General features: G+C 39.9%; 1 protein-coding gene and 1 non-coding gene across 3 annotated transcripts; one reads left to right on the top strand and one right to left on the bottom strand.

Annotated features, from left to right (window-relative positions):
- Positions 1 to 145,178: 145,178 nt before the first annotated feature.
- Positions 145,179 to 145,283, bottom strand: LOC122560353 (U6 spliceosomal RNA). The gene has a single exon (XR_006314722.1). It is a non-coding gene; the product is annotated as a U6 spliceosomal RNA (small nuclear RNA).
- A 205,243-nt stretch (positions 145,284 to 350,526) lies between these two features.
- On the top strand, positions 350,527 to 1,023,734 carry LOC122560076 (cadherin-4-like). Of its 2 annotated transcripts, XM_043710292.2 has the most exons (16): positions 350,527 to 350,799; positions 351,077 to 351,191; positions 753,412 to 753,641; positions 773,445 to 773,618; positions 864,169 to 864,324; positions 892,119 to 892,263; positions 900,698 to 900,870; positions 933,675 to 933,812; positions 947,791 to 947,976; positions 956,785 to 957,038; positions 962,820 to 962,962; positions 965,111 to 965,344; positions 986,377 to 986,610; positions 986,696 to 986,835; positions 1,021,295 to 1,021,459; positions 1,022,370 to 1,023,734. In XM_043710292.2, exons 1-16 carry the CDS (start codon positions 350,746 to 350,748, stop codon positions 1,022,574 to 1,022,576), a joined length of 2,748 nt encoding a protein of 915 aa, XP_043566227.1. In that variant the 5' UTR covers positions 350,527 to 350,745; the 3' UTR covers positions 1,022,577 to 1,023,734. The 2 variants fall into 2 exon arrangements, with proteins under 2 accessions (XP_043566227.1, XP_043566228.2); XM_043710293.2 differs by lacking the exons at positions 350,527 to 350,799; positions 351,077 to 351,191; positions 753,412 to 753,641 and adding an exon at positions 757,317 to 757,388.
- The last annotated feature ends 129,699 nt before the right edge of the window (positions 1,023,735 to 1,153,433 follow it).

The following is a 1,153,433-nucleotide window of genomic DNA, read 5'->3' as shown; positions in this document are numbered from 1 at the left end:
TTAAAATTGAATAAAAGACAGTCATTATTTATGGGAAGTTTTAAATAATTATGAATACAAAGATCGTTCAATCTACAGGGATAGGACAATCATATCTTATGCATTTGACACTTTATTTTTAATGCCAGCATTATTGAGCAGTAAATCAGAACACAAAAGCCAAACTCTGATGAGGATGTTCTTATCTGCATAGACATTGTTATTATTGTTACATTCCCATCTGAAGATTCAATGAAGTGAAGTCGAACTGAGATAGAAAGGGCTGGTAACTTCTAGATCCTCAAAGAAACAATTTACACAGTAATAGCTGAGCATGAAACAAGACTAATTTCCAAATAAGTATTACAGTTACAAAAATAGCATTCAAAGAAACAATATTTCAATTGTTAATCCCAGGGAGAGATGCTATGGAAAAAGTAATCATATTAGAAGTTCTGTATTTTCCCATAATAAACCAGGGCATTGATCATGTTGTGGTAAATTCCTTATTGTGCTTAATTGAGAGAACAGATTAGCAATTCCAACCACTGAGACTTCACCCATCATTGTATCAATCAGACCAAAATGCTTATATTGATTAGTTCATTTGGGACTATTGCTTGTCATATTCAAGGACATATAGACTACATATCACTACTAGCAAAGCATTGATCAGTTGTGTGAAACCTAGCCTTGGAATAATTAATCACATTTTTAATACCAGATTGCCTCAGCAGTAATCTTTTCACCTCAGAATCAGAAGTTTAAACATTGAAGCTGTATTGCTGGATAAGAGAGCATACCTTAAGCTGATTACTTGATACTGGGAGAGAGAGAGTGAGAGAGAGAGAGTGGTACTGTCAGTGCTGTCATCTTCCCAATGAGATATTAAACTGAGACCATATCTATGTATTGAGGAGGGCATAAAGATATTTAAAAATATCAGCAGGGCAGTTCTTGTTACGTCCTAAATAGTATCAACTTAATCAATGTAAACAAAACAAATTAATTGGCAAATGCATCCAAATGCTCTATGTGGGACTGAACAATCTGTAACACGTATCTACATCGGAGCATTGACTACACTACAAAAATATTTAATTGGCTCCAACACATATTGTTTTCAAAAGGGCTTATACTGTAATACAATTTCTTTCTTTAAGAACAATGGTCCACAATTTGCAAGTGTTAAGTTTAGACTATTTGCAACAGAATAGGTTTTCATTCACACACTGTCAAATATAAATTACTCATAGTTAAATTTTAGCATAAAGTGTAAAAAGAAGTCAAGGGACTGTGGAAATGACTATATCTTCCAGTTTTTCATTGTATTCAATTCAAAAATGGACTATCGTGGCTCAGCCAAAGAAACAGGAGCCAATCTCAAAAATACTAGAGAAAGCACTTAACTTAATGGTAAGACTCCTGCCTTAGAATCAAGAGATGTTGTATTCAAGTATTGCACCAGAGTGGCCTGGCAAGTAGATCTGAATTCTGGGACAATGTTTAGAAGTTACTTCTGTTTGCTGAGTGCCCTCATAACATGAGGTTGTCATTTACTTGTCCTACAAGTAGCTATTTCACAGCCATCAGACACTCTATCATGAACAGATCAGCAAGTGAATGCAATTGTCCACCACTTCAATGCGGCAAAGGTGGTACTCCAAGCTCTGCACACAACCCTGCAAGAGGTTCAAGCAGGACTCCTCCATGTTCCTAGTTGTTGACAAAAGTTTTTTATGGCAGGCAAGAAGATACACTGAGCAATTCTGTTAATGTGCCCATCAGCCTTTTCTTCGCAACACCATTCCATCAGGTTCAAGACTATATAGCAACTTGGAAAGCACTGAGTGGGACTAGTTTCACTCTAAATACTATGCCAGAAACATTGAAAATGCACGGAAAGTACTGACCACATGCAATTAAGTGTAGCAGGGAATATTGGCTGCAACTATCAAACCAAGCTGCTTTCTTTAGTTCCTTCTTCCTCCATGTTTTCATTGTTTCATGCCACTGCCTCATCTGTATTAGTTTTTGGGGTTCTGGGAATATAAAATAATAAAGGTAGAGTTGCAGTGAGTGAATGGGAATGCAGCAAGAAGTGTACCATTTCACTATTTACAGACTATAAATAATTTGCTAGCTGAATGGTGATGTGGAATATAACAAGATGGATTATTCAGAAATGTGCCTCATCCTCAGTGGTCCCTGGCGTGTCAGTGGTTATGGCCTTAGAAATGGCCACTCTACATTGTTGCAGCAGTATTCCTCCATAGGGATAGGCACAAGCTGCCATGTCTGCCTCCAGTAGTTGGTTGTTGCTGTTAGATTGTGAGTCACCTTTTCCTACAGGAGATAGGGAATTTTATCACAGAGTCTGATGGAATGTGTTTGAGTAATGTTGAACCAGTTGAGTAGCTGCATTGTGTGCAAAGTTTTAGACAGAGTTGCAGCTTATAACAATGCTAAGTATATGAGACTCTCAGTGTTGGATATGACCTGAATTAGTCAGCAATTAAATGGAGCAGTTTGTAATATAACAAGTAGAGTATAGCACAAAAGCCATTTAATATTTGTGGCACTGCATCCAGGTCCACCAGGCTACATGACAAGCACTGGATACAAGCTTTCACTCTGGAAATAATATAAGTAAAGTGCAGTTACACTTTTGCTGTGAACCGATTTAATGAATCATATCATCATAGCCATTATGGAAGTTCTCAAATATCCTGACATGACTGGTGCAATCTCCAGATAAGTCTTTTGACAAGAAAACAATAAAACATTTAAGGAATAAGATTGAAGTTTAAGTGGAAATCAGTTTGTACCACCTGAGAAAAGGTCTGAGAATTTCTCCATAGAAACTGTGAAAACTGGCTTCTGATGTTCCTTTTTAAGCCAATCTTAATTGGGATATTTTGAGATTCTTTTTGTGAGTTGTGTCATATTTCATAAGTGCGTTGGAAACCCTGGAATTGAGCCACGCTTAATAATCCTTTTAATTGACGTGGGGACAGAAGTAAGTCAATGTTTACACCATCCTACAGCTACCAGGTAGCAGTGTAAAGATTGGCACCCAATACAAAAATCTGTTTCATCAGCAGGCGTGCAATTTGCAGTTTGGCAAACAGTTAGTTGTGGTATCGTCATGGTTGTGCATAGCTCCCAGAGATTTTAATTCACTAACAGATGCTGTGTGAGGAGTTTAAAGAGGATTCCAAGTATCACCCAAGCTACAAGCTATGCTCTGCTATGTCAAGTGAAAACAATCAGTTTGCATAATGGTCATTTGTCACAAGTGGCTTAAAGTTGAGCCCCTGGGAAGGTGGCAGCTCCATGCAGCCACTTACATTGCAATACTTACACAGACATCGAGAGGATGATTTTATCAGCACTGTAGGACTCATTTGGGGAAATAAATAAAGGAAAATTGTCATCAGCTTGAAAATAAATGGGATAAGAAAATAAACAACTCAACAATGCAGAGGAGAAAAGGATCAACTTATTCAGCAGTCAGCAATTCAGTGTTGAAGATTACACAAATTATTGTTTATTCTGCTTCCTTGACTCTCAGATTAGGACATAGTAGGTTTGCCAAAGAATGTTCAAGTTTCTTAGGATTAACTATCATTTAACTTTTGTTTATCAGATTCTTTCTCTTTGATGGTGTATCTTGCCACTGTGGGCACTTTGCTGTCTTTATTCATTTTGCTGCTCACTTTGCATTGATGTCAATGTTAAATAAATGGGCTGTAAGAGATTATAATTGAATGGTCTATTAGTTTGACAGGATAGCCAACCAGAAGATCTTGCAATGGAGTAGATAGTTTACTGACCCTGAACAAGGAGCTCCATGTTCAAGTCCCAGCCATTTGATGGAATCTTAGCATGTCCTGAGCAATGTGGGTTATGGCAGTGATTTGGGAAAATTGGGTGAGATGTTGAGTAAGTCCCTTCTCAATTTTCAAGACCAAAAAGTAGCATTTTCCAACCAAGTCACAGAGCTCAAAATGCGATTCTTGCTAGTTAGTAGTGAGAAGTTTGCAATCAAGGATTATTGCTCATTGTCACCTTTATTATTAATCATTCTCACCTCACAAATATGTGTTCTCTCATTTTTGCACCTGACAGATTGACTCTTGCTGCACAGAAGTCCTGATGTGAAATTCAGAATGGTTACCTAATGATTCAAAATTGCTGCTGACTCTTTTAGACTGCCATTGTTTATGTCTGGCACCAACATCTCAGGTCACAATCCATGATCAGCAAGCACATACCACATGCCCATAGACATTGGCAGCTAACACTTACCCCAGAGTCCCTGCATTATCGTTATACATACAGTATACATTTGCACTTTAATGCTGTACCTTGCATCATATCAACATTTATCATTTGAATGCTACTGCAAGGACACTGTGCATGCAGGATCAGACACCCACTTCATGGATTCTATCAGACTGCATGTTGCTTGTTTGCTCCCATAGCACTTTTAAGCCTGTTTCAGTGCTTACAGTATCTCAGTATTGCCTTGCCTTTTAGTGCAGATACAAAGCCAACCAGCTTGTCATTTTTGCCAGCAATGAATAGTTAAAGGTGTGGGCATGTTGCTGCATATCACTGTGGTAGGTCAATCTCACACTTCCATTACATGCCACATGTGAGGCAAATACATAGCATTTGCTTCACCAAATGGCTACATCTCAAAGTCAGGGGGGAGTCATCTTCAGTCAAGTCAAGGGAGACAGCTTTCACTGAAGGAATTCTGACACAGTAAGTCAAGGTCAGGCTCTGATATCAGCCAAGGGCTTGACCATGGACAGTCAGCACAAGTGATAAGAAGCTGAATGTTGGACACCCAACCACCTGACTTGGCTGCTTTCTGCCTCTATGTGGGATATTTATCCTGGAATAAGAGAAAGTAAGGGAGTGGGTGACTTAAAAGTGGGTGGCATGGCAGTTTTGCTGTTGCAGATGGGAGAAGGTTGGTGTGGTGTTCTGAGTGAAAGAGTAGGTAGCATAGCAGACAGGCAGGGATTCAAGGTTGGACTGGGTGAGAGTGAACTCGGGAAGATCTTACATACAAAGGTAATGGTAGTAGAACATGCATCTTGGTGGGAGGAGCGTGTAGTACCAGTTGAGTATGTAATTAGGTAAAGTATGGTTTGTTTGGTTAGCACGCAAAATAATACTTTTCATTATATTTCGGTACATGTGACAATAATAAATTAAATCAAATCAGATCAAAAATCAAATGTCTCACACTTCATTATGTCTGCAACCACAAAACATGGCAAGCTGCTGGAAGAATGTTGCTGTTCTTGCTAGCGTAATATTTGCCCATTCACGTGCCTGAGAACATAGTTATATAGTTAGCTGTAATAAACAACTGTTTGGAAACTTCAATACACAATTTCCATGCCAAGTTTCTTACATCATGGGAGATAGCATAAGCATTGCTATATCAGGCAAAATACTCTAATTGAGGCAAAATCTCACTGTAGTTAACAACAAGATTTCAACAATCTTGGTGAAAGATATTTAGAAAACTAATTGAATACCAATTGGACAACACATCCAAATGTCAAAGGATTTGATAATCACCACCACCTTTGATTGCAGATAGCTGTACATATCTGTTTTTAGAGCATTGACAACAAAGAAGACTGAGCTAATATTTTTGATTAAATTGTTAACTTCTTCAATACACAAGACATTTTTTAAAAGTGTGCTGTGCTTAATTACAAATACTAATCAAAACTAAAGGACACTAAGGCACTAAAGGAAACAACTACAACAAGCTACTGATTGTTTTTATATAAAGTTAATTATGCAATACTGAAAGCACAGTCACAAAACACATGTGGAAGAAACTGCAAGAATCATTTCTTTAAAAATCATTTTTCAATATTAAGAAAGCTTACCTGTGTCCAGACATCAGTCAATTTTCCATTTTCTTTCCTGAGATCATCATGAAAGTAACATAAAAGCTCATGTAAGTTTGACAAGACCAACATCTATGAACAGATATCAACTATTATAAGCCTGCAGTCCTCAAACTACAAGCTTACAACATCTTTGTTAAGAAAGCAACAGTTTAAAAGAGACAAAGGCTAAAGGAGCTGCCATCATAAATGGGATCCAGGCCAGAAAAACAATAATTTAAACCTACATTCACACAAAGTTGGGGACACACAGCTAAGTTAGACAGTGCAATGTCTAACTTGGAATCATGGATAGCAGAAATCACATTTCTTACTCGGCATCCAGTAGCACCCTTTTGAATTAGAATTTTTCAGACAATGTATGCAATTCTATTTTAAGGTCAAGTGATAGATGTTCCCAAAAAGAGGAACTTTGAATATCTTGCATGTCACCAGCGAGGTGCAGTTTCACAGGATTAACACATCTGGTCTTTCCATGGAAAATCAAAATGCTCCAAAAAAGTATGGAAAGATCTCAAAGATAAGCTCAAGGTCAGAAATAAATAATTAATACATCCTAACTCATGTCAGATAGACAGCAACACTAAACGTCTACTGAACAATTTGTCAGCAGATAGCATAGCAAAAGGCACGAATGTAACTTTTCCAAACAGGAACCATAAAAGACACTTACTGAGTTAGTAACAATCCACCTATACAAAGTTAAGCCTTTACGATGGATTTTTGGGCAACAAAATGGCATTATATTGACATGTTATTTGAAGATGGTGCAAATCCAAAACCATCATGGCAGAATAACAATTACATGCTTTCTGTGCAGCCAGCACTATTGTTAAGGGAGTGAAGCACACCAAACCAACTAAACCTTTAACAGATGTGGTTTATTACACCTGTCCAAGCTGGCCAGCCTTTTGTGATATCTGTAATGCATGTGCACAAATAGACATTGCACATACATGCACGGAATCAGGTTCCAGAGGTCACAGGACACATCAGAACAAAATACAGACCATCAATCTTGTTGGTATAACACTACAACAAAGGAAAGGTTATGAAGGTGCTCAGATAAAAACAGATCAATGAGATTCTGAGTCAGCATGCAAAGGACAACCTTATGTTGTTAACTTGCAAATAATGTTAATGGCATCAGGTAATTAGAAACGTTTACAGCCATCAATATCATATGTTCTGTAAAGTTAGGACAACAAACCCTAAAAACTAAATTCAATACAAGAGCTAGTGCCAACGTATTGTGCTTTGCATCCTGAAAAACATGTATCTCAGCAGTGACACTCCATTGTGTGACATACCAGCTCACAGTGCATAACAGATTGCCAGCTCCATGCATTATCAGAGTCACACTGTAGTGCCAATATGTAAGCTTGAATTGGCTTTGTGAAGTTTTCTAACTGATAGATACCGATGTCTCAGCAGAAATCAGAGATCTTGAGGATGTAACCATAATTCATGATATTCATAAGAAGCTACACCCAAAGTGGTGGAACAGACTAAGAGTACAATGAAATCAATTGATGATCTCAAACACCTATACCTAGACCAATCTGAGGTGATTGTCAGTTTTAGGGGTGATGCAGGTTTGCATCTTAAGAATGATGCAATCTCATTTATCAAACCTCCAAAGATGTGAAGTGTATCCACATAAAGTGCAGATGCTGGGGAAGATAATCTTCCACAACAAAGTTATTTTCTAAACTGGATGTGAAACATTGCTATTGTTCTATCCATCTTGCAGAAGAATTCCAGGAACTCACAACATTTAGATACGATTTGCTCTATACTATTTTTTCAGTTAAGGTTTGAGGTATAAATTAGCCAAAACATATTTCCAGAGCACATGGATAGAATTATGGAAAATGTACTGTGACAATATCACAGTCCTGGATAAGACAAAGGCAGAGCATGACAAGAATCTTCACCCAATAATGGCAGCAACGCAATGACAGATTGACATTTAAAAGCACAAACTGCCACATCAATGAAAGGTACATACACTTTTTTGGGTCAATTTCATCTACTATGAGTTCATCCCAATCCAGTCAAGATTGAATGTATTACAGAAATGCGAACCCCACAGGATAAAGAAAATCGACGATGCTTCCTTGGATGCTTCAACGTTTGCTCAACATATATTGCCAATTTGGTGGAAATGGTATCTTTGCTGAAAGCTTTACTCAAGAAGGTCAGTCCCTACATGTGACAAGATGATCAGCAATACTGTATATCTTTATCTTTAACTCATCTCTCAAGCAGGATTTGACAGAAAAGAATTGCTTATTATAATACTGTGAACCAAGAAAGACATGATTCTGGAAGGGAATGCACTGTGAAAAGGTGCAGCTGTGCATCTTCTGAAAGGCTAAAACTTTATTGTTTATGGCTCAAAAGCCCTTTCATCTGCACAAGCACACTATTCCAATTTTAAAAATGAGACATTTGCTCTGGATTTGGCTTTGAGTCATTTCACACTTTCTCATTTGGCAAGAAATTCTCCATTGAGATAGATCAAAAGCCACTGGAAATAGTCTTCCACAAACTGCTAATGAATAAACTACCATGTTTGTGGTGTCTACTTGTCAAGGTGCGATTATGTTACTTTGTCATGAAATACAAGCCAAGAATCAGAAAGACTGCATCTTAAACACTGAGCAGATTATCTAACTCAATCAAAGACCAAAATAATTGTCTTGAGCTGCACGTTAATGGTCTTGGCTACAAAGTTGAAAACTTTCTCAAATTTGAGCTTCTACACTTTGGCCAGAGCCAGTATGAGCAGTTACGATTGTTAACTGCTGAAGGTGAGCAACGACAGAAGTTGCAAAAGACAGTTATCCAGGTATAGCCTGACAATATTTTTTAAAATGCAGACGAAACTTTGTACATTATGACATGTCAATTTCAAGGGAAAACCAAATCCTCATACCAAAACCATTCCGCCAAAATATCATGTCCATGTCACACCAGGAACATATGTGTATTGAACATACGTGACAGTAAACATATGATTCCTCATAGTGACCATGGATGAATCAGAATATTTAACAATTTTTGAATGTATGTGAGGTTTATCAAACCTTATATCAATCCTAGCAGTGAAGTAGTCTCTAATTCACACGGTGTGTAATCCAATCCTTGAACAAAAGTAACAATAAGGGAGATTCCATTCTTGTAACAGATTAATTTCATAGATTTCCTATTGTTTGACAATGAGCACAATCATCACTGACACAGTGAGCATAATCCCAGATTAGATAGCTTCTGACAACAAACTTCCTTACAATGCGAACGTGTTCCAAGAGATAAGTACTAAGTGGGCAATGGTCCTTATCACCTAGTCAGCCCACTATATTTGTTCAACTGCTTTAACAGAGCATATAGTACATAACATTAAATCAATAATCATTTTGTGATGAGAAAGAAAGCATGATTTTCACATTGTATTGTCACATTTTCATGTAACACCATTGTGAAAGGGATTACTATCCACAAAAGAGCTTATACTCATAAGGTACGAGTGAACATTTGAGCCCAGCAGGAACTGGTTTAGTGGTGCTGGAAAAGCACAGCAATTCAGGCAGCATCTGAGGAACAGTAAAATCAACGTTTCGGGCAAAAGCCCTTCATCAGGAATACAGGCAGAGAGCCTGAAGGGTGGAGAGATAAATGAGAGGAGGGTGGGGGTGGGGAGAAAGTAGCATAGAGTACAATAGGTGGGTGTGGATGGAGATGAAGGTGATAGGTCAGGGAGGAGGATGGGGGAAGATAGCAAAGAGTAAAATGGATGGATGGGGGTGGGGATGAAGGTGATAGGTCAGAGAGGAGGGTGGAGTGGAGAGGTGGATAAGAAGATGGACAGGTAGGACAGGTCATGAGGGTGGTGCTGAGCTGGAGATTTGGAACTGGGGTGAGGTGAGGGAAGGGGAAATGAGGAAACCGTTGAAGTCCACATTGATGCCCTGGGGTTGAAGTGTTCTGAGGCGGAAATGAGACGTTCTTCCTCCAGGCATCGGGTGGTGAGGGAGCGTTGGTGAAAGAAGCCCAGGACCTCCATGTCCTCGGCAGAGTGGGAGGGGGAGTTGAAATGTTGGGCCACAGGGCGGTGTGGTTGATTGGTGCGGGTGTCCCGGAGATGTTCCCTAAAGCGCTCTGCTGGGAGGCGTCCAGTTTCCCCAATGTAGAGAAGACCGCATCGGGAGCAACAGATACAATAAATGATATTGGTGGATGTGCAGGTAAAGCTTCGATGGATGTGGAAGGGTCCTTTAGGGCCTTGGATGGAGATGAGGGAGGAGGTGTGGGCGCAGGTTTTGCAATTCCTGCAGTGGCAGGGGAAGGTGCCAGGATGGGAGGGTGGGTTGTAGGGGGGTGTGGACCTGACCAGGTAGTCATGGAGGGAACGGTCTTTGCGGAAGGTGGAAAGGGGTGGGGAGGGAAATATATCCCTGGTGGTGGGGTCCGTTTGGAGGTGGCGGAAATGTCGGCGGATGATTTGGTTTATGCAAAGGTTGGTAGGGTGGAAGGTGAGCACCAGGGGCGTTCTGTCCTTGTTACGGTTGGAGGGGTGGGATCTGAGGGCGGAGGTGTGGGATGTGGATGAGATGCATTGGAAAGCATCTTTAATCACGTGGGAAGGGAAATTGTGGTCTAACTTTCACAAGATGCAGATCATTTTTCTTCAAAGACAGAGAAGAATGAAAGAGATACATGATGTGCAAGCAATTGGAGAATTATCAGAGTTATATGGGGTTAGGAATACAAATATTTGCATATCAGCAAAGGTTTCTCAAATATACAATCAACATAGATCATACAAAGTAATTACTAACCATGGTGCTGCATTGTGCAGAAACAGAAACCAGTTCAGATCAATGTATGCCAGAACAATCTTAGATAAAGAGAATTGAGATTGACACTCTCTTAAGGATGATTGTGTGGGGATGTTGAGTGACAGCAACAAGAGATAACAAAAGCATTGCCGCATCAGGCAAAATATCCTGCTGGAAGCAAATTTACGTCACACGATGTAATGGCAAAGGAAGGTATGTATGCAATGTGACCACACCGGGAAATTGAAATCTCACCAACACATACATATGGCAAGTGGTAACAGCACCGGTCAGTCATGCGGTGGAAAGCAACTTGGAGCCTCTATCATCACCATCCATTTCTCCAGACTACAACATGCCACTGCAAAGCAGACTTCTTGAGCCTTCTGTAGGACACAACCACTACTGATGGCCAAATACCTGGCTGGAGTCAATACAGATGGCTTTAATTCTTCATGCAATTTAGGCTACAAGCCATCTCTAATGTCAGTAAAACAAACACACTGTGTGGATTCAACTGTTGCTCCTGTGCCAAACAAACTGACAGTGAGAGCAGATTGTAAACCAAGCCAAATGTCAATTTAACTAACCTGGAGATTAGACTGAACCTCTGCCAAATAGGATTCTAATAAAACTAGCAAGTCAATTAAGGAGCTTTGCAAGTCAATTAAGGAGCTTTGCAAGTCGTTGCATGCTTTTGTGCAGCAACCTGTTGCATATTGAGTATCACAATGTGAAAGGTGGACTGCAGCTCCTGCAATTAATGGAGAATGGAGTCATCTTCAAAAATATAACAGTCTAAGGCAGTGGATTCAGGTTCCACTTTCTTCAGAGGCATCACTGCCAATTGCACTATTTGTTTATAATTGTGACACATTGGTATCTTCTTTGAGGACACAGTGGGAGTGTCTCTGATCTGTTTGCATTAATCCTGTTGCTGTAATCCCTATTGATTTTGAACATTGACATTTTGAAATGTATATGAATATCTGCACAATCCTCAGCAAATCCACCACCATGTTTTAAACTAACTTTGAATAGGATAAAGTCAGGAAATACAGAACTTCTACAAACTTCAACTTTCAGATTCTGGGCTAGATTTCCACTGCTGAGGCATATTGCTTAAGTTGGGAAATTTGCCAACTCAACAAACCACCTTAGTTTAAAAGACACTGAGGATAAGAAGGACAGAGTCAGGCCTGACAAAATGTGGGAGCCAGACTGGGAACCCGGTTAATTAGCTTATATTATTGTCTGTGTGTCTTCAGCTTGCCATTCGGATCCCAGCTCTGGATAACATGACCAATTACAGATGGCAGTCTAATAATGTTTCCATTCTGCTAAAGAATAGATTTCTCAATAACGAGTTGCCAGGGGCTCCCCAGCATAAGTTTTGAGGCTGCGGCAATGACCGAAACTGAGAGACTCCTGGGAAGGACACTTGCCCAGTCTCTCACTCATAAGTAGGCATTCAACTGTGGAATCTGAGAGACTACAGTGAGTTGTGTTTTATTAAGGATGGGAGGATGAAGACAATCTCTCCAACCATCAAACATGGATGAACATGTCTGGAGGAACAGACTTGGGTTCTTACAAACTGAAAACAATGTGCTGAGGATCCAGGACCTCAGCAGGCATGACAGGAGAATGACAGAACATATTCAGGACCAAGCTTCACAAACTAACTCAGCCTGCTGCACTTCTTCAGTGCAGCATTCCTCATAACAACACACCTTGCAGCTTCACTCATTCTTCCCTCTCTGTGGGCAACACAACCTCCGTCTAAACTACCAACAGTCAGCCTACTGCCCTCTCACCAATCTGCCTCATCATCACCCTGCCGAAAAATATTGTCTTTCCCTCATCATTACAACTTACATAACTCCTTCTAGCTTGATTTCAGTGCAACCCCCTCTCATCTATATGAACATATAACTGAGAAGAAGGCAGTTGGAGCTTAAGGTGATATTGTTACTTCTGCCCTTGCCCTTAATGGAGATATACGATGTGGCTGCATAAGCTGCTCCCATGCCATATTGAAGTCTGGCAGCAGGGCAGTAGAGCTGAAGGTGAAGCTCAATCATTTGTCAACCACTCATAACGATGACTCAGACAAGATGTACTTAAAACCATTCTGCTTGTAAGTTTCACTGAAAAAAGCCTAACCCTAAACCTCACCCAATCTCACCGTGCACTAAGATCTGGCAAGTCATTGACATGTCAGGAAACTGACATTTGCTCCGAGATCCCTTCTATCATATACTTTCTATTTATATCAGCAATAATTTATCCTCATAATTCCTAATTAATGAGTCCTATGTAAGTAGAGATAAATCAAATAGGACCAGCCCTTAAATGGTAAACAAAATATGAAAAAAAAAACTGGATAGGCAAACTCAGAATGACTTCCCTTAATATCAAAGCAGCATTAAATCACATGTGGTACCAAGGAGGTCTAGCTAGTTTGAAGTCAATGAGAATTAGGGCAAAATTGAGTTTACCCAAGATCCCATCAACTGTACATTTTGGCTGCTATTCAGGGTCTAGATCCATCTCTTCTTTCTCTATTTTACATTGTACCCATGATGTTCTTCTTTTCTCTTTGCTCCTCTGAGACTCCTCTCTCTACCATTATCCCTGTTTTCATTTCCTCCCTCTTGGCTACTTTTCCAGACAAATCCTTACAGAATTCCTTGATCTTCCTGCTTTAATTTCTGATTTGATTTGTGATATCTTGAACAGATTTGCCAACACCAATCAATCTGACTAATATTTATTTCAGCTACTGATGCCACGTAGAAAGAATAGTCACATTATCCCATGTAAGAGATAGGCTCAATCTACTTGAACAGTAAATAGCTTTATTCCATATTACTTAATAGCTAATTGGATTATATCTAAACTACATGATTTTTGCTTAGAGAGACAATAGGTTCAACTAAGTGTGAATACATATTATTACTTTAGCTACATGCTGATAACACTAAGTGCAACTACATAGGAATTAATTACCTCTTCTCAAGGACAGTCCTTTACATCCTGATGAGTGGAACTAATCTTGTCATTATGTTAACCCTTTCATATCCTGACTGCATAGTACAAACTTCCTACTTGTTTGCTGTCATTTCAGGTCTGCTTCCACCTTAGCTAAGTTTACACCATCCCTTGGTGCCTGTCTTTAAACCAGCCACAGGTAGGAATTGAGACACTTGCAGCTGTAACTCAGAAACCCAATTTCTCTAATCTTTTGTCTCACCTTTTGGACCAGAAATTCCAATGGAGATAAACTTGCTAATTTCCACTGTTCATTCACCTCTTCCACTGCTGATGCTCTGAATTGTCAGTCGATCAGATATCACTGCTCATTGCTTTGCATTTCCCTCCAGAATATTTATTCTCTTGTGAATTAGGATCTGGCCACCCGTTGGTTTTTTTTTGTGGATGGTTACAACAACATCATAGCCCTGAATGAAATCTGACTGATGATATCTTTTCATTGGATAATGCCTCACTGCCTGGGTTTACCTTTTGCTACTTGCTTTTCCAAAAAAATTGCAGTGCAATTTAGCCTCTAAGCAACAAATCACACTGTTTTCTTGTTCCACTGACACTTCCTGCTTCAGTGGCCATCTTACCTTGTCCAACTTTCTCATCTCTCATTTCAAATCATCATTTTCTTCACACTCCCAATTAAGAATAATTTCTCACTGAGGTATCTTCACTAGTTTCCCCTTCAGCTTCTGAACACAGTAAGTTCACAGATTTCAACTTCCATATTAATTCCTCATGCGCTTTCTTCTAAACTTACTGTATTCCTATTCTTATCTTTCCCTCCATTTAAACTGCTCATCTCATAATCTTGCCCCGCCCCCCAACACAATCAAATGGTCTTAAATGGCCTCACTACTCTTTTTTGTGTTAATTACACATAAGGCCATCCCTGATCACTTCCTTGCATCACTATCCACCCAATCCCTCCATATAACCTTTTATGTCTGCCCCTAGAAACTTACAACTGCATTTTCCAAATTCCACTGTTGAACCTTTGGTCCTCCATCCTTCACAACATTTCCACAGTTATCAATCTGTTATATCACTTCCTCTGTTCTGCTTTGATACCTTTATTACCATCAAGCTTATGGCTCTCTCATGACCTGGCCATTTCCCCGGTAGAGCCCTCAGCTTTATTAATTCAAGGGCACAGACTTGAATGGATGCGATAGACAACACATTGACTTATTCATCATTAGATTTGGCTCAGCCAGACATGACAAAAAAGGGACCTGACCCTTTTTCATTAAAACCATTCGCTACTAAAGAATCATTCTGGAATGGAAAAATAATCGTGGGCTTCTTTTCTTTACGCCAAGCTGAAATTTTACTCCGTGTCCCCCACGCTCACCTCTAACAACAAATGTTGGAAAATTATGAATACCTTGATTACCAAGATTAAGACTATTCAATCAGCTTTTTCTGTTGCTGTCTCTATTTACATAGCTCACTGAGTTTATCTTTCTCTAAAGGACTCCCTGCCTTCACCTTGAATTTGCACATTTTTTCATTTTTCTCTTATCTCCTGTCAGTTTGTCTACATGATCAACATGTACATGAAAATTAATTCCTGCTGCCTCAACCCTATTTCATTAATTCACTGGCAAATTTTATTTCCTGGCTCTCACGATCACTGATGCTGTTAAATTGCTTCCTTTTTTTCAAGTATTAGTCTCTTCTCCTACTGATACAAGGTTGTTACTTCCATTTCAAATAAAACCTCAACCTTTCCATTGCAAAATCTCACCCCATCTCTGACCCCCTTAACATCATTAAAGTCCTTGAATGTGAAGCTGCCTCACAGTCCTTGTCTATCTTTCCAAGAGCTTCATGTTTGAGCCCCTCCAATCAGGTTTCCACTTCTGCCCCTATGTTAAAAAGCCACATAGAGATATAGAATAGAGTTAGTAAAGGTATTTTACAAAAGCCCAGCAAAGGAGTTTCAATCTATTTCCCTTTACAATGATCAAAAATCAGATAAAATACATCTTCCATCAGATTTTCAAGATAAACACAATTGATTTTCCCCCGGTTCTGTCCTGTGAACTGTGGAATCTTCTTACGTGAATGCTTAAAAAAAACTGAGAGCTTGGGCTATCTCAATTTGTAGTAACCTATAAATTTCCAACCAAACACATCTGGTCTGAAAGGTGTACAAACTAGATTTTTCTGTTGAGGTAACTTAGTCGGTTAGCTGCTCTTAAAAATCTCATCTCGAGGAGACTAAATATGCTACTGAACTCAGTTAAATTTCCTTTGAGCTACCCTAAGAAATTCCAGGTTTTCAAGACCAAAAATTAATTTTTGATTATTTTTATCTGAAATAAATTAATAGCCTTTAATGTTTGCTTCAGCCATCATAAACCACCATGATAAAGAAAAACATTTCTTTTTCATTCACGCTGCAGAAGATCACTAGTCTTGGACATATACTTAATTATGTCACTATTCTGGAAAGGCTGTAATTTTTCCTTTAGAAAGTAACCAATATTCATGTGTCACTATTTTAAAATCCAAACACTAAAAATGATATGTGATTTATAAATCACATATCATTCACACCTCTTCTTAAACAGCATTTCCAATTCCCATCAAAAATATTTATGGCACCATTTATAGGTTACATTAATATGCTATAATTCCTTAACATTAAACTTTAAATGAGCTTCATGGCACCATATTTTACATAGGAATGTTTATATCACAGCATTCAGTTTCCTTCATATTGCTTTTGATAAAACATCAGTTACAGTATTGCCTTTTCCATGCATAAAAAATGACTTTATTTTATATTTAATGGCTCAAGCATTAAACTCCACTGAAACAACCATATGTTCTTATCCTGAAATATCTCCAAATATATCAAAGAATCATTGTCAGCAGAAGTAATCATTTCTTTCGCATTCGTAGTGATGTAGATTTCAAACTGATAAAGACAATATAAAAGTCAATGCTTCTTTCTTCACCATTCACTAAATTCTGTTAATTAATATTCAGTTTCTTTGAAAAATAACTAACAGGCTGTTCAATCCCAATTTCATCCTCTTGTAGTAAAATGGAACATGCATCAATGTCACTGCCATCAATAACCAGTTTGAATGGTTTCTCGCAATTCAATGCTGCTAAAACCACTGTAGTTGTCAGCGCAGCTTTCATATTGTCAAAAGCACTCTGATATTCAAATGTCTATTCAAATTTTCTACCTGTCTTTAACAAATTCATCAAAGAAACCACTGCAATCCTTAACTTTGGAATGAACCTGCTAAAATCCACACTTGGTAATAAAGTATTTGTGTTTTGTCCTAGGCATGGGAACATCTAAAATGGCCCTTTAGTTCACTTCTGCAGATGCTATTTAACCTTGCAACCCAAATAAGTACCTTTAGCCAAGGTAAATTAATTTTTTTTACAATCAAATTAGCTCTTAGTATCTGATCAATCAGTTCAGTCAAGTGGTGTAAATAATTTTTGCAAGTTTACAATTAAACTGGTGATCTAAACCAGGCAGTTATATATTCCTCAAGTTCTTTTACTGTTCATTCATTGCAAATTTACTGGCATACATTGTATGTTGGGCTTAAAAATGATATCTTCATGCAAGTTAATTGGACATGACAATGAGTAATTGAAATAAAGTGGAAAAATACAGGTGAACAAGCCTGGTATGAAAACAGTCTGCTTTAGTTACGAGATAACTGCATAACATTGATTGTATGTGGGAACCACATTTCATGTAGTTAACACTGAGCCATGGAGACGGTTTCAACTTGTTTTCTACATAATGGAGTATTTGGAAAGGTACTGAAAATACTATAAAATGCTAAATTAGCACGATGGCAGGATAGTATTCATATCAGGGACTTTGCCTTACTTATTGGACTTTTCACCGTCAAGTTGGGTCTGCGATTCTGCTTCTATGGAATCTGAGGCAGAGCTCAGAGTGCAACTATCACCAAAGTCCCAGACAGATGTAAGACAGTATGAGACTCACTTGTTTGTAAATTTATGTATATAATGTAATTTAAACTAATAGATTCACTCATTATTTGCATACACCTCTAATATATATTAAGTAGAAAACATCTTTTTGCATTCATTTTGATTAGCCCTCAAAGATCCCATTAAGTACTTTCAGCCTAACAATGCATACATTTCATTCCAAACAACATGATTTTATATCAATAAAATCCATCTGGTGTTCCAGCAGCTGAAAATTCTCTGGCTTTATCAGTCACTAGAAATTGCAAGTCAATGTTCATGATAAACTATCCTTGTCCAATTCTTTCAATGTAGTCCTCCAGGCTTGGAATAGGATATGAGATCGTTTTTGCTACTGCAGTGATTTTTAAAACAATGAAATCAGAATCCTTGAGACCCATTTATTTTCAGAACCATCATGATAGCTGAGCTCCAGCTATTATGATGTGATTCAATTATGTTGTTGGTCAGCATTAACTTATTTTTTCCCTCACTTGATCTAAGATGTCTGCATTGAGTCATTAAAGACATTTTTTTAAGGTAACACGTTTCCTATATTAATATCATGAACCGTAAATTATTTTTGTTTCCCTGGATTTTTCACATAAATTAGTTTATGTTTCCATAATAGCCTTTGTAAGCTCCTGTGATAGTTCATGAAAGATAAAATATCATGCTATCTAACCTCATTTTTTCCAATTTTATTGTTGGAGGATCAACCTTTGAATTTTCAAATCATGATTCATTCTGTGGTTGTACTTATATGTTCATTTCACCCCCTCTTTCTTTCACTACCATAAATACTTCTTCTCTTGACTATTAGTTATATCAGATTCTGGATCAATGGTGCTGGAAGAGCACAGCAATGCAGGCAGCATCCGAGGACAGGCAAAATCGACGTTTCGGGCAAAAGCCCTTCATCAGGAATATTAGTTATATCATAATATTTCTTTAATATATTAATGAAATACTTGCTGATTTTCAACCAGTCTGGAGTACTGAAAAAATAATTTTCCAAATTGAGTTTTCTATTGATTTGATAAGGTTTAGTGAAACTTGTTTTCAATAGTTCCTCAGAGACAGATTACAATACAATATTTTTCACTGTTGGCTGCAGAAATGTCTGTCCATGCCTCTGACTAGAGAGTCCTTTATCACAATTGATCACTTGGAACCCGACATACCCCTCAATATATTAGAGCCAGTTTCAATAACAGAAACTTAGCTGTTCATGCTACATTCCCCTGAGAGTCCATCAGTCCCTACATTTTCCAAAACACCATGCTTGTTTGAAATTAGGATATGCACAGACGACTCCTGCAGTACCTGCCTACCCCTTGTAACCTTCCTGGAGTTAACTCATCTACCTGACTGTATCTGTAGCTTTTCTCCCTTTCTATAGTGCCACCCATCACAAGTCCTAGCTCTTCTCAATTCTTCATTACCTCTAACTGCCACTCCAACCGATCCAAGCAATCTGGTAGGATTCGCAACCAAAGACACTTCTTGCAGACGTAATCATCAGTAACATGGAAACTCTCTCTAAATTCCCACATCTGACAGGAAGAGCATATTACTCTACTAAAGACCATCTTTGCTCCTTCACAATCTACAGACCCAGAAAACAGCACTGTCTTTTTGACCAAAAAGACAGTGCTCCAAGTTAACTTAGTACTTGTGGTTTATGTTTTTAAAATTTAATCAAGAGACAGATCTCAATAAAACATATGATCAAGAAAGAACCCACTCTACTCACTACTGTAGGCTTACAGCAAGGTTACATGTTAAAAACTATGCACTATCTGTTCCTGTGCTATGAGCTTGCCCATACTGATTCCTCCAAGGTCAGCTGTGAATTTTACTATTTGTTAATTGTTCCTAGACACACTCTGATGTCCAGAGATACATGAATTCAAACAACAAAGGTAGTAACTGTGTAGATTCACCTGTTGTGTCAGTTAGCAGCATAGGTTTCTTTCTCTCTCTCCCTCACTGACCATGTGGGCGCTGCCTTTTGTCCATCTTCTTCCTTTAAGAGCTGTTGTTTTGCTCTTTTTCCCCAAAGTTCAAAAACAATGCAACAGCTTATAAAACAGTAATTGCTGCTCCTGGAATTTCAAAAACATCACCTGCAACACCTAAAATACCTCAAAAAAAGGAGCAGCTTCTACAGCCATGATGTTTTTTCCTATCCTTCACCTTGGATTACCCATAATCTTTATGAGGTGCCAGAAGACTGGAAGTTGGCTAATTGGAAGTGCCAATGTTTAAGAAAGGTGGTAAGAAAAAGCCAGGGAACTATAGACTGGTGAGCTTGACATCTGTGGTAGGCAAGTTGTTGGAGGGAATCCTGAGGGACAGGATTTATATGTACTTAGAAAGGCAAGGACTGATTAGGAATAGTCAGCATGGCTTTGTGTGTAGGAAATCATGTCTCACAAACTTGATTGAGTTTCTTGAAGAAGTAACAAAGAGGAATGTTGAGGGCAAAGCATAATCTATATGGACATCAGTAAGGCCTTCAACAAGAATCCTCATGGGAGACTGGTTAACAAGGTTAGATGTCATGGAATACAGGGAGAACTAGCCATTTGGGTAGAGAAATGGCTTAAAGGTAGACGACAGAGGGTAGTGGTAGAAGGTTACTTTTCGGACCGGAGGCCTGTCACTAGTGATGTGCTGCAAGGATTAATGCTAGGTCCTAGGAAATGATTTCAATGTGAACTTAGGAGGTATAGTTAGTAAATTTGCAGATGACACCAAAATTGGAGATCTTGATCAGATGGGCCAGTGGTCTGAGGAGTGGCAGATGGAATAAATGTGAGGTGCTAAATTTTAGAAAAGCAAATCACAGCAAAACATATACACTTAATGGTAAGGTTCTCGAGAGTGTTGCTGAACAAAGAGACCTTGAAGTGCAGATTCATAATTCCTTGAAAGCAAGCAGATAGGATAGTGAAGAAGGCATTTGGAATGCTTTCCTTTATTGATCAGAACATTAAGTATAGGAATTGGGAGGTATTGTTGCAGCTGTTGAGGAGATTGGTTAGGCCTCTTTTGGAATGCAATTCTATTCTTCTTCCTATCGGAAAGATGTTGTGAAACCTGAAAGGGTTCTAAATGGTTTACAAGGATGTTGCCAGGGTTGGAGGATTTGAGCTATAGGGAGAGGCTAAATAAGCTGGTGTTGTTTTCCCTGGAGCATCGGAGGTTGAGGGGTGACTTTATAGAGGTTTATGGAATTATGAGGGGCATGGATAGGATAAATAGACAAGGTCTTTTCCCTGGGGTAGGGGAGTCCAGAGGTAGAGGGCATAGGTTTAAGGTGAGAGGGGGAAGATATAAAAGGGAACTGAGGGGCAACGTTTTACACACAGAGGGTGGTGCATCTATAGAATGAGCTGCCAGAGGAAGTGGTGGAGGCTGGTACAATTACAGCATTTAAAAGGCATCTGGATGAGTATATGAATTGGAAGGGTTTCGAGGGATAAGGCCCAAGTACTGACAAATGGGATTACATTAGGTTAGGATATCTGGTTGACATGGACAAGTTGGACCAAAGGGTGTACATCTCTATGACTCTAACTATAGTAATACTTTGTCTCTCGAAACATAATTTCATACTTCGGTCTTTTCATTTGCTCTAGTTTTCATTGTTTATTGAACGCAATTCAAATTGTTTTTAGTTAATAGACATCCCTTGATTAGTTTCTCTCTCAAATGTGAAATATTAAATATTTAGTCTTGAAATATTGAAGAGTAATATCTGAAATTTGTTTTACCAATTTGTCCTTTATCAGTTTGAGTGGTCCTCTTATGTCATATCCAGTTTTCAGTTTAAAAGAACTGAATCCTGTGGACTCAGGACAATTCCCAATTATTAACAATAACTAGGTCTATTTTATCCTAATCACTATGATATTCTGAACAATGAGGCCTAATCATGGTCTTTAAAGTTTGATATCATCTTTCAAATGCACTTTGAAATGATTTGGAATAAATGGAAAATACACTATTTTATTCACAAACTTGCCATCACTCCTTTAAATATCTTAAACATAAACTTTGAACCTTGATCTGCTCGTATTTCTTTGGTTAATCCATACCTTGTAACAAACTAAACTAACTTTTCCATGACTAATGTTACAACACATTTTCCTAAAGGCACCACTTCAGTAATCTTGTTGAAGTATCCATCGTTGTTAAAAAGATACTAATTTCCACTTCTGGCTTTAGGTAAGGATCCCACACAATCTATTAAATCCTGCTGAACCATTCTTCAAAAGCTGGAACTGGAATTAAAGGCGCAATCTTAATTTGAGTTTGAAATTTCCGATAATCAGACTAAAATGGCACATGTGGCAAAATCTTACCACATCTGCATGCAATCCAGCAAATAAGCCTATGCTATCTTAATACTTAAAAGACTCGCTATTAGAATTTTGTGAGCATGAAATTTTGTTTTGGTATTCAGGCAGCTGCTGCCCATTGTTCATCAGCTGGTATCTGAGGTAATCTCCATTTCCTCATTTGTTCATTGTCTTTTAAGTAATAAAACTCAGGTATGAGTCCTGCTTCTATTTGTGAATAGACTGTCTGATATAATGCTCATAAGTCAGTATTCATTTATTTCATTTTTATTTAAAATAATGGGCTATATGTGTCAGTCTCATTTACTTTCATCCTCTTTTTTTTTTTGGAAATTGTCTCCAATAACTAGATTTTGAAATCATGTCTCTGTTTCATAGATTATTTTTCTTCCTGTTAAATCCTACAGACCTGAGATCTTGTTACAACACAGAGAGTAAAAAATCCAGGATGATTTCCCTGTAGCATCTTAGTATCATTCACCTCTGCTGGTAGTTCCACCACCCTCACTTCGGCCAATCTTTGCAAATCAGTCAGACCATTTCCCAAAATAAAATCACTTTGTTCTGTATAGACTTATTTCACTGCTGCAAATATGACTTCTTCATTTACTTGTCACTCTTCAATTCTACTCTGTAAATCAACTGGTTTGTAAACTCCATGAATACCTCCAATTAATATTTGTTCCCTTTGAAAGACAAATGGTGTCATCAACCTGCATTAGTGACTGATTTGCTCCACTGTCTCAAATATTTTTCTTGGTTTACCACTTTGATTTAAAGCATATGGGAAAATAAAACTCCTTTTGAGATAAAAATATTTAGAACCTCTGGTGGTCTGATTCCTATCAATATTCAAAGAAGAAATTTTCCGACTATGCTGAGTCACTTCTCCCACCTAGTGTAATGTAAAGAAGTATGTTCTCTTTGTACAACTGCTACAATTTTAATAAATATTACATTTCCAAATGCCCCCTTTTTTGAGGACACCTAGGCATTCCTAACAATGCAATTTATTTTCCATTCAAGGAATAGCATGGTAGCTCAATGGTTAGCACTGCTGCTTCACAGCACCAGGGACCTGGGCTCAATCCCAGACTTGGGTGACTGTCAGTGTGGAGTATGCATATTCTCCCTGTGTCTGTGTAGGTTATCACTAAGTGGTCAGGTTTCTTCCCACAGTCCAAAGATGTGCAGATTAGATGGATTGACCATGCCAAATTGTCTCATAGTATCCAGGGATGCGCAAACGAAGTGGATTAGCACTGCAGGTTATAGGGATTGGGTGGGATGCTTTTTGGAAGGTTGGTGCAGACTTGATAGGCTTTCTATGATTGAACATTCAGCAATTGACTTTGATATGTCACATATTATTATAATGGAAACATATAGTTTTCTTGCATCATTCCTTGGTTCCAGTGATTCCCTTTATTATTACATTAGTGTCCTTCTTTCTTTCATTAAAACCAGTAACTCCTCTCTCTACAGATTTCTGCTTCCATCAATTTCCTTATGGATTCATATATGACCATCTCTGCATCTGTAACTGTCTGTGTCAGATATCATGGGTATTTGCCAGAACTGCTGCTCCCTGATCTTTGATGCTTATCTGAAAAGATTTAGTCAAAAATATTTAGATTTGCAGAAATGTTATTCTCAATTCTTGCATAATCGTATTTCCCAGATGTTTTCATTTGTTTTCTCTAACTTCAATAATTGAAACCGGTGATCTCACACTACTTATTTTTCTCCTTTAAATTCAACAAATGCTTGATTACGTTTCTTTTTTGAAGTTATAAATTTTAATTGCCAAGTTTCAGAGACAAGTTCATAAGCATCTGTACTGCTCTTTTAAGTTCCATAATGTGCAAATTGTTCCTCAATTCTAGCTGTATATGGCAAATCACTCTGTGGCATTAAGATTCAAACATCTGTTGGCTACTTCATCTGCCCATCTATCTTTTGAAATTTGGTAAAATATCTTTTGATTCCATCACCAAAGTTAGACCCTAAATTCAGATTCTTTAGTAAAATCACATCATTCACTGGAAACAGACTCATCCTCTGAGCTACTATCTCTACTTTGTTTCTTTACTCGAAGCTTTTCCTTTGCCAACTCATGTTGTCTGATTTCCCTCTCTTTTTGGAGTTCAGACCTTCTTAATTCTGTCTCACCTTCCATTACTCTGTTTGGTTCATTCTCCAACCATTCCACTTCCCTTTTTCTTTACTTCTCTTCCTTATTCATTTCTTATTCTTTGCCTTTTCTACCAAGGTAAGTTTTTGTTTAACTTTATTTTTCAGCCTCTAGATATTACATTTCTTTTACTGTGTCTTAGCTAACTCTTGCTATGATGTCTCAATTTGAGGATTCCCTTCTTCTAATTCTGAATGTTCGATAATGACATTCAGTATTTGCTCCTTATAAGATCAAGCTTTTACGTCTATCTTCAATTCATCTGCTGACTGCCTCTGAATGACCTCAGTCAAACACTTCCAATAATTCACTATTATATCTGCTATTCTCAGAAAACTCTCAGCAATATTTAAAGCTATTTTGAAGCTTCAATTTGTGCAATAAACTTCACCTCAGCACTCCTATGTTAAGTCCAGCACTTCCACATACACATTTGTTTCAAAGAGACCCAGATCCCTCAAATTTAATAACTTTGAATCTTGGTCAAAAGCCATTTGCACCCCCACTCCCTCCTTGTTATGAGGCCAACTGATGGAACTTGGATGACCATTGTTATGATCTGAGCTGATGGCAATACTGGAAAATCAGATCCCAGAATGAAATCTAACCTGATAGATCTTTCTTTTTCTTTTTTTAGTGCACATGTTGGTGCTTCACTGCAACATTATTACATGAAGCTGTAGAGTTTCCTTAACAACAGAACATATATTTATGAAAAATAGTCAGAACCATAAACAACAAGCTATCTAAATATAGAACACAGTTGAAATAATCTTGAAACAGTCCAAAATTATATCTATTGAACAACACGATCACTTCAAAATGATTCAAATCCAGAGAAATTGAAGCACTACACTAAATCTTTAAGTCTACCTTCCCAGAACTACCTTTGCAGATTTTCTCTTCACCTATATCAACAATATTTGTGTCTGTTTGTATCTTTCTGCAGGTGTGTCGACAAGAAGATTTCTATATACAGGGCATGTGATTTTATTCAACTTTATATGACAAAAGATTTTGTTTGGCATTTCATTTCAATGTTGGAACTCTGCCACTTATTTTCTTATACTTGGTACTTTCATACATTCTATTTTTCAAATGATTATGGACTACCAAGCCAGACCACCTCAAAGATCTGACTTGTCTAGCGCTCTTGTAATGGGATCAAAACTGTCCCTATATCTGAAATTTTCTTCAGTCCACCATCTGTGGAACTCACTGCCCCAGAGTGTAGCAGAGGCAGAATCAGTCAACAGATTCAAGAAAAAAATAGATAGGGTAGGATAGAGGACTATGAAGATAAGGAAAGTTGAGCTAAGACTGGGATAAGATCAACCATGATCTTGTTAAATGGGAGAGAGGACTTAGAGTCATAGAGTCAGAGAGATGTACAGCATGGAAACAGACCCTTGGGTCCAACCCGTCCATGCCGACCAGATATCCCAACCCAATATAGTCCCACCTGCCAGCACCCGACCCATATCCCTCCAAACTGTTCCTATTCATATACCCATCCAAATTTGTGTAAAATGTTGCAATTGTACCAGCCTCCACCACTTCCTCTGGCAGCTCATTCCATACACGTACCACCCTCTGCGTGAAAAAGTTACCCCGTAGGTCTCTTTTATATCTTTCCCCTCTCACCCTAAACCTATGCCCTCTAGTTCTGGACTCCACAACCCCAGGAAAAAGACTTTGTCTATTTACCTTATCCATGCCCCTCATAATTTTGTAAACCTCTATAACATCACCCCTCAGCCTCTGACGCTCCAGGGAAAACAGCCCCAGCCTGTTCAGCCTCTTCCATAGCTCAAATCCTCCAACCTTGGCAACATCCTTGTAAATCTTTTCTGAACCCTTTCAAGTTTCACAACATCTTTGCAATAGGAAGGAGACCAGAATTGCATGCAATATTCCAACAGTGGCCTAACGCAACATCACCTTTCAACTCCTGTACTCAATACTCTGACCAATAAAGAAAAGCATACCAAATGCCTTCTTCGCTATCCTATCTACCTGCAAATCCACTTTCAAGGAGCTATGAACCTGCACTCCAAGGTCTCTTTGTTCAGCAACACTCCCTAGGACCTTACCATTAAGTGTATAAATCCTGCTAAGATTTGCTTTCCTAAAATGCAGCACCTCACAGTTATCTGAATTAAACTCCATCTGCCACTTCTCAGCCCATTGGCTCATCTGATCAAGATCCTGTTGTAATCTGAGGTAACTCTCTTCACTGTCCACTACACTTTCAATTTTGGTATCATCTGCAAACCTACTAACTGTATCTCTTATGCTTGCATCCAAATCATATATGTAAATGACAAAAAATAGAGGACTCAGCACCGATCCTTGTGGTCATAGGCCTCCAGTCTGAAAAACAACCCTCCACCGCCACCCTCTGTCTTCTACCTTTGAGCCAGTTCTGTATCCAAATGGCTAGTTCTCCCTGTATTCCATGAGATTTAACCTTGCTAATCAGTCTTCCATGGGGAACCTTGTCGAATGCCTTACTGATGTCCATATAGATCACATCTACTGCTCTGCCCTCATCCATCCTCTTTGTTACCTCTTCAAAAAACTCAATCAAGTTTGTGAGACATGATTTCCCATGCACAAAGCCATGTTGACTATCCCTAATCAGTCCTTGCTTTCCAAATACATGTACATCCTTCCCTCAGGATTCCCTCGAACAACTTGCCCACCACCGAGGTCAGGCTCACCCATCTATAGTTCCCTGCCTTGTCTTTATCACCCTTCTTATACAGTGGCACCACGTTTCCCAACCTCCTGTCTTCCAGCACCTCACCTGTGACTATCGATGATACAAATATTGCAGCAAGAGGCTCAGCAATCACTTCTCTAGCTTCCCACAGAGTTCTCAGGTACACCTGATCAGGTCCTGGGGATTTATCCACCTTTACCCATTTCAAGACATCCAGCACTTCCTCCTCTTGAATGGTTGAATTGCCTACTCCTGCTTCCAATTCCTGCATTCCTCTGTCCCTATGATCTTTTGAGATGTCTGTCGTTACCCAATATTGATAAAAGTACCATGAATGCTGGACACCTGAAAATTTTTTTAAAACTGGACAAACTCAGCAGGTCTGGCAGCATCTGCTGGTGAGAGAAACAGAATTATTGTTTTATTTTTCCTATATGACTCTTCTTTGATACAGAACTAATCCAATTCTAGCCTCTCGAATATCCTCAATTTTAATTCCTCCACGATTGCTGGACCTGCATCTCTTCCTTTGTCCTCCTTTAAGACTACGCTTAAAATCTGCCTTGTTGACTCAGCTTTTGGCCATCTTCCCTAATATCTCCTTTCACAGCTCTGAATCAAATATTATTTTCTCACCACCTGTACACTGTGATTGGTTGAAGGTACTTGGTAAATACAGGGGATATTCTTGCTGTTAATATTGTTATTGTAAGAATGAGTTTTTTTCTTTTATTAATGATTGCTATTTTATCTCTGGTATTCCATGATAGTGGAGCATATTTTGCAAAATATATTATCGTTCATCCAAAGAGCATGGAAGTCGCAAAGAGAAGTCAGAAGGTTGAATCCCAAAGATCTAGCAGAATTACTGTATTTGAAAAAAAGTGAATAGGGATACCTAAGGGCATTCATATGCTTCCAGAAGTACATTGTTAAGGTGCCTCACTATGGCTTTTCAAGAAGATGAAAGTGTATGCAATTGCTATACTTAGCCAGCTGGATAGAAAATTGCCTAAGCAATAAAATGCAAAATGCAATGATAAATGAGCTTGGGTCTTTCTTGGGAACAATGAGTAGTCGAGTTCTGCAGAGGTCTTATCTGGGTCATTTTTTTTCTTTATAACCATCTTTCTAAATTATGTGCAGATTGGTAATACTATTAACTTTGGAAAAATTGCACAATATACCAAGTGACTTGGTAAGCTGTCAAATGTAGGAAATGCATAAAAGTATTCCAATGGTCCCCAACAAATTTAGGGTCAGGGAATAATAAATTGAATTAAGCATGGAGAAAGATTGAATATAAGTTAAATTGGTGCAAGACATAAGAATTATGTATATGTCAGTTGAGGCTGCAGTGAGTTCATAGAAATACAAAAAAGAAGCCTGTAATTATTGATCATATGCGTAAAAATTTTAGGCAATGTGAGTTGTTAGTAAAATAAATCAGGTATTATATGCATGCTGAAGGCATTTTATTACACAGAACCAAGTAGAATTTACACTAATACTTCAGAAGGGGGAAGTGATGACCTAGTGTATTACCGCTAGACTTTTAATTCAGAGACCCAGGTAATGTTCTGGCAACCTGGGTTCAAATCCAGCAATGGCAAATTGTGGAGTTTGAATTTAATTAAAAAAACAAATCCGGAATTAAGAGTTTAATGAAGACCATGAATCCATTGTCAATTGTCAGGAAAACCCCATCTGGTTCAATAATGTCCTTTTGGAAAGGAAATCTGTCATCCATACCTGGCCCAGCCTACATGTGACTCCAGACCGATAGCAATGTGGTGGACTCTCAATGACCCCCTGGGCAATTAGGGGTGGGCAATAATGCTGGCCTAGCCAATGATGCCCTCTTCCTGCAAATTAACTTGAAAAAACTTTGGCCCAATTGTTCAAGACAGACTTAGGCTCCATTGAACCATCTCCCTCTCCTCTTATTAACCCTATCAGCATGTTCTTTGACTCTCTTCTCCCTGAGAGAAAATTATCAAATTTTCCCTTTACATGCATCCAAATGACTTGACTCAGTTAATTGTTGTGATACTGAGTTCCAAACTGCGAGCATGCATTGGGAACAAAGTTTCTCCTGAACTTCCCACAAGATGTATTAATGATGATTTTATATTTACAAATATCTTATATTTAATTGATTAAAATCATAAATGAAAAATAAGTATTATTTAATTCATCCCACATATGTTTAATATATTACACCGTTATAGTCAATTCAGCTTTGAAAGTTGATGCATTGGCAAAGGATTAGTGATGAATGATTGGAAACATTGCAGGATTCAAGACTGTAAGTTATCCAAACAAAAATAACTTTTTATTGAAGAATTGGAAATTGAGCAAGTGAAAGAATGATAAAAGGAGTGCACAATATTGCCATGCTGTTTTTGTTTTAATTTTAACTATGACACTGAAATTTGAAAGCATAAGCACAAAGATGAGCATTAGAAAGTCAAAGGAATCTTCTCTCTACAGTTGCTTGATATATTGCATTGATTTCCAGCAGGGAGTATGAAATCAATGAACTCATTTAAAGGGAATTGCATAATTATCTTTCTGGTAATGGGATTTAAGTTAATTATGATAAATGTAGGCATAGGTAATTAAATACTTTCGGAAGTACCAAAAAGATATTGAATATAGGCCATGATAATATTATATGGAAGAAGCCTGCAGTTTTAGCTTCTTATGAGCTTTACCTGTGCTTACCAAACTCAAGAAATTTAGTTTAGAATCCCTGACACTGGAAATGGTGCACAGTCCAATAGAGGAAATGAACTTGAATGGCATTTTCCTGTTGCAAGCTTCCTTGGGTACATTTCAGTACATTTCCAAAAGCTTTGTTGTAAAATCGGAAGAGAATACTGTAATCTATAGTTACAGGTTAGGATTAGGACTTTAGAAACAGATTGCTGAACCAACTATTCCTCGTTAATAATTGGTCTGCCATGAGAGTCACACCATAGAAAAGAAAATAAATGGAGAAAATGAATGCACGGAAATTTTTGCAATTTCTTTAGTCAAATTGAACTTTCTTCCCCATTTTTCCAAGTGAATGGATTTTTTTTCCTGTATGTGTATTTTATTTTCTAGCTATACGAAAAGTATTCAAGATGGTGCCGATGCTTGGTGACTCTTTGCGAGCTCTCTCCAACAGATCTTATTCTAACATATCTTACAATCATTCTGCTCTTTTAAACCACAATTCTGAGTCTTTTAAATTACTATGAACATTCTCTTAAATCTGCTTGCAGATCTGAAGATTCTACTATTGTCCAGGCCTAATTACTGCCAGTGGATCTGTATGCCTAGAGCAAACCTACTGACTTGCCACAGGTCCAACTTTCCTGACTTCGAGGAAATCTTGTATTGAGGCCTGACCAGCCCAGGAACAAAACCTGACCTCACGGTGACCTGACCCCAAAGAAGCCTATCCCTACCCCGAGAAACGACAACCGACCTTAAGGGAACCAGACAATGTGCAGGCTTGGAGGAACCAACTTCAAGACCCCCCAGAATCCCCCTGACCATGACCTGTAACCAGGACCCCATCAGGAGCACACACTTCCCTTCCGAAATAGCAGACATATCACCGATGCCTGGGATCAACCAGAAGCAGACACCTTTCTAGGAAATGTTAGAGATGCACTGGCTTTCAGGCGAGACTGAAACAACGTAGTTTCAAGCTATCCCCTCCCCAATAATCTCCTGGCAAACATTCATGCCATGGAGAACAAACTGGATGAACTTAAAGCTGGACTTACCATCCAGAGGAAACCGAGACACTGCTGTGTGCTCTGTTTTACAGAGACATGGCTCACTCCTGCTACAGCTGACTGTGCCTTACAATCTGAAGGTTTCTCTATACATCACATGAACTGTGAGGTGTCCTCAGGCAAGGCAAGGGCAGTGGGATCTGCCTCCTAGTTAACACCTCCTGGTGCTCAGACATGGAGACCCTGGCAAGTTGCTGCTTGTCGGACCTCAAATATCTAACAGTGAAACGCTGTCATTATTACCTGCTATGCAAGTTCACCTCCACTATCCTGACAGTGGTCTACATGCCATTCCATGCAGAAGTGAAGAATGCTCTTGATAAAATGCACACCACCACAAATGGACTCAAGACAGAATACTCTGTGGCCTTATTCATCATAGCCGCCTCAAGATTGTGCAACCAAAATACCATCAACACATCTCCTGTCCCACGAGAGGACCGAACAACCATCAAAGATGCCTACTACTCCATACCCTGTCCGCACTTTGCAACATCAGATCATAACACTGGGTTCCACTTTCCAGCTTACAAGCAGAAATTGAACTGTGATGACCCAGTATAGAAAGTAGTACAGTGCTGGTCTGAGGCAGGAGAAGAGTTTCTATTGGACTATCTAGAATTGACGGACTGATTAATATTCAAGAACTCTGTGGCCAACCTGAATGACTATGCTGATAATGTTACAGCCTTTGTTAGCAAGTGTGTAGAAGTTTGCAAGCCAAAGATGCCGGTGTGAATGTTCCCCAACCAGAAACCGTGGATGAACCAGGAAATCCGTTGCCGACTGAAGTCCGGTGTGTGACGTACATGTCCAATGACCAAGATATTTACAGGAAATCCAGATATGACCTCTGTAAGGACATTAGAGATGCCAAGAGGCAATACCAGACTAGGCTAAAGACCCAAACTAACCACATGGATACCTGCCTACATGACATAACTGGCTATGAAGTGAAGCAGAACAGAAGAGAGAAAAATGCATCCCTTCCTGATGCACTGAATGTATTTTGCATTCAGTTTGAGTAGTAGATCAGTGCAACATTGTCACCTGCCCTGACAGCTTTGGATTCATTTGTCCCTTCAGTCAGTGCTGCAGCCATCAGATTGACCTTTTTGAGAGTGAACCCACAGAAAGCTACTGCCCAGATGGAGTCCTTAGCTATGCACTCAGATCCTGCACATACCAGTTGGCAGAGTATTGACTCACATATTTAACCTCTCCTTAAAATGATCTGAAGTCCCTAGCTGCTTCAAGAAAACCACCATCATACTAAAGAAACCTCATGTGGCGTGATGGCCCTGACTTCCATAGTTATGAAGTGCTTCAAGAGATTGGTCATGGCTCATATCAACTCCAGCCTTCCAGCCTGCCTTGATCCCTTGCAATTCACCTACCACTACATCAGGTCCATGGCAGATACCATCTCCCCGGCTCTACAATCATCCCTGGAACATGTGGATAACAAGAATACCTATATCAAGCTCCTACTTATTGACTACAGCTCAGCCTTCCACACCACAATTCTTACCAAAGTAATCTCCAAATTCTGAAACCTAAGTCTCCCTCTACTATTTACAACTGGATCCTTGACTCCTTGACCCACAGACTGCAATCAGTGAGAATAGGTAACAACACCTCCTCCATGATAATCCTCAACGCTGGTGTTCCGCAAGGCTGCGGACTCAGCACCTTACTAAACTCCCTATACACTCAGGGCTGTATGGCCAAATTTCATCCTAACTCTCTCTACAAGTTCTCTGATGACACCACCATGTAGGCTAGATCACAAACATTGTTGAGACAGAATACAGGAAATTGATAGTGTTTGGTGGTGTGGTGCAAAGACAATAATCTCTCCCTCAACATCAGCAAACTGAAAGAGCTGGTCATTCTCCATCAGGGAGCAAGGTATAGGGTACACCCCTATCTACGTCAATGGAGCTGAGTTGAGATGATCAAGAGCACCAAGTTCCTAGGAGTGATGGTCACCAACAATCTGTCCTGGTCCACCCACTTTGATGCTACGGTCAAGAAAGCACAACAACACTTTAACATCCTCAGGAGGGTAAGGAAATCTGGCATGTCCATAAAGATGCTTACCAATTTTTATAGATGAACCACAGAAAACATCCTATGCAAATGCATCACGGCTTCATTTAGCAACTGATCCACCCAGCACCATAAGAAACTATAGAGAGTTGTCAACATAGCCCAGACCATCATATAAGCCAACCTTCCAGACCCCTCAAGGTTATTATCTCTTCCAACCTCTTCCATCAGGCAGAAGATACAAAAGCTTAATCACACATTCCAACAGATTCAAGAACAGCTTATTCCTCGCTGTTATTAGACTTCTGAATGAACCTCTCAAATTTCAAATTTAGTGCTGACGTCATTCTTTGTGCACATTTTCTGAAGCAGTAATGTTGTATTTCTCGCTCTGTTCTAATACCCCATGCACTTTGAATGCTATGATCTGCCTGTCCTACATGCAAAATAAAACTCTTCACTGTACCAAGGTACAGAGGAACTTCGATTATCCCAATTCCATTAACCGAACTTCGCATCATCTGAAATAAATCGCAAGGTCCCAATGCATGGCTAACTATGTTATCTGGCATCGATTATCCGGCATTCGATTAACCGAACGAAATAATCCCTGCCTGTGTCCTTTGGATAATCAAGATTCATCTGTATATGTAACAATAAATCTTTTTTTTTAAACTGCTCTGGCTTCCTCAGAGCCAATTTACAGAGTAAATAGGATGTCTAATCTCCTGTTTATATGTATCAGCCAAGGGTCCCTAATTATATCAGGCTAACAGCCCAATCTGGGAACTCATGATCCATGATGTCCACCTGGCTGACTTCATTTCAATAGCACTCAGAGCAGACCTATCCAACAGCTGGAAGGTTATTTTAATCCCAAAATGATGATTAAATCCAGTTGGAATAAGGGCTAATTGGACATAAGTGCCTCATTCACAAGTCCATTTGGCATCTGACCATTAGTGGGCGACTTTCCACATTGTCCCCTTCTTGCTGCTAACCTAATGGAGGACAGCTTCCAGCTCTCAGGAATCAGATGTGTGACCATCCATGTGACCCTCTAGGCCCGCCATTCATCTTGTCCACTCCAATTCTGCCTAAGGTTCCAAACCATAAATTGTCAATGATAAGCCACAGGTTTTGACATAGTTACCTTGCTCTGCTAAGTAATGCAAAATGATGAGATGCTGATATGCGTCTGCTAGCAATTACCTGCTGTTGGGTTCATTTGATTCAGTTTTAATACATGTAGTGCCAAAGCACTTAAGTCAGATCTGTTATTAACAGAAATAATGGAAGAAGGAGAAAGAAGTGAAGTGCTTCTTCAAGAATACAAATTAATCCAATGACATGGAAGTACATTTCCTATGAATTTTAAATGAAAATATGGATCTTAAAAGACTTCTGTATGTAAGTAATAAAATGAGTACAAACAGCCTTTACTTCCCTTCTGCTTGCCTTCTTAAAAGCATTGGGACATTGCTGAGATATACACTGGTGATATGTGGTCATTATTCATATATCAGTCTTGACAGTATGGCAGGAGAACATTTAACCACAAGGGATTAGAGACCCTTATTATTCATTTGAAATGTATAAGTGCCTTCTTCCATCATTTATCATTGGACAGTGAAAGCTAAAGACCATCTTGTTTTTTAATAAATTTCCTCTCCTCTCTTCTAGATAGGTATTTGTTGCCCAAGTATATTCAGAGGTATGGACCACAAAAAGTTTTAGACTTAGAGTCAAAAGGCATGGCACTGGAAAAGCACAGCAGGTCAGCCAGCATCCAAGGAGCAGGAGAGTCGATGCTTCAGGCATAAGCCCTTCTTCAGGAGTGCTGCCTGACCTGCTGTGCTTTTCCAGGGCCACACTTTTTGACTCTGATCTCCAGCATCTGCAGTCCTCATTTTCTGCTGGTAAAGTTAAACACCACACAACACCAGGTTATAGTCCAACAAGTTTATTTGGGCGTACTAGCTTTCAGAGTGCCGCTCCTTCTTCAGGTGGTTGTGGAGCAGGACCATACGACGCAGAAATTATAGCAAAAGGTTACAGTGTCATGCAAGTAAAACGATACATTTAACAAACCTTGATTGTTGTTAATTCTTTCACCTTTCAGAATGGTTACAAGCTTCGGTTCATTAATATGTAAATCCCAAAACTAATTTTAAGTCACATTCTCAAGATAAGTTAAGGTTTTATTTATTAAAAAAGTGACATCTCAGCTCAGACAATGCCTGAAAGGTGTGAGTCTGCCTGTATCCCAATCATGACTCAGACTTAAAAACCACACAACCCCAGGTTATAGTCCAACAGGTTTGTGTGGAAGCACTAGCTTTCAGAGTGCAGCTCCTTCATCATGTGGCCAACCCCGATGAAGGAGCAGCACAGCAAAAGCTAGTGCTTCCAAATAAACCTGTTGGACTATAGCCTGGTGTTGTGTGATTTTTAACTTTGTACACCCCAGTCCAACACCGGCAGCTCCAAATCTTGATTCAGACTGATTCTATTTCCAAAGTGAAATTTACAAAATACTATATGGATTGATTGTCTGCATTGACTGCCTACTGCTTGTAAATTTTTTGAGCAAACTGAAATGTATCTGTAAGTATAATTCTTCAAATAAAAATTCACCCCATATTCGTATATGTGTGTGCATGTGCAGGGGAGAGAGCGAGAGAGAGTCAGAGAGAGAGAGTGTGTGCATGAGAGTGTGTAAGCTTGGGAAGGTATGTGTGTGTGTGATGGGATATAATCCTGTGAGAGGGTGTATATGTGTGTGTATGAGAGAGGGTCTGCATGAGTATGTGAGAGCGTAGTGGGGTCACCTGTAGTGTAATATGAATCCAAGGTCCCAGGTGAGGCCATCCTCACAGGTAATGAACTTGGCTATCAGTCTCTGCTTGGCCATTTTGCATTGTTGCCTGTCCCAAAGTCCACCTTGGAGGATGGTGACCTGAGGATCCGAGGCCGAATGCTCCTGACCACTGGAGTGTTCCCTGACTGGGAGGGAAGACTCCTGCCTGGTGATTGTTGTGCGGTGTCCATTCATCCATTGTTGTAGCATCTGCTTGGTCTCACCAATGTACCATGCCTCAGGGCATCCTTGCCTGTAGTGTATGAGACAGACCATGTTGCCTGAGTCACATGAGTATCTGCCATGTACATGGTGGATGTGTCCCCACGTGTAAAGGTGGTATCCATGTCGACACTCTGACACATCTTGCAGTGGTTGCCATGACAGAGTTGAATGGTTTTGGGATCAATGTTGTCCTGAAGGCATGGGCAGTTTGCTGTGAACAATGATCTGTTTAAGGTTTGGTGGTTGTTTAAATGCGAGAAGTGGAGGTGTAGGGAAGGTCTTGGCAAGGTACTCATCCTCATCGATAATGTGTTGCAGGCTGCCAAGAACATATTATAGTTCATAAGGTTCTTATAGTTCATAAGGTCCTACTCCACAACCACCTGAAGAAGGAGCAGCACTCCAAAAGCTAGTGCTTTCAAATAAACTTGTTGGACTACAACCTGGTATTGTGTGATTTTTAACTTTGTCTAGCCAAGTCCAACACCGGCTCCTCCACATCATTTCTCCAGTATATAGATTTAGTTTGTAAACCATCATAGATCTAGTTGAATGGCAGAGCAAGGTCAGGGAGTTAAAAGGATTCATTTCTGTTCCAGAGCTCCTGTGGAACCCTAGAGAGCGTGGGATACTTGTACTATATCTATCACCCTGATGAGCTCGACTTAATTCAGAGATTTTGATCTCATAGCAAAGGATCCTCTGGGGAAAAGTGACCATAGCATGCTGGAATTTCAAATTCAGTTTGAGGACTAGAAACTGGACACACTAGTGTTCTATAGTTAAACAAAGGTAATTTACATAGGCATAAGGACAGATCTGGCCTTAGTAGACTTGATGGGAAGACTAAATGGCGGGACAATTGATGAACAGTAGCAGATGTTTTAGGAGATATTCAATTCCTTCCAACTCAAACACATGCAGGAAGAAAGATTGGAAGAAGAGAAAAAGATATCCACAGATATGTCAGGAATTTAAAGGTAACATAAAACAAAAATAAGACATACCATTTTGCAAAAGCCAGTGGTAGGCTGGAAGATTGGAAAACTTCTAAAGATCAACAAATTGTACTGAAAGGAATAGTAAAAAGAGCAAAGGTAAATTATGAAAGAAAACTAGAACTAAGTATTAAAACAGATAGCCAAATCTTCGATAAGTTTATAACAGGGAAGAGAGTAGCTGATGTCGGTCCCTTGGAGGATGAAACTAGAGAATTCATAGTGGGGACACAGAAACAGCAGAGATACAAAATCAATATTTGCCTCAGTTTTTACGTGGAGGACACTGGTACCATCTCAATTCTGCAAATAATGCAGAACATCTAGAAAGGGAGGAACTTAGAACTTGGGAAAGCTTACTGATCAAATTATTAGGATTAAAGAAAGACAAGTCCCCAGGACCTGATAGTCGACATGCTCAGGAATTAAAAGAAGTGGCAGTGGAGATAGTAGATTTCTTAATAATATTCCAAAATTCTCTGGATGTGGGAAAGGTTTCAGTGGATTGGAAAAGTGCAAATGTAACACCATTATTCTTAAAGAAATGGAGCCAAAAAGTAGAAATCATAGACCAGTTAGGTTAACATGTGTCAATGGGACATTTTTAGCATTCATTATTGAAGAAGTATTAACAAGATATTTGGAAAGTCAAAGTAGAATCCATCTGAGTCAGCATGGTATTATGAAAAAAAAGTCATGTTTGGTTAATTTGTTAGAGTTCTTTGAAGATATAACCAGCAAGGTGCATAATGGGGATTCTGTAAATGCAGTATATATGGACTTCCAGAATGCATCTGATAAAGTACTGTACAAAAGGTTAAGACACAAGTTAAGATTACATGATATGTTTGGTTAATTGGATAAAGGGTTCGCCAACTAACAAAAAGCAAACAGTCAGGGTAAATTGTTTTTTTCTGGTTGGCAAGATGCAACTGGTGGGGTGTCAGAGGCTTCAGTCCTCAGGCCTCAACCACTTGTAATCAACAGTAATGACTTGGATAAATTTGCAGATGACACTAAAATATATAGGCAAATGGACTCCATAGATTAGGTGAATGGGCCAAAATTTGGGAGATGGGGTTTAATGGGGTAAGCATAAATTTATCCATTTTGATCATAGAGTCATAGAGATATACAGCATGGAAACAGACCCTTCAGTCCAACCCGTCCATGCCGACCAGATATCCCAACTCAATGTAGTCCCATCTGCCAGCATCCAGCCTATATCCCGCTAATTCTTTCCTATTCATATACCCATCCAAATGCCTCTTAAATGTAGCAATTGTAACAGCCTCCATCACTTCCTCTGGCAGCTCATTCCATACATATACCACTCTCTGAGTGAAAAAGTTGCCTCTTAGGTCTCTTTTATATCTTTCCCCTCTCACCCTAAACCTATGCCCTCTAGTTCTGTATTTCCCCATACCAGGGAAAAGACTTTGCCTATTTACCTTATCAATGCCCCTCATAATTTTGTAAACCTCTATAAGGTCACCCCTCAGCCTCCGACGCTCCAGGGAAAACAGCCCTAGCCTATTCAACCTCTCCCTATAGCTCAAATCCTCCAACCCTGGCAATATCCTTGTAAATCTTTTCTGAACCCTTTCAAGTTTCACAACATCTTTCCAATAGGAAGGAGACCAGAATTGCACGCAATATTCCAACAGTGGCCTAACCAATGTCCTGTACAGCCGCAACATCACCTTTCAACTCCTGTACTCAATACTCTGACCAATAAAAGAAAGCATACCAAACACCTTCTTCACTATCCTATCTACCTGCGACTCTACTTTCAAGGAGCTATGAACCTGCACTCCAAGGTCTCTTTGTTCAGCAACACTCCCTAGGACCTTAACATTAAGTGTATAAGTCCTGCTAAGATTTCCTTTCCCAAAATGCAGCACCTTGCATTTATCTGAATTAAACTCCATCTGCCACTTTGCAGCCCTTTGGCCCATCTGATCAAGATCCTGTTGTAATCTGAGGTAACCCTCTTCGCTGTCCACTACACCTCCAATTTTGGTGTCATCTGAAAACTTACTAACTGTATCTCTTATGCTCGCATCCAAATCATTTATGTAAATGACAAAAAGTAGAGGACCCAGCACCGATCCTTGTGGCACTCCACTGGTCACAGGCCTCCAGTCTGAAAAACAACCCTCCACCACCACCTTCTGTCTTCTACCTTTGAGCCAGTTCTGTATCCAAATAGCTAGTTCTCCCTGTATTCCATGAGATCTAACCTTGCTAATCAGTCTTGTCAAACCCCTTACTGAAGTCCATATAGATCACATCTACCGCTCTGCCCTCATCAATCCTCTTTGTTACTTCTTCAAACGACTCAATTTGTGAGGCATGATTTCCCATGCACAAAGCCATGTTGCAGAAGAACAGTAAAACAACTTATTATCTAATGGAAAGAAACTTCAGAGTGCTTCTATGCAGAGAGATCTGGTCACCCTTGTGCTTGAATCACATAAAACTAGCATGCAGGTAACAGCAGGTAATGAAGAACCCAAAGAATGTTTGGCATTTATAGCTGAGGGAATAGAGTATAAGAGTATGGAAGTATTGCTATAACAGTATCATGCATTAGTGAGTCCACATCTGGAGTACAGTTTAGTTCAGAAGATGTTCACTAGATTGATTCCAGAGATGTGAGGCTTGTCTTATGAAGAGAGTTTGAGTAGTTTAGGTCTATACTCCCTGGAGAGAATGAGAACTGATCTATTTAGGGTGTTTAAAATGCCAGTGATATAGACTTGAGAGGATATATCCATCTGTGGGGCAATCTAGGATGAGAGGTCATTGTTTAAGGATAATGGTAGCAGATTAGAACAGAGATGAGAAGGAATTCTCTCAATTGGTTATGAATTTGTGGAACTCACCATCCCAGTGTCCTGACACTGGGACATTACGTAAATTGAAGGTGAAGATGGACAGATTTTTAATTAGTAGTATATTGAAGGGCTATGGAAAGTAGGCAGGAGAGTGGAGTTGAGACTGAGATGAGATCAGCCGTGATCATATTAGATGGCAGAGCAAGCTCAAATGGCTGAATTGCTTACTCCTGCTCCTAGTTCTCATGTTATTATGACAGCAGACAACTGTATCCCATAATACTGTGCTCCAGGGAAAAAGAAAATGTTGATTGTTGATGCATCTCAAAAAGGGCAAAATAGCAAGTCAATTGCATTTGGATCCAAGTGTCTTCCCCAAAAGCAATCCATTTATTTCAACATAAAGAATGAAACACCTGCTCTTGTTTTCCATATCATAAGATCCGGGGAAACATGTTTGGTGAGCAATTCCCTTCGGAAATTCATCACATACCATTGGAAATAATATAGTGGAAACCATTGAATAATGCACCACCTAAACTAAAAAGACTTCTGCTCATTGCTTTGGGGCAATGGCATCTGCTACAAATCTAGCAACAAAATAGTTACTTTTGACATAATTAGCAGATTGTCAAATCCAAATAAGAATGCTGAAATTCCATTAGACATAGAGTAGACATTGAAATGTATAAAGATCAATCTGATGAGTTTTAGTCTGCACAAAGATAACCAACTTCAGGAAGAAACAGCAAATGATTCATGACTGAAGGTACGACAGAAAGGGTTGCCTAGCTTGTTGCAGGAGGTGCCAGACACTCAGAGATGTTTTGGGCCATGAAAGATGAACTGAGTATCTCATGAGGAAACAAATGCCTATACCTGAAGCTCTTTGTCAGGATATATTGTTACAGCTATATCACGGATATATAGGCGTAGAGCAAACATGTTGCCTGGCAAGGGATATTGTGCATTTATCAGAAATTGACAATGAACAACCACAGCAATATAAAGATTTTCTACACATTCACAAGATTGCTCTCTTGATCAAATATTGCAACCAACTTATTCACCATGCATGGTAACAATGTTCTACTTGTCACTGAGTACCTTTCCAAATTTAAAATTGCCACTATTCATTGACAGGATGTGGGTGTCACTGGCTAAGCCAACATTTGTTGCCTTCTTGAACTCCTGTAGTCCATGTAGTATTGGCACATCTATATTACTGTTATGGAGGGAGTCCAGGATTTTGACCAAACAAGAGTAAACATACTGTGAAGAGTACTGTGCGTGACCATAGTAGGCACAATGAGTGCAATATTCAATCTATTTAGTACACCTGAAGAGATAATGTCAGATAATGATTCACAATACACTGGCACACCTATTTAGGACCTAATGTAGGAATCAATGGAACATTTGCACAGAATCAGGACTTTGAGCCCTTGAGCCAGATCCACCTTTCTAGATTATGTCTGATCATCTCTTCAATACCACTTTCCCAAACTATCTCCTTAAATCTTAATGTCATCAGTCTCTAGAAGCTTATTGATTTGTCCTAAAATTACTAAATGGTTGAGCTTCCATCACCCTCTGAAGTAGAGATTTCCAAAGATTCAACAAGATCTTGTATTCTTCAAAATTCTGGGAAATAAAACCCAGTTTCCTCAAGCCCACCTCATAAGACAATCCTGTTATTTCGGGCATGAATCAGAAGAATCTCTGCTGCACTCCCTCGATGGCAAGTATATCCTTTCATAGATAAGGAAACCAAAATCTGCACAATACTTCAGATGAGATTTCATCGAAGATCTGTACAACTGCAACAAGACACCTTTACTCTTGTTCTCTAATCCTCTTGAAATGAATACCAACAAGATGTTTATTTTTAATTCCTTGCTGTATTTGCATGCTAGCTTTCAGGTGACTCACAAGTAATGACATTTAGATTTCTTTGGACATTTACACTTCCAAAACTTCTCACTATTTAAGTAATATTCCACATTACTCTTTTCTAACAAGGTGAATAACTTCACATTGCTTTACATTGCATTCCCTCTCCCTGTCCTAGTCCTTTCACTCAGCCTGACCAAGTCCTCTTAAAGCCTTCTTATGATTTCACCCAATTTGGTGTCATCAGAAAATTTGAAAATATTACAATTGACTCCATATCCAAATAATTTACATAAATTGTGAACAGGGAGGAGAAAGTGAGGACTGCAGATGCTGGAGATCAGAGCTGAAAAACATGTTGCTGGAAAAGCACAGCAGGTCAGGCAGCATCCAAGGAGCAGGAGAATTGACGTTTCGGGCATAAGCCTTTCTTCAGCATAAATTGTGAACAGTTGTGGATCTAGCATTGAACCGTATGGTGCCTAATTAATGACAGCCTGTCTTCCTACTCTCTGTTTCCACACATTAACACATTCTCAATCTATATAAATATATTTCCCTCATTCTTTGCACTCTAATTTTACTCACTAACCTCTTGTTTGAGATTTTACCAAAAAGACTTTTGATAATCCAAATCTCGGCATCACATCCACTGATTCTCCTTTCTATGCTACAAGTAACATCAGCAAGTATTATCAACAAATTGGTCAAACATGATTTTCCCTTCATAAATCCATATTGACCAACTAATGTTGACACTGTTTTCAAAATGCTGAGTTATTACACCCTTTACAACATTGTCCTTCTAACATTTTCTTGAAAACTAGTGGTAAGTTAACGAGTAAGTATTCCTCCAATCTTTCTCTTTGTCCTCCTCCCTTCTTAAGAAATGTGATTAAATTTGTTATACTCTAATCAGTAGGAACAGTTCCAAAATTTACAAAATGATGAAATATAACCACCAATGCACAATCCACTATCTCTAATGTTATTTCCTTCAAAACTCTGGGATAAAGCTCATCTGATCATGGGGATTTGTGAACCCGCAATAGAGTTATTTTTTTCAATTAACCTCTCTATTCCCCCACCCCCCCCCAACCTTTACTAATTCCTTTTTGTTCTTCAGTTAACAAGTCCTTGATTTCCTTGTATTTCTGACAGATTTTCTGTATTTTCTCCCATGAAGACACCACTTAATTGTTCTCTAATATATATTATTCTGTCTTAATCTGTAAAGGGCCCACATTTATCCATACTAATTGTTGTTCTTTCAGATAACAATGAAAACATTTGTGGTCCACTTTATATTCCTTGCTAGCTTGCATTCATTTTCTTCCCATTTTCTTATCAGTTTGCTTGCCTTCATTTGCTGGGCTCTAAATTGCTCCCACTTCCCTGGTTTACTACCATTCAGATATTCCTTTAAGTCACTTCCTTTGAACTAAAGCAATATTTAACATGTTTTACTAAACCATGATGTGGAGGTGCCAGTGTTGGACTGGGGTGCACAAAGTTAAAATTTACACAACACCAATTTAAAGTCCATAAGGTGTAGTTGGAAGTATTAACCTGATGAAGGAGCAGTGCTCCGAAAGCTAGTATTTCCAAATAATCCTATTAGACTGTAACCTGGTGTTGTGTGATTTTTCCTTAACCATGGTCACCTTTCTCATTGTACCCTCAAGGCATGTATATCTGTTGTAGTCCAAGTAGCATTTTTTTAAAAATACTAGTCATTGCTTGACTACCATCAAACCTTTTCTTTTATTTTCCCACTCTAGCCAACATATACCTCCTATCCTCATAATTACCTTTGCTCAGATTTAAGACTGTAGTTCATGAATGAACAATGTGACATCCATGCTTCATCTAAAATTCTACCAAATAGTAGTCACTACTTCCCAAAGCATCCATGAAGCCTGGGTATTAACTCTCCCAATTTCAGTATTCAATGCCAAATCTAATGGCTTGTGTGCCAAATGGAGAATTAACCATATGACACTTCCACATTATTCATCGCATGGATTCAACGGTCTTGAAGAGACAATGACTCACACTGTTAAGCACTACTTGTGAAGGGTGGGGTGATGAAATAGGATCTTTGTAACACTGTGCTATATCGAAGAGCTATCTCCTCTGAATGTAGAATTACTGTCACTCTTAGAGATTGTTTGGAAATCTGGCTTTGGGCAAAATATTAGAGTCATGTACAGGACATCCTACCCAGGAGGCGAAAGTGAGGAATGCAGATACTGGAGATCAGAGTCAAGGTTATAGTGGTGTTGGAAAAATAAAGCAGATCAGGCAGCATCTGAGGAGCAGGAAACGTCAATTTTCCCATCCTAACCAGGCAACCTGCATGCTCATCAAAAATGTTCAGGATGACTTAGATCTTACAATGGAGAAACATGCAGAAAAACAAAAACAATTTCAGAGAATTATTCAGTACTGCAATTGTGCATTAATTACACACAAACATTTACAAAAAGTTCAGTTCAGAAAATTAAAGCATGCAAAACCATTATGACAACAATTAACAATTTAACAACAAGCAAGACATCAACATATGAACACTCAAGAACCAAAAATACCATCACACAATCCAAGAAATTATGTCTTGTTACATTAAAAAGGGAGAACGCTAATAATCAAGTAATCAGGATCTAGATTATGTGACTAACAGCTATTGGGGTTCAGCCCTGGTTGCAGCATGCAATTGTGAGGATGTGTCGCTGTGTTTCTCTGTACCTGTAAGTATTTAACTTCTGTCTGCTGTGCAAAACTGTATTAGATCTTTAAATAAATAGAAACTACATTTGTTCACCAATCCAGATGTGTGAAAGCACAGAATGATAGCATACTAACACTTCATGTCATCGTGTTTCATGCTGACCTTATGTGACTGAAATTGAAAAAGTTCAATTCCCCTGAGCTAACAGACTTCACCCAAAGGAAAAGTAGTAAAGAAGAAAAAAATGAATGCCTCTGATGAGAAACTTTTAATCTGAAACATGCACTGACTCTTTCTTTCTCTATGGAAGCTGCAAGATCTGTTGAGTATTTCCAGCATGTTCTTTTAATTTCAGCATTCCAGTATCTGCAGTATCTTCAAAGAATAAGTAACCGTACTTCAGCTGCCATCAGCCTAAAGATAATTTTAATGCATTATGGCAGTTTAAAGTTTAGGAAGCAAGACATAATTTTGGTGTATGAAGATAATTCACAATCTTCTGAAGGCTATTACTTTACAAAATGTATAGACAATTACCGGTTGAGTGAATCAGTTCACTTTTGAGCATTCCTTTGATTTAAGGACAATATTTTAAATCCTGTCCAGACAATTGGAAACAAAATAAAAGCTTCTGTCTCCAGCAGCTTTTAAGAGTCCAATGTTAAATAGTTTATTTAGTCTTAATTCACTTCCTGGCAGACAGGAATCCACAGGCAAAATGGCTACTGTCTTCTGTAAGCAATTTAGTACTTTATCAGCTATGCTTGATTACATCATAAGGTTCCTCATCAGTCTATGCTTTCTTCTGTACGTTCAGAAACAGAACACTGCTGTCAATACGGCAGCCATTGATTTTCAGGTAAGATGCAACACTTCTGCTTAATTTCTCTTTGAAGAAAGACAAAAGTAGATAATTTGCTGAATAACGCGCACTCATAAAATGAAATCCATTCTCAGAAAAGGCACACCCAAGGTTTATTAACAAATCTTTAATTGTGAAGAAAGTAACCAATGAACAAAGCTTTGAAAGTAATACTACTCTCCATCTTACAAGTACAAGATAGAGAATTAGAAGCATCACCCAGAAAATACAGGCCGAAATATTGAGTGAGAAAACACAAACCTAAGTAGACAGGTTTGTACATCAGGGAAGACCTCTTGAGTGCTGACAGGACAGGCCAAGATAGTTAATTTGTATTACCAATGAGCACAGTTCCACATTTAAAGGCGGAATCATCTGAATGTAATAAATGTTGAGTTTTTTTTGGGAAACAACAAATGACATTTTACCAGTGCGGTGTTATAGAAAGAACTTTCTATAATGTCTTTCATATCGTCAAAGCATTTCCAAGGGCTTTAGCATTAATTAATTACACTAAAGACATGCAGTGACTATTCTGGAAACAATATGTGCCAGCCAATTTACCCAGAACAGTGTTATAAATAGCTGTAAGAAAAACAAGTAGTTTCTGTATTTTGGGTTATGTTCGTTAAGAAATACATGTTGGCCAGGATACAAGGGAAACTCTCCTTGTCCTTGAATACAGGATATATTCCATCCATTCAAACAGGCAGAAGTTTTAGCTTAACATATCATTTGAAGGACGACCTTTGCCAAAGTATTATCACCTTAATTTTACAATCTAGACTGATACTGTGCAATATATGTTCAAGCTCATAGAATGGAATCGAACCCACAACCTAAACTGAGAGTGTTATCAGTAAATTAATTTACATCCCATGTTATACCAGTGACTTCATGACAAACTGCCTTTGGCGGGAAGACCTTTTTTTTAAAAATACCATTTCTGCAAAGTAACATACCTCTAATCATGGATATGTGAGATTTTTGTTAATCCATAATGAAATGAATTCTATAATAACAATTCAAATAAAAATATGAACGATAATTTTAAAGGGCACTTTACTTGCTAAAGCACATCACATCTTTCAGTTTGTTGAAGCAACATTACATGTTGTTTTAATTACCTGCTATTCCATAGAAGGTTCTTGAGCAGTTGAAAATTGAAGCTAATGCTTTTATTTTAACAGTCTACCATCATTTTGACACCAACAGTGACCATTGGAACATTAGTCTTATTCATTAGAATTGCTACACATAGGGATAAGGAAGCAATAAAATTAATGGCAAGAAGAGTGGAAGACAAAAGATGTTCCAACAAGTAGAATGCATTATTCCATTCCGTGTAATGCTTGATAAGACAGAGAGGAGCTGCCACTTAAGTATTTGCAGCATTTCCAAGTGCCGGGAACTATTCTTTGGTCCCAGGTGATGGTTACCACACACTTTACACTGTGCTTTTGTCCACCAACAAGGGTGAACGTCAATCTGCCAAATTAATTTAGGCACACATTTCAGCCCTGATCCAACTCATTCAAAATCAGGGCCGATATTGCTTCAGTTCACTGTAAAGAAATGTTCTTTGCCTTAATCCTCATTCAGAGATATTTCATGACAGGATATAATGGTCTTGGCATTTCCTCTGTATGAATGATGGTGATAATTATCTTGTTATTGTGACTAGAATACCGTATGTTATAATAATGCAGCTCTTCACTACTACATTCTTTGCGTTTTAAGTTGTGTGTACAAATGCTGAGGGAAAATATCTCACTGCACAAATTAACACCTTAATATTTTGCATGTGATGCTATCTCACTTCATTTGCTTTTGTCACACTGCTCATCTCACCTTATTTGCTTTAGTTGCAAGGTGATAGTGCTGAATGTCTCGAGTGAATGGAACAATCAAGTGTGCATTTCTCCAGCCTTCTGACATAACTGCAATGAACTGTCAGGCATAAAAAAAGGTGTCATTTTGGACTGTCATTAGCATACTGTCACTCTACATATACTATAAAGAAGTGATGGTTCATATTATTTTACAGATTGTAAAGCAATCATGAGCTTTAACAGACATTAGAAGTTATGAAGCCAAAAACACTTTAAAACCTCCAAATGCGTTTTATACCCTCACGCTTTTGTGCATCCAAAGGGTAAATCAGTCTTATTTCCTATTCATACATAAAGCAGTTTTTATTGCACAACCGAAAGTAATTGCAGAGTGTAATCATTTATAAAGCTAAAAATCATGGCTCAAGGTTTTTTTTGTGGAGTAAACATAAACATTAATTAAGATTGGTGAAGCAATTTTATACTCACCTGTCCATAGAAAAATAACTGAATCAGATTCAATACTGTTTTATTTCATGTCCAATTTAATTCTCCACTGAAGTCAACAAAGTATAATATTGGGTGGGGAACAAGAAAAATGCCCTACACAATCGTGAGGGATTCCCCAATTCCTAGTGAGTTGAATTTAGACTACTCTCCATATCCTGTTGAAGATCAGGTGTGTTCTTCTTAAAGTCTCTAGTATATTGAAATAGATTTTCATAGAATTGCCACAGTGTCGAAACAGGCCATTAGGCTCAACAAGTCCACACCAATTTTGAAAGGGCTTTCAGAAAGATTAACTAGCCTGCAATTTTTTTGTTGTTGTTCCTCACAACTGACATCACAACATAACTCTAAAATTCCAGTTGCTCTGTAGGGGCACTTTGCTGGTACTGGCTTCCATAACTCAGATGGCAAATCCTGTTATGCAAATGACTCTGTTGTCAGGATTCACAGGGCCAACATTTGAACAGAAGATGCATCTTGCCCATATGCAGTGGAACTCCAGACACTTTGAGGCATTTAGGTCAGTGGAAAAGACAGATGGTGGAATGAGTGGAGTTAGAACATAGAACATAGAACAATACATCGCAGAACAGGCCTTTCAGCTCTCAATGTTGTGCTGTGCTGTGAACTATTCTCAGCTCGTCCCCCTACACTATCCCAAAATCATCCATGTGCTTATCCAAGGATTGTTTAAATCTTCCCGATGTGGCTGAGTTAACTACATTGGTAGGTAGGGAATTCCACGCCCTTACCACTCTCTGAGTAAAGAACCTGCCTCTGACATCTGTCTTAAATCTATCACCCCTCAATTTGTAGTTATGCCCCCTCATACAAACTGACATCATCATCCTAGGAAAAAGACTTTATCTATCCATTTAATCCTCTGATCATCTTGTATATCTCTATAAAATCCCCTCTTAGCCTTCTTCTTTCCAATGAGAACAGACCTAAGTCTCTCAGCCTTTCCTCATAAGACTTTCTCTCCAGACCAGGTAACATCCTGGTAAATCTCCTCTACACCTTTTCCAATGCTTCCACGTCTTTCCCGAAATATGGCGACCAGAACTGTACACAATATTTGGTTTGGAGCAGCACTAGCATTTTGTATAGTTGCAGCATGATATTGCAGCTCCGGAACTCAGTCCCTCTATCAATGAAACCTAACACACCATATGCCTGCTTAACAGCACTATCAACCTGGGTGGCAACTTTCAAAGATCTATGTACATGGACTCCAAAATCCCTCTGCACATCCACACTACCAAGAATCTTTCCATTGACCCAGTACTCAGCCTTCCTGTTATTTTTCCCAAAGTGCATTACCTCACATTTAGCTGCATTGAACTCCATTTGTCACCTTGCAGCCCAATTCTGCAGTTTATCCAAGTCCCCCGCAACCTGTAACATTCTTCCAAACTGTCCTCTACTCTACCGACTTTAGTGTCATCTGCAAATTTACTAATCCATCCACCTATGCCTGCGTCTAAGTCATTTACAAAAATGACAAACAGCAATAGTCCCAAAACAGATCCTTGTGGCACACCACTAGTAACCAGATTCCAGGCTGAATATTTTCCATCAACCACCACTCGCTGCCTTCTTTCAGAAACCCAGTTTCTAATCCAAACTGCAAAATCCCCCTCAATCCCATGCTTCTGCATTTTCTCCAACAGCCGACCATGTGGAACCTTATCAAGGGTTTTACTGAAGTCCATGTTTACCACGTCAACTGCCCTACCCTCATCTACATGCTTGGTCACCTTCTCAAAAAACTCAATGAGGTTTGTGAGGCACGACCTGCCCTTAATAAAACCATGCTGAATATCTCAAATCAAATTGTTGCTTGCTAGATGATTATAAATCCTATCTCATATAATCCTTTCCAAACCTTTCCTACAACCAGAAGTAATCTGGGTTATCTCTACTGCCCCTCTTGTACAAGGGCACAATATTTGCAATCCTCCAGTCCTCTGGTACTAAACCTGTAGACAATGACAGCTCAAATATCAAAGCCAAAGCCTCTGCTTTCTACTCCCAGTGTCCCAGAGAATCCTCGGATAAATCCCATCCGGCCCAGGCGCCTTGTCTACTTTCACTCTTCGAGAATTGATAACACCTCCTCATAACTAACCTCAATCCTTTTGAGTCTAATAAGTTGATAAACCCTGCAACAGTGTGTGCCTAAGCTGTCTATGGAGGAGCTGAATGAGCAAGAATAATTCTTCATATAAATAAGCTTTTGGCCTCCTTTATGGCGCTGTTCCTTCTGGTCCTTGGTTTCACCAGTGAGGCTGTCCATTGAAGATGTGAGTGCACACATAAATGCATTGAAGCTATTATATCAAAAGAGAATAACATATGAACAACATCCTTTCACTTAATTGATTACTCTGGATCTGGCAGCTCAATATTATCGATAAATGTGTAATGATATCAGTCTATCCTAGTTGTCAGAGAATTCAAAGTTTTGATAGATTATTTTTCTTTGGCACGTTACTAGGCTTCATTCTTTAAAGAAAAAATCTTTAAGTATCTTGGGATATGTCATAAATTAGTTGGCAATCTTTAGTTGCATCTTTCTTATGCACTGTGAAGCGAACATACCAAATAGGTCCTTCAGTTTCTACCTGGATGTGGTATAAAGTGCAGCTATCCCCAGATTTTCTTTCCTTGGTTGGATATGCAGATGTTGGAGAAATCCTGGCTCCACAAACCTGTCCTTTAAAAATGATTACTCGCCCTTTCAATTTCTACTCTCAGATTGAGAGGATTAGGTAAAGCATGGAGGTAGGTCGAAGGGGATGGAGTGGAGTGGGAGGTTAGTGAGTTGGAAGATATGGGCTGGTGTGAACATTAGGCTGGATCTCTCCAAGAAAGCACAGAGGAGACTTCTGGATCCTGTGGTAGGCTGGGTTAAAAGCGTCCCTGGAGATTCTAACATTATGTTCAAAGTTTGAAAATAAAAATTAGACCATGAAATATGCCTCCTGCACTCATCATTCATTCTTCTCACTTCCCATGTCATATTTTTGGCAACATATGTCATCTAATGCTCTGCACCCAGCCCAATGGTTCCCCCCATTCTTCATACCAACGTATATCTGTAACCATCCCACAGCATCCATCATGCCTTCTGGCAAAGTATCCCCTTCAACACATTGCACATGGCCCTTCATAACCCCTATGGCACCCCATGCCAATTACCCCATTCCCACAGCCTCTTATACCTTCAAACCAGTGGTCCTACCCATTCATTGTCCCTAAATGAACACATGCCAACTCACACACAGCCTCCTTTGACCTTCCATCTCTTTAGCAGTTCACCTATTATCCAGCATAGGCATACATAGCAAAACCATTTGTAGAAACAAAAAATATAGTGATCTGTCTATTGTTGATGTTGCAATTAGAAAACAGAGCACATCCTCATTGATGTTAAAAATCATTTTGATACATTGAAATTCCTTTGCCTATTCCTTTATGAAAACAAATATTTCACTTTAAAGTTCAATCCCTTATGTAAACCAATATTTCAAGTAATTAAATGCTCAATTCCTTTGGAAACAAACCTTTCACGTGAATGACCAGTCCTTTATACAAACAAACATTTTGCTGCTCTAAGCAGTTGAAGCTGTGATCAAAATGCTCACTTAATAAGCTCCCCATTCTGAAAATGATAATCTGAGAAATCAGATATGCAGCACAAATCCCAAAACAGCTTATGTTGCCTGGAACACTGACATACCTAGCACCCTGTTTTTTTTTTTAAATTTCACACATTTCTTTGTCCTTCCTTTGCAGATTTAACAGTTTCGGCTGTTCCTTGGCAGTTTTAGTAGATACAATCATCTTTTTCGTCATCAGAAGTGTGTTGGAAAAGATCATTGACAGTGCTAACAAGCAGAACGTGCACAGCAATAACTTGCTCATGGATATTCAGTTTGGATTCTGCTCGGGCCAGTCAGCTCCGAACCACATTACAGTCTTAGTCCAAACCTAGACAAAAAGGCTAAATGCTAAGGTGAGATGAGAGTGACTTCCCTTGATACCTAGGTAGCATTTGCCTGAGTCTGAGAGTCTGAAGAGTCTGAAGAAGGGCTTGTGCCCGAAACGTCGATTCTCCTGTTCTCCTGTTCCCTGGATGCTGCCTGACCTGCTGCGCTTTTCCAGCAACACGTTTTCAGCTCTGATCTCCAGCATCTGCAGACCTCACTTTCTCCTCTGAGATCAAACAGCCCCATCAAATGAGAATCAAGACAAAACTCTGTTAGTTGGAGTCATACCTATCAACAAAGAAGATGATTGTAGTTGTTGGAGGTCAATCATTTCAGTCACAGAACATTCCTCAGGGATAATGTCCCAGGTTCAACCATCTTCAGCCACTTCATTTTCTTTCCATCTATCACAAGGTCAGAAACAGGGAGGTGTGCTGATGATTGTGCAATGGCAAGTACCACTCATGACTTTTCATGTACTGAAGCAGTCTATGTTCATGTGAGGCTAAAGCTGGACAACATCCAGGGTTAGACAGATAAGTGGCAAGTAAATTTCACACCAGGCAATGACCATCTCCAGCTGGAGAATTTCCCCAAATCCCCTTTACATTCAATGCCATCACCATTGCTGATTCCACCATGATCAACATCCTAGGAGATACCATTGCCCAAAAGCAGAACGGAACTAGCCATATAAATATGTCTGCTCACCATCACATTCTCCAATTTCCTGAATGCGTTTATTTGAATCGATCTTTTAAATGTCCAGATTCTCCAGGAACCATGCAAGAACCATGGACCTCTCCCAATCCTATTCCCATGAAAATGCGAAATCAGGGCAGATTTTGGATTCCCAATGTCTTCTAGTATTTTCTCCCATGATGAAGACACAGTGCTGTGAAAAAAATTTAGGCATAAGGAGCTTTCATTTCCTTACGGGAAGCCTCATGTCTGTAATGAAATTGTGCCTTGGTTGATGAATTAGTCAAAACCTATTCTGATTAATGAAATTATTACTTTGCAAAAAACGTACTGAAACCTTATTTTGTAGATAATCTTAATTGTTTTATTTTTTTCTCTCCGCACTTCATATTAACCTATACAGTGGGTCTGACACTTTGTAGTAATTTCCAATACAAGGGCCATTTACTGCTCCAGCCAGACAATTAATCCATAATAACAATCAATAAATTATGTAGCAAAATTATCAAGTCATATTTTTTGTACAAACTTACAATAAGCTGATCCATTTCTCAGCTGTTTTGCTATCAAATTCCATTGTCTCCATGAATTTTATTTTACTTATGCTGTTTTTGGGCTGGTAAAAACTTCTGTTTCAGCAATTGTTACCAATGTTTACCAATAATATTGCTTCTTCTACCCAATCCTGCAGCTCAAACCTTACACGGTTTACTTAATTGAGTCATTCTTTCCCATGTTCTTTTACTCACGAGCAAAGTTATCTTTTTTAATGTATCAATTATCTCTGGTTAATATTAATTAAATTAAGAGTGCTTGATATTGATGTGGATTAATTGTTTCATGTTCTTTGTTTTGGGGGATATGCTGTTGTTTTGCATTGTCAGGTGCTGAGAAATAGTGGTTGCAGAAAGTCTGTAGATGCGTTCTACAGCATAATAAAAGTATTAGATTACTGTAGAAAGCGATAATGTTCAGAAAATATCAGCAGAATTCAAAATGAAAAGGTCACTAATCTGATTACAAGCATCTTAGTCTATTTAAGGAACTCAGGTAATAGATAACAAAGGCTATGTCCTTTTTTTATCAATTAGATTTCAATTCATCTGAAGAAAAGAATTGGAGTAATCTATCGAAATTATTTGATTATTATTCTATCTATTGGCGCTCAGTCAAACATAGGAACTTCACTAACATTAACATTATCTGTTACGATTCTTGTCCCCTAACTTATTTTCCATGCAAACTGCAACATTTCTTCTTATATATTGGTATGTTTACCTTACAAAATGGGTTGTGCTTATTTGTACAGACAGTATTAAATAGATTTCATTAACCCATGCAATCAGTCACTTCTTGAAAAATTCAAACTTATTAAACTTTACTTTTAGTAAATATATATAATTTGCCCATGATTAATTTCAACATTTTTAAATGCTCACAAATTTAGTTTCGAATTATGGATTCTAAGAATTTGCCTGTAACTTTGACAGAGATTAATGTTTCATGTAAGAACCAGGGATATGAAGCAAAAGTAGAGAAATGAAGTTGAGCTACAAATTAGCTGTCATCTAATTGATTGACGGAACAGAATAATGTGTTGAATTGTCTACTCCTATGTTTTCATGCTACAACCAAAACCATTTTTAGGATTTGACAACCAATTACAATAAAGAGTTGGCTCCCTGCCAGCAATTCACCTCAGACTGAAATCTGAATGATCCTGCCTTGGAAGCATCACTGCCAGAAAAGGCAGAAGTAGCCAAGTAATGAAAATTGCAAAGGGATCTCAAAGAGCAAAAGGTTAATATCAAGGCATAATAATGTGAGACTTAAAATGCAGATAAAATAAGTGGAGCTTTCTATACTCACCACTCATCAACAGACTTCTAGGATTCCTCTGGACAAAGTGTCTTGGTATCACATGTTGCATAGAATTACACAGAAAACTACACAGAACTAGAAAGAAACAACAATAGGAAATACGATAGGCAAAGATGTCTCAGACAGCACAGATATGGGGTAAATGAGAAGGGGGCAGCTATGATCCTTTGGGGATAAATGGAGGAAAATTCAAGTCAGCAATGGCTGGAGCTCTCAAGTTCCATCTCATGCAATTTTCACCACAATTTCACAAGATTTGAGCAGAGATACAAGAACAGAATACTGGCTGGATTCTATAATTGTTACATTGTATTTGGTTTTGACTTAGCTTCTTTCAGATAAACTTTGTGTATTTATCCAGTCTTCTGCATTTTCTAACACAAATGATGAAGTTTAACCTAATGCCCGTCATGCATCTCAACTCTGTATTTGGTTCTTCTGTCAAATAGAGAAAGGCAAATCACAATTTTGATTTATCTCCTCAATTCTAGGCTAGTATCTCCGACTCATCTTTCTTTCCTTAAATTCTATGTTGAGCTGCCAACAGGAATTTTTATTCTGATACACAGACTCTATGAGTAATGCTTCCTGCCATCACATCTTCAACATAATTTCAGTCACCCATCTACTTTTTAGTTTCGAACTCTGTCCATTTTCTGTTTGATTCATTTTGACTGAACTTTTATGTGTCCTTCTAAATTATCTTCTCTGCTGCATGAGTTATCTTCCCATTTTTTTTAATGATGTGTGACTCCTGACTCTTTATATCTTGTACTTGCTTTCTTCTGTTGTTTTCCTTCCTGTTTACTTGCCAGTACTTTTCCTGATTGCTCACGTATGATGCCGTTTTTGGGCTTATTTTTGGATGTAGAGTCATAGAGATGTACAGCATGGAAACAGACCCTTCGGTCCAACCCATCCATGCCGACCAGATATCCCAACCCAATCTAGTCCCACCTGCCAGCATTTGGCCCATATCCTTCCTATTCATATACCCATCCAAATGCCTCTTAAATGTTGCAATTGTACCAGCCTACCCCACATCCTCTGGCAACTCATTCCATAATGTTTTACGTCGTTTCTCTTTCTCTCTGATATCATCCCAATTTATTGGTTAGCAAACAAATTGGTTCCATACTCATTCTTCTCACCTGATTAACTAATCGCTTCATATGTTATTAAAAGTGTACACTGGAGGATTGTATGAAATATTATGTAAACTGATCAAGGTGACTTTTTAAAAGCTTCAATAATGTAAGGTGATTTCAGCCATGGCCTGCTTGGTAGCAATCTCACCTCTGAGCATCTAACTTCGAGATTGAAGTTGAATTCCTGTGCTTGATGGCAAAAACCAAAGCTTCCACTCCAATATATATCACTGGAGGAGTGCTGCACTGCCAGTGGTCTATTTTTCAGATGAAACACTAAACTGAGGCACCATCTCCATATCTGGGTTGACATCAAAAATCTCATTGGTATATTTCAAAGAAGAGCATGGGAATTATCCCAAGTCTCATTATTATTATTCATTCTTCAATTAACATCACAAAAATGAAATTTCTGGTAATTATTCCATTCTTTTATGGGAGTTTGATGTGCATAACTCAGTTGCTGCATAAAAGTTTTAAACATACTCAGTTGGCTATAGAATGCTTTGGAATGTCAATTGATCATAAAAGGCACCATGTCAATGCAAAGATTTCTTTCTTCTTGTCAAAACAGCAAATGAATCTGTCATCCAAATGCAAAGCTCTTGGAAAAGTTCTGCATTATTAAGCTGACCATTAAAGCATCACCTTTTGGCTCCTTCATCTATTCCATTATGAAGATGTGGGTATACCTTTAAGAGAGTGAAAAGCGACAGAACTACAGGACACAGCACCAAATGTTCACAGTAAGGCAACAATGTATGTAACACTGAGTTGAGCAACTCAAGTAGTTTGCTGCCTGGAGACAAAAACAAATTCGAATTCGGCCAATCAGTTTAAATTATATCCCGATCAAATATACCAATTTGCAATCAAGTTTATTGACAATCTTAAAAGCCAATGACACAATCTGATGCTGTGGGGTATAAGACCGGGTGAAAATTGAACAGCTGAGAGGAGAACTAACAAGCCCAGAATGTAAACAGATTGCCTGAAAAATAGTGCTCTTAAAAAGGTACCTTTTCGATCAGTAACCTGTGACGCAGAAATTCCTAACAAGGAGAAAAGAAGACACAGGAAGATCTGAACACAAGAACCAACAGCTGCCTGGTTTTGAGGTAAGAAGTGTTGTTTTTCTAAATCTTATTTGGGAGTTTTGTCGGACTAGTATTATAGAAGGGAAGGTAAAAGATAGGTTAGAGAAAGAGATTCTAAATAGTGGTTAGTTAACTCTGTTAGTATAACTTTCTGTTATACTTTAAGAAATAAAGTTGTTAATTTTTACTTTACTTGACCAGTGACCATAGTTCTATTAGTTTTATAATAGTGATGGAAAAAGATAGACCAGATCTAAAAGTTGAAGTTCTAAACTGGAGGAAGGCCAATTCTGACGTTATTAGGCAAGAAATTTCAAAAGCTGATTGGGCGCTGTTGTTTGCAGGTAAAGGGATGGCTGGAAAATGGGAAGCCTTCAGAAATGAGATAACAAGAGTCCAGAGAAAGTATATTACTGTTAGGGTGAAAGGAAAGGCTGGTAGGTATAGGGAATGCTGGATGACTAAAGAAATTGAGGGTTTGGGTAAGAAAAAGAAAGAAGCATATGTCAAATTTAGATTGAGTGAATCCTTAAAAGAGTATAAAGTCTGTAGGAGTATACTTAAGAGAGTAGTCAGGGAAGCAAAAAGGGTATATAAGATAGCTTTGGCAAATAGCGTTAAGGAGAATCCAAAAGGTTTTTACAAATACATTAAGGACAAAAGGGTAACTAGGGAGAAAATAGGGCCCCTCAAAGATCAGCAAGGCAACCTTTGTATGGAGACGCAGGAGATGGAGCAGATACTAAACGAGTATTTTGCATCAGTATTTACTGTGGAAAAAGACATCGAAGATATAGATTGTAAGGAAATAGATGATGACATCTTGAAAAATGTCCATATTACAGAGGAGGAAGTGTTGGATGTCTTGAAACACATAAAATGGATAAATCCCCAGGACCTGATCAGGTGTACCCTAGAACTCTGTGGGAAGCTAGAGAAGTGATTGTTGGGCCTCTTTGCTGAGAGACTTGTATCATCAATTGTCACAGGTGAGGTGCTGTAAGACTGGAGGTTGGCTAACGTGGTGCCACTGTTTGAGAAAGGTGGTAAGGACAAGCCAGGGAACTATAGACTGCTGAGCTTGAGGTCGGTGTTGGGCAAGTTTTTAGATGATTAGATTAAATTCCCTACAGTGTGGAAACAGGCCCTTCAGCACCACAAGTCCACACCGACCCTCCGAAGAGTAACCCACCCAGACCCATTTCCCTCTGGCTAATGCACCTAGCACTATGGGCAATTTAACATGGCCAATTTACCTGACCTGCACAACTTTGGACTGTGGGAGGAAATCGGAGCACCCGAAGGAAACCCACGCAGATGAAGGGAAAATGTGCAAACTCCACACAGTCACCCAAAGCTGGAATCGAACCTGGGTCACTGGCGCTGTGAGAGTACAGTGCTAACCACTGAGCCACTGTTCTGCCCATAAGTTATTGGAGGGAATCCTGAGGGACAGGATGTACATGTATTTGGAAAGGCAAGGACTGATTAGGGATAGTCAACATGGCTTTATGCGTGGGAAATCATGTCTCACGAACTTGATTGGGTTTTTGGAAGAAGTAACAAACAAGATTGATGAGGGCAGAGCAGTCAATGTGATCTATATGGTCTTCAGTAAGGCGTTCAACAAGGTTTCCCCATGGGAGACTGGTGAGCAAGTTTAGATCTCATGAAATACAGGGAGAACTCACCATTTGGATACAGAACTGGCTCAAAGGTAGAAGACAGAGGGTCATGATGGAGGATTGTTTTTCAGACTGGAGGCCTGTGACCAGTGGAGTGTCACAAGGATTGGTGCTGGGTCCACTACTTTTCATCATTGATATAAATGATTTGGATTTGAGCATAAGAGGTATAGTTAGTAAGTTTGCTGATGACACCAAGATTGGAGGTGTAGTGGACAGCGAAGAAGGTTACCTCAGATTACAACAGGATCTTGATCAGATGGGCCAATGGGCTGAGAAGTGGTAGATAAATGTGAGGTGCTGCATTTTGGAAAAGCAAATCTTAGCAGGATTTATACACTTAATGGTAAGATCCTAGGGAGTGTTGCTGAACAAAGATACCTTGGAGTGCAGTTTCATAGCTCCTTCAAAGTGGAACCGCAGGTAGATAGGATAGTGAAGAAGGCATTTGGTATGCTTTCCTTTACAGGTCAGAATATTGAGTACAGGAGTTGGGAGATTGCGACTGGAGAGGACATTGGTTAGGCCACTGTTGGAATATTGCGTGCAGTTTTGGTCTCCTTCCTATCGGAAAGATGTTGTGAAACTTGAAAGGTTTCTGAAAAGATTTACAAGGATGTTGCCAGGGTTGGAGGATTTGAGCTATAGGGAGAGGTTGAATAGGCTAGGACTGTTTTCCCTGGAGCATCGGAGACTGAGGGATGACCTTATAGAATTTTATAAAATCATGAGGGGCATGGATAGGAGAAATAGACAATTTTCCCTTGGGTGGGGGAGTCCAGAACTAGATGGCATAAGTTTAGGGTGAGAGGGGAAAGATACACAAGAGACTACGAGGCAACTTTTTAACTCAGAGGGTGGTACATGTATGGAATGAGCTGCCAGAGGAAGTGGTGGAGGCTGGTACAATTGCAACACTTAAAAGGCATTTGGATGAGTATATGAATAGGAAGGGTTTGGAGGGATATGGGCCAGGTGCTGGCAGGTGGGACTAGATTGGGTTGAGATATCTGGTCAGCATGGACGGGTTGGACCAAAGCATCTGTTTCTGCGCTGTACATCTCTATGACTCTATGACTTGAATTTTACAGATTACTGCACGGGATAAGTCTTTTCAGTATTGTAGGTTTTAGATTAAGCAGGAGAGTTTACCCCGTGTCGTAACACATGTTATAATATCTTGATTTTCTAAGTCTTTCATATATGGTATTTAATTTATCCTCTGAGTTACATCATTCAGTGTAACACTGAGCTTAGTTTAGTTTCCCTACAATGTACTTAAATATCCATTGCAGGGTGTGAATACATTCAGCGTACTATATATGCAGCACCAGGGAACACTTTGCTCCACTAGAATATACTAATATCGGAATTAAGTCCCCAGCATGGAATTATAAAATGAGCATGACTTTCATCAGAGTGGCAATAAAATTGATTTACCTGGTAAAGAAAAGCAGTGGACATTTCAACCTGGATAAAGAAACAGCACCACAATTATTTCCTTTGGGAGGAAAAAGCAAACATGGTTATTTGGAATTGGTGGTCTGTCAGGGTCAGGTTATAAAAGTGCAGGATATTAAAAAAAGGCACCAAATTAAAAACGTTGGTGACACTTGGATCCAGAATTTAAGGTGTAGTGGCCACAATAATGGAAAGATTTATAAACTGCAAGAAGATTAGCTCAGGAATATAGCTTTTGTGAATTCCTCATCATTTAACAAATAATATAAAGAAATGTGTGAGGTAGTATTATGAGTAGTCTACACAGGAATATTGTCTGTGACTGACGTAGTACAAAACCCAGCTTGATGAAACCCGACACTCGGAGCAAATTACTTCAAAAGAATATCATCACATCCATGTTATGTGACATGCAATAATATGGAACCTATAAATATTTTCCCTGAATTTCACAGTTCATTCCACTGGAGCTTGGGTATGGGGCTCAGTTCCAAAAAATATTTAAAATGCATCAACATAAGACGTAAACAATTTTGTTTTCTCACAAGCGAACAGGAATTGGTAGATGTTTTACAGTCTTATCGAAAACCCCTGCTACAATCAGTTGCTGCTTGAAAATGTGTTTGATATCACCTTTCTACTCAGACATGGGGTTCGATTCTCCACAAAAAAAAATGACTAAAAAGAATTCTTGCTCTCTTTTTTATTTGCTTTCCTGAGCTGGTTATGTGATATGGCGGTGGATCTTTGGTGGGTGACATTTCACCCCAGTCTGGATGGTGAGCTTAGAGATCTACTAGATGTTTCTTGTTCTTGTTTTCACATATATGTATGTATTGACAATTGATTTCAGCAGACCGACACTGGCAAACACAGAAGTCCACAAAAATCTACCCCGCTATCAAATTAGTGCATTCTCCATGGCAACATTTCTGCCAGTGCCCCCTTGCCAACCAATCAGCAGACTCCTCTCATATAGTAACAATGTTGTTTTCCCTTTACATTGGTATGCTTATGAATTCACTTGTCTATTGCTTTGTGACTATCTTCCTTCATAGAGAGGTTAATAGAATGTCATTGTGATTGAGTTAGTTTCAAGGTGACATGATTGATGATGGAAAATTTGAATCAATTCATCCTCTGAGAGGAACTTTATAATTCAATGCCAAACATATCTGCAGTGGTCTCCCACAGTATACTTGTTAATCAAGTAGTCTGGATCATTAACAAGATCTTGATTTTTAAAAGGTATTCTTTCATGGAATATGTATGCCATCAGCAAAGCTAGCAGTTGTTTCCCCTATAAACTGAATGAAATTTAGACGATTTCAGAGGACAGTCAATCACATTGCTGTGGGTCCAGATTCACATGTAGGCCAGACAAGATAGGGACAACAAATTTCCTTCCCTAAAGGACATGAGTAAATCAGATGTTTTAGAGCAATAAAAGATAATTTCATGGTCACCATTACTGAGCTTGGAGTTCAATTATAGAATTATTAATTGAATTTAAATTTTGCAGCCAGAGCATTAACCGAGGTTTCTGGGTTTCGAATACAGTGCCATTACCACTATGCCAATGTCACCCTAAAAATGTAATAATTGTCAATAAGATTCTTCCCACCTGATTCCAGACAATGGAAAGCATCAATGCCTGAATCAGTGGTACGGCTACAGTCAACCAAGCAGAACAAATCCATCAGTTATTAATGCTGTAATCTGCATTGCATTTAACTTGAGTTTTTGTTGCTTAATTCCCACAGGACTATTGGATAAAGCGGAGCAATGTTTTAACTCCTGATAGCCTGAGTAACATTATTTGAGCTTGCAGATGTGAAGTATGTTGCTACAGGAAGAGTGTTTTGTCCGTATCAGGTGATTGTGAGTTATGTTCATTTCTCAACAGTTAGGTTTCCAAGACTGATTAAATATGGTGATCAGCTCTCATGTATGCCCAACATCTGCCTGATTAAAACAAAGTGCAAAAAGGTTCCATAAAACATGATTAACTGAGAATTCAGTGTCACTTCTCAGAAAAAACAATTTTATTTAGTACTCAAATTATAAACTCAGGTAATAAATAACAGAATCTTGTCCACTTAGCTAAAATGACAACACTGAGTACTGTAGCATGTCAGCCTATTTATAGGTTCACCAGAGCAAAAAATTATATAATGTGACCTGCATTTTGTGCGATGTTTGTACTTGTTTTTCACCTTTCCATGAAGTTTAAAAATGTTTGAGTTTCTGAGCCATTGAGAATGAAAACGAAATGTTTTTACCAAGTTCAAGTCCAGATATGACCAGGGAGATTTATTGCAAATGTAAAGCAAATTATTTTTACAAGTATGCAAATACTGTACATATGCTTCATGATCCAGATGCTTAAAAATGTTAGTATGCTTCTTGTTCTAAACCTCCAACTGCCTTCTCGTATTCACTTGAAATTATAAATACAAGCATGCAAATGCACTAGCGATTTTTGAGAAGTTTTGTAGCTCAGGTTGAGGTTCTGGATGTAAGTTTGCTCACTGAGCTGGAAGGTTTGTTTTCAGACGTTTTATCATCATACTAGGTAACATCTTCAGTGAGCCTCTGGCGAAGTGCTGGTGGTATGTACTGCTTTCTATTTATGTGTTTAGATTTCTTTGGGTGGGTGATGTCATTTCCGGTTCTTTTCCTCACAGGATGGTAGATGGGGTCCAAATTGATAATACAGTTCCAGTTGGAATACTATGCTTCAAGGAATTCTCATGCATGCCTCTGTTTGGCTTGTCCTAGGATGGATGTGTGGTCCCAGTCAAAGTGATGTCCTTCTTCGTCTGTATGTAAGGATACAGTAAGTGATTGTGGGTCATGTCGTTTTGTGGCTAGTTGATGTTCATGCATCCTGGTGGCTAGTTTTCTGCCTGTGTGCCCAATGTAGTGTTTGTTACAGTTCTTGCAAGGTATTTTATAAATGATGTTTGTTTTGCTTATTGTCTATATAGGGTCTTTTAAGTTCATTCTCTGCTGTTTTAGTGTGATGCTAGGTTTGTGATGCCAAGAGGTCTGAGTATTCTGTAAGTCATTTTAGAGATGTCTTTGATGTAGGATAAAGTAGCTAAGGTTTCTGGGTGCATTGTGTCTGCTTGTATTGGTTTATTGCTGAGGAATCGGCGGGTTGTGTTTTTTGGATACCCATTCTTCTTGAATTTGCTGTATAGGCATTTCTCTTCTGCTCTTTGTAGTTCCTTGGTGCTGCAGTGTGTGGTGGCACATTGAAATAATGTCCTAATGTAGCTTCGTTTGTGGGTGTTGGGATGATTGCTTCTGTAGTTAATTATTTGGTTGGTGTGTGTTGCATTCCTGTAGATGCAAGTTTGAAGTTCCCCATGTTCACTCTGCTGTGACATCTAAGAATGGAAATTTGTTGTTGTTCTCCTCCTCTTTTGTGAATTTTATGCCAGTGAGGATATTATTGATGGTGTGGTAGGTTTCCTCTAATTTGTTTCATTTAGTGATGACAAAGGTGTCATCCAAGTAGCAGAACCAAAGTTTGGGTTGGATGGTTGGGAGAGCTCTCCAAACCATCCAACCCAAACTTTGTGAAGGTGCAACACTCTGAATTGGGAATGAAGGTTTAAATGACATAAGAAACAGCAGAAGATATAACTATGGAAGTGTCAATGATTGACAAAATGCATTTGGGGAGGACAGATATTATTAAACTCTACCAATTGGGGATAAAATAGCAATTGGCATGATCACTCAATGCATGAAAAATACCCATAAAACTAGAAAATAATTCTTTATTGTTCTCTTTCATCTGACCTTTTTTGTAAGGAAGTGGAATATAAACATAAGAACATCTTCCTACATGTGGTATATTGATGAAATTACATTTAGAATATTTTGTGCAATTTTGGTCTCCTTATTTAAGGAATGATACACTTGCATTGTATGTAGTTTAGAGGAGATTCACTATCCTGATTCTTGGAATGAAGGGGTTGTTTTATGAGGAAAGGTTGAGATGAGTGGCTAGTTATTTATAGAAGTTTGAAAAAGGACAGCTTAATTTATTGGAACATTTAAGATTCTGATGTGATTTGACAGGGTAAATGCTGAGAGGATGTTTTGCTTCCTGGATGCATCTAGATCTAGGCAATATAAGCTACCACTTTAAATTTAATTCAATAGTGTTAAACCAGTTTAATACTTACGTTGTGGTTTCCATGCTGATAGGCAGAGCTCTGGACGTTTCATTCTGGATTTTACAGCACAGGTCACAGATCAGGTCAATAAGAGAATTTTACAGGAGTAAGTGATGTGGGCAATGGCAAGATTTGTGGCAAAATCAGATGTGTATGCTTTTCAAAAACTGTGAGTTTCATGCCAGGCAACAAGATAGTTGCCAATTAAATGGATGATTTCTTGCTAAACACCTTCATTCCTGAAGAAGGGCCTGTGCCCGAAACGTCGAATCTCCTGTTCCCTGGATGCTGCCTGACCTGCTGTGCTGTTCCAGCAATAAAGTTTCAACTTTGATCTCCAGCATCTGCAGACCTCACTTTCTCCACCTTGTTGATGACCCAACTGCCTCATTTAGATTGACAAACTCATCAAAAAAGGTTGATTTTGGGAAAACCTGAGATGGAGACCAGTGTGGGTACCCACAGCTCACTCAGCTCACCACTTGCTCTGAAGGATGGCCATGTTACCTTTGAATGAAGTACAGGTCAGGGCCTGATAATAAGCATCAGTTTCATGTACCCATTGACCACAGATAATGGCATGTAACATTTGCCAACTTCTCATGACCAAAATGGTACATCCCCAATGCATTGGAAGTGCATTCTGAAATAGACTTGCATTGCAGGACACGTCAGTAACTAGCATTGAAAGGCTGCATAAGGAAGGTTTTGTACATATGGATAGGCATCTGCTCACGGCATGGACCTGGCTATAACTCAGGGCTGCTCACTTGCTGGCTTAATGTTTGTTCACTTACCACCTACATCCCTGCCTTGCCTTGTCAAGTCAGTTAGCATCATTACACAACCAGACAGTTTGCCTTTCTGCTCAGCAGTCCACAGTCAAAGAGGTGAACATCTTGCAGTATGGCCGTGTGCTTTGTCAATCTCACTACTGCACCATGTGCCAGCAGCTTACACAGCAAACACGATTCATGTGCAGCAAACAGGTGGCCATCTCCCAGAGACTTAGGAGGCAGTCACTACTGAAATTGAATGAGGCACACAGCAATTACAGAGTCCTGGCACAGGGCAACCTCCTGTAGCAGCATGGGGGTGTGGCCACGGTCACGTGTCTGTGTGTGTGTGTCTGTGTGTGTGTGTGTGTCTGTGTGTGTGTAAGTGTGAGTGAGTGAGAGAAAGGGGCGGTGCAGGGAAGGGGATGCTTGGTATCTGCTCTGCAGTCTACTGCCTGGGTTACCATCAGTCCTATCGCTCCATAGTGGCCATTCTGAAGATTAGAGCTAACATAGTTAATTTACAGCCATCAGACAAGGGTCTGGACATTTCCCATCCAGGACTGTCTGATTGGGTCACTCAAGGGGGTGACCCATGATCATTTGTCAGTTCTGTCAACAGAACATCAATGTAAAGGAGGCAGGAGTGGGGGGGACGAGGTCAGCTGTTGTCACAGAAATGCAACTGAGCAAGTTAGTCTTCAAGACTGGGGGACATGGATGGATGATCATTATATCTAGAACAATATTTGCAAGGGGATGGATACAGTCCAGAATGGAAAATGAAGAAAATGAGAGGGGTGGGTACTGCAGGAACCACCAGTATTAGGACTTCTAAAGGCAAAATAAAAAATCCCACAGTGCCATTTACTATACAGGACATGGAGCTACAGGATCCCCATTCACTGGACATACCAATACTTTGCCCCACTTTGTAGGTTACGATTACTTGCCACAGAAATCACTAACTCATAACCATTGCACATTTGAACACAGAAGCCACAAAAGAGTAGGGATATTGTACAATGAGGTCTAAAGGTGTCAGCATGACCAAATTCCATGCATATGCCTTGTTCCTTTTATGTCAAACTGATGCAGCAGGTTCTCAGCCAGAACGTAATCCGTGGCAGATGAAGCATAATATGGATAAATATGAGATATCCACCTTGGTAGCAAAAAAAACAAGCACAGATGATTTTTGAATGGCAATAAATTGGGAAAAGGGGAGGCGAAATGAGACTTGGGTGCCCTTGTAACCAGGTGCTGAAGGTAGGAATGCAGGTGCAGCAGGGTGTGAAGAAAGCACATGGTAGATTGGCCTTTGTACTGAAAGGATTTGTGTGCAGGAACAGAGATGTCTTGCTGCAATTGTACAGATTCTTGGTGAGACCACACATGGGGTATTGTGTGCAGTTTTTATGTACTTATCTGAGGAAGGATGTTCTGGCTATGGAGCGAGTGATTCCTGAGATAACAGGGCAGATGTACAAAGACAGGCTGGATCGATTAGGATTATATCCAATGGAGTTTTGAAGAATAAGGGGGATCTCATTGAAACCTATAAAATTCTAAGAGGGTAAATGCAGGAAGGATGTTCAGACTCTATGACTGGGGAGTACAAAACCAGGAGTAACAGTCTAAGATACGGGGTCAGCTATTTAGGTCTGATATGAGAAGAAATTTCTTCAACCAGAGAATGGTGAATCTGTGGAGTTCTCTGCAACAGAAACTGGTTGAAGCCAATCCTTTGATTGTTTTGAAGAAAGAGTTAGATATAGTTCTTCAGGTGAAAGGGATCAAAGGGAATGGGAGAAAGTAGGAACATGTACTAGGCTGGATGATCAGCCATGTTTATGTTGAATGGTGGAGCAAACTCAAAGGGCCGAATGGCCTACTTCTGCTCTTATTTTTGAGGTTTCTACGTTTCTATAGGAATATCATCTGAGGACATGAGTTGATATCTGATACTGGAACAATGCCATTCAGGGCCAATAGAGAGATAAACAACCAGTTGTAAGATGAAATCAGTCACACTTATTGAAAAAAAGTGCAAAATCATTTACAGTGCATGATTTTCTGTGCCACCAATCTGTCCACAATAGATCTTCTTCTTCCTCTTCTTCCCACTATGTTTTCGTGCACTTCCTAGTCCCAAACTGGGGTGGACTGTGTTGGCTTGGCAATGGAGACTCTTGGCCATGGAGGTATCTATGAGCCATTGCAGGGATGCTAATGTCTAGATGCACCAGACATGACAAGAGTCTTTTTGTCAGAGGCATGTTGACTCTTCTTGGCAAGAAATTCCAAAGAATGGAGGAGATAGGCAGGATGGAGGCAGAGGATTAGACACTTCTGGAATGACTCTTTTGAAGGGTCGCTTGTGGTTCCTCCTCTGCCTGGGTGCTTTTTGGCATCACACTGTCACTTTATAAAGAAAGGACATCTAGAGTCCACAGTAGCTTTTAAAGATTGCGCAGGCACCATGGTCTAATGGAAAATATCCAGTGAGTAGCAAGTTGTTCTGGGAATGTCAAGGGGTAAGGTGTGACCAGAATCAAATGTGATGGCTGGTGTAGGGGCAGATTAGAAAGTTAAGGTGGCAAGTTTGGTAAGATCTGGCAAGAAAACCATTCAGCCTTGTGCAGAAATCACTTGAAAAAGCAAAATGCAACTTAGACATAGCCAAAAAATATTAGAGTCAGCTCTTCATTGTATTTCTCCCAATACAACCTTCATGGTCCAAGCTTTGATATCATTAATGGTCATATACCACAACCCACCAAATGTTCAGAAACTCTCTCTTGCCATTGATTTCATAGCTTGACTTCCATCTTCACAGATCAACTTGGCTCTGCCTTCTTCTCTAGAGCTCATTACTTCTCTCTGTAAGCGAATGGAACTGAATGATTTGGTTCTGGATATCAGGCTGGATACGCATAACTTCCAGAACATTTTTGTTTCTCCCTTTACCTGTTAAAAACAAAACCAACTAATTTTCACCTCGAGCATAGTTCCATCCTCTTTGATTATCTAATAGTAATCTCAGAGATCTCTTCCTTTCAAGGAGTCTCAGCTAGGTCAAAAGTTCAAGTTCTATTTTGTAAGCCTACATAGGTCTCCTAATTGGGTCAAAATCCAAGCTTTATTTGAAAAGGCACATAGGCATAATATACAAATTGAAAGTAAAAAAAACCTTAAATCCACTTTAAAAATAAATCAAAATACTAAATTTTAAACCTTAATGCCTCCAAATAGAGTCATTTATAACACTTTCATTTTATAGCCTATCACTGTATATTCTTCTCAAAATAACATACATCTACCCCTCCTGATTTATCCCATTAACTATAACCTGCTTGATTGTCTTGTCAATTGACTAAAAGGGAACAGATTCACTCTTGCCAGTTCTCCACATTTGTTAAAAGTGTTAATTAATCCTTCATGTTTACAGTTGAAGTTGAATATCAGAATGTCAATAACGTTTATTTTCAGTCATGGGACATAGGTATCACTGGATGGCCAGCATTTAATACCCATCCCTCGTTGCCTTTGAACTGAGTGTATTGCTAGGCCATTTCAACGGGCAGTTGAGAGTCAATCACATCACAGTGGGTCTTGGGGCACATGTAGATCAGACTGAATAAGAACAGCAGATTGCCTTCCCTGAAGGGATGAGAGAACCAGATGGTTTTTTTTTTCCTAATAATCAACAATGCTTTCACGGTCATCAGTAGATTCTTAATTCCAGATTGTTGTGGTTCTGTTCGCCGAGCTGGAAGTTTTTGTTGCAAACGTTTCGTCCCCTGGCTAGGCGACATCATCAGTGCTTGGGAGCCTCCTGCGAAGCGCTTCTTTGATGTTTCCTCCGGTGTTTATAGTGGTCTGTCCCTGCCGCTTCCGGTTGTCAGTTTCAGCTGTCCGCTGTAGTGGTTGGTATATTGGGTCCAGGTCGATGTGTTTGTTGATGGAGTTTGTGGATGAATGCCATGCCTCTAGGAATTCCCTGGCTGTTCTCTGTCTGGCTTGCCCTATGATAGTAGTGTTGCCCCAGTCGAATTCATGTTGCTTGTTGTCTGCGTGTGTGGCTACTAAGGATAGCTGGTCGTGTCGTTTCGTGGCTAGTTGATGTTCATGTATGCGGATTGTTAGCTGTCTTCCTGTTTGTCCTATATAGTGTTTAGTGCAGTCCTTGCATGGTATTTTGTACACTACATTCGTCTTGCTCATGTTGGGTATCGGGTCCTGCGTTCTGGTGAGTTGTTGTCTGAGCTGTTGGTTTGCGTGCCGTTATGAGTCCTAGGGGTCACAGTAGTCTGGCAGTCAGTTCCGAGATGCTCCTGATGTATGGTAGTGTGGCTAGTCCTTTTGGTTGTGGTATGTCCTCGTTCCGTGGTCTTTCTCTTAGGCATCTGCTGATGAAGTTGCGCGGGTATCCGTTTTTGGTGAATACCTTGTATCGGTGTTCCTCTTCTTCTTTTTGCAGTCCTGGGATCACGGACTGCAAGAGAAAGACCACGCTCAGACAACAACTCACCAGAACGAAGGACCCGGTACCCAACATGAGCAAGACGAATGTAGTGTACAAAATACCATGCAAGGACTGCACTAAACACTAATTAGGACAAACAGGAAGACAGCTAACAATCCGCATACATGAACATCAACTAGCCACAAAACGACACGACCAGCTATCCTTAGTAGCCACACACGCAGACAACAAGCAACATGAATTCGACTGGGGCAACACTACTATCATAGGGCAAGCCAGACAGAGAACAGCCAGGGAATTCCTAGAGGCATGGCATTCATCCACAAACTCCATCAACAAACACATCGACCTGGACCCAATATACCAACCACTACAGCGGACAGCTGAAACTGACAACCGGAAGCGGCAGGGACAAACCACTATAAACACCGGAGGAAACATCAAAGAAGCACTTCGCAGGAGGCTCCCAAGCACTGATGATGTCGCCTAGCCAGGGGACGAAACGTTTGCAACAAAAACTTCCAGCTCGGCGAACAGAACCACAACAACGAGCACCCGAGCTACAAATCTTCGCACAAACTTTAATTCCAGATCTTTATTGAAGTCAATTCCACTATATGAAACCAGGTCCCCAGAACATTAGCTGAGTTTTTGGATTAATAGCCCTAGCGATAACACCACCAGGCCAATGATTTCCCAATTAATATTATTAATTCTGAATCACATGCTTAATGTGCATTGCAACATACATAACAAAAAAAGGTCTGAAGTTGTATTAAAAAATACTCAAAGATAATCATATCTTCATGGATACTTCATGTAGTGCAAAATGACAAATCAAAAATCCAATCATGTTTGGATATCCATGGTTTACAGTTAATGGACATTTGCAGTATCTTCATTTTGGAAATTTTTTTCTAGATTTCAAATGTTTTTAACGTATCAGACAGTAACAACAAATACATTGTGGGAACTTTTTTTTTGTTTGATTAGCAGTCTGCAGATGCTGAATAAAATGTACAAGAACACCTTTCATTTCTATGATTACAAAAAAGATTTGATGTGGTGTCAGAATTGGAAGTACAAATTGTACTTGCCTCAATACCGCTCATCCATGTTCAAGATAATGAAAGGTTTTGATACGATAAATGGTAGGAATTAGTTTTACTTGTTGGTGATTCAGAAGGTAGGGGACTTAAATTTCAGATTATCAGCAATAGAACAAAAGCAGACAATATAAGATTTTTTTTAAAAATAATGCTTGTTAGATCATGAACTCACATTTGATAGGAAAATGTGCTGTTTCGAAGGAGAAGAACATTATACCACGTTACAGAGGCGATAGTATTCTAATACTGAAAAGTTGCAATATGCAATTTAATGTAAGCACAAAATGTAATAGTTGTTCCTATCTGGAGTGAACCATGAATCAGTAGACAGTGTTCTCACCTCTGAGTCAGACAGCTAAAATTCCTCTCCAGAAAGATGAGCATAAAGGGATGGATGACCCTTCAACTTGGTTGTAAGGAAGTCCAGCAATGTTGGAGGTGCCAATCCTCTCTGCTTTCTCAGGTGGGATATAAAATATCCTTGGGTCTGTTAGGAATGATATGAAAAGAGTACCAAAAAGACTAATGGAACAAGTCTCAGGAATGACTTCAGTCATATAGGTTAGTGAGAAAAGTTGTGATTGTTTTGTAGAGGATATTCTCTAAGGAATTCTGGTGTAGTAATCTTGGAGCAGAAACCACTGATCCCCAACATCCACAATTTTTATCCTTTGTGCCAGGTATGACTCCAAACAGTTTCTGACTGTTTTCTGACTGATTTACATTGACTCTAGTTTTGCTAGGGCTCTTTGATGTCCAACTCAGTTAAATGTAGCCTTGATGTCAACTCACTGTCATTTCATCTCTGAAATTTACCTCTTTGTCCATATACAAACTATGGCTGTAATGAGGTCAGAAGCTGGGTGGCTCTGGCAGATGCCAAACAGAGTGTCAGCAATCAGGTAATTGGTAAACGGGTGGTGTTTGAAAGCACCGTTGATGACTCCTGCTGTCATTTTACTTATGATTGAGAGTAGACTGACGTGGCAGTAATTGGCTGGATTGGATTTGTCCTGCTTTTTGTACTGAACATCCCTGGTCAATTTTCCACATGGCTGGGTAGATGCCAGTTGTAGCTATACTGGGATAGCTGGGGTAGCTGCATGGCAGGTCCTGGTGCATAATCTTTAGTACTTTGCTGGAATGTTGTCAGGGCCAATAGCCTTTGTAGCATCCAGTGTCTCCAGCCATTTTGCGACATCATGTATAGTGAATCAAGACTCCCACTACTTTTTGTCATTTACATAAATGATTTGCATGTGAGCATAAGTGGTACAGTTAGTAAGTTTGCAGATGTCACCAAAATTGGAGGTGAAGTGGACACCGAAGAATGTTACGTCAGATTACAACAGGATCTTGACCAGATGGGCCAATGGGCTGAGAATTGGCAGATGGAGTTTAATTCAGATAAATGCGAGATTCTGCCTTTTGGGAAAGCAAATCTTAGCAGGACTTATAACTTAATGGTAAAGTCCTCAGGAGTGTTGCTGAACAAAAAGACCTTGGAGTGCAGGTTCCTAGCTCCTTGAAAGTGGAATCGTAGGTAGATAGGATAGTGAAGAAGGCGTTTGATATGCTTTCCTTTATTGGTCAGAGTATTGAGTACAGGAGTTCGGAGGTCATGTTGCGGCTGTACAGGACATTGGTTAGGCCACTGTTGGAATATTGCGTGCAGTTCTGGTCTCCTTCCTATCGGAAAGATGTTGTGAAACTTGAAATGGTTCCGAAAAGATTTACAAGGATATTGCCAGGGTTGGTGAATTTGAGCTATAGGGAGAGGCTGAACAGGCTGGGGCTGTTTTATCTGGAGCATCGGAGGCTGAGGGGTGACCTTATAGAGGTTTATAAAATCATGAGGGACATGGATAGGATAAATAGACAAAGTCTTTTCCCTGGGGTGGGGGAGTCCAGAACTAGAGGGCATAGGTTTAGGGTGAGAGGGGAAAGATACAAAAGAGACCAAAGGGACAACTTTTTCACACAGAGAGTGGTATGTGTATGGAATGAGAAGCTGGTACAATTGCATCATTTAAGAGACATTTGGATGGGTATATGAATAGGAAGGGTTTGGAGGGATATGGGCCGGGGGCTGGCAAGTGGGACTAGATTGGGTTGGGATATCTAGTCGGCATGGACGGGTTAGACCGAAGGGTCTGTTTCCATGCTGTACATCTCTATGACTCTATGACGCTGAGGACTTCAAGAGGAGGTTGAGGTGAATCATCCACTTGGCACTTCTGGCTGAAGTTTGTTGCAAATACATCAGTCTTACTTTTTGCACTGCTGTGCTGGGCTCCCCCATCATTAATGGGGATGGAAATACATGGCGTGCAGCAGAAGGCTTCCTTGACCATGTTTGATCTAATGCCATGGGACTTCATGGGCTGTGGAGTCAATGCTGAGGACCCCAATGGCAATTCCTTTCATACTTTATACCAATATGCTTGTACCACTGTTGGGTCTGTCCTGCAGGTGAGACAAGATATATTCAGGAAGGTAATGGTGTTTTCTTGGACATTGGCTGAGGCATGACTCCATGGACAATACAGCATTTGATATATCCCTGAGAACTTAAAGTAAGAGAGCAAAACGCAGACAAACTTTTAACTCATAACACTAAATTATACAGATCTATATTTTGCTTGCTACATTGCTCTTAATTGTATCAATTATATTATGCTACATTATATTCATTAGTATTGGAGAGATTGTTAAATAAATCAATAGATCAAAACATTATGAATTCTGAAGATATACAACTATTTAAATACAGGATTCATCAACCAAATGGTTTAACAGGTAAGCTGCTAATTCACCAGAAAGTATGTCACCTCTATAAGTGGAGCAGATGACATATATCTTTCGTGTCACCCACAAGATTTGAGGTCATCCCTAACTATAACATTAAATGCAGTGCACCACTGAAATATGTTATTGTAAAAATGAAAAATTAAAATACCATGGAGGACAAATTGGATCAAATTTATCTCATAGGACATGACAATGTTATTAAACATGACCAATTTTCATTCCAAATACAATTGCTATAACTTCCAGGTTCCCAAAGGCAAACTGTCATTTAATTGCTTGTCGAAGTTAAAATCATCAAAATGAGAAGCACACCTACTTTACCATATAAATGAATGGGGTAGATCTTTGTTGCGTTTATTGTAAAATCAATTATTACAACCCATTTTACATCACTCCCAATTTTTATTTCTACTTGTGTCACCCATTTTGCACTAGTTCTCAAAGTTGAAACCAGCCACCAATATAACATGGAGCTTTGTCAGCTTTATCTTTGCCGTTTGCTGCTGTTCATCTGAGGTGCAGCAAAAATACTAATGTGGAAAATATAAGCTTTTTAGGGCAGATCTTTAAAGTCTTCTGCATTGACCTCATTATGCTGTGCATTTGATTTCTCAGTGGTGCCAAATTAAGACATTCATTTCCATTATAGTGTGCAAATGAAACTTCAGTAAAATTGAACTAGTCAAATGGACCTTCATGATCTTTTCAGTTTTAAATAAATTTATGTTTGAAACTGTCAAAGAAATTGAAAACCTTTCCAATTGATGCTGTTAAATTGCAGCTCTCAAAAGCTGATATGCCATTAAATATTTATGATTATAAAGTTAGTTGTTTAATTAATGTGTTTACTATTTATACTAGTTACTTGGTAGTACTGACCTTGAACTATGAAAAGAGAAATGCTATTGGGGTTTTCCATCTTACACTCATCAGAACAGACACAAGAAAACCAAATTTCGACAGGAGTAATAATTTATACTGACTGAGAAAAGGCTGCATATTGGTTGGCAATTTAGACAAGGCATTGTAATGGAAAATAAATGAGGCAACTATTAAAACCACACAAATAGCATTGACAGCAGATCTCTCTATTCAGCAGTAATTCATATTCTTATGATTACATTATTACAGTCTTTGGGTAAAATCTGTTGTCAAGCAACACTTGCTCAGCAATAACCTGTTCATGTCACCCAGTTTAGGTTCTGTCATGGCCAGACCTCATTACAGCTTTGGTTCAAAAGAGCTTACTTCCAGAGGTGAGGTGGGAGTGACAGCCCTTGAGCAAGTGTGACATCAAGGAGCTGGCAAAACTGGACTTAATGAGCAAAATCTCCACTAGTTGAAGTAATATGTGACACACAGGAAGAGGGTTGTGATTGTTCAAGAGTAGTTATCTCAGCTCTGGGGCATCTTTGCAGGAGTTCGTTAGGGTAGTGTCCTTGGCCCAACCATCTTCAGCCACTTCGTCCATGATCTTCCTTCCATCGTAAGGTCAGTAGTGGGCATGTTCACCAATGGTTGCAAAATGTTCAGCATCATTCTCGACCCCTCAGATACCAAAGCAGTCTATATTCAAATACAACAAGATCTGGACAATATCTAGGCTTGGCCTGGCAAATGACATATTCATGCCATACAAATGCCAACTGTGATGATGCTATTACTTTAAAAGGTTATTATTTTAGTTTTATTTAGAGAGAGTTTGTAAGGCAGAGGTACCAAACTGGTTACTGAATATGTCTTGTGTGAACAACTCCTGAGGCCTTGTTTTTTTTTGAACAGCCTGAATGGGTGTGGCCAGCTCTCACAGATCCAGATTTCTGGGTTGTGGTCTTTTCAGTTGCATCAGAAGCCTTTGCGGTCTCAAAAGAATTGGAAGCATCAGTGAATGTCTCCTGGCTACTACACTCTCTGAATCTTCTCTTGATATTTTCTCCTCCAGGATTGGAGACCTGCATACAGGGATCTGTGTCTGAATTTGCCTTTTTGCCAAGGGGTGTTTTCATGGGATGTAACTGTGTTGGAACAGTTAATTGTAATCCTTACTGTATCTACTATTTGGTTAAGTTTTTCAATTGTTAAGCGATTCTGAATTCCTCTTTTTTTTTTATTTTAACCATAGTGATCAGTTGCATTGTATCTGGAACACACACTTCATATCTTCCTTTAAAATAAGAAAAATATTAGATTCTGGGCTACCTTCCTAAAATATTTTGATGGGGTCTGGTCTGGTCCATGACACAAGCAATGATCACCTTCAATAAGAGACAATCTAACCACTACTCTTTGACATTCAATGGTATTATCATTGCTAAATCCCTGACTGTCAGCATCCAAGGGGTTACCATTTACCAGAAATTCAACTGGACTCTCCACATAAGCACAGTCATTGCAATAACAGGTCAGAGGCTAAGAATACTGCAATGAGTAACTTAACTCCTGACTCTCCAAAGCTTGCCCGCCATCCTGAATGCATGAGTCAGGCGTGTGATGGCATACTCCCTACTTGCCTGGATGGGTGCAGCTCCAACAACACATGAGAAGCTTCACACAATCCAGGCCAACATCCAAAAGCATTCATTCCCTCCAGCTCTGAACTCAGTAGCAGCAGTGTGTGCTGACTACAAGATGTACTGCAGAAGTTCACCAAAGATCCTGAGACAGCACCTTCCAAACCCATGACCACTTCCAAATAGAAGGACAAAGGCTGCAGATACATGGAAATGTCACCACCGTCAAGCTACCCTCAAGCCACTCACCATCCTGACTTTAAATATATCACCATTCACTGTTGCTGGGTCAAAATCCTGAAATTCCCTCCTTAGGGCATTGTGGGTCAACCTACAGCAGGTGGACTGCAGCAGTTCAAGAAAGCTGCTCACCACCATCTTCTCAAGAGTAACTAGGGACGAGCAATAAATGCTGACCTGCCAGCAATGCCCACAAATGAGTTTTAAAAACTAAATTCTTCAGTCTACTGAAACTTGCATATCTGCTGCCCAGATGACAGTCTGTTTTTAGACTCTTGTCAAACCCTTCCTGGTACAACTTCAAACTCATTCTGTAAGAACTCGAAGTGGTTTAATTGCGTTTCTCCTTTTGAGACATATGTTCAGACAGATCAAAGTGGCTTAATGTAGATGATTATGTGTTTGTCCACCCACTCACAATAATGAATATTGGCATTCTACCACTCAATACCTCTGCTGCACCCTTGATTTTCTTTTTGTTTGCATATATTTTTGAATAGAAACATACCTAAACAAATCTCTATTACCCAGTCTCTTCAGATAACATAACCATCAACAATAAAAATAAGAGTGAAATAATCAATAGGATTTCTTTAAAGAAATTGCCATTGTATATGCTTCTATTTTCATCTGAGCATCATTGCCATTTTCACTTATTTTGATTGTGTTATTTATCACTGTGGGAGATCATGCAGAAGTGAATTATTTAATATTACAAAGTAACAAGATAAAAGTCTGTCATTTGCAATACACAATACATGATTAAAACGATAAAATCACAGTTATCTGTTCAGAGCTTTATTGCACAGCAGGTAACTCGAATTCAAAAGTTTGAAATTAATTTTTTCAGAATGATATTTATAATTTATAACAATAGTAGAATAATCCATCTCCTGTTAGTATTTTTAATTATTTTACAGGTAAACAGATTTTAATATGTATTCTTATTCTTAAGAAATCCACCAGGGAAATATGTTGTGATGTAGATTCATGGTATTGTTATTATTTGGAAACTTGAGTTCAAAAGTAAACACATCATGCGTAGATTTATTAGATTGGCGTTTTCATGCTGTGTAGTTTAGGCAGAGAAGGACTTTTCTTTAGCTCTATAGTGGCATTGGGGTGTGAGGAGATTTGTTTTGATGCATTTAAAAGAAGCTTTTTAAAACCCTTGTGTGGACTAGTTCAATACATAGAAAACTAGGAGCTAATGATAGAAAAAAAGATTGGGTTGTGGCCTAACAACAAAGTGTCTCATACCATTTGGGAGACAGAGACAAACACTTTTCCTTCAAAAAGAAAGAACCATTCAGAAGGTTAGGAAGTGAGCAGATTTCTCTTCCGGGAGAACAGGTTAGTGGCAGTAATTATGCTATTTGCTTAGCAGTCTTCAAAGGTATTGGGTTGATATGTCATGAACAGTTTAATATCAATAAAAGTGAGCTCTGAAACAAAAGACTGCCGAAAGGAAGTTTAAGAAATCCATGTTAAAGGATAGGTGAGAAGTTTTAACATTTTGTTTAAGGGTCTGAGTGAGAAATATTAACTAAAGAGAATGGCATTGACTGAATGCAAATATTTGCTGCAAAGAAACCAGGTTAATCTGTGCCAAGTGAACCAAGAATGTTAAAGTAGAAACAGAGTAATCATTTACTAAGTTTTGAGTATCTGTACAATTGTTGTTGAGAGTAAAAGGATTGATTTTTAGCTCTGATGTTTATCATAAAGTTATCTCAAATAGTTCTTTTTGTATGCAATAAAGTTGATGTTTTTTGTTAGAAGTACATTGGTAACCTCCAATGGATATGTTCAGAGATGTGACAGTCAAGGTAACCACATTGTGAAAATACAACACATGATTCATCAAGCCAGGTTGCACTGTGGGGTGAGACTTAACTAGTATTACCATGACTGGAATCATAACAATATACAAATACACAGAATGGTTGTGCAACTGGCAACTAATCTGAATTTATACAAATATCTGAGGTGATACATTTTGGTGGAAAGAATAAGAAGGCCCTCCAACTTATTTTTACACAGCTCAGTTCACATTAAATGGTCAGAAAAACATTCACCTCTCCCCTTCCCCAACAGCACCAGTTAAAGGGATCATTCAAATTAGTTGTCAGGTTATTTCTTCTGGTTACTAGTTTAGTTCTACACCTTTCTGGAACTTTTCTTTATTTGCTAAAGTTTGAATTACTTAAAAACCTTTGTCTGGTTGATGCTGAAGTATTATTTTGTAGATTTAAAAGCTTGTTTCCAGTTGTGGATAGCATTCTAGGACTTCATCTATGAATTTAATATGAATAAGAGAATTAAAAGGGGTCACACAGAGGTGAAGAATCTGATAGAAGAGGGAGGAGGTGCTGGAAGTGGAAAGGAAGAGTGAAATGGCTCAGGAAATGCAGGAATATGAAGTTGAAGGTCTGATATAATGTGGATTGTTTCTTTATCTCTAAGTTCAAATGAAGTGATATAATTAACCTCAATTACATCTCCCCAAACACCAGTTGTTCCATATTCCACTCTTTTCCTCTGCCATTGAACCTTCTTTCTGAAAATGCAACCAAAAAATACACATTATGATCAGATTTTTAAAATGTAATCATAAAATAAGGCAATCAAAACTCAACCACACTCACTGTTCCTTAGTGCCTGTCTTCTGTGTGTATTTGGTTCTCCTGGTGCTCCTATCTGCTCTTCCCCCAGTGATGATATCTGTTGACTTTGGATTCAAGAGTCTGCACCAGACCTTGGAGGGTGACCTCAGGCACTACTGTGCCTAGAATGTAGACTTGCAATTATTTCTCAGATTGCAACAGTGTATGCTGATTGGCTGTCATAAAACAGTAAGTGTACAAGCAGAGAAGTATGGGTGGAAGGAGGAACACTGTCTTTTCCTTTTCCATGAAAATAGTGGAATTCTTCCGCAGTCCGATTGAACTTTTGATGAAAACAGATCGATAGCTGCTGTGACACCCTGGAAATGTATTTGAACAGTGATATCCAGAGTGATGAAGGCAGCTAACAAGGAATCATCGGATCAAGATCAAAGACATGAAGCATTGATTGATTTTCTTTCTCTATTCAAGGAACACAAAGGTTATTTTTTAACCTCAGAATCAAGATAGACTATAATGTATAATTACTTTACTTAAGAACCTGATGACATTGATTTTACCAGTCCTCTGGAGATGTGAGGGAGTTGGGCAATGATAGAGTTGAGATAATGGTGTTCAAAATTACTAGGGTAAGGGAAAGCCCAATATTTTCTAGCTATTATGGAGTATTTGAGAAGATGAGAATGATGTGATTTGATTGCCTGCTGACTGGAAGTGAGCAGCAATAATCTAATTAACTGACCTCGTAATAGATAATTCACACCTCCACTGGCACCCAATAGTGAGACTTCCAGGTACATTAAGGTGGTACACCACTGGACCCCTGGAGAAAGGGTCTTCCTTTCCAGAGATCCATGTCCAACTAAGGGAACTTCCCCCAGTGACAGTGGCTGTCACTGTGTTGATGCTGGTGCTGGAAGGTTCACTCCGATGTCTGCACTCCTGACACCCACACATTTAATGTAAATTCTTACCCACTGTTTCAAAGTTGCTTTAAAGTGAATCCCTTTCCTCCTGCCAGCAAGCTCAGCAGAGGTCAGCCTGAGCTGCCAACTTTGTGATTGGGTCAGCAACTTAGGAAGGCAAGCTGTCATCTTTAATTGGAAGCTGATCCTTTCGGTGACCCGATATTGGCAGCCACCAATAAAATCCCATCTGTTTACCCCCTATGGGCTTGGGACCCACATTTGGCACTGGTTTTAGGAGCCACTGAGTGCCAATTAAATTTACACCAGTGGGGCTAAACATTAGGGTAGCACAGAATATTTCAAATTAGCAAAGATGAAATCTTCCAACCAATATTTGATTTTCCAATGAATTTTGCTGTCCTAGACCCTCCCTGTTACCAGCCTGCCAAGTTGCCGCTGGCTGTATTTTCACATGACAAACCTAAAGCTAGTACTGAAACACTTCCAGGTTTCCTGTTTTCAGAGACTGGTGTACTTGAGATATGTCATACAAAGTTTAATAAACAGCAGCAGATGCAAGCATCAACTGCTCAAGGCAGAACTGAAGGATCCCTGGCAAAGAAAAGGATCTTTGAAAATACAGCTTTCTGTTGGTATTACTTGTTTTATTTTTTCTGAGCTATTCAGCCTTCTAAAGTCTACACTCGCTTCTTAATGTTTCTTATATGGTCAGGCATGAAAGCTTCTACATTAAAGCCTCAGCTGGTTCACTGCTGGAAAGGAAGCTGACACCCTAGACTGTGGGATGACATGGAACTCAGATCTGCACCAACCTGTTAAGAAAAATATTCCTGATTTATCTCAAAATTTAAACTACTTGAGACAACTGATAGAAACTTGGATAATCTGCAGAATAGAGGGTTTCCCTTATAAGCAAAGGATAAACATGGAGTTTAGAAGAGTGAAAAGTGCTCTCATTTAGACATGCAGAACTCTTAATGGGCTTGATAGGCTAAATGCTGAGAAGATGTTTCCCTTTGTGGGAGAGTCTAGGACTAGAGGACATTGCCTCAGAATTAAGGAACTCCAATTTAAGACTGAGATGAGGAGGAATTCTCAGAGGATTGTGAGTCTTTGGAAACCCTTGCTGCAGAGAGCTGTGGGGGTGGTGGTAAAGTCCTTGTGTATATTTAAGGTTGTGATAGAATCATGAACAGTAAGGGAATCAAGAATGATGAGGAAAGGGCAGGAAAGTAGATGTGAGGAGAGTCAGATCAGCCATCATCCTATTGAATGGCAGTGCAGGCTCGAGTAGGTGAAAGGCCTATTCCTGTTCTTATTTCCTATGGTTTCAATGAAAACACTTACTTCAAGAAGAATATTGCTATGAATACTTGCAGTAGTATTTGTATAGTGCCTGAATTTTTCCAGATATAAGTTAAGTATTAATTTTGGAAAGTTTCATGGTACTTTTCCTTCAGTGACTTCTCGCAAGTTTTCTCTCAATTTTAAATTGCCCCCTGCATGGTGTACACTTCACACTCCTTCAGCACTCTGTTACATGATCATGTGCTCATCAGCAGTGGAAGTACCAGCCACTAGAAAGGTGGATCCTTCCAGGATATCCAGTGCCAACACTATGTTTAAAATCTATCTGAGTACATGCTAAACACTCCTATCCATGAAGGTCTGTAAAATTCAGCTCATGGGAACTGATTTAATGTTTCAAGGGTCACTTACCATTTATTCTCATGTAAAAGTCAATCCCACTTTGAACTGTAACATACACTTACATGAAATTCTCTCTCTCTTGGGTAATGTTCCAAGGTGGGCGGGCAGTGGTAGTAAGGTTAGAGTGACAGCACATTTAATCTCATGTAAAAGTCAATCTCATTTATAAGTTGACTGAGGACTGAACATATTGTGATAAATGGTGCATTAGTTGGTAAGATGTAGCAAGATCAGAAAAATGACATTTTTGATGTTAAGGGAAAAAAAATCTTATTTTAGGCTCTAAGTTTGAATGGCAAGTTGGGTATCCCCAAGAGAGTAGCAAAGGCCTATTTATGCATGTTTACATCTCACTAGTATTTAATCTCACATTATTTACACACAGTCTCCTATTCTCCCGTGTGCAGGAAAGAAATCTTAGAGTAACAATTCCTGACATGAAATTCAGAGCGGGTGCCTGATGGCTCCAGTTTACCACTTTTTCCACTGGATCTCCATCTTGGACAGCATCTTAGGGCATTGTCCACGGGCAGCGACAACCTTTGTCCTCTGACCATGGAGGCTGGCATCAGACATGCACCAGTCTCATCAAATCATGATTGTGCACCTCTGACTCACTTACAATATAGTTCTCCATTTCAATACTGCCCTTTGGCGTGTACCAATACCTTTTATATAGCAAAGCTGTTGCCAGGTCATTTTACACACAGGGTCAGACACCCATTTCGTGCATCGGAATAGTATGTAACTAAGGAAATTTTGTTTAATTTCTTAGTGCTCACTCACTCTGTGCCTATTTGGATGCTCACAACATCTCTGTCTTGCCTTGTCTTGTATTTAGCACTTTGCTGCCTCATTTAGAACATAACCCCTAATATTACTTCTGTGTAGCCTTGGCATTTAGTGCAGAGACTAAGCCTGGCAGCTTGTCTGAGGCTAGACATGTTACTGTTTGGCACCATGTCATTTCAATGTCATATCTACATCATGTGTCAGCAGCTGATGTGATAAACACACTACATATGCTTCAGCCAAATGCCATTTTTCAAAATATAAAGGGAGTTTTCTTCAGTCAAGTCAAGGGGGAGTGTCATCAGTCATGTAACTCACCACAGTCAGTTAAAGTCAGCATCTAATCCCAGTCCAGGGGTTTGCACATGGTCAGCTGGTCATTTGAAGGTTCTGTATCACTACAGTCCAGGATGATCAGTCCTGAAGGTCGAGTACATCCAGACTGGAGTTTTATAGTTAGTCAGTCGGGAGATGGGAGTCAGGTCTGGTCACTTTTCAGTCAGGGCTGGCCAAGTCTGTCAGGAGGCTGAGTCACCATCAGACCTTGTGGTCTGCTCCGTGAAAATCAAGGCAGGTTATCAGACCCCACTGCTGTGATAGGGAAGCTGGGGGAGTTAATTGTGAAAATTGGAGACATCATGTTGGGATGCAGAGGGATATTAATAACGAAGAGAGAAACATCTAAAGTTAGGAGATGACAGAACATTGGAAGGCATGGGTGACAGAGGAAGGGGTGGGTCATCAATAGTCAAAACCACTCTGGTTTCAACAGTTAATGATACACTATGATGGTTGGCATAAATAAGCTGCAGGTCTGGACCTTGGGTTAGTTTTGGGAGATGAAGGGTGAAATGAATGTGTTGGGTTTGACTGTGTGGAAGCTCAGGACTGCAGAGCTAGACAGGAGTGCAAGGAAGAAAAGAACATTAAGGTTTTGGAGTAGGCGGTGAGGAGATGGGGAGGGGGTCATCATGGGAGTAGGGTGTCATTATTACCAGGTTGAAATTACAACTCACTCTGCCAAATGAAACAATTTGTCCTCATCCAATTTGTAGCTATGTAATGGAAATGGAAAATGCCTGTGTTCAAACTGGAATGGGCAGAGCAACTGTTTTTTTTTCTGATCTGAGCATTTAGGCTCAACGTGGAGCGATATGATGCCTTTCAAGGGTTAATTGCATTAATCACTGTATTCGTTATACAAGGCACATTCTAATCATAGCATTATTTGAATCATATGCAGTATCCATCAATGTGGGAGCAAATCTTCATCATAATTAATCCTGACCATATCACTGGTCATTGCAAATTGATTATAGGAATCTGTGAAGAAGAAGTAATCACAGACAACCGATGGGCAACAATTCACTAGGAGAGGCCAAGTCTTCACAGGCTATATGAAGACATGGAGTTGATTTCCTCTCACTTTGAACCATAACATATACTTATATGAAATTCTCTCTCTCTTGAGTAATGTGTCAAGGTGGGGGGGTAGTGTTAGTAGGGTTAGAATGACAGGTTGCATTAACCCTACTGTGCTTACAATTTCCAACTGTATTTGTACAACATGGCTTCTGCTGTATGCATCAGAATAAGGCTCCCTATGTTTGAGGTCTATGTAGAGACATTCAATGTTTCAGTAGATAGTGGATTCAGCTGAATGGACATTTGTGTGTGCTGTGGATGCTGACTACTCACAATACTAAGGTACATTTTTCTGTTTTTGATATTCCTCATGCAGCTAATTGGAAGCAGGACCAATAGATGCAGCCATGCCAGGGTTTATCATCATTGTTGCTGTGAAAAAAAGCAATGGTCAAGAGAATGCATAGGCAAAGAACCGAACAGATGCAGCAGCAAGCCCAGGACTAGCCGTATCTTCCAGCAGCTGCTGAATAACCTCCACATGAGGAAGCTGCAGCTATAGTCCCCTTAGGATGTGGACAGGGAATGGGAGGCCCAATGTCAATCATGTTTGATGCTATTTCCTCCAGATGAGTGAGGGACATTGCTGCTGCAAACTACTGGTGTTCTGGGACACAATCACAGGATTAGATTAGGTTAGGATTTCTGGTCAGCATGGATGAGTTGGACCAAAGAGTCTGTGTCTGTACTGTACATTTCTATGACTCTATGACTCTATGACTCTATAACTAAACCATCTGTCAGGAGGAGATCTTGACCTGAAGGAGTGCTTATCACCCTATCCAAATGGCCGTCGAGATGACGGCTGTGTTAAATCTTCAGGGATCCACTGGAGACTCATAATTCTCAACCCAAAAAAATAGCATCAAGACTGTAGCTGATGCAGTTTGCGCCAAATCACCTGATTTTATCTTGTTTCTTTGTGACAAAGTCAGTGATGCTGCCCAGGTGGTAAGCTTTGCCAACATAGTTGATATTTCCCCCCCAACCCACCACCACACCACCACTACCAAATACAGGGCACTTTGGACTGTATACGTTGCATTAAGTGCTTTATCATAACGCACTAGACATCACCAACAGGAAATCATAGAATCCCTACAGTGTGGAAGCAAGCCATTCAGTCCAACGAGTCCAAATCGACCCTCCCACCCAGGCCCACTCCCTTATCCCTGTAACTCCACATTTCCCACGGCCAGTCCACCTAACCTGCACACCTTTGGACTATGGGAAGAAAACAGGGTACCCAGAGAGAAAACCATGCAGACACAGAGAGAACGTGCAAACTCCACACAGACAATCGCTCAAGAGTGGGATCAAACACGGTCCCTCGTGCTGTGAGGTAGCAGTGCTAACCACTGAACCACTGTGCCACCTTACAAAGATGTACAATGCATCTATATGAAAGTAATCTTTGATCATTGCTACCACATCTTAGAAGTCTGTGCCAGGTAACCTAGAAGCTGCTGTGATGCTATATCCTGGAGAATGTGTATGTTCCTGCTGTGATTCAGGGGCTGAATGCCTTGTACAGATGGTTACTGGGAGATAACTGATTAGCACCACAATGACTCAGTTATTCAAAACCCTACGAAAAAAAATGACTGCAGATACTGGAAACCAGATTCTGGATTAGTGGTGCTGGAAGAGCACAGCAGTTCAGGCAGCATCCGATGAGCTTCAGCAAAATAGACGTTTCAGGCAAAAGCCCTTCATCAGGAATAAAGGCAGAGAGCCTGAAGCATGGAGAGATAAGCTAGGGGAGGGTGGGGGTGGGGAGAGAGTAGCATAGAGTACAACGGGTGAGTGGGGGAGGAGATGAAGGCGATAGGTCAGGGAGGAGAGGGTGGAGTGGATAGGTGGAAAAGGAGCTAGGCAGGTCGGACAAGTCCGGACAAGTCAAGGGGACTGGAAGTTTGAAACTAGGATGAGGTGGGGGAAGAGGAAATGAGGAAGCTGTTGAAGTCCACATTGATGCCCTGGGGTTGAAGTGTTCCGAGGCGGAAGATGAGGCGTTCTTCCTCCAGGCGTCTGGCAGTGAGGGAGCGGCGGTGAAGGAGGCCCAGGACCTCCATGTCCTCGGCAGAGTGTGAGGGGGAGTTGAAATGTTGGGCCACGGGGCGGTTTGGTTGATTGTGCGGGTGTCTCGGAGATGTTCCCGAAAGCGCTCTGCTAGGAGGCGCCCAGTCTCCCCAATGTAGAGAAGACCACATCGGGAGCAACGGATACAATAAATGATATTAGTGGATGTGCAGGCAAAATTTTGATGGATATGGAAGGCTCCTTTAGAGCCTTGGATAGAGGTGAGGGAGGAGGTGTGGGCGCAGGTTTTACAGTTCCTGCGGTGGCAGGGGAAAGTGCCAGGATGTGAGGGTGGGTCGTAGGGGGGTGTGGACCTGACCAGGTAGTCACGGAGGGAATGGTCTTTGCGGAAGGCGGAAAGGGGTGGGGAGGGAAATATATCCCCGGTGGTGGGGTCTTTTTGGAGGTGGCGGAAATGTCGGCGGATGATTTGGTTTGAGACCGAGCATATACAAAGTGCAACCTTTCTTTGACCAGTGCCATCATGGAGCAAATAACAGACATCCAAGAAGATGAGGTTCTGAAGCTTGGATTGGTCTAGAAGGACTTGCAGTTCACTCAAAACAGAATTTCCTATAAAATTCCTGCATGCTGTGTGCTTTGCACAATTGGAGCAGGCAAGAGGGGATGTAATGGACATTATAGAGCTGGGAGAACAGTAGCAATAGTCAGAGGAGGAAGATGAAGATGTTGAGCAGGAGCAGCAGCATCAGGTGCTTTTGCCATATGGGACCTATTTGACTCCCAGTTCCAATAGATGTGAGCTGGTTCCAATGTTCATTTATTGACTGTAAATTTGCTGTTCTCAAGCGTCAAGTGGAGCCTGCCTATTCCCAGAATCAAGCACGACTTTTTTCTCTTTGCTTTTTCTGTTGTTCAATAATAGTTATGTTTTCAGTTGTTTGAAGACTTTCTAGCATGTTATGCTCCAGCATTGAACAATAACAATATGTTATGCAACATTGGGCATTAAGGAAAGAGTAACACTGCCTGAAACTGGGTGCTAACATGGTATGATGTTAAGCCAGTATAGCTTGATTCTTGTAATTGTATTTCCAATGGGTGTCAGTCAGAAACGTGATGATGTAAAGTAATAATACACTTACGAATGTGAGCTTGTATTTGTAACAAATTGTTAGCTGTATCACCTATGTACCCTCAAAAGCTTTCCTTTTTCATTTCCCTCCCACAACATGAGCTGTGGAAGGCAGTGACCAGCTGGCTTGACCTGCAACACAGCTGGGCTTTAGATATAGTGCTGACACCAGAAATTCCGGAAAGTTCCCACCAGTACATCCACCCCTGATGAGTGCACAGTGGCTCGATTGTAGTGCAATAGAGGAGTGGTGTCTGTATAATGAAAAAAACAGCATAAACTTTCTGAACTCACAAAGACAAACTTCAGTGAATTGCCCCCAAAATAAACATTTTTTCTGATTTTTGTTAAATTCACTTCTTTGTGCTTTTTGGCCTGTAAGTAAATTTCAAGTAAAAGCTGACCCTAGATTTTCAGGGATCAAAGCCCAAAAATTTCAGAAACAAAATGCAGTTCTGGAGATTAGATTCCCTACAGTGTGGAAACAGGCCCTTCGGCCCAACCAGCATACACCAACCCTCCAAAGAGTAACCCACCCAGACCCATTTCCCTCCAATGCACCTAACACTATGGTGCAATTCAGCATGGCTAATTCACTTGACCTGCACATCTTTGGACTGTGGGAGGAAACCGTAGCACCCGGAGGAAACCCATGCAAACACAGGGAGAATGTGCAAACTCCACACACACAGATGCCCGTGGTTGGAATTGAACCCAGGACCCTATTGCTGTGAGGCAGCAATGTTACTCATATGATTACATTTTAAATGTTTCAATACTAATGCAAATGAATAGCAGTTAATAACTGCATAAAATTGTTGTGTTCTTACATTTTGTTTCCTTAATTTAATTTATTAAAGTAATCAGATTATGTATGGTGATTAATATGAACTCTTTAGTGTTGTTTGTTTTTACTTTATTCCATTGCAACAGGTTTTTTTAGGGCTCAAATTAAATGTGCACAATAACAATACATAAAGTTGGCCACTTGAATTTTGACTTTAAAAACATCTCAGTAATTTAACTTGTATGCAGGTAATTATAGTTTTTTTTATTTACTCATGGGATATGGCTAGGTCACCATGTATTGCCCATCCCTAATTGCCCAGAGGGCAGTTAACAGCTAACTACTTTGCTGTGGTTCTGGAGTCAAATATCAGCCAGACCAGGGTAGGGATGACAGATTTTCTTCCTGCAAGGATGGGTTTTTCCAAAAATTTTCAATGGCTTTGTGGTTGATATTAGATCCTCAACTCTAGGTTCTTTCATTGAATTCAGATTCTATCATCTCCCATGGTGGGATTTGAACCCAAGTCCCTAAAACATTAGCTGAGTTTGTAGGTTATAGGCTTGTGATAATACCAGTAAGCCATTGCCTTGCCTCTGTTTTATTTCTTTCAAGAATTCTCTCTGGGTCCATAAAAATACATAAATTAACCTCACAAATAGTAAAGATAAAGAAACTATCGTCCCACTGTCTCCTGAGAAAGCAACAACTAGTGGTAGTTTAACCTGAGAACCACCACACCTCAGGAAACGAGTAAAGTCGAAAAGGTAAAACCATTGTGGTGAGCTCAACTGCTCCAGGAATTGAAACTATGCTTACAAACCAACTGAGCTAACTGACCCCACCTGCAAATTATACCAAGTAATCAAAAGTGATCTCTGAACAGCAATCTTTTATGAATAAAATTTAATTTACTTAAATTTTAATTCCATAATCAGAAATCTAAGTTGATACTCAACCTGATAGGCATTAGTTCTTCTAAGCGATATAAAGCATGTCAGTCACTACAATAGAATCTCACTGGTACATCCCTATCCTTGTCTCCACAAATGGGAAAAACAGAAAAGAAAAATCATGAGGTCGTGGAGATGGTGTATTTGCAGAGAACCAAATGTTGACATAATATTAACATCTGAATATAACAGTTGTCAGTTAAATCATAGTAATAAAAGATCTCTATCTTTGGTGAAAATAAATAGCCCTATTTAAAGATAAGCAGGAGATACTTCAAATTTCTAGAATAAAATACTGAAATAATACTTAATCATTCTTTACCTGGAAATCATTTTTCTTCTTTTTCTATATGAATGCAACTCCATATTGTAATTCAGTTTTGGATAAAGCCAATAATAAAAAAGTGCAGATACAGCTAAAATTCTGATAATTTTACAGTCGTGTTTTTTCTAAGACCTAATCCAAAACTGAATCAAATCCTTGACATATCTTAATATCTATATTCTCTGAATATGAAAAGCAATATCTGGAAAGGATTTGATCTCCATTGTGATATAGGGCTGTGTCATTGCTTCATATTAAAAGCCCTGGGCATACAGACTGGAATATAATTGCAGATGGATATTTATAGAGCTGACACTGATGGATGCCATTTTGGTAAAGCACATGGAACTTATGTGCTGGATGAATTCAAAATAATCAGATTATCAGGTCAGTCAGCATGTAAGGTTAACTTGAAACGAGCACTGCCACTTTCAACCTGAACACTCAATTAACAGCCTCCTTTAGCCTCACACAGTTAGACCTGGGTTATTCAACCACTTTCCGGTTAGTTGCTGATTAATTTCTCTGGGCTGTTGCTGAGTTTGTGGAAATATCTGGTGCTTTGCACTGCTTTTTGAAGTTGTTGAAGGAAGTGATTGTAGCTTCAAAGTCTCTGATCGGATGTTATGTGCCCTGTCATAGATGCTGTTGTTTCGATTCTCCTGACAGATCTCATTCCTCAATCTGTTCCACGTTATTCAAATCTTCTTGGAATTTACTGTTTTGTTCCTTAAGAGCTTTCAATTCTTTTTCAAGCCTCTGTTTTTTATACACTGTACAGAGGAACTTTGATTATCTGAATGACTTGGGTGGGGAGTATTTTGTTTGGATAATTGAATGCTGGATAATCAAATGCCATTAGTTTAGCCAAATATCGGGACTTTGTGATCTTGTTTGAATACTCCAAAATTTGGATAATTGATGTTTGGATAATCGAGGTTCCTGTGTATTCTTCTAATACTATCCAGTCTATCCAGCATATTTTCTTTATCCTAGCCTGCTCTAATAATTGAACAGCCTATCAATACTTTGTTTTATTTGAAGCCTGGAGCTCTTTCATTTGTTGTTTCTGTGGTTGTTTGAAATCTTCAAAGGCCCACTTGAATTCTTTCACTAGAACATCATTGTTGGCTTTAATTTCTGAATAGATTGTGATTTGCAACTTTTTGCTGTCTCCAGTATTTTCAGCTATTTTTGCAGATCTCTAATGTATCTAGAATTGCTGTCAGCCCAAGCTGATGTAACTGTAGTTGCTGTTAACTCGATAAGGTGGTCAAGAAGACATAAGGCATGATTGCCTTCATCAGTTGGAGCACTGAGTAAAAAAAATTGACAAATCATGGTGTAGCTATATAGAACCTTAGTTAGGTCATTTTTGGAATAATGAGTAATTTCTGGTCACAACACTACCAGAAGGACGCGGAAGCTTTGGAGAAGGTAGAGAAAATGTTTACCAGGATGTCGCCTGGTTTGAAGGGTATTAGCTTTGTCTGCACTTGAGTATTGAAGGCTGAGGAGCGACCTTACAAAAGCTTGCAAAATCATGAAACGTATGGACAGAATAGATAGTTAGAATCTTTTGCCCAGGATAGAAATGCCAGTTACAATGGGACAGGTTTGAGGTAAAAGGGCATAAGTTTAAAAGAGATATGAGAGGCAAGATTTTTACACAGAGGGTGGTAAGTGGTTAGACTGTGCTGCCAGAGAAGATGGTAGAAGCAGATGCAATAGCAACATTTAAGAGAAATCTTGATAGATATATGAATAGGGAAGAAATAGAGGGATATGGACTGCGTAGAGTCAAAAGGTTTTTCATTTAGAAAGGCATCATGTGTTGGCACAGGCTTGATGGGCCAAGGGCCTGTACTTGTACTGTACTGTTTTTTTGTTCCAAGCCTGATTTGTTTTATGTGTAATTTGCTCCAGATCTTCCTGATCAGAAAATTGTTGAGATTCAGTTTGGACTTCATCCTGCTTCTTCTCTTTGTCTTTCAGCTCCTCATTCATCTTTGTGAGCTGAGGAGACATATCCCATACAGACCTACGGGAAGGCACTCTCAAGTTTGGATTTGATTTGAGTGAGTTGTAAAGTCTTTTCCTCTTGAACTTTCAATTTTATCTCAATGCAGATATCTGAGATTTTAGCTCCAGTAATTCAGAAGAAAGGGAAGTGTGTTATTTTTCTTTCATACTCAGTTCTATAAGCGTTTCATCAATAGTCCATTGCAGTTTCTGTTAAGTCTGACTTTTAACTGATTTCATGGACTGTAATTAGGGTGAGGTCATGGTATGCTGATATAACTACAATTGCAGGCTCAGCAGTGTCTGCTTTATAGAATATCTGCAATACCAAGGCAGTTTGACTGTCCTTATACTCCACCACTATTGATTCTGCACATAAAATTGGTGAAGCATTGTACGACAAGGTTTTTATTCATAGGTTTAGTCATGAATTCCCACATCTCTGGATATCTTTTTTCTTAGAATTTGCAGGGATGGTATATTGACATTTGCTCTCATGTCAGTCTTAGCCAATTTGCTCCAGAGCAATCATCACCACATTTCTGCAGACAGCTGATTTGTTGCACTCAATTTGGACAGTATGATGACAATGATTTTTTTTCACAAAATTGGCAGTGTGAAAATATGTGTTCACCACTGTTTGTCTCATGGTATACATCGCCAGCTTCTGGTTTGTTTATCACCTCATGCATAAGCCTCAAGTAGATTATTAAATAATAGAGTCAAAGAGATGTACAGCATGGAAACAGAGCCTTCAGTCTAACCCGTCCATGCCGACCAGATATCTTAACCTAATCTAGTCCCATTTGCCAGCACTTGGCCCATATCCCTCTAAGCCTTTCCTATTCATATACCCATCCAGATTCCTTTTAAATGTTGCCATTGTACCAGCCTCCTCCACTTCCTCTGGCAGCTCATTCCATACACGTACCATCCTCTGTGTGAAACACATTGCCCCTTAGGTCCCTTTTATATCTTTCCCCTCTCACCCTAAACCTATGCCCTCTAGTTCTGGATTTGCCTAACACAGAGAAAAGACTTTGTCTATTTATCCTATCCATACTCCTCATGATTTTATAAACTTTTATGAGGTCAACCCTCAGCCTCCTACGCTCCAAGGAAAACAGACCAAGCCTATTCAGCCTCTCCCTATAGCTCAAATCTTCCAACCCTGGCAACATCCTTGTCCATCTTTTCTGAACCCTTTGAAGTTTCACAACGTCCTTCCGAGAAGAAGGAGACTGGAATTGCACACAATATTTCAAAACTGGCCTAACCAATGTCCTGTTTAGCTGCAACCTGACCTCCCAACTCCTATACTCAATGCTCTGACCAAGTAAGGAAAGCATAGCAAACGCCTTCTTCACTTTAGTGTAACTTGAAAATACTCCATGAGCATGGTCAGTTTGGGTTGGTACATGGCTCTGTAACAGCATCAGCCTTTGATTTTGTGTACTACATCTACCATGGCCTTTTCTGCCAAATGCTTTGCAAAATTGACAGAAAACTGAGCATTTCCTTAGTGCATGCAGAAGGTCGCACCTTCCACATGTTTTGGTATGTCTGGTTGCTGTCCTGATTGGTGCAAATTGTCAAATTTGTACTGGGGACCTGAATGCTTCATTGACCTCTGAGGATCACGTCATACTTACATCCAACCTTCAGTAATGCTTTGATGCAATTTCTCTGAGGTTGTCCAGCAAAACCTTCTGGCAAGCTTCCATAAGGATGGCTGTGATTGCCAAACTCCCCAATTGTATTAACTAACTCCCCATCTGAAAGTCAAGTAATGATCCCCTTTCATTGTAACGATCACATAGTGGTCTATGGATTTGGGTAGTTTTCCGTATAAACAACATCAATTCTAGTCAATGAATATGGAAGCTTAATCTGATAATGAACTGCTCTTCTAGTGTAGCCCATACCTTTTGGGTGTCTTTTATCTCTTCGACAGACACATTAGGTCTGTGCAGACTTTTGCTTCCAATTATGAAGTGATGGCTTGTTTTTTCTGTATTGGACACAAATCTAGAAACAGTAGCTTTGAATGCTGTGAAAACATTACAAATTCTGTTATGTGGTCTACTATGTCCCAATTTTAACTGGGGAATTTTGTGGCAATTCTGACAATATGCCTTTGACTTTTCCTTGTTTGCTATCTCTCCTGCACAGACCATTAATTGTCTTTCTCAAGTGAGTTTAACTCGCCTTGGGATAGGAATTGATCTAATTACTATAAATAATGCTTTCAACACTCTAATATTGCAATAAACAAAAGCATTGATGGTTGTCTCATGACAATTGACACAATTTAAAACTGTTGACTGTGCATTTTATTTCCTGTATATTAACTGCTTGTTGATTATTCAATCATAATAGACCTCAAGATCATGATGCTTTCTAGCACTGTTCACCATGTTCCATTAGAATCTTGGAGTCAAAGAGTCATACAGCATGAAAACAGATCCTTCAGTTTAACCAGTCTATACTGATCTGAATCCCAAACGAAACTAGTCCCACAATACTCCAGAAGAGGCCTCACCAATGCCATGTACAACCTCAATAAAATGTCCCACCTCCTATAATCAAAGGTCTGAGAAATGAAGACATGTTAAATGCATTCTTAACTCCCCTATCTATACATGGTGCAAACTTCAAATAATTACATACCCAGATCTGTAGGTCTCTCTGTTCTACAACACTACCCAAGGCCTTACTTTTAATTCTATCAGACTTATCTTTGTTTGTTTTACCAAAATGCAATACCTGCATTTATCCAAATTAAATTCCATTTGGCACTCTTCTCCACATTAACCCAATTGATCAAGATCTCCTTGTAATCTTAGAGACCCTTCTTCACTGTCCACTATACCACCAATCTTGGTGTCATCTGCAAATTTACGAACCATGCTTCCTGTATTCTCATCTAAATAATTTATTATATGACAAACAAAAATGGACTCAGCACCAATCCCTGGGGAACACTGCTGGTCACAGTCCGTCAGTCCAAAAAACAACCCTCTACCATCACTTCCTGTTTGCTGCCATTAAGCCAATTGTGTATCCAATTGGCAAGCTCACCCTGAATGCCATGAGATCGAACTTTACTAATTACTAAACTAATGATTTAATAAACAATTCTTCCTCAAGTTTTGATTAGGGTTAGATTTGTAAAACAGTAAAACACTTTACAGTTTATGAAACATATATTACAGCAATCAAACTGATCTCTGTGTGTACATCTCACAGGTCCAGACAAAACTGCAAAGTTGTTGACAATTCTTAAAGGTGGCCTGTTCTCAATGGTATATAGAAGAATAAGAAGTGACCTTATTGAAATGTACAGGATTATTAGGGGACTTGAAAAGATAGATGTGGAAAGGTTGCTTTTCATTGTGAGAGAGTCTAGGACTAGAGGGTATAATCTCAGGATATGGGGTTACACTTTTAAAGCAGCGATGATGAGGAATTTCTTTTCTCAGGGGGTAGTGAATCTGTAGAATTATTTACAGCAGAAATTGTCAGGGTTAGTCATTAAGTATATTCCTGGCTGAGAAAGATGGATTTAAAATCAAAGGATTATAGGCAAAAGGCAAGATAGTGGAGTTGAGAATGATCAGATCAGGGCTGAGGAGGAGAAAGTGAGGACTGCAGATGCTAGAGATCAGAGTCAAAAAGTGTGGCACTGGAAAAGTACAGCAGGTCAGGCAGCATCCGAGGAGCAGGAGAGTCGACGTTTTGGGCATAAACTACATTCCTGATGAGGGGTTTATTCCTGAAACATTGACTCTCCTGCTCCTTAGACGCTGCCTGACCTGCTTTGCTTTTCCAGAGCCACACTTTTTGATTCAGATCTGGGATGATCCCATTGAATGGTGGAATAGCCTCAAAGAACTGAATTCCTACTTCTGCTCTTATGTCTCATGGACAATCAATAACAGCCATGTCTATCATCTACAACATGCACTGCAGAATTTTACCTAAACTTCTTGGACAGCACTTTCCAAATCCATGATCACTATCATATAGAAGGACAAGAGCAGCAGATACATGGAAACATCGCCATCTGCAAGTTTCTATCCCAGCAGTGCATCATCCTGACTTGGAAACATATCATTGTTTCTTTATTGTCACTGAGTCGAAATTCTGGAACTCCTTCCTTAATAGCATTTTAGGTGTACCTACACCAAATGGATTGGAGGAGTTCAAGAAGACAACACATCATCATGTTTATTGGAACTTAAGGATGAACAATAAGTGCTGACCTAGACAGCTGAACCACATCCCTGATTGAATTTTTTTAAAAAATGGTTTCTTTGCCACTTAAGCTACTGGTGTATGCAGTAGGTTTGCCATGGATGCAGTGCAGTGCCATAAAGCTATATGTCTACCTCTTAGACTGTTCACTGTTGGCAAGCATGATTTGGGGCCTGCTTGTATTTCTGCATTAACAAGCATGGCAAGACAGAGATGTGGTGACCCTGTAAGTTCTCTTTGAAGAAATATTATCAAGGCAAGTCAGAGACACTGTGAACTTCCAAGTAAATGCAAAGTGAATAAACTGTAAGAAAGTATTCTCAGAGATGCATAGGTTGGGTATGTGTCTCTATATGTATAGCAACCTGGCAGGAGCAATGCAATACAAAGTGGCTATGAACTCTAAAATGGTGAAGTAATGGCATGTATTGTGAGGTCACCTGAGATCAGCTGAGGCTGGTGCTCAGTTGATGCTGACTTCTGTGAATGAAATGCAAAAAGGTGGAAATGAGACATGAATGAATGGACCTGAAAATGGGTATCTCGATAACCAAACAGCAAGCTGCATGCACCAGGTTGCCACTCTGATCTTCAAATCAGGAATTGGTGTCATCCAGTTTTGTGGCAGTACATGGGAGAATCATGGAAGAACAGGGAATGGCATGGTGGTACAATAGTTAGCAGAGCCAGGGACCTGAATTCAATTCCAAGCTTGGGTAGTTGTCTGGAGGGAGTTTACATACTTGCATTGTGCCGATGTGGGTTTCCTCCCACTGCCCAAAGATGTGCAGGTTAGGTAGATTGGCAATGGTAAATGTGGGGCTATGGGAATGCAGATTGTGGGTCAATGCAGATATGATGGCCAAATGGCCTCTATGTGCCCTGCTGAAGTTATATGAGAACCACAAGGTGTGCATAAACGAGGTGTGATTAACTACTGAGATGCAAATACATAGAGATGAAGTAGTCACTGTTCAATGGTGAGATTCAGAACTCAACCTTGAAACCTTGACAGCCTTGACATTTTTTTTCTCAACATTGAGATTGAGATTTTTTTTTTCATTCTTGTTGGGTTTTCATAGATTTTTCACTGTCGTCATGCTGCTTGAAGGCTGGAAAAATTCACCTCTTAACCACAGAAGTTGCTTGTCCTGCTGAGAATTTCCAGAATTTTCTACATTTCAGATTTCCAGCTTCCAGAGCATTCTGCTTTTATGTTGAAACAATGCAGGCTTCTTTTGTTCCGACTCTATTCAATAAATGTACTGCACAGACAGGCAGAAACACAACTGACCAGAATGAATGACGACCTTTTATCTTGCCCACAGATATATTTGTTCCCATCTTAGGCGACCACAGATCGAGTTTTAGCCTTTAGCCGCATATAATTGTGACTAAGATTTCAACAAAGTGCCCTTTAAACTTAAAAGCACTGAAGTTTGTTTTGATATCCTTTTGAAGCCAAACAGTGACATTTTGAAAGTAATTTGTTTCTTTTGTGTGCCGCAAGCTGCAATACTATTTCTCTCTGAAGTCCTATTATATCTTAGGTCAACCCTTTTGGCTGAACAAGAAGTCTACATAAAGTCAAACATGCACAGCCTTCTCCTCTACTTACTGCGGTTGTACTTAAAAAGTTCAGGATTAATGTTGAACCTTGTCAAAAGCAAGAGACAATGTAAAGACTGAGTGTTTGCTGAGTTAAAAAATAATTTGTAGATTCAGAGCAGCCATTTTGGAGAATTTTCACATTATAGTCTGTGAGTACCAGGTTATTAAAACCCAAGCATGCACTTTGAACAATTATCTCTCTATAAAATGTATTATTAATGTTATTATACTGAAATTGTACAAATAAGGTCTGTCAGGTAATTTATGCTAATGTTTTGATCAGGATTGAGTTATTTGCTGGACTTCACTAGTCTAATAGGAAGTTAATTTTAACATGTTCTTTGATGTTTTAAGCACAGTGGTTAAATTTGTAGTGTTCTGCCAATGATAATATGATTTTCACTCATTTTCAGTTCAATGTGGCGTAATAGCAAATAGGAACGTGGTTCTGGTGCTGTAATTCTGGAAATCTATTTCTACCATGTTATTCATGCTTGTATTGGACACCCCAATGACAGCTGGTATCACTGTTGCATTGTGGTCATTGATATTCAGAGTAGACCGCCCAAGCTAGAGGCATTTGGAATGGAGATGTGCAACCGGATATAATTGAGGAAGACTGAAAGCAACAATGTACGTTTTTAAAATTGCCATTAATGACGATATCTTAGTTGAGTAGCATCTTTGATTTTGAACTCAGAGTCCTGGGAAGTGGCTAGAATTCCTTGAACAGACTGTGAGCATTCTCCATCAGTCATCTGTCAGCTGTGGTTCAATAGCAATCTTAACCCTGAGACTAAAAGTAGAGGTCATTCTCTTCAGACCTTGAGCATAAAAGTTAATGCTGACATTCTGGTGCAGTAATGAGGGAATACTATGCCAACAGAGGTGCCTGCCTTTCAGGTAAGAGGCCTGTCTGCCTTCTCAGGTAGATGCAAACGTTTTCATGGTGCCATCTTAATGAAGAAATTTTATTCCATAATCAATATCACAAGTCGATTAGTTAGCCTATTTCGATAGGATTGCTACATGTAGGAGATTGCTACATGCAAATTGGTCATCAAATTTTACAGTGACTACGTTAACTAAAGTGCTGTAAAGTACCTTGGAATATCCACTGGTTGTGAAAGAAACTATATAAAGGTAATTATTATTTTTCCAGAGAATCCCTCAAATTGCTGCCAGATCATATGATGTGCATGTTTGGAAAGGGTTAGGAGAGTAGAGAGGCAGGGTTGATTTCAGGAACCTGATTGTCTGATTAATGTGTTCTTGTGCTAAAGGAGCAAAACAGACATGCAGGCAAGCAACCACCCAAGATTGACAGCTAGAGTCATTTTTCACACGAAGAAAGTTGATCAATAAATAATAGTTATATTTATTGGAATAGGTGGCCTATTTTAAAATTCAAGATAAAGCATTACTCTATGGAATTGCATAGAATTTGCAGCCATTCAGCCAATATGGTCCTTGTTTATTAATGCTATACAATTGTTCCCTCCTATCCCTTGGTTTACTGATAGGCTTATCATACTGATGCTAAGTATTTTCTGATTTGATTTGATTTATTTATTGTCACATGTACTTTGCTACAAAATACAGTGAAAAGTGTTGTGTCATGTCGCCATTTTCTGGCGTCATCTTAAAACACAAAAAAGTAAACTAAAACATAGAATATCAAAGCAGAAAATTGAAGAAATAAAGAATAAGTGTTCAACTTTACAGTCCTTCTTGTTGCGTACTCCACAATAGACCATGGGCCTGCTGGCCAGGCATGAGGCCCCTTTACCACGACACCGTTGGAACAAATGTGACCACACATTGGCACCATTTCATTTCCACCAAAGCCCTCATCACTATGAATCCTTTCTGGACCTCACCAATATAGAGACCACCGATGCTGCCGGGTACCGCACTGGCCCAAACTCAGTTCTGCCACTGCCATGATTCCACTTCGGGTTGACCTTACCGATGCAGTTGCTGTTGATGCCACTGGGTCTCGTACTGGGCCCAAACATGCCCTCTGCTGCTGCCTCCGTGAATCTGCAATAGATGCAGACGCTACCGGGAACCCAAACCCACCTCCGCCACAGCAGCCATGAGTCACAGCTAGCACCATCTCATCAACGCAGAAGCTACCTGGAACCCAAATTCAGCTCCATTGCTGTTGCCACAAGTCCACAATAGGCCCAGGCTACATTTCACCGCGACCAAGCTCTTCAACAAAAGGTAGGAAAAATAAAAAAGAAAATAAGAAAACAGGGAAAAAAAGGAAGTAAAAGAAAAGTGGATGAACCAGACAAGCCCTGAGCTCAGAAGCATTACTCCAACACCATCTTACCAGAAAATTTAAAGTGCAGCTCAAATTCTCCAAGCGCCTGGCAGAGCTTTCCTCCCAGGACTCAAAAGAGTTCTACCCTATCTCAGGACCTGATGATCTGGGGCACTATGGAGCACATCACTGATTTTAATTCATTGTACATTTAAATAAAATATTTAGAATATTATTTTTGTAACAAAATTTTAATTTGATAAAAAGTAATTTTCATTGAAAAGTTGATCACAATATTAATCAGCTAATCAATTGTACCAAACATACAGGGCAAACCCTCACTATGAAGAGAAAGAAATTGCATTCATATTACAACAATGGGAGAAAAAAAATGCATTTGGTAAAACTGCTGACTCTGAATGGCTCACTAATTAGTTACCAAGCCGAACGTGTTGTCTGAGTTTGACTGAGTAAGAGAGGACTGTTGGAGAGAATAGAGACAAAATAGAGAATACTACAACAACACCCTATAAAAGATTACATATTGCATTTTTATGTGTTCAATTCATTATGACATAGAATTACTTAAAATTAATTTTTTAAATATTTAATATGGTTCAAGTTTTTATTCTAAAGCTATTATGAGCTGTAAAATATTAATATAATAATTGATGAAGATATGGAAAGAAATATATTGTGCTTTTTTTAAGTGGGAAGCTTTATCATTAAACTGACTTGATAAATATACATCATATTACATTCAAAATAATGATTTCAAAAATGATCAATATGTTGAATTTTTAAAAAATTAACTCACTTAAGACAAATTTATGAACTGAACTCAAGGATTGTTTTAAAATGATTAATTTAATTGATTTCATGAGGAACATAACTCTGTAAATATGTTAATAGTTTACTAATTAAATAAATGAGATTACATATGTTCTCCGTTTGTTATTATCTACAGAATAGAAAATGTATTTACAATATAGGATTATATTTATACCTATATACAAATATAGGGTGAGTCACTGCTATGTAATAGTCTATGTAATGCATTATAATCTATTATAATAGTCTCTCTGTAACAGTATTCACACAGTGTTTAATGTTAAGTCTTTACTTTTTGCAACAAATATTTTGTGAGTTACATGTACGTCTAGATGGTAAGCTTAATGGGCCAAATGGCCTCTTCATTCTTCAAATATTCTTATGTTGTTGGTTGGCAGGAAATTACTGTATGCTATTTGTCAAAACTCGGTTTTGAATCTGCTGTGTTAACTTAGAAAGTGAGTGGGGGAAGAACATTAGTGACTTTAATGGTGAACTGAAAATCCAACATCAAAACTAATTGTGTAAAAAACCATCAAGACTAAATGGTAACGCTGGTTACTCTCAATGGCTTCAGGAATAATTGTGTGGAAGGCCGTGTTGACTGAATTTGATTCACTAATCTGTTCTGAGTAATAAAGGGCTATTCTAGTTAGCAAAGATATAGTACAAATAATACATTGATACCTTGTAAAAGGTTGCATCATTAATTTTGACTTACAGAAGATTGAAGCATGTTATAAATAAGGAAAGTAATGCCTTTAGTCGATGTAGAATTCTAGATTTTTTTTTTAAAACTGTGGAATACACTAATTTCTTTAACGTCAGACCAGGTAGCACAAAATATAAATGATTAGAGTCTTCATATTGTTATGACTTCCACAAAGTCTGATAAGCTTTAAAGAAAAATTCAAACATTAGCTACAAGAAGAACACAACAAGATTTCACATTTTGAAATGTTAACTTTGGAAAATACAAAAAGAGCTGTAAACCATAGATTACTTTTTCTACATTGCTGAGTTATACTTCAAATTACTGAACAGAATTCTGCATTTACTGACAACTGAAAACCCCAATTTTGTCAGTTTAATCAGTCCGTTATGTAGACGTCTAATTATCCTGATTTACAGTCTCCAAATGTTTTAGTTATGTTGTTTTCCTTCCCCAATATCCTCTTTGTGGTAAGAATTTACCCGAAGATTTCTCCCTCCAACTCTGATTAGGTGAACTCTGCAGTCTTTTTGTAGCTCCTCATAAATTTGATCTTTAAGTTAAGCATCAATTCCACCTACATGTTACATGGTGTATAATAGTCAGGCATTGTTTTTACATCGGGTGAAGGCAAGGCTCGTTGTGTTTCTTTTCCTGTCCTCGTTTCAGTTGAGCCTACAATCCTGTCTCCAGTCTGTAATGAATTTGGGGTTTTAGGATTGGCTATAAACTGATCTCAAATTGGTTTCCTCTACTCTCTTCCCAATGAGAACAGTAAACACATTAGTACTATATCTAAGTAGAAATACAGATCATTAATCTCTGACCCCAACTCTCTTATTGTAGAAATAGTTTATAGTGCAACCAATTACAATTTAATATCAATATCACATGCTTGGAATGCTGGAAGACACAGGACCTACCCATTTTTGATTCAGGAAGAACAGCTATCATTGTCTGCAAGTTTAAATACATTGCACCACCTCAAAAAAGCAATTCAAGTCTTCCTGCAATCTTAATGACTAAGTCGCTTGGGCTTGCTGTCAGACAGACTTCAGTACATGTCACATTCCTTCCATTTACTCAATACTTAACAATACAGTTCTTAACTGCAACAGTCTTATAACCAAAAATATAGACATAAAACATCATAACCTTATAAACCTCACATTTGTACCTTTATCCTAATTAATGCTGCCTTCTCAATGCTACCTTTAGATCATTAAGATATTCTTAGGAACTATACAATATCAGATTATCAGTGATTATGAAACTACAGTGTCTGCTATTTCAACAAGGGACATTAACCTGGACACATCCCATAAGAAATTTACATTTTAAAAAAAATGAACTCTTCACTACCACTGGTTGAAATATCAAAACTTTCTTTGTCAAGGAAGTTGTCTAACCTGCTCCTTTACCTTCTCACTTATGGTGATCTGCTCAGTGCTAGCTTTTCAAGAAATCTCCAAAAAAACTTGTTCAATTAAATGAATTATGATGTTCAGCATCATGATCAGATGTACCAATGTCACTGTGTAACTCAGGGAGGTGATGAGAGGGTAAGAATGGAGTATATCACCAGAGAAGCAGGCAAAGATTGATATTCTCCTGCATCAGCACACACATCTTTCGATAATCAGATTATACAAAATTGTACCATTTAATGTTATTTTCTTGTTTTTCAATATTTATTTGCCCCACTTCAATTATTAAGTAAATAGAATTTTGTAGTCCATCTTCCAATTTCAATACTCTGCTATTTGTTTTTCTACAAATAACACTTTCCCCATATTAGAAATTGTCTTGTGAGATTTAGCACAACTTTAAACAGGAAAATGTTTCAACATGTGAATTTCATTAAACTAAACATTTTTTGTGCCCAAAGACCCAAGAGCTGGCGTAATGACAAGAGTCCAAGTGTTAGCTTCTCATCATCAAGGTAAACTTGACCAATTAAATCCTCACTCCCCCGATGGTGCATTTGCCTTCTCACAATCAGGTGATGCAAACCTAATATCTAATTTTTTTTACTAACTGTAGCCTACTTTTCTAATGATCCTGTTCATAAATGTTATTACTGAGATCTAGAGCAGGTGGGACTTGAATCAAGGCTTCCTGATTCAGGGGTATGGACATTGCCACTGAACCACAAGAAAGTCCAAACCTAGAATAGATTAATTTACATTTTATTAATGTCACAACTTGCTGGAATTAAACTCGTCTTCCTAGTTAATTTCTACTCAGTCAAGATATTTAATATACCAGAGTATATTGGTCAGAGTATTGAGTACAGGAGTTAGGAGGTCATGTTGCGGCTGTACAGGACATTGGTTAGGCCACTGTTAGCATATTGCGTGCAATTCTGGTCTCCTTTCCATCGGAAAGATGTTGTGAAATTTGAAAGGGTTCAGAAAAGATTTACAAGGATGTTGCCAGGGTTGAAGGATCTGAGCTACAGGGAGAGGCTGAACAGGCTGGGGCTGTTTTCCCTAGAGCGTCGGAGGCTGAGGGGTGACCTTATAGAGGTTTACAAAATTATGAGGGGCATGGATAGGATAAATAGGCAAAGTCTTTTCCCTGGGGTTGGGGAGTCCAGATCTACAGGGCATAGGTTTAGGGTGAGAGGGGAAAGATATAAAAGAGACCTAAGGGGCAACTTTTTCACGCAGAGGGTGGTATGTGTATGGAATGAGCTGCCAGAGGTTGTGGTGGAGGCTGGTACAATTGCAACATTTAAGAGGCATTTGGATTGGTATATGAATAGGAAGGGTTTGGAGGGATGTGGGCCAGGTGATGGCAGGTGGGACTAGATTGGGTATGGATATCTGGTCGGCATGGATGGGTTGGACCGAAGGGTCCGTTTCCATGCTGTACATCTCTATGACTCTATGACTCTATGACTGCATTCAGCAAACTCACAGCTAGATACCTGATTTACAACCTCTGGTCTGTTCACATTCTTTGCCTTTTCTTCCTCCACAAAACATTGCAAATGGCTGTTATCTTCACAACAAAAGTGCAGTAGGCACTTCTAAGGGGAGCAAAGCAGGATGCAGTCCTGCACCCTCACAGAACCCAAATGCAGAAAGACAATGCAGTACTTGTTTCTCAATGGCAGCTTAGCAGAGAAGGTAAGGTGGCATTTTTATGACTGTAGGACACAGTGAAGTGTCAGTGAGAAAGAATTGCTACATATGGCTAAAGGGCAATGTGCAGTGACAATATCAGATATGGTACATGTACTTGCAACATCATGATAAACATACTGCACATACATGAAAATCATGAAAATATATGGACAAAAAAGGGGAGGAATGTTTAATATTCCTGTCAGTCAGGGAGTTCTAACATTATTGGTCCATAGGGTTGGGCCATTTCTAATCCAGAATGTTGAATGGTCTTGAAAAGAGAAACTTTGAGGGTAAACTCTGATGTCAATCTGGAGAAAGTATAGGGCCAGCAAGGGCATGGAGATCTTAAATGTCAGGTGTTCCAGGGTAAAACAGAAACATTGGTTGTAACATAAGGGGGCTCAGCCAAAACAGAGGGGGTTGTGAAGGTCATTGTAAAAACAGGCATCTCAAAACAGTGAGTGAGATACAGAATGTTGGGGGGTATATGGTAGTCCATACAGGTGACTTGGAACTTACTGCAGTGAATACAAATTCTGCAGCTGACCATATTGATTGCAAAATCAAGTGCACAATATGTTTTTAATTTCAGTAAGACTGTACACAAAATGGGATGCATAAGCAACATACTTGTTTTCTGAAAGGGAGTGAAATTGATAGCTGGAACATGTGGCCAGTTAAAAGTCTGCTCCAGTAATCAGGAGTCCAGTGATTAATCACTGTTAAACATGTGCCTTCATTTCCCATTTAAGTAACATACTTGTACAGCTTATACCTTCCAAGCTGTATACAGCTTGAGGGCTAGTAGTTCTGCATAATGTTTTGCCCTTATTCCTCTATGTGAACATATGATTTCTTTAACACATTTAAGAGCAAGTTCACACCTCGATGTGCATCTTTTTTGCTTTCGATCCAGTTATTCCATAGATACTCAACCTGGTCAAGATGGCTGGAAAGAGGTCTTGGCAGTGGGCAGTCAATACAGTCATTCAGCCTGACGAGTCCCACTTTTGTTGTTACGTCTGTTCCCAGGTCTCCTTGGAAAGAGAGCATATTGTGCCTAGTGATATGCTTGAGACTTTCTATTACATGTGGGCACCACAGGGACTGGAGTGCATCGTCTCTACACAAATCAACACTTTTATTTGAATTTTCTTAACTTAGCTTTGAAAGTTAGTGATTTTTATTATGCTCCTTTAAGGGACTGGCAACCTTTAATTTGGCTTAATTCGATTTCATTGGCTTAATTTATCTTAAAGTTGCTTTCAGCGAGTGGCTCACACCTTCCAAGGACTATCAACTTGGTTTAATTTTGTCTAATTTAGCTTAATTTGGTTTATTTGTTCCTACTGTTTCAAAAGAGTAGTTCATACTGTTCAAGCTGTCACAAACTCAATTGTGTGCACCCTGAGTAGTGAGTTATCCCTGAACCTCTGGCTGAACATGCAGATTCATGAGCACATTTCAGAGTACAGACACACCCCTGTGTTCATTCTTCTTACCATCAGTTACCAAGGTTGCCATATACATGTTTAGGTTGAGGGGATTGTTTAGCATGACTGCCTGCCCTCCTTTACAGTTATATCTGTGCATAGGTATCTTGGAAAAGAAGCAATATGGTGCCCCATTGGTATAGTCAAGACTTTCCCTGGCAGGTGGGCACTGCGAGGGTTGAAGTGAATCATTAACTTCCAAAATCACATTTTAATTTGAATTTGTATGTTTCATTTGGGTTTTCTTTAGTTAAAAATGTCCTTTTAAGGGCTGTCAATTTGGTTTAATTTGATTTAATTGGTTGACTTGTTTTAAAGTTTCTTTACCATCCAATTATGAGCTGATGACTTGATGAACTTGAATGTATGTTAACTGTGGCCTATTTATAGCTCAGCTGTCTCCACTCTTGTGTGTCCTGGCTAAATGGTTGGCCATAAAACTATTGAGACTGTTTGTGACCCTGAGCCCAATGCGAGACCTGTTGAGTCAAGGCAACACCCCCACTACAACAGATAGCCCATGGGAGAATGTCAAACAAAAGGTTTCCAGCAACATCCCTCAGTAGAAGCAACACTACTTCTTGGAAGAGGAGGAAGTTAAAAGCAAAAGCTACCTATCCATGGAAGAGAATGCAACATGGACCCAACATTCTGCTCTCTAACTGTGGAGGACAAAGTTTAACTGCTGCTGTGTTCTACAACCATTCAAGTACCCTAGATCTTGAAATGAGTGGAAACCTTGAGGCTGCAACAACCTAATGCTAGCTTGACACCCCTGGGATTTTGTCCAGCCTGGTTGGGAAATTCAGTGATGTGATTCCAAACCCTGGCTGGCAGTGAAGCCAGAAGCAGCCTCTTCCCTGTCTTGCAACTTGGTTCCTCAGTGATTAGTTCAGACTTGTTTCCGTACACTGTGGGTGAGCTGCTGCAGGAGTAGGGTCCTGTCCCCTCTGTCACCAAGCAGTCCAGCTCCTCAGAAGGAACCCAAAGAGGACACCTCTGTTGTTGATCTTCAATCACACGTATCAACCTCTTCCGTGGACCCTCTGCATAAATAGTGATAACTTCTGGATTATAAGGATTACCCACCTTCCTAATGACAACTCTCAAAAATTCTCATACTGCCATCAAGGAGACATTTATAACTGGTAATGTTTCACAAGAGCCAATGAAGAGCAGGTCATAGGCTTCCTAAAATGAGACTCCAATGTCTGGACTGTCCAGGTGTTGTGATGCAGTATAACCCAGACAGAAAGTGCTGCATTTAATGCTGTGTTCAGTCACTAAAAGGGGGATGTATTAGTAGCAGAGGAGATGTAGGTCCTATCACAAGGTCAGAATTAGGGATGTTTGCTGATGATTGCACAGTGTTCATCACTATTTGTGACTCCTCAGAAGCCATACATGTTCAAATGCGACAAGACATGGTCAGTATCCAGGCTTGGGGTGGAAAGTGGCAAGTAACATTTGTGCAAACAAATGCCAGGCAATGATATCGCCAATAGGAGAAAAGTCAGCAGATCTACATCAGCTGAGAACTTTCTCTCCATTCTCTGTATTAAGCCACTATAAAACTGAAGAACACTAGTTTCTCATTCCTTCATCAGTTACTAGAAGATGTGTCACTTAATTTATATGTCAGATACCTTTTGTAAATGAACCTGCCATCCTGTACCTCTTGCAAATCAGTGGAAGCATTTGGAAAAGAAAGACAGAGAACAAACCTTCTCATCAGCAAGAAGGATGTTAACAGACCTTGTGAATAAAGATTACAAACTGCCTGCCTAACTTTCCTCCACCTGTATTTTCTGTGCCTCGGTGTCAACCAATCAATGTCGGAAATTCAGGTAAATTTGGTGACCTTTGCTTATTTGTGTTAAAATCTTTAATTTTTATGACAACTCTGGGAATAGTGGAGATTGGTTTCCAGTGCACTTCCCCAATGAGTGGCAGTTTCACATTCCTATCTACTTTGATTTCCCCTGACAAGAACATACCCACAGTTCAATGACCTCCACCATCTTCTAAGGCACATAATTCCAAAGTTGCACAGCCCTCCAGGAGAGAAAAAACCCATATCTGTCTTGAAAGGGTGACCTAATATTGAAACCTAGTACTAGACTGATCTATATCCACATTGACAAGACCATACAGGATTGGATACACCCTAATCAAACGAGCTCTCACTCATCTAATTTCCAGTGGAAACAAGTTCAGCTTGTCCAACTTATTCTCATAAAACAACACATTCATTCTAAGTATCAATCTAGTAAACCTCTTTTGAACTACCTGCAGTGCATTTACATCCTTCCTTAAATAAGGAAGCCAAAACTGTGCAAAGTGTTTGAGATGAGTTCTCACCAATGCCTTTATAACAATCTTACCGTTGTGTTCAATTCTTCTCATAAAATCATATGTACAGAAGAGGCCCTTTGGCACTTCAAGTCTGCACCAGTCAAAACTACTCTAAATCTACACTCATCCAACTTTCCAACACATGGGTCACAGCCTTTAATGTTCTGATATATCAAGTGCTTACCCAAGCATTCTTTCAAGTTTGTGAGGTTTCTTACCAAACTACCCTCCCAGGCAGTGTATTCCTGATTCCCACCACCCTCTGGTGAAAATATTGTTCCTCAAATGTCCTTTAAGTCTCCAGCCTTTCACCTTAAAATGGTGATTCTTGTTATTGACCCAAAGGAGAGCAACTGTTTCCATCCACCTCGTCCATTCACTTCATAATCTTACAGACCTTATTCAGGTACCATCTCAGCCTTCTCTTCTCCAAAGTAAACAACCCAAGTCTATCCAGCCTCTCTTCATAGCTAAAGAGTTCCATCCCAGGCAACATCCTGAGTAAATCTGCACTTCCTGTGTAATCACATCCTTCCCATAGTGTGATGACCAGAACTGCATATAGTACTCCAGCTATGGCCTAACCAAAGTTTTGGACCGCTCCAACATAACCTCCCTGCTCTTCTCATCTATGCCATAAGAAAGGATAGCATTCTATTCTCCCCCTTAATTACTTGTTGTCCCTGATTCTCACAATCGCAGAAGATAACTCACCCTGTGATATAGTAGATGTGATAACTTTTGTGACAACCATTCTCAACTTGAAACATTAACACTACTTTCTCTCCACAGATGTTGCCAGACCTGTTGAATTTCACCAGCATTTTCTGCTTTTGTTTCAGAACTCCAACATCCAAAGTTTGCTGAGTGACAACATTTAACCCATTCAACAATGTACTTTATCTTCAAAATCAAAACATTCTGGCCTTTTTATTGTCATTTTTGTTTGTATTGAAATTGAATTACTGCTGAAATTGCAAGGAATTCTTTCTTTATCATGCATTTTAAATGGACTTCTGATTAAAACTCATAACAGACTCAAAGCATTATTTTTGTTTCCATCTCCACAGCTTCAGCCAGACCTGCCGATCTTTTTCAGCATTTTAAACATTTGTTGTTTTTGGTCACTTTCTTCGTTCTGGTAAGCTTTCCAGTCCAAGACAAGGAAAAAGGCATTAACATTTTACCTGGCCAACTGAATGATAGTCCATAGTTTATCAACATCCTTCCCCCCCCCCCCCCCGCTCTTTCCTTACTACTCACATACCTGCCTCTCCGCAGTACTTTCACTGGTACTATTTCTGCGTTGAACTCCAATTCATTCCATCAAATTCAGATAAAATTGAATCAAAGTCACATCAGTTTTATCTGAAATTGATCACATAAAGGAATAATATGCAAAGCACATTCCATCAGCTAGCCTCATTCAGCCATCCACACATAATCATGATTGAAGCATCACTTTACTCCTGAGCTACTTATCTATCTAAATTCCACTATTGTATTATTCTACAGTGATTTGCTTCAAAATGTTACAAAGTGGAGAACTGAGTAGGAGCATGCAGTTTTGTCATGTACTTGTTAGTGCCCTTCAAGTGCTGGGCACAGATTACATTCCCAGCAATTCTTGGCAACTCAACCTCCAGCGGCATATATTATATGCTCATTGATGGTGTTACTGCTAAAATTAGCAGCATTCAGTGAAATAATTGAACCATATGAGAAAAATGACAGGTTCCCATGCTACTTAGAAACAAATGGACTGAATTTTAAAGGGGATGTCAGCACAAAAACATCAGGGTAAAAAATGGATCCCTGACCACTGTCAATGGGACCAGCACAGCAACTTTATAACAGGTCACCCACAAATTGTCCATCCATAAGTATGCCATCCCAGTAAGGACAATAAACAGATTCCTGATATTCCAGCTCTGATGACTCAGTAATACCAACAGGAGAGGTGGACACTGCTGAGAAACGCAGGAGACTTGAAGTTTCCAAAAGAACGTGTAACCTGAGATTTAAACAGATGGACAGCTCAAAGCTCACAAAACAGAGTCGCACTGGTGTCAAACCATTACAAGCATGAAGAAAAGTTATGTTTAAACATAAAAGGTACATTCCAAATGCCTGGCTGGTGTTTTGCCCCATCGTTGCTACCTGTTGCTGGAGGTTCCATTACACAGACTTGGAAAAAAATTGTAATAGGGCCAAGAGTCACAGCACGAACCCCTCCAGTGAAGTCATCACATTCCTGTTTGCTGTCAATCTGCCTGCAACCTCTGAGTCATAGATCCTTCTCCCCTTTTACTATAGTAGTAAGCCTGTCCTTATTTAGCTGGAGGCCTTCTCACACATCAGGGATCACCCTCATTTCAGGAAAATGTCAAAGACACTATAAAGTGGTCTCAACTTTGGCCTTTTGTAAATAAGCTGTCTGTCCTTTTGAGTAGCCCTCTGCAGGTTGGTAAAATTTACTGACAGCTACACTACATTTGGGAATCAAATTGACCGCAAGGCCTGGCCTGTGTGAAATTAAAATAAGAGTGTTTTCTCTTATATAGCAACCTCCAATAAAATTGTGGATCAGATCATAGAATCCCTACCATGTCTCAACAGGCCCTTCAGCCCAACAAGTTCACACCAACTCTCCAAAGAATATCCCACCCAGACCCATTACCCTACATTTAATCCCTGACTAATGCACCCAACCTACACATCCCTGAACACTCTGAACATTTTAGCATGGCCAAGTCACCTAATTTGCACATCTTTGGATTGGGAGAGAAAACCAGAGCACCCAGAGGAAACCCATGCAAAAGAACATGCAAACTCCACTCAGGTAGTTACCCAAGGCTGGGATTGAACCTGGCTCCTTAATATTGTGAGGTAGCAGTGCTAACCACTAAGCCACCATGCACCCTAATTTGCTCCCCCAGGAGAGATAAAAAGGTAGCATTTTCATTTGTGAACATACACATTACTTTCAGAACACTTGTATGAAGTTAAATCATGTGAGTCAGGTATGTGTTGATGTAGCCAATCACTGGACTTTGGCTTTTTAAATTTTCCTGATTTCCATCAGCTGTATAGGCTCTAACACTTGCACATCTGTATCTCCCTTTCCTCCTGTAAGAAAGCTTTAAAACCTGTGTTTGACAAAGCGTTTCAGTCATTTATCTTAATATTCCTTGACTGGTTCATTATTAAATTTGTTTGAAAATGTTCTTGTGAAATTGTCACAGGTGTTGGAGAGCATCGTATGATAAGTAAGACACAGAAACTGTTATTACAAGTTATTAGTAACAAAGACAATAGATAAAATCACTGTTATTGGACAACAGAAGCCATCAGATGATCAAGATTGTCGGAGAAGAATGACCAAGCCTTTGAGCAGCTGTGAGAATCCAAGTGATGCTGAACTGATGGACTGATATAGGTCATTTAAAATTAACACTGCTGTCAAACCCAGAAACTTACACACAGGATTTAATTGAAATGTCTATGGTTCATGATTCTGATGGCTCCTGAGTTAACCAAACTTTAGTGCATGCTGATATTAATAATAGTTGCATCTAGTTCAAAACAGCTAAATTTCATCTAAGGGTGAACAGCTTCATGGGGAAGACAAAAAGCAAACTGAAACAAAAGATCTCTCCACACCTCAGCCCATACCAACCAATACTTATAGCAACAAAGGCATTATAATTGGAGAAAATCTAATTGTCTGCTCAGTTGCACTCTCTTGTGAAAGAGGAGGATGTAGATTTCAGCTGTTATGCAACTGAAAGAAAATAACAGGACATTTCTAAACAAGCTGGAGAAAGAGAGTTACTGGTGAAATCTGAGCTATGAAATTGATTCATTTCGTTTTTATCTCTGTATGAATTTTCAGGAGGTCTGAGATTCCTCATTGACTGAATTTTTAAGAATGTGACGCTGCTTAGGTTTCCCTAATTTAATTTGGGTACACATAGGGGTGTATGTTTTTATTTCTGGGGTGAAGTATGGAGCCAAGCCTGGAAAGCAGGAGAGATATTTCCTCAGAAGCAGGGCAGGCCAGCTCACCTGATTACATTCTTTTAAGCTCGTTGCACATTCAAGTGTGAGTCAAACATCAAACTTCATGGGCAGGTGGAGATGAAGTCCTGCTACTCACCTTCCATGACCTCCAGGTCCAATTTCCTAACACTCTATTTGCATGCACCTGGATATCACTTCACTTTCTAAAACACAGGAGTATCACACAATCTACGATCATCAGCCCAATCTACTCATGGAGATTTTAAAGATAGGCTAGACATCAGCCCCGTGCTTTAACAACAACTCCAATAGAGTGACCAAGGCAGCCTGGACTGAGGTGACCTCATGGGTCAGCGGCCTGTGGAAATAAGAATGGAGACTGGATACTGTGCACAAGAGGATGAATGATCTGCTACACACTGCCAGAAGAAGTGCCACTTTCTACTTAATGCTTCATGCTCTGAGTGTGAATTAACTTGGTAAAGTTGCCCTTGTGCGGGACTGTCACGTACAAGATTAGGTGCCAGACATCTCTAAGACATGTCTTATGTTCAATCAATATCTCTCACTCCATTACCCGTACTAATATTGAAGTACAAGCATCACTATGCCAATGCATCACACATCTGCCAGAATTCACACTTCAGACAAAGAAGCTACAACATTCAGCGGCTGATTCACTATCATTGCATGATGTTTCATCCCAACTGGGAGAACCTACATATCTAATAGCTTCTCACCAAAGACTTATGTGGGAGAAGTACACAGTCACAGAAGATGGATTCAGGATCAATACCTCACAAGCACAGACATCATATGAGCTATATTGATTTCCATCACCTACCAGTTCTTTGCCTGCATTTAACTACTTTTCATTCAGAATACTTTAACTCATAACTTCTTCGCACCACATTCTTTTTACACATATTGCATATTCACCATCACAGCTCTGTGGATGGACATCTCTATCTGTATCTATTAATGCAAGCAAAATGCTAATGTACCCATGCTGATGTCTGTTAATGCTTCTCTTTTCTGCAGAAGAAGCATGTGAACAAACATTATGAGCATGTGCAAACTATGGGGGACCCTGACAAAAGAGACTTCAAGACTTTCGAGGAAGATGCCAAGGAAATTGCAAGTCAGCAAGGGGCATATGCCTGTGCCACACAGGACATTGAATGCATCCGGTCATCTAACATGAAAGCCTTGATCTGTTACTTTCAGCTGCACATCAAGTAGCAAGACCCGCATATAACGTGGTCAGTGTCGTGAGCTACCAGCTGGAGCAAATCTGTGTTTATCTCCATTGTCTCTGGATCCTACTCATGACAGCCCAATGCTCAGGTGTATCTCTTGAGGAGCAAAGAATGTGCCATCAAGGCCTGGGTGGGTAAAGTAGACCTGGGGTAGGCCTGGAGTCACATTCTGCTGAGTACAGCACTGCTGGAGGCTGACAGCTACAAGAGAAAGACTCCCTGACACCTAGAGGACTGCCAGAGGATGGGTCAGTGCCAGGCCTAGTGGAGATGATGAGCTTTTAGAATCGGCCTTTAATAAGCTAATGAAAGTACAGAGGCAAGCAAGGATCATCTTTTGAGGTGCCAGAGATAGTGTTGAGTCAGGAGTAAAGGATAAAAGAGAGTGACAGCATTCTGTCTGATGTCATAGCTCTGGCCTGTAGGTGCATGTCTGCCTCCAAGTAGAGGCGACCATGGAGACCAATATCCAACAGAACCATTAGTATCTGCCATCAATGTGCAGGGACATTCACTCCCTTACTCAGACTTGGATACTTTAATTCACTGTTTAGACAAGAGGAGACTGAGGCATTTCGACTGAATTACATGCCTCATCCCCTCAAGAAGTAAGGAAAGTGTCATCAATCATTGATAGGGACAGACAGGCACTCAAGAATTGTCAGCTCAGGACTCACCAGAGGTGACCTTGCTGCATCAATTCTCCCATGCTTGCAGCCCAAATGAGTGCATCAGATCAGACTGAGGAGGTTGCCCTGCCAACGGTGTAGGACACATCCCAGGCCAGAGTCCTCTTCTCCCGGGTCCAACTGAGGCAGACAACCTAAATAATCTGTGATGAGGAAGCAAGGTGGTCAGCAGATTTCTTCAAGCTTAGCTACAGTTGTCAAGGTGGCAGCAAGGTATAGCGGTAGGAAAAGAAAGGTTAAACAATATTGAAGTGTCTTTGGGTGCAGGGTATTAACCTTCTGTACAGCAATAAGCATGAAATAAATAGTGCTTTGTATTACATTCCCACTGTCACTTTCAATCAGTCAAGACATTTTCCTCTGAATGTTTTCCTTGTGGATTACCTCGAGGTCCAATGATTATTCCAGATGCTCTCATGTACACCGTGTGTTGGAGTGCAAAGAATACTGAAGTTCTCATCCACTCTGAGAGCAACCTATTCTCTGAAAACCAGGAGCTTCAGCTAGATAGTTGGGATTTGGCAGTCATTAAGCAAAGTGCACTTTCTCTATATCTCTGTGACAGATGAATGCCCCTTGCAAACTAAACTTTGTTTCATACAAACGTATTATCCCATGGAAGCCTGCAGAATCCCATGCTGATTCTCTGACCAGCAAACAAAACTAGAGATAATTTGTGCATAGGGGCAAAGTCATTTACAATCCATGATAAATGTTTCACTGTTATAAAACAGTTTTTCCCATGAAGGCAGGAATAGTTCTCACCATAAATGTCTATTACTTTTGAGTGTTCACATACAAAGTTAGTTAGCCTCAAGTCTAACTTCTATCATGTTCTCTCAGGCCTGTCTGCCTCAGTTCAATATTGTCCTGGTTTCTTTAGCATGATCATCATTTGAATTTCCATCAGAATCCCTGCGCTTGAAGAGATAGTTGGTTGGTCGATTGCCTCCTCTTCCTTGAGTTCAGTACTTCACTGTGCAGAAATCAATGATCATTCTGGAGGTCCAGTTGGGTGAGTAGCAGAGTGTTCCTCCTGAGTAGTCCAGGCAATCAAAGCACATCTTCTGAAGTCCAATTGCCTGTTCAATGATGATCCGAGTAGATGCATGTACCGCAATGTCTTGCATTAGTTGGATTTGGAAGTGCTGGTGTTGGACTGAGTGTACAAAGTTAAAAATCACACAATACCAGGTTATAGTGCAATAGGTTTATTTGGAAGCACTAGCTTTTGGACCACTGCTCTTTCATCAGGTGGTTGTCCTGAGTAGCGCTCCAAAAGCTAGTGCTTCCAAATAAACCTGTTGGACTATAACCTGGTGTTGTGTGATTTTTAGCATTAGTTTGAGGCTTTCACATTGGGGCCATTAGCCCTATCAGTGTCTCCCTTGTCCCCCACAATCTAACTCTAAAAATAATATGGTGAGACAGACATTTGATGAATCTCTGAGTTATGCAATATGTAAGTGTGGTAACAACTCTCTGGATAGTGAACACACAAATCTGAAGAAATTGTCTGTAGAATCCCTATGATGTGGAAGCAGGCCATTCAGCCCATTGAACCCACATCAACCCTCCAAAAAGCATCTCACCCAAGCTCACCCCCCCATCCCATTCCTGTAATCCCGAATGTCCCATGGCTAATCTACCTAGTCTGCACATCACTGGATACTGTGGGCAATTTAGAATGGCCAATCCACCTAATCTGGACAAATATGGACAGTGGGAAGAAACCAGAGCACCCAGAAGGGATCCACACAGACACTGGGAGAATGTGCAAACTCCATATGGACAGTCGCCCAGGCTGGAATCAAACCTGGGTCACTGGCGCTGTGAGGCACCAATGCTGTGAGGCACTGAGCTACTGTGCTGCCCGATCCTTTAATCACAAATAAACTAGTCATTGAGAGAATGAAATCCCTTCCTTTCAGGAATCTAGTCGAATGATGCCAGGGAGTTCTGGGCACCACATGTTCAATGCCCCTAAAACCTGAAGGAAGCAAACAATGGTTGGAAATCCTTTGAGCACTTTGGCTGGTGTGGAAGTTAAGGGCAGCATTGATCTTCAGTGCACTGGTGTCGTGCTGGCTCCTGAACCACATGGGTGCAGATCTGCCTACAAGACATACCAAAACATCCATGTCCATTCAACCAAGTAAGTACCACTGTTCATTCCTCTGGAAATCTTACAGTAACCCTGGTGCCAAGTTCCAACATTGCACACCACTTCTAATTACTGGCCACATCTCCTCCTCTTTCCTTTGAAGGAGAAATTGCTCCTTAGTTAGTAATCCACCCCCTGTGTGAAGGCATGGCAATATGGGGGCAGGGATATCAGCCAATGGCTTTCAGCATTAGTCTTTACATATCAGTGTGTCCCCAAACATCCTGCCATCTCACCCATCTTGCATACCCCATAGGCTTCTCACCTCCCAGGTCACTACCCAATCTGTCTGCCCTCCCCTGCCTTGTGGCTATAACAGAGGCTTTCCAAAAAAATAAATCAGTGTTAGAGCAGAATCACAAGTTGCCCAATGCATCGCTGGTAATTTCGTAGGCCATCTGCTCCCAGAATTTGAGTTCTCTCTTCTAGTCCTCTTGGTTTCAATTTTCTAGCTCAGCCTCATATTGTCTATTCTCAGTTGGAGCAGCAGATGGAGCGAAGTGGAGCAGAGTGAACCTGAGGGTAAACAGCAGCAACAGAGCTTCCAGATAAAAGTCTGAGGAGCGGGGCTTGGATTAAGCTCGGTTGATGCAGTAGAGCAAGGAGCAAAGCTGAATTCAGAGGCCTACCTCCGGAGGTGGTCATGATTCAAAAATTGATGTCGGGCTACTGTGGATTTGCTGCTTTAGATTCTGACTGAATAATGCCAGGAGAGTGAGTGTAAAATCCTTATTTGAGTTTGTAGGAATAGAGAGAGAGAAAGAAATCTGATTTTGTTGAATAATGGATAAGGTTGAATAACTAGGTCCTTGATGATAAGGTTCGAAATGGAAGGAGAACTCGACCCCATGGAATGCTCCTCCTGTTATATGTGGGGAATCAGGGACACATCCAGTATCCATGGTGACCACTTATACAGGAAGGGTGTTCATCTGCAGCTCATGAGTGGCTGCATGGAGCAGCTGGGCCTGGAGATGGACTCACTATGGAGCATCCATGAGGCTGTGGAATTTGTGGATAGCATGTTTCATAGTTTCATAGTAATAGAAGAAGGAGTAGGCCATTTGGCCCATTGCGCCTCCTCTGCCATTCATTAAGATCATGGCTGATCTATCCATCATCTCAGCACCATCAATCTGCATGATCCCCAGGATCCTTAATTCCCCTCCCATGCAAAATCCATCCCACTGTTTCTTGAATATACTTAATTAAGCTGTCTCTACTGCTTCCTTGGGCAGAGAATTCCATAGATTCTCTACTCTCTGGGAAAAGCAGTTCCTCCTCATCTCTGTCCTAAATCTACTCCCCCTAATCCTGAGGCTAGGTCCCCTAGTCTTAGACTTACCCACCAGTGGAAACAACCTACCTGCCTCTATCTTATCCATCCCTTTCATAATTTTATATGTTTCTATAAAATCCCCTCTCATTCTTCTAAATTCTAGCGAGTACAGTCCCAGGCAGCTCAACCTCTCCTCACAGGGTAACCCCCTCATCTCTGGATGAGGTTAGTGAGCTGGTCACACCACCAATAAGGACTAAACAGAGAGAGAAGAATGGGGTGTTCACCCAGAAGACTAGTAAACATGATAGGCAGTGCAGGAGTCGCTTGTGGCCATTCCCCTTTCAAATATATGCAACATGTTGGATACTGTTGTAGAGGGGTAGCCTCTCAGGGGTAAGCAGCAATGGCCCAATTTGGGTGGCACCATGGTTGGCTCTGCTGCACAGTAGGGGAGGAAAAAGATTAGAAGAGCTTTTGCGATGGGGACTTGATTTTAAGGGGAACTGACAGGCGGTTCTGTGGCAGTAAACAAGGCTCTTGAATGGTGTGCTGCCCCCCCTGGGGCCAGGGTTAGGGATCTAGCAGAGCAGCTGCATGGAATACTGAAGGAGAAGGATGAACAGCCAGTAGTCAGAGTACATGTTGGTACCAACGACATGAATAAAACATGGAATGTGGTCCTGCAGCAAGAATTTAGACTATTAGTTAGTAGATTAAAGGGGAAGTCTACAAAAATTTCAATCTCTGGATTACTCCCTAATAAGTATAGGGATAGGAAGATGGGTCAGATGAACACGTGGCTAAAAAGCTAGTGTAGGAGGGGTGGTGGGCTTTAGATTTTTGGATCATTGAGCCCTTGTTTGGGGTGAGAGGTGTCTGTATAAGCTAAACAGGTTACACTTGAACCAGAATGAGTCCAATATCCTTGCTGGGACGTTCGCTTATCCTGTTAGGGACTTCCCTAACATTAACTGGGATTGCCATAGTGTGAAAGGATCAGAGTGGTTGGATTTTTTAAAGTGAATCAGGAGAAGCTTTTGTAGATATTCCTAGTAGAGGTGGGGCAGTGAAACTCCTAATCCTAGGGATGAAGCCAGTCAACTGGTTGAAGATTCAATGGGCGAGCATTTTGGGGTAGCAGCCATAATTCTGTAGGTTCAGAGTCATTAACAAAAGGGATAAAGGTAATGCAGAAAATAAGTGTCGAAATTGAAGGCTAGTTTCAATACCATTAGACAGGATCTAGTAAATATAGACTGGGAGCAACAACTTGCAATTAAGTCTACATTTGGAAAGATGAAGTCTTTTAAAAGTTGTAAAATGAGAATTTTGGGCCAACATGTTATTCTAAGAGTGAAGGGCAAGGAAAGCAGGTCCAGAGATCCTTGTGTATCAAGGGATATTATGAGTTTGACATAGTAAAAGAAGGAAACGTATATCAAATGTGGTGTATTAAATACTTAAAAGTAGTTTGGGTAGTCTGGGTAGACATTTAAAGGGTATAGAGAGCGTAGACAATTGTATCAAAAGGAAATTGGATGGCAAAGAGAGGCCACATAATATTTTTGTCAGATAGGATCAAGAAAAACACCAAGGCTTTTGAAACCTATGATAAGAGTAAGAGGATTATAAGGGAAAGAGTGGGGCCTATTAGAGATCAAAGGGCAATCTGTGCATGTAGCTGGTGAACATGGGTGAGGTCCTAAATGATCATTTCTCATCTGTATTCACAGAAGAGAAATACATTATAGCTAGGAATTTCAGCCAGGGTGGTAAGGTTCTGGAACATGTTAAGATTAATAAGCAAGAGGCATTAAACATTTTAACGGGCATACAGGAGCATAAATCCCCACAACCTGATGAGATGTATCCAGGCTGCTATGGGATGCAAGGAAGGAGATTGCTGGGGCCTTGGAGGAGATACTTAACACTTCACTGGCCACTGTCGAAGTGCCAGATAACTAGAGGATAGCTAATGTGGTTCCTTTGTTCAAGAAGGGCAGCAGGGATAGGCCAGGTAATTACAGACCAGTTAGTTTGATGTCAGTGGTAGGAAAGTAAATGAAAAAAACGTTTGAAGGATAGGATTAATCAAAACTTGTAAAGGCCGGCATTTTTCAGGATAGTCAAAATGGATTTGTTCGAGGAAGATCCTGTTTGACTTAATTTATTGAGTTTTTCTTGAAAAGGCGGATGCAATATATTGATGAGGGCAGTGCAGTTGATGCGGTTTACCTGGACCTCAGTAAGGCCTTTGAGAAGGTCCTACATGGAAAGCTGATCCAAAAGTTAAAAGCCTATGGGATTCAAGGCAAGTTGGCAAACAGAATCCAAAAATAGCTTACGAACAAGGAGCAAAAGGTAGTGGTGGAGGGTTTTCTTTTGTAATTGGAAGCCTGTGACCAGTGGCGTACCACAGGGATTGGTTATGGGACCCTTGCTGTTTTTTTTTTAATGCACATTTAAGATTTGGATGTGAATGTAGAAGGCATAATTTGTAATCTTACAGGTGATACAAAAATCATTAGGGTTGTAGATTGTGAGGAGGATGGCTGCATTCTGATATTGATCAGCTGGTAAACTGGGTAAAGCAATGGCAGATGGAAATTAATCCTCATAAGTGTGAGCTAATCAATTTTGTGAAGTCTAATAAAGAAAGGACATACACTATGAATGGTAGATGCCTAGAGAGTACCGAGGAACAAAGGAACCTTGTTATACAAGTCCATAGATCCCTTAAGGTGTAATCATAGGTAGACGAGGTGTTGCAGGCAGCATATAGAATGATTGCATTCATTAGCTGGGGTGTAGAATATAGGAGCAGGGAAGACTTGTTACAACTTTATGAAACATTGATTAGGCCTCAGATAGAATATCATGTGCAATTCTGGTCATTGCGTTGTTGGAAGGATGCGATTTCTCTAGAGATTCACCAGGGTGTTGCCTGGAATGAAAAGTTTCAGTTATAAGAAGAAACTGAATAAGATGCGCTTGTTTTCCTTGAAGCAGAAGAGGTTAAGGGGGTGTACAAAATTGTGAGAGGTTTAGACAGGGTAGATCATGAGAATTTCTTCCCCTGGCAGACATTTCTAAGATGACAGGACAGATGTTTAAGGTGAGAAGCAAGTAGTTCAGAGGAGATCTGAGAAAGAATTTTTTTTCTACTCAGTGGACTACAGATGTATGAAATGTGCTACTTGAGAGGCTGATGGTGGCAAGCATTTAAGAAGCATCTGGATGAGCACTTAAAATGCTAGGGCCTAATAGGCTCTCACCAACTGCAGGTAAATGGGATTAGTGTAGCATGGTGTTTTTTGGTCAGCATAGACAAAAGGGCAATTCCAGCAATTCTCAGTCAAAGCTACAACTTACTTCTTTTAAATTCCTGCCCCTTTCAGCCTGAATTACTGCACTGTTTAAGACTTCCTCTTTTCTTCATGGGATTCTTAAAAACTTTACTGCATGTAATCCTCAACATCTTCCTGCTTACTGGCTCTACTCAGAATTGGGACTGCTTCCATAGACCATTACCTTGCAGGCACCAGTGTCTGTTTTGAAGCACCCTTTTTTTTCTGTCCTACACATCTTCTTTCAGGTCTGAAATGCTTAGTGTGCCATTCTCTGAAATATTTGTCTGTGTTGAGAGTTCCCACAAGATTTGTGGAGTTTGCTGTCATTATCAATCAGCAATTTCTGTTTCTTTTGAAGCCATTATGTCACCAGCATATTTATTTTTCTTTGAAGGCCTGAAATCTAATTTCTCCTAGCTGGTGCCATTTTGAAACAGTGTCAGCATGCCACTACTGACACTCCTAATTGTTCCATTTGCGGTTATGTGGGGTACAGCGTGGATGAGGGTAGTCACCTTTCTGGTACACCCAGAAAAGTCTTGTTGAATTTATTGTTTTACTGCAACTATTTACAGATTATATGACTATGATCAACAGTACTACAAAGACTTTTAGAAATACAATAATCCTGTTCTTTTCCCTACCAGTTCTTACTTTACTGTCCCAATTCATTGTGACATTATCACAGTGGTGGTGCTTACTGCACTCAATCAAGTACTAACCCTGTTAGACCTTTTCAGGCCTAGACACAACAGAAGGTTTGACATTTTAGTTCAAACCTTGAAAAGGAAAGGTCATATGATCATGATACCAGTGATAATCATGTAAACTGTATGCAATTAAAAAAAAGTAGATTTTTTTTAAAGTTCAAGACCCACTCCATGAACACTCCATAAATAGTAAGTTACTGTCTCAGTCAAAATGTCAGAATGACGGATTGCACAAAAACACTTCCACTCTATCTCTAATATTTCTTAAATAAAACAAATCCACATTGAACAGAGCAAAAATACAAGTTCTACTTCAAAACATGTTAGGAAAGGAACGAGAGTATTCAAAAATGCAATAACTAAAGAAGGTTGTGGAAGAATATTCCATAATTGTTTTCTGAGGAATAATAGCTTACAATAATTGACACAGTCAATTTCCTAAAAATCAATAATCTATTAAACCAGATCCTACATTACAAGCAGTAAATTTCAAAGCAATAAACTTAAAATTAGTGACAGATGATGACACAACATTCTTGCTGGTGATAAGATCAAAAATATCAAAAAGCAAAATGTGGTAAATCTTTATGTAAAATTTAAGTACAAAATTTTTATTCAGATGAACTTAAAATTATTTTGATAAATTACGTTCTCAATTTAGAAAAAAATTGGACATGACATTCCTCTTGTGAAACATTGATAAACACGTTCTGCTCCACGACTACTAATACACCATGTGCTTCTGTTAGCATGATGTGAATTGCCACATAGGCGCTATTAGCTGTACTGTTTTCTAGTTCATTAGTTCATTTAGTTGATCTGGCACAGATGTACTTTCCAAATGATAAGTTGACAGCAGAATTGAACAAAATGACCCTTGGAACAAATAATCCATGATCAACTGAATTTTCAGACTGCCGGGTGCACACAGAGGAGATTTCTGTGCCCACTGCCAGCACTGTTTGATTATCAGTTGCCTAATCTTTTTTATGTGATCCATGTTTCCCGACATTTTTGTATTCATTTTCTTGTGTGTTCTTACACATACACAACTGGAAACATGCCAAGAAAAGAAAGAGAAAGGATCAGTGTTGCAATAATCAGGTGCCTGGAGACCTCAACTTTGAAAGTCAATGAGTAGAATTCAAGTACAAGAATCTTGAAGCAAGTCTATGTGCAGGCTGAAAGCATTCCAAACAGAGAAAACAGTCAAGAATATTGGTGAATCTCTGTGACTATGCAGGAGGATAAAAATGACCACTACTGAAGTATTGCTGTTCGAAGTGGATGAAGAATATAACCTGTAACATTCTTTCTGGCTATTTTATATGGTTAAAGTATTTCACATCATCTATATATTTTGAGTTTATAGTTTGAAATAAGGAAATAAAATATATGCTCTTTTTTGTACATTCAGAATGTGTCAATATGAACGCGTGTTGCAAATCCAAAGAAGCAGAAACCACTTTCTTTTCAATCTGTAACAATCCAGGAAAATTTCTGATAGAGTGACTGACCCAATCACATGCTATTAACAATAAGCTCTGCAACACTTAACTAACCTTTTAATCACCTATGCACTCACTTCACAACCTGCCCAACTACAATTTGACATATAAAACACTTTTGCACAAAGCACTATATATTTTGTCCCTTGGCTGCTGGCCTTCTGCTCTGCCTATAAATACTGCCAGTCCTAACTGTGCCCAAGTGTTTCCAAAACTTCAGCACTGTTCATAATTTCACCACAGGGAAGTCAGAGAAAGGAATGTAGTATGAATGAGTCCACGAGTCAGATGTGTGTAGTTATGGATGAACAGTTGCCTGAAGTGTAGTCTACAGTGCAGCATGTAGTAATTCCAGAAACAGCAGTAGCACATCTTCTGAACACAGTTGGATACTTAGACTTCTGCTTGCAAGCCTTATAGTTAAGTATCTTCTCCATCTCTTCCACCTCAGTGATTAGGTCTCTGTAGCAAAATTATGGTGTAGACAGCAGATGAAAATATTCCAGATAGCCTTGAGGGCTGCCTAGTCCAACCATGCAGCTAAACAATGCTACATTAACATCTCAAGTATTTACACAGCAATGATTCAAATGATTATTGGTCTTGTTCTATCTTCTCTTTATCTTTGTGTGTGGCTGCCACAAAGATGTCTTTAAGCAGAATTAAGGGTGTCTTGAGTTCTGAGAAGCCATCATTCCAGTTAACCCCTACTTTCCAATAAATTTAGCACAGGTGAAAGCATCCTGGCAGTCAAGTGAACATAGTTCTGTATAATCAGGTGTTCCTCCTTAATTATGAATTAGGAACATATAGATTTTTTATATTGAAGTTGAGGTTTTGGATGGATACCAGGATGTCATGTACATACTCCTATATATTCAGAAAGAAGGCAAACAGGGAGAAGTTATCATTGGGTGGGAATGGAGACCAGGGTGTTGATCTACATAAATAATTTGTCAGTCAAGTGTTTGTTGAAACTCTATGAAGAAAGTTGGTATTTCCTGAACAGAGTAGAGACTTGAAAAATTGAGAAATATAATCACATAGCCATGGACAGATCTATCCCCAGGCTTGAGGCTCTTAAAATGAAACTTATAGCATAATTTTGAGGGTACCAATCTGCTAAACCTGAGTCTATTGAGGCAGCACTGCTGGAATCTCTACTGAAAAAAACATGCTGATAATCATAGAGATTCAGACAGCATCCATGGAGATACAGCTAGCGGATATTTCGGGTCAGAGCTGAAGTGAAGTGCGGAGGAGGTAGTGTTTATGCAGTAGTTGGGATTTATTTGTTGCATTCTCTGTCACCATGACTTCTGTTTCCTCCACTCCAAAGGGACTATCTGTTCTTTTCTGTTTGGCAGACACACCATTGTTCCTCCCATTCTCACATTCTGATCACTTAATCTGCCTCTTTCCCCCAGCACTCTAATCCCCACCCTCTCATTATTGAATAAATGCTGCCTCCTTCACACTTCATTTCATGGCTGATGAAGAATCATCTAGACTGGAAATGTTTTCTCTCCATGGATGCTGCCTGACCCGCTGTGATATCCAGGACTACTCTTGTTTTCAGTACAGATTATGTGTGTTGGCTGCTAATGTAAGTTACTATGTGAGCAACAATTTCTAGGTTATAAAAAAAGAGAAACGTAACAATAAGAAAGGAAGATATGAGAAACACATAAGAAAAAGAGAATGTAGCTGTCAATTATACATTCAATACAAGGTTATGGTCCAACAGGTTTATTTGGAAGCACTAGCTTTCAGAGTGCAGCTCCTTCATCAGGTAGCTATGGAAGAGGATCATAAGACAACACATTTATAGCAAAAGGTTACAGTGTCATGCAGCTGAAATGATATATTGAACAAACCTAGATTGCTGTTAAGTCTTTAATCTTTTAGAATCGGTTACAGGTCTCAGTTCATTAATATGCAAATCCCAGAACTTCTTTAAGTCACATTTTTGAGATAACCTAAGGCTTTATAAATAAAAGGTGACATCTCAGCTCAGACAGTGTATTAGAGGTGTGAAGTTAGGGTCTGTATCCTATGCACTCATACTCGCATGTACACACTCACGCTCTTTCTCATGTGCACACACGCACACATATAAGTCTATGGGGTGAATTTATATTTGCAGGATTATATTTGCAGATACATTCAAGTTTGCTCAAAAAGTGCACAATCTGGAGGCAGTCAATGCAGGCAGTCGTAGAACATAGAACATATAACAATACAGCACAGTGCAGGCCCTTTGGTCCTCGATGTTGCGCTGACCTGTGAAACTGATCTGAAACCCATCTAACGTATACTATTCCATTACCATCCATACATTAATTCAATGACCATTTAAATGCCCTTAAAGTTGGCGAGTCTACTAATGTTGCAGGCAGGGCATTCCACGCCCTTACTACTCTCAGAGTAAAGAAACTACCTCTAACATCCATCCTATATTTATCAACCCTCAGTATAAATATGCCCCTTATGCTAGCCATCACCATCTGAGGAAAAAAAGGTTTCACTGTCCACCCTATCTAATCCTCTGATCATCTTGTATGTCTCTATTAAGTCACCTCTTAACCTTCTTCTCTCAAATGAAAATAGCCTCAAGTCCCTCAGCCTTTCCTCATAAGACCTTCCCTCCACACCGCACAACATCCTGATAAATCTCTTCTGTACCCTTTCCAATGTTTCCACATTCTTCCTACAATGTGGCAACCAGAACCATACACAATACTCCATGTGCGGCCGCACCAGAGTTTTGTACAGCTGCAACATAACCTCATGGCTCAGAAACTCAATCCCTCTACCAATAAAAGCTAACACACTGTATGCCTTCTTAACAACCCTATCAACCTGGGTGGCAACTTTCAGGGATCTATGCACATGGACACCAAGATCTCTCTGCTCATCCACACTGCCAAGATTGTTACCATTAGCCCAGTAATCTGTATTCCTGTTACTCCTTCCAAAGTGAATCACCTCACACTTTTTCACAATAAAATCCATTTGCCACCTCTCAGCCCAGCTCTGTCCCTCTGGTAACCTGCAAAACCTTCCTCACTGTTCACAACTCCATCGACTTTAGTGTCATCCACAAATTTACTAACCCATCCCTCTATGCCCTCATCCATATGTCATTTATGAAAATGACAAATAGCAGTGTCCACAAAACAGATCCTTGCAGTACACCACGAGTAACTGAACTCCAGGACGAACATTTCCCATGTACCACCACCCTCTGTCTTCTTGCAGCTAGCCAATTTCTGATCCAAACTGCTAAATCACCCTCAATCCCATGCCACCATATTTGCTGCAATAGCCTACCGTGGGGAACCTTATCAAATGCTTGACTGAAATCCATATACACTACATCAACTGCTTTACCCTCATCCACCTGTTTGGTCACCTTCTTAAACAATTCAATAAGGTTTGTGAGGCACGATCGACTTTTCAGAAAATCATGTTGACTATCCCTAATCAAATTGTTCCTTTCTAGATGATTATAAATCCTATCTCTTATAATCCTTTCCAACACTTTCCCCACAACCGAAGTAAGGCTCACTGGTCTATAATTACTAGAGTTGTCTCTACCCCCCCCCCCTTCTTGAACAAGGGGACAACATTTGCTGTCCTCCAGTCTTCTGATTCTATTCCTGTAGACAATGATAATATAAAGATCAAAGCCAAAGGCTCTGCAATCTCCTTCCTAGCTTCCCAGAGAATCCTAGGATAAGTCCCATCTGGCCCAGGGGACTTATCCATTTTCACACTTTCCAGAATTACTAACACCCTCCCCCCACTTACGAACCTCAATCCCATCTAGTTTAATATCTCAGTATTCTCCCCGACAACATTGTCTTTTTCCTGTGAGAATACTGATAAAAAATATTAATTTAGAGCTTCTCCTATCTCTTCGGATACCATGCACAACTTCCCACTACTGTCCTTGATAGATCCTAATCTTGCCCTAGTCATGCTTTTACACCTGACATAGCTTATAGAAAGCTTTAGGGTTTTCCTTGATCCTACCTGCCAAAGACTTCTCATGTCCTCTCTTACCTCTTCTTTAGGTCCTTCCTGGTAACTTATACTACTCAAATGCCCTACCTGAGCCTTCACGTCTCATTTTTACATAAGCGTCCTTCTTCCTCTTGACAAGAGATTCAACTTCTTTAGTAAACCATGGTTCCCTTGCTCGACCACTTTGTCCTTGCCTGACAGGTACATACTTATCAAGGACACACATTAGCTGTTCCTTGAACAAGCTCCACATTTCAATTGTGCCCATCCCTTTTCCATCTTACATTTTGCCTAATTGCATCATAATTGCCTTTCCCCCAACTATAACTCTTGCTCAGCAGTATATGCCTATCCCTTTCCATCACTAAACTAACCTTAACTGAATTGTGATTATTATCATCAAAGTGCTCACCACCTTCAAACCTAACACATGACTGGTTCATTACCCAGCACCAAATCCAATGTGGCCTCACCTCTTGTTGGCTTATCTACATACTGTGTCAGGAAATCCTCTTGCACATATTTGACAAAAACTGACCCATCTAAAGTACTCAAGCTATCATGTTTCCAGTCAATATTAGGAAAGTTAAAGACCCCATAACACCTAAACTGTTACTTTCACTCCTACCCAGAATCATCTATGCAATCCTGTCCTCTACCCCAAGAAACTTTTCAGAGGTCTATAGAAAACTCCCACAGGGTGACCTCTCCTTCCCTGTTTCTAACCTCAGCCCATACCACCGCAATAGATGAGTTCTCATCAATATCCTTTCTGCAAGTGTAATACTGTCCTTGACTCATAAACCCATACCTCCCCCTCTTTTACTGCCTTCCCTGTTCTTACTAAAACATCTAAACCCCAGAATCTGGAGCAACCATTCCTGTCCCTGCTCTATCCGTGACTCCGAAATGGCCACAACATCGAAGTCCCAGAAATCCACCCATGCTGCAAGTTCAACCACTTTATTCCAGATGCTCCTGGCGTTGAAGTAGACACAATTCAAACCACTTTCCTGCCTACCAGTACACTCCTTTGACCTTGAAACCTTATTCATGACCTCACTACTCTCAACCTCCTGTATACTGGAGCTACAATTCAGGTTCCCATCGCCCTGCTGAATTAGTTTAAATTCTCCACATAGCATTAGCAAATATCCCTCACCCCAGGATATCGCTACCCCTCCGGTTCAAGTGTAGATTATCCCATTTGTAGAGGTCCCACCTATCCCAGAATGAACCCAAATTATCCAGGTATCTGAATCTGTCCCTCCTGCACCATCCCTGTAACCACGTGTTCAACTGCTCTCTCTCCCTATTCCTACTCCCTACGTGCTGGCACATGATACAGGTAACAAACTAGAGATAACAACTCGGTTTGTTCTAGTTCTAAGCTTCCACCTTGGCTCCTTGATTTTTTGTCTTACAGTCAATCCACAAAATACCTTATAAATTCCTACTTTGGAAACAGAACCGGTCTGACTCAAGATTGGAATACAGACAGACTCTAACCTCACACTTTTAATACATTGTCTGAGCTGAGATGTCACCTTTTTTTATAATAAAACCTTAAGTTATCTCGAGAATGTGACTTAAAAGAAGTTATTGTATTTACATATTAATGAACCGAGACCTGCAACCCCTTCTAAAAGTTGAAAGACTTAACAACAATCTAGGCTTGTTCAACATATCATTTCAGCTACACGACTCTGTAACCTTTTGCTATAAATTTAGTGTCTTATGATACTGCTTCACAACCAGCTGATGAAGGAGCTGTACTCCGAAAGCTAGTGCTTCCAAATAATCCTGTTGGGCTATAACCTAGTATTTTGTGATTTTTAACTTTGTCCACCCCAGTCAAACACCAGCACCTCCACATCACAATTATACATCCAACATTGTTTCTGAGACATTATGTTGTATTTCTAACTTCAAAACAAAAATGTTGCCCTTGCAGTAAATGAAACAGAAACTTCCAAATATTTAAATTAGGGATATTGCCTGCCCAATTTGAGGCTGCTAGTTTGAATGCACAACAGAAACAAAAAAGTCTGGGATTAAAAATATATCAATGTTTTATGAAGGCCTTAGTACTATGGAGGTCCTAAAGTTGAAATTTTTGACCCTTTTTTTTATCACCAATACAGTAATTTTAAAATTTGAAGCATTGTGTAAACCAAAGATGCAACATTAATCAGCCTTTGCCTTTTTATTTCAAATTAATAGTGGTGGCACTTAATTTAAAGCTCACTTCCATGAAAACAATGCTATAGAATTCTGCAGCTCAGAACTTCAGCCTTGCTTCTAACTTTGTTCCTTCATATAGGTTTCTGAGTATTTACATTGCCATCAGATATAGCAAGTAACTCCAATCAACTGCAATGGAATGCTTCTAGTACCTTCTCATGCAATGGATGGTTTCAAGTTTAACACTCTTAAAAGGAACACTAACATTTGGCAAGATTGTAGCATGGGAATAAATTATAATGAACAGAAATTGTATCCAATAGTCACTTGGTAGTACAAAACTTGAGATTGTTGAGAGATTGCAAATGCTTTGAGTATGTAAAAGAGATACTTTATGGTTTTCATCTTACATTTCTAGTATAAGGAGTTTGACTTTGTGACATTTTAATAAGACACAATATAATGCATAACAAGAAGTGATGCAATGTCACCTTTTCCCACTCTGTTTGCAGCTTTGTGGCAAAATAACGGCACAGTAAGATGTATCTCAAATAGAGCTAATATTTTCCATATGCTAGCTGTTTCTTTCAGTATTCTTTCTCAACAACAACACCAAGTCTATTTCTTGAACTCCCATCAGGAGAGGTACAAGAATGTCAAGTTTCACCCTGAACAGCAATTGATACTGCATGAAAAAAGGGCATTAGTTGGTTAGCACTCTTTTCGGATTGGTCGGGGCAGTACCATGCAAAATGTCTTAGTGAGCAGTAACTCCCCCAAGCAATTGTTTAATTTTTTAAAATGCAAACTGCCTCTGATTGCCATGAAAAATGCATCAAGGAATATTTGTCCCTCATGTTTTTAATTTAGTTAAAAATGAGCAATGTTGAAGAGCATATAGCCCAGTGTTTGAATATAGGCAGCTTCCAACAGGCTTGAGTGAGCCACTTTGCAAGCCTGACTGATCATCTTAAACTTGATTTTTGTGTAATTTTTTTTTTGTAATTTGGGGATTGTTTAAGTGGTGTAGCCCAATTGCAGAATCTAATCTAACATTGGACACTATCCTGAGTTTTATAGCCACAGGTTAGTTGAGTATGGTCAACACTCAGCCTATTGCGTACATCCCAAAAAGAGATACTGTTTGAATGATCCAGCAGTCATTGGAATACACTCTCTACATATAATGTAAACCTCTGTAATCCAGCACACTTTGGTCTTGCGATCTTTGTGTTTTGGCACCTAAAGAACTTCAGTTTTCCATGGAGCAGCATCTGAGTTGATTTTCATTCATGTTACTTTTTGTTTTAGTTTGTCCAGTTTGGATACCCCAAATTCTCTTACTAGTGGTCAGTTGAAAAATAATGTATCAGCATGTGATTGATACAAATCAAGGTGAAGTCTTTACTTTTAATGTGTTTGTGCATTGAATATACCTGATCTCCTGTTGTAGGAAAATGCCTTGGTTCACCTAAAGTTCAGTCCTGAAGCTACCATCATTTGGATGGTAGGCTGATCCTCTCTGGCTCGATGGGAGCTTCCTGCTAGTGATAATTAAGAGTTGGCCTGCATCCTGAGAGCACTGACTGCCTTTCTTTTGTCTCACCTCCAATAGAGCAGGCATGGGTAAATTGGAGATCATTGGGGATGAAGATTACATCTTTAAGTCTTTTAGAATTTCACTGAATCGCACCTTATTATTATTCAGCTGTATTGGGTCTGCAATGTTATTGGTCTGCTATGGGAACAGTAGCAGAATGATCCACCCAAGAGATATTAGTGTATCTTTTGGGGCTTTATGGAAATCCAGTAGCTCACTAGCCACTTTTTGGTGCTGGTCAAAATTAATAGGTCAGTTGATTTCAGTTTCATGGCATCCTTTGCTGGGATTTAGAACTAAAGATTATGTATTTGTAATCTGGTACATTAGGCATTAGGCTACTGTACCCAGTTGGCAATAAATGATGAATTGGATTCAGCCTCAGTTATTACAATGTTGCCAGCCTCCTAAATATACTGACTATTTTCAATAAACACAACCCATTGCCTCTTTACAATAATAACATAAAATGACTGCTCTCCTGTCTCGTTGATGATAAACAAACTTACAGTTATTTCCAGTGAAAGAGAACTTTACACTGCCATCTTTTCAATTCTGTCCCAAAATTCATAACATTTTTTCTATATAAATGAATGGATAGCTAACATGTTGTTCTAGTCATAGTTTTCTTTATGAATTTGACAATACTATGTCTTCAAGAGGTATATTTTGTCTTTGTTTTTATGAAGAGAGATTGAGACAGAGGTACCGACTTTGTCTGTTCAAAGCCAATAAAGTAAACGGCTTATGAAGCCTTGACTTTTTTTTTCCAAGTTGGAACAACAGAAGCAGCATGCAAGGGTGAGGTCAAGTTCGCACAGAACCAGGATTTTAGTTTAACTTTCAGTAGTTGCTGAGGTCTTGAAGCTGCATGTGGAAGCTATTATTCCTCACTCTGTTACAGTTAAAAGCTGGGGTTCTCTTCCTGCTGCTGGAATTGCACATGAGACAATATATTTTACTGAATTGGCCCTTGCCAAGAGTGTGTTTTTAGGATATTACTGTATTAAAACAGTTGCTGTTTAGTAGTTAAATAACCTATTATTCTGTTAATTTTTCCAGTAGAGATAAGTTATGCCAATTCTTCTTTCTTTTGTTTACATTTAAACTATAGTGTAAGAATAAAGTATGTTTTGCTTCAAGCCTGGTAGTTCAACCAATTGAACTGTATCTGGAAGCCAATAAAGTAAACAGCTTATGAAGCCTTGACCTTTTTTTTCCAAGTTGGAACGACAGAAGCAGCATGAAAGGGTGAGGTCTTACTCTTGCCTTTAAAGAAAGAAAAAACTTGGGGTCTAGGCTATGCTTATAGTATATCTTGAAAGGATTTGGACTGGTTCATAATATGAAAGTATTTTAGTTATATTTCAGTTCAATATGTAGAATATGATAAGAAAAAATAACCAAAGTGACGTTGATTGATAATCAACATGGTTAAGTATCTGACAAGTCTTTTTGGCAGCTGTACTTGGTTTGCACATAATGTCACTGAGATTAGCTATCATTAAAACTGAAATGTTTTAAAAGGATTTAAATGAGAAGCAAAATACAGCATGAGGGAAAAAATAGATATTGAAAGCTGTTTGACAAGAAAATATGTAGGCTATGGTGCATTTGCTCATTAATATATCAAGCATGGCTTTGCCCCTCCAATATGAAAATCTTGTACGCACTTGCATGTTTTAATGAGAACAGAATATCTTGCCCTTTTCAATGGTACTACATGTTGATAATGTTGGGCTATTTGCATATATATCTGCATACTGGAGTCTGCTCGAGGAAAGTAAATTGCTTTTTCTCTGCAACAGTGATAAACACCTTAGCAAAGAAGCATGTTTTGATCACTGTAAATTTTATTCCTTAAAGTTCAAAACAAGCAATTGTTGTAAATCTTTAGTGTTTCACTCCCTGATTGAGCAGCTTCATAAGACAAATAAATGACTTACTTAGCTTGTGTCTTTGGTTAACCAATGTTTTTCCAATAGACTGGTTTTGAAAGTATCAGTTCTTACTTTGATGTGTGTGTTTTCCTATGCATTAAATTACTAAACATGCAATTCGGCAGCCGAAATAATCTCAGGTTTTGTCATCACCTCAAAGTACCTTCAACTTAACTTTGTATATTTCCTCCCAATCTTTTATTTGTCTTGCACCTATATTCTGTTTTAGTTTGTCAAAAGACATGCTTTCTTGATATTTCTATGCAAATTTCTCCCATTTTTATATTTTTTCCTTTACTAGGAAATCATGAAACAACACCCACAGACAAATAACTGCATTTATAAAAAATGAACACAACAGTAGATATTCCAATTTGCTGTCTGTATAAGGGAGCCTATATTTCATGGTAAGATTGTCAACAAAGCTGTAAGTGTTCACCATCAGTATTTCTCTGAAAGTGACAGCCACTTCTGGAGACCACATGCAAAAATCTAGAAGTTGCTGTTTATAATTATATGCATCTTCATTGAATGAGCTGCTGAAGTCCGCCCAGTCTAAAACCAAATAGAAATCATTGAACTGATGAAAACTAATCTTTTGCTCTATTATTCTCACTGTAAAAGCCTATGAAAATGCTGCATGGTATTGAATGAGGTGTAACTGGGTATTTATCAGTGTACTATGTTCTGGTAAACTGTTACTGGTGAACAACTGACTCAGAAAAAACTCATTTTACATTTATGCAACATTAACACTCTCTATTGTGATCGAAAACAATTCCAAACATGTCTTATAATTTTCAAAGAATGAAATTAATGTTGTTTGACTTTCTAACTTAATGTTGTATATGTGTCCCAACAATTTATTTTGCTTGGTAAAATTTAGCTTGGAGTGAAGGATAAGTAATGTATTTAATATCTGATTTGCTGGCAATGGCGGCTTACATTACTTATTATATAACTCTTTTTGGATTGTTGGAGACTCTCTTGATTTGACACTCGCTTCCCACTAACATCAGGAAAGAGGAAGACTACTGCAATTGATACATTAGTGAGCTGCTTTCTCTGAGGTCAGCAGCAGCATCAGTGTTTCAGCATTTGTTGCAGAATTGGGCCTTGTATTTTAAATGTATTGGATTTACTCTTCATTCAGTCTTTGCAGGAATGCTCCCAGTCTCTTAATTAAATGATTAAAATTAACTGAACATTTATCTGGTACAGAATTGTTTCCATTTAGCCTGTTATGATGTTCAAATGTCATATTAATTTGAATTGATGGGATTATATTTTGAAAACATTTAAGTTGGGATGAAATCATGCGTGTCTCCTTTATCATTACTAATGCGGCATGTTGACATCATCTTATGGGTGACATCTTGCAGCTTCTAAATCTAATTATTTTGTAGGCCATATACATTCACACTGTGGTGAACTGGATAACCAAAGTGACATATGGAAATCCAACAAATTCCACTGATGGAGGCTGTGTGAAGCTTTTGTGTAAAGAATGTGTGTGGATCCATTGAGTGAACACTGCTGTTTTGAGGGAGGTAGAATTCTGGAAACTGTTGGCTACTCCAGCCCTCAGGTTATTCTGTTTGTTCTTCTTCCAGTGGAAGATTCCCCCAACCTTTCTTTGGTCCTCCTGTCTTTAACTAATGTTATCACTTTGACATTTCAGTTTGTATGGTGTCAGTTTAAGTATTATTGGCTTTGTGCACTTCATTGCCATATGTTCATGGAAGGAGAGCGTTCACCATACATCTTTGAAGCTATTAATACAGAGGAACCTGGATTATCCGAATACCAATTATCCAAAAATCAGATTATCGGAAGGAGATCTCGAGGTCACGATAGAAACATTACATCAAAGATGTGTTTCCAACAGTGATCACATCTTTTGTTTACAGTGATTAAAAAGGCACCGTCTCCAAATCACTGACCTCCCGCCCTCTCTCTCTCCCCACACTTTCCATGGAGTTCTACACAGGGGTGTACCCTAACCCCCGCCCCCAGATAATCTCTCCAACACTGTCCTGTACAGGGCAAAGGTGGAACCTGTCAAAAAGTTGCAGTAAAAAGTTATGTTTGTGTGTGTGTGTGCGCACGCACGCTATTTGGAGACTTACCCCACAAAGGTAGCTGCAACAGCAGTCTTGTTGTTGGTGTACAGTCCGGCTGCCCTGTAGAGGTGGGGGGGTGGGAAGCGGTGTTGGACTGGGTTGGGGGCGGGGTTGGACAGGGTTGGGGGCTTAGTTGGAGGGTCAGAGTTAGGGAGTGGGGAGGCAGGTTTGGATGGGGTTGTGGGGCGGGGGGGCGGGGTTGGACCGGTTTGGGGGGGCGGGGCAGGGGTGGGCGGTGGTGGTGCTGGGACGGGGGTTTGCACGCTTTGTGCTGGGGGGAAGCAGAGGTGAGCAAGGGGATGGTGTTGGACTGGGTTTAAGGACGGGCGGGGGGGTTGGGTGGGCAGTGTTGGGAGTGGGGTCTTGTGCGTTGTGTCCTGCTGCAGTCTCCTGAACAGGGAGCAGGCTTTAAAAACTCTGAGCCCCAGAGGAAAGGCATTTAATCGATTAACAGAATAATCGACTTTCCGAACGAAATAGTGCCCATCCATCTCGAGGTTCCCCTGTATTACACACATACGATTTTTTTCTGTAATATAGTAATTAAAATTTTAGAAATGATATAAACCAACCATGATTAACTAGGCAAATTCCTGATGAAGGGTTTTTGCCCGAAACGTCGATTCTCCTGCTCCTTAGATGTTGCCTGACCTGTTGTGTTTTTACAGCCCCACACTCTTGACTGTAATCTCCAGCATCTGCAGTCCTCACTTTCATCAAATTAAGAATTGTGTCAAATCAAGTGGGAAAATAAATGATGAGAGCAAACTAACAAGACATATAAAAACCAACAGTAAGATCTTCTTTCAATGTATAGAGAGAGGAGAAAGGCAACAATGAACTTAGGTTCCTTAGAAAATGACACTGGGGACAATTAATAGACAGCCAGGAAATGGGAAGGTAGGGGACACAAATAGAATTTCAAAAATACTAAGGGCTAAAGTGGAGGAGGAAATAAACACAATAAATATTACTGTGAGAAACATATGAGGGAAGCTGATGGGGCTAAAGACTGATAAGTTCCTGGATCTGATAGCTTGTATCCGAGCATTTTAAAGGAAGTAGATGCAGGGACTGTCAATGCTGTGGTAGTAACCTTCTAACGGTCCACAGTTTCTGATAAAGTTCCAGTGATTAAAAACTCTCGATTTAACACCTGCTTTCAAAAAGTAAGGGAGACAAAAACAAACCAGTTAGCTTAACATCTTTCACTGGGAAAATTTACAGTCAACTATAAGGGATGTAATAGCAACGTATCTAGAAACATATAATCTAGAAACGGAGTTAGCATGACTTCATTACAGGAAAATTATGCCTGAAAATCTATTACTGTTCTTGGACAAGTTAGCAAGAATGGTAGATAAAGGGGAACCAGCAAGTGTAACAGACTTGCATTTCCAAAAGGTATTCAATAAGGCAGCACAAATGAGGTTATTTAAGGAGACCCTCATAGTATTGGGTTAGTTTATTAGCATGGATAGAGCAATGGCTAACTAATAGAAGATAGAAAGTTGGGATAAAGGAGGGGCAATTTCAGGATGGTAACCTGAAACTATTGGAGTGCCAGAGGTATCACTGCTGGGTAACACGTATTTATGATATTTATTGCTTGGATTACAGAAGTGAATGCATTATAGCCAAGTTTACATTTGACACAAAATAGTGGTAAGGCAATTAGGCAGGTAGGAAGATGGCACAAAGATTGTATGGAGGGATATAAATAGATTACGTTAGTGGGAAAAAAAACCGAGATGATGGAATATAATGTAGGAAAGTATCAGGTTATGTATTTTGGCAGGATGAATAGAAGATGTGAATGTTTTTTAAATAGGGGAAGACTGCAGAAAGCTAGAAGACAAAAGGATTATGGTGTCCTAGTACATGAATCACAAAAAGCTAGCATTCATATTCAGTGAATAATAGAGAAAGCAAATGGAATATTGATCTTTATTTCAAAGAGAATGGAAAACAAAAGAAAGAAGGTATTTCTAAAACTATAAAAGTCATTAGTCAGTCCACATCTAGAATATTGTGAGCAGTTTTGATCTCCTTCACTAAGGAAAGGTAAACTAGCATTAGAAGCAGTTCAGAGAAGGTCAACAGGGCTGATCCTGGGTATGGAAGTGATTTCCTATGAGGAGAGGTCAAATTGATTGGGCTTTTACTCACTGGAGTTGAGAAGAATGAGGTGATCTTATTGAATCATATAGGATGCTTTGGGACTTGACAGGGTAGATGCTGAGATGTTGTTTCCATTTGTGGATAAGTTTAGGACCAGAGAGCATTATCTCTGAGTTTGGAGTCACCCTAAGGTAGACTGAGCAGGTTTTTTTCTCTGTCGTAGAATGGAGAGTTCAGCGCTTAGATAAACACATTTCTAATCATTCAGGGAGTCAATGATTATGAGGATAAGGCAGAAAAGTGGAGTTGAGGGTTATCAGATCAGCAACGATCTCATTGAATGGCAGAACAGACTCAATGGGCCAAATGGCCTTGTTTCGCTCCAATGTCTTATGACCTTATCTTAATATCAACCTTCTCTTGTTATGCATGGAATTATAGCCATCTATAGATTTATTAAACTTGGAATGATATCAAACAATAAAGTGTGAACTGATCATGCATTGAAAGAGCCATTTCTCTTATTTATTCCTGGGACAATGACATCTCTGCCTGAGCCAGAATTTATTACCCACCCCATTTGCCCTTGGGATAATGATAGTGAGTTGCCTTTTTGAGCCACTAAAGGCCACTTGCTGTGGGGAATCCCACTATTAGTGTTCCCTGAAAGCTGAGCAGCAGCTCTGAGGTACGCACCAATTCATGTGCCAAACATTGCATTTCGGGGGTTTTGGATGTTTTTGCCACAAAACCATGGAGATACATGTGCAAAACAATGGAGGGGCTATTGCCCACAATGCTGTTAGTGAGTGTGTTCTGCAGTTTTGACTTAGTGATAGTGAAGGAACAGCACAAATGTATCTCCAAGTAAGGTTGGTGAGTAGCTTGTTGGGGACTGTAGCTAATGATGTTTTGTATATCAGTTCTCTTTCAGGGTAACTTACGGAGTTCCACATCTGTCCCTTTCCTTGCAACCTAGATAATTATTCAGTTCCCTTTCAAAAGCCATGATTGTAGCCATCTCCTCTGCATTTTCAAGCAGTGCATTCCACATTCTAACATATGTTGCCTTTGGTTTAATGCTCATAACCTACAGCAAATTAACAATGAAATATACTGCAGATGCTGTAAAGCTGAAGTAAAGTCAGAAAATGCCAGAAATACATTGCCAATCTCGAAACATCTGAAACAAGGATAAGGATTCAGGTTGATGAGACCTCACCAGCTTCTTTACAAACTTTTAAAAATGTTCACAAGAAGAAACACAGTTAAGAAACAATCCTTATCCTAAGGAAACAAAGGACCCATGGGTGAATCAGACCCATAATTGACATATCATCAGCATCACACTCTAACCAACTGAGCTGGCAAACTGTGTTGAAAGCCATTGTCCTGCATTTGGGTTTACATTTTCAACATGTCCCTGGTCCTGGGAACTGTTCGACAATACAAGAGCATAACAATGTAAGAAATATGAGTAGGCCATACAATTCAAGACTGTTCCACCATTCAATAACATCGTGACTGACTTGATCTTGGCTTCATCTCCATTTTTCTGCCTCAACCCCTTGACTCCCACATACTTCAGTATTTGTTTGTCTCAGCCTTGACTATATGCAATGACTCAGCCTCCACAACTTGATAGAGAATTCCAAAAAAGCTCAAATGCTGAGAGAACAGCTTGCACCACATCTTCTCACAATAGTTAGATGTTGAACTGAGATTGAGCCAACACAATAGCCAGCTTCAGGATAATACAGGCAGAGTTTCCATTGTCTTGTCAAACAGTAGGCCTGCTCTCTCATTAGAGAGAGATGATTAGTGGTAGCTTAACCACACCTCAGATGGTGGGGGTGGCGGGTGCAGTTGGTGGTGAGGGGGTAGTGGGTAAGATTGAGAAGAAAAATCCTTTGTAGTAAGTTCAACTGGTCTAGAAAATGAACCCATGCTGTTGGCATTATGAACCAGCCATCCAGCTAACTGAGCTAGACTGACCCTCCCCCCAGATAATAATGAGACAATGCTCTGCAATAACAAAAATGTTCTTTTGTATTCGATTTAGGCACCAAATTCTAATTAAAATGCTTAGCCTGTCCCGACTTGAGGTGGTTAGGTGCACTTGTAATATTGTTTACACTGCATGCTTAGAAATACCATGATAACTGGATTCAATGCACCGAATCATTACCAGTCATAAATTTAAAAAATCCTCCAAGAGATAGATACCTACCTGATTATTTTTAGATTAGATCCCCTACAGTATGGATACAGGCTACTTGGCCCAACAAGTCCATACTGATTCTCCAAAGAATAACCCACCCAGACTCTACATTAACCCCTGACTAATGCACCTAACACTATGGGCAATTTAGCATGGCCAATTCACCTGACTTGCACATCTTTGGATTGTGGGAGGAAACCAGGGCACCCAGAAGAAACCCACATGGGAAGAATGTGCAAACTCCACACAAACAGTCCCCTGTGAGGCAGCAATGCTAACCACTGAGCCACCATGCCACCCCAAAAGCACATTATAAAACACATGGCCCAGACTCTCAGTGGAACACGCGGGTACAGTGGAACTAAGCAGGTCCAACTTAGAAATATAAGTGTCTTGTCCCGCATTTTCAACACAGTCTTCGAAATACAGAATCAGACATGGAACAGCATTGACTTTGCAATAGTCCACACATAACCGTTGGGTACCATCTGGTTTTGGCACCATTACTGTGGGGGAGCTGCAATCATGGTAACTCACTTTGATTATGTCATTTTGGAGCCTGCGTTCAATTTTCTTTTGAACCTGTGCCAACTTTAGAGGTGCATGCCTATAAGGATGTTGCTTAATCAGAACAGAATCTCCTATCTCACACATAATTAAGTTAGAAATTCCCAGCTTATTTGCACAAATCTCCCTATGCGATAGTAATAACTCTTTCAGGTCATTTCAATTTTCTTCAGGAAGGTAACTCAATAATTTATGCTGAAAATGTGTTGCTGGAAAAGGGCTTCTTCTTTCCTGAAGAAGGGCTTATGCCCGAAACGTCGATTCTCCTGTTCCTTGGATGCTGCCTGACCTGCTGCGCTTTTCCAACAACACATTTTCAGCTCTGATCTCCAGCATCTGCAGCCCTCACTTTCAACTCAACAATTTATCCCAATTTTTGACAAATATCTTATTCTCCAATTTAATTTGAGGGATGACCAATTCAGAAACCTCTGAACTTGGTTATTCATGCTGTGTTGTAACCAATAACACACAATCTCCTTTGGCTATCCTTCCCTGTCAAAATACCTTTTGAGCATATTCACAGGACACACTCTGTGAGATTTCTTTCTGTCTGGAGTCCAAATCAAATAGTTCACCTCATTCAATTTTGTTTCAACTTGATAATATCGATGAAACCTTGTTTTTAAAGGTTCACCTATCACTGGAAATAGCACTAACACCTTATCCCCAATAGCACAACTGTGAGTTTTTGATTTCTTGTCTGTTTCCTGTTTCATTATATGCTGTGATACTTTTAAATACTGTCCAGCCATCTCCCCCACTCTATTTAATCATTGCCAAAAAATTGACACATAGTCCAAATATATGGTCTCTGAACTATGACTTATCAATTTCTCCTTAATCAATTTTAGCAACCCTGTCACCACGTGCCCAAAAACTAATTCAAATGGACTGAATTTGGTCGATTCATTTGGTGCATTTCTGATTGCAAAAAGTACACAGGATTTCCCTTGTCCCAATCATGTGGATAGACTTGACTAGAAGCCCTCAACATGGTCTTTAATGTTTGTTTCTAGTGCTCCCTGCGATTCTGGATGGTATGCAGTACCATCCAGAATTGCTTTATTCCCAAGTTATCCATAAACTCCTTGAATAGCTTGGACATGAAGTATGATCCTTGATCTGGTTGTATCTCTGTGTGTAGTCTCGTGAAAAATTTGAGTAATTCCTCTACAGTCCTTTTTGCCGTGATATTGCATAATAGAAAGGCCTCTGGAAATCTAGTGGACAGATCCATAATTGTTAACAAATACTGATTCCCACTTTTTGTTTTAGGTAGGGGACCTATGCAATCAATTAAGACTCTTGTAAAAAGTCCACAAATGTAGGAATAGATATTATAAGTGCGGGTTTTATTAATGCCTGTGGTTTTCCAATTACCTTACATGTATGACATGTCTGGCAAAATTCAACTACGTCCTTGTACAGTCCAGGCCAATAAAAATGTTCTTGCATTTTAGCTCGAGTTTTTCTCACTCCTAAATGACCCCCTAGTGGTAGTTCATGCACCACTCGCGACAGCTTCTTTCTATAATGCACTGGCAATATGACTTGATGAATTTCTGCCCATTTCTCATCTGCCTGAAATGTGATGGTCTCCATTTCCTCATTAAGATATCATTTTAAAGACAGTACCATTCAGGGATACTTTCAGATGCTTCTTCTGTGTATGCTTTTGATACAGTTGCTTTACATTTTCACCTTTCATCTGTAACTCAGTTAATTTATCTGAGCTAAAGATGTCTGCTTTGTCACCTATCTGTGCCTGGTTTGTGCCAAATATCTAATCAAACAGGATCTCTGCTAATTCCACTTCAACTTTCTTTTTTATACTTTTTGATTTCTCCTGTTTCAACTGGTGACTTTGTGACCTCGTTACCAAACAATAGGGAACAATTCCAGGATATGTGTCCTGCAATAGTTCAGTTGCCTGTGTCTTCACTGGCTTTTCAACCATAGTAGACCACACACCTACCTGTGAATCAGCTATATCATTAGCAAGTACAAATTGTATTCCTGAAGCTGAGAGTTTGTCCAATACTACTATCTCAACTTCCCCACTCTACATCGGACATTCTAACCTCATTCTAAATAATTGAGTGCTTCTGGTCTCAGAGTGAATTCCTGTTACCAGCACCTTTTCTGGCAATAGTCCTTCAGGGGTACATACCTCCTCATCTTTCAACATCAAAGATTGATAGGACGCTGTATCTCTATATATTATAACCTCTTTACCTGATGCTCCTGGCCAATGTGAGTAAAATTTACCTTCACGGGTATATGGTTTAAGAAGATCTGACACTTCTTCTTTAATCAAGCTCCGATCAGGTTGTACATTCTGGTGCAGCTTTCTAGCCTCCACTGTGCTTTCCCTTACCATTCCAACAAAATTCACTGGATTAGTGGTGCTGGAAGAGCACAGCAGTTCAGGCAGCATCCAAGGAGAAGCGAAATCGACGTTTCGGGCAAAAGCCCTTCATCAGGAATTAAGGCAGTGAGCCTGAAGTGTGGAGAGATAAGCTAGAGGAGGGTGGGGAGAAAGTAGCATAGAGTACAATGGGTGAGTAGGGGAGGGGATGAAGGTGATAGGTCAGGGAGGAGAGGGTGGAGTGGATAGGTGGAAAAGGAGATAGGCAGGCAGGATAAGTCTGGACAAGTCATGGGGACAGTGCTGAGCTGGAAGTTTGGAACTAGGGTGAGGTGGGGGAAGGGGAAATGAGGAAACTGTTGAAGTCCACATTGATGCCCTGGGGTTGAAGTGTTCCGAGGCGGAAGATGAGGTGTTCTTCCTCCAGGCGTCTGGTGGTGAGGGAGTGGCGGTGAAGGAGGCCCAGGACCTCCATGTCCTCAGCAGAGTGGGAGGGGAGTTGAAATGTTGGGCCACGGGGCGGTGTGGTTGATTGGTGTGGGCGTCCCGGAGATGTTCCCGAAAGCGCTCTGCTAGGAGGCGCCCAGTCTCCCCAATGTAGAGGAGACCGCATCAGGAGCAACGGATACAATAAATGATATTAGTGGATGTGGCTTATCCTGTTTTCCTACATCTGGCTTCCCAGTGCTTTTCCTAACCCACCAACACTGTGATTTCATATAGCCTACTTTATTGCAGTGAAAACACTGGAACTTTTTAACTCCTCTGTCCCCTTCAAGGGTTTCCTTTTTACCTTGTGGTAAATTATCCTCATGATCTTCACCAAGATCTACCTTTCCCTTTCCACATGAAGATTTCTCTTTTCTCCAATTTCTATCCCTCAGTGATTGAAATTGATTTTGGAAGCCAAACTTTGATTTATTGACCAACTCATAATCATCCGTCATTTTAGCCACTAATCTTGTTGTTTTAATCCTCTGCTCTTCTACACGTGTTCTTATTATTTCAAGAAGTGAATTTTTGAATTCCTCCAAAATAATCGTCTCTCTAAGAGTGCCATAGGTTTGCTCTATTTTTAATGCCCTTATCCACCTATCAAGATTTCTTTGTTTGACCTTTTTAAACTCAATGTAAGTTTGACCAGGGTCCCTCCTTAGATCCCTGAAACATTGGCAGTAGGCTTCTGGCACAAGCTCATATGCACTTAAGATGGTTTTCTTCACCTCCTCACACGCCTCAGATACCTCCTCTGATAGTGATGCAAATACCTCACTAGCTCTATCTACACATTTTGTTTGGATCAACAAAACCCACATGCTCAATGTCCACTGCATTTTTTTAGCCACCTTTTCAAATGTGATGAAAAAGGCTTCCACATCCTTCTCATCAAATTTAGGGAATGCTTGAATATATTGAAACAGTTTCTCTCCAAGCTTTTGGATCCCATGGGTTTGCTCATCCGCACTCTTTTCATCACTGAGCTTACCTTCAGCCTTCATCGCCATCCTTTTAAGCTGACCTACCTGTCTGAGTGCCAGTTTCTGAAGTTCAACCTCCCTTTCTTTCTTCCTTTCCTCTCTCTCTCTTTCTCCCTCTCTTTTTCTTTTTGTTCTTCCAAAGCGATTCATTCTATTTTTCTTTTCTCTGCTTTAAATTGTAATTCAAACGTTTTCATTTCTGTTGCCCTTTCCTAGTTCTTTTGCCTCAAACTCAAGGTGCTTCATTTTCAATTGAATTTTAGCCATCTCTATAAATTCTGATGGTGTTTCTAGCAAACTTAAATGCTGAGCTATGGTTGTAATTATCTCTCCTTTCCTCATGGAAGGAGGTAGCTCCAACTCCAGCTTGTCTGCTAACTCCAGCAGCTTGGCCTTAATCACCTTTTGTAAAACCCCGAAGGTCACTTCTTCCACCCCCAGAAAACTCTTAGTGACTGAAAAAGCTTTTGCTATCCCAAGCACGATCAAATTCAACACCCAGAACAAAGGATACTAACACCTACCACTTGCAGCCTTCGAGTCCAACAACTCTAATCCCCAGTTTGGAACTACAGAACAAATCCCACAAAGAGCCCCCAATTTGGTACAGATCAGGCCAGACCCCCTCAAAAGATTTCAAAGTTAGCCCAGACTCTAACTTTGCTAGTTGTTTGAAGCAGATGTATAGTGGATATTCCAGGAGTGATGTAGCTGGCCTAACCACTTTCTTTAAAATAAAACCGAATTTATTTGCAAGATTACCGAATGAAACACAAACAAGTTAGAACAGAATACAGAATAACTTAACCCATCCAAAAACCCAACAAATTATCCCAATTTAAAGATGTTGTTCCAAATACTTGCAACAATCCCCGTAAACACCCCGGACAAAAAAAAAAGAAAAATCCAACACAGGTTCTTAGAGGAGAGATGTCAGAGAGAGGGAGGATCAGCCTGGACCTGCTTCTTTGGGTCCAGTAGCTTCACAACTGACTGCCTGCTAAACTCAAATGAAACCCGAGCTGGGAGAACTAGCCATTCCCTTTTCATCGTGTAAGTTTTTTTTAAACTTAAAAGCCTTTTGCCTGAGGCATTATCTGTTAGCTATAATCAAATTGACCCTAAACCCTTTCATACCTAGACCATTCAAAGTCTCTGTGTTCACGACCCCTCTGAAAAAAAACCCAAGCACAACCTAACCTTGTTAAAGTAGCAGCATCATCACACATAGCTGACACCAAGATGTTGTTGTTGCTGTTTACAGCATAGCTTGAAGTTGTCCTGGCCCCATGTCCAGCATTTGTCTTCCGCAGCAACATCGATCAAAATCAATGGTGTTTTTGCTCATCCAGTCAGTGTTTCTGGGCATTTGCTTCTACGGAATTTTTGTAATTTGTATCATCAGCAGAGTCACCGTAAAGTATTATTGAAATATATTGCACATATATTAATGTAAGATGCACCTCCAATACATAAAGCATTTGTTTGGTTAAAAAAGAAGCTGTCAGTTTTAAATGCTGTTTTCGATTGTCGTTATGTATCTGGGCAAGCATAATATTACTTGCAAGAGTGTGACTGACCCAGGAATCAGGGATTTGTTTGGTGGTCAACGTTCAGTCAAATTAATTGAGTGCCTCCTGCTGCAGTCTTTTAGCCTGTGGCACAATGAGAGCCGCAGCCTGAAGCAGCATTTGCTGGCTGCTTTTTAGGATTCCAGAAGCGAGGTTGCAACTTTGACATGGGCTTGCTCTGATACACAGTTTACTATTGTCTGTTAAATTACCAAACAGAAATTGAATAAATACACATCCACCAGAATGTATTTATAAAGTAAGTTCCCAGTGAGTCCAACAGTTCTTCTGCACATTCGGAGACCAAGGGATGCCAGGCCCAAAATCAAATTGGAGAGGGTGCAGAAGAGACTTATTAGGATGTTGCTGGGACTGGAGGCTTGAACTATAGGGGTAGGCTGAGACTTTTTTCACGGGAGGAAGGTGATTAACAGGTGATCTTTTAGAGGTTTATAAAATCATGAGGGGCATAGATAAGGTGAATAGCCAAGGCCTTATGGTCTTTTCCCTGGGGTGAATGGGTTCAAAACTGGAGGACATATTTTTAAGGTGAGGGGAGAAAGATTTAAAAGTGACCTGAGGGCAACCTTTTCACATAGAGGGCAATTCGTATGTGGAATGAACTACCAGAGGAAGTGGTAGTTGTAGGTACAATTACAACATTTAAAAGACATTTGGACATGTTCATGAATAGGAAAGGTTTAGAGGGATATGGGCCAAAGTGGGACTATGGATGAGTTGGCATGGATAAGTTGGTCTGAATGTCTGTTTCTATGCTGTTAGACACTATGACTCTTTGACAACACTCTTATCACGAATTTGCATGTTATCCTTGCACAGGGGCTCTACTGATCTTCTGTATATTGTTCCAATTTTAGGAAATGTGCTGCCAAGGTGAACAAGTTGTCCTTTAATTGACCACTTAAGAGACTCAATTGGGCACCAGACAGGCTGCCAATCTGCCACCTTTCCTATTACTGACAAAGTAGAAGGGCAGTTAAGAACAACTGAATGTCTTCCTGTGCCACTTCACAAACTTTTCTACCTCCAACCTCATTGCTGGTGGCCTCTGAAAATTACAAGTATTTAGGATGCAAGATATCTAATCAAATCTTGTTATAGATATTCCTATGCTGATATGAGCAGTGCAATTTCCATTTTCTAGAAGAGAAAACTTCTTAAAAACTATGGAATAATGAATGTATACTTCTCATGGGAACTCATAAAATGATTTTATTCTGATTTGGTTCAGTTTGTCAGATTTTCTTTCAGACTTTTGAGATTTTAACAAATATTCGACTGCACATGTATTACATTTTGTAGACATGAATACATGGCCACTTGATTTATTACTGATTCCTTATTTTTGGTACCAACATTAATTCTAGATCAAGTTATTTTATTGGTTAGTAATTCAAGGTTGATTTTTTAATTTGAGATGTCCTATGAATAGATTGAAAAGCAGAACCATCTCCATCTCTGTCTGAGTTTAGTACAATATGTTCAGGCTGAGTAGTCCATAAAATATTTTAGATATTTCCTAAGCAATCTGTTCAGATATTCTCTATCAAACCTCCAGAGCAAGTGTCACTGCAACCCAAATGTCGGGACACTATCACGGTGCCACAACAGCCCTTCAATATTTTTTAATCAACCCATTCAGAGATGTCATTACATGTATCTGGAGCAGGTGGATAATCCATCTTGGACTCCTCCAGTGATCCTAAGCATCACAGATGCCAGCTTCGGCTGATTTGACTCATTCCATGGGATAACAAGAAATGGTTAGCGGCACTGGATATTGCAAAGGCAATGGGCCCTGACAACATGCTGGCAATAATGCTGAAGACTTTCTTCAGAACTTGCCACTCCCCTAGTCAAGCTGTTCTAGCACAACACTGGCATCTACCCAACAATTTGGAAAGATGCCCAGGTAAGTCCTGTACAAAAAAAGCAGGACAAATTCAACCCAGTCAACTACTGCTTTATTGGTTTACTCTTGATCATCATGGTAGGTATCATCAACAGTACTATCAAGCAGCATCTGCTCAGAAAAAGTCTGCTCACTGACATCCAATTTGGATTCTGCCAGCTCCTGACTTCATGACAGATGTTCAAACATGAACAAAACAGCTAAATTCCAGTGGTGCGGTAAGAATCACACCATTGACATCAATACTGCATTTGTCTGAGTGTGGCATCAAGAAGTACATACAAAACTGAAGACAGTGGAAATTAGGGGAAATACTCTCTGATGGTTGGTGTCGTACCTGGCAAACAGAAAGGTGATTGTTGTTGTTGGAGATCAGTCATCTCAGCATCAGGGCATCTCTACAGTATTTCCTCAGGCCCAACCATCTTCAGCTGCTTCATCATAAGGTCAGAAATGGGGATGTTTACCAATGATCTCATAATGTGCAGCATCATCTGAGACTCCTCAGATACTGAAACAGTCAATATCCAAATAAAATAGGATGAGTAGCAAATAACATTCATACCACACAAATGCCAGGCAATGACCATCTCCAATAGGAGACAATCTAATCACCACCCCTTGACATTCACTATCATGACTGAATCCCCACAATCAACACCTTGTAGCTTACCATTAACCAGCACCTGAACTGGAGGCATAAATAAATTCAGTGGCCTCAAGAGTAGCTCAGAGGCTAGGAATACCGCAGCAACTAACTCACCTCCTGACTCCCCAAAGCATGTCCACTATTACAAGGCATAAATCAGGAGTGTGATTGAATACACCTCACTTGCTTGGATGAGCGCAGCTCCAACAACACTCAAGAAACTTGACACCATCCAGGACAAAGCAGCCCATTTGATCGACACCACATCCACAAACATTCAGTCATAATTACAAGATGCATTGCAGAAATTTACCAAAAATCTTTAGATCGCATCTCCAAAACCACAACTACTAGAAAGGCAAGAACAACAGACACAAAGGAACACCATAATCTGTAAGTTCCCCATCAAGCCATTCACAATTTTGACTTGGAAATATGTTTTCGGTCCATCACTATTACTGTTTCAATATCCAAGAATTTTCTCCCTAATGGCATTGTGGGTCTACCTACAGTATATAAACTGCTGCAGTTCAAGAAGACAGCTAGGCACCACCTTCACAATAAATGCTGGCCAAGTCAGTGATGCCCATATGCCATGAGTGAATTAAAAAAAGATGTGGGACTTGAATTCGGACTTGCTGGTTCAGAGGCAGGCACATTACTATTGCACCACAAGAGCCATCCCCTCTCTCCTCCCCCTCACCTCCCCCATCTCTGTTTGGAATTTCTAATCAACTTCTTGAGACCGTTTCTGTTTGCACAGCACTGCTTCATCCAAAGCAATGGTTGGAATTAATTCTGGTGAAAGGAGATCTATTCCCTTTGTGTCGATTCAAGTCATAAACTCCATTGGGGATCAAGAAAGCATATTTTTAATAAATAAAACAGGAAATGCTGACCGGGATTACTTTTTGTTTCGTTTGATCCAAGAAGGTATGAATTAAAACAAAAGAATTATAATGCTTAACATTGAAATGGCATATTCTTATCATTAATTTAATGTAATGATAGTGCAGGCCCAGTGGATGATATTAAAAAGGGTTTGCTCTGAACTGCATATGATGCTGTGGGATTTTCCATTCAATGGATAGATGGTTTGGGGGTGCGGGGGTTGGGAGCAGATATTGCGAGCTTTATTATTTCCCTATTTAGAAAAAAACTACGTGCATACAAGAATTTAAACTATGGACATAGCAAGTAGGAGTTCATGTTACATAATTATGGAAATTTAAAATCATTATGCAAAATCAGAGCTCCAGAGAATTATGTCTCTGTAAAATCAAAGTTGTAAATCATTGGCTATTAGTAGTTCTGGGAAGTAAGCATGTACATACTATTACTACCACTTGACTTAACCCTTTATTGGCAGAGTAAAGACATTAGTATCATAATGGTTCCAATATAATATCTAATCTGCTATAGTATATCAGCTTCAAATTTGTTGTCAATATGTAGAATAGTCATATCATCACCTAGTTATCTTTCAATTATTTTATGTACAATTCTTGCTTCTCTGCTAAGGGGGGGTCCACTTTCCTCTGCCTTGTTTGGATATTATACCACACCTCTGTGATCATTCTACAGTAGGACTTTAACAGATAGTCAAGGTTAAAGTTATGGATTTCACATTGCCCCACAAAACCCTGTAATGGTATACTTTCTAGAATGCAGTTCTGTGACAATTAGACGACTGGTCTAAGGGCCCCTGCGTAGTTCAGTTGGTAATGCATCAGACATTTGGGATTAGAATAGTTAGTAATTTGTTTTTGACTGGTTTGGATGCATTGGACCAAAGTGTTTTTTTCTGTGCTATAGATCTCTGTGATTTATGAAATCTCACCGATGGTAGTCATCATCTATCCTCGTAGTGAGCATTAACAGGCTATTTCACTGGTGGAGTTTAATAGAAAGCCCAATCCCACATTGACCACATCACATGTGCAGAATGTGCCATTTTTAAACATAGTTTCTGATCAAGCATGTGACACTGAGACCCTACAAACATTTATTGGTATTGTTGACTTCACTCATAAGCATTCATAAACATGGAATTAAGGTAATTACTTGTAAACCTGATTTCTCAGAAGAGCATGTTTGCTTCATTTTGTCTGTCAAGAACATCTGTTTACATATTGTGTTTTGTAATCTATTATTTATTCCAGTAATAGTCATAATTAAATAAACTTTGAACTTAATATGCACCGCACAAAGTCAATAACATATCACTAGAGTTTTCTTACAACACTAGTTCATCTACTACATATTTATCACACCTGAAATACTGTAGCCATAGCAACATCACACCTCTCTGGTACTGTAGGAGCTGCAAGGCTGACAATTAGCATCTATATGAAATGTCCTCAAGCAAAATATATGTGGTGATTTGTTTTCTCTGATATTTCCTATTATAACTGCATTTCTAAAAATGTAAATATGATGTAAGACCCAGCTTCATTAAATACCTAGCATTTATTCAGTAAAATAATCTTAACAGGATGTAAACCCACTGAGATGTTCTCAGTGCCCAGAGAGGACTTCAAAAATAGAAAGGTATAAGCCCACATACTTGACCTCAATCTTCTTTCAGAACTAATGCAGGTAACTGCACTGAAAGAAGGGTTATGTTGTTTACATGAGAGCTTTGCTAACAAGCTCAAAGTCAGAAACAGCTTGGCTCATAGAGGTGCCATTTTGTACCCTGGAGATCTACTCGCACAGTAACAGACACCTTAGCTTTGCAAAGCTATCATCTCTTCAGCAGTTCAAACAAAAGCAATTTCAGACATATTTTTAAATGTGTTCTTGAAATACACAATTGGTAATGAATGATGTCACCAATCACACCATGTTTCCAAATCTAACTAATTACTTTACAAAACAACAATCAAAGACTCTCCAGAGATTCACAACTGATGCCTGGACCACTTTTCCCTCAAACACATGCAATTCAAGTCCAGATGTCACTGATGCAACACTTGCTGACACTTCCTTTAGAAGACAAGAAGATATATGTGCATTGATACTGCAAATGATAATAATTAAGGCAGGGATTTTTGACAACTAATACAGAGAAAAACAGAAAGTATTGTTCTATTACTGTTTGCAAAGGTTGAAAAAAGGTTTTTTATATTTGGTTTATTTGAAATATCAGGTACCCATCCATTCTTACCAATTAAAGATAGCAGAAGTAAAATAATCACAGCATAAAAGTTTTGGACAGCCAAATAAATATTTCATGTAATTAAAGGTCAGATAATTAAAAAGCACTGAGTCATGTTATTTCTTATTCATTTTGGGAGAAATGGTAGGGAAGTGGTAATTTCATCGGGTTTGAAAATCAGAGGTCCAGACTGATACTCCAAGATTCATGTGTTTGTATCCCTCTGTTACACATGGTGAGATTTTAATTCAATTAATATGTCTCGAGTTAAAAGCATGTCTGCTGGTGATTAATAAAACAATGTTAATTTTTTTCCAAACACTTTAGGGAAAGAACTCTTACATTCTTAAGTAGTCTGGCCTGCATATGACTCCAGACCTACAATGTTAACTTTTATATGCTCTCTGAAATAACCTTGCAATCACTTAGCCAAGTCAAATCACAATGAAGACTCAGGAAAGAAGTTAAATCAGATGAACCACCAGCACAAGCTAAGGCACAAGGAAACAACAATGGCAATATATGAACAAAAGCAGGCAGTGCTGCACAGCACATCTGACAACACCTGCAGAGGTTTTCTCTCCAAAGTTGCTGCCACACCTGTGTGTTTCTCTAACATTTGCTATCTTTGTTTCATATTTCCAACATCCACAGTCCTTTGTTTTAATACAAACCAAGATTCCTGAAGAAGGGCTAATGCCCGAAACGTCGATTCTCCTGTTCCCTAGATGCTGCCTGACCTGCTGCGTTTTTCCAGCAACACATTTCCATCTCTTAATACAAACCAAGCCCTGTCAACCCTGTAAAGTCCTGCATGTGTACTAGCATCTGTGGTCTTGCAACAAAATTGAGAGTGCTGTATTACTAACTAGTCAAGTAACAGCCTGGCTTTGTCTTTCTCACCAAATCTTACATTACAGACAATGTCCAAAACAGTATTTTCACTATACCTGTCCCATCTATTGGACCACCAGAGGTGGCAGGATATTGGTTTACAGTATGGATAGTATTATCCTTGGAGTCCTCAATGTTGCCTTTGGACACATGAAGTCTCATGACAGTAGATCAATCATGGTGAAGGAAATCTCCTGCTACTCGACGTATTGTCACCAAACGCACCCCTTCCCCGTTGGTTAATGAATCAATACTTCTCCATGTTGAATATTGCTTGGAAGATGCATGCTTGGGGGGAACAGGGGGTAGGTGTAGGGTATAGTGGGTAAGAGCATAGAATTAACTGTGGGTGATAAACTTTATTATCCATGACTGAGATTGGCTGAGGACTGACAGGGCTGGCCTACTACTAAAGGACATAGTTGATAAAGTGGGTCTTGCACAGGTAGCAAGAGAACAAACAGAAAAGCTATTTGACCTTGTCATTAACCATCAGCTTTTTATTGATGCATTTATTTATGACAGTATTGGCAAAAGTGACCACTACACAGTCATTTTGAAGATGAAGTCTCAGTTTCACGATTTGGAACATCTCACTTCAGATTTGGAGGAACTCACACACAACATATGCTATCCTCACCAAATCTTGCTATGAATTAGCTCAAGAACTCAAATCAAGTGGGTGAAACAAAAGTTTATTTCAGCAAATATATGATGCTCATCACTGATAACCATCACAGAAACTATCCTTTAATCCATATCCCACCCATCTCTTGCTCAATATGAACATTTCCCAGTTCTGATGAAAGGTTACAGACCTGAAGTGTTCACTCTGCTTCCCTCTTCACAGATGCTGCCTGACCTGTGGAATATTGCCAGCATTTTCTGTTTTTATTTCAGATTTGCAAGATCCATGGTACCCTGCTTTTACAGATTAACCCACAACTTTATAAATCACAATTTTATCCCAGATTACTGATTCTAAGACATTTCCCCTCCTGTCGTTAGGTTGACTAGTTTAGATTTACCTGTTTTATCCTGACCTGTTCAGTTATTAATGTTGAATTCACAATGGACATTGATATCCATTTTTCTATAGTAGTGAACAAACATTTAAGCAAGAATGCTTAACAACAAATGTTTCAAAAGCATTGCTTTATGACGTTTGTAATTGTACATGTTTTTCCCACAATTCCAACACCACCTAGCCCATTCTTCAAAGTCAGGATTTTTCTTTGTATTGTTAAAGAGAACTTATTTCATGGACAGGTTCTGTTTCTGTGACAGTTTGAAGTTTACCATATTGCTTTTTTGATTACAGGTTGTGCACCTTTAGTTCCACTGGTCTTAATATAATTTCTTGACTGTGGACTGCCAAACAGATCCATTCATGTTCTACAATTTATAATCAATTGCCTGGTATCTCCATAAATGATAATTTTATTTTTCACAAGTGTCTTAAATATGTTTTCATCTACATTTCTTTGGGGTTGTCTTTAGGGTGTCAATGGGAGATGCTACAGTGCAATATTATCCATTTTAAAAAGACCTAATAATATACCTCTGGGGTTCAACATATTACTGCTGTATCACAGTCTTGTGCAATCTATCAGGATAACTGTCCATCATCCACATTGCAAGCAGCAAAAAATAATGAATGAAGCTCAAGCATTTTGCTCAAGCATTTTGAGTGAGCCAATTTCTAAATTATGAGAACCAGAGACAAAACATCATGACTGCAAAGAAACAAGATTTGGGCTAAGGGGAAAAGTCCAGTGAGTATTGCATTACGTTGACAGAATTTTAAAAAAGACCATTTGTAATTGACAAAACACAAAATATTTTCTAATTCCTAACTACAATTGTCCCTTTATTGTCTTGCCTGTATTTGATAACCTCTCCTTCTGTATCTGTATCAAATTTTCTGATGCCTTTGAATGTAGACATGTGCCTGTTTGGGAACAGACAGCTGAAAACATGAGAGAAAAACAATCCAATCCATATGGCACCCAATGGCTGCCTGTCTTGATATTTGAGAGGGCCTGCAAATGGGAGTGTACATTCTGGCCTGAAATATTTAAGTCAAGGTCCTATACTAATTGCAGATCCCATGGGAATTTTTAACTATCAGTTCTGTAGCATTCCAGGGATTCTCTCTTAGATAAGTGCTGATGAAGGCTTTTTTTGGGGTTATTTTTGTGCAGCTTTACCATATATTAAACATTAATATCTAGATCATTTTTATCAAAGGCCAATACATTTCTTAGATAACCTTGGGTTTTAATGTGCTTTTGATCTCTATTGTTCATTTTTGTGTTCATTCTATAAGTACTTTACTGGTCTTGAATTTACTTCATTCTGTTTGTTTAATTTACCTTTAAAATTGAAATCAAAATAACCTGTGGTGGTCATTCTCATCCCTCATGTCATAAATTCCAGGTTATCATTCTCGTGTATTTCAGACCTTATCTCTTTCATAGCTTGCTGAATCTTGGTCATACCATCCTCAGAGAAGGTTCATTATTACAGCACATTAAAGGTTCCTGTTTTTGTCACTACTTCTGTTTTGATTGAATAAAATACCTTTTCAGTTGTCAGTGTTTCTGGCCATGTGAAGTCAATATACTCTGCTTAATATTCCACTGAGAAATATCTCATTGTCTCTTATGTGATTTTGAAAATGTTGAATCATTCCCTGGAGCCAATTGAGTTTAATGATCGAACAGTTTCAAAATAGCTTCATGCAATTTGTGTACTTGTAATTTTTTTTTCAAACTCATAAAATTCAAATATCTTCCAGTCAAAAGAGCAGTTGAGGTTTTTTTTTCAAGTATGTTTTCAATTATAGATCTTAATGTATATGTTTTGTAGTTGATTTTGTTGCACAATTTCAAATGAATACATTCTTGGTGACATCAATGCAGCTTAGCACTGGTGCTAAGAGGAGATCATCTTGACCTCATGAAGCACTTTGATGGTAACAGTCCCAGGTAAAGCGACTTCTCTCACAAAGAGTAGCAATTAACTTTGAAACTTGGAGCAAATTGAAGTGGATAATTAGTCATTCCAAGAATTCTCTAGATACCTTCGTTGTTGATGGAAGGAAGTATTTTGAACCCTGCTTCAACCACAGCAGGATTTGGGTTTAGTGAGTCTATAGGGAATAGTTGACCCATATATTTCAGTTCTGGTTCCTTGAACTTCTTTTTATCCCTTATTATTCTGATATCTTTTTGTTGCCATTTCTTTCTCAAATCTTTTAGTTTCTGATCATGATTGTGATCATCTGTCTCACATACTAAAAAGTCACCTGACAAAATGATGTATCATTCCAGATTTTCCATTGCCTCATAAAACCTTTTCTGGACTTTCTCAGCAATTGGAACAAAGCCAAAAGAAATTCACAACCATCAGTCTGTTACAAATGGTGCTGAAAAGGTCACAGGAAACTCATCATCTTTCCATCAGATAAAATGTACCAAAATCCACTTTTTGCATTAAAACGGGGTTGGTAAATTTTCTTTCATTATTTCGGCCATTAATCATTATCTATAGTGTGAATTACCTAATGAATGTTTTGTACTTCACTGATCAAATAATCATAAGTCTGCTGTTGATTATTGTATTTATGTAAAGATCATGCAGCAATATCAAGTGAGGAGCCGATGCATGATAAACTGTCAAAACCCAAAGGTTTGATGTCAAGCTGTGCTGCTTCACAAATGTAATATGCCTAATCACTGAAGGCTATTCAATTCCATAAAGTTGAAAGGTGAGTAGGCATTAAAAAGTGGTAAGACAGCAAAATATTGCAAAGGCTGGAAATTTGAAGTAAAAACTGAAAATGGTGAAAACGTCTGACAGATCTGACTGCAAACCTGAAGAGCAGAGTGTACGTCCAGATCAATGACTTTTCATCAGAACTGGTACATGTTAAAAATGTGACATGGTTAAGTAAGTCTAAAGGCAATAACAGGGCAAAGCAGGTAACAGAATACAAAGGAAAGCTTGTGATCAGCTGGAGGAAGCGCTTATATGACAAAATGGATAACAACAGGAAATGCTGGAAATATTCAGCAGGTCTGGCATGACCTTTGGAGTGAGAAACCAAAGGTTTTTTGTTCAGAACTGTGACTTTTGATCAGAACTGAAAGAAGTTAGAAACACCATATGTTTTGAGCAAGTGGTTGGGGATGGAGTAGAGCGGGAGGTACAGGAAGGTAGGAAGAATGAAAGAAATAAAGGTTGTGGTTGGATAGCGAGCAAGACAGATTAAATGACAAAAGATTTAAATCATACAAAGCCAATGAGAGTAGTAATTGTAATAAGATCAGGTGAGTAAACAATAACAGGTAAATGGCTATTGCTTTTGTCAGTTTACTGTCACTAGTCTCTGTCTCATTCCATTAATGTTTGCCTTATCAAAATCTGGAATTTTAGGTCAGATTTTCATAATGACAGAAATCCTTTCCGCAAATTTCATAAAGTTCAGACCTGCTCCAATTATGTCAAATCTGCACATAACGTATTTGCGTAGCTAATGTACATGAGCATAGACAGCAACTTTTAATATGAACAGTTGTCTCCATGAAGCACATTTCTGTGACACTAAATCTTCCCCATTCCTTATACTTGCTATATTTCAAGACTTTATAATCAATTGTACTTATCAATGAAACTATAAAATGGCAGGGCACCCTACTTAAATAATTGTAAAATCATTCGTGCAGTAACAATGCAGTAATGGAAACCCTCAGGCTTACATCAACAGACAAAATGAATTAGAAAACATTGATCTTTCTAGCACACCAGAATTATTTTTATAATTTTTCATGCAAGAGTTTGAAATGCATTGACAGATTGACAATTCCCTTTGTTTAGACAGTTCCTCTCAACCAATTTGACACATCTTCTTGATGATTTTGACAAGTCATGTTTATAATTACTTTGACCTATGATGTTTTTAAGCCTGTAAACAATTCCAAAGAGCTTGACAGTTAATCCATTTATGCTGTTCCTGTGCCCATTTTAATAATTCCAAAGGACATCTCACATTGCCCAATTGTATAGGATCTGTCCCATATGGCATCTGATGCTCCTCCAAAGTAACACCTTTCTTACCTTTTCCCAAGATGTTCAGGAACTAAATCTAGAGGAATACTTTAACTTTCCAAATGAGTACACTGCCCAACTAAAGCAATGCAAAAACATTCAGACCAGTTCTCATGAGTTCTCCCCTGCACATTTCATGTCTTACTCTCCTGGGCAACCAATACTTTTACATCAGGAAAGTCAACCAATGATTTTAATAGCCAACTCTTTCACAAAGGATCATCTCCATTCCTGTCCCCTTAAGTGGGAACTGCTAGGCTTGGGGTGGGTCTTGCAAGTTCTGGATCCATCCAGTATTTTTGCTATGATAAAGATGTGTCTGACACAAGAGAAATCTGGGGCTAAAATTTGTGACCAGAACCTCCATCTCAACATTTTATTTTCAATTCTACAATAATAGATTATTGATTGAACACTCCCCATTCCCCTTCACTACCCCCATTTCCCCAAACAACCATTTAAAGTGCTTTTAGCCAGCACAATGTATCACTTACATTATAGGCTTGGGCCCTGCTCAGCTCAGGTGAAGCCCATTCCAGCTTCCTTCAGCTTCAGGTAGAATTAGGTGTCATAGTTTACAAATAGGAGGTCATCCATTTAAGACAGAGATTAGGAAATATTTATTTTTTCTCTCAGAGGATTGTGAGTCTTTAGAATCCCCTTCATCAAAAAGCAGTAGTTACAGAGTCTTAAAATACTTTAGGGCAGAGGTAAATAAATGCTTGAATACCAAGAGGATGAAAGATTATCAGGGATATGCAGAAATGAAGAGTTCAGGTTAAAACCAGAGCAGCCATAATTTTATTAAATGGTACAGCAGGCTCGAAGAGCTGAGTAGTCTACTCTTGTCCCTTGTTGACACGTTTGTATGCTCCTTTCTTAATGCTGATGTGACTAAATGATGACATGGAATCCTTCCTTCTCATATCAATTCTTTATCATATATTCATCTTTTATCTTTCTCCATTTGTCAGTTTGTATCTGGTTCAGCTAGTGATCCTAAAATGATTAGCTTTGATATCCTGCTTTTATTTTAGCTCCTAATTTCTGACACTGCCTTTGCAGAACTTCCAGATATCTCTTTTAATAGTATTTCTTCTGTGACAACCTGGCCCACATCTCTGTCACCTGCAACACTGTCTCCCATTCCCACTGCACCTTTCTATGTAAAATCAGGAGATGCAAGAGCTGTCCTTTTACCTTCTTTCTTCTCAGCCGTGAAGTGAATGGGAATGGTACATTTCAGTACAAATAATTATCAGGTCATCTATTTTGGATCTCAGATTGAAAGTTCAGAGATTTTTCTTTCAAATAGAATGCTAGGAATGAGGTAAGTATAGGCCTATTTACAGGGGAATCCCCAATTTATGGTTGTCCAGCTTAGAAATATTCGTACTTAAAAAGGGGATCCCTGATGGGGTTGTAATTTTTAAAGATGCGACATAGGAATACTTCCTGTACTTATGAATGTTAGGTTGTTCCTGCATTGTGTTCCAACTTGCATAAAAATTACAAATGGACTCAAGAACCCATTTACAACCTCAGGAGTGCCTATTTACAGATGAAAATTTCATAAACAAGTACAAAAGATACATTATTGAAAATCTGGGATATTAAGAGCAGCTGGTGGGAAGAGTTTAGATATAGATTAACAATAGCAACCTGAAGAAAAGTCCTTTAGCAAAATATAAAAGCTGTTTCTCTTTTGCCAGACGCTGTGCGATTGATTATTTCCTACGCTTCCTCTTTTTACTACAGATCAGCCATGATTTCATTGAATTTTGAAGAGGTTGAGGGGCTAAATGGCCTATGCCTTATAAATTTCACACACCTTTCCATTTCAAGCAGGTGCCCAAACAAGGGGTAATAATTGTTCATTTATAGATACTGGTCACTGTTACAGATAATTAACCATTACACATGTGGAGCCTTATTCCCTTCATGTGTTAATATTGTTTGAAAATGTTAAGACTGAGAAGTGCCTTAAGTGCAACCCACTATGATAATGTCATATGAACTTTTGGGTGCAATAATTAAGGATCTCAAAGAATTGAGACCCAGTATCTGGTTGTAATAATGTTCATCAAATCAACTTAACCTGTTTTTAGTTGCTAACATGCAAAAAGCTGTCATTGTTTGCAATACAAAAGATCTTCTAGTTAACCCATGAAATGGTTTTCCAATACACATGAGACTAAGCATGCCCCATAGTTTTTTACACTTGACAGTGGTAATACTCTTCATTTTGAGTAGCTTGTGCAGTCCAGTGATCTACTATGCCTATTCCACAAATTCTTTAGGAAATAATCAATGCTGGACATTTTTGAAATATCAAATTAACATTTGTCTTATGTACACCTTCTCATGTTTTCTTCTCTCTCTTGATTTGAGCAAGTTTTTCTTCTCTTCATCACTCTTTTAAGCATCAGTGTTGATTTTGAAATGTTGCACTGTATTGTTCACTGCCATCCTGGTCCTTGAACTATTCATTTTTCACCCCTTCATTCTCATGGCAATACTTTCCAGAAAAATGTTCAAAACACCAACTCATTAATATGATAATTCAGAAGCTTTTTTGCAGAACATAAAATGAATGGCCAACTGTTGAGGTGTGACATTGGATCCAATATGAAAATAGAAAGTGACTGCAAATATACGATTCCATGTGCAATATCTTAATTTTTAACTATTACAATTTGTTTTTGCAAGTTTTGCTGAATTATAAATTGTTACAAGGTTTTTGATTTGTGGTCACAGCTCACATGTATTTCAATACCCAGGAAAGGTTGTCATATATTTGTCATTGTTTTTAATTCAGCTCTTTCATTTATATACTGGTGTTTTTGCTGAAAAGAAAATGATAAAAGCAAGCTTTTAATCAGTAAGGGAATCAAGGTTTATAGGGAACAGGCAAGAAAAATTACCAGTTCAGCCAGGATCTCATTGAATGGTGGAGTGATGGGCTGAATGGTCTACTTCTGTTCCAACATCTATAAGCTTATAGAATCCAAGGTTTTTCTGCCAATTGCATAATCAACATCCTTTAATATTCAATATCAAGTAGAACACTAATTCTAATGCCACTTGCTATTTGAAATATGTATTGCTTATTATCCAGAAGTACCTCGGCATGCAGAAGTAATTGTTCTGTTTCAGTAGAAAATTGCCATTTGAGAACATGCAGCTTCACAATATGTAATCCCAATGGATATGGAATTGCTTTCCTTGTAATTTGTAAATGTATTATTTTTGTACAGATCCATCAACTTCAAGCAATAGGTATGTATCTAAATCACCAATGGTTTCATCTGCTGCATACGACTGTTGTTTTGGTTTGTTAAATTTATTCAGTTAGTTGCAAAATGATTCTGTTCTGTATGACCAAGGAGGACAGCTTTTCCTTTTTTCTTAAGATGTTTCCAAGGCATATGCAGTCGAGGAATTTCAAAGACTTCGGCCTGGATTTTTACTCACTGGCTGAGATCGCAGGGTTGGAATATTCCCTACTTCCAAAATTTGAATGGGGAGAATATGACTATAAATTAGGATATTCATTCTGGAGCAATGTGGTCTTTTCTGAATTGGGCATCGAGATTCAGATCAAGTATGTAGAGGTATCTTTAAAAAAGCAATAAAATAAAATATATCCCTCTACTCATTACCCCTTACAACATGCCTCGACACCCCCTCCCACTCATTTCCCAGGCCCAATCCATGATCCATCTATGTCACATCACTCCGAATCCAAGACTCACATCCTCCATTCAGCTATTCCCTTCTGCCTATTTCCTGATGCTCCTCAGGCCTTCCATGTGAATCTCTGCCCCTTTATAAACAAATTGCCTAATTTGCACCCCAATATGCCAACATTTTCATGCACAAGTTCAAGCAAGACTCCTTCACTGTGTAGGATCTCTGACCAATGTTATACACCAGATACATCGACAATATTTTCTTCCTGTGGACTCTTGTTGAGGTATGGTAGGCCTAACATACGCTGAATGGCTGAGGATCCTGGGATTGTATTCAATAGAGTTTAGAAGGTTGAGGGGAGATGTAATGGAAATTTATAAGATATTGCATGGCTTAGAAAGGATGGGCGCTGGGAAATTGTTTCCGTCAGGCAGGCATACTAGGACTCATGGCACAGCCTTAGAATTAGAGGGGGTCAATTTAGAACGGAAATGAGGAGGCATCAGCCAGAGAGTGGTGGGCCTGTGGAATTCACTGCCACGGAGCTCAGTGGAGACTGGAACGTTAAAGGTCTTCAAGGCAGGGAATTGATAAATTCTTAATCTCATAAGGAATTAAGGGATATGGGGAGAGTGAAGGTAAGTGGTGTTGATATGCCCATCAGCCATGATTGAATGGTGGAGTGGACTCGATGGCTTTACTTCGACTCCTATGTCTTATGGTGTTATGATCTTATGGAATCACTGAAACAACTATAGAGTGATTTCAACAGGCTTCACTCCACCATCAGAACTATCATAGATTACTCTTCAGAATCGGTCTCTTTCTTCGACCTACGCATCTCCATCAAGGATGGACACCTCAGTACTTCACTCTATCGCAAGCCCACAGATAACCTCACAATGCTGTGTTTTGCTAGTTTCCACCCTAACCATGTTAAATAAGCCATCTCCTACAGACAAGCCCTATACACAGGATCTGCTCAGATGAGGAGGAGCTTGACGAACATCTAAAGAAGCTGAAGGATGCCCTCATAAGAACGGAATATGATACTCGACTCATCAATTACCCCAGTTCCGATGTGTCACAGCGAAAAATCGCAATGACCTCCTTAGGAGACAGATACAGGATACAACTGATAGAGTACCCTTTGTTGGCCAGTACTTCTCTGAAATTAAGAAACTACACCATGTTCTTCGCAGCCTCCGACATTCATTGATGATGACGAGCATCTCACCAAGATCATCCCTACACATCCACTTCTCACTTTCAAACAATGGCCAAACCTTAAACAGACCATCGTTCGCAGCAAACTACCCAGTCTTCAGGACAACATCATTCACAACACCACACAATCCTGCCACGGTAACTTCTGCAAGACATGTCAGATCATCAACATGGACACTGCCATCACACGTGAGAACACCACCCACCACGTACATGGCAGATACTCATGTGACTCGGCCAATGTTATCTACTTCATACATTCAGGTAAGGATTCCTAGGGCATGGTATATTGGTGCGATCATGCAAACACTACAACAACAGATGACTGGACACCGCGCAACTATCGCCAGACAAAGATGTTTCCTCCCAGTCAGGGAACACTTCAGCGGTCAAGGACATTCAGCCTCTGCTCCTCAGATAAGTGTCCTCCAAGGCAGCCTTCAAGATACACAACAACACAGAGCCAACAAGCTGAAACTGATAGCCAAATTCCATTCCCATGAAGACGATCTCAACCATGGTCTTGAGTTCATGTCGCACCACACTTGACCCCACCACACTGTTCCATATCTGTAAAATCTTCCTTACTATCCTTCTTTGACACCATCACCTTGATCATTGTACCTTAATTAGGTTGTACATCTTTGGATTACTTATTATTTTGGTTAGACCCTTGGCATGTGATTCCTATACTTATCATGTTATTCCAGTCAAATAAAAACTGAATGAACTATGGATGCTGTAAATCAGGAGCAAGGACAAAGGTTGCTGGGAGCTCAGCAGGTCTGGTTGCATTTGTGAAGAAAAATCAGAGTTAACATTTTGGGTCCGGTGACCTTTCCTTTGGTTTCCATCACAGACTTTGTTCCTTGTTATTCCAGTCATTTGGTTTGTCTCCAGCACTACAGCATTTTTAATTTTTAAAAATTATCTCTCTGCCTCATTTAATCAGATTATAGATCATCCCTTCAGTTGTTTTCAGCTATTGACACTTTACTCACACTGTCTAACACCCTCGGTCACCTGCTGAGACTTATTATTCGACACTCCACTCACAGCATCTGTATGATCTTTTGATCTCTCTGCCCTTGCTCCCTACACTCATAAATTCTGTCTGTGTGCTCCCCTCTCACTGCACCTGATGACAGGGCTACACTCTGAAAGTTTGAGATTTCAAATATACCTGTTGGATTATAAACTGATGTCAAGTGATTTCTGCCTTTATAACCTCAGTAAAAATTAGTGTCAATACAAGTTCCCCACCTATGATGCTTTGTCCTTACAACTATTATGGTAATCATCTGAACAATGGACAGATCTCAGGATCCATGCTTTGGTGAAATAATACAAAGTTTAAAGTGTTTACTTCAAATGTAATTTTTTTTAAAGTCTTGCACTTGTTTGCTAGAGTTAATTTCCTTTAACTACATGATTCCTCACAACTGCAAAGTTTTCATTCAAATGCATAATCCATTAAAGCAAGCTCCTTTCACAGTCCTATTTTTAAGAGTCCATAACTACTTGGAGCTCAGTACTCATGTAAAGCAATAGGCACCATACTAGGTTGTGAAATCAGTCATGCAGAATTAATCCAGTAACGGTAACTCTCAGGTCTCTCTCAACAGATAATGTGAAATAACATGCAATTTTTTTTAACATTCCAGAAAATCATGTTTCACAGAGTTCAATCGCATTTTTAAATGCCTTGACAGTTTTGGCATTTCTTCTGCGTAGGCCCTTGTGTTATTTTGACAATTCCTCTTGACAGTTCCAATGAGTTTACACATTTTTATGCACATTCATTCCTACTTTTAACAATCCCAATGGCCACTCTCCAAAGATCACTTAACATCCTGCAGAGATCCAATGGTACTCTTCAAAAGATACCTTGCCTATCGAAGCAAATTCATGAATTTCAGACCAGATCCCATCAAGTCTATTCCATGCATATTGTGTTTCAGACACCCAGGTCACCAAAGCCATTCATGAGTGAAGGTAGTTGCTGTTTAATTTGGGAAGCTGCCTCCATGAAACACACATGCACAAAACATGATCTGCCCTCACACAAACAGGAAGTGTTGTGTTTGTGGATGGGATTTCCAGAATCCAACATTCTCCAGTATTGTTAGAACAATGGGGAAGTAGTCCATCATTGCCAAAATCAATTTTGCTTTTAAATATTTCTTAATCGACCTGTTCAGGTCTGTTACAACACACCTCTGGACCAGGTTGGCCTTGAACGCAGGTTTCCTAGTCTGGAGATAGGTACATTACCACTGCACCACAAGAACCCTTTTGCAATACTAACCAGATTTGAGTCTGCTTAGCTTCCGAGATTAGAAGAGATCAGTTGTTTTTAGACTAATACGATTGAGGGCCCAATTTCTCCTTTAGATATTTTCTTATTAACCTGCTCAGAAATGTTATCACACACCTCTAAAATAGGTGGAACTTGAATCTGGGTCTCCTTGTGCAGAGATAGGGACACTACCATTGCACCACAAGAGCCTTTATGTTTCCCTTTTATCCTTCCTAAATATTGCACTCCTGTCAAGATGTTTATTGCTTTCAGGTATTTTTTTTTCTGTCAATTGACTAGCTTCACTTACATTGATAGAAGCTTTCAATGTCAATTTAGATTCTTATTAATGTCTCTTTTTTTGCATCACTTAGCCTGTATTCCAACAACTATTCTGTTTCTGATTAAATATTGCTGTCTAGCTCCATAGATACGAGTTGTAGTTTGTGTGCAGATGCCCATTTCATGTACCATACATACCCCAGTAAAAGTTGATCTCATGTGAAAATGGACCCCTATTTTTGGCCAAAAAATCTAGATCTTCCATATAACTCATGTAAATGTTGACCCTAGTCCTTTACAGATAACAGATCAACAGTTGTGAGTCAAGGTATTACCCTGTACATAAAAGTTATGATGAGGAAACTAATTTCTTTTCATTCTATTATGTGCTTTGATGTACAATTCACACCAGTTTGGTGCAAAAGTTTGAGATGCATCAGGTCAGAGTCAGGTGACAACCTCTGTCTGTGTGCAGCTCAGTTGAGCTCAGTCCCCCTGTTGCACTCTTGAATACAGTCATATTACCGTAATTGTGTATTTTTCTTTTATCATTTAGAGATTGTTTGGGGTTCTCCTAATGACACAGTAGTTTGGACTGTAGCATGAATTTCAGCCCTTCAAAAATAGTCAACCCCATGAATTAAACCTTAAAAAAAGTCTAAAAAATTTGACTTTTACACGAGTATATTTGGTAATTCTATTATTTTATAAGATTATTGAAGCCTATGGTTAAAAATAAAACATTTGCAGGTTTAATTTGTTTAGCTATCAAAGCTTCTTTCACCTCACAAAGAGTAAAAATCAATCACAAATAACATTTTGTTGAAAATCACTCAGAGTTGCAGATAGTATTTTTTTTAACATGCTGGCATTAAGTGTTGCTTGCTTTCATCTGTATATACTTTTGTACCAGTTTGACAATTTCCATTCAGTTAATGTTTGTTCTTAAAGGTTAATCAGTGACAATTTCAAACTTGAAGTTGTTTGCTGTTCACAAATGTTAGCTGACTCTTGGATGCTGTTAAACATACACACAATCAATAAGCTCAGATGGAACAACAATAGCTTGCTTTTCAGTTATGCATTTAAGAGAATAAAACATCTGAAAGCACTTCACAGAAGCATGTTCAAACAAAATTTGAGTTCAAGCCACACAAGGAGGAATTAGTGCAGATGACCAAGAGTTTGGTCAAGGAGCTGGGTGACAGGATTGTTCGAAAGAAGGAGAAGTGGCAGCAAATTGGAGAGATTTAGGAAAAGAATTCCAGAGATTAGGTCCAAGGCAACTTAAGTCACCCTGACAGCAGGGAATTCATCGTGGAGTGAAGAAATTCCATGACTTTGTGAGATTGGAAGAAGTTTCAAATGCAAATAGAGTGGAGAGTTTTGAGAAAAAATATGATCACTTTAATATCAAGACAAAGTATTGCCAGAAGTTAGTAAAGGCTAATTATGAGAGGGTCAATGGATGAAAGTGGGACTTGGTAAGCAGCAGACACTTGGGTGAGCTCATTTAATGAGGGACCAAGGTGAAAACCTAATGAACAGCATATGGGATTGGTCAAGTCTAGAGATAGCAATGGCACAGATAACAGTTTGAGCAGTACATGAACTATTGCAAGTACACAATTTGGTGATATTTCATTTAAATGTGCTTGAATAGAAGCTGCCTTCGCAAGTTTAATATGTTGCCCCAAAATAGAGAAGAGAAGCATTTAAAGACAAATTAAGTTGAATCAATAATACACATGTGCCAGTTATGAACACATTTTTAAAATGCGAGTGTTAGATACCTTCGAGTAAATCAAACGCTCAAGATAGAAATTCACTTTTGCAGGTAACATAGAACAGGCAGCATTGGTTTGGCCGTCTGATCTAAAATCCAGCAGGTGTTGAGCTCCATTGAAGTAAACAGATGGTTGATGTGATACCAGTCATGCTGGGATAGTTCTCATAATGACTTTCTATTTTTTATTCTCTTAGTTGGTATTTTAAGAGAATTGTATTGGGAACAGAGAAGGAATGAAATTAAAGGAGGCTATGATAGTTGAACTAAATTCTAAAGGAAACAAGGCCTGAATTGTGCCAAATACCAGCCTTTCAGCACCCAACATGACAATTTTTCAAATAAAATGCTAGTGGTTAGCCGAAAGAAGATGAGTTGTTCATATGTATTGTGTAACACTGCTGCAATGGTTTTAACATTATACTTTTGCCGTTCTGTAAGCGATTGTGCTCAATGATTAGAATTATGGCAACAAAATCAAGTGCCTGTTTTTTTTTAGAAAAGGCCTGATTACTTTCATGTGTTTATTATTTATGTAGCAATTTAATGAGGTTAAAAAATGAAATTGCAGCCTTCCATTGGCTAAAAGTTGAGTTTTTTTAAAGTACAATTACTGCACACTGAGACAGATTTTGTAATTCCTTTTTTATTGTTTGAAAGCTCAGAGACTGAAGGTTCCAATTAATAATGTGAAACTCACATATATCCCACACACATAATTGGCTACGATATTGCTTAACTACTGCACCACTATTCAACATAAGAATTTGTAAACAAGGGGAAAAGGCTTTGAGCCCTCAAACCTGCACAGCTATTCAGTCTGGTGATGCTGATCTTTCACTTTCCCATTCATGAAGTTATCCCTTGATTTAATTTTGAATATACTTAATGAGTTAATTTTACTGTCTTGCTGCTGATGTCTAGTTTCCTGCTTATTCAACTTCTAACAGCACAATTGTATTGAAATCTGCAGGGTTTGGATTTACAGTTGAGCAATATTATCTTATTAAGAATTCTTGGTAAATGTTAAGAGCCACTGCTGGATTTATCGGAGCAAAGAGTATTTAGATAGTCATTAAGGTAGCTATTAATTTGTTTTGATTTACAGTTTTATGAGCAGTAGGAGTTAAGTGGCTTGAAGAGGTTTTCAAATGGCTAGATTTTTGGTTTGATAAATTTATGTGAACTTAAGGATAAATTTATTTTTCAAATAGTTTTGAACAAATATATATTTGAAAGCTTAAAATAGAAGCAATTTTATTCAAGTGGAGTTTCAATGGATAATGTATATATTTTATGAGCATGTGAAATATTTCCCAATGTTTTTAGAGAGCTCAACCATTCAGCTTGTGATTGGAAATAGAGGATGCAAGAAAGCTATGATGGCTATTAATGTAGAATGGGGAGGCACCATTCTCCAACTCCAGTTCCTCATAGAGAAAGTAATGTATGCATGTGACTCATTGAGGACCCAGGAAAGTGACTTTAGAAAATAGTCTGATACATAATTTCCAAGTCTGTCTTGAAAATCCATGATAGAACATCCTTTCTGGGGTGTTTTCAAAGGTTCACAAATTTTTGACTGACAAAATTTATTGTAATCTCAGTCCTAAATGGCGAAACAGTTTATTTTGCTATTGTGACCCTTAGTTTTTCAATTAGCATAATCCAATGCCCTTGTCATCAGATGCAATGGTAGTGGATTGATCCCTAACATGTTTAATACCTTTGCTCCAAGTGAGCCTGGATAGATTGCAAACAGTTGTCCCACCCTATTGCCAATTAGAGGGGTATACTTGCATTGAGAACAACTCAACAAAGGTCCACTTGAGTGATTCCTTGAATGAAAGGGTTGTCTTATAAGGAAAGGTTGAGCAATTTGGGTTCTACTCATTGGATTTCAATGAAAGAGAGGTGAAACATATTGAAAGATATGCTATTCTGAGGGGTTTTAACAGGTTACATTTAGACAGATGTTTCCTTTTGTGTGAGAATCTAGAACTTGGGCCAACTTTTAAGAATAAAGAATGTGCTATATAAGACAAAGATGAGGAAGAATTACTCCTTTAATCGGGTAATTAGTCTTTGGAATTCTTTCTCCCAGAGAGCAATGGAGACTGGATCATTGAATAATCACAAGACTGTATTTGACAGATTTATGATTGACAAGAGAGTCAAAGGTATTAGAGATTGGCAGGGAAGTAGACATAAAGCAGTAAACAGATCAACCATGTTCTAACTGAATGATGGAGGAGGCTGAATGAGCTAAAGGACTCATTAAAGCTTCTATTTCTTACGATATTACGATGACTTACTAGCTCTAATATAATATGATCACTTTTTCCAGAATATATTCTAACATACTTTTATTCATTACGCAAGTCTCTTTGCATAATGCTAGATCCATAGTCAACTTTTTTTTAATGGTTTCTTGGCACACTAATGTGGAAATCATGTCTACCCAAGTTGATTCTACCTTTCTCATCAACCTGGTGCTATTCTACATCTCTGGAGCAGGTGGGACATGAACCCGGGTCTCTAAAAGCACAGTTTTTTTTTAGATAAGATGTTTCCTCTCTCCTATCTTTTTTCTATTGATATTATTGTTTCAACCTGCTAGGCAGTGAGTTCTTGATTATTTATAATTGTGAACAAAAAAAATTCTTCCTCACACCTCTCTGCCTAAAACCTTAAATCTATGTTTGCGAGCTCCTGTACCATCATAGATTTTGTTCCAATGCATAGAGAGTAATTGGTGTAATTTCAAGAGTTTAATTTAAATGATCTATCTTATTGAAAGGATATGTATTACATCAATGGTAACCTATGAACTTAATATGCTCATAAATAGATCCTTTATGTCAAACTTTTAAAAAATCATTTGCACCAGAAGCCTCAGCTACAGAGTATCATTAGTTCTCATGTTTGAGGTTATTTACAACTACATGAAAGGATAAGGAAATACTCCGATATGTACCGATCTAATTTGGAATTTGCACAAACAGAAAACCTGATTTGAGGTTTATTTGTTTTGAAACACAGAAATAGGTTCAGAAGATTCACTCTGAAAATTCTGTTGTGGCAAAGAATGAGCTTGCAGATTTTATTTTTGATAGATTAAAGGAAATATTTCTAAATAGGCCATTGAAAATAAGAATGCAGCTGTAAAACTAGGCCGGTATTTATCAGTGCCAATAACTTTGCAGACTCAGTAATATCAAAGATTAGGTTGTGTGGGGAAAATAAATCCCCGAAGGATAATAAAAGTTAACCCACTATAGACTTAAAGACCTTTGCATTTTTAAAATTGTAGATTTTTATGTATATATAAAAGGGACATTTATCTGTTTGACAAATTAAAGAGATTTCTGAGAATGGTATGATGAGAAATTTTGATCATGTGGAAAGACTAGATAAACTGGAGATGTTCTTCTTCCAGCAGAGCAGGGAAGGAGAAGATTTAATGAAGGTGTTCAATGTCGTGAACGGCAAAGTGTCTGTAACCAGAGGATACAAAAAACTACCAGAAAATCAGAGGCAACATAAGGTTTACAAAAAGGTTTTCCCAGTAAATCATTATGATCTCGAATGCACTGTATGAAAGATAGTGTAACCAAATTCAAAATGCCTTTCAAATGGGAATTGGATAAATACTTGAAAGAGGATTATTGCCACAGCCAGTGGAAAAGAGCAGAGGAGTGTTAGACAGCTGTTTCAAACAACCAACAGAAGCCAAATGGGTCAAATGGCCTTCTTTTGTGATGTATCATTTAATTCTATGATTTCTAAGTTTGAGAGCTAAGTCCTCCTGTTTCTTTATCTTCAAAATGAATGAATGGAATATCATTAAACACCTCCTAACTCACAAAATTAATACCTATCCGGCCAGGTTCTGCATTAGGAGCACCTGCCAGAAAACTTTGCTTCCATCAGTATGAATATAATAATGTTACATGGGCTTGCCTCCATTAAAGAACTAAATGGAGACAGAATTACACTCTCATGCAGATGGACTATGAATGATTTAAAGACAGAGGCAACGTTGTATGAAATCTGCTGCTACTATTTTGGTATTGGTTATTTTGAAGAGACAATAGAGATCCCCAAGAATTGTTACAACTAAAATACACAGGTACGTCATGTGGCTGATGAACATGTTATTAGCCTGGGCAAGGAACTTCAATAATGCTCCATGGAAACCAATCAGTCACTGTCCACTTTTACAATTTGGCAAGGTCCTTGTTGATGAATATTTTGATTTTTTAGATCAGACCTCTGGTGCCTGATTAAGAATGTCTTCCATCCTTGGGGCCTTAATTTAATTACTTAATGTGGTAAATCTGCAACAGCAGACTGCTGTGGATTAGGGCTTATATTCTACACAGCCCAAGTTAGTTAATTCATTCAGCTGTAGAAACCATTGTGTGGTTATGCTTTCTGTGGTGGTGTGTAGCTTGTTCAGGTGGTTATGATGAACTACATGCAATTACATATATCCCAGGTTCTATATTCATGCTAGATAATCACAAATTTTACAGGTTGCTTATGAAACTTTTACATTACTGCATCAAATGGTGATATTAAATGTAAGCCTGGCCTGAATACATATCGTCAATAGTTTTAAAAGTTTACCATCTTACTCTATGGACTGCACATTAGAACTGCATACACGTCTTCACTCTTTCACAAGCATTCTTCCTATAACTTATTAATTTTATTAAACCATAGGTGTGAACAATGTAGGTGCTATAAAGATCATGATTCAAGGCAGAAAATGAGCTCTATCACCTATGTCTCTTTAGCATTTTTTAAAGAATTGAGAAAAGCCTCTACAAACGCGAAAGCTTTCTGTGTGTGCATGTGTGTGTGTGTGATAAAGCCTATTGAGTCTCACTGGAAATCATAAAAAATAAGCAAATGCAGTACCAACTGTGATTAAGGCAATGATTTGTGGGTTGCAGGAGACATTGGCATTATTTTCTCATACTCCCATCACTGGCTTGAAGCATGAATCTAAAATAATTGATTTTTCATAACATATTGAAGCTCTTCAATTATGTGGAATTTTCATTAAGTTTGTATTGAGAAGTATCTGGGAGATGCCATTCAATGTTCAACTATTTAGCCAGTTCCCACTTTGTTTTAAAAATAACTCAGTCCTAGGATATGAACATGGTTGGAAAAGCAAGTGTTTTTTTGCCGTTCACTAAATTATTCTGAAAACAGTTGTGAGCCACTCTATGTCAACTTTAAAGGATGGAGATGAAGGCTGATGGTGTGCTTAGTAAGGAAAAGAGTAAGAGTGAGCAAACTCATGATAGTCAAAGGTCTGGTGAGGATCTGTTTAAATATATTCAAGCATTGCCTAAATTTGATGAGAAGGATGTGGAAGACTTTTTTATCTCATTTGAAAAGGTGGCTAAACAAATGCGGCAGATAATGACCATGCCAGTTTTGTTGATCCAAACAAAACATCAAGGTAGAGTTAATGAGGTATTTGAATAACTATCAGAGAAAGTATCTAAGGCTTTTGCAGACGTGAAGAAAAACATCTTAAGTGCAGATGAGCTTGTGCCAGAAGCCTACTGTCAATGTTTCAGGAATCCAAGGAGGAACCCTGGTCAAACCTACATTGAGTTTAAAAAGATCAAATAAAGTAATTTTGATAGGTAGATAAGAGCATTAAAAATAGAGCAAAACCATTACTCTCTAAGAGAGACAATTATTTTGGAGGAAAATTCACTTCCTGAAGTCTTGAGAATTCATGTGGAAGAGCAGAGAGTTAAAACAGCAAGATTAGCAGCTAAAATGGCTGATGATTATGAGTTGGTCCATAAATCAAAGTTTGGCTTCCAAAATCAATTTCAATCGTGAGGGATAGAAATTGAGGAAAAGAGAAATCCTCATGTGGAAAGAGAAAGGTAGATCTTGGTGAAGATAATGAGGATTATATACCACAGAGTAAAAAGGAACCCGTTGAAGGGGAAAGAGAAGTTAAAAAGCTCCAGTATTTTCACTGCAATAAAGTAGGCCAATTGAAATCACAGTGTTGGTTTAGGAAAAGCACTGGGAAGCCAGATGTAGGAAAACAGGATAAGCTAGTGAATTTTGTTGGAGTGGTAATGGAAAGCACAGTGGAGGCTGGTAAGCTGCACCAGAATGTACAACCCGGTTGAAGGTTAGTTAAGGAGGAAGTGCCAGACCTTCTTAAATCATATACCTGTGAAGGTCAAGTTTACTCGCATAGGCCAGGAGAGCAGGCAAAGAGGTTACAATGTTAAGAGATACTCTCAGTGTTTGACATTGAATGATGAGGAGATATATACCCCTGAAGAACTATTGCCAGAAAAAGTACCAGTAATGGGAATTAATGGTGAGACAGGAAGTGCTCAATTATGTAAAGTGAGGATCAACTGTCCAGTGAAGAGTGGAGAAGTCGTGATAGGAGTGATCATTTTCAGGATTACAATTTGTCCTTGCTAATGATACAGCTGTTTCAAAGATAGGAGTGCAGCCTACAGTGATTGAAGAGTCAATGGAAACTCAGGCAACTGAACTATTGCAGGACACGTATCCTGGGATTTTTCCCAACTGTGTGGTAACGAGTTCATAAAGTCACCAGTTGAAACAGGAGAGATCACAGAGTACAGATAAGGACATCGAAGTGGAATTAGCGGAGACCCTGTCTGATCAAATGTTTAACACAAACCAGGAGCAGATAGATGACAAATCAGACATTTATAGCATAGCTAAATTACCTGAGTTACAGATGAAAGGTGAAAACTTAAAGCAATCGTATCAACATGCACACTCAGAAAAAGAATCTGAATGTATCTCTGGATGCTACTATCTTAAAAATGATGTCTTAATGAGGGAATGGAGATCATCACATATTCAGACAGATGAGAAATGGGCAGAAATTCATCAAGTCATATTGCCAGTGGGGTATAGAAAGGAGGTGTTGTGGAAGGTGCATGAACTACCACTAGGGAGTCATTTAGGGGTGAGAAAATCTTAATCTAAAATACAAAAACGTCTTTATTTGCCTGGACTACAGAAGGATGTAGTTGATTTTTACCAGACATGTCATATATATCAGGTAATTGGAAAACGACAGGCAGTAATAAAACCCACACCTTTAATATCTATCTCTGCATGTGAGGAACCTTTTACAAGAGTCTTAATTGATTGCATAGGATACCTATGTAAAACAAAAAGTGGGAATCAGTATTTGTTAACAATTATGGATTTGTCCACTGATTTCCAGAGGCCATTCCATTACGCAATATCACAGCTAAAAGTATTATGGAGGAGTTACTCAAATGTTTCACTAGATACAAACTACCCACAGAGATACAGTCAGAATAAGGGTCAAACCACGCATCAAAATTATTCTAGGAAGTTATGGACAGCTTAGGAACAAAACAATTCAAATCTTGTTACATACCATCCAAAATCACAAGGAGCGCTAGAAAGGTGGCATCAGACATTAAAGACTATGTTGAGGGCTTATAGTCAAGATTATCCAGATGTTTGGGATAAGGGAATTCTATTTGTGCTTTTTGCGATCAGAGGTGCACCAAAGGCATTGACCAAATTCAGTCCATTTGAATTCAATTTTTGGCATGAAGTTGAGGAAGTTTGACTCTCAACTCTGGACGACACAAATTTCCGTTCAAAAGTCGATGTTTTATTTCTGGATAGCATCCCTCGATGAATCTCTGAACTTTACATGTAAGCAGTGTATTTTATATCTTATTTGGGTGTGACTAATACAGAAGTATAAAGTCACATGGCTGATTGTTATTATGTTGTTTAAGACAGGTATTTCACAATCTTACAATGCCCAGTAGTTGCTGACTTCCTGTGACAGATACGAATGGTTTATAGGAGCTGGTTATTGTATTATTCACAATCGTATGTTAATGGGTAAGGGGTTTAGATAATAGGATTTTTGTTTTGTTCCCATTGTTGGTCTTCACATACCCTTGTTAGTAAGTAAGGAAGTACGTTAATATGGACAGGATGCAATTAATAGGATCTATAACCAAGGCTATCAGTCTTGTCCAGGGAGAACAAACACCTTTGCCTGGGGCTGAAAGTAAGATTCACATGTATGGCTCCAGACCATTTTGGCAGTTTGGAGATAGCAGCCAGACTCCCCACTGTGATTTCCAGTCTCACTCTATCAGAGAACAGGCATGCAATCAAACCTGCAGCGAGTCACTTTAATAGGGAACCTTTAACCTTTGAATTCCCAATAAACCGTCACAAGCAAGTGAAATTTTTTTTTCTTTTGTGGTTCTCAAACTTCATCAAAGTGAGGAGGCAACTAAAATTAATTAAGGAGAAATGGGTAAGTAATAATTCAGAGACCACATATTTGGACTGTGTAAAATATTCAGGAACGATTAAATAGAACGGGGGAGTTGGTCAGACAGCATTTGAAAGTATCACAACACATAATGAAACAGGAAACAGACAAGAAGTCAAAAACTCACAATTTTGCTATTGGGGATAAGGTGTTAGTGTTACTTCCAGTGATAGGTGAATCATTAAAAGTGGATCTTATCAAGTCAAAAGGAAATTGAATGAGGTGAACTATTTGATTTGGACTTCAGACAGAAAAAAATCTCACAGAGTGTATCATGTAAATATGCTCAAAAGGGATTTTGACAGGGAAGGATAGCCAAAGGAGATTCTGTTATTGCTTAAACACAGAGGGAATAACGTAGTGCAGAGGGTTCTGATTTGGACATTCCTCAAATTAAATTGGATAATAAGGAAATTTTCAAAAATTGGGATAAATTATTGAGTTACATTCCAGAGGAAAATTAAAATGACATGGAAGAGTTATTACTATCGCATAGGAGAAAGTGAGGACTGTAGATGCTGGAAATCAGAGTCAAAAAGTGTGGCAGTGGAAAAGCACAGCAGGTTAGGCAGCATCCGAGGAGCAGGAGAGTCAACTTTTTGAGCATAAGCTCATCATCAGGAATGTGAGTTATTACTATCACATGGGGAGCTGGGAAGTACTAACTTAATTTCGCATGATGTAGATAGATAGGAGATGCTGTTCCTTATAGGCATACCCTCTCAGTTGGCACATGGACATTGCAAAAGTACATTGAATGAAGGCTCCAAGACAACATAATTGAAGTGAGTTACAGTGACTGGAGCTCACCCATAGTGATGGTGCCAAAACCAGATAGTGCCCAATGGTTATGTGTGGACTATCAATGCGGTTACAAATTCTGCATTTGGAAGACTATGTTGAAAAGGTGGGACAAGAAACTTATATTTCTAAGTTGGACTTGCTCAGAGGATACTGGCAGTTACCTTAGTCTGAAAGAGTGAAGACAATTTTGGCATACATAATGCCAAATGGACTGCATCAGTTTAAAATCATGCTGTCTGGTATGAAAAATGCTGTTTGGTATGAAAACACTTCAGGGAGTGACCAATAAGGTCATTTCCAGATTACCCAAGTGTGTAGTTTATATTGATGACCTGGTGATTTTTAGACACACATAGAAGGAACTTTTGCACCATTTAGCAGACTTGTTTGATCGACTTCAGAAGGCAGACTTGGTGATAAATCTGGCTAAAAGTGAATTTGCCAAAGCCCAAATCACCTTCCTGGGACATGTTTTTGGATACAGACAAATAGCCCCATAGAATGCAAAATCAAAGGTAGTTGGGGAGTTTCTTACACCTTTGACAAAAAAAGCAGAACTACGATTCCTGGGATTGAGTGGATTTTAGCAAAAATTCATACCAAATTTTAGCAGTGTGGCTGCTCCACTTGCCAAATTGTTAAAAGCAGGCAAGAAGTTCCAATAGACAATGAACTGTCAGAAGGCATTTGACAAATTGAAAGCTGCCCCAGTATTAGCCACACCTAATTATGCAAAGCCATTCAAGGTGGCTATCGATGCAAGTGATGTGGGTGTTGATGTTGTGCTCTTCCAAGAAGATAAAGAGAAGATAAAAAAACTTATCAGATATCTCCCCAGGAAATTGAACATACTTCAACAGAAATATTTGACAGTTGAGAAGGAGACTTTGAGCTTGGTGTTGGCATTATAACATTGTTTATTTTTACCAATAATGTATCTGCGACAACCATATACACTGATCATAACCCATTGAAGTTTGTGGAGAAATTTAAAGACAATAATTCCAGACTGTTTAGATGGAGGTTGTGGTTACAACCATCCAATTTGAAAGTTATGCATGTGGCAGGACAGGAAAACATCATTGCCAACATATTGCCAAGACTTGAATGAGAAACAGAGGCACTCGGTTGCAGAAGTAAAACAGACTGAAACAAAATGTAGTAGTGCATGTTTGCATGTTTATAGTCAATGTACTGAATATGGGTGTTGCAGTGTACTAATGATTTAAGATTAAGGGGCTTTAAAATGAAGCCTTCTTTGGTTATCGATTGTTTTTTTTAAGATGGGAGGTGTGATGATGCTACAGCTTTAACAAAGTTGCGTTGTCCTTGGAAGTTTTTTCAAAAGTGCTTTATGACACAGGTTCTAAAATATCTGGCTTACTCAACTTGAAGAAGTTTTTAAGTTTAAAATAAAATGTACAATAAAAGGGAAATGGCCAGTTCTCCCAGCTCAGCTCACTCTGGTTTTGTTAGTTTGGTTTGGTTTGGTTTTAGCGGTCTGGCTCTTCAGAGCAAGCAATGAGTCAGCTTTGAGGCTGATCGTCAAAGAAGCAGCTACATGGAAGAAGGTGTTCCATCCTGAATCTCTCTGCCATCTCTCATCTCTCTGACGAACTAACTGGTTTGACCTTCTCAAAGCTATGGTCTCGGCTACTTTCTTGAAATGTTTTGAGTGGGTCTGGCCTGGTCCATAACATAGTTCCAAGTCAGAATGGTGATTCACTTGAAAAGGAGTTCCCATATGTCTGGGCCATCTGTCCTGCTTGGTAATAGAGGTCACCAGTTTGGATGTTGTTGTCGAAGGGGCCTTGGTAAGTTCCGGCATTGCAGCTTGTAAATGTTACACTTTGCAATGCAGATCGAGTAGGCTGCTTTGTCATGCATGGTGTTGTGCTTCTTGAGTGATGTTGAAGCCCCTTTCTTTGATGGAGAGAATTCCACTTCCAACATGCCTTGTAGATGGTGGAGAGGGTTTGGTTGCAGGATGTAAGTTATTTGCTGCAGTTATTTTCCCCCCAACTTCCCAACCTGATCTTCTCACTGCTGTTTTGATGTGGCTGATTCAGTTATGTTTGTGACAAATGGTAACCTCAGGTTTTCATCCTGGGGAATGAATGATGACAATGTAATTTAATGTCCACGGGAGATGATTTGATTTTCTCTGTAGGAGGTGATTATTGTCTTGCATTGATGTTTAATGAATTCCACTTGTTATCTATCAGATCAAGTTTGAATGTTGCCTTGGTTTTGCTACATGTAGGCATGGACTGCTTCAAAACCTGAGAAGTTATATGGTTTCCTAAAGTTGAAGGTACATTATGTTGGTATTTTCATGGTGCCATATTTAATAGGATGTAGTCTAAATGTATTTGCATGCAGTATTTGGTCATCAATTGCCAGAATTTGTAGATGTTCTCTTTGAAATGCTTCAGCAAATATCTTCCTCACTTACATGAAGGATAATGTGCATGTAAGCACTATCCCGGTCCTAGTCTTCACTCAAGAACATTCCTATACTTTTAAAAGAATACCATTTTGTTAGCACTTCTGACAGTAAAGCTTTCAAAGCTGCAATCTTGAACAGTGCCACACAACCTTGTGGGCTTGTTGCAGTTATTTCTACCACTCAATAACAATACAAATTTAAAGGAGACTAGCAACCTTTTAAGAGTTATTGACATTCAATAAATCGTCTCATTATCAATTGTGCTTCCAGGTCATTGTATGCATTTGTACTCCGAAAATTGTGAAATATTGTAAATAAGAGCTGGCCTGTTTTTATAGCACAAAGTTAATTAACAACTTTTCAGTTCCTCACCTCACCCAGAAACCAACAGCTATATTACTGCAGTGCCAGGATTACAATATCGGGCCTCCTAGCTCAAGAATATTTCTCAAATCATAAAACACAATCCAGATTTTCGTCTATAAAGGTGCAGAATGTGCTTTGCATACATATGAGCATTTCTTTTCATAGACACTTGGATTCATATCAGAACAACATCACACATGTTCACCTCACATGCCATTATGTGAAGAATATGAAGTTGTATTTTCAATCCAGGTATTGTACAGAGAACAGAGAGACATTGTTTGCTTTCTTCACTTCTGCAGGACCATTTGACTACATATCCAAATCTTGTATTGCACGTTATCCTGCAAGTATCACACAGTAAGATGACTGACAAGGAGAGAATATCAGGTGCAGTCCCTTCAGTACAACTATTGTTAAACATTAACATATCTCTCTCCCTCAAAATAAAGTTCAGATGGATAAATTTTCACATAAACAAGTGTTATTTGAACCCTTTAAATTGTAAGTTTGTTCAGGCAACTGATGCCTCCAATCTATTTACAGTCTGTTACCATAGAAGGATTTTTTTTTCAATTGTAGAAGCAAGATTAACTCCTCCATCAATACACAGGGTCTGAGATTTCTGTTTTACCTTACTGTTTGATTTAATTTCAGGATGGCATTGTGGCTCAGTGGCTAGCAGTGTTGCCTCACAGCGCCAGGGACCCAGGTTTGATTACAGTCTCGTGCAATTGTCTGTGTGGAGTTTACACATTCTCCCCATGTCTGCATGGGTTTCCTTTGGGAGCTCCGGTTTCCTCCCACAGTCCAAGAATGTGCAAGTTAGGTGAATTGGCCGTGCTAAATTGCCCATAGTGTTCAGGACTGTGCAGGTTAGGTGGATTAGTCAAGGGTAGATATAGGATAATAGGGTAGGGGAATGGGTCTGGATGGGTTACTGTTTGGAGGGTCAGTGTGAACTTGTTGGGCTGAAGGGCGTTTCCACACTAGGGATTTCTATGTTTGAAAAAATGAACAAAGACAAAAATGGGAAGACAAGGGAAGGGTGACCCATGGAGTATTTGACTTTAATCAGCATTGCTCAAATATTATTTATTCCTTCAAAGTGGATTGATACTGTGAATTACCAACATTTTGGAAAAAATAAAAATCAAAAGATTTGTTCTAAGGTGTCTGCCAGAGCGCAGTAGTCACACACTTAACTCCAGAATATAAGCAATACATTTCAACAGGCACTTCAGTGTAATGCAGCTTAGTAAAGGTACCATCCTGAAAGTGAGATGGTGTATTAAAATCCTGCCTGCCTTCTCAGAGCGACTTAAAAGATTCCATGATACTCTGGGCACAGGTCAGATGATGCTATTGTCCACAAAATACTTTGCCCCTGTAAAACGCGATGACCTTACTTTAAATCAAACTGTGCTAAAAAACAAACTTATATTGAGATTTAAAATAAATTTAAACTAGTTAAACTTGGAAGAGAAAAGTATGAGTGTGGCTCCAATCCCAAGGATACTTTTGGAGGATTAAACTCACAGTATGCACGAGCCCACTCTCCACTTACCCATTAAATGCTCCACAATATGTTCAAAGTCACTTGTTCTACTTAACCATGATACATAAGCCTATTGTCTCAAGGAGCTTATAAAATTTCACCCAAAGTGTTATCTTTAAAATAATTCAACCTAATTTTCATCAGCATTAATCAGAAATCTGCCATTACTGAGTTGAAGACGTGAAATTAAAGGGACAAGTGGACAAATGCTGTGCTATCAAGTGATTTTTTTTTTAGATTTTGCAAGTGACTGCAAAAAGGCTGTTTTTGTTTCTGTGCAAAACTAGAATCGGCAAGCAACTGCAGAAAGGCTGTTCCTGTTATGGTGCAAGGTATAATCATGGTGTGCTACCTAGTGAAAGCAACAATGGAAACATCTTGCAACAGCCAACGGAAACATCTTGCAATGGACAATGGCTCAGTATGCTCTGCGGCCCTTCCAGAAGAAGGCAAATGTGACACGACGTACAATAAAGGGTCATAAAGACTATTGTAATCTGTACTGAACAAGAAGCCAGTGGAACTGTGTTTAGGTGCCATGCTTCTCCCAAAAGCTTTTGTTAAATAAAGCTTAGTCTGATTCACTGCTAAATTTGTATTTTGGCATTATCTTTACCTACAACACAATGAAACTGGTCGATTGCAATTATTACATCAAGAATCCTAAAGATTCCAAGATACTTCAAGATAAGAGAACCTATTTAAGTGAATGTAATATTCCTGATTTACTTTTCAACTGCATTAGCAATCTTATCTCCTTCCGTAAATTCTCCTCAGGTAAACTGCTTCAGGATGAAAATGTCCACATCTCAGCAGCTTTACCTCATAATTCAGATCCCTGGAAGAAGGGATTTACTTTGTAACTGCTCTGTTGACTTCGTAAAGTGCTTCTATGCTTCCCATGTTTCTCCACAGCTAGAACTGAACATAGTACTCACAATCCAGAATGACAAAACAGTCTCATATTCTTGTCCCTCATAGTCCTTAGCTGTAAATGTGTTCCCAATATTTGCCAAATATAACTACAGACAGACTTGGAAATCTGTTGTTGTCAATGTCTTTTCAATAATGATTCCTAAAGCACCTCTGGTATGATAGAAGTTGGATGTTTAAAAAATAGGATTTCCTCAGCCATTGTCCAGCCTCTAAGTTTATCATCCATGTATGTGTACTTTCATATACACAATACTTTAGTCAAAATAATTTCCAGGCAATATGGTCCGCCGATCTCAGACACCCAATGGGAAAATGTTCTTGGCTCCAAGACAAACCTAATGTTTTCAAATCCCTGGCTACCCTGTATGGAGCTCAGACATACTCCACCTTCATCAAAGTGGGCAATCATCTGCACTTTCTCCTGATTCACTGACTGCTGCTTAAGATAAGCTCATAGAAACACAGAAAGTGGAATCAGAAATAGGCCACTCAACCCTTTGACCCCATTCTACCCATTCAACATGATCAAGGCTGATCATTTAACTCCATATCCTGTTTCCATTTTGTCCTCACACCCTTTGATCCTTGTAGCCTGATGAACTATATCCAACCCCTTCTTGAAAACATTGAATGTTTTGGCCTAAACTGCTGTCTGTGACAGAGAATTCTACAGAATAATTTCGGGCAATAATTGCATTTAATTATGCTCTCAACTCTATACCCTTGATGGCTGCATTTTCCCCATCTTCGAACTTCACACTAACTCTTAAATTCCCATCCGCTTTGCGGCTTTGTTGAGTTTACAGCCATTAATTATATGCACTCCCTTTTCTCCTCATCTGCAGTGAACTATGGTCACCATCTCTCATCTAAGGGGTCTGCAAGGAGCAAACCCAGTTGATAATTATAGATCAGAGATGATTATGGACTTGAACAGAAAAAGAAAAGGCGATCCAACAAACTATTTATAAGTGATGATGGGGAAACTGTGTGTTAATGTTCCTTTTGGTTGTTTGTCATGATATTTCCTATTGTGTTAATTGTCCTTTAATGTATGGTTTTATACTTTTGTGATTTAGATTTTCAATAAAATAACTTCCAAATTCATTAATACAAGACACAATTGATGTTGCCATACGCAACCCCGTTTAGGCACGCAAAAACCCTCCTATGCACATTCCTATATCAAGCTCCTTTCACTAGGAAAATGTGGACAATCTATCTGGGCAATATTTGCATATCATACCACAGCTAAAAAAACTGGAACCATAACGTACATTTACAGAGCTGTCTCCAAACAGGAGACAGAATCAATATCACCAGCCTGACAACCAATGATCTGTATTAATGGTGACAAGACCATGATCAAATTTACTGGTACCAAGCCCAGTTTTATTGGCACCACAGCCTGTATTACTAGAGTTGTGGAGATGTTCAGCATGGAAACAAACCCTTCAGTCCATGTCATCCATGCTGACCAGATATCATAAATTAATCAATTTGTCAACATTTGGCCCATATTGCCCTAAACCTTTCCTATTCATGTATCCATCCAGATGCCTTTTAAATGTTGTAATTGTATCAACCTCCACCACTTCCTCTGGCAGCTTATTTCATACACACACCACCCTCTGTGTGAAGAAGTTGCCCCTTAGGTCCCTTTTATATCTTTTCCTCTCACTCTAAACCTGTGCCCTCTAGTTTTGGATTCCCCTATCCCGGGGAAAAGATGTTGGCTATTCACCCTTTGCCCCTCATGAATTTATAAACCTCTGTAATGTCACCCCTCAGCCTTCAATGCTCCAAGGAAAATAATCACAGTCTGTTCAGCCTCTCCCTATAGCTCAAATTCTCCAACCCTGGCAACATCCTTGTAAATCCTTTCTGAACCCTTTCAAGTTTCACATCATATTTCCTCTAGCAGGGAGACCAGAATTGAACATAGTATTCCAAAATTGCCCTAACCAATGTCCTGTACAGCTGCAACATGACCTCCCAACCCCTATACTTAACACACTGACTAATAAAGGCAAGCAGACCAAATACCTTCTTCATATTCCTATCTACCTGCGACTCTGTTTTCAAAGAACTATGCTCCTATACTCCAAGGTCTCTTTGTTCAACAACAGCCTCAAGGACCTTGCCATTAAGTAGATAAGTCTTGCTCTGATTTGCTCTACCAAAATGCAGCACCCCACATGTATTTAAATTAAACTCCATCTGCCGCTCCTCAGCCCATTTTCCCATCTGATCAAAGTCCTGTTGTATTCTGAGGGAATCTTCTTTCCTGTCCACTACATCTCCAATTTTAGTGTCAGCTGCTAACTTACAAGCCATACCTCCTGTGTTCTCATCCAAATCAATTATATAAATGATAAAAAGCAGTGGAACCATCACCATTTATGGAATACTTGTCCCAATTCCATGGTATACTGATGCCAATACTGCTGCTTCTCCTTTGGGATATACATCAAGAACGTGTAAGAATTCAGAGTGTCTGCTTTTTGCAATTTTAAAATTGCCAACATACCACTGCAATCGTTGTAGTTACATGAGCTACAACAGATAACCTGCTCAAGATGCTTTCAAGTGGCTTGTATTCTACTTTGTGAAGTCATCCAATAAATAAATGTTTGTACCTCAAGTAGTCAAAGGATTTGATGTTTATTCATGTTTATACTGTGTTTGGTTCTATTTACAAAAGTAAACAGGGTCAGAACCTGAAATTCTTTGGGTGATTTTAGCCCTCAATTCCAAAATGCCCTATATCTTTAATGTAGAGATCTGCAGGGGTAGATTCAATGGCTAGCTTGCAATAATCCTGTCTGGAACTGATGGTATGTAACAAATGTGCTAAAGAAACTTTGACCAGACTGGTCTCTCACGACTACAATGAGAACAAGAGGCTGATGATGATTTGTCTATTGTGGATTAAGTCCCAAACTGCAGACACATTTTGCAGCTTTCCCTTTGACATATATCATAAGACCAGATGATCGTAAGATATAGAAGCGGAATTAAACCATTTGAAAGTGCTTTGCCAATTGAACATGGCAGGTATGTTTCTCAACCCCATTCTCCTGCCTTCTCCCTATAACCGTTGGTCCCATTACTAATCAAGAAACTATCAATCTTTGATTAGATTAGATTACATTACAGTGTGGAAACAGGCCCTTCGGCCCAACAAGTCCACACCGACCCGCCGAAGCGCAACCCACCCATACCCTGACATTTACACCTTACCTAACACTACGGGCAATTTAGCATGGCCAATTAACCTTACCTGCACATCTTTGGACTGTGGGAGGAAACCAGAGCATCTGGAGGAAACCCATGCAGACACGGAGAGAATGTGCAAACTCCACACAGTCAGTCGCCTGAGGCGGGAATTGAACCCGGGTCTCTGGCACTGTGAGGCAGCAGTGCTAACCACTATGCCACCGTGCCGCCCACATCACTGTGCCACCGTGCCGCCTACTTTGATTTAAATGCACACAATGACTTGGCTTTCGTACTCTTCAGTGGCAATGAGCACCACACATTCACCTATGACTGAAGAAATTCCTCTTCAGCTCAGTTGTAAAGGATTGCCCCTTCACCCTGAGGCTGTGTCCTCATGTTCTACTCTCTCCTACAATGGAAAATCTTTTCCACCTTCATTCTGTCCAGGCATCGTGGTATTCTGTAAGTTTCAATCAGATCTCTCCTCATTCTTCGAAACTCCATCGAGTTCAGATCCAGGATCCTCAAGTGCTGCTCAAATGTCAAGACCTTCATCCCTGGGATCTTTCTTGTAAACCTCCTCTGGACCGTCTCCAACACCAGCACACTCTATCTTAGAAATGGGGCTTAAAACTGCTCAAGGTAGTCCAGATGTGAACATAGAAAGTATGGTTAATAAGTTTGCAGATGACACCAAGATTGATGGTATACTGGGCAGTGAAAAAGGCTACCTAAGATTTTAGAGATCTTGATCAGTTGGGTCAGTGGGCTGAAGAATGGCAGATGGAGTTTAATTTGGATAAATGTGAGTATCGCACTTTGATAAAACAAACAAAGACAAGACTTTTAAAAGTCAGTCGCCTGAGAGGGGAATTGAACCCAGGTCTCTGGCGCTGAGACAGCAGTGCTAACCACTGTGCCACCGTGCCGTAAATCAAACCATAAACTGGAAGAACACCTTATCTTGTACATGATAACCGATTATGCACAGATATGAATAAAGAATGTCACAGTGCACAGAGTCATAGAGATGTACAGCACAGAAACAGACCCTTCGCTCCAACCCGTCCATGCCAACCAGATATCTCAACCCAATCTAATCCCATCTGTCAGTACCCGGCCTATATCCCTCCAAACCCGTCCTATTCATATACCCATCCAAATGCCTCTTAAATGTTGCAATTGTACCAGCATCCACCACTTGCTCTGGCAGCTCATTCCACACACGTACCACCCTCTGTGTGAAATAGTTGCCCTTTAGGTCTCTTTTATATCTTTCCCCTCTCACCCTAAACCTACTCCCTCTAGATCTGGACTCCCCCACACCAGGGAAAAACTTTGTCTATTTGTCCTATCCATGCCCTTCATAATTTTGTAAACTTCTATAAGGTCACCAATCAGCTTCTGCTCCAGAGAAAACAGCCCCAGAATGTTCAACCTCTCCCTATAGCTCAAATCCTCCAACCCTGGCAATATCCTTGTAAATCTTTTCTGAATCCTTTCAAGTTTCACAACACCTTTCCGATAGGAAGGAGACCAGAATTGCATGCAATATTCCAACAGTGGCCTAACCAATGACCTGTACAGCCATAACATGACCTCCCAACTCTTGTACTCACTAATCTGACCAATAAAGGAATGCATACCAAACGTCTTCTTCACTATCCTATCTACCTGCAACTCCACTTTCAAGGAGCTATGAACCTGCACTCCAAGGTCTCTTTGTTCAGCAACACTCCCTAGGACCTTACCATTAAGTGTATAAGTCCTACTAAGATTTCAAAACGGGTTGAAAGCCTTGTTTCAAGATAAGAAGCAACTAGCTTATGGATACTGTATGTGCAGATACCCACAGCTCAAGACCTTCCCAGCAACGAGAATTGTTGTTGTCCATTACACACAATGTCCAGCATTTACAACTCTCGGATACTGAAGTAGCTTGTGTCCACATGGAGCAAGAACTAGACAGCATACAGGCTTTGTCTGATAAGTGGAAACAATTTCACCAGACAAATGCCAGCCAATAACCATCAAGAGAAAATCTAAACTTTTTCCCTTGACAATCGTAAGTGTTACCAATTGTTGAATGCGCCACTCGTAACATCCTAAAGTTACCATTGTCCAAAAACTAGACTGGACCAGTTAAAGACAGATGCTGCAAAAATACATCAGAGATGAGGAATTCTGAAACAAATAATTTACCTCCCCATGTCTACTCGTCATTTACAAAGTTAGGAGTGTGAGGAAATGCTGCCCAGCTACCTGGATAAATGCCGCAGCAACATCTCCCAAGAAGAGTAACATTATCTCACTTGTTTGACACTCCATCCGCCACCTTCAACATTGACTATTCTCATCCCTGGCACACAGCACTGCAGCATGTACTATTGACAAGATGGCACTGAAGCAAGTCAGGAAGGCTTCTTCAACAGCGCCTTTCAAACCGATACCTTTACCCCTTAAAAAGATGAGCAGCAGACGCACAGATATACCACCTATAAACTCCCCTCCAAGTCATACACCATCCTGATGTGCAACTATCTCACCATCTCCTCATTGTTGTTTTTTCAAAATTTGATCACCCTTCATCACAGCACAAGCAGGCTATTTATGCCTCAAGATCTGCAGCAGTCCAAGAAAACAGCTCACCATCAACTTTGCAAGGGAGATTAGGGATGGAAAATAAATTTTGGCTTCGTCAATGACACCTATGAACAAATAAGAGTAAGGACAGAGTTTAGGTATTTTGCATCTCTTACCTTCCCACTGACTTTCCATCTTCTAAAAGGCAATAGTATGGCACTGGATATTCCTGAAAGAATGTTGCTTCAGCAACACTTAAGACATTTTACACCATCCAGCACAAACAAACCCCTAGATTGAAAACTCATTCACCACCTTGTTATTCCTTCATCTTCGAAAAGTCTTCAGAACAGTACTTCTCCATGCACTGTTGTGCGTTTCTAGAATATATACACCAGAAACTTAGAGCAATTAGGGATGGACAATAATACTGGCTTTACTAGTGATACATACATTCCATGAATAAATATATAAATATTTTTGTCAACAGCACCAAAAGACAAATCTGATCAGTGTCACACTCCTGTCTATAAGGTTTTTTTTGCAGTTTTGTGTGCAACATTTCCTACATTATAAAAGTATCCAATGGGTGTAGTTAATTTCGGAAGATACTGAGATAATGAAAGTCCTATATAAAGGCAAGCTTTTTCTTCTTTGCTTAGTGTTGATGGAAAACCCATACAGTATTCCACAACTCAACAGTCCAATTACAAAGTAAGCATGTTACTTAGGTTAGACTTGGCACTGAAAAGAACGCACACATGAGAAATGTTGCTGTTGTGTACGAGCCCAGTTCAACAGAGGTGCAAATTACTATGTAATGTGATTAGTGAGAGATGGTGATATAGCTGGCCATTTCTTCAGACTTCACTCATTAGGCAGAGCTGTGTGCTCCCCATGCTGCAATACTGTTTTTCATCACACTGCAACAGAAGGCAAATATCTTTTCATGCAATTCACTCAGCATAATCACAATGTATGAGAAATATATATCATTGTGAAATATATAATGTAATTTTCATAATCGAGGTAGTTTCACTGTTATTACTAAAGACCACACTTGTTACCACGATTTTTTAAAGTCTTTGTTGTATTTTGTATACGTCTCTTACAAGTACCACCATCCATCTTTTCACTGCTGTCACAATCCTGTATATCTGTGATTTACATCATGTACCTTATTTCATACTCTTTTCTAACAGAGCCTTCTAGGTATTGAGATTTCACTAATGATTTTTCACATCCACACACTTAACAGTTCAGCATTGCCTTCCTCATGTAATGGATCATTGCACTGTTAAATCAAGAGTCCACAGGGACTTTGAAGTGTTTGGTTGTTACAATGATAGTTCCACTACTATTGGTAAGATCAGCTCAAATAATAGCACCCATGTACAAATAAAACAAAATGCACTGCCAACTGGATGAGTAAAGTTTGACATTTACATCAAGTTAGATGTTTTGCTCATTGCTTGTAGGCTATTAAATGATCATTATTGCAGGTAAATCATTGTTACGTTTTGAGATTTTGATCATTACATAATGACTAGTTTGAAATGAGTTTTGCTCAAGGATTATATTTTAAAATAATTGAATTTGCAACCATTTAAAAGACACTGAAATAGAGATAATGTGATTTGATAATGAATCAACAATTCATGAAAACTGTGGTCATTCAAAAAGTTGTCACCTTTTCCCAGACAACAGAGCAACATAGCTATCCCTATTACACGGGACATCTATCTGTTAGTGTGAGCTCAGAAAGAGATAAGATAATTGACTCATTGGTGAAGAAGTAATGCCAAAATGAGCACATAAACCACAAAAGGGACAGGAGTACCAATTTCTTTTAAGGAAGATGTGATTAGGAAAAGGAAATAAATTTACTTGAATTGTTTTTTTTGCTTTCCTCAAAAACATCACAATTAACCTCTAGTCTTGTAACATGTGAGTATTTCTCACTCCATAAATGAAAGAGGGCAACTAAGAGAATGCACATGAGGGACATATTGGCCCTGAATTTGCAATAGCAACATTAGTAAAAACAGCAGTTGCCATCATTTCGTCCACCATGGCACCTGCCAAAACCAACAGCAGCGTCTGAACTTCAAACGTAAATGTTGCTACCAATGATTCCATTCTTTTTCAGTCAGCTGTGGTTCATGGAAACAATTAAACTAATTGAACAATGGAATTCACGTTATTAGTCTCACAATAAAAATCTTGAAAATTACTCATCCCCTTTTGACTGAGTTGTTATTAAGTTTTTAAAGATGTACCAAGTTCTTTATGATTGATGAACAAGGTCTTTGACTCTGAATGGCTAGCTTTGTATTTGTGCAATCTTATTTTTATAAACATCTCCACCATTGTTACAAAACACACATTTAGAAAAGCGCAGACTGAAGTTTCTTTCAGTTTTGATTTTAATTTGATGCGCAATTCCAAACCTTTATTTTGAATTTTAAAAACTCCAAGAGACATACCCATGCAAAAGTCTGATTTAAACCAACTTCCCAAAGGACACTCATTTCTCAGCTTTGAGTCACAAGCTCCCTGCTCCCAAGCACTAATGCTGATGCATGTTATAATTCAGCCAACTAAACTTGTTTCTCTTTCTAGAGATACTGCTGGACCTCTTATATTTAGAGAACTTTTTTTATATCTCAAGAATATAAATGGGTGTAGTTGTAATGTAAATGTGTCCCTGCAGAGACACATTCTGGCTAAAATACATCTGTCACACCAATAAATGGACATAGGGGTGAACTGGAGCAGAAAATAAGCAGATATCAGTTCTGCCAGATCTTCACCTATTTAGTGTGAGACACGCATCCTTCAGAATTCTACAGGGGCTACATAATAATATAATGTATTGGAAATGGTGTTATTAAGACCTCTAAACCATTTTTCAGCCTTTTTGCTGGAAATACAACATGGTCATAATTTTACCCATAAATTGGACTTCCAGGCTGCACTTTGCTAGGCTGCACTTTGTAGTGGAAAGCAATTTAAAATGACAACTAGCAATTTGCAGGTGTTACAGTGGAGTGTTTTATCGACTTTTGCTGTTTCATTTCCTTTGGTACTCTCTGAATGTCCTGGGCTTCTGAGCTACCCATTTCTGTAAAGCAAGCTATCTCTTGGAATAGTCTGAAAATCCATTTTTGTTTGTGCTTTTTGGAGACAGTAAAAATGGAGAATGCATGGATATAAGTCTAACAATATTTCATCATCTGAATGTATTTACCTCGCAATATTGTCCCAATCATATCTATAGCCATTAGCAAGTATGTAGGGTCAGATTTTGCAGGGACAAGCACATAGTGACAATACTGTCAGCATTCGTTATCTCTGTTGCTGCACTTATACCGACTGCAACTTTAAGATTTAGCCAGTACAAGTGTGGAGCTCCTGAAGGTGGTGCGTTGTCAGCTATGGCTCTGTTACAACTTGCTCTATGTAGCACACACCTCCTTCACACCTCCTCCTTCCAAAACCCACCTGTCAAAAGCCAGCAATGACTGAATTCTGTGAGATCAACTTTCCAGCTCGCACATTGCTGTTAGAAACCCTTTAACAAATTATACCTTGTTCAATCAGGTTTTGAACCAGGTTGACAACAAGCTGGATCTGAAATAAAAGTCAATTTTCAAATTGTTAGATGATGTTGAATGGCTATTTAGCAGGTTTTTTAAGCTTTCATCAAAAAGATAATTTTCTCTTCAGCTTTTCAGTACATTTCGCATGCTACTTCCAGTCTATGTGAATGCACCAATCTTTAACTTGCTCAATGGAAAATGTGAAAATCCAGTTTAGAATCAGTTGCCATTTCACTGCATAGTGATAGCGCATGATGTTTGCCCAAAGAGATTGCAAGATTAACTCGAGGTCAGTTAATCAAGTGCCATGCCCACATGTTGACTTCCAGAATATTTTCCTGCACAGACCCTTCAATATAAATGATTTGCAGTTGCACCTATTCCCCTCTCTGTATCTGAATAGTTAAGATTAAGTATTACCCTATGTCCTCTCCTTCTAAATCCTTGAAATCCTTTCCTCCTCTGTATTGAAGCCATTGCAAACAGGCACTTTAATAACCTTAATGAGAAGCAATGCATATCCACCTGGTCCACTGGGAAGGACGTCAATCCAGGAGCCTGAAGATGTCACTCAAGAGCTCCCCTGAGATTATGTAACCCTCCCGAGGCATTGGTCAGGAGAGCTAATCTTTGCACCTTAAACCCAGTGTTGGAGGGCTTACCACTTCACAACTGGACATTGGTGTCAATGTCTGTTGTCATAAAGAGAAAGATCCATGCAGGCAGTGTGTTTTATTGCCTTCACCAGAAAGGCAAGGTGGTCCCGTACAATTTGCTCCCATGCCATATTATCAGGCTGGTGCCAGAAAATGCAGCTGAAGGCAATTGACTGGACAGATAAAGTACCTTCCAAGATGTTGGTAAGTAACCGCCACCCTCTTAGTGAAGAAATGTTTTGAAAGCTGTCTCTCCATGGTAATGGCTGGAGCTCTTCAGTGTAATTGATCATTTTCTGACCATTCTGTCAGTTTCACTGAATGAAACTCTTCTCACTGTGCTCTTCTGGCTAAATGCAGACAGCTTGGAAGCTGTGCATTGTTGGGAAAGAGGAATGCATTGTTTAAAAGATCTTAATTGCATTTTTGATAGCCGCAATCTATTTGTCATCAAAACTGCAAGCTTCCTGCTGCATGTGTAACCTAATCAGTGGAAAGCCAGAAGTGAGCAGGATCATAAAAATAACTAGAGTCAATTTCAAGAATTTATCTATCCAAAACATTGTAGAACAGCCCTGTCTCCAGCCCAGAAAAATTCTGCCCCACATGTATACAAACATACAAACAAAGAAGAAAAGTAAGCCATTCAGCTCTTGGACTCTGCTCTGCCATTCAATAAGGGGCAGCATGGTGGCTCAGTGGTTAGCACTGTTGCCTCACAATGCCAGGAACCTGGGTCCAATTCCAGCTTTGCGCAACTGTCTGTGAGGAGTTTGCACATTCTCTCCGCATCTGTGTGGGTACTCGAGTTTCCTCCGTCAATCCAAAGATGTGCAGGTTTGATGAATTGTCCATGCTAAATTGCCCATAGTATTCAGGGATGTGTAGGTAAGGTGCATTAGTTAGGGGAATGGGTCTGGGTGGATTACTCTTCAGAGGGTCGATGTGGACGTGTTGGGCCAAATGACCTGTTTCCACACTGTAGGGATTCTAAGATTATGGCTGATCTGATTGTAACCTCAACCCTACGTTTCTTCATAATCCTGATTACCTTTCATCCCCTGGCAATCAAGAATTTATCTACCTCTGCCTTAAAAATATTTAAAGGTTCTGAATCCATTGCCTTTTGAGGAAGGAAATTCCAAAGTGTTTCAAAGAGAATTCCAAAGAGAAGTGTTTTTCCTCATTTCTGTCTTAAATGCATGACCCTTACAGGTCATGCTGCCATAATGCGCATTTCGTTAATACAAATTTGTTGTAACACAATTGACAAACTGGGACACTGTTCCTAAAGCGCAAACTTTTAAAACGTATGTTGGCTGTAATGCAATTACATCACCAACACTTTAAGCACTGTTTCTAAAGCATGATTTTCCTATAATGAGGGATTGCACAAAAATGCAAACATCGTGTTATTGAAGAACTACCTGTCTTTCTAAACTATAACCCGGCTTCAGTTCTAGATTTTCCCACCGGACAAAACATTCTTTCTCACAAGAATGATGTCAGGAATGAAAACATATGAGGAACGTTTGAGGACTCTGCGTCTATATTCAATGGAGTTTGGAAGGAAGAAGAGCGATCTAATTGAAACATACAGAATACTGAATGGCCTGGACAGAGCAGATATTGGGAAGATGTTTGCTTTGGTAGGGGAGACTAGGACCCGAGGGCACAGCCTCAGAGTAACATGGAGATAAGGAGAAACTTCTTCAGCCAGAGAGTGAATTTTATGGAATTCATTGCCTTAGAAGGCTGTGGAGTACAGGCCATTGAGTATATTTAAGATTGAGATAGATAGGTTCTTGAGTATCACGTTGATCAAGGGCTACAGGAAGAACGGGGTTGGGAAACTTATCAGGCCATGATTGAATGGTGGAGCAGACTCGATGGCTGAACGGCCTAATTTCTGCTCCTATGTCTTATGATCTTCTGGTCTTATGGAGTTACAGCATTCAGTCACGACCCCTCAGGATCTTATGTGATTCAATTAAGTAACATCTGACTCTTGTAAACTCCAGAGGATACAAACTTAACCGGTCCCGTCTTTCTTCATAAGGCAACCTAATTGTTCCAGGTTTCAGTGAGTAAGTGGTCAGACAATGAAGCAGACTCATACGGAGTCACACATTCAAATTAGATATATTTCCTTCAGTAAAGAATGTTTTGGGATGCAGCAGATGTATAACTTGGGATAAAGAAAAGTATGCTGGCAATATTACAAAGCATTAAAGAAAGAAACTGGATTGCAAGTTTTGAAAGATAATAAATAATTATCATGATTGTGAAAGAACTATTAACCAGAACAAAACTTAAAACTCAACTCCATCACTTTTATGAAAACATTGAAAGTTTGTGAGCCATTTTCACATTCCTTTGCTGACTTTTTCCTTTCCTCCAATTTTAAATGAACGAGAACATGATGAAGTCACTTCCTCTCAAATTCTAACTTGAAATGTGCTGTAAGGTATTTCAAGCTCATTAGTTGGTGCGAAAGTCTATGTAGAAAACATCAATATTTTCATTTCTACAGCGTAAACAGTGAACTATTGTATCTGAGCCATAATCCATGTAGAATTTTAAAAATGTTCAGCAGGTTGTGTACAGCGAAGAATGAACATTACCAGTCCAAAACTGAAAATGAACCGTAAGCTGGTCTTAAATTCATTGTCTTAATGATATCATTAGAAACTCTTATATTATGGCAGTTTACAATGGGATAAGTAATTTTCATATGTTACAGCTATATTATCAACTCAGCAAGATCCATTAATGACAGCACCACAGACCAAACTCAAAATATCGGATCAAGGATTAAGAACAATAAGGAATTTAAGGCAAAATATGTTTCATTGTTCTTAGTTTGTTGGGATTAATTGCACCTTATTTACCTAATTGAGAAGCTTCTATGAAATTACCATTTTCTCACCAGGTGTTCTCAAAATGTGTGTCATCATTTACGCCATTTAAGTATTCAATAGTTTCTATTTAAATTTCCATTGTTGAATGATGATGCATAAAGTAAAATATATCAAGGCCCAGAATTTCCAATGGCCACCTAATATTTTGACAGGATAGATTGGAGTTGCATGTCCAAACTTTGCAGAAATTCTAGCAAAGCTGACCCTGTGGGAATTACCCAGAAAATCTCTTAAAGTCACTGATATAGGAATTTCCTGAGTCAAGCTTAACAGTTGCCCAAAAAATGTTGGTAAAATTAAAACATACTCTACTTACTATTAATCTGAACTCTTGACTGATTACTGACTCCACCAGTTACACAGACCCTCAACTCCTGACACTCCTTCAGCAAACTACCCAACCATCCAACCTAAATCCCCCATCCTGATTTAACATCAATCACATCCCTCTGACCCTTGACCTTATGACCCAAGAGCACTCCAAACCCCATGACTCCTCTGGACCTAACAGCTCTCCATCCCTTCTCATATGTTACCCACTGGACCTGACATCACTTCAAACCCCTGAGCCCTGACCCAACTTGACTTGACCCGACTGTGACCCCTCTGGCCCTGCTGGACCTGACACCCCTTTGACAGCATCAACCACGTTTGATTCAAATCCACTCAAATACCAACTAATCTCACTACCCTGCTATTTCCGAACCCAGTCTGGCCCAGTACCCAACCTGCACCCGGCCAACCTGATCCTGATAAATCCAAAACTATCCAACAATACAGCTGGACCTTCTCCTGCCTAACTTGACCCAATGCATCTAGGCTTGTCCTTCCAACCCATTCTCTCTTTGAAATGACCCTTCCATACTGAAAAGGAGCCTCCAACTCTTCTCAATCTGACAAACATCTCGACCTGGCTCTTTGATCTCAGCAAAGCACTCATCCACTTATCTCACACTCTTTCCCCCCTCAAACCCTGCACACTCTCCCCCCATCACTCTCACACACTCTGCTCTCACCCTCTCACACTCTCCCCCTCACACTTTCCACCTCACTCACCTCACATTATCTGCCCACACATTTCTTCCCTCAGGTCCTTCACACTGCCTACCCTCTCCCCCTCAAACTCTCCCCTTACACTCTCCCCTACCCACTCCTAATTCAATCCCCCCACATTCCCCTCTCTCAGCCCCCTCACACTGACCCGTCAGCCCCTTCACACTACCCCGTCCTCCCCACACCGAATACTCTTTGACCCTCACTGTAATTGGCTGGTACTTGACCATTTTACCCACCTGGCATCCTAACCCCCCCCAAGCAATCCTCAGTCCTGACAAAGTGTTTCCACCCAAAACATTGACTCTCCTGATCCTCGGATGTTTTTGCTTTCGCTGCTTCACATCTATTGACTCCGACTTCCAGCATCTGCAGTCCTTCCTGTTTCTGATACACAAGCCCCTCACACATGCAGCACCCTAAACTTCCCCATCTATCGGATGCCCAAGCCTCCCACCCAGCTTGCACTCGAATCTGTTGTCCACCTGGCAACCAAGCTACCATTTCCCTATTGCTACCCTAACTCCCAACCTCTTGTCACTCTATCTGCACATTTACCTTAGACACTTACCTTCTATCATTAACTTTCAAAGTGGTTGCATGAACCTTAAAGCACAGAATATGGAAACTTCTGGTGAAAAATTGGGCATCATTTCCACGCTAGGCCACTCTGCTCCTGCTCTTGTGCTTTCCTGAATTCGCGTACACCATGTCAGGAGAGAAACCTTCTTGCCACAAAATTCCAGCAGAGGACTCATCTGACAGTGTTTATCTTTTGTCCCAAACCTGAGTCATTATGTGCTAAAATCATCCATGCTAATGTAAAGACATGGAATAAAACATCTTTTATAATCTCCTGGCATTCATTTATTGCTCGAATCTTGTTAAGTAAAGAATGCATTGTGTGTGATGAATCTGATTATTTTCTTTTTACCCATTTTTAGACACGGTGTTCTGAGAGTTTTAAAAAAACACATAATCTTGTGGAATTCTGATTTGTCATTGTGAGTTATTGTGTACATAATGTATATTGTTAAATCTTTATCCAGAATGCTTTGCATTACTACCACTGTTAGAACTATGTTAGATATTATTCACACACTCTAACACAAATCGCTGGTGAGAGGAGATATGTTTGCCAGATAATGGAACAGATCACCAATATTTGATACTGAGGAGCAAAGTGATTTTCTGTCACTGAAACAAAAAACATATAATCCACATTTCCTGATGGTTTGGGTTTCGGCTACTTTTGGCACAAATAAATTACATTTTTAAAACAACTGCTGAGACACTGGGAGAAAGGTGGTAATATGGTTTATACCACTAAAGCCTTAAGCTTACCAGAAAGCTTTCCACAATACTAAATTCAGCTGGTTATGAAATACTTAAACAATTATTGATTCTTAAAGGAAAGCTAAACCCCAGTGGTGAAATTGGTCTTTTTATTACATTATTCAATTTCATTTTCATTAAATGAGCAGTGGATGTTGCTCAGTTATGTTTCTCGTTAGTATCGTTCATGTTCATTAATTTAGGCCACCTGCATTGCCATGACAGTTCTTTCTTGCTAAGACTTCGAGGTGAGCAATGTAATTTAGAACTCATAGCTACTGTGTGGTGTCTACCCTTCCCAAATGGCAACAGTTTAATTACTAAAGCTAAGAATAATCGCAAAGGGACGATTTGTTAAACAGAAACTGAATCCAAAGCAATAATACTTTCCCAGAATTCTTAGCAGAAACATGATGAGTGTAACCCTGCTAATTTTAAACAGTGTTATAATCAAGTGAGAAGGGTAAGAGTGAGTCCTCTCTCTTCCCCTCTCCTCGTGAGTATCAAAGCAGTTGTTTTAAAGGAATATGCTTCCAGTTCAATAAGCGTTCAACTGTTAACATGCTGTAGCTGTAAAAGACACCCACATACTGTTTCATGAGATAATAATTTGCAGGGAACATTAAAGTTACATTGGCTGCACCCATTCTGTTGATATCACAGCCTTCATAGGTACCAGATGTAATTAGTAATTACACATGATTTGTGATATAGTTGTATGTATTGTTATCATGCAAAATTCCATCTTATTAGCTAGGAACGGTGAGTCTTCTGGAAAGACTGTATGGTGATGTATCCTCTATCACTGGTCATTTTACAAATGTGCTAGATAAAAGAAAATAGGTGTCAGCAATCTATCTTTTTCATTAATTCTTAGATATGCTTGTTGCTAACTGAGCCAACGTTTATAGCCCATCCGTAGTTGACCTTACGAAGGTAGTGGTGAGCTGCCTTCTTGAATCATTGCTGTCAATTTTCATTAGGTAGACCCAACATTCCTTTAGGGACTGAGTTCCAGGATTTTGACCCAGTGACACAAAATAAATGGCTACATATTTCCAAATCAGAATGTTAAGTGACTCGAAGGAGATCTTGAAGATGGCAGCGTTTCCATCAATCTGCTTCTCTAGGTATTAAATTTGGAAGGTGCTGTCTAAGGAGCTTTGGTGAATTTCTGCAGTGTATCTTGCACTGACAAACACTGATGCTACTGATTGTCAGTCGTGGAAGGAATGAATGTTTGTAAGTGTGATGCCAATCAAGTGGGCTGCTTTGTCCCAGATAGTATCAAGCTTCTTCAGTGTTTTTGGAAATGCACCCATCCAGGCAAGTGGGGAATATTGCATTACACTCCTGATTTGTGCCTTGTAGATAGTGGACAGGCTTTGGTGGGTCAAGAAGTGAGTTACTCCCAGCCTGTGACTTGCTATTATAGCCACAGATACTCCAGTTTAGTTTCTGGTCAATCGTAACATCAAATATTTTGATAGTGGAGCATTAAGTAATAATAATGCCATTGAAAGGGGTGTTGGTTAGACACTGTCATGGCAGATGTGGTCTTGGCTGGACTCGTGTGGTACAACTGTTACTTGCTCGTCAGCCCAAACTTCGAGTTTGTCCAGATTTTGCTGCATTTAGAAATGGACTGCTTCAATACCTATGGAGTAGCAAATGCTGCTGAATATTGTGCAAATATTTGCAAACATTGCCCCTTCAGACCTAATATTGGAAGAAGGTCCTTAATAAAGCAGCTGAGGATGGTTAGCCTAAAGACTCTACCCTGAGAAACAGACATATGTTTGAGCTGCAATTACTAACCTTCAACAACCCACCCATCTTCCCTGTGCCAGGTATGACTCTAATCGGAGGAAAATATTCCCCTGATTTCCATTGCTTTTAGTTTTGATAGAGCTCCTTGATGCCAAGAGTGAGGTCAAGGGCAGTCACTTTCACCTCACCTCTAGAATTTAGCTCTTTTGTCCAAAATGGAATCAAGGCTGTAATTAGGTCAGGAACTGAGCGATCCTGGTGAAATTCAAACTGAGCATCAGTGACCAGGTTATTGCTAAGCAAGTGTTGCTTGAAAGCACTGTTGGTGAAACTCTCCATCATTTTACTCTTAATAAGGCAGTAATTGGGCAATTCTAATTTCTCCTGTTATTTGCGTACAGGCCATACTGGGCAATTTTGTGCATTGCTGTATAGGTGCCAGTATTGTAGCTGTAGTGGAACTGTTTGGCCAAGAACAGGGTGAGTTCTCGAGCTCAAATTTTCAGTACTGTTGCCAGAATGTTGTCAAGGCCCATAAAATTTGCAATATTTAGATCCTGCAAACCACTTCTGAATATCTCACGCCCCTTTTCCTCCATGCCAACTTCCTTCAGAACCAGGCTTGCTTCCAGCTCTGGTCCTTATGTCATGGCCATAATTGCATCGGATGAAGACTGGCATCTGTGATGTGGGGGGCCTCTGGAGAAGACCAGATGGATCATCCACTCAGCATTTTTGGCTGAAAGTTGTTGTAAATCCTTCGGCCTTACTTTTTGCATGGATGTTTTGGACTGTCTGTGCTGGGATCTTTGTGGAGCCTGCTCCTCCAGTATATTGTTTAATTGTCAACCACCATTCATGACTGGATGTCATAGAACTGCACAGCTTATATCTAATCTGTTAGTTGTGAGCTGGTTCAGTTCTATCGATCATTATGCTGTTTATCAGACTTTTCGTCCTGTTGCAGGGTCACACTTGGTTCTGAGAAATACTTGGTGCTGCTCCTGTCATGCACTCCTGTACAATTTATTGAACTAGTGTTGATCCCCTGGCCTGATTATGATGGTGGAGTTAGGCATATTCTGAGCCAAGTGATTGCAGATTCTGTCACTCCTGATGATCCAAAGTGCCTCATAGATGCCCAGTCTTGAGTTGCGTGACCTGCTTGAAGTTCATCCATTTAACACAGTGATAGAGCCACATAGCATAAGTGCAGAGTGTTCTCAATATGAAGATAGGATTTTGTCTCCACAAGGACTATACAGTGGTCACTCTTGCTGATACTGTCAGTCATAAGTATCTGCAGCAGGCAGATTGATAAGGATGAAATCAAGTATGTTTTTTTTCCCTCACCACCTGCCACAGATCTAACCGAGCAGCTATGCCTTTTAGGACTCAGTGCCAGTTGTAGTGCTCCTGAGCCTCTCTTGCTGATTGACAATGAGTGTTCACCACCCAGAGTACATTTTGAGCCCTTGCCACCCTCAATGCTTCCTCTAAGTTATGTTAAATGTGGAGAAATAATGAATCATCAGTATGTGATAATGAACAAATGCTTTCCTTACTTAAATTTCTCCTCATGCCATGAGACTTCATGAGGCCAGGAGAATCTTTCAAGGGCTCCTATAGTAACTCCATTCTGATTGTGCAGCACCGTGATACCACCTCTGCTAGGTCTGTCCTGTTGGTGGAACATGGCATACTAGTTATGGCGATGGCAGCGTCTGAGAAGAATCCATGAATATGATTATGTCAGGCCATTACTTGGCTAGACTGTGAGACAGCTGTGTCAATTTTGGCAGTAGATGTTAGAAGGGAAGGTTGAGAGGGCTGTGTTTTCCATTGCTGTTGCTATTGCCTTAATCAATGTCAGTGATTGTCCAGTTTTCATTTCCTTTGTGACTTTCTGACAGTTGATACAATTGAGAATGTGCTAGGCTATTTCAGAGGGCAGTTATGAGTCAATTTCAAGTTGTGGGAAATTGTTTTCCTTCCCTAAAGTATATTTGTCCGGAGTCCATGTAGGATCAGTTGGTTCCATAGCCGGGCACTGAGGAAGGAGATGTGGCTGTGGTAGTGAGTCTGCCGTAGTGAGTCAGGACGTGGCTGAAGAGCTTCAGGGCAGAGGAGGTGACCCTGCAGTGAGAGAGAGACTCACTGAGATCCTTGTAGAGAGAGGAGGAGACCTTCTTCAAGGTAGGCATCCTTGGAAGAGGCTTCGCAGTAAGGTTAAAATCAACGAAGAGAAAGTCAGGATGGCAGATGCTGGCGTTCAGAGCCAAGAGTGTGGCAATGGAAAAGCACAGCAGGTCAGGCAGCATCCAATGAGCAGGAAAATTAACATTTCAGGCATAAGCCCTTCATTCCTGATGATGGAACCAGATTCTGACCTCTGATCTCCAGCATCTTCAGTCCTCACTCTCTGCCAAAGTATATCAGTAAACCAGATGGGATTTTATGACAATTGATAATGGTTTCATATTTATTGTTAAACTTTAAATTCCAGATTTCATTGAATTCAATTACCAACATCTGCCATAATAGGATTTGGACTTGGGTCTCCAGAAAATTATCTGGATTGCTAGTACAGTGACAACATCACCAGATCATCACGTCCCCCACATCTAATACCCTTTTACTCTGAATTATCTACAGGCAAAGATGGCAGGTACCTTGAGATTTCAGTGGTGGTAATTTCAATTGTGAAAAGAACAGTATTGTACTTATACTTACGCAAGTAAAATACTTAAGTAAACAAATAGAAATTTTTGAAATTGCATGCACTCAGGTTCATACACAACATGCACACAAATAAGTTACAAAGTGATAGAATGGATGAAACAGTATTTTTCAAGTCCAATAAGACTTAAAGGTATCCTAATCTTGAATTGTGATGACTTAAATAGTTTCAGGCCAAGCTTGATGGTCTCTCTGGATTCAACATTGTGGTAAGTCAAATCTGTTGACAGACAATTTATGTGTGTTCTTATTTACTCAGCAGCCATTGATTCTTGACACTAGCAGCAGAATATATTGGTTTGCTGAATAATAGGTGGGCTTAAACTTGCTGGCTAGATGGGGAAGAGAATGTTTTGCACAGGTCTTCTAGCTCTTCAACACAGCTTCTGTTTCTGATTTTGGGTCTGGTGAAAAGCAGTGTCTTATATACAAAAGAGGGTGCCAATATTTGAGCAGTGTGTCAGAGTGCCATTAGAGGGAATGATACTTCTAGAATATCAAAATGGATAATGTGGTTACTGGTAGCATCATGCTGTAGGTAGTATAATTGGTACAGGATGATACATTGAATGCGTAAGATGTTGGAGTGAAAAAGGACCACAAAGAGAACTTTCCCATGGTTACAAGATTATGGTAATAGATTTGGTATGATGCAAAAAGAGACCATTTGGCCCTTTGTGTCGGCCCCAACTCTGCGAATGAGCATTTCACTTAATAACATTCTCCTGCCTTGTTCTTTTCAAAAAACAACCTAACTCTCTATAATACACTGCTTGAATCTGGTTCTACCATATTCTCAGCAGTGCATACCAGGCCCTAACCACTTATGAAAAAAGCATTATTTTCATATCATTTTTGTTTCGTTTTGCCAATTACTTTAAGCTTGTACTCTCTTGTTCTCAAATTTTCCCTGAATAGGAATTTGTTTTACACACTCTGCTCTATCCATACCCCACATGGTTTTGAACATCTCTACCAGATACCATCTCAGCTTTCACTTCTCCAAAGAAAACAGTCCTAAATTCTCCAATCTAATTTCATAACTGACGTTACAGAAGAATAGGAAATGGGATGGACACTGTCAAAGACTGCCTCAGCCACTGCTGTGAGGTAGGGTTCCTCCATTGGGAAAAATAGCAGAAACACCTGTATGGAAGGCTGCATCATCAGGCTAGATGTGGCAACAGTAGAGAAACTAGGAATATTGAATAGAAACCTCACACAAAATGGATTGTAAAGAAATGCAGTTGAGGTGGTTGCTGGAATTGTTGTAATTCCAGTGAAAACCAAAAAGTGCAAGAGATATTGAACATGGTGGCATAGTAGACAGTGAAGAAAGTTTTCTAAGTTTACAAAGGGACCTTGATCAAATAGGACAATAGGTTGAAAAATGGCAGATGGTATTCAATCTGGATAAATGTGAGGTATTGCATTTTGCTACAACAAACATTGTAGAATTAATGATAAGGCCTTGGGAGGTGTTGTAGAACAGAGGGACCGAGGAGTTCAGGTAGTTAATTCTTTGAAGTTTGTGGTTGAAAAGGCATTTAGCATGCTTGTCTTCATTGTTCAATCCTTTGAGCATAGGAGTTAGGAAGTCATGTTGATGTTGTACAGGACATTGGTGAGGCCTCATAAGGAATATCGTATTCAGTTATAGGAAGGATATTATTAAGCTGGGAAGCATTGAGAAGATATTTACCAGGATGTTGCCCCATATGGAAGGTTTGAGTTAGATGGAAAGGTTGGATAGGCTGGGGCTTTTTTCTCTAGAATACAGAAGGTTCAAGGGCAATCTTACAGAAGCTTATAATAATAATAAGAGGTATAGATAGAGTTAATGGCATTTGGTTTTTCCCTAGGATGGGGAATTTCAAGACTGGGGACACATTTTTAAGGTGAAAGTAGAAGAGATTTTAAAAAGACGATGGTCAATGTTTTTTACGCAAAAGTGATCCTGAGGAAGTAGTGGATGTGAGTACAATTACAATATTTAAAAGACAGTTGGATAAGTACATGAATCAGAAAGATTTGGAAGGATATTAGCCAGGAGCAGGCAGGTGGGACTAGTTTAGTTTGGGATTATTTTTGGCATGGACTAATTGGATTTAAGGGTCTGTTTCCACATTGTATGAGTCTATGACTCTTTAAGAGGAAAAGGAAGAGTCAGAGATAGACCATGTCAAAATTAAAGAAGGATGGAATTTGGAAGCCAGGTTGATGAAATTTGTTTATTTTAACATCTTAAAGACCTGTGAAAGCAGTGTCTGATTACCATTATTGTAACCACAATGTGCTACAAACATAACAGATCATTTTGAATTGCCAGGTGAGAAATCAACAATTTTAGTTTTGCAGACTGTTTCATCCACTGCCTGATTTTACTCTCCATGAAATTTAATGTAAAGCAAAGTCTCTCTCTAACGAAACATTGTGCCTTAAAAAAAATCCCAGAATAATTTCTCAAGAGTGCTACAAATTTTACAGAAACAGCTTGAGTTTGAATTACCACTGATTACAATTAACACAGTGTTTACACATAGGTAAAATCCCTGTGTTTGCTATTTAAAATATGTTCCTTATTTTAGTAAAGTTGCAGTCACTAAATTTTAGTTAAATAATTGACCAATAAACTAGATAAAACACAATTGTATTTCAACTACCCTGAACATAATGAGACTCTCTTCATTAGCCTCAAGCTTAATATCATGCACTCAATTATTTTGCTGTATTGGATCTACAGGTTTGAAATATAGTATTATATCTAATTTCATATACTGTATATGATATATCAAAGTAATATTTAGAATGTATAAATGGACATTAAACAATTGCATTGCATGCATTAGATGTCAAAATTAGCATGAATGATGTTCTAGTGCAACACTGTATCATTTTAAAAAATCCAAGATCCCACTCCTGCCCTTTGCCAGAATGGTAATTGAGGTATTACAGTTAGCCTTAAAGTTCATTTTCTAGGGTGTGGGATTATAATTCAAGCAACTATCCTAACCTCATTGCTGTCAAGTGATGACTCTTGTCAAGTGGAATTTTTAGATGTTAAGAGAACATGTCATAAAGTTCAGCCAGCATAATTTAGTTGTTCACCATCACCCATAGCTTAGTTTTAATGATGAATACCTAGTGCATAGTTCATGTGTTTTGAATATAATTTGGTTTCAGGGAATAAGTTTTTAAGTAGAAAATGGGAGAATCTAGTTGAGAAACTGATGACAACCCTGGGGTGACACACAATTCAATAAACCTCGGAGCATCAAACTTTTAGTGGATTAGTTTCATTTGGCATCGTGTTCTGCAAAATATCGTGGGCCAAGGGGCCTGTTCTTGTGTTGTACTGTGCTATGTTCTATTTAAAAGGTTAAGGCCATGTTTTACATGAGAAATCAACTGTTAGTAAGGCAGTTAGGCTTGCACTTTATGAAGATAAAAACCTATCTTTCGGCTGATCCTGACATAAATAAATAACTTGATGATATCATAACGTATAAGAGAATTCTTGGGGGAAGTAAGAAGTACACCTGAAGGCAGAGCATGTTAGGGTAGGAGTCACAATCAAGATCAGAGTGGTGCTGGAAAAGCACAGCAGGTCAGGCAGCATCCAAGGAGCAGAAAAATCGACATTTCAGGCAAAAACCCTTCATCAGGAATGAGACTGGGAGCCTCGGGGGTGAAGAGATAAATGGAAGGGGGGATAAATAAGTGTCACAATGTTGAGCAGATAATATTTTTGTTTAATTTGTTCTATATATAATAAAGTTATTTTATTTTCTCATCTAAATTCTAAAAATAACACTGATATCTTTGATTGTTTATTAAAGGCTTTGATTAAAACCACGTAATTTAATGGTGTAGTTCTATTGGTTAAATCACTAAGTGTTTGGACTTCTCTTTAAAGATTAACCACTCCTAACTGGATTGTTGCAAAATACATTTCACAAAATGATGACCAAAATGAAGCTTTGGAAAGCATTCACACTTGCAGATAAAAGAATAATGTAAAAAGGGGAGAAATCTGCAAAGCAACCAGTATCCTTACATTCTTACATAACACAGCATCTTTCATTGCAAGCTATCAACAGAAAGTGAAATAGTAAGATGTATTGCTTGGAAAATGTATTGTGTTCTCTGGTGTTCTGAAAGAAGAAAAAAATACAAAGTCATTGAAGCAGCATTTGTTACTAATTGGAAGTAGAGATATATTTCTCAAAATTACCCTTACTTCAATATAACACTTTTGATCCATGACTCCAAAAATGATGATATGATATAATGGTCAAAGCCAATGGAAGGGAGTCTCATTGTACTGAGGTTAGTTTAAAAGTAGTTGAATGCTGAATTTAGCTTACTGGTTACATAGTTGAGAAAACATTAATGAGTTTATTTTTAATTAAATTGAGATTATGGACTGAATTTTACTGTCTTTTGTCTGAGTCCAAGTTATGATGAGGTTTTCTTGTAGACTTAGTGATCGTTCTTGCCCTATCTTACCAAACTTGCCTCATTAGCTACCTATCCCACACATTGTTTCTCAAGCCAACTCGCCATTCAACAGGTATCCTCGAAAAGACCAGCGTCCCTGCACCTGAAAGGCCACTGTGGTCATAGACAAGTGTTGGCAATCAGGAATCGGTCCTCATCGGCAGTATCATGGTACAGCAACAAAAAAGCCAGGCTGCACAAAGTACATAGTGGCACAGTTGACACTCCCTTGTACATTCAACACCATTCTGTCACTTTCATTGTTGCTTCGACACCAGGTCACAGAATTCACCTGTTCACAGAATTCACCTGTCCACAGATAGGTCCCTTCTGATCACCCTCTAAGTCAGCTTTCTCCTGTATTAATTGTCCCCTGTAGACCTGCAGCTTATCATTGTCCAGTCGAGGAATATCACATACAGACAAGCAATCAGACAATTCAAACACAAACCATGATATACAGATAACAAATATAAATGCAGACAAACAATACAAATAGATTTTGGCATCATGACATGGTTATTTTACAGTCCATGATGGTCTGCAGTACCATAACTCTCATCTATTGTAAGTAGATGTCAATGAGGTTCTGTCTGGTTTGCAGCACTTCATGCAGATGAGTTTGGTCAAGACTGCTCTCATTTCCAGAGTTTCTCAGCAACAAGTATATCACCTCAAATGGCTTATTCAAATGATGCAGAGGACAACGTGCCAGGATATCACAGCACAATCCGTCTGGACTATACTGGAGTGCCTTCCCCCACCCCAGACAAGTTCAAGCAATAGAACTGCATCATCAGCAGCCCTCATGTCTACTCCACCATAACCCCAGCCAAAGTAAGGGCTGCATTATCTCTCCTCTCCACATCAGTCAGGAAATAGTGCAATGGTGTCATGAGCCATGATTGCATTGGATAGCCTTTGTACTCTAGTAACCAACCTTGCAATACTCCTGGACCTTCAAGTGTACCAGGTAGGAGTTATGGCAGAGTAGTGGGCCCACACTTTCTGGAAATGTTAAGGTGATTTCAGATCACTTGAATATTAATGAAATGGCACCCCTTCCTATTGATGAATTCTGCAGCATTGTGATATGGCCAACTTGGTGCCATGGGTGTGCAGCTGATGGCACACTGCATGAGGGGACTAGGTCCCTAAATCCTATGGAGACAGTGAAGTTTGCAGATGTTGGAGATCAGAGTGTGTTGCTGGAAAAGCACAGCAGGTCAGGCAGCATCCGAGGAGCAGGAAAATCAACGTTTTGGGCCAGAGACCTTCATCAAGAATGAAGCTGGGAGCCTTGGGAATGGAGAGATAAATGGGAGGGGGGGTTCTGGGGAGAAGGTAGCTGAGAGTGCAATAGCTGGATGGAGATGGGGGTAAAGGTGATAGGTCGGAGAGGTGGGTGGAGCGGATAGTTGGGGAAGAAGATTGACAGCTGGGACAGGTCATGAGGGTGGTGCTGAGCTGGAAGGTTGGAACTGGGGTAAGATGGGGTGAGGGGAAATGAGGAAATTGGTGAAGTCCACATTGATGCTCTGGAGTTGAAGGGTCCTGAGGCAGAAGGCGTTCTTCCTCCAGGCGTTGGGTAGTGAGGGAATGGTGATGGAGGAGGCCCAGGACCTGCATGTCCTTGGCAGAGTGGGAGGGGGAGTTGAAATGCTTGGCCACAGAGTGGTGGGGTTGATTCATGTGAGTATCTCGGAGATGTTCTCTAAAGCACTCTGCGAGAAGGCGTCCAGTCTCCCCAATGTAGATGAGACCGCATTGGAAGCAACACATACAATAAGTGACATGTGGAAGTGGAGGTGAAATTTTGATGGATGTGGAAGGCTCTTTTGGTGCCATGGATGGAGGTAAGGGGGGAGATGTGGGTGCAAATTTTGCAATTCCTGGGCCTCCTCCATCACCACTCCCTCACCACCCGACACCTGGAGGAAGAATACCTTATCTTCCACCTCAAAACCCTTCAACCCCAGGGCATCAATGTGGACTTCACCAGTTTCCTCAGTTCCCCTCCCCCCATTTTACCCCAGTTCCATAATTCCAGCTCAGTACCGCTCTCATGACCTGTCCTACCTGTCAAACCTCCTTTGCACCTATCCGCTCCACCCTCCTCTCTGATCTATCATCATTACCCTCAACTCCATCCACCTATTGCACTCTCAGCTACCTCCTCCACACCCCCACCCCCTCCCATTTATCTCTCCACCCCCGAGGCTCTGAGCCTCATTCCTGATGAAGGGCTCTGGCCAGAAATGTCGATTCTCCTGCTCCTCGAATGTTGCCTGACCTGCGGTGCTTTTCCAGCAACACACTCTCAAACCTAAACCATATGACCTGGCTGCAGCACTGGTCTCATCATTAAGGAATAGAACAAACTGATATGATATTGAATTGATGGTATTAGTCACTGTCCCATGCATTGAGGATGCATGATTGAGAGCTCCCTTGCCCCCCCTGAAAGGATCCAGTCTCATAAAGGCTCAGTGCAGTTGTCACCTTCACAGTCACTGGGAGAAGATGGCTTCCCCCTCCTGTAACTCTCAGGTCCTGTTCCATCATAGTGTCCCATGACATACAGAGCCTGTGGTGACCCTGCATCTTGCTCAATCTCAGGAAATTATGTAAGGGCAACTATAGTTAAGAAATTCCTTCCAGTGTGGAAGCTCAGATCCCTATAGGGAAGTAGTGTCTTATTAATTCAATCACAAATGGAAGCATGAGAACCTTGAAATAATTCTGCAGCTACCAAAATTCCCACAACACCAGAGTTGTGCCAGATTATGGAGTTGGAAAGATTATGTCAATGATGCAATAAAGAGGTCTGACCGCTCCAACACGGAGCCATGAACATTGGTGTCTCATAAGGAACCCATAGCCTGCATTGGCAAACGCTAATTCTCCACAATGCATATTTACAAAATTCCACAGACAGCATTAACATGAACTTAACATATTTACAGAGAAAGAAAATTAAATCTCAGAATCAACTCTTCATCAAAATGTTCAACACTTAATAGCAGATAATAAGAAGCTATTGAGAGAAAAGGTTATTAACTCCAACTGGATCAAGCCTGCTTTGATCATTCAGAGTTTCAAGAGCTCAAAACTGCCTTGACACAGCTTAAGGTTGAACATCAAAAGCAGCTTGAAAGCGTTTTCTATAACCAAGAGTTGGAGAGGTCCAGCTAACTTATAAACAACACTGAACTGAAAATCCAGCTGTCGACAGTCACACAATGTAACTATCCTTTGGAGACTGAAAAATGAAAGGGTACAGAAGATTTCCAAAACTCCTACACAGGGGCAGCCATTGTTATTGTGCAATTAAAATTAAAACTTTTATAATCTGAAAGTCAGTGGACATTATTATCTGAGGAAAACATTCTGCGATAATCAATAAATGATGGCCTTACAGAAAAAGTGAGAAATTTGAAAGAGGGAACAAAATCTTTGGTTTATTTGATAGAAGACTATTACACAGCAGCAAATCCTTGTAAAAGGTGATGATTACCTGAAGGATAAGGATGACTGATGAGAAAAACATGAGATGGTAAAAATTTTGCTATTCAACATGCAAATCACAATGCTTCAGGAACATCCATTAAATCCTGACTCAGAAGTCTAATCTACTTTATTGTTTAAGGTGAAGCTGCCTTCTCTGTCTAACCATTTGTTCACTGTCCGAGACAACAAAATGGACTCCATTCTATATATCCTCTGAGGAAGGTGAGAATGCTGTTGGAGGTCTTGGCAATAAGCTACCCAAATGCAGTAGTGTGTTGGGAACAAAGTGGGACTGTAGAATTCAATGTTTGTAGCCAAAGTTAATAGTTAATGGCTAATTAAAAGAATTTGGGGAGCATTTACAGTAAAAGGTTAATTATACCTTCATTCTGAGGATAACGTTTGAGCATGTGCAAAAATGTTGTGCCATAGTGACATCAGATCATGTAGAAATCTAGCCTGAATCTGTAAGGTTTCAACAGCATACCCACCCTTATTATATCTTGCAAATAATTATACATAATAAATGGTCACTAAAGTGTGTAGAAATCGTATGTTTATAGGATTATTTTATCAGTTGGATTTTATAGGGTGCCATCCTAGAGAAAAGGTTGGTGGTTAGCCTGTCCAAAATATTAATACCTGTTATTCAGACCATCATTATTTTTCTTTGAATTTTTTCATTTCTGGTTTGGAACTGTAATTACAGTTGAGACCTAGTTTGGTTAGGAACTGAGTGATTTTGAGGGCCATTGAATGCTTTAATTTCATTGTGTTACAAATCCAGTGTGAGTGAGTCTGATTTGGTCTGGCTGCTTTCCCAATATTGCAACTCTGTCCTGAAACAATTCATGTTGAGGGCAGCATTAATTGTTTTAGAGGAAGGCTTTCACCCCTATCTCAAAAGGAAATAATAGATTAGCAAATTAGATGTCTGGCAACTCTGCCGTTCCAGTAACACCTGTCAGTAATGTTGGCTATGACTGAGATTATAAATCCCAACAAAGAGGAGCCCAGTCTCAAAATTAAGTCCAGAGTATTGGCTGGGCCTGGTTCACAGGCCTCAGTCAGTAAAGGAAGAGGCACTGGGTTTCATATGACAAAGGGAAAGGGTGAAAGTAGAATTCTGAATGTCAGGAAGGTGATTCCCATAGGCAAAGTATCCCCAACTGAGCTGCCTCCACCACTTATCTGACACCAGCTCCCTCAGTTAAAGAAACAGGGCTTCATGCATGATATGAGTATCCTGTTATAATGAGATTCGGGTGGGGACATTATGAGCTCTGTATTTGACTATTAATTGTATACTCAAAGGCATCAATAAATCCAAGAGCTATTTGAGACCTCCAGGGCCCTGTAAAACTTCGACGCCAACGGCCATTTTGAGTGCGAGCAGCAGCGGAAGCAAGACGAAGCCGGAAGACTGCAGCTAAGGTAAGGCAGGTTTTTTTTAAAATTACTTACTGGTAGCGGACAACTGTGTTTTCCCTTTCACAGAAGGAGCGGGAGCAGCGGGGGAAGTGACGAGGACCAGAGGGGCAGCCGGGAAGGAAAGCAGTGAATATAAAAGTGCGTAGGAGAGGGGGAAGGTCTTATGCCCGAAACATCGATTCTCCTTCTCCTTTGATGTTGCCTGACCTTTTGTGCTTTTCGAGCAACACATTTTTAAGCTCTGAACCCCAGCATCTGCAGTCCTCACTTTCTCCCTGGAAAACTTCAGTGTGGCTAAATTTTATGAACTTTCCTTCACCTTCAAAATCACACTTTAATATATTTCACTTAAAAATAACTTACAATAATGACTCCTACATTTCCTGTTTGTAAGTTTCCAAATGTTCTGGTTATATTTTGCCTAGACACAGAAGTAGATTCATTTGTTGTTTGCAACCACTTTGTTTTCCTTCTTCTTTTTAAGTTGTCTGCTGGCAAGTAGGTCTGATCCACAGCACTACAACCTCCACGACTGGCAGGAGAAAGAGGCAGGTCCCAAATCCAACAACCACCAGAGCAACAATCAAACCCTTTGCTTTTGTACCAATCTGATCTACATTGGCAATCTAGCCAACTGAGTCAACATCCCCTCCTCGCACTGGCCCCAAGGAGTCAGAGTTGCTGTGGCAGCAAGTAACTTTGCTTACATTTTTTTAAGTCTGGATCCATGAGTAATCTTAATTGAGGCTCCAATTTCTTTCTATCCCACAACTGACCAGGAATCTCTCCTGCTTTTGACACCTGCCACGAGTACATGTTGGAAGAGTTTATAAGTTGTTATTCAATCTGTTTAATTTGATTACACATTCAGCTTCCTTGGCCATCACTTAGTAGAGTGGGACTTGAACTTGGAGTATCTAGCTGAGAAGTAGGATTACAAGCCACAAGAGCTCGTATTAGTTCCGTTATAATGAAGCACAAATCTGCTTATGGGAACATCATGGAAATGTTATTTTAAAATGTTCCTATAAGGCTGTTAGAATATCTATAAGTCTTGAATTAAAGTTGAACAATGTTCTGATATAACAGTTACAGGAACATGTATTCATCTCCAAGTCCATTGTCAGTCCTAGCAGTCCAGTGGCACACTGCTGCTTCATAGCACCAGAGACCCGGATGCAATTCCCGCCTCAGGCGACTGACTGTGTGGAGTTTGCACATTCTCCCCGTGTCTGTGTAGGTCTCCTCCGGGTGTTCCGATTTCCTCCCACAGTCCAAAAATGTGCCGGTTAGGTGAATTGGCCATGCTAAATTGCCCGTAGTGTTAGGTGCAGGGGTAAATGTAGGGGAACGGGTCTGGGTGGGTTGAATTTCGGAGGGTCAGTGTGGACTTGTTGGGCCGAAGAGCCTGTTTCCACACTGTAAGTAATCTAATCTAATTCTATTATTGCGCAAACCATCTTTTTTCATGAGCACACAAACACAACAGGCAAGGAAGGACAAAATAATCATCCCTGTCTGTGCCATCATGGTCCAGCTTAATACAATGACCTCAAAGACCCTTTCAGACATAATCTTAACGGTAGACACAGTAAGTATTTATATCCATTTCCAAGACATTTTCTTTTTTCTCTGGAACAGTTTTCTAGGCTGTCACCAGAGTCTAGCATAAGTAACAGACTCTACATCTAATATGGCTGATCACGAGACTTCTCCCAGTCTTGCCACCTGGTGTTGGAAGGATTCTCAGGCTCATAATCACCTGTTTGGCCAAGTCTTGATAGCATTCTCAATAGCCATCAAGTCTTGGAGTGGGACATGATCCCAGAAGTTCTGACTTGGTGGCAGACATGCTAGAAATGACACAATAATACCTCTTTGTATCTTAGACAATTCCAAAAAAAAGGCTGGATCAAAAAAACTGTTTAAAGTGACAAAAGTTTCAGTAAAGTTATCTCTGACATTTCCTCCCCCCGTTCTCATTCATGCCAATTAAACAAGTTTTATGAGATGACAGTGTGAAGGGGGCACATTACTCAGCACCTTCCCTGCCTTTTGTTTGCAATGAGATCAGCCAAAGTTAGAAACTCAACCAATTCTATTTTCAAAGCTTGCAACAATTCCATTGATTTGCACTGACTCATCCAAAAGATTAACAACAAAAATATGTAAGGCCATTATATGCTTATATACCTTAAACAGTGCACTTCTCCATGGTCAGCTGTAATCAATGTAACTCAAAAAGTATATTGACATGAGTTAAAGACCTTGATTAATGCTTCTTGAATTCAATATTTTTCTAGACTAAGACATCCCTCAAATGTGAAATCAGTGCTGGGAAATAGCACAAAAGAAGCAATAACAGATCTCTAGTCATCATCCAAATCTTAGTAACTTTTTAAATGTAGTCCTCATTTCTTTCTTTTCGACATTGATTAGTTTGCTGTACTGCACATCCTCTCCTTTGCTTTGTTCACTCCTTCATGCAAAACAAAGTACATTGAGCAATTGAATACTTGTAGAGAAATACTGTATAGAAATTGATGCACGCAAACACAATTCCACTTTACTCACAGACGTTTAATAGTTGCTTTTGGACATGGTTCTTTTTTTGTCAAAGGCAACTGCTGTTTCTCTTTCAGCAAAATCTTGCAACAATCCCATGAACCATCCTCATTCATGAAAGATTATTGGGAAATGCGTTAATTCCTCTGTTATGTTACAGTTTGTTTGATTTTCAATTTCCAAGACATAATAGTTTGGTATCCCAATGTCCACATACTCATTGGAGCAATGCAGACTGTAGTTGCTATGTACCAATACCATGCTGAATTCCCAATTGCTGTATGATTTGCCCAGGAAATTGAGAATCCAGATGGCAACACCCCTGCATATTCAACCCTGCAATGGAATTCATTTAGTTGCAGAATTCAAAGGGTTACTGTTCAATAAAGCTAATATTTTCCCAGGAACTGTTAAAGAATTAGAAACCTAGTCTAATTCATAAGTTACTATTAAGCTGACCCCAAATTAGCACTCACCACACCCTCCACCACACCTCCACTGACCTCTTACAACTCCACTCCCCTCCCACTTGCTCAGAAATCTCACAACCAGTGCCCCATACTACCCATCCCCAATACAACTTGAATGTGGTCCTCCTCCAGCCCTAACATATCCTGCCACTGGAGCTGCTACCATCCACCTGGTCAGCTTGACACCTCTCTGGATGTCAAACTCCAACAATACTCGCCATCCAATCCAACACCATTAGATCCCAAACTACCCTAAACACTCTATTTATTGCCTGGAAGACTGACACACCATACGTGGCACCATGGCAGCCTATGTACCTAGAATCTTAAACACCTGGCAACCAACTGTCACCATTATCACATATGCAAATATACCTTTTCATTGGAGCTATCAGAATAATGCATGTTCTACTGGAGATTTAAAAGACAAAACACCGCACAGCAAAGGGCATTGTGATTTCAAGTCCACTGATAATGCTGCACCACAAGGGCACCAATTTCAGCAAGGAGTAAAGATGAGAATTGATGTCTGGAAATGCAGAGCTCAGTTCTAATTGAAAAATAGGGGTGGAGTAGCAATTTGAAACTGATTTCAATTCCTCAGAGTATCTGTGCTAATAGAGAAATTGTAGGAATTTTGAACAACATATGGGGAACACATATAACCATAGTTTAAGCATCAAGGTACAGGAAAAGGAGCTGTTATGGTCTTAACTTCACCAATACACGTCAAGGCTTTTTTTTATCGAGAGCAGTCCATAGTCAATATGTGAATCTTATACAGATAGTTATAAAGGAGTTGTTTATAATATGCATTATTCCCTTTCTCTGATTTTTTCTTATCCTCTCAAGAGTGGTAAGTTTATGGATACATCCTTTAAACCTCAGTGGGAATAATAGAGAATAACCTAATACTAATTAAGCAAAGTCACCAAATATCCTTAGACAGCTCCTTCTAAGCCCACGACCATTTCCATCTGGAAGGACAAAGGCAACCTATACATGGGAACACCACCTGCAAACTCCCTTCCAAGCCCTCACCATCCTGACTTGCAAATATATCGCTGTTCCTTCACATTCACTGGGTCAAAATCATGGAAATCCCTCCTAAATAGCATTGTGGGTCAACCCACAGCACATACGCTACAGCTGTTCAAGGAGGCAGCTTATCACCACCTTCTCATGGGCAGTTAGGGACAGGGATTAAAATGCGGGCCATCCAGCAATGCTCACATCCCAAGAATGAATTTTTTTTTAAAGTGAGACAAATTGGCATGAACTCTATTTTTTTCCATTAATTTGGTGCCTGGAACCTCGAGCGAGAACTCTGACACAAGTGAAAGGCTTTTGATAGAGGTTCTCCACTCCAAACATTAACCACTGGCTTTCTTTACCCTTCTTAAATGTGGATGGACTAGCTGTGCCCTTCTAGCATTTTCTAGTGAGCAGATGTTACTTAACTTCAGTTGGAATACTTTGCTGTAGTGGAGAGGAGCTGCATAATTATCCTCCATAACTTTTCAAGGAATTCAACCAAGCTAAGCAAAGCAAAACAAACCTTGTTGAATCAAATGCATTAATATACATTTGTAATATATGAAATATACCCCTTGATCAAAGAGCAGTGGTAATTAGCTCCTACATCCATATGTATATTTTTACATTAAAATAAATTGTATAGTGTTTGCTTCTAAGTTTTATATGAATCTGTAAATAAAAACAAATTCTATATGAGATTATAACATATCAATATTTCAGATTCGTGAACAAAAATGTTCAATTGTCTCAATAGATACTCATTATGTTTTGACATTAATACCGTTGGACAACTTACACATCTCATATTTATTTTCTTCTGTTTTATATTTTAAGTTTTACAACAATGAGAATGAAATATGAACATGACCAGAGAATTTATCTGAAAACGCATCTTCTTTTTGGATATTGAATGCATCTATTTGCTTCAATCCATTTATGTAGAGAGATTCAAGCTTGTATTGAAAAGAAGTGGCAAAATTCCAAACAAGAACAGGAATTTCTCGGGAGTTTGTAACTGCAATATATTGATCTCTTTTTCATAATGTGAACATTGTGGGATTGATTCTGCTGGGGGAGCGAGGAGCAGTGACACAAAAAGAATGAGATTAGCATGGTGGGGAAATATTCTCTTCAAGAAATCCATTGTAGAGTTTACATTTATTCATATTAAACTCAAAATGGCTTCTCTTTTCCAGAATCAGTTGTTTTGTTCATAAGCATATCTTCACCCAAAAACTGCTCAATACTTTTGCTGGCATATTAATCTGATAAAGGTTTGTGAGTGGGAACACCTGCCATTATTTCTTAAAGTCTATTCAATATTCCTCTTGTTAATGCTTTGACACACACAAATCCAGACTTATAACATACATCAGCAGATTGCTGCTTTTCTCTACATTGTCTGACATTGTTGTTAGTGATTACTTTTCACCATGGGGATTTGCTGGATATGTATAGTCTGTGTCCAGCCTTACAGTTTCTATATTAGAAGCTTTTTCAAAAAATAGTTGTTAAGGTTTGGTGTTCATGTACTGTTATGTCAGACGACATACATAGACTTCTAACACAGCACTAAATGGAAGGGCCATCCGCCCTCTCAGGTGAATGTAAAAGATCTCAGGGAACAAAACAAAGAGGAGAAAGGAAATTTTTGTGGTGTCCTGGCCATTATTTATGCCTCAAAAAGATCACTAAAGCAGATTCTTGGTGTTTAAGCAGTGTCTGCACTTTATAAACTATTTTGCTCACAATAAACATTTTAAATTCATCAGTTATTGATTATCAAATTACACAGCATTGACAGCAAAGAAACAGATCATGCAGTGTAACTGTTCATCTTGCTGTTTATACTGCATACAAGCCACATCTTCCTAACTTTATCTAACCCTTTCTGCAAAGTCTTCTGTTTCAATGTCCTTTGTATACTTAACTGCATTCCCCTTGAGCTAATTCATTCAATCCATTTTGAACACCTCCATGCAGAAGCATGTTCCATATTCTAACTTTTTTCTGGGTTTAGAATTTCTCCAGAACTCCTTATTAGGTTCATTAATAAAGACTATTTTATGCTAAGGGACTCCAGTTTAGACTTATTCACAAGTGGAAGTGTTAGCTAGAAATTACACTCAGCAACACCCTTCGTTTTGATTCTACAGGAGTCAGTTTGGCTCTAAAATGGCATCTGAATCTTGCACACATTTTTGATCAGCCTGAACTGATAGCCATTTTGAATAGCTGAAAAGCATGGCTGTCCAAAGCATCTAACATGAGTATACAGAATAGATAAATCAAGACGTGAGTCATTTTTTTAATGATAATTTTGCACCGGTGTAACAACTTTCTAGCTAACCTACTCTCTTCACCTTGCACAGATGCATCCAACAGCAGGAATAACCCCTCATTAAAACTCAGATAAGTTGCCTATTATATTCTGCCAATTCAGTTTCAGCCTATAGAAATGTTTGCTACTTTGTGGGGTTGAATAAAGTTGGTCGTAAAATTTATAGGGATTGGAGCCATACATAGAAAAAGGCTCAGTTGCGGCTTTAATCTTTCTGGTGAGACCTCCTGTTCCTAGCCATGAGTGCTCTAGCCCTTGTCTATAGTATGAGGGGAAGATAGACATAAGGCAGAACAGAACAACGCAATCTGCTCACACTGAAGGAGGAAGAGGAAGGAGGAGACGTTGTACATCAAGGAACTCAGAGAATTTTTTTTTAACATCAGACTAAACCGAGAACAGAATGTACTGATGGTCCACAGCACCTCATGGATGCCCAGTCATGATCTGTATGATGTCTATCCCATTTGTCACAGTGATAGTGTCATAAAACACAATATGCTACATTCTCAATGTAAACATGTGACTTCATCTCTACAATTACTGTGTACTGCGTATTCTTATTGATCTTCCAATGACAGATACTTCTGCGGGAGATGAATTGGTGAGGTTGAGGTCATGAACATGATGAAAGAATGTCTTTCACTCTTATTGGCTCCATTGCCACCTGCCACAGTTACAGTCCACCAACTGTGACGTTGAGAATCCGACTAGCTCATTCAGTTCTGGAGCTGCCACCTTGTTGATGGATATTACAGGCCCCCACCCAGAGTACATTCTGCACCTGCACACTCAGTGCTCCCTCTATTCTGTCAGTACAATCCACTTCTGTGACAAAGATGATTTTCTTTTATCTGGTATCGTGGAATAATTTTAAACTCTCTCTATCTGTTTAATTCTCTTTATTTTGTCTTTTTTATTAGTTTATCATGACGATTATTGACAACACCAACTTTTCATGATCATAAGAATTTATAGAACATAGAACATAGAACATAGAAGAATACAGCGCAGTACAGGCCCTTTGGCCCTCGATGTTGCGCCGATCCAAGCCCACCTAACCTATACTAACCCACTATCCTCCATAAACCTATCCAATGCCCGCTTAAATGCCCATAAAGAGGGAGAGTCCACCACTGCTACTGGCAGGGCATTCCATGAACTCACGACTCGCTGAGTGAAGAACCGACCCCTAACTTCAGTCCTATACCTACCACCCCTTAATTTAAAGCTATGCCCCCTTGTAATACCCGACTCCATACGCGGGAAAAGGTTCACACTGTCAACCCTATCTAACCCCCTAATCATCTTGTACACCTCAATCAAGTCACCCCTAAACCTTCTTTTCTCTAATGAAAACAGCCCCAAGTGTCTCAGTCTTTCCTCATACGATCTTCCTTCCATACCAGGCAACATCCTGGTAAACCTCCTCTGCACCCGTTCCAGTGCCTCCACATCCTTCCTATAGTATGGCGACCAAAACTGCACACAATATTCCAGATGCGGCCGCACCAGAGTCTTATACAACTGCATCATGACCTCAGGATTCCGGAACTCAATTCCTCTACCAATAAAAGCCAGTACGCCATATGCCTTCCTCACCGCACTATTTACCTGGGTGGCAACTTTCAGAGATCTGTGTACATGGACACCAAGATCCCTCTGCTCATCCACACTACCAAGTATCCGACCATTAGCCCAGTACCCCATCTTTTTGTTATTCTTCCCAAAGTGAATCACCTCACACTTAGCTACATTGAATTCCATTTGCCACTTTTCTGCCCAGCTCTGCAGCTTCTCTATATCCTGCAGTAACCTGCCACATCCTTCCTCACTGTCAACAACTCCTCCGACTTTCGTATCATCCGCAAACTTGCTCACCCAACCTTCTAACCCCTCTTCCAGGTCATTTATAAAAATGACAAACAGCAATGGTCCCAAAACAGATCCTTGCGGAACACCGCTAGTGACGGCACTCCATGAAGAAACTTTGCCATCAACTACTACCCTCTGTCTTCTTCCATCCAGCCAATTCCTAATCCAAACCTCCAACTCACCCTCAATGCCATATCTCCGTATTTTCTGCAGTAGCCTACCATGGGGAATCTTATCAAACGCCTTACTAAAATCCATATATACCACATCTACCGCTTTCCCCTCATCAACCTCCTTCGTCACCTTTTCAAAGAATTCAATAAGGTTTGTGAGGCACGACCTGCCCTTCACAAAACCATGCTGACTATCCTTGATCACATTATTCCTATCCAGATGTGCATAAATCCTATCCCTTACAATTCTCTCTAAGACTTTGCCCACAACAGAAGTGAGACTCACCGGCCTATAGTTACTAGGGTTATCCCTACTCCCCTTTTTGAACAAGGGAACCACATTTGCTATCCTCCAGTCTTCTGGCACTACTCCTGTAGACAAAGAGGACATAAAAATCAAGGCCAATGGCTCTGCAATCTCCTCCCTTGCTTCCCAGAGAATCCTAGGATAAATGCCATCAGGCCCAGGGGACTTATCTATTTTCACCTTTTCCAGGATTTCCAACACCTCTTCTCTACATACCTCATAGCCATCCATTCTACTTATTTGTGACTCAGTATTCACATCGACGACAATGCCCTGTTCCTGAGTAAATACTGAAGAAAAGTATTCATTCAGTGTCTCCCCAATCTCTTCCGCCTCCACACGCAACTTCCCACTACTATCCTTGACTGGACCTATTCCTACCCTAGTCATTCTTTTATTCCTAACATACCTATAGAAAGCCTTAGGGTTTTCCCTAATCCTACCGACTAAGGACCTTTCATGTCCCCTCCTTGCTGCTCTTAGCTCTCTCTTCAGGTCCTTCCTGGCTACCCTATAACTCTCAATCGCCCCAATTGAACCTTCACGTCTCATCTTGAGATAGGCCGCCCTCTTCCATTTAACAAGGGATTCCAATTCCTTATTAAACCACGGCTCCCTCGCACGACCCTTTCCTCCCTGCCTGACAGGTACATAATTATCAAGGACACTCAATAGTTGCTCCTTGAACAAGCTCCACATATCATTTACACTCTTGCCTTGGAGTCTACTTTTCCAAGCCACACATCCTAAGTCATGCCTCACCGCATCATAATTTCCCTGACCCCAGCTATAACTCTTGCCCTGTAGTACACACTTATCCCTCTCCATCACGAGAGTAAAACTCACCGAATTATGGTCACTATCCCCAAAGTGCTCACCTACCTCTAATTCTAACACCTGGCCTGGTTCGTTACCCAGAACCAAATCCAGTATGGCTTCACCTCTTGTTGGCCTGTCTACATATTGTGTCAGGAAACTCTCCTGCACACATTGAACAAACACTGTCCCATCTAACGAACTTGAGCTATAGCTTTCCCAATCAATATCAGGAAAGTTAAAGTCCCCCATAACAACCACCCTATTACTGTCACTCATCTCCTGAATCACCTTCCCTATCCTTTCTTCAATGATTCTAGGACTATTAGGAGGCCTGTAAAAGACTCCTAACAGGGTGACCTCACCTTTCCTATTCCTAACCTCAGCCCAAACTACCTCAGATGGCAAGTCCTCATCCATCGTCCTTTCCACCACTGTAATACTATCTTTGACAAGTAATGCCACACCTCCCCCTCTTTTACCCCCACCTCTGACCCTGCAACAGCCTGCAACAGCCAATCCTGTCCCTGTTCTAGCCATGTCTCCGTAATAGCCACAACATCGAAGTCCCAGGTACCAACCCACGCTGCAAGTTCACCTACCTTATTTCGTATACTTCTTGCATTGAAGTATACACACTTCAAGCCACTTTCCTGTTTACAGGCACCCTCCTTGGAAATTGATGCCATGTTCCTAACCTCCCTACACTCCAGGCCCTGCACCCTGAAGCTACAATCTGGGTTCCCATGCCCCTGCAGAGTTAGTTTAAACCCCCCCCAAGAGCACTAGCAAACCTCCCCCCAAGGATACTGGTGCCCCTCAGGTTCAGGTGTAGACCATCCTGTTTATAGAGGTCCCACCGTCCCCAGAAAGAATCCCAGTTATCCAAAAACCGGAATCCCTCCCTCCTGCACCATCCCTGTAGCCACGCATTTAAGTGTTCTCTTTCCCTATTCCTCGAATCTCTATCACGTGGCACGGGTAACAAACTTTATGTTTAAAGTTGCAATCTGAGACTCTGTTTTTGGCTACTTTTTCATTATATAGAGCCTCCACTTGCACCTTTACACCAGGACTGTTACTGTAAGATTTCCGGCTTGGACGATCAGAGGGTTATTCTCTTATGCATGAACATTTTTGACACTTTTTTTCACTTCATGAAACACTATCAGTACTTTTACTGTGTTTTTTTACACTCTGTGCATTCTCCAAAATCTGTCAGCTCAATGACCTTGCTTCTTGACCATCAGCTGGAGCATTCAATCAATTCTTGCACTTACTAGTAGTTTTTCTTGTATGTTCTACAGTTGTCACATTTCTCTATTCACTAGACGCCTCTAGAATATATGCCACCTCAGCACCATTCTGAGCAATTTGCCTTTGGGTGTGAGATCTCTATCCTGTGTGTACCATTGTCAAGTGTTTGAACTACTGCACTCTGTTTGCTGGAACCTTCATCACACTGCAAGCAAGAATTTGAGTTACAAGATATTTTGATTTCTTCTATTAGCTGTTCAGAAATTGAAATTGTGTAATTAGTTCAGATTAATCTTGAGGGATTTTCCTTAAAGTTTAATTGCCATCTTGACTAAACACAGTCTTAACATTACAGTCTATTATCTTACCTGAGTCTCTCAAATCTATATAACCCTCTCCGTTTTATTACATCAAGCTTCCTCAATTAAATTCTTCCTAGAATAGTCTTAGAGAATCTGACCATGCTGCCTATATTTTCAGCCTTGATGAAGACATGCTTCCCTATATGTAAAGCATAATACACAGAGGAGAATTTGAACTAACTGTAACACTTTCTATCATAGAAAACTATCACACAACACATAAGACTCCTTGCAATTTCATTCATTAATTGATTGATAAAGGTTATACCCTCAAACCATCTGGCGGCAAATCTTTGCTTGGATTGGTCTTGGCAGAGCATTTGTCATCTTGGCCACCTGGTTTAAAAATGGAAACTGCAGGAAAAACTCAGCAGGACTGACGGTGTATGTGGAGAGAGACACAGAGTTAATGTTTTGAATCAAATGTTTCTTCCTCAGAACTGAAGAGGGCTGAAAAATGATGGTTCTTATACATTGACAAAAGCAGAGACGGAGCAAGTGGAACAGATGGTGGAAGTGCCAAGGACAAAAGATGAGATTACTATGATAGTAAGAGATAACTCTAAACGCAGAATAGGTGTTGGTTGGTCAAATGATTGAAATAGGTTGCAAATATTTGGCTTTCCAATTGATCAGCTAAAATGTTTTGCAGCATCTCTTTAAGCACTATATAATGCCTTTCACAAAATTCATTGTTGAAAGGATGTTAAGTGTTATGTTACTCATTAATATTTTCACTCTTGTCTTTGAATTTACCATTGATAAATCTCTTTCCATTATCAATAAGAAACATGGTTCAAAATGCAAAATCTGGTCATTAACCATTTCTCCATGCTTTAGTTTAGAATATCCCTCTGCCTTTATTAAGTTTCATTGTAGAAAGGATAACTCCAGTCATTAGATTTATAAAACATAAAATAAAAACATTTCTTTGTCTTAAATGTTTCTGTCTAAAGAAACCGTCTCATTAATGTGACTATGAAAAGCACACAATAGGTTGTGGCAGCTTCCTCTGATATTTCCATCAGTTCTCATGAATTTCTCCAATTTGTCTGTAAGAATAAAGTCACTATAATTTCACTCTCTCTATTAAAGAAAGAAACTGGTAGCAGTTTAACTTGAAAGTCACCACACCTCAGGTGAAAGAGCCGGTTGAGAAAGAGAATACTTCAGGATAACGTTAGCCAATATGACAGTTGAACCTATGCTGTTGTCATAGAGTCATACAGCATGGAAACAGACCCCTCAATCTAACCAATCCACTCTGATCATGTTCCCCAACTAAACTAGTCCCACCTGCCTGCCCTTGCCTTGGTTTGTATGCCTGAAAACCTTTCCACTCATAAACTTATCCAAATGTTTTTTAAACGTCGTAACTATAAAAGGCTGCCCCTCATGTCATAGAACATAGAACAGTACAGCACAGGAATGGGCCCTTTGGCCCACAGTGTTGTGCCAAACATGACGCCAAATTAAACTAATCCCTTCTGCCTACCCTTCATCCATAACCCTCCATTCTTCGCATATTCATCTGCTTATCTAAAAGTCCCATAAACGCCCCTATCTTATCTGCCACCACCCCTGGTAACTCACTCCAGACTCCTATCACTTTCTGTGTAAAAAAATACTTGCCCCTCACATCTCTTTTGAATTTTCCCCCTCTCAACTTAAATGCATAATCCCTAGTATTAGACATTTCAATTCTGGGATAATAATTCTGAACGTCAACCCATTCCATTCATCTCATAAATTTATAGACTTCTATCAAGTCTACACTCAGCCTCTGCCACTTCAGAGAAAACAACCTTAGTTTTTCTAGCTTCTACTTTAGCTCATACCTTCTAATCCAAGTAGCATCCTGGTAAACATCTTCTACATCATCCCCAAAGCCTCCACATTCTTCCTGTAAGTGTGGTGACCAGAATTGAATGCAAAACTCTAAGTGTGGCCTAACCAAAGTCTTATAAAGCTGCAACATGACATCCTGACTCTTGTTCTCAATTTTCCAACTAATAAAGGCAAGCATATCAAATTCCTTCTTTGCCACCTCGTCTACTTGAGTGATCACTTTCCGAGAGCTATGGACTTGAACTCCAAGATCTCTCTGTCCATCATTGCTATTCAGGGTCCTGTCATTAACTGTATACTTTTCCTTAACATTTGATCTCTCAAAATGCAGCACCTCATGCTGACACAAATTAAACTCCATCTGCCATTTCTCCACCCATACCTGCAACTGATCTATATCCCACTGTATTATTTGACAACCTTCTACATTATCCACAACTCCACTGATCTTTGTATTATCTGCAAACTGATTAACCCATCTGTTTACATTTTCATCCGAGTCATTTATACATATCACAAACAGTAGATGTCCTAGTACAGATCCCTGTGAGACACCACTAGTCACAGACCTCCAGCAGAAAAATACCACTCCACCACTACCCTCTGCTTTCTATGGTCAAGTCAATTCTGAATCCATGTGGCCAAGTCACAGTGGATCGCATGCATCTTAATTTTCTGGATGAGCAACCGATGAGGCTCATTGTCGAAAGACTTATTAGAATCCATATAGACAATATCCACTTCTCTACCCTTATTGATCAACATTGTCACCTCCTCGAAAAATTCCTTTTTAAATCTTCCTCCTCTCACCTTAAAAATATGTCACCTAGATTTGAACACTCCCACCCTACAAAAAAGGCCCTTGCTATTCGCCTTTTCTATGCTCTTCAAGATTTTATAAATCTCCATAAGGAGTTTTATCAGCCTCAGTATGCTCCAGTGAATAAAGTTTCAATTTTTCTACTCTACAATATATTGCAAACCAGCTATTCAGCCAACTTAGCTAACCATTCCCATTAGTCTGTGTATTCTTCATCAACTGCAACTGCATCTTCGAGCAGGATTCTTAACCTTTGACAGATTGGGTGTGTAAATTGTCTATGTAACTTTAATATTACATTTTATGTCTAATTCTTGCCACTTGATGCCATCAATACTTGTACAATAAATCAGTGAGAAACATTAGATTTTATTAAAGACATATCATATTGTGTCTGGGTGAATTGTGGAATAAAACTGACTTTCCAAAAATAGTTGTCCCTCATACTGAATATTATGTTTTATTACTCCTTATTGTATGGAAAGCTTACTCAATAGTATAGGTCAGTAACTAAAGACTCCATCACTATTTAGAAAATAATGTACTCCAGCTATTTTATATCAACTCTTTTTAGCAAAATCAATATATTATCAGCACCAAATCTAATATAAGAAGTACTTTAATATGACTTAATCTGCAAACATTCTCACTTAGATATCACAATCAAACACCTTCAGTGTTCTATTGACCAGAAACTGTCTGGAGCAGTCTATATTAGTATTGTGGCTGCAATAGTTCGACAAAGGTTAGGAACTCTGTCAGTTGTCATTGGCCTCCTGTCTCCTAGTGTCTGTTCGCAATTGGCAAGGTACAAGGTAGGAGTATGATGGAATATTCCTACCTTATCAGGATTGGTGCAGCTTGAAAAGCACTCAAAGATCTTGACATCATTCAAACAAAGCAGCTTATTTGATTGGCGCCCCATCCATTGCCTTCAGCATTCACTCCAGCCACCATTGAGTGGCAGCAGTGCATACCATCAAACAGATGCACTGCTGTAATTCACCAAGGCTCATCTGATGTCACATTCTGAACCTGTAATCTCTATCACCTGAAAGGATAAATACAGAATTGCAGGGCATACAACAATCTGCAAGTTGCCTCCTAACACAGTCACCATCCTGATCTGGAAGTATATATTTTTTCTTCATTGTTGCTGGGCTAAAATCCTGGAATACACTTCCAAACATCACTGTGAATGTCCCTGTACCACAAACCAAGCAATGGTTTAAGAAGACAGTGTATTATCAAATTCTCCAGGGCAATTAGACATGGGCAATAATTGCTGTCATAGTTAACAATGCCCACAATGCATGAGTAAATTTTAAACGCTTAGAATTCTAATGACATGTTAATCAAACAATTCCACATACCATCAAAGTTAAAGAAGTCTTCAGCTGACACATTCAGATTGAAAACCCTTTGTATCCACTATAACTTGTTTAGATGCATCATTATTTTCGTACTCTTCCTCAGATTCTCTACATCGTGTGTCTTTTTAAGGACCCTCTCTCTCCAATTTGGCAGAACGCTGCACATTGCTGGAGTCATATGTGAAGTTCCAACACATAGTTCCTTTTCGTGAACCTGGGAACCATTTGCTATTAATACTGCAATCAGATCTGCTACAGGTGCTTTCTTCCTTATGATACCTCTCTTTAAACCTTCCATTGTATTGATAGTATGTCAAGTAATTGAACCAATTTGGAATCCAACAATCCTTCATTTTGGGTCACCACAGAGTGAGGGCTTGTGAAAAGTTCACTGATTACAACTTTGTTTTTGATGATAAAGATTGAAACTGACCACAGTCATTGATAATCTTGTTATCATGGTGGTGCTCACAAAGTTACTTCCCAGGACCCAGCCTGGGGTGGGGGTGGGGGTGAGGGGTCTGATTGATTTATACAAAATTATGAGGCATAGATAAAGTAGATCATGAGCATCTTTTCCACATAACAGATATGTCTAAGACTAGAGGACATAAGTTTAAGGTGGTGAGTAAGTGATTCAGAGATCTGAGAAAAAATATTTCACCAAGAGGGTTACTGAAATGTGGAATGCCCTATTTGAGAGGATAGTGGAGGTAGGTTCTCTTGCAGCATTTAAGAAGGTTCTGGATGAGCTAATAAAATGCCAGGGTATAGTAAGCTATGGATCAAATCCAGGTAATGGGATTAGTGTTTGTTTGTTGACATAGACATGGTGGGCTGAAGGGCCTGTTTCTGTGCTGTATAACTCACTGTTTACATTAACAGTAATAGCTATTTGCTTCCGCTTCATTTCCAGTGTCTGTCTGGAGAACCTCTTGGCCCTTTGTGACCCAAAGATTCTGTTTGAAGGTGATGCAAATGACACAGCTATGGAATATATATAGAGAGAAAAAAATCAGACAATGGCTGATGCAATATCAAGGAACCCCATCAACATCCTAAGCAAGGGAGTCAAAAAAAAATCAAGTAGTTAAACCTTTTATGACCTCAGTCATATTATTTGCCAACCACCATAACTAAACTGCAGGTATTTCATAGGCCCTATTATGTAAGTTCTATTTGAAGAATGGCTAGAGTAGGTTTCTAATAATGTGTTTTTGCAGCAATGTTTTGAATGCAGTCATATCAGAGTTATTGATGATGTTTTGGTGTATAATGATCAGTTGTGGGTCATCTGGACATTCTTAAGAAGGTCCAACAAGGGATCTGGATATTTCAAAGTTTTAGGTAAGGGCACAACATTTTGTATATTAGTCTGAATTTCTCATTCATTTGAGAAACTAGTCTCCAACTGCAAAATTTGTAGTACTCATAGATAGAAACAGAAATTCTTCTGATCTGTCATTCAACTATGCCTTGGAAATGCCTCGGGGCTGATTTCTCCAAGTTCAAAGGTGCAGTCTTCCTAATTATCAGCTATTATGTCTGATGGATTGAATTACAAATGTTCAACTGACCCATCTCAGACGCCATGTAACGTCTTTGTAAACCATACTTTCCAAGCATGAAATTCGAGACCTAAATGTCTCCAATAATGGACCACAATTTACACAGCCTTTTTGCAATCCTCTGTGGCCTCAAATTGATTTGACTATGTTACAAACTTACTAAGCCAACAGTGAAGAAATTTAAACAACAAAAAAACCTCTTCAGGTATTTTCCATCCAGAATGACAATTCTCATTTAAACCTACTCAACTACTATTCAACACCAACTTTGGCCCATTCCCACTATTGGTGGAAAGGAAATTACTAACCAACTTCCCTTCCTTTCCCAGGCAATAATACCGAATGCAAAGTTTGTGAGAAGATTTGTAGCTCGGGTGCTCGTTGCTGTGGTTCTGTTCGCCAAGCTGGAAGTTTTTGTTGCAAACGTTTCATCCCCTGTCTAGGTGACATCCTCAGTGCGTAGGAGCCTCCTGTGAAACGCTTCTGTGGTGTTTCCTCCAGCATTTATAGTGGCCTGTCCCTGCCGCTTCCGGTTGTCAGTTTCAGCTGTCCGCTGTAGTGGCCGGTATATTGGGTCCAGGTCTATGTGTTTGTTGATGGAGTTTGTGGATGAGTGCCATGCTTCTAGGAATTCCCTGGCTGTTCTTTGTTTCGCTTGCCCTGTAATGGTAGTGTTGTCCCAGTCAAATTCATGTTGCTTGTCATCTGCGTGTGTGGCTACTAGGGATAGCTGGTCATGTCGTTTCGTGGCTAGTTGATGTTCGTGGATGCGGATCATTAGCTGTTTTCCTGTTTGTCCTATATAGTGTTTTGTGCAGTCCTTGCATGGGATTTTGTACACTACATTAGTTTTGCTCATGCTGGGTATCGGGTCCTGCATTTTGGTGAGTTGTTGTCTGAGAGTGGCTGTTGGTTTGTGTGCCGTTATAAGTCCTAGTGGTCGCAGTAGTCTGGCTGTCATTTCAGAGATGTTCTTGATGTATGGTAGTGTGGCTAGTCCTTTGGGTTGCGGCATGTCCTCGTTCTGTTGTCTTTCCCTTAGGCATCTGTTGATGAAATTGCGCGGATATCCGTTTTTTGCAAATACCTTGTATAGGTGTTCCTCTTCCTCTTTTTGCAGTTCTGGTGTGCTGCAGTGTGTTGTGGCCCTTTTGAATAATACCAAATGTTATGTGAGGAGACTGTGAACAAAGTAGGACAGAAGCAGGAACATTTAATGATGGGAAGAGTTTGCACCTTTCTCCAGCAACACAAGACTCATAACTGGCCCATACTGGAAGAAGGCTCCCAAGTGATCAGTATTGCTGAAGTTCTAGCATTTGAGACCATGCCTTGTCCTCAAATCAAATAGCATTACTCAAAGGAGTAGGACTGCTTTGTTTGTGTTAATATTCAGCCCAATAGCAGGATATATAACAGGATAATTTCCATACTCAGATCCTCAGGATGATGCTCTGGTTACTCATTTGGAAATGATCAATACAAGAGCTGGAAATTCTCAGGGCCATAGTTTGATATGCATCAATTGACCAGTACTTGCAACAAAACACTATGCACCTTCCAAGAGATTAGTTGAACCACTGTGCAGATATTCCCATGGAATGATTACATCTCACAATATGTAGCAAGTGAACCACAAATGACTCATTCTTCCTCAAAACATGCTAAAAACAGAGTGTTAGACAGAGACTTTGATGAGGAGAGTGTGAGTGAGAAAAATGTTGATACCTCAAATGTTAGATGATATGTTAATGGTTAAATGAATTTTTGTAAAGAGATCAGGTTAATGGTTAAATCCTGTTATACTAATTAATTGTCTATGTCATCAGTGATTCCTGCTGGCATGACGCACACTCAGAACTACTAAGGCTGAGTTTGTAAGGTTCTGTGAATGCTGTCCCCTACCCAAATGTATACAATGAAAATAATTTTTGTAAGAAGTTATTATTGACCAGTATGTGGACAGAATCAACTGTCGATCCTTGATATGATCTCACAACAGATCCTTGATGCTCACTGTTTACATTAACAGTAATAGCTATCTGCTTCCAGTTCATTTCCAGTGTCTGTCTGGAGAACCTCTTGGCCCTCTGAGAGTGGAGGATCTTAATCTTATATTTTGTCTTGAGCACCAAGACTTCCAGTGCTGCATCATCAAAGATTGAAAGAGCCTCCCTATCTTGCCGCACAGATATATTTTCCTTCTTGCTCAGGTGTTGTTTTCTTGCTACTTCCAGCACCTGCCGCAACCAGAAATCACCTCCCTTTTAAAAGTTGCTGGCCTGAGCAATGCGACTTGAAGTGGTATTAGCCTTAGACAAACTTGGATCCCCATTGAATTGTGAGCCCACCCAACAGCGCACCTAGGTCTGAGCTATCATACAAAGTGGCAGACAATACAAGGTTTGCAACTCCTTGCATCGCAATGAACAGTTACTGATTAATCTCACATTGTAATTCTGCTAACCATTTTTGAGTCTTATTGAATTTTCCTCTGATTTTATGTATATCTATCGTGTCAAACCCCCTAATATATTTGTTTAAACTTATACTAGGTCATCCCTGGTCCTCTCCTTCCTTCAGTAAGGAGCTCTGGGCTGGCCAGTCTTTTGCTAATATTTATGCAGTCTTTCTGATCAACACATAAATGGGGACATAACATATTATACTGTGAAAGATATCTTTTTTTTATCCAACTTTGGCTATTTTGTACCTTTTAGTCCCCTTTGTACAACTTGAGATGCTACTTCTTCAACATCAAGATAGGAAATTAAGAAAGAATCTTTGTCTTCTGAATAAAGGATCCACTGATGTCATGGAGTTCAAAGTTCTGCTCTGCCCACCAGAGGAACTGGACTCACATGCATCATCTACCTCATCAATAATACATTTGTTACAGATTTCTGTCAAAGCAAATACATTAGTCTTACCCTGAGATTAATTGTTATTTGATTTCAATGATCAAATAACTTGTCTTTGCCAGCTATCTGCAAATCTCTTATATGTCAGTATTGCTGAACAAAGTTATATTTCTGCAATGTAGAACAATGGAACAAATGTAACTTAATAAATATTTATTGTGCATTTGCCATTATCAGAATAATTGTCTACTTTAATTCTTGATTATTTTAGGCACCTTACTGTTAGTCCTGGGCTCGATATGCCCATAATTGATTTCACTCTCCCATCCTTTCAGATTTTATAAACAGAGAAATTTCTATTCTACCAGCCCAATAACACAGCATTTTTCAAAACCATCTTCTCCAAGGAGACAAGCTATTGTTTGGTGACTCTTTCATATGGAACTTGCCAATTGCAAATCTCATAAATTCAAACTATGTATAGGACTGCACGATACCTGTAGATACCATTACATGAAGGTATTCAGTCTGATGAACAGTCATACAGGACTCAAAACAATAACTTTGTTTCTCTCTTCACAGATGCTGCCAGACCGGCTGAGTTTCTTCATTATTCTTTGTGTTTCATCCAGATTTCCAATAGTTGCAGTATTTTGCTTTTATTACTCAGTTTGTTATCCATAAGTACTCACAATTTGTACTTGTATTAAGGCATAATTTGATAATTCTGTACAATGTAGCATACACAGATGGATCATGGTAAACTAACCATTTTTGATTTGCATTTCCCTCCATCTGGAATTGTTCTGAATGACTATCAGTACCTGATCAACCTCAGTGATATTCTGGTCCTCGGTGTCTTTTCCACTTCTGAGAAAACAAATCACCTTCACCCCTGATTCAACATATTTTACATGTTATATAACAATTCAAAACCTTTTTTTTATCTTTGTTATCGCATAACAGGTGGTATAACATCCAAATACTTCTGCAAAACAAGGAAACCATTGTACACTGGGGTTTTTGCAGAAATATGTCTCTTTTGGATCATTAGGAGTGTATAAACACTAAGAAGTGACTAGACCTGTGCAGCTTTGTTGCTGAGCACATACTATTCCATGCTGCCCCAAAGCCTACCTTCTCATGTGTACATTCACTATCAAATGTGATTGCTTCATTTGGAATATGAATTCATGAAATGATCTAACAATGACTGATACATTATTAAAAATCATATTTGCTACTCTGTATAAAATACAGTGAATCTCATGAAAAACCTTTCACATGCATTATGCATTCAGTATTTTTGAAGTTTTGGAAAATTGTACTTGAAGTACAGCACCACATAATATAACAAGAAAAAAAAATCTCCGACTCCATTGAAACAATTCTTTGTCCAATGTAACCATGAACAACTTGTTGATGTCGTTGTATATATGTTTGTCACAGACACATTGAAAAACTCTCCTGGAACAATAAGAAATATAGGTAGGAATGTATTCTCCATGTCTATTATCACTGAGTCCTGAAATAAAGTTTGAACTTTATGAGTTAGTATGCTACAGAACAAAGGAACATTTGAGCAGGAGTAGACCATTCAACTTTTCACCCTGCCCCAGCATTATAGTTGATGGCTGATCATCTACTTCTATGCCATTTTCCTGCATTATCGCCATAACTCTTGATGTAATTAATACTTAGAAATCTGATGATCTCTGTGTCTTGGACACCATGACTGAGATTTCACACACTTCTGATGTATTGATTTCCAAAGATTCACTACCCTCTGAGCAGAGGGTAATTAGCAAATGTCCTATTCTGAAACTGTGTGCCTGGATTCTGGAATGTCTGCCTACCTCCATCCCCCCGCCAGCAAGGGGAAACATCCTTTCTGTATCTAACCCATATATTCTTTTACAGGTTCGAAAAAATTTCATACGATCAGCTCTCATTCTTCTAAACCTCATATGATACAAGCTCATTATCTTTAATCTTTACTTGTGGGAGAATACCACCATACCAGGAATTAATCTGGAGAACATCCACTGCACTCCCTTGCCCTAATATCAAACCTCCAAGATTCAAATTAAACAGAACCTGAAGTTGCATCTGCTTCCCTACTGGGAAGCAACAGACTTAAGCTGTTATTTGCCTTCGAAGTTTAGCTCAGAATGTTAGATGCTCAAATGGATATTGTGATACATGGAAATAAATGCCTCATTTTACATTTAAGGCATCACATGAAAGGACTATGTAATATAACTGATGTGCCTGTTAGACTTAAGAAGATTACGTATGGATTTTTAGGAACATTTCAGACAGTAGCAGAAACTGTTTTCTCAGCAGATTTAAGCATTTGCTTGGCTTCTATCCTGTATATCCTATTTATTTATGCACGTAAATTTGAACAGACATAAGGTTGTAAACTCTCCTGCTTTGTTTCTGCATTCTGTAATCCTGTACCGTAATAATTATCTGGTAGAATATTGTACTTGTTCAATAAGGCACAACAGCGAAGAGCTTGTTGGTATCATTAAAGGAAAAGTGGTCTCTAAAGTTGAATGTATACTTGGACTTGCTTGCTTCATTATTTGTACTTTTAAAAATGGTCAATAATTTCAAAACAACACCTGGGAAGAATGAAACAGATTAGGTTAACCTTCTAACTTACACTGTGCCTTTATTAGTGCTCAAGTGACCTCAGTGAATCAGCTGTTTCCATCCATTACGTTCTCACAAAGTGGTTTAGGTTAAAATGGGAATCAGTTCTGAGCCTGCCTGGCTTTCAGGATTCTGAAAATTGTTGACAGGCTGATTTCTGTCAACAAGTTCAAATCCATACTGAGTGGTGCTTGTACTGCTTTATGACTGTTTTGAATAACCATCTCCACTTTCTGCTCCTGTTCACCAAATTTTAAGTTTTATATTAATTTTTATTTTAAAAATCTTTGGTTATTTTCAGGTAAATCTGTATCACACTTTTGCATGCATTTCTCTCGAGGTAGCTTTGTTTTGACAATGAAGAATTTGGTTTCAGTTGCTATCATAATTAATTTTAAAATTAAGCTTGAGATGTATGCAATGTCACCAAGGCCTGCATTTATTGTTCTCTCAAGTTGTCCTCAGGAAGATGATTGTGAGTTGGCTTCTTGAAAAACTGGAGAAAGTGAGGTCTGCAGATGCTGGAGATCAAAGTTGAAACTTTATTGCTGGAACAGCACAGCAGGTCAGGCAGCATCCAGGGAACAGGAGATTCGACGTTTCGGGCACAGGCCGAAGAAGGGCCTGTGCCCGAAACGTCGAATCTCCTGTTCCCTGGATGCTGCCTGACCTGCTGTGCTGTTCCAGCAATAAAGTTTCATTCTTGAAAAACTGCAATAGTCTGTGTAGTGATTGGAACCAGTTTGACCTAATTGATCATGAGGTCTTTGATTCGGTTTGTTAACCTGGGCCAATCAGGAAAGCTCTTGCTGACCAATAAGACCAGCAGATATTGTTTCTTCCTTGTATCCCACACCTGCATGCACACGTCATGGTGAGGGAAAATAATCACTGCCTCTGTTTGGTGGTACTGTGATGGCTCATGTATATATAAAAACATAACCAGTAGATTTCCTTTGTAGAAATAATTTTATTCAATGTTCCACAAAAAAAATGGCCAGCAGATTAGAATCTCTTCAGTAGAGGTAACTGCGTCCAAGCTGGCTAGCTGGCCACAGTTCGTGTACTGTGCATAAGTAAAGAAAGGTGACTTGGTGATGGAATACCGGCCTCTATGCAGTGTGATGAGGATACTCCTGCATTTCACTTAAGTAGAAAATGTTGTATAAGCTCATGCATATTGTTACACCATGGCAGTGAGCTCCTCTGTTACTTAAACCAAGCACCCAGAAAAACTCACCTCACCTGATAGTCTGTTAAAATATGAGTACCACATAACTCCTCAAGTTCCACCATTTAAAGAAAATATCTAAAGAAAAGAAAAAAAAATTTTAATTCAAAAAGTGAACATTTAACAACAACTATTCACAACTCTAAGACCCCCTTCTCTTAATTGTTTATTATCTGCCTGCAACTCTAAAGCAATATGCTGTTCCAATAAGACACTTATTAAAATTACATCAACTGAATTTCAAAACAACACAGCCATTGTCATCTTTTGTGTCTTCACTCTTCCAGCTGCGGATCTCCCTGGGTCATCCTCTTTATTTTTACGTGAGTATGTTTCATGTGAAAAGATACCTTTGATAGACAGGGTTTCCTAATTTCTTAGATCTCTTTCAATGGCAGTTACTCTCTCTCTAATTTTCAATATGTCCGCATTTTTATATCTGAAAATGTGTTGCTAGAAAAGCGCAGCAGGTCAGGCAGCATCCAAGGAATAGGAGAATCGATGTTTCGGGCATGAGCCCTTCTTCAGGAATGAGGAGAGTGTGCCAAGCAGGCTAAGATAAAAGGTAGGGAGAAGGGACTTGGGGGAGGGGCGTTGGAAATGCGATAGGTGGAAGGAGGTTAAGGTGAGGGTGATAGGCTGGAGTGGGGGTGGGGGCGGAGAGGTCAGGAAGAAGATTGCATTTTTATATCCTCAAAATCGGATTGTCTCATTGATGCTGGTGAATGATAAATTCAAATTTGATTGGGTTTTAACATCCTGGAACATAATTTAAACTGATTGATTAAATTTGAGTTGTTGTCAAAACAGCAACCAAAATTCACATATCCACTCCACAGCCAAATGTTACATACTTTCAAATTTCAAGTACACTTTGGCATCTGCCATCTGGTCATATCAACAGGTCCTTATAAGGTCTCAGTTTAGAACAGCATTCACTCTCTATTAAAGGTACTGTACATGCCTTCAACGTCATAACTCTTCTCCTGTTAAGAAAAAGAACCATCCTAATAAAAAGATGGCTTCTTTTTTTCCCTGATTCTCAGCCACACTACAATGAAATACATAGGTCATTAATTTAAGTCATATTTTCATATTAATTTCTGCACACATATACATTATATAACATTGAAATCTGTCAATCTTATCTGTACTTCTTCCTTTAAATCTGCGATAATACATCTGCTATCACATTTTTCAGACCCACAACATGAACAATTTGTAAATTCAAAGCCTGTAACATAAGACTCCAATGAAATAGTCTCATATTTTTATTTTAAATCTTTCCAAGAATGTAAGATTATTGTGGTCAGTTTACACAATTGTCTCTGACACATTGTTCGTCACATAAACATTAAAATGTTATAAGGCTAGTATCAAACTCAATAATTATTTTTCGATGGTAATATATTTTCTCTGGTAGTCAATTGGCCATTTAATTCCATCATCATCTTGTAGCATTACAGCTCCAACTCCTATATTACTAGCATCAATTGCAACTTTGAAGGGTTTCAAAATATTTGTTGTAGTTAAAACTAATGTAGTGACTAATACTGTTTTTAAATTCTCAAATGCCTCCTGGCATCGTTCTGTCCACCAAATGTTTGTGTTCTTCTTTAGTAAATCTATTAGTGGGGCCACCATACCGCTGGAGTTTGGAACAAACTTCCAGTAGAATCTATTTAGTCCCAAAAATTAAAGCTCCTCTTTCTTTGAGGATGATCATGGAAATTCTTCAATGGCCTTCATCTTCGTGTTCCTTGGGGTCAACCCAAGAATGTCGCCTCTGCTTTTACAAATTCTGTTTTCTTTAAGTTTATTACCAGTTTTGCTTCTCGTAATCATTCAAAGGGCTCTGCAAACTGTACCATGACTCGCTAAAGATCATGTCATTCTCTAGATAAACAGCACAATTTGTTAATCTGGCCACAACTCTGTTCATGAGTCTTTGGGATGTGGTTGGGTGCATTCTTCATTCCAAAGGGCATTACGTTTGAATTGATATAGCCCATTTGGGGTTACAAATGCAGAAACTTCTTTCACCTTCACTTTTAAATATATCTGCCAATGATCACACAGCAAGTCCAACTTTCTCTATACAGTCCTCCAATCAGTCCGATTTTGTTACGGCTTTGACCATCCAATAATCCACACAAAATCATTGAGTCCCATCAAGTTTGGGGAATAACACAATCGGCAAACTCCATTCACTCTGATTCAGTTCGATGATATCTTCATTGAGCATTGCATGTACTACTTTCTGGACCTGTGTGGCTCTGAGAGGATTACGGCTGCAGGGGTATTATTTTATCAGAACAGCATTCCCTACTTCCACCTCATGCACAATAGCATTAGTCCTCCCCATCTTATTCCTGCGAATGTCATCATACTGCTGCAACAACCCTTTCAACAGGGTTCTTTTCTCCTGAAACGGATAGTACACTAACCTATACGACTCCTCAAGGCCTTCCTCATTGTTTAACTTATTCTGAGGCACATCAAACTCCACAACATCTGGATTTGGTTCCTCAGTCTGCGGGGCAGCAACTAACACCTGTTTCTCCAGTTCTCCGTCTCTATTATCGAAGGGGTTCAACATAATCACATGACGTACCTAATGGAATTTTTTTCTGAATGGCATCTTTACCAGACTTAACTTTCTCTCAATTTGATTGTGACCACTAAACCCGACTTTGAAGAGATCTCCTACCACTGGTAACAATATTAATACATCATCCCCACAGGAAAACATCTGAATTTTCGAGTTTTTATCTGCCACCTGTTTCATTCTTGCTGTGCCTTCTTCAGGTGCTGTTTAGCTAACTCACCTACACCATCTAATCACTCCCTCACGTCAGATGCATAATCCAAGTGTGAGATCTCCAACTTTGGCCCTGTCAATTTCTCTTTAATTAATTTCAAAGGTCCTCTCACTTCATGTCCGAATATTAACTCAAAGGGTGTAAACTGAGTAGATTTGTTGGGGGCATTTTCTAATGGCAAACAATATGAATGGGACACCTTTATCCCAATCACTCGGGTAATCCTGACAGTATGCGTTTAACATGGTCTTCAGGGTCTGATGCCATCTTTCCAAAGTGCCCTGGGATTTAGGATGATATGCACTGGATTTAAGGTGCAGTATGCCTAAGCTATCCATGACTTCCTTAAACAGCCTAACAGTAAAATTAGACCCTTGGTCTGACTGAATCTCTCTGGGTAGCCCATACCACGTGAAGAAAGCTACTAACTCTTCTCCCACCCTTTTTGCCTTAATACTCCGTAATGGAATTGCCTCCGGAAATCTGGTAGCAAGTACTGGTTCCCACTTTTAGTTTTAGGGAGGGGACCTACACAATTAATCATAACCCGTGTGAAACGTTCTTCAAATGCAGGAATTGACAACAAAGGTGCTGGTTTTATTACTGCCTGTGGCTTACCTGCCATTTGGCATGAATGACACAAACGGCAAAATTTAACCACATACTTGTGCAGTCCAGGCCAATAGATGTGCTTCTGTACCTTAACCTGAGTCTTCCTCACACCTAGGTGACCTCCTACTGATAACTCATATACCAACCATAACACTTTCTGTCTGTATGCTGTCGGCAAAATAATCTGGTGCACTTTTGCCCATTTCTCCTCTACACTGCCATGGTCTCCATTTTCATCTTAAGATTCTATCTATAAGATAATAACCTTCAGGAATACATTCTGATTTCTCTTCTGAGTATGCATCTAAATATATCTTTTGTTGTCTTGTCTTTCTGTTGCAAGTCCATTAGCCTTTCATGACTAAACATTTTTGTCTGACCCTCTGCTTGTTCAGGTTTTTCCTGCACCATGACAACAAACAGGGTGTCCACTAACTTAGCCTCAACTCCTTCATCTTTCTCTTTAGTTTTTGCTTCTTCCTGTGACTTATGGCAATGGGATCTTGTTACTACATAGTCTGGAAAAATTCCAGGGCATTTTTCTTTTAACTCCTCAGTTCTCCAGTTTTCCTTTGGCTTCTCCACAACAAGGGTTGTCATTCCCATCTTGGAACCTGCTGAATCATTCCCAAGAGTAATCTGTATTTCTGGAACTGACACTCTGTCAATCACTACCACTGTTACTTCCCTATTCTTGAGTTGGCACTCCAACCTGATCTTACATAAGGGAACACTTAATCATCGTCTATCTAATCAACAAATTACCACTCTCTTGGGTAACATGTCAGAAAGAGTGCAAATATGTTCATCTCTTACTATTAGAGACTGATTAGATCCTGTATCTCTCAAAATTGTAACTTATTTCCCTTCTCCCCCTGTTCTTTCTGAGTAAACGTTACCCACTGAGGTGAGGTCTTCATAGAGACCAAGCACTAACTTCAGCTCCTACATCCTCCTGCAGTTCTTCAACTTTTCTTGGGGTTTCCTTTACTACTTTCACTAACGCCACTGGCTTAGTCTCTTTTACCACAACTTTTCCCACAATGCCTTTGTTCAACAACCAGCACTGTGACGTTATGTGTCCCATCTTACCACAGTGGAAACACCTGAGGCCTTTCACCTCCTTTTCATCCCCCTTAGGCTTCATTTTCTCACCTGTAGTAAACTATTACAGTGTCCTGTATTCTTCTTTTGCAGTGTAGGATCTCCCCTTTTCCCAGTTTCTTTCCTACTCAGGATGAAATTTCTGCCAGAAGCTAAATTTTGCTTTATGCACCAATGTATATTCATCTGCCATCTCTGCATGAACTTTCTGTTCATCCACATGAATTCTTATCATCTCTGGAATTGAGTATTTAAACTCCTCCAGCAGAATAATCTCTTTTAGACAGGACCTTCAGCGAGGTTATTACACCAACCATACCAGAAGAGAGCAGAAGAGAGAAGATGATGAGGAAGGCAGAGAGGAGACAGGTGCAAGAGACCACGGGGGAAGTACCTGTCAGGAACAAGTTGAATCTTTTGGAAACAGTAGAGACAGATGACACTGCCAGTCTGCGAGGCGGTCAGGTCTGTCAATCAAAAGTTGGCGTGGAGGCAGAGCCGAGGAACCAGACATCGCACAGAGCTGTGGTGATAGGGGGCTCCATAGTGAGAGGAACTGAACGGGGTTTCTGTGGCAACATGTGGGATTTAAGGTTGGTGTGTTGCCTTCCTGGTGCCAGGATTAAGGACATCGCAGACAGGATGCAGGAAATCCTCAAGGGTAAAGGAGAAGAGCCAGAGGTGGTGGTACATGTCGGCACAAATGACGTTGGGAAGAAGAGGAGAAACATACTACAGCGGGACTTTGGAGAACTAGGAAGAAGGCTGATAAGCAGGACGTCCAGGGTGGTTATCTTCGGTTTGCTTCCAGTTCCTCGGGCTGGAGAGGCCAGGAACAGGGAAATAATGGATTTGAATGTTTGGCTGGGGAACTGGTGCAGGAAGCAAGGATTTAAATTCTTGGATCATTGGGGTATGTTTTGTGGTAAGCATAAATTATACAAAAGAGACGGTTTGCACCTTAATAGGTTGGGGACCAGCATTCTGGCAGGCAGGTTTGCTACTGCAACACAGCTGCATTTAAACTAAATAGCGGGGGGGGAGGGGACAAACTGGAAGTTTAAGAAGGAAATTGAAGGGAAAGTTAGAACAAGGGAAGTCAAGAAAGACAACGGTATCAATGAAGCAGAAAACTCAAAAAGGGATCATGCTGTAAGGTTGAGTGAAATAGGGGGTTGATAGGAAGGGTGAGGGCAGTAACAAATTAAAAATACTATATATGAATGCACGAAGTAGTAGAAATAAGATGGATGAGCTTGAGGCTCTTTTGGAAATTGGCAGCTACGATATTGTGGGGATAACTGAGACATGGCTTCAAGTGGACAGGGCCTGGGAAATGAATATTCAAAACTATACGTGCTATCGTAAGGACAGACTGATGGGCAGAAGGGGTGGGGTGGCCCTGTTGGTAAGGGATGATATTCAGTCCCTTGCGCGGGGGGACCTAGAATCAGGGGATGTAGAGTCAGTATGGATAGAGCTGAGAAATTCTAAGGGTAAAACGACCCTCTTGGGAGTTATCTACAGGGCCCCCAAACAGTAGTCTGGATGTCGGATGTTAAATCAGGAGCTGAAATTGGCCTGTCGTAAAGATGTCACTACAGTTGTTATGGGAGATTTCAACATGCAGGTAGACTGGGAGAATCAGGATGGTATTGGACCTCAAGAAAGAGACTTTGTGGAGTGCCTCCGAGATGGATTCTTAGAACAGCTGGTGCTGGAGCTTACCAGGGAGAAGGCAATTCTGGATCTGGTATTATGCAACGAACCAGAATTGATCAGGGACCTCGAAGTGAAGGAGCCATGAGGAGGTAGTGACCATAATACAATAAGCTTCAATCTGCAATTTGAAAGGGAGAGGGTACAATCAGAAGTGACAATATTTCAGTTGAATAAAGGGAACTATGGAGCTATGAGGGAGGAGCTGGCCAAAGTTCAATGGTGCAATACCTAAGCAGGGATGACAGTGGAGGAACAATGGCAGATATTTCTGGGTATAATGCAGAAGATGCAGGATCAGTTCATTCCAAAAAGGAAGAAAGATCCTAGGAGGACGCATGGGTGGCCGTGGCTGACGAGGGAAGTTAAGAAACATATAAAGTCAAAAGAGAAAAAGTATAACACAGCAAAGTTGAGTGGGAAAACGGAGGACTGGGAAGCTTTTAAAGAACAACAGTGGATTACGATGAAGGAAATACGCAGAGAAAAAATGAGGTACGAAGGTAAACTGGCCAAAAATATAAAGGAGGATAGTAAAAGCTTTTTTAGGTATGTGAAAGGGAAAAAAATGGTTAAGACTAAAATTGGGCCCTTGAAGACAGAAACAGGGGAATATATTACGGGGAACAAAGAAATGACAGAAGAGTTGAATTGGTACTTCAGATCTGTGTTCACTGGGGAAGACACAAGCGATATCCCTGAGGTAACAGTGGCTGAAGGACCTGAACTGAAGGGAATTTATATTTGCCAGGAATTGGTGTTGGAGAGACTGTTAGGTCTGAAGGCTGATAAGTCCCCGAGGCCTGATGGTCTACATCCCAGGGTACTGAAGGAGGTGGCTCTAGAAATCGTGGATGCGTTGGTGATTATTTTCCAGAGTTCGATAGATTCAGGATCAGTTCTTGTGGATTGGAGGGTGGCTAATGTTGTACCACTTTTTAAGAAAGGAGCGAGAGAGAAAGCAGGAAATTATAGACCAGTTAGTCTGACCTCAGTGGTGGGAAAGATGCTGGAGTTAATTATAAAGGATGAAATTACGACACATCTGGATAGCAGTAACAGGATAGGTCAGAGTCAGCATGGATTTATGAAGGGGAAATCATGCTTGACTCATCTTCTGGAATTTTTTGAGGATTTAACTCTGAAGATGGACAAAGGAGATCCAGTAGATATAGTGTACCTGGACTTTCAGAAAGCCTTTGATAAAGTCCCACATAGGAGGTTAGTGAGCAAAATTAGGGCACATGGTATTGGGGGCAAAGTACTGTCTTGGATTGAAAATTGGTTGGCTGACAGGAAACAAAGAGTAGTGATAAACAGCTCCCTTTCGGAATGGCAGACGGTGACCAGTGGGGTACTGCAGGGATCAGTGCTGGGACCGCAGTTTTTTTACAATATATATTAATGATATAGAAGATGGTATTAATAGTAACATTAGCAAATTTGCTGATGATACAAAGCTGGTGAAATGTGAGGAGGATGTTAGGAGATTACAAGGTGACCTGGACAGGTTAGGTGAGTGGACAGATGCATGGCTGATGCAGTTTAATGTGGATAAATGTATGGTTATCCAGTTTGGTGGCAAGAACAGGAAGGCAGATTACTACTTAGATGGAGTCAAGTAAGATAAAGGGGCAGTACAAAGAGATCTGGGTGTTCTTGTACACCAGTCAATGAAGGCAAGCATGCAGGTACAGCAGGTAGTGAAGAAAGCTAATAGCATGCTGGTCTTCATAACAAGAGGAGAAAGTGAGGTCTGCAGATGCTGGAGATCAGAGCTGAAAATGTGTTGCTGGAAAAGCGCAGCAGGTCAGGCAGCATCCAGGGAACAGGAGAATCGACGTTTCGGGCATAAGCCCTTCTTCAGGAATCATAACAAGATGGATTGAGTATAGAGGCAAAGAGGTTCTTCTGCAGCTGTGCAGGGCCCTGGTGAGACCGCACCTGTAATATTGTGTGCAGTTCTGGTCTCCAAATTTGGGGAAAGACATTGTGGCTATTGAGGGAGTGCAGCATAGGTGCACGAGGCCAATTCCTGGAATGGCAGGACTATCTTATGTTGAAAGATTGGAGCGACTGGGCTTGTATACCCTTGAGTTTAGAAGACTGAGAGGAGATCTGATTGAGACGTATAAGATTATTAAAGGATTGGACACTCTGGAGGCAGGAAACATGTTTCCACTGATGGGTGAGTCCCGAACCAGAGGACACAGCTTAAAAATAAGGGGTAGGCCATTTAGGGCAGAGATCAGGAGAAACTTCTTCACCCAGAGAATGGTGGGTGTTTGGAATGCTCTGCCCCAGAAGGCAGTGGAGGCCCAGTCTCTGGATTCGTTTAAGAAAGAGTTGGATAGAGCTCTCAAGGATAGTGGAATCAAGGGTTATGGAGATAAGGCAGGAACAGGATACTGATTAAGGATGATCCGCCATGATCATAATGAATGGTGGTGCAGGCTCGAAGGGCAGAATGGCCTACTCCTGCACCTATTGTCTATTGTCTATTGCCTAGAGCCTCAGAGGTCTTATCTATTTTTAAGGATGCACCCATCTATCAAAATTGCTATGTTTAATTCTTTCAAATTCAACTTAAGTCTGACCTGGTTCCTTCTTTGTGTTTCTGAACCACTGTCTATACGCTTCTGGTCCCAACTCATAAGCTCTCAAAATAGCCTGTTTTGACATCTGTATAATCTCTTGACCCCCCTCATCTGACAGTGCTGCAAGTACTTCACGAGCTCTGCCACCAGTTTAGACTGAGCGAGCATTACCCACAAGTTCTCTGGCCACTCCACCTGCCTAGCTAATTTTTCAAATGAAATAAAGAGGGCTTTGACATTTTTCTCATACAAATGTGGCAATGTTTTCACATATTTGTAAGTATCTCTCTTCTCTCTTCATCTACATCTTCTTAAATTGACTTACCTGACAAATTTGCAACATCTGAAGTTCAAATTCTCTCATCGTTCTCTTTTTATTTCTTCTTGTTGTCTTTGCTCAACTAAGAACATTTCTTTTTCCTCTCTCTTTTTCTTTCTTCTTTGTCTCTTTGTCTTTCTTCTTTCTGTCTTTATCTCTCTTTCTCTCTTTTTTATCTCTCCCTCTCTCTTTCTCTCTCTCTTTCTTCTTTCATGGGTCTCCTTTCACTTTCTTTATCTTCTACCTCCATTTGCCTCAATTGTAATTTAAGTTTTTCTAATTCTATTGCACTTGTCTGTTTCTCTGATATACCTAAATGCTTGACCAACTCCATTTCAATTTCAGCTTTCCGTTTGTCCCTGGTTTAACCCAATTCTAACCTATTTGCGAATTCTAAAAGTATGTCCTTCCTTTGTCTTTCTACACTTTCTTGGCAAATTTTGGAAGCATTATCAAACCCCAGAACGTCTTTAGCAATCTTAAGAGGCATTTCTCTCACTTTTAATATAACCAACCACAGGAAATTAAATTTTAAAACATTCACCTAGTTTTATTTAAAGATCTAGGACACTGATAGGCAAGTGTTTAAATCTATTGGGATCCTTCGTACATCAAATCTGTCCAAATCTCAGCCTGGATCTGTCTAAACCTGTCCAAATCCTGGATGAGCCCCCAAATTGTTACAACACAGCGGTAAACCCCTCTGTTACTTAAATCAAAAGCCCAGAAAAGCTCAGCTCACCTCATAATCCGTTTAACTATGAACGACAAAGAACTCTCAAATTCCACTATTTAAAGAAAATAATATCAATTTATTTTTTAACTCTAAAACTGAACATTAAATAACAACTATTCACAATTCCAATCCCCCTTCTCTTAATAGCTTATTACTTGACTCCAACTCTAAACAATGTGCTGTTCCAATAAGACACTTATTAAAATTACTTCAATTTAATTTCAAATCCACACAGCTGCTGTCGTCTTCTGTGTCTTCACTCTTCCGGCTGAAGATCTCCCTGGGTCGTCTTCTTTCCTTTTACTGTGAATATGTTTCATGTGAAAAGGTACCTTTGACAGTGAAGGTTTCCTAATTTCTTGCATCTCTCTCGATGGCAGTTACTCTGTCTCTAATTTTTAATATGTCCGCATTTTTATATCCCAACATCGGATTGTCTCATTGATGCTGGCAAATGATTAATTCAAACTCAATTGGGTTTTAGCATTCTGGGGCATAATGTAAACTGATTGATTAAATTTGAATTGTTGTCAAAACAGCAACCAAAGCTCAGGTATCCATTCCACAGCCAAATGTTACATATTTCAATTTTTGAGTATACTCTGGGAGTGCCATTTGGATATATCCACAGGTGCTTGTAATCTCTCAGTTCAGAACAGCATTTATACTCTCTTAGAGGTACAGCACACACCTTCAACTTCATAACCATGTGATGAAAGGGTTAATCTATAACTTAAGCTTGAACTCCACTCATTCTGATATATAACAGTCACTGGGTTGAGTATTTGCCATTTAGCTTTTGAAATTAGGAAGCTATAGGGGAACAAGTAGCTGTTAGGCATAACTGCCTGATGGAGGCATCACACGTCCTGTCCACCTCTTATCAGTAATAGTTAATTTTTCTAAGAGTTACCTTAACCTGGATATATCTATTGAGATGTAATAAACTATGTCCTTTATCTATGACAAGAGTTTCTTTGATGCAGATTTATTTGTGATCAATCCTCCAGCACAGAATGCTGATCAATTCTTTATACTCATACAGGAATGAGGATTGATAGTGGTACCCCAATCACATGGTTGGTATCCAGGCATCACATCCAATGATTACAACCTGACAATGCTTTAGTCGTTACTGTTATAAAATGGTTGCAGCACAGCAGATCTGAACCTTTCCCATGAGGGGACAAAACACAGAAGAATTTGAAGGGAAAGGGAAAAAAGAAATGTAGACAAGTTTGTAACAACCATGGAAACATTGCCATTTTAAGAAAGGCTCAGCTGGTCAATCAGTAGCTTAAAGTGTTTTAACAGATATCACTTGACATAGACTTGTGAAGGCATAAGGCAACCAGACCTGGCCAAAAGCACTGAAAAATCCAGTGTATGTTACAGACAGTCACACTTGGCCTGTCAGTGAGCAGATCTGTGATAAGATGTCAATGCTCCACCACTAAATTAGACCCCTAAGGATAAAGGATAGAATGCTTAGCTGAACGGCACAAAATCCAGGCTGAGATACTGGAAGAATGAAAAAGGAATGCTTGTTGTTGAAACTGACCTTGCTGAAATCATGAACAAGAGCCATGAGATACAATTGCAAAATTTAAAATGGGGTCATTAACTTTATATCAAAGTTCAGAACATTGGCAAAAATTTTCATATTGTAAGGGCCCTGTAGACAAGATTAAAAACCAGTCAAACATTTCAGGACAAACCTTAGTTAAAAGTTTGGAATATTTTCATTATGAAAATTGTTATGTTCTCAGCAGGAAGAATTTGGAGATACCATTTTGTGGGGGAGGGGCAAGAAATCAAAAGTCTTTCTAATAAGAAGGAAAAAGAGGTGAACCTTTATTCTGCTCAATATGGTGGAAAACCTCTCTATAACAAATATTAAAAAAGGTTGAAATGCTCCACTTTGTTTTCTAAAATTAGGAAGATTACATTAATACTGCAGGTAAAAACTATTCTGCACAATTTCCTGTCTTTGAACATTTTAAAAAATGTTAAAGCGGCATTGTAACAATATTGCTAAAGTACAGAATTTTAAACTCTAAACAGTTCCCAAAAATGCATTACAATACTTTAAAATGTTCTATAAAATAAATATTTCAGTGCTGAAGACAGCAAATCCTTATAGAATACCAATAAACACAATGTGAAGTATGATTAGAAGGATTTGAGGCAGTTCAAAGGAGATATGGGATTGATAAAGATGAGGTCAATAAAAAAAACTGCAAGCTTGACAGCAGTTTGAAATAAAACACAGATTCCGAATGAGAATTTTATTTCGTGGAATAAATAGGAAGTAAATGCAAATCTAATTATACAATTAGAATATTTCATAGCAGCTGGTTCAAAAACGTATTGAAGAGAAATTCAAAAGACATAATACTTTGTAGCAGATTCAACAGCAAAAATGGTCCTAACAGATCATAACATTGGAATTGATGGCGAACACAGTTCTTAAGAGATAGAACTGCTTCATAGCTGAATTTCAATTCAGAAGCAGAACAAGTTAAATTGTGACTATAATCAACGGATCCTATAGCTGATGATATTATACATTGTCAGAAAATGAAAGAAGACACAAACAATTTTGGTGACAATTAAACTCTCCAAGCAAACTTTCTGAAGGCTTTGGGGAGAAGATATCTTTCATAGTCAATACACACATTATAATTCTGAAAATCTGCATACAGTGCAATGACCTCACATGGGTAGTCAAGGCCAGTAAATCTATCTTCAGATGTCATATATTTACATCTAAGCTCACATACTGTTCCATTCATCACCTGTTCTTCATTCATCTACCAGCAATCTCCAACAATCCTCGCTCATATCTCACATTTACAGCTTTACTTCGCACACTTACCACAAACTGCAAGCCTAAGCTAGAGTAAGGATAAAATAAAAGCAAGGGTTTATATTCTACTTAGTTTAGATATGCCTGGGGACCTCAGGTCCATTATTCGGCACTATGTGGGAAATCGTAGACAACCTGACAGTCTGGATGACCAAAAGGCTTTGGAGTTTGAGCAGAAGCCAGGAACACTATGATGTAGTCACCTCTCACCTTAACAAAGTGCTGAGATAGAATGGGTGACAAAACAGACAGAAGGGGACCAGGCAGATACTGAGGGAATTCCCCTCCCAAGTGCATCCCACACAGACATCTTTCTCAACTTTGAGAAATGCTGAGAGTGATAGTTCCTCTGCAGAAGCAAGCCAAAGCAAAGGTTGTGGCACTGTGGGTAGTCATCAACTCAGGAGCAGTGGAAAAAGTGTGGAAGGGAAACACTGATCAAGGATTTATGAGTGAGGGGAGTACACAGACACTTCCACAGCTATAAATGTGACTCCAAGTTAAGGTGATACCTTTGTGTGCCCTTAGTACCTTCAAAGATGCCATGGAAGGAGCTGAAGATCATTCTGAAGGGAGAAAGTGAACAGCCAAGGATTGTGGTCCATGTTAGGATCGATGGCAGAGGAAGAAAGAGGTCCTGCAACTAGACTTTGCAGAGTTAGGTATGAAATTATAAAGTAGAACTTCACAGGTAGTAATCTAAGGATTATGTTTGGAGCTGCATAGTGGAGAGTTTAGCAATAGAAGGATAGAGCTAATAAATGCATGGCTAGAGGAATGATGAAGGATGGATGGTTTTAGATTTCTGAGGTATCATATTTGGAGCAGCGAAAGTTGAGAGGCGACTTGTTGGAAGTATACATGATTATGGATCGATAGGCATCAATAACCAGGGGTCATTGATTTAAGACAAGAGATTTTTGTTAAGAGGGGAGTTGAGAAAAATCTTTTCAAGTAGATAGTGGTAGGAGTCCAGAACTGAGTGCCTGAAGGAATGGTTGAGTTAGAAACTCTAGAAACATTGAAGACATATTTAGATATTCAGTTGCATTACCATAGCCTCCAGGACAATAGGCCAAGATTTTGAAGGTAGGATAGTGTAATCAGATCTTTGTTGACTGTGCTGTAAACATCTATGAGTCCATGAGAGCCTGGAACTTTCAAAAAGTATCCATGTAAATTGAAAAATTTGGAGAATTCCCTTGTAGTTAAGAGAATAGTTAACCAGAAAAATGAGACTGTTAAGTACCTAGTCTAACTCCTGAGTAACCTTTCAAGTGTCTTCTTAATGTATCACAACCCCTCTTCTTCTTGGACCCAATAGCCCCTCCCTCCTCCCTAATTCAGGACACAACAACCTTTCTCCACTCCTGGTGCTCACCCCCAGAATAAATACCCTATGGTCCAACCACCAAACCAACACTCCCATCTCTCCTCTGAGACTCAACACACATTGCCCCATCACCCTACTAGGACCACTCACCCACTGACATCTAGCCCTCAGAAACACATTACTGAAGGACACAACATGTGCCTGACACTGGAACAGACAGTCCACATGGCCTCCCCACACAAATGCCAGACCCAATATCCATAATCCCTCTATCACCATGGGAACCAACACATCCTCCCCAGTTCCTGGACCCAACAAAACCCCTCTGCTCCATGGAGCCAGACAAACTCCATCCCTGCTGGACCAAATGCAAAACCCCACCCTGACTGAACCTAATACTCGATCCATTACCTGGCCTAATTCTGACTTTACAATCTGGCAAACTATCCACCTGGTGCCCTAACCTCATCCAAGAGCATCCTTTGTACCTTGCATACTACTCATCTTGCACCCTATCTACCTGTCATCTAACAGTTATAGAATTATCCAATAACAGGAGTGTCCAAGTTGCTGTCTGTGTAACTGGCCATTTAAATCACAGAGTAGGACAAGTAATATCTTTTTTTTAAAAAAGGAATGATTTGCCTCCCCCTATTCTGCCCTATGAGGGACCTGTCAGATTTAAATAGCCCTGACTGGAACTTCTTGTCAGAAATATGGACCACTTTGCTAATGTATAAAAAATAGGAGTGGAGTGGCAAACTGAATGTAATTGTCAGTCTTCAGAAAATCCAATCCTACATTTTTATAAGTGGTCATTGCCTGGCACTTTAAGGCACAAATACGCATATCTGTTGAAACCTGGATGTTCCAAAATATTGCTGCTTGAGGACAAGGACTGTTTCACGGTCTGAGAGATTATAAAAGGAGCTGAGCAGAGTGTAATTACATTTTAAGCTGCTGAGGTGTCTCAAATATTTAAGCTTTTTTTTTATGAGAACCCTTCTTGGAAAAAAGGGCAAAAGTGAATACCCCAGATGCTGGAGATCAGAGTCTAGATTAGAGTGGTGCTGGAAAAGCACAGCAGGTCAGGCAGCTTCCGAGGAGCAGGAAAATCAATGTTTCAGGCAAAAGTCCTTCATCAGGAATGTTGATTTTCCTGCTCCTTGGATGCTGCCTGACCTGCTGTGCTTTTCCAGCACCACTCTAATCTGGACTCTTCTTGGAATCTCACTCTAGAAAGAAGAGAAGAATGACAAAAGGCAGGCAGAAGAGTTAAACAGAACTGACATTAGAGGAAGAAAAAATAGATAAAAATAGGTTTAGAGAATATTTCATTTTTTCCAATAAAACAACAGCACTGCTTCAGACTGATGATGGATGTAAGCACATTCTATAGTCCATGTTCACATTTACAAGTTGGCACATACCTTCCTTGAGAGAAAAACTGATTCATCATTTCCTCCATGGATAGCTGGAATGAGTAAAATTGAACCCTAGATTGTAGGATTCTCTCACATGCAAGATATTATTAACTGCACACATATCACTTTGGGGATGCTTTAACAAAAATCAAACATTATCATGAATTGCAAGGTGTTACATTGTTGTAATGCAGAACTACTATATGATAACCCAGAGGTTTTTTTAAATTCTTTTTTGGGATATAGTTGTCCTTGGTCAGGATTGCATTATTTGCACATTCCCAGTTGGCTTGAAAAGGTGACTATCACCTAAATTTGTAGTACACAAAATGTAAGTTTGTCCATTGTTGGGTTTGAGAGCAAGGTCTGGAATTTTAACACAGTGATATGAAGAAACGTTAATGTAATTACAAGACAGAATGCCATGTGACTTGGATTCAAACTTATGGTGGTGTTCCCATGCATCTACTGCTACTGTCCATCTGGGTAGTGGTGCTATTGAGACACTCTTGGAGGTAGACATTGAAGACTTCACCCGTAATGCATTGAGTATCTTTACCACCTTCAATGCTCTTCCAGTTGGCATTCAACATGGTGGAATACTGAGACATCAGCTTGAGGGTTGGGGTGAGGATTTAGTAATCAACAGGAAGTTTCCTTGCCCATATTTGACCTGATAACATGAGCCTTTATGGATTTTTGAGGTCAATGTTGAAGACTCTGATAGCTACTACATCCCAACTATGTTGCTACCCCTGGTGGGTTTGTCCTGCCAGTGGGTTAGGTGATGGATGTATCTGAAACATTATCCTTTTCATCCATAGGACGTGGGCATTGCATTTGTTGCTTATTCCTAATTGTGTTTGAGAGGGTGGCAGTAAGCTGTCTTCTTGAAATGTTGCACGTCGTGGATGTACACCTAGAGTGCTGTTAGGGAGGGAGCTCCAGGAATTTGACTCAGCAACCATGAAGTAATTGCAATAGAGTTGCATGTCAGAATGACATGTGGTTTGGAGGGGTACTTGCATGAGCTGGTCCAACCCATCCGTGCCAACCAGATATCCCAACCCAATCTAGTTCCACCTGCCAGCACCCGGCCCATATCCCTCCAAACCCTTCCTATCCATATACCCGTCCAAATGCCTTTTAAATGTTGCAATTGTACCAGCCTCCACCACATCCTCTGGCAGCTCATTCCATACACTTACCACCCTCTGCATAAAAAAGTTGCCCCATAGGTCTCTTTTATATCTTTCCCCTCTCACCCCAACCTATACCCTCTAGTTCTGGACTCCCTGACCCCAGGGAAAAGACTTTGTCTATTTATCCTATTCATGCCCCTCATAATTTTGTAAATCTCTATAAGGTCACCCCTCAGCCTCCAACAATCTAGTGAAAACAGCCCCAGCCTGTTCAGCCTCTCCTTGTAGCTCGATCTTCCAACCTTGGCAACATCCTTGTAAATCTTTTCTGAACCCTTTCAAGTTTCACAACATCTTTCCGATAGGAAGGAGACCAGAATTGCACGCAATATTCCAACAGTGGCCTAACCAATGTCCTGTACAGCTGCATCATGACCTCCCAACTCCTGTACTCAGTGTTCTCATGTATTAACTAACTTTGTCCTTCCAATTGATAGAGGTGATAATTTTGGAGGGTGCTGTCAGCAAAGGTTCAATTATTGCTGTGCATCTTCTACACATTGCTGCCACTGTACTTTGGTGAAGGAATAGAATATTGGTGGTGTTATATGAGAATGTCAACCAAGCACGTTGCTTTGTCCTGGATAGTGTAAAGCTTCTTGAGTATTGTTAGAACAGCACACATCCAGGCCAGTGGGCAGTATTCCATTACGCATCTGGCTAGTTTTTTGTAGATTGTCTGTAGATGGGTTTTGATGGTACATTAGGTGAGTTATCTGCCACAGAATTCCCAAATTCTGATCTGCTCTTGTAACCACACTATTCAAATGACTGGTTCAGTTCAGTTTCTTGTTATTGCTAATACCCCAGAAGCTGATAGTGGAGAAGTTTGATGTGGCAATGTCATTGAATGCCAAAAGGTGACAATTAGATACTTGTTTGTTAGAAATGCTCATTCCTTTGATTTTTATTGTATGAATGTCACTTGTCATCTATCAACCCAAGCCTGAATGTCCTCTTTCAGCATTTTCATGTGAACTGCCTCAGTATCAAACACTAGCAAACCAGAAGATATAATTCCATGAGTGTAACTATATCAGGCTGTTACTTGACTAATCTGTGGGACAGCTCTTTGAATTTCATCACAAGATCCAAGATATGAGTACGGAAGACATTGCAGCGTCAATGAGGCTGTTTTTTATATTGTTTTTTTCCTGGTAAATGTCAGGTGGTCCATCTATTGCTATTCCATGGCTTTGACATGTGCCAATTCCATGCAATTGGGTGGTTTGACAAGCCATTAAAAGTCAACCACGCAGCTGTGTTTCTGGAATCACATGTCGGCCAGATCGAGTAAAAATGACAGATTTCCTGCCCTCAGTTATTTTTATGGCAATTGACAATGGTCTTATGTTCACCATTAGATCACTTTTTAATTCCAGATTTTTAAATTGAATTTAAATTTTACCATCCATCATGCTCAGATTTTAAACCCTAATCCCACAACATTAACCTTGGACTCTGGATCATAGACAAGTGATATTACTGTCTTCCCTAAGTCCACATAATATCTCTGGATCTGTACCTCCATGGTTGCTATGATAATGCTTTTATATTATTCAGTAGTCTCTTTTCTCACTCTGTGCAAGTTGAAAGCATAGTTCTTTCAAATAAGGATCATCCTCTCCATCCAGGGAACTCCCCCTCAGCTGCAGAACTAATTTTGGTGATTTGTCACAAAATATTATTGCATCATATTGCTCAAGCTGAACATGTTGCTGTACTGCCCTCTTAGTTGGGAAGGAGTGTATATTTAATTTTATAACAGCAGCTAAAATAACTCCACAGAGGCCAGTATCCCATCACCGAGTCACCCCTTATTTACAAATGGCAAGTCCTTGACACTGATCAAGCTCCCTCAGAGACAGCTCTCAGAGTGAAGAGGATGTCTGACACTTTTTTTTTGGACACAGTGAAAAACAACAAGTGTGTAAATCTTTAGATTAGATTCCCTATAGTGTGGAAACAGGTCCTTTGGCCCAACCAGTCCACACCGACCCTCTGAAAAGTAAACCATCCAGTCCCATTTCCCTCTCAGTAATGCATCTAACACTATGGGCAATTTAGAATGGCCAATTCACCTGACCTGTACATCTTTAGTCTGTGGGAGGAAACCGGAGCACCCGGAGGAAACCCACGCAGACACGGGGAGAATGTGCAAACTCCACACAGTCACCTGAGACTGGAATCAAACCTGGGACCCTGAGGCAGCTGTGCCAACCACTGATCCACCGTGCCGCCACGAAGAAAGGACACACCTGAGTGGCCCGTGACAAGCAATGCCCTTCTCAGAGGGCAATGCTGCATGATCAAACAATGATGGGGAGGGCAGGGATTAAATCAAAATAGAGTTGGAGGCAAAAATAAAACGCTCCACTCCCTGCTGAGCCCACCTTTCCCTGAAAATCTCGAGGGTGTTGGGGATACCCAGGCGACACTCCTGTTCTTATCTTACAACCAGGGCTCCCTGATTGGACCATATTAACAGCCCCAATCAGGGAATTCATATTCTATGAGGTCTATCTGGCTGAACTTGTTACAATCGTCACAGCTGCTGGCTAGGAATCCACATGGTGTTTTGTCCTCAGTGCTGTACACAATAGAAAGTTGTCAGTAAAAGTGAATTAGAGTTTTCTTTCACATTTCATTTTAGGTATTGGGGACTGGAGACATTTTGAACCTTTTTAGAACTCCTAAATTTGATTTTGAGGAAATTCACAATGCATAAATATTGATTTATTGCAAAAAATAACATATTTGGGGACAAGGTTGACACACTCAACGTTGTTATGAGAGTAAAGCCAAGTTTTATTGCTTATTATTTTCCCATATAAATTACTTTGGAAATATTTATCATGTACATTTTAGTTGTGAATGCATCCACAACTATATAACACTGCCTGTTAAAGTTTCAAGTATTTGATGTTGGTTCCCTATATTATATTTTGGGAACTTATAAAAGCAGCTCACCATCACCTTCTCATGGGCAATTAGGTATGAGACATAAGTGCAGGCCTAGCGAGTGACACTTAAATCCCATGAACAACAACAAAGAAGTACTATTTTACATTTTAAGTTGTCCATTTAAGTGGTGAAGAAATACCGTGTATTGCAAGATTTGACATTTCATTATCCTGCTCTCTCTGTTGACGAGGTGTAAATAAAGTTAGTTCAATAATAGCTACTTGCTGTGAATGCAGATAGTGAGCTTGTCTCAAAGTAATTCATGATTATAACCCTTAATATCACCTTCTTCAAGCTTGAGGTACAATCAGATCATATTTCATTTTCTTCCAGACTTTATTATCCAAACATTTTTCTCCTGAGCAATTCCACTTTTTCTAATCAAATGCAATCACAGTGGGACAGATTTATCAAGATTGGTGCCTCCACTGAAGAATCCTTGCTCCTGCTGTGGGATAAAACTAAGATTTGGCAGATGAGTCAAGTTATTACTTTTCTTTTTATGAAGATAAATTCTAAAGTAGAAGAGTAAGAGGAGCTTAAATGTCTCTCTGCAATTTTGGAGCAAACACAAAAAGAAGTAAATGTAGATCGTACATTGCAAAACTTTCCTTTCGAGTAAATATTCCAGAAATTTAAAACCTGACGGCCAGTACCTGTGACTTTAGTTATGTGATTATTTGTTATTGTAGATAATTTGGTATGACTCTTATACCTGAACTAGAGTTCAGGTGATTCTAGGTATTTTCTAATAAATTTGTTTTGAAATATTATTATGCATGTCTGGAGCTGGTAGGACTTGAATAGAGGTTTCCTGGTCTAGAGGTAGGGTCACAGATTCTAATGTTGACTTCCAAATTTTAAGAACACGAATCATAATCAACTATTTGATCGAGATGAAGGTATATAGACTTGAGTCAATTGGCTATCATAATCAAATGCCTAATTAATAAGACAAATAAATGTTCCTGACAAAGAAAATGCTAGAGAAACTCGGGTCTGGCAGCATCTGTTTTTTCCTTGATATCTGTTTCAGATATCCAGCACCCACAGCATTTTGCTTCAGTTAACGTGTCTGTTTTATGCAACATTTGGACAACAATGGCAAAGGGGTATTAAATGTCAGTGCATAGTTGTCTTCAGAATGTGGTGATTATCCTAGTTTTTGAATCACTGAAGTTCTTGAACTGATTGTTTTCCCATAACTGCATTCAGTGCAGAATTTTGAGTTTCGTACTGCAAAGTATAAGTCAGGGTAGAATCGAACATGAACCTAAAAGTGTATTTTTATACTATTGCACTTGTCCTTTTTTGGTGGGAAAGCTTGTGTGACTGGGACATGTTATTATGTCAAACCTGTTGAGTAGCTCCAATCCATTTACTAATATTCACTGTTTTATTGTTTTATTTCTCTGTGTTCGAAAGCCAATCTTTTATCCTTGCTAATATGTCACTCTCTGTATGATGAACTTTTATTGTACACAATAATCCTTAATCAGGCACTACATCAAGTATTTTTTTAGAAATCTAAATACATCATATCCATTAGTTTCCTCTTTACCACAGCACATGTTATTTTAAAAGCCTCCAATAAATTGGTTAAATATAATTTCCTTTTCATAAAAGTATGTTGACTGATTAACTTGAACTTTTCTAAGGGCCCTGCTTCACTGTCTTTAGTAATAGCTTTTATTATTTTCTCTATATGTTAAGTTAATTGCTCAGTAATTTCCTTCCTTTTTTGAGTAAAGGCGTTATATTCATTATTTCCAATTTAATGGCACCTCCACTGAATCTAGGAAAGTTTGGAAAATTAAGCTCAATGCATCAACATGATATTGCTGAAAAAAGACACATTTCATCAATGATTAATGAGTTACACTCATCAGAACATTTATAAGAACACCAACATAAAGGGAAACAAAATATTATGCTATATGAAAGCAAATGCTGATTAATATGCAGAGAAACATTGCCATGGTGAGTGCAACAATTACTTGGTTACTGACCATTAACTGCCAAGTTTTGGTTAAATATTAACTAGACAGGTTGCCTCTGATTGGACAAGCCATTGCCACTTGAAATGAACCAGAGAATGGCCATTTCCTATTTGGTACATTAAAACAGTTCCTGTGTGTGTACATGTTCTTCCTGTCTTATTAACATATGCACTTCCAGTACATGCAAGATTACCACGCTATGAACCTGACTGCCAAGCTTAAACAGCTCATTAGCACAGTTATTAACAGATTTAGGACCAATCGTGAAATCACATTTACTGTTGCACACTGTAATTTGAGTTTTGCAAGAATGGGTTGATTGATGTAGTCACTACTTTTTCTCTGACAAACAGCTAAAGGTTGTCAGTTTGCTAGGAAGTGTAAACCTTATGGACATATTGCCTACATATCTTGCACCATTCCAGCAAGGAATTCATCCACTACCTTTGTCAATTATACGATAGACAGAATATCTTTTTGGCTCAATGATAATTTCCAGTTGATAGTGAACACCACTCATTTTGTTAATTCATAGTAACAATATCCAAATATTTGAGATATATTACACTTCCTCGGTAATCTGAGGTGAATAGCACTTTTGTGGAGAGAGAACATCAGGCTGATCTGTGAGTTCCTGCAAACGATAGTGAGAAATGATTTGATCAGGCTGGCCATTATGTTGCAGGATGGACAACATCAGGCTTGCATGGTGAGAAAATAGCTTGAGCCCTATTATTGAGTCATAGAATCAAGGAGATCTACAGCATAGAAAAGGGTTTCAGCCCAATGTGTCTGTGCCGGTGAATAACAGCCACCTACCTATTTTAATCCCTTTTTTCCAGCACTTTCTGAAGTTGCTGATAAAGCCAACCTGATTATGCATGGAATTATAGGAATTCTGAAGTGCATATTGAGAAGTGATGATGAGAATTATGAAATAACAGAGTTATGTTGACAACTAATTTAAGATTGACAGGTGGGTTCCCAGTATGACACACCTTTTGTACTGGAAATTATATTTATTAATATGCTGGGTTTTGTTCTTGAAGACAAACATATCACAGACAAACATTGCAACTATTTTTACACAACAAAACATTTGAAAGCCAATCTCTGGTTTATTTCTCAAGCTTTGACCAATCAGAGTCAACATGTCTCATTTAAGTATGTAAATTCGCTTGATGAGCTGGAAGATTTGTTTTCATACATTTCGTCACCATAGTAAGTAACATCATCAGTGAGAGTCTGATGTTGGTACATAGTATGGTGATGAAACGTCTGAAAACAAATTCTCCAGCTCGGCAAGCTAACTTACATACTTGTCATCAACCTGAGCTATAAATCTTCTCAAAAATGCCTCATTTAAATTTAAACAAAATTTGAAAGTTAATTATCTGTCATTACCTTACTGGTGCATTCTTCATGACAATATTTTTACCAGATTTGACTTGCCAAACAATCAACATTCTTTTTTTCATGCATATAAAATGTTAAATCCATTTATGTTGGCACTTTTGTGAATATCCTGATGACTGCACATTGAAAAACTATGACAAAATGTGAATATGATAAGTTCTATACCACAACCACAACCAAAATGTGAATATGATAAGTTCTATACCACATAAGCAAACTGTTTTTGATCAGGGCTCATGGAAGGTAAGCACCAACCATTGCACCTGCTGCATTTATGATCTACATTTTTGGGCTGGTGAGACGTAACAAGTAGTGAACCACAGGGATCAGTACTGGGATTCAACTCCTTACAATTTATATCAATGATTTGGATGAAGGGACAAAGGTATGGCAGCTAAATTTGTTGATTTCACGAAGATTGGTCGGAAAGTAATTCAGGAAGAGGACATAAGAGGCAATTAAAGTATATCAATAGGTGAAGTGAATGGGAAAATCTGGGAATTGGAGAATAATGTGGGTAAATTTGAAATTGTCCATTTTAATCGAGAAAATAGAAAAGAAGTATATTATCTTAATGATGATAGAGTGAAAATCTCTGAGATGTAGGGAGATCCTTTTTTTCTAGTACATGAACTGCAAATGTTAGTATTCAAGAATGGCATGTAATTAGGAAAGCTAATAAAATTTATTGTTAATTTGCGAGGGGAATTGCATACATAAGGCAAGCAATTATGCTTCTGTTATGCAGAGCATTTATGAGGCCACATCCAGAGTACATTGTACATTAGTAGTTTTCCTTATATCTATGCATTGGATGCAGTTCAGAGAAGGTTTAATGAAGACTGGAATAGGTGTGTTATGAAGAAAAAGTGGACAGACAAGGTCTGTATCCACTGGAGTTTGGAAGAGTAAGATATTGTAGATTATAAGATCCTAAGGTGTCTTGAGAGAGGAGATGTGGGAAGAATGTTTTCTATTCCAAGAGAACCTAGAATTAGGGATCACTGTTTAAAAATAAAGGGTGACCCATTTAGGATGCAAATGAGAGGAACTATTTCCTCAGAGGCTTGTGAGTCTATTGAACTCTTTTTCACAAAAGGCAATGCAAGTTGAATCTTTGAATATTTTAAAGAAGAAGCAGATCAATTCTTGCTGACCAGGAAGTGAATTGTTATCTGGGATAGCTGAGAATGTGCAGTGAGATTTCAGACAGATCAGCTATGATTTTATTGAATGGTGGAGCAGGCTTGAGGGACTTCTACCCCTAATTTGTATATTTGAAAATTTAGCTATCCAGTTCAACCATTGCATTTGCCTCACTAAGTTCTTTAAAACATATGTATAACAAAATCTATTGGAAGGAGGGACCTAGTGTGTATAAATAGACCAAACTTCAAAGAGAACACAACACAACTATATTTCTTTGATAAGATTCTGAGACAAAGCAGGGAAAAGGTTAAGGTGGATGAAATATAATCCAAATATCAATTGGTTATGAATTCATTTTTATTGAAGTTTGAATAATATCAATATATTCAAGTTACCCTTTTCTACTTATTTAGATGATGAGGCTTTTTTTTTTCAAAAGTTCTCTCCTCTTAACATTTTACATCTTTGTTGTGGTTCTGTTCGTCAAGCTGGGAATTTGTGTTGCAGATGTTTCGTCCCCTGTCTAGGTGACATCCTCAGTGCTTGGGAGCCTCCTGTGAAGCGCTTCTGTGATCTTTCCTCCGGCATTTGTAGTGGTTTGAATCTGCCGCTTCCGGTTGTCAGTTCCAGCTGTCTGTTGCAGTGGTCGTTATATTGGGTCCAGGTTGATGTGCTTATTGATTGAATCTGTGGATGAGTGCCAGGCCTCTAGGAATTCCCTGGCTGTTCTCTGTTTAGCTTGTCCTATAATAGTAGTGTTGTCCCAGTCGAACTCATTTACTCAGAATTTTCTAAGAGTATAATTAGCACAATTACAAAGGGCTTAGTTTCTTCCCTGCTACCTCAAGCAACAAAGCAAATTAAAGAAACTGAAATTCCCAGCCTGAATTTTGTATTGGCCAACCGTACCTTTTCTGCTTCATTTCAAGATGTGATCAAATATTGGTCGCATTATTATTATGTTATTCATTTGAGAATTTTCCCACAATTGTTTTCACTCTGCTGACATATCACCACTTGTAGTGGGAATATCATTTATGCACATAAAAAGTAATTTCTGTTACACACGTAGCAATGTTGCAGCAGCATGGTAATTTCGGGTTTGGACTCTCAAGTTTTCTGCGACCTATAACTGATGTTAACATCAGTAGGTTAATTTCTTATTCTCTTCCTAATTTGTAAGAACAGTTTTCTTTTTAATTTATTCATGCAGACAGTAATTTTATATATTTTTACCAAGTCCTTTGAATGCATCTAATATCTGAACACCACCTTTTTCAGCACATTAGCATTAGATTGCACTTGGACAACTTTTAATCAGTGGAAATCGTGCCATTGAGTATATTTACGAAATATGCTAATTGCACATATATTCACAGATAAAATTAATTTGTACCAATATTCGCAAAATAATCATTCTTCAATATTCAATTGAATTTAATTATATTTTAGCCTGTTTTGAAGGTAAAAATATACAGTTACTATTTTCATAATGTTGCAATGGCACCAAGACAGAAATAATTTGGAGCCTCGGAAACCTTCTAAAACGTAACTATACATGAAGAATTATGTATCACTGCATTTGTTTGCTAGATCACTGAACTTTACATTTGTTGACTGAATTTATATTTTTCAGCATTCTGTGAGTTGCCCTGAGGCTTCCACAAGCTGAGTTTTCTCGTCTTAATGAATCACTCTGGTCTTGGGAGCCATCCATGCACAGATTCTGATGCACGTATATTGACAGCAGTTGACATGAATTCAGACAGATATTAAATGAATTAATACATTTGGAGCAGTCATTACTAAATTGAAAATAAGGATTAGAACTTTAACTTCTGAATTTTTTATGCCTTTGGAAATCAATACCACCTGGTGGGATATCACAGGAAGCATCCTATTAAGAGTCTGTTACTGTGTTTGCCATACAATTAAGAATGATAAACTGAGGAGAACAGTGTGGAACTAGAAAAGGATACTGACAAATTAATAAATTAGTGGGCAGATAGTTAGCAGTTGCATGAAAGTGTGAGGAGATGCACTTCATTGGGAGGACATTGAGCTACAATATTTAATTTGGGTACAATTCTAAAGGGCCTGCAGGAGCAGAGGTACCAGGAAGTATATGTGCACAGATTATTGAAGGTGGCAGGACAGGGAAAGAGAGCAGTTAGTAAGCATAAGGGCAGGATATAGACAATTAAAAGTAGGGCCTTGGGTGCTGTTGTTGTACAGAGAGATGTTAAAGTTTGCATCGGAAATAGACACAGTTGTTAAGAAGGCATTTAGCATTTTTGCCTTCATTTCTCAGACATTTGAGTATCGGAGTTGGGAAGTCATGTTGAGGTTGTACAGGATGTTGGTGAGGCCTCTTCTGAAGTACTGGTCCAGTTCTGCTCCTGTTATAGGAAGGATATTATCAAGCTGGAGAGGGCTTGAAAACGTTTTACCAGGATGTTGCCAGGAATGGAAGATTTGAGTTATAGATATATATGGATAGACTGGGACATTTTTCACGGGTGTGTAGACAATTAAGTAGTCTCCTTATTGAGGTTTTAAATTCATGAGGGGTATAAGTAGGGTGAATAGCAGATGTCTTTTCCCCAGGGTGGGAGATTTCAAGACTAGGGGGCATATTTTTAAGTTGAGAGGAGAAAGATTTAAAAAGGACGTGAGGCACAACATTTTTACGCAGAGTTGTTCGTGTGTAGAATGACATTCCAAAGAAAGTGGTAGATGCAGGTACAGTGACAACGTTTAAAAGACATTTGGATAAATGCATGAATAAGAAAGATTTGGGGGGGGGAGTGGATATGGGCTAACTGCAGGCAGCAGGGACTAGTTTAGTTTGGGATTATGGTCGGCATGGACTGGTTAGACTAAAGAGTCTGTTTCCATGCTATATGACTCTATGACTCGATACAATATTATTAGCCTTATTAAGAGGGGCATGGCATGCAAGAGGTGATATTGAACTTGTACAAGACACTTATTAGACTTCAGCTGGAGTATTGTGCCTTTTTGTGAGTACCTACATTATAGGAAAGATGTGAATGCATTCGAGAAAGTGCAGAAGGGAATAAGCAGCAATGGTTTCAGGAATGATAAAATTCAGTTATGAGGATATATTTAAAATCAGGAGCGGGCTAGAGAGAGTTCATAGGAAGAAGCCATTCTTGCTTCTAAAAGGAAACAAGTGAGAGGGCATAGGTTTAAAGTGATGTGCAAAAGAAGCAAGGGTGATGTGAGAAAAAAAACTTTTTCACTCAGTGAGTTCTTTGGGTATAGAATGCACTGGGGATGTATGGCAGGGGGGAAGGTTCAATTGAGATCTCCAAGAGGGCATTGAATGATTACTTGGACTGAAATTGTATTCAGGGATATGGGGAAAAGACAGGATTGACACTGGGTGATAGAATCAGTGCAGATGTGATAGGCAGGATGGTCTCCTTCCACGCTTTGTCAATTCTGTAGCCTGACAAGTGGCTTTCAACTTCAGTGTGGAAACAGGCCCTTCAGCCCAACAATTCCACACCGACTCTCTGAAGAGTAACCACCTTGATCCATTCCCTTATTTCTCTACATTTCCACTGACTAATACACCTAACACTATGAGCAATTTAGTGTGGCCAATCGACTTAACCTGCACATCTTTGGACTATAGGAGGAAACTGGAGCACCCTGAGGAAACCCACGCAGACACAGGGAGAATGTGCAAACTCCATGCACACAGTCACCGGAGGCTGGAATCGAAGGCAGGTCCCTGGTACTTTGAGGCTGCAGTGATAAGCAATGAGCCACCGCACCGCCCCAAGGCAAAGGCCCAATCAGTAGGCCAGCAATTTTGGACACACAGCAATGTGAATATAGTCAATGGTAGTGTTGAATGTGGTGACAATTACAGGCTTTCCCATTGCAAAGGGTGCGACTGATTGCATGCATCATTTTTGCATGTTAATTTTTGGAATGAGCCAGAATTAATTACCCATTTCCTTGTAAAGCTGTGTGCTTTATCTGCCTGATTCTGTCTGACAAAAGAAAATGAAAAGCATTCAATAGGTATAAAGTGAGTTCTGTGGAGCTACTTTTACCCAGGAACAAGATGCTCTCCAAGTCGCGGTGAAAGAGCAGATGTTTTAATCACTAGCTGGGTTACATTTAGATAAAGAAGAAGTAATAGCAAAATTCCCTGAAAAGCTAAGACTGAATGGGATGCATCCAGAGATACTATGGGAAGTAAGCATGCGAATTTCAGAGTTACTTGCCTTAATTTTCCAGTCCTCCTTGGATAGATGACTGAAGAATTGCAAACATTATAATAATTTTAATCAACCTGCTTGAAAATGTTATGACACACCTCTGAGGCAAGTAAGACACAAAACATAGATCTTCTGACTCAATATTTGGGGCACTACTCCTACACTACACAATCCTCAAAATCCTCTTAAGGATGGAAGTTAGTACCCATGCAGTAAACAGTTTTAAAATACTCATCCATTAGATCAGGAAATGGCAAACATTTTACCCTTATTGAAAATGAATGTAGTGATAAAGTCAAAAAACTGCAGTCCTGTTAGTTTAATACAATTTCATTCATGAGGCAGTTTCTAGAAATGTTAATTCAGGACAATGAAAATCATTTGGAAAAACATAGATTAATTGAAGAAAGCTAGCATGCACATGTTAAGGACAAATCATTCTTAACTAATTTGGGTTTTCTTCGTGAGATAACAGAAAGTGTTAATGAGGGCTTTCTGGACAATGTTTCCTTTTCCTCAATTTTTTCCTTGTTCTATCTCAGAATTTCATCAGAGGAAACTGGCTTTGTTGCATTCCCTTTGTAGTTTGGTTTTGTAACAAATTTGTTAACATTTTCTATGAATGGATGTCTCCTGCCAACAAATTTGCTTTGTGCACATGATTTTCAACCAACCTGGAGAGGAAAATGCAATAGTTGAACTGGCTAGCTAGCAGTGATCCAGGTTAATTTATTCAAAAAGTTCAGAAACAGTCCCAAGTCTGCTTTACAGTTGGCCTCCCAGTATGGCACACTCTTTTGTACTGGAAATTAATGGATAGCCATTATGTTGCAGGATGGACTGTAATATTACTATCTCCATAGTTGCCATGATAATGCTTTTATATTATGTCAGTTGTGGGTTTTCTCACTAGGTGCCACTGAACTGTAGATTATATGTAGATGAGTTTTGATGATACATTAGCTGAGTTATCTGCTGCAGAATTCCCAAATTCTGATCTCCTCTTGTAGCAACACTATTTAAATGACTGGTTCAGTTCAGTTCAGTTTCTTATTATTGCTAACACCCCAGATGCTGATGGTGGAGAGGTTCGATGTAGTAATGCATCACTGAAGTGACACCATTTTAATATACAAAATGTCTTACTAACCAAAGGTAAACTCATTATCCAATTAATGGTGCTAAGTGTTTCTGGCGGCTATGATCAGTCTGGAGTATAGTGCTTAGAGGTAGACAGCAGCCATGACTGGGTTTGTCATTGCCTTTCAGATTGGAGTAAGCAGGCAAGAGATCAAAAAACTAAAGCCTCATGGTGAGAACAAGTGGATAAAATGTTAATTGGAAAGTACTTGATCCACGCTGCTCAAGAAATAACACTGTTGTGTCACCATTTGAGCATCTTATTTTGATTATTCCTTTCTTTTCAACCTGATAATTCAGCAACAATATCACTTTTTGACTCCTTGCAGTGATGAAGTGTCCTAGACTTAGTGTTTGCTTTTCTCATTCATGCCTTTGAAAATCTCCTTCTGGTCCTCAATAGTCCATTAACAAGCTCCTCAATGAGCGTAACAGTTTGTTAAGAAAAAGACACTTAAAAATTGGTAGTGCTGTTCTGAACTGGCCTCGTATAACTTAAAATGAAATGCCAGATCAGTCCAATGTCAATCATTTCTAAATGTTTGACAAAAACCAACCTCTTCCTAGCTACTATCAGTTCTGAAGAACGTTCACTGGACCCAAATATTAATATTGATTTCTCTCCAGAGGGGATGCTGCCAGACCTACTGAGATTTTCCTGCAATTTCTGTTTAGCAGTTCTTTTGCTATTTTATTTCCAAATGTTACTGTTTTGAACTTCTTTGATTTAATTTCATTTGATTTATTATTGTTACATGTACCAAGACATAGTGAACAGCTGTGTTTTGTGAGCTAACCAGACAAATTATACCTAACGTAAGTACATCAGGATAATAGAACAGAATGTAGAATATAGCGTTATAGCTATAGAAAAGGTGTGGAGAAAGGTAAATTCTAATACATGAGAGGATTGTTCATAAGCCTGAAAACAGCAGGGAAGAAGCGTTTTATGAATCTCTTGGTGTGTGTTTTTCAAACTTTTGGATTTACTGCCCAATGGAAGAGAGTTTAACTGGGGTGGGAGGGGTCCTTGATTATATTGGCTGCTTTCCCAAGGCAGTGGGAAGTATAGGCAGAGTCAAAGGAAGGAAGGCTGGTTTTCGTGATGGACTGGACAGCATTTGCAATTTCTCTCTGACTTCTTGCGGTCCTAGACAGAGCAGTTGCCATACCAAGCAGTGATGTATCTGGTTAAGGATGCTTTCTATGTTTCATCTATAAAAATTAATAAGCGTCATTGTGGACATGCTGAATCTCCTTAACTTTCTGAGGAAGTAGAGGCATCGTTGTGCGTGCTTGACTGTAGTGTCGACTTGGATGGATCAAGATAGATTGTTGGTGATATTTACATTTAGGAACGTGAAGCTCTCAAACATCTCCTCCTCTGCACCTTTGATACACACAGGGACATGCCAGCCACTCCACTTCCTGGAGTCAATGACAAGCCTCTTTGTTTTGAGGGAACAATTGTTGTCTTTGCACCATGACACTAAGCTGTCTATCTCTTTCCTTTGTCTCATCCTTGTCTGAGATCAGAACCATGATGGTGCTGTAATCAACAAATTTGTAAATGGAATTAGAGCAGAATTTGCCCACACATTCATGAGTGTATAAGGTGTATAGTAAGGGGCTGTTACACAGTCTTGTGGTGAAAGAGTTTTGAGGATTATTGTGAAGTACATGTTTTCACCTCTCCTTACTTATTTCTATCTGTGGTTGAGGATCTAGTTACAGAGAGGGGAGTAGAGTCCTAGGTCTCAGAGTTTGGAGATGCATTTTACTGGAATTATGGCATTGCAAATGCAGCTAAAGTCAATAAATAGAAGTCTAATGTTGGTTATTCAGGTGTTCCAGGGATGAGTGCAGAGCTAGGGAGAAGGCATCCTCCATGGACCTACACTGACAGCAGGTGAATTGTAATGGATCAAGGTAATCTGGGAAGCTGAAGTCGGTTTCTGTCATTACTATCCTCTTGAAGCACTGCATAATAATGAATGTCAGAGCCACTGGGTGGTAGTCATGAAGGCATGTTGCCTGATTTTTCTTTGGCAATGGAATGATAGCAGTCTTTGTGAAGCGGGTGGGAACCTCACCTCATTGTAAGGAGAGGTTAAAGATGTTTGCAAATACTCCTACCAACTGGTCAGTGCAGGGTCTGAGTGCACAGCTGGGCCAATCGTTTCCCATGGGTTTTTTCTCAAGAAGACTGATCTGATGCCTGCAGCAATGACTGTGGGTACAGGTCCACCCAAAGCTGTCAGGGCAGGTGACATTATTTGTGACAATACTATGGCTTTGAAAAGTGTATTTTGTCCTTTTTCTTAAAGAAGAGAGGTTGAGACAGAGGTACCAAGCAGACTGCTCCATGCCAATAGAGTAAATAGCTTGTGAGGCTTTGGCTTTTTTTAAAGTTGGAACAATAGAAGCAGCATGAATGGGTTGAGTCAGGCTCCCACAGAACCAGGGTTTCAGTTCAACTTTCAGTAGTCATTTGGGTTTGGAAGTTGGAAACTATCTCTCTAACTCTACTAGAATTTTTTTTTTTCTGTTACAGCTAAGACCTGGAGTTCTCTTCCTGCTGCCAGAATCACATGTGAGACAATCTATTTTACTGACTGTGCCTTTGCCAAGGGTGTGTTTATTGGATGTTACTACACTGGAGCAGTTGCTGTTTAGTGATTAAACAATCTATTATTCTGTTAAGTTTTCCAATAGAGTTAAAGTTACATCAATTCTTCTTCTTTTTGTTTGTATTTTAACTGGAGGTAAGAAGAAAGTGTATTTTGCTTAAAGTTGAATAGCGAGACCAATTGAATTACATTTGGAACACAGCAGCTCACACTTGCCTTTAAATAAGATAAATGTTATGGTCTAGGCTATCTCCTGGATATATTTGAAGGGGGGTTGGTCTGGTCCATAACACATTTCATTGACCTTCTCTTCAAAATGAGCTTAGAATGCTTTCAGCTCATTGGGGAGGAATTCATTGTCAGTGTTTCTACTTGACTTTGCATTGTAGCTCTCTATATTGAATAAGCTTTGCCACAGTTGATGTGTGTTCACATGGTTAGTCTGGACTCTAGCATAGTCTTGTTTCTTGGCAAACCTGATGGCTTTGCAAAGATTGCACCTGGATTCCCTGCATAGGTCAGGGTCACCTGATTTGAATATCTGAGTGAATTGCTAGTTCCCCCACCATTGTCTTTGCTCTGAACATTACACAAAGTGTTGGAGAAATTGAAATATTGATATGCCATCAGGGAGGGGCTGATAAAGGGCTTTTGCCCAAAATGTCAATTCTCCTGTTCCTTGGATGCTGCCCGACTGGCTGTATTTTTCCAGCACCACACTTTTCAATGATGCCATCAAAGACGTCTATTTTTAAAGCACACTCACTCACAACTGATCTTGTTCCCATGGGATTTTAAAAATTTGAACCACTTTTGTGGCGAAGCTGCACACAAACCACCAAAAAAATGGATATGTAGGAGACTTTCATAACCTTGATCATTCTGCATTCCTGTTGTTCAATTTTAATGTTCTGTCAAGATACTCATTAAATGTGAAATGTGTTTGTCAGTTAAACTCCAATGCTTTATTGTGAGTTTGATAAACAGTTTGGGTGGGCAGTTTCTTTCAGCACATTGTTGAAGGCCAGCAAAATTCAATAAAAGGTTCTTGGTAAGAGGTGGCATATTTGTGTAAAGAAGTATTGGGTTAAGGGCATTAGAATTCATAGAGAAGGAAGATTAGCTTCAAGTAAAAGATGGATGGATGATATTGAAGAAGGGATGAACAAAACCAAAACAACTGCAGATGCTGTAGATCAGAAACAAAAATAGAAATTGGAGGAAGGGTCACTCAAGCTGAAACGTAAACTCTGATTTCTCTCCACTGATGCTGCCAGATCTGCTGAGTTTTTCCAACAATTTCTGTTTTTGTTTCTGAAGGGATGAATGGTTGTTTCCTCTTTCTATGTTCTATCGCTGAATTAAAGGTTTGGAAGAACTCATACAGTAAGAAGTGGATTGAGCACCATTCCCATTGAGTTGATTTCTGTGTTACCTTGACAATATGCCTCTCTTTAACCAGGAGAATACAGCAGAATAAAAATAGCAAACAAAACATTTGGATTTCATTTCTGGAAATATAGATTTGAAAAGCATTGATTTATATTACATTTATGTAAAACCTTGGTCAGACAATACTTGGAATAGTGTACACAAATCTGATGCCTATATTCCAAAAATAATATTTTGGCAGTAGAGAAAGTCCAAAAAAAACCCCATAACAATGCTACTAATGCACAGAAGATATATTTCCTGATGGACACATTGGGGTTCTTTTCTTTGAAAAAAGAAATTAATGGGTGGCTTGCCACCACAATGAAAGAGTTTAATGGAACAGACATAGAGAAAATATATCTTCTTAAAATACATTAAAAGTGAGAGAGCATCGAGAGAGAAGGGCCCCTTAAAGATGAATGAGGTCATCTTTGTTTTGAACCTCAGGAGATAGAAGAGATATTAAATGAATATTTTGCATCAGTTTTTACTGAGGGAAAAGAAATGGAGGCTAGAGAATTCAGGGAAATAAATGTTGATGTATTGAAAACAGTTCACATTACAGAAGAAGTGCTGGTAATCTTAAAAAACACAAAGGTGAATGAACCTCCAGTGATCAAGTGAATCCCAGGACGTTGAGGGGAGTTAGAGAGAAAACTATGGGGCCCCTAGCAGAAATATTTACATCATCTATAAACACTGGGGAAATACCAGAGGACTGGAGGTGGCTAATGTGCCATTGGTTAGAAAAGTCTTGAACCAGACACCTGGAAACTATGGACCTGTGAGTCAACATTGGTCATGGGTACATTGTTGATGTGATTTTTAAAGATAGGATCTGCATGTATTTGGAGGGACAAGGATTGATTAGGGATAGTCAGCATGGTTTTGTGCAAGGAAAATTGTGTCTCACAAACTTGATTGAGTTTTTTTCTGAAGTGACCAAACAGATTGATGAGAACACTGTGGTCGGCGTTGTTTACTTGGATTTCAGTAAAGCCTTTGACAAGGTTCCACATTGTAGACTAATTAGTAAAGTTAGACAACTTGGGATTCAGGGTAAGATTGCCAATTGGCTATAAAATTGACTTTTTGGTAGGAGACAGAAAGTGATTGTGGAGGGCTGTTTTTTGCACTGGAGGCCTGTGAACAGAGGTGTTTCACAGAGGTCAATGCTGGGTCCACATTTGTTTGCAATTTATATAAATGATTTGGATGAGGGTATAGGAGGCATGGTTAGTATGTTTGCAGATGACACCAAAATTGGTGGTATAATGGACAGTGAAGTAGGCTATCTGAAATTACAAAGAGATCTTGATCAATTGGGTCAATGGGCTGAAGAGTGGTAGATGGATTTTAATTTGGATAAATACGAGGTGTTGCACTGAGGTAAAACAAACAAGTACATGGCTTACACAATTAAGATAGGGCTCTGGGTAGAGTTGCAGAATACAGAGACCTAGGCGTTCAGGTAAATAATTTGTTGAAATTGGAACCATGGGTAAAAAGAGTAGTTAGAGGACATTTCACATGCTTGCCTTTTTTGCTCAGACCTTTGAGTATAGGAATTGGGACATTGTGTTGAGGTGAGGCCTCTTCTGGATGCTGAGTGTAGTTCTGGTCTCCCTATTACAAAAAGGATATTATTAAACTGGAGAAGGTTCAGAAAAGATTTACCCAAATGTTGCTGTGAATAGGGGAATTGAGATGTAACAGTAGACCTGAAAGGCTGGGACTTTTCTCAATGGAGTGTAGAAGGTTGAGGGGTGACCTTATTGAGGTTTATATAATCATATAGATATATGTATAGATAAGATGAATGACAAAGGTCTTTTTCCTGGGGTTGGGGAGTTCAAAACAAGGGGACATATTTTTAAGCTGGGTGGGGAAAAAAATTAAAAAGCTCTGAGGGGCAACTTTCTAACACAAAGAGTGGTTTGTGTGTGGAATGAACTGTCAGAGAAAGTGTTGGATGCAGGTGCAGTTGCAATGTGTAAAAGATATTTGGATCAAATCATGAATAGGAAATGTTTGGAGTGATATGAGCAAAACTCAGGTAGGTGGAACTGGTTTAATTTGGGAACATAGTTGGCTTGGGCTGTTTAGAAGAAGGGTCTGTGTCCACACTGTATGACTCTATGACTTGTGCAGCAGTCAAAAAATGAAAGGTAGTCATTAAAAATCCCTTTGGAGTTATACTAGAAATGTTTTTACTGTAAGAATGGTGAGAATGCAATGTGTTAGCATAAAGAGTAGAAAGGGCAAAATGTGCAGATAACTTGGGCGAAGACAGGCAAGAACATGAGGTAGAAAGGAGTGAGGGACATTCTGTAAGATTCGGTAAAAAGGGATGGGAGAAGGCTTGTAAGATATGTAAGTAGCCAGATGGCTAAGATGGCTAGACAGTGTGTTTATGTGTAGTGGATTAAGGTGAGATTTTTAACACATTGCAAATGTATCCACTCACACAGAATTCAAAACAGGCCAGATATGCCATTCAATGTAATGAATATAACACAACAGCAAGGGACCAAAATAATAGACAAAAACAAAGAAGCACAGCAGCACAGGGTAAGAAGCAGAAAATAATATAAAACAATTGAAAAAACCTGTAGAAATAAAGAGATCTGTTTTTTGTCATCCTTTGTTAACCCATTTGCATTTGGTTTATACTGCTTCAAAACTAACTTAGTCTCAAGTGTTACTGGCATTACCGTATAATTAATCAAGGCTCAATGGTTCTTGGGATCATATGACTGGTAGAAGGCAGACATTGTGCAGACGTCAAAATAGTAGGGGTGGTATCCAATGAAAGTACAGTAAGGAGAGAAATAAACAGGAAACATATTAATATTCAGAAAGGAATGATGTTATAAGCTATTTACAGCCTTAACCAAAGCTGGGGGCTGGGAATTAAGCAGAGCTGAACTCAGATACAGGGGAAAGGGAGCATAAATGTCGATGTTAGCTTGCCGGCATGTGATCATCCCAACAGTCAGTTACCATTGATCACCACCAAGTCAATACTGTGCAGCATGAGGATCCTGCAGCATGAGAGATCCTCTGTAGTACTCCCCAGTGTACTGTATAAGAGAACATTGCAACTCAAATGCAGGAACACACAGCAAAGTTTCAGGCCACACCTCAATGATGGTGTCCTTGTAAAAATGTCAGTAGCATTACAGAGAACTGCAGGTGGCATAACAGCAAATGGCCCAGCTTCATTTCTGCCCATCTGTCCATCACATCCAGTAAGCCAGAAACTGTATGCTTTTCTATTTCCCAAGTGGGTTGGTTGGGACCTGCAGAGATGGCTATTGGCTTCTTGTTTGTTCTGTGCCAAAGACCATGCTGCCTCCTGAACGTGCTGGCATTGCCCTGTTCTATGTTTTATTAACTAAAACTACGCAAACTGTGACTGGGATATTGGGAAGATCTTTGTAGTTTAATTGTTAGTCAGGCATTTATATTTTGTGATGAAATGAAAGAGTGATTGTGTGGTATTACAGTCTCATCTGAGAAATCTCTACCATAATCACCTGTCTCTACAGATGTGATGAGGCATGTGATGAAAAGTATTAATTAATTGAGTTTTGTGTTGTGGAGGTGTGTGCCATTCTAGATAGGTATGATAAAATGGCCAAAATAGTCACCCCTACATTTTACAATTTGTGTGAAAGATTAGCTTGAGCAAAATTATTTGATCAAATTGTGACAAACATTAACCTGCTCAGTCTTGCACTATTAATACTATCATTGCACATAAAAAAGTTTTCTTTTTAAAATATTGACAATGCCATAACCCTTTATTGAGGCAAAGGATGCACACACTCTCCCCTGCCCCATCCATGAGGATTTCCAGGTCCTCATCAGAAAAACAGGATGTCACTTTCTCTCTGGGCATCATGTCTGGATGTAGTGACAAGGACTGGGCCAGCCAGCCTTTTTTGTTTCATTTTCTCGAATTGCAAAAATATATTTCATTCATAAAAATATCTTTATGTACATACATAGTCACTAAAACATTTCAGGCTTGTACAGTAACATATAGAGAAACAAAGAAACATTGGAGTTTGACTCCATCCAAAAGAATACACCCAAGGTATTTCTTACTTTAACAAGATCATATTTACATATATTTGAGGCACCGGGAGGATGTGATAACTGAATGGATCCTCATTTAACTTCGGCAGGAAGGCCTCAGACAGTGATCTTCCCTCACTGCGCTTTACCGGCAGCTGCCCAATGCGTTAGTGTGTCCCTCAGCACAAAGTCGTGGACCTTGGAATGTGCCCATCTGCAAAACCCGGTCAGGGACACCTCCTTACTCTGGAAGGCCAACAAATTTCAGACAGGCCAAATAGCGTCTTTCTCCACATGCCAGGGAACAGACCATTGAGCATGGTGTGCTGCGTCATGGAGCTGCTTGAGATGAACCCCGAAAAAAATCATTGCATTTTTCTCTAGACTTCGTATGCAAAAGCACATTTCAGCCGGAGATGCGAGCCAGTCTCTATCATCCCCACTCCCTCCACAGTCACTTCAAGGGAAGCGGGCTTTAGTGTAGACAGTCAGGAGGTACATGAAGGATCTCATAGGTAGTGCTCTTCTCACCACCAGCCAAGCGATGTCTTGGTGCGTGTTGAAAAGTTCAGGTGATGAGGCATTCTGCCAAATGACTTTGACAGTCAACTCAAGGAACCACATGACAGGATCCTCCCTCCCTTCCTACAGGGTCTCAAGGACACTATGTGTTGACCATTTCCTGATCGACTTATGGTCAAAGATGTTTGTCTTCACAAATTTTCTCCACACGGGACAAGTGATACAGAACGGTGTGCTTGCTTGAGCATTCTGTTGCAACCAGGCTAGTCCCATCCTTCGCAACACCGGGGACAGGCAGGACCACAGAATGTAGTGGCACTTAGTGTTTGTGTACTGAGGGTCAGTGCACAGCTTAATGCAGCAGTAGACAAAGTTGGCCATCAAGATGAGGACAGCATTGGGTAAGTTCTATCTCCTCTTATGCAGATTTTTGTACTTGGTGTCCCTGTGGACACAGTCCATTGTAGACTTCCAGAAGAAGTGGAAGGTAGCTCAGGTGACTACATGGTATAGGTATTGGAAATGGGCCAGACCTGCACCATGTACAACAACAGAGAGAATGTCTCACACCTGATGACCAGGTTTTTACCCACAATGCAGAGTGAGCAGTGCTCCCAAAAGACCAGTTTCTGCCTCAGCTTGGCAATACGCTCATCCCAAGTTTTTGTTCATACCCAGTCCCTCTAACCATATTCCCAGCACCTTCTGGTAATCTGTCCTGATGGTGAAGGAGATAAAGGCTCAGTCATCCCAATTCCCAAAGAACATGGCCTCGCTCTTCCCATCCACTAATAGAGAAGCACTAATGAAGTTGGTGTAGAACAATCAGATCCAATTGCAGATTCCTTCCCAAAGCCCAGCATTGCTACATCAGTGCTTGACTGGGTGCATGCTGAACCTTGAATATGGCATCAGTGCTGAGACATCCTGGTCACTGGCTGCAGTGAGTGGGAGAATAGAAACAGCAGCGTGCCATATGGACATGGTGCACAGGTAAGGAGGTGAGTCTGGGTGGATAGTGTAAGAAAACCTGTTAGTGCTCGCGGAGAGAAAATCTCTGTGAAACTTGCAAAAATTGACACTGAGTCAATTTCCCATAGAATGCAACCCTGAGTTCGCTCAGTAGAAGAAATGATAAATAATATGTTGGGTGGAATCTTTTCAGTCCTTCAGCAACATGCTGACTCAGTTGAGAAAGTATGACAACCTCAGCAGAAATTAGATTCGTGACAACAAGAAAATTAAATATGGATTCTGCAACTAAGTTTTGAAATGGTGAGATGAAAATTTCACAAGTGAGCAGCATTTGCATGCTACTGGAATATAAATCTCACATCATTGATATGCAATTCGCTGGTCATCGTGTTCCAGCAAGAGACTAGATAGCAACACATCCTGCCATGAAAGTCTGACCGAATACCGAACTGAATACTCCAGCTTGCCCCTTGCTGCTTCAGTGCCTCAATCTGGATGGCAGTTACTAAAATCTTAGGGTATCTTCATGGGCAGTGACTGCCTGCATTCCCTGTCCACAGAGGTAGGCATTGAATATGCACCAGCTTTGCACATCATCATGGCACACGCTCGATTCACTTAACAATATAGATCTCCATTTCAATTCTGCACATTGCTTGGTCTCTCAACACTCACTTACTTTGCATTACACTCATATATTCATCGAGTGTCTGCCTTGCCTTGCCTTTTTGCACTATCCTCTTTCATTCAAAATTTAATGGCTCACAGTACTACTTCTATCTTGCCTTGCTGTTTAGTGTGAATGCCCAGCCCAGTTATTATGATATGGTTGTCAGCAGTGATCAGTCAAGGTGGGACATACTGCTGCACAACACTGTGCTACATCAATGTTACACCTGCAACCTGTCCCAGTTGCCTACACAGCAAATGTGCTACATCTGCTTTAAACCAAATGGCCATGTCTCAAAGTTGAAAGAGTATAGTCCTCAGAAAGGTCAAGGGGGACAACCTTCAGTCAGAGGATCACAGCACAATAAATCAAGGACATCATCTGATATTGTTTCATACACTTCTGGATCCAGTCAGTCAGCTGCTTTGGACAGTCAAAAAGTTCTATATTAGCATTCAAATCTGATTCCAAACTTCACTGCAATGCACAGCCATCAGAGGTCCATGTAGCTGGTAAGAAAATTAAAGGGAGCATAGATGCACATCACTATGGTTTGGGAGATAGCCCAAGATCACTCCTGCAGGCCCAGAGCCCTCAGTCTGAAGATTTGCTTTAAGTCAGTCAGTGAGCTGCATAGATATCGGTCAGGCACATCCATTACTTGAGGCTGTCAATCCAAGTTAGTCAGTGAGGGTAGGCTATGGACAGTCCTAAGGGTCAGCTCAATGACAGACAAAAGGTGTTATCAGGAGCTACTGTTGTGGTTGGGATGCTGGAGAAGTTAATTGTAGGGATTGGAGGCAGCAAGCTGAGCTGCAGAGGGGGCAATAATTGAGAAGTGGGCGAAGTCAACATACAAGCAGGGGAGATGATCATGTATTGGAAAGCATGAGTTACAGTAGGTGGTGGATTCACCAACAGTCACATCCATATAACTGAGGAATGGTGAGGCGCAACAATTCAGATGACAGACCGGGTCAGGGAATATTGGGAAATGAAGTTGTACTTGAAAGAATTGTGTAGAAGTTTAGCATTGATGGAACCAACAGGGAAGTCAAGGCAGAAAGAAACATGGAAGTCCATTGATTACCAGGCTGAACCTGCATCTCACTCTGCTAGGTGTGATCTGTGTTGCCTTGCATACTCATAAAAATTGTAAATATGCCATGGAAAATGGAAAATGGTTGCGACTAGACCCTGAGTGGTTGGAGAAAGTGGATTTTATTTGTTCCGAAGACCCAGGATTTACTGTGAATGATGTGAGGCCCTTCAAAGGCAATTTCATTAATCAGGCATTTTCACATTACAGGCCTCTGTAAGCCTAACATCCTGCATGTGAAATGCCTGCAGTGTCCAGCTGTATGACATAGAAATCGTGGTCACACACAATCTTGACCATATCATCGGCGATTCCAAATTGATCACTGTCATCTCTGTGAAGCAGAAATACTCCCAGACAACTTATGTGTGGCATTTGTGGACCATAATTCATGAAGATGATCCAAGGTCTCATAGGCTGTGCAAGGGCACAGAACTAATTTCCTTTCACCTTGAACTGTACATATTTGCTTTATATGAAATTTTACCTGGCTTGGGGTGATGTGGGGTGCAGCATAACAAGGTATCAGCAATCATAAGGCTTCTGTAGTCTCCTGAATTTATACAACCTGGTTCGTGCTGCATTCACCAATATAAGGATCTGTATATCATAGGCCCACGTAGAAGCATTTCATGGATCTCCTGGTCAGAGTTCTCTGTGTCCCACTATTTGGAGCTGTATGCTAAACCATTATTTATGAGTGCTGCAAATGCTGACTGCTCACATTTCTGAAGAACTTGTTCTGTTTCTGATATTCCTCACACAGGTTCATTGGAACTGTGAACAAGGGCTCTAACCAGGGCATGGGCAATGTTACTGTGGCTGCAGTTCTACGAAGGCACAGAGAAATTGAGAAGGGACAGATTTCCTAGCAAGTCCAAAGCAACCAGTAAGCTCCAACTTCTGCCAAACTGCCTCCACACAGCCCCTCAGACTGCAGAGGAGCTAAAGGAGAGTCAGAGTCTATCATCCTCAATGCTACTTCCTCCACATGAGTGAGGTTCAGTGTTGCATGTACTAGCATTCTGTCACAGAACTATGTTGACTGCTGAAGAGGGATCTGCAACATGAAGAAGTGGGGTGAGTCATCTTTTACCAGTGGCCATCCCAGGTCACTTCTGCTTTAAACTTTTATGCAACTGGCTGCTTCCAAAAATCCAGTAGGGACCAGTATGAGATCTCACAAACCTTCATTCACAAATGTATCAAGGTTCTAACTGATGGAATTTGTACCAGATTACAGTACTTGCATCTGATTTCCCTGTGATAAGGTTGTGTTCTGCAGCCTGGACAGTAGAATTCAGAAACATAGGCTTCCCCAAGGAGCATGGACAGTACACACATCAAGTTGGGAGCATCATATAACACAGCTGATTTCATCAATAGAAAAGGCTTCCATTCCATCAATGTACAAACCATCTATGGTCATTGGTATGATATGTTAGAAGGCTGTGCCAGCTACCCCAAGTGAAGACATTATGCCTATATCATTGAAACTTCCCATACCTGGAGAACTCTCATATTCCTGCTCCACTTCAAGGGCGAGATGTATTATGAGGATGGCTGCTGTCAGAGAAAGGCTACCCAATGCAATCACGGTTGATGATTAATAGGCAAACTTCTAAATGAAGTTTAAAACCCAGTCTTCCACCTGGGGCATAGTAGAGCAAATAACAAAATGATAAGGTTCGGCCAGGCAGGCTGTGCCACATAATGTGTGTCCTGTACAACTGGATCAGTCAAAGAAAGAATGTGATGAACACTGAAAAATTGAGAGAGCTATCTTCCAAGGAGAAAGATGAGCATGTTAAGCAGAAAGAATTTCAACTTCATCACGATGGAACACTCCATAGTCAGGCTCAACAACCAGACTGGACTTAATTGACACCATTCCAATAGATATGAGCTTTGATTGTGATTGACTATAAATTCGTTGGTTCACAACACAACAGTGCCTGTCTGTTGCTAGAAGCAAATATGGCTTTTCTCTATTTTTTTTACTTTGCTTTTATCGTTAAATAAAAATGAATGATTTCAAAAGTGTGAAGATTTTCCAGTATATGATGCTCCCACAATGTATAATGGGAAGGTGTTAGGTTTCATGGGGCACTGAGAAAGCGTGACACTCCCTTAGATGAGCTTCTAAAGTGGGGTAATGCTGAAGCTGGGTGACCTGTGTAACTTAATTCTTATAGCTGCAGTTACACTGACTGTTGATCAGATTGAGTCGAGAGTGTGGTGCTGGAAAAGCATAACAGGTCAGGCAGCATCCGGGGAGCAGGCGAATCAACATTTTGGGCATAAGCCCTTCATCAGGAATGAGGCTTGTGGATGGGATGCTGAGAGATAAATGGGAGGGTGATGGGGCTGGGGTGGGGTGAGATAAGTAAGAATGCAATAGGTAGATGGAGTGGGAGAGAAGGTGATAAGTCAGAAAGGAGGGTGGAGCGGATAGGTGGGAAAGACGATGGACAGGTCAAGAGGGCGGTGCCAAGTTGGAGGCTTGGGACTGAGATCCGGTGGGGGGAGCGGAAATGAGGAAACTGGTGAAATCCACATTAATCCCATGTGGTTGCATCAGATAGGTGATGATGTGAATTAGTATAACATTTACGATGTGGCTTAAACTGGCAATTGTGCCACCTATATACCCCCAGCAGCATTTCTTTTTTATTTGCTTCCCATGAAGAATACTGTGAAAGGCAGCTCCTGATGGCCACATTTGGCCTGGTGCATGACTGGCCATGAGCACTGGGAATCCCAGGAACTGCAAGAAGTGTCAAGTATTTCCGTCATTGCTGAGTGGAAGTGGGGCACTGCAGAGATGTGGAGCATGCTTAATGAGGCAAGCTGTGGAGAATAACATAAGAAAACCCATGAGGACTCACAGAAAGAAACCATCCAAGAAACTCCCTGAAACAGACAGCGAGCCAACTGCTGGTAAAATTCAGTTCTTTACTTAGTCATTGCATAAGACTTCATAGGTTTTAGTTATGTGCATAATATTAAATAACTTCACAGTATACGTAGGATAAAACCATTGAAGTTTGCAACAAAGCATGAGGTTCTTTGTTGCTGTTCTGAGTCCTGTTACAGTACTCCAAAACTAATGCAATTGATCCACATTTTCCAATAGACCTTAATCTTCCTCTGCTTGAATTGCTTATTTAAATTTTATTAAAAAGTAATCCATGTCTCACTCATCCCTTGAAGCTACCTTGGCATACATCAACAATTCTCTTTTTGAAGAGACATTTCCTAACATCTCTCCCACTGTTTTAGTGAGAACTTGAAATTGTTAACTGAAAGACAAGCCAGGGAACTATAGACCGGTGAGCCTGACCTCAGTGGTGGGCAAGTTGTTGGAGGGAATCCTGAGGGACCAGATGTACATGTATTTGGAAAGGCAAGGACTGATCAGGGATAGTCAACATGGCTTTGTGCATGGGAAATCATGTCTCACAAACTTGATTGAGTTTTTTGAAGAAGTAACAAAGAAGGTTGATGAGGGCAGAGCGGTAGATGTGATCTATATGGACTTCAGTAAGGCGTTCAACAAGGTTGCCTATGGGAAACCGATTAGCAAGGTTAGATCTCATGGAATAAAGGGAGAACTAGCCATTTGGATACAGAACTGGATCAAAGGTAGAAGACAGAGGGTGGTGGTGGAGGGTTGTTTTTCAGACTGGAGGCCTGTAACCAGTGAAGTGCCAAAAGGATCGGTGCTGGGTCCTCTACTTTTTGTCATTTACATAAATGATTTGGATGCGAGCACAAGAGGTACAGTTAGTAAGTTTGCAGATGTCACCAAAATTGGAGGTGTAGTGGACAGCGAAGAGGGTTACCTCAGATTACAACAGGATCTGGACCAGATGGGTCAATGGGCTGAGAAGTGGCAGATGGAGTTTATTGCAGATAAATGCGAGGTGCTGCATTTTGGGAAAGCAAATCTTAGCAAGACTTATACACTTAATGGTAAGGGCTGAAAATGTGATGCTGGAAAAGCGCAGCAGGTCAGGCAGCATCCAGGGAACAGGAGAATCGACGTTTCGGGCATAAGCCCTTCTGAAGAAGGGCTTATGCCCGAAACGTCGATTCTCCAGTTCCCTGGATGCTGCCTGACCTGCTGCACTTTTCCAGCAACACATTTTCATCTCTGATCTCCAGCATCTGCAGACCTCACTTTCTCCTACTTAATGGTAAGGTCCTAGGGAGTGTTGCTGAACAAAGAGACCTTGGAGTAAGGTTCATAGCTCCTTGAAAGTGGAGTCACAGGTAGATAGGATAGTGAAGAAGGCGTTTGGTATGCTTTCCTTTGTTGGTCAGAGTATTGAGTACAGGAGTTAGGAGGTCATGTTGCAGCTGTACAGGACATTGGTCAGGCCACTGTTGGAATATTGCATGCAATTCTGGTCTCCTTCCTATCAGAAAGATGTTGTGAAACTGGAAAGGGTTCAGAAAAGATTTACAAGGATATTGCCAGGGTTGGAGGATTTGAGCTATAGGGGGAGGCTGAAGAGGCTGGGGCTGTTTTCCTTGGAGCGTCGGAGGCTGAGAGGTGACCTTATAGAGGTTTATAAAATTATGAGGGGCATGGATAGGATAAATAGACAAAGTCTTTTCCCTGGGATCGGAGAGTCCAGAACTAGAGGGCATAGGTTTAGGGTGAGAGGGGAAAGATATAAAAGGGGCAATTTTTTCACGCAGAGGGTGGTACATGTATGGAATGAGCTGCCAGAGGATGTGGTGGAGGCTGGTACAATTGCAACATCATTTAGGAAATACTTATTCCTCTTTTCACTCCATCAAATTTAAATACTTTTCTCCTTGCCTTTCTATTCCAGTGGAAATACTCTCACAAACTACTTCATTATATAATCCTTATCTCTGGCATTATTCCAATGACTCTCTGCAATATATTTTCCATAGTTTTTATGTTCTTTGTCAAATTCAAAAACTTTTTCACACCATTGATTAAAATTTTTATGACAAATTTTTAATTGCATCTTTATTCTTCTAGTTTAAGCCTCTTTATAAAATACAAATGCCACTCAGTCTTTCTAACATTTTTTCTTTCCAACTCACATTTACGATATGCTCTTGACTGTCACCCACTGAGTTTTGCCAGGTTTTCCTCCCCATACTATTTTACCTCACTCTAAACTGTATTAGCTTATGACTTCCACCTGCTTGCTTAGTTCATTAACCTTCTGTCTTCCTTAGATCCTTTGCCATCCTCCTTTTGATATTTGAAAAAAATCCTATTTTTATTGTTCTTCTGATACTTAAGCCATTATTATGTCAATGTATGTCTATGTGTGTCAAACACAAAAGTAGACCCCGCACTGATTTTTCATTACATACTCTTTAACCATACTCCAGCCTGATCAATACCCATTTAATCTAACATTCTGTCTATGTTGTGACACTCCCTTGCATACCACAGTAAGAATTTTATTTCCAAAAAAACTCATGTTTAAAAACACAGCTTGTATTTAACAAACTGATGCTGACTGTTCTTGGCAAAATGCTTATTTGAAGTGCTTAGGAATTTGTTTTCAATCATAGAATCTAGCAGTGTACGTCCACATGAAATTTTGAAATACTATCCTGATGAAGGGCTCTTGCCTGAAAAGTCGATTTTCCTGCTCCTCGGATGCTGCCTGGCTTGCTGTGCTTTTCCAGCAACACACTCCCAACTCTGATCTTTAGCATCTGCAGATGTCACTGTCGCCCTATTTTGAAAATGAGTCTTATTTTAGTTATAAGAAAAAAACTATACTTTGTTTAATATCAGTGCTTCCCTCATTAGCAGAAAATGTGAAATTTGTATGAAATGAGTTAAAGCTAGATCAACAATGAATTGCAAAGCTTAAGTCTAGTCATTTAAGGAAGTAAACCAAGACCTGGAAAATTTTCTTGTTGTATGTAAGAGTCAGTTATGCTTCCAAACAATTTAATTGCCTCTGAAGTAAATCTGAAGCACATGTCTTCTTGTTAAAATAATTCTAGTTATGTGTGGTTAGATGATCTATGATCTTCAGGATTGTTACGGAAACATTGATTTTGTTTTCATGAGCATGGATAAAAAACAAAACATGAAAGCCAAGTTCAAACCTAGCTGAACTCTGCAGTTTGCAAACTGCAGAGCTGGAAAGACAGTATCCATCTCGCCAGGTTGACAATCAACTTCCTGTTGAAACCAGACAGGCCTGGAACTGCCTGGCCAGCTGCAAATGGCTAAATTGTTTCAGATTGAACCATTGTTCACTCTTTCAGTGAATCTGAGAAGAATGCTGACCTGGTGGCATCCCTTCAGAAGGAGGCCAGAAGCATAGTGTGACGAGGACAAAACTTATAGCTGAAAATACAAAACTCATTCTTCAACCTGCAAATATGGAAATACTCATTTCATTGACTCTTCCTGGCCTATTTTAGTCTAGGCTCCCAAATCTTTGAGAAGGGCATGAACAGGGGATAAAACGGGCAACCTGAGGCCCCAGCTGCCTCTACTTTTGCAACTTTTTCAACAATGTCTCCAGAGAGCACCTTCGACTGGCACCCAAGCTGCACAGCATCTCTAGCTCCCTCAACCTCATGATGAGTATTATCAGACCAACCAGACCTAGAGAGACCTCCTCGGTGAGATGACCAAAGACCAGAGCAAGCCCTAGATGAGAGGAGAAGCCCAAATCGACATCTGCAGGTTCTGGAACATTAGTCAACCCTCAAGGACGAAGGAACAGCCTGTCCTAGCTTTACTGAATGGGTATTACCAGTCCTTTCAGTCAAACAGTTCAAATATAGTGGTAGGGAGTTGTGGACAGGGGGTAGCGAATCCTTGGAAGCATGTGTCAGATGTATATAGCTAGTGTAGATCCAGAGTGTTTATGTAAAGGTTGAAGAATCTTTCCTGAAGAGTCTTGTAAAGAGATAGATAGGAGTTTAATTAAAGTACAATAATAGAATCTGATTATGAATGAAAAATAATAAAATGTTCAATAAAGTTGTGTTGGACTATCCCTTGACTCCTGTCCCCTTTGTCTAACTCACCGTGTAAAGAGTTAAAAGGGTTACTTCAAATTGGTCAAGATTAATCAGGGTACATTTACTAACCTTTCACTTTACATATGATTAAAAGCAGTAAAAGATAATTTTAGGAAACACTTCTTCTGAATTCTACATATACTTTCTCATATCTGTTTATCTAACAAGACTATTACCATTTTTGCTTTTGATTGTGATCAGCAAAATTCCAACAAACAAGAGCTTGGAATGACAATCCATAATAATATATACTTTGGGTCTGGGTTGTAACTTCCTTTATCATTCTACTTCTTAACAGCAAAATGATTATCCAATTATACCCTGCTGAAGATCAAGTGACATTATTATTCTGCAGTGATGATAACATAGAAGTCTCCTGTCTTGTTTAGTATAATTTTAGTTCCATTTTTAGACGCTTTTAGCATTGTTTTCATTTTACTGAGACTATATCACAAAAAATTATGGATCCTGCTAAGTATGAGGATGTTGGTTAATCTTATCATTCAGACAGAATTTAGAATAAACTGCATTTTTATGAAATATAAAGCCCTCAATTAAATTTTTACCTTGTCATTCATTTCTATCTATCCACAATTCTATGCATGACTTGAATAATATGCGGAATCTACTTTTGATCAGTTGTGAATTATTTTCTCATCAAAGTGAATCAGATCATTATAGTAAAATATTTAACTCCATGGTGATTAGGTCTTTATATTAGGAAGCCAACCAATCTTTCCTATACACAACCAAGGGGAACATAACTTGTTATAAAATCCCTACAGTGTAGAAAGAGGCCATTTGACTTCCAACCCAGGCCTATAATCCTGAATGGTATTACCCACCAATAATGCATATCCCTTGATAGGGCAATTTATAACATGGCCAATCCACCATATTTGGACTGTAGAAGGAAACCCACACAGACACAGAGAGAACGTGCAAACCCACACAAACAGTCACCCAAGGCTAGAATCAAAATCAAGCTCCTAGCACTGTGAGACAGCAGTGCTAACCACTATGCCAATGTGTTTGACTTGAATGTAATTTCCCCAGGCAGGCTATGTTTCCAAAAATTGCATGGGCCATCTAACTGCTTCATTCAATCCCAACCCTATAGCATAATTTAGAAACATCTCATCAGAACCAACAGTAACCTCCTTACTGGGAAGCATAGAAGAATTGCCATACAATTTAGAAGTCAAAAGCATTATTTTGAGATTATTTTGCTCAGTGTATTAATAAAAAAAATTATTTACACAAAAGGTGGTTAAAATGTGGAATTCAGTCACAAACTATAGCTGAAGCAATTTCCACAAATTTCTTTAAAAAGGAATCAGATAGATTTTTGAAAAAGGAAAATTATAGGGTATGAGGAACAAGGAGAAGAATCAAAATAAACTGGATGGCTCATGTGGAGAAGAATACGGCAGAAAACAAATGGCCTGTATTTGTGCTGTAATGTTCTGTGGTTGAATTCTACATGATACAATTGTTATACAAAGTAATAAAATTAACTGGGATAAAAAAACAAATCTCCTAAATCAGTAATACTTACTCTTTAAAAATTCAGTGCAAACATTATAAATGATTTGAGCCCAAACAACTCTTTCTAACATATCTACTTAACATAGTTTATGATTAGCTTTTGAATAAGACTAAAATTATAAAGTAAGCTCCAGAGTTTAACATGAGCAATCAAAAGGCTCATTGGAGATTGTAGCCAATCACTGAAAATGGTAACAACTTATACATGTAACTCCTTTACACTTTGAGTCCAACCTCACCCCCTTACTGATGAGGTGGAATGTTTGAGATTAGAAAAGAAATTGAAGCAAATCCTGCACTCTATGTCACACTAACTTGAATTGTTTTCCAATCTATTATCACATTATATGGGTTGCTTTCAGTGTAGCTCACCCATTCTTTCTTACTCTTAGCCCTTATTATCGCTTATTCAGCTTTTCAAGTGCCTTGGCCTGCTATCCATAATCTCTTTATCTACCTATCCCTTTCATATCTCACTCTCTGGGCTCCATCTCCACCTATTACCACTTTCCCCAACTTCAGCTTCAGTATTAATACCACTTTTTCCCAACTGCCACCAGTTCTGATGAAGTGTCACTGGACTTGAAATGTTAACTTTGCTTTCTTCCCGCAGACACTTCCAGACCTGCTGAGCTGTGCCAATGATTTCTGGGATCTTTTTGAGGTTCTCCAATCTATCAGTTCAGATGAGGTAGACCAAACTAATAAACTCCTGGATGAGGAGAGACAAATTCTTGGTTCATCCATTCTCTCAGATGCTTGCAACAAAGTTAATTTAAAATGGATCTTTTCCCTTGTGGATACATTTCTCCCAGATGCAAGTAAACTTGTATTTTAAAAGGCATTGATTTAACCAGCTTTTCTGAGCTAAAAATGAGTGAGCTCATTAATTTCTAAACATGAGGAGAATTAACAATGCAAGAGACATCCACACAAATTAGAAATAAGAGCTAAGTACAAATAAATAAAACTTTTTAGAAAAGCAGATATGTTTAAAAATGGATTTAAAAATGAATCTGACTCTGAAATTTTCACTCAGAGTAGATAATTGAGTGTTGCAGCTGGTGTGGTGCTAGTTATCAGTTATTGACATTGACAGTTTAACAATCAGTTCCATGATCATTACCTTTGCAGATCACATTCCAACAATCAGGGTGAGAGAGCCCTTTTGCCCTATTTTCCTTTTGTCTGGCTGTTAGCTAGCTGACTTCCAGCATTGAGAGTGAGAGAGAGCAATCCTTTACCTGCAACGCAATGGTGATTAGGGAATAATTCTTTGACTGTGTCCAACAGCACACTTCAGTCGAGTTGGAACTGGCTTTTTCACCCCTGATATTGTGTATTTCTCAAATGAAAAGACTCAAAATGTGTCTGTAGTTTTGAACATAATTTGCAGAGGTTGAACAAGGTGTCGTTGATTATTCATTACCTTTGTAGTCGCAAGAGGTCACAACCTAATGCAGCTGAGATTTCTTTGACACCTTTAGGTACATCCTCTCCTTGTCCCATACAGAATTTAACTAGCCAGGCACTGAAATAAACCTGCACTTACTTTGGTTCGAAACTAGTTCCTTTTTTAAAAAAGACTCATTTTGGAATTCAGGATTAAAAATACTTATCACGTTTCAAGGCTCCATTCCATCATCATAACAAAAGATGCCATCCAAGAATCAAAGAACTGTCATCAATGATTAACCCTTAGGACATTTAAATCTATAGTTTCAGAATTGCCAATGGCAAGCTCAGAGAGGACTCATCTCTGGAGATTTAAATGTTTGCATGGAAAGATGCTGTTGCTTCTCTGAAATTCAGACATTTTGATCCATTGGTTAACCAATAAATTTCCCTCTTTCCCCCATCACTACCTTTGTGCAAAGTGCTAATTCCAGAGATGGTTAGATTTTAAAGTAAACCAATTGCTATCAGTTTCTGCAAAAATCTTTTCAATCAGCATCATCGTGCTTCTTACATGAATCCAGGATAAAACTTGGATATTTGTGAAGGGAAAAGGACTAGCAGGATATTTGGAGATAGATCTTCATCACGATGATGGACAGCAAAAGCAGCAAAGACCATTGAACAAGAGCAACATTATTAAAATTTGTGACTTTCCACATCAACTATGATCATGGTTTTATCTTTACTGGTAGGTTCTGCAAATGGCTGTCCCAATACCTATGGTTTGTTTATAATTTTTGCACCGAATATCCAGTTAATTACTAATCAGTTCATTGAATGATTGAAACAAAAAAAGCATTATTCTATACAGCAGTTACTCAAACAAAGGGAAATGGGTCTGGGTGGGTTACTCTTCGGAGGGTCGGTGTGGACTTGTTGGGCCGAATGGCCTGTTTCCACACTGTAGGGAATCTAATCTAATCATATCAGTCCTGATTTTATCAAGTAGCTGAAATTTGCACAGAGTGTTGAATCCAATATAATTTCACAGACAAATTTAACTTTCCGATATTTTGCATAAAACAAGTGAGCAATAATAGCTGGCTATGAGACATTAAGAGTATTTCAAGTGGCAGGAGATAACTGACCATCAGCAGATGTTGTTTTCATCAAGCATAATTGTATTAAATCAAGGGATGATTAAACAAAACAGCTAATCTTCTACAATAGTAGGGATATCAGTGATCATAATGTCTTTTGATGACTAAGCAGTTGATATCTCAAAAAACACTGTATGAATGCCTTAGAAACCCACAGTTTTCAGAAACTATTGCAACCAAGTGTCTGGTCTAAGTTGATGTTCTTTTTTAAAAATGTTGTGAAATGGCCTTTGCTGACAATACCTGACAATATTTTTTAATAATACAAAATAGAAAGTAAAATGAAATGGAAAAACACTGCCTTTTTGTCAAATACAGTACATTCCAAACAAACTTTTTAGGTCATTACTTTCTACCAGCAATTACTCCAGGGTCTATGGTCAAGAAAGAGGTCTCCGGCATGTATTTTCAAAATCAAGATCAATTAACTATGATACCATGAAGTTCTTGTAAAGTCAGGAGAAAGTATTTTGAATTATTTTTCATGAGAAATGTGCTGTCTGCGAGTGTCCATTCAGAATCTGGTTCCTTTGCCCTTTATAGCTCCACTATTCCCCACATTCCATTTGCAACACTCCATCATAAAATTCTCTTTAGCAATACCCCACAATCTAAGCCACCAATAAAACATTGTTATCGCACCTTTATCTAAACACATCCAATGTTAGTATCAAAACATGTTATTCCTTTTGTGTTCCATTAGTGCCTATCATGCTGATGTTTTTACCTGGTGCAGTTCTCCTATATGGAATTTCTATTTGATATATCTCCATGATATGGGCTTTTGCCTCCAGCAGGTTTTTTTTACTTGATGATGCATCCTTATTAGCTTCCATAACATAAGAATATACTGAAATATTCAATAGTTATTTATTACAGCTTCTGGTAAAAAAAAAAATTCAGATACAGGAACTTCAAAATCTGTGCTACTGCAAAAATTTTTGTTTCCAAAGAGTCGCACATGTGCATTAGCATATCATGCTTCAAGTGGCCCAGTTAAGATAGAGACAGAGATTGTTATGCTCCTAAATTGAATATTGTGATATGGTGTTGACATACTGAGCATCCTAAAGATAAACTGAATACTAGCTGTGAGACATAATACAAAATCCCACCTTTTCATAAAGAAAGAAAGATCCTAAACAGACATGCACTGTGAGACATAGGCACATGTTGTTAAGTCACTAATTACATAAATACATAAAACAGAATTTACAGGAGTAATAAATCTAATTTTTATGGATAATTTTGGAGGTTTGATTACCTTATCTGATGATTGTATATCCATCTGGAGAGTCAAATAAGTTCTTAATTGCTCTTAGTTAACAACTTAGTTGTCTTCTGCTCATTGCTACCACACAAAATTGTCACTCAGTAATCATCAGCTGAATTTGCTTCTTTCCTTTCTTTGAGCAAATTGATCAGGGGTGCTTGTACATTCCAAAAAAAAACACTTTGCTGGCTTCTAAATATTTGAAATAGGGCTTCTACCTCACGCTACCTGCCTTGTGTCCAGTCGCAGTAGTTATCTACTGGCTCATTCATTTCTCTCATTCTCCTCTGTCTTTTGTCTCAGAATGGTTAGACAATTGGTTGCTCAGCAAGATCATTCTCACTTGTCTACCAAGCCTAAGCCATGTTGTGTATTTTAGTTAATGTTATATGAAAATGAATAAATGAAATGCAAAAATCTTGTTTTATTACACAAAACTTGATTTTCCATTACATACCATATGCATTGTTAGACCATTCAAATGAAGATAGTGTAGTTGTTGATGTGATATGGATCAATCCCCACACAGTACCCATGCCTAAAATGGTTTGTCAGTGATCTGTGATTCATTGTCAGACACTATCTATTCTGGTATGCCAATTAAAGTAAAAACAGCCATCATCTGCCAGCAATGGCTATGCTTGTTGTGTTGCTAAGTCATCAAAAATGGGAAATTTGGAGAAGTAATCTGTCATAAGGATGTAATCTTGCTTCTACACTGTGAGTAAAACTGTTAACATTTTTGTCTAAAGAGTGATGGAACATCATGTGAATGTAAAGGCTCCCTGCATTGTTGGAGTAATTATATTTAACATGCCTCACACACATACATGCGTCATTGAAAACTCTGATTCACCCCTAGCCAATACATAGATTCACATCCAAACCATTTCATCTGTCAAATACCCATGTGCACCTGATTTAACATGGACATGATATCATGGCAAAATGCTTTTGGCATTTAGACTTGTTTGCCCTTGAAATGATATAACAAGTTTGTTTCTGTGTGCCCAAAATGAATGAATATTCTCACGAATTCTGTTTGGCCATCTCTCAACAGTAGTCTTTTGCAACACTTGTAGTTACTCATCTTCATCAGTTACTGACTGCAACTGTTCACACTAGCTCTGATCAAAAATGAACAAGTCTATGTTGAGAACAAGTTCAAATTTATAGTCAAGAGCATCAACATGCAGATTAAGAAGACATTAATTAATTTGCTTGGTGTGTCAGATGCAATTATCTTGGGATCTGGCATGTATGTGACTCCTAACATCCTTGCACCTTGATAAGTAAACGCTGCAAACATTATAGTTCACCTGTTAGTAGTTTAGTGCAGATCATTTCTAATGGTTTAAGATCTGCTTCAATATTGAATTTCTTGCTGAATAACCAGGTGTGGATATCTTATGCCGTATATTGAAAGAGGTGGCTTATGCAGATATCAGGGCTATTAAACCAAAAAGAATAGGTTCCTGTTTTGCAAAAGACTTGCACCTACGGCATTTTATGAGACATCCACTTTGAGAACTGTGACTTTCCCAATGTCCTAATATTTCAAAACGCACACTATTGTTGACAGAAAAATAACACTAAGAACTGTGGATGCTGGAAATCTGAAACAAAAACAGAAACTTCTGGAGAAACTCAGCAGGTCTGACAGCAGCTGTGGAAAGAAAGCAGAGTTAATGTTTCGAATCCAGTGACCCTTCTTCAGAACAGCATTGCAGTTCTTTGTTTTGTTTTGCCTCATAATTCAAGGACTGATACTTTTCTCTGCAGGAAAGAATTAGGAAGGCTGTATTGCCTGTCAGTCCCAGGGTTAAGGATATCTTCTTGCTGGAAACATTGCTGGCAGGTCAGGCAGCATCTGTGGAAAGAAAACAGGCTTAAATTTCAGGTCCTAGTTCTGCTGAAGGGTCAGTGGATTTGAAACATTCACTCTGCTTTCTCTGCACAGTTGCTGTCAGACCTGCTGATTTTCTCCAGCAATTTCTGTTTTTGTATAATGGCAAAGAGAAAATGGACAAACCCATGGCAGCAGCATGATATATCCTCCCTATTGTACATAGTTGGCATTTCGCTTAACATCCTTGGTTGTGTTTGGATCTGGATGGAGTCTATGGGTGGAGTAAATGGACAGGTAAAAGGAGTGATTTTGCATACTTTTTATAAAATCCTTAATGTTTGCGATGACTCGAGGAATAGGAGAGCTTGATTTTTAGCATGCTTCCTCAGTGAGACATATCACCTGAAGCAGAACTTCCTGTAATTTCAACGTTCAGTGAGCTGGTGCACAAGCTATCCTTCTCCCCAGGCTTGTAGCAGCTTACTCATATCCAACTTACATGCCCTGCCAGGTATGTTTTCATTAGGATGATATGGCGGGGGGGGGGGGGGGGGGGGGGGTTATAAAATAGGATGAGTGCCCAGACCTTACCTTTGTACCCATATCTGAGCTCCCCACATGATATTGAAAGTGGGTAGATGTTGAAGTTAGTCCACCACATATATATGAATAATTAATGTCAACTGGGTTTGCTGAATTCTCAGTTGACCCCCATATCATCCTGCAAGTACTAAAATATGGTTGACATGAATGGGCAGGTAGGGGTGGATAGCAATCAGTCAAAAGATGTTTAAAATGCAGAAAGGACATTATCCTAGCAGAGTATACTCTGCTCATCAGAGGTACCCTGCACTGAAGAAAATGTCCCCTTTCCATCCCTGTACTTATTTAACACTATACTTCCAACCTTCTTGCCCTCTCCCTAAGGTTACCCAACCCTTACTGCCTAATGTCTTTGATTGAACTGTGCGAATACATTGAGGCCTTCATCCAGGGATTGGTTGCCACCATGGCAGCATCCACTCCTTATCTCTGGCACTGTCAGGATTGCAGGAGCTGCTACCCAATCAACGTTTAGCAGTTGCTTCCTTAACCACCAATGCACATGTGCAGCTGTGTATACTATAAACAACTTCACTTCAGCATGTGATCAGCAAGTGTCCCTCGACTGGATTTTCTAAACTGACAACCTTCACTATCACAAAGGACATGGGCAGCAGATGCAAGGGGACTCCACCTGGATGTTCTCCTCAAAACTGTACACTATCCTGATTGGGAACTATTTCATTGCTCATTCAGTGTTACTGGATCAAGATCCTGAACTTAATTCCTAAAAGCACTGTAGGTGTACCTGTACAACATCAACTAGAGTGGCTTAAGAAAGTGTGCCATGACCATTTTCTCCATACTAATCTGGAGTAGGAGACAGAAGCTGTGAGAAATGGTCACATTCCATGAAAATATTCTTAAAAATCTATCACTAAAGATTTTCTGCACCATGCCTGTGAACCTTGAAGCCCTCTCTTTAGTGTTGTTCCATTTGCTGATCTTCTCTTTGTACTCAATGCAGTACTGACAGCTACAGATCCCAAGTAATGAGTGCAACACCCCATTTAAGAGAAATAAACAAAAACACTAATTGTTGGAGAATTTCAGCTACTGGGTGGAGAGAAAACAGAATTAACATTTCGGGTTCACTAACCCTGCTTCAGAACATATGGATTTCTCTAGAAATTTCATCTTTTGTTGGCTTCAGATCTCCAGCATCAACAGTTCTTTGTTTTGTCTTTGGTTTATTACCCCTTTAAGAGGGTCAGGCTGTTTCTAAGATGTACAGTTTAGCTAGAACACTTGCAAGACATGCAAGCTGTTTGGCCCCACCCCAAGAGTCTTCAGCCAGTCGGCAGTATATGCATGGCTGAACAGAGGATGCAGCACCAAGTGTGTTTGCTGCCTATCTCAATAGGGCTGGGTGTAGCACACTACAACATGACCTTCTGTCTGAAAATAGGAAAAACACACTTAGCTTAATATCAATATAAATTGAACATATCAATTGAACAAAATAAATGCTAGTTTCAAAAAAACAAGAAATCTAACCAAACAGGCAACGTTGATCATGTTTGGAAAAGCCTGTCACTCTATAAAGTACCATTGCTTGATTCAATCCAGTTCAGCTTGATTGTTGTAAATCAATCAAAACATGGCACTCCAATAACACAGTGCATGCCAATTCAGTTTCAGTGTAGGTTCATTCATTTCCAATGTCTATTCACTATAGTTAATAAAGTCATGAGCTTTGAATTAAAGATTGGTTTCTCTATTTTTTTTCAGAAACAAATGCATTAGCGACAGTATTCAATAGTGCTCTCTGCTGAAATTTTTTGCAGGTTTTGTTTGATTGCTTGATTATGATTTTGTAAATTAAAGAACAAGACAGAACCCAAGGTCATTAACATCAAGACTTCATGCACCAGTTTGCTTTATGTCATGTTGAATGGATGTCTGTCACAAGTGCAGTGTTTGAGGAGCTGCAATTTTGTCCATGGTTGATTGTCTTTTTTTAAAGAAACAATTTTACATTGAACAACCATTTGGCGAGTTTCAAATTATCTTGTGGTCAACACATGTGATTTGGCGCTTGGAGTGAATGGCTCTATTCCAGAATTCAAGCAGGTTTATGCTGGTTTATATTCAGAATGCATTGATCTGTTCTTAGTTTCATATAAATGCATCTAGAGACTGATTTTAAACACAGCTATTATAAGAAAATATCAGAAAAATAAAAGGTTTAGAGTACAGCACTACAGAATTGGATTAATTGTAATTAAAGACCTTACCTCTTATTTTTTCAAATTTCTAAGTTTTAAATGGCATTTTTTAAATCTTGCATTTTATTCAGTTTCATTTTCTTACCTGAGTGTACTAGTGCATTTTGATATATACTTCCATAAAACCCAACAGCCCTCAGAAAATAGCATCACATTTGAGTGAGAATTCTTTATGTGGCTGAACGATGTGATTCCAAAAATCCACAGCTCACAATCCCTGCACATTCAGAATTACTGCATTGATACAATACAGAGGGAGGCCATTTGGCCTTCCATGTTTGCACCAGCTCTATGCAGGAGACTTTGCTCCAGCCACTGCCAGCAGGCTACCTCAGGCTTCGGCTTCAGTGGTAACCCAGCTGCTGTTATGATTATTCTGGCAACATTCCCAATCTGGCCTTAATTATGCACTACTTTCATTTATTTATAGGTTGTGGGCATTGCCAGCTGAGCCAGCATTCATTGCCTATCCACAGTTGTCATTGAGGAGGTGATGTTGAATTGCCTTCTTGAGCTGCTGTAGTCCATTTACTACTGGAACACACAATACCGTTCAGAAGAGAATACACAATTTTGATTCAGTGACACTGAATGAATAATGATATATTTCCAAGTCAAAAGCATGTATTGTTTGGAAGGGAAAATGCTGATGGTGGTGTTACCACATATCTACTTGCCTGGTCCTCTAGATGGTAGTGGTCATGGGTTTTAAAGGAGCTGTCTCAGGATCTTTAATGAATTTCTGCAGTATATTTTGTAGATGGTATGCGCTGCTGGTGTTGAGCATCGGTGGTGAAGGAAGTGAATGATGGTCGATGTATTGCTAATTAAGGGCTATTTATGTCCAGTTCACCTTGTTCTGTTTTTGAAGCTGCACTCATCCAGGCAAAAGGGAATATTCCATCACACTCCTGACTTGTGCCTTGTGGATGGTGGACAGGCTTTGGGGAGTCAGACGGAAGGTTACTTGCTGAGGATTCCTATACTCTGACCTGCTCTTGAAGTTACAGTACTTATAGTCCTAGTCCAGTTCAGCCTCTTGTTAATGGTAATGCTCAGAATAACCGAGGATTCTATGATAATAATGCCATTGAATATCAAGGGGTAATACTCAAATTCTGTCTTGTTTGAGATACTCATTGCCTTGCATTTTTGTGATGTGAATGTTATTTGCTACTTGTCAGCGCAAACATGGACATTGCTCAAGTTTTGGATTTGAATTAGAATAGAATTAGGATTTTTTTGTTAAATGTACTCAAGCGCAGGGATACAGGAGTACAGTGAAAAGTGCATAATGTTGCCAATTCCCGGCGCCATCTTAGGTACAAAGATATAGAGGTACAAAATCTTAGGTGTAAAGTAGAAAAATAAAGTTAGAAGTTAAACTTTGCAGTCTTTCTTAAATGCTAAGCCATACTGGACTAACAGACCCCACACGGGTTTGATCTCCTCCATGCTGGGCTTAATCTGCTTTGCACTTGATCCTGCTGCAGATGTCTGGAGACTCTGGGCTGACTGCTCAAACTGTCGCCACAAATGCCAGGGGATTTCTAATGCAGCCACTCTGGGCTCAGTCTCCCTCATGCTGGGCTCACACTCCTTTCTCGCACCCCGCCCCCCCAGCCCCATGTAGTCTCACTGCCCGCTGTGCTGGCTCAATCTCCTCCACAACTCCTTCTGTATCTGAGGAGTTGCAAATGGTGCTGAACATTATGTAGTCACTCAGAAATGTCCCCAGCTTATAGTGCAGGCAAAGTCATTGATGTAACAGCTGAAGATGGTTGGGCTGAGGGCACTACCCTGAGCAACTTTTGCAAAGGTGTCATGGAGTTGAAATGACTGACCTCCAACGACCACAAACCACCATCTTGGTTTGCGCCAGGGATAACTGCAACAAGCAGAGTGATGTTCTCCTGATTTCCACTGTCTCTAGTTTTATTTAGCTAATTAATACCACATTCAGTCAAACAAGGCCTTGATGTTAAACACAGTGATTCTCAGTTCACCTTTGGAATTCAGCTCTTTTCTCCAAGTTTGAACTGAAACCATAATGTGGTCTCTGCCACTTCCACTTGGAACAGCCAAGCTGATAGCCAGTGTCACGTTCATCCCATTTCACGCAAGACCAAATGGAAGCAGGTACTCATCAGTTCACCAACTTAATCTAAAGCTATTTCCACCCAATCCAGCTACTGCTTTGGGGCCAGGAAGAATTTGTCCATTGCATTCTCCTTGTAACTTGTTGCCCAGTTATTTTTGTATCGTCAGCAAACTTGATTGCAATACAATATAAATTATGCAGAGTTGAGACATCAAAACTAATCCGAGTGGCACTCTGCTAGGTTTGCCGATCTAAAGGTACACCACTTACTCCAACTTTTAATTTTCTGGGAGTTAACCATGCAAATTTACATAACCTCTGACATCATGAGCTCTCGCCCTTGTGCAGTAATATTCTATGTGGTAATTTATTGAATGCATTTTATCTACCATACTTGTTACATGCTCCATGCTCAAAGAACCATTATGTTTTAAAAGTCAAATTTATTTTCATAATATCATGTCAGTTCAACTTGTTTGTATCATAATTCTCTAAAGTTTCTGTTTGGAAAACAACATTTTCCCAATAATAGAGATTAACCTAACTTGTCTAAACTTTCTCGCTTCCTGTCATCATCCTCCTTTTTTGAATGGAAGTGTTACATACTGCAGTTTACCAATCCACTAGGATTAAGATTATAATGAATGAATGCATCTGCTATTTCTGCAACTACTCCTTTTAAGAAGATCCTAAGTAACATGTCTTTAGATCCAGGGTATACTCAGCCACACCTTCAAATCCAAAATTGCCTTTTTTATGTGGCGAGTCTACATGAAGACTAAAATTAGTTATAATGTTTACAGTATCTTTGTTACAGTCCCTATTATTTAGAGTCGTAGAGTCATAGAGATGTACAGCATGGAAACAGACCCTTCGGTCCAACTCGTCCATGCTGGCCAGATATCCTAACCTAATCTAGCCCCATTTGCCAGCACTTGGCTGATATCCCTCAAAACCCTTCCCGTTCATATACCCATCCAGATGCCTTTTAAATGTTGCAATTGTACCTGCCTCCACCACTTCCTCTGGCAGCTCATTCCATACACATACCACCCTCTGTGTGAAAAGTTGCCCCTTAGGTCTCTTTTATATCTTTCCCTCTCACCCTAAACCTATGTCCTCTAGTTCTGGACTCGCCACCCCAGCAAAAAGATCTTGTTTATTTATCCTATCCATGCCCCACATGATTTTATAAACCTCTATAAGGTTATCCCTCAGCATCCAATGCTACAAGGAAAACAGCCCCAGATGATTCAAGCTCTCCCTATAGCTCAAATCCTCCAACCCTGGCAACACCCTTGTAAATCTTTTCTGAACCCTTTCACGTTTCACAACATGCTTCCAAGAAGCAGGAGACCAGAATTGCACACAATATTCCAAAAGTCTTCTACAACTGCAACATGACCTCCCAACTCCTATACTCAATGCTCTACCCAATAAAGAAAAGCATACAAAACAATTCTTCACTATCCTATCTACCTGCGACTCTACTCTCAAGGAATTATGAAACTACACTCCAATATCTCTTTGATCAACAACACTCCCCAAGAGCTTACCACTAAGTGTATACGTCCTGCTCTGATTTGCTTTTCCAAAATGCAAAACCTTGCATTTATCTAAATTAAACCCAATTGCCACTTCTCAGCCCATTTGCCCATCTGATCAAGATCCCATTGTACTCTGAGGTAACATTTTTTTGCTGTCCATAAAACCTCCAATTTTGGTGTCATCTGCAAACTTACTAACTATACCTCCTAAGTTCAAATCCAAATAATTTACATAAATGACAAAAAGTAGTAGACCCAGCACTGATCCTTGTGGCACTCCACTGGTCACAATCCTCTACTACCACCCTCTGTCTTCTATCTTTGAGCCAGTTCTGTATCCAAACGGCTAGTTCTCCCTGTATTCCATGAGATCCAATCTTGCTAACAGTCTCCCGTGGGGAACCTTGTTGAATGCCTTGCTGAAGTCCATATAGATCATATTTACTGCTCTGCCCTCATCAATCCTCTTTGTTACTTCTTCAAAAAACTCAATTAAGTTTGTGAGACATGATTTCCTACACACAAAGCCATGCTGACTATCCGTAATCAATTTTTGCCTTTCAAAATACATGTACATCCTGTCCCTCAGGATTTCCTCCAACAACTTGCCCACCACTGATGTCAAGGTCACCGGTCTACAGTTCCCTGGCTTTTCCTTATTACCTTTCTTAAGTAGTAGCACCACGTTAGCCAACTTTCAGTCTTCTGGCACCTCACCTATGACTATTGATGATACAAATATCTCAGCAAGGGGCCCAGTAATAACTTCTCTAGGTTCCCACAGAGTTCTTGGGTACACCTGGTCAGGTCCTGGAGATTTATCCACTTTTATGCATTTCAAGATATCCAGTCCCTTCTCCTCTGCAATATGGACACTTTTCAAGATGTCACCATCCATTTCCCTACATTCTATATCTTCCATGTCCATCTCCACAATAAACACTGATGCAAAATGCGCATTTGGTACCTCCCCCATCTACTGCAGCTCCACACATAGGTTGCATTGCTGATCTTTGAGGGATCCTATTCTCTCCTTAGTTACCATCTTATTCTTCATGTATTTGTAAAAGCCCTTTGAATTCTCCTTAAGCTTATTTGCCAAAGCTCTCTCATGTTCCCTTTTTTGCCCTCCTGATATCCTTCTTAAGTATACTCCTACTTATGCTCTTCTACATATTCACTTGATCTCTCGTGTCTATACGTGACATATACTTCCTTCTTTTTCTTAACCAGAACCTCAATTTCACTGGTCATCCAACATTCCCTACACCTACCAGCCTTTCCTTTCACCCTAACAGGAATATACTGTCTCTGGACTCTCATTATCTCATTTTTGAAGGCTTCCCATTTTCCAACCTTCCCTTTACCTGCAAACATCTGCCCCCAATCAGCTTTTGAAAGTTCTTTCCTAATACCATCAAAATTAGCCTTCCTCCAATTTAGAACTTCAACTTTTAGATCTGGTCTACCTTTCCATCACTATGTTAAAACTAATAGAATTATGGTCACTGGCCTCAAAGTGCTCCCCCACTGACACATCAGTCACCTGCCCTGCCTTATTTCCCAAGAGTAGGTCACGTTTTGCACCTTCACTAGTTGGTATATCCACATACTGAATCAGAAAATTGTCTTGTACACACTTAAGAAATTGCTCTCCATCTAAACCTTTAGCACTATGGCAGTCCCAGTCGATGTTTGGAAAGTTAAAATCCCCTACCATAACTACCCTATAATTCTTACAGATAGCTGAGATCTCCTTACAAGTTTCTCAATTTCCCACTGACGATTAGGGGGTCTATAATACAATCCCAATAAGGTGATTATCCCTTTCTGATTTCTCAGTTCAACCCAAATAACTTCCCTGGATGTATTCCCAGGAATATCCTCCCCAAGTACAACAGTAATGCTATCCCTTATCAAAAACACCACCACCCTCCTCTCATGACCCCTCTTTCTATCCTTCTGATAGCATTTGTATCCTGTAACATTAAGCTGCCAGTCTTGTCCTTCCTTGAGTCATGTTTCTGCCATTGCTATGATACCCCAGTGCCAAGTTCCTAACCATGCCCTGAGTGTATCTATCTTCCCTGTTAGGCCTCTTGCTTTGAAGTAAATGTAAGTTTAATTTCTCAGTCCTACCTTGTTCTCTGCTTTGTTCCTGTCTACCCTGACTGTTTGACTTGCTCCCTTTCCCAACTGTACCACCTCAGATTGATTGCTTTCCTCACTATTGTTGTGAAGGTATAGGTGTATACTGTACCTTTAACAGAGAGTGGAAGCTGGCATAGAGCTAGAAAATCACAGATTATGCTGAGAAATTTCAAAATGTAATATTTGGCTGTGAAACAAATAGCTGGATTTGAGTTGCCATGGTACACAACAAATTCAATTTTGGCCAATCAGTTTAAATTATGCCTCAAACATGAATGTTAATGTTTTGATGACATCACACCAATGAGAATGGTCTAATGTTTTGGGGTATATAAAGTTGGGCATTTTGAACAGTTAACCAGAGCAGCAAAGAGGACTAACACACTGCGCCCACAGAATCGCTCTCTGAAAGGTACCTGTTGATATGAAATCTGTTCAGCAGAAGACTGAAGAAAACATCCAGGAAAAATCTACAGAGGAAAATACAAGGGAAGACCGAAAGCTGACTGGTTTTGAAATTTAATTTTTTTGTTAAACTTAATAGGAGGGTAGGGTGTTTATCAAATCAGTATGCTGTTGTAGAGTGGGAGGTAGATAAATTGATCAGACAAAGGAGATTAACAGTGTAGGTAGTTGTTGTTTAATGTTCTTTTATTTTACTTGGAGTTAAAGGATAAATTGTTAATTTTTTCTTTAAATGTAATGGTTCTTTGTCACTCATAGTTTAACTGATTACAAGGCAAGGTAAGCTTTTCTGTGTGCTTGATTTAAACTAGCAGAAGGGTTTACCCTGTGTCACAACAGTTTGGGGGCTCACGTCCATGATTTGAACAGGTTTAGACAGATCCAGTCTGAGATTTGGACAGATTTGAACAGATTTGGGGTATAAGAGAAGCCCAGTAGATTTAAATATTTGCTATTTAGTGTCTTAGATCTTGAAATAAAATGTAGTTGAGACAATTTGTTTAATTTTTGTTGTTTGTGGTTGGTTAAAGTAAAAGTGAGAGAAATGGCTCTTAAAATTGCTAAACATGTTCTGGGTTTGAAGATGATTCACAAATTTGCCAAGAAAGTTTAGAAAGAAAAGAAAATACCATACTCTTAGAATTAGCAAAGAGGTTAGAATTGGGTTTAACCAAGGACAAAAGTAAAGCGGAAATTGTAAGGGAATTACTCAAACACTTAGGTGTGTCAGAGAAACAGACAAGTGCAGTAGTTAGAAAAACTTAAATTACAATTGAAGAAAATGAGGTTAGAAGATAAACAAAGGGAGAGAGCAAGAGAGAGAAAGGGAGAGAGAGAATAAGAGAGGGCGGGGAGACAGAGGAATAAGAGAGAGTGGAAAAAGAGAGAAAGTGGAAAAAGAGAGAGAAGGTACTTAGCTGCACAAAGAGAGAGAGAAAGAGAGACCGAGGGAGGGAAAAGAGAGAGAAGGTTCTTAGCTGAGCGAAGAGAGAGAAAGAGAAAGAAATGGAGAGAGAAATAAAGAGAGAATTTGAACTTGAGAAGTTGCGACTTAGTCAGCAAAGTCAAGTTAACAGGGTGAAGATTAAAAGAGAAGATAATGATATATACAAAATACTGTCAAAACTCTGCCATTTTTATTGAGGAAGATGTTGAAGCCTTCTTTATTTAATTTCAAAAATTGGCTAGGCAGATGGAGTGATGTGAGGACTTGTGGGTAATGCTAATTCAGACTAAACTGGTAGGCAGAGCAAGTGAGGTATTTGCCGAGCTCTCAGATGAGGGGTCAAGAGATTATGAAGAGGTCAAACAGGCTATCTTAAGTGCTTATGAATTGATACCACAAGTGTGTAGATAGCAGTTCAGAAACATAAAGAAGGACCCAGGTCAGACTTACATTGAGTTTGAAAGAATTAAACATAGTCATTTTGACAGATGTATGCAGGCCTTAAAAATGGATAAGACCTATGAGGCTCTAAGAGAGATTATTCAGCTGGAGGAGTTTAAAAACTCGCTTCCAGAAGTGGTAAGAATTCACATGGATGAACAAAAAAATTCATGAAGTGAGAAGAGCAGCAGAGGTGACAGATGAACACACATTGGTGCATAAGGCAAGTTTCTGGCAAGAACTTCATCCTGTGAGGGATAGATGTTGGGAGAAAGGGAGATCATACACTACAAAAAAAAGTGGAGAACACTGGTAAATGTTTACCACAGGTTAACAAAGAAGCCCAAGAGGGTGGAAAGGAGGTGAAAGATCTCAGATGTTTCCACTATAGTAAAGTGAGACACATAAAGCTGGACGTTAAAGGAAGGCACTGTGGGAAAAGTGGTAAAAGAAGCTAAATTAGTGGCATTAATGGAATTAGTAAAGGAAACCCCAAGAAAAATTGGGGAGCTGCAGGAGAGTGCACAGCCTAGGCAGGGGCTGAGTATGGAGTTAGTGCCTGATCTCTGAATTTGCTGCTGTGGGAAAAGTTTACTCAGAAAGAACAGGGAAAGAAGGTGAAGAAGTTATACTTTTGAGTGATACATGATCTAACCAGTCACTAACAGTAAGGGATGAATGTTTTTGCTCTTTCTGACTGGTTAACTGACAGAGTGGTAATTGGTGGGATAGATGGACAGAAATTTAGCTTTCCCCTATGAAAGATCAGGTTGGAGTGCCAACTCAACACTGGGGAAGTTACAGTGGGAGTGATTGATAGAGTGTCAGTTCCAGGAATACAGTTTGTTCTTGGGATTGAGTTAGCAGGGTACCAAGGTGGGAATGATACCTCTTGTTGTGGAGAAGCCCAAGGAAGACTAGGAAACTGAGGAGTTAAAAGAAACATACCCTGGTATTTTCCCAGACTGTGTAGTAGAAAGATCCCAACATCATAAGTCACAGCATGAAGCAAAAACTAAAGAGAAAGATGAAGGAGTTGAGGTTCAGTTAGCTGATACCCTGTTTTACATAATGGTGCAGGAAAAACCTGAACAGGCAGAGGGTCAGTCAGAAATGTTTAGTCCTGAAAGGCTAATGGACTTGCAACAGAAAGACGAGACAGTAAAATATATATATGTTAATGCGTACTCCAAAAAGGAGGGAGAGAATATTCCTGAGGGTTATTATCTGAAAGATAGAATCCTAAGATGAAACTGGAGACCACGGCAGGTTAGTGCAGAGGAGAAATGGGATGAAGTGCACCAGATTGTGCTGCCAGTAGCATCTCGACAGGAAGTGTTATGAGTAGGAAGTGTTATGGAACTACCTGTAGGAGGTCACCTGGGAGTACAAAAGACACAGGCTAAGGTATAAAAACATTTCAATTGGCCTGGAATGCACAAGGATGCGGTTAACTTTTGCCTTATGTGGCATGCATGCCAAATGGTAGGTAAGGCACAGGCAGTAATAAAACCAGCACCTTTGTTGTCAATTCCCACATTCGAAGAATCTTTCATGAGGGTTATAACTGATTGTGTATGTTCCTTCCTGAGAGTAAAAGTGGGAACCAGGACTTGATAACCATAATGGATGTGTCTCCCACGTTTCTGGAAGCAATTCCATTATGGAGTGTTAAGGCAAAAGCGGTTGGAGAGGAGTTAATAGCTTTCTTCGCGTGGTATGGGCTACCCAGAGAGATTGAGTCAGACCAAGGATCTATTCTTACTACTCGGCTATTTAAGGAAGTGATGGATAGCTTAGGTATACAGCACTTTAAATCAAGTACATATCATCCTGAATCCCACGGAGCTTTAGAAAGATGGCATCAGACCCCTGAAGACCATGTTGACAGCATACTGTCAGGATTACCCAAATGATTGGGATAAAGGTATCACATTCGTATTGTTTGCCATTACGGATGCCATTACAAATCTACTCAGTTTCCTCCCTTTGAGTTAATATTTGGTCATGAACTGAGAGGGCCTTTGAAATGAATTGAAGAGAAATTGACAGGATCAAAGTCGAAGATCTCACAGTTGGATTATGTGTCAGAGTTGAGGGAGAGATTAAATTGAGTAGGTGAGTTAGCTAAACTGCACCTAAAGAGGGCACAATGTAGAATGAAGCAGGTGGCAAATAAAAGCTCTGAGACTCAGACTTTTTCCCATGGGGATGATGTGTTCGTACTGTTATCAATGATAGGATGCCACCTTCAAAGTCAGGTTTAGTGGTCCCTATCAAATTGAGAAAAAAGTTGAGTCAGGTGAACTATCTGGTAAAGATGCCAGATAGGAAAAAAACTGTATCAGGTATGTTATGTGAATATATTGAAACGTTATTATCATAGAGAGAAAGCACTTGAGAAATAGGTGTTAGTTACTGTCCCACAGGGTGAAGAATCAAATCCAGATGTGTGGAATTTGATGGGCCTCACAATATGTTAAACAATGAGGAAGTCCTTGAAAAGTGGGATAGATCAGTAAACTATCTGTCTCAGGAACAAAAGGCGCAGTTGAAAGGTTTGTTATAGCAGTATGAGGACATATTTAGGAATAAGATGGGGAGGATTAATGCTATTGTGCCTGAGGTAGATGTACGGAATACTGTTCCAACAAAACAACACCCTTTAGCTTAACCCTTTCAAAGCCAGACAGGTCCAGAAGGAAGTGGAGGCCATTTTCAATTAAGATATCATCGAACTCAGTCAGAGCCAGTGGAGTTCACTAATCGTCTTAGTTCCCAAACCTGACAGGACTCAACGATTTTGCGTGGATTATTGGAAGGTCAACGCCGTAACAAAATCAGACTCCTACCCAATATCGAGATTGGAGGACCGTATTGAGAAAGTTGGACAAGCCAGTTACATCACAAAATGGGACTTACTGTGTGGTTATTAGCAGGTACTTTTATCAGAGAAGATGAAAGAAATTCCTCTGTGTGTAACCCCACATGGGCTATATTACTTCAAAGTGTTGCCATTTGGAGTGAAGAATGCACCTGCCACATTCCAAGACTCATGAACAGAGTTGTGGCTGGGTTAACAAACTGCACAGTCTATTTAGACAATGTAGTGATCTTTAATAAGAGCTGGAAATATCACAAGGTACAGTTGGCAGAGCTCTTTGACCAATTAAGAGAAGCAAAACAGGTAATAAACTTAAATAAAACTGAATTTGCGAAAGCAGAGGTGATATTCTTGGGACATAACATCAATCATGGAAGGTTGATCCCAAGGAATGCAAAGTCGAAGGCCATTGAGGAACTTCCATGACCAACCTCGAGAATAAGTGGTGCTTCAATTTTTGGGACTAAGAGGATTCAATTGGAAGTTTCCTCCAAACTTCAGTAGTATAGTGACACCGTTGACAGATTTGCTGAAGAAGAACTCAAAATTTCAGTAGACAGAACAGTGTTAGGAGGCATTTGACAATTTAAAAACAATATTAGCCACCATACCAGTTTTAGCTACACCAAACTTATTGAAACTTTTCATTGTTGCCATCGATGCTAGTGACATAGGTGTTGGAGCTGTACTGCTACAGGAAGATGATGATGGAATTGAACTGCCAGTTGGTTACTTTTCAAAGCAACTCAACACCCACCAGAAAAAAATACTCCATGATCAAAAAAGAACTATTGAGTTTGGTACTGGCCTTACAACATTTCAATGTTTATGTCATGAACAATGTGTCAGAGACAGTTGTGTACATGGAAAACAATCCTCTTATGTTTTTGGTAAGACCAGAATATGAGACTATTTTGTTGGACTCTTATGTTACGGACTTTTAATTTAAAAATCGTACATGTTCCGAGTTGTAAGAATGTAATAGCAGATTTGTTATCGCAGATTTAACTGATAATGTACAGATGAGATTAGTATCTATTCAATGTTATATACAAGTGGGAAGAAGTAAATATATATTTCGATTAAAGTCATACGTATGTCATGGTAATGTGGTTAATGAATAGAGACAAAAAATGAAGCCATCTTTTCATTATGACGGCTCATTTTTTTCTTAAGGGGGGGAGGTGTTATGAAGGTGTAGGTGTGTACTGTACCTTTAACAGAGAGTGGAAGCTGGCATGGACTTAGAAAAGCACAGAGTGTGCTGAGAAATTTAAAAATGTAACATTTGGCTGTGAAACAAATGGCTGGAGCTGAGTTACCATGGTACACAACAAATTCAAATTTAGCCAATCAGTTTCAATTATGCCTCAAGATACCAAAATTCAATTGAATTTGAATTTTAATGTTTTGATGACATCAAAGCAATGAGAGAGTCCGATGTTTTTGGGTATATAAAATGAGGCATTTTGAACAGTTAGTCAGAGCGGCAAAGAGCACCAACAGATTGCACCTGCAGAATCACTCTCTGAAAGATACCTGTTGATATGATATCTGTGCAGCAGTAGAGTGAACAAAAGACCCAGGAAAATCTACAGAGGAAAATACAAGGAAAGACCGAAAGCTGACTGGTTTTGAAATTTGAATTTTTTGTTAAACTTAATGGGGGACTGGGGGTGTTTATCTGATCAATATATTGTTGTAGAGCAGGAGGTGGATAAATTGATCAAAGGAGGTTTACAACGTAGATAGTTGTTGTTTAATGTTCTTTTTTTACTTCGATTTAAAGAATAAATTGTTAATGTTTTCTTTAAATTTGATAGTTTTTTGTCACTCATAGTTTAACAGATTACGAGGTGAGGTGAGCTTTTCTGTGTGCCTGGTTTAAATTAGCAGATCTTTTACAACCTTGTGTCATAACACTATTGCTCTGTGTCCCACCCCTCCACCACCACCTTCATAGTTTAAATCCTCCCAAGCAGCTCTAGCAAATCTCCCTGCCAGTATATTAGTCCCCTTCCAATTCAGGTTAAAAATCACACAACACTAGGTTATAGTCCAACAGGTTTAATTGGAAGCACTAGCTTTCGGAGCAGCGAGTGGTTCCAATTAAACCTGTTGGACTATAACCTGGTGCTGTGTGACTTTTAACTTTGTACATCCCAGTCCAACACCGGCATCTCCGAATCATGTCCAATTCAGGTGCAATCCGTCTTGTACGGGTCACTTCTATCCCAGAAGAGACTGCAATGATCCAAAAAAGTAATACCTTCTCCCCTGCACCACGTTCTCAGCTATGCTTTCAACTGCTCTAACCTCTTAGTCCTACCCTCACTAGCTCGTAGCAACAGGATCAAGGACTTTCTTTTAAAATTCCTGCCTAACTTTCCATATTCTCCCTTCAGAAACTCATCCTTTCCCCTTCCTATGTTGTTAGCTCCAATGCGTACAGTTCTTGATTAAACTCTGTCATTCTATTTTGTTACGATGTGGAGTCTAAAGACTACTCCCACCAGTAAGCTCTTTGCCTTACTATTTATTATCTGCATCTAAAGTTGTTCTACGTCTTTTTGCTTGCACAATATAGTCCCTGATCACTAATACATTCTTTCTTACTGTCCTCAGGGCTGGGCTGATGTTGGACAAGGGGAGGTACCTCTTTTAGGGGTCCTCTGTGCCTGTATGAGGCACCTGTCCCAAGGTTATACTGCCTTTAACACTCCTCTTGACGCCCATCCTCTCAAACTCTCTCTGCCCCCAAACCATTCATATCACGATGGCCTGCCAGTCAGGTCCTGCTGGTAACTCTGTTTTGTATTCAGTCTGACCTCAATTAGCTCCTCTTTTTCAGGTAATTCCTGCAGTCCCAACAGTGGCCAACAGCTGAATCCAGTATTGCTATGACAACTGACCATCCAATTACTTTTGAATTGTGGCACAGATTCCAGACTGTACTGATAAGATAGTTACATGACGTCATAATGTGCGATAGAGTCAGTGTAGTCAATTTATAATAACATCAGTAAGTATTGAATCCAGATTATGTGGGTAAGTTTGTGATATCGAGACTTTGTAAATAGTTAGCATTGTAAATAAACTTGAAGATATCCAGCTCAACAGAATCTGACTCTCTATGGTATATGCTACATGGCCTAACAGAAAACCAGAAATATTATTACTTAGCAGATTTTTAAGACACAACTCTCTCTCCAGTGGATACAGGAACCTCACTATGTGCTACTTAGTGCCCTGCTGAATGTGCAGTCACTGCAGAAGAGCTGCTATCAATGAACATGCATTCCTCATCACCTCTCCAGGTGGTGGAGTGGGAAGCTGTATCAACTGAGAAAAAAATGCCTGTTGTTTTACTTGATTAAAACTTTTAATTTCCCATCTTCAAAGTTAAATAAATTTTCAAGTTTAGAGAGGGAAAGAAAATCTCACCTATTTTCCCATCATATGTCATGCTTTGATTTTTTTTCTTATTTGCTTGGAATTTTGATTCAAAAATTATTTTAACTCAGTCCCAACTAACTCTTCTCAAGCATTGGGACATACTGAAATGTTTCACTCCTTCCCTTTTCAGTCTATCTGTTCCCATTGTTGCTCCCAAATGTTGCTAGCCATTTTGACTGTTACTGTTCCATACAACATTTTGGGTACATATGGACAGGTGTATCATTTTTTAAGGGACTAAGAGGCACCAGCTAATTGACAGGTATGGTTATAATATCACTGTGCCCTGTGTAATTGCTATATCACTCCAATCCATCCCCTTTTGCTCATGAGCCAGGGAGATGGAAAAGTAGCAAATCCCAATAGGAGTCTCCACAGTGAGTTGCAAATCATTCTTCAACCCAAATCCATCCCAGGATTTTGTGTAGAGCAGCTGGAGGATCTGTAACTTACTAACTCCATTCAAAAAATCCAAATAGTAAAAAAGTGGCTTAACTGCATTTGTGTCATTTTCAATTAGCTTCTGCCAGATGCCAGTTGAATTATGCTAACAATCTAAAAGGACCCCTGATTTAGTGAGGTCCTGAGAGCTGGTAAATTACTTGCAATGGGTTACTGTGCAACTCACAGAATAGTGGTTGGGGAGTTATACCCTGCATAGATACTCTTCTGCATAACCTAGGGTGAGCTGAGTTCAACCGGCTCAGATTAGGAATGAATCTTCTGAATGGTATAATTCAGTGTTACTGTGAGCAAATTAAATTAAAATGGTATTTGTTTTGTCTTTTTTCTTCTCCATCATTCATCAGGATGGAACAAATTTAAATCCGTTCCTGTTATATCTGCTATTGTAGCTACTCTCACAAGTATTATAAAATCTGAACAAATATCACCCGGCTCACACCCAGAGTTGCAAAGTGCTCATTAATGCTTTATAGTACTGAGGAAAACCCTTTAAACTTGCTGCTTTATTAATTATTCAACAATTTGTTCTGCCTAAGTAAAAGGTGTTGTCGTATTGTAAATTATTTCTGAAGCCTTTCTACTCTTTTAGCAGATTCAGGATTTCTATGTTTAGATCTTTTAGATCGTCGTGTGTAACAATTTGCATCATTTGCTCCTAATAACATGACTGAAGTTTAAAGTAAAGAACAAATGATTGCATGTTTTCTTATCTAGATAATGTGCACATTCAGACTTTAAAATTATTTTCATATGGTAACATTTCCATGAACATAAGCACTTTTCATAAATTGTGCCTAATTTGAATGATGACTCAAGTAATTGTTTGCAAAACATAAATATTTTGGTATTTAACCAGTAATAATAAAAATGAAACATTAAAATAGCTTACAATACATTAAGTTTTTATTATTGTGGAATGTCACGCCACTGGTATTGATTCAAGTCTCCTAACTGCTTAGAATGATATCCAGCTGGTAGACCTAAATTATATCGCTGGCTCCACATCATTATGTGGCCAGTCAAAACAGAAATCTAGCCATGTGTGTTCCCACATGTGCAAAGGTTTCCACTCAATAATATTGAGAAATATATTTTTAACATTATCACAAAGCTGGTGAGACAGTTGAAACTTTTCAAAATTAACAAATGGTTAAAAAAAAATTTTAAAGTTGAACTGTCTGGAAGCATTTTTGCTAGATGGCCTCCTTGAGATGGCCTTATATTATTTGCCTGATACAATGCTGATAGATTCCCTCACAAGTTAGACAGCATGTTGCACTTCAATGTGAAGCTGACCTTGTTTGCATGAAAGCAAAATTTGGAATGTAACTGAGCTATTAGTTCCTAAACCTCTGTTTGATTTTCCAACCTGTAATCTTCATACTTAGTCAAACTTTCTTAACATGTAGAAGCTAGATTTTACAAGAAAAAGGTTTGTTGATAAAAATTGTTACTTATATAAAATTTATTTTTAATGTTTTCAATTGCTGTCTGATTATGCCTTTGATTTTTTAATGAATCTAAATCATAAACTTGCCTGAAAGGGCAAGTCCACTCTAATTATAATTATGGATGTGTTGAAAGGCCATTAAAAGGAATTTATTTTGCTATCCAATTGAGCACAACCTTATGTAGCTTACACAGAGTTTTAAAAACAACATCTGAATGGCTCCTATGGTTCAGTAGTAGTATCCCTACCTCTGAACCAGGAGGCCCATATTCAGGTCCCACATGCTCCAGAAATGTGTATTAGCATCGCTGAACAGTTAGAAAATATAAGCATAACATGTGGGGGAGGGGGCCTCGTAATATAGTGGTAGTGTCCCTACTTCTGGAGCAGGAGGTCTGGGTTCAAATCCTACCTGAAAATGTGTTGCTGGAAAAGCGCAGCAGGTCAGGCAGCATCCAAGGAGCAGGAGAATCAACATTTTGGGCATGAGCCCTTCTTCAGGAATGATTCCTGAAGAAGGGCTCATGCCCGAAATGCGGTTCTCCTGCTCCTTGGATGCTGCCTGATCTGCTGCGCTTTTCCAACAACATATTTTCCGCTCTGATCTCCAGCATCTGCAGTCCTCACTTTCTCCTCAAATCCTACCTGTTCTGAATGGATGTCATAACATATGTTAACCAATTGATTAGGAATGTCTAAACATAACATACACAATAGGGGAGAAGGCTTCACCCTCTTCTTGAATTGGAGTGTATCATTTCCAATTCCATTTTAAATAAGTTCTCTCCCTCTTTCCCCACCATCCCCTTTATTTGTTATTGTTACACAGCCCCAGCTGGGCAGTTCTTGTTAAATTTTATTTCCAATAATAACACAGGCGACTTGGTTATTGTAAAAAAAAAGTCCAGAGGTGTATTATAGCATCTCTGAACAAAAGGGAAAAAAACACAACATGTAAGGGGGCTCTGGTGGTGTAATGGCTGTGTCACCACTTCTGGGCTAGGAGGCCTAGGTTTATGTCCTATCTATTCAAATTAAGTTGATTAGAAACACCTAAATGCAATATGTGATAAGGATTTTTTGGCAGAATGGTAGTTTCCCTACCTTGTAGCAAAAATGCCCTGGTTCAAGTACCACATACTTCAGAGGTGTGTTGTAATATTGCTGAACCAGTTGATTAAAAGTAACTGAATAGTAATGGCACAGAAGGAGAAAATACATGAAATATTTCATCTTGTTCTGTGTGCTGTCTTTCCTGGTGGTTATGTTTTGATATATTCATTCTTTCCAATACTATTTCATTATAAATTTCCAATGAACAAAGGATGGACGGCTTTGCATTTTTATTCAAAAATGCAAGTACTGCAAAGATATTTCCTCAACACAGTTCTGATGGTAAATGACAAACCAGTACTGTGGCACTGAGTAAGCCGCCTGCAGATTCTGACACGAACAGCTTCCCCCAGTTGGAGTGAAACATAACATCATTAATAATGACAAGTCATACTTCATCTGATCCACAAATATAATTAGGGTGAAGTTGTCTTATTGAATAAATTGAAACACAACAAGTATAAATTGGGCATTACTTTATATTCCAAAACCATTTGGAGACTAGACTGTAACATCTCTGAATAAGTTTTGACTGATGGCTGTCACAGCTCTAATGGGTTTATGCACTACACAGTGAGTAAAAGCTGACAACTCTTACTCAGCTGGATTTGGGGGATCGGTTTATCTCTTGCAGTTCGATACCTGTGTACAGTGAATTGGAAAAGTCATATTCCAGAGAAGAATAGGAACCAATATTTCAGAGCAGTTAAATTGGTTATAAAGAAGACCATATTAATTTATCTAGTATCACATGTGGTTGTATCAATTTTTGAAATTGTTTAAACCCTGCAGCCAAATACATGCAGGTTATTATGCAACATCCAGATGTGCATATGTTATGCTTAATATCAAAAAGATAGAGCATGTTGTAAGACTAGTTTGTTTGAATGATTCACTTCTTTTTCTGTATTGCTCCATATCCATTCACAAAACATAGTTTTTTAGTTTTGTAGAATATCATTAAGTTCTAAAGTCAAATTAAACGATATAAAATATTTATGCAGTTGCATTTATACTTATATCACTCAAACAAAATATAAACTGAGTATTGTATGCACAGATACAAGCATGTACATTTTGAAAGGATTCCATAAATATTTGATGCAAGTGTCATTTTGAATCAAAACTTATAAAGTTGCATAAATGGTGATTAATGTGAGAAGACTGCATTTATGTTACTTTCCTAAAACTGCACCTCAAGGAGTCAAAGATACAGGTGTGGTACATGTACATCAGCAAATTTGATTCAATCTGTGCTTGTCATCAGTATTGGTATTATTATAGAAACATAACACAATTTGAGATTGTTTAATTTGGATCTGTAAGCTTTTTTAAAACTCATATGGAAGTAATATAGGATATGTCAGATAAAAGCTTGTAAACAGACCAGAATGCATTTTTTATGGCTTCTTGGGAATGCTTTTGAAATGCACTGTGACATGTTTTCTTCTGGATCATTTGACATCTATTCCCACATGAGTCTGTTCCGAGTACATATTCAGTCTTTCAAAACTGCTGTCTTAGTCAAAGTGTAAGCAATAATTATGATGTTGTTTTTAGGTTTTTGTTTTTAATTAGCTTTAATTTTCTCCCTTCTGTTTTGTGTAATTGATGCAAATGTAATTGAAATGTGAAAATATCACGATGTTGCCTACATTCCAACATACTAAATATTTAATACTTGTAGAGCTAGAGGATTAAGCTGCACTGCTAATCCTTCTCAATAATCTGTTAGTTCTCCAAAGTTGGCTTATTCTTCTTGAACACATTTTATATTTAAAACATTGATGTGGAAGGTGAAGAAGAAAGAAGTGGCTCTGAATGATGGATTTGCTGATCTCCACAAATGGCTCCTACTATAATTGCAATATGTGAAGGTAATGGGGGTAGGCTTTCCAGAACTCATTTTGAATTTAACTGCATGACTTGGAATAAATAGTTTGCAGAGAATAGCTGGCAAAAGCCAATCAGGCTGAGAGTCTGACTGGTTGTTAAACATGAATTCCAATAGGGAACACACTGAGGTAATGGATATTGGGTTATATCAGGATTCAAGGAGCCTGAAATGATGTGTGGTTTTGCATCATAAAGTATGGAGGTGCAGGGTTGTGCGTGTCAGACTTGGTGGGAGATTAAGGAAGTAACTTAGATATCTGACGTTGGAGGTACATAAGTCAGATATCTGGGTTTAGTATATCTGGGTCTATAGTTTCACAGGTCTATAGTTCCCAGGCTTCTCCTTACAGCCTTCCTTATATAAAGGCACAACATTAGCCACCCTCTAGTCCTTCGGCATCTCACGTGTGGCTGCAGATGATTAAAATATCTCTGCTAGGGGCTCCACAATTTCTGCCCTAACTTCCCACAATGTCCTGGGATATACTTGATCAGGTCCCAGCAATCTATTCACCTTTATGTTTTATAAGACCTCCAGCACTTCCTCTTCTATAATGTAGACTGTTTTTAAGACATCAATTTTTATTTCCCTGAGTTCCTGAGCCTCCATTTCTTTCTCCGCTATAAAACTGACACAAAATATTCATTTAGTAACTCTTCCATCTCCTGTGGTTCCATATACAGATGGCCTCAGTGATCTTTAAGGGGCCCTATTCTCCACTAGTTGCTCTTTTGCTCTCAATGTACTTATAGAATCGCTTTGGATCATCCTTAACTTGATCTGCTAAGTTTATCTCATATCCCCCTTTTGCCCTCCTGATTTCCCTCTTAAGAATGCTTCTTCCAAGTTAAGATTGCAGCCAGATATATCAATGACTCGAGCTACATATAAACAAATGTGAACCATCAGCAGTTAAATTAAACTGGAATTCCCTCATAAACCACACCCCCTTTACAAACACTGATAGACATAGACAAAAAAGAAATAAAGGTGTCATGGGTAAAGGAGATGACTGGGAATGCATTTCATAGGCTGTGTCAAGATAGGTCTTCTACTGATCAAAATGCTATTTCTTTGTCTTCCTTTTCCAGATACTTTCACTGGTTTACATAGGGCATAGGGTGACATGTTCCCCTAATAAAGGTCTCTAACTGACTTGCTAATAAAAAGGCACAAGATGCAGCAATTGTTGAAAGAAAAATAAGCTGGCTTTCTTCAGGCTTAAAGTGACCTAATGACTTTTTTTCACAGCACCAAATTGGTCAGCTCCCTAAGAACCAATCATGTTTGTCAGCAGGCAGAGGGTCTGTGTTAATGTTAACTGGTCAATAATTCACACAGTAATCAGCTACTTGATGCTAGCTGATCCTTTATTCATGCCCTTGATTCGAGCTTATCCACAAACATTCCATTATTGCTTAAATCAGCAGCTATGTAAACAGCACTTATAATGAGTGTTAGGTTGCTGGATTTCTTTCCAAAAAGTGCAATGATCTTTTTACAATCCTTGTTTTTAAAACAGCTTCTTTTCCCCATTTCAATCAACAATCAAAAATACAGAAAAAAATAGAATAAACAGCCTTTAAACTGCCAGTAAACTTTGACTGTCAGATATTATTTCTCCAGATATCATCTAATGTAAACAATATCATTTTCAATGACAATTTCAAAAGTGCAATTTGTTTACTGAAAATTTTGTTTTTAACCTTCACTCTTTGCTTCAGGTTTTTTGACCAAGTCAGATTAATGCCCAAAACCAGTTCTACAATTATGAAAATTATTATACGCTCTTAAAGGCATAGTATATTCCATTCATATATAATCCATAAATAGCAAGTTCTGACTACAGTTCCAAAAGCACAAAAACAACTAAAATTTATTGAAAAGATAAAGTTGATGTTACTGTCTTCAATAAGTTGTGGAATCTAAAACCAAACCAAGTAAAAATACAATCACTTCAGGGCCTCCTTAAGACAGAAACACTATTAACATGAAGCTAAGACATTGTTCCATTGTTTATAATAATAGCAATTTCAGCCCACATAAAATTTGAAAATATTTGAAATGAGTTGACATTAGAAGAGTTTTTCAACGAAATGAGATTGATGTTAACAAGCTGTAATGAGCTAGATATAAATTTTGGTGCTAAATAAAAAAAAGTTATGATTGACAATGAAACATGCCCTCAAGGTATTTTAGCAATCCACCTAGTGGATCAATGCAACTTTCAGCAGAATTCTTCCAATAATAGAAAGGGTGGGCTGTAACATTATTAATCGTTATGAATCTATATCTTTAAAGCTAATTGAGTAATTATTATGAATATTATCTTTCAAAAACAATTAACCAGTCAGCTGCCATTCCACAAAAGTAATTATCTGTTATTGTATAGTTGAATAATTGCAACATAACCATTGATTCTGTTATTTTTCTCTGCATTTTCCATGACTTTCATCTTCCTCCATGTTCTTTAATGATTGTTTTTACACTTGACAGCATTTTAACTGTATGCATGAGCACTGGGACATCTGCAGTGGTGTCACTGACAATCATGTGTGCAAAGTTTGAATTCCCATGCCTGCTGTCAAGAAGATTGAAGAACAGCAATATGGAGACCACAGGAAGGCTGTGCAAATAGATGAAGATAAGTAATTTTAATTCAATTTAGAACATACATTTTTTGGAAGACATTGCAGTGTGGATTAGCAGATGTTACAATTACCATGGTGGAACGAAACTGTGGACTGTATTATAGTTAATGGTATTGGTATTGGGTTTCTTTCATCACAAAGATTCAGCATGATTCATGTAATTGCCTTTGCTTTTTCTGTAACTACTCTGACCCCATTAGGTGAAACTTTCACTCAAATTTCCTGATACCTTAGCCCTAAACTCATAGCTTTCATTAGTTTCCATCCTGACAAGCCTTCTCCAAGTTTATGTTGAGCACGTGACTCATGTCCTGTTACCTTGATCCTATTCTGACTAAACTGTTGATAACCAAATTTCTTTCCTGGGTTCCATGTTAGCTAATATTGTTAACAGTTCCTTCCTGTCAGACACTGTTGTCCATCCCCACCCTTGAAATCTGCCATTAACTCTCTGCTGGGAAAGGAAACATCTTTGACCATTTGGTGTTTGTAAACTACCACCTTATCTCCAAACATTGTTTTTTTTTAAAATTCATCCATAGAAGTGGGAGGTCACTGGCTTGGCCAACATTTATTGCCCATCCCTAATTGCCTAGAGTGCAGTTAAAAGTAAACTACATTGCTGTGGATCTGGAATCACATGTAGGCCAGACCAGGTTAGGATAGTAGTTTCCCTCCTTAAAGGACACTAATGAACCAGATGGGTTTTTCCAACAATCAACAATGGATTCACAGTTATCATTACCCCTTAATTTCACAATTTTATTGACTTCAAATTCCACTATCTACCATGGTGGGATTTGAACCTGAGTCCCCAGAACATTACTGGGGTCTCTGGATTTACAGTACAATAATAATACAACTAGGCCATCGCTTCCTCAACTTGCCTTTCTTTTTCAAAGTTCTTGAATATTTTGTCTTCTCCTAAAACTATGCCTATCTTTCCCTTATTTCCATGTTTCAAATGTTCCAATTAAGATTCTAGACTTGCACTCTCCCAATCAGTCCTTCTCAAATTCATAAGCAACATGTTTTGTGATTCTAACAGGATAAACTATCCCTCCTCATTCTTCTCAATCTATCTGCAGCATTTGACACAGCTGATCACACAGCTCCCTCTTCCAATGACTCTCCTCTGATTTCTAATTAAGTAGAACCATGGTAATGTCCTTGCTTGGTTCCATTTTTGTCTGTTTCATCATAGCCAGAAAATCTATTGCAATGGATTGTCTTCCCAATCTCACACTGCTATCTTTGGAAACTTGAAATATCTACCTTAGGTTTCTCATTTACATACTACCTCTCAATAATGTCATGGAAAGCACAACATCAAATTTCACATGTACACTGACAACACTAATCTTTTTTCTTATTATCTCGTCTCTAAAGTCCTACATTGCCTCTCATTTGTCAAACTTCTGTCTGACAAATGTTGGATGGCCTGAAATATCCTCCAACTAAATATTGGGAAGACTGAAGTCATTTTTACAAATTCTAGACTTTAGCCTTTATTTCTATCTCTGGAAATTATCTGAAGTTGAATAAGACTCTTCACAATCTCAGTGCTATGTGTGATTCCTATATCTGACATCTTAACCACTACATCATTTGGACTGCTTACTTCCACTTCCATAACATCACTTCAATCTAATCTTATAGTAATGCATCAACTGCTGAAACTTTCATTTGGGACTTTGTTAGCTCTTGACTTGCCTAGTCCAATGCAATCTTAGCCAGCCTGATGGCTTCCATATCACATAAGGTTTGTGTTTATCTAAAATATAGATATCCATCTTAACTCACTCCAACTTTTGTTCTTTAATTATCCACTTGCATTTAGCTCCACATTGAACAGTGCCACAGTTCTAAAATTTTCATCCCTATTTTCAAGTCTATCCATGGTTTCACTGTTCCCTATTGCAGTAAATATCTTAAATTCTTTAAGATTCCTCCACTAATTCTGGCTTTGTTTACATTTCTGATCTAATTGTTGTACCAACTGGGCTTCAGTTGCTTTGGCCCTTAGCTGTGAAATTTCTGCTGAAAAATACTCCAGCTCTCTACTTCTCCCTTATCTTCTAAGTTGATTCTTAAAACCTACCTTTTTAATTAAGATTTTAACTATCTGTCATTTTATGACTATATGTGTTTTCTGATTTCTATTAGTGTTGCTATTACTAAGCATTTTGGACCATTCACTTACATTAATGGCACGATGTAATTGCATGTTGTTGTGGAATAGAGGTTTAGTTGATGTGCTCAGCTCTACATTGTTTAAATTGTGAGAAAATATATGCTAACTCAGAGTAGACCAAAGGACTCCTCACTTGCTTCATGTTGCACTATCAATTCCAGTAAGTTTGTGTAGCAAAGATATTTCTAAGAATACCTGTCTGCCAAATCAATTCACAAGAATGTCAGACATATATTTACCCAGATATTGATAGACATATAGCCAACAGTTGTCAGAACTCCTGTCTTTCATCTTCTGAAAGGTATATGTGGATATCAATCTTAGAGGTTGTCGTACAAAGAATTCTTTTACTTGTAGTTTATAAATGAAGGTGAGGTGAAATTAGAAAAAGGAGGTATATAATAAGGTTTAAATTAAGCTGACATTGCATATATGCAAGGCAACATCCTTTTGGGATGCAAGCAAAATTTGTCATGTAGGAATACAATGTAACAGGCTGGGAGATCGAACTCATAGGATAGGACTCAATATTAAAAATACTTTGGATACAGGTGTTGATTGAGGATAGTATTTCTGTGCTGAAAAGATATGTCCAGAAGGAATTGAGGACAGAATCTATTTAGTTAGTGATAAGAAACAATAGAACTGCTGAGCAGAATCTTGTATGGTCTGAGTGACATAAGGAGCTTTGTGAAAGAATCAGGTAAGAAATCCAATGAGCTTTGTCTTGATGTCAGGAGTAATTCATTGCACCTTTGATGCTTTTGCCGAACACTGAGATGAGTTTCTCACTGGCCAGCAGCAAGGTGTCATTTAAGGGAGATTACAGCTTGTTAAATACTTTGTTAAGATCACAACTCACCTCACAGGTGTTCAGTTTCGTATCTCACCAAACAAGTTAGGGGCCAAGATTTCTCGACATGAAAGTCAAAGCGGGTACTTGAAAAATTCAGCCTACTACTGACTGTGACCATCCTCAATGTTCCTCAGTGCCAAACAACATGTCAGGGAACAATTCACCCCTCTTCCATGAACATTGGCACCTGCCACTTGCCAACTGTTCACAACGATCTCCAATCCACTTGCAGGTTTCCTAGGAAGCATAGACCTGCATTGAAGGGTGCACCAGCAACTGTCATGGAAAAACTGCAGTAGGGACAATTTGCCTACAAGCATAGACACCCAATTCATGGAATGGACTAGCATCTCAGGGCTGCTTGCAAAATTTCTTAATGTTCACTCATTAGTGCCCACCTGTATGCTAGTAGCCTCTGTTCCTTGCCTTGACTTGACATACCATGCCTGCTATCATATTGGCACTTATGTCAGAGCCGAAGTCCACCATCGCATTGATGTAGTCTTTTGTGTAGGCACACAGACAAGCTGCTTTTCAGTAGGGATCTGTCTGGAGTGGGGGAATGTGATACTCGATGGCACACAAACACATCAATGTAACAGCAATAGCTTGTGCCAGTTGTCTGCACAGCAAACACACTGCATATATAACCAACCAAACGGTCGCATTGGAAACTGGATGGGGCTGATCTGTAGTCCCATCAAAGAGGGGAGAGCCACTGTCATTTAGAGGGTCCCTGTGCCATCAATCTGGGGCACAACCTGCACATTGGTCCTATAGAGCCAGCGGAATCAGTCAGGGTGCTTCTGATACACTCCAAGGTGATGATGGCATGGTAGCTGGCCCATTTGAAGTTGGGTTAATCTCAGCAACAGCAGGTTAAGACACATAAACAATCATTAAACCAGTTGGAGGACGCTCAGGTGTGCGGTGGGATCCCGTCCGCGCTCACCCCAGCCCGGACGGAATTTCACATTGGCCCCAAGGTCCCGTACTTCCCGCGGGAGCCTGTGCCCCACAACCTGAGCTGCCTCCGAAATTTTAATTTTGTCTCATTTAGGGACGTAAAAAGGAAAGCCCTGTACGTACTGCTGTTGCACACCGTCCACCTCTTCTCCCTCATCCACCGTCCGGACACGCCTTGGCGTGCCCATTTGCCACCGGGCGGTGGGGATCCCCAGTGGAGGGCTCTCTACGTGGGAGTCCTCCCCCTTTCTCTCGGGGATCTGGGGTGGAGGGTGCTGCACGCAGCAGTCCCATGCAACCGCAGATTGCGGTGGTTCACAGACTCCCAGCCCAACTGCTTGTTCTGTGGCGCTGTGGAGTCCGTGGACCATGTATATATTGGGTGTGGGCGTTTGCACTCCCTTTTTGATTTTCTGAAAAACCTTCTCCTCTGTTTTTGGCTGCACTTCAGTCCCACGCTCCTGATCTTTGGGCACCCGGTACAGAGGAAGGAGGGCAGGTCTGAAGACCTCCTCGTGGGTCTGCTCCTGGGCCTGGCCAAACTGGCCATCAACAGGTCCACGCAGCGGGCCGTGGAGGGGGTCGTTAGGGCCAACTGCCTGCCCCTCTTCCGCGGTTACGTTAGAGCCCGAGTGTCCTTGGAGAAGGAGCACACGGTGTCGACCAACACCCTGGAGTTGTTCAGGGAGAGGTGGGCGCCGCAGGGAGTGGAGTGCATCATTTCTCCCTCCAACTCTATTTTGATTTAGTCCCTCCCCTCCCCTTCACTGTTTTGATCACACAGCACTGCCCTTTGATGTGAAGGGCAGTGTTTGTCACTGGCCACCTGGGTGTTTTCCTATCTTCCTGGTGGTGGAAATTGAATAAAGATTCGTGCACTTTGAAAAAGAAAGAAAAAAAAAATAAACAATCAATAATTGGACACTTAAGCACCTCAGCTAACAAGGTTGGAAATGAGCCCTTCCTGGGGACGGGTGCCTAAACAACGTCACTAAGAAGGAGAACCTACTTAGGGTCACTCTCCAGTCTTGCAGTTTTCCTCTTCTATGTGACCCCCTTCCCACAATCACAACTCAGGCTCTGAAAATCAGCAACAAACCTGAGTGAGGTACCGAAAGTGCCCATTGCCTCACAGTTGCATCGCCATTCATTAGAGCTTTTGACCTTTGATTGGTCCTATCAATGGCCATTTTATGGCCATTTCACCAGTACCACTGTGGTTCAGTCACTACCTCAGAGAGCTGTCATCTTCAAGGAGGTGGGACCCCTTCAGCAGTCTATGAGAACAATGAAGCCTGAGATCCCACAGCCCGCTGAGGGAGGCATATGCTCTGCAAGCCTCCCCCTGACCCCTCATCAATCCTAAATTTTAATTTGAAGTTGCGTCTGCAATAAATTATCTCTGCAGCAACTCCTCTGTTCTGAGCCACCCCCAAGCTCTTTGACCTGTCTCTGTAGAACCCATCCTTCTTGCTGGGACCATTGAGCCATCAAACCTGTCATCCCTCTGATTGGCCCAGCAGCATCAGGAAGCTGACCACCATCACATATTCTCAGGGAACCAATTGGTTGGCCATGTGGGGTGAAATAAGTGAGCCACTCCCTCTGCTGGCAAACGTTGCCTCAAAACATATTTTTCATCAAAAATCCATTGGGGTAAAAAGCCTGTAATAAACTCCAACTCAAAGAATCGACAAAAGGCAATTTTGTTGGATGAGTGGGAAAAATCTGACTGGCGGAGTATAATGAGGGAATTTGAGAGGTTTAGTATCCACTTTGATAAAAAGAATAAAAGTGCAGAGGATGCTGCTCTGTAGCATTATCTGGGATCCATTGTACATAAAACAAAAAATATATATATAGCATATGAGAGCATGTAATCAGGAAGACAAATGAAACTTTGGTCTTTATAGCAAGGACATTGGAGTATAGAAATGGGGAAGTATTCCGACAATAAAACATAGCATTGAATACCAGTAGTGGCCAGTCGCTGCAACATACCTCTGTTTCTTGTGTCTTCCATGTGCCCCCAACCTCCCAAAGATATCTGCAGTGACTAGACCATCTCTCTCAAAAATCACATCCTCAAACTCTTCAGGTATTGAGGCAGAGGAGCAAGCATCAGTAAGACTGTCCTCTGCACCCCTTCCCTCTGCAGCTCAGATGATGATACCTCAGTGAGGTTAATACTCATACAGAGTGTGGGATTGCAGACTGTTGCGAACCACTTAATGGCTCCATGGATAGCCAAGGGGGAAGCGCCTCAGATTGCTGCCAGTCAGAGAACAGTTGGAGACCAGGCATCTACTCAGGCCCCAGCAGGAAGCGACTCCATGGTCTTAGTGATAAGGACTTTGTCTAAGTGCACAGGGAGGAACAGGAGCAGCAGACGGGCACGTGGGATGCAATGGCCTTCATTACCAAGGAGCTGCAGCAGTGCAGCGAATTATACAACTGTCTGTCTGTCCCCATGCGCAGTTTGATGCTTTGCTATGGACAGACAGGTTCAGTTACCTCAGGAGAGCAATTCAGACCTGCAGTCTAGTCCGTGGTCCTCAGGACCAAAGAAGTGGTTATGATGGAGAACTTTGACCCAATTCCTCACCAAGAGTCAGGCCGCTGCCAGGCAGCACCCAACCCTAGGTGCAGCCAAACACAGGCCCTCTACATTTTCTACTCAGGAAACTGCAGAAGTAATAAGGCCCTCCAACTCCACCCTGCCTGCCCCATTCCAATCCTTGGAAGTCCAGCTCGAGGACTGATCTTGCATCAGTGGCCCAGGTGACACTGTAAATATTTCACAAATGCATTATAAATTTTTGTTTTCATGTATCGTGTGGCTGTTTGCGCCCGTGTAGGACACAGACACTTTGTCGTCCCAGCATCACTTCATGGATACCAACGAGTTACAAAGGGAGGGGGTGCGTGCTGTGTGCATAATACATTAGCCTAACATATCAGCATATATGTGTGTACATGAAATTAGGTCACCCTGTCATCTTAGATGCTCCCCATTCAACATTCTATACTGTTCGAGAAGCTATATGCATGGGGGTGTAGCTCTCAATAAGTTGCCTAGCAGTCATTGTACCAGGTGAAACACACAGAGTTACACTGAGAGCAACACACATATTGCAGGACTGCAAGAGAATAAGACATCCTGCATGCCTGTTGCACAAAGACAGTGCAGCCAGTGGTATTCAATGGCTGACTGCCTGTTTAATTTGAGAGTTACAATGGAATAACGTGGTACCTTATACAATTGGCAGGACATGGAGTACATTCAAGGCTGAGATAGACGGATTATTGAATGGTGGGGAGTTGTGATCTACAGGGGATAGGGAAGAAAGTGGAGTTGAGGCCAAGATTACATCAGGCATAATCTTACTGAATGGCAGAGTAGGTTCGAAGGGCCTCCAGCGTTTTGCTAACTTCTGGCCTTTATCTCTTATTTTCTAAAAATAAAGTAGATGCTGGAAATCTGAAATTAAAAAAGCTGCTGAGCATGGAAAGCATTTTCATTTAAACTTCCTTACGGAGCTTTTATTTCAAACTTGGACAGGCTTGTCGGATTTCTAGCAGCTTGGCATTGGGCCTTGCATTCAGGCAGGTTAAAACACTATAAGTGCCTATGGAACCACAGTTTGCATTTAATGATGAGGATCCCACCAGAGTCAAACAGATGAATAACCAGCTATATTGAAAAGCAGAATTGGTGGAAATGGAATTGATCTGAATTAGTCTATTTTAAGTTCTCCCTGACTCCTTTTCAAAGAGCTACAATTTACTGCTAGATTTTTTCCTCAATAGTTCAAGGAATTTCATGCATCCTTATAGTTGTGAGCCCTGTGTGCGTGACCTCCCAATTCTACCAATTTGTGTCTGAAGCTATCAAACTCTACTTCCTGCATAACTAGAGTTTGATCCAGAAATTTCTAATTTTCTCGAATGTACTACAGTGTGATCAATTATTCCTCAGCTGCAACGGTCTTCTACTCCAAAGACTCACATTGGATGTAAATCTGCTGTCCCCACACAGATCGGGAATCGATTCTAGCCATATTTCATGTATATTACCAGAATTCCATTTACTGAACCCCTCTCTATCAATCCAATTTTATGTGAAAGATTCAGGGTCTGTTCATGTACTTACAGCATGTCTTAGTTATGGGACAGAAAGTCTTACTAAGAGACCCTAGGACAAATATAATATTGCTTAAACATTTAAGCTTGACTTTCATCAAAAGTGGAGAGCAGGTGGCTTTCCTAAAATTGCTATGTGAGAGGGGTTGGTTGTGGAAGTAATTTAGTCAGCAATGGTAAAGTTCAACAGCAGTGAAACAGGTCACTTGCCGACTCTCACCTTCTGCTCACAGTGACTTTTTGAAGGAGTTAATTAAACAAATGACTGATCGTTGAAAAAGATCTGAATATTCATCTGTTTTTAGCACCCACTGAGCCCATGAATGTTTATAAATGATAGAAAATCAAGCACATCAGCCAGCAGAAGGATATTTATACTTGGTAAGTAAACTAGAATCAGTTCATGGCAACATCTTGGGAGAATCTTTTCTTAGATTAACAACGTAAGAAACATCTTGAACATACCAGTTGATTTCTGAGGTATATTGTTCAGATATGGGAACCAGAACAAGAAGTGTGTTGGACTTAGGAGCATTGTTAGGACAACCTCTGAGTTTGTATGTTAGTCACTTAAAATGCTAAAATTGGTACAGGATAAATGTTTATGAGTTCACTGCAATATTTTGGACCACTTGATCAAAATAATGTTTGATGTCTTTGAGATGATTAAGGGTTCCAGCTATCTTGTCCCAAATTGTAATGAAAGTTATCATAAATTTTCCACCAATGGCTCAGTGAAATTATTCAGTAAGTTCAGAATTGTATTTTAGGCAGGAAAGGGAAATGTACAAATGCACATATTTAAAGCAGGAGTGAGAAATAAGAAGCATAAGATTCAAACAATTGATCAAAATGACAGGTTGAGGAGTATGATCCAAAATAAGTATTTTTTTAAAAAACACATGGAGTACAAGAAACAGATTGAATTAATCATCAGACACAAGTTCAACTTGAAGGATATGACATTTCAATCATTAATGAGACTTGACAGGAAGATGGTCTGGAAATTGCCAGAGCAAAAGTTGGAAAATTGAATGAGGCTTACAGTCTCGTTGTCAAATTTAAAGTTCCAAATTGAAGATGTTGGTCACTTTCTTACCTTCCAGCCACAGATAAAGTGAGAAATTTATGGATTATAGGTGAGTTTTGGTCAGGAAACAGATTTTTCAGAATTTAGTCTAACCCCTTCCCCTCCCCTATACCCTGCCAGCCCAAGTAAACTCTCCTTTCCTTTTGGGTTAAAATTCAGCCAAGACTGTCCACAATAAACTGAGCAAATTTTTTCAAAGGTAAAATGTTAGAAAATCAATGGGGGTTGTTCAATAAAATATTTGACGTGATACTTGATTATATTATTTGTTTTTCCTACTCTTTCATGGGATGTGATCTCACTGGCAAGATCAGGCTTTGTTGCCCAACCCTAATTCCCCATGAAGCAAATGGTTTGCTTGGTCCCTTCAGAGGGAAATTAAGCCAACCACATCACTGTGGGCCTGGGGTCTCATGGAGAGTAATGGACATGAGTGAACCAGATGTTTTTGTTCACGACAATCGCTGATAGACACGTGGGCACTAGTGCTGAACCAACCTTCAATTTCAGGTTTTATTAATTGAATTTAAATTGTTCCTGTTATGTTGGGATTTTAATCCATGTCTCTTGTCTCAAGGACAACTAGAGATGGGCAATAAATGCTTGCCCAGTAATGCCCACACCGATAAATGATTTTTTAAAATTTAGTTGGGCCAACCAAGAGACCATAATGTAATAAAATTGACATAATATGACAGCCACTTGACTTTAAGATGGATGAGCAGGAATTGGACTTTGTTTAATTGTTTGCAATTCTGTACCTATTGTGGCTAGCAGTCCCTGCTTAGTACAAAGCAATTGAACACATTGTTATTTTTGCATACCTTGTTATTTTTACTGTCCTTGACCTTTTGTGTTGCTGAATAAGTGTCTTGTTATCCATGTGATTTTATGTACAATACTTCAGGTGATTCCAATTTAAAGTATCTGCACATGAGGTGGCCTACAAGAACATTAAGGGAAAAAAAAGCAGCAGTGAGATAATGCACGATCATCGCATGACACAAACATTAGGTGGCTTTTAAGGCATCCATCAGGATATAAAATCTGAGTAATATCTGTGTAGTGAGGTCTCGCATGAGAGTCACCGGATTGACAAGAATCCAGACAAAGCTCCTTTTGATCCTTCCATCATGAATAATCCTTCAATGATTCAGAACATGCAGATTACAGAGAAACCTCAATTATCTGAATATCAATTATCCGAATCTCGGTTTATTTGAAGAAGATCTCAAGGTCCTGATAAAAACATCCAAGAGGTATTTCCAACACTGATTGCATTTTTTGTTTACAATGATTAAAAATAACCTGCTTACTGAAATGCTGCCAATAACAGTCCTGGACATCGATGGGAGCCCAGGCACCATCTCTAAATGACTGACCTCCCGCCCCATCTCTCTCCACACTTTCCTTGGAGTTCTACACAGAGGTGTACCCTAAACCCCCTCTTCCCCAGATAATCTCTCCAACATTGTCCTGTACAGGGCAAAATGGGAACTTGTCAAAAGGTTGCGTGTGGCTGTGTGCATGTGTGTGTGTATGCTATTTTGAGACTCACGCCCCAAAGGCAGTAGCAGTCTTCCTGTTGGTGTTCAGTCCAGCTGCCGCCTCCATTCTATTACTTCATTTTGTTCTGGAGTCCCATTAGGGAGAAGAGATAAGAAGCATCTGGCTACTTCACTCTATCTGCTGGCTGGAAACTTGGAGAGTTGAAAGCACACAGTGGGGGGTGTGCTGTGTGCTGCTGCCTAGTCTCCTAGGGTAGGGATATAGAAAGTGATCACTCTGTCAATCCCATTGAAGAGAAGCAGCAGCGGGAGAGGCTTCAGCAATGCTGCAGCTCCCTTACACACAAGTGTGTGTCTCTGCTCGGAAACAAACTGAGACAGAGAAAGAGAGCAAGGCAGGCAGAGCGCAGAAAAAGGAAACTTCAGAAAACTCCAAGTCCCAGAGGAATCAGTTATCTGAATAATCAATTATCCGAACAAAATACTGCCCGCCCATCTCATTGGGATAATCGAGGTTCCTCTGTATTAAGTTGCCTTGAAATGCTTCAGCATCCTCCCAGACAATGCCTAACCTGTGAGTGGCAGCACTCTTCACAGACCTGTGAGCTATGAGGGAGAGTTGAGGTGTGACCTGCCCATTGTACACCACATTACCTTGAATGAACATGCACTCTCTTGGAAAGAAGAGTGAACCTTTCCCTCTTAAGATGTGAAAAATCATCATTGATTCATCACCAAGTGAGCATGAAAGTGTGAGACTGTGAGAGTGAAATGATGGACATTGCATTTGGCCTCAATGTTACCCACATTGAAGTACCTTGGAAGCAGTCCTGAACCTTACAGTTCAATGATTCCTGATACCTGAGGCTACCTGTAGAGAAGGAGTTGTCGGGTTGTGAGAAATGAGTAATGCTTGTCCATTACAACTTCTTTTGTCATTGGGATGTTTGAAAAGGCTGTTCAGCTCTCAGACAAGTGTAATTTAATCAGGTCTACCATCAAAACAAAAGACCAGCAAACAGTTTGACAGTGCAAGTGAAAACTTATTAATAGAAATGCCCACAGTACAGTTCCTTCTTCCTCTCCTTCCCAATGTATCTACATACAGGACCAATTTCTGCCTTGGAACATAGGAAGCCTGCTTTGTGGCTGGTCCTGTTGACATGGAAAACATGTACAAATGTCTCCTGGTACCTTTTGGACTGAGAAGGCACAGATCTTCTCAGCGACTCCTGCCCAGCTGCAGGCCTACTCTTTTCAGCAACAGGCTTTGGGATGAAAGTCGAGGAAGCAGAAGGGCGGGGTACCTCTCTAGTATGTAGAAAAATATCTAGGAAGTCAGCATGTCATTCTTCTCCATGGATGATGTTGGTGTCATCCTATTTCCCGAGTGGAAGGGGAACTTGGATGAAGTTGATGTCCCTCATTCCCCTCTGATGCTGCGCACCATTGGTTAGGATGATGAAGTGTGGGACTGTGTCCAAATCCTGCAGGTAGTGAAGATGCTGCACCTGGACATCCATAGCGGTCACCCACTTGTCCAAGGAGGTAACCAAGTGTAAGCATTCTGGGACTGGCAGACTATGTAAAACATTGGTGGATTGCTTTATCCTTTAATCCAGTTTACCAAGGGCCTCTGGAAAAACTGCTTGATGTTATTGTGCCAGCTTTTGAATTTTGACCAAGTCATTAATAGTTGAGAACACGGGAATGTCTACTGCATGAATTTGAGAGGGTACCTGGTCTCAGTATCAGAGACCAAGGCTTTTCTTCATTACCAGCTGCAGAAACATGTCAGTGACATGTTCACCAGATTGTGGACCTGAGTCTAAATCCAGAGAAGTGAAAGTAGCTGATCTGGTGGGGGACGGGAATGGGGTGGAGGTGCCTTTCTGGTGCATTCTCAAAGAGTTCACTGGCCTCCTCTTCAAAGGTGGTGGTGGAGCTGAGTACCTCTGAGTGGGAGTTCTTTGAAAGCTGCTAGAACTTGCATAAGAGAAGAGCTTTTTGTTGTACAAGATGGATAAAAGCATGGGCATGTTAAGGCTGAGTTACCACAAGTGGTGATAGGACAGCAGTACAGCACAATAAAGATGACAGGGTTTGTTGCTCTTTGTTGTCTCTGCATCCTCACTCGGGCATTTGTGCTCCTCTCCTCCAAATCTAATACTCACTCTATGTAGGGAGAGAGGAGCTTGATGTCTATCTTGCCCAGTCAGTCTTGGACCTCTCAGCCCAATTATGGGTCAATTATTCCTGAAATGAAAGAAAGGAAGGGATTGATTCTGAAGGAAGTGGAAGCAAGAGCAGTTAATGGTCATACATGAGCTGGAGAGGTGCTGTGGTATCCCCAGTGAGTGAGAAAGAAGTGCAGAGGGCAGAAAGAGTTTGCAGATTAGGGAGATGAGGTAGTTGAAAAGCCTCATACATGATGCATACAATACTGAAAGACTATAATCCTGGGTAAGATGCACATGTAATGCGAGAGTTAGACTGAGTACTCCACTTGTAATTCTGAGGTAACAGAGAGAAAATGTGGAACTTAGCCTATGGGATACAGAAGATCAAGAACTTTCTCACTACATTACCAGGCTCCATTGCTTTATGGGACAGAGCACTGGCCTGGTAAAGATAATTTGGTCCAGGCTGTCGAATCTGGTGATATGGCCTTCCTTGGCAGTCAGGTGTAAAAATAACTGACCCCCCCCTCTCCATTAGTCTAGATTAGGACAGGTCATGGGGATAGAGCTGAGCTGAAAGGTTGGAACTGAGGTGAGGTGGGGGGAGAGGAAATGTTTGGAGGTGGCGGAAATGTCGTCAGATGATTTGGGTTATGTGAACGTTGGTAGGGTAGAAGATGAGTACCGGGGGGTTCTGTCCTTGTTACGGTTGGAGGGTGGACATTTCCACCACCTCCAAATGGACCCCACCACAGGGATATATTTCCCTCCCCATCCTTTTCCGCTTTCCGCAAAGACCATTCCCTCGGTGACTACCTGGTCAGGTCCACACCCCCCCCAACAACCCACCTTCCCTTCCTGGCACCCTCCCCTGCCACCATAGGAATTGCAAAACCTGCGCCCACACCTCCTCCTTCACCTCCATCCAAGGGAGCCTTCCACATCCATCTAAGTTTTACCTGCACATTCACCAATATCATTATTGTATCCGTTGCTCCTGATGCAGTCTCCTCTACATTGGGCTCACTGGACGCCTCCGAGCAGAGCGCTTTAGGGAACATCTCTAGGACACCCGTGCCAATCAACCACATTGTCCTGTGAACGTTGGTAGGGTAGAAGATGAGTACCGGGGGGTTCTGTCCTTGTTACGGTTGGAGGGTGGACATTTCCACCACCTCCAAATGGACCCCACCACAGGGATATATTTCCCTCCCCATCCTTTTCCGCTTTCCGCAAAGACCATTCCCTCGGTGACTACCTGGTCAGGTCCACACCCCCCCCAACAACCCACCTTCCCTTCCTGGCACCCTCCCCTGCCACCATAGGAATTGCAAAACCTGCGCCCACACCTCCTCCTTCACCTCCATCCAAGGGAGCCTTCCACATCCATCTAAGTTTTACCTGCACATTCACCAATATCATTATTGTATCCGTTGCTCCTGATGCAGTCTCCTCTACATTGGGCTCACTGGACGCCTCCGAGCAGAGCGCTTTAGGGAACATCTCTAGGACACCCGTGCCAATCAACCACATTGTCCTGTGGCCCAACATTTCAACGTCCCCTCCCGCTCGCTGAGGACATGGAGGTCCTGGGCCTCCTCCACCACCGCTCCCTCACCATCCGACGCCTGGAGGAAGAACACCTCACCTTCCGCCTCGGAACACTTCAACCACAGGGCATCAATGTGGACTTCATCAGTTTCCTCATTTCCCCCTCCGCCACCTCACCCCAGTTCCAACCTTCCAGCTCAGCACTGTCCCCATGACCTGTCCTACCTGTCTATCATCCTTTTCACCTACCTACTCCACCCTCCTCTCTGACCTATCACCTTCATCCCCACCCCCATTCACCCATTGTACTCTATGCTACTTTCTTCCCACCCCCACCCCCCCTCTCATTTATCTCTCCACTCTGCAGGCACCCTACCTCTATTCCTAATGAAGGGCTTTTGCCCGAAACGTCGATTTTCCTGCTCCTCGGATGCTGCCTGACCTGCTGTGCTTTTCCACCACTACACTGATCTAGACTCTGGTTTCCAGCATCAGTAGTCCTTGTTTTCACCTCTCCATTACCTCATCCACCAACAGCTCTAGATCCCAATCGTGAAAGCACTTTGCTTGCTACTCTGATATCTCGTTAGTGACTAGACATGGGCACCGGTGTGGGAGGCTGATCCTAGCTCACGGCATCTGAAGTGGTGTGCAGCTGGGATTCAAATATCATGATAGAAACATTACGTGAGTTGGAAGGTCTTAGCAGTAGAGAGTGTTATCACTTTTCACACCACATAATTATAAAGTGAAAAATGGTAGATTGCATGAAAAAAGTCATGCGTGGCCATGGCAGATCTGATGTCATGAAACTCACACTTTTAACGGCAATTGGAAAATTGCTGTCCAAATGTGACTTTTAATGTCCTGCAGAAAATTGAGGTTGGCACCTCAATATTTTAGCGTATTTATTAACAAATTAGCTGGTGGGATAGAAAGTTATAATTCCAAGTCTAATAATGATACAAAGATGCTGCATTGTTGGGAGTGTGGATGGAGATATCAAATTCCAAATTATATTGATGTGATTAGAAAAACTGTGGTAAATAGAGTTACGTTGGCAAATGTGACTTAACTTGCCTTGAAATTTGTAGTTTGGACAGAGTACTTTCTGAATGGAGGGAAGCTAGAAACAATAGAGGTTTAATGTAGATTATTACAATGCCATATACAGCTAAAGAAAATAAGCAAAGAGGTTAATGGGTTGCTGGACATTTTATCTTGATTACTAGAGTAAAAATATTCTGAGTCATGTAGCTATATGCCGTCCTAATTAGACCACATCTGAGGTATTGTCGATGTACCACAGCGAAGGAAAGGTAGACTTTGCCTTGGGAGGAATGTAATGTGGATACAATAGAATGATACCTAGCCTCCCAAGGTAACATTCTGGAGAAAGATAATACAAGTTATGTTATACTTCTTATAATTCAGAAGATTAATAGATGATTTGATGAAAATGTTGAAGTACAATCCAATTTATCCAATTTCTCTTATTTATATAATCCTGCAAGAATGTTTCCCTCCAGACCTATCCAACATCCTTTTGAGATCAGCAATCTTCTCATCTTGCATCACCCTCATATTAATTAATAGTTGCAAAGATTTGGGAAAGGAAAATTGATTATGAAGAAAAAATTCAAAGCACAAGTCAGAAACCTAAATGCTTGAAAATAGACTTGAAATTATCGTTTGAGAGTCCATCTATTCTGCAGGCAAGAATACGTTTCACCGGAGTCCCAGCAACCGTGTTTAGGCAGTTCTATTTACAGTAAAAATAGTTTGAAAGATACGTTGACACATTCATCTAATTCTATCTGCTAAATTAAGTTGTAAAATAATTAATTTAAATTAGTGAAATTTTGCCTCCATAGCTGCTTTTAATCTGTAAAAATGATTCTCATATTGCGTTCACCTACATTTCAAGAGCCAGAGAAGTTCAATATACTGAACACAATTGTTTCAATCTCCATATATGATTCCTTCTTATATATTCTCCTCCACGGATGATTTCATTCCTGAAGCTATAATCCTTTCAGAAAAGGCCATGAAATTTTGCATGTGAATATTGAATCTCAAGCAAAAATAAAATACCTGCAGTTCCCCAAGCAAACCAACACTAACCTGATTGGTCAGATAATCCTTCAATTTATTTTGTCAGATCAGAAATACTGACAGAATCTCTTTCAGTCTGTCTTTGTTCTTCTGGAGTTTATTATTTCCTTTCTGATTATTGACTAGATTTGTAGGTTTAATGAAGACATTGAATTTATGCTTTTGTCTTAAAAACAATCATAGGTTCTGTGGATCTTGTAAGAAATTACAAATTTTCTTTCCTGTAATTCTTCCTGGTTAAAGTTCAAAGCTTCACATCAAATGTATCATCCTGATAAAATAATGATGTGTATGTTCTATGCTTTAATGTCCTTTAGATAACAAGAAGCTCAAAAATATGTTTTAATTGTAGCCTAATCATTGCCTTGCAGCGTTCCCTTTACCTTTAATTCTAGGGGTGAACAAATTTTTTCAGTGCATTGCGCCTTTACATTTTTTTGCATGGTCAATCATGCTTGGTAATTTAAAGATCTATTTTTGCCTAGCTTGCTTTGAATGAGCTTGTAGTTTTGTACTAAATGTTTGTAATCTTTTAGCCTCTAATTCTAATGTTGCTATTATATATTTTTTAAAATGTTCCTTTTTCAACAGCTTTTATAAGCCTTTCCAGAAATTCTACATTTGAACACCTCACTCATCAAATCACTTACACCTTTGGCAAGTATGTTTTGAATGTGTATACCCGGTGGCTAAAATTGTAATGGACCTAATCTGTCAGTTCAAGTGAGAGACAGCAGAACCTACAACTGCTCTAACTGAAAGATAAATATTAGTTCCAAATGGCAGATTCATTAACATACCAATGATAAGATTTTTTTGGAATGTCTTATCACTGAGAACTGAAACTGTTGGTAATACATTGATTTTCTTTTAGCAATTTTGTACAGTATATTACTTACCTTCACATGGTAGAATCTGATCACCTAAAAGACACATATTGTTATGTTGTTTTCAATTGTCTTTGGCAGAGAACCATGATCACTAGATTCATGGCTATTCTTTGATCTCAACTCCATTGCCTACCCAATCTTCATATTCTTCAATTCCATTAGAATTCAAAAATCTATCAATCTCAGTCTTGAATATACTCAATAGCTGAGCATGTAGAGCCCATTGAGATAGAGAATTCCAGGTTCATGATTCTCCAAATAAAGGAATTTCTCATCATTACATTACCATGAGATCCCAGCCAGTTTGATCCTGACTTCTAGATTCTTGATCAAAAAGAAACAATCTCTCCATGAGTATGCTTCTCAAGCCTCTTACAACTTATGCATCCTCTTCTGCTAAACTCTAGAGACCATTGGCCCATTCCACTTGATAGCTTGAGATACCATGAAACTCTCTAATGAACCCAATAATAAACCTGTTGAATCTTCCCTTCACCCTCAAAGGAGAGTAAAACTTCCTTAGGTTTAGAAAACAAAATTGTACACGATATACCAGCTGTGAGTTCAGTGAAGCCCTAGACAATTGCAGCAAGACTTCCTTTCTTTTATATTTCTTTTATTTGCCTTCCTGTTGGTTGCTTTACCTGTGTGTTAATATGTGCAAAGTTCAACCAAATCGTGCTGGGTACCAACATTTTATCCCTTCTCACCTTATAAAAAATTCTGATTTCTATTCTTCCTACCAAACAAAGACTTGGCATAGCTTCATGTTACACATCACCTGCTACCTTCTTGTTCATTCAGGTTATCTATTTATATCCGTCTGGAGCTTTCTTGAATCCTCTTTAGAGCTCATTTTCCCACCGAGCTTTGTAGCATTAATACTAGAGGAAGGTATACTTTGCCCCCTCTTCACAGCAGTCAAGAGCCATATTCTGAAATTTAAAGGTCTGAACATCCACTTTGTCATTGTCATTCTGAAGAAGACTCATACCTGATTTGAAATGTCAACTCTGTTTCTCTCAAACCTGCTGAGTTTCTCCAGCATTCTCTAATTTTTTCTCAGATTTTCAGCATCTGCATTATTTTGCTTTTATACCACTCTATCTATCTATTCTCAATCATCGTAAAGTAAATGACATCATCAGTAATATCAAGCAGTACTTTTATTGTAATAATCTGCTCACTGACACTCAGTGTGGGTTTTCACAGGTACTGACCTAAAACATGGTCAAAGAGCTGAGTTTCAACGGTGAAGTACAAATGACTATCCTTGAAACCCAGGCTGCTTTTGACTGAGTATGGCATCAAGGAACCCTGGCATAACTGAAGTCAATGCCAGGAAAACTCTCTGCTGATTGGTGGAGTACCTGGAACATAAGAAGATGGCTATGGTTGTTGGAGGCCAGTCATTTCAACTCCAGGACATCTCTGCAGGAGTTACACAGGGTAATGTCCTAGCCTCAATCATCTTCAGCTGCTTCATCAATGACTTTCCCTTCATCATAAGGTCAGAAGTGTTCACTGATGATTGCACAATGTTCAGAACCATTAGTGACTCCCCTGACACTGAAATAATCCATGTTCAAATGCAGCAAGTCCAGGATAATATCCAAGTTTGGACAGACAAGTGTCAAGTAACATTCTCACCACACAAGCTGATGACCAACATCAACAAAAGAATATCTAACTACTCCCCTCACCACCAATAAATCAATGGCATCACCATAGCTGAATTACACCCACCCCTCATGATCAAAATCTTGAAGGGTACCCAAGTGCTGACAGTGAGAACCAGCACTGATATATCTTTTTACATATATAAATGTATCCTTCAAATCGGCCACCACAAATTCAAGGTCTAACCCCAGTTAAGCTGCATTACCAGCACCACAGAAATGTCAACTGGAAGCATTGTGGACCAAATACTCCCCATCATATACAATTTTGCAAACCCCACTTCCATCAAACAAGTATAGCACTGACAACATCACTGCATTAGATTTACCATGTAGTCTTCACACTAACTTAAAAAGTTCAGCCTATATTCAAGTAAATATATTAAAGTGCAGGGGGAAATATTTAATTTTAGCTCCAAGTATATGACTTGGAAAATGGAATTTAAATGAAAAGTTACAGTGTTCTAATTAATCTCAAGCAATTTAATTGCTACATAGATCCAACCTGTGGTTTTGTCCTTTATTCACCTTGTGGGAATCATTTTATTAATTTCATCTGTAAGTGTAAGGCATGTACCAATTCATCTGCCATTGTATATATCTTGGCAAAATGAAGACTTTCTGCCCTAAAGTTATCAGTAACAAGTTATGAACGTAATCATGACAGATTAATTCAATTCACTCTGGTAAATTCATTCATAACTTTGAATGGTTAACCCATAATGTTATGCAGTCATTCTTGATTTGATGACAATGTACGGGTTCCAACAAGAAGGTCGTCAGCTCCTTACACTTACAATGAAGTGTTCCCATTACATAAATAAATGACAAGGTCATAGTTCAGGCATCAATAGTAATTACACTGCATGAAAATTAGTGCACTATAAAATTTGATTGATATTATATTTTCAATGTATACTTTTGAAGCCAGTAACATTGCAACATTTGTCCTCACTTTATTTGCAGCATGAGCACTCACTGAAGTACTTTCAAAATTACAGGCTTTCTGGTGCTGAGGGAGCATATTTGGACTGCCATGATAATTGCACACTCCACTGCATCTGCTGCACTTCATATTCAGAGGCAGTCAGGTTGCTGATGGCTTGGAATGCTAAGGTTGGTAGGTCGTATGGAGCAAAGTGGTGGGATCCGATTTAGTTGGCAATAGTATTTCCATCGTGCCTCCCCTTCCCCATCCAGTCATCCTTCCACAGTTTGCTGCTGAATGCAAATAGTTTTTCGGAGATACTTTCACTTTGAGCACATTTGACTCCTCAATGTGTGTTCCCTCACATTGTGCCCTGTGGAAATTATAATACATTTATGTGCCTTTAGCAAGGGGTGTTTACAAGCCTTCAAGAAGCACTTAGCTTTTTTTTTCCCTCCAAACTTTTACTTTCCATTAGTTGCCTTTAAGCCCTCTAACACTAATAGCAGTACACAGCATAACACCGTTAATGGCTTTTTGTGCTTATCCATGATTGCTTGTAGGGTTGCTAAGGGTTTCTAACCAGTTACTCACATATATTGTCCAATATACATCCCGTAGAAAATTTAGACCTATGGTTCTTGTCCTTCCATGCAGGAATGAAAAAAAAGTTTGCATTTATAAAATGAATTTTTTAAATTTATTCACTCACAAATGTAGGTGTTTTTTGGAAAGGTCAACATTTATTGTCTGTTTCTAATTGTCTTTAAGAAGTGGGTTGTGAGCTGTTTTCTTGACCTGCTGCAATCCATGGGATGCAGATACACCACTGTGCATTAATGTTTCAGATTTTAACCCAACAACAGTGAGAAATGACAATATCGCTCACACTTTGGTGTGTCACTTCAAGGGGATCTTGATTGTAGTGTTGTTCTCACATATCTGCCACTCTTGTTCTAATTAGTAAATGTGAGGGGTTTAGACAGGGTTATTGAAGTACTGCAGTACATCATGGAGATTTGTAAGATGGTAGATAGAGTAGCAATCTAGCTGCAACTTTGTCCCAGATAATGTTAAGCTTTTTAAGTATTGTTCATTCATCCGGGCAAGTGAAGAGTATTCCCTTATATCTGTGCCTTGTAAATGGTGGACAAGTTTTAGGAAGATAGGAAATTAGTCACTCACTGCAGAATTCCCAGCCTCTACCCTGCTTTGTAGCCATAGTATTTATATGGCTTTTCCAGTTCAGTTTCTATTCAGTGGTAACCCCCAGGATATTGAAAGATTAGATTAGATTAGATTACTTACAGTGTGGAAACAGGCCCTTCGACCCAACAAGTCCACACCGACCTGCCGAACCGTAACCCACCCAGACCCATTCCCCTACATTTACCCCTTCACCTAACACTACGGGCAATTTAGCATGGCCAATTCACCTAACCTGCACATTTTTGGATTGTGGGAGGAAACTGGATCACCTGGAGAAAACCCACACAGACACGGGGAGAATGTGCAAACTCCACACAAAGAGTCGCCTGAGGCAGGAATTGAACCCAGGTCTCTGGCGCTGTGAGGCAGCAGTGCTAACTACTGTGCCACCATGAAAGTCGGGGTTTCTGTGATAGTGATATAATTGAATGTCAAGGGGTGATGGTTAGATTCATTCTTGTTAAAGATGGTCATTGCTTGGCATTAAGTGACATCGTTTTTGCTGGCCACTTGTCAGTCCAAGTCTGAATGTTGTCTATTTCTTTTTGTGTATAGAATTCTTCATAAGGTGTCATGAACAATCGTGAACATTGTACAATCATCAGCAAATATCCATACATCTGACCTTATAGGGGTCAGAAAGGTTATTGATGAAATAGTTGAAGATGGTTGTGCTTTGGACACTACCCTGATGAACTGTGTGATATCATGGGAGTTAGATGATTGATCACCAACAATTACAACCATCTGGCTTTATACTAGGCATGACTCCAGCCAGTGAAGAGATTTCCCTCTGATTCCAATTGACTTCAGGTCTGCTGGACTCCTGTCAAATATGTCAAAATATTGCAAAACTGAGATGTTTTTATAAGGCTGCATGATAATCCATCTAGAATCCCTCACATCTCCTCATTATATAATTTTCTGTATCTGTAGTAATTCCAGGTTTTATCTCATCTACTCAGTATGGAAATTGATTCACATTGTCCACGCTTTTGAGTGAACTATTTCATGATATGTGTCTTAAAGCAAAAATTTACCCCTTTTGAAAATTTTAAGTGGTTGGAATAAAGACAGGTTCCAATCCCTATAAGTATCAGTTGGTCATACAGCATCACAATTATATGGGAGATGGCTAAACCCACACTTATCTTCCAGGGGAGATGTTACCTCATGTTATTGTCACTAGACTAGTAATCCAGAGAAGTGGATAATGTCCTGATGACCTGGATTTGAATCCCACTCCGGCACATGGTTGAATTTGCAATCAATAGAAATCTGGAATTAAAATTCTATGACCATCGCTAATTGTTCTAACAATCCATCTGGTACACTAATGTTCTTTCGGGAAGGAATCATAGATAGAATCCCTACAGTGCGAAAAAAGCCATTTAGTCCGTCAAGTCTACACCAACTCTCTGAAGAGCACTCCCACCCAGACTCCCATCTTATCCCTACATCTACCATGGCTAATCCACATAGCCTGCTCATCCCTGGGCACTATAAGCAATTTGCCATCGTCAATCCACCTAACTGTACATCTTTGGACTGTGGAGGGAACATATGACAGAAACCCACACTGATAGGTGGAGAATGTGCAAATTTCACACAGACGGTCACCCAAAACTGGAATTGAACCCAGGTCCTTGGTACTGTGAGGCAGTAGTGCTAACCACTGAGCCATCATGCCACCCGAAACTAATATCACTGACATGATCTCACCACCATTTGACTCCAAACCCACATCAATGTGTACAGGCCATGTCACTAAATATATTCAACAAAGAAATAGGTTTCTTTTTAACATTAAAGACATCTCAAAGGAAAAGGTGAGAAGGTGGTAATAGGGCATTGAAATAGAGGATCATTCATAATCATATTGAATAGTGGAGCAGGCTTGAAGGGCTACTGCTGCTCCTAGTTTCGATGTTTTAATGACTCTTATTTCCCCTCTGTACAATTAGGGATAGGCAATAAATTCTGCTCACATCCCCTGTATGTATAAAAAAACATTAAGGATGACAGATGGGTTTTCAAGGTGGAAATCCCAACCAGAGGGCTTGAAGGTCCAACAGCCTGCAGGCCCATCAGCTGAGGTGGGTATTGCTTAAGCAGGCAAGAGTCTTATCATGGAGGTGATTTTGGCAGCATTTCAAAAAGCCAGGGTCACTTTTGTCAAGCTTCTGCACAGCGTGGTTTGTTACTGCAGCTAGGGCCCTATCATCCCAGCATCTCGAAGCTGGTATACTTAAGCAAAGTCCAGGAGACACCCTTATCAGAAAATACATCTGCTGTGAGGTCAGTCATGAACTGATTGAGTGGTGGAGCAGATTTCAGGGGTCAAGTGGCCTACTCCTGCTCTTATTCCGTCATATATTCTTCAGTTCTGTTGGGCTGCAGCATAACCAAGCTCCCATAGATCCCTTAATGGACTTAATTCCTGTGTTGACCCTGCCTCTGACAAGATTGCTTTGAGGTGGGAATGGGTTGGTCTTATTCCCAATTTCCTCCTTTCCACCTCCTAAGTCACCTGCTCAGAGCATGGAAAATCCCAACCTCTACATTACATTTTGACCAGTTTAAATTCCATGATAACAGTTTAATCTAAGGTTGTGTTATGGCTTGATATTTTTCCACAAATTAACAACTTATGTATCTTTACAAATCACTCCTCCAGTGTCTACTTTCTTGGCTGAAAATTCCCAAGTATCATGAGCTTTTTCTCGTAATCTAGAGTATTGATACATGCTCTCCTTATGCATTTCCCTTTGCTTGGTGACCAGTGCTGAATGTAATATTGGTGTGTCGCCTTAATGATAACCAAAGAGAATGATCATTACCTGCTCAGACTTCTATTCAGCACTTTCAGGCCATACAGCTCTTCCTCATTGACCTCTTGCTCATCGGCTGCTCTGCATGTTTTTAGAAAAGTGCAACATTGAATCCACTAACACTCCTATATCTGTTCCATCTTCATTTTCAGTTCTTTCAACTCCTTTAGTTTCTGAGCTACCACTTCCCACTGACTAGTTTGGTATTGTTCTCCAAATTTTGAGTCACTGAATCCTTAGATTATGTTGGTTGTTCCTAGTACCTATGGTGATTCCATTTAGAAGCAGGTTGCACACAGTTGTAGTTTTCAATTGGGTTTTAATTGACATTACTTTCTGGGTTATATCCTACATGTAGATTAGAAACAACAGTTGTTTCTAACACAAGTTACATTAATCAGTCTTTTCAGCTAAAATTACATAACTCCTCCAAATTGACTGAAATGGAACATTTTTTATTTGTTAATGGGAGAAGTGGAGTAACTACTGATAAAAGAAAAGGGGTTCAGATCAGTCCAGTGAAAAATGTAATGTTATTGCCTTGCAGCAAATGATATAAATTTAAATGACATGCTCATCGTGTCATCACCGTTTCATGGTTCATGGCCTAATCATATAAAGCTCATCGTCTCCATCCGACTGAGCTCTGTTGACTCACTAAGGGAAATCTGCTGCAGTGCATCCAAATTACTTAGCTTCACCCCAGAGATGTAAATACCTGTGATTAAAATGAACATATGTAGATACCAGAAATTATAATAAAAATTCATTGAATTCTTCAGTACTGGGTGACCCATGTCTTATATTTATGTTATGGGAGTTAACATAAGTTTCACAGCATGGTAGGGTCAGATCATCGGTCCATCAGCTACCACATCACATCAAGCTTGAAGGAGTTACTTTTATTCATATGTTTCTTTCTCCTTCAACAATCTATTTTCTATATTAAACTGAACTTTCTCTAATCTTTCTGCATATTCACTTTCTTGAACTCTGGACTCAAGTCTTGCTGGCTTTTTTTTATGTCCGGGATCATTCTGATAGCAATAATCCATATCTTATATCCCCTCTAACATTAAAAAAAAATCCCAAGGCATGATCATGGACAATGAAATGGATAGGCATTAAACCAAAGGAGATATCAGGAAGAATGAGTCATCAAGGATATAAGACTGAATGAGGACATTAAGAGGGAAGTAGCAAAGCAGTGGGGTTTATGAAGAGGTTTTTTTCTTAAATCTTTTGTGGGATATGGGTATCACTGGTAAGGCCAGCACTTTGTTCTTTATCCCTAACTTGAACTGAATGGTTTAATAGGGCATTTCAAAGGGCAGTTAAAAGTCAATTACATTGTTGGGAGTCTGTGGTTATAAATAGGACAGACTAGAAAAGATAGATTTCATTCCCAAAAAGATATGAATGAACCAGATACATTTCTAAGCCTAGTGTCATAGTCCAGATTTATCAAATGAATTTAAATTCAACTAGCTGCCAGAGTTGGATTTGAACTCAAAAGAGCTTTAGCCTAGCTCTCTGACTAAATAGTCCAACAGCATGAACCATAGACTATGAATTGACTTTATAATTCCATAGCTTAGGGCCAGGACAGCAAACAGCGGAGGAATCAGGACATACGAAATGCACAAGTAGTTAGACTTAGAAGGATACAGTATTCTTAGGGAATTGTAAGGCAGAAAAAGGTAAGGAAGATTGGAGTTGTGAAGGGTTTGAATACAAGTATTAGAATTTCAAATTTGATACACCAGGGTCTGGATCTAATCCTTGGTGATGGATAAGCAAAACCTGTTTCTGGGCAGAATGTGGGTGCCAGATGTGTGGATGAGTTGAGTAGATAGTAGGCTGGCCGTGAAAGCATGGTATAATCAAGTCTGGGTGGGGAAGTGAAATGAAGATGGAAATTGGCAAAAGTGGCTGAGCAGAAAAGGAAATGGGTGATGTTACAGATGGATGATGTAAGCAGTCTTTAAGATAACCAAAATATATGGTGAGCTTCTAGTCCAGGATGAATAGGAAACCAAGGTTTGAAACAGGGAGAAAGTGATGACTGCAGATGCTGGAGATCAGAGTCAAGGGTGTGGTGCTGGAAAAGCACAGCAGGTCAGACAGCATCCCAGGAGCAGGAGAATCGATGTATCAGGTGGTTCTGTGCCTTTCCAGCACCACACTCTCAACAAGGTTGGAAATAGTTTGGATCAACCATAGGAGCTGGTGTTGGTGGCTGATGGAATCGCTGGATTAGGAATGGATTTGTGTGAGATCAGAAGGTGGGAGCTTTTCGACGTTGAATTCATGGAAATTGCAGCTCAACTAGGATGTGTTATTCAACATGCAGGCTGATAATAGAGAAGTAGCGAAGCAGTTAAAAGAGCGAGGTATCATCTGGGTATATAGAAAAACCAACCTATAGGCTTTGAATGTCTAATCTGATGGCTGCAAATAGATGAAGAGGCTGTCAAGGATTCGACAAATCAGTGTTAACAGAGGGAGAAGGGAAGGGATTCAATTTCTGGTGATGCCATAAGTAAGCTAGGTAAGAGAGAAAGCAACTTTGGGTAGTTCCACATAGCTGGAGTATTGAAGTAAGGTGCTCGAATAGATAGTGTGGTTGACAACCTCAAAAGTTGCAGAACAGCATATGGATGAGGATAGAAAGGGCACCATAGTCACAGTGCTGTTCTGCACAGTTTTGTTCTCAGTGATTATGTGCCAGATTGTCCAGAAAAATCCAAAGCAAAAGTAGGACCTTCACATTGCCATGAAGATAATGAATAGTGACCATTTTACAAATAACATTGGGTACGATTACATGAGCATGAATTATTCAGTTATATGTTAAGGGTGAAACCAAAGTGCAGCTTCGTAGGAATATAATGAGTCAGCATATTATTTTTATTAACTTGAGTATTTGACAAATGTCATATGACACAGCAATCATGTTTGATAAGGATTAACTTACTTGTAAAATTGTGAAAAGAGACTAAAAGACCCACATACTTTGATGTTTATGCACCAGAGAATCTTACTGCTCTTGATCAATTTAAGCAAAATGAAGGTAGTGAATTTCTTCAGGCATTTCTGCTACTGCATGTACAGTAGTATCTCCTCCAATGAATGTTGACCATCCCTTCTAAAAGGTCTGTGGCCTTGGTGCCCAAGATAGTTAACACAAGTAACCCTTCACACTATTTGTACATGCACAGTACAAAGTACCACAAATAACTTGAGAACTTATAACAATCCTAAATTTACTTACATGAAGAACCATTCTCAGAATGTTCTGCTTTTCTACTCAGCATGCTATGCAATCAAAGTGATGCTCCATATCTCAGACCCAAGATGTACAGATGAAGCTAACAGTACCTGGGTTCCAGGAATGAACTCCCATGTGTGGAGGACCACGTATATCCATTGAGCATTTTGCAAAGAGCAATCATGATCTTAGAGAGTTTTCAGAAGATTTGTAGCTCAGGTTGAGGTTCTGGATGTAGGTTTGCTCGCTGAGCTGGAAGGTTCATTTCCAGATGTTTCGTCACCCTATTAGGTAACATCTTCAGTGGGCCTCAGATGAAGCAGTGTACATGATTCCTCCTTTCTATTTATAAATATAATAAATATATTATACAATATATAATAAATAGAAATTATTTGTAAGTGTCATTTACAAAATACCATGCAAGAACTGTAACAAATATTACATTGGACAAAGAGGCAGAAAACTAGCCACCAGGATACATGAACACCAATTAGCCACAAAATGACATGACTCGCTCTCACTAGTATCCTTACATACAGATAAGGAAGGACAGCACTTCGACTGGGACAACACATCCATCTTAGGACAAGCCAACAGAGACACACACGAGAATTCCTAGAAGCATGGCATTCCAACCGGAACTCTATCAACAAACACATTGAGTTAGACCCCATCTACCATCCCCTGAGAAAAAGAACAGGAAATAACAAAGCCACAGGAAATGACATCACCAACCCAAAGAAACTCAAGCATATAAATAGAAAGCAGAAATCATGTACACTGCTTCGCCTGAGGCCCACTGAAGATGTTACGTAGTAGGGTGATGAAACATCTGGAAATGAACCACCCAGCTCAGCAAGCAAACCTACATCCAGAACAATCAAGATACCTATTCAGTTTGTACTTCAGAAAAGGACTAGATGGAGAGTAAAATGCAGGCTTGTACAGCCGGTGGAATTACAGACTGAGAAAAGTATGGAGTGGCTTATGCGTGCTTTTGAGTTCCTTGTATTGAGAACAAATCTTAACTTACATATAAATCCTGCATAAGCAGCAACATTTCTGAAACTGGTGATGTGACAAAGATCTCACAGTAATACAGTCAATGATATTTCGTGTTATTTATACTTTGTAAAATCAATTGGGATCTAAAAATTAAAAGGTGCAGAAATCAATGTATTCTGATCTCTGCTAAAAGCAATACCTAACTGACAAAGCAGGTAGCATTTATATGGTTACAACTATCAGAACCATCACTTAGAGGACTGCTTAGGAATAACTACAGTGTTCCTGAACTCAGTTTATCAGTAAACTGTGTTCATCTGTTTAACATTATAAGAGATCACCTTCAAATCATGAAGGGTTTTGGTAAGAGTTGACATGGAGGAGACGTTTTCACTTTGGGGATTCCATAACTAGAAATCATTGAAATAGGACTGCCACTAAAACACAGTAGAAACTTCAATTGAAACAATCTCCCCAGAATGATTAGAATGGAAATGTTAACATGAGAAATAATTGAAGCTAGTAGCATAGTTATCTTTACAAGGATGTCATGTAAAAAGTTCAGGAATTTGTAGATCAAATTTCATTAAGCAGATTTGGAGGGTGCAAACTGGGCATTTAAGCACCAGTATGAATGATTTGGGCTGAACAGCTCATTTTTGAGATGAAAATTCCATGCAACTACTGTGTATGTTATATATTTTGTGCTTTGCTATTCAGAATTTATTGTCACATAATAGATATTGTTCTTATTTTATCTAATGAATTAAAGCTGATGATTAAGACCTGCATGGTTGCTTAATGGCAAAGGATGTGATGTCATTTTCTGGGAAAGGTTCTGGATTGAAGGAATTGTTACTTGTTTATATTTCAGGGAGAACAATTAAAATAGTGGTGACAAGGTTATTGGTGTTAACCACATGGGAACAGTTAATTGATAGCTGAATTAAGAACACTGCAATTATTAATGAGAAATCATCTGAGTGAAATTACTTTTTATCCTCTATCCCATCTTGTTCTCTGTCCAAAGTAGAAAGGGTCACTGCCCCTAGAATCTCAGTGTCCAACCCTTTTAGAATAGCTCAATTATGTAGAGCACAACAAGCTATAAAATATTGCAGAGCTGTTCCTTATCCATAAAGGGAGTAAAAATGTCTCAAGATATAATTGGTCCTCTCAACACATTATCATTAGAGCGGCAAGTGTGAAAGTCACCTTATAGGTTGATTTGTCATTTGAGAGACGACTGGTGATTGGTTTAACCTAAAGGTCACCACACCTCAGGCACCGGCTGAGGTTCAAATGGCTGGGCCTTTGTGGTGACACAGGAATTGAACCTATTTCATTATAAACTAGCCAACCAGCTAACTGACCCACCAACCCCCAAACTGTTTGCAAGGGTTATGCTTTCCTACCCACAATTCATTTGCTCGCTGAACTGTACTCCTGAAAAGCTCTGGAAATGTATTGCATTGTGCTAAACTTTCAGCAACTCTGACATTCATCTTAAGGAATGTTTTACATCAAATAAAACACAATTGGAGTATTCAGTCTTTTGAGGCATTCGTTACAATAAAGAAAGTTGACAGGGTTAATAGCAGGACCTCCCAATCGTGTCATCTAAAGCACTTGGTACTTTGGAGAATCCCAAAAATGATAAAAATAGATGGCCCTTATCACGCTACTGCCTTGCTGTCATGTCAGACTGGATGAATTCTCTAGCTCTCTTAAATGTGTCACTTACCTGATAAATATATGCTTGGACAGCACCCTGGTTGGTATTGCACAGAACTGCTGTGCTGCTTGAAATGAGCCTGTGGCATAAAGGTTGAGTGCGGTCATCAATTTCATAGCCACAGGCACAGCTGCCAGGCAAATGATCTTTATGCAAGTTTTTACGTAGAAGCTACAGTGCATAGTGTTTTTTTTCTGTTCGGTAAAACAGACAGAGCTCATCACTAACGTCATCTACATATCTGCCTGGCCTGTAAAACATTTTTGGAGGATGTGGGTAATTTCTTGTAGGACATTTTCTTCTCCGATACTGCATTTTTTCCTCCATCCTGCAGCTCTCCACCTCACTCTCCTCCATCATTGCTTAAAAGGAAACACTTATTGTGCAAGACATACCTGGTAATTTTAACATCTTGCAGTGAGAGGAAGCACAAGGAAAACCCATGGTTTCAGACCACCAAAAACTAGTCCAGAATAATGCAGGGAAGACTAAAAAAAAGCTTCAAAAGCTCTTCAGTATTTCCAGCAATATCTCTTGAAAGCGTCTTCAGACACAATGTTCGAAATTAAAGCAATTCTGCCAGTATCAGCTGATACCAGGAACAGGTACTCTGTTTTTATTACCTTCTAAATTACTCTTGTTGTAATGGGAGTGCAAGTCATGGGATCTGGGGACCTGAGCACAGTTCCTCCTTATTACAGTTCATGGTAATGAGCTCTCAGCAGCATTGCCAAGCACACAAGCAAATGGAAGATCCCAGATCATGCATTTAGCACAGCACTGTGAATAAAGGATTGAAATCCAGAAGAAACAGGACACACCTCACAATCCACCTTGAAAAGTGACAGTATGACTATTTTAAGACAGAACCTTGATAAATCGGCAAGAACATTTCGGGACACTATCTCTAAAGAGTATGCAGAATTACATCAGAACAAGTAGACAAAAAAAGGCAACAGAGCAATTATCTCTAAAGAATTATGAACAGAGGTACCTGAGGGCTAGTTTTAAAAAGGCCAGATACTTATGGAGATGCAATGTACAAAATTAAGTGGAAATGGTGGGACCTGAGGTCCACCACCAATATTAGTGACTTGATCACCTTAAAGGGAATTAAGCACCGACTGGTAGTTTCAATCCTGCAGCCAGGTCTACCACCTCTATGAAAGACATTTGGGATTCAATTTTTATGAAAGAGAAGGGTATCTCCATCAGTATGTCCACACGTGTAATTGCTTGTTCCAGGGACACAGGAGTGACCTGGAGTCAGGCTCACTGTTTTTTGGAGGCTGGCCAAAGGCACTAATGGAGCTGGGGGAGAGTTTTGGATGTCAAGGCTGAATTGCTGGACTACTTGCCTCCATGTAGTGATTGTAATGATGATTGTCAACAGCTTAAATCCTTAACCCCTGCCCTGCACATGCGTGCTCCATGCTCATCTTATCTCCCATGACCTTTTGATGCTCCCTCATACCCCATGTCCTATCCTTGCTTCTTCAATACCTCCTACATATTGCATGCCCCCTTCATACCCCTTAAATTCCCTTCTTCATTTCATTTCAGAAACCAATATTATTTCCATATTCCCTTAAACACCCTTCCTTCAGCCGCCTGAAATTACCTTTGACTCATAAGCAATAAAATTAAAAACATTTCATGATTTCTTTGAAATATACGTGGGGAATCCATTATTGTTTTTTGAAATGTTTAAAAAGGACTCTCAAGCATTGGCATCAGTTGGAAAGAAATCAATTATAACTTTCTTGGACAATAAATAATACTGGTCCACGGTGATCTCAACAGGAAGGATGTTAACTCAAAAATCCACATGGCCAGACATAGAAAAGACAGTCTAAAAAGCTACTGTTGTAAAGAAGAAGAGAGAGCTGTTTCGCTTTTGCTGTTTTTCTGTATCTAACCAGACGGGTTTAACAGGATTTATTAGGGGGGAGTCAGATGAAGGTGTCTCTGGGGATTCTGTCATAAAGCTAGCTACGATGCAGGCTTGTGCCATTGAGATAACTATTGTCCCTTAGGACGGTGAGGATCTGTTCAGTTGACGAAGAATGTGACGGACACCTAAAGGTGCCGAAAGACACCCTCATAATAATGGGATATAATGCTCAACTCATCAATCACCAGTTCCAACATGCCACAGTGAAAAACTGCAATGATGTCCTCAGAAGACAGACACAGGACACAACCAATAGAGTACCCTTTATCACCTAGTACTTTCCCAAACTGGAGATACTACGCCATGTTCTTTGCAGCCTTCAACCTGTTATCAATGATGACGAGTATCTCGCCAAGATCATCCCCACGCCTCCATTTCTCACCTTCAAATAACTGCCAAGCCTTAAATAGACCATCATGCCATTGAGATAACAATTGTCTCTCAGGAACACGAGGATCTGCTCAGATGACCTTCAGGTCAACATCGACCACAACAACACATTCTGCCACACTTTCTCCAATCTGCCACAGCAAGCTATGCAAGACATGTCAGATTATCGACATAGATAGTACCATCACTCTTGGAAACACCACCCGCCGTGTACACAGCAGATACTCATCTGCTCGGCCAATGTTGTCTACCTCTTAGCTGCAGGCAAGGATTCCCTGGGGCATGAGATTGGTGAGACCATGCAGCTGCAATGACAACAGATGAATGGACACTGTGCAACAATCATCAGACAAGGATGTTCCCTCCCAGTAGGGGAAATACTTCAGTGCTCAAGGATGTTTAGCCTCCAACCTTCAGGTAAGCATCGTCCAAGGCGACCTTTGAGATACACAACAAAGCAGAAGCACCAAGCAGTCAAGTTCCGTACCCATGAAGGCAGCCTCAACCATGATGTTGGGTTGATGTCGTGCTATATGGAATGCCACCACACTGTTCTGTATTTGTAAAAACTTCCTTACTGTGCTATTTTGACACCATTACCTTGATAATCTGCTATGATCTCTCTATCTTAATTAGTTTGTAATGCTTTGGATTACTTGTTACTTTGGTTAGACTCTCAGCATGTGGCTGTTAAATTTATCATGTTATTCCAGCCATTTGGTTTGGCTCCAGCACCATCTTATTTTTAATTTTTTTGTAATTATCGCTCTACCTCAATTAATCAGATCATAATTCATTCCTTCACTTGCTATTCCACTGTTGACCCTTTACTCACACTGTCTGACACTTTTGATCACCTGCAGAGACTTGTTATTCAGACTGTTGACACTCCACTCACACCATTCGTATGATCTTTTGATTTCTCCGCCTATAAATTCTGTGCCTGTTTGTTTTGCCTCATTCCACCTGACCAAGGAGGAAGGCTCTGAAAGCTTGTCATTTCAAATAAACCTGTTGGACTATAACCTGGTGGCATCTGACTTCTGGCCAGGAATACAGCTGTCAGAGAATGAGACTCGAGGGCCGTAGAAATTGAGTGTATGATGAGAAACCTTACATAGTAGATGTCAATTTGGGGTGGCATGGTGGCTCAGTGCCAGGGACCTGGGTTCAATTCCATCCTTGGGCAACTATCTGTATGGAGTTTGCACATTCTCCCCATGTCTGTGTGGGTTTCCTCCAGGTGCTCCAGTTTCTTCCCACAATCCAAAGATGTGCAGGTCAGGTGAATTGGCCATGCTAAATTGTTCATAGTGATAGGTGCATTAGTGGGGAGTAGGGGAATGGGTCTGGGTGGGTTACTCTTCAGAGGGTCAGTGTGGACTTGTTGGGCCAAAGGGCCTGTTTCCGCACTGTAGGGAATCTAATCAATTTAGAGAATTTTGGAATGTGGTGTTCCATGTCTGTAGGGAGTGATGCTTTTGTGTGTGGTTGTATTAGACATATCTTTGTAGTACCAACTTTTAAAGTAAAGATTGCCTGTATGTTTAAATGATAAACAGCCATTTTACTCACAAGTATGTTGGTTTTGTTTTATATTAAAGTAATAGTTACAAGAAGCAAAATTCAATAGCTGATTTCTTTATTTTGGGGTCATTTGGTAAACTTGATCAGTTTGGTTTACAATACGCCTTGGCTCAGACATAGTTTGACAATGTCACTTGACCTTTGTCACTAGAACTTGACATTACCTTATACACTGGATTCCTGTGAGACATAGTCAAAAAAGGTGACTCATGGCTCTGGACAGATATTAGAACCTTTCAGCTGGTCAACTCGTGCTGTAGGGTGATGTGACAGCATTGTCTGTGAATGGAAGAGAATGAAGCTCTTTGATTGCTATATGCATCTTCAGACGTGGGAGCAACTAAATCTATATAAGTGAATAACTTAACCAACTATTTACTTGTGACATGGTTCTTTAATTACTACTTCTAACATAGCATTCCAAGATTTCATATTCTTTTTTTCAAGAAAAAAGCTTTGCCTGGTAATTTCGATATAATATTTTTATCCATACCCTCTTGTGTTAACCCTCTCTGTAGAATAATCCCTTCAACAAGTCAAAAATACCCTCCAGTTGGTGCAGAGCAGCTAGCCACAACTGAGTAATTAGAGTAGACCTTTATTTACACATAAGGCCTCAAAAAGCACAGGTTGAAATCTTAAGAGTGCAGCCAATGATTCTGTAGGAAATAGATTTAAAATATTTTAAAATATCAATAGTTGTGTTTGGTATTTAGCCACAAAGACTTTTATTTCTGTAACATCCTTAAATTGAAAAAAAAAATGTCCCAGCATGTTTCACAAAAGAATGGGTTGGAAACCAAACCAATTGTACAAGATAATATCCTCTCATTTAGTTTCAGTTGTGAGTCAACCCTTCAGGATTATTTTGTAATAATAAATTCCATACTGACTGTAAACCGAGTTCAAATATAATGGTGAATAACCTTGGCATTTTCATCAGACTTGTGCTGAATTTTCAAACCATAACTTGTCAATCACTGGAAGTGCCTTTATTCATCTCCAGAGTTGTCTATTTGTGATCTCCTTACCTCCTCTGCTATTGATACCGTTAGCAATATTTTCATCACCTTGGGCACAATTTTTCAAATACTATCCCCAGCAGCCTCCAAAATTCATGAAATTTAGTGATTTGGATTTTTTTCCAATCAAAGCCCCAAATGACCTAATACAATCTATGTCCAGTTCTATCAGCTGCCTGTACAAAGTTAATCAATTCTCAGGGTCCCATCCTTCTTTTGGAATCTCAAATACTTAAGAAATCTTTTGTTATCACATAACTATACCTCTAGTCCTTTAATACAAAAGCAGTGAATGCTGGAAATACTCTGCAGATCAGGCATTACCTGTGAAGACAGAAACAGAGTCAACCTTTCAGATCATTGATGTTTAGTTACAACTGTAGTTGTTAGAGATTTAACAGCTTTTAAACAGGTATGGAACCAGGACCATGACAACTGGTGGGGAATACAACATGAAAAGGAAATCAGTGATTAAAAGATGAAAGGGAAGATGGTGCACAGCAAAAGTAATGGGGCAAGGAAAAACAATTGTAAACACGGTCTCAATCTGACCAGACATTTTAGATTAGATAGATTTGGCCTTTTTGTTTGTCTAAGTTCCTATAGTCCTGGTTTGGTATTTGTTTACTGCTCCCTTCCACCACTTGGTTAGAGACAAAACAAAACTACAAATGCTGGAATCCAGAGTAGACAGGCAGGGAACTGAAAGAACACAGCAAGCCAGGCAGCTTCAGGAGGTGGAGAAGTCAATGACTTGGGTGTCACGTCCAGATGCTGCCTGGCTTGCTGTGTTCTTCCAGCCTCCTGTCTATTCCTTTTCACCACTATCAGAGGGTTAATTTCCACCCAGTACAGTACTGCCCTCTGGAATTTGCTTGCAAAATCACAGTGAATTTATACTTTCTGTTCATCAGCTACATTCCAGATAGCTTTTAAATTCTTCCTGGCATACATTTCCTCCCATCGTAAGACGCTCTCGTGTTTTATTTTTCATAAGTTTTACTGTGTAACTATTGATACAATATGATAATAACTTCTCAAGTCGAAGTTTTATTCTGGTATTGGGATGAAAATCTCATTTGCAAGTGGGCGGCACAGTGGCACAGTGGTTAGCAGTGCTGCCTCATAGCGCCAGAGACCCAGGTTCAATTCCCACCTCAGGTGACTAAATATGTGGAGTTTGCACACTCTCCCTGTGTCTGCACGGGTTTGCTCCGGTTTCCTCCCACACTCCAAATATGTGCAAGTCAGGTGAATTGACCATGCTAAATTGCCCCTAGTGTTAGGGGCAGGGGTAAATGTAGGGGAACGGGTGTGGGTCGGTGTGGACTTGTTGGGCCGAAGGGCCTGTTTCCACACTGTAAGGAATCTAATCTATGATGACCTGTGAGAAATACATATATCATGACATTGAGCAGTTTTATTCCAGTTCCAAATGTGTACAAGTCCAATGTACAAAACCCATTGTAGTTTGCCAGAAAAGGGCTTAACTGATTAAACTATTCCCAAAGAAGTAATGGGTGGCATGAGAACTGGGAAAACGTGCATAAGAAGCATTCTTTGATGGTTGCAATTAATTTGAAGGCAGTTTGTTCAGACAGAGCAACCTACTGTACATCTAGTCCATGTCATAACCTTGGAATAATTAATGCCTTGCTCCCAACACAAGCCAGAAGATTAAAATAAAATCGTAGTGGGTGGCACGGTGGCACGGTGGTTAGCACTGCTGCCTCACAGCGCCTGAGACCCGGGTTCAATTCCCGCCTCAGGCGACTGACTGTGTGGAGTTTGCACATTCTCCCCGTGTCTGCGTGGGTTTCCGCCGGGTGCTCTGGTTTCCTCCCACAGTCCAAAGATGTGCAGGTAAGGTGAATTGGCCATGCTAAATTGCCCGTAGTGTTAGGTAAGGGGTAAATGTAGGGGTATGGGTGGGTTGCACTTCGGCGGATCAGTGTGGACTTGTTGGGCCGAAGGGCCTGTTTCCACACTGTAATGTAATCTAATGTAATCTAATGTAATCTAATCTAAAATACCTGTACTCTTGTGGTGCAGTGGTAGTGAGCTAGGTAGGCTTGGGTTCAAGTCCCATCTCTGCCAGAGTGTGTACTAACATCTCTGAACATGTAATTAGGAAAAAAAAGTCTTTCAGAAAATGCATATGATGGAATGGTTTCAGATATCTAGTGATGCTATGTGCTTTATACTCAGCATCATTTCCATATATATTCAAATCAGTTGCAATATTCAGATATTGGTACTTGAATTTCAAAACAAAAATCGCTCTATAAGATTACAAAATATTAGAAAATCCTGTGAAAGAAATTCTGAATTCATGTTTTAACTGCATAAAACTTCATTAGTTTACATTAACGCATTTTTTAAAAGGAAAATTGGTGCTTGTGTTGCAACTGTATGAAATCGTGCCTTCTCTCCGGTTGACTTTTGCAAAGAACTCAATGGATGATGTGGAAGTCTTTGGAGCTCACGCATAGAGAGGCCTGGGGTTCAGAAATCAATTACCTTTGCCCCTCCTGGTCATTTTATGCACACATACCATGAGCACCATTGGAAAATCAAAATGCTTTTGTTGTTTCACTTTGAATGGGAGCCCATGCATTTGTTTTGGAATGCTTGTCTCTCACAAGGGATTCTCCAGCAGAGGGGAGAGAAGGGGCCCTGAGATGTTGTCAGTGCCTGGTACCTGTATTGTCATGTAAATCCTTCGGATGGGGAGGGGGGCGGAGCTCTGGCTTTGCGCTGCGGCTCCGCCTCTGGGTGGGCGGGGTTACAGTGACGTGTTGACGGTCTTTGGGGGGTGGGGAGGAGGAGGAGGTGGCGAAGCGCCGCGCACCTGCAGCGTGAAATTGACACACAGAGAGAGACAGAGGCAAGAGAAGAGCCCCAGTGCAGAGCCACACAGAGACAGCAGCAGGCAGCTGAGAACCGCTCCACTCTCCCACTGCATGAACAGCACCGAAACGCCGCTAGACAGGGGCTTCATTTTCACCTCAACTTTGCCCGACTTTCTTTTTTTTCTCTCTTCCCGGTGGGGGGGTGGTGGTGGTGGTGGAGGGGGAGGTTTGCAGTTAGCAGGATGCTAACCTCCGCTGCCATCCTTCCGATCGCACTGCTTATTTGCTCAGTTCGGGTGAGGGGAATAATTCTTGTTAATTGCTAGTGATAAATGCATTTTCTTACACGGTGCCTTTGCGAGCCGCAGTTATCGCGAAAGCACGGTTTGGTCGCTTGTCTTTATGTTTCATTTCTGATATGTGTATGGGTTTAGTGCTGTATTGTTTCCCAAATGCTTCAAATTGTGGTTCTACTGCCTTTTTATTTTTTTTAAATATACAAAACTGCCCTGCTTCCAGTAGTTTTAACCCGCAATAAGTTTGAATGGGGAATTTTCTGCTTGATCATCTCAGGCATCGGCAGCGGATGCTGAAGGGAGACTATCCTCGTGTCGGACTGGATTTTCTGAAGATGTGTATGCCGCGTTTGTTTCAAGGAGTGTTTTAGAAGGCCAGAGTTTTCTTAAAGGTAAGGGCGATGAGATGTTTAAATGCGATCCTCTTAAGACAGGCTTGTGCCCAGTACCGTTATTTCGCAAGGGAGGCTTGAGAGATCCGTAGTGCAAGTGGCAAATCGCCAGACAGTGGATATGTGTAAGGAAACCTCTCCTCACCCACCCCCGACGCGACTCGGCAGCTTTGATAAAACTTTCGTTGCCGAGTTCTATCGGAAGGCGAGATGCACAGGCTTTTAATTTTTTGTCGTTGAACCGATGTTTGCTTCCTCTGATGCTGGCCCGGTGGCTGCGGAACCTGTTTCTGCCTAATGCAACCACTAGCTATTTCTTCAAGCTGTGTTGATGTATAGCTCCACTATATTTCACTCGTTGTGTTAACAAAAAAAAATGTGCTTTAACTGTGTTTGAAAGCTGTCCAATTGAATAGAGACCTTCACTGTTTAGAGAAACGGTGTAAATTTCATTTCATTCTCCGCCTGTTTCTTGACATGAATGTAGTTTGAGTTTGAACCTTGCAAACTTTGTATCTGTCAAGTATTTGTGCATCGATGCGTGAGATATGTCTGTTTTTAAAAGCAATTTTCACGCGGGGATGGGGGAGGGAACACCAATTGTTGAGAGCTGGATTTGTACCATTGTTCTATGTGTAAACCAATCTGCGAGTTTCATTGATCCCAATTCCCTTGGCAGGGTTTCTCGGTTTTATTTTATTGGGATTTAAACACGGGCGAATGGGAGCAGGATAAATGAATCAGTGACTTTCCGAATAAGGGGAACACATTGTGGTGTTTTATGCCCGCGTTTTAAACATTATAGCAGTTGGATACATTCGCTCTAATAGAGTGGACTTTTTGAGTTTGCCAAGTGAAGTCATTGGTATCCAGAAATTAGGAGTGAAAAGGCTGTTATTCTTGCTCTCTCAGTTGCGTTTCCGATCAATCCATGGAGGGTATATTTTGTTCCTTTTTACTTAAGGTGGCTGCTTCTTATGGATTTTTACTCAACAAAATCATGGATCAAATTTGATTGTCTTGAACTGATGGGACTAACGATCTCCTAAATGTGACGGTGTTGACCTCAACAAACATGGGTATTCATTTGAATATCCATTTTGTTGAGTCTGGGCAGACTTTATTCTTTTCGATTGTTTGTTTGTGCTGAAGTGCGCATCATTGTGATAAGGTGACATTCAGTTTTATTTCCTGAAAAAGTGGAAAATGTATGAAAAAATTGAAAGGTAAACACTGAAGTGACATTATGGTTTTTTTAAAAAAAGTAATAATAAACCAAGATTTGGATGTACAAAGAGTTCCTATTAATTGAAAAGCTAACATCTTCATTTGCTGGAAACTGAGGTGATTTAGTGAAAGGTACAATTTTTCTGTATTGTGAATTATTGGTGATTCCTAATATTTCCAGTATCATGTCAAAATATTATTTTCATCAGTGATCAACTAATCAGTCATTTATGAAGTTAATTTCACTACTCAAAATATTTGGCCTTTCACACTCCTCCAGAAAATATAAGGGTTTTCCTTCCAACTGCAGATAAGCTTATATGCTAAAACTTGTACAATTTGAAGAAACCAAAGCTGTGAGATTTTGAATAATGACATCAGATGCTTCAAAAGCACCAGTAGTGCAAGAAATGAATGAATTGTTTTTTCTGAATGACTAAATTGTAAGTTTTATTTGATCTGATGATTTGAAAATTGTCTGCAAATGTTTACGTTGAGCCCAAGTTTGATATGGAACACCAAAATTACACATCATACCCAAGTGGCAGGGGAAATTTCTAAATAATAGTGAAATCTAGAATTTAGAATTGGAAGATTTTTAAATTCTGTCTCTGCACCTAGAGATGCATGACACAGACAAGCTACATGTTTACATCTGTTTCCATTGCTGTTTTTTTTTCTTGGAGCTAGTCATTTTCTGTTGCCAGAGGCAACAGAATTTGTGGGTGCCCCAGTCTGCAGCAAGCGTACCTGACCAGGAAACTACGATTCTTACCACCTCCCATAGGCACACAAGTTGAAATGTGGAGTTACCTTTAGCTGATTTGTGTTTGTTTGAGCATGGTCACAGCACCTAACCTGTCTGTCTGGTATCAAATTAGATATTTTCAACTTCATTGACATCCTCTTCAAAGATAAAGGGCCATTTTGAGTTATGACAATGGACATTACAGACTTCTGTTGTTACTTACTTCTGTTTTTGTATAGAAAATTCTTTACACCGAGGTAAATCAGGTTCAACCTTGAGCCAATTTTGCAATTATCAATTCGTAGACTAATGTTGACATAACATTATATTATACATTATAATGTTACGATACCAGAACCATTCTTGTTTTCTGAGTTACTGTTACTTAAACTGAAAGCTCTTTGTTATAATTTGTGTAAAAATGATTGAACAAACTTCTGCTTACCTTTTTTAGATATTTCTTTGCATTCCCTTATGCATTTTTAAAATGTTAGTTGGGCTAATTGAATATAACCTATTCATATTATCTACACTCTTTAATTTTCTAAGTCTACAGTATTTCTTCTTTCTTTTAAAAATTTCATTCTTTCTTCAGGCACTTGACTTTGCACTACCTAAGAAGTCGATACTAATTGGCTGCTTATGCCAATTATGCAGAAAGAATTATGTTTATTGGCTAGACACCAATTTTAACCCCAAGTTTGGTGATTTAACACTTGGTTCTGAAATAGGTGAGGTTTTTCAGCCCTCATTTATTGTGTTTGGTAGCGCTTACATATATTCCTAATGGCATACCATCCCTAACTATCCAGCGCTGACTTGTCTTGAGTTCTCAATTGAATATTGAAGGTTCAGAGAAAGATTGGTCCCTGCTTGGTACAGTGCAATGTGACATTAATAAGATCAGGGATGTTAAAATCAAAGTATTTGGAAGCCAGGAAGTTTAGAGTACTCCTGCTCTGGCATCAACAGAGTAAAAGTGTGCATGTTATTGATTTCTGGAGCCAGACAGGTGTTAGATGTAAATATTTGGGCAGTTTAATTTGAAAAGAATTTTTATACAACAGCATACTTGTCATTTTTAAGGTCAAAACTGTAACAACGTCAATCTTGTAAACCTTAGTTTCATGAATTTATATTTTATGCATTGCTTAATACTATAATGATTGAAGATGGTCTGTGTGTGAGCTTGCATGTTTATGTGACATTAGTTGTCCATCCAGACCAGGCAATTTAAACATCAATTTTTTTGAACATAAATTCATCACTTAAATCATTATAGGTATTTTAATTCAACGTGAATAAAGTCATCAATATACCCTTTTATTAATCCCGATGGAACTCAGGCCCATTGGTTTTGTCACTGACGTCTGTTTTGGGTAACAAAGGCCAACTGATCCTACATATGGCCAATTCTTTTTAAACTGATGAATACGTAAGTGTTTTTTAAATTTCAAAATACTTTCCAGACAAGAATGGTCATCCAAGGAGGCAGTTTCTTTTTGTTCCTTGTTAGCTTTTCACCCAGACTCCAGTACAATTGCTATAGCCTATGTAAAACATCAGGAACTTCATAAGTAAATTAAATCCCACAACAATAAATATTGAGAAATATAAGTATGGAACAACTTTTTTCTGGTTTAAAATATAGTTTGATTATCAGATCCTGCCCATATTTACCATGTCCAACACAAGAGAATCCAACTATGATCATTTAATGTTCAATGGCCTTACCATCACTGTTTCACTAGCAGACATCTATTGCCCAGAATCTGAATGAGAAGAGCGACATGAGTACTATGTCAAAAACTAGGAATCCAGAGGTGAGTGACTCAGCTCTATCTTCTCAATCCTTGCAAGCCATTGGCAAAAATCCAGAGTTTGATGGAATACTCTCCATTTGCCTCAATGAGGGCAGCTCCAGCAACACTCAAAGCGTGATACTATCCAGGACCAAGCAGTCCATTGAGTTGCCACCCCATCCACTACCTTCACTTTTCACTGTCTTCATTACCGCCATAAATGCTACACATGGTTACACTGCAGTAACTCACCAAGGTTACTTGAAACCTCCCTCCGAAACCATGATCTCTACTAACCAAAATGATAAGGGCAGCTGATGTATGGAAACACCACTGCCCGCAAGGTCCCCTCTGAGCCACTCATGATTCTGATTTGGAAAGGTATTGCTGATTCTTCACTGCCACTAGGTCAAAATCTTGGAACTCCCTTCCTAACAACAGTGTGGGGATTTCTATGGACCAAGGACTGCAGTGCGTCAAGACACTTAACACCACCTAGTTAAGGGCGGTGAGGAATGGGTAACATGCTGGTTTAGTCAACAATACCCACATCCAGTTATATTCTTTAAATTGGCCACAACTCCAGTCAAAATTGGAAAATTCATCTAATCCAGGAAGGCTCTTCAAATTATATCTTTTCTAAGATATGTAGGTACGAGTAGACACTGACAAGTTTTTTTTCATGTATTTACTTAATTTACTGAGACTGACTAGTGTACACCAACTTTAAAGTATTAAATGATTCATGTTACTTAAAGAAATGTTCAGTGTTAAATTTGGTTCCTCATAAAAAAGATCATTGCTCCACTTTATTATAAAAGTGTTGTGGTGATGAAAACTATTTTCAAGTAGTTAATAAAACACTAAGTCACAACTGTAACGAAAAATGAATTATTACATTATGCCTGATTAGCACTGGTTCATTGAAGATTTTACTTTTGTGATTTATGTAAATATTTTTTAACAAACTGTGGCCTAAATAGCTTCAAATTCCAGTGCGTTTAGACACAATTTCCTGAACTCACTTCAGGTACAGGCTTTACTTCTGGATGTAGATTAAAGAAAAAAGTGAAGATTATTTGATCAGTTGCTTTCACCTGTGTGGTTCAGTTTTCATCTGTTCACTCTTTTTAAAAAAAAATTTCTGCATCTTCTTCTGCTGTCCAAAGGATTATCTGTTTACTCTGCAACATATTGTCCCTTTAATCCACGTCATCTTTCCCACCAGCAGAGCTGTTCACAACGTTCCAGGAAGTTATCTGATTTTCCAAGGCTAATACAAGGATTAATACAGCAGGATCTTGATTCCTGTTTTTCATTATAATACCTACCTCTATAAATAGCACTGAAGGGACTGTGCTGACATGTATAATAGAACCACTTTAGTACGTGATTTTGTTCAAGTAAAGCCACTAATTTAGTTTGATTAAAATAAACTGATGCTTGAATGTTATCTGTTTATAATTTACGTTCAATTGAATTGGAAAATTAAAATCAATGAAATAGCATTTAAAATATTACTGATTTGCATAAATTGGTTCTGGTCAGTGACAGTGCATCTCCAGGTGGAAGTTCTCATTGCTGCATCTAGGCGGGTTTTTACATTTTAATGAAAAAGGAAGGTTGTACAAATGGGATTTAAATTTTCTCTCAGATTTCCAGAAAATTCCCTGTTCAGTCCCTAACAATCTGTACTTAATACTTTCATATGTGGAAGCCTTGCAACTCTTGAGAGCTGAAGTTAGTTTTTAAACATATGTATTCAAAATCACTTGCCTAATTCCAGTAGTGTACTCAAATGTATTGGCTACAGAAAGATGATATACTAAGATCCATGGAATAGAGATTTACTTAGAATCATGAAAACTTTTTTTGTGTGCAGATGTTGTTATTTATATTTCACAAACAATGGGATAGATCTTAAATTCTCTATGTGTGACTGAGTTAACAGCAGTGTTAAAATTTAAGGTGGGTGACATGTAATATTCCTATTACACTGCTATTTATTCTCCCACTTTGCTAGGCTACTGATATGCCTACCTGAATCAGACAGGGGACACCCTTTTGCTTTATTTTTTCAGGGAATGAGCATAGATAACTATGCCTTTATAATGTCCTGTTGGCCAGATGGTGCATCATAGAGGTTTTACTCAGTAAAACATAGGGCAGTAGAGAGAACAGACAGTTGGATATAGGAAAAGTAATATTGTGAGGCAAGAAGCAGCATAAGTTGCTGCCATGGTCTATGAGAATAATGAGGACAATTGATATCACTGGGGTCTCTGCTCCCCTCAGGCCTGTAGGGCTACAAGCCAAGAGGGTTTCTGACCCATCCCAGTGTAGTGAGCAGCAGTGGAATGCTAAACCAGCTGGTCACTTGCTGTGTGGAATCTATCCATATGTGTGTTAACTGGAATTCAATTGATTCATTTTAAACTATTAAATATAAAGTTCAGTAAATCCTACAATATTTCTGAAGTGATGTGGATTTATTTTTATCGGAAGCATTTAAATACATGCTTTAGAAATAAAATGGTAAATTCTTTCTTTTCCCCCAAATGAAAGGCCAAAATGTTTTTAAAATGAAACAATTGTTATGGCTGGGAAGGGGTCCATGATTTGACAAACGTTGTGTTGTACAGTTTGTGCTGGATCATCAATTTAAAATGTTGTAAATAGGAATTATGGTATCTTGCAAATGTTGCCTTTAGTGGGAAGACTGTATTGCATTTGACAGAAGTCTCGAACTGGCACAATTTGCACTTTGTTTCCTTTTGGATGTTGGACCTTGCATTTCTCCATATCAGGTCAAGATGAACATAAATTTCTGCTGATTGTGCACAGGGTCTGTTTAAATTCTTAAATCATTGGAAAAAAAAATGCCAAATACAATCATTTAGGAAGTTATTTTTCTTGACTCTGTTATTTTACTACTCAAAATGGTCAACATTATGCCATAAACTGCCTTTCCTTTGCAATTCTGTCTGTCCTGCATTTTCATTTTCCTATATGTTCCCACTTGCCTTTTCCAATGGTTTGTACTTCTGTGCCCATATGTATCCAAAAATGGTAAGCTCAATACATTCCTCCTCATCAACATGATGCTAAAACTGACAGCATTTTAAGAAGAAAACTGGAAATGCCCAATCTACCTGGCTGCAGCATCATTTGCGGGTGCTGTCAGTCTCCTTTTGTTTTGGTAGATAAGTCAGAAGTGACGATGATGACAACTTCAATTTCTACAGCACAATTAATATAATTAAATTCTCCAAGGTGATCCGCAGAAATACTTTTAATCAAGATTTGTTACTATTGTTGGGAGATGTTAAGGCAAATTGCTAAAAAGCTTGGCCAAATGGGTTTTAAGGGATATCAGAAAGCGAGAAAAAGAGGTTAAGATCTTGGTGTCTCAGCAGCTAAATGGTGGTACAACTTAAAACTAAAATTAACCAAGAGACAAGAATTAAATTGATTGCACAGGAGCAGAAAAGTCCTGTTAACTCCTGTTCTTTCAGAAAAAAAGGTTAAACTAAAATTCTTTATTTAATTCTATACACTTTTCTTTGCTTTCTCTGTTTGATCTTGATGGTGTGTAATATTGGTTTTTTTTTTGTTTGACCTTAAATTGATTTTAAATTAGATATCAGTTTCTTCCCAGTATTGTTCACTTCTGTAACATAATCTATCTTCATTGTCACTTCTAATGAAATTTTAATGTGCATTTGTCAAATCCAGGCTCAGGACTTTTCCTGTGCCTTTTCCTCACAAATCATCCAAACCATATAAATTCAACTCGACAGTGGCCCTGCCTGCATCCTGTCTTATACCAAATCCATTAATTTGATGTAAAGTATGCAATCTCATTTGGTTACCCCCACACTCCAACTTGCGTTGTGAAATAGTTTGGGATGTTTTTACGTATTGAAAGAATTATGAAGTTGAATCCAAATTCCAGGCACTTAGTTCTAAGATTTGTGTATCTAATTCTATCCTCTGTATGCTTTAAATTGTGCTTGCTTTTAGAAACACCATCAACCCAAAAATAATGAAAACAATTCTTACCATGTGGAATGGTCTAGCTTGATTTAACAATTAAAAGTTCTGTTATCCATTCAAGGGATATTTGAGCAACTGTTATGCCCCAGTATGTTCTGAACTTGAAACCGACTTCCATACATTGAAAACTGATTATGAAAAGCTGCAAAAAAATCTAATGATTATCTAAGTTGTTCTTTCATTGGAAAAGCTTCCCTGCACAAGTGGTGGGGAAAAAAGGAACATATATTGATGTTCACTTGGTTCAAGAAATGTTGCTGGTTCAGATACAAAGGCTCTGAATGTTGCAAACTCTCAATGTATGAACACTGTATCATAGGACCAAAAAGTGTGGTGCTGGAACAGCACAGCTGGTCAGGCAGCATCCGAGGAGCAGGGGAATCGACGTTTTGGGCATAAGCTCTTTATCAGGAATGAAGCTTGTGGGTTAAGGGGGCTGAGAAATAAAAGGATGGGGCCTGCAGGAAGGGCAGCTGGGAGTGCGATAGGGAGGTGAAGGTGATAGGTCGGAGAAGAAGGTGGAGCGGATAGGTGGGAAGGAAGATGGACGGGTGAAGAGGGCAGTGCCAAGTTGGAAGATTGAGACTGGGATAAGGTGTTGGAGGAGAAATGGTGAAACTGGTGAAATTCACATAGGATCCTGAAACCACATGGGATCGAAGATGGAAGGTGAGGCGTTCTTCCTCCAGGCATCGGGTGGTGAGGTTTTGGTGATGGGGGAGGCCCAGGACCAGCAGATCCTTGGTGGAATGGGAGGGGGAGTTAGTGTTCAACCACCTTCCACCCCACCAACGTCTGGATACATCATATCATACTCCACCATTTCCACCACCTACAAACCGACCTCACCATCCGAGATATATTTCCTTTCCCACCCCTATCTGCGTTTCGGAGAGACCATTCCCTCCGTGACTCCCTTGTCAGGTCCACACCCCCTGCTCCCCCCCCCCCCCCCGCACCAACCCACCTGGCACCTTCCCCTGCCACTGCAAAAAGTGCAAAGCCAGCACTCGCACCTCTCCCCTCGCCTCCATCCAAGGCCGAAAAGGATCCTTCCACATCTGACACAAATTTACCTGTACTTCCATACACGTCGTTTACTGCATCAGTGCACCCAATCTCCTCTACATTGGGAAGACAGGATGCCAACTTGCGGATCAATTCAGAGAAAATCTCTGGGACACCTGCACTAACCAACCCGTGACCTGTTGCTGACCACTTCAACTCCCCCTCCTACTCCACCAAGGAGATGCAGGTCCTGGGTCTCCTCCATCGCCAAACCCTAACCACCTAACAATAGGAGGAGGAAAGCCTCATCTTCCACCTTGGGACCCTCCAACCACATGGGATCAGTGTGGATTTCACCAGTTTCCCCATTTTCCCCTTCCTCCACCTTATCTCAGTCCCAAACTTCCAACTTGGCACCGCCCTCCTGAACTGTCCTACCTATCCATTTTCCTTCCCACCTATCTGCTCCACCCTCCTCCGACCTATCACTTTCACCCCCTCCCCTCATCTACATATCACATTCCCAGTTCCCCCCCCCCCATTTATCTCTGAGCCCCCTTGGCTTACAACCTCATTCCTGAAGAAGGGCTAATGCTCAATGTCGATTCTCCTGCTCCTCATGGTGCCTGACAGACTGTGTGCTTTTTCAGCACCATGAATTTTGACTCTGATCTCCAGCAACTGCAGTCCTCACTTTCTCCACTGTATCATAGGATGTATAACTTACCTAGTTATCCACCTAATTGGAAAAGTACTTTAGACTTGAAGAACACGTGATGAAATAACCATTTTTAGTTTTGCGTTTTAAAAATATCAGAAGTTAGAAAACCATCCAGCCCACTTTTGTCATCTCAGTAGCCAAGATAACAAAGAACTAAGTTAGAGCACATTGGAAGAACCCCTACTCGCACTAAGTTCAAGTTATCTGAGAACCAATCTCCTGGAAATCTGACTGCAAGAAGCATTACAGCTAACTGAGAATCCTCTGCTTCACAAAATCTTGACTTCAATTGAAACATCAACTTATCTAAGAAACCAGTGGCCTACAATGAAAGAGATTGAGACAATTGTAAACTATAATTTTTTTGCTTTACCTTGATCAGTATCTAACCTTTTTGTATGTGTGGGTAATAGGTAATACAGGTGAATGAGACATTGCATTTTAAACAGGCAGGATAAAGTATTTGTTAGACACACAACCTGCTGCTTGAAGTTTTAAACTGGGACAATCACACTGGTGAACAAATACCTACTCTTCTATACAAACATGTTGATCAAGGGCAATAAAAAGGAATGTGCAAATACTGTCCATGACACAGTTATGATTTAAAACTGTCTAATTTTGATTTAATGGTGTATTTTTAGCTTTAGAAATAGCCAAACGTCATATTCTAGGTTCAAATAAAATCAGTTGGTGTTTCAACCCTAGTTCCATTTGGATAAGTCATTGGCATCAGACTGTCATGTTTGATATTAATAAACTCACCAACTTTATCTGAGTTGAAAGAAGTTCATGCTGAAAATTGGAGGAGCTTTCCTTTTGCAATGCAGAAATATTGTCCAAGTGAGCAGAGTTTGTATGTGGAAATATGCTATGCCTGGCCTAAGAGTCTGTAGTGATTGTAACGTGGTCAACCAGGTAGACTTTTCATAATGAGTTCCTTTGATTGAGGCTGTTAACCTGGTCCAATCAGGGAGCCATGGCTGACACACCGGAGTGTCAGCCTACTCAATCTGAGAAGTGGCTGTAAGGAAGCTAGACCAGTGTCAAGTACAATGCACATGTAAATAAAGGGTGACTTGGTGACGGGATGCCAGCCTCTCTGTGGAGTTATTTCAGAGGTGATGAGAGAAAAGAAATATGCTTATTAAGAAATTTGCTTGCAACAGTAGTATTTGATTTGGGGTAAGCATTTCTGCCATCATGCCATTATTTGAGAAGCGTGACTTGTTCGATCCTGCTAATGAAGACTGGGCCCAGTATTTGGAAAGAATGTTTTTTTTTCCAGCAAATGAAATTGGGGTGGATGCAAGTGATAATTCTCCTGAGAGCTTGTGGATCCACAGCTTTGTCAGTTATTAGGAGCTTAACGTTTCTTGAGGCAACAGATACGAAAACCTTTCAAGAATGCCCTGATTTAGTTAAGCAATATTATGACCCAAGCTGCCTCTAATTCTAAAAATATCGGCTTTACTCAGCAGTTCAAGAACTAGGAGAGTCTATGTTGGGATCTTTGACGAGGTTAAGACAATTAGCAGAGACATGTGACTTTCATTTAACCTTTAATGAGATGCTGAGATCCCATCTGGTATGTGGGATTAATGATGTGACCACGCAAAAGCACTTGCTAACTGAATCCCAACTGGACCTGAAAACAGGCACAACAACTGGTTTTATTAGAAAATGTGGCAAGTGGAGCATATGAATAACAGGGTATTCCAATGGAAGTGGACACCCTCACCAGTCTGACTGAGCCTGGGGGAACACCATTTGATTGGAGAATTGCATATCCTCATTTGGGACATATCCTGAACAGAGAGACTCTCGGTCAGCCCACAGCAAACTCCAAAACAAAGCTAAGCTTCAGCCAAACGGTTAACATTTTCTTCAAGATCTGGGCTGGCAAGCCACTATATATTTGCTGCTAGTATGAAGACTTGGGGCAGCAAGAGTCCCACTAGACCTGAATTGAGCAAGAGAACTTGTAAGCCGGTATCCGTAGAGTGCACATCCTGGAAAGTCCACTTACAATAAAATTGGTTCTGATTTGGATATTGCTAAGCAATCACAATAAACATCTGGTTAAATAGGGATCTGGTTCTAATGGAGGTTGATACCAGCATGGCTGTATCAGTGATGGCAGAACCAGTCTTTTAATAAAAGTTGCTCTGGATTCCACCCTTTAAGTTTGTGCAAGACTTCAGCCAGACTGAGGAATCTATACTGGGGAACCTTTTACAGATTAATACTACAATCTCTTCGATTCCGGACTCGTGCAAAGGAACTGGTTCAGTTCCCACTGATAATAGTAAAAGGCTCGAACTCAAGCCTGATGGGGCAAAATTGAGAGATTGACCGAGAATGACTCAACATTTTGCAAATAGAAAATGACTGCCTTGAGTGAAGGTTCTTCAAGAAGATTGGGGGACTAACAAAGGAGCCAAGGTCATTTTGCATATTGACCTGGAGGTAATTCCATGATTCAGGGCCTGCCCAAGGCCATTTGCCTTGCATGCAAAAATAGAGATAGAAAGCGAAGGAATCATCAAATCAGTACATTTTGCGGAAAGGACAACTGGTCATACCAATTGTGAAGCCTGGCAAGTCTGTTTGCTTTTCTGGGGATTTTAAACAAATGGTAAACTGCTTTTTGCAGCTGGATAAATACCCAAACCCTCACATTGATGCAAAGCTGGCAGGGGTGGGGGACTGTCCTTCACAAAGGTGGACATGAGCCATATGTACATGCTTTTGCAGTTAGATGAGGATTCTCAGAAGTATGCTACAATTAATATCCATGAGGGTTTGTACCAATTTAGAGACCCCGTTTGGGTTATCATCAGCCTATGCCATTTTTCAGCAGATGATGAACATTTTATGTGGCCGACCCTGGATTGCTATGTATCTAGATGACATGTTAATGACTGGGAAGACTAATAAAGATCTCTTCGACTTGGACATTAGTCCTCGCACATTTCTCTCAGGCAGGCATACACCTTTATAGAAGGAGACAAATGTGCATTGCAGGCACCCCAAAGGACCTACTTGGGCTACAGAGTTGACAAGACTGGATTACACCCATTGGAAGATAAAGTGAGGGTGATTGAAGGTGCCCTAGCTCCCACATCTGTACCAGAGTTTAGGTCTTTGCTTAGAATGGTTAATTATTATGGAAAGTTCATATGTAACCTGGACTCTATCCTGGTACCTTTCCATCTGCTATTAAAGAATGGTCATCCTTACAAATGGACTCCTAAGCAAAACCTGGCCCTTGGAGAAGTGAAGAAGTAGCTATCGTCATTAAAGGTGAGGATATATCATGATCCCAAGTAAGAAGTGGCGCTGATATGCGACACCTCCCTACACAGTATTGGGGTACTGTCAACTCGCAGCCCAATGGAGAGAAACATCCAAGAGTGTATTTAATAGCTGCATTAGCCATATCTAGAAGGAAGGTGTGGTAGTTATCTTTGTTGTGAGAAAGTTCCGCCAATGCTTTTTGAAGGATGTAAGTTTGTAACAGTAACAGACCACAAACCCCGGCCAAGTCTAGTCAAAGAGGATATAACTATGCCAGCCATAACTTCAGGTTGAATTCAGCGGTAGACTCTCAATTACAAGTTGGAACACCATCTGGGGGGGAGGGTAGCAAATGTGGATGCCTTGAGCCATCTCCCACTGCCAGATACACCACTGGTGTTCTACCACTGGAAGAGTCTATTCTGCTTGGAAACTTGCTGGTCACCATTTCGGTCACCACTGACAACATCAGACAGCGGATACAAAAAGATCTGGTCCTGGCAGAACTAAAACAGCTGGTGACAATGGGGGAAACAAAAGGGTCATTGCAACCAGAACTGAAACCTTTCTGGACCTGGCAAGACCAGATCACTGCAGAGGTTGGCATTTCTTTATGAGAAGAAAGATTGTCCCAAGCAAAGGTCACTGCCAGATACTGGCTGAACTTGACCAGGGTCATCCTGGGTTTCAAATGAAGATGAATGAATGCTTTTTAGCTGCATTGGTGGGGCAATTCCCAGAATGCCAACAAGGTCAAACATTATTGGCAGCAGCTTCCCCATTATTTGGGGGAATGACTGAGTAAACCCTAAACTCCGATGTCAACCTATGCAGGTCCTTTCATGGGCTGAATAGTCTTGATCAAGAACAAAATGGTTGGACCTGCATAGTGTTCATTCATCAAGCACGGACGACAATAGAAAAGCTGTGAGCATCTTTTGCAATACATGGTCTCCCAGAAGTGCTGGTAATAGACAACAAGCCACCATTTAACAGGGTTTTTGAGTATTTCCTCAAAATAAATGGTATTCAGCATGTAATGACAGCTCTATACCATCAAATGGTCTGGCAGAAAGGGCAGTCCAAACTTTGAAGGCAGGCTTAAAGAAAGAGCCTACAGCTTCATTTAATACCGAACTATCCCAGTTCCTATTTTAATTCTTGGATATTCCCCACCAAACCCCCCCCCCCCCCCCCCCCCCCCCCCCCCACCACCACTCCATGCGTGGGTAAGAGGAATGGTCGATGTATGTTATGGGACCTGATCTCACAAAGTTCAGATAGGTGAGGCTGCCCTGAACAAGCACATGGATCACATGAAAGCTGCAAACTCAAAAGGGGAAGGAGCAAAACATACCCATCCCTCATAACAACTAGAAAGGCTGTCTGAGGCCATGGGTACTCCCTCTCCATCTCGCATTGAAGAAACTTCTGGGATCTGAGATAGGCAAGATGGATGTCTCTGTCTCAAGACCTTTACCAGCTGAAGGGAAGAAATTTAATTCTCCCAAGACATCCTGGGCACAAGGAGCGGGTTACAGTCTGGTACGTGCTGCTCTTATCGGAGGCTGAGTCAGAGGAACCGGACCTGGTTTGCAAACTCCCCAGGAGTGGCTAGAAGACAAATAACAACAGGCTTGCATCTCTGGAATTGAAGGAGGAGGAATGCAGTGATTGTAACGAGGTCAGCCAGGTGGACCTTAGGAGTTCCCTGATGGGGGCTGTCAATCTGGCCAAATTAGGGAGCCCTGGCTGACAGATATAAACAAGAGTGTCAAAGCTTCTGTGCACTAAGAACTGGCTCAGAGCAAGCTGGACCAGTCTCAAGTACTATGAGGATATGAGTAAAGTGATTTGGTGACAGTATGCCAGCCTCCTGTGGAGTTATCTCAGTGCCGTTTTAGGGATATATGCATATTGAAAAAAGAAGAAAACATGACTTTCATTCACAGCTTTTGTCTCATATTGCAGAATGTGTAAGTTTCTTTTATAAGCAAAAATTCATAATCAAGGTAAATGAATAAGACTGACAAAAAATACTTCAGGACATTGTAACCATCTGGGGCTAAATTGGAGATACCTAGGCAGTTCCCACTGACCCACTCCCCACACTGCTCACTGTATTGAATTTAATTACCAAATGAAAATTTTTATAAAATTAACATCTGTTTAAATAGAACAGTTGCATTTTATCACTTCATCACAGTCAATAATGTTAAATGAGCTTTCTGAAGTGTTGGCATTATTTTAGGCAAATGCAGCACCCTACACTGTAAGGTTTAAATTTGATTGTGTTGCTTGATGCAAGATTGTTCCACACAGTCTCCATCAAATAGTTCTGTGGATTGTTTGCATTCATCTGAACAGTTACATGAACCCGATATAATGTTCTATCAACAATGAGCTAAAGTGTGACCCTTGATGTCCACAGAAGTGGAGCAGGACTTGAACAAATAACTTCCGTATTAGAGGTTAGCAGGTAGGATAGAAAACATTTCTTGTCTGGCAATTATTTGACGTACATTACAAGCAAAAACAATTGAAGCAGGAATAAAAAGGGGTAAGTGAAGTAGATAACTGGTTAATTTATTATTAAATGTTCTGTTTATGGGGTCTGTAAAGTCTTCAATTCATGTTATGTCACCTTACCTGAAGATGCAGGGTAAGTATATGCCTATTGCGTATTATATCAGCACTGCTGATAATCTGCTGAAAGGAAAACTTGAAATTGACATTATGAAAAGAGCGTGTCAACACATCTGTGATGATTAATTAGGAAAATTTGATGAAGAATGCCAAGGGACTCTTTGATTTTACAATGTGGAATGGCCTATTTAAATCATTATTTTTTTCATAATTTGTTAGATTATGGCATAATTTGAGGGGTCAGACTGAAATGAACTGGTTCAGTGACAATTCAAATGTCTAACTTTTAAATTTTTTTTCTATCTAATGAGAAGTTTCAAATTTCATCGCTTGTGGCTAATGTGTGGTGGATTACGCTATATCAATTGGTTGATGAAATAAAAGGAGCCATCAGTAGGAGCTTAAACAGGAGTGAGACACAAGATTGAGCCTCTAACAGAAGTTAGAGCAAGTTAAATAAAGCAGACGGGTATGGCAGGGAATGAGGAAAGACAGATGAATTAAACTGAATTTATTTACTTCAATACAAGAGGCCGGACAGGTCAGGCAAATGAACTCTGGGCATGGGATTGGGATTTAAAGCTAATATAGAGACATGACTGAGGAAGGGACAGGAGTAGGGAACACTAGATGACAAGAGATATTGAAGCTCTTGCCAAGAAAATGGAAGAGGCATATGTCAGGTATAGACAGCTGGGATCAAATGAATCCCTTGAGTAGAGGGACTGTAGGTGTAACTTAAGAGGAAGATCAGGAGGGCAAAAAGATGATACAGCTTTTGGCAGATAGGGTTAAAGGGAATCTTTTGGATTCTCCTTAACCCTAAGTATTTTAAGGGCAAAAGAGTAACTAGGGAGAGAATAGAGCCCCTTTTAAACATGGCCATCTCATTTGCTGAACCACAGGAGATGGGTGTGAACTTAAATGAATATTTCTCATCAGCATATAACGTGGAGAAAGACATGGAAGCAATGGAACTCTGGGAAATAGTGATATCTTGAAAAGAGTCCACATTACAGAAACTGAAGTGCTGGAGGCCTTAAAATGCAAAAAGGTAGATAAATCCCCAGGACTTGATCAAGTGTATCTGAGGACATTGTAGGAAGCTAGGGAAGAAACTTCAGGATCCCTAACAGAGACCTATCTTTGAGAGCTATGTCTATCAGCGAACCAAAGACTGGAGGGTGGTTAATGTGCCATTATTTAAGAATGGCAGCAAGGAAAAGCTCGGCTGAGCCTTGTGTCTGTCAGTTGTGGATAAATTGTTGGAGGGATTCTGAGAAAGAGGATCAAAATGCATTTGAAAAGGCAGTGACTGATTTAATAGAGTCAGCATAGCTTTGTGCATGGGAAGTTGTGTTGCAAACTTGAGGTTTTTTTGAGGAGGTGGCAAAGAAGATAGATGGAGGCAGAATGGTAGCTATTGTCCACATGGACTTTAGCAGGGCCTTTTGATAAGGTTTCGCATGGTAGACTGGTTAGTAAAGTTACTATAGTTAGAAAGTGGGATCCAGGAAAACTAGTAAAATGGATGCAAAATTGGCTTGACTGTAGGTTACAGGGTGGTGATAGAGGGTTATTGTTCAGACTGGAAGCCTGTGACCCGTGGTATGCTGCAAGGATCAGTGCTCGGTCCATTGTTTATATAAATGACTTAAGAGTATAGGAGGGCATGGTTGGTAAGTTTGTGGATGACTACAAAATTGGTGGTATAGTGGACAGTGAGACAAAAGTTATCTAAGACTTGAAAGGAATCTTGAGCAATTGGGTCAAGGTGCCAAGGAATTGCAGGTGGAGTTTAATTCCAATAAATGTTGGGTATTTCATTTTGGTAAAACAAACCAGGGCAGGACTTGCACAGTTAATGGAAGCGCTGTCTAACAGGGAGACCTTCAGGATGCGATACATACTTCCTTTGAAGTCACTGGTAGACAGTGATGGAGTTTGACAAACTTGGTGTCATAGGTCAGAGTCATAGAGATGTACAGCACAGAAACAGCCCCTTTGGTCGAACTTGTCTATGCCAAGCCAGACAACCCAACCTAATCTAATCCCATTTGCCAGCACTTAGCCAATAAGCCTCTAAAACCATCCAGATGCCTTTTTTCAAATGCTGTAATTGTGCCAGCCTTCCCCACTTCCTCTGGCAGCTCATTCCATGCACTCACTACCTTCTGTGGGAAAACGTTGCCCATTAGGTCCCTTTTTATCTTTCCCTTCTCACCCTAAAACTATGCTGTCTAGTTCTCAGCTCCCCCACCCCAGGGAAAAGACCTTGTCTATTTATCCTATCCGTGCCCATCATGATTTTATAAACCTCTATAAGGTCACCCCTCAGCCTCCAACACTCCAGGTAAAACAGCCCCAGCCTATTCAGCCTCTCCCTATAGCTCAAATCCTCCAATCCTGGCAACATTCTTGTAAATCTTTTCTGAACCCGCTCCAGTTTCACAACATCCTTCCAATAGGAAGGCGACCAGAATTGCACGCAATATTCCACAAGTAGCCTAAACAAAGACCTGTACAGCCGCAACATGACCTTCCAACTCCTGTACTCAATACTCTGACTAATAAAGGCAAGCATACCAAATACCTCCTTCACTATCCTATCTATCTCTGACTCTACTTTCAAGGAGCTATGAACCTGCACTCCAAGGTCCCGTTGTTCAGCAACACTCCCTAGGACCTTACCATTAAGTGTGTAAGTCCTGCTCTGATTTTGCTTTTCCAAAATTCAGCACCTCAAATTGATCTAAATTAAATTCCGTCTACCACTCCTCAGCCCATTTAGCCCAGCTGAGCAAGATCCCATTGTAATCTGAGGTAACCTTCTTTGCTGTCCACCACACTGCTTCAGTATTCACTAAGGAAAGGGACCTTGTTGTGAATGAGAACTTGGAGGAACCAGGAAATGGCTTGAACAGATCGAAATTGAGGGAGTTGATGTGCTGGAAATTTTGGCAAACTCGCTCTTGCTCCCTCTCCCTCCCACCATGGGAGTCATACTAGGGATTGGAGGGAGGTGAATGTTCCTCTTTTTCAAGAAGGGGAATAGGGAAATCCCTGGCAATTTCAGACCAGTCAGTCTTGCATCTGTAGTCAGCAAGGTTTTGGAAAGAATTGAGGGATAGGAATTATGACTATTTGGAAAAAGCATAGCGTGATTTAAAAGCAGTTAGCATGGTTTTGTGAGGGTTAGGTCATGCCTCACAAATCTTATTGAGTTCTTTGAGGAGGTGAAAAGACAAGTTGATGAAGGTCAGGCATATCAAATGACTTCAGCAAGGCATTTGATAAGGTTCCCCATGGTAGGCTCATTCGTTAAAGTCAGGAGGTAGGGGATACAGGGAGATTTGGCTATCTGGATTCAGAATTGGTTGGCTGACAGAAGGCAGAGAGTGGTTGTAGATGGAAAATATTCTGCCTGGAGGTCAATGGTGAGTGGTGTCCCGCAGGGCTCTGTTCTCTGCTTTTTGTAGCTTTCATAAATGACTTGGATGAGGAGGTTGAAGGGTGGGTTAGTAAATCTGCCGATGACACAAAGGTTAGAGGTGCCATTAATAGTATCGAGGGCTGTTGCAGGCTGCAGCGTGACATTGACCGTATGCAGAGCTGGGCTGAGAAATAGCAGATGGAGTTCAAGCTGGATACATGCAAAGTGATGCATTTTGAAAAGACCAACTTGAATGCTGAATTTTGGGTTAAAGACCAGATTCTTGGTAGTGAGGAGGAACAGAAGCATCTTGGTGTTCAAGTACATAGATCCTTCAAAGTTGCCATCCAAGTAGATGGGGTTGTTAAAGCATATGGCGTTATGGCTTTCATGAATGAGGGATCGAGTTTAAGAGCCATAAGGTTTTGCTGCAGCTCGACAAAACCCTGATGAGACCACACTTGGAATATTGTGTCCGTTCTGGTCACCTTATTTAGGAAAGATGGAGAGGCTTTGGAGAGGGTGAAAAGAAGGTTTACCAAGATGCTGCCTGGACTGGAGGGCTTGTCTGAGGAAGAGAGGTTGACTAAGCTCGGACTTTTCTCTAGAGAGAAGGAGGAAGAGAGGTGACCTGATCCAAGGTGTAAAAAGTAATGAGAGGCATGGATAGGGTTGGTAGCCAGAGACTTTTCCCCAAGGCAGGATTGACTGCCACGAGGGGTTAAAACAATGACTGCAGATGCTGGAAACCAGATTCTGGAATAGTGGTGCTGGAAAAGCACAGCAGTTCAGGCAGCATCCGAGGAGCAGGAAAATTGATGTTTCGGGCAAAAGCCCTTCATCAGGAACACGAGGGGTCGTGGTTTTAAGGTGTTAAGAGGGAGGTATAGAGGAGACATCAGAGGTAGGTTCTTTACACAGTGTTGTGAGTACACTGAATGCATTGCCAGTTGTGGTGGTGGAAGCAGAGTCATTAGGGACATTTAAGTGACTGCTGAACATGCACATGGACAGCAGTGAAATGTGGGGAGCATAGGTTAGGTTATTTTATTTTAGAGTCATAGAGTCTGTTTCTGTGCTATACATCCCTTTGGTCCAATTTGTCCATGCCAACCAGATATTCCAAACCAATCTAGTCCCACCTGCCAGGATCTGGCCCCTCCATATCCCTTAATGCTTCCTATTCATATACCCATCCAGATGCCATTTAAATGTTGAAATTGTACTAGACTCCACCACTTCCCCTGGCAGTTCATTCCATACACATACCACCCTCTGTGTGAAAATGTTGCCTCTTAGTTCTCTTCTATATCTTTCCCCTCTCACCCCAAACCTGTGCCCTCCAGTTCTGGACTCCCTCACCCCAGGGAAAAGACTGTCTATTTATCCTATCCAGCCATTTATGATTCTACAAACCTCTACACCCCCCCCAGCCTCCGATGCTCCAGGAAACAGCCTCAGCCCATTCAATTTCTCCTTATAGCTCAAATCCTCTAACCCTGGCAACATCCTTGTAAATCTTGTCTGAAACCTTTCAAGTTTCACAACACCTTTTCCGATAGGAAGGAGACCAGAATTGCACGGAATATTCCACCAGTGGCCTAACCACTGCCCTGTACAGCTGCAACATGACCTCACAACACCTGTACTCAATACTCTGACCAATAAAGGAAAGCATACCAAACGCCTTCTTCACTATCCTATCTACCTGCGATTCCACTTTCAAGGAGCTATGAACCTGCACTCCAAGGTCTCTTTGTTCAGCAACAGTCCCTCGGACCTTAACATTAGAACATAGAACATAGAACAATACAGCACAGAACAGGCCCTTCGGCCCACGATGTTGTGCCGAACTTCTAACCTAGATGAAGTACCCATCCATGTACCTATCCAAATGTCGCTTAAAGGTCGCCAATGATTCCGACTCTACCACTCCACGGGCAGTGCATTCCATGCCCCCACCACTCTCTGGGTAAAGAACCCACCCCTGACATCTCCCCTATACCTTCCACCCTTCACCTTAAATTTATGTCCCCCTGTAACACTCTGTTGTACCCGGGGAAAAAGGTTCTGACTGTCTACTCTATCTATTCCTCTGATCATCTTATAAACCTCTATCAAGTCACCCCTCATCCTTCGCCGTTCCAACGAGAAAAGGCCGAGAACTCTCAACCTATCCTCGTACGACTTCCTCTCCTCTACATTAAGTGTATAAGTCCTGCTAAGATTTGCTTTCCCAAAATGCAGACCTTACATTTATCTGAATTAATCTCCGTCTGCCATTTGTCAGCCCATTGGCTCATCTGATCAAGATCCTGTTGTAATTTGAGGTAACCCTCTTCGCTGTCTACTAAATCTCCAATTTTGGTGTCATCAGCAAACTTACTAACTATAGCTCTCATGCTCACATTCCAAATCACTTATATGAATGATGAAAAGTAGTGGACCCAGCACCGATCGGCAAGCTGGCTCAGTGGTTAGCACTGCTGCCTCACAGCACCAGTCACCCAGGTTCGATACACACCTCAGGTGACTGTGTCTGTCTGTGTGGAGTTTGCACATTCTCCCTGTATCTGCATGGGTTTCCTCCCACAAACCAAAGATGTGCAGATCAGGTGAATTGGCTGTGCTAAATTGCCCATAGTGATAGATACATTAGTCAGAGGTAAATATAGGGGAATGGGTCTGGATGGGTTCCTTATGGCACTCCACTGGTCACAGGCCTCCAGTCTGAAAAACATCCCTTCACCACCACCCTCTGTCTTCTACCTTTTTTGAGCCAGTTCTGTATCCAAATGGCTAGTTCTTCCTATATTCCATGAGATGTAACCTTGCTAACCAGTCTCCAATGAGGAGCCTTGTTGAATGCCTTACTGAAGTCCATATAGATCATGTCTACTACTCATCTATCCTCTTTGTTACTTCTTCAAAAAACTCAATCAAGTTTGTAAGACCTGATATCCCACACAGAAAGAGCATTGAATACAGGAATTGTGATGTCATGTTCCTGCTGTCCAAGACATTGGGTTGGCCACATTTTAAGTACTACAGCACATATAATTATGATTGTCCTGCTATGGAAAAGAAGTTAATAAGCTGGAAAGGGTGCAAAAAAGACGTTCAAGAATGCTACCAAGATGAAAAGTTTATTATAAATAGGGAGTGGTTATGCTGGGAACTTCCCTCCCTCGAGTGTAGGAGGGTGATGGATGACTTAGGGATTTACAAAATCTTGAGGGACATAGAAAAGGTGAATAGCCAAGGTCTTTTCCCTAGGTAGGGGATTCCAAAACTGGAGGCATAGGTTTAAGGTGAAAGGGGAAAAATTTAAAAGGGACCTGAGGGTGGTGCATATATGGAATGAACTGTCAGAGGAAGTGGGAGAGGTGGGTACAATTACAACATTTAAAAGTCATTTGGACAGGTCCAAGGATAGAAAAGGTTTAAAGGGATTTGGGCCAAATGTAGATCAACTTCGGAGACCCAGTCAGCATGGACGAGTTGGGCCTAACTGCCTGTTTCTGTGCTATGTTTCTCTAACTGAATTGGGTCCAACTGTGGAGTTAAGTGAAATATAATGCATATGAATTGAAGGAAATTGTGAAATATTTTTGATTCATGGGAAAATTTTAATAATATCTTAAAACTATACAATAGGCTAAAAGACCTGCATGCCAAATAATACATGTTTTATTCTCATCACTCAACTGACCAGAACGTGGAATGTTCACAGTTCATTCACTTATGAAATGAACTGTGGTTGTAATTCATTAGATTGTTTTTATCTCAGCTATTTCAACAATTACGAAGTTCAAGGATAGCATGACTGAACATCCGCTTATCATTGGTTACAGTTCAATTTCTGTTGCATTTTCAGTGGAAATGTACTGATATGTTTTTTAAAAAAAAACCTGGTGGGAGGGAAATCAAATTTCATGTTATTGCACCATTCTTGGTAAAATCTAAATCTTCATTCTGTGCGCTGTTGGACCGCTTAATGCTAAGAGTTAACTATGCAGAACTAATGTTTAATTTGTCCCAGAAAAGTCAATTTTTGTACTACCTTAAAGATACATGAGTAGATATTACACTCTGCCGAAAGGAGCAACACCTCGAAGCAGGTTGATATTGTTCAGTGGTCCCATGTTTAATCACAGATTGCTCTCTTGCAGTGTTTCTGCAGTTAACTACTTTGCCAAATGAACCGATTTGAAAACTGATAGGGAACTTCAATTTGTTGATTCGCCGCCAGGAGAAAACTCTCTGTCGCGTGTAGACTCACACTGTAACTGAGGAGACGGCAATCGCTCCGTTTTCCTCCCGGGCTGGTTTCTGAAGCTGCCCGGGGCTCCCTCTGCAGGAAGGCGGGGACCGAATTCCAATGTCGCAGGCGCCATACAGTATTCATTCGTTACACCTCAATAGTGGTGACTTGTCCCACATGCAAACCTAACCGGCAGCCATTGTCAGAGATTTGACATGCGGAAGATTAATTTGAGCATGGTGTGACAGGAGAGGGCAGGGGATTGGCAACTCGGAGCTGTTTTCCCATGGCAGGGTGGGGACATTTCTTGCGTTTGATTTTCTTGGATTTTAAAGTCAAACGTTGACTGCCTCAAATTCTGTGATTTTCCCAATGACTTGCACAGTTTTGTTATATTCATTTGTGGGGTGTGGGTGTCGTTGGCTGGCCCACATTTATTGCCTGTCCCTAGTTGCCCTTGAGAAGCTGAATTGAATTTATTGAATTGTGAGTTGTCTTCTTGAACTGCTGTGGGTTGTCCCACAATGCCCTTATGGAATTTGAGAATTTTGACCCGGTGACAGTGACCATTTGACTATTGTACTTCTGAATCAGGATGGTCAGAGGCTTGGAGGTGAACTTGAAGGTAGCGGTGTTTCCATGTATCTGCTGCCCTTGTCCTTTTTAGAAGGAAGTGATTGTGTGTTTGGAAGGTGCTGTCTGAGGATCTTTGGGGGGTTTCTGCAGTGCATCTTGTAGATGCTACACGCTGCTTGAGTGGTGGAGTGAGGGAGTGTATATTTTGCTAGTCAGGCATGCTGCTTTGTCCTGTGTGGTCTCAACCTCCTTGAGTGTTGCTGGAGCTGCACACATCCAGACAAGTAGGGAGTATTCCATCACATGCTTGACTTGTGCCTTTGATGGTGGCTCTGTTAGCCACTATGGATGTGGCAAGTCCAGTGGAGTTTCTGGTCAGTGGCAAGCCCCCAGGTTGTTGATATTGGGGGATTCAGTGATGGCAACACCATTGTCATGGGGCAGTGGTTAGGTAAACTCTTATTAGAGATGATCATTGGATGTAACAAAATGTTCTAAGGTGCTTTTTGAACAAAATTTGATGAAGGCAGATGGTCAAAAATATCATCAAATAGATAGGTTGGATTCAGGGGTAAAAAACCTGTTTTTAAAGATCAATGGTGGAGAAGTTAGGGAGGGAATACCCAAGTGTCAGCCTGGGAAGTTGAGGGCAAAATTGCCTTTGGACAAAGACTTGAAATCTGGGATGCACAAAAGGTGTGAAGTGGCAAAGTGAAGTCATTCCTTTTGCAATGAGAACAGATTGAAATCTTGTTTATTTCATAGTTGCTTCCTGTATCATCACTTTCAGATCCAACATTCCTTTTTAAAAATATTTTCACAATTTGTGATTGGATGAATCTTCCTGTCTGCTACACTTCAATAGTCTCTTGAATGACTTAAGATCAGTCAAATATCTATCCGCTCAAGTTCATTTGGGTTGGAGTCAGCCCTTGGGGGATATAAGTAAAATTCCAACTTACTTTTACCATAAAAAGTAATACATTTTAAACAATACATTACATCTGCCATTAGTTTTGTACAGTTTTTGAGCAGTATCTTTGGGGTGTGATTGAAGTGTAGTTGAATGTCAGTGGTCAGCTCAGAAGAGTTATCTCGGTCTCATTCTGGTAGCTTTAACAAGCAGTTTCCTTGAGCATTTTTTTCTTTCCTTAGTGAAACAGCTGTTTTGTAAAGTTTTTTTTTTGTTTAAAGAAAATCTCTTTCCCTGAAATTGCACCCAGGATTGTCAGCATGGTTCTGATTGATTCAACTCTCCTCGATAATCTCCTTCCTTGGGTATTGAAAACTAGATTGAAACATCTAACCAGTCATATTGAAGATTATGATAAATTGACTTCTAAAGCTAGAGTTTTGAAGAAAAAGCTTTTTGAAATTCTTCCAAGTTTTAGAAATTACATGGTAAAAGTGATAGAACAACATAATTTAAAATTTTTAAATTATAACATAGCTAAGGATATTATTTTGGAGATTGGAATTTCCAACTTAGACAAATTATGCTGTTCATTTGCTCGCTCAATAATTATATTAGTTGATCTTATTTCAGTATCTGATTGGTAACTCAAAGCCAAAATAGTGTAAACAAATGAAATAAGTGTATTTTCTGGGTTTCCATTTATATATTTTGTTTTTGTGAGCAGATTGGATACTTGTGGTCATTCTGAACTATGGAGAGGAAATTATATAATGGGTTTCCTTGCATTGCAATATTGAGAATGAGCTCTTAGCAACTACTGAAGTTAAAAAAAAAAGTGATACCATTGCTACTTGAGGGAAATGTGTAATTGCATTAAAAGAATCTTTAACAGCATGTCTACTTTAATAAACTGGAAAGAAATGAGTAGTAAAAATTCTTATTTTGTGCAATCACATTAGCAGCAACTGTTTTGGATATATTTGAGGTTTGTTCTTCTCATCTATATCCTTTGGCAACACGTTTATAGGATATGTACTATTTCCATTTCTTGTTGAAGATGACCAGTTTCCGATATCAATTGCAGGAGCTAGCGTGCGTGCTATCAGTTTGCTCATCGCTATGGTCAATGCTCATAATAGTCTTTAATCTTTTTAAGCCTTTTTTAGGTGATGAAAAGCTTACTTACATAATTCAAGAGATCATGTATTACCTTAAGAGCCATGCTTCAAACCGGCAGATTGTTTTGACTTTTCATGATTTGATTGGGTGCTTTGAATAATCTCATGAATATTAACTTCATATTACCTTTACTGCACATCTTTCTCCAGAGCTGTCAAAGGGGGAGAAAAGATTTATGTCTACAATACCAGTAAACAGCTCAAAATATTCTCGAATGAGTAAAATATTGTTTATAACTGAATACTTTGACCTTTTACTTATAAATTGGGTGAATTTTAACCTATTCTGCTTAACAGAAAACTGAGTGCAATGCATATTTTTATATTCCATTCAATTTTACTCCTTGGTTAAAGTCAATGCAGAGCAAAATTTGAATGAGTATATCAAGGTCGAAGCCACTTTGATCTGATTTGTTTATTACCTCAATTCTAGGAAGCTCCTGGTCAACACACAAGGTTAAAGCTAAACCCCAAAATGACTTATCTCTAGATTTTTAACCCGAGTGCCATCACTCTCCGTGAAAAGATTAATATTCCTGTTTATTTTTGTGTCCCAGTAACTTGGAATAAAGCACTACAGAAAGAAGGTTTCTCACAAACTTCTGGCAAATAAGTGACCAACTCTTTTTTGCTTTGTGATTTTTCTTTAAATGATCTAATGTTTGCTCTGGGTGTCTATCAATTTTCTAAATTTGTCGCTTTTTTTTGTTTTAGCAGCTAACCTAAGTAGAGACTTGTTTTTCATGGTTATGTTAAAGTATATTCAAGCCATTTTGTTTCGTCCACTAGTGTTGGATATTGAAGGAATATGCTAACTTTTGTTAAAATTAACTTAGGAATAATTCTAGATGCAAAATATTTAATTTATTCTAGTCCTGAGTGCATAAAAACATAAATTAAAAATGTGTAAATATATCTTTCTCTGGTATTTTAAAGCCATGGCTGAAATTTTAACTGAAATTAAATTTTAAGAATGAATTGTACTTGTAGGAGGTTGAAGAAGCATTCACGTTCTTATTTATCCTGAACGTTTTAATTCTTGTAATTTTGAGGCAGTACACTTTTCTACAAATGTAATTTAATATACATTTTGCTTTTATATAGTGAAATGTGATCCAAAGACAACTTTGCTAGTTGTTTTAATGGTTTAGCTTACCATTCAATTATTGTGGTATAGATCTTAATGCTTTGAGTACATTTTTAAAGCATATGTTTAAATGACAACTAAAGTGTGTCAAACCCTTTTTAAATCTTGCGCTAAGTACATCAGTTCATCTTTGTTAGTGTTTTTTCTTTAAAAAAACATGACGTATAAAATTGAAGCTGTTTTATCACTTGGTATCATTGCTAGTTTCTGGGCGAATGATCTAGAACTGTTTCACCCTGACATTAGTACATTGTGAACATTGCTATGACAGACAACGGGAAGACTGATACTTGCTTGCAGTCTTATCAAGTGATGATGTGAATTACATGCTCAGTTATACAAAAATCAGTAGCTACATGAAACATTTTTTAGACTTAGCAGAATAGAAGTATTCAATATTCTTTCAGAGAAAACAGGCTTGCCATTTAAATGTCTCATTTATGATGCACTGTAGCTTGCTATCTATCTTGAAAATTGTTGTCCTGTCACCCCCACAGAAGCCTACATGGTATTGAGTTTGACAGCAGTATTGTCTGAAAGACATCTGCCTTTGTCCTGGACTACATTTCGTGTCATTTTTTGGAGGAAATCAATGAAACTTCATGTCTAACATTGTGAATGAAACTGAAGTATGAAAGCAATGCCAAATCAATCTAACCAGAGTCACTGTTCTAACACCTCAACCATGAGAGCAAGTTTCAGAATTCATGACAATCCTTCAATTGTATGAGAAGCTAAAGAACAGCATCAACACATTGAATATATGCAAATACTAAATGCCGCCTTTTCAGTTAGCCTATCTCCTTTGAATCGATGGGTAAACATGATGGAGCCTGAGTCCTTAAGCGCTGGGGTTTTTCTTGTATGTTTGGACAGGACAATAGACAGTCATGTTTAGAAATGCCAAGGATTGTACTTGTTTGTCTGTGTGCTTGGAGACAGCTTAGTATGTGAACATCAAATGTGGTTTGGAATGGATGATTTAGAACAATTTGTGTATGTAATTCCTTTGAAATTTATTGGAGGAGGAAGGAGAGAGGCATTGATATAAATACTTTGGCAAAATGATGATCATATGATTCTATTCTGAAACAGCTTTGTAAGCACTATACTAGTAATATTGTCTTTTGGGATTTGATTAGTTATTGTCAAGCCCTATCTATGTAGTGTTGCTACAGCTTTACAACAACTGCAGATTTACAGTCAGTCTCCACTTTCTGCAATTCAGTGCAGTAGGTTTTAATGTGTGCCCTTTCTCATTTGTGGATTTGCTTGTACCTGTATTGATTTTATCTTGTGTAATCTTCAGAGTTCGCTTCCGGCTAATTTCTTTTCCTAATCCTTTATTCCTTTCAGTTTGGTCAGTCTAATTTAAAAAAGCTAATGCTTTTTCTTGGCAATTGTGATGATGTATTCCAAGTTTAAAAAGAAATTCATCATTGCCTATGTGCTAAGTTGTCAAGTGTTCTGTATTGGTTAATTGGCAGCATTTGGTAACAAAAGTCTTGCCATGCCAGCATTCAAATAACCTGTTGTAGCTGCCTCTTGCTGAAGGTTGCTTCTGGTAATTTTATGTTACGCACGAACTTTATGAAGAATAGTGAGTTACAACCTATAGCATCCAGCCAAAACATATTTTCCTGCAGTGTTCCGATAGGAGTATACTAAAACAATTCTAAATATTAGTGAATACCACCAGAATAAAGCAGAGGTCAGAGTATTGCTTAAGAGCTGAAGAGGGAAAAAGGTAGGAGCAGTAGTTGCAAGGCCTATCTGCAAGATTTGAATTCTGGCTTGAACTGAGGAAAGGGAATGGATTGCCAGTCTTAAACTGCACAAAGAATGCTGCCACAAAATTAACAATGAAGTTTTAAAAGCATCACTTTCAATGAAGGGACTGAAATTTGGTTTTGGAGATCTTTGATCGGACTAATTAGGCTATTGCTAATCTGTTAGGTTCAGGGCACTTTTAGGTCCCCTTTTGTTCTTTCTTCTCTATTTTTAGAATTGTAACTTTGCGATCAATTCAAGAACACAAGGTTTAAAAAGAACAAACGTCAGGTGAAACAAATTGGTAGTACCTTATTGCTGGGTTTATATTTGTAATTAACTAACTAATTTTTCCAAATTAATTTCCTGGGTTTTTAATGTTTATGTTGTAGTGTACCTAGATATGATGTCAATCTAAAGCTCTTAAATGACAATGCTTATGTTTTCATGCTGAATAGTGATTATTGGCTTATGGCAGCAGAGAGCTAGCCACTGCTAATATTGTCTTGTCAGTTTGAGGTAGTTATATCAGGAGGCAGCACTCTAATACATTATTACTGTCGATGTAAGACCACTTTCACCAATGCACCTTAACACAACTAGACCAAATTGACTGTTTATGCGTTGTGGTGCTGTCTGTTTCATTCATTCATTCATTCTGTTTAGGAAGAGAGATTAAACAATTGGAACAGTGTATAATCTAAATGTCAATGAATCATTTATTATTGAATCACTTATTAACAGCTACCTACAGCTCCAACAGGGAAGGCCTAATAGTGATAATTCTCTGAATAAAAATAGTTTAGCAAAATGTTATTATTGAGGTTAGTGCAGATGAATCCACATTTGAAGTTCTTTCAATGATCCAGTGTTGATCATAAACCTAGGGATTACATGTTATTCCCATATTGATCGGACAAAAAATGTATTTTAATTTATGCGGATGTTCTCCTGGCCAGACATTGTTGGATCATGTGTGTAGATGTTGTTCATAATGAATAATTTCATGATATGGGGACACAACATTTGCTGGACATAATGGGTTTTCAACAAAATACTTTAACAGCCTTTTAATGAACAAAGTGAATATGATAAATGGGAAGAGGAAATTAGCTGCTGCAACTATGCAATTTGACCCATCACAACATTTTTGCCCCATCTGTTTGTGCATCTGCTTCAATTAGAAAAGAAATAAACAGTTGAGGCTTTTTTTTAAAAAAAAAACTAAATTTGTTCGATTATGTGGTATGTGCAGGTTGGCTTCTAGTGAAGTCTGACCCTAGGGCCGTGTTTCTAACTGGAAAAGCTCAATTAATAGTCCATTATTTTTCAGGGATTACTTCATTTATGAAGTCAATGTTTTGCTGTGAGGTACTGCAGCATTTGTTTTTAGTATTTGCTATGCATTTTAAGAAGAATCAATCTGATAAATCATTGCTTAAAAAAAGTGTAAAACTCTTTCACTTGTTATGGTCTGTTGAGCCTTCGCTGAAGTTGCTGAAAGCGAAACCAGCATCCCCATTCACTGCTGTTAGTTAAATATTGAACCATGCCCAAGTTCACCAGTCTACTGTTATTGAACTTGTTTTAAAGAATTTTATGACTGGTGATCTAGTGAAGAGAAAAGCTATTTATCTTAACATTAAAATGCATTTTAAACCTGAGATTTGCTTTTTTGGATTGGAATAATTCTGTTATTTGTGTAACAATTTTTCTCATCCCTCAGTCCTTGCTTTAGTTTTATTTATGTGTGCATCCATCATGAATAATGAATCAGCTTTTTGCAGTTGATTTTACTTCTGCTTTGTTGTGATGGGGTAATTCCTTTCAATTGATGGCCGATGTCAGGCACCTCAGGCAGCACTTTCAATGGATTTCTGCAGTAATTGGCCAGTTAATGTGACAGTATTGAAATATCATGAGCAAGATGAAGCTGCAGGGAAACTGGTCGAATGGCTTAAACTCTAATTAATGAGTCCTACTGTGATTAAGTTTGGCATTCTATTTTTTTTTTGTCCTATGCTGGTATAGTTTGTGATTTGGACTACTGCTGCCTTTGTTTTTCAGATGAAAAGAACACTATGCCCTCATATTTTATGGTTAGATAAGGCAAAATTAAATTGTCCAATATACAGCAAATGATAGTATCATAAGTCTAGTCTTTTGAAGTCCTTTATAGATCCAATGAGCAAAAATATGTATGTTCACCTCTGAGGCAAGCATTGTGACTGCTACCATCAAAACCATAGTTGAGCAAACAAATATTGCAGATTATTTTTCAAAAACTTTCTTTGCAATGTGTTCACTGTCATAAATTAATTACCCTATGATTTGGAGGTGCAGGTGTTGGACTTGGGTGTACAAAGTCTAAAAATCGCAATGCCAGGTTATAGTCCAATGCGTTTATTTGGAAGCACTAGCTTTCAGAGCACTTTTCCTTCATCAGGTGATGTGGAGTGCTCCACAACCACCTGATGAAGGAGCAGCACTCCGAAAACTAATGCTTCCAAATAAACCTGTTGGATTATAACCTAGTGGTGTGTGATTTTAACTTTGATTACCCTAGTTCAGTAAAATTCAAAGCCTGCATGGATGTTAAGTTTTTGTAATTGCTATAATGGTAGTAGTGCCTTTAAATTTGATGCTAAAAGGTTGGAAGCTGTCAAGTAGGAATAAGAACAGAAAATTGATGTAGTGGAATGTTTGCTTTTTGTGTTTTAAAATGAACATATTTTTAAACTTTTTTTTCCACTTTATCATCGTATCTTTTCACTTTTAATTAAATAAAATCCTGAGGGATTTTGCAGGTAGCAGATGGGTGCAAAATGATGCAGTGCCTAAGAAATGATAGAGGCAGTGAGTGGGTAGGAATCCACAAATAACCTTTGCTACACTTTATGTATGAAGGTTATATTAGAATCCAAGTTAAGATTGTTATGGAATCTCACTTCCACTGGCAGGTCAATATCATTGCAAATTGGTCTGGCACAGTTATACTCCCATCTTTTTGTATTTAATTACTTCATTTGTTATAAACCACACCAAAGTAAACAGCAAGATTATTTCATTCGGTTTACCCTTTCCATGTGGGGGAAAATTGAGGGAGAAGTACAGAGATCACAGACTGATTTTGTTTTGGTGTTTGTATTTCTAGCAAACCAGATGAATATATCATGGCTATGTGCAAGGAAAGAATAATACAGATATTGGTTTCATAGAGCTATAAAGGCAAGATTAAGACCTTTTCGGTCTATAAACCTCCTGTACTTGTCCCATCTTCTAAACACAATTTGCTCAGTCTCCACTCCACTCCATTCCTCTTCCTGAAACACATTTGTTATTTGTAAGTCACTGTATTTGGGTAGGGCGACAATAATCATAAGGCCATTCTTTTTGGTTATTGAGAAAATTGAATAAGGTTACAGCAAATTAGTGCTGCTAACCCTAAGTGCATCCTTGGAGGCCACAACATCTGATCTATCCCCGCAGCCATTCTGGTGCAGACAGCCGTTCGTGCACCAATCCACCTGCTTTAGGATATTTTACAAACAAAACTCTCTTCCAAAGAAAGGTGGGAGCAAATAGGCACTTAAGATAGCCCTTTCAACCCCTGTTTTCACACTTCTCTGTGTCTGGGTTATTGCTCTCTAATTCCTGGAACCTTCCTGGACACACCTGAAGGTGTGGCACTCCTTATGTATAAATTATTTTTGCGCAATTATTCCAATAGTATCCTTCTGCAAGTCCTACAGTAGACTTGTTATATAAATTGACCAACTCCCCACAAGTAAGAGGTCAGTTTGTCTCCACCACTGATTTTTGATTAAAAGACTTAGATCAGACTGCTATGTGGAAGGCTGAATCCTTTTCAAGTTTACTGACCTGGCTAACCTTGTCCATTCCACTTGTCATCCTTTATATGAATTAATTAGATAATAGGAATTAAGTGATCCACCCATGGGCGTAGTAGCCTCGTGACTAACATTGCTATCTACCCCATCTGCTCCTATTCTGCTGCCAATTAGACCTTAACATGCCAAACTCAGATTTCAATTATCAAAAAAACTTCAAGTCCTGTTGCGGAGCACAATGTTTTCTAAGATTTAAAAGCAATTACAATCTGATATTAAAACTAGAAATTGATGAGTGTTTAATGTTATGAGATGTCAATTTGTGTTCTAAAGTTAAAACCATATTTTATAATGGGCCAAATTTTAAAAATAAATACTTGGACGGAGATCTAGTTGGGTGTGCTGGCTGTATTATAAAATTGCCAAGAGGATATTTTAGGTTATTTGAATAAATGGAAAGAGGAGTCTTGCTGACACTTTAAAAAGGCTGAATGTAGGGCGATGATCTGAAAACTGGGCAGAAGGATGAAATTCTGAGGTCGCAGCTATCTTTTTCAGGATTATAGTGATGCACTTTTTAAAATCTGTGGAGGCAAGTATTGAACACAACAAAAATTCCTTGGAATATGCATATGCCAACAAGTTTAATCCAACTGTTTTTTCTATTCAGTTCAGCCTCGTCTCCTTTGCTTAGCCTTGTTCAGGCTCAAGGTTCAGAAGGCAAAGTTTAATTTCCTATGTAAGCTCCTGAAAATATGTTCGATCCATAGCATGTTGGTGTACTGAATTGAAAATGAGAGCGCTCACAGCTCAGTGAAAGACAAAAACGTGTTTAATAATAAGTGAGAAAAAGTCAACAGTGTAATATTTATCACTAGTGTTATAAAGGCAAAGCAGTAATTTAGTGCTGTTTATTGCATGTCAGCATTGATGTTATGATTACAAACAATCACTGTTACTATTATTTCTCAGTTGTAGGCTAGAATTATTATGTCTTTCTTTGGTGGATAGCTTTGGGTAGACAGTTTGGCACCCAGACAGTTTCAATGTGTAGATCAATTGAGGCGAGTGTGCATATGCTATAAAAATTAGATTAGAATACATGCGTTCTATTGATCAGTTGTCTGGTGCAATCATTATTTCATCCTGAGAATTTAAGGGATTGTATATTTTTTAAAAATTTGGGCCTCTATCTTTTTTTGCTCCATCTTGATGTAAGTTCATGTTTTAATTTGAATCCTATTCAATGTGTATTAGAATATTAGAGAACTGACAGGCGGGAGATGATGGAGCAGTATTTTGTAATTCCATCTTTAATTATTGTGATGGTTAATTATGCATATTAGAATTTCTCAAATGTCTGGGGCCAACCTAAGTTGTAATTAAAACTTCCATTGCAAAAGGACTATGTGATAACAACAGGGAATTACACTAACACTGACAGCGTCTCTGGAAACAGTCCAGTTTAAAAATTGGCATTGAACAAATGCGACTGATTCTGGACCAGGAAGTCATTGGCAAACCATTATTAGTTTCTGTGTAGGAAGCATGATGAACAGTAGTGTTCTTTGCAATGATGTGACCTGCCTGTCTACAATTTTTCATCTGTTATCTGGTTTTGGCGATAATGCTGTGCAACTCCATAATTTGCTGAAGACAAACACTTGCTAATAAGCAACTTCAGGGAAGATTGAACTTTTGTATCTATTCTCAACATTTTAATAGTGAAGGGAAGGATGTTGTATAACTGAGATGATTAGCATGTTTGGGGGGAAAACAATTTCTTCCTCTAGCTGATTTATATGGCACTATTTGGGGAACAATGTCTACAGAACATTCTTCCCCCAACAAACACTAAGGTTGTTGATTGGTGGAACCACAAGTCAAAGCTGCATCCAGTTTTGCTTCCCTTATTTAAGGAAGGATTTTTTTAAATACTCTGAGAGGTAGTTTAGAAGAGGTTTACTAGGCTGATACTAAAATGAATAGTTTGTCTTTTTTGAACAAATTGAACATACTGCTTTTGTTTTCAGTAGAGTTCAGCAGAACAAGGTGTGATTTTATTGAAGTTTATAAGATCTTGAATGGTCTGGACGAGGTGCAAAGAGTGTTTCCTCTTGTTGGTTGGTCCAAAATTAGGGATTGCCCTTTTAAGGGCAAATAGGAGGCAAATGTTTCATTTTGTTTTCCTCTGGTTGTGCAACTTTGAACATTTTAACCCTTTTTTAAAAAAAGTGATGGAGGCAAGGTCATTATGTTATGAAGGTGTAGAGGTACTGTATGTTTTTAAGAGTTGAAAAGCTAGCAAGGACAGAGCACAGATTCCAAAACAAGGTAACGATGTAACATTTGGTCGAAACAGATAGCAGCATTTGGGTTACCATGAAACAAAAAAGAATTCAAATTCGGCCAATCAAATTATGCCCCAAGATACCAGAATTCAATCAAATTTGAATTTAGTATTTGGATGATAAATCAAATGAAACAGTCTGATGTTTTGGGGTATAAAAGTGGGCATTTTGAACAGCTAGAGAGAATTGCCAAAAGACCAACAAACATAGGCTGCTAGCTCAAGAGCTCTCTGAAAGCTACCTGTCTGTGGAAGGAGTTTGCACAGCAGAACATTGAAACAGACCTGAGGAGAATTTACAGAGGAAAATCTACAAAGGAGAGTCAACAAAGTTGACTGGTTTTGAAACTTGTTTTTGTTTTTGGCAAATCTTAATTGGGATTTTTTTTATCGGACTAGTATTGTAGAGTGGGAAGTACAGTGTAGGTTTAAGAGAAAGGAGTTGTAAATAGTTGGTTTTAATATTCTCTGAACTTAAAGTTGTTAATTTTTACTTTGAATAGTGACCTCTGGGATGGTTCTTTGCCTCTCAAATTTTAATAGATTACTGCACTGGGTGAATCTTTTCTGTGTTGTTGGTTTCAATTAGCAGAGGGGTTTACCCTGTATCATAACCATTATCTACATACACTTGAAAGTATGTCAATTGTCATTAGGCAAGGTAACCAGGGAAGGTTTGGAATTTTGAATTCTAAACACCAGATCAGCCATGATTTTGGATGGTAGAGCAGGCTTGAAGGGCAGAATGGCCTACCTTAGCTCATAATTCACATGTTCACATTAACTGATCATGTGTCTGACTGGTGTACATAATCTCAGCAAACATGACAGACATGCTGTATAGCAAAAGTAACTCTACTTCAAAAGAAATTTATTGGGTGACTTTTCTCCCTCCATGAGCTATTTGTGGGACCTTACTGAGCAAATACTACTATATTTATTTACTCAAAAACATCTAGTTAGTTTCAAGGAGCATTAATGGTCTGTGAAATATTTTGGAATGTTATGATACACCAAAAAAAAGTCAAGTTACAAGATTTTCTTCTATAAAAGTGATGATCTATATTATAAACTGTTCAACTTGGCATTTTTTGATTATTTAAATCAGGTGCCCCAAAAATAACGGTTAGCATAAAAGTTGCATCAAGGCAAGAAAGCTTCCTTTTCAACAAAACATATTCTTTTTTTCCCCCAGGAAGTCAAACAGCAAATTGAACTGAAAATTGTCTTTAAGTTCTTCCAAGATAGTTTACTCCGTTCATAGCAGGTCGGTGTCACTGGCTGAGCCACCAATTATTGCATATCTCTAATTATTCTGGAGAGATTAATGATTCTAATCCATTAGAGCTGTGTTCTTGAACCGCTGCATCTTTGGGAGTAGGGGCATTTACGTTTTTTTGGGCAAATGTCTGGGAGCATGGATGTAAAACTCACTATGGTATATTAATGTTACATTTGGCTCTAACAATCGAAAACTGTGCTGCAAATTGATCCTGTAGGACCCATAAAGCTGCATTAGCAGTAATTCCTCCTGTACTTCATAAACCTTGTCTTAATAACATTCATTGGCTGAAATTATTATAGATTTTTATTGTAAATGATAGCTATAATCATTTGTTTTAATCTAGCATTTGTGTAATAACACTTCATTTCAACTTTTACCTCCTATACTGCAACCAGTGCTGTTACTTGATATCACAAATTGCTGCAACTTTTGCCATATTCCATGAAAATAAGGACAAAATGAGGGACTGAGTTCATAGAATTGTCGGTTCTGTTGGAATTATTTCTCTTTCTATCTGATCCTGTACCTCTTGAAATCTATGCATATTCTTCAGACTCCATCTGCAATACCTAAGGAGATTAACTTCCTACTTTTGTGCTCTCAAATTTGCCATCAGCATTCAACAATAAGGTTAGCCACAGCTCCTGCATTACAGTCATTAGATTTTGGGGGAAAGATGGTAGCCCTGCTCTGATGGATCTTCATTTTCAAAGGCAGGTTTAGATGTGCTTTCATTATCTGAAAGCTTCCAATCCTTCATGGATCTTGGCAGAAACTCGAGGAAAGTTCATCTTTAAATATTTATTGAAAGCTCTGTAATATTCACTTTTTCTATTTTTGACTTGCATATTTATTCATGTAAGAATGCAAGAAAGAATTGGGCATTTAGAGCAATCAATTAAAGATTAAAATTGCAGACCATCATTGACCTGAAACATTCACTACTCTCTCCACAGATGGTTCCTGACCTGTTGACAATTTCTAATATTTTTGATTTCTTTTTTAAATTAGGAAGATGGTTGATTTTTGTATTGTTCATGAAGGAGGAAATAGTCCCTTCCATTATTACGGATGGTGGGGTTTAAATGTAAAATAACAATGAGACTCAAATGATATTCAAAATATTTCACTCGTGCTTCTCCCGTAGATTATTTCCTGTACTGTAGATTTACACCTGCTCAGTAGCAAGGTTTTGAGGAAGTGCAAATCTTGTAAAGATCACTGCAATCTATTCAGAGTATTAAAGGTTATGTACACACTAACGGATACTTATTGCCTTCATGCAAAGCACAGGTGATTGTTCCATGCCAGGGACTAATTGCTGACCCATTTGCAATAAATGCATTCTATTATATAGTTCATGTCTGTGTAATGAAGATCTAAATCCTCACTGCATATGTAAACTGCATGTACAAGAGCAGTTCATTTAGCTTGTCATATAGGAATAAATGTGTGTGGTTTATGTATACAACATTCTAAAAGATCACTGGATCCAATCATGGATACTGTAATCTACTATATTCAAGTTTTTCTCTATTTTAACTATGGACAGAATTTTCCCACTTGGGCGGAGTGACCGTGTTTTAGGTGTTGACTACCAAAACACCTAAATCACTGAGTACATTCTTCAAATATCCTGCCAATCTTCTCTTCACAACAGGCAGGTGAGTGTGGATAAGTTATTTGGTCCCAGGTCATTCTGCTATAATGCAACAGTTGTGTACCTCTGCAAACTTGTGCTATGGAAAACCATGATAGAAAATTGTGCTTTAGAAGATTGCTAATAGAAAATCACTGTACCCATTCAGTAGAAAGTTCACATTATCCAAACAATGTTCGCAACTTGTCAATAGCATTACTGCCAATTTGCACTGACGAAACGACAGTTATAGCAGGACGACCTCTAAATTATGGACCTTTTAATACTAGTAGCTTAGGTTGCTAAAAACTGTTGTCCAGTTTCTAAAAACCACTAAGACCAAGCCCACTCCTTGGAGGATCCAGCATTGAGAAAATGAGCACTTATCAGATTCTTAATGTGGGGTGGGGATTGTGGGAAGTTGAGGGGAGAAAATGTGGTGGGGAGGAATGGAGTCAAAGGCAAGGACTGTCTTAGAGTCATAGAGATGAACACAGAAACAGACCCTTCAACTCATCCATGCCAACCAGATATCCAAACCCAACCTAGTCCTACCTGCCAGCATCCAGCTCATATCCCTCCATACTCTTCCTATTCATATACACATCCAGATCCCTTTTTAAATGTTGCAAGTGTACCAGCCTCTGCCACTTCATCTGGCAGCTCATTCCACACATGCACCATCCTCCGCATGAAAAAGTTGGTCTGCAGGTCCCTTTTACATCTTGCCCCTCTCACCCCAAACCTGTGCCCTCTAGGTCTGGACTCCCCCACCCCAGGGAAAAGACCTTGTCTACTTACCCTGTTCATGCCCATGATGATTTTATAAACCTCTGTAAGGTCACCCCTCATTACAGAGACTAATGCTTAACTTACATAAGTATATCAGGGTAATAGAATAGAATGTAGTATTAGAGTGTTATGCAGAAGAGTGTACTGTACCTTTTGAGAGTTAAAAGCTAGCAGAATTATCTGACAGCACCAAGTGTTCTGAACAAGATATGATTTAACCTTTTGGTCCAGCAGCTTGTGTAGCTGGTTGTCTGGAGACAAAAACAAAATTTGAATTAGACCAATCAGTTTAAATTATACTGCCCCCAAAAAAACAAAGTTTGAATTTAGTATATTGACAATGTTAAAAGCCAATGACACCATTTGATGCTTTGGGGGTATAAAACTGGGAAAAATTGAACATTTGAGGGAGAACTACCAAAAGAGTAACAGATGTAGGCTGCTAGCCAGAATCCTCAGAGGTACCTGTCTAGAGAAGGAGTTTGCACAGAGAAAAACATCAACACTAGCCTCGAGCAAATCTACAGATGAAGATCTAAAGAGAAGATTCAACAGCTAACTGGTTTTGAAATTTGAATTTTTCAGTAAATTTTAATCAGGGGTTTTATCAGACTAGTATTACAGAAGGGAAAGTAAAAGATAGGTTAGAGGAAGGAGTTGTGAATAGTTGTTAGTTAATTATTCTCTGTTATACTTTAAGAAATAAAGTTGTTAATTTTTACTTTAAATAGTTGCTCTCTTGAATGTTCACAGATTACTGCACAGGATAAATCTTTTGTATTGCTGGTTTGAATTTAGCAGGAGGATTTACACTGTGACGTAACAACAGCTATAAAGAAGGTGCAGAGAAAGCTCAACTCTAATATGGGAGGTCTGTTCATAAGTTTGATAACAGCAGGGAAGAAGCTGTCCTTTAATCTGTTAGTACATGCTTTTTTTCAGTTTTTGTATCTTCTGCCCAATAGAAGAGGGTGGAAGAGATTGTAACCAGGGTGGATGGGATCTTTGATTATGTTGGCTGCTTTCCCGAGGCAGCAAGAAGGGTAGATGGAGGTAATAGGAGGCTGTTTTTTGTGAAGGACTGGACTGTATCTACAACTCTAATTTCTTGTAGTCTTAGACAGAACAGTTGCCATACCAAGCTGTGATGCAATCGGATAGGATGCTTTCTATTGTGCATCTATAAAAATTGAGTCATTATGGGCATGCCAAATTTCTGTAATCTTCTGAGGAAATTGAGGCATTGGTGTGCTTTCTTGAGTGTACCATCAATGTGGATGGATTACGATAGATTGTTGGTGATATTTACTCCTAGGAACTTGAAGCTTTTGACCACCTCCACCTCAGCAACATTGTTACAGACAGGTTCGTGTCCTCTACTCCGCTTCCTAAAGTCAATGAAAACTTTTTTGTTTTCATGACATTGAGGGAGAGGTTGTTGTCTTTACATCATGCCACTAAGTTGTTAATCTCCTTCCTGTAGTATTGTTGTTTGAGATCTAATATATCAACAAATTTGTACATGGAGTTAGATCTGAATTTGGCCACACAGATGTGAGTGTATAAGGAGGTGCTGAGTAAACAGCCTTGCAGGGCACCAGTATTGAGGATTATTGTGGAGGCGGTGGTGTTGCCTATCCTTACTGATTGTGGTCTGTGGGTCAGGAAGTCAAGGATCCAGTTGTAAAAAGGGGAGTGGAGTCCAAGGTCTAAGAGTTTGGCAATGAGTTTGGTCAGAGTTATGGTGCTGATTGTGGAACTAAAGTCAGTAAGTAAGAGTGTGACCTGGGTGTTCTTGTTATCCAGATCTTGCAGGGATGAATGTTGGGCCAGGAAGATGGTGTCCTTGATTCCTTGGACCTAATGCGACAGTAGGTGAATTGTAACAGATCAAGGCAATCTGGGAGTTGATGCATTCCATTACAAATCTCTCAAAGCACATCAAAATGATGGATGTCACTGGGTGGTAGTCATTAAGGCATGCTGTCTGATTTTTCTTTGGTACTAGGATGGTGGTGGTCATCCTTTTTAAATAGATGGGAACCTTGCATTGTAACAAGGGAGAGGTTAAAGATGTTGCAAATTGTCCTGCCAGCTGGTCAGTGCAGGATCTGAGTGTATCGCTGGGGACTCCATCCGGGCCATTCAGTTTGTCCGTTCACTCTCCAGAAGGCTGATTCATGTCTGTGGTGGTGACTGAGAGTACAGGAACCCTCCAGGCTGTCGGGTCGGGTGACATCATTTCCCTGACCTTCGGCCCAAGAGATGTTACTATATACATCTCCATTTTTGAATGAACACAGATTTGGTGAAAATATTGGTTTTATACAGTTGCCGACCAGTTTCACTTAATTTATAGTTACACATCATTATTTTAGAGCAGGGATGTAAGTACAGATTAATTATTCAGGAAAAACTTTTGCTTTTCTGAACATTTAGAATGAGATCGAAAATAACATTTGACATATTGTTAGGATGTGGGTTTTCAGATTGGAGTTAGCAAACATTGGAGGTCCATCAAAAGATCTTGGCTGTTTTGAGTGTCCTCAGATTCTACATCCCTTGGACCTGGGCATGTGTGTGTAGAACTCTGTATTCAATTGTTTCAAGATAGAAAGTCAGTCATCATAGAAAACTAACATTTTATGTACATATTGCAGGTAACGTTGAACTTGTCTTAACTTTATTTGAGGTGGTATGTGAAATTTTGGTCACTCGAAAGGGAATAAAACAATAGGGAAAGTTTTTTGAACACATTAGTGAGTTATTACAATGTTTATGATCCTTTAGTTATGAAGGGAGATTTGGAAAGTTAGGAACTTTTTTTCTGGAGCTGGGGTGATAAGGGATACCTGGTCATTTGGATTATGAAGAATACGAGCAATATCTTTCTGAATAATTGTCATCATGACCATGAGCAATTATTTTCGTGAGTTTGAGGTGGTGACATGCACTAAAGTAGAACAATTATAGAAACATCAGAAAAAAATCATTATTAACTTGAAGATCAATTACTCCTTCAGCAAAATTTGGTCTTGACATATCATCAAAATTATTATTGTTTAGGCTCACTTGGATCCCTGCCCCTGAGGGTTTTTAGCCAGTATTTCAGTGACAGTCTCTGCTTGCAAAGTGATTTTGTTCTGATGATGTGGTGTGAGAGGAGTACTTGTTTAATAACGTCTAATATCTTCAAGATAATTACTGGTATTTCACCTTTAATGATGGTCATTGTCCCCCAAGACACTTCACAGGAACATTAATTTGGCTCAGTATCAATTTTGTTTGATAAAGAGATAATATCACAGATGACAGATTGCTTAGCCAACAAGGTCAGTTTAAAGAAATACCTGTCAATTGAAGAATAAAGGGAAGAAAGGCAACAGGGTTTAGAGAGTGACTTCCAGACTTTTGGGAGGCTTTTGGGAGCTTAAAGACATGGTGGAGAATTGCAGAGTTGTCGGCAGTTATGGAACTATGGAGGGGTGGCTGCAAGGAGAGATTTGAAAACCGGGATGAGGCCCTTAAAATTAAGATGTTGCTGAGATGAGAGCCTGTTTGCAAGAGCAGATTAAAATGGAAGACCGTAGAAAGGGAGGAATATCAGTGGATGACTTTCCCAGTTTGGTTTAATTGCCAAGCTGGCCAGTTTCTGGTGGTGGACAGTGTTAGGATTGACTTTTTAACAAACAGGTCAATGGATCAGCACTGAGAAATCTTCAAATGTGAGGTGGATAAGAATACAAGTATGCAGTGATGTGGTAGAATAGAGTTCCAGGGATAAACAGAAGCACAAACTAAACTGAAACTTAAAAGTAGACACTTAAGATAGAGATTAGCAATATCAATAGTTTATCTGAAATATAGCAAATATTGTCAGAGGAGAAACAGGGTGTTGCATGGTTTTGAAAAGATCTAAAAGGAAGTATTTAGTACTTCCATTAGCAAACAGAAAAGTAGTATTTCTTTGTGTGAATAGACTGCTTGGGTATGAAAAGTAGTGTCCAAATTTAGAAGATAAATTGAAAAGTTAAATATTATGCCATGAGCTTTCAAATTGATGGAAGTCAGGGGTTAAGGCTCTCTAATGTGCTAATGAGACAGTGTGTATCACCACAGGAAGGGCGAGATGATCATATGATGCTCTCTCTTATGGCCTTGAGACAGGATTAAATCACAGTAAAATGGTTCTTTAAAGTTAATGCTTTCCTTTCCCTTGGCAAACTCTGTAGGTATTCTTTAAAAGTGCAATGGGACAGAATATTATAGGAAACTGTTGGTTGAGGAAACAATTATTTTGAGCCACTTAACAGAACATTTCCAGGCTTGAGTTTTTTTGCCCTCCAATGCTATTGCAGCAGGTGTTTCCAGAAGCCTACGGCCTTTGGAATGATCTTGTGCATTGTTTCTGTGCAGTCCACATGGCATCCTGCTTTGTTAAAGGTGTTGATAAGGGCTAGCTGTGCATGCACTAGATACAACACAAATACCAGGTTGTGTTACGAAATACCTATTATGGCTGATTTGGTGAATAGGTTTGAAACTTGGACTGCACAAGTCCTTTGAATAGTTATGTTATCCATTTCTTTGAAAATAATCATGAATTCTAGTGTTTGTTATTTAAAGACTGGTCATCAAAGTTGCAGGTAAATTGGTTCAGACTAACCTATCATTGCGGTACCGAGGAGTGGTTTTGAGGTACTGTGGTTGCTGGATTTAATATGCAGGAGAAAGGATTTGGTAACCTGTCCACAGAGAGACCCTAAGAGATATGGGGGCTGCAGCTACAGTGCTCCTGGATTTACACCAGCACAAGAAAATGGAGCAGATGTTACAAAGATGGAAAGCTCTGCATAAAAGCAGAGATTCTGTAGAGGGGATGCTTCTATTATAGTCTTGATAAGCTCTTCATATGCTTCTCAAAGTTTGTGTTCCTAGGACAGAGTCTTTCACCACTGTGTTTATACTTTCCTATTCATCTGTTACAGTCGGAGGGAGAAGGAAATGTTATGATAACGGCAGAACTGGAAGGTGTGTTTTCTCGTTCTGTCATACTCACATGCTCACTCTTGCTCTCTGTCCCTGATTTCCCCCTGCCCCTCAAAACACACCAGTATGCACAAGTTATCAATAAGTAATCCCGGTCTCCAGTTAAAAACTAACACCTTTGAGTCTGTGTGGCCTAGATACACTCTCTCCTTTCAATTTGTGTTTTTGTCTTATGTCATGCCTCATCTTTCTTTTTTTGGTTTTTTAAGTACTAACATTCCTCCTGTTTTCACGGAAAGAAACACTCAAATTGGCTTCTTAATTTTGATGATTGCAATGTTTTAATTGAAATAAGATATAGCTGCATACTGAAAAAAAAGACTGGAACACGAGTAACAGTAAATGCTCGCACTGAGGAAGTTCTTTGCAAAGGTAGAACACAACCTCATAAAAACTGACATTGATCCTTTTTTAAAAAAAGCCTGTGCAAAATAGAATTTATTCCTTAATGTGGCACCAGTAGCCCACGAGAGACAATGAAAACCAGATGGTAAAGGTGTGCTTGAGAGATTACCACTTAATCATTGAGGAATGTTGGATGTAATGGAAGTCATTTTATTTGGTAATCTATAATGATCTGCAGCTAAATCTTCAGAATCAAAGCACCATATTTTCAACCTCTCTCTAATCCAAATATCTTTTTATTAACTTTTGTTTAGAATAGATCAGATATTGACACTGGCCAATCAGACACACAACTACTGCACAGTTTTAAGATTGCACAGCTATTTTGTTATGCTTTGCCTTTGGTTGGCTTCATCCCTCACTGGTTGCATTGCAATTTATTAAAATGGTTTTGTACTGCACAGTGTAATATCTGGATTAGTTCCATTTACATGTAGCTTTGTCTGGTTGTACCTTTGCAGGTTTTTGTGCATATTAATTGGCTCTCGAAAAGAGTCATATTCACATCAGGTGGTATAAATGATATTGTAATCAGGGAATATATCTTCTAAACATTTGCTATCCACATCATTATGACCAGGTGAGGAAGGATGACTCAGCTTCCCTCTTTTCAGTCTCCTTGGTTAGCTACAATGAAGATTTAGGTTTTATTTTCACGTGGCTATACCAGTCTTTCATAAAAATGTAGTTAGCAAGGCAGTATCTTCCAGGCCCACCCTGAGTTTTAGAATGGTGGATAAGAAAAAATAGTTTTGCAATGGCTGGCTAATGTTTTGCTAGTAATCTTGTGGAACTGTTCAGACAGGATGGCTTACCTGACCTCTAACCTTGTTTGCATTTATTAATATATTATGAATACTTGTTAACACCCTAGCCTCTTGGAATTACAATCACAGGCTCAAACGTGCTAGTCAAAAATTGCAAATGTGTGTTCATAACCAGACTATGTGAGGGAAACACTTGTAGGGTAAGATGACTGCCTCCAAATCTGGGGAGTGCAGTCTTTTTCACAGACTTGGTTCCTTCCTAAACAAACCCTTTTTTTTGCACAAGCCCTTAAAGTAGGCATGAAGCCTGATTGATTGGCTCAACTAGCTCATGAGACATGTTGGTCATACACAGTTTTGTTTGTGGCTCTGAAATATTTGCAATATGGAAATTGAAGTTTGCTTGGCTCAACAAGCTGAGGCTGGCAAGGCAAGCATGGTGACTTACATCCGTGAACCTGATTGAGGCCAGGCTTAACTCAAAAGCTTCAAGAAACAAAAAGGTGGGTTGAGAATAAAAGATAAACAAGGAATAAAGGACGGGTAGGATTTGGTTGTTGGGTAAATTGGATTGCTCTTGGGGAATGCAGAGAAGAACTGATTTGCAGAGGGGAGAATCCCAAGGCAGATTCTTATCAGGTTCTGAGCGATGTTGCCTCTCGTAAAATTTGTGGCACAATCTGACGAGGCTGATCTTCACACCAAGATCAGCTCCCTCCATCCTTCTTAAGCTTCAGATGACTGTGTGGTTTCTTGCTAGGCTGTAGTAAATTGTCAATTAAGGAAGATTGTTGAAGCTTCTTAAACATCTTGGTAACAGCCCAACTTGCCTTATTAAATACTCTTGCCAAACTTGTCAGACATCGACAAATCTTAACATGAAAATTGGAATGGGTATCTGGCCAATTGCTCTAGGACACTGGGCACCAATATCTCAAGATATTCTCCATGCAAACCAGCCACAGGCATTCCGTGTCCACAGAAATTGGTATCAGATGTGTGCCATCCTCTAAGAACCCACATTCACACATTGATCCAGTTAGTGGAAGCTTATGCACATCCATAATGTACCTGAGCCTACCCTGGCAACTATTATTCTCCTGCTGCAAAATGGACACTATGTGCTTAAGGACATGCACCCAGCACTGGACTGGAGCAGGCTGCATCTTTTGGAATTTTAGCTCATTGTCATTGTACTTGCTCAGTCATCTTTGACCATGCCTGGTGAGTTCGTTATCCCTGCCTTGCATTGATTTTATTTTTTTTTTGCACAGCCAGAGAGTGCGTCTGAGGTTTCACAGACAAGATCAGCCCTTACACTGGTGGAGTGGCAAATATCATTGACCATCTTCCTCCAGACAGCTGCGATTGTTCTAACCCACTTGGTAATCTCCGATCAAGCTAATAGAGGCCTCTAATGCTGATTCTGTGGGAAGAAGACAACCCAGCTCTGCAGCACTCCATCCTGCATGGAGTGCCCACAAAGCAAGGCATGATTTTGCCTTGTGCAGGGCAATGTCATGAGCTGTGCAAGACCGCTCCGATTTGCGTTTGTCTGCGTGGCTAGCAAGCTTTTAGAGATAGAATTCACCAACCTCTCTTGTACTCCTACTGAGATATCCACTGAATAGTGAATTGTTCTTAGAATGGTGTGTGATAGATTGGGGCTTGAGTAGTATGTGACAGGCCCTTTGGGAGCGGGGTAGGTTGTTAATGAGGTCAGTTTGGTGACAAGAATTTACTGGGCCTACTGGCAAATATCCCTCCCAAAAATGCTGACGCAACTTGGACTTGGCTTTTTTTTTTAAAAAAAAGCCCCATCCATTGGGGTAGCGGCAAAGCAGACTTATATAGGAGCTGCATATTTAAGGCAGGGAATACATTAAGGTACATTGAGGAGGGAGAAAGAGCATGTGAATTGAATAAGGGGCAGTGTAAGAATAAGGCTGGGGATTGCAACTTGGATGGGAGTGGGATCAATGGGAAGAGTAGGAATAACAGTGGAGAAAATGGAAGAGATTATGGTTACGGGGATAGATTGGAGAAGGAAACAGCATGTCAGAGGAAGGAGAAGGCTGCCTATTGTGATGAGGGTGAAACTTTTGTCTGGGGGATGGGTAGAGGACAAATGAATCAAATGGAAATATATATAACTATCTGTCTATAATTGATTTCGAGATGCCTGTTTTGGACTGGGGTGTGCGAAGTTAAAAATCACAACCACATGATGAAGGAGCAGCATTCCGAAAGCTCGTGTTTCCAATTAAACCTGTTGGACCATAACCTGGTGTTCTCATTTTTAACTCTCTATAATTGTCTTGCAAAAGAATGCTGCACAGAACATTCACGTTATGAATGGGAGAGGTCTAATATCTGTTTACATGTGGTACTACACATTGCAAACACACTTAACTGAGGAAATTGAAATGGAAACTGGAACATATTGTTGTGTGAACACTCTGTCAATATGTTAGCAATGAAGGCAAGTACTCACTTCAGAAGTAAAGTGAATAAGCTCTATCCGCTCCCAACACCAACATCCAGCCATGTAATGTGGCTTGTGTAATTCTGCCAGAAGGGACAAATGCCTCTCAACTGTAGTGCTGAGGCAGTGGGGAGGGGATTTGCTTTGGTTTTGGAGGGTGTTTATACATATGCAACCAGGTAACAGCAGTCACATGCCCATGTATATGGAGATGAAGAGTATGGGGAATAAACCACTAGGCAGGCTGCAGATTCCAAAGTCGAGCTGAATTGCAAGGGATACTCTTACAAATGAAGTTGGAAAATGCATTGTTGCGCTCATCCCATTAATCCACATCATAAAGTAATAATAAAACTCCCAGTTACTAAAATGACCAAGTAAATACCTTATCTATCTCAAGTTTTAAGTTTTAAAAAATCAACTATACTTTAAATGTGAAACTTATTTGATGGATGTTTTTAAACACAATTAGTGGGTTATCATCAATAAGAAAATCAAAAACTATTTAATGACACAATAACTGGTCTACATACACTGTAAATAATGTGGAGGCATAAATGTTTATTCCTCTAAATAAATGAAAGCTCACATGCAGTAACACATACACACTCGTCAGGAAAAGAGGAAAGAAAAGCAAGCATTAACTGCTTCCTTAGACTTCTGTAAAAAGTCCAAGGTGAATACTATCAGAACCTGGTGCTTCTACTCTGACTTCACTGATACTACAGTTCTAATGCTTTGCTTCTGTTAATGCCATCTAATTGCTGCATTTCCTCCTTTTTGGAATCTATGTCTTCAGACTTTTATACTTCTGTGAAAATTAAGCCAAGATTTTAATTTGGAATTTCTGCAATTCTTTCTGAACAAATTTCTTTTCCAAGTTAAATTGCTGTTGCCTTTTTAACTAGTTTTACAACTTGTATTTACAAAATTATTCACTATTTCCCCTCTGACTTAGCAGTCTTATGTTTTTCTATATATTTTTATGCTATTTTTTGCATAGTACAAGCTTTTTCATATGTCATCTTGCAGTGTTTTTAATTTTAATTATCTGTGCTCCTACTGGAATCTCTCATTTTTACTGCCATAATAATCATAGTTTCTTGGGGACTGTCTAGTTTGCACCCTAATTATCTCTTGTTTATGTGCTACTCCTATATCTCTGCTTTTTTTCTTTCCAACTTACTCTGATTTATTACCTTTGTATCTGACAAAGGGTCACTAGACTTTCAATATTTAACTATGTTTTCTCTCCACAGCTGATGCCAAACCTGCTGAGTTACATCAGTGCACTCAGTTTTTGTTTCAGATTTCCAACATCGGCAGTTAGAATATAGAACATAGAACAGTACAGCACAGAACAGGCCCTTCAGCCCATAATGTTGTGCTGACCACTGATCCTCATGTATGCACCCTCAAATTTCTGTGACCATATGCATGTCCAGGAGTCTCTTAAATGTCCCCAATGACCCTGCCTCAACAACTGCTGCTGGCAACGCATTCCATGCTCTCACAACTCTGTGTAAAGAACCCGCCTCTGACATCCCCTCCATACTTTCCTCCAACCAGCTTAAAACTATGACCCCTCATGTTAGTCATTTCTACCCTGGGAAATAGTCTCTGGCTATTGACTCTATCTATGCCACTCATTATCTTGTATACCTCAATTAGGTCCCCTCTTCTCCTCCTTTTCTCCAATGAAAAAGCCCAAGCTCAGTCAACCTCTCCTCATAAGATAAGCCCTCCAGTCCAGGCAGCATCCTGGTAAACCTCCTCTGAACCCACTCCAAAGCATCCACATCGTTCTTATAATAGGACGACCAGAACTGGACGCAGTATTCCAAGTGCAGTCTAACCAAAGTTTTATAGAGCTGCAACAAGATCTCACGACTCTTAAACTCAATACCCCTGTTCATGAAAGCCAAAACACCATACGCTTTCTTAACAACCCTGTCCACTTGGGTGGCCATTTTAAAGGATCTATGTACCTGCACACCAAGATCCCTCTGTTCCTCCACATTGCCAAGAATCCTATCCTTAATCCTGTACTCAGCTTTCAAATTCGACTTTCCAAAATGCATCACCTCGCATTTATCCAGGTTGAACTCCATCTGCCACCTCTCAGCCCATCTCTGCATCCTGTCAATGTCCCGCTGCAGCCTACAACATCCCTCTATACTGTCAACGACACCTCCAACCTTTGTGTCATCTGCAAACTTGCTGACCCATCCTTCAATCCCCTCATTCAAGTCATCAATAAAAATTACAAACAATAGAGGCCCAAGGACAGAGCCCTGTGGAACACCACTCACTACAGACTTCCAGGCAGAATATTTTCCTTCTACTACCACTCGCTGTCTTCTGTTGGCCAGCCAATTCTGTATCTAGACAGCTATGTTCTCCTGAAACCCATTCCTCCTGACCTTCTGAATGAGCCGACCATGGGGAACCTTATCAAATGCTTTGCTGAAGTCCATATACACCACATCCACAGCTCGACCCTCATCAACTTTTCTAGTCACATCCTCAAAGAACTCGATAAGGTTTGTGAGGCATGACCTGCCCCTCACAAAACCGCGTTGACTGCATTTAATCAAGCCATGCTCTTCCAGATGGTCATAAATCCTATCCCTCAGAATCCTTTCTAACACCTTGCAGACGACAGACGTGAGACGTACTGGTCTGTAATTGCCGGGGATTTCCCTATTTCCTTTCTTAAAGAGAGGAATTACATTTGCCTCTCTCCAGTCCTCAGGTACGACTCCAGTGGAGAGCGAGGATGAAAAGATCTTTGCAAGTGACGAAGCAATTGCATTTCTCGTTTCCCAAAGCAGCCGAGGACAAATCTGGTCTGGGCCTGGCAACTTGTCAATCTTAATGTTTGACAAAATTTTCAGCACATCAGCTTCCTCTATCTCTATCCACTTCAGCATGCATACCTGCTCATCAAAGGTTTCATTCACTACAAAGTTTGTTTCTTTCGTAAAGACAGAAGCAAAAAACTCATTTAGGGCTTCCCCTACCTCCTCAGACTCCAATTCCCTATGCTATCCCTGATTGGCCCTACTCTTTCTTTGACCATTCTCTTATTCCTCACAGAAGTGTAATTCCTCACATTAGAAGATAAAACAGCACAGCACAGTACTGGCCCATGATGTTGCACCAAGCATTTATCTTAATCTCAGATCAACCTAACCTAAACACCCCTCAATTTACTGCCAGCCACGTGCTTGTCGAGCAGTCGCTTAAATGTTCCTCATGTCTCAGACTCTATTACCACTGCTGGCAGTGCATTCCACTCTCTACGTAAAGAACCTACCTCTGACATCTCCTCTATACCTTCCTCTAATCACCTTAAAATTATGACCTCTTGTGACAGCCACTTCTGCGCTGTGAAAAAGTCCGTGGCTATCTCCTCCTATCTATGCCTCTCATTAACTTGTTCACCTCTATCAAGTCACCTCTCTTCCTTCTCTCCAGATTAAAAAGTCTGAGCTCATTCAACATTTCTTCGTAAAATAAGCCCTCCAATCCAGGCAGCTTCCTGGTAAATCTCCTCTGCACCCTCTCTAAATCCTCTCTTATCCCTCTCTTATCCTTCCTATAATGGAGCAACCAGAACCAGACACTATATTCCAAGTGTGGCCTAACTAGGGTTTTATAGAGCTGTAGCAAAACCTCACGGCTCAAACTCAATCCTCCTGTTAATGAAAGCCAAAACACTATATGCCTTACCACCCAAGTTGATCGGATTGTTAACTTTTGAGGGGTCTATGTCCATGAACCCCAAGATCCCGCTGTTCCTCCAAACTGCTAAGAATACTGTCTTTAACCCTGTATTCAGCATTCAAATTCGACCTTCCAAAATGAATCACTTTGCATTTATCCAGGTTGAACTCCTTCTGCCACTTCTCAGCCCAGGTCTGCATCCTGTCAATGTCATGTTGTAGCGTGCAACAGCCCTGCAACTATCTACAACACCACTTTGTGTTATCTTCATCCAAGACCTTCATCAACTTGACTCGTCACATCTTCAAAGAACTCAATAAGCCTTGTGAGGCATGACCTGCCCCTCCCAAAGCCATGCTGACTTTTTAAAAACCAAACTGTTTTTTCCAAATAGTCATAAATCCAATTTCTCAGAATCCTTTCCAGTACCTTCCAGATGTAAGACTGACTGGTCTGTAATTCCCAGGGATTTTCCTATTCACTTTCCTGACCAGAGAAACAACATTTGCCTTTCTCAATCAGCCAGTACTACTCTTGTGGAGAGTGAGAATGCAAACATCATCGCCAACAGTCTCATTTCTCACTTCCTGTAGTAACCTTGGATATATCTGGTCCGGCCCTGGGGACTTATCTATTTTGATGCTTCTCAGAATTTCCAGCACATCCACTTCCTTAATATCAATCTGTTCAAGCCTATTAACCTGGTCTACAGTGTTCTCACTATCAAAAGATCCCTGTTTCTAGTTAATACTGAAGCAAAAAACTCATTTAGGACTGCCTCTTTAGACTCCAGACACGAGTTCCCTCCACTATCCCTGATCGGCCCTACCCTCTCTGATTATTCTGTTATTCCTCACATACGTGTTCAATGCTTATGGATTTTCCCTAATCCTTCCCACAAAGGCTTTTTCGTGCTCCCTTCTTGCTCACCTCAGTCCATTTTTGAACTCTTTCCTAGCTACCCTATAATGCTCTACAGCCTTGCTAGATCTTTGCTTTCTCAACCTTTAAGTAAGCTTCCTCCTTCCTTTTGAAGAGAAGCTCCTCTGCTCAAGGGTCCTTCACCTTGCCATTCCTTGCCTGTCTCTGAGTGAGACAAATTTATCCACCACTCGCAACAAGTGGTCATTAAACAGCCTCCAAATTTGTTGTCCCTTTTCTCTAGAACAATTGTTCCCAATTTATACTCCACAGCTCCTGTCTAGTAGCAATATAATTTCCTCTCCCCCCCCCAATTAAATAACTTTCCATACTGTCTGCTGCTATCTCTCTCTATGGCTATGGTAAAGGTGAGGCATGTGTGGTCACTGTCACCAAAATGCTCTTCCACTGAGAGATTTGACAGCTGACCTGGTTCATTGGCTCGCACCAAATCCAATATGGCCTCCTCCCTAGTCAACCTATCTACCTCCTGGACACACCTAACAAAATCTGTTCCATCCAGACCGTCTGCACTAAGGAGGTTCCCATCAATATTGGGGAAGTTGAAGTCGCCCATTACAGCAACTCTATTACATCTGCACCTTTCCAAGATCTGCTGTCCAATCTGTTCTTCCATCTCTTTGCCATTATTTGGGTCTTTAGAAAACACCTAATAAAGTGACTACTCCTTTCCAGTTACTGACCTCCACCCACACTGACTGACTATGTAGACAAACCCTCCTCAACAACCTTTTATGCAGCTGTGATGCATCTCTGATTAACAGTGCTACTCTCCCCTCCTCTTTTATTTCCCCCCCCCAAATTCTGGTTCTTTATAAATAATCTAAACCCTGGAACACCCAGCAACCATTCCTGCCTCTGAAATCCATGTTTCTGTTATGGTCACAACATTGTAGTTCCAAGTACTGATCCATGCTCTAAGTTCATCACTCTTCTTCCTGACACACCTTTGAAACAGACACACTTTAACCCATCCCATTGCCCTATCAACTGTGTATCCTTCCTGACAGACTTTCTGCATTCTATTTCTGCCTGTTCAACAACTACTCTCTCCTCTGATTTGTAGCTCTGGTTCCCATCCTGCTGCCAAACTAGTTCAAACCCTCCTGAAGTGCTCTAACAAATCTCCCACCCAGGATGTTGGTGCCTTCCAGTTCAAGTGCAACCCGTACTTCACGTACAGGTCCCACCTTCCCCAGAAGGTACCCCAATGATCTACGTATCTCACCAGCACGTGGCACCAGCAGTAATCCTCAAGTTACTACTCTGCTCCGACTGCCTTTTAACTTCTAATTTAACTCCCTGAAATCACTTTTTAGATCCTCATCCCTTTTCCTGGCTATGTCATTGGTGTCAATGTGCACCACAACTTCTGGCTGCTCACCCTCCCCCTTCAGAATCTAGTTGATCAGAGACATCCCAGACCCTGGCACCTGGGAGGCAACATACCTACCCGGCCACTGTGGCTTTCCCCAGTAGGTCATTCACCCCCCCCCCACCCAAACAGTATGTAAACGGTATTATTGAGGGGAATGGCCACAGAGGATCCCTGCAATGTCTGCCCGTTCCCTGACTGTAACCCACCTACCTTTTTCCTGTACCTGGGGTTGACCACCTCCCTGTAACTCTTCTCAATTACTCCCTCAACCTCCTGAATGATCCGAAGTTCATCCAGCTCCAGTTCCCTAATGTGGTTTCCAAGGAGCTGGAGTTGGGTACACTGCCCACAGATGAAATCAGTGGGGACACTAATGGTGACCCTTACCTCTCACATATTACAGGAAGACCATGCAACTGCCCTAACTATATCCATTCCCACTGTTCCAAATTCCCAAAGAGACTATTGAAACAACTAATAACCTGACCGAACCTTTCCCTTTGGTTGGAGGAGGAGGATGGTGGAGAAACTATCTAAGCAGTGTTTCGGGTAAAGCAACCACTCGAACATATTACCTCACATACTCAGCAGACCTGTGTCAGCTCCTGCTCAGCGTGCACTCCACCTATTCTCGAGACAAGTTATTAAAGGATTGATTTACCTTCCCGGCAGTCCCCCAGTTCTTGCTCTAACCACTCTGCTGCTGCCGCAAAAATAGAGTTCTTTGTGTTTATTTGCCTTTTTTAAAATCTTATTGCACTTGATTTCCAGTCAGGTACATATAGTAACCATTCCTGTCCCTGTAAAATCATGTCTCCGTTGTGGTCACAACATCGTAGTTCCAAGTACTGATCCATGCTCTAAGTTCATCACTCTTATTCCTGACACACCTTGCATTGAAACAGACACACTATAACCCATCCCTTTGCCCTACCAACTTTGCATCCTTCACGACAGACATCTGGTTTGATCCCTGTTTTTCATATTTTATGTTATCATTGTTTTCTAGATTTTCCCATACCATTGCACATCATCTTTAGTTTCTAACAGTACCTTCTTTATTTGAATTAAAGAGCAGTATTGAAATTAGATTAAGCACCACCTCTGAATTTTACCCCTGTTTATCTTTGGATAATTGAATGATCCTATTATTTCTATAAACTTTTCTCACTAATGTGTCCACACTCCCCTTCTACCATGTCACTTCCTCTGCAATAATTTATAAAATATTTTTTGCTGATTAACCAGTCTCTTTATTTACCCTAAAATACTAGACTTTTGGTAGTATTCTTCAGGTTCCTGGTGTATGGGATCCTCAATTAACACTGCGATGCTCCTTTTATGTTCCCCCTTTTGCTCTATCCAAAGCTGATTTTTGAGGGATAGGGCAGTGCTATTTGAGAGTTGCAGTATGCATACCTAGATGGCACTGTTTTCAACATCTCAATTGAATTAAGTTGGAGAACAGAGAGGACAATGATATTTCTCTCTCTCTCTCTCTCTCTCTCTCTCTCTCTCTCTCTCTCTCTCTCTAGGACATGCATTATTCTTCCAACCTTTGATCCAAACAGAGATTAATTTGTTTTTTTTTATAATGTGAATCCATAGTTATCACCTTTTTATTAATAGTTAATGAGGCACAGTTTGTCCATCTTGTCGTCTTGGACACCTGGACTGAGTCAATGCAGACTAATGAATGAGTATCTTTCTCACTGTTATAAAAGGCTATGATGAAGATTGCAGAGGAGAAAATTCACACTAAGGTTAAGGAAGTTATTCTTCTGGGTTTGGAATTAAGGAATGTGATTGGGAAACGGTAGGTTAAATGTAAATTTTACTTTTATGTTGCTAATTTATTTTTGAAAGTGCCTAGAATAGAATAGATGCCTAAAGCACAACAATGTTCTGTTTTCAACCTGATGTTATTGTACCAAATAAATACAAAACCTTGAGGCTTTCAAATTATTATCAAAGTTAAATTAATTCACAAAACTGCTGGTTGTATGTTTAGGGGATGGATGTTGCAAATTCTCTTTTGAGTTTCTTATTATTTAACAAGATGTTACATTTTGAAGCAGCAGAATTTGTTTTTTGTACATTAATCAAACAAATTTCTTCAATATTTCTGTTTGCATCAAGATTTCCATTTGATGGATGCGAATGGAAATAATCTGTTGTAATTCTCTACTTGCAATCAAGTTTCTCATCTGAATCATGCGTGCATTTGTCTATTCTTGAGCTGTAGAATCAAATGTTCTACTGTCCTCCAGTCATATGTTTCCTAATGTACTTATATATTCAAATGGTGCTCTAACTCTTAAAATGATGGTCAGTACAGTAGAAATAATACAATAGGAGCACAATATTGTTGCAATTTAGTAAATCTTTTATTTTGATTTTACTCTGTCTGCTTCACCCTCCCCAAGCCTCCATTGTATTGGATCAGTATCAGAGAGTTCACATTGCAATGGGAGTTAAACCCACTGATGAAGTAAATCAGAGAAAGAAAACCAGCTGTTCTGTATTGTAGCACATCAAATGCTTGCACTAATGAACTGCCAAGTGTTCTTTTACATTGGTCCCAGGTTGATATTTTAACAGATATGATCTTTCTTTCAAAACATGAAAATTAACATCTTCAACTATACTGGTGGTTTTTAAAATATTAATTGTTTTGATGTGCACATATGTAGTGTCTTTTTCTGCTTTTGTTAGAAGATTGCATTGTTTATCCACTGTTTCATCTGTAGTTGTTTTTTTAAATTGTGGCATAATTGAAAATATTTTAGCAACTAACCAATTGGCTTTTTGATCAAATAGGTGAATGCAACTAGAAAAAACTAAATGACACAACTTTGCTAACTGGAACAAGTTACTGATACTTCCTTCCCATTCTGCTATCATCATGAGCTTAGATTTTTTTCGGTTGAAAAATCTGTCTTTAAAAAATACCATCTTTGATGCATTGAAGATTTAGATTTTGAATTGCTTGTGGCAAGCACAACTATTATTTCCATTTTTAGGACTCTGGAATAATGAATTAGTCAATGCTAGATCTATGTTTGACTTTGGTAGGAAGAATCGGAAGTCACCCTGTTATTTAAATGGAAATGCAGCACAGTGGCATCTGGGTTTCCGTGTACGTGAAAAACACAAAGGTAGTTTGCAAGTGCAGCAAGTAATGAATAAAGCAAATTGAATTTTAATAATTACTATTCGGAGATTGAAAATTTAAAAAGAGAAATGTCTCGTTACAATTGTACGGGGTATTGATGAGTCTGCACCTTGAGTAGTGTGTGCCATTTTTGTGCCCATATTTAAAAAGGATATATTGGCATTGGAGGAGGCAGTTCAGCTGATTCCTGGGATGAAGGGGCTGATTTATCAAGAATGGCTAACAAGTTAAACTTTTATTCATTAAGGTTTAAGGAGAAGGAGGGGGCAATCTTAGTTAAACCCAAAACCTTGAGGGTACTTAACAGGGTGGGTGTTAAGATGATGATTCCACTCAGGAGAGAATCTTGAAATAAGACATGCTTACCGAATAATGGGAAAGCTCATTTAAAGCTGAGCTGGGAAGCAACTGCTACTTCTCCCAGGGAGTGCAGCGTGGTTGGAATTCTCTGGTAGAATTTTTTGCTTTTACTTTGAAATATCGAGGAGTTGAGGGCTCTGAGGAACTCTTACAAAATAAGAATTGAAGCCACGGGTGGATCTATCGTGATCTTATTGAATGATAGAGCTGACTTGAGGGGCACAATGGTCCATATTTCTTATGTTGCCTTTGCAAGTGAATATGCTAACTTGTCCTGTCCTCGCCACACTCTGATGAACATAATTTAACTTTGAGTTTTTGCTCTTACTTTGCTGTTTCACTCAGTATTTCATACAACTTTCTGCCTTTTGATCTCTTCTTTCTGTGGGATTGCTTAAAATATCAATGGATTTGTTCCTGACGTAAAGTGTAATGGTCCAATCTAGCTCAACATACTGAATATCTGTTCACATCAACCAATTGATAATATTTGTCTGAAAATTGCCATATCTGCAAGGAAAAATCATTTGTAAAACTAATATGCCAGTTTATAATGGGACTGTGTATCTTAAGAGGTGCCTTATCGAAGAAATGCTGCCAATATTCACCTGAAAGGTAGAGGAACGCAATGTGGAGTTTGACAGTACCTTTGCCATCGACATTTAAGCATCATCAGGACATTGCAAAGCAATAAACTATATTAAAATTACATCAGTACATGCTTTTTTAGTCAAAAGTCATAGATTATCCAAAAAGGAGTCGGAAGTGAATGTAAAATGATTTATTGAGCAGTTTATGAAGAATAAAATCAGTTTAGATGGGAGGTATAACTAATTGGATGAGAAATAACACATATAGCCCATCAAAGGTGAAAGCAACTTCTCAATCCTGGAATTTGGAGGGATAGATGTATCCAGTTTCTCTGAAGGTGGCCATCTTGTGTTTGTCTGTTGGCAGCTGCCTTTTGTCTTTATGATCCTTGTCAGGATGAGTAGACAGAGGCATTAAAATCTATTTTACACTCCGTGTCTACCAGGTAAGGACTGCTTCCTCAACCTCCAGGCCTCCAATAACATTCTTTCTTTATTTCTGGGTATCAGTTATTTTCAATATAACAATCATTTTCTTGAATAGCTCTGAGCAATGACTAAAGGGAGGACCTGAGGTGTTAGCTCCCCTCTGTCTACCACTTAGACTGAGGTCATCTTATAACTTGTCTCTAGCTGTGCCGTTTGTCAACTGCTGCCTGACACTCCTCTATCGTTAGAGGATACCCAGGCACCATAACCATGAGAACCATGAATACTATAAATTAGAAACAAAAACAAATTGCTGGAAAAGCTCAGCAGGTCTGGCAGCATCTGTGAAGAGGAATCAGAGTTAGCATTTTGGGTCACTGGACCTGAAATGCTAACTCTGATTTCTCTTCACAGATGCTGCCAGAGCTGCTGAGCTTTTCCAGCAATTTGTTTTTGTGACCACAACAATAACAGTAGCATTTTCCTTGGCTATTATCTTTGTTTTACCTCCGCTTCAGACTGTACAGACTGCTAGTGTTTTTCAGATCTTTCTGTCAGATGGCTTCATTGTGCCTACTAATTCTATAAGAATTCTGTAATATTCTGGCAAGTAACATTTTTTGTACTATCAGCAAACTAATGACAAGGTAATCAATTTCTAGGCTCACTGCAGGTGGAATGGTGACCAGAATATCATGCAGTCTTTAGTCATTTTGAAAGTGTTTATGAGCAGGGAGACAGAGCCTTGATTTAGAGACCTAACTGAATATATCCCTTGGATAAAACAGTACTTGGAATATGCAAGCATACAAAACTGAAGCAGAAATATCCCAACTGGCCCCTTGAGCTTGTGATGCTATTCAATATTCCCATGGCTGATGTGTTTTTGCATTGCACATTCCAGTCTCTCCCTCATTTTAACTTTGAGAACCCTGCCTAACCCGAATCTATCCTCCTCTGTTTTAAAAGTATTCAAGGCAGAATGTTACAAATTCACACAACCCTTACAGATGAAGAAAAATTCTCCTCATCTGAGTCCTCAGACAGCAATCCCTAATTTTAAAACTCTGCTCTTGGTTATAGACTGATTCACAAGAGGAAATTTTCTTCTTACGACCACCTTGTCAAAACCTTTTAGAATCCTATAGCAATTCAAGCACGTCACTTGTCATTCTTCCAAATTTTGGTGGAAGCAAGCCCAGCTTGTCTTGTCTATCCTCGGAGACAATCTGCCTACTTCAGATATCAATTTAGTAAACTACCTCAGACCCACTTCCGAGACATTTACATGCTTCCTTAAAAAAGAGACCAAAACTGCACATAATATTTAAGATGTGGTATCATCAATGGCCTGTGTGCGAAAGCACAAGATCCTACTTTAATGTTCAATTCCTCTCTTAGTAACAGCATCTCATTAGCCACCTTGATTATGGCTGTACCTGCACATTCACTTCCTTGTGACTTATCCACCAGAAAATCTGTCTTACCCTTCATCAGAATTCTGCAATCATCCTCCATTTTAGTAACTTTTTTTGTTCTTTGTGCCAAAGGGAGCACTTCACATTTTTTGTCATTATACTACATCTTAGTTAGACACAAAACATGACTGCAGATGCTGGAATCCCAAAACACCTGAAGAAGGATCATACCTGAAATGTCAACTTCTCTACCTGCTGATGCTGCCTGGCCTGCTGCATTCTTCTAACCTTGAGCGTTCTTATTATACCATATCTGCCAGAATTTTGTCATCCACTTCATCTATCCATATCTGTTTGTAACTTCCATGTTTTTTTTAAACTGAAATATAACTATAAATTGTGAATTGAAGTCTTTGATTTGAACCTACAGCCTCTGGGTCAGATAACAATGCTACCAACTGAGTGAAGCTGAAACTCCATTTTAAAATGTTACTATTTACTTTAGACTGTAATACTTGTTCAACAAGAAAGTTTTGAGAATGTTTGTAGCTAGTTTTGAGGTTCTGGATGTAGGTTACCTCACTGAGCTGAAAGGTTTGTTTTCAGACATTTCGTCACCATACGAGGTAACCAAGAATTCCTGAAGACCATCAAAGACACCAAGATGGAAGAGGATGAAATAATGGTCTCTTTTGTTGTAACAGCCCTGTTCACATCCATCGACATCAACCTGGCCAAAGAAACACTGACTACATTATTAGAAAAACCAGTGACACATAGACCAAACACCACCAACTTAATCAGCAAGGACAATATCGTCAAGCTAGTGGACCTATGCCTTGCCTCCCACTTCACCTTCATCAACAAAATCTACATCCAAACTAATGGAACACCTTGGGATCTCTGATATCAGGGCTCTTAGCAGAGGCAGTAATGCAGAGACTTGAACAAACAGCTCTGTCAACCATCCATCCCAAACTTTTGGTCCATTATGTGGATGATACCTTTGTCATCACTAAATAAAACAAATTAGAGCAAACCTTCAAGACCATCAATAATAACCTTACTGGGATAAAATTCACTAAAGAGGAGGAAAACAACAACAAACTACCATTCCTAGATGTCGCAGTAGAGAGAACAGACAATCGGCAACTTCAAACCAGTGTCTACAGGAAAATAACACATATGGACTAAATATTGAACTACAGAAGCAATCATCCCAACATCCACAAGCGAAGCTGCATTAGAACATTATTTCGATGAGTCACCGCACACTGCAGCACAGAGGAACTACAAAGAGCAGAGGAAAATCATCTATACATTGTATTCAAAAAGCATGGGAACGCAATCCGCTGATTTCTGAGCAACAAAACCAGATGAGGACAAAACATGTCCAGAACCCTAGCTACTCTCCACTACATCAAAGACATCTTGGAAATGACTGCCAGACAACTCAGACCGCTTGGCATCATGGTAGCCCACAAACCCACCAACACACTAAAACAGCAGCTAATGAATTTGAAAGATCCTATACAGACAACAAATAAAACTAATGTAATTTACAAAATACCTTGCAAGAACTGTGACAAACAGGCAGAAAACTAGCCACCAGGATATATGAACATCCACTTGCCACAAAAAGACATGACCCACTCTCACTAATATCCTTAGTTACAGATGAGGAAGGACATCACTTCAATTGGGACAACACATCCATCCTAGGACAAGCCAAACAAAGACATGCATGAGAATTCCTAGAAGCATGGCACTCCATCCGGAACTCAATCAACAAACACGCTGACTTGGATCCAATTTACCACCCCCTGAGGAAAAAGAACAGGAAAAGACATCACCATAGGAAATGTCACCACAGGAAATGACATCACCAACCCTAGGAAACTCAAACATATAAATAGAAAGCGGGCTACACCACCGTTGCTTCATTCGAAGGCTCATTGAATAAAAATATTGAGACCTTATGCAAAGTTTGAGGATGGCAACTCATTGAATCTGAAATAGGAAGTAATGAACAGATAGGAGTCAATTACATTGTTTTGAATTGAATTTTGAGTCCATACCTGAAAACTTGCTGTGACTGACCAACATTCCAAAATGTCGAATTCTATTCCTTCAAATATCCAGAATAAAGATTGTGCATCACTGCAGCTTTTGCAACTTATACGGAAACTTTTGTAATTTTTTTTATTTACACTAATTAATTCAGGAAATGGTTCATATAAAACTGACCTCAAGCAAAGAGAGATTTAATTTATAATTGATTGGCATTTTGTAAAAACTTTCTGTGTAAGCTTTACAGTAAATAGTTTTCTGTTATAAGTTGGGTTAGTAGTTAAGGTGTACAAGCTTTTGAAATTATTTTGAGCTGTCTGAATTTTGAAAGTAGTTGTTACTACAACATGGCTGAATTCTAACTTCACAGGCCAAGTGGATTTCAAGTGCAGCAGGCAGGCTTTTTAAAAAAAAACTTCTGATATATTAGAAATCTGTCAAATTGTGTCTTTAATTCAAAAGCTTTCATTAGTGTGCAGGAGGTCCATGTGAAACAGGTGGGTCTGACATTTATGTATGTTGCAAGGTAATTGTATTCCATCTTCACATCTGAGTAAAATAGTTGTGAAGGATTTTGAAAGAGTCAATGTTCATGTTATATTGGCTCCACCCATTCTGATGTCATATACAGTGTGTGTGGAGATAAGGAGTTCTATTCTAGCTATTGGAGGGAGCTAATGTATCTGTATCAGCTCCCTCTGGTCCGAGTAATTATGCTTGACTAATTATTGTTTTACTTATTGCAGTCATGCAATGAAGTTCTGGTTATCTAAGAACAAAATATTTTCTGTAGATACTGTATTGTGGTATATTCCCTACCAGTAATCACTAGGCCCAAGACAGAACACAGGAAATTTAATGGTAGTGGACCACTTCAACCGACACTTACTTAGTGGTCATCTGAGAAAATATCACAGCAATTTCCTGGCTTCTTGAAACTGACCAGGTTGAAAAAGGTGAATAGACAATTAGAATTAACAAGACAGAGAAGTTGATAATAAAGCTGTTAAATACCTAGAAATGACAGCACTTCCTTACCCAAGTGAAAAGTTTTTTTGTTCTTAGGACTTGTTCTGAGCTTGAGCTTTCACTGGTTGGAAGGAGAATTCCAATGCTAAATGGTAGAGTGTGGGGAAGGAGGTAGTATTGAGGGGTTAACATTTACGCTCTTAATTTTGGTTTTTGTCCCTGCTTCTAGTCCTCACTAGAATACTGGAGTTGTTTGTGGAACTTTCGGCTTCTAATGAAATACAGGAGCAGCAGTTTCCTTCTCCTTAACCATCTGCTACTCTAGTGGGCAGAGAGGACAAGCAGCTATAGCTCACAGCAGGTGGTACCGCTGAGCACATGGTCTATATACAGAAGATTAAATATCAGACATGACTGAGCACTATTGCCTCAGGAGGCTCAAGACTTTCATGTCAGATTGCTGCTGACATGTTGTAGCCTTCTGGGGAAAAAAGACTTCCTGCCAACTGGGCCATGATGAACACATTGCCAGTGACCATCAAGTTCAGCACAGCCTCAGGTTTCTTCACTTCCAATCCTTTGGGGTCTGCAGGGGACATTTGTTGAATTTCACAATCTGGTGCTAATAAGTGTGTCTGGGGTGATAATTTGCAGTTACTTGTCTGTATTTTTACCACTCACAAGGCCAGTCAAACTGAGAGTCCTCAGATTGTCAGCATAAGTTGGATCCCCAAGTTTCTGGCTCAGTTTTTATGATTTGGTGACCGTCCTAGGATTCCTTTAGTGAGGCTGGAACAGACTGCAGGGGTGTGATCATTGTACCCACTTGTTCTAACTGTTTGGAAAGCCCCACATGTCATTAAAAAAAAAATCTGCTGTGGGTAAGTTTAAAAAGTCACATACATGAGATGCTGAAGCCAGCAGGTTTCCAATATGCTTCTGGCCTCCCCTATTAAGAGTGAGTGGGAAAGTTAAAACTCATCCCACAATCTTTTGCATTTAGCTTTAACTACTGGAGCAAGAATAGCACCCAAACGAGAGTCTTTGGTATCACATAACACCAGTGATATGTACAACCATGTTCTGTACAAAGTGCAATATTTTCCTGTTCTAATTGTATATTGTAAATATGCTTGATTATATTGCATCTCAATGTATTGTATTGTGTATAATCATTGAGCAATAATTGGTAATATTTAGATTTGCAAGTGTAGCAAATTAGCTTGGAGTTTAGTGCCTATAGTTTCATCAATACACATCCTATGAACAGGACTGGATGAAAAACCCATGTATTTCTTAAGTGGTATTAGTTGAAGTTGGATCTTAGCCAGATTCCATGCCTGTTTTCAGTGTGGAATCTTTTAATATCTAATGGATTCTCAGAACAGACAGAGTATCCATCTAACATCTCAACTGATGTAAGGAAATGTTACATCATGAGTACAAAAGGACTGAACATTAATATACTGGAATCCTTTTTATAAAGTTTAAACCCACAGTTCTCTGATTTTGAGGCAAGAATACTGTAACTGATTAATATTGATCATATTCATGCTAGTCAAAGCAATCCAATAGCAATAAGGGGCTGCGACCTTTGTTCCAAGTTTAGAGAAATTGTTGAAAATTAAAATCTGTGCCTTATATATACATAAAGCGTTCTGCAGAAAACCCTGTATTTTTGTCATGATTTGGAGATGCCGGTGTTGGACTGGGGTGTACAAAGTTAAAAATCACACAACACCAGGTTATAGTCCAACAGGTTAATTGGAAGCACACTAGCTTTCGGAGCGACGCTCCTTCATCAGGTGATTGTGACACCACACAATCACCTGATGAAGGAGCGTCGCTCCGAAAGCTAGTGTGCTTCCAATTAAACCTGTTGGACTATAACCTAGTGTTGTGTGATTTTTAACTTTGTATTTTTGTCTACATTATGACCTGTGAGACCCTAATTAATCCTTGCTTTATCCCGCAGAATTCAAAATTGTGGTTATCATGATCAGAACTTGTTATTCCCGAGAGTGGGAAGATGGTTGGTTTTAAGGTTGTGAGAAACTAACTTAAAGGTGTAACTGTTTGGTTTTCATGTTTTTAGAGCAGATGATCAGCAACTAATTTGTGGGATTTCATTTAAAAACAGAACATCTGAAGTAAACTGATGTGGTTTTAATCTGTGCACACATTCACCATGGTTGTCTGTGGGAAATGAATGAAAACAGTGACCATTTGGAAGACTGAAAAGAATTGGAAGAATCTGCTTTAATTTGAGTCATGAAAACCATAGATAACTTGATCAAGTGGTAGGTGGCTATGCTATGCTTTGCTCAATTTAGCATGGGTATTGTGAATGCTTCTGGTACACATATGGTTTATTTTTCCCCCTCGTTCTACACACACGTGAAAATCACTTGTTGAAAGTAGAAATTCTCTTGAGCTAATGGTTTTACCTCTGCACAGCTGCATGAAACATAGCTGCACTCTAAATGAGCTTCTTGTCACTTTGATGGCCATAGTGGATCAGTTCGACACACTTTGAGTGGACTTTAGCATGACTGAAGCCATCTATTTGTTGGGGGTTGGGAAGCCTGTGCCGTAGATTTACAAGTTAACTGCTACAGTTGCATTGACGTTTCTGTGAAAAGATTTCTTAGGGCTACAAAACTTTCAAGAAAATATTTTCTTGAAGTTTTATTTTACATCTGTTATAAGACAACATCAGCTCGTCGTGTGATAGTTCATTGAAATGTTAAAAATGTTGGAGAAACTCAGCAGGTCTTGCAGAATCTGTGGAGAGAGAATTAATGTTGTGCTTCCAATAACACACACTTTCCTTTTGGAACATGATTTCAAGTACATGATTTCAAAATTTACCACTTTTCTGACAGAGTTTTTATTTATGATGCACGGGGACAGGAAAAAAAAAATCAGATGAAATGTTTGTGTTTTTAACACCATTTAAATACCAGACCATGATAGTAACATTCAGATTACAGTTACTCAGTGGCAACTTATTTTCCATCAAAATTGAAATCAATATTAGTAACTGATTGCAATCAATAGAAGTTCAACCTAGCTGTTTCCATACATTCCACTATTTCCTCAATATGGCTGCTTACACACCTCTCTCCTACAATAAATTGATGTGCATGTGTTATATTATCTTTTTTTATCTGACATCAGGTAAAGGATAGAAATCAAGGAAGCAGTTATTTGCAAATGTGATAAACCAATGTATGTTGTTTTGAAAAGTAGAAACACTAATGAAGGAAAAACCTAGACTTGTTTCCTGCATTATCATTTTCACTTTGAAGGAAAGGTCAAGTCAAGTATATGCTACATGTCATTTACTACTTTATGCTGGTTTTGCGAATATATATTTATTCCAAGGAAGTGGTTCTTTCTAGGAACAAGGTTAGTTAGCGTTTGTTGCACTTATGGTGGTGCCAATAAATCTATTTCTTGGTTGAACCTTTGGTCCATATGGAGATGGTTCTCCCATAGTGCAGTTATGTAAGGAACCAGTAACAGAATCATCAATTTCCTAGCTAACATACACTGTGACTTGGAACTTGGCAGTGGTGTTCCAGTGGATCTGCAGCATATATCTTTGTATGTGATCAAGATTCTAAGTTGTAGACTGTATTTACTGCAGCATCATCACACCATTAATGAACAGACTAAATGCTTTCAATTGGTGAGGTGCTAGTCAGTGATCTGCCTTGTCCTAGATGGTTTCAAAAGTCTTCAATGTTGTTGGAATCATATCTAACAGGCACTTTCAAACACTTTTCACTGTACTCTTGCACTCAGGTACACATGACAATAAAATCTTATCTAATCTTTTATTTATGAAGTACCATTGATCTAATAAGATATCATAGTTGCTTTTTAGGAGCATCATAAAGCAATAATTGATACCACTCATGCATGCCAAAAGATTAGTCAAACGGTTAATGTTAAGATTATCTTCAAGATAAGCCTTTACCAATTATCAGATTTTCCATATACTTTATAGCCAATTAAGACTTTCTTTAAAAGTTTTGGTCAATGTTAGAACTTCAGCAGCCAATTTATGTACTGGAAATTCCTACAAGAAAATTCTAGCACTCATGTCTTCTCTGAAATAGTGCCCTCCGATTTTGAGCCCATCTGAGAGGATAAGTGGGGCTTCAGTTTAACATGTCATCAGAAAGATACTATGAAGAGCTCAGGGTTGGATGACTAATGATATCTTGGAGTGATGTAGGAGTTAGAGATCAGAAAATATTTGGATACAGGTCTTTACATGAAGTTCATAAGCAGCAGTGTGCCAAAATTGGAGGATGTAGTGTTAAACTCGCCCAAATGCACCATTTAAACTACGTAGAACATAGAACATTACAGCACAGTACAGGCCCTTCAATGTTGCGCTAACCTGTGGAACTAATCTGAAGCCCATCTAACCTACACTATTCCATTCTTGTCCATGTGCCTATCCAATGACCATTTAAATGCCCTTAAAGTCAGCAAGTCTACTACTTGAAGCTGCCTTTTTTTTATTTTGTGGGATACAGGCTTAGCTGACAAAAACAGAATCTTTTGCTCATCCCAAATTGTCCTTCAGAAGCCTGTGGTGAACCATCTTGAACGATGGGATCCCATCTGGTGCAGTCAGTGTTGTGTTAGGGAGAGAGTTTAGGGATTTTGATTTAGTGAAGTGAGAGAACAATAATATACTTTCCAGTCTGGATGGTGTGTGATTTGAAGGGGAGCTTGCAATTGTCATGTTCTCCATGCATCTGTTGCGCTTGTCCTAAGATAACAGTTGCAAGTTTGGAAGGTGCTGTCAAAGGATCATTGATAGGTGCTGGAATGCATTTTGTATATTGTATATGGTACAACCACTGTGTCAGGAGGTGGTGATAATGTTTAAATTGATAAACAAATTGCCAATCTCAGACTTTTGTCCGAGACTGTCTTACGCTGCTTGTTTTGTTGGAATTGTAGTCAGCCAGGCAAGTGAAGCGTGTCCTATTTAAACCCCTGCCTCCTTCTTATGCATTGTAGACAGGCTCTGGGGACATGGAAGGTGAGTTGGTCACTGAAGAATCATGATGTTGATATTAAGGGATATAGTTATGGTTATATCATTGAGTGTCAATGGAAGATGTTTGGATTCTCTCTTGCTGGAGATGATTGTCTGACAATTGTATTGTAAGTGTTACTTGTGAGGTCAGGTATTCTCAAGGTATTGTTAAGATGCTACGTAAACTCTTCTTAATTTAAAGCCAGCAACCCAAAGGATTTATCCCGTGCAGTAATCTGTGAAAATTTGATAAACCAAGAACTATTTAAAGTAAAAATTAACAACTTTATTTCTTAAAGTAAAGTAGAGAAAAATTAACTAACAACTATTTACAATTCCTTACTCTAACCTATCTGTTACCTTCCCTTCTACAATACTAGTCTGATAAAACTCCCAATTAAGGTTTACAAAATAAAACTTCTTATCTCAAAACCAGGCAGCTTTCATTTTCTCTGAATTCTGATCGTCTTTTCTTCTTAGGGATTTCTGCTTCACAGGTTACTGATTGATAAAGGTACCTTTTTAAGAGAGCTATTTATCAGACAGTCTTTTTACATGCTGGGGATTGGCAGTTCTCCTCTCAACTGTTTAATTTCCCCCCAGTTTTATACACTCAAAGCATTGGATTGTGTCATTGGCCTTTAAGATTGTCAGTATACTCAATTCAAACTGGATTGGAGTTTTGGTACTTTTCTGGGGGTGGGGGGGGGGGGTATAATTCAAATCTGTTTTGTCATTTCCAAGTAACCAGGTAATCGAGTTGTTTGACCAAATGTTAAATTACATTTCTTTTCAGAACACTTGGTTCTGTCAGGTAGTTCTGTTGCTTTTAACTCTCAAAGGTACAGTACACCCACATCTTCATAACAGTATTGCTGCATATTTTAGCTGACTTTGCTTTCATATCTGTGCAACACACAATGCCAATCATCAGTGAACACACTCACTTCTGACCTAATGATAGAAGGATGGTTATTGCTGAGGTGGCTGAAGATAGGAGTTCTTCAGGCGCTAGTAATGTCCTGGGACTGAGCTGGATTGAGGAGTAACAACACAACTATCATCTTCAGTGCCAGATATGACTCCAACCAGTAGAGCGATCCCCTCTCCCCAACCCCCACACCTAGCCTCATTCCTATTGCCAAAACCATGTCACCTTTGAGCATTATCCTTTTTGCTCAGTTTCCTCACATTTTTAGCTAATAGTTATCAGGAGAGAACTAATAGTAGAAGAAAGAAGACGGAGGAGAAAGGACACAGATGGCATTGAAAGACCAAGGTTAGACATGCACAAAATGTATTCCTTATGGAGCCGGGTCTTAGAGTTATCTTGAGAAATGCTCACTCATGCAATTGCTAAGTACTCTCTACTACATTCCTGACTTGTGGCCCTGTAAGTGATGGCAAGGCTTTGGGGAATTAGAAGCTTTGTCACTTGCCATAGAATACTCAGCCTCTGACCCACATTTTGAATCACACTATTTACATGACTGGTCCAGTTAAGATTCTGACACAAATCCCTAGATATCACAAAGAATTCAGTTAAAGTTCCATGGCTGACCTCTGTGTCCCTTTGTGCTTGTGCAGAGCGAAGTAATGAAGCATGTATTATCCTACAGCAAGGAAATGGGAGTAGCAAAGACTTTATGGCTATAGAAGCCAGGCCAATTCACAATCCTCTGTAAGTCCTCCAGAAGTTGGAACCTACTCAAATAGTGCTCCAATAACAGTAATGTCAGCACCATAATTAAAGCTATTCCCAGAGTGCCCTTTGTGAGACATACTGATTTATCTATTGTGTGAGTAATTTATTTAGTTCTCCAGCAGAGACCAGAATATTAAGATTCCACAAGACTCCACTCATTTATCAATGGTACGTTTAAACTGTATATGAAGCTTTATGCCCTTTGTTGCCTGAATGCAAAGCCATTCTTTGGCTTCTGTTTAAAAAGGCAACATCAGTTGTAGTTAGCCATCTGAAGTTCCATTAAAGCTGGACCATGTCCATGTTTTTGCAAGCAGTAACATTCATTTGAAATAACCACTTTCTGGAGACACAAACTTCAACATTTCAGAGCTAGATAAGACCTGAAAATAGAGTCCGATCCTAGTTTTATCTGGTTTCTGTCCAGTCAATCCTTTTCAACTCCAGAGGAGAATTTTCACCACTACTGATCCCGCAGTCAAGAGTGCATCAAAAAATTTCCTTGACTGTGACTATTTTCATTGATTTTGATGCCTGTTTGGTATTTTCCCTTTCTTTCAATCAAAAATTGATTTAAAAAACAATTGTGCTGGAGGTCTACTTAATTGCTCTTAAATTAATTTTCAGAAGACGTCTGGACCACTTTTAAGTTGGTGTGCAGATCCAATGTGATCATGGGTCCTAGATAAGCCATAATACAAAAACCATTTCAACGTTTACTCAGTTGAAATAAAGACCACTTTATGAAACCTTGACCTGTTGCTTTCCCCACAAACAAACATTTCAGAATAGAAATACACTGCGCAACCTAAAAGAATATTGTAGTTCTACAGCACGAACATTATTCTATGTACATTTATGTAAGTTAGAAACATTCCCGTAATGATCAGCTGGCTGACATTTTATCAAGTGGATCACAATTGGAAGCAGAGGGCATAGTGTGATCTGAGCATGAAGCAAGCATTGACATACTGGAAATGCATAGGACCTGATAAAGGATTTGACACACCAGATGTCAATAATCTGTCCTTTCCACTTTTGCGATGTTGCACCATCTGCTGCATTTTAGAACGATTTGAGTTTTTCTTTATTTCCAGCACCTGGAGTTTTAATTGTTGATTTCTGGTGATTAGGAACTTAGAATAAAAGCGAATTAATTTTTGGAACCAACATGATATGTTTAAGATTAGAGTCCTGCATCAAGCTTTGGGGAGTTGATGACCCAGTGGTATTGTTGCGAGATTTTTAATCTGAAGACCCAGGTAATGTTTTGGGGACCCATCTTCAAATCCTGCCATGGAAGATGGTGGAATTTAAATTAAGAGTCTAATAACCGTGAATCACAGTGTCGATTGTTGGAAAAGCCCATCTGGTTCCCCACAAACAAGCATTTCAGAATAGAAAACCCCATCTGGTTCGTGAATGTCCTCAGGAAGGAAAATGCCAACCTTACTTGTTCTGACTCCAGACCCATAGCAATGAGGTTGACGCTTAACTGCCCTAGGGGATGGGCCAAAATTCTAGCCTAGCCAGCGATGCCTTCTTCCCAAGACTGTATGAAAGAGCTTGCTGTTTTATTTTTTGATACATCAGCATGCGGTTCAATGTGCTGAACCACTTCAGGTTATTTGACAGCTTTTATTTTCCTACGTTCTATCTGAATGGTAATTGTTTCTAATTCTTTTAAACCCTTTTTTCCTTTACCTGGTAACTTGACCATTTTTAGATTGTACTGTATTGAAAAGGTTAACAAATCATACATAAAATATATATTACCAAGTCTTGAACTACAGTGATGGTTAAAAACATTCAGCAGCATCTTGTAAAGCTAGTCAGATAGGGGATCTGAATTGAGCAGGATCATGAGTTTGGTGTTAAGGTGGTATTTAGTGGGGAATTAAGGGCGGATTGTGTTTTCTGTTGCTTGCTGACAGGAACCTATTATTAATATATCGGCATGTAATAAATGCTCATCAAAAATCAACTTTGCTAAACTAAATTAATTTTTGCAATCGGGTATGCAGCAAAAGAGAACACCTGCCTTCAGATCCACAATTAGTTAAAGGTTAGGTGTAATAGGTTAAGGTTGTCTTTCTAGTGGATATGGACTGAGCGGGAGCTTCTTTTCTTGTCTGGGGAGCTTTGCTAAACCAACAGAGAGGAGATATTGCATGCAAAAGAAGAACAAAGAGTGAGGGAGGGAGGTGGGAAAGAGAAATAGGTCGTGGTTGTCTGACTGACCGAAGGAGGGAGGTATTAGCCTGCTGAAAGCTGATGGGAGACAGGGAAGACTGGATTACACAGGAAGCAGCACAATATTATGTTAAGATTGTCTAGTGCATTTGCCTACAGGTAGACAAACATGACTGTGGCAAGTACATTGGTCATAAAGGGCAAGGGAATGGTAAAATCCTGAGTGTCAAAGATAACAGGGAAGCTAATAGATATTCCAGGGGAGGGACAGGTGTAGATTTTGGATGACAATTGGAAGGTCAATCTAGTATGTGGAGTGCTGATTAGTAACAATGGGAGATTTAACAATGGGAGATTTAACAATGGTTAAGGGTGATGGGGGAAGTGGTCAAGGATTTAAGGAAAGCAGTGCAAGAGAGATTAAAGGAGGGATAGTCAGAGGTGACTGAAGAACGGCATAGCGTAAGTCCAGGGTAACTCTTAGTGTCCATGGACATAATTGCAACGGCATGAAGAGTACTCTGTAATGCCCAAGGATGGGTTGCCCACAGTGGAATAGATGGAAGCTAGGGTTTGGCTGATAATAAATTATTGGACTCCCCACTGGTATGAGTGTGTGGAATAGGAGGGACATGTTTCAAGATCACTGCCTTTTATAAACTGTTCACCTGAGATAGATGAAATGGGTCAAGTGCAGCCTGTGCCTCTACTTGCAACTGCAGAGAAAGCCGACAGAGAATGACTCTGACTCTGGGCCAGGCACAGCAACAGCCAAAACATCAAGGAGTGCCAGCAAAGGGTCAGGCAACTCAGGATGCTGGGAGCTAGGGGCGAGTGCATTGTTCAGTATTGGCAGATATTTGAACAGTGGACTCCAACTTGTTTAAGCACGATATTCTTGTGTTGAATTTGTGCTACCGAAGACTGACCCTGAAGAAAAGAAAATAGTATAAATGGTTTGCTTTTGTGCTGTATATATCTTAAACTGAGTTTATATAATTATTCATTTTGTCCTCTATTCACTAGCTCTCAATCTGACCTGTATTGTACATTATCTACCAGGCCTTGAGGCTTGAGACTGCTAGGAGTATAAAGTCCATCACATTTGTATCTGTAATGTGGATCTGATACTTGAACTTGATTACCTTCATTTGGGCATACGCTGTCTGAGTCAAAGTAAGATTGAACGTTTAAAGATAGAGGATGATGGGAGCACAAATAATAGTTCAACCCATCGAATCATCTGTTCGCCCATTCAGTATGATTGTGGCTGATCGTCCAACTCAGTACCTGTTCTTGTTTTCTCCCCATATTATTTGATCCTTTTAGCCTAAGAACTATATCCAAGTGCTTGTTGAAAACATTCAACATTTTGTCCTCCACTGTTTTCTGTGGTGTACAACTCCACAGGATCACCACTCTTTGGGTGAAAACCATTTCCTCACATCTCAGTCCTAAAGGCTTTATATCCTTTGATTGTGACCCTGGTCTAGACTCAATTGTTACTGAGTACATCACACCTGCATTTACCCTATCTTGACCTGTTTAGAATTTTATAGGTTTCCCCCTTACTCTAAACTCTCTAGTGAATCAAGTCCTAACTGGTCACAGGCTAGCCATCCCAAGAATTCATCCAGAACTTTGATCTGACTTTCTTCTCAACATCCTTGCTACTTATTATCTCCATAACAATCCAACTGCTTTAAAAACCAAAAACCTGATGGAATTTGGTAGCCAATCTACCAAAGATTAGAGTGGTGTTGGAAAAGCACAACAGGTCAGACAGCACCCGTGAAGCAGGGAAATCGATGTTTCGGGCAAAAACCCTTCATCAGGAATGAAGGGCTTTTGCCTGAATCATCATTTTTCCTGCTCCTCGGATGTTGCCCGACCTGCTGTGCTTTTCCAGCACCGTTCTAATCTTGACTCTAATCTCCAGCATCCGCAGTACCCACTTCCACCTAATCAACCTACCAAAGTCTACTTGGAGAATTAAAATTGAGACAGACATGATGATTTGCTCCAATACCTTTAATTCTTGAAACTGTTTGAATTCCTCTTAGCTATTTCAGCTATGCATAGAAATTTTCAAAGGTTGGAAGCATTTCTTTTTTTTTCGCATTTTCTCCAAACTTAGCACTTTATTTTGTTATTGAGGGGACCAGAGACCCAATTTCAATTAGAATGCATTCACAACAATGATCATACATGTTTAGTCTCTGTCCTTACCGTGCAGTCATAACTGAGCTTGTTCAGTTTCGACATTGTCTATAAGAAACCCAAAGTCAAACAAACACACAATCTGATAGCTAACTGTGCACTTCATTTCTTGACTTAAGAAAAGTGACAATTTTTCAAGCATCACATTCATAAATTCTTCCCTTCACTGCCTCACATCAGAACAGAAGATTAGTTCACCATGGGCAGCATCACGTTCATTGAATAAGAATTTAAACAAGCAGTGCTGAAGGGCTCTTCCTCAAATTGAGTTTAGAATCTTAACTTTCCTTACAGGAGAAATATCCATACCTTGTGGATATTCTGGTGGATTATACAGTGGTAGTTGACAAACGAGGGAAAATCCAGATGACTTCTGTAAAATGCCATACTGCTTGCATTTCCACTGGTATACCATACTGGTATGTGACAAAAGCCAGTTTCTTGATTGGGAATGTTTTTAAGTACATCTCTTGTCAATTTGTTGCAGTTATCCTTGCCCTTGTTCTCTCTCAGAAGCAAAAGTGTACGAAGATCTTCTGTAGTTCTGTAGTTGCTATGTCCTTAAAAGCCATGCATGCAAAAGCAATCAGCTGTTGGTCATGGTGATGAATTCATCCACTGCAATGAGCAGCTTTCAGTCCTTGAAGCCCTGCTGTAGTTACTGATGGTCTCTGGACAAAGGTTCCACTCATCTCACTGCTGTGGAAGCCCAAATTGGTATATTCTGGATTGTCACTATTATTTTTCCTTTGTTCTTCAAGTCTTTGAATAAAGAGTCAATGGCCACTGTCACTGCTTCTTTAATTACTTCACCATCTGCAAATGATTTATTGTGTTTTGCTAGAAGATGACAAATGTGAAATGATTCAGTGCAGGCATTACCTTTTTACTGGTTTAGAAGAATATGACTGAACTTTCAAAATGGCCTTCAACTCATCAATTGATTTTGTCCAGAGTATGATGTTCAAGGGAAAGCTATCCACGAGTTACTGTTGACTGTTGTGTGGTGGGGTACCAAATTCCCCTTTTTACTTGCCAATATGCCTAGGAGACACAAGGCAAAAGTTTTTATCTTTTACAGTTATGAATAGAATTGTGTAGATAAGTTGCTTTCTTTTTAGATGGTCCACATCCATCCCTCCTTATCACTGCTTCACCTTGTGGTTCATGATGTCACTATGTTGCTGCTGGTCACACTTCAGGGCTGTCGCTGGATCCACATCTCGGAAGCATCCAGAATGTCACTGGCTACTTTCAGCTTTGGAGACACAGGCGATCACTTGTGTGGTCACAATTTGTTTCTGGTCCCTGGTCTGCTTGTGCTGCTCAGATATTGGATGTAGAATGCAGCAGTGTTCTCAGAAAATTTTCTCTTCCTCCTCAACCTATTAAATAAGCAGCTTAAGAGAAAGAGTATATTTGTACAGAGAACAAGCACAGGAGTGGGACTCGCCAAGCTGCCCTTGCAAAGAATTACATGGATATTGTCTTTCTAGTACAGTAACATATTGGGCTTCCCAGTAGATTTTCGTTTTTATTGCCAATATAAAACTTCCAATGGCAGTCCACCTGAAACATGATGCCACAGTTGGCAAGGACTGTTTTTTGGCATGCACTTACTTTAGCCGTGTGGCTTCTGGAAGTGGAAGATCAATGTTTGTGTGGTTAGGGAACGTGGGCAAACAGTAATATTGACTGTCGGAGATTCTTCAATCCAAATGGTGTAGACTACGGTATTATAAAGTGCTGGATGCAGTATAACTAGCTGCAGATGTCCAAGAAGCAACGTTAGAGACAACTGTGAATGTCATTAGCTTCTATCTCTCACCTTTTTTATGTCCCCTCGGAATTGGGAGGAAATCAATGCCAATCATTTTAAAAGTCACCATGCTATTGAATTTCTATGTCAACTGGTCCTTCCAGGGCTTGACTGGATAGTGTGACCTCTCTGGGTTCACTGTTCACTAAAGCATCAGAGAAGTCACCAATCCCAATTTTAAAAAAAAACAGTGGCCTGGAGAGTCCTACAGCGAGAATTGTGGGTTTTCCTCCCATCATTGGATTGCCACAGTCAAAGGGAATAATTAGCTGTACACCTGCTGAGAACTCCTGGGAACAGCCATCAACATTTATAAGAAGGGCCTGTGTCCGAAACGTCGAATCTCCTGTTCTCTGGATGCTGCCTGACCTGCTGTGCTGTTCCAGCAATAAAGTTTCAACATTTATAAACCCAGACAACTTTCAGTCTGCACACAATGTGGTTGGTCTGTGATCACTCAATACAAACCCTTCAGGTGTATAACTGCTATCAAGGGATCAGTCATGATTCTTTCATCTTTCCTGAAGAAGGGCTTATGCCCGAAACGTCGATTCTCCTGTTCCCTGGATGCTGCCTGACCTGCGCTTTTCCAGCAACACATTTCCAGCTCTTTCATCCTTAGCCTCACTTTCATGCCACAACTGCCCCCCCCCCCCCCCCCCCCCCCCCCACCCCCTCCCCGCATCAGTAATAGTGACAAGGGCTGTCCACAGAAGATCTGGCTCCTGATACTTGAGTGCAATTTACCAAGCCCAATGGAGGAGAGCTATAATGGTGCCCATGCCAAAAGAGGAGCAGCAATAGAACAGGCCAACAGATTGCTGAAGCTGTGATTTCTGTTATCTGGTCCACATGGGTGCAGTACTGATGTAAACAACAGAGAGTATCTCGAGGGTGATTTTGGTCTGTTGCACTGTGCAAAATCTGTTAGCAAAGTAGCCAGTAATCAGAAGATAGAGAAACTGGATGCCAGCTCAGACAAAGGAGAAGCTGATGTTCCTGAGAAAGTGGATGGTGCAGATCCAATGACTGAGATATCAGATGGACCTGGGGCACCCTCATTACATTTCAATCCTGGCCAGAATGAGGCCCATGCAAGATCTCTTGATATGCTCATAAAACGTCACTTTAAGTGCATGCATATCTGGCACCCTCCTGTCTCTTCCTACACAATCTCTTTGATCTAGAAGGAAAATGTGCTGCAGGCTGTTGGCATGAGCAAGCTCAAATGCATGCACAGTTCCAAATTACAAAGAGAATTTCTTTTTTTTGTTTTTTGTAACTCTTCCACTGTCAGGGTTTTACAGTTGTGTCCAGAGGCCTGCCATTAACACAGAAACACCCCCACCCCCCACCACCCCAACCAAATAGGCCTGGTCTCCAACACACTCCAACTGACAGGAACCTCAGCTGCCTCAGTCCCTGTGAGGTGTGGGAATATATCTGTGATGTGCTCTTCAGACTGTGACTCTGAGCCTAATTGGGAATGCACTACTACTTGGGTAACTGTCTTGAGGTTGGTGGAAGGTGCAGGGGTCTGGTGTGGTGGTATATCCTATGAATGGTCAGTTTGCCATGCTCTGAGGTGGGGCTCAGACCTGCTGTTGAGTAACTCAGACAATTCTCCTTGTTCCAAGGACCTGCGGTGCAGAATGCAAAGTTATGTTATGCATAATTACTTTTCATATCCACTTATTACACACATGCCTTCCATTTCCTGTATGCGCAGCTGTTTTCAACTGGCTAGAGGCATCCTCATTCTGATGTGTCAAGACTCTGGCCTCTGTGTCCAGCTCCCCCCTCCCCATCACCTCCTCAGGAAGCATCAATATGCAGTTGTCAGGTACACCCCAGTCTGCTTCAGAGTAATCCCTCATGTTATGTGCACGCATTTGTTTTTTGCAGACAAATTGTGCAATCTTTCCAATCGGTGTTTTTTTCCCTTTTTAGTTTTAATAAGTATGCTGACCTGTGGCAGCCTCCTATATCCTCCTCAATCAGAAGTCCTGCACATGTTCTCTTGCAACAAATACTGTATTCACAGCATAAACTGGCTCCCACATTCTTTCCATATATTTCCTCTGGTGCTGAGATCTAGAAACCAAATCACCAGCCTGCACTGGCATAATTCTACTCTATTGCATTTACACTCCATGATACCCTTCAGTACCACTTTGCAGTGCTACATTGTGCACTTGTGTAAAGTGCAAAGTTCATTCACCCTTCTGTATCCTATGACTGCTAGCCTCAGTTGCCACCTATATTTATGCTGCCATGTAAATAGAATCTGAGGACTGCCATTTGCAAGCACTATGAAACAGACCCTCCTGACACTCCTGGCCAGCCTAGGAGTGGTAATGTAGATGAGCAAAACTGAACTGTTGGGCATGATCAGTTTTGAAGGATGATTTGGGTGGACAGTAATTGCAGTAGTTCCAGGGATTATAGCCCATCAAATAGCCAAACTGCTGCTGGATGACAAGGAATGGAAGCTTATCTAAGTGCTAGTTAAATGTAGTACCTGGATCCTTGACTGCATGAGGTAATGGCAGAGGCAGTGACTTCCTGACTGTCCCTGTCACACACAACTGGCTGGGGCTTTTGCCTCTATTTATCAGAAGGGCTGACTGCACATGCCCAGTCTCTCCTCTGAGTAGAACTGCAATATATCAATGATCCAGAGGTAAAGATACTTGACATAACATTATTTTGCCCCCGATGTGACTATATCAAGAAAAAAATCAAATCCACCGTTTTTCTTTTTTAAAACAAAATCCCCTCTATCGTTGTAATGTCAAGTTTGTGCTATATGCTCGTTTTGTGCACTCACAGCTGAACTCTCCTAATGTTGAAATCTTAAAATGCAAACTCCAGATCTAATTTACTCTAGTCTGGTGATTGTTTTACCCTTATCATACAAAATGATCACTCCAGAGCTGGGCATAAAAGAATAATCTATCATTTAGTTGCGCAGCTTAAGAATATATTTATGCGAAGCTTAAGTATAATTAAAAATATTAGCATTACATTTTCATAAAATTGTATTTAAATGGATGCTTTTAGTGTCAGGTATAAATAAAATAAAATTATAAACTTTTTTTTGAGTGCAGAATATAATCAATATTTGAGATTTTATCGTTTGAGTGCAGAAGGAAATCTAACTTTAAAAGCAGTTTATTGAAATCGGTTTACTCCGAAGGGAGCTGTCAATTTGGTTACATAGATGCAGTTTTTTTTCTAAATCTGTTTCCTCTGACCTTGGGCTCTCGTGGTGCAGTGATAGTGTCCCTCTCTCTGAACCAGAAGGCCTGGGTTCCAGTCCCACCTGTTCCAATCTTGTGTAATGACATCTCTGAACAGGTTAGCTGGAAAATATATTCCTCTGACCTTGGAAAACTGCAAATATTTTTCTGTAAGTAGTGTAACCGGCTGGATAATACAAATTGCTTTTCCAAGTATGTCAATAGATGGGATATTATCCATTGTTTAGCAGTTTGTCTCTTTAACTACTGTGATCACTTCAAGCTACAGACCAAAGGTTCTTATTGTTTTTGGATCAAGGGCAGAACCATCCACAGCTATTCACCCCATGTGATTGTTGAGGTAAAGAAAGTTTGAATCAAGTCAAAAATCTGAGCTTTCCAGAGGGTATGTGGAGTAGTAAATGGAATTTGAGATGCCCCAGGCAAGCAACCAGTGGACAGAGGAGATTCAAGGTCCCATTACCACCGAACTGATCTTGTACCACGGAAAATACCTGAAGTCTGTCATCTAGCCAGAGAGCAGCTGTTACACTTTGTTTAAAAAGTTACCACAGTTTTACAGTAAAATAGATAGACATGTAACTCTTGAAATATATTTATGATTAAGTTCTACATGGAATGTAAGTGAAAAACAGTTCCTCGAGCTTTGAGGTTCAGAATATAGAAATATTGCTGTTTTTAATCTCCTCATTGTTCAGTTATGATCTGCCCCAACAAATGAAATATGATATTAAAATGCTCATTAAAGTTTTAATGGCAATTAGATGGGATAATAATCAACAAGATTTGAATATGTGTTGAGTATTTTTTACTGAACCTTTTTTCTTTAAATTTTATCCAGTATTTCCAAACTGTCTTGTAACGTGATTTTGTAGGTTCTTTTATATTTGTACACTTTATGTTAGCATATCTGTTCATTATGTTGAAGTGTCTCGATGTTTCAGGCAATTTAATTAATTTTGTAGTGCACTGAGATTGTTATTGTGGCAAGGGCAGATTTTATGTCCGTACTATCCAACAAATCGTTTTGAGTCAAACGACCAGTTAGGTTACGTTTTGATGCTATTTTAGGAAAAAGTGTTCAAGATATTACAAAAAATACACTGCAACAGGATAATTAATATTTGCTTGAACCATTAGATAGAATAGGTGGAACCTCTTTTTATCATCTCCACTTTGCCCAATAAAGTATGCGTTCGCTAAGCAAACAGCGGGCTACCAAAATTCCTCACCAATATTATGGTGAGCAGCACAACTCATTATACAAATGGAGAGTGTGTATTCTTCATTCTTCTCCTGAAGACTACATTTACTGAATTTAGATCTCCATTGATAGGAGGAATGGAGCTCCAATTCTAGTTGACTGCTTCTCTCTGTGGCAAGGGCTGCAATTTGGTAAGCTAGCCAGCTGCTAACTCTTGTCAGTGCCTGTCTCTCTGATCATGTGCAATGTTGATGGGTAGAAAACAAAGTTCTGACATTTAACCAGTGACTGAGAGACATCAGTTGTACTGTGAACATATTCATGATGAAAGTCATGTCTTTCACCCTGCTCTAAGGAGAAGCATATTAAGGGGTGGATTTGTGGAGAAAATAAATAAGCATTGGAAAAATGAGATTCACAATAATTATTTTGCTGGCCGTTGCTCAAATGTTGATTGTGCCATTTTGAAGAAAGTTGGTGGATACCATTAAATTGGTTACAGATCGATGGTAAAGCATACTTGTAGAAAATATGCAAAGTGCAGACCAAACTTTGAAATAAATGTTTGACCCATTCTAAGTAAAAGAATTGGAGCATATGGAGGGAAGCCTGTTTGCTTGTACTTTAGTTTTAGGAAAGCACTTTAATTAATAGGAAACAGTCTGTTTATTCACCGCAGTTTTTAACTTCAAATTTAAGGTTATACAGGCAGATTTTCTTCACTACCTTCTGTCACTCTTGCTTTGACAAAATGCTAGTTGAAAAGCTGGCATGGTGTTAAGCAGTGGAGTAGAGTTTCCTGGAATAAATCCAGCTTTCTGTGTAGATAATTGTTAAAGCCATTTTAATGTGTGATTGATGTGAAGTGTTTTTGGAATATGAGGGACTTTTCATATTTACCACCATTGCAAAACAAATGAGATGGCTGTTAAAATGGAGTGGTAATTCATGCTTTATAATTTCATTGTGTCTGATTTTTCCAAAGTAGGAAAATGTCTGCATGAGCCCAGAACATTTGTTGCCACAGCAAAACCATAGTCCAATCACCAAAGTGGTCCTATAAGGTAAACCTCTGACTTTCCTTTTAAGACCAGCTGATTTCTCGACCTGATTTGGGTTGGGAACTCAAAAACAAAAGGCCTGGCTGCAATTATAGTGCTACTGGAAGTCCCACCTTCTTTTCTTCCCTCTGCTATCCTCTTGAGGGTGGGGGGAGGAAGTGGACTTTGGAACTCACCCGTTCTATTAATGAAGCAATTTATATTGTTGTAGGTTCACTTCAAGTCCCACCTTCAGTATGTTTTCCAATTTTCCACGTGGCTGAAGTTTACAGACCTGGCAATGGGCCAAATCCCACTTCCCACCTATGGTGGGGAAAATCAGGTCCTTAATTTATGACAGCTTTTTGATCTTCCTCCTTTTCAAGAACTCACTCACACCATCTGCTGGGATGGAACTTGTAGATAGGGAACATTTTAATTGGGTAGGAATGGAACATGACCCCCATTCTACCTCTATCTGATTAGGCCTGGAGCAGGAAAACTTGTGAATGGGTTTCTCACTGTGAAGCTGCATGTTAGAATTATTGTCCACTCAAGAGCTGCATCCTTCTACTACAGGTTTTTAACCAGTGGTCAGCAGGAAAATAGTCATGGAGGAGGCATTGGAAAGTAAATGCTGTTGTGAAGAATATGATATTGTGAAGGGGTGGGGGTCCTGCAGTGAACCATGACTCTGGGTCTTTTTATTTCCCACCTTCCAGCCAGCAATTTTCAACTCTGTCTCATTCTTTCAGTGCTTTAGGGATATCAGCAATCCTGAGCCCATAGCAAGTAGCTTTATCAGTGGCTATCACCTCTCCTTGCAATACAGAGTGACCTGGAGCGCTGTCATCCTCTTGCAGGTTGGGATTTTCACCCTCAAGCCCTAACTCCTGGGAAGGTTTACACTGGCGAGTTGAGTGTCTGGTGAGCACTTCTTCATTTCAGCTAACATTCATCAAATGGAAGAAATTAAATAGAGATCCCATTGATACTGTAGGCGGAAAGAAAATGAGGGAAGAACACTAGATTTTTGTCACTTTGTGAAAAAGGCATTTCTTGATTTTCTGCCAAAATTTTCTTCTTCTAATTTTAAGGATATTTTGCGCAGATGAAGGGTTTCTCAACTGACAGCTCAAGTTCCCCACATCACTTCTTTGCTGCAAGGCTCTATTTACCTGCTTTCACTCAGTCCCTTAACAGACCAGTGGTGAACATTCCTCTATCAGCACAGGCCCCAGGTGTGGAAGGCTCACCTGTTGAGAGCTGCATCCACTTTGAGAGTCACGACTTTGAATGGCAGCATCACTGAGGCACCCACCAGTAGCTTGGGATCAGTTCTGCATCCCAGGCCAGAGGTGAATAATGTCAGGATGGGGGTTGCAGAGGAGTACATTGGCACAAAGGATAATTGGCTGCCTTTCCCCAAGTCAATTCCCTTGATTAGGCACCAAGTGGTTTGAATTACAGAATGTCCTCCAGTTTAAGGTGTGAAGGTGACCAAGACCCACTTATCACTCCCCTGATTAAATGCTCCCAAGCTCGCTAGGGAAGAGAGCACAAGATTCTGTCCTTGTTCTTGGAGCCTGCACCAGGTGGTTCCTCAGTATTTAACCAATAAAATACCTTTTTCGCATGTTAAACAGTTTGATCAAATCACTCTTCAATATCTGAAGAAATCGAAGCTGGGTTTGTGAATAATTAAATCTTTTAAGGTCCTTTTACAATTTTGGTGAATCTGTACTGTGTCCAGCTAATAAAGTCAATATAACCTTCTGAACGTGCACAGCTCCAAACTGAATACAGTACATCAGGTGGGATTTGACCAAAGCAAGAGTCCTCCGTGGGAATCAGGTGATAGTAGAATGATTAGTGCTATTAACATGTTATGGTTTAGTTCTGTTTCAGTTAATCTATAAATTAGATGTACATTAAGTTATTTTTTTCTAATATAACATTGCCCATTAAATGCCTCCATCTGATACACTTTTAAAGTTCATGAACTTTTAAAAATGTAAGTAATTATTCTCTGACTGAATGCAAACCATTTATTCACACAAATAACCATATCTGTTTTCTGCAGAAGTAACGCAGTGCAAAGTAAATGCATTTGGTGTAGATAATTTGCTGAAGAGCTTGGTTGCCCAAGGCTTGCTGGTAAAATTAAGATGAACGTGGTATTGAAGGAAGTGGGCAATATAATTAGAGTTGACCAACGCATTTGAAATAGCATGCACCCCAAAACTCTGCAGTCATTTAACTGTGTGAGATTTCAGGAGATGTTGCAAGTTAGTGAATGCAGCAAATGGGTGCCAGATGAAATTCTTTGTAGAGAAAGAATAAGTGACCTAATTTGGGAAGAAGCATGAAATGATATATACCTTGAGTGAAAGAAATGTATGCAAAGCACAGAAACCTCAGAGTTCAAATGCATCTCTTTGGAAAAGGGAGGACAAGTTCATAAATCTGTGTGAATAAAGAAGGTTTTAAGATTTAAACTGAGTCTATTGACTGTCAAACAAAAGGTGTACTCTTAAACCCAGACAAATCATTAGTTTTTTGCAGTTTTAATACTATGGATTGTTTTGGGAGACTATAAGAGAGGGGCTTGACACTATGAAGAATTCAACACATGAGTAAAGAAGAGATTCACTCACATAACACACAGCCTTTGCCAGCAAAGGAACTGGGGCATTTTTCATCAGCAAAGAGGGTCCAGAGGAGACTGATAGCAGCATTGAAAATTTTGAACAATTTTAATGAGGTTAATTAGGGGAAAAAAGACTATTTCTCCTTGCTGGTGAGTCTGTTACTTGAAGATCATATATCAAAATGATGAAAGGAGAGGTTACCAATTATTTTATAAATAGGATTGCTAGGACAGAGAATGCCCTTCAAGTCAAAATGGAGGAGAAATGAATCCATCACTTTTTAAAAAATTAATATTTGAAATATCCTAAAAGGCCATAGGAAAAAGTGAACAGGATCAAATGGAGCTCTCCTTCTGACAGCTGGTGCACAATAAAGCAAATAGCTTCCTTTCATTAAGTAAAATTGTTTGCTATCATAAGTGTGAAGATTCCATCTTCCTCGATGCTCTCCAGTTGGTGAGGGTTAGGTTATAAAGACTATGCCTTATAAAGCAGATTGTAAAAGCCTGCTGCAGTTACTAAATCTTTTTCTGATCAGAATAAGAACTGATACCCATCCCACTTCTGAATGGTGTTCAGGTGCTTCAGCACAACTTAGAACTTTCAGTACTGGTCAGGAATTGAATTGGAACTGGTCCTGACCTTCTAGATCTTGTTCAAATGCTTTTATGTACAAAAAAGCCTCAGTTGAATACTAATATGATCAAAGTCAGTGCACTCGCTAGTTACATTGAGGAGTGAAAGCTGAATGTAGACTTTAACTTTGCTTAATGGTGTAAATCAAAAGAATAGTGAATTGACAGCCTATGTTACACCTCTTAAAATTTTTATTTCCATTGAAGTCACTGGAAGAGAAACTTTAGGGTTAACTGAGCAGCTGATTCTCACATACCTGTTTTACATAATGTGGAAGACCTGGTGTTGGACTGGGATGGATAAGTCACATGACTCCAGGTTATAGTCCAATAAGCTTTTGGAGCATTGTTCATTCACCTGATGAAAGGGCTCTGAAAGCTTGTGATTTCAAATAAACCTGTTGGACAAAAACCTGGTGTCATGTGACTTCTGACTCTGTGTGTACCCATGGGAAACACAGTCCAATCAATTCTGGCAGGTCTTTTCTGAATGGGAGGTATTTAAGATACTGTAGATCTTAGTGCAGTTACACTTTATTCAAAATAAATATGCAAAAGCATTTTCTATCGTTTTGATCATAATTTCGTTCCATAGAAATATTCTGTTTTAATGTTTCTGTTTCAGGCATCTTAATCCTTGCTTCTGATTGTATGAAGAGATTGGTTCAGTTAGGATTATCTTTACTCGAGTTTAGAAGAATGAGGCAGGATCTTATAGAAATCTATAAAATTCTAATGGGACTAGAATCATGCAGTGTAGAAGAACCTCTTCAGCCCATTGAGTGTGAACATACAAAACTACTCTAAATCTACATTAGTCTCACTTTCCTGCACTAGGTCCATAACCTCGAATGCAATGACATTTCAAATGCTCAGGAGAAAGTGAGGACGGCAGATGCTGGAGATCAGAGCTGAAAAATGTATTGCTGGAAAAGCGCAGCAGGTCAGGCAGCATCCAAGGAGCAGGAGAATCGAGGTTTTGGGCATAAACTCTTCTTCAGGAATGAGGAAGGTGTGCCAAACAGGCTAAGATAAAAGGGGGGGAAGGGGCGTTGGGAATGCGATAGGTGGAAGGACGTTAAGGTGAGGGTGATAGGCCGGAGAGGGTGTGGGGACGGAGAGGTCGCGTAGAAGATTGCAGGTCAAGAAGGCGGTGCTGAGTCCGAGGGTTGGGACTGAGATAAGATGGGGGGTGGGGAAATGAGAAAGCTGGAGAAATCTGCATTCATCCCTTGTGGTTGGAGGGTTCCTAGGTGGAAGATGAGGCGCTCTTCCTCCAGGCGTCGTGTTGCCATGGTCTGGCGATGGAGGAAGCCAAGGACCTGCATGTCCTTGGCGGAGTGGGAGGGGGAGTTAAAGTGTTCAGCCACGGGGCGGTTGGGTTGGTTGGTGCGGGTGTCCCAAAGGTGTTCTCTGAAACGTTCTGCAAGTAGGCAGCCTGTCTCCCCAATGTAGAGGAGGCCACATTGGGTGCAGCGGATGCAGTAAATGATGTGTGTGGAGGTGCAGGTGAATTTGTGACGGATATGGAAGGATCCCTTGGGATCTTGGAGGGAAGTGAGGGGGGGAGGTGTGGGCACAAGTTTTATATTTCTTGCGGTTGCAGGGAAAGGTGCTGGGAGTGGAGGTTGGTTTGGTGGGGGATGTGGACCTGACGAGGGAGTCACGGAGGGAGTGGTCTTTCCGGAACGCTGATAGGGGAGGGAAATATATCCTTGGTGGTGGGGTCTGTTTTGAGGTGGCGGAAATGACGAAGGATGATACGATGTATCTGGAGGTTGGTGGGGTGGTAGGTGAGAACCAGTGGGGTTCTGTCCTGATGGCGATTGGAGGGGCGGAGTTCAAGGGTGGAGGAGATGCGGTGGAGAGCATCGTCAACCACGTCTGAGGGGAAATTGTGGTCTTTGAAGAAGGAGGCCATCTGGGTTGTTCGGTATTGGAATTGGTCCTCCTGCACCTGCTCCCAGGAGGACCAATTCCAATTTGGATTGAGAGTGTTGATATTTCCCCTCAGCTGAGTGGTGAGCCAGTGAATTTCTCTGCCACAAATGGTTGAGGCCAAAACATTGAATGTTGTCAAGAAAAAAAATTGATATTGTTCTTGGAACTAAAGGATCAAACATTATGGGGAGAAAGCAGGAGCAGGGTATTGAGTTGGACGATCAGTCATGATCATATTGAATGGTTGAGCAGGCTGGAAGGGCTGAAATGGCATACTACATTCCATGTTTGCTGCTGATTGGTTGTAAAAATGGAAATTCACAAATCCATATCTTCCAGTTGAGGTGCTTTAGGTTTAGAATGAGTCACCCTGAGGTTAATAATAGAATTAAAATATGATTTAATCTTTTTGGTTAGCTGGGTGACCACCATATGTAGAAAAGCTGTTGAGATCACATGTCTGAGAGAGCTGGTGTTTGACAAGAATCAGATCTTGATGAGTTACAATTGTGCACATGATACTTCACCAGCTAAGACCATGAAACTAATTGGCACAGAATATCAGTAAATCTTCTGACTCTCATTTAATCAGGGCTACACTAACCTTTAGGATATTGGCTTGCAGGATTCTCTGGAGTAGATTTGAGAAGAATCTCAAACATCAGTGTCACCTCTAGCTGTTTGGAGCCTACGGTCAGCTGTGTTCACTGGTAAATAATGCTACCTGACCCTGGCAGGGTTATACCAAATTATTGAGCTTCAATATAATAATGAAAGGAGAACATAATGGGACAAGTAAAATATTTTTGGATCAACAGAGAATTCAGTACTGAAGCTTGTCATGTCCCCTACTTTGTTCCAATCTGAGTTGTCTCTTACTTTGGTGTCTTTTGTATTTCACACAATTAGTTTATGGCACAGTAAATCTGATGTGGGAAAGTTTGTAGTTAGCTATCCAAGCAAACTTAATTGCGTCGTTAGCATTCAAAACGTGTTTCCAGCAGCAAATAGAATTGAGGCTTGAACAAAGCTCTCTTAAGAAACTTTATTTTGTTGGAGCTTACTGGCAGCTTTACTGACAATTGTGTAGTCACGTTTATGATGCTGATGAACACCATTTATACATGATCACAATATAGCTGATGACACTGCTGTGAGAAACAAATATTGCAGGTCTGTCACTGATCATTATTGGTATACTGTACCTTCATGTTGCTGAAAATAACTAAATTGATAAAATAATGAAATCCTTTTTTCCTCTTATTTACTTACTTCCTATCTCTGCATTTCTTTTATTTGAAGCAATATGAATGGAAATGCAATCTGATCCCTTCACCATTAAAATTGATCAAACCGTACAGCTTGGTAAAGAAACAATTTAGCTGGAACATGTGGAACTAACCTTGACAGTACAAAAATGTAAAACTAAACTGATTGAAAATTTGATTTAAATAGCTATCGCTGCATGGCTTTTGTATAACATGTTAAATCCAGAGGTCATCTCTTTATTGATTTGACTGCACTACAAATAATAGGAAAGTTGTTATGTGGCAGTAGATTTTATATAACACACCAGATATGCTGCAGAGACATTCAAGATGACAGTGGCTACTGGTGAAATTGCTAAATTATGTTTTCATTTGAAAAGTTAAATGGAAAATGGTGTAAAATAATTGAACAGGTCAGAATGAGTGCGGTATGTTTTTTATTAGCATTCATGTTGTAGTAGAGTTGATCTCAAACCTTTTCTTGACAAAATCTTTGAGGTAACAATCTATTCAAATAATAAGAATCAGTATAGCTTTATCCCTTAGTAGGATGATACTTTATATCTCTTTACATGCTGGCTAACTTGAAACTCTTTTTTGATGATCATTGTCTCTGGCATGTTTGGCTTGATGTACAGAAATGTTAATTTACTTTTGTCAATCAATTAATGGTGGTGTTAGTATTACCTTCCCCTTTTGGATTTACAATAATAAAGCATTTTGTGGAAAGTGAAATGTTCTGGATTTGCTAAGTAAATGAGGATTGGAAGATTTATTACCTCCTCTGTTCCCAGCCTTAAAGCTTGCATTGCTATGAATATTTGTATTTGACATCCTAAGAAAGTTTAAATCACTCATATTACAAATACATCATACACTGCAGCTGTCAACCCATTTGCTTGCAGATATATAAATATGTACTTCCAACGAGAAAGCATTGCGTTTCCATGGCAATTCATTTGTGTGTTCAATGTCATTTAAATTATTATTTTCAAGTAAGATGATTAATGAAGGTGCTTGCATCCCTGCAACAAATTGATCATGTAGCATACATGATTCCAAACATTAGAAAAGCACTAGAATTATTTAAGATACTAACCTTTTTTATTTACCCTTTTTCAGTAGCCTATGGTTATTTAGTAAACAAACCAATATTTCTTTGAAGCATCCTTAAAACACAAATATAAGACAAAATGCAATGATGGAGGCAATACAATGGATTTTGTGTTTACAGCATTTTCAAAGAATGTTTATGAAGGTAGCATTTTTTAAAAATGCAATAAGATTGTGGTAATCTGAGAGGTATTATAGAATCATTGCAGTGTGGAAGCAGATTATTTGGCCCATCAAGTCAACACCAACCCTCTGAAGGTCATTCCATCCAGATCCACTGTGCTACCCTATCCCTGGGTAACCTTGCATTTTCCATGACCAATCCACCTAGTGCTATGGATGCTATGGGCAATTCAGCACGACCACGAAGTTGTTAAAAGATGTGATTACAGACATGTGGGATATAAACCGTGATTATATCATATAGGTAATATTGTTCTCTTTGGCTGACATTTGCAGTGATAATGATGGTGTTACAAACATATGATCAAGCAATAAGAGTAGGCCACTTGGCCCTTCGAGCTTTCTCCACTTTTCAATAACATCATGGCTGATCTGATTTTAACCTCAACTTCACATTCTTGCATACTGCCAATAATATTTCATCCCCTTGGTAATCAAGAATCTATCTTCCTCTGCCTTTAAATATTTAAAAATTCTGCATCTGTTGACCATTAAGGAACAGAATTTCAAAGACACTCTATTCTTAGAATTTTTCCTCCTTACTGTCTTGAATGGCAACCCCTTATTTTTCAACTGTGATCCTTATTTCTCGATTCTCCCATAATAGGAAACGTGTTTTTTTTTCCATCTCCATCTGGTCAAATCTCCTCAGGATCTTTATATATGCTATTGAAATCGCCTCTGTAAATGACAGCAACATTTGGACTTGAGACATACACAGATAAATGAAATAATCGAACAGTTATTGTCAGTGGCTCAATGCTTCTCCAAAAGATGCATTGTTGGAGATTGGCATCTGACATGTAGCAGTGTCTTGGGCCTTTCTGGCGCAACTTTAATCCGCTTCCTTTCCTCCTGCACCTTGAAAACTAGAATTTTAACATTTCAACAAAGATGCTTTGCACTCAAGGGCATGGACCCAGCTCATGACTGGATCAGGCTGCATCTCTGGGTAAGTTTCTTCCTCTGTCAGTAGTCATTCACTTTGAGCCTGCCGAAACACTCATATCATCACTGCCTGGAATGGCCTTATCTTCATGAGCCTCACCTACCAGCCAGAGAATCCAACTATGCTTGTCTGGATGCAATATGGTATTTTAAAGAAGGTACATGTGGTGGGGATGGCTGTACATTCAGATATCCTGAAAGTGATGAGTGACAGAATGGGGTTAGAATCAGATCAGAGAGGTGGCATCAAGGTGAGTTAGATGGCTAATGAGGCAATCTTTGGCAAGGTATGGCAAGCAAACTTGCTAGTCCTGGTGGGGAGAAACACTCCATGAAATTCAACAAAGCTGACACTTTTCTATATTTAAAAAAAAGAGATTCAGCCCATGGTTAAAATAGTAAATTATGAAAGGCTGTAGATGAATAAAGAGAATAAAGTGTAAAATTGAAATCATACTAAATTAAAGATGTATTAGAAAAGACATCAAGAAACAACAAAAAGTCAACGTTTATTTCAAAGGGTAAGGTCATGCTTGGCCAATGTTATTAAATTCTTTCTTATTCTACAATGTTACATCTTCAATGTAACTGATACAATTTTTTGGTTGTTCAGAAAGCCTTCAATATAATACCAAATCATAGACTCATAAGTAAGAGCATGTAGAGTCAAAGGACAGGTAATGGAGTGGATTGCAAACTGATTACAAAGCACAAGACTGCTGAGGATACTTGCTCAGATTGACAAAGTGGTAAGTGGTGCTCCAGAGAGATCAGTACTAACATCATTCTTCAATCTATATGATTCTGATAAAATGTAGACTATCAATTTTCAATTTCCATCATCTGATTTTAGTACCTGAGAACTCTTAAACTGAAATTATTTCTTTAAAAGGAAGAAACATGGACCTAAAATGACTGCAGTAATAATCTGATCACCGTATAAGAGAAGCTCAGGAAAGCAATGTTAAATAAACAAAAATCAGAACTAAAATTACTATTTTCCCCCGAGGACATTGAAATCAGGCAACGGAGTCAGACATCAACAGACTCTAAAAATGGATTTGCACTTACAAAAGACATATTGAGCATCAGACAGTTGTCTACAACTAACTACTTTTGAAAGACAATGGAGCCAAACTCCAATATTAATCATATTTCTACAAATTATGAGACCTTCCTTTTTAAAAACCTTATATGTATTTGTGTGTGTGTTTAATGTCACTTTTGTTTGAAGGTAGAGAGTAATAAGTTTCTTGAGTCACTTCTCATTGCCATAATGTTAACTAATGATGCATTTTATCTGAAATCTGATAACGGTAAGGATAAAATTAGACTATGGGGTTTGTTCTTTCAGTAGAGAGAAAGGCAACTGGTGGTCATTTAACCTGAGGGTTACTAGGGAAGGGAGAGATTGAGAAGGAGAATCTCTCATGATGACCTCAACTGGTGTAGGAATTGAATCCATGCTATTGGCATCACATTGCATCATAAAGCAGTCATTCAGCCAATTGAGCTGACCAAACTCCTCAGAAATGAACAAAAACCTTTGAAGCCATCTGAAAGCTTTAAAAGACAAGAGATTCACTCCTTTTCACTTGGTCTTAATAGATTACACTAAAAATCTGAATTTGAAAATCAGAAGTACAACTTAAAAATTTGTGGACAATACCAAATTGGATGATGTTGCAAAGGCAAAATTGCAACACAATGCAGCAAGACTTGATGAAATTTGCAGAATATGTATTTATTTGGGAAACTAATTTCAATATAGAATGAGAGATTGTGTTTTTGTTTGGAAGAATGAGACAATATATTTCTTGGATATTAAGTCTAGATGGGGTAGAGAAGTAGAGATCCAGATACATAAATTGTTAAAAGTAGCCATACTGGTTAATGCAATTTGTAAAAGGAAACCATATGCTGGGGGTCATTTGTTAGAGAAGAAGGCATGCCAGATGCATATAATATTTGATTAGGTCCATCCTTGGAGTATGGAGCACAGTTCTAATCTCCACCAATATAAATCTGAAATTGGAGCTTTGAGGAAGGTGCAAGAAGGATTACTAAAGATGATGCCAGAAGTTATTGTTTTATTTCTATAAGGAAAGACTGACAACATGGAGTCCCTCTTTCTTGAAAAAAGAAAGCTAAATGAGAATTGATCGCTTTAAACTAAAAAGGTTTGTGGATAAATGTCGAGAAAATGTCTTCATGTGAGAGGGAATCAGAACCAGAGAACATAACTTTGAGTGACTATTTCACATTGAGGAGGGAATTCAAGAGAAACTTCTTTAGATAAAGAATGGCAAGCATTTGGAACTTGATATCATTAGGTAGTTAAGACAAATTATGCATTTTTTTTAATGGAAAGATAGATAAACAGATGAAGGAGAAAAGGATGTTCTGTAGGATAAAATGAAGATACTTAGGAGGCTTGTGTGATGCACCAGGGCTGGCATGGACCAATTGAGCTGAATGGCCTGTTTCCATAGTGTACTAAATACGCATAACCTTTGCTCTACAATAATTATATTCATCAAAACCTCATCTTTCCACGTGCTTTGAAACTGTTATATGTTCCAGATCTCATTAAATTAGTTATTCATTGTATTAAATGAATTTAATGTAGTGTGTTTAGCCACAGTGCTCCCATAGTAGTTCAAAACCTGTTTCACTGTACGTGCTTTAATGTTTGCAGGCAAATTAATACCTTTTTATTGCTGTTCTGCTGCTTGAGTGGACACTGTGTTTAAGCATTAATCATTCTTGTCACCTTTGTCCACTGTACACAGTGCTACAATGTAATATTGCATTATAAAGACATTGTAACCTTGTGCTTTAGATGCCCAAACGCAACACGCATCTGCAGCTATCAAATATCTGTTGTTCAGGTCTCATCACATTTACATACATTAAAACTTTGACATTTTGTTAGTGTACTGCCAATGATGAATGTAATTATAACCCAGCAACTTGTTTATAACATTCCTTTAATGAAGTTTACAGCTCATCCAACGGATGAGGCTTAAAAGGCTAAAAATCGGTATGAGGATTATTTTGGAGTTTTGAAATCTGCAACGTCATTTAGTATCTTCTGAGATCTTAAACCAAAGGTACACACTTAAATTTGCATTCATATTAATGTTTTTATTTTAGCTTTAGATTCTAACAAATGTATCAAGATGGTCAGAGCAAGGAGATTATGTTTTGTTTTATTCAGACTCCATTGTTGGTTAACCAGAAAGTTCAGGATATATCACAAAGAAGGATCTCTCTCAACCAAGTGTAAAATGGCATACAGAACAATCACTTTCATCCAAACAAGACAGAGGGGGAGAATTTTGTTTGGATAACATTTTTACAGGACCTTGAGAGCTTGTTCGGATAATCCAAAATTCGGATAATTGACGTTCGGATAACTAAGGTTGTTCTTAACCTGAGGGTTACTAGGGAAGGGAGAGATTGAGAAGGAGAATCTCTCATGATGACCTCAACTGGTGTAGGAATTGAATCCATGCTATTGGCGTCACTTTGCATCATAAAGCTTTAGAAGTATTCAAGAAGCAACAATAAAACAATTACAAAACACAGAAGTCATTTCTATGTTCCAAGAAAATTAGATAAAACAACTGTAACAAGTAAAGCTGTTATTTTTTGAGCCTGTGTTTCCCACAATGTTTTACCCAGCAAAAAATATGGCAGATAGTAAGAAAACAGATAATTGAGGTTCCAATGCAATCAACTGTGATGACTGCTCAATAAATGTGGGATAAATACCACATGATCATTATTCCTTCAACCTGCATTCATAGCATCAACTGCAATAAGCAGATTTGCCATCAGCATCTAAGATGAAGCCAGCTGCAGTCAAAAAATAATTTTAAACCAATAATAAAATGATTACGGTGAATGTTGTAACATTACAAAAAAACGACTTGTTAGAAATTTAGAAATAACCACAATTTAAACAAGATGAAGAAACAGTGAAGCATGTAAATTCTACTTTAACTTTGACATATTTGACTCCTCATTAGAGTGGGGCTGGAAAAGCACAGCAGGTCTGGCAGCATCCGAGGAGCAGGAAAATAGACGTTTCAGGCAAAAGTCCTTCGACAGCCCTCATTCCTGATGAAAGGCTTTTGCCTGAAACCTCAATTTTCTTGCTGTTCGGATGCTGCCTGACCTGCAGTGCTTTTCCAGCACCATTCTAATGTTGACTCTAATCTCCAGCATCTATAGTGCCCACTTCTGCCATATTTGACTCCTCGGACACTGAAGCAGTTCATGTCCAAGTGCAGCAAGACCGAACAATCCCCAGGTTTGGACATTAATGCTGAACTCGCTAGCAATGCCCACATTGACAAGAAGGAATTAAAGGAAAAAATGTGTATCTAAGGACTGTTTTTAAAACATTTACTTCCATTTAAAATTGACCATTCAGTTGGTGAATTTGCAAAGGTGGCTGCCTGAAATGACCATTCAATGTGATATACCATTAGCTATTACTGAAAGCGTTCATATAGTCAGCTCTGTCCATCTATTGCATTGGACAGCAACACTTATATGGAAATGGTGCTCTCTGCCAATCAAATATTGGTCTTTCCAGGAGCAATATGCTCCTATCTTTGGATTGGAGACTAGGGTGAATGCATGTGGCATGGGTCTCTAATAATTGCTCCATTTGCATAACTTACAAATAGGATCAGGAGGAGGAGGGTATTTAGCCCCTCGAGCCTGGTCTATTATTTTATAGTATCATGGTTGATCTGACATTTCTCACATTCACTTTCCTGCCCTTTCTCCATGACCCTTGATTCCAATACTGATCAAGAATCTGACTATCTGACTCTTAATTGTACACAAGGACTCTGCTCCCACAACTGTTTATAGCAAGGGATTCCAAAGACACTCAATCTCTGAGAGAAGAAATATAACCTGATCTCAGTATTATATTGACTCCCCTTAATCCTCACTTAAGGGGAGGTGATGACCTAGTGGACTGTTAATCCGGAGACCCAGGCAATGTTCTGGGGAGCTGAGTTCAAATCCCACCATGGCACTTGGTCAAATTTGATTTTAATAAAAATCTGACACTGAGTCTAATGATAACCATGAAATCATTGTCAGTTTCAGAAAAACCCAAGTGATTCACTAATATCCTTTTGGTAAGGAAACTGCCATCTTTACCTAATCTGGAGTATATCTCACTCCAGCCACACAGCAACATGGTTGATTCTGAACTTCTGTATAGGATGGGCAATGATTGCTGGCCGAGCCAGTGACATCCTCATCCCTTAAATGAATTTTAAAACAAAACAAAAAAAAACCCTTGAAAAAAGGGCCAACATTCCAATTAACCTTTCTGATTACTTATGTTTCATGTATAAGTACCACCAATTTTCTTCATTTAAATAACATTTTGTTGTCACATTCTCCCTTCCCAGATGAACAACTTTGCATTTTTCCCACATTATTCTCCATTTGCCAACTTTTTGTCCACTTATTTAAACTATTGATATCTCTCTGTAAACTGTATCCCTCAGAGAACTTCCTTCACAGCTATTTTTGTCTCCTGCCAATTTCGATACAGTTTTCTTCCTCCAAGTCACTAGCATATTATTGTAAACAGTTATAATCCCAGGACTGATCCCTGTTGAACACGTTATCCCCACAGGTTACGGATCTTTACCTCCACTCATGGTTTCCTGTCCATGAGCCCATTCTCTACTCCTGATCCAGGGCTTATGCCCGACTCGTTGATTCTCCTGCTCCTCGGATGCTGCCTGACAGGCTGTGCTTTTCCTCCACCGCACTCTTGACTGATCTCCAGCATCCGCAGTCCTCACTTTATCGGGATTCTCTATCTGCAAATGTACTACCTTCAACACCATGGGCTCTTAACTCATGATTTAACCGTTTCTGAGGTACCTTGTTGAATGCCTTCTGGAAGTCTAAATGCACATATCTACTGGTTTCCCTTTGTCCTCTCTGGTTGAGACTTCCTCAAAAATTCCTCTTAATTGATTCGTCAGATATGACTCCCCTTTCATGAAAGCCATTCTCACTCTGCTTGATTATGATTTTCCAAAGTTCTGCTATTATTTCCTTAATTGATTCTAATACTCACCTGATAGTAGATATTAGGCTAAGTTGCCTCCAGTTATCTAAGTTTTGTCTCCCTTTTGAATAGGGTTGGCATATTGACAGTTTTCCAATCCTCCTGGCACTTCTCTAGAATCTAAGGATTTTTGGAAAATTACAATAAATGCATCCACTATCTCTGTAGTTACCTCTTTTAGCATCCTAGGATGCATCAGGGCCAGGAGACTTATCTGCTTTAAGGTCAATTAGTTTATAGTAGTATTACACAGTGACAGTACTTAATTCCTCTACAAATATTGAATTCTACTCATTCCCATATCTCTTCAGGTCCCTCACATGCTGTTAATTGTACTCCTGTGTTCGATCTCTCACTCTCATTTGCACTTGCTGTTTCTCATGCACTAAACCCTGCCTCCAGTGCATGCTGTATATCAAGGAGAAGAAAGTGAGGACTGCAGATGCTGAAGAGTTACAATCGAAAGCGGAATGAGAGAAAGGGGAAAAGTTTAAGGGAAATATGTGTGGAAAGTTCTTTATGCAAAGGGTGGTGAGTATCTGGAATGCGTTGCCAGCATAGGTGGTAGAGGCAGGCACAAAAGCTTAATTTAGATAGACAGATACATGAATGGGCAGGGATCCTTGGAAAACAGGCAACAGGTTTAGATAGAGGATCTGGATTGGTGCAGGCTTGGATGGCCGAAGGGCCTGTTCCTGTGTTGTAATTTTCTTTGTCCTTTGAAAAAAATGGCACTGGAAAAACAGCAGGTCATGCAGCATCCATGGAGCAGGAGAATAGGTGTTTTAGGCATAAGCCCTTCATCTCTGATCCTGATATAGTCCTACGTTCTCAATTGGCACTCCATTAAGAGCCCTCTCACAATGGCACCCACCATTGTCTCCCTGTTTTGGTCCACACAACCCCTTCACATCTACTCCAACCCTGATTGAAAGTGAAGTGATTTTCATGTGGACTAAGTTTTCAACTAAGAGAACTAAGTCTTAATTTCTCCCTTCTGAGACATGTATGTTTTGTATCTTTTAATACATTTCAAAATCAAATTAAACATGAATAATTTTCTGATTTATCGGCCCTGAGCATGCTGTGCTTGACACACATGATGGTTAATTAAGTTGAAATCGATTTTAAGACCGATACTTTTTTGAACTTCGAATGACTGGCAAGCATTGTCAGAATGCCACTCCACTCTTAATTTTCTGTATTGTGACCAGACTCTGCATTTCTGGCAGGTCGGTGAACCCTGACTTCCTCAGAAATGCAGAATGTATCTTTAAACCAAGCTCTGCCTTGCAGAGAGAAGGCAAATCATGCCTCCTTTTTTTACAGTACAAGCCATCATATTCTGGCAAAAGTGAAAAGTGCTCGAAGTTTGGCTAGTTGCTGTGGATGGATTCCAAAGCTGGGGAAGCTGCAAGTGCATCTGAACCATTTCTTATGTCCAGGATTATTCCTGCAAAATGCATGTTTTCTATAAACAAAATAGTAGCAGAGACTTCTATTCTGAAAGCAAAGTAAGGCTATACAGACAAAATATTTTAATATCTCTCCTCTATGCTCAAAATGTTGCATACTTCAAGCATATCCAATGTTTTCTCATTAAGATATTGTTCCTTTCTGGTAGGTGTTCACTAACACACCTACGGTTTTGGGACACTTGATGTAGTTTTTTGGTGTGTTAGTGGATGAGAAATGGACGAGTGTAGGTTCCTGTGGGGTTAGGGGAGTGGGAAGGGAGACTGAAAAAGGTACAAATGTACTTAAGGGGGTAGGGTGACCAGTGCCACTACGGGGAGTGTAGCAGTTATATAGGGTAGTGAGGTCATAGTGGATCAGTGAGGCAGGGGGTGGCGTGCATTCAGGAGATAGACTAGGAGTTCTCCTGTCTAACAGTTCCTGGGTAACTGTTGGGATAAATAATTTGGAACTGTCCAAAGACTTGTTTGGGATTATGTTTGGCATGGACTGTTTGGACCGAAGGGTCTTTTTCCGTGCTGTCTGATTCTGTGACTCACTGTAGCTGAGTGTCAAAACATTTGCAGAGGATCTTGGGGAGCAGGGACAATTTCCCTTCAGCAGTTCCTATTTTTTAGGTGATTCCCATGAAGGTCAGCACATTGAGACTTCCATGGAGTCCTAAAGAGCATCTTGAGTCAGGGTGACCCAGAGACCAGAAGGTTTGAGTGATAACAGTCTGGTGTGCTACAATTGTCTGTGCTGATCTTCACTCAGTTTGTGTTTGAGCAATTACAACATGGTTGGGATTTATTTGGGTAAAAATACATCAGCCAAGTGAATTCCATTTCAGATGCATTTTCAGATCTAACTTTTAGGTTGCAGTGGAAGAGGTGACACCCACTGAGAACAGGATTGGGCCTCTGATAACATCGTCAAGGAGGCAGTCAGCAACTTTAGGAGAAAAAGTATTTGAAAATATCTCCTCCTTCAGTTCTCTATCTGCAACAGTCAGACATAGCTGGACCTTTTTAGAGCTCCCTTGGAGATGGGGAGGGCATGAAAATGCCAAAACTGGCATTTCAAAATGCCAGTTTTGATACTGGCAATGAATGGGGTGGTAGGAATTCTGCTCTCCGCATGAGGGGCTGATAGATTTGAAAAAAATGTTCATTTTAGAGCTTTGAAGGTGAAGGGTAGAATATTTAAAGTGTCAAAGAGGCTGAGAATTTCAGAGTTTCAGGAAAGTTGTAGGGAGACAAGCACACAATGGGAGTCAGTCCTGGCTGCCCAAGGATATCACTCCAGCCACACCCGAGATTCCCCAGAATGAAGAAGGACTGAGTTTGTAAGCTGACACCCTTGATATTGTACGTGTTGCTGAGAGCCAGGGCACTCAAAGTCCAAGATTTAAATGGGATTAGGATACCATCTCTGACACCAGAAGAGCAAGGATGCCAAAGACAATTGGTCTGAAAACTGATTAGGAGGGAAGTTCCAGTTTGCTGTGATAGGTCTGAATATCTGACTTTGGCTTCTGGTGACCTGATAAGAAACACTTCACAGGAAGAGCAGAATGCTAGGCATCAGGAAAACAAAGCAGAGGAAAAATGTGCAGGAAGACAATGAAAACGGTTCATCAAAAAACAGTGTAACCTGGGGCAACTTAAGGCCAGTGTCACAAATTGCGACAATTTCCAACCAGTTGATAGACATCTATACCCTCATTGCTGAAAAGCTGTCATCTTGCAGCATTGCCATTCCCTGTGAGTAATTGCTGAGTCACACTGTGCTTTAATTTACTTCCATCTGCCTCCTTCCAGGGATCAGTAGCATGTTAAAAACAGTTGCATGCCACTGTATCTTGCTAATCATTGATACCCTTCTTCCCAGAGCTGGAACATTCATTTTCAAGGTGGACATGAACTTGCAGGGACAGAGAGCATTTTGAATTTCACCTCTGTTGCTGAAATCACCCAGTTGCATTGATTCTACCATGTGGCCACTGAAGAACTGAGTTACTCGTGAGTGAGATCCATCAGCAGGCAGACTTGTCAGTCCTCCCACTCAGCTGCGATCTATCCCGCCCCGCTCTGGTAAAGTGGCACAAATAGCAGATTTCTGCCTCTGAACCTTGAGCAGCCTCAATGATACCTGCTGCAGGGAGTCGAGATGAGTCACATATTTTGCCTTACCCTCATCTGTCCTTGCCCCCACTTCATCCTATTCAAGGTTTCAACTGTAAACTTTAACCAGTTTTCCACATGAAGTTGATTCAGAATCTCACAAACCCTCATATTTCCCACTTCTACCTTTGAAATTCTGCCCATAATTTTGTGGCTAACCAATGATGTTCAGTGTCTGGTTAAACATTGTAATATTGAAGAACTAAATATCGGACACTGAAAATTTAATAGGGATTAGCGAAAATCTATATTTCACAATTACATTATTTTTATAGCAGTTCTACTCTGAAATTGTAGTATTGATTAGCAAATAAAAGATCTTAAAATATCATTGAAATTTGCAATGCAGTAGCACAAAATAAGAACTCCTTATCATGGGATGCAACACAGAGTCACATGGCTAGCACTGCTGCCTCACAGCACTATGGACTCTGGTTCAATCCCAGCCTCAGGTGACTGTGTGGGGTTTGCACATTCTCTCCATATCTGTGTGGGTTTCCTCTCACAGTTCAAAGATGTGCAGGTTAGGTGAATTGGCTGTGCCGATAGTGCTCAGGGATATACTGTATAGGTTAGGTGCACGTGTCAGTGGAAATGTAGAGCAATAGGGTAGGGGAATGGGTTTGGGTGGGATAGCCTTCAAAGGGTCAGTGTGGACTTGGGACAAACAGCCTATTTCCACACTCTAGGAATTCTATTAACATATTTCTGTGGCTCTTCTGGTATAGTTATTTCTCATACATAAACGACTGACCTCAGGGGTAAAAAAAACACAAACCCAAGCAGGAGCGATGGTATAGGACAAAATAGGAGAGCTAACCATGTCTCAAAAGCTGATAAGGCTCACTCTTATACACATTAGTAATGGTGTTTTCAGTGTTTTACTTGAGAGAAATGGTTTCTTTGCTCTCTGCCACCGTGAGACACTAAACACTGGTTCTTTGCAATAAAATGTGACAATGTTATTTAGATAATGTGGTGTGCTTTTTATTTCTTTATTGCAGAAAAATGGGAACAATTGGTGGTTAGTTGTAGTAACTGCAGAATGTATTAAATGTGACAACTGAAGTTGATAAGAAACACATGTGTGAGGCAGCAGTTTCACTGGTATGTTGACAGATTCCTGCCCGGATGCATGACTGTTCTCATTGGCAACTCATTAAGTATAGCATTCCTGCTACTCTCTGCACTGGACTTAAATGATAAGTCGTCTTTGTGCTAAATAACTCCGAGGGAATCTGAACCATCCATTCAAAGAGATGGAAGGCTTTATTTTGCAGTAACAGTTGTGAGATGCAGCCTGTCTCCTCAGCAGCAGGGCAACTCTAATTCTATATTAGAAACCGATTAGACAAGGTTGCAGCAAAAAAATCCATTTCCCATTACCTGACACAATGTTTTGTTGTTGAAGAATTTTTAATTTCCCCTTCCCCACTCTTTGATCTACAGATTTTAAGGACATTTTCTTCTGCTATTAAATTTGACATTTTGTAAGAAACCCAGGATGTTTCTCCCCTGATTCGCTCCTTGCTACTTCATATTAATTTCCAAAACAGAAAGCACTTGCACACCATGGTTCTTAGAAAATGTCAAGTGCATTAGTCCTCCATTTATCCAATTTCTGTTTTACCAAGCTGCTGTGGCAACTGATAAGTATTCAGCTGTAAAAATGCATTTCAGGAGGCGGAGTACTGTATACCTGCAGGCAGAAGTTCACAAAAAAGAGCAAAGCTGATAGAAATACAGAAAATGCTCCCATTAATTTAACTGGAAGTTCAGATATTTCATTGATTGGAACCCCAAAATCATTTGTGTGTACCCCTAAATAAAATTAGGCTTAAATGCACAATGACAATTGATTAAATTCAGAAACGCTCTCCGAGAACCCCTCAACATTTATCCAGTGACATTTCTATCATCGCCACATCTTTTAAACAGTGTAAGTTGCCTCGGAAAGGTGAAGATTACGCTAAACAGGCATTTTTTTTCCTAGTGAATCCAGTGGCAACAAAGTTAGTGTGAACGCTTAACAGCTCAGTCCCCAAAGTGTTGACTGATATTTTCATGGTTTACAAGCTTAGATTCTCTCCCGCCTAGATGGTGGGAGTGAAGTTCTACAACCAGATAATGGGGTGTGGATCATTTGCTTTGAACATATATGCACATACATGTTGTTGTTTTGAGCAGTTGACTTGGACTCACTAGTAATATTCTCAAGTCTGAGCAAAAAGATTAGGGTCCCAATTCCAAGAAGTTCACAAAATCTCAGCTGGGACTGCACTGGAATGAATAAGCTAAGAGCTCATCCACCATTTCAGATCAAGGTAAAAGAGTCCATGGCATTGTTTTGGAAAAGAGGAGGGCCAATCTTCCAGAGTCCTGATTTGCTAGATTCTTAGCCCTTAATCAATATGGAGTCGATAATGTATGTTTCATAGCTTCTTTTGAGGTTTTTGTTGTTTCTGCTATTTGCCACATCCCTCCCCCAGTGCAAGTTGTACTCATTTGGCTGTAATGAACTCCTTGTGTTATGAGACATGCAAAAGAGATACAAAATTTTTATTTTATTTTGTTTTCTATGGATGTGAGTACAACTACAACATTTAAAAGGCATTTGGATAAGTACTTGAAAAGGAAAGATTTGGAGGGATATGGGCCTGGAGCAGGCAGGTTGAACTAGTTGAGTTTGGGATTATGTTTGCCACAGACTAGTTAGATTGAAGGGTTTGTGGCCGTGCTGTATGACTGTGTGAGAATCCAGCCTGAAACACAGGACTAAATTTAGTTGGTAGGATCAAGGCTCGGCATCACTAAACCGTTGCTGAAGATGTTTTCCAGTGACTTCCTGTGAAGTGGATTGGTTTCTTGCTCCTTGCTGGTGAGGCAGGGGTTGGGATGTATTGTTGGTAGCTTCTTAGAAGCAGCTACCCTGCGACAGCTGAGGGGTCCAGCTGGTCTCCACAGGCCAGCTGATCTCAACGGGCCAGCTTGGAGGTCAGTGTCTACTGCCCCAATGATCCTCCTGAGGAGGAGTGCACTTCGATCAGGATGATAGGCCAACGTCAACCACACTGAAGTTTAATGTTCATCCGGTTGTTTGTGGATACCTTCAATTTGAAGATCTCAAGGTCTCCAACTTTGCTCAGCAATGCCCATTTGCCCTCCTGGCCCTTTGCTTGGAATGGCAGCATCATAAATCCACCCACCATCCCACAGGAAGCTGTCTGTGGTAAAATTGCTGAGTCAATCTTGCTGCCGACAGTAGTGGATTCAGCAGATGCTTTTTACCCCATCAGGGTCAATCAAAGTTCAATCCGACTGCACTTGGTTATGAGGCCAGTAGATGGCAAATGTCGTACAATTGAGATAATTGTAAAATAACTGGAACTTTTTAAGTTAAAAATCTCACAACACCAGGTTACAGTCCAACAGGTTTAATTGGAAGCACCATAGCTTTCGGAGCTACGCTCCTTCATCAGGTGATCAGGTGATCCAACACCAGCATCTCCAAATCAGGAACTTTTTAAAACCGTTATGCAGCTAACTAATGACAAATAGATACAAGTGAGAGTGCTCACTCTTATTAAACATGCCGTCTGGGATAGAATAATAATTAGAATGATTACTTTTTATAATTTCTCTGGCACAATAGCAACAGTTAGGAGTAATTTTTTCAGTGTAGCTGATGAATCTCCATTCAAACTCTGAACTTGGAAAATATCTTGATGTCTGATTTATGCATACCTTTTTTTTTTGATTGATTGTGATTAAGAACAAGGTGCATTTTAACCAGGGATGAACTTGGCATGGGACAGAATCATCACAGTTCCTGAATGGTGTGGACTGTGGTGAGAAATTTGAGAGTATTATACAAGAGGTTGAATAAAATCTTTCTTGTTTGGAGTGACAATTCACACTTTTCAACTCTGTTTTGGATGTCGAGACGTGATTCTCGCTAACGAGGCGTGCAAGTCCTATCAATGGGGATTATCACTCCTGATCCTCATTACTTCCTAACCTCACTTTAGTAACATTCAGATTTTCTCGCTATCTCGGATTAAAATCAGATGCCAAGAATTCCTGATGTGAAAGTCATATGGGTACCTGTGTCAACCAAATGGCCATGTCCCAGAGTTGAAGGTGAGAAAACCCTCATTTGAGTCAGAGGGAGTGCTGTTGGTCAAGAGTGCCAGCACAATCAGTTAAGGGCAGCATCTGTGATCAGCCAGGGCCTTAGCTATCCATTTAGGGTGGTCAGGCCAGTCTCTAATGCGATGTCTGATTGCCGTAAGGGGATTGGATCACAGTCAGACCTACTGGTCCAGAGCGAACAGTTGAGATTCATGAATTGTCAGTTGTAGTGCATTGTAACAAGAGATCAGGGACTGGTCAGGGCTGTGTGTTCAGGTTAGGAAGTAACTGGTCAGGGCTGTGTGTTCAGGTTAAGCACAGTCGGTTCTGGGGAATACATTTTTTATGAAGGTATCAGGGAATGCTATTGCAATGGGGCAATTAGGGAACTCAATATTGGGGATTGTAGGCAGCAGCCTGGAATGCCAAGGGTATAAGCATGATGAAGTAGGAAAATTCAATGTACAAGGGTGGTGCGGGGAGATGGGAAGGAGAATGTGGGATACGGGAAGATACGGGAGGATATGATATGCTGAGTGTGTAGTGCTAAGTGGTCACCACTTTGTGGCCTCTAGGGGTGGGTGACCGTTTGCAGTTTGGTCATGTCAACCATTGTGCTACAGTGACGGGGCTCAGGACAGAAGATAGTCGGAGCCTCAGTTTGAGGTGGTGCTTTGCAATACATTGGGATTCATTAGAGATTGTCTGGCTGTCCAGACAATGCTAGGTAAAAGGAATATGGAGGTTCAGGGATGGGGACCTAATAACTAAGCAGCCTGGTACTCTCGCCCAGAGTAGGTGGAGTCACTCTCAGCTTGATGCCCAAAAATGTAGGCTTCACTTCTATATGAGTCAAGGCCCTTTGCCTCAATATCTCAGCAGTAGAGAGCAGGTTGAAGCGAGTTGCAATCTTATCATGGTATATGTGAACTGAACACAGTGTACTGTGTGTGAAGGGATGGAAATGTTGGTCATAAGCAATGTCAACCACATCTGTAGTCTTTACAGACAGACATCTCTATGCAACAAAACCAGTCAGTGATTTTAAAAGAAGCACCTGAGATCACAATGTACACTGTTAAAGTTGTGACCTCGAGGAGTACCCAGGGGAATGGATCTGTTGCCTTCTCATTCAGAACTATAAGAATTGATGCCATCCATGGGTGATGGGGGTCTGGGTATAGTGCTCAGGTAGCACTTAGTCTCCATGCTTTTCCCTTTTTGACTGGTGATGTACTCAACAAAATAAGTTCTAAAGTTAAAATGTCAAGATGAGTCAATGCATAATCCTCCTTAATAGAATACTCCACATTCTGCTCTATGGAGGAGTATATTAAGACTTCATTTGTAAGGGGTGTGAATGTTGACTCAGTCCTTGCTAAGGAGCTGTTCTGTTTCTTCTGCTCCCCACACAGGGTCATTGCAAGCATGACTGATGGATCCAGCCACAGCAGTTATGACCATCACTGTGGCTGTGGTGACGCAGAGAAATGGAGAAAGAACCGATGTGCTAGTGAGCCTGGACCTCCAGCAGAACCCGAATGGTCTCCACAAGAAGAACAGAGTTGAAGGGCCTCTCTGGATACATCAGAGGCACTGGAGGGCAGGTTTCCTCTGGATGAGCAAACACTGTGTCAGTGCAGGCTGAGGATGTCCTGGGACATTGTGACCAATTCATGCCAACAGCTAGAGTGGCTCCTGAAGGAGTCGGTGCACATCCTATCCTAGTAGCTGTCAAACTGACAGCTGCGTTGAACTTGTGTGCATTTGACTCATTCCAGACAGCCACTGGGGACCTCCGTGGGATCTCTCAGTTGTTCACCCACAAATGTATGAAGACTGTAACTGATGACCTTTATTCCCGATCATACCATTTCATCTTGATTTGATGTAGGCGTGTGCAAATTATATGGAAGGACATATCAGCTGTGCTACTGATGTAGCCTGTCAAGCTTTGGTTTATTGCTACTGTGCCAGTGCAATAACAGTGAAGGCCAACTTCAGACAGCCAGTGCTTGATGGGATATATGGCTGGAGTTCTAATATTGTACCTACGCCATGGATATCTGTATACTTTGGGATATCCCAGCAACGACATGCAGGAGAATCGAACCAGCATTGGACAAGAGTGGTGGCATAGGGACAGTGTGTTTGGTTAATCAGGCAAATTTAAGATAAAAGCATGAAAAAGCCCTAGGCCTTGTAGTGAAACTGAATGGAAATGCCACTTAAGCAAAATAAGATGAGCCCGTAGGTTTCTTTAGGAAGGAAAAGACAAGCTCTGTTAAATGTAATCCATTTACATTGAGTCAAACAGAAATAATTTTTTTTAAAGGAAATTGATCAGAAAGGGGGTCAGAAGCATTAAAATGTGCCAAATGATAGACAAAGGGACAGTCAATCAAATGCTGAAACTACCCAGCAGGAGATAAATCTTTTAGTTGATTGGAAAGAACAAAAACAACTATTTGCATGAATTGCTTAAACAACTATTTGCATGAATTGCTTGCCTTATTTGCATTGTAACCACCTGTTTTTTTAGAAATGTACCTGAGTAAAACAGTTTAAACAAGTAACTACATTCAAATATTCATGCATATTTGATAGATTCAACCATGAAACAGTCATAGACCTGACGCAATTTGTGAATTAATTTGGTGATCATTCTCCTTTAAGGATATTTAAAATCAAAAATAAAATCACTAAAGAAACTGTGATGTCTGTAGTAACTGTGACAATTGTGTGTAGTAGTCTTTTTTTTAAACTGCAGTTTTCCAATCTGTTTAGCCAATATTCAGTACACTACTTTAAATGCCACCTAAACACAGCATTGTGGAACTGAAGGTTGTTGTCACTTGAGCATGATGTCATCACAACAAAGATAATATATTGCCTTGTCTTGAGCTATTTTGTCTCCTCTGATAAAGATAGGCTACCTTTTACATCAACACTGGGTACAAAACAGTGCTGTGTTATAATTCAATTGTTCAAAGTATTTATTACAGCAGGCTACAAAAATCCTATCAGTGATGCAAAGTTATTTTCGGGAAGCTATTTTAGTGCCAGTGACCTTTCTTTCTAGGAACATTTTAAAGCATGAAATTTGTCCAATGCCTTTGCGTAATACCACTTAACAGTAGTCAAATGATGAAGGGTGTGAAGAATTAACCAAATCAAAATGTGACAACAAGGGGACACAGAATTAATGGAGTGTTCCAGTAGCTGTCATTTGTGTTTCACAATTGGAAGAATTTTATGAGTTTTGAATAAGGGTCGGCGTGCCTTTTCTCTATAATTTCACACTAATGGTAGATTTAGACTTCATTAGTTGAGCATATGTTATTGGCAGTCATAGCCTTCCTTTTACCAATGTTAGATTTTTGGTAAAGAGAAGAGAAAAATGCAAGTCATGTTCAGACACTGAAGGGAAAGTTTAATATCCATTACTCAACTGCCATTCCTTCCTATGTACTGGTACCTGTGCATGACGGGAGTTCAAATGAAAATGATAAGCTCATTGCTTGACCCATTTGGCAAACATAGGATCCCAGTGCCATTTTCTAGCTTAGGTGAAGCATCTATTGCACCTGATGATTTATCATCAATACTTAAAGTCTCACATCCTTTTTTTCTGGTTGTTTGGGTGCTTGACCACTGATTTGAAATATTTAAAGCTTAACAAATTAATATAAGGCAATTTAACCTGAGTAGAAGTAACATTTTCTTCAAAGCAAAGTAGTGGCTGGAATATGACTGTTACTTATAAAATCAATTCTGCTTACATCATGAGAAAATGTTTATGTTGTGGATAACTGGGATGCTTTTGCCAGTACAGAATTATTTAATTTGCTGTAATTGTGCAGAATTTATTTGGCACACTGAAAATGTACTCCTATAAATAGTCAAATTAACAATTATGCTGTGACTAGAATGTTATTATACATTTAAAAATGACAAATTCAATTTTTTAAAGTATCTGATCATTTTAATTACTTCCACAGTAATCAAGAATATCTATTCCAACACCAATATGCTGTTTACAAATACATTCTTGCTAAGCATTGTGTCAGAGGCATTGCCAGAAAGCTGGTAGCAACCAGGGATGTAAATCATCTTTCTATTGAGAGAAAGTGATGTGATTCTCAATTGGAAACTACATTGATATTGATAAACTGCCAGTTCTCTCACTGTTTTAATGTATTTTGAGTGGAAAAAGTTAACGTTGCAAAGTTTAAAAATGGTAACTAACCTATGCAGTGTTCTGACTTCAACTATCGTTCACTCCTAATCACTCTTGCTTCAAACGCTTTAATCTTACATCTCTGAAATTCCTTTTCTGTTTCCCATTTCTGCATACTAGTATGTTATAAAACAAAGTTTGGTGGAATCGTTGCCTTGTTGGTCCAACGTTGGCTTGGATTTTCACTTCCTTGATGAAATAAAAGGTTAATCAGACAAGATCTTCCTCATCTAAAGCCAATGCTGATTGCTGTTTGCTTCCTTGTACATTATAATAGCTCAATATTCATCCAATAGTTGGGATGAGTGAATAGTTATCACTATCAGCATTTATTTTAAATGAGATGAGGGCTCCCTTAACGTAACTGGGAAACAAGCCTCTTATTTTAGATTCATGTGGTTATCAATACTCACAATTTCATAAACAACCATGCAACGCCAATAAATTGTTAAATACACGCCATTCGATTGGGCTTGACAAAGTGGGGAGGGAATGGAATCCATATTAATGAGTTTAGTTATTAGCCTGGCAATGATTTGTATAAAAACTTAGATCATTTATCCTGTTTTGTCATTTCAGTGAGAGTGTGGCTGATCTGTCACTTGTAACTCCTTTTGTCACATGTTCCTTAATATTGGATAACAGATGTCGTAGAGTCATAGATTCATAGAGATGTACAGCATGGAAACAGACCCTTGTGTTAGTAGTATTTAAAATTTAATCTAACAATAGTCAAATATCTAATGTTAATTGCCTATGAAAAATAGTTATGAACTGTTCTAGACCTTGTTTTGGGCATTTTGTTTTGATTACACTGTTGAAAGGTCTGACTCAAAAATCTAGTTCCTGCTCCTAATCGTAGACACTGTAACTATAGAGTCATAGAGTCAATCAGAAGTAATTTGCTCTTTCTCCTGTATCTGTTGTTATGACCAGATCCAGGGTCATATCTCTGAATCTGTTCGGCTTCCTGACAGGGAATTTAAAGTAAAAAGGGTTCTTTCCTTTGTGAATACCTTTCTCGCAGAGCCAAATGAATTTGTTTGAATAGGAACCCATTTAGTCAGGCTTTCTTGAATTAGGAAAAAGTGAGCTTTTTAGTTACTCCAAGCAAGAAGAAATATTGGCGCAACACAGATTATAAATAAAAGGCGAGTGTAAAATGAATGAAGTGGCTTATGGTGCTCTGAGTGGGAGAGCCTTCACCTGCGACACTGGTAACTAGAAAGAACTTGCTGTGATAGTCATAGTTGTAAAAATGATCAAATTCTGGATGGTACATATAAGAGCATTCAGTCCTACTGGTCTGCTCCAGTAAAGATGAAACCATTTCAATTCTTGTCTCTGTATATTCCTACAGAGTAAAACAGAAGTGTCTAGATGATGTTGTTTTTGCTTGGTTTCTCCCAGTTTGAAATTTGCCTAATTGTTTGCATATGTGACATTCTGTGGGCTTCACTAAGGACATTGCCAGTCAATTAATTTAAATGCAGTTTTTCTATTGCAAACCACCTTTACAATTGGAAGTAAAGCATAAAAAAAATGTTGAACGTATTTAGGGTTTGACCTATCTTCATGACGTTGTTCCTACTAATATTATAAACATTTCAAATTTGTGCTTGAGACAAACGTTTTGTAGAACCTCAGTGCACAAGGAAGTTGTTTGCCCGTTGTGCTTGTATTAGCTCTCCTTGAAAACACTCTCTTAGTCCCATATCCCCAGCTCTTTCTATAAAAACCCTGGAATCCTTTTCTTTCAAGTATTTATCTAACTTCCTCTCGAAAGTTGCTATTGAATTCGCTATAGCCATTCTTTCATCCATTGCATTCCAGATCATAATGACTCTGTGTTGGGGGAGGAAAAAAAGTTCTGTTTTCTCTCTGGTTATTTTCCCAAATGTCATAAATCTGTGACTTCTGACCTTCAAATCATTTGAAACAGTTTCTCCCCACTACGTTCTCCAAATAAAGACTACCTGTATTTACATGTTCTTTTTAATATTTTTGAGGCTCGTTCCTCTTTCTCGCTCATTCTCAAATTCTTCCCTTATATTCTGGTATTCTTTATTTAATCACACACATAGGACCCTACAAATTTGAAGGATTGTTGACGTCATTAATTACTGAAACTGAAGGGAGCTGAAACTTGAAGTAGTCTTTTCAATTGGGAATATTCATCCCTTTTTTTTCAAATCTCCATTTTTAAAATTGACTCCACTGTTGACCTAGGCCACAGGTCACAAATTCTCTTTGTACCTTATCTCAATTTGGTCCTTATCTTTCTCAAATCTTCCCAATTCTTCTCTGGTGGTGAAGTTTTTAGATTAGATTAGGTCTCCTACAGTGTAGAAACAGACCCTTCAGCCCAACCAGTCCATACCAACCCTCCAAAGAGTAACCCACCCAGTCCCATTTCCCTCTGACTAATGCACCTAACACTATTGGCAATTTAACATGGCCAATTCACCTGGCCTGCACATCTTTGGACTCTGTGGGAGGAAGCCGAGCACCCGAAGGAAACCTACGCAGACATGGGGAGAATGTGCAAACTCCACACAGACCCGAGGCTAGAATTGAACCTGGGACCCTGGTGCTGTGAGGCAGCAGTGCTAACCATTGAGCTGCATTTTTATATCAACATATTCCTTTTCCACTTTGGCAGACACTTTATTAGCCGCATTCTCAATTTGATTTTATTGATTAAAAGATTAATGAACTTTAACAATGAGGGGATAGACTTGACTTGTGTGTGAATGTGTAAGTGTGTGTGTGTGTGTGTGTGTGTGTGTATATCTTTGGCATTTTCTATTCAGCTTGAAATAATAAAGATGCATTTGAGAACTATTTTCTGTGAGATAGTTGGAAAAGCTTAATTAAAAAAGCAATAATATGAGGAAATCATGAAACGCCCTCCTTAATGGCATTGTGGATTTATCTACACCAAATGGACTGCAGCCATTCCAAAAGGCTGCACACTATATTCTTCACAAGGGGAAGTAGGAGTGAACAATAACAGGTGGCCCAGTAGGTGATGTACATGCCCTTTTAATGTTTGATTTTTCTTTTTTGAAAAAAGTCTGTAAATGATGATATCAACAGTGATAAATTCAGAAGTTAAAAGACAGGCAAATACTGAAAATGTCCTGTTCTCATTCCATTGCCGAAAGATTTATAATAATTAATTTGTACAAATTAAAATTCATGTTCTGAATTGATCATTACCAATGGAGTATCACATGATAGTGTGCAAATTCATCTACAGAATGTTACAGAAACTTTGTTAAATTGGAAATGTTATCCATGGTACTGAAAGACCAAAACCTTGATATGAAATCAAATAGCCGGGTTCTTTACCCTCACCTTCACTTGCTCACATCCTACAAAAATGAACTGTTGGTGGAAAAACTTACGATTAATTTGGATTCAATATTTTGTTTGAGGAAACAAACAGACTTCATAGGGTTAGTTTCAGAAGTCAGTAAAAGGATATTTTTTTCTAATCTGTGCACTGCCTTAGAAAAAAATCTCTAACTGCAACTTCAGAAGTTTTTCAACTTAATTTTGAAACATGCTCAGGAGAAATGTGATCAATGTGCAAGGAAGTGACTGAGCCTTGAGGCCATTTAAAGTGGAGACGCTTGTGAAGCTAAAACAGTTTGATGTGTAATTGCAAGAGGAAATGAAAAACCTGCTGAGCATGGCAGGATGTAGTGCCTTATCACCCTTTCTGTGTGCATCCAGCAAGAGATGAAATTGCCAGTGGATCCAGTGACATCAACAAAAACGGTGACATCTTTCATAGGCCGTTGTGCACTGAATCAATGCTGTAGCCGTGTGATTAGAACAAAGTGGGGTGAACAATCAAAGGTTGCGTTTGTCAGATTTGTTTTCCAGTCATTCCTCATGCTCGAGCACCTGGTGTGTTCTACAATATGCAGAACAGTAGATGCCTGAGTGTATGATTCTGTTACTATAATAAAAAGTGCATTTTATTTGAATTTAACAATACGTATAAATTTTGAGCATAGGTAGTGCTTTGAGCATAGGGATGTTACATTCTGCAGAATGATCGGTGAGTTGTTGTCCAAAACATTGTACAGCTTTTGAATCAATTTAAGAAACCAGAATTATTGAAATTTGATAGTTCTGTTTTTCAGTATTTGTGAGCATTTGATTTTTTTAAAATGATATTACTTTTTGCCGAATTTAATGTTCCTCCAAGAACTAGGGGAGGAGTCAGCACCACAGCATGTTCCTGCCTCTACCCAGTTAATCCCCAATTAAAGGCATCCTGTCACTGCTTGAGTCAATATTGCAGTCACTGTGTAAGGAGTGTGCAGCCTTCTGGGGAAGTCCCTTATTCAAAGGCAATCTGGGCCTGACATGAAGTGTGTCACACTGAAAGTCACCCAGCCACCCATCCTTTCTTCCAACCCCTTATTCTACTAGCTAATCACTCCCTCCTTGCAACACCCTACCTTGCCCTCCTTAATATATGTCCTAGGGCCCCTGGTGACCCTAGCACTCTCCCTGTGTGCTTCAAGCCATCCTTCTCACTAGTACAACCATCACATAAAAGCTGTTGGCACCTAACAGCTCTCAGTGCGTGAGTTTACATTCCTGGGGTCCTCAATCCCATAGAATATCCTACTCTTCCCTGACTTGTACTTTATTCCATAGAGCCTTCCCCAATGGAGGTAACATGGGACTGCTGTCAGAGGTCTAACGTTGGGTGAGAATCCTGTTGCCAAAATTTAATTCCAGCTTTTGTCTTTTCTGATTCAACTGCTATCTTTTTTAGTACACTGCCTTATAAGGAGGTCATGACCTACAGGTTATCAATTAAATTGCTTACTTTGATTCTACTCACTTCCAAACACTGGGCTCAGATGGCTGAAGACATGACTGTCAACCGCGGGCAAATAGAAATGGGGAGAGTAGGGTTCTTGGGTTGGAGCAGGTGACACAAATGGAGAGACAAAGCCTGGAAGGGAACTTTTTTTTAATACAAGGTTAAAACTTTTAAATCAAAAGGAATAAGAAGCTTGGGGCCAACTATAGATCACTGAACAGAGATGATGAATGAGTAAGACTGAAAGGTTTGGATGGCCTGATGTTTCATGTGGCTGCTTAGAAAAGCATTGGAATGGGCACATTGGGAGATGTTTCGATGAGAGTTTCAATGGCAGACCGATTAAACAGGCAAGAAGGGGCTAGTGTCACTAAGGTGTAAATAGGCAGTATTTGTGATGGAGAACATTTAATGCTGGAAGCTTTGTTCAGAAATAAATAAAATATTAAGGTTGTGAAATATCCAGTCGAGCTTCCAACATAGTTTGGGAAGGGTTTGAACTTAGTGGCAGAGGATTGGAATTTGTGGTGGTGGCTAAAGACAACATCCATCTTGATCAATTTTGAAAGAAATGGATTGAAGACCAACAGGAATTTTACTCAAATGGAAAGAATGGTGGAGGAGAGGTATGGTGATATGTTGGAAGATGCTTGCATAGGGCAAAGAAACCAGGAAGAAAAAGGCCACAGGAATTGTGGGAAGGAGAGGAATCATGAGAATACAGGAGCTAGAGTGATCATGGCTGATCATTGTCTTCAGGTTCTACAGATTCTCTGTAATCCTGAGAAACCAACAACCTCTCTCTTCTCACCACAAACATATTCAACTATGAAGTGTCCATAACACCCTCAGGGAGAGAAATCCGAAGAGAGTCAACCCTATAAATGAAGCAACTTCTCCTTGCTTTAGTCCTAAACGATTGGCCCCTTATCCTAAAATTATGCCCCCTTGTTCTAGATTCTTCAACAAGGGGAAAAACCATGTGAATATTTAGCCGATCTAACCTCTTCGTCACTGTGTGACTGTTTCAGTGTGATCACCTCTCACTTTTGTTTTACTAAGCTCTTGAAAATATAGATCTGATTTACTCAGCCTCTCATCATAGGACAATCCTCTCACCATGGACCAAATTAATGACCCTGAGCTGTACTGTCTCCAATGCAAGGATATCTTTCCTTAATTGTGGTGACCAAAACTGTACACTGTATTTCAGGTGTGATCTTACCAAAACTCTGCAATTGTAGCAAGACTTCCTTATTCTTGCACTCTAAATAGCATACAAGAAAGGCTAACATGCTATTTATCTTTTTAATTGGTTGCTGTACTTAAATGCTAACTTTCTGGGCTGGGTTTGTGTAACTGAGATGGGTAACTTGAGTTGAGAAATTTCCAAACTTGGTAGACCATTGTCAGTGCAAAGGGCCCCATCACACAGCTTTCGCCATGGGTAATTTGGGGATGGGATCAAGTTGGTCCCACTGACCCCAGAACCAGATCTGAAGTGGTCACAGAAACAGACGAGTACCAAGCCAGACTGGTTAGAAGGCCTAGAAGAAAGTGAGGAAAGGCCTGCCTCTGTTCTTTGGTACCATGAAAGAACTGTACCAATAGAGTCAGATGGTCAAAGATCTGTCTTCCCAAGTACTGATGTTCTGAATGCTTCATTGAGCTTCAAGAATCTCAAGTAATCCATCGCAACCTCTGTTTCAGCCAAGCTAGTGTCTGGTTTTTAAAGTTCTTCTTTAATGGACTTCTTCAGATCAAGTTTTGCTATCTGCATTTTCTTTTTCCATCTACTAGCATCTATTCTACCACCGTATTGGCAGAGTATACATTCGGCAGGGAAGTGTGTCCTTCAGTCCCAGTTGTCTGAGTGATAATGTTGTGCAGGCATCTCTTACCAGTTGTTCTTAACATATCTTTGATGTTGTTGCCTGTCCATGTGATGCCCAGGATTTATCAACTGTGAAGAAAGGTGTGGAATATATATTCAATATTGCTGCTATTTCCTCATTACGACTTGTGAAAGAGCTTAATTCTGTTTATATTCCTGACGAGTTTACTCTTATTGGGTCTTCACCCATTTTATCAGCATTATGATGCCCTTTTTCTGGTCTGTTCTAAAATTCATTCTAGTCCTCAGACTTACTGTGATTACTTGGAAGGTTGTACACCTTTTCTTTGCAACAAACACCAGCCTTCAGTCTTTAGTAAATGACAGGTGGGTCTCTCTTGCTAAGTTCTTGTTTTTTTTTAAACTAGCATATACTTTGGTTAAACATTTAGAACTGCCCCTTTAATATTTCCCACTGGGGAAATCTGGCTGTCTGAGGTTAAGTTTGAAAATGCGAATCAAAATGAGCCAACCAGCTGCATTATAATATTTCAAAAGTCAAACTACCTACTGGCAGCTGGTTGGGATAAAGTCAGCAGTTTGACCACACACAGGGGTTGTATTGAAGCAAGGGAGGTGTTGAAAATGTTACAAATTGAGGTCGTAATTAGCCTTGTGTAAGTCCCAGTTCCTTGGATGATAGCCAAGGAACAGCATATGTTTGTACATAAGTAGACATTTTTAGATTACACTACACTTAGTACAAGTTTATACTTCCTTTCCTGCAATCTTGTTTATGTACAAAGACTCAATTTTCTACACTTATTAATTCCTTTATCCTGTAGTTTACAGACTATTAAAATTAAAGATGGGCATTTCCTAATAACTAAGTTTTTCTCCTGATCTTTACTACCTACATGTATGGTCTTTGACTCCATTTGGTTACTCAATAAAAATGATGATGTTCAATATTGGGTAAAATTAAATTGACTTATGGACTATTTTAAATGAACAGTTAATTTGACCTTGTTCAGTATTTTGGACACCGATATGAAGGTGCCAGAGGACTAGTGAACACTTCATATGGTTTTAATATTTAAGAAGGTTGTCGAGATAAGTCAAAGATCTACAGACTAGTGAGTTGCTCGTCAGTAGTAGGGAAACTTGGAGAAAATTCTGAACAAACGCATCAATCTTCACTTGTAGAGGCAAGGATTGATCAGGGATAGTCAGCATGGCTTCATCAAAGGGAGGTCGTGTCTAACAAATGCGATTGAATTTTTTGAGGAGGTGAGGCTTTACTGAAATCAAGGTTCCACACAGGAGACTTATCAAAAAGACAAATGTACATACGGTACAGAGTAATTTGATAAAATGGATTCAAAATTGGCTGAGTTGTAGGAGGCAGAGGGTGAAGACAGAAGGCTACTTTAGTGACTGGAAGCTAGTGCCCAGCAGCAAAGCACAGGAATCTGTGCTGGTGTCCAATTATTTGTCATTTATCTAAATGACTACCCTGGGGTATTGGATTAGTTGTTTGTAGATGACAAAAAAATGGTTGGGTGGTTAACAGTGAGCCTGAATGTCTTGGACTACATTAATGTATAAACAGGATGCTCAAATGGATAGATAAGTGGCAGGTGGATTTGAACACTGAAAAGTTCGAGGTGGCACACATTTTGGAAGGAGTAATTTGACAAGGAAGTATTCAGTGAACAGCATGACACGGAGACATTCTGGAGATCAAAGGGACCTTGAAGTGTTTACCGATAGATCTCCGAAAGTGAAAGGACATTGTTAGCAGACTAATGAGAACAGTACATGGGACATTTGCCTTTATCAGTTGAGGCATAGATTACAAAAGCAGGAAATACCTGTTGGAATTCTATAGAGTTTTGAGACCACTGCTGGTGTACTGTATGTAGTTCTGTTCACCACATTACAGGAGGGATGTGATTGCACTAGAGAGGGTGCAGAGACAATTCACCAGGATGCTGCCTGGAATGGAAGATTTAAATTATGAGGAAAGGTTGGATATGCTTGGGTTGTTTTCATTGGAGCAGAGAAGACTGAGAGATGATCTGACTGAGGTGTACAAGATTGACGAGAGTGTACAGAGTGGATAAGGAGTAGCTGTATCCCTTCGTCACAATTGGGCACAGAAGGTTTAAGGGGGCTGTAAGGCAGCACTTTGTTTTATCCGGAGGGTGGTGATGGTCTGGAATTCAGTGCCTGGAAGTGTGGTAGAGGCAAATAGTCTTACATCCTTTTTAAAAAGTGCCTCGATGAGCTCTTGGAAAGTAAAAATATTCAAGGCTATGGGTCAAGTGCTAGTTGACGGGATTAGGTTGAAGGTCAGGTGTTTCTCACATGTCGGTGCAGACTTGAGTCGAAGAGCCTCTTCTGTACTGTATAATTCTGTGTTTGTTTAAGTTACAGAACTCCTGAAGCAAATGTAGTCATTACTACTATTTTTAGATCATATTTGGGGTTAGAAGAATGGCTAGTGTAATTGCCAAATTTAGGAGTCTGCTTCATAGAACACAAAGGACAAGGAGTGGCACAGTTTATTGCTTTGAGTTTAAATATCTTTCTTTTCACCTTTTGTGCCTTGTGTTCAAGTTTAGCCCAATAGAATGAAAAAAAAATGTCTTTTCTTGTCCGACTAAAATTAGTTTGTACAGTTTATTTCCAATTTCAGCTGGCATGAGTCCATAGAATAAAATTATCCATCTGGGATATTTGAGGGCTGATCACAAGGCTAGATTAAACTTCGGTTATAAAGAAGAAATACTATGTACATAAACATGGTAATGCTCATGCCTTCCAGGAGAGTTCAGCTCCATTTGAACTGATACCTTCATGACCTAGCTCCTTACCAGCTCCTTGTTGCTGTTGTTAAAGTGTTGGTATAGTTAATCCTTATACTACATCATCTCCTCCTCCAAGTTTGCTTTTTGTAAACTGTTAATCTCAAGGACTATCAAGTTTGATGTAAACTTATGTTTACCTCGTACTCACCATCTCCAACATAGTAGTTGGTTCTCTTAAAGAATGTGCAAGATGTACATGCTCCCTGATTTTGGAAGGCAAAGACATTAGTGGAGTGAGATAACAGCTTGTCACATCACTGGGAACTTGGATTGTAATTTTCTAATCAACCTGCTCAGAGATACTCTGACACTGCTGTGGAGCAGGTGGGACCAAAACAAACACCTCCTGGCTCAGAGGTATGGACACTACCATTGTACCACTAAGTTAAAAATCACACAACACCAGATTATAGTCCAACAGGTTTAATTGGAAGCACACTTGTACCGCAAGAGCCCTTACCTGGATGCAGAGGCAGTGAAGTCTACTAGAGAGAAAACTAATTCAGGAGGTAAACTCCAGGACCCCTGTCATCACAAACCCTTGATGAAGAGAGCCAACTGAAGTTCACTTTTGCAGTGGCAGTGCTGGGACTAAGGAGCTGCTGACCCTCCAATTGGCTAGAAGCTACTGAAGTTGGGATAGCCACTCGTAAAGGAGTGAGTATCCTGATTCTAGGCAGTTAATTAATTAATGAGGATATAAATGTTAGTGGGGGGTCACAAACACAACCAAGGCAGGCTTGCCTTTGATGTTGTACTCTGTAGACAGGAACACAATTGTCTGCAATACTCAAGCCATGATATTTTTTCTGATTAAGATCCTTCAAGAAGCATCATTACTTATTGAATGTCTGTCTGCTCCTCCTCTAATTTCCCTGCAACAGCAACAAGTTGCATTTAAATCACACTTACATATGGAGAAAGACCCAGGTGCTTCAGCCTCTTGCACTTTTATTAGTTGACTCTGAGAAAGTACTCCATGTGTTTGGTGTGCAGAAGATAGTTTGCTTTTTAAAATCTGATTTTTAAATAAATCACACCAAACAGTGTCTGAAAGAGGAAAGTAGGATTGTCTTTCTTTTTTTTCCCCTCTTGAGTGAGTTCTACACGAATCTCTTTCAGCTGTTTATTTTCCTGATTTGCGTTTGAATATTCCTTTTGATTTGGTTTAGAATTTGCACCTTTTCTTTTGTATCTTGCTTTTGTTTCTTGCTGGAGTTGTGCCAGACTTGTGCTCATGTCCTCCTAGCCCTGTAATTGCTTTTTAAATTGAATAACCTGCTTATGTTCCCATTACTTCTGTCATTCAGAGTCTTAAGGACCTGTCCTTCAATTTGTTCATGAAGAAGAATACGTTCTGCTATGTCTGTCTATCCTCCTAATTGGAGTTTGGATTTGTGAAATCGCCTTTATTAATCTTACATTCACTTTCTAATAGAACAATATGCTTTTTTAGCAGCAGGTCTCCAAAGTTGCAACTGTGTTCTACATAAAACTATATAATGGATTTTCAGTTGAAAGGAATTGGTATTTCATTGTAATTAAAGGCATTGAAGATGCACATAAGGATGTGTTTTCTTAGCAGTAATTTTACAATGACTCTTAAAAGCAATTGGGAATAGGCAATAAATACTGGTCCAGCCAGCAACACCCACATCCTATGAATGAATAATGTATATTTGACTCCCTTAGAAGGCCTGATACATTGATTATGATGAATTGCCCAGAACCTTTGAGTTGGACAAGAGTAGTCAGCTTTGAAGGATTCTGACTTACCCAGGCATAAAAGTAAGTATAAAACTAGTTTTAAATCTACAAATGACCTTGCTGAATTCCTCTGAATACACCCTCTGATCTAATCCCCATCCTTTAAACCAGCTATCCCCCAATACCTGAATTGACTACCCCCAACGATGCACTATCCCTCACTTCATTTCATCTGAGACATGAACTCCCTATCTCTTTATTTAGCTGCTACCTACCTCATCCACCCCCCTGCCCCAAGCCCCCTCAGAATTCCCAAACTACCCTCAATCACCCACATGCCACTCTGCCCACTTATCCAAGGGCAGGAATAGAAACTATTGGTCCCATACCTGCCCCAGCCCCACCCCTGGATCCTGACCCAAACACAGCGGCGTGTCCCTGAGCCAAATATTGCAATCCCTGCACTTGTTTCCCCCCCCCCCCCCCCACCCCTAACCTGAGTACAATGGGACCCCTGAGACCCACATGTCCCTGATATTGAATCCTGGTGTACAATCTGACCCAGAATTTGTACTCATCCACTTATTGGCATACCTCCTCTCTCAAACTTCTCAAAGACATTTTCAGATCTTTTAAACCTTTTGCTTAGCAGAATACAGCAGTTAGTGTAATAAAAGGGGGTATGTCTTCAAAGATTCTCCATGCTGCTCCCTGTGGGGATTTCTGTGCTGTGCCTCATGTGATGAATCCTATATCAGGGCTGAAAGTTTGTAACTTATTGTCTGTTGTGCAATGACAATTAAAGGAATTCCAACAGGCAGAAGATTTGGCACATTGCGAGTTTCATCAATTGTCTTTATTTTTTGAATGTTTGATTCTACCCTTGTTTGAATAGGCCTTGACCCCTTTACATGGTGATAGTACTCCACTGAGTATCACCAAATCTGGTCCTAATATCTAATTTCCATGAGTATTTTGAAGAGCTTTCACATTGAGCAGTACGTTGAATATTGTCTTGTCAAGCACAGCTATCAACTAATACAGGAGTAAAACCCCAAAAACATTTTGGCAAAGAAGAATAAAAATGTGTTGAAGTCATTTCATACCTGGAGATAGAATGCTAATGCAGCAAGAAGGGTTCCATTTCCAATTTTTGTTTAAGGTTTTATGATGAGCGAGTGTCATTTTTATCTCTCCTTCAAGTGTGAACAAAATGCTGCATTTTGTGAATTTTTTGTGGGGACTGTTAGTGTGCAATGGGACTGCTATTTTGTTCCTTTTTGAACACTGGGTGCTGAACCGTGCCTTGCCTGTCACAGCTGCCTAAGAGGGCCTGTGACTGTTGACAAACGTCAAACACTTGGGAGCAAAGTGGAGTCCTATGGGGCTGCAACTGCACTTTACAGTTTAAGTGAAAGTAATGGCTCTCAAAATGGATCACTCTGTGAAATTTCAAACAGAATTGTTTCAAGGAAAAAAAATCTCCTTACCTCATTAGCCGACTGTTGTATAGCAAGAGAGTAACACCTTTCAAACCAAAGCTGTGCTGATCAAATACATGTGCTTACATGTTGCGGAGTATATTGGCAACTTTTAACTTGATTAATATTTTCTATGTATATCACTTGAATCTGTATTTATTATGTTTATCTCTCTTAGTTTTATTATTGTATAGTATTTACCCTAATTTAACTGCTTCAAAAATGCTTTCAAAGGCCTTAACTGCTTCTGTTCTTATAAAGGACAGGATTGGCACTGCAAGATAAAAATTATACGATTTGCAATGGTTTTGCAGCACTTTCCTGCATTCAATTTTATTACAACATTTATGAGTTGAAGTTAATACATTACCGTAGCTCCTTTTTTATCTTGGACTGTATATTCCTGCAGGCGAGTATCTTACTCCTGAATCATTGGACTGAATTGATCCAGTAATAACTCTCTCCCACCATTTGCACATGCTCCAAACCTTCCTTTGTCCATCATCACCTCCCTAGGTCCCCACAGCCAGAAGGAATGCCAGCCTCACTACCCACCCTGATTGAGGAGCTTGCCATTTGTTTAGTTTCTCTCGCAATCAATACGGTCAAATGGGGAATTTAGTCATTGGAATTTAAGTGTAGGCCCCATTTCTCTGCATAATAACAGTGTAAATCATTGCTTTCAATTTTGATGGATAATATACTGTATAAAACAGAATAAGTTAAAGCTGATAATTCCTGATTTGAGGAGGGATTTTAAAATTTGAATGATAATGTTTTCCTGAATCAAAACCGAAATGTCACCACAGAAGGAAGCCATTGTGCCTGTAGCAGCTGTAGTTCTGCCACCAGAACTATATCAAATCCCATTTCCCCTGTACTTTTTGATATCTGAAGTGTTTATTTTATCCAATTTCCTGAATTAATTCAATTTGATAGCCTGTGGTAAAACATTTTCAATTCTATTAAGCTTTTTATGAAATAAAGTCTAATCTCCCCTCTCTGCCTCTAGTACTAATTGTGAATTTATGTTGTTCTAGCTACTGATTTACATTAACAGATTTGAAATAATGTTTCACTATTTACTCAACCAAACCCTTTCATAATTTAGAACATTTCTAATAGATCATTTCTTCTCCAGTGAACATAGCTGTATTTAGGCCTTGAACTAAGGGAAGAGGATGTCAGTGCAAGTATGCATTTTGAAAAATAATTTGTTCAATAATATTACATAAAGGTCTGACCAAGTTTAAGTATAAAAAATGTTTTTTTTAATGCTGAAAACCTTTAGTTACTTCCAAAATGTGATTAAAGGGATACAATGTCTCACTTTCAAAGCCCTTTTATAAAATGACCTTTCCCTAGCCATTTGTGCATGATGTATGAAAACACATTCTAATCTAAATGTGTAGTACAGTCACTTAAACTTAGAAGGTGCAAACCTGGACTTCAATAGCAAGCACAGCTGTGCTGTAATGAATGAAAGTACTGGATGACTGCTAGTCCTAAATTCTTTGTCACGGATAGGGCACATGTGTAAGGAACAGAGGGTAGTTTATGATTATATTTCACTTTAGAGTGTGGTTACAAGGAAATTGGACCCATCTCAGTTTGTATTATTTCTGCATTTGTGAGGTTGTTCATTTAACTTGTGCAGTGACCTGGAATGTACACACTACCATGAAGTATTGAAGACAGACCAAATGTCTTGTGATTTTTGAGCTAGGATCAGATTGAATGAGTTTTTGTTTTATTGCTGTTTTCTCTTTAGCACATTTATGGGGAAAATGGATTTAAATCCATGTTCCATTTTCATTTCATTGGTATAGCTGTAGGAACTCTGAACTTTAAGTGGTCTGCCTAAAGCCTGACCCAGGAGATCAATTTATGTCATATACAGTTTAAACAAATATTGAGGGCAAGAGTAATTAGTTCACTAATGCATTTGGAAAAGAACGTACAGCCTTGCTTGCAGGTACTAACTATATTGTTATCAAAAAATATATATATAATTTCCTGGAGGGATAAGTTATCACTGTGCACAAAATATTGACTGGAAACTGAAAGGTGTACTGGTAAAATATTTCCCAAAAGGTTGAAGTAATGACAAAGTGAGTTATAGTTTAAACTGCCCAAAGCCGAAGGCTGAGGACATTATTGTTCACTGAAGGTCACTTCTTGGAGGTAATACACATTTGATTTGTAGCCATCTTCTAAATATGAAGATAGCATTTGCTTTTCTTTGGTTTACTCAATATAAATACATGTCATAGAACATATAACAATACGGCACAGAACAGGCCCTTTGGCCCTCGATGTTGCACCAACCCGTGAACTATCTTCAGCTCGTCCTCCTACAGTATTCCAAAATCATCCATGTGTTTATCTAAGAATTGTTTAAATCTCCCTAAAGTGGCTGAGTTAACTACATTGGCAGGTAGGGCATTCCACGCCCTTACCACTCTGAGTAAAGAACCTGCCTCTGACATCGGTCTTAAATCTATCACCACTCAATTTGTAGTTATGCCCCCCTCGTACAAGTTGACGTCATCATCCTAGGAAAAAGACTTTCACTGTCTACCTTATCTAATCCTCTGATCATCTTGTATGTCTCTATAAAATCCCCTCTTAGCCGCCTTCTTTTTAATGAGAACAGACCCAAGTCTCGCAGCCTTTCCTCATTAGACCTTCCCTCCAGACCAGGCAACATCCTGGTAAATCTCCTCTGCACCTTTTCCAATGCATCCACATCCTTCCCGAAATATGGCGACCAGAACTGTACACAATATTCCAAGTGTGGCCGCACCAGTGTTTTGCAGAGTTGCAGCATGATATTGCGGCTCTGGAACTCAATCCCTCTATCAGTGAAACCTAACACACCATATGCCTGCTTAACAGCACTCTCAACCTGGGTGACAACTTTCAGGGATCTATGTACATGGACTCCAAGATCCCTCTGCACATCCACACTATCAAGAATCATTCCATTGACCCAGGACTCTGTCTTCCTGTTATTCTTCCTAAAGTGCATCACCTCACATTTAGCTGCATTGAACTCCATTTGCCACCTCTCAGCCCAATTCTGCAGCTTATCCAAATCCCCCTGCAACCTGTAACATTCTTCCAAACTGTCCACTACTCCACCGACTTGAGTGTCATCTGCAAATTTACTAATCCATCCACCTATGCCTGCATCTAAGTCATTTATAAAAATGACAAACAGCAGTGGTCCCAAAACAGATCCTTGTGGCATACCACTAGTAACGGGACTCCAGGCTGAATATTGTCCATCAACCACCACTCGCTGCCTTCTTTCAGAAAGCCAGTTTCTAATCCAAACTGCAAAATCACCCTCAATTCCATGCCTCTGCATTTTTTCCAACAGCCTACCATGTGGAATCTTATCAAAGGCTTTACTGAAGTCCATGTATACCAAGTCAACTGCCCTACCCTCATCTACATGCTTGGTCACTTTCTCAAAAAGAGGTTTGTGAAACACAACCTGCCCTTGACGAAACTATGTTGATGACCTGAAATCAAATTGTTGCTTACGAGATGATTATAAATCTTAGCTCTTATAATCCTTTCCAAAATCTTTCCGACAACAGAAGTAAGGCTCACTGCTCTATAATTACCTGGGTCATCTCTATTGCCCTTCTTGAACAAGGGCACAACATTTGCAATCCTCCAGTCCTCTGGTACTAAACCTGTAGACAATGACGACTCAAATATCAAAGCCAAAGGCTCTGCTATCTCCTTCCTAGCTTCTCAGAGAATCCACGGATAAATCCCATCTGGTGCAGGGGACTTGTCTACTTTCACTCCTTCTAGGATTGATAACATCTATTCGTAACTAACTTCGAGCCCTTCTAGTCTAATATCTCATACCTCATTCTTGTCCTCTACAATATTTTCCTTTTCCTGAGTGAAAACTGATGGGAAATGTTTGTTTAGCACCTCTCCGATCTCCACGGGGTCCACACTCAACTTCCCACTTCTGTCTTTGGTCCTATTCCTACCCTAGTCATCCTTTTATTCCACGAACCACGTAATATCAAAAGATCAAACCTCTATTCCAGGTCAGTGACACTAACGAACACTAATTAATTTATTCACATTTGGATAGTTAGGATTGATTTTCTTGTTCAGGCCTAAAGATATGCAACCTGTGCACTTTTAAGGCTTACTCTGAACCATGTATGACTCCATAGACAATTTTTGTGTTTTCAATCAGTGCAAAGGTTGACAATGCATTTCATGACCCATGTTGGAATTTGAGGAGTGTGGATGTGGTCGCATATGAGTTAACATCCACCCTTGATTCTTCAACACTGCAACCAGGTTCCCAACATTGACTAATGGGCACCTAAACCTCACCCCTCCCATTTCCCTTCTCACATTTCACTTGACATACCAGTCCGTGCCCATTCAGATTATCACTTGCACATAGGTACCCTCCATAGCCACTCATCCAGATACACTATGTGCATTCCTCAGAAGCCAACCAATAGCAATGGGAATTATTTTGGAAAGAAATTAATCTCTTACTATCTAATAACAATCTCCATAAAATACAACTGAATCAGAGGAACGAAATGCGCTCTGCCATGTTTTCAAAAGAACGTTTGTAAGCCTGTTAGCTTGTGTCAAACCACAAACCATCAAAGACACAACCTGTTATTGCAACAACTCTGAATTGTCACCCATTCTCGATGAATGGAACAACTACTATTCTGAAACATGATAGCATTTGAGCCTCAGAAAAACATTCATAATAGCCACAACTGAAACAATAGACTTAATTCTTAGAAGGAGGGTACAGTAGATGTTTATTTCCATCTCCAGACTGCCTGTCAATCAACGGAAAGGAACAGGTTTTTTTTCAGAATAAAACTTTTTAAGAGTTAAAAACACAGTAGAACAGATGTCAGCACAGACTGATGGGACATTTTGTTACAATTTAAGTTTCTCCTCCCTTTGGAGAGGCATAATAATGTGCATGAATAATTCTACAATGCTAGACAATGCAATGGTCAACTTGTCGGGAAGGTCCAGATCCTTTTATGATGAATCACTGCAATAAAAACACATCTATATTGCAATGATTCACATAATCGTGATGTTTGGGGATGTGAATACATTTTACACTGACCTTTCAGAATATCCTTAACTCATCAGTCTGCTTTCAAATATCTTCATAAACTCTCCATTCCTGACATTCTTCCAAAACCCCACACCACTAGGTGAAAATGGTGGATGGTGGTGATACAATTTTTGAAAGGTGGAAACTGACCTCTAGTTGAGGTGCCTGTGTGTTTTGCATAATTGTCACTCTTGCTGTGTAATAGCCAGAAGAAAATTGTGTACAGTGAAGAATTTGGAGGGACATCACATTTCTTCCATTAGAGGCCTTAGCATGGCTATTCATGCATTTGAAATGTCTCTGCAGCCAGACCCAAAAAAATATATATAGTCTGGAATGGATTCAGCCATTTCAATGTTCATGGATGTAAAGGACTCTATTTTACCCACCTTCACCACTTGCCCTTGGAGACTTTAAATGGACAATTAATAGTCAATTAAGTTGGCCCTAGACCATACCCCCATCCTTCCCATGCTGCTACTTTACCCATAGCAAGGGGAGACTCAGACCTAGCAGGAGGCCTGTGAGCTTTTCCTGGGTGAGCTTGTTTCAGTGAATATGTGTAATAGATGAGGGGAAGTATATTGTACACATGAGACATCTTTCCCTTAAGTCAAACCTTTCTCTTCCACAATCCCCTGCCCTTCCCCATTTTAACACCACTTCCACTGCCCCTCAGGCACAGGCCTGCCAAATATCAAGAACCACCAAGGATTAAAGGGATTAATACCTGCTCTAACTTCTGAGTGAGTGGACAACTAATGACTCTTCTGTTCACACTGGAAACCCATCCCTTCTCCACAGACACCCAGTAATATACCCTGATTACCTCCCAAGGACATTTATCTATTGGGACCTGGCATTGTCCCTGACCTGTACTGATTCACCCACCCTAACCCCTCTCACCCACCTGCCAATGTACCCACCTAACTTCTTACCATGCTATCTACCAATTACCCGCCACTCCACCTATCATTTGATCCACCTGTCACTGCATCTTCCTGGGTGGAATGCGCTTCCGAAGGTTGGTGGCGTCTTTCTGCACCACAGGGATTCTGTGAAAGCAGAGCTGAAACCAAAGGAACAACTTTTTTTTGATTTTGATGAAAGTTGTGTTTGTCTCTTAGATTTCCACGATACTTTCCTTGACTTAAAGACATAATCTTCATCCTCTAACAATACTAACATTTTAATGGAAAGGACAAGGGTAGAGGAAATGGGGAATTTGTTTTAATTATGCAAAGGATTGACAGTGTAAGAAATCTACTACCAGAAACAGTAATGGAAATAGAAACTGTAAGTATGTGTGTTTTTTAATTCAATGATATGGGGATTGGACAGAGAAGTGACATTAACTGATAATTCATTTAGAGATCTATCACATGCAACATGCTAAAAGGTTATCTTTGTGCTGTTAAATTCTAATAGTCAATGATTAGAACTACTAGAGGTGATGTTACAGGGTTATCTAACTTAGATATTCAAAAATTCTTTCACCATTGCCCTTCTCTGGAACACTAGAAAACATGCTGCAATCCTAACCTGCATCTTTTATTAAATTTCCCATGTAGATACAATCCAAACATTGAAGACAAAAATGTACCTGTTTTTGTGCCAATGCTACTTTTGTTAAATTGCCTGCAAATTTCATTAGAAGATACTTGGATATAAATTGGGCATAAATCCAGGCAAACATCAGGCAACCTTTACTCCTCACCCCCACCCCCTGCCCCACCAGCTTCACTGCCTCCTTTTACCCCTCCAGCAATGCTGTAAATTCAAATGTTTACTGAAACAAAACTCCAGTAATACAGAGATGAAATAACACGGCCAATTTCATGCCTCTTGAGTGGAACACCACTCACAGGGAGCACATCTTTGAAACATTGTGGACACACAGCCTATGAATTTCGCTCTTTAAAATTAATGAACTGAAAACCGAGGGCTGTGCATCCGAGAGTTTTTCTGTGACTGCTTCTTTGTGCTGGTGGTGTGGAATCAGCACTAATAGTTTAGAAATTAGTTAGATGTGCGGTCTTGTGATCTTGGGGCCTTTTGTCAAGTAAGTCACTATCTTGTGCTTATCCAATGCGGTATAGTTCTGCCGAATAAACGCTTGAAAAAATTAGGAGCATCAATACCATCCACTGGAAAAAATTGAGTTGTGTATTAGTCCCTGTTATTAGTTGCAATGTATTTTATGATACTAAGCCATTGCCCATGTTGTTTACCTATGTGCTGCTGTTTCTGTAATGGATGCATATAACTAGGCAATTTAAAATGCTTCACCAAGCACCATTTTTGGAAAATGAATTCTGTAGCATTGATTCCTAGACTGTTGTCTCTGACTGGATCTATTACTAATTGGAGGGAAAAAAGAACAGTGCAGATGTTTTGCTCCATGCTGAACATAACTTCTTTTTGCTGGTGCTGTATTTCCTCTTTCTTTCACATTTCTCCGAAATCAGGTTGGGATGTATTGAGGTCATCTTCTCTGGTGGTGCAAATGATGGATTATATGCTGTAGTAATGTAATTGACTTGACCTCTTCCTCGTGATGGCAATACCGTGTTGTTTATTAAATGAACAAAGACTTAATACTGAACAAAAATACATCCAGTTTAAATAATTTCAATGGCATTTGTGCAAGTGAGTACCATGACTTGTGCATTGTGTGAGGGACTATTCAGCAGTTTGGACCAGAAGGATTAAAATGGTTAGGATAGTTAATTCTATTGTTAACACTCTCTGATAATTCTAATGGAACTCTATGCAAAGGATTAAAGTTGTTTAATTAAAATTTGGTCCAGAAGCTCAAATTGTCATGTACCAAGACATTTATTAACTGGCTTTATGGTGCACAGATTTTATTTTCCCTAATAGCACTGGTACAAAAATCCAGGAATTAACACGCCTTGGTTAGTATTCTAATACAATTAGCACAAAAGATCTTGGCCATCTGAAAGCTTTTTGCTTTTCACACCAGGGTAAGTGTCCCAGGATTGAAAGCAATTTTTAATATTATACTTTTATGACAGTGGTTTCTGCAATTAAATTATTGCAATAAATTTCAAGCTGCACTTCTGAGGCTGAATAGATTACGATTTTCTGGTATGTTTTTGATTATAGTAGTCAGCCAAATAAAGGATTGTCAACAAATCATTTAATCTTCACAGCAAATTGTTCAATTTGCTGTCAATCTATGATGTTCTTTGAAATGTTAAAAGCAAGTGGCAGTAGAATAACTGACGTGTAGCTTTTACAGAGTGCTTTTGCTTGAATCTCTGACCTGGATTTTTCTGACATAAGAGCCTTTGAATGGTCTTAACTGTATACCACATCAATGAATATGTTACAAGCACAACATGCCTGACACTCTCAAGTTGAGATTTTGCCAGGAGCTGAGCTGTACTTGTACAATATTTTTACATGTTTAAATGCATACAGCTATTTTATGAATGATTCATCAAAAGTGAACTTCTAATCCCAGGATGTAGCCACTTGTTTAAGAACCTTGAAAATAGTTCAGTGACTGTGGTACAGTTATTGTATATCTCTAGAGACCACAGCCATTGAGTGAACTGTCTGTCGACAAAGTATGTTCATAGGAATCCGGGTCAGAGGTTTCCAATGAAGCGTTTAGAAATGAACTCAATTTATTCAGACAAAAAATGCTATTTGCGATCTTAAAAAAAAAAAGGTCTAAAATTGATAAAGTCAAAATAAATTTGAACTGGTAAAGTAATATGAACTTTTAATGGCATTTTTTTAAAAGCTACCTTTCATTACTGGAAGTTACTTTAATCTATTCGGGGCAAAGAGGAATTCTCATATATGTGTGAGTATGTATGAACCTAGCCCCCCAGAGTATAGACAGATAAAATTAACTGTATTTATCTTCCCTGAATCATTGTACTGCATCACTGAATCAATATAGCAACTATAGAGAGAGATTCACTATTAGATCTGTTGCTGTGTCTGTCCAATAGTGTTAGCGAGGACCCAGGTTGAGCTCCAGTACACTTTTGTTTGAGGGATTTGTTTGGAAGACCATTTTGTAAGTGGCAGAGTCAAATTACTAATGCTTCCACTAACCAAGGTGCATGTACCTGCAGAAGCAGCAAAAAGTGAAAGGAACTCTTAGCTAGCATCTAGAACAAAGATCAGTCTTGCTGTAGCAGTAGCAGATAATGTTGCTGGTGTTAATTAGAAAATATCTCGTCTAATGCATAACTTCATTCATTCAACTTCCGTCTCTAATTTGTGGCGGATCCCATTGGGACATATGATGAAAGTAAGGGATGAATTGAATTACACCATTACTTTAATAACTTTGAATAATGTAGATCTATCATGATGTGATCTTCCCCACTGTTCCATATTTCACACATCATTCTGTACTACATCATCCTCGTTTCTCATTTTCACTGGGTGTTGCTCAGAGCTGTAGTTTTTATTACCATAGTTTCTTGGGGCCTCATCTTTTGAATAAAGGAACAGCATGTGACCTTGCATGCAGCAGAATGAAGGTTGCATGATCAAGTTGTTGTGCTTGGCAGAAACCTTACCGTGGGTTCCCCAGATAACTGCCCCACCTCTATTCTCTTGTGAACCAATGGAAGTTTTATGTGAACTGAAAGGTGAAGGTTAGGGAGGATAATACTCATAGTAGTTAATCTAATGTTTCTGTTGGTGAGTATTTTGAGACACATTGGGATGTAACTGTGCATTGGGCCTGGCACCAGTAGCACAGGGATGTTAACATCCTCTATGATAAATAGATGGTTAGTTTGTGTGCAACACACCTGCTATGAATCTACTTTCATAGTAGACCAAACACTTGGAGAATATTGTCTGACTAACACATTAAAATCAGGGAAGCTTTGCCTTCATAGTTAATGTACTAAAATTTGGCACTGGGGAGGATAGCAAAGAATTTTCTTCAGTCACAACCATTGTCCCAAGAACACATTGAAATTGACAATTGGTCTCCACAGACATTTGTTGTTCTCTACTTATTGAAGATTCTGGTTGATGCATTATCTTTCTGATCACTCCAGCCTTGTAATTTCTTTGGCATAGATGCCGAACAATATGAAAAACAATTGAGTCACATGATTTTTTGTGCAGGGAGGGACAAAAGTGGTAGAAGAAATAAGTACAATCCTGATCACTAGAGGAAAAATACCAAGGAAACTAATAGGTCAGTAAGTCTTTTGGACCTGCTGGGTTGCATCCTAGCATAGGAAAGGAAGTAGCGACAGAGGTAAATGCACTAGTAATAATATTCCAAACGTCCTTGGACTCTGGAAAAATCCCAAAGGAATAGAAAACTGCTAATGTGCCACCCTTGTTCCAAAAAAAAAGGGAAAGAGACAAAAGAAAGGAAATATGTCAGTTAGCTTAATATCTGTCATTGGGATATTGTTAGAATCGAGATTAGAGTGGTGCTAGAAAAGCACAGCAGGTCAGGCAGCATCCGAGGAGCAGGAAAATCAACGTTTCAGGCAGGAACCCTTGATCAGGAATGAGGCTGGGAGCCTCCGGAGTGGAGAGATAAATGGGCCGGGGATGGGGTTGGGAAGAAGGTAGCTAAAAGTGCAATAGGTGGATGGAGGTGGGGATAAAAGTGATAGGTCGGAGAGAAGGGTGGTGCGGATAGGTGGGAAAGAAGATTGGCAGGCAGGATAGGTCATGAGGATGGTGCTGAGCTGGAAGGTTAGAACTGGGGTAAGGTGGGAGGAGTGGAAATGAAGAAACTGGTGAAGTCCACATTGATGCCCCGAGGCGGAAGATGAGGCGTTCGTCTTCCAGGCATCGGATGGTGAGGGAGTGGCGATGGAGGAGGCCCAGGACCTGCATGTCCTCGGAAGAGTGGGAGGGGGAGCTGAAATGTTCGACCACGGGGCAGTGAAGTTGATTGGTGCAGGTGTCCTGAAGATGTTCCCTAAAGCACTATGCGAGAAGGCGTCCAGTCTCCCCAATGTAGAGGAGACCACATCAGGAGCAGTAGATACAATAAATGATATTTGTGGAAGTGCAGGTGAAACTTTGGATGTGGAAGACTCATTTGGGCCTTGAATGGAGGTGAAGGGAGAGGTGTGGGTGCAGGTTTACAATTCCTGCGGTGGCAGGGGAAGGTGCCAGGAGGAGAGGGTGGGTTGTTGGGGGGCATCGACCTGACAAGGTAGTCATGGAGGGAATGGTCTTTGCAGAAAGCAGATAGGGGTAGGGAGGGAAATATATCCCTGCTGGTGGGGTCCGTTTGGAAATGTCGGCAGATGATGCAATTTATGCAAAGGTTGGTAGAGTGGAGGTGAGGACCAGGGGGGTTCTGTCCTTGTTACGGTTGGAGGGGTGGAGTTTGAGGACGGAGATGCGGGATGTGGATGAGGTGCGTTGGAGGGCATCTTCAACCACGTGGGAAGGGAATATTATGGTCTTGAAAGAAGGGGGCCATTTGGTGTGTTCTGTGGTGAATTGGTCCTCCTGGGAGCAGATACAGCAGAAGCGGAGGAATTGGGAATACAGGATAGCATTTTTGCAGGAGGTAGAGAGGGAAGAGGTGTAATCCAGGTAGCTGTGGGAGTCAGTATATTTGTAAAAAAATATTTTTTTGTTGAGTCGGTCCTCGTGGATAGAGATGGAACGGTCTAAGAAGGGGAGGGAGGTGTCAGAGATAGTCCAGGTGAATTTAGGGTCAGGTGGTGAAGTTGATGAACTGCTCAACCTCCTCGTGGGAGCACAAGGTGGCGCCAATGCAGTCATCAATGTAGCGGAGGAAGAGGGGAGTGGTGCCAGTGTAACTACGGAGGATGGACTGTTCTATGTAACCAACAAAAGAGACAGGCATAGCAGGCACCCATGTGGGTGCCCATGGCTACCCTTTTATCAAGTGGGAGGATTCAAAGGAGAAATTGTTAAGGGTGAAGACCAGTTCAGCCAAACGATATTGTAAGATTCTATTATAAAGATATAACAGCGTATTTAGAAAGATGTAATTTAGCCTGATATCATAAAATCATGTCTGACAAATTTATCAGAATTCTTTGAAGTGATAATAATCAGGAAAGATTAAGGGAAACTAGTAGATGTAATTTATTTGGATTTTCAAAAGACATTCAAAAGGTATTCCCATATGCTATCTAATAAGATAATGGTCTATTGCGTTAACAGTAATATATGAGCATGGAGAAATAATTGAATAACTATTAAAGGACATTTGCGATAAGGGGAGCATTTTTAAGATGGAAATCTGTAACTAATGAAGTGCCCCAGGAGTCAATGATTGAGCCACAATTATTTCTAACATATTAATGACTTGGATGATGGAAGTAAACGTATGTTTACCAACTTTGTGAATGACACTAAAATAGATGGGACAGCAATTGGAGAGATTGACAATGAAAGTCATTGGATGCATAGACATTCAGTGAGTAGGTATGCACTTGGTTGATGTGATATAATGTCAGGAGATGTGAGGTCATGGATTGTAGCAGGAAGATAGAGGAGCTGAATATTATTTAAAAGGAAAAAAATTACAGAAAGTTGCAGCAAATAGGGATTTGGAGGCTTCTTGTGCATTAATCACAAAAACCTCACATAAACGTTAAGATATAATAGGGAAGGCAAATGAAAAGTTTGCACTTTATACCAAAGGAATTGAAAACAAAAATAGGGAAATCTTTCTTAAACTTTGCAAGGCACTGGTTAAACTGCACTCTCAAGACTGTGAACATTTGGTCCCCCATCTCAAATTGGCCCCTCTATACTGGTATTGGAAGTAATTCTGAGAAGGCTGACTAGGTTTATCCTGGGTATGGAGGGATTTTCGTATGAGGGAAGGTTGAAAAGCTGTACCTATACTCATTGGAGTTTCAAAGAATGAGAAGACACCTTTATGAAACATCTAAGATTCTTAGGAGACTTGAGAGGGTAGATGCTGAGTTGTTTCCCTTTGTGGGGCAGTCTAGAACTGGAAGGCATAACCTCGGAGTAAGGGGTCACTCATTATGACAGTAGATGAGAAGAAATTTCTTCTGAGTGTGGTGAATCTGTGAATTTTTCTTGTTACTGCAGAGGTTTGCAGAGATGGAATCATTGTAATATTCAAGCCTAAGACAGATGGATCTTTATCAGGGATTCAAGTGTTATGGAGAAAAAGGTTGGAAAGTGGAGTTGAGAATTATTTGACCAGCCAGGATCTCGGCAAATAGTGATGCAGACTCACTGGGCTGGATGGCCTACTACTATTTCCATCGACTGGGGCTGTTGGGTAGATGAACAAACTGACCATGGCATTGTGTTCCAGGAAGTAATTGAAAGTGTGTAGTTCAACAGAGAATGTATTAGTCATAGAGAGTAGTATTGTGAGGGGGATTTACACCATTCTCTTCAAAGTGCCAGTATTCAGGCCATCTACTCAGGACTGGAAAGGAATTTGCAGTGAGGGGGAAAGGATCCAGTGGTCACAGCCCACTCGATACCAGTGACGTGGATAAACTTGGAAACAGGTTCTTCATAGACAGTATAAGGAGCTAAGCACTCAATTAAAAAACAAGAGGTTATAATATTTAGATTATTTGCTGAGCTGTGTGCAAATTAGAATAAAGTATATAAAATTAGAGAGATAAATATGTGTGTCTAATGGGTTCCAGTTAGTGGGCCGTTGACACCAGTACTGGGAAAGATAGGGCTAAACCATTGTTCTACACATGAACCATGCTGGAGCCAACATTGCTGCAATTCAAACAATTAACAAAGCAAAGAGGGATATGAAATAAATAGGGGCAAAGAGTATAGAAATACTGTAACTGAATTTTTGGAAGGTGCCATATCAAAGGTTACAGTGGAAAAGAAAAGTTTGTGTAGTGGGGTAGCCTTTTATCATGAACAGACATTTGACTGGCAGAAAATGAACTATGTATAAATGTGTCTTTGTCTAATTGGTTGGATGTAATAAGTGGAGATCTGCAGCGGTCTGTGCTACACTCTTAACATTTTATAACTTAGATTAATGACTTTGATTCAGGGAGCAAAGTTATGGTGGCTAATTTTACAGACAATATCAAGATGTATAGGAAGATATTTTGTGCATGTGGCATAAGGAGGTTCATAGTGTGTAATGTGGGAAAATAGGAAATTGTTAACTTTGGCAAGAAGAATGAAAGAGCAGACTTAAATGGAGAAGAGTGTAGTTCTGAGGTGCAGAGGGATCTAGTGCATGAGTCTGAACAATTTGGCCTGCAGATATAGAATAGAACCATGGAATGAGACACTATTATTAATTACAATAGATATGGAACATAATGAAATACAATGATTACTTACAGTGTGGAAACAGGCCCTTCGGCCCAACAAGTCCTCACCGACTCTCCAAAGAGCAACCCACCCAGACCCATTCCCCTACATTTACCCCTTCACCTAACACTATGGGCAATTTAGCATGGCCAAATCACCTAACCTGCACATTTTTGGAGGAAACCGGAGCACCCGTAGGAAACCCACGCAGACACGGGGAGAATGTGCAAACTCCACACAGACAGTTGCCTGAGGTGGGAATTGAAACCGGGTCTCTGGCACTGTGAGGCAGCAGTGCTAGCCACCGTGCCACCCACGCTTTATTACAAGAGAAATTGAGCATTAAGGATATTATATTTCAGTTATACAGGACATTGGTGAGACCACATTTCAAATATTGTGCACAGTTTTGGTCATCTCAATTAAGAAATGATGGAAATGCATTGGAGGTAAATTGGGTATTTTTGTAGATTGACACCTGGAGTATAGAAGAGTTGGTGTGACTTGATCAAAGTGTGTAAGACACAGAATGATTTTGACAGGGTGGACACAGGATGTTTCCTTTTGTGGTTCAGTTCAGAAGTCAGGGACACTATTTGAAATTGATGGCTAGTCTTTTAGGACTGAATTGAGGCATTTTTTTCTCTCTCCAAGTGTGTGCAACTTTGGAGCATTTTGCTTCAGGCGGTGGTGAAGGTGGGCATCATTAAGACGGAAGCAGATTTTTATTTCAAGGGATTCAAAGGTCATCAGGGAATTCAGAATACAAACAGATCGGCAATGACCTTATTGAATGCTAGAATAAGCCTCCAGGGTCCACTTCTCCCTATTTTGTTTGTTCTCACAGTACTGCAACAAGAAGTGAAAGAGTTTATTTTTGTTTTTAATTTTAGAAAATCTACCCAAAATACTGGAAATCTGAAAATATTGAAGAAATTCTATGACTAAGAGCAAGTGCAGTGATATCAGACTCAATGTTAACTCTGTTTTTCTCTCCACAGATGGTGCCAGACTGCTGAGTTTCTCCAGCAGTTTGTTTGTTTGGGAGACATATTCTATTCATGTGCTTGGGTCTGGGAACAGAAAATAAATAGATTTCCCAAAGCCCTCCATGCAATTCACCTTGTATTATTTTTGTTGCTTTATCCAGACAGTCTAATAATCCCAGGTGCAAAAAAAGTAATATTTTCTTCATTAAATCCAAATGTGATGTGGTTCTGTTTGCATCAAAACTCCACAACTGACTTCCAGATTTTGGTGAATGCAAAGAAAAATTCTCAAGATGATCTTCTCTCTTTCTGCAAAGGAGAGCTGCTCTAGGGACAATTGCCAAATGAGATGAAGCATTTGAAGGTTATCTATAACTGTGAAGTCTGCTTTGCATGGCACTCCATAATGTATGTGCATGTACCACATGACAGAAATAAAGCCTAGCATTTATTTGTGGAAATCTGTAACACCAATGTCAACTTCATGTCGGATACATATGGTGATGTGTGAAAGGCTGCTCAGTTAACTTGTTTTTTCGCAGTGAAGCCTCTGAGCCACCAATCTCCTTTCATCTCCAGCAGTTAAGAAATGAAACAACATTGGCAGCTCATGCCTTGCACAGTCAATATTGCCTACAACACCCACACAGGCATTCTTCTCTATTATGAACTGCAGACAGAAAAACTATTAATAACACAGGTTACAGCTTTGTAGTTTCATAACACTAGCCATGTTGTGATCCAGCAACAAGACAGATGTTCCCTTTCTAAAAAATATCTTCCCAGTAGTACGGTAACATACACACTGTGCGCCTTATGGATTGAAGTTTGTCTGCAAGATTTCTTGAAGCAATTCTTATATTTTTATGCTCTCGAATGCAACACTAATCCAGTACTACTCCTAGATGCATTTTGTATTTTCCCCAAATTTGTCCTGTCTGGGCAATGTGCAATTTAGCTTGTTATTTATATACAGTGTTAGTTAACAGCTTGTACGTAAACGAAGGTTAAATACGAAACTGACTTAAAGACAACTACTATCTTGAAACTCAAATGGGTATTCACTTTCAATGAATACAAAGGGCGTAGCTAAACTGTTCAGTCATTGTTTGATTAATCTGATGGGAAATAATGTTTTGATTGATTAAATTTATTATTTTAATATATTGGTGCAATTGGAATGATTGCCAAATTGTGGTTTTTGATAGAGCAATTTGATGTAATGGTGTTTATGCTGCTGCAGGTTCTTATGTCTCTACTTTGAGAGTGATGAGACCTTGCACTGCAATGAATGTACCATTTTGTGTTCATGGCAATGAATTATTACGGCATGACTATAGAAGCACAATCCGTTTTTATGAAATAAGACTCTTGACTTGTCCTTCAACACCAGACATTATCCCAGGTCAGACAGAATTTCCGAGTTCTGGACTGTGATAGATCTAAATTGAATCCATACCTTACCTCTGGACCAGAAGGCCCTGGTATGTTCCACCTGCTCAAGGTCTGTCATGCATATCTGAACAGATTGATTCAAAAATATCTACACACGCAAATAGATCCTTCATTGGATCTGAGAGTTTGAAGAACCAGTTTATACTCTTGTGACAGTGGATGACAGCCCAGCATCGGAGTTCTCCTAGAAGGTCTGGCAGGTCTTAATTGTTTCTGTTGAAGGCTGTGGACAGAAGCTGCTTATTAACACTAAGTAAAAGAAACTGGCATCAAGGCAGAAGGTAGAATGCTGGTGATGAAATTTTCAATGGCAAGTTGTGGAAAGAGATCAAAGTAAGAGACCTGCATGGATACTCCTTGTTTGGTCTCCTGCTACTATTTGACCATGTATGTAAAGTTTAATTTCAAACTTCAAGGTCCTCTATATATGCTCTCACAGGTTTATCTGCTCTGATTGCTGAGCCCAGGAGAGTTAGGTTTCACGGGGGTGCCATTCACATCTTAGGACCCATTCCCTTCTGAAATAACTCCACAGTGGCTGGTATCCTCACCTGTCATGAACTTACTCTATATTTAAACGTGAGTGGATGTTTACTTTAATACTGCCTCATTCAGAGTCACGTACCAGAGTGTCGGTAACTCTGGTCAATAGCCCGGTATTCTATGACATCTAGCTGGCTGACCTCATTACAATCACTGCAGCCTCAATTTTTGATTAGAGGTTCCTGTAGGAGCTGCTTTATTTTGAACTGTTGTCTTGCTCCTTCCCACATACTTGGACGACTAAAATTTTGCTGCTGGTCCTTTATGCTTCTGATGTAAGAATCACAAAGTTTTGTTTTTCCATGTATAAGGTATTCTGTATGCATGAATCTGCTTGAACGGTAAATATGCTGTGGTACAGACATGTAAAATACTGTCATAACTTCAAATATATGTTTTCTTGAAGTTTCTGCTTAAAGGTAATAAGCTTTTTTTTTGACATTATAGTTTTAGTTTCCTTATACTTCCAGTTTACCAGCTTTCATCAGTAATAAACATTGCACCTTTAAAGCTGTGTTTCTGTTTGGAATATCCAGCTTTGGTCAAATAAGATGTTTACTCACAGCATCTTGCAATCCTACCTCACTTTGGAGGTAGCTCGGAAAGCAATGTAATACTAGCTTTGATGACCCCCAGTCTAACTTGCTGCTCTTCTCATTCCTTCTCCCGTTACCTTCCATTCCTCTTCATTCTCAGCATTCCTACCTGATCTATCAGGATTTACGACATTTTGGATTCAACATCTTTAATCTCAATAACTGCAGAGCGTAGCCAATATTCCTATTTTCTCAGTCAGCAATTGCTGACATCAAGCAAAAAAAATCAAATTTTCTCACTCATTTTAATGGCTAGATAAGAATATTGCTAGTGAATATTCCAAGGGCCCAACCTATGTATATTGACACCTCATATTCCAGTTTCTTATTTTGCCAGGTACTGGAGAGAAACAAGATGGCACTGATTCCCAATTTGAAAGCCAGAGTGGTTACCTGGTAACTGCACCTCTTCTCTGGGCCTCCATCTAGATCAATATTCCCCAATAGTTCAGCGTAAAATCCATGGGCAGTGACACCCTGCATGAATATTGACATCAGCAAGGCAGAAATCTCACCAGAACTGGACTGGGGGTCATCAAATCTAGTATTATATCTCAAACTCTTGTTTCACTGAGTTGAATATTTCAATTCTGCACTTGGAATTCACTAACACATTCTTGCAGTTGCATTGCAATGGACAGTTTTGCAGAGGTAGGCCCCCACCTTATCCATGGAGAGCAACTGCATTTCAGGGCACTTGGTTTGCTTTCTTAATGCTCACTCACTTAATGTTTACTTAGATGCTCACAGCATCACTGTCTTGCCCTGCCTTCCCTTTGATGTGCACTGCAAGTTGATTAAAACCTTACAGCCAGTCAGGAGTTCTGTCCTACCTTAACTTTTTGCATAGATAGAAAGCCAGGCAGCATGTAATTTTTGCACGCAGTAATCAGTCAAGGGGGTAGGAAGGTTGCTATAATGCAATATGCTACGTTAATGTCGCATCTACCGCATATACCGGCAGATTACGTGACAAACTGCTTGTGCTTCAATCAAATAGTCATGTCTGAATGTCAAAGGGAAATAGTCCTTCGATAAGTCAGGAGGGAATCTAGTCAGTCAGAGGCATCAGCTAGTCATTAAAGGCATTATCTGATTTCAATCAAATGGAATTGGCCAGGGTCAGTTGGCCACTTGGTATGATCAGAACCTAGGGATCTGTGTCATTCCAGTCCAGGGAATGGGCTATGTTCGGTTCTGCCCATTTGGGTTCAACCGTCCACGGAGTAGTGGTAAATCAGTCAGGGAACCCCCACAGACATAAATCAGTCATCGACTGGGGCTGTCATTCCACGTCAGTCAGGGGGTAGGCCATGGTCAGTCTTTGTGAACTAAACATTGAGAGCGGAATGACTTTAATTTTCGCAGTACCCTCGACTCTATCATTGTCATAACGTTCTTCCTTTCACCTGTTGCTTTGCAATTATTTCTAGGATGTTATTTGTATCCTTTAGAGTGGAGACATCTTTTTCAGTTCATCTGCCATTTCCTTATTTTCATTATTAATTCCCTAGACTTGTTCTTTGGTGAATAAGTGCTCAACTCACTTACTCCTTTCCTTTTTAAGTACCTAAAGCAATTCTGACTTTTTGTTTTAATATTTCTACCTAGTTTTTCTGTCATACCTTAATTTTGTTGCTGCTTTTTAAAATTTTTTAAATTATCTGTCCCATTTTCCAACTGGTTATCTATTCACACAGAATTTAATGCTGCTTCTTTCTATTTAAAAATATCCTTATTTAGCCTTGGATTATGTGACTTCCTACAGACATTTTTTTTCCTCTCAGGGGATAAATTTTTGCTGATCCTATTAAATATTTCCTTAAATGTCTGTCACTGATCTCTGTGGACTCAACCCTTAATGTAATTTTCCAGTTCACTCTCTCCTTGTACTCTTACACTGCACTTAATTAAGTTTTTAAAACTCCAGTCTTTGATCTGCTCTTTTCTCTACCTTAAGACTACATGTGTAATTCAATCATGTTATGATCACTCTTATCTTGTGCCATTTCTCACATGCCTGCATTATTTCTTCCCCTACACTCCATCCTTCAGTGGTACTGTTTGGGATCCTTTAATATACTTCTATAAGTGTCGTCTTACCTTTTCCTATACTAACCTAAACTGGCTCTACATTGTGATATTTAAAACTAAGGAAGCAAGTGCTTACGATTTAGCTTTTAAAATGTAAAACAGGCAAACAATTCTTTTGAGTACAAATTTGTATTGTCAGTGATTTCTGTTTGCGTGAAGTGTCCAGCTTTTTCTGGGGCAAAGATAGTACAGGACTGGTTCCTACACACTATAGGTCATTGTGATGCATATAAAGTTTGTAAGTTCGTACATATCGGGTCAATGAAAGACTTGATAGCTACCATATTCTGATGCTGACAGTGAAGGAACAGAACTTAACTTGAAATCCAGGACTAATTCAGTCAGAATTTGGTTGTCTTGGTGAAGACAAGTTTTCTTGTTGTCAGGAGATAGAATAATGTTTAAATTTTCTTGTTCAAATTTGGAGTTACACTGTTTTTTCCTGTTGTTTGCCCGCCACCTGCAATATTGATATTTAACAAAAAATGTTTTAAATGCATTGATTATAAGCTAAATAACAAGCAATTTCAGTTTTAAATGTGAAGTCACTTCGTTAAAACAAGGTAGGTATTTTATTCTAAAGTTATAAATCAAGCTATATAATGGACTTAAATGGTAATTACAAGTTGCTACAAATTAGGTGTTAGAGAGACATAACCTGATTAAATAACACAAATATAATTGAATTGGTTCCTCACTGGAAGGCTATAAAAGCTGACAGATGCTTTTAACTCAAAAGTCAAGATTTCAGAAGCTGCAGTACTTCATATTCAGGGAATGCAGCCTCATCATTTTTATTTGGTTTTCCCCTAAGGGTTCACTTTAACAGAAATGTCTGTTTTAATGGAAAAAGATGAAATGACAAAGCAACACTGCAAATCTAAAGAAACTCGTTCCTTTTTGATTACAACATTTCATATCAGAGCTTCCACTCATGGTGGAGTTTGTTTTAAGAAATACAACCTGAGGCTAAACTCTTGTGCATCAGATTAATACAAGGACAAAAAAAAGAGAAGCAATAATTACTTGCCACTGGAGACTAGAAATAAGTTATTCTGTAATTTCTTTTGTGCTGTTCTTGTAAATTTAATTACTTCATAAATATAGATTTTTTTTTAATATTAAGGAAATTGTTAATCTGTTATTGTTCAAACAGTATGGCAATTTATTGAATGTTGAATAATGTGGAAACTGATTTGTAAATTCTTCAGAGTAGTGAATCTACCCAATCCGGTTACAAGATTGCTGTTTCTTTTTCATATGACTGTCTGTTATACGTCTGCTCAATCAGAGCAATTTTTTTTAGGGTATCATCATTGTGGGGTTTTTACAGCAGGTGTCCACATTAGTCATTTTGATTTATGGTATATCACTGATTAAATACAATCTCTATGTATCCTGTACCTGCTTTAGCCACAAGCTTACAACTGCACCTGCGTGACATGAACAGGCCAGCACTTTTTATATAACCCTTTTGTATTGGACTATAAACTTTATACCAAAGTGTCAAGGTGTTAATTTTGTGTATGTTGAGTCACCAATTTGAGACTGGTCCAAGTCCTATCACTTAAGATCCTTACACCCACAGAAAGAAGATTGTTTCATCCCATGTTTTGAAACTCAGTCCCCACTTGTTAGATTCTTGATTTCAAATGGGTAGTTCTATTTCAAATTTGTTTTTAGTGCTTGGATTTGTGCAGGACTTTAAGTTTATTCTTTTGTGCCTTTATCTATTCATGATCTTGGTGATCAACGATGCTTTGTAGCCCCATTTGTTACAGCCATCATACATTCCTCCCAAATATATCATTAGGATCAGTTAATTTTTCACTATTATTTTCTGTCTAAATTTTGAATACCAGCCATTTTCAGAAGGGTGTAATCATGAAAATGAACAGCTTCTACGTGATACAACATTTACTGTACCGCGAGTGAATCGAACCATAATAGGACATAAGCAACAAATTTGACTGTAGAGGGAACATCAGCAGAAAGATGAAAAATGGTCATTTGGGACACCGAAGTATCAAAAGAAGTGGTTGAAAAAAATGATTGCAGTCAGTTCTTCTATAACACGATGGTTGCATTCATGTATAACCCTGTGTTACAGAAAAATCACACTTTAGAAACAGCGCTTAGTGTTGGCGATGTAATTGTGTTGCAGCCAACCCATGTTTTAGAAGTTCGTGCTTTACAAACAGCACCACCAATTCGTCGATCGCATTACAGCAAATTCACGTTTACGAAATGCACTTTATAGCAGAACGGCCTATACCACTCTGAATCTAATGTATGTAAAACACACATGGCATTGTCATATGTGTCGAAGCAATCTGAAGATATTAAATGCATTTAAGTTAAATGCTTCAATGCCAAGGTGCAGCAAATCAAAGCAAATTTGTTAGTTGCTGATGTTAGAACTGCAGAATGAGCTCGTGAGATGCTTCGTTTTCTCAATAGAATTAATTCATGTTCGGAATGAATTTGTCCATGAATTTGTTAGGAATTCATTCATCCACGGTATGTGGGTGTCAGGATTTATAAATCCAGGCTAGACCAGGATTTATTGTCGATCTATAATTTCCTCCAAAGACATTAAGAGTCAACACAATGCTGTGGGTCTGGAGTCATATGTAGGCCAGACCAGGTAAGGATGGCAGATTGTCTCCCGAAAGGACATTAATGAACCTGATGATTTTTCAACATTGTACTCTGAATTCCAGATTTTTAAAAAAAATTGAATTCAAATTCCACTATTTGCCATGGTGGAATTCAAATCCAGGTCCCCAGAACATTACCAGGGTCTCTGAATAAATAGTCTATCAATAATACCAGTAGGACATTGTCTCCCCTTCAATTGCCATAAATTTTATGATGGATGGAGCAACGGGGCTATCAGCACTTGCCACCATTATGAAGTGATATGTGCAGCTAAATATGAAAATCAGGAAGTTTATTGTCTCCTAATTGCCCTGCTCTTCAATTAGCTATGTCACTGATAGATCTGTAATTGAAACACATCAAGGATGTGAAGAAACACTAAATATTCATTAGATATTTACTAAACAGGGTGAAAATCTTAGTACTGGTTCTTTCAAGTGTGGGTGAATGTTTGAAGGCAAGCTAAGTCTTAATTAATGATAAACAACTTTCTGAGCCTGAAAATGGCTTTATTAACATGGAAACTCATTAGTTTGGAACTTAAGTATTGATGAAGGTTTACTAAAAATTAAAATATTTTATCTTGTGTGTTGACTCTCTCAATCCCATCTTTCTATCCAGTCTGTTTTCTGAACGTGTGTTAACATTGAATTGAATACTTTAATTTACATTTCCTGGTTTTGAAGCTGAGCTTTATTTATCTGCACAAGATGGGCTAGAGATGGTGGAGGTGGGGTTGCCAACTCTGGGAGCACAGGAACAATGTGAAAGTTATTGCCTTTTAGCACAGCCACTTTATCAATGTCTAATTTGCAAGATTCCCATTGTATTAGCGTCAGTGGGTGTGATGATCACCCCACTTGTATAATCTGAACTCAAATTTAAATGGACCTCCAAATTTACAGGTTACGTAAATAGAAGTGGCTGGGAAAGGAAAATGAGTGTTGCCAAAGTTTTATAATCTCTACCCAGGTAAGGGACCCAATTACTTATGATCCCCTCCTTTGGTTACACCAAGGTTAATTTCCAAAGGATCCCCCATCACTTTTGGATGCCTCTTCCCTCTAAATTGATTTATGTTTTTAAGGGTTCCCAGTTTAACAAGGCTTTTTCAAATTCAAGAAAGACTGGGTTTATTGGATACTAACAGATAAGAAAAGATAATTAAATGTGACACGTGTACACACAGATTAGAAATGAGAGGTGAGCCCAAAAAGTTAAAATGGAATATCGAATGAGTTTTTGCCCTGCCCATGATAAATTGATATGTGGCCAAAAGATTTGGATGATTTAGCTGACTTTGGTAGTTGAGTAGTGGTTTGAAGATTCTTGGTTCCGAGGTAGCTGAAAGGAATTTGTCCAGCTTTCTTTGACAGGATCTGTGCTGAACTCCTTTCAGCAATCAGCAAAATAATATTTCTTCTTTCTACCTACATGTGCAAAGGTATCTCGTGGAAGCTCTCAGATGCGCTCCTTCACAGCATACTTCTGCATAGTTGAAATTGAATCACAAGCTAGCACATCAAGGCCAAGATTTGCTGTTGGTTTTTAACTAACTTTTTTTCTGTGTATTGCTCAAGGATAAATTGCAAACATGACTTTCATCCAGAGTTGTCTTTCAACTCCTAACAGTCTCAGATATCACCCAAAGGAGATCCTAGTTCAGTTGTTTGAATAGCATCTCATCCTTTTGAAGTAATGCTGTCTGACATTCCCTTGAGACTCTTTGGGTGCAACATTCCATGATTTCTTTTAGGACTCCATGTAATCCACCTACAATTTTAAGACAGCCATTGTGTTTGTATTTTCAGCTATCTTTCTTTTTTAAAAACAAAATGCACATTGTACTTAAAAGTTGGGTTCTGATCATTTGTCATGACATCATGGAATGTAGAAAGGTGAAGGTGGTGCCTTGTTTCAGGAATAATGCCTAAATTATTCTACTGGAGATTGTGAAGATAGAGATGGAGATATATTCTTTGTATTAATAGGAAAAACCTGGCTAGAGAAATCAAGATTTATAATGTTTATGGTTTCACCAAATGATTTATATACTCTGAATGACATCTGAAATTAGGCTGAATGAAACCTACAAATCATCAGAACAGGGATCTGAGCAACCTTTCATTTCATCTTCTGAAGCCCCTCTACACATAGGATGTTGTATTGTATAAAAGTACTAGGAAACGAAATATTTATAATTTTATTCGACTAAAGTCCAAAGCTATGCAAATTAGGTGGATTAGCCATGGTAAATTGCCCTTGTGCCCCAGGGGTGTGAAGGCGAAGGTGGATTAACCATGGGAGATGCAGGGGTAGGATAGGTATGGGGTGTGTCTGGGTGGGATGCTTGTCGGAGGGTCGGTGTGGACTCGATGTGCCGAATGGCCTGCTTCCACATTATAGGGGTCCTATGACCCTAGGTTGCTGAGTTTGTTGCAGATTAAGGTTTCAGTTTTTATTTTCTATTTGAACCATAATTTTATTATTTTGCATCACTTCCACATCTTGCCATTTAAGTTTCTGGCTGGAAAATGACCTTCTCAGGTGTGATGAATGGAAAGGCACAAACTAAATTCATGGTGAAAAATTGGCGCCTCCGAAAGGACGGTCAACAATTTGGAGGACTGGTTTGGGTTTGTGGCATTGAGCATAGATTTTCTTTTTTGCTGGGTATCACACATTGGTGTCTTAGTGGAACCAAAATGAACCTTGCAAAAGTGAAGGCACTTCAGCCAGTGAAATGTTTCAATACTTGTACTTCCCATATCACATTCTCCTCCTTGCGTTCCTCTAGTTCAGATGATGAAAGAGACTGAGCTGTGTACCTGCTTCCAGCTGGTCCAAGCCTCACTGTACATCATTATGATTCTGCAGAACCTGGGCACTCCCCAATCAGTGCAGACAGCTTGCACACATCTTCAGCATGGTGATAGTTTGTGCATTACTGCAATGATCATAAAGGCCATGTCATCACTTGGTCTCATTTTTCAGATTTTTGAGAGGTATTCTCAGCTACCTTTTTAGTGGGCATCCCTCTGAGCTGCAAACAGATCAAGAAAAATGATCTGCCGGAGGATAAAAAGCAGAATTGCAGCCTCCCAGGAATCTTGTAACACTCATATAAATATCTTGTTGCCATTGCACACTGTTATATTGTTCTCTTATTCATGGAGAGTTTGGAACTCTAAAGGAGATCCATCTAGGGTGCCAGATTTATGCTGCACTGTTGTCAGGGGCTGAACAACAATGTATCAGTCTACCATCCACATACAGGGCTATAAGAAGCACACTAGATGAAACTCCTTCACGTTGACTCGAAACATGATTAGTTTGAACTTCTGAGAACTAGAGGAAAACATACCAGCAGCAGATCAACGCAGTGGAAAATCTTCCCCTCGATAAACCCCTTCCAAGTAATTTTTTTTGTCTTCATTTCTACATTGATGATACCCTGCGTGGCTAGGACTCCGTTCTGAGCCACACACCTACTCGTTCTGAATGGGATTGCCACAGAAGGTAGTGTACAGGGCCCTGATGAAAGGAAACATCTCTAACCTGCCTTCAGCTGTGAGATTCAGCAGGAGTCCCAAGGTGAGCTCTAGGATAATCCCAAGGCAAAGACATTAAGGACAGTAGTGACTTTGACAGTGTGGCCAGACTGGCTGCCCAAAATGATGGATTTATGAAAATGGACAATAAATGAAGCATGCTGGGGAAATTGAGGCAAGCCTGTATTAAAATGACTGTGCTAATAAACATGCTGCAGAATCCAGACAGTCTGCAGCTATGTAATTGACCCAGCAGCTGCAGACAATGCAATGTACACTTGAGTTTGGGATTGAATAGAATTAACCTGAATGCCATCTCCAGGACAATCGGAACCTTGAGTTTTTTGTCAGACACTGGTACCTCACACCCTTTATTTGGAAAGGGCTACCTGACCCATGTGCACCTAACACCTCTAGGAATGGATGCCCAAGGACCACCCTGCCATCGACATGTCAACACCTGGTTGGGTCAGATCAAACCCTGATCAATCTATTGGAGGACACTAAAGACCCTCCCAATAGGGCTGGTACAACTACTAAGTATAAAAATTGCTGCAACACCATCCACAGGAGCAGTAACTTGAGATCAACTAGTGGAAGAGAAGACATCTCTGGGACCAGTGACAGAAGGCGAGCAGACTATCATTGCCACGTAGATCAAGGCCAAGATCTAGTGTGGTGGTGTCTGATCATCCAGAGTGAAGTGAAAGCACAACATAGTTGATTAGATTGAAATTGTAAATTAGTTTATAGTGTATTTTTTATAGTGTTAAATAAATAAATATTGTTATTATTATTAACAGTTGATAGCAGTTTCTTTGCTTTTTATAAGAGTTAAGCACAGTGTGGTGGGCATAACAACAACCACTGGGAAAGCATGGTCACCAGATCTAGTTGATTCATGTTCTCGAGAGTTAAAAAATGTCAGCCATCATTTAATGTGGTCCCTATACGACCTGAGACACTGGTGTTTGTGATTGTGAGGGAGCTTATTCTTCGGTGTTCTGGATATGGTCTGTGAGTGAAGTTCTTTCACTCCTTCCATCCCCACCTCATGCCACCCCCTTGCAATAGCTACATGAGAACCACAGCATTTGTGTGATTTATATCAAAATTGCCATTCCCTGCCTCTGGGGAGGTGTGGGATAGTTGCATTCACACAACCTAAGTATTGCAGTTCATTGCAGAAGTTGTTGGGTTGGAACTTACCCTTGCTTTTTTCGAGATGTGTTTTTCCTGTGTGAGCTCTTCAATCTAGTTGGCTGTTGATTGCTCTCCCTGATTCTCTGTTGAGGGTGTTGCACTGAACAAGGTCTCCAAAAGCCCTCAATCTCAATGCAGAATCCCAAATAGACCACTGAAAAGTTGTAGATATGATGAACAATGAGCACCATTCCTTTATCTTTGGGCATTAGAAAGCTGAGGGTATATAACAGAAAATAAAGTATACGTGGCCACCTTTATTGCCTTCCCATTGAGTGGCGTGGATGTCCTTCATGCCTTTGTCTATAATCGACCAGTGGCAGGAGAATACCGTAATGAGTCAGTAAACTGTTAGGTGAACCCTGGTGGTTGGTCTGTGACCCACTGTGGGGGAATCCCTTCCACTCTGGCATCCTACTGAGGAACACATCAAGGGAAATAGAGGCACACTTGGGAAGCCTCACCCCTCAACTTGACAATAAAACCCTCCCTGTCCTCTTATGGGACCCATTGGCTGGCCCCACTGATCTTACCTCTCACCCTGATTCCGCAGTCCTATTGACAATCCTTTAAATAAGGCCTCTCCAGCACCAGCAGTGGCCACTTATTATGCTGCTCATACTGGAAATCCTCTGGCTACTGAGGGACCATATTAATGAGGACAGGATGTCCTCATTAAATTGCCAATGTAATTTTGAAGTGCAGAGCCAAGAGTGCCAGTGAAAGCAACAAGCTGCCTGAGTGGAAATTAATCCTGACTGGACTTGCTGTTGGTTGGGTTGTTGCCAGCAATTCAGTGATCAGACAGGCCAACTCATGCCACCATTAAATGTTGCCTTATATACATTTCAGTTGTCAGTAAGCAACCATTTGAATAAAAAAAGTCTAATGTTTATGTTTATTATTATAATCCAGTTGAATATGTTTTAGCAGATTGCTTGTAGAATGCTATGATATTTAATGTGAATATCACTCAAACCTTTGCTCTACTCTTTAGACATACACCAGTTCAAGAACACTAAGAAAACATTGCAATGATATCTTCTTTTTCAAAGTTAAATGTCTCATGCTATTTCATTCCTTAGCTTTCTTTCTCTGATCGGCACATTGCTTGTGGTTCAAAACCACAAGATAGTGAAACTTGATGCAAGTTCATTTCTAGTATCATTGTACTTCATTCCATGCCCAATTTTCCTGCATTCAGGACATTTCCTAATCATTGACTTGATTGTCCACTCTGTTTGAATCGTATGAAGCCAGGCAACAATTTGTACAAACAATAGACCAATCTCAAATTGTAGTGAAAAGTGGAATCGCTCTAATTCCTAGCCATTGGGAATATGAATGTCCCTTCACTGTAATTTTGAGTTTACAGCAGATACACTTACGTATCAGGAGTGAAAAGACAATGCCTAGAAGTCGGATACTTGTTACAATTTTGGACCATGTCAATTGTTGGATCTGGAATTATCACTCAGTGTATGAATACTTTGCTGAACAACAACAACAACAGTTGGTGTTCCTGTTGTACCCCATACAGATACAGGATGACCAGTTATGCCAGCTAAATGGGAATACTTGACAGATTTATCAGACCTCTTCTGTTGCTGGTTAAATACTCGCCTCTTGACATCAAGACGATTTTAGACACTTCCCACTCTTGTCTTAAACGGAGGTCATTGGGAAATCAATGGGATTTCCACTGCACACTTTAACTACCCTGTTATACACTTGCCCTTCATGCCTCAGCCTGCTGCTGGGGGTAGAAAGCATCAAATTCCATCCATAATTCACAGTGCAAACTATTGTTTTTGAAAGCCTCATTACAATCTGGAGCTAATCCAACTGATCCGGTGTAGGCCAAATCTTAGATTTTAGTTCTTTTTTGATGTCATTTCAATAGAATTAGAATGTGAGCTCAAATATGAGAGAACTGTTAGGATGTAGTGAAAACAAAAACTAAGGCCTTTTCACAGAGATTGCTGGTCTTTGTATTAATAGTTACACTGGGGTTATGTGTGTCTTCTATTCAAGTTCTGATGAATAATCAGAAGAAATCCATAATTCCTTGATTCTTTGAATGCAGGTCCAGGTATTTTAAAATGTCTTAAAAATAACTTTCAAGAGCAATAAAACTGAACATGTTGATGCCTTCTAAAATAAAACATAAAAAGGAAACCCCACAAATGCATTATTTGGGGTGGAAGCTGGTCAATAAGGTTTGAATCAAACCTGGATAAAGAAGTTTGAAAGTCAAGTACATTAACATCCCTGAAAAAGATGTGGTTAGTGATTTGTAAATAGGTATTTTAAAGAATTTAGGAAGAGGTCAAAATGTGGATACGTTACAAAGATCACCTCAGCAGTGAAAAAGCATTAAGAAAGTAAATGAAAAATACATAAATGGTTATAAATAGTTTTTTTAAAAAAATGCAAACTGAATCAGAACAGACAAAAATGGAGAAAACTTCAAATATGAAGTTTCAACAAAAAATTCGGTCTACAGATTTCTCAGGACAAATATTGGATAGTGTTCGGCAATGTTTCAAGGGACTTAATTTGGAGCCTTTGGAAGCTATAAACTTAAAAGTAAGAATGGAATTGAAAGGTGTTGGAGTGAGTCAGAAGAGGCACCATCATACTTAAGGATATATGTGGCAAACTGATCAACCAGTTGGACAACCCTCTATATCGGGAGTCATGTTACGAACTGAGAAGGCCACAGAATAGTTTGGAGAATATTCTTCTGAATTTGTCTCATATGGAAGTAGTTGAAGTTCTTGACAATGCTGTAGGAGAGCCAGTGGATAACAGTTCCAACAGCTGAAGCATCATGGAGATTGTCAGGAGGGCAGTAGCTGATGGGGCAGAATAAGGTATTTGGAAGAGGCAGTCTTCCTAGTAAGTACAGAGAATATGAAAATTTACTTGAAACTGAATCAGATTGTAGTTGGCAGAAATAATTTGTTGCAAAGGCCAGTGAAATGGAAAGTGAGGAGTATAGCCTTGCTGTCATTGCAGAAGGAAGCCACAAGACTTGTAGTTGAGGTAAAAAGGAAGGTTTTGATATGGTGGCAATGTTGCTGGATGAGTATTCTGAATCCCACCATAACCGATGAGGTCTGAATTCAGTTGAAATCTAGAATTGAAAGCTGGCCTAATCATGATTCTGCAACCATTGTGTAAAAATCCATCTGGTTTGTGGAGTATTTTAGAGAAGAAGATCTGTCATTCATACCTAGTCTGGCCTACATGTTTCTCCAGGTGTCCAGCAAGGTGATTGCCTCTTAACTGCCATCTGGGCAATTTCCAACTGGGAAGTAAATGCTGGCCTAGCCAATAACACCCACGTCCCATGAATGAATTTTAAATAATAAAGCACACTCAATCTAGCATTTCTTCAACTATTAGGAGAGTAAAAACTCTTGGGAAAAATCTGATGTGCAGAAAATGGAGTCAGTAGAGTAGATATAATAGTGAAACTGAGTCTTGGTGCTTGTGGGTTTGTAATGTATAATCATTGACAAGCCAAAGTTTGCAGTTAAGAATCAAAAAAAAGTCACAGATAAATCACTTAAAAATGAGAGGTAGCTAATAACAAGAAACAAATTTGTTCAAATTCTTTAGCTAAAAGTAAACACCGACATTCTCATTAATGTAACTGGAGAAGCAATCAGGAAGAGGCCTTCATAAATTTTTTTTGAAGCATGGGAGCATGCTACTAAAAGACAGGTGTAACTGGAACCCATGCAAGTTCCCATAGCAACATCTTTGATCTGAGGAAGCAGACAGAGTTTAATAAAAGTTGTTCTGTCCTAAGAGTTTCAGTTTAATAGTGGAGGTTGTTATGAAATGAGAACCAGCAGGGTACCACTGAAAGACCTGGTTACCCTAATGACTATATTGTTGGCAAATTGAGATGTGGAGGAATTTAGTACTACATTTGCAATATTTTTCCTTTTCTGTTCTTGCTTCTATTGTGTAGGCTTCAATCATTTTTCCATGGCGGGCAACAATTTTACATTGTTGTTTAACTCCTTCATTCTTAATTCACTGCAGAATCTTTTAATTAGGATTATCAACAAGGTTAAATAATCTCTTTGACAACATCTCTACAAGTTGGTCTTGACTTCCTTGCAGCTCAACAATAAATGTTAAACTTAGTGGCATGTTTAATTCAAATAATCTTTTGAAAAGAAATGAGGAAACTCAAAGCTTGCTGAAGAACTGGCAATGTTATCTCATGCCTATCTTATCTTATAGCTAGTCTGGAGACAGCGGTGACTCTGTAGTAGATCCACTCTTGAGGCTTGACTACATAATCTAGGGTAACACTTATGGCATGGTAATTAAGGAGCACAATGTTGTCATAGTTTGCATCTTTGAAATAAGAGATTAAACCAAGTCCCTACTGCCCCCTTAGTTGGATATAAAACACATAATGACCTATTATATAAAGGATATTATTGAGCTGGAGAGGGTAGACTGGTATGTTGCTGGGAATGGAGTATTTGATTTATGAGGAGAGGTGGAATAAGCAGGGACTCCAGTGGAAAAAGAAGTGTAGAAGGTTGTCGGGTGACCATTGTAGAAGTTTATAGTATTTTTATAGCATGTAGGGTATAGATAAGGTGAATATTAGGTGTCTTTTCTCTCAGGTGAGGGATTTCGAGACTTCGGAGCATATTTTTAAGGTGAGAGGAGAAAGGCATGAGGGGCAAGCTTTTTACATAGAGGCTGGTTTTTGTGTGAAATGAACGTCCAGAGGAAGTGGTGGATGCAGCATAGTTATGTTAAAAGACATTTGGATAAGTACATGAATAAGAAATGTTTGGAAGAGCGTGGGCGGGTGGGACTAGTTTTGTTTGGGATTATAGTCAGCATGTACTGGTTGTACTGAAGTGTCTGTTTTAGAGTTGCGTGACTTTATATAAAAGAGTATTGGTCAAAGAAAAGCAGGAGAATCCAAACTGGTATCCTTGCCAATTTTTATCCCTTAACCAACATCATTAAAATAGATTATCTGCCCATTGCTGCTTATGGGACATTTCTGATTCCAACTTGGCTGCTCATTTCCAAAATTACTGCAGTGAGTACAACTTCAAAGGTTCGCTGTAAAGCACTTTGGGACATACTGCAGTTTTGAAATCAAAGTCTCTTTTTCTTGCACCATGTCCTTCATTGCAACTAGTTAATTTTGTGTTTACATCTACTACAACATGACACCCTTTTCCTTTTTGTTACAGTGCCAGTCATTATACCAGAGATTTATATTTTCAGAAAGTCTGTTCATTTGAGTTCAAACATTTACATGCAATTTAAAATTAATTTGACAAAATTACCTGTTTCAAAATAACCTTGATGGCCTTCAGTTTTTTCCATTAACTTTTGACGTCTTTAAATATTTAATTGTTGAGACTACATTTCTAAGAAGTCTCAATAATAAACCAGCTCTCAAGTGTTGAGTTTAGGAGTTGAAGCATGAGTAAGAGAAAATACATTACAGTATTCAGATTTAATGCATAAAAGCTTTTATCACACTCCATCCATGCCACATCAAATGGACTTTCTTTTTTAGTAATAATCTATTGAAGTTACGTTAAAATTGGAGTTCACATTGAAGGCCAGGATTTCACAGTCCGTGCTGAAGCAACAGTGCTTGCTGTTGTGCTCAAAGCTGTCCACAAAGATCTAGTGAATCTGTGTGGCATGGATTTTGCCTTTCCTGAATTCAGCAGCAGTGATGTTATCAAGCTAGGTACGCAGCCAATTACATTGAAGTAATATCTCAAACAGCAAATCAGGAAGTAAATTGCACTGATTTTCTTTTTCACTTTTAATTGTATTTTCTAACAAGTGAAATACGTGCTTGTAACATACAAATCCAATGAAGGTAGAAACTTAAGTGTCTTAAACAATAGTTTCTAAATTACTTTTTTCCAAGCTTTGAACTATTTAATAATAATTAGGGACTTACTACATCATTCAAAATCGTTTGCACCTTGTTCAACAGCATACAACTTCAAAGCTTTTCATAGCAAGCTTGAATGTAACAGGACAAGTCTTTATCTGTGATTTCTGGTTGATTGTAGTCAGTGGAGGTGATGATTGCAGGGAGTTCAATTCTGCACTCTCTAGAGATGTATAGAATTAATGATAAACCTGGGTTCTGCATTTGTCTATAAAGGTAGGACTGCTGATACTGTCAGTTTCAAAGGAATTAAGTCAGGGAATGTTGAAAGTTTCAATACAATTTCTACCACAAGATCCCTGTTAATGTGCTTTAGCTGCCTCCTCTGGGATTAAGATCCCTATGTTCAAATTCCTGCTGGTCAATCCTGCCAGCAGAACTAATGCCTGCTGACGATATTGTACCTATTAGAGCCCCAGAAAATCATGGTACCCCAGAATAAAGGTGAGTGTAAGGTTTTGTTGAAGAATTGGAAGCAAGGGAAGGTTGGATGGCCCTGACCCTTTCTGGGTGTCTATTCACTTGATTAGAGCACAGAGGTCTGACTATGAGGGACAAGTCCCCTCACCAGGAGGCTGATGGTAAACCCAAAAGGATTTTCTGGGTGGCCTTTTGAGGACACTGATAAGCTCGTGTGGCTCCTGTTATTCCATTGGAGCACCACTAAATAATGGTATCCTCCGGGATAATAAATATAAATTGTCTCATTAACAATTCATTGCCCTACTGCTGGTAGCCAGGAATCCTGTCAGTTGCTCCCAGAATCAATGTGGGGTGTTGAATTTCCACTGTCACAAAGCTGACACAGGGCACTCCTGTGATTAAATAGGCTGTGCTGTCATCATCCCCTTCGTATCAAGTTGCATTAAATTGAGTCCAACGCATCAGGTTGATTGACATTTGGCATAAATCTTTAAACAACTGTTTGCATCTGAGCTCAATATCCTTGATGATGATATTTAACAAACAATGCTGCTTCTTTTCTCACTCTCCAATAGTCCGAATCTACAATGCAACCCAAAGGGCTCTGCATATGGCCAAAAGAATGCACACAGTTAAATGGAATGTTTGGTGTAGAATTGCTAAAACAACTCATGTAACAACACTTTGATGCAATAAACCAAAGATGAGTAAGAACATTAGGAAGAAGAGAGTGATTAATGAGAGGGAGAAAAATTGCTCACCTCCCTGCTGAGAATCTGAAACTCTTTAGTATTACATTTCATTTTGCATGATTTGCGTCTGGAAGTCCATGTTCAATGAAGTGTAGATATTAAGTAGAGTTTTGGTTTTTCTAATAATATACCAATACATACATGCTGTCCATGTAATGTGAAAGATGCTGTGTTTATTCACAAAGCTGGGAAACAAACATCAGTTCTTTTCTTAAAACCATTTCCCCTGCTGTAATTTATATACGTAAGCATTATAGGTAGCAGCTGTGAAAGAAGAGGTGCATTTTATATGGTGAATACTGTGTAGTGTTTTGACTAACTTGGTTTGGGGGTGGGGGGGTGGGGGGTGGGGCGGTGTGGAGGTGGGAGGCGAGTGCAGCTTTCAAATATTTAGAGTAGCCATCATTATTCAAGTGGTATTTATGTTTAGTGAATATTCTCATGCTTTAAAATGGCATAATCTCAGAAGTTTCTAAAATTCCGTTCTGAACGATAAACTAATTGGTCTCTGGTGGTTTCTCGTGAAGTATTTGCAGTTCTCAAACTGCAACCCAAATGCAACTCATCATTGCACATCTGCAGTGATGCCAGTATTTAACAAAAAGAGCATGTCTTTGGAGAAGGGAAGGTTATCAGGTGGGTTATTTAGCTGTGTCACAAAGAAGGTGAGCTAATGCAATGGTGACGTCACTAGATAAAAATCCAAGAATGAGAGTTAAAACCAAAAAGTCATGGTGAGGTTTAAATTGAATTGTTTTTTAAAATAAATCAATCTATGAGCACAGAAAACTGTTGAATTATCATAAAAGCTAATGTACCCTTGAATGAGTTTTGAAAATTGGAAACGATTGTTAGTGCAAGGATTTGTGAAAATTTGGTCATTGTAGAGCTAGCCTTGGTTATATAAAGTGATCGGTGTGCAAACGTTTGAAGATCTGTTCCACATTACATGGTTTCTTTAGGTTTACTTGACAATATTTCCATCAAACAACTTGAGTTTATAAATAGTAAGTACACTCCGTTGCTATGAAGAAAATGTGTGTGAATAGATATAATACTTTTGGCCTTACTACATGGTGAGCATCTACTACTAAAAACCATTCCATGTAACTAAAACATATTACTCTTGCAACCAAGAGGCCAATGCCTCCAGTCTCTGTGTCAACATTAAATTTCAAGAAGCCTATGATAGGAGACCAATAGTCCTAATAAAAGTGTAGCAATCTGATTGATTGAAATTAGCATGCTCTTTGCTCTGTCATATATAATCACCACTTTACCAGCTTTTACATCCTTCTATTTTGGAATTACAAAATTGGGAGGAAGAACTTTGGCAAAATATTGACTAATGATTAAAACTTCTGGATACTGTCAGAACAGAGCTGTATGCCACTTCAGTCATCCTTTGAGGTAGAAACAGGTTTTCTGATGTACAAGTTTCGAGTTCACTATTAAGCCAATAATGAAAATTGTAGAGGTTTCAAGGTTTTGAAATGAGCAAATTGCAAAATATCAAGCAAAACATGATATAATTTGGAAGCCAAGTCACTGGTCAGCATATTGCAAAACTATCTTTGGTTGGTTCCAGAGTTGAGACTTAAGAATGAATCAGTAAAACAGTCCTTCAACCAGTGATTAGAATGTGACATGGTCAGAATGAAATAATTTGGAAAATAAAGAAGAAAGTTAAGGAATGAAGGTAAAGAAACATGTCAATGTACCAATTATCCTATGATATGTCATGAGAATTTAAAATTTTGATTTTGAACCGGAATATTATATTTAGTCCAGTATAAGTCTCTTTATTTAAGAAAGGCTGTAAATGTTTTGGAAGCAGTTATTGGAATGTTCAGTAGACTAATAACCAGAACTGATGACAAGCTGAGTGATATATTTTAATGTCAAGACTGCATTTGACTGAGGGTGACATGAATGAGCTCTAACAAAATTAGAGTCAATTGGAATTGTGGCGAGTGCAGAGCTATCCTCACTGGTTGGAGTCCCACCTGGCATAAAGGAAAAATAGTTTTGGTTGTTGGAGATCAATCATCTTATCTCTGCTAGACTTCTGCAAGAAGTGCTCTAGGCCCAACCATTTTCAATTACTCATGAATGACCTTCCCTCCATCAAACGGACAGAAGTCGGGATATCCACTGATGACTGCACAATGTTCAGGACCATGTGCAAATCCTCAGATACTGAAGCAGGCCATGGTCCATCTGTGACAATACCTAGACAATATCCAGATTTGGATTGACAAGTGGAAGGTAACATTGCCGCCACACAAGTGTCAGTAATGGCCATCTCCAACAAAAGAAAATCTAGCCATTGTCCGTTGACATTCAATGGCGTTGCCATCACTGAATTTCTCACCGTCAACTTGGAGTTACTGTTGAGCAGAAACTGAACTAGACCAACCAGACAGATGCTACGGCTACAATAGCAGGTAAGAGGCTAGGAATCTTACAGTGAAGAACTTTTCTTCTTGATCCTCAAATCCTGTCCACAATCTACAGGCGACAAATCTGGAGTGTGTTGGAATACACTCCATTTACCTGAATGAGTGCAGCTCCAACAACTGTCAAGTAAGTAACCTGACAGTATCCAGCACAAAGCAACTTGTTTGATCATCATCACATCCACAAACATTCAGTTCCTCCATCACCATTGTTGAATAGAAACAGAGGCTTCTATTTACAATTCTAGATTGGAATGGTGCTAGAAAAGCACAGCAGTTCAGGCAGCACCTGAGGAGCAGGAAAATCAACTTTTCAGGCAAAAGCCCTTCATCAGGAATAGAGGCAGAGTGCCTGCAGGGTGGAGAGATAAGTGAGAGGAGGGTGGGGGTGGGGAGAAAGTAGCATAGAGTACAATAGGTGAATGGGGGTGGGAATGGAGGTGATAGGTCAGAGAGGAGGGTGGAGTGGATAGGTAGAAAGAAAGATAGGCAGGTAGGACAAGTCATGGGGACAGTGCTGAGCTAGAAGTTTGGAGCTGGGGTGAGGTGGGGGAAGGGGAAACGAGGAAACTGGTGAAGTCCACATTGATGCTCTGGGGTTGAAGTATTCTGAGGCAGAAGATGAGGCGTTCTTCCTCCAGGCATCGGGTGGTGAGGGAGCAGCAGTGAAGGAGGCCCAGGACCTCCATGTCCTCGGCTGAGTGGAAGGGAGAGTTGAAATGTAGGGCCACAGGGTGGTGTGGTTGATTGGTGTAGGTGTCCCAAAGCGCTTTGCTAGGAGGCGTCCAGTCTCCCCAATGTAGAGGAGACCGCATCGGGAGCAATGGATACAATAAATGATATTGGTGGATGTGCAGGTAAAACTTTGATGGATGTGGAAGGCTCCTTTGGGGCCTTGGATGGAGGTGAGGGAGGAGGTGTGGGCACAGGTTTTGCAATTCCTGCGGTGGTAGGGGAAGGTGCCAGGACGGGAGGATGGGTTGTTGTGGGACGTGGACCTGACCAGGTAGTCGTGGAGGGAATGGTCTTTGCGGAAGGTGGAAAGGGGTGGGTAGGGAAATATATCCCTGGTGGTGGGGACCATTTGGAGGTGTCGTCAGATGATTTGGTTTATGCGAAGGTTGGTAGGGTGGAAGGTGAGCACCAGGGGGTTGCACTGCAGAAATTCACAAGGCTCTTTCAACAGCACCTTCCAAACCCACAGCTACTACCATCCAGAAGGACAAGGGCAACAATACATGGGGTATCCACAATCACAAGTTACCTTCTGAGTCTCTGGGTCAAAGTCCTAGGACTCCCCTTAACAGTATTGTGGGTTTCCTTGCACCAAATGAACTGCAGCAGTTCAAGAAGTTATCTTTGCACTACCTTCTCGACAGCCTTGAGAGATCGGCAATAAGTGCTGGTCGAGCCAGCTAGTGCCATGCCCAATGAATAAGTTTATTTGGAAAATTGTTTTATGAGAAAAGATTGGCTGGACTTGTATCAGCTGAAGTGTAAGAGGTGGCTTCATCAAAACTTTCAAATGTTGAAAGGGTGCTGCCTCTTGGGGAAGCATCTATTACTAAGGATCACTGTATTAAAATCAGAGGTCACTCATTTAAGACAGAAAAGAAAAATGTTTTCTCTTGGGTGTTTGGCACTGTCTTCCTTTTTAAGAGACACTAAGTAGAGAATTTCAATATTATCATGACATACGTAGATTCTTGATGAGCACTGTAGTGAAAGGCTAAAGGTAGGCAGAAATGTAGAAGAATTACATCAGTTTTGTTGATTTTGAATGGTGGAGCAGGCTCAAGGAGCTGAATTACCTATTCCTGCTCCTAATTTATATGTTCACATTTCACTTTGATCATGTCATTCAATTCTATTTGTCACCTTGTTCCTTGCAGTCAATCACAGAGGGAAAAAAATGCAGGAATGCCCGCACTATCGTTTTCTTCAAAGAGAAAACTAGTCTTTGTCTTCCAAGTGCTAGGAAACTTCCCACAGCTTTGCTTACAGTCAATGGGAGACTGCTTTCTCACTCAAGAGAGGGAGATAGAAGGATGCATATTTCAATTGAGAGAGAAAGATTTTGCTTAGAACATGCATCCTGAGAATGAGATATTGATTCCTGGAAAATAAAGCGTGAATTAACTTATGTGAAAGTGAGGACTGCAGATGCTGGAGATTAGAGTTGAGAGTGTGGTGCTAGAAAAGCATAGCAGGTCAGGCAGCATCCGAGGAGCAGGAAAACCATCATTTTGGGCAAAAGGAAATGTGAATTAACTTAGTTCATCAAATGTTAATCAGACAAAACAATTAAAATCCTGGGTACACTTTTCTGTTGATGCATGGTCTATACAGTTCATCTATGTGGTGAAGAACTGACAATAAAATGTAAGTACATGTACTTTTGGCTGACAGGCTGCATTCCTGCTATAGAATATTTAATGCGGGTCATTGCCATTCCAGACCTCCCTCACCTGGCTGCAGACTATTAGCTTGTCATGGATTTGTCACAGAGGACCTGGTTGCCATTTTGCCAGGATTCCATGGCCAGAGATAAAATTTACCATATAATTTATTCTTATTACTTCTGCATATATAAATAATTACACATCAGTTACATAAATCTTTACTTGTAATATGCACAACTCTTCTTTGCATTTATTAGAATGTGAGCTTTTATGGAGAATATCAGGAAATGCATAAAATTAAAGACACCATTCATTCTATAAGCTTCTATAGCTGTATCTTTAGGAAAGCTAGCTAATTGCAAATGGTGTTCCTAAAAGATTCTGATTAAATCTATATGTTTAGATCAGGATTGCTCTTCTAAACATGGTGTTTCTTACAGTTTATGTGAATGCTTGAGCTCGAAGATAAATAAACACAAGAAAAAATCAGCTGAAGTAACAATTTAGAAAAGATTACAAAATATCAAGACTGCTCTGAATATTTTCTGCTGTTCTTTTCAATTTGCACATTTTCTTGTCTGTATCCGTGTTTACTATTTTCACCAAATATACCAAAATAGGAGCAAACATGTAAAGCATTTACGTAACTTTTAAAGTTAACTCAAAATGTTGGAGTCCGTGTTTCATCTCAGTTTTGATGTTTCATACATTCTTTTCCAATCTTAACTGCTTATAATAATGAAAGTCCTTGGGGATTTTCGTCTGCAGTCACAGCCATGCATATGCAAAAGGGACTGTTGCTTTTAAATAGCAAGTGTTGTCGCGGTCTATTAATGGCCAGTCTAGCTGCTAATCAATTGTGAGTTGTCACAATGCTTCCTGGGAGCTGTAACATGCAACCTGTTGTGTCTCTTCAGCTAAGAGTGATGGCTCCAGGAACGCTCATTAACTCTAGGCAAAGGCTTCTCATTATAGGGATAGCCCTATGATGGAAAGCATTATTAAAAGCATTTCTAACACAAGATGTTGTTGTGCATTAAATGTAATCATTTTTGTCAACTTTATAATTTTGATTTCTATTAATCCTAAATTTTATTTCCAGTAGCAAGTACTTATCTTCGTGAAGAAGCAATGCCCATGGCTAAAAAGATTGCTAGAAATGTTGGTTATATTTTTTCCATTCATGATTGTTGCTAATTAATGATCAATAACTTGTTCTTTTAATTTTTTTTAAATTTCTGCTTTGACAATTAATGCATTGCCTACTTGTTAAATTGTGCTGTATTGCAGTTTTATGATATCATCTGAGGAAATATGCCCTTGGTGAGGAGGGTTAAAATTGTTCTGTAATTTTGTTAAGCCATTTACTATGTTAACTCATAATAATGTTTAAAGTCATTGCAATGCAAGTTTTGAGCAAAACTATATGCTAAATTGCACCTTATTAATCTTGTTTTCACAACACCACAATCTGGTTGTAAGGTTTGGAATGATTGAAGCATTTCGCATTTTTTTGCACTTTAATGTAACCATATGGTATTTTTGATACTCTGCATTACAGTCTTAAAACACAGATGGATAGAAGTTCAAACAACAATCATACTGTTTGGAGACACCAACTAAACATATCTAAGATGTACCTAAAGACAATGCAAGTTTTGGTTTTTAATGAGTATTTTCAATAAAAATGGTCATTATAGGGTCATGTTCTGTGAATGAAGTCAATCAATAAGATTAGGATAGGTTAGATTCCCTACAGTGTGGAAACACGCCCTTTGGCCCAACAAGTCCACACCGACCCTCCGAAGAGAACCCACCCGAATTACTTGGCACAGATCTGTTCATTTGATGACCTTTTAAGACAATATTTCAGAATTGTTTATTTTTGAGGATTGGAAAATATTCTTTTTCAGTGCACTATTTGAATAGGTGAAAACTCCACTCTACTGATTTTTTTAAAACTAAAATCAATTGTGTAGCAATTAGAATACAATAACAGTAGAAATGTAGTGCCAGATAAATCATATTAAGCCACAATGAGTGAAGAAAAAACATCGGTTCACTCCCTTGTAAGGAATTTGTTATTAATATCTATGCAATCTTTCATGTCAGACCATGTAAAAACATATGCACATACTTTTGACAGATTGAAGAACAGTGAAAAATGATATCTGAAGCCTGCAAAAATATAGTGAATGTACTTCTTTTGAGTAAATGTGGTCTGACTATACTGTCTATTCTTATTATCAAAGGATGCTTCTGAAGGACAATTCAGTATGTTGGAGCCTAAACATCTGGCTCAACTGGGCCCTGCTTGCAATCCTCAACAATATGAACCCTAATCCCATCTGTGATACTGTGGGAAAGAATCGAAGCTATGGTCTCCAATTGATGTAATGCACTTGATTTAATTAGCCTGAACAATACCCCTCCAGACCGTGATTTCTGTTCTCTGATGGTGGTCTGTCTGTAATGACACTCCCTCAGGTCCAAATTGTACAGGCATCTGAAGCTTTGTGATATCCAAAGCCTATTGGCAGAAAGCAAAGCACTAATTACACCTCAAGTGTCTTGTTGTAATTTACATCTTGAATATGAGGAATTGCAGGCACTAATTTAAAGGTAATGTCTTGTAATTTTATTAATAACACTAGATTGTATACACAAATAAAAAAAACTGGGCATAAGATTAAAGTTCAGAAATTAGCTTCCTTATTTGTTGATGTTGAAACTCAGAACAGAACTGATTCATGAAACTATGTAGCTAAATCGATCCACCAATCATGGGTCAGTGACTACTATTATTCAAACAGAGGCTGAATACTCTGGGAGTGAGTAAATGTTGTGTTATGTCTAATTTGTTTGACTCATTATCTTTGAATATGAATTTAGGTATTTCTATTGAGCATAACCTTGTCTAGTTTATCCTGTTGGAAACCTTACGCTACAGTTTTGGTGCTGGCATTGGGAAATATTGTAGGTAGTGGAGCTGCAGTTTACCTTTCTAGGTAATCTATTTTTCAAAAATCTGTACCTTTCAAACTGGAAAAACTTTAAGTTTTCTCCTTTTGTCGTGAACGTCAATGGTTGGGATGATAAATGATGTGCAAAGATAGACTTTGATATTACAGTAACTTCTGTCCGAATGTGCTATTTCTGCTAGGGATGCGATAGTAGATCATTCGGGGTTTTTTGTGTTGCATGAAGGTCTCTCTTTACTACTTTGTCCTGAACTAACAGTAATTGTGTACAAAGGAATAAATTGAGTAAAAGGGACCATAAGAGTTAGGAAGAATAAACGATCTTTTGTCGATATAGCCTTCAGATACTCAGCAAAATAGGGGTGGGAATACATAACATAAACATGATTGTAATTTTGAAATAATTATGCTGCATATTTGCATCAGAAAGTGAGGGCTACAAGAGGGATAAATGAGCGGCTTCAGTCCTTGGGGGGGGAAAAAAGGTCCAAGTATTTTCAATTAAGGGAAAAAAAGCACTTTATGAAAACATGGATCAACTAATAATACATATCTGATGTAGAAATTAATAGCAAAATTATAAAAATATCTGTAAGGGTCATGTCTGTGTTTTTGTTTAAAGCTGTAAACTGAAATGATTGGTTTTGCAACAGTTCTCAATGTTTGAATGTTTTGAAAGCAAGTAAGTTGACATCCATGCTGGTCAGGCAGCATCCAAGGAACAGGAGAATTGACGTTTCGGGCATAAGCCCTTCTTCAGGAAGGGCTTCTTGAAGAAGGGCTTATGCCCGAAACGTCGATTCTCCTGTTCCTTGGATGCTGCCTGACCTGCTGCGCTTTTCCAGCAACACATTTTCAGCTCTGATCTCCAGCATCTGCAGTCCTCACTTTCTCCTCCAAGTTGACATCCATGGCAGGCATTGTGAACTGTTTGAACAAGCAATAATTGGATTTCAAATTGTAGGCTACTAGACCTTGGGGTGTGTACTGATGTTGCTCCTGTTGGCAACAAGCTGATGACTTGTCCAAGACCTTGCCAGCAGCTAAGTGATTGATTGGCTCTCGGTTGGGCTGAGCAGCTTGGAGCTGGAAACATGTTACAGAGAGAGGAGGAGGGGAAAATCAATGTGCAGATCCTCTTTCAGCACAGAAGCTGCCTGTTCTCTGCAGTCAAAGATTTGGGTTAAATCTGAAGAAAACCAGTTACCTTTCCTGCAGCAGTTGCAATTGGTCACTTTTTAAAGAGATAAATCAAAGACATTGTCCAAGTGAATGTGTTTCTCTGTACTACTTACAAACAGCTTACAAAATGGAAGAAAGACATCGGAACAAAAGTTCTGGATAGTCAAAGGAGGATCATCTCCACATCAATCCAGGAAGCAAAGACTTGAGTTTTTCTAGCTCTGCCAATAATCTCTTTCCCTATTTGTTTGTCCATGTATGTAGAGGAGAGTTGAAAAGGGTTTAGTGCTTCATTAGAAGTATGTGCCAATGGTTTATATCTGTTTACCTCTCACTATAATCTAATTACTTGAACTATAATAAATAATAATTCTTGTTCAATACAGATACTTGGTTCATGTTTTCCTACCAACCTCAGTCTGAAAATTAGGTAAATTGAATACAGTGTGTAGTTTTCAAAAAAAAATCTTTCATATTTGATACAATTCTGAGAATAGTGTGATTTGAGTTATAGATTACTTCCCCCAGTGATTCATAACATATCCTTCAAGCAATGATTAAAACTTTCAAATGTATTTTGTTTTGTGTCTCATGTTTCAATTTGACTCTATTCTTCAGCACAATCTTTATAGATTTGAAATGTTCTGTGGATTTCAAGACACTTTGGAAAGGAAATCATTTCATAATACTTTCAGAGTTGGTGGGTGGAATCCAGCTTTATTGAGACTGTGTGGAGGTGGGCCAGAAGGTGAGAGCTACTTGCACTCCAGGGCAGATTTGGCTTTGGTGTAGTGAGGTTCTTAGCTCACTGCATATTACATGTGGCTAAAATGCCAAATCTTATTGGCAGGTGGACAAGAGTTTCTGGATGCCACTCAAGGCATGCAAACAGCACTTTGGTTTTTGTAATGCAGGTGCATCCCTGAACCTCTTCAGCAAAAGTCAGGATCATGTTACAGTAACACCTCCCTAGAAGTTCTCCTCAAGGCTCTCCAGGAGAAAAGCAAACCAGTGTTGACATTTACCTTGGTGATAATCCATTTACAGTAGGCTTGGCACTACTGACACAGCACTGACACAGGCAGCTTGTGAAAGAAATGGCCTCTGACTCAGAATTGTTGGAGAACAAGCCATTGAAGAATCCAGAACAAATAATAAGCCTCTGGACTTGGCTTTTATTGAGTTAATGGAGATGTATTGACAAGGAAAGGAACATCTGGCAGAGGAGCCAGAGACCATGCCCAGACTGACATGAAAGGCACAGGAGTCTGCCCAATTCTGTCTTATCTTGTGGCTCAAGTATCCAAATACACAGCTGTCTCCATGGACCAGGAAGTGGCTGCCGTGGAGAGTCAGGTCCAACAGAACAATCAGATGTGAACCATTGACGCATTCATCCACTGGCTCGGAGAAAGGGAGCTGAAGTTGTAACTGAGTTGCCATTGCATATTGAGAGCAAGTAGAAATGACAGCTAGGCACCCAGGGGTTGTTATCTCAGGACACACTACAGGTGATTATCTTCATGACCTCTCCCTCCTGCAGAGACTCTAGCATTTTTTTCATGTCAGGCTGAGGATGTGATACCTATATTCGCCAGTAGGCAAGAGACCCACCAAAGACTGAAGCCTTCTAGGTCTTGGACTATCAGCGAATGCCTGGTACAATCATTTCAGGAAAGGTGACAAAGCAATTGGTAATATTCCTTGAACTCTCATTTACTGCAGTCTTTTGGGAGGAACATTATCTCTACAAAGCTGGAACTTAAACTATATGTTGGGCTTTGGGAGTGAATTAGTATGGTTTAGCCCATCTATGTTACAGTGACAGGTGAATGTCCCTTGCAAACAAAAGTTTGAGTGATTATAATTACAGCCTCATTTAGTCATGAATATCTCCTTTCTACAGCTCTGGCCAGGAAACTGATAGGAGGTTATTGGTGCAATGAGAACATAGCAACCAAACAAAGTAGCTTTAAAAACTAAGCATTTCCTTGAGGGCAAGAACAACTCTTGACTCTCAGTTCTGACTGTGCACCTGCTTTAATACAAAGTAAATTATTCTCAAATCTCACGATTATCTATTTATTTCCATTCTGCTGCCTCGTCTCACTACTGCCCTGACTTTCATGTCGTCCTAATCAATGCTGTCTCCTTCGGCATCTCTCTCAGATTTCCTCCTCTTCCTCATCTGAAGAGACAAGTGACTGATCCATATCCTTCTCTTCTCGGTTCACACTTCTTCATTGAGCTGGGCACGATGAGCAATCACTATTCTGCAGATCCTATCCAGTGAATACTAGAGTGCTGTTCCTGATCAGTCCAGCCTATGGAAGCACATCCTCAGAAGATTAATAGTCTGTTCAAAGGCAGCTCTGATAGACACCTTGGCATCATTGATGCAATGCTAAGCATCAGTCTGAAGTTGTGTGTTGGGGTCACTGACCATGTCTTCTGGGACTATTAGCCATCTCTGGAGATACTGTGGGAAGAAACTGTGAGTTATATAGAATAAGTGTTGTGACAGACGCCTGGATAATGGGTGCACATGATCAGGAATTCTTTTCATTGTGGTCACAAACAATCTGGGCCTTGAGGGAGTGAAATCCCTTGCTATTTAGGACCTTGGCTGCATGATGCCAGGGGACTCTGATCAGCACGTGTGAAGTCAATGACCCAGCAATAGATGAAAATCTCATAGCTCAGGCAATGTGGCTCTCTGCATTCACAGTGAATTAGATTATTTATATTTCTTGCTTGTAAAGGGCATTAGTAAACTCTCAAGTGCATTTGTGAGCTGCCAATAGGGAGCTGCGCTTCGGAAGGAGCAGGTGGCAGCAAGTTCAATGTCACTGTGACCTTCAGGAAATAGCACTTCCTTCCAAGCCAAGTAACTGTATATCTGCCTGCAGGAAGTGGCAGATGTAGGGACTGCTGCCCTGGTCATGCAATAATGCCTCCATCACTACTGTTTACTCATCTGCAGGTATATGGAGTGCCTTCTGTTCACCCTTTCTTGGTCAGCTGGTAAACAACACTGAAGTACTGATTTCTCTTCACTCAGCTGCTTGGTCACTCACGACTGAAGCCTGGTGAACCTTGGTCTTTTAGTTATAAGATTCCAATGTTCACCCCTCTTCGCCTCATCTTGCTCCTTCTTGACCTTAATAAAGCTAATGCAGCTTCTGGATTAAGTTGGCCAAATATATAGCATAGCAGTACTGATCTGTGAAGAAATATTGGAAATGAAATGTATGTTTTTATCAGTTTAGATTGTAACATTATAAGACTACCCTTTAAGACTTCAACAAACTGTTCACCTCTTGGGTGAAAGCTCGTCCCATAGCCTCTGACAACATGGTGAAATGTATCCTCCTGATGTATCATATGCAAAATATTTGCAGCCTTGAACTCAACATTCCACTCCATGCAAGAAGCAATAAACATAATTTGACTCACAGTATTTCACTATTCTGGTGCTGCAGCTCTACTGCCTGCATAACACTTTCAGCCCCATGTATTTCAAACATAAGGACTTGGGCCTGTTATTGCTCCTGCATGGTTAAATATGGACTAGACCTCCACAATATCATCATTGTTGATTTTTCTTGGGTGCCCTTATCAAAGTTTAATGAATAATGTTCTGGACCAGGTCAGACCCCCTCAAAACATTTCAAGAAAGTAGCTCAGACCTTAACTTTGCTAGTTGTTTTAAGTAGATGTACAGTGGATATTCCAGGAGTGGTGCAGGTGCTCAAGCAACTTAGTTTTAAGCAAAACAGAATTTATTTACAAGATCACTGAATGAAATGCAGACAAAAGAGAACAGAATACAGAATAATTTAACCTATCCAAAAACCCAACAGATTAACCCAATTTAATGATGCTATTCCAAATGCTTGTAACAATTCCCATAAACACCCCTTAGTACAAAAGGTAAAATCAAACACAGGCTGTCACAGGAGAGAGAGAGAGAGAGGTGGAAGCATGGAGCACCCTCTTCCATGTTGCTGTTTCTTGGATCAGCAGCCTCAAAACTGCCTGCCTGCTTTCAGTAAACAGCCAGACTGCCAAAAACCAAACCAAACCAGAGGAAAGCTGAGCTGGGAGAACTGGTTGCTACCCTTTCATTATACAAGTGTTTAGTATTTTATTTTTAAATTGAAAGTCCTTTGTCTGAGGAAGTATCTGTTAGCGATAATCAAATTGGCTCTAAAACCCATCCAAATCAGACCCCTCAGAATCGCTGCTTTTATGACCTCTTTGAAAAGAAAACCAAGGTCAACCTAATCTTGTTAAAGGAGCAACATCATCACAATAATGGGACATGGTTGCAATGACAGTGATTGCAATGGTAAGAGCTTACTTGCCTTATTCTAGAGTGAGTGCTTCCTTGCAGGACAGTGACCTTAACTGAGAGCCTGTGCAATAGAACTTTTCAGCTTCCATTTTAATTCCTTCAGTTGGGTGTGTTTGTGCCGTGCAGAAATAGATGCAAGCACATCTCTGGACCCTTTGCACTGTGCTCTCTTCCTTGAAAACTGATTTAGAAAAAGTTAGTGATTGTAAGCTTCTCCTTTTGAGTCATTCTTCCTCTAATGATATAGCCCAGAAATCACTTTCCCTCCATAACTGCAGATAACCGTTTCCTTTCCTCTGCCATTCCTCCCCCACCATCCTCTTTCAATCTTACGCTATAACGATTGGCCCTTTCCCTTGCTCTTTCAATGTTCTTGCTCTTTCTCCAGATTCTACTCACTTCTAGATTCCCATGGCCAGCATTAACCTTACACCACCCCTTATTCCAGTCATCTGCTCTTTCTTCCAAGTGCACTTAACTACCCCAGTGTGTTCCCCACCATAAATATGCAGTTGCCACACTTCCTCCTTGCCTCCATCACTGGCCACTGTCCCTTTTGGATCCTCAGTCCTGCTTAAAAAAGTTCTGTGAATGTATTTTAAAACTTTGCCCAACTATTGGGAAATTAATTTGCCTCCTATCAAACTAAGTTCCCCTGCCCACCCTTTGGAAAGCTTCAGGTGGGTCTGAAAGGTTCTGCCCAGTAGAATACAATTTATATTCAGTTACTTGTAAAAATGTTAATGGCTTGAGCCTTTGCATATCCTCCCCTCTCTGTAAAATTGCCTCTGCACTGAGACATGAACTAAAGCAATGCATTTTAAGTGCCTTAATCAATTGGCAATTTGTATGCAATGTGCCATCATGTATATTTACCAGTGGAAAACTGTTGTGATGCAGTGGGAATGTCTCTCCCTCTGAGCCAGGAGATCGCGGTTAAGAGACACCTGTTCCAAACGTGTGTAATGATATCTCTGACAATTGATTGAAAATTTCTGTATGTTTATCGGTGGTGTGATGTAACACAATATCTTGTATTTACTCGTGACTATAAAATATTGTATACTCAGGTTACATCATTGCTAATACAGGAAATAAGGATCTCTCAAAATATTACAGTTATCAGAGTTTGAACGCTTTGTGGTTCAATATTAGTTGAAAAATCAATTATTTGAAGTAAAATACGTGGACAAATAAAATTCATTCTTTTAACTTCTGCACTCTGATTCTGTCCTGCATTTAAATCTCCCCAGATCTATGCTGCAGCTTGTCTATGATATAAGCTTATCTTTCCTTCAAAAAATCTGACCCTGCTTAAACAATTTACTGACTCTTGCCTGTCAAATGAAGAATAAAGTCATTGATAGGACCTTTCCCTTGCTGGAGGTGACAAAAAGGAAAAATATTTGGGCAAGTTGACCCTGGGGAGAGACTTGGCCATTCTCACCGTATCTCCAAATAAGTTTTGGGTGAGAATATTCATTCATGAGTTTCTGAAACCACTAACTAAGACCCTTAAGTAGTCAATTAATGGTCACTTAACAACCTCACCTCAATGCCTCCTGGTTAACTGCCTTCCTGCCAGGGAAGAAAAGTTTTGCCCTGCATAGCTAGGGTGATGTGAGCCAGTTTAGAAGGGTTGCCAAAATCTGGAGGCAGTCAGAGGCACAGATCGAGGCAATGGGTAGGTCCTCTGAAAGCTCAGTTCTGACCCTTTTGATCTTACCCTTGCCACACAGACACACAGCACATACGACACACACACACACACACACACACACACACTCTGAGAAGGAAGGAAAAATAAAGATCTCCTCGCTGTCTGATTGCCAGAGGAGTAGGACTGGGTCTGACAATTGTTAAGACCCTGAAGCTGCCAGCTTCTGATTAGCCAGGAGCTTCTAATGAGTCAGGACACCACCATTGAGATCTGCAATTGGCTGAGAGGCTTGCTGAAGCTCACCAGTCAGCTGAGTGTGTGATTGGTCAATTTTTTTTGGTGAAGAGGTTGATGAGTTAGTAAGACCTAACATGTCCACCTCCCCACTCAGTCTCAAAAATGGAAAATTGCAGCCATAGATGGTGACAACACAAAGAGGCCATTCAGTGTGTAAAGTCTGTGGCAGGACTTTGGTCAAGCACTATTGCTTGGCACACTCCACACCCCCCCCCCCCCCCCCTTTCTTTTCTCTATAGTGCTACTTTTTTTTCATTCAGTTTCTTATCCAATGCTCTTTTGTAATCACCAACTTGAATCTGTTTCCACCACATTCTCTGGGGTTGCATTTCAGACACTAACTACTTACTGCTGAATATTTCTTATGTTGCATTTAGTTACTTTGCTAATCATACTAAGTCTGTGCCCTTTGGATCTTGACTATTCTGTCAATGGGAACAGTTTCTATCTAATTTGTCTATGATCCCTTATGATTTGAGGTCTTCTATCAAATATCCTCTCCAGCTTCTCCCTGCGTGAAGGATGACCAAATCTGCTGTAATCTACTGATGTAGCTCAATCCCTTTATCACAATATAGATAGAGTGCAGAATGAGACCATTCAACCCATCACTTATGTACCAACTCTCTGAACATTTGGATTTTGTGCCAATCTCCTTCCTTTTCCCTCTAACCTTGCCCAATGGTTCTCTTTAAATCATCATCAAATGCCCTCTTGAATGCTTCCAGATAAATGTGCCACCACCATCACACTTCCTGGCAGTGCATTTCATACCCTGTGTGAAAATGTGTTTTTGTTTTCATCTTGTTTTTTTTTTTGCAAAATACTTTCAAGCATGTCTTTTGGTTTTACAGAACAGAACAGTCTCTTTTTTTTTGTCTGTCCAGATTCCTCTTCATTTCAAAAATTTGAATCAAATCCCTTCTTCTCTCCTAGGAAAACAGTCACAACATCTGTGATCTATCTTCATGAGTGCTTTGTCTCATCCCTGGAGCCATTCTTGTAAACTTCTGCACTTTTTCCAGTGCATCCATTTCCTTTCTATAGTGTGGTGCTTATAGCTGGGTACAATAACTGAGGTTTAACCAGTCTCCCAGCTAAACTCATTCAAATTTCCTTCTCTACTACTCTATGCCACTCTTAATGAAGTGTAGAATTATGTATTCTCATCATGAGGCCTATGGTGATGCATGCACATCCCTGTAAGCATTCCAGTACATCATTTTTGCTCCTTCTCTGCAATCTTATTAATATTTATATATACTCTAAAAATTTAAATTGTGAAATTGTGTTTAGTGTGCATCTGGGGTATCCATTTTTTTATGAATTTCCATTCCACTTTATCATTGTGCTCTCACTATGACATTACCTCATGTTACTTAGCGCTTATCCTATTAATTCTTGTAGTTAATCGACCTGCTGTCTCATCTGGTAAATGCAGTACATAGTGTATCACTAAGGTATGAAGGCTAGGAAGGTTCCACATCCACCAAGTGGATTGAGATGATGTGGCTCACCAGGAGGAGCAGTGAAAATTCACCAATTGAATGTCTCTACCTAGGCCTTTGTTTACTCCTGTTGGATGTAGGTGTTTGCATATGCCAATTGAAGTTGCGTGGTGACATTTTGCAGACACATAAACTAATTTCTTGGCAGAAGTGCCAAAGTGCAGCTGCCAGTATGAATATGTTCCTTTGGGTGAGGATTTGAGAGTAGAAATCCATTTAACTAAATTCACAGGACCATATTGCCTTCGAATGGATCTTATTACAACACTTAGTCACAAGGCTAAGAAAAGCTTTCTGCCCTGTCGTTCGGTACAACCACTGTAAATTAATTTGACTGCTGCATAGAATTCTTTGCCAATTTGAATTTAACAGGCAGGTGACCAAACTCTGATATTAGGAAGTATTTGACATTTTTGTCTTGTTATTTCAGGCTTCTTCCTAGCTTCATAAATCAATGATGCAATGAGATCTATTTTGGGGCATGACAGGCCTGTGAATTATTCATTGCTAGCAAGAGAATTTTCAAGATTCTAACTCCTCTTCTGGAGAATGTCATGGTATATTAAAATTCCCTCCTTATTACTGCTGTCATTATGTGAAGAATATAAAATGGTCTTGTGCTGTAAACTCAACAGTCAAAACTGTACTCTGGAATGCAGTTTCTGCTGCTATGTTGAAATGGAACTCTTGATGTTCAGGCAATATTGGAGAACCATTTTTGAAGCATTCTAAAAATAAATAGGCCTAACCAGTGGAGGAAGACACATTAAACATCATCATCTATCTATCAGTTGTTGATCTGGTAGAAAAAATGAGATCAACACTATCCATTATTTAATTTTTGTAACTGTGATTAGCTGACAGTGTTCCATCTAATATGTTGTGTGATGTGCAACAGTTTGTGTAATTATGCAGTTCCTTTCAAAATTTTTTGTGCAACTGTTCCTTCAAGGATACATTGCTGACGTCTGCAATAGAGTCAGAAGTCTAACTGATGTGAGAGTTACTGACTCATGACAATCTGCCAGACTACAATAAGTATTGAAAACCCAAAGAACTGCAGATGCTGCAAATCAGAAACAAAAACAGGAGTTGTTGGAAATGCTCAGCAGGTCTGGCAGCATCTGTGTACAGCACGTCATTTTTCACTTGGGGGACCCTGCAACCTTCTGAACTCCATGTCAATTTCAATAACTTAAGGGCTTGAGTTGTCCCATGTCCTTACTCCAACCTACACATACCCAGCCTTGATTTCACAGTCTGCTGTTACACGCAACCTATTGTTAACCATTGATATTTCCCAATAACAGCTATTCATCCTCCCAGCCAAATCATTATCCACTCCTTTGTCTGTCCAACTGTACTTCTCTCTCTTTGGGCTCCATCCCCACCTATTGTTTACTCCTTACCCCATTCCCCCCACCCCACCTTCTGCATATAAACCAACGTTTTCCCAGCTACCATCAGTTCTGAGGAAACATCACTAGACCCGAAATGATAACTGATTTCTCTTCACCTGAGCTTTTCCAGCAATTTCTGTATTTGGTTTTTGAATAAATTCTGAAATCCTGTTAAAATATTGAAATAAATCAATTTTGCATGATCAACATGGGAGCGTCCTGGAAATTTTAATTTTTAATCATTCACAAAGTTCCCATAGTGTTTAGGGATATATGGGTTTGATACATTAGCCAGGATAAATTATGGGAATGGGTCTTGGGTGGGTTACTCTTTGGAGGGTCAGTGTGGACTTGTTGGGAAGGACCTGTTTCCATACTGTAGGGTTTCTATGGAAATTCTATGAAATCCCAGGCAACATCCTGGTGAACCTCCTCTGGGCGGCACAGTGGCTCAGTGGTTAGTACTACAGCCTCACAGGGACCCGGGTTCGATTCCATGTGCAGGCCAGGTGAATTGGCCATGCTAAATTGCCCATAATGTTTGGTGCATTAGTCAGAGGGAAATGGGTCTGGGTGGGTTACTCTTCAGAGGGTTAGTGTTGACTTGTTGGCCCGAAGGGCCTGTTTCCACACTGTAGGCTATCTAGCTAATGTAATCAAAAGTTATCAAAGGTGTGATGTTGTACAGATCATGTTGAATGTGCAAGCCTTCTACATTTGTCCCCTCAGCATAGCAAGAAGAATTTGCCAAACATTTTCACTAATTCATCTCCTTCCCGGCACCTTAGTATTCCATTAAGCATGGTTGAATCAAGAACAGATCAAAAGCCTCTTATCTCATGGGTTGTAATATGGCCTGGAATTACAACAAGTAATGTATTGGTTTTGCACAGCTTCACTATTTATCAAAATTATCGAAGTGGGCTTAATATCATAAACTTATTGGTAATATCAACCACTTTCCCTTCAATGCTTTGGCAGCATATGTTTTCTGCCGTGGTGTAGAAACTGGAAGTTACCATTGATTTTTCTCTGCAGCAGTTCAACTCGTATATATCTAACCTTGCCGTTGACATACATTCTTCTCCAAACTCTTAAAAATTAATTTCAATGTGACTTTAAATGGGCTTGTAATGCCAGTAATCATATATGCTTACATCTTAGTGTTGGAACAATGACATGTGATCTCTGTTCCAGTTATCAGATTTCATAATCCTTTTTAAATTTGGATTTATTTACTAAATATACTATAAAGAATGTTTTTAATATTTCAGGAGATCAATTTTAAATCTGCCTTTGTTTCCTAAATCAAGGATCAATTTATTTTAAGATGCTCAAAAAGAAATCCGGTCCGAGTTTAGGCTCAGATTAATGGAGAAGACATTATTTGTGGTCTTTTCATGAATGGAAATTCCCAGCATTCAACTAAGGTTGCAGATTCCACTTATTTCAGAAAGTGTGCTTACTTTTTTTTTTGTAAATACAGAAACACCTCCACTTCAAGATTGGATTGACTTTGAAATTGAAGTGATCAACACAGCTCGCCATGGTGAAATGTAAATAGTCATTAGGCAAATTACTGACAAGTGCATTGATACTATCTTTTTCCCTTAGTGTCACTAATGAATTAGAGACAGTTTTTTGTGTGTTTAATCATGGTCAATAAGAATTGAATTAACACCTGGTCATCATAGTAATTTAAGATACTAATTGATCATTTATGTATGTTTATCAATTTAACTTTTTTGTTGTGGTTTCCATCCATGCATAACCTGCTGCAGAGAAAAAGATTTAAAAAACAGTGTTTTTCTTCCTACACAAATTGAATAGGTGGCATTGATGGAATTTAAATAGCGGTGGTGAAGGATGTAACTGGACCGAATCTTGTTTCACTGAACTCTTATTTAACAATACTCATTTTGCAAAATTTGCACCTTCAGCAATCAAATTGAATCCCATTTAATTCCTACCAACTGAATACAATTAAGTTCCATCTGAGGTACAATTAGCAATTGACATTTGAGAAGTGAGAAATGGACTTTTAAATTGTTTTCTAACACTCCTGTTAGAGATCCAAGTTAAAAATCACACAACACCAGGTTATAGCCCAACAGGTGTATTTGGAAGCACTAGCTTTCAGAGCACTGCTCCTTCAACAGGTGGTTGTGGAGTATAAGGTCATAAGACACAGAATTTATAGCAAAAGTTTTATGTCTTATGATCTTATACTCCATAACCACCTGATAAAAGAGCAGAGCTCCAAAAGCTAGTGCTTCCAAATAAACCTGTTGGATTATAACCTGGTGTTGTGATGTTTAACTTTGTACACCCCAATCCAACACCAGCATCTCCAAATCCTGACAATGTTGGAGATCCCATTGAGGATACTTCTGCCTCATCATGTGGCTGTAAATTATTACTAAAAGCTGTACAATAGTTGAACAGAAATAAAACTTTGAACATTGTTGCTTTCTATGAACTGACGGCCTGAAGACTTTCTGTATCATGGTTTTGCTGATTGATTATTTGGGAATTATTTGGAAAATACTGTAGCAGTATCTATTATTGCTCAGTATATTTTGATCATGGTTATTGCTCAAAGTACTGATGGGTTTTTTTCTGAACACCACCTTACATTTTGACTTTTTTTATTCTTCGACTAATTTAATGTTGCTCTGCCCACTCCAATCTGGGTTCCAGTCATTTTCTGGGATATGGTTCCATGGGCACTATTTGTCCTTGGGTATTGAGAGTGTTGCCAGGCTTTTGTCTCACAATTGGAGATGGAAACAAAGGCTGATTTTGCAATTAATCAATTTCTACATGCCACCACTTCCACTTTAGAGGTTGACTAACACGTGAGCAGGCGCACTGGTCAATTTGTTTCTCTCCGGTTCCTCAATGAGGTCTGGATGTAGTTGTAGTGCCAAGGTAAACTAGGAGAAAGTGAGGACTGCAGATGCTGGAGACCAGAGTTGAAAAATGTGGTGCTGGAAAAACACAGCAGACCTGGCAGCATCCAAGAAGCAGGAGAATCGATGTTTAGGGCATAAGCCCTTCTTCAGGAAGGGCTTATGCCTGAAACGTCATTTCTTCTGCTCCTCGGATGCTGCCTGGCCTGCTGTGTTTTTCTAGCACCATATTTTTCAACTCTAGTGCCAAGGTAAGATCATCTAACAAAAGGGCCTTCTTGTTTCCAGTTCATCTCTGACATATAAACACAGTCATTTATTTTGGGGATGCAATATCTTACTGTGCATAGAATTTAAGGATATGATAGGAAAATTAGTGTTGAGAACTGTTGATTAGACCTGAGAAGAAAGAACATTAGTAAAACAGGCTCGAGTAACACACAAGCTAAAAATTTTATCCTGCCATTGCAAGTGGACTTTAATATGTAAATAAGGTTCTCCTTAACAATGAACTCAATAGGAAGTTCAAATGAAAATGAGATTTAGAAGGAAAAAGTGTTCATTTATGGGTAAAATATCTCCAAGCATTGCTCCTGATCTCCAGGCTTGTAAAGGTAACTTGGAATGCCAGATCACATTGTATTTTCAGGTACTAAGTTAGCAATTCTCAATCAACTTAAAAGGATCTCTGTGCCCTGACATTAGTGATAAGGAAAGGAGTTTTAAGTTTCGCTGCAAGCATTTGTCTTCCAGGCATTTCAGAATGCAGGATATGTTGACGCGAGATAAATGTATTTTCACTGCACAAGATTTGCTTTACGTTGACAGTTTAGCAATCCACATTACTGTACATAATTGATGTTGAAGGCTTTTTACCTGGAAGCTGAGCTTACATCATTATGTTGATGTGTTGTACCATAATAAATTTACGCAGCTTTTCTTGTGTTTTTCTCAGCTATGAAAGGCTTATATAGTGATGGTCAAAAAAGATTGAACACATTGAGAGATGTTAAAAAATTTTTATTAGAAGTCCCATGTCATTACAATTGTTAAAATCTAGGCAATAGGCAGTGAGGGATGGACAATAACTGAGGCCTAGTCTGCAATTACATAGCCCATGAATTAATTTATAAAAGCTCAGAATTGATTTTAAATATTGACCTTTGTTGCCATTTCCCTTAATGAACTGATTCATACCAAACTCCTGAAATGTACATTTAATTCAAGGGTTACTTGTTTACTAAATTAACAATACAGTAATGACATTGTATATCCTTGATTTCAAGTATGATCTGGTATCATTTTAATTAAATGAAATAATTTGGATGCCTATGAAAGATGCAAAAGCTGCTTATTTGCTCAATCAGGTGCAGCCTAGGATGGCGAATGTGACTATTGCAGTGTACAGCAGAGCTCCCTTTGATCAAGATCATAAACTCAGGCTAGGCTTCAACCTGAGTACTATGACTATGGTATGCAGTCATTACTTGAGTTTATATTTACCCTGTAGGAAAATCATTAACACAGGACCTCACAACCTCATTGCTGTCCAATGATTTTTATCACATGGATCACCAGTCATACTGGAGAGATATCAGCAGGAAGATGACAGGAGCTGGCATGGATGATGATGATTTTCAGGGTAGTATCATGTCCATGCTTTACAATCATTGACTTTAAGAATGATAGTTGTACCTTCAAGAATCCAGCATTCCTTGTTGGCACTAATCATTATGAAGCCATCTAGGATGTTTTACTAATGTTCTTTCTTCTCAGGTCTAATCAACACTTCATTTGCATGAAAAACTTTGGCGAATCATAGACTATCCATCATTAATCTACTTTATTTCTCCCTTCCAAAGGGAGAGTAGAAAGTTATAAAATGTGTACAACATGGGAAGAGACCCATTGGCCCATCATGTACATGGCAGGCATAAATTATCTATCTATTCATTCCAATTCTAAACTAATTTAAAATATGTGCTTAAAAGAAAATAGGATTTGGGATAGTCAACATGGCTTTGTGCGTGGGAAATCATATCTCACAAACTTGATTGAGTTTTTTGAATAAGTAACAAAGAAGATTGATGAGGGCAGAGCAGTAAATGTGATCTACATGGACTTCAGTAAGGTGTTCAATAAGGTTCCCCATGGGAGACTGATTAGTAAGGTTAGATCTCACTGAATACAGGGAGAAGTAGACATTTGGATATAGAACTGGCTCAAAGGTAGAAGACAGAGGGTGGTGGTGGAGGGTTGTTTTTCAGACTGGAGGCCTGTGACCAGTAGAGTGCCACAAGGATCAGTGCTGGGCCCTCTACTTTTTGTCATTTACATAAATGATTTGGATGCGAGCTTAAGAGGTACAGTTAGTAAGTGTTCAGATGACACCAAAATTGGAGGTGTAGTGGACAGCGAAGAGGGTTACCTCAGATTACAACAGGATCTGGACCAGATGGGCCAATGGGCTGAGAAGTGGCAGATGGACTTTAATTCAGGTAAATGTGAGGTGCTGCATTTTGGGAAAGCAAATCTTAGCAGGACTTATACACTTAATGGTAAGGTCCTAGGGAGTGTTGCTGAACAAAGAGACCTTGGAGTGCAGGTTCATAGCTCCTTGAAAGTGGAGTTGCAGGTAGATAGGATAGTGAAGAAGGCGTTTGGTATGCTTTCCTATATTGGTCAGAGTATTGAGTACAGGAGTTGCGGCTGTACAGGACATTGGTTAGGCCACTGTTGGAATATTGCGTACAATTTTGTCTCCTTCCTATCGGAAAGATTTTGTGAAACTTGAAAGGGTTGAGAAAAGATTTACAAGGATGTTACCAGGGTTGGAGGATCTGAGCTACAGGGAGAGCTGAACAGGCTGGGGCTGTTTTCCCTGGACCGTCGGAGGCTGAGGTGTGACCTTATAGAGGTTTACAAAATTATGAGGGGCATGGATAGGATAAATAGACAAAGTCTTTTCCCTGGGATCGGGGAGTCCAGAACGAGAGGGCATAGGTTTAGGGTGAGAGGGGAAAGATATAAAAGAGACCTAAGGGGCAATTTTTTCACGCAGAGGGTGGTACATGTATGGAATGAGCTGCTAGAGGATGTGGTGGAGGCTGGTACAATTGCAACATTTGAGAAGCATTTGGATGGGTATATGAATAGGAAGGGTTTGGAGGGATATGGGCCAGGCACTGGCAGGTGGGACTAGTTTGGGTTGGGATATCTGGTCGGCATGGACGGGTTGGACCGAAGGGTCTGTTTCCATGCTGTACATCTGTATGTCTCTATGAGGAGAAAAAGCCTGAAATTCATGTTGAATCATGATATAGTTACATACTATATCATGGTGGCTCAGTGGTTAGCACTGCTGCCTCACAGCACCAGGGTCCACTGTTCAGTTCCAGCCTTGGGTGACTGTCTGTATGGACTTTGCACATTCTCCCTGTGTCTGCGCAGGTTTCCTCAGTGTGCTGCAGTATCCTCCCACAGTCCAAAGATGTGCAGGGCAGGTGAATTGGCCATGCTAAATTGCCCATAGTGTTAGGTGCATTAGTCAGAGGGAAATGGGTCTGGATGGGTTACATTTCAGAGGGTCAGTGTGGACTTGTTGGACCGAAGGGCCTGTTTCCACAGTGTAAGGAATCTAATCTAATCTCATTACATACTATAAGAATTTACCATGTTGGATTTAATAACTGATGTATGTAATAGCATAAATATACATCATCATGCATCCAAATGTGTGAATACCTGATGGCATCTCTTCTGATCCTTCTTCAGAACCAGCCCAATGGCATAGTCCTATTTCGTCTGAATTGCTATGCTAACATCATTCACTAAAAAGCACTGATGATAAATGCAAAGCAACACTATCAAGTTGTAAGGAAAGGAAGTGTCTCATTCAAAAGTGCGATAGCAGAGAAGTCAGGTCTTGTAAAGCTGGTATAAGACAATGGTTCTCAAAGGGAAATGTGTTCTTGATACGTTGGCTTCACTCATTCTTCTGATCTCAGATAAAAAGGTCTACGCTTGCTTTCAGAGGGAGCATATATATCCGTTGCCAGCTCCCTAAGGTCCTAGTAAATATACCTGACTGATTATCATTGTACATGATGTTGAAATGAAAATCACTATAGGCCTAGAGGATCATAGGCTACTTTCTCATGTGAAAGAGATGAATGGTAGTGAGTTTAATCTTGGGGCTACTGTACCTCAAGTGAAGGATGATGTCAAAAAGGCAGGTCCTTTGTGGTGACCTCAGCTTGTACAGTAATAATCCCCATTGAGTATTGGTCATTCAACCGACTAACATTGGCCATCCAACAATGGATGGGATTGTGGGTCAGGAGGGCAGATAAGAGAGAGGATATGTTAGAAACTGAATGAATGTTTTTTCCAGAATGATGCAGATGGCATAAGAGTTGACATCATCTTCTGTTACTAATTGACCCAATAAGGACTCATTCTTGCTTTTAATCAGAGTGTGACAATTGAAGTTATTTAAAGCAGCTATTTTAGTTCCAGTTACATGTTTACAGGTGGCCTGTCTGAGAGAGACATCTCCAAACTGGCAAGTAATTGCACTGATGAAGCACTAAGATACTTTACCTGTTTTTTTTCATTTTCAGTAACTTGTGAATCTAACCTTTTCAGCAAGTACTGACATTCTAAATCATCATTAACACTAATTTGGGGCTTTCACTTACATCATTACTGCTCAACATTACCCTATTAATTTGTTGAGTGTTTTCAATTCAAGACCAGAATATCTTGTTCAAAATATGTGAAAAATCCTCACGTATTAGTTGCCACTAATGATACAATCACTATTTCCAATGTTCCACATTTTTTCTTAATTCATTCAGAAAAACAATATTGTGGAGCCTTGTGCCTTAGCCCCCTGACTGACTGACTGTTTTCTTTAGCTAAAACTTGTATGATCGATAGTATTAGCATAGTTTGGCCTGTAAAAGGGAGGAGGGATGCACAGATTCAGCCTTTGTGTTTTGTTGCGACATGTTGTCACAGTGATGGCTGTGTTGCTGGTCAAGACTAGAAGGGTTTTCCTTTCATGACTGCTATTGAAATTCATTTGACATGGCATTGCTCATTGTCTGGATAGAGGGACCATTGACAGCTGCATCAGAGTTTGACAAGTCATCAGAGATTTCTGTGCCTTCTAGTGTTGTGTGACAAGATGACCCATTTGTCCTGTAGGAAAAGAATCGTTCAGGTTATACTGATTGTGGAAGACAGACCCAACCACTTTTTTTCACCTCCCAAGGTTTTCTATTGCTGTTAGCATGAACAGAAACAAAATCCTCTATCAAAGCTATCAGTCTACAAAGGTCTAAAAAGCCTTCTGGCAGGTAAATGTTTAGTCCATAATATTCCATCATTCAGTTTGTCTGAATGGGCAGGAAACAGTGGTGTATTCCCTAGAGTGAAATCAAAGTACATTTGAAACACAAGCATTAATCAAAAAATATTTTTAAACTATTCTAATCCTTATATCAATAAGTTAATTCACAAAGAATGTTTGGATGCTGAAATGCATTTTTGCATGCTATATTTTTTTGTGTTCACTTATCAATAAAATCTAATATTTTTCAAAACAATAGGCAAAATCAACATTAATTTTGTGCCAAAAATGGCAAGTAACAGAGTTATAATTTTCCACATTTAAACAAACTATCTTCATCAAATTTAGAAAATCCAAGCCATCAAAGGAATTTATAGCTTACTCATGTTTGCCACAAATTGTTTATTGTAGTTGTTTCCCTCTGGGAGGCCTGTTGGACTGAGTGTGCTTTTTTAATGGTTTCTCTAAACAAGTCACAAACAACAGTGTGTGTTGTACAATCTTTCTTTGTATTTTGATATCTGGCCATTTGTTTTGTGTATTGTTTGAAAGTCTCATACGGACAGCAGAACAATCTTCATGAGTGAAGTGGAGCTCCACAACATGATTCCATTTTTCTTTTCTTCCAGCCTTGTGTCTTATTCATAAAGGCAAAAGGAAGCAGGGTTCTTCATGAAAGCTATTCTTTTCAGTGTATAAATGTGGTGAATTCTACACTTCAGAATTATAGTGTATATTGGTTCAGCTTTCATCTTTAGATTGGGTAATTGGTGCAAAGTGGCAATTGACTTGCTCCACCCATGCTTCCTTTCTTTAAAGTTGTTTAGCTATATTAGATTTTTCTAAAAAACTGAGCATGCAATTGCTTAATGTCCCCATGACTTTGAATACAGAGTCCAGAAAGCATTGTGAGGACCCAACACAATTAAACTACTGGTTTACTGTTAAAATAGAGACTTTGAAAACTGAGAGGTTGCAATCCTCATTGCATTCCGAATATACTTCAGGTGAATTGAGCAGTAGACTTCACTGGTAGGAAGGGAAATGACAACCGAGTTCAAATGATGCTATTTTATTTTCCCAATTAGTGGTAAAGTTCAAACTGAATTGGATGCCATGTCTAAGATAGGAGTAAATTTCTTGAGGCAAGCTTCACTGGTTAATGCAATATTTCTAAATGCATCTACGTGATAACAGGATATATTCTTCACAACTTGATATCTGTATTTTTGGATTTTCATTTAAAAATAATTAGCTTTCTCTGCCGAACTGAAACCATTGTTATCCCAGCCTATTAACAAGTAGATGTGAAACTATTAAATATTGAAGTCTTTCCAGTAAAAGTAAATTTGCCATAAGGCCAGAGGGCTGTTCTTTCATTGCAGAGATGAAGCTGAAAGTCACCGCGCCTCTCGCGAGGGATGAGGTTAAGAAGAAGGTGGGACCTTCATGGTAACCTCAATAGGTATGGGAATTGAGCTTGTGCTGTTAGCATCACTCTGCATCACAAGTTAGCTGTCCAATCAACTGAGCTAACTGACCCCCTTTCTAACAATGGCATTGCTCACTGAAACTTTGCACAAGAGATATTGAGGAACTAAATTTAGGAACTAGTATTTAGGAACTAAACAGCAAGAGTGGTAGAGGTAGAACCAATGTAGAGGAAATTAGCTGCATGCTATGGGGAAAGGGCAGATGTTGGAACTAACTGGACTGCTCTTTTAGAGAGTTGATGCAGACTCAATGGGCTGAATGGTCTTCTGTGTTGTAACCATTTTATGATTCTACGTAAACAATGAAATGCAGCTATCAAATTCTTTCACATATACATTTACTTGATTCCAAGAGGTAGTGGAGATTAACCAGTTCATATTTGGAAAGGTGAAGATAAGGTTAGGATTTTGATAAAGCAGGAAACTGGAAGTCACTTTTATCAATAGAGCCTAGAATAATATACTGCAAAAATAGTGGCACAGTTTTTGCTGGATTAGGGTATCTTGTGACTGGCCCCATTAGTCACACGTTTTCCCTCACTCTTCACCTTGAAATTATTTGCCCTGCAAGTTACTAGAAGCACAAATAGAAAATAGCATGTTGAGGGCATCAGGACAGTTAGGAGACATTATGAACAAAAGATCCAACTCTCTCATCTCTGCAATCAATGAGACTTAGGAATTGAGAAAAGAACAGTAGTGCCAGAAAGGGAAAGTGATTTTGTGACAAATCAGATATAAATGAGATGTAGAAAAGGAAAGTAAGATTAGACAGACAGAGAATACAGAAAGCCAAAAGGAAGGTGAAAAAAAACAGCAATTTACTATCTGTAGGCATGAGACTCCACAGTTTAAATTGTTCCCTTTTTGGATTGGTGTGGTTAATTAAAATTGCCACAACGTAAATTGCTCTATTGAAAGGATACCTACACTGCTGGTATTAGCCATACCTTGCTACAGCATGTTTGGCAGGCAATTAATGTACAAACGTAGCAAACTGGTGGACCAAATTTGAGTAAGGGCACGCAGCTGTGTGTGAAGATATTCCATTGAGTACTCAATAATTTCGACCATGAGGCTTTGATAACACGTCATGCTTCATGTTTCACAGCAATTACTTTATCACTGAAGTAGCAAGTTCTTTGCTACTCCAATTCCTGGTATATAGCAGTTAAAAGTAAAAACAGGCTGCTACAATACCAAATCTTTGTTCATTTTTGTACCAGGCAAACACCTCCAATAGGACTGGGACAAGTGCAGAATCTCCTTTCTAAAGGTTTTCAGTTCTTATTCATCTTTATGTTGAGCCAGCAAGTTAGAGTGCTTCTCCTTTATAACTTCACAGTAACATGAAAACTGGTGCTAGCCTCTGCTTACCCCCTTTCACAATTCACCTCCCATACCCCTAAGTTACTTATGAGGTGGTTTTGTGTAAAACTGTCAACTTGGGAAAAGCTGGGTTCAACAAGCTACATCAAATTACCCAATGCCATTTACAAATCATTATTATTATTATTATTATTATTATTATTATTGAGCTAGGATTCTAGATTCAATTTGCGGCAAATCATAAGCCACTGTTTTCATATCAGAGGGTTCACAGCAATCCTTAGCTAGAACCCAATTTCTCTCCCAGGATGAGGAATGACTTTCTTTCTCTGTCTCTTCTTCCTGAAAGGGCTGGGTATCCTAGACCAGCATCAAAGACAATGTCTTAATTCTGCCATTGACAGTTGTTTATCACCAGTTGTCATGCACTTGAATTTAAGCTTTTATCTATCCTTTCCTTTCAGTGCTTTTTCCATTTTCCTTTGCAGATTTGATTTTGTATTTCAGCTGGAAAATTTCCTAATAACTGTCGCTTGGATGAACACTGATGCATGCCAACCATCCTGAGAGATTGTGTCTGGTTTTCCCATTTACTTTGATCGGAAGATGTTTAATCATCATTTCATAATGAAATAACTTAATTTCTTCTTTTGCTTTCCAAAAAAATGGCAAGAAAAACATTTTCAAGTCCGTCACAAGATTAAAAAAAAATAAAATCTACTGACAACAGGAAGGACTGCTGTATGTTTCTGTTCACTGAGCATATGATAGAGTTGAAAATTGGTAATTTCTCTTTGTAAATGAATGTCACACACATCATGTGTGACTTAGTAAGTTTGCAGAAATGTTGACCCTGCGTGCCTGATCTGCATGATGATTTTGCTGGAAAAGCCATTTTCCTACTTATACTACTGTGGCTCCATTGTGTGGCTAGTTGATTTATAAGTGTCTCGATGAACATCCCAGCAGAGTGTGAATGGAAGACAAAGGGGAATTTGGCAAGAAATGTTTGCTGTTATTGACTCTGACTCTTCCTCATAAAATGTATATTGCCTATTTTGACTTATTCAGGTTCCAATAAATGTGGCTACCCTATACTTTATACATGGGTGTATAAAAACACAAAAACGATACTGTCAGAATTATTCCATCCAGAGTAAGACTTTAAAAAAACAATTTTCATCCTTCCAAAATAATCTAGTATTAGGTATTTTTACTCTGTGATGCAATATGATTCAGCTGATGACCAAAAGATAATACTTGTTTTAAGCTATGGACTGAATTACTTTGCACTGATTTTTCTTTCTTGATCCTCATGAACAAAGAAACTGACAATATTGCAAAAATGAGGAGAATGTGGAGAATGTGGATTTTCTTTTTGCAGTGCAAATCAAAAAACACGGCAGATTTGTGACTTGAATGCGTTTTTGAACACAAATATTGAATGTTGTAGCAGTCTTCAGTGGGTTAGAGGTTATTTGGTGGAGCTGTGTTTATATTCTTATTGCTATATGACTATGGTATTGGAGTAAATGTCCTCGATAACAGCAGTAGCATATTTTTCTATTCAGTAAGTAGACAACAACTACATAGAGAATGAAAAAAGGCCATTTGGATCACCCGTTGGTATATAATGTATAATACAATAGGATTTTAACTCTATCTATTCAACTTGTTGGAAGACTTCTTGCAATAATGGCTGCTTGATCTATAACATAAATCCTGAAATGTCAAAGTAATAATTGAATTGTATAAAGTTCTTAGGTGGCTTGTTAGGGTCAATGCTGAGGGGACGTTTCCCCTGTCTGGAACCTAGGGCAATCAATAACACAATCGGAATAAAAGGTCAGCTATTTCATGCTAAGGAAATAAATTTCTTCACAGAAAAGGTTGTGAATCTTCAGAATTCCAAACTTCAAAGACCCTGATACCACTTGAGAGTATGTTGACTAAGGGGAATGTGCCTGTTCTGGTGGATGAAGCCAGCCAAGAAAGTTACATAGCACCATCTAAGGTCCTATTCTCCTCCTCAGAGACAAGTAAATGTGCCCCAGAGATGGCAGCTCTGTGGTCCTGGATTCACTTGTGTGAGAATGATTAGCCCCACCTGACCCTCAAGAGAGGAGCCCATGGAATTGGCTGCTGCTCAAACAGTTGTCTGCTCCTGGGAGTCAGGGCCTTCCCTTAAGCTTGCCTGATTGCTACCCCCATATTGGTTTCTAAGGCAACTCAACTATCTCTGTTTAAAATCTCTCCTCCCCATCAGCAATGGAGTGGCTGTTCTGGCATGCTGCATCTTTTCAGCTAGGGTCAGGATTACAAGGAGTGGACTGCCACCACAGTTCTGCACCATTAGAGGGAGAAGGAGAGGAAAATTAAAACACATGGAAACAGGGACCATCAGTCATGGAGTCATAGAGTAATACAGCATAGAAACAGGCCCTTCGGCCCAAAGTAGTCCATGTCCCTGTAAACCCTTCCCATCCAATTTTTTAAATGTTGCTATTGTACCTGCCTCAACCACTTTCTCTAGCAGCCCATTCTATACATGCACCATTCTCTGCATGAAGAAGTTGCCCCTCAGGTCAAATCATTCCCCTCTCACCTTAAACCTATGCCCTCAGTTTTGTTTTCCCAGGAATGGGAATTGATAACTAATCTGCATTCATCCTATTAATGCTCCCTCATGATTTTGTACACTTCAATCGGAGTGAATTTAAATAAAGGAACCTGCTGCCCTGTGGTCATAATCAGCATCCTTGCCTATCTGAAGAAGAAAGGGAGATTTGCACCCTGTCAGTCCGGCCTGGGCAACTGTCAATCCAATGCATGTTTGCATTAAGGGCGAGGTTGCGGGCTGAGAGCTATCAATGTAACTCTGTCCAACAACTTACCAATGCCCTTTCTTTTGCTTGCCCTGGCACCAAGTAGCATTGAAACTGCAAGTCCCATCAAAGTTGCTGCCTCTGTTCTTAGGGCTGTGGCAGGATCCTTAATAAAATCCAGAGAGAGAAATTAAATAGGTGGCATTAGTGTCACTTCTCCCATTAGCTTTTGGTTTCTTTTGAGAGCTGTGGGAAAATTTCCTGAATGGGTATGGCTTAGCTGAAAGTAAGCGCCTTAAAAATTAAATTAAAGCCAAGAACAGATGATGGAAAGCTGAAGTGAAAACCAAGAATGCTGGAGAAATTCAACAGGTTAGACAGCATCTGTGGAGAGAATCCAGTTTTATAATCCAACATCTCTCCTCTTCTCCAAACACTGCAACATCTGCTTGCTTGACTAGGCTAGAATGTGCTCCTCCAATTGCTTGAAAAGAGAGCCTCCGGCCTTGCCTGAGCAGCCTGAGGGAGGACATGCAGGGGGTGTCATCATTAAATGCTGACACCATCTGAGTTCTACTTTCCATTATGCTCACTAACAAGTTCCACAGGTGTTCTGGTTAGCTGAACTAGTGGCAGCTGTTTGTCTGAGACAGTGGAGGTTCTTCTTAGGTCAGAAGCAGAAGTTGATTTCAGACTGAAGAAAGGGTTCTTTTAGACACATGAGGGGTGGTTTCCACAAAGGATTGATGCATTAGATTTGTCAGGGCCGCCATCCCACTGCAGGTTTTCTGTTGGACACGACACCAAGGGCTTGAGCGCTGTCAGCAGCAGCTTCTGCATCAGGTAACAATGCAATTGCCAGCTCAAATCCTGGCCTCACGTGAAAATTTGCTGATGTTCCTGCAGTCTGGCAATTCAAGATTGCAATGGTAACAGAGATCACACTGAGGGCTTTGTGACCCTTTCCAGTTTTACCTCTGCGACCACACTAATGCAGGTGCAGATCTGGTCAGAGAACATTTACCACTGTAAGATATCTTAAAGTACTTAACAGCAGTTTGCTTGTGAAGTAAAGCTCATTTGGTTATGTAAGGAAATGCAGTAACCAATTTGCCCATTGCAACATTCCACAAACAGGTGTTAGGTGAATGACCATTTAATCAGTTTTGATCTTGCTCTCTGAATAGTTCAGATTAAGGAAGATGAGTAAATTTCTGCTGTTCTTTGGAACAGATACTGTGGGATATTTAATGTCAAGTTGAACAGGCAGCCAGTTCAATGTCTCATTTGAAAGTTAGCATCTCCAGCATAGTATTCCATGGTACTGCATTGAATATTAGGCCACATATTATGTTTACATGCTTGAGCGAGAGCACAAACCCACAGCTTTTGTATGAAAAGAAAAATTTCAGTTTATTTGACATGTGTTTTTCATTTATTGGACTTTATTCTACTGTAAGGGAAAGCTATTGGCTACTGCTATATCAAAGGTGGAATAAACGTGCAAGTGGGTACACGTCATCATTTATACAGTCATAGAGATGTATAGCACGGAAAAAGACCCTTCGGGCCAAATTATCCATGACGACCAGATAAGCCATATCCCTCCAAACCCTTCCTATTCATATACCCATCCAGATGCCTTTTAAATGTTGCAATTGTACCAGCCTCCACCACTTCCTCTGGCAGCTCATTCCATACAAGTACCAACCTCTGCATGAAAATGTTGCCCATTAGGTCTCTTTTATATCTTTCCCCTCTCACCCGAAAGCTATGCCCTCTAGTTCTGGACTCTCCCACCCCAGGGAAAAAAAACATTGTCTACTTATCCTATCCAAGCCCCTCATGATTTTTTGAACCTTGAAAAGGTCATCCCTCAGCCTTTGACGCTCCAGGGGAAACAGCCCTAGCCGAATCAACCTCTCCCAAAGCTCAAGTTAGATTGAAATTCGGCATGAACTGGAACTGGATCACCAGAGGAGGAAGACTGTTCAAAGAGCTGTGTTATTCAGTTAAATAAGATCTCTCTCAATGAATGACTAATCTTTCTAGATGTAATTGAGCTCCAAACACTTTATTGTCATCTTCTGGTACTTAATTTTGTCATCTCTTCATCCTCCTTCTCTCAAGAGGTTGTTAGTTTTTGGTATTACCTTCCACAGACAACAATCGAAGATAAGTCGTTGAATATATTCAAATTTACATTAGTCAGATTTTTAATGGACAATTGAGTCAAGGGCTATGGGAGAATGGGGGCAAGAAAGTGAAAATATGCCACTACCAGATTTTATTGAATAGTGGAACAGGTTTGAGGAACTGATTGGCTGTTCCTGCTCCATTTTTAAAAATATTTTAGGATTCTTTTACTGGGTTTAATAAAAGAAAGGAAACTACCTATTTAGCCTAAGTATCAAACCATGGAGGAGGAGGTGGGCAAATTTAATCACGTCTGCTGGATGGAAACTTAGGTGTTCATAGGACATTAGTGAACCAGATTAGCTTTTAAACAAGCAATAGTGGGCACTATTAAGCTCATTTTTAAAAAATTATAATTTGTTATAATTTATTTTAGATATTTGAATTCAAGTTTTGCCATTGGCTATTTGGGATCGTGAACATTAGCTTGAAATTTTGGATTACTCGTCCAGTGACACTATCACCTCGCCAGTCTCGCACTGGAAAACAGTGAAGCAATGCAAGGCTCCTCATGCCTGAATTTTACCTTCATAATTCATTACTCATGCCATAAGGACACTGAAGAAGAGTCATACTGTACTCAATGTTAACTCTGTTTCCCTCTCCACAGATACTGCCAGACCTGCTGTGTTTCTCCAGTATTTTCTGTTTTGTTCTACGGGAATGCTTGTCTTTATTGGCCAAGCCATACAATTTAAGAGGAGAGAAGTTATGCAGAGACTGTATTTAAAAAAAAATAATTAAGCTATAACTGGAGTACTGCATGCAGTTCTGGTTACCCCATGAGATTTCACTGGAGAGTGAAGAGGAAATTTCCTAGATTCCTGCCTGGGCTGGAGGATCTGAAATCTGAGGAAAAATTGGATTGGCTGGCATTATTTTCCTTCAGGTAGTGAAAATTGGGAGGGGAAATGGTAGAGTGTACATATGAAGACACATTTTTCCATTTGTCGAAGACTCAATAACCAGAAAGCAAAGATTTAAGTTAAAAGGTAGAAAGCTAAGAGAGTTCAGGGAACTTGTTTTCCAGTCAGAGGATGATGGAAGTCTGAAACACTCCACCTGAAAAGGCGCTGGATTCAAAAACTCGCGTAATATTCAAGCAATATTTAGGTACTCATTTGTATCTTCGTAACTATTCAGAAGTATGTAGATGTGATCTATGTGGATTTCAGTAATGTGTTCGACAAGGTTCCCCATGGGAGACTGATTAGCAAGGTTAGATCTCACTGAATACAGGGAGAACTAGCCATTTGGATACAGAACTGGCTCAAAGGTAGAAGACAGAGGGTGGTGGTGGAGGGTTGTTTTTCAGACTGGAGGCCTGCGACCAGTAGAGTGCCACAAGGATCGGTGCTGGGCCCTCTACTTTTTGTCATTTACATAAATGATTTGGATGCGAGCATAAGAGGTACAGTTAGTAAGTTTGCAGATGACACCAAAATTGGAGGTGTAGTGGACAGCGAAGAGGGTTACCTCAGATTACAACAGGATCTGGACCAGATGGGCCAATGGGCTGAGAAGTGGCAGATGGACTTTAATTCAGATAAATGTGAAGTGCTGCATTTTGGGAAAGCAAATCTTAGCAGGACTTATACACTTAATGGTAAGGTCCTAGGGAGTGTTGCTGAACAAAGAGACCTTGGAATGTAGGTTCATAGCTCCTTGAAAGTGGAGTTGCAGGTAGATAGGATAGTGAAGAAGGCGTTTGGTATGCTTTCCTTTATTGGTCAGAGTATTGAGTACAGGAGTTGGGAGGTCATGTTGCGGTTGTACAGGACATTGGTATGGCCACTGTTGGAATATTGCGTACAATTCTGTCTCTTTCCTATCGGAAAGATGTTGTGAAATTTGAAAGGGTCCAGAAAAGATTTACAAGGATGTTACCAGGGTTGGAGGATCTGAGCTACAGGGAGAGGCTGAACAAGCTGGGGCTGTTTTCCCTGGAGCGTCGGAGGCTGAGGGGTGACCTTGTATAGGTTTACAAAATTATGAGGGGCATGGATAGGATAAATAGACAAAGTCTTTTCCCTGGGGGCGGAGAGTCCAGAACTAGAGGGCATAGGTTTAGGGTGAGAGGGCAAAGATATAAAAGAGACCAAAGAGGCAACCTTTTCACGCAGAGGGTGGTACGTGTATGGAATGAGCTGCCAGAGGAAGTGGTGGAGGCTGGTACAATTGCAACATTTAAGATGCATTTGGATGGGTATATGAATAGGAAGGGCTTGGAGGGATATGGGCCAGGCACTGGCAGGTGGGACTAGTTTGGGTTGAGATGGACGGGTTGCACCGAAGGGTCTTTTTCCATGCTATACATCTCTATGACTCTAATTATCAGCCAAAAGTATGAAATTTAGATTTGTGTAGTCAGATCTTCATTGAAAGACGTGGTCATGATTGGCTGAATGCCTCCTTCTGCGCTATGAATCTATGAGCCATTATTAAAATCTTTTAAAATCAACCATTATCCAATTACCTGTCATGTTGTTGAAGGTCTCCTGAAGTTGTTCATGCCCCTTTTGACTTCATTTATATTCACTAAAGGATTATTAGATTCCCATCATGTCCCTTCTTCATATCAATGACCTCCATTCGTCAGTGAATACAATTCATTTCTTTGTTGATATTTGCATTTTACATTTATTAACATTGTTCCAATTACCCACTTTGTGCTCGCAGCATGGCATTCAGTGGCTTAATCATTATAACTTTATATGTTTCATTAAATATTGAAGATCTTGTATTATTCTGTCAATTTTCCACCAAAAAGTTTTCTTAATAGATATTTTTATTGGAAATTTAACATTTTTACAAGTTTACAAAAATAAAAAAAAAATCTCAAGTACAAACATTGATATACAATTAAATCTTAAATAAATAATAACCAAAATTTAACAAAAGAAAAATACTGAGAAAGAAAAACAAAACTCAACTAACTACTAATCTAACCTACAACTAACCAGAGTGTATAATTAAGTCTCTTACATTTTTCAAGTAAGAGAAAGAAAAAAAAAACAATGGATAACACAAAAATTGGATAATGAGATACACGCTCGGAATGTGTTAACATCAAATGTAACAAAACCCGTATTCGTGCGGGATTCCTCTCCCAAGGGGCCCCGGACCAGCCAGGTTCACAATCTCAATTAAATAAAAGCCCTTGTTAGGATAGCCAAAATATCTATTTATATAATTCAAGAAGGGCTGCCATATTTTATGAATTAATTCAGTCTTTCAGTGTACCATATTTGTAAGGAAGTCAAGGGAAATACATTCCATAATTAATCTGTGCCAATTTGAAAGTCCAGGGGGGCCCTCAACCACCCAGTTTATCAAAATATTTTTCCTTGCACAGAAAGAGAGAATAGAAAATAATCTCTTCCCGTGCATATCCAGGGAGGGTAAGTTTGAAAAGTCCAGAAGGAGAGATACAGGGTCCACTTTAATTTCCGTTCCTAAAATTTCTGTCAGGATACTTGCTACTTTAGTCCAATATCTACGGATCTTATGACAGGTCCATAGGCAATGTACAAGAGTGCCCACCTCTATTTTACATTTGGGACACATTGGAGATGCTCCTGCCTTAAATTTTGCCAATCGATCCGGTGCTATATGGGCGCTATGAAGTATCTTCAGCTGGATAGCCTGAGTTCTGTTACAGATGGTGATTCTTCTGGCATTTTCCCAAATGTCATTCCACGTTTCTATAGAGATTTCTAGTCCCAAATCCTGATCCCATGTTTTAAGCAGATTGCCCATATCTTCCGATACTTCATCATGTAGTAAATGATAAATAGTACTGACAGAAGATACCCCCATTGGCCGTAGCACTCTACATTCTCTATCTGATTTATAAAGACTATCTAATAACATGGTCTTCTTCTGTATATAATCTCGAATTTGGAAGTATCGAAAAGATCTCCATTAGGTAATCCGAATTTCTGACGCAGCTGTTCAAAAGACATCAGGACCCCTTCTTTAAATAGATCCCCTAAACATGAGATACCCCTGGATCTCCAGAGTTTGAAAGTGGCATCTGTAAACCCTGGTTGAAATCCCCATGCTCCCACTATCAGTGCATAGGGGGATGTTTTATGTGAGTTGCCCTCATTTTGCCACATAATATTCCAAGCTTTAATTGTGTTCAGTATTATAGGGTTTTTACAGTAATCCGTAAGGATTTTCCTCTTGTCTAAAAATAAAAGGTTAATAAGTAGGCATTTTACTTGAGTAGCCTCGATGTCCAGCCAGATTGATTGTGGGTCACTTAAGACCCAATCAGCTATGTAACTTAATAGGGAATTTAACTGATATTTTCTAAAATCTGGGAAATCCAATCCTCCCCTTACCTGTGGAAGCTGTAGCTTCTTCAGCTTAATGAGGGGCCGTCTATGATTCCAGATAAAGGAACCCAACCAGCCATATAATTTATGTAGTGCCAGCCTCGGCAGCATCACCGGAAGCATTCTCATAGGGTATAGGAGACGGGGCAGGACATTCATTTTAATTAGTGATATTCTACCCAGCCAGGAAATTGGAAGGTCTCCCTATCGCTGGAGATCCTGCCTTATCCTTTCCAGTAAATGCACAAAGTTAGCCTTGTATAACTGACCAAATACTGGGGTAATAAAAATGCCTAAACATAAGAAACCCTCCAGGGACCACCGAAAGGGAAAGTGGGATCCATCCACTAAGTGGGGTATCATAGCAAGGCCACCCATTGGCATAGCCTCCAATTTTGAGAAATTAATTTTATAGCCTGAGAATGCACTAAATGTATTAATAACTTGGATTAAGTGATGCACGGACATCAGAGGATGACTGAGGAATAGAAGAACATCATCTGCATAAAGGGTAATTTTATGTTTACCTGTACCAATCCTCGGGGCCGTTATATTAGGATCAGCCCATATAGCTTTTGCTAGTGGTTCAATTATGAGCATAAATAACAATGGCGAGAGAGGACATACCTGACAGCAGCCCCTATCCACACTGAAGCTATCCGAGCCTAATCCATTGGTAACCACAACTGCTTTGGGATCACTATACAATGTTGAGACCCATTTGGTAAACACCTTTCCAAATCTTTCCAATGTGTAAAACAAATATGACCATTCAACCCTATCGAATGCCTTTTCTGCGTCTAATTAGACTACTACTCCTGGTATCTTTCCCTGATGGCAGGGTTGAATCATATTCAAAACCCTTCTAATATTATTGGATGATCTACGGCCCTTAATAAACCCCTTCTGATCCTTCTTTATGATATGTGGCAATACCCTTTCTAGCCTCAATGCTTTTTAGAAAGGATTTTAAAATCTATATTTATGAAGGATATTGGTCTGTATGACGCGCAATCTTCTGGATCCTTTCCTTTTTTAAGGATAAGAGAGATATTTGCCTCTTTCAACGAAGGCGGGAAACAGCCCTGACTGTATGCGTAGTTATACATGTCCATAAGTGGACCAGCCAATATTCCTGTAAATTCTTTATAGAATTCAGCTTGAAAGCCATCTGGGCCAGGTGCCTTACCGCTCTGAAGTTGCCTGATTGCGTCAAGTATTTCTTGGACTGTTAGGGGAGCATTCAAGACTGATACCTGTTCCAGAGTTAGGTCCGGAAAGTCACATTTTTAAAAAATGTTTGCATCCTCCTAGTCCTGTCTTCACAATCCTGCGATTTATATAAATCAGAATAAAATTTTCTAAAGATTGCATTGATCCTTTTATGATCATGAGTCAAAATACCCGTACTTTCCTTGATAGATGTGATAGTTTGAGGGGCCTTTTTTTGCTTTGCAAGAAATGCATATATCCACCCGGTTTATTGCCAAATTCGTACAACCTTTGTTTTGCAAATAATATTTCCCTCTTAGCCGTTTGGGTAAGCGTAATGTTTAGAGCTGTCCTAAGGGCCGTAATCCTTTGCAGTTTGATAATAGAAGGTCTGTCAATGTATGCTGTTTCAGCCGCTTTTAAGCGAGCTTCGAACAGACGCTGTTGTTCTCCCTTTAATTTTTTCTGGGTCGCTGAGTATGAGATGATCAAACCGCGCACATAAGCTTTGATGGTCTCCCACATCATTGCTGGGTTGCTAGCTGTACCTAAATTAATTTCTAAAAAAGTTTTAAATTCTTGAGAGAAGTACTTTACAAATTTACTATCTTTCATCAGGAAGGGATCCATACCCCAATGCCGAGGGGATGTCCCATTGTTCCTCGCCTTGATTTCTATATATACAGCAGCGTGATCGGAAATTGCTATACTACCTATTTTACAGGATGATATGGAATTTTAAAAAATCGAGGGGGCAAAAAACATATCAATTCTGGTATGACATTTATGTGGATTGGAGTAAAAAGAAAAATCTCTGCCCTGTGGATGAAGACATCTCCATACATCTACTAATCCTAATTCTTTGTTCAAATCATTAAGTAGAGAACAAATAAATAAATCCCTCTCCCCACCCCCCAACATAATATTAAACAGTCAAGTTTAAAAAAAAAAAGGATATAAACTGGAGTGGGGGGGAATCAGATGACTGTGCAGTTAAAATTAGATTAAATTATTATTAAGTTACAGCAGATGATTGACATTATCAAAACTGAATATCAATATTGTTCAAAATAGCAGAGCACTTCATCCAGTGGATAATGTAACAAATGCATCTGATTACATTTTCATTTTCATGATGCAGATTAATGTAATGATCACATCCTTTTTAAGAGCGAAGCCTGATCATCAATAAGTGTGTTAAAATGCCATATGACATTTTAGTATGACTTGAAGTTGGCAATGTAATTTGGACTGAGCAAATGGTTGTTAATTACACATTCATGCCCCCCCACCATGATTCATAGCACTTCAGTGCTAAAAAGAACCATGCCACCTTCAGAATCCAACCCGACTCTACCAGAATTACGGCAAATACCCACCCTGGCAATACTGCTGGCAAAATGATGCTGTAGCATGCAGGCTTGCTACCCACCCCTTTATTCCTTGGCACTGAAACAAATGGCCAACAATGGGAATTGATGTAGAAATCCTCGAACTGGATCCTGTCCAACATATTATCTGTGCATTTACCATCATGAAAATCCAGTTCCTTTGAATGTTTTTGACGAGAATGGCATAGTGGTTAATGATCTTCAATGGTGTGATGTAATACTGTTAGCTGCTATGACATAAATGAGGCATTGGTCTTGTAGTACTGGAATATTTAATGAACCTTTATTACATATGTATATAGCAATCTACATATGTATAATGCAATCACAAGCACTCATCATTGTATTGTCACAAACTCCCTTCAATTGTGCCTTGCTGATGAAGACTCAGTGACATGGAGACTGAGACCTTTGAGACCATTAAGTTACATGCCATGATATGGTGATTGTTATGAAGTTGAAGGTGTGTGCTTTGCCTTTTGAGAGAAGATGCAGTTCTGAACTGAGAGGTTACAAGCACCAATGTATATGACTTGATGGCAGTCCCAGAGTGTACTGAAAAATTGAAAATTTGTAACATTTGGCTGTGAACTGGATACCTGAGTTTTGGTTGGCTGAATTTGAATTGTTGTCAAAACAGCAATCAGTTTAAATTATGCCCCAGGATACTAAAACCCAATTGAGTTTGAATTTATTCTTTAGCCAACATCGAACCAGTGAGACGATCCAATGTTGGGGTGTATAAAATACAGGCATTTTGAAAATTGGCCAGAGAGGAACGGCCATAGAGAAACTCGTGGAGAGCTAATTGCCCATCTAACATCTTGCTCTCAGCCACATTAGAAAACACTCTCTGCCAAAGGTACCTTTTCACGTGAAATATACTCACAGTAAAAAGAAAAAAAGACAACCCAGGGAGATCTTCAGCCAGAAGTGTGGAGACACAGAAGATGACAATAACTTGTGTGGTTTTGAAATTAAGTTGATGTAATTTTAATAAATGTCTTATTGGCACAAATACTGTTCTCGAGTTGGAGGCAGGTAGTAAGCAGTTGAGAGAAAGGGGAGCTTAGAGTTATGAATAATTGCTGTTTAATGTTCACTTTTAAAGTTAAAAAATAAATTTATCTTATTTTCTTTAAATACTGGATTTGGGAGTTCTCTGTCACATAGTTTAACAGATTATGAGGTGAGGCATTCTTTTCTGGGTGCTTGGTTTAATTAACAGAGGGGTTTATCTCCGTGTCGTAACAGCGATGACATCATGAGCATGACTCATGTAGGCGATGTGTGATATACTTAAAGATGCCATACAAGATTTTTATTCCATGCAAATCATTCTTTCTCAGGACTCGCTGCCTTTGTTTTTGAAACTCAGGTTCAATGTCAGGCTAAATGCTACACTTTAATGCATCTTACCTTTTATTGTTTGCAACCTAGATGGCATCTTGTTTTATGGGGCTTGGTCCTTCACTTTGGATTTCTCAAAGAATGTCAAACAATTTCTTAAAACATGTAGCAGGATTACTGTTATTCTTCCTCACCCCATATGAACATCTTGGATAATCACCAAATTATCTTTAATCTTCAAAATAGATGCTGTGCCCGCATCTGCATAATGTTGTCAACAATTCCAATGTACTGATGGGCTCCCCAGGAAGAACTGAGACCAAGTACAGTGTCTTCATGAGTAAATGCATTTCTCTGATTTAAGCTTGCAATTTATAAAAAAGGAGTTACCCATGGTGAGAAAAAAGACGCAATGATTAATCAATATGGTTTCTTTTTTTTTGCTTGAGCTTTGACTCCAGAGCTACTGAATAGAATATATTTTTCATATCATTACATATAAAAAAAGTGTTTCATTACAGTGTTTTAACTGTTACTGCCATGATTGGAATTAATTTATGATGAATGTTCAGCTCTAACAAGAAATTGAGAGTCTAATATTACCCATGGTGTACAAGGAGAATGTTAATAAAATATTTCTCATTTCTGTTCTGGTAGCTGTCTGTTACCTTTTTAATTTATTAAAAGGGATGTCATATTACTTTATCAACTTCGACAGATTCAGTGTCTGTTTCCTAACAATACATGTTTTGAATAAATCTAAGTCCCAACAACATTGACAAAAAAACAGGCTCAAAAATGTAATGGAATCCTGCATTTTAAATTTTTAAACCAACTATAGATCTTTTGCCATTCCCATATATATTCACTATAGTCCCACGTTCTCATTTGAGAGAATTGGCCAGTGGTGGTTTAACCTGAGGTTCATCATGCATCAGGTGAGGGGTGAGCATCCTACCTGATGCTTCTGCTGGAGAATTTGGGATCTTTGTGATAACCTCAGCCAGTGTGGGAATTGAATCCATGCTACTGGCATCACTCTGTATCACATAGCAGCCATCCTGCCATTGAGTTAACCCAACCCTCATTCCTATATAACTAGATTTTGGATAAATATTTGAAAAGAAAGCTTAGATATCAAAAAGCATAGGAAGGACCATAAATAAAAGCAAAATACTCTGGGTGCTGGAAAATTGAAATGAAAATGAAAAGTACTGAAGTAATGCAGCAAGTTTGATAGTGTCTGTGGAGAGAGAGAAACAGTTACAGTTTTGAATTCAATATCTTCTTTTGAAACAACGAAATTCATAAGTCAGACAGGATTAAAACCTTTAACTCTGTTCCTCTCTCCACAGATGCTGCCAGACATGCTGAGTGTCTCTAGCAGTTTCTGTGTTTATTATTACAAGAAGGATCTTATTGTCACTGTATAATTCAATCAGTTTCCTTGGATGTCATGTGGAAAATGTTACGAGCCTGCTCAAAGATCAGAAGCAATATGGACAAGAGAAGCCAAATTTATCATCCCAATATCTCTCTAGAACGAACTCTTACTACAGCTGTTTTGAATAGCTTTAGTCATTTCTCTCCATTACCCAGTCCAGAAGTCTATTCCATTTTGATCACTTTATAGGACTTATTTTTTAACATAATCTTGAATTTTCCTGCAAAGGTGTGAATCTGTGACCTCTTGTGCCATTGCCACAGCTTAACTTTTAATTATTGTTTCCTGATTTTACTTTTTTTTTGTTTTATTTGCTACTGCTTTGTGTAGCTCTGTACTGTTCCTTCCCAATCATTTGGACTACTCAGAGATCATACCCGCCCTAGGAGATGGTGACGTCTGCAGATGCTAGAGATCAGAGTTGAGAGTGTGTTGCTGGAAAAGCAGAACAGGTCAGGCAGCATCCGAGGAGTAGGAAAATCGATGTTTCAGGCCGAAGCCCTTCATTAGGTTCCTGATCCCTGATAAAGGGCTCTGGCTCAAAACGCCGATTTTCCTGCTCCTCGGATGCTGCCTGACCTGCTTTGCTTTTCCATCATGCTTGCCCTGCCAATCTTCCAGCATTACATTGTTCTGGAACTGAGGATCAGTGTCCTGGCTTTTTTCCACAATATACTTAAAACATATCAAAGGAAATAAAATGAATTACTGTGTGCTTTCAGTATATTTTGTCAGTTAGGTCTTCACACGAAATGGGGTCAAGATGTGTTAGTACATTTATTTGTGGATATTCAGTTTTGTGGACACTGTCCTTCAAGGTAAAAATCACTGAGATGTCAAACGTACTACTGCAATGAAGATATAACATGAACTTCTGAGCATCATGTGCAATGTTTCTACTCTACTCCCATTTCCTACGTGATGCTTCTGCTGGAGAGAAGGTGCCCAATGATGTAGAATGAATATGGCTTGCAGAGTTATGGTCATACAGCACAAGAACAGACCCTTCAGTCTAACCAGTCCATGCTGACCATATTCCCAAACTAAACTAGTCCCATCTGCCTGTGCTTGGCCCATATCCCTCCAAATATTTCTTATTCATTAACTTATCCAAATGTCTTTTAGACATTGTAAATAAACCCATATCCACCACTTCCTCTCGAAGTTCATTCCACATACAAACAACTCTGTATTTTTGTTTAAAAAGCCCCTTTTTAAATCTTTCTCTTCTCACATTAAAAATATGTCCCTTAGTCTTGAAATTCCCACGCTAAGGAAAACACACCTGCCATTCACCCTGCTCTACCCCTCATGATTTTATAAAACTCTATAAAGTCGCCGCTCAACCTCCAATGCTCCTGTGAAAGAAGTTCCAGCCTAGTATATCTTTATTAAATTGTAAAATGAGCTTTATTGACCACCTAAAGGCATGTAGCATGTCAGATAGGAATTTTCAATTAAAATAAGGAATAGGTTTCCACAGCATCCAGTGTCCCTAAATAGTAACTTTCCAGCCAAATTGGAAGCATTGGACAAGGAGCATGAACTAAGCACAGGACTGAGGCAAGAGGGAGAGGAAAAAAAATGAAGAGAAGAATGTTAGCTTGATTGTGTGGAATAGAGGAGAGGAATAAAGCGTTCTTCTCATGAAGCAGGGGAGCACAGTGGAAAGTAGACAAGCAGTATGAACCATCACTTTTAACCTCTCCACAGCCTCTAATTTGTCTCACAGCTTAGCTGACATTCAGTAGAAGTTGAATAATGGGTGGGCTGAAGCCACTGTCTTGGGCTGCTATTCAATGCCTTAGCCACTGACTCTATTCTTCTCCCTGGCCACTCCCTGATGCTGAGCCAGACACTAGCAATCTTGGAAATGTCTTCAATCTTGAGCTAAGCTCCTAATTCCAGATCTCTTCCTTCCTACTCACAACTCGATAACATCAGTCACCTTTGCCTCTACTTTAGTCCATTTGCTGATGCATCATTCTGATACCCTACTATATCCCACTAACCAAAGTTCATCCAAAACTCGGTTGCCCATGTCCTAAATTGAATTAAGTCCTGTTCATCTATTGCCCAGGTGCATAACAACCTGAGTATCTCCAGTCTACATCTTGATTCTAAAATTTGCATCCTGTGTTAGTACCCCTCATTGGTCTCATCCCCATCTCCGTAATCTCCATCAACCCTATCAATGTCAGTAATCTGTGCAGTTTTGTAATTCTGGACTTTTGTATTGTTTTGATTTGAAGTACTGTGCCATTGACAATCCTGCCTTTAGCTACCAAGGCCCTGAGCTCTGGAATTCACTCTTTAGACCTCTGTCTCTTTATCTTGCAATCAGCCTTTGGATCATTTTTTTCAAACCTCCCTCTTCGATCAAGCTCTTAGTCACCTTTCTCAAACCCTTATTTGATTTAATATCAAATTTATTTCATAATTTCCTGTGATTTCTCCAAGAATATGTTTATCTGTGAACAGTGCTGTGTCAATCCATGATGATGTCAAGGGGGAAAAAAGGACAAAACGTTCAGTATGACTGGAGAGGGGTAAGAGGGGATAGGTCAAGGGAGGCCAGGAGGTGGGTGACAATGGGACAACCTGTTTCACTGAGGCAATCTTAGGAAAAAGTAATAGTTCATCTTCCCAAATAAGTAAATCTATTGTGATCAAAATCTGGAGCTGTACACTTAGTGGAATGTTGGGTATGTCTACAGTTCAAATTCTGACAAGCCTATACAGTCAGTTTTGTATAATGCGATGGTTGCTTTCTTGTGCAGCCCTGCATTATAGAAAAATCACGCTTTAGAAACAGTGTTTAAAGTGTTGGTGATGTAATCGCATTACACCAACACACATTTTAAAAGTTCGAGCTTTAAAAAGTGTCCCCAATTTGTCAATCACATGACAGTGAATTCACATTGACGAAACATGCTTAATAGCAAAGCACCCTGTAATCTGCTACACATATAGTGCAGCAGCATTCATTAGGCCTGCATTTGGGATATTTAAGGGCATTGTCAGTTTTTGTCCAGTCTGTTTATCAACATTTTGCCAGTTTACTGGAATTTTACACATATATGTCTGAGCATTTATATATGGTCCACTTTTACTCAGTGATGTGTGGTGATTCATGCCATTCGGTAAAGCTTGTTTTGCGTGTACTACATTCTGATTATCTTATTGTCAGTGCTATTTTCCACATCTTTGTAGGACAGTAATGATTTTGTAGACTTAGGTTTACATCAGTGTTGAGGTTTAAAGGCAGTATATGATTAGTGGTGCAAATACAAATACCAAGTGCTTAATTTACATTGCTCTCTTTAGAAGTGGAGGAAAAAACTGAATCTATGAACTCCCTTCTCAGTCACTTTCAATGTACTGTAATTACTTAAGCAACTTAATCATTATAATTAAACCTTCAGAAATTAGCCAGACTAGTACAAACAAGCCACGAGAGGGCACTACAACTAATGAGGGCAAAGGGTTAAAGCATCTGCACATCCTTTTTGTCACTTCATATTTATTCTGCATCTGCAAAAACTCTTCCTGATTGTCTCAGTATCTGCACCATCGCTTTAGCGTCAGCATATATGAATGAAAACAAATAATAAATCTTTGACTAATCTTTGTTCAAGAGATGCTTCAAAGTGTTTGCAACTGTGGCATGAACGCAACCAAAAATACTGCTACTTTGTTTTACATTCATCGTGTTGAAAGGGCAGCTACAGACAGGAGGCATTCCTTTCAATACTTTTTCACCAGATAATGCTACTTGAGAGAAACAAATACAACCATGAGTAATATCAATCTCCCAAGGTCAAAGTCAGTCCAGATACAAGACAAAGCATTTTGTGGTTTTACCTAGAACAGGGTAGTTATGAAGGATGCATTTTAATTGCCAGAACTAATGACCATCCGGATTCCAAAACTAGCAGTTTACAATGCATTTATCCATTGGATCACTTCCAAGACACCAAACTGTTTATGCTTTGAAGTTCTGCTGAACAGATGGTTGCTGATAAGAGATTAGCATTGGGTCCAAGGTTACTTGGCAGCAAAATAAACTATACTGAACTCTGTCTATAATGGTCACCATTGGGACTGCACTTTTTCACTGCTGTGCTAGATGCCAGGTGAGCTTCTATACATGTAATGTATAATTCAGAGTTAGGAAACAGTGAAAAGTGTGGTGTACTTTAAGTACGGTACTTAGGTTATCAGAAGATTTGAATACTGTTTTTCTTTCACTGCATTCCAGGACCAAGTACTACAGCATAGTCATTCAGTTCAGTTTTGAATCAGATGTAACATCCATGTACTGCTCCTCAGTCCACAATGTTAAACTGGCCTGTATATTCTATTTTCCCAGAAAGATACTTTCATCATCCGGATCTTCTCTCTCATCTTTAGTGCCCAGGAAGGCATTCTTGTACAACCTAAAGGAATCTTAATCCCCTTTCTTTATGGCAAGTTTGTGGGTAGGAGGCATTTAATCACTAGCAGGAACCAGCTGCCTTCCTGCCTCTGTCCTGACTAGTTCCCTTTTGGGAAGACCCATAGTCAGCCTTCCGAACCCAGTTAACAATTGAGACCTTTAATTAATCTTCACCTCATAGCTTCACCTGTAAAAATGGGGTGATTTCTTGCTCATTCCCTCATTCAAAGGGATTTCATTTCCGGAAGGGATGGTGATGGAACCCTCTGAGAGATACCCCACTGCTCTTGCTGCTGATCTCTCATTATCCCATCCTACAGCACAGCTCCAGCCAGGGATCCAGCCACCATCCTATAACTCAAATGGATGTCGTATTTGCCGGTGCTAGTGCCTGTCCAATAATTGACTGACAAGTCTTTGGGTGGGACTTTCTGCCTCCAGCAGGGTCCTTAAGTCCCAGGCAACATTTAGATCTCTCTAAAAGGATAGCCAGTGTATTCTACCTCCATAATGCCAGTGCCAATAAAGACTTGCATATTTACATGGATGAACAGAGACTAAAGCATGATCCATGATTCCAGATAGAATTATCCAAGAATATCTGAAGCAAATAGCACAAACTGGCAAATCCACTGAGGAATTTGCTGGATCTATGGGACTCTAATGCCTCAACATGCCAGATGTTAGCACTTGCCATATTGTAGTCTGCAGTAAAGGACTGTGAACCCATATGGCAAAGGTCATCTCTCTCTCACTCACTCTCCCTCACACACACATACACCTTCTAGATATTTTACTGAATGTAACAATATGTAGGTCATAACTGGAACTTGCCACTCAATATCTTTTCCCCATCTTCCTCTCCTTGCAAACATCACTTTCCTAAAAGCCATCAACTGATGAAAGCCCATAGGCAGGTTGAAACCATTAATGATGCACACCACTCCCTGATATTCAATCCAACTATCAGCCAGCTTCCATCTCGAGCATCTCAATTGAAACAACCATCCTGAACAGGATTGCCCAGCTGAAATACTTCAGATCAAGGAATGCAAAATACAGTGAGTCACCAACAAGTGTGTTGCAAGAAACCCTGTCTGTCTAATGAGCTTTGAACTACCACAAGGAGTGGTCCTTGTAAACAGATTCAGGCCAGGTTAGGGGCACTGTATAGCCCAACTTTCACTGCTGGAACCACAGTACAAACCTCTCATGTATGATGTGGGTGAGTTCCTTCAAGCCTGATATGGCCCAGTATGGATGAGAATAGCTACATTTCTAGTCCACCAAAAAGGTTCTTGTTGAGTGAACAAAATGACGTTAATGCATTACTTAAACTATTTACATATTACATGAACATGACCTAGATTAATACCAACACTGTTGGCCACTTCTTTACTCTGCCCAAGCCCAAGCCACTTCTTTACACTGCCCAAGTGTACCAAATACTGCCTTCACCATGCTCTCTATCTGTGACACTACTTCCAAGGAACAATGCATCTGCACCCCTAGGCCTGTTCTATTGGCAACACTTCCCCAGGCCCTACCATTAACGGTAAAAGTCCTGCCCTGATTTACCTTACCAAAATGCAACATCTCCGATTTATCTAAATTAAATTCCATCTGCCACTCCTCTGCCCTATGGCTGACCTGATCAATGTCCTGATGTACTCTGAGTTTTCTTCACTGTCTACTACACCACCTATTTTGGATTTATCAGCAAACTTATTAACCAAACCTTCTGTATTCACATTTAAATCATTTATATAAATGATGAAAAGCAGTGGACCCAGCACTAATCTCTGTGACACACCACTGGTCTCAGGCCTCCAATCCAATTTTGTATCCAATTGGCTAGCTCATCCAGATCCCATGGGATCTAACCTTGATAACCAGTCTACCATATGTCAAAACTTTGCTGAAGTCCGTATAGACAACGTTTACCACTCTGCCTTCATCAATCTTTTTTGCCACTTCAAAAAAAAACTCAATCAAATTAATGAGACCCGATTTCCCATGCACAGAGCCTTACTGACTATCCCTCATTGGTCCTTGCCTTTCCAAATGCATGTAAATCCTGTCGATCAGAATCCTCTCCAACAACTGATGTAAGGTTCAATATCTGTAGTTCCCTGGCTTTTCCTCACAGGCATTTTTAAATAATGGCAAACACGAGCAAACCTCCAGTCCTCTGGCACCTAACCAGTAGCTATCAATTAGACAAATATCTCAGCGGGGGAGGGGGGTGGTGGTCAGCAATTTTTTTGTCTAGCTTCCTACAAGGTTCTAGGAAATGCCTGATCAGGTCATCGAGATTTATCTATCTGTCATTAATGAAATTATTTGTGGATTCACCTGGATTCTGAACTGTCTACTTAAATATTGTCCTTTCAATAATTCTATTAGGATCTGAGGTAGAAATAATTCTCAAAGGTATTTGTTATTGCTTCAGATTTGATTGATGTTTCATTCACTCATTATTGAGCAATGACATTTACTTCCATTTTTTTCCAAATTGTGTATAAAAATTGTTTATCCAGTGTTTGTTTGTGTCTAGTTTAGAAGTTATTCTGTACCTCAAGACATCTCCAGGATGTCCGATTTTTATGTCCTTTTGCCTGTTTTTGAAATTGATGCTATACTTCCTAATGCAATTAGGTATTTTACTTTCCTGAAAGAGTTTGATTCTGATGTATCAAAGTTTCTCCCACACTTTGCACCTGGACTTGAGAGTTTCCCCATATGTTTTGATTATAATGAAGATTATTCCCACCCTCTAAGGCTGGAATTGGGGTTTTCCCATTGTTTCCCTACCTTGTTATGTTTCTACTGCATTCTCCTTGTTTCCTGTGTTAGAACAGAATAGCATACTTACTCTTTAAATTATGCAATATTTATCTGTTTAATGTGACTTACTTAGCAACTTCCCTCATTCTTTGCTCCTGAACTTCACATGTTTGTTATAGAGTCATAGAGACATAGGGCTGTACAGCAGGGAAACAGATCCTTCAGTCCAACCCGTCCATGTGAATCAGGTATCCCAACCCAATCTAGTCCCACCAGCCAGCACCCAGCTCATGTCCCTCCAAACCCTTCCTATTCATATACCCATATTGATGCTTTTTAAATGTTGCAATTGTACCAGCCTCCACCACTTCCTCTGGTAGCTCATTTCAAACAGGTACCACCCTCTGTGTGAAAAAGTTGCCCCTTTGGTCTCTTTTATATCTTTCCCCTCTCACCCTAAACCAATGCCCTCTAGTTCTGGACTCCCCCACCCTAAGGAAATGACTTTGTCTATTTATCCTATCCATGCCCCTCATGATTTTGTAAACCTCTATAAGGTAACCCCTCAGCTTCCGACACTCTAGGGAAAACAATCCTACCCTATTCAACCTCTCCCTATAGCTCAAATCCTCCAACCCTGGCAACATCCTTTCAAGTTTCACAATATCTTTCCGATAGGAAGGAGACCAGAATTGCACACAATATTCCAACAGTGGCCTAACCAATGTCCTGGTACAGTCGCAGCATGACCTCACAACTCCTGTACTCAATACTCTGACCAATAATGGAAAGTATACCAAATGCCGCCTTCACTATCCTATCCACCTGCGACTCCACTTTCAAGGAGCTAGGAACACAGGTCTCTTTGTTCAGCAACACTCCCTTGGAACTTTACCATTAAGTGTATAAGTCCTGCTAAGATTTGCCCTGCCCCATTTCCTGCAGCTCCACACAAAGGCCACCTTGCTGATCTTTGAGGGGTCCTATTCTCTCCCTAGTTACCCTTTTCTCCTTAATGTATTTGTAAAACCCTTTGGATTCTCTTTAATTCTATTTGCCAAAGTTATCTCATGTCCCCTTTTTTCCCTCCTGATTTCTCTCTTAAGTATACTCCTACTTTCTTTGTAGTCTTCTCAGGATTCACTTGATCTATCCTGTCCATACCTGACATATGCTTCCTTCTTTTTCTTAACCAAGCCCTCAATTTCTTTAGTCATCCAGCATTCCCTATACCTACCAGCCTTCCCTTTCACCCTAACAGGAATATACTTTCGCTGAACTCTCATTATCTCACTTCTGAAGGCTTCTCATTTTTCAGCCGTCTCTTTACCTGCGAACATCTGTGCCCAATCAACTTTTGAAAGTTCTTGCCTAATACCGTCAAAATTGGCCTTCTTCCAATTTAGAACTTCAACTTTTAAATCTGGTCTATCCTTTTCCATCACTATTTTAAAACTAACAGAATTATGGTCGCTGGCCCCAAAGTGCTCCCCCACTGACACCTCAGTCACCCCCTTTCATTTTCAGGTTTCTGGCTCACCTCTGCTTCCTGGTATCATTGCACTACAGCAATGATATTTTAGAAAAAAGGCGCTTTTAGCCTGAATTACAGTGCTCTTTAAGGTTTCCTCTTCTGTACATGACTTTTTGGCTTTAACTCATATGATACTCAATGTCTAGCTAACCAATGTAGCTCATAATCTCCCACAGACCACCACCTCATGGTGTAGCTGGCACCTCTGCCTTGGATCTGTGGATGCTGTTCATGTGCATCTTCTGTGAGGTCTGAAATATTTTCTGAATTGTTCTTTGAATTATTTTTCTTTGGTAGGTGTAACCATGAGATTTCTGGGTTTGCCGGTTTTTTTGCAGTCAGCAGCATCTTTGCTTTTCCCCTGAAGTCTTCTGGATTATTAGCATGCCTTTCCTCTTTATTTGAAAGCCTACCTTCTAATTTTGCTTGGTTAGATGTATTTTGAAATCTGATCACCTCTGTTCACAAAGTTATAGCAGGGATCGGTGATTTCCACACCATGTTGCATGTGCTCCTTCAAGACCAAAATTGGTCGAGGATGGATGAGGATATCTCCTTTGTTGGACTTACTAGGAGAATCTTGAGTAAATAATGTGAAGTTTATTGTATTACTGCAACTATTTATAGGTCGTGTGACTATGACCTTGATTACTGCAAAAACTCATCCTTATCATCATAGTGGATGGTGTTTACTGTACTCAAATAAGTAGTCACCCTTTCAGACCCATATATGACACAATGGGAAAAGACATAAACACTACTACACATGACTGGGGAGTCTTCTGTCTAACGACTAAGTGACAGACTAATCATCTTAACAGAAAATGCTATCTCTTAGCTTCAGGGATTTGCATTTGCTAATAAGCAATTAGTAATTATTTAATGTGATGCCAGGTTCAGAAAAGATACTACTCCCCAGCTCTATTTTTTTAGAACTGAACCTTAAAGTTGAGAAGGTTATTTTTTCATTATGGACCACTTTTAAGATGATCGAACTAAATGGACGGTGGATTTGCAAACATCTTGTGCTAATGTCAACAATATTTGCATAAAGGGTCTTAGAGATATGAATTAAACTGATTTTTACAAATCTTATTATAGGGCAAGTTGATGAACATCTTACATAGAAAAGTGTTAACTTAATAGTGATATTTTTAAAAAAGTAAATGTTCTTGTAAGTGCGCTTAATTAGTGAATGTTTTCTGAAGGAGACTAGAAGTAGTGAAAAGTGATGTTGAGGATACCACATGATGGCCTTTTCTCTGAGTTGCACAACAACTGAAACAATATGTGTACTTGTGGGATAATAAGCATATAGGTTATTCTTACAATCAGTCCAACACCGGCATCTCCAAATCATTCGTACAATCAGGTCTTCAGCAAAAATGCCTATCATGGCAATACCTTATGGTGGAAATGTGTTGCTGGAGAAGCGCAGCAGGTCAGGCAGCATCTAGTGAACAGGAGAATCGACGTTTCGGGCATTAGCCCTTCTTCAGGAACTTCCTGAAGAAGGGCTAATGCCCGAAACGTCGATTCTCCTGTTCCCTAGATGCTGCCTGACCTGCTGCGCTTCTCCAGCAACACATTTCCATCTCTGATCTGCAGACCTCATTTTCTCTTCAATACCTTATGGTGAGCAAGTCATTCTCTTTAATCACTTCCAATCTAGAAATCATGGACTGTTTAAAAATCTCTCAACACCAGGTTCTCGTCCAACAGGTTTATTTGGAGGCACTAGCTTTCAAAGAGCTACTTCTTCATCAAGTGGTTGTGGAGTAGGACCATAAGATACAGAATTTATAGCAAAAGATTAGTGTCATGCAGCTGAAATGATACATTGGACAAACGTAGATTAAGTCTTTCATCTTGTAGGGTGAGCTTGTTAGTTTCAGTTCTTTAATATTTAAATTTCAGAACTACTTATAAGTCACCTTCTCAAGATAGCTTAAGGCTTTATAACAAAAGTGCCATCTCAGCTCAGAGAATGCATTCAAAGATTGTAAGGATAAAGTTTGTATCCCAATCTTGAGTGACACTGTTTCTATTTCTAAAGTGGAATTTACATGACAGTACATGGATTGACTGCTTGTAGGATTTGTATTTTTAAGTAAAAGAGAATGTATTTGCAAATAGAAATTCACCTAATAAACATATGTGTGTGTGCATGCAGGAGAGAGAGAGTGTATGAGTGTGAGTGCATGTGAGAGAATGTGTGCTTGCATGTGTGCATGTGTGGGTGAGAGTATGGGGAGGTATATATGTATATGAGAGAGAGTCTGCGTGTGTGTATGTGCGTGTGTGTGTGAGAGAGAGAGTATAGTGCAGTGGGGTCACCTGTCATGTGACATGCACCCAAGAGCCCGGTTGAGGCCATCCTCATAGGTACCAAACTTGGCTATTAGCTTCTGCTCTGTCAATAAATGCATAGCTAAGTTCAGTACACATGAGGATGGACTCAACTGGGACCTTGGGTTCATGTCACATTACAGGTGACCTCACTGAGTGTCTCTCTCTTTCTCTCTTCTCTCTCTCCTGCACCTGTACACACACATAAATTCACCCCATAAATTTATAGTTGCAAAATTATGTTTGCATATACATTCTCTTGCTCAAATAGTCAATAACCTACAAACAGTCAATCCATGTAATATCATGTAAATTCCACTTTAGAAATAGAAACTGTCTGTGTCAAGATTGGGCTACAGACAGACTTTAACCTTACACCTTTAATGCATTTTTGAGCTGGGATGGCATCTTTTGTTATAAAACCTTAAGCTATCTTGAGAATGTGACTTAAAAGAATTTCTGGGATTTACATATGAAAGAATTGAAACTAACAAACCCATTCTAAAACATGAAAGACTTAATCTAGGTTTGTTCAATATATCATTTCAGCTGCATGACACTGTAATCTTTTGCTATAAATTCTGTGTCTTATGATCCTGCTTCACAACCACCTGATGAAGGCGCAGCACTTCGAAAGCAAGTGCCTCCAAGTAAACCTGTTGGACTATAACATGGTGTTGTCTGATTTTTAACTTTGTCCACCCCAGTCCAACACCGGCATCTCCAAATCATGTATAAAGAAAGAATTAGAAATTTAAAAAAATCTTCACTTCTTTAAATGATGACGTCTCTTCCTTTGAAATCCATTAGTGGTCTTAGTGCAAGATTTTTATTCCAGTTACTACCATAGTGATGAAGCTACAGAGCTTGTTTTGAACACTATATATTGAAAGATGGTAAGTCTTAAAGGTCATGACAAAAAGGTCAGTGAAACAGCAAGTCTGGTTCTAGCATCTAATACGACATGAAGTTAGCAGAACATTTCAAACAGCATATACAGTGAGATTGATGGTGGAGTGCAAGTAATTTCAGCTAGAAATATGGAACTGAGATAGTGCTTAAAGTTGACATTTCAGGGGTTTAACCCCCTGTCTAACAAGAGAATGAACTCATAGTGAAATAGTTTTTTTCTAGTGGATAAACTGCCTCTTCCAGGAAAAGATGGTTTCAACTTTTTGAAGTCTTAGGACCAATTATTACTGTCACGCAGTATGTGGTGCCTGTTCTACACTGGTCCAGCATCATTCCTGACTGTTTTGCAGTTTGCATAATGCCTAACTTGAATTGATTGCTGGCGGGTCAGTGAAAAAGTCACTGTGCTGCCCATGGCTTTGTATCTCTCACAAGGCAAAGGTCAGCAAAACAGCTATAGCTAAATTGTCGTTGTTACCAAATAATTTATTCCATTACCGTCTTACTGTGTGATGTTTTGCATTTTGTTTTAGGCAAAAATGTTACTGATGTTCTCTGAGATGTCACCCTTCATGAAGAATACTATACAAAATGCAAACTGACTGTTCTTTCAGGATCCAGCTAACACAACAGAATTTTGTTTAAAAAAGAGCACTCACATTGTCCTTATTTTTTTAAAATCTCAAATTCTGTGGCTGTAATAGTTGTCCCTAGGCTGCTGTACAGTTAGACTGCTGTAGCTTGAACAGTTCTTAACAGATTTACTGTCATCCAAGATTACTTAGTTGTCAGACAACAGAAGCACCAAGTGATATATTGATGTCGTTAGCACCACTCTGGAAGCTACTGAAGGTTGCTAGGTCATTGCTTAGCAACCAGGAACTATTGTTACTAAAGATGCAAGGTGACTATAATCCACCAACCTAATGGAAAAGCAAGTGCAAATGGTTTTGACTAAACAGTACAAAAGGTTAATTTCTCAAATGTACATTTGTTCATGTAGCTCAAATTAGATGCTTACACAGTATATGATTAGAAATATAAATCTGTGTATCATGGGCTCTGCCATCATGAATTCATCATTTTGAACATAATAAACATGAATCATGGAATTAGACAAAAGTTTGTGTGGGAAAAGATAGAGATTTATGAGGATATTCTCCAAGCCTGGAGAATTTTCATGATGAGGGAAGATTGGGTATTTGGATTTTTTTTTGGAAACAGAGGAAATTGAAGATACATTTGATTGACATGTGTAAAGCAATCAGAAACCCAGCTGGAGTGGAAAGGAAGGAGCTACTTCTGAGTAAAGAGATCAGTACAAAGGAGCATTCATTTAAAGGACTGGGATCAGTCAAGAAGCTAGAAGGGATTTGAAGAGAAATGCTTTCACCCATAGGATGGTAGAGGTTTGGAACCTACTGGTAGTAATGGTGATACATACAAAGTCCCTTATTTAGTTTAGAAAGAACTTGGACATGCATCTGAAGGGGTGTAACTTACAAAGCTGCAGAACAAAGTTTGGAAAGTGGCTTTAACTGAGATGCTGTTTTTCAACCAGGACAGAACCAATGGGCTTCTTTTGTACTGTAAATTTCTATGATTCCAATCTGCCTGTGAACCTTTCGGTGTCAAACTGAAAAGATTTGCAACTGGAATAGATTTTGGAGAAAATATGGAATTATTATCACCAATGGCTTTGGCTACTGCATGTCCTTCCACTTTACCACTTGCTGCGATAAAGCAAATCTATCTGCGATTCATATACTTAATCAGAGTTACTTAATGCTCTGTTGATTCAAATAACTAAAGTTCTTTGATACTGGGAATGGATTGTATGTTCAGGATCAGTGGAAATCCAGCTCTTAAATCCAGACATTTCCAAACTGAAACAGGATGTAAAACTTGGTACTTCACTAAAATGAAATTCACTATATTGATTTTCTGATTAGAGATATGCTGAATTGGGCTGCACAGCATATGCACACATCCAGTATTACATTGGATCTAAATCTCCTTGATATTATACAGTTCTCCATCAATCATGCTACTTGGACACATTTCCCTCCAAAATAATTTCATTCAAGTTCCAGGACCGTATATATGACTGCAATTTGTTTATTAAATTTGTGACAACTGTTGTGTCTAATAAGCAAACATAATGGCTAACTGAGTTGAAACTTTAAAATCCAGACTTAAAAAGGGCACATTTGTAATGAATTGTAAGCCTAAAAGAAAATGGATGGGTTTACATCAGATGGGAGGGGTGGTTAAATCTAAGATCTCTGTTTCCCAATACAATCCATTTTCAGCCTGCCCACTTAAACCTCTCTGGAATGGTGGGTTGAAACTTTAAATTTAGTAATGAAAACGTGAGCCTAATTTTCATTTGGATTTTTAATTTTAAATCTGAGGAATGGGTTTCAAAAGTATCATAGATTCACAGAGGTATACAGCACAGAAAAAAGCCCTTAGGCCCATCGTGTCTACAACAGTCAAAAACAGCCATATACCTATTCTAATCCCATTTTCTACCACTTGGCCCATAGTCCTGTATGCTTGGCAATGAAAATGCACACCTGAATAATTCTTAAATGTTAGAAGGTTTCTGTCTCTACCACCCTTACTGATGCTGATACCACCCTTACTGATGCTGATACCACCCTTACTGATGCTGAAACCACCCTTACTGATGCTGATACCACCCTTACTGATAATGAGTTCCATCACATTCCAGGTGAGCATATTTTTCATCCTTTCCTCTAAACCTACTGCCCTTTACCTTAGATCTATGCCCCAGTCATTGATTACCCTTCCCCCCACATTAAGGGAATGATTTCTTTCTGTCTACCATATCAATGCTCCTTATAATTTTATACATCTGAAGCATGTCCCCTCTCAATCCTTCTGCTCTAAGGAAAACAACCCCAATCTATCCAATCTCTCTACATAACTGAAACTCTCCACCCCAGGCAACACGCTGGTAAATTTCCTTTGCACCGTCTCCACTACTATCATATGCCTTCTAATGTGGATTCCTAAAATATAAGACTTAATTCCTTCAAAACTTTCTTAGATCCAGCAACTTGCGGGTGGAGCATCCACAATCAAGTGTTTCATCATCACCACAGACTTTCTCCTGAATTCTCCACTCTCACCATAATCTCCATACCCATATCCACCCTGCACCCCCCAAAACTACCATGCCCTCCATTTTCTAATACATGCCTAAAGACATCTGACACCATCTCTTTCCCTGCCACCCTGACTTCTGTCTCTAGAAATCTCTAACCTTGCACACCTACTGTTGCTGTGACCATCACTGGCTATGCATCAAGCAAACTCTGTGCTACCCTACTAAGGCACTTCAGCAACTTTGATATTTTATTGAGGTGACCTCACATTTTTTTCAAAGTCCAGAGTGTGTAGGCCCAATTCAACCTCTTATTATAGATCAATTCTTGAATTCCATAAGTCAATCCAATGAATCTTCACCTGCTTCCAAGGTAGATATTGTTTTCTACATATCAAGGCCAGAACTGCGCGCACAACTCCAGATGTAAACCCACCAAAGAAATTGCAACATGATTTCCTTTCTCATGTACGTTTCGGTCCCCTTAAGATACCAGCCAACTTAACATTTGCCTTCCTCATTGTTTATGTGCTAACTTCCTGTTTCTTATATGTTTATACCTAAGTCTTACTGAACATCAACATTAACAAATTTGGTCCTTTATTTAACAAAAGACCTTTCTATTGTTACTATCAAAGAGAATGACCTCACACTTCACATTATATTCTATCTGCCATCTTGTTTCCCATTGACTGAACCTGCCTATATTTCTTTGAATCCTTTTTTTTATGTTCTTATCTAAGCTTACATTTTACATCTAGCTTTATATTATCGGTAAACATGGATACCTGCTTCTTGATATAAAATTGTAAACTGTTGATTATAAATAGTTGAGGCTTCACCACTGAACCTTGCAGAACCTCACAGCCTGCTAACTGAAATGCCTTGTTTACTTCTACTCTTTGTTTCCTGTCTGTTAATCTTCCAAGTATGTTAATATATTGTCCTCCTCTCCATGAGCCCTTACATTGCGTATTAAGCTTCTGTGTGGCTCCCTAACAAATACCTTTTGGAAATCCAAATGCATTATATCTACAAGTTCTTTTATCTACTGTTTACAAGCGCAAAAAAAGTTGTATTAATAAATTTGTCAACCTGAATGCCTCTTCTTCCTATTTGCCCCATCAACCTTTGCCAGTTCTCCCTGAGGTCTTTGTAATTAGGTTTGTTTAAATTTACAAGTTTTATTTTGTCCCAAGGATGTCACTCTCACAATTGGTAAATGCATTGTTACGGCTTGTGGTTTTTATGTCAAATGTTTGCTGAGTGTCATACCTCCAAATCCCTGTTCTGTCCTGTGATGGTGGACATTCCTTCTTCCCTGTGAGAAAATAATTGAAATGCTTGGTCTAAGTACCTTCAACCAAAGGCTTCAGGACAACTGAAATTCGGTCTTTGTGTTGGTTGCTTTAATTTGATTATGACTCAAAGAGTTCAAAAGATTTTGAAGAAAATGGAGTAGTTGTGGAAACTCTGCAAATTAATGTCAATTTGCCTATTTGCATTTCTGTTTCACAGATATGCATTTGTATGAGATGTGGTACCATACTCTCCGAGAGATGATTTTTCCGAAGGAGGTCCAAAGCACTTGTTGAGACCTTTACATTTCTTACTAGACAGAAACAATCTTTGTAACAAATAGAGAAACAGGGTGTGGCTACTTTCTGAGAAAGTACACATTAGGGAAACCCCAAGATCACATCAATTCAGTGAATGAAAATTATCTTCTAGAATTGCAAGACAACAGCAACAAAAGAGGTGTCATTCAGTGGCAAAGATGATCAAGTGCATCATTAACAAAAAGGATGTGTAGTGATTGCAATAAAATCAGCCAGGTGGACCTCAAAAATGAGTTCCCTGATTGGGGCTGTTAATTTGATCCAATCAGGGAGCCCTGCTGACAGATGTAAACAGGAATGTCAGATATCCAATTCACTCACAGCTGGCTCTGAGGAAGGTGGATCAGTGTCAAGGACTCTTGAAATGTAAATCAAGGGTGATGGGATACTCTGTGAAGTTATTTCAGGACATGGCAACAGATTGCTTTAAACTCTGTAATCAAATTAATCAGCAAATTGATATGCAACTACATCTGGGGCTTCCTGTTATAACATCCTCAATGGGAATTGCTTATTCAATCAATAACATTCAAAGCAAATAGAGTTCTTGAGTTTATGAGGATGTATCTTTGCTATTACAACAAAAATATCAGTTTTGTCTTACCAAACATTTGTTCAACTAATTGTGGATTATGCAAATTGAATCTAGGATCATTATCTGACATGAGACATAAATAAGCTTGATCTAATTCAAAGGTATGTTGCACAATTGTACAAAAATCAGTATGTGAAATACACCAGTATCACACCTTAATTCAAAGATTTGGAATGGGAATCCTGAGAGGAATGGATAACTGAAATTGACTGACCATCTTCTGGAATGGACTGATGGAAATTGGCAACAATAAGTACCTGATACTCTTGAACAACAACCAAGCACCAGGTAACCATGCAGACTAACTGCTAAGGCCTTTGTTTCTCCAAGATACCGTATCAATAATATTGTTCCCCAAGGAAAATCCCACAGTGAAACAAACTGCCAAAGGAAATGGTCACAGCCCCATCACTTGAAATCTTCAATGCCCATTTTTGGATAATTTCAAACTTTTCATGATCGGGAATATCTTGTGAGCAGGTTTGCCTACTGCTAGTATAAACATTTGAGGAATAGATATACAAGTCTGTAATACTGATATGATTAAAGCAGAAGCAGAAATAAAGTCAATATATGCATAAAAGTGAAAGAACAAAAGAAATGTAAGTGTTGTCTCATTTTATTGAATACTGCCCAAGCTTTATCTCACTCAGAGGCCATCCTTTACAACTTATTTTTAACAGGTTAAAAGAAGTTATTTATTTAGTGTATGTAGAATCAACATTACCATTTTCTTTAAAATAAAATTTATCAGTTTTCAGCCTCACCAGCCTCTGTACTAATTGAAAGATCAAGCAATGATACCCTTAGTCCATTTGCCTTTCATAAGAACTTGCTATGCACTAATTGGTTGCCATATTACATAGATAACATCAATGATTGCACATCAATATAATTCATTTGTTGAGAGCTGTTTCAGAAGAGACTATATTAATTCAAATTATTTTCCTCGTTTTAAATAAAGTAATGTAACAACGTGCCTAAAATAGATCTGGAATTAAATAGCTAACTGTGACCATGTAACTACCAGATTATTGTAAAATCACAGTTGATTCACTAATATCCTTCGGGAAAGAAAACCTTCCATCCTTACTGAGTCTGGCTTACTTGTGACTTGTGGCCCATTGTAATATGGCTGAATCTTTAAACCCCTCTGATATGACTGAACAAATCAATCTGTCTGCCATGTAAAGATATAGGACTGCAGCAGTTCCAGAAGGCAGTTCACCACTACTTACTCAAGGGCCATTATTCCCAGGATGGGCAATAAATACTGGCTTTGCCAATGGAGCTCAAACCCCACAAATGAATAAAACTCATTGCTGTCTCTTTATTCAGCAAAATATTGAAAGCATACAACAAGTCTGTCATGCTACTATTTCTACTACGGTACAGCAAAATCAGGAATACAAAGCAGGAAACTTTTTTTCCTCTCATTCTGATTGTTTTAAATTATTTTGCCTGAATTTCTGACTGCACAATGAAGTGGTACAATGAAATTTCTAATGTAACATCTTTCTTTCACGAATTTCTAACCTTGGCCATGTTACAAAGGCCAGGTTTGGAGAGTTGTTATTTTACATGCATTGGTTGTGGTATTGAACAATGTCATCAACCCAACATCTTGACTGAGGAAATGGTGTAGCAGGTTAAGGATTAAAGAAGTTAGGCAGAGAAATGTATATTATTTCCAGTGCTGATAGTTTGCTTGACAGGTATATGTTTAATTTTCTAAGATCAACTCCTGGTGAAGATAAAACATTTTCACACAAAAAGCAATTCCCACTCACTCTAATGCAAAATAATTAGGTTACAATCTCTTCTGTAATATTAGATTTCTACTATTATATTTGCTCTGAGTAGCCACATGTTCCTTACACAGCAATAAATCAATACTCTATTTCTGTAGTAATCTGGGGTTTGTGGTGATAGCTGTCGTGTTTACTCATGGTCAATATGCATAAAACTGAATGGTGTTTTGCTCAGGGAAACAAAGCGGTAAAAAATAAATTCTTGTGGCTCAGAGGTAGAGTCCCTACCTCTGAACTGAGAGGTTGAAGTCCCACCCTCCAGGTTTAAGTCCCACTTGCTCCAGATGTGTGAAATAACATGTCTGAACAGATTGATTAGGAAATTAGGTTAAATTTAAAAAAAGCTTCATTGTGCATTCTTGGTTGAAAGCCCAGACATCCACTAGTCTGTTCAAACAGCGGTACACAAGGGAAATCATTGTTTGATCATCAGCTTTTTTCTCTATGATCTGTTCTGTCAATAGCACAATGTTTACTTATGTGAAATAAATAGATGGCAAATGCTCATAGGTTTTCCTGATGATACTTTAAAGTGCTGGATAATTGATACTTCTACTGAGCTATAATATTTTTGGAAGGAAGTAAAAAGTTATGAATAAATCATGTTTTAATATTTATCCACACTACTGCTCTAATGTTCACTGATTCAGTGCAGAATATACGCTGGGTGGAAGAGTCTCCCCATCTCAGCAAAAATCTAGCCTGTGGTCTCTATCGCTGTCTCCAAAGGATTCTTTTCCTGCCCCCTGGTGTTTCTAGCTTCCATCCCTTCCTGAAGGCCAACAGCTCTAGTTGTCTCGTGTCACCAACAAACCCTCCAGTATCAGCAGATCACCACTTTGACACTCAATTCTACCAACATACAGTCAAAGAGATTCCCCCAACTTCCTCCATCCCCAGACTTGTCATTAATTGACTTTCACCTGGACCAGAGGCTTACCATATTACACAGACTAGGACACCAGGCAAGGAACCTGTCTGTGATATTACGGAAACACTGTGAAGTGATTAGAGGAGCCAAGACTTGCAGGATGCTCAAGGCCTTCTGGCCCTTCTATATCAAGTAATAAATGTTCTGATCCATGTTCTTGCTTAGGCTTTATGACAGCAAATATAATTTCAATATTTTAGCCTTTCTTCTTAATTTGCCCACAGAAAAGTGTCCCTGTCTTGTTTCTTGCACTCCCTCTAATGGCTTTATTACCTTTTTCAGGTGTGTGACTAAAAATGAATACTCTGGAACAGGCATCGCTATTGGCCTGTAAATTATCAACCTAATTATCAACATTAATCCAATGCCCTCCAGACATATCCTATTGCCTGGTTTATCTTCTAAATCATTGCTCCATATAGGTTAACTTTTTTTCAGAGTAATATCATTGATCACTCCCAGATCCCTTTCAGCTGCTGATAAGCGCCAACCTAAAAATAAGACTGCATTTAGTGTTGTAAATAGTTTGTTATTCCTAGTTCAATCAGCATTGCCTTAAATATCCACATAAAACTCCGTCTGCCACATCTACATAAACAGTCTATCTGTCTGAAATAGTTTCTTGACTGTTTATTATCTAACACATGACTTCATGCCATTGGCAAAATAATACGGCACTAAAAATCCTCATATCAATCATAAATATTGTGAGCAGCAGAAGTTCCAAAACTCTTTTCTGTGAGACACCACTGGCTACCATTTCCAAGCAGAATAGTTTTGCATTTATCATTTCCTTCTGTACTTTGTTGCTCTGCCAATTCTCAATGCATCTGCTCCATTTGTCAATAATTCTATGAACCTTAACCTCCTCAGCTAGTGTCACATGAGGAACTTTCTCAAAGCGCGTTGAGAATCCAGGGAAATACATCCCACACATATGCTTACACAATTATTTATTTGCTCAGAGACCGCAGTGAATCCATGAACTTCAACCTTCCCTTTCTGAAGCAATGCAAATTGATCAGCAATGTAATGACCCTCCCTGTTTTGCACCGAGCCAATATAAAAGGCTTGAAGATCACTGCAAACAGTTTTGAGCATACTCTGCATTTAATTTTAACTGAAGTGAAGTGTGACGATGTGGTTTTAGTTCTTATTATCTGTTTTGGTAATAAGTGATGCATAGAGCTTTGTAATTTGTATAAATACTCTTATAGTCAGAATGTAGTGCTGTAAGTTTAACACATTTGCCTGAGTAACAGTGAATAATAGAATTGTAAAAGCTACTCTTGACAAACTGGTGGCTTCAGCAAAAGTCAAACCCATGCATAAATGAGCCCTTGCGCTTTAAGTGAAATAACCTGGCATCATTCATTGTATAAATCTCTATTCGTGACTAGGTTGTGTCTTTAATCATAGATTAACAGAGAAAACAAGATGAGGTCCTGTAAGGTACCTGCCACTGATCTATGGCAAAATGTTGACTTATAATGGGGACCCTGAGTGAGAGAGAAATTGTCTCTCTAATCTCCTCATCTGTTTGCACAACACTTCAGGTAAGTAATTAAAATGTTAGGTTAGATGTAAACTATAAACGGGAGTTGAACTGGTATAATGTGCTGGGCTTCTAGTGAAATCCCAGTTTTTTTCCCTACGTAGTACCACAGGTTTTCAGTAATCAGTGTTTCAGGAAATAGTAGAAGCATTTAATACAGCTGTGTCAGCACAGTAGCTTGACATTCTTTCTCAGATGCAGCTGGTTTTGTTTGAGATATTAGTTCAAGAGACGTTTCTTTCCTAATTGAACAAAAATCTAAAACCAATGCTACAATGCATGTGAAATGAATAATGTCCCATGAGAAATGACATGTGATTGGCAGAAGCATTTTTATCCAAGAATTGTGCAACGAAGTAATGACTTCCCAAGAGTCAAAAGTACCTTGCTCTCAACTTAATCTTAATGTGCTGTAGTTTAGGCAAAAATGTTGAAGCATCTGGCATGCATGCATATAAACAGAACCTGTGGTTATGTTGAATGAAATGAGCAATGTTAAACTACATTTATTCTCTGAGCACTGTGGTGATTGTATGAGTTTGGCTTGTGCTCTTGGCAGACTTTAAACAGACTGGTAAACCAAGCTGTAATTTGAGTATGAAGATGTGGTATTATTATACAGACCAATATTCTTATAGAGAATTGACAATCTTGGACAATAGTTAAATGGGTTTTCTCTGTCTAATTCTATTATCTATGTCAATGGAATAATAAATTTTCAATCACTTCCACATGCCTAACCCATTTCAAGGTTTCAGCATTCTTTTATGATCAAAGAAAGACATTACTTGGCAAGAATGCAGGATGTGGTCTTTGAGAGAGAATGAAAATGCTGGCTTTGCATAGCTTTATATTCAACACTATTTATGTTGAATACAGTTTGAATGGTTTCATAGTCTCGTTTCCATTGGGGCTATAAATTCTAAATTAAGGCGCATGATACAAATGGTGTGAATCTTAAGTCGGGGAGAAATTCCTGTTTCTTGATGTCAATTTAAAGGATTTTATTTTCACACAAATCCATTTGTCTCTCTTCGAACACAAACATTTGGTAAATTATGTTCTCATGCGTACATGTTACATTCAACTTGATGTCTATCACCATTGTCATGCATTTCCAACCAATAAAAATAGTGTGGATACTTTTTTTTATGAAGTCTCATAAAAATGCCTTTTATTCAGAATGAGTCGACTTTTCTTATGCCCTGTAGTTGTCCTGGTGTCTCCCTATCATTGTGATTAATGTAATTGGATACTGCTTTTACTTTGCGATGCTGTTGCCAACAGCAACTTCAATTCCAAATGCTGTGCTGGAAGGTAAATGAGATGGCGCTGCAGCCTCTTGGGCCACTGAGATTGTCCCAATGTCTTGAGAGAAGGACCCCCAATGAAAAGCATTGCCATCAGTGCTAAGGATGTTGGCTTTTCTGGTTGCTGTTGAATGCCTAAAAAAATCTACTGTCATGTTTTAAAGGTGCAGCAGCAAGAACCAAATTGTGAATTGTTTTTTTCTGATGATGGTATTTCCTGAAATTTGCTTCCATTTTATACATTTGTGTAGTTTTTGTGTTTTTACGTTGATTTGGGAATGGGCCCCGCTCACTTGTAATACGCTAGCCCATGTGGTATAAAGCACAGATTATGGAGTCCTTGTCGATCACATATCCTGAGGTTTATTTATAAAACTAACTATTTATAAGACTGTGATATTCATTAACTTATGCACATACGCTGGTTCTAAGTTTACTGTTGCAACTTTATATTAATCACACATAACCAAAAAACTGCATATACAGATTGACAAACTGAAGGCAAGACAAGTACTTCTATAGCAGAATGTCACATATCATAGTGCCATGTTACTGTCTCAAAGTATAATGTCTGTGTGTTTTGGGATTTGTGCCATAATACAGCATTCCCATTTTTCACTTTAAAAAAGGAGCCCTTTATTGATGACATATACAAGATGTAAATAGATTTTGTTTGGAGTATCAGTATATTCTTGCTATCATATATATTCCCTCCATATGTTCAGATAATGCCTTGGACATATAACATGACCACAACTACTCCTTCATATCGTTTACACAACTTGGCACGTAACTTAATTCTGCAATGTGTTGGATGTCATCATGGAAAGATATGTAAAGTTCATCGTAGATATGTGGTTGTTAACAGGCACGATATCTTAAACGTCAAAATTGTCCTTTGTGATGGGTGGTTTACGACGTGCAATTCAGATATATCATGACATTCTCAGGACCCGACCACAGCTCATTGTGATGTCATATGACATGGGCTGAATATGTTGATGCAGTAGCTGTCCATGGAGACCTGGTGAAAGTCTCAATCTTAGATACTTTACCCTGATTCACGTTGGGATTACTGCCTGCAGGCTCATTGATCATGCTCTTAGGCTATTTCTCCTATTCTTCCATGCATTATGCACATATGTTTGGATAGTGAGAGTGTGGGAGGAACGAGCTATGCAGTTCGGTCTTGCAAACATGAGAACTGACGGTGAGGGTAAACCAATGAAGAGAGGAGTAGCATGTAGCTCTCGGAAAATCTTGGCTAGCAGCTTTATATTTAATTATCGTGTTCCTTTCCAATAGAGGCATTTCCTGCAGTTTGCTCTTGCTTTGTACATTTGCTAAGTTGTGATTTTCTGTTGATTTGGGAATGGGCTCTAGAAAATTGCAGACCAAATTCCGCAACATTGTTGCCGCTCACATAAGTGTTTTAGGAGCACGGACTGATCCTGTAATGCCAAAACAATGAATATTAGCTTAGATGGTCTGGTTTTTTTTCCTAAACTTTACATCCCTTCCCCTAACATATCATTATTGCACACATCATCTACCTTTTTGCTGTCAGCTTGCTTCACTAGACTCAATGTGTAGGAAAACTTTTACCATTTGCAGATGAGTTTGCTTTTGTTTTTGTTTCTCCCATGAAGAAGTCGCCCTCGAAGAAAGTCTATTCTAGTCAGAGTAAAGCTGAAAATGTGAGGGTGCTTTCCAGCAAGGAATACTTGATAGCACAGTTACAGCCAGTTTCACCAACTTGAATTCACAGTAGAATTGAAGAGGAACCGTTCTGCTGGTTGATGTGGTAGCATTTAATTTGAACTGGCTGCTTCTCAACAAAACGGTTCAATTCACATCAGTTCAAAATTGGGTTCTTTGTCACATTTTCTCAAGTACAGGGATACATGAGTCGAGTGAAAAGTGTACAAAGTCACCATTTCCTGGCACCATCTCAGGGAGGCCATCACCATACCTAGATACAAAATCTTAGCTATAAATTAGAAGAATAAAGGAATAAAATTAAAAGTTCAGCATTGCAGTCCTAAAGCAGAGAAAAAGGGGAGAAACAATGCAGTCCAAGCAGATGAGTGCGTGCTGGAATTCACCTTGGGGCCGGGAGTCCATGCTGGGATTCACCTAAATGCCGGGAGTTCCTGCTGGGATTCACCTCGAGGCTGAGAGTCCACTCTGGGATTCACCTCGAGGCCGGAGGTTCCCATTGGGATTCCCCTTGAGGTTGGGAGTCCGTGCTGGGATACAACTCGAGACCACGCTGGTTCAATTCACCATTGCTGATGCCATACAAGGACAAGAGGTAAGTAGAAAGAAAAAAACGTGAAAGAAATAGAAGAGAAACTGAGAAAGGAAGCTTTCTGGCTCAGTAGCCCAACTCCTCTACCATCTTGGATACAAGAGTTAATATTAACGTGGCTTCTGTGCCTCATGATGCTTTGTAAAGAATTGGAACATTCTGAAAAGTATATAAAAGTTAAAATTTTATCTAAAATGGTCATTTGTACAGTACAGCCAGTGTGTGATAATGCAGATATAACTCTGGCACCTTAAGTCGATTCAATTTGTAAAAATTTATTTGTAAGCACTAAATATTGTTGTTTATAATATTAACATGTTTACGCTTTGCAAACGTATCCTGTATTGTACCATACCACTGAGTTGTTCAACTATTGGACATTAGTTGAAATGACAAACCAAATTACCATCATCTTAATGATAAAAGAGACATATCAGGATGTAGAATTACTAACCTGTATGCAGTACAGTGCAATTAATTTCATCAGAGATTGCAAAACATTATAAATAATAGTAACTAGTTGCAATAAACTCAATTTATCTTTCATGCAGAAAGAGTGCTGCAACTATACAAAATGCTGGTGCGGCCACACTTGGAATATTGTGTACAGTTCTGGTCCCCATATTTTGGGCAGGATGTGGAAGCATTGGAAAAGATGCAGAGGAGATTTACCAGGATGTTGCCTGGTCTGGAGGGAAGGTCTTATGAGGAAAGGCTGAGAGACTTGAACCTGTTCTCATTGGCAAGAAGAAGGCTAAGAGGGATTTGATAGAGACATACAAAATGATTAGAGAATTAGATAGGATGGACAGTGAAAGTCTTTTTCCGAGGATGATTACTTCAGCGTGTCTGAGGAGGCATAACTACAAACTGAGGGGTGATAGATTTTATACAGATGTCAGAGACAGGTTCTTTATACAGAGAGTGGTAAGGGTGTGAAATGTACTTCCTGTTAATGTAGTCAACTCAGCCACGTTAGGGAGATTTAAACAATCCTTAGATAAGCACATGGATGATTTTGGGATAGTGTAGGGGGACGAGCTGAGAATAGTTCACAGGTCGGCGCAACATCGAGGGCCAAATGGCTGTTCTGCGCTGTATTGTTCTATGTTCTATGGTGGGTCTTGACATGTTGCCATGCTTTCTAAGATTAAAACTCTTTTCATTCTGCTGTGTTTTGTGACTCATTGGAAAGTGGGGTCATTATGACACACACTGTATTTAAACTAACATTCACGCTTGATGTATGGCTTTCATATAAACCAACTGTACCTGAGTATTCTACTGACAAAAAAGAACCTTGTAGTTTGAGTACCTGAGATTCCATTGATTGGTTTTAGGTAATGCGCTCTTAATAAGATGAATTTACTGAGATGATTTCTCAGCACTATAAGTTTGGATCATTTGTTATGTCTTCAAATAGACAAAGAATAGGTCAATATATTTTGGAGCAACATTAATAGTTTGCTAAAATATATAAATCTTAAAAAAAGTTTCCAATTTTTTTTTAATGCTTCTTTGTTAGGAGGGTGATTTTGTTGAAGGGATATTGAAGGATAGTGAAAAAGTGATTGACCACAGCATTTTCCATTAACAATAGGTAAGCAAGATTACAAACAATAGTTTCAGTCATCAGGTTTGTCTCATTTGACAGGATAGCTAAAATATCTTCTGCAAACCAGGCTTGAAGCACGTCTTATAAACCCTTTCAAAAAAAACAAAATGAAAACAGAAAATGTTGGAAATACCTCAGCAGGTCAGGCAGTTCATATTTCAGACCAATGATCCTTCGTCAGAACAGGATTTTGCTTTTGTTGCAGTCGTTCAGCATCTGCAACAATTTATCTTTAGAAACAGTTAGATATTGCTTTCAAAAGTATAATAAACATGATATTTTTGATACAAACAATCACACTCTGCACATTTTTATTTTGTTGAGATTTGTTCCATTTATGGAGACACAACTGTTTAATAGTAAAAGTTGATGCCAGCTCGGATGGAACTAAGGACAGCTGCACCAATTTTATTTCTGATATTTGGAGTTTCACCATGGAAAACCCACCACAATGATTACAAGGGGGCACTGTTATCCTTCTGTACTTGAAAATGGCACTCAAGTAGCAAATGAAGAAGGCATTTTGGGATTCTAGGTAATACAATCACTGGCCATTCAGTCCAACCAATCAAAGTTATTTTTTGCGTGATTTGAGCCTCATTCCAATCGTCTTCCTTTAACTTGATCAAAATAATCTCTCTCCCGATTTTTCTCATGTTTAAATCCCTCCCAATAAAGTGCATGTATGCAAGTCATTTGAACCACTTGTTCTTGTAGCGAGTCACCATTCTGAACACACTGTATAAAGAATTCCTGACTTGATTTTTTGTGGCTATCTTTATATTGAAAGCATCTAGTTATGTTCAACCCACAAATTTAAACATTGGGCTAAATTTTAGCAGAAATTGGCTGAGTGTCAATTAAGACACATTTGATGTAGGGTTTCTCTCAGAGAAGTTTTATTATGCTACCTTGCTGAGTTCACCTTATTACCTATGCACCATATTTATAGTGTCCAGCTTGATGTATTCTCCCACTTGTCATATGAGGAAATATTTGTTACTACTGGGGCATCTCAGGACTCTTGACACCAACACTATATTTAAAAGGATATATACAGTAAAAAATAACTGGTCTCTGGTGAGAAAGGTCTCCTGCTACCAATGTCTATGTGATTGGCTCCCAGATAACTGAAGAGCTTGGGATGTGAATGTTTGGAGAGAAGCAATTAAACCTTTTGGATGAGAAGGAACTTTTTTTTTCTCTCCACAGTAAAAATCATCTCAAGTCTAAAATAGCCATTGTGTTTCCCCTCATCAGTTGCTGTAAACTCTGACTATAATATGTTGTGGACCTTTATAAACGTGAACTCATAACCCAGTGCCACCTGCCAAGAAGTGAGAATATCTGGAAAAGGAAGATTGAGAAGCAGTGTTCTGATCTGCAAAAGGATCACCCTTGATAACCCTCTTGACATGGTCCACTGAACTGACTTCTTAGTCTTTCTGCCCATAACACCCTTTTTTATGTATCTGTCTGTGTCTATGTGCTTGTAGAGTTTGAGTTTTAACTGATAGAATAACATGTTTATGGTCCATAATTATTTATTCTGTAATTAGAATCTATTTACTTATAACATATAATAATTCTTGTTGAGTACAGAAACCTACCTAAGAGCAAAGCCTGACCATTAGGCCAGTTCGATATAAAGATCCAATCAGTTACATTCCACAATGTGTGAAGATATCCCAATTTCACAATTCCCAACAAATTTCTAACCCATTATCTCCAGGCTGGTAAGTTAAATAAAAATCCAAACCATTAACCCTTGCTTTCTCCATGGATGACACCAAACCTGCTGAATGATTTTATTTCAAATTGTCAGCAAATGGAATATTTTGCCTTCTTTTTAGCTGATGTTTCTAAGACTGGCTGCAAAATCTTCACATAATCCCAATATTCCTTCCTAAATAGAGAACAGCAGCAGTTTTGTTTTAATCTTTCCACTACTAATCATTTTAAACTGTCCATTTGTGGGAAAAGACAAACACTGAAGAATGGTCTCAGTTTCCAGTTTGTAGTCCAAACAATCTGCTGAAATGAAAATATTTTCTCAAGCATACTTGGTCTAAGATTATCTTTTTTGGCACTAACCAAATTATTAATGTGTTCCTGTGTCTATGATATTGGCAAAATATCACACACCCAAAGACTTAGATTCCACAAATAGTTGGTCTATATGCCTGGGTCATTCATGCTGATGGAGATTGACCACAGCTTGGGAGTGTCTTATTTAAATGGATTTGCAACTTGATTTCATGACATTCTGTGATGCAGTAAAAACACATTCTCTTTTTTTTTAATTTAAACCCCCTTGTGCATTGAAACAGGATTGTAAGCCTCTGGAGCTCAAAAATTCACAAGACCGGTATTAGGCATAGTAAGCTTTTCATTTCTACACCTATTAAACAACAAAAGAATGTTTCAGCAACGTAATACTGAAGAAGTTAAATAGTTTTTTTACAAATATCTAGAATTATATAACTTTATAATGAAAACTGTATATTAAAATGTCATTTAGCTCATCATATCTATGCTTATCTCTGTAAAAGAAACAGCTCCCCTGGTCTCACTACCCTACATTTTCCTTTCAGCTCTGCAATTTCTTTTCTGTTCTAATAATTATCCAATTCCTTTTGGAAAGTAATGACTGGATATGTCTCCATTACATTTTCAGGCAATATACTCTGCATCCTACCCACAGACCCTGTGAAAAAGACATCCCTCTTTTTTTGCTTTTGGTTCTTGAGTCATTGGCCTCAATTCTAATAAAAGTTTTCTGGTTCTCAATTCTTTTGTCTACTTGATTCAGATTGCTCATCTTTTTGAAAACTTCAAATCTCTTGTCAGTAATCTCTTCACTTAGGAGAACAACTCCACTTCCTCCATTCTACACGCAAAACTGAAGTCCTTAAAATCATTCTTCTAAATGTTTTCAGCATCCTCTTAAAGGCATTTACATCTTTCTGTAAGACCATAAGATGTAGGAGCAGCATTAGACCATTCAACCCATCAAGTCTGGTCTGCCATTTGATGAGATCATGGCTGATCTGTTAATCCACAACACTACTTTCCTGCTTTTTCCCCCATAACCCTTCATTGATTACTTATTAAAAATCTAACAACTTTTAATGACCCAGCCTCTACAGTTCTCTGGAGTAAAGAAATCCACAGGTTCAATCATTGATGGGAGAATTTCCTCCTAGTCTGTCTGTTAAATGGACAACACATATTCTGAGATTTTTGCCCTCTGGTCCTAGACTCTCCCACAAGGTGAAATATCTTTCCACATCTACTCTGTCATGTCCCCAAAGAATCTTGTATGTTTCAATAAGGGCATTTCTCATTCTTTTAAACTTCAATGATTACAGGCCCAACTTATTCAACCTCACCTCATAAGTCAACCCATCGGTACCTTGGATTGGCCTAATGAACGTTCTCTGGATTGTCTCCAATGTCATATCTCTACGTTAATAAAGAGAGTAAGACTGTTCACAGCATTCCATCCATGGTCTGACGAATGCCTCATGCAGTTTTAGCAAGACCTCTCTACCTTTATATTCCATTGCCTTTGAAATAAAGGCAAACGTTTCACTTGCCTTTGCTATTTCTGCTTAACTAGCTTTCGAAGTGCTGCTGCTTCCAAATAAACCTGTTGGACTATAACCTGGTGTTATGTGATTTTTAAACTAATGCTAGTGCAGCCATTGTCCCTTTCATTCCATTGATTTTACTTTATCAATCCTGTTACATGCCACTTCATCAAATTCCTTTGGAATTCCAAATATCACTTTACGGTGTTTGCACATTCTCCCATGTTTGTGTGGGTTTCCTTCGGGTGCTCCGGTTTCCTCCCACAGTCCAAAGATGTGCAGGTTAGGTGGATTGGCCACGCTAAATTGCCCATGGGAAATGCAGGCTCACAGGGATGTTAATGGGGTGGATCTAGGTGAGGTGCTGTTTGGAGGGTTGGTAGAGGTTGATGGGCCAAATGGCCTGCTTCCACACTGTACGGATTCTATATATTCAAGCATATTCCCTTCAACTACCCTTTCCATTTGGCTTTGGGTGGAATCGAGGCTTTGAGAATTGGGTGGGGTTTGAGAGGATGAAGGGTATGGGAAGAGGGCCAATTGGAAATATGAAGGACCATGTGTGTGGGGAAAGGAACAGTGTGGCATGGAGGTTGAAATGGTATGGAGGTTGAAATGGCACAGAGTTGGCATGGAGGGAGTATAGAGATTGTGTAGATAGTAGGGATTGTGAGGGGTAAGGGCCTCCTTTGATTCATCTTTTAAAAATTAAACTCTAGCATAAAGCTAAGGCATTGAAGCAGGCCCAGCCAACATCCAGAGCCAGCAGCCTCTGCTCTCATTTTGGCATTGCCCTAGCCTACCTCTCAGGTAAGTCCTGCTAACCTGGACCTTCCAGGCCACATTATCTCATCTAAATGGGGGGTCGTTGTCCAGAAGGGCAGCTGTTCCTTTGAAAATCCTGTGTAATTTAAACAGTGTAAAAATATATTTCATTTGTACATTTTTGTCAGGTACTTATGCACTATCTGTAATCCTCAATTTGTTATTTCAAATTAGTTTGTTTATCACAGTGCTATGATGTTATTTTAGGCCTGATATATATTAATTAAGTTGTTTATTTTTTAAAAAAATATGTCTATCATTCTGAAACTATTGGGAGAAATTGAGGACCACAGATGCTGGAGATCAGAGTCGGACAGTGTGGTGCTGGAAAAGGACAGCAAGTCAGGCAGCATCCAAAGAGCAGGAGAATCATTGTTTTGAGCATAAGCTCTTCATCAGAAACCATTGCAGATGTTGAATCTTCACTCAGTGATAGATAGACTCATCTATAAATTGTAAGCCTGAGTTTGAAAAGCTGCTCACACAACTATACTATAGCATCTAGATAAGTGGACCCAAGAGGAAAATCTGGTTGCAAAACTAAGAACAAAATGTGCTGATCAAAAAGCTGACGTTGTTAGTTAATAAATTCTCAAGCAAACCTGGAACAAATAGGTTAATTTTGCAATTTTTATCCTGGACTTTTTCCATTGGCTAGGAAGAAGGTTCACAAGTCATGTGAAGCAACATCTGCCATTGTACAGAACATTTATTGGAATTTCTGGCCCATTAATTATCATTGTGTTAATTATTCGTTTTTGCATGGATGCCCTTGGTAGCATGAAGGGCCTCCGAGACACTGGCATACAAACATTGGTAGAAAAAGTGCTTGGTGATTTCTCAGCTGAGCTGGTGTGACTACACAGCCTGTTGATTGAAGGTAGTTGCTGCTACACTGCATAAGTAGAGAGATATAGAATATTGTGACCTGTGTTTAACTTGTTTTATGAAACGTTGGGTGAGGAACTAATACTGACGTCAACTATCCAGGTTTTTAGGGTGCTATCATATAAATATATGCCAAAACCTTATTTTATTTGGGCTATGCATAGTTTTTTGTGCGCATGTTTTTTTTTGTCAGCAAAGAAAGACTATTCAGACTTTAGGAAGACTGTCAAATAAAACAACAATGATCAGTCCTAATAAACAAGCCCTCAATGCTATGCAAGCAAGATTGATTTGTGAAAAACAACCTGTTCTCAAATATGTGAAATTAGGTGGTTATACTGAAGTTTCAGGACTAGCAGCTAACATAAAGGCAAATTTCAAAGTCATCTTTAGTTGTTTAATCAGTAAGAGAGTGGTTAGTGAAGGAGGAGGGCCAATCAGAGATCAAAGAGGAGATTTAAAGATGGAGGCAGGGGTTATGGCTGAGATATTAAATGATACTTTACAAAAATGACAGATTCTGCTCAGGCCATAGTGACAGAGGAAAAAAACTCTGTCACTAGAATGTTTCAAAATTAATAAGGAAGCAGTCTTGGATGGATCCTAGGCATTCAAAAGTTAACAAGGCACCGGGGCTACACAAGATGCATCCAATGATTTTAAAGGAGATGAGAGTCAAAATTGTGAATGTAGTGGCCCTAATATTTCAGTCTTCACAGTATTCCAAGGAGGTACCGGCAGTCCTGAGAATTGCCACCATTATTACCCTGTTCAAAAAAGCGTTGCTGGGATAATCCCAGCAATTAGTGTGTTAGTTTAATTTCAGATGTAGGGAAAATTGTGAAAGCCATTATTTGGGATACAATCAGTAGTCACATCGAAAACATTGCATTGATTAGGAAGAGCCAGCATGGATTTCTAAAGGAGAAGTCGTGTACAAGTAACTTGCTGGAGTTTTGTTTTGCAGGGGAATCAGAAAGGGTTGATGAGGGTAATGCTTTTGATGTAGTGTACCCAGAATTCCAGAAGACATTTAATACAATGTCTCACAACAGACTTGTGAGGAAGGTTGTGGGTCACATAGGAAAGTTTGGTGAGGAGTGCCCCAGGTATCAATATTGGGATCCTTGCTTTTCCTGACATTTATTAATGATCTGGATCTTGATTTGCAGGGAATAACTTCCAAGTTTTCAGATGAAGCTGTTTCAACATGTAAAGGAAATAAGAATTCAGTGGGCATGGATTTAAGGTGATGTGCAGGTGAAGCGAGGGTGGTGAGAAAAAAAATGTTCATACATTTTCACACAGTTGTTAGGACATGGTACAAATACACTGCCTTGAAATACGGTGGACATGGATTAAATGGAGGCATTCAAGACATCATTAGAAATTTGCTTGAATACTAATAGTGTACAGAGATACATGGAGAAAAGGCAGGAGATTGACATTAGATAATAAAGCCAGTACACATAATAAGTCTGTGATTCTGAGCTTTCAACTTGACTTCAGACCTCTCGTAGCGTTGCGATTATAAGAGATAAGAATATACTTATAACATTTTTCTTTTTTTCTATAGCTATAAATTCTGAACAGTGATTATTGTAGTATTCCCTCCAACCATATCATATTAAATAAATTGCTGCAATTCGGAACGAGGACCATTGACTAGATGATGCTGGTTCAACGTTTAATGGAACACTGTAACTATGAAATGTAGTGTTTTGTTTATAAGATCTCCCTTCTCCAGTTTTATTTGGGTTCTGACCCCAAGGCTTTATTGTGTTTCCAAAAGTTTGGGATTTAATTTTGCAAAAACCATTACTAAAGAATGGAGCTCAGGATGACAATTTGTCTTCATAAGATAACAAAGAGATGAAAGAGAAAAAAATGCCAAGATTAAAGATGGATTGCATGCAAGTAGCATCATCATTACTCTCTGATAGGTCAGCATAACTTATCTTCAGCTTCAGCAAGTTTTTATACAGCTCAGTACAGTGCGGAAATGACCTGCTTCATATTTATGAGAATGAGTCACATATTGTACTTGTCACTCCCATAAGTGCTCTCCATGTCTTGTGTTTGAGGTGTTTATTGATTACTGAGACAATCTACTGAACAGCTTATGTTAAGTCTTTTGGGAAGTACTAAGCTACCAACTGTTTTAACCACTTTTCTATATAAACAAGTGTGTAATTACATATTGTTTTAAAACCACAACACGTAAGCAACTGTTTCCCAATTCTTCCTCTGAAGACATGGTCAAATCAACTGCAGAGCTACATATGAGATCCGATATGAGAGTATCAGTGATTTGACATCAATCTATTAAGGAATTTGCTATACTCAAGGGTGATGAAATTATGCTGTGTGAATATTAGCTGATGAATGTTTAATGCATTTGTGTAAAATTCTGGTGTTTGCTATTTTAACGAGGGTTTTGATCTGATGTGCTAATATTCATACATTGGATTACCAAACCTAGAAGTAATTCAAATCTGCTGGAATCAAGTCCAGAATGCCAATACCTTGCAGACAGTGGTGAGAATAGAATTTAATAATGGTTGTGTAAGAAATATTTCATATATTATGGCATCTTCCAATAATGATTCCCATTTTTTAAGCTATTAACGAGTGCAGGGCTGAGTGAGATGTCTGAATTTAACATGGAATCATTACAGATTAAAATATGTAGTCTAAGTTCACAAAATGTAAAATGTTTGCATCTAGGAAATCTGGACTGTGATGGATTGAACTGAATTAATGCATTATGCTTAATAAGAGAGTTTACATTATGACAAGATTGAACTGATTGTGAGTTAATTGTTTCTGGAACAAAAGGAATTTGAATTATTCAAATTGCAGACATCCATATGCATGACAACTACAGTGTATATGCTTGATAAATAGATTTGGTTTTAAAAAAAGCATCTCACCAATCTTGGCTGACTAATTCTGGCAAATATGGGGAAAGAACACTTAACATAAAATGAAATGTAAGTTCACTTGTTCTTTAAACCTTTAGTGACCCAGAGTGTGTATTAATTACTATAGATGTTTGATACAATACACTCAGAACATTTTTTTTCTGTCATAGTCATTTCTTATCCTGCCCCGCTGCTGAAAGGACTTTGTTATATAATTCATGCCAAGACTTGTATGTTTTACTCTCTGCGTGCTTGCCAACATCCTGATACCTTGTAGTATAGCGTATTTTATTTAAGAGAATTCTTCCATGTGCTAGTTGCAATAGTGAGAAAGGTGAAGTGTTTGATAGCAGCTGAATCTATGCTTGAGGCTACTAGTGAAGGAAAAGCTGAGACGTGTGTAAACCACATCAGGGTAGCAATTTGACAATTGCTGGAGAGGAAAAAATGTCCTGGTTGCATAAATTGGGCCAAGTTAGTGAAGAAACATCTTATAGAGCTAAAAACCACATTATTGTGGCTATGGAGAAACAATGAATGTGGAATACAATATCAAATGAGGGATTTGGTCAAGCTAAAAATGATGTCTAAGGTTGAAGAACAATGTGTTTTTGCTTATTTTTGTGGTACACTCTGGAAGAGGACAAAATAGGTCATTTTAAATAGTACTATCTGAACTTACCCTGACCTAATTATTGAAAAAAAAACGAAGATTCTTTAAAGCTCTTTTGGTTTTACTAAATGTTTAAGTTTCATTTAGTTGAGTGATGTTTTAAATTAAACAAAAAATGCTGATCTTATAATCAACAAATTCTTTTTTCCTCTTCTGAGACTGTTGAACCACCAGATTTAATCAACATTTTGTTAATGTTGGCAGCGAGCACAACACAACATCAACATTAACCGGAATAGGTTCAGACCACCTCTGATCACAAATATTAAGCAATAAATTTCAGAAATGCAGTGAGGTCTCGTATTGGGTGGATCCACTTGTTTTGACCTTGAAATACTCTGAAGAAAACTTTCTTTTGTCTTTTCACACTTTTAGTTAGAATGATTATTCTGCAGGCAAACGTATCTAAAAACTCTCTGGCATAGATGTTTTAAATATTGCTGTTGTGTGGTGAAATAACTGCACAGAGACTGGTATCTTGTCACCAAGTCTGCCTTTATTTACATTTGCACAGCACACGGTCCTGATCAGCCAGCTCAGAGCCAGTTCCTAGAATAAGGAGATCTCTGAATCTCCTGTTCATATCTGTCAGCTAAAGCTCTCTGATTGACTCAGAGTAACAACCCCAATCAATGATATCATGGTCAATGAGATCCAGCGGGGACTCATTCCAATCATGACACTTGAAAATGTTCAGATGATTTTTACACCAGCTGCATGGCAAAAGTGGTTGGTTTCTGAATGCTATTAAAATCAACAAGGTGGATAGTTGAATGTGGATCTTCTATTTTCATTGCTATTTGGAACTTGTGACAAATACATCTGCTTGAGACTTCTGAAATCCTTCTTCAGTTGTGACCCACATTAGATGAAGACAATGGGAAGAGGATCCAGGGCAGAAAAGGCTCAAACAAATCCTGGCCTCTTGGATCCAGGAGTAGCAAGTGTATTTTTCCAGTTTGGGAATGTTTATTAGATTAGATTAGATTACTTACAGTGTGGAAACAGGCCCTTCGGCCCAACAAGTCCACACCGACCCGCTGAAGCGTAACCCACCCAGACCCATTAGCCCTACACCTAACACTACGGGCAATTTAGCATGGCCAATTTGCCTAACCTGCACATTTTTTGGATTGTGGGAGGAAACCGGAGCACCCGGAGGAAACCCACGCAGACACGGGGAGAATGTGCAAACTCCACACAGTCAGTCGCCTGAGGCAGGAATTGAACCCGGGTCTCTGGCGCTGTGAGGCAACAGTGCTAACCATTGTGCCACCGTGCCGCCCACGATCTCTCTAAGCTTAGGAGTCCCAATTCCCATTATTTTGGCATATTTCATGAATGACCGTGGTTATCTTAAAAAATAATGATGACCCAGGCAAAGGTGCCCTTGTATCCACAGTTTATCCCATATTTTACCTGTTGTGGCTTGCAACTATTCTGTATGGTCTGGGCATTTCTGGCCACTATGTCTTTTGAAAATCCATTGTTTCACCTTCAATTGTGAGAATGGTGACAAAAAAGCCAAACAAAAAGCCTGAGGAAGACCGACTGAGGGAGGGAGAGAGGGAGTATTATTAGCTAGGAGAAGAATGAAGAGAGAAACACAACCTGTAAGTGGAAAGGAGAGGGCAACACTAAATCTCAAGGGAAGGAAGAGTCTGGATGATTTGGTAGCCAGCTGCCTCAATCATGTACAATTTTGAACAGTTGTTTTGATTGTTTCTTGCGTAGTGCATTCGAATATAACTGTTCCATGTATAATTTTTTTATTGGATGTAAAATAGGTTGTCCATGCATTTTGTGCTGAATCATAGCCATTTGCATTTTGGCTGGACATTGGACTACACAGACACATTGGTGTGCCAACAAGACAAATTGAACCCAGCCAATTATCAAGACTCAATCATCAACAAAGTAATGGAAGGTTTTGTCTTCAATGCTTGCTTTGCTATAGCCTGCTCACTGATGTTGAATTTGGGTTCCTTCGGGTGCCATTCATCTCTTAACCTCATATAGCTTTGAATCAAACACAGACAAAAGAGCTGAATTCTAGAGGTGGGGTGAGATTGACTGCCCTTGGCATCAAAGCTGCAGAGTGTGGCATCCAGGAGCCATAGCAAAATGCAGCTTTGATGTCAATGGGAATAAAAGGGAAAACCTGCTGCTAGATGGAGTTATATCTAAAATCCCAATGAGTGTAATGGACAGCGAAAAAAGTTACCTCAGAGTACAATGAGATCTTGATTAGATGGGCCAATGGGCTGAGGGGCGGCAGATGGAGTTTAATTCAGATAAATGCGAGGTGCTGCATTTTGGAAAAGCAAATCAAAGTAGGATTTATACACTTAATGGTAAGGTCCTAGAGAGTGTTGCTGAACAGAGACCTTGGAGTGCAGATTCATAGTTCCTTGAAAGTGGAGTCTCAGGTAAATAGGATAGTGAAGAAGGCATTTGGTTTGCTTTCCTTTATTGGTCAGAGCATGGATTATCGGTGTTGGGTGGTCATTTTGCAGCTGTTTAGGACAATGGTTAGGCCACTTTTGGATTATTGCATACAAGATGGACATGTGAAACTTGAAAGGGTTCAGAAATGATTTACAAGGAGGATTTGAGTGATAGGAAAGGGCTGAATAGGCTGGGGCTGTTTTCCCTGAAGCATCAGAGGCTGAGGGATGACCTGAAAGAATTTTATAAAATCATGAGGGACATGGATAGGATAAAAAGACAAAGTCTTTTCCCTGCGGTAGAGGAGTCCAGAACTAGAGGGCATAGGTTTAGAGTGAGAGAGGAAAGATATAAAAGGGACCTAAGAGGCAACATTTTCACACAGAAGGTGGTGCGTGTCTGGAATGAGCTGCCAGAGGAAGTGGTGGAGGCTGGTACAATTGTGGCATTTAAAAGGCATCTGGATGGGTATATGATTAGCAAGGGTTTAGAGCAATATGGACCAAGTGCTGCCAAATGGGACTAGAGTAGGTTAGGATATCTGGTCAGCATGGACAAGTTGAGCCGAGGGTCTGGTTCCGTGCTGTACATCTCTGTGACGCAACGAATGCAGTGAATCAAGAAGGCAGAGTACCACCAACCTTTCAAGGGTAACTGGGGACAGGTAATGAGTGATGGCCTGGACAGTGATGCCTACATTCAATGAACAAATAAAGAGGAAAGAGATCTTCCAAATTTTTCAAGCTGAAGAAGAAAGGACCTTTTCTTCTTGTCATCTGTGACAGCAACACCTTTCAGTTCACCTTTGAAATGACCTTTACCATCATCGGAATGAAGATAACGGCATTGAGTGCTCAGTAAGGACATGGCTTTGTCAACACTGTTTTGATTAGCAGTGCAGAGAAAGAGTGTGATCCCTTCTTGTTATTAATTCATTGCCAGAATGCTTTGTGTTGTGTGACTAACAGCCGCCTAAAGCTGCAGCATGTTCCCCAAACCCCAACTTAAAATTCTGTCACCAGAAAGAAGACTAACACCTTCCAAAAGTTTCATGCATAGAAACAATGATTCATGTTTTCTTAATACACATTGCCAGTGCAAAGTTCATGGTTGGGAAACATTAAGAATCAGTCAGAAGGACATTTACTGCACATACTTTCAAAACAAAGGAAGCCTTTATTCTCCTCCCAGCTTTCCCTTCTGTGGTATGTGTCATAATGTGAGGTCTACTTTCTACTGAGGGAAAAAAATGATTTTATTAAAAATAACTGGATGTTGAGGATGATGATAAAGCATTTCTTATCCATAACACTATAGATCCAGGCTTCAATTCCATACAATCTGACATCAATGTGACATAGTTCCTTTTGCATGTGGTTGCTAGCTGTTCTTCAAGCAAAATAATTCCCTTTACTCTGTACTTCTTCCCTTAAATCTTCTACAAACCCCCTTTTTTTCCCATTAACATTTAACCATGAATGTTTAACTTGTGAGCTCCTCCACAAGCCTGTCTCATTTCAGGCTTTAATCTCCCACAGCATTCTAGGCTCTCATGGAAGATATGTAGAACATTTGTGCATGCTTATCATTTTCTTGGAAAATGAATATTTTGGAACAGAATGGCAACACTTTACTACAGCTAGTTCTTAGGCTGTGATAATAACAATGACTTGAATTTAATAACAGTGAACACCAATCAGAGGGAAACATACAAAGAAGATCACTTCAGGATTTAAATGGTCAGTCTACAAAAAAAGGAAGAACTGAAATTTCCACTCTCCCTCCCTTCTGCATTGGCCTCTGAGCTAGAGAGGAATCTAATGAATGAAAAGAATAACTAAGGCATTCTGAAAACATTTTTTGAGATGTGGAAATTCCTATTTCTAGAATAGTTGTTGTTCTTTCTAAAGGTACTGTTACCATATTAGCTCTTGCTGCATCTTCAGGCTGCAGAAGGTACAGACGTGGCTTCTCAGGGATTCCATGGGACAGATTACAGTGACATTGACGATGGATGAGTTGCTGGACCAGGATGTTCCTGTGCAGTGGTGTAGTCTGCGTATTTGTTTTTTTTTGTGGTCAACTCCATTCTGCAGGTGATCTCTGTTCGTATCAAGAGCTACAACATTGGAAGACTTTGTTCTCTCTGTCTAATTTTCCCTTTGCACCATGAGGTCAGCATTCCTTGTCTGTATCAAATACCTGTCCTCAGTGTATTGCATCATGTGATCTTAGAGGTTTGAACATTTCCTCAACAGAGAAACCTTACTTCTCCCCTTGAAGTGAAGAATAGCTGACATTTGACATAAGGCTTTGATTGTAATTGCTCTTGCTCCTTGAAGCTTGACTGAAGGTTGGAGGATTTAAGGCCTTCTGTCATCCTGGATATCAAAAGTGCACAAGGGAAAAGAAAGTGGCTTTGACCATAGTTGGAGTGAGCGGTGTTAACTGACTACACTTGTGAGAGAGGAGGCAGCACCAGTGGTATGGCTTTTAAAGGAAAAGAACTTTGTACACAGTCCCATGCACGGTAGAGGACATATGTCTGGCCATCCCAATGCATTGCCTCCCTATCCCAGAAACTGTTGATCAACTCACTCATCCCACATTGGACAAAGAGCCAGATAAAGAATAAGGATATTGTAGGGAAAGGCCATTCAGCAGGCTTTCACCAAGGGGCATCCTGTGTGGCCATGAAGTTATGCATCATGTTGTAAGAGTTAAACTGAGGGCTGCACAGAGAGTCAAACAACCAGATGTAAGGTCAAAACAATGCAGCTTATAGAAACATACCAAGTAATGTTCACTGCATTGTCAAAATGCCCTCAATGTTTTCTCCATCCTCATTCTGTGCACTCCCTGTTTCCATAGCTGCGTAGAACGATCAATGTTGTCACTGGTGGAAGCTGTTTGTCTTGGAGGTTTGGACAGTGGATTTGTGCCTCCACAGGCCTGATATGCAAGTTGACCATCCTTGGTGTAAATTTGCAACTGTTAGAGGGAGGCAGGGAATGTGGAGGTTGTGTTGTGAGTTGAAAATGTAAGGGGCCTTTGGATGGTTCCTCATCCAGCTGGGTGCCACTTGGCACCATCCTATCTCCTTTCTTTGAGGGTTCCCCACAAATTTCACTTTGCACTCTCACTGTGACTTCTCACTATGGCGTAGCTCATTTTGCACATGTTGATTTGCAATCCTTAGAATGTATTTATTTACTCTGCAGAATATACGAGGATGGTAAGCATCACTGGAAAATGTGCACACATAGTGCAGTTCTCAGTATATTGCAAACCTGTGTTGTGTGTTTTTATTATTCCAAAGTCTTTTATTATTGTAGTGGGACAGCTCTAGTGGACTGAACTTCACATCCCTAAAGCTAGGCTTGTACACTGAGGTGTGGAAGTCAATGAATTAAAATGATCCTTTATTTTAGGTTTGTTTATCTTTATAATTTGCTGTCTATTGTGAAATTGAATGAAAACGTCAGAAGTTAATTATGGGTGGTTTTGCTGAATCAACAGAATTTATTCCTTGTTTTGTTTCACGGTTGATCCCTCAGACACTTCAAACTTCTCATTCCTAAAAATATTTTCTTTTGTTCTCTTTTTTTTTGATTTCTAAATTATGTTATTCATGTCACAACAAAATAGAATAAAATGTTTTATTCAGATTTGAGTGGCACTGCTGCATTCGACTAATGTATATGCAAAAACAGATCCGCATGGTGCCAAACACTATTTTGTGATTAAGCGTCATAACTGTGGCATCATGTGATCAAATGCCATGTGATTAAATCAACCATAATCAACCGATGAAGTATAAGTGAAACCAGAGTTAGTAAGATGACCAGGACACCTTCCAAAACAACTACTTTATGACCGACTTTGCCCCTGGTGATCATTCTTTTGAAATGATTTGGAGGTGCCGGTGTTGGACTGGGGTGGACAAAATTAAAAATCACACAACACCAGGTTATAGTCCAACAATGGAAGCATTAGCTTTTGGAGTACTGCTCCTTCATCGACTGACTGAGGCAATCCAGTTGAGCCCCCGAAGTTAAAGTTACTCAGTACTAAAGTACAGATGTTGGGGTTGTTCACTGGTATCCACTTGATTCTTTTGCCTGGTTAAAATCAGGTGTGTTGTTTGAGTACAATTACTGTAGCGTGTACTACATGTATACAATAACTATGATTTTCCTTCAACTAAGTTACTCACTGCTATACCACTACACACTAAATTTATAGTAATTTGGCAATTTTGGATACAGAATAGGCAGTTTCTCTTCAGGTACTCTGACATCCTAAGCTGCATGAAATTTGAAAACTGTCTACAATTGCAATTATTAAGACTTTCCTCTGAATTTCCAGTCAGATGAAAGCTTATGACCTGAAGTGCTAGCTGTTTCTCTGTCCACATATATTGCTTGACCTGTCCAGTATTTTGCCAATCGGCATGTGAACATATGGCCACTTCGCTCCTCAACCCTGCTCCATTGTTCAATAAAACCATGGCTGATTTAATTACTCCACATTCCGACCTACCTTTTACTCCCTTTCTTATCAAAAAAACATATCCACCTTTGCCTTTAAATACCCAAACTCTGCTACTACCTCTTTTTGGTGACAGTTCCAAAGATTCATGACCCTCTGAGGAAAAACGTCGTCATAAATGAATGATGCCTTACTTTTAAACAGTGGCTACTAATTCTAAATTCGACCACAAGAGAAAACTTCCTTTTAATAGCCACCCCATCAAGATCTTCCATGTGAGATCTTTTCAAATTATCTCAGTGTTTTGTTTCTTTCGTTTTATGTGAACTTACATCATTTTATTGAAATTACATAGGCAGCCATTGTGAATATGTTCAGTGACTGATCACCATAGTAACCAAGTTACAAAATTAAAATATTGTTTTTGGTGCCAGATTCCATTCAAGGACCTGACCTGTTTGGTACCACCATCAAATGGGATCGTGATACTGTTAATTCCTTTTTTAAAAAATATCTATAGAAGCTCATATCTGTTTTTATATTTCAAACTAGCTTTTCTCTCATACTCTTTTTTTTCTCCCTTATAACCTATTTAGTCCTTATTTGTTCACTGTTTATATTTATTCAAATCTTCAAACGTACCTTGTACATTGCTTTTTTTTCTTCATGCTTCATGCTATCTTTAATTCTTTCAGGTAACCGCAGGGAGTGAATCCTCCTCTTGGATTTTTTTTGTAGTATGTATCTATTCTAGCATCTTATCCAGATTGCCTTTTTTTTCCTGTTTTAATTTAAGATTTCCAGCATCTGTTATAATTTGCTCATGTTTTAGCAGTTATCAGAATTTTCTCACAACATTGAACTGTAAAGGTAGCACACATGGTTTATGTCTCTCACCAATAAGAGCTGGCTACTGAATTATAATTTCATAAATCTCCATTTAAAAATATATACAGAGGGGGAATCTTAAAGGGAGCACAGCAATTTATGCTATGGCAAAATTTGTAGCAGAATTGAATGAAATGTCAGTATTTCTATATTGATATTGGGATTGCATATGATTGCATCTTTTATGTTTTTGGCGAGCAGAGAGGTTAGTTTCACACTAATCAGCAGCGAGTTGCCAATTAAGGTACATTATAGCTTGTTACAAGACTCAGTAACACCATTTTATCAGGAAACAAAGTAGACTTTGAGAATTCTCGACATTGAAGTTAGAGCATGTACATGACAAGTTCAGATCACCAGTGGCTAAAAGGTGCCTCCATGTTGGGCACCAGGCACCAATATCTTAGGTGAGAGTGTGGTGCTGGAAAACCACAGCAGGTCAGGCAACATCCAAGGAGCAGGAGGATCAATGCTTCAGGCAAGAGTCCTTCATCCTCATAGTAACCAAATGAAAGGCTTCGTTCCTGATGAAGAGCTCTTCCCTGAAATGTTGATTCTCCTGCTCCTCGAATGCTGCCTGACCTCCTGTATTTTTCCAGCACCATACTCTCAACTCTGATCTCCAGCACCTGCAGTCCTCACTTTCTCCTGGTTGATTTTAATCAATATCTTAGGGCACATTCTATGGGCACTGGCCATAAACAGCCCACATCCACAGGCATTGGCATCCCATGTGTACCAGCCTATAAGAGCAGTCAAGGTACAACTCCGATCCACTTACACAACACTTCAATGCCACACCTCAGGCTACACCAGCAACTATCATTGTATTGCTACAGCAAGGGTACTGTGGTCGAAGATATGTGCCTAGCTACCTAGCTCATGGATTGGGCCAGGCTGCATAATCAGGCTCTCTGTTTGATGTCACAGTACTCACTCACTCTGAGCCCATCTAGATGTTCACTGCATTCCTGCCTTGCCCTTATCTGTTCAGTCCCGTCAGTCAGAGCAACCAGGCTCATGTTACTTCTATCTTGTTCTGCTGTTCAATGCAGACACAAAGCCAGGAAGGTTGTCATGCTTGTAAGTTAAGCCTCAGTCAATTCAAGTGCGATGGCCTTTGTTAAGGGTTTCTGGCATAATAACTCCAGGGCAGCCTCTGGATCCAAGGGCTTGGACATTGTCATTCAGTCTCTCAAGATGGTCAGAGACAGATTATTGCTCAAATGAGGCATAAGGAGCTGAACATTGACCGACCCACCATCTGTCTCAACTTTTTCTGCCTTATTATGAGCTGTTTTGCCCCTAGAGTAAAAAAGAGGCAAGTATTAAGGAAGATAAAAATAGATGGCACAGTTGTTACTGTTGGTGCAGTTGGCAGGCCTCCCAAGTAAGTCAGTTGGCATCTCAGAGGGTTAGTGGTGTTGGGACTCGAGGTGGATGAGACCGAGTGAGGGGAAATTGTGTGAGAGGTATAGAGTAGGAGGTGAGTACAATAACAGAATGAGTGTGAGTTAGAAGAGAGAAGATAGTGATACTTATACTGGTGGAATGGCAAAAATCATTGACCTAAACCTACATTGTTGGGCATGCCTCCAGATTACTGAGATGTTTCTGATCCAGGTGGCAACCTTGGGTCTACTGGCATTGGTCTGGTGTCATGGCCCCCACTGCTGTTTCTGGGGGAAGAGGAAGACCCAGGATCTCCATGTTCCTGCCTGCAAAGCATGGCATGTCTGTGACAAATCTAAGTGACCATATAGTGCAGTTCCAGAATGATGTTGCTGTCTGGGTATATAACAGACCTTTTGGAGAATATCCAGTGTGTGGTGAGTTGTTGGAGGGGCATACATGATAAGAAGAGGATAGAATTAAATATGAGGTCAATGTAGGTCAATCACATTGGCCCTCACAGTGAAAATCCTTCCATAAAATGCAATGCAAACCACAACAGCCAAAAAAGATAAAATTCAGCCCATTGTATTATCTATCAATCAGTTACAACCTACATGTTGCTGTCAAGTGTGTGTATGTGCGTGTGTCAGCCCAAGGTTATTTATTAATTCTTTGAACAGTGCAGTTTGATATATAAAATGCACTGTTTGCAACTGAATACTGATTTAACTCTAGTCCCTTATTGATGTTGAAAGAATGCAAGCAAATTCAACTATTTATTCTGAAAGAAATTAAACTGTGCTCTGAAACATTTTATTTTAACTCTACAAATAATAATGAGCATGCAGTCATGGTCCACAAGCACAAATATGCATTTGAGTAAATAACAGACTGAACAATATGCTTACATTGCTCAAGTCCTGTATTGCTATTTTCATGAAGCAAGCTCAATATTGGGCCAATTTTTTTTTAACTTTTACGGCATCTCTTCCTCTTATCAACAGACTTTCTGGGAAATTGCCACAGAGCTTGCTATGTTTAGAAAACCAGTTTGGCACAGTGTCCTCTACAGGGGATGAGGGATCTATCTGAGCAGAGTGGTTTGTTAAGGAAATATAATCAGACTGAGGAACTGTCAATGAGGCATGCAGAATATGAAACAGAGTGTGTTGATTAGAATATATTAAAAAAAGAGAAAAAGGGTAGGATTAAAAGATGAAATTTATTTGTTTTAATTAGGTTTTGTTTTTGTTCTCTTATCCCCAATGGATATTTATCATAGAATCACAGAATCTGTCAAATGTGGAAATAGGCCCTTTGACCCAACAAGCACACACCGACCCTCTGAAGAGTAACCCACCCAGACCTATTCCCCAAACCTAACATTCTACATTTACCCCAACTAATGCACCTAACCTATACATCCCTAAACACTATGAGCAATTTAGCATGGCCAATTCACCTAACCTGCACATCTTTGCATTATTTTAAAATTTGAAAAAATAAGACTTCACAGGTATAAAGGTTAATTTTCCAGACTGAAGAGGTAGTTTGCAAGTAATTGTATTATTTCCTTGTTTAAAACAATATATTTTCTGGTAAGTTTTAAAACCCAATTTCTTGCATTATTAATCTGCTCATTTTCTGGAATCATTATATCCTCTAACCTCTGAGTATGTTCAGTTCCACATTTCACTTCCTGATGCTTTATTTCTTATTGATTTTGGCAATGGTTTAAAGTGTCAACACTGCTTCACTGAGGCAACAAATGCTATGTTGTGCTGGGGAATTCCTGATCTAATGAGAGAACAAAGTTCGGTTTGCGGTCCACAGTATTTAGCTCAGTAGGTGAGATAAGTAACGGAATAAAGCAAGCTGTAGCCATAACCAGTAGCAAGAGGATCATGGATGAATAATTTCTTTGTTAAACCCTTATGGACATCAACTTAGCAGCTAAATTGCAAAAATGATATATTCCCTACCCCATGGGATCACAAAGTCTTTAAATTTATACAGTAAAAGTAGACCTGCGGGTGACACCCCATATTTATCTGAAATTGTGGAATCTTCTTCACACCTTAATTTCCTTGTCTCATATATAGTGTTGCTGGCAGATCTCTGATGCTTACTCAGATGTATCTCTTCCTGTCAGCATCAGTAGTCAGTCTGTCATTTAGAAAATTTCAGATTTTTCATATTGGAAGGCACGTAGAAAACTACGCTGGGTGAGAGAAGCCTTAGATATACTGGGAATGGCACTGCTCAGTGTCTTCCATTTAACCATGTGCTGACAGTCTGCATTATTTGTCACTTTCAAAAAATGGAGAGATTTCAAAGTTTTAGCACCTTCAGTTAGACATGAGAGTAGGTCTGACTTGAAGTTGAAAACTGAAGAGAAAAATACTTTACTGCAGCTATTTTTTCCCCACTCTTTCTGTATGTCTCCATTCCCTCACCTTGTTGAACGTACAAAATGAAATGCAAGTTTGGTGAGACACGTTCTAAAGCCGGCAGCACAGAGAAAACAAAATAACAAGGTAAAAGTCCTTCTCAATTTGGAATATATTCAGTAACATACTACTTCAGGCTGCCTTTGGAAATTGGTGAGTGAAGATGGAATGGTTTTCTGTCCACAGTCCTAACGCAGGTTAGTCAAACATTTTATCGATCTTGGGCTAGTAACGGAAACTGAAATTGTACGTTCACAGATGAAGCCCCGTAATTCAAACAACAGGTGAAAATACTGCCAAACTGGCCTGGTTCAAGTTGGTACTGTGGAAAACCATCCTGATTCAGAAGAAGAAAAAACTGACTAGGAAGGTGGTGTTCCAATGGGGCAGGCTCCACCTGAGTCAAGCTGTAACCAGTGTCCCTGTGAATCACACAACTAGGGCTGTGGCTAGGGCCACATTTATTGAGTGGAGGGAACTATTCAGTTGCATGAAAAAGCTTAGATGGGGCCGGCTCAGCCGAGGTTGTTAAAGTTCCTAGAACATGCAAGGAATCAGGAATCTAACTTCAGGCACAGCAGGTAAGGGACAACTATGAGAAGGGGCTCAATCAATAAATGGCTGAGGGTATGGTACTTAAATGAACACAGTATACAAACCAAGATAAATGCATTTGCAGCACAGATGGAATTTGGCAGATATGATGTTATGGGTATCGGGTCTGGGAACTAAATATCAATGGGTACGTGTCTAATCGAAAGAACAGGCAAAGGGTTGGGATTGCCTTGTTGAAGAAATAAAATAAAATCAATAGCAAGAACTAATATAGAGAAGGAAGATGTAGAATCTATGTGGAGAGAGTTGAGGAACTGCAAAGGAAAAAAAGACCTGTTAGGAAATACATATAGGCCTCCTAGCAGTAGTCAGAATGAGGGAGAGAAAATATGTCAGAAGATAGAAAAGGCATGTAAGACAGGCACTATTACAATGACCACGGAGAACTTCAATGTGCAGGTGCACTGGGAGAATCAAGTTGGAGCAGATCCCAAGATGAGAAATTCACAGAAGGTCTACAAATATTTTGTAGAGCAGCTTGTGGAGGACCCCACAGGCAACTCTGGATTTAGTGATATGTAATGAGGCACACTTGATTAGGGAGGTTAAGGTGAAGGAACACCAAGCAGGCAGTGAGTGTGATATGTTAGAAATCACCGTGCAGTTTGAAGTGAGGAAGCTTGAATCAGATGTAGCGGTATTACAATTGATTGAAGGTAATTACAAAGATATGAGGGAGGAACCAGCCAGAATTGACTGGAAGGGCAGTGTAGCAGGGCAGATGGTGGAACAGCAATGGGAGGAGTTTCTGTAGGTAATTCAGGAGACACAGCAGAAATTCATTCCAAGGAAAAAGAAACATACTAAATGGGGGACAAGGCAATCATAGCTGACAAGACAAGTCAGGGACAGCATAAAAGTAAAAGAAAAGGCATACAATGTTTTGGAGATTAGTGTGAAGACAGTGGATTGGAAAGCCTTTAAAAAGCAGCAGAGGGAAACTAAAAACATCAGTAAGAGCGGGGAAGGTGAAATAGGAGGGTAAGTGAGCTAGTACTATTCGAAAACAATTGCAAGAGTTTCTTTATATATATATAAAAGGTAAGAGATAGGCAAGAGTGGACATTAGGTCACTGGAAAATGAGGTGGAGAAGTCATAATGGAGAACAAAGAAATGGTAGAGAAACTACATCCACCGTCATCTGCCATCATGGGGGAAGACACCCATAGCATACTAGAACTTCAATAGTCAGGGGGCAGAGGTGAGTGTAGCGGCCATCACTAAGAAAAAAAGTGCTGGGGAAGCTAAAAAGTCTGAAGGTCGATAAATCACCATGACCAGATAGACTACACCCCAGGGAGCTAAAGGACATAGCTGAGGAGATTATGAAGGCAGTTGTGGTGATGTTTTAGGAATCACTGAGTCCAGGAGGCTCCTGGGGAATTGCAAAATGGTTAACATCACACCTCTATTTGAGAAGGGAGAGAGGCAAAAGACAGAAAATTATAGAAAATTATAGACTAATTAGCCTGACCTCAGTAAGATTTTAGTGTCCATTTTTGAGGAAGAGATTGTGGATACTTGGAAGTGTGTGGTAAAATAGGGCTGAGCCAGCACGGATTTCATCAAGGGGAGGTCATGCCTGACATATCTTTTAGAATTCTAAAATTCTAAACAAGCAACTTAGAAAAAGAGTCAACGAACATGACCTATTCAGATTTTCAGAAGGCCTTTGACAAGTGCCGCACAGGAGGCTGCTAAATAAAATAAGAAGCTATATTGTTAGGGGAAAGGTACTGACATGGACAGAGGATTGGCTGGCCAGCAGAAGGTAGAGAGTGGGAATGAAGGGATCATTTTCTAAATGTAGGCCAGTGACTAGTGTTGAGACCATAACCAGATACATGTTACACATTAACAATCTGGACAAAGGAAGTGAGAGCATTGTTGCTAACTTTGCAGATGACACACAGGTGGAGGGACAATCAGTGTTGACAGAGCAGGGAGATTGCAGAAGGATTTGGACAGGCTTGGAGAATAGGCAAAGAATATAACGTAGGAATGTGTGAGGTTATGCATGCACTTTAGGAAGAATAGATACATAGATTATTTTCTAAATGAGGAAAGACTTCAGAAATCTGAAGCTCAAAAGGATTTGGGAGTCCTAGTGCAGGATTCTTTTAAGGATAACATCAGTTGGCAGTTAGGAAAGCAAAAACAATGCTCGCATTCATTTCAAGAGGGCTATAATGCAAAAGCCAGGATGAATTGCTGAGGCTGTATAAGATTCTGGTCAGAGGGCATTTGGAATAATGTGAGCAGTTTTGGGCCCCGTATCTCAGGAAGGATGTTGAAAGGGGTCCAGAGAGGAGATGCACATGAATGATCTCAGAGATGAGGGGCTTGTCATATGAGCAGAGTTTGAGGACGTTGTGTCAATGGAGTTTAGAAGGTTGAGGGAGATCGCAGTGAAACTTACTGAGAAGTCAGGTTGGAGTGGGTATGGAGAAACTGTTTCCACTAGTAGGACAGACCAGGACCCAAAGGCCTCACGGCGTCAACCTGATGGGACATATTAGAACTGAGAGGAGGAGAATTTTTTCTGCTGGAGGGTGATAAATCTGTGGAATTCATTGCCGCAGAAGGCTGCAGAGGTGAAGTCATTGAATGTATTTAAGACAAAGATGAATAGGTTCTTGCTTTGAATTAGATTTATTGTACTCAAGCACAGGGTACATGAGTATAGCAAAAAGTGTACAAGGTCACTATTTCTGGCACCATCTTTGGTACAAAGGTACCTTGGTAAAAAAAATCTTAGGTATAAATTAGAAAAAGTGAAGAAATGAAGATAAAAGTTGATCATTAAAGTCCAAATGTTCTAAAGCAGTGAGTCCACATTGGGCTTCACCTCCAGGAACGAGAGTTTGCATTGGGCTTCCTCAAAACCAGGAGTCTGTGATAGGCTTCATTGAATAATGGGATCAAAGGTTACGGGAGAGGGCAGAAGAATGGGGTTGAAAAACATATCAGACATGATCGCATGGTAGAGCAGACTGGATGAGCTCAATGGTCTAATTCTGCTCCTATGCCTTATAGTCTTTCAGTCTTATTAAAAATAATGTTGGTTTTCTGCTGTTTGATGACTAAAAGGTTTTCTTTCAAGATCAAAGAAATATAATGACAAACATCTGTAACATTTGTAGTTAGGTTTACTCAGTGTGAAAAAAGCAATTTCTGTGATGGAGTCTTCCACTGGCATCCACCAAATGAAACATTATCTTGATATTTAAATACCTTTTGATAATTTCAGCAGAATTTGAACTTGTATCTCATTCAAGTAACAATAGATACTAATGCCTATACCTTTGGACAAAAGGATTCAAAAAATTGAAAGCTACCCTGTGTCTTGCATTAAGTCTTCAATGCTGAAGTCAAATATGGTTATTAGGCATTTAACTGAAACTTTCACTTCTTCTGGCTTTATTGTTTATTGAGAATAAACAAACTATTTTCTTGTTTCTCTTACCATTTAAGTAGTCCAATGTTAAAACTACACGTACATTACTGAAGGTATTGACAGAATTACACTTGGTCAAAGGATTGAGCATAGATCACCTGAGCTGTATATCTAAAACCAAAAAAAAGTTAGCTCTCTGCTGATACTAAAAGAGCATAGAACCAGTATACCACAAAGACTTATAGCATGGATATTTAACAGATGATTTTTGACATTCAGTGGGTGGGTATCAAGGATCCTCAGAGCAAAATGGCTTTTGACAGGTTGCCAGCAGTCTCAACTGAGATAGGTGGTAGGTAACCTGAATATGCAGATCTGGATCTTGTGGAGGCTACAGAAACTTGCTTGTTGTTTTCAAATACAAATTAGTGGAACATGTGTAAAGCACATTTTGTCCACTTGAAACACATTATGATCAGGCTGATCCTTAAAGTAACTGCCGAAGGCTACTACAGAAATGATATGGACCATTCTTTGGGGTCATTTCCTTGTGTAATCAAGAAAGCATTCTTGTCCACCAACAAAACATTTCCACCAACAAAACATTTCCACCAGCTGTTCCCTGTGTATCCATCCCTCTCTTACTACTGACTTCTGGCATGACTTCCTCATGGAACTGCCAGATATTTGACATCCTTGTTCAGCAAGCAATGTTAGCATTTATTGAGTACTGAGCATTTATATAGTATCTTTTTATAACCTCAGGATATCCCATTCAGATACAATCGCTGTTGAAATGTAATAACTATTGTCATTGAAGGCAAATGTGACTGTGTATTTTCATCCCAGAAGAAGGGTGGTGAATTGAATGACTAATTTAGTTGTTCTATCAGTGTCAATGAAAAATGATTATTTGTTAGGATGTCATTTGAAATTATGCCATGAAACACTTTGTTTCCATCTGAACTAGCAAACCATGCTTCTGCTTAACATGAGACAAAATGATTGGAATGAACTGCCAGCTTAGATCTTGCACTCAAGCCCTACGTTAGATTGAACCCACACCCTCTTAGTGCACGGATACTGAGTCATTATCAGTATACGACATCCTTAGAAGGTAACACAAATATCCAGTACAATCAAAGGACTACCTAAATAAAGGGTGCAAACCAGCTGGGTTTGACAACCAGGCTTTTCAATCATCTGTTATATTATTCCCTCACATGGTTACAATGTAGGAGGGTTTACTATAATGTAATGAGTCCAATGTATTTTTTATAACATATAAAACTGTACAGACAAAATTAAATTGTGAAATGAAATACATTTGGTATCTTTTGCTTGTTAAAATGCCCTTATCAGTTTCATAATGAGTCAACAATCATTACTACTAGTAGTCATAGCTAATAGAACTGACTAATGATGATAGAGCACAAACTTGGACTGAATGCTTTCTCTTGATGAGGGAAAATGACGTCTAAGCAGTTTGGGTCACGGAACAGTGTGGGATGGTCACATGTTGTACTACTCTCTCCCCTCCCCCAGTGGCATAGACCATCTGAACTCATTGTCAGATAATCATTCATAGAATGATCATTGCAGCTTTTAATTGTTGCAAATATTTTATCTATGTCTATGTAATAGAAATTAAAGTAATTATTGTTGGTTTAAGAACAACTCAATTGAGAAATTGTAGTGTTCCATGCCAGCAAGTTTTTGCAAAAAACTATTCTATAAACAACATATTTTGAACAGCTTATTCTTAACAGTACTTCAGAAGAATCAAAATCTGTTGAAAGCAATAATATCTTATCTTGTGCTTTCAGTAATTCTTGATAGTGATTTTTTTTGTGCAACAACAGTGAGCAGATTTTTTTTTAATAATGTAGAGTTTTGTAAGAATGCAGTACTAGCAGCTCATTGGTATTCAGCTACCATCTCTGTCTGTGTAACTAGCTTGTAGCTATTGTACTCTGCTGAATTGTTCAGTGTGGATTAATTTTGTTGACTGAATCTAGTGAGCAGTTTGGTGAAAAAATTTAACTTTGTCAGATTCTTATTTTGGCCATGTTAATGAATTAAGCACAATGCTGTAAAAGTTAAATCCATTTTTAATTCTATTCCCTTGATTATTCGACACCCCACACGAAAGAACATTGAAATGAGATTGATTGCTAAGCAAGCATCTTGTAAATGTGTTGCTATGATGTAGCAGCAGCTTTCGAATGAGACCAGAGGAATGGTGATGATGTTGCTGGTCAACCAATAGCTTGTTCAATAAAGTGCCTTTGCACTGAGGGTTACAAATGAGCATGTGTAGGTGTTCTACATTGACTAGGAAACAGTTGGTTGGGTTTTTCGACATTATCTTGAATGACAGTGTGCCTACTTCATGATTAGAAAGGTGTAATTAAATAAATGCTGATCACTAGATTTTCCGATAATGGTGTTTCTGTTCATTATCAACCTTTGCCGTAGTGAACTCGACCAGTTGACAGAATGGACATTAATAAAAAAGAAGCAAAGTAAATAATACAATGTTGCTTCAATCCTAACAAATTCCAAAGCATTTATAATATTCAAACCAGAAACTGCTGTAAACCATTTGTTGAGAAATTTTGTCTGTTTACTTACAAATTTGAACTTTGTATTTTAAAGTACATGCATTAAAAAACACTTTTGTGTACTCTCTCCACAATTAAAAGCCATACAGTAACTTAATATACTGGTAATATTTTCTTCAAATTTATAAGTGTATTCCCTGTTAGCAGCACTTTTTACATCAAACATGTTGATTACAGCAATCTCTTAAATTCACTACATTTTGGGGATTGGCAAAGCTTTTAATATGAATCAAAATCTCAAAGTACAAACTGAATACACTTACTTTCTTTGGCCAAATAAGAAAGGGACATCAAGTTAATGTGAAAACATTTCAAATGTGTATTTGCAGCACATTTCTTTTCATCAGTTTAACAAATTCTCAAAAAAAAACTCAACAGTCAATTTGGAGAAAGAATTAAGAAATTAATTTAAATCTTCTATTGTTTTGAAATTCTACAGACATTGAGCCAAAAAATAGATTTGTTTCAAACTCCCTTTATGAGAATTTGTATAAGAATCCAGTGTCTCTGAACAGAAGAAAGCTTAACCATTATCACTTAAAATTATTCATTCTTTTAAGTTAATTTCTGATTTAGTTATGATTTTTACAAATTTAAATTACTGAAGTACTATTTTAAATGTCTGTGGGACTGACAGTGATAGTTAGATCTCTGAATCCATCTGTTATGAAATCCCTGGATGTTTGGCCAAAGCTGATAGTCTGCTGTATGGATTCATTAAGTCCCCATGGTAACTGCTGATCCCTCTCTAAGGAATTGATTGTGCTATCCTTGGTGATGTTTACAAGAGCTTCAAGTTTTTTTTTCATTACCTTGAAGTAAAATCAGAAGATACATTGTCCATAACTCATTCAAACCAAATTAATTTCAGGAATATGAAAAATATTATAATGCCAATCATGTCAGCTGCTCCCCACCCAACACATCAATCTCCTAACCTGACAGCATGTTATTTTTGCTAAATTTCTACCAGATCTTATGACCTTAAGAAGTAAATTCACTAGAGAGAGGGGCCTTGTGATAGTGAGAACACCGTAGACCAGGTTAATAGGCTTGAACAGATTGATATTAAGGAAGTGGATATGCTAGAAATTCTGGGAAGCATCAAAAAAATAAGTCCACAAGGCCAGACCAGATACACCCAAGGTTACTACAGGAAGCGAGGAATGAGATTGTCTCTGGCAATGATCTTTGCATCCTCACTCTCCACGGGAGTAGAAGCAGCTGATTGGAGAAAGGTGAATGTTGTTCCTCTGTTCAAGAAAGGGATTAGGGAAATCATTGGGAATTACAGACAATCAGTCTTACATCTGTGGTAAGCAAGGTTTTGGCAAGGATTCTGGGAGATAGGATTTATGACTACATAGAAAAACATAGTTTGTTTAAAGATAGTCAACATGTCCTTGTGAGGGACAGGTCATGCCTCACAAGCCTTATTGAGTTCTTTGAGAATGTGACGAAAAAAGTTGACAGTAGATTAGGTTCCCTACAGTGTGGAAACAGGTGCTTCGGCCCAACCAGTCCACACCGACCCTCCAAAGAGCAACCCACCCAGACCCATTTCACTCTGACTAATGCACCTAACACTATGGGCAATTTAGTATGGCCAATTCACTTGACCTGCACATCTTTGGATTGTGGGAGGAAACAGAGCACCCAGAGGAAACCCACGCAGACACGGGGAGAATGTGCAAACTCCACACAGACAGTCGCCCGAGGCTGGAATCGAACCTGGGATCTTGGTGCTGTGAGGCAGAAGTGCTAACGACTGAGTCATCATGCCACCCTGTAGTGTATATGTCATGTATATGGATTTCAGTAAGGCATTTGAGAAGGTTCCCCACAGTAGGCTCATTCAGAAAGTTAGGAGGTATGGGATACAGGGTAATTTGGCTGTTTGGATACGGAACTGGGAGGCTGAAGGAAGAGAGCGAGTGGTAGTGAATGGAAAGTATTCCACCTGGAGATCAGTGACCAGGGATCTGTTCTTGTACCTCTGCTCTTTGTAGTTTTTATAAATGACTTGAATGAAGAAGCGGAAGGATGCGTTAGTAAATTTGCCGATGACACAAACGTTGGTGATGTTGTGGATAGTGTCGAGAGTTGTTGCAGATTACAACAAGACATTGACAGGATGCACACCTGGGCTGAGAAGTGACAGATGGAGTTCAACCTGGATAAATGCAAAGTGATTCATTTTGGAGGGTTGAATTTGAATGCTCAATACAGGGTTAAAGACCGTATTCTTGGCAGTGTGGAGGAACAGCGGGATCTTAGAGTTCATGGACATAGATCCTTCAAAGTTGCCACCCAGGGTTGATAGGGTTGTTAAGGAGGTGTATGGTGTTTTGGCTTTCATTAACAGAGGCATTGAGTTTAAGAGCCGAAGGTTTTTGCTGCAGTTGTATAAAACCCTGGTTAGACCACACTTGGAAGGGAAGTGTCCATTATAGGATGGATGTAGATGCTTTAGACAGGGTGCAGAGGAGATTTACCAGGATGCTGCCTGAATTAGAGGGTGTGTCTTATGAAGAGAGAGTGTGCCTTATGACTGAGCTTGGGCTTTTCACACTGGAGAGAAGGAAGAGAAGTGACTTGATAGAGGTGTACAAGCTAAAGAGAGGCAATGCCAGAGATGGCCAGAGCCTTTTCCCCAGGCAGAAGTGGCTGTCACAAGGGGTCATAATCTTAAAGTGGTTGGAGGAAGGTATGGGGAGATGTCAGAGGTTGGTTCTCTACGCAGAGAGTGTTAGAGATATTAGGGGCATTTAAACGACTGTTGGACAAGCACATGGACAGCAGTAACTTGAGGGATGTGTAGCTTAGGTTGATCTTAGATTAAGATATATGCTCGGCAAAACATTGTGAGCCAAAGGGCCTATACCTTTCAATGTTCTATTTTAAATCTTCGTGTGTTTCTATTACAAGAACCAAAATTACCTCTGTGATCTGAATTTTTGGAATACTGCTTGCAATTCTGGCCTCCCTGTTATAAGAAGGATGTTGTGAAACTTAGAATCCCTACAGTGTGGTAGCAGGCCATTCAGCCCATCAAGTTCATACCAACTCTCCAAACAGAATCCCACCCAAACCCATCCCAATAATCCTGCATTTCCTATGGCTAATCCACGTAGCCTGCACATTCCTGGACACTACGGGAAATTTACCATGACCAATCCACCTGACCTGCACATCTTTGGACTGTGGGAGGAAACCGGACCACCCGGAGGAAATCCATGCACACAGGCGGTGAACATACAAGCCCCACACAGACAGTCGCCCAAAGCTGGAATCGATCCCGGGTTCCTGATGCTATCAGACAACAACACTAACCACTGAGCCACTGTGCTGCCCCTTGAATCCATTGAAAAGTTCAGAAAAGATTTATAAGGATGTTGCCAGATTTGGCAGTTTGAGCTACAGGGAGAGGCTGAATAGGCTCGGGCTGTTTTCCCTGGAGCATTAGAGGCTGAGGGGTGACCTTATAGAGGCTCATAAAATCATGAGGGGTATGGATAGGGCAAATAGCCAAGGTCTTTTCACTTGGGTGGGGTGTCCAGAACTAGAGGGCATAGGTTCGGGTGAGAAGGGAAAGACTTAAAAGGGACTTAAGGGGCATGTTTTTTCATGCAGAGGGTGGTGTGTGCATGGAATGAGTTGCCAGAGGAAATAGTGGAGGCTGGTTCAATTGCAACATTTAAAAGGTATCTGGATGGGTATCTGAATAGGAAGGGTTGAGAGCAATACTGGCTGAATACTGGCAAATTGGAATAGATTTATTTAGGATATCTAATTGGCATGGATGAGTTGGATTATAGGGTCTGTTTCCATGCTGGACAGCTCTACGTTTCTGTAATGTTTAGATTAAGGTGTCCATTATGTTATTGCCATTTGAAGCCTGATTATTAGTCAGTTCTCAAAATTCATGTCGGATTTAAAACATCACCACATAGGTAATCGAATGTTGTACAGTACTCCTGGGTTGTCTTTGGCATTTCCCCTGGAAAAAGTCCTGCTTATTGTTTCCTAAAACAGAATGACTTAAGGTATATTAGAGCAGTTCTGCATTCTGAAACCATCTTATTTATCCATTTACAAAACTACTTTTTTGCAATTTTACAATCCTTGCTAATCATAGATTAGGTATTGAACCAGAATCTTGATAGTGTTTTAAAGAAGCAGGAATAGATGCATTTTTAATTAATTATTTAAAGTTGAGGGGTAGATTTGGGAATGAGTAAAGTTTTTGAATGGAGTGGAAAGACAATCTTGGAAACAATATTGAATAAGGATATTCAATAACAAATCAGAGCCAATGCAAGAATTAGCGAACAGAAATTCATGGGAGGGCATTCTTTCTTTCTGAATTTCTGGGGTTCTATAAGACAACGATATACATGTTATGTTGATAGTTCACATTCAGTCACATGTATGACATTTAGGTGGTTGATGAAGGAGCACCGCTCTGAAAGCTAGTGCTTCCAAATAAACCTGTTAGACTATAACCTGGTGTTGTGTGATTTTTAATTTTGTACACCCCAGTCCAACACCTGCATCTCCAAATCCAGAAGTCTATGCTTTTTGAAAACAAGCCACCCCATGTCTCAAAAGACAGCATATTTGGAAAGAATAGATCTAGGAACTGTTCTTCCTATTCTAATCAGTAAAATGGTCTTAATTTGATAATAACTGACTCAAAAATTATAACCTTGGTCAGACACCTGGATCAGCCATGATTCTATTGAATGGTAGAGCAGGTTTGAGGGGCTTAATAGTCTACTCCTTTTTCTACAGGTAGTTCTCCTCTAACATGTGTTTATTAAACACGATTTATCCATAATGCAATTTGTGAATTGCCAAAAGTGAATTCCCATTCCCTGTAATGCAATTCTCATCCCTGGCACAAGTTCTCTGGGTGTGCAGAGGACTGGGCTCCGTGTCAGCATCACGTGACCAGTTGGCTCATGTGCTTTCTCATGAAGAGCTTTGTGAAAGGAATGGTGAAATGTTTATATTAGTGAACTTGTTAAAGTATCATGCAAAATTTCTCTACAGCATGAGGATAAGAAGCTGGGAGCAATCTTCAAATAGTTAAGATAAGAGTGAAATTTCATTGGAACTGACTAACAGTAAAAGGACAGTGTTGAGGAGCAGTTTGAAACTTGGCTTTGTTGTTTGTATTAAGAGCTTTATTTTCCGTTTTTGTTTTAAAAATTATGTTTAAACTTTCAAGAATATCTGTAGACTCATGTGAATCTGTTACAGTGACTAATCACTATAGTAACCAATTGCAAAAAAAGTAGCAGTGCATGGGCTTGAAGATGGTCAGTCAGCTGCTCAGGCTGGTCAGAATCAGGAAATTCTGCACATAGCGGGTGAGGGAGAGAAAGGTGGGTGGTACACTGTTACATTTGGTGCATGTGTGGAGATGTCCTGAGGGGATGAGTGGACTGTGTAGAAGAGATTCAGGATTAATCAGGGTCAGATCTTAGTGAGAATGAGGGTGAGTGGAGAAGATGTTGCAGGAAATGGTGGGTACAGTGGCAGAGATTGATACCTCACACTCTATGAGAAGATGGTGGCACTTTCACTGACAGACTGGAGAAGGTCATTGATCTTCTCCCTACATTCAGTGTGTTCCTTCAGATGGTTGAGACTGCATTGGCCTGGATGGTAACCCTGGTCCAGGTTGGCTTGGTTCCATTAGAATGTGTCCTCTTTTGGCCTGGGAGAAAAGGATGTTCAGCCTCTGTATCACCCCATCCCCCCAACAGCAGCATGTCCATGTCCCTGCCCAAAAAGAAAGGCCCCAATTTTCTGTTGTCTGCCTCATGCAGAGCCAATGGCAAGGCAGCTCCAGACTGACAGCTCTTGTCTGGGTGCACGATATCATTTTAAAGATGGTACTGCACCATGGATGTTGGTCAATCCTGGGATATCCAGGAAGTGGTGAGTTGTTTTGGAAATAACAAATGGTATGATGGTGCTAGAATGTGTAAGAGGGGCACCAAAGTGGGGGTAGGTTATAAATCAGGTGGGATTTGTAAAATAAGGTGATAGATGCATCATCATGTGAAACCCTCTGATAAACTTAGTTTCTTTTGCTAAGTGTCAGTTTTAAGATTCAGCTCATGATCTATCAAGGCAAGTTTCATTCTGGGCTCTGACTTGTGCAGTGTTACCATTGGATAGGATCAAAAGACTGAATAGAATATAGTGTAGCCAGCAGCTCTAGATGCCAGTCAAGAGTAATCGGTTGAAGATACTGATAAATTGCTCTATACAGTACCAGGCAACAGGTTAGTTATGACAGGTCAAAATTTAGCTATCGTTTATGTTAGGCTGACTACTATTTTTGTTTTGATTTTTACTTGTCTTTTTGGTGGTTCACCCCAACCCTGTTTTTCCCATAGGCCCCATTATTTCTATTGAACAATTTTCTATAACATGGCGTCACAGAGAATGCAAATATGACGTTGTAGGAGCACGATCTGTATTGCTTATGATCCAATGATGGTTGGTGTCAAAAACTGCAAAAATATTTGATTCAAAACATGGTGTTATTTACTGACACTGAAACAGAGCTCCATATGTAGTCATGTAATTTATAATCTGGGAATGGTATCAATGAAGATTTTTCTTTCTATTCCCATCATCTTGAAGAATACATAGTTCATGAAATGAGTAATTTTGAGGCCAATTGTTATTGATCTGAAAAGTGTGTCTTTTCATATTAGGATTTTGAAGCCCATATCTGCACACTCGAAGAAATGACTGTCATTCTCTGATTTCAGAAAATATATTCAATAGTTTGTGAATTAGTAAATCATCACATATTCATTTTACCATTTTATGGAATAATCAATCACTCTCTATTAGCTACCAAAGAAATTAGACTTGTGAATTGTACAGGATATTGTCTTTCATAAGGTGCCATTTTGCAAAGAATTAAGAGCATATTTTCAATATCACTAGATACTGATTGCATACCATGCCCTATGTTCTTGTTATGTTTTTGTGGTCACATTTTATTGTATTAGTGCGATCTCTGCGCTGCCTTGAGCAGACTAGTGCTGAAGACATGCTTCATAATACATTGGCTGCATCAAGACAACAACTCGTTATTGCTTAATAATTCAAAGGACTATTTCTAATGATGTTTTCCTTCCATTTATTGGAATTTTTTTTCTCTCTGGTTGCACCACTTTCAAAGCATAAGGATATTTATATTTAGGTTGAGTTATGTAACAAATACAACTAAATCATAGATTAGGCATTGATAAAAGAAAATCTTTGAGCTAAAATGTCATTCCTGATCTAAAGAATTTACACATTAGGCTCATTACAGGGTAATTTTGAAGATTTACATGTTAAATTATCATCACTTGAAAGGACACAGCTCTTTCTTCTTTCTCCCATTTTATTGCATGTTTTTCTTTACCTACAACACAGAATTTGTTAAAAGACTTGTATATTTTCTATTGCATCTGTCAGCAATGCTCATGTTAAATAACATGATGGAGTGTAACTGGCAATTTTAGATGCTACTCTCTGCAGGACATACAACCCAGATTATTTGGAATGACACTTTGTTCAGTTGTGCACTTCAGAGGTGGCCAGTGACAAGTTACTGAGCACTGCCTTAATATCTGGTGTAGAAACACGGGTTGACTTAGTTTAAATTTTTTCATATCCTTGCATTTCTGCTTTCGTTTGAAGTCTGTCACACTATTTTTTAATGGATGTTCTCTTGTTGTCCAAAACCATTTAAAATTCATAAATTCAGTGCTTTGACAACAGAAACCTAGATGCAATTACTTTGGGGTGGATGATGTTAGGCACAGTAGGAGTAAAAGGCAGTTTAACTGAAAACTAAAGTAGGATTCCCTCGATTGATTGATTGTTGTCTATTTTGCTGAATAGAATTGTCTGGCGGTAGTTGATTCACATAATTGCTAGCTGTTCTTATTTACCTTTTAGACTTATTCATATAATTAAGAATACTGCCAGGAGAGTGTGTTTTATTAAAACATATTTTTAATAGGCCTGAACCTCTTGCTACAAATCTATCGCCTGGGATATCTAAGGTATTAACTAGGCTTGAGGGATGTCAATATATCAGAAATCAGCTAATGGAGAGTGTCTAATGGTTAAATTCATTCAGAAGATTTGCACTGTGGAGCTTGGCGAACCTTTTGCCTGAATCTTGCTTTTCCTTCACAGTATAAAAGTAATTGATGATGGTTCCTTTTACTAAACCTGATTCTTTGGGGGGAAAAAGCTCATATTAATAATAAATATGCATCTGTGGTAAACTTATCAAGCTTATGGCACAAAGGTAGAGTCCTTACCCTTGGACTGGGAGGCTCAGGTTCAAGTCCCAGCTGCTTCAGAGGTGCGTAAATGACATCTCTGAACTGGTTGATTAGAAAAATAGGTTAAATTTTAAAAAAAAGGACCGCATTATGGGGGCTCTTATGGTACAGTGGTAGTGTCCCTATCCCTGCACTAAGATGCCTCGGTTCAAGTCCCACTTGCTCCAGGGGTGTGCAATAACATCTCTGAAGAGGTTGATTAGAAAAAATGTTAAATTTTTCAACAAGTTTAAAAAAGAAGGACCACATTTTAAGCTTAAGGCTCCCCATTGAAACATAGGATGGGGTTTTAATTTGTTCCTGAAGGTGAGAAAGAGAATGCATGGTTGTTTAAACCTCCCACAAATTCGCATGCTCCGGTTTAAAAGGCAGCATCAGAGGACGGAGCAAGATGCAACCTACTCACACTTTACAGGTGGCCATTTAAACCCATTAACAGGTTTGGTGTTAGCTTGTTAGAGGGCCATTTTTTGGATTTTTAATTCTATAGAATAGAGTTGAAGCACTATTTTGACCAGGATAGGTAGGTCAAGGCAGAGCCACAGTGCAAGAGAACAGGAACAATGTGGTCAAAATGAGGGGCAACAGTGAAGCAGCTGATTAAAGGCCTTAATTCACAAGCAACTACTTATGCGAAGTGAGAAGAACTATCTTTCCTCATTTCTACACTTCTGATAAGAGGAACCCTGGATTAGTAGAGGGATGGAGTTGATAGTTCCCTCTGCTAATGAATGTTGTATGCTTATGAAGGATGATGGCAGCAAGAAAGATTCCAAACTCCATTTTACTAAAGGGCGGGCATTTGAGGGCATAGCAAATGCTTCTCCAAAACTGTTTCAACAAACAATGAGAAACAGCATCTGTAAGAACAAGAGCATTTGACTTAACATTGTTCTTATGACATTGCTGCATTTGATCTGTTTTCGTGGAGCTGGCAGCTGTTGAAGTACACTTGGTGAATGACTGTGATCTATCCTATAAATTGTCATGGGGTATTGGCTGTGAAGGGGAACGATCAGTGGTAGCTTTATTGACTATCTATACAGCTTTATCATGATTGTTGCAGTCTCCACTGCTTAAAACATCCATCACGAAAACAGGCAGGCACTTATGTCGACTGAATACAGATAACTATTCTTCATTTTAATTAGTATTAACTTCAAAGTTGTCTTTCATTACAACTTTGTATTTTTGTTTTATTTTTGGGTAGATGTGATTGTGTTTAAATACTCTTCACCTCATATGAGGGTAGATTGGGTGAGCACATCATTGATAAATTCCCATAGCTGATTTGAGAAATAAACACTGGTCAATTGCAGTCAGAGGACTGCCAGATACCAGACACCAACTCAACTCCAGGCAGAAAATGATCCCATGGTCTCAGCCATTGATGATTTCTTCAACTCCCATAGGCTGCCAGAAGAAGATCAGATAGGTTTGTTAGAGGTAGTTCATATGTTGAATTGAAGGATGGAAGAGACAACCAATGTGATCTGTATTGTGTTGATTCCAGCATCTGCATATCTGACTGCCTACATGGACATGTTGGCTACCATTGTGATCTCGGTCCAGTATCTGGTGTCTGCTGGATACATGCACGGATCTATAGTCCATTGCCATAGGTGCTCAACATAGGTGATATGGAGATGAGGGATCTCGACCTTACCCCAGTTACCCCATCCTTTTAGAGAGACAGGGTGTGCCTGCAGGCTTCCGCAGAGAGAAAGAGGGCCACAGGATATCTCAAGTCTCTGAGGTACCTGAAGCCCCCTCCTCTCCTCTGCCTGTGATCTCAAAGCGTGCAAAAGTCTAAACTGAGGTGAGCCTGCATCAGGGCAGGGAACAATATCAGAGTTGAAAAGTGTGGTGCTGGAAAAGCACAGCAGACCAGGCAGCATCCGAGATTCTCCTGCTCCTCGGATGCTGCCTAGCCTGCTGCGCTTTACCAGCACCACACTTTTCATCTCCGGTCTCCAGCATCTGCAGTCCTCACTTTTTCCTAAGGGAACAATATCAGCAGACCTGGACTCTCAAGATTCAAATATCCCCAGTGAGGACCAGACAAGCCTTCCAAATCAAAGACCCAACTACAGAACAGACTTCCTCAACTCCAACGGTAAAGGTGGGACCGCACATGATGTATTAATGGAAATGAAAGATGTAGGTGGTGTGGGTGACACATCATTGTATAGTTTCTTGCACTTCTATAAATGGATATTCACTGCATTCTTAAACTATCTGCTCTATTATCTTTGTTGCTGTTAGATCTGGTGAGGTTGTACCCTTTAAGACATGAGCAAGAAAGAAATTGTAATAGATACAAATATTGCTTATCTCTCACAAGTATCTAATTCCTTGACTGCAGATTGCCTTCAATGTCCTGGATCCTTGAATAGTGATACTGATGACTGCAGCATAGGCATTAGACTTTAAAGTGCACAACACTGAGGCTGGAAGTAATGTGCAGGGATTATGGCAGGTTTTGTTCTGCACAAATCATGACACATTTAACCCACCTTGTGAGAGTGTGTGTGCAATCAGTGGTTTCACGCATCTCTGAAGGTTCATTCTTTCGAACAGCTTTTCAAAGGTGTGCACTTTTATTCAAGACAGGGAGACATACAATGGGACGTTCACCTGCCCAGTCTCCTTCATGGAGCATTGGCCTGCTGAGAAAAACTGCACAACCTCTCACAGGTTAGCACAGTCTATGCAAACTGGGAAGCATTGAAAATTAATCAGTGATCAAAGAGTGAAAGGAGGGTGTATCAGGATTGCTCCCAAGCTGCTACATATCATGAGAGACCTCACTTCACAACACTCTGATATCATATGCTGTCTGAAGACTTAAAAGAGACCTGAACTCAGAATCATCTAATGTTAGTGTCTCATTGACTGCTGCTTTCTCCCCAATGGCAAGGAGATCTATGAACTGTAAGTGGGATCATCCAAAGATAAACAAACATGCCATCATATAGATAAGAAAATATTAAATCAGCAATAGAAAAGTTCAAGGAATTTAAAAGTATGCAGGTCGACATGTACTTTGGACTGACCTGGGGTCATTTGCAATATAACCAACGAAGTGACACAAAGAAGGAAAGTCAAAAAGCATCCTGGAATCGGGTTTCAATTAAGCTATATCTGGCTTCTTGCAATCAGTGATGCATCACTCTGTCACGCTTTCTTGGATGTCCTCATTACCTTCTGAAGATTATTGTAGATCTGCCATTTCCTCTACACCCAAAACATGTTTCCTAGCTTTGTCACACCAGTTATGAAGGGCACTGTATGCTACACTGATGCAGTACATCCTTTCTGAGCTATACGGCAAGGTCCTGCAAGAATGACCAGGTCTTGAAATACCATCTTAAGGAGGCCTATGGTCTATTGCACTGTACCCCTGGTGGAAGCTTGGAGTGAGTTAGTGCTGGAGGTTAATAACAAACATTAGTGCTATCACAGTTCTTGAGGAACAAGAGGTGAATTGAGAGCTGAATAGAAATAAGATGAGTTTACCTAATGATGAAATATAAGTGCTTGGAACTAAGTTAGTCAACATCATAAATGGCATTCTGAATTTTACCTTTTCAGTCAAAAAGGGAAAATTGGGAATAGTTTTCTCCATATCAAGAATCTGATTTTTTCCATGTTTGCTGTGTTTCCCAATGTTCTTGCCATTGTCCACACCACATAAAGGAATATAGAACATAGAACATTTTAGCGCAAAATAGGCCCTTCAGCCCTTGATGTTGCGCCGACCTGTGGAACCAATCTGAAATCCATCTAACCTACACTATTCCATTCTCGTTCATATGCCTATCCAATAACTATTTAAATGCCCTTAAATTATGGCGAGTCTACTACTGTCACAGGCAGTGCGTTCCATGCCTCTACGGCTCTCTGAGTAAAGAAACTACCTCTGACATCTGTCCTATATCTATTAAAGCTATATTCCCTCGTGCTCGTCATCGCCTTCTCAGGAAAAAGGCTCTCACTGTCCAACTTATCTAACCTTCTGATTATCTTCTGTCTCAATTAGAGACACCTCTCAACCTTCTTCTCTCTAATGAAAACGGCCTCAAGTTCCTCAGCCTTTCCTCATAAGACCTTCGCTCCATACCAGGCAATATCTTAGTAAATCTCCTCTGAACCCTTTCCAAAGCTTCCACATCATTCCTATAATGCGGTGACCAGAGCTATACGCAATACTCCAAATGTGGCCGCACCAGAGTTTTGTACAGCTGCAGCATGATCTCATGGTTCCAAAACTTAATCCCTCTTCCAATAAAGGCTAACACACCGTATGCCTTCTTAACAAACCTATCAACCTGGTTGACAACTTTCAAGGATCTATGCACCTGGACACTAAGATCTCTCTGCTCACCTACACTACCAAAAGTCTTACCATTAGCTCAGTACTCTGCATTCCTGTTACTCCTTCCAAAGTGAATCACATCACACTTTTCTGCATTAAGCTCCATTCAACACCTTACAGCCCAGCTCTGCAGCTTATCCTTGTCTTTCTGTAACCTACAACATCCTTTGTCACTATCCATTACTCTACTGATCTTAGAGTCATCCGGAAAGGAGTGGAAAATTCCATCCTATATGTCCATTTAGCTGTATTCGGGTTGAACAATAATGGTTGTCTCCCAGACATTTTGATAACTTTACATAATAACATCAGAGGAGAAAGTGAGGTCTGCAGATGCTGGAGATCAAAGTTGAAACTTTATTGCTGGAACAGCACAGCAGGTCAGGCAGCATCCAGGGAACAGGAGATTCGACGTTTCGGGCACAGGCCTGAAGAAGGGCCTGTGCCCGAAACATCGAATCTCCTGTTCCCTGGATGCTGCCTGACCTGCTGTGCTGTTCCAGCAATAAAGTTTCAACCATAATAACATCAGAAGAATGCAATCCAGAATGTGTAACATTTGCCTGTTTACATCCTCCCTTTTCAATCTCCAATGTTCCAGACACACCTTCCAAGTAAAGAAGTAATTACCAATCAATCACTTCACTCAATCTAGTCTGCTGTATTTTCTGCTCATAATGTGGTCTATTGTACAAGGGAGACAAAACATAGACTGGATGACTGCATTGCAGAACACCCACATTCTGTCTGTACAAATGACCCTGAGCTTCCAGTTGCCCACTACGTTCCCTGGTCAACATTTCTAACTCTAGCTTACTGCAGTGCACCAGCAAAGCTCAGCACAAGCTGGAAGAACAGCATCTCATTTTCCACCTGCAGCCTTCAGGTGAGCTCAATAATGGTAGAGCCTGAACATGTCAATCTATGTGTTTTACCCAGCTCTGCACTGCACCTTGTCATGACACAGGCTGCTTTCAGCACAGTTTCACTTGCTTTTTCACCTATCATTTTTACCTACTTTGAGTCAATGACTCTATTTATGGTCCTTATTACCATCTTTTCTCCTTCCTTGACTTACTGTCGACCATCACTTTGTCTGACTAGATTTTCTCTTCCCCCGGCCTCATCTCAACCAATCTGCTCATCTCTGCCTGCATTTATCAACATTTATATACTTTTATTTCCGAGCTATTATCTGTTCTGAAGAAGGGTCACTGGACTCGAAACATTAACTCTGCTTTCTCTCCACAGGTGCTGCCAGACCTGCTGAGTTTCTGCAGCAATTTCTGTTTTTGTAGTAGAAGGAAACACCCATGTCAGCTGTAAATATGACCTGCCAGGAACAGAGCAGTTTACAAACCTGACTGGCAAACAAATCATTTAAAACTTCCGTAAGCATTCCTGATGGCTGAGCAGTAAACACACAATGATGTGCTGCTGAAACAGATTTGTCTCACGTTTGATCCTTGCTCCATTCTAAATTAGGGAGAAAGGGAGGACTGCAGATGCTGGAGATCAGAGCTGAAAATGTGTTGCTGGAAAAGCGCAGCAGGTCAGGCAGCATCCAGGGAACAGGAGAATCGACGTTTCGGGCATAAGCCCTTCTTCAGGAATGAGGAAAGTTTGTCCAGCAGGCTAAGATAAAAGGTAGGGAGGAGGGACTTGGGGGAGGGGCATCAGAAATGTGATAGGTGGAAAGAGGTCAAGGTGAGGGTGATAGGTCAGACTGGGGTGGGGGCGGAGAGGTCAGGAAGAAGATTGCAGGTTAGGAAGGCGGTGCTGAATTTGATGGATTTGACTGAGACAAGGTGGGGGGAGGGGAAATGAGGAAACTGGTGAAATCCGAGTTCATCCCTTGTGGTTGGAGGGTTCCTAGGCGGAAGATGAGGCGCTCTTCCTCCAACCGTCGTGTTGTTGTGGTCTGGCGATGGAGGAGTCCAAAGACCTGCATATCCTTGGTGGAGTGGGAGGGGGAGTTGAAGTGTTGAGCCACAGGGTGGTTGGGTTGGTTGGTCCGGGTGTCCCAGGGGTGTTCTCTGAAACGCTCCGCAAGTAGCTGGCCTGTCTTCCCCAATATAGAGGAGGCCACATCGGGTGCAGAGGATGCAATAGATGATGTGTGTGGAGGTGCAGGTGAATCTGTGGCGGATATGGAAGTTTCCTTTGGGGCCTTGGAGGGAGGTGAGGGGGGAGGTGTGGGCGCAAGTCTTGCACCTCCTGCGGTTGCAGGGGAAGGTGCCGGGAGTGGAGGTTGGGTTGGTGGGGGGTGTGGATCTGACGAGGGAGTCACGGAGGGAGTGGTCTTTATGGAATGCTGATAGGGAAGGGGAGGGAAATATATCCTTGGTGGTGGGGTCCGTTTGGAGGTGGCGGAAATGATGGCGGATGATGCGCTGTACATGGAGATTGGTGGGGTGGTAGGTGAGGACCAGTGGGGTTCTGTCCTGGTGGCAGTTGGAGGGGCGCGGCTCAAGGGCGGAGGAGCAGGAAGTGGAAGAGATGCGGTGGAGGGCATCGTCGACCACGTCGGAGGGGAAATTGCGGTCCTTAAAGAAGGAGGCCATCTGGGTTGTACGTTTTTGGAACTGGTCCTCCTGGAAGCAGATGCGGCGGAGTCGAAGGAATTGGAAGAATGGGATGGCGTTTTTCCAGGGGGCAGGGTGGAAGGAGGTGTAGTCCAGGTAGCTGTGGGAATCGGTCAGTTTGTAGTAGATGTCCGTGTTGATTTGATCGTCTGAGATAGAAATAGAAAGGTCGAGGAAGGGGAGGGAGGAATCGGAGACTGTCCAGGTGAATTTGAGGTCGGGGTGGAAGGTGTTGGTGAAGTGGATGAACTGTTCAACCTCCTCGTGGGAGCACGAGGCTGCGCCAATACAGTCATCGATGTAGCAGAGGAAAAGGTGGGGGGTGGGGCCTGTGTAGTTGCGGAAGATGGACTGTTCCACATATCCTATGAAGAGGCAGGCATAGCTGGGGCCCATGCGGGTGCCCATGGCTACTCCTTTCGTTTGGAGGAAGTGGGAGGATTGGAAAGAGAAGTTGTTCAGGGTGAGGACCAGTTCAGTCAGTCGAAGCCACCCCACCAATCTCCATGTACAGCGCATCATCCGCCATCATTTCCGCCACCTCCAAACGGACCCCACCACCAAGGATATATTTCCCTCCCCTCCCCTATCAGCATTCCGTAAAGACCACTCCCTCCGTGACTCCCTCGTCAGATCCACACCCCCCACCAACCCAACCTCCACTCCCGGCACCTTCCCCTGCAACCGCAGGAGGTGCAAGACTTGCGTCCACACCTCCCCTCTCACCTCCCTCCAAGGCCCCAAAGGAAACTTCCATATCCGCCACAGATTCACCTGCACCTCCACACACGTCATCTATTGCATCCTCTGCACCCGATGTGGCCTCCTCTATATTGGGGAAACAGGCCGGCTACTTGCGGAGCGTTTCAGAGAACACCTCTGGGACACCCGGACCAACCCAACCACCCTGTGGCTCAACACTTCAACTCCCCTTCCCACTCCACCAAGGATATGCAGGTCTTTGGACTCCTCCATCGCCAGACCACAACAACACGACGGTTGGAGGAAGAGCGCCTCATCTTCCGCCTAAGAACCCTCCAACCACAAGGGATGAACTCGGATTTCACCAGTTTCCTCATTTCCCCTCCCCCCACCTTGTCTCAGTCAAATCCATCAAATTCAGCACCTCCTTCCTAACCTGCAATCTTCTTCCTGACCTCTCCGCCCCCACCCCAGTCTGACCTATCACCCTCACCTTGACCTCTTTCCACCTATCACATTTCCGACGCCCCTCCCCCAAGTCCCTCCTCCCTACCTTTTATCTTAGCCTGCTGGACAAACTTTCCTCATTGCTGAAGAAGGGCTTATGCCCGAAACGTCGATTCTCCTGTTCCCTGGATGCTGCCTGACCTGCTGCGCTTTTCCAGCAACACATTTTCAGCTCCATTCTAAATTAGCCAAATTTGTGAGAACGCCAATGATACCATGACAATCGGCCTTCCTACCTGAAGGATCAGATTACAAACTAGGACTGTGTAGTACTTCCATTACCAACTTCCTAAAATCTGCAAATTCAACACAGTCTGTAAGCAGAGACAAAGCTGGTTTGAAAATTGAAAATATCTTTTTTTTCCATTTATATTTTGTTCCAACCACTAATCGTATTATTGTCCTAGAACCAAATAGTGTGCGAGGGTTTTTCAAACTGCAAATTTTCTTCACTAAGGAGCATTGATGAACCAGAGAGGACTTTATAACTATCAATGATCCCATTATTGAGACCAGCTTTATATTTCGGACTATTTTATTGTTGAATTTAAATTCCCCAGCTATCATTGTGGGATTTGAATCCATATCCATGGAGCATTAGCCCAGGGCACCGGATGACCTGTCCAGTGACATTACACCTATGGTGAAGATGGTGGGGTAGTGGTAATGTCCAAGTTGTACTTCTTACTGTTACGGGAATAAAATCTCCACAGGAAAGTCTCACACAGTAATTTGTATTGCAAAATGTGTTGTTTTAGTTGTTTATCAATTAGACAATTTGTTCCAACTTTAGCTCTGCAGCATTATTTGTTTCTCACCTAAAGATGGGGACAGAGGAAGAATACGAACAGTTGGTGGAGGAAGACATGGGCTACAATCACATATAGTTCTGAAAAATGCCTCACAACTTTGGCTGTTTACAATGATGAATTGTGAGGGTTGCTTTTATTTGCTGATGCAAAATGGTGGAGAAATTAATTGTGGACCAGATGAAAGAGTGGATAATCTGCAATGTTCAAGCAGATCAACCAATCAAGTTCTCAATGTCCTAAAATAGTTACCTTATTCACCCTCAATCCATTTTGTAATAAAATATAAATTGGTAGGAGAACACAGCAATGCTGCATATAGTCAATCTATGGAATGTAAAGTGCAGTTATTAAGATATCATTGTGACTCATGCTAACATTTTTGACGCCCTGTGACGGTTGCAGGACAGTGATTTGACAGTATAGATAACTGGAAAATCTCAATTGTAACTCTGTGCCAGTAATTGAATGCTAGGATTGTCAAAACATAGAATTTATGAATATTAACTTGAGCATAGTCAACAAGACAAAAGTTTTGAATTGGAGAGTGAGCAGCAACTTAAAAAAAATGTGGCAGGAGGGAACTGAATTCAAAATCGGTATTGTTTGCATTTCGGAGATGAAAGCAGGAGGTGCTGTCAAAGTCATTAAGTTGTGACAAGCAGTACATTAAACAACATTGAATTATTAAGTCATAATGAATGAGTAGGTGTTCTATTAGCAGAAACAAAATCTTTATCCCCCTTGGGTACATTGGCGAAAATAATGCAATACAGAGCATTTGACAATTTGTTACATTGCCTAAGAAGTGCCCTGAAAAGTACAGATAAAATCTGTTCTATTTTCTAAAATTTTAATGAGACCAATTTTGTTCATATATTTTTGTTTTTCTGTTTGAAATTTTATCGGCATTCATGAATATTCATCTGAAGGGGATAGCAACTGTATTCAAAAGATCCATTTGGAACATTTATTTACAGTTCACTACCCAGCAATGCTGTTTTGTGGAGGAACCAACCTTGGAGCATTCCCAGGTGACGGACTCATTGATAGTATTCTGGATACTAGCTCCATTTTCACTGCACGCTGTCATATTGAATTTTAGATTCTTATTACAATTGTTTTCAAGTGTAAATTTACATTTTATTCATCCAAATTCTAAACTTGTAGTTAGATTTCTCCCTTTTGGGTAGACTAAATGCATTTACCTAATTCCAGTTAATTATTGTAAATCCTCTCATTTGCTCACCTTCTCTCTTATGGATTGGTTCTGTTTTACAGTGTGGCCTTCTAATTGATACAAAGTCTATTCTAACCAAAGCTTAATTCTGAACATCCCCCATTTAAAGGGCAGCAGCAAAGACATCACAAAAGAACAGGAAAGTCGATATAAATAAATGTTTAGAAACAAATAAAAAAATTTAAATTCAGTAGAAATCCACAGTCAGATATGGAGAAGATGCCAAAATGAAAGCCATAATTCTGAGGGTTTAAATGATCTATAGTACAGATGTGGTGGTAGAATAACAATTGATGGCTGATTAAGTTTGGCTTTAAGTGGTTTGATGTACTTTGATGTGCGTTCTGGCTTCTCCTTGGACTCAAGCTTGCGTTATTCTACCCTCATGGATTTTGCCTGCAATAGGGTCTGGGCATTGGGTATTTGTACTGCATTTGAGGCTGCTTCATTCATCTAGATTGTTACTGCTCTACATCGGAGAAACAAAATGGAGAACAGACATCATGCAGTCAGTTCTGAAGTTATGGAGTTCAAAATTGAGACATCAAGGCTGTAAAGTTCCTAAGTGGAAAATGAGGTGCTGGTGCTGGTGCTTCCTTGGAACATTGCAATAGCCCTGCAAACCTCTCTTTATTTACTTTGTAATAAATAGAATACCGGTTACAGCACTTGAGTACAATTCTTCCATTCTTGTAACTGTTGATGATACAGTCACATCATTGTCATTAAAAGGTTAATGTCACAGCTGCAGGACCATGTGCAGTTCTGGTCACCACACCATGGAAAAGTTTTGGTTGCATTGAAGGGAACACAAAGGAGATTCATCTGGATGTCACCTGGGATGCAACAGTTTAGGTGGAAGGTGAAGTTGGATAAGCAGAGCAGGCTGAGAGGGGACCTTTTAGAGGTTTATAAGATTATGAGGGACATGGGCATGGTGAGTAGAAAGCAGCTATTTCTCTTAGTTGAAGAATCAAGAACAAGGGGGCGTAACTTTACCCGGAGGATGATCGGAGTCTGGAATGCACTGCCTAGAAGGGTAGATGAGGCATGAAACGTCCATCTTTAAAAGGTACTTGCATGAGAAATTGAAATATCATTATATTTAAGGCTATGGACCTAGTGCAGGAAAATTAGACTAGTGCAGATAGCAGAATATTTTGGTAGTACTGGCTTATTGGACCAAATTGTATGATTTAATGATATCTTTCCTGTTATACTATGTAATTCTTTTAGTATTAGCAATTTCTGATCAAACTGTTCAGAGATGTTACTACACTCTGGACCTGGTGAGACTTGAACCTGCATTGCCTGGCCCAAAGGTAGGGACACTACCACCTTGCCACAAGAGCCTTACTTTCTTTCACTATTAACTAATTAATACTTTGAATGGGAAAAAGCTGATGGTTGTGAAAAACCAGAATAATTTGGATTTCAAGCTCGTAAGAGAGCAATAACGTAGCTCAAAAACAAAAACAGAAATTGCTGGAAAAGCTCGGCAGAGCTTGGTAGCATCTGTGGAGAGAAATCAGAGTTAACTTTTTATGTCGAGTGACTCTTCCTCAAAACTGAACAACCCACCTCAACTGGCTATGGTCATTTTAAAAATCTAAAGCTAATGGAACACAATATTTTCACAAAGTTTAGAGAATATAAATGTAATAGAAATAAATTGATATGACGCTTCAGTAAGACCATTACAAAGAAGGATGTCAAAGTAAAAGAAGCAGCTTCCTTAATATGCTGTTGAGCAAGAGGAAGTAATATCTAGGGTAAAAGAGGTTGTCCTAAAAGATCATGTTAGATCTGTGTACAAAGGAGGCTAGAAGAATGAGAGGTGATCTTATTGAAAAAGATATACTCTTGAGGGGACCTGATGCAGTGGGTGCTAAGAGGATGTTTTCCCTTACAAGGAAGTTCTTTTTTAAATAAGGGACTTCCCATTTAAGACTAAGATGATGAGAATTTTCTTCCTCTGAGGGTGTTAGCCAGTGACATTCTCTTCCGCAAAGTGCAGTGTTACAGGATCATTGAATATTTTTCAGACTGCGTTAGATGTTTGATTCACTGGAGAATCAAAGGGTGTTGGAAAAGTGGAGTGGAAGTCACAATCCAATCAGTTATTAACTTCTCAAGTAATGGTGCAGGCTTGATGGCCCGAATGACCACCTCCTATTCCTCATTTGTATACTTCTGTAACCACGAAGATGAAGTAACATTTGTGAACTATTCTGAAGGTGACTCATATTGGACTTGAATCTTTTTGTGTTGTTTTCTATAGATGCTACATAAACATGCTGAGTTTGTCCAGCTTCTTGTTGTTATTTGAAATCTTGAGGGTTTACAGTCTTTTGCTTTAGAGAACTGGAGGTTTTTTTTCTAACAGAGGAATTACATGATAATGTAAGTGCTTAACATTATAAAGGGATGGGATAGAATTGTTAAAAGCAGACTACTAAATATAGAATGAAAAAGCATAGACACAAGATTAAAAGCAGCAGGTTTAGGATGGAGAGTATGCAAAGTCTTTTTCCCACCCAGAAGATATTGAGGTTGGAGTGCATTGTTGGAGTAATTGAATCATTACCCTTGTCAACATTGCATTTCCAGTCCTTGTGTTTATCCATACTTAGTGCTTCAATCTGTGTAAGCCATCCTGACTCACTTCAGGTATCTCTGGGCTAGTGTTATAACAAATAAGAAATTGGTGGCATTAGGGCAGCAATTGAACATTTTGAAATGTCAAACTTAACATCCTCCATGCTATCCATTTAGATGTTTTGTTTTTAAGTGCAACACTGTTAATAATCACATGATACAGAAAAATATTATAATTCAGTCAAAGACATTTTGATATTCTACATGAAGCTGAAGCAAACTGTGCTGCCTTTTGCCCTGCTTTCCCCAACTTGCTCTTGGCACGTAACATTTAAATTCTCTGTCTCCCACAATGTCTCCTTCCAACGTACCTTCCAATGAGCCCCAAAGCTTTTTCTTGTGAGCTCAAGTTTTGGACAATAGACTGTTCCTCCTCCAGTTACCTGTAAGGAAATTTTAATTGCTATATTCTCTCCTGACAATGTGAAAATGCGTAACATTGCAATGATCCTCCATTTCACCCAAGCGTCCATCTATTCCTTTCTGCATTTCACAGAGACTATGTAATTGACTGTAATTCCTTTGGCGTGAGCTGAGGTCATGAATGGTATGATATTGCAAGTGCCTATAATCAGGTAGGCATGTACCTTGGAGTTAAGTGGTGATATCAGTATGACATCATGTTATGTGATATTCTTGTATATCATATTTGTCTTGAAAAACTACAACTGCACATTGTAATGTCTTAGGAAAATCAGTCCATCAACCAGCTTGTGTCCACACCATACCAGTATTTGCGATGGACTAGTAATATGTTTTTGATGAAAAGTTTATCCCTGAAACGTCGATTCTCCTGCTCCTCGGATGCTGCCTCACCTGCTGTGCTTTTCCAGCATCACACTCTTGACTCTGATCTCCAGCACCTGCAGTCCTCACTTTCTCTTGGTAATATGTTCATTGCTCTATGAATAAATCATTTGGTTCATGTTCTCAGTATGAACCCAGCCTCAGTGTTCATGTCACCAGAGTTAACATAACAATTCTGCACAACAAATGGTAATAATACACGTGTATTATGCAGGTGCTATATAAATGCATGTCTTTCATCCTTTATAATCTCTGAAGATAGAGGCTGCTAATCACCACCCATTCAAAAACACAATAATATTTGAAAATTATTTCTGTTGTTCATATCCCAACAGCCTTTTTCCTCTGATAGTTGTCTCTTGCCTCCACTTGCTGATTTCCTGTTTGCTTTCTGGTCCCATTCCTTTCCCTGTACTTTTCCTCCCTTGAACTTCCTTTCTTCCTCTCTTTCCCTCTTTGCTGTTGCTCCGCAGCTTCTGTGGCTCTATTTTGTATTTCTGTGGGGTCTACCTGCTGGTCAACTTTGGTACTAGCAGCATCCACCAAGTTTTGATTAGAGCAGCAGTGGGAGGTCGACAATCTGCTCATCACATTCAATGCTGTGCCATTAACTTCAATAGTCTCAATTCACCTCTTTAATCACTATTCTCAGAAAGTCTCAAGTAGGAAGAGAACAATTTTAAAGCATTCTTTACAGAACTTAAGACTCTCTTGTATTATCCTTTCAATACATCCTGCTATGATTTTCTCACCTAGTTCATTAAGTCGTAATTGAAAGCTAAACAATCACGATCTCCCTGATGTACAATTTGATGGTGTATATTCTGAAAATTGGCAAGAATGGTTTCATTTATGGCTTTCGTAAGCCAGGTCCTTTTCAGTTTCTATATCTTTTACTCAGCTCCATCTTATTTTTTAACACACTCTTTTTCAGTAGCAATTGAGTTTGTAAATTAATAGATTAATAAATTAATAAGTAAAGTTATTAGACTAAAGCGAGAGAAAATATCACACAAAAACAATTATGCTATATTGAGAAGGAGATTACATTCATTTTGTGGACCCTGACAGTACCTGAGGTTTAGAAACAATGCTCAGCACAAATAGAACATGAACATACATCTATATAGTTAAATTTTCTCCATAGTGCATATTCTCCATATTTCCCATAGTACGGGCAATATTTCTGGCCATTAGAGATTTTCCAAAAAATTGATACTTATATCAATATTCACAATGTGTGATCTTGATGTTAACAGGAAATAAATATTTGTGCTCTTGAGATCATGGGACAGGAACTCTGTGCTCAGAAAAATTGGCTTATAGCCCTTAGTAGACTGAAGTAAGAAGATTGTAAAAGAGGAAAAAGGATTAAAATTTAATCCTTTTTGTATAGTATTGTACCTGAAGAAATATTTTTGAGACATGATTTTTACCAGGAACAACTCAACGTTTGTAACTGCTATTACATGCATGTAGTTCATTCTGAGATTTCCACTTTCTTCTTACAACACCAAGGGAAATTAGAGCTCAGAAAGGGGACAAAATGCCCGTGACAATGGTTTAATGCTTAAATTATTGACAGACATTTAAAAATATTATGCAGGAACGTTTCTTTCATGCACTGCTAAAAATCATATGATCTGCTCCTGAGGTTTACTTGGATTTTGACGTTGATTGACAGCTTTTCACAAGGGTAATACGGTCAAGAGAAAGAGAGGGAGGGAAAGAGCCACTCATGAAGGCTTCAACACTAGATATGACACAAGCTGTCAGTTAATAGGGTAGTCTGCAAGATGTGGATTTGAGCCAAAGATCAATGTGGAAAAAGCAGAAGTCAGTGATTAGATTCAGTAAAATGTTGTTTGCTTCCATTAACTTCTATGACAATGCTTCTCTATGTGTTCTCTATGTGTTAATGAAAATATAATTCTAAGTAATAGGAAGCAAAATGGACATTGTCTTATTATCACTACTCTGAAGTCCTGCTCCCAATCTAACAAGAGCTAACAGTAATTAGCGAGACAGAGATTTTCTGGCTAAGGACTTTAAGGCTGGGGTTTTCTACCTTAGCGTTGCTGGTTCATTTTGGGAGCACATATTGAAGAACTATGTTTCTCTTGTCTGAGGTTTATTGACCATTAATTTTAATGTGAGCCATTACCCAAGGTCTTGCTTAAGGTCAGCCATTAGAAATCTGTGCAGAATCATGGAAGGTAGTGGCACAGTAGGGGGGGAGGTGGTGGTAGGGAGTGGTATTAAAACAAATAACGCCCATAGATTTGCAATCAGAATTGTCATTCATAGTGTACTGGACATAACTTTTCTTCAAGATCAGCTCATGATAGCAGCATAAAATTAAATCAACAGGTTGCAGTCTGCAACTTGATAAATGGCATTGATAGAAATATTTTCATTCACATTAGTCATCAAGGCTGTTATGGGATGGGTATTATTATGATGCATTCCTACTGAGGAATTTTCCCATGCAGGGTCAGGCTGCCTAGGATTGGCATTGGTGCTGGGCCGCCAAGTAGGCAGGGATGAATTTACGATGTTTTGTGAACTTTTCCACCATCAGCGCATTATCGTACTATGAAGAGAGGACACAAGTTCATTTGGAGATGATGTAACAGCAGCGTGCAGTATCTACAGGCTTCAAGAGGCTGAAATTCAGCTCTTCTGGATTAACCATCAAAGGTATCTGCATGTTGGGGCACCTCCAGGTGTATCACTCTAGTTTTGCAATGTTTCAATTGGATTAGACTAGATTCCCTACAGTATGGAAATAGGTCCTTTGGTCCAACAAGTCCACACCGACTCTCCAAAGAGTAACCCATCCAGACCCATTCCCTACCTTATATTTAACCCTGACTAATGCACCTAACGCTATGGGCAATTTAGCATGGTCAATTCAGCTGACCAACACCTCTTTTAATTGTGGGAGGAAGCCGGAGCACCCGGTGGAAACCCATGCAGACACGGGGAGAATGCACAAACTCCACACAGACAGTTGGCCTAGGCAGGAATCAAACCTGGATCTTTGGCGCTGTGATGCAGCAGTGCTAACCACTGAGCCATCATGCTGCCATTCTTCACCTCTCCATCTGTTCACCTGTCCATCTCTTCACCAGCACCTCCAGAACTCCATAACTGGGCTTGGAATATCATGAGCTTGTCTGCCATTCTTACAGAGGCAACCAATTGTGAGACGACCTCCCAGAATATTGCAGGGTCAGGTTTATTGCTAGCTAGTATGGGCTTGGGAAAATGCAGCCCCAAAGCTCACCCCTCCATCTTCAGGTGAAAGTTTTAGGATGTCATAAGCACGTTATAATACTTTTTAACGTTAGTTATTGTGGTAGATTTGGAAAGCTCGCAACCAATATGCATATAGTTAGGTCCCACGACATCAATGAAACAAATCACCAGACCATCTGTTTTTGAGATTGGTTTAGGATGTGTATTGGATGAAAGTCTGGGAGAATATCCCTGCTGTTCTTTGAGTACTTCAATTTAACCTCTGTTTAACTTATCATCCAAAAGTCAATACTTCCAGCAGTACAGTACTCCTTCATTATACACTCAATTCTTTTGGAGTGGAACTTGAACTCTCGAAATTCTGACCCAGAGGTGATATGTGTGCTGCCATTCATGTTTGAGTGCCTCTTCTTTTTCCCAGCATAATCCATAATTTGGGCACTTCATTAAGTCAGCCTTGACTATTTATATAAAGAAAATAGGTTCAAAGCTTGATTGCTTGCTCAAGATCTGATGTCAGCACAATAGTGTGGGTAAAAACCAGGTTTTATATTATTGCACAGTTAATCTGTTGTGCACAGCCATCAACTTTGGGGAAATTTGAAATTCTAGGACTGCAGGTTTTGATAAGAGTGACAGAAATCAGAAACTAATTGAAATGGATGGAGCTGCATTTTTAAATCTGCCTAATGTGGTAATTTGAATGTGATATCCCGAGGGATTTTTGTTCAGTAACAGTGCATATCTTAGTGTTATACTGACCCTGAAATTGGCCAAAATCTTCTGACTGTAAATGCTTGATCACTTTCACCATGAATTTGGCGCCGTATCTTTAAAATGCAGCATAATGCCAAGAGGAATGTTTAAGATGTTCATTATAAATTAAATAACTTTCAGATTTATTTAAGAAACAGGAGTAAAAACATCAAAGACAGAGCATTGCAAAATGTTAGTAAGCTGCTGGTAATGCTTGTGACTCCAACCAGAGGCAACAGGAATGCTGAAGATAACAGGGAGGCTTTATCTCACAGAGAGATGAGCTTTGCCTTTCATGCTACGTTTCACATTGTGTACCAGGCTACAATGCTCCCTTGCTGTTGTACAAGAAGGGCCAGATGCACAAGAAGACTAAACCCAGCATGATGTTAAAATCTAACTGTGCATTTCACATGTTAACTAAATATTACGCATGAGGGGAAACAGGCTTTGGGATTTAAAAACTCTCTGCTGTTGACGTGATATGAGTCTGTTTGCTTGGTCAGTGAAAGTCATTTACACTCCTCGCGATTCAGAGTGAATAGTACATAACTGCTTGGAGATATAGTTATGTAGAATTGATATACACATTTTTTCCTATTGTATTTATTCAGAAAGTAATGCATTGTTCCATTCATGCTCTCAAGATATTTCAAATGCCTAACTAATATTTTACAACTAGCGATCTGGAGTTCTAGAATCACTATTAACCCGGGTGATAATATTATTGCAGTGGTTTCTTCTGACTGACAGGAGTCCATGTCAATCATACTAGATTGCATTTTACATTTCCACTGATGAATTTCTTTGTCTTCAGATGGTTTGCTTTCTGATGTGTTTTCACTGTCTGGCTCCTTCACAATGCCCATACTCTCTTTTACAGAACCTGTGCCTATTTGTGTGCAGCTCTAATTTAATACTGCTGCTGCTTCCTTCTTAGAATATTACATAGGAGAGAGAACAGCTTTGAGATTAACTTTCCTTCCTGTGCAGACATTATTCAACAACCACAAGTTGTTCTCCTATTTCTGCTTTGTTTCTGACACCTACATGTGACAACTTAAATGCTGCAGAGCCTGACAGTGGGCATGAGTAGCAACAACAGTGAATGAAAATACATGGAAAGGGAAGTTACTGAGCAGAAACAAAAACAGCAAGAAAAATAAGTTCCATTATGGGTCGAGGGAGCAGAGGCAACATGTGAATGAGGTAGAAGGTTCCAGGTTATGACCAGCAGTGAAGACTGATGGGATGACTGCACACTTTTCCTTCTCTGCTTGACCATAACAGACTTTTTTGTTCATTTTGTAAAAGGATTGTCAGTTCAAGTTTAACTGCTATGTGCTGTGTCTTAGATTTTTAAGATGATAACAATGTTGCATTAATGTTCTTAACCTGAACTATCAAAAGTTATGAAAATGCTGACTCCCTCACAAACCTGATGTATATGTACATATACCTCTCACGGTCTGTCTCTCTCTCTCACTCTCTCTCTCACACACACACTCACTCACTCACACATTCACTCTCACTGTCTCTTTCTCAGTCACTCACTCACCACGAGCCCCCACGCCTGCTTCTCACGCATGTGAACACAAACAGTTCACACGTGTGTACACAATTACACATATATTTCAATCACAAAAAGTTATGGAAAAAATATCTAAGGATCACAACACTCAAAGGGTTAAAATATACTTCTTTCTAAAAGAACTCATCCATGTGGTGGTCAGATAAGAGGGAAAAACATAATTTTTTTTACTGTCCATAGCGACAGCTGATGGTGGTGAAGCCGTGGACACTACCCTGAAAATACCTCCATCAGTGTCTTCAGACTGAGCTGAATGACCTCCATGCACAACCACCTTCCTTTGTGCTAGGTATGACTCCAGCCAGCACGATATTTCCTTCCTTATTCTCACTAATTCCAGTTTATGATTCCTTAATGTCACACTCAATCAAATGCTGCTTTGATGTCAAGGACAGTCAATTTCAACTCCACCTCTAGAATTCAGCGCTTTTATCCGCGTTTTAACCAAGGGTATTCAGCATGTAATTAGGCTAGGAGCTGATTGGTCCTGACAGACCCCAAACTGTGCATGTGAGAGCAAGGTATTGATGTGTAAGGGCCATTTGATGGCACAGTTGACCATACCTTTTATTACTTTGTTGCAGATTGAGAGTAAACTGACAGTGTGGTAATTGACTGGGTTGGGTTGTCCTGCCTTTTGTGCATGGAACTTCACTGGGCAATTTTCCACATTATTGGATAGATGGCAGAAATATAGCTATTTTGGAACAGCTTGGTTTGTGGTGTGGCTACTTCTGAAGCACAAGTCTTTAGCGTTACTGTTGGAATGTTGTCAAGCTCCGAAACCTTCAGTTTATTCTTGATATCAAATGGAGTACATCAAACAGGCTAAGGATTGGTATCTGTGATGCTGGGAGCCTCTGGAAGAGAATAAGCACATCTGTTTGGAATTTCTGGCTGAACATGGTTGCAAATGCTTCATACTTGTTTTGAACTGGGGTTGGGCTCCGCATCATTGAAAGAATCTTCTCAACCATTGGTTAGTTGTTTAATTATGCAGCACTATTCATGACGAGTTGTGGCAGGACTGCAGAGCTTAGATCAGATCTATTGGTTTTGGCATCACTTAGCTCTGTCATTTGCTGTTTCTATTGTTTGTCGTATAAGTAACCTTGTGTTGTAACTTCAAGTTGACAACCAATTTGCAAGCATGGCTGGAGTTTATCCTGCCCTGCCCTCCTGCACTCTTTCATTGAACCAGGATTCTCCCATCATAATGATAATGATAGAATCGGGGATATGCCGGGCCATGAGGCTACAGATTGTGTTCAAGTACAATTCTACTGCTAACCCACAGAGCCTCAGGGATGCCCAGTTGCTAGATTTGTTTAAAATCTATCAATGGCACGTGGGCAGTGCCATTCATGATGGAGGGTCTTTTCTGTCTTTGTTAGGATGTACACACCAAGGGCAAGCATTTGTGGCCAATCCCACATTGCCCTGAAGCTGGATGGCTCTGAAGTGCAACTAAAGGTTAACCACATTTCTGTGGGCCTGGAATCACATGTGGGTCAGGCTGGTTAAGGAAGGCAGAGTTCCCTCAATAAATAGTATTAGTGAACCAGATAGGTTTTTATGACAATCAACAATGATTACATTGTCAACATTAGATAGGCTTTTTAAAAATTTCAGATTTTATTGAATTCAAACCTATGTCCCCAGAACATTAGCTTGGGTCTCTGGATCACTCATGGAATGGCCAAATTGTGACACTATCAAGATCTCAATCTTCAGTGTGAAGGACTGTGCAGAGACAATGTGATAGGTTATAGAAGAGGACCAAGTCAGATAGATTTTTCCCTCTTGTTCTTCCCTCACTACCTGCCATGTCCTGTATAACAACTATGTCCTTCTAAACTCTGCCAACATGGTTAATAATGATGCGATCAAATCTGTCCTGGTGTCAGGCATTGAACACTTCACCCAGAGCACATTTTGTTTTCCCTTGCCACCCTCTGAACTTCTTCCATGTTATCTTCTAGATTAGAGGCCTGCGACCAGTGGTGTGCCACAAGGATTGGTGCTGGGTCCACTATTTTTCATCATTTATATAAACGATTTGGATGTGACCTTAAGAGGTACAGTTCGTAAGTTTGCAGAAGACAGCATTATTGGAGGTGTAGTGGGCATCAAAGAAGGTTACCTCGGATTACAGTGAGATCTTCATCAGATGAGCCAATGGGCTGAGGAATGGCAGGTGGAGTTTAATTTAGGTAAATGTGAGGTGCTGAATTTTAGGAAAGCAAATCTTAGCAGGATTTATTCACTTAATGGTAAGGTCCTAGGGAGTGTTGCTGACCAAAGAGACCTTGGAGTACAGATTCATAGATCCTTGAAAGTGGAGTTGCAGGTAAATAGATTAGATTAGATTACTTTTTTTTATGATAAATTAGATTAGATTACTTACAGTGTGGAAACAGGCCCTTCGGCCCAACAAGTCCACACCGACCCGCCGAAGCGCAACCCACCCATACCCCTACATTTACCCCTTACCTAACACTAGGGGTTAGGATAGTGAAGAAGGTGTTTGATGTGCTTTCTTTTATTGGTCAGAGTATTGAGTACTGGAGTTGGGAGGTCATATTGCAGCTGTACTAGTTTATGGAAAAGCATTGGCACAGGTGTTAGGAAATATCAGTTTTCAGGATTAATGGGTCTTTGGTGTCATTTCTGGTGTTTTGGTCAATGTTGGGTTACCTGTTCAATTGAATTATTTTTACCTTTTCTGTAGCAATTTGTATAACTGAGTGCTTTGCTTAGCCACTTCAGAATGGATTTAAGAATCGATTACATTACCATGGGTCCAGAGTCACATACAATGAGAGTAGGTTCCTTTCACTCAAGCACATTAGTGAACCAGATGGGCTTTTTTATGGAAATTGATAGTTTGTGGTTACCCATGACTGGGATTTGTTTTTTTTTAATCCCAGCTTTATTATATGAATTTAAATTCTCCAGCTGCCGTGCTGTGATTCGACCCGATGTCCCCAAAGCATTTGCTTAAGGCTCTGGATGTCACCAGTAAGTGAACACTCTCTTTTAAAAAATACAGTGTAAGGAAGGTCAAATTATGCTTAAATTTTCCTATCACATACAGGGCCAAAGCCTAATATTAGGAGAAAGTGAGGACTGCAGATGCTGGAGATCAGAGCTGAAAATGTGTTGCTGGAAAAGCGCAGCAGGTCAGGTGGCATCCAAGGAGCAGGAGAATCGACGTTTCGGGCATGAGCCCTTCTTCAGGAATGAGGAAAGTGTGCCAAGCAGGCTAAGATAAAAGGTAGGGAGGAGGGACTTGGGGGAGGGGCGTTGGAAATGCAATAGGTGGAAGGAGGTTAAGGTGAGGGTGATAAGGTGAGGGTGATAGGCCGGAGTGGGGGTGGGGGCAGAGAGGTCAGGAAGAAGATTGCAGGTTAGGAAGGTGGTGCTGAATTCGAAGGTTGTGACTGAGACAAGGTGGGGGGGAGGGGAAATGAGGAAACCGGAGAAATCTGAGTTTATCCCTTGTGGTTGGAGGATTCCTAGGCGGAAGATGAGGCGCTCTTCCTCCAGCCATCGTGTGCTCCAAGGGATCCTTCCATATCTGCCACAAATTCACCTGCACCTCCACACACATCATTTACTGCATCCGCTGCACCCGATGTGGCCTCCTCTATATTGGGGAGACAGGCCGCCTACTTGCGGAACGTTTCAGCGAACACCTCTGGGACACCCGGACCAACCAACCCAACCGCCCCGTGGCTCAACACTTCAACTCCCCCTCCCACTCCACTAAGGACATGCACGTCTTTGGACTCCTCCATCGCCAGACCATAGCAACACGACGGCTGGAGGAAGAGCGCCTCCTCTTCCGCCTCGGAACCCTCTAACCACAAGGGATGAACTCAGATTTCTCCGGTTTCCTCATTTCCCCTCCCCCCACCTTGTCTCAGTCCCAACCCTCGAACTCAGCACCACCTTCCTAACCTGCAATCTTCTTCCTGATCTCTCCGCCCCCACCCCCACTCCGACCTATCACCCTCACCTTAACCTCTTTCCACCTACTGCCTTTCCAACGCCCCTCCCCCAAGTCCCTCCTCCCTACCTTTTATCTTAGCCTGCTTGGCACACTTTCCTCATTCCTGAAGAAGGGCTCATGCCCGAAACGTCGATTTTCCTGTTCCTTGGATGCTGCCTGACCTGCTGAGCTTTTCAGCAAACCCTAATATTAATTAATGTCTGATATCAGAGGAGAAAGCAAGCATGAATCACGCAATATGTGTTAAGATTCAACTGATAGCATTGAAATGGCATTTATATTAGACTTTATAGTGATCAGCTTGGGGTTCTGTACTCTCTGTCTGGGGTGAAGATCAGAGGACTGTGAAGTGTTCAAGTGTTTAAATTTATCCAAAAATGAATTAGCCTAGAGGAAGGGGTGAACGTTCTGAAACAGTAGCTATTGGAACAATATTCTCCATTTCACTGAGAACAAATTTTAGATTCTACCAATAAAAGATTCTTACAGTGCAAATAAAAGTATAATGCTGCATTCATGTGTGATGATTCCATATTTAATGTCAGTGCATAACAATGGATGCCTGTTACATATATTTTGTTGCAAAAATATTGTTCTGTGAATGACTTCAGTGTTTCCTATCTTTCCATGATGTTGAAGGGGCTATAATCAAAAATTGCATTCTAGATGATCTGACTAAAGTGGTTCCTGCTTTTTATTTTTCTTCTCTTCTTGGTGCATCCAGGTACCTACAACCTCATGGTGTTGATTATGGGCAGAGTAACCTCTGGAAGTTCTTTTGTTCAGTATCTGTGATAGGAGGTGAAACCACCTAAAAGAATCATGCTATGTTTAACGGTATTGATGGACATCTGGCAGATGTACGTTCCTCTATGACATACAGTAGCACTGACAATTTTTCTTTTAAATTTGAGTTTCTCCCAGCCAAGCGCTTATTTGTATCATCTACAAGCAAGCAGATTTACTCAGAAGACTTAACAAAACTGATCTTAATATATTGCATGCAGCTGTCTACAATTTGTTTATGAAATTTTGAGTGAATAAAGCGGTGTAACTTTTCCCAATATATATTCCTAGTGTACTCCCTGCAGTGATTATCTGAGAGAAAAAAAATCTGCTTTTGGTAACTTCTCAAAATTTCACATACAGACAAATATTGAAAATGACACCTCAGAAAGCCAGGTGAAAGGAGGAACTACTGCCAAACTTTGCACATCGCATAAACATACTTACAGAGATGAATGCTACAAAGATGCACATCCTAACCCATCCAAAACATCTTCAATCTGTTCCTGTTTATAGGAGTACAAGTAAATCCTGAGTTAATTCCCACCATCTGCTTACAATTACACACAATAAATATACAGTTGACAAGCTTTTCATCGATGATAGACTTTATACAGAAACTTTGAATGCAAGTATCCCATAAAGTACTGTGGATTGTGCTCCACTATGGTAATCTAACTTCTAGCACCAGAAAATCAATTTGCATTAATTGAAGATCTCATGAATCACATGATAGAAATATTCTATACCTCAGACTGCAGCTAAAACTAAAGGCTTTTAGAATTGGGCACAGTTATGCTAAAGTGCTTTATAGCCAATTAGGTACTTTTTGAAGTGTTGTAATGTGGGAAAATTGAAAACCAATTTTCTCACAGCAAGCTCCTGCAAGCAGTAATGCCATAATTCGTTAGAAGAAGAAGGTTGAGAGGTAACTTAATTGAAACACACTAGATCATCAGAGGGTTAGATAGGGTGGACAGTGAGAGCCTTTTCCTGAGATGGTGATTGCTAGCACAAGAGGACATAGCTTTAAATTGAGGGGTGATAGATTTAGGGCAGATGTTAGAGGTAGTTTCTTTACTCAGAGAGTAGGCAGGGTGTGGAATGCACTGTAGTAGACTCGCTAACTTTAAGGGCATTTAAATGGTCATTGGATAAACATATCGATAAAAATGGAATAGTGTAGAATAGATGTGCTTCAGATTGGTTCCACAGGTCAGTGCAACATTGAGGCCTGAAGGCCTGTACTGCACTGTAATGTTCTTTGTTCTTCCAGCTAATCTGTTTTTATGCTGTTGGTTGTGGGATAAATATAGGCCAGAAAAGCAGGGTTAGTATGTGAGAGGTCAAAGGGGACTTCAGTTTAATGTCTCAATCGAATAACATTAAACATCTGTTAAATTTGATTTCTTGCATTGTGATTTGAATGGATGATTAGAATAACATTGTTGAAAGATTTTCTTAAAAATGATGTTTCTTGGTATCCTGTTTCACATAAAATGTTTAAATAAGGTCATGTCATTTCCCATATCATATTCTGATTCAACATAATGTTAGACCACAGGACGACTTTCCTTTAACCTGCAGACTAAATGGCCTTCAACAATTTACTGATAGCTGGAGAGGAATGGGGATGAAATAATGCAGTTCAGGTTTAATTTGTTAATGACAATTTATTCCTTCCTTGCTACTTGAGTACCATTTTGCTCTAGCCGTTGTGATCTTTCATTCTGGAAAGCAGCATGGCCAGGAATAAGGAAGAGAAAATATAGCAAAGGTAGGATATTCAACAGCTGCTCTGGCAAGCCTGCTTATAGAGAGACTAGGGGATTTGGAGACATTGGCGTAGGCAATAGTGATTGTCATCCTCCTGACCTAACAAAAGTTGGTTTGTACAAACACAAAAAGATTACTATTTCAAGAGACCTGATGTGGTTCTTTTTAAAGATTACTGGGTTTGCCATGTGATGTTCAGTTCCACTGTTGTCTGTTTCCAACAAGGATGTTACCTGCTTTGATCCATTTGAAAATCGCAATATGCAGAACTCAGAATTAAAGTTTTTTTGCCTCAATTTGCTTCATCACTTCAATCACACTGAGAAATGGGGCAACATGCAATGAAAACCAGCTCCAGTGTTTCAATCAAAAATGGTTCATTGACATCTGGGCTCATAAAAAATAAACAAATGCAAGAAAATGATATAGTCAGTGGTGACTATATCATAATGATATAGTCAGTAGCATCCACCTTGGAAAAGGTGGATGCTAGGAAATTGTTTCCATTAGACGAGGAGACTAGGACCCGTAGACACAGCCTTAGAATTAGAGGGGGTCATTTCAGAACAGAAATGCGGAGACATTTCTTCAGCCAGAGAGTGGTGGGCCTGTGGAATTCATTGCCACGGAGTGCAGTGGAAGCCGGGAAACTAAATGTCTTCAAGGCCAAGATTGATAGATTCTTGTTGTCTAGAGGAATTAAAGGCTACGGGGAGAACGCTGGTAAGTGGAGCTGAAATGCGCATCAGCCATGATTGAATGGCGGAGTGGACTCGATGGGCCGAATGGCCTTACTTCCACTCCTATGTCTTATGGTCTTATGGTCTTATGGACTCTAGGTTATTAATGGTGAGGGATTCTGTAATAGTAATGAAATTGAATGCGTAAAAGAGTTATTTAGATCCACCCTTCCTTTAGACAGCCAGTGCTGTCAAAGACTGATGTGAATGTTATTTACCACTTAGCTATCAAAGCTTGCATGTTGGTCCAGGTTTTGCTCTATATAAGCATGATAGCTTCACTATCTGTGGAGTTGTGAACAAGACTGAACATTCTGCAAAAACTAATGGAAGTGAGAATTTTGAAGAAGCTGGAAATGTTGGGATTAGTTTACAACCGCATGGAATTTCCACTCCAATATCCTGACGTTGAGATAATTGACCTGGAGGAAGTATAACACTCTTCCTTTGTACAAGTATGACTCCAACCAGGGGAGAGCTTTCCTTCTGACCCTACTGACTTAACTTTGCTAGGTCTCCTTAATACTACTTTTGATCAAATGCTGCGTTGGTGTCAATTGCACAGCAGTTTTGTTATCACATGGATTGAATCACATTGACTGAAGATGGGCGTTTGACACACTGGGGGTGTCTGGAGGAGGACCAGATGAATCATCCAGGCAACTTTTCTAGCAGAGATTGCAAATTTGATCAAGCAGTCATAGGGGAAAAAACAATTCTGGAGTTAATGCATGAGTGAGAATTCAATCTGCAGTTCATGTGATTGGGGCCGGCACAGATCACTGTCATGGTGGTGGATGCAGGCAATATTTGTGGTAAGGAAGGTATGTGGTTGGTAGCTCAGCTCAAGGTTAAAATACAATGATAAGATTACAAAGATCTAAGTTTTCAACATGTCTCTTAAACATTTCATTGCAAAAATATGAATTAATCTGCAGTACCAAATAATGTATTTCATGGAATCATAGAATCCCTGCATTGTGGACCTGATGAAGGAGCAGCACTCCAAAAGCTAGTCCTTCCGAATAAACCTGTTGGATTATAAACCGGTGTTGTGTGATTTTTTTAACTTTGTACACCCCAGTCCAACACCGGCACCTCCAAATCGTAACTAAAGTATGTAAGCAGGCCATTCTGCCCATTGAGTCCACACATACCCTCTGAACAGCATCCCAGCCAGACCCAATCCTGGTAAACATGCATTTCCCATGGCTAACCCACCTAGGCTGCACATCCCTGGACACTGTGGACAATTCTGCATGACCAATCCACCTAACTTGCACATCCTTGGACTGTGGAGGAAACTGGACCATCCAGAAGAAGCCCACGCAGACACGAGGAGACACATGATTCCTGGCACTGTGAGGCAGCAGTTTTAACCACTGAGCCACTGTGCCACTGGATTTGCATAGATACATGTTGCTCAATTTGTATCCCCTGTATGAAGTTGGCATGAAATTTAAAATGAATGTGATTCATATCCCACACTTTAAGGTCTTGTGACTCTTTGAGGACATTTTATCTCAGAAACTTTCACATTATTCTCCTTCTTACCTGCTCCTCACTCCAACCACTCCTATCAATCAACTAAGATTCAGTGACCAGTTTAATCTGGTTACAGACAGCATACTGAAGCGAAAGTAAAGCGTTGTGTCTGTTAAAAAGCTGAAGTAAAAATTGTACATGCTGGAAGCACTCCACAAGTCAGGAAGCATCTGTAAGAAAGAAATCCATTGAATCTTTTCCATGTCTACATTCAGCCTATTGATTTACTAGATGATTAGAAGGATTTGAAGTATTTTTTAATGTTTTAACTGGACTTATTTAATGTAATATATTTTGAAATGCTTTCGATATTATTGCTCCTTACCAGGAGGAAATTGTCAGGCTTCCCCAGTGTGAGAAATTTAATTAATTAATGCATGCTGCTGCATCATTACCTCATTATTTACTAACGAATTGTAACTTCTGCATTCAACTTGTTTTGGTCCAAATGTATTAACATTGGCTTTAGACTAAAAAGGAAACATTCTCATCTCCAGCTGACTTTGATTTTGCAGTCTTTCAGCAGGCAGTATTAAATAGCTGAAATTCCGCAAGTGCGAGTTTAATTATGCAACATCTTGAACTAAAATTCTATGAAACCTGACTCTGCATGGTGCAGAAAGAATTAGCGATGAAAGGCTTTAGCCAAATCAAACTGAATCGAAGAGAAAAAGGAGACGACATCAAGGCTTCTTGCTACATTCCTAAGGAAATCCAGGCAGAAGCTCATGAATTATTTACACCAGTAAGGCTGACCTGAAGTAGTTTGCTGTATCCTTTCTGTTTCTGAAGAGAATGAAGGCAGCTTTAGCATATGTGCCTTGATTTTTGTTCAAAATGTGTTCCTTCAAGCTGCAAGCCATTTGTTAAATTGTAAGAAATTCTTAACAAATGCTACTGCTTTCATAATTTTGTTCCTGAAATTCTATAATTGGCTTTTAGATATACATTGCAGTTATCAATAAACTGATCAAAATAAATTTAGGAACACCGATATTATTTCTGTGTGTATGTCATATCGTTTTTAGCTCACCAAATAAAGACAATAATTTTCCCAGAATGGAGGTCTCCATTTCTCATCTTTCATAGTTCTAGTAAAGTGATCCGGTGATTTTTGTGTTATGATTATAGGTGATGGTACAACTGGACAAGCCAGATCCCTGAATGAGACCTGGCAGAGTTTTGAGAATGAGGTAGTTTTCTTTGATTATTATTCACTTGTAGGGAATGTCTGGCTGGTCAGTGTTTATAGCCTGTCTCTCGTTCCCTTTGCGAAGGTAAGGGAGAGCTGCTTTCTTGAACTGCTGTAGGTTGATTCACAATGGCATTAGGAGGGAATTCAAGGACATTGACCCAGGTAAGATGAAGGAATGGTGGCATATTTCCAAGTCAGGATGGTGAGTGATTTGGAGGGGAACTTGCAAGTGGTAGTGTTCCCACATACCTACTGCCCTGTCCTTTGAGATGAGAAGTGGTTGTGGATTTGGAAGATGCTGCTTAAGGACCTTTGGTGAATTTCTGCAGTGCATCTTGTAGATAGTACACATTGCAGCTACTGAGCGTCAGTGGTAGAGGGATGCATGTTTGTGGATGTGGTGCCAATCAAGCAAGCTGCTTTGTTCTGGATGGCATCAAGTTTCTTGAGTGTTGTTGGAGCTGCATCCATTCAGACAAGTGCGGAGCATTCCACCACATGCCTGACGTTTGCTTTGCAGATGGTGGACAGGCTTTGGGTAGTGAGGAGTAAGTTAGTTGTTGCAATATTCCTATCCTCTGATCTGTTCTTGTAGCCATTGTATTTTGTGATGAGTCTAGTTGAATTTCTGGCCAATGGTAACCCCCAGAATGTTGTTAATGTGGGTTTCAGTGACAATAATGTCATTGAATGTCAAGGGGCAGTGGTTAGATTGTCCCTTAGTGGAAAAACCCTGATGAACTCCCCTCGCCACCACACACCCCCCTTCCCCCAATCCCCCAGATAATCTAACATTGTCCAGTACAGGGCAAAGCAAAGGTAGAACCTGTCAAAAAGTTGCAGTCAAATGTTGTGTATGTGCGTGTGCACGCATGCGCACTATTTGGAGACTCCCCCACCCCTACCCTGCCCCAAAGGCAGCAGCTGTCTGGTCTGGCTTCTGGCTTCCGGCTTCCCTGGAGAGGGGGTGTTGCACGGGGTTGGGGGGGGTGGATGTTGGTGGGGGGGGGGCTTGGACTGGGTTGGGGGGTGTTGGGATGGAGTTGGACTGCGTTGGGTGCAGGCGGGCGGGGTTGGACTGGGTGTAGCTGGGGATTGACAGGGGCTCACGGGTGGTGTGTTGCTGCCTTGTCTCTTGAACAGGGAGCAGACTGAACAGAAAACGTCGAGCCCCAGAGGAAAAGTGTTGAATCAATTAACCGAATAATCAATTATCCGAAAGTAAGTGCCCGCCCATCTCGTTCAGATAATCGAGGTTCCTCTGTATTTGTACATTGCAAATGTTACTTGCCACTTGTTGGTCCTAGCCTGGATATTATCCAGACGTTTTTTGCATTTCAACATGAACTTTATCTTGAAGGAATCGTAAATGTTGCTGAACATTGTGCAATCATCAGTGAACATCCTCACTTCTGACCCTATGATGGAGGGAAAGTCACTGATGAAGCAAGTGAAGATGTTTGAGCCTAGGACACTACCCTGAGGAACTCCTGCAAAGATGATCTGGAGTTGTGATGGCTGACCTCCAACAACCACTGCCATCTTCCTATGTGTCATGTATAACTCCAACCAGCAGTGAGTTTTGCGAGAGTTTCTTGATGCCACACTCAGTTGAATGCAGCCTTGCTGTCAAGGGTTGTCACTCTCACCTCACCGCTGGAATTCAGCACTTTTGCCCACGTTTGAACCAAGGCTGTAATGAGGTCAAGAGGTGAGTTGCCCTGACAGAACCCAAACTGAGCAGGTTAATGCTGAGCAGGTGCTGCTTGATTGAACTATTGATGACACCTTCCATCAATTTACTGTTGATCAAGAGTAGACTGATGAGAAGGTAATTGGCTGGGTTGGTTTTGCCCTGCTTTTTATGTAGAGGAGATATCTGGGCAATTTTCCACATTGTCAGATAGATACCAATGTTTTAACTGTACTGGAAGAGCTTGCCTATGGAAATGGCAAATTCTGGAGCACAAATCTTCAGTACTATTGATGGAAAGTTGTCAGGCTCCATAGCTTTTGCAGCATCTATTGCCTCTAACCATATCTTGGTACCAAGTGGAGTGAATCAAATTGGCTGAAGACCACTGAAGGAGGCCAAGATGGATCAAACACTTCTGTTTATGCTGTTTGCTGTGCAAGTAGTCCTGTGTCACCAAATAACATCTATTTTTTGGTTTGCTTGGTGCTGCTCCTGGCGTACCTTCCTGCACTCTCCATTGAACCAGGGTTGATCTCCTAGTTTGAGAGTAATGGTTGAGTGAAGGATATGCTGAGCCATGAGGTTACAAATTGTGCTTGAGTACCATGGCCCAAATTGCCTCATGGATGACCAACATTTGGTCTACTTGCTGAGCCATTTCAGAGAGCAGTTGAGAGTCAACCACATTGCTGTTGCTCTGGAGTCATGTGTAGGCCAGAGCAGGTAAGGATTGCAGATTTCATTCCCTGAAGGATATTAGTGAGACAGATGGGCTTTTTTGACCATCAGCACTGCTTTTATGATGATCAATCAATTTTTAATTCCAGATGTAATTTGTTGAATTAAAATTCCAATATCATCTGTGGTGGGATTTAACCTCAGAACATTAGCTGATTTTCTGGAATAATAGTCTAGTGATAAAACCACTAGGTCATCAATTTCCCCACACATTTAGTTTGCCATGTAGTGGTCAGTCTCTGAAACATAATTGCACGAAGCTGCATAATTTCTAATTGGTCATAGAGCTATACAGCATGGAAACAGACCCTTTGGTCCAACTTGTCCATGATGACTAGATATCCTAAACTAATCTAGTCCCATTTGCCAGCACCCAGCCCATATCCTTCCAAACCCTTCCTATTCATATACCTATCCACATGCCTTTTAAATGTTGTAATTGTACCAGCCTCCACCACTTCCACTGGCAGCTCATTCCATACACATACCATGCTCTGCATGAAAAAGTTGCCCCTTTGGTGTCTTTTAAATTTTCCCCCTTTCACCTTAAACCTATGCCCTCTAGTTTTGGACTCCCCTACTATGGGAAAACAACCTTGCCTTTTCACCCTAACCATGTCCCTCATGATTTTATAAACCTCTATAAGGTTACCCCTCAGCCTCTGATGCTCCAGGGAAAACAGGCCCAGCCTATTCAGCCTCTCCTTATAGCTCATAGTCTCCAACCCTGGCAACATCCTTATAAATCTTTTATGAATCCTTTCAAATTTCACAACATTGTCCCAAAAGGAGGGAGACCAGAATTGCACACACTATTACAAAAGTGGCCATAAAAACAGAAAAAAAGTTTATTGCCAAAATAAGAACTTTTTTTTAAAGAAAGCAAGCTGTCTAAATATCAAAGACAGTTAGGATCTCAAAACACACAACATGCAAATTTTTAATTTCCCAACACTATCCATGACAGAGATTCAAGTCCAGGGAAGTTATGCCTATATTTCATCATTCATTGTCCCTAGTCCTTACAGTTAAATTTTCCTGTGGCCTGTGACAGTAATTTATTGAGTCCTTTCGAAGTCTGCCAACATGAAATTTTCATAAATCTGAGAGTTTAAACTTTCTCAGTTCTAATAAACTTCAAATTCTCTAATCTTTTTCTCCTGGGTTGAATGTTTCGTAACCCAAAATCTTTTGCTGATGGACTTTTTCTGAATTGCTCTGAGTTTCCTCACAGAGAAACTAAATCTGCTTTTAAACTCAATTCTGGTGTTTAGAATTCAATAAAAACTCTAGAATAAAAAGCTAGCCTGTTGGTGAATATCTAACCACATTTTAAAAAAAAATGGATGCACTAATGTCCTTTAGAAAATCTACTTTTCTGACCTGGTCTGACCTGCATGTGACTTCAGATCCACAGCAATGAGATTGACTCTTCACTGTACAGTTAGGGATGGACAATAAATGCGAGACTACCCAGCAACACCCACATCCCATGAAAGAACAGAAATATCTAATGTCTGGACATGCCTCTGGAAAGTATTAAAATAATATTTTCTGGTATTCCATTGAATAAATATTTGGATGCAACTGATTACTTTTGGTGTTACTACTTATGATTACTTGGACTTTCACAGAAGTAAATTATTTGAGATTGGAGGGTTGTTAGCTACTATCCAAAAAGGATTAATACAGGACTTCAGCACACTCACAATACATAGGTAATGAGCTTACAAAGAATGTTTAAATGTAGAGTTATCTTGTACAAATAGGGAGATAGGAGGAGGGACAACGACCACAAAAGAAAATGAAGCAGTTGCTGTTTATAAATTTGTACTTTTGTGTTGCAAGAGTGAAACAAGATTCCAACAGTTTAGCTGATATCTTGTTTCCTCTGGAATAGTAATTTGTTGTTATTTTCTAAGTTGCTTTTAATTGGCTAATGTTTGAGCTTGAGAAAAAATGTATGTGAGAGAAAGAGCTTCTAATATTTGTGCTGTTATCAGTCCATGATATTTTTGCCCTCTATTTTGTTCATCAAATCAGACTATTGAAAAATGGTTCATTTGTAAATTCCAACTTCATTATTTTTTTTCGAACTGAAAACTCTGTTTGTTACTTTTGATCTCCAACATGTGAAGTTATCATAAAAGAGAGAATAACACAAGAAATGCAAAGGTCTTGTCATCTCCTTTCCTAATAATATGGATTATCCATAATCCTTTAAATGGAGCCTCCTAATTCTGGACTCACCCACAAGAAGAAACATCCCTTCCACGTCCATCTGGTGAAGACCATTTGACACACTATAACTTTTGATCAAGTTACCTCTTGCTTTCTAAATTCCAGTGTAAATAAGCCTATTCTGTCAAATTTTTGGAAGACAACCACTCATTTCAGATATCGATCAAAAAGGTCTCCTACGAGTCACCTTCAACTCTTTAAATAAGAAGACCAACTCTGCACACAGTATTCGAGACATGATCTCACTAATGTCCTGGATAACTTAGATTCTTTTAGCTCCAATTCTTCTCATAATAAAGGATAGCATTTCATTCGCCACTTTACTTGCTGTACTATATGCTATCTTTTTGTGACATGTCCAAGAACACCTAAATCGCTCTGCAGTTTGGACTTCTCCAATCATTCACCTTTTAGGTAATATCTTGTTCTTTTGTTCCTTTATCAAAGTGAACAATATCACGTTTTCCCACATTTTACTACATCTGCAGTCTGCAATCTCATTGTGTCTTCTAGACAACACATGTACCTATCTTTGTGTCAGATGCAAATTTGGGTACCATACCCTTCACGCTCCTCCTCTTAGTCATTAATATCATCCATAAAATGTTGAGGCCACATCAAAGTGGAACTCCACTTGTCACATCCTGTCATCATAAAAACAGAAACAGATTATGCATAATTACTATTTTCTGCCAGACAAGCAATCTGAAATCAACGATAACATGTTACCACGTAAACTATGAGGGCATAATGTGCAAAGACCTTTTGTGTGGCACCTTGTCAAATGCCTTTTGGAAATCCATGCACAGTATGTCCAAGGCTCCCATTACGTTCCTTTTTGCTCTCCCTCCCTCCTGCTCTTAGCCACATTTCCCCGGACTTCAATGGTCTCCTGTACCACTGTGCCATGGACATTGGACATTTGCAAAGGCCAAGGCTCCAGCAACTCAATCCTCTGAGTCTATTTACCAGCCTCCTTCCCAGTCATGCCCTCATTTCCCTGACCACTTTAGATTTTACATTTCCCTCCGTTTGTATGCTTCACTTGTCCTTTTTCTTTCTTATTCCCTTGCTTTCCCTTTTCTTCCCCTTTCTCCCTTTTAATGTTTCCTCTTTCTTTGTTTTACCATTTACACATCAACTAAATTAGACCTGCTACATATCCAAAGCACTCAAGGATAATGTACAATTTCCAATTTAACCCTATAACTCGGCAATGGCACAAACTAATGCAGCATAAACTTCTTGCAGATATTCTTAATGTTGACTAATCTTATTTGGAGTAACTTGAGTATTTTGGGAATTCTGTGTTGTCTCTGTGAATATATGACTTGGATGAAGAAGCAAATTGATGGATGAAAATAGTGTGAATTGTTGAGTAATGTGACTAATTTTGTAATTGGTGGTTTCTATTATTGGATTTAGAAAAAAATGACTAATTTATGTAATTTCAACTGTAATGACTGTTTATTGCTGTTTGGAAGTTTTCCTATCTGTGATCAAAATAATTAGTCAATGGGTCAGATAAAATGAATGCAATTGAGTATTTTACAGCACACTGTCACCTGCCTCAGGGCTGTACCTTGGCCATTAAATCAAACCAATACTTGCTTCACTCAATGTGGCTCTTTTTTTCATTTTTCTCAGTAGCTTTGTGAATGGCTTTTGCAAAATATTCATATTAGTGCCACCATTTAGAAAAACTAAGACCTTCAATCGAAGGGAACTGACTTGAAGCTGGACTAAGTGTAATTTCAAATCTATAGCTATGAATAGAGAAGGGAGACTAAGTGCTGCTGCCTGGCCTTACATACCTTTTGATTAAAATATCTGTGTTTCATATCAGCTAGTATAATTTGATATATCTGAACAATCAATTATTTTTAATTGCTTATGGGTAGCATGTTCTCATAAATTCTTGAATTCTAATAGCTGTGAAATACTGCAACTTTGAAATGTCCAGAACTTAATTGTCATTGCAATTTTTCTGTGTTCCAATGTAAAAGACTGATCATATTTGAACAAATTAGATGGTCTATGTAATGAACATGCTTTAAATGTTAAAATGCTTTTTAATAGGATTTGCCTTTTAAAACGAATGTATTCAACCTTGTGCATGACTTACTGCTTTTTCAGTGATTTCTGATCAATTCTAAAGGTAGCACTTATATTCTCCACTGTTGGCTGCCTAAGATAATGACATGAATTCAGAAACATAGCTTGGAATGGTGAGTGGGATTCCATCCTCTAATCCCTTTTCTGCCCAATGTAATTCCCAATGTAGAGTGGGTATAGAAATGTTGGATGGAACCCATGGTGCAGGAATGTTCTTTATATTATTAATTTCTAGAGAATTACTGTAAGATGAGGGTTCTCCTACTTATTAAATCTCGTTCATTCTCAGAAATAATGGAAATCCACCAAAACAGATCTTTTTTTTCCCTTCTTTGGAATTCTGCTGGGGTGCTACTAAAGGTAGCCTCCAAGGAATTTAGATCCTTGAAGATGGTCGAATAGTACCATTATCAGAAAAATACAGTCAGGGAGATTAGAAGGCTGCTCATTTAAGTCGCAATCTGTAAATTGCCGTAAAATCTAGGCTGATGCTGCAGTGTACTGTTCACAGAACAGCCTTCTTTCAAATAAGATATTTAGATTAGATTCCCTGCAGTGTGGAAACAGGCCCTTCGGCCCAACTAGTCCACACTGACCCTCCAAAGAGTAACCCACCCAGACCTATTTCCCTCTGACTAATGCAATGGGCAATTTAGCATGGCCAGTTCACCTGACCTGCACACCTTTGGAATGTGGGAGTAAACCCATACAGACACAGTGAGAGTGTGCAAACTCGACACAGACAGTTGCCTGAGGCTAGAATCGACCTGGGACCCTGATGCTGTGAGGCAGCAGTGCTAACCACTGGACTGTCAATACTCTTGAGTGGGATTCAAAACATAACAAAGTACAGTGCTAAAGAAAAACAGGTGAGTTATCCTTAGTAAGAAAACCAATAGATGATCCTCAATGGGATCATGGAAGAGATTTTTTCTTAAATTTATTCATTCATGTGATGCTGTCATTGTTGTCTTGGCCATTTCTTACCCATTTATAGTTAGCCATGAGAAAGTACCTTTTGAACTGCTGCAGTCTACTTAGTGTAAGTACCCCCACAATGCTTAAGGGAAGGAGTAACAGGATTTTGACTCAGCAACACTGAAGAAACGGTGGCATATTTTCAAGTGCGTGGTTTGGAGGGGATCATGCAGGGTGTAATATTCCTATGTATCTGCTGCCCATGTCCTTCTAGGTGGTAGTGTTTGAGAACATGAGAGTGGTTGCTTTCTCAAGTGCTTTAGTAAATTTCTGCATGTCTTGTAGATGGCTCACAAGCTTCTGCTGAACATTAGTAAGAATTATCTGAGCGATACAAATGAATGAGATGGCTGATCCCTCCGACAGAGGAAAGCAAAACAATTTTTTTTTAAATTGCAGTAATACTTGGAAATGAACATACTGCTTACACTGAACTTTCATTTTGAAGTATACTTGACCAGTCAGACCAGTGCGTCTAATTCGACAGTTTTACTGATTTTTCTTTCTGCTGTGCCGAACCTGATTAAGGCACTAAATATCTTGCGGCACTGGGTTGTCTTATTAGAGGAAAAAAATCAAGATTTGTATTTTATGGAACATTTTAAGGCCAACAAGCCCCTACACTTTACACACAATAAAGTCCTTCTTTTGAAGTGGAGTCTTTGTTGCCAGGCATGAGGCAGTTAATTTACTGAGAGCCAGCTCCCATAAACAGCAGTGTGATAAAGACAAGGTGATCTGTTTTCCTGATATTGATTGAGGAATAGATACTGGCCTGGACAATAGGGGTAATTACCAAAATAGCTGCGTGGGATTATTTTTCTATCCATCGATGGTACCTTGATTCAATGTTTCAATGTTTGACTGTAGGGTCAGCCTAAAATGTTGCATTCAAGTCCTTGGAAAGTTGTTGAATCAACAAAGTTTTGACTTGGTCATGCCATCAACTGATCCATAGCTAATACATTTACCACAGAGATATTACTTACACACAAGTCCACTCTCAGAGTACCCTGGCCTCATCAATGATGAAATCTGATGCTTTAAGCTGTGACAGACATTTAAGTTCTGGTACATTATACCATTTTCTATTCTTAAATGGACAACCTTCCCATCAGATGAGTCCACTCAAATATTTATATTATCCTGACCTTGATGAAGAGTCTAATATGTGCAGTCAGAGACCTTTCTCGTATGCATGTTTCTGATATATTCAAGGCATTAGCAGATACAAATGTTCTGAATAAAATTAATCTGGCATTAACTTTGTGTTGATTCACTCTCTGAAGATGAAAAGATTGAAATGAAATGGCCATCATGTCTGTATGTGATAGTCGTGATTGCCTATGAGATGTGCGAGCGTTAACATATTTCTCTGAATGTTTTTAATAATTTTTGTGATTATGTGCAAATGGTAACCTTTTTAAACAGTACAGATTTCATCAGTAACAGACAGTTCAGTTCTCTCCTTGCCATTTTTCACACTGGAGCAATTCTCTATAATTTTCACTTTGCATGAAATGTCAGAATAAATATTTTTCTTTTGCCGTTAATTCTTTATTGAGATGAGAAGCACTTGCTTTTTTTCAATATGTATGAGAAACCATTCCTCTAAATGTATTTCTCATTCCTGAGATGAATCCTTTTTATCTAATAGCCATTTTTTTTCCCATTTAAAGCACTGCTTTAGATTAGGTTGGGTAGTACACTGTGCAGATCATTAGTTTGATTTAGTATGTCCTACACATTGAGAGCTTTGAAGAGACAATGATCCACCATTGTCTTAAAACAATATGTCATTGGTGATATCCCACAGCGCAAAGTAGAGCTGGCAGATGATTTCTCCCAAGGAAAGCCTGGGTTACCTACTGTGCTGTATGGGATAGTATATTAATTCTGTGCATTTTAGAGTTATGTTAAAAACACTAAGCTAAAATGTTCTCTGAGCTGTTAAATTTGTAAACAGTGGGGTGGATTTTTTTTTTGCAACATGCTACAATAGCGTGGGAGACCCAGCATGGTTTACAAAAAGAGGGATGGGCGAGGCCATCGAGGAATTTGGAAACAAGGATGAGAATTTTGAAATCAAGGTATTGCTCGACGAGAAAATGATGTCTGTCAACAAGCAAACAGGCACTGGGGGAATGGAACTTGATACCAGTTAAGACAGAGGTACAGATGGTAGCATGTAGGAGACCAGCTGAGTGTATGTTGTAACGGTGTAGCTAATTTAAATATTCAGATGACCATTGCTAGCATCATGCTGCTTGAATTAGCTGGAGTCTTGGGCTCTGACTTTCACCAAGAGGGAAATTGCTGGGGAAAAGAAATCTGGATCCTAAATCTTGCAGCCAAATCTGGCATTTCTGATTTTCATGGGGAGGGAATTTGGGATGGTATGCACTGTTCACAGAGGTAGCAGGCAATTTAATGATTGACAGTCTTCCCTGAAATCAAATTTAGGAATTCCTGGTGTCTGAAACTTGAGACTGTGAAGATTAGACGATGTATGCACAAGTCCATTCACTGCAAATTTCTTTTGGAAAGCTGAGATCCAGCAGTTCGAGAGTTGTGTTACTCGATATTGTTGCAGGATGTCTTCAGAGTGGAGAACTGCGGTCCTTTTTACAGGAGGAGGGTCATCACATAACGTTTGAAGGTGGAGAGCAGGGATCCTTTCTGCAGGGCAGATTCAGGTCACTTTTGGGATTTTAAACTGTGGAGATGACTGTGCTCAAAAGGTACATAAACACATTCGAACTGTCCAGTTAGTTGAAACCTGTCAAGAAATGTGAATATGCCAGTCATCAAATGTTGACCTGTCAGCAAGTGTCAAAATATGTTTTAGTAAATGAGTGTTTCTCTCAACACCATGAGTAAAATATAATATTGGACCTTACGTAATAGAACTTTCCTTATTCTCCAATGTTCTTGCATACTTGTGGATAGTAGATCAATTAGTATGGCAGATATAAGGAAAAATGACAAACAGGATGAATTGTCATTAGGGTTTGAGTGGGGTAAGGGTAGAAGGCATTGTATTACATGGGTTGGCATGGTTGGAACAGAAGGTGAGTGAAGGGAAGTCGAAGAGAATGTTTCATACTTACCATCTTTTGAAGAGGTAAGGTACTTTTTTGGCTCGGGTCCTGGGACACATTGGATGGAGGTAATGCTGCCTTTGGGAAGGTGAGAAGGCATGCTTGTATGTAAAATGTGCATAAAATCAGTGGCACTGGCAAATTTATCTGTCAACAAGACATTAATTCATTGGATCTGATTGGAAGTGCTTCTTGCTGTATCTCAGAGAAAGGAGTAAACTGTTTAGTGAATCTTTGGTTTATGATTTAATGCTTTTTTTATTAGTTTTAACGTGCAAAATCCCATATGTCAATGTGAGGCGGGACAAATACTTCAATATTAAATGTTTGAAATTCAAGCAGCTTTGGTTTCGGGATTATGAGCTAAACACTGAATAGGAATGGGGAGAGTAACTTATATTCTTTATACCAGGATGCAGACACCTACTTAAGATACAATCTTCTGATTTTGTAGTGGTCAGGAACAGGACAGTGTGACAGTGTGTGAGGTGGTAAGAGGACCCAGAGAGCAACAGTGGAAGACTCTGCAATTGTCTCATGGATTTGAGGTTACTGGAAGCCATTCAAGTGAAGGGAGCAACAAAGATTTGATGGTAGTAGAAGGTAGTATAGTGAGGAAGATTGACACCATTCTTTGCAACAAACAGGACACATGCTCAAGTCTGGAAAGGAGCTGCCGTTGGGAGGGGAAGGATCCAGAGGTCATGGACCATATCAATGACACGAGTAGAACTAGGAACCAGCATCTGCAGAGAAAGAATGAAGAGCTAGGCCATAAATTATAAAACAGAACATCAAAGATTATAATTCCAGATTAGTACTTGGGCAGTGTACAAATTGGCATTGGGTACATAACATTTGAGAGGTGAATATGTTCCTCAAATACTGGCAAGAGAGAAATGGTTTCTGGTTTATGGGCCACTGGCACTAGCACTGGGCAAAATGTGGGCTGGACTGTTTGGATTTTCTATATCTGAACCTTATTGGGGCCAGTATCCTTGCATAATAAATAATTTGGGAATAGAGAAGATTTTAAATTAAATAATGGGGCAAGGGATTAAATGTGGATAATATTGTATATCAGAGCATCGAGACAACTTAACAGAGGAAAGTAGAATGGTAGGAAGGGACAGAACAGAAAAAAAACTCGAATTCCAAACATCAGGATGAGATGTCACAAAGATAAGACAAAGCTGAAGACTCTAGCTGCATGTGCACAGCATTAATAACAATGTAAACAAATTGAAAGCACACTGTGAAATAAATTGGTAATGATTCAATAGCTGTTATGGAGATATGGCTACAAAATGACATGGATTGAGTCCTGAATACTGATGGATATAAGACATTCAAGAATATATAGTTAGCAAAAGGTGAATGGGGTAGTATTGTTAATCAAAATTATCATTGCATTAGATAGAGATGACTTTGATTCAGGAACTCGGGACATAGAATTTGGTTTGGTTGAAGATGAGGGATAACAGGGAAAAGAAGCCACTCATGGAACTAGACAAACACCCCCAAATCATAATAAGAAATTACAGCAAAATTTAGAAGAGAAAATATTTTCAAAGTTTATGATAAAAGAACATTATTATGCATGAGTGACTTAAATATGCATACACTGAAAAGAATTGCCTGTGGTGGTCAGAATGAGGAGTTCATAGAATGCTTTTGAAAGAGTTTTTTAGAGGAGAACACTCTGGATGTTCCCTTGATAGGTACCCCATTGTCAGTCATATAGCACAAATTCTAAAAAGGGGTTTATGTAAGCTTGCACTGTTTACTTTTTAACTCTACATATTTTGTTTTGGACAGCTAATGCAAATATACACAGTTAGATGCTTTTTCTTCATGTTTGGTGCATTTCCTAATTTCCTAAGTTAACCATGGTGTGGGTCCTCCTTTAGAATATTTCTTAAAGCAGAATACTTATTCAGAGTACTGTATTCTGAAATATCATTTTAAATGTCTGCTGTTGCCTTTTTATTGATCTCTTCTTAGCATGGTCAAGCTCAACCTTCATGCCTACATAGGTGCCCTTATTTGAGTTTAAATTTTTAGTCTTAGACCCAAACAAATGCAGGTTAGATGAATTAGCCATACTAAAAAAATGCCTCATAGTGTTCAGGGATGGGCAGGTTTGGTGGGTTAGCCATTGTAACAATCCTAGGCTGGATTACAAGGATGGGATGGGTCTGTGTGGGATGCTTTTAGGAGGGTTGATGCAGAGTCAATGGGCCAAATAGTCTCTTTCTACACTGGAGGATTCTATGATTCTGGTTCTATGACCCAATCTTTTCCCTTCCAAATTGTTTGGACACTGCTACCTAGAGACCTTTATTGTTAGGTCATTAAGCAATGCTGTCATATTACACAACACCAAGTATAATATAACTTATATGCTTGTTGTTTTCAGAATGTTCTCCTTTAAGAAATTCTTTCAAGAGTATTCTATGAACTCTTCATTCTGACCACCACAGACATTTATTTTCAGTGTATGTATATTTAAGTCACTCATGGATAATAAAGTTCTTTTTATCATAAACACAAAATATTTTCTTTCCTATAATTTGCTGTAATTTGTTTTTATGATTAAGGGGTGTTGGTCTAATCCCATGAGTGACTTATTTTCCCTATTATCCCTCATCTTCAACCAAGCTAAATTCTACATCCTGAGTTCCTGAACCAGTCATCTCTAGCTGATTTCCTGATTATTTTCACAATGAGGTATGGCTGTACATTCTTCTGGACTATGGAGACAACGCTGATCCAGGTGGTGACCTTAGACTAAGTATCAGAGTCTTGAGTCGTGGCCTCCTGTGCCAGTCCTCTAGGGAAAGGACTCCTCTCCACGTTCCTGTCTGAAAATTTCAGTGCCATCTTTCCCTTCTCTGACATCTTCACATACTGTCCATCAGTGAGCAGGCTGGCCTCAGAATGCCAGTGCTTATCCAGGTACATGACAACCTCTTAAAGTTGGCATGCACACAAGAGATGCCAGACTTTCAGATATCTACTGACTGGTGAGGAGTTCTGAGAATAGCAGATAGTAACATGGGCCTGAAATTGGGCCTTGTTGCTAGTTGGGATGGCACGGTGGCTCAGTGGTTAGCACTGCTGCCTCAAAGTGCCAGGTTCGATTCCAGCCTCAGGCGACTGTCTGTGTGGAGTTTGCACATTCTCCCCGTGTCTGCGTGGGTTTCCTCTGGGTGCTCTGGTTTCCTCCCACAGTCCAAAGATGTGCAGGTTAGGTGAATTGGTCATGCTAAATTGCCCATAGAGTTAGGTGCATTAATTAGAGGGAATGGGTCTGGGGCTAACTCTTCAGAGGGTCGGTTGGACTTGCTGGGCTGAAGGGCCTGTTTCAACACTGTAGGGAATGAAATCTAATGAAATGAAAATGAGGTGAACCATAGTGGTGTGAAAGATCTTAATGAGATGAGGTTGATAGATATGGCAAGAAAACTCTCAGGCTCACAGTGAACACCACCCCACCCCCCTCAAAAACGTTGACGAAGCTTGGATTAGCCAAAAGAAAAGGGATTCAGCAACTGCCACTGACTCCCATGTATTTTTACCTGGTGGATATGAGGGGACCAGGAATAACAGGGTTACCAGTGTATATGGAGCTCAACATTATGACCATTAACAAGATACTAATATTGCAGTTTCAGCAGAAGATGCAAAGTGTAATCTTGATGATTCAATCCGTAACCTGCAACTTTGTAGTCTTTTTCAAACTGAACACTGTGCACGTAACCTTCTGCTTCAATCTGTGAACTGATCATTCAAATTTCACCCAGAGGGTGGTGGGAACCTGAAACTCGCAGCCTGTAAGGGTGTAGACGCAAATCCAAAGCTTATGGCCAAGTGCTGCAAAAAGGGATTAAAATAGGTGATTGTTTTTGACTGGCATGGATGTGATGGGCAGAAGGGTCTTTTCTATGCTAAAGATATCTATGACTCAAGGACTCTGAGTCTAAGTATATAAGAGATTTGAATTTTTTGAAGTTTGTTTTTTTATGCTTTTTTTTTGATTGGAATGCAGATGTTTTTTGAATATTCGGTGAAGTTCTGCCGAGATGGCTTAGGTGACCACAAAAGTCATTATAGGTAACTAGCATCCTTTTAAAAACTCTTTGCAGTTTATGAAAGTCTCCAGTATTAAAGTCAAATGAGGAAAGCTGAATATCAAGAATGTATTTTCATTATGATCATACAAACCACCATGACACAATCAGCCCTCTAACAAAACATGAGATACCAACACACCTAACAGTAAGGAACATTTGAGTGACAAGTCTAGAGGTAGGGAAACTTTACCATCGCAAGATCCTAAGGTTTGTGACATCACCAAATCATTACACAGTTCCTTAATCTCTTAAATTCTTTAATTTTTAAACTCTTAAAAAGAGGCAGATACTTGTTTAAATACTTTTCTCAACTGTCCAAATGTGCATGCTGTTTCATTCTTAAACTGTGTAATGTCACCTTCAGGGAAAGGGAAGTGTTGTAATATTACTTTAAGAGGAAACAGGCAATGAGCAATTAACCAGGATGGTAAAAATGTGACTAGCAGCCATTGCACAGGCACGTTTTCAGCATGCTATCATGCTTTCCTGTAAAATTGCTGACCCTCTAATGAACCTATCTTACTAAATCTGCAACATTTCTTCAAATAACTAGAGTCTACATTCAGTGTACCAGTTCTGCAGTGATATAAGCTTGTGTAAGCAAAAACAGAACCACCATAAACACAACACAAATGCAAGACCTTGTTTTACTTTTAGCTCTCTATCTGCAGTCAACTGCAATAATCCCATTTCCCTGTCTTATATCTTTTCCCATTCAAAATTGTTTTGATTCCCTTATTGGCTAACAAGGTTTAAGCCTAAGTAGTTACTTTTAATAAAGCATTCCATTTCTAATAACCCTGTGTATGGGGAAAAGAATTCTTTTACTCATTAAAGGCTTCTTTAATATCACATTACATCATGAATTGAGCTTATTAAAACCTTTGGTTGTGCAAAACTGGCTCTAAATGGAGCAAAGCATTTTTAATGAATTAAAATAGTAGCTTCACCCAAAAGACTTTTTTTTTCAGTTTGTGGCTATTTTAACTAATAAATGACCATAAATGTATAGTTGAGAATCAGTTATATCAAGTATAAAACAGTTTGCTCAATTAGGACCTCCTCATTCTAAACTCCACCTGTTTCCACCCCCACAATTCAGTGACTGCAGCTTCTGTCTTGTTTGCAATTGGGGTGGGTCTTGAAATTATTGGCAAGAGGAATACAGTAGTTGTTTATTCTAACTGTTTGTTACATTGCAACCCCTGAAAGAAAGGGGACAATCTTAGAATGCTATCTTGAGGACTTAATTTTTTTTAAAGTTATCAATGAGGATATTTCTATGTGCAATTATCTTTTTGACTGCTGTAGCTTCACCAGAGGTTGAGTAGAAATTCCATTGAACACAAACAGAATTTTTGATACACTTTGAGTTTGTCTAAGTCATACAAATATGTCAGTACTTCCTGTAAGCTTTGCAAGATTGATTCCAGTTTCTTCTATACACTCCATGTTCTTATAGACAAGGTTGTCGAGATAGGCTGCAACCAGCAGATAAAAGTTTGCATTATCTGGGTCGTGGTCTTCGGGGCTGTTCTTTATGTGCCAAAAAATACAGTGAAAATGCGGGAAAATGGGACCTGGCAAATTACGTTTACCGAAAGTCAGTCAGGACACAATGTACTAAATGACCTCTTCCTGCGCTGCAGTCATTCTATGATACTTTATGCTATACTTATGTGAAAGCAACATGCAATAGCATTCAATGTGTCACTGTTAAAAGCTTGGAACAAATAGCTGTTTAAAAAGAAATTTGATATCCCAGTTATTACCTAAAAGAACAATGCTACAATGTTTCACTTTTTAAACAATTTGTATAAACATGAACTAATGACACGAACCTAATGCTAAATTTAATTGACCCTTATTGTTCAAACTCAAAAATATCAATGGGTTACTCCCTGTCCTAGTTACATTTAACTGTTTTATTCCTAGTGTTCCTACTGTTCTCTGTGTTATGAGATTTATCGGCTTCTGCTAGCATTTGATCAGGTAACATTCTTTAGCGCCTATTAATTGTGAACACATCAGCTGAAGCATTGGTTTCATTTTTCTTGTTAGTGACTCCAAAATCAAAAACCATCCTTCTTTAATATAGGGAACAGCTGAGACCAGCAGCAAATGGCTAACACTTAGTGCTGGCAACGTTTCCTCTCTCAGATACTTCTGAAAAATGGTCATAATGACACCAAGGCTGCATTTGAATGAGTGTGTCATAAAGGAGGACCAAAAACTGGAATCAATCTGAATTGGGGGGGAATTTCGCTGCTGGGTGCAGACAGACCTGGCATATAGAAAGATGGCTGTGGTTATTGGAAGTCTGTAATCTCAGCTCCAGGACATTTCTGCAGAACTTCCTCAGGGTGGTATCCCAGGCCCGAACCATCTTCAGCTGTCTCGTCAGCGACCTTCCCTCCATCATAAGGTCAGATGTGGGAATTTTCACTGGTGTTGTGCAATGTTCAGCACCATTCGTGTTCCATTTCAAATGGATTCTGAGTTAGTTACTAAATCGTCTAACATGCTGACTGACTGCAACTCACTTCTTTAAATGAATCATTAGGAGATTGAGGATTTGTAAGAATGACAGCAGAAGCCAGGAAATGTATTAGATACTGGACATGCTCCTTGCTCGGAGTGGTTCCAGGTATAATGATGAAAAAGAACGTGGAACAAATATGAAAGCTGGCCACAGGGGCCAAAATTAAATTTAGATGACTTGAGGATTATTTAAGCATTTCCAGTATAAACACCTCTCAAGCTCATGAATTCCAATTAAAAAAGATGTTCTGTAAGACACTTGCAACTAGTTTTGGGATATCAAAATATTGTTGCGTTAGCTGGATTTGGACAATATTCAAATTACAATTGCCAGAGAAAAGGCAATTTTATTTATTTGTAAGGATTGCATTTTGTGGCCAGTCTAACATTGCAATTAACAACTGCAGTTTCTCAATATTACTGAGATAACAACTACAGTAAAGTCAACAGGACTGATGGTACCTGAGTGGGAAATGGACCTTTCCAAGCTGAGCTGCCAGTGTCCATGTCCAAACTACAACTGTGAATGTGTAACAAGAGAAATACTTATCTTTTTATAACATTTTTCACAATGCTTTGGAGCCAATTAAGTACTTTTGAAGTGTTGTTAGTGTCATAATTACAGAAACAATGACTGAATGGTCAATAGTTGGAATCAAAAGTGAAAATCCAGACTGCTCCTAGTGGATTTATGTATATGAATTCTGTATGCCTTGAACACTAATAGGTAGCCTGAGATTTCCATCGTGTATGGTGATTGCATCCATTTATTTATTTGCCCAGTTAACAAAGAAATCATAATTTATTGAGTGAAGAAAAGATTTTCATCAAAGCCAGTTGCTGTGATGAGAATTTATAGTGCAGCCTCTTCCTATTTGTTAGAGACAGTGATGTTAATACCAGTGCTCTTACAACTTTGAAATTTCAATTTGTCACAGTACAAGGCATTTTTACACCTATAATGCAGTGGAAAAAAATATAATTAATGTATTGTGTTGCTCTGAGTGCCAAATCAAAAGAAATTGAATTGTTTTATCTGGTAAGCTGCACACAATCCTAACAGAAGCTCTTTTCCGTTTTGTACTTGAGGTATGTGTAACCCACGTGGTGGTAGTGGGCTTTCTTTTCAGAGCACTGCCATCCTTGTTGGAAAGATCCTCCACGTTGATGTTTGGGTGGTGCTCCCAAATGCCACACCCATGATAATGAATATGTATCCATGAGAGGATTATGTGTGACCTTGAAGTGATAGCAGTCCTACAACATTGCTCTTATTCTTTGAGGAAGGATGCCGAAGGGCTGGAGAGTGCTATATAACCCTGGTGAATTTGTTCACTGCATCCCATGTACACTGTATGCTGTGGCCACAGTGAACTCGTGCTGAAGAGGATGGATGTTGCATCAGATGGCAGGAATGCCAATCAAGGAAAATGTTCATCATTGGATGATCACCATTTGAGTTGACCAAAGGGTCTGTTTGAATGCTATAAATCTTCTCGATGTTGTTGCACCTTCACCTATCTAAGTGAGTGGTGAATTATCCAAAAATATAATAATGGGTATGAACCATTACTGATGGTAACTAATGTCAAGTAGAGAAGGAAGTCTGTTGTCCTTATATGGTCTGGCCTGCATGTGACTCCAGATGCAAAGCATTGAATTTGATTCTTAACTGCTGTCTGAAATGGCCTTGTATTTTATTCAGTTGTATCAAACTGCTGAAAATTCTCAAAAATGAATGAAACCAGACACCACCTCATATTGATCTTGACACTGGAAATAACGATACAAACACAGCCCTATCAGCTCTGCTAAGTCCTCCTTACTAAAATTTGGGCACTAGTGCCAAAATTGAGAGAGCTGTCTTACTGACAAGTCAAGTAACTACCTGACATATTCATGCTCACAGAATCACATCTTACAGACAATGTCCCAGGCAATGCAAACACTATCCTTGGGTATGTCCTGTCCCATCAGCAGGAAAGGCCTTGCAGAGGTGGTAGCACAGTGATATAGAGTTTGGATGGAGTCGCCCTAGGGGTTATCAATATTAGCTCCAGACATATGAAATATAATGGCATCAGGTCAGAAGTGGACAAGGGAACCTGTTGCTGATTACTGCATAATCACACCCAACCTTGAGTGAATCAGTACTCCTCCTAAAGAACTTGACTGCTAAACTGGTTCTGCAGCTAGTTATGAAGGAACAATAAGCTCTTTCCTGTACTCCATTACAATTGCCAGAGAAAAGGCAATTTTATTTATTTGTAAGGATTGCATTTTGTGGCCAGTCTAACATTGCAATTAACAACTGCAGTTTCTCAATATTACTGAGATAACAACTACAGTAAAGTCAACAGGACTGATGGTACCTGAGTGGGAAATGGACCTTTCCAAGCTGAGCTGCCAGTGTCCATGTCCAAACTACAACTGTGAATGTGTAGCAAGAGAAATACTTGTCTTTTTATAACATTTTTCACAATGCTTTGGAGCCAATTAAGTACTTTTGAAGTGTTGTTAGTGTCATAATTACAGAAACAATGACTGAATGGTCAATAGTTGGAATCAAAAGTGAAAATCCAGACTGCTCCTAGTGGATTCATGTATATGAATTCTGTATGTCTTGAACACTAATAGGTAGCCTGAGATTTCCATCATTATTTAGCTTCATGATTGCAATGGACAAGAGACTGTGTAAAAATAGTAAAACGATAGACTTCATTGAGATATCACCTTTCCTTAGGATATCCCAAAGCCTTTATCATCAATTAACTATCTTTGATGTATAGTCACTTACTGATGAGCAGGGAATATAGCAGCTAATGTAACACAGTAAGGGCCAGAAGCAACAACGTGTTGATGTTCAAGTAATCTCTTTTATTTATATTAGTTGAGGAATCAATATTGCTTGGGAAGAAATCCTCTGTTATTATTCAAAATAATCTATTTGGTGTTATATTTTAGCCCCAAGAAAATGCAAAGTCAACTGTACTGGACTGGAATTTTAGTTTAGATTGTACTGTCAAGTATTTTGAAATGAGAGTTGAACTAATAATCTATTACCTTGGAGATGAGATTGCTACACCAGAACAATGACTGATAACTGTATTGTGCAAAGCTGAATATGAGAAGTGCTCAGAGGGGTTATTGGACTTCAACTAATTTTGCACACAAATGCAAAACTTAGTTCAGTGCTTTCAGAAGGCACTTGAACTCTGAAAATGGTTTACATTGAGTAGTTCTGTGCATCTGTGTTAACAAACCAGCTGCCGAGATACCTGGTCAAGTATTGCCAGCTGTAATGCATTACTATAATTGGCATTTAATTGCAACTGAAGTGTTGTCTATTCACTACCTCTTAAAGCTTAAATGTAACTTGTATTGTTATGGATTATATAAATGCTTAATTTTTGGTGTGTCATCAATACTTTCAGCAGTCATCTTAGAAAGATTGACCCTGCTGTCTTGTTTCTGGATCAGTGGTGCTGGAAGTTGCACCTACTTTAGTGGAGCAGACTTGGGAGCATAGCAACAAAACTGCCTTCTGGTTTGGATTGAATTTCTCACTTTTTACACACCTGTCTTTTTTCAGACACTACAATTCAACTTCAATACTGAGTGAGAAAAGAGACGATTTATATGCTAGGTATTTTTATTCATTGGGTAAAACATGTAAAACACTGGCCTGATCTTAACCTTGAGTGGGCAAACTTGGTGACAGAGAATCAAGATTCAAACCTGCCTCTGTGTTCCATTCTTGCCATATTTTCTTCACCAAGCGAGCTCTTGTGTTTTGCAAGGTGAGGATATGAGAACAGATTGCTTAGAAGACCAGTCATAGCTCTTGGTGATAGCGTGTCACCTTCCAACTTTTTTTTTATGTTCCCAAGCCTCACTCCAAAACCCTCTGCATTAACCTCTCTTGTCAATTCAGGTATCCATGGTACCCTGTACTCCCCATGCTTCTCATCTATCCTGAGTAGCTATTGAACCAGTTTCCACATGGGCAAACCTTAGGCTATCTTTTAAATGGCAAGTAACATTTGTGCTATACAACTGCTAAGTATTGACCATCTCACCCCTGCCCCTTCTTAGTTTAAAAAAAAGAGACTTCTTTATATTTTAAAATTGATATTTGATACAGGAATGTACCAAAAAATCTATCAATCATAAAAGCTGTTCAAAAATGTTTAATCCCTCAAGTGGATAATCTTTTGTAAGAAAACAAAAGCAACACATACATGTCCCACATCAAAGGCACATAATCCTTTAATGACCTCTTAATCTCTTCATGCTGTCGCTCGAAACACAAAATACTTGATGAGAGTGGTGGTTGTGTAGTTTTATGAAATCCAGGCAGGAAGGCATTCATAGTGGTCACAGCTTTGAAGGCTAAAATCACAGACAGGAGAACTGAAAGGTTATGATTATATTGATTTCAAAGTAGATACTTGGCAGAGCAGGTGTTTAGATTTCTTTTAAACTTTCAATAGAAGGGTAATTTCTTTCAAATTTAAAGATTATCTGAAATTTAAATAACAGTTCAAAATATGACAAATGTTTTCCCAGAATATTATTCCAACATTTTGAATTCATTATGGCCAATGGGAAAATTACTTGAATGCACCTCAGTACTTTTGATAATGTTGGTCAATGTCCAATCAATTTATATTTACAGGATGGAGCTCTGTGATGAATGAATGAAGTTAAATCACATATATGTGACTATATTACATCGAATAGTGACGTTTGAAGTTGCCAAAATATTTGATTTGTTTCTATCAGAATGTTTTTGATTCCTGAACAGCCTTCCCTCAGCAGCCATCAACTCTCCAGCAAGGTGGTTTTGATTCAGGGTTTCCAAGACCATAGAGTCACAGTGTCAGAAAGGTGTACAGCATGGAAACAGATCCTTCAGTCCAACCCATCCATGCTGACCAGATATCCCAACCCAATCTAGTCCCACCTGCCAGCACCCGGCCCATATCCCTCCAAACCCTTCCTACTCATATACCCATCCAGATGCCTTTTAAATGTTGCAATTGTACGAGCATCCACCATAAATCTTTGGGGGGAGGAGGGGATGCAAGAAGGAAATTTAAATATGATAATGGACTACCAATAGCAATTCCAGTTTTCAAAGATGTGTTTGCAGGATTGTGAATTAAAGTTTTCCTGAACACTAAAATTGCCACACATACTTCATAAAAATTCATTTACAGGCCTGAGTTCTGTTGAAAATGTGGTGGTGAGCTCCCTTTGTGAATCTCTGCAGTACATTTGTGCAGGTCATTAGGGAGGGAATTCCAGAATTTTGACTCAATGACCATGAGAGAATAGTGAAACATTTCCAAATAACAACAGTGTGTGGCTTGGAAGGGAACTTGCAGGTAGTAGTATTCCCATATATCTGCTGCCCTTGTCCTTCAAAATGGTAGTGATTGGGGGTTTGGAAAGTGCTGTCGAAGGAACATTAGTGAATGTCTGCAATTCATCTTGTAGATGGTACAGACTGCTGCTATATAGTGTAGGTGGGGGAAAGAATGGATGCTTGTGGATGTGATGCCAATCAAGCGTTCTGCTTTGTTCTAGATGGTGTCAAACTTCTTGAGTGTTGTTGGAGCTGTACTCATCCAGGCAAGTAGGGAGTTTTCCATCACACTCCTAACTTGTGTCTTGTAGATATTGTGGCTTTTGAGGAGTTAGGTGGTGAGTTACTCAATGCAGTAATTCTAGCCTCTGACCTGTTCCTGTAGCAACTGTATTTGTATGGCGAGTGCAATTAAGTTTCTGACCAATAGTAAGCCCTCAAGACTTTGGAGGATTCAGTGATGGTAGTTCCATTGAATGTCAATGGTCAGTGGTGAGATGGTCAGTACCTAGTATTTGTGTAGCACAAACGTTACTTGCCACCTCCCTGTCCAAGCTTGGGAGGTGGCAAGTAGCATTTGTCCAGGTTTTTCTGTATTTGAACAGAGACTACTTCAATATCTGAAGAATCACAAATGGTGCTGAACATTATGCAATCATTGGCGAACATCCCCATTTCCGACCTGATGATGAAGGGAAGGTCATTGATTAAGCAACTGAAGATTAGATTAGATTAGATTACTTACAGTGTGGAAACAGGCCCTTCGGCCCAACAAGTCCACACCGACCCGCCGAAGCGCAACCCACCCATTCCCCTACATTTACCCCTTTACCTAACACTACGGGCAATTTAGCATGGCCAATTCACCTGACCAGCACATCTTTGGACTTTGAAACTGGAGCACCCGGAGGAAACCCATGGTTTCCTCCCACAGTCCAAAGATGTGCTGGTCAGGTGAATTGGCCATGCTAAATTGCCCGTAGTGTTAGGTAAAGGGGTAAATGTAGGGGAATGGGTGGGTTGCGCTTCGGCGGGTCGGTGTGGACTAGTTGGGCTGAAGGGCCTGTTTGAGCCTTGGAATATTTTGTGCATCAGGAAGGTACTAGAGAATGGAAATAGTTTTTTTAAATTGATTTTGTCTTTTCTGATTCTGTTCCCACTACCGTTGCTATATGAAAACCAGACCCTTTAAGTATAAGACATTTGAGCATCTATTCAATAGTAATGATCTGCCCAAGATAAATTCCCTGTTCATTTCCCCATTGCTTTGCACTTTCTTCTCCAGTTGATTTTTAAAGAAGCCTCTCATTTTTAGTGGCTGTTTATGAACAATAATAAATAGATGAAAAGAACAAATATAAACTGGATCATTTCACTGAAGACGCGACATCATGTTAAAACGAATGGGGTTTGTTCTACCAGGGCACAAGATTCCCCATCTCCTCCCCCACCACCCTCTCATAATCCTTGTTATCAACTCCAAAGTGCTAGTTGGCTTGCAGAATGCCGAGGCCTTGTTAAGTAATTAATTTTTGGAATCAGTGCAGCCCCACTGTTTCCCACAGTTTAACTACCTCACAACTGTCAACATTTACACCACTAAGTGATGTCTGGAGAAACTGTCACTTTTAATGAAGTTTAGCCTAGAACCGTACATTAATATTTGTTTATGATGTGAGAGAATGAAAACTGCTGAGCTCTGACAACTGCAACAGAACTGTTGTTTCTTTTATATTTAACAAAACCTAGTCATAACATTTATTGTCTTTTCTCATATTTTGATACTTATAAGCTTTCGTAAATATTTCTTTTATAACTGATGTTGCTTGTGAAATGTTGCGGTTGTTTAAGGACCCAATTTCCCAATATTTATTTGATTCTATTCATTTGATAGTTATGTTTCATATTGTTTGTCTAGATCAATGTTAGAAATTAGCTGCTTTACAAAACCAAACATATCCATGATATGTTAACTACATTCTAAACTTCTATTGTTTTTGTGATGTTGGAGTCAACAAATTTGGCCATCTATGACCTCCACTAATCAGATATAAAGGGTAATTTTTATGACCACATCTATCAAAAACATAACAGTTTTATAATGAGCCACACATGATTTTCCAATCACTTTTTCAAATCTGTTATGAAATCCTATACTGTACCTGCTCAAATATTTAGATGTGCTCATCACAGATGAAGCTGCTAAATGAGTACAGATTTTTAAAAAATCTTTGATCTCTGACAATTGGACTGTGCAATTACTCTTTTATCCAGCTTCTTATCTAGTCCAATCTTGAACCTTGGACCTTTGTGCATTTTTAATTTAACTAATTTAATTGGGAACATAGTGAGAAAATATTTCAGAAGAGCTATTTCTCCCTAAGACATTCTCTTAATGACTATTTAATCTGTAATCCTCTCAAACACATCAAGGAATGTCTGTCACAGGATAATCTTCTAACTTCATTCTGACAAATTTTTCAAACAAAACCTGTTGCTGCTGATCCTTCAGAACTGTTCCCATTATTTTATCTGTGAATGGTATTGAACTAATGAAATGTTATTTCCTCCGTTGGATACATAAAACTTTTAAAATTAAAAATACTGATTGTCTGCTTCCTGTCCTGGGACTTTGATTTCTTCATGATAATGCAAGGCACCATACACACTACCTCTTTGTCTCCTACACTATAAGATATCTGTCACCTAATGAAGGTGGTTTGCAATTTGGACCTCATCCCTCTAAGGTATTATGTACTTGTGCCAAACTGGCTTCAAAATCCTCTCAAGGTTAGCAGTTGTAATGCAAAATATCACTTTATTACTTTTTTTTCTATAACATGCATTTTAACTACTTTGGAACTGTTTCATAGTTGTGATAGAATATTTTGTTAATGACCCAATTAAGGAACAGTACACAGCATGTGTTGTCTTGCAAAAAAGTGAGCAGTGAGGGATAAAACTGGACCCAATCCGTACACATTTTTGAGCTTTTATTTACTGAGACAAACATTATACAACAAAGAAAACACAAAATTGAATTCCTAATCCAATAACCCCAGTATTAGTCTTTTTTCCCATAGGAATACAAGTGAATTTTGACACTATAACCACCATGTGCAAACAATTAAACATAACCATTCAACTAACCAATTGAGCTTCACAGTTGCCCATATCTCTCCTTTCTTTGGCCTTGTAGTCCATTGGCTAAGTATTATTGCAAATTTCAGTTTATTCCAAAGCTGCATTGCTCAATATCCAAAATACATTTAAAAGCTTCTTCTTTCTGTAACACTGCATAAAGTCTAAACCTGGGTGCTACTATAAGATATAAGATGAAAATATTTGTCATTGTTCCATAACAATTACCATGATAATGTCATGGGGAAATGTAAGGGTTATAATTATAACTTGGTGACATCTTCGGTACTTTTAAAATTTTATTTCACGATTCCCACTACTGTCATCTGTTAGCCTCATATATCTTTCATCAACCAAACCTGCACCTTTTGAGAGTTTTTAAATGTTTGATAAGGTAGAATGATTTAAATGGTTCACGAATCTTTAAACCAATTGTTTTTAATTTCTCCAGTTCTTATTACCTGAAGCCATTAATCACAACCTTAAAATGTTTACATGATAAGAGGCCATTCATCCAGTTGTGTCTCTGGAGGAACAATTCACCATATCTTTCTCCCTGTAACAATGCACATGCTTCCTTTTTAATTAATTCAACTCATCTTGAATGCCTTGATTGACCTGCTTCCACTATGCACAGACAGTGCATCCCAGATCATAATCACTCACTGTGTGAAAGTTGTTCTTCATGTTGCCAGCCAGTCACCTTCAATCTGTGTCTGTTTTTCTTATTACTTTCAAGAATGAGAAATATTTCCTATCACTTTTTACTCTGTCCAGACAAAAGATGATTTTTAATGCCTGTTTCAAGTTCCCTCTCTATTTTCTTCTTCAAGGCAAATAATTACAATTAAAGTTGTTCATCTCTGTAACCATTCTTGGGAATCAGTTTTGCACCTTCTCTAATATCTTCATATCACCTGTGGCACCCAAAACAGGATGCTATACTCCAACTGTACTCAAACCAATGTTATATATGGTGAAAAAGAACTTTTATAGTTTCTATCCCTATTAATAAAATCTAGGACACTGTATTCTAACACCGTCCATTATAATCCTTCACTATAAAACATTCCTCCAGTCTGAAAAACATACATTGACCATTACGATGTTTCCTGCCACTCAGCCAAAATCCAATCCAAATTACTACTGTCCTTTTTATTCAATGAGGCCCAACGTAGCTAACAAATCTGTGTGCAATATATTGACAAATGCTTTTTGGAAGTCCACATGGAACACAACAGCATTGGTTCTTTCTGTTACCTCATCAAAACCTCAAGCAAATTTTAAAAATGGGAAATAACATTACAAATCCATGTTAGCTTTCCTTACTTGACAGATTTGTTCAAGTGAGGATCTTTTTTCTCCAAATTAACATTTCCAAAAGCTTCCACCATCAAGGTTAAATTGACTAACACTATCTTTTGAGTTGAAGGAAGATTGGAAAATTATGGCCTGTGCCACTATACTTTCTACTCTCAAACTTGGAAGTATCTCATCCAGTCCTTGCCAACTTAAAGTTTGAACAATGTGACCCAGTTTTTCCTCTTTATCAGTTTTAGGCCCTTCACATCTGAAGTACCTCCTCTTTCAACATGACTGCTTCTAATTGAAAAGGCAGATAGAATTTCTTAAATTTAATACTTCAGCAATGCCTCTCGCTCCCAGACATAAATCCCTGTCTTTGACCCACCTCCCACTCCTTTTACTAACCTTTGTTTTTTTTTAATGACAATGGAAGATTTTAAATTTCCCTTTTATATTAGTTGTCAATTTCTCTTCATACTCTTTCTTTGTATCTCATATGCTTTCTTCATTCCCCATTGAATTCTTTCATTATCTGTCTAGTTCTATTTGTATAATCACCTGACAACTGTCAAAAGCACACTTTTCTTTGTCCTAATATTAATCTTTTGTCATTTCGGAAGCTGGGGGATGTTTTCCCTACTTTTCCCTTACCTAGGAATATACATTTGGTAGTACTTGTGCTGTCTTTTTTAAAGGCATGCCAGTGTTCAGATCCAATGTAACATCCTTCAATTCTACATTATCTGACCAGATCCTTTTGTAAATGTCTTTCTCTCAATCTCTGGCTTGCTCTCAGTCTGTGCCTCTGAATGGAATGAACTGATAGAGGAAGTGGTAGAAGCTTGTACAATAATAACATTTAAAAGACATCTGGATGGATACATGAAAAGGAACAGTTTAGAGGGATATGGGCCAAATACTAGTAAACAGGACTAGATTAATTTAGAATATTAATGAATGAATTGACAAAAGTGCCTGTTTCCACACCATACCACTCTGACACTCTCCCTCTCTCTCTCACACACACACACTCTCTCCTTCACACACATACGCGCACACACACACTCTCACACTCACTCTCACTCTCTCTCTCTCTGTTTGCTGTCTCGTTCTCTCTTTTTTTTCTCTACTATTTTACACCCAGGCCTGGTTGGTTGCAGGTTTTATTTCCAGAGTCAGTTGCTGCTGTGGATACATAGGGGAACAGGTGCATTTGTCCGTAACGTGGAGAAGCAGTCCAGACCAATGCACTATGTTGATTAGTAGCTTAGCCCTGTCTGGTATGCTGAAAAGTAGCATTGACCTTTCTGGGTCAACATTTTGGAGAACAGCAACAGAATCCACAGAATAGCCAATAGAAAAATAGGCTTGAAGGACAAATTGTAAATATTGCTGAGGTCATTAAATAAAACAAAAAAAAGACAAGCATCGAAAAAAAACTAAGTTTAATTGTAGAAGTGAAACCATCTACAGACAACTGTTTAGATACAAGGCAGACAAATGAACCTAAAAAGAAGAGGACTACAAGATGTGAGACAACAATTTGGAAAAAATCAAACCTAGGAACTAGAAAGACAGTGGATAAAGATTCAGATAGCAATCCAATCTACACTGTAGAGCAGGTTTTATCTTAAGGATAAAAAAATTTCTTCTGATTGTAATGAAAATAGCAGTATGAGAGTATCCAATGAATATGAAGTGCCAGATTGATGCTGGTTCTTTCTGGGACATTGAGCTTTGCAGATCTGTGTAAAGTTGTATCGGATGGCAGTCCAAAAGGAAAATGCTGGAAGGTAAACTGAAAATTCTATAATGGAACAATGCTCACATCAAGCGGGCAAATTACTCAGAGTCCGGTGCAATGACAAGTCTGAAGATCTGGAGTTTCTATCATTAGACATTATGCTAAAGGCACTGTCTCAGCAGAGAGAAGTCAAAACCTCAGACTAATAACCCTAAACACTGCAGAAATGATTTCTGGTATTTTTCAGGCAGGACAAACTGATGACTGATAGATCCTCTCTGCACTGTGCTTTTTGTCTAATTGTAGGAACATGAAAGAATCTTGATGTTGAAGTCCCAAAATGAGAAGATTGTCTTGCCGCATACCACACTGGCAATGGAAGAGATAGCTAAGGCAACAACATAAGTTAGCAGAGTCAGATGAGAAGATTTAGAAAGCAAGCTTGAGCACAGATCATTCCAGCAGATGCTGATTAAACAGCTGACAATCCATCATCACATGTATACTACTGCAATGCACACACATATGGGCCTTGCATGTAATTGAGACTAATGTGAGACACACAAATGTTCGACTAGCTGGAATACCAAGCCTGTTAAGACACAAGAACAGTCATGTATGTATTTTGATAACTTGAGTGAAGGTTCATAATAATGTATGCAGTTTTTTGACTAAAAAAAGGATTTTTGGATCAAAGTAGTCACGTATAAATGTCCTTTCTAATTTGCTGCTGTCACCTAGCCTCAACCATGCTGCAAGCACACTGTTGACAGGTATCTTGAGTTCACTTCAATAAAGGCGTTGTGTTGAACACATTGTATTGTGCATTTAAAACAAGGTCTGCACAAAAATTGATTTTTCAGACTCTCTTTATCATAACCAAGTTAAAAATATAGCTATGTTAATTCCAAAGGAGCCCTTGTTCCACTAGGCAACTAAGTTAAATATATTGTGGTCCTTTTCTGTCTATTATTTCGCCAAAGTTCTGAATACCGACAACTTTTAGAAGAACCCATTGTGTTATCCAAAGGTTAATTACATTCTAAATGTCTCTCTTTTTGATTGATGCTGAAGTAACATAGTTCAAGAGACTTTGAATCAGCCCAGGGTAACACAGTTGCTTGCTGTGACTTCCACCTTGAATTAGCACTTAAACTTTACCATAGATGTTAGCTTTTTCTGTTGTCTCGTTCTGTCTCCTTTCTTGCTCTTGCCTGCATGACCTCCCACCCTACCACCTTTTGGATATATGGCTCAAACCAACAAGCTGTACAGGTACCTGGCAGCCAGTCACGCAGGCAGATGGACTTCTTCATTGATCAATGGAGCAGTGGTAAGTTACCAATCAGGTATTTATTGGCTGAATCCCACCTTGTGCACATTCCCTGATGCCAATTTGTCTGCAGTAACCTTCTCCTGTTACTTGAACATAAATAAATGTTGGTAGCTTGATTTTTTTAGAAGTTCTCTTTCTGCAATCCTTGGTTTTTAAAACAACCTTCTTTCCTTTTCAATCCAAAATCAAAGAAACAGAAAAATTAAAAAGATACAATCATTATACCACATAGCTATTTTACAAACAAACGTTTTTGTAAAATTTATCCAGGGATTTTAATGCAAGGTTCAAACCTTCATCGCTATTTGGTTAATGGCTTCTCTCTCAAAATACTTCTCACTTTACATTTTGTAGCAATGATGTAATGCCCATTTTATTGTTACTGGTGTTCATATATGTACTTCACTTTTCCATTGTCATATAGCTCAGACTTCAAAACATTGTAGGATAAACATACTCAAAGAGTTTGCATTTGCTTTCTACCTTTTTTCACACTGACCACTAGGATTTTACTTATCTATTTTTAACTCCATTTCTAAACCTTAGCTTGAGACACCATTTTTTTTCTACCATTCTCTGTTCCAGAGTGGACAGTGGTGAAGGCTAGAATTGATGCAAATGTTTACATGCTTATATTTTCGAGACAATTTCTGTTTACTGCAACACAGTATACTGCTTACCACATGGATGCATGTAAAACACACTTTTATATAAAATTATCAGTGGAGCTCTTGTTATTCTGTGGGAGTGTCTCTAGCTATGAGCTAGAAAGCATGGGTTCAAGTCCCATCTGCTCCAGAGATGTGTCATAACACACTTCAACAAGTTGATTAAAAAAGTGATATCTATATAATTAACAGCATGTCGGTAGAATGATTCATGGGATTTTAAATTTTTGTTCATTTGTGTAAACCTTCCATTCCCTGAAATCTGTTCCTCATATGAGCTAAGATACTGAATTGGTGTGTTACACTTACTTTCACTGTTACTTTTAAATTCCAGACTTATCATTTCTTCACCAGTTGGTATCTTTAAGCTTGCTTTTTAACCTGCATTAGCAAGTTTCTGTACATGCTTCCTGAAGTACCAGCGTATGGTCCAAACATGGACAAAAGAGATCTCCAGAGATGAAGTCCAAATGACTGCACTTGACATCAAGCAAAATAACCATTGGGCAATGGATGTAAATCTTTCCATTGGTTGATGGTTGCAGTCATTATGGACAATCATTCCTGGCACAGGACATGACTGCCGGTGTTCCCAAGATTTCGAGATGCTGGTGTTGGAATGGGGTATACAAAGTTAAAAATCACACAACACCAGGTTATAGTCCAACAGGTTTAATTAAATCACAGAATCCCTTCAATTCAGATAGAGGCCGTTCAGCCCATTGAGTCTGCACCGACCTCTGAAGAATCTATCTATCTCAGCCCAATCTCAGTACAGAAAGATCTGCCCCACAGTTCTCTGAGGCAAAGAATTCCAAAGACGCACAATCCTCTGAGAGAAGAAAGTCCTCCTCATCTCAGTCTTATATTTTCTTCCCTTAATTCTGAGATTCTGCCCTCTGGTCTGACACTCTCCCATGAAGGGAAACATCCTCTCAGCATTCACGTGTAAAACTCTGAAAGAATCCCAGATGTTTTAATAAAATCACCTATCATTCTTCTAAACTCCAGTGAGTACAGTCCCAACCTGTTTAGCCTTTGTTAATAAGACAAACTTTGTATACTAGGAATCATATCTCTGAACTACCTCCAGTGAAATGATATTTCTCCTTGAGTAAGGAATCAAAAACAGTTCACAGCATTCCAGATGTGATCTTGTACAGCACCTTGTACAGTTTCAGTATGACTTCCTTTGCCTACTATTGTACTCCATCTGTTTGGAAATAGGGCCTTTATTCCATTAGCCATCCTGATTATCTTCTGTGCCTCTGTGCTTGGACAAGTCCCTCCAAGTCACTTTGTGTTGCAGCTTTCTGCAGTTTTTTTTTCCATTTAAATTATATTTTGTTCTCTTGTTCTCCCTTCCAAATGAACAACTTCACATTTTCCCATATCATATTCCTTTTGCCAATTTACTTAAACTATCAGTATCTCTTTGTTACCTGTTTGTATCCCCTTCACAACCTGCCTTTCTGCCTACTTTTGTGTTGTCTGCAACTTTGGCTACAACACATTTGTTTCCTTCCTCCAAGTCACTAATATATACATTGTAAACAGTTGTGGTCCCAGCACTGATCCCTGTGGAAACCCACTGGTGATGGGTTGCCAACTTGAAAAAGAACCCCTTATCGCTGTTTCCTGCCCATGAGCCAATTCTCTGTCCATACCAGACCTAGTCTTTTAAGAGCTACCTTGTTGAACTCCTGGAAATTCAAATACAACATATCTACTGATCCACATCCACTCTGGTTGCAATCTTCTCGAAAACCTCTAATAAATTAGTCAGACATAATTTTCCTTTTGTGTAGCCTTAATCTGCTTTATTAGATTGATTTTCTAAATGTTCTGCTGTTACTGCCTGAATAATTGATTCCAATATTTTTTCCAAAACTTAGGCTAATCGGCCGATAGTTACCAGCTTTTTGCCTTTCTCCCTTCTTTGAATATGAGTAAAGCAATAGCAATATTTATCACAGGTTCAAAATGCAGGAAGTCATTTCCTAAAAGCACCAAGGGTGTGCCTATATATCAACATCTCCAGCAATTCAAGAAAGCAGCTCACCATCACCAATTAGAGATGAACAATAAATGCTGATATAGCTGATGCTTCCCTAGATCCTATGAACAAATGAACAAAAGGAATTCTGTTTTTTTATTCTCTATTTTCTTGTTATTTGCTCATTTGTTTTTCTGTTTCCTTCCAATTGTAATTGCACATTTCATCCATTGATAAGACTGCTCAGCTTCTTTATATTTTTCATGAGCACACACCTTGGCTGCCAATCAATATCCAGTTTTGTGTTTTATTGATCCTTAACTGAAATATCTTCAGTGATCTCTTCCTGTTTTAATTCATCCCTCATCCTTTAAAGTTTGCACTTTTATAATCAGATATATTTTGACCTGGTCCCTACTGGTAGTAATAGCCTGGTATTCTTCTCAACTTTATACTTTCTAAGTGCAGCTGCTGAGAGTCTTGCACGTCTCTCTCTTTTGGCTGTTATCCACAGTATAGAAGAATTCACTCTCGAGAATTCTGACCGCATTGCAGATCCACAAAAATATTCTTCTGTAAATGTGCTGTCAGATAAGAGAGCTGTTTTATGAAAGCAAATGTAGGAAGCTGGCTGGTCCACTGCATTTTCACTGATTCAGCAGTTCTGCAGTGAAGCCCAGCAACACCAACAATCAGTTATAAGTAAATTGGTGGGGTGATGCACAGAGCTAACTTCCCGGGTAGGAAAAACAAGAGAAAATGCAATATATATAATCCTTATGTTTTAGGTGAGACTACTCCTTTATGAATGCCAGCTTATTTATTCAATTGGGATGCATATTAAATCCCTAGTGATGTCATTGACTCAGTAGGTTAAGACTGCTATTTTACCACATCCACTATAATATGCATGCAAATAGAATTCTTCAAGGTTTCTTCTTTAAAGCAGCCTTCTCTTCAAATTCAGTTTTGTGCCAGTTTCAGTCCCGGCTCAGAAAGGTGCCACGTAGAAGGAATCAAATCTGAGCTGATTTTTTTCAGTCTAGATTATACAGAGTGAATGTTCCCTTTAATAAATTGTCCTATTCACAAAGTTCCCATTAACGAATGTGTTCTGCATTGCAATGATGGTTTCATAAAATGTTGTGAGTAAAGATTGTTTTATGTTGCAGCTCCAACTGGCCTTTAAAATTGAATTGCATACCTAAAAATAATGTCAATTGGCCTTGTGTTCTCTTAAATCTCAGTTAGCTTCATCTGTCAATAGATATCCCACATTTCTTCACACAGACTTATTCTCTAATTTACATCTATATTAATCCTAAATAGAAAATCCTCAAGGTATTGTCCTTGGGTTAATAAAGTGGGCAGATGACATTTATAAAGGATTAATATAATACTCTCCCCTGAGCTTCCTAGTGTATACTTTTGTATATACATTGCACTTGATCATTGTGAATTAATTCTTTTTCACTTGTAATCTTGTTCTATCTATCACTCTAATATGCATGGTTCATGCGAGCCTTGTTTAATCAAAGGATCTAAACTTTCTTGGTTCGTTAATGTTCATGTGTCAGCATCTAGCCAGAAGCAGGCCAATTAATTTCTCCTGCTTGTGCTCATTGTCTTTTTAAACATGGTCCATTCTTCTTTTGCTTTCTAAGCATCCTGTTTTGGAACTGTGCTCAGACTATCTTTCTGGCCTATTTCTGTGAACCAGACTGTAGCTTACTCATTGTCAAGATGATTGAAATGTTCACTTTGATAATCCTCCAACTGTATCATTGTCCTATTGTCCTAATGTTTTACCTTAAAGCAATTTGGTCTTTGGGAATCTCCTAACTCACATAAAAGTTATTTTTTAAAAGGAATACCAAAGTCTTAGATATTGGATCAGGAGTAGGTCATTCAGCTCTTTAAGCCTGCATTCAGTACCTCAGTTCTCCATTCAGTCTCATCTTAAATAATCAACCAAGCAGCACCCTATTTCTCCTTCCTCACCCTATCCTTCAATCCCTTTAGCCTTAAGTACTATATCTAGCAAGTACAGAATATTTGAAGAAAATGATGAGGAGGATACGGATTCAAATCAGTCAAAGTGAAATTTAGGATGGAAATTGGGAAATCCTTTATGCAATGAGTGGTTAATCTATGAAAGAGACTTTCAGAGATGGGAAACATTTTGCAAGAAATTGTTTCTGTATGAATAATATACCATGACTTGCCCAATGTCTTAGTGATAAAATGCAGCAGAAGTGTAGTAGTGACTGTACTGACTGACTAAGAAGCCATCAGATTCAATCCTTGGTAAGTAACTTCTCTATGGAGTAATGGAATGAGCATTACAAGAATCCTAATGACCCTAAAAAGTAAAAAAGAAAACACCACAGTTGCTGCTTCACTGATGAGTAGTGGCATTAGCTGTAAAACATACATGTGATTTTACCGTGGGGGTAGGATCAGAGTCGCTTTCAGTAGCTATTGATGGAAGGACCAAAGCCAGTCTGATGTGTGGCCCTGACTCCTTGTGGATGTAACATCTTGTCTTATTGTATTTGACTGCATTACTGTTTGATATTTTCACCCCACTGTTGGTATTGTGATCCTGTGTACATGTCAGTCTGAAAGTAAATACAGCTTATGTGGTGGTAGCATCAGTACCTTTTCACACCCTCTTCAAATGAAATTGTTGAGTTTATTTGACAAACATACTTACTATTTAGTCCCCATAATATAGTATTGTAACAGCAAAAATTATGGCATCCAAACAGTGATGCTTAGGAAATATTGAGATCATTGATTCATTCGATCAGAGACTAGATAAACTTTGACACTTGGTGATGACTTCGCATGCGAGAAGGAAACCATAAATAACAACTGAATGGATCAGAGATGCAGAAGGCAAAGTAATATCTTCAGTACCCATTGACTAATAAAAAGTGAACTAACTGGACTTGATGCTTGGACAGGTTGCGAATAAGGTCCCTTTGCATCACGCAGTTACATAGTTACTTGCACTTACCTTATCGTTTTGAGGACACGGATGCCCACCTCTTAGATGTTTGATTTTAATTGCAATCGGAAAGTAAGCTCAATGATCAGCTACATTGGAGAAGATAGCGGCTCGATGTTAACTAGTCCAACATCTCTACTGAGGCAGACATACAGCATTGTGCTCAGATCACACACCCTGATTTTAATCATTCCCGAGATCTCCCAAAACTTGAATTGGCTGGAAAGCAACGTAGCCTACAAGCACAAGCTTGGTTGTCACAATTGAGCTTCCCTCAATGCTCAGGAATAAACACTTTGTTGAGTATTTAAAGGTTGACTGTTGTCCCAGGCTGAATTATCATTAACAAGAGAAAATAGCATTTGAATCAAAATTTTAAAAGATATAGCCATTTTTTAGAAAGGTGAATAGTTTGAAGATGAGATAGGGCATATGTAAGCTGTGCATGAGTTTCTGAATCAATTTACATTGTGTAGCAATTTTTGATTTTGTGTACACACATGTAAGTTTAATTGGGACTTCTCAGTCACTAGTTTTGCCTAATAATGAAAGTTTGCATTATATTTATGCAATTGTAATTTTGTATTTAAACTAAAAAATTACTTTAAATATGTGTAAATGTTAAATTTCTTTAAAATTTTAGACAGTTTGTTAATATAAGACTACAAATAATTTTCCCATAGCAAACCTTTCATTTCTGCGATTTGGACATTGCTAACAAATTCAACACTTAATCTTCAACCCTAATTGCCCTTGAGAAGGTGCTGTTGACTGTATTCTTGACATCTTAGTTTGCTAGACTATTTCAGAGGGCAGTTAAGTAAAATACTTTAATTGTGTCTCATGTAAACCAGACTCATTTGGGACAGATACTTAAACTGCATTTGTGAACCAGATGGGTTTTTATGACAATCTGGCATTTTCATGGTCACTATTACTGATAGTAGTTTTTCATTCCAGATTTATTTATAATTGAAGCTAAATTCCCCTGCTGTTGTGGTGGGAATTTAACTTGTATCTCTGGATTATTTGTCCCTTAACTATAACGATTATGCTAAATGGAAAATATCCAGCTTGAAAATTTATGTTTAAAAATATCTGGAATTAAGAGTCTAATGATGACCATGAATTCATTGTCGATTGTCAGGAAAAACCCACGTGGTGCTCTAATGTCCTTCAGGGAAGGGAACTGCTGTCCTTACTTGGCCTGGACTACATGTGACGTCACTTCCACAACAATGTGGTTGTCACTTAACTGCCCTCGAGATGGGCAATGAATGCAGGCTTAGTCAGCGATGTCCTCATCCCATCAAAGAATTTTTTAAAGACTAAATTTTTAAATTGTAAGTTTGTGGTGGGACTTTCATATTAGAGGAATGCTGAATTATTATGAAGGAGAAAAAAAGTCATCGATTTTAATTTAATGGCATAAAGCAGGGACAAATAAACCCAATATCTGAGATGAGAATTCTGTGCCTCAGGAAGAGATGAAAGATGATCCAGCTAGAATTGACTTGTGTCTTTTTCCTAGTACTCTGGTGGCATTTGAAATCAATTGTTAGTTGTGATACATTTGTAAGGGAAGGACTTATTTGACCATCTTATAGAGGTGCTTCCCTTAGCCTGACCTACTATGGATGGGGCCTAGATATACAATTTATGTTGAGCTAGAAGGAACCAAGAGTGTTCATCTTGAATCCACAGTTTTCCTACTGTCTAGTTGCCCCTCCCCCATGCCAAAATGAACACAGAGTGATAAATTGTAACGTGGGAAAGGCTCTGGCAGTTCACTCGTTATTTAGATGGCTGAAATTCAAGAGTCACCTTTGAGGCTTTCTTTGGGGCCCCTACTTTACAAGCATGTTTTGATCACATTGCCACTATCACTGAAGAAACCACTACCACTAATTACTGCCGCTATGTGTGATTAGTCAATCAGATTATTTTCTCTTTAAAACAAAGGTTCAATGCCAAACCTGTATCTCTAATTGGCTTTAGCAGCTTTTTTCACAGCATGAGTAGTTCCCAATTTGAGTTTTATTTTGAATTTTTTTAAACCATATTAAAAATGTGAAGTGCATGGTCTATTGGTAAAAGCTCTGCAAAAATCATTTAGTCATTCCAAAACTACTGAGCCCAACTATTCTTAGGAAGAGAACAATTCATCAAAAATACTAAGAGCAAAATTTTTATCACAAATAAAAATGAGAATTTCTGGACAAACTCAGCAGGTCTGGCAGTATTTGTGGAGAGAAGACAGAGTCAACATTTTGAGTCCATTATTTTGTATTCTTGCAGATCGCTGAGATTCACTGACCCAGGTGGCAGTCTCGAACCAGGTTGGCATGGTCTAGTGTTATGGCATGCCCTTGTCCTCAGAGAAGAGAACTTCTTCAGAACTTCAGCTAAATATTTCTGTTTACGAAACAACTAAGTCTAATTCAAAGACCTTGGTGGAATCTGACCACCTCATGCTTAAACACAGATGTAGTAACAACTGGTCAAGACACAGCCCCGTGCTAGATATGGACTTATAGAAACCTTTGTCGTTTTTTCAAAGCATTAATCCAAGGGATGCCTTAAACATGATTGTCAATGTTCTGTGCCAAAGTTCACTAATGATTATGCAGCCTAGAGTAAACGTGGCCTGTATACACTAGTAAATAAGTAAATATAAACTAGTAGTCCCAGAAGCTAAATAATTTGGATTTTCAAGCCTATTATTTGTATCCTTAAAATAAATGCAGCAATTTCAGCTCACCATTGGCTGCAAAGAGTCTACATGTTTATCACCATGCAACAACATCTCAGCGCACAATCCATGGGCACAAGCCACATACTGCTCATATTCATAGACATTGGCATCTGATGTGCCAATCTCGAAGAGCCTCCATGGCACATCTCTCATCCATTTCCAGGACACTTCTGTAATTCAATACTGCACCTCCTGGCATAATGGCACGATAGTTATAATGCGCACTCAGGAATATACACCCAGCTCATGGACTGGGCCACACTGCATCTCCAAGCTCTTTATTTGCTCTTGTACTGCTCACTCATTTTGAACTTTCTTGGATGCTCATCACATCACTGCATTGCCTTGCCTTGCCCTTTTGCACTTTGTTCCACAGCCAGAGCTACAAGTCTCTCAGTCGTTTGTATTGCCTTATCGTTTAATGCAGGCGCAATGCAAGGATACTTGTCATTGTTGCCAACTGGCCTCAGGCTACATCCCTTGATTTGCCTGTGGTCGCGGAGTTCCAGAATAGTAAGTTAAATGCAGTTACCAATATCAGTGGAAGGGCTTGGATGTGGTCAGTCGACTGCTTTGGGCAGTCAGAGCTAGGATCCTCTTTTCATAAGGGGCAAAGAGCTAATTGTTGGGCAGTCCAAATTGGATGGCACAGCTGTTGCTGTTGACTCGTGACTGAGTGAGTAGACAGTACAGAGGGAACGCAGAGTTAGTGGTCAGGGGTTGAGAGCAAGGGAAGGAAGATGTTTCAAAAGTTATTGCAAGTAGTAGAACATGACACTTGGTGGGAGATGGAGTATGGTTCTAAAGAGAATGGACGTGAAGTACCAAAGAGAAGATGGTGGTACATATGCTGGCAAAGTGGGGAAAAGATTGAGTATCATCCCACATTGTTTTGCTTTCTTCCAGATGACTGAGACTGCACTGACCCAGGTGGCAGTCTCAAACCAGGCTGGTATGGTCTAGTATTGTGGCATATCCTGCTCACCTTCAAGGAAGAGAGTGTTATATCCCTGCAGCACCCAGTCCAGCAGGGCATCCAAGTCTCTACTTGCAAAGTGAGACCCCACCTTTGAGATGTGATATCTGGAGCAATCGTGAGGAGTCATTCAGTACTTTCAGAGAAGCAGTCCAGTTGCACAGTGGCATGACCCTAAGGATGCCAGTGCATTCTGGGATATCCCAACACTGGCCAATTGATCTGGATATGGGGCCTGGTAGAATGTGATTGGAATTGAACGAGGGGGGCATCATAGAGGCTGGGTATGTAACTCATGTGATGAGATTAATAAAGTGCAGCAAGATGACTCAAGATCTTGAGGGGAATCCTCCATGAGACTGGAAAAAGTGATACTTAGCCAACAAAATGTAATATTTAGCTCACAGGATGATCTATCCAGTTTTTTTTCACAACTTGGTCTACAGCACTGTTGTAAATATAGTCTAGGCTGTCACTGAAAAGGTACAACTATTCATATATTCAAACTGTAGATTTTCTCTCCCTATTCTTGTGACTTAGCTAAACTTTGAAGATCACGTCATGCATACTACCAAAATCAGGCTAAACAGTTACTGTTGCCTTTCGAACCTTGGTGAAATCAAAATTTCTGATCCAGTCCCTACATGACCCAGTCATTGCATTTGAAAGTAATTCTATGCAAATGAAATTTAACTTCAGCAGTGGGACCAAGAAAGCGGTATCATGCTGGGAGTGTATCATATATCTCACCTGATCCTCCTTTTCACTGAAGTCAATGAAAAAGAATATCAACCAAATTGTATAAAGGACAGCAAATTTTTCGACCATCCATTTATGCCAGCATTGTACAGCACCTTGAGAACTATGACAATCTATCCCACACAAATATCCAGACTTTTTCTTAAATTTCCTATTGCTGCATCAAGATGGAATATTTGAAAACTGTTTACTCTCAAACCGAGTCTAATAACAGAGAGAATCAAATTTTGTTACACAAATATTTAGCAGTTGAAATGGAGCTGCAAATTCCAAAACTTCAAAACAAAAACTCAGTCACCTTTTAAAAAGTGAAAATTTCCTTCTCAGAGTTTGATCAAAAAATATGATGTGTACCTGAGACTGGTGTTGTGACCAGAAGCATTATCTAGTCTGAATTTAAAAAAATGCACTTTCCTTCTTCTCTGACACACTTAGTTCTCAAGTCCTTGAGTTTACAGTCTCCAAAGCCAGACATTGTCTTGTTGCCGTCACTTTCAAGAAACATCACTGTCTTTCTGGTTAATCGAAGGTGTCACACTTGTTGCCTATCTTGACAGCTGTGAGGAAAGAGAACTAGCAGTAGCAGACTGTTTCATTTGTTTTAGAAAATGGATTTCTCTTCCTTTCTGTGATTACATGTTAAGATGATTTGATTGTAAAAGGTGTGACAATGTTTTATTGATAAAAAGGAAAAGCACTTTGAAGATCTTTTGAAGGTGATATCACAGAGTGAGAGTTTTATAATTTACGATGCCGTATAAATTATGGGGGAAGTAAAATCATGTAGTTCTTGAAGTAATCATTTCGAGGTTAGATGTTGCTTTGGAAATGCTTTATCATTTTACATTATGACCTTTTGGCAATTAAAGTGTGTTATTCAAGGTGGAACATTTCCCGAATTGCTGCTTCCACCTTGGTAAAAAGTGTCCCAAACCACACGACCTTTACTCAGGGATGCAGGAACAGGATAAAAGTTGAACCCATCTACCTCAGAAGCTGAATGGATAGCCTCAGAGGCAGGGGAGTGCTGGGGTGGTCTGGTTAGAAGGCGTGCCTTGGTTCTCTCGGACTTTGCCTCAGTAGTTTGAGAAATTGCTAGGCCATCGAGCCCACATCCTTTGTATCCACCTCCTGCCCCTAATATTTTCCATAACAATGCTATACAAATTCATGCTCCCCATCCACCCTTCTTGAATTCTTAGATACTTCAAATGACCTTCTTGGCCCATCACACCTGCTAACTGTTCACTATCAACAAACCTCAAGAGGCTAATGGAGATGAATGTAAAAATAAACGTCGAACAATCTAATACTGTTCTCCTACACACTTGGCAGTGAAATAAACTCCCCATTCATAGAATCCATTCAATGATTTTAAATCCTATGTGATGAATCTCTTATAAAATGTACAGGCATCTACTCAGACCTATATCAAGAAAAACAAATAATTTAATCGCCTTTTAAGCCATCAATCAAACTGCATACTCAAAATAACCTTCAGAGATAATTAAAGTTTTTGTAACTCAGTCAAACATTCATCATATCATTTTAGCACTTGGTGAAATGTCAATAAAGAGCTGTATTGAAACTATGACCAGATGAGCTCCCCTTTTTCTGTCAATTAAACAATCCAGCAGAAGGCTTCTTAATTCTTTCCAAGAATGGCAGCCTGTTTCTATTTTAAAGTTTGCAAAGCAGGGAATTTAAAGAGCTTCATGTTATGCCAGTTGTGCATATCTGATCAGTTCTTCAAGAATGTTTACAACTTCTCCAATTTATAATTCTACTGTAGATTGAGGTCCTTGGAACCAGCCAAAATGAAGTCTGTTCAAACTTAGCGCTGAGTGCCCTGATTGCTGTTTTCATCCCCTTGTGATTCATACCATTTCCCCTTACCCCGACTGGCAAACATTTTATCTACTGAAAACAAAGGCCCTCTCTAAAGCTTTACCAGGTCTTCTCAACTCTCTAAAACTTCACTGTGTGGGATGGGAAACTGGTTGATGATTGACCTATCTATTACATAACCTACTTAATTTTTATTTCCAAAGAAATAATAATTAGATTGATTCTATAAGATTCTATAATGATCGGGTGATCTGTTCCACTATTTTACTACTCAAAGATTGAAGGTGAAAATTATCCCATTGTGTACCTTTGTGCTGGAAGAATTGTGTTCCTGTCTTATTCTTATCATCAGTTCTGTGCAACAGAAATAATTGCAGTGTAGAACAAAAAGCGATGTATCAGTGGGAAGAACAGATTAACAGTATGTGTCATTGCACTGTCCTTTCACTCCAGTGCCTGGTATCAAATCTAAGCCAGACATAGAAGAGAAGTCTTTAATTGCCAATCAGGCTCTTCTGTAAAATCAATTGGGCAGTCTGATTGTACCCATTTAAAACATGTGCAAAAGACAGCAAACTATTGGCTGTTGCATTGAGAAACAAGTTGATTCTAATCACCAATATTACAACCAACTGTGTACTTTTAGATTTTCAAGCAACTGGTCTCACAGTTGTACTGTGTTGAAAGTCATGTTGCAGTTTAAGCAGCACAAAGTCAGCAATAGTGAAACCAGTTCAGTTTAGATGTAACCAAGATAGAAAGTGGTGGAAAAGCTCAGCAGGTTTGACAGCATCTGTGGGGAGAAATCAGTGGCCTTTCCTCAGAACAGCACCTGCACTTCTTTCAATTTTTATACACTTTAGATGTAGTTTTAATGTAGTTTAACAACAAAAAAATGAAGACCCAAAACCTGATTTCTTTCAAATATACATATTTTCTCTTACGTTTATGAAGTAAATTGTCTCCAGTTCCTGACTGACTATTAAACTGGACTCTCCTGAAGTACAATGAGTTTGCACTGTGAATAGCTATGCCATCCAGATCAGAAAAATCACAAGTTGCAATAAATCAGTTGCCATCACTGGAATGGCTGTAGGCCAATTGGACACACAACTCCTTGGTCAGTGAAAGTAAAATGACCAGCTAGCAATTGCATGCTGATCACAATCCATTAAATACCATTAGAAGCGAAAACATCAAATCAACATAATCTGAAATAAAACAAAGAACCGCAGATACTGGAAGTCTGGAATTGCTGGAGAAACTCTGGTTTGGCAGTATCTTTAGAGTCAAAGTACAGTAACATTTCAGGTCCAGTGCACTGTTAACTCTGTTTTCTCTCCAAAGGTCCTGCCAAACCTGCTGAGTTTCTCCAGAATTTTTTGTTTTTTTTTTAAACAAACGTAATCCGGTTTGGTTGTGATACCCCTTCTGTAATACACATGGACTGATGCACCAAGAAGGGAGGAATGTGAAAAGAGAAGAAGAGTGAGAGACTAAATTTTTTTTTATTGAAAGCACACTTGCTGTTGTTATGCAGGGCATTGGTGAGGCCACATCTGGAGTATTGTGTGCAGATTTGGATTTTTATTTTGAGGAAGGACATTCTTGCCATTGAGGGATTCCAGCAAACGTTCACCAGACTGATTCCCAGGATGGTAAGACTGACCTATGAAGAAAGACTGGCTCAACTGGACTTGTATTCACTGGAATTCAGAAGAATGAGTTGGGGGTAGTCTCATAGAAAAATATAAAAACTTGATGGGATTGGATAGGCTAGGTGTGGGAAGAATGTTCCCGATGTTGTGGAAGTCCAGAACTAGGGGGTCAACGTCAACGTCTAAGAATAAAGGGTAAGCCATTCAGAACTGAGATGAGGAAGAATTTATTCTCTGAGAATTGTAAACCTGTGGAATTCTTGACTACAGAAAGCTGTTGGGGCCAGTTCATTAGCTATATACAAAAGGGAGCTGGACAGGGCCCTTGCGGCTAAAGGGATCAAGAGGTATGGAGGGAATGAGGGAGTGGGATACTGAAATGGCATGATTAGCCATGATCATATTGAATTGTGGTTCAGGCTCGAAAGACTGAATGGCCTACTTTGCACCTATTTTCTATGTTTTCTATATTTCACAGATACAATATATGAATAAATTGTAAGCTTCTGTTTATTTCACTTCAGTAATGCTACAATCATCCTGACAGGATTAAGAGATTTTAAAGGCTTTGAATGCATGGTTCAATTTTCTTATAACATTATTTGAAATAAATGTTGAATTAGAATGCATTGCAAAACTGCTTTTGAGAAGAGCTAGGACTTTTGTTCAGGATTACTGAATAAGGATAATGAAATGCTCAAAATTTTTTGGTTCATTTTTCTGGAACTGCTAAAGAAAGCTGGTATTAATGTGTTTGAAGAGGCATTCTGTTTTGCAACAACAGAGAATTTTTCCTTGTCTTTTGCAACAGCTATGATTAACTTTTCCAAAAACTTTGTACCCTGTGGGAAATATTTGCTCCTGGGTAATTTGTGAAATAGTCTAATCAATGCAGGACCAATTATGTAAGTCTTGCTGCTAAGTTCCTCGAGGAAATGTATTTCTTCTGATCTGAGCATTAAAAACAGATTCTGTACAACAACCAGCTACACAGCATAAACAGATTAAGAAACAAACTGAGGGAATATGTCTTGTGCTGAAAAATATTCCAAATGATGGTCATGTACTGGCATTGATTGCAAATTAGTTGCAGTTGAGGGACACAGAGTTGTAATAAATGGGAGGTTTCTGGATCGGAAGGCAGTGATGAGTGGGGGTCAGTGCTTGGACACCAGTTATTCAGAAATGTAATATTTCCAAGTTTATTGATGACACAAAATTAAGTTTACGCTGTGAATAGTGAAGAGAAGGTACATAGAACATAGAAGAATACAGCGCAGTACAGGCCCTTTGGCCCTCGATGTTGCGCCGATCCAAGCCCACCTAACCTATACTAACCCACTATCCTCCATATATCTATCCAATGCCCGCTTAATGCCCATAAAGAGGGAGAATCCACCACTGCTACTGGCAGGGCATTCCATGAACTTACGACTCGCTGAGTGAAGAACCTACCCCTAACTTCAGTCCTATATCTACCCCCCCTTAATTTAAAGCTATGCCCCCTTGTAATACCCGACTCCATACGCGGGAAAAGGTTCACACTGTCAACCCTATCTAACCCCCTAATCATCTTGTACACCTCAATCAAGTCACCCCTAAACCTTCTTTTCTCTAATGAAAACAGCCCCAAGTGTCTCAGTCTTTCCTCATACGATCTTCCTTCCATACCAGGCAACATCCTGGTAAACCTCCTCTGCACCCGTTCCAGTGCCTCCACATCCTTCCTATAGTATGGCGACCAAAACTGCACACAATATTCCAGATGCGGCCGCACCAGAGTCTTATACAACTGCATCATGACCTCAGGACTCCGGAACTCAATTCCTCTACCAATAAAAGCCAGTACGCCATATGCCTTCCTCACCGCACTATTTACCTGGGTGGCAACTTTCAGAGATCTGTGTACATGGACACCAAGATCCCTCTGCTCATCCACACTACCAAGTATCCGACCATTAGCCCAGTACCCCATCTTTTTGTTATTCTTCCCAAAGTGAATCACCTCACATTTAGCTACATTGAATTCCATTTGCCACCTTTCTGCCCAGCTCTGCAGCTTCTCTATATCCTGCTGTAACCTGCCACATCCTTCCTCACTGTCAACAACTCCTCCGACTTTCGTATCATAATGTAAAAAGGCTTTAGATTGATTTAGACAAGTTGAGTGAGTGGGCAAATGTGTGGCAGATGTGATGGACAAATGTGAAGTTGCCCAATCGGTAAGACAAACAGAATGGCAGTTTATTATTTAAATGGTGATAGATGGGAAAGGTTAGTGGATAAGGGGACCTTGTTGCTCTTGTACTCTGGTCACTATTAGCTAGAGAAATGGTGTGTTTGTCTTTCTTGCAAGAGGGTTTGAGTGCAGAAGCAGGATGTAACTATAACTGTACATAGCATTGATGAGACCACACCTGAATTAGTGTGCACAACTTTGGTCTGCTTGTCTAAGGGAAGGTACAGTTGCCATCCTTGAAGTCAAACTAATGAATCCTTCCTGCACACCCCTGCGGCAAACTGACTTATGAAGAGGAATTGGGTGAATTAGGCCTGTATTCTCTGGAGTTTAGCAGAATGAGAGGGGATTTCATTGGAACATGTGGAATTCTAACAGGGCCGGCCAGACTAGATGCAGGGATGATGTTCCCTCTGCCCGGGGATCCAATGCAATGGGTCACAGTCACAGGATACACAGTAGTTATTTTGAAATGTGATGAGAAATTTCTTCATTCAGAGGGTGGTGAATCTTTGGAATTCTATACCATAAAAGGCTGTGGGGGTGATTTTGCTGATTATATTTAGAAGGAAACTGATAGGTTTCTAGAGGCCAGTGGTGTCAAGGGATGTGGAGAGAGAGCAGGAGTATGACTTTGAGATCTGCTATGGTCATATTGAATAGCTTAGTGGTCTTGATGAATTAAATGGCCTACTCCTGCTCCTATTTTCTTTGTTTTATATTAACTGAGTTCTGCATATTACAAGGAAAAGGGAAAAGACTAAAGTGAAAACTATTTAGAAAGCATTTAGATTTGGATGTAGGTTTGCTTGCTGAGCTGGAAGGTTCATTTTCAGACGTTTCATCACCATACTAGGTAACATCTTCAGTGAGCCTCTAGATGAAGCCTCTGGAGGCTCACCGAAGGTGTTGCCTAGTATGGTGATGAAACATCTGAAAATGAACCTTCCAGCTCAGCGAGCAAACCTACATCCAGAACCTCAACTTGAGCTACAAATCTTCTCAAAACTCGCTAGCGTTTGGATTTTTAATCAGGTTATGCCTGATGCTAACATTGTAAAATACTAACATAGCAAAGTAACAGTCAAATTTCTACATCATAGTTTAGGTTGTTAAAATTAATGATAAACATTCTGTGGCATGTGTATTCCTTTCAACACAGTCGCGTGTTTTCAATGGTCAAAGTCGAAGATCTGACTTTTAGTTTAAATAGGTTATTGCTTTGATGTATTTAAATTCACCAGTGAATCTTTTGTGACATTGCCCATTGTTAATTGGAGCAAATCACATTTCCAATCTTATCTTTGTGTTCAAATTCCTCTGATTTCACCCCTCTCAGTAAGTGAAACCTACTCCAACTTTACAAGTCCTCCAGCATTTTGCATTCCTCCAATTCTGGTCTCTAATGCATTCCAGATCATCTTTGCTCAACTATTGGTTATCTGCAGCTCTCTCAGCTCTAAGCTATGGAATTGCTTCTTTAAATTTCTTGCCCTCTGTTTGTCCCTCACCCTTTGTGCTACTGCATAAACCCTAATCTTTCTTGAATCTTTTTATCATCCCTACTTTTATAATGCATGGCTTGGGGTCAGATTTTGTGAGATAAGATTTTGTGAGTAGTGTCTAAGTATATTTTACAGCATATAAATCTGTTAATATTTCAATTATTTTTATGGTAAGATGCTCAAAGAAGTTATGGAACCACTTTTGGAACTATTGAGAATTTTATGTGACTTTTTTTTCAATTGATTCTTGATCCACTCATAATAATGCACTCATACCCTTTAGTTGGGTCAATGTGAGAGTGATCTCAGGCTGAAAGACATCACTTCTCAAACAGAATAAAACAAAAAGAAAGTATAGTGTATTCTGACTGCATGGAGCTGATGTCTCCTGCATATTTAAGTACAGTACACACACATGTTCAAATTCAGCTCGCCATAATTGTACGCATAAATATCAATTCCAAGCCCAAGGTTTTTGGGACAGGTTATAGCTTTAACCTGAAGATTGGTTTCAATAATCTGTTTCATGGCTGTCTCAAGCCAAAGTTAAGACTTTATGATCTATATGAGACCTTGAAGTCAAATGATTGCAGAAGACCAGTCCGTACACTATAGTTATCTAAATATCTCCCTTTTTGATTTAAAATAAATTGCATGCAGTACCAATTCCATTCCAAGTTATCCAACATACTCTATATCCTTGATCAACAAAGAAAATTATCATACATTTGCAAAACTCTGCAACAATTCCATTTAGTACCACTTTCATCAGCCTCTGCACAAGCATTGCATAAATAACTTTTAAATCTTGCAGCTCTTCGAATAATAGGCATGGGCATTGTTGTTAATTGTTCATCTGGTACCTGCTCATCCTAGCTTCATGTTCTTTCTCCAGGGAATATCATGAATACTGTTGCCCATGCATTTCCATTGTTAGAGAGAAGTGAACCTAAAAGACTTATGGTGTTCTGGACTCTGTGTAAATGGTGAGGTCACATCTTCCTGATCAGCTGCCTGGAATGAAGAAACAATTTCACTCGTTGTACTTGTATGTCTACAGTTACGATGATATGTCTTACCATTCACATTCACCATATATGATACAGGTGAAAAATACTCAACCCAGATCCTGATGTACTAATTTGGTCTGACTCCAGTTTGAGAGCTTTATACATTTGTACTCTGGTTGTCTCTCCCCAGTGCTAGCTGTTGCAATGAATTTGCCGGTATTATCAAAGTGAAATCTGGCTTTTTATCTTTTCATCTTGCCACGCATGCTTGTTGTTTTAGTTAGCATCAGTAGTTTTCTCACTATTGCAAGATTAGTTTGGGTATAGCATGGCAACTCTCTATGGACTGGATTACTTTTAATGCAGAAGGTTCTCTATGGACTGGATTACTTTTCATGCAGAAGGTGTACTTCTCCACTCAAAGAATGCCTTGTAAAAGTCTGTGCTGGTTTTCTTTATGATCCTTTTGTAGCTTTATTCCACGTTAACCTTTCCATTTGACTGGGATAATGCAGAGATGATGTATGATGTTAAATTTCCCAATTATTTATGAAACATCTGAATTCTTCACTTGTGAAGTGAGGGCTACTGCCACCACGTATGAAATTGTTCTTTTAGGCATTCTAAATCTCACTGGTCGTCATTAACATCAGTAGTCAGTAGTCAGAATTGTAGTCAATGATGACAAGATAATCAGTTCCTATGAGAGTGAAGAGGCCCACTATATGCTTCATTCATGGGATGCCATGCATCATAACTGACTATTCAGCTTGCTTAGCTTGGTATTCATTACTATTATTCCTTTAAGGCTTTTATGGTCCTCAATCTTGTTGCTCGCTTACAGCAGGTAGAGCACTTATCTTGCCTCCTTCAAACTGGACTCAATTCCATGAATGCTTGCATGGATGTGCTTAGCATCCTTTTTCATCTCCTTCGGGATGCTGACCCAAATTTCCATTATACTGTTTGCCAATTTAGGCTATCACCTCCTCTTTCAATTTCCAATTTTTTTTTAAGCAGCTTGTGCATTCCTGATGCTTTCAGGTCATCCATTCATCATTATTTCTCACAGAACTTCAGCAATTACATAGTTTTTTTTATTTGAGCAAAATGCTTGTTTTTCAGATTCACTGTCTCTGCAGCTTCATGACTTCCATAGCATGTTGAATGGCTTCTTGTTGAATTTTGTTTCACACTCTGTCTTACCAACCTCAAATTCCTTCATAGGGAGTACTACTCTCAACAGCATATCAGCAATGTACATGTGCTGATATCTATGCCAGGAAAGAACATTTTGTATAGACAATTGGAGCAATTAGAAATAGTTTGTAGAAGATGTTTTGTACTGGTTTGTGGTTGGACTCCATTATCACTTGTTTCTCACAGGTAAGTTGTTGATTAAAATACTTACCAACAAAAATAGTAGCCAGGCACACTTTCCCTATCTGAACATAGCATTGTTTAGTTTGCATGAACAGTCTGGGTGCAACTTGTTTGTGCTGTATAAGGTTTGCTTCAAGTTCTGTCTTGCTGATGTTACACTGCAAGGTGACTTATTTATCGATCTCATAGTACTTCAGCACTGCTATCATGCTCACTAGTTGTTTGACTCTGGTGAATGCTGCCACTTGTTTTGTGTCTTAATACCAATGCACATCAATAACTGGAAGCTTGTGTAGAAGCTCACACTCTGATGGCAAATTAGATGAACTTTTTTAGATGTTGGATTTGTGAACTAAGTCATTGTACCACTTTTCTACCTGTTGGTCGCTGGATGACTACCGTTTTTACCTTGTCAGAGTCTAAACAAAGTTATTTTGCTCTCAATACATTTAGCTATATACTTAACTTCAGGCATCTTTTTCTTGTTCAGCTTGGCAAAGTCTCTAGCAATCTCACACAATTATGATTGTGGTCTGTAATAGCTCCTACCATTACATCCCCAAATCTATTCCCCATTGACTAGCAAGTCATCCACAATAGCTTTGGAGTATCACAAACTATTTTGTGCTGCCTGCGTTGATATTCTTATCAATGAATGGAAATGCCAAATAGGCTGCACAAACAACTGTACATCCCAAATGGTGTCCAGAATGTTTTGAGAAAATTGGTGTCATCCAGCTTCATTTGCCAATAACCATTCTTTACAATGTAGTTAGTTTGCCTTGAGGTTATGAGATGTCTTTAAAAGTTTGTTGAGATGCTTTGGACATATGCACATTTTAGCTTTCCACTTAATTTTTACTGTCATACTGCTAACCTAATCTGCAGGAATTCTCACTCTCTTGCTTTACTCCTTTTTCCACTTCTTTGACATGTCTTTCAAGCTGGACTTGAAGGCAGCAGGAATTCTAATTGGTGGAGGCTAAGTTGGTCTCTCTCGGTCTCGTCCATTTTGAGGTAATAATGACCAGGAAAACATCCAAAACCTATAAAGATGTGGGCGGCACGGTGGCACAGTGGTTAGCACTGCTGCCTCACAGCGCCAGAGACCCAGGTTCAATTCCCGCCTCAGGCGACTGACTGTGTGGAGTTTGCACGTTCTCCCCGTGTCTGTGTGGGTTTCCTCCGGGTGCTCCGGTTTCCTCCCACAGTCCAAAGATGTGCAGGTCAGGTGAATTGGCCATGCTAAATCGCCCGTAGTGTTAGGTAAAGGGGTAAATGTAGGGGTATGGGTGGGTTATGCTTCGGCGGGTCGGTGTGGATAGGGCCGAAGGGCCGGTTTCCACACTGTAATGTAATCTAATCTAATTAAAAAATAATTTTGTAATCTTCTCGCATCTGTTTGGCAATAAATGGCATAATCACCAACAAAACAATAAGACATTTCTTTTGAAGAGCTACCAATCCAAACTTTAGATTTGATTTAACTGAGATGAGTGGATTTAATATCTAATGTCTGGAATTCCAGATTATAATACTTTCATGGCATTGGGCTCTCAACTTTAATTATCACCATATGATGAGTATTTGGTTCCACCATATAGCTTTAGCCATACTTTCAAGGGCTTTACTAATCAGTCGCCACCTTGAGCAACTTTGCAGAGGTCTGCAAAGGACATAATGTTATACGAAGCACTGATGTCTACCTGGCATTTCATATGCTGAAAATGTGTTGCTGGAAAAACGCAGCAGGTCGGGCAGCTTCTTCAGGAAGGGCTCATGCCCGAAACGTCGATTCTCCTGTTCCCTGGATGCTGCCTGACCTGCTGTGCTTTTCCAGCAACACATTTTCAGCTCTGATCTCCAGCATCTGCAGTCCTCACTTTCTCCTGGCATTTCATATGGACTACATGCTCCCCTTCATTCTAACAGTCACAAAATATTTATCAACTTTAGACCTGACATCAACAACCTCTTGTGTCGTATAGAGTGATTTGTTCAAACCATTGCCTCACATCTCTCCAGCAACCATATCTAGAGATTTGCCTCACTTTGTAGCTAAACACTTACATAAAGTGTTTCAACTACTTGCAGTTTTAACTACTTTCCCTATGATTCCTTTCATTTTATAATGTATCCTTAACAATGTTTACACCCTTTATCATGCCAGTCTATCTCTGAAATGAGCGACTTTCAGTTGTCCAAATCCAGTATTCAGTGAGAAGTGTAATTGCTATCACGTATTGATCAATAGTGTCCCTGACTCTTTGAACTCAAATGTTGAACATATACCATTCATAAGTAATATTAATATGAGCTTCAATGTCCACAAAGCTTCTCCTGTCTGGATTTTCTGCTCCTTTGTGAAATCTAAGCTGCAATACAGTTTGTTGCACTCTTTCCCCACTATTTATTAAAAGGTTTCTACTCTTATTTGCTCAGTCTTTGTTTTATTTGATTTGATACTATTTCATAGTTTTGCCTCTGTGTTGAACAAATTCTAATCCTGCTTCATTTCCATAGCAGCAAAGAATTAGATATTCAGTCATTCTGACTCATTCATCACTTCAAAGTTGCATGCTGCTGTTTTAATTATTCTTTGCTGATTTTCTTTTACAATAGCTGGCTTTCTTGCAGCTCTTAAAAAGAAAAGCTCAATCTCAGCTTCACTACTTTGCCACCATGATTCGATAATATGTTGAATAGTTGTCACAAACTAAAGTGAAAGCGCTTGAGCAGAGGTAGGTCATGTAACTATGACAAACCAGCAATATACTAACAACAAAAGCATTTCTCTAAAAAAACATTCAGAGACACAAAGAAGAAATCTACACCAGTTATTATGAAGCATGGAATTCTTCTGCACTTTATTTGGTTAATATTGTACATTATCTGGAGAATGAAAAGAAAGTCAAACGTGTCATTCGATTACTCAATCACTATATCGAGCTTAGGTGGATTTTCATTATAATTGAGGATGTAGGAATTTATAATGGATAGGTGGTGTACAAAATAATATGGTGGAAGATCATGAATCAAAAGAAAAGTGCATTCAAATGTAAGCTTTCGCATAATAAAGATTTCCTTCCAGATTTGTGAATAATTGTGGAGTGTATGAAAACGAACAGTGATACAGACTGTTACAAACTCTCAAACAGTTTTTAAAATATTTCAAATATGTTTCAAATAGAATTAAATCTGCCATGTCTTCAAAATATATATTCAAGTATTCCAACTAAAGTTGTCTTGTAGGTCAAATAAGAATTGCAATAGTTTTTTCAGCAGAGTTTTCCCTGCTCCAATGGTATAATTTAAAATAATCATGAGACAAAGCATTTTCTTCATTTAACTCAGCAATTGGGCTGTGTTTCTATGGTTGAATAAGAAGTTCACAGAGATCTCAGCAGGCTTGTGCCCTCACTCAGAATAAGTTCACATTCTTGGTAGAATAAATATTCTTTGTTTTAATGAGAAGAAATTACAATGCAACACTTTCTTTTATAGGATCATTGATTTCCATTGTAAAATATAATAAAATGGATGGTTGTGGGGCATTTGTAATCATCCTATATTACTATGCATGATACTGATCAATGTATTAATATTAGATTTTGTGGGATGGGAGAAAGGGTCAATCGCAATTGTTTGTATCCTGCTGCATGTGTATGTCTGAGTAAACATTTAGGGAACTGAGTTAATTGATGTGGCTCTCTGCAGACTTATCTCAATTCATTGGAGGTAGGCAGTGGTGCGGACTGGCACATATGCTATCTGTGAGCTGTTCTTCAGTGATCATTGGAGCTATAAGCAGCACTACACAAATTAACATCTGCTTGCAAATATGTAATGAATTATCCATTGGAACAATTTTAAAAAATGAAATAAGAAAGAAAATGTTGGAAGTACTCAGCAGGTCTAGGCAACATTTGTAGAGAGAAGGCCTGGATTTTACAATGACAGAAAGCATTGAGGTGTAAATTACAAAAGACAGGAAGTAATGATAAACCAATGTAAAACACTCATTTTATCATGTACAGGCGCAGAAATTGCTGCAGATTCTCAACAGGTATGGCAGCATCTGTGGAGAGAGAAACAGTCATTGTTTTGATTGTTTTAGAGTAACTAGTTTTATCACAACTGACCTGGTTTATCCAGTTCTGGCATCTGTCTTTAGAATGGATGTTTAGACTTTAGTCAATCTCTGTCTTCTCTCAAATGATTCCAGAGATCAGGATTGCAATTATGTGGCAAGACTGGAAAAGGTGAGATTTCTCCCATTAAAGCAGAGGAGGTTAAGAGGAAAACTAATAGATGTGCAAAATGTCATGAAGCTAAGATAACAATAAGCTCTAGCTAAGGCTTGCAAGATTGCAAACCAAGTTTGAGATAATTAGTGAGAAAACGAGGTAATATAAGGAAAAACATTTTAATGCAGCAAATGATCAGGATTTGAAATATGCTGACTGGTCAAGTGGTTGAAACTGATTCAGTTGTATCCTTCAGAAGGGAATTGGATTAATAGCTGAAGAAGGTAATAATTGCAGCAATATGGGGAAAGGACCAGGGAGCAAGACTAACTGCATTGCTTTTTGAAAAGATTGACATGGACTGGACGGGCTGAATATCCCATTTGTGTTGTCTCATTCTATAATTCTGTGATTCTGGATTTGCCCAAAACCCTAGTGTTTTCTTTTCTATGTTTTTGTTTAAATTAAAGCAATTTATAAATTTACCAACAGTTTGTCTTTACAAATGTGGACTGTCAGAACTATGCGCCAATTGTGCTTAGCTTACAACTTTACAATTGATGCTAACAAAGCAAACTTAAAATGTTAAGCTATATGTTTCCTCTGCATGAATAACCTCCCAGGCAGTTTTCTGACCAGAGCCTCTGTCTGGAGTTATGCAATATTCCTGGTGAGAGTGTGTTGCTAGAAAAGCACAGCAGGTCAGGCAGCATCCAAGGAGCAGGAGAATCGACGTTTTGGGCCTCATTCCTGATGAAGGGCTTTGGCTTGAAATGTCGATTCTCCTGCTCTTTGGATGCTGCCTGACCTGCTGTACTTTTTCAGCAACACACTCTCGACTCTAATCTCCAGCATCTGCAGACCTCGCTTTCTCCTAATGTTCCTGGTGGCTCTGATTAGATGGCTCAAACCTTTATGTGCAAAGATCATTCATTTTATCACTGAGCTTTCGACAGGCTACATTGACTCCAAAACCAACCATCCAGATAAAGTTCCTGCTTGGCAGAGGTTATGTTCTCCATAAGCCTGAACACATTAAGAGAGATCACGGGACTGTCATACAAATGTGCTATATCTGTGCCAAGTCTAATTTTGCACAGAAAAGTGACATGCATGCAACCAAAGTGATTTCAATATTGTTTAATCTTTATTATCCAACTGCTGCATGTTGGTGCCACCTTGACAGACACAGGTCTGATTGAGGATTCCTACTCATTACACCATAGAATTGCATCAGATGTTTATTGTGGGCATCCTGTGGTGATCTGAAACCTTGAGGGTTACAGTCTGCTGGAGATTTCCTTCATGGATATTGTTGCAACCTCCTTCGTCTAACCTGATGGAGGGATTTAGGTCTCCGGCAACAGGGAGATGCAGCACAGGACCTCTTGTGTGTCCTCGGGTGATTATCCCTGTTTGTTGCTCCAAATTACTGTCACAATGCAGGGTAACCTCTCATAACCTGACCTGATGAGCGCATCTGCATGGAGATGAAGGTGCCTTGGCCCCCTGTCACCTCGCCAGTGCGTGAATGCATTCATACCTCAAGTGGTGGTGTGAAGAATTCCATTTATATTTGGCACATGCTGAGTGTTCTGCTGGACACCAGCAGAAATGTGCTCCATCGAACCAGCTATTTGCATCCCAGAGTGCCGGCATTAGATAGAACATGGGTAGACTTCTCTGCCCTTTGAGTCTATGCATAATCTTTGTAAACTCAGATATTACTCTGCTTGCCCATGCATATCCATTCGCTCAGCAAGGACTAAGTAGAGATAGTTATCATCTATATTGGACTCAGGAGATGTCCTATCACCAGCAGTCCTTCCAGTGTCAAAGACCTTAAATGTTTCTTCCTTCTCAAACTATAGGCCCCTGCCAGTGCTGTACTTACCAGAATGTGACTCAGCCTTTTCTCATTATGTTACTCACCAAGGTGAATGTCTGTATTGCTTAAGTGTGAGGTGGAAGGCTTTAAGGATTCAGTTGAGGCTGAAGACAGTTCCTCCTCAGAGGTATGTTCAGAATGTTGATAGAAACAGGCCTGGGTATTGGTAGTTTCCTATGTGTTTAACCTGTCTTGGTAGTGGGATCCAGAGGTTGCACAGAAAGCCATGAAGATTTAGTCGTGCTCTGAGCTATCACCATTATTCAGGATTTTATTAAGTTGTTACAAAAACAGTAATTGTTGGAAAAACTGAGCAGGTCTGGCAGTATCTGTGGAGAGAAAGCAGAGTAAAATTTTCAAGCCCAGTAGCGTTCACTTGATGGCTGTGTGTATCCAATTTCCCCCTCAACACAGGAACCTTCCCCTTGTTCTGCTGCAGTCTCATCCTCAGATGGTGTGAGACGCCTGTGATAACATGCCCCCTGCTACCCTGAAATGGGTGGTTTTTTGATTCACTTGCAGAAAGTGGGTGTTGCTGGCTGGGCCAGCATTTATTGCTCATCCTTAATTGCACTTGAGAAGGTGGTGGTGAGCTGCATTCTTGAACCGCTGTAGTCCATGTGCTGTAGGGCAACCCACAATAGTGTTAGAGAGGGAGTTTTGGGATTTTAACTCAGTGACACTGAAGGAATGGTGATATATTTCCAAGTCAAGATGACGAGTAGCATGAAGGGGAATTTGCAGGTGGTGGTTTTCCTGTGTATCTTCTGCCCTTGTCCTTTTAAATAATAGTAGCCATGGGTTTGAAAGGTACCGCTTAAAGAACCTTGGTAAATTTTTCTTGAGTCTTGTACATGGTACCATGCTGTCACGGTAGTGGTCCTGTGCAATAGTAAGCTTACTGTACTGACTGATATGCATAGATGAATGATGAACTGAGTAGACAGTACTGCGTATCTTGACAGTGCACAGCTGGCCATTCATCTCTTGCCACAGTGAAGCCAGGTTTTCATGAGGAGCCTACAGGTGCTGACCATCACTGTCCCTTCTGTCCAAGCTGTCTTTGTAAGTCGGGATGGTCTCTTGTTGCCTATCCCTGTGGAAGATTAATGTCAAGTAGGATTTCCACCCCTCAGTGGCAGGAAGTAGGCCTTCTGTTTCTGCTGCCAATCTGATCTGCTGGCAACAGTCTCAGGAATGCCAGAACGTAATAATGGGTACTACTTGGACTCAAACTCAGTCGACAGAGGAGGTGCCATGTTTCCTAGATCCAGCTTTCATGAGGGGATGGGGTGAGGGTTGGGAACTTGAGGGAATAGATTTGAAGTGCATTGGGGAAGGTTAGGTTTTGATGTATGTATGGGTAGGGAAGCAAGTGAGAGCTGCCACTGGGCAAAAGGCTTTCTCTGAAAATTTGCTCCTCCTCCTCCTGGCTATTTAAGAACTTTATTTTTTTTTTAAATGTGCTCAAGCCAATTGTAATTTGGTTTGGGAAGAGTAATACTGGGTTCATCTCGGCTTTCAACAAGTTAAAGTAGTCTTTGGTTATTTATTTACATATGGTCAGCAGGCTGAAGGTTCTATGGTGCAGTGGTAGTGTCCCTAGCTCTGAGCCTTGAAGGTCTAGATTTGAGATCCACCTGCTCCAGAGGTGTGTCACAGCATATCTGAACAGGTTGATTAAAAATACTTACAGTGGGCAAGCTGCTGAATATTGTACCCAATTCCCAATCTTGTGTTACGTGAGTGAGTGGGGATAAAGGCATTGAGCTCATCATCTGATCTACATTACATACCCACCCACCAATATCACACCCATTAAATTCAGCCCATAGTCTCAAAAGGAAGATTCTACCCTCTCAGTGTAAGTGAACTGCTATATATTATTGATTTCAAAATGCACAGCCCTGTGCAGAATAAACTGCTTCTTGGCACATAACAGGCAGCCCATAAGATAAATACTGTAGACATGAGAAGGTCGTAACAGGAGGAAAGCACGCAGGGAGCTGCTTCAAATCGACTTCATTGACGCATTATCTGTCAATAGAGTATAATCCTTTGAGATTCCTGTTTGTTTAAATATAAGGCTAAAAATCTTACTCTGGAAAGGTATTTTATCATTGAGGCTTCTATCAGGCTATTTTACTCTTTGTGTATCAATCATAGATTTCAGAAAATAAATATTATCAACCCCTCTTCTCTACCCACCTCAAGAAAGAAAGGCAATGAGATGTATTGTCTTGTTTTGTATTCTCTGCCCATAATTCTTGCTGGGGTTTTTTTTTAAGACAAGGGTGTTGGTAATTTCCCAATGCTGTCATAACTGTCATATCAAAGGGCAATAGGCAAGCTGAAACTCTAATAACTGATAATTAAAAAAATGTAAATTAAGAGACTACAGGCTTTTTACAGCATGATATCATTTTGAAAAAATGAAATTGCCTTTGGTAGATGTACAGCGATGAGAAACTGTGAACCTGCTGTATGTGGGTGGAGGTTGTAATTAGCTGAGCTAACTGTTGACTAATTACTGTCCCCACCCACTAGAATGAGGTACAAAAACCTATCAACAGTTTGTTCCCTTTCAACATGAAAGTAAATTCTATATTACCAGTAAAAAGCACTTAATAAATCTGAAATGCTAGTTTTTATTACAATTTTTTTTTAGTTTTACATCTATTGAACTCTATTGTTTTTAATATTTGGTACATGTTTTGCTTTCTAGCAAAGCAATTGATTGGTTCAGTTGTGTATTATATCCTACATTTGACTTTGGCATAATTTTAATGGAGAAAAATGATTGTACTTTAGTAGTACACAAGATGGACAGGCTAACTCAGAAGGACAATGCCAGACATTTGCAAATGTGGAACATGAAATGCCACTTCATGCCATTGTCATGTGATTTCAGCATCGGCATTCCTAGAAAACTTCTGATTAAGATGATGCCTTTTAAAGAAATCTTCATTGAGCATTGGGTGTGGTCACCTCACCAATATTAATCATCAAGAACATTTTGCATCTATGTCATACTTCTATCTAGTCAAGCTTAAAGTTAGATAATTGATTGAGGCTAGTGAGAGCAAAAGAAGGATACTGAGAGGCTGCAGTTTGTTCATGGGACAATGACAGAACCTGGTAGGTCTGTTACATATATTTCCTCATTTGTGATAAGATGTGCAGAGTCCTGAAGAGGTTACACCCGAAAAGTTGATCTCTCCACCTCCTGTGTTCTTCCAGCCTCCTGCCTGGCTATTGTGGATTTCAGCATCTGCAGTTTTTTTGTCTCTAACCAAGCAATTTATTTAAGGCAATGATTTCACTCAGCTCAAGGAGGGGCAATATATTTGCTATATAAAGACACAGAACTGCAAAATTCCGACTAATTATTTTGATATTTTCTTCCCTGCAACCTTGTAGGGAAGAATTGAGACCTGACACTTGTTAAGATTGCCAGAGACTATTTAATAAGAAATTTTGTGCAACCTGGGAGGTGAATTATCATACTATACAACTTTAATTTAGCTATACATTTGGTGCCCAGCTCTGAATTCATCATAGAAGCAATTTTCAAGGTAATGGAGACCCTCAGCGGACTGTGAAGGACATTAACAAAAATAAATCCTGCCACGTGAGCCAGGAGTAGTATCAAGCCTACAGAATGGAAAGGGCTCATTCACTCAACTAGCCTTTATGATTCACAATGATGTATAATGTAATCGTTTCGAAAGGGGTAATATTCAGACTATATTTGCTCTACCCCTCCTACTAATGTATATACAGAGTCAGTTGTTGGATACAAATAAGTTCAACTCTAGCTTTCAGTAAGAACAGATGTTTCCATACCAGCTTCCTAAGGTCTTAGTAATTATACCTATTGTTGTTGTAAAATAATAAACATAGTATACAGAACAGTAGAGCACAGGAATAGGCCCTTTGACTCACCATGTCTGCACCCACCATGATGCTTTTCTAACAAGTGTCCTTGTTTTCCAAAAATAGTGCCTCTCTTGTAGGCACATCCTGGTGATGTATTCCACATGATCTATCTTACTCTTCAATTTGCCATGTGGAACCTTATTGAAGATCTTGTTAAAGTCCATGTAGACAATACTGACCATCTGCCTTCATCTATCTTCATGGTTACCTCTTCAAAAAACTCAACGACTTTTATGGGACACAATTTCCCACACACAAAGCCATGCTGACTGTCCCGAATTAATCCTTACCTTTCCAAATGCATGTAGATCCTGTCTTTCAATATCCCATATAACAACTGACATTAGGCTGATTGGTTTGTAGTTCCCTGGCTTTTCCTTGCAAGCCTTTTTCTAAAATAATAGCTCAACATTAGCCCCTCTCCAGTCTATGGCACCTCACCTGTGGCTGTCGATGATACAAATATCTCTACAAAAAGCTTGGAAGGTTTTTTTAAAATGAGACATTGATGCCAAAGCAGGTTCTGTATTTACACTCTTAATAATGTATTGAAGTAATAATAATATTTTCAAATGATTCATAATTTTCTATTGAAGAGCCCTAAATAGTGGAATATATCCAACACTCCAGTCAATTGTGAATTGCTGCATTTGGAAATGAACCTTCAAATAGCCACTTCAATGGAGTGTGAAAATATCCACTTTGGTTGGAAGAATGTAAAAATACAATATTTTTAAGGTAAGAGACTAGTAAATTATGGGATTCAGTGGAATTTGTGTGCCTTTAGACATGAATTAAAACTTACCTAAATACAGATAGCAATTAAAAAGAAAAACATGTTCATTTTTCTCAGAAGGAATTTTCAGAATGGGAGTGAAGAACTCTTGTTGCAGTTGTTATATAGCATTTAGATGAGATGATTTGGAAAAGATGTACGGTTCTAGTCTCCTTACCTAAGAAATTGAAAAACAACAATAGGCTCCTAGTTTGCTGTCTGGTATAACTAGGCTGTCATTTGAGGATAAATCGAGTAGAATAAGCCTATGTCTTTTGGAGTTATTAAGATCACCTGTCATTCTTATTGAAATGTATAAAATTCTGATAGTACTGTGTAGAATTGGATTTGCATTGAATTGTCCTGTAGAGAGAGAGGATGCAAGTTAATACAAAGGTATTAAGTGGTATGTGATGTGTGAGGAATTTCTAGACCCATTGGTGTTTCTTCTGCTTTTATTCAGACTTGTTGCACAATGGCTTTATATGCTGTCATGATCACAGATTGCAACTATGGATCACGTAGGGGCATGGTGACCATTTAACTAAAAAGTATGTTTTCCAAGAAGAGGCCATCAGCTAAAAAGTTGACTGTGAATATAAGTTCTAAGCAATGTAATTCAGTGACAGTCTGGAAGATCTATGTGGATTATTTCTAATCCTAGTGGGGACTGTACAATGTCAAACTTGACTGAAGCCAAGCAAGTTTAAAAACAAGATTACAAACTGTGAACTTGATGATAGAGAAGAGAACAGTCCAGGCAAGTGAATGTTTGTGTTTACCCTTTTCAAGAATACATAAGAGGTCAAAAGCCAGTTTTAGGAGAAAGTGAGGACTGCAGATGCTGGAGATCAGAGCTGAAAATGTGTTGCTGGAAAAGCGCAGCAGGTCAGGCAGCATCCAAGGAGCAGGAGAATCGACGTTTCGGGCATGAGCCCTCCTTCAGGAAGCCAGTTTTAACCTTGATCTGTGTGCGCGAGTAAGTGAAGGTGTGCACAATGTGTGAAGAGGACATTGAGAACTGCTAGATTTAAGGTGAGGAGCTAAAATCTCTTTCGTCAGCTGGGCGAGTCGAAAACCAGAGGGCATAGGCTTAAGATGAGAGGGGAAGGATTTAAAAAGCATTTGAGGGGTAACTTTTTCATCCAGAGAGTGTTGCATGTGTGGAGCTGCCAAAGGAAGTGGTGTAGGCTGGTACAATTGCAACATTTAAAAGGCATCTGGATGGATACTTGAATAGGAAGGATTGAGAGGGATATGGGCCAAATACTGGCAAATGGGACTAGGTCAGATTGAGATGTCTGGTCGGTGTGGCCAAGTTGGCCTAAAGGCTTTGTTCCCATGCTGTATGACTCCTACATCTTTCTCTCTTTCCTGGAGGTCAGAAAGCATGTAAAGTCTTAGTTGAAAGGAAATAGAACAAAGTCTTTTCAGTTAACTTGCAAAGTTAAAATCAACTGATTGGCTACCAACGTCAGTGTTACCTTTACCCTTATAATCACTCAACATAATTTCCCATTGTACACCCTTCACAGCACTTGGAGGCTGATCCATAACTCTTATTTTAACCTTTATCTTTACTTGGACCGCCTTCATTTTTAAACTATTCATTATTATTTATTCTCTCATTTAATAATGAATACACATTCTTTCACTAATTCAAAAAGTCTTTATTCAGTTGGCTCCTTTTAAAACTTCAATTCATTTTGTCTACAAGAATTTTATCCATGTGAAGGCGTCCTCTGTAAATTTATCCTGTTGTTACAAACTGAGATGTAGTTGAGTTGGGGTGGAGGTGAATAAAGAAGGGAAACCAGTTCATCTCGTCTCACTTGGGAATTAGATTATTTGGAAATTTAATAACTTGGGATCCTTGCCGAGATACTGGTTTAACAATGCTTTAGTGGCTAATAGGGTCCAGCACTTACCTTCTTGAGAGAGAAATAGGAATTCCCACCTTGAAAAATTGCAAGCATCTCGTTTCAAGCCACCCTAAAGAGACCTCGGGAATTACACAGGAATTACATAAATATGTAGGAGGGCTACCTGATTCCTAGTGCAATTTGGAAAGAAGTTGTTGCTGAAATAGTAATGAATTCTTGGAAGCTAAAATTTACTTCATCACGTGCTAACATGAAATTTACCCTCCTGCCCTTGTGATTCGTGACTTGATGTAAGGTCATCCATGCACTGTTTTGATTTTTTTTCATTGGCTAATATTCCAGCAAGACAGGTTTCTAGTTTGTAATATTTTATCAGGAACATAACAGCAGGAGTAGGTGAATCAACCTCTCAAGACTGTTTTTCCATTCAATGAAATCATGGCTGATCCGTGCCCTAACTCTTTTTGCCTGTCTTTCGCCCATATCCCATAGGACCTTTGCTTAACAAAAAAATGATCTACCTCAGATTTAAAATTAAATGGCCATTTGTGGAAGAGAGTTGCAAATGTCTACTACCCCTTATGCATCAAAGTGCTTCCTAACATCTCTGAGGTTATATTTAAAAGTGTATTGTCAAGAAGACACGATAACCTAGAAATGCTGCATTTGAATGTAATTTCAGTGAAGTTCAGCAATCAGTTACTTCGGTAACTTTGATTTGTTCAGAAAGCTGATGCCAGTCATTTAGAACTTCCCTAAATATTCATTTCCTTTTGCTTATTTGTATTGCCTTGTCTGTGGTAGCACAGAAACCCTATCTGTATCAACATTGGTTTCAAAAGTGTATTAATTTTGTTTAATTTGACTATTTTTTTTTCTTTATGAAAGCACTAATCAATCAATTAGTTGAGGCCTGGTAGAAATTAATAGAATTTACAAGCATTTAAGTATATGCATCATTATTGTATTGTGTCTTCCTGATAGAGTTTTGTTCAAACAGAGCTAATAATCAACCAGCTTTGAACTAGCAATTAGAATTTTAAAAACAAAGTATAAAGCCAGTGTTTCTTCTTCCATTGTTCGACTTATTCAAATTCTGATTTTGCTTTTAATTTCATGCTTATTTAATATTCTTTATCAACAAAAGACTTGCAAATTACTTCCTATTTGTGAGACACATTAATCTTTCATTCATTTTCTCTTTTTATTCTATCCCATGCACACTGTATTACAAATAAATTAAATGATTTAACAGTTTAATTTTGACCAAGATTACTGTTTAAATGAGATGAAACCAATAATATAATGTTCCAAGAGGTGCAATAACATTTATAGGTAATATCAATTATTTGACACTATAAATCAGTAAAATGTGTGACAGTGCTGCTGACTTCAAAATAAAAAGATTCTGTGCCCCATATTTCTTAAGCAATTTTTTGTAGGCCCTGAAGCAATTTAATTTGGAACACCTGACAAGTTAAGGTAGGGGCACAGTTTCAATATGTTAATACTAACCCAGGCATATTTAAAGATATCTTACACAAGCGAAACAATCTACCCATATTAAATGGATAGTGTCAATTTTCACAACTATCACTTTTGTGTACAGGTCAGTTAACAACTTCAAAATGGGTGGATAGCCATATTATTTCATTAACACTTCTGGAGAGTTGCTTGTGTCAAACAGTGGGCCTGTTTTGATCAACACCCTAGGACAAAACTGATCAAAGCCTATGCTATTTATCGGAGCGACGCTCCTTCATCAAAGCTAGTGTGCTTTCAATTAAACCTGTTGGACTATAACCTGGTGTTATGTGATTTTTTAACTTTGTACACCCCAGTCCAACACCGGCATCTCCAAATTATGCTATTTATTCTATGCTTGGCTGCCAAACTGGAATGTTTCTCACACTGGATGTAATAAAGGTGCCTTGATTCTTTCTGGGTGCAACAGAGATTTTCTTGTATTCTTTGGTTGTATTGGAGGTATTCCCATACTTTGGAACTTTGGTAGAATCACACACAGTGTGGAAACAGGCCCTTCGACCAAACAAGTCCACACCAACTATCTGAAGAATATCCCACCCAGACCCATTCCCCTTCATTTACCCCTGACTATTGCACGCAACCTTCATATCCCTGAATGCTATGGGCAATTTAGCACAGCCAATTCACCTAATCTGCACATCTTTGGATTGTGGGAGGAAACTGGAGCACCCAGAGGAAACCCACGCAGACATGGGGCAAATGTGCAAACTCCACACAGTTTCACTTTATCAGCTCAGTCGTGTGAAATCCGAATGCGATAGTGGTGCTGCCCAAACAGAAGTGTAAATTGTTTTTAAAATTGTTGGCATTTTAGCCTGAATTACTGTGCCAACTAAATATTCCCCCTTGGTACAAGGGATTTTGTTTTTAGCCTAAGCGCGCTCAATCCTTGGGTAAGCTCAGCAGTTCAACTCGGGCTCAGGGCTGTTTCCAAGATCACCACCTTATGATGCAGTCAGTACCTCTTGGAGTTGCAGATTTCTTCTGTTCCTGCCTGCTTTCCATCAGATCTGAAATGCCTTCTGCTTTATTATCCGGAATCATCTGTGTTGAGTATATTCAGAAGTTCTGAGATTTGTGATCATCAGCCATCACCCATCAGCAGTATCTGTTTGTTTTAAAGTCTACTGAGTCACCAGCATGCTCATTCACTGATTTATCTCCCTGCAGGCCTTAAGTCTAATTTCTCTTAGTTGACACCATTTTAAAATAGTGCTCACTGTGGTTATCTAGATTGTGGGCAGAGCTTACCTTTATCACCCTACCACTGCTGACCATCCATTTGTTTACCCATGGTCTGTGTGGGTTCCTTCAAGCCTAAAGTGGTAAAGAGTAGTTGAGAATTCTGGTCTAACTAGAGGAGTTTTGTTAAGTAACCAACAGGAAGTTTATTGTGTTACTGCAACTATTAATCAATTAGGAACTACATGTTGCAGAGACAACAAGGATCACACAGATCACAGGTTTGTTGCCTAGTAAGCATTTCTTTACTCTGACCAAATCCCCAGGATATCATTCATTGTGGGTGTGTGGCACATTGTGGCACATCCGGGAGGGGGAGAGTTACCTGGATGCTTTGTTTCAGGAGGCAGTCACACCTGGGAGATTAAGTAATTCACATTCAGCTAGTGATCAGGCACAAAAGAGTGTGACTGTAAGTGAGGCAGGTAGGGGGAACCGGAGTTCAGGAGTGGAGGAGCCTCAGCCCTTGACCTTGTCCAACAGGTACGAGATTCTTGCTCCCTGTTCGGATGAGGAAAAGGGCTCTGGACAGGATGAGCCAACTGACCAAGGCACCATGGTCCAGAAGGCCATTCAAGAGGGGGGAGCTAATAGACAAGTAGTGGTTATAGGGGATTCTATAATTAGGGGGACAGATAGTATCCTTTGCAAGCCGGATCGGGAGTCTCGCATGGTGTGTTGCCTGCCCGGTGCCAGGGTGCGAGACATCTCCGACCGTCTTGAAAGGATATTGGAGTGGGAGGGGGAGGATCCAGTTGTTGTGGTCCACGTTGGTACCAACAACATAGGCAAGACTAGGGTGGAGGACCTGTTTGGGCATTATGAAGCACTAGGCAGGAAATTGAAGCACAGGTCCTCAAGGGTCATAATCTCCGGATTACTGCCCGAGCCACGTGCCAATTGGCATAGGGACAAGAAAATTAGGCAAGTAAACACGTGGCTAAGGGATTGGTGTGGGAAAGAGGGATTCCACTTCATGGGGCATTGGCATCAGTTTTGGAACAGGGGGGATCTGTACCGTTGGGACGGTCTCCACCTGAACCGATCAGGTACCAATGTTCTAGCGAAGAGGATAAATAGGGTGGTCAGTAGGACTTTAAACTTCTGAGTTGGGGGGAAGGGAAAGTGAAAGCAACAAGGAGTATGGAGGTAAATGGCAAGATTAGCAGCAGGATAGAATGTTTCCAGGCGGATTTAAAATTGAGGCAGACTGAGAATGCAGTAAAAAGCAAGGATAACTTAGGACATATGACTTCCAACATCTCTAATGATAAGGAAGTTAGCATTAAGGCACTTTACCTGAATGCTCGTAGCATACATAACAAAGCCGATGAACTAATGGCACAGATAATAGTGAATGATTATGATGTAGTAGGCATCACAGAGACTTGGTTACAGGGGGGTCAGGACTGGCAGTTAAACCTCCATGGTTTTTCAACTTATCGAAAAGACAGAGAGGTGGGCAGAGGGGGTGGGGTTGCCTTGTTAGTTAAGAACAAAATTAAATCTATGGTATTGAATGACATAGCGTCGGATGATGTGGAGTCTGTGTGGGTGGAATTGAGGAACCACAAAGGCAAAAAAAACATAATTGGAGTTGTGTATAGACCTCCTAACAGTGGTCAGGACCAGGGACGCAACATGTACCGGGAAATAGAGAAGGCATGTCAGAAAGGCAAGGTTACATTGATCATGGGAGACTTCAATATGCAGGTGGACTGGGTAAATAATGTTGTTAGTGGATCTAAAGAAAGGGAATTCATGGAATGCTTACAGGATGGCTTTTTGGAACAGCTTGTCATGGAGCCCACAAGAGAGCAGGCTATTCTGGACCTAGTGCTTTGCAATGAACCAGACTCTATAAAAGATCTTAAAGTAAGGGAACCCTTAGGAAGTAGCGACCATAATATGATAGAGTTCAGTCTGAAGTTTGAAAGGGAGAAGGCAAAATCGGATGTAATGGTGTTACAGTTGAATAAAGGTAATTATGAGGGCATGAGAGAGGAACTGACTAAAATAGACTGGAAGCAGAGGCTAACCGGGAAGACAGTAGAGCAAAAATGGCAGGAGTTTGTAGGTATAATTGAGGACACTGTACAGAGGTTCATTCCCAAGAAAAGAAAGATTAACCGGGGAGGGATTAGACAACCTTGGCTGACAAAGGAAGTCAGGAAATGTATTAAAGAAAAAGAGAGATCCTATAAAGTGGCTAAGAACAGTGGGAAATCAGAAGATTGGGAGGGATACAAAAGCAAACAGAGGATAACAAAGAGTGTAATAAGAAAGGAGAGGATCAAATATGAAGGTAGGCTAGCCAGTAATATTAGAAATAATAGTAAAAGTTTCTTTCAGTACATAAGAAACAAACGACAGGCAAAAGTAGACATTGGGCCACTTCAAACTGATGCAGGAAGCCTAGTGATGGGAGATAAGGAAATAGCAGGAGAACTTAACAAGTACTTTGCGTCAGTCTTCACAGTGGAAGACATGAGTAATATCCCAAAAATTAAAGGGTGTCACGGGGCTGAGTTGAGTATGGTTGCCATTACGAAAGAGATAGTGCTAGAAAAGTTAAAAAGTCTTAAAATTGATAAATCTCCTGGCCCCGATGGGATACACCCTAGAGTTCTGAGAGAGGTGGCTGAGGAAATAGCAGAGGCATTGGTTGAGATCTTTCAAGAGTCACTGGAGTCAGGAAAGGTCCCGGATGATTGGAAGATGGCTGTTGTAACCCCCTTGTTCAAGAAAGGATCAAGGCAAAAGATGGAAAATTATAGGCCAATCAGCTTAACCTCGGTTGTTGGTAAAATTCTAGAATCCATCATTAAGGATGAGGTTTCTAAATTCTTGGAAGAGCAGAGTCTGATTAGAACAAGTCAACATGGATTTAGTAAAGGGAGGTCATGCCTGACAAACCTGTTGGAATTTTTTGAAGAGGTAACAAGTAGGTTAGACCAGGGAAACCCAGTGGATGTGGTCTATCTAGACTTTCAAAAGGCCTTTGATAAGGTGCCACACGGGAGGCTGCTGAGCAAGGTGAGGGCCCATGGTGTTCGAGGTGAGCTGCTGGGATGGATTGAGGATTGGCTGTCTAACAGAAGGCAGAGAGTTGGGATAAAAGGTTCTTTTTCAGAATGGCAGCCGGTGACGAGCGGTGTCCCGCAGGGTTCGGTGCTGGGGCCACAGCTGTTCGCATTATATATTAACGATTTGGATGAGGGAACCGGGGGCATTCTAGCGAAGTTTGCCGATGATACGAAGTTAGGTGGACAGGCAGGTAGTACTGAGGAAGTGGGGAGGCTGCAGAAGGATCTTGACAGGTTGGGAGAGTGGTCCAGGAAATGGCTGATGGAATTTAACGTGAGCAAGTGCGAGGTCTTGCACTTTGGCAAAAAGAATAAAAGCATAGACTACTTTCTAAATGGTGAGAAAATTAATAAAGCCAAAGCACAAAGGGATCTGGGAGTGCTAGTCCAGGATTCTCTAAAGGTAAACATGCAGGTTGAGTCCGTGATTAAGAAAGCGAATGCAATGTTGTCTCTTATCTCAAGAGGGTTGGAATATAAAAGCAGAGATGTACTACTAAGACTTTATAAAGCTCTGGTTAGGCCCCATTTGGAGTACTGTGTCCAGTTTTGGTCCCCACACCTCAGGAAGGACATACTGGCACTGGAACGTGTCCAGCGGAGATTCACACGGATGATCCCTGGAATGACAGGTCTAACATATGAGGAACGGCTGAGAATACTGGGATTGTATTCGTTGGAGTTTAGAAGATTAAGGGGAGACTTAATAGAGACGTACAAAATAATACATGGCTTGGAAAAGGTGGATGCTAGGAAATTGTTTCAGTTAAACGAGGAGACTAGGACCCGTGGACACAGCCTTAGAATTAGAGGGGGTCATTTCAGAACAGAAATGCGGAGGCATTTCTTCAGCCAGAGAGTGGTGGGCCTGTGGAATTCATTGCCACGGAGTGCAGTGGAAGCCGGGACGCTAAATGTCTTCAAGGCCGAGATTGATAGATTCTTGTTGTCTCGAGGAATTAAGGGCTACGGGGAGAACGCTGGTAAGTGGAGCTGAAATGCGCATCAGCCATGATTGAATGGCGGAGTGGACTTGATGGGCCGAATGGCCTTACTTCCACTCCTATGTCTTATGGTCTTATGTGTAAAATGCACTCAGTCAAGTTTGACCCTTCTCTGTACCCAGATACAATACCTTCTGTTCCACTAAATGTTCACTCTGAGTTTGAGCAGCATTGTGCAATGTTACTTGTAACCTTCAGTTCAAGATTTCTCTTATTCATACATGCACCCCATGCAAAATATTAGTGATGAAGGAATAAAGTCTGTTTTACCACACAGTAAATGAAATCCATGCTAAAATTTATATATTGCATGTGTATAATCACAAAAGTGATTATGCTGAGTAATGTGATGGATAACGTGTCATTGTTGGTGAAATGAGCTTGGATGTCAATTACTCACATTGTCAGATTAATATCCTTGATCATCATCCTGTATCCTATGAAAATCTCATTTAAAATTTGATTAAACTAACGTTTAAATGTTTCTTGATGTCCAATTGGAAATTTTGCACCACTGTTCCTAAAGATCAGATTTTAATTCTTCACATCTACTTTTTTATCATTATATTCTAATGGTAGTAATCTGCTTGATTTATAAACAAATGTTTATGTTGTATATCTCAGCTGTCATGATGAAAACCTGTGCTCTGAATCAGCCAGGCCTCTAGCCTAAATGTTTCCAGGAGAGCTAGAGAACTGGCATCTACCTAACAAAGTGAAAAGTTGCCCAGGCACATCCTGTCGGTTAAAATATAACAGGGGAAATTGGGTCTGGGCAATTACCAGTGCATCAGTCTCCTCTTAGTAAACAGTAAAGTGATGCAAGGTGTCATTGACAGTGCAATCAGGCAAATCTTACTCGTCAATAACCAGCTCACTGATGTTCAGTTTGGGCTCCTCTTGGACCACTTGGCTCCAAACTTCACTACTGCCTTCTTCTAAGCATAGAGAAAAAGCAGCAGAACTCTAGAAGTGAGATGCCTTGACAGTAAACCTGCCAAGTGTGGCATCAAGAAGCCCGAAGTAGAGTTGACATCTGTGGAAATTAGATGAAAATGCTTTACTGAGGTCATACCCAGCACAGAGAAAGGTAGCTATGATTATTGAAAGCCAATCCGATAAACTCCTGATGCTTCAGGACATTGTTGCAGAATTTCCTCAGAGTAGTAATGTAATTATTTTACAGTTGCATCAACAAAAACATTCAATCCAAGCAAAGTTTTGAAATGGGGATGTTTGCTATGATTTTTCGATGGACTGTTTCATTCACAACTGCTCAGATACTGAAGTATGTACCTGCATGCAGCAAGACATAGGTAATGTTCAGGCTTTGGCAGATAAGTGCCAAGTAAAGTTTATGTCATAGAGGTATCAAGCAAAAACAGCTTCCAGAAGAGAAAACAAACACACATTTTCGAAGAGTTCACCACCATTATTACTGTTGAATCCTGAATCAGCAATATCATGCAGGGTTGCCATTGATTAGAAATGTAATGAGACAAAATACAAAAATACTTGCTATGAGAGTAAGTAACAGGCAGGGTATTCTATAGCAGACAACCCTCATTTGATTCTATAAAGTCTGTCTTTGAACTGCAAGTCAGAAGTGTCATAGACGCCTGCCTGGATAAGTGCAGCTCCAACAATACTCAAGCTCAATACTATACAGGACAAAACAGTCTATGTGACTGACAAGCCTCTTTCCCTAATGGTGCAGTATGACAACAGTGAATGCTTTCTACAAGATGGAATGCAGAAATTCATCAAGGCTTCATTGACAGAACCTTTAAAATCTTTGATATCTACCACCCAGAAAAGCAAGAGCAGCAGATACATGAGAATACCATCAGTTGCAAGTTCCAGTCCAAGTCACATGACATTGGAAGTATATTGTCATTCCTTCATTGCCACTAGTCAAAATTCAGATATTCCTATCAAATTCTACCTGCTCAAAAGCAATAAACACTGGTCTTAATCAGTGACACCAAAACCTCATGAACAAATGAGGAAAAAATCTATTCTCAAAAGCGACGACACTTTTCTGTAACCTACTGCATGCCTGTACATAAATAACCAATACTCATGTGGTTGAAGTCTTTAAAGTATATGATTAAGGTCCTCATAAAAAGATTAATATGCAGTTATGGATGAGGTCAGTGGAAATCTAAATGGTATCGGCAAAATTGATGCATCTTTCACACTTCATGAATATTTTATCTTTTTCAATTTCCAATGGAGGTGTTAATCCAGGCATTTGGGATTTGATGATTTTTTTTTGCCTACCTACACAAATGGCTAAATTTTCTCAAGTACATGTTGTGCTAATTGACAGATGGCTCTAGATACTGAGCCAACGTCAGCAGGGGCTATAGTATTGATTGCAGCGGTGAGATGAATGGCAGATGTGTCACAATTTTATGAGCCAACAGGGCAGTTGGGTTATTTTCAGTGACATGCCAGCTGTTTTAGAAGTGTTATCTGAAATGGGCACAGAATTCAAATTGGATTCCATTTTTTAAAAAGTAATTAAAGCCAATAGATAATGAACAAGTGACAAAAAAATGTTCTGCCTGAATGCAAAGATAAAAATCATTATATTTTCTTTTGCAATGCTAGAATCTATCAGGTATGTTTTGTGTGGAATTGGCCACTGTTACAGTATACCTTGTGTATTTCAAGGCTGATTAAATTAAACCTGTGAATCAATTGTTAAGTCCTTTGGTTAAGTTTTAATCTTAAATTTTGATATGATCCCCTTTTTAAAAAGATTTCCATGTTTAATGATGGCACAACGCTTTGTTTTAACTTCCAGATTTTCTTCAATTGCTACTCAAAACCTTTTCCCTACTTGTGTTCAAACAAAAATAAATTTCTGTGCAATCAGCAAGAAAATTGCTCTCACTCCTCCAAATTTTACACCCTGAAATAGTGCTCATGCATAAAACAATCAAGTTCACCATCGACTTTAGCTCAGTGGGTCTCAAAATTCCCATATTTCCACAGACACTGCAAAGCATCCTGTTAGCTCCTTCAATGTCCATTTATCACAGTAGTCATGTGACTAGCTGATTTCCCACATTCCATGTCTCAATGCTGAAGTGAAATGACCTTGTACAGGGAACTGCTCAATGTAAATGGAGGGGAGAGAACAGAGAGAACATATTCTAATATCTGAAGAAACTTGTGAAGAGGGACGCCATCCAAAATATCAAACAGTTGGATCTGTTATGCATTTGCAGAATTTTAAGTTTTGCTTTCAGAATTCCAGTGTTTGCTTTCTTTCCTGTTATTTCTGACATAAATGAACAGAAACCTATGGTTCCCCTGCCTACCCATAGTGTGTGTACTGGCACAGAAGTTGTTTCTAGTAAATGAATCAATGAATCTGCTCTGGAGTGACATTTCACTGCACTCTTCTGGCAGGAGCATCGAGTAGAATGTGGGAAATGAAGAAATTTGGATTTTCCCACTATGACAAGCAATTTCAAATGCCGAACAGCTCTTATTGTCTGCAAAAGGTGTGCAACTCAGAAGTCAGCCTGATTGTCTGGCTTCGCCCTCAGGTGGACAGACAGGATTTCAGAGGAGGGTGGAGGACTGAACACCCAGAGGATGAGGCACCAATCCTGAAGGTAGGGTTCAGCCCTTGACCCTATGGAGGTGACGTCAATTCCAAAGACAAATCTGTTCTCCTCCACCCCAGAGAATATACTCCTTGACATAATTGTACTATGATATAGGGGGTGGGATTAGTCTGATGGTGATAAAATTTGGGAAGGCCAAAGATTTCTGATCTTTGTAGAGTGCAGTGAAGGCATTCATCATCTTCCTGAGGCTATCCTCACCTTGCCTGCAAAGGCGATTGGTATCAATGTCTTAGGCTCAAAGCTTTTGATAAGCATTAGTAGCCATGAATCGACCCAAAACATCTCAGACAGTTCCCATGTACATGACTACAGTGAATATCACTGCTGAATCCAGGGTGGCAGGTCAGACCTGCCTGAGATCTGGCTTCCCTCTGGGATACCTCTTCCAAACTGCTAAATTGGGAAAACCAGAGGCGAACATTAATATCTTCCAGTTGTGAATGTGCAGTCTTGTCACACCCCATACTGCCTCTGGAAAAATAACAAAGATGTGGGTTAGAACTAGAGAGCTTACATTTTGATTGGCAAAACTAATTTTCATGCCTACCTTCCTCCATTCCTGGCCCCAACAGTAGTGAAAAATCCTCCCTATTATCTATGGTCGTAAAAGGATCAATTCTGTCGCTTGCTAAAATGATTAACTGTCTTGGTAGGTAGGGGTTTCTGACAAGTTACTAACAGAAAACATTGCCTCTGCTTTCCTTGCCTGCCAATCAACTAAATTTCAGCAATAACGAAGAGTGAGGGAGATGATGGCAGAGAGTGATTTCTAGAGAAAGGTGAAGGAAATAAAAAAAGTAAAAATGAAAGATGAACAAAGAAATTTAAGATTAAAGAAAAAAGGAATCTTGAATTATTCCTTGCTTTTTGAGAGTTCAGGAAATCCTATGGCAATTGCCAGGCAGTGAATAATTAATTTTTGATGTAGTCAGGTTGTTTTGCAGAAAGATAAGCACATAAAGTCAGAGGTAGCAAGCAGTGAAATAATAAAGAAAGAAGAAATAAAAGCTTTTTTTTTCAGACACAACTGTATGATGATGAAAATACTGTAGAGGAGCTTGTCACACAAATGTTTACAACTAGCGAAAAAAAAATCATTTAGCAGGCAACATCAGGTTATAGTCCAACAGCTTTATTTGAAAACACAAGCTTTCAGAGCATTGCTCCTTTGTCTGACTTCATCTGACAAAGACTCAGTGCTCCAAAAGCTTGTGGTTTCAAATAGTGATTAATGCTTAAGTTAAGGAATGAGTGGTAGGAGCTCGAGTGGACTAATGGATTGTGGACTAAAACCAGTTGGACTATAACCTGGTGTTGTATAACGTCTGATTTTGTCCACCTTAGTAGCAACCGTCTCCTGTGACTTGTATCCCCAACTGTGGATATGTTGTGAATTAAAAGAAAACCATTCTGGGCAAAAGACACGTTTGTGTTTTCCCAATTCAGGAATATACAAGAGAAGGGGGTTAATTAAAACAACTGCAATCCGGATCTCTGGTGTTCCAGTTTGACAGGTCTGGTAAGTGCTACAAAGGTCACAGCTGTAGAATACCCACTAGGTCTCCCACGCTTGCAGGTTAAAGAAAATGCTCTCCATTTCTGTCTCTATCCCTCTTCTCTCATCAATTGGCAAAGTCAGCACTATAGGGGGCTCATACTTAATGGCCACTGCATTTCACCAGCAACTTATCACAGACAAGCCAAAGACAGATACATTTTTTAAAATAACTTTTATAAGTTTCCTCACTTCTCATTTTAAATTTGTATATATGTGTATATATTCTTCCTTTCATTTTAGCAACTAAAAAAAACTTTGTTTTTAAAACCCAAAAAACCTGGTTAGGTTGGCTCCTTTAAAACATAAATGCATTGGAACTGGATCAGAATTCCATGAGAGAAGGGACCCCTTGTGATAAGTTAACCTTGATGCAACCCAACCAATGTGAGGGATTGTTTAGTAAAGGAGGGAAGCCCAGTTCCTCCTTCGTCTCTCAGGAGGATACTGATTTGGGGAGGGTGCTTCTCCAGAATCATAACAAACTGGAGACCCTTACCTGAGGGCTGGTCATAACACCAGAAGGCCAAGATTAGAGGAGTGTAGATTAGATTAGATTAGATTACATTACAGTGTGGAAACAGGCCCTTCGGCCCAACAAGTCCACACCGACCCGCCGAAGCGAAACCCACCCATACCCCTACATTTACCCCTTACCTAACACTACAGACAATTTAGCATGGCCAATTCACCTGACCCTGCACATCTTTTGGACTGTGGGAGGAAACCGGAGCACCCGGAGGAAACCCACGCAGACACGGGGAGAACGTGCAAACTCCACACAGTCAGTCGCCTGAGGCGGGAATTGAACCCAGGTCTCAGGCGCTGTGAGGCAGCAGTGCTAACCACTGTGCCACCGTGCCGCCCACAAAGATATCTGAGGGTTCTCCGCATGGAAGAGATTATAGAAATAATTATTTATTATTAGTAACAAATTTATTAATTTAAAGGGAAAACAAGCCCATGAAGGGATTTACAAGCAAGAATGAGAAATTTTAAATCAAGAATATTCTTGACTGACAGCCAGTGTTGGTCTATGAGCAAATGGGTGAAGTGCAGTGAATTAAGCCATGGGCAATAGAGTACTGGATGAACTCAAGTTTACTGAGAATAGAATGTGGGAGACCAGTGAGTTAGATATGAAATGGCCAAACCGAGGTGGCACGGATGGGAGTTTCAGCAGCAGATGAGTTGACGCAGGTGAAAGAGAGCCCAGTTACAGAGGTGGGTATATATGAGCTTCTTGATAACATTAATTTGAAGTTTCAGGATCAAATGTTGCACAAAGTTTGCAAACTGAAACAATGACTTCAGTTTTCTGAATATTTAATTAAAATAGATTTATGCTGTAACAGTGCAGAATAACAGGAAAACAACCAATTAAAGCATTTTCAGAATTACAGGAAGAGATAGCAACACAGAGAAGACTTATTTGATCTTGAGGGGAGAGGGAGCAACCATACAGACCAATGGGAAAGAGATATGAGTTCATAATTAACTTGTCCCCTGGCATTTGGGATTGAAAATGAAAATCTGGCATTTTCATAATGGATGGGCAATCAACAATGCTGGTTTTATCGCTAAATTTGGCAATCCCATCCAGTTGATGGAATAGATTGTGTGTAAAGGGGAAAGATGATTTGACAAAGGAGGCAAAGATTAGCAAGAAAAGAGAATTGTTCTGGCAAGTCCATTTGGAAGCAGCAGACTAAAACTTGGATTTATAAAACAGTAGGAGAAAGTGAGGACTGCAGATGCTGGAGATCAGAGCTGAAAATGTGTTGCTGAAAAGCGCAGCAGGTCAGGCAGCATCCAAGGAGCAGGAGAATCGACGTTTCGGGCATGAGCCCTTCTTCAGGAGTGAACGTTTCGAGCATGAGCCCTTCTTCAGGAATGAACATTTCAGGCATGAAGAAGGGCTCATGTCCGAAACGTCGATTCTCCTGCTCCTTGGATGCTGCCTGACCTGCTGCGCTTTATAAAACAGTACCCCTCTAACTTTACTTGAGCAATCTTATTTCTAAACACTTGTAACTGTATGAGGAATTCTCCCTTCTATATGTGTACGCAGTTGGATTTTGGTTTCGTACCAACATTTTGGAAAAATACACAGTGAAATTATTTATTTAAACAAGTGGAAGCCACTTTCAAACCCAAGGAAATTTTTTAGAAAATTTAACTTGTCCTTAATGTGAACTGAATGCAGTCCATATTCCTTTTATTTGCTTATGCACTTGATGCAAAATGCACTGACAAAGGAAAATGCAGAAATACCAGCTGCACTGATACTTGTGCTGGATTCATGGGCAGGAAAATGTTCTTGTTTATTATTCCAAGTAGCCACTTGAGTCCAATTCATCTGTCTAGCTCCAGTGATTGCAATTAAGTCGCATGGACCTGTGTACTGTATGCATGTTTAGTACCCTCGCTCACTGCACTTTTTCCAGTTGGGAGATCTTATTATGAATCTTTGAATTAGAAAAGACTGCAGCTTGGGAAAATAACAACAGTGCAACTCCCTTATTACTGAAGCTGTTTCATGAAGTGTGGCTCAATGCAGAGACCTTGATATGCTTGGCTAAGTATGTATAAGGTGCATCTTTGAGACATTCTTGAAATAATTCTGGCCATCTAAGAGGGAAACTTTGTACATGAAAAGTAAAAGTACTCTTGCAAAACTTCCAATGACAATTACCAGCTGCATTTGCATTTACATTTCTTAAAACACCCCAGAAACTTAATTCCCAAAGAATGTAAGAAGGCCCTAACTTTGAAAATTGCAATATAATGTACAGGAATGGCTGTATTAATTGGAAGCCTTGTTTCTATTGAACTTGAGATTACTATAGAGTGTGGCATCGCTGATCAAAGATGCAGCATAGTCAACTCTTCTGTATAAAGTGGTCATTTGGTACTAATGCCTGAAGGTAGTGATAAATATTATTGTTATTTTTATAACTTGTTTTAGGATAACTTGTTTTAGGATAAATTGTTTCCATCTGATCCACTGAAAATAAATCTTGACTTACTTCTTAGTTGTAAGAATGAAATCTTTGATCTACAATATGTTCGGAAAATATAATTGAATCTCACGAAATTGTAAGGTTCTTAAGGCTACATGCAAAGTATATTGTTGAACTTCCCAAACAGAGGAATATGATAATGCATATTATAACATTTTCTTAAAAAAAAAAGAAATATTATAATGAAGTCACCTCCTCGGTCCAACAATTACTATGTTGTAACAAAGGGCTTGTGTGTAGCTTTTGATCTTAAACATTGGTTTAAAAAAAGAAGGATGAAATTTAAACTCCTTGTTTGGCACTCATCAAGGAGTGTCATGCAAGAAGGTATACTTGGAAAGGAAACACAAATGTATTTGTAATGGAAGAGACTGTCGAACATGGTTTGTACATTGATGCAGCAGGAACTGTCAATCTCTGTTAAATGGAACAGTTCAGGTAAGTCAGCTCCTTGACTTATGTTGAACTAGCCAATCCCATATGGCCAAAAATGGCGTAAGTAGGAAAGAACAGATGAAAAGGCTAAATTCTCACTTTAAATGTGATGTAGTAAAATTATATACATGTGGAGGCAAAGTCAGAAGAGGATCAACTCTGGTATAATTTCCCATTCTCATATGAATGGCTGATGGAAGCCTCTTGTAATAACTGCTGGCCTTTACAAACTTGACAGAACCCAGAGTCATGTCTTGGTGAGAGTGCAGTTAACCTTGTTCCAAAATACTGTTCTCCAAGCAAAAACAAGTTGACATTAATGCCAGCAAATCAAGCCAAGGAGGAAACCGGATTTACTGGGCAAATTGATAGTATAAGAGGTTTGCAAAACTGGACTTAAAACATAGACTCTACTTTCTATCCTAGGATGATGCCAGACCTGCTGAGTTTCTCCAGCAGCTTCTGGTTATGCTTCCAGGAGTGGACAGGTTGCTTTATGGCACAGTGTGACCTACAACATGTGCCAGCTGCCTGTGACTGCATGATTTCTCAACCATACTGTCCTGTCTTAATGCACATAGTTGGTTTGAAAGGGGGTGGGGGTGGGATCAAAGGCTGTGGGTGTAGTCCACCATCAAATTGGTGGTGGGTGTGCATTGCTCATTTTCAGAGGGTCCCTGTGTCAAGGGTGGAGTTGCACATAGTTGAAGCACTGGGCCACAGTCAGTCATCCACTTGGGTCAGGCATGGTCAAATGATACATTGCAGTGCAGTCCAGGGAGTGGGCTACATTCAGTGCTCTAAAGCCATCACAAGCAGTCACTAGAATAGAATACTGCCAGTCAAGGAGCTTCAAGGATCTGATCAATCTGTCTGTTAAGTCAGTCATGAGCCTGGCCCCTTCCAGCGAGTGACTGGTGAGCTGTGTGGATTTTGTCTGTGATGGCAGAATCACCAGTCTGTTCAGAGTTATCCAGTGAATGGTGACGTCCTGTTGTCTTAGTTTGGTCATGCTCCGAGAAAGTGTAACGCTAATTCCAATAGAAAGATCTAAGCACCAAATTCTAACTATGCTCTTTGAGTGTGTAATCCACCCACGTATCTAATGTCCCTGGAGAGGAGGTATCACTGTTGCTTTTTAATCAATAGGCTGCACAGCACCTTATTGTATTTCTTAGGACCTAGCAATGACACCGTACCACTCAATTCTTTGCTTCATAGGGAAGAAGCAGAAATGATTAATAACAATCTTATTCCTTGTATCCTCCACTAAGCTTCCATCCGAACTAAGTAAAAAAATTGTTATCCCACAGGTCAATTTTAAACATGAATAATTACTCCAAAGTCCTTAGAAGTGCATAAATGAGAACAGTGGATCCTGCGCTGTGGTTTTCTCTTACTTGCACATTCAGGAAAAAATGCTTCTCTCAGCAATTACAGATTGGTCAGGTCCTTCAGGAATTCTTTTTCTACTGTATCATCACTTGTACTTCTAATTTTTCTCTTCCACATTGATATCATGTGGCTATGGACATGCAAGGTCAGATTTATTTGTTTTATATAAATAAAACAGCCACTCAATATGTAATAAATATTTGTGCTGTTGCACTGTGATTAAAGCAACAAAAAGTATCATACTTTGGTTATATTTTAGTCACAAATTTTCACAATTTCTATTGCAATACTATTCCAGATAAAGAATATAAGGTGAACTTTCAAATGATTATTCTAGGTGAAAATTACTGGAAAGGATATCCTCTGTTGTCCAAACAAAGGATTGGTCTGTGGTAGTGTTACTAGTTTCCCACTGATCCTATCAAAATAACTGTTAGTCATGTGTGAGTGTCAGTCACATTTTAGCTGCAGAAAACTGATCCGGGTCTTGTCATTCACTTCCAGCAAAGGTCATTGGATTGCAATCAGGAGCATTCCCTCAGTGTTATATTGAAGTGTCAGTCTGGATTATGTCTTTGATTCCTGGAGTAGCATCGGAGACCAGAAACCTCTGACTGCTACTGACTGAACTAAAGAGACCAATCTACTCTGTTTGCTTTAGAACCTGAATCCTGAGTGTTGCTGATTAGCATGGCTAGATTACTCAATGGGAAATCTTGTTAAATCACCCCCAACTGTAATTATATGGACAAATTTAACTTTAACTTGACTTGTTCTAATGAAAAACATCAGCAGATGAGCACTTGGAACAATGGTGTTCTCTGGAGGTGCTGAGAGCTAGTAGTTTTAACTTGGTCAACTGAGCAGGTTAATAATCACACAACACCAGGCTGTAGTCCAACAGATTTTTTTACTTCCAAATAAACCTGTTGGAGTATAACCTGGTGTTGTGTGAGTTTTTTTAACTTGGTGCACCCCAGTCCAACACTGGCACCTCTATATCATAACTGAGCAGGTGGTAAGGACACCAACTCGAAGGTTTGACGTCAGAGTCTGGCTGTAAAGGCAACTGCAGGGAACTCACTGAGGAGCCTTTTGGCACCTATTGGCTTCTGAATACATGACCAGGACCCAACTGCAAACTTAATTGAGCAAATTGAGGGAGAAACCTCAGTGATTTTTCTTCCTTGCTGGTGTGACAAAGGATAGTTGTTTCTGTTTTTTTAAAGAAATGTTTGTTTTTTAAAAAAAATTATCTTGGGCTATGTTCTGTGTTCTCTATATCTCACATGGAAAAGCTGGGCCTCCACATCCACAGATTTCTTCCCCTGCTTTGAGCCTGATATAAGGTAACACTGAAAACCAATGTAGTCATGAATGTTGTTATGGAAGACAGGGAGATGCTCTGCCATTTCCCATTGGCATTCCATCAAGTTCATAAATTTAAAATGATTGGCAGGATTAAATAGAAATAGATTTAATGTTTTAATATCCCTGGCCTATTATATGTGACTTCTTTAAACTTTTTTTTGATCACTCTCCAGAAGTTGATTTAATATGGAATCAGGTTTTTTGTTTGAAGTGTAATATCTCTGTGAACTGTTAATCTCCGACTCAAATGGATTTGAAATTTACTTCAATGATGCAGTGCTGTGTAGTAAAAAGGCATAAGGGGTACTTTTATCAGTCATGGTATAGTTTATAAGAAAAGGGAGGTTTTGTTGGAGCTAGTTAAAACTTTTAATAGGCCACAGCTATGTGCTGTTCTGTCACCACACTGTCAGAAAGATATAGGGCTCTTGTGGCATAGTTGTAGCATCTCGACCTCTTTTAAAAAAAAAAGCCCAGGTTCAAGTCTAACCTGTTCGAGAGGTGTGTAAGTTAACATTTTTGAGTGGGTTGATTAGAAATATCTAGAGGAAGGATGTGATTCTATTGGAGAGGATGGAGAGGAGGGTTAGCAGGATGTTGCCTGGGATCAAGCATTTGAGCCAGGATAAGTTCAGGTTGTTTTGTTTAGAGCAGAGAAGGCTAAGGAGGATTTTGATTTAGGTGTATAAGATTATTAGGGTATAGGCAGGCTGGACAGAAGGGTCAGCAACAATGAGGCATAATTTTAAAGTTAAGGCAGGAGGTATAGAGCAGGTTTAGAACATAGAACATTATAGCACATTATAGAACATTATAGGCCCTTGGGCCCTCGAAGTTGCGCCGCCCTCTGAAACTGATCTAAAACCCATCTAACTTACACTATTCCAATTTTGTTCATATGTCTACTCAATTGCCATTTAAATGCCCTTAAAGTTGGCGAGTCTACTACTGTCATAGGCAGTGCGTTCCTACGACTCTCTGAGTAAAGAAACTACCTGTCTAACATCTGTCATCCCTCAATTTAAAGCTATACTCCCTCATGTTAGCCATCATCATCCAAGGAAAAAGATTCTCACTGTCCATTTTATCTAACACTCTGATTATCTTATATGTCTCAATTAAGTCACCTCTCAACCTCCTTCTCTCCAGTGAAAACAGCCTCAAGTCCCTCAGCCTTTCCTCGTAAGACCTTCCCTCCATACCAGGCAATATGAAGTAAATCTACTCTGAACCCTCTCCAAAGCTTCTACATCCTTCCTACGATGCAGTGACCAGAATTGTACGCAATACTCCAAGTGGGGCTGCATCAGAGTTTTGTGCTGCAACATGACCTCATGGTTCCAAAACTCAAACCATATGCCTTCTTAACAACCCTATCAACCTGAATGGCAAGTTTCAAGGATTTATGCACCTGGACACTGAGATCTCTCTGTTCATCTACATTGCCAATAATTTTACCATTAGCTCAGTACTTTGCAATCCTATTACCACTTCTGAAGTGAACTACCTCCAGACTTTTCCACATCAAACTCCATTTACCACTTCTCAGCCCAGCTCTGCATCTAATCTATGTCCTTCTGTAACCCACAACATTGTTTGGCACTATCCGCAACTCTGCCTACCTGAGTGCTATCTACAAATTTACTAACGCATCCTTCTACGCCCACCTCCAGATCATTTATAAAAATGACAAACAGCAGTGGTCCCAAAACAAATCTTTGTGGCACACCACTGGTAACTGAGCTCCAGGATGAATATTTCCCATCAACCACCACCTTCCGTTTTCTTTCAGCTAGCCAATTTCTGATCCAAATCACTAAATCACCTTCAATCCTGAAACTCCTTATTTTGTGCAATAGCCTACCATGTGGAACCTTATCGAATGCCTTACTGAAGACCATATGCACCACATCAACTGCCTTACCTTCATCCACCTGTTTTGTCAGTTTCTCAAAGAACTCAATAAGGTTCGTGAAGCACGACCTACCCTTCACAAAACTGTGTTGACTATCCCTAATCAAATTATTCCTTTCTAGATGATTATAAATCCTATCTCTTATAACCTTTTCCAACACCTGACCCACAACCAAAGTAAGGCTCACTGGCCTATAATTAACAGGGTAGTCCAGACTCCCCTTCTTAAACAAGGGAATAACATTTGCTACCCTCCAGTCTTCTGGCACTATTCCTGTTGACAATGAAGACATAAGGATCAAAGCCAAAAGCTCTGCAATCTCTTCCCTGGCTTCCCAGTAAACCAGAGGATAAATCCCATCCGGCCCTGGGATCTTATCTATTTTCAGATCTTCCAAAATTGCTAAAACCTCCTCTTTGTCAACCTCAATCCCATCAAATTTTGTAGCCTATATCTCTGTATTCTCACTAACATTGCCTTTTTCCAATGTGAATACTGACAAAAAGTATTCATTAAGTGCTCCCCTATGTCCTCAGATTCCACACACAAATTTCCACTGCTATCTTATTCTAGTCATTCTTTTATTCCTGAAATACCTACAGAAAGCCTTAGGGCTTTCCTTGATCCTATTTGCCAACAAATTCTGCGGTCCCCTCCTGGCTCTTCTTATTCTTCTCTTTAGATCTTTTCTGGCTAACTTATAACTCTCAAGCCCCCTAACTGAGCCTTCAAGCCTCATCTTCACATAAGGGAGAAAGTGAGGACTGCAGATGCTGGAGATCAAAGTTGAAACTTTATTGCTGGAACAGCACAGCAGGTCAGGCAGCATCCAGGGAACAGGAGATTCGACGTTTCGGGCACAGGCCCTTCTTCAGGAAGAAGGGCCTGTGCCCGAAACGTCGAATCTCCTGTTCCCTGGATGCTGCCTGACCTGCTGTGCTGTTCCAGCAATAAAGTTTCAACTCATCTTCACATAAGCCTTCCCCTTCCTCTTGACAAGAGCTTCAACTTCTTTTGTGAACCATGGCTTCCTCTCATGACAACTACCTCCCTGCCTGATAGGGTATATACTTTTTAGATTAGATTAGATTAGATTAGATTAGATTACAGTGTAGAAACAGGCCCTTCGGCCCAACAAGTCCACACCGACCCGCCGAAGCGAAACCCACGCATACCCCTACATTTACCCTTTACCTAACACTACGGGCAATTTAGTATGGCCAATTCACCTGACCCGGCACATCTTTGTGATGTGGGAGGAAACCGGAGCACCCGGAGGAAACCCACGCAGACACGGGGAGAACGTGCAAACTCCACACAGTCAGTCGCCTGAGGCGGGAATTGAACCCGGGTCTCTGGCGCTGTGAGGCAGCAGTGCTAACCACTGTGCCACCGTGCCGCCCACATGCCACCGTGCCGCCCACCTTATCAAGGATGCGCAGTAACTGTTGCTTGAATAAGCTCCACATTTCAAGAGTGCCCGTTCCCTGCAGTTTCCTTCCCCATCCTATGCATCCTAAATCATGCCTAATCGCATCATAATTGCCTTTACTCCACTGTCACAAATCTAGTCATTTTTTTTCTAAAAGCTGTTCCTTGGCTCAAGGAGATTGTGTCTTTGATTTTTTTTTAAGCGGGGAAATAAACCGGGCCAGGGTCCAATCAGTCTGGTTTAGTACAGAGATGAAAAGGATTTTGAAGAGCCTTTTGTTTATATGTAAGCAGATGAGACTTCAGGCCAAAGTGGTCATGTTTTAGAAGTGACTTATATAATGAAAGGGGAATGGTTAGCTCTTTAGCTGGGCTGAGCAGTTTTAGTTTAGTCTCGAACTGGGAAGTTCAACAGAGAGCTGTGTGGAAACTCTCTCTTTTCTGTCCTTCAACTTCAACCTGTAAGCATGTGTTTCATTTATATTGGATTTAAAGGGAGCTTGCTTTTGGGACTGTTGTGTGTATTTGGAACAGCATAATTAAGTCTAGTTGGATAAGTTGAATTCTGTAGGCGTTCTTTATACTGTTCTTTGTGTTTCATTGTGTGATTTTGTGAATAAACTTTTGCCTGTTTTAAAACCTGGTAATCAACCTCGCTAACTTACTCCACGTAATTTTCACTGTACATTTACCAAACCAAATTGCAAAATTATGGTCTGGAGCTGCCTGTTAAAGAATGTTTTAAGTGGTCTGGCTTAGTCCATAACAGGTTTGGGGCTTTTTGTGGGATTTCAAACATCGGGTGGTAGGCGCTAGTGTCTTTATTTCGGGTGTTGGTTTGGTTGGGGAGACAAAGCTTGGGATAGTAATGGCTCTTTCAGTCACCAAACATTTTCTGGAAGTGGATGTGGTGACTTTGGAAGTTTTGCAAAAAGTGAATAAGAACAAGTTGCAAGAATTAACAGAGAAGCTGGAATTGGAACTGCCTGCTACTGTGAGGAAAGGAGAAATTATTACAGTAGTAGCTCAGCATTTAAATTTGCTGGAGAAATCATCAGAATGTATAGAGATGGCAAATGAAACAGCTTGAGTTCGAGGCAAGAGATAAGGAAAGCGCAGCAGAAATGAAACCGTTTGAGTTACGATTAGAAGCAGAACAGAGGGAAAAAGAGAGAGCAGCAGAGAAGAAAGAAAAAGAGAGAGCATTTCAACTTCAAAAAGTGACACTTAAAAAGGAAGGTCACTGTAAAATGCTGGAGATAAAGGCTGAGGGTAGGTTTAGTGAGGAAGGGAGTGAAGATGAGCGAGCCCTGGCAGTTAGAAGTCAAGTGAGAAACTGTTTAAGTATGTTCAAGCATTGCCGAAATTTTCTGAGAAGGATGTGAGAGCCTTTTTCATCTCATTTGAAAAGGTGGCTAAACAAATTTTGGCCAGTGGCAATGTGGGTTTTGTGATCCAAATGAAACTTGTAGGTAAGGCAAGTGAGATATTTGCTTTACTATCAGAGGAAGTATCTGGGGAGTATGAGGAGGTAAAAGCAGCCATTTTAAGTGCATTTGAGCTTGTACCAGAAGCCTATAGACAATATTTCAGGAATTTAAGGAAGGACCCGCATCAAATCTATGTTGAGTTTGAAAGGATCAAACAAAGTAATTTCAATAGATGGATAAGAGCTTTAAAAATCGAGCAAACCTACGATGCCCTTAGAGAGGTAATTATTTTGGAGGAATTCAAAAATTCATTGCCTGAAGTAGTGTGAATTCATGTGGAAGAGCAGAGAGTTAAAAATGACAAGGTTAGCAACTGAAGTGGTTGATGATTATGAACTGGTCCATAAAACACAGTTTGGCTTCCAGAACCAATTCTAACCATGAGGATAGAAATTGGGCAAAGAGAAATCCTCACATGGAAACAGAAAGGTAGATCTCAGTGAAGGTCATCAGGATAACTTACCATAGGGTAAAAAAGAAACCCTTGAGGGGGGAAAAGAAGTTAAAAAGCTCTGGTGTTTTCATTGTAATAAAGTGGGCCGTACAAAATCGGTGTTGGTGGGCGAGGAGAAAGCCAGATGTAGGAAATCCAGACAAGCCTGGGAGTTTTGTTGGAGTAGTAACAAAAAACACAAGAGAAGTTAGGCAACTGCCTCAGGCTGCACAAGATGATCAGAGGTTGATTAAGCAGATCTGGCACTTGCTTCTTAAAAATATATATATATGTAAGGGTAAAGTTTATTCACATTGGCCAGGAGTAATAGGTAAGGAGGTTACAATATTAAGGGACACAGGATCCTATTAATCTGTAATGCTGAAGGATGAGGAGATATGCACTCCTGAGAGACTATTGCCAGAGAAGGTACTGGTAACAGGAATTCATGGACAGACAACAAGTGCTCAGTTATGTAGGGAGGCTAGAGGGTCCAGAGAAGAGTGGAGAATTTGTGGTAGGAGTACTGGACAAACTCTCAACTCCAGGAATACAATTTGTCCTTGTAAATGATATAGCTGATTCACCAGTAGGTGTGCTGCCTACTCTAGTTGAAAAGCCAGTGGAGATACAGGCAACTGATGAAATGAAGGATCTTTACCCAGAAATTTTGCCTGATTGTGTGATCACAAGATCACAGAGGCACAAGCTGAAACAGGAGAGATCAAAAGGCACAGATAAGGAAGTTGACATAGAGTTGTCCAAAACTTTCTTTGAGCAGGTAAGTGGGACAGAGAAGGAGCAAATGGTAAACATGCCAGTATTTTTAGCTCTGCTAAACTGATTGAATTACAGCAGAAAGATGAGGAGTTAAAGCAGTTATATCAAAAGACATTTACAAAAAAAGAAAGTGAATGTATTCTTATGTGTTATTACTTAACAAATGATGTCTTAATGAGGAAATGGAGACTATCACACATTCAAACAGATGAGAAATGGGCAGAGATTCATCAAATTGTTTTGCCATTTGGGTACAGAAAAGAGGTGCTTCGAGTGGCACATGAGCTACCATTTGGAGGTCATTTAGGAGTGAGGAAAACACAGGCTAAAATACAAAGACATTTTTACTGGCCTGGACTATACGAAGATGTAGTTGAATCTTGCCAGACATGTTAGCTAGTTAGAGCTGAAAATGTGTTGCTGGAAAAGCGCAGCAGGTCAGGCAGCATCCAGGGAACAGGAGAATCAACGTTTCGGGCATAAGCCCTTCTTCAGGATTTCCTGAAGAAGGGCTTATGCCCGAAACGTCGATTCTCCTGTTCCCTGGATGCTGCCTGACCTGCTGCGCTTTTCCAGCAACACATTTTCAGCTCTGATCTCCAGCATCTGCAGACCTCACTTTCTCCTCCATGTTAGCTAGTTAGTAAACCACATGCAGTAATAAAACCTGCACCTTTAATACCTATTCCAGCATTTGAGGAACCTTTCACAAGAGTCTTGATTGATTGTGTAGGTTCCCTACCTCAAACAAAAAGTGGGAATAAGTATTTATTAACAATAATGGATGTATTGACTAGATTTCCAGAGGCAATCCCATCATCCAACATCACAGCTAAAAGAGTTGTCAAAGAATTACTTAAATGTTTTACTCGATACGGATTGCCAGTGGAGATGCAATCAGATCAAGGATCAAACTTCACATCCAAAATATTCAAGGAGGTTATGGATAACTTTGGAATAAAACAATTCAAATCTACTCCATACCATTCGGAATCGCAGGGAGTGCTAGAGTGATGTCATCAAACACTAAAGATCATGTTGAGGGCTTATGGTCAGGAGTATCCAGATGATTGGGATAAGGGAGTTCTGTTTGTACTTTTTGCAATCAGAGATGCACCAAATGAGTCAATCAAATTCAATCCTCTTGAATTAAGTTTTGGGCATGAAGTAAGAGGATTGTTAAAATTGATTAAGGAGAAATTAATAAATCAGAATTTAGAGACCACCCATTTGGACTGTGTGTCAAATTTTAGAGAGCGATTAAATAGAGCTGGAGAGTTGGCGAGACAGCATTTAAAAATATCACAGCATACAATAAAACAAGAAGGGGATAAGAAATCACAAATTCGCAATTTTTTAATTGGGGATAGGTATTGGTGATACTTCCAGTAACAGGTGAGCCTTTAAAAGCAAGGTTTAGTGAACCGTATCAAATCGAGAAGAAATTGCGTGAGGTGAACTACTTCATAAGGACTTCAGACAGGAAGAAATATCACAGAGTGTGTCATGTGAATAAGCTCAAAAGGTACTTTGAGAGGAAAGGAAGGCAAGAGGAGAAGGTGTTAATGATTACAACACAGAAGGAAGAACCAAGCTCAGAGGATTCTGAATTGGACATTCCTCAAATCAGATTGGACAATGAGGAAGTTGTCAAAATATTGGGATATATTATTGAGTTACCTTCCACAAGTAAATCAAAATGACCTGCAAGAGTTATTACTATCATGTGGGGAGATATGCAGAAATAAACTGGGAAGTACTAACCTACTTGTGCATGATATAGATATAGGAGATGCTGTTCCGATTAAGCAACATCCTTATTGGCATAGCCCTCTAAAGTTGGCACAGGTTCAGAAGGAGCGTGGATGCACGCTCCAAGATGGCATAACCAAAGTGACTTACAGTGACTGGAGCTCAACCATCATCATGTTGCCAAAGCCAGATGGTACCCAACGGTTACGTGTGGACTATTGCAAAGTCAACGCCGTTACAAAGACTGATACATATAGAGTTCCACGGTTGGAGGATTGTGTTCAAAAGTGGGATAAGCAACTTACATTGCTAAATTGTACTTGCTCAGAGGCTACTGGCAAGTACATCTGTCAGAGAGATCAAAGGAATTTTTGGCGTTTGTAACACCAAATGGACTATATCAGTTCAAAGTCTTGCCAGTTAGTATGAAAAATGCTCCAGTCACATTTCAGAGACTGACTAGTAAGGTCATTGCTGGATTACCCAACTATGTGGTGTATATTGATGACCTGGTGATTTTTACCACTCATGGGAGGAACATTTACAGCATTTATCAGACTTGTTTGATCAACTTTGGAAGGAAGGCTTGATGGTAAACCTGGATGAATGTGAATTTGCCAAAGCCAAAGTCATCTTCCTGGGCCATGTTATTGGACATGGACAAATGGCCCCATGGGATGCGAAAATGCAAGTAATTGGGGAATTTCACACACTTTCTACGGGGGTGACGGGATCCGGAATGGATTTTACTGTAAGTTTGTGCCGAACTTCAGCAGTGTGGCTGCTCCACTCACCAAATTGTTAAAAAGGGCAAGAAGTTTCAGTGGATAGCGGACTGTCAAAAGGCATTTGACAGCCTATACACTGTTAACCACAGCCTAGTATTAGCCATTCCGATTTACAGGATGCCTTTCAAGGTGATCACAGCCCATTGACATTTGTAGAAAGATTTAAGGACAAAAATGAGTGTCTCTTTCAATGGAGCTTGTTATTGCAGCCATTGTATTTGACAATTGTGCATGTGGCAGGTAGGGAAAATGTGATTGCCAACAACATTATTGAGACTCAAAAGAGATACAGAGGCATTCATTGGTGGTGGTACCCTGGCCTGAATTTGCATGTGATTGTGCATGTTTGCATGTTTATAGTTAGTATAGTGTTTGTGTATTTAGACTACAAACCAGGTTTTGAAGGGTTAAAAATGAAGCCATCTTTTGATATTGATGGTTCATTTTTCTTAAGGGGGGAGATGTCACAAAGCTAGTCCCTTTTTTCTAAAATCTGTTCCTTGGTTCAAGGAGACTCCGTCCTTGATTTTTTTCAGAGGGGCAATAAACCAGGCCAGGCTCCAATCAGTCTGGTTTGGTACAGAGATGAAAAGGATTTCGAGAGGCCTTTTGTTTATACATTATCAAATGAGACTTCAGACCAAAGTGATCATGTTTTAGAAGTTATCTGTATAATGAAAGGGGAGTGGTTGGCTGTTTAGCTGGGCTGAGCAGTTTTAATTCAGTCTTGAACTGGAAAGTTCAACGGGGAGCTGTGTGGAAACTCTCTCTCTTTTCTGCCCTTCAACTTCAACCTGTAAGTATATGTTCCATTTTTACTGTTTTTTTAAAGGTGGTTTGCTTATTGGGACTGTTGAGTGAATTCGGAACACCATAATTAAGTCTAGTTGGATAGGTTGAGTTCTGTAGGGGTTCTTTATTCTATTCTTTGTGTTTCAATGTGTAATTTTGTGAATATATTTTTATCTGTTTTAAAATCTCGTAGTCAACCGAGCTAACTTACTCTGGGTCATTTTCACTATACACTTACCGTAACAAATTGCAAAGTTATAGTCTGGGGCTGCCTGTTTAAGAATATTTTGAGTGGTCTGGCTTCATCCATAACACCAATTATACCTCTTTCCCTGCGGTATATACCTATCCCTGCCCATTGCTATTGTAAATATAACCAAATAATGGTTACTATCGCCAAAGTGCTCACCTACCTCCAAATCAGGTTCATTCCCCAGTACCAAATCCAATATGGCATTGCTCCTTGTTGGCCTGTCTACACACTATGTCAGAAAACCCTCCTGCACACATTGAACAAAAACTGACTCATCTAAACTACTTGAACTATAGTATTCCCGGTCAATATTGGGAAAGTTAAAGACCCTATAACAACAACCCTGTTACTCTCGCTCCGATCAAGAATAATCTTTGCTATCCTTTCCTCTACATCTCTGGAACAATTTGGAGACTTATAGAAAATGCCCAACAGGGTGACCTCTCCTTTGCTGTTTCTAACCTCAACCCAAAATACCTCAGTGGATGAGTTCTCAAATGTTATTTCAGCTGCTGTAATACTACCTTTGATTAATAATGCCTCATCCCCACCTCTTTTACCATCTTCTCTGTTCTAAATCCTGGAATCTGCAACAACCATTCCTGTCCCTGCTCCAGCCGTGTCTCTGAAATAGCTCCAACATTGAAATCCCAGGTACCAACCCATGCTGCAAGTTCACTCACCTTCTTCTTAGTACTTGGTATGATGTTGCATTCACCTCTTTGAAACTTGCATGTCCTTTTAATTTTGTGCCCCTTTAATTTGCTTAGTTTGGGAAGATACATAGTTGTTTGATCACTGTGGTCCCAGATGCCTGTCCTCATGCATTGTAAAATTATCAGTTCACAAGTTTCTGTAAATTGCACTGTCAAATATATGGCAAGTTTTTCTTAAAAATACTGGCTTATCTGACTAATGACAAACAAAGTGACGTTGGTGCACTTAAAGTTAAGAAAGTGCAGCATTAAATCTAACCTCTGAGTTACCCCCATCTTTTTACCTTTTCTTCAGCCATTGACCTCTTGTTGACACATGGTTCTAAGTATACTTGTTACCCTTGAAAATTTAACTCCATTTTCCTACAGAGAGAGCAGGAGGTTCACAAATACAAATCTTTGCAGGCAGAGCAACTTGGTAACGTGACTTGGGATCCTTCATTTTGACAACAGAAGCATTGAGACCAAAAGCAAGGGATCATGTCTGGAACTGTCTTAGCCTTAGCTGGCTGAGCTGTTTAGAAAAAAATGTAACTATTATTTTATAGAGAATGTTAGCCTTGTGTACAAATATTATTTTGGAATCTATAAAACTCTCAATATTAAAATAAATTTCATACAATAAATTTCACAATGTCTTATTAAAATTCACAAAGTCTTAATGCTCCAGTGTTTGAATTGATTTCTCTTAAAGTTTATTTCACGGACTGTTATTCGCAGTAAAATATTGCTCTGTATGTACATGATGCTGATTTTGTTCTGTGATGTAATTCATATTTCATTTATCATTCATATTTCATTATGCAGGTAGAATATGCTAAAAGACCATAGCATGTGGATTTCTTTGCTTTAAGCTTAGTGTTATCTTACGGTATTTGTGTAACTTGAAAAGATGCACCATGCATTGCATGTGAATTGACAGTAACTAATGTGCTATAAGGAACATAAAATACAATTTTGTGCAAATGGTTTTGGATCATTATTTAAACATCCAAAAGGTCACCTTAATAGGAATAGAAATATTTTCACTGCTTTCTTTATTAATGGTATTTATGAAAAGGCAGTATTTCAGGGGGTTAAACACTCCCTTGGCAGACTGAATATTAGTCTGTGGGTGGCTCCTGGTGTCTTTCATTTTTCTTGCCTTTCTTCTCACTCCCAGCCTGCAGCTCTCATCAGAGCAGAAGGGTCTCTCTGTTCCAGCTGCATTTGGAGCTGACTGTTCTCAACACCATCTTCTTTTGTTTCTCTCTTCCATTTGGAGGCTTGGTTTATAAAGTCCTGTGTCTAATGAAAATAGAATGTCTGTGGGAGTTGAAATAGAAATAATTTCCTTTGCACCACCATCTTTAGACGTACATTTGGGCATCATGTGAGCCCCTCTCTGCAGGTGGGTGAGGGCCTCATAAATATTCAATAGTCGGTCCAATGATATCATTCTGACCCTGATGCAAAGTTAACTGGCAGTTGCAATTTTGTTGCTAAGAACAGACATTGCCTGAGAAACTCGGGTACAAGGAGAAACGGGTAAAAAAGGTCATTTTAAAAAAAAACAGCTCCGTCTCCTTGTAGGCAGAAGGTGAACGAGTACTTTTCTGGACCATGAAGTCTAAGGTCTCCCCTGCCCTTACTTTTCCCACACCTCCATGACTGCAGCTTTCATCAAACCATTTCTGCAGTTCCTGGAAGTGATCTTGTGATGCTCACAATCTTGTTTCTCTTTATTTTGCCAAAATCTTGCTTTTTTTTATATAAGTAATGCAAACACTTTTGGTGCTTGAAACCATTTTGGCCAGGATATTGGCATGGAAACAATGTATAGAGAAGTGATTGCTGGGCCTTTTGCTGTGATATTTGTATCATCGATAGTCACAGGTGAGGTGATGGAAGACTGGAGGTTGGCTAATGTAGTGCTACTGTTTAAGAAGGGCGGTAAGGATAAGCTAGGGAACTACAGACCAGTGAGCCTGACGTTGGTGGTGGGCAAGTTGTTGGAGGGAATTTTGCGGGACAGGATGTACATATATTTGGAAAGGCAAGCACTGATTAAGGATAGTCAACATGGCTTTGTGCATGGGAAATCATGTCTCACAAACTTGATTGAGTTTTTTGAGGAAGTAACAAAGAAGATTGATGAGAGCAGAGCAGTAGATGTGATTTATATGGACTTCAGTAAGGCATTTGACAAGGTTCCCCATTGGAGACTGATTAGCAAGGTTAGATCTCATGGAATAAAGGGAGAATTGGCCATTTGGATACAGAACTGGCTCAAATGTAGAAGACAGGGGGTGGTAGTGGAGGGCTGTTTTTCAGACTGGAGGCCTGTGACCAGTGGAGTGCCACAAGGATCGGTGCTGGGTCCTCTACTTTTTGTAATTTACATAAATGATTTGGATGCGAGCATAAGAGGTACAATTAGTAAGTTTGCAGATGACACAAAAATTGGAGGTGTAGTGGACAGCAAAGAGGGTTACCTCAGACTACAACAGGATCTTGACCAGATGGGCTAATGGGCTGAGACGTGGCAGTTGGAGTTTAATTCAGATAAATGCGAGGTGCTGCATTTTGGGAAAGTAAATCTAAGCAGGACTTATAAACTTAATAGTAAGGTCCTCGGGAGTGTTGCTGAACAAAGAGACCTTGGAGTGCAGGTTCATAGCTCCTTGAAAGTGGAGTCACAGGTAGATAGGATAGTGAAGAATGCGTTTGGTATGCTTTCCTTTATTGGTCAGAGTATTGAGTACAGGAGTTGGGAGGTGATGTTGCGGCTGTGCAGGACATTGGTTAGGCCACTGTTGGAATATTGCGTGCAATTCTGGTCTCCTTCCTATCGGAAAGATGTTGTGAAACTTGAAAGGGTTCAGAAAAGGTTTACAAGGATATTGCCAGGGTTGGAAGATCTGAGCTACAGGGAGAGACTGAACAGGCTGGGACAGTTTTCCCTGGAGCGTCGGAGGCTGAGGAGTGACCTTACAGAGGTTTACAAAATTATAAGGTGCATGGATAGGGTAAATAGGCAAAGTCTTTTCCCTGGGGTGGGGGAGTCTAGAACTACTGGGTATAGGTTTAGGGTGAGAGGGGAAAGATATAAAAGAGACCTAAGGGGCAACTTTTTCATGCAGAGGGTGGTATGTGTATGGAATGAGCTGCCAGAGGAAGTGGTGGAGGCTGGTACAATTGCAACATTTAAGAGGCATTTGGATGGGTATATGAAAAGGAAGGGTTTGGAGGGATATGGGCCATGTGCTGGCATGTGGGACTAGATTGGGTTGGGATATCTGGTCGACATGGACAGGTTGGACCGGAGGGTCTGTTTCCATCTCTATGACTCTATGTGTCAACATTTGCAGAGTCAGCAGATTTTGTTGGAAGCCAGCATACAATGCTAATTTGGTACCACCAGTGCCATTTCTGATCAGTTAATGTCCTCTGAACCACATATATTCAAGATGTACTCTGTCCACCCCAATCAGTGCTATTTAATGGGATCATCAACTGCTTTCAGGTTATGATTTGGATGTGCTGGTGTTGGACTGGGGTGTACAAAGTTAAAAATCACACAACACCAGGCTATAGTCCAACAGGTTGATTTGGAAGCACTAGCGTTCGGAACGACGCTCCTTCATCAGGTGCTTGTTGGCATGGATGAGTTGGACCAAAGAATCTGATCCGTGCTGTAGGTCTCTATGACGCTGTAAGAATCTCAGCTCCACAACCACTTGATGAAAGAATAGCGCTCTGAAAGCTAGTGCATCCAATTAAACGTGTTGGACTATACCCTGGTGTTGTGTGATTTTTAACTTTACTTTCAGGTTAGTTATTGCTTGATGTTGTTTTTTTTATGTAGAAGGTTATGATGATTTATATTGCTGTTTGAAGTTGCTGAAGTCCATGTGTAGTGGTGTAGCACATGCTGAAAGTCTCGGTTCTGATTTCAAGCCACTTTCCCAAGCATGTGTGCTGTAGTTTGTAACACCATGTCCTAAACATAGAAAGTGAATGAGTGAATGTTACACGGAAGGAGAGGAGCAAGATCCTCTGCAGCTGATTATATTGAGTTAGAGTTTCAAAGCAACAATTACTTCAGACGCAAAGAGCCACAGTGTATCAAACCTCTCCACCTTACCAATGACATACTGGATACAATGTATATATTTACTGCAGCCCAGACTGCAACGTAAGAACAGGGCGAGAATGGTATGTCAGTAGTAGAAAAGGTGACTGTAGCCTTGAGTTTGTATACACCAGATTCTTTTAGGCAATAGAAAATGATATGTCCAATGTCTCCCAATTCACTGTCCACAATGAGATCACTGAGGTTTCTGACAACATTTCATTTTCTTCTGGTGGTCAAGGCCAGACATGGTGAACATGTAGAATTGCAAGGATTGCAGACTTCTCCACAGTGCATGGAACCACAGACTGCAAATAGCTCCTGTCCTAAATGTAAATTCGAAATTATATCCCACTTGGAAGGGATTCTATTCCCTGAGCATACACCTGGTATGTGGGCAGCACTTGGCATACAGATTTGAATCCAGTATCCTGTGAGCAATGGCATTGTCTTCGTTCTGTAACAACAGTTACCATCAGTAGTTGAACTGTCACAGTAAACTCAAATCACAGAATCATTATGATACAGAAGGAGGCCATTTGACCCATCATGTCTGCATTGGCTCTATCACCTCGTAGCAATCTCTTGCTTTTTCTCCATATTCCTGTACAGCATTATTACCGAAATAATCACCCAAAGCTGTCTCTATGCCTCAATTGAACCTACCTACACCACATTTCTAGGCAGTGCAGTACATACTCTAGCAACTTATTGAGTGAAAAGGTATTTGTCTCCCATTCACCCTTGCTTCATTTAAACATCACTTTCAAAGTATGCCCTCATGTTCTTGTTTCTTTTACAGGCAGATACAGCTTTAACCTATCTACTCTGTCTAACCCACTTATGATTTTGTAAACCTTCCTCCTCGTCCACCTTCTCTCCATGGAGAACAATCACAACTTCTTCAAGCTACACTCATAGCTGAAGTTTCTCATTCCCCAAAGCATTCTAATAAAACACTTTTACACTCTAATGATAAAAATGCAGCCTACATTATTATTTTCTTTCTGTCTTCTTGATACTTCAATGATCCATGTGAGGGGACCCCCCCCCCCCCCCACCAATATTTTCTGACCTTTGCTGTTTCTAATATTTGAATATTTAAAAGGCATTGTTGGCCATTTTTCTAAAATCCGTAGTGGATGATCACACGTTTGACTTGATGAAAATTCTGTTGTTGCAGTTTTTGCCCATTCCATTAATCCAGAAAAATCTCTAAATTTTTGTGCTTCCATCTGCACTATTTACAGTGCTGCCTCTCTGTGTCATTAGCACGGTAAGATATATGGCCTTCCTTCCATAGAAAGATGGCTGAATAGTTTGTCCCTCAATCATCTCAAGTTTGTAAATCAGAAAAGATTGTTGATTGAAGGAGAATCAGAAATATGACAGGAGATTAGGAATGATCTTACCATCACCATTGTCCACCACCTCCATCCAATGGCTGGTTCAAAAATGAGGAACAGTATCGTAGGGTTAGGTAAGATAACTGTGTCTGTTCTTCATTGGTTAGCTACCATTGCTAGCTTTTAATGGGCTAACGCGATATTGCAGGATGAAGCGAACCCAGGATAAGAAATAATCTCCACTTGTAGCCAAACAGCCTCCACATGAAGAGATTGTAACTAAATTTTCCCTCTGGATGTGCAAGAGGCACCAGAGGCCCGGAGTCTGTTCTTGATGTTATTTGTCTAGATGTGAGGGATACAGTGTTGGTGCTTGACTGTTTATATCACGGGAAGCTGCAATTGAGCTATACCAGCTGCTGGAGTGGAGTCTGAAACGTAAAGAGTAGTTGGCCATCCTATGTCAGTGACCATCAAGGTGTCAGTTGAATTGAACTTTGATGCAATTGGTTCCTTCCAAGGATCTACATGGACTGGATATGGAATCTCTCCATCTACCTCCTGTGAAGGTATCAAGGCTGTTACCAATGCCTTTTGTGCAAGATCACAGAGCTTCATCTCGTTTGCCCATGATGAAGTCAGTGCTGCAGCTCAGGCAGTGGACTTTGGCAATATAGTCTAGATCCACACGACCTAAAGAGTGCTATATATCATAGTGCAGTTGGGTCCAACAATAGAAAAGTGTTTTCTTCCAGCAATATGTAAATGATGTGAGCTCATCAATCACACATCTTTGTCTGTACCACGTACCTTGAGAGTTGTCATGATGCCTATATCCTTGAGAACTTTAGATTAGATTACATTACAGTGGGGAAACAGGCCCTTCGGCCCAACAAGTCCACACTGACCCGCCGAAGCGCAACCCACCCATTCCTCTACATTTACCCCTTTACCTAACACTACGGGCAATTTAGCATGGCCAATTCACCTGACCTGCACATCTTTGGACTGTGGGAGGAAACTGGAGCACCCGGAGGAAACCCACGCAGACACGGGGAGAATGTGCAAACTCCACACAGTCAGTCGCCGGCGCTGTGAAGCAGCAGTGCTAGCCACCGTGCTGCCCATGTTCAGCTCTTATGTTCTTGCTGTCTTTGAGGAAACAAATCCTTTACACAGATCTTTACTGGAAGTCTAGGGCTACACTCTGCAACCATGGCTGGTGACTTCATTCCATAAATCTCTGCTTTTGCAGAATATGAATACAATGCTGTTTTTCAACTAAAGCCATGATGTCGCAGACAATAGGCATCCTGATGCTGAGACTCCACTTTTCAGATCAGTTTTGGGGTGTCTTGCATTATACTCCAGACAATGCACCATATATGCTCTGCAGAACTGGAGCAGGCAAAGAGGGACGTGACCCTATATGTTCCAAAAAGACAAGTGTAGCTTCTTTTAGTTTGTTTCCTGCTGCTTTTTGCCGCTGTTGAATAAAACAAACTAGTTTGAAATGTTTAAAGGTATTGTTCTGCATGATAATCTCACATTAAACAACGATAAGATGCTGGGCTACCCAATGGACATGAGAAAAGGAATAGCTGTGGCTTAAGAGAGGGATGTCAAATGGGATATGATTACGAATAAATAAATAATATGACTCAGTACTTAAACAACGATGAATGTAGAAAGGTTTTAAGTCCAATGAAAAGTCAGTCACAACACCTATGTATTATGAGAAGAAATAATTTGTCCTTCCTCTCCCACAATGTGCTCAGTACCCTCCTTCCATCCTAACTTTTGTATATATACCAAACTTTTCTTTTAGCTGAGGAGGGGTTAGTGGACCTGAAATGTTAACTCTGCTTTCTTTCCACAGATGCTGCCAGATCTGAGTTTTACCAGCAATTTTGATTATCTTCCTTCCCATGTTATGTTTATTCAAATGAGTTATGATAAATCACAATGCTGTAAGATTAGCCATTTTCCTATGTTATTAAATTCCCTTGAAGATGATGACCCCTGTTAGGAATAATTTCAGGGATTTTTTTGCTATATTCCTTTTGTTCAGTATCCTCAAAGTTTGCTAAGCATCATGATCTTTATGTAATTGCCTTTTAACTCCAGCATGAAATCAGAACATGTGGATATTTGTAATTGAGCACTATTGCTGTCAATGACATAAGAGTATCTTGTTTTTCAGAATCAAGGTTAGCTGAGTAGTTTATCATATTCATGCACAATTCTATGAATCAGTTGGCATGCCAGTTTCTTGTCAGTCAAGTCTTGTCTGCAGGATCTATCTGTAATTCTGGGCAAAGAAAAGTTACCTTCGTCCCAAAATAAATCAAATGCCCCTGTTTCTACTCAAGATCACCCTGGTAGAAAGCGGACCAAAATATTGAGGTGGGGAAGTCCACATCGTTGAAGTAACCAATCATACATAGAAGCTCAAAATGGGGGTAAAATTTCCATCAAAAAGAAGGTACATATAAATTGACAGAAACATTCCTTTTCTGCTTGAATCACCTAGTTTGTGCAGTGCATTCAACATGGTCACCACATATCTTTTTGCTTGCCTTCTTGTTCTGGACCAGATTTGGAATACATTAAAATGATGTGTAGGCGATTATCTGAATATTCAAATACTGTTTGAAAGAAAGGCTTGTTTTTCAAGTGAACAATAAAGCATTTTCTGATGTACAGTGTGTGGTTTCCTGCAGTAGGGAAGATCTTTACAAGCAGACAGAAGAAAAACAACGTGTACAATTTAGCTTTTAAAAAATTAAGTTTAAAATTTGGAAATCTCTTGTGGGAAATGTTTTTCACATTCTTTATAGGATTAAATCAGCAGTAAACATGAACCATAGGAAAACTTGAGATCAGAGTGATTTTTATACATGTGATTTCTGAATTAGATATAGCAGCGGGCATTTTTTAATGCCTAAATGCCAAAATAACACTGATGGAAAGCTGATTGTAGGCAAGATAAATGACGTTTTACCATTGTGAGATGGATAAATTATGGTCTAAACTTAATCAATATTGGACAAGGACATTTCCTATTCAGCCATTGATATCAACTTTGTGAAAAGCTATTTTTCAAAATAAATTCCTCAGCATCACCAAGGATAGAATAGGTTATAAAAAGGGCTTTTCTTCTCCTGCTACATGGCCTGTCTTTATCACATAAAAATGTTACTTTTCTTCTCTAAATTCTTCTTCCTTTGCACATGCATCAAGGGCGCTGCAGTGCTCACAGGAAGGTAATTGGAAGTCAGTACACAGCAGTCCAAGGTCATTGGGTCGGTTTTGAAAGAAGCACTCAGCCAAAATAGCAAGGCTGGTAGTCTCTTTGTTGACATGTTAAATTAACAAAACAGTAGTGTTTAATTTTAAAGCCTTTTTCACACAAATACTATTTCATTGCCAATAAATAAAATCTCTGCATTTGCAGTTTGGTGGTCAACATGTTTTATCCATTTTCAGAATGCTGAGAGTCAATACAAAAATGCATTCTGCAGGATCAATCCAATATTAAACATTAAGTTTGAGGACAATCTTCAGGAAAACTGGTAGACTGAAAAGAGAAGGCAAGCTTATTTAAATTTAAATGTTCAGTACATCCTAATGAATATGCATATTAGAATTATTTTGGAGTGTGTTCTGTGCCACAAGCAAAAAGAAACACTTCAATAGAGGTTTGGCAAAATGCAATCTGTACTCAATTGCTGTTGGTCAAAGATATTGATAGGAACTCTACCCTGTTTATATCCCTGATGTTGGAATGTATGGATACCTGCAGCTATTGCCAGTGAGAAAGTGAGTGTTCCACTGTTATAATGCAGTATTGCATCACCCAGAAATGTCTCACTATGCATTAGATTTAGCTGATTACTTTGAAACATCATAGATTCATAGAAATGCACAGCACAGAAAAAGGCTGTTTGGCCCATCGAGTCAGTGCTGGTCAAAAACAATACCCATCTCTTTTAATCCCATTTTCAAACACTTGGTCCATAGTGAAAACACTTTTTTTCCTTGCAACCCCTCTCAACTTCCTTAACTTTAATCTATGCCCCAGTCTCTTGGTCCTTTCACCCTATTGAACACTTTGTTTGTTTGTTTATTTATTTATGCTTCTGCCTTTATATACTATATTTTAGTTTATTTTTCTGTATTTTAAGATGGTGCCAGAGAGTAGTGACACTATACAACATTTTTTCACTATTTTGTAACAAAATGCACATGACAATAAATAAATAAATCGAGAGGAAAGGTTTCTTCCTGTCTATGCTTCTCATAGTTTTATACCTCCTGATCATGTCCCCAGACAGTCTCCTCTGCTCCAAGGAAAACAATCCCAGTCTATCCAATGGCTCTTCATAACTAAAACTCTCCAGCCCAAATAACATCATAGAAATCCGCTCTGCATCCTCTCTTATGCAATCACATCCTTCCTATAATGTGGATTCCAGAACTGTACAATACTCTAGTTGTGGGCTAACCAACCTTTTATATGGTTCTTACAAAACCTGATTTTAAATTCTGTGCCTCGGCTAGTTAAGGCAAGTATCCATATGCCTTTCTAAGTACATTTGCAGTTGTAAAGTGGTAAAACACCCAATTATTAATATTATGGAATGGTTTGAGAACAGATGAATACATTAGCTCAGTAGTTAACACTGCTTGTTTCCACACTTAGGGGATTCTATCTATGAAAACTTTATTAAAGGGGAATGCTGATACGTTATGGCTTAGCTCCACTCTCCTGTCATTCTGACCAATGCCTCCACTGTTACTTCAAATTTAGCTTTAGTTTGGTGATGGATAGAAAGTGTCAAACATGTGCCATTGTTAAGCAGTACAAGGAGGGAACTGATGCAGAAGTGAAGTATTTTTTAACTCCTCCTTTAATTTCAGAATAAAGAAATGCACCAAAACCAAGTGACTGTGAGCAAAACAATTGCATGGATTTTTGAGAACTGCCGGTGACAGCAATTTATCCGTGCTGCTATAACATTTGAGGGAGGACAACCAGCATGTAGTAGTGCTGAGAATTGTTGGCGATATTGGCGAGGGGAAGAGAGATTAGAAAAAGTTGACAGATCAAAGATTAGTCAAATCCAGACAAGTTCATGGTCAGAGATGTTGGAGAAAGATATCGGGGATGGAGGATGTTTTAGTATGGGTTTTTCTGTTTTTCATACAAGCTCAAGCTTGACTTCCATATTTATTTTAAACAACATTTATTGGGAGCATATACATGATGGTCCAAACTCTGAACTGCAGTAATTTCAATGTTCTAGCAGAACCCTATCACATAACTATCGATGTTACAATTATATAATGGAATGCCACAAAGGATGATTCACATTTTCATTAAACCCTACCCCTCAAGTGGGATAGAGAGCATGTGGTGAAACGGTTAAAAATTATGTCCCAATACATGTGTGAATCTAACCGGAATGGAGGTGTTGCTTAGTCCCGTGTGAATCTTATTACACACCTCCCTGTGTGAATCTTCTTATCTGTATGTAACCAGAATGGAATGTGTTTTTTAGCCTTGCTCTGCTGTTCACATGAATGTTTATATCTGGAAAAGAGTATATCAGCTGGAAAAGTCTCCAGTTCGGTGAGTCTGCTCCGGGGTTACGTTTAACCGCCGAGCGTGGGTTGTTGGCAACCGCTCTACGAGAACTGACGGCTCCCAGTTCCGGTAACATGTAGAGTGAGTATAAGCCAGACCCGTTGATTGTGGCGACGTTGCGGGGAATAAAATGCCCATATTCTAGCAGACTCGCCTCTTGGTCGTTTGTTCTGTGTCAGACTACTCTCCTACGAACCTGACCTTGAGAATTTTTTTAAAACATTTGGCGTAGTCGAGCAGGGTCAATCGCAATTGAGGAGAGATTTTGATACAGAACAATGTTTTGGAAAAAGACTAAGAAACCAGAAGAACAAACTGTGGAGGTCCCGACCGTCCCGGGATGGCATGGATGTGGGCATGTATGTGGCAGTTTGTTTGAGAGAGGATCCCAGTCCTGCCGAAGAACCCCTTGCCTGGGGTACAGCGGAGGATGTGGGCATGTCCAAAAAGCTGAAGCGGAGTTAACAGAATTGAATGGGATTGAACTGAACTGAACTGAGTGGAACTGAAGTGAATCAAATTGAACGGAACAAAATGGAACTGAACTAAATTGAATTGAAATGGACGGAACTGAATTGAACACAATTGAATTGAACTGAACAGACCTGAACTGAGCTGAATTGAACTACACTGAATTGACTGAACTGAAATTAACTGAAACGAATTGAACTGAATTAAGCATAATGTAACACATGTATTGGGCCAAGCAGTGGAATGTGGTGAAACGGTTAAAAATTATGTCCCAATACATGTGTGAATCTAACCGGAATGGAGGTGTTGCTTAGTCCCGTGTGAATCTTATTACACACCTCCCCGTGTGAATCTTCTTATCTGTATGTAACCAGAATGGAATGTGTTTTTTAGCCTTGCTCTGCTGTTCACATGAATGTTTATATCTGGAAAAGAGTATATCAGCTGGAAAAGTCTCCAGTTCGGTGAGTCTGCTCCGGGGTTACGTTTAACCACCGAGCGTGGGTTGTTGGCAACCGCTCTACGGGAACTGACGGCTCCCAGTTCCGGTAACATGTAGAGTGAGTATAAGCCAGACCCGTTGGTTGTGGCGACGCTGCGGGGAATAAAATGCCCATATTCTAGCAGACTCGCCTCTTGGTCGTTTGTTCTGTGTCAGACTACTCTCCTACGAACCTGACCTTGAGAATTTTTTAAAACAGAGCAGAAAAAGCAGGGACAGAGTCACAAATAATGTTTCCTCTGTAAAGAGTTCATTGAGTTCTCATGAAAAGGGAAATTCAGGCAGCGGGGAAGACATGACATTGGAAGTAAAGAAAAATATCAGGAGAAAGAGAGAAGAAATACAGAACTCAAGGAGAAAACTGGACTGACACAGGGTGATCCATTAATGTGTAAAAGAGTTGCATGTATCAAACCTACACTAAGCTTACATTGCTCTAAATAGCTGTCTCAGGCTGTAAAATCCTGTTTAAATGGGGGAATTCTGGCTGCGAATTTGTAGTGCCATTACAGTGTGCTGAAAAGCTTATAATTTTTCCACTAATTTCTGGATCGGCTTGTAATACTGTTGATCTTGTGAAAGTACAGCACTATGGTAAATCTGAATAGGCCTGTTTATGGAATAGGTGACCTTTTCCTGTCCTTTTTCAGATGGATCAATCCTTAAGTTAAATTCAGCTAGATGACAATATGAAATAATGCCATTATTTTGTGCACTTCCCCAAGCAATCATGTCAGAGGCATTGATATGGGTGAATTCAGTTGGTGCAATAATGTTAGTACTTTCATACCAAGGCTTATACTTTGAGACACCGTTCTGAACCCAGAAATGACCAGTGAGTGTAAGGTTAGACATGATGGCTGGAATCCTTACATAGGGGCATTCATGTTGGGATAGTGTTTCACTAATTGTGATTGTACAGTATGAAGTTTTACATTTTAAAAGTCTGAAGTTTGTAGGAGCAAAGAAAAGCTGAAAATAATAAATAGTTTTCAGGTTTGGAAGTTCCAGGAAAGAAAAAAAAAGGAGTAGAAGATGATGCAACTATTCCTGATTTCAAAACAAGTGTAAGGATGACCAAGTCAGTATTGGTTGACACATTTGGATCTAGATGAAACACTAGAGGAAGTTTAGGGGCATAATGGCCACAGTAGTATCAATTGAGACCTTGAGATGGAAAACTTGCAGGCTGAAGGGGAGAAAGCAAGACTGCCCTTCAAATGATAAACTTTCCCTCAATCCCATCAAATTGCAAGAGTTTTATTTTGAGCAAACTTTCCAGGTATCAGAGCAATATTTAGCAGGTGAAAGGTTTGGACTTTATAGGGGGATGTTAAACTAAAATGAAAGGCTTGACGTTGGAAGCGGAAGCAATGGATGTTCAAATACACTGAGATGCAAGCTTTCACACATGTAATTTATCAAAATGGAGCTTCGGAGGTGTTTTTATCCTTGGATTCGTCAGCTATTTGTTCCCCATATAGCAGCTGCTGGTAAAAACTGAAAGAACTGCAGATGCTGTAAATCAGAAACAAAACAGAAAATGCTGAAAAAGCTCAGCAGATCTGGCAGCATCTGTGGAGAGAATGCAGAGTTAACATTTCAGGTCGAGTAACCCTTCCTCAGGACTGGGGCCCATTCTAAGGAAGGTCACCAGATTCTACCGGTAACTCTGATTTCTCTCCATAAATGCTGCCAGACCTACTGAGCTTTTCCAGCAACTTCGGCTTTTGTTCGCAACTGCTTGTCCTCTGTTCAAGACATGAGAGAACAGAGAAAAGGGAAATTACTTGGAGCATTTCTGTTAAGTGAAATAATGAGATGACAGGCCTGCAAAGACAGCAGTCATGCATCCCTTGACCCAGAAGAGATTGAGTCTTTTTTCACCTTGTCCTGGAGAAAACCTCATTTCCACTTTGCTGCAGATGGAGACCTTTTCCATTTGAAGGGACACCCTGTTGTCAATGAGGCACACCATCTATGTCACTGTCATCAATCACCCTATGAGACCAGGGTGAAGCATTTTGAACACTGCACCCATTGCTCTGCTGCTGACATTGTTGGCCAATTCCAATCGTGCTGCTCCTGGTCAGCAGTGTGGGCCACCTGTGACCACTGTCAGGGGTGAGGAATACACCAATGAGCTGGAACAACTTCCAGCATGATCCCACAGCAATGATTCTGAAAATGCAGAGGCTGTCCTGGCCCTCACTGCTCACACTCCCCTTGTCTACTTCAGTCACTATTAAGTGTATGTATAGAATATTGTGTACAGTTCTGGTCGTCCCATTACAGGAAGGATGTGGAAGCATTGGAAAAGGTGCAGAGGAGATTTACCAGGGTGTTGCCTGGTCTGGAGGGAAGATCTTATAGGAGTCTCCTGCTTGCCCACTTCTATCCTGATCTTCCCAACATGAATTGGAAATTAGGAGGTGGCAAGATGTATCACTTGGGTAAACTGCAGAATTGGGCTGAGAGGTGGCAAATGGCGTTCAATGCAACTAAATGTGAGGTGATGCACTTTGGGAAGGACAACAGGAAGGCAGAGTACTGGGTCAATGGAAAGATTCTTAGTAGCGTGGATGTGCAGAGGGATCTTGGAGTCTATGTGCATAGGTCCCTGAAAGTTGCCACCCAGATGGATAGTGCTGTGAAGAAGGCATACGGTGTGTTAGGTTTCATTGGTAGAGGGATTGAGTTCCGGAACCGCAATATCATGCTGCAACTCTACAAAATGCTGGTGCAGCTGCACTTGGAATATTGTGTACAGTCCTGGTCGCCCCATTACAGGAAGGGTGTGGAAGCATTGGAAAAGGTGCAGAGGAGATTTACCAGATGTTGCCTGGTCTGGAGGGAAGATCTTATGGGGAAAGGCTGAGAGACTTCGGTCTGTTCTCATTGGAAAGAAGGAGGCTAAGGGGGGGAATTTGATCGAGACATACAAGATGATCAGAGGATTAGATAGGGTAGACAGTGAAATACTTTTTCCTAGGATGATGATGTCAGCTTGTACAAGAGGGCACAACTACAAATTGAGGGGTGATAGATTTAAGACAGATGTCAGAGGCAGGTTCTTTACGCAGAGAGTGGTAAGGGTATGGAATGCTCTACCTGCCAATGTAGTTAACTCAGTCACATTAGGGAGATTTAAACAACCCTTAGGTAAGCACATGGATGATTTTGGGATAGTGTAGGGGGACGAGCTGAGAATAGTTCACAGGTCGGCATAACATTGAGGGCCGAAGGGCCTGTTCTGCGCTGTATTGTTCTACGTAGTTGACACCTTTGTCATCACAAAACGAAACAAGATAGAAGAGACATTTAACATCATCAACAACATCCTCGCAGGCATAAAGTTCACCGAGGAGGAAGAAACCGACAACAAACTCGCATTCCTGGATGTCACAGTCGAAAGAAAGGACAACGGAGAAGTACAAACCTGCGTATACGGAAAACCGACAAACACTGACCAAATACTTAACTACACCAGCAACCATCCCAACACACACAAACAAAGCTGTATCAAAACACTATTCCAACGAGCCACATCACACTGCAGCACAGATGAACTTCGGAAAACAGAGGAGAATCACCTATACAACGTATTCAAGAAGAACAGATATTCAAAAAATACAGTCCGCAGATTCCTCAAGAACAAACCACGACAAGCAGACCAAACACAGCCAGAAACCCTAACCACCTTACCATACATCAAAGAAGTTTCAGAAATGACAGCCAGACTACTAAGACCGCTTGGAATCCTAGTAGCACACAAACCCACCAAAACACTCAAACGAAAGCTAACAAACTTAAAAGACCCAGTACATCCCATGGATAAAACCAACATCGTCAACAAAATTCCATGCAAGGACTGCCAGAAACACTACGTAGGACAAACAGGAAGAAACTTAGCCACCAGGATACACGGACATCAGCTAGCCACAAAAAGACACAACCCTCTCTCCCTCGTAGCCCTACACACGGAGGAAATAAAAATTTCGACTGGGACAACACATCTATCCTGGGACAGGCTAAGCAAAGATTTGCCAGAGAATTCCTAGAGGCCTGGCACTCCAATCACAATGCCATAAACAAACATGTAGATCTAGATACCATCTATCAACCCCTCAGAAAACGAACAGGAAATGACATCACCACAAACCCTCGGAACCTCATCCAGAATAAACATATAAATAGAAAGCAGGAGACAACAGCTTTGCTTCACTTGGAGGTCGCCACTGATGATGTTACCTAGCCAGGTAATGAAACGTTTGGATATCAAACCTACAGCTCAGCGAGCAAATCTAAACCCATTGTTCTATGTTCTATGTTTGAGATTTACTGACACCCAGGAGCATGCATAGTTGCAGCAAAATCTCAGAAAACAAACATTATAATAGTGAATGACGAAGGCAGCGTTTTCAGAAGAACTGTTAAAATTGGCTATATACTGTACCTTTGGATGCCCATTTTTTTTAAAATTCGGAGGTGAGCATGCAGGGTCAGAACTTTATCATCAGAGTGGCTGTTGTCATGTTGAAAGGAAGTGAATTAGGATGAACAGAGTTTGAAAGAAAAGTTTGGGACACATAGAGCCATAGGAATGTACAGCACGGAAACAGACCCTTCGGTCCAACTTGTCCATGCCAACCAGATATCCCAGTCCAATCTAGTCACACCTGCCAGCACCCGGCCCATATCCCGCCAAACCATTCCTATTCAAGTACCCATCTCGATGTCTTTTAAATGTTGCAATTGGTCTAGCCTCCACCACTTCCTCTGGCAGCTAATTCCATGTGCGTACCCCACTCTGCGTGAAAAGGTTGCCCCTTAGGTCTCTTTTATATCTTTCCCCTCTCACTCTAAACCTATGCCCTCTAGTTCTGGATTCCCCTGAACCCAGGGAAGAGTATCTATTTATCCTATCCATGCTCTCCATGATTTTATAGATCTCCATAAGGTCAGCCTCCGACGCTCCAGGGAAAACAGCTCTTGCCTATTCAACCTCTCTCTGTAGCTCAAATCCTCCAACCCTGACAACATCCTTGTAAATCTTTTCTGAACCTTCTCAAGTTTCACAACATCCTGCCAGTAGGAAAGAGACCAGAATTGCATACTATATTCCAAAAGTGACCAAACCAATATTCTGTACAACAACATGACTTCCCAACTCCTATAGTCAATACTCTACCCAATAAAGGAAAGCATACCAGACACCTTCTTCACTATCCTATTGACCTGAGACTCTACTTTCAAGGAGCTATGAACCTGCACTCCAAGGTCTGTTGATTCAGCAACACTCCCTAGGGCAGTACCATTAAGTGTATAAGCCCGGCTCTGATTTAATTTTCCAAAATGCAGCACTTCACATTTATCTGAATTAAACTCCATCAGCCACTTCTCAGCCCACTGGCCCATCTGATCAAGATCCTGTTGTAATCTGAAGTAACCTTCTTCGCTGTATACTACACCTCCAGTTTTGGTGTCATCTGCAAACTTACTAACTATACCTCTTATGCTCATTTACAAATCATTTATAGAAATGATGCAAAGTAGTGGACCCAACACCGATCCATGTGGCACTCTACTGGTCACAGGCCTCCAGTCTGAAAAACAACCCTCCACCACAACCCTCTGTCTTCTACCTTTGAACCAGTTCTGTATCCAAATGGTTAGTTCTCCCTGCATTCCATAAGATCTAACTTTGCTAACCAGTCTCCCATGGGGAACCATGAAAGAATAGGATAGCATATGTGTACAGAACAACCTCGGTTGTCCGAATGTCAATCATTTGAATTTCGGAGTATCAGCACAAGATCTCAAGGTCCCATAAAAATGTTATCCGTTATCGGAGCAATCAGTTATCCAAACAAAATATTCCCTGCCTGTCTCGTTCAGATAATTGAGGTTGTTCTGTAGATAGCAAAAGGCTGAGCAGATTTGGGAGGGCGAACACTTTAAATTGATCATGAGTCTACACATCATAATCTTTAGCTCGATATGAAACACTCGAATATTATGTGGTCAATTCTCAGAAATGTTGGTCAGAAGTTTACAAAAGTGATCAAAGTGCGACCACAAAATGACAGAACAAAGCAAATAACTGTGAATGCTGGAAATCTGAATCAAACCAAAGTTGCTGGAGAAACTCAGCAGGTCTGGCAGCATCTGTGGGGAGAAAGCAGATTAACATTTCAAGTCCAATGATTCGTCATTAGAAGAAAGGCCACTGGTTTCAAAATGTTAACTTTGCTTTCTTTCCAGAGATGCTGCTAGAACTGCTGAGCTTCTCCTGTAATTTCTGTTTTTATTCCACAACATTCCAAAATTGGCAACTTGAATGCATTATGTTAAATTTCAGCCAATCTTTACTCTATGCTGGCACAGCGCTGACTGTAATCTCCCTATATCAGTGACTGTTTCACTGATGTAAATCTGTCAGTGTCCAGAAAGCAATAGTCCTTCACTACAACAACAGTGACTGTAGGTCACTTTATTTCATCGGTCAGAGGCTACGTCTTATGTTTCTTATTCGGTTGCTTCCTATGGCTTTGTCTACCAAATCAGTAGAAAATGGTTAAAACCGAACTATTTAAGAGATAAGGCTGCATTTAAGATTCTCATTCAATCACACGATAAGTAAAGATATTGTAATGTTAATCCAAAAGAGTCAATTGAAGATGAGAGCCCTGGTAATTCTGATGTTACTTTACATTGAAGGTACGATGTGTGGTGTCTGTAGCTATATGCCTGATTAAAAATGGATTTGTTACACTCCTTCCTAAGTGTATTTAACATATCAGGTTTAATTAATTTCAGGATAGTGATGCATCCTTTGTCGCATTCATTCATCTTTTGTAATAGAACTTTTAACCAGCAAAGGGAAGCAGCTTCCTTTACTGACTGGGAGATTTCTTTCATGTAGTTCACACACTTAAATAAGAATGTGAAGACAAAAGGAACTGGGAACTAAGAAACACATTCAGCACTCTTTGCAGGTGAAACATGAGGAATGGCTATTTTTACAAACTGATGACACCCATAGTGAATGTATTCTTTTAAGGAAACTCCTAGCCCAAGTTCTTTGGGGACAGAGATAAAATGCAACAGTTTTCCTGAAAGATTGAGTGTACTTCACTAAAGGCTGTCAGATCAGATTTGAAGATTGAAAACATACTGCTTGAAATTAAATGTGTCCAAGTTCTGTTTGATTGTCTGTCTTGTTGGGCGCCCATCACATCACATTTATCTGTTCTTTTTTCTTCCCATCTCTTTTCCAGTGAAATTTGATGACTGTGCTGGGAATCAGGGAATTCAGCTCGAAAGCAGTGACCCTGACTTCAAGGTGGGGACAGATGGCACCTTGTATGCAGCCCACTCAATGCAGATCCCCTCAAAGCAAGTAAAGTTTGCAGTAACTGCACAGGATGCCAGGGCCCAGGAGAAATGGGAAACAGTGGTCAAGCTGCTTGTAAAAGCACAGGGAAACTCGATGCACAATATACAAAAGGTATTAATACCATCTGTTCTGAAGGCAATTTTCAAAGAACCTGTTAAAATACTTCAATGTTATATTATGTAAATGATTTTTGATATGGTCTGTTGAATAATACCTTCCAGATGTCAGTTCGGCTAGAGGCTGACTGATATTAAAGGCAGGTTAGCTGTTAGGAGATCTTTACCAGCTGGCAGAGCTGTGTTTTTGCTGAGTGTAGTGGAAGGTGAATGCTAGGTGGTATTTTGTGCACATTGGTTTTCCAGTTTAGGGAATTATTTAAAAAGGCAATACCCAATTAATTTAATATTGTGATATCTCACATTTATTTGTCCTTCAAATGCTGAAAGATGATGGTAAGCTAAAGCAAGCTTTGAGCTCTTCGGTTTCATATTTGTCTTTCATGGTTCCTTTTTTTGTTTTGTGGTTGGAATTCAAAGCATTAAATGTTCTGTCTGTTGTATGCACACTGAATTCAGTTAAGCTGACCAAGGACCTTCAGAGGGGCAATGCTTTGCTTTTGTGGTGGCGTTTGCAAATGAAATCTGATCATCAGCTGCTTTAAAGCAATCTTATTTTGATTTTCAATTTCCTGGTTCTATCCACCACATTCATGTGCACCTAACATCAGGTAGAAAGCAGATATACATATAGCTATAAAAACACATAGCTTGAAATTTACTTACAGTAAGCATCCAGCATTGCTGTGTAAAAATTCAGACAGTATCGATTCAGTATGGAATCTTGAAAACTCTCAGAAACAGAATGAGCCCACTGTTGGAAAACATGAAGGAATTGAGAATTGTGTAGACCTTTTATGTCTAAAAGTTAAACAGGATTTTGTTCTCTTTCTCTATTTGAAGTGAGTTTTGTATTGGTAAATTGTACAATAGTTTCCCAGGAATTAGTTGAAAACAATACATGGAGTGCAAACTCCTATTTAAAGAGTGCTTGTCAACAGGAACTTTTATGCACATTAAAGACATTTGGACGATTGCAGAATCTTTGCAAGGTCTGTGCTGAAAAAAGCAGATGTCAACTTCTGATGAAATCAACAGAAGGATACTGTGTTTAAAAAAACTGCCTTCAAAGCAGACACTCAGGGCAAAAACTACTGGTGATATCTCAGCTTTTATATCTCTTCCCTAACACACATCATAATGCCCAGAATTTGGCACGTGTTGATTGAGTTTGTCTACATTCTCAAGAGTGATGTACACTGTGAGATTCTTATATAATTCATTGTGATGTTTGGGTTTCTTGTTTTTTGGGGTTAGTAACCTGTTGGTTTTATCTGTACCTGAAGTTAATTATTAACTTGTAAGTAATTCTGTTGCCGTGGTGATTTCTGTTAAAACTGCCTTTGAAGTCTGGCTTGAGGTTAAATGGGCATGTGTACATGTGACTAATGGATTTGTTTATCTTAGATAGTTTTGTGACCCAGCAAGGTAAATAATGGGGCCTCCAGATTTGTTAGAACCTTCTGAAACTTGACATTTTAAGCTTAAGGAAAACACCCATAACCTTGAGAGGACAGTTTTGTTTTCAGTTCTACTTTGAGATTTGTGCTGTCTGTGGAGCTCTTAGAAATAAGATGACTATACAGTTCAGTGTTCCTGAGAAGTGAGGAATACATAGTGAATTATGTTGCCCTAGAGTGAAGAGTTAGTGTTAGCCTAAAACCACAAATATTGGTATAACACCCTAAAGAAGCAGAATAAATTTTATACTCAGTCATATAAGATCTCAAGGAAGAAGCTATCAGCAGTTCCAGTCTCAACGTTGAAGTCACAAGTGTCTTAAATCTACCAGTATGTTAGAGATAGGGACTCGAGTATGAATATTGTATGAGTGATGTTTTAAGTGGTATACAAAGTTCTGCTTCTTTTTCCTAACAATTTATGAATGTGTATTTTGTGTTTAATGAGATTGTACTTTTACTATGTATTTAAAAACATCTTTGAAGTGGTGTTATAAGTACATGTTGTGATTTATTTTATTTTATATTCTTTTTTTGTTGATAAACTTCTGTTTTTACTGCTAGAACAAAATTTGTGATATTGCATGATTATGTTCAATAAGACATCACTTTGATTAAATCAAAGCAAATCCAAGTGTGATCTATCGAGTCAGGTACTGTCTGGGATTTGGGCTCAAAACATTGATTCTCCTGATCCTTGGGTGCTGTCTGCCCTGCAGTGCTCTTCCAGCTTCACTTTGATTAGATTAGATTACTTATAGTGTGGAGACAGGCCCTTCGGCCCAACAAGTCCACACCGACCCTCTGAAGAGCAATCCACCCACACCTAACACTATGGGCAATTTAGCATGGCCAATTCACCTAACCTGCACATCTTTGTGACTGTGGCAGGAAACCGGAGCACCCGAAGGAAGCCCACGCAGACACGGGGAGAATGTGCAAACTCCACACAGACAGTTGCCCGAGGTGGGAATTGTGAGGCAGCAGTGCTAACCACTGTGCCACCGATTCCCAGCATCTGCAGTCATTACTGTCTCCTATCCATTATCTGGAATCTGACTGGTTTAGTTTTAACATTAGCTGCAATCATAACACCAGAAGACACCATATTATTTAAGTTCCTTCTGAAATGGGTTGTACATGGCATTGCAATTGTTTCTTGGTCACAAAAATGTAAAGAAAGTGTTGCATTCAGAGACAAATTACCTTAACCTTATCCACATTTACATATTTTATCCTCCTTTTTGAAAATCAAATAGTATTCACTTTCATTGAGTAGTTTTGCTATCTTAAAAGATCACCTTTAAAACCATTGCAAACTCTGAACGATGTGAGCTGTGGTTAGAAAGTTTGGAAAATCACATGAGAAGTCAAGTAAGGTCTTCTTTAATGTCAAAAATCACACAACACCAGGTTATAGTCCAACAGGTTTAATTGGAAGCACACTAGCTTTCGGAGCGACGCTCCTTCATCAGGTGATTGTGATTAGGTGATCCTTTAATGTCGACACTGACAAGACGCGTTTTCTAACTAAACTTTGGATGTCGAATGAGATTCTTGCTAATGCATGGTGGGAGGTCTATTCACCGAAATTATCACTTGTTATTTCACTCATTGGTCTGCATTCTGCAATTCTGCTGCCCACAGGATAGAAGCTAGGTGCTTGGAATTCAGGTAGCTGCTTTTCCTTCATGCTTCCATCTTGAGCACAGGACACCCCATCTCAGGACATGCTGCATGGGCAGCAACCACATACACCACATCCATGTCAGACTCTCCACATCTTGATGGCTCACCTCCAATCCATTTACAATCTACTCTGCACTGCCACAGTGCATCTAACATTCACATTGTATGAGGAGGGGCAGACATCCAGCTTACAGATTGGATCAGGTTGCAGCTTAGGGCTGCTTTCTTGCTGTCTTAGCCATCCTTCAGCTTGCACCGATCTGCATGCTTACAACATCCCTGCCTTGCCTTGTGTTTAAACCCTTTGCCCCCTCAGCCATACTTTAAAGACCCACTGTACTTCTGTCATGCCTTGCCATTCAGTGCAGAAGTAAAGCCAGCCAGTCAGTCATGCTGGTCGGCTATCATCAGTCAAAGAGGTGGGTATGTTGCTGTGTGACACAACAATAAATCAATCTGACATCTGCACCATGTGCCAGCTGCATACATAATAAATGCACTGTGAGTGCTGCAAGCAGACTGTCAAGTGTCAAAGTCTAAGGGGAGTCATGCTCAGTGAAGTCCAGGGAGGTAGCCCAAGCAATCCAGGCACGGTAAGTCATAGAAAGTTTACACAGAAGTCCAGCAGCTTGAGTTCAATCTGGGGCTGGTCAGGAGCAGGTAGTTCATACCTCTGTATACCAGTAGGGTCTCCAGTGCTACCAGTCTGGGGGCATGTTTGAAGACAGTTAAGGACCTGTACAGATGTCAGTCAGGGTGTGTTGATGTCTCATTTTTCAGGGCTGTCCAGCTAAGTCATTCAAGGGGGTGAATAAGATATAGCCCTGGGAGGGGTCCATCCACGAAAAGTCAAGAATGTGTTTCCAGGGGCTGCTGCTGTCGGAAGCAAGTTAGGGAAGTTAATGTTGGAAACTGGAGTGGGAATGCTGGAATGCAGAGGAGATGATAACATTGAAAGGGGGCAACTCAATATAAAAGTGGGGGAGATGATGGAGCCTGGGAGGGAAAGCAGTCATGTGGGAGTTGGTGTGATGTTTTTATTCATTTGTGAGATGTGGGCGTCGCTGGCTGGCTAGCATATATTGCCCATCCCTAGTTGTCCTTGAGAAGGTGGTGGTGAGCTGCATTCTTGAACAACTGCAGTTCACCTACTGAGAGTTGACTCACAATGCCATGAAGGAGGGAATTCCAAGATTTTGACCTAGTTCATTGATGGTAAGCAACACCCTGGCTTCCATGGGGGACAGTGCACTTCCAGACCTGGCATTCCTTACTTGACCTGGCTCGAAGGGGTGGAGGGGGTTGGGGGGAGGTAATGTGGGGAGATGAAGACTTAGATATACTGATAGAATGGGCACCTGAAGAAGCCAATGGGGTTACTAGGATGCAGGTTCACAAGGATGAAGAGGTTGAGTCGGAGGATGTTCAAAGAGTGACTGCTGTTGTCTTCCATTGCGCTCTTAAAATAAACAAGTGCATAATGGAGATGAAAATGGCTGTGACCCATAGCCAGAATGGGTGATGTACATATTTCATTCTGTAAGGGAGGGTCTTAAGTTTGGATGATGTTAGACTCCTCAAAATGCAACACCATTCAACAGGAACCCACACAATGGAGCTCAAAGATGTCTCCGAGCACCGCATGCTGCATATTTCTTATTAGCCAAGTGTATTTCTTCAAAACCTCGACCCAACAACCCTGACCATATTGTGCAAGTTAATAACTGAATTCCATTGATATCTGTTTTACAAACGCAATGTTTTTAAGCCTCGAGAGATTAACCCAGTTGAAAGTAACAGCCATCTGCCATTTACCCATTCCAAAAACATTGTGCAGAAGCTACTCGCTTACAACGTGGGCATGGAATATTGTATAGCGCTAAGGATGGATGGGCTGTATACTTTCAATGTTTCAATAATTACTACATAAAAGTCTTATCTGCAGTGGTGAAAACTGAACATATATTTACAAAGGTGAAAACCTGTTTACATTTAGGTGTCACCCATTTAGGTGCCCTCAAAAGGTTGTCTTCATTCTTACCTTCCCACTATGTCTTGGTGTAGTTCCAGGCCATGTAGCCAAGATGGAGGGAGCTGGACCTACAGTGGAACCTGTTGACATTGGAGGCTTTGTTGGGCAAGCTGGGTGTGTTTGTGACATGCTGAGTGTGCCCTGCCTGAGAAGTGTCTTCCTGGGTTTGACCTTGCACAGGGCTGAGGTGGGCAGGCAGAGTAGAGGCGGAAGGTGAGACCATCACTGGAGGGACCTGAGAGGAGACTGTTAAGTGGTCTCTGTGTGGATTCTGCTCCTCTGGGCGACTACTGTCTTTGCCCTGAGCACCAGTGGTTAGTGGATGGAGTGCTAGTTTGTGTGTATATACAGCTGACTCTGAAACTGCGGGACCTGGCTCTCCATGGCAGCCTCCCACCTATTCATAGGGGCACCAAGGTGCTTGTATACCAAAGGCAGCAGGGTGCCAACTGTATTGATGCAGTCCTTTTGTGTCAGGTTGTCCAGTGTCTGCTGCTCTTGTACCTGAAGTCCCTAATTGCCAACAGTATTTGGTCCTCAAGTGCCTGGTCTCCAGCGGTTCTCTGAATGCGTGATCTTGCTTATTAGTGCCTTCTTGTCTCCTTGTGAGGAAGGAACAACTGGAGCAAGTTGAATTTGTCGTCATGGGCAACAATGGCAAGAGTGATGGAGCACAGATCTGTCTGCATATCCAGCAGGCACTGAGCCTGCTAAATCTGGCTCTGCATGGCATCAACCAACCAAAAGGGCAACCAGACACACTCCTGCCTGATGCAGAAGGATCCCAACCCTTTTGATAAAATATCCATTTTGGTCTCAGTACTTAAGCAGTCGGGAGGTGCAGGAGGCAGCCTTACTGATGTTTCTGCTGAAGATCTGTCTGCTGTCCCTCGGATGTGGAGGAAAACACTCAAGACTGAGGAGACCATGGACATCCTGTTGGTCCCTGCAGGAAACAAAAGAGAGAATGCGTTGTGACCAAGGGGTAAAAGTTGTGACATGCTAACAATATATATGCACAATGGGGATCATGGGAGAGTAGCACAACAATGAGCAATACTATTTCCTTTGTTGCTGGGATATGGTGATTTCTGCTTTCCCATAGGAATGGTACTGGTCTTTACCGGATAGGGCCAAAGTCTTCTCCTCTTAAGGAGACAAATATCTGGCATCCCACCACTTTTCGTGGGCTCATTTGGCCCTTTTCAACACCTATTCTCCTGTAATGTAGAGGAGGAGGGATTGAGTATAACAAAGTCTGGTAGCACAGCTGTTAGCACTGATACAGTGGTGGGGGTAATTGATGACAAGTGAATGAGCAGGCAATGCAGAGTGCATGCAGGGGTAATAGTGGGGGAATTGGACATTTGAAAGCCAATAGAAAGGTGATGCAAGCGATAGTGTTGAGTGGTAGAGCACAAACTTTGGGAGTTAGGTACAGTAGCAAGAGATTGAGTGTGTGTTAAGTAGCAGAGAGAAGATGGTGGCACGTAGCCAGGAAGAATAGAAAGATTGACCTTCTTTCTTGCATTACTGGGCTTTCCTCTAGACCATGGACATTGCACTGGCCTGGGTGCCAGGCTGACAGGGTCTGATGTTGTGAGTTCCTCTGCCGCTCCTGTCGGAAGCAGACATCCCTCTTCTAGAGCATCCCATCCACCAGCATCTTCAAGTTCCCTCCACAAAGTAGTGTGCCAGTTTCCCCTTCTCCACCATACCCAGAATGAATATCTGCAACCATGCAGGGTGACTCCAGACTGCAAGCACTTGGACTGGGTGTGCAACAGTATTTTAAATGTGGTGCCGATGCCAGAGATGCTGGTATATCCCAGGACACCCTAACAGTGCCATTTACTTCCAGTAAGGCAGTTGGGCTAGAATCCAATAAGAAGGGCACCATAGGGGCAGGGTAGGTAGTTGATGAGGCCAGTTTGGGATGATCACATGAGAAGATTCATTAGGTTTTGCAGAGACTAACCCTCCGTGAAACACGAATTAAAACGGTACTTCAATAGACTCTGGGGACAATCAGCCTGTGTTCAAATATTTAATGCTATTTTGGTTTTGCTGGTAATTTTAGGCATTTCTTGTCCAAATTTAGATTTGCAGGTGATACATAAAATTGATTAGGTCAATAGATTTAAATGGAGCTTGTTTAATATTTAAAGGCAAATTTTAGTGGATGCTGGAAATTTGAAACAAACATACAGAATGCTGGAGAAACTCATGACGTCTGGCAGGACCAGTGGTTTCTCTCTCCGCAGATGCTGCCAGGAATGTTTAATGTTTAAGCATAGAACATAGAACATAGAACATAGAAAAATACAGCGCAGTACAGGCCCTTTGGCCCTTGATGTTGCGCCGATCCAAGCCCACCTAACCTACACTAGCCCACTATCCTCCATATGCCTATCCAATGCCCATTTAAATGCCCATAAAGAGGGAGAGTCCACCACTGCTACTGGCAGGGCATTCCATGAATTCATGACTCGCTGAGTAAAGAATCTACCCCTAACATCTGTCCTATACCTACCACCCCTTAATTTAAAGTTATGCCCCCTCGTAATAGCTGACTCCATATGTGGAAAAAGGTTCTCATGGTCAACCCTATCTAAACCCCTAATCATCTTGTACACCTCTATCAAGTCACCTCTAAACCTTTGTTTCTCTAATGAAAACAGCCCCAAGTGCCTCAGCCTTTCCTCATACGATCTTTCTACCATACCAGGCAACATCCTGGTAAACCTCCTCTGCACCCGTTCCAGTGCCTCCACATCCTTCCTATAGTATGGCGACCAAAACTGCACACAATACTCCAGATGCGGCCGCACCAGAGTCTTATACAACTGCAACATGACCTCAGGACTCCGGAACTCAATTCCTCTACCAATAAAAGCCAGTACGCCATATGCCTTCTTCACTGCACTATTTACCTGGGTGGCAACTTTCAGAGAGCTGTGTACATGGACACCAAGATCCCTCTGCTCATCCACACTACCAAGTGTCTGACCATTAGCCCAGTACCCCGTCTTTTTGTTACTCTTACCAAAGCGAATCACCTCACACTTACCTACATTGAACTCCATTTGCCACCGTTCTGCCCAGCTCTGCAACTTATCTATATCCTGCTGTAACGTGACACATCCTTCCTCACTGTCAACAGCTCCACCGACTTTCGTATCATCTGCAAACTTGCTCACCCAACCTTCTAGCCCCTCCTCCAGGTCATTTATAAAAATGACAAACAGCAATGGTCCCAAAACAGATCCTTGCGGAACACCGCTAGTAACTGCACTCCAAGATGAACCTTTACCATCAACTACTACCCTTTGTCTTCTTCCAGCCAGCCAATTCCTAATCCAAACCTCCAACTCGCCCTCAATGCCATACCTCTGTATTTTTTGCAGTAGCCTAGTCATTCTTTTATTCCTGACATACCGATAGAAAGCCTAAGGGTTTTCCCTAATCCTACCAACTAAGGACTTTTCATGTCCCCTCCTTGCTGCTCTTAGCTCTCTCTTCAGATCCTTCCTGGCTACCTTATAACTCTCAATCACCCCAATTGAACCTTCACGCCTCATCTTTACATAGGCCGCCCTCTTCCATTTAACAAGGGATTCCAATTCCTTATTAAACTACGGCTCCTTCACACGACCCTTTCCACCCTGCCTGACAGGTACATACTTATCAAGGACACTCAATAGTTGCTCCTTGAACAAGCTCCACATATCAATTGTGCCCATGCCTTGAAGCCTACTTTTCCAAGCCACGCATCCTAGTCGTGCCTCACCGCATCATAATTTCCCTGCCCCCAGCTATAACTCTTGCTCTGCAGTGCACACTTATCCCTCTCCATCACTAGAGTAAAAGTCACCGAATTGTGGTCACTGTCCCCAAAGTGCTCACCTACCTCCAATTCTAACACCTGGCCTGGTTCGTTACCCAGAACCAAATCCAGTATGGCCTCACCTCTTGTTGGCCTGTCTACATATTGTATCAGGAAACCCTCCTGCACACATTTGACAAACACCGACCCATCTAACGAACTCGAGCTATAGCTTTCCCAGTCAATATCTGGAAAGTTAAAGACCCCATAACAACCACCCTATTACTTTCACTCTTCTCCTGAATCATCCTCGCAATCCTTTCTTCTACATCTCTAGGACTATTAGGAGGCCTGTAGAAAACTCCTAACAGGGTGACCTCACTTTTCCTATTCCTAACCTCAACCTAAACTACCTCAGATGGCGAGTCTTTATCCATCGTCCTTTCCACCGCTGTAATACGATCTTTGACAAGCAATGCCACACCTCCCCCTCTCTTACCCCCACCTCTGATCCTACTAAAACATTTAAACCCTGGAACCTGCAACAGCCAATCCTGTCCCTGTTCTACCCATGTCTCCGTAATAGCCACAACATCGAAGTCCCAGGTACCAACCCACGCTGCAAGTTCACCTACCTTATTTCGTACACTTCTTGCATTGAAGTATACACACTTCAAGCCACTTTCCTGTTTACAGACACCCTCCTTTGAGATTGATGCCATGTTCCTAACCTCCCTACACTCCAGGTTCTGCACCCTAAAGCTACAGTCTAGGTTCCCATGCCTCTGCAGAGTTAGTTTAAACCCCCCCCCCAAGAGCACTAGCAAACCTCCCCCCAAGGATACTGGTGCCCCTCAGGTTCAGGTGTAGACCATCCTGTTTATAGAGGTCCCACCTTCCCCAGAAAGAACCCCAGTTATCCAGATACCGGAATCCCTCCCTCCTGCACCATCCCTGTAGCCACGCATTTAACTGTTCTCTCTCCCTATTCCTCGACTCTCTATCACGTGGCACCGGTAACAAACCAGAGACAACAACTCTGTTTGTTCCAACTCTGAGCTTCCAACCTAGCTCCCTGAAAGCCTGCCTAACATCCTCAGCCCTCCTCCTACCTATGTCGTTGGTGCCAATGTGGACCACGACTTCGGGCTGCTCCCCCTCCCCCTTAAGGACCCAGAAAACACGATCAGAGACGTCACGTACCCTTGCACCTGGGAGGCAACATACCAAACGTGAGTCTCTCTCGCCCCCACAGAACCGCCTATCTGTGCCCCGAACTATCGAGTCCCCAATAACTATTGCTCTGCTCTTCTCCACCCTTCCCTTCTGAGCAACGGGGACAGGCTCCGTGCCAGAGGCCTGAGCCCCATTACTTACCCATGGTAAGTCGTCCCCCCCACAAGTATCCAAAACGGTATACTTGTTCTTGAGGGGAACGGCTGCAGGGGGTCCCTGCACTGGCTGCTTCCTCCCAGTCCCCCTCACTGTCACCCATCTGTCTGCAATCTTTGGAGTTACTACTTCCCTAAAGCTCCGATCTATGACCCCCTCTGCCTCCCGAATGATCCTAAGTTCATCCAACTCCAGCTCCAGTTCTCTAACACGGTCTTGGAGGAGCTGGAGATGGGTGCACTTCCTGCAAGTGTAATCAGCAGGTACGACCATGGTATCCCTCACCTCAAACATGTTGCAAGAGGAACATTGCACTGCCTTCACTGCCATCCCTCTAAAAGTAACCTTTTAAAAAAAACTAGGTCTAAAGAATAGAACAAGCAAAATGCAGCACTTACCTACTTACCACAACGGGTCTTATTATTAGGTTAGAGGAGGAGGGAGGGTGGGAGGCAGTACCTCTGTAGTGCCTCGGGTCCCTCTCCTGCGTGCTTTTATAGGCAAAAAAAACCTACCCAGGTAAGCTTGCGCTACACTAGCTTCCGGCTGCCCCTCTGGTCGTCGTCACTTCCCCCTGCTGCTCCTGCTCTTTCTGTAAAGAGAAAAAAAAACACCGCTGCCCGCTACCAATAAGTAATTTTAAAACAAACTGTCTCACCTTAGCTGTAGCCTTCCGGGTTCGTTTAAACTCAGCTGCTGCTCGCACTCAAAATGACCGTTGGCGTCGAAGGGTGAGTATTTATACTCACTGCTTTCCTTCCCGGCTGCCCTTCTGGTCATCGTCACTTCCCCCTGCTGCTCTCGCTCTTTCTTAGCTGTAGCCTTCCGGGTTCGTTTAAACTCAGCCGCTGCTCGCACTCAAAAGCAGTGGTACTGAATGAGAGCGAGTTAACAGGCTACAATAAAATCATCTTCATAATATTACAGTTCAGTGATATTAAATGAGATGACACAATGTTTGCTGTGGAATCTTTTCCTCGTTCCCACCATCAGTTGCAAATTATAACCAAGGAACTGAGATAGCTCGACTCGAACTATTTCATAGGGTCTCATGGTCATTTCTTGGTCAACTGAGATGACAGTGTATTTGAGTGCTTGTAAAGGGAGAATATTCCTTATGTCACTTAAAATTACTTTGGTCCTTACCCCAGGGCTGAGTGCCCATTAAGACTTGATTTCAAACAGAGTTTTTTGGTTCTGTGTCTCAACACATTAAAGTTATGGCTATTAGTTGTTTTCGGTATCACTTCTGTTATGGAGTCAATGTTGACTTGGTAATAAAAATGAGTCCTGAAGCATTGTTTGTGGCGGGGCATAAAGTGATGACTCATTGAAAGGATTTTTGTTTCAGAAACACTGTACATATTGAAGAGCATTTCTTTATTTGGACATCCAGATAATTTTTTTGTGGCATAACAATACTCTACCTGATAAATTATGAACTAATTATTTTGTATTTTGCTCAAAGATAATAGCAAGAATCAGCAACCAAACATTACATTCCAAGGAGCTTTAATACATACAGCAGATAATTATAGAGTCATAGAGATGTACAGCACGGAAACAGATCCTTCGGTCCAACCTGTCCATGCCAACCAGATATCTCAACCTAATCTAGTCCTACCTGCCAGCACCCGGCCCATATCCCTCCAAACCTTTCCTATTCATATACCCATCCAGATCCCTTTTAAATGTTGTAATTGTACCAGCATCCACCACATCCTCTGGCAGCTCATTCCATACACGTACCACTCTCTGCGTGAAAAAGTTGCCCCATACGTCTCTTTTATATCTTTCCCCTCTCCCTGACCCCAGGGAAAAGACTTTGTCTATTTACCCTATCCATGCCCCTCATGATTTTATAAACCTCTATAAGGTCACCCCTCAGCCTCCGATGCTCCAGGGAAAACAACTCCAGCCTATTCAACCTCTCCCTATAGCTCAAATCCTCCAGCTCTGGCAAAATCCTTGTAAATCTATTCTGAACCCTTCCAAGTTTCACAACATTTTTCCGATAGGAAGGAGACCAGAATTGCACGCAATATTCCAAAAGTGGCCTAACCAATGTCCTGTACAGCCACAACATGATCTCCCAACTCTTGTACTCAATATTCTGACCAATAAAGGAAAGCATACCAAAAACCTTCTTCACTATTCTATCTACCTGTGTCTCCACTTTCAAGGAGCTATGAACCTGCACTCCAAGGTCTCTTTGTTCAGCAACACTCTGAACCTTACCATTAAGTGTATAAGTGCTGCTAAAACTTGCTTTCCCAAAATGCAGTACCTCACATTTATCTAAAGTAAACTCCATCTGCCACCTTTCAGCCCATTGGCCCACCTGATCAAGGTCCTGTTGTAATCTGAGGTAACCTTCTTTGCTGTTCAGTACACCACCAATTTTGGTGTCATCTGCAAACTTACTAACTACACCTCTTATGCTCACATCCAAATCATTTATATAAATGATGAAAAGTATTGGACCCAGCGCTGATCCTTGTGGCACTCCACTGGGCACAGGCCTCCAGTCTGAAAAATGACCCTCCACCATCATCCTCTGTCTTCTGCCTTTCAGCCAGTTCTGTATCCAAGTCGCTAGTTCTCCCTGTAGTCCATGAGATCTAACCTTGCTCACCAGTCTCCCATGGGGAGCCTTGTCGAACGCCTTACTGAAGTCCATATAGATCACATCTACCATTCTGCCCTCATCAATCTTCTTTGTTACTTCATCTAAAAACTCAAGTTTGTGAGACATGATTTCCCACACACAAAGCCATGTTGACTATCTCTAATCAGTCCTTGCCTTTCTAAATACATTTACATCATGTCCCTCAGGATTCCCTCCAACAACTTGCCCACCACCGACGTCAGGCTCACTGGTCTATAGTTCCATGGCTTGTCCTTATCATCTTTCTTAAAAAGTGGCACCACGTTTGCCAACCTCTAGTCTTCCAGCACCTCACCTGTGACTGTCGATAATCCAAATATCTCAGCAAGAGGCCCAGCAATCACTTCCCTAGCTACCCACAAAGTTCTAGGGTGCACCTGATCAGGTCCTGGGGATTTATCCACTTTTATGCGTTTCAAGACATCCGGCACTTCCTCCTCTGTAATATGGATATTTTTCAAGATGTCACCATATATTACCCTACATTCTATACCTTCCATGTCTTTTTCCACAGGAAGCACTGATGCAAAATACTCATTTAGTATCTCCTGTGGCTCCACACAAAGGCCGCCTTGCTGATCTTTGAGGAGCCCTATTCTCTCCCTAGTTACGCTTTTGTCCTTAATGTCTTTGTAAAAAACCCTTGAGTCAAAGGAACTGCAAAAGAATAGAAAATGGCCATTTCTGAAGATTTAAACAATTCCATCGATGAAAACCAAAATAACTCATGAAAACCACTAATTTTCGTAGTGATAAAACATTAGTTGTAATAAATACAAAACTAAGAAAATTGTTCTGTTTAGGCACAGTCTCTTGAATCTATGGTTAAAAATGGAGAAATGAAGGGCATCGTGTAACCTATTCTAGTGTGCCGTATGATAACAAAGCTGGGTAGTTTTATTTACAGAATCACATAATTGTTATAGTACAGAAGGAGACCATTTGGCCCTTGGTGACTGCACTGACTGTATTGTTGAAAGTTACAGAGAAGACCAAGATGTCTTAATGGAAAGAAGGTGCTAGATGATTAGATTAATGGACAATGAAAAATACACTGATTATGGATTGACTGTTAATCACTCAAGGAAAGAAAGAGGCCTCACAGTTCACCAATGCCTAATGCAAATCGATGTCTGGAGTTCGGCTGTCCCAAGCTTCGGGTTCATAGAGTAACAGAGTCATAGAGATGTACAGCGTGGAAACAGACTCATCGGTCCAACTCGTCCATGCTGACCAGATATCCTAACCTAATCTAGTCCCATTTGCTAGCACCCGGCCCATATCCCTCTAAACCCTCCTGTCACATACCCATTCAGATGCCTTTTAAATGCTGTAATTGTGCCAGCCTCCTCCACTTCCTCTGGCAGCTCATTCCATCCACGTACCACCCACTGTGTGAAAACGTTACCCCTTAAATCCCTTTTAAATTTTCCCCCTCTCATCCTATGGCCGCTATCTCTGGACTCCCACACTCTGGGTAAAAGTTCTTGTCTATTTATTCCATCCATGCCCCTCATGATTTCATAAACTTCTATAAGCCACCCCTCAGCCTCCAACTCTCCAGAAAAAGCAGTTCCAGCCTCTTCAACATCTCCCAATAGCTCAAATCTCCAACTAGGTTACATCCTTTTCTGAATCCTTTCAAGTTTCACAACATCCTTCCAATAGGAAGGAGACCAGAATTGCACGCAATATTCCAAAAGTGGCCTAACCAATGTCCTGTACACCCACAACATGACCTCCCAACTCCTATACTCAATGCTCTACCCAATAAAGAAAAGCATACCAACCACCACCTTCAATATCCTATCTACCTGAGACTCTACTTTCAAGGATCTATGAAATTGCATTCCAAGGTCTCTTTGTACAGCAACACTCCCACAGACCTTACCATTAAGTTTATAAGTCCGGCTCTGATTTGATTTTCCAAAATGCATTTATCTAAATTAAACTCCATGATGTGATATATGTGAACAAAGGGAAGGGATTGATCTGTTCAGAATTTATTTGCTGGATTTCTCTCATCCTGGTTCAGACAACTGTAAATGACTTCATCTCAAGCTCCACTGCAGCTCCTGATCTTATTTGAAGCCTCATGTTATGAGACTCCTGAGTCATGGAGTAAAAGTAAGGCCCTGTGACCTTCTCCATAGAGACCAGAACACACTTAAGGATAGTCCTCAAGCAGTTGAGTTATTATTACAACCATTGCCTTTACTTTGCCCCAGGAACATCACAATAACCCCTCCCGTCTACAAAGACCCTCTCTTCAATTTGAATGTTCACTGTGAGTGAGGAGTTGCATTCTACACTGGAAAAGGGTAAAATGGTGACATAAGTTTAAAAAGATCCACCACCAACGTCTCCTCCCTGACGTTCATCAACTCTTGCCAATGCACCCGAACCCACCCCAACTTGTGCTTGACTATCCCCAGTTTATGATCATGACACCTGTGTCAACATTGTTAATCCAAATGTTCCCTGAACAGAAACCATGCATGTACTGGGAGACCCACTCTCTACTGAAATCCAGGTCTAATTCAGTCAAGTTGGGCAACCCTGACCTATACAGGAAATCCAGGTACGATCTTTGTAAGGCCATCAGAGAAGCCAAGAAACAGTACGAAACTAAGTTTCAGATCCAGAATAACCACACTGATACCGGTCAGTTGAGGCAAGGCTTACCCAACATAACATGCTACAAAGTGAAGTTGAGCAGAATCATGGGTAATGGTACATGAACTCAATGCATTCTACACTGGCTTTGAAGAGGAGGTCAATGAAATTATGTCACCTATCCTAACAATCTCAAAGACAACTGTACCCGTGGTCACTGCCACAGAAGTTAGATCAGCCTTCTTGAGAGTGAATCCACAGAAAGTAACTGGACCAGATGGAGTCCCCTGGCTGTGCACTCAGATCCTGTGTGGACCAGTAGACAGACATGTACCTAGTACGATATGCAGTCCATACCTGCTTCAAGAAGACCACCAAATAAATATTATGTATCATGCCTCGATGACTACAGCTCAGTGACTCTGACCTCCTTAATTATGAAGAGGCTTTGAGAGGTCAGTCATGGGTCACATCAGCTCTAGCCTATCAAATTGCCTTGACTTGTTGCAATTTGTCTACTCATGCAACAGGTCAGTGGCAGATGCTGTCTATCTTGCCCTACACTCATCACTGGAACATCTAAACATCTGGAACATCAAGCTCCCACTTATTGACTACAGTTCTGCCTTCAACACTATAATTCCAAGAAATTCATCTCTAAACTCGAAAACCTAGGTCGCAGCTCCCCCCATGGCAACTGGATCCTTGACTTCTTGACCCATAGACTGCAATCAGTAAGAATAGGTGACAACACCTCCTCCACCATAATCCACAACACAGGTGCCCCACAAGGTTGCGTACTCAACCCCCTACTATACTCCTTACACATTCATGACAGTGTGGCCAAATTCCATCCCAACCTCTGTTAATAAGTTTGCTGACGACACCAACATTGTAGGTCAATCCCAACAACGATGAGACACAATACAGGAAAGTGGTTGAGTGCTTAGCTGCATACTATAAAGGCATCAGTCTCTCCACCAATGTCAGCAAAAAGAAGGAGCTGGTCATTGACTTCAAGAAAAGGAGTGGAGGTCACAGTCCTGTCTGTATCAACAGTGCTGAGGTGGAAATGAGTGAGCGCCAAGTTCCTAGGAATGGTGCTCACCAACAATTTGTCCTGGTCGATCCATGTTGACATGATGGTCAATTAGCACAACAATGCTTCTACTTCTTGAGGAGGCTAAGAAAATACAGCATGTCCACAAACACTCTTACCAATTTTTATAGATGCACCATAGAAAGCATCCTATCTGGATGCATCACAACATAGTATAGCAACTACTCTTCTCAAGACTGCAAGAAAGTACAGAGAGTCGTGAATGTAGCCCATCCACCACGCAAACCAGCCTTCCATCCATTGACTCCATCTGTACGCCCTGCTGCCTTGGGAAAGCAATATAATCAAAAGCCCTTCCCACCAATGTTATGCTCTTTTCCATCCACTTATAAACAGCAGAAGATATACAAATTTTAAAGCATGCTCCAACAGATTCAAGAACAGCGTTTTCCACACTGTTATTATACTTTTGAACAGACCTCTCAAATGTTAATGTTGATCTCTTGCTCTCTGCACCTTCTCTGCATCTGTAACACTGTATTCTGCACTCTATTCTGGTACCCTGGTGCACTTTGTACAGCACAATCTGACTGTAGAGCATGCAAAACAACACTTTTCACTGTATCTTGGTACATGTGACAACAAATCTCAATCTCAAACTCAAACATTGAGAACTTTGCTGTTATGCAAGAATCCTGTATATAGTCATCCACATATTAGGAACCAAAACAGCCCAGATCTATCCATATACCCAACCTGACCCATAGCCCTCCCGTAATCAAAGCCACCCACCTGCTCCTTTATCTAAAGACCACTCTTGTTCCCCATGAGTGCATCTATTTCCCATCTGGAAATTCCTACCCAACATATCCCACTATCCTTATTTCTGTCATTATCCAAGCAGCTTCAGAATACCCTGAATTTTATTTCCAAAACCCCATTGTTGATATGACCAACCTTGTCGGTGAAACCTTTCTCACACAGTTGCACCATCCACATTAACATACAGCTCCTCCACCCTTGATGAATCTCGTTCCCCTGTGCAACATAGACTACTGATTCTGAATCTCAATTATTGCCTGGCATGGACGAATGCTTCCCAAAGAGTACAAAGCAATGGTGACTCATTCACATGGCAGAGAAGATGACTATCATACCTGCTCTCTGCTTTGCTGTGCACTCGTGGATCTGAGGCATGTATTGAAAGGGGAAACTTAATTCTGGCAATCTGGCCTTTTAATAAGAATGGATGAGATGCAAATGCATTTTCTTTTCTTCACTAATGGAATGTGGGCCTCACTGGCTATGCCAGCATTTATTGCCCAGCCCTAGTTGTCTTTGAGAAGTGGGGTTGAGTTGCTTTCTTGAATTCCACAGTCCACGTGCTGTAGGGAGATAGGGCTTCTCAATGCTTACTGTTGGAAACCTTGAACCACTTTTAAAATTCCAAGAATTTAATTTCCAAAAATTCATCCTACCACCAGGATTCTGAACTTTGGTCTCTCATGCAATTCCCTTGCCCAAAATTTGACTTGCTCAGGTCCTGGCCAGATGACTCTGCTTTCCGATCCCACAGCAACATGTTAGAAATGTTCAGTTTTAGAAATTAATAGAAGTTTAAACTGTCTACATGGTTCTAACATAAAATGTATCTGATAATCCAGGAAAGTTATTAACATTTCTACCTGGATACACGGTCCAGATCAGGTCACTGTGGTATGAATTTCTAAGATACCAATGATCCTTTGAAACGCAAGTCAGTTTTCAGCCATCTGAGAAGCAGAGAACAGGAGATAGAGGTAGCTAGTCCTTCACCTGAAGCAGAGAAATTACTGATATTATTCAATGTAAGAATGCAACTGGGAGCTTGTGTTCAAATTGAAGATTTTGAGTTTGAAAGGATTTGAAGGAGGTTTGTAAATTCACCTGGCTTGGGCTAGAGAGAAGGAAATTTGAGTGTGACCCTCGCTATGAAAGTCCATTCTAGGATTAAAGGTTTCCATGCTGGGTAGGAAGAAAAGAAGCAGGCCATCAGGAAAGGAGAATTGCTTTGGACCTAGTGAAGGCAAATGAAGTGTCTACTTAAAGGACAGTATAACATATAATCACAGCAGGAGATCTTTTGATTATGGTAAAAGACAAATGCAGTCCATGGGATGAATTGCATACAAAATAGTATTTAGACAATATTGCATTTAGTTAGTTTGTTACTGTGCAAGACTACAGACTTGAAAATTTGTGAGATTCTTTCAGTCAGGTCATTAGAAATTGATATATCTTTTTTACAATATGTGAAGATCATGACTGCTTTGATGGACTAAAATCCTACCTTCAGACATATTGAAGAAAACTTTTGAAGAATCAGAGGCCTTGAGCATAATCCAAACTTTTCTAACTGTTTGAAATATAGATTTGCCTGAACTACAGTTATTTGTCTCTTGTTAGAAACTTGGAGAAGATTAATTACCTCAAAGTAAGTGTATCCCATATAAAAGGATGATAGATATAATCACAATAAGCAAATTACATGGGAATGAAGGTTACATTGTGGAGAAGCAGTTCACTAAACTCAGGCAGTGAAGATTAGCTTGGTCCAAATAATGCTTTATTTAGCACTGAATTGCACAGCTGGTGCAATATTTTGAGTTTTGATATGAATAAATGAAAAATAAATCCATTTTGAATTTGCTACTGCATGGAAGTAAACTGTGTTCTTGTTACTCTATTTTGAGTACCAAATTGGATCAGATCATGTAAAGGTTTCACAAGGTTTTAAAGAAAAGCTGCATTTTTTATAGGTATGGATATCTTATTTTCAATAGTACTTATTGGATGAATACAGTTATTCCAAAATCCAAGTTGATTGATATATGATAATCTTTGTGTTTTAGTTAAACAGTTGCAAATGAGTTGTCTCAAGTTGTTGAACTGGAACACTTTGATTTATGTTCATGTGCATGGATTTTCTTTGGGTTAGACTGACTATCAGAGGCTGTTTCAGCAAGCGATTTCCTGAAGGGATTTCTGAAGAGTTTGTCTTTTATTTCATGTGCAGAATGGAAGGAAAAATATGCCTCCTGAGTCTGAACAGCATCTTGATGATACACTGTTTCCATGGCGCCAACAGCAGAGCTCCAATGGGCTGAAACGACAGAAGAGAGATTGGGTCATTCCTCCAATTAATGTGCCAGAAAATTCCAGAGGGCCCTTCCCCCTCCAGCTGGTTCGGGTAAGCATTGGAAGAATAAGATTGAAGTATTTGTATGTATGCACATGATGTACACTAAATGTGGAGAAAAAAAATTCTAAACTCAAACAACAAAAATTAATAAATCTTGGATAAATGAAGTGTCTTAGAGAAGAGAACTGCTTTACATAAATATTGTATTTTGTTTGAGATGTCTTAATTGCATGCGCATCTAAAGTATCATCTGTATTGTAGGTTTGATTTTTTTGGCAAGTGCTTTAGATGTCTCTGCTAGTTACCTGAAGTTGAATCTATTTATTATATTCTGTTACATTAATGTTTGTTTGCCACAACTTATAATCAGGAAATATTAACTGTTTTTGGATCAAGGCAAATCTATATTAGCTCCTTGTGCTTGTTTCATGGTTCATAACTATTCAAGTGCATTTTATTTATACAGAAACAGTATTCTGCAGATACTGGAAATCTGAACTAAAAACTGTAAATACGAGAAATACTCAGCACTGCTGGAATCATCTGGAGAGAGAGGCATGGGTAACATTTCAAGTCAGTGATCTTTCATCAGAAATCATGAATTGGAGCCTGAAATGTTAACTCTACTCTCTCCACAGATGCCGCCAGGCATGCATCCTTTTTCCAGCATTTTCCAGCATTATGCTGCAATTATGTTTATTAATTTAATGTGGCTACAGTCATATAATAAAATTACATTGTGTCTTCATTTATGGAAAGGAGAGAAGAATGATCAAAGTTGACAGAGACTGATACTGAGGCTTCTGTGCAAAATAAATGGTGAAGAGAATATACGTTTGCTTTCTTTATTTAAAATTATTCTGAGAGAAAATTACAGCTTTGTGAAGAAAATATAGCGAAGCTTGTTCAATTTTTGCTTTGAGGATAAATATCTTATTTATAAAGAATTAACAATTTCCAGGACCAAGAGGCTAATCCAACAATGTCCATTTTTCAATATCTGCTGAAATGTTTCCATTTGAAATGTGTTCCGGAGAGTCACAATGGAGATGACTTCCTTGCCTTCGCATCTGATTGTTTCCCAACCTGTTCAGAAGCACATAATCTCTACTCACCACCTTCTGTCATGGCTTGATTTTGATGCAAAGGGTTCCTTTGTGGAGAATTGCTGATATGAGCCAACACCAAACTGGTCAATGGCACAAGATTCTAGAGATAAAAGAAATGACTTCAACCACTTGCTCTTTGTGGCATGTGTCTCTTTTGCCTTTTTTTTTGAAAGAACTATTTTAGTAGCACTTCTTAGTGTGCTTCGTAGTCTCTGCGATTCAAGGTTTGCAATGTCGTTCAATTGCACACCTAGAATGTGATGAAAAAGCAAATGGGAAAATCTGTCAAAAGAAGTATAAGTCTTTTTGATATAGATTATGAAATCCATTTGAATGTCCTAATTCAGTGTTTACCCTGCCCCACAAAATTAAGATTGCTCTGGTCAAGGTTACTAGTGTCATTCTTTATGACCACAATCAGTCGATTCTATTCAACCCTGACATCCACGGTGTTTGACTTGACAGTTGACTCTGCAACACTACTTGTACTTGATTCCATTTCAATACAACCAGCAAATCCCAACAAAATAGCTTTTTCTGTCTCTGCATATGGTCATCCAATGTTCTGCTACTTTTCTTCATTTATGTTTTGTCCCCAGTAACACTGGCTCGTAACAGATTCAGTTCTAAATGTGTACTGTGGTACATTAACTGATAACTTTTAAATAGATTTATGGATTGCACAAAGCTGATGCAATGTCTCTCACAAGATTTCACTGTAACCAATAAAATATCATCATGGACGAGACATTACCCTAATAAGTGACTAACACTCCAACTACAGAAAATGATCTCCCATTAACCAATTAACATAACTGGAAATACTTGACAACTTGATTTGACATTATGCTACATTCTGAGCAGTCTGCTAGCTTTGTGGTTCAAGTCCTTCTGGCATTTCATTGAGCTACCTTTTGGCTTGTATGACAGGGTAAAACTTCGATTATCCTTTGAAAGTCCCTTCACTCAACCTTCTAAGTATCTTCAAATTGACTTCCAGCCATGAGACCAACCCTGGAAATTCCCTGTCCTTTAATCTTCAAAGTGACCAATTGTTCTCTTGGTCCTTTTAAGCAGCACACCAACTTTTACAAGTCTCTCACAGTTTTACCTATACTGCTGCATCCTCCAGCACCATCCCTCTTCAGGTCTCTGAGTCTAAATGAGTTTGCATCCAGAAAGAACAGCCAGACCCTCTTTTATGTCAAGATGTAAAACCGGGATTTTTTGTAAGTGTTAACCTGGACCTTTTTCTCCATGACAACTAATCACATGGGACTGTCGTTTGGCAGAGTTTGGGATTATCACCATATTCCTCCTCAAGAGACTGTCATATCTCAACATAAAGGAAACATTGAAAAATATAATAATCTTATAGATTCTTGTATTTGTAACAGGTAGCAATGACCAGCTCTCTCTCTGTGTCTCTCCATTGCTTCCAAGTTGTGATATTATCTGTCTGACATCTGTTTGTGCCTGAACCCAAGTCTCCACTAATTGTCCATTAGGAAAAATGAAGTGAATTCAACTGCTGTGAAAATCTCTCGATCTTTAACATGCCCCTCTCCTGTCACTTGTTCAAGTTGAACCAAACAATGTGCAATCTGTGTCCTATGCAATCCCACAATGAATTTCAGACTCTACACCCTCTCTGTAATCAGATTACTTTGAGCTGCTGCCTACTTTTGCCGTTGCATCTGTCCTGTCACTGCTGTGAAAACCCTCATCCCCTCCTCTCATAATAAATTACAGACTTTTTAAGGCATTTTGAATTCCATTCTTCACAAATTTGCACCCATACAAATCTCTGTCACCAAGTCCTAGTCATGCTTTTCCTAACCTTGTCGTCTTTTCATTTGGTTTCTTCCCAACATATTGAATTTAAAATCCTCATTCTCATGATTTTGCATCTTACCTCTGTTACCTGTCAAGTCTTTCAAAATTTAAATCCAGCCATGTCTTTTTATCTGTTAGTGCGATGGTCTTCACAGACCACTCAGACCCTACAACCCCCATCCTTATACCTCGATGTTTCTTCCACTCTACTTCTGCTGGAAAAGTCTCCAGCCACCTTAATGCGTTGCCTGGATCCCCTTCCTTATCCTCCATCTTTTCGCATCTCTTTTCTCTTTTAAAAACCTCAATTAAGTCTATCATTCTTGATAATGTTTTCAGAATCCTCTTTCATTTGCCTGCAATCCATTTTTGAGCAGTTTTGCATTGGAGAAGGCTGTTGACTGTGTGGTCTATACAGACCGCAGGTAGAAAATTTAACTCCTATTTTCTGTTGAAACTGTGAAATATGGTTGAGACTTTGCCATATTTTCTGGGCATCATTTGGTTTAATAATACTAAATGTACACAAGGTGTCTGTTTCTCTTCTAATCTAAGTTGTGCATTTTCTTTGCCAATTTTAGCAATTGTTTTAGTATAGCATACATGTATCAGTTAAAATGTGATGGCTGTATTAGCTCTATATGAAGCAGTAAACGCACTGACTATAAGAAACAAAATAGGAGTTGCATAGTAGGTTTGTTTTACATTGGAAGCAGAATGACAGGTTAACCTTTCAGATATAATTTTCCTCTGAACCAGTAGTAACTTTATAGAGCTTCTTTTCATCGGAACTGCCTATATGATAGCCTTTTGCTTGATGAAATATTTTAGCAATACCCATTCCTACCTTGAATAGGGAAAAGTAGGGAAGAAACAAATTGGGGCTTCAGTCGCCTAGAGAATTATTGAAAAGGAAACAAAGGAGATAGATAACAATAGGTGTTGAAAGTTTAAAAAAGAGCACAAAAAAATCGCAGAAAGAAAGTAGCAATGAAAAAGTGGAATATGAGTATATGAGGAAGTTATGTATGTTAATTCAGAAACTATGCCAAAAGTAGAAAATGCTTTGTTTCCCTGAATTAACTTATTGAATTATTTCCCTTTTTTCTTAATCATTATGTTAAGTTTATTACTTTTGCCCTAAGGATGCTGATGTGTACGAGAACCAGCTCCATAGACATAAGCCACTCACTATATTACTTTGCTCAAGAAAATCATTATTCCTATGTAAGCTCAATCAGTGAGTATTTCCAGGTAACCTTATGATCACTGCTAATCTCATCCATTGTTACATCAGACAATAATCCCAAGTGTACCAAAGTGGTGTTGCGTAGTGGTAGTGTCCCCCTCTGTGAACCAGAAGGCCCAGGTTCAAGTCCCACCTGCTCCATATGTGTGTACCATTGCCTCCAAACAGGGTAATTGAAAAATATACATTAAATCAAAGCAACCAAACGAGGGCTAGACAGATTTCTTTTCTTCACCTTTCTCCCTCTCCTCCTAAAAGCTGTTGTTCTTTTGTTCTACCTGGGGTCAATGGAGGTGACAGGGTGAGATATTTTTACTGAATTAGCATTTGTTCATACATAGGAAAAATCTAATGAAGGAGGAGATTGATGTACAACTTTATGGCATTAGAGGGTTGTACTCAATTACTTGCCAGGATTTGTGCAAATTTCACATACTTACCTAAAGCTGTTCATGTCCATCAGAAGACTAAATGAATAAAGAGTAATTTATTTGCTGATTTGTGGATCAGCCTAATGCCCATTGCAATCTACAATACACATTGTGTATGGTCTCTTGGGAGAATCCTGCTCAATGGGCCAGACAGCTTTTTCTCATTTAATTCTGCCTCAATTAGGAATCCTACAGTAAGCCTCAGTCATGTATTCATCAGTTGAATCATTCAAAAGTGAACTTTGTTTAATTCATGATTCAAGAGAATTTTGAAGGACATGGGCATGGATTATAGTGAAAAATAATCCCAAAAGTAGGTCGAGTTGAAGAAACTAGCCAAATTAAAATGGTTGAACAAACAATTGCTAAGTCTTTGGCAATCCTTCAAAACTAAGTATGACGTTCATTATTTAATATTATCCAATCAGATCATTACGATAAGCAACGACTACACTCCTCCTGTTTGGAGGAAATTGATAGAACTATATGGAGAAAATGTTTTGACTTCAAACAACTGCCTGCTGAAAGCTTTTATTTAAATTTAGCTACAGTATGGAAACAGGCCCTTCAGCCCAACAAGTCCAAACCAACCCTCTGAAGGAGTAGGTCCATCCAGACCCAGTCCCCTACCCTTTTTTCCCGCTGACTAAGGCACCTAATATTATGGGCAATTTAGCATGGCCAATTCACCTAACCTGCACTTCTTTGGATTGTGTGAGGAAACTGGGGCACCCGGAGAATGTATTTGTAACACTTCTAATTTTATTTCAGATTTCCAGCATTCGCAGTATTTTACTTACACTTTTCTTGAGATTGATTTCTGAAAGGTTCCTAATTAGGTTCTGTATAAATGCAATTTTAATTGAATTTTTATATTTTCCATGTTAATATGACGAATCAAAGTGAGAAACTAAAAGGGGGTTGTGTAGGGAGAAAGTGTCATTTTAATGCTTACCCTGATCCTAACTGCTGCAATGACTAAGCTGAAGGGAAGAGCTGAATGTGAGGAGTTTGACTAAAATTAATTGAGTAAGAATTGAAAAATTGTGATCAATGTGAGGAGTATGACTAAAATTAATTGATGTAATGAATCATGTAAATCCAAGATCAGGAGAATGCACCAGGCAAGATAATCCAAGTGAAGATTGTTGTTGAATGTGTTTAGAATCATAGAAACCTCTAGCACTGAAGGAAGCCTTTTTATGAAGCTACACCCACTGTCTTGACTAACAGCACAATGAACAATCAATAGACACAGACAACGAAACCATGAACAATTGAGCACAACACTTACAGCCAACTTTAAGTTATTTAGAAAAACTGGAAGGGTCATGGGCTCAAAACTCACCTTGGAGAATACCATGACAAAAACGAAGTCCAGCCTGAGAAAGATATATCTATCTGCATTCTTTATTTTCTGTTATTGAGTCAACCTTATATTCAAATTGTCATTCTCCTATTAATTCCATGTGCTCCAGCCTGTCAATAAGGCCCTGTGTGGCAATTTTTTGAATGCCTTCCAAAGTGTCCATATTTATGACATTTACAGCAACAGCATGAACTTCCCTGTTTCTTAAAGAAATCAGTCAAGTAAATCAGACACTATTTATATTTAACAAATGCATGCATGCTCTCCTTTCCGAATGGAAGTTTATTTTGTCACTGATGATTTCCAATAATCTTCACCATCAGTGATAGGTTGATTGGCCTGCAGGTTTGACTCTCCTTTTCTCTTGGATAGTGCTGAAGTAAAAGCAAATTTCTAGTCCTCCAACATTTCTCTTTAATTGAGTAAGATTTGAAAAATTGTGATCAATGTCGCTGTTTCTTTCAGTAACCTTGGATATATTCAATCTGGACCAAGTGATTCACCACTTTTCAATAATGATTTTTAAAAGGTCTTCTCCACCTATTATTACCTAGTGCATATCATCTCTCTCCTTTTCTATTGTATCCTTCATATTATTCGTTTCCAAAGTGAAGATAGATGCAAAGCACTCGTTTAATCCAAAGATGTGCAGGTAAGATGAATTGGCCATGCTAAAATTGCCCAGAGTATTAGGTGCATCAGTTTGGGGTAAATATAGGGTAGGATAGGGGAATGGGTCTGGGTGAGTTACTCTTCGGAGGGTTGGTATGGACTTGTTGGGTTGAAATACCTGTTTCCATACTATAGGGAATCTAATCTAATAATATTTCTGCCATGCCTCCGCCTTCTACACCTGGAATTAAGAGTCTAGTGATGACCATGAATCGATTGTTGATTGTGGTTCATTAATACTTTTTTAGGGAAGGGAAACTGCCATTCTTACCTAGTCTGACCTACATGTGACTCAATTTAGTTTGATTCTTAACTGCCTTCTGGGCCATTGAGGATGGGCAATAAATCACCTAGCCAGTGATGCCTTCATCCTATGAATTAGTTAAAAGAAAAGAAAATGGTAAACACCGGGCTTATAAAATTAGTGACAGGGCCCTGAGTAGTGTTGTAAAAAAGAAGGATCTAGAGGTTCAGAACATAATTCTTTGAAATTTGTGTCACAGGGAGACAGGTTTGTTAAGGTGTTTAGCATGCTTGCCTTCATTGCTCAAACCTTTCAATATTGGAATTGGGACATCTAGTTGAGGTTGTACAGAACATTGGTGAGCTCTGTTCTGGAGTATTGTGTGCAGTTCAGGTCACCCTATTACACGAAGGATTATTATTAAATAAACTAAAGTGGGTTCAGACAAATTTACTGGGAAGCTGCCGGGAATAGAGAGTTTGTGATGTAAAAATTGATTGGAAAGACTAAGGCTATTTAACTGGAACATAGGAAGTTGAGGTGGTGACCTTATTGAGGTTTATAAAATCATGAGAGGCATAGGTAGGGTGAATGCAAGGGTGGGGGAGTTCAAAACCAGGGAGCATACTTTAATATTTTAAAATTTTATATTTTAATATTTTGAAAAGGATATGAAGGGGCACAGAGAATGGTTCGTATTGGAATGAACTGCCAGAGAAAATACTATGTGCAGTTTCAGTTACAATGTTTAAAAGACATTTGGATAAGCTCATAAATAGGAAAGGTTTGGAGGGATACAGGCAAAATATGGGCAGGTGAAACTAGTTTAGTTTGGGAACATTGTCAGCGTGGACTGGTTGGACTGATAATCTGTTTCCATGCTGTATGACTCTATGAGGATTTCCCTTTGGGACCTTACTGGAATCAACCTTTTCACATGTAGACTGCTTAAGTTTAGATATTTATAAAATGCTTTACAATTCAGTTTAAAGATGTCTATTAATTCTTTCTTGTACCCTCTCTTTGTCTACCTCAATAGTTTTTTAAATTCCTACCTTGTTGGTTAGAAACTAAAGCTTAGTTCTAATAATTGTCAAGAGCATAATTTTTCTAATTTGTTTTAACTTTTGCATCCTTTGTTGTCCAAATTAGCTGCGTTTTTCCCTTGAAAGGACTATGCTGATGGCGTATCTAATATATCTCATCTAGGGGCCCTCCATTGTCTGTTACTTCTTTACCCTGCAATTGCCTTTTCCAACTTCTCTGTGCTAAATTCCTTATTAAATAACACATTTAACTCTTCACCAGTTGAGTAGTTTCACCTTGGAAATTTTTGATCTCTTTTTGTAATTATCTTAAACTGTATTATGTTGTGGACATGGTTAGCTAGATGTTCTCTCCTGTAACTCACTCCACTTGATGTGTTTCCCAGATCCAGATTCAAACTGCTTCCTCCCCTTCTGGATTGTGATGACAACATTGATTGAAAATGTTCTTCTGTACTGGAAACTTTTCTTTCGCCCTACCTTTCATATTATTCTTTTATTTCGCAGTCTACAATATTAGTGGAATGTTTGTTGCATTACCATGGTAAAACCTACAGAGGTGAAGGGCATTGGTTGATTAAGTACTTGAAAACACATAAAGGAGGATTTCTGGGGTTGGTAGAGAGAAAGCAGATATGTGTGATGTTGCGTTCTGCAAATAAATCTAGTATTGAGTAAAAACATTGACATGTTGATTCCTACTTCATTATCTGGTTCCAGAATTAACATTTATTAGAGTATTGTAAGACTCTTAATCACACTATTTTTGTTTACACTCTTTAAAATTTGCTGACAAATTTGCCCATCTATCCCCTCCCACCAGTTCTGAACTCTGTAAAATAAAATTCTCAACAATATAAAAGCTTGTGTTCTGTTCCTTGATTCCAGCCAGATAGATAGTCTTAGAACGATCCAGTGGATCCCTTCTATTCAAAACTGCAGTATCAGACTTCATTGATACTGCTACGGGCCCTCTTCACTTACCATTCCTGAATACTTGGTAACCAGGAATGTTTCATTCAAGAACTTGTTTGAGCTGAGTCCTGAGGTGGCAGAGGTGGATCGGGTTGAGAGTGGCAGAGGAGGTTCGACCACCAGATTAGAATACGGGTGTGGACATGTCCTGGGAGAGGCAACCTGAAACAGTTTGGGTCCAGGGGTAGGAAGGGCAGGGAGTTGGCAGGTCTGGAGCACAGGGCTATCGGATTGGCACAGGAGATTGAGGTCAGGGTCTGGAGGTGTTCCTGATCTGGGGAAGATGTAATTTAGAGTATGAGGTAAGCATGGATCTGTTGAATAGTTATTTGCGTGTAAGACAATGTATTTAACAATCTAAATTTTCCAGAGTAATTATTTCCTTAATTTCATCAGCATCTCCCAAATTGTTTGATTTTAATGGATGCTTTTAGAAGGTTCTGACCCATTGGCTCCATTGTGTCTGCTTTTGCTCTCATATTTCCAAGAAAATCACAACACAATGTGCTCTAGTAAATATGGATTTTAAAACTGCAGCAATCTCTTGGCATAATCTCTTTGATTGAAAGCAATATCTGCCGTTTTTTAGTGCACAGCCTAAAATAAAGTAAGTTAAACATGTAGTCTTTACACTCCATTAATGCAAATACATCATAATCCAATGTCACAATTTGAGCCTGAAATGTTATTGATGTAAGTACGAATTAACGAAGGAGGTGTTATTAATACTATTTTATTCAACCTGATGCCTACAACTTTTGGGATTTTTAAAAATTTTGCCATGGTTTATGTGTCCCTCTGTCTTGTTCTCATTCCTGCTCTTCTCTTACTACTTTTCCTTCCTTTCCAAATAGCAAATTAATGAAACCCACCATTAGTTAACCTCTCAGTGAGAACATTAGTCTGTGCTCTGGTCAAGTTTAACCTGCCTTTTTATACAGATGTAGTTTCTCTGAGAATTGGTTCCAATGCCCTCTCTCCTTTACCAACGTCCTGTACCTTCCTGTTTCTATATTCACGAACAGAAGGCACTAAGAATAATCCTGACATCATTACTTTTGAAGTCCTTTTAATATATTTCATAATAATGATTTTCTCTCTTAATTTGCCTAATGCTTACCCAATCCCTTATTTACTGCGCATCCCGGAACATATGTTAACTGCAATTTGCAGACTCCCACTGGCACTCTTGCTAGCTTCTCTTTGAGTTGCATAGCCCAGAGTGCTCTCAGCACTCTCTCCTCAAAGAGTTATCCAGGATATATGAATTGTCCTGGAGTTGTCCCTACCTTGGAACAGGATGCACATGTAACAGTCCAGAGTTTACTCAGAATGATTGCCAATCCAAGGGCATATATTTGTCTGAAACCATGGTAATAAAAAAACTTAACTATAAACTAGCACCTAAAACACAGAAACAGAAACCAATAAAATTTTACGAAACTGACCTCAAAGCTTTGCATGGAAATAGGTTAACCAAAGACATAGGGTTAAGGACAATCCAAAGGGATTTTATAAATACTTTAAAGACAAAAAGGTAACTAGGAAGAGAATAGGGCCCCTCAAACATAAGCAAGGCAGCCTGTGTGTGGAGCTGCAGGAGATGGGGGAGACACTAAACATGGAAGATATAGAATATAGGGAAATTGATGGTGACATCACGGAAAATGTCCATATTGCACAAGAGGAAGTGCTGGATGTCTTGAAACGCATAAAAGCAGATAAATCCCCAGGATCTGATCAGGTGTACTCGAGAACTCTGTGGGAAGCTAGGGAAGTGATTGTTGGGCCCCTTACAGAGATATTTGTATAATCTATAGTCACAGGTGAGGTGCCGGAAGACTGGAGGTTGGCTAACGTAGTGCCATTGTTTTAGAAGGGTGGTAAGGACAAGCCAGGGAACTATAGACCAGTGAGCCTGACATCAGTGGTGAGCAAGTTATGAGAAGAAATCTTGAGGGACAGGGTGAACATGTGTTTGGAAAGGCAAGGACTGATAAGGGATAGTCAACATGGCTTTGTGTGTGGGAAATCATGTCTCACAAATTTGATTGAGTTTTTTGAAGAAGAAACAAAGATGATTGATGAGGGCAGAGCAGTGGATGTGATCTATATGGACTTCCATAAGGCATTTGACAAGATTCCCCATGGGAGATTGGTTAGCAAGGTTAGATCTCATGGAATAAAAGGAGAAGTCATCATTTAATACAGAACTGGCTCAAAGGTTGAAGACAGAGAGCAGTTGTGGAGGGTTGTTTTTCAGACTGGAGGCCTGTGATCAGTGGAGTGCCACAATTATCGGTGCAGGGTCCACTACTTTTCATCATTTATATACATGATTGGATGTGAGCATAAGAGGTACAGTTAGTAAGTTTGCAGATGACACCAAAATTAGAGGTGTAGTGGATAACAAAGAAGGTTACCTCAGATTACAATGGGATCTTGCTCAGATGGGCCAAAGGGCTGAGAAGTGGCAGATGGTGATTAATTTCAATAAATGCGATGTGCTGCATTTTGGGAAAGCAAATCTTAACAGGACTTATACATTTAATGGTAAGGTCCTAGGGAGTGTTGTGGAACAAAGAAACTTTGGAGTGCAGGTTCATAGTCCCTTTAAATTTGAGTCGCAGGTAGATAGGATAGTGAAGAAGGCATTTCGTATGCTTTCCTTTATTAGTCAGAGCATTGAATTTAGGAGTTGAGAGGTCATGTTGCAGCATACAGGACATTGGTTAGGCCAATATTTTAAAATTTTGGAATATTGCGTGCATTTCTGGTCTCCTTCCTATCAGATGGATGTTGTGAAATAGGCCAATATTTCAATATTTTGGAATATTGTGTCCATTTCTGGTCTCCTTTCTATCGGAAAGATGTTGTGAAATTTGAAAAGGTTCAGAAAAGATTTGCAAGGATGTTGCGAGGGTTGGAGGTTTTGAGCTATAGGGAGAGGCTGAATTGGCTGGGGCTGTTTTCCCTGGAGCGTCGGAGGCTGAGGGGTGACCATATAGAGGTTTATAAAATCATGAGCATGGATAGGCTAAATAGACAAGGTCTTTTCCCTGGGATGGGGGAGTCTCGAAGGGGAGGGCATAGGTTTAGGGTGAGAGGGGAAAGATATAAAATGGACCTAAGGGGCAAATGTTTCACGCAGAGGTTGGTGCATGTATGGAATGAGCTGCCAGAGGAAGTGGTGGAGCCTGGTACAATTACAATATTTAAAAGGCATCTGGGTGGGTATACGAGTAGAAAGTGTTTAGATGAATATGAGCCAAGTGCTGGCAAATGGGGTTAGAATAGGTTAGGATAGGTGGTTGACATGGACGAGTTGGACTGAAGAGTCTGTTTCTGTGCTGTACATCTCTATAACTTTATTCTCTATAATTTTAAGATAAAACACTGTAAAATTCAGCAATGAAATATGAGTTGTTTTAATTTTAGAAGTTGCTGATAATAGTCATACCCTGAAGGACTGTAATCCAGATTATGGTGTCAGTGGACAAGATGAAAAAGTAAAGAGGGTAGACTGAAAAATAGAAGCCAATATCAGGATAGGTACAATGCCATCCAACAGCAGAGGAGACCTGAGGGTACAATGGGGAACAGAAAAGTGTAGAAATCTGTTGTTATAAGAGATTCCATAGTCAGACAGGCAATTCTGTAACTGTCATTATGAGCCATGCATGGTGTTCCCACCTCCCCCACCCCAAACCAATTATATAGGTTAAGGACATCATGGATAGATTAGATTAGATTCCCTACAGTGTGGAAACAGACCCTTTGGCCCAACCAGTCCGCACCAATCCTGCGAAGAGTAACGGACCCAGATCCAATTCCCCTCTGACTAATGCACCTAACACTACGGGCAATTTAGCATGGCCAATTCACCTGACTTGCACATCTTTGGACTGTGGGAGGAAACCAGAGCACCCGGAGGAAACCCACGCAGACACGGGGAAAATGTGCAAACTCCACACAGCCTGAGGCTGGAATTGAACCTGGGGCCCTGGTGCTGTGAGGCAGCAGTGCTAACCACTGAGCCACCATGCTGCCCTACGGGGTGCAGAATATTCTGCAGGATGAAGACAGTGTGCTGGAGGTTCTGGTTCATGTTTTTGGAAATAACATAGGGAAGCCAGGAATTAAGGCTCTATAGTCAGAGTTTCAGAAGTTACAGAGAAAGTTTAGTAAGTAAGAACTCAAAGGTGACAATGTCTGGATTACATCCAGTCAATGTGTGACTTCAACCAAGGTGCAGAATGAAGGACTTCAGAGTGTTAGGACATTGGGACCAGTTCTGGGGAAGAAGTGATCTATTCAAAAGGCTGCACCTCAACAGGACTAGGCTCAATGTCATCAAACAAGAAACACTCTTCAGTGGGAGTGAGTTTAAACTAAATTCACAGGGGGATGGTCACTGGCAAAAAGAAGTAGAAAATAAGAATAAGATGCATGAAATGTAGAGTTCTGGATAAGACTTGAGAAGAATAGTTCCAACTTAGATAGGGCTAAGAAGTTCTAAATGAGAAGCAAGGACAGGATTACTAGTCATATCTATAAAGACGTAAATTGTGCTAAACAGGTTTGATGAGCTAAAAATACAAATCCCACTGTGGGAATGTAATATAGTAGTTTCAAAATTAGTGAAGACTGGGTGTTTAGCATACAAGGATGTAAAATGCACAGAAAAGATAGAGAACAAAAAAGGCAGGAGAAGTGGCAATACTGATTCAAGAATATTTTGCTTTGCTGGAAAGAGAGAAAAGAGATCAAAGACAGAATCATTTTTATTTGAGTTTGGATGCGAGCATAAGAGATGCAGTTAGTAAGTTTGCAGATGACACCAAAATTGAGGGTGTAGTGGACAGCGAAGAGGTTTACCTCAGATTACAACAGGATCTTGACCAGATGGGCCAATGGGCTGAGAAGTGACAGATGGAGTTTAATTCAGATTAATGTGAGGTGCTGCATTTTGGGAAAGCAAATCCTAGTAGGATGTATACACTTAATGGTAAGGTCCTAGGGAGTGTTGCTGAACCAAGAGACCTTGGAGTGCATGTTCATAGCTTCTTGAAAGTGAAGTCGCAGGTAGATAGGATAGTGAAGAAGGCATTTGGTATGCTTTCCTTTATTGGTCAGAGTATTGAGTACAGGAGTTGGGATGTCATGTTGCAGCTGTGCAGGTCATTGGTTAGGCCACTGTTGGAATATCACATACAATTCTGGTCTCCTTCCTATCGGAAAGATGTTGTGAAACTTGAAAGGGTTCAGAAAAGATTTACAAGGATGTTGCCAGGGTTGGAGGATTTGAGCTACAGGGAGAGACTGAACAGGCTGTGGCTGTTTTCCCTGGAGCGTCGGAGGCTGAGGAGTCACCTTATAGATGTTTACAAAATTATAAGGTGCATGGATAGGGTAAATAGGCAAAGTCTTTTCTCTGGGGTCGGGGAGTCCAGAACTAGAGGGCATAGGTTTAGGATGAGAGGGAAAAGATATAAAAGAGACCTAAGGGCCAACTTTTTCACGCAGAGGGTGGTACGGGTATGGAATGAGCTGCTAGAGGAAGTGGTGGAGGCTGGTACAATTGCAACATTTAAGATGCATTTGGATGCGTAAATGAATAGGAAGGGTTTGGAGGAATATGGGCTGTGTGCTGGCAGGTGGGACTAGATTGGGTTGGGATATCTGGTCGGCATGGACGGATTGGACCGAAGGGTCTGTTTCCATGCTGTACATCTCTATGACTCTATGAAGATATAGAGGAGGATGCAAAGTTGGGTACAGAGGTTTCAGGCATAGTTTAGTCATAATGTCACTGACACGTGGAACAGGCTTGAAGTGCTAAATGCTTCCTTCTATACCTATCTTCCAATGTATTATACCTGTCAGTTTTACATCTTGATTTTTATATTCTGTGTTAATTCAGTGTTTTGCCATTTGCCTTTTTTTTGGCCTTACCTACTTGCACTGTTCACTTTCACTGACCCAGTTATCTGCAAACTGAGATCACTGTCTCTACTCACTTTAAAATATTATCATTTAAAGAGTAAACAAATGCTAATTTTGCTTGTGTTGCTGTAATATTTAGCCTAGATTGCAAATAGATCAATGTAAGCCAACATTAAAAACCCTAGATCTTGAAGGAAAATATATTGCTTCTTTTGGAGCTTACTGTCACATAGGAAGCAATCTTCAAATACAGTATTTATGCTGAGTATGCTGAGTCTCGTCATTATACAGAAGGCATTCATTATAATTCCTCAGAGTATTCTCTAAATTTGAATTATGTTATTCAGCAGCATATGCCTCCCATCTAGTCCAATTTCAGAAAATTGACGACATCATGTTTTTCCTGCATTAAGAATATAGACTTAGGACTAGACTGGCATACTAACCAATAAGATTATGATGCATGCCAGTCATGACATTATCATGCAAACTGCTCAGAATTCCAACGGGTGATCTGTGATTCCATGGGAGAAGCTTCACTGTGTTGGCACAAAAAGTGCCAATTAAACTGAAACAAACCCTTCCAAATCAGCTTGTCTTTTTTCATTTTTCAGTCTTTTCAATTTAAGTGCAGTTTCCACATTGCAAATGAGTGTACTTTTTCAAGCCTTTGCCTCTTCATGGTTCACTAGACTGCTGTCAAGTTGTCTTCCTGTTAGAAACCTTTGCTGTATGTTGAGGAAATGCCAGCACTACAAATCATGCTTTGAATATATGAACATATCAATTATAATAGGAGGACGGCATTTGATCCCCCTCAAATCTCCTCTGCTGTTGGATGACATTGTACTTGCCCTGATATTGCCTTCTATTTTCCTGTCTACCCTCTTGTTCATTCCCATGTCAGCCAAGAATCAATAAACATATTCAATGACCAGCCTCCACTGCTCTCAGGGCCAAAGAATTCCACAAGCTAATGATGCTCAGCGAGGAAAAAAGCTTCTCACTTCCATCTTAAGTGGGAAACCCCTTATTTTAATTTTTGTACCCCATTTCCAGCCTATCTTATAAGGGAAACATCCTTTCAGCATTTACCTTGTTTCCTCAGGGCCCTGTATGTTTCATTAAGATCACCTCTCATTCATCTGCTTCAAGCAACCAGAGTTGTGAAATGGCACTGGACAGTTAATTTCTATCATGACATACAACCAGCATAAATGCAGACAATATGTTGTGGCTCTTTTTAACCAGATATGGATCAATAGAAATTAAAGAACAGATCTAGAGTAATCTCCCAGCAAGCTCAGTAAATACAACTTTCGTCCTGTTTAAAATACATTACATCTCACACAAATTGAGAATAATTGGAAGCACAGAATCTACTCATTATATGACAGAAGATTTATGCTAAAATGGGAAAAGGTCATACTGTTATTTTGTCTGAAAACCGTTAAAGCTTGCTAAGGGAGAAACTACTTAGTACAGAAAGAATGCTTCCTGGTAGCCTTGTATTTTCATGTTACAGTTGTTTCAAAACTCCAAAGAAGATATAATATTAGAAATCCCCTTTTTCATATATTAACACTTGCTCTGTGTTAAACATCACATTAATTGGGCAGAATTTAACGTTTTCAGTGGTGGGTCTGTCCATTTGTATAGGACCATTGGCAATTCCACTGATAGCATTCTGCATACCCAACTGGATTCACTCTAACGCTTACCTGGTCTAACTTGGGGTGCTTGTTATCTTCAAAAGGAGTTCCCTACCCTAAGAAACACAGACCAAATAAATGCTCATGGCTGTCTCTGCTGCTACTATTCCAGGACAGCCAGAAGAGGATCAGGATGGAAACCCAAGTGTAAGATATGGGGTGAAGGCTCGCTGAAGCCAGGTAGGGTGGCCCCAGACAAGAATGGGGGTGTTGCAGGGGCTTTATCATTTAGGACAAACAGAGGTCTTCAACTCTGAGTGCTTGGCATGTGTTTCTGTTGGTCCGGGACTGTCCAAGTGAACAATATCTCTTCTCCTCCAAACCGCTGCCCAGTCTCTAGGAGTCAGAAAGATGACAGGGTTGCAGCTTTACAGCTTCCCACCCAATTATTCCATCTGTTGTCATCTAGCATAAATCAAATCTAGCCTTAATATGACAAGTGCCCTTTGCAGAGGCAATGCATCACAACCAGGTAACAAGAGGTGAACTTTTAATCTTGACTCCAGTGTCTGCATGGATACCCCTTGGTGTGATTATCTACTGTCAGGTGGTAGGTCTCTTCATTGCTGAGCTTTATATGTAGGCCTCCTCCCATTTTCCATCAGGGACCTGGGGCGGAATGTGTTTCATGCAGCTGTCCCATTCAACTGCAGTTTGCAGCTCCTGGTCCAACTGTTTATTTTACACACTGTAGATCATGTATATCCTGGTTGTGGGTTATTGCATTCCCTTTTCTATCTGTTTGAGAAATCTTTGGTTGTGCTTTTCGTTGCACTTCAGTCCCACGTTGTTGATCTTTGGGTAACAAGTGCAGAGGGTTGTGGGCCGATTGGAGGACCTCCTCGTTGCTCTGCTCCTGTGCTTACTCAGGCTGGCTATTTGCAGGTCCAGACAGTGGGCTGTGAAGGAGGTCATCTCTTTCAATTGTCTGCCCCTCTTCTGCAGTTGCGTTTGTGCCCAGCTTTCCTTGGAGAAGGAGCACACGGAGTCTATCAATGCTTTCAATGCCTTTAGAGGAAGGTGGCCATTTCAATTTAGCCCCCTCCCCACTCCCTAACTTTCCCTCACCTTTGATTATACTTTGATTGGGCTTTGCTCATAAATTAATCAATTGGAGAGCATGGGCGATTTACTGGTGTGGTTAATAGATGGAAAGTAAAACTACTGGTATTTTGGTGATGTAGAGAAAATGTTCAAATTTATGTAAGTTCACTTCTGGATGAAAAAACATGAGGTGAACAATGTCTGCAGGGTACCAGAAGGGGGTGAAGAGAGAGTGCTCTTTTGGGGCAGAGGTAATGTCTGTATCTCTGGATCAGGAGACACAGTTCAAGTCCCATCTGCTCCAGAGGTGTGTAATAACACTGCTGAACACAAGAAAACAAAAATAAAAAGTGAACTGTAGGCGTGGGGTGTGCTCTTGTGGTAGTGTCCCTATTTCGAGACCAGGTGTCCTGGGTTCAAGTCCCACCTGCTCCGGAGGTGTGTATTAACATTACCAAGGGGTTGATTTGAAAACCAAAAAAAAATGAGTTAAACCAGTTCCTCTGTTGGTTGGTCACAACTAAAGTTTGTTATTTTAAGACAAAGCTTTATCTTTCTCCAAATAATTAACTAATTCTTACTGTAGGAGTAAGGAGTCAAGCACAATGTTTTCTTGAGTTTAGTGAAGAGCAAATGAATTCCTGTTATCCACAAAGAAAATAATAAAGGCATGACATAAAGAATGCTTACCACCATCACTCAATCGCTTTTGTCACACCCTCAGTCAGTCTCTCACAATTTTGCACTTTCTCACTCTCTCACCATACAGTCTTAGAGTTGTACAGCACAGAAACAGTACCTTCAGTCCAGCTTGTCCACGCTGACCAGATATCTTAAATTAACCTAGTCCCACTTGTCAGAATTTTATCCATATCCCGTTAAACTCTTCCTATTCATCCACCCATCCAAATGCCTCTTAAGTGTTGTAATTATACCAGCCTCCACCACTTCCTCTGGCAGCTCATTCCATACACATACCACCCTCTGTACGAAAATGTTGCCCCTTGGGTCCCATTTATATCTTTCCCCTCTCATCTTAAACCTGTGCCCTCTAGTTTTGAACTCTCCTACCCTGGGGAAAAGGCCTTAGCTATTCACCCTATCCATGCCCCTCTTGATTTTACAAAACTCTACAACATCACCCCTCAACCTCTTACGGTCCAGAGAAAATTCAGTCTATTCATTCTCTCCCTGAAGCTTAAACCCTCAAACTCAGGTAAGATCCTTCTAAATTTTTTTCTGCGCCCTTTCAAGTTTAACAACATCTTTTCTATAGTAGACAAGCAGGAGGCTGAAAGAACACAACAAGCCAGGCAGCATTAGGAGGTGGGGAAGTTAACGTTTTGGGTATAACCTCCTTCAGGAATGGAGATGGGGGTAGTTGCAAATAAAGTTCTTGGGGAGTGGTTTGGGTGGGGAGAGGGGGAGGATGGTGAGGTAGTGATAGGTGAACACAGATGGTGAGTACTATCTGGTTGGTCAATGGGAGGAATGAATCCAATTGGTAGCTGGAAGGCAGGAAGAGTTGGTAGGTGGAATGGAAGGGAGGAGATGAGGCTGGAAAGGGAGTTGGTGGATGGTTGGGAAGGTTATTTTTAATTGGAGAAATCAATGTTGAGTCCTCTGGGCTATAGAGAGAGAGAAAGAGAGAGAGAGAGAGCATTTTCAATCTTTGTTTGATTCTGCAGTCTAAAATCCATCTCTTCCTCTGTGTCCAAATTTGGATGTTTATTCACTTTTTCCTTGGTGAGGTTTCATCCCTAACATGAATATTCTCATAATGTTGTAAAATAGGAGATGATGACTTTTTCACACCTCCCACTGTCCGTTTTCTTTATCCATGACCTCATTAAACTCAACTAACTAGGTCAATTAATGTGATGCCTGTGGCCATTTTAAATCAATGTTTTAGGTCTCTATTTTATTTTAAACTATTAAAGCGGAAGTCCTAGATATTAGAATTGGTCAATGTAATTCATATATCAGTGGTCCATATTATATATCCTGATCTGAAGTTGAATAAAGATTATCCTTTGTATTTCCTTTCTATATAGAGTCACTTAATGGAAAGTAATGTTTTGCCTAATGGAATATTTTCAGCATTAAATACATCTTCATCTGTCTGTGTGAAAGTTTATTTTATTCCAGTGCTGACCCTCTGCTCCATTCTTTGTATTTCATGAAATTAAATTGAACGTTTTGCTACACTGAATGATGACTGGTTGAGCAGTGATATTGAACATATAAATGTGAATCTCCTGCTATTTTGGGTGTTAAAAGGTGTGGAGCAAAATAACAAGCAACTCATCTGGAAATTGAGGCAGTTGTCTTGCATTTGAATGACCATGTGAGTATATGAAATATGGCACTACTATTTGTGAACCTTTTGTTGCTGAATTATACCATCAGCTTTACACATACAATACATATTAATGACTTGGATGAGGAAAGTGAATTTATTATGGACAAGTTGTAGATGATAAAAATATAGGTGGAAAAGGAAGTAGTGACAGATGACATAAAGAGTCAACAGGCAGTAGACAAGTTGAGCCAATGGGCAAAAACTTGGCAGATTGAATATAATATGGGGAAATGTGAAGTTATGCAAATTGGCAGGAAGAATAAAAGAGCTGAATGTTATTTAAGTGGAGAAACATTGCAGAAAGCTAATGGACAGAAGGATTTGGGAATCCTTCTCCATGAATCACAAATGGCTAGCATCCAAGTTCAGCAGGTAACATGGAATGCTAAAGCAATGTTTGCCTTTGAAATAAAAGAATTGGTGTACAAAATTAAGAAGGTCTTTGCTAAAACTATACAAGGCACTTGTCAGACCACAGCTGCAACACTGAAGTTTCTGGCTGTTAACCAAGAAAAGGCTAACACCAGGTATGGAGAGACTGTCTTATGAGGAGAAGTTGAATACATTGGGATTGCACTCATTGAAATATAGAAGACTGAAAGACATTCCTGATTCCTGAAGAAGGGCTTATGCCCGAAACGTCGATTCTCTTGTTCCCTGGATGCTGCCTGACCTGCTGCGCTGTTCCAGCAATACATTTTCAAGACTGAAAGACAGCCTTACTGAAATATATAAGATTCTTAGGGGACTTGCAAGGGTAGGCAGGGAAAGGTACTTCCCTTTGTGGGAGAACAAAGGGCAAAATCTCAGAATAACCAGTCACACATTACTGACAGGGATGAGGAGTAAATTGTTCTCTGATAGTTGTGAATCTGTTGAATTCTTTACTGTGGTCGTGGCTGGGTTGCTAAGAATATTCAAAACTAAGATAGACAAAATTTTAATCTAATCTGAGGGTTATGGGGAAAAAGCAGAAAAGTGGAGCTGAGGATTCCCAAATCAGTCACGGTCTCATTGAATGGCAAAGCTGACTCAGTGAATGGCCTGCTTCTGCTTCTACACAGTATGGTCGTAATTATTTTGGAACTAAATGCGTATAAATACTGCTTGATCATGTCTACTTTAAAATCAGAGTGCTTTGGGATTTTAAAAAAAATATTTTATTTGGTTATATGTTGCTAACAATAAATCGAAGTGTCTCTTTTATTTAACTGACTCTGCTTGTAGCTGCTAAGTGGCCTACTTGATAATTCAACAGTGGCCCAGGTGTTCAGACATGCTAAATTACTTTTCTCTTCTATGATCTCAAGGGTATTGGGTGAGGTGATTTTATTTTTGTTTAAATGGGGACTTGGAAGTTTTGTTGTCTAAAACAGTTGTAGTAAGAAATCTTGTTCCACATATCTTGCTGTGAATTCCACTTGAAAACACCTAAATGATTGAGAGGGTGGAAGATCATCATAAGGCAGCAATATGAGCTCATTCTTTAGATTTGTTTGTGTGGTCCACTGATGCAAAGAGGACCCGAATTTCCCATTTCCAACACATAACATAAAAAAAACAAAACTGCAAACTGCTTTACTTTCTCTGCTCACTGTCGAAAAGCATGGTGCTAGAAAAACACAACTGGTCAGCCAGCATTCAAGGAGCAGGAGAGTTAACATTTCAAGCATAAGCTCTTCACCAAGAATGCAAGACGTGTCAGATTCTCGACATCGATACCACCATTACACGTTGGGGCATCACCCAACATGTGCGTGGCAGGTACTCATGTGACTCTGCCAACATTGCCTATCTCATATGCTGCAGGCAAGGATGCCATGAGGCTTGGTACATTGGCAAGACCGAGCAGAGGCTACAACAATGGATGAATGGACACCACACAACAATCTCCCAGTCAGAGAACACGTCAGCAGTCCGGGGCATTCAACTTCGGACTTTCGGGTGACCATCCTCCAAGGCAAACTTCAGGACAGGCAATTATGCAAAGTGCCCGAGCTGAGGCTGATAGTCAAGTTCAGTACCCTTCGGGATGGCCTCAACCTGGATCTTGGGTTCATGTCACACTACAGGTGACCCCAATGCACTATATATACACACACACACACACACACACACACACACACACACACACACACACACACACACACACACACACACACACACACCTACAAACCCAGACACTCATACACAAGCTCTCTCTCATACAATCACACACAATCCCCCCGCACTTATAACCACACTCTGTCGCACACATGCACCCTCTCACAGACTTATACCCTATTGCACTAACACACACACATATACACACTCTCTCACAGACACTCTGACCCCCCCCCCCCCCCCCCCACACACACACTCATATGCACACATTCACTCAGTCTCCCCTGCATGAACGCACATAGAAGTTTGTGGAGTAAATTTGTAATTGCAAAATTACATTTTATTTTGCTCAAAAACTGCATAAATCCATGTAAGATTCTGTAAATCCTACTTTGGAAATAGAATCAGTCTGACCTAACATTGGGACAAGACAGACTTTAACCTCACCCCTTCAAAGCATTATCTGAACTGAGATGGCACCTATTGTTAAAGCTATTTTGAGACTATAACTCTAAAAAAGTTCTGTGGTTCACATATGAAGGAACTGAAACTAACATGATCATCCTAAAAGATGAAAGACTTAAGCTAAATTTGTTTAATATTACATTCCATGACACTGCAATCCTGTTTCTGTAAATTCTGTGTCTTACGATTCTGCTCCACAACCACCTGATGAAAAAGCAACACATCCAAATAACCTGTTGGACTATAACCTGGTGTTGTGTGATTTTTAACTAGATTAATTGAGGATGTCTAGTCAGTATGGGAAGTTGAACTGAAGGGTCTGTTTCTGTGCTGTACATCTCTATGACTTCAATCAGATCCCCTCTTAACCTTCTAAAACAGTCCCTCCTGTACCAACTCTGCACATGTTTAACTGCTTGAAGCTGGGAGAGGGAAATTTCATGTATTTCTGTCAAGAATTCTGTCATGCTTTTAAAAACAGAATTTGAAATATGGTGGAAGAGAAAGGCAGCCAATATATTATCACAAATTTAAGGTCAGCAGTAGGTATTTCCTTGCATCCAGCAAATTCCCATTGACGGCAGAAATTGCATCCCTGATCGGGAGTTTGCAGTTATACTGTCTAATAATCCAAGGATTATCACAAAAGAACTCTATTGTGAGAGTGGACACAGTTGCATCTCTCTTATGTTTTGAAAGTACGATGATAGGATAATCTGGTTCACCTGAATGATATATAAACTTTCATTTACAAAAAAAAGATACAATTTAAAATCCTTCACCCATCTTTAAAATATGTGCCACATTATCCCAATTAGCTAGCCAAAATCACAGACATTTCCTTGAAACTGTTGAGAATTAGGCAAAGCAAGAGAACTTTCACTCGTGTTGTCCCATTTCCTTTGCAGATGTTTTACAGACTTTCTGTGAGAGAAGTGGAGTTCAAATTCATTTAGATCAAGGAATTAACTAACTTAACTGTAATTAGTGCAGTTAAAGGAATGCCTGTGAGTGTCGATGTAAAAATGATGAGAATGAGGAATCTGAACATCTATCAAGGAGAGTGCGAGTTGAGTCAAAACAAAAGATAATTGGGAGACTAGCTTAAAATGTAAAATCTGTCAGAGATAAATAGGCACTCATCTGTGTCTGGTTGTGTCATGAGATGGAAAACTAATGCACAGATGCTTTGGTTCAACTTAATAGCTGAGCTCAGAGGCACACTAAGAAGCAAGCACATTCATATGCTGAATGACAGAAAAACAGATGCACAGTAACAAGAAAATGTGCGTTGTGAGATAATGTGTTTGTTAATTTTCGTTTTTTCCTAATCTGTTGTCCTAAAGATGGCTAGTTGTTCTAAAGTATTATTTTATTATTATTCATCTACAGAGCCAGCATTTATTGGCTATCACTAATTGCTTTCAAGAAGGTGATCATGATTTGTCATCCTCAACTGCTGAAATGTATATGAAGAAATATAAGTGTTGTTTCAGAGGGAGTTCCAGGATTGTGATTTAACAACAATGAAGGATTAGTGCTGTATTTCCAGCTGGAGTGATATGTGACTTTGGGGTGAATTGGGAGTTGGTGATCTTCCCATGCCATTGTTGCTTTGTCCTGCTGACAAGGAAAACGTCTAGGTTTGGAATGTACTGTTGAAAATGTCTGTAAGCTAGTACACATTATTGTACTGTGCATGGATAGTGGAAATAATAAATGCTGAAGGTGTTAGATAGGGTTCAGTGAAGCAGCCAGCTTTGTTCTGGATGATGTAAAGCTTCTTGAGTGTTATTACAGTGCAGTCATCCAGGAGAATGGGGAGTATTCCATCACAGTCCTGATTTATGCCATGAGGTTGGTGGACAGGCTGTAGGGAGTAAAGTGCTAAGTTACTCATTGCAGCATTTCCAACATTTGAGTTCTTCTTGACACTATAATATTCATCCTGCTGTTCCAATTAAGTTTCTTCTCAGTGGTGACCTCCAAGAATTAATTGTTGGAGATTCAACACAGTAATGCTGTTAAATGTCAAAGGGAAGTGGTTATATCTTTATTTTTAAAGATAATTATTACTTGGCACTTGTATAGTGAACTTATCATTTACAACTAATCAACCCAAGGTTAAATGTTGTGTCAGTCTTGTTGCAAGCAGGAATATATTCTTCATTTTGTTAGAAGTTGGGAATGGAATGGGCCACTTTGCAATCATGAGCAAATATTCCCACTTCTAATGAGGAGGCTCATCGATGAAGCAGTTGAAGATCATTGGGCCTCGAGCACTGACCTGAGAAACTCATGTTTAACTATATACTGCTGAATCCCAGAGGTGAGGTGAGAGTGACAGCCCTTGACATCAACTGAGTGTTGCATCAAGGAACACTAGCAAAACTGGAATCAACAGGTATTAAGGGCAGACACCCTGCTGGTTGGACTCATCCCTGGTACATGGAAAGATGGTTGTAGTTATTGGAAATCAGTCACCTCAGTTCCAGGACATTTCTGTAGGAGATCATCAGGGTAATATCCTAGGCCCAACTATCTTCAGCTGCTTCAACAATCACCTTTACTCTGTTATCAGGTCAGAAGTGGTGATGTTCACCAATGATTGCCAATGTTCTGGAACACTTGTAACTTCTCAGATCCTGAAGCTGTCTGTGTTCAGGATTTGGATAATATCTAGGCTGGGGCTGACATGTAACATTCATGCGCCACAAATGTCAGCCAAAGGCCATCTCCAATAAGAGACAATCTAACCACTTGACATTCAATGGTGTTACCATCACAGAAACACCCCAATATCAGAATTCTTGAGGTTAGCATTTACCAGAAACTCAGCTGGTCTTGCCGCATAAATACAATGGCTACAACAGCAGATTAAGGGCTAGGAATAACTGTGACGCTTTAATCATCATCTGACTCTACAAAGCCTATCAACCATCTATAAGGGACAAATCAGGAGTGTGATGGAATACTCCCACTTGCCTGGATGAGTGCAACCCCAACAACACTCAAGAAGCTTGACACCATTTAAGTCAAAGCAGCCCGCTTGATTGGCACCCCATCCACTCCTCTACCACTGACATTCAGTAGCAACAGTGTGTACTGTCTATAAGATACACTGCAGAATTTCACCAAAGATGCTTCGACAGTACCTTCCAAACTCTCAGTCACTCCCATCTGGATGGACGAGGGCAGCAGATACATGGGAACACCACCACCTGCATGTTTCCCTCCAAGCCACTCACCAGTCTGACACAGAAATATATTACTATTTCCTCACTGTTGCTGGGTAAAATTCTGGAATTTCCTCCCTAAGGGCATTGTGGATCAACTCGTGATGGGCAATAAATGCTGGCCAGCCAGCTTTGCCCATGTAGGTGGATGTGGGTACTGCAAATGGTGGAGATTAGAGTCAAGATTAGAGTGGTGCTGGAAAAGCACAGCAGGTCAGGCAGCATCCGAGGAGCAGGAAAATCGACTTTTCGGGCAAAAGCCCTTAATCAGTAACCAGAATTCCTGTTGAAGGGCTTTTGCCTGAAACATCGATTTTCCTGCTCCTTGGCTGCTGCCTGACCTGCTAAACTTTTCGAGCAGCACTCTAATCTCAGCTTTGCCCATGTGCCATGAGTGAATGAAAACAACATATGTAGTGGGCATTCACTGGAACATAGATTGACCCATGGTTGTTAGGTTATAAGGAATATGCTTGTAGCATATAACTTTGTAAATAAATGTGGGTAAAGATTGGCTCCAGTCCTGTCTTTCACAGACTGGCATAGAGCATCCTGCAGATGATTGACTTCGAACAATCATAACTATCCTCACTAATGATAGATATGATTCCTGCCTGTAGGGAGGAATTCCCCTATTTCAAATTGAGTGCATTAGCATTAGCATTTCTTCATGTCATACTCTGTAAAATGTGAGGTCTCAGCTCCCATCAGATTTTTTGCTGATTTATTTTGTATGAGCCTGGATAGTGAGTCTTGACAGGTTGTTTAGCCATGAGATAGGCAATTACATGAATGAGCCTGCTTCTTTACTCACTCACTGTCAACACATGGAGTTTGAGTAAATAATATGTAGAGCTAATGATCATGAGCAATCTTTATTTTCTTTTGTTCCTACCATTCCTTCACATTAGGCTGTTCTCTATCAGTATTCTGTTCAGACTGGCACTGCCAAATCTGTGATCACCAATAATCAGTGAGACACAATTGAAGGCGACAAAGTAAGATTTTTGTGACCAAATGCAGCATTACTTGAAATCTTAACCTTAGGATACAGTATGAAGAACTTTTATAACTGAAAATGTCATTGCTGGATCTCAAAATGTCTTAAGGCTTTTGATTTTAATCATCAGAGACCCATTAGACAAATCTGTGAATCTTTGTGATAAACAAGTCTGATTTTCATCTATAGTACAGATGAATGTGCTGTCATTAAGTTACCAGTATCACGTCACTATGTCACCCTTTATTTAGATGTGGAGAGTCCTTGTCACTGATCCAGCTCCCTCAAACCCAGCTCCCAGAGTGAACAAAACCTTTGAAATTCCTGTGTATTTTCATTTATTTTATTAACCAGTACAAATTACAAACAAACAGTTAACAATGAACAGCAGTTTACAAGAAACAGCAATTTACAGGGGAGACACTCCTGTTTATTTATTTTTCCTTTTTTTCCATGTTGTGTGTGTGCAGACGTGAGACACAGTGAAAGACACAAGGTGCACGAATCTTTATTCAACTTCCACCACCAGGAAGAAAGGAAACACCCGAATGGCCAGTGACAAGCAGTGCCCTACACAAAAGGCAATGCTGTGTGATCAAACAGTGAAGGGGAGGACAGGGATTGGAGTTAGAGGGGGAAATAATGCACTCCACTCCCTGTGGTGCCCACCTCTCCCTGAACAACTCCAGGGTGTTGGTGGAGACCGCGTGCTCCTTCTCCAAGGACACCCTGGCTCTAACGTAACCGCGGAAGAGGGGTAGGCAGTCGGCCCTAACGACCCCCTCCAGACACGCCTGTTTATTTTTTTTAATGACCTGTTTCTATGTTTTTTTAATGCTGTGTGATATGCTCTGTTTTTTTTTTAATTTAACCCCCACACTACCGCCTAACTGCGGTAGTGCTTATTTTTTCCCCAGCACCCATGGTGTGTGTGTGCAGGTGTGAGACACAGTGAGAGACACAAGGTGAATGAATCTTTATTCAATTTCCACCACCAGGGAGATAGGAAAACACCCAGGTGGCCAGTGACAGGCAGTGCCCTTCACATCAAAGGGCAATGCTGTGTGATCAAACAGTGAAGGGGAGGGCAGGGGTTAAATCAAAATAGAGTTGGAGGGGGAAATAATGCACTCCACTCCCTGTGGCGCCCACCTCTCCCTGAAAAACTCCAAGGTGTTGGTGGAGACTGCGTGCTCCTTCTCCAAGGACACCCAGGCTCTAACGTAACCACGGAAGAGGGGCAGGCAGTCGGCCCTAACAACCCCATCTAGACACTCCTGTTTATTTATTTATTTTTTTTCTTTCTTTATTTTCTTTCTTTTTTCTTTTCTTTTAATTTCACCCCCACACTACCGCCTAACTGCAGTAGTGCTTATTTTTTTTCCCCAGCACCCATGGTGTGTATGTGCAGGTGTGAGACACAGTGAAAGACACAAAGTGCACAAATCTTTATTCAATTTCCACCACCAGGAAGACAGGAAAACACCCGGGTGGCCAGTGACAAGCAGTGCCCTTCCCATCAAAGGGCAATGCTGTGTGATCAAAACAGTGAAGGGGAGGGTAGGGACTAAATCAAAATAGAGTTGGAGGGGGAAACACTCTTGTTTATTTTTTTTTAGGGCAATGCAGTGTGATCAAACAGTGAAGGGGAAATTCTGGTTCATTTTTTTTCAAAAGGGCAAGCACACCTGTTTTTCTTTTTTTCTTTATATCCCCCACACTACCACCTATGTGTGGTAGTGCTTATTTTATCCCCAGCACCCATGGTGTGTGTGTGCAGGTGTGAGACACAGTGAAAGACAGAAAGTGCACGAATCTTTATTCAATTTCCACCACCAGGAAGATAGGAAAACACCCGGGTGGCCAGTGACAAACACTGCCCTTCACATCAATGGACAGTGCTTACACTCCTGTTTATATTTTTTTTCTCTTTTCTTTTTCCTGTTTATTTTTTTATGTTTGTTTTTTTTTCGACCTGTTGATGGCCAGTTTGGCCAGGCCGAGGAGCAGAACATTCCTGTTTATTTTTTTTTCCCCACACTACCACCTAAGTGCGGTAGTGCTTATTTTTTCCCTAGCATCCATGTTGTGTGTGTGCAGGTGTGAGACACAGTGAAGCATTCCTGTTTATATTTTTTTTCTTTTCTCCCCTCCTGTTTATTTTTTTTTCTTCTTTTTTCTTTCTTTTTTTAACCCCCACACTACCACCTAAGTGCAGTAGTGCTTATTTTTTCCCCAGCACCCATGGTGTGTGTGTGCAGGTGTGAGACATAGTGAAAGTTACAAAGTACACGAATCTTTATTCAAATTCCACCACCAGGAAGATAGGAAAACACCCGGGTGGCCAGTGACAAACACTGCCCTTCACATCAAAGGGCAGTGCTGTGTGATCAAAACAGTGAGGGGGGCACTCCTGTTTATTTTTTTTTTTCTTCAGGAAATTCTCCTGTTTATTTTTTTTTATTTTAACCCCCACACTACCACCTAAGTGCGGTAGTGCTTATTTTATCCCCAGAACCCATGGTGTGTGTGTGCAGGTGTGAGACACAGTGAAAGACAAAGTGCACGAATCTTTATTCAATTTCCACCACCAGGAAGATAGGAAAACACCCGGGTGGCCAGTGACAAACACTGCCCTTCACATCAAAGGGCAGTGCTGTGTGATCAAAACTGGCACTCCTGTTTATTTTATTTTTTTTTAAGTGCAGACAATACAGACCCAGCAAGCCCCCGCCCCTCCCACCTTCCGACCACTCTAAGGCAGCCCGCCCCTACCCACCTTCCGGTTCTCAGTCCACCCCATGCCCCTTCCAGTTCTCGGTCTGCCCTGACACACCTTCCGACCACCTCTAGGACAGCCCGCCCTGGTACCCGCCCAGGGTGACAGCAGTCAGGACGGCCTACCCACCTTCCGGCCTAATCTCCTGTTTATATTTTTTTTTCTTTTTTTTTCCCCTTTCATTTTTAACCCCCACACTACCACCTAACTGCGGTAGTGCTTATTTTATCCCCAGCACCCATGGTGTGTGTGTGCAGGTGTGAGACACAGTGGAAGACACAAAGTGCACCAATCTTTATTCAATTTCCACCACCAGGAAGATAGGAAAACACCCGGGTGGCCAGTGACAAGCACTGCCCTTCACATCAAAGGGCAGTGCTGTGTGATCAAAACTGGCACTCCTGTTTATTTTTTATTTTTTATTTTTTTTTAATTTAATCCCCACACTACCACCTAAATGCGGTAGTGCTTATTTTATCCCCAGCACCCATGGTGTGTGGATGTAGGTGTGAGACACAGTGAAAGACACAAAGTGCACCAATCTTTATTCAATTTCCACCACCAGGAAGATAGGAAAACACCCGGGTGGCCAGTGACAAGCACTGCCCTTCACATCAAAGGACAGTGCTGTGTGATCAAAACTGGCACTCCTGTTTATTTTTTTTTTTCTACCACCCAAGTGCGGTAGGACTTCACATTTCATTTTTTTTCGTAACGACACTCTTCCCCCATTTATTTATTTATTTATTTATTTATTTATTTTTTACTTTCATTTTTTAAATTTAACCCCCACACTACCACCTAAGTGCGGTAGTGCTTATTTTATCCCCAGCACCCATGGTGTGTGTGCGCAGGTGTGAGACACAGTGAAAGACACAAAGTGCACCAATCTTTATTCAAATTCCACCACCAGGAAGATAGGAAAACACCCGGGTGGCCAGGGCACTCCTGTTTATTTTTTTATTTTTTTTTTTTAAACTGAGGAGACTCTGAATCTCCTGTTTATAATTTTTATTAAACAAATTACAAAACAGTTTACAAAAAACATTGACAGCTGTACACAAAAGACAGCAATTTTACAAGGGAGAGGAGCAGCAAAGCTAGGCCCCGAACCCTACTGTTCAACCATTTTACAGGGAGAGGAGGACAAACCTCAAATCCCAGTTCCACATATGACAAGACAGTGACAATGACATTTATACATTAGACAATACCGTTACATACAAAAGTGCAGACAATACAAGCCCAGCAAGCCCCCGCCCCTCCCACCTTCCGACCACTCTAAGGCAGCCCGCCCCTACCCACCTTCCGGTTCTCGGTCCACCCCATGCCCCTTCCAGTTCTCGGTCCGCCCTGACACACTCCTGTTTATTTTTTTTTTTTTTTTTATTTTATTAAACAAGTTACAAAACAGTTTACAAAAGACATTGACAGCTGTACACAAAAGACAGCAGTTTTACAAGGGAGGGGAGCAGCAAAGCTAGGCCCCGAACCCTACCGTTCAACCATTTTACAGGGAGAGGAGGACAAACCTCAAATCCCAGTTCCATGTGTGACAAGACAGTGACAATGACATTTATACATTAGACAATACCGTTACATACAAAAGTGCAGACAATACAGACCCAGCAAGCCCCCGCCCCTCCCACCTTCCGACCGCTCTAAGGCAGCCCGCCCCTCCCACCTTCCGGTTCTCGGTCCACCCCATGCCCCTTCCAGTTCTCGGTCCGCCCTGACACACTCCTGTTTATATCTGTCAGCTAGCGCTCCCTGATTGGACCAGGTTAAGAGCCCCAATCAGGCACTCATTCTATGAAATTAATCTGGCTGACCATGTTACAATCGCTGCAGTTATCTCTAAGTTAGAAGGCTCCTACTTTCAAGCTGTAGCCCGAAGGTTGAAGCACATCATTAAAGCCACCATTTTAATACAGTTCTGACTGAGTGACCAAACGCATTGATCAGATTATCTACTGATGTAGACAATTAAGTTTCCATAGTACTATTCAAAAATAATTTCCAATTTCTGTGAACAGGCAGCATCAAAAACAAATTAATCAGTAATTCATCTCATGACAAATTGTGTTTGGTGATGAAATTGCAACCATTGTTGCCTACACGGTGATGGTTTAAAACTAATGTATATTCAATGCTGTGGCATATAATAAAGTGATATCTAAATTCATAATTACCTTTTGACTATGTTTCACATGTTTGTTGGCTGATGCAGTTGGCTTGGATGCCTGTGTCTTGTTCATTGAGTTTGGAAAATTAAATATATATTTTTATCTGTAGAAATAAATATTTGAAAGGAACATTCAATACTGGAAGTGCACATCAGACTAGCCAGCAGTATTTCCTCAAAAATATACTTCACATAAAACAGGCGGCACGGTGGCTCAGTGGTTAGCCTGTTGTCTCACAGCACCAGGGACCCGGTTTCGATTCCCATCTTGGGCAACTGTCTGTGTGGAGTTTGCACATTCTCCCCATGTCTGTGTGGGTTTCCTCTGGGTGCTCCGGTTTCCTCCCACAGTCCAAAGATGTGCAGGTCAGGTGAATTGGCCATGCTAAATTGCCCGTAGTGTTAGGTGCATTAGTCAGGGGTTAAAAAGGGTAGGGGACTGGGTCTGAGTGTGATACTCTTCAGAGGGTCAGTATGGACTTGTTGGGCCAAAGGGCCTGTTTCCATACTGTAGGGAATCTAGTCTAATCTAGTCAAAACGTATCAGAGAATATCATGTGACCACTCAAAGTCAACATTTCAAAAAGTGCAAAGCAAGACAGTTTCTTCCAGAATGATATGTTACTCACCACCTTTCTAATTACAGTTAATATTTATCATACTCATTAAATGGGAACATACAGTCCAAGCAATTTTTCACAGTTACCTGGGTGTGATGTGGCTGAAGGGCCTTGGACTGTTCCTCAATGTGTTTTTAAATTAGCTGCCCCAAGCATCAGGCGTGCCCCCCCCCATAATATAGTCCTGGCCTTAAAGGCTCTTGTCGCATAATGGCAGTCTCCTTATCACTGAGCAAGAAGGTCTGTGTTCAAGTCTCACCTGCTCCAGAGGTGTGTTCCACTATGCCTGAGAATGATGATTCAAATAACTGTACTCCTGGACCTTGCAATGTCCTCATCTGCAGCACAGCGCCATAGGCAACTCTTTGAACTGGAACACCAGTACGTTTTGGGCAGACCAAAGAACACCTTTCATTAAGCCAATGATTCTCTAGTAATTGTTATTTGTGGACTACATGGTTAAGCAAAGGCATAATTGAGAAAGATTATACACAATACTGCAGAAGTAATACAGGATGAGCCATGTCTGGAAGAAAAAAGAATTGGAGTATGTTCATGTGAAAGGTAAGTTTATTTTTCTGTTCCAGATGTTCTTCTGTAGTAATTCTATCTGTAGTTTAGATGGCACTCAGTTGTAATTTTTTTCTACCTTTTGTTTTTGTTCTCAATTATTTTGATTCATCAATCAAGAAAATTGAGTCAAAAAAGTGTTTGGCTATCTGTAATGTGTTTATAATTGAAAGTATAATGTTTACTTCATAAATCTGCCTTGCTCCACTTTTTAGCCCAGCAGGTGGTAATTCCTTTGTTGGTTCTTTTATCCCTTAAGATCTATGAAAATTCTGAAGGTTGCTGGAGCAACAATGACGCTGAGTATGCAAGTGAAATGATGAAGAATTGGACAGTGATTCAGTGAAAACAATGGTCACCAACATCTGATTCATAAGTACTTCAAAGAAAGTAATGTTCTGACCTCGAGCAACGTTTGGTAGAAGATAGAGGAGGACATGAAGTATAAATGTTGAAATGTTTCTTTTCTCTGTGTGGTGAACAAGATTAAAACAAAAATAATGACAGTAGATGTAGCCCAGGGCTAGGCTGTGTGGGCAAGCTGCTGACTCTGAGAATTTGAATGGAGAATGTGTATCTTTAACCTGCTAGACCATGTGCTATATTGTGTACAGGATGAGCAACATCCTGTTGTGTACTTTGTGCTAGGAATGGTTTGCATCTGTGTACAGTCTTCCAAATAAATTAAAGGGATTCATTTCAAACACTGACACCAAATGTAGCAGAATGCTACCAGATGAAAATGTTTGTCATGCCTTATAGAAATATATCAGAATCCTAAAAATAATGCTTTGAATTGACTTGCTTCAGTTCTGAACGCAATCATTGTCAGAGTTGCAGTGAAATAATTGGGCAAAAGAGTCGAAATTGAAATACTCTTATGATCGTGACTATACAAAGAAAAATCCAATAATGAGTGCAAAGCTTCAGTGAATTATTTTGTGAAAATATGAACTTCATATACTCCAGTGAAATCTCTTCACTAGTGCCATGATCAGTGCACAGGACTGAACCTTTTAATTTAAATAAATATATTTTCAAAGACAATAAACTGATTAAACGCGATTTCCCTTTCATAAAACCATGTTGACTCTGCCTGATTACTTTAAATTTTTTTATGCTCTACTATAGAGTCTTTAATAATAGCTACAACTATTTTTCCTAGGACAAATGTTAAGCTGAGTCACCTGTTATCCCTGCTTTCAATCTCCCTCCTTTTTTGTATAAATGGGTTACGTTCATTGTTTTTTTGACCTAATGGAACCTTCTGTGAATTTGGGGAATTTTGGACAGTTAAAACAATTACATTGACTATCTTACTAGCCACCTCTTTCAGATCCTAGATTGAAGGCCATTAGGATCAGGGGAATTGTCAATTCATAGATTCAACTGTTGGCTCCATATCATTTCTCTGGGGATTGTAATTTTATTGATTTTCTCCCTCCCTTGCATTTCCTGACATACAATTATTTATGGGATGTAACTCATATCGTCCATGGTGAAGACTGATGCAAAATACCTCTTCAATTTATCTGGCATCTTCTTTATTTCATTATTAATTCCCCAGAATAATTTCTTCTCAAACCTTACTTAGTTAACTTGTTTCCTTTTTAAATATCTTTGGACACTCTGGCGATCTTTTTATACTTCTAGAAAACTTTTGTACTTTTCTCCCCTCCTTACTATTCTTTTAGTCCTTATTTCCTGTTTTGTTTTATTTTCTCAGTCTGACCTGGCCAGGTCCCACCTAAGCATAAATGCTTCTGAAATCTTAGCTATGCTTTTACTATCTTCAGGCTTGGCTATTCCAATGTTCTCCTAACTGTCTCCTATCTGTACCTTCCATAAACTTGAGCTCATCAAAGACTTAGCTGCCTGTGATCCAAATATATACTAAGTTCCTGTTTTCATTTACCTTTATTGCTCAAGCAATGGCTTGATTTTAAAATGTTGACTGTTGTTTCCCACTAGTGTCCTCCCTCCCTACCTCTGTAATCTCCTTCAATCTTGCAACTTTTGAGTGCTCTGTGTTGCACTAATTCTGGTGCAATTAGCAATTCTACTTTTATATCGTTTCAGGGGATGTGGTCTTTACTGGTTGGGACAGTATTTATTGTCTGTCCTCAGTTTTCATTGGGAAGGGTTTATGAGCTGGCTTATTGAGTGGCTGCAATCCATTTAGTTCATGTACACCCACAATACCCATTAGACACGGAGTTCCAGAATTTTGACCAGGCAACAGCAAAGGAATGGTGCTCTGTGTCCAAGTCAGTTTGGTGAGTGGCTGGAGGGGAACTTGCAGATTATGATATTCTCATGGAATACAATTCTGCTGCTACAATGGTCCACAGTGCATCATCGATATTAAGTTGTTGAGATTGTTTGAAATCAATCCCAATTAGCACAGTGGTAGCGTCACACAGCATGATAGAGGTTACCTCAGTATGAAGACACAACTTTTGAGTCATGAAGATCTACACCACAGGAAAAGATCCTTTAGCCCATCACATCCACACTGATCAAAAACAACCACAAATTCCAATTCCATTTTCCAGCTTTCCATATCCTTGTATACTTGTCATTGCAAGTGAACAACTAACGACGTCTAAACTGTTATGAGGATTTCAGTGTCTACCACCCTTACAGGCAGTGAGTTCCAGATTCTATCCATCCTCTGGGTAAAAATATTTTACCTCACATCTCCTCTAAACCTTCAGCCCCTACCTTAAATCCCCTTTAGTCATTGATCCCTCCAGCAAAGGGATAAGTCTCTTCTTGCCTACCTTATCAATACCCCACTCAATCTCTTCCACTGTAGGGTAAACAACAAGGATTCTATGATGGTCAATCCAAATGTACAACATCCACTAGTTCCCCTTTATCTAATCTCAAGGAATAATGTGTCAGACATGATTTCCCCTACATGCTGTGCTGATTTTCCTTGGTTATATTTTGCACTTCTAAATATTCCACTGTTACATCCTTTATAATATGCACTGACATTTTCTTTGTTGTTCCTGTTTTTTTGTCTCCCTCCTTTTTTGTCTCCCTCCCTTTTATGAATGAGGGTGTACATTAGCAGTTTTCCAAACCTCGAGAGTTTTTCCAGAATCAAAGGATTCCTGAAAGATTACTACCCGTGCATTCACTGTCTCTGGAGCTACTTCCTTTAATATCCCAGGATGCAACACATCAGATCTAGGACATTTAGCATCCTTTATTCTAATAATTTCCCTACTATTTTATTTCTAATCAATGTGGTTGTGTTTATATATTTCCTCCCTTTAGCACGTTGATTGTTTAATATTTTTGAAATACAATTAGTGCCATCAATTGTAAAGACTGATCCAAAGTAATTATTCAACTCTTGTGCCAATTTCCAGCTATCAATTCTTATTTCCTCAGCTTTGATCTCTAAGGGGCCTATCTTCACTGTGATTTCTCTCTTCCTTCTCATATGCCTAAAGAAGCACTTGTCTATTTTAATGTTACTTTCTAATTTGCCCTCTTATTTTCACCATTTTTTGGTCATATTTTGTTGACCTTAAATACTTTCTCAAGCCTCTGATTCGCCACTACTTCTTACACTTTGTGTTTGTTACTATCCTAACTTCTCTTGTTAAGCACAGACAGTATATCCCCTTCCTGCAATCCTCCTTCCTCACTTTGCTGTAAGTATGGCCTGTTTTCTTAAATGGCTGACACTGTCATAGTGGGCGGCACGGTGGCACAGTGGTTAGCATTGCTGCCTCACAGCGCCTGAGACCCGGGTTCAATTCCCGCCTCAGGCGACTGACTGTGTGGAGTTTGCACGTTCTCCCCGTGTCTGCGTGGGTTTCCTCCGGGTGCTCCGGTTTCCTCCCACAGTCCAAAAGATGTGCAGGGTCAGGTGAATTGGCCATGCTAAATTGCCCGTAGTGTTAGGTAGGGGTAAATGTAGGGGTATGGGTGGGTTTCGCTTCGGCGGGTCGGTGTGGACTTGTTGGGCCGAAGGGCCTGTTTCCACACTGTAATGTAATGTAAAATGTAATAAAAAATGTCTGTCTACCGTCATTTCTGCTAAACTCCTTTCCCAGTCTACTCCAGCCAATTCTGCTCTCATTTCCATGTAATTGTTCTGATATAATTTACCCTGTTATTGTCTCCCTCGGGACTTGATGCTCTCAACCCTCTCAACCTCTGCTCCATTGATGTAGATTGGAGCATGTTCTCCTCCTTTCTTTCGGAGGTCAATGATCAGTTCTTTTTTTTGCTGACATTGAGAGAGAGAGGTTATTATCATTGCACCATGTCTATTTCCTTCCTGTATTCTGACTCATTCTTTTTTGTTGTCTGTCCTACCACAGTGGTGTCGTCAACAAACTTGTTGATAGCATATGCTCGGAATTTGGCTCCACTATCGTGGGTGTACAGGGAGTACAGTAGGGCGCTGAGAGCACATCCTTGGAGAGGCTACAGTGTTGAGGGTTATTGTGGAGGAGGTGCAGTTGTTTATCTTTATTGATTGGGTCAGAAAGCTGAGGTTCCAGTTGCAGAGGGCAGAACCGAGACCTACATCTAGGAGTTTTGAGATCAGTCTAGAGGATAATGATGTTGAAGACAGAGTTGTAGTCAATGAGCAGGAGTCTTATGCAGGTGTCCTTGTTTCCCAGATGTTCCAGGGATGAGTGCAGGGCTGGGGATATGGTGTCCGCTGTGGACCTGTTACATCAGTCGGCAAATTGCAGGGGAGCAGTGCAGATTGGGAAACTGGAGTTGATGTGGTCCATGACCAGCGCTCGATGCACTTCATGATTATGGCGGTCCATACTTTTTCAGTTTATATGTAGATTAACATCATACATAATTACTGCAGTCCCCTTATCACAAGCACTCAATATTTCTTATTGTTTACTTCATCCTGCATCGTGGTTTCTATTCAGGAGACTGAAATCACTCCCATAAGTGAATATTTTCCTCTACTGTTCCTCGTCTCCACCAAGACCATTCTCTATCTTGATTTCCTGAACCAAGGCCATCTTTAACCATTGCAACAAGACTCTTTGATTAGGAGTGCTATCCTTCAGTCTTTAGTGAGCTTCCTAGCCTCCTCCAATGTCATGTACCCCTCAATATTCAGAATCCTTGTCATATTGCACTCTCTGCAATGGATATCAGATTATACTGACTTCAATATGAACCATCTGTTCATTTGCCTTGCGATGAATTCTACATGCATTTAGATAAGAGCTTTTTGTGGATTTTTTTGGTATCTTGCAGCATTTAGTTTTGATGTTGGTATATTATAGGGATTTTCTCTCATTCATTTCTTGTCATTTGCTTTACCTACTTTATCCATGTTAGTACCTTGCTCTTCTGCCTTGACTATATCCTTTTATTTGTTACATTTACTGAAGCTTGATCCTTTACTCACCTTGTTTAACTTAAAGCTCTCTCTATTCTGCCCCCCACTATCACACAGCTCGCATGGACACTAGTCCCTTTGCGATACAGGAATAGCCTGTCTGAATGGTGCAGATCACATTTTCCCCAGTGCTAGTGCCAGTGCCCATGAACTGGAATCCACTTTTCCCCATTAGTTTTTGAACTGCACATTCACTTCTTCATGCCAATTTGCATGTGTCTTAGATTTAATCCAAGGATTATTACTTTCTAAATTCTGCTTTTGAATTTCTCATACTCCCACAGCAGAACCTCTTTCCTAGTTGTATCTATGTCATTCATAGGATGTAGATCACAATCAGTGGATCCTCTCCTGCCTTCAAGTTTTTCTTCGGTTCAGAGCAGGTATGCAGACTCCTGGATCCAGACAGCTGTCTATACTTGTGCTGCTTGCTGTAGAGAACAACTGTCCTCCTAATTATACCATCCTGTGTGTCCATCACATTCCTCCTTAATCTGTCCTCTTGAATGGCTTCATACACCATGGTGTCATGTTCAGTTGGTTTATCCAGCCTGTAGGCCTCACTTTCATCCAAACAAGTTAAGAAAATCCCAACAAAAACAGATAATGTTGGAAAAGCTCAGCAGGTCCGGCAGCATCTGTGAAGAGAGAAATCAGCATTAACATTTCGGTTCCAGTGACCCTTCCTCAGAACGCGACCCGAAACGTTAACTCTGATTTCTCTCCACAGTTGCTGCCAGACCTGCTGAGCTTTGCCAGCAATTTCTGGGGTTTTTTTATTTCTGATTTACAGCATCCGCAGTTCTTTCAGTTATAATTGAGAAAAATCACAAACCTGTTGGACAGTTGAAAAGGGAGTGACACACCTTTATCCCTGACCAAACTCAAAAGACCTTAGCCTGAGGGGCATGACTGCCTCCTGGGAAAAAAAATGCAACCATCTTCCCAGGGCCCAATGTGCCACAGTGTCTGCAACTTGGCCTCTGGCTTAATAACTCTGAATCAATGTTCCTGCAGCTGCAAGCACTTACTGCAGACGTTTGCCCTGGAGAACTCCAGTATCCCAGAAGCTCCCACATACTGCAATTACACCTTATCACCTGCCCTCTCATCACTAATATTTATTAGATAATTTGTGATTACTAAGCAATTAATTTATAATTAACACAGTCTACTCCTCCAAACATTATTTAGCATTTCTGTAATAGTGATGAAAATACACAATACTGTTACAAAGTTGATAAAACCCATAGTATCTAAAGTACCAGTTACAGATTTACCTATTCTTTCTGCTGTGCAAAATTGGAGTTTACATTCTGGAGGCTGAAAAAGGAATAGTCATGGTATCTGTTCCCAAGAACAGTCTCCCAGCTTAGGTGAACAGTGTTGAATACAACACTTCTGAAATGCAACTGGTTGTAAATTGTACTGTTCTTAACACGCGATAATCATTGGTATTAATTCATCAAGCTTAGAGAAGTAAAAGAATATTTTGAATTTCTCCTCGGTTTAATTTGGACATGATGAAGGAGAAATCTCTAATGTTGAAATAATTTGCCCTTGTTTTAGTGGCCAATGGAAGTATCCCATTATCAGGCTCTCCAAGGAGGAAAAGTGCAAGTTGAATCCCGTGTTGCGTTTATAAATCGAGGTTGATGGCTTCTTGCTGGCTGAAGGGCAATGCTCTGTAAACAAGCTGCACATAAACAATGTTTTTGATTGCTTTAATGGGATTTGTTTCCATCAGCGCTGCATTTTACCAGTTGTGCTCTTTCGTCCTCGTTGGAGCTTTAGCGAAGAAAAATGTGATTGTTATTAAAACAAACCCCTGAATTTCATACAATAATTGCCCATTCAATCAGACAGAAGGCTTTCAGCTTTGAAGCAATTTGCTTTCTGTGGGTTAGTTCCATGCTGTCACAGCTGGAATTTTTGAAAGTGAATGTAGATGGTTTGTAATCAGCAAGCTAAGCAGTGTTCCTGTTGAAATGCTGCATTAAATTATTTTGATAAGCTGAATAATTTCTGGTTTCCTGGCAAAGTCTGTGCTGGGCAGAAGTCCTCAGGTATGTTCTGTGTAAGTTCAGTAGAGTAATGAGCATGGGCTGATGGAGGTCTTCCAGATTGTTGTGGAGCCTCCTCCTGGTTCCACATTTAAGCAGGTACTGTGTAACAGTGTCCCCATTTTCAGTGGTGACTTTGAGTGGCCCATTTAAGGGTTAGACCAATTACAATTTGATTATTATGCACAGAAAAGCCTGGCCCACTCATATAAATTTGATCTCTGGACAGATGGTAAAGTAGACTTCCTGCCAAGACCTACTATGAGTATGGACATTCTGTTGGGAATCAATTTTCAATACATGATGGCTGTGACACAACCTCCAAAATATCAGAATGTACTGAGTTTACGACCATTTCAGAAATCTAGGAGTCAAGTGCAAGAAATAAATGATGGATGCACAAATGCATTGCTGCACTAAATCCATATAGAGCACAATTCTTACTATTGGGACAGATTCTAATTAACTGTAGATTTATTTGATGAAGATAAGTTATTTATATGAGCTTCCAGTAGGATACTTCTTAATTAAAGCTAACCAGCTGATTCACATAATTATCCAATTTTGTGTTTTCTCCAAAGTTCCCATTTATTGGTGAGATTTTATTCGTAACTTACTTGCAAAGAACAGAGGACAGGTAGCTGCAATAGAATTAATAATTTTTTTCAATGACTTTGTTGTGGAATAACTGTCTTACACTACGCATTGCATACTGTTTGTACTATGTGAGCTTTACTACAATCAAATAAAAAGTTGTTGATTGTCTTGCCTTAGCTTAGAGTTAGAGAATAAAGAAATCGGTCTGTGGCATATCATGGGTCATCTGCAAAAGAAGAACAGACTCCGAATCATAAAATGATATATTACAGAAGAAACTAATTGGCCCTTTAAGTCTGTCCTGCTAAAAATATACCACAACCTGTGTTAGTCCCACTTGTTGCACTCGGCCCATAGGCTTGAATGTTATGACACTTCAAGTGCTCATTCAAGTTTTTTTTTACAGGTTGTGAGGTTTACTGCCTCAACTATCTTTCCAGGCAGTGCATTCCAGGTGCCCAATACATTCTGGGTGAAAAGCCTTTTCCTCTAAATCTCATCTGTTCCTCTGCCTTTCACTTTAAAATCATGCCTCCTTGTTATTTAACCCTTTGACAAAGGGAAATAGTTCTTTAGTAATCACTCTTCTCACACCCTCATAACTTTTAGGTACCCATAGGTGCCCAGTCCACCTTCTTGGCTCCAAAGAAAACAAAGCTGAAAAATGTGTTGCTGGAAAAACGCAGCAGGTCAGGCAGCGTCCAAGGAGCAGGAGAATTGACGTTTCGGGCATAAGCCCTTCATCAGGAAAGGCTTATGCCTGAAATGTCGATTCTCCTGCTCCTTGGATGCTGCCTGACCTGCTGCGCTTTTCCAGCAACACATTTTTCAGCTCTGATCTCCAGCATCTGCAGTCCTCACTTTTTCCAAAGAAAACAACCCAAGTTTATCCAACTTCACTTCATAATTAAACTGTTCATCCCAGAAAACATCCTGGTGAATCTCCTTTGTACACCCCCTTCCAGTCCAATCACTGGTGTTCAAGGTGGGAGTGGAAGGGTAGGAAATCTACAGGCTCTTGTCCCACCTGCTTTGGATCACCAGGCCTGTTGCACCCTTCTCTCTTTTTTTAACATCAAAGTTTCTTACCTTAATTTGCTGGCTTTGGGGGAGGTTTTGAGAGGTTTCGAGGGACTGTTGCAGTGGAGGGTGGAGGGTGGGTGGATCTGGCTGTTCCTCATGGCCTTTGCGGCTGCATCCCACTGGGTCCTGTGGCGTGGTGGACTGTTTCAGCAGCAGCTTTGGCAGCCTGGTGGGTCAGGACCAGAATGGGATTCTTTGTGACTACTTTGGCAGTGGAATTCCTTGAGCCCAGGAGCCTCCAAACTGCAAATTGAACTAAAGTGGACTTTGTCTTAATTTCTTAATTTATCTTTTTTTATATATAAATTTCTATATTTATATTATTAAAATGATACCAGAGTACAGCAACTTAAACACTTTTCACTGTATTTTTTTGTAAATGATAATAAATTACTATTCTATTCTATTCACATCCTTCCTGTAGTGTGGTGACCAGGACAGCACACAGTACCCCAGCTGTGGCCTAACCAAAGTCCTGTACATCTCCAACATGACCTCTCTGCTGTTAAAATCTACCCATGACTTATAAAGGCAAGCATACTATATGCCGCCTTAACAATCCCATTAACCTGTCCTGCCACATTCAGGGATCTGTGGACAAGCATTCCAAGATCCCTCTGAGTTTCTCAGTGTCTTGCCATTCATTAAGTACCACCTTGATTTGTTCCTTCTTCCAAAGTACAACACCTCACATTTATCAGGTTAAATTCTATTTGCTATTGATCTGTCCACCTGACCATCATTTCTATTCCTCCTGTAACCTATTACCTTCCTCCTCTCTGTCAACGACCTGTCCAGACTTTGTGTCATCCTCACCTTTACTTCTAATTCCTCCCAACATTCTCATCTACACTGATTATGAATCTTGCAAAGAATAAGAGACCCAGTTCTGATCCCCGTGATAGATAGCTGCAAGCTGGGCTCTAGTAACACTAGCAATCTTCTACCACCACCTTCTGTCCCCATCACAAAGTAAATTTTGGATCCAATTAGCCAAGTTACTCTGTATACCTTCTTTATCAGTTCCCATGTGGGACCTTGTCAAACACTTGGCTGAAATTCATATAACCAAATCAACTGCCCTGCTCTATTCCAAACACTTGGTTACTTCTTTGAAAAATTCCACCAGATTTTAGACATGACCTCCCTCTGAGAAAACCATACTGATTATCCCTGATCAAATCTTGCTTCTCTAAATGGAGATTAATTTTCTCCTTCACTATTTTCTTCAATAGTTTCCCTACTACTGATGTTAGACTCATTGGTCTGTAGTTCTCTAGTCTATCTCTCCCATCCTTTTGTATAGTGGAACCACATTATCTGGCACCAAGGCTGTGGCATCTCCCCTGTTGCCAGAGATGATTTAAAAATCTGGTTCAATGCCCCTGTAATTTCCTTTATCAACTCCTACAGAAGCCTGGGATACAACTGCTCTGGACCTGGAGATTTGTCCACTTTTAAATTACCACATCCTCTACTACCTCATAGTTGCTTAGATCAATATCATATCAATTATATATAACACCTTTCATATCCTTAGGATGTCCTAAAGTGATTTACAGCCAATTAATTGTATTTCTGATATCCTTGCTTCATAGGCAAATTGTACTTAACCAGGTCCCACGAGCAATAAATTAAACAAATACGCAAAACTGGTTTAGTATCCTTGCTTCCCATTCTATTTCATTGTTGTCTCATCCACTACTTTAAGATGAAACTTAACTTTTGTGGACCTATCTTGTTCCAGCCTTGATTGCCATCCCACACCCCTTTCTGGTACACCAATAGCTGTATTAGTGTCAGTTCCTCCTTTTGTCCAGATCTGTAAAAATGATCAATTTTGTTTCCAGTTTCCACCCTTATCTCACCTTCACCTTGTCCATCCATGACTCTTGTCTTTCCCTTCTTGACTTTTATGTCTTCATTTCTAGGATAGCCTGTCTACTAGCATTCATAACAATCATACCAATTCTCTCCACAATCTTGGCCACACTTCGTCACACCCTGCTTTCTGGAAAGATTCTGTTCCATTCTCTGAGCATCATACTGGTCTTGATGATGCTACCCACCAACATCGCACTTCCAACATATTTCCTTGTTTCATCAACTGAGAATTCTCCCATATTGCCATTGATAGGCCTCATAGCTGTGTCTGATCTATTTCTCACAATTGTGCCCCCACCTCTCCTCCTTCCTCCCAGTATTGTGATGGTGTTTCTAGCCTCAGTAGTCAAGGAATGATCATAGAATCATAGAAACCGTAGAATCCACACTACCCCTCTGAAGAGCATTGCACCCAGACCCACCCCTACTCTAATCTTGTAACCCTGCATTTCCCATGGCTAATCCACCTAGTCTACATATCCATGGACTCTATGGGCAATTTAGTCTGACCAATCCACCTAACCATCACATCTTTTGACTGTGGGAGGAAACCAAACACCCTGAGGAACCCCGCCCCACCAGTCAGCTTTCCAAAGGTAAGTTAAATCAGACTTGAGACATGAATTCTGCTCCTCTTTCTGCATAGATGCTGCCTTATCTACAGAGTTTTCCAAAACTATCAGTTTTTATTTCAGATCGCCAACAATGGTGACATTTTGCTTTTATTAAACTGTCATGACTGAGGGGAATTTGACCAGGATATTATAAAACTTTATTTCCCTTGGCTGACCTTTCTTTTGCAGGGAGATGGGGCTGCAGTTTAAAGTCTCAGCAGAAATGCGGTACCTGTGATAATGCAGCACTCATTCAGTGCTGCATTCAAGTGTCAAATTGGATTATTTGCTCAAGGCCTGAACATGACTAAGGCTGCTGAAGCTCAGAATTGAAATCATTCTGCTCTAGGTAGAGAGAGAGAGACAGGCTGTTGCTTTTAAAATTTTGAAGTACATAGCTGAGCAGGAAGGAGCTCTAAAATGTTATTAATCTGGGATAAAATACAATTGTGATACACAATGGAAGTAAATAGAATTTTTTTTTTTTTAAACTGTAATTTCTATCCTGGCAGCTACATCTAAGACTGGAATTTGATAGGAACTTCAGTTTCTTAGAAATGTATTGAAAGCTGCAACAACTAAATAGCCAAAGGAAGACTTTATATTTGTCAGGCAACTACCATGGCTTCAGGATGTTGCACAACATTTCTCAGCTAATGAAATGTTTGAAGTGTAGTCACTTTAAATGTAAATAATTGGAGAATCAAAGTTGTACACACCAAAGTCTAACAAAAATCAATGAGGTAAATAACATAATATTCTGCTTTAGATATTTTAGTCCTTTTGTGTAAAGAATAGATGTTGGCTAGGAATGGGAGACTTTTCCCCATTGAAGAGGCACATGTGCATCCAACATCATATTAAAAGGACAAATTTCCAACAGTACAGCACTCCCTTGATACTGCATTAGTGTGTCATCTCAAAATATGTGCAGAACCTTGAATGCATTACCTTCTGACTTAGACACAAGGCCTTTATCTTTTTGCCAGGATTGCTACCATTCAGTAAAAGTGAAATTGAGCTCTGCAGAGTAACAGTTAAGAGCTGGTCTCAGTTTTTCAACAGAGGTCATTCTGCTGTTAGAAATTAAGCTGGATGTCACAGAATTTAAAAAAATTTTTTAGAGCAAAACATGTAGTCAGTTTTTTAATTGTCAGCAGCTCTCTTAAATTCTTGCTGACAATGGACAACAAATAGTGGTCTAAGGCCGGGGAAGATTAGTGTTTATGTAAAAGTTTGCATATTACTCCATGAGGGAAGTCTGATTTTGGAGCAATAGTGGCATTTCAATATGTAAAACAAGCAGTAGTTTGTTATTACTGTGTTAGTCTGTTGTTTATAAAAATGAATGTGCTGTGAAAGCATGCTAAAGAGAAGGTTTTCAACTCATTCCTGAGTCATATCTTAGTATCTGGCATTTCCTGTGTTTGCATGTGAATCTCGCAACCATTGTTCTACAGTTCTTAATCAGTCAGAAACTGTCTTATATACTGTCATGATTGATGCCTTTGCTAAATGGATACGTTAAGTTTATGTGGGGTGGGGATGGTGTTGGTGCTGAGTGGGGAAATGTTGTAATTTAATTTATTGGCTATGAAACCCATGGATTGGGTGGAACATCGGTTTTACACCTCATTGAATATGAAACATGAAGTCAGATTGAATGCAAAATGAGCATTGGATCTCATTTCCCATCTGATAGATTGGGTTAAAATTGTCACCAGCATCTAAATTCAACTGGGCATTTGATCATTATCCTCTCTCCCAGTAGATACTGCTTCTACACTTCAACATAGATGGACAGGATGACTTACGGGTGCACTTTATAGCCTAGGAGCATTCTGCAGATTAAAAGCACAATGAGAAATGTGTAGACCGAAGGCAATTTATGTCCCACAGATTGAGAAAATATACAAAGCAAGAGTTACATTAAACATCCAATGCTTTTTATGAACAACCAATAAGGGATTATTGTTTTATACAGCCCGTTGCTTCCTAGTCGGTTTTCTTTATAAACTCCAACATATAATTGAAAATAATAGGTTTATTCTGCTGCTAAAGTTTAACTGATCAGTTCAATGTCTGATTTGGAAACCTGATGCCACACAACAGAAATTTTGTTCGTTGATTTTTTTGTCAGGCGGCACAGTGGCTCGATGGTTAACACTGCAGCCTCACAGCACCAGGATCCCAGGTTTGATTCCAGCCTCGGATGACTGTCTGTGTTGAGTTTGCACGTTCTCCCTGTGTTTGTGTGTGTTTCCTCCCACAGTCCAAAGATGTGTAGGTCAGGTGAATTGGCCATGCTAAATTGCCCATAGTGGTAGGTGCATTAGTCAGAGGGAAATGGGTCTCTACTCTTCGGAGGATGGGCTACTCTTCGGAGGGTCGGTGCGGACTGGTTGGGCCAAAGGGCCTGTTTCCACACTGCAGGGAATTTAATCTAAATTACCAAATGTTTAAACCATGGAAATGTGAAGCAATTGGAGAATGGCACTTTAAAATACACTATTGTCATAACATTAATTATCTGTGGATAATTGTTGATTTACTAAACTTTGTTCTGCCATATTTAATTCATTTTTTAAAAACATCCCACAACAACTGCAGAACATTCCAGAAAGTGATTTTTTTTGTGAGTGGCTGTTTTGAGCAACATCTCAAGTGTGTTGCAATTCAAATCAAGTTAACAGTCAATGATTCGCACTTGATACGTGTTTCACTTTTTCCATCTACAGTTCAATCTGATGGTCTATATTAAACTGTCTAGCCTCAGAAATTGGGCTTTTAAAGTGGAGTGAGACTTACGCATGTATTTTTTTTAAACTACTCCTTGACAGACTATGATTTTAAGTTGCAGGTGCCATCCCAAGCTGACAGGGTTCTGGGTAAAAATGTCAGTTGGGATTGGATGGCTTCATCAGGGCCCAACCTGCTATTTTAACCCAAGGTCACAGCTGGAGTAGCGATGGCTTCCCTGCCAGGTCAAATCACCCAATAGTAGATTTGAATGCGCAAGGTAACTGTGAGATCTGTTGAATACCAGTAATAGTAGGTTAAGGGCATTAGTTGGCATTAACTAATTATGATTAATTGACTTAATTGAGTTTTTTGATGACATAATAGAAAAATTTGATATGGTAATGCAGCTAATATGATGTGGACTTCCAGAAGGCATTTGATAAAGTGATGCACAATAGGTTTGTCAGCAAATTTGAGGCTGAAGGAATAAAAGGAATAGAGCCAATGACAGAATGAGTGACAGGTGATAGTGTGGAGACGAGGTTTATTCTTTACGCTGGTGCCAGGTATAGAGCAGAGCACCCTAGCGATGGCAGGACCACTGCTGTTCTTGATGCATCTTAATGACCTAGATCAGGGCATCGTTTCAAAATTTGCAGATGATGCAAAACTTTGAAGTATACAATTTGTGAGGAGAGTAGTGATTGAATTTTTTAAAAAAATTGACACACTGGTGGAATGTACACAAATTTGGTAGATGAAGTTTCACTCAGCAAAGTATGAAGTGATAATTTGGGAGAAGAATGAGGATAGACAGTGCAGGAACAGAGATCTTCTGGTATATTTTTACAAATTATAAAAAGTGGCAAGATAACCTGAGAAAGTAATTAAAAAGGCATGGGGAGTCCTGGATTTATACAAATAGATAGGTGAAAGTGGGTACTGCAGTTGCTGGAGATTTCCTGAAGAAGGGCCTGTGCCCGAAACGTCGAATCTCCTGTTCCCTGGATGCTGCCTGACCTGCTGTGCTGTTCCAGCAATAAAGTTTCAACTTTGATCTCCAGCATCTGCAGACCTCACTTTCTCCTGCTGGAGATTAGAGTCAAGATTAGAGTAGTGCTGGAAAAGCACAGCAGCTCAGGCAGCATCCGAGGAGCAGGAAAATCAATGTTTCAAGCAAAAGCCCTTCATCAGGGTCGATTTTTCCTGCTCCTCAGATGCTGCCTGACCTGCTATGCTTTTCCAGCACTACTCTCATCTCATACAAATAGATGCATAGAGTACAAAAGCAATTAAGAAGTGATGGAACTTCATAAAACATGTTCAGCCTCATCTGAAATATTTTATCTAGTTCCAGGCATCACATTTTGGAAAGAATGTGAATTCTTTTGAGAAAATGTTCTGAAAAGAATTACTAAGTAATTTCAGAAATGAGGGGTTTAATTTAAATAGATAGATGAGAGAAGCTGGGGGTTCACCTTAGCAAATAGAAGAAATGGACATAGAGTCATAGAAATGTAAGCACAGAAACAGACCTTTTGATCCAACATGTCCATGCCGACCAGATATCCTAATCTAATCTCGTCCCATTTGCCAGCACTTGACCCATTTCCGTCTAAACCCTTCCTATTCATATACCCATCCAGATGCCTTTTAAGTGGTGCTTTTGTACCAGCATTCACTGCCTCCTCTGGCAGCTCGTTCCATACACGCACAACCCTCTGCATGAAAAATATGCCCCTTAGGTCCTTTTTAAATTTTTCCCATCTCACCCTAAACCTATGCCCTCAACTTTTAAACTCCCTTGCCTCAGGGAAACAACCTTGTTTATTAACCCTATCCAGGCTCCTCATGATTTTATAAACCTCTATAAGGTCACCCATTAGCCTCTGATACTCCAGGGAAAATAGTCCCAGCCTAGTCAGCCTCTCCCTATAGCTCAAACCCCCCGGCAACATTCTTGTAAATCGTTCTGAACACTTTCCAGCTTCACAACATCTTTCTGATCGGAAGGAGACCAGAATTGCGCATAATATTTCAAAAGAGGCCTAACCAATGTCCTATACAGCCACAACATGATCTCCCAATTCCAATTCTCAGTGCTCTGACCAGTAAAGGAAAGGCTATCAAGCGCTTTCTTCACTATCTTTTCTACTTGGACATGTTTAAAACTGTGAAAGGTTTGGACCAAGAAGATAGAAAGTGTTCCCATTGACAGTGTTAAGAACCAGAAGATACTGACTTTCATATGATTAACAAAAGAAGCAATGGAGACTTGAGTAAAATGCTTTTATGCACTGAGTGGTTAGGATCTGGAATGAACTCTCTAAAAGTAAGGTGACAGTTGATTCAGTCATGGCTTTCTAAAGTAAATTGGTTAAGTCACTGACAGGAGAACATTTACAAGGCAGGATATGGGACAGTCTGAATTCCCCTTGAGGAGGGCAAACATATGGACCTCATGGCTATCTCTTGTAACCATTCCATGATTCTGTGATTAGACACATGCGATTCTGAGAGACGACTTTACCGAGTGAGCTTTCAAACAGGCAAAAAGGTGTGAATTCATTGGATCACACTTGTCAGAAAGGTGAGTATAATTTCAAAAGTTGCTTGGATAACTAGCAGATTCAGTTAACATCTTAATCTAACAACCATCTCTTCCAAATACATTTTAATTCTCATGGTGCCTTCCATGAGAATTCAACTTCTTTCCTGAAGCTGACTTTCAGCTCAGGCTGTAAGGTTTCTGAGTCAAGGCAATGATCCCTCTGCATGTGTTAATACAGAAATATAAAACTGGATCACTTTCTATCATGCATTCACCCTTGCCAACAGACACTACAGGGTATAAAGGAACTGAGGCAATTTGGCTACAGTGCTGTTGAACAGAATCAAATAAGAAGTGTGATTGGATGAATTCCTTTAAGAATAAAGGAAATGTCCTCTGGCTGAACCGTGATAATTCCTGAAGCTGCTGAAACATATTTTGAAGATGGAGTGCAATACAAAAAAAACTGCTTACTTTTGAAAAACAAGAAATCAAGATTTTAATACATAAAACATAGGAGCAGAAATTAGGCCATTCAGCCCATTGAGTCTGCTCTGTCATTCAATGATGGCTGATAAGCTTCTCAACACCATTCTCCCACTTTCTCCCCATAACCCTTGATCCCCTTGATACTCAAGAACCTATCTATCTCAGTCTTAAATACACTCATTGACCTGGCTCCACAGCCTTCTGTGGCAATGAATTCCATAGATTTACCACTCTCTGGCTGAAGAAGTTTCTTCTCATCTTATGATGAGGATGGAGAGAAAGAGAGATGAGACCTTGATGAATCTGGAAGTGCTTGTAAAACTTCTGCTACATGACCATCACATGATTCACTGTGGAGAAGGGAACACGTTATTTTCTATTGTTGTTCATTGCACAGTGGAGATGGCTGAGGGTAGTTTATTCTTTACATGGACATTGGACAGGCAGTGCAATTGCATGGATTGTCCAATGTCTTTAATAAGAGATCTGCGCTATGTCAAAGACAGGGACATTTGGTTTTTTTTATGGGAGAAGTTGCAGTAGTAGATAAGGGAGCTTGCTTACTGTTGAGCCAATATGGCTGTAATAGGTTGCAGGTGAAGCAGTCACATGGCAAGATTGGACAGGCCCCTAGAGACTTGTAACTATGTTCTGGGGCGACAAAAACCATTCATATTCACAGTCTTACAAATATCTGCAATATTTTGTTCAGGTCACACCTTGTGTGGTCCACAGTGAACGCTTTATCATCACTATCTTCTCTTTCCTCCAGTTCATTTGATGCTGTGATGGATGAACAAATGGATCAGCGTGATTCTTTTGGGATTAAACAGGCAGATTTCAGGTTGGAATATGGTACTTCATAGGGAAAGCCTATGTGACAATGACAATGTTTTAATTCTCCAGATATTCTGTTGGTGAAAGAGGACCAATTGTTACTTGGAAAAGACTTATTTCCAGTGTGAAACTTTTCAGGTGCATTTCTCTTGGTAGTACTGAGCTTTAATATTGCTGAAAGCAGAGACATGTTGCTAAGGTTTATATCTTGTGCCCATCAGGACAAACACAAGAATGCCAAATTTCAAATGATCACAACAATATATACTCCAAGAAAAACAGAGTACTGATTTATTGACAAGTTGATTCTGATTGTCCGAAACATTACCATGGAGGAGAAGGCGAGGAAGTGTGGACTCTCCAAACCTCAAAGTTGTTCAAAAAGACATGAGGCTTGAATTCAGTGGCATTTGCAAAACCCAAAACAAATCATTTACTGTTGGATGTGATTCTGCAATTGGCAAAGACTTGCTGAACAATCCTGAATTTATTAATGGCTATCTAACCAACTTACGATCCATCAAGCTGATTTAAGCTAAATTATGCTTTCTAAAAGTGACATGTTCATATGCAAGGAGTCCTTGTCTGCAAATTAAAGGAATACATTCAAGCAGGTGGAATGATCAGGTCAGGGTTAGTTGGGTGGGATGGAGATCAAGTCAGAGGGTGGTGGGTTAGGGATACAATAGGGGCAGTGGAAACTTGTGGTGCTCAGTTCAATGACAGTGGATAATCACTGGTGTAGGCCAGGTATTAATCAAGGTAACATTTTTTGGATAAGAATTCAAGGAAGTTATGTGTGCCTGACGCAAGTGTCAGGTATTTCCATGGAATTCTGTGGTCCTCTCCTAATTTACATCCAATCGCTGACAATTGGGATACTGGAGGGTTTGGGCAAATGCTTGTAGTTTGTCTGGTCACCTCATTTGATGAGTCACCATCCCTTATGTGTCAATCTTCTTCTAGCAAGTGTTGCTGATCCCTTTATATGGATTACCTTATCTAATCCAGTCATAAGACGTGCCTACACACTCCTTTTTTATTGTTTTGAAGGGTACAGGATGACCCCCAGTTCAAAGACAAATCCAGATTACTGCTTCAGATGATGTATACTAGATATTTCAAGATACATCTACTGATGATTTGCACACAACTGTTTAAGATATTGCTCAATTGTCTCAGAACAATTTAATTTGCTCTCCTGGGAATGAAAACGTTGATAATCAGCACTACTTCTACCTCCACCATGTGGCATTTCTGGCAGATTCAGGACTCAGTTTGCCTCAGGAAAAGCTGTAGATGACTATGAGATAGTGGCATCTTCTCTTTCTAGAATCATAGAATCACTACAGTGTGAAAACAGGCTATTCGGCCCATTGAGTCCACACTGATCCTCTGAAGAGCATCCCACCCAAACCCACCCCTGTATTCCCACATTTTCCATGGCTAACCCATCTAACCTGAGATGCCTTGGCACTATGGGCAATTTAGCATGGCCAATCCACCTAACCTGCACAACTTTGGACTGCTTCTGCCAGCTGCTCATATGTAGTACATTGTAGAAAAGTTTGGGAGTCACGTAGTCAAGTTTGCTTACAATCAAATGAGTGAGCTGAACACATTTCCTCTCTTACTAGCTGCTCTTCCAGCCTCTTTCTGTGGTCTGCAGATGGAATTTTCTTTTCAAAGGCTGCATGCTATTTTTGCTTGTTTTATACTGGATTCGTAACTAGTGCTAACCACCATGAATATGTAAATGAACTGTACCAAGGAACATTCTTGTGAACACTTCTCTAGAATATCAGCAGGTGTACAACATTATTTCCATTGCTTAAAAGTGGTGCAAGTCACCACATGATATTTCTATCCTGCTGTTTTCAGTTCTGATTTGGGGTTTAATATGATCTTGGAAGCATAGCAATAATTACAAAATATGTTCAAATTCCACTAAAGAAAATAGTTCTGTTATATGAAATGAGATAATTGGGTACAGGGCATTTTGATCTAAAGACTATGATTAATCAAATCCTTCTGGAGATGTAATATGGAATCTCTGGTGAAAGAAGGAATAGGTCTTAATTTGATTTCCTTCAAACTTACTCAGAGCTTACGTCTCTTAAAAATCATTGCAGTAATCAGCTGTGACAAATTATTTTTTAGTTTTGCTTTATAAATCCAAATCATGATCACTGTCATTTGGGAGACTTTGCTAAGTACATGTGCTTAGAATGATTATCTGATAGAATGCCAGCCAGGAAACCATTTACACTGTATTTGATCTCCCAACTCAACAGAATGTACAATAAGATGTTGAATTCCCACTAGATGGTGCTAACCGGAGATTGTGAAGCTATGCCATGTTCCATAGCAATTTTGAATGGGGTCACTCTGACAACAAATTCCAGGGGAGCTTTGCCTGTTTAAAAAATATATCCTGAATCAGAAAATGAGGATGTCGCTGATAAGTGTTCCATTGTGATGGAAGTTGTGATCATTATCTGATGTGGAAGTAATTCTAAAAAAAAGCTTTTAATTTGGCTGTGTCAGAAACTGTAAGAACTGTCAACAGTAAAGTTTTAATTTGGGAATTTTGAAGGGCAGATTTGAAGACAAGATTGCTAAAAACAATGGGTACTCTGCATGAAACCTTATTTGATTGTAGCCATTTGCAACTTAAGTTTAATTTTATCAACTGAACATAGTTAGCCATGAATTTGGAAACATTCTCAGCTGGCGTCGCACCATTCAGCAACACAGGGTAATGATGTTACCGTTCATTTCTGATTGTGCATTCTCTAAACGAGAAGAATGGTTTCCATTAAAATGGATACTCCAAGGCTTTGTCAGTTAAAACATCAGACCCTTGATTACAAATGCTGTATGTCACATTGGGGGATGTTTTTCTTGTTAAAAGCAGCATGTAAATAAAGGTTGTTCAATTATAATGTTAGGCAAACATGAGAAGACGCATTTACTTTCTCCTGACATTCAACTGTTCCATTAGAGGGTCAAAAGATTTTAGCAGTTCTAACAGATTGCTTCAGAACTGTTATAATGTGGCTTTGCATCAGACTGAAATGCCTATAAACTATAATGAAATGATAACTTACCGCTGTCAAGCCCAAGTTATTTGAAGCACCTTCCAGACAAGGTCATGTACTATTGGCCTTCAGTGTAGTTGGACTTCAGTGGCAGATGAGTTAAGGAGCAGATTTGAATTATGACACAGAGGTAGAAGTGCACAGTATTTGTGATTGAACTGATAAATAGTTGGAAACTCAGCTTCGTGTTGAATAACACAGCAAAGTTGCAACATTTCTATTCGGCCTGAGACCAGATACACAAAATACGCTTCTAATTTTGTACAAATGTACAGTGGGGTTTGGGTGCACGTGAATGTGAAAACAAAATGGAACTGCATCTAAAATTTCCATGGGTTAAGTGTTATTTTGCATCGTTAGCTGTCACAGCATAATGAGCACCAGAATAATATTTTCATGATACAAAATCTGCAATGATATGGTCTGCATAAGGAGATGCCTCCAGAGTTCTGCCCTGCGATATGGCGAGGATGATAACATTTGATGAAAATATTTCAGAGTCATCATAGATATCCAGCACAATCTTCAATGGCCTCTGTGTGGGGCATCACGAATTTTAATTATGTTCCGGTTTGTCTTGTTAAAGCCCAAAACCAACACCCTACGGTTTATAACACCCGGATGCATTGGATCGAAACCTCTTTTCGAGGAAGTAAGCTCAAGAAAGCTGTTGTTAATTAAGAACGTGGAACACGTTTGAGTGTTTTAACAGCTGAGGGCTCTATAGTACTCAAAATGTGAGTGAAATGTTTGCATTCCATAGCTACTCACTTCCCAGAATCTGAGACTTATGCCTTGAGTTTCCAATTAAAACAAGATTCGAGTTACCATAATCATACCTAAGGCAGACAACAGGAAAAAATGCATACAAAAATACAATGAAAGATTAACCTAAGTACCAGTCACTTTTATCTGACAAAGAACATCTGGATTGCCAGCTGGTCTTATACACAGTTTAGGTGTCAGGGGTCACAATTAGGACTCCCAAGAGTTCCCACGTGCTGGGCACTGTTGTGCAGTACCTTCTTGATGTTTTTCTTCGCCCTAATTAGTACAAGTTAGAACGATGCAATCTGAGTCTGCTGTGTACACAGCATGCCATTTTTAGACCAATTAGGAATAAAATCTCCATTTGTTAAATAACATGTGACAGTAGGTACAAAATATCAAGCAAAATGATCTGGTCTGTGTTTTTTTTAAACTCTAGCTCATCTCTTTGAATGCTGTGTTAGAACTAGATGATAGTAAACAGTTTGAGGCTATCGCAGATTGCCAATCTTATCATGCCAAAACAAATGTGTCTTTATTGCAAATTATCTTGGCTGTTTCAGCTGTGACTTGAGGAGGCGAATGATTCGCACAATCAATGAAACCTTAATCCAATATTCTGCATGCAGGCATTATGCTTTGTTTTGTTCACAAAAATTAGGTTTGAGTGCAACTTTGTTATGTACGCTCCCTAAAACATTAACAATAGATTGGCCAGCATTTAGTGTTCATTCCAAATTGCCCTTAAGAAAATGCTGGTGAGCCAGCTTTTTGAAGCAATTCATGTGCTGTAGTGCACCCACATTGCTCTTCACTTGGAGGGTCTAGTGTTTTGATCAAATGAAAAGGAAGAAATGGCACTGTAGTTCCAAGTCAGGATGGTGTGTAGCAAGGAGGGGAGAAGTGACCTCCCCATATATCTGCTGTCCTTGTACTTATAAGTAAGAAAAGTTGCAGGTTTTGAAGATACTATAGAAAAGCAGGACCTCTATGGTAGTAATCTCAGGATTACTTCCCCTGCCATGTGGTACGGAGGCTAGGAGCGGAGACATAGCACTGTTGAACACATGGCTAAAGAGGTGGTGTTGAGGGGAAAGCTTTAGGTATGTGGATCATTGGAATGTCTTCCAGGGAAGGTGGAAGCTGTACAAGATGATGGGGTGCACCTAAACTGGAGGGGCACCAATTAGGAAAGATGCAGGATGTATTCACATTTGGAAGTGAATGGATGTGTTAGTGATAGTTAGCATGGGTTTGTGTCAGAAAAGTCATGTCTCACCAATTTGATTAAGTTTTTGAGGATGTGACAAGAATGATTGAGGAAAGGGCAGCAGATGGTATCTACATGGGCTTTAGTAAAGCATTTCTTCAGTATTTCATGGCAGGTTGGCACACAAGATAGAATGTGATGGGATCCTGGGTGAGCTGGCTAGATGGATATAAAACTGGCTTAGTCATAGTAGACAGAGTACCATGGAAGGGTACTTTTCAGAATGTAGATTAGTAACTCAGGATGCTCCACAGGGATCAATGCTTTGTTGTTTGTAATATATACAGGTTATCTGGAGGAAAATGTTGGTTAGAAAGTTTGTGAATAACACCAAAATTGGCAGAGTTGCAGATGGTGAGGAGGATTGTCAAAGGAAACAGCAGGATATAGATGGATTGCAGAGTTGGGTAGGGAAATGACAGGTGGTGTTTAATCCAGACAAATGCAAGGTGATGCATTTTGGAAGATCAAATGCAGGTGTAAATTATACGATAAATGGCAGAACCCTTAGGAGCATTGACATACAGGGCGCTCTGGGTCTACAGGTCCACAGGTCCCTGAAAGTGGCAACACAGATGGATAAAGTAGTCAAGAAGGTATATGGCTTGCTAACCTTCATTGGCCAAAGCATCGAATATAAAAGTTCGCAAGCTGTGTTCTAGCTGTATAAACTCTACTTAGGCCACACTTACAAAGTTATGAGAGACATAGATAGGGTGAATAGTCAGAGACTTTTTCCCAGGGTGGAAAGGTCAACTACAAGAGACCACAGGTTCAAGGTGAAAGAGGGAACGTTTAGGGGAGAAGTTCTGGGAATGGTGGGTGTCTGGAACACACTGCCAGTGGAAGTAATGGTAAGCAAGCACATGAACAAAGGGTTAGAAACTGTGTATGGGCAATAGGTAGCATATCTAAATAAGGACTAGGAATCAGCGCAGGCTTGGTGGGCCAAAGGGCCTGTTCCTGTGCTGCATTGTATTGTATTATAGGAGCCTTGATGATACTTGTAGATGGTACACAGCGCTGCCACAGTACACTGACACAAGAAATGAATGGCATTTGGATGTATGGGATGTGAACCAAGTGGGCAGCTTTGTTTGGATATTGTCAAACCTGATCATTGTTGGAACTGCACACATTGAAGAAATTGGACTATTTATGCCACACACCTAACATGTGCCTTGTAGATTGTGGAAAGACTTCAGGAAATCAGGAGGCATGATTCACTTTCTGCAAAATTCCCAGCATCTGACCTGCTTTTGTAACCATAGTTTTCTGGTCAGTGGTAACCCCCACATTCTGGCGGGCTATTAGATAAAGGTAGGGTAATTGAATATCAAGTGGAGGTGGTCAAATTTTCTTTTGTTGGAGCTGGCCTTTCCAGGGAATTTACGTGGTGGGAATACTTAGAGTCATAGAGATGTACATGCATGGAAACAGACCCTTCGGTCCAACCCATCCATGCTGACCAGTTATCCCAACCCCAATCTAGTCCCACTTGCCAGCACCTTGCCCATATCCCTTCAAAACCTTCCTATTCATTTACCCATCAAATGCCTTTTAAATGTTGCAATTGTACCAGCCCCCACCACTTCCTCTGGCAGCTCATTCCATACACGTACCACCCTCTGTGTGAAAGGTTTGTCCTTTAGGTCCCTTTCATATCTTTCCCTTTCACCCTAAACCTATGCCCCCTAGTCTGGACTCCCCGACCCCAGGGAAAAAAACTTTGTCTATTTATCCCAATTGTGCCCCTCATAATTTTGTAAACCTCTATAAGGTCACCCCATAGCCTCCGATGCTCCAGGGAAAACAGCCCCAGTCTGATCAGCCTCTCCTTATAGCTAAAACCCTACAACCCTGGCAACATCCTTGCAAATTTTCTGAACTGTTTCAAGTTGCACAACATCTTTCCGATAGGAACAAGACCAGAATTGCGCACAATATTCCAACAGTGGCCTGTACAGCTGCAACATGACCTCCCAAATCCTGCACTCAATACTCTGACCAAACACCACCTTTACTATCCTGCGACTCCATTTTCAAGGAGCTATGAACCTGCACTCCAAGGTCTCTTTGTTCAGCAACACTCTCTAGGACCTTACCATTAAGTGTATAAGTCCTGCTAAGATTTGCTTTCCCAAATGCAGCACCTCGCATTTATCTGAATTGAACTTCATTTGCCACTTCTCAGTCCATTGGCCCATCAGATCAAGAGCCTATTGTAATCAGAGGTAACCCTCTTCGCTGTCCACCTCTTCCACTTAGCAATCCAAGCCTCAATATTGTCCAGATTTTACTACATGTGGGCAAAAACTGTTTCATTTTTTGAAGAATCACTTGCAGAATTAAACAATCAGCTCTGAATATCCCAATGTATAATTTTATGATGGAATGAAGCCCACTGATCATGCAGTTAAAGGTTTTTGAGTCTAGGATACTATCCAAAAGAATCATCCAAATATATCCTTATCAGATGGTTGGACTCCAAAGATCACAGTTAGCTTCTTTTGGGCCAGGAATGACTCCAGCTAGTGGAGAATTTCACCTCTGATTCCCATTGAGTTCATATTTTTCTTTATCTCCTCCATGCCACATACAGACAAATGTTGCTTTGATGTCAAGGGCAGTCGCTGTCACCTCACCTCTAGAGTTAACGCCGTTTTGATAAAATTTGAGACAAAGGCTGTAGTGAAGGCTAGAACTGAGTATTCTTTGTTGAAGGAAAAGTGAGCATTGGTGATTAAGTGCGAATTGATAGCACTGTCAATTATCCCTTCCTTTATTTGCTGATAATCAAGAATCGGCTGATAGGGCAGTAATTGGCAAGATTATGTTTTGAAGAGTGTGGTGCTGGAAAAGCACAGCCAGTCAGGCAGCATCTGAGGAACAGGAGAATCGACATTTCACGCATAAGCCCTCCATCAAGAATGAGGCTCATTCCTGATGAGGAGCTTATGCCACTCTTCGATTCTGGTCTCCAGCATCTGCAGTCCTCACTTTCTCCAAGCAAAGTTATGTTTGTCATACTGGATTTAGAATTGGCTGGCAGACAGAAGGCAGAGAGTGGTTGTCGATGGAAAGCATTCTGCCTGGAGAAGAGTGTTGAGTGGGGTCCCGCAGGGCTCGGTTCTTGGGCCTCTGCTCTTTGCAGTTTCTATAAATGACTTGGATGAGGAGAATGAGGGGTGGGTTAGTAAATTTGCAGATGACACAAAGGTTGGAGGTGTCGTCGATAGTACAGAGGGCTACTGCAGGCTGCAGCGTGATATAGGTAGGATGCAGAGCTGGGCTGAGAAATGGCAGATGGAGTTCAACCTGGATAAATGCAAAGTGATGCATTTTGGAAGGTCGAATTCAAATGCTGAATATAGGATTAAAGACAGGATTCTTGACAGTGTGAAGGAACAGAGGGTGTGCAAGTACACAGATCGCTCAAAGTTGCCACCCAAGAGGATAGGGTTGTTAAGAAAGCACATGGTGTTTTGGCTTTCATTAACAGGGGGATCGAGTTTAAGAGCCGCAAGATTTTGCTGCAGCTCTACAAGTCCCTGGTGAGACCACACTTGGAATATTGTGTCCAGTTCTGGTCGCCCAACTATAGGAAAGATAGAGGTTTTGGAGAGGGTGCAAAGAAGGTTTACCAGGATGCTGCCTGGACTGGAGGGCTTGCCTTATGAAGAAAGGTTGACTAAGCTCAAACTTTTCTCTCTGGAGAGAAGGAGGAAGAGAGGAGACCTGATCGAGGTGTACAAAATAATGAGAGGAATAGTTCGAGGCAATAGCCAAAGACTTTTCCCCAGGGCAGGATTGACTGGTACAAGAAGTCATAGTTTGACAATATTAGTAGGAAGGTATAAAGGATACATCAGAGGTAGGTTCTTTATGCAGAGAGTTGTGAATGCATGGAATACGTTGCCAGCAGTGGTGGTGGAAGCAAAGTCATTGGGGACATTTAAGTGACTGCTGGACATGCACATGGATAGCAGTGAGTTGACAGGTGCGTAGGTTAAGTTACTATATTTGACATTAGGATTAAATCTCGGCACAACATAATGGGCCTAAGGGCCTGTTCTGTGCTGTACTTTTCTATGGTATACTGTTTATATAATCTACTTGATTAATTTGCCAGTATTTTGGCGATATCAAACTAACCTGGCGAAAGTTAAGACTAATCTGCAGTGCACACTTTCAGCACTGCAGTTGGGATGTAGTCAGCATTGTTATTGGTTCCAGTACTGGGACATGTCTTTATATCATGTGGAGTGAATAGAATTGGTTGAAGAATTGTTTTATAATGCTGAAGAACTCAATGAGGCTGAGATGCATCATCCATTTTAAACGATTCTGACTTATCTTGGTACATTTGTGCTACGCTCCGCCATCAATTAGTTGGTGGGTGTATGTAGATCCCCGTTCTCTGATTACTTCTTTAATTGCTCATCACCATTTGTGATTGCTTGTAGGAGGACTCCAGAGCTTTGATCTGATATGGTGGGATAGATTTGCTCTGACTACAACTTAATTCTTTTACTGTAGTTTCACCAACTTGGCACCTGATCATTTTGGTGCTGCTACTGGCATATCTCCTGCAAAGGGGAAAGTGAGGATTACAGATGCTGGAGATCAGAGTTGAGAGTCTGTCGTACTGGAAAAGCACAGCCGGTCAGGCAACATCCAAGGAGCAGGAGAATGGATGTTTCGGGAAGGAGCCCTTCAATTTACCTTATCTCTGCCCCTCATGATTTTACAAACCTCTATGAGGTCACCCCTCAGCCTCTGATTCTCCAGGGAAAACAGCCCCAGCCTGGTCAACCTTTCCCAATAGCTCAAATCCTCCAAAGTTGAAAAATGTGGTGCTGGAAAAAGAAGGTTTTTCCAGCACCACGTTTTTCAACTCTGGTCTCCAGCATCTGCAGTCCTCACTTTCTCCTCAAACCCTCCAACCCTGGTAACATCCTTGTAAATCTTTTCTGAACCCTTTCACAACATCCTTCCAATAGGAAGGAGACCAGAATTGCACGCAATATTCCAAAAGTTGCCTAAGCAATGTCCTGTACAGCCACAATATGACCTCCCAACTCCTGTATTCAATTCTCTGACCAATAAAGGAAAGCATACCAAATGCCTTCTTCACTATGCTATCTCCCTGTGACTCTACTTTCAAGGAGCTGTAAACCTGCAATCCAAGGTCTCTTTGTTCAGCAACACTCCCGAGGACCTTAGCATTAAGTGTATACGTCCTGCTCACATTTATCTGAATTCAACTCCATCTGCCACTCCTCAGCGCATTGGCCCATCTGATCAAGATCCAGTTGCAATCTGAGGTAACCTTCTTCGCAGTGCACACCTCCAATTTTGGTGTTAACTGCAAACTTATTAACTATGCTTCTAATGCTCACATCCAAATCATTTATATAAATGATGAAAAGTAGTGGACCTAGCACCGATCCTTGTGGCACTCCACTGGTCACAGGCCTCTAGTCTGAAAAACAACCCTCCACCACCACCCTTTGTCTTCTACCTTTGAGCCAGTTCTGTATCCAAGTGCCTAGTTCTCCCTGTATTCCATGAGATCCACCTTGCTAACCAGCCTCCCAAGGGGAATTTTATCAAACACCTTATTGAAGTCCATATAGATATACATGTACATCCTGTCCCCCAAGATTCTCAGCAACTACTTGCCCATCATCAACATCAGGCTCACTGGTCTATAGTTCTCTGGCTTGTCCTTACCACCTTTCTTAAATCATGGTACCATGTTAGCCAACCTCCAGTCTTCCATCACTTCACCTGTGACTATCAATGATACAGATATTTTGGATGTAGGTTTGCTTGCTGAGCTGCACTTTTCATTTCCAGACATTTCATTACCCTACTAGGTAACATCTTCAGTGGGCCTCAGGAATGTTGAGAATTCCTGCTTTCTATTTATATGTTTGGGTTTCTTTGAGTTGGTGATGTCATTTCCTGTGGTGATGTTTTTCCTGTGGTGAAGTCACTTCCTGTTCCTTTTCTCAGGGGTGATAGATGGGGTCTAACTCGGTGTGTTTATTGATACAGTTCTGGTTGGAATGCCATGCTTCTAGAAATTCTTGTGCATGTCTTTGTTTGGCTTGTCCTTGGATGGATTGTTGTCCCAGTCAAAGTGGTGTCCTTCCTCATCTGTATGTGTATTTACTAGATGTTCATATATCCTAGTGGCTAGTTTTCTGCCTGTTTGTCCAATGTAGTGTTGGTACAGTCCTTGCAAGGTATTTTGTAAATGACATTAGTTTTGCTCGGTGTCTGTTTAGGGTCTTTCAAGTTCATTGGCTGCTGTTTTAGTGTGTTGGTAGGTTTGTGGGCTACCATGACGCCAAGGGGCCTTACTAGTCTGGCAGTCATTTCTGAGATGTCTTTGATGTAGGGGACAGTGGCTAGGGTTTCTGGACGTGTTTTGTCTGCTTGTTTGAGTTTGTTGCTGAGAAATCGGCGAACTGTGTTCATTGGGTACCCATCCTTTTTGAATACATGCTACAGGTGATTTTCCTCTGCTCTGCATAGTTCCTCTGTGCTGCAGTGTGTGGTGGCTCATTGAAATAATGTTCTGATGCAGCTTCGTTTGTGGGTGTTGGGATGATTGCTTCTGCAGTTCAATATTTGGTCCGTATGTGTTGTTTTCCTGTAGACGCTGGTTTGAAGTTGTCCATTGCCTGTTTACTAGGAATGGCAGTTTGTTGTTGTTTTCCTCCTTTTTAGTGAATTCTATGCCAGTAAGGGTATTATTGATGATACAAATATCTCAGCAAGAGGCCCAGCAATCACTTTCCTCGCTTCCCACGGAAGTCTAGGGTGCACCTGATCAGTCCCTGGGGATTTGTCCAGTTTTCAAGACATTCAGCACTTCCTCTTTTGTAATATGGACATTTTGGAAGATGACGCGATCTGTTTCCCTATATTCTCTATCTTCCATGTCCTTTTCCACAGTAAACCCTGATGCAAAATACTCATTTATTATCTCCCCCATCTCCTGCAGCTCCACACATAGGCTGCCTTGCTGATCTTTGAGGGGCCCTATTCTCTTCCTAGTTACATTAAGGACAAAAAGGTATTTGTAAAAACTCTCTGGATTCTCATTAACCCGATTTGCCAAAGCTATCTCATGTTCCCTTTTTGCCCTCCTGATTTCACTTTTACATATACTCCAACTCCCTTAGAGCGCTGTGCATAGTTCTGTAACCTTAAAGCCCAGCAAATGCCTCACTATTAGCACAAAACCAGGGCACAATCCTGGTTCAATGAGGTTTGCAGGAGCTATGTGTTGTGCTGGAAAAGCAGAGCAGATCAGACAGCATCCAAGGAGCAGAATAATGGACATTTCGGGCAGGAGCCCTTCATCAGGAAGGTCTTTTCCGTGGATTGGGGGAGTTCAGAACTAGAGGGCATAGGTTTAGGGTGAGAGGGGAAAGATATAAAAGAAACCTAAGGGGCAACTTTTTCACAAAGAGCGTGGTACGTGTGTAGAATGGGCTGCCAGAGGAAGTGGTGGAGACTGGTACAATTGCAACATTTGAAAGGCATCTGGATGGGTATATGAATAGGAAGGATTTGGAAGGATATGGGCCAGGTACTGGTAGGTGGGACTAGATTGGGTTGGGATATCTATTTGGCATGGATGAGTTGGACCGAAGGGTTGGTTTCCATGCTGTACATCTCTATCACTCTATGAATACCTAAAATTTCTCCAATAGGAAGAATTAAAAATGCCTGATTTCTCAAAAGTTCTTGCAAAAAACTAGCTCTCAGCAGAAGTGAAACATGGTGACTGAGAGAGTCTGCAAGGTGTTGCTGGGATTGGAGGGGTGTTTCCTTTGCTGTTTGCACATGTGGTTTACAGACAGTGGATTTCGATAAGGTAAAAGCAGGTTTTGTTTGATAGATTGACTTGATATTGATTTGTTTGGGCAACTGAGGGTCTTGTCATGCAATGGAAACAGCCAACACCAAGGGCGGCGGTGGAAGGGGAGGGAGTGGATGATGAAGGGGCAGCTTTCCGAAAGCTAATGTTTCCAAATAAACCTGTTTTACTATAACCTGGTGTTGTGTGATTTTTAACTTTGTGCACCCCAGTCCATCACCGGCACTTCCAAATCATGACTACTGAAAGCAATGGAAGAAGATTTATGTGGAGTATGAAAAACATCAAGAACCGATACTGCTGTGTGCCTTATAGCTGCTGTGTATTAAAATAATTATATGCAATGTATTTACATTGTAAGATGCAGAAGAGAGGAGTTTTGTTTTTGGGAGGGGGGAGAGAAAGCTAATTGACTTTTTTTAAAAACCTGTTTCTATTTTGATTGCATATCATGGCTTTGTGCTGTATTTGCAAATCAAGGTATCTAGTCCCAGAATCGTGCAAGTGGAAAGTCAAAGCAAAAAGAGTGAATTAATTCAAAACAATATCTTTTGAGGGGCTTTTTCTTCTATTTCCAGTTTTGTTCTTTAATTGCTTGTTTTTTTTTAATTGTAAAGTCAGTTTAGTTTTGAAAGAATATGCTGCTGTTTTGTGTCCAGCTAGTGTATGTTCTGTTTGTAAACCAGCCAGTGTTCTGCCTGTGACTGCATCCCTTTTTTTTAAAGAGATCCAGGTTCCCTTGAACACAATGCCATAAAATTGCAAACACCATCAAATGCTTTAAGCCGTTGCCAAAATGACTTTCTGCTTTAAAATGTCACTTGCTTTATGAGTGAGGGGATAAATTAACCTTTGAATTGGGCATACCTTTACCTTTTATTAATGCTGAACAAAGAGACCGAGGCGTGTAGGCGCATAGTTCCTTGAAACTAGAATCACAGGGAGACAGGGTGGTGAAAAAGACACGCATGCCGTCATTGGTCAGAATGTTGACTATAAGAGTTGGGATGTCATGTTACATTTGTACAGGACATTGATGAGGCTATTTTTAGAATACTAGTTACCCTTCTATGGGAAGGATATTGTTAAACTTGAGAGGGTGCAGAACAGATTTACAAGAATCTTGCTAGGACTAGAGGGTTTGAGTTATAGGGAAAGGCTGAACAAGCTGGGGCTTTTTTCCCTCTGGCATTAGAAGCTGAGGGATGACCTTATGGAGGTTTATAAAATCATGAGAAGCATGGATAGTGTGAAAAGCCAAGGTCATTTTCCGAAACTGGGGGAATCCACAATGAAGGGACATAGTTTAAGGTGAGAGGGGAAAGATTTAAAAAGGACCTGAGGGGGAACCTTTTCACACACAGGGTGGTGCATGTGTGGAACAAGCTGCCATAAGAGGTGGGTACAATTACAACATTTAAAAGGTGTCTGGATGGGTACATGAATAGGAAGAGCTTAGAGGGATATGGGTCAAATGCTGGCAAATGTGACCAGGTCAGATTGGGATGTCTGGTTGGCGCAGACAAGTCGTACCGAAGGGTCTGTTTCTGTGCTGTATAACTCAAAGTTTCTGTGGGCTGTGTAAGCCCAAGATCACTGGCAATGTCATTGACTTGGAACGAAAACGCTATTTGTCTCTCTGCAGATTCTGCCAGGCCTTCTATGTATTTCCACCTTTTTTTCTGTTTTCATTTATAAATGTGTTGGGTGCAGAACTCTTTTCTAAGCTATATATTGAAAGATTGTGACAAAGAAATTCAAGATTCCCCTTATTGTACAGAAATTGCAGGCTATTGTGCTTATAAATTGATACTCTCAGCCAGATTGTTAAATTGTTTTAAAATTACTGATAGAGTAGTGAGAGTGACATGGATAGCAATCTTCATCTACCCACCCTCTGATCATGCTGGCACTCTTTGCTCCCTCAATGTAAATCAAATTGGCACCTTTCACCCACTCCCCCTCGTGTTCTGTGCGACTCTGATCCTCAACATCTGCAGGTGTTGCCCCCAATATTGAGCTGCAGACCTCCTTTTACTCAAAAGATGACCTGGACTGAGTACGAATCAGCTGGTGGATGGTATATCCAGCTCTTATTCACAATAATCATAATAAAATCATAAGAACTAGAAGCATTTTCCGACCATTCAGTCCCTTAAGTCTGCTTTGCCATTTGATAAAACAATGGCTGATCTGATTTTGGCCTTAACTCCATAGTCCTACCTGTTCTCCAGAATACTTAATCCCTTTGTTAATCAAAAACCTTGAATATTTTCAGTGACCCAGCCCCTATTGCTCCCTGCGCAAGAACTTGTAACTCTCAACTTAGGAAGTCGATTCACTGCTGTTAATCAAATTGCAATTTTTTTTTCCAAAATACTTCCTGCCTGTCATAACTTTAGGTTTTATTAATAAAGTAAATCTTTGTTTTAATTAAAGGCCAAGTAACACAATCCAACAGTAAACTGAGATAAACTAGTCAAAATGATATAGGATGTCACAAAGAGATCATGTGTCAGAAAAATAGATTAAGGTGAATTTATTGCAAAACTTTAGCTGCAAGTTACTCAGTAAAAATTGGTATAGTTGTCAGCTCAAATTCAAATAAATACTACAAGTACAGGCTGATAAAGGATACTTGCAAAACATGAATGTATGATCAGTCCATTACCATTATAGGCCTCTTACATTTTTTAGAGAGTCTTTCCAAAGTGAAGAGTTCAATGCTTGAAGTCAATATTGAGAGGCTGGTTCCATAGATAGACTAGGGAGAATAGGCTCTGGGATGGTTTCTTACTTTGTTTTCCACATGAATACAAATTGTGGCCTTTGGTAGGCTGCTTCAATCCACTTGCTGGTTTGTCTTGCTTCATCTCACTGTTGAATATGTGCTGTCTTTGATGGTGCCTTTCGCAGTTCCCCTTGGTCTTTCGCTAAAAGTGGTGACTCTTAGCCTGTTATGTCATGAGTCGAAGAGTGGAGTGTTGGCAAAGCACAGCTGATCAGGCAGCATCCAAGGAGCAGGAGAATCGATGTTTCAGGCATAAGCCCTTCATCAGGAATGAGACTTGTGGGCCAAGGGGACTGAGCAATAAATGAGAGAGGAGTGGGGCTGGGGGAGAAGGTAGCTGGGAATGCGATAGGTAGATGAAGGTGGGGGGTGAAAGTGATCGGTTGGAGAGGAAGGTGGAACAGATAAGTGGGAAGGAAAATGGACGGGGAGGACCAATCAAGAGGGCAGTGCCAATTTGGAAGTTTGAGCCTGGGATAAGGTGAGGGGAGGGGGAAATGGGGAAACTGGTGAAATCCACATTGATTCCGTGTGGTTGGAGGGTCCCAAGGCGGAAGATGAGGCACTCTTCCTTCAGACATTGGATGGTTAGGGTTTGGCGATGGAGGAGGCACAGGACCTGCATGTCCACAGCAGAATGGGAGGGGGAGTTAAAGTGTTCAGCCACAGGGAAGTGGTGTTGGTCAGTGCAGGTGTCCCACAGATGATCTCTGAAACAAACCGCAAGTTGGCATCCTGTCTCCCCAATGTAGAGGAGACCAAATCGGGTGCAATAGATGCATGAGATAACGTGTGGAAGTACAGGTAAATTTCTGTCAGATGTGTGAGGATCCTTTGGGGCCTTGGATGGGGATGAGGGGGGAGGTGTGGGCACATGTTTTGCACTTCTTGCGATGGCAGTGGAAGGTGCCAGGAAGGGAGGGTGGGTTGGTGGGGGGCATGGACCTGACAAGGGAGTCACGGAGGGAATGGTCTCTCTGAAATGCAGATAGGGATGGGGAGGGAAGTATTTACCTGGTGGTGGGGTCCATTTGTAGATGGCGGAAATGGTAGAGGATGATGCAATGTATCCGGAGATTGGTGGGATGGAAGGTGAGGACTGAGGGGAGGGGAGGGGGAGGTGGTTGGGGTGGGGGGTGGGGTGGTCTCTCCTTGTTGGGATTGGAGAGGTGGGGTTCAAGGGCAGAAGTGCAGGAAGTGGAGGAGATGTGCTGGAGGGCATCGTCAACCACGTATGAGGGGAAATGGCAGTCATTGAAGAAGGAGGCCATCTGGGATGTTCTGTGGTGGAATTTGTCCTCCTGGAAACAGATGCGGCAGAGACAGAGGAATTGGGAATAAGGGATAGTATTTTTACAGGAGGCAGGGTGGGAGGCGATGTAGTCTAGATAACTGTGGGAGTCGGTGGGTTTGTACTGGTTGTCTGTGTTGAGTCGGTCACTGGAAATGGTGTTGGAGAGGTCCAGGATGAGGGAGGAGGTGTCTGAGATTGTCCAGGTGAATTTGAGGTTGGGGTGGAAGGTGTTGATGAATTCTTCCACCTCCTCTTGGGAGCACGAGGTTGGACCCATATAATTATTGATGTACCGAAGGATAAGGTGCGGAATGGTTCCAGTGTAGCTGTGGCCAATGGATAGTTCCATGGACCCACGCAGAGATAACTGGGGCACATGCGGGTGTCCATGGCTACCCCTTTGGTTTGGAGGAAGTGGGAGGATTGGAAGGAGACATTGTTCAGGGTCAAGTTGTCATGTCATGACCGAAGCAAAATGGTTGCTAGATAATTTCAGCAGGCAAAAAGGTTAATTGTGTTGAAATTCGCACAGTGTACTTGCAGTCTGGTGTTCTTGCAAAAGAAATTGAATTTGCACACCTTCAGAAAGACCCATTGTGTATTCCAAGGGTTAATTGAATTCTAAATGTTTTCCTTTATGATTGATGCTCAGATAGCAAAGCAGTCTGTCTGATTTTTGACTGCAGTCTTGTGATTTAAGACTATGTGCTCATTTTAAAATACAGATGGAACAGCTTTTTAAAAATATCAAGTTTTCAAACATCGGAGAAAACACATTCTGTTCCATATTCTGAAAGATAATTCTAAATGCTCCCGTAATGAAATGTATTGTAAACAAAAATTGCTGGAGATCACAGCGGGTCCAGCAGCATCCTTGGAAAGAAAGCAAGCCAATATTCCGAGTCTAGATGATCCTTCATCAGACCAGATTTTCAGTACAGGTTCTAGCATCTGCAGTAATTTTTGCCCCTCCATGATGAAATGCACAGTGAACATGTTTGACAATTACTCTTATTTCCAAATAAAATGTCCAGTTCATTTCTGAGGCATTTATTCTGTATAATGCAACTCAGTTTTGATTGTGCATTTGGAGCACAAACAATAGACAATGATCACTTGACTGAATTAATGACCCATTAACGCCTTTGCAACCACTAAACTGGTGATTGTTCATTGAAAGGTTAGTTAAACATCTCATTATTTGGCATCTACCAGAGCTTGGTGATTGTGTGTGTCATACTTCAGGCTACAGCTTCTGTCATTATAATGTTTCAGATAGTGTACAACATTGCTGTTGAAAGTTTCACAGGGCAACAGTGCCAGTAAAGGACATAAAATTGTAGTTCCTCTGTAAGATTCGAGGTTCCACTGAAGAGGTGATTTTATTTCTCCAAATGTGGAAATACTGCTGTTGAACTGGAATGGGCAAGATCAGAAGTCACACGACACCAGATTATAGTCCAACAGGTTTATTTGAAATGCCAAGCGTTTGAAGTGCTGCCCTTCATCTGGTGACTTCTGATCATTTCTCCAGAGGCAATAAAACTACTAATGACAATACAAACATAACAACTATGTTTTATATTGCCAATAGTTTCTTGTTCACTCTGCACCTTCAGTCATTGGGAATAGAAGAGAATAAAAATTTATTGTCACGTGTACTTTGACATGAAAAATTCAGTAAAATGTTGCATAAGTTGCCCCTACACAGCACCGACATCAATGACAGAAGTCAGACGTAATAATAAGAAAAACATAGAATTATGTTCGCACAGTTCAGTTAATGGCTTCTGAGCTTGGGGAAGCCAAATAAAGAACAACAGCAAACCCAGAAGATGCAACAGGGACAAGACTGCCATGCTGGGCGGCTGAAATAGTAGGCCGGAAGCCTCCACCGAAGAAGACCACCATGCCGGCCTGAGACTGTCACTTCTGTTTGGAACTGCCGGCCAGGCCATTGGAATACCTGGAAGCCAAAGATAAAGAGGATCTCCATGCCAGTACAAGACTAATCCACAACATTGGGAAACTGCGAAGCTATACCGAGATAGCCACCTCTCCTCCTCCAGGCACCTGGGCCTGGCTGTGGACCTGGATCCTTGGCCTAATCTACAGGTCTTGGCTGGGGAAGTCAGCCTGGGCCCTGCTCCTTGCTTGCTGGGAGACCCTGGGCTCGTCCTGACATTGCTTCTGTTGCCACCAGATGCTGCCTCCTTCACTGTCACTGACCAGACTTAAAAGAAAACAATGAAAAAAAAGAGAAAAGGAAAAGTGCTAAAGAGAAATTAATAAAAGAAAGAGAAAGAAAGCTGGCAGGATTGGATGAATCTCACCTAGGTTCTCAACCCACCTACTCTGCCACCGTCTTGGAAAAGACAGTGTATACGTGAATGAGTATGCAAACTGCTGCAACAGAAGTGAGCCTGCCAAGTTTGCACCAATGTTACCATTTTTGAGAGTAACTGTTCTCCTGCCATAGCTTCCTTATTGCATTAAAAAAAGAGAGAACTGGGAAAATTAGTGATTTATTGAGCTTTAAACAAGCACAGAGGCAAAAAACAGAAGTTGGTGGAGCAACACTGAGGGAAGATCGACAGAAACAATCTATGGAAAGGTGGAAGGCAGGAGAGCTTGACAGTCTTGTTTTATCTGTGTACAAGTGGATGAATTTTTAATGTTAAAACTCTCACTTTAAATATTTCCCAATTCTGTCTCTCATGGCTTCCACCCTATCAAAGACTTTTGTTTGATACCCCTTGCATCTCTTTCCTGCTCTTGTGCATTGGGATACCTGTCAGTCTCTACCCTTTCCATTTCTGATGAAGAGACATCATCCTGAAACGTTAACACTTTCTCTCTCCACAGATGCAATGCTAACATTTTACATTTTTAAGATATCTAACTTGCACTGTATTTTTAACAACAAGATGACAACTTACATTTACAAAGTACTTTTCACTGCCATTGAATATCTCAAAGTCCTTATTAAATACTTCAGTCACTGGTGTAATGTAGGAAATTTGGCAACTTAATCATGCTCAGCAACCCCCTCCACAAACAACATTGTGATTATGACTAGACCATCAGTCTTTTAACTGATGAGTAAATATTGGTCAAAGCACTGGGGATTATCCTGCCATGTCCATTTTCTTCCCTTCCCTGGACTGTTCTTTGAAATAGTGCGTTGGATCCTTCTGTATAACATATAGGATAGATTCCTCAATGCTTAGGATTATGAGGCACAGCCCAGGCACATCCAACTTGACCATTAAGATTACACTTTTTGCTGGTCTCGCTGCTATTATGCAACTGCTTTCAACAGAACTAATGACTTGCTCTTTAAGTTAACTGTTCAGAAAATGCTGGGAAATATCAAAGCTAAATAGGCCCTTATACTTTAACACTTGCATTCTGATCATTTTACAGTTGACATCCTGAATGGATCACTTGCAGGACAGTAATACAGACTCAGTGACAGATGGGCAGGAACAGCTGAATGAGTATTTTCAGGTTGTATGTACGACAAAGTAGAAAAATAAGTTGTGCTTAAGGGGAATGCATAATATTACCTTGCAACTACGAGAGCATTAATCATGAGAATGCACTTTCAGAAGAAGAGAAATTTGTTAACTACAAACTGAAGATTGGTTAAATGTTATAAAAATGAAATCTACACTTAACAGATTAGAAGTAATTTTAAGCACAAATCTGCAAAAAAAACTTTTCTAGTATTTTTATCCAAAAATGACTTTTCTCATGATTAATGGCCCTTTTGCACTGGCTTCACCATTGATTTGCAGTCAGACTGTCTGCAACAATGGCTTCTGTTACCATTGTTATTACATTTCTCCTAGTGCTCTGCTAAAGGCTGTTCTTGATGTCCTGTTTTTCCTTTTTTACATGCACTTTGGCAGCAATGCTGAATAAGGGGGGTTACTATCCACATGGGTGCTGATGATTTCCACCCCTCCGCTGCCATACTTTACCCTACCCCACAGACCATGGTTGCCCTGCCATAGGAAGAATATTATTAAGGTGGAGAGGGTTCCAAAGATATTTGCCAGGATGTTGTGAGGAATAGAAGGTTTGAGCTATATGGATAGACTGGGCTTCTTTCACTCGGGTGTAGGAGGTTGAAGGGTGACCTTATCGAGGTTTTTAAAATCATGAGCGATTTTGATAAGGTGAATGTTAGGTGTCTTTTCCCTATGGTGGAGGATTTCAAGATGAGGGGGCATATTTTTAAAGTAAGAGGAGAAAGATTTAAAAGGACATGTGAGGCAGCTTTTTTACGCAGAAAATGGTTTGTGTGTGAAATAAACGTCCAGAGGAAATGGTGGATATGGGTGTACTTACAATATTTAAAAGACATTTAGATAATTACATAAGAAAGATTTGGAGGGACATGGGTCAAGTGCAGGCAGGTGGGGCTAGTTTAATTTGGAATTATGGTCAGCATGGGCTGGTTTGACCGAAGGTAAAAACAATGACTGCAGATGCTGGAAACCAGATTCTGGATCAATGGTGCTGGAAGAGCACAGCAGTTCAGGCAGCATCCGAGGAGCTTCAGCAAAATCGACCGAAGGGTCTGTTTCCATGCTGTATGACTCTGGCTCTGTGTGTCCTCACCTTCTTCAAGATTAAAGTGGTGCTGGAAAAGCACATCAGATCAGGGAGCATCTGAGGAGCAGCAAAATCGATGTTTCAAGCAAAAGCCCTTCATTAGGAATTTCACCTTCTTGTCTATCCCATCTTTTCTTGTCAGAGTCCTGTCTGGTGCTTGGAAATAAGCTGAGCCAAGTAGATAGAAGGGGAACATTGAGGGTACAGTGATCATTGTATCGTAAGGCTTATGATGACGGAAAACAACGTTGGTCAATCCATAGTAAGAATAAGCGACTGACAGAAAGTGGACGTCAATGGGACAAGAACAGCTGTTGACAAAAGGTTGACAGAAGAACAATAGTGGAGCAATGGGTACCTTCAAAGAGCAGATGGTTGGACAAAGTTAAGGTATATTCTCTCCAAAGGGAAATGTAGGTACAGATAGATAATGGCAGTTGAGAACTATGCTGAATACACAAGTTACAGAAGGGAGGTGAACAAATGATATGTAAAACAAAGAAAGATTGTGAATAAAGTCTTCTGTAAGGACATCAATAATAAAAGCGTGGTAAAGTGATGCAGGGCCAATTTGGGGATTTATACTTCTAGGCAAGAGGCATAGCCTGAGGCAGGAAATAAATACTTTGCATCATAGATAGAGATGCAGATGCTGCCCAGGCCATGGAGGAAATTAAGTCATGAAAATGTTTAAAACTGATAAGGAGGAAGACTTGGATAATCTGTCAATGCTTAAAATTGATAAGGCACAATCCAAAGATATTGAAGAAAGTGACTATGGAAATAGCAGAGGCCATGCCAATTATCTTTCCATCCTCCCCGGGTGCTGGAGTGGTGCAGGAGGTTGAGAGAATTGCAAACATTGCTCCCTTGATTTAAAAAGACTACAAAGAATGCCCCGGCAATTATAAACCAGACAATTTAACTTTGGTGGAGAGGAAACTTCTGGAGGCAATTCTTTGGCATAGAATAGTCACATTGGAAAAAATATGAATGAATCTGGAAGAGTCAGCAAGGATTTTTAAAGAGAAAATTGTGTCTAATAAACTTGATGGAGTTTTTATAATAAGAAGTAACAAAGAGGGTAATGAGGTGTACATAAACTTCCAAAAGGTGTTTAATACCATGCCAAACATCAGATTTGTGTGTAAAGTTACATTTGTGGAATGAAGGAAAAAGTAGAAACATAAATACAAAACGAGATGAGCGATTGGAGACAGAGAGTAATCATAAATTGATTTTTTTCAGACGAGAAGAAGGTTTGTAGTGGAGGTGCCCAGAGGTTGTATTGGGACCATTGCATTTTCTGATCTTGGCGTAGAGGGACAATTTCAAAGTTTGCAATTGACAAGACCATGTAAAACTTTGGGAAGTGGGCAGATAAGTGGCCAATGAAGTTCAAAGCAGAGAAGTGTGAGGTGATGCAGTCTGATACAAGGAACAGGGAGAGACACCATGAAATATTGGGCACTATTCTAAAGGATGTACATGTATACAAGTTTTTAAATATGGTAGGACAGATATGGAGAGCTGTTAATAAAGTTTACAGTATTCAAGGCATCATAAATGAGAGCATAGAATGCAAGAGCACGAAGGCAATGATAAACTTATATAAGACCATGGTTAGACCTCAGCTCGAGTATTGTTTACAGTTTTGAATGCCATATTATAGAAATGATTTGGAGTTGCCGGTGTTGGACTGGGGTGTACAAAGTTAAAAATTACACAACACCAGGTTATAGTCCAACAGGTTTAATTGGAAGCGTAGATTTCAAGGTGCTCCTTCTTCCTGATGAAGCTAGTGCTTCCAAATAAGCCTGTTGGACTATAACCTGGTGTTGCGTGATTTTTAACATTATAGGAGGGATATGCATGGATTGGAAAGCGTGCAGGTGAGAGAATGGTTCCACGGATGAGACACTTCAGTTATGAGGAAAGATTGGAGAAGTTGGGATTGACTACCTTGGAAAGGAGAAGGCTAAGAGGAGATATTATAGTATTTTTCAAAATCAGGGGCCTGGATAGAATAAATAGGGAGAAACTGTTCCACTCATTGGTGTATGGGAACTCATGACAGGGAAGGCCTTAGACTGTGCAACAATATGGACTGGCTGGTCAGATGGGCAAAACAGTAGCAAATGGAATTTTTTTTAGATTAGATTACTTACAGTGTGGAAACAGGCCCTTCGGCCCAACAAGTCCACACCGCCCCGCTGAAGCACAACCCACCCATACCCCTACATTTACCCCTTACCTAACACTATGGGCAATTTAATCCTGACAAGTGTAAGGTGATGCATTTTGTGAGGAGTATAAAGCAAGGAACTATGTGATGAATGATAAGCCACGAGGAAGCGTCGATGATCGGTTGGATGTGTGTCCGTGAGTCCTTCAAGGCAATTGGATAGGTAGACAAAGTGGTTAAGAAGGCATATCAATACTTCATTTTATTAGTTGAGGCATTGAATACAAGCGAAGAGTGGTTACGATGAAACTGGACAAGGAGTTATTTAGGCTGCAACTTGTACTATGTGCAGTTCCGGTTGTCACACTGTAGGAAGGATATGACTGCACTAGAGAAGATGCAGAGGAGATTCCCCAGGAATCCTGCCCTGCAGCATTTCAGCTATGAAGAGAGATTGGAGAGGCTGGGGTTGTTTTGCTCAGATCAGAGAAAACTGAGGGGGTGCCTGTTTGAGGTGTGCAGAATTATGAGGTGGTTAGAGAAGGTAGAAAGAAATAAATTATTCTCCTTGTGTAGAGAGGTTAATAACTACGCATCATAGACTTAACACTTTAAGAGGCTGATTGAGAAGCAATTTAAAGAACCTTTTTTCTCACCTAAGAGGTGGTGGGTATTTGGAACTCACTGCCTGAAAATGTTTAGACAGTGTTTTTTCTAAGCTGCACACACGTGCAGATGCTCCAAAATTCCACACATAGTGATTGGCATCAGTATGCTGATTATGGCATTGACTTCTGGTTCAAGAAGTCTCTGCTGCACACAAGCTTTGGAGGGATGAGCAGTCAGTGAGAAAATTCAAGGGAATGCTGGTTGTAGAGGTGGCATCCATCAAACTTAAAAGCATTTTGATGAACACTTAGAAACATAGAATCCCTACAGTGTGGAATCAGGCCGTTTGGCCTAACAAACCCACACCGGCCCTCTGAAGACCTTGAGGCCCCATGGCACACATTGCTACAGGACAAGTACTGGAAAATGGAATGGATTGCTAGGAATTTTGGGAGAGGTAGGTTCAATTGAGGTAGTTATTTAAATTTAAAAAGCACAGTATGCCACACAATGGACTGAATAGTTTCCTTCTACACATGACACTCTTGTGATTCCTCTGTCATTCTGTGGTGTCCAGTTCAGGCAATTGATATAAACAGGAATTAACCATATGACCTGTTGTGCTTTTAATACACCACTGGCTAATCTCTTAACACCACCCTATTTCCCATATGCTCCTTGAGACACCAAAAATCTCTTTAATTCAACCTTAAATAATGGGGCATTGACAACCCTCCCAAGTAAAGGATTCCAAAGATTTGCAGCATTTTGCATGAAAAGAGTTGTTCCTTTAAATTGTAATTGCTTTTAATTGCAGGGAGTAACCAGGAAAAGCTACAATAGGTCAGAACAAATTACTGCAGATGCTGAAAACTGTACTGAAAACATCAAATGCTGGTGACCACAAAGGGTCAGACAGCATGCATGGAGAGAGAGTGCATATGTCCTCTCTCCCCTCCCCCAATCCTAGTGGGACTGTCTGTCCTTTCCAGTCTGGCAGGAGACACACCATTGTTCTACGGTTCTCACATTCCGATCATTTAATCTGAACTATCAACATCTTTTCTCCACCAGCACCTTACTCTCATTAACCACCCCCTCCCAAACTATAAAATGAATACTGTCCCCTCCACACTTCTCTTCAGCTCTGATGAAGAGTAATCTAGACTCGCTGCGTCAGCCACTCTCTCTCCAGGGTTGCTGTCTGATCTGCTGTGATCTCCAGCATTTGCTGTTTTCAGTCAAGGCTACAATGTGGTTGCCACTGACTCTCCAGCCAATGACGTGATAAAATCCAACTCAATGTATCAGGTTTGATGAAAGGTCATAGGCCTGAAGATATTAACTGTTTATCTCTGTATTTATGCTACTGTACAGAAAGGAATCAATACCTTCGCAAGAAGAAGGGAGAAAAATATTGGTGGAAAAAAGCTATTTTTATCCATATTTTTTGAACACTTTGCAAAACAATTTTCAGCAGCTTGGAAAGTAAAATTCCTGGTAACTTTGAACATAAGTCACAAAGTAGTTGTCACTGTGTGTCTGTAATCTGACCCACATGACAACTTTGCTTTGATGTTATATTATTTTTTCCCTTCACCAACATTAAAATAAAATCAACTTTAAAAACAGACTTGAAAGTGAACAGTAAATGGCCCCTTGGTGGCAATTCATGTGCACAATCAGTCTGAAAATGAATGCATTACCTCTTTTGTGGGAGCACTTAAAATACCTAATTGTAGTCAATTATGTACTTCTAAAAGTGTGAAAATGGGCTTATGAATACTTTTTGAAAGCATTGAATGTACTAAACAGCAAAGTTTTGTCTTTTGTTTCAGAGTATAAAAGAATCTGATTTGTGTAAGGGAAAGGTCTTCCAATTACTTGCTGTAGGCTGGCTGACAATTATAAACTGAAAAAGGGTTCAACTAAAAATAGAAACCTGTTATGATTTTTAGATATAGATGTTATTCTTTCTTCTTCCCCTTTTTCACTTTCTCTAAAATTCCCTGATTGAGGAGCAGTTTTGTTGCTTGCATGTGAACTATAAATCTTGATTCATTCTCTAAAAGATTTATTTTACCCCCTTCAATGCCCCTAGTGATACCATGCCCCATATATACACTTCCCCCAACGTTGTAATGTGCCACATTTTATGGACAGACTTAACTCCGTGTCATTGTCAAAAACAAAAACAGAAATTGCTGGGAAAAATAAGGTGATTTGGCAGCATCTGTGCAGAGAAAGTAGAGTTAACATTCCAGGTCCAATGTCCCTTCTCCAGAACTAAGTTCTTTTAAACTTTAAACTTTCTATCCATAGATACTGCCAGACCTGCTGAGTTTTTCTAGCAATTTCTGTTTTTGTATCTGGTTTCCACAGTTCTTTGGGTTTTTTTGTTCAGTATCATTGTCTTTCTTTGGAGAAAGTTCCAATGTTACACTGCATTTTATATGTCAGCAACTCCCTAAAGTGTGGCCAAGCCAGACAGTGCCATTGTCATCAGTGTCCCTCAATTCAAGGATGGTGTCTTCACACAGTGAACATGGGTTTCATATGACTTCACAGGAAGACGCTTGAGGGTTGGTTTTCCACAAGGAGGCAGGAATGCTGGGTGCAGCATTTGTTCATTCTCTTGTCTTCTTTATGTCACTCTGTGTCATCAAAACCTGATGGAGCATGTGGCCATTTGGAGCAACAAGTGTCAAGCTGTTCTCAGTCATTGATGTCAACTTTGATGTGCTTCAAGCAGAGCATCAGAGTACCTTTGAAACACTTCTTTGACCTTGTCTGGCATGTGGACCATTTGAGAGTTGATAAAATAGAATGTGGTTTTTTGACCATCTGGAAACAGCGTCCAGTCTATCAAAGTTGACTTTGCAGGAACTTTGCTTGAACGTTTGAGTAGGTGACTTTATGAAGGACACTAATATTGTTCAACTGTCTGTTGAATCTGAAGGCTGCAATTGAGGCATTGCTAATGGAATGTTTTTAGTGCTCTTACGTGTATCTCTTGTATGTTGTCCAGATCTCACTACAGTACAGGAATGTGATAATGATTTAAACAAAAACTGTGGGGCAGCATGGTGGCTCAGTGGTTAGCACTGCTGCCTCACGGTCCCAGGTTCGATTCCACCATCAGGCAACTATCTGTGTGGAGTTTGCATATTCTCCCCGTGTCTGCGTGGGTTTCCACTGGGTGCTCCGATTTCCTCCCACAGTCCAAAGATGTGCAGGTCAGGTGAATTGGCCATGCTAAATTGCCTAAAGGTTTGATTAGATTAGATTAGATTAGATTAGATTACTTACAGTGTGGAAACAGGCCCTTCGGCCCAACAAGTCCACACCGACCCGCCGAAGCGTATACCACCCAGACCCATACTCCTACATTTACCCCTTCACCTAACACTACGGGCAATTTAGCATGGCCAATTCACCTAACCTGCACATTTTTTTGGATTGTGGGAGGAAACCGGAGCACCCGGAGGAAACCCACGCAGACACGGGGAGAATGTGCAAATTCCACACAGAGAGTCGCCTGAGGCGGGAGTTAAACCCGGGTCTCTGGCGCTGTGAGGCAGCAGTGCTAGCCACCGTGCCACCGTGCCGCCCACTTTTAAGAAACTGTGATGTGTTAGCGGGAAATGGGTCTGGGTAGGTTACTCTTTGGAGGGTCGGTATGGACTTGTTGGGCCGAAGGGCCTGTTTCCACACTGTAGGGAGTCAAATAAATAATAAAAAATAATAATCTCACAAATACACAGGCATAAATGGGACTGACACGGGTACTCACAGTGAATTTGAAGCATTAACTTTGTTTCTCTTTCCACAGATACTGTGAGATCTGAATTTCCAGCACTTTCTGTTTTATTTTAGATTTCCAGCTTCCACAGTATTTTGCATTTATTTAAATGTTTTGGTCATGTCAGTCAATGTACTGAAGCTTTCCTGGTTTTGTTCTTGATATTTTTCATAGATTTATTTACAACAAGGACAATATCAGGGTTTCTGCTCAATTAAAGTAAGGTTTCTCTCTGGAAGGATTTTCTCAGCCATAGGAACTAAGTATTCCTGATGAAGGGCTTAGGCGCCAAAACGTCAATTCTCCTGCTCCTCGGATGCAGCCTGACCTGCTGTGCTTTTCCAGCACCACACTCTTGAACTACGTGATTTGAAGTATTTATGTTGAGATTCTCCTTGCAAAAGACTTGAGAGAAATAGCTGAATGGTTTCCATGGCACAATGTTATCTCTGGTTTTGAAGGTGGTTACAATTGCTGCTTTCTGCAATTCAGATCTGTGCAGTTGAGTGAGTTGGAGTGGTGATGGGGTAGGGGGAGAAAAGTAGGCAAAAGTGAGGACTGCAAATGCTGTTTAGATTAGAGTGGTGCTGGAAAAACACAGCAGGTCAGGCAGCATCCAAGGAGCAGGAAAATTGATGTTTCAGGCAAAAGCCCTTCATCAGGAATAGAGGCAGGGAGCCTCCAGGGTGGAGAGATAAATGGGGAGGGGGTGGGTGGGACTGGGGAGAAGGTAGCAAAGAGTACAATAGGTGAATGGGGGTGGGGATGGAGGTGATAGGTCAGAGAGGAGAGTGGGGGAAGGTAGCAAAGAGTACAATAGGTGAATGGGGGTGGGGATGAAGGTGATAGGTCAGAGAGGAGGGTGGAGCTGATAGGTTGGAAGGGAGATTGGCAGGTGGGACAGGCCATGAGGACAGTACTGAGCTAGAAGGATGGAACTGGGGTAAGGTGTGGGGAGAGGAAATGAGGAAACGGGTGAAGTCCACGTTGATGCCCTGGGGTTGAAGTGTTCCAAGGCAGAAGATGAGGCGTTCTTCCTTCAAGTGTCGGGTGGTGAGGGACCGGCAGTGGAGGAGGCCCAGGACCTAGGGTAGGGGGAGCCTGGCTCATCATCTTCCCAAATCTGTAACATTAATGCCCAGAGTTTTTGTGGGAACTTAATCCCACCAGTTCTGAAGTCCTCAGCTGAAATACTACCAGAACCACATGCCATGTTGGTTTTTATCCGTTCATGTCTTCCATTGATGGCACTTCACCCATCAATTCATCACAGGCTATTGAGCAATAACCTGGAGAATGTCAGTTGCCATTGTGTTTTCTTGGGTCAAAGAATTGTTGAAAATATTCTTTCCAATGTTGACAGATTACGCTGGGGTGTGCAGAGTGCATTCTGTAGAGGACTGCTCAGTCAAAGCTGCCATCGCCTAAAGCCACATCTATCCCAACACAGACATCCAAATCATCGTCATGCATCTGTCATATTTGTGAGATTGTCCTGAGTTGACAGTCCAGCGTCAGTTACCCATTTTTCAACATTACAGCACTTAGCAAATGGGCCCTGGCAGAATCCCACATGTGGCTTTACTTAATGTGGGGATCTTAGAACGTTATTGTCCATATGATCTTGACCAGTTGCTAGTTAGATTTCGGCAAAGTCTCAAATCACAATGGCCAGGATATCTTTGCCACTGGAACCTTCCTTTTGACTTGCAGCTGGTGAGCTCCACTGCCTTTCTTTACCTGTTCTGCTGTTAATGACTTTTTGGGCCACACTTTGTCTTGTATATTCGTCAATATTATGCCATGGGCAGCCCGTGCAGGAACAAACTGCGCTGTACAACCTAGTGTGCTGCTGGAGTCCAAAAAAAACAGCAGGTATTTAGATTGGAGCACGATGCCAATCTGGTCTGGTTATATTCCAGACTGGCTTTAAACCTTTGAAACTAATGGTGTCTGGTGAGACCTTTAATCATGCTGTGTGAATTAACCTTATTTGTCGGTTTATTTGCAGAATATTCTTGAATTTTAATTCAAATAAATTTAATTAACTTAGTATCTTCCTATTAACAACCATCTAAAATGAAGTTCTACCCCTGTTACTTGAAAGAGGTGCTCCTTTATGGCATCGCTTTGGTCTCTAGCTGCTGGTGACGTTTTATCATCAGACATCACAGAAGCTGACGAGAATCTTCTTGTGATTTATTTTAATGCATTCTTTAAAAATGATTTGAATTTATTGAAAATTGGATAAAGTCACTAGAGCTTGATAACAGCTGGACAAAAATGTTTGTTTCAATGTGAAATAGAATGCTATAAATCATAGCAAGCTGGCAGTATAATGGCATCATTGGCATGCTTCAGGCAGTTTGTAAGGCAGGCCAGAATCTACAAATCAGTGCCAACACAGGCAGGATAGTTTGGCATTGAAAGTTTGTTATTTATGTTTGATGTTTAAATATCTTGGGTAAGAAAGCAGAACAAATATATTCTAACTAAATGATACAAAGAAGATCATTAAATTTAGTCAGTCTCCAAGACCCATTTTGGGCAGCATGGTGGCACAATGGTTAGCGCTGCTGCCTCACAACGCCAGAGACCCGGGTTCAATTCCTGCCTCAGGTAACTGTCTGTGTGGAGTTTGCACATTCTCCCCGTGTCTGCGTGGGTTTCCTCCGGGTGCTCCAGTTTCCTCCCACAGTCCAAAAAAGGGGAAGGTCAGGTAAATTGGCCATGCTAGATTGCCCATAGTGTTAGGTGAAGGGGTAAATGTAGGGGAATAGGTCTGGGTGGGTTGCGTTTCGGCGGGTCGGTGTGGACTTGTTGGGCTGAAGGGCCTGTTTCCACACTGTAAGTAATCTAAAACCCTTTATATTCAACTACATTCCATTGGGCTGGAGAGTTTCCCTCCTAGGGTGAACATTGATGAGAAAGGTGGGAAAATGTGGTGAGATTGGAAATCTCAGATTCTTGATGGCAAGTAAAGTATTTCTGATATCTTTTTCCCCTCGCGCCTTAACAAGTCAGTTCAGAAGCTTTTCATTGAGCAGTAACAATCTTTTTTTCATGTGTTTGAAATTCTTTGAATCCCTATAGAGTGGAAGTAGGCCATTTGGCCAAACAAGTCCACACCAACCCTCCAAAGAGTAACTCACCCAGACCCATTCCCCTACCCTATTACTCTACATTTGCCCAGCTATTGCACCTAACCTATGCATCCCTGAACACAATCTAGCATGGCTAATTCACCTAACCTACACATCTTTGGACTGTGGGAGGAAACTAGAGCGCCCAGAGGAAACCCACACAGACATGGGGAGAATGTGCAAACTCTACACAGACAGTCACCCGAGGCTGGAATCGAACTCGGGTCCCTGGTGCTGTGAAGCAACAGTGCTAACCACTAACCACTGCCTCTCATTAAAGTTCCAACTCGTGCCATTTATGTGTGCCGCTTCCAATTCTTCCCCCACCCCCTCCTTGGAGAAACTGATCTGTGGAAGTACCTAACAGGCAAATCACAGCGGGCACCTAGTGGCTGCAGATGAATGAATGCATGTCCCTATCTTCTTGCAATTGCTTCTTCTGAATAATGTGTATGCGTGGACTCCACTCTCTGCGACTCTTCTCACAGAAGTCAACAACGGCAAATCACTAGCAACACCATCTTCTTTCAGCACAACTCAAAGACCAGTTCAGTCCTTCAACATTTTAACTTGGAGGTCAGGGCTGCCTATGCCAGGCCATTTAGTGCACGGAGAAAATGAGGACTGCAGATGCTGGAGATCAGAGCTTAAAAATGTGTTGCTGGAAAAGCGCAGCAGGTCAGGCAGCATCAAAGGAACAGGAGAATTGATGTTTTGGGCATAAGCCCTCCTCATTCCTGAAGAAGGGCTTATGCCCGAAACGTCGATTCTCCTGTTACTTTGATGCTGCCTGACCTGCTGTGCTTTTCCAGCAACACATTTTTAAGCATTTAGCGCACGAGACAGGCACACATCTCATGCATCTACATTAAAATGCAGTCTATGTCTCATTGTCTGCTTTCCTCCCATTCAATCACTTTAGCACTTACTCTGAGGTTTTTTTTCTATTTATTCATGGGATGTGGGCTTCAGAATCAGAATCAAATGAAACTTTGTTATTGAGCAGCGTCCTGTGTTGAATACTCCCAGAGAAGTTCAAAGGAATCTAAGAAGTTGAATCATATTGATGGAAAGAGTAGATCAGAGTGAATTGCTAACTTGCTTTTATCAGAAAGTCAATTTACCAGTTTTGATGTTGCATCATTATGAAGGCAAACAGCAGTCACTTTGGACAGGTCTCATGATTGTGGAAGGTGAGTAGGATGTATTGCATCTGATGCAAGCATTCAGTTGAGTTTCTGCCAACTTAATGTGTATGGAACAAATACAAAGAAGAAGTGAATGTTCAGTTTTTTGGATAGGAGAGAGAGAGTAGATTAATGTAAAGTGGGGAATTTCATACTTTGACATTGCTGATAGGTCCAGTTATCAGATTATGTTGGGTTTTCACTCAGAAGTTTCAGTAGATAGTTTCAGAAAGCTGGTGCATGGTCGATGGTAAACCAAGTGAGTATCATTGTTTAAGAAGCTTTAAAGATATTATCTTTAAGATAATAATAAGTTCACAAGGCACTAATGTTGTACATATGGAAAAAAAACCTTTGTGGTTGAAGTTGCCATTTTGGGCAATACTTTTGTCTTCTGAAACCTATGGCAGTGGGCCTGGTTCTCAGGATGGAAAAGTCACAAGCCTGAGTGGGGTCAAGAGTGTGGTACTGGATAAGCACAGCAGATCAGCCAGCATACTGCTCATCGGATGCTTCCTGACTGGCTCTGCTTATCCAGCACCACCCTCTCGACTCTGATTTCCAGCATCTGCAGTCCTCACTTTCTCCACAAACCTGAGTGGCAAAAGCATTGTCAACAGTAATGAATCTTTGCTTCGGCACGGAAACAGAGCCTTCAGTCCACCAACCAGATATCCTAAACTGACCTAGTCCCGTTTGCCAGTGTTTGACCCATATCCCTCCGAACCTTTCCTATTCATGCACACATCCAGATGCCTTTTAAATGTTGCCACTTCTTTTGGCATGCACCACCCTTTGCATGAATAATTCCCCCCTTATGACCCTTTTAAATTTTTCTCCTCTCACCTTAAAGCTCTGCCCCCTAGTTTTGAACTATCCTGTCCTGGTAAAAAGACCTTTATGACTCTTAAGTCATTTGTGTATGTATTAAAATAAAATGGTTCTCGACTGATCCCTCAGGGAAACCATTTTTTAGATTAGATTACTTACAGTGGGGAAACAGGCCCTTCGGCCCAACAAGTCCACACCGACCCTCCGAAGAGCAATCCACCCACACCCATTCCCCTACATTTACCCCTTCACCTAACGCTACGGGCAATTTAGCATGGCCAATTCACCTAACCTGCACATTTTTAGACTGAGAGAGGAAACCGGAGCACCCGGAGGAAACCCACGCAGACACAGGGAGAATGTGTAAACTCCACACAGACAGTTGCCTGAGGTGGGAATTGAACCAGTGCTAACCACTGTGCCACCGCGCCGCCCATAAATTGATTTGGTATCTCCACAAGCTTGTGCAGTATGCTACATATGCCCCTGAAATGGCAGTAATTGGACCAAATGAGTCACCTATGGGGGCAGGAATCTTGATTCTTTGGTCTGAAGATCACAAAGTGTTACTGGTTGTTGTTAAGTCAAGAACTGCAAGATCTTTTTTTTCTGACGTGGAGATGCCAGTCAGAATTAAAATTAAAAAAACACACAACACCAGGTTTATAGACCAACAGGTTTATTTGCAAGTACTAGCTTTCAGAGCGCTGCTCCTTCATCAGGTAATGTTTTTTGTGATGAAAATAATTTTCAGTAATAGCAGTGAAGGCAAATCATTTTCCACTTGTGTGACAGTCACAGTGAAAACCAGTTTAGTGCAGCCATAGTTTGGCACTTCTTACTAAAATAAAATATTTGGAGTATCAGACAGCTTAGCATTTCATGGTAAAAATGTAGAGGGAGATTGGTCAGCAACTTCCAGGTAACTGTAGATGCTTGCCTACCATAAGTAAGTCAACAATCTTTGTTCAGCAACATATTGCTTGAATACAACTATCAGGGATCATTTGAGTGAAGAATAATGATTGCCGTTGATTTATTTATTAAGTTTCTTCAAAACATCCTGGGTATACATCATTGTCAATTGTCATACCAAGTTTCACAGAGTGCAATCTATTGATATAAAAGTTGCTTCAGGGTATTTTCACAAATACAACAACATTCTTAATATAGATTTTATTTGACCACATTGTTATGTCTTCCCACTTTTGGTAGAGTGGCAACAATATGATTGGGTCCTGCCTGTTGAGTATTTTGCAGAATGTAGGCAATAACTCCTGATTTTCTGATTCCTCTAAGATATATGTGTTAGGCTATTGATAGTGAAGAATTTGGTAATGGTGTTTCCATTGAGAATCAAGGGGAGAAGGGTAGACTATTGCATGTTTGTGATGGTCATTACCTGGCATTTATATATTTCAATAGCTGCCATTTGCCGTCATATTGTTCAGGCTCGAATGCAGACCAACATGAGCTCCTTCATTGTCCAAAGTGCTGAGAATGGAGCTGAGCACTTGATCATCAGCTATCAACCTCACTCCTTGACTTTATCATGGAAGAAATGTCATTGCCAAAGAGCAGAAGACTGTCATCTATTAATGGCACCTTACACGAGGAAACATTTCTTGCTATTGAAGGAGTGAAGCAAAAGTTTACTAGATTGATTCCTGGGATGGCAGAACTAACATACGAGAAGACTTTGAGTCATTTAGGATTGTCTTCACTAGAGTTTAGAGTAATGTTGTAGCTGTACATGGATGGGGTGAATGTCTTGTCTTTTTCCCCAGGGTTGGAGAGTCCAAAATGAGAGGGCATGGGTTTAAGATGAGACAGGAAAGATTTTAAAGAGACTTAAGGGGCAGATTTTTCATGCAGAAGGTGGTGCGTGTATGGAATGAACTGCCCGAAAAAGTGGTGGAGGCTGGTACAATTACAACATTTAAAGGGCATCTGGATGGGTATATGAATAGGAAGGATTTAGTGAGATATGGGCCAAATACTGGCAAATGGGCCTAGACTAATTTTGAATATGTAGTTGGCATGGATGAGTTGGACAGAAGGGTCTGTTTCCGTGCTGTATGTCTCTATGATTCTACGACATTGGTTAGGCCCCTTTTGAAACAAAAATGATGGAAGATCTCATTAAAAATCTCTAAAATTCTAACAGGACTAGACAGATTGGATGCAGGAAGGATGTTTCAGATGTGGGGGTCTAGAATCAAGTGTCATAATGTAAAGATAAGGGGTACGTCTTTTCAGACTGAGATGAGAAATGTCTTGACCCACAGATGGGTGAACTTGTAGAATTCACTATCACAGGAAGTGGTTAAGACCACAACATTTTGTGTTTTAAAGAAGGAGGTATATTTAGCTCTTGCAGCTAAAGAGATCAGGGGATATGGGGAGATGGTGGGATTAGGCTATTGAGCTTAATAAGGTAAAAACAATGACTGCAGATGCTGGAAACCAGATTCTGGATTAGTGGTGCTGGAAGAGCACAGCAGTTCAGGCAGCATCCAAGGAGCTTCGAAATCGACATTTCAGGCAAAAGCCCTTCATCAGGAATAGATCAGGAATAGGATTGAACTGTTGCCTGAACTGTTGTGCTCTTCCAGCATCACTAATCCAGAATATTGAGCTTAATGATCACTCATGATTGTATTGAATGGTGGAAAAGGATCGAGGGCTTGAATGGCCTACTCCTGCTCTGATCATTTATGTTTCTGTAAGCGAAATGTCTGCTGCATTTTCTTGATTAAAGTTGGGAAACTTAAATCACAGTGTTTTGAATAGACTTGCTGATAATGCATAGTCAATCAATTTAGTTAAAACTAAAATAAGCATCTATTGTTCTTGCGTAAAACAAATAAACAATATTGCGCTGATGTTGCTGGAATGAGGCATTTTGCACTGTGTTCTGCTAATTGATCCAATGGTTACAATTTTTTGCAGGCAACGTTTCTGGAAGTGCAGGCTGATAATTTCTGGAGAGGCTGATTGGCATTATTAACAATTATCACATCATTCAAGATATTAAGCTAGTTATCGACTTTGTGGCACGTTTAATGAGCAATTCATTTACAAATGTAGCAACCCCAGAAAATCACAATGAGGTTAAGGGAGAAATGTTATTTTCCTGAGATTAATAGTGGTGTGGCATAAAACATTCAACAACTTGTGTGATTCGTAATTCACGGGGTAACTCTTCCTCAGTACATGCTTCTGACCAATTTGCACATGAATAAAGTAATGCATCATTCAAAGGCTCTCACTTTTCAACCAAATGTGAGCCATTGTTTAAGAAATTTACATTAACTTGGTCGGTAACAAAGAGAACCAAACAGTGATGCTGTGTCATTTAAATGGTAATAGAAGCTATGAATGTGTTACAAACTGGATCCATATTAGCACAAAGTAAGGTGAAAATGGCAGTATAATTAGCTTCCTTCCCCATAGTTATTTTTGAAAACTTGTTTTCAAAATATGTCCAAAACAAGCAGTAGTGACAGGGGTCTTTTGAAAAAAAATTACCTTAATTCCTTCCAAATCAAAATCGTTGATGAGCAAATGGGCAAGTACTTACCTGACAGATCATATACCTGTAATTCTGCAATCCAACTATGAAAATGTAGTCACAAGAATGATTTTGGGGAAATTTTGTTGGCAACCTCTCTCTTAAGAGACAAATAATCAAATAGATTTTAAGTACCACAAAGTAAAAGAAACATTAACATAGATATGCAAAAACTGTTGTAAATAATTGCATTCTTTAGTATTAAATATGATTTTATAGATTATTTGCAAGTTCTCATGTCTTACTGGACAATATATAATGTTTTACTGAACTTGTAATCTTGAAAACTATACTTAACATGTCATGGTTATTTAAAATGTTTGAGTGAAATATTTTGGCTTATCAATATGTGGGATATTTATCTTGGGAAAAGTCAAAGATTTTGTACAGTTTGTATTCAGCTTTATGCTTGACAAATTGTGTGATACGTTATAGGGCTACTATGGAATCTTTTATATCCACTTAATCGGCCTCGTTTCCATAATACATGTTAAGCTGCTCAAAAGAGGTGTCATTGTCTCAATGCAAGAAATGAGGATTGTAGATGCAATTTCTTTTCAGCAGAAATGTTTCAAGGGACCAGGTTTGGAACTCAACCTCAGAAGTGCATTGCCATTTCCAATTTTTATATATTAGAAGTTCATATTTATGGCTTAGGAAGTTATGTGCTGTAAACTTGTACATTGAAGGGAGTGGATGGCTGACCCTGCTTAGTTTAATTTAGTTGCTTACAATTTTGAAAGAGATAAAAATCACGCAACACCAGGTTATGGTCCAACAGGTTTATTTGGAAGTACAAGCTTTCGGAGAGCTGCTCCTTCGTCAGGTAGCTAGTGGAGTAGGATCATTAAAAGAGACCCACTTTTCCCATGAGTGAGTGCCAAATAATCTTTATTTCTTTATCAATATCCTGCTTTTTATGGAAGTCTGTGGCTGGAATCTTGGATTGTCTTATGGTGTGTATGATGGCGGGTGAGCTGTATTAAAACAGGCGAAAAGTTAATGATTTGGGATCGCACCGTGTCTCAGGTCAACCATGATCAAGTCCACGGTGGGAACGACTGTGGACTAACTTTCTGACCTACCACCAATTGAGACTCATAAGCAGTTCAACTCCTGCCTCTATTTTTAACCCTGTGGTGTGCAGGGGTCTTTCCATGTGGGGGCATGATAATGTCACCCTTTGCCAGGCTGTTTGCAGATCCAGGATAGGGTGTGATCAGGATCCATCCTTCAAAAGCACTTTGTGCCCGGTCAAGAGACCAAAAATCAGGTAGGTGGTGCCCTCAGAGTACGTCCAATTGCTGGTGTCTCTCCTCACCTACAACCTGTTAACCCTCTTCTCCCAACACTCAACTCTGGTGTTGTATCAAAGAATGATCTTAAGCCTTACGTAGACCATATATACAGTCACCACTGCCTCCTTTGGTGATGCTGCTGTTCAAAACACCTGACTCCTGATTGGCCAGTGGCTCTTGCCAGGCAAGACCTCTGCCACAGGGTCCTTGCTCCTTAGCAAAGGCCCATTGCTGACCTGTAAATCCTTGAGTGAATCAAAATGTGTTGGGCCATCACACAAAAAGATGTCATGTGGCATTCGCCAGCTCTCCAGCTGTGGCCAAGACCCCTCTATATCTGCACATGATTCTGCTATATTTATCCAACCTAAATAGAAAAATACAAAAGCATTTTCATATTATACATTTCACAGCCTTAAAGCCTTCCATTTTATTCATATCAAGAACCAGTTAACGCTGATGTTTGAAGAGAAAGATGGAATGTTTAACTCCAGTTCATATTGAAGCATGATTAGTTAATAGCTATTTGAAATATTTTCTTTGATTCATGTTTCTAAATTTGTTACTTGACTATGATGCAAGCAGGGTTCTTCTGTTTATATAATGGAACTTTTAATTGAGCTACTTACAATACTGTTGAAAATAGTAAAGTTTATAAACACTTCAAAATTGTTTACCTGCCTTTTAAGCACACAGTTTGGAGCATAATTCAAAGTAAATTGTAACTCCTTGCAGATTTTAGAGTGGAGTATTCCAATTAAAGTTTTGGTCAACCTATCCACAGAATTGAGTAAATTGAAAAGTCAATTCAATGGGAATTTATTATTGTGACATTATTTCTAAAAATTGTTTTGCTTGTCTTTTATTTTGTAATTTATTGTGTCAAGGATGGTGTGTGCTTAAAAACTTATTTGACACCTAACTATAGCCAACTCATCTGATAATTACTTCACCTAACAGCACTTTTAAAAAACACTAAACTCTCCCAATGTGTTTTCATTTCAGATTCGGTCAGATAAAGACAGGGAGATACAGATCCGATACAGTATCACTGGACCTGGAGCTGATCAACCACCCATGGAGGTTTTTAGTATTGATCAAGTTGCTGGTAAAATGCATGTCACAAGACCCCTGGATCGTGAGGATATTGCATCTTTTCACGTAAGAGCCAATCCCTGAATTTAATTGTTGCTTCTTCCATTTCGGGCTACCTCTTAAGCCAGCACAGAAAATTTTAGTTAATGTATTTAAAGGGTATACATTATTTGCATAAAATTAGTAATTCTTTCAAGAAAATGCAAGTTTTAGGAAGTTTTATTCTTAAAATAATGCTGATATAGGAGGCCAATTTCATTTTTTATAATGGTCACTTTAGGTTTCATGTCAATTAATGTAACATTTTTAATGCATATGACCATAAACAGTCTTAAAAAAATGTTAATTAGCATCTATTGACCAGTTTTCTTTAATAATGTCTAACATCTCAATTCTACTGACAAAAATCAAAATGTCAGTGTCAGTGTCTCACTGACTCTGTGTCACTGACTCTCACTGTCAGTTTTGTGTCCTTTATCTTTTCAAAATTAGGACATGTCACTTTCTTCAATTGGGTATAACTAAAAGATGTAGCTTATCATTGTTTTTGACACCTAGAAATATTATAGTTAATAGGCGCAGATCAAAACAGTAGTAAGATAAATGGCCAGATTATCTATTTTAGTGGCACCATAAAGAAATATATATTGTCCAGGCCGTTAGGAGGATTCCCAATTCTACTTCAAAACTGCTGTGAGATCTTTTACATCCACCTGACAGACCTCATTCCTATAATGAATATTAAGCTTATGAAAGGAGATGTCATTGCATCAATGCAATAAATGAGTCTTCTAGGTGCAGTCTTCAGTTTAGAAATTATTAGAGGAAATGTTGCTCTTAAATACTATGTTGCAAACATTGTGGAAAATCTCATCATACAGGTGGAGAGTAGGGTTCTTGTGGTACTGATAATGTCCCCATTTCTCAACCAGAAGGCCTGCATTCAAGTCCCACTTACTCCAGAGGTGTGTCATAGCATGTCTGAACAGGTCAAATATATCTCAACAGGTCTAACATGTCTCAAAATATCTAACGGTGATGAGTTCATCAGCTGAATAGTCAATCTTTTATTTACCTCATTTTGCATTACATTTATCTTATTTTCCTAATTCCAGCTCTCAAGCCGAGTTCCCATATCTTTTACTTTTAGGTTACATTAACATTAGTTTATATTAGACTTCATGGCCATAACTCTGCAAGTTTCAAAATCATTATCGAAAGGGATAAGAATAGTTCCAAAGTTGTGTCCAAATTGGGGGACAGCCTGTTACAATGTCATTAGATTAGATTTGACAAAGACTGGGAGTGGTAAGTCTACATTTGGAAAGTGGAAGTCTTTAGAAGTAGTATAGTAAAAATTCAGGGCCAGTGTATTCCCCTACGAGTGAAGGGCAAGAGCAGCTGATTCAGGGAACCCTGGATGTCAAGGGATATCGTGAGTTTGATAAAGAAAAAGAAGGAAGCATTAAAACAAATGAAGGAACTGCGGATGCTGAAAATTAGAAAAAAACCCAGAAATTGCTGGAAAATCTCAGCAGGTCTGGCAACATCTGTGGAGAGAAACCAGAGTTAATGTTTTGGGTCTAGTGACTCTTCTTCCGAATTCTTGAGGGAAACATATGTCAGGTACAGTGCATTAAAAACAAGAGAGGCCCTTCAAAAGCATTGAAAACATATGGGGTTGATTAAAAAGTAAATTAGGAGGGTACTGATGAGACATGAACTACCTTTGGTAGATTGGATCATGGTTAACCATTATAAGTATATTAACTGGATGGGTATATGAATAGGAAGGGTTTGGAGGGATATGGGCCAGGTGCTGGCAGGTGGGACTAGATTGGGTTGGGATATCTGGTCGGCACGGACGAGTTGGACCGAAGGGTCTATTTCTGTGCTGTATGACTCTATGACTTTAAGTGTAAGAGGATTTCCGGGAAAGAGTGAGACCTATTCAAGACTAAAGGGGCAACCTGTACATGGAGCCTGAGGACATTGATTAGATCTTAAATGAATACTTCTCATTTGTATTTAAAAACATCACAGCTGGAAATTTCATTTGCGATGGTGAGGTTCCAGACCATATTAAGATTAGTAAGGAGGAGGTATTAGGTATTTTAGCAGACATAAAGGTACATAACTCCTCAGGACGTGAGTGAGATACGTCCCAGGCTGCTATGGGAAGCTAGGCAGGAGATTGCTGGGGCCCTAGTGGAGATATTTAATACTTTGCTAATCACTGGTGAACTGGCAGATAGAGGATAGATGGTGTAGTTCCTTTGTTCAAGAAGGGCAGCAGGGATATGCCTGGTAATTACAGACCAGTTAATCTGACATCAATGATAGGGAAATTATTGGAATAAATTCTGACAGGATTAATCAGCACTTGAAAAGGCAGGAGTCAATCAGGGATTCTTAAAAGGAGATCCTGTCTGACAAATCTAATTGAGTTTTTTGTAAAGGTAACTAAATATATTGAAGAAGGTCGTGTGTTTAATATAGTTTATATGGACTTTAGTAATGCCTTTGACAAGGTCCCACATGGAAGGCTGGTCGAAGAGGTAAGAACTCATGGGATCCAAGACAAGTTGGCAAACTGGATGCAAAATTGGCTAATAGATAGGAGGCAACAGACGATGGGGGGGGGGGGGGGGGGGAGAGAGGAGGAGGGGTTGATGTTGATGTGTTTGGTGTTTTTTATTAGAAGGCTGTGACCAGTGGTGTACCACAGGGATCAGTTCTAGTACCCTTGCTGTTTGCATGTACATTAATAACTTGCATGCGTATGTAGAAGGTATAGTTAGTAAGTATGCAGATGACATGAAAATGATTGGTGTAATGATCAGAGGATTGGCTATACATAACAGATGGTAGGTCCCTTGGGAGTACAGCGGAATAAGTACTGAGTACTTGATATACAAGCCTATAGATCCCTGAAGATATCAGCACAAGTTGAAGGGTGGTGAAGAAGACATATGGGATTCTTACCTTCATTAACCAGCATAAAGAATTTAGGAGCAAGAAAAACTAGTTAACAACTTACCAAACATTGATTAGACCACCGACAGAAAACTGTTTGCAATTCTGGTCACCATACCATCAGAAGGATGTGATTGCTCTGGAGAGGGAGTAAAGGAGATTCACCGTGATGTTGCCTGGGATAAAAAGTCTTTGTTATGAGGAGAGATCTGATTGGCTGGTTTTGATTTTTTCTTGGAGCAGAGGAGATTGAGGGGGGGAATATGTTAAGGTATACAAAAATTATGAGAGACATAGAGTAGATCATGTGAATCTTTTCCCCATGGCATGTGTGTCTAAGATCAGAGGGAAAAAGTTTAAGGTGAGTAGTAAGTGGTTTAGAGGAAATCTGAGAGAAAAGAACACAGAGAGTGTGCTACATATATAAAATGTGTTGCCTGAGAGGATGGTGGAGGCAGTTCTAACAACATTTAAGAAACATCTGGATGAGCATTTAAAATGCTGGGGTATAAGAGGCTCTTGACAAATTGCAGGTAAGTGGGATTAGTGTAGCTTAGTATTTGTTGGTTGGCTTAGTATTTGTTGGTTGGCGAAAGGGCCTGTTCCTATGCTGCATAAATCTATGATTAACGTCCATTAGGGCTGCTCACTGCCTGCATGGTAAAGGTCTGGCGTTCAGGCAGTATCTGTTGTCAAAATACACTTAAGGGGAAAGGATCTTATTTGATAGCAAGATTGATTGATTTATTAAAAGGTTAGAACTGCACATAGAAAACACAACTTTCTTTATAACTCTAGTTTGTATAGGTACAAGAGGGCTTTAATGGGATGTGGATTTCGAAATGTAGCCTGCATGTTAGCAGGAGGCTCTAAAACCTGGAAGGTTGGCACTCAAGCATTGATTAGAAACAAATATGGAGCAGTACATACAGTATATAGGCTCATTGAAACTGCATGTGTGGATTAGTCCAGCTACGCACATCCTGCTTAAGGTTGGCTCGAGAACCAGTTTAGAGGATATATAAGTTTTCAGAGACAGCTCTGTGGATTGCCCCCTTTGCTCTCTTTAGCCTTCAGTCCTTTTCTCCTACAGTTGGTTCCACTGTTTTGACCTCATGTTGTCTTCCCAATCGTCTTTCAGGAAACCCTGATAATGATCAAGCACTCTAATTAATCCTATAAGGTATACAATCTCTCTCTTTAGGTGAAATCCTCAGAGAATTTGCAAAATACTGTTGATCATATTGTTGCTGGAACCTCCTGACATAAACATTCTTTAATGATATACTGTGTCGAATGCAATTGTGTGCTCTCCACGTTTTTTGAATTATCTATACAATTGGTCACCATAAGATAGATTTGCTGCATTTTAGCTTGGTCTAGTTTGATAGAAGCAGTCTAATGAGAAGAGACTCTTGTCTTAAACAAGATGTTGTGTATTAGTCAGTAGTAACTCAGTTACATTGATGCAATAGACATTGTCACAGCTCGATGAGGGAGACCTAGGTATCTGGATATTTGTCTTCTTTGAGTTCCAGCAATCTTCTTCCACCAAGTCCATATGACCTCATAATATTGTGCAGTGCTTAATGCACTCCACCTTATTACTTCAAGAGCCTAACACGTTCTACAACAACTGCCTTTGCTAATTGTCTTTGAATAAGTATGGTAGTATTGTAGGGAGGATTGATATGTATAATAGCTATTGAGACAGAATCATTTTGGTTAGAGATCAAAGACTAAGTGTGTTTTTTTTTTGGCAGAGTGCCAGTCTTGTGGGACCCTTGGAGGGTTTGTTCCTTGAAGGCCCAGTAAGATCTCATGCCCTATCTTGCCAAATCCATCACATTAACTACCTACCCAGCACCATGGTCAGAAAGGTCGAATGTCCTATTCCTGCCCAAATACTCTTTGTTTTCATAAGTTTTCTACAGTGCCCCTCTTGCTTGATTCTAGCCCCGTCTTAACAGGTGTAGCCCTCAAAAGGGCTCATCTTTCACTGGATAGCCGCAGAAATACCAACAATCCTTGCGAGTGAGCCATTATTTAAGAGACTCCTGTGCACCTGGATGAGCTAGCTTCCAAAGCTAGCTTGCTTGGTGGCAGATTTGCAGCCAAAAGTCATTGGAGAAGTGGATCATAGCACTGAGATTCACTGCAAGTGAACTAGAGACCCCAATAGTTGAGAGGAGGCTTATCCTCCTCATGGTAGACTGGCAGAGAAGGCTATAATGTTAGATCCTGGCAGTCTGGTCATAGGACAACACCTGGATTAGTGCAGCTTCCACAGTCTGGAGGAACAGCCAGCAGTACTGCAGAGTGATCATTGTCAATCATTGTCAGGGTCGGTACCAGAACTACTCTCTGCTAACTCTCAATCACTCTATCTCTACAGCTGCAAACACCGAGGCTCATGCTCTGTCACATTTGCTACTTTTTTTTCCACATCTTCCTTCACTCATTCTCATTCCCTCTCAACCTCCGACAAAACTAACTGTCTATGGCTTCAGTGCTGCCTACTTACTCAGCCCTAGCACACCTCACCATCTTTTGATTCTGTGCACCAGGACTAACATCTGTACTGCCCACTTTCATCTCACTCAATCCTTCCCTTTCTTTCATTCCAGGAGAAGCCAGTCCACAACAGGTCACAGTCATTTTCTTCCACATTGCGCAGTTCCGCCTTACAGCGAACACTCTTCAGCCAGCAGTTTCAACCTTTGCCTCGATTTTGACACTAATGTATCAGATATTCAGATCCCCTTCCTTATAGCTCTTCCCATGAGCCTCACAGGCTCCACCACCCAGGTCCCCCCACCCTTCTGTCTACGTGAGTCTGCACCTATCCACCTTTACTCCTCAGACCTTGACTTATGAAGTCATTAAGACAGTGGTCATACACTGTCCACAACCTAAAGTCAGGATGCTTCTGACTGTGGATAAACCACACACCCCACTCCGTGAATCCCTTCTCATCCATGCTCTATCATATCTCCTGTTACAATACATTTATCCAGCTTTCCTCGAGGAGACAGTGAGGTCTGCAGATGCTGGAGATCAGGGTTGAGAGTGTGTTGCTGGAAAATCACAACAGGTCAGGAAGCTCCAGCCCAAAACATTGATTTTCCTGCTCTTCGGATGCTGCCTGACCTGCTGTGCTTTTCTAGCAACACACTCTCAATCCAGCTTTCCTAGTCACCCTTAAATCCCCAGGAAGAGGCCACACTGAGCCTCTCCACCATGCCCAACCACTTTGTTTTCCCTTAGTTTCTCTGAATGGGCCCAATCAAGTGACTGGAGCTACCTGTTTGAGTGATCTAACCAATTAGGCCTGGAGAAGAAGTAATAAGAACCCTGGTTTGTATCGCTAACTATGTTAGTCCGAGCACACACACACTGACATGCACACGCATTCACATTCAGACCTATGCACTCAAGCACAGGCACACACATACACAAAACGGTTAGCAATGTTCATTCATTAGCAGAAAGATCAGTTGGGAAAGGAGACAAATCCTTTCAGCCAGATGGTGATAGTAGTCTGAAACTCACTTCCTGAAAGAGGAGTTGAGGCAAAAAACTTTCATCTCATTTATAAGTGTCTGAAACTGCAGCTGAAATTCTCAAGGGTTATGAACAAAATGCTGGAAAATGGGATAATGATTTGTGTTCATTTATTGGTATGCACAAACACTGTGGAAGCAATTACGTCCTTCTGCATCAGAACTTTAAAAAAAAAATATTTGCTGAATATTCGAAATACCCAAAAAGGAGGAATATGCAGGAATGTAGCATATGCAAATTTCTTCTTCGGAGGGCCAACATGGATAGTGTGGGTCAAATAGTGTGGGCCCTTCCTGAAGAAGGGCCTGTGCCCGAAACGTCGAATCTCCTGTTCCCTGGATGCTGCCTGACCTGCTGTGCTGTTCCAGCAATAAAGTTTCAACTTTGATCTCCAGCATCTGCAGACCTCACTTTCTCCTGGGTCAAATAGCCTGGTGTGCTGTAATGATTCTCTGATTCTCTGGAGTTATTACAGAAATTAAGTGTGCCAAATTAGGGAAAAGGTTGCAAATTGAATTCTAAGGAAACAGGGATTGAAATTAAGACAGTTTATCAAACTGGATAGAAGTAGGTAACAGTGTCCCAGGGGATGTTTCCTCATTGTGTATAACAGTATTCTCTCTAAGCTGCATGTGTGCATGACTTGCAGCGATCTTAAAGGTACCAGATGGGCCTCACACAAGCTGTCACCTTTAAGATAATGTGCAGCTGTGGCCATTGTGAAAAAAATCATCTAAAGATACCACCAGAAATAAATGTGCTATACAGAGCAAAGAAAATTTAGAGGGATTATTGGTGTTTGTTAGTGATTCTGATTCACAAATAAAGGAAGTAGTGTCCAGTTTGTGCAGGAAATAGCATTAAAAAGAATTCTGAGGACAAAAGGAAGCTCCAAGGCAATATTCATCATTTGGACAAAACAGTGAGTAGGATGATATTCAATGTTAACAAGCGTGAGGTGATACGTTTTCTTGATCAAAAATATATTATATTTAAAATGAGAAAGGCTGAAAGAAGTAGCACAGGGATTTAGAAGTTCAAGTTCATAAGACATTAAAAGCAAGACCTCAAAGGATATTGCCAGGGTTGAAGGATTTGAGCTATAGGGAGAGGCTGAACAGACTGGGGCTGTTTTCCCTGGAGCGTCAGAGGGTGACCTTATAGAAGTTTATAAAATCATGAGGGGCATGGATAGGTTAAATAGACAAGGTCTTTTTCCTAGGGTGGGGGAGTCCAAAACTAGAGGGCATAGAGTCATAGAGAAGCATGGAAACAGACCCTTCGGTCAAACCCGTCCATGCCGACCAGATATCCCAACCCAATCTAGTCTCACCTAACAGCACCTGGCCCATATCCCTCCAAACCCTTTCTATTCATATACCCATCCAAATGCCTCTTAAATGTTGCAATTGTACCAGCGCCTCATTCCATACATATACCACTCTCTGTGTGAAAACGTTGCCCGGTAGGTCTCTTTTTTATCTTTCCCCTCTCACCCTAAACCTATGCCCTCTAGTTCTGGACTCCCTGACCCCAGAGAAAACACTTTGAGTATTTACCCTATCTGTGCCCCTCATAATTTTGTAAACCTCTATAAAGTCACTCCTCAGCCTCCAACGCTCCAGGGAAAACAGCTCCAGCCTGTTAAGCCTCTCCCTATAGCTCAAATCCTCCAACCCTGGAAACATCCTTGTAAATCTTTTCTGAACCCTTTCAAGTTTCACAACATCTTTCCAATAGGAAGGAGACCAGAATTGTACGTGATATTCCAACTGTGGCCTAACCAATGTCTGTACAGCCGCAACATGACCTACCAACTCCTGTACTCAACATTCTGACCAATAAAAGAAAGCATACCAAACGCCTTCTTCACTTTCAAGGAGCTATGAACCTGCACTCCAAGGTCTCTTTGTTCAGCAACACTGCCTAGGACCTTACCATTAAGTGTATAAGTTCTGCTAAGATTTGCTTTCCCAAAATGCAGCACCTCACATTTATCTGAATTAAACTCCAACTACCACTTCTCAGCCCATTGGCCCGTCTAGTCCAGATCCTGTTGTAATCTGAGGTAACCCTCTTCGCTGTCCACTACACCTCCAATTTTGGTGCCATCTGCAAACTTACTAACTGTACCTCTTATGCTCGCATCCAAATCATTTATGTAAATGACAAAAAGTAGAGGACCCAGCACCGATCCTTGTGGCACTCCACTGGTCACAGGCCTCCAGTCTGAAAAACAACCCTCCACCACCACCCTCTGTCTTCTACCTTTGAGCCAGTTCTGTATCCAAATGGCTAGTTCTCCCTATTTTCCGTGAGATCTAACCTTGCTAATCAGTCTTCCATGGGGAACATTGTCGAATGCCTTACCGAAGTCCATATGGATCACGTCCACCGCTCTCCCCTCATCAATCCTCTTTGTTACTTCCTCAAAATATTCAATCAAGTTTGTGAGAGATGATTTCCCATGCATAAAGCCATGTTGACTATCCCGAATCAGTTCTTACCTAGGTTTAGGGTGAGATGAAAAATATATAAAAGAGACCTAAGGAGCAATCTTTTCGCCCAGAGAGTGGTGCATGTATGGAATGAGCTGCCAGAAGAAGTGGTGGAGGCTGGTACAATTACAGCATTTAAAAGGCATCTGGATGGTTATATGAATAGGAAGGGTTTAGAGCGATATGGGCCAAAAGCTGGTAAATGGGACTGGATCAGGTTTGGATATCTGATCAGTCTGGATGAGTTGGACCGAAGGGTTTGTTTCCTGGCTGTACATCTCTATGACTCTGAGTGGATCAGATGGAAAAGAAATGGAATATTAATTTTAGGGCAAGAGGTAGTGTATGAAGGTTCAACATATAATGGTGAACTTGAACAAAACGTTAATAAGGTCACAGCTGGCATGATGTGTTATCTTGGCATACAGAGAGGCTAGACCATGAATTGAAATAAGATTCCTGTTTTGTATTGTGGAAACAAAAATAAAAGAAAGTCTTGGAAAATTGCGGCTCTATTCAACAAAATGGGAGATTACAATGATGTGGCATCAGTACTTAACATGAAAGGATTAGGCAAGGGTAGATTTTAAAAATTGTTTCAAATTATTGATACACCAAAAAAGAGGAAATAGAAATAAAATTAAATATAGGAGAGTTGGGACAAGAGCAGATCAAGGTTTTTTTTTCCACATTGTAGTGTGAGACTATGGAATGCACTACCAGATTTAGCTACATTTGAGTATTTGTTAGATAATAGAAGGAAAGGGGAAGGAAGGGATTTGGAGTATTAGGCAGGGATTACTGCAGCTTGTGTGGAGGATAAATCTGAACATGAATTGATTTGGCCAATTGGCCAGTTTCCATGTTACAGTTTCCATGTAATTCAGTGAACGTTTGCCATCAACTATTACATAATAAAGCGTGTGTACAAAAGGATAAGCATTGTTTACAAAGCTTCAGATGCTACTTCCCATAGGGGTTGGTTAGCTCAATTGACTGGATGGCTAGTTTATGATGCAGAATAACAGCAACAGTGAGAGTTAAATTTCCACTTTAGCTGAGATTCCCTTGAAGATCCCGTCTTCTCAACCTCACTCCTCACTTGAGACATGGTGACCCTCAGTTTAAATCACCACCATTCATCTCTAATGAGAGAGCAGCCCTATTGTCCATTGGGAATATGGTGACTTTAACTTTACCTTTCTTCCCAAAGGATGAAGTAGTTCCTAACTCACATTTAAACCAGAGGTTATGGGCACAAATAAAGTGGACTGAAAATGAGCAACTCATGCACTTTGCCTTAGTCCCAGTATTAGCAAAGAGCTTCTTCACATGCATTTAAGTAAGAAGGAATAGGATGGCTGCAAGAACTCAGTTGAACGATTGTGGGGAGAAAGCAGGATTAAGCTATTAAGTTGGCTGATCAGCCATAATCGTGATGAATGGTGGAGCAAACTCAAAGGGCCAAATGGCCTCCTCCAGCTCCTATCTCCAGGTTTTGTGTGTTTATATGAAATGTTCTTCAATTGTACATCCATGTGCCACTAATTAGGCTGATCATAATCATTAAGGCCCAACATTCTCAATACATGCAGCTTATTACCAATTCCAATCCTTTAGAAATAGGAAGGATGTAGCCTGCATTTTTTTACCATGCATTTATGAATAGTTAATCCACATTTTGGTCACCACTTTGCCCTTTAATATTGATCCACATCTTTTGAACAGCTTCTCCCCCACTCGACGTTCTGACATCTAACTAAGTATGATCCAGCTTAAGTTCTCAGGTCATTTTGCAGGCAAGTCACCTTCTCAAATTACATGCAGAAATGATCACATGTCAGGACTGGTTGAATGGGCAGACACAACCCCAGAAGAGGTCATGGTGTTGGTGGTGCTATTTTGGCTTAGATAGAGAATTGACAAATGGGACAGAAAACACAGTGGAATAAGGAATACTTTTTTCAGGTTGGCCATCTGTAACCTGTAGGGTTCCACAGGGATCATTGCTAGGACAACAACTGTTTGCAATTAAACTCCATCTACCGCTCCTCGGCCCATTGGCCCACATGATCAAGACTCTGTTGTACCCTAAGATAATCATCTTCATTGTCCTCTACATCACCTATTTTAGTGTCATCTGCAAACTTACTAATCATGCATCCTATGTGTTCACATCCAAATCATTTATATAAAATGATGAAAAGCAGTGGACTAATCCTTGTGGCACACTGCTGGCCACAGGCCTCCAATCTGAAAAACAACCCTCTACCACCACCCTCTGTTTCCTTCAAGCCAATTTTATATCCAACCCATGTGCTTTCGCCTTACTGACCAGTCTACTATGTAGACCCTTGTCGAACACTTTGCTGAAGCCCACAGAGACAACATTTACCATTCTGATATCATCAATCTTCATTGTCACCTCTTCAGAAAGCTCAATCAAATCAGCGAGACATAATTCCCACACACAAAACAATGCTGACTAACCCTTGCCTTTCCAAATGCATGTAAATCTTGTCCCTCAGAATCCTCTCCAGCAACTTAGCCACCACTGACATCAGGCTCACTGGTCTACATGTCCCTGGCTTTTCCTCACTACCTTCCTTCAATAAGAACACCACATTAGCGAACCTCCAGTCTTCTGGCACCTCACCATGGCTGTTGATATATAAATATCTCAGCAAGGGACCCAGCAATCTCTTCCCTAACTTCCCACAAAGTTCTGGGAAACTCCTGATCAGGTCCTGGAAATTTATCCACCTTTATGCATTTTAAGACCTCTGGCACCACCTCTTTTATGATATGAACTCTTTTCAGGATATCACTATTTGTTTCCCTGAATTCCCAGTTTATATATCCTTCTCCACAGTAAATACTTATGTGAGACATTTGTTTAGTACCACACCCATCTCCTGTGGTTCCACACATCAGACAGCCACATTGATCGTTAAGGGGCTCTATTCTCTCCCTGGTTTCTCTTTTGCACTTAAAGTACTTATAGAAACTCTTTAGATTCTCCTTAACTCTATTTGCCAAAGCTGTCTCATGTCCCCTTCTTGCCCTCCTGATTTCCCTCTTGAGTATACTTTAAATGCCCTTGTAAATTTCTCAATATTCACTTGATTATAACTGGCATATGCCTCCTTTTTCTTGTTCAGAGCTGCAATTTTTCTAGTCATCCAACATTTTTTACACCTTCCAGCCTTGCCCTTCACAGTAACAAGAATATATCACCTCTGAACTCTCATTGCCTTACCTTTGAAGGCTTGCCACTTCCCTTTACCTGCAAGTAGCCTCCCCTGGTGAACCTTTGAAAGTTCCTGCCTAATACCATCAAAAGTGGACTCACTCCAAGTTGAAACTCCAACTTTTTGATCAATTCTATCCTTTGCCATAAGTATTTTTAACATTAATAGAATTACAATCGCTTCTCCCAAAGCGGTCTCCCACTAACACCTCAGCCACTTGTTCTGCCTTATTTCCCAACAGAAGGTCAAGTATTGCTCCTTTAGTAGGTATATCCACATATTGAATAAGAAAGTTTTCTTGTACACATTTAACAAATTCCTCCACATAACCCTTTAATACCATGACAGTCTCAGTCTATTTTTGGAAAGTTAAACCTCCCTACCAATATTACTCTGTTATTCTTAGAGATAGCGAATATTTCCTTACATATTTGCTTCTTAATTTCCTGCTGACTATTGGGGTCCTATAATACAATCCCAACAAGGTGTTCATCCCTTTCTTATTTCTCAGTTTGACCCATATAACATCACTGGACATATTGCCTAGAATATCCTCTCTAAGTACAACTGTACTGTAATGTTACCACTAACCAAAAAAGGCACTCCTCTTCCTCTCTCCCTGCCCTTTCTACCTTTCCTATAGCATTTACACCCCGGAATATTAAGTCCTGCCAGTCCATGAACCATGGTTCTGTAATAGCTATGATATCCCAGTCCCATGTTCCCAACCATGCCCTACGTTTATCTGCCTTACCTGTCAGGTCTCCTGTCTTGAAGTAAATGCAGTTTAATTTGTCAGTCTTACCTTGTTCTCTGCCAAGCTCTTGTCTGCCTTCACTATTTAAGTAGCTCCCCTTATCTACTGTACCTTCCTCAATATGTTTTCTTTTCTCTCAATATAGCTTTGGTTTCCACCACCACAACTCATGGCCATGCCTTTACTAGTTTATATCCTTCCAAGTAGCACTAGCAAACACCCTGCAAATATAATGGTCCCCTTCCAATTCATGTGGAACCTGTCCCTCTTATACAGGTCATTTCTATTCCCGAAGAGATCCAGACCAGAGGGCATAGTCTCAGAATAAAGAGGTGCCAATTTAAGACTGGGGTAAAGGGGAAGTTCTTCTCTCAGAGGACTGAGAATCTTTGGAACTCTTTTGCACACAGACCTGTGGGGCCAGAGACCCCTGATGTATATTTAAGGCTGAAGTAGACAGATTCATTTTCAGTATGGAATCAAGAATCATAGGGAAAATGGAGGTGAGGAATATCAGATCACTCATGATCCCATTGAATGGCAGAGCAGGCTCAAGGCTCCAACTGGCCAACTCTTGTTCCGACTTCTTATGGTCTTACAACCCTATTCTTCCTTTCTTGCAAAATTGAGAGTATGTGATTTGTGGAGAATGACTTTTTAAAATGTTGATGACCTTGTGTTGCTTGTGTCTTTTCATTGAAAAGAACATGTTCTGTTTGAATGGGGTGGAGTGAGTAAACAACATACAACATCTTTAAGATGAAAAAATTCAGGTTGATGTGGCAATGCTTTTTTTTGCGACTATTTGAAAAAATGGATGATTGGTCGAATATTGAAAGCAGAGACTAGTGGTATGGCAAGTAAGGATAAGGACAACTTTTTTGTTGTTCTGGGAAGTAGGGTGGGGCAGAAACATGGGAGGTGGGTTGGACATGACCAAAAGCCCTGTCAACCACAACAGGGGGAGGACACTGGCATTATCAGAACAGGTGTGACAGAGACAGAGAAACTGGGAAATAAAATCCTTGCAAGAAGTAAGGTGTGAAGAGGTGTAGTCGTGATAGTGTAGGACTTTTGGATTTATCATGGATATCAATGGACTCAGAAATGGAAACAGTGAAGTTAAAGAAGGTAAAGGAAGAATCAGAAAAGGACCAGCTGAAGGTCAGAGAAGGATGGAAATTGGAGATAAAATTGATGAATGTTTCCAATTCTGGATGAAAGCAGGAAGCAACACCAAAGACATCATCGATGTACTGGAGAACGAGTTGGGGTAGATGGGCTTGAACTAGCAGTGTCTCACAAGACCCACAAAGAGACAGACATAATTGGGGCTCATATTGTTACCCATGGCCACGCAGTTAACTTTTGTGGGTGTCATTGGCTGGCCAGCATTTATTGCCGTCCCTAGTTGCCCTTGAGAAAGTGGTAGTGAGCTGCAGTCCACCTGATGTGCGTTGGCCCACAATGCCATTCAGGAAGGAATTAAAGAAAGTGAAATGAGGTGAAGTTGTTTGTAGTGAGATCAAGCCTGGCCATGGGAAGGAGAATGATGGTGGGTGGTTACAGTACAGCAAGAAGCACAGAGCTTTCAGACAAACCTGATTGGAAAAGCACATGTAGAGGAATTGCATATCCATGTGAATCCCACAGGATACGGTGCTGGCACCACATTACTGATGAATATTCCTGATGAAAGGCTAATGCCCAAAACATCAATTCTCTTGCTCCTTGGATGCTGCCTGACCTGCTGTGCTTTTCCAGCAGCACACGTTTCGTTCACAATTACTAACAACCTATAAAGTTGACTTGCATGAGATAAGTAAATATACTATCGCCAAGTATATGGTGGCACAGTGGTTAGCACTGCTGCCTCACAATGCCAGAGACCCGGGTTCATTCCCGCCTCGGGCAACTGTCTGTGTGGAGTTTGCACATTCTCCCTGTGTCTGCGTGGGTTTCTTCTGGGTGCTCTGGTTTCCTCCCACAGTCCAAAGATGTGCAGGTCAGGTGAATTGGCCATGCTAAATTGCCTGTAGTGTTAGGTGAAGGGGTAAATGTAGGAGAATGGGTCTGGGTGGATTGCTCTTCGGCGGGTTGGTGTGGATTTGTTGGGCCAAAGAGCCTGTTTCCACACTGTAAGTAATTTAATATAGAAACATCTAATAAAAAAAAGTTTGCAGATTATGCAAATGTATGTGGGAATACAAGGAGTGAGGATGACATGAAGAATTCACAGAAGGAGGTAGACAGTGTGAGTGTGTGGGCAAAAGCCTGGCAGATGGAATAATAATGTATGAAAACATGGGATTATGCATTTCAGCAGAAAGAATAGAGAAGCTGAATACTTATTTAAGTGAAGAAAAGCTGGAAAAGGTGCAGCATAGAGTGGCTTGGCGGTATTTGTTTATAAATTTCAAAGAGGTAGCACCAAGGTTCAGATAAAAGAGAAGGCAATAAAATGTTAGACCTTTATTTCAAAGAGAATGGAGTATAAAAGTAAGTAAGTTCATGCTAAAACTAAGTGAGATACTATTTAGACAACAGCTAAAATATTGTGAACAGTTTTGGTCTTTTTATCTGAGGAAAATAAGATAGAATTGGAGGCAGTCCTGGCTCCGGTTTCCTCCCACAGTCCAAAGATGTGCAGGTTAGGTGAATTGGCCATGCTAAATTGCCCATAGTGTTAGGTGCATTAGTCGGGGGTAAATGTAGGGCAATGGGGTCTGAGTGGGTTAGTCTTCAGAGAGTCAGTGTGGACTTTTTGGGTTGAAGGGCCAGTTTCCACACTGTAGGGAATCTAATCTAATCTAAAATAAAATCACTGGGTTGATCCTGTGGAAGGAGGGATTTTCTTATGAGGAGAGGTTGAGTAGGTTGGATCTGTACATATTGGAGTTTAGAAGAATGAAGTGACCTTGTTGAAACTTCTAAGATACTTAGGAGACTGGACAGGGTAGTTCTGAGAGGTTGTTTCCCCCCTGGAAGAACCAAGGACCTGAGGGTATAATCTCAGAGTAAGAATTGCTCAGTTCAGACAGGCATGAGATGGAATATCCCCTCTGAAGGCAGTGAAGCTGTGAAATTCTTTGCCACAGAAGGCTGTCAAGGTTGTATTTTCAAAGCTAAGATAGACATATTTTTAATCAGGAAAATAATCAATAGGGAGTGATAATAGTGATAGGGAGAATGCAAGAAAGTGGAGTTGAGGATAATCAGATCAGCTATGATATCATTGCGATGCCTATTCTGCCTTATGGTGTGAAGTTACATGTGCAAATTTATATTTGAATAGCAGCTGTAGGACTCAGTTGCAAAATTTACCTCCAAGTAAATGGAATCTGTGCCAATTTCAATCAGTATCATGCCAGCTCCTGAATAGTCTAACCAGTAATGATTAGAGGGATCATTGGAGGTAACTCCAGAAATAGCCACAAAGCTAGTTCCAACATACTGAGGTTCACTGAAACTCTGACACCTACATCCCACTTCCCACAGCAATGTTTGGCTGCCAGGGAGCAAGCCATCTGAAATTCATCAGGCCCTGATCAGAAATTGGGATTGATGTCCGATTTGGGTCTGCAGCGGGCTGGCTTCCTTTCACGCAGGACCCTGGGCCAAATAAACGTGAGGTGTACCTGTACACAAAACAAACCCGTCAATGACTAAATGTCCAACTTGGAAACTTGTGTGAGGTAAATTTACAAACTATATGGTGGTAAAAACAGAGCACATACAATAAGAACAGAAGAGTACAAGAACAAGTACACTGTGGGGCAGCACAGTGGCTCAGTGGTTTGCACTGCTGCCTCACAGCGCCAGGGACCCAGGTTCAATTCCCACCTCGGGTAACTGTCTTGTGTGGAGTTTGCACATTCTCCCCGTGTCTGCGTGGGTCTCCTCCGGGTGCTCCGGTTTCCTCCCACTGTCTAAAGATGTGCAGGTTAGGTGAATTGGCCATTCTAAATTGCCCATAGTGTTAGGTGCATTAGTTGGGGGTAAATGTAGGGCAATGGGTCTGAGTGGGTTAGTCTTCGGAGAGTCAGTGTGGACTTTTTGGTTGAATGGCCAGTTTCCACACTGTAGGGAATCTAATCTAATCTAAAGTAAAATCCTAATTTGTGAGCTGTAAATATTGAGTAAGTGTGAAATCCTATTAAATGCTGTGCTTTTGGTTTGTAAACAAACAGACTGGAGCATTGATGGGATCAAATCACAAGAAAGCTATTGAAATGTTTTAAATAAATTAGATTTATACATCAAGGTCTCGGAAATATTTCATCAAAATGGCCACATTTTAAAGAAAACATCATATTTCCATTCAAATTCTTATAAGTAGAGTCATATGAAGAAAATTGCATTAGAAAGCACTTTAGGATCTGAAAATACTGTGATGAGTTTGCCGGTCTGGGCATGTCTTTAGGGGCAGATTGTGAACATGTTCATTGAGCTGTGAATCTCCCTCTTTGACACCGTTTTACACATCAGAGATTGAGCCAATCGAGTCTATGATACAACCAAATCAATTTTCACATTCTCTCCTTTTACTTGCAACCTGGAATCTTAGTAAAGGTGCTTATTCAATGAGCAATTCCATAATAAAAGCTCCTTCCACATCCAAAATGGTTGCTAGCTGAAGCAAGCAGGTAAAAATAAAATTGGAAAAGAAAGTTTTTACTAAGCAGACGCAAATTTCAAAAGGAGACAGCTACACTTATCAGTTTGTAATCTCTCAAGACATCTGGCCAAGTGGGGTCAAGGGTCATACATGAGAGAATAAAGCAGTGGCCTGATTTTCCTTACATTGCATCAAATATTTTGCACAAGTGAGCTTCCATTTGTTGAAATGAAATGAGAATTGAGGTTCTACTTCATTTCAGTAAATGGAAGATAAGTTGTGCAAATTGGTTGATGATCCTTTCAACAATGTAAGGAAAATCAGGCCACTGCTTCTGACCCTTGATCCCTCCTGCCCGATTCCCCTTTATACATTGGTACTTCAACAATGTAAAAGCAAGTCTTGCTGCAGATTTGTTGAGTTGTTTTAACCTTTGGAAAATCTGCTGATTTATTAATGGCACCAAGTTACTTGCATTCTAATGCATTCTCCCAGTAGTTTGATATTGCAGAATCTTTGAAATGTGAAAGAATCCAAAGTGGCAGGTGTGTTTAATCTTTTCTCACCTGACTAACAATAGAAAATGTGTTTGGACTGTGAAAATATTAATCTTCCAAAATGTGTGCACAGGTGGAAAAACCTAATGAAGTTAGGTGTTCTGTGAGGAAATGATATCGAAAAGGAAGTATTTTCAGAATTGCTTTGCATATATTTACATATTTGTTGCAGTCCAATTGTAATTAAAGTAACACTTTACTTTCTGAAGTGAAGAATGATGATGGGAATGAATTAGGAGAAAACCTCAAATAAAATGAATGACAATGCTCTCCACTATTAGATTGAAAATCAATTTATTTTATCTGAATCTGGAATAAGACCAGATATATTTTCCTTGCTGCAGACATCACTAAAATAATTTAACAATAATAGGTTGTGTAAAATGTATGAAATCAGAAGATATTATGTTATTTCAAAATGTAAACCACCTAAGATGAGCCATTTCTTTAATAATCACATATTATGGAGGTGGCGTAGTGAGTGGGATGTGTTCTGTAACAAAGACTTTGCTTCTGGTTATTGAATTGGTCAACTCCTTGAAGACAAGTTATTGATTGAGTTCTTGTTTTTAAGGGTTTTTTTGTAGGTTGTGACTGAATATAAATTTCTTGGCTTCTGATAGATAATCATGAACTGAAAGTGTCCTTGTTGTGGTTCTGTTCGCCGAGCTGGAAGTTTTTGTCGCAAACGTTTTGTCCCCTGTCTAGGTGACATCCTCAGTGCTTGGGAGTCTCCTGTGAAGCGCATCTGTGGTGTTTCCTCCGGCATTTATAGTGGCCTGTCCCTGCCGCTTCCGGTTGTCAGTTTCAGCTGTCCGCTGTAGTGGCCGTTATATTGGGTCCAGGTCGATGTGTTTGTTGATGGAGTTTGTGGATGAGTGCCATGCTTCTAGGAATTCCCTGGCTGTTCTTTGTTTGGCTTGTCCTATAATGGTAGTGTTGTCCCAGTCGAATTCATGTTGCTTGTCGTCTGCATGTGTGGCTACTAAGGATAGCTGGTCGTGGGGTTTTGTGGCTAGTTGATGTTCATGGATGCGGATCGTTAGCTGTCTTCCTGTTTGTCCTATATAGTGTTTTGTGCAGTCCTTGCATGGGATTTTGTACACTACATTAGTTTTGCTCATGCTGGGTATCGGGTCCTTCGTTCTGGTGAGTTGTTGTCTGAGGGTGGTTGTTGGTTTGTGTGCTGTTATAAGTCCTAGTGGTCGCAGTAGTCTGGCTGTCAGTTCTGAAATGCTCCTGATGTATGGTAGTGTGGCTAGTCCTTTGGGTTGCGGCATGTCCTCATTCCGTGGTCTTTCTCTTAGGCATCTGTTGATGAAATTGCGAGGATATCCGTTTTTGGCGAATACCTTGTACAGGTGTTCCTCTTCCTCTTTTTGCAGTTCTGGTGTGCTGCAGCGTGTTGTGGCCCTTTTGAATAGTGTCTTGATGCAACTTCGTTTGTGTGTGTTGGGGTGGTTGCTTTCATAGTTCAGGACTTGGTCTGTGTGTGTGGCTTTCCTGTATACCTTTGTGGTGAATTCTCCGTTCGGTGTTCTCTGTACCATCACGTCTAGGAATGAGAGTTGGTTATCCTTTTCTTCTTCTCTCATGAATCAGATTTCTGTTAGTGTGGCGTTGATGATCCCGTGTGTTTTCTCTATTTCTGTGTTTTTAATGATTACAAAGGTGTCATCAACATATCTGACCCAGAGTTTGGGTTGAATTTGTGGTAAGACTGTTTGTTCAAACCTTTGCATTACTGCTTCTGCTATGAGTCCAGAGATCGGTGAGCCCATGGGTGTTCCGTTGATTTGTTCGTATATCTGGTTGTTGAATGTGAAGTGTGTTGTGAGGCACAAGTCCAATAGTTTAAGTATGCCGTCTTTGTTGATAGGTTCAACGTCCTGTTGTCTGTTCTGTATGTCCAGCAGGTTGGCTATTGTTTCTCTGGCTAGGATTTTGTCAATAGAGGTGAACAGTGCCGTTACGTCGAATGAGACCATAGTTTCTTCCTTGTCTATGTGTATATTTCTGATGATGTCCAAGAATTCCTGTGTTGATTGTATAGATTGTCTGGATCCGCTGATCAGGTGTTTCAGTTTCTGCTGTAGTTCTTTGGCCAGTTTGTGTGATGGTGTCCCTGGTAGTGATACTATGGGTCTGAGTGGGATGTCTGGTTTGTGCACTTTAGGTAGTCCATAGAATCTGGAGGTGTTGTTGCTTTCAGGTTTCATTCTTTGCAGGTCCGACCTGGTTATCTGTCCATTTTTTGTAGATTCCTCAGTGTGTTATTTATCCTATTGGTGAGCTGTGGGGTGGGGTCAAACTCCCTCTTTTGGTAGGTGTTGGTATCTGCAAGTAGTTGTTGTGCTTTTTGGGTGTATTCTGCTTTGTCCAGGATGACCATCATTCTGCCTTTATCTGCTGGTAGTATGATTATGTTCTTATCGTTTCTTAGTGATTTTAGTGCTTCCCTCTCCTTGGTGTTGAGATTATGTGTTTGTCTTTTCCTTGTTATCAGAGGTACGATACTTTGCCTCACTGTTTGTTGTGTCTCTTCTGTCAGTCCATTGTTCCTGAGTGTGCATTCTAGTGCTGCTAGGAAGTCTGCTGTCTTGGCGTCCCTGTGGTTGTAGTTGAGTCCCTTGGCCAGTATTGTTCTTTCCGTGTCTGTGAGTGTCTGTGGGACTAATGTAGTGTACAAAATCCCATGCAAGGACTGCACAAAACACTATATAGGACAAACAGGAAGACAGCTAACGATCCGCATCCATGAACATCAACTAGCCACGAAACGCCACGACCAGCTATCCTTAGTAGCCACACACGCAGACGACAAGCAACATGAATTCGACTGGGACAACACTACCATTATAGGGCAAGCCAAACAAAGAACAGCCAGGGAATTCCTAGAAGCATGGCACTCATCCACAAACTCCATCAACAAACACATCGACCTGGACCCAATATACTGGCCACTACAGCGGACAGCTGAAACTGACAACCGGAAGCGGCAGGGACAGGCCACTATAAATGCCGGAGGAAACACCACAGAAGCGCTTCACAGGAGGCTCCCAAGCACTGAGGATGTCACCTAGACAGGGGACGAAACGTTTGCAACAAAAACTTCCAGCTCGGCGAACAGAACCACAGCAACAAGCACCTGAGCTACAAATCTTCACCCAAACTTTGAAAGTGTCCTTGTTCGTTACCAGATAGAAAGAATGCTAGTGACAAGGAATGCTGAATTTGCTGCTTTTTATACAATAGTTTTAAATTTCTCAATTTTAGTGATATGCTTTTAAAATGTTCATTACTGTTAATAAGCCACACTTAAGCTGCCATTTTAGACTGTTATCTCAAACGCTATCAGTGTACCATGAACAAATATAAACATGCATTCTTTTGACGATGTAGTTATAAATTTATTATTAATTCTGTAGAATATAAATGAGGATGAGCAACTTAGTTGAGCAAATGAATGTGCAGGGTCAGTCTTATATTAACTTGTACATCATCACATACATCCTTGCATATTCGGAGGGCTCAGTGGTTAGCACTGCTGCCTCACAGTGCCAGCAACCCGGGTTCAATTTCAGACTTGGGTAACTATGTTGATTTGCACATTCTCCCATGTTTGTGTTGGTTTCCTCTTAGTGCTTCAGTTTTCCCCCCCCACAATCCAATGCAGATTAGGTGGATTGGCCATCATAACTCACCCCATAGTGTTCAGAAATGTGCAGGCTCGATAGACTAGCCATGGTAAATGTGGGGCTACCGGGATAGGGTGGGATGCTCTTTGGATGATCAGCGCAGACACGATGGGCCAAGTGGCCTCTCTTCATACTGTAGGCATTCTGCAATTTCCATCCACCCCAATGATTAATTTGTCAGTTCAATAACTTAATGCTTTATTGAGTTTTCACCAAACTCAATGAACAACTTTCTCTACCTCAGGCTGCTATATTTCAAACAGGACACTTGAAAAACTGTCTATGCATCAACAAATACCGACATGTCTTTCGATAACTTAAAGTTATGACACTTTCTGTCATCTACATTTCTTATAAAGAAGGTTTGCTGGTAGCCAGGTACAAGCAGATGTCCTCTAAATAAGTTAGGGAAGTTCAATGAGAATTTACAAAGTTTGATGCAGTGCCTCCTTGTCCCATTAAAGTACATTTTTTCACCTTAAAATCTTTTTTACAATATCCCAGTTCCAAGTTCACTCTGCACCATTGCTTATTGAACAGGCTTGTGCCTAGATGGATATTGATAGGAGATGAGAAGGTGTACAAGATTTCTGCTGGAGTGACTTGGCCTTGATTTATTTCCCAGCTCCCCAATTTCCAACAGAGAAATGTATTTTCTGCTTCATGTTATTTGGCATGGCTGAGATAGGCAGAAATACATAGAGAGTCCTGTGATACAGAGCATTAGAATTCTGAAATGTAGCACACCTGTCAAGTTGGAATTCTTGCATGATCTTGAACTCCCCTAAAATTATCTAGCTGTACAATTGTCTTGCTACAAAGTGTAACACAAGGCAAGTGTTGCTTTTAATTTTCAGTACTGGCAGATAGTAGGTACCTGTGATGCCACAGAATGAATATTTTCCAGATTTACTTTCTCAGATTGCCCAGATGCAGATCATTGTAAGAAGATGCAGATGGAGGGTAAATTTTATTGAATTTAACTTCTACCATCTGCCCTGGCAGGATCCAAACCCAGCTTCCATCTGCCTTTCTTTTCTTCACTCTCTTTCTTTTACTTCTGCTCTTTGTTTTTCCCTTTTGTCGGTAGCAGTGGGGGCAGTTTCTTCCCGGAATGTTGGTGGGGGCAGTTCCTTCCTGGAATGTTGGCAGGAGAGCAGTTCCTTCCCGGAATGCCATTCGTGGTGGGAGCAGTTCCTTTCTGGAATGTTGGACGATGGGGGAATGCAGAGGCAGTTCCTTCCTGGAATGTCAGTGGGGGCAGTTCCTTCCTGGAATGTTGGTATCGGTGGGGTCAGTTCCTTCCCGAAATGTTAGGGGGCATGGGGGCAGTTCCTTCCCAGAATGTTGGTTATGGTGGGGTTGGTTCCTTCCTGGAATGTCAGGGGCGATTTCTTCCCGGAATGTCGGTGGGTTGCTTCCCTGAATGTTGGTAGTGGTGGGGGGGCGCTTCCTTTCTGAAATGTTGGCAGCAGTGGAGATAGTATCTTCCTGGAATTTTGGCAGCAGTGGGGGCAGTATCTTCCCAGAATGTCAGTAGCAGTGAAGATGGTTCCTTCCCAGAATGTCAGTGATGGTGGGGACAATTAGTTCCCAGAATGTTGGTTACAGTGGGGGCGGTTCCTCCCCAGAATGTCGGTGGCAGTGAGTTTCTTTTCTGAAATGGTGGTACCAGGAGGCAGCTATGTAAACAGAACAAGGCAATGGCTGCTTTGGTGTGGTGGGCCCAGCATAGAGCCCATTTCCGGACCCGGCAGCTTCAGAGGACTCATAGTGGCGATGGCGATGATAATGGCAGTGGAGACAGGATGCTGTCAAAGAATGACAACAAGGTTCCAGCGGCGATGGTGGGCCCAGGTACCTGACAGCGGAGGAGGTGGCATTTCCACTGGGGCAGTGTGCAAGGTCTTGGGGGCACCTGAGTGTTTATAGGCCAAGGGATGGTCTTTGTGGTGTTTTTCTGGTGGCAAGGCCTCATGGCAGAGGCAGGGGAGTGATCTGGACGTTTCCTTTTCTTTTGGCTGTTTCTTTTACTTCTGCTTCTGTTTTTAATCTTGTCTTTTATACCCGAAGTTTGCGCTGGAGAATGATGACTTTGTACAATTTTCACTGTGCTCCTGTACTCGAGTACACATGACAATAAAATCTACATTGCAATCTACCTCGGTTTCTGGATTAACACTCCAGTGATAATGCCACTAGGCCACTGCCATTCATTTTTGTGGTGGAGTCACTGAGCATTGTCGCCTTGGTGTCTGTCAAAGTTGATGCATGTACTTATATCATGGATAGGTAATGACTGAGGATTAACTTTATTCACTTTTTAAAGAAAAACAGATGTCTGAAATTTCCTGTGCCGCCTGTGGAAATGGTGTTTATGCTGCATCACCAGCAGTCAAGCAGGAAAAGCTCTGGAAAGGTTATAGACTATAAAGTCTCTTCCTGGAAAGAGAAAAGGAAACTTTAGGAAAGAGACAAAAAGCTGCAGATACTGGAATCTAAAGTAGATGAGCAGGAGGCTGGAAGAACACAGCAAGCCAGGCAGCATCAGGAGGTGGAGAGGTCAACGTTTCAGGTGTAACCCTTCTTCGGATTTGGGGGTGGGAGTAGGGGGAGCTACACAGTCAGCAGTAAAGAGATCGGGGGTAAGAAGCCAGAAAGGGGGAGGGGGGTGATAGACAGCAATTCCCTCCCTCTGGATCCCCTTGGTCCAGGCACTTCCCACCTACATCTGCGACACAAACCTGCCACCCACTTCTTTGGAAATTTCCAATTTCCTGGCCCCAGCATTTCATCCTTACTATGGACGTGCAGTCCTTATGCACATCCATACCCCACAATGATGGCCTGCAGGCCCTCAGTTTTTTCCTCTCCAACAGACCCATCCAATCCACTTTCTCCCCCCATCCCACCAGCCAATAACACCCTCCACCTCGTGGAATTTGTCCTCACTGTCAATAACCTTTCCTTCAACTCTTTCCACCTTTTCCAAATCCAGGGGTGGCCGTGGACACTTGCATGGTGCCAAGCAATGCCTGCCTCCTTGTCAACCATGTTGAACAGTCCTGTTCAGTGCCTACACATGCACTGTGCCCCAATTCTTCTGCCATTACATCAATGGCTATATCGGTGCTGAATCCTGCACCCACGCTGAAGTAGAGCAGTTCATCAACTTCACCCACGACTTCCACCCCGCCCTCAAATTCATGTGGTCTATCTCGGACACCTTCCTTCCTTTTCTTGACCTCTCCGTTTCCATCTCCTGAGACAGTTACAGACTGACATTTACTATAAACCCACAGACTCCTATAACTACCTGGACTATACCTCCACCCACCCCATAAAAATTCCTGTAAAAATTCCATCCTGTTTTCCCAATTTCTCCGTCTTTATTGCATCTGCTCTGATGAGGGGATGATCCACTTCCACACATCCTCCTATTTCAAAGAACATTCTTTCTCCCCCGTCATCCAGACAGCCCTCACCACACTTCCTCCATTCCCCACTCCACTGCTCTAAATGACCCCAATAATAATAATAGTATGCCCCTTGTTCTCACTTTTCACTCCCCCACCTCCGCATCCAATGCATCATCCTCAAACATTTGCACCAACTCCAATTAGACCCCACCACCCAGAACACCTTCCCCATCTCGCTCCTTTCTGCCTTCTACAAGGACTGCTCCATCCAATAGTCCTTGGTTCACTTCACACTCCCCACCGACTGCTCCAATAGCCCCCGGTACCTTCCTCTGTAAATGATAAAGATACAACACCTACCTATGCACCACCTCTTTCCATCCAGGGCCCCAAACAGTCTTTTCAGATGAGACAGTGTCATCTCTTGGAACCTCGTCTAGTTGGACATCTCTTCCAACTTAGTCTAGTACATCCAGTGCTCCCGATGTGGTCTTCTCTCCATCAGTGAGACCAAACGTAGACTAGGTGACCGTTTCGCCGAGCATCTTCACCTGGCCCAAAACAGCCCCCGACCTCCCAGTCACTGCCCATTTTAATTCCCCTGTCCCCTCCCACTCCCTCTCCACCATGTCCATCCTCAGCCTCCTCCATTGCTGCAGTGAATCAGACTGCAAATTGAAGGAACAACTCCTCATCTTCTACCTGGGCAGCCTATAGCCTGGAGGACTTAACATTGAGTTCTCCAATTTTAAATAACCTTCTCACCCATCCCCTGACGCCCTTTCCATATCCATCTCCCCACTTCCGTTCCATCTAGCAACCCTTTCTTCCAACTACCAACTGGATTCATCCTTCTCATCGACCAACTAGGGCGTACCCACTACTGTGTCCACCTATCACTACCTCACCATTCCGCCACTCTCCCCACCCCACTCCCACTTCCCCTTCTTTACTGTAGCTCCCCCTACCCCCACGCCTAGTTCCGAAGAAAGATTTTACCCGAAGCGGTGACTTCTCCACCTCCTGATGCTGCCTGACTTGCTGTGTTCTTCCAGCCTCCTGTTTCTAAGCTTTAGGAAAGAATATGCGTTTCTTACACATGCATGCCTAGCCTCATACATTTACAGAAATAGGACCTAACTATGGGTTTTCTCAGAGCTGTTCCAGCATTACCAATGTAGCTTTGTTGGAAATCCCATTCACACATGTGAACAAAAGTTCTGCCACAATTTTAATGATTAAGACAGTGAACAGAAATAGCTCTGAGGAAAGCCATGGCCAAGGTGCCAGCACCAAACAGCTGATATTTTGTTGCTGAGTATCTTTGGAGACTGGTAATTCTGCTGAGAACCCACACCTCATTTAGTGTGCCAAGATTATGCAAATTGGAAGAGTTGCAATTTTTTTGAAGATTTGCAAAAGAAATGTGAATCCAAATCTTAAATGCTAGCCACAGCCAAACTCATTCCTAATGCTGCAATGTCCCTCTGTTCTAAAGAATTGCTGTGCTGATTTTCATAATTTTGTACACTTCCAGCTTGTTACATTATGTCATTTAACTTACGGCATTTTTGATTTTCTGTTAATTTTTCTCATAACTTAGAAGCTTTTTGAGTAATATTGCAGTATTTTAATGTGTCGTATTCTCAAAAACCCTTTTGCCTTCAGTGAATTGGAGACTGAAAGAAACTCCAGATGACTATGAGAAAGCAGAATGATGCAGCTAATACTTACGTTGCATTTTATAATGTCCTATTGTCAATTGTCAGTCCCAGATAATTATGACTTATTATTCAGCATACAAGGCAAGCCATTTGCTTTTGTCAGAGGATATCTGGTCAATTCTCCAGCACAGAGAGTCCAACAGAATAGAATTCTGGATGCTAATTCTGAAAGGTATCTGTAGCACCATTTAATACATTCCTAAGAGAATCCATGCCTTCAGTCCAGATCTCTGAAATACAGCTTCCTCTTGCAGATTAGTCTCATTAAAATAATGGTATTGTAACGTGAGCTAAGTTTTTTTTGAGGACATCCAAATAGAACAGTTCTGAGTTTTAACAAATTCATTTAGGACTTACACAAGATAATCTAATTACATAAAAGTGACCAATGCATGGAAAAGACTAATGGATAGAACAGTGGAATTGAAAATCTTGGTATCATTTAAGAATCATTTGGATGTTACAGTGAAGAGACTCTAAAATATTCCTGGATGAAAATAATTCAGACAGAAAAAAAATGTTTCTTTCATCTGTAATTAACTTAAGATCTAGTGCACTATACAATGGAAATTTAGTCTGAATCTGTAATATTGTACAAACTCAAATGGACCCTTGTGATTCTAACTAGCATTTTGCCAAATATGGTTTCACTTTCCTGTGAGGCATATGATTGATAATAACACCCATCACTGATTCTTGATGTTTGATACCTCTTGTGTGAAATGGTCTTTTGGGATTTGCTGGACTGTATAAGTTACATAAATAGCTTTGACCATATCTTGGCTTCTGTGTTTACAGCTGAGAGCACATGCAGTTGACATGAATGGAAACAAGGTGGAAAACCCAATTGACCTTTACATCAATGTTATTGATATGAATGATAACAGACCAGAGTTTGTGAACCATGTGTACAACGGGAGTGTGGCTGAAGGATCAAAACCAGGTAAATTGAGAAATGATTAACCCAAAAAAAAAGTCACTGCCATTTGTATGATCAGTGGCTTTTGATTTAAAAGTTTTAAAATCCATTTGTGTAACTTAACAATATAATGTTTTTTCTAAACATCACAGAATATTAGACTTCAAGGTCACAGGTGACAGTACCAACCTGAGTTCTTTACCTGAACCTTAGGTTAAAGAATATCAGTAAATGTGCATACCATTTGTGCCAGGTGGTGACTACAGATCAACTTTGACAAAACTTTAAAATAGCCAATTATGTCTTCACTGGATTTTAACATATGGCACAGGAGACCTTCCTTAAGACATGAAATATATGAGAAAAGAGTAAAACTGATGCTCTGTTTATACATTCCATGGCACTTTGATTCATATTATTTCTATTTTATATTGTTGTAAGCAATACATTTCAAAGGTATTATTCACAGACTTTCTAAAACATTTTTGACTTTGTTGCACTGTTATATTTCAAATTATTTATAATACAAAAACAAGTTATTTGGTCCAACAGTGCATGCCAATATTTCTGCTTCACATGAACTTTCTCCAGCTTCTTTTCTGCAAATCCCATCAACATATCCTTGCATTTACTTCTCTAGCATATGCTTGCCTGGCTTCCCTCAAATGCAAGTATATTATTCATCTCATATATTATTCATCTCAATTACTCCCTGTGATCATGATTTCTATTTTTGGGGAAATAAGTATCTCCTGAAACCCCTGTTAGATTTTTACATATTTTTCATAGGATGTGGGCATCTCTGACGAGAATAGCATTTATTGTCCATCCTTATTGCCCTGGAGAAGGTGCCGTGACCTAACTTCTTGAACTACCACAGTCGTCCATGTGTAGGGACATTCACAGTACTTTTAGAGAGTTCCAGGATTTTGACCTAGCAATACTGAAGGAACAGTGTAATAGTTCCAAGTTGTGATCATGAGTGGCTTGGAGGGGAACCTGTGGGTGGTGATGTACCCATGTTCCCTTGTCCTTTGAGATGGTAGAGGCCACAGGTTTGGAAGATGCTATTTGATGATCCTTGATGAGTTACTTGTAAATGATATACTCTACTGTCTGATGCATTGATGATGGAGGGAGTGAATGTTGAAGGTGGTGAATGAAGTACTAATCAAGCCAGTTGTATTGTCTTGATTCATGCATTTACTTGGAGCTGCACCCATTCTGACAGATGGAGAATATTCTGTCACAGTCCTACCATTATGCCTTGGATGGTTATTGGATATCTAGGATGTGAGTAAATCACTGCATCTAGCCTCTGATTTGCTCTTGTAGCCATTATATTTCTCGGGCTGATCCAGTTCAGTTTCTGGCCAGTAGTAACCTCCAGAATGTTGATCATGAGTGATTCAGTGATGGTAATGCCATTGAATATGAAGGGATGATTTGAATTTTCTCTTGTTTAAGATTGTTATTCCCTAGCACTTGAGTGTTGACACAGTGGCTCAGTGATGGGGCGGCATGATGGCTCATAGTGCCAGGGACCCGGGTTTGATTCCCCTCCTTGGACGATTATCTGTGTGGAGTTTACAAATTCTCTGCATGTCTGTATGGGTTTCTTGCGGGTCCTCCAGGTTCCTCCCATTGTCTAATGATGTGTCGGTTAGGTGGATTAGCCGTGGAAAATGCAGAATTACAGGGATAATAAGAGCTGGGTCTGGGTGGAATACTCATCAGAGGATCAGTGTGGACTTGATGGGCTGACTGGCCTGCTTCAAAGGATTCTATGATTCCTTTGATACTTGTCACTTATCAGCCTAAAATTGGATATTGTCCAGGTCTTGATGCATGCGGTATGGAGTGTTTCAATATACTGCTTCAGTATGTGTGAGGTGTCATGAATGGTGTTGAACATTGTGCAATCATCAATCAATGTCTCCACTTCTAGCCTTACAATGTAGAGAAGGGCATTGCTTGAGCAACTGAAGATGGTTTGACCTGGAGAACTCCTGTCTTGGAGTTGAGGTGATTCAGCTCTGACAGCCACAGTGATATTCCCTTTGTGCTAGGCAGGAAGAGGGGCAGAAATCATTGGCTCAAGTTCCGCTACTGACTGGATCCAAGTCCCCACCCTTGGCTCCTGACCAGCCTGTGTTGGCCCGAGTACAGTAATCCCATTCGTGAGCCAGGCACAGCAATCTCATCCTAAACCAGCACCCTGGCTCCTCCAATACCCAAGAAAATGCCCCCAATCCTAACCCAGCAGCCCCATTCTAAGACAAGCTCATGTGGCTCTGTAGAGCCCTGGACCCTGGACCACTGGTCTGCGAGGACCTGGTGCTTGGTATTCCATATATCTGTCCCATTCATAAGTAGAAATATCTTTTCCATGTCTATCTTATCAAACCCTTTCATAATCTTTAAAGATCTCTATTAGTTCCCTCCTTAGTCTTCTATTGTTGTCTATCACTGTAGAACTTTAGGGATTCATAAAATTATTGCTAATGATTTTCCTTGACCTGTTCCAATTTTTGTCCAACCTCCAAACATAATTTGATCAACTCTCAGACCTAAACATTTTCTTTGCTGCTGTCTTCTGCGACTTTGGAACTGCCACCAATTCCTTTCCAAATAACCAGATATACACTTAATGTGGGTATAATAAACAATATAAGCTAAGGATTTGAGGCACTTTTGAACAGTGATTAAAATATTGTAGATTTAATTTTGTTAGAAATGTTGGTATTAATGATCTGATTGAAAACATTTGCATCTTATTTTGGGTACAGGGTTAAATTACATTGAAGGACTAATTATAGCTCTGATCCAAATCCTAAACAAGCCTCATCAAGAGCCATAAATCATGGCATCACATTAGGCAAATCAATGTCTGGATTTGCCAAGAGCAGTCTCCTTTTTTCTATTTGTTTCATTTACGGAACAGCTTGCGTAGTTAGAAAAAAAAGGATAAATTAGCTAATAGAAACAAATGTGTTTTTAATTGTTTGAAATGTACCTTTTGTAGCCTGATAAAAGTTAATTTGAGTGTTAAAATTGCACTGAAGAATCTTTTCATTTGAATTAAAGGTATTCCAATGTTGAAATTGAATAGTCATTTTATTTGTCTTAATAATATGAACTTTATTTTTACTGTTCGGATATTTGATTGGACTTTGAGTCCACCAAGGAAACAAATGAATTTCAAAAGATTGGGATCTTACATTAGTATTTGCTCATTTTCTGGTTAAAAGGACTTATTTATTTAGTACAATTAACGCTTTAAGGGTTAAAAGCTTGCTAGTGGAATAAGTTTACAAATTATAAGTCTTGTTCTCCAACTACATGATCTCATGGGCATGAATATCATTAATTTGGCACATTTTGCTGTGACATCCTTTTAACACTGTGTAGAGTTTCAAACTTGTAAAAATTGTATAATGAGTTGAAGTATTTTATGAATTTTTAAAAAATTTTACAACCAAGTGGTGTTCTGCTTTATTTTGGAATGTTTTCTGGTATACAGCAAAGATTATCTCTTCCCTTGCTGGGAATAATTTGAATTTTGTAGAAAAAAAATAGATACAGATGTGAAAGATGCTTGTTCTAATTGCAGATTATTTCCTGCTTGAGCTATTACTCAAATTTCTTCTTAAATATTCATGAGTGATTAGTTACAAACAAAAGGGACTCCCTTTGGCCTCAACTATTGAGAAATTGACATCAAGGAAAGGACGAGTGAATATTTTCATTTTGTACAGATTTATTGGTGCTCCCTAAAGTGATAAAATGCTGAACATATTGTCATCCAAGATGCATATGAAAGACAACTTCAGAAGAAAACTTTACATTTGATCTAATTCTGAACACTTATTTTCTCTCTTATTTTCACTTGCATTTCTCTCAGTTTGGTCGTCATTTCTGGTTTGATCTTACATGATCTCATCTAATAAACTGAATAACTAATAAATGTTATTTATGTGTTCCTGAACTCCATTTTTCCTCCTTATTTTCTGTTTCTCTGAACTGGCTTCTCAAAGATAAGGTAGACAGATATGAAGCCTGGTAACAAATGTAACAAACTTAGCAATGTGCCAATCTTCACACTGCCATGTCTAATCTTTCCTTTTATTTTCAATAAAGTCGTAGAAACAACGTGAGCTAAAACCTTCTGAAAAATCATGTCTTGAATTTGTGAGAACCAGCCAGTGGTCCTTTTGCTCCTTAAATTGTACAGAATTAAGTAAAAAAAACACCATAACCCGGTGTTGTGTGATTTTTTACTTTGTCCACCCCAGTCCAACACCGGACCTCCAAATCATGTACAAAATTAAGTCAGTTTACATTTTGGTAAATCACTAAGCCTTATCAAATATCTTCTATATTTTTTAGCTGTGCTATTTGCTTTTTCTAAAGGAATATTGTTCCCATGTTGAGTAATATGTAACTTAACATCCAGAAGACTTGCTCATCTTCAAGAGAGCATTTTTAAACCTTGATACCTTGATAATAATGCATATCTGAGAGTGACACTGTCACTGAAATAGCAATCTAGTAGTATCATTGGTAATACAGTATAACAGAATCTAAACAGTACAGTGAATAGCATATAATTCTGCAATTTATGAAATGAAACCATTATCCAAATAACATAGGTTACTTTGATGTATTGTTTTTAAGTTTTTAAAAAATAGAATCACTTTGTTCACCTAATTTTAAAGTAATCACTTATTTTAAAAGTATAAAAGACTTATTTTGATGCTTATAATTGCATTGTACCATGTGACTTAGTAACTATCTTCATTAGGCAGGATCACTGCATATTTTTAAACCATAAGCAAGTGGGTTCTTGAATGACAATATAAACAGTGTATTGGGAGTAGCAAAAATAGTGAAATTTAACCCACAATCAGATCAGCCATTATCTTATGTAATGGTGGAACAGATTCAAAGGGCTGAATGGCCAGCTCCTGGTCCTGATTTATATGTACATAAAAAAACTTAAGGCTTAAGCTTTAAATTTGTTTCCTTAAAATCTACATATTGAACAAAAATTATTTTTTAAAAATCAGCAACACGATATTAGCAATACATTTTGAATATATCATGTCCTTGCTGCGCAGCAAAGAGAGCTCTCACTTTCAATTGTGTCATCAGTGGAAGGTGCTCAGTGGAATCTATTCAACTGGGACAGCGGCAAGACAATGAAAAGTTCACCTTTGTTACATCCTGTTCACCTATTAATAATTGTGCGCTGAGAAGCAACAGCAGAGGTCTGAGACTGGTTGTTAGACCTGGGAGATAAAAACAAATATTTGAAGGCAAATTGTTTATTTTTTTGAAGGAAAACATCAGTTTCCATTAAAGTATGTGTCTTTCAGCATTACAGAGTTATTTAAAATATTAAATCATATTGTAAAACTCAATCTTATTAATAAATTATCTCAGTGCAAGATAAGAACTTGACAAATCTTTACACTAATTAAAACAATGTAATTTTCTTTCCTGTAAACAATATTTGGGACTTTTAGGAACTAATGTGATATGGAAGCAGTGTAACAATGCCTCTAAGAGTGCTGCACAAATTTGTGCAAAAGTATTTTCAGTTTTCATTGTTTCCTCTTTCTTGCTGTTCAATCTAATTGACACACAAACCCTTCTGAAAAGCTAACCAATATCTTTGATTGGGATAGATGTAATCCCAGTTCATGTGTCGACACAATTACAGACAAACAACTGGCAAAGTCAAAGAAAAGGAGATGGCTGTGATATTATGATCAGAAATAAGAATTTGTCCGTTTAATGTTACTTATTTCTGTGGATTGATGAATACTTTGCCAGTAGAGCTTATATTTTGAAGACATATTAGCTGGAGATTAACCAGGACATTTTTTTTAGCAGTTTATCACCACCCTATTCCATTACTCAAATAGTGAATAACTGTTGTGGTATTTATAACATATCCTCCCAAGGAAATAATAACATGGGCTAATGCACTGATGCAACTTGGTACTTAAAATTCATTTGAAAATTAAAAGGTTTAAATTTTTGGCCTCACTGATTTGAGTGGAAAGCCAATTATAACTTGAATTAGTTTCATAATTGAATAGTGATTTAAAGGGCTGTGAAATTAATACTTTAGGGCATAGAGTTGTATTTTTGTACTGATTTATATGAAGTAACAAGGTTGAAGTTCAGGTTTTTAATAAACATTAGTAATAATTTTGTAGACCAATTCAAACTCTTGACATCCACTTGCACTGCTGAAGCAGTGTATGTATGTGAGCAATGGGGAATATGGATCAAAGGATCTTATATTATTGTATTGGAAGAAATAAAATACTGTGATTATTTGATGCAATTGTCTTTTGTTTTATTCCGTTGATTCAGTCAATAGTCTTTATTTAGTCATCTTGTCTCATTTAATCTTGTGTTCAAATTGTGGTGTGCAGAACTAATGATAGATTAGTGAAGCAAACATGGAATGCATTATAGTTTTGTAATTCAATTAGGCTAGGGCTTGATAAAGTCCAGATTAGTTGTTTTTAACATACTGTATATAAAAAAGACGAGTTGAAATCTTGATAAAAAGGAGTGGGTGAGCAAGGTGTAAGGTTGAGAAGGAGGTAAAAACAATGACTGCAGATGCTGGAAACCAGATTCTGGATCAGTGGTGCTGGAAGAGCACAGCAGTTCAGGCAGCATCCAACTGCTGTGCTCTTCCAGCACCACTGATCCAGATGTAAGGTTGAGAAGCCAATTGGCATGTTAGCATCAGTGAGGTTCCTGCTGTCTTCCCACCACAACAGGTATTAATTTCTAGACAGGAACCAAAGCTTGGCTTTCCTGCACTGTCACCATTTATGAGCCTAAAATATTCATGTGATGATCACTTAATGTCCTCATCCTCCTATTGTTGAATGATTTCAACTCCAAGGGAAACAATAAAATGTTGACATAGCCAAATGGTAAATCAATGTGGAAGGAATATCAGTTTGAGTGGGTTGGGCAGGGATGTTGAGTTTCCTTCAATCTTTTACCAGCTTGTTGAAGACTAAGGTCAGGGGGATAGCTGCCAACAATCACAGCCTGGCTCTCATTTTTGACCCGTATGCCATCCTAACCCCATCAGCTGCAACCTCAGAATGTCCCCTAAACAGGACCTGCCTTTCTTGTCAGTGATTCACCATCTGGGAGACCACGAGGTAGAACTGCAACAGCCAGGTCCTCTGCTCTGTCATTGCAGAGTTCTGGAGCTGCTGACCTTCGATTTGCCGGTCACTCCAGCCAGATAGGACTTCCAGCTCCATGGTCTGGAATTCTGGCAAAAAAGCCCACTAATAGCCAATTACCTGCTGATTGCTGGAAATTCCGGCAGGCTTTCTTATCTCAATAACCAGCTTAGACTTGATCTGCAAAAAACTGAGAAAATCCCAACTATGGTTTTAAATAGCATCTTTCATGACTTCAGGGTGTCCAGAAGTGATTTAAAACCCATGTATTATTTTTGAAGTGTAGTCAGTATTGTGCACAATGCTGTTCCATTTATGGGTGGTCAACTGAGTCACGGATGACATCCACTAATACTTTCCTTAATCAAATTAAGCTTCTTCAGGATGGAACTCTATTAGGGATTTGACCAGTGGCCACTAATCCTCAATTGAATCCTGTACGATGAGAATGCTGTTTGGATTTTTAAAAATGTGCCTGAATGATATCAGTATAAATGGTTGTGGTACAGTCTCAAACCTTGACTTTAATCTGTTCTCTGTCCCCATTCCATCATGGAGGTTACTGGATACTGCTTTTGTTGCACACCCAAAGAAAGTGATTCACACAGTAATCTATTTGCCCTCAGACAATAGCATTGTGAGCTTAAAACAGGTATAAGCAGCTTCTAGGTTTTCGATACTGGTATATGAAACAAATGCACTGCACGGCTTTCCTTAGATTCTACTCTGCGACACACGTGATTAGAATGTTTTTCTATTTGAGTACAGACCTGAAACATTTCATAAATGTGGCTTCCATTGTGATTTTAGTGGCTGTAAAAAGCACATTGGAGAGAGATGAATTTTTAGTCCAAATCTGTGGTCAATGCCACCTGGAGACTTCCTGTAATACAGAAGGGAGTTTTGTCCTCTAAGTAGTTTTGTGCAATTACTACCCATTAATGTTTTGAAATTATTGTTTGTTTTAACTGATTTCATGGCAGAGTAGGTTGAAACCTCAGGTCTGATGTCGCAGTTAGCAATAAATAAAATTAATGTGTAGATTTTATACAGTGCAAAATTCACGGAGAACATGGCTAAATTAAATAATGTAATCAACAATTTAGCATGCATTTTCTGGGATCTTGTAAAATTTTAAATGCTTAATGATTAATGCGGTTGATTAAAAATTTTAATTTGTAATGAATATGGGAAAATATTACTGGCACTCATGTACTCTTTATTGTTAGGTTCATATGTCATGACAGTAACTGCCAATGATGCTGATGACCCAACTACAGCCAATGGTATGGTGAGATATCGAATCTTGTCCCAGTCTCCAATCAGCCCATCACCAAATATGTTCACCATCAACAGTGAGAATGGGGATATTGTTACTGTAGCTGCTGGACTTGACCGAGAGGTGAGATCTTTGGTTTTATCTCTTTCAACATTAAAGCATTTTAACCATCTGGTTTGATTATTCATTTAGATTAGATATTCTTGGTACTCTTCTGTTCTTCTCTTGACTTTGATGACTAGAAATTGTATTTATTCCAGAGTGACAGAATGAAAATATATTTATTCCATTAGTGTTACAGTATCTCATTCCTCTTGAAATAAATACATGCAACAAAACTATCCTGTAACCACGATGCAGTTTGCCATTAAAACACCAAAGAGTTGGAACTGAGTGGGGTGTGAATAATAGTATAATCAACAAATAATATGAAAACTCAAAGTTCCAAGTAATACCAGCATGATATGCTATAATATTCCACTAATGCAAATCAATGACTTTATTTGTTTAAATACATTTTTCTTAAAGTGTATATTTGATTTCAAACAATATCTCCCATTGCTCTGGATATTCCAAAGATTTTGACACTCCTGGATTCGTTTTAATTAAAGAAATGCAACAAGAAAAATATTCCTTTAAAAAAGGAGTTTCTTTTCTCTCCGGAGTAGCATTTAACTGTCATAGAATGTTGGCCAAACATGAATGAAGAATGAAGTCATGCCAGGGCAAATACTTTTATGAATACTTTCATGAAGGCTATGTTTTCAGCTTTTGGTTCAGACAAAATTACACAAATCTTCATCAGATCATTTTTTAAAAAAGAAACTTTAAAGAGAATGATTCAAGAAAATCCTCTGAAAAGACCAAACTATTGCACCATAAGCTTCAATTGTTATGATTTCGAAAATGTAATTTGAATATAGCATGAGCAATAATTTTCCTTGTGACCATCAGTAGAAAACTTACTTTGTTGCACCATGTATGATCTTTTAATGCGATTTACAATTTTCAACACCAACTGCAGGAGTCAGTTAACTGGACTGAAACAAAAGCAAGAAGTACTGTTAGCCTGACAGAACTGATCAAAACGAATTTGTTCGAAGGGTACATTTCCCATTTTGGGACATTCATTGAATGATAATGCAAGGTGTTCTGTGGTTGAATCCTGGCCAAGCCTTTCCAAGTCACAGAATGGATCAATAACCAGAAGACATTGGTTTTAAGTTGCCTTAAGTGACTTTACTTAAGAGAAGATTAGGATTTCCATAATGACAATGTATGCAAGGTGGGGGAGATCAGGAGAGGGGAAAGTGATGTAGTGGTGGCTGGGAATAGTGTTGGAGAGAAATGATTGGGAGAGTATTGTTTAGGAGTGCATTACATGATTTGGAGGATGGAAAAGTGATTGGATTATGCCAATTGGAAGGAAGTTTGACAATGATGACCTTTTAAAATCATTCACTACAGCCCATAGTGCATTAGGTACAACCATAGTGTTAATATAAAGCAAGCTGTGTTACTGAGGTAATGCTGATATAATTCCAAGACAGGATAGTGTTTTAGTTATTTCCCCCAGGATAGTTGGGGGAAATAGCTGATGGTTGTATTCATCCTTATTCTCTTTGGCAGTAAAGGTTGAAAGTTTGGAAGGTGTAGTTGAAGGATCTTTGGTGAGTTACTGCAATGCAGTCTGAAAGTGGCATGCACTGCAGACACAATGCATAATGGCACAGGGAGTGAATATTTAAGGTATTGGATGGAGTGCTAATCAAATAAGCAGCTTTGTCCCAAATGGTGTTGAACTTCTTGAATGATGTTAGAGTTGCACTCATCCAAGAAAATGGAGACAACTCAATCACATTCTTGTTTCTTGTACCTTGTAGATGGTGAACAAGCTTTGGAGAGTCAGGAGGCGAGTTGCTGCAAAATTCCCAGCGTCTGACTTGCTCTTGTAGTCACAGGGATTTATATCGTTGATTCAGTTAAGTTTCTGGTCAGGAGTAATCTCTAGGGTTTGTTGATATAGAAATTAGTTAAGCTATTGAATGTCAAGGAAAGATAGTTATTTTCTCTTGGAAATGGTCATTGCTTGATACTTGTCCCTTCTTAACCTAAGTCTGATGTAGCTGCAATCCTGTTACATGTGGGCATGAGTTAATTCATTATCTGATGAGTTATAAATAGTAAAGTAAGCAATGTGCAATCATCAATAATCATTTGATACAATGATGAGTGAAAGATCATAATCAAATAGCCAAAGCACTGTTGAGATCGGAGACCTGCATGATAAACTCCCGCAGCAATGTTCTGTGACTGAAATGACTAATCTCTAACAACCTTAAATAATTTCCTCTGTGTTAGATATGATTGGAGAGGTGTGACAAGGTAACTGAGACACTTCAGGAGGAGTGAGAGAGGATGATCAAGAGTTTGTTGTATTTGGAACTACTGTGGAATCAGGGATTATAATGGGAGACTTGGATTATCTAAATATAGATCAGAGTCAAAATAGAGTAAAGGATAAAGAGGGGCACGGGTTCTTAGAGTGTGTTCAGAAAACTTCTCTACAGCAGTTTATCTGTAGTCCATTCAGAGAGGAGTTAAGAATCACACAACACCAGGTGATAGTCCAACAGGTTTAATTGGAAGCACTAGCTGTCAGAGCGTTGCTCCTTTATCAGGTGGTTGTGGAGGACACAATTGTAAGACACAGAATTTATAGCAAAAGTTGACAGTGTGATATAACTGAAACTATACATTGAAAAACACCTTGATTGTTTGCTAAGTCTCTCATCTGTTTGAATGACCATGAGAGTTTCACTTCTTTCATATGTAAATCACAAAACTTTTTTTAAAAGTTAAATTCTCAGGTTAACTGTAACAATTGGTGTGAGCCCAGACCCGCACCAATCAACCACACCGCCCTGTGGCCCAACATTTCAACTCCCCCTCCCACTCTGCTGAGGACATGGAGGTCCTGGGCCTCCTTCACCGCCGTTCCCTCACCACCAGACGCCTGGAGGAAGAACGCCTCATCTTCTGCCTTGGAACACTTCAACCCCCAGGGCATCAATGTGGACTTCAACAGTTTCCTCATTTCCCTTTCCCCCACCTCACCCCAGTTCCAAACTTCCAGCTCAGCACTGTCCCCATGACTTGTCCCACCTGCCTATCTTCTTTTCCACCTATCCACTCCATCCTCCCCCCACCCCGACCTATCACCTTCATCCCCTCCCCCACTCACCTATTGTACTCTATGCTTCTTTCTCCATCCCCACCCTCCTCTAGCTTATTTCTCCACGCTTCAGACTCTCTGCCTTTATTCCTGATGAAGGACTTTTGCCCGAAATGTCGATTTTACTGCTCCTCGGATGCTGCCTGAACTGCTGTGCTCTTCCAGCACCACTAGTCCAGAATCTGGTTTCCAGCATCTGCAGTCATTATTTTTACCAAAATGTTGAAGGTGTTAGCCTCTGTGTTCTATTGTCACTCACACATGCACCCTCTCACAGACCTCGACCCCTTTGCACACACGCACACACATATATATCTATATATATATATATATATATATATACACACTCTCTCTCACACTCACAACCCCCCACCCCAGACACACACACTCCCACACTCACGCATGCATCCTCTCACAGACTTAGACACTTTATACACACACACATACACTCTCTGTCACAGACACTCACAATCCCCCACCACAGACACATACACATACTCCTACAGACACGCAAACACACACATGCACCCTCTCACAGACTTAGACCCCTTTACACTCACACACACACACACACAATTTGTACTTGCAGAGTTACATTGTACTTTGCTCAAAAACTGCATGAATCCATGTAAGACTCTTTTAACTCATTTTTTAGGTTAGAATCAGTCTAAACATTATGGCACAGACAGGGAACACAGGGGGCTAACACCTTCAACATCTTATCTGTGCTGACACCAATTGTTACAGTTAACCTGAGAATGTAACTTCTAAAAAATGTTTTGTGATTTACATATGAAAGAAGTGAAATTCTCATGGTCATTCAAACAGATGAGAGACTTAGCAAACAATCAAGGTATTTTTCAATGTATAATTTCAGTTACATCACACTGTCAACTTTTGCTATAAATTCTGCGTCTTACAATTGTGTCCTCCACAACCACCTGATGAAGGAGCAGTGCTCCGAAAGCTAGTGCTTCCAATTAAACCTGTTGGACTATAACCTGGTGTTGTATGATTTTTAACTTTGTACACCCCAGTCCAACACCAGCATCTCCAAATCATTCAGAGAGAATGCACTACTAGACCTGATTCTTAGGAATGAGATGGGTCAAGTGGATCAAGTGTCGGTAGGAGAACTTTTAGGGGACAGTGATCAATATCCAATATGGTTTAGTTTGGTTATGTAAAAGGACAAAGAACTATTCAGAATAAGAATAAATAAATGAGGGAAAGCCAACTTCATTACAGTCAGAATGAACCTGGGCCAGATCCAAAGATTAGCACAAATATTTCAGGAACAGACAAAGTATTACCCTATCAAGTGAAAAGGCACAGTGAATTAACCCAGAACTTCTTGAATAACAAAAGAGACTAAGATGAAAAGAGAGATGATTTGGAGATGCCGGTGTTGGATTGGGGTGTACAAAGTTAAAAATCGCACAACACCAAGTTATAGTCCAACATGTTTAATTGGAAGCTTTCGGAGCACCGCTCCTTCACCTGATGAAAGCTAGTGTGCTTCCAATTAAACCTGTTGGACTATAACCTGGTGTTGTGTGATTTTTAACTTTGAAAAGAGAGAGTGTGCTTAATTCAGCTGTCACACAGATAATATAACAGAGAAGTACATTGACGATAGAAGGTTCAAAAAGGAAGTGAAATACATTGAATAGAAGCAAAGAGAGAACTTGAATTCAGACTGACAGCTAATAAAGAAGGTAAACGAATATGATATAAACAGTAAAAGGAAGGGTGGAACAGATTAAGGACAAAAAAGGGGAGTTACAAATGGAGTTAGGGCAAAAGGCTGAGGTGTTATGGTAACAAGGGAAAAGGTGCTGGGGAGGTCATGGTGAAAGAGAAGGTAGTTCAGATACTTGAAGGGTTTAAAACTGAGCAAGATGGAGTTTTGGATAGGCTGTCTGATTGCCAATACCAGATGTGACACATCCAAGAAAATGGATAGAAGTGAGAGTAACTGGAAAGTAGGAAACCTTCAGAAATGAGATAACGAGAGTCCAGAAAAAGTATATTCCTGTCAGGGTGAAAGGAAAGGTTGGTAGGTATAGGGAATGCTGGATGACTAAAGAAATTGAGGTTTTGGTTAAGTAAAAGAAGGAAGCATATGTCAGGTACAGACAGGATAGATCAAGTGAATTCTTCGAAGAGTATAAAGGAAGTAGGAGTATACTTAAGAGAGAAATCAGGAGGGAAAAAAGGGGACATGAGATAGCTTTGGCAAATAGAGTTAAGGAGAATCCAAAGGGTTTTTACAAATACATTAAGGACAAAAGGGTAACTAAGGAGAGAAAAGTCCCCTCAAAGATCAGCAAGGCGGCCTTTGTGTGGAGCCACAGGATATGGGGCAGATACTAAATGGTATTCTGCATCAGTATTTACTGTGGAAAAGGACATGGAAGATATAGAATGTAGGGAAATAGATGGTGACATCTTGTAAAATGTCCAGATTACAGAGGAGGAAGTGCTGGATGTCATGAAACAGATAAAGGTGGATAAATCCCCAGGTCCTGAGCAGGTGTACCCGAGAACTCTGTGGGAAGACAAGGAAGTGAATGCTGGGCCTCTTACTGTGATATTTGTATTATCGATAGTCACAGGTAAGGTACCAGAAGACTGGAGGTTGACTAACATGGTGTCACTCTTTAAGAAAGGTGATAAGGACAAGCCAGGGAACTATAGATAGTAAGCCTGATGTTGGTGGTGGGCAAGTTGTTGGAGGGAATTCTGACGGACAGGATGTACATGTATTTGGAAAGGCAAGGACTGATTAGGGATAGTCAACATGGCTTTATGCATGGGAAATCATGTCTCACAAACTTGATTGAGTTTTTTGAAGAAGTAACAAAGAGCATTGATGAGGGCAGAGTGCTGGACATGATCTATATGGACTTAGCAAGGCATTCAACAAGGTTCCCATGGGAGACTGGTCAGCAAGATTAGGTCTCATGGAATACAGAGAAAACTAGCCATTTGGATACAGAACTGGCTCAAAGGTAGAAGACAGAGGGTGGTGGTGGAGGGTTGTTTTTCAGACTGGAGGCCTGTGACCAATGGAGTGCCACAAGGATCGGTGATGGGTCCACTATTTTTCATCATTTATATAAATGATTTGGATGTGAGCATAAGAGGTACAGTTAGTAAGTTTGCAGATGACATCAAAATTGGAGGTGTAGTGGACAGCAAAGAGGTTACTTCAGATTACAACATGATCTTGATCAGATGGGCCAATGGGCTGAGAAGTGGCAGGTGGAGTTCAATTTAGATAAATGGGAGGTGCTGCATTTTGGGAAAGCAAATCTTAGCAGGACTTATACACTTAATGGTAAGGTCCGAGGGAGTGTTGCTGAAGAAGGAGACCTTGGAGTGCAAGTTCATAGCTCTTTGAAAGTGGAGTCGTAGGTAGATAGGATTGTGAAGAAGGCAATTTTTTAATGCTTTCTTTATTGGTCAGAGTATTGAGTACAGGAGTTGGGAAGTCATGTTGCAGCTGTAAAGGACATTGGTTAGGCCACTATTGGAATATTGTGTGCAGTTCTGGTCTCCTTCCTATCACAAAGATGTTGTGAAACTTGAAAGGGTTCAGAAATGATTTACAAGATTGTTGCCAGGGTTGGAGGAATTGAGCTATAGGGAGAGGCTAAACAGGCTGGGGCTGTTTTCCCTGGAGTGTCGGAGGCTGAGGGGTGACCTTACAGAGATTTATAAAATCATGAGGGGCATGGATAGGATAAATAGACAAAGTCTTTTCCCTGGGGTGGGGGAGTCCAGAACTAGAGAACATAGGTTTAGGGTGAGAGGGGAAAGATATAAAAGAGACCTAAGGGGCAACTTTTCACGCAGAGGGTGGTAGGTGTATGGAATGAGCTGCTAGAGGAAGTGGTGGCGGCTGGTACAATTGCAACATTTAAAAGGCATCTGGATGGGTATATGAATAGGAAAGGTTTGGAGGGATATGGGCTGGGTGCTGCCAGGTGGGAATAGATTGGTTTGGGATAACTAGGCGGCATGGACGGGTTGGACCGAAGATAAAATGACTAATAATTTGGGCAAATGTGGATTTATTAAGGAAAACCAGTTGGAATTTAAGAGAAATTCATGTTGAAGTAATTTGCCAATTTTTTTGTTGACAGTAATGTTGATGTTGGAATATAAGGTTTAAGAGCAGTAGTGGGCTATTTGTCTCCTCAAACCTGCCATGTTATTCAATAAGATCACAGCTGATCAGTCCTATGCAGTGCATACAGACTTCCAAACACATCTAATAAACTTTCACATTGCATTGTCTGGACAAAGTTAAAGCTCATGCAGTCAAAGTGATAGTAGCAGCATGGATACAAAATTGATTGAGTGTCAGGAAACAGAGTGATGTTTTTTTTAGACCATAAGGAGGTTTGCAATGAGTTCCCCAGGAATCAGTGTTCAAACCCTTACTCTTCTTCGAAATATACTCCTGACAGTGGAGTGCACGAAGCCCAATTTCAAATGTTGTGAAAGATTCAAAACCTGAAAGCATTGTAAACTGTTTAGAAGGTAGATGGTATATAATTTCAAAAGGAGAAAGGATGGTGGAAAGGCGGGACAAGTGGCAGATGAAATTTAATGCAGAGCAGTGAAGTCATCCATTTTGTCAGAGGAACACGGTAAAGTAGTATAAATAAATGGTACAATTCTAAAGAGGGTGAAGGAGCAAAGTGACCTGAATGATTATGTACACGTTTTATTAGCTGAGAAAGAGTAGAATGGTTCACCTCTTCTTCCAGTCCTGTTTTATCCACAACAGCGTTTAATTTAAATAACCTTGCCAATTCAGTGAGCGCCTTATGTGCTCAATCTGTATAAAGACATGCACAGGTAGGAATTCATGTAAGTCTCTTTAAAAGAAAAGAGAGTAATGCGAATTGTACTTGACACCTGATCTAAATAAAAAAATGTTCATCTCACAAACATGCACTCAGCATTCCACACATACACACAAAAGTAAATTACAAGTGGGAGCATAGATCAAGTAATTTTTAACATTCAAAAAAGTCAGTTATATGTGGGTTTCATTGATTGAAGCCTTGGATAGTTTCAGACTCAGCTTGTGGTTATTCCTGGATTCTGCATCAGATGGTTTGAAGATGTCAATGATGATTTAGCTTTCCTTATGGAGTTATAGAACATAGAACATTACAGCGCAGTACTGGCCCTTCGGCCCTCGATATTGCACTGACCTGTCATATCAATCTGAAGCCCATCTAACCTACACTATTCCATGTATGTCCATATGCTTGTCCAATGACGACTTAAATGTACTTAAAGTTGGCGAATCTACTACCGTTGCAGGCAAAGCATTCCATACCCTTACTACTTTCTCAGTAAAGAAACTACCTCTGACATCTGTCCTATATCTATCACCCCTCAATTTAAAGCTATGCCCCCTTGTGCTCGCCATCACCATACTTGGAAAAAGGCTCTCCCTGTCCACCCTATCTAACCCTCTGATTATCTTATATGTCTCTATTAAGTCACCTCTCAACCTTCTCTCTAACGAAAACAGCCTCAAGTCCCTCAGCCTTTCCTCTTAAGACCTTCCCTTCATACCAGGCAACATCCTAGTAAATCTCCTCTGCACCCTTTCCAAAGCTTCCACATCTTTCTTATAATGCCGTGACCAGAACTGTATACAATACTTCAAGTGCGGCCGCACCAGAGTTTTATACAGCTGTAGCATAACCTCATGGTTCTGGAACTCGATCCCTCTATTAATAAAAGCTAAAACACTGTATGCCTTCTTAGCAACCCTGTCAACATTCAACTTTCAAGGATCTGTGTACCTGGACACCGAGATCTCTCTGCTCATCGACACTGCTAAGAATCTTACCATTAGCCCAGTACTTTGCATTCCGGTTACTCTGACCAAAGTGAATCACCTCACACTTAGTCCGTATTAAACTCCATTTGCCACCTCTCAGCCCAGCTCTGCAGCTTATCTATGTCTCTCTGTAACCTACAACATCCTTCTTCACTATCCACAACTCCACTGACCTTAGTGTCGTCTGCAAATTTACTAACCCACCCTTCTATGCCCTCATCCAGGTCGTTTATAAAAATGACGAACAGCAGTGGACCCAACACCGACCCTTGCAGTACACCACTGGTAACTGGACTCCAGGATGAACATTTCCCATCAACCACCAACCTCTGTCTTCTTTCAGCAAGCCAATTACTGATCCAAACTGCTATATCTCCCACAATCCCATTCCTCCGCATTTTGTATAATAGCCTACTGTGGGGAACCTTATCGAACACCTTGCTGAAATCCGTATACACCACATTAACCGGTTTACTCTCATCTACCTGTTTGGTCACCTTCTCAAAGAACTCAATAAGGTTTGTGAGGCATGACCTAACCTTCACAAAACCGTGCTGACTATCCTTAATCAAATTGTTCTTTTCAAGATGATTATAAATCCTCTCTCTTATAACCTTTCCAACACTTTACCAACAACTGAAGTAAGGCTCACTGGTCTATAATTACTTGGGTTGCCTCTACTCCCCTTCTTGAACAGGGGGACTACATTTGCTATCCCCCAGTCTTCTGGCACTATTCCTGCAGACAATGACGATTTAAAGATCAATGCCAAAGGCTCGGCAATCTCCTCCCTGGCTTCCCAGAGGATCCTAGGATAAATCCCATCCGGCACAGGGGACTTATCTATTTTCACACTCTGCAGGATTTCTAATAACTCTTCCTTGTGAAACTCAATCACACCTAGTCTAGTCTATTTGCTGCTGAATTGACTTTTTAAATTAGAGTTATAAGGAGAGGTTGGATAGGTTGGGACTTTTTTTCCCTGGCACACAAGAGACTGAGAGGTTACCTGACAGAAGCCTAGGTAAAAACAATGACTGCAGATGCTGGAAACCAGATTCTGGATTAGAGTGGTGCTGGAAAAGCACAGCAGTTCAGGCAGCATTCAAGCAGCAGGGAAATCAACGTTTCTGACAAAAGCCCTTCATCAGGAAAGAGCCTGTAAAAGCTTGTAAAATCATGAGAGGTGTAGATAAGCAGAAGGCTGGATGAACACAGCAAACCAGGCAGCATCAGGAGGTGGAGAAGTCAACGTTTTGGGTGTAACCCTTCTTCAGGACTGGGGTTGGGTGTAAAAGGAGCTGCAGATAAAGGTAAACCTGCGTTCACCAATCCCTCCCCCTCCCCCAACCCCCCACCTCTCCCTTTTATCTGCAACCCCCCTTCACCCACCCTCAATCCTGAAGATGGATAATACCTGAAGCATTGACTTCTCCACCTCCTGATGCTGCCTGGCTTGTTGTGTTCTTCCAGTCGCTTGCTTGTTTTCCTTGGATTCCAGTGCCTGCAGTTTTTTTTTGTCTCTAACTACAGATAAGGTAGATAGCCAACAGCTTTTCCCCATGGTAGGGGAGTCTAACTAGAAGTTTAAGGTAGAAGGCAAGAGATACAAAAAGGGTCCAAAGGGGCAACTGTTTTCACACAGATGGTGGTGAATATCTGGAATAGGCTGCCAGAGGTAGTAATGGAGGTGAGAATAATCCTGTCATTGAAGAAACATTTGGGCAGGTACATGAATGGGGTAGGTATTGAGGGATATGGATCAAACACAGGCAAATGGGACTAGACCAGTTGTGAAAACTGGACGGCATGAACAAGTTGGGCTGAAGGGTCTGTTTCCATGCTGTAAACATCTATGACATTATGACATGTTGGCTAATCAATAGGCAAGGCTCACACTTGCAGGATGGATACAGTGAGAGAAAGATTAGCCCCATTCTGGTTCTTCCACCTTCCACAAAACCTCGTCTTCTGATCTCTGGCCTGGGACAAAAGCAGTTTCTTAAAACATACATTAGCATTAGTTGGCTCATCACATAATATCCTCTCATTAACTGATTAGTTACCCAAATATAGTCATGACATGTTGATTCCAGGTCTGTAGTTTAGACACGATTAGATTATGACGAGCAGTATTCCCTTTTCAGCCAAACCATTGCCTGGTGTTTACATGCAGTTGCTTATTTCAAACCCAATTGAATACATAAGTGATTGGTTAGATCTTTTTAAATGGTTCAGCAGATGATGTAATTCTTGGTTTCTCTAAGGTGGTTATCTTTCATTGATTCTCCTAGATAACTTGGCTCTCTTTTTCATGACTTTGAAGTTTGTAAGGCACAGTTAAGCAAACGGTCGGTCATCTCAAAAGTTGATGTTAACGTCACTGAAATGCTGATGTTAAGTCATTTAAAAATCTAACAATGGTTTCAACCTCACATGAAACAACATCTTTTTCAATATAAGGCATGATTATTTAATATCATAAATTATTAAAGGTAAGAAAGCCAAATTGCAAGTAAAGTTAATAAATTATATGGTACCGTTGGCTTTATTAATACATAGAGCACAAAAGCAAAGAAATCAGTTTGAATTGCAAAGAACACTGATTCAGCCTCAATTTGAGTTTTGCAGTCAGATCTTGGCTTCATAAATTAGGAAAAATGTACAGGCATTAAAAATGTGCAGAAATTGCATGAAAATGGTCCGAGGGATGGGCATCATCAGTCACCAGAATGAATTGAAAAAGTTGAAGTTTTCCTTTTTGGAAGAGAAGTTTGAGAGAAGATTTTTGGAGGTTTTTAAACTCATGAGGAGTCTGGACAGAGCAGATAAAGGAAACATAAAAATCCTGTTGGTGGAAGGATTAAGAGCAAGAAGGCTTTGATTTCATGCAGTTTGCAGAAGAGACTGGTAGCGGGGAAAATCTTTGACATGCAGCAAGTGGTTAGGATCTGGAATGCACTGTCTGAGATTGTCGTGCAGGCAATCAATCAAGGGATTTAAGTGGGACATGGATTGTTATTTTAAAAGGAAGAATGCACATAGCTAAGGTGGAGGAATGATCCAAGGTGAACAGCTCACTCAAAGAGCGGATACAGACATGAGGGGTCAAATGGCCTCATTCTGTGCTATACTAATATTGTGAGCTCATTTTGCAAAACTGTCATATCTATGTTAAAAACCACTTAAAACTGATTCATGTAAACATCGCTTTCCTTTAAAAAAGACAATAGAATGGAAATGGCTACTGGTGGAAAAGAACACCAATAAAATGCAAGCATTTGAAATGCCTTCACAAATTCTTAAAAGTGTTTATTTTCACACCTAAGGATTGTCATTAGAGTAACAGATTACCCTTTGCATTAAGTAGCTGTGCAAGATAATTACAGTCCTATTGACTTAAATTGAAATTGCCTGATAGAATATCCTTTAATGTTTTAACTCAATCTTCTGAACTCAGGGAGATCAGTCTAGTGCAGGATCTGACCATTTTGTTATATTTTAATCAATATTCACCCTTAGTTGTATGACAACCTGCAAGATTGCATGCAGGTCACATAGATCAGAGCCCCTTTAAATTACCATGCATGCATTACCACACACATAAAAGAACTTAGTAAAATCACCTGTATGTTCCAAAAAAAAACTATTTAAATGGAACATTGCTGACAAACATTTCTGTTACTGTCAATGAGACAAATCAACAATTTACCATTCCTATCTAACTGTGTCTCCTTTTCATTGTATGTCAGTCGCTTGAGAAATTTATTTTGTCACAAATGTGGCTCTTTACAAGAGAAAATAACTTACTGGTGAGAATTTATAGATGATTTCTTGCTTTCACTTAGAGTCATAGAGATGTACAGCATGGAAACAGACCCTTTGGTCCAACCCATCCATGCCGACCAGATATCCCAACCCAATCTAGTCCCACCTGCCAGCACCTGGCCCATTTCCCTCCAAACCCTTCCTATTCATATACCCATCCAAATGCCTCTTAAATGTTGCAATTGTACCAGCCTCCACCACATCCTCTGGCAGCTCATTCCATACACATTCCAACACGTAAAAGTTGCCCCTTAGGTCTCTTTTAGATCTTTCCCCTCTCACCTTAAACCTTTGCCCTCTAGTTCTGGACTCCCCCACCCCAGGGAAAAGACTTTGCCTATTTATCCTATCCATTCCCCTCATAATTTTGTAAACTTCTATAAGGTCACCCCTCAGCCTCCGACGCTCCAAGGAAAACAGCCACAGCCTGTTCAGCCTCTCCCTGTAGCTCAAATCCTCCAACCCTGGCAACATCCTTGTAAATCTTTTCTGAACCCTTTCAAATTTCACAACATCTTTCCGATAGGAAGGAGACCAGAATTGCACGCAATAATCCAACAGTGGCCTAACCAATGTCCTGTACTGCTGCAACATGACCTCCCAACTCCTGTACTCAGTACTCTGACCAATAAAGGAAAGCATACCAAATGCCTTCTTCACGATCCTATCTACCTGTGACTCCACTTTCAAGGAGCTATGAACCTGCACTCCAAGGTCTCTTTGTTCAGCAACATTGCCTAGAACCTTACCATTAAGTGTATAAGTCCTGCTAAGATTTGCTTTCCCAAAATGCAGCATCTCGCATTTATCTGAATTAAACTGCCACTTCTCAGTCCATTGGCCCATCTAGTCAAGATCCTGTTGTAATCTGAGGTAACCCTCTTTGCTGTCCACTACACCTCCAATTTTGGTGTCATCTGCAAACTTACTAACTGTACCTCTTATGCTTGCATCCAAATCATTTATGTAAATGACAAAAAGTAGAGGACCCAGCACTGATCCTTGTGGCACTCCACTGGTCACAGGCCTCCAGTCTGAAAAACAACCCTCCACCACCACCCTCTGTCTTCTACCTTTGAGCCAGTTCTGTATCTAAATGGCTAGTTCTCCCTGTATTCCATGAGATCTAACCTTGCTAACCAATCTCCCATGGGGAACCTTGTCGAACACCTTACTGACGTCCGTATAGATCACAACTACTGCTCTGCCCTCATCAATCTTCTTTGTTACTTCATCAAAAAACTCAATCAAGTTTGTGAGACATGACTTCCCATGCACAAAGCCATGTTGACTATTCCAAATCAGTTCTGGCCTTTCCAAATACATGTACATTCTGTCCCTCAGGATTCCCTCCAACAATTTGCCCACTGCTGAGGTCAGGCTCATCGGTCTATAATTCCCTGGCTTGACTTTACCGCCCGTCTTAAACAGTGGCACACATTTACCAACCTCCAATCTTCCAGCACCTCATCTGTGACTATCGGTGATACAAATATCTCAGCAAGAGGACTAGCAATCACTTCTCTAGCTTTCCACAGAGCTCTCGGGACACCCGATCAGGTCCTGGGAATTTATCCACCTTTAACCGTTTCAAGACATTTCTGGTTTTCTGATTCAGTCATTCTGTGGGATAGATGAAGCCAAGTAGAAATATGTAGATCGATGGTACCATCTGCAGTTTCTCAGAACATGGCCATAGCTGAAAAGAAAAGTACAATTCTGTAATGATTGTAACAAGGTCAGCCATGTGGACCTCATAGAATATGAGTTCCTTGATTGGGGCTGTTAATCTGGTCCAATCAGGGAGCCCTGGTGGACAGATACAAAAAAGGAATGTCACAGGTTCTGTTCATTCTGAGAGCTGGATCAGTGTCAAGGCTTCTCCATGTGTAAATGAAGGGTATGTTAGTGACAGGAACTAGCCATTGTGGAGTTATTTCAGTGGCGATGAGAAAAAAGCAGGATCCTGAAGAAATTCACTCACAGCAGTTGTATTTGAGTTGAGGTAAGATTTCTGGATTATGTCATTATTTGGGAAGCTTGACCCATTCGATCCTGCTATCAAAGACTTGGCCCAGTATTTGGAAAGAATGTGTCATATTTTCCTGTCAAATGGCACTGGGGCAAGTGAAAAGCAACAGGTAATTCTCCTGACAGTTTTTGGACCCACAGCTTTTTCCATTATTAGGACCCTAAAGTTCCCTGAGGCACCAGATACAAAAGCCTTTCAAGAGTTGTTGGATTTAGTCAAGGGATATTATCACTCCAAGCCTTCTCTAATTCTGAGATGCTCTTCAAAAACTAGGGGAATCCGTAATGGGATTTTTGATGAGGTTAAGATGACTGGCAGAGGCATGTGACTTTGGTTTAACCTTTAATGAGATGCCGAGAGACCATTTGGTGTATGGAATTAATGATGTAACCATGCAAAAGCGCCAACTGGATAAAGCCTAACTGGACTGGCATTATCTTTGGCAAATATGGATGCATTGAGCCGCCTCCCACTGGCAGATGCACCGCTGGTGTTATTACCACTGGAAGAGTCCATAATGGTTTTAAATATTCTGAACACATTTCAATTCACAGTTTACTATCAGACTTTAGATGCAGAAATATCCAGACTTGGCAAAACTGAAACAGCTGATGGTGCGGGGGGAGTCTAAAGAGGCAACCCAACCCAAATTGAAACCTTTTTGGACTCTGAGAAACCAGATCATTGTAGAGGATAGCATGTTATTATGGGGAACAGGAGTGATTGGCTGAGCAAAGGTCACTGCCAAATACTTGCTGAACTCCACCTGATCATACTAGCGTTTTCAAAATGAATATGTTAATGCTAAGTTATGTCTGGTGGTCAGGATTGGATGCAGATATAGCTGACTTGGTGGGGTAGTGCCCAGAGTGCCAACAAAGAGAAAAATTACTGTCACTAGCTTCCCCACATTCGTGGGAGTCGTGGATGAACGCGGGACTCAGTTACACATTGATTTCGCTGGTCCTTTCATGGGCTTAATGTTTATAATCATTGTGGATGCCCACTCAAATTGGCTGATTTGCATAGAGTTCATTCGTCAAATGACAACAATCGAAAAATTGTGTGCATCTTTTACAATGCAGACTCCTGAAAGTGTTGGTCACAGATAATGGACCGTTGTTCACCAATAGATAATTTGAGTTTCTTCTAAAGTTGAATGATATCCATCATATAAGGGCAGCTCCATACCATCCATCCCTCCAGTGGTCTTGCAGAAAGAGCAGTCCAATGTTTGAAGGCAGGCTTAAAGAAATGACCTATAGTTTCACTAAATAACAAATTGTCCTGGATCCTATTTGATGATAGGACCACCCCTAATGAAACTCCAGGGATTGCTCCAGCAGAGTTACTAATGGGGAGAAGTCTCTGCACCAGGTTAACTCTGATCTTCCCAGATTTGGAAGGTGAAATGGCATCAGGAACGCTAATGCCAGACACAAGACTCCGCAAAATAAGAAGAACATTTTACTTCAGGGAATGAAGTTTGGTGTAGGAACTGTGCCTTGTATGACGAAGAGATGAGATCAGGTCCCATGATATACAAAGTTTGTGTGGGTGAGGTGGTCCTGAACAAGCACGTACACTAAATGATTGCTGTGAACTCACAAACGGGGCAGGAGCAAAGCATACACCGGCCCCTCAGAACAGCTGGAAAGGGTATCAGAGCCCATGGGTTTCCCCCACTTCATCTAGCGTTGAAGGAACCTCACAGTCTGAGATGGACACAGTAGATGTCGCAGCCTTGACGTCTTTATTGCCTGAAGAAGAAGGTGACTTTCTTCCGAGATGCTCTGGGCTCAAGAGGCGGGCTACAGTCCGGTACATGCTACCCATTTCTGAGGCTGATATGGAAGAAACTGGACCCAGTGTAAAAATACCCTGGGAGAACCTACAAGGAAAAGAACTAGCCTATGTCCCCTCAATTAGATGGGGAAGGATGTCATGGTTGTAATGAGACGAGCCAGGTGGACCTCATAGAATACGAGTTCCCTGACTGGAGTTGTTAACCTGGACCAATAAGGGACCCCTGGCTAACAGATATAAACAGGAATGTCAGCGGTTCTGTTCACTCTGAGAGCTGGCTCTGAGGGAGCTAGATCAGTGTCAAGGGCTCTCCACATGTAAATAAAGGTGACTTGATGACAGGATACCAAATTCCAATCGATAAAACCACAATACTATGTGCTTAAGGCTTTCTTTGTGTTTCCTCTTTTATCTTCCTATTACAGCATGAAGATCCAGATATCTTGATGAAAGTAATAATCAAAGAAAGCATTTCATATAGGATAGTTAATTTTTTTGATATTAATCTGCACAGAATAGTGTCGCTCCACTGTTTTGATTAAATAAACCAATTCAGACATAAGTGGTTTTGAGGTGATTTAACATAATAATATTTGCTTCATAGTGTGTGGGCTGAAACTGAACTAAAAATCTGATCAGCCGTCATGGCTGTCACTTCCTCACACTTGTTGGCATTAAAAGGGGTGAAATTAGATTGAGACTGCCATCCACACTTATTCAAAATGAACATAGTATTTTAAGAAGTAAATGGACATTGAAATGGATAATAAGCATTGAAAAAATGCATGAGGCTATAAATCCATGTGATAATATTCTGGCCCTTCACAATCGGTTACCAGAAATCAGTTGTGAGTACTAAGCCATTCATCCAAATGCATCATTCCAAAGTAATAGCAATCTTTTGCCGAATAGTGCACTTTGGTTTAAGAATTAAGACGTTCAAATCATTCAGACTTTTTATTTGGATAAAATGCTGTTCCATCATTTCAATTAAATAACAAACATTACCAGTTTCATCTATGCAAATAAAAGGTTTTGAAATGAGGATAAAAATTATGTAATTATTGAACAGTACTTTACAATCTACATTAGGATTTTGTCCTATAATTTATGATTATGTGAAATACAATGCAATAATAGATCTTTGAGTCAACCTTACAAAGTGGGCTAAAACTATGTACTGTATGTAGAAGTTCTTGGTCAAGGAAAGCCAAGGCACTTATTGCAAGGATATGGGGGTAAAAAAGGCAACAAATTACTTGGACATTAAAAGTCCAGAGAATCAATATGTGATTGGGCGAGTGTTCACAAAGTCTTCTACCCTGTTTCTAGTCCGATATAACTCCCTTGCAATTTTGCTAAATCTACAGTATGCCAGGGGGATTCAAATAAAGGGCACTGAGCAACAATTCTGTCACCAATATCGGTAACAAAAAATGGCTTCTCTGCAATGTGTATACAGTTTGAAATGTCATTTACAAAATTACTGTTAAACTCCCCAAGTCAAAGCTCTCTGAGTGTGAAGATATATTGACTCTGATCCCTTGCCTGGAACAGTTGTTATGATCTGAAACTGTGACTTAGAAAAAGCTGCATTGAAGTTTGAGCTCCTAACTTGGATATAATGATTAGACAATATGAAGAACTGAGTAAATATTTCTAGTTTGTTTTAACTATTGTTCCCTTTAATAGGCATATTGTAAGTAATTGAAAAAGGGTTTTACCCAGCAGCAAAAACAAAGCATGCTAGGGAATTAGATATGTTTATATCCAGAGGAGAAGTTCAGTGCTCACTGAGGGGAGGAAATATTTCATTAATAGATACCTGCAAATTTTAAGCATCCAATAATGGTCAAAATCTTCAAATACTTCATTGAAAAAGGTGTAATCACACTTATCTGGAGTCACATTTTGTTTCAGCAGAGATTGTCATTCTGCAAATTTAGATGGAAATTGAGAAAAGATATTTCAGCAAAAGATCAGTGTGAAAATTCCCAAATTGTGTGATAGAAAGCATAAATTAAGGAGAAAGCACTAAGGTATTTCACTGTTACTTAAAGTAAGTTAATGTGTTACTGTAAACATAAAAATGTTAAAAAGTGACAATTTTCAAGCCCCTCCATCAGTTTTTGCTTTGAAATTATGTCAATATAATGCAAAGAATGGAAAAATCAATTTATAGAGGAATGCCGATCCATCTCTATTTTACAGCAGATCTCAGCCTTGTTGGTCAGAACACCCAGCAACACAATTGCAGCATTCTGAATACTTCCTAATTCAAATCCATGCATGTAGGTAGGACCACCGGTGTCCATTTTGTTTCTGTCTACTCAACTGTTTGAATTCCTGCTTCTGAAATTTGATCATGAGGAGCATAAATCACGGGCTTATGCCCGAAACGTCGATTCTCCTGTTCCTTGGATGCTGCCTGACCTGCTGCACTTTTCCAGCAACACATTTTCAGCTCTGATCTCCAGCATCTGCAGTCCTCACTTTCTCCGCATAAATCACGAGACAGGCATGAGCTGTGATAATCAAAAGTAGTCTGAGCTCCCTTCTGCAAAATATGTAGGAAGTTGTAGTGGCTGTTTTTGTTCCATTTTCTTCCAGTACTTGCAGTTACAATAGAATGTTCTGAACTGATCAAGCTGGTTCTGGTGTAGGAGTTATTTCTGCACGGAAATCCCACTGGCAATTCAGCTATGGCAAGAAAAGCACCAGAAGCAAGAGAAATCAATTGGAGCTATAGGAGTACCAAATGAACAGGATGCATGTTCGCAAAATCCAAAGCTCCTGATTCTCCAAGATTTGGGACCATTAGTTTGAGGTTTTACTGTTCTGAGGAGCTATGGATATGGAAGGTTGGCTTCTCAAGGAAGTATTTGACAGAAGTTGTGGGACATCAACAACAAGATTGACAACTGACAGTTACAGTAACGACAGTTACAGTAAGGACAGTTAAAGTTGCTGCAACACTGAGCTTCTTCATCTGCATCTCCTTCTAGGCTACCATTTGAATTATCGCTGCTACTTCCTTTGCCATGAAACCTTTGGCCACTTGTCCCATCCAGAATCCAGAGTGACGGATGGATGTTTTCAGACAGTACTCTAACTCACAGATTGCATTTTTCCCCTCCAAATTCTTTCTTCATTGACAGCATCCATATTGTCCTGTGGAGTTGATAAGGTGGCTAAGAAAACATTTGGGATACTTGCCTTTACTGGCTGAGGTGCAGAATACATGAACATGGAGGTTTTGCTAGAATTGTACAGAATGGCGATTCGGCTACAACTAGAGTACTGCATTCACTTCTGGACACCACATTGTAGAAAGGATGTGATTGCACCAGAGAAGGTGTAGAGAAAATTTATCACAATGCTCCCTTGTCTAGAGGCTCTGCACTCTGAGGAGAGGTTTGATAGGCTGGGGTTGATTTCTTTAGAGCAGTGAAAATTGAGAGGGGTTTGACATGAAAGCATACAATTATGAGGGATGGATGCGAAGGCATTTTCCATTATTTCTTGATCTGTGACTCGGGGACGTAAATTTAAGATAAATAGTAGCAGGCTAAGAGGGGAGGTGAGGAGAAGTGTTTTCAACTGGACAGTGGTGGGAGGCTGGAACTTAGCCAGAAAGCATTAGTCAGAAACATTTATAACATTTAAGCAGTACATAGATGTACATTTATATTGCCATATTCTCCAGGGCTATGGGCCAAAAGCTGGAAAATGGGATTTGTGTAGCCAGACCTTTGTTAATTAGAATAGACCAAATGGTCTCTTTCTTTGCTGTAAATATGAGTTGACTGTATGTTGCTGGAAAAGCACAGCAGGTCAGGCAGCATCCGAGGAGCAGGCAAAACGACGAGGAGCAGTAAAACAAATTTTACAACCAAGACACCCGCCCTCCCACCGAGGACCCTTTCTCCCACCTCCAACACACCCCATCCACCTGGACACCTCGTGCTGGCCTGCTACCTGCCCTTGACTTCTTCATTTCCAACTGCCGCCATGACATCAACCACTAAAAAATACATGCACTCTATAAATATGAGTGTCTTTCAAGCAAGCATAACTTAATGAATTGCACAGGTTTTGAATCCTTATGGATATTTAATTGAGGCATGATGAATCAGAACTGCTCATAAAGATCTGTGTTCATTTATCTGACAGCCAATAAGGGCTTTCAGATATTTTTAATCACCCTGTTCAGATGTATTATGACACAAACACAGAACAGACAGGACTTGAACCCAGGCTGACCTTTTGTATTGTGCAAATCTTGCATCTCCACATCCCCTACTGGTATAGAGCAAGTGGGAAATGACTGCTTGGGGACAAAAACTTTCTCCTGCCCACTTCGTTCATGGCTACACTGAGATGATATGCTCAGCAAATGAATTACAATAGACTCTCTCATCCATAACTCCAATGGTAACCCTGATGCACAGCTCATGAATGAGAAAGACAAGTCTCCTGTCATCTTGGAATTGAACCCAAAGAAAGTCCCTCATGTTAGTTTGCTGTAAGCTCTGCAATACAATACATTCTTGATGTTGCAACTGCAGGAAGACTTTAGATGTTACTGAGGATACTGAGGAAATACAGGATATAAGAAACAGAGAAGTGTTCAACTAGATGTTTACAGCCAAATTTATCAAGATGCTGTTAGCTGAATAATCCCTGCTTCTCTGTTTTAAGTCATGTACTCCATGTGTCACAGTCATTCTGCCTTCCAATAAGCAGCATCTGCCCAAATACCAACATTAATATTCATGTCAATTAACATTGCAGGGTCACCCACTACTGTAGGAACATACACCGTACACAGAGATTTAACAAGCATTATGACTTGATTGGCTCACAGAAATACAACACACTAATTACCACCATAATGTGGGCCCGTCATGCCAGCCTTAAGTGATCTCTTTCTTACTCCAATGTTTCTGCAATGTGTTCCTCCAGTACAGAAGATAAAAGGCTATTTTGTTTGACATGTAGGCAAGGGCTTATGAGTTGTGGTTCGTCTAAGCTGTGTTGTGCTCAGTCATTGAGAAATCAGGAATATGCCACACAGCGAACATTCAGGCTACACAGACAAAGATCCTTTAAAATGTATGCATAAGCACCATTGTCAACCTTCAAGGGATTTTGCAGGGTAACAAGTTGGCCATGCACACAAGTTCGAGGGAGTATTGCTCATGAGCAAAGGCTTATTGTTGGCAATTTCTGGAATATAAAACTGAAAGGGGCTGCTGTAATAACTATTTATGGGGCAATGCAAACTATTATAACCATCCTCGGGCAAAGTTCTCCAATTCATTACAATTCCAGACATGGTACCCCAAATAATTAAGCTGCTGGATGAGGAGGGGCGAACAGGTTCCACTTTCGTCTTCAACTGCCCCTTCAGTTGGTCACAACAAAGTTAATTTTGAAAAGAATCCTTTCCTTTTCCTTCTTCCCAAACCAAATGAAATTACATTTTAAAGAAGCCAGTATAACCAGGCTTGTTTGAGCAAACAAAAGAATGAATTTATTAGGTACAATACACCAGACAAAGTAATAGTGCACCATACAGACACATAAATTAGGAATAAGAAGTGAGTACAAAAAAGACGAAAGTTTAAGAAAAAGAATCATTTGTGAAGGTTGGATAGTAGTATGTGGCCATTGCAGTGAATGTTACTGGCAGCATTGATGTGGAGGAGCCACTGTTGGAGTTAAAATTCACACAGTACCAGGTGATAGACCAGCAGATTTATTTGGAAGCACTAGCTTTCAAAGCAGTGACATTGGAAATTTTGGAATTCTTAGAAGTCTTAGCCTTGCAATTTGATTGAAGTTCTTTTGATCTGGTCACTTTCAACAGTGGCTGGCTGGCATCACTCAAAGTGCGAAAATACTTTTCCTTTTCATTGCAGGCACTGCAGAGTTGTTTAACGGCTGTTCTCAAATTTGTAATACATTAGGCCAAACATTAGGATGTGAGACCACTAAACATGGGCATGTTAGGGTTGAAGTCAGTTTCAAATACTTTTGTTTTGGTATATCCCTGGGAGGGTAAAACACAAACATGGTCTGAGGGAATTGTCCTCCCTGTTTAGAAGGGTTTGGCTTGTCAGCCTCTTGTTATGTCTTCCTTTTTAAGCTTTCTGGATTTCTATTCACAGTTATCTTTTGGCTAGATGTCCCTTTTATTAAAAAAAAACACATGTTGCCATTAAAATGTTCAGTACATCCAGTATATTAATGATCTTGGTTTATGATCTGTGATCATGACATAGCATAGTGGTAATGTCACTGCACTAGTAATCTAGCGACATGGGTTAATGGATTGGAGACATTGGTCCAATCCTCACAACCAATGGAACTTGAAGGTAGGAGGAGCAGAGACGATGGCTAGATCAGCCATAATCTTAATGAGTGGCGGAGCAGGCTCAACGGGCCAAATGGAGTACTCCAGCTTCTATTACTATGAAACCATGAATTCAAGTTCTAAAATGGGGAGCACACATCGGTGATGACAAACCATTACTAATTGTTATAAAAATCTAGCTTTTTCACTAATTTCTTGTAAAGAAGCAAATCTGCCATCCTTACCTGCTTTGCACTTCCTGTGGCTCTATACTCACAGCAACATAGTTCGAAGACATTGTAGCAACAATAATAGAAACATAGCTTCCTTTACACCTCTTAATCTTGTCCAAATTGATATATAAACATTCAGCAAAAAAGTTCAAAGAAAGAGTACTTATTTTAAACTCATAAAGATAGTAATCAATGAAATTCAACATCTATATCCAATTTGAAAACAGTCTCACATTGAGCTAAGCCATTTGATTGTCTTGGAGCTTCACCAAGTATTCATAATGAGGCTATCAATGAACAATATCAACAGAACATATGGATAGTCCTCTGTTTCTTCAGAGAGTGTGGCAGCTGCAGGGGCTATTCAAGGTCATGAAATGGCTCTCATAAATATAACTTACGGAAGGTTCACAAATCAAAAATTCAGTTCACAGTCCCGAGAGGAGTAAGGAATCATATGTGAGAAGCTAGCTCATTCCATGACAACGGAGGGGTTTGAGGAGTATAAAATCCCTACTCCACAATGGAACTGTGCCGATCAAGCATGCAAAATATAGCCTCACAACATATTCTGTGCTGGTAAAATTTGCCAGGACCAGGACTGGGGGTTAAAATGTGAAATTGTGTCCTGCCCACCATTTATTTTTAAAGGCCTTCAGTATATGCCTGACTCCAGAAAAACAAATTGCAAATTGTGCGTTTCTAGAATGCAGATTATGTAAACTATAAATACAGACTGAGAGATATATGTAGCAATGGTCTTGAATTGAGGATGTAATAACCAAACTATTATAATGTAATAGTTTGGTTATTACCAAACTATTATAATGTGAATTTACACAGTTGACTACCTTGTGATTGAACTTTCCAAGGTTTCTTTGACAGCAACTTCCAAGCACTCAACCTTTGCAATCAAGAAAGGACAGTGGACCATTGTGAGCACCACTACATGAAAGTTTTCTCCAAGTTGCAAACCATCTTGACTTGGAGATCCATTGCTATTTCTTCAGTGTCTCTGGCTCATAATTGTTATTGTCTAATGCCATGGATGTAATGGTTTTCTACTGGTAATGTGCCTTACCTTTGCAGCTCACCAAGTGTTTGAAATTCGGGCTCATCATGAGAATGCTGTAGCTTAAGTTAATTCCTTTGGGCAGCAACTATGGACTAGGTGGTATTACATGTACTTGCCAGGTGTCTTTTTGGCTGGTACGCAGGGCACGTAAAATGGTTCAGGGTTCGTCTCCAAGCTCACCAGCCCTTTATAGTATCAGCAGTCTTCCCAATATATGTAGGTAAATAATGGAGGGTCACCTGAGTTTAAACCTCAGCTAATCCTTAATATTACCTGCCCCTGCGATAATTTAGTTAGCGTGGACAGGAGAGTAGGAGCAGGTAGACTTTGTTTTAAGAAGTATTTAAAAGAGTAGAAAGGAAGAGTGGGTACTGTCTTTGATTGGGGCCAACAACAGAATATTGTACTTTCCTCTCCCTTCTATCCTACATGAACTTCAACCTTCACACCCCAACCATGTCTACTCTATATGTTAAGGGAGACTGCATCAAACTTCACCCAGTCAGGTTATGCCATACTGATATTGGCGGAGATAAGACAGAAAATCCTGAGATCTCTTGAAGCCTAGTAGCTTACTGTAACTTGTACATAATTGCTTTCTTGGAATAAGCAATCTCTTGCTCAGCCGAGAGTATCTTCTTATTAAGACTAAATAGTGGTGATCCAGGGGTGGCACAGTGGTTGGCACTGCTGCTTCACAGCACCAAGGTCCCAGGTTCAATTCCAGCCTCAGGCGATGGTCTGCTTGGAGTTTGCACATTCTCCCCGTGTCTGCGTGGGTTTCCTCTGGGTGGTCTGGTTTCCTCCCACAGTCCAAAGATGTACAAAGATGCTAAATTGCCCACAGGTGCATTAGTCAGCAGGAAATGGGTCTGGATGGGTTACTGTTTGGAGGGTTGGTGTGGACTTGTTGGGCTGAAGGGCCTGTTTCTATACTGTAGGGAATCTAATCTATACCACTGTGAACCTATGAGGTCCTTCTACCTAGCCAAATTAAGGAGGATTGGTAGCATCAACCTTCTTTGCACAAAAACCACAAGATAGCCAAATAATTGCCTCATCACTCTCACTTACATGATTCTGGCCTTCACCTTAGAATGCTGCAGTTCTGGCTGTATCCAATACAGAGACCTGAAGCTGCTGGGACCGATGGAGGTATTGGTCAATGAGATGGGCCAGCGCCTTCTGATGGTGGGATTTGATTACACTTATAGTTGCAGTTTCCACTTTGTACTACTTTAGTCCACCCACAGTGTATTATGGCTGCAGAAGAAACTTATTTCAAGTTTGATGGATAATTATCGATTTTCCTTCCAGAAAAATAGTCATTCAGTCCCACCCTGCCATCTTCCCCAGGTAGATTTCTGCTCAATGTGTCCACACTACCTCCCTTTTCACCAAAATCACAGTCTGAGATCCTTAGCCCAGCAAAATTGCCTCACACAGTCCAAGCCTGAGCAGAGTGCTCAATATTATTGTAATGTATCTAGAGTGGATATAAAAAGTGCTGAGCAAATTGTTAGAGGTTCTTTTGTTAGCTTTTATGAGTTGATGTTGTGAGTGTTTGCATGCTCCTGCTACTTGTCTTTTAAAGGATAGACAGAATGAATTCCAAGATCCAACTGGAAGGAAGCAAGACCCCCAACAAGGGTCTATGGTCAGACCATGAGCTCTCTCAGCATGTCCGATCAGCAGTGCCTTTGCAGGCTCAGGTTCTCACAGAACATTGCCACTGGAGTCTCCTGGAGAAAGATCCCCTTCCCAATGGAGCAGATGGACCTGCATTTCCAATGTCTAGCAAGATGAGTGTCACTGGCCACACCCAGCTACAAGACTATTGTCTCTCACCAACTTGCATTCTCTGTCCTCTTCAAAGGAGACAAAGAAGTGTGAGTTCATAATCACTTGTGTGGAGGGCAGGGATGGATGGTATTTGTGTGAGGCATGGATGTCAAAGGGAAATAGGATGAGGGTGAGTGCTCTGGCGGGGATGAAAGCTGCTGGAGAGAGAGGAATGGGTGGAGCTGCAAGGTATACTGATCTCAGGCATTCTGTGCAGAATAATGCCAGGAAGTTGTGTGAGGCTTGGTCCTGAATGTGTTCTGTCACTCTACCATCTTGCCGTCTGAGTACCTGGTTCCTCAGTGCACTTTCTCCAAGTTTGAAGGGGCACACTTCTGTTGCTGACTGTCTTGGCCACATCCATCTACAGCTGCTTGATTGGAAAGGTAATCCTTATCCTCTCAACATGGGAAAAGCTCAGTTCAGTGCAATCCCTGAAATCCCAAAACAAAACCTCCAGGTGAGGGACCCAGGGAGCAGCCTTCCTTTTCTGTGGTTGCTGCATCCTCAAAAATCCACATGATGGTGAGTCTTTGTCATCTATTCCAAATGCCTTTTAATTAGAAGGCCATCCTTTGACACAATGGAACTGCTATCCCAAATAACTTTACTCAATTGGTAAAGTTGATCTCTAAAGCAGCGTATCAATGCAGTCTGGTTGTGTGAAAGTGTCATGAATTTGCTCCACCCATTAGTAAGTCTGGTTGAACTCTATTATTCCAACAGGTCTAAGTCCCAAAGATTCCATCCAAAGTCTCTGTTTGGGAATTGAACCCACCTTGAGCTCAACTTGTGAGCTAAGGCTGACACCTACTTGTATCTAGGATGACTAGCATTATTATCCAGACAAAGATCCACCACCTGCAATTTGTAATATGACAGTATTACAATGTAGTAATTTATAGGGGCCTGGAGTCTCATTTCAGGCTTATTAAGCTGCTTTAAACAATTACTGAAACACTTTTTGTATTAGACGGCTTAATTTACTGGCAGCTATAAATTACCACATAGCAATGTGGTCTATAATGCTCGAAGAATCAGGAATAGATTTGGTCTGTTGCATAAAATTACCATGATTGTCATGCAGTACAATTCTCTCCATAGCAACATTTAAACATTGTTCTTCTAAGAATTGCCTGCTCAATCTACCTTAGCCAGGTAATCATCTCTTCACGGGTTCTGTTCTTGGTTTACAGACCTTAGATGAATGCATTGAGTGACTTCAAACTAACTATAAGCAAATAAAAAGTAGGTACAATATCGTTAGTAACATCTATTCTTTAGGCACAAATTGACCTTTGAATCCTCCAGTAAAGTTTGAAGGATTCTGCCTGTCACATATGATAATATAGAAAAACTGACAGAATGAACACATTGGGAATGTTTGAAGGCAAAAATAACCTCTTCACATTTACTCTTGTGCTTTTTGAAGGACCTGTTCTCACCTTTGAATGTTGTAGCACTCCACTCACCATCTGCTGACCCAGTGCAATGTGCTACTGAGTAGCAGGAAGTCTTCCAAACTAAACTGTATTTTGAATGCCTCCTAAACCCACATTGCATTTTGTTTTAAATGGTCTAATTGCCTGATTGGTTCCATTAATGCAGAGATCAAATGGGCTACTATTTGCCAATGGTTATGTCCATAAAGTACAGAATTTGCTGTAATTTAAATGTTTAAGATTTCCCTCACAGGCCATTCTGTACTTGACTGCAGCATTTAGAAAAGCCTATCCTTTTTACATTCAAGACATATCGAAAGTAATGGGGAAACTTATGCTAATTCCAATGACTTTCATTGTTCAACAGTTGTTAGTAGTTGTAAATTTTGATCTGCAAGTGAATAACTTGATTAGACATGTACTTGAGCTGATTGAATATAGTGGTTACAAAGTACAGGCAGCAACTTCAACCGTTACTGTGGTCATTGCTTTCTGTTGAAATGGGCTATCATTGTGAGGCAGACAATAAAAATGCCTAGAAAAGGTCAAGATGCTTTTCAGTCAGTTGGGGGCCTTTTATTCAACTGAACGAGGAGAAGGATAAGGACCATTACAACGAAAGTTAAAGACAACTGAATGCAGAGCCGTGACAACAAAGAAACAATCACAGCTACTTTCCTTCATCCCCTGCCACCAAACTGCCCACTCTTCCCAGTTTCATGTCTGGAGAAGGTCATGTGTCATGAGGTGGTAACATGGAAAATATAATGTTGCCACTGCTTGATCATCCCAATAGAATGAAGACAGTGGCAGGTTGAAGATTACAACAAAGAGTACTCATTTTTACATTGCCAGTTCTATAATGCTTATTAGATACAGGCATGCTTTCAACAGAAGAATGGGCTCTGCAACATTGCTTCAGATTCAGTGATACCTACGAGATAGTTCAGAGTGTGCAGATATACTAGACTTTTGATGTGGCCACTCAGTTATCCTTACTAAGCATCAAACTGTCATTCCAGCCTTTAGGAGGTAATGCAGCAATTATGCTGCCTTAAAATGAACATTATAGTTAATAAAGTTCTGGAAGTACTCAATAGATCTGGTGGCATCCATAGAGAGACAAACCAAATCAGTGGATTTTCCACTGGATAGGCAGTCATTTTTCAAGTGCAGATGATAATCCATCATTATTAATGTTCTGAGGTTAACATTGACAAGAAACTCAACAGTATTCATCATATAAATGCAATGGCGACAAGAGCAGGTTAGAGACTAGGAATAATGCAGTGGGTAACTGTTAAGGACCAGACCAAACCCTCTTCAAGTATATCAAGGAGATAGCCTAGACTCTAACTTTATCTTATCTAAGGGCAAGAGTAACGTGCTATGTTCCAGATGTAAATCAGTTGGTTGCACTACTCGACTTTAAGCAAACATGCTTAATTGTTACCTTTCAGTTAAATTCAAACCTCATACTTAATTCTTACATTACCAGGACATGACTCCCCAGTCTACTTTCCTGCCATTGGAACTGACTCAAACCCCTTCTCCAACTCCGGATACACTTCGACCCTTACCCATTTTGACACCCAGCCCACTCTTTTCCCCACTTTGAACTCCCTTCCACGATTCCACACCCAATCCTACTTAGCCTGACGCTACCTCCTGCCAGTTCTACCTTCAGTCCTAACAGACTGGAACTGACCCAATCATCCCTTGCCCACTACAGCCCCTCCTACTGGACATGGCGAGAAACTGTTTGCAATCCCCCCCCCTTCCTGCACCAGACCTGATTCAACCCGACCCCCTCCGCCCATCCCCTCTCTTGCCCCTGCTGCATCCAATATCACCCAGCCATTTAAAACTTACCCTCAACATTGCATTATTTACCTGGCTCCCTTGCCACCTTGCACCGTACCTACTTGACACCTTGCTGCCCACCCACCCCCCACGCAAACTTGGCTTTCTGCCTAGCTAGTACCCCATCTGACACTTTACAAAGTGGGCAGTCTCCTTAACTGGCATCATACCCCCCTCCCTTACCTGGCAGCCAATCTATGTGGCACTCTATCCTCCTGGCACCCTAACATCACACTTAAAGTATGCACTTACCATTTGACAGCAGATATCAAAATGGCTGTTGGGATCATTACGTTTCAGAATGTAGCAGCTGACTACTCTGAAAACGAGATGTGGTTTATCATCCCCAACCATTTGGTACTATGAGAGAGCTGTCAGCATGGAAGCGTAGCTCCAAACCCTGAAGAAAGCTGAACAGAAGTTCCTGTCAGAAATATGGAAAGGAGGTGAAAATATATAATGGGTTTTATGCTTTTGAAGGCAAGGAGGAGGTAAAAGCACAAAAGTCTTGGATGGGGCAGATAATAGGACGGATGAATGATGAAGATGTTATGGAACACAAGGGAGTGTTATGATTATAAAGAAGCAAACTTTTTTTCAGAGAGTGTCTGAATAGAAGAAAAAGAACCAGTCTGAAATCAAACTACCAAAAGTATGATTCAGATCAACACTGTGCAGTAAAACAGAATCAATATAGGGATCAGAGTTCATGGTCTAACATTGAGTTTAACAATGTTTGTAGTCATAATTTATTGTTGTGTGTATTTATGAAAATACAGTGTATAAGCCAGTGCGATTTTAATTACATAAATTATAAAAAGAAATAAATCACACAAAGTTGGGACAAATTTTATTTTCTGGTGCATCCATGACTTCTTGATTTCCTAAGTGGCTCTGGGAAGTCACTGCACTCTGCAGCTGCTAAAGCAGTTCCTGAGACCACAACAGCAAGGAGGAAGCAGCTCTCACCGCCACTGACTAGACCCAGAATGTCACCTCTGCCAAAGCCACCTATCATCAGCACCAATACTCCAACAGCTGGCATAGCAAGGAGACTGTCCCAACTCTCAAAGACCGGGGCCTGCCTCAACCTCTGAGGACTGAATGACCAACCAAATTAACTCCTGAGGGCCGAGAGATCATTCACTCTGCCACCTTTGCAGACGCCACCAAAACATCAGAGGAAAAGAATGGAACCCATCTCACTGATGCTGAAACAGTTGCTCAAGCTGTGACTGCCATGATCACGAGGAATGGACTGGGTCCACTGCTTGACAGCTCCTCGCAATCTCTCCCCTCCACCACAGCTGCAGAAAAAAGGAAAATTGAATTTGATCCAAAAGTTAAATGAAGAAAAACATTTTAAAAAGGATATGATCAGTCACGCAAGAGGGAGCGGACAGGCTGGGAGCCCAAACACTACCTACGCTGCTCCCTCTGCGATCTTACCAATGCTGCTGTTCCTTGCATGATTATACCTAAGTTTCTCTGCACATCAACATTTTAAAGCACAACACCTTTTTTTTAAAAAAACTGTTCTGCTCTTCTATTTTGGTTAATCAAAGTGAAAATACGTCATATATTGTATGCTGTCTTCACCTTATTACCTCATCTGTCTCTTTCTCTTATTTATCTCTTTGCATCCTCCTCGCAGCCTACAACAAGATTTGCAAATGTAGATATATTACTCTTGTCCCTTCATGAACATAAACTATAAATAGTTATGGATCTAACACTGATCCTTGCAGAGCACTATTCATCACAAATTGCACTCTGCTGAATGAATATTCTTGCAGCAAACATCTCGCTGGTAGCTGCTGGACACTTGGAACTGACCCCAATTTCTTTGTTAACAAAGGTCCTCAGTTTGTGCAACTAATTATATTAGGTTTAACATTCTTGTCTTTTTTGAATGGTGAAATTATATTCGCAATCCTTCTGTCCTCTGACATTGTTTCACTATCATAGAAGAAACAGAAAATTTGGAGCATATCATCGCCACACTTAATTGTCTCTGCAAACTAGGATCCCAGCACCCCATCTGAACTGTGTGGCTTTTCTTCATTTAAGTGCTTCCTTTTTGTTTTTGTTCTGCCCAGCTTCTCTCTTACCTCTTCCTTTACTGTGACTCTGGAAAGATTCTTTGCATTTTGCAAAGTCTGATGCAATGAGCTCATTTAGTAATTAATGCACATACTCTGTCTCCTAATAAACCACACTTTCTTCAATCCTACTTTGTGGTTATACCTCCAGGGAAATTTCTTAGCATACATTAACTCTTACTGATTTCAATTGAGTAGTCACTTTCCAGATCAAGCATCTTTACGTTAATGTAAAGCACATTGGACTCCTGTAGAACATTCTACAAAGAAAGATGAGGCCTAAGGGGCGATCTGATAGAGGTCTACAAAATTATGAGAGGCATAAATAGGGTCCATAGTTAGAGGTTTTGTTTACCAGGGTGGAAATGTCAATTACAAGAGGGCACAGGTTCAAGGTGAGAGGGGGAAAGTTTAGGGGAGAGGTGAAATTTTTCACTCAGAGGGTGGTCAGTGTCTGGGACACAATGCCGGTGGAGGTGGTGGAAGCAGGCACGTTAGCAACTTTTAAGGCATATCTTGGTAGGCACATGAATGGAGGGTGACAGAGGGGTAGAAACCACGTATTGGCAATAAGTAGTGGGTCTAAATAAGGATAAGGAATTGACACAGATTTGGTGGGCTAAAAGGCTTGATCCTGTGCTGTATTGTATTGTAAATTCTGACTTTAAAAATCAGTTGTTTTTTGACCCTGTGGTAAAATCTGTTCCAATTGGCTGCTCTGTTTGGAAGCTCACTTTTGAGATTGATGACTTTTCATCAGATGTCTTCATGCTAGACTACCCTCAGATTTTAATCTGTAATCTGCTGCTAGTGAGAGGCATTTTGCCTGAAGCATCTTATACAACAATCTTAACATGTAAATGTTCTTAAAGGCACACTGGTCTAATTAAGTATTATATGGTACAGTCAACGTTTCTACATGAATTTAAGCATTGTAAGCAACAAATAATCGTTAAATCTACTGAATATATCTTGCCTACCTTGTTTGAGCTTTGTTCATTACTAAGGCCTGTTCATTTGATTTTGTTTCTTAATTACAAAATTTAGAGGTTAATTATCAGAAAAATTGAACCCTTCGAATTGATACTAAGTTGTAGAGAGGGAGTCAATTATGCAAGAGTTTGTATTTTGATTCCAATACAAGTTTACTTAAATTGTCATAATTTCTGTTCCCAACAGTGTACAGATTCAATCAGTTCTGCATATTTACTGTCGGCTATTTCCTTTACTTTTCAGAAAGTTGCACGATACACAGTCATCATACAAGCCACAGATATGGATGGGAACCTGAACTATGGTCTTTCCAATACAGCAACTGCACTTATTATTGTGACCGATGTGAATGACAATGCTCCAGAATTTACTGCTGCCACAGTAAGCTTTAGCACTTCCTACCTAACTTTTATGTACAAGGCTATAACCTACCACAGTCTGCAAAGTACTGACATGCATCATTGATTTACATTGTTGAAGGTTTTGGAGCTTGGAAATTAAATATACAATGGGTACTCTTTAAATATTCTGATATTTAAGACCTACATTTCCCAACGACAAAGAAAAATGTGAGGGATTTAAAATTTTAAGGCAAAGAAAATATTTATTAACTTTGTAGCTTTTACTTTGAAATCCTAAATATAAAAATAATCCATTTCACATCCCAAAAGAAGTTCTTAATTTCATGAAAATGAATCCACTTGAATATATAATTTTTAATGCTATAGTATTTGTAGCCCAGTATGTGATATGAGTGAATGGTAGGACGGAAGTTTGCATAATCATTTTTCCATTTGGTTTGAAATTTTGATCCTCATGAGTCATTTAGAATTAAATGTACTGCTTCTCAACAGTGAGGACAAATCAGAAGATGTTGGACACCCATCTATGTCTGATGACTGAATACAAGCAAATTGTTTTCTCACATGGCCCAGCAGATAATGTTTGAAATTATTGGAATAGTATAGGAGGGATAAGAATAGGGAAAGGAGGGAAACCTTGCGCATGCTTCCTTTCTTTTGGAGAGGGATGGTAAGTAAGTTCCCCAAAATAAGCATTGGAAAAATAATTTCAAAGTTAATTTTGCAAGTTCAAAATCTAAACCTGATGAAATAAGGATTTATGGATGAATTGATCATGTCCAGTTGAGTGAATGCGGAAAGCGAATTTAAACTTGAGAGGGGTGGCTTGGGAATTCATGAAAGTTGCAAAATGTTTCTATTACCCGAAACGTCGAATCTCCTGTTCCCTGGATGCTGCCTGACCTTCCAGCAATAAAGTTTCAACATACTACTGAACAGGTCCTTTTTTTCTTATTTCACCTAGTTGCACATATTTACCAATTGCAAGGCCAGGTTTCATTTTTACATGTTGAATAAGATTAAACATTCTAGTCTACTTAACGTCTAACTCATTTATTGGGCAGTTAATATCATTGTATTTTTCCATATCATTAGATCTTATTGCGCTAGTGGAGTCTGTGGTTTGTTCTTTCCTGGGAGGAAAAGAGATAAACAAAGAGCCACAAGGAGTTTTTTTAAATGCTTGCTAAGCAAAAAGAAATATCCATACTTGCAAGCAATCAGTGAAAATGAGGTCTGTGTACTGAACCCCCTTTATAAAGATCCCAAATTGGACTCCAGTTGCCACAGGCAAGGATTTTAGTGTCCAGCTGGTCCAATAGATGTAACCATTCAAAATGATTTGATTCTAAATGTTGGAAAAGGGAGAGAAAGAGAGAAGAACTAATGCTGAGTTTGAGAAGTACGTTTCAATTATGACCTTGCCCAGTTTGCAACGTCTGTCTCCAATTAATGGAGATGAGCAAGATTGATTGCAATTTAGGAAGGCTATAAACCCACTTATTTCACATGCATTTCTTCATTAGAAGAAATTAACACTGAAGAGCAATTAAAATAGCAATAGAGCATTAAAAGATTGTGTGAGTATTAAACACAACTTAATTGAATATTTAATATGATGTATTTCAAGAAACACAGAAGGAATTGCAAAGAAACAGTGACCACTGATTTTAAAATTCAATCAATGTAATCTTAACATGGAAAAAGAAAGCAATTACTAACTAAAGGTATTTTCTTTGAGTAAATGAAGCACAGTTATAAATTGTCTTTCCCTCCTTGGAAAAAGACTAGACTGCGACGGCTATGGATTTTAACTGTTGCCTTTGATGTTAAATGAAGAATGCTCTGTGGCAGCATGTTAACACCAGCAAAATGGCTACTGGTGCAGAAATGATAAGGCTCTAGAGACATAACACTTTAAAATGTGAAAGACAGCAGCATCTTGTTACAACCAGTTATTATCTCAGTTTCAATTGAATCCCTTTCATGGTCTGTAGAGCCTCTCATTGGAGCCACTTTACCAGGCTCCATGGGTTTATACTGATATTTGTAGTGTATATTTAACTTTTTTGATATTTTATCACATTTGGGAGTATTTACAGACAAGAATGGTATCCCATTCCTCGCTTCCTTTTGTAATTGTAGAAAATTGACCATACCACCTATCATATTCAATATTGATCTGTGCACAACAATGCTGGTATTGATTAGTCACATGAAATATTCCTTTGTCACTTGTTAGTTATTCATTTCAATTTTTGCATTATGTTCTTGTAGTTGACAAAGCATAAAAATAGATTCTTATTCTACAGAAAATTCAAAACCTTAAGAATTTTTGGTATAGAAAGGAAAGGATCTTTCAAATGATTCAAAGTTTCCAAAATAACTCGACAGTTAAGTTGGAGAACTAAAAGAATATAATGCTCTTATACACAGTCAGCATTTTGGAGAAGATTTGAATAAGGTTGATAAAAATTTAAACGTTGTCACCCTAGCTCTACTGCAGTAGTGTAATTAAGTAAAACTAAAAATTAAGATATCCTGAAAGTACAGTGCTGTATTTCAATGAGCTGCCTAATGGCAACAATGTTCTTACCTTGAGATGAATAATTTTCTCTAGGTATGCATTGATGGATTCTATTGTAAGGATATGAAATCACATCAGTGACCATCATGGTATTAGACTTTGAAGCTTGAGGCAACATTTCTAGTAGCTTCTGATACACCATATTCAAATGATATCATTGAGTTACAGTCAAAAACTAAGGGTATATCTCAGTGAAATGGCAAATTAGAGAGATTAAAGGAGAAGATTGTGGTTAGAATATTCCGCCTTTACATTCAGGAAAAATGGGGTGGCATTTTCACAGAAATCCTGGGCAATCATCGAAGTCACCAGGAGTGGTAGCAATAATAGTCACCCTGCTGTAAATAGCTGGTGAAACCACCGATATGTAAGAGCAGGTGCATTTAAATTTTAATCAGGACCTTTGATTGTACATTGAACCCATTGAGCAAGTTGGATCTGAGTTGGATGAAGAGTACCCATTGCATCTTGTGACCAGTTTCAACTGGCAACACAATCATAGAGAATCTCAAATGTTAGTCCTCTTAAATTTTTTACAGCTTAGCTCTTTCAGGCTGCATAATACCAGCCTGACTTATGCTGAACTCCCAACAACAGACATCTCACAAAAGAGTTTTGCTGTCCAAGAAAACATATACTGATATATTAAATGCATGTAGGCAGAAATCAGCACATAATTCAAGAGTTAGTGGTTATGTCAGAAGTAAGATCAGCTGTGTCTACACATTGGGTGCCAACCTGATGAATCTGCAACATATATGCATGAAAAGCAATGGTAGCAATATGGTTTTAGTCAGAGCTAATTGATCTCTCAGCTAGTGGATCAAGTCAAAGTTTCACCGTCCTGCCACATTTTGTAATGCATGCCAAACAAATCAATGGGAGCTCATGAGAGATGGAGATTCCAGGATCATTTGCATGATCAAGCTGGTGAAAGCAAATGACAAGACTGAAACTTTTCAACCATCTTCAGCTAGAAGTGTAAGTGAATGATTCATCTTGCGCATCTCATCATTTCCCCACTTTCGCAGAAGCTAATCTCTCTTGCATGAGGATGTGTGGACCTGCAAATGTGAATACTGAGTAGTTCATTAAGCACCTCTGATTATGGTGATGTCATACAGACTTCATGAGAGAACAGCGCAGAATCTTGAAGAATAAGACCTGCTCTCCATGTGCTCCCTATAATCTTTGCAATAAAGTCTGTCATCATTGTAACCCCCTGTACATATTGCTAACATAACAATAAACTTACATCTTGTTTAAGATAGGTTCCTCTTCTCATTAGATGAGCAAACGGCTTTCTTCTTCTAATCTAGATCTGTTGGGCTCTGTAGTTCCTCCATAAAAGAGGGTGTGGTAGTAAACGCAGCATCAAGTGAGCAATTGTGCAGATTGCCTCATAAAACATGATTGTCAGTGGTGAGGATTGCTCATACAACATTTTTCAGACAACTTGACTCATTGTACATGATATCCAGAAACTACTGAGTGCACTGGATACAGCAAAAGCTATGATTATGACATCACCCTAGTTGCCATCCTGAAAAATTGTACTCTAGAACCAAGAAAACCTCAAAGCCAAATGATTCTGGTGTACCTACAACATTCACAATCTACCTGACATTAACATTCTAGCAATTATCATGTATCAAAAGCTAAAATGGACCATTGAAATAAATGCTGTGGCTATAAGAGCAGTTCAAAGGCTAGAAATGTTTTGGCACATGACATGTTTTTGACACTCCAAAAGCCTCTTCACCATTTACAATGCATAAACCAGAAGTGTGATGGATTCTCCTGTTCCCTGGATGTTGCCTGACCTGCTGCGCTTTTCCAGCAACACATTTCCAGCTCTGATCTCCAGCATCTGCAGACCTCACTTTCTCCTCCAGCTTGGATGCATACCACTCCAAGTATAGTCAGGAAAGCTGACACCATGCAAAACAAATGTAAAGTATCCTGCTTAATTGACACTCCATCTACAGTGTTAAATATTCATTCCCTCTACCATTGGGACACAATTGCTGCAGCAAGTACTATCTACAAGATGCTGTGCAGAAACTTACAAAACTATATCAACAACTCCTTCTAAACCTGTAACCTTGAGTACCTAGAAAAAAAGGGAGTAGGTGGAATTAGGAGAAGAAGGTGGCAGAGTGACTTAACTCAACACTCATTTTTTTTTAACCATTTCCACTGTTTTGTTTTGGATTGCCTGTTTTGTAACAGAATGGAAGAGGAAGACCCTTGGATTCCCACATAAATGAGTCAGTCATATTCAGATTGTAGAGTTTACGGGACTGAGACATCCATGCTGATGGCTGGATTTCCCAATGTGGAGCCCCACTGTCAGCATTAGTGCAGACTTTACAGAAAGGTGCAGCACTTGGGCATAGCAGGGAATGGCACAGATATGGCAGCATCCTCTGAGTATGTTTGAATATCATTCCTGAAGAAGGGCCTGTGCCCGAAACGTCGAATCTCCTGTTCCCTGGATGCTGCCTGACCTGCTGTGCTGTTCCAGCAATAAAGTTTCAACTTTGATCTCCAGCATCTGCAGACCTCACTTTCTCCTTGAATATCTATCCAGTCTATTTTGTTGCTTTAATGGATTCACCAAGTACCAGATAACAGATAGCTGTAGACCTGAAGCATAAACAGAGCAAACAACAAGGACTTTTTATTAAACAATCACTCCAGCTGCTTCTTCTTCCTATTGGTGTTGTTCTGTATAGCAGGAAAAAGTGAACACTATAAACGATGCTATTGAACAATGTGCTACTTCATCCCTCCCCTTCTCAGTTGACAAGATGGAAGTGTAGGCAATAAACATAAGAATCATTTGACAATTCAAAGTATTGCATTATATCTTCTATTAGTATATTGATGTGATCAGTTATTTATAATATGATGAGCCTTGTTCACCAGCTAAATTTGTTCAGTTCTTCACATTGTCACTTATATACAATGGATCTATTCTGTCACAAATAGATAAACATCTAACATCAGCCGTGGTCTCATCTGACTCATGATCTTCATCAGAGATACCACGTTGGAATCTGATTCAATGCTTACCAATGATGTTTTCGGAGCTTTGAAGAATGATTTGTGCCATGTAATGATTTGTGAATCACAGTTAGTAGTAATCATTGATCCTTTTGTATCAACATAGCGTTGGATATCAAAAGAGATTTACTTCTTCTCCAACATGACCATCATGTCACACAAGTACTTTACCTCCTGGTTTTCATCATGTAGCTCTGAATTTAATCTTTTATTCTGCATTTACTCTCTCTCAATCTTTATGTTCTAAACAGCATTGCCGCATGTGTTGATTAATTCTGTGGGGTAGTTTATAAAATGCACAAATGTAGGCATGGCTGCAGATGTTCCAATAGTTGACTGAGAAATCATTATAATTGTGAAGAGAATGAAACCATTCTTGCTTCCATTACTTGCTGTCAGCTACATATTACCATTTTTCAATTACGCATACATTTTTCTATTCTCCATTATCTCTTTCATAATGGAGTGTTACTTTTAGATAAGAAAATCCTAGACAATTCATAAATTGAATTGGGATCCATTGACACTACTTACCATTTTGAGTAATTCCAAAAAGGGTGAAGATGTCCAAACTATGCAAAGACTAAGTTCACTGAAATAAATAAAATTGTTTCCATGATAGGAATCTGCCACAGTGGTTAGTGACAATACGCACCCATTCTTCAGCATACAAATCTTCAAAATTAAAATTAACCTCAGTCCATGGTCTTCGAGGTAGTTCAAACATTTCGAGAGGATCACAAGGATTGTGATTGTGTTAACATGAAAACACTGTCATGGTGTGACAGGCAGAACATCTTTTTGGTTTGACAGCAGCATCTTGTTTGGGGCAAATACCTGTGTTCAACATTACCTTGTCCCTCAAAGATAATTTGAGGCAGGCTGGGCACACTTCAGGACGAAGAGTGATCACCTTTGGGCTTTTTGGTGATGTACAGTGATAAATGGTCTGATTGTTATCCTGCAGGATGGCTATGACGTATCCTCCTGTTGATAGTTGCCTCAGTAGTAAATTTTCCTGATGAGCAACAAAAGAAAGTAAATGATAAGCTTTTGCAAAGACTTTGCGCAGCTCACTGGTAGGAACACTGTCTGGTATGGGTAATCAGCACCATAGTTGAAACATTGTTTGAACAATTTGCCATTCCATTTCAGTGATAGATGTTGCTTTGGTTTCCTGGCACATGAGCTGAGTCCTGTATCTACAGGTGTTGAACTTGGAACATAGGTTTTGATCACCTTACTATCAATAGCTCTGGACTTCGGGGAGCAAGAATGACTGATGGCATTCCATCATTCTCTAATGTTGTTAGCTGATGAGATTTCCTTCAATGATTTTTGTTTTTATTTCACTTTCCAACTTCTCAGCTTCACCAGAATTCCATTGAGGTGGTAGTAGTTAGGTGTTCAGTACTGACGGATTATCTCATTGGCTTACTGCTTTGAGCATCTGATAATGGTCAATTTATTTTGCATTTTCTTCTGACTTGAAATTAGATGTCAGTGTCTTTGTAATTTCTTTCACGTGTAAGATTGTTGAAAATGACTTCTAATTCTTTTTCAGTGTTAGTGAACAAGTAATTTTTTTTTCAGTTTGTCTATAATGGCAAAGCCTATCATCTCTCTTGCAAATCTCTTAACCTTCGTTTTTCTAGCATATAAGGAATGACTCCAGATGTAAAAGGAAGCAGATTAGCATATACATATACATAGTCATCAGTAATTATGATGAAACTCCCTATAAAATTGTCCTCCTTGTTAAATCTGAACAACTTGTGTGCCTGTGGATTCAACCTGATTATGCCTGTCCACATGTCTCTTCAGGTTTTCTTTTGAAAGGTAAGCAAAACTCTTCCAAAGGATTCATACCTTTTTGCATCATCATCATCATTACCATTAATGTGAGGTTCTTGATTAAGTGTGAGGTGATTGCAGTTTAGAAATAGCTAGAAACAGATTTCAAATTGCAGGAGCAAGCAATAAGAATACTTTGTTAAACAATCACTCCATAATTTCTGTCTTTTCTTCTTACAGCTCCACCTACTGGTGTTCCTCATTTGGCAACCATAAGTTAACACTACAAACATTGTTTTTGTTTTGGGGAGTGGGGCGTGTGGGTCTCATTGACAGAGTCAGCATTTATTGTGAATCCATAATTGCCCTTGTGAAGTGTTGGTGAGCTGCAATATGAAACCACTACAGTCTAATTCAGATATTGACAATGCTACAGCTTTGGCCCTTGGTTTATTTTTGTATTTTGCTTTTGCTCACTTAAGCTAATTTCACCAAACAAGACTACTTGCCAATTTTGTGGATTCCATGAACTTTAATGAGTTATCTCCACTACTAACCTCACTCTGTGTACATCACACCACAACAGCATCAAGCTCATGCGCTCACCAGCGGCAGAAGTACTCTTTCCTTAATGACCAGCAAATCATAATATCTTGTCACTGTTCAATTTGGAACACGTTAGAATGCCTTCAAATTGGTGATAACATTCACTTTTAAAGGGGGGAGAAGGAAACAAAAACACTGTTTCTTTCTGGGAATAAACAGGGGCTAGTTGCCTTTCAAACAACATAATGTTACACCCAATAAATGATAATCTCAACCAACCATATCTATTGGATGTGGGTGTCAATGAATCCTGCCTGGCTTGTTGTGCCCAGCACTCTGCCATGCTAAAAGTGATGGTCCTTATGCTCAGTCTTCTTATCTTCCTCCTTGAAAGACTGCTATTGCTCTTCTATCTCTCCAGTCTCCAATACATCCCCTCATTAGCTGGTCCAGCTTCACATGCTGGGAGTATGTAGGTCACTCTGTCTGAGATGCACTGCAAGGCTCCATGAGACTGATCCAGGCTTCAGAACCCATCTTCTGGGGCCTATTATTGGATCTCCTTTGGTCCCAGTGGAAGAACAGCTGCATTGTATCTGCGCTAGGCCTCAGTCAGGGTTGCCTAAAGGACTCCTCAATTATGGTTGCTTTGGCACATTCCCATCCAACACTTTCATTGGAGTATTTATCTTCCAACATTATCACGAACCCTGGCCTGCAGCTTAATTATGGCAACCATCAGGATGCACATCACTCCCCCAATCCCAAGAAATGTCAAAGCCAGGGTGTTTGTCACATCCCCTACCCTGCCCTCCCTGCAGTAACATATACTGGGTGGCACGATGGCACAGTGGTTAGCACTGCTGCCTCACAGCCCTAGAGACCCCGGTTCAATTCCTGCCCCAGGCAACTGTCTGTGTGGAGTTTGCACATTCCATCTGTGCTCTGGTTTCCTCCCAAAATCCAAAAATGTGCAGGTTAGGTGAAGTGGCCATGTTAAATTGCCCATAATGTTAAGTGAAGGGGTAAATGTAGGGCAATGGGTTTGGGTGGGTTGCTCTTCAGAGGGTCGGTGTGGACTTGTTGGGCCGAAGGGCCTGTTTCCACACTGTAAGTAATCTAATCTAATCATATCCTCAATTGCACTATCATCACCCATTCTTACGCACTGTCATAATTATTATCTCTCAGAATCCTTCTTCCAATCTCCACAATTGACTTCTCCAACTTACCCACCACAGTAGTGACTCTTGATGACCTGTCTTGACTTTTAATGCCCAGGACTGATCTCTGTTAGTTCCCAAAATAACTTACTGCCAATCTTGGAATGGTTGCTTTGGATCTGCAGGACTGAACATGGCCCACACCCTGGCCTCTAATTGTATGGAATCCCTAGCCCTGACCACCTGAAATGACCAATGTTGTGTCTAAGCCCCTCGATTGAATATGGTGAGACATCCTGATTGATGACAGTCCCGTGGACAGGGCTGGTTCCCTTAGTCTTGGATAAATAGCCATTGGGCTGAAGCACATGCAGCGTGTTTGTTCCATGCTGATGTATGATGTACATCTGACATTGACGTCGCACAATGCTGCGGTAAGATGTCTAGCCCCTTGACTGTTCACTGCTGATAACCACGATGAACTGCCTGGCTTTGTGTCAGCACTAAAAGGCAAGGCAAGACAAGCACTTTGAGGCCATACATTCTCAATGAGATGGCAATGCAAATAAAAGTAAGGCAAGTTGAGGTAGTGATGCAGCAAGTGTCCAAGTAAGCACAAATTGAATGAGGACTAGTATGCAGCAAAGAATCCTGAGATGCACCCTGTTCTGATACAGGAGATTGGTATCTGTCCCTTGATGCACAGTTTTTTGGTGGCTACATTGTAATGAAAGATGTTGGTGTGCTTCTAAGTGTGGTATTGAAGTAGAGAGCATTATAATTAGTGAGTTGGTGATGTGCCATGAGGACGTAGTGAGGCTGGTACATGTCTGATGCCAAAGTCAGACAAAGACTGTAGGCAGTCATTGTCCATATAATGTGTCCTCAGATGTTGGAAAGTACTGACCAAGGTTGAGGCCCAAAGAAGCATGCAGTTTTCTCACCGTGCTGTTAGTGAATAGGAAATTGCATATAAATGAGGTGAAGTCAAGGATTAATGGCATACAGAAAATGGTTGCAAGATGGCGGCAGAGTAGCATGCTCCAGCCTGAGCTCATCTGCTCCGCCCATTCTTCTTTTCTTCTTTCTCTTCTCTTTTTCTTCCTCCTAGTGTTTTATTTTGTCTTCGTCTTCATCTTCTCCTTTTTTTCCTTTTGACTTCTGATCTTTGACGACAACTCCCATTCTGCACAGCGGCCTCCCAGCATGGCATGGTGTCCTCCCAGCCTGGCACATTGGTCTCCAGATGCTGGCATGGTACCTCCCAGCCTGGCACAGCAGCCTTCCAGCGTTGGTGTGACAACCTCCTGGCCTGACATATCAGTCTCCTCCTGTAAGGGCCTCCCGGGGTTAGGTGGCAATGTCCTGATCTGCGGTAGCAGCCTCCACCTGCAGGGGCGTGCAGGTTTGGCATGTCACAGGGACAGTGTGTAGCCAGGCCCCAGTGAGGACTGGAAGCAAAGTGCCAGAACTCTTTTCTGTAATTTTATTTCTGTACCAAATTTTGTAATAAAAATGCTGTGCCGAGGTAGTTTTGTGTCTAAGTTTGATCTGTAATTGGCAATGTATAAACATGTACTGCTTGGGTCTAGTGAAATAAAGGCTATTCAATTCTTTCTTGTATGCAAATTTGTGCTGACCAGCAAGATTCCCATCTCACCATTAGAACCTTGGATGGAAGATTGCACTATTGCCTATATTGTTAAGGGGATGGGAAGACTCTGCCCCATACTACTATCTTCGCATCGCTCTTTAGCTTTCTAAACTCTCAGTTTACTCATTTTCAACTGCTTTTTATTCTTTTACAAGTTTTTCATTTTTACTTAATAGTATCTGTTACTTCATAGTTAGTTCATGGTTGCTTAAATAAACAAGTGAACCCTTTGCCTTTTAGGATTTTGTTCTGTATAAAAGTGAAATTTGTTCCTGCTGGCAGTGCAAACAGGCTTGTGGTGAATTGGCAGATAATTTGACATCATGTCTGATCTTCTTTCTACAGAAGATCATAGAAACATTTTTCAATTTGTTTTTGAAGATTTATTTCCTAGTCACTTCCCTTGGTCACTTTTGCATTTTTTGAAATTAGAAGCCTTGGGAATATTTACCTCATTAATGGAAAATAAAAATCACAACCATGTGTCACAAACTGATCATTTGCAACATGCCTAGTTCACTCTGTTCACTCTTAGACTGATTTCACTCTCTCAATGTGAGATTATCTTTATCATTGAGATCAGGAAGCACTTGCTGAATCCCCAGAGAGCCATTGCTTTGTTGTATTGAATTGAAATGGCAAACAGCGTATTGTAGGTATTATTGCCAACAAAAGATATAAACAAAGCAAAAACATTGCATTATCCAGCAATAAATACTAATGTAGGGAGCAATGTACGTATCATTTTTCTTAAAAATATTTGCAATCAAGTTTTAAAACATATAATGTAAATTCAACTATCCAACAATGTCAGATTTGGGCAAAAGATCTGAAATGTGCCAATTTGAAAGAAGTTTAATACCAGAACCAAGATACACCTAAAGCAAGATCAAATCCAGATAGGATTTCTTCACATGCTGGGCTGCTGGGTCTGACTTCCCAATGAATTCTGAACTTAAGAATGGATTGAATTCCAGCTTTGTAAAATGTACCCCAATGATCTTTAATGGGAATGTAGCAAATAAGAACAATTACAGGTTCTGCACTGCTAAAGAAATAGTAAACTTATAAGTATAGTTGAGGAAATCTGTTTTGATACTGGCAAAGTAGAATATCAATTTTCAACTTCCATCATTTGATTTTTAATGCCTTTCATGGACTAAAGTGGTTAAAGAAAAAGAAGAATATTGACGTTAGATGGCTGGAGTGATCACCGGACCCGGTTGAACTAATTCATAAAGCCACCAAGAAACAAGACACAGTCTGAACTTAATAGACAATAGACAATAGGTGCAGGAGTAGGCCATTCTGCCCTTTGAGCCAGCACCACCATTCATTATGATCATGGCTGATCATCCTCAATCAGTATCCTGTTCCTGCCTTATCCCCATAACCCTTAATTCCACTATCCTTAAGAGCTCTACCCACCTCTTTCTTGAAAGTATCCAGAGACTTGGCCTCCACAGCCTTCTGGGGCAGAGCATTCCATATACCCACCACTCTCTGGATGAAGAAGTTTTTCCTCAACTCTGTTCTAAGTGGCCTACCCCTTACTTTTAAACTGTGTCCTCTGATTCAGGAATTACCCATCAGCGGAAATCTGCTTCCTACCTCCAGAGTGTCTAATCCTTTAATAATCTTATACATCTCAATCAGATCCCCTCTCAGCCTTCTAAACTCAAGCGTATACAAGCCCAGTCGCTCCAATCTTTCAGCGTAAGATAGTCCCGGAAGATAGTTAAATGAACAATTCATTAAAATAATCAAAAGCAAAACTCTAATCCATAGTTCCAGTTTGATTTACTCCTTTCTGGAAGTTTCACAAATTCAGTTGAAAGCGACTTCAGATTTTCAAGCTTGGGGGGAACAAAAAAGCTAAACAATGGAATACACAAAGGTACTGTCTTTCTGTCAACAGCTTTTGAGGAGAAATAAAGAAGAGATAAATTTGTTATCATAGAATTGGAAGGCTTGCTCTCTTTCTCTGCACCTATTTCCCTTTGTCTTTCAAAAACAGTGTCCAGTGATAAAGCAAATCTGTGAAACATCCATTAACTGAGAATGCAAGTATATCCACACTTCACCACTGTTCAGGATATAAGGCATCATTAAACAACTGTGGTCTTAGCTTGAAACTTCACACGATAAAGACTCTTAAGACATTTGAACTGTCTATTTTTGATCTTACTTTTTGTATTTGATACTCCTTTTTAACAAAAGGAGACAAACATAAATATAATGTCATGTTTTATTATTTTTCTAGTGGATAGTAAGTAATAATGTGTTTTCAAAGTCTTTTATTTCACTCAAGGAAACTTTGGAATGGTTTGAAGTGTCAGCTGAGGGGGTTTAAAAGACGGGGTTCAATTCACCACTCATCTGGTTGTAACAAGATTGCTGTTAATATACTGTTCTGCATGTCACTAGATGAACATATATGCACTGTGTTCATTTAAGATTTGGAGTATCTTGACATGCTCTTTAAATTATTAAGAATATTAATTAGTATGTTCTAACTGCATTCCTCTTTTTTGGTGATGGCATTTCTTCCATAAATTGCATTATAATTTTTAAAATTATTTCATGGAATGTGGCCATCACTGGTAAGGCCAACATTTATTGCCCATCCCAAATACCACTGAAAATCAGTGGCTTGCCATACCTTTTCAGATGGCAGTTAAGAGCCAATCACATGAAGACCAGATCGGGTAATTGTGTCAAGCTTTCCTTCCTTAAAAGGCATTCTTGAATGAGATGGTTTTTTACTACAATTGATGCTAGTTTCACAGTCGCTAGATTCATTCCTGATTTATTAATTGAACTTGTATTTCAGTAACCACCATTGTGGGATTTGAATGCATGCCCTCAGAACATTAGCCTGGGCTCTGGGTTACAAATCTATTGATGATGTAATAATGCTACAATCTCCCCAAATTAGCTACATTTAATATAGGCTTTTAACCATCATTTCATTTGGAAGCTGCATTGGTTTATTGTGATCCTTGTATACATATGGAGGTACATTCACCTGTTAATTTGAAGTAAATAAACTGCCCATATTGTAAAGGGATTGGTTGGTTTTATTTAATTCCTGATGTCCTGTCAGATGTTGTAAACGTATGAGATTCTGTGAAAAGTGCAAAACAATGTGCCCATCTTTAAAGATTCATGTTTTTATTCCTAGTTTTATGGAGAAGTTCAAGAGAACAAAATAGATGCAATTGTTGCTAATTTGACAGTCACAGATCGCGACCAGCCACATACTTCCAACTGGAATGCAGTGTACCGGATTGTCAGCGGAGACCCTGCTGGTCATTTCATTGTTAAAACTGATCCTGTTACCAATGATGGCATCGTTACAGTGGTAAAGGTACTGACTATTTTTTTCTGTTCTTTTTTGAGGTTTTTAAACTATTCATAATTATTTTTGAAAGAATCATAGATATACATACTGAATGCCACAGCCAATATTATCGTTCTAGTGAATATTCAATGGCATTGCTCAGAGGAAGCCTTGGATCTGCAACAAAGTTGTGATGGTGTGAAAGAGCTGGTATTGGACTAGGGTGGACAAAATTAAAAATCACACAACACCAGGTTATAGGCCAACAGATTTATTTGGAAGCACTTGCTTTCGGAGCACTGCTCCTTCATCAGGTAGTTGTGTGCAGGGATAGGCAACAACGCAAAGTGGCCGAGCAGAGGCTGATAGCCAAGTTCGGTAGCCATGGAGGTGGCCTCAAGACCTTGGGTTCATGTCACTACAGGAGACCCGACTACACTATATATACACACACACCCAACCCCGCCCCCCCCCACCCCCAACACACATACACACACATGCACACGCACACACCCCACGTACGCACACCACACCACACACACCACGCACAGCACACTCACACACTCTTACATACTTACACACTCACATAGACCTTCTCTCAGACACAGGCTCTCTCTCATACACACACACCATCTCACAGGCTTATACTCCATCATACCCACACACACACTTTATCAAGCTTACACACATGGGCTCACGTGCACTCATACTGACAAGCTCTCTCTCTCTCTCCCTCTCTCTCTCTCTCTCTCACACTCATATGCACGTGCACACACATATATGTCTCTGGGGTGAATTTGTATTTGCAGAATTATTTTTGCAGAAAGATTCTATTTTGCTCAAAAAATACACAATCTGCAGGCAGTCAATCCATGTAATATTTTGTAAATTCTACTTTGGAAATAGAACGAGTCTGACTCAAGATTGAGATACTGACAGACTCTAACCTCACACCATTACTGCATTGTCTGAGCTGAGATGTCTCGAGAATGTGGCTTTAAAGAAGTTCTGGGATTTACATATTAATGAACCAAAACCTGCAACCCATTCTAAAAGATGAAAGACTTAACAGCAATCTCGGTTTGTTCAAAATATCATTTCAGTTGCATGACACTGTAGTTTTTTGCTATAAATTCTGTGACCTATGATCCTGCTCCACAACTACCTGATGAAGGAGCAGCACTCCGAAAGCTAGTGCTTCCAAATAAACCTGTTAGACTATAACCTGGTGTTGTGTGATTTATAGTTGTGATATTCATTAATAACTCCTCCTTATCACTTTCATATCACTAGTCAGGTATGTCCTATCTAATAGTAGGAGTTACATGTCTTAACAAATTATTTATTAAATTCAGATTTTGTGAAGATATTAGCTCATGCTTCGACAGTGAGCTTTGGGTGATCATTTGGAGAATTCATGTTAGTGCATTGTAACTTTATCCTTTAACTACACCCCTGTCACACTTGACATGGGCTGAATTTACCCTAGAGGAAAGAGATTGGATCTTTTCAATTTTGTTTATATTGTGCAGATATCCTACAACAACAAAAGACGTTAACTCTGTTAACAAACACGGGCTGGAAAATGTCATCAGATCTGGCAGCATTTGAGGAAAGAAAAAAAAAGCATTGATGTTTGATGTCCGGTATGAGTCTGCCTCAAAACGTCATTTTTAGGCTATCAACTTTCACTGTATTTATTTTTCCAAAATTTGACTGTTTCAATTTCATCGAGGAGTTCCCTCATGAGCTGTAGTGACTTTACTCGCTCAATTTTATGGTGCTTGCCCCATTAAATGTGCACCACACCTCCACAACATTGTTCTTGCATGATCTTGCACTGACAGAGGTGAATTACTAGCCGGTACCAGGACCTTGCAGTGTTCACACTCTGAATATTATATTTAATCCCCAGCTGCAAACTCTGTCTGGCATTGCCAGAACATTCTGATGTAGCCACCCTGGTTAAAGAGTTTAAAGGCCAACAAGACGCTAGAGCTTGATATTCCACATCCCTGAATACTTAAGGAAATGACCCTAGGAAAAGTGAGTGCATTGGTGGTCATCTTTTAAGATCATGCAGACTTTGGAACAGATTCTATGGGTTGGAGGTCAGCTCCAACTATAACCCCACTATTGAAAGAAAGGAGGTAGAGAGAAAACAGAGAAGTATAGACTGGTTAGCCTGGTTTCAGTAGTAATGAGAATGTACAGGGCCATCATAAGTGATTCCATAGCAGAGTGTTTGGAAAAATGTTAAGATAGATTGAACACATATTTATGAAAGAGAAATCATGCTTGACAAATCCCTTGGATTTTTTTCAAAGATGTAATAGTAGAGTTAATAAAAGGGAATCATTGGATACAGTTTATTTGGATTTTTAGATTATATTCACTAAAGTCCCACATAAGAGATTAGCAAGTAAAATTAAAGCTCATGGGATTGGGTGTTGTGTACTGACATGGATAGAGAGCTGGCTGGCAGACGGTGATAAAAGAGTTGGAGTGAATGGGTCATTTTCTGAGTGGCAGCCAGTGGCCAGGAGTGTACTGCAGGGATCTGTGCTTGGAACCCAGCTATTCACAATATATCTTCATGATTTAAATGTAATATCTCCAAGTTTGCAAATGGCACAAAGCTGGGTGGGAGGGTGAGCTGTGAAGAGGATGTAGAGATGCTTCAATGTGATTTACCAAGTTGAGTAAGTGGAGAAATGCATGGCAGATTCCTTCTTCATTATTTGTGGAGCATGGGCTTTGCTGGCTGGCCAGCATTCATTGCCCATCCTAGTTGCCCTTGAGAAGATGGCGGCGAGCTGCCTTCTTGAACTGCTGCAGACCATGTGGTATGGTTAGACCCACAATCACCCTAAGGAGGAAATTCCAGGACTTTGGCCCAGTGACAGTGAAGGAACCGTGATATATTTCCACATCAGGCTGGTGAGTGGTTGGAGGAGATCTTGCAGTTGGTGGTGTTCCCATATATCTGTTATCCTTATCCTTCTGGATGGACATGTTGTGGAGTTGGAAGATACTGTCTCAGGATCTTTGGTGAATTTCTGCAGTGCAGCTTGTAGATAGTATACACTGCCACTACTGAGTGTCAGTGATGAAGGGAATGGATGCTTGTGAATGTGGCACCAATCAAATGGTGAGTATTTGTAGATGATGAACATTTTGGGAAGTCAGGAGGTGAATTATTCACTGCAGTATTCCGAGCCTTTGACCTGCTCTTGTAGCCACTGTGTGTGTGTGTGGCAAGTCCAATTGAGTTCTGATCAATGATAATCCTAAGGATGTTGATAATGCGGATTCAATGATGGTAAGACCATTGAAAGTCAAGGCATGGTAGTTAGATTGTCTCTTGCTGGTCATTGTCTGCCATTTGTGTGAATTGCATGAATATTACTTGTCTCTTGTCAGTTTGAGCATGGATATTATCCAGATATTGTTGTATTTGAACATGGACTGCTTCAGTATTTGATGAGTTGCGAATAGTGCTGAACGTTGTATAATCATTGGTGAACATCTTCACTTCTGACCTTATGATGGAGGAAAGATCATTGGTAAAACAACTAAAGATGGTTTGGGCTGAGGAACTACCCTGAGGAACTCTAGCAGAGATGTTCTGGAACTGAAATGACTGATCTCCAACATCTACAACCATCTCCCTATGTGCCAGGTATGACTCCAACCAATGGAGAGTTTGCCCCGATAGCCAATAATTCCAGTTTTGCTATGTTTCTCAATGCCATTTGCACCTTCGATGTAAAGGGCTGTCACTCACATCTCTCTTTGTAATTCAGCTCTTTTGTCTATGTATGAACCAAGGCAGTGAGGAGGTCAGGAACTGAGTGTCCCTCACGGAACCCAAACTGGGCATCACTGAGCAGGTTATTGCTGAGCAGGTGCTGCTGTTGATGACACCTTCCACCACTTTACTGGTTAATAATTGGCCAGTCAGATGTGTACAGGGCATATCTGGGCAATTTTCCACATTGTTGGGTAGATGCCAGTGTTGTAATTGTACTGGAATGACCTGGCTAGGGGAGCGACAAGTTCTAGAGCACAAGCCTTCAGGACTATTGCTGGAATGTTGTCCGGGCCAGTAATCTTTACAATATCCATTGCTTCCAATCGTTTCTTGTTATCATGTGGAGCGAATCAAATCAGCTGAAGACTGGTATCTGTAATGGTGGAGACCACTGGAGGAGGCCACAATGAATCATCCACTTGGCACTTCAGGCTGAAGACTGCTGCACATATTTCAACCTAGTCTTTTGCACTGTTATGTTAGGCTCTTCCATCTTTGAGAATGGGGATATTTGTGGAGTTGCCTCCTCCTCCTTTTCCTCCAGTGAGTTGTTTAACATAAATCATAATGTGGCTAAATATAAGGTTCTCCATTTTAACAGGAATGGTGATGAAGTGGGAAAGAGGGAAGTGCAATGAGACCTGGGTGTCCTTATACCCCAACAACTAAAATTGGTGGTGCAGCAGGTGATAAAGAAACCAAATAATATATGTCTACATAGTGGGAGGATTCAAGTACAGGAGCAAGAATTTCTTTCTGCAATTATACAGTGCCGAGGTGAGGCCACACCTCAACTATTGTGTGCAATTTTGACCTCCTTACCTGAGCAAGGATGGTCTGGCTATGGAGGGAGTGCAACAAAAGTTTATTAGACTGAATCCTGGGTTGTCAGGACTGAGGTATGAAGAGACACTGCGTCGGTTAAGACAATGTTCACTGGAGCTTAGAAGAAGACTGAGGGGAACCTCCTCAAAAGCTATAAAATTCTAACAGGGCTAGACTAGGTAAATGCAGCAAGAATGTTCCCAATGATTGGGGTGTCCAAAAGCGGGGGTCACAGACTATGGATACAGGGTATGTTATTTAAGGACTGAGATGAGGAGAAATTTCTTCAGCCATAGATTTCTCTACCACAAAAAGCATTTGACAGCATACCATTGATTGTTTTCAAGACAGAGTTATATATAATAGCTCTTAGGGCTAGAGGGATCAAAGGTTGGGGGTGAAAGTAGAAATAGGGCACTGAGGTTGATGAGAAAAAAGTGAGGACTGCAGATGCTGGAGATCAGAGCTGAAAATGTGTTGCTGGAAAAGCACAGCAGGTCAGGCAGCATCCAAGGAGCAGGAGAATCGATGTTTCGGACATGAGCCCTTCTTCAGGAATGAGGAAAGTGTGTCCAGCAGGCTAAGATAAAAGGTAGGGAGGAGGGACTTAGGGGAGGGGCATTAGAAATGCGATAGATAACGCCCCTCCCCTAAGTCCCTCCTCCCTACCTTTTATCTTAGCCTGCTGGACACACTTTCCTCATTCCTGAAGAAGGGCTCATGCCCGAAACATCAATTCTTCTGCTCCTTGGATGCTGCCTGACCTGCTGTGCTTTTCCAGCAACACATTTTCAGCACTGAGGTTGATGATCAGCTATAATCATGTTGAATGGCGGAGCAGGCTTGAATGGCTGAATGGCCCTTTCCTGTTCCTATTTTCTATGGTCAAGGCATTGTCCACAGTCTGGAGGAATGTATAGCTATGGCATATGAAGGTGAATCACCTTCATTACCTTCACTTTGCTCCTTCACACTCTCTCAAACTCAGACATTCCACCCACCTCCCATCAAGGCTCATCATCTGTCACTCTCAATATTGCAGGCAGCATCTTTCATCAATAGCTCTCACCCTCACAATCTCTCAAAATCACTAACCCTTTCTCTTCTATGCACTTCCTGCTTACCTAACCAGGATACCTCACCATGTTTCCTGACTGACAACAGATCAGACCCCTAACTAACCAGACTACTCATTGACTGTTTATTGCTGCCAAACATGACAAGTTGCCTGGCTAGGCAAGGCAAGGCAGAGATGCAGTGAACAGTCAAGTAAACACAAAATGAACGTACACTGAGAGAGCCTGCTAAGAGCCCTTGTTTTGGTGCATGTGATGGATGCATGTTCTTGCTGCAAAGCAGTCTGCCAAAGGTGTTGCAATGTAAGATGGTGGTGAGTTCCAAAGTGCAAATTGAATTGCTGAACTTTATTATGTCAGTCCTAAATGTGCAATTATGATGTTGTGAGGCTGATGCTTTGCTGATGCCAGTCTCAATGGATGAAGGAGATTGCTGTCTATGTAGCATGCCCAGAGATGTTGAGAAATGCCAACCAAGCTGAAAATCTTGAGGGGACCCTGGTGAACTGCAGCAAGCACACGCGCAGACTTTCATGTTTTGATTTGGTCCCCACCTAGTTTCTCTCTGCTGCCAGTAAAAATAGCAAATTGCATAGCAATGAGGTAAGATAGATAATAATGAGTTGTTAATGCTTGAAAATGGATCTCTTGCCACTTACTAGTGAGACTCCCATGTCACTTTTCAAACTGGGGGAGGATCAGGCTTTTTTTGCCTCAACTTTGAAAATCTCCTTTCTCTTACATTTCCAACTGACTCAGCATTCACGAGCTGAGAAATTCATCCCATAATATACCATTGAACTGTCTTTTTTTTAACCACCTTAACTTATTAACAGATAATTCTGCTTTTTTTATATATAAATCACGTCTCATGAAACCCCCGAGGGTTATAATTGATGCTTCATTCATCTTGTTGCCCTGGTTCACCCATACTGTTTTTGATCAGATATCATCAGGCCTGAACACTTGTGGGATATAAATCCTGATTCACCATCCTCATGGTGAATGTTCCATATCCTTTTTTAGCTGGAATGCTAAATAATTCAACACTTTTGTGCATGATGAGATCTATAAATCTTGGAAATTGAGTTGCTGCAGTGATCCATAGATGATTATTTACTTGTTGGCAGTATCTCAGCCCCTGTCATGGTTTGTGATTCTTTGCTGAGAATCTTTCACAAGAGTTTGGGAAAAGAGTTCCTTTTTGAATGGCGTTATTTTAAAGCAAAATCACAATTATTTAATTTAAAGATGCGTGAAGGTGTTTAAAGAGTTGATAAGCAACCTTTGATTTAAAAAAGAAATGGAAACACAGATCAGGTCTACCGAAGACTATAAAATCAGTCAGGTTTTACAAATAAATAGCTACATAAAATTGATCTATGAAGTGATTTTTTTTCCTAAACTCAAATGTTGCATGCACTGATTAAAACTTCTAAGCATTTTATAAAGTTGGCTTATTTTGCTGAATTTAGCTGACAGACACAACGTCTTACTTTAGAAATGCCGCACAAAATCCAGGTAACTAGCCACAACTGCCTTATTAAAGCCGACACCAAATAATCCTCACTAAAACTTGCTCCAATCATTGTTTCTTATTTGAAACTTTTTTTGGTTCCCTAGTGCAGATGAAGATGTATCTATAGTTGATGATCTCCGCATAAGCTCAGAATTGGACTGATTGTAGTTGAATTGCTAACGTTGACTTCAATAAAGGACCACAGTGTGTACGCAGCAGTTTGACTACAGATAAAGTTCTTTGAAGAACTGGTGCAGTTTGCTGAGCAGCATTGAATATGCAATGTCACAAATTGAGCTCAAATCGGCTTGCTCAGAAATATGATGGCAACTGAGTCCCTTTCATCTTTCTGTTAAGAACCCTTGTTGATGACCCTTGCAAAGAATATTGTAACAACAGTAGTCATTATTGGTAACCAAGCCATTCATTTACACTACTTCCAGGATTTCATGGCCAGTTACAAGAAATAGTAGTTTATGAAGTAAAGGACTGAATTTTCACCATCAAGCAGGAAATAAGTTTTGAGAAACATCCCTACTTGGCAGACCTTCTCCATGGAAATGACCACATGCATGTGGTCACTCATTCGCATGCTCACTCACTCTCACCTCCATGCATACACAAGTCTCCACTCTGAGCTCATCACAGGTGTCATATGAAGATGCAAAAAGGTCAAGTGAGTTGTCTCTCATACATTATTGATACAGAAAATTGTCTTTCATTAACAAATTCAAATATTATAACTCCCCCAAATTGTCATTATATTGTAAAAACAAGCTTCCATTCACTAATTATAATCAATATCTATGGAAGCTTGTTTTTGACAATATAATGACAATTTGGGGGAGTTATAATGTTTGAATTTGTTCATGAAAATTTTAATCAAAAATATACATCTGTGCTCCTGCTGAGGTAAGTGACCTGTTGGATCTTTTGAAACTCGGTCAAACAGTCATAATGGACTCAGCTGGAAAATGTTAAAACTAAAGTATTGGGTGACTGTTTAGTTTTCCTAAACTACATCAGATTGCCATGTTAAATTTGATTTTCCTGTATATGGATCATGTCATTTCCCTTCTACCAGTCAGTAAACATGGAATTTAACAATAATGCAGATACAATAATGCAGCTTCTGATCTGGATTTAGCCCACCATTTTTAAAGGCCTTTGGAACTCTGTGAAAAGCCAGTCTGGAGATTTAATTATTTTTGTCACCCATAATACTTTCTGAAAAGCATAATTTCTGTAATCTGAATTCTGATGTAACATAAAGTCTTAATCTAAATTTTAATGTATCCACCTTTGCCCAAGTAGTAAAAAACATGAAGAGATCAGGGTTTGAATTCTGAAATTTGTTTTTCTCATATTGAGAGCTATAAATAATATTTGTGTCGCATAATAGCAAAATTGAGAGAAAATGGCTTTTGTTTTGAAAAATAATTGAACTCCCAATAGAATGCTTCATCTACATAAGTGCACTGTTAATGTTTCCAATGTTTTTATTGCCAGGGTGAATTTAACATGATTTGTTTTCCCTTTTTGTCATTGTATCTGTTGGCTTTAGGTAGTTAATCCAAAATATTGGCTTTTCTGTTTTTCAGCCAGTGGATTATGAAATAAACAGGGCCTTTGTGCTGACAGTAGTGGTGATGAATCAAGCACCCCTAGCAGCTGGAATTCAGTCTTCACTCCAGTCCACAGCAACGGTTGCTATCTCTGTCACAGATGTCAATGAAGCTCCATTTTTCATTCCAAATCCCAAACTGATCAGGCAAGAGGAAGAGATGCCTGTGGGCACACTGCTGACAACATTTGCGGCTCAAGATCCTGATCGCTTTATGCAGCAAGCTGTACGGTAAGATGATCAACTACAGAAGAAAAAAGAACTTGGCCATTCTTTTCCACCCCAAGCCCAAAAATATTGGTGTTGGTTTCGATTTTGTCCAAGAGTGTAAATGGTTGATAACAAAGGAGCAGCCCAGTTTACAGCTCTGCCAAATTTTTGTTGTTTCTATGGCTCACTGATTTGCCACAAAATGGCACACTAAAGCCGGCCACATCCTGTGCAAAGAGCAAGTGCAATCTGGCTGTCCGTGAAGACCAGAAATCAGCAACGTAACAAAATATTACCAATCCTATGATAAGTCAAATTATCACTCCCCTGCTTCTGCTTTAGTTATGTTATCGTCACAGACTAATAGCCATATTCCAACAATATTTATACATGTAATATTAATTAAAACTAAGTAAGATCTGCTGCAATGGTAGTCCTGATAATGAAAATTGTGCAATGAAAATAATCTAAAGATGGATCTTGAAGCCTCACATGATGGGAGCTTTGACTATTTGGTTCACCTTTGTTAGACATTTACCTCCCATTGACAATGGGCAGATTTGACACTGGCCATCTGGTATGCCCATGTCAAAGGAACTATCTCTTCAAGATAGCTCAAAAGGGTAGAGAATTAGGCAGAAGAATTGGGTAAAATAATATTCTAGGAGAAAGTGAGGACTGCAGATGCTGGAGATCAGAGCTGAAAAATGTGTTGCTGAAAAAGCGCAGCAGGTCAGGCAGCATCCAAGGGGTAGGAGAATCGACATTTCGGGCATGAGCCCTTCTTCAGGAATCCTACAAATTTAAAGTTCTACACTTGCTAACTGGTTGCTGACCAACCGGAGTAATGTTCATTCATCTTCTGGTAATAATATCATTTGATCAACAAGTGAGAGCATGAAGCTTGTTTTAAATTGAGGCCCATTTTATCCATGCAAATACAATTTTGTTTTTGCCATTCCAAAGTCACTCCCAGCAGAGTCTGGAATTGCTATGTTGGACCACATGGTTTAACTTGCACGGTACCATTATATGCCATTGACATCTCATGGACGGTGCTACCTCTCTGCCAATCGGTAGCTTTTGGAATGTTATTAACACTGGCAGTTAGCATTTGCCACTGTTTGCTTCTCCAGTCATGGAAAATTCTATTCTATTGGCCTTTGTTACATATTGGGATATTTTGTTCCAACAGTCATGCATGAAGATGGATCTGAATGCTTTACATGGTGGTAGACATTGAGTAAGAACTGAGAATTTTTTCTTCAAAATAAGGAGTAAGATAATATTAAGGCATGTTTTGGGTGGTAGGAATTTCATAGACGTCTGTAAGTTAAAAAGAGATATTAAGATGGAACGATTTGGGAAACAAATTCCAGCATCTACGTGTACAATTCATGAAAGACTGGGCTCTGATGGTGCATTGAAGTGGAATCAGCAGTAGTCCAAAGTCAGGGAAATAGAAGGTGAGAGTTAGGATGCATGGTTGAAGGAGATTAGCTAAATATAGTTCAGTAAGGGCACAGAAGGACTTAAACAATGATAAGGATCTTGAAATCAATTTGTTAATTGAAGTTTCTGCTTCACTAAAACTTCATTTATGCCAACTTTCAATACATTTTGGTTGCTAAAACTATTCAGCTTCTAACTGACTTTCGTTTTGTGTCTCTTTGCAGTATTTTTCTGCTTAAATATGCAAGTTTTTCTGCTTAAATATGCAAATCAGTCATCTTGTGTATTTTTTATTTCTAGAATAAAGTTACACACATTTTTTAAAAAATTTCAGCTGAATCACTCTCTGAACTTAGAAACAGCATTTTTTAAACAGCTACTGCCCTAAATGAAATTCTTTGTAGGTTGAGGTTGGCTCACCATACTCAAAAATATCTTATTGCAAAGTTATAAAATGCAGTTTATTATTATGTTAAGCTAGGCAAAATGCATGTAGATGAATGTCTGTCTAATAAAAGCATTTTTTTAAAAAGATGTGATAAATAAACTTTGCCAATTTCACACTAAGGAATTAATGCATCAGCTCGAAATTATATTGTGCTGCTCATCTCTCATATTAGACAAGACCTGTACATTATTGCTTTTTGTTTAAGATCTACACTTAATCAATGGAGGTATTTATTTAAAGCATAATTTTGACTGCGATGATAAAATTAAACAATATGTTAGAAGTCTTAAATACAGTAACTGAAATTTATAGAAATATTTAAAGCAGGTCCATCAACATCTGTCAAGACAAAGGGCAGCTTTTTATATAGGGCTTAATTGGTCCTGATATGCATTTGCATCATGTGCTGCTTTAATAATGTTTTTAAAATACTGCCTTGGTGATTGTTATCCTTTATCAAGTCTAGGTTGATCTACAACAAAACGAGCAGGTTTACTTGCACTGTTTTGATTGTACTGATATGAGCTGACAAAAAAAAGGTTGCGCAGGAATCTTGGTGCATGTTTTTTCAACTTCCATAATCATGTTTGTATAAAATATTAGATAATGGCAAAGAGGATGTTTACACAGATTTTCTGTGTAAATCACTTTTAGAACATGCATAATTTATGCGCTTGTCTTTCTGTCCCCTTACGAATAACACTGTATAGAGTGAAAAACCTCCACATCATCAGAAGTTACATTTGTTTTAAAGCCAGGTGTGCTGGAAAGTCTGTTCAGAGTGACCAGTAAATTATTTCATCTTGAAAGCAATAAGACTTTGGAACATCAATGTGTGCAATGTCAGTTTGAGACCTGGATGAGCCTGTTTGATAATATCCTCTATGCGCAATGTACCACGACTTCATGCGTATTTATTTTATATGATTGCTTTTAATATTTAATGGCCCTGAATGTGTTTCCTCCAAAGGTTATATCAGTGAAAATTAATTACTGTCTAAACTCATACAGTCCATGGTCTCACTTGCCAGCACCTCCACTTTCCTCAGACATCAATTTCTGAATACCTATAATTATTGCTCCTTTATGGCCCGTTTTAGCAGATAGAATTTGGCCACACTTTCGGGAATCTTATTACTCACAGATGGGAAGTTGTTGGGATGTATGAGACTATTCACCTGTTGACTGTGCTGAAAGACTTGTTCCGTGTTTTAAAGGTCTGCCCTTACTAACCTTGCATTGGCCAGCTGACTACCTGTACTAGACATCCAGAAGTAGCTCCCAGTTTTAGGAACTTTTAAGGTTGAGGTGAAATGTTAAGTCTAAGGTAAATTGTAACAGATTTGATGGGTTTCAATGTGAGAGATTGGGTCGGTGGTGACTTGTGTGCATGACAGTATTTTCACAAGCTGTCTTTGTGGGACCTGCTCCTCTAAGTGCTGCAAAAATAACTTTACATGCATCTTACAGTGTCTCTGCTGGTGACAGGACTGAAATAAGTGTCTGAAATAGGTTCTGCCCTCAATGGGAAGTTAAAGTAGCATATATAATATTGCATCTTTAATTTGTTCCTCAGTCTCTGAAGAAACAGTTTTATAAAACTAATTGGAGAGGAAACACATGCTGTGTATATATTGTTTGGATTTTAACTTGTGTTCCTCCAGCTTTCTGCTGGGTGGGGAGAAAGGGAGTAAGGAATTGAGGGGACGGTTAGAATTCTCTCTCAATTTTCTTTGGTCTGGTTGCCATACATAACACATCTTGTGATCTAACTGAGATCTAATAATTTTTGTAAAGCCACAGCATTTAAAAAAGATTCATTCAATCTAAATTTTAAACAATTCATTATACTTAACTAATAATTGACCTCAGCCACAGGCTGAAAGCTTGTTCTCAGGCCAATATCAATCTTCAAATAGGAAGGATGCACAGACACTATGGTTCCAACATTCATGGAACTGCTTGCTTGAGAGTGAGGAATGGGTGATAAACAATTAAGAATGGAAAACCAGCAAGTACAGGTTTCATCTGCTTGGCAGCCAGCTAGTTGACAGGCTGTGTATCCGAAAGGGGGGGAAACCTGCTGCGTAAGGATCCATCAAGGCAATCAGGAAACTTAGAGAGATTGTAGCTGATGGCAAGGTGTGTGGTTTTGTTTCAGTAGAAGGGGCTCTTACTCGGAAGATTATGGTCTGGATTAAGTCTTGGTATTGTGGATAGATCGTGATGTGAAGCTGTTGCTGGTTCAGATGGTGTCCATTCAGTTTGGGAAGTGAGGTGTTTACAAGTAAGCATGTTTGCTGGGATGAGACACTCTTGCTCCTTTAAACCCACAAGCAGTGCTGTAAAGGCATTAACCATATGGATCCAGCCCACCCCATCTCCATTTCCCCCAGAAATATAAACATAAGTGCTGCAAGAAATATCAGGAGGTCAGGAAGCATCTGTCGAGAAAAACAGAGTTAATATTTCAGGAAAATAATCTTTCATCAGAAGTGAAGAAAGCCACCAATGTGACAGTTTTTAGGACAGGATAAGGGAGAAGCAGCAACAAACCATTAAATACAGCCTCCTTTAAAAAATGGCCGATTTGTTTACATCAAGTGAATCAGTCAGCACCTTTCATCCAACTTTCATTAAAACCAGACATAGGATGGTTTGGTTGGAATTTGAGATTTACATTTAATACTTCACTGAATTGAAAGCCACTAACTTTCAGGGTTTGAACCCATCCCCTGGGACTCAAAGATTTGATCAGAGCACGCAGGAAACCCAAGCTCACGTAAAAGCACCATGGGTTGCATGATACTGTAGTTCTCCCTTCCCAGTGACTCTTTCCAACAATAGATGATCACTTTGCCTCAAGATTTTGCTATAGCCAACTCACCTTTTGCCCTTCTGAGTTAAGATGTAACAAGTTAAAATGAAGGGGGACTAACTCCGAGATGCAGAAGACAGGCATTGAGAGTCTAACAATGGGGTTCTCATCCAGTTGTTTAATGATTGCTCTGTTAAGTATTCTTTCACACATTTTTAATTTAACATTACATGCTCGAAATAATCACTGGTGAGATGCAACACAGACAGTAACTGATAAGGAGATTATAAAATTAAATCAGGCAGGGTGTGTTAGGGACATCTGACAAATATAAAAATTGCTCTTGGGGTTTGATTTGGATGTTGCTGAAAATAGGTCCAAAGTAACAATAATTCAGACATTCATTTGTTTCAGTGATGCTTCCCATAGGACTAGGAAGTTTTGCATCACTGAAGAAAAGCCAAGCTGAGGTATGTTCATCTATACAGGTACAGCCCGTATAGATGGGTATGAAGTGAATGCAGAACACCTCTTATCCAACTAGGTTTCTATTCTTTGGTCTCTTTCATTAGGAAGTAAGTGTGTATTTATTTAGGAACCCCTTTAGTCCTCCTAATGCTACCAAGGGCAAAATAAATTAGAATGGTGCCACATGGAAACCTAAGGGGCACTAATAAGTAAATAAAGAAATGAAAAACTGTTAAAAAAATTATCCAGCATTGTTTAGTGACTCTAAACATCCATCTTAGAGAGGTGATCTTCAAAAATGTCCAAAACAAGGTTATGGCACGCAGGTTATAACTGACATCAAATTAACTATTTACATAGAATTCTTACCTCTTGGAAATAGGTCTCCCCAAAGTCAATGATAAACAAGTGAACTAAAGAGCATGGTGGTACAGATGTTGCCATACTATTCCAGTTAGAAGTATCTGATGTTCCATCTTCACTAATAGGTTCAAATGCATTACAGTGTTAACTATTGCTTATAAATTTGTTGCTTTCATATGTATTTAACTTACTCTATAATTGGCTGCCTGACTAAGTAGTTAAATTTTCTATTAATATTTGTTATCTTTTTAAGATACTCTGAACTGTCAGATCCTGCAAACTGGCTGAATATTAATGCCACAACTGGTCAGATCACAACCACAGCAGTCCTAGATAGAGAGTCAACCTTCGTTAAAGATAATGTATATGAAGCAATGTTCCTGGCAGCTGACAATGGTAGGTCTTGGTTTCATGCTGTTCCTTCCTGTGAAAGACTGTAAAATAATATATCAATCTGATGGTAACCTGTCATTTTGCATTTTTCGAGTCAAAAATCTTTGTTTCTCTCAATTGCCTCAAAAGCAGAATAATGTTGTAAAATATCTTGCTAACAAACTACCCTAAAAGAAGAAAGCTACCCCTGAATTAGATATTGTGTGCATTGGAGCCAGGAGTTTGGGGATCCAAGGAAAAGATGCAAGATTATTTTCATTCCCACTATTCCTTGTATTTACCATTTTAATTTGTAGACCATTAATTCCCTTTCATAGCTTCTACTGTACTTCATGTAGACTGCGATTGTAGGTTTGAATTTCATGGTTAAAATTTCAACTTCCTATCAGAAAATTTATCAGGTGGCTCTTAGTAAAGAAACTTTATGTCCAACTAATGTCCAAATATATCGCTTGACTTTCAAGGCAATAGTGAGGAAATGATTTCCTCCCTATTCACTTTTAAAAACTTGTGTGTAGGCTCTTTTGCAAAGTTGGTAAATATTGGGGGGAAGAACTGTACCAGTATACTTAGTTAAAAACCTGGGAAGCAACCAAGATATTTCATCGAAACAAGAAGAAACTGTGCCCTTGCCAATCATAAGAATTTTATAACGATCTTTGTTTATCTTTGTTCTTTCAGTTCTTACGGTTGGTCTTCTCAAACTTGTGCCAAGTAGCTTTATAAACAGATTTTTATAAGCACACCAAGTACAGTTGGTTCACATTTCATTATATTTTGTTCCACTGGATTTGGCTGATGGATTAGTATAACAATCCCAGAGCATGGTAGTCTCTTACTCTTATTGCACCACATTTACAGGTTACTGAATGTTTTAATTTTGCTAAACATATGGAAACTCTGATAATGAGACTCCTTGCAATTTAAAAAAGAATCATCTAAAGTTACCCCATTCAGATCCTTTTGACCATGTTTCCCTCATCTTACAACAGATATGTATCATTTGGGTTGTCTGAAATAGGACATTCTCATGTTTTGAGCAACCAATCTGTCTAATAAAGTCTGCACATTTGGATTTATGGATCCTGAACCACAGTTTCTTGAGCCTGGTTTGGCCCATGATGTGATGTGATCTGATTTGATTTGATACTCTGTTGCTCATTCATCCAAACTTGCCATACTTGACATTTGCTTTTAACCCAGTCTCACCAATAAAAGTTAAATTAATATATTTGACAGATCTACTTGGAGCTTTTATCATTGAAAAGCTTTGTTTTGAATGTCCATCAGTTTTGACTTTGAATACTTGGAGAAAATCAAGCAATTTATTTAGCTGCTCTTTGCTTTTGCTAATTTGATATAAGAGTTTGGCAAAAATGCTGCTTCACTGTAATTTAAGCACTAAGCAACAATGTAACTGATCTGAAGGAACTAATAACCTCAGATTTATTATGACATAATTTAAGCCTCATCCAAAAATGTATATTTTTGCCAAAAAGCAGCAAGAAGGAAAAAAGCCCACAAGCAATGACTGTGTACTAATACAATCTATATAAATAACCAAACCTACTCACCATGCCATTCAGGAAGAGATATGAATTTATGCTGTTTCTTGAGGGGTTCTATGTTATTTCAGCCCAGCATTACCATTACTAGAACTGAAGGCCTTTCATCAAAATCAGTGTTTGTTTATGCTGCAACTTTATAATTGATGCAAAGAATCGGGAAATTATTGAACTTTCATAGAAATTATGATTACACACTTATTGTTGGTCTAAAGTCAAAACCAAATTTGGGATGCAACTAGGGTGTCAAAGTCCAGCTGAACTGAAGCAGTACAGAAGGAGATTCCTACTCCACGTAGCCCTGCTGTGTTGCATTTCAGTCCATTTACAGTTGCTGAAGCCTTGTGGAGTTGAATCTTTTCACAGTTGTAATAGAGTTTTGATTTGAAAATTCCCTTAGTGTGGACGATGCAAGTTTAACAACATTGATATATTTTACAGAATGTATAGCAATTTAAGGACATTATGAAATAACACATTTTGTATTAAACATTATGTATGGCATTGCTGCATTATCCCCAAATAGAGATGTAAGTGCCTAATTAGATGCTTCACCATGAACCAACTGTGTTTTGTCTTTCTACAGGCAATCCTGCATCAAGTGGCACTGGTACCATTCAAATTTACCTCATTGATGTTAATGATAATGCACCTGAACTGATTCCTCAAGATGCTCAGATTTGTGAAAAACCTAATCCAAATGCAATCAACATCACAGCAGGTGATGCTGACAGAGATCCAAATACAGGCCCCTTTGTGTTTGAGCTGACAAATAAGCCATCCAACGTCAAGAGAAATTGGACGATCACCCGTTTAACTGGTAAGATGGAACCTTGCACAGCACTTCCAAGTTTGGTGATATGCCATTAAGTTCTTATGGTAACTGGCATACTAATAGAACAACATATATTTCAACTCCTTTGATTGAAACAAAAATCCCTAAAGGTTGAAATGTAAGACGATGTTACTTGTGATAAGGCCTTATAATACATTGAATTCCATGTCCCTCCTTACTAACCTCTGTATATGGCTGTATGACGGTGGTATATTTTCCCATACAGTAAGAACTCACTCTTTACTGCAGTATGGTATGAATTTAGAAATCAACCTTAGAGAATCTTCTATCAGAAGAACATTAAAATCCAGGTCAAATTTTCTTAACTGATGTGAAAGGAAGTCTGTGATGAAGAAGATAATGCTATAAATTGCAAGGAAGTTATTTTCCTGAGAACCAGCAGGTGAGCACTGTGTATTAAGGAGAACACTAAAGCTTGGGTAAGTGCCACAAAGCTGCAATGGATAAAGGGCACAGTCTTTCTGCCAAAATATAATGTGGATCTTTTAAGTTTCAAGATATGCACATGGCCTTAGTGGGAATGTAAATATTCCCATGTTTAGAACATGGGTTTTTATGCTGCAAATGGATTGAAGCTCTAATGAGGAAGTCAGAATTTCACTATTTTCTGCAATGGCTGTATGGAATTGTTTGTGACTTGTTGTATTTACTTGCAGATAATTTATGAATAAACTACAGTTTTGCAAAAATAACAGTGGAGATATACAAAACTTCAGTGGAATCCTGGCAACAGCAGCCAAACTCAGAAATGTGAATGGTAATGTTGCCACCCTAGCTATGAACCACTTAAATGCTCACAATTATAGTCAAAGTGCTATACCTGTGGAAGTTGGTCATATCTAGATGGCATACAGGTGTAGGGGGAACAGTGATACTTCACTGGCCGAGGGTATGGCAGATCTACAGCTAGTTCTTGTGTCTGGAAACCCTTGAATGTGCGTATGATAGACGTGGAAGCAAAGGTTGATGTTGTTGAGCAGGAAGATTGAAAGTTATAGAGGTAAAAACAATGACTGCAGATGCTGGAAACCAGATTCTGGATTAGTGGCGGTGGAAGAGCACAGCAGTTCAGGCAGCATCCAAGGAGCTTCGAAATTGGGCTTCGAAAAAGCCCAAGGGCTTTTGCCCGAAACGACGATTTCGAAGCTCCTTGGATGCTGCCTGAACTGCTGTGCTCTTCCAGCACCACTAACCCAGATTGAAAGTTATACCCAGTCTAAGAGCAGCAAAAACAATACATGGAATTTTGTGGGTAAGAGGGTTGAAGTGTAAATCACCTCCCCAGTGTAAATGAAAAATTTCAATTCACAACTTACCTTCATCAATTTATATTGAACAAAAAACAGTACAGCACAGGAACAGGCTTTTCAGCCTACCAAACTATGCTGACACATGATACTTTTCTAAATTAAAAACCTTTTATCTCTGTATTCCTCTATTCCCTACCTATTATATATCTGTCAAGATACCTATAAAACATTGCTACCACTACATCCTCTAGAAGGTATTTACCACCATCAGTGTAAAACAAAAACTTGCCCCTCACATTTCCTTTAAAGTTACCCCTTTTACATTAAACCCATGCCCCGAGTAATAGAACATAGAACAATACAGGGCAGAACAGGCCTTTTGGCCCTCGAATGTTGCGCCGATCTGTGAACTGATCTAAGCCTATCCCCCTACACTATCCCATCATCATCCATGTGCTTATCCAAGGATTGTTTAAATTTCCCTAATGTGGCTGAGTTAACTACATTGGCAGGTAGGGCATTCCACGCCCTTACCACTCTCTGAGTAAAGAACCTGCCTCTGACATCTGTCTTAAATCTATCACCCCTCAATTTATAGCTATGCTCCCTCGTACAAGCTGATATCATTATCCTAGGAAAAAGACTTTCACTGTCTACTCTACCTAATGCTCTGATTATCTTGTATGTCTCATATCCCCTCTTAACCTTCTTTTCTCCAATGAGAACAGACCCAAGTCTCTCAGCCTTTCCTCATAAGACCTTCCCTCCAAACCAGGCAACATCCTAGTAAATTTCCTCTACACCTTTTCTAATGCTTCCACATCCTTCCTGTAATTGCACGACCAGAACTGTACACAATATTCCAAGTGTGTCTGCACTAGCGTTTTGTATAGTTGCAGCATGACATTACGGCTCTGGAATATAATCCCTCGACCAATGAAATCTAACACACCTTATGCCTTCTTAATAGCACTATCAACCTGGGTGGCAACTTTCAGTGATCTATGTACATGGACTCCAAGATCCCTCTGCACATCCACACTACCAAGAATCTTTCCATTAACCCAGTATTCTGCCTTATTGTTATTCTTGCCAAAGTGAATCACCACACATTTATCTGCATTGTTCTCCATTTGCCACCTCTTATCCAAGTCCCCCTGCAACTTGCAACATTCTTCCACTATTCCACTGACTTTAGTGTCACCTGCAAGCTTACTAATCCATCTACCTATGCCTGTGTCCAAGTCATTTATAAAAATGACAAACAGTAGTGGTCCCAAAGCAGATCCTTGTGGCACACCACTAGTAACTGGACTCCAGGCTAAATATTTTCCATCAACCACCACTCGCTGCCTTCTTACAGAAAGCCAGTTCCTAATCCGAACTGCAAATCACCCTCAATCCCATGCCTCTGCATTTTCTCCAACAGCCTACCATGTGGAACCTTATCAAAGGCTTTACTGAAGTCCATGTACACCACATCAACTGCCCTACCCTCATCCACATGCTTGGTCACCTTCTCAAAAAACACAATGAGGTTTGTGAGACATGATCTGCTCTTGACAAAACCATGTTGACTATCTGCAATCAAATTGTTGCTTGCTCGATGATTATAAATCCTATCTCTTATAATCCTTTCCAAAACTTTTCCTACAACAGATGTAAGTCTCACTGGTCTATAGTTATCTGGTCATTTCTTCTTGCACATTTGCAATCCTCATGTCCTCTGGAACTAAACCTGTAGACAATGATGACTCAAATATCAAAGCAAAAGGCTCTGCTATCTCCTCCCTAGCTTCCCGGAGAATCCTTGGATAAATCCCATCTGGCCCAGGTGACTTGTCTACTTTCACACCTTCTAGAATTTGTAAGACTTCTTTCTTATTAACCTCAATCCTTTCTAATCTAATGTCCCGTATATCATTCTTGTCCTATACAATATTCTCCCTTTCCTGAGTGAAAACCGATGAGAAATATTTGTTTAGCACCTCTTCGATCTCCACAGGGTCCACGCACAATTTCCCACTTCTGTCTTTGACTGGCTCTATTCCTACTTTAGTCATCCTTTTATTTCTCACATACATACGGAAAACTTTAGGGTTCTCCTTTATTCTACCTGCTAAAGACTGCGCATGTCCCCTCCTTGCACTTCTTAACTCTCTCTTTAAATCTTTCCTAGCTAATCTGTAACTCTCCACCACCTCATCTGAACTGTCTCGTCTCAATGTCGCATAAGCCTTCTTCTTCCACTTAACAGGAAATGCAATTTCTGTAGTAAACCACAGTTCCCTTACCTTATGACTTCGTCCCTGCCTAACAGGGACATACCTATTAAGGATATGCAATATCTGTTCCTTAAACCAGCTCCACTTTTCAATTTTCCCCATCCCTTTGCATTTTGCTACCCTATTCTATGCATCCTAAATCTTGTATAATCGCATTATAATTGTCCTTCCCCCATCTATGACTCTTGCCCTGTGGCATGTACCTGTTCCTTTCCATCGCTAAATTAAACTTAACCGAATTATGGCCACACTCTCCAAAGTGCTCACCTACCACTAAATCAAACACCTGGTCTGGTTCATTACCAAGCTCCAGATCCAGTGCGGCCTCCCCTCTCGTCAGCCCTTTGACATACTGTGTCAGGAAACCCTCTTGTGCACATTGGACAAAAACTGATCCATCCAACGTACTAGAGATATAGCCTTTCCAGTCAATGTTGGGGAAGCTAAAGACCCCTTAATGCCCATCCTGTTCTTTTCACTCCTACCCAGAATCGTTTTGCCAATCCTTTCCTCCATATCCCTGGAACTCTGTGGAGGCCTATAAAAAGACCCCCAGCAGTATGACCTCTCCTCTCCTGTTTCTAACCTCAGCCCATACCACCTCAGTAGACAAGTCCTTGTCAAAAGTTCTTTCAGCCACCATTATACTGTCCTTGACTAACAAGGCCACACCAACCCTTCTTTTACTGCCTTGTCTGTTCTTAATGAAAGATCTAAATCCTGGAACCTTCAACATTCATTCCAAACCTCCTCTATCCATGCCTCCGAAATGGCCATAACATCGAAGTCCCATGTACCCATCCATGCTGTAAGCTCACCTACCTTATTTCGGATACTTCTGGCGTTGAAGTCGAAGCACCTCACACCAGCTTGCTGTCTGCCAGCACATTCCTGTGACCATGAAATCCTGTCCATGCCCTCCCTACTCTCATCCTCCTGTGCACTGGAACTATGCCTCAGGTTACCATCCCCTGTAATCCCTTATAATTGATATCTATACTCCAACTTTCTATTCTATCCATGCCTCTGGTAAGATTGTCAACTTCTATCAGGTTGTCACACATCCTTCGATGTTCAAGTGAAACCAAACCAAGATTGTCTAATATCTACTCATAGCTAATACCCTCCAAACCAGGAAATATTCTGGTAAATAGTTCCTGTATTTTCTTCAAATTCTCCATATCCTCATTGTAGTGAATTGACCAGAACTGTACACAGTGTTCCAAATGTGGCCTGACTAAAGTTCTATACAGCTGCAACATGACTTGCCAATTAAATTAGATGAGATTCCCTACAGTATGGAAACAGGTCCTTTGGCCCAACAAGCCCACACTGTCCTTCCGAAGGGTAATCCACCCAGACCCATTCCCCTACCCTATATTTACCCTTGACTAATGTACTTATCAATATTGGCAACTTAGCATGGCCAATTAACCTGACGTACACATATTTGGATTGTGGGAGGAAACCCTTTTTCCACAGAAAGAATGGACAGGGAAGATCTAATTCCCCTAGTGGACAAGTAAATTCCCAGGGCACATATATTTAACGTGATAGGTAGAAGAATTAGAGGAGTAGGAGGAAAAGATTCAAAACAAGGGAATATATTGACCAGGACTTGCTTAGTGCTAAGGGCTTAGAAGAAAGTGGAATTTGTTAGGTGCGTCAAAGGCGGTTTATTGAAACAATTTGTGAATCGTCCAACTACAGAAGTGGCCATACTAGACCTGGTATTGGGGAATGAGCCCAGCCAGGTGATTGAAGTTTCAATGGGGGAGCATTTCAGGAACAGAGACCATAATTCTGTAAATTTTATGTTAGTTATGGATAACAGTAGTGCTCGGATGAAAGTACTAAATCAGAGGAAGGTTAGCTACAACAATATTAGGCAGGAACTGGGGAATGTAAATTGGGGACGGCAGTTTGAGGGTACATCCATATCTAGCATGTGGGAATCTTTTAAAGACCAATTGATTAGAATTCATGACCAGCACGTTCCTGTAAAAATGAAGGCTAAGAATGGCAAGATTATGGGACCTGGATTGACGAGAAATTGAGCGCTTAATTAAAGAGAGAAAGGAAACATATGTGAGGTTTAGGAAACTGAAGACAGAGAGAGCTCTTGAAGAATACAAAGATTACAGGAAAAAAACTCAAAGAAAGTAATTAGAAGGATTAAAAGGAGCCACAAAATGTCTTTGACAAGCAGGACTAAGGTAAATCCAAGGCTTTTATATAAATATAAATATAAAGAACAAGAGGGGATCCAGGGAAAAAGTACAACGAAGGGAATTTATGCACGGACCCGCAGGAAATGGACAATGTCCTTCATGAATACTTTGCATCAATATTGACAAAGGAGGAGGACATGTTGGATATGTCCACAGAGGAGTATACTGATATTCTAGGGCATGTTAATACGAAAAATGTGGTAATTTGAAAAACAAATCCCCAGGACCTGATGGGATCTATCCCAGAATGCGGAGGGAAGCAGATGAAGAAATTGTTGGGGCCTTGTATGAAATCTTTATATTCTCTTTAGCCACAGGAGAGATCCCAAAGGACTGGAAAATAGCCAACATTGTTCTTTTGCTTAAGAAGGCAACAGGAATAATCCATGAAATTACAGATCGATGAGCCTTATGTCAGTAGTCGGAAAATTATTGGAGAAAGTTCCTAGGGAGAGGATTTATTCACATTTGGAAAAATACACACTTATTAGTAATAGACAGCATGGGTTTGTGTGGGGAAGGTTGTGTCTCACAACTTGATTGAGTTTTTTTAAGGTAGTGAGAAAAATGATTTAATGAGGACAGGGTAGTGGATGTTGTCAAAGGCCTTGCTAAAGTCCACAAAGTCAAAATCTCCCATGGCAAGCTGATACAAAAGGTGAAGTCACATGGATCCAGTGAGCTGCAAAGAGAGATATAGAACTAGCTTAGTCATAGAAAACAGAGAGTAACTGGAGATCTGTAACCAGTGCTGTTCCAGGGGAATCAGAATTGGCACCCCTGTTTTTTGCAATGATTTGAAGGAGAATGTGGGTGGTCTGATTAGTAAGTTTGCAGAAGATTGTTAGAGGATACAGCAAGATATAGATAGGCTAGAGACAGATGGAAAACAGCAGATGGAATTTAAAATAGGCAAATATGAAATTATGCATGTTAGAAGATCTAATGGAGGAGGGAAGTATACATCAAATAGCAGAACCCTTAGTAGCATCAACATACAGAGGAATTTAGATGTACAAGTCCACTGTTCCTTTTCTCCTTTTACTCCTCAACTAATTAGCCTCTCAGTCTCCTCTGTTGGAAGATGAACAACCCTGCCATATCTGATCTTTGCTCATAACTGCAATTTTCATGCCCTGGTAAAATCTTCTAAATCTCCTCTAGTACAATTGTATCCTTTCTGTAATGTGGTGTCCAGAACTGTTTACAAAACTACAACTGTGGCTTAACTGGACTATATATTTCCAGTATTCAGTACCTCAACCAATGAAATGAAACATCCAATTTGCCTTCTTTATTACCCTATCTACCTGTCCTGCCACATTCAGAGACCTGTGGACATACAGACTTTATGTCAGGGATGACTATGATCATATTCCCATACCTGATCTTGGTAAGTGGAGGAAAGAAAATGCCTGATTTTCCAAGGTTGGCAAATTGTCACTCCATCCCTTCTATGTTTGTGAGGAGAGAGCTCTGCATTTCTGAGCAAAGATTCTAATCAGAGCTCCTTCAGAAATGCAGGGCGGCACATCCTTCCTGACAGTTCGGTCATTGTGCAGACCTGGCAGGTGAATGCAAAACTTAATCTTATTTTCACACCAGCCCATTGGAGTATTCTGACATTTAAAAGTCCAGAATCATAGGCAGTTATTTAAACAGCTGCTGTCAAATGATAAGTCCTTAATGTAATTGTGAGGTTAGAGAAACAGGAGAGTAGGAGATAGGGTGCCAGGTAAGTAGAGTTCTCTCATGCATTGTTTAACATAGGTCAGAGCACCTGGGAGCCAATGGTCCAATGGGGGAGGAGGAGGCAGGTGGTTGTCAGGTCAAGGGTGGGAGGTTGTGTCGGACCTGACAGTGCAGGAGATGGATGCCAGGTCTGGGAGGTATGTGTGACATGCACCTTGGGCCTGCAGTGGGCCAAAGAGCAGTGTGGTGCATGTAGGAAGTGGGGAGTGGGTCAGAAGCACATGAAGAGGGATCAGTTCCTGGAGTTGAAGGTTGTCAGCTCCAAAAGAGGAAATGGAGAATCGTGTATGGAACAGGGAATGTGGGTGAAGAGAGTGGGTTGGATCTGAAGTGGGGGAAGGGCTGTCTGGACTGAAGCAATGGAAGAGGGTCAGATCCTAGGAATGGTAAAGGAGGTGTGAGATGAGTATGAAGTCAGTTGGATAGTTACTCAGAAGTTAGACTTTGTTTTTAATAGCCTAACATTTCCTGAGTAACTATTTCACTTAATTTCAGCAGAACCTTCTGAGTTCTCTGATATAAATGGAACCTTTCAGAGAGTACCAGACATCACCCAATGGAATCTGTAATTTCCCAGGAAATTCCTTCACTGTGTGCTACAATGGAGACTGCACAGGCACTCTGATGTGTAACTCCCAGCTATGCTGGGATAACTACTGTCTGTTCAGTGCAAAATCTGGGCCATCATCTGCCTGATGGGAAGGATTTAATTTAAAAAGTTATAATTAATCCATGCCACATTATTTCCAATACGAATCTGAAAGAATACATCAGATATGGAGAAAGTGGTCATTGACCAACAAGAAGAAAATGATAAAAGTAGCCATCGCAAGACAAAACCAAGGCTATGGACAATTACAGCTGACATTTTGCAAAGCTGGAGGAGATAGTGGTGAAGTAGGGTGGTATTGGAGAGATGGTGCCATAGTCACAATGTCACTGGACTAATAATGCCAAGCTAATGATCTTGGGATATGGATTTGAAGCTCATCATGACAGATGCTAAAATTTGAATTTAATAAAAATCTGAAATTAAATAACCTAATGTCAATTGATGCAAAAACCCATCTGGTTCTCTAATGCCTTGTAGGGAAGAAAATCTGCCTTCCTTACCCAGCCTGGCCAATATGTGACTCCAGATCCACAACAATACAATTGACTCTTATCTACCACCTAGCAAATAAATGCCAGCCTAAATCCCAGGGTTAATTAAATAAAAGGCTTTATGCACATTGGAAGCATTAAGTAAAAAGCTGTATGGTTGGAAAGAACAGGGACAAAGAAGGAGAATTCAGAAGCAGACAGATCCATTCAGATTTGTGGAGATTTTTAACAATACTTGAGAATGATACTTACCCATTGTCTAGCTGTTCAAATATATTTTCTACTTCAAGCAATGATACTCCTAGGGTAATAGAATCATGCAGCATAGAAACAGAGCCTTTGATCTAACCAGTCCATGCCAAACACAGTTCCAAACTAAGGTACTCCCATAGCTGGGAGTTACACATCAGAGCACCGACGCAGTCTCCATTACCTGCTCCTGGCCCATAATCCCTCCAAACCTTTCCTATTCATGTACTTTCTTTCATGTACAAATGTCTTTTAATTATTACCATACCCACCACTTCCTCAGGAAGTTCATTCCACAAATGAACCACCTATTTAAAAACAGTTGCCCCTCATGTCTCTTTAAATCTCTCTCCTCTCAACTTAAAAATGTGCCTCCTGGTTTGAAATCCCCCATCCTAGGGAAAAATCAATTACCATTAACCCTACCTATAACTCATGATTTTATAAACTTCTACAAGGTCAAAGTAGATTTGTCAGATGCATATTTGCAATTAGAAATAATGCACAAAAGCAAGGAACTGCTTACCATTCATACGTAAAAAGGGTTGTAAGCAGTACAAAAGATTACCCTTAATGTTGTCTACTTCTCATGCAGTGTTCTGTAGTGTTGTTGGTTAAGTGCCATATGGAATGTAAGGAGTGCGCTGCTACTCAGATAGTTTTCTCTTTAGCAGTAAGGAAGAGACAGAGCACACTGTATGATTTAACAAAGTCCTAAATTCAATAGAATGGCATATAAACAAACAAGAATTGTCACTAGTGCTTCCAAATAAACCTGTTTGACTATAACCTGGTGTTGTGTGATTTTTAACTTTGTCCACCCCAGTCCAACACCAAGTCAAGAACAAAGAAGTAAAACATTCTTAGGATTGTTGTGTCTTATTCTAAATTCATTGCTAACTTAACTATAACATTTGTCCCACTGTATCAATGCATCAATAGATTTTAGAGTGTGAGACAATAGAGCATCAGAAAACATTTGAAGAAGTGAAAGAAGTGCTGACTAGTGATGCTGTGTTGACCCTCTGATCCTGAGAAACAGCTTGTTTGAACAGGATTTAGGTATGATATCTCACTTAATGGAAAATGAGAGAAGAAGCCTCAAGCATAAGTTTCATGTAATTTAACAATGTCAGAGCAAAATTGCTCACAAATTGAGAAAGGGGTATTACCAATAACTTATGGGCTACTAAATCCCACAAATATTGTTGTAGAACACTTGCAATTTTCCTGCATCATCCCCTTAGGCCAGCCATTCATTACATTATTAAGTGCTTTACTGGTCAACATGTAGTTATGAGCATCTTCATGATTTCCTCTGGCAGAAACCACTGTGTCATTTGTGGTTCACAGGTGATTCAGTGGCTTGAAATGAATGGAAATCTCAAAAGAACACCTGCTTTTGCATGATCTATTCATTTAATATTGTATTTATGGTCTTCAATGCTGTTAAGATTCACTTTGTTAACTGACTACCAAATGCTTACCATCACATTTGGTTCAATTAAGGCAATATTTTCCCTAGTGGCAGAATAGCTGGCCTTAAGGGATGATGACGAGAAATTGTTGGAGTATTTCACATGTGGAACTGACTTTGTGGATCAAGTCATGCAATTATGGGGTTTAAGAGTCATTATCCTATTAAAGTTTAGACAGACAGGAACTTCATCAAAGGAATGCAGGGTAGTTTGTATGATAGCTATAGAAAGTGGATATTGACTCTGTGTTCCTATCCTGCTTGTAGTTACTCCTTCCACGAGATTTGCTGTCATAATTTATTACAGTACATTTCTTTCAGACGCTTCTAAACCACTGTGGATCCTAGTCATATTTATCAGGAGTCAGAATGTCTGCATTATAAGCTACAAAAAAACACAATTATTCTGATTTCTTTTTGAAGTGAAGCTATGGTTCTCAGTTAAATGATTCTATTTATACCATATTTCAGGACATAAAAATGGAACGCAGCAAATCCTTGATAATGTGTTGTCTCTCACATGCCATAAAGTGGCAATATGGGCATACTTTTTTTCTAATATTTATCATATCAGCTTCTTTAGATTTAGAATGGTTGTCAAAAGATTAATTCTGATACAATGTCCCTGAAAGTATCCAGGGTAAAAGAAATGTCTTACTTTAAATAGCATTTTTCCGAAGCACCAGACATTTCAAAGAGCAGTATGGTTTAAGAAGTACTTCTTAAAACTGCAGGCACTGTTGTAACATAAATACAATAGCCAATGTTTGCACAGTCAACTTCCTCAAACAACAATAGAATAATGACCAGATAATCTATTTTAGTGATGTGGATGGACTGATATATATTAATCAAGACATTGAGAATGGTGCCTGCTATTTTTTGAAACAGCGTCAATTTAAATTCCCCGATTTTCCAGAGTCAGGTCAAGGTCCACAATTGAGGCCAGAAGTACTGGAGAGTAGCCCCTTCTTTCCAAAGGACTGGTGAAATTCAGAACAAGGTTTGGGACCTCTTATTTAAACTTCTGATCATATAGTCCATATAGCTCACTGATTCAAAGAGAGCTGCCATCTCTCAATGATAATTTAAGATAGTAATGGTTTAAATTTGTGTTTTCATGCATACTCAATATACATTTTTTTACTGGCGGCTTTATGTTGATGTTTCTTTTGATGTGCAGCATAGCAGTGTTGGAAAAGTATTTTTTTTCCCTGTTTCCTACCTGCGGACTGTATCAATGAGTCTCAGGTTTAATATTCTGAAGCTAATAGCAATGTTACATGTGCATTACGGCGTAAGGCAACAATTGCTTGGATGTTTTGTCATGAGGCGAGCATTTCATGAATATACATCCCACCACAGCAGCTGGGGAATACAAATTGAATTAGCAAATAAATCTTCAATAGAACCTTGTATCAGGAATTATGGCTGCCAGATTATTGTAGAAAAACATTTGTCTACTTAAGTGTCATTTTGGGAAAGACATCTGCTGTCAACAATGTGTCTGCCCGCTCCAGGAGAAAGTGAGGACTGCAGATGCTGGAGATCAGAGCTGAAAATGTGTTGCTGGAAAAGCGGAACCGGTCAGGCAGCATCCAAGGAGCAGGAGAATCAACGCGTCTGCCCGATCCAGCATGGAAGGATTGGTTAAATGGCCTTCTTCTCAATGTCACTCCATATCTAAAGCAATGTGCTTGACTCTTAACTGCTCTCAAATAGCCTGTAAGTCACTGAAGAGAAATTAGAGATGCATAAAATACTTTTTCCTTGTTGTGATATCCACATCCCATGAATGGATTAGAAATACCATACCAGGTTTCTGACTTTATGTCTGCTGTGAACAAGCATAACTTCTTCTTTTTCCACGCTGCGTAGAGTAGTGATAAACGGCTCCATTTCGGAATGGCAGGCAGTGACCACTGGGCTACCACAGGGATCAGTGCTGGGACCGCTGCTTTTTACAATATATGGTTATCCACTTTGGTGGCAAGAACAGGAAGGCAGATTACTACCTAAATGGAATCAATTTGGGTAAAGGGGCAGTACAAAGAGATCTGGGTGATCTTGTACACCAGTCAATGAAGGTAAGCATGCAGGTACAGCAGGTAGTGAAGAAGGCTAATAGCATGCTGGCCTTCATAACAAGAGAGATTGAGTATATAAGCAAAGAGGTTCTTCTGCAGTTGTACAGGGCCCTGGTGAGACCACACCAGGAGTATTGTGTGCAGTTCTGGTCTTCAAATTTGAGGAAAGACATTCTGGCTATTGAGGGAGTGCAGCGTAGGTTCACGAGGTCAATTCCTGGAATGGCGGGACTACATTACGCTGAAAGACTGGAGCGACTGGGCTTGTATACCCTTGAGTTTAGAAGACTGAGAGGGGATCTGATTGAGACATATAAGATTATTAAAGGATTGGACACTCTGGAGGCAGGAAATATGTTTCTGCTGATGGGTGAGTGCCGAACCAGCGGACACAGTTTAAAAATACGGGGTAGACCATTTAGGACAGAGATGAGGAGAAACTTCTTCACCCAGAGCGTGGTGGCTGTGTGGAATGCTCTGCCCCAGAGGGCAGTGGAGGCCCAGTCTCTGGATTCATTTAAGAAAGAGTTGGATAGAGCTCTCAAGGATTGTGGAATCAAGGGTTATGGAGATAAGACAGGAACAGGATACTGATTAAGGATGATCAGCCATGATCATATTGAATGGTGGTGCAGGCTCGAAGGGCAGAATGGCCTACTCCTGCACCTATTGTCTATTGTCTATTGCTGTCTTTTACCCCTGAGGTGCCACTTGAATGAGCTTTGACTTTTCTGAACTTAGACATAATTTCCATGTAGATTATTGACTGAAATTTAACAGGCCGATATTCATCTCAACAACTTGCCTACACTTGAAAAAAATAGACTTTCATCCTGTTTATAATGTGAACCCAGATTAGAGATGAAGATATGTAAATATGTTGTCTTCCAGTTTCTCAATGGCCTACACTTTGGCCTGATCGATCTCATGGGTTTTAAATTTGGAGGTGCCAAACCATTAAAGAAACTGTGTTTCTTTATTGCTTATTATGCTTTATGAGTTTGAGGGAAAAAAAGAGGAAATGTGTTTAGTTCTATAAACGGTGTAGATTTTTATCATAATGATTTTTCACCCGAGAGTGTACATCATTTTATTTGTATAAACTGATCCACTGTGAGATTGCCTACAGGTATGAAAAAAAATCACATAAAGGTACAGATATTCTGATGTCCAGATAGTTATTTCTGCAGCATCGATGGAGCTATGCATTGTTGTCATGCAGAAATCCTGACACAGCTAACTCTGAGGAAAATAGCCAGGAAATTGAAATTTCAATGGCCAAGTCCCATGCTTCTGGAACTTTATTGAGAATTTGGAGGGCCCTTGAGTTTGACATTACCCAGGAATTGATTAAAAATCTCCTCTAACTTGTGCGGAGGGGAACTATTAAAGGAACCCTTGAATTACTATTGACTCCTCTTGATCCCTGACCCACTCAGACCTAACATCTCCAAATCTGATGGGAACTTCTGGGATTAAGAATCCTTTGATGAAGTACAGAATTTGGGCAAATACAGCTCTGATTTTAAAGTCATGCAGAGGCAAAAGTACAAAAAGAATTAAGTGCATCAATGAAAATTTAAGATGTTAGACATTGAGGCACCTGGAACCAATCAAGTGAGGCAAAGGGTTAGAGATGAGGCGAGACTTTCTGTGGGATGAAAGAGTGGCAGCAGAGCTTTAGTGTAGCTGAAGTACACGGATTGTGGTTAATAAGGGGCCAGGTGGAGATCAATGGAATAGTCGAGTCTGAAGGTAGTAAGAGCAGGGTTGAGGGTTTCAGCTGCAGCAGACATGGTTAGGGTCAAGGAAGTGAAAATGGATGTCTTTTGAGCTGGAGGGGATCCGGAATCAGAGGTTCATCAGGATACAAAATATCACACATGAAAGCAGCCTAGTCAAGTCTAGTATGAGTACTAGACTCAAAATATTAACTCAGCAAGTACTGCCAGAACTCTTGAGTTTCTCCACGTGTTTGTTTCAGCACTTAACTCAGTTCTGACTTTATCTCTTGAGTTCTGTAGAGCCACTACAAAAGACCAAAAGCTGACACAGTCACTTACCTGCTTTCCAACCATCAAACAGTTCCTGCCTGCTGGCTATGCTCTAACTGAAGCCACAGAGGTAAACTCAAAGCAAATAAACTTGCCCATCTTCACACATTTCCATGGCAACGTGACACACATGGTCTGTTGGAGTATTAGGAATTTACAACTTTTAATTTTTAAGTTTCTTGTAATGCTGGGAAACTACATAACTAACATAAAATTTACTGGAGTAAATGTAGATGTCATGTTATAACTCTATAACTAAGTCAGAGCTGAAAATGTGTTGCTGGAAAAGCGCACGGCTTATGCCCGAAACGTCGATTCTCTTGCTTCTTGGATGCTGCCTGACCTGCTGGGCTTTTCCAGCAAAACATTTTCAGCTCTGATCTCCAGCATCTGCAGTCCTCACTTTCTCCTTAACTAAGTCAGTCTATGTAGTATTTATGGCTGTCACCGTTTTACACAAGTTGCCTTTTGAATTGTAATTATGTTAAGCCTGTGTGACTTGCTAGTCTTGTTTTTATATTCATTCATATGTCAGAGTCGCTGGCTAAGGCAGAATTTATTGTTCATTCCTAATTGCCCTTGAGCTGCCATCTTCAGCAGCTGCAGTCCATAAAATATATGTGTACACACAGTGCTGTTAGGGAGGGAGTTCCAGAACAGCAACAGGAAGGAATAGAAATGTATTTCCATGGCATATTGGTACGACTAGTGCCCAGATGAGATTACCCAATGTTGTACCGTTCATTAGAGGAGACCTCAAACTGTTAAGCTTTTAATTGAGGATGGATGAACTAGCTCCCCTTGGTTACTTACCCACCCCACAACAAGATTAATTTTAGAATGACTGTTTCCTTGTGGATACCTTTCTCACACGGTCCAATTAATTTAAGGTTTAAAAGGGGCCAGTTGAACCAGGCTTTCTTAAATTAACAAAAAGAGTGAATTTATTGATTACTAAATGCAAGAATAAATAGCAAGGCAACACAAATACACATTGATTAGAAATAAGAGGTGAGACTAAAAAACTGGCTTTTCTTTAAAACAAGCTTTATGGAACTGTTTGTGAAGTGCAGATCATTGAATGTTTCTGCTTTTGCAGTGGATGTTACCAGTAACATATTCATTGGTAGTTCTACAGTCATTTTTCTAAATTCTTGGCTTTATGAATTGTTTGACACACTTTGGTCCTGATTCCTTTCAGCCATTCCTGATGAAGGGCTTATGCCCAAAATGTTGATTCTCCTGCTCCTCAGATGCTGCCTGACTGGCTGTGCTTTTCCAGCACCACTCTCTCTGAGTTTGATCTCCAGCATCTGCAGTCCTCACTTTCTCCTTTCTGCAGTGGCTGACTGACAGCAAGCGGAGTGAGGGAGAGTCTGTTCCCTTTACTTCACCATCAGTCTGGAGGATTGAAATTACTGTCCCCAAACTGGATCACAGTGGTCCACACGTGGGGATGTCAGTCCTGTAACACACAGAAACTAGGGTTCAAACTGTTTTTGGTCCCTATACCTGTGTTTCACTGAAAGGGGGTAAATGCATATATGTCTCTTGCCAACATTGCTGTTGTTTTTTTTTACCACTATGTTCACTTTCTGAGATAATCACAGGAGATTATAAATTCAGTTTGTGATATGGGTTCTCTCTTAGAAGATTCTTTGACACCTTGTCAGATCTGAGTTCCCAGAGCCCTTCTCTCTCCAGACAACCACTGCAGTCAACATTTAGCCAAGTGCCTCATTATAAAATAAAAACACTTATGGTAATTAAAGTTTTATATATCCATAGGTGATCTGTGGTCATGATCCATGGCAATGACACTTGGAGGAGAAGTTGCAAGTTGGGTTCTCCCATGAATATATTGTCATTGCCCTTCTAGGAGGTAAAGGTCATGGATTTGTAAGTTTTTTGTAAGAGGCCTTGATGATTGAGTTGTTGGAGTTGCACCTATCCAGACAAGTTGAGAATTTATCATCTGATGGGCTGACCTGTGTCTTGTTTATCCCACTGAACTTAGATTTAAAGCTACATTTCTAAAACTAAAAAGCTGTACCTCTAAAATTTATGAAAAATGACATAAGGCAATTGTAACAGTATGAGTCAGCCAAAATCTTCAAAATATTAGTAATCAGAGAAGCTAAAAAGGAAAGTTGGGTGTCAATAGTTTAGTGAGAATGAGGTCCAAAGAATAGGTTTCCTGGACAAGATGAGAAGATATTTGAAGAGATGAGTAAGAATCTAGAGAGTGAGACAAGTTCAGGGTGAGCGGATACAGAATTGTGACTTGGTGATTAAGGGAAAGAAGTGATGCAGCAATGACAGCTGAATGGATGATGTCAACCATAGTGTGTGAAAGAACTTCACCAACTGTTCACAATCAGTGTGGCAGCAGGAAAGGAAGGGAAGTTTAAGGAGGCACAAGTAATGGAGAAACAAAACTGGTATTATTGTTGCTTACAAGGACATAATGTAGTGAATATCTTTGACAGACCCACTAGTGCTCGAATGTAATACAAGCGGAAATTTCTGGAGAAACACAGCAAGTCTCAGCAACATCTGTAGAGAGAAAGACAGCATTAATATTTCAAGTCCAGTGACCCCTCTTCAGAACTTCACTTATCTGTCTTGAAACATTAACTCCATTTTCTCTCCATAGATGCTGCAGATTTATTAAGTTTCTCCAGCAATCAAAGTTTGTGCGAAGATTTGTAGCTCGGGTGCTCGTTGTTGTGGTTCTGTTCGCCGAGCTGGAAGTTTTTGTTGCAAACGTTTCGTCCCCTGGCTAGGCGACATCATCAGTTTCTCCAGCAATTTCTGTTTTTGTTTCAGATTTCCAGCATCCACAGTTCTTTGTTTTATTTTAGTGCTCATGTGTACTGGAGCAGGTCTACTGACGAATGATTAAACCATTTGTGTGGCAAATAGACTCAAGAGGACAGATGATGAACTACATGAAATAATTATTGTTGAATTTTTTTAGTGCAACAGACAAGGGGAATGAGAAGAGAGGATCTCAACCAGTGTCCTGGGTAGGGCTTGGGAAGACAATGGAAAATGGGCATTCTCAAATACAGGTGGGGAAACTGGGATGAATTAAAGTATACTGCTTTAAAGAGAAGGGTGAGAGTTGATTTATTCATTAATTTCTCAACACCATGATCATATAAAAGAAGGGATGAAGGGAGAGAACAGAATGGTTAAGCTAGTGTCTGCTTGACTGAAGGCAGCAATGTTTACCTTGACAGACACTTTGCAGAACAGAGAGAGATACCTGACTTTATCTCAAGGCGTACCTTAAATGGGTGGCTTGAAGCAGAGGTGAATGAGAAGGAAGGACAGGAGCATAGTAGGTTTGGGATGGGACTGACTGTTAAATTATGTGTATGATTAGAAACAGAGAGATTTCAGTTTGCATGGACTTGTCAAAGTTTGGATGACACAATCTTGGTGACAAACAAAGAACAGGTTGGAGACAATAAGAAAGAGTCTAAAGTCAAAATCTGAGGTTTCAGTGTTTGAAAAGACATAATCAAGATTGAAATTTTGTCCACAGTAATTATTTAATTTGGTTCTGGTAGCTGTAATGAGCTGTATGTATCAAGTGTCTGTAATGATTCTGTAGGATCTTTTTCTTTGCCAAAGTAAGACTGCTTGTGGTGAGTTTTTTTACTTCTGTTCCAAATGATCCTAATACACATATATCTTCATATTCTTGGTGTTATTTTACTGTTGAGTTAAATTGTTTACATTTTATTTCACAGATACAGAACAAAATAATGTTCTTTATGTTATTTATACTTATTGATTTGAATAAACAATATCTGCTTGTATTACATTTTTTTAATTATTCAGAAAGACATAAGGAAATCAATGATGTTGTATGTGGTTATAGTTAAATTTGAAGTGAGTATTCCCAAAGTGTAAGAGTGTTTAACACAAGTGCATTTGCATCAATAAGCCATAGGTTAAACTTTATTATTATAAAGTGTCTGGAATACTAGTTTCTGATGCAATCTCAAATGTTATGAATGTGTTAATAACTGTCGAGATAAGATGTCCAAAAAAGTCTGAGAAACATGAAGAGATCTAATTATTCTTGTGAGTTACTACTCTTTGGAATACTAATATCAGGCTCAATGTTCCAGCATGATCAAACAAGCAAGGTAGCTGCCACAGCTTGCAGTTCATTACTCGATGACCATAGACATGTCATTTTATGTTCTGCACAACAGGTCCTCTGGTTATAAAATCAGCTGATCCATTTTTACAGTTTCACTTGCAGTTTATTTTGTTTTGCTGACTGGTTTGGGAGGAAAGTAACAAGCCTTTTGCAACGCAATCAAGATAACATTAACAAATTGGCTGTACTAATAATAACCTATTAAATAAAGATTTGTTTTGCCCAATATGCCCTTAAACCACCTGAGGAGTTCAAAATGCAAATACTGTAAGTTTAAAAACTGAATTCTCAATTACGTTTTTGATACTAACTTTAAGCTGCTCGTCTGTATGTTAAACATTTGTTAATCATGTTTTTAAACAATAGAAATATTTCCCCTCAATGTAAAGTCATTGGACATGTGTTTTGAGATACAGAGACAATCCTTTGTACACTTAATGAAATGGGCATTTATATATTCTATTAGCATACAACATTAAGGCTGTCTTTCTGAGTACAAGTCCACTTGAACACTCAAACTCTTGAAAACTAAGCTTTATCAAGTAGTATTTGCAAAAATAATTCAAGCACATGTTCTTTTCAGAGTATTCTATGTAAACATACATTTTGAAAGATACTATAAAATCTTCAAGGATGTATGGTGGGAATAAGAGACGACATTGTCCACACTAGTTTAGGTAACTTGAACGTTTTCTAATAATTTCATTCTATTTAGATAGAATACTCTGAAAAGAACATGTGCTTGAATTATTTTTGCAAATACGACTTGATAAAGCTTAGTTTTTAAATGAGTTTGTGTGTCCAAGTACTCAGAAAGACAGCCTTAATGTTGTATGCTAATAGAATATATAAATGCCCGTTTAAATATGACACAATTTAATAGACATGAAATTAAAGTTGCTTATCTATATGTTAAACATTTGTTAATTTGGCATTGTGATATTTTTATACAAAATACATAATTCCCCTCAATGCAATGTCATTGGATACATGTTTTGTGGTACAAGGAAAATCCATTACATGAGTAATGAAATATGCATACATTAATACATAAAATTATTATTGCAGAATAAATGTTGGTAATAGATTAAATAAATAATCAGATATTCTGTACAAATAAACCTTTTCTTTGCCCTGTGGAATGATAATGTGTTTGAGTTTGAAATATTGAGCTGAATCTTCCGAGAAGTGGCAATCACAGTTAGATTGTCACTTTGCTTCCTTTCACTTACCCTGCTCTGATGCAGGCTTCTTGAAAAACATGAAGTATACCTGACCCTGGAGTCTTCGAGTGCAGCAGGATCAATACTGGAGGCCTAACTATACACCCCTTTTATGCAGTGGTAACTGCTAAATTCTGGGGTTTAAAGGTCCAAACCCTGTTTACCAAACTCCCATGAAAGGTAAGTACCTAAGCTAAGTGGGCAAGGCTGTCAGCAGAGTAAGATGGTAAGGTAGCAAGTGGGTGAGAGGAGGCAAGGTAACTAATAGTTGGGTGAAATACTGGGGTAGCAGGTAGTGAGTGTGGGGGTAGGGTCACAAACAGTTGAGAGAGTAGAATTCATGGCAGGTAGTTGCAAAGGTATAATGACGGGTTAAGTGGATAAGGGAGTAGGATAGCAAATGTGGGTCACGTGAGTGCATGTCACTGGGTGAGGAGGCGTTATGGGTGCCAGCTGTGGATGAGATAGTAGAGTGGATCACATGTCAGGAGGTTAAGTTGAGCAGGTACAGTCTTGTGTTGGGCATCAGTCCAGGTGGTTTTAGCCCTATTACGTTATGAGTAATTGGTGAGGGTACGTGAGTTCTGTTGTATAGTCACCCAAGAGTGAGAGCAGGCTTTAATCCTCTGAGACACTGTTCAATTGACTAAGTTGGAACTTTCCAAAGTCTCCAACTCTAACATATATTTGGGGACTCTTTTGCAGGGTTTCAAAAGCAGGGTAATTGCCCATCAGGAGTTTAAACTTCCTGGACAATTACCATGTAGTCAGTGTTGTCTGGAGACCAGAATCTAGGCCAACATTAATAATAACAGTCACAGCACTCCTGAGCTAATTAACTGTTGTACTGAGACCCTGACAATTGGTTCCTCAGCTGGAGTATATTGAGTATCTTGTGGGTAATCATGGACTATAGTCATTTCTTCCATTTGTATGAAGAATGATCTCTCCTTATATCTAGTTTGTGTGAATTGTAAATCTGTCCTGCTTATGATTTACGATCACTGCTGAAATGATCTTTTTTTTTAATTGAGGAAGAGCTCATTGAATTGTTCATGGAGTATTGAATTCCTTTTGCTTTCTCTCTCTCTCTGTATTCTTCAGGGGACTCTGCTCAGCTCAGTTTGAGGATCGGCTTCCTGGTCGCTGGTGTATACGATGTTCCAATCATAATTACAGATTCTGGTAATCCTCCATTATCTAGCACCTCTGTCATTAAAGTGAAAGTCTGCCCTTGTGATGAACATGGAGATTGTACAGCTATTGGTGCTATTGCAGCCGCTGGATTGGGCACAGGAGCCATTATTGCAATCCTTATATGCATCATCATTTTGTTAAGTAAGTATTACAGTGAGAAGGAAATTACTAAATTGCTATCTGTATCATGCTGATAACATAATGACATACTTGTAACTTTTTTCAGTCTTGGTCTTGCTGTTTGTGGTGTGGATGAAACGCAGAGATAAGGAGCGACAGACAAAGCAACTTCTGATTGACCCAGAGGACGATGTCAGGGACAATATTCTGAAATATGATGAAGAAGGTGGTGGTGAAGAGGATCAGGTGAGAGTACAATTTGATGTGCCTTATTCATTCTCAGATACATTGATTGTACCCTCCACATACTATCAGCTTCACCCACAGGGAAGCATCCATTGTATATACAGTTAGGACAAGACTCTCGGGGCTTCTCAAACAAAAAGGCCATCGTTCAGAAAAACTTAAAAGAAAACTGTTTAAACTCAGTCTCGCATAGGAAATGAAAAGGGTTAACAACATTTGTTGAGTATATCATTGTCTAACATAAAATTGTAATTTTGATATTTCTAGTTCATTGCATTTGTTTAAAGATCCACTGAAATAAAAGTTTATCGGAGTAAAATAATTACGCTGCATTCAGAGAAACACCTACATTTGACCTTGGCAATACTTTTACTGAAGCATATGCGCTGTATTTTTAAACTGATTTTATTATCCAACTAAAGCAGTGAACTATTGCATTTCTGAAAGGGCTGTGTGACTAGCATGTTACACAGTGGTTTATTGCAGCAATGAATCATTACATCTGAAAAATATTAGGACTACATTTTAATTTATTGACTACTATTGCCTCTAAAATAATACTGCATTTTTTCAACAATTATAAGAAAATTCAGAATGTATGATGAAGACTAATGCAACAATAGCTTCATGTAAACAGCACTGTTTTTTTTTAAAAACCACTGACAATATACGCTTGGATAGCTGACTATGCTCTTGTTTTAGTAAATAAATGGCCTAATGGTTGCTGAATTTTGATGGACACCTGGGAGATAAAAGATAGGTTGGTAATTTACTGACTTTTTACAGATGAAATGAAGCAATTTGTAGTAAACATAAGGTTAATTGTTTTCTTCCTAATTGATGTAGTGCTATTTGATGACATATCTTGGATTGATTGTACTTCAGAAGTACTCAAATGGCAACAGTATGGGTGGAGCTCACTTCAAGATTAAGTGATAGAAATATAAATGAGAGGTAGTGAGAAGTATGGAAAAATCATCCAGATTGAAAAGTTTTGGAATAGATAATTGCTAAAGAAGGCCCCTTGCAAATAAAACTGAAAAGTATAACCAGCCCATCAAGTCCAGTCCTTCCAGACATAATGCTATTTTCTGCCAAGCTCGGAGAAGCAAAAGGTCTGTGGCTAATCAATGATAACCTCTGGAAAATTCTTCAACCCCATTAAAGCAATGCAGCAAACTTCATGAATTGTAATAAACTCTGCATTTTATTTTTCTCATCTGCCATGAAATGGTGTTATGGACTGAGGCTCTGAATTGTAACAGTTCCTTGGAGTTGTGTGCCTCATTGAAAACCATGGGAATTCCATTCTTTAAAATATCTTAACTTGCTCAACATATTCATATTCCTTCTTTAAAAGCTGCATTGATAATGGTAGCTAATTAAATTTGCCCTAAAATGCTTAAGAAGAGAATCAAATAAGTCAATGCCAATCAGCTTCTGCTATACATAATTTATTTGCAATGGAAAAATTATTTTTGCAAAAACATTTTAACACAACGTAATTACTTTGCATGAAGAGTTATAATTTACAGTAGTCTCAGGATTGTTGGATCTGCAGACCAAGAATAGCAATTAAACTTAGATTGGAAGGTAGCAAAATCTGTTGAAGTATATTATAATTGTGATTTATTTTTTGATATCTCAAAAGCTTATGCTTTGAGGAACTATTTTTTCCAGCAGCTTTGTGTGGAGACCATCGAGTCAAACTGCGAAACATCAGTACTGACTAATTTGTAAAGCTGTAGAGTGCTCATCTCTTTTTTGGGCTTTTTAATGAATGAACTGATGTGATTTTCTGTCAGAGACAATGAAAACTTGATTGAGATCCATACAAACATCAATCTGGAGAACAGGCTTATTATACTAGAATGAATAAACTAACCAGATGATCAACCTGCAGTAAGCAATTAAACAACTTTACAGATATTTCTATGCAACTATTATTAGACCAATCGGAAAGATAGTTTTGAAAACTGAAGACCTTCTTTTGGAACAGTGGTAGTTTGCCTACCCCTGTTCCAATACCCAAAACCCCATGGGAAAAACTAGTTAAAAAGTGCTGAAGGACCATTTACTCTCCAAGAAGCTTATCATACTAGAACTAATAATGTAACCACATGGTCAATCTGTAGTAGGCAATCAAACAATCTTAGAGAAATTTCCATGTGAATATTATTAAACCAATTTAAACAGTAGTTATAAAAACTGATATCTGAACAGGTTATTGAGAAAAATAGGTTTTTAAAAGCATAAAAACTGATAACTGGGCTCTTGTGGTGCGGTGGTATTGTCCCTAACTCTGGACCAGAATGATAGTGTCCAAATCCTATCTGCTCCAGACATAACATCTCTGAACAGGTTGATCAGAAATAATTTTTAAAATAACACTAGTGATTAGATTGCACAATTATGCAGCTTTTGTACACTAAGGGTTTACTCACATGCATAAATAAGACTGTGATGTTGATACTGGTTGACAATCAAGACTCCAATTCCAATTATTTGAATTAACCATGGTAGTAAACTTGATTAGCAGCATTATACTAAAGCAATGCATTCTTGTTTTCATTTTCTTTCCATCAGAAACACAAATTTACTGACAATTACATCTAAAGGCAATCTGACACACTGTGTATAAAAAAAGCCTGCAGATAATTTCCTTTGCCAAAGTTTCAGTGTTGTCAATATTTAGTTTAAAAAGCTTGGCACGGACACCATTTGCTTCCAAAGCAAATACAACTACTCCGCCAAGACAATTTTAACATTGCTGATTGTTACTGAAAAAAAAGTGTGAAAACACATTCATTTCCCAGATATGCTGTATGCCTCATTTTCTTGTTGAATTTGGACACCACCATTCAATAGTTCCTTTATGATTCAGTTTGAAAATATCCAAAATTGTCATTAAATTTTGCTAAGATGAAAAGTAAGGTGCATCATTTGGGGAACAACTTGAAACTACAGTGCTGAATTTAAATTTGGGGAAAAGCATAAATAGGAGAGAATGAAATAAAGGCCATTTTATATTCTCTTCAATTTTCTTATGATTTTTTTTTCATACACTTTCTGAGATTGTGAATAAAAATTGGTTTCCAAGGAATATAATGATGAGATCAGTTGCCAATGGTAAGTAAAGATACAAGATAAAAATAAAAATTGCTACAAAATGACATTATACGGGATAAAAATCGATCAAGAGGAGGTACCTAAAATGTTGAGAGAAGGATTTGCATTTTTGGATCATTGAAATCTCTTCTGGGGTAGAAGTGACCTGTATAAGAAGGATAGATTGCACTTAAATTGGAAGGGGACTTTTAAACCTGTAAGGAGAGCGGGTGGGACCCAGGGAGATACTGAGGAAAGAGATCAATCTGAGACTGGTACAGTTGAGAAAAGAAGCGAGTTAAACAGTCGCAGGGACAACGCAAAGAACAAGGTAGGACTGATAAATTAAACTGCATTTATTTCAATGCAAGAGGCCTACAGGGAAGGCAGATGAACTCAGGACATGGTTAGGAACATGGGACTGGGATATCATAGCAATTACAGAAATGGATTGTATTAAGACTCCATAATAGTCAGCAGGAAATTGAGAAACAAATTTGAAAGGAGATTTCAGTTTTCTGTAAGTATAATAGGGTGGTTATGGTAGGAGATTTTAACTTTCCAAACACAGACTGGGACTATGATAGTGTTAAGGGTTTAGATGGAGAGGAATTTATTCAGAGTGTACAAGAAAATGTTCTGATTCAGTATGTGGATGTACCTGCCAGAGAAGGTGCAAAAGCTGACCTACTCCTGGGAAATAAGGCAGGGCAGATCACTGAAGTGTCAGTGGGGGAGCACTTTGGGACCAGCGACCATAATTGTTTTAAAACAGTGATGGAAAAGGATCGTCCAGATCTAAAAGTTGAAGTTCTAAATTGGAGGAAGGCTAATTTTGATGGTATTAGGCAAAAAACTTTCAGATGCTGATTGGGTGCAGCTGTTCACAGGTAAAGGGACGGCTGGAAAGTGGGAAGCCTTCAGAAATGAGATAACGAGAATCCAGAGGAAGTATATTCCAGTTAGGGTGAAAGGAAAGGCTGGTGGGTATAGGGAATACTGGATGATGAGAGAAATTAACGGGAGTTTGGTTAAAATCCAATAATTTTTGTGGACTGGAGTTTGAGGGATTGTGGATACCTTTTTTCTTAAGTGGTAGTGACAGCACAGTGAAACTTTTCTTTTAACATGGCATTTATTGAGGGCCACGTGTCTTGTGAAAACTGTCCATTACTGCAAATGTCTTGGCTTATGACTATCAAACTGTAGCTTTTATTTTGGGAACTGTTTGGGTTTTTCAGTTGGTTACTAGCCTGAGGAAGGAAAAGAACTTCCTAGCCCAGCTGTCCTCTTTCTGAAACGCCCTTTGTTGTGGGTTTCGTGTGATGCCTGGGCCCAGGTCTTAATGAACCTTCATTGATTGGAAGAGAAGTCTGGAATAAAATCCTCAATACTGATTTTCCCAAGAAAACTACATTGGCAAAGATCTCAGAGACCTCTGCCTGTGTTTCATGACCAGCATGTCAGACCAACTGCCATTGAGAACCTCAAATTCTTCACCCTTGCGAACAAAGTCTTACTGCCCAAAAGTGTTTGCCTCACAAAACAAATCTCTGCAGATAGAAATCCATATTTTACCTTTAACCTGTGTGTATGTGTCCATTTGTCTGAGTATTTTGGGTTATTAGAGGATGTGAACATTTATATTTTCGTGTTATAAACTGTATGAGTTAAATGGTTTAGCATCTTTTTTGAGTGTTTTTCAGAATAAGTCAATAATTTTTTTTGTAACAGGAAACTAGTTGCTTAATCATTTTATTTTAAGTCTAATGTAGAGCAGCACCAGGCATATGGTATCTGGTGTGTCTGAGCTGATGGGAGGTGCATGGGCAGGCAGTGAGCTGTCTGGTACACCTGCCACAAATAATCCAGTCTGGAGTAAAAGTTTACTTTGACGTTCTGTCTCTGGCTTGCCAGTATGTGACTGCCTCCATGAACAGTTTTATGGAATTATGAAGATGCAAAAATAGAAAGTATAAAAGTCTATGACAGCTGCCATAGAGACCCTAGGGATTGTCATGTCAGTTCACTCCAGAGCTGCTCAACATCCAGTCATCTAGTTTCCCCTTTGCCTCTATCAGGTTCAGCCAAGGGGCTTGTACCTGCATCTGCAGGAGAACCTGGGTAGGTGCAAGAGCTGTCAATATCTTGCACAGCCAGAAGACATCCACCAATGTTATCTGAGGTGAATTGCAATAACAGTCAGCAGAGTTCCTCAAGCTAGGTACAGTGGCAAGATAGGAAAAATGAATGAAAGTTGAAGATTGAAATCCCTGAAGGGCATTCCAGCATTTTGTTCTATATCATTCTAGTATGATTTTATCTGCTAAGGCTTCAGATTGTGTCTACTTCCATTATAGCCATCCTTGAAGGATACAGATCTCCATGGGTTTTTACATGTGCATTGTCTGGAGCTGTGCCCAATACCCTCAGCTGCCAGTCTCTGCTGTCTCTTGGGAAGAACATGATCTCAGAGAAGTAAAATTGTTAGCTCCAGATGAATATGGATAGTAGCTGAGAGCACTGTGTAGTGTTGTGACTGAGATGAGAATGTGCTGTCTTTCTCCAGTCTCACTACTCCATGGTTCACAACAAAAATGTAATTATCCTAGCTGCTTCCTGAAATGGTCAATCATTCATTTTATTTTACAGGCATCAGTTTTGCTAACAAATTTGTTAAGGGATTCTTTATCAAAGGTTCTTGGAAATCCATACATTTTATATATATCTCTATATACAACATCAACTATGATGCTTCTGTCTGTCTGCAAGAATGTGACAGAAAAGGGAATGGATATCTATCTATCAACATCATTGGTGTTACCATTGACTAGAAGTTGAATGGGCTGAAGATGTGTTGCTGGAAAAGCACAGCAAGTCAGGCAGCACCCAAGGAGCAGGAGAATTGACATTTCGGGCATGAGCCCTTCTTCAGGAATGAGGAAAGTGTGTCCTCATTCCTGGACACACTTTCCTCATTCCTGAAGAAGGGCTCATGCCTGAAATGTCGATTCTCCTGCTCCTTGGATGCTGCCTGACCTGCTGCGCTTTTCCAGCAACACATTTTCAGCTCTGATCTCCAGCATCTGCAGTCTTCACTTTCTCCCAGAAGTTGAATGGGACCAAGCATATAAATACAGTGGAAATAAAAGCAGGTCAGAGGTCAAGGATTTGGAGGCAAGTAACTCACCTCAACGTTACAGCAATCCCAGGGTGAGGTTCCCTCATATATTATGAATCTCGATGGGATACCCTAAACTGACAAGCTCCCAGGAGGAGGAGGTATTACCAGGTTCCCCTTCTTTATTCACATCTCGCCTTGGTTGGTCAGAACAAGATTAATTTGAAAATGATCCTTTCTCTTATGGCAGCTTAAAGTGCTCTTTCTCCTCCATGAAATCCAATCTTCTAATTTAATTCAAAAAGGGAGAGAGGCAAAAGTGCCAATTAGCCTAACAGTTATTATTGGAATCAATTGTTAAGGAAATAATACCAGAACATTTGGAAAATCATAATCTAATCAAGCACTGTCAGCATAGTTTTACACAAGGAAAAACATTTAATCGAGTTTTTTGAAGAATCCTCAACCAGCATGGATAGAGAGGAAGCAGTGGACATGTTATATTTGGACTTCCAGAAAGCATTCAGTAAGGTATATCACAAAAGGTTAAGTCATAATATAAGAGCCCACTGTGTTTGAGATATTATTTTGGCATGAATAGAGAATTAGCAGGAAATAGCAAGTGGGGATATAGGGCTCTTATTCAGGTTGGCAACTTGTAACCAGTGGGGTTCCACAGGGATTAATGCTGGGAACATAATATACAGTACACATTAATTGCTTAGAAACAAATGTTCTGTAACCACATTTGCAGACAAAATTAGGCAGAAAGACAAGTTGTCCAAGATATACAAAAAGTTTGCAGAGAGATATTGATAATGAACTATGTACAGAAGTTCCTCAGGACTAACCATCTTCAGCTGCTTTATTAATGACCTTCCCTCCACCATAAGGTCAGAGTTAGGATGTTCACCGCTGATCACATGACGTTTAGCACCATTCATGAATCCTAAGATACTGAAGCAATCCTTGTTCAAATGCAGCAAGACCTGAATAACATCCAAGCTTCGGTTTACAAGAGGCAAGTAACATTTGTGACTCATAAATGTTAGACAATAACCTTATCCAATAAGGGACAATCTAACCACTGCTCCTTGACATTCAATGATGTTAATTTCCCCACTATCAACATCCTGGGGGTTAGCATTGGCCAGAAACTCAAGTGGACTCACCATATAAATAAATCACAACAAAGACAGTTCAGAGTCAAGTGAGTAGCTCACCTCCTAACTCCCCAAATTCCATACATCATCTACAGGGCACAAGCCAAATTGTAATGAATACGTCTCACTTGGCCAGATGAATGCAGGCTTGAGGCTTGACACCATGACACAAAGTAATCAGTCTGATTGACACCATAGTCACAAAGATCCATTCCCTCCACCACTGACATTCAGTCACATCAGTGTGCACTATCTACAAAATCACTGCAGAATTTGTCAAAGACCCTTAGACACCACTTTCCAATGCCATGAGCATTTCCATCTAGATGGACTAGGACAACAGGTACATGGGAACACTACCACCTGCAACCTCTCCTCCAAGTTACCCATCCTGACTTGGAAATATATCATCTTTCCTTCAGTGTATTTGGATCAAATTCCTATGTTTCCTCCCATTGCATTTTATGTCAATCTATAGCACATTGATTGCAGCGGTTCAAGGCAGTTCATTACGACCTTCTCAACATGAATTCAGGAGAGCAATAAATGCTGGCTAGCCAGTGATTCCCAAGTCCCACGAGTGAATGAAAGAAAAGGGTAAGTAAGTGGGCAAAATGTTGGCAAATGAAGTATAATGTAGGAAAATGTGTTGTGAATTTTCGAAGGGCAAACAATAGACAGTATTATTTAAATAGAGAAAAACTGCAGAATGCTGCAACACAAAGGGTCTTGGGGGTACTTTTCCAAGAAATACAGAAAGCTAGCACAGAGTTGGAGTCAGTAATCAAGAAGGGTAATGGAATGTTTACCCTTATTTTAAAGTGGTTGGAGTATAAAAGTAGGAACTCTTACTGCAACTGTACAAGGTGCTGGTGAGACCGCATCTGGAATAGTGAGATCAGTTTTGGTCCCCTTATTTAAGAAAATATATCATTTCGTTGGAGACAGTTTATGCCCGAAACGTCGATTCTCCTGTTCCCTGGATGCTGCCTGACCTGCTGCGCTTTTCCAGCAACACATTTTCAGCTCACTCAGATGATCCCTAATTTGGAGGGACTGTCTTATGACCAAAGGCTAAACAGTTGGGATCCTACTCTTTGGAGTTTAAAAGATGAGAGGCGATCTCATTGAAACATATAGAATTTTTAAGGGGCTTGATAAGGTAAACCCTGAGAGGATGTTTCCCCTGATGAGAGTGTCTCGGACTAGAGGGCTTAGTCTCAGAATAAAGGGATGCACTAAAACTGAAATGAGGAGGAATTCCTTCTCTCCTAAGGTTGAGTGTCTTTGGAATTCCTTGTCACAGAAACTATGGGGGAAGAGACCTTGTGTATATCTAAAGCTGAAGTAGATAGATTCTTGATCATTTGGGGAATCAAGGATTACGGGGAAATGGCAAGAAAATGGATAGAAGGACTGTTGGATCAGCCATAATCCTACTGAATGGTGGCACAGGCTCAAAGCATACTCTTGTTCTTATCTCTTACAGTTTTATGGTCTTAATTCAATCTTTACAGAACTACAAAACTTTAGAGCAACAGTCATTAATTTTTAAAACTTGAATTTTGTAACATTTTGCTGTCCTTTTTTAATGCTTTCAGCAATTATTGCATATTGAAGAGAAGGTTCTTCAACAATTGGAGGTTGGTCAGCTCAGTTGGCTAGACAGCTGGTTTGTAATGCATAGTGATGCCAGCAGTGTGGGTTCAATTCCTGCAATGGCTGAGGTTATCATGAAGAACTTTCCTTCTCAACCTTTTCCCTCACCTGAGGTGTGCTAAGCCTCAGGTTCAACCATCAGCATTTTCTCTTGTGAAAATAACAGCCTTACAATGACTTTATCTTTTATTACTCTCTAACTTCAATAAGAAAATTGAAAAGAGGCTTCAGTGTCACTGATGTGACATGCTTTCGCCACATTCCCAAAAATTTAGATTCCCTCTGCTGGATATTAAATTAGATTACTTACAGCGTGGAAACAAGCCCTACGGCCCAACAAGTCCACACTCACCCTCCGAAAAGCAACCCACCCAAGACACCTTCATCGAACACCACAGGCAATTTAGTACGTTCAATTCACCTAACCTACACACTTTTGGACTGTGGGAGGAAACCCACACAGACACGGGGAGAATGTGCAAACTCCACACAGACATTTTGCCTGAGGCAGGAATTGAACCCGGGTCTCTGGCGCAGTGAGGCAGCAGTGCTAATCACCATGCCGCCCCTTTCTTCCAACCTCTCATTTGAGTGGCCACTATTGGCCATTTGTATGAGTCACAGTAGGTTATGTGACAAAGAGTGAGGAATCAGTCCACATGACAGCTTGTTTTGATATGCAGTTCTCTCCAGCCAATAAAGAATAAAGGGATGCACTAAAACTGAAATGAGGAGGAATTCCTTCTCTCCTAAGGTTGAGTGTCTTTGGAATTCCTTGTCACTGGACAGTTACCTAATACCAGGAAGCAGGGGGAGGGAACAATGATGATGAGGCGGAGGGGTATGTTCATAAAAGTAGAGATTCAAAGTGGTTCTTGATTCTGGAATAGTAAACATATTGAATAGATGCATGCTTGCCACAATTAATTTAAATATAAATACATTTGAGGTTGAGCATGTTGGTAGAGTGATAAGAGCAACATGTTTTACTGGAAAATGAGGATCTACATGGGACAAAAAGGCTGGAGGATTTAGAAGTATAGATTAAGGTTATTAAGATTGCAATATGATACTGGGGTTGTTTTCTGGAGGGACAGATTGAAAGGCATTGAAGCTATTTCAACATCTGTAGAAGCAAGGTTGGATCACATTTCTATTATGAAGAGTTCATGTCTTTTAATCATGAAAAGGATACAGGTGCCCAGGAGAAACTGCAAAAATAGATTTACAAGGATGATACCAGAAATAAGTGATTGTAGCTTTCAGGAAAGACCAAACTGATTCGCTAGAAAAAAATAGTATGGTGTTACTTGATAGAGGACTTATGAGTTTGTGAAAGCTTTTGTTAGGTTAGACAGAGAGAATGGTTCCACTTGTGAGGGAGACGAAACTGGGGAAATTACATAGATTGCAATAAATATTTTCATTTGAAAATTTAGGAGCTATTTCTCCACCGAGAGTATGATTATAATATTGAAATTGCTATCAAGTAATAATTGAAGAAATAGTATGAATGTTTTTTGAAAGCTAAGCTAGATAAACACAAAGAAAAAAGAAATGGAAGTGTAAGCTGATCAGGTGAGATGAAGAGTGTTGGGGGTCGGCTTATGGAACATAAATATTGCCATTGATCCATCGTTATATTTATGTATTGAGCACTGTGTAATTCTTTGTAATATTCTTGATGTGGATGATTCACTGGATGAATTCACTAACTGTTGAGAGGTTAAAATAATGTGTTTTTTGAAGTATTGGCGAGCAATTCCCAATAGAAACCATATGTTAATGTAAATAGCACAATTGGAATAGATATTAATAGCTTTGCACCATAAATATATCAATGAAGTAGATAATAATAGAACTTGGAAGCTCAGAGGTACAGAGGGAGCTTGAGGTGCTTGAAGGCCCTGAAGGCGACAGTGTATGTCAAACAGGTAGTTAAGAAGTTACATGGGATACTTGACTTTATCAGTCATGGTGTGAATTATAAGAGCAGGAAGGTTGTGTTGAAGCTGTACAAAACCTAGGTTCAGCCTTAGCTGGAGTACTGTGGGCAGTTCTGATCACTGCACTATATAAAGAATGTGATTGCATTGTTGGGAGTGTAGAGGAGGTTCACCAGGATGTTGTCTGGGACAGAGCATTTCAGCTCTGTGGATCAGCTCGGGTTGTTTTCTCTGGAGCAGAGAAGGTTGAGAGAGGACCTGGGCGAGGTGTATGAGTTTATGAGGGGTCCAGAAAGATGGATAGAAAGCAGCAGTTCCCTTTAGTCAAACGGTCAATAGCAAGGTTGGTTGGGGGGGGGGTCATAATTTTAAGGTGAAAGGCAGGAGTTTAGAGGGGATTTGAGGAAAGATGTTTTCACCCAGATGGTAGGAATCTATAATGTGCTGCCTCTGAGGGTAGTTGAGGTGGAAAACCTCACAAACTTTACAAAGTACTTGGATGAGCACTTGAAATGTCATAGCATTCACAGCTGTGGCCAAGTTCCTGAAAGTGGGGTTATTGTAGATATAGTGTAGTTTTTTCTCAGTGCAGACTCGATGGGTCTCTTTTCTATTGTATGCTTCTATAATCCGAAAGATGCAAAAGTCCAATTTGATTCATCACACATTCATTTGCTTACTCTTTTATTAAATGTGGTTGACTTTTTGGTGGTTCTCTTAAAATATTTGTCACAAGTTCACAGAAGACCTTCATCAACCTCTCATAAATAGAATAACTATCTTTACTCTGCAGTTTCTGCAGATCCGCGAGAAATATTACAAAGAATAATTGGAGGGATATTTGTGGAAAGTTAACTCCTTTGAGTTTAACATTGAATATTTAATATGTTGCATGGTGTGATCTGGAAATTCATTAGGAGCTCACATTCACTGTTATGGTCTTTCCCTATCGAAATATACAGATGACTATTATTTTTGATCCTTATTTTAAAAAGTCTGTCTTGATTTCTGAAATTGTGGTTCCAAAATTCAGAAGACATGTGGTTGTGAATATGTTATTTCCATTTAGTGTTTACAAATACTTGAGAACTGGAGAAAGCTAAACAGTAATATCTTACAAGTGCTTGTAAGTGGAGTGAGTACTTAGAAGAATTCTTTATGGCTTGAGTGCATACTAATTAAGCCATCCTGATCCAAATGCTACAAGAAAGCTCTCAGCTAATTAGATTGTTTCAGCAGCAGGCTAGATAAATGTAATTTAAAAAGCAAAGTCCATTCATTTCTCTTCTGGATGCTTGAGTAATTAATGAGTTTATTCAGTGAGGTTTAAAGAACCCAATGTTGTTGCTCAACCAACCACTATTTTGTTTATTCTCTGTTTATCAACAGGTTGTATTTATGTAGCAGCTTTAACTTAGAGAAAAAAACATCCTAAGGCACTTCCCTCAGGTTTAAAAAAAACACTGAACTGAGCCAAACATAACATTTGAAAGTTTTGCCAAATATTTTGTCCAAGGTGGATTTTAGAAAAGACTCTTTAACAAAGGATGAAGTGGATTGGGGAAGTGTTGAGCGGAGAATTAGGAGTGTGACCTTTAAGCTGAAATTACCAACTTCTTTGCTGGGGTTAATAAGGGGTGAGTTATAAAGGAGGGACAATGCTTAGAGAACAGGGAAGTTCAAAACATTGGAGGTGGTACAGAGATAGCAAATACTGGTATAATGGAGGGATTGAAAGACCAACATGAATGTTTAATGTTTGAGCTATTGGGAAGGTGACAAAGAACTATTACAAGTCAGTAAGGAGAGAGCTGTGATGAGCCAGTGGCAATGTAAACAAGATAGCAGTAGCAGAATTTTGAACAAAAGTTTTGGTGAGGTGAGGTTAAATGAAAGGCTGGCTGGAAAAGTCTGTTTGGAGATTACAAATATTAATGAGCATTTCATCAGCAACTGGGCAATCTATAGGCTTAGCTGTTATCAGTGATGGAGAGGATACGGTGTCAGAGCTCAACTCAGATTCAAGTTCAATCCATCAGGAGCCTTGGCAGAGAATGCATCTTTTGAATTCAGTATTCGGTTGGATGATTCATCTGAGGCTGGATGTTATTCACTTAATCTGGCAGCACTGAGGCAGTGGGGAAGTTAAAAACAATAGTAGATAGGTAGAACTGGGTGTCATTGTATGAAAGCTGGTCAAGTGGCTAACATCACAGAGAGTCAGGATGCAAATAGGGAAGAGGAGATAACCAGAGAGAAACCTTTGGTGGACCTTCAAAGGTAACAGCGTGTGGGTTGAAAGTAAAGACACCATTACAGATGTTTTAGCTATGATTAAGTTAAAAATCACTCAACACCAGGTTATAGTACAACAGGTTTCTTTGGAAGAACCAGCTTTTGGAGAGCTGCTCCTTCATCAGATGGTTAACCAACCACTGATAAAGGAGTGGCGGTCTGAAAGCTAGTGCTTCCAAAGAAACCAGTTGTACTATAACCTGGTCTTGTGTGATTTTTTTTTAACTTTGTCTACCCCAGTCCAACACTGACTCCTCCAAGTCTTAGCTACGACTGAATTTGCATAAGTGGAATCAAATTAGGACAGTCTTACTGGACTGAAAAATAGAGAAGCAATGAAGGAGGATAATTGGAATTTCCACGATTTATATTGGCAACATTACTAACATGTTCCTGCAAACTGCCTCTGTCTGAAGCTCATTTTTCTTTCTCCAATTGACTGCCTATGTCTTTGGAAAGACGGTCCAATTAGAGTATGTTCACAGCTCCAGACTGAAACCTGGATGATGTGTACTTCCCCAGGAATAATACATCCAATTAGTGTAACTTGGATTACAAGGCTTTTGCTTCCCTGTGCTTCTACACTTGGAGTGATATCAGCAATTAGCTGTGGATTTCAGTAGTATCTAGTTAACAACTCCAACTTACATCGTTCTTTTCAGTCAATGTACTTATTTAACTTATACCTCTAGGTCATCATACCAAATTAATTTCCAATTAACAGCCTTTCTCAACAAGTCAAAATTGAGAGAGACGATACTGTTGGATTGTCCTAATTAATGTTGTGAGAAGAATTTGTTGCATCAGCCTTCCACTCTTAAACTTCAAACAAAGAAAATTTGTTACATTTTGTCCAGTATATGTTTATTAATAGGTGACTGTAACACCATTTTCAATCATTTACATGCTATTAGCAGGAATAAAGTGAACTTAGAGGGTCATTTTAACGTCTGCAGCTCCCAAAATGCTTCCTCGACTGAAACTTTGATCACCTACCCGGGCTCATTTCCCAATATCAGGTCTAGTAAGGCCCCCTCCCTCATATCCGCATACTGTTTCAAGTAACCCTCCTGCGCACACCTAACAAATGCTCCCCATCCAAACCCCCTGGCACTAAGGGAGTCCCAATCTATATGGGGGTAAGTTAAAATCACCTGCCACAACAACCCTGTTATTTTCACTTCTTTCCAGAAGAACAAACTTGAACAGTGTTTCAAACACAGATAGCAATGAAGAGATGTCAAATGTGTGGGAAAACTCAAGGAGTAGATTCCATTCAACTGCTAATACCCTTGATGCAGCCACGTTGCAGCACTGTCCTGAACGGACACAGAAAATGACCAATTGTGCCACCTTTTGATGCTCTCATTCTTGAGCTCTTCCACATTGCCAGTTGTCATTTGGGTTTGTAGTATTGTGATGTTTAATCACTTGGCTACAGAATCTGTTACTGCCTCCACATTTATTGCGCCTGCTATATTGGATATTGCCAGACATTTTTGGTACTTACACACTGTTGCAAAAACTTAATTAGACATTATAAATATCAGCCACTGTAAAATCATTTTACAGCGATATGTGACCACTTACTTTTAAGAGTCTACGTCCCTATATCTAAATGTCGATATCCATCACCTGAGGGAAGCAGCTTGCACACACATGATTTTACATTTCATTGTCCAGCTCTCAATGTCAGATTTAATATTCATACGAATGATCTCACACCTATGCTCTGAGGCTAATAGCAGAGAAACCTATTGCAAATATTTCACTTCAAACATTTGCAAAACACCAGTTTGACCTCAACTGGACTGCAGCATCCAGTTCTGTACATCATATATTAGGATGGATAGCAAGGCTTTCGAGTGAGTTTAGAAAAACGACCACAGCATTTTTCTCATGGAATTTTCAATTAGGTTGAAGGTACGTTGGGGAAGTTGGAACTGTTCTCCTTGAGGAAGAAAAAGTTGAGATGAAATTTGATAGAGATGCTCAAAATCATGAGGAGTCTAGACAGTGAATACAGGTAGAAACTATTTCCATTAGTGTAAAGATCAAGAACCAGAAGGCCAAAGTCATTGGCAAAAGAAACATTGGTGATAGGAGGATAAAGTTTTCCAACAGGTTTATTTGGAAGTACTCACTTTCGGAGCGCTGCTCCACAACCACCTGATGAAAGAGCGGTGCTCTGAAAGTGAGTGCTTCCAAATAAACCTCTTGGACTATAACCTGGTGTTGTGTGATTTCTAACTTTGTACACCTGGCTCCTCCAAATCATGTTTTCCAATCAGGAGGTGCTTATGATCTGGAATGTATCGCCTGGAATTCTGATGATGGAAAGTTCAACTGAAGCTTCCAAAAAAGGAATAATATTATCTCAAATGATTTGCAGAGATATAGGGAATGGACAGGCCGTTGCCATCTCTTCCTCAGAGATAAAAAGTAATGACTGTATGAATAGGTTCTCAAAACATTCTCTAAAGTAAACACACTAATCATTAACTTATGTGCAGTAGGAGTAATATTCTTGTCTTGTTCTATCACATTTTACAACTAAATGCTGTAGTTTACAAGTTTTAAACCTATCAATCTATGTGTAACAGTTCAAGTCCACGTTCCACAGATGCTTAAATTTCTTTCTTTTATGTGGATAAGAATTAGTTGTTCATGTCTTCTGATATCGGTCATATCCTTTCTCCTATTGAATACATTTCAGTGTTTTCAGTTCCTTGTTTAAAAGATTTTCAAATCAGTTCAGCCTGGAGAATTTTATGAAGTCTGTTACTTGAAGACAATCCTTGCGACTTTAAAGTTTTAGGTGCAAGTTGTAAACGATAACGGAATCCTTTCTTTTTTTAGCTTCGATTCCCTACAGTGTGGAAACAGGCCCTTTGGCCCAAAACATCCACACCGACCCTCTGAAGAGTAACCCAGACGTATTCCCCTACCCCTATATATATATCCCTGACTAATGCACCTAACTCTATGGGCAATATGTCCAATTCACCTGACCTACACAACTTTGGATTGTGAGAGGAAACTGGAGCACCTGGAGGAAACCCACGCAGACATGGGGATAATGTGCAAACTCCATACAGACAATCGCCCGAGGCGGTAATCGAACCTGGATCCCTGGCACTATGAGGCAGCAGTGCTAACCACTAAGCCACTCACTTCCTCCCATTTCTTCCTCTCATTTATTCCTCTCATGTTGCTCTTTTTTTTGTTTTTTAGAATTCAACATTAATTTGTTAACAAAATATTGACTTTTAAATATAACCAGTGAGCCATTTTATACAAGTTTCAACTCAGCAACTCTGTTCTATTTTGATGGCTGTAGGTTCTTTTATTGTCTAATTTGTTAAAGAATGTCTTAGTCAAATAAGAAGCCATGAAGACAGCCTCAAATATGCTCTTGGGTTAACCTCACCATACTGCTCAGTATTTGTAACATTATCATTACTGTCCTATTTTGGTACCATCACCTTGATGCCTTGTTATGATCTCTCTACTTTAATAAGTTTGTGCAGTTTTGGATTATTTGTTACTTTAATTAGACACTCAGCATGTACCTCTTTTACCTATTATGTCATTCTAGCCATTTGGTTTGTCTCCAGCACCACCTTATTTTTAATTATTTTGCAATTATCTCTCTGCCTCAGTTAATTGCATTATAGGTCATCCCCTTCACTTACTATTCAGCTGTAGACACTTTACCTGCAGCGATAAAAACCTGCAGAGAATTTATTATTCAGACTATCGACACTCCACTCACACTATTTGTATGATCTTTTGATCTCTCTGCCTATTGATCTCTCTGCCTATAATTTCTGGGCCTGTGTGTTTTTCCTCACTTCACCTGACGAAGGGGCAGTGCTCAGAAAGCGTGTGATTTCAAACAAACCTGTTGGACTATAGACAAATAATTGTTCATTTTTCTTTCTACTTAAATGTTGGAGTCTTTTCATTTTCATTTTTATTTTTAAATTTGTTTAAACTTTATGCTTCATATATTTTCACAGAAGTAGGTTTAACATTGTCTTTCATGTGTGATTTTTGAGAAGATTTGTAGCTCAGGTTGAGATTCAGGTTGTAAGTTTGCTCCCTGAGCTATAAGGTTTGTTTTCAGATGTTTTGTCATTATGCTAGGTAACATTAGTGAGCCTCCAGTGAAGTGCTGGTGTTATGTCCCATTCTCTATTTATGTGTTTATGCTGGGAAAGCAATAGGTGGTTGAAGGTAAGGGAGAAGGTGATAGGTCAGAGGGGGCAGTGATGGACGGGTCTGGAGGGTGCTGCTGAGTTGGAGGCTTGGGATTGGGATAATGTGGTGGGACAGGAATGAGGAAGCTGTTGAAATCCACGTTTATCCCATGTGGTTGCAGGGTCCCAAGGTGGAATATGAGGCGTCGGGTGGTAACGGTTTGGTGGTGGAGGCAGCCCTGTACCTGCATGTCTTTGATGGAGTTGGAGGGTGGGTTGAAGTGTTCAGCCTTGGGGTGGTTGGGTTGGTGGGTGTGGGTGTCCCAGAGATGTTCTCTGAAACAATCTGCAAGAAGGCATCCTATCTTCCCGATGTGGAGGAGACCATACCGGATGCAACAGATGCAATAGATGACAACTCTGCCGAGTCAAACAAATTTTTATCATCCTCCCCAACAGATTTTAACAAAAGCCTATGTTTTCCAAAGTCCAATGAGCTTGCCAGTTCACTTTAATCTTTTATCATTTCAATAGATCTTGTGGCATCGTCCAGAGGCAGCATACACTCTCCCCCAGGTTATTTAAGATAAGAGCAGCATAATCAATGGATAATTTGAAAAGCATTCCCAAAGTAACAGACCTATTGACTAATGGGTGGCTTAAATTCACTTTATGCAATGGAACAGGTAGATAATTTCATAAATTCCTGTATTTTTCACTTTTGTTCAATGACCTCTTTGCAGTATTTTGTTAATATCAGAGTTTGAGCCAAAGATTTTACTGTTAATACATCTGATAATCACACGTCTCAGGTTTATTTAGTAATTAAAAGGTTTTTTTTCCAAAATCAATCTAAAGTGTTTCTATATTCTTGAGGTTTACTTTTCCCAGCCTGGTAACTGTTAGCCCTGGAACTGTCTTTCATGGTATACTCTGCTGAAAAGTAGGTGAATTTTACATTTGAAATACTCGACTTTGATCTTTTTAACCTGAGCACAATTCCCCCCCAATAAGTCTGCAGAATCAACCAGGGATGCTTTTAGCTTCTTACTCACTCTCAGATCCTGCCCAAATTGCCAATGTCTGAGAGTTTCATGGAAATTTTAGAAATCTTTCCGCCCTCTTAGCCCATCTCCATAGCAATATGAATCATATAGGTTTTTAAAAAATTCATTCACAGGATGTAGATGCCATTGGCTAATCCAGCATTATTGCCTGTCCCTAATTGCCTAGAGGACAGTTAAGAATCAATTACACTGCTGTCAGTCTGGAGTTTCATGTAGGCCAAGCCAGGAAAAGACAGCAATTTCTTTCCCTAACCGCCATTAGTGAATCAGATAGATTTTCATGACAATTATCAACAGCTCATGGTCACCGTTAGACTCTTAATTCATTTTTGTTATTATTGACTTCAAATTCCACCATCTGCCATGGAGGGACTCGAACCCAAATCCTCAGAATATTACCTGGAGTCTCTGGGAATATAGTCTTGAGATAATACCGCTAGGCCATACCGGTAGCAATGTAATTAGATAACCTTGAGATCCTAATTCTCTTTTACATTGGAAGTCAATGGACAATTTAAATGTAACTGTTCTGGAACTGCCAAGGCAGATTGACCTGCAGTTCTTGCTGACCAGCATGTCATCTTTCTGGTTCTTAACACCGGCTGTAAGCCCCATTGACTGCCAATCGGGTGCCTGAGTGCCGAAAGATCCAGCAGGCTTTCACATCTTGACCTTGCACATCCTTTCACTTCACCAGAATTGACAATATTTGGACCAATGTGAAAATGGAGAGATTGGAGAAGAAAAATTTGCAATGTGACAGTAAGAGGAGGTTCTGTCAAATTGAAAAAGGAAGGTCAATCTTCTTCATGCAGCATTTGGCAATACATTTTACACTTTTGTGCTCCTGGTACAGAACTTTGTGTGACTGAAGCACGTATTTGGAAATTGGCTTGGAAGTCAGTGCATTTAATTTGTAGCCTGTGCAATTTTTTGTTCAATTAAGTGGATTTCAAATGAGGCATGCTTGGTGGAATTCCTGAAGTGTCTTATTTGGGTGAATTTTTTTTTGTATTTTATAAGTAAAAGCTAAATTCAAATCACTATATATCACCAAAATCTCCAGCTGTGTTTAAATGTATGACTAACTAGGCCAAAGGTAAGTATTAACTGAATAGGTGAAATACTTTACTGTTAAATAAATAAATGTTACATGAAAAGATCTGACAGAAAAAAATGCACAAAATGTTATTTCTATGAACGCATCTCCCATAATATTGCTCAAGGTGTGCCAGAAAATGCACTGAAGCATCTCACCTGAAGGATAATAGCCAAATATGATTGTAAGATGACCTGGTTTTTAATTGGTACATGTAAAGCCAATCTCTGGAAACTTATGTGATTAAGTAATTTTGCCTACCTACTGCCAGGACTTGGGACATCTGCTCAGGGCAAGACAGGAACTTGGCAAAGGAGGAAGAGGATCCAATCATTATGGTCCATGTAGGTATAAATGACATAGCAGTACAAAGAAAGAGATTCTGCACAGTCAGTATGAGGAGCTAGGTACCAAATTATGAAGAAGAATTTCAAAGGTAATCATCTCTGCATATTACCTGAGCCACATGCAGAGGTTGAGGGGTGACGTTATAGAGGTTTATAAAATCATGAGCGGCATGGATACGGTAAATAGACAAGGTCTTTTCCCTGGGGTGTGGGAGTCCAGAACTAGAGGGCTTCAGTTTAGAGTGAGAGGGGAAAAGTTTAAAAGGGACCTAAGGGCAGAAGGTGGTGCGTGTATAGAATGAGCTGCCAGAGGAAGTAGTGGAGGCTGGTACAATTACAGCATTTAAAAGGCATCTGGATGGGTATAAGAATAGAGGGATATGTACCATGTGCTGGCAAATGGGACTAGATTAATTTCGGATATCTGATCAGCATGACGAGTTGGACCGAAGCGTCTGCTTCTGTGCTGTACACCTCTATGACTCTATAAATGGGCAAAGGGCTAAATAGATTTAGAGATCAATGCATGGTTTAAAAACTGGTGTGGGAGAAGTGGTTTGCTGTTTGTGAGGTTTTAGTGCTGGCATGGTCAGCAGGAATATGGATGTGAGTTTACAGTTCGATCAAACATGTCTTAGTAAATGGTGGAACAGACACAAGGGGCTGAATGGCCCACTTATGCTCCTGATGTATCTGTTACTTGGGATTCATTTCATACCATCTTGATCCAAAGACCATACATTGTTTTGAATGCTGGACATTATTTGTTGCTATTTTATTTGCTTATAGACATTACAACGACAGGCAACACAGCAGCTTCAACTTTAATTAATTTTCTGACATAGGATCTCTGATCTCAAATACTCCACTGACATTCATACTTAAGCCTGTTCCTAAGAGGGTGAATTTTAGCTGTTTTAGTTGTGCTCAGTCAGAGTGGGTTAGCACATCTCTGAAATGCTAGGTCATACCTGAAGTCAGTATAGGCAGGTGAATTGGTTCGGGGATTCCACCTAATTCCCTAAAATAAGAAAGGGTAAGAAGAATTGGCAGCATCACTGGAGATAATAATCATTCCAACATTTAAAATACCCATCAAGCAATTGCAGTTAATGCAGCAAAGGTTATATCAGCTGGCATGGAAAACAGTGATGATGGGTGCAAATGGGCATTGATTGATTAACTGAGTCAAGGTTTTTTAAAAAAAGATTTGAGTTCACTGTGAAGCATCCACATAAAATTTAAATCGTTGTATTTATTTTAAATGGCAGTAAGCTAGAAAATATGGAGAGTGTGAGAGAGAGACTCATAATACAAGCATCACCAAAAGCTAAGGAGCAGGTGCAAAAAAACACATTTAATGAATTATTGGCCGTTATCTTGACAGACATGGAATATAAAGGGTGAAAGCTGTATAAATAATGATATAAAACTCAAGTTTGATCAGTCTGGAATACATTGCCTGAAATGGTGGTGTAAACAAATAGATTCAACAGCAAAAAGGCAGTTGTCTTCTACCTTAAAAGGAAAAGAAAAAAATCATGGGACTATGGGAAACGATCAGAGGCTTGAAACTAATTAGTAACGTCATCAGCATTTGCAAATTGGGTTAAAAAGCCCTTTATGATTCAATGAATCCATTTAGACGACTGTATTCAGGTCAGACTGAACTTCCAGAAGGATTTATTAGTCTTGCAGGCAACACACATTCACAAGAACAATACTTGGCCAAAATAAGTTAAATCATGAGAGCAGTTTTCATAGCCTTGGCTTTCTTTCAGTATAGAAGATGAAACAGTGGTCTAATTAAAATGTCCAAGGTAGTTGTGGGAATTGATAGGAAGATGGAAATCAATTCTTCTGGTGGGGAACAAGGTGTAGTCACAAAAAACCCAAAAGAATGTGGATGCTGTAAATCAGAAACAAAATCAGAAATTGCTGGAAAAGCTCAGTAGGTCTGGCAGCGTCTGTGGAGAGAAATCAGAAACCCTTCTGAGGGTCACCAGACCCAAAATGTGAACTCTGATTTCCTTCACAGATGCTGCCAGACCAGCTGAGCTGTTCCAGCAATTTCTGTTTCTGATAGTCATAAAACTTACTGACATTGCCCCTGGCAAAAATGAGGACTGCAGATGCTGGACATAAGAGTTGAGAGTGTGGTGCTGGAAAAGCACAGCAGATCAGGCAGCATCTGAGGAGCAGGAGAATCAACATTTCGGGCAAAAGCCTTTCATCAGGATATCGTCCTGGGCAACTCTTCAAACAATAGGTAGGGAAATCTAGAAATATTTTCCCTAAAAGCCTTCAGAGACTAAATCAATTGAAAATTTCAAAACTGAGATCACAGAATCATAGAAGTCTTATGGCACAGAGGTTATCCAGCCAGCACATTATGTCTATACTGGGTCTCGAAATGAGCTTTGTGACTCAGTTCTATTCTCGTGCCTTTAGTTAGGTCACTGTACCATGACTGAACTGGAAAAGCTTGCTGATAATCACTCACTGTTTCACAAGTTGTCTCTGATACCCAATTAAGCCTCCAAGATGATCAATATACATGACTGACTGCTATTCAGGACAAAAGAAATTCACACCAGGTTTCATTATTAGCAAAAAAAACTATTACCAGTACACATTCCTTAACAAATGATAGAGAACAGAGAAAGGATTGCTAACATATTACTTCGCAATTTATGTTATAGCCCTGTAAACTCCGAGTGTGCGTGCATACTCATTCAAAAGTGAGAAAGAATGTGACCCATTATGGGTGACAAAGTATAAACAGGGAAAACAAAATTCTGAAGGTCAAATGTCCATATCGCAAAGATGGGTTGTGTCATCTCTCTCAGTTCTTTTAGCAATGATAACTGGCTGTTGAGTGCAGAGTAATGGTTGTTTTTTGATTTGATAGATGATCTGATGGAATGTTTTTTCTTGTATTAGAAGTAATTTTTTTATTAGTATCTTATTTTTCTGTCTTTTTACTTGATGGCTTTGGATAGTTGTGGTTGCATTGCTCCTAACAGTGTGTAGCAAACTGCAATTCAACTTATTGCAGGGCTAGAATCAGGCTGTTTTCCTTAACTCAAACCTCTGATGCTGCTCTGACTCTAGAATGTAAAAGTTACATAGCTTCAAAAGCAACATTGTCTTGTACTGCGAAAAAATGTGCACCATTTGATTTTTCAAATTGTGATGATGCTGCTCCTTTAATAAAGTTATGTTGTCATTGTTTTTTTTTTCATGAGGTCATAAGAACCCAGATTCCATGAAGTCTGGGTTTGGATGGGTTTTAGGGCCAATTTGATTATAGCTAACAGATACTGTCTCAGTCAAAAGTCCTTCGAGTTTGGCAAAAAAAACATTTGTACAATGAAAGGGGAGTGGCCAATTCTCCCAGCTTAGCTTTTTTATGGTTTGATTTGGTTTTGGCAGTCAGACAGTTGTAAAAGCTGCTGCACCCAAAGGAACAGATGCAGGCTGATCCTCCTGTCTCTCTGACGTCTCTCCTGTGACAGCCTGTGTTTGATTTTACCTTTGCGCCAAGGAGTGTTTATGCAGATTGTTACAGGTATTTGGAACAGCATTGTTAAGTTGGGATGATGTGTCAGGTTTTCCGATAAGTTAAGTTATTCAGTATTCTGTTCTCTGTGTTTCATTCGGTAATCTTGTAAATATATTCTGCTTTGTTTAAAACTGTGTGGTTTGACTAACTGCATCCCTCCCAGAATATCTGTGTTACACCTGCTTAAAACGACCAGCAAAGTGAGGGTCTGGGCTACATTCTTGAAATGTTTTGAGGGGATCTGACCTGGTCCATAATAACATTTGCTGAACTTTCCTGATATTACAGCTATATTAGTAGCGTCTGACTTGTATTTCAGTTAATAGTTCACAAGTGACAAATGTGCGGTCATGTACAGTTTTAAGGGATTTGGGCAGATGAAGTTAAGATATACACCAGCTGCATTCTCAGTGAATTTTAGAATTGGTTCACAGAGTTTCTGATGAAGGGCTTTTGCCTAAAATGTTGATTTTCCTGCTCCTTAGATGCTGCCTGACCTGCTGTGTTTTTCCAGCACCACTCTAATCTTGACTCTGATGTCCAGCATCTGCAGTCCTCATGTTTGCCTCAGAGTTTAATGGTCTACTCCTGCTCTTATTTCTTATGATCTTATTTCTTCGTTATGTTTGTGAAAATTTGCTTTCAGTAAAAATAGTACTAATGAATAACTGTCAACCACTAACAACTAATAAAGTTTAAAATTTTTATTTTTCAGATTCCTATATACTGGTTCCTCACACCACCTTTTAAGCCCCTAAACTTATGTTTAAAAAACATCCAATACGCATACTAAAATAGAAACCAAATCATTTACGCACAGTGACTGCAAATTACGATTAGCTCAATTTCAACAACCATTCTTCTTTCCCTGATCTTTCTCTCATGATAGTTAGCACTCTGCACATTCAATTTACTGCTTGAAATTTTGGTGTCATGTTCATTTGGCATAGGTGGATGTGGTATTCTTCTTAGAGCCAAAATTAGTCATCTTTTCATAACAACCTTCCCAATGTTTTTCAGACATAATACTGGGTCTTTCTCCTCTCTCTTAACTGCCTGATGTTATCTGATGCTATGTTTTTAGGCTTGCACTCATGACAAGTGATTATAGAGTCATAGAGATGCACAGCATGGAAACAGACCCTTCGGTCCAACCTGTCCATGCCAACCAGATATCCCAACCCAATCTAGTCCCATCTGCCAGCACTTATCCCTCCAAACCCTTCCTATTCATATACCCATCCAAATGCCTCCTAAATGTTGCAATTGTACCAGCCTCCACCACATCCTCTGGCAGCTCATTCTATACACGTACCACCCCTCTGCGTGAAAAAGTTGCCCCTTAGGTCTCTTTTATATCTTTCCCCTCTCATCCTAAATCTATGCCCTCTAGTTCTGGACTCCCTGACCCCAGGGAAAAGACTTTGTCTATTTATCCTATCCATGCCCCTCATGATTTTGTAAACCTCTATAGGGTCAACCCTCAGCCTCCGATGCTCCAGGGAAAACAGCCACAGCCTGTTCAGCCTCTCCCTATAGCTCAAATTCTCCAACCCTGGCAACATCCTTGTAAATCTTTTCTGAACCCTTTCAAGTTTCACAACATCTTTGTGATAGGATGGAGACCAGAATTGCATGCAATATTCCAACAGTGGCCTAACCAATGTCCTGTACAGCCGCAACATGACCTCCCAACTCCTGTACTCAATACTCTGACCAATAAAGGAAAGCATACCAAACACCTTCTTCACTATCCTATCTACCTGCGACTCCACTTTCAAGGAGCTATGAACCTGCACTCCAAGGTCTCTTTGTTTAGCAACACTCTCTCGAGGATCCTATCATTAAGCGTATAAGTCCTGCTAAGATTTGCTTTCCCAAAATGCAGCACCTCACATTTATCTGAATTAAACTCCATCTGCCACTTCTCAGCCCATTGGCCATCTGGTCCAGATCCTATAGTAATCTGAGGTAACCCTCTTCGCTGTCCACTACACCTCCAATTTTGATGTCACCTGCAAACTTAAAGAACTGTACCTCTTATGTTCGCATCCAAATCATTTATGTAAATGACAAAAAGTAGAGGACCCAGCACCGATCCTTGTGGCACTCCACTGGGCACAGGCCTCCAGTCTGAAAAACAGCCCTCCACTACCACCTCCTGTCTTCTACCTTTGAGACAGTTCTGTATATCCAAATTGCTAGTTCTCCATGTATTCCATGAGATCTAACCTTGCTCATCAGTCTCCCATGGGGAACCTTGTCGAACGCCTTACTGAAGTCCATATAAATCACACCTACTGCTCTGCCCTCATCAATCTTCTTTGTTACTTCTTCAAAAACCTCAATCAAGTTTGTGAGACATGACTTCCCATGCACAAAGCCATGTTGACTATCCCTATTCAGTCCTGTCCCTCAGGATTCCCTCCAATAACTTGCCCACCACCAAAATCAGGCTCACCAGTCTATAGTTCCCTGGTTTGTCTTTACCGCCCTTCTTAAACAGTGGCACCACGTTTGCCAACCTCTAGTGTTCCGGCACCTCACCTGTGACTATCAATGATACAAATATCTCAACAAGAGGCCCAGCAATCATCTCTCTACCTTCCTACAGAGTCCTCGGGTACACCTGATCAGGTCCTGGGGATTTAGCCACCTTTAACCGTTTCAAGATATCCAGCATTTCCTCCTCTGTAATCTGGACATTTTGCAAGATGTCACCATCTATTTCCCTACAGTCTATATCTTCCATATCCTTTTCCACAGTAAATACTGATGCAAAATATTCATTTATTATCTCCCCCATTTTCTGTGGCTCCACACAAAGGCTGTCTTGCTGATCTTTTTAGGGGCCCTATTCTCTCCCTAGTTACCCTTTTGTCCTTAATATATTTTTAAAAACCCTTTGGATTCTCCTTAATTCTATTTGCCAAAGCTATCTCATGTCCCCGTTTTGCCGTCCTGATTTCCCTCTTAAGTATACTCCTACTTTCTTTATACTCTTGTAAGGATTCTCTTGATCTACCTTGTCTATACGTGACATATGCTTCCTTCTTTTTCTTAACCAAACCCTCAACTTCTTTAGTCATCCAGCATTCCCTATACCTACCAGCTTTCCCTTTCACCCTAACAGAAATATACTTTCTCTGGATTCTTGTTTTCTCATTTCTGAAGGCTTCCCATTTTCCAGCCATCCCTTTACCTGTGAACATCTGCCTCCAATCAGCTTTTGAAAGTTCTTGCCTAATACCGTCAAAATTGGCCTTTCTCCAATTTAGAACTTCAACTTTTAGATCTGGTCTATCCTTTTCCATCACTATTTTAAAACGAATAGAATTATGGTCGCTGGCCCCAAAGTGCTCTCCCACTCACACCTCAGTCACCTGCCCTGCTTTATTTCCCAAGAGTAGGTCAAGTTTTGCACCTTCTCTAGCAGGTATATCCACATGCTGAATCAGAAAATTGTCTTGTACGCATTTAAGAAATTCCTCTCCATCTAAACCTTTCACACTATGGCAGTCCCAGTCGATGTTTGGAAAGTTAAAATCCCCTACCATAACTACCCTATTATTCTTACAGATAGCTGAGATCGCCTTACAAGTTTGTTTCTCAATTTCCCTCTGACTATTAGGGGGTCTATAATACAATTCCAATAAGGTGATCATCCCTTTCTTATTTCTCAGTTCCACCCAAATAACTTCCCTGGATGTATTTCCGGGAATATCCTCCCTCAGCACAGCTGTAATGCTATCGTTTATCGAAAATGCCACTCCCCCTCCTCTCTTGCCTCCCTTTCTATCCTTCCTTTAGCATTTAGTAAAACTTAGAAATGAAATTAATTCTCCTTTTTGCTTTGGCCTACTTAATGGCATGGAGGTGCAAGTGTTGGACTGCGGTGGACAGTTGTTAATTTTTTTATGCTTTTATATTCCAATGATGGAGGAGTAGTTGCATATTAATATTTGTGGGATGGACATTGATATTGCTATGGGTTTTGTTGCGTGTATATCGTTGTGATGAAAGGAATCCAGATGAATTTGAGAATTAAGGAAATTCCCCATAATGTACTCAGTGGGATTTGTTAGCATCAAATTTTGATTTCTGGCTTGATAGTGTTGCAGTGGGTATTTATCTGAGCATAAAATTATAATTTTTCAAGCCTCATTAGGCACTTGCAGTACAAGATCCTTAATCAGTTCCCTATTCAAAACATTGATTGTATTATCCTCTAATAAATATATTTGTTATGTGGAAGGTGCCAGTAATGTGGGTTGGTGGACTGTCTAAGTGGCAATTACATTCAGCTATTTAAAATATATTTCATTACTTGAAATGGTGCCACAATTAAGGAATGAAATGCTGTTGTATTTTCCATTAATGTAGATACAGTGTATAGAATTTTTTTTCTGCAACCATCCCCATATATTTCCAGATCCAGGATACTATTAGTACTATCAATATTACTTCATGTTCTCCTTTTCTGAATTTCAAGTTCAGATTTGCCTCCAATCGTTAACTGTTGCTCGATGACATTCCACCCCATGCAAATCAAGTTGAGGCAAAAGAAGCTCCTCCAGAAACATTCCATCCTGCAACATTTCTCAGGATAGATCTTCCTTTATTCTGTTCCCAAATAGTACTTGATAAACAAGCACAAATTTGAAGAGGAAATGAAGAGGAAGAAGATGGAAGAAGAGTTCAACGTCATATCATGCCCAAAAGACCAAAGAACTCATCACTTCTTACCTCAGTTTGATTTTTTTTCCCCCGTCCAGTCCCTCCCAACTTATATCTGTGATTCTTCTGATGCTTTACACCTGTTTCAGAATTTCCAATTCGTGGGCTCCAGCCACCTCCTTTTTGCTATGGACATGCAATCCCTCTACATGTCCATTTCCCCATCAAAATAGTCTCAGGGTTCACTGCTTTCTCCTGGAAAAAAGGCCTGAACTGACCTCATCCGCCATCAGCCTTCACCACCTGACCGAGTTTGTGTCATCACTTGGAACAACTCCTCCCTTTTTCTTCAGGTCAAAGAGATGGCCATGGGTATTTGCAAAGGCACCAATTATGCCTGTCTTTTTGTGGGTATATGTAACATTCCTTGTTCCAATCCAAATCTGATCCTTCCTCTTAACACTTGTACATCGATGACATCATCGCTGTGGCTTCCCTCCCTCCTTTGCAATTGGAAAAATTCATCAATTTTGCTTCTAGTTTATACTCCACCCTCACCTTCACCCGTTCCATCTCTGACTCCTCCCTTCCTTGACATCTGCTTCCATTTCTGAGGATAAGCTGGCCACCAATATCCACTACAAATTACTTTGACTATATATCCTCACACTCTGCTTATTTTAAGGGCTCCATTCCAGTCTCCCAATTTATCTGTCTCTATCCTACCGGTTCTGATAATGCCCCCTCCCCCAAGGAAGCTTCAGAAGTATCCACCTTTTTCCTCAACCAAAGATTCCCCAACATCCTGAGCTCTTAGTCGTGTTCGACCCATGTCCCACACTTCTGCTCTCACTTCTGCCTTCCCACAGCAATGATAGAGTCTCCCTTAGTATTCACTTACCACTCCACCATTCTCTGCATCCAAAGGGTTGTAAGCTGCTATTTCTGTCACCTCGAACAGGATGCCACCACCCTCCTCTCCCTTGTCAGCCATCTGTGGGGACCGTTCCATCAGGGACATCCTGGTCCTCTCCTCTTCCATTCTCAACATCTCCTCATACCTCCTCTGCACTTTCCCATGCAAATTGCAGAAGGTGCAACACCTGCCCATTTGCCTCCTCCCTCACTGTCCAAGATTTCAGACATACCTTCCAGGTGAAACAGCGATTTACCTGTACTTCATGCAAACTAGTCTATTGTCTTTGTAATTTACAAGGTGGGGATCTCCTCTACATTGGGGAGACGAGATACAGATTTGGTGACTGCTTCACAGAACACCTATGCATTGTCCACAAAAAGACTGAGTTTCCAGTTGCCTACCACTTCAACAGCCCACCGTGTTCCCTGGCCAAGATCTCTGGCACAAGTCTCAGCACAAGCTCAAAAAACAACACCTCATTTCCTGCTTGGGGACCTTGCAACCTCTAGGACTCAACATCAAGTCTGAGTTCAATTACTGTAGCACCTGATTTCTCCTGTCCTTTTTTTTAACTCACCTGATTCCTTGTCCTTTGTCATGGGCTGCTTTTAGTACAGTCACCCATTCCCATATGTTCCTTGTCCCATTATCATATTGTATGTTTTGCATTTAGCACAGCTAGCCCATTTTCTCTCTCTTAGCTCTTGTTATCACTTACTCAGCTTTTTTTTCTATCCTGGACTGCTATCCACAAGCTTCTTGTTTCCCTCCCCCTTTAATATTTCTCTCTGGCCTCTGGCTCCACCTATCCGCTCACCTCCCCATTTTCAGCCCCATCCCCAAGCCCCGGCTTCAGCATAAATACCAATTTTTCCCAGCTGCTAACACTTCTGAAGAAGAATCATTGCTTTCTTTCTGCAGATGATGTGTTTCTCCACCAATTTCTGTTTTTATTTCAGATCTCCAGCATCGGCATTTGTTTTGTTTTATTATTGTGGTAGAAAGACATGCCACTCACGTTAAAATGCAGCTTAGGCATTTCAAGCTTTCCACTTAACCTCTCTGCTCTGTTCACATTAAAATCAGGACAAACACATTCAAACTTTTTCCTCCTTAACATATTCTGGACTTAGAATTCTACACACGTTTTCTGTAATTAAACACGCTGGTATATCCTGCTTCTAATGGATAAAACAGGATTTTCACAATTAGATTTTAGAATTTTCTGATTGTTAGACTATTGAAGTAGCTTATTAAATGTTTGTGATTGGTTCAACAATCATCATTATTGATGCATCTCTTTTCCCATTATCATTAATGAAATAACATTGTTGGAAAGCATGCACTGAATTATTGTGCATTACCTACTTTTGTCTGAATTATATGTTGAAAACAAGTATTTCTTCCAGTTTGTTGAAGGAAATGTGGCACACATTCAGGCGACAGACTGGCTTGGCAAAAGTGAGTGAATGTTAACCCCAAAAAATATGCAGTTGGGTTTAGACAAAATGATAAAATTTTATATTTTCTGAAACTGACTTCAGCATTGAACAGAGCCAGAATGTGATTTTTCTTATGGGCTTCTCTACCCCACTATCAGGTTTAAATGCAGGTCAGAAGTCTCATTTTTTTCAACAGAATTTAATATTTTCTTCTAGCACCCAGAAGCAGGTTGAAGTAGCAGTGCTATTTCCTTGAGTAGGATGGTGCAGGGTGCAGATCTTCTACCACATTCCCCATCCCCGATCAAGCATGATGCATGTCTAATGTGCAGGACTGCCTTGCCAGCTGGACATCAGTTGAAGTCCTTAAGTGTCTACTTAATGGTCATGTTATGACTTTATCTGGCTGCACACAACTTTTTTTCCCAGGGATCCAGCAGCAATCCTTATGAGAGGGCTGTGTGTAATGCCTTTCTTTTGTGCTCACTGGATTGCAGTTTGATTCGAACAGTCTTTATGAAGTATTTGTATGGTGGTTGCATGTAATGTAATAAGGGTGGCACGGTGGCTCAGTGGTTAGCACTGCTGCCTCACAGCGCCAGTGACCTGGATTCGATTCCAGCCTTGGGCAACTGCCTGTGTGGAGTTTGCACATTCTTCCTGTGTGGGTTTCCTCTGGGTGCTCCGGTTTCCTCCCACAGTCCAAACATGTGCAGGTCAGGTGAGTTGGCCATGCTAAATTGCCCATAGTGTTAGGTGCATTCGTCAGAGGGAAATAAGTATGGGTGGGTTAATCCTCGGAGGGTCTGTGTGGACTCGTTGGGTCGAAGGGCTTGTTTCCACACTGTAGGGAATCTAATCTAATCTAATGTAGTCATGTCCATGACTAGTATAGCACAAGGCAAAGCTTGTATTTCTAACCCCAGAATTTTCATGCAAAGAAATATGCATGCATTATCAGGCACATTTGTGTTACCTTAGATAACCAATATACACACATGACTGTTTTCAGGCATCAGCAGTTCAGTAATCTCATCAGTCTCCACATAAACATTGCACACATTCTTTAAATCATGTTGGTTTATTAATCGTATGCTGGCTGTCCATCTGGGCAATGTTCCCTACCAGGGAAACAACATTCATGAGGTTTTTTTTGTTGCCACGGTACCAGTTGTGCCATTTCTCTTGTCGAATCGCTAGGGACCTCTGGATCTCCTGATTGATCTGTGGACAGTGCAGGTGCAAAGTTCACATCTTCCTGCTCACCCATCTGCAGGTGAGCAAGAGCTTCCCTATTTGTCCATATCTGGGCAACATCAGACAGGCTGCATTGTGGGGAAGGGGGGAATCTTTCACATCAGTCAAGTTGAGGAGGAGGGGGAGCAGTTTGTGAGTGGGGTCTGTGATTGATTTTTGAGAAGATTTGTAGCTCAGGTTGATGATACGTATGTAGCTTGCTGAGCTTGAAGGTTTGTTCTCAAACGTTTCGTTGCCATACTAGGTAGCATCATCAGTGTGGGTCTCTGGTTAAGCACCTAGTGTTATGTCCCACCTCTCTATTTATAGGTCTTGGTTTCTTAAGGTGGCTGATGTCAGTTCCAGTTCTTTTTTTCAAGGGAAGGTAGATAGGGTCTAAGTTGATGTGTTTATTGATGGAGTTCTAGTTAGAATACCATGCCTTGAAGAATTCTCGTGCATGTCTTTGTTTCGCCTGTTCTAGGATGTGTGTGTTGTCCCAGTCAAAGTGGTGACCTTTTTTGTCTGTGTGTGTAGAAGCTAGTGATAGTGGGTCGTGGATTTTGGTGGCCAATTGGTGTTCATGCATCCTGGTGGCAGGTTTCCTACTAGTTTGTCTGATGTAGTATTTTTTACAGTTCTTGCATGGTATTTTGTAAATGATGTTAGTTTTGATGGTGGTACCAATTGGATCCTTTATGTTCATTAGTCACTGTTTAAGTATGTTGGTATGTCCAGTGATGATGAGGGGTTGGGTGGTATCATATCTGTGGGGATGGGGTAGGGAAAGGGTAGGGCCAGGTTAACTGTGATCTGACAAGGGGAGGTCAGGTTGGGTCAGATTTGATCTGGCGAGGTGTGGAGCTTGTCAGGTTCATGTCTGCATGTGGGAGAATGGGAAAATGTCAGGTTTGATTTTATGGGAAAAGGCGTGGTTGGGAAAAGTGAGGTTATGGGTGTGTGAGGTAAGTTTGCAGTTGGTTGAATAGCTACTCCAGTTTTAGATAAATGTATGTAACAGCCTATTTTTTCTTGAGTAGGTTTTTTAAAATTTCATTTCATTAGAACCCTCCAAAGTCTTTGATTTAAATGGAGACTTTCACAGAATTCCAGGCATAATGGAATTGCTCAATGGAAATTTCAAATTTCCTGTGCAATTCTTCTGGAGCAAGTGTTACGATGAGATTCCACAGTGTCAAACTATGTGCAAAACCTGCTATCTGGCCAGTGGAAAATGTGGGCCAGTGATCCTGTTACCTTTGGTCCAGTGTGCTATTTTAGGTTATCGATTCACTTCTGAGAGTCCAGTACTGTACTTGAACAACAGTTGTGTCCTTGCTTTTGGACCATTCCTTCAACACAACTTTTTGCAACACCTAGGAGTTGCATTTTGTAGTGTCATTTGCTTGATTGGAGCAAGATACTTGACTTTGAGTTTCAATGTCACTACTAGGTTAATGGCTTCCAGAGTGCACTGAGTTGCTGCTTCATTGTTGGATCTGAAAAGTTTTACACAGTCACAGCATCTGTGATTTCTACATCAAGAGTGATGCACTTGACAGCATACCTGCAATTTACATCTGCTCTCCTTACTTCTGTCTCACGTCTAGATGATATCTCTGTAACTGTCATAACATTCTTGGAAGACATTTTGCAGCAAATGGTAGTGACTTGAAGGAAATGCTTTGAAGTAGCTTTTGGTCAGACTCATGGATTCATGGATACACAAAAAAGCATACACAATCATCTCTCTCTCCCATATTATCCCTCATCTAATTAAAAAGCTGCTTCTTTTATTCAGTTTCACTTCCAGTACTACCCTTCACACCTAGGGTAATGAAGACCAAGTTGCAGCAAAATTCCTAAGATGGCTCTCGGCTTTCCAGGTTCTTTCTTTGGATTTGTAGGATGAAAGCATTCTTTAGGAGTAACTTCCTTGATTACTCTTTTTGTTTTCCAGCTCTTCTATCATCTCTTTCAGACTGGAGCTGTCCTCAACAGTGCTGAATCGACCTTATATTCGCATTTACTGCAAAATGATATTCTCCAGGAAAACATCCTAAACCTTTAAAACACGTCTTTGTACTCTCAGGAATTTGTTCTACTGTGTGCAGTGATACACTGCAAATTTCTTTTGGAATGTTAAAGGTTAATCGTCCAAATTTTTGTGCTTGTTCTCGGTGAGATCTGATCCTTGAGATCTCCATTCATGCATTCTGTACTCTCAGCACAAGAATGATATCTTCAAACGGACCCAACGTCCCTTTTGAGAGCATCATTTTTGGATTGTCATATTATGTCACTTCACAGAAATCTATGAAATTTCTGGTGTTAAATTATCCAGCACTGTATTTCTAACACTTTATGTTAACCTGATGTTCTCCTATTATAGTTATCATTCCAATTGTCACAAACAATGTCTCTCAAAGCGCAGGAAAATTCTGCCTGTGAATTGTTGTTGAATGGGGATTGTACAGTATTTGCTGAAGTGCAAGTTCTTTGCTCAGTAAGTGTTCTGAGTTTCTAGCAATTCTGGAATGTCAGAGTTTTTTTTATTAAAATTCATGATTCTGAAGAAACCCAGTTTAAAGGCAAGGCCACTCTGTTCTGCAGGATTATGACTTGAGCCAGCTTCAGCAGCCAGACTCACTGGATCCTGGATTAACAAAAGCTCCTGGGATCAGGAGGGTTGATGAGCGACCTATTGGTGCTGAACCACAATATCCACTGCGCCCAACTATTCCTCATCCTGGAGATATCGGAGACTTCATTAATGAGGTACGAATGAAAACAAAATTGGCTGATGTTTATTGCCTCATACAAGCAACAATAGCAAAGACTTTTTAAAAAAAATTATATGGTGTATTTGTCACCAGTACTTGTGACAACACTAAATCTGTTAGTTCTGTATCTTTGACAAAGTTGTTCGATTATTCTATCATTTTTCAGTGTAGGTGTTTATTTTCAGTTGAGATTCAGAGATTAGGATTCAGCTAAATTGTATACTTAAATGATAGGTTTGCAAGCAGAAAAGTATGCATCCATGTGTAGGTCCACAAGATATGAAAGATTGTTGTCATCCCAATTCATTTCATACCAGAGTTAGATGATTAATTTGTGATTACTTCAGTAGCCCTTTAGCTGAAGAATTTGAGCACAGCTTGCTTGCAGAAATTCTCAGGTGGACCTTCAACGCTGCCTGCCAATCTAACTCTTATCTTACGTGGTTTAGTTTTATCATTCTTCAACAGAATGCTGCATGACATTCACTGTTCTGTCCTTTAGAAAACAGAAATGGAAATCTAACATCCAGCATTCCTTACATGTGATGGACACAGAGCACGTTCCAGATCATCCCACATCTTGCCAGAAGTACAAAATGTATTCCTAAACAGAATTTTGGAAAGATTTAAGAAAAATAACAAGATTCAAAGAAATTCCTCTACTATTTGAAATGATCAGTCACAGTAATAGTAATTATTTAATATTGCATCTTGGGAAAGTATCCCATATTTTCTGAAGTATCTGTTATCATGGTATCCTAAACTAGTTACCAAGTAAAACGTTGTGTCCAGGATTTTGCAAACTTTTGACGTGAAAACTGATCAGATTTAAATGTTAATTTAAAAAAAAAGATTTGTCTTAAAATGGTTTGAAGATTTCATGATTTTCTGAAATACTGTTGCAGGGTCTCAGAGCAGCGGACAATGACCCGACAGCCCCACCCTACGATTCCCTCCTGGTTTTTGACTATGAAGGAAGTGGTTCAACTGCAGGTTCAGTCAGCTCCCTGAACTCATCCAGCTCTGGTGACCATGATTATGATTATCTTAATGATTGGGGACCTCGATTCAAGAAGTTAGCAGACATGTATGGTGGCGGAGAAGATGACTAATAGTAAATTAGAAATGAAGGAACTGTACAAAAAAAGAGGCATCTTTTTTCATTAATATTCCCTGCTGACCATAATATTTTAGTGGTGTGTTAGTTTTTTTTATTTTAGAACATGAGCTGTTAGCATGAATGCTTGTTGTCTTTTATGCATATTTTTGGTCAGTCAGCAGGAATATCGCTCAACTTTGCTTTACAACTAAAGAGGAAAGGCGCTCTTTATTAACTTGAATTTCTTAGTACAGAAACACTGTTTTTAAAGTGCCTTTTTGGTACATTTTATCGGATTCCCTCAATCTCAGGAGCGATTAAAATTCAACCATCTATTGATCCCTGGTCCAGTATTGACCACGAAGAGAAAATGAACAAATCAGTTTGTTTCCACACTGGTGAATGGACAAATTTTCCTTTTTTGCCTTTTAAACTATTGGTGTGTAAGATACATTTAAAAAAAATGAACTGTATAGAAACACGTGTATTAACAGCCATGTTTAAAACTAAGCAGGTGGGTGGCTAATCACATTGTATATGTTGTATAGAGCTTAACATTGAAAATCTAATTGTCAAGCAGTGTAAAAAAAAAGACAGGAAAGGACTTTCTGAAGGAACTGGTTAGATTTCATTAACATTAAGGCCATTTCCCTTTCAAATCGAAAGTAGAACAAACATCTGATTAAAGTAACTTAATTTTTTTTAAAAAGCATTGTTACCCACTTGATTTCATTCTGTAGAGTGTACATAATGTTACACAGCTGAAGCAAACATCATCTAGTTAATGTTATATGTATAATTGGAGCTTTCTTTTCCTTTTATGCATGTCTTTTTTTTAATATTGAAAGCGTAGATGCTCGCATGGCTGTGGTTGTTTCAAAGAACGATTTCTTCTCGTGTTGTGTGTTCACATTTCAACACAAATCATTGCACAGTTAGAGGAAACTTTTTTTGTAATGGTCAACAGCACAAATATTTTGTATCGTTGTTTGTACCATTTTGTACCAAAAAAAAGGGAAGGTAGTAAAAGTTTTGAATGCGTGTTTCTAGTGCCACTGCAGTATTGGTTAAACTGAGTAACAGCTTTGCAAATTTATTGTGTACCAGAGCTGAATCGGTGCATTTGCTCCTGGCCCCTCAGTGTTATAAATAAAGTTCCCCTTTTAAAACAGTGCTTTGTTTTCAATTCCTTTCAACATTTGCTATTTTTGGAAACCATTAAATACTACATTTACAGTGATCATTCAACTGAATATGTGGCCTTCTTTCAATGATTCATCTTCTGAGCTGATTCTGTCTATTTTGTGTGCATGTCTAAAAGCTGTATTGTGCCTTTAATAGTTTTGAACAACAGGATTTTCATCTGAATTCTTCAAATAAAGGTTGTCAGGTAACATTGTAGTTATCCTTGTGCAGATAATGGACATAACATGATATTTCAGACAGATCCATCTCTATAAATAATGCTCTGTGAAAGCAGTATGTGAAAGCAATACTGATATTGATGACTGAATTAAGAAAACTGAATGATGTGATGTAAACTGAGTTTCTAGTACAATGAAACAGAACATTCCAAGAGGAAAACTCACCATCTGCAGTTAACTAAAAACAGTTAAAGATTGTCAACCTTTAACAAAGATGCATATCATTGCAGTTAAGAAGGTTGGACAGAATATAAAACAGCAAAGCATGACTAAACGATTAATGAGGGGAAAATTGGAGCCCAAGAGAAAGATAGCTGATAATATAAAAACATATAGTAAGAGTTTCAAGAAATGCCTTTCAAAAGTTGTATTGGTCCTATAGAGAGTAAATAAAGACGTGGTAAATAAATTGGACAGATATTTTGTGTTGATCTTCACCTTAAAAGATAGCAGAAATATGCTAAAAATAGCTGTAAGTCAAGAAATGAAAAAGGTGGAAGAAACTCAAGAAAATTATAACAAGTTGCTCAGTGGTACTGAGCAACTTGTTGAGATATGAACTGACAAGTCCCCTGTTGCTAATGGACTTCATCCTAGGGTATAAAAAATTGATAACTTGGTTTAAATTTCCAAAATTTCCCAAATTCAAGGAAAGTTCTATTAGATTGGGAAGTATTGAATGTAGAGGGAGGGGTCAGATATCTCTGGAATAAAATCTCAGAACAAGTTAGTCTACCAAGTCCATAAAACTAAGTAAGCAGCTAGAAAACAAAAAAAATGTCAATGGCTCACCACAAAAGTACAGGACAGAAGTCACACTCTGATTGGAAATACCAAATATGTGAGCAGTTTAAATGTGACGAGGAGATTTGCTTCACATGTATTTATCTACGCTAATGGTTGGGAGGAATAAATCCTCCCAAATCATTCTGAGGTTAGAAATTACAAGGCAGAGAAGGAAACGAATCGGAGTAAAACCTTGGGAACCAACAGTTCCCGTGAGAAATAAGCGATTATAGAAAGGACAGTGTCAGGTAAATCTAAGTGTTTTTATTTCCGTTGTACTTAAAGTAAAAAATGGAGAAGTTCTGTTAAGTAGTTTTAAAGTAAATGTTGGCTATAAAGAAAGTGTTTAATTAATAGTGCATTTAATTTTTCATTAGTGGAAATATCCTAAAATGTGAAATCTTGTATTATCCTTTCTGCTGTTAACTGTAAGTTTGAATGTCTTTTTTTAAAAATAGGTTTTCTGTCCCTAATGAATTGTAGTGCTGTCCACATGCCTGTTTTTTTCTCCTACAAATAGCTAGCTTTGTGCCTGATTTTGTAACCTCTTGTTATATTGTCTTAAAGGCATACAGCCAAACTGGCATCTTATAGCAAGCTATTATTTAATAACACTACAATCCTAATTTTTACTTTAAATTCTAGCAGAACACAATGTGATCATGTAATATCAAAACCAAATAATTCCAAGTGAGCTGTTTTGGAACCAAAAGCAGTTATGAGCTTCAAGCGTTTCTAACAGTATGTTTCAATTCTAGCTTTATCATAACACTTATGCTTAAATTGATACAAAAATGAGTAAGAATTGTTTGTATGGACAAGTCAGAGTGATGTCACTGAACAATAACTAGTAACTAATAACTTGAGATATTTTAAGTTTCAGAACTCATGCTGTAACAAACCAACTAAAAGCAAAATTAACTAAATATCATGCAGTAAACAACTATATCCTAAATTTTGGAAATGATATTCATTCTTGCATGACCAAACACCTGACTCTACATTTCCACGTTATACAATTATCATTGTTACAAGAGCCAGTCTAGCACTGCTCCCAAATTCCCATGGATTCACTTCTCCCCGTTTCAACAATCTGTAACTGAGTAACCATTACAAGGAACTTCTCTTAGTTTATGTAGAATTCAAAATTGACCAACAATTGTAAACCTGTTCAAGCAATTATTTCCTGTCCAGATCCATGAGAGCAAATCTTACAAATTCCATATGGAGCCACAAGATGAATCTTTTTAACCAAAACTGTATACCGTTCTGTAAATTACTCCATTAATTCAAAGAATAGAGTTTCATTTCTGGTGACCACACATTAACTGCAATTTTTTTGCTTTCCTGCAAGAACGTCTCTCCCTTTCTCTCTCTTTTCTGCTCGAAAGCTTACTCACAGTCAGCACCATTTTGCTTACCATTGTTTGCAGATGTGAACATATTGCATATGCTTCCCAGTAATGCAATCTCAGCCATCATCCTCATAGCAACCAGGACATGAATATTATTGTTGATAGGCAGAATTTGAAGGAAGTCAATACACCCTATTCATTCCTCCAATACACCTACATGTACAGAAACTGTCCAAAACTATAATGTTATAAACTTTGTATTCATAACAAGCCAAGTCAAAACATTAATTGAATTCCATGTCAGTCTGTTTTACATCAAGGAAACTGATGGTTTATTATTGTAGGAAAAAGTATATTCATCCTTTATCAAATTTATTAACATAAAAATTACTATCAAAGGAACTCTAGTTAGTTTTGGACTATGTAGGATTTATATTTGTATAAATATTACGAAGCATCAACTATTACTGAAGAGCTTTGCAAAGAAGTGATGAACTGTCAAATATGATTTATATCACACACCAATTGATTTGATAACTCAAAAGTACCACAGAGGAAAGCCAAGACATACTGTCAGTTTGTAATTCTGCTATATCTGAAAAAATATGGAAAATAATACTTGCCTTGAGAGAAGAAATTGTCTGTGAAGTTGCATTTATCAAATGCCTTATCATTACTGAGAAATGTCTTGAGTTTCATGTATAATGAATTGTTTTGAAATATAGTGACCATCTTGTATGAAAACAATTGCAGTAACTAATATAGATGACGCAAGATTACACAAATTGATGTGCAATGAAAGAAGGGCTTTCTATTCTCATTGGTGGTGGAGGAGGCACCAATGTTGGCCTTTCAAAATGTATATTAGGCTCTATTATGTTCACTTAAACTGTAAAACAGAATGACATCTCATCTGATTCCAGCACAATCAATGTTATATATTAATGCCATCTTACATGATGTGTTCAAATCCAAGCCAGCTTGAGCCCTATGGCCTAACTCAGGATTCTTTATTGACATTTCCTCTTCTCAGTAGAAAGTGAGCACTGCAGATGCTGGAAATCAGAGACGAGAATGTGGTGTTGGAAAAGCACCGCAGGTCAGGCAGCATGCGAGGAGCAGGAGAATCGACGTTTTGGGCATAAGCCCTTCCTGATGAAGGGATGCTGCCCGACCTGCTGTGCTTTTCCAGTACCACTCTCTCAACCCATTTCCTCTCCTCAGCTCTGCTCCATTGCCTAGACCACCCTCTGACACCCCATTGCCTAGACCATCCCCTGATACCCCATTGCCTAGACCATCTCCTGATACCCCATTGCCTAGATCACTCACTGACACTACATTGCCTAGACCACCCTCTGACACCCCATTGCCTAGACCATCCCCTGATACCCCATTGCCTAGACCATCTCCTGACACCCCATTGCCTAGACCATCCCCTGACACACTAATGTTATACAAGCATTGTCTTTAATGCTTTGTTGTTTTGTAATTTGAAAGCTGTTTTCGAAGCGAAGAAATATGTTTCAAATGTTAATTGAAATGTGTCCATACACTAAATATGGCATGTTCACTGCATGATATATTGAAAAATTATGGTTTCAACTTTGTTATTTATAATACAACAGGGTATTCAACAGAAATTGTGTGTCTTTTGCAAATTTCTTAGTTAGCTATTTCCATGGTGTTGACTGAGCTGGTTTTACAAATTAGATGAAAATTGAATACAAAGGATGTATAAGTTACTTTCAAATCAAGTTGTATTGTTGTTTTTTTATTATAAAACCAGTACTCATGTAATGTGAAGAAATTTTACAGGCTGATCCTTCATAAATTAGCTGAAGAAAGTCTCATTCTCTGGCCTCCAAGCTATTAATTTTGATTAAGACAAATTCTGCACCGCAGAACAATGAGGCACAAGAATCCAAATTGAAATGTGAAGATCAAAGGGAATGTGTGCTAAGGTAGTTTCCAGATGTCAGATTACTATAAAACTATTCCATGGAGCTAAATGGAAACATAAATATTATCTTCCATTAATCTCAGTTATTGCATCAAAGAATACTAACAAATTTGCCAAACATAATTTTCCTTTCACAAAACCATGTTGTCACTGTTAGGCTTTTCTAAATGTTCTGCTATTTCTTCCTTAATAAAGGACTCTAGCATTTTCCCAACAACAAATGTAGGTTAAACTAGTCCATAATTCCCCAGTTTCTGCCTCCCTCTGTTTTTGAAAAGGCATGTCACATTCACGTTTTTTCCATTCTAGTGAAAGTTGGAATCTAGGAAATTCTGGAATATTTTTACCAATGCCTCTGCAATCTCTGTAGCCACTTTCTTTAAAACCATTGGATGAAGGCCACTGTCTGCCTTTAGTCCCAGTAGTTTATCAAGTACTTGCACCCCCTTGATAGAGGTTGTTCCTTCCCTTTGCACTTATTCATCTGTTATCTTTGGGCTGTATATAATATACTCCACTATGATGAAGGAAAATATTGGTTTGCATTATCAGACATATCTGCAAAGTTTCTGTGCTGTATGAGTCTATGATCCCATACGTATTCAGCTGTTCTCTTTCTATAAAGGCTCTCATTTGTTATTTTAATATTTTTTGTCAATTTACTTTGGCAATCATTTTTTTCTACTTTATCAGCTTTTAAGTCATTTGATTGCAAAATAATTCCTAAGCCTTTGGCCTACTTTGTTTGCTTTAGTTTTTTGACTGGATATTCCATTTAAACACTTTAGTTAACCATGGGTGGTCCATTATTCTGTGAAACCTAAATAATATTTTGCTGAGCTTTTTACAGTATCAGTTAAATGTTTACCACTCCGTATATTAAACTTTCCCCTTATTTTTATCTTCCCAGCTCACTGGGCAAACCTGTCTTCACAAATCTGTGATTATCCTTGTTTATGGTTTGGAGATGAAGGAGCAGTGCTCCGAAAGCTAGTGTGCTTCCAATTAAACCTGTTCAACTATAACCTGGTGTTGTGTGATTTTTAACTTTATCCTTGTTTAAGTTGAGTACACTGGTTTGAGACAGAGTTCCTCTCCCTGAAACTGAATTTGGAGTTCTACCGTGTTGAGATTGCTACCCTCCAGAGGATCGTTAATTATGAGAACTCTTATTAATCCTACCTTATTAAACATTACTATATTTAAAATATCCTGTTCCTCTGCAATGAACTACTTTAAGAAACAATCCCTGGTACAATGTCCAAATTTGACTTCATATTACCTTGCTCAACTGATTTGTCCAGTCAAATTCAGAGTAAATTGACCAATGACAATTGTAATGCCCTCATCCACATCTCCAATATTTTTCAATTATACCTGTCCTATAATGAGGCAACTCTTCAGGTACCTATAGATGTCTCCCTTTCCCTTGCTATGCTTTATTTCCACCCAAACCGATTCCACATCATGATCTATTACACCTATATCACCATTCACTAATGTCCTGATACCTTCCATTATTACCAAAGTGATTCCACCTTCTTTTCATTTTGTTTATTCTTCCAGAACATTGAATATCCTTAAATATTGAGTTCTCAGCCTTGGTTTCCCTACAAACACATCTCCATAATAGCTGTTCTATCATATTAATTTATTTCTGTCCTCATCGATGTATATTTTTACCATTTCCTGTTGCACTTTCCTTTTCACTGCACTCAAATGTCTTCTACTTTTTCATTTCTTTTTGATTTTTTAAGATTTCCTACTCCATGGATTAGTTCAAAGTGGTACTAAAACCCCAATCCTATAATTCACCAGGAGCTCGTCCCAGCATAGCTCAAATGAAGCCTGCTTGAAATGGAACAGCTATTGATGCCATGGGAGCATTTTCTGACACAGTCTCAAAGATGACTCATTCTGAGGAGTCCTTTTATTCAAACAAGGCTGCATGAAATTTTCATTTTGAGTAACTTGCAACTGGTGGAAAAAATAAGGGTTTGCATAGGGATAGTATTAATTTAGAAAGTTGAGACGATAATTGCAGACCTTCCAGTTCATTCTCATTTAAAAATAATTATTCGTGGGATTTTACAGGCCACATTTTTCTTAAATTCAAGCAAGCAAGAGATATCCAAAAATTCTTGTCTGAGTTTACAACAATGCCTTTAAACTTGGCAAAAATATATTGCTCTTAAACTCCTATTTTTGATGAAAGTTTGCTGTATTTGTCCAGAAACCACCCATCACAAAATTAAGTCTTCTCAAATTAAGCAAGAACACTCATTTAATGAAAATTAGGTTTTGATTGCCAATCAACCTTTCTAGCATCAAAAATTAACTATTTCAAGTGTGAGCTCTCTTGCACTTCTGAACTTCCCAGGAAGAAATTGAAGTTTAAATGTTTTTCTTCTTGGCTGGGATCCTCTTCAGAGGGTCAATGCAGGCCTTTTTGAATTGTAAGGATTCTATGCCCACACAGGTTGCAAAAACTTCACACCTGAAGCCAAATGCAAGTGAAGAATCTCCAACTTGTTTTATTGTGGTCTAAAAACTTATTGAGAGAATAAAAATGATTATAATGTAGTCATGTTTAAAAATCAATTGTTTGTTTTCTATGAATTGAGGTGGTCTAGGTTTCAATGTAACCCACCTGTTCACACTCTGGCTGTGGAAAATAAGCTCACCAGCGCAATTTCCTGTCAGTTACCCACTGGCTGTTAAATTCCAACCTCTTGTGATAACCCTCAACACATTTTCCCTTGCTAATGAAAAACTGCTTTTATTGTGAAGTGGTTTTCCTTTCCTGTGCTTGCTTTCACCCTTTTCTGTAATCCAAAATCTCATGGGTCAACACACATTACTTCCCACTGCTTCACATTTTATGCTTGGGCTAATTACAAGGCTGTTTGATTTCACTGTACTACCGTCAACAGTTATCATAGTTGTACTGCGTATTTCAAAAAGGAGCAATTTTATGGCTTATTCAAAACAAATGCATCTCAATAGATTGAACATTGCAAGCAAGATATAGGAATAGGTCAGTCCTTATAGTATGGGTGGCTGTATATGGGAGTACTTACAATGGCATGGATAGTGGTTGCTGATTAGGATTTATTCTTCTTGTTGCAGTGCAGCAGCAGGATTATGAACCACTGCCACCCTTTATCTTCTGGAAGGTCATGAGACATTTACCTTCACCCTGTTACAATTCCAGTGCAAAAAATGAAACTATTAAAATGAGAGGTCCCGTATGCCAAAACTTCCTACTCAGAACAACATCCAATTTGTTCAGTGTCACAAAAATGCAAAGGTACATTAATTTTGGGGACACACTTTAACAGTGGCCTTTCTTTACAACTGATGCTCAGGAGAGATGGGGCGACAAGTAATTAAGATGTGAACTAGCTTTGCAGTCCTTCAGTCTATTAGTGAATAATCATCCTGGCAAACTTAACGTAGTATTGAACAAATCAGTCAGATTCATTTTTGTCTCTCTGCTAGTCTAACTTTCTCAGTGATATCAGGGGTATATCAGCAATTTCTAGTATAATGCCAGAAAGCCAGGTAGAACATTATGATGGGTATGCTGGAGTGACAGCCAAAACAAAAGAGTTTGCAATAGCAAATAAAACATCGCAAATTCCAGAAATATGGTGTAAAGGCAGGAAATACTGGACATACTGAGCAGGACTTGGAGGGGAAAGAATACAATAAACATTTTTTTATTGCAAAGATATACTTAATTCTGCAATAGAGTGATGACTGAGGCTCTTTTCAAAATCTTAGAGTAAGGGTAGCAAGCACTGTACAGTTAATACAGTGGCAATCATGTTTTCTGTGCAGTTCATAATGGATGCCCACTTGCTGTGAGGCTATTGGCATTGTTCTATAGATTTTTGTGCCATCCAAATGTAGTTTAGGCACCATCTTATCTTAACTACACAACTCTGACTGTCTCAGGTCAACGACCATTATGAAGATGTCAGGGGAACTGTTTGTAAATTTACAGATGATTACGGAGATGTGTGTGGGTGTTAGGATCACAGTTGTGAAAAATAGATTCCAAGTTAATCCAGGTATGATGAATGGATGTGTTTGCATCTGACAGATAGCATTCACTATAGGTTAACATAATGTTATGCATGAGGCATAGCCAGTGCTAAATGTACAATATGCTGGATTGAGAACTTAAAACTATTGAGAAAGATGAAGATGTCAGTACATGAATCATCGAAGGCTCATGACAAATGCTGCAAAGTTACTAGAAAATTAAACAGAACGCTAGGATGTATTGCCATGATAATTAAAATTGAAACATGGAAACATTGGAAATAGGAGCAGGAGGAAGCAGTTAGCTCATCAAGCCAGTTCCAACATTCAACTTGATCATGACTGATCCTCTACCTTGGGGGTGACCAAGATTCCAAAAAATGAGTTTTGACAGAATGAGCATTAACTTGTTCAAAAAAATTTCAAAGCAAAAAATTAAACATCTAATGAAGTAAATATAAATGATCAGTTAAGCATTTCATGCAGAAAAACTTAATTTTAAAAGCCAAATTGGCTTGACTATTAAGAAACAAAACTAGGAAGAGAGACAGAAATTATCCCCAATTGATGATCAGTCAGGGATGGGGTTGGTGACTGAGGAGTTGGATTTAAATCATACCTTGAGTCACATCTGCTGGGCAAGCACCAAGCTGGCCTCAGAAGAACTCTCACAAAATGGAGAGTCAGAAGTGAGTTGGCACAGAGTCTGGGGTTTCTTCCCCGCAATCTGCTTTCCCTCTCTTCCTTTCCCTCAATTATCCTTTTCACCTCTTTCTTCCTTAATGTTTTCTCTTCTCACCTCTTCCATGGGCTTTGCCCTCCCAACATTTCCATCAGCACTATTACCTCACCAGTGAGCATTTCTAATGAATTGAAACTGGTCAAGATTTTTTGTTCCTGACAGACTATAATACAGTTTGGTAAAAAGGTGATTTTAAAAAAAAATATGAAAAAGAATGTGCAAGAACAACTATCAACACCTCCCTCGCAATCACATCCTGACTTGCAGAACCCCTTCATCATCCAACTCTCATTGCCTTCTTGATAATGCAACTCCCATCTCCTTCCCAAATAATCTACCTCAAAGCCTCTATTCCCAGACCCAGCCTCGATGCTCTCCAATTACAGATTGGTTCTGTCTGCATTTACTGCTGTTAGGCTCACCAATAAACCTGTAACAGCACACACAGGAGGGAAAGGGCCTCAGGTCGATGGAATACCTCCTTGCAAAATCATCCACTTACAATGTTCCTGTATTTGAAACTCTGACTTTGGAGTGCAGGTTCATAGTTCCTTGAAAGTGGAGTCACAGGTAAGTAGGATAGTGAAGAAGGCATTTGGTATGCTTACTTTTATTGGTCAGAGCATCGAGTATAGGAGTTGCGAGTTCTTGTTGCAGCTGTACAGGATATTGGTTAGGCCCATTTTTGGAATATTACGTGCAATTCTGACCTCGCTCCTTTCAGAAGCATGTTGTGAAACTTGAAAGGGTTCAGAAAAGATTCAGGAGCATGTTGCCAGGGTTGCAGGGTTTCAGCAATGGAGAGAGGCTGATTAGAATGGGGCTGTTTTCTCTGGAGTGTCAGGGGAAATCTTATAAAATCATGAGGGGCATGGTAGGGTAAATAGGCAAGTATTTTCCCTGGGGTGAGGTAGTCCAAAACTAGAGGGCATAGGTTTAAGGTGAGTAAGGAAAGATTTAAAAAGGAACATAAGGGGCAACGTTTTTAGGCAGAGGGTGGTGTATGGAATGAACTACCAGACAAAGTGGTGGAGGCTGGTAGAATTACAACATTTAAAAAGCATCTGAATGGGTATATGAACAGGAAGGATTTAGAGGATATGGTCCAAGTGCTGGCAAATGATCGATATGGACGAGTTAGACCGAAGGGTCTGTTTCTGAGCAGTACATCTCTATGGCTCAATATGGACAGAGTGGTTGAAAAGGCATTTGGCATGCTTGCCTTCGTTGCTCAGTATAAGAGTTGGGAAGTCATGTTGAGGTTATGCAGGACATTGGTGAGGCTTCTTCTGGAGTACTGTGTCCAGTTCTGGTCACCCAGTTATAGGAAGGATATTAAGCTGAAGAGGGTTCAGAAGAGATTTACCAGTATGTTGCCGGGTCAGGAAGGTTTGAGTTATAAAGAAAGGCTGGGACTTTTTTCACTGGCATATAGGAGTTTGAGAGGTGACCTGAAAAAAGTTTATAAAATAATGAGAGGTACAGATTGAGTTGATGGTAATTGTAAGATAGGGAATTTCAACACGATGAGGCACATTAAGGTGAAGGAAGAGACTTAAAAAAGACATGAAGGGCAATTTTTATTTTACGCAGAGGGTTGTTCATATGTGGAATATACTTCCTGAGGAAGTGGTGCAATTACAACATTTAAAGGACATTTGGATAGATACATGCATTGGAAAGGCTTGGAGGGATATGGGCCAGGAGCAGGCAGGTGGGATCAGTTTAATTTGGGAATTATGTTTGGCATGAACTGGTTGCACTGAATGGTCTGTTTCGTGATCTAATAATTCAAAAAATACTCTGCCATTCTGTTTGCTACCAAAGTGAACAACTTCCCACTTCCCACATTGTACTGCATCTGTCAAGCATTTGCAAGCTCATTCAACTTACCTAAATCACCCTGAGGGCACTTTATATCCTCCTCACCATTTACAATCCCATCCAGTTATTTATCATGAACGAAATTCTAAAATAGATCTATTTATTCCCACTTAATGTTCCCCAAGTGCCAATCAATGCAGGCCAGAATATTAGCATCAATCCCATGTGCTTTGATTTTGCACACAAACATCTAAAGTGGGGCATCATCAAAACTCTGAAAGGTGAAGTGCAGCATATCCACTGCTTCTGCTTCACCCACTCATCCTCCTGATTTGAGTTTGATAAATTCATGCTAATGTTGTGTATTCCCAATTATATATTCAAGATGGTAACAAATAGGGCTCCTGAGCCAGGGCACCTCTGTTCCGACCGCTTTTCTCTTCTTTGTTCTTTTTTCCCTTTTACCTCTTGTCCTGAGCTCAGATGGCAGCGGTCAGGGGGCCCTTACTTTTCAAGGGCAAGCACAGGACCTGTCATTGGAATCAGCAGAGGGGACATCGGCAAGGTCAACCCAGCAGTGAAAAAATGGCACCTGAGGATCGACAACTTTGTCATTGGTTCGGGTCCGGCGCTAGTGACGGCAAAGTGGTGGCGGAAGGGCATCACAGCAAGATCAGCGAGGTGGGCCCAGTGGTGAGAGTTCCGACTCTAATGTTGGTGGATCTAGCACAGGAACAGCGAGCCAGTGGCAGAGGAGAATCGGCCTTGCAAAAAAGATGGCACCTGAAGAGTGACGATTTCAACTTTGGTTGGGTCCAGCATAGAGGGTGGTAAGGTGGTGGTGGAGTCAACAATGCACTGGCTCAGGACTGATGGATTCTCAAAGCTATAGCTTTCTTTTTTTTCTTTTCTTAAAACTATTCAAAATGGTGCCAGATCGTGCCAATGAAAATGCTTTACACTGTATTTTCTTGCTTTTCTTCCTGTAAAATACACGTGACAATAAAACCATTCATTCATGTGCCCTGTTATCACCTCCATTAAAAGGTACCAGCATTATCTTGACTACTGATGTTAGTCTAACTGGTCTGTAATTCTGTTTTCTTCCTTCCAGCATTTTTAAAAATGACGATGTTCTATTTGCCATTCTCCAATCTGCCAAGACAGTATCAGAATCCACTAAATTTTGGAGGATGGCAACCAATATGTCCACTATATCCATGGCCACCTACATCAGTGCAGATCCTATTGGGTTTTACCAGTTTTCAGTCCCATTAATTTCTCCAGCACTATAGTTTTATGAAGACAATTCTTTCTTTACAGTATAACCCTATTTCCCCAACACTTCTGGGAAGGTATTTGTGTCTTCTTCCTGTCAGATGAATTAAAACAGCTGAATTTTACTGGAAATCAGCTAAGTATCAATTCAGAGAGTTTCATGGAAGGGACCTCTCTGAGGCTTAGTTCATACTCTCCCCAACTTTCCAAACTTTTATTTCCCCTATTTTTTCATTTTACTTAGAGAAGCTCTTACAGTTTACTTTATTTTCTGTAGTCATGAACACAGACTCAAAATTGGACAATCTAAATTGCCCTGCAGCCAGAGAAATTGGGCTTGACAGAAAATTCTCTTCGTAGGATCTGTGGATGGGCCCCAGCTATGCCTGCTTCTTCGTAGGATATGTGGATGGGCTCCAGCTGTGCCTGCCTCTTCGTAGGATATGTGGAAGAGTCCATCTTCCGCAGCTACACTGGCACCACCCCCCACCTTTTCCTCCGCTACATCGATGAGTGTATCGGCGCTGCCTCGTGCTCCCACGAGGAGGTTGAACAGTTCATCCACTTTACCAACACCTTCCACCCCGACCTCAAATTTACCTGGACCGTCTCAGACTCCTCCCTCCCCTTCCTAGACCTTTCCATTTCTATCTCGGGCGACCGAATCAACACGGACATTTACTATAAACCGACCGACTCCCACAGCTACCTAGACTACACCTCCTTCAATCCTGTCCCCTATAAAAACGCCATACCATATTCCCAATTCCTTCGTCTCCGCCGCATCTGCTCCCAGGAGGACCAGTTCCAATACCGAACAACCCAGATGGCCTCCTTCTTCAAAGACCGCAATTTCCCCCCAGACATGATCGACGATGCTCTCCACCGCATCTCCTCCACTTCCTGCTCCTCCGCCCTTGAGCCCCGCCCCTCCAATCGCCACCAGGACAGAACCCCACTGGTCCTCACCTACCACCCCACCAACCTCCATATACATTCTATCATCCATCGTCATTCTGCCACCTCCAAACAGACCCCACCACCAGGGATATATTTCCCTCCCCTCCCCTATCAGCATTCCGAAAAGACCACTCCCTCCGTGACTCCCTCGATAGGTCCACACACCCCACCAACCCAACCTCCACTCCCGGCACCTTCTCCTGCAACAGCAAGAAATGCAAAACTTGCACCCACATGTCCCCCCTTACTTCCCTCCAAGGCCTCAAGGGATCCTTCCATATCCGCCACAAATTCACCTGCACCTCCACACACATCATTTACTGCACCCGATGTGGCCTCCTCTATATTGGGGAGACAGGCCGCCTACTTGCGGAACGTTTCAGAGCACACCTCTGGGACACCCGGACCAACCAACTCAACCACCCCGTGGCTCAAAACTTCAACTCCCGCTCCCACTCCACCAAGGACATGCAGGTCCTTGGACTCCTCCATCGCCAGACTATAGCAACATGACGGCTGGAGGAAGAGCGCCTCATCTTCCACCTAGGAACCCTCCAGCCACAAGGGATGAACTCATATTTCTCCAGTTTCCTCATTTCCCCTCCCCCCACCTTGTCTCAGTCCCAACCCTCGAACTCAGCACCAATTTCCTAACCTGCAATCTTCTTCCTGACCTCTCCGCCCCCACCCCCACTCCGGCCTATCACCCTCACCTTAACCTCCTTCCACCTATTACATTTCAAATGCCCCTCCCCCAAGTCCCTCCTCCCTACCTTTTATCTTAGCCTGCTTGGCACACTTTCCTCATTCCTGAAGAAGAGCTCATGCCCAAAACGTCGATTTTCCTGCTCCTTGGATGCTACCTGACCTGCTGCGCTTTTCCAGCAACACATTTTCAGCCTTGACAGAAAATTGGTCAATATAAATTTAACTGCAGCCAGTAAAAAATGGGAAATGACATCACAACAGCAAATGACATCACCACAGGTAATGATATCACCAACCCAAAGAAACCCAAACATATAAATAGAAAGCAGGAATCAGCAGCAATGCTTTGTCCAGAGGCTCACTGAAGATGTTACCTCGTATGGTGATGAAACATCTAAAAATGAACCTTCCAGCTCAGTGAGCAAACCTACATCCAGAACCTCAACCTGAGCTACAAATCTTCTCAAAATTCGCTAATAGTGGCATCCTTGAGTGTCAAATCCCACTCACCTTGAATTCTCAGACATTCTGATTTAAGAGGGCAACTGCCCTATATGATAGCCAAGATTCAAATAGGTGAAGGTTTCCAACCAGTGATTGGGCCATAAACCAAGTAGTTGTAATATGAAGAGGACAAACATTCCAGAGTTAGAACAGGGTCAGGGCCTGCAGAAAACAGTGGTGAAGAAGTCAAATACAGGTTCAGAAGACACACAAGATGGAAATCTCACCATCTTACTGCTCATCCCCCATGTTGGATACACTCCCAAAAGTGTAATGGAGTCGTGCCTCTCCTCAGTGGATGTGTAGCTCCAGTTAGGACAGAGTAAGACGGCCCCTGGCAGACAGTGAGGAGCAAGGCTGCCCTGGGTCCCGAATGATACTTAACACATTTCAAGAGTTTGATAACACATGGCGCACCAAGAAGAAAAGTCTTCTGTCTTGATTCCCCAGATACTTCCAGGAGGGGGCAAAGACAGAATCTGTAGAATTTAAACTGGGGGACACAGACTACCATTACCCAGCAGTGTTGGTTAATCACTGTACGGGCAGTGAGCATGTTTTAGGACCAGACTTTGAGGAAGTGTTGTGTAATTTATCTTTCATCCCGGCTAATTGTTGTATTTGGTAAATACCTGGGACCTCATTGAGGTAGGCTCATACACACAGAGGATTTATATCATGGGGGAAAATTGTGGATTAGTCCCAGTGAAATGACTGAGGACCCAGCAGCACAGGCAATTTTCACAGAGCACAAGTATGCATTCATCAATCACAAACACGACTGCGATTGTATAAAAAGGTGTGGTGGTGGTAAATGAACCAGACCCAAAGCCATAAAGACAATACACTTTCCCTAACAGGCAGATGGAGACATAGACAAGTCAGTATCAGCTTGTTCAAGCGAGGAATCCTGTAACTTCAACCAGCAGCTCATCAGTAGCAGTACATTGCCCTGTACTGGATATCAATCATGGACTTTGGTCCATCCTCTCCTCCAACACTGCCAATAGAAATTCACCTTCACATTTCAGGGCCAGCTATTCACATGGACTTGCTCCCTCGGGTTTTCACAATTCTCTGTCAGTTTATCCCAACCCAATCTAGTCCCACCTGCCAGCACCATATCCCTCCAAACCCTTCCTATTCACATATCCATCCAGATGCCTTTTAAATGTTGCAATTGTACTAGCCTCCACCGCTTCCTCTGGCAGCTCATTCCATACACTTACCACCCTCTGCATGAAAAAGTTGCCCCTTAGGTCGCTTTTATATCTTTCCCCTCTCACCTATGCCCTCTAGTTCTGGACTCCCCCACCCCAGTGAAGAGACTTTGTCTATTTATCCGATCCATACCCCTCAAGGAGACCAGAATTGCATGCAATATTCCAACAGTGGCCTAACCAATGTCCTGTACAGCCGCAACATGGCCTCCCAACTCTTGTACTCAATGCTCTGAACAACAAAGGAAAGCATATCAAATGCCTTCTTCACTGTACTATCTATCTGCGACTTCACTTTCAAGGAACTATGAACATGCACTCCAATGTCTCTTTGTTCAGCAACACTCCCTAGGACCTTACCATCAAGTGTATTAGTCCTGCTAAGATTTGCTTTCCCAAAATGCAGCACCTCACATTTATCTAAATTAACCTCCATCCACCACTTCTCAGCCCATTGGCCCATCCGATCAATATCCCATTGTAATCTGAGGTAACCCTCTTCGCTGTCCACTACACCTCCAGTTTTGGTGTCATCTGCAAACTTACTATACCTCTGATGCTCACATCTAAATCATTTATATAAATGATGAAAAGTAATGGACCCAGCACCGATCCTTATGGCACTCTACTGATCACAGGTCTCCAGTCTGAAAAGCCACCCTTCTACCTTTGAGCCAGTTCTGTATCCAAATGGCTAGTTCTCCATGTATTCCATAAGATCTAACCTTGCTAACCAGTCTCCCATAGGGAACTTTGTCGGATGCCTTACTGAAGTCTACCGAAGGGTCTGTTTCCATGCTGTACATCTCTATGACTCCATTTCATCAGTGGCTGGCGAAAGGGCTAGCGAGGTGTTCACAACCGGGATGTTTGGTAAAATACATGAACGATCTCCTCCTGCAGACAGAGATGAGGTCTGAACATTTGACCCTGTTAAAGGAACTGTTAACCCTCCCTCACCAGCCCAAGACTAACATTAACCCCAAAAAGGCATAGTCATGAGGTCCCAGGTCTCATACTATCATAGCTTGGGGGAAAACACAAAATAGAAGGGAAGCACATCAAGGTCATAACCTGTTTGCTCCTCCCCAGGGATGTGAGCTCATTGTGCTCCTTTCTGGGCTCAATGCAACATTTTTTGAACCAAATTGATGGTTTCACCATTAAAGCTATTCTATCCTCTGACCTCCTTAAAAATCAATGCTCTGGAGGATTGGACTGAACAGCACAGGGACATTGCTTCTGAATTGTAACAAGCCCTAGTGCAGGCCCCCACTCTGCAGGTACCTGATCCAGAACTTTGCTTCACCTTGGAAGTTGCAGCCTCAGGTTCCGCCGCTGTCAGCTGTGATTCTCCAAGAATGACAAACTGGGAGCAGTCGCTTGTACTTCCCAGACTCTTTCACCAGTAAAGAAGAACTTGTCTGTGGGAGAAACCAGATTATTGGCCTGACATCTCAAACCATTCTGACAGAACACATCTCCATTCAACTTTTCTTGGATGGCAGGATTAAAGATGGTACACAGTCAAAAACTGTGGTGCTGGAAACCACAGTAGGTCAAGCTATGGAAGATACAGACTGCAGGGAAATAGATGGTGACATCTTGCAAAATGTCCATATTACAGAGGAGGAAGTGATGGAAGTCTTGAAATGGGTAAAGGTGGATAAATCCCCAGGACCTGATCAGGTGTACCCTAGAACTCTGTGGGAAGCTAGAGAAGTGATTGCTGGGACTCTTGCTGAGGTATTTGTATCATCGATAGTCACAAGTGAGGTGCCGGAGGACTGGAGGTTGGCTAACGTGGTGCCACTGTTTAAGAAGGGTGGTAAGGACAAGCCAGGGACTATAGACCAGTGAACCTGACATCGATGGTGGGCAAGTTGTTGGAGGGAATCCTGAGGGACAGGATGTGCATGTATTTGGAAAGGCAAGGACTGATTAGGAATAGTCAACATGGCTTTGTGCGTGGGAAATCATGTCTCACAAACTTGATTGAGTTTTTTGAGGAAGCAGCAAAGAGGATTGATGAGGGTGGGGCGGGAGATGTGATCTATATGGATTTCAGAAAGGTGTTCGACAAGGTTCCCCATGGGAGACTGATGAGCAAGGTTGGATCTCATGGAATACAGGGAGAACTAGACATTTGGATACAAAACTGGCTCAAAGGTAGAAGACAGAGGGTGGTGGTGGAGGGTTGGTTTTCAGACTGGAGGCCTGTGACCAGTGGAGTGCCACAAGGATTGGTGCTGGTTCCTCTACTTTTTGTCATTTACATTAATGATTTGGCTGCGAGCATAAGAGATACAGTTAGTAAGTTTGCAGATGACACCAAAATTGGAGGTGTAGTGGACAGCGAAGAGGGTTATCTCAGATTACAACAGGATCTGGACCAGATGGGCCAATGGGCTGAGAAGTGGCAGATGGAGTTTAATTCAAATAAATGCAAGGTGCTACATTTTGGGAAAGCAAAATTAGCAGGATTTATATACTTAATGGTAAGGTCCAAGGAAGTGTTGCTGAACAAAGAGACCTTGGAGTGCAGGTTCATAGTTCCTTGAAAGTGGAGTTGCAGGTAGATAGGATAGTGAAGAAGGCGTTTGGTATGCTTTCGTTTATTGGTCAGAGCATTGAGTACAGGAGTTGGGAGGCCATGTTGCGGCTGTACAGGACATTGGTTAGGCCACTATTGGAATATTGCATGCAATTCTGGTCTCCTTCCTATCGGAAAGATGTTGTGAAACTTGAAAGGGTTCAGAAAAGATTTGCAAGGATGTTGCCAGGGTTGGAGGATTTGAGCTATAGGGAGAGCCTGAATGGGCTCGTGCTGTTTTCCCTGGAGCGTCGGAAGCTGTGGGCTGACCCTATAGAGGTTTACAAAATTATGAGGGGCATGGATAGGGTAAATAGGCAAAGTCTTTTCCCTGGGGTCAGGGAGTCCAGAACTAGAGGGCATAGGTTTAGGGTGAGAGGGGAAAGATATAAAAGAGACCTAAGGTGCAATGTTTTCACACAGAGGGTGATACGTGTATGGAATGAACTGCCAGAGGAAGTGGTGGAGGCTGGTACAATGGCAACATTTAAGAGGCATTTGGATGGATATATGAATAGGAAGGATTTGGAGGGATATGGGCCGGGTCCTGGCAGGTGGGATTAGATTGGGTTGGAATATCTGGTTGGCATGGCCGGGTTAGGCCGAAGGGTCTGTTTCCATGATGTACATCTCTATGACTCTAAGCAGCATCCAAGGAGCAGGAGACTCAACATTTCAAACATAAGCTCTTCACCAACATTCCTAATGAAAGGCTTATGCCCAAAATGTCAACTTTCCTGGTCCTCAGATGCTGCCTGACCCGCTGTGCTTTTCCAGCACCACAGTTTTCGACTCGGACTCTCTAGCATCTGCAGTCCTCACTTTCTCCTAAAGATGGTGCACAGTCCACCAAAACCGTATAGTGCAGCGGACCCTAATGTTACAGGTCATGACATTGCAGCCAAATGTGCCAAAGTGCCCACGTTCCTAGCTGACAATTTGAGATGCAGAGGAGAGCCCCATGAGGGTCAGGTATTGGTAACAGATATCCCCAATGGAGCATTTGTGCCAAAATAAAATGGAGAAGACCTAAGGACCTTGGGGAACAGAAGAGTGAGCCCATGTAAGAATGTTTGTAGACAGCTCCTTGACAGTGGAGGAATGGGCACTGAAAGACAGGATGTGGTGAGTATCTGGAAAAGTGAACCCCTGATGGAGTTAGTGCTGAAGCTCCCCAACAAAATGAGCACCCAGGCTGTGAGCTCGCAGCTGGAGCCTACGTGGTCAGCCACCCTGAAACATTCCCACCCCCAACACCAGCAGACAGACATTCAGACAGCATGTCTGTCTGAAACAGTTTAACTGACTTCCTGCCACCATGCGATGCTAAAGGATTCCATTTGGTAGACTGAAAACCATCTGCATCCCTGCTCAAATTTATTCTTCAGACTGCCCAAGCCGTGAATGTGGCATTGTCAGGGTTAGTGCCAACCATGGTCCCTCCCCAACTGCAAATATAGGGATAGATGAATTGGCTAAGCAAGTTCCCATGCAGGAGAACAATGGCAGCACCCCCATTCTGGATCAAATAGACATCTTTGCTGTCAGACAAACCAAAGTTTAAGTTCTGACACAGGTTCAGAGCAAAAATGCTGTGTTAAAGCAAGTACAAAATGGCTACAAACCCTTGTATAGTAAGTGTGAGGGCATGTTAGTGCTAAAGAAGAACTTGCTCTCAAAGACAGACGATCATGAAACTGGTCCAGGACCAAAATCAGGGTGATTTATCAATACGATGATGCCCAGAGTCATAAAGTGGCAGAAGCCATGACTGACAGAATTAAGGGATTGTGTTGGCACCTAGAAATGGTAAAAGACAAAACCATTATGTTGAGAATTGTAAGATTTGTGCCCAGAACAATTCAGACAAGTATGCCAACAGTGAAGGCTATTAACAGGACTTTATTGGATGATTTGAACCCAGCTCATGCCCCCATTGATCAGAGGCCTCAGGACATTCAGGAAGGTCCAGGATGAGAGTAACAAAAACACACACCTGTACACCACCCACTCAGTGAAGACTCACAGTGTGACACATGACAGGAGACTATGAAGCAACCCAAAAAGACCCAGGAGAAGATCCACCCTGACCTACAAGGCCTTGCTTTGTGGAAGAGAGCCAGCCCTACACGAGGGAGGAGATTCCAGTAGCCCAACTGAAGACGTGGATCATTTCAGATAAATATCCATTCTCGGATGGATACAGCTTGATAAAAAGAGTAAATATTGTGGGAATTGTGAAATGCTCATGCGTTTTTAATAAGGAGTATTTTGTTAATAAAATTGATTTAAAGTACAAATTGAATTCTGTGTCCCTTTCTCCTCCTCGCTGACAAGAGCACTTGGGTAAAATGTTTTAATATATAAACTAGCTTGTGTCCAAAGCACAGATAACATTTCCTTGCAGATTTACCCTCCTACTTTATTTTTCATCTCTTAATCCACTCCTTCGCTGAATTCTAAACTGTTCCCTGTCATCAGGCCTGCTACTTTTTCCCAATCAACTTTATAAGACTCTCTTTTGATCTAATATATCCTTAATGTCTTTTTTTCTAACTACCATTGTATGCATTTCTTGTTGTGTTATTTTCCCCATAAAGGATATTTGACTGTTGTAATGGATGCACTTCATCCTGAAACATTCGCCATTGCATATCCACAGTCATGCCTTTTGATCAAGTTACCTAGGCTATCATAGTCAACGCACCCTTCAAGCCTTCATCGTTTTTGTTTCAATTTAGACCCTGGTTTCAGGTTGGATTGTTTAAATTTCAGTACCACTGAAGGATTCTATCATTCATTGGCACATTTTCCTAAAGGACCTCTCATGGAGATAATTAATTCACTCCTCATTGCACAAAACCAAATCTAGGATAGTCCATTCCTTAATGGGTTCATCAAGTGTACTAACCTTAAAAAAAAATCTTGTATATATTCTGGAAATTCATCCACCGCGATAGGAAAATGGCCTACCGCGAGTAGGTCATTTAGAGTATGAAGCCTGCCTCGCCATTTAACATGATCAGGGCTGACAGAATAGTTTATTCATCCTATCCCCATAACTCTGAAGGCCAACGACAATCAGAATCCGAAATTATTACTCATTTTGTTTGTAAACAGTCTATATGTAGTTTAAAGTCTCTGATTATTGCATACATCTCTAATTCTCTTTTTAATGCCAACATCTATCTTACTGTTATCTACTCTCACTGCTAAACAAAAATCATTACCCTTCCTTGTTAAACTGGTCAAGAATACAGTATAGTTTTGACCTCCTCACCTATATTAGGTGGAAAATGTAACTAATATAAAAACCATATTTTATAGAAGTTTTAAATCCTATAATCAACAGGGTTATTCATAAAAATACCAATGTTAAAGTGAACAACATTCCAATGCTATATGAGCAGAGCATATTGTTTGCCAGTTAGGATTCTGATTGGTAGTGGCATTGCGATGGAGAATGAAAGAGTTCATGGATGACTGACCATTAACCTCAAAACTTTATTTAAATATACACCAGAAATTTTGACTCTGATTGGTCAAGATTAGAGGTGCCGGTGTTGGACAAAGTCAGAAATCACACAACAGCAGGTTAAATTCCAACAGGTTTATTTGAGATCATAAGCTTTCAGCATGTAGCTCTTTCACCAGGTGCAGGGAAGCACACAGACACAGAACTTATGGGCAGAGAGATCAAAAGATTATACAAATGGTGTGAGTGGACTGTCGAATAATATGTCTCTGTCGGTGAACTAGGATGTTAGATAGTGTGAGTAAAGTGTCAATAGCTGAACAACAACTGAAGGGGTGACCTATAGTCCAATTAAATGAGGCAGAGAGATAATTACAAAAAATTAAAAATGAAGTGGTGCCGGAGACAAACCACATGACTGGAATAGAGGAAGAGTCACTGGACCCAAAACGTTAACTCCGATTTTTCATCACAGATGCTGCCAGACCTGTTTGGCTTTTCCAGCAGCTTCTTTTCTCATCCCATGTTATTCCAGTCATTTGGTTTGTCTCCAGCACACCTTATTTTTAACTTTTTGTTAGGACTTAATGTGCCTCATTTAATAAGATTATAGATCATCCCTTCAGCTGTTATTCAGCTATTCACACTTTACTCACACTGTCTAACACTCTCGGTCACCTGCAGAGACTTATTATTTGACACTTCACTTGCACCATTTGTATGATCTTTTGATCTCTTGGCTCTTGATTCCTCTGCCCATAAAATCAGTGCATGCTTCACTCTCACTGCACCTGATGAAGGGCCTATGCTCCGAAAGCTTATAATTTCAAATAAACCTGTTGGACTATAACCTGGTATTGTATGATTTCTGACTCTGATCAGTCAAGGCATTGACCTGAGGAATTAACCAGAGAATGGCTGTTGCCTGTTTTATTCAGTTGAAACAGTTGCACACAATCTGTGTACAGTATATGTTCTGCCTGCAAAGAACAGGGTTCACCATATTAACATATGAAACTTCCTTTATGTGTAAGCATGCCATACTGGAAGTTCAAATGACAATCTTAAAATTAGTTGTCAGCCGAATTCTTGTCATGTGTCATAATGTTGGGCACTATGTTAACCTAATGTAAGCATGGGCTGATTGGGCATGTTCAGAATCTGACTGACAGAACATATCTGTGAATGAGAGAAATGAATTATACTCAACTGATCAGAGTTAATTTGCTTTGTTTAAATCTAATCAAAACTTGCTAATTAGTTGCCAATGAACGTATTACTGGTACTATGGAAAATCCCGAAAATCAACCACATTTCATACATTATGACTGTGATTACAATTTAAAAAATCAATGACTGTAATGTACGTTGGCACATGCTGTGGGTATGAAAAGTGGTATATCAATGTAAGTCTGTTTCACCCTTCATTGGAGGATATTTATTCATCTCACTTGTATTTTGTTTTTTTTTATGGCAATTTCCTAAGATTGATACATTTAAATTTACCTAGCATGTTTATCCTTTCTCATTTTTAATTTTTTCAGAAGATCATATGACTAGCTGGAGGGGCAAGAGACGGTAGTACAGCTAAACACTGTTAGATTAAATCCATCATGTTTTCTTTTTGCTTAATATGATCACCTGTGTTTTCCTAGTTAGGGAGATCAAGAAAAAAATCCATTGGGGTTTGGGGGGTGGTTGGGGAGGGTGGGAGTGGTGATAGACAAGAATTTAGAGGAAAGTTTGGCTCTTCCAGAATCTTTCACAATATGTATGCTGTTTTAAGCTACTTGGAAAGGCAAAGGGTACACCTCCCATTTGAATCCATTCCCACATATCCAACTCATGGAAATTACAATTCAACATAGAAATTATGCCAATTCCACCCATTCTAGAGCACAAATTGCGCTAACTCATGTGTTGTTGCAATGTGAGCTAAACTTCCAAACATTGCATTCAATCAATTTATTGTCAAGGCCTCTTGTTTTTACCATAAGAGAAATATTTGCCCATCCCTAGTTGCTGTTGAGAAGGTGATGATGAGCTGTCTTCTTGAACTGCTGCAGTCCAAGTGGACTGTTAATCTTTATATGTGGACCTCCATCGTAAGGTTCATCCTGCAAAACATCAACTTGCACCATTTCCCATTATGCACAGCTTATTCTGTATCCAATTATCATAAATTCAAAAAATCTTACATTTTTGGTGGTGTCCTTCTTGTTTATGGTTGTCATCTTCTACTTATATGACAGTGTTACACAATATGTTATGTCAAGGGATACCATTCATGTTGCATTGTGACAGAAGCTGAATATTGGTGTCTTTTGGGTATATTCCTTTAATTTCTCTAAAGACAGATCAAGTAACATTCAGTGAAACAAAGCTTGCTAAGAATTACTACTCTGTGTTGTTTCACAGTCAGTGAACATCCAGAACAGCAGTTCTGATCAGATTCACTTAGTTTAATCATGTTGCTTAATTATACAAAATTAAGAACATACCACATTTCTCTACATCAGTAGATCATCTTACTTAACTTAAACAAGTAGTCTTCTAGCATTTCCAATCTTTTCATCATAGTGAAATCCTCCCTTAGAATTTCCTTTCACAAACTTGTCTGAGAACATATGGGTATGAAAAAAGATTTTACAAATGTTTTTTTCCCAGAGTAGTTAGATATAGTAAATCACAGCTAGTGACCATGGATGGGAGTAAAGAAATGATTTTCAGACTTCCATCTGTTCGGTGAGCTCATCCAGTTTTGTTATTCATAGAGGATGACTCGAATTATACAATTTCTGATATTCCCACAGAGTCTACTGTCAAGATTTGATGGTCGTGGACAAAAAACATCTCAGAAGCAGAAAGATCAATGCCATGATCTTTCATCCTTTTATGAATTAGCAGATACTGCAAAGTTTCATGAAGTAACCAAAGGAAATACAAAAGCCATGTGGTCTTGTCTAGATATGGCCAGCTTTTACCAGGGTGGAGGTTGAATATTTGCCACTTACAAAAAGCATTTTTTGAAACTCATTTCTATCTTGGGAATTGACACATTGTCTCCCCATAGATCCAGGCTGCACTCCAAACATATTCAAACATTCATTGTTATGAAAAAGAATCCACATAAATTTTAAGCAGGCTGCCAAGTAACAGGAAGGCAGTTCCACAAGGATGACTCTCTGCTTGGCAAAGTCAGACTGAAGTTTCATTAAATCTTCCTGTTACATTCAGAAGTTTGCAATGGTTTTTAAATTGGACTCTAGAGAAAATCTAAGCAAGCTGCTCCCTACCTGTCAGGGATTTGAGTGTGTGCACATGGGAGAGGGACGTGGAGTGAAAGGGAGACAAATTAAAACAGCTGAGGATTGTATGTGTCTTGTTTTAATTATACTCTATGGATTTTGTGTAATTGCATGAGGGAAGAAATTGATTTAGAGAAATTGAAATGGTCAAATGGAATGGAAAAGTACAATTTTTGTATTTTTACCAAAAAAGTTTCCATTAATTCTGGTGCTGCTTATGAATAATAGACCAAAGTTTCCTCTGGGCTTGCAAAAAAACTCAATCTGTGCACTTCTGCAATTCACAAATTGCATATCTGACACATGTGTGACTTCACGTACTATATTTGTCTTTTCACACTTGAGCATGTTTGCAGTGCAGTGTGCAAGGTATACAGTACATCTCTTAACAGGTTGATTAGCAGGTGAGCAGAGTAAATGTGGAAGTAGGGTGGTTAGAAGGCCTGCCTCTGTTCTGCAACATGGAAATCCCAGCTCCCAACAGTATTTAAGAGCCCCTGAGACCTCACCCTTCACCTTCCCCAGTCACTGACCCATCCCTATGCCAGACCATGCACCTTTAGATTCTCTATGACAGCTCATTCCACCTTGATGCGTTCATACTATCATCCATTGTCACTTACTCAGGATCCACTGTGCACAATATTCAGGTTGCATGAAATATCAATGGAAAATATTTGATACCCTTCTAACCACATACCATCTAATAAGACTTGGAGATGCCAGTGTTGGACTGGGGTGGACAAAGTTAAAAATCACACAACAGCAGGTCCAACGGATTTATTTGAAAGCAGTAGCTTGATCATGAGAAAAAGATATGTTCCAATAAATAATAGCTCAAAATGCCTGTAATCCTATTAGCTTGTGTCTGCAAATCAAAAACCACAATCAGTTATTAAAATATCTTAAGTGTCATTCATTCTCAGTGGAATGGAGTACCTTCTGTACCAAAACCCATTAACACCTGTAACTCACTCAAGCATTAATGATGGCTATAGCTGACAAAACAATAGATTGTTCTGAGCAGGAAAGAATATCAGATCCTCATTTCAATTTCAAAGCAGAAAACCTCTCAATCAATGTAAGAGAGTTAGATCTTTTTCAAGTGTAAATTTCTTTCAAAATGTCAAAAAGAGTTTTCTTTCCTCTAGCCAGAGCTATTTCAATCATAATAGAAAAGATTAAACTATAGGCTGACAGCACATTTTGTAACAGTTTTCATTGCATAATTCTGCTTCCACCATTGGAAATGCAAGTGAACAAACAGACAGATTGATCATTTGTGTTGTATTTCTCTATGTGTCATAAATGTACCAATCATATATCATATGACAAGGATTGGTAAAGCAATAATGCGGATTCTTTATTTGAAGCTAAATCTGTATGCATACAATGTTACTTCAAGCCTATGGACATGTCTGACTTCTATGACTGCTGCTGTGTTCGGTGTTTCAATCATGGGGTTCCACATTACATCTTATCACAAGGTGCACAATGATTGGCAGCACTTTAAGTTTCACCCCTGTAAAGATACATATATCTCATCATAACAAACATAAAGGTCACTTACTTTTAAAGGATAGATCCCAATAATGAACTACTGCATTAAAAATACTTTACAATACACACCTAATAGTGACATTTAAAGGTGTGTAAACACTTTACACTTGCCTTTTAGCATGTTGCAGAATTCTGGGCAGGTTTTCTACTTCAGGAGCTCACAAAACTGCCTTTCTTTTCAAACTCCACAATGCCAAAGAAAATACTGTGATAACCTTTATAAGGCTTATGGGGAATCACTAATTAATTTCCCTGTGAAGCTTGATGAGTATGAGTTCCCTTGGTAACATGTAATGACCAGTCCAGCTGGAACTCTTGACTGAGACCTTTATATGAGCCATGGTAGTGAGCTCTTGTGGTGCAGTGATAGTGTCCTTACCTTTGAGTTAGGAAGCCTGGGTTCAATTCCCACTCTGTCTATCCCAGAGTTGTATCGTAACAGGTTGATAGGAAAATAGCTTCTGTTTTTTTTAAAAAAAAAGCTATGGTCCAATGGTTGGTGGGCCTGCTTATGGTTCAGTGTAGTGTCCATACCTTTGGACCAGGAAGCTCAGGTTCAAATCCCACCTGCTCCAGAGGTATATAACAGCTTTCTTGAACTGGCTGATTGGAAAATTTAAGAGCCACCATGGCTCAAGTGCATAGCAAGCTGGTCTTGGAAACAGGAGGGTCTGGGTTCCATAGTGGCATGTTCTCCCTGTGTCACTGTGTGCTTCTGGGGCATCTCTAAATAGGTTGACTAAGAAATATGTTAAATAAGGAAAATAAAGCAGATCCATAGGGTTCTTGTGGTACAGAGGTAGAATCACAATCTTTCAGCCAGAAGGTCCAAGTTCAAGTCCCACCTGCTCCAGAGATATGCAATGACATCATTGGGAATGGTGATTAGAAAATGGTTGATTTTGCACATGGATAGCAGTGAGTTGAGGGTGCGTAGGTTAAGTTATTACATTTTACATTAGGATTAAACCTCGGTACAACATCGTGGGCCAAAGGGCCTGTTCTGTGCTGTACTTTTCTATGTTTTATGTGCTATGTTCTAAAATAGGTTGAAAAAATATCTTAAAAAGCAAACTTATTCTCCCTACTTCCCCCTCACCTTCTGATGGTTGCCGACATGTGTGAATTGTAGAATGATAGAATCCCTACTGTGCGGAAACAAGCTTTTCAGCCCAACAAGCCACATTGAGCCTCCGAAGAGTAAGCCACCCAGACCCATTCCCCCACCCTATTATCCTATATTTACCTCTGACTGATGCACTTAACCTACACTTCCCTGAACACTCTGGAAAATTTAGCATGGCCAATTCACCTAACATGCACATCTTTGGACTGTGGGAAATAACCAGAGCAAACCCACACAGACACAGGGAGAATGTGCAAATTCCACACAGACAGTCACCCGAGAGTGGAATCGAACCTGGGTCCCTGGCACTGTAAGGTAGCAGTGCTAACCACTGAGCCACCTTGCCACCCACCCACTGAACCTCCGTGCATCACATCCAGTGAGCCACCATGCCGCCCACATGATTTACTTGTTTCAAAAAAAAAGATCATGGTGATTTGGTGGTAGGAGTGCCATTTGGATATTTGTGCTCAAAAAAAGCTGACACAGGGATGAGTCTGCAGAACTCGTTGTCTATCCCTGGCTGGGACAAGCCTCTGGACAAGTAGTGGCTCTATTTTCATATTCAACAACAATGTTCCTTTCCACTTGGCTTCCGTGTAAATATAGGGAGGAAATCTAATTTTGTGATCCAAAAAATGTTTTGAGCACCACTTACGTACCTAATCACAGACAATATGGTGGCAACTGTTCACTTTCAAATTGGGCATTGACACCTGAAGTACATACATTCTGGGCAGGTGACACAAATATACGTGGGCTGCTTTAGGGAGGCACTTGGTACACCACTGGGTCAACACAGCTGAGCAGAAATTCATCTGCATAGGCAGAATGAGCACTAATCAGAGGTGCTGTTGCACCATTTTATTAACATCCTTTTGCAAATTCCTTTCTCGTGAGCATTATTTATTATCCTCCTGTGTTAGTACTTTACACATATGTAAAAGTTGGATACCCAGCTGTACAGTATATTGAAAATTTTACAGCATGTGTTAGTCTGGTTTATCTCATTCACTGATCTGAATTTATTTGAAAAGTTATTGAAAATTGGGGTAACAAATGTATTTCTGCAATCCTGGCAAAAAAGGAACATAATGGGAAACAGCTTTCACATTATAGTTAGACATCTTGGACAGTGCCTAGAACAGCCTGTATTCTTTAACATCTTTTAATTTTAATTGTTTTTCTTCCTGTAGAAGCATGTTCAAATTCTACGAATCCGAAAAGGAAAGAGAATTTAATTCTTGATGCTAGTAAAGGTTGGTGCAGAGCATGGTTCCTAAGCTTGGATTGGTCATAAATTTTAGTTAGGCTTTGAACTAAATAAAACCACAGTACTGTGGATGTGAAAATCTGAGATAATAACAGGCGATGTAGGAGAAACCCAATAAATCTGGCAGCAACTAAGTGAGAGTCAATGTTTTGAGTTCAATATGATCCCTGAGTTCCAAGGAAGTGTCATTATGGATTTGAGAAGCTAGTTTAGTTGTGCTCTCCACTGATGATGCTGCCAGACCTGTTACGTTATGACAGGACTTTCCATTTTTATGACTAATTAACATTTATTAAGGGCCAAGACACTCCCTGGTGAGGTTTTTGACTACTTCATATTAGCAAGGAGCTGTATTTCTTACCAACTCTTCACCAGCATCAAAGCTATAACTGGTATTTTGGATGTTAATGAGTAAAGCTATGTAAATGTCAGACCAGAAAGTGGTATGACAGAGCACTATAAACATCATATTGCTCTTGATAGCTGCGTAGTTCATTCTATTATCCACAACATAAAACATCAGCTTTGGTGGAGTGACAAAGTAGGCAGTGGTAAATTGATTGCTTCCTATACATTCTGCCTGATTTAATTCTACTTTAAGTCCATGAATATTTTTGTTAGACCTATGAAAAGCTTTCGAAACATTTCCATCAATCTTTTAGTCCTGTAAAAATTAAACTTCACATTCCAATCCCCTGTAATTTAGTCAAGATAAAAACAAATCAGTAGTTAAACTCCACACAATTTATTTGCTATGTTATAGCTTCTTAGGAGAAACATGATTGTTTTTGGCTTCAACAAAATAGTGTTAAAAGTTGGGTGTAATATTCAGAAAAAAACTGCAAAACCTGTTTTTGCATACTATCATTGCAGCTCCATTTGTGCTGTTAGTTAGAGGTCAGATCCGAACCAAAATGTGCTTAGAACTAATCGAATTGTCAATATAAACACCATGACATGAGTGCTGAATCAGTCCAGCTGAGGTTAATTATTCTGAGAGTTATTTGGAGGCAATGCAATCTAAGCAGGCACCAGATTAATGATTCCATCTATTCCTTTGACTTACTGTCCATTCGCTTGCTCTCCTTTTCTGTATTATTAAACAAAGCGAAAAGTAACTTATGCATCAGACTGTTGTCAGAATAATTATGTACCAATGGATATGAGGCACTGCAGAAACCGTGTTCAATTAATCTGAGATTGATTTGAGTGCTGAACTCAGTATATAGCATTGGGATTTGTTTGAGCTTACTACAAAATGCTCATGTACTTATCCATCACGGTAATATGCTCAGAACTAAGCAAAGTGAACAATTTGCAGAGTATTGTCGAAGAGTTTCTAAATTGCTGTTGCATCACAGAGAATAGAAAGCAAGATACTGTATTGCTGAAAAGTAAATTGTTTGATGTGGTTACTTGAGTATAACATCATTGCTGATATGATAAGGTCTGAGTGGTCCTATATGTGAACTGTTGTAATATATACCACAAATGCTAAGTTATTGATAAAACAGATATCTTACAGTTTAAAAACACCAACGATTTACACAGCTGTAAGATATCAGACTTGCACATGCTGTTGTTCTGATCTTAGTACGTAGAGTATGGATACAGGAACTGCAAGTAAGCTGTTATTATTGTACTTGTTGTTGTGATGACTGGCACTGAAATTACTGACTGCTCAGACTGAAGTGGATGTTACATGTCATAATGTCTTAAAGTGACATAGTCTGCCTGCTTTAGAATTTATGTGACACTCTAACATCACTGAACTTTTCTTCTTGCACAGAACAAACACAAGAATGTCAAATTTCAAATTATCATAATTTATAGTCCAAGCAAAAAAACATGTCGGTTCGTAGCCAAGCGGACTTAATCAATGGCTATATGGAAGTAAAACTGTCGATACCTGCTGTCGATGTCACCAGTGGAAACATATATAACAGTGCCTGAGTTACAAATGGATTCCATTCTGGAATCTGTTCACAAATCAATTTGTTTGCAAGTGGAAACACAATGCTGAACAATGGAAAGCAGCTGTTTGTATTTACATAAATGTTTATATGTCGGATCTTTAAAATGACCACTCTGTATAGAATCGCTTCACAAGTCAGATATTTGTTAATCCGGGACGCCCTGCAGATGAAGAGAAATGATGGAAAGATTAGATTTTGAGGTAAAGATGCAGCGAGAAAAAATAACACCATGGCTAGAAATGCTGTGACGATAATCAGAAAGATAACTACAGTGAGTGCTGCAACTGAGAAAGCTAGTACAGTTGGTCATGTCAAAGGCTGCAGAGAGAGATCATGGATGACGAGGTAAGAAATGCACCACAGTCACATGGTATGTCATTTGTGACTTTGCCTCGAGCCATTTCAATGCTATGACTGCAAAGATTCTAACCTAGATTTAAGAAAAAGGTGAGCATAGATTTATGAAGCCACAGCATCCTGAGTTAGCTAAAATCATAACATTGGCCAAGTTATTTATTATAAGTTTGAAGTTATTTATTATAAATTTGAATAGAATCAAGCATGTGCAAAATTTGAATGTTGCTGGATTACATTTCTGAAAAGGGGAATCAGATTATACTTCTGGTTAATTAAACTCTTCTTTCTGTGACGTGGAGGAGCAGGAGCTGGACTGGACTGGATAAGGTCAGAAGTCACACAACACCAGATTATAGTCCAACAAGTTTATTTGAAATCACAAGCTTTTGGAGCACTGCCCCTTCATCAGGTAAAGCAAGGAGAGGCATACAGGCACAGAATTTATAATCAGAGAGATCAAAAGATCATACAAGTGGTGTGAGTGGAGTGTCGATAGGCTGAATAATAAGTCTCTGCAGGTGATAAGAGTGTCAGATAGTATGAGTAAAGTGTCAACAGCTGAAAAACAAGCGAAGGGATGATCAACTATCCGATCAATTGAGGCAGAGAGATAATTCAAAAAACGAATGGTGCTGGAGACAAATCAAATGACTGAAATAACATGACAAGTATTAGAGTCACATGCCAAGTGTCTAACCAAAGTAACAAGTAATCCAAAACTGTATAAGCTAATTAAGATTTAGAGATCATAAGAAGTTATCCAGGTGATTGGGTCAAGAGGACAACAAAAAAGATTTTACAGTGTTGTACGGTGTCGTGGTCAATGTTGCCCTGAAGGCTGGGCACTTTGCTGTGAAAAATATTCTGTTTAAGGTTTGGTAGTTGTTTGTAGGCAAGAAGTAGGGATGATCTTAGTAAGATGTTCATTGTCATTAGATTCCCTATGGTGTGGAAACAGGCCCTTCAGCCCAACAAGTCCACACCGAACCTCCGAAGAGTAACCCACCCAGATCCATTTCCCTCTGACTAATGCACATAACCTATGGACAATTTAGCATGGCCAATTCACCTGACCTGTAAATCTTTGGACTATGGGAGGAAACCCACGCAGACACAGGGAGAACGTGCAAACTCCACACAGACAGTTGCCTGAGGCTAGAATTGAACCTGGGACCCTGGTGCTGTGAGGCAGCAGTGCTAACCACTGAGCCACTGTGCCGATATGTGAAGTTGCTCAGCTCAAGAGAAGTACTGGATGACAAAGGATACACTTTTGGGCATATCCTGTGTCTGTCTTCTGAGGAGGTCATTCCGCACCCATGAAGACAGCCTCAACCATGATCTTGGATTCATATTGAATTACATATAACCACACCATACGGTTCTATATCAATAAAACCTTCCTGACTGTTTTGTTTTGACACCATCACCTTGATAACTTGTTATGATCCCCCTACCTGAATTAATTTGTACAGGTTTGGGTTATTTGTTACTTTGGTTAGACTCTCGGCTCTTATACCAATCATGTTATTTCAATAATTTTGATTGTCTCCAATACGACCTTAGTTTTTATTTTTTTGTAATTATCTCTGCCTCAATTAATCAGATTATAAATCATTCCTTCACTTGTTGTTCAGCTGTTGACACTTTGGGCACACTATCTGACACTCTTGATCACCTGCTGACACCTATTACTCAGCCTGTTGACACTCCATTCACACCATTTGTATGATCTTTCAATCTCTCTGATTATAAATTCTGTGCCAATGTGCCTCTCTTCACTTCACTTGACAAAGGGACAGCGCTCCAAAAGCTTGTAATTTCAAACACACCTATTGGACTATAACATGGTGTATTGGGACTCTGTTTTTCATGATGGTGCCTTAGTCAGTTCACTTAGACTCTAAATTTCTCCCTGCTTTCTTTTCATCTATATGTTTCCACCTAATGACATTATCAGTAGACATGGGATTTGCTTCAAAATGCACATTGGTTGAAGTTACCTTTAAAATATCTCTCTAAATCCAATCCACTGCCTCCGTACTTTCAGACTAGCTTCTCTGTTATCCAGTATTGAACACTTTACAAAACTGGAAACACATATTTCTCATCACTGGGTCCCAGCACAAATTCTGATGCCTTACATTAATTTCCTCTCTTGTTACTGTATCAGAGCAAATTCTGTCCATTCATAAACTTGGCAACCTATTTAAGTACTTCTTCTCTCTTTTAAAGACTGCCCACTTACCTCTATAACATACAGTTACCCAAGTCTCAGCTCAACCAAAGTAAAAAGCATATCCATGCTTTTAACACCACTGGAACTTTTCATTCTAATATTCTCCCAGATAGCCACCGATTCTCCAATCTCCATTAACTGCAGTTCATTCAAAACTCTGCTTTCTGTACCCTATCTCAGCTCAAGTTCATCTAAACCTTTATTGTCATCTTTGCTACAGAATCTCCAATTTAGAATCTCATTCTCCTATTTGTGCTTTAAGGATCTTGATCTCTTTGTTATCTATAATCGTCTTCAGCCCTACAACCCATGACCTAACAGCCGATATTGACCTGTTGTGAAACCCCCTCCAATTAGACCACCAAAGATGACCCTGTCTTTCGATGCTTCATCCCCCATTCTCTATAATGCTTTTATCAAATCATTCAACAGCTGTCTCTTCTTTTAAGATTCATCTAAATGTAATCTCTAAAGTACAAGGCTTGCCACATATTCTATTATTTGAATTCAAATTTTTATACAATGTATGTTGGAAAATCCTGGCTACATATATAAGTCATCCAAACACACAAATGGAAAGTTAATCAGCTCTCAGTCTTATAAAACCTGCTGGCATTGTAAAAACTATGCTTTCACTTTGCACACATATCCTATAGAAACATTAAATCTTTTATAACAAAACAGTGCCTGATTTCAATAAAGAAATTCAAGGGATACACTCATTCGTTTTCTCTTTTGCAATGCTGCTGAGACGTAGGTTGAAGAGTGTAAAATGGAATGAGATTTGCATCCCATTTACTAAAGCTGATGTTATCTTGCTATTTCATTTACAGCAGGCCACAAAAACAAGTTATTCAACTTATATCAATTAACGCAAGCAAGAGGTGTTTTTTTAAAATATTCTTATTGCTGCATGATCCATTTTCTACTGGAAACAGACATCTTGACTACTGCCAAAGCACAGTCAAAATTTATAGATGAAAATTATAATATGAGCAAAACCCATCAAAATTGAATATGAGTTGTATAAAGATAGCTGCAGGAGGCTAGTACATGTTCACTTATATTCTAAATTTGTGAGCTCAAATCAAATCTAAAATAGTAAAAGAATCTGCAGCCACATTTGATGTTGTTGAACAGTATACAGTGTACTAGTTAAATGATTGTTAAAAACAATGATTAAACTAATATTGGATTGAGTTCAAGAACTCATTTTAGCATTTCATCCAATTAAGGGTTGATTCTCTTCATGACTTCATTGGAACTTGGATGAAAGAAAAATACTTAATTTTGAGACCTGTTGGGTATGAACAGTCCTATACATCCATCTTTCCTTCAATCCAACCATGATTTTAAACCCCCCACTATGTATTACAGAACTGGTGACTGAAAGCCTCCTGGAGTTCTATAGGAAGTTCTGAGCAAGGGCCACTGGACCTGAAGCATTAACTCTGTATTGTCTACACAGATGCTGCCAGACCTGCTGAGCTTTTCCAGCAATTTCTGTTTTTGTAACTGATTTCCAACTGCAACGCTTTCAGTTTTTATTAAAGGATGTTATTGTTTCTGAGTGGGTTTACAATGCTAGCAAGAAAACATTAAGCATTTAGTTAGAGAAGAATCTAGATTGAGCAAGAATTTTGATATTGAATTAGTTCAAGAGCTTTTGGGTTCATTTCAAAGGAGTCCTGACTGGGGTCAGAAGTAAGTATAATCTTGCTTTAAAAGGGGATTGTTTAGAATAATTTGGGAACTATGTTGTTTAGTGAAGGAGATTAGTCTGTGAAACTTAGATCAGGAGTCTTTGGTTAGAACTCTGCAGATTATTAAAAGACTGAAAAACTCCAAGCTCTCAGTTCTGTGAGTTTTCAAAGGAAAAGGCTTCACAGCTCGGAGCACAGGAAATGAAAACAAGCAGTGAAGTCAAACCTACAGATTGGACTGGGAAGGAAAATTTCTCTGGATTTTAATTACTGTGAAGTGTTGGTATTGGGGAGTAGGTGGAACTTTGTTTTTCTGTTTTGAAATCTTTCAAACCATGTTATATTTAGTTAGCTTTGTTCTGTTTATTTTATCATTATTTATTTCGGGTAATGAACATCTGTTTTAGTTTGTAATTATATTTCAGTAAAAACCACTGCATTAAGCAAAACAAAACAGACAAGATCTATAAAGCCAGATTTTATACTCAGATCTGATTGGCCAGTAAGTAACATCAACAGGAATCATAATGATCAGAGACACCTTGAATGCTTACTTCACTAATTAGTGCATGAACATTACACGATCATTCTTAGATTGAACAGTTTGTGTCCACATATTTTCTGATTGTACTTTACTACTTTAAAATCCACTTTCAAAGTAACTGTGGTTTTAATAATATCACTTTCTAACTGGAGCATCAGAGGCTGAGTGGTGACCTTATAGAAGTTTATAAAATCATGAAGGGCATGGGTAGGGCAAATAGACATGGTATTTTCCCTGGGATGGGGGAATTCCAGAACTAGAGGGCATAGGTTTAAGGTGAGCAAGGAAATATTTAAAAGGGACTTAAGGAGCAACCTTTTCATGCAAAGGGTGATGCGTGTATGGAATGAGCTGCCAGAGGAAGTGGTGGAGGCTGGTACAAGTACAGCAATTAAAAGGCATCTGGATGGGTTTATGAATAGGATGGGTTTAGAGGGATATGAGCCAATTGCTGGAAAATGGGACGAGATTAATTTAGAATATCTGGTTGGCTTGGATGAGTTAGACCGAAGGGTCTATTTCTGTGCTGTACGTCTCTATGACTCTATGCTTCTTTTTGCATTTCCAAAGTACCTCTCCCTCCATGTGTATCTATCACAAAGCTTCATCAAGACGATGCCACAACAGTCCCATATCAGTATTCAATGGTAATGAACAATTAAAATGCTTTTGATAAGGAAACACTGAACTGAGAACCAATGAGTAAAATGGAAATTTTAATACTCTGACCCTTGAGCTGAAGCAGTGACTGTAAACAAAAGCCTGTTCTTACAGTCCTTGGAGCTCAAAGGAGAAATCCCTTCAAAGGCATCAGGGTCAGAGGGACACTGCTACTCACTACCTTGGGTTTCAATGTCCCATCCCCCACTGTCAGGATATTGCTGAGAGGCTACCTTTACGCAGTTAGTAAAATATCAGCGGCTTGGGATTATGGGCCTTAAGGGGGTATTTAATTATTTAAATTGGTCAGCTATTGCTGGTCAGACATCTAAGCCACTGCCATTTCCATTGCTGAGAAACATCTTTGGTGGCTGAAATAACTGCACAGACGTTGGTATCCCATCACCAATCACCCTTTATTTACTTGTGCACAGCCAGCTCCGAGTCAGCCACCTGCACTGAGGAGATTCTAATCTCCTGGTTATAAAATGGTTTTTCTGTCAAAGGGTCATGAGTCTTTGGGACTCAGGTTTCCCACTGTCTGGGGCACACTTTGTTTTCTAATCAATCTGTTCAGAGATGTTATTCAAGATGGGACTTGAACCCAGGCCTCCCTGGTCCAGGACAGGGACACTAGTACTGCACAACAAGAAGGCCCATCTCCTGGTTATAATTTTTTAACCAGCGCTTTCTTGATTGGCCCAGGTTAACAACCCAAGTCAACGAGCTCATAGTCAATGAGGTTAACCTGGTTCCAATCACTATGATGGCCTGACTCCACGGGGGAGATACCTACACATGGGTCCCTGGCAGTTTACCAGCCAAACTAACTCCAAGCTCAATGCTCTGGAAGTGGTTTAATGACCACCATAACTCTGTTATGTCCAAACATTGGATAGATGTTGTCTCCTGCTCTTCCTGCTGGAAAAGGTCTCAACTTTTTCTGCATTAATAAAAGAAATAAACAACATAGATTAAAACAATAAACTGTATATCACTGGCACAGTACAGTATTCAAAAGTATGATACTGCTATACTTCTCTCCATTATCAGCCAGGGATTTTGTGCAATGCGCTCCTGCTCCATCATTATCCCATAACAAGTGCAACCATAACTGTTCTTATATCTAAATAAAAAAACAAAAGAACTGCAGATATTGGAAATCAGAAACAAAAACCAAAACTTGTTCAACAAATCTCAGTAGATCTGGAAGCATTTTGGACAGAAATCAGAGTTAATATTTTGGATCCAGAGACCTGAAACATTAACTCTGATTTCTCTCCACAGATGCTGCCAGACTTGCTAAGATTTTCCAACAAATTCTGTTTTTGTTACTTTTTTTATGCTCTCTGTTTCTGACTAAGTTACAGCAGTGGAATGGGAGCAGGTCAGATCAACGTTGTGCTTTGTCATTTACATAAATGATCTGGATGAGAACATAAGAGGTATAGTTAGTAAGTTTGCAGATGACACCAAAATTGGAGGTGTAGTGGACAGCGAAGAGGGTTACCTCAGATTACAACAGGATCTGGACCAGATGGGCCAATGGGTTGAGAAGTGGCAGATGGAGTTTAATTCAGATAAATGTGAGGTGCTGCATTTTGGGAAAGCAAATCTTAGCAGGACTTATATACTTACTGGTAAGGTTCTAGGGAGTGTTGCTGAACAAAGAGACCTTGGAGTGCATGTTCATAGCTTCTTGAAAGTGGAGTCGCAGGTAGATAGGATAGTGAAGAAGGTGTTTGGTAGGCTTTCTTTTATTTGTCAGAGTATTGAGTACAGGATTTGGGAGGTCATGTTGCGGCTGTGCAGGACATTGGTTAGGCCACTGTTGGAATATTGCAATTCTGGTCTCCTTCCTATCGGAAAGATGTTGTGAAACTTGTAAGGATTCAGAAAAGATTTACAAGGATGTTGCCAGGGTTGGAGGATCTGAGCTACAGGGAGAGGCTGAACAGGCTGGGGCGGTTTTCCCTGAAGCGTGGGAGGCTGAGGGGTGACCTTATAGAGGTTTACAAAACTATGAGGGGCATGGATAGGATAAATAGGCAAAGTCTTTTCCCTGGGGTCGGGGAGTCCAGAACTAGAGGGCATAGGTTTAGGGTGAGAGGGGAAAGATATAAAAGAGACCTACGGGGCAACGTTTTCACACAGAGGGTGGTACGTGTATGGAATGAGCTGCCAGAGGAAGTGGTGGAGGCTGGTACAATGGCAACATTTAAGAGGCATTTGGATGGGTATATGAATAAGAAGGGTTTGGAGGGCTATGGGCCGGGTGCTGACAGGTGGGACTAGATTGGGTTGGGATATCTGATCGGCATGGACGGGTTGGACCGAAGGGTCTGTTTCTGTGCTGTATATCTCTATGACCCAATGACTCTCAGTTGTACTGTGTAAAAACAGATACTATGGTGGTAATAAAGGTTGATCATGTTTCATGCTGGAACAGGAATCTTTGAGCTTGTCAAAGTACTTGGCTACAGTTCATTCTTTAATTAGCTCTTCAGTCCATGAAAAGAAGAATAAAGCCCAAATCATGAACTGAAAAACTAATGACCTTTATCCTAATTAAAGAAGAAACTTATTTATTAGAATAGCTGCACAATCCTAAGTGTTTAAAGAATGCTACACTGGTTGCCTATGTTTTCCAGTGCTCCCTCATTCCCATATTTTATGGAGACCTACAACTAAGTTACAAGGTTTGAATATAAGTGGCACTTTCAGATAATACTATGGCTTACAAAAATAAAACCTGAGTGATTAATGACAATTCTTTGAATTCTGAGATTGGATTTTCCCCTCAATCTGCTTACTGGTATCTGGCTTTATAATTAGACCTTTTGCATCTCATACGCATGTACATGCTGAGAAAGTTTCACACCTCAAACTGTCACACTTTCCTTCTGTTTGTCACACGTCTACATAGACTAGATTAGATTACTTACAGAGTGGAAACAGGCCCTTCGGCCCAACAAGTTTACACCGACCCGCTGAATCGCAATCCACCCATTCCTCTACATTTACCCCTTTTACCTAACACTACGGGTAATTTAGCATGGCCAATTCACCTGACATGCACATCTTTGGATTGTGGGAGGAAACCGGAGCACCCGGAGGAAACCCACGCAGACACGGGGAGAATGTGCAAACTCCACACAGTCAGTCGCCTGAGTCGGGAATTGAACCCGGGTCGCTGGCGCTGTGAGGCAGCAGTGCTAACCACTGTGCCACCGTGCCGCCCACATTCCAATCTCAAATATGTAATATATGTGAAAAAGTACTGATCACATGAAATAAAATGCCTGGACAAATTAGTTTAATAGTGCCACAGACTCCTTGTGATAACGTAATGCAGGGAACAAAACTATCAATGTATAATAGTAAATGTTTTAGCCATCTTTGTTTCTTATTGAGCCAATGATACACTTCTAAAATTTTAATTTATGAGAAAGCAAGACATAAAGCATTTTTCTTCTCATAACAAAATGACTAACTTACATACATCACTGCTTTGTTGGAATCAATTTCAAAAATATGTCACCATGGTGATGTACTCTTCTTTCAAAGGTCTATGGGTTTTTGTCACTTCCAATGATTTAGATGCTATAAATGAATTTTGAAGTCCAAGTTTTGCTTTCAGTGTCACTCAGACCAAATAATTTTCAATAAAAAGCAGCTTGCAAGATTATTTTCCTTCTTGATTCCCATTTCTTGGCATTGTTTTAGGTTAAAAAAGAAATCCAATCAATGTGGTAATTCTCCAATACATGTGCATAATAAGATCATATTTTCAACAGAATAGCTTTGATGTTGATGACTAATGACATAATCTTTTCTTTATTAATTTGCTTTTGGCATCTGTCCTTTACATTCAGTAAATAAATGCAATTCGTCTCTGGCTACATTTTCCAGTAAATGACACGTTGCAAGGGATCACTCTCCCCCCATCATTAGAAAGCAATCTATTCAGGATATGAACTGAATTTTAATAAGTAAAGTTGAATTTCAAAATTCATCAATATGGAGCTGGAATGGATCTGCTCTGTCGATGCATGCTATGTCTTTAATCTACTCATGTTATTCTTTTTCAATATGGATTCCCTCTGTCTGTCATTCTTTTCTGAAAATGGAGTGATTTCTAACTGCAATCAACAACTAAGCCTTTTTTTGGAATCATCATTAATGTTTCAGCTGGCACCATTTTTGCAGAACAGGATATCACACTTTTATCTCTTCAGTAACTTCATATATTGTTAACTGTAAGTCCATGGTTTCCTTATTTTCCATTTTTTTTTAATGAAATTGCTTTGCTTTGAATTTTGGAAGAACTTGAAGGATAAATCCAGTTTTGAATCTTCTGCTGGCTGTTTTAATACTGTGTCCATATAATTCTGAAACCATTTCCTGAGCATTCAGTTACACACTTTGCTTGCAGGCTTCGGGGGCACTCCAGACTTTACTCTCTAACCTCGAGAAAGAGTGTTTAGTTCTTCTACATGATTATCTATCAAAATTACATCTTAAATAGATACATAGAAATCTCTGATCTGAGTCTTTTACTCACTTTTCATTACCCCAGCCGCAACATCAACTTCTACACTGCTGTTTGGAATCTTTTACCTTATTTCCTCTGCCTTGACACCTCCCTACATTTGCATCAACTTCCACAAACTACTCTTCTTTGATTGAGCCTTCCATTTTCCATCCTATCCTTATTGATCTGTACTCCTTTCTGCAAGTTCACTTTATATCTTCTTATTCCAAGAGCTGAGTGGCAATCCCCTGCAATGTGATAGACACAATAAAAATGTAAGTTATCGCATTACTCATTACGTTACCTATTTCCCATTCCAAGTTAGATCTCCATAAAGGAAAAATGTACATTTCTTATGCTGGTGCAATAATTTCAATGGTATTACTTTGGCTTTCTTTTTGTAAGAAAGAATTTTATTTGACTGGGAGAAAATCTGAAGGGCCACATCTCACACTTGTCATTGGAGACCACATTTCACCAACATGGTTGTGTTTTTCTTAAAGTGATTGAGCAGTTAATGAGTGTGTAACCATCCAGTCTGGGTATTTTATATATGAAGAAAGGTGTGCTGATACCTTTCATGAGGATGGCATTGCTTTCAATTTTAATTCATTAGTGTGTAATTGTTTTCAATCCATTAAAAAAATATTTAAAGCTGATCTGTTTCTATTGTTCATGAGTTATGAAAATTGCAATAGTAATGTATAATATCAATATATCACGGTTTGCCCTGTGGATATTGGATCATCCAATGCATGTTTTAGAAGAGGTAAGTACTATTAATGCTGTACTTTAGATATCTCCCTGCAGAATTTTCACGCAGATGCATTTTCAAAAATACAGAAAATATAAGAAATGTTTTCTGTTACAAGTCTCCTTTCTTGTCAAATAAGAACATACACCATCTCTGACCTCTTTTTCTAGGACATGGCAAATACCAATGAAGGTTAATGTGACTCAGGTACACATTTTAGGTCTTTGTTGTTGAATTTGAACCAAGGTGCCAGAGATTAAATGATGGTTTAATCTGAATTGTAAGCATGGTGATATGGTGGCCAGAAAGCATGAGTTATCATCTTGTAACAGTAAGTTGTGAAGTGGAATTAAACAAGTGGCTTAGTGCCAGAATGAAAATTGGTTGATATAAAAACCTCACTGGTTCTCTATTGCTCATCAGAAAAGAGAATATGTCCTGTGCTATAAGCTCGGAAGACAACAGTCAAGCCTACATTATGTCTTTATTGAACTGGCTACAAAATGGATGCCTGAAATGCATGCCTCATCATAGAGGCCACATGACTCTTGAAAGCCAAAAGGTACATTAGTGCAGTGTTGTATTTCATACAAACCATTTCTCTTTTCATCCAAAACAAAACAAGAAAATGCATGCATTATCATTTACACTGAGTTACCCAAGTAACAATCATGCACACTACTGTTTCCCTTGGTGGCTGCTTTCAACATCTCTGCTTTCAACTGCTCAGGGAGAATAATTCCACCTCTGAATGCCAAATATACTCTGTGACCACAGGACTGTCCTTGATGGGGTCAGGCCATTCTTTCATCATTACTTCTTGTAACACCTAAACTGGCCACATACATATTGTGGCTACAAGAACAAATCAGAAAGGTAAAATGAAAGGGTTACTGGATTTGAAACATTAACTATGTTTTCTCTTCACAGATGCTGTGTTTCTCCAGCAATTTCTGTTTCTGTTTCAGATTTCCAGCATCTGCAATTCTTTGTTTTATTTCAGCATAAAATTCTGTGTTAACCAATCCACCTCAGATTTCCCCAGTGCCCATCTACCATTGACAAGACAGATGTCAGGAATGCGATGGCATTCTTGCCATATGCCTAGGTTGATATAGATCCAACAACAGCATCCAGGACAAAGCAATCCACTGGGTTTGCACCCCACTCCTCATCAACCTTCACTCCCTTCACCATTGGAATACAGTGGAAATGATGTGTATCGTCCACAAGATCACAGGAGTAAGTCATCGAGGCAAATTAGACATCAACTTTCAAACTTGTGACCTCTACAACTTTGACAGACAAAGGCAATAGATGTGTGTGAATGCTAACATCTCCGAGTTTCTATCCAAATCGCACAATATTTTGTTTTGGAATTATATCACTATTCCTTCATTGCCACTGTGTTAAAATCTTGCAATTCCCTCCCCAGAAACACCCAAAGAAATGCAGAGTTCAAGAAGACAGTATACCCACCAACTTATTTGGCCTTATTAACAATGGACAATAAATGGTGCCTAGCCAGTGATACCCACATTCCATGCATGAATAAAAAACAACATTTACAGCATTGCTTTATGTTGGGTAGTTCACTTGATTTGAGCAAAGCACTTGTCTGTTAGATTCCAGATGAATTCCAGAACATGTTGGGCTGTTGTTTTATGCTGGGTCTGGAAGATTTCACACTTTGATGTAGCATTCTTGATTTTCCATCGGAAGTACGTCTGTCAAAAGCATGTCAGTGATGTACATCTGCTTCCCTTTCTGATATATCATGGCCAAATGATATCTCTGAAACCTTCTCTATTCACATAATATTCTTTGCAGACATTTTGGAAACAGATGGTGGAATCTTGATGAAAATGTTTTGATATTGTTTGTGATTAGAATCAATTTTCTATTCAAAGTGCATATTATTAAAAATATTTGCACTCAAAGACAAAGGCCATACTATCTTACTTACCCAAGAATACCATTTGTGTTAGTATCCTAGATACAAATGGAAGTAGTTGTCTATGTTACTTTCTGGTGCTCTAGGTCCAGTCTCACTGCCATTTCACTGCAGTGTGACTTGATATTTTATGTTTTCAGCACTAGCATTGCCATCACTGGTTGCTTGATTTTAGTGAACACCTCCTCTTGTTCTATGCCCAAACATCACTGTAAGTCATTGGCAGTGAGTTAGCATAATGACTCACACTCCATTAACAAATTGGCATGAATTTTCTAAACACATATGTTGGTTTCCACGTTGCTACTATAGCACTCACCTTTTCAGGATCCAGTCACTGGCATTTTGCTCTTAGTACATGGCCTATCGACTTATTGCAATATCTTTAGTTATTTTAGGTTCATCTGGTGAGTTCTGTCTCACATTTGCATTAGATTTTGAGCATAAACCAGCATTCAATATGTCATGGGTCAGAGTGAATGTTGTTGTGCAACCTTTCACTTTTCACCTCTCAGTTCATGCAATTGATCTGTTGGGCACAATTCTCAGGGATTCACATGGCCGGATAGGCAGAGATGATCATTACTGCCAGGATCTTCTGACTTACATGCTAAGTTTAAAGCTCAGCTACAAGGAATTCACACAATGCAAGCCAAGGATGACATTGTGGTACAGTCAGTTCTGATAAAACATGACAGTTCTGTTTTTGTGCAATCTCGCGTTATAAGAAAATTACACAATAGTTGCGCCATTTAAAGAATCATGTTATAGCCAATACAGGTGAGGAAAGTTTGTGTTCTACAAAAACAGTCTAAATTCTTCAATCGCATTAAAGCTAATTTGCATTGAAAACACATGCATTATAGCAGAACCAACTGTACTCAACCCATTCCACCAAAGAAATATCACGGAAGAAAGACAAGCTAATTTTATATACAGGCATCTGGAGGCACTAGTGGACAGGGTGGAGAAAGGAAAGGTAGCCTTTTTCCTTTGCTGACAGCTAAAAGAGGCCTCAACATCAGATTCAGCCAGGAGACTGTCAGATCTGAGCCCTCTAGGCCGAACGGTAGCGGGGACTTGTAATTCAATGGAGCAGGCTCTCTCCATCTAAGCTACAGATATTGGGACTCCACTTTGACAAAGGGGGAGGCAAAGGAAGAAGAAAACATAATGAGGGGCTCATAGTTGGTATGGATGCAACATCATTACAATGATCTTTCAATTTTGTAAATATATGCTTACTTGCACTATTAAAATATCTGGTGTAGTATAATGTACGTTATCAGACCTGACTATTTGCACCTATATGACAACTGAGAAGTTTCTTCAAAAGTCCCATGGACATATGAAGTTGCAATGGCAAATGTAGCTCATATCTCACAAGCAACTGGCTCCTCGACTGCAAGCAGCCTCAGAAATCAGAGATCCTTGAACCATAACGCTGAAGACCACACCAAGCCAATTAATTTTAATGTGGATTGTACTGAAACTAAACACTATTTGCAGGGAATGTGCTAGGCCTGCACACATCATTCCACACTTACACCCCCAGACCTTTAGGTCAGAGTATGGAATCAGTGATGCTTTCACACATCTCTGCAGGAAATAGCCCATTCTTTGTATCAGCTTTTCAAGAAAACACACTGTTATTCAAGACTGAGAGATGTATAATGGGAAGTTCACAAGTCCGCTCTTCCTCATTGCACAGGTATCTGCCAAGAAAAGCTGTACACAGAGCTGCCTTTCACAGGTTCAATCATGTTCTCTGGGATGTTTAAGTATTTCAAGGCAATTTAACAGTCGACACACAATCTAAAACATTAAACAGTTATTGATGATGAAAAGGCCAAAAAGTGTTTGCTTAGGATTCCCATCAAGCTGGTGGTTACACAACATTTGGACTTCATGATCTAAGATGCTAAAAGAACCTCCTTATGTTACAGCCATCTGATGTTAATGTTTCTGAATGCTTCCTTTTCAGAATCATGTACGGCATGTTATATGTATATACTTTAAAGTAGAATCACCTAAAGATATCAAACAATCTCATGGATATTGGTGCACAATGTCCACAAAAATAACAAGCTTCACAATTCCTTTGCACCAAAGGACAGCTAGATCAACACCAGAATCTGAAAAAAATTAAACCCAGCTTAGTCATCCGAGAAATTTGGTGCAATTAGATTTTCTCTGGCCTCTCAGGAGTGGTGATGCAATGCTCTGTCATACTGCCTTGGATGGTCCATCTGGTCCTTAATCTAAGCCTCAACTTCATCTTCAGAAGATTAATGTTGATCCCCATTTTGTCTGAATCCAGGACAATCATCAAGCCTTCCCCCTCCAAAATAAAACCCTTTATTAGCTCCAGAAGGGTTCAGTATGCTGCAATGATGCTGGATACCATTTATATTATACTTTATTGGAAGTCCTACTGGACTAGGCCAGACAGTGAAATCTTTGTTTCATTATGATCCTGCTGTAAGTATGAGCAGTGTTGCATCTTTATACTGGATTATTGCGAATGTGGCACTCTCCACCAGCTACATCTTGCGTTGACATGGGTTGCAAATTATTGCACTGCTTATCCATTGCTTCCAACAATATCATTGAGACAAATTTGAGATAAATCTCCTGGACATCACTATAGACTCCTTAATTCACTAAGAGGGTCACAGCTATCCCTATCCATATTTCTATCCCTGCCTCACGTGACGACTGTCATTAAAGTGTCATATCAGACAGATGAATAGATTGCAGTTATAAACATTTTGATTTGGAGGTGCTGGTGTTGGACTGGGTGGACAAAGTTAAAAATCACACAACACCAGGTTATAGTCCAACAGGTTTATTTGGATGCACTAGATTTCGGAGACCCACAACCACTTGATGAAGGAGCAGCACTCCGAAAGCTAGTGCTTCCAAATAAACCTGTTGGACTATAACTATGAACCTGGTGTTTTGTGACCTTTAACTACGAAAATTTTGGTTATTGCTGAGATTTAGATTTAGTTTTATTGTCACATGCATGTAAACATACAGGAAAAAGTATTTTCTGATATACGAAACGCAAAGTGTCGCCATACTCCATGACATATAAATGAGTCTAAAACGCAATGCAATTCAGGAAAGTGATGTATCTCACTGCTTGTCATTGCCCATGGCTCTTCTTCTTGTTACCGTCCATTACTCCATTCATTGCTTGGCATCAGCTGTGTCTCTGTAACGGTCTTCGAGGTCTCGGTTACAGTCTCACCACTACCGTCACTAAGCTTCCTCACAGATAAATACAAATTGTTGGTTCCCGCAAGGATAAGTGGTACCAACTAAGACTTATCATGCCATCTAAAAACTCACTTGGACCAGAAAGAGTAAAATCTTAACTCACATTTTTAATCGGATTGGCAACTTAAGTACAGCAACTTCACTTCGAACTGTGTATTTGCCGTCATCAGAGCTTTCTGTTACACTTCAATAACAATGGTTGTTATTATGTTCACCATGGTTTTTACAGCAAAATCCAGGCCTATGTAAAGGAATATCTCCAGTCTTCTATTATGACTAGAAAGTTTATGCTATGCAGTCAGCACTCATCCATTTGGTAAGTTTTTTGTTGACCCCAATACTGAAATCTAGAATATACCATGTAAAATTACAGTATGATGCTCATGTTCTGTCAGAGTAACACAAATAGCTTCAGTTAATATATTCATGATCAAAATGAGTCCTTTCTTTTTTAATTCATTCACTTGAGCAGTGCCAAACAACTATATGAAATAAGCATTCCAAGGTCTGATTTTCTTTAAAGAATTATTTTCAAATAAATGAGTCGAAAGGGCAAAATAATTCAACAATGATTTAACTCACTGCTTGTCATTGCCCATGGCTGGATTCTCTCATCGGCTGCCAGTATTGGATCATCCTTATCCTCCAGCACTGGACTGGGTCCATTGGAATATCTTATCACACGCTAGTATCAGATGGCACACAGCGGGTTCTCTTCCCTTGCCAGTGGCTCCAAATAGTCCTTCTGCCAGTAAAATAGTAATGACCAAAGCAAAGAAAATAATGAAATGAAATGAAGACACCAAACCTAAAATAATAGAAAAATACAGGCAATTAAAAAGGACAGAAATTGAGAGAATAGAAGCAGATAGTTGGAATTGATAGTTGAAAACATATAGTGGCATTTTTTGGATGGAATTAGTTTCTGTTTTACCCCCATCTAATGAGTGGTGTCATTGAAATTAGATTGATTGTAACAACTTTATTTCCATGCTGAGGCATCTTAAAGTATTGGGTGTTAACAAGGATAGGCAAGTGCAAATGTCGAAGTGAATAATTGCGTGTATATGTGTGTCTGCGAGCCTAAGGAAGAAAGGAAATAAGCAGTCAATTTTCCTTTCTATTTATCTCAATGTAAAATGCCAGCAATTTCACCTACCAGTGTCCATTGAACTAATTGATCATAGAACATAGAACATAGAATGTTACAGTGCAGTACAGGCCCTTCAACCTGTGAAACCAATCTGAAGCCCATCTAACCTACACCATTCCAATTTCATCCATATGTCTATCCAATGACCATTTAAATGGCCTTAAAGTTGGCAAGTCTACTACTGTTGCAGGCAGTGCATTCTACACCTCTATAATTCTCTGAGTAAAGAAACTACCTCTGACACTTGTCCTGTATCTATCACCCCTCAATTTAAAGCTATGTCTCCTCGTGCGAGACATTAACATCTGAGGAAAAAGGCTCTCGCTGTCCATCCTATCTAACCCTCTGATTATTTTATATGTCTCAATTAAGTCACCTCTCAACCTTCTTCTCTCTAACAAAATCAGCCTCAAATCCCTCAGCCTTTCCTCATCTGATGGGCGGCACGGTGGCACAGTGGTTAGCACTGCTGCCTCACAGCGCCAGAGATCCGGGTTCAATTCCCGACTCAGGCGACTGACTGTGTGGAGTTTGCACATTCTCCCCGTGTCTGCGTGGGTTTCCTCCGGGTGCTCCGGTTTCCTCCCACAGTCCAAAGATGTGCAGGTCAGGTGAATTGGCCATGCTAAATTGCCCGTAGTGTTAGGTAAGGGGTAAATGTAGGGGTATGGGTGGGTTGCGCTTCGGCGGGGCGGTGTGGACTTGTTGGGCCGAAGGGCCTGTTTCCACACTGTAACTAATCTAATCTAATCTAATCTAATCTCAACTGTGATTTAGGCAGATTTTGCACTTTGGTGGAAAACAAACCTTCACAACAATTGTCACCATGTTGTGCATCCTCATGTATGAGCAAATACGTACACAAATGCTCTCCAGGCATCTGATATTTCTTCGAAGGTGCTGCTGAAATTTCTCATCCGTCAACAATTGAAGAAGTTAAAACCTTCAAATGAAAATGTGTATACAAATCAAAAACTCTGCACTCCAGCTGTAATAAACTTCTCATCATGAACTCTGAAACTGACTGCCACCTCAGGATTTAGCATAGTATGAGCAAATTAACATTTATGTTGATAAAAAATATTTACAAGCAAAGACAATGGTCATACTATCTTACTTAACCCAGGAATAACAGTGTTATTTTTGCATTAACATCCAGGTAACAAATGTAAGTAATTGTCATTGTTACTTTATGGTGCTCCAAGTCCTGTCTCACTGGCATTTCACTTCAGGGTGAGTTCACATTTTAAGTTTTCCGCACTGGCATTGCCATCATTGATTGCTTGATTTTTAGTGAACACTTCTTGTTGTTCTCTGTCTAATATCACTGAAATCCCTTGGCAGTGAGTTAGCATAATGACTCACAGTCCATTAACAAATTGGCAGGAATTTTCCCAAACACATCTGTTGGTTGCCACATTGTTGCTACAGCACTCATCTATCCAGGATCCAGGCACAGACCTTTTGCTCTTAGTACATAACCTATCTACTTATACCTTATAGTTGCAGTCTGGCACTCACTACTCCCCATAGGCTATGCCATACAAATTCCTCAATTCTAATTCCACTCCCCTAGAGATAGAAATCATGAAAGTGCCTGAAGTAATGAGAACTTTTTTATTTTCCACTCTTAAATTAATTCTAAATACCATTATTGTATGTTGTTTTCACATCTGTAACTAGATTTGAGTAATTAATCTGAGTAATAGATCTGAGTAATAAATATTATTGAATAACATAACTATTCCTAAATACTAATTTCATATGTGTTCAGTAGTTAAATGTCTCCATCTTGATTAATTGTGGGATCTTTACCTCGAATCATAGAGTCATAGAGATGTACAGCATGGAAACAGGTCCATGCCGACCAGTTATCCCAACCTAATCTAGTCCCACCTGCCACCACCCGGCCCATATCCCTCCACCACTTCCTCTGGCAGCTCATTCTATACACATACTATCCTCTGAGTGAATAAGTTGGCTCTTAGATCTCTTTTATATCTTTCCCTTCTCACCCTAAACCTATGCCCTCTAGTTTTTAGATTAGATTAGATTACTTACCCAGCCCATGTCCCTCCAAACCCTTCCTATTCATATACCCATCCAGATGCCTTTTAAATGGTGCAATTTACTGACATCCACCACTTCCTCTGGCAGCTCATTCTATACATGTCCCACACTCTGAGTGAAAATGTTGGCCCTTAGATCTCTTTTATATCTTTCCCTGCTCACCCTAAACCTACGCCCTCTAGTTCTGGACTTCCCACCTCAGGGAAAAGACTTTGTCTATGTATCCTATCCATGCCCTTCATGATTTTATAAATCTCTGTAAGGTCCCCCCTCAGCCTCTGAAGCTCCATGGAAAACAGTCCAGCCTATTCAACCTCTCCCTATAGCTCAATTCCTCCAACCCTGGCAAAAAACTTGTAAATCTTTTTTGAACCCTTTCAAGTTTCACAACATCCTTCCAATAGGAAGGAGACCAGACTTGCATGCAATATTCCAAAAAATAGTCTAACCAATGTCCTGTACAGCCGCAACATGACCTCCCAACTCTTGTAATCAATACTCTAACCAATAAAGGAAAGCAACCAAACAACTTCTTCACTATCCTATCTACGTGTGATTCTACTTTCAAGGAAGTATGAACCTGCACTCCAAGGTCTCTTTCTTCAACAACACTCCCTAGGACCTTACCATTAAGTGTATAAGTCCTGCTAAGATTTGCTTTCCCAAAATGCAGCACCTCACTTTTATCTAAATTAAAATCCATCTGCCACTCCTCAACCCATTGGCCCATCTGATCAAGATCCCATTGTGGTCTGAGGTAATCTTCTTCACTGCCCACTAAACCTCCAATTTTGGTGTCATCTGCAAACCTACTAACCACACCTTTTATGCTCACATCCAAATCATTCATATAAATGACGAAAAGTAGTGGACCCAGCACTGATCCTTGTGGCACTCCATGAGTCACAGGCCTCCAGTCTGAAAAACAACCTTCCACCACCAACCTCTGTCTTCTACCTTTGAGCCAGTTCTCCATCCAAATGGCTAGTTCTCCCTGTATTTCATGAGGTCTAACCTTGCTAACCAGTCTCCCATGGGGAACCTTGTTGAACGCCTTACTGAAATCCGTATAGATCATGTCTACTGCTCTGCCCTCATCAATCCTCTTTGTTACTTCTTCAAAAAACTCAGTCAAGTTCATGAGACATGATTTCCCATGCACAAAGCCATGTTGACTGTCCCTAATCAGTCCTTTCCTTTCCAAATACATGTACATCCTGTCCCTCAGGATTCCCTCTAACATCTTGCCTACCACCGACATCAGGCTCACTGGTCTATAGTTCCCTGGCTTGTCCTTACCACCCTTCTAAAATAGTGGCACCACGTTAGCAAACCCCCAGTCTTCCAGCACCTCACCTGTGACTATCAATGTTGCAAATATCTCAGCAAAGAGGCCCAGCAATCACTTCCCAGCTTCCCACAGAGTTCTCGGGTACACCTGATCAGTTCCTGGGGATTTATCCACTTTTATGCATTTCAAGACATCCAGCACTTCCTCCTCTGTAATATGGACATTTTTCAAGACGTCACCATTTATTTCCCTACAGTTTATATCTTCCATGTGGTTTTCCACAGTAAACACTAATGCTAGTTTACAAACAATTTTTAATTCTATGGGGATATTTCAACACATATTTTCACTCCATGTGTCTATTGTTATAATTATGCTTTATGTTTAATATTATTTGGAGGACTGTTATTATGAAAGACTGGTGAAAATTGATATATTTCACGTTTTGTGGAAATACCTGGATTGGTTTCTTTAAAAATGGTCATCAAAGATTTACTGTGGACATTGGAACTTTTTTCAACACGAAATTGCATGACTAATGATAGCTGCTTGCTTTACTCTAGATTCCCACTGGTGCTGTTTCAGTGACTGGCTTGGAGAGGCTATTATTGCTGGCTTGTTATATTGGGTTCAGTTGGAAGGAAACCTGCTCAGAACAAACTGCCCTGCTGATCTCTCTCGTTCTGAAAACAAAAAAAATTGGGGTGCAACCTAATTGTAATTTTAAGAAAGGGATTGAAAAGCCATCTCAAGTTTATACTTCCTTGGAAAGCTATCTCAGCAAGATTTCAGAGATAACTGAGAGTTATCAGTATCTTGACCACAACAGCCAGAACATCAAAGCAAACGATTCTAGACACTTCTATAATTTTGTATTTCAGAGTAGCCATTAACCAAAGTGTTTGTTTCTCAGAAAGCTAATGTGTGTGTGTGCGTGCCTGTAGGGATATTTAAAGGAATTGGTATTTATATTTTTATATTACTGCCTGTGTATGTTAACCAATTATTGAATCTTTATTGAATGAGTATTATTATAAAAGCTGTTTGATAGTTCTTGCTGTTTATAAGCTGATATGGATAAGATATTCAATCAGACAGCTTTGGAAGAAGTTTTTTTTAATTTAAGTTATAACCTGTCAAATAGTGGGACTCTTTCAATCTCAATTCTATAAATGTACCAATTTTTACTTTGTTCTGTGTGAAATTTTGTAAAATTAGAATTAGCTTTATTGTCACATGTACTCAAATGAGTACAGTGAAAAATTTACAAGTCATCACTTATGGAGTCATCTTTAGGTACAGAGTCTTGACAAATTCTTAGGGAAAAATAAAGAAATAAAAAAATCTAGCATTACAGATTGTAAGAATAAATTACAAAAATAAAAAAATAAGAAGTTCAGAATAACAGTCCTTCTGAGCCAATCCTTGCTGGCAGCGAGCCAGGCCTTGACTCCAGACTGCACTAGGCTTCATCTTGAGGCTCTCGAGGCTGCAAAACCACTTCTGGAATCATCTCAAGGCCACAGGTCCATGTTGAGGCCATGTCACGTTGAAAGACTGCTACGTCAGGCTGCCATGTGACGAAGCTGCTTGTTTAACAAGGTGATGTTGTCCTTGTTTTTTTCCTTTCATAGAGGTTGTAAAAGACACAGACTCTGACAAGTCTAATTTGAAGGGTTTTAGGGTTAATTTGATTATAGCTAAGGCAAAGAGCTTCCAAGTCTTAAAACAAAATACTTGTACAATGAAAGGGGAGTGGCCAGTGTTCCCAGCTCAGCTTGATACTGGTTTGGGTTGGTTTTACAGTCTGGCTATTTACTGAAAACAGGCAGTCAGTTGTGAAGTTGCTGGACCTAAAGAAACTGGTCCAGGCTGATCCTTCCCCTGTATGACCTCTCTCCTGTAAGACCCTGTGTTGGTTTTTACCTTTTGTGCCAAGGAGTGTATGGGGATTGTTGCAAATATTTGGAACAGCATCATTAAGCTGGGATGATCTGTTGGGTTTTCGGAGAGGTTCTATTATTCTATATTCTGTTCTCTTTTGTTTGTGTTTTATTTGGTAATCTTGCAAATAAATTCTGTTTTGTTTAAAACTGCGTGGTTTGACCAATGGCATCTTCTCTGGAATACACTTGCTTAAAACAACAAGCAAAGATGGTCTGGCCTGGTCCATAAAAACTGTGAGACCGCTATGCCAGGCCATCAAGAAACTGCTGGACTGGGCTGTTTAGAAACTGCCACGCTGGGTCACTGGGAGACAGCCAAACCAAGCCTGTAGATGGCCAGGCAGGGCCAAGAGGCCTAATTGTAGAAGTTGCCATTTTTTGCCTAGCTACTTGTGAGAATTCTTTAATGTAATCCATTCTGTGGATGTCTTGATGGATCAATGCACTTTGAGGCAAGTGTAAGATTTTGATGTTTATATTTTAGGTTTCAAGTAACATTCTGTCTTACTTGTTTTTAAACAATTGTTTTTGAATTTCTGCAAGTGAGACCATTAACAGTTAGGCCAACCACTTGTGTGAAATTGATCTTGATGATTTGGTGGTCATTTAAAGGTGCTGAAAAGTCTGGGATTAAGCAATTATATCTGTTTTAATTACATTGGATGCATTCCTGGCTTTCTCATCAGCTTCATCTAAATAAGCAAAATATTGAAACCAGTAGCTTGACCTTAGTATTATGCCTTGTCTTCAACCAGTTATTATTATTATTTTCATTCTTTAATTGCTTTGGTCAATCAATTGTATTCATAGAATAAAAAACAGTTATATTTTAAAAGGTCATCCTGATATTCTGCGAGAAACATTTGTTCATGCGAAGATAAAATCCAATACCAGGGTCCTGTGCTTAAACAAAGGAGACTGCAATAGGATGAGGGAGGAGTTGGCTAAAGTAGACTGGAAGCAAAGACTTTATGGTGGGACAGTTGACGAACAGTGGGGGACTTTCAAAGTGCTCAGCAAATGTATATACCAGTGAAAAGGAAGGACTCTAGGAAAAGGGGTAATCTGCCATGGGTGTATAAAGAAATAAGGGAGGCTATCAAACTGAAAGAGAAAGTTTCAAAGCGGCCAAGATCAGTGTGAAACTGAAAGATTGGGAAAGCTTAAAAGGTCAACTGAAAGCCACAAAAAGAGCTACAAAGAAAAGTAAGCTAGACTATAAGAAAAAAACAAGCTCAAAATATAAAGACAGATGGCAAAAGTTTCTGTAAATATATAAAACAAAAAAGAGTGGTGAAAGTAAACATTGGTCCTTTCGAAGACGAGGAGGGGGATTTAGTAACGAGATATAAGGAAATGGCTACTACTTGAATGGATAAGGAATTGCAGCATGCTGCTGTGCAGAGGGCCCTGGGTGTCCTTGTGCATGAATCACAGAAGATTGGTCTGCAGGTGCAACAGGTAGTTAAGAAGATAAGTTGAATTTTGTCCTTTATTGCTAAAGAGATTGAATTTAAAAGCAGAGATGTTATGTTGCAGCTATACAGGGTGCTAGTGAGGCCACACCTGGAGTTTTGATCTCCTTACTTGAGAAAGGATGTACTGGCACTAGAGGGGGTGTAGAGGAGGGTTCATTAGGTTGACTCCAGAGTTGAGGAATAGGTTATGAAGAGAGACTGAGTAGACTAGGATTATAGTCATTGGTATTTAAAATAATGAGGAGGGATCTTCCAGAAACATATAAAATTATGAAGGGAATAGAGAAGATAGAAGTAGAGATGTTTCCACTGGTGGGTGAAACTAAACAAGAGGGCATAGTCTCAAAATAAGGGGGTGCAGATTTAGGATTGAATTGAGAGGGAATGTATTCACCCAGAGGGTTGTGAATCTGTGGAATTCCCTGCCCAGCGAAGTGGTTGATGCTTCCTCAGTAAATATTTTTAAAGCTAAGATAGATAACTTTTTGAACAGTAAAGGAATTAAGTGATACTATAAGAGGGCGGGTAAGTGGAGCTGAGGCCACGGAAAGATCAGTCATAATTTTATTGAATGGTGGAGCAGGCTCGAAGGGCCAGATGGCCTACTCCTGCTCCTCGCTCTTATGTTCTTAGGTTCTAATTATTTTGCTGAATAATTGTATTAATATGTTTGCTGCAGTATTACTGATGAGCAACAAGATGCAACATTTTTTGTCAACTGTTTTGTCTTTCAAAGGATATGTCCTTTGTTCACATAATGGGGCTGGGGCTCAGGAAATAGAAGAGAACATTTGCCTTAACCAACATGACTCTCGTTACAGAGATAGAGAGACATAAGATATCCCTCACATTGAGCCAATGGAAATATTTAACTCAGGATATTTGCTAATAAGGAATGAGCTCTCAGATTTAGAAATAAGGTTGCAAAGTTCGGGCAGCACTTTTGGGCACACTTGGAGTTTTTAGAAAGGTGGGCAGAATAATTTAGATGGACAGGAGGCAAAGTGCCACAGGACAAGATGTGTGAGCTGGATATTATGGGTTTGAATCGTAATGCCATAACTTGGTGAGGTGGGGATGGCAAAACAGCAGTGGAACTGAATGGGGAAGGGGGGTTGTGTTCAAGGGTGAGGCTGGGGATATGTATTGGATCAGGAGAAAAGAAGTCAGTTTTCCCGATGCGAGGTTAATATTCGGTAATGAATTTTTCAAAACTTTCAGGGGGGGCCCAAGTTTTCCAACCAGAACATCTTTTGCATTCATTAAAATGTAATGAATTCTCGGTAAAACCCCAATCTGCTGGAATTAGATTCTTGACACAATGTTGTAAGTTATAAATAGAAAACCAGTGTAGTATCAAACTTAGCAATATATATTTGACGTGTACCTGGTAAAGTAGATTACTTTCTCCAAGCTTGGGTGAGCATAATCTTTGTTTCCGACAAAAACAAGCAGATATTTGTACAAACATTTACAGTGTCTTGAGACCATGGGACACAGGAACATAAGTAGGCCATTCAGCCCATCAAGTGTTTTCTGCCATTAAATGAGATCCATGGTTCATCGATAACTCTCAGCTCCACTTGCCTGCCTTTTTCCCATATCCCTTAGTTCCCTTAATGATTAAACATCAGTCTATCTCACCCATGAAGCTGCCTAATGACCTGATCTCTCTAGTCCTCTATGATGAAGAATTCCAAAGATTTATTACCCTCTCAGAGAGAAAAGAAAATCTTAATTTCTGTCAAAACTGGGGTACCTGTTGCTTTGAGAAGATCCCTCTGGTCCTAGCCTCTTGCACAAGGAGAAACAACCTCTCTGCATCTATTCTGTCCAGTCTCTTATATGCAAGTATATCTTTTCGTCGATAAATGGACAAAAGTTGTTCACAATATTCCAGGAGTTGTTTAACTAGTATAGTTTTAACAAGACTTCCCTATTTTTATACCACATTTCCTTTCAGAACAGCCAATATTCCATTTATTTTCCCTATTATGTTCTGAGCTTTTTATGATTTTATGTACAAAAACTCCCCAATCTCACTGTATTGTAACATTCTGCAGTTTTTCTCCAGTAAATAATATTCAGATCTTCTATTCCTTCTGTGAGAGAGCATAATTCCACATTTTCTCATATTATATTCCATCTGACAAGTTTTTGCCCACTTGCTTAATTGTCTCCAACCTTCTGCAGACTCTCTGTATCATGCTCACCATTTGCCTTCCCATCTATTGTTGCATCATCCATAATCTTGGAAATAGCACTAAACTTCCCACATGTAAGTCATTAATATAAATAATTGCAGCCGTAGCACGATTCCTGTGGCACTCCTCTTGCTACAGGTTGCTAATCTGAACAAGCCCCTCTTATCCCAACTTTCTCTCTTCTTTAGTTTACCAGTCCTCTATCCATGCTGATATACTATCTCAACAACATGGACTCCTACTTTATGTGCAGTACCTCATCAAACATCATCTGGAAATCCAAATATATCACATCAACTGCTTCCCCTTTATCTCTCCTGTGTTTAATCTCTTCAAAGAATGCAAACACAATTGTCAGGTGTGAAACCATACTAATCCTGATTCATTTTATTATGTGTGAAGACTCACTATGTTGAATAGATTATCAAAGAAAGAGGAATTCAGCTTTCCACAACTGAATAGGTTACAGCATTAGGGGTGAAGGCTCAACAGGTCAAATAGCATGCCCAATTGAGATAGCCATATTGGCTCACTTGAGCAAATCTGAGCAGGACAGGCAAGCATCACAAAATGTAAGAGTCATAGAGTCATAGAGATGTACAGCATGGAAACAGGCCCTTCAGTCCAACCCATCCATGCCGACTAGATATCCCAACCTAATCTAGTCCCATTTGCCAGCAGTTGGCTCATATCCCTCTAAACCCTTCCTATTCATACACCCATCCAGATGCCTTTTAAGTGTTGCAATAATACTACCCTCCACCACTTCCTCTGGCAGCTCATTCCATACATGCACCACCCTCTATGTGAAAAAAATTGCCCCTTAGATCCCTTTTATATCTTTCCCCTCTCACCCTCAACCTATGCCCTCTAGTTCTGGACTCCTGCAACTCAGGGAAAAGACGTTAAAATAAATAAAACAAATAATTCGTACTTTTTGGTTGTGTGTTGTGAGGTTTCCTGCCTCAACAACTCTCCCAGACAGTACATTTCAGAGATGAAGGCTTTTGCCCAAAACATCGATTCTCCTGCTCCACGGATGCTGCCTGACCTGCTGCGCTTTTCCAGCACCACACTCACGACTCTGATCTCCACCATCTGCAGTCCTCACTTTCTCCGAGTTGAATCTAAAACACATCCCCAAAATGGTACCATTTTAATTGGGGCAACTAATTAAAAATTAAATTCACATGAAAATGGGGTCAACAGAAAAGCCTGACGCAAATGTGGGATGGCTTTAAAAGAAATCAGTTTAATAATTTAATGTTTTAATCATTCACAAAGCAAAATACTGAGTTTGCCCTTCTGAATGTTTAAAGTGCATCTTGTGCGATATTGTTTAATCAAGTGGGTCAGAGTTAATGTACAACTTGAAAGATCTGATCATAGGAAATGGATAGAACAACTTTGACTGGAGAGAGTGGATTGCAGAGTTACAGTTATACGAGGAAGAGGGACAACAGGAGGTGTGAGCTGGACATTATGAGTTTGAAACAGGATGTGGTAATTTGGTGAAATGGAGATGGTGAAACAGCAGTGGAACTGAATGGGACGGAGGTTAGGTTTCCAAGGGTGAAGCTGGGCTTTGGAATGAGGATATGCATTGGATCAGGGAAGAGAAAGAATTTCAAGGAAAGCCGAGATCAATAAAGTGATGGGGAAAGGAAAGGAAATGAACAACCATTGAAAGTAAAGTGAGAAAGTATACTTGAAACAGGGAAAGTGCAAAGAAATATAATTAAAATAAAAGGTGATTACTTCCATTTTACTTCAGTGTCTTCTTTAAATCAGGGATTTTGTGAATGTGAAGAGCAGAAATGAGAGATTCCATACATGAAGTGGGAAGCAAATAGTAACCTGAGGCCAGCAAAGGTGAAATCATCTTAGATCAGTAAATTAGATGGAGAGGAAGTACAACTGGACACAGACACCTTCACGTGGGAAAGGGACAAGATTAATTTAGCTGTTTATAATTAGTCAGAACTTTGATTAAACTCCAATTATGCAAAGATTAAATGTTGATAAAATGAGAGATTCTCAATCTTGGATAATTTAATAATTCATATTTTAATCATTTTGGGAGCCATGTAGTAAGTTTGCCCTTCTGAATATTTAAAAGTGCATCTTGGGTGAGATTGTATAATCAAGTAGGCCAGATTTAGTACTTGATTTATGCACTGTACTGCTTAGGTCTGAATAAACTCTTAATTTTAAGCTTAGAATATTTTCCATTTACATTCTCCAGAAAAGATAGCTTTCCCTTTGTTCTATTGGGTCAGTGAAATTATTTGATGAATTTGGAGACAAATTTGTTATAAATGCTCTGTTCTTGTGATTTTTCTATTTGTAGCCCCTATTAAAGGAAATTAATATACCTGATTATCTATTCATTTTATCAGTTTTGATTTTAGATATGAGTTTCATCCATACCACACACATTGGACAACTTCATAATATTCAATCCATGCCAGTGGCAAAGTCAATGGCAGAATAATGCAACTGCTCAGTCACTTCTGAGAATTCCTTTTTAACTGTGTATCTGTCCCTCTCTTGATGTTACTGTACCATTTTTACATGAATAGCACAGATGATGCTACTTCACTGTTAATTGACTGCAAAATGTAACTGAATTTTTGTCTTACAAATCTGACATGCTACTTTTTTTTCTATTCAGATAAACAAGAGAAATATTCCAAGAATATTGAACATAGAAACTAATTATCTTAAAAACTCTGGCCAGTAAATGAATTATTATGTCTTTGTCAAAACTTACAAAAAGGATTTTAGCATTGTAAGAATGTTATTGTATATTCTCAGTGGCTTATGGGTATAATTCATGTATGAGATGCTTACCAACCATTCACAATATAAATAGCTTTCAACAATGCCATGGTTTGTGAAGACACATCTAAAATGTCAGGTCTCTCTACCTTTCAGAAAGTCACAGATATAAAGAAAATTCATCGAAATAAAATATTCTATCAAATAAAACAAAATTACAAACTGCAGATACTGACAGTCAGAAGCAAAAACAGAAATGCTGGAATCTGTGGAGAGAAGACAGAGTTACTGCTTCAGATCCAGTGACCCTTCTTTCAGAACTAATTGTAATGAGGCTGTATGATAAATATGGGATAGGGGATAGTAAATTTTAGGTGGAGATGGAACCCAGAGAGAGATAGAGAGAGAAACAGTTGGGCATACAAAGGAACGATTAAACATCAGGCTGGGGGATGAATAGCTGCCAATGGGGGTGACCAGTGGCTGGCAAAGAGTTACTTGTGTTAACAGGCCAAGTGATGACAAGGCCTGGTGCATGGAGGTTGACAAGCGAGAAGATGCTCAACCCCTAAAATTATTGAACTCAATATTGAGTCCAGAAGGCCCAAACAGAAAATGAGGTGCTGTTATTCCAGCTTGCGCTGAGCTTCACTCAAGCACTGTAGCAAGCCCTAGACAGAGGTGTTAGCCAGGGGACACAATGGTATGTTGAACAGGCAGGCAACCAAAAGCTCAGGGTCACTTCTCCACACAGAACATATGAGTTCTGCAAAGTAGGCACCCATCTGCATTTGTTTCCTCAATGTAGAGGCGACCACAGTGTGAACACTGAATACAGTAGATCAAACTGAATGAAGTAACACTGATGGAGTGCAGACTGGGCAATCCTATGATTATGCTCCTGACCTATGGGGCTTACAACTGAATAATGTGGATTGTACACATACTGCTAACATGAGATGCTCAGATCCTTACAACAGTGTCTACTACCATTGAATCCAAAAGAATATCCTCAGGCCTGGAACTCATAACAGAAGCATTAATCTATTTTCTTGTTCCAAAACTGTTTACAAGCCAAAAAACAAAACAGATGTTGGTTATAAATCAAGATTTTGGAGATTCCTTTAATTAGACACAACATTTAAAGTTCTTCATTTATTGTAGGCATGCTCACTAAATTTTATTTGGAATTGTACCCAGACCTTGTTGCATCTCCCCCTTTCCTAATCTGTCCTATTGTGATCTGATGTTATTCGATGAATAGTGATTATTATTACTTTGATTTCCTTTTCCTGAGGAAAAAATGTCAAATAATTTGTCACGAGTGTCAAGAGTGTTTTTGAATAGTGGACTGATTTGAATGGAAATTGCCATCTACAGAGAGCTCCCTGACCTCAACGTTCTAATGCAGGCCAAAGGTACAGGGCTGTATTTTCCCAGAGCTGAACAACATTAGCGAAGTCAAGTGTCACAAAGCTGGTTTATTTTTTTCTAAGAACTATTCCTTTTCTCAAGGATACCATGTCTTTGGTCTTTTTCAGAGAGGTTGTAAACCACTCCTGGTTCCAAGATGACTAGTTTGGTACAGAGATTAAAAGGTATTGTTGATATGTAAGCAGATGAGACTTCAGGCCGAAGTGGTCATGTTTTAGAAGGGGATTGGTCAGCTCTCTAGCTGAACAGTTCAGTCCAGAGCTAGTTAGGAGTTTAACAGTGGGCTGTGTGGAAACTCTATCTCTGCTTCTGCCCTTCTAACTTCAACTTGTAAGTATCTGTTCCATGTATAGTAGTTTTTAAGGGGGGGGGAGGGTTTGCTTATTGGATCTGTTGTGTATATTCGGAACAGCATAATTAAGTAAAGCTTGGATATACTGAGCTCTGTGGGGTTCTTTATTCTGTCCTTTGTGTTTCATTGTGTAATTTTGTGAATAAATTTTTGTCTGTTTTAAAATCCAGTCGTCAACCAGGCTAACTTAATCCGGGTAATTTTCACTGTACACTTACCAAACCAAATTGCAAAGTTATGGTCTGGGCTGCCTGCTTAAGAATGTTTTGAGTGGTCTGGCCTAGTCCATGACAGACTGGGGGCTCTTTGCAGGACTTTAAACAGCGAATGGTAGGTGCTAGTGTCTTTGATTTGGGTTTTGGTTTGGTTGCGTAAACAAAGCTTGGGATAGTAATGGCTCTTTCACTCACCAAAAGTTTTCTGGAAGTGGATGCAGTGACTTTAGTAGGTTTGCAAAAGGTGAATAAGCCAAAGCTGCAGGAATGAGCAGACAAGCTGGGATTGGACATGCCTGCTTCTGTGAGGAAAGGAGAGATAATTACAGCAATAGCTCAGCATTTCCACTTGCTGGAGAAACCATCAGAATCTATAGAGATGGCAAGAATTCAATTGCAAATGAAGCAGCTTGAGTTAGAGGCGAGAGATAAAGGAAGCGCAGCAGAAATGAAACAGTTTGAATTACAGTTGAAAGCAGAAGAGAGGGAAAAAGAGCGAGCAGCAGAAGCGAGGAAAAACCAGAGAGCACAGAGAGAAAAAGAGATGCTTTTGAACTTCAAAAACTGACATTTAAAAAGGATCGTCATCTTCCAAGGCTGGAGATAAAAGCTGAAGGTAACCTTAGCGAGAAAGTAGTGAAAACTCATGTGGAAGAGCAGAGAGTTAAAATGGCAAGGTTAGCAGCTGAAGTGGCTGATGATTACGAACTGGTCCATAAAACATAGTTTGGCTTCCAGAATTAATTTCCATGAGGGATAGAAACTGGGGCAAAGAGAATTCCTCACGTAGAAAAGAAAAGGTGGATTTCAGTGAAGAGCATAAGGATTATTTACCACAGGGTGAAAAAGAAACCCTTGAGGGGGATAAAGAAGTTAAAAAGCTCCAGTGTTTTCATTGTAGTAAAGTAGGCCACACTAAATCACAGTGTTGGTGGGCTAGGAGAAAGCCTGATGTAGTTTTGTTGGACTAATAACAAAAAGCACAAGGGAAGTTAGACAACTGCATCAGGGTGAACAAGATGATCACAGGCTGATTAAGGAGGAAGTGGCAGGTCTGCTTAAAAATATACATGCAAGGGTAAAGTTTATTCATCTAGGCCAGAAGTAGCATGTAAAGAGGTTACAATATTAAGGGACACAGTCTGTAATGCTGAAGGATGAGGAGACATGTACTCCTGAGGGACTATTGCCAGAAAAGATACTGGTAACAGGAGTTCCTGGTGAGACAAAAAAGTGCTCAATTATGTAAAGTGAGGCTAGAGAGTCAAGAGAAGAGTGGAGAATTTGTGGTAGGGGTACTGAACAAACCCTCAGCTCCAGGAATACAATTTGTCCTTGCAAATGGTATAGCTGATTCCTGGTAGGTGTGCTGCCTACTCTAGCTGAAAAGCCAGTGGAGATGCAGGCAACTGAAGAAATCCAGGATGTTTTTCCAGGAATTTTCCCAGATTGCGTGATCACAGACGTACAAGTTGAAGCAGGAGAGATCAAAAGGCACAGACAAGGAAGCTGACATAGCTTTATCCAAGACCTTTTAATCAGATAAGTGGGACCGAACAGAGGCAAATAGGTAAACATGCAAGTATCTTTAGCTCTGCTAAGCTAATTGAATTACTGCAGAAAGATAAGAACTCAAAACAGTTGTATCAAAAGGCATTTTCAGAGAAGGAGAGTGAATGCATCCCTATGTGTTATTACTTAATAAATGATGTCTTAATGAGGAAATGGAGACTATCACATATTCAAGCAGATGAAAAATGGGCAGAGATTCATCAAATTGTTTTGCCAGTGGGGTATAGAAAGGAGGTGCTGCAAGTGACGCATGAGCTACCACTTGGAGGTCATTTAGAGGTGAGGCAAACACAGGCTAAGGTGCAAAGGCATTTTTACTGGCCTGGACTACATAAGGATGTGGTTGCATTTTGCCAGATGTGTCATATATGTCAGCTAATCAGAAAACCACAGGCAGTAATAAATCCTGCACTAGAGTCTTGATTGATTGTGTAGGACCCCTACCTCAAAAAAAAGTTGGAATAAGTATTTATTAACAATAATGGATGTGTCCTCTCGATTTCCAGAGACAATCCCATTATGCAACATCACAGCTAAAAGGGTTGTAGAAGAATTGGTTAATTTTTTTACTAGATGCGGACTATCAATAGAGATCCAGTCAGATCAAGGATCAAACTTCACATCCAAACTGTTCAAGGAAGCTATGGATAACTTGGGAATAAAGCAATTCAAATCTACTGCCTACCATTCAGAATTGCAGAGAGCGCTAGAGAGATGGCATCAAATACTAAAGACCATGTTAAGGGTTTATGGTCTGGATTATCCAGATGAATGGGATAAGGGAGTTCTGTTTGTACTTTTTTGCGATTAGAAATGCATTAAATGAATCAACCAAGTTCAGTCCATTTGAATTATTTTTTGGGCATGAAGTAAAAGAACCGTTAAAATTAATTAAGGAGAAACTAATAAGTCAAAATTTAGAAATCACACATTTGGATTACATGCCAAACTTTAGAGAGCGATTAAATAGAGCTGGAGAGTTGGCTAGACAGCAATTAGAAGTATGACAGCATACAATGAAACATGAAGCAGACAAGAAATCACAAATTAGCAATTTTGCATTGGGGATAAGGTATTGGTGTTCCTTCCAGTAACTGGCGAGTCTTTAAAAGAAAGGTTTAGTGAACCTTATCAAGTTGAGAAGAAATTGCGTGAGGTGAACTACTTGATAAGGACTCCCGACAGGAAGCAATCTCATAGAGTGTGCCATGTGAATAAGCTCAAAAGGTATTTTGATAGGGAAAGAAAGCAAGAGGAGAAGGTGTTAATGATTTCAGCACAGAAGGAGGAACCAAGTTCAGAGGACTCTGATTTGGACATTCCTCAAATCAGACTGGACAATGAGGAAGTTGTCAAAAATTGAGACAAATTATTGAGTTACCTTCCACAAGAAAATCAAAATGACCTGAAAGAGTTATTACTATCACATGGGGAGATATGCGGAAATAAACTGAGAAGTACTAACCTAATTGTGCATGAAGTAGATATAAGAGATGTTGTTCTGATTAAGCAACATCCTTATTGGCATAACCTTCTAAAGTTGGCACAGGTTCAGAAGGAGATAGACCACATGCTCCAAGATGGCATAATCGAAGTGAGTTACAGCGACTGGAGCTCACCCATAATTACGGTACCAAAGCCAGATGGTACCCAACGGTTATATGTGGACTATCGCAAAGTCAACGCTGTTACAAAGACTGATGCACATCCAATTCCATGCGTGGAAGACTGTGTCGAAAAAGTGGGATAAGCAACTTTCATTTCTAAGTTGGACTTGCTCAGAGGCTACTGGCAAGTACCTCTGTCAGGGAGAGCAAAGGCAATTTTGGTTTTCATCACGCCAAATGGACTATATCAGTTCAAAGTCATGCCATTGGTATGAAAACCACTCCAGCCACATTTCAGAGACTGACTAATAAGTTCATTGCCGGATTACCCAACCATGTGGTGTATATTGATGACCTGGTGATTTTTAGTCCCTCATGGAAGGAACATTTACAACATTTATCGGACTTGTTCGGTAGGCTTCGGAAGGCAGGGTAGGTGGTAAACTTAACTAAAAGTGAATTTGCCAAAGCCCAAGTCACCTTCCTGGGCCATGTTATTGGATATGGACAAATGGCCCCATGGGATGCAAAGATGAAAGTATTTGGGGAATTTCCCACACTATCTGAGAAAAAGGCAGTGCTACCATTCCTGGGGTTGAATGGATTTTACCGTATGTTTGTGCCAAACTTTAGCAATATGGCTAATCCACTCACTGAATTGTTAAAAAAGGGCAAGAAGTTTCGGTGGATAGTGAGCTGTCAAAAGGCATTTGACAGCCTAAAAACTGTGTTAACCGCTGCCCCAGTATTAGCCACACTGGATTACAGAAAGCCTTTCAAGGTGGCTATCGATGCCAGTGATATGGGTGTTAGTGCGGTGCTCCTGCAGTAGGATGACGAGGGAATAGAAAGACCAATTGGGTATTTTTCCAGGAAGTTGAAGGTTCATCAACAGAAATATTCAACAGTGGAGAAAGATATGTTAAGCTTGGTGTTGACGTTACAACATTTCAGTGTTTGTATTAACAACAATGCATCTGAGTAATCGTATACACTGATCGCAACCCATTGACATTTGTGGAAAAATTTAAGGATAAAAATGCCAGACTGTTTAGATGGAGCTTATTGTTGCAGCCACTCAATTTGACAATTGTGTATGTGGCAGGTTGCAAAAATGTGATTACCAATGCTTTATCATGACTCAAATGGTGGTGGGTGTGCCATGGCCTGAATTTGCATGTGGTCATGTTTGCATGTTTATAGTCAGTACAGAGTATATGGGTGTTTAGACTACTAACTGGATTTTTGAAGGGTTTTAAAAATTAAGCCATCTTTTAGTATTGATCGTTCATTTTTTAAGGGGTGGAGGTGACAGAAAGCTGGTTTCTTTTTTCTAAGAGCTGTTCCTTTCCTCAAGGATAATATGTCCTTGTTTTTTTTTCAGAGGGGTCATAAACCACTCCTGGTGCCAATTAGACTGGTTTGGTACAGAGATTAAAGGGTATTGAGAGGCCTTTTTGTTTATATGTAAACAGATGAGACCTCAGGCCAAAGTGGTCATGGTTTAGAAGTGACCTGTATAATGGAAGGGGGGTGGTCAGCTCTCTGGCTGAGCAGTTCTGTCCAGGAGTGAGCTGTGTGAAAACCTTCTCTATCCTTATGCCCTTCTAACTTTACCTGTAAACATCTGTTCCATTTATATTGGTTTTTAAAGGGGAGGGGTTGTTTATTGGGACTGTTGTGTATATTCGTAACAGCATAATTAAGTCTAGTTTGGATAGACTGAGTTCTGTAGAGGTTCTTTATTCTGTTCTTTGTGTTTCATTATATAATTTTGTGAATGAAATTTTGACTGTTTTAAAACCTGGTAGTGAACCTTGTTAACTTAATCCGGGTAATTTTCACCATACACTTATCGAAATGAATTGCAAAGTTATAGTCTGGGTTGTCTGATTAAGAATGTTTTGAGTGGTCTAGCCTAGTCCATAACACAGGTAGCCATCTCATGGGTTGGAGCAGGATGCATCACAGGGGCTCTTATCTAGCTTTCTTCGCACTCACTTAGCTTGTGGCTATGTGGATGTTCACAGCATCTCTGTCTTGTCATGCCTTGTCTTTTTGCGTTTTATGGCCTCAATCAAAACCTACAGGCTCACAGTACTTTTGACTTGGTTTGCCTTTAGCGCACACACAAAGCTAGGCAGTTTGTCAGCAGTGATCAGTTAAGGTGGTAAACATGTTGCTGTGTGGCATGATGCTACATCAATGTCACACCTGCAGCATATACCAGTAGCTTGTGCAGCAATCACACTGTATGTGCTTCAAGCAATTGGCCATGTCTCAAAGTATAAGGTGACTAATCCTCAGTTAAGTAATGGGAGACTGTTGTCAGTCAGGGGAACTGGCACAGTCAGTCATGAGGGCTTGTCTGATATCAGCCCAGGACACAGTCAGTCAGGGATTTGCACCATTCAGAGTCGGTATTTTGTATCATCGTTCTCTGGGGAGTCATGGTCAGTCCTGCAGGTCCACTACAACTAGTTCAGGGATTAGTGGTAAGTCAATCAGGAAGTTGCCCAGATGTCAGTCAGGATTCTGTTCACTCATCTGTTCTTCCAAGGACTGTTCTTACATGTCAGCATTGTGTGGTAAAACTTATTAGTGTTCATGGTGTGGAGCCATCCATGAAACTCCACAGGACTTAGACAATTTTTGGTAAAACTCAGCCTACAATTATTATTTTTACCTTCTAACTCTCTGAAGAACATAAAACCATTGTCATTGCAGAGATTTAATAAACCTGGAAGTGTTTCCTTTACATTTAACACCTTCCAAAGTTCTGCTGTGTTAGCATTGTTCAGGATTATTTAAATATTGGCACCATTGGTAATTCAATTGCATGGAACTGATTTTTGTAGTCAGAAGTATAGTTCTGACACCACTGAGAATTATAGTGCAGACTTCATTTGGAAGAAAGCTGTACTTGTTATCTTCTAAATAATATTTCACCAGTATCTTCAGGGGACCCAGTCACTACTTACTAATTGCAGGAGAAACACAATACAACTGTTTCTAAGAAACACTGCTAAGCAACAGTATCTCTGTCCTCCAAAGGATTGAATGAACATATGCGAATAAATTGGTACATTTCGATCAAAACGTCCATAACTTTTCTGCAGGTGTCATGCTTTATCTCCTCAATCTGAAATTCTCTAAATGTTATTTATGACACGAGTTTTACAACCAGCTGTCTGTGCATTGTTCAATTGGGAATGGGTATTATTTATGCTTATGAAGTCAGTTCAATAACTTGACAATAGATCATGTGAAGAACGAAAGAACTTCCATTTTAAAATGTATGTACACAGAGATATAGTATTCCATTTACCTGGATAAATGCAGCTCCAGCAACCCTAGAATCTTGACACCATCCAGACAAAACCGCTGATTTGATAATTATCTCTTTACCAGTTTAAACATTCACATACCAAACGACACAAAGTGACAGCAATATGTGTAATTTGCAAGATGCACATCAATAGCATCTTCAAAATCCATGACCTCTACCATCGAGAAGATAAAGTGCAACAATGCATGCAAATATCATCAGTTGCAAATGTCCTTCCATGCCACACATCATCTTGATCTGAATTTATATCACTGTTCCTTCACCGTCACAGGGTCAACATTCCTGGAACTCCCTCCCTTGCACCAATGAAGATGTGCTTATACCTAAAAATAATGCTGCAGTGATTCACAATGGTAGCTCACCACCACTTCCACAAGGTCAATTAGTGATGCCTACATTTGGTGAAAACATTTTTTAAAAATTTTCTGTTTCAGAGATTACTATCATAGATACAAGATTCAGCTAAGCAATGAACTAATGGAGAGTGTTTGTTTATCACTTAAAAGGCAGTAATAAATGCTCAGTGAACACCACTACAAAAATTTATTATGTCCTAGTCATCTATGACCACTGATCCATAATTGTTCTCGACCTCCAATAGCTCAAACTTAAAATTCTCATCCTCATGTTTGCATTCTCCATGACCTCAAACACCCCTACCATTTTCAACTTCCTTAGTACTTTTGAGGTCTCTCTCAAGCTTTCCAAAACTGTCTTCTTTTATATTGGCTCCTCTTTTTCCTCTACTATTGGTGAGAGCTATATTCTTGTCAGTGTACAGCAATGGGCTTTATTGAAGGCAACCAGTTGTAGTGGATAGTAAGAGAGAACAGTCAACTTGGAACATTACAGACTCAGGCTCCAGTTCCATGTGATCTGAGATCACCATGACCTAAATCATTTTGCACATGTTCGGTGGTTAACCTTAGAGTAAAGGTACAATTTCCTTAACTCTGCATTGCCACTCAATATTGTTACTCTACCCCTTATTACTGTCAGGATCAGACCATTTGGATTCCACTAGCTTGCATTCATATTCCCCTTCTTTATCAATTTCTTGTCATCCTTTTCTGGTTTGTAATTTGTACCACCTCACTGGTTTATCACTTCTTCTGACATCTTTATAAACCATGTCCTTTGAGCTAATTTGATCTTTAACTCATTCTGTTAGCCATGGTTGTCTTTGGGCTGTGACACTCAGAAAAATTTGAATGTAGAAACAATCAAGCTCAAGCAAGAGAAAACAAATTCAAAGGAGAACACTCCAGTGCTAAATTGATCACAACCTCTGTGAAGGAAGACTGAAATTCTCACTCTCCTTTCTGGTCTTTGCTCCTTGATCTGGGGGTGAATTTAATAGATGAAAGGAAAAATAAATGACACCCTGAAGGCAATTCTGGAGGTGAGGAAATGAAAACCTGATGTGTTGGTAGGCTGCTGAGGTGCAGATAATGACATCTCAAGGACTCAGTGAGACATTAGAACTGCACCATCAATGACAATGCTCGACCAGAGACTACAGGAAATTCTTGTCTAATATTCTGACTTATTTCAATGGCAAACCTTGTTCTGCATGCGATGTCTGTCTCTAACAAGGGAATGAAAATGTTTGTTCTCTCTCACCAAGCTTTCTATTTGGAAGATGAATTATCATTCATTAACTGCAGATGAAAGTTTGCTTCAGCTGTTCATGTGGTTGTACATTTTTCGGCTTTTCTGCAACAAGGAGGCTTTTTTCTCTATAAATATATCTCTCAGGTGTAGTAATTGTATGAAAACACTCATTACCTTTAGTTAGATGTTTTTATTGATAATCTTCAGTAAGCTTTTAATTTTCAGTCTGCATAATTTGATTGCATTGGTTGACTTCTAGCTGCTGGACCTCAGCTTCGGTAGTCTCATTTCAATAGTTAGATAGTTAGAATGCTTGCTTGAAGTTTTAACTGATCAAGGTCACTCTAAAATTTAGCTTTACACTTTGCCAAGGCACCCAGCATACTTAGAAATGTAATATTTTGTTCCTGAAAGTTTCTGCAGAAAAAAACCTCTGACATTTCCATGACTTGCTAATAGTTTTCCAATGCAGTCTGTGTCTGCCATTTATGCAAATCAATAATTTCTACCTATTAAACATTGGTTGATTCAGTTCAGCTTTGGGATCTCTTTAATTCTGGTTAACTTGCTATTAGGAGAAAGTGAGGACTGCAGATGCTGGAGATCAGAGCTGAAAAATGTGTTGCTGGAAAAGCGCAGCAGGTCAGGCAGCATCCAAGGAGCAGGAGAATCGACATTTCGGGCATAAGCCCTTCTTCAGGAATGAGGAAGGTGTGCCAAGCAGGCTAAGATAAAAGGTAGGGAGGAGGGACTTGGGGGAGGGGGGGAGTTGGGAATGCGATAGGTGGAAGGAGGTTAAGGTGAGGGTGATAGGCCAGAGAGGGGGTGGGGGCAGAGAGGTCGGGAAGAAGATTGCAGGTCAAGAAGGTGGTGCTGAGTCCAAGGGTTGGGACTGAGATAAGGTGGGGGGAGGGGAAATGAGGAAGCTGGAAAAATCTGCATTCATCCCTTATGGTTGGAGAGTTCCTAGGCGGAAGATGAGGCACTCTTCCTCCAGGCATCGTGTTTCCATGGTCTGGCGAAGGAGGAGGCCAAGGACCTGCATGTCCTTGGCGGAGTGGGAGAGGAAGTTAAAGTGTTCAGCCACGAGGCGGTTGGGTTGGATGGTGCAGGTGTCCAAGAGGTGTTCTCTGAAACGTTCCGCAAGTAGGCGGCCTGTCTCCCCGTAGAGGATGCCACATCGGGTGCAGCGGATGCATTAATGATTTGTGTGGAGGTGCAGGTGAATTTGTGATGGATATGGAAGGATCCCTTGGGGCCTTGGAGGGAAGTGAGGGGGGGGGGGGGGTGTGGGCGCAAGTTTTACATTTCTTGCGGTTGCAGGGGAAGGTGTTGGGAGTGGAGGTTGGGTTGGTGGGGGGTGTGGACCTGACGAGGGAGTCATGGAGAGAGTGGTCTTTCCGGAACGCTGATAGGGGAGGGGAGGGAAATATATCCTTGGTTGTGGGGTCTGTTTGGAGGTGGCAGAAATGACGAAGGATGATACGATGTATCTGGAGGTTGGTGGGGTGGTAGGTGAGGACCAGTGGGGTTCTGTCCTGGTGGCGTTTGGATGGGCAGGGTTCAAGGGCGGAGGAGCGGGAAGTGGAGGAGATGTGGTGGAGAGCATCGTCAACCACGTCTGAGGGGAAATTGCGGTCTTTGAAGAAGGAAGCCATCTGGTTGTTCGGTATTGGAATTGGTCCTCCTGGGAGCAGATGCGGCGGAGACGAAGGAATTGGGAATATGGGATGGCGTTTTTACAGGGGGCAGGGTGGGAGGAGGTGTAATCTAGGTAGCTGTGGGAGTAGGTCGGTTTATAGTAAATGTCCGTGTTGAGTCGGTCGCCCGAGATAGAAATGGAGAGGTCTAGGAAGGGGAGGGAGGAGTCTGAGACGGTCCAGGTAAATTTGAGGTCGGGGTGGAAGATGTTAGTAAAGTGGATGAACTGTTCAACCTCCTCGTAGGAGCACGAGGTAGCGCCGATACAGTCATTGATGTAGCGGAGGAAAAGGTGGGGGTTGGTGCCAGTGTAGCTGCAGAAGATGGACTGTTCCACATATCCAACGAAGAGGCAGGCACAGCTGGGGCCCATGCGGGTGCCCATGGCTACTTCTTTGATTTGGAGGAAGTGGGAGGATTGGAAAGAGAAGTTGTTCAGAATGAGGACCAGTTCAGTCAGTCGTCAGTGGAAGGGTACTGGTTGGGTCGGCAGGAAAGGAAGAAGCGGAGGGCTTTGAGGCCTTCGTGATGGGGGATGGAGGTGTATAGGGACTGGATGTCCATGGTGAAGATAAGGCGTTGGGGGCCGGGGAAGCGAAAATCATGGAGGAGGTGGAGGGCATGGATGGTGTTCCGAATGTAGGTGGGGAGTTCTTGGACTAAGGAGGACAGGACCGTGTTGAGGTATGCAGAGGTGAGTTCGGTGGGGCAGGAGCAGGCTGAGACAATGGGTCGGCCGGGACAGTCAGGTTTGTGCATTTTGGGCAGGAGGTAGAAATGCGCGGTGCACGGTTGTGGGACTATGAGGTTGGAGGCGGTGGAAGGGATATCCCCTGAGGTGATGAGGTTCTGGATGGTCTGGGAGATGATGGTTTGGTGGTGGGGGGTGGGGTCATGGTCAAGGGGGCAGTAGGAGGAAGTGTCTGCGAGCTGGTGTTTAGCCTCAGCGGTGTAAAGATCGGTGCGCCAAACTACTACCGCGCCTCCCTTGTCTGCCGGTTTGATAGTGAGGTTGGGGTTGGAGCAGAGGGAGTGGAGGGCTGCACGTTGCGAGGGTGAGAGATTGGAGTGGGTAAGAGGGGTGGACAGGTTGAGCCGGTTAATGTCACGGTGGAAGTTGGCTATGAAGAGATCGAGGGCGGGTAAGAGGCCAGCACAGGGTGTCCAGGTGGATGGAGTGTATTGGAGGCGGGAGAAGGGGTCATCAGAGGGTGGGCGAGAATCCTGGTTGAAGACGTAAGCACAGAGGTAAAGGCAGTGGAAGAATTGTTCGATGTCTCGCCGCGTGTTGAACTCGTTAATCTTGGAGCGTAGTGGGATGAAGGTGAGGCCTCTGCTGAGGACTGATCTTTCATCCTCAGAGAGGGGGAGGTCTGGAGGGATGGTGAAAATATGGCAGGGCTGGGAGCTAGGACCTGGGACGTGGTGTGGGGCTGGAGCTGGGAGTCCGGGCGGAGTTAGGTGTGGGGATGGAGTTAGGTGTGTGGGTGGAGTTAGGCGTGGGGGCGGAGTTGGGCGTGGGGGCAGGGTTGAGTGTGGGGGCAGAGATTGGCATGGAGGTGGGTTAAGGTGTGGGGGCGGGGTTAGGCGTGGGGGCAGAGATTGGCGTGGGGGCGAAGATGGGGGCGGAGATCGGCGTGGGGGCGGAGATCAGCGTGGAAGTGGAGACACATGCGGCGTGGTCATTGTGCAGGTGAGTGACATCACTGGGGGCAGAAGTAGATGCGTCAACGGCAACTCTGGCGGCGGAAGTGGTTGCGGCGATGGCAGAAACAGTGTTGTTCCCGGTGACTGTGGACCCTGCGGAGGCCGCGAATCTGTCGGCGATGGTCTTCCTGGCGTTCGTGGAGTCGGTTGTCTGGGCGGCGATCGTGGAGGCTGCATGATCGGTGGGGGCGGAAGTGACGTCATGGTTCGTGGCGGCGGTTGCTGCAGCAGCCGCGTGGGTAATGGCGCCTGAGTGGTTCCGGAGGCCGATGGAAGATACTGGAACAGTTGAGGAATCTGGAGTGTGGGGGTAAGAACATGAGAGTTTTTGGTACTTACTGTCTTTAATTTCCAATATGGCTAAGAAGAACTTGTTATTAGCCATTTTTGGCACCATTTCTTGATGGATTGACATTTTTCTCTAAATGTGTCAAGCTCACATTCACATTCTCTGTGTAGTTTGCAAAGACTTGGGTCTTATCTTTTGCCTTTGCAAATGGGATGCCATCCACCCTGCCTGAAGTTTCAATAGTCACAAGTTTGTGTTGAAGCTCTGACACCTCTTTCTTGCATGATCGAAAATAATTTTCTAAGTCCATAATCCTAAGTATCTCAGCTTCTCTCATCGTATTTTTACTGGCTGTATGCGTGGTTGAAACTTTATTTGTTTCCATTTGTGATTGAGCAATGAAAGGTTTTGTTCTTGCTTCCCAGCAATAGTCTGGCCACCTACACTAGAAGGAGTTTCTTCATCAATGTATGGTTGCACTTGCTGCATTGTTTCACTAGTTTCTGTGATATACATAGACAACTTTACTTCCTCTTTACCTTCTTCAAGAAAGGACAAGTTCTCCCCAAAAACGACAGCTGGGTTTTTGTCGACAGTGTCAAAGATTTTTAAAAATGTCCAAAATCTGAGATTCCAGCAAATGAATGAACTGAGCTGTGGTTTCTTTCTCTGTGACCATACATTGAAAAAGTAAAGCATAATTCAGAATACCTCTGGTGATGGTCTTTGATTTCTAAAGTCATTTTTATTGGTGCAATTTTCAGAGAGAAAAAAATGAAAGTTGGTCATGTCTTTTTGTAATATTGTGGCTTGACTGTCCATAATGGAGGGTGAGTGCAGACACACTGAGTCAAGGTCACATTTTTTGTTATCTGCTTGCTAAAGAAGGTTTAAGGCCAAACAAGCTTAACGAAGAATCAGGATAATTAGGAATGACAAATCAGGTCTCATGACCTCTCTTCTGTTGTGAAACATGGTTAAATATCACATAACACCAGGTTATAGTGCAACAGGTTTACTTGGAAGTGCAAGCTTTTGGATCACTGCTCCTTCATCAGGTAGCTAGTGGGGCAAGATCATAGGGCACATAATTTAGATTAGATTCTTTACAGTGTGGAAACAGACCTTTCAGCCCAATAAGTCCACACTGATCCTCTGAAGAGCAACCCACCCAGACCCATTCCCTTACCCTATACTTACCCCTGACTAATGCACCTAATTATATTGGCAGATTAGCATAGCCAATTCACCTAACCTGCACATCTTCAGATTGTGGGAGGAAACCAGAGCACCCGGAGGAAACCCACACAGACACGGGGAGAATGTGCAAACTCCACACAGACAGTCACCCGAGGCAGGAATCGAACCCGGGTGGTGCTGTGAACCACCGTGCCACCATTATTGTAAAAGATCAAAGCGTCATACAACTAATACAATATATTGAACAAACCTAGATTGTTGTTAAGTCTTTAATCACTTCGAATGGGGATGTAGGTTTCAATTCATTAATATGTAAATCCCAGAATTTCTTTCAAGTCACAATCCTGAGATAATTTAAGGTTTTATAAAAGAAAAGGTGACATCTCAGCTCAGACAATGCATGAAAGGTGTAAGCTTAGAGTGTGTCTGTATCCCAACTTTGTGTCAGACTGGTTCTATTTCTAAAGTAGGAATTTATAAAATGTCACATGGACTGACAGCCTCCAGATTGGGTGCTTTTTGAACAAAATACAATGTGCCTGCAATACAAATCTGCAAGTGTGTGTGTGTACATGCATCTTGTCTATTATCTGATTCTAGTACCTAGAATGAAGGGTGTTCTGATGATTTTCAGTCTCAACCATAGCTTGGGAACTAAATGGATTAATGTGTCTGCCTCATATCCAATTCAGTTAGCTTTCTTACTATTTACCATTATATCTGTGCAGTAGTATTCACCCTGCAGGTCTGTACCATATTAGGAATCAAAACATTCCTGTGGGCTTGCTCAAAACCCCAGAAAGATTTCACTGTGCACTTTTGTGATTCCAGAAAACCTGCAGATTTCTGTGGACTATATTTAACACAGAAACATAGAAAAGTAAGATCAGGTCCAGACTGTTTGGTCATTCAAGCCTGCTCCCTCATTCAATATGATCATGGCTGATCATCCAACTCTGTACCCTGTTACTGCTTTCATCTCTTACCCTTTGATCCTTTTAACCTGAAGAACTATATTGATCTTCTTCTTGAAAACATTCTTTGTTTTGGCCTCTACTGCTCCCTGAGGCAGAGAATTCCACAGGCTCACCACTTTTTGGAGAAAAACTTTCTCCACATCTCAATTCTAAATGGCCTATCACATATTCTTAGACTGTGACCCCTGGTTCTGGACTCCACAATCATCAGGAACATTCTTCTTTGGTTTCCTTTGTGTGGTACTAGTTGCATTTTATAGGTTTCAATGAGATTTACGAGGAGAAAGTGAGGTCTGCAGATGCTGGAGATCAAAGTTGAAACTTTATTGCTGGAACAGCACAGCAGGTCAGGCAGCATCCAGGGAACAGGAGATTCGACGTTTCGGGCACAGGCCCTTCTTCAGGAATGAGCAGAGAGTGTTCAGCAGGAGAAGATAAAAGGTAGGGAGGAGGGACTTGGAGGAGGGGAGTTGGAAATGTGATAGGTGGAAAGAGGTCAAGGTGAGGGTGATAGGTCGGAGTAGGATGGAGGCGGAGAGGTCAAGAAGAAGACTGCAGGTCAGGAAGGCGGTGCCGGGCTGGAAGGATCCGGCTGAGACAAGGTGGGGGGAGGGGGGATGAAGAAACTGGTGAAGTCCAAGTTCATCCCCTGCGGTTGGAGGGTTCCCAGTCGGAAGATAAGACGCTCCTCCTCCGACCGTCGGGTTGTTGTGGTTTGGCGGTGGATGAGTCCAATGACCTGCATATCCTCGGTGGAGTGGGAGGGGGAGTTGAAATGCTGTGCCACAGGTTGGTTGGGTTGGTTCGTCCGGGTGGCCCAGAGGTGCTCTCTGAATCGCTCCGCAAGTAGGCGGCCTGTCTCCCCAATATAGAGGAGGCCACACCGGCTGCAGCGGATGCAGTAGATGATGTGGGTGGAGGTGCAGGTGAATCTGTGGCGGATATGGAAGTTTCCCTTGGGGCCTTGGAGAGAAGTGAGGGGGGAGGTGTGGGCGCAAGTGTTGCACCTCCTGCGGTTGCAAGGGAAGGTGCCGGGGGTGGTGGTTGGGTCGGTGGGGGGTGTGGATCTGACAAGGGAGTCGCGGAGGGAGTGGTCTCTACGGAAAGCTGATAGGGGAGGGGAGGGAAATATATCCTTGGTGCTGGGGTCTGTTTGGAGGTGGCGGAAGTGACGGCGGATGATGCGCTGTACATGGAGATTGGTGGGGTGGTAGGTGAGGACCAGTGGGGTTCTGTCCTGGTGGCGGTTGGAGGGGCGGGGCTCAAGGGCGGAGGAGCGGGAAGTGGAGGAGATGCGGTGGAGGGCACCGTCGACCACGTCGGGGGGGAAATTGCGGTCCTTGAAGAAGGAGGCCATCTATGTTGTACGTATTTTGAACTGGTCCTCCTGGGAGCAGATGCGGCGGAGACGAAGGAATTGGGAGAATGGGATGGCGTTTTTACAGGGGGCAGGATGGGAGGAGGTGTAGTCCAGGTAGCTGTGGGAGTCGGTTGGTTTGTAGTAGATGTCCGTGTTGATTCGGTCGTCTGAGATAGAAACAGAAAGGTCTAGGAAGGGGAGGGAGGAGTCCGAGACTGTCCAGGTGAATTTGAGGTCGGGGTGGAAGGTGTTAGTGTAGTGGATGAACGAGGAGGTTGAACAGTTCATCCACTACACTAACACCTTCCACCCCGACCTCAAATTCACCTGGACAGTCTCGGACTCCTCCCTCCCCTTCCTAGACCTTTCTGTTTCTATCTCAGACGACCGAATCAACACGGACATCTACTACAAACCAACCGACTCCCACAGCTACCTGGACTACACCTCCTCCCATCCTGCCCCCTGTAAAAACGCCATCCCATTCTCCCAATTCCTTCGTCTCCGCCGCATCTGCTCCCAGGAGGACCAGTTCAAAATACGTACAACACAGATGGCCTCCTTCTTCAAGGACCGCAATTTCCCCCCCGACGTGGTCGACGGTGCCCTCCACCGCATCTCCTCCACTTCCCGCTCCTCCGCCCTTGAGCCCCGCCCCTCCAACCGCCACCAGGACAGAACCCCACTGGTCCTCACCTACCACCCCACCAATCTCCATGTACAGCGCATCATCCGCCGTCACTTCCGCCACCTCCAAACAGACCCCAGCACCAAGGATATATTTCCCTCCCCTCCCCTATCAGCTTTCCGTAGAGACCACTCCCTCCGCGACTCCCTTGTCAGATCCACACCCCCCACCGACCCAACCACCACCCCCGGCACCTTCCCTTGCAACCGCAGGAGGTGCAACACTTGCGCCCACACCTCCCCCCTCACTTCTCTCCAAGGCCCCAAGGGAAACTTCCATATCCGCCACAGATTCACCTGCACCTCCACCCACATCATCTACTGCATCCGCTGCAGCCGGTGTGGCCTCCTCTATATTGGGGAGACAGGCCGCCTACTTGCGGAGCGATTCAGAGAGCACCTCTGGGCCACCCGGACGAACCAACCCAACCAACCTGTGGCACAGCATTTCAACTCCCCCTCCCACTCCACCGAGGATATGCAGGTCATTGGACTCATCCACCGCCAAACCACAACAACCCGACGGTCGGAGGAGGAGCGTCTTATCTTCCGACTGGGAACCCTCCAACCGCAGGGGATGAACTTGGACTTCACCAGTTTCTTCATCCCCCCTCCCCCCACCTTGTCTCAGCCGGATCCTTCCAGCCCGGCACCGCCTTCCTGACCTGCAGTCTTCTTCTTGACCTCTCCGCCTCCATCCTACTCCGACCTATCACCCTCACCTTGACCTCTTTCCACCTATCACATTTCCAACTCCCCTCCTCCAAGTCCCTCCTCCCTACCTTTTATCTTCTCCTGCTGAACACTCTCTGCTCATTCCTGAAGAAGGGCCTGTGCCCGAAACGTCGAATCTCCTGTTCCCTGGATGCTGCCTGACCTGCTGTGCTGTTCCAGCAATAAAGTTTCAACTTCAATGAGATTTACCTCCTTCTAAACTCCAGTGAATATATAGTTCTAACCATCAGTCTTGCAATTCCTTAAATCAGTCCAGTAAACCTTGTTGCATTCCTCCCATAGCCAGAACATCTGACCTGAGATAAGGCAACCAAAACTGCACACAATACTCCAGGTGTGGTCTCACTAAGGCCCTTGTGTATTGCGGCAAGACATCTATGCTCCAGAACTCGAATCTTCTCTCTCTGAAGGCCAATGTACTATTTGCCTTCGTGACTACCTGCTGCACCTGAATGCTTACTTTCAGCTATTTGTGTGCAAGGACTTCCAGGTCCTGTTGCACTACCTTCTTTCCCAATCTATTGCCATTCAGATAATAATCTGCCTTTCTGTTTTTGCTACCTCGGTAGATAACCTCATTTATCCACAATATACTTCTTCTGCCAAGTATTTTCTCATTCACTTAACTTATCCAAATCATACTGAAGCATTTTTGCATTCTCCTGACAGCTCACCCTTCCACCCATCTTTGCTTCATCTGCAATTACATTTTACATTTAGCTCCCTCATCTAAATCATTGATATATAGTAAAGAGTGAGGATCCGGGCACTCATCCCTGTGATACCACACTGGTCACTGACTGCCACTCAGAAATTGACCTGTTTATTCCCATTCTTTGTTCCCAGTCTGCAAGCCAGCTCTCTATCCACATCTGTACACCACCACAATCCTATCAGATTTAATTTTACATGCTAGTCTCTTACTGAATTGAATTGAATTGAATTTATTGTCACGTGTACCAAAGCACAGTGAAAAGCCTTGTCTTGCGAGCAATACAGGCAGATCACAGAGTTAAGCAGCATAGATAAGTAAATAATAGGTAAACAGCAGCAAAAACAAAAACACAGGTACAGGCAAATGTTAAGAGTTTGAAGTGTCCATTCAGTATTCTAACAACAGTAGGATAGAAACTGTTTCAAAACCAGCTGATGCATGTGTCCAGGATTCTTCCCAATGGTAGGTGGTAGAAAAACATTGCCAGGCTGGGATGGAACTTTGAGGATGCTGGCGGCCTTTCCTTGATAGCGGGCCTGGTTGGTGGATTCTATAGATGGAAAATTGGCCTTTGGGATTGTCTGGGCCGAGTTCACCACTCTCTGTAGCCATCTCTGATCTTGAATGGTACATTTGCCATACCAGGTAGTGATACATCCAGATAAAATGCTCTCAATGGCGCACCCATGAAAGTTGGCAAGGGGATTTGCCATCATGCCAAATTTCCTCAGCTGCCTGAGGAAGAAGAGATGTTGTTGGGCCTTTGTAACCAGTACGTCCACAAGAAGAGTCCAAGAAAGTTTGTTGTGGATGACCACTCCCAGGAGCTTGACACTCTCTACTTGTTCCACCTCTGTGCTGTTAATGTATAGGGGGTATGAGTAACATCTGACAAAAGTCAATCATGAGTTCCTTGGTTTTGCAGGTATTGAGAGCTAAGTTGTTCTCAGTGCACCATTTTTCCAGGTCTTCCACCTCCCGTCTGTAAGCTGTCTCATCACTGTCTGAGATTTGACTGACTACAGATGGTGTCATCAGCAAACTTGTAAATGGCATTAGTCTGGTATTTGGCGATGCAATCATGGGGATATAGTGAGTACAGTTGGGGGCTGAGTACACATCCCTGGGGGCCTCCAGTATTGAGTGTTAGTGAGGATGAAATATCGTACCCAGTCTTCACTGATTGTGGCCTATGGGTCAGGAAACTGGGGATCCAGTTGCAGAGAGTGGGGCTTAGTCCGAGATCACTAAGTTTAGTAATCAGTCTCACAGGGATAATAGTATTGAAGGCTGAACTGTAGTCAATGAGTAGGATTCTTATGTAGCTGTTCTTGGTGTCAAGATATTCTAGAGAGGAGTGAAGGACAAGTGATAATGCAACTGACATGGATCTGTTGGTCTGATAGGCAAATTGGAGTGGGTCAAGAGTAGTGGGGGGCTGGAGTTGATTAATGCCATGACCAGCCTTTCAAAGCACTTCATGACCACCAAAGTTAGGGCCACTGGGTGGTAGTCATTGAGACATGCTGCATGGGCCTTCTTAGGCACAGGGATGATGTTGGCCCTCTTGAAACAGGCAGGGACAGTGGCCTGCTGCAGGGAGAGGTTGAAGGTGTCCAAGAAGACCTCTGTCAGTTGATCCGTGCATGCTCTAAGTGCACAGCCTGGTACTCCATCTGGTCCCATCACTTTCTTTGGATTCACATGAAGGAAAACTGATCTGACCACTGATGCAGTGGCTGTTGGGATTGGTTCATCAGGATTTGTTGGAATAGATGTTACCTCTCCGCTGAAATTCTGCTCAAAGCGGGCATAGAAGGCATTGAGACAATCTGGGAGGGCTGTATCATCATCTGCTATCTTGCACTGTTTCTTTTTAGAACCTATGATATCATTCAGCCCTTGCCATAGTTGCCGGGTGTCTGTCTGGATCTCCAGTTTGGATCGGTATTGGTCCTTGGCTGTTTTAATTGATCTGTGAAGGTCATACTTGGATTCCTTATATTTGAGTGGGTCCCCTGATCTAAAGGCCTCCTTTCAAACTAGAATAAAGCCTATCCCAAGATGGTTCTCAGAAAGTATAATCTGACAAACATGGATGTGAGGCTGACAGAGATATTAGGTGGGATGACCAAATGATTGATCAAAGATAATTGTTTTTCAAGAACAATCTTAAGGAATGACAGGGAAGTTTAAAAAAAACTTCAGCTTTCACTCCTTTGGGTTTAGCTTGCACAGTAAAGGGAAGCTACTGAGCGTATGTGAAAGGATCTATTTCATGCTGGTGTCAGATCACATAATTGGAGCTTGGTTCAATGTGTTCCACATGGCATACCTTTCTTATCATTAAAACTATAGAGCTATATTCAAGTAGGTGTGTTGCTATTCACTGTAGATCTCAAATTACTGCATCCGCATATGCTCAGTAGCTATCCTGGGAGTATCATTCCTTTACTGTGCAAAGTAAACCTGAAGGAATGAAACCTGAAGTTTTTATTTTTACTTTCCTGTCATTCCTTAAGACTGTCCTTGAAAAAACAATTGTCTTTGATCAATCATTTGGTCACCCCACCTAATATCTCTGCCAGCCTCATATCCACGTTTGTCAGATTATACTTTCTGAGAACCATCTTGGGATGGGCTTTATTCTAGCTTGAAAGGAGCTATATAAATGTTATTCTTGAGTACAGAATTTTCTTAAACTTAATGCAGAAACAAGCATTCATCTCTGTCCACACGTATAAAATTAGGAAACAATTGAAAGATGCAGTCAGAACTGTGCTGAATAATGGTAAAGAAACTTCAAAGGGAGATAAATCTACAAATTTGCACTCTTTATCAGAGTGATTATAATCATTGAAATGTACAGATCACTTTGGAGCATCTTATTGATATCAGATTTAAGGAAATATGCCGATAAGTATGTCCCTCAATTGACTTTCCCACAAAATACTTGTCCCAAACCGCTTTTGAAGTCAATGGTGTGAACCACCTCTGTTGCTTCTTTCATCAGTCCTTTACATAAATAAATATACTGAAGATGCTGAAAACGTGTAAAAATCTAAAAACTGAATCAGGAAAAGCTGGATACATATGACAGGTAATATCTGTGAAGAAACCAAAATTACAATTGCATTTCTTAGGCTCTCTCCAAAACATTTATTCAACATAAAGCAGTGGACTTGATTTGTTTATTCACCTTCCATCTTGTCGGTTTTTCCTATGTTTCTATAGTGCTGTTCTTAGGATAGTTTCTGAGTCTTCAGATTAAGGGTGTAGGATTTATTGAAACAGGACAACAATGATATTGGCCATTACTTGGACTTACCTTGAACCATATTTTTTCACCAAGGTTTCTGAGTGCAAAAGGGAAAGGACATGGTGCCCTCTAGAGGGATAATCCACCATCAATCTCACCTGGAGATTGCACTGATGCAAGGAACTGGGATGAATTCAATGCACACATTTTATACTGTACAATTATCCACCACCCATTTTAGAACATAGAACATAGAACAGTACAACACAGTACAGGCCCTTTGGCCCTTGATGTTGCGCCAACCTTTATCCTATTCTAAGATCTAACCTATGTACTCTTCATTTTCCTATCATCCATATGCCTATCCAAGAGTCACTTAAATCTGACTCTTCTACCACTGTTGTCAGTGCATTCCACGCACCGATCACTCTCTGTGTAAAGAACATACCTCTGACATCTGTCCTAAACCTTTTTCAAATCACCTTAAAATTATGCACTTGTGATAGCTATTTCACTCTATCTATGCCTCTCATCATCTTGTACACCTCTATCAAGTTGCCTCCCACCCTTCTGAGCTCCAATGAGAAAAGCTTTAGCTCTCTCAACCTTTCTCTAGTCTAGGCATCATCCTGGTAAATCTCCTCTACATCCCCTTGAAACTTTCCACATCCTTCTTAAAATGAGGCGACCAGAACTGAAAACAATATTCCAAGTGTGGTCTTAACAGGGCTCTATAGAGCTGCAGCATGACCTCACAGCTCCTAAACTCAATACCCCATCTAATGGAAGCTAAGACACATATACCTTCTCAACAACCCTATCAACTTGGGCGGCATGGTGGCACAGTGGTTAGCACTGCTTCATCACAGCGAAAGGGAACTGCATTCAATTCCAACCTCAGTGCTCTGGTTTCCTCCCACAATCCAAAGATGTGTAGGTTAGGTGAATTGGCCATGCTAAATTGCCCATAGTGTTCAGGAATGTATAGGTTAGATGCATGAGTCAGGAGTAAATGTTGGGGAATGCGTCTGGGTGGGATACTCTTCAGAGGGTCGGTGTGGACTTGTTGGGCTGAAGGGCCTGTTTCCACACAGTAGGAGTTTGAATTCGAAACTATTTAGAGATCTATGGACATAGACCCCAAGATCGCTCTGTTCCTCCCACACTGACCAGAATTCTAGCTTTAACCCTGTATTCTGCATTCAAATTTGATCTTCCAAAGTGAATGACTTCATACTTTTCCAAGTTGAGCTCCATCTGCCACTTATCAGCCCAACTCTGCATCCTGTCAATGTCCTGTTTCAACTTACAATAGCCCTCCACACTATCCACTACTCCACCAACTTTCATATCATTGGCCAACTTATTAACCCACCCTTCCACTTCTTCATCCATGTCATTTATAAAAATCACAAAGAGCAGAGGTCTCAGAACAGATTCCTGGGGTACACCACTGGTCACAAGCTCCAGGCTGAATACTTTCCATCTACTACCACCCTCGGTCAATGGGCCAGCCAATTCTGTAGCCAGATGGCTGAATTTCCCTGTATCCCATAACTCTTTACTTTCTGAATGAGCCTACCATGGGGAACTTAATCAATACCTTGCTAAAATCCATGTATATCACATCCACTGTTCTACCTTCATCAGTGTGTTTTGTCACATCCTCAAAGAATTCAAAAAGGCTTGTGAGGCATGACCTGCCCCTCATAAAGCCATGCTGACTATCTCTAATCAAACTATGCTTTTCCAATAATCATAAATCCTGTCTCTCAGAATTCTCTTCAATAATTTGCCTACCACAAACATAAGACTGACAGGTCTATAATTCCCAGGATTATCCCTATTCCCTTTCTTGAACAAGGGAAAAATATTTGCCACCCTCCAATTATCTGGTACTACTCCAATGGACAGTGAGGACACAAAGATCACCAAAGGCACAGCAATCTCTTCCCTCACTTCCTGAAGTAACCTTGGGTATATTCGGTCTGGCCCAGGGGACTTATTTAGCCTTATGTTTTTCAAAACTTTCAGCACATCCTTCTTCCTAACATCAACCTGTTACAGCATATAAGCATATTTCATGCTTCCTCACAAACATCAAGGTCCATCTGAGTGGTGAACACTGAAGCAAAGTTTTCATTAAGGACCTCCCCTACCTTCTTCAACTCAAGGCACAAGTTCCCTCCACTATCCCATGTTCGGCCCTACCCTCACTCTGGCCATCCTCTTGTTCCTCAGATAAGTGTAGAATGCCTTAGGCTTTTCCTTAATCCTATCCACTAAAATTTTATCATGCCCCCTTCTAGCTCTCCTAAGCCCATTCTTCAGTTCCTTCTTGGCTACCTTGTAACCCTCTAAAGTCCTGTCTGATCCTTGCCTCATCAACCTTAAGTAAGCTTCCTTCTTTCTCTTGACTAGATGTTCTACATCCCTTGTCACCCAAGGTTCCTTCACCCTTCCTCGCCTCAGTGGGACAAACCTATCCAGCACTATCAGCAAGTGGTCCCTTAACAAACTCTACATTTCTGTCATGTATTTCCTTGAGAACACCTGTTCCCAATTTAGGCACCCCAGTTCCTGCCAAATAGCAGTGTAATTCCTCCTTCCCCAATTAAATACTTACCCTTACAATCTGCTCCAATCCATCTCCATGAGTATACTAAAGGTCAAAGAGTCGCGATCACATGGGTAGCACGGTGGCACAGTGGTTAGCACTGTTGCCTCACAGTGCCAGAGACCGGGGTTCAATTCCCGCCTCTGGCTGTCTGTGTGGAGTTTGCACATTTTCCCGTGTCTGCGTGGGTTTCCTCCAGGTGCTCCAGTTTCCTCCCAAAGTCCAAAAATGTGCAGGTTAGGTGAATTGGCCATGCTAAATTGCCCATAGTATTAGGTGAAGGGGTAAATGTAGGGGAATGGGTCTGAGTGGGTTGCTCTTCGGAGGGTCGGTGTGGACTTGTTGGGGCGAAGGGCCTGTTTCCACACTGTAAGTAATCTAATCTAATCTAATCTAATCTAATCTAATCACTATCACTGAGATGCTCTCCCATGGGGAGATCTGACACCTGGCCTGATTTGTTGCCAAGCACCAAATCCAATATGGCCTCCCCTCTAGTCAGCCTATCTATATATTGAGTCAGGAATCCTTCCTGGGTACACCTGACAAAAACCGCTCCATCTAAACTATTTGAACTAAGGGGGTTCCAGTCAATATTAGGGAAGTTAAAGTCACCCATGACTACAACCGTGTTACCTTTCCAAACTCTGCCTCCCAATATACCCCTGTATGTCTCTGTTGCTATTGGTGGGTCTGTAGAAAACTCCCAATAAAATGACTGCTCCTTCCCTGTTTCTGACTTCCACCCACATTGACTCTGTGGACAAACCCTCCTCCTCTGTAGCTGTGATACTATCCCTGATTAGCAATCCCACTCCCCAACTCTTAAATTCCCCCCCATTACTTTTGAAACATCTAAACCCCAGAAAATCTGAAACCATTCCTGCCCCTTTGATATGCAAGTCTCCATAATGGCCACGACATCATAATTCCAAGAACTGATCCATGCTCTAAGTTCATCGCCCTGTTTCTGGCTTTAAAATACACACTTCAACCCATCACACTGACTGCAACTTTGCCCAGCAACTGTCTATCTCTCCTCACAGACTGTCTGCCTGTTCACTAGCTACTCTATCCTCAGATCCATAGCTCCATTTCCCACTCCACTGCCAAACTATTATTAACCCTCCCAAAGAGCTGTAGCAAACTTCCCACCCAAGATATTGGTGCCCTTCCAGTTCAAGTGCAACCCAGCCTTTTTTTACAGCTCCCATCTTCTCCAATAATCTACAGATCTGAAGCCATCCTTCCTACACCAGCCCTGCAGTCATGTGTTCATCACCCTCTATTTCCAGCCTTAATAGCCCATGGCACCAGTAGCAATCCTGAGATCATTTCTCTGCTTGTCATGCCTTTTAGCTTCCAACCTAACTCCCTATACAATATTCACCTTTCATGTTCTCATCCCTTATCCTAGCTATGTAATTGATACCATGTTTACCACAACTTCTGGCTGCTCACCCTCCTTCTTAAGAATCCTACAGACTCGATCTGAGACATCCCGGACCCTGGCACCCTGGAAGCAATATACCATCCATGAGTCCCATTCATAATCACAGAATCTCCTGTCTGTTTCTCTCACCATTGGATCTCCTATCAGTATTGCTCTCCCATTCTACCCCCTTCCCTTCTGAGTTATACAGGCAGGTTCAGTGCCAGAGACCTGGCTGCTGAGGCTTTCCCCTGGTAGAATCGTTCCCCACCACCCACACCACCCCAACAGTATCCAGTACAATGTACTTATTGTTGAGATGGATGGCCACAGGGGGTCTCTGCACTGTCAGCCTATTCCTTTTCCCTCTTCTGACGGACACCCAGCTACCTTTATCCTGTCACCTAGGTGTGACTGTCACTCTATAACCCCTCTCTATCACCTCCTCAGCCTCCCAAATCATCTGAAGTTCTTCTACCTCCAGCTCCAGTTCCCCAATTCAGTCTGTGAGAAGCTAGGCTTGAGTGATCTTCTCATCGGTGAAGTGAGCAGGGACACTAGTGGTGGCCCTTACCTTCAACATCCTGCAAGAGGAGCATGCAACTGCCCTAGCTTCCATTCCCGACTACTCTAAATTGCCGAGAGAGGGGAAATAATTTTTTTTTAAATTTGCTCGACAAAACATTATTTTTTTTTGGAAGAAGTTACTGAAATTCCAGCCATGAGTTTGTTTACTTTAGTTCTTACAGTCTCTTTTCAAATACAATCTCAAAATAAATTTTGCTTTACAGCCTGATGAGACCATGAGATCATAAACACAACATATAGGAGCAGAAATTAGGCCATTCAGCCCATCGAGTCTGCTCCATCTTCAATCATAGTTGATATGTTTCTCCACTTCATTCTCCCGCTTTCTCCCCATAACCCTTGATCCCCTTGATACTCAATAACCTATCTATCTCCATCTTAAATATACTCAATGACCTGGCATCCACAACCTTCTGTTTCAATCAATTCCACAGGTTCACCAGTCTCTGGTTGAAGAAGTTTCTCCTTATCTCCTTTCTAAAAGGCCTTCTGTTTATGCTAAGGCTGTGCCCTCGGGTCCGAGTCTCCCCTACTAATGGAAACATCTTCCCAACATCCACTCTGTCCAGGTCATTCAATATTCTTTAATTAGATCCCCTCTCATCCTTCTAAACTCCATTGAGTATAGTCACAGAGTCCTCAAATGTTCCTTGTATGTTAAGCTTTTCTTTCCTGGGACCATTCTTGTGAACCTCCTCTGAACCCACTCCAGGGCCAAAACATCCTTCCTGAGACATGTGGCCCAAAACTGCGCACAATACTCCAAATGTGGTCTGACCAGATCCTTCTAGAGTCTCAGAGGTACATCTCTGCTTATATGTTCAAGTCCTCTCAAACGAAATGCATTTGTCTTCTTAACTACTGACTCAACCTGCAAGTTTACCTTGAGAGAATCCTGGACTAGAACTCCCAAGTCTCTTTGCACTTCAGACTTCTGAATTTTCTCCACATTTAGAAAATAGTCCATCCTTCTATTCTTCCGACCAAAGTGCATGACCTCACATTTTCCCACATTGTACTCCATCTGCCACTTCTTTACCCTCTCTCCAAACCTGCACAAATCCTTCTGCAGCCTCCCTACATCTTCAATGCTGCTAACCCTCTACCTAATCTTTGTATCATCTTCAAACTTAGCCAGAATTCCCTCAGTTCCTTCATCTAGATTGTTCATGTGTAAAGTGAAAAATTGTGGTTCCAACACTGAGCCTGCGGAACACTACTTGTCACCGGCTGCCATCATGAGAAGAACCCTTTTATCCACACTCTCTGCTTTCTGCCAGACAGCCAAGCTTCTATTAATGCTAGCACCTTGCCTCTGACACCATGGCCCCTTATCTTATTGAATAGCTTCCTGTGCAGCACCTTGTCAAAGGACTTCTTGAAGTCTGGGTGGATAACATCTATTGGTTCTCCTTGGTCTAATCTGCTTATTACTTCCTCAAAGAATTCCAGAAGATTTGTCAGGCATGACCTCCCCCTTGATGTATCCATGTTGACTTTGCCCTATTTTACCATACACTTCCAAGCATTTAGAAATCTCATCCTTCTCAATGGATTCCAGGACCTTACTCACAACCAAGGTTAGGCTAATTGGACTGTAGTTTTCCCTCTTTTGCTATACTCCCTTTTTAAACAGGAATGTCACTTTAGTGATTTTGCAATCATTTGGGACTCTTCCTGAAAAATCACCACTAAGGCCTCCAGTATCTCTTCAGCTAATTTTCTTAGAACTCTGGGGTGTAGTCCATCTGGTCCAGGTGATTTATCCACCTTCAGGCCATTCAGTTTTTCTAGCACTTTCTCTTTGTTAGAGAAGGCCACCATACTCAGCTCTGCCCTCCCACTCTCTTGAATTTTGGGATATGACTCATTCCTTCCACATTGAAGACTATTAGAAAGTAATTATTGAGTTCCTCAGCCATTTCCTTGTTTTTTAGATTAGATTCCCTACAGTGTAGAAACAGGCCCTTCGGCCCAACTTGTCCATACCTACCCTCTGAAAAGTAACCCACCCAGACCCATTTCCCTCTGACTAATGCATTTATCATTATGGACAATTTAGCATGGCCAATTCACCTGACATGCACATCTTTGGACCGTGGGAGGAAACTGGAGCACCCGGAGGAAACCCACGCAGACACGGGGAGAATGTGCAAACTTCACACAGACAGTCGCCCGAGGCTGGAATCGAATCTGGGACCCTGATGCTGTGAGGTAACAGTGCTAACCACTGAGCCACTGTGCACCCCACTACTATCTCTCCAACATCATTTTCCAGGGACCCAATATCCACTTTTACCTCTCTTTCGCCCTTTATATATCTAAAGAAACTCTTACAGTCTTCTTTAATATTACTGGCTAGCTTACCCTCATATTTAATCTTCTCCATCCTTATTTCATTTTTTGTCAACTTCTATTAGTCTTTGTAACCTTCCCAATCCTCTTGTTTCCCACTGCTCTTCACCACATTTTATGATTTCTCTTTTGCTGTTATGCTATCCCTGACTTTCCTAGTCAGCTATGGTTGCCTCATCTACTCTCTACCAAGCTTCTTTTTCCTCACGCTGAATCTCTGCTGTGTCTCCTGAATTACTCCCAGAATCCTCCTGCCATTGCTGTTCCACTGTCTTTCCTGCTCAGCTCCTCTCCCAGTCAATTCTACCCAGCTCCCCCCCTCATGCCTCTGTAGTTGCCTTTATCCAGCTGAAATACCTTTACTTCTGGTTCTATCTTCTCCCTCTCAAATTGCAGAGTAAATTCAATCATATTATGATCACTGCCTCCTAAGGGTTCCTTCACCTTAAGCTCCCTTACCAAGTTTGCTTCATTACACAACACTAAATCCAATATTTCCTGTTCCCTAGTGGGTTCTACCACAACCTGCTCTAAAAAGCCATCTTGTAGAAATTACACAAATTTCTTTTCTTGAGATCCATTACCAACCTGATTTTTCCAGGCCACCTCTTATTGAAATCCCCCAATTCTTCTGTAACTTTGCCTTTCCTGTACAACTTTTCTATCTCCTGGTGCATCTTGCGCCCAGCTCCGGACTGTTTGGAGGCCTTTACATAACCCCAACTATGGGTTTTTTACCATTGCAGTTCCTCAATTCTACCTACACAGATTTGAACCCATCTGATCCTATTTCATTTCTTACTATTGATTTAATTTCATTTCTTATTAGTAAGGCAACCCCACCACTCTGCCCATCTGCCTATCTTTTCAATAGGATGTATATTCTTGAGAATTCAGCCCCCAGTCCTGATCCCCTTGCAGCCACGTCTCCGTGATGCCCAGTATGTCATATCTGCCAAATTCAATCTGCGCCACAAGCTCATTTACTTTATTCCTTATACTGTGTGCGTTCAAATATAACACCTACAGTCCTGTATTAACCGTTTCACTTCTCATTGTCATTTGTTTGTCCAGTGTGCTTGAAGTTTGATTGCTAACGCTTTCCATACACTCTTCCTATTTGTGTCTGTGCTGGAGATTTTAATAAACTCTCCTGAGGTCTGCAGCCTTACCTCCTCCTTTGATTTGGGTTTTCTAACTTTCCGTAGAACTGAATCCGCCCCCTCCTCCCCCCCCCACATAGCCATTTAGCTTAACGTCCTGTATACAGTCCTAGTTAAGCAATTCACCAGGGCTCTGATCTCAGCATGGTTCAGATGAAGAGTGTCCCATGGGAACACATCCCTTCTTCCCCAGCACTGGTCCCATGAATTCAAACTCATTTCTCCCACACCACTCTTTGAGCCTCGCATTTACCTGCTTAATCTTATTGACCCTGTGCCAATGAGCTTGTGGATCAGGTCGTAATCCAGAGATTATTGCCTTTTGGTTCTGCTTTTTACTTTAGCTCTTAGCTGTTCATACTTCCATAGCAGAACCTCTGCCCTAGTTTTATCTATGTTGTTGGTACCCACATGGACAACGACCACTGGATCTTTTCCCTCCCACTCCAAGTTCCTCAGATGAGATATCCTGAACCCGAGCACCAAGCAGGCAACACAATCTTCAGGACTCTCGATCTTGGTCACAGAGAACATTGTCTATGCCCCTAACTATAGTATCCTCAATTACAACAACATCTCTCTTATCTCCCCTCACATGAATGGCTCCCTGCACCACGGTGTGTGGTCAGTCAGCTTAGCCTCCCCATTCTTGTCCACACAGGAAGCAAAACTCTTGAACCTGTTGGACAAGGGCAGGGGCTGAGTCTCCTGTGACTCTACCTCCTGGATCCCTATACCTCCCTCACTCACAGCCACAGCTCCCTGACCACTGGCCAAATTCAAGCTAGTTAGTCCAAGGGGTGGGACTGTCTCCTGAAACACAACATTCAGATAACTCTTCCCCTCCCTGATGTGTCATAATGTTTGAAGCTCAGACTCCAGCTCACTGACTCTGAGCCAGAGATTGTCCAGCAACCGACATTTACTACAGACAAGGTCACTGGGAACCACAATAGGGTCCACCAGCTCCCACATCATGCAGAAACAACACAGCATCTGACCCCCCATCCTTATTTTAGTTAATTAATTTTGAATTTAGTTTTGTAAAAAAATTTTACTGTTTTCGTTATGCAAGTTGTAACCAATAAATAAGTTGTAATCAATAAATTAACAAGATTTAATTTAACACGGATTCAAATTTAGCAGACCCCTTATTAGCCAAGCAAATCACAGCCCTCCTGCGGCATCACATTTCAGTTTTTCCTCAGTCAAAACCATTTTGAATTAGAAATACTAACCTTTCCGACTACTCTCTGCTCACTCCTGCTCAGCTCTGGTCCTGATGTGCAGGCCCCAAAACCACAAGGTAAGTTTTTATACCTTACTTTTCCAGGCTGCTCTCCATTTGCTCCCACTCAGCTCCAGTCCCGAAGTGAGCAAGCAGATTTTACTGTAAAATACACCATTTGCTGAAAATCCTGACTGAAGTCCTGCTCCATTAGCTAACTCAGTAATTTTGATGAAATTTCTGGTTAAACATCACACTCAACTTAGGCCCTTTACAATGCTAAATGCCAGAGAAGCATAGATGATGGAAAAGATTGAAACAAATAATAGCTATGTCATTTGACATATTCCTATTGTTTGCATTTTATAATAATAATTATCCATATTTAGTTGCATATATTATATCGCTGACATAATTTGGTCTAAGAAATGTTGGGAGTTGCAACAAGGTATGCAAATCCTTTGAAATGTCTCCCCACCTGAATTCCTTGCCACCCCAATTATTTGGCAGTTTTTGCAGACAAGGATGACTTTCGTCCACTGTCGTTATTCCACATCGCCACCTCCACCCCCTCTACCACGACCACCTTGGCTGGTTGCAATAAGGGCAACTGAAAAAGAATCCCTTTTCTTGTGGAAACCTTTCAACCAGATGCAAATGATCATTCTCCAAATAATCAATTTACAGATCAACCTCTGAACAGTTTGCAAAAGGCAAATGGTTGAATGTTGCAGCTGCTGTAATGGAGGTTATGGGTAGCATTGACATTCATAGTTGGACAGTCAATATTGAAGAGTTTTGGCCTCATAAGCTGATGGAAGCTACTTTGGCCTAATTCCTTCTCCAAGCTGGTTTACAGCACTTGGAGTATAAGAAAGTCTTCACCTGCAACAGAGAGGTTCCTTGCAGTGTATTGTTATTGGGAGGGAGATGGAATTTTTCGCACCTTAAGAAGAATTCTGATTCATCATTCTAACATTTATCATTTTACAGCTCAATTTTAATTTATATTAAACATAATCCAACAGATTTCAGGATTGCAGATTGGAAGGTCTCTGGAATGGAAATATAAGGCATGTTGCCTAACCAGGCATCTTGCAGTTATTTCTTGACAAATCTTCAGTGTGCCCAACGGTCTGAAATTTAGACCAAAATCCAGATATACTATGTCCCCATATATCATCTCTATGAATAACACTGAATTGCTTTTAGTTTTGCTCTCTAAGTGGTATTAAAAGTTCAAAGTTTGTGCGAAGATTTGTAGCTCGGGTGCTCGTTGTTGTGGTTCTGTTCGCTGAGCTGGAAGTTTTTGTTGCAAATGTTTCGTCCCCTGGCTAGGCGACATCATCAGTGCTTGGGAGCCTCCTGCGAAGCGCTTCTTTGATGTTTCCTCCGGTGTTTATAGTGGTCTGTCCCTGCCGCTTCCGGTTGTCAGTTTCAGCTGTCCGCTGTAGTGGTTGATATATTGGGTCCAGGTCGATGTGTTTATTGATGGAGTTTGTGGATGAATGCCATGCCTCTAGGAATTCCCTGGCTGTTCTCCGTCTGGCTTGCCCTATGATAGTAGTGTTGTCCCAGTCGACTGGGACTCCCAGTCGACTGGGACAACTCCATCAACAAACACATCGACCTGGACCCAATATATCAACCACTACAGCGGACAGCTGAAATTGACAACCGGAAGCGGCAGAGACAGACCACTATAAACACCGGAGGAAACATCAAAGAAACGCTTCGCAGGAGGCTCCCAAGCACTGATGATGTCACCTAGCCAGGGGACGAAACGTTTGCAACAAAAACTTCCAGCTTGGTATTAAAAGTGTCATTAGAGCCAGAGTGCATTGGTTGTGCCTGATTTTTCCATCAGGCCACAAAACCCTCAGTGCAACAGGGAATGCTATCCTATCACCTTGCAAAGAAGTGATATAACATCTTCCCAACAGGATAACCTGGCAAGTACCTATAGCACCTGCACTCAGTACAGCAACCATTTGGGCTGGAGTTTAAGAGGCATCTAGACAGACACAGGGAACAGAAGGTTATGGACCATGTGTGGCAGATGGGATTAGTTTAGAATAACATGGTCAGCATAGACTATTTGGGCTAAAGGACCCGTTCCAGTACTGTTCTGAGATCGATATTCTATGAGTGAGGTGTTTTACAGAATCTCTGGTCATTCATATTTTGTTAATAATTGAACATATTAAATGTTATCTGCTATGAACCAATCAATTGAATTCTCACATGTAGAAACCAGTTACAGAATCTAAAAAAATGGACAGGCGGCCTCAAAATTTGAAATAATTGGGTTTCATTTCTCCAAACACGACCTGTTCAGTGCATAGCTTTGGGACAGAAGATATCTAGTCTAATTATAGATTTTTATCTAACAATTGTATAAATAAAGTAACAGTAGAAAATAATCAACTTGTAATACACAAAATCTTATAAATACTTGAAAGCAAAGAAGATATTGCCTAAACTGTGTACACAAGAACAGAGTGAAGAACTCCACACCACACCTTTGTACAAAGTCCAGCCGAAAGCCATTTGTTATCAGTGTTCTTTATTGTTCAGCTTAACCCAGCATGGTATGACGGCTTGCAGGTCACATTATTTCTTATCAGAGATGTGCCACTGTTGTGGGTTTCTGCAATATAATGATCATGAACAACACTATGTAGTTTATTGCAGAACACAGTTTGACTTCCTTGTCCCACTGCATTATTGATTCACCATGTATCCTCTGAGGACCAGCATTTCAAAAACAGCATTAAAAATAAAACAATGTTTTTAACTCCTGAAAAAGGGGAATTCGTTCTGCTCCAGCACTTGCTGCAGTTTGGCTTCAGAATAATTTGTTTATAGTTCTGTGAAAGAAAGAAGGGCATATTGTGAAAGTAGAAATTTTCTCTCCAAACTTGAAATGTCTTCAGTTTATTCCACTGTTCCTGTTGTGACCTAATTGTTCTTCGTAAAATTCTCACATTTATCTCAAGTGCTAACAAGGTCAGTAACCATTCAGAGTAAACATACCATATAACAGTTTTTTCAAGAATTCATCAGTAAATAGTAATTATCTTACAAAGTGACTTTAAAATATGTGGTATTTGATTGTAGTTGGCTCTTTAAAAGATAATTGCATCCCTACATCATAAGCTAGTGTCAGTATTTGATCATGCATAAGGAGGCATGGAGTATACATTACAAGCACAAATTAATATAAAATATGGGAAGGTATTCAGGGGTTGTTGTTATCAACTGTGAGCTTTGGCTAATGAGTATTTTTGAAGAATGGTACTACTAAAAGAGTCAAGTTTATCAAACCGTCTGGCTATGAACAAGCACAGCCTGCATTAGAATAAGGAGGAGCGATTTACTTTATATAATGATAACCGTTAGCATTATTCTCTCATTGGGCTCACATAATTTCAAAAATGCCAGTATAGAACAATGACTGACAGGGTTTGCTTTGTTAAAATACCACAGGAAACACTTAGACTGTCTCTTTGCAAACTATAACGAGTTCTTTGTGCAGTCAGTAGGCATCTATTTTTGCTATATTTCTTTTGTTCTGTTGCCTGTTGATGTCACTCACTACAAATGATTGCCCTTTGCTGTCAATTAATATAAAACAGTAAAAACCTATGTATGACAGCTCTTCAACTAACCATAATTTCCATCCAAGGCTATAATAACCATATGTGAGAGAATGACAAACAATTTTGAGAATTACATATTCCATTACAGGTACAGAATTTCTTATGATACATTTGTTACAGAAAGACTTTAATTTTTCATTGTGGGCCGCTCAAGAGGGTTAAGGGCTCCTGCATTGGACACAATGATGGCACAGAAGTTGGTGTGATAAGTATGAATGAATCAAAATATGACCACATGTTGTTTTACTGACACAGTGGGAGGGAGGGAGGATTTGCTGGAAACCAGGAAGCAATTGAAGGAATGGGCCCAAAGGGACTCTGTAAACCAGGAATTCTGCACTTCTCAACACACTGCAGATTTGCTGTGCGTAACATCATTGATAGGTTCCCTTCTGGATGTGATGCTGATTGACAGACTTAACTTCTAATGGGTCAAGCAACACTGCGACAGAGACTGCAAAGCCCCTTGTCCAGGAAGGTGGGGGATTGGATGGAGGAGGTCATCTGACCTCAAGGAAAGGGTGTCCAATCCTAAACTCAATAGAGGTAGTTTGATCTCAAGGGCGGGGGGAGGGTCCAGTCTGAGGGGTGGGAGCGAGCTTGAGGGACAAAAGCCTTCCTGGTCCTCCAGACCCACAAGGGATACTCTTCAAGGCTGTCTTTGCCTCTATGAGGGGCTCGAGTTTCCAGAAATCCAAGAATTCTGGCCAGCTATCAAATAAGCAGCTAAATCCCAAATTGTTGCTCAGCATGGCATGTTTGGAACAGTAAACCATCTCTTGGGCCATCCTACCTGAGTAAACACAAAAGGTGGTGAGTTGGAACTTATTCAGTCATTGTCATGTTTTGGGTATTTGCACCCAATCTCATTCTTTACCCTATGGCAAACTTCACTTCAATATTTTCACATCAGGTCCCTTCTAGTACAAATTTACCATCCCCATCCAGTTTACAACTTCCCCGCCAATTCAACTGCTATTCAACCAAAGCTCCTTCATCAAAATAAAGAAAAAATTATAATATTAAAATTATATTCAAATGAAAATTGCAACTGTTCCTTATGTGGTAGGTATTTCCCTTCTGTCAAAAGTGTGCCTTTCATTTCATTACTCCCACATCCCCATTTCATGAGTGCCATTATGAAACGTCTAAATAAATGTAATTCTATTCCCAGGTCTTACATCATATGCTAGATTTTAATTCTGGTGCAATTTAACCTATTACTAAACTAACTACAATGCCTTTTAAAATAATTATACTCTGAAACTCTGCAAGGAGCAACAACAGCAGTAATTAAATAATTTGAAAGTAACAACAAATGCCTCAACAAGATTCCTATGAAAATGCCTGGCTTGGATTACAACGTCGGATATATTTTGTAGGCATGACTGCTGTATGCTGAAGGGTCAGCTGCCAAAACCAAGAGCCTGACTTGCAGCAGTTCACAAACAATCAACTTATTTCTTTAATTTCTGGCAGCACAGCCAACAATTAGGAATCTCATTTAAGTTTTGCATCTTATACAAATGTGCCCCATGCCAAATTCTTGTACATTTACCTATACAAACTGTGTGGAATTTGCACATTCTCCCTGTGTCTGTGTGGGTTTCCTCTGGGTGCTCCAGTTTCCTCCCACAGTCCAAAGATGTGCAGGTCAGGTGAGTTGGCCATGCTGAATTGCCCATAGTGTTAGGTGCATTAGTCAGAGGGAAATCGGTCTGGGTGGGTTCCTCTTCAGAGGGTCAGTGTGGATTGGTTGGGCCGAAGGGCCTGTTTCCACACTGTAAGAAATCTAATCTAAACACAACAAGTTGGCTAACCTGGCCTGCAGAAGTTAGCCTCATCAAGGTATATGGCAGCTTTAGTGCCTGCTACAAGCTTTGATTTTTTTTTGTGTTGTCATATTTGAATCTATTTAAATGCATTTCTATTGCTGTGTTATTTTCTATTTCTGTATAAATCTTGCTGCTTACCATATAATACATTTAATTACTCCTCTTTCTCGTAATGTTAATTGCAGCAGCAATATCTCTTGCTGCAATTACTCAATATCTCAACCAGAATTGGAGTTGAGCATTTCAATTGTATACCAAATGTGAACTGTGATGCAGCGAAGGGTTCCTGTTGTGTATCTCAGCAAGTGTGTCAAAATTATCACCATCTGTAGTATTTACACAGCTTAGCTATACGACACAGAACCAACTTGTTTTTACATGGCTACTTTAACGTAGAAAAATGTCCAAGATGATCCATAGGAACATTGGTGTAGATTTTCCAGTTTCTAGATAGCCAGAGATTGGATGCACCCTGAAAGATATGTTGGAACCCTCAATGACCTGATGCACTGACTACATTTTAATTTATCTTGAAGTTTAACATCTGCAACACTCTCAAAAAGTCACAACTTTAAATGAAGGTCAAAGACTTTGGAGTGTTCCAGTTTAATTACTTTAAATAATTAGCTGGGAAATATAGAGAATTAAAACCTGCTGTAACTTTTGGTGAAGTAGAAGGGAACACCCTAACCACACTGCAGAGCAAACTCTTTCACACCCAACCAACTGCCTGCTTCCTGCTTCCACTCCCCCTGCTCCCCGGCCCTCCCCCCAAATCACATAATCAACACAACCATATCCATCCGAACCTGGGAGTAGTGGTACCTTTAAATTAACTTTTAAGGATATCTTAGAAGAACAAGGGATGGCTTGATGGTACAGTGGTTAGATGGGAAGAGAATAAATTACAGTGTGTGGAATCCAGGCAGCTAAATAAATGACAACTTCAGGAACGCAAAGTGAGAATGTACCGAAGGATGACATCCAATCTGGTATTGTGTACCTTCCGTGAATTACACCCTGAGATGCTATGCTGGTGTAGTAGTGGTGATACTGGACAGACAGACAACTTAAAACATCTGAGACTAGACATTTGATTCACACCAGATGGGACCAGAGATAGCAAGGTCCAAAAACTGGCACCGAAAGCATCCTGCCAGTTTGCAGGCATATTTTTGCTACTGGGTCATTTTCATTGCAGGATGAAATGGGTGGTGGTGGCCTCTTGCCTGCAAGTGGCAGCCTCCAAGTTGCAGACAATCTCCCTCCTCCACTCACACATGCCATAGCTGTCAGCCCATCACTCTGGCCATTGGCCACCTTGGGGAAGAGTTGCTCTCAACAATAATAGACTGGCAGCTTTTGTCTATTTAATAGAAGTTTGATTTTAATTTCTGACTGTGCTTTCATTGTGAGGTGGCCTCACTCTCTATCTTGCATGCATCAGCAGGTCACATCTCTCCTATGTTGTGTCATGGATGAAGGACCTCCTAGTGATCCACCAGCCCTACAGCCTACTTGGCACCTTTACTGGACAGTGAGCAGGAGCCTCACTACTAATTGGCAATACGTACAAAAAAACCTATGTCAACGTGGGATACAATCAGGACCACAAGTACAGTTAATGTTATAATCCTAACCTCAGAAATAACATGTTGTCCCTGGACTAATAATGCAGGGAAAATCCATTCAAATCTCATGAGAATTTGCAAAAGAAAGATCAATTTTTTTTCAGGAAAGAAAATATTGAAGTATGACATTGATTCTAGCCTGCATAGGCACTGCAGAGTTTTAGGACAGTTACATGATGTCATATTGCGACGTTCCAGAATACAAATACCCATTGCAACTTCAATCATTCTGTGGGGTCAACGTACTCAGTTAGCTATGAATATGTAATGGACAGTAGCTTTAGTAAGTGCAGAAAACGAAAATTAGAGAGGTTTAAGGTGAGAGGGGAAAAGATATAAAAGGGACCTAAGGTGCAACTTTTTCATGCAGACAATTATGCGTGTATGGAATGAGTTGCCAGTGGAAGTGGTGGAGGCTGGTAGAATTACAACATTTAAAAGGCATCTGGTTGGATAAATAATTAGGAATGGTTTAGAGGGATATGGGCCAAGTGCTGACAAATGAGACTAGATTAATTAGGATATCTGGTTGGCATGGGTGAGCTGGATTGAAGGATCTGTTTCCATACTGTACATCTCTATGACTATAACATGTGCAAGTCTGTGATATCATAGCCTTGTAAATGCTTAGTGCTGTAATAAATTCCTGTCTCATAGGAACCTGATTCTTTGTGATATATGTTACACAGGCAAACATGTAGTAAACCACAAATTGCAACATAGTGGCAACAAGTAGGTAATAAATTATAATTGTGATCGCTGGTTAGGAGCAGCATCAGGATTCCAAAGGCTGAAAAGGTGACAGCACTGTGACAGTTGTGAAAAGCCCATTTTCTAATTGTCCTTCATGAAACAGTCTGAGTTCAGAGCTGGAGTTACAATTACAACCAAATTGAATGATACAAGTCTGTATTAAAGCATGATGAATATTCTACTTCTTTTTCTCATTCAAATTAAAAATTAGTTTCCAAGAGCTCCAGGAAAACTCTAATTAAAAAACAAAAACGTCAGTATAAAGTGCTGATAGCTAGTGGACCTGGAAAGGCACAGCAGGTCAGACAGCATTGGAGCAGCAGGAGAGTTGACGTTTCGGGTCGGGAACCCTTCATATCTCCAGGTACAAAAGTTCTGATGGACAGCTCTGATCTCGGAAGCAGTTCTAAAAAAAATACTGTCGATTAAAAAAAAACTGTCTGACCATGAAAGAAATCCTTTCTGCCATTTTCTTTTTTTCTGAAAAGGTGTAAGTTATTGCCTGCATGGTGCCAACATTCATTTTTAGGTGTGAAATCTACCTACAGACAAAAACCTGTTATTAAAAGCCTGCGACCTTTAAAGGTACAGCAAGAGAAGAAAGCTATAAACCATCTGCAAATTTTAAAGCCACAGTCTCAAATTAAAGTGAAGTTAACTGATATTTCTAAAGTTACAACATCAAACAAAAGTGAAGAGAAGTACTTTTAAAGCTAACAATTTTTCAAACCAAGAAATAGCAAAGACACTGTACTGCAAGGTATGTCTTTATTCTGATACTTTAAAAAGCATAAAAAGCTCAGTAAAAATGGAAAAGCACATATATAACAATGGAGTGGCATTCTATTGACATTCTATCAGACCTTCAATTATTCATCGAAATGAGCAATTTCCTCTTTAAGGTAACAGATAGCTGACAGCCATGTCATACCTTTTCAAACTTTGGGCATTAAAGGGTTAAGAAAACATAAAATCCACTGGTAATTCTGATGATGCCACCAAAAACATGACACATTATGTCAATTTATCAAAGATTATCAACTTAAAATGAGACAATTTCAGGATGTATAGACTTGAGTTCATGCCATGCCATCATTAGTCAGGTGAGGCAATCAACGCAGTTGGAGGCAAAGATAGTTAATATGATCTTGCTGAAGCTATCTTAGGTGAAAGCCTTATGGAACTGGTCATTGTTTCCATATCAATCAAATCTATCAGAAAAATGCTTCTGGACAAACCAAAGAATGTGTCATTGACATTCTCCTAGAAAAATGATGTCAAATTTTTTAAGTAAATGAAACAGGTTAGCAGATTCTGCAAGTGTATGACTGAGGGGCAACCATCACAGCAGTATTGAGAATAGGAAGTCAACACGAGAAGTTGAAGTGAAGAAGAAGATAATGAAGTCTAAATCAGGGTTACTGTTTATGTATATAAATGCAGAGAGTATATTAAATAGGATTTTGGATTTAGAGGTGCAAATTGCCATGTAGAACAATGATATTGTGATGATAACAGCGACTTGCTTCAAGGAACAGCAGGACTGCATGGCAAATGTTCCTGTGTATAAGGTACTTATAAAAGATAGGAAAGGAGGAAGGGTGACAGGAGAGCACTGATGGAGAAAAAGGACATTGCAGAGAGTTCAAGAGGAAGATTCAATCAGGCTAGAGCTAAGGAACAAAAAACATACAACTGCACTTCTTCATGTATTCTATAGACTCTGAACTATTGGGAAGGATGTAAACAAACAAATCTGCAGGGAAAATATGAAAATATCCTATCATTATAGAATGGGTACGTTAACTACCTGAATATAGACTTAGGGCAGTGGTAGCAATAAAGATGGAGAGGAGCAAATATTCCTAGAGTGTGTTCAAAAAAAATTCTGACAATATTATTTGTCCAGTCCACAAGAAAGGATGCATTTTTGGGCCTGGTTTCTGGAAATGAGATGGTAAGTAGATCAATGGAGGAATATTGAGGAGTTTAAGTTTAGAACAATAATAAAAAAGGACAATAAGTATTCCAAAATAAAAATAATTAACTGGGGGAGAGCCAACTTCAATGAAAGAAGAGTGGAGCTGAGCCAGATAGACTGGAACAAAAGGTTAATGGCAAAAAATGCATGAACAATGCGCTAATTCCAAGATGTCATGATAATGGGTCAGAACCTTGTATTTCAAAGTTAAAAATTTGAAAAGAAGGCTGATATGACAAAAAATAGCTGTGGATGTAAATTAAGTGTCTGTCCAGAGAGAGAGAGAGAGAGAGAGAGGGAGACCCATGGAATTTCAGACCTCTGGGTATGAAGAGAACTTCAACCAATAGCACTTAAAAAGAAGGAGGCAAATCAAAACAAGACTGTTATATCTTGTGACTACACAAGTAACAATGGGCGGATGACTTCCTGTTCAAGTGCAAGCCACTCCCTTTGGGTTACATCCCAAACTCATTTTGTGTTTTTCCCTTTTAAAGAATACACAAAGACAACGGTTAAAAAGTCCGTTTCAACTCCACTGGAGGATACTGGTAAGATGGGAAATAGTCTCATGTGTACCATCCTGTGTTTGAGTGCTAGCATTTTGTAATGACATTGCCAAAGAACTATTCCCAAGATATTGCTGTGTTGTGGCTAAAATTCTTCCCTCACTCTGAGTGCAGAAAATCAATGTGAAAACAAAATAAGACAATAAAAGAAATCAATGCTTGAATTCAATCACAGTCAAAAGGAATTGGAATTACAAAATCTCAACCAATCTGCAAAACTAAGGATCATAAAGTTGACTGTTCAACCTCAGCACGCATGCTACTGGTAATCTCCATTACAATAGCCACGATGTGCAATAATACAGTCTTCATGAATAATTCATAGACAAAGTGGGTATCAATTTCCACTGTCTGCAATGTCCAGGGCAAATGTCATGAATCACGTCACCAGCTCCAGACAGCCAGTGCTTGTTCAGATGTACAATGAACTTTTCAAGTTGGTGTCAATGCCAGGGATGCTAGTCAATTCCTAGAGTGGCAAGATGTTTCAGGAATGGCACATGGTTAGCTGGGCTAGAATCAGATCAGAGGGACACCATAGGGTTGGAGTAGATGAACAAATGGGCATGTCTGGTAAGATATTGTGATTACTCTCAGTAGGCTTCATAGCAAAAACCTCTCCAAAACACTTTAAGAAACTGACACATAGCTAAAAAAATGAGAGGCCTCAGAGGAAACATGGCAAGTTTGTGTTTTGCATCCCTGCCAGCTCAGATACTGACATATCAGTTTAGAGAATTTGGGAGCAGAAATTGGTGAGCATCTCACTGTGACAGCTCTGCGGCTGGCTGAGAAATTAATGGCCAGGTGTCCAACACTCAGAGATCTGGGGGAGACCAACACCTACTCAGCTCCAGGCAGGAGAGGACCCAGTGGTATTGGCAATCAGATATTTGTCCAAGTGCACAACAAGTTTCATGAACAGCAGGTAGGTCTATGGTATGCAATGGCCCTCATAGCCAGGAAGCTCCATCGAGTACAGACCCAAAATCTTGAACTGTTTCTCTTATGACAAGTCCTTCACCCTGAGGATTATTCTCATAAACCTCCTCTGGACCTCCTCTAATGCGAGCACATCTTTCCTTCGATACTGGGTCAAAAAATGCTTACAATATTCCACATAGCCTGACCAGAACCTTATACAGCTTCAGCAGTATATCTCTGCTTTTGTATTCTTAGCCCTCTCAAAAGGAATCCTAACATTGCATTTGCCTTCCTAACTGCCAACTGAAACTGTACGCTAACCTTAAAAGAATCCTGAACAAGGACTTCTAAGTCCTGTTGTGCTGCAGCCTTCTGAAACCTTTTCCCATTTATAAAATAGGCAAAAGTGAGAACTGCAGATGCTGGAAACCAGAGTTTAGATCAGAGTGGTGCTGGAAAAGCACAGCAGGTCAAGCAGCGTCCGAGGAGCAGGAAAATCGAACCCCCGGGCAAGAGCCCTTCATAGTCTACATCTCCATTCTTCCCACCAAAGTGCATAACCTCAGACTTTCCTACATTGTATTCCATATATTGCTTCTTTGCTAATTCTCCGAGCTTGTCCAAGTTCTTCTGCAGCCTCTTCAACGTTACCTGTCCTTCCAGCTATCTTTGTATCAATTTCAAATGTAGCAACAATGTCCTCAATTCCTTTGTCCACCTCGTTAATGTACATCATGAATAGTTGTGGTCCCAACACTGACCCTATGGAATTTCACTGGTCATCAGTTGCCATTCTGAAAAAGACCACTTTATCCCCATTCTTTGCTTTATGCGAAACAGCCAATCATCTATCCATGCCAATACCTTGCCCCTAACACCATGGGCTCTTATTTAGCAGCCTCCTGTGTGACACCTTGTCAAAGGCCTGCTGGAAATCCAGATAGATCATATCCACTGGCTCTCCTTTGTCTAACTTGCTCATTACTTCCTCAATTAATTCTGATAGATTTGCCAAGCATGACCTTCCCCTGACAAAGCTGGGTTGAGTCAGTCCTATTTTATCATGGCCTTCAAAGTATTCAGTAATGTTATCCTTAATACTGGACTCTAAAAACGTACTAATGACTGAGATCAGGCCAGCTGGCTTACAGTTTCCTGTCTTCTGCCTCCCTCCCTTCTTAAACAGTGATATTGACATTAACCATTTTCCAATCATTTGGGTCCCTCCCAGACTTCAGTGATTCCTGAAAGATTACCACTATTGCCTCTACTTTCTCCTCAGCTATTACCTTCAGAACTCTGGGTGTAGTCCATCCGGTCTGGATAACGTATCCACCTTTAGACCTTGCAGCTTCCCCACACCTTCTCCTTAGCCATGATGTTCACCTTTGCCTCCTGGTTCTCTTGAAGTTCTGGTATGCTATTGATGTGTTCCACGTTGAATACCGTAGTACTCATTCAGTTCCTCCACCATTTCTATGTTCTCTATTACTACTTCTCCAGCCTCAATTTCCAGCAGTCCAATGTTCTCTTACCGTTATAAATAAAAAAAAACGCCTTATGCAATCTTCTTTTACATTATTTGCTATCTTACCTTAATATTTCACCTTATATTCTTATCTCATTTCATCTCATTTTAATTTTTTAGTTATCCTCTACTGGCTTTAAAAGCTTCCCAACCATCTGGCTTCCTACTAATCTTCATCACATTGTATGCTATTTGTTTTGCTTTTATGCTGTCCCCGACTTCCCTCGTCAGCTATGGTTGCCTCACCCTCCACTTAGTATACTTCTTCTTCCTTGAAATGAATTTCTACTGTGACTCTTAAATTACTCCCAGAAACCCCTGCCATTGCTATGCCCCAATCTTCCCTGCTGGACTCCTCTTCCAATCAACACTGGTCAGCTTCTCCAGCTTGCCTTTACTCAATTATATATAGCTACATTTAATTCCAGCTTCTCCCTCTCAAACTACAGGGTGAATTCTATCATACTGTGGTCACTGCTCCCTAGGGCACTTTAAGCTCCCTAATCAAGTCATTATAGATTTGCCCTCTATAAAATTCCACCAATTGTTTCTGAATCAATAAAAGAATTAGGATGAGCCTAATAAAGACAGCTTTTGTGACGATAGCAGTTGCCTTGGTAAAAGTGTTGCATAATAATTAATTGTTTAGGGTGTAGGTTTGCTCGCTGAGCTGTAGGTTTGAAATCCAGACATTTCATTACCTGGCTAGGTAACATCATCAGTGGCGACCATCAAGTGAAGTGAAGCTGTTGTCTCCTGCTTTCTATTTATATGTTTATCCTGGATGGGGTTCCTGGGGTTTGTGGTGATGTCATTTCCTGTTCATTTTCTGAGGGTTGATAGATGGTATCTAGATCTATATGCTTGTTTATGGCGTTGTGGTTGGAGTGGCAGGCCTCTAGGAATTCTCTGGCATGTTTTTACTTAGCTTTCCCAGGATAGATGTGTTGTCCCAGTCGAAATAGTGGGTTTTTTTCATCCGTGTGTAGGACTACGAGGGAGAGAGGGTCGTGTCTTTTCCTGATGAAGGGCTTTTGCCCGAAATGTCGATTTTGCCTGTCCTCAGATGCTGCCTGAATTGCTGTGCTCTTCCAGCACCACTGATCCAGAATCTGGTTTCCAGCATCTGCAGTCATTGTTTTTACCTCGTGTCCTTTTGTAGCCAGCTGGTGTTCGTGTATCCTGGTGGCTAACTTTCTTCCTGTTTGTCCTACGTAGTGTTTGTGGCAGTCCTTGCATGGAATTTTGTAGATGACTTTGGTTTTGTCCATGGGTTGTACTGGGTCTGTTAAGTTTGTTAGTTTTTGTTCAAGAGTCTTGGCAGGTTTGTGTGTACTCGGATTCCGAGGGGTCTTAGTAGTCTGGCTGTCATTTCTGAAACTTCTTTGATGTATGGTAAGGTGGTTACGGTTTCTGGCTGTGTTTTGTCTGCTTATCGTGGTTTGTTCTTGAGGAATCTGCGGACTGTATTTTTTGAGTATCCGTTCTTCTTGAATTTATTGTATAGGTGGTTCTCCTCTGTTTTCCGAAGTTCGTCTGTGATGCAGTGTGTGGTGGTTCGTTGGAATAGTGTTCTGATATAGCTTCGTTTGTGTGTGTTGGGATGGTTGCTGGTATAGTTAAGTATTTGGTCAGTGTTTGTCGGTTTTCTGTATACGCTGGTTTGTAGTTCTCCGTTGTCCTCTCTTTTGACTGTGACGTCCAGGAATGCGAGTTTGTTGTCGGTTTCTTCCTCCTTGGTGAACTTTATGCCTGTGAGGGTGTTGTTGATGGTGTTAAATGTCTCTTCTATCTTGTTTCGTTTTGTGATGACAAAGGTGTATCTACGTAGCGGATCCAGATTTTGGTCACCATGTCACAAGGTAATGGAGCAAAACTTCAGCAGTTGTATAGTCATACCTAAACCCTGAGATTTCTTTATATCCTGTTAATGCAGTTTCTGCTATATTTTATTTTGTACGATGCTCAAATGGGAGTTCAGGTTCATTAATAAATGTCGCCACGTAGCTTGGCTACATGAGTTTATTTGTGTGTGATTTGATGGATTGGAGGAGTTAACACTTAGTCTTCTGCTGTTAACCATCCTGCTTCATAAATATATGATGCTTGCCAATTTTCCTGAAGTAAAGTTTAGCTTTTATGCTCAATGTCTGGAACAATTGTGGACTGAAATAAGTATGGTCATTGTTCAATTAAACAGCCATATTTCAAAATTCCATATGATGCTTTATGATCTTTTCCATGTTGTGTATAAATTACTTGCATTATAACAAAATAAACATTCCCAAGTGCGAACATTAAAATAACAGGGATAAACTATACATTTCAATCATCCATTTGCAAGCCAGTTTTGCATTATAAAATTATTTGCATGTTTTCAGTAGTTACGTACTTGGTAAATATAAACAGAACTGGTGAGATTGCAGCTGTGGGATAGCTTTAATAACTTCTTTTTTTGACCATATATAACAGTTAAATATTGACTGCAGGTGGTGCTTTTATAAGATTTTGACTGCATGTACACTTGAGAAGATTTGCTGTTGTGGGTGTTTGTGACTTTAATCAGAAGTGAATGACTTTCTTGTTCTTATGTTCTGTAAAAGAAATGTGTGAATAGATAGATATGTCGATTATTTTGAAGAAAATTGAAGACACTACTGAGATGCAGTGTACTAAAGATAATCATCAGCAGCAAACAATGGTCTCAGAAATAATGGATGCATTGATCATCATCTTTCAAGAATCTATAAACCCTGGAATAGTCCTTATGTTTTGGAGGGTAGCTAATGTAACTTTGCCATTTAAAAAAAAGAAAGGTAAAGAGAAAACAAGGAATTGTAGGAAGGTTAGCCTGAGATTTATAGCAGTAAGAGTACAAGAGTCCATTTTAAAAGATTTAATAACAGAGTACTTGGAAAACAGTGACAGGGTTGGACAGAGACAGTATGGATTTATGAAAAGGAAATCATGCTTGACAAATCTATTGGAATTTTTCATGTATGTGACCCTGAGACGTTGATGCCCAATATCTGACATGGAACTCATTTGGACCATGCAGCAAGCTGAATTCACTAGGTACACACATTAACTTCCATGTTGAACTTCCTCAACATCTCATTTGATGAGTATTGTAGGGGAGAAGGCTGAATTTAATGAAGTGAGTTAAGTCATCAACAAGGTGTTTAACAAGCAAAAAAAAAACGCCTCAACTGGAAACTAATCAGTGCCTAGTGAGTTACTTACCACCTCACTTATGGAAAGCCTTAAAGATGGAGCAAGATGCTCCTGATGCTGAAATGGCCTCACCGTACTTATCATCACAATTTGTCACAAATATCACCATCAGCTACGTTGTTTAGGCCCCTATAACATGCGCTATAACATGTACTCAAAATACATATCAATAGGTTTTACCAAGAAGGGTGAACAAAAGACAGAAACAGTGTGGAACAACAGTACCGGAGAAGGTAATTATTGTTTCTTCAATCTTATTCTAAATTGCTTCCTTTTGTTCCTGAAAAAGGCTTCAGATCATGGAGTTGTTGGATTTTATCCCCTCAAAGATAAATTATTATTCACTATTAGTAATCTCCTTCTCTCCTCAAGGGGTCTGCATGGAACAGTTGATAGTTAGCTTCTTCCTTCTGATTTGACTGCATACAGCATTACAATGCTTCCTGCAGTTCCTTCTCCATTTTTGACATTGATGTTACATGGAATCTCCTCTAGGCTATGTTCATCACTGTAGGTGATGGGACTATTCCTTGAATGAACAATACATGTTCGCAGGCTTTATTGAACAGCTGTATCTCTTGGTTCTTGAAATACTGTTTGTGCTTTCTGACAGCTGGGCTTTTCTATTACAGCGTTGTTCAGTTTTGTGTAATCAGTTACTCCTACTTACATTATGAGATTGCACAATTTGAGTAAAATACTATGACCAAATAATATTTCATGAGGAAATTTTTAAAAATTTATTATACAGCAGAAATTACATGCCATAGGAAGGATATTATGATACTTGCAAGGGTTCAGAAAAGATTTACAAGGATGTTGCCAAGGATATTGAATATGGTGGGCAATTTTTCTTTGGAGTGTTGGAGGCCGAGGACTAACTTTATAGAGGTTTATAAAATCATGCGGGTAATGAATAGAGTAAATAGACAAAGTCATTTCCAACAGATGAAAGGTTCTGGAGGAGTCCAAAACCAGAGGGTGTAGGTTTAATGTAAGATGGGAAAGATTTAAAATGGAACTAAGGGGCAACTTTTGCATACAAACAGTAGAGCATATATGGAATGAGCTGTCAGAGGAAGTGGTGGAGGCTGGTACAATTACATTGAATAAGAAAGGATTAGAGGGATATGGGCCAAGTGCTGGAAAATTGGACTAGATTAATTTAGGATATCCAGTCAGCACGGATGTGTTGTATTGAAGTGTCTGTTTCCATGCTATATATCGTTATGACTCAAAATTAGGTGGAGGGTGTCTAGCACATTATGAAGTCATAGAGATGTACAACACAAAAACCGGTCCAACTCATCCATGCCGACCGGATATCCTACATTAATCTAGTTCCATTTGCCAGCATTTGGTCCATATCCCTCTAAACCCTTCCTACTCGTATTCCCATCCAGCTGCCTTTTAAATCTTGTAATTCTACCAGCCTCCATCACTTCCTTTCGCAGTTCATTCCATACACGCACCACCTCTGCATGAAAAGGTAGCCTCTTCAGTCCCTTTTCATTCTTTCCCAGAACCTTTTGGACTCCATTACCCTAGGGAAAAGACCATGTCTATTTACCTTATCCATGTCTCTCATGATTTTATAAACCTCTATAAGGTCACTCCTCAGCCTCTGATGCTCCAGGGAAAACAGTCCCAGCCTATTCAGCTTCTCCCTGTAGCTCAAACCGTCCAACCCTGGCAACATCCTTGTAATTCTTTTCTGAACCATTTCAAATTTCACAATATCCTTCATAGAGAAGAGACACCATAATTGAACACAGTATTCCAAAAGTGGCCTAACCAATGTCCTGTACAACTGCAGCTAGACCTCCCAACTCCCGAACTCAATACTCTGACCAATAAAGAAAAGCATACCAAATGCTGCCTTCACTATTCTATCTACCTGCACTTTCAAGGAACAATGAACCTACACTCCAAGGAGTTTTTGTTCAACAACATTCCCCAGGACCTTACCATTAAGTGCCCTGATTTGCTTTTCCAAAATACAGCACCTCACATTTATCTAAATTAAACTCCATCTGCCACTCCTCAGCCCATTGGTCCATCTTATCAAGGTCCTGCTGTACTCTGATGTAACTTTCTTTGCTATCCACAACACCTCTAATTTTGCTGCTAAATGCAAACTTACTTACTATACTTTATATGTTCATATACTAATCATATATATGAATGAAAAAAGTAGTGGACCCAGCACCAATCCTTGTGGCACAACGCTGGTCAAAGGTCTCCAGTCTGAAAAGCAATCCTCCACGACCTCTCCTACTTTTGAGTCAGTTCTGTATCCAATGGCTCGTTTCCCCTGTATTTCATGTGGTCTAACGTTGCTAACCAGTCTCCCATGGGGAATCTTGTTGAACGCCTTACTGAAGTCTATACAGATCACATCCATCTTTCTATCTTCATCAATCTTCTTTGTTACTTATTCAAAAAAGTTCAACAAAGTTAGTGAGACATGATTTCATATATACAAAGTCATGTTGACTATCCCCAATTAGTCCATGACCTTCCAAATACATGTAAATCCTATTGCTCAGGATCCCTTCCAACAATTTGCCCACCACTGATGTCAGGTTCACCGGTCATTAGTTCCCTCGCTTTTCCTTACCACATTATTTAAATAGTGGCACTACATTCACCAACCTCCAGTCTTCTGACACCTCACTTGTGACTATCAATTATACAAATATCTCAGCGAGGGGCCCAGCAATGACTTCCCTAGCTTCCCACAGAAGCTTAGGGTACACTTGATCAGGTCCCAGGGTTTATGCATCTTTATGTGTTTTAAAACATCCAGAACCTCTTCCTCTGTAATATGGATTTTTAAAAATTTCCATATCCTTCTCTACAGTAAATACTGATGCAAAATACTTGTTTAGTATCTCCCATATCTCCTGTGGTTCCACACATAGTCAGCCTTGCTAATCTTTAAGGGACCATATTCTCTCCCTAGTTACCATTTTGTCCTTAGTGCATTTATATAATCCCTTTGAATTTTCCTTAACACTATTTACCAAAATTATCTCACATCCCTTTTTTCTGCTCCTGCTGCCTTTATATTCTTCCCTGGATTCACTCGATATCTGGTGTCTATACATGACATATGCTTCAATCTTATTATCATTATAATAAAGAAGCATAATTTATTTTAAGGATTGTTTTGTTTCACAAAAATGTCCTGTTTTAAATGACCATGTATTAATCTTACTAATGCCTGTGATGCAATGGAAATGTTTGCAAAGTTAGGCATCTGTTATGAAAAATCACACTAACCTGCATTTTACCTATAGCCTCCACGCAGTACACAAGCTGACCATTGAACATTGTGTAGCATTAAGGGTGGATGGGTTCTGCACCTTCAGTGTTGTAATTGTGGCTCAACAGAGACTTCCAGAATAAGCTGATGGGCATATGTTCACAAAGATGAAAACTTATTTTCCCATGATATGCCCCCTATGTGCTTTTAGGAGGTCTTCTTACTTGTTTCCTTCCCACTATGTCTCAATGCAGTCTTGATTCACAGCTGGGCTGGAGGGAGTCTGTCCTTCAGTGGCTATTGACCTGAGGTTTTGTCAGGTGGTCCAAGGGCTCTTGTGTCTTGTGAATCTAGACACACTGAGTCTGTCCTGGTGACAGACGATTAAACCTCCTTGGCTTGACTTCCCATAGAGCTGAGGGTGGCAGGCAGGGAGCAGGTTGAAGGCTTAGCCACCACTGGACTGTCCAGTCTGGAAACTTCTAGAGGTCTATATGCATTTACTTTTCTGATTGAGTGTCTATAGACACTTCCCTGTCTCTTTGTGAGGAACGGACACCTGGAGTGAGGTCAAGTTCCTTCATCCCTCTATCGCCTTGCCATTAGCAATGCGCAATGATAGCTAGAGTGATGGAGTGTTGGCCTGTATGCAAATCCAGCAAAAACTGAGTGTTGGTTCTTAGATCTCCATGGCAGCCACCAACCTGTGTATGATGGCAACCAATTGTATTGAATAGATGAGGCAAATGTCCCAAGTGCATTGCTGCAACTTTTACATCAGATTGTCCAGCAACCTGACAAACCTGCCCATGCTGAACCATTGCTTGGTTTCCAGCATTCCTCTGAGTGTCAGTGAATCGAGGTATTTTGCCCCTTGGGACCTACAATACATGTCCTGAAGTAGTGGGGAGGCAGTGGACTAGTGGTGTGATTGCCATACTGTTAATTCAGAGTCTCGGGTAATGTTCTAGGGACAAAAACAAAAACAAAAATCATAAACGTAGGTTCAAATCCTACCATGGCAGATGGTGGAATTTGAATTCATTAAAAATCTGGAAGTCAGAGTCTGATGGTGACCATAAGTCCATTGTTGGGCTAATGTCCTCTGGTTCACTAATGCCCTTTATGGAAGGACACTGCTGACCTACCTGTGACGCCAGACATATAGTAATAGATTTGACGCTTAACTGCCCTGTTGGATTAGGAATTGGCACCCTGTCAATGACACCCACATCCCACAATCAAATATTTTTTAAAAAATGCTCACCAGAAAGTGCTTCTGGGTCTAATCTAGATTAAATATCCTGCGAGATGTCAATGCCAGAGCTGGTCAGAGGATTGGAGTGGGGCTTCTAGGTGGCAGCCTTGTTGGCACTTTCTTTGAGGGATTGGCATTTTCTTCCTCAGAGAGGGAGGAGGGATTTTCTTCCAGGGGCATCCTCTTGACTACAGAGGCAGTGAGCAATTATTGTCATCTCTACACCTCAGCATGCTGCCTCCAATCACCTGGTTGTGACAAAGGCCTGAGACTGATATAGAATGATGATTATCACTTACTGCACATGGAGCCCCTGGCTGAAGGGTGTCTTCTGTAGCCTGGCTGAGGAATACTCTGCATAGAAGTTGAGATGTGACCACTTGAGGTTGAAGGACATTCAGTATTTTTGCAGCACACATTGCTTTTGCACATGGTGCAGGTGTGAGATTGATGTAGTATGTTGCCATAAAGTGACCTGTTTACTCCTTTGACAGATCACTGCTGACGGCCATGAAAAACTGCTTGGCTTTATACCTGCACTAAACAGTGAGAAAAGACAGAAGCACTGTGAATCTTTAAGCTCTCCCTATGGCAACAAACTATGAGTTGGCAAGGTTAGGCAAGTCAGGGCAGAGATGGTGTGACCATCTCAGCAGGTACAAAGTGGGTAAGTGCTAAGAGAGAGTATGAGGAGTCCCAATATGTATCCTGGTACCATGAGATGGGTGCCTATCCCCACATGCAAAATGAGCTGGCAGCAAAATTGTAGTGAAAGGTACCTGTGCACTCCAAAAGTCAGAGTCGAAGTGCAGAATTGTATTGTCAATGGATCAGGAATGCTCTATGAGGATGCAGAAAGGCTGGTGTGTGTCCAAAGCCAAACTCCATGAACAATGATTCAGGAGATCACTAATTATGGAGCATACAGTGAGATGTTGGGAGCTGCTGACCAAGATAAAAGCTCGGACTAACAAGAGCAACTGGAGCCCCCAAGACCTGTTCTAACTTCTATATTGGGAATTATCATGTTTGCTGTAAATGTGTTGCTGGAAAAGCACAGCAGGTCAGGCAGCATCCAAGGAGCAGGAGAATCGACGTTTCAGGCATGAGCCCTTCTTCAGGAATGAGGAGAGTATGCCAAGCAGACTAAGATAAAAGGTAGGGAGGAGGGACTTGAGGGAGGGGAGTTGGGAATGCGATGGGTGGAAGGAGGTTAAGGTGAGGGTGATAGGCTGGAGTGGGGGTGGGGGCGGAGAAGTCAGGAAGAAGATTGCAGGTTAGCAAGGTGGTGCTGAGTTCGAGGATTGGGACTGAGACAAGGTGGGGGGAGGGGAAATGAGGAAACTAGAGAAATCTGAGTTCATCCCTTGTGATTGGAGGGTTCCTACTTGGAAGATGAGGTGCTCTTCCTCCAGCTAGGCTGAAGATGAGGCACTCTTCCTCCAGCTAGGTGGAAGATGAGGTGCTCTTCCTCCAGCTAGGCAGAAGATGAGGCACTCTTCCTCCAGCTAGGTGGAAGATGAGGTGCTCTTCCTCCAGCTAGACAGAAGATGAGGCACTCTTCCTCCAGCTAGGTGGAAGATGAGGTGCTCTTCCTCCAGTTTAGTTTTCCTCCAGTGTATGAGAAAATAGGACAATTCAGAACAGTAGAGGGAGATTTGGTACTAACATCATGCCAATAAGCCCCTTGCTGCTCACTGGTGTGATTCTCATTTGACCATTGCAGATCTAGTTGGAGATGTTTTTTCAACATCAAAATGTCTCTTTTTTCCAATTTTGCCACATTTTCCGAGCAGACTCATCATTGACCACATTGTACTGGTTGGAAAGATTTTGTCCTTATATTAAATGTATCTTGTTGATCAAAAATCTTTAAGTTCTTTCCAATTTTATTTTGATTGATAATGTTGAATTGAAGACTTGATAGATGTCTGCAATATGGTACTCCCTTAAGCAGCAAATTCCAGTTGCATTTTAAAACTGGAACTATGGTTGATCTGCTCATTCCTGACAAAGCACAAATAGTAAGATAATGAAAACAGCTGAGTACCTCAGAATAATGCATCAATAATGTAAATTTCCCATATGCAACTTTAAAAGAAATCATCCACTCTCCAATAACAATGTATTAAGAAATAAGTGGTTTCCAATTACCCATCTTAATCACTGCAAGCAAATGAAATGACTTCTAATTTTCAGGGAAAGGTGGGCCCCGCAGGGAGTGGAGTGTCTTATTTCCCCCTCCAACTCTATTTTGACTTAATCTCTGCCCTCTTCTTCACCTTTTTGATCACACAGCATTGCCCTTTGATGTGAAGGGCACTGCTTGTCACTGGCCACTCAGGTGTTTCCTTTCTTTCTGGTGGTGGAAAATGAATAAAGATTTGTACACCTGTTGTTTTTCACTGTGGCTCACACCTGCACACACACAACATGGGTGCTGGGGAAAAATATAAGCCCGACCACAGTTAGGCAGTAGTGTGGGGGTTTAAAAGAAAAAAAAGAACGAAACAAAAAATGAAATCACTTCTATGAAGTGTAAAGGGGATTTTATACACAATGATGTAGTAAAAAGATCTTATAGTTGACCCAAAAATAAATTATTCCCAAGTGATTTCCAGATTTTAACTTCTCCAGGTTACACTAAAATACTACAGCTTCCTGCCACTTGAGGTTATCCCTCCCTGGAATCTGCCCTCCCCAACTTGTCAAGCATCCTGCTGGTCAGCTTGGCAGGTGAATTTTGATGGAATTCCCACTCTCTGAAAACTAGTGAAGCACAGGATGTCTCTTGGCAGAGCTTTTGTGGCATTTTGCACAAAAAAATGAAGCTTGCCCTAGCCTTTAAATCACACGAATGCAGCAATGTCATCAGGAGTTATCAATGCTTATAGACATAAGAAGGGCTTTTGCCCGAAACATCAACTTTCCTGCTCCTCAGATGCTGCCTGACCTGCTGTGCTTTTCCAACACCCCTCTAATCTAAACATAAAGAAGTTAACTCCTATGTGACCAGCTACCATAATGAGAAATATAATGGAATTTGAACTTATTGTTTTACAAAGTATCATTCAAGCATTTAATAGAATGCATAGCGGTATAGAAATGTGTTTATGATTTATTAAAATTTTGCTTCACACAACTGCTTACAATAAAGTGACATTGTTGTAATTCTAATCACAATGTATTTTTGAGTCTGCAATAAGCTGTGAGATAGCCTGGGGCCATTCAATTATTAATCACATGTTCCCTTTGGCAGTCTTCTGTAGCTTTTCCTACAGATAGCAGCTGGTGCCTTATTCGTAAATCATTGCAGGAATGCAGATATTATGGAATCCCTACATTGTGGAAGCAGGCCATTCAGCCCATCAAGTCCACACCAACCCTCTGAACAGCACTCCAACCAGACCCATCCACTTTCTCTGACATTCCACCTAACCTACACATTCCTGGACACTAGATCAATTTAGCATGGCCAATCCACTTAACCTGAATATCTTTGGATTGTGGGAGGAAACCCACACAGATATGATGACAATGTGCAAACTCCACACAGTCGCCCGAGGGTGGAATCAAACCCAGGTCTCTGGTGTGTGAGGCACCGTGTCACAGGTACAATAGAAGTCTGTTGTATCTCTATTCAACAGATTACTGGGGTCATTCTTATGTGCTGCTTTAGGTTTATCTGGCATTTTTCTCATCAGTTCCATATTCTTTATGCTGCTGCATTGCTGGTCGCTGCTCTCCATAAATGCAACATAAAAGTTCACATCTAATTATTTCAACCTGTGTCATTTCATATTGACAGGATGAAAAGTTCGTGAAGTTACCACTTTTTTGGAGATAGCTCACACTGGGAATGACGGGTAACAAGCAATTACTTTGATCCTGCTTTAGGCTGAAAATACAGTCTATCTGAAATCATGCAGACATGAAAGGAATTCCTAAAGGAAGATACTCTCCTGCAGAGTGAGATATAAACATACATCCTGGCAGAGTTTATGTTGCCGACATTTGTGTTCTGGCAGTATAATTACCAGTTTGACTCTCACGCAATCTTGGCAACATAAATACCAAGGATGAGTGGATATAGTTAAGAGGAGAGAATTGACAAACCAGGATTGCATTCACTGGAGCAGAAAAAGTTAAAGTCTCAGAACCTGTAGGAGCAGAAAATCTTTTGTTACTTTTTATCCTCACCCTTCAGCTTGAATATTTTCTTGCACCATAAGTTACAGGAATTGCAAGCTGATAGTACGCTGCTAAACCCCTTCCTGACACTGAGTGAATTTGGAAATGTTTGTAGAATCTCATAGCTTTCTTAAGGACCACAATATCTTTTTAGTCTATGGTCTTTTACAGTGCCAATGGTGTTGTTTTGAAGATTCCTGCCAAAGAATCTTGTAGTCTTATCTTCTGTGGATTTTAAAAATCTCTAAGAACAATTCACCACCTGTAGGAGTGAGACTTCAACATGTTAACTGTTCCCTTGCTGAGCTGAAGAGTTTAAGTGGCATTGCAAGATCATAAATCTTATCATCAAAAAGGTTTATGCATCTTTGGGTATCTGTGTAACTTTCTGTGGTGAGCATATTTCCTTTTAACATTTTCAAATGCAGAAATTTCTAGAAAAGCATGAAGAAATGAAGAAATCTATTATCATGAGGCTATAGTAGAGAAATACCAATCAAGAAACAATTCATGGCAACTTCTAGTTTATGGTTGACTTCTTCCTTATCACAAATTGCTAGATTCTTTATAGACTAAATAAAAGTGTATACATTATACTCAGTATTATCTGAGTAACAAATTCCAGGCTGAAGTCTTAGAGGAGTTTAAAATGATAAATAGTGTAGATTACTTCTATTGGCCAGTTAAGCATTAACAAGGGTCATAAAATTTAGATTAGTACTAAAACCATACAGCGAGAGCAACTCTGAGAAAGACAGATTAATATGTGGAAAAAGGAAATGCATATCACCACAGTGACCCATTCAGTGCTCAGACTGACATGGTGCTCTTTGCACTCAGACACTCCCGAATTATCGTTTTGTTCTCTGAGGAGGTGGAAGAAAACTGATCAATTCACTGTCTTCACTGTCTAATTTGATGATTCTATGGTTATCATCCTCATCTCGGAGGAACCTGCTGGGGCCCACCCTGCAACTGGTGTGTCAATGCCTTTGCAAGGGCAGCCTTCATCACCAGGGCATGCACCTCAGAAGGTTAGGGATAATAAGGGAAGTGCAAAAGTTGTGCTATCCTCATCCTATGGCACATTCACCAAACTTGATTGGCATTTCTGCCAGCTTGAAAGAGGCTGTTATTAGGGCAAGGAGGAAGTGAGGGCTGCAGATGTTGGAGATCAGAGTTGAGAGTTTGGTGCTGGAAAAGCACAGCAGTGACCTGTCAAGGGCTTATATCCAAAACATCGATTCTCCTGCTCCTTAGATGCTGTCTGACCTGCTGTGTTTTTCCAGCACCAAACTCTCAACTATTATTAGGGCAAAGCTGGCATCCCCTCTTGAGTCACTATGTGACTGACCTGTTCAGCCCACAAAGCACTTAGCATATTTGTTAACGTCTCACTAGAGACCAGAAACTTTTGCTGTAAACTGTAGGTGAAATGCAAAATCCCAGTTATTTACTAAGAGACTGAAGTCACAAAATTCCATAGTTTAAAGTGTAAGAATTGTTACCATAGAAGAGTCAACAAAGTAAGTACTAAATAATATCTATCCTATGCTCAATCATTCAGAATTAATGAGTTAAACATGAATTTAAAGGCAAATTATCACCAAATATAAACAATAAATTGCATATTAAGTGGCAGCTATACAAAGACAGATCCTGTGAATTGACTCAACAATCCACTCTGATTTCAATAATCATAAAGTGTTCCAAACTATGAGGAAGTTTAGTTTATTTCCCTCTGAGAACTAGTCTAATCCCCAGCAAACATCAGTGGGGGACAAACATGGTTTGGGAGGCACAGCAGAAATTCATCTTAAGGAAAAAGAAACATGCTAAAGGAAGAATGAGACAAACGGCAGACATATGCAGGATCGTATGGATGAAGCTTAACCTAACAATGTTATTTTTCCATGACAGGAACAGCTACAACAACGTGTACTCAACTTTGTATCTAAACAATCTTCTTCAGTCTTCTCCAATTTGCTTGTCCTGTATCCGTAGTCTCAAAAACTGCTATTGCTGCCTGGGCTGATATGTGGTCTTTATTTTTGATGTTTGACTTCCCAAATGAAAGTTGCTCCAGATTTCCTCAGAGACTGGGAAGGTCAGTTTCATTTTTGTGTTTATTTTTCTGCTTTCCTTTCAGTTTCCATTTTTAGCTCTGTTTCTAATTTAGGTAAGATCTGCCTCAAAACCAGAGAACTTTAAATACATAGGTTCACTCATACGTTCCCGGGACATTAATGCTTCACTACTGAACTGTTGGATCCAAATTACATAAAGCAGCATGAATTCTGTTCAGAAAAGTACATTGTTCCTGTATGCATCCAGATGTTGCCACATTTGGTTCTCCATGTAGTTAGTTTGCCATGGACTTGAAGCTCTGAGATGATCAACCTGATCTGATGCATGAACTCCCTTTACTTACTGTTTTGAAAATGAATGGAATAATTCAGGCATAACAGTAGTAGTTGAGGCAGCCCTTTTATCCTGCCTGTGCTACTTTCCTACCTCAGGTCTACCTAATTAACTGGCAGACCTATCTCTCTTGTAGTTAAAGGTCCAACCTGCTGCTCCCAATTCAGGGAGGCGAGGTTCAATTGGAATCAGGCTTAATCCTGTTTCCCATCTCTGTGAGGAAATCTAGCCCAAAAAATCATGCATCATTGACACTTGGTTTGATAACAGTCAGGGGAAATAAGAAAGAAAGGCATTATTACAATAATCATGAGGGAGTTCGACATGCAAATGGACTGGGAAAATTAGGCTGGTAATGGATCCAAAGAAAGTGAATTTGTGGAATTTCTATTGTAAGTTTTTTGGAGCAGCTTGTGCTGGAATCCATGAGAGAATAGGTAATTTGGTATTTGGTGATGTGTAATGAGGCAGACTTGATTAGAGAGTTTTAGGTGAAGAAACCCCTATGGGGCAGAAGCCATAAAATGATATAGTTCACCATGCAGTTGAGAGGAGAAGCTGGAATCAAATGTCATGGTATTTATATTGAGTAAAAGTAACTACAAACACATGAGGGAGGAGCTGGCCACAGTTGATTGGGGAAGGGAGCCGAGCAGGGAAAGCAGCAATGCAGCAGTGTCGGGAATTTAAGCAGGTAATTTGGGAGGCACAGCAGAAATTCATCTTAAGGAAAAAGAAACATGCTAAAGGAAGAATGAGACAAACAGGACATCTGTGACTATAAGTGTTCCACAAGGGTCACTGCTGGGATCTCTGTTGTTTGTATTATATATGTATATAAATGACTTAGATGAAAATGTAAGTGGTCTGATTAATAGTAAGTTTGTACATGGCATGAAAGTAGGTGGAGTTACAGAGAGTGAGGAAGGTTGTCAAAGGATACAGCAAGATACTGATCAGTTGGAAAGTTGGGCAGAGAAATGGCATATGGACTTTAATTCAGACAAGTGTGAGGTGATGCATTTTGGGAGATCAAATACAAGTCAAAAGTGTACAGTTTATGGCAGGACACCGAGGAGCAAGTCATGTTGCAGCTGTATAAGACTTTAGTTAGATCACATTTGGAGTATTGTGTGCAGTTCTGGTCCCCACAATATTCTGGATTAGAGTGGTGCTGGAAAACCACAGCAGTTCAGGCAGCATCCGAGGAGCAGGAAAATCGACGTTTCGGGCAAAAGCCCTTCATCAGGAATATAGGCAGAGTGCCTGAAGGGTGGAGAGATAAATGAGAGGAGGGTGGGGGTGGGGAGAAAGTAGCATAGAGTATAATAGGTGGATGGGTGTGGGACGAAGGTGATAGGTCAGAGAGGAGGGTGGAGTGGACACAGGTAGTCACACCACCCTGTGGTCCAACATTTCAACTCCCCTCCCACTCTGCCGAGGACATGGGGGTCCTGGGCCTCTTTCACCGCCACTCCCTCACCACCCGATGCCTGGAGGAAGAATGCCTCATCTTCCGCCTCGGAACACTTCAACCCCAGGGCATCAATGTCGACTTCACCAGTTTTCTCATTTCCCCTTCCCCCACCTCACCCCAGTTCCAAACTTCCAGCTCAGCACTGTCCCCATGACTTTTCCTACCTGCCTATCTTCTTTTCCACCTATCTACAATAGCCAGAATGTCTTTCCTCAAATTTGGAGACCAGAACTGCACACGGTACTCCAGGTGTGGTCTCACCAGGGCCCTGTACAGCTGCAGAAGAACGCCTTTGCTTCTATACTCAATCCCTCTTGTTATGAAGGCCAGCATGCTATTAGTCTTCTTCACTACCTGCTGTACCTGCATGCTTACCTTCATTGACTGGTGTACAAGAACACCCAGATCTCTGCCCAGCTTCATCAAAGGGAGATCAGGCCTAACAAATCTGTTAGAATTCTTTGAGGAGGTAATGACTAAGTTAGACAAACAAGAGCCAGTGGATGTGATCTATTTGGATTTCCAGCAGGCCTTTGACAAAGCATCACAGAGGAGACTGCTAAATAAGATCAGAGCCCATGGTGTTAGGGGCAAGGTACTGGCATGGGCAAAGGATTAGCTGACTGACAGAAAGCAGAGAGTGGGGTTAAAGACAGCTTTTTTAGAATGGCAATGGGTGAATAGTGGAGTTCTGCAGGAATCAGCATTGGGACCATAACTATTCACATTATACATTAACAATCTGGATGAAGGAACTGAGGGCATTATTGCTAATTTTGCAGATGACACCAAGGTAGCAGAAGGGACAGCTGTGCTAAAGAAGCAGGTAAGCTGCAAAAGGACTTGGACGGGCTTGGAGAGTTTGGCAAAGAAATGGCAGATGGAACATATTATGGGAATGTGTGAGGTTTTACACTTTGGTAGGAAAAATAGAGGCATAGACAATTTTCCAGATGGGGAAATACTTCAGAAAGCTGAAGCACAATGGGACTTCAGAGCCATAGTTTAGGATTAAAATCTAAACGTTTTTGCTGTTTTAAGTAATTAATTATTTTGGTGTTTGAAAGTAACTGCTATGACCAGGTGAGGAGGCGTGAAATAGTTGCCCTTTTTACAACTTCCATGGCTGGCGGCAATAACGATTTATGTAAATTTTACACAAAGCATTTCCACTTTCTGATAAAACATATAGCTATCTCCAATATCTACCATATCAGTAAGAAGCCAATTAAAAAGTTTTCTTGAGTGAAACAAATGCAATTTTATTATCTACTAATCATAAGAAAAAAATGAAGTTGCAACATAAAGCATATACACTCTTGAATAGAATAGGATGTTGAAAGGTATAGACAGTTTACAGTCCTTCAGGTATCCTTGAGGCTTAGGATTTCAGCTTGGGGTCACATTTGTTTAACTGACAGCTGTAACAAATATTGCAATTGTTTTTTTCAATCTTCAAAATTCTAATTTCAATTAATTATTTCATCAAGTGATTCTCCTTCCTGAGAGGCCAAATGAGCATTTCCTCCAACTGAATCCAATTTCTGCAGTCAAAATTCCACCTCCCTGCTCTGCCAAAATACAGTTCCTTGAAATACAAGTTGGTTTTCTGTATTTGCATGCCTAGATTCATTGCTTCCAAGCTTGATAATTACAGGCAATGTCTTTAATCTCCACTCTATGAAATTTAACATTCTGATGCAAATCAAAATGGATTAGGGACTTTTTTACAACTGAATGGGTAACTTGGTTTTAGTGTCTTTTGAAAAAAAAAGTGAAGTTTAGATGATTTCTTTATTCCATATTGGCTTCATGAAACTTGGTGAACTAGTGTTGTCAGTTGATTTCTTTGGCCATTTCAGTCCATAAACGTCCCCAAGTATCAAATCAGATGCTGGAATTTGAAAATAAATATCTTTATTTGTCACTGTCATGAAACAACATGCAACTAATAGATTTGTTCAAAATTGTTTCAGCCTAGATAGTGCAGAATTTATTTATTCTCAATTTTAACAAGGATTTTTAAATTATTGGTTATTCATGGGATGTCAGCATCACCAACTGGGCACTGACCATTTATTTCCCATCTCTAATTGCTATTGAATTGAGTGACTTGCTATGGTCATTTCAGAGGACAGTTAAGAGTCAACCACATTGCTGTGGGTCTGGAATCACATGTGGGCTCATGTGACTACATGTGGTGAGGATGGCAGACTTTCTTCTCTAAAGAACATGAGTGAACTAGATGGATATTTATAAGAATGATAAAATATAGTTCCCACTGAGTGGCTTTTTAAAAAATTCCAGATTATTTTACTGAAGTCAAATTTCACTATCATGGTGAGATGTGAATATATATCCCAGAACATCTGACTAAAACTCGAGATTACTAGTCCAGTGGTATTTCCATTTACCACCACATCCCTCCTTCAATCATATTTTGTTCAGTTGCTATATGCCTTGTTAGGTATTGAGAGCACAGCTCCTTTTTTTCAGGTGAAGTGGAGGGAAACGTACAGGCACAAGTTCCCTCCCCTTCACCTAACGAAAGAGCAGCGATCCGGAAGCTTGTGATTTTAACTGAGCCTGTTGGACTATAATCTGGTGTCGTGTCAATTCTGACTTTGTCCACCCCACCCTATACTGGCACCTCCACATCATTGGTTGGTACTGCCTCAGATTCAACATATTTTACCTCAGATTGAACACTTTCGAACTTTCATTGTGTACATAGCTAGATTTAAGTCTCTCTATTGTTAGAGTTTTGACAAGTCACTCAACGTAAGGCAAGAGAAGGAAAAAATGCCTAAAACTGCATTTGATTTTTATGGTTCAAGTAGTAATTTTTCATAAAACCTTTACAGTAAAAAAAGAACTAGGCTCTCCCATTGTTACATTCAGTACAATCCTGTAATCCTCTTCCATGCAGAGCCATGTTTTAGTGGAATGCATTTTAAGTAACTGAAGTCTGATCCTCCCCTCATGCCTGCCTCTTGTAAGTGGATTGTCAGTAGGAAGTGAAGAATAATGAGTGTGAAGTACATGGTTAGACCTCCTTAGATATTATCCAGATCTTGATGCAGCTTTCTCTTTCTCTTTTTATGTTCACATTCAAATTTGGATGAAGTAATGTTGATGTGTAAGCCTAATTTCACATGGGATTCTCCTTAAATGCTTAAAACATCAAGGAGCTGATACTTTGGAAGCTATCTTCTGTTCATCATTTGATTGTTACTGAAGACAGGTATCTGTCTTATATATGTTTTTTTTAAATTTTGAAGCTGTAGGTAATTAACAGTAGACACTGTGAAAAATTAATTTGTGTGCCTATGATTCAATGCTGGGGTTACCATGATACAGTTGCAGAGACGTGGAGTTGCAATTGAATCTTCAATCTCTGGACTGACGTATACATCATTTAATGGCCTGAGGTAAGTGGCCATGCTGTGATCATGTAGTGCTAAAACGTTCGCAAACATATGTTTGAGTTGTGTTGTTTCAATGGGTAGAGGGTACTATTGGGGGGTATGGGGAGCACTGATACTTAGTTTTTCCTAACAAGCACTTAAACCCATTGCTTGTTATCTAATAAGCAGCTAATGATTGCCTTATAGGGAGACGGAAGAGGTTTAGGGCTGAGTTCTTTCCAAGATCACACACTTGACAAGCAGCAATTGGAATCAAGCCTGTAGCAGATTTGATTCTGCTTTTTGCAGCCCAGCAGGTCTGCAGTATTCCATCACATTGCTGATAAATGTCAACCTGCCTGGCTCATTGATGGCACTCAGTTACAGGCAAGGGTGCCAGGCAAGTATAAATCAACCTTAATTGGACATGTGGTTGGGGAGCTTGCATCTGTGCTAACAGTTCTGTTAAGCAGTGTAACTTTAGCTGGTTAAACTCCATCAGCATCCCCCTCCACTCTCCATGGTTCCTAATCCAAAAATGACTTAGCACTTTAGCTGTGTCCGAGCCAATATTTTGTTGAAACTCAACATTACTGTTACACTCGGTTTATCACTTGGTTTATAAATTCCAAGAAACTATTGGTCTTTTATGGCTTTATCTACCTGCACTCAGTTTCTAGGAATATTTAAGTGAATGTTTGCTCTTCTGGGTTATCCTTCCACTGTGCTTTGGCAATGGCTGCCCCAAACTTTGTGCATCTCCTTCATGTAGTCCTGGACCTTGAAATGTGTCAGTCTGCAACATTCAACTAAGATCAAGCCTTTGCTCTGGAAGATAAACAAGTTTCAGGCAGATCAAAGACCACATCTCACTGAGTAAATGGTCCTCCAGATATTGTTGATGTTGTTTTCATGTCCATCACAGAGAACAGCTGTAGATTATACAGTTCTGCACGACACAGCTGCTCTCGATGGACTTTGATGAAACCCATTGCATCATTCTACAGTCTTGGTTTGCAAAAGCACATTCCAGAAGGAGATGTCTGTCCCTCTCTTCACCACTGCAACCACCTTGAGGCACAGAAAAACTGGGCATACAAAAAAGATCGGATGGTGAGGGCCCTTCTCACTAACCAAGTCTTGTTGGAAAGTTTTGGTGATGAAACATTCTGCCGAATGACTTTGACAGTCTCCTCAGGGAATCAGCTGTTAGGATTAACCTTCTCCTTTCTTTACAGGGCTGTCACTTGCTGACCACTGTCTGATAGACTTATGGTCAAAAGTATTTTCCTGGTAAACTATTCTATGAAGGACAGATGGATCAGTATAGTCTAACAACTGCATGGTGGCTCAATGGCTAGCACTGCTGCCTCACAGCACCAGGGTCCCAGGTTCAATTCCAGCCTCAGGTGACGGTCTGTGTGGAGTTGCACATTCTCCCTGTGTCTGCGTGGGTTTCCTATGGGTTCTCCGGTTTCCTACCACAGTCCAAAAATGTGCAGATTCAGTGGATTGACCATGCTAAATTGTCCAGGGATGTGCAGGCTAGGTGGATTAGTCATGAGAAATACATGTTAGTGCATTAATCAGAAGGAAATGGGTCTGGGTAGGTTACTCTTCAGAGGCTGGTGCTGGAAGACCACAGCAGTTCAGGCAGCATCCAAGGAGCTTTGAAATCGACATTTCAGGCAAAAGCCCTTCATCAGGAATAAAGGCAGTTAGCCTGGAGCGTGGAGAGATAAGCTAGAGGAGGGTGGGGGTGGGGAGAAAGTACAATGGGTGAGTGGAGGAGGGGATGAAGGTGATAGGTCAGGGAGGAGAGGGTGGAGTGGATAGGTGGAAAAGGAGATAGGCAGATAGGACAAGTCCAGACAAGTCATGGGGACAGTGCTGAGCTGTAAAGTTTAGAACTAGGGTGAGGTGGGGGAAGGGGAAATGAGGAAACTGTTGAAGTCCACATTGATGCCCTGGGGTTGAAGTGTTCCGAGGTGGAAGATGAGGCGTTCTTCCACCAGGCGTCTGGTGGTGAGGGAGCGGCGGTAAAGGAGGCCCAGGACCTCCATGTCCTCGGCAGAGTGGGAGGGGGAGTAGAGGTGTTGGGCCACGGGGCGGTGTGGTTGATTGGTGCGGGTGAACCGGAGATGTTCCCTAAAGCGCTCTACTAGGAGGCGCCCAGTCTCCCCAATGTAGAGGAGACCGCATCGGGAGCAACGGATACAATAAATGATATTAGTGGGTGTGCAAGTAAAACTTTGATGGATGTGGAAGGCTCCTTTAGGGCCTAGGATAGAGGTGAGGGAGGAGGTGTGGGTGCAGGTTTTACAGTTCCTGCGGTGGCAGGGGAAAGTGCCAGGATGGGAGGGTGGGTTGTAGGGGGGCGTGGACCTGACCAGGTAGTCACGGAGGGAACGGTCTTTGCGGAAGGCGGAAAGGGGTGGGGAGGGAAATATATTCCTGGTGGTGGGGTCTGTTTGGAGGTGGCAGAAATGTCGGCGGATGATTTGGAATGAGCCTCGGAACACTTCAACCCCAGGGTATCAATGTGGACTTCAACAGTTTCCTCATTTCCCCTTCCCCCACCTCACCCTAGTTCTAAACTTCCAGCTCAGCACTGTCCCCATGACTTGTCTGGACTTGTCCTACCTGCCCATCTCCTTTTCCACCTATCCACTCCACCCTCTTCTCCCTGACCTATCACCTTCATCCCCTCCCCCACTCACCCATTGTACTCTATGCTACTTTTTCCCCACCCCCACCCTCCTCTAGCTTATCTCTTCACGCTTCAGGCTCACTGCCTTTATTCCTGATGAAGGGCTTTTGCCCGAAACATCGATTTCAAAGCTCCTTGGATGCTGCCTGAACTGCTGTGCTCTTCCAGTACCACTAATCCAGAATCTGGTTTCCAGCATCTGCATTGTTTTTACTCTTCAGAGGGTCAGTGTGGACTGGTTGGGTCTGTTTCCACACTGTAGGGAATCTAATCTAAACTTCTTGGAGCATTCAATAGCAACATGGCTAGAGTCTCCTTTGCAACACCAGTGTCAAGTAGAATATCAGCACATAATGATATATGGTGTTTGCATTTTGAGTGTCTATGGACAGATTGATGTAGCTGCACAAAAGGCGCCATCAGGATGAGGGTAACAAATGGTCAATTCTTGCCCCCTCCATCCAGGGATTTATACATGGGATCTATTAGACATGATCCATCTTTGACCTCCTGATGAAATCAAAAATTACTCAAATGACTGCAGTGGCACAGGCTCAAGGAATAGGCCAGACTTGCAGCTCATGCAGCAACACTGAGAGCACCTCACACCTGATGACCAAGTTTTTTTTTACCCACAATGCCTAGTTTCTGCCTCATCTTGGCAATGTACTTCTCCGAGTTTTAGCAATGAGACTCCCTCTTGTAAGCAATCACAGTTATCTATGTTGTAATCCCAGTTCGGATTTGGAGATTCAGACTGTTTATTGATATCAGTCCACAGGCACAAAAAGGAAGAATACTAAATGTCAAGGGGAGGCAGTTGTTGGGATACATGCAGAGTGTTAAACCAAGTGAATGAAATCTGGATGCTTGATTGAATGCTATCCATTTCCACCAACGAATCAGTATAAATTTATAACAATGTTTCAAATGTTGTGTAAATGCAATCTAAAACCTTCAGCTCTGGCTCTGATACTGGGAGAAAGTAAGGTCTGCAGATGCTGGAGATCAAAGTTGAAACTTTATTGCTGGAACAGCACAGCAGGTCAGGCAGCATCCAGGGAACAGGAGATTCGACGTTTCGGGCACAGGCCCTTCCTGATACTGAGCAAGTCATTTGCTCAACCCTAACCAATAATAGTATTTTTGTTTTAAGATTATATCTGCAAATTATTCCTAAATCCTTTTTGTACTTTTACCTTTAGCCTTTCTTTTCTCTTGAAAGCTTTCATCTGTATGTTAATACCTTCAGCTGGAAGGCTGGGTAATTAGCTTGTGGTCCTTTCCAACTTCCTATGCAAATGTAATTCCAGGTTTCGTCAACAAGAGGGGTTTGTGCTGCACAGCAGTGAAGACTATGTCAACTTTTCATCTCCCCATTGGAAAACTCTGTTTTTTCACACCATAGGTCATTTTGCAAGAGTAGAATTCCGAAAGGCTTACTTCCTGTGCTTCAGTTTCAACCGACACGTAATGCTGCAGTCAATTCCCAAATTGGTATGCAACGTCATTTCAGATTCCAAATTCAATGAAAGTCACTTATCAAAATCTTTCCCTTTTCATTCCTTGTTTAATAATGACATCTGTAACGTACATTTTTTAAATAGATTGTGTTGCCTTTGCTTTCTTTTTTACTTCCACTCTATTGCAACAGTGGGCTCTGTCGGTGGAATGCGGGGTTTAACAAGCTAAGTATTCCACTCTTTCTGTGGTGAACAAAGAAATGTTTAGTTTGCATGGCAAGTATCAGCTTTAAATTCTGTTTAGAGAATGCATAGACTTCCTGACCATTCCTTCCCTCATAAATTCCCAACTGGCAGATTGATCCTTGTTGCCCATGAATGCCCAATGCATACCTTGTGTAATTTTCAGACAGACCTGTGAATAAAGAAGAACCACTGATTCAGCAAGAAGACTGTGTCCTTACATTGGAGTCCCTATGCTGGTTGATAGATTCTATTTAAATCTTAGATACAAATGTGCCTGGCAAAAGGAGCTGAAATTTTTGATTGAAATTTTGGGTGACCAGGAGAATCAGGAAATTTCCTTTCTTTCAAGTGGCAAACTTGTCAACCACTTCCATACATGAACTCGATGATTCCCTGTCTTCTTGACTTGCGTTGATTCCATAAAACCATTGCAGTGCCATTTGTCCTTACCTGGTTCACATGAAGCCTGGGTGCTTGAGTTCAGTCTGTGCATTATAGGCTGGTCACCTACATTAGCCTGACCCAGTCCAAGTCTGCTGCATTTCTCTCTTTGCCTTATGTAAAAGTGACTGTTGTCTGACTCTCAAGAGTTCCAACAAACTGTTTGTTGACATGCTAATGTACAGAATACAGACCTTTGTATTCCAGCTCTCCAGTATCTTTCTTCCATTCTCTCCTCACAGTCTCTCCTCACAGCATGTGCCTTTTGAAGTCAGTTGCATTATCAAATATATGATAATCTCATTAACATGTGCATTTCATTATGTTCACTTCCCACACTAGTAAACTATGATTGAGTGCCTGCTTGGAGCTTGCAGCTCATTGGCTGCATTCAAATGAGATCCAAGGTTTTCTTGTATTGGCTTTGGGTGGAAGTCAAAATACCCTCCACTAAAGGAAGTATCACTTTCCATAATAAGCATGTCCCAAGCACTTTACAGACAATGAACTAGTTTTGAAACACAGTCACTGGTATAATGCAAACAGACAATTAGTACAAAGCATGTTCTCATAAACAGAAATGTGACCATAACTGCATCATCTAGTTTTGTGGAGTTGATTGAAGGATATGTATTGG

This window comes from Chiloscyllium plagiosum, unplaced genomic scaffold, assembly GCF_037043375.1.
Source record: "Chiloscyllium plagiosum isolate Xiang-an unplaced genomic scaffold, Cpla_swu_hap1 HiC_scaffold_15, whole genome shotgun sequence".
Taxonomy (NCBI): domain Eukaryota; kingdom Metazoa; phylum Chordata; class Chondrichthyes; order Orectolobiformes; family Hemiscylliidae; genus Chiloscyllium; species Chiloscyllium plagiosum.
Note: the sequence above shows the minus strand (reverse complement) of the source record. Positions and strands in the feature narration are given on the sequence as shown.

Coding starts and splice junctions, on each gene's coding strand:
- LOC122560076 (XM_043710292.2), top strand. CDS start 350,746: ATGCTAACCTCCGCTGCCATCCTTCCGATCGCACTGCTTATTTGCTCA. Junction 753,642..773,444: donor CGATGCACAATATACAAAAG/GTATTAATACCA, acceptor TTTCATGTGCAG/AATGGAAGGAAAAATATGCC. Junction 933,813..947,790: donor CAGAATTTACTGCTGCCACA/GTAAGCTTTAGC, acceptor TTTTATTCCTAG/TTTTATGGAGAAGTTCAAGA.